The 948,677-nt window shown below is 41.6% G+C and overlaps 2 protein-coding genes and 2 long non-coding RNA genes across 17 annotated transcripts; 3 read left to right on the plus strand and 1 right to left on the minus strand.

The window, feature by feature from the left end:
- Nucleotides 1-61,461: 61,461 nt before the first annotated feature.
- TRAPPC9 (trafficking protein particle complex subunit 9) lies at nt 61,462-887,419 on the minus strand. Of its 11 annotated transcripts, none has more exons than XM_039525294.1 (24): nt 887,075-887,249; nt 879,630-879,715; nt 878,385-878,985; nt 863,665-863,810; nt 861,072-861,200; nt 857,886-857,912; nt 851,223-851,344; nt 849,799-849,924; nt 845,562-845,778; nt 840,506-840,649; nt 823,311-823,437; nt 816,742-816,887; nt 791,960-792,045; nt 757,525-757,651; nt 752,435-752,567; nt 745,783-745,946; nt 726,508-726,660; nt 714,696-714,820; nt 588,479-588,621; nt 570,623-570,733; nt 456,319-456,472; nt 430,402-430,492; nt 69,015-69,238; nt 61,462-63,821 (listed from the first exon to the last, which is right to left on the minus strand). In XM_039525294.1, the coding sequence occupies exons 3-24, from the start codon at nt 878,966-878,968 to the stop codon at nt 63,642-63,644; spliced, it is 3,459 nt and encodes a 1,152-aa protein (XP_039381228.1). In that variant the 5' UTR covers nt 878,969-878,985; nt 879,630-879,715; nt 887,075-887,249; the 3' UTR covers nt 61,462-63,641. The 11 variants fall into 11 exon arrangements, with proteins under 11 accessions (XP_039381228.1, XP_039381227.1, XP_039381229.1 ...); XM_039525293.1 differs by lacking the exon at nt 887,075-887,249 and adding an exon at nt 886,951-887,054; XM_039525295.1 differs by lacking the exons at nt 879,630-879,715; nt 887,075-887,249 and adding an exon at nt 887,353-887,419.
- LOC120398175 lies at nt 252,919-257,034 on the plus strand. Of its 2 annotated transcripts, XR_005594230.1 has the most exons (4): nt 252,919-253,045; nt 254,405-254,563; nt 255,152-255,248; nt 256,911-257,027. It is a non-coding gene; the product is annotated as an uncharacterized LOC120398175 (long non-coding RNA). The 2 variants fall into 2 exon arrangements; XR_005594229.1 differs by lacking the exon at nt 255,152-255,248 and having other exon boundaries at nt 256,911-257,034.
- Nucleotides 887,191-900,034, plus strand: LOC120398173. 3 transcript variants are annotated; one of them, XR_005594227.1, is made up of 6 exons: nt 887,191-887,319; nt 888,452-888,665; nt 890,254-890,374; nt 894,043-894,179; nt 894,589-894,799; nt 899,659-900,034. It is a non-coding gene; the product is annotated as an uncharacterized LOC120398173 (long non-coding RNA). The 3 variants fall into 3 exon arrangements; XR_005594228.1 differs by lacking the exon at nt 899,659-900,034 and adding an exon at nt 895,710-895,790; XR_005594226.1 differs by lacking the exon at nt 899,659-900,034 and adding an exon at nt 895,112-895,313 and having other exon boundaries at nt 887,193-887,319.
- A 20,494-nt stretch (nt 900,035-920,528) lies between these two features.
- On the plus strand, nt 920,529-925,471 carry CHRAC1 (chromatin accessibility complex subunit 1). The gene is made up of 3 exons (XM_039521102.1): nt 920,529-920,869; nt 923,073-923,199; nt 924,288-925,471. The coding sequence occupies exons 1-3, from the start codon at nt 920,717-920,719 to the stop codon at nt 924,425-924,427; spliced, it is 420 nt and encodes a 139-aa protein (XP_039377036.1). The 5' UTR covers nt 920,529-920,716; the 3' UTR covers nt 924,428-925,471.
- Nucleotides 925,472-948,677: the final 23,206 nt, after the last annotated feature.

The following is a 948,677-nucleotide window of genomic DNA, read 5'->3' on the forward strand; positions in this document are numbered from 1 at the left end:
CAGGGCTTGATGTTGATCCAGCAGACGGAGATGACGGAGAGCTTGGGTGATGGAGAGTGAGTCATAGATGAAGTGGTTGGCTCTGGTTCAGCTTGAGAAGTTGATTGCATAGGCTCATCTGCTGCTGGTTGTTTTTCCTTGATCAGCAACTGTCACTGTTATCTCTTGAGCTGCTCAAACATTTCTTGTTACGGTCTCAAATAATCAGTAATACTACATGTGGTTTTGAGGCTTCATTCCATAGAGGGATCGTATTCAGAAATTAAAACATTCGAGTGTTTCGCTGCTTGGAACACTTCAGCAAATTTATGAAGATTCCAACTTGCTGGTCTTCCTGTTCGTCGTCATCATCTTCGTCTTCTGTAGACGATTTTGTCAGTTCCTCTAACTCTTCATTAGTCAATGCTTCTCTATGGCTCTCAATTAATTCTTCAATTTCTTCCTCAAGGATGTCAACAAAGCCATCACCACCCACTTGCCTGGCCACCTGAACAATGCATTTCACTTCTTTGTCAATGGTCGAGAAACCCTTAAAATTATTCACACATTCTTTCCATAGGTTTTGCCAACATGTATTGACTGTATCCATTGCCTGTTTAATATAAGTGATGCAATCGGCAATGTTGAAGGACTTCCAACACTCTATCACATTAAGATTGGGATCAGCATCCATAGCACTACATATCCATGAGAACGTAAGCCTTGTGTATGTGGCCTTGAAACAGCGAATCATGCCTTGGTCAAGAGGTTAGAGGATGGAGGTGGTACTGGGGGGTAGAAAGATAACTTCAACATCGTTATGTGAAAACCGGAGTGCCGCAGGGTGGCCAGGAGCATTGTCTATGATCAGCAACACTTTATTTAAAGTCAAGTCCTTTTTCTTCAAGGTACCGCTTGATCCCCGGAATGAAACACTTGTGGACCAATCCAGAAATAATGCTGCCGTCACCCAAGCCTTTTAATTTGATTTCCAGAACACAGGCAGAAGATTTTTGTTCTTGCCTTTTAGGGCATGGAGATTTGCAGCCCTGTAGAGCAAGTCTGGCTTTATTAAATGCCCAGCCGCATTGCCACAAAACACAGTCACATGGTCTTCAGCTGCTTTGAAGCCAGGGGCTTGTCTTTCTGATTTCAAAATGTAAGTGCAGTTGGGTATTTTTCTCTAGAAGAGCTGTCTCATCAGCATAAAAAACTTGTTCCGGATGATAGCCACTTTCCTCTATGATTTTCTTTAATTGTTTGGGGTAGGCTTTTGTTGCCTCTTCATTGGAAGATGCAGCTTCACCAGTAGTCTGCACATTCTTGAGGTTGAAGCGGTTGCTAAAACTGGCCTTGGCTGGCTTTGAATTCCTTGTCATCAGAAGGCTATCCTCTTCGGCAGGAGGTTTGAACAGCGCGTAGAGGCTAACAGCCTTTTCTCGCAATGTGTTGCCTTCAATAGGCACACGTTTACAGTTCATGTCTTCCATCCATAAGTTTAATGCCTTTTCAGTCTTCACTAAAGTCTTATCACACACCTGGCTTGTCACTTTAGCAGTTATTGGAGCACTTGATGCCACAGCTTCACGAATTTCTCTCTCTCGAATCTTGATGGCACAGATGCTAGATTCGTTGTGGCCATATTTACGCGCCACATTGGAGACCGACATACCATCTCTCAATAAGTCCAACACAGCCAGTTTTTCCTCCAACGTTGGAACAGATCACTGTTTATTCGGTTGAGCACCAGATGAAGTAATTGGCTTGCATTTAGGGGCCACGTTGTACGAAAAATACATATCTTTAAACACTAGAATCACACTCAGCACGGCAAGATGCTCACACTATGAGAGGCACGCGGGACCTGAGACCGACTGAGGGAACAGCAGATTCATGTCTCCCATCTCATGCTCACTCCGGGGCATATGCTCATTGAGTGGAATGGTGGGTGGAATCGCCCGCACTATTTACAGGTATCTTGTTGTTTTTCTTTTTTTTGCCAAGTGCGTATGGTTGAATTTGCGTAAGTTAAATGTGTGTATGATGCAACTCACCTGTAGAAGACAATGCACAATGCTTGGAAATCCACCCAAAACCATCACCAAACTCTACCAGTTCATCCTCACCCACAACATCTTCACATTTAACAACAAATACTTTGAGCAAACCATAGGAACACGCATGGATATTAGGATGACTCCCCCAAATGCCAACCTCTTCACAGGCCACCTCAAGGAAGAATTTCTGGGAAAAAATGCACCGTGAAACTAATGATATACCTGAAATACATCAACTATCTTTTCATTCTCTGGACAGAAGACCTAAATTACCTCAGATTTCCACCACAGATTCAACAATCACCACCCATCATCATATTCTCTCTGGAAAACTCCCACACAAGAATCTGCTTCCTGGATCCACGATTAGCTTAAACAATGGAACTCTACAAATGACAATACACAAGAAACCCGCCAATCACCACATTTACCTCCACAGATCCAGCAGCCACACCAGATACACACACATGCACACAAAAAAAAAAAATCAATATCTACAGTCAAGCACTCAGATACTACAGAATTTGCTCTGAATAGAAAGTCCAGGATACACACCTAAACACACTTAAAACCGCTTTCACTAAATAAGGACACTCCACCAGAAAAGTTAATTACATCTTGGGGTATTTGGGTGGCCCTTTCCAAGAGAACCTGCTAAAATACAGGAAAACAAAAACTGCCAACCCACAACCCTAGTTGTCACCTACCACCCCACACTGTGTTTGGTCTCAGTCAGGGCATTTCCTGGACCTCACCTCCGATTAAGTCTAGCAACTCTTCAATTTTAGGGCCCACAGTCTGGTTCAGTCTCCTGGCTGTTTTCTTGGAGATAGCATGGTGTGAGGCTATTGCCCCTTTGCTAACCCAAGCCTTTCAGTTGCCATTTCCTTCTCTGCACTCCCTCATTTATAGAAGGCCTTGTTTCCTCTATTGATTGCAGCTGTGGGTGCCTGCCTCCATGATTGGCAGCCCTGGCAGCTGCATGCGAGAGGGGGAGGGGAGAATCAAACTGCCTGCTTGTAAACAGGAGAGGATCTCCTCCTGCCTCTGTCTACGCTCAGTATGGAGTTTGTAGACCCCATCACACCAAGGCTGAATTTGTCCCAGTCATTGTGGTGGGCAAACTGAGGCTGAGTATGAAGCAGACTCTGACAGTTCTGCAAACAAGAGTATTGAAATAATTTGATTGGGTGTGTGGGGTTTTGTCTCTCACAAGACAGTACACACTACAGTTTCAATTGGATACAATATTCTTCATTTCCTGTCCTAAACTGTTGTGCAGAATGTCTGTGTGATATTAAATGTGGCTGTATTGGTGACAGATGAAGCAAGTCCTACATGTGTATAACTACAAACCGATATCTACCCAGACTGTCTATCTCTGTGTGTATTTGGGGGCAGGGAGGTGAGAGAGAGATCAGCTTTGCTATATTTACAGATGAGAAGCATTATATAATTGTAGAATATCATTTTTGTTAAATGCCTCTCCTGTTTATTTCTTTTAATTTATATTTTTGTTTTTCTTTGACTCACCATAATGACATCTGTGCTTCTTGACTAATGGATTCTATCATCATAAGCAAGAATTATATCCTAATTAGTTATACTATAAATAAATGCCTCATTTTTTGTGCAGAAGATTACACAATCAACTTTTCCTTCCAGAATTTTGCATTTACCCAAGTCTATAGGACATTGTGTTCTGATACTCCCAAGGTAAATTCTCAGAATCCCAGATGTTTTCAAGTTTTTACATTCTGAGTAGAGCTGCAAAAATACTGCAAAAACCTTTTCTGTGAATTTGTCTGCACTTTTTAAAGAATTCACTTCAGCTGGGCTGGGGTCCCTTTTGCATTCACTTTTCACTAATATACTAGCAAAACATGTTTATTGACAGGAATATTGGCCAAAGTGCAATACCCGCCATTGTAGTGGATACCTGGGATTGAAGTGGGGACTGCTAAATCTGCTTGAGTTGGAGCCAGGCTCTCTACTAGATGCATATACTCTGTAGATCGGGTGTAGGTAATACACGCTAACCAAGGGTTGTAAAAGCACCAACATTTAATTGAATATTACATAAAGCAGATTTTGAATTTGTATTCTCTCAGCAGAAACTTCATTCTGAGAGTTCTTGTAAACAAACATGGACTAGAAAAAAGCTATGTAACTTAAGTGTCCAGTGAAACCAATCAAATGCATGAAGGGAACTTTTCACAAATGAGCACCAGATAGATCAAGAATTAGGTGAAAAAACTGTGCAGCTCCTAACTTCAAATGACAAATATGAGAAACAATAACAATCTATTCACAGACAATTAGAACAGAAAACAAGGTGTCGTTCTTCAGCTAAATTATTCATTACAAATTATTCACCCAGCTCTGACTGACTGCGCCATTCCATCACTGTTACCTTACCTGATCTATTCATGCTGCTAGGAGAAAAGAAGTCCAGCATATTAACCAGACTTGCTAATCACCCAATGAACTCAATGAGCAAACCGCTAAGTGCAACCTTCAGAAACATGCACTTTGACTTAATTATTATGTAATCTTAGGGCATGCTTACAAAACAAAGCCACACTGATTTAATTTAAGGTGTGATTTTTATACCCATTTAGTGAAACTGGGTGCAAAAGGCTATGGAAATACTCCTATTTGGGTTTTAAAAACATGTTTATTTCTGTTTATCTTAAATCAGTTAGGAAGAGGCTTATTTAACTGAAATAAACCACTCTTAAACCCAAATAAGAGGGTTTAACTAAGCCCTGATCTACACAGGGGAGGGGGAGGATATCGATCTAAGTTACGTAACTTCAGCTAAGTGAATAACGGAGCTGAAGTCAATGTATTTAGATCGACTTACCGTGGTATCTTCACCGCAGTGAGTCAACTGCTGCCCCCATCGACTCTGCTTGCACCTTTCGTGGTGCTGGAGTACAGGAGTCGATGGGAGCGTGCTCGGGGGTTGATTTATCACGTCTAGACTAGACACGATAAATCTATACCTGCTGGATCGATCGCTACCCGCCGATCCGGCCGGTAGTGAAGACATACCCTAAGCCAGTGCAAGCTGTGTGTAGACAGGGCCTCTTTTTTCACATGAAGCATCAGAGCTCTAACTAGCTGTGTTAAGGTCATGGCAACATGAAAACTTTCAAGTCATAAAAACCTCCCTCACCAACAAATTGTTATATTAATCTTGTTTAAAAAAATCTGAAATTGTAGACTGGGAAATATAGGGGGCCACTACTTTGACCTCAGCAAGGTCCAATGAGAAAATGTAGTTTTATAATAATTCTCCAGTAAGGAGCGTGATAAAGTTCCTCCTCTACCTTGGTGGGTCCTGCGCTTATTGGTGGATTTGCTCGCCTCACAGATTCACCCTGTGGGTCGGGAAATAGCCCAGAGACCTTCCCCTCTGGTTTGAAGGCACAGTCCAGGTCAATTCCTCCTGTGTTTGATCAGGAGTTGGGAGGTTTGGGGGGAACCCGGGCCCGCTCTCTACTCTGGGTTCCAGCCCAGGGCCCTGTGGTCTGCAGCTGTCTAGAGTGCCTCCTGGTACAGTTGTGCAACAGCTACAACTCCCTGGGGTACTTCCCCATGGCATCCTCCCAACACCTTCTTTGTCCTCACCACCGGACCTTCCTCCTAATGTCTGATAACACTTGTACTTCTCAATCCTCCAGCAGTATGCCTACTCACTCCCAGCTTCTTGTGCCTCTTGCTCCCAGCTCCTCACACGCACTTCCTCTCCTCTTAGCAGGTTAATTGGAGTCAGGTGTTCTCATTAGCCTGGAGCAACCCCTGCTCTGGTCACTCAGGGAACAGAAAACTGCTTATCCAGTGGCCAGTATATCTCCCTTCTACTACTCTGCTGTTCCCAACTGGCCTGGGTCTATCACAGGACCCAATGCAACTAAAACTTAAAAGTGCATTGCCTTCAATTCAGATTACCCAGGTGCTTCAAAACAGGCACATGCTTAAGGGCACTGTTGAGCAGGGGTGGGTTTACTCACAGGTGCCTACCATCTGCAAATTAGACCACTAAAAGGTGTCTCAAGTTGGGCCCCAAAAACTGAGGCATTCAAAGTCATTAAACATTGTGTAAAATCTTGGATCATGTTTTCACAATGCCACAGAGTTTTTTGACGCATGGTATTTGCTTTGGTGGTTTCGGGGTTAATCGTAGTCAGAATTAGAATATTAAATGCCTTTAGAAACATGCAGTGTTGTGGAACAATACACCATGCTTACCTCATCCTGTTGAACCACATCATCATCCAGCATGGCATCATCGATTTCCTCTCTGAATCTCTCCTTGTCTCTTCCACATTCAAGGTTCTCTTTCTCAGTCGGGGACTTGCACAACTCCACTTCTATTCTCATGCCTCTTCCTGCCATATTGCTGTTATTGGTATTACAGTGGCAACTCAAGGCCCCAATCAAGACCAGAGTCCCATTGTGCTAGGCAGGGCCACAAAGATTTTTGGGGCAAAATCAGAAACGGAGACTTCCTATCCGTCCAAAAAGTTACCACTGAGGCAAGGCCCTGTAGGAGAGTCGGGGGGAGGGTTGGAGAGGAAACCTGCCTTGCACTCACCCCACAGCAGCGGCTCCTGTCCCACAGGGCTGGGCCTGGGTCCCCGCTCCAGGCATTGTGACCTGGCCGCAGTGTCGCTGCGCTGCTCAGATTTGGCCCTGCCACATCTCCAACATGACAGGGGGGCAGCTAGGCCAAACCTGAATGGCCCGGCAAGCTGGTGCACCAAGTCAGCAATGCCACTCCCTCAAATGTGACCTGGTCTCCCCTCCATCCTGACTGAGGGGCAATCAGACCAAACCTGAGCAGTGCTGTGACTCAGATTACAGTGACCCACTCTGTTTTGGCCCACTCACCCTCCTCTCCATCATAAGGGGAGGGGTAGCTCAGTGGTTTGAGCATTGGCCTGCTAAACCCAGCGTTGAGAGTTCAATCCTTGAGGGGGCCACTTAGGGATCTGGGGCAAAAATCAGTACTTGGTCCTGCTAGTGAAGGCAGAGGGCTGGATTCAATGACTTTTCAGGGTCCCTTCCAGTTCTAGGAGATTGGTATATCTCTTACTATTATGAGAGCAGGTCAAACCTGAGCGGTGCTGTGACCCTGTGCACCGGGCTGCAATGCCACTGGGTGTGGGGGCCTTCTCAAATGGGGGCCCCAGGGCAAACTACCCTCCTATCATCAGAAGCCCAGGTGCTGAGTATTGTACATAGTATGTACTACAGGACACCTAGTAAGAGACGGTCCCTACCCCAAAAATCTTTATTATTAATGTCTTAATATTAAAGGCAAAAAGTGAGAGAAAGGAGTATCATCATCCCCATTTTGCACATGGGGAATGGGCCAACAGAGAGATTAAATTACTTGCCCAAGGTCATGCACAAAGTCTGTAGCAGAGCTGGGAACTGAATTCCCGAGTCTCAATCCAGAGCCATAACCACAAGAGATCTATATCCCCCTTTTGTTCCACTAAGCCCTTTTACAAATTCATAGATTCCAGCGCCAGAAGAGATAGCTGGGAACACCCAGTCTGACATCCTGTATAGTATAAAACAAGGATCGGCAACGTTTGGCACGTGGCCCACCAGGGTAAGCCCCCTGGCAGGCCGGGCTGGTTTGTTTACCTGACGCGTCCACAGGTCGGCTGATCGCAGCTCCCACTGGCCACGGTTCTCTGCTGCAGGCCAATGGGGGCTGTGGGAAGCCGCGGCCAGCACATCCCTCGTCCCACGCCACTTCCCGCAGTCCCTATTGGCCTGGAGCAGCGAACTGCAGCCAGTGGGAACCACGATCGGCAGAACCTGCGGACGTGGCAAATAAACAAACCGGCCCAGCCCGCCAGGGGGCTTATCTTGGCTGGCCGCATGCCAAACGTTGCCGATCCCTGGTATAAAACTTCCCAAAAATAATTTCTAGACAAGATCTTTCAGGAAAACATCCAACCTTGATTTAAAAATTGCCAGTAATGGAAAACCCTTGGTAAATTGTGTTTTACAAGCATTCCAACACTCCCACATCAGCAATGTTCTACTAAAATAGCTCACCCTCACTTAAGGTATACCCGTGATTCGGAGGAAGGAATACGCCACACTTATTAAATCCACATATGCTGCTGTTAATATCACTGATGTAAAAGGACCTGGAGCCATTAGAGAGAAGCTCATTTTACTCCCTACAGCGGACGGGCTAATTACACTCACTTACACCTTATTTCCAGCCTGAGTCTGTCTAGCTTCAACTTCCAGCCATTAGATTGTGCTATACTGAAGAGACCATTATCAAATAGTTGTTCCCCATGCAGAGGTGAAAGTGGGCCAGTACAGCGTATCGGTAAGAAGTGGCCACTGGTTCTGGCCTGTACCCAGCCAACGTTAAAGCATTGCCGTGGCAGCGCTTTAATGTCACTGCCCCTTCCCCCCCGCCCCAGGCAATTTAAAAGGGTCCAAGGCTTCCAGCCACAGCCACTGCTACTGCGGCAGCAGTCCGAGCCCCAAACCATTTAAATTGCTGCCAGAGCCCCAAGCGGTATCTTTTATGTTACTTTCACTCCTGTCCCCATGTAGGTATTTTTGAATCCTCTCCCACCATTACTTTTAGGAATTTTTCCACGCTGTCCTTTATGCCAGAAATCCCACCTGACCTTAACTCCTTCTTGCCAATCCTACAAAGCAAAACATGCATGTCAGTGGCTGATGAGCGTGCTCTGCACATCCCAGGAGGCACTCAGCACCTTTCAGCATCGGGTCCAATGACAAAACTATGCTCTAGGTCATCCACTGAACTTTGTGTCTAAGTTCCTGCATCTTGGCAGAAGGTTAGACTAGATGATCGTTGCGGTCCCTACGACTCTAAGACACATTCTGAGTGCTTTAATAAATAATAATTAATACAGCATCACAGAATCTGTCAGATGGCATATGTGATGTTTCTGCCACAAACACCTCATCATTGAAACATTTAAACAATTATCTGCCAATCAGAATGGCAGATGAGCATACACACTTTTTTGGATGCCACTTCTGGTTTCCATAGTAACCATTTTAAACCTCATCATCTCTCAATTAAAACCTCTTATAATTTCTCTATCCTTATGGGATCATTTCTGGTTCCCATGGTAATCACTGAACTCTCATGATCTCTCAGTCAGAGCCCCTCAATCAGGGGCTCCAGCCTGTAGCAATGTCCTGCTGCTGGAACAGCAGAAAAGCCCAGTTCTGCTCCCGTTGAAGTCAATGAGAAAACTCCCATGTAATTCATGATGCAGCACCACATAAGAGAATGCCTCACACATCTCTGTCTTCCTCAGAGGGGAGGGATAGCTCAGTGGTTTGAGCATTGGCCTGCTAAACCCAGGGTTGTGAGTTCAATCCTCGAGGAGGCCACTTAGGGATCTGGGGCAAAAATTGGTCCTGCTAGTGAAGGCAGGGGGCTGGACTCAATGACCTTTCAAGGTCCTTTCCAGTTCTAGGAGATTGGTATATCTCCAATTATTATTTTTTTTCCTCAACTGTCCTCTGCTCCTGATTCCATCTATCAGAGACTCATTCCAACATTGCATACCACTCAGAACGCTTAGGCATCTTTTTCTTATTAAATCAACCTGCCACAGAAATTATTCCTCCCTCACCCTACAAATGTGGAAAATCCCCCTCAAAATTATATTAGTCCAAGCTCTGAGCTGGCAGGATATAGTCCTGGATGTGAAAAGATCACCCACTAATATGGATTTTATGAATAATGTTACGTATTGGTGATTATACAGGCTTAGCTTCTGTTTGCTATACAAAAAGTCCATTTCCATGAGTCGTCTTCTTGTTAAAATGTGTTGTGTTTCCCATTAATGGCTAATTCACAGAGAATTATAGCTTACTAATGTTACCGGCCAATGGGGCTACGCCATGAATTCAAACAGAGATGGTCTGCACTGCAGTGGTGAAGATCTTGGCTTTAAAGCTTGATAATGAGCAATGACGGTGCTACTTATGCTTCACATAAAGATCATTTTCAGGTCAAGAAATTAGATTCCAAACCACTGGCCTACTGGAAAGCTTCTTCTTTATGTGGTTGGCTATAATAAGAGATTTCTCCTCTCAAAAGAGAGGTGAGGTTATTATTTTATTAAACATTACTCATAGACTCAACACCATTTTGACTCAGTCTTTGACTTAAGTTGGGACAGCCTGAAGAGTTTCCCATTTTAACTTGTGTGGAGATACGCTCCATCTTTCATGTCTTTAAATGCACAGTTCAAGAGTACCGACAAGAAGATTCCAAAGAGTGTAGGGGCAAGAATGCATCCTTGCTTCCCTCCATTTTTCATCTCAAAGCTGTCTGAAGTGGACCCGTCAAACTGGACAATTGCTTTCATGTTGTTGTGGAATGAACATATAACACTTAACAGGATTGGTGGGCAGCCTATCTTTTCTAGTATTGCAAATAGACCTGCTCTGCTGACTGTGCCGAATGCTTTGGTTAGGTCCACAAAGGCAATGTACAATGGTCGGTTTTGCTCTCCGCACTTTTCTTGGAGTTGTAGCAGAGAAAATATCATGTGAGAAAATATTCTTGTGTCTGAGGCTGTCTGTATCTCTTCATAAAGCTTGATCCAGTAATTACTTGCTCAGCGTCTGCTTACTTGCTGCACCTCAGTTGGTGCTAATCAGGGAACTTCTATTCGCTGATGATGCTGCCCTCATAGCCCACAATGAAGATCTACTACAAGAACTCATGGCCCGCCTTTCAAGTACCTGTCAGACATTTGCTCTCACCACCAGCATCAAGAAAACCGTTCTGTTAGGACAGGTGGTTCCACAAGATCCTTCAATTACCTTAAATGAAAACCAGCTGGAAGTAGTCCAAAAGTTCAGCTATGTAGGTTCTACAGTGACCACCAACCTCTTACTGGATGAAGAACTAAATGTTTGCATTGGAAAGGCTGCCACCACCTTTAGCAGACTAGTTAAAAGAGCCTGGAACAACGCAAAGCTCACCATCAAGGTCAAAATGCTAGTGTACCAAGCCTGCAAACTCGGCACTCCCATGTATGGTGAGGAAATATGGACAACTTATGCTTACCAGGAGAAAAGGTTAAACAGTTTCCACCTACATTGTTTACGCTTCATACTCAACACAAAATGGCAAGATAAAGTCACCAATGCTGAGGTTCTTCAAAGGGCAAATTTACCAAGTGTGACAGCCCTGCTCAAGCAAAGACAACTGCGCTGGCTGGGCCATCTGAGTAGGATGGAAGATGGGCACATACCCAAGGACATGCTATACGGGGAGTTATCAGAGGGAACAAGAACAACAGGATGTCCCAGACTTCATTATAAAGACACATGCAAGTGAGATATGAAGGAATTTGGAATTGATCTTGACCAATGGGAAGTCTTGGCAAGTGATCGTAACAAGTGGCACCATCGACTCCATAACAGGAGCTGGCTCCTACGGCTTGAAGAGAAAAGAGCCTATAGGAAGCAAGCAGCTCCCAACCAAGATACATGCATTTGCAATAACTGCCAAAGATATAACAAATCTCGAATTGGACTATTCAATCACATGAGACATTGCAAACCATCTACATCATAGGCTGCAATACCCACCGTTTCTTGCAGACGAAAGGATGCCAGCATAGATTCAAAGACTTTAAGGTCAGAACGGACCATCATGATCATCTAGTCCAGGGGCGGGCAAACTTTTTGGCCTGAGAGCCACATCGGGACTCGGAAATTGTATGGAGGGCCGGTTAGGGTGGGGGTTGTGGCCTGGTCCCCACCCCTTATCCACCCCCCCCCCAGGACTCCTGCCCCATCCAACCCCCCGTTCTCTGACAGCCCCCCCAGGACTCCTGTCCTGTCCACACACACACCCCCGCTCCCTGTCCCCTGACTGCCCCCCAGAACCCCCACCCCCGACTGCCCCCTGCCGCCCCATCCAACCCCTCCTCTCATTCCTGACGTCGTCCCCCAGGACTCCTGTCCCATTCAACCACCCCTTATCTCTGTCCCCTGACTGCCCTGGGAACCCCGGACCCAACTGCCCCCCACCAGCCCATCCAACCCCCCTCTCATTCCTGACAGACCCCCCAGGACCCCTGCCCCATTCAACCCCCGCGTTCCCCGCTTTCTGACCGCCCCGACCCTATTCACACTCCCGCCCCCTGCCCACTCCCCCAAACTCCCCTGCCCTCTATCCAACCCCCCCACTCCCTGCCCCCTTATTGCACTGCCTGGAGCACCGGTGACTGGCAGCACTACAGCTGCGCTGCCCAGCTGGAGCCAGCCACGCCACCGCGCATCTCATAGCACCGGGCCAGGCCAGGCTCTGCAGCTGCGCTGCCCCAGGAGCTCACAGCCCCACCACCCAGAGCACTGCGCCAGAGTGAGCTGAGGTTGCGGGGGAGGGGGAACGTCAGGGGAGGGGCCGGGTGTGGCCTCCCCGTCTGGGAGTTCAGAGGCCAGGCAGGAGGGACCTGCAGGCCGGATGTGACCCGTGGGCCATAGTTTGCCCACCTCTGATTTAGTCTGACCTCCTGCATATTGCAGGCCACAGAACCTTACCCACCCTCTCCTGTTATAGACCTCCACAGTACAGCTGGTGGGTTTAAGGAACTGTTTAATATTATTAGTACTAAGCAGAGTATCATTTTATTTTGTAGCCTTATATAGGTTTGAAACGACAGAGCACTAAGGTTATTGTAAAGATTCCAAACAGAGCCCTGTGGTGTAACAATGTCAGAACTTAAGAGAAAGTTCTCTTGCTAAGGCCACGTCTACATTACCACGGTACGTTGGCAAAACTTATGTCACTCAGGGGTGTTAAAAAACACGCCCTTGAGTGATGTACGTCTCACCGGCATAAGTGGTAGCATGAACAGTGTTATGTCGGCAGGAGAGCATCTCCCGCCAACATAGCTACCGCCGCTCATTGGGGGTGGTTTAATTATGTCAATGGGAGAACTCTCTCCCATTAGCATAGAGCAGCTACAGGAGAGATCTTACAGCTGTGCCACAATAAACTCTCTAGTGTAGACTTAGCCAAAGTATTTATAACCACAAGGTATCAAGAAAGTGTCTACGTTTTTTAAATACTGAATGGGTTATGAAGTAATTGAATATTTGATCATCATTAACTGAATACTAGGATCTATGGTATATCAAAGGAACTGAATATTTGGTATCTACATTATATCAAAGACTGAGGGAAACATTTAATTTATAGTTTGAAACCCCGCGGTGAAATCAAAATCTTCAAGGGAAATCCAATCAAAGTATCAGAAGGAAAAGAACAGCCACAGAGGCTTGTTAGCAGCTTGATTAGATGAGAGATCCCAGCTTAAAAGTGAAATAAGGGCAATCAACAGTGCTAACCAGGTGCTCATGCACTGAAGAGGAAAACTTGTAAGTGTGCCAGCTGAGTCCAGCAAACACAACAAAATTACACACGTTACAAAAACTGTAACACCTCCCAAAGAGCCCAAACATTAGAATGTCTGCACGTACGACATAGAATCATAGAATATCAGGGTTGGAAGGGACCTCAGGAGGTCATCTAGTCCAACCCCCTGCTCAAAGCAGGACCAATTCCCAATCTATCTCAGGACCAATTCCCATCTATCTCAGGAACCTATATCGCTACGGTTCCAACCTGTCTGAGTTTTACCTGGACAGTCCAGTTTTTGACTTCTGTGTCCGGGTGCCATTTAGGGTTGCCAGGTGCCCGGTTTTCAATCAGAAAGTCCAGTTGAAAAGGGAGCCTGGCAGTGTCTGGTCAGATGTACTGACCAGACACCCAAAGTCCAGTTACCCAGGGTGGGGGGAGGCACCCAGTCACTAACCCGCGCCAGACCCTGCTCAGCCGGAGCTGCCTCCTACCTGTAGGCATGCTCCTTGTCAGAGCACAGGAAGTGCAGGTGGGGTGAAAGGAGGGAGGTGGGGATGATCCAGCAAGCAATGGGACATAGGGGGTGGAGAGGAGTGAAAGATGGGGGTGGAAGACGGAAGAGGCAGGGAAGGGGCGGGGCCTCAGGGGTCCAGTTACCAGAAATTAGAAAGAATTAGAAAGGTGGCAACTCTATATATGGCTCCCATCTGAACACCTCCCAGTGTTACTATATTTATAATCACAATACCCCTGTGATGTAGAGAAGTGCTATTATCCCCATTTTACAGATGGGTAACAAGAACATAAGTGACTCGCCCCCCAGGTAAAAAAATGTTTTTAATAGAACAGGGACTTGAACCCCCAGCCCTCACAGCCTTAGTTACTGCCCTATCCATACACCACCCTTGTACTCACCTCAGCCTATTGCCATATAACCCTTCAGCCCCCAGTCTCACCCCACCGTAACTCTGCCCCCTGAAAAATACTTCTCAACCTGATGGGAAAAAGAGGGGGGAGGGGAGAAGAAGAAAAAGACAATTTTTCAAATAACATCTCAAACTCCAGTTGAATGTTTGTTTCTTAAATTGCCTGTGCTTAGCAGTGTTTGCATTTTAAATGGTCCCCAGCCAGGCTTTGAAGTAAGAACTGATTGAGGTGAATGAGGTGGTAGAATTTACACCTCATTGACATAAATGGGCTATTAGGGAATAGAATTCACCCTTTTCCTTAATGCTGTTTAGCCAGAGGTAAACTTCAGCAAGGCTGAGTTAACAGGACAATCACGCATTTGACTTAATTACTTTGGGAGTTTTGCGCTGAGCCCACTTTTGGGAACTTACTCCAAAGGTCAATTCCTGCTCAACTTGCTCTCCATGTGTAGACACACTGAAGTCAATGGGACCCATGCGGCACTGTAAACCTTATTGACACTGGGATTTTAGCCACTGTAGCTGCACTGATGCAAATTCCTAGCGTAGACAAAATTTACTCCAGTATTGTGTGGCTTGGATCAATGCAGCTTACTCCAGTTTGAAAACTGAGCTGCACTGGCACAAATCACATCTACATTAGGGGTTTCTTCCAGGTATCTGCGCCTGTGGCTAAAATACCAGTGTATTTGTAGACAAGGCCCGAGTTTTAATTCCAATGTCCAGGACTCTTTTTCTTATCAAAAGCAGGACAGATTCTGATCTTAGTTACACAGGTCACTTGATTGACATCTATGTCAGTGAGCTCAGAATCTAGCTCAACTTTTCCTGCAGTTTAGCTAGATCTGTCTTATAAACCACCTTGACCATTCTAATCATTCAACATAATAGGGCTCTTTACAGAAGGAATTCTGTTACAAGTGATGCAAGGGGATGGATTTGATAACCTAAGAGGGCCTAATATCTATGAAAAATTCAAATTCTTGACCCCTTTTTTATTCCTCTGCAGTTCCATTCATTCAGGAGCAGTTATACCCTGAGCATCTGGGAGATTTCTCTCCAGTAACTCCCCAGATCTCTTTGCTAGTCAGTATGCTGCAGCATTTTCCTAGTTAGCATATTCCTTCTTTGCTTCAAGACTCATTATTCTACATTTATCTGCACTGAACTGATTTTGTCATCTTTTTTGCCCAATTACTTAAATGATCTAAGACCTTTTGTGTCAAACTGCATTGTTCTTCATTATTTACCTTTCCTCCCAATGTACTGTCACTTGGAAAGCTTGATTTCAATACCATCCAAGTCATGTATATAAATAATAAAACACTTAACTACACCAAGGCATTATACTTGTCTTGAAATGCCTTGCCAGTTTAGACATGAAAAGTAAACACCAGTTCCGTATGTTTTACACACCTTCATATGATGCCTTAACGTCACTCTCCGCTACCATCATTTCTGGCACATATTGAAGTTGCCAGCACAAATGTGAATTTATGAGCTGACTATCTTAGCTCCACGGACTAAAGGAATGTTTATTCTTTGAACTGGACCCACTAGGAAGAGGTTGAAAACTAACCTTATGCTTATGTTGATGTGAGTGACTCTTGTTGTGAGGTAGGTCCGTCTTCTCCACTCTGTGGCTGCTTTTTGTTCCACAGTATACAGTGCCAGAAGCCCTGCTGATCAGTTCAGTAACCCATTCCACAAGTCCATTTTTATTTACAGAAAAACCCTTCTGCCATGTGTTGTCAGCAGCAACAAGGCCTGAGTTCAAATATCTACAGGTTCCTCTTAAAATTAACAAACACCATCAGCTTGAGACCCCACTCAGTAACTTGGGAACAACCTTACCTGGCAAGACTTCGCCACTCGCAAGCACGGAGTCTTTGTATAACACAAGGAAAACTAATAGGTGATAAAGGAACACAGCATTATCTTAAAACAAACAGCACCAATAAATCCACAATACAGCTAACGGAATAAGAAGTAAAACTCTCACCCACACAGTAACTTCTGCAGTAGTCCTTTACTTCATCCCCCCCACGCACCCATGTGAATGTCTGATCAGCAAATATCCCTTTGAGATATCACTTCGCCCCACCCTTCCCTTCTATAGCTGCCCATCCCACCCAACTCACATTTTGGTGTCAGTGAGTAGCATTCCCAGAGTCTGGAGTGCTCTCGTGCAGGTCTGTCTCCAGCCACTAGGGGGAATGCTGCCTGGTCTGATACTGAGGCTCCACCATCAACCCAAGTGATTTCAGCTTTATTGGTGCTATGTTGGGGAACCCTCACTAGTGTTCACTCAGCTCCATTACTGCCATCTGCAGTTTCAACAAAGAACCAGCTCCCTGCAAAGTTGCCTCTGCCCCTCATCTCTTTGTTGCCTCTTCACAAAGTCTCCAGTGGAAGGAGAATCAGTGGCATTTAGGATCCTTGAGCAGAGTACTGGCAAGGAGTGCATCCCTGATAGCTAGAAAGTAGACCCCACCCCCTCTGTTCTCACTTCAGCCCCACTACTCCATCAATTCTGAGTTTCTGTATAGTTCTGGTGACTCCCCAAGGTGTCACTTGGAGGACTTCTGGGTAGAAAGCTTATGCGAATGAACTCTTTCTGTTGCAGCACTCTCCCCTGCTCACCAATAGATGGTAGCAGAGAGCTCCTTCCCCTATGGAGGCTCTGTCTGTTCTTTCCCCTGTTCATCAACACATGGTAGTGAGCTCCCTACCCTCTAGGGTAGAGTTTCCTAACCCCTGCAGGTCACGACCCAAAAATGAGTCACCAGAATGTGTCAAAGAGTTTTGGGGCAGGTTGGGCTTGGCTTCCTGCCCCGGGCATTGCGACCTTGTGCACAAGGTCACAGGGTCGCTCAGTTACTACCCAGCTGCACCTCTCTCATGATGATGGTGGGCCAGCCAGGCCAAATTTGAGTAAGTGCTATTGCGATTCCATGTGCCAGCTTGCAATGACATTCTCCCAAATTTGGCAGGGCCAGACCCCCATCAGGGGAGCCAGGCCAAACCTGAGCGGTGCTGCAACCCCAGAGGTCTCAAGGAGCAAGGAGCCATGCCCAGACAGCCCAGTGGGACAGGAGCTGGGAGAGGTCACTTGAGGTCTGTTTGCACTGGATGCAGCAGGTCAGTCTGGGATACAGTAGGGCAGGCAGGGATTCTGGGGTCCTGGATGCTCCCCTGAATCTGCCCCTTCTTCTCACAAGGGTGGGGAAGAGCAGCCTCCAGATCTGGTTTGAAGATAACATGTTCTCCAGTAAGTAGCAGCCACCCAATATACTCTCCATCCTGCAGACAGATGAAATCTTGTCTTCCATACCCCCTGTCTTGCTGTCCACTCTCCCCAGAATAGGCCCCCCAATGTATACCTCCCACACTGCCAGGCAACTCACCCTCTGCCAGATCACCCATCCTGGGACCCAGCCCCCCAAGATCTTCCCTCACTGCACCCTTGGCCCTTTTTGTCCCCCAACTCCTTCCCTCAGCCTCCCCAGGACCCCAAATACTTGCCACCTCTTTACCATCTGCTGTGTGAAGACGATGTGTGTGTTTTTGGGGAGTTATCTGCTTGCTGCCCCTTCCACAAACCCTTCTGCCCCATATTCTTCCCCAACCCCTCACTGCACCCCCACATGGCTTTGCCCCCCAAACTTCCTCCTCACTAAACCGCAGGCATCCTGATCTCCGTACTTTGCCTCCAAATCCCACAATCAATACCTCCTACCCTCTGCCCCCCATGAACCATGTCTGGGAACTGTATGTTATTTGGGGGGTGTCCTGGCTCACCACCTCTTCCCCCAGTTGTTGGTGGAGGAGGGTTCTCCAGCTGTTCACATCTGTCTGGAGCATCTGAAATCCTAGCTCCATGCACCTATTCTCTCTTGATGGATCATGACATGGGGTGGAGGGATATTGGCTCTAGGGGCATCTCTCAAAGTTTAGAAATGGGTCCTGAGCCCAAAGAGGTTGGAAACCAACGCTCTAGAGCCACAGGGTTTACACCTAGATTCCAGAAAAGGAAAGAATATACCTTAGTTAATCTGTAATTTCTCTTCTTCAAAACATTTTAAAGGAGATTTAGGAAGGGAACCAGACTTACAGTTGTAGAGGTTAGAAATGGAAAAGGCCTATTAGGTCACCTAAACCCAATCTCCTGCAACTCAGGATTGATCAGTACAGTATATTTTCTAGTGTAGTTTTCAGTGTCGGGGCTTCCACCACTTCCCCTGCAATCTTCCGAGTGTTGTACAGAAAGAGACCATCACCTCTCTCCATCTGTCATAATGGCCTAGGAGATCATACTGTAGACATCGTCCCAGAGAGACCATTTTTCCACAGCAGAGATCCTGTAGTTCACAGGATGTTACTCAACGCTACCCCCTACTGCTTCTCTGTGCCGCTGCCCATATCTTCCATTGCTGTAAACACAACAGGGGCCGCTGCTCCTGCAGACTCTGCTCTGGCACCCTGCTGGGAGGAGGGGAGAAAATCCTCCGTGTGCTGCCCACCCCCTCTCCCCCCGTTGGGTTTATAAATGTGAGAGGTTGGGGTGGGGAGCAGGGGGTAGAATGAAATTGGTGTATTTTGGAGGGAAGAGGGTGGTAAGAGTCCTGGAGCTCCCTGACCGACCGCTCCCCACTCGCACACCACTGCTCAGGCTCTGGCACACAATGAGTCCCAGAACTGCCTGTAATCACAGCACTCTGCCCAGGGGAACCCAAACACACACACACACCCCTCGCCTCTGTCAGCCATTCCTCCCAAATGCCATGGCATTGTCCCCTCCTGAGCAAGATGAAAAGGCCCAGCAGCTGGTTCATCCCACTAGCCTCTGCTCACCGCCACTGCGCAGGGTGTCTACCAGGAGATTGTGGGGGAGGGATTGGAGGAGGGGGAAGGAAATGTGTTCTTAGAAACTAAAAAATGACAGGTAAGCGCGCGCGCACACACACACATATGCAACACACACACTTGTGGCTGCTTCCCTTAGCCATAATTCCTGACTTGGAATGCTCCTGGGACAATGCAGCAACTCGCCACCTTTGACTATGGGCTGTGTTGGGCACTTGATCTTGCTGCCTTAAGTGTGCTTCTTAGTGTGTGGCAGAGGGATAGCTCAATGGTTTGAGCATTGGCCTCCTAAACCCAGGGCTGTGAGTTCAATCCTTGAGGGGGCCATTTAGGGAGCTGGGGCAAAAATCTGTCTGGGGATTGGTCCTGCTTCAAGCAGGGGGTTGGACTTGATAACCTCTTGAGGTCCCTCCCAGTCCTGATAGTCTATGACAATGGCTAGCTTTTCAGCATCAAAACAAGGGACCTCTTTTTTTCAGAGGTGCCAAGCATCAACAGCTCCCGTGGATCTCCAATTCGAAAAGTTGGCCCTAAATTATAAGACCACAACCACCAAGTCCATCCAAAGGCCCATCATCAATTTAAAAAAAAAAAAAAAGGAATCTCTTCCCTCTGTTCATTTTTCTTTCCAGTCAAGTCACAGCTAATGCAATTGTAATTTTTTCTTAAACACCCACAAACACAAAATCAATAAAGGAGACTATTGAAAATGCACCTTTTTTCCCTTCTGTTATATACAAGACTCCTGCAGGAATCAACAGTGTGGTTCTTAATAAATAAGCTACTTTGCTAACTGGGCATCGTCAAATAGAAAAGGTGGAGGCACTGACCAGCTGCAAGTTACGACACCAGCATTCAGGCTGTTTCAAACCTTGATTTTTGAGTTCTGAACTTTTTATGTTTGTTTGTTTGTTTGTTCTTTCACGGCCAGTGAAACAAGTTAATGGGGCTAGAAAATGAAAAGCCATTTTTCTATTCTGTGTTTTAATAATTTAAGGGCACCTCTAACGACCAAAACAAATATATTTATCATCGCACACAAAGCCCCTAGGCATGGACTCTAAAAAGGCACATTAGTGGCAGTGCAGCTGGGGCCCTGTCACTTTGCAGTTTAATTTAACTCCTGCTTTTCTTTCGTTTATCACCTGGGGTTCTAACGTTGTTGAATCTTTGCAGAAAAATGAAATAAAACATGTATTGATGCAAGGGTGAAATTCTATCGCCTGTGTTATGCAGAAGCTCAGACTAGATGATCATAGTGGATCTTTATGCAATAACAAAACCTGTTCTTCACCCGGAATCCTATTTACAGCTGGACTGGGCTGTTTCATCCACTAAAAAATAAATCCATGACACCATGTGCTACTAAAGGCATATCCTAATATGCTGTCAGTATAAGAAATTAAATGTAGCAGGAGGCAGCACGGCAGACTACAGACCTGGCACTGTTATAGCAGAACAGAGTGCAGAGATACATCATCGTACTGTATAAGAATTCTCTCAGGCTTTATGCCTTCAAAAGAAGCCTTTTGCAGTGGAATTTTGATACAAGAATGGGTTTGGGCAGCTCTTCTGTTGGATCATTACGTCCAAAGGAGCAATACACGGAGAGGCACCAAATCGAGAAGCAAGCATCAGATGTCATAAAATGGAATCACAATTAGCATTTTCATACAGAAGCACTTTACATGTTAGCAGGAAACCTTCAGTGGTTTTCAAACTTTACAGGCTGTGTATCCCCCTTTCCAAATAATGCAGTGTACTGCGTACCCCCATCTGATATAGGGACATGCTATATCTATGATTAGATTGCCAAGTCTTACTAAATATAATGCACTGTCTGCCATTACAGGATTTTTCTTATGTACCCCCCCCCCCAACAACCGCTCACGTACCCCCCTATGGGTACACATACCCCAGTTTGAAAACCACTGCTATAAGGTAGGTTAGTAAGCATTATTAACCCCATTTCACAGATAGGGAAAATTTAAGATAGGCAGGGAATTTAAGATATTTGTCCACCATCATACAGTGAAGCAGTGCCCAAGTCAGGAAGAGAATGCAGCTGTTCCTCACTCCCAGAGCCAGGCTTAGACTTATGGACCCAAACCACTCTCTTTGGCAGGAAGCAAAACTTCCATATCACAAGGACAAAATGAGTTTCTCTGGCTACCTCAGCGCCTCACTAGGCTAATCAGGATATCATTGACTTTACCTGCACTCCATAAGCTATGATGTAATTTACTGTACCTGTAGACAAGGGGTATTCAGAAAGAAGTGACCACTCTGGCTGCTTTCAAGTACATCAAAAAGATCTCAATCAAATCCATAGAACTGGACCTCACTGAGCAACATAAGCAAGAGGACAAACATGTCAGCATCAGTGGGAACTAGCTTTGGGTTGATCTGCAAAGCAAAATGATCACAACAAGCAGTGATAAGTAAGTCCAAGATCCTCTGTGTCTAATATATGTTGTTAGCAAACTCGGGACAATGTAGGTCTGGATACATGAAATGACTAGGGAGCCTGATTCTGCTGTTCCTTGCACCAGTTTCACACTGGTGTAACTTCATTGGCATCATCCCTTATTTACGCAGGGGTGAAAGCAGAATCAAGCCCTAGGTCTATCAGTGGCTATTAGCCAGGATGGGCAGGAATGGTGCCCCAGCCTCTGTTTGCCAGAAGCTGGGAATGGGCGACAGGGAATGGATCACTTGATGATTACCTGTTCTGTTCATTCCCTGTGGGACACCAGGCATTGGCCACTGTCGGAAGACAGGATACTGGGCTAGACGGACCCTTGGGCTGACCCGGTATGACTGTTCTTATGTCCTTTTGACATTTTTTGTTTCTCTTCTTGAGAACGAGCCAGTGTCTGCGGGATTTAGGTGGCACAGTAAGGCTATACAACAACCTTTTCAAGATCGTATACCTATATTCAAATCCAGCTTAGATCACAGCGGAGGCTTTGGTGTCTTTACGCTAATCTTTACAGTGGCTGTGGAGCAGAGTGCCATCCCACAACTGAGCATAATTCTCAAGCTCTTCTCAAAGAAAGACCCAGGGTAGGAATGCCAGCGATGCTGAAGGTCAGGAGGAGTAAGGTACATTGGCAGCACATTACACATCCAGCTTGCATTATTCTGGGTTCTGGCCAATGCTCTCAGTCTCTCGCCAAAAAGGAATTGCTATTGTGGCATTGATTTTCTGCCATAGGAGGGGGAGGCTGGCTTCTAGTTAAATGCAACAAGAGCAAGTGCTTTAGCTTGTTACTGTAAAAAGTGTTGCCTCTTACGCTCTAATGCCTGTGAGATGTTCTAGCCCATTTGCAAGGCCGGCATACATGTAGTAACTAGAAGGAACCTGTCGGAATGACGAGAAGGAAAAGAGCAGATTTTATAAGGTATTAAAGATTAAAGCCCAGCTACCAAGGCATCCCAATGCAGCTACTATATATATATATATATATATATATATATATATATATATATATATATATATATATATATATCGTTAGAAAGCCAGTAACCTCTGTTGCAACCCTAGAACTTAACTGCAGGTTTTACATGGGAAAATATCTCATCATAAATCAACAAGGCCATATCATGCCAATGATTTTTAAGCAAAAAGATGGTGTCCCGAAGTTACCATCTTGTCAGTGGAAATAATGTGGGTAGCTCAAAAGCAGTTGCCTTTTTGAAACTCTAATGAACAGAGCTGGGTAAATAGCCATTGAGCAAAGCAACCAGCAGTTGCTACGCCCAGCTGGACCACTTGGCCTTTGAGAAGATGATCTCTCACAAGATTTCCAGTACTGCCTCGGGTATAGATGGAAATATGCCAGCATTGGGGTTTTTTTAATTTATTGATTGGAATTTCCTTTCCTGGCTTTGGCCAGGACACAGAAGTGAAAAGATGAAGGGAAAAATGAAGGACAATGAGGGGTGGGGAAAGTATCCAAACATTCCTAACCCTCAGGAAAGCATCTCTCCGGGTTCTGATTGAGCAAAGGGATCGAGGATGAAGGATCGAGCTCCCTTCTCAATTTCAGAGAAGCCCAGAAATCAGAGATGGACAGAAATGACATTCTCCATGTTGAAAATGTATCTGAATTAATCAGTTTCTGCCCCCAGAGTAGCTTAATCCTTTTAAAAAGATTACTTGTTGTAAAATTTGGAGTGTTTTTTGGTGTTTGTGGAAGATGCTGGGTAAGTCATCCTGAAACCAAACCACAGAACTGGAAGCAGTATAAGCAGAGGCAGCACACACTGCACCAAACTCCCTCTGCTCTTGTTTACAGGGTGTGTCTTAGGCGTGGAGGAAGGGAGCTTGGTCTCCAGGGCCCATTCAGTCCTCAGCTTCTCTGCTGAGCTACTGTCTGGATAGCGCCAATTGTGATGTATATTATTTGTTTCGGTAACATGGACTCTTTCTTACAGAGACTGAAGCCACCACCAAGTTAAATATGGGCCAATGAACAGTTTGCTGCAGATCATCATTTTCAGTCACTATTGACCTGCAGCAGCTTGGGAGCTGGTAAACTAGTCCCCAAACTGAGCCTGCGTCCATGGAACAAGGCACAGTATCTGGGGCCCTGATTTTGGAATGAAACCATGCTGCTAAATGCCTGAGCCATCCTGGCCTTCACCCAACATGTAGTCGTTGCTTTCTAAAGCAGTCAGGCAGTTGGTACATACTTGAACTGTTCACAAAGAAAATACAAGTAGAACATGGGGCATATGAATACCTGACACAGCATCTCTTCTGGGTGGCTTTGTCCAGGAAGAATAAATTAAGGTTCCCTTAATTGTTTTTATTGTCTTTCATCTGATCTTCCTAGCAGCTCAAGACAAGTTGTTTGCACATGTTGCTTATTTCTTTGGAATGAATTTCAGTTCAGGTTCTCATCTCCTGCCTCAAGGTCTATTTTCATACTGCTATGCCTCTGCTACTAGACTGGGAATGAGACTTCTGAACAAGTGACTGTAACCGAGGCCAAGTCTGAAAGAAAGATCTTTTTAAGCATTTAGGTCTAGCGAGCACCCAGCCTTGCATGAAAAGGCACACCAAACACGGTGCGCCCCCTAGCCTTATGCCACTCGGCGGGAGCTGGGCGAGAAAGGGGTGGCCTCTCTCATGCTAACACTTTGAGCCCCCTCCAACGAAACAGGGTGAGGTGGGGACCATGACCCTGCTCCCCACGCATTGGCAAGCACCATTGGCTTGGCAACAGAGGGCAGCCCACACTGCACCCTTTCAAAGGGTAGCACAGCTGCCATTTCAGACTCAGCCTGTTCAGCTCCTTTTCACCCCCAGCCCCAAGAACATGCACCAGGGTTTAACTGCCATAATCTGACCCTCGGGGTGTATTAGGAATCTGTTCTGGGGATTAAAATGTCCTGGACATCAAGTCCACACAGTGCACCCTTGCGAATGGCAGAGCCACTGCCACACTTCCCTTGTGTTCCAGAACATATTGTGCTTACTTGGAGCACAATACCTGCCAGAGCTACCTGTGGAAGATCCCCCAATCTGGGGATGTGCCTTAAAGTCAGAATAGAGCCTGCTCTATGTTTGAATTGTGCTTTGTGACCCTATAAAGGGCTACAGTGTGTATTGTGACAAAGTTCCTCCTCTACCTTGGTGGGTCCTGCGCTTATTGGCAGATTTGCTCACCTCAGTGATCTTCCCCCCAGTCTGGATCAACTCCTCCTGTGTCTGATCAGGAGTTGGGAGGTTTGGGGGGAACCCGGGCCCGCCCTCTACTCCAGGTTCCAGCCCAAGGCCCTGTGGATTGCAGCTGCCTATAGTGCCTCCTGTAACAGCTGCATGACAGCTACACCTCCCTGGGCTACTTCCCCATGGCCTCCTCCAAACACCTTCTTTATCCTCACCACAGGACCTTCCTCCTGGTGTCTGATAACGCTTGTACTCCTTAGTCCTCCAGCAGCACACCCTCTCACTCTCAGCTCCTGGTGCCTCTTGCTCCCAGCTCCTCACACACACTTCCTCTCCTCTGGCTCCCCCCCGCCTGACTGGAGTGAGCTCCTTTTTAAACCCAGGTGCCCTGATTAGCCTGCCTTGATTGGCTGCAGGTGATCTAATCAGCCTGTCTGCCTTAATTGGTTCTAGCAGGCTCCTGATTACTCTAATGCAGCCCCTGCTCTGGTCACTCAGGGAACAGAAAACTACTCATCCAGTCACCAGTATATTTGCCCTCTACCAGACTCCTGTACCCCACTGGCCTGGGTCTGTCACAGTATGTAACCCACTGCTACACGTGACATGTTCCCATTTGTGCCCAATCCACAGAGGATAGGAGTCTATTACAATCCCACATACAATAGCCGGATCTTTAGCTCAAGCTGTCTTGACTCCTGCTTCTAGCTCTGTAGGTCCCCAAGTATGTCAACCAAGATGGCTACCATCACATATACGTGCAAAATATTATTACATTAATCTAGGTACACCATCATGGAGATATATATATAGCTGCCTGGGATTTATGGAAATCAGTATTAGTTTTTCCAGTGGTAAGTTTTGTAGCCCACTGTGGCCACCATGAATTCCAGTTCATTGACAACATGCATGTATCAACAACAACAATGCTCATAGCCGCCATTAGCATCAGCACTCAGTTACTATGCTGATTGGTAGATGAGAGTGAACGCATCACACAACACAGTGGATCCCACTGAAAACTCACCAGCAGCCAGTCTGCAGTGGTTGCAATACCTTGGAGTAAAGCCCCAGTTCATCTATGCGCAGCGAAGTGTTTAAGCACATGCTTCACTTAGCCACATGCCTAAAATTGATCATGGGCATAGTTCTTTACTGAATAGGGACTAGGCTTAAGCATGTGCTTAAATGCTTTGCTGAACTGGGGACTGCCTGTAAATCATGCTACTGTGGGAATGAACCTGCACCCTGAACCCACCCCACCCCACAAATACACTACCCACGCCATCCCTGAATAATTTCTATTTGCTCCCGTGTGGAGCAGAGATCATTAAGAGCCTTGGTGTAGGAGGGATAAGGACATCCCTGAGCAGCTAGTTACCTTTGTAAAAGTATTATAATGTAAGGCATTTCCTGGATCTCTGTATAATGAGCAATACAGTAATCTTATTAAAAAGGACTTAAAGGACATGACCAGCTGTCTTCAGTGTCAAGCATGACAGCCCTTAGACGTGCTTAGTCACATTTTGACTCTGATATTATTTTGAAAGCCCAGATTTAAGTCACACAGAAATGGGGCTTTTCATCAGATTCTGCTTTGAGTAGAAGCACATTTAACCCTGAACGTCCCAGACAAGCGAAGAGGCAGATGCTGCCTCGCCTTCCATTTTTTCAAGAGACACAGACTGACATGGTTTTCTCTACATTTCATTGTCTTCATAATTTCTATCATTAGGGTCAAATTTTGAGGGGACTTCATCCTGGTGCGCTATTAGGAGAATTGTCCTTGGAAGGACTTTTTATCCGTTGCTCACTATATACTGGGTTTGTGAGGAGAGAAAGAAGAGAAAGAAACCAGGAGACTGGAGTTAGGGTGAGAGGGGGGAAATGGAAGAGAGGTAAGGCAGGGGAGCGATTCCTGGTTCTGCCACCAACCCACTGGGTGACCTTGAGAAAGTCATTTAATCTCTCTGTGCTTCTCTTTCTCCTCCCTCACTTTGTTTGTCTATTTAGATTGTGAGCTCTTCAGGGCAGAGACAGTCTCTATGTGTATGTACAGGCCCTAGCACAACAGGGCTCTGATCTTGGGTAGGGTCTCTACGTACTATTGCAATATAAATAATAATCCTAGAATCATAGAACTGGAAGGGACATCTAGAGGTCATCTAGTCCAGTCCCCTGCACTCATGGCAGGACTAAGTATTAGCTAGGCCATCCCTGAAAGGTGTTTGTCTAACCTGCTCTTAAAAATCTGCAATGATGGAGACTCCACAACCTCCCTCGGCAATTTATTCCAGTGCTTAACCATCGTGACAGTTAGGAAGTTTTTCCTAATGTCCAACCTAAACTGCCCTTGCTTCAATTTAAGCCCATTGCTTATGTCTATCCTTGAGTTTTTAGTTCCTCTAACTACCATGATTGCAAATTTTAGCATGGACAGGGGACAAACCTTAGTTGCTAGTCGTTTTTACCCCTAGCATTCATCCTCATTAGACACAACTAGAAACAGACAATTTTGGTTCTAGAACAATTGTGTAGCATCTTTTCTAGAATTTGCAATCATGCGAGAGGACATGTGTTAAAACACCACTGAGAACAAAGTCAGGCATAGATGTACTCACCAAGAGAAGTGGGAAGGATCTGGAAGAGTGGCACAGAGAAGATGGAGTGTGTGACAGAGAGAGGGGACTGAAGAGAAAATGAAGAGGGAGAAAAAACTGAGGGAGGCTGATTACTAAGGACTTCCCAGAGAGGCAGAAAAAGAGCGGTGGGAACTGGAAGGAAGTTATTGGAGGTGGAAATAGGAATAAAAATATGGACAGCAAAATGGCAAAAATACGTAGAAAGATGACAGAAAATGAGAGAAGAAACAAAAAAAGTAGGGAGAGAGAGAGAGAATGGACAAAAAAGGAAATTAATGGTAACTGAGCACCTAACTCCCATTAGTGCCTTTGAAAATTTTTATGAAATTAAGGCCTAATCCAAAACCCAATGAAGTCAATAGTAATCTTTCTAGTGCCTTCAATAGACTTTTAGTCGGGCCTACAAGGGGGAAATATGAGGACAGTTGTGAACAACAAACACATTCTAGAACTTCATTGCCGCTAAGCAGAAAGAAAATGCAGCAAAATCCGCTAATGATTCATTATAGATTATTAATTTAACTCTGCTTTCAAGAATGCCATAAAAACATGGCCGCACCTAATGGTTTGGGAGTGCTTGGAAGACGGATAAATCAAGGAGATCAACTAGCAACATTAAAAGTTTGCCTTTAGTCAAGACAATCTGTACAGCTGTAGGGCCAGTTTAAATCACAATAGTATCTGCATAACACTGCCGAAAAAATAGCTTTCAAATTAGTATAGCCTCTGCTGCAGGCTGCAGAGTTTATTGCTTGCAGCATGAAATCTAATGAGGCAATGAAAATCTCAGACCTTTTATAAGCAGCCAGACTGACAGCCCTAGAGATCAGAGTCCACTATCAATTCACAGAGCCAGTATAACAAGGCAGTACATAAACATCTCCACTCAGCTCTGCCCATGTTCTAACAGGGACACCTATAGGCTAAGAGGATAATTGTATCCAGCCCCAATCACATTTTTCACCCTTTTTGAATCCATGAGTGTACAAATAAGGGTAGTGGTTGTGATGGTGGCTTTGTGGTGTGGACACCTGGGCACAAAGGATTACCCTGAGACCAGCAACTCATTTCACCAAGACCAATGAAAAGCCAGGAAATGGTCATGGATTTTTAAGACTACCGACCTGAGCTGGCTTTGAATTCATGCCCTAGAAGTGAAAGGCCCATTTTCACTTTCCTGAGCCATCCAGGTTCTTTGTGTGGAGGAATCATGACGAGACATTAAAGGGAAGGAATAACACACAAAGGATAAGCCTCTGGGACATTGCCTCCAGGTCGTTTTCTCTCCTGGGATTGAGCTAGAGCCCACTGAAATCAATGGGAGTCTTTCTATTGATTACAGTAGGCTTTGAATCAGGCCCCAAGTGCCCAGACTAGACCTCTGGGTCCTAGCAATACCTCTGGGGGTAGGGACCACAGGCTTTGCATTTCTTACACAAATACCAGATTGTCATTCAGAAACATTGGCATATCCTTCTTGCAGCGAGGAGATAGGGTAATGTTCTCCCTGAAGGTGTCAGACAGTAATTTCCCCCTTGAATAAACGAACAAAAGCCTTGATTTCTTTATCTAATTGGGTGTTTAGTAACAAGTTGGGCTACCAAAGCAAAGTCTCACAGAACACAAATATTAAACATTTAACTCTGCATCACTTCAACTTCCTAGAAAGTTTTGGTGACGCTATCCTATTGTCTGACCCAATCTGGCCTGCACAGTTGAACGATCATAGTTCTTTTTTTGTGAGCACAGCACAGGTCTGCCACTGACAGGGCCGGCTCCAGACCCCAGCGCGCCAAGCGCGCGCTTGGGGCGGCATTTTGCCGGCAGGGCGGCAACCGGCTCCGTCAGACCTTCCGCAGTCATGCCTGCGGGAGGTCCAGCGGAGCTGCGGCTTCCAGGGACCTCCCGCAGGCATGACTGCGGAGGGTTCGCTGGTCCCGCGGCTCAGGTGGACCTCCTGCAGGCATGACTGCAGAAGCTCCACAGGAGCCGCGGCACCAGCGCACCCTCCGCAGGCACGTCTGCCAGAGGTCCCCCAGAGCCGCAGGACCGGCACCGCCAGAGCGCGCCCCACGGCGCGCCACCCTGCTTGGGGCAGCGGGATTCCTAGAGCCGCCCCTGGCCACTGAGCAGTTTAAATGGTTTCTCTCATCCTCCATTTCCAGGAAACACATATGTTCACAAGGTCCTGTCCTCCGCTGATTCTACAACAGCATCAAAATATATATGGGGGAAGAAAAAAGATTTCTTCCACCTGTGCACAAGAACAACCCTCTGAAGATTGTGGCCCAGAGTCTATGTTGCAGCCACGTTGCTCTGCACCTCTGCTGTAAAAAGGCACGCGAACGATGTCAGGGCATCAGCAGCGCACAATCCACTGACAGCGCACTTCCCATGCACCAGCTGCAGCCAAAGGTGCACCTCTAGAATGGGCTTGTACAGTCATCCGAGGGCACATCATGAGACCAACACTAGATGATCTGCACAGATTTGTCATCCTCGGATCGATGGACTACCAAGAGCAGGTCACGGGAGGATCAGTGTAAGAAGATCGCCTAGTTGCATGGAGCCAGCATAATGGGTCCTACAAGGCTCCCCAGCTTATCAGCAGTTGCTGTATCAGTCACTTGGGACCTTTGGCAGCTAGAGTAAATTAGAACTTACACCAGGCTGCTCTAAAATATATTCAGGGACCAATCGTCCGCAAAGCAGCCTCAGGATTGAGGGAGTACAAAAGGGAGCTTTCTGACACCCATGATCCCTCATGTAATCTCTGCACACACCTCGGATGTGGGTGGGAATCTACCCAGATGTCCTTCTAGCCTGTGCAAATCTTTGCTGTTTTTAACTTTGTGTGTGTGATGGTGTTTCACAGAAAAATCTCTGCTAAGCCTTTTATCACGCAGCGCAATCTGAAGTCAGAATATGGCCCTAAAACACCATTGTTGCCATCTCAGCTGTCTGGTTGTTTGAAGTTGTTGAGCATTATGTAGGATTAATGAGGTAGGAGCTGCCTCTACTGATACCCACCCTATTATCCCAAGCAATATCATAAGTAAGACTCTGAGCTGTGTTGTAACCTGGCAGAGACCTCTGTTGATAGTGATTCTTTATTTGAAAGGGTTTTGCTGAGAATTATATCTGCCTTCTCTCTTCAGCTCCATTCTGCAGCCACTTAAGATAGTGGAGAAAAGAGTTTCCAAAAAAAAAACAACCCAAGAAAAGTAAAAGGAAAGATCAAGACTGTCAGAGATGCTCGTCTCCCTGTGAAGAACAACAAAATGAAACTCTCTGGTTTCTTAGCCCTCACACAATTAACATAGTCTGAAATCTGTTGATATTTTGATGGCTGTACCATTAGGTCATTACGTGATCCTCAATTACGGCTCTGGATTTATTCCACTGATCGCAGCGGACATCTAAATCCCTGACAGTAGCTGATATACACGTCTCTTCAACACTCTGTGCTGCATGGTGATCTCAAAGAACTGAGCCGCTGAAATATGTCTGTGATATTTCCACTGAGTGGGAGTCAGTTCAGTATCTGCACATTGTCGGCAGTGCAATCGAACCATCCCATGCTGAGGTATAGGATGATCTAAAAATCCCTTTATCAAATATGAAACTCAGTGTCTGGTTGCAATCTCCTACTGCAGCAGATTATATGCTAGGTTATTTCCTGCTGCAAAACAGTGTTACTGAAGAGCTATATGGTTTATTATTATACTGTCATTTAACTCTTTTTCAATGTAATGTTACTTTAAAAAAAACCCAACAAGGTCTTGGATATGGAATATTGAAATGTTTAGTACAAAAAAAATTTAGTCTGATTGAACCTCAGATAAAATAGTTTTTGGGGGTCCAGATCTTCAGCTGGTGTGAATCTGTGAAGGACTATTGACTGTAGTGGAACTGAACCAATTTACACTAGCTGAAGATATGGTCTTGGATATTTGACTGAAACTTCTCAGAACATTTCGAATGTGGATATGGGGCTGATAACTCTCATTACGTTTCCAGTACATCATGCTTCTGGTTAGGCCAGAAGTAATCCTAATTATTGTTTATTGTTTAATGACATCCAAAAGTGTGCCAAGCCCCTCACAACACAAATACAAACACATGATCTCATCCTCAAGGACCTTGCAAACTCATTTCAGACAATTCAAGAGGGCAGAGAGACTGCTGGGAGGGGTCGAAGAGGGCAACATCAATATGATGACCTGGCTATTTGGTGGAGATAAACACATTAAAGAACATAAACAAGTAGAATGTAACTAATTTGTGCAGGCACCAGAACAAAAGAGTCTTCAGAAGGACCTTAATTACAGAAAGGATAGCGGTCTGGAGATGAGCTCATGAAGAGTTTTGCAGACATAGAGGATAGTATAAAGAAAGCACAGAGATAACGGTAGACAAATGAGGTCTGGAATTAGTGGAGTGGAGGAGTAAGAGACAAGGCCAAGGGTGGCCAAGCTTGGGAAGATTCCTGAACTTGATAAGAAGAAGGGGAACCAATGGAAGGATTCAAAGATATGGTGATGTGATGCACAAGGAAGGTGTCCTGTGCTTTGTATGGATGGGAGGAGATCATAGAATCATAGAATCTCAGGGTTGGAAGGCACCTCAGGAGGTCATCTAGTCCAACCCCCTGCTCAAAGCAGGACCAAACCCAACTAAATCATCCCAGCCAGGGCTTTGTCAAGCCTGACCTTAAAAACCTCTAAGGAAGGAGATTCCACTACCTCCCTAGGTAACCCATTCCAGTTCTTCACCACCCTACTAGTGAAAAAGTTTTTCCTAATGTCCAACCTAAACCTCCCCCTCTGCAACTTGAGACCATTACTCCTTGTTCTGTCATCTTCTACCACTGAGAACAGTCTAGATCCATCCTCTTTGGAACCCTCTTTCAGGTAGTTGAAAGCAGGTATCAAATCCCCCCATATTCTTCTCTTCTGCAGACTAAACAATCCCAGTTCCCTCAGCCTCTCCTCATAAGTCATGTGCTCCAGCCCCCTAATCATTTTTGTTGCCCTCCTCTGGACTCTCTCCAATTTATCCACATCCTTCTTGTAGTGTGGGGCCCAAAACTGGACACAGTACTCCAAATGAGGCCTCACCAGTGCTGAGTAGAGGGGAATGATCACATCCCTCGATCTGCTGAAAATGCCCCTACTTATACAACCCAAAATGCCATTAGCCTTCTTGGCAACAAGGGCACACTGTTGACTCATATTCAGCTTTAGGACCTTTTCTGTAGAACTGCTGCCCAGCCATTCGGTCCCTAGTCTGTAGCAGTGCATGGGATTCTTCCGTCCTAAGTGCAGGACTCTGCACTTGTCCTTGTTGAACCTCATCATATTTCTTTTGGCCCAATCCTCTAATTTGTCTAGGTCCCTCTGTATCCTATCCCTACCCTCCAGCGTATCAACCACTCCTCCCAGTTTAGTGTCATCTGCAAACTTGCTAAGGGTGCAGTCCACACCATCATCCAGATTGATACCGGCTACCAACTAGACATGGAACCATTGATCACTACCCGTTGAGCCCGACCATCTAGCCAGTTTTCTATCCACCTTACCGTCCATTCATCCAGCCCAGACTTCTTTAACTTGCTGGCAAGAATACTGTGGGAGACTGTATCAAAAGCTTTGCTAAAGACCAGAAATAGCACATCCACTGCTTTCCCCTCATCCACAGAGCCGGTTATCTCATCATAGAAGGCAATTAGATTAGTTAGGCATGACTTGCCCTTGATGAATCCATGCTGATTGTTCCTGATCACTTTCCCCTCCTTTAAGTGGTTCAGGACTGATTCCTTGAGGACCTGTTCCATGATTTTTCCAGGGACTGAGGTGAGACTAATTGGCCTGTAGTTCCCTGGATCTTCCTTCTTCCCTTTTTTAAAGATGGGCACTACATTAGCTTTTTTCCAGTCGTCCGGGACCTCCCCCGCTCGCCATGATTTTTCAAAGATAATGGCCAATGGCTCTGCAATCTCATCGGCCAACTCCTTTAACACCCTTGGATGCAGCGCATCCGGCCCCATGGACTTGTGCTCGACCAGCTTTCCTAAATAGTCCCAAACTACTTCTTTCTCCACAGAGAGCTGGTCACCTCCTCCCATACCGTGCTGCAGAGTGCAGCTGTCTGGGAGCTGACCTTGTCTGTGAAGACAGAGGCAAAAAAAGCATTGAGTACACTAGCTTTCTCCACATCCTCTGTCACTAGGGTCCCTCCCTCATTCAGCAAGGGGCCCACACTTTCCTTGACTTTCTTCCTGTTGCTAACATACCTAAAGAAACCCTTCTTGTTACTCCTAACATCTCTGGCTAGCTGCAACTCCAAGTGTGATTTGGCCTTCCTAATTTCACACCTGCATGCCTGAGCAATACTTTTATACTCCTCTCTGGTTATTTGTCCAATCTTCCACTTCTTGTAAGCTGTTTTCTTGTGCTTAAGACGAGCAAGGATTTCACTGTTAAGCCAAGCTGGTCGCCTGCCATATTTACTTTTCTTCCTACACATTGGGATGGTTTGTTCCTGCAACCTCAATAAGGTTTCTTTAAAATACAGCCAGCTTTCCTCGACTCCTTTCCCCGTCATGTTATTCTCCCAGGGGACCTTGCCCATCAGTTCAAGTCTGCTTTTCTGAAGTCCAGGGTCTCTGTTCTACTGCTCTCCTTTCTTCCTTGTATCAGGATCCTGAACTCGACCATCTCATGGTTACTGCCTCCCAGGTTCCCATCCACTATTGCTTCCTCTACTATTTCTTCCCTGTTTGTGAGCAGCAGGTCAAGAAGAGCTTTTCCCCTAGTTGGTTCCTCCAGCACTTGCACCAGGAAATTGTCCCCTACACTTTCCAGAAACTTCCTGGATTGTCTGTGCACTGCTGTATTGCTCTCCCAGCAGATATCAGGGTGATTAAAATCACCCATGAGAACCAGGGCCTGTGATCTAGCAACTTCTGTTAGTTGCTGGAAGAAAGCCTTGTCCACCTCATCCCCCTGGTCTGGTGGTCTGTAGCAGACTCTCACCACGACATTACCCTTGTTGTTCATACTTCTAAATTTAATCCAGAGACACTCAGGTTTTTCTGCAGTTTCATACTGGAGCTCTGAGCAGTCATACTGCTCTCCTACATACAATGGAACTCCCCCACCTTTTCTGCCCTGCCTGTCCTTCCTGAACAGTTTATATCCATCCATGACAGTACTCCAATCATGTGAGTTATCCCACCAAGTCTCTGTTATTCCTATTACGTCATAATTCCCTGACAGTGCCAGGACTTCTAGTTCTCCCTGCTTGTTCCCCAGGCTTCTTGCATTTGTGTATAGGCACGTAAGATAACTCGCTGATTGTCCCGCTTTCTCGGTCTGAGACAGGAGTCCTCCCCTCTTGCAGTGTCCTGCTTGTGCTTCCTCCCATGGAGGCCAGAGGTGGGGGAGGTTACAATAATAAAGACAAGAGATAATGTTGGCCTGAGTGAAAAGTTAGTAGTGTGAGCAGAGACTAAAGATCTGTCCTTAGAAATGTTCTGTATGAAGACGGAACAAAAATTGGGCTGGCCTAGTTGTAATGATAAGGGAGTGGGAGGAGTTTAACACACACACACACACACGGTTCTGGGCCTGAGTGAAGTAGAGGATGGTGGTGTATTCACCCTGACAGGGAGTGGAGGTGCAAATGGGGTGGCAGGCAGAGATAAGGAATTCTGTTGCTGACTTGTCAATTTGAAGTTGATGTCTGCATCTAGGATTTAATATCAGGGAAATGGGTCTAGAATTGCATCAATGAACTGAGGGGGACAGGTCAAGAGTGGAGAGTTAGATTTGTGAACAGCCAAGATGGAGACCATAGCTGACTCCACGTGAGCAGATGAGGTCACTGAGTGGGCATAGAGTGAGAAAAGAATGCAGCCAGCCCTATGGGGCACCCATGAAAAATGGGAGAGGAGAGGAGGACAGTCTATCAAAGGAGATACCAAAGGAAGTTGGGAGAGCACTAGGAGAAGGCAGTGCTGTGGAAACCCAAGCGGGCGGACAAGGTGACCCTTGGGTGATAAGTAGGGTGTTGAATGTGTGCAAAAGAGACGCTGCCTTGTGAGAGAAAGAGGCTGTGGAGAGAGCACCCAGTGGGGACTCCTAGGTTTATGTGAGAGACAAAGGATGGAGTTGAGGGTTCCACAGGGAACAGGAGGGGAAAGGGCTTGTAAAGGAATGTGGCCAGAGGCCTGAAGAGAGCCAGCTGAGCAAGGAGATGGTGAGATATTTGCTCAGTGATAAATTCGATGACAAATGACTAGGGAATGAAAGAGGAAATACCACCAGGAAAGCATTTCTCAGAGCATTTTGACACTCCCGCTCCTCGGCACAAACAAAGGGCCAAGACTGTCCAGAAACTGCAAAATAATGGAGTCAAGTATCAGAGGGGTAGCCGTGTTAGTCTGGTTCTGTATCTTCTGGCTTGCATCCGAAGAAGTGGGTATTCACCCACGAAAGCTCATGCTGCAAAACGTCTGTTAGTCTATAAGGTGCCACAGGATTCTTTGCTGCTTTTACAAAATAATGGAGTGTCAAAAGTTACCTGCAAAACAAACTTTTATTAGAATTGTGGATGCCTGGTCACAGCTGAGGGTTAATTTTCATGCTTCCTTAATCTCCTGGGTCAGCCAGAGTTGGAGCAGTAAGCATTGGCAAGAACTGATAAACCACCCACTGCCTTTCTCTGGCCATCAGGCTCAGTGCAGAGTATGTGAATGGAGCTCAGTTTATCTAATCTTAGACCAGGCAAAGCAAATGGAGCAACACACACCCCTTTCTGTTAGTGGGATACCTTAATGCTAGCAGCCTACTAGCTTCAATGCATCTTTGACAGTTCCGCTGATTTAAAAGAAAATCAGCTGAGAGAGAGACCAGCTGCTAATTGCTTTGTCCAGCCTTTTATTTCTTTCCTCCTCCTGAGTTGTTACATCTGAGAGGGACTTGCGCCTTATGGATGAAGAAGCCCTTTGACTTCCAGGCATCGCTTCCTGGGTTCACAGTTCTTTTCTGACAGTTAAACTCAAACCATTAGTAACCAAGCAGAAATCCAACAGACACTTATTATCACTTAAATCCAATTTGCCCTCTCTGAGGTATTGAGGATGAGATTCCATTCTCTCATTCACACACAAAAATTACCTCCATTTCTGTTTCATGTAATTGTCAGTTTAACTCCAGCAGATTTTCAGAAATACAGCCTGTGCCATTTCAACAGTTGATTCAAAACCATCTCCCAATTGGTCCAAGACCCAATTTCTAGACACATACATGTAACACCTGCTAGAGATGGCAACTATTCGGTTATCATCTAATCTCAGCCCTTCGAGCAAATGGAAGTTATTCTGAGGAGAAAGTTTCTTGCTTTATCAACTCTCCCAGGTCTTGGCTTGAAAAAAGCCCAACTAGTTTTCTCTGATGACTTTCCCTGCTGTCAGTGTCCGGGGTGTGGGTGGTCATGCCTACAGCAGTAGTGGTAGTCAGGAATCAGAGCCCAGAGGCCAAAGCTAAGGGAAGTTAGCTAAGGGAACTAAGTCCAAGTCAGGAATCAGATCCAATGGTCAGAGCCTGAGTCAGAGGCCAAAGGTCAGATCCAAAGTCGGGAATCAGAGCTGAGGGTAAGGGCTGGGTTACTTGGAGTGAGCACGGATTGAACTTCTCATCCATCTTAAGTCTCATCAATGACTTTTCGCCCGGCAGACATCATCCTCGTATCGAGGGATCGCTGTTGAGAGCAGGACAGGGGTAAGGCTGGGGTCAAGGGCTGGAACAGGACTGGAGAAAAGCTGGGAACAAGCTGGCACAGGAGCTGGCACATTGCGTGGCTGCTCTGAGCAAAAACTGAACTGCTGCTGCTGCTGGGGCTTCCACTTCCACTTGGCAGTGTCGCCAGTCAGGCAGCCTACTCCAGGATAGCTGTGCTTGTTTGGTTGCCCAGAGATGGACTCTGCTGCAGGCCCTGATTCCAGACACCTGCAGATCAACAAAATGTGTCAGCATGGCAAAGCGCTGGATAAAGCACTGGATCAGAGGTCAGGAGTTCTGAGCTATCCTACTGGTTGTGCCACGGATTCCCAGTGTGAGCTGTGCTTCAGTCTCCCCACCTAGAGACTAAGGATAATCGTGCTTGCGTGCCTTTGCAACGTGCTTTGTGACACACTGATGAAGAGAGCTATGTAAGTGGTAAGTATTATTATTATTATTTTGCTAAGTAGTAGTATTATTGCTGTCAGTGAGCTCTTGTTCTTCTAATGCTATGGGATTCAAAGACCAGAAGTGGCTGGTAAATATTCAAAGAGGGTAGCAGAGGTGAAAAGCCCCCCCACCCCACCTTTCCCTTTTAAATTTTAGGCATCATGCCAAAATACCTGCTATTCTTCTTCAAGTGATTTCACCTCTGCATTCCACTCTTGGTGTCAGTGCGCCCAGCGCACACCTCTGGGAAACTTTTCCCTCAGCAGTGCCGATTGGATGGCTCAAATTCACCCTGCAGCCATGTATCACTGTGCACATGTATAAAGGGCAGAGCCACCCACCCTCCCCACTCCCCCTCAGTTCCTTCTTACCACCTGCGAGGATCGTTGGCCTCTGCTCAATACCAGCACGGGTCTCTCTCTCAGCCTTTGTAAATGTAGGTTGTCTATATATAGTCTAGTCTTCAGTATAATTAGAAGAGTTAATTTTAAACTAAACATCAGTGAGAGGTGCACCTCCAGCTTTAGCAGAATCCTGGCACTGTTCTCCCTCACCCGTACTGAGGAAGAAATGCAGAGCTTTTAAAATTTGGTAAGAGGGGTGAGGAGGAGTGGAGTAGAGGGCACCTGAAACTTAGGTACAAATTTGGAGGAGTGTGCGACTGGTTGCTCCCCCCCCCCCTTTCTGGGGTACTGGGGTCTGTAGTGGGGTGGTTACCTGCTCCAGCCCTGACAAGGTTGGAACCAGCCCTGGGAGACGGCTGGCAGGCTGGGAAAACAGCCCAGGCTGAGTGTGGAAACAGCCGCAGCTGAGGCCATGCCCCAAATGGACTCAGCTGGCCCTGTAAAGGGACTGCAGGGCTGAAGCAGTCTCAGTCTCCCTCTGCCTGTAGAGGGAGAAGGCCCTGGCTGCAGGGCACTGGAGACAGGGTACCTGAGTGGAGCAGAGCTGGGGAGAGGCAGAGGAGCTGGGGAGCTCCAGCCTGGAAAGCCCCCAGCATTGGGCTAATAGGTACTGGGGGTTGCAGAGGGCAGCCCAGGGGTAGGCAAAGGCAGCAGGTCCAAACCCAACCTTGCCAGTGATGAGTAGGCTGATACTGCAGTCTGCCCCAGGGCATGGCGGCTAGACGATGACTGGCAGTAGCCATATACTGAGGCGAGGTAGGAATAGTGGGTGGGGGTTCCCCTGGGAGGGGGAGACCCTGAGAGAAAGGGGTTACTGCCAGGGGGCAGCACCCCAGGTAAAAGGGGCACCGGGTCCAGAGAGGGACACGAGGGCCAACAGTAAGCGGTAAGGCAGATCAATGGCCTGCAGAGGGGGCTCCGGAGCTGGAATGAGCTAATTCCCGGAAGTCACCAGCAGGAGGCGCCGCGGCAGTGAGTCCGGACGCATACTGGGTCCCACTGAGCCCACCTATTCCACCAGCCTGGGCTTCCCTGCTCCCTGTCCTGCTGTGCCAGGCCCTCAAGCCTCCTCTGGCACAAACAGAGGTAGGGCCACACCCAGCTGCAAAAGGACATGGAGACTGAGATCGGCTCTGTGTGGGACAACTCAGCTCGGGGATTGCCCGGCACTCAAGTGCACACCCCCTGTGGAGTGCAAACCCAAAATTGTCTTGTCTTGTGCTTCACCGAGACCTGTACCGCTCATGAAACCCGACCCCTCCCTCAATGTGGAGGGAGATATGCACAGCTCTTTGCCCCCCTTCCCCCAGGTATAAATTACACAAACTGGTTTGAGAATAAACAAAACAAGTTTATTAACTATGAAAGGTAGATTTTAAGTGATTATAAGGGACAGCAAACTGATTAAAGCAGATTACTGAGCAAATAAAACAAACACGCCAGCGATTCAACCTCCAATACCGAATTTCCCTGATTCCCCGACCGGCAGGACCTCATAGATTCGTTGAATCTATGAATCTACGAGGTCCCGCCAGTCGGGGAATCAGGGAAATTCGGTACCATTTATGATGGCATCGCTCCATCCATTGCCAGACTCTGGTCTCCCGCACTGATGGATCAGCCCCTGCATGGTCAGAGGAAGGCAAATCTTCATCGCTGGAGTAACAGGTAGGATCTTACATCTAACAACACTGAAGCAAGGCCTACCAGTCTGCTCAAAGAACCTCTCCCCCAACCTACCACCATGACCCTTCAATGGGACCTGCCCTGGGAATGTGCGAATGCCCTGCCCCATACCAGTGGGTGTTTTGGAACCCCTGGGGTTTTCCCCAGCTTTCAAATCTTCCCCACACCGTGCATACTTAGTATCCTCGTCTAGAAGGCAGAGTCTATGCACCGAGCAGCTCCGTCCCTAGACTCCAGTACCAGGCCTGGTACCGAGCATCAGAACCACAGCAAAAGCTGGTAGAAGAGTTTCTACCCCCTCCAGTCTTGGCTTCCTCTTCATCCTCTCCAGATGAGGCTGTTTCATCCAGGACAAATCTACCCACTCCTGATGATTTTAAAGTTTATCGGGAGTTGTTAAAGAGAGTGAGTGCAGACTTAGGTGTACAGGTGGAAGAGGTCAGGTAGTCCTCACATTGCCTAGTGGACATTTTTTCATCGGTGGATCTCTCCAGCATACCTCTGCCAATTAATGAGGCAGTACTAGATCCGATAAAGGCTTTATGGCAGACTCCATCCTCTTTGCCTCCCACCTGTAAAAGGGCAGAAAGAAAGCACTATGTGCCCTCCCAAGGTTTTGAGTACCTTTATATTCACCCACCTCCAGGTGCAATAGTCATCATATTGGCTAATGAGAGAGAGAGCGCGACAGGGCACCAGGCTTCCACCCCCAAATCAAAAGACTTTAAGAGGCTAGACTTATTTGGCAGAAATATTTATTCGACAGGGGTTTTGCAGCTGCATATTACTAATGAGATGATAAGATTTTAATTTGTGGGGCCCTATGGAAAAGTTCAGAGAGCTGTTCTCAGGGAATGCTAGGCAGGAGTTCTCTTCCCTGATCAATGAGAGCAGATTAGTCATGAGAACTTCACTGCAAGTGGGACTGGACACACCTGACTTAGCAGCTAGAATCATGTGTCTCCTCAGTGCCATGTGTAGATCATCCTGGTTGCAGATTTCTGATCTTCCCCAGTAAGTCCAGAGTACTATCCAGGACTTGCCATTCAATGGTCCTTCTCTAGTTTTGAACCAGATGGACAGCAAGCTCCATGGACTTAACCTATGGACTTCGAGGTAGCTCTAGAGACCTTTATACCCACCTGCAGTGCTTAGGAAGCACGATCAGCCACAGGAGACACACTGATATTCCACATCTCTCCATCCTGCTGCTTTGGCTCCTGCTCCAGGCCCTTCAAGGCACTTGGGAAATGCAAAGGCGGCATTTTGATGCCATACCAATCTTCATCTCTCCAGACCTGAACTCCCTCACTAGTAAACCATCTATTCCACTCCCACAGTGCTTAGTCCTGAATTACTTCAGATCAGTGGGTCTTGGGCACATTGCAAGTGGGCTCTGCTCTCCAGTTTGCTTCTACCCATCCCTGACCCTCTTCAGAGACCACTCTCACAAGAAACTCTTTATTCATGGAGTACAATCACTCCTTCTCTTGGGAGCCATAAAGGAGGTTCCATGTGGTCGCAGAGGGAAGGGGTTTTATTCCCAGTGTTTCCTAATCCCAAATGCAACTCGGGGGTTCAGACCAATTTTAGACCAGCATCATCTCAGCAAATTCTTTAGAAAGAAACTTTTGCATGGTCACCCTAGCTTCTATTATCCCTTCCCTGGATGCTGGGGATTAGCATGTTTCCCTCGACTTAAAAGTTGTCTACTTCCAAGTGGCAATCAGTCAGTCTCCCAGGAAGTACCTCTGATTAATCTTGACCAGTTCACTCTATTACCTTTTGAGCTGTCAGCAGCTCCCAGGCTTTTTACAAAGATCATGGCAGTAGTAGCTGCATTCCTCGGGAGTACAGATTTGCCCCTACCTTGGTGACTGGCTTGTCAAAGGCCAGTCCAAACTATAAGTGCAGAACAGTGTTGCCCGGATCCAGCGAATGTTAAATGCTCTGGGACTGTTAATCAAATCTCTCTTCTCTCCTATCCAGAGGATAGAGTTCATAGGGGCTGTATTGGACTCCTCTCAAGCCAGGGCTTTTCTTCCCAACTCCAAGCTCCAGGCCATCTGACCAATCGTTACAAGTTTGAAGGATCACCTGCTCACAGCAGCACAAAACCGTTTGAGGCTTCTGGGTCACATGGCCTCTTTCACCTACATGGTTCAATATGCCCGACTGCACCTCAGAACTCCGTAGGGCTAGCTGGCATCAGTCTACTCACCAAGCACCACCAGACAGATTCGTGGTAAGACTGCTCTCCTATGTCCTCACTCTCCTAAGATGGGTGGACAAACCCACCCAGTGTATGTGCAGGTGTTCCATTTGCTTGCCGGCAATTGACACTCATGCTAGTGACAGATGCTTCTGCCCCGGGATTGGGAGCCCATCTGGGTTCTGTATAGACACAGGATCTATGGTCCTTAACTTTACACATGGATGTCAGAGAACTGAAAGTTGTCAGACTGACATGCCAAGTATTTCTATAGCAGATCAGGGGAAGCAGCCTGTTAGTCATCACAGACAACGGAGGCAGGAAGACCGCTCTTCTTCACTTTTTCAAGAAGTGACTCTACTCTGGGAGCTCTGTATGAGCAACTGGATAGATCTAGAAGCATCTTACTGGCCAGGCATACAGAATGATCTAGCAAATCACCTGAGCAGATTGTTTACGAGTCACCACAAGTGATCTCTTCACCCAAGTGTGAGCAAATAGATCTTCCAGCAGTGAGGGGTTCCCGGGTGGACCTATTTGTGACAAAGACCAACAGAAAGAGCCAGCAACTCTGCTCCCTATGCGGTCACAGCCCAGGTCCCATAACAGAGGCCTATTTACTGATGTGGTCAGGCAGGATCCTCTATGCTTTCCCACCAATCCTGTTTATTTACAGGATATCTCTAAAGATAAGACAGGACCAGGCCAGAGTCCTGCTTATAGCCCTAGCATGGGCCCATCTGCACTGTTTTCCCACTCTCCTGGCACGGTCAGTGAAATCTCCAATTTCACTTCCACCTGACTCAGACCTAATCTTCAGGATCGGTCACCTACTCCATCCAAGCTTACAATCCCTTCATTTTACTGCATAGATGCTCCATGTCTAGACATTAGAGAGCAGGCTTGCTTGAAAGACATTCAAGAGGTCCTGCTAAATAGTAGAAAGTCTTCTACAAGAGCTACTTACCTCTCTAAATGGAAGCATTTTTTTCCATCTGGTCTTGCCAGGTTGGAGTATCACTAACCAGTTCTTCAGTTCAACATGTTCTAGAATACTTATTATACCTGAAACACCAAGGTGTGGTGGATAGTTCCATCAAGGTGCATATGGAAACTATTTCAGTGTTCCACCTGAAAGCAGTCACTCTATTTTCTCAAGTGACAGGTCCATACAGTTTCTTAGAGACTTAGTCGGGTGTAAGACCTAGTTCTACCATGGGATCTAAACTTAATTTTATCAAGTCTTATGGGTTCTCCGTTTGGGCAGTTGGCTACCTGCTGTCTGCTGCATCCATCAATGAAGGTGGAATTTTTGGAGGCCATTACCTTGGTCAGAAGTGTAGGGTTGCTGTGGGCATTAATGTTGGGGTCTCCGTATATGATCTTTTTGAAGAACAAGGCTTACCTGCGTCTTCATCCAAAGTTCATCCCAAAGGTGGTTTCTTCTTTCCACATCAACCAGCCAATTTATTTGCCTATTTTTTGTTCAAAGCCACATATGGGGAAGGAGGAACTGCATTTGTATACCTTGGATGTCAGGAGTGCCAGACCGTTTTACTAGGACAGAACCAGACACTTTCATAAATCCTCCCAGGTGTTTATACCAGTGGTGGACAGAATAAGCCAACCAGTCTCCATCCAGAGAATTTCTTCCTGGATCACATCCTGCACATGCATGTGCTAAGATTTGACTAATGTCACTCCGCCTGACAGAGTCACGGCTCATTTCACGAGGTCACAGTTGGCCTTGGCAGCCTTTCTGACTCAAGTTCCAATTGCAGATGTTTGTAGTGTAACCTGACCCTTGGTCCACACATTTGCTCTCCATTATGCTGTGGCTGAAGACTCCAGGAACAAATGCTAGTTTAGATGAGCTGTTCTCCAATCTTCACTGAAATAGAAGCCAATCCCATCTCCCGTTCTTATGGTTTGAGAGTCACCAAGAGTGGAATGCACATGAGCAATCACTTGAAGAAGAGAAAACAGTTACTAAGCTGTTCCATAACTGTAATTGTTCTTCAAGATATGTTGCATATGCCAATTCCACAACCTACTCACCTACCCAGCAAGACATTTCAGCAAGAAGAACTAGGGTAGGGCAGGTTGTCTCTGCCCTTTATACCTGCACACAGTAGCATATGGCAGGAGGGGGCATTCGAGCCACCCAACAGGTACAGCTGAGGGAAAAAGTTTCCAACAGCTCCGTGCTGGGCACACTGACACCAAAAGTGGAAGGAATGTGCAATACATCTCGACAAACAACAGTTACAGATCAGGTTAGTAACTGCTGTTTTCTCCATGCTGTATCTTTCAATTTTTTTGTAAACCTGAAGTACGGTGTCATTTCTTTTAGCTACACAGAGATCTGCAGACAAAGTCAGTATTCCCTTGTATATCTCAGTCAGCTTAACCCACTTCTTTTAAGATAGATGTGAATGCACAGCAGCCCTGAGCACTGCAAAAATGGCATTTTAATCAGGAGCTATTGTTTGGTAATACCAGAGCACCAAGAACATCCTTACCTCGAGGCTACATTTGCCTTTCAACTCCTCTGCGGCAGGTTTTCTTTTGAATCTGTTTCTATTCAAGTCCTTGCAGGTTCACAATCAAATCACCAAAGATGTGTTAAACAACATAATCAGTTCATGAACACGATTTAAAGGATAAATAGCTCACAATCAACATTAGTCACCCAGCATGGCCCTGCTTGGGCACAGAGGCCCAAGGTCTCTTTTTGATCTGAACTAGAAGGGGCTATATTTCCTCCTGAACACAATAGCCTTCAAGAGGATCAAATGGGACTTTTTCTAACACCTAATTTGTGAACTTTGCAATAGAATTGACAGAGCTACTAATAACATTTAAAAGTTATTACTCTTACCAAAGGCCTAAAGGATTTTATAGCGCTAAGGCAATTCCCCCAGACTCTAATGATAAAAATGCACTCTTCAAATCATGTATCAGAGGGGTAGCCGTGTTAGTCTGGTTCTGTAGAAGTGCTGCTTCTTCAAATCATGTTACAGGTATATCATTGCCATTACTTCGCTTATTGGGTTCCTTAACTGTAAAATAGATCAAGGAGGCAAGAGCTTGCTTTTCGGATGCTTTTTTGCAGTCATATTTCCTGAAAAACATCTCATTAACCATGCCCCATCGTGGGCTGTTAAATCGATGGGGTTGGGAGTGGGCAGTGTCTTTTTGCAGACTATTTGCTGACCAATATGTTCTGAAATTGCCCAATATTTACCCGTATTTCCACGTTCAGCTGCAAATCCTAGCCCCACTCTTTTGTATTTCCTTGTATTCCGCTTACCATCATTTACTAGTCTCCGATACACTTCTGAGAACTGCGCCTTGCAGATTGCGACGGGTGTACAAATGTTCTCCCAAACTCCAATTTGTCGCAGCACATGGGGGAAAAAAATAATCTTTAAAAATAGGTCCTCATTTCTTTTCTTAGATTGCAAAACTCCAAGCTGCCATGCACTCCCCCGTTCGTCTGAAAGTGATTAGTTGGCAAGAATAGAACTTTGGTTTCCAAGGTGCAGTGAGAGAATGCAGAGGCAGCCGAGGATATAGGCTAAATAGACAGTTATATCGCGTGCCGCAGCTCAGGGGATGTAGCCAGGACAACATTAGGACTGGAGTCAGTCACACACAACACGTAGCACTTTTATGTAGTGCTTTATGCTTCCAAACTGATGTACAAACATTAATCACCCTAAAGAGGCAGGTAGGTATGTCCTGTACTATCCTCAGTTTACCAGTGGGGAAACGCAGGCAGGACAAGGCTCAGAAATTATTTATAAAATGATTGACCGAAATGATGAAAACACCTTGCTCTGATGAAATGCTCATCGGTATATCTCAGAGTTCCTCAGCTGCTATATGACACATCGGCCTGTACTTCAAAGACTGCCCCGGCTCCCAAGTCATTTCTGCAGATTTGCCAGATCTACCAGTTTTCAGACCCTCCTACAGTGCTACCAAGTTATCCCTGTCTGATTGGCTGCACTCCCCTGCCTTCTAGGGAAGGGCAGCCAATCAGAGCAGCTGCATTTACTGAGAGACAGCCTGCAACAGCTGAACTTTCTTCCTTCCCTCACTAAGAACACAGGGCTAGAGCAATCCTGAAGCCCCCTAGCCCTGGGGTCTCACAGCTGGCTAGGGAACTGGCACTCCCCGCCCGTCCTGCAACACCCATAGCTAACCGTGTCCCCAGGCCTGGGAGGGGGATGGTGAAGTGGCTTATGCTGCAATGCAGGGTTCTAGGGTTGAGTTGTACATGAGCTCAGAGCCTAGAACTGGCACATGCTGTAAACAGAAACCAACCGAGCCCTTTGCATCCCCATTTTGCCGATGAGGAAACTGAGGCCCAGAGAGGTCAAGCAATTTACCAAAGGCCACACAGGCAAAACTAGAATTAGACGTCAAGAGTGGGTGGCTTCTCTTATTCCATGTTTCTATTACAGTGGCATCCACAGGCTTCCTTCAGGGTCAGGGTCCCATTAGAGCAGGCACCATACAAACACGAGAGACACAGACTAAGTCCAAAGCTCATGCCCACCTGGCTGCTGCTCTGCAGGTTCCCCCACTTCTGCTCAGTCATGGTTTTTCTCAGATTGGCTCCAGGGTCCTTTGCACAATGGTGCATCCTTTGCAGCACTGTTTTAGTTCACACGGATGATGCTGGAGCATGGCCGGGAATTAGTGTCCCCTTCCTTAGTGGAAATGAGGCCAACCTTTTTGGAGGATCAGATGATAGAAGTAGGAGACTAGGAGAGTTGTTAGGCTGGTAAGACAGAAGGAGGGAAGGAAAAGGAAGAAATATGGTACTGGGAAGGAGATAGCCCTAAATACTATCTTCTCCAGGGAGTCAATGCACCTAAAGGCAACCTCCACCTGCTCCACTTTTGGGGTAGTGTGCATTCTTTGCACGTGTCAGTTTTTTGCTTTGTTTTGTTTAATATCATGTGGCCCGAGAAGCCCCCCTGAGCTTGTGAGCTCTCTTTTTCTGCTAAGTCCTTTCTCCAGAGGTGTCTTTAGCATGGAGTAATTGCTTTGTCTACCAGGCTATTTACTACTGATGTGTTCACACTTATCGGGATATGACCTGTAAATCAATACGCTGTAGAGACTAATCATTGGTTCATTTCTTTTCAATGAACGATGTTTATTGCATTTCCAGGAGCCATAGCTCTTTGCTCTTCCTCATTAGGAGGGGCACCTCGCATCATAGATTTTCCATCCCACAGAGACCTGCTGAGATTTCTCTTTCATTATCATCAGTTATTTACATCATGGAGGCAGATCCAGGGCACTGAGATTACCGGACTGTGTGACAGCCATATAGGAGAGAAAGGTGAACTCATCTGTGATGGGGTGCTCCACTCACTGGTCAGATGGCGCCTCCTCCTGGCCATTCTGGGGAATAGCTCACAAGATCAATGCCCCTTCCTGTATTATTTAGCCACCTGATTCTCTCTGTGGCTTGTTGGGCTAATTAGCCTCCTTTTTAGACTTCATTAAACCTTTCCAGGCAAGTGTGGGGAAAACAACCCATCACACCATCCAAAAGAAAATCACGATTCTTACCACTTCCAGAGCTCTTGCCCTTCCACCTGCAGCTCTCAAAGCACCATTTAATTTCCTTTTTATATAAGGAAACCTGAGATGACCAGAGCTAAAAACCTTTGCCTTTTCTAGAATGAACCATCTAGAAAGCTGTAGAGCATTCAATTATTTTTCTTCCCATTCCAATGCCCTTTACACCTGCTCTGATCGTAAGCTTCCCAAATCAGACAAGAGGGATGGAGGGCGTGCAGAGAAAGTGAGGTTCAGACCTACCCTTAGCCAAGTGTACTACATTAATGGCCATACCCTGCACTAAGTCTCTCGTAAACTGACTTGTTTTGGGTCATGACTTTACTCATTTCACAAGAATAAGAAGAAACTCCAGTAATTTACAGTTGAAGTGATATTATGCGCATGTGTTGCTTTTCCACACATAGAGAGCAAACAGGTTTCTTCAGTCCAGATGGCCTTTGGATTAACAGGCTAACAAAATAAGAAAGAACAAAAGTAAAGTTTCCATGAGACAGCACGCACTGCACTTTTCCATCATGTAAAATGGCTGCCTATGACTGCAGAGAGAAGAGTCCGTATGGATTTAAAGGTACAGTAAATGTAAAACAAATGTGTAACAGTGCCATAGCTAGATTTACCACAGTAATCCTTAGTCTTCACTCCACCCACCCATGCCATTATCTGTTTCTTTTCACTTGTTGGGTTAGGTCTTATTTACTTCATAGGCACTTTGGGGTAGGCAACCTGCCTTCCAACATTTCTACAGAGCACCTGGGGGGGGGAGGGGTATATAAATATTACTTTTTGCACTTTCCTTTCCCCCTGGAGTCCAGATGTGGAGCCACAGTTCAGAGCTGATGTCTGGGTTTGGGCCCTGATTCTAAGCATTCTCCAGTCTTCCTGTTGCTTCCCCCAACCTCTCAGCATCACCATAACTGAGCATCAGTTGGCTCACTCTCATCCACATGGCAGGCTCACTCTGATGCTCAGATGAGATACGAATTCAGAGCAGAGTGTCATCAGGCTACTGACAACACTGCAGCCTGTCTCTCCATATACAAAGCAAACAGAATGGGAGGCCGGAAGTACCCCTTTTTGACAGTTGCATTACTTTAGATGGAATATATGGAATATATAACTCAGTCGCCGTCCAACATTAAACAGTGTTAAACAGAATCTGGGGCTTGGTACACAGTGGCAGCATGGCAAACACACCATTAAAAATCCTTTTAAAGATACAGAAAAGAAGGAAATCATTTGCAACGTCAAGTATTCAATAAGGCTTTCGTTCTTCACAACAGCCCTTGTTCTCTTGAGCTGTAGCCAGTTTTTTAGAAGGAAAACCCCCCTCTTGTTTGACAGTCTCTTAGATGGGATTAAAGATGGTAATAATTGAATTCTGGGGCAAGCAAGAAGAAGTTACTTGAGCTGGGCTAGAGATGCCATTGCTGCTGTTGTTGTTAAAGGCCAATCTCAGAGGGAAAGGCTCCCTTGCCTGACAGTCTCTTAGATGGTATCAATGCTGGTAGCAACGGTGATCCCAGGCAGTGGTTGGGATTCAGCTGGAGTTGGTAGGGGTGGCCTTGCCATCTGGCCCTCTCTCTGGCCTGATCTGGTCAGGGCATCCCTCGGAATCAGCCTGATGACAGTCCAGGGTCCCAGAAAAGTGTGGGGATGCAGCCAGGCTGGTGCGGCTTGCGCCGGTAGCCTCGGTCTGTTCTTTCGTTTCCCCCCAAAGTCTCTCTTTAAGGCTCCCCCAAAAGAGAGCTGATGTGTGGCATAGCCCATCGCCACGTTATTGTGTCCACCAATTAGACCTAAGATCCGACATACCAATTTTGGCTCATTAACTTCCGGCTCCACAGCTCCTGTTTTTAACAAGAAGGATTTCAACATAAGCCTTGAATCATATCAACTTGGCCTTTCTGTCTAGCCTAATTCAGTTCTTTTGTCTCCCTTTTGTACCTTGCCCCATCAGCACTTGCTATTCTGGGTTATGGTGACCTTTTCATGAACATTTACATCCTATTTACAGGTGGGCTCAAGAGTGCGGCAACTTTGTAGCCAATTGTCACCACAGGACACCACACAAAGGGCCCCTTTGCAATGATGAGAGTTAGTTTTATGCTTCCCCCTTGATGCTCTGAGGCTGGCTGGTTTGTTGTGTGCAGTTAGTGTTCCCTAGATCTGGCACATACACAACGGCAACAGGGTGATTTACAGACGTTATTGGCGGGAGCAACACCATCCAGTGCTGCTGCTAACACCATCTGTTTTCGAAGCGCCCGTTGTTCCTAATGAACATATCGTTATGCCAGAGCCCCTGCTGAATCCTGCACAGCATTGGACACCAAGAACTGTGCCTGTCTGAACCACCGACAGACAAGTGGGGAGCATCTACTTGAGGGATTATTTTCCTTTAATAAACCTTTCCTAAGTGGAACTTTCCCCCCCTTGTTTCTCCCCCACCCCCCTGCTCTAGTTCTTCAAATCAAGGCTTTTCTGGTTAGCTATACAGGGAACAATCCATCATTGCACTGCAGTTTCTTACACCCTTCTTGGTATTTGTCCTTTGACGTGCCTAAATATGTATGAAGACTTTCATAAAGCCTAATTGTTCACACAGCACAAGGTGCAGAGCTTTGCAGGCTATTTCTAAATGCAACAAACTCTTTGTTGTACCGTTAAATCTTCTCTTCTTTACTATCAGGTTTAATTTACTTCCAGTGCAAACTGATCACAGCCTCAGCTGCCTTTTTTTTTTTTTAAGTGTTGTTTCCCCCGCCTCCATCACCAGTAGCCACTGTTGTTTCAGAAGCGCCCAGCTTCTAGCTGAAAGCTCTGATTTCTGTGACATGTTTATTGATTGGCACAGCTAATATATTGGGCTGGTTGAATAGTTTATTAATTTTAGGAGCGTTATATTGGCGTCTGATATAATTTAGGCTTTGTCAGTGCACGACTGTGTTTGTGCATCCAGCCTTTTTTATGCGTGCACGTTGTTTATTGCTTTGTCTAGGAATGATATTAGGAAAAGCCTCTAATATATTAGTTATATCTCAAAGAATACAGAGGCATGTGTCCAGCATATTGATTTCTGTCTGCATTATTCTTTGGATTGTATTAAAGGTTAGAGGCTCTGACCAAGATTGGTCCCACATTGCGCTAGGTACAATACAAAGACCTAGTGACAGGGAGGCCCAATCTAAGAGCTTCCAACCTAAATAGACATGGCAGACAATGAGTATCAAGGACATTAGGCTTAGAATCCAGGTCTCGGTCCCCCAGCCAGTGCTCTAACCTCCAAAGAAGACAACTTCTCACTGTATACCTTACACTGGGGTCTCATATCGTGCAGAAAGACCAACTGAGCTCACTGAATGAGGCTGTGAGGGAATATCCCTGAAGTAGGGAGGTCTATATTATGTGCTGCTCTCTGGTGGATGGAATGTTGCCCTCAAGTGGCTGTATCTACAGAGAATATCTGTTCTAACGAGTCACAGGGTAGGTGGTACATAAGAGACTCACATACCAAGTGGCCCACAGATCGCACATGCTTGTGAAGAAAGATTTGAATTCTGTCACTAAACCCTGCTAGCCTGTGTTTCAACACAATTATGTCTCTTCCTTTCCCGCTCCCGGATGGTAGGAGCGAGGGTCATCTCTGTTTTCTGCAACACGCGAATCTTATGGCAAGCAATGACACTGCACGTCGCTGGGATGTTTTTCAAGCAGGATTGATGTGAACGCTGAGCTTTTAAATTAACACACATTAATGAAAATGGATCTGTGATAACTATTCTAGGAGCCCTTCCACATTGAACAGCCTCATTAAGCTGATCTCTTATTGTCTCCAAATCCATTCAGATTGTGTGTTCTTGTTGTTATTGTACCCCTGAGCAGCATCGGCAGGTATGCGTGTACTGCCCCTGGTATTTTGGAAAGGCTAATGGTGTTATTGTCGCACACTAGTGTCTTTTTAGAAGAAGACAAGTGAGGGCTTATAGGGAAATTGCTCAACATTTTCCTAGGATACAGTGTTTTCATGTCTCCATAACCCCTGGGTATTTTTAATGCAAATGCAGGGTTTACCTAAAATGAGAGAGCGCTTTCTTTTGTTAAAAAGAACAACAGTGCAGTTTTCAGCAGTGAATGTGCTGCCTTGCACACATTCTGAACTACATCGAACAAGATAAAAAGGGACCAGTGTGTGGAGCAGCCAGGAATGCTGCAGCGACTTCAATCTCTACCATATATTATGGTGAGCTTACTCGCAATGTGGAGCCCGTTCGAGACACAGCTGATGCATCATCAGTCTCAGGTAGCCCATGAAATATGCATTTTCATAAAGCAACCACTTCAGTTTGATTGAATCAACCATTCATTCCTTAGCACTTCTGCTGAACTTCTTGTATATGGGTTTTTGGTGGGTTTTTTTTTTTTTTTGGTCTGTGTATCCTGTATATTAGCTCACTGTTCAGTACTCTGGAAGCAACCTAAGTTAGGGGGCCAGATCCTTGGCACCTGGCCCAGCTGCTTTGTGCTGCTAAGGCAAAATAGCAGCAGATGATCTTCCTGACAGAGGGGAATCCTAGAGAAAGCTTAAGTGACTTTACACCATCAACTCACGCCCCCTCCCCATAACTTCTATGCAGAGGGCATTTTGGGGGCAGGGCACATCATACTTCACCTGATTCTTAGCTGCCACAAGAGTCCTTATGGAACCACAGCACCCAACATAATTTAGAGCAGCCTAAAGGCTGTTCTAAGTTTCATTGGAGGTGGTGGGGGGAGGAAGAGGCCCAGGTAAGGGCTGTCTTTGTCCTGGGCTGGGTCAAAATCAGGGAAGGAGAAAGCCACTGTGCCAAGCTTAGCTCAAGTGAGGATTGGGCCTGGAATGTTAAATTGGCACTTTGTTATAGGGGTGATATGCCCACTTAGGGCTCAAGTGTAGAATTGGGGGGCCCTGAGTTAGGGACTCAGGAGATTTCTTAGTGCCTTGACTGATTTCCATGATCAATTCCCCATTGCTGTGGCGTCAGACCTCTGTAGCTCTAGTATTCCTTGCCGACTATGGGAATGGTTCCTGTCACACACACTGTAAGTCATTCATAGATTCTAAGGCCAGAAGGGCCCATCACTATCATCTAGTCTGACCTCCTGTACATCACAGGCCATAGAATGGCCCCAAAATAATTCTCAAAGCAGATTGTTTAGAAAAATATCCAATCTTGATTGAAAAATTGTCAGTGATGGAGAATCGACCACAAACCTTGGTAAAAGTAGCAAAGAATCCTGTGGCACCTTATAGACTGACGTTTTTGGAAGGCATCCGAAGAAGTGGGTATTCACCCACGAAAGCTCATGCTGCAAAACGTCAGTTAGTCTATAAGGTGCCACAGGACTCTTTGCTGCTTTTACAGATCCAGACTAACACGGCTACCCCTCTGATACTTGAAACCTTGGTAAGTTATTCCAATGGTTAATTATGCTCATGGTTAAAAATGTATGCCTTGTGTCCGGCCTGAATTTGTCTAGCTGCAACGTCCAGACATTGGCTCAGGTTGTACCTCTCTCTCCTAGACTGAAGAGTCCATCATCAAATATTTGTTCCTCACGTAGGTACTTACAGACTGTGATCAAGTCATCCCTTGACCTTCTCTTTGTTAGACTCAAAAAGCTCAATCTATTTAGCTTATCACTATAAGGCAGTAGAGGGGACTCGCCCCCCGGCGGGGTGGTGGGGCACCACACCGCCTCGCTACACCCTCTTTGCTGGGTTGGGGGATACCCAGTCTATGGCCTAGACCTTCGGGCAGGGCCCCAGCAAGCATACAAGGTAAGCCCAGGCCCTGGGTCAGGGCGGGCAGCAGACAGACAGTCAGGAGCTCAGGCCCTCAAGCAGGGACTGGGCAAATAGTTCAATAGCAAAGCCCAGGCTCCTGGCTTAGAGCGAGCTGGGGAAGGAGGAGGCTGCCACCCTTGAGGTGGGTGGCGGAGGGGGCGCAGGCCCACCCACTCCACTGTGTCCCAGCCCGGGGCCCTAGCAGCGGCAGAAGACCCGCTGCTACATTAGTGGGAATCCTGGCCGCAACACATTGACATTGGCTCTAGCAGTGCTGCAGCCAGACTAGGGTCGGCTGCCCCCAGGCTACTTCCAGACTCCCCATCGTACGGTACCTGGGTCTGGGTGGTGTCCTTGGAGGGTTCCAGCACCATGGGTTCCTCCGAGTAGCTAGCGAGGGGTAGGCTTGGCAGCTCCTCTGGGTAGCTGCCGACGGGTAAGCCTGGCAGCTCCTCTGGTCACCGGTCAGCATTGGGCATTGGCTGGTCCAGCCAGTCCTTGGGTCGGCCACAGATCGCTGGGGTCTCCCAAGCCCAAGCCAGGCCACAGGCGTCTGGCCTCTCTGGTGGCAGCTGCCTAACTGAGCTCTGCGTTTGGGCTTTTATACTTCCTGTCCTGCACCATTACCTCTGGGGGGCGGGCACAGGATCCACTAGTTCCACCCACTTTGGTGTCTGGGGAGGTTCTTCCCCTGGCGGGGTGGTGGGGCACCACACCACCTCATTACAGGCAGGTTTTCTAAACCTTTAATCAGTCTCATGGGTCGTCTCTGAAACTTCTTCAATTTATCAACATCCTTCTTGAATTGTGGGCACCAGAACTTGACACAGTATTCCAGCAATAGTCCTAGAAGTGCCCAATACAGAGGTAAAATAACATCTCTACTTGTACTCAAGATTTCCTTGTGTATGCATCCCACGACCACATTAGCTCTTTTAGGCACAGCGTCATCCTGGGATTGCTGAGCAAAGAGACTTTAGGATGAGAACTGCTAGGATCCATCCCCATTCCCCCAGGAAAAGGAGATCCTCCCTCCCAAGAGCTGCAAGGCAGGGGAGAAAAGAGAAACACCGGTAAAAGAGTCTCAGAAAACCACAAAATGATCCTGACACACTGACCTGAGTTGGAGAGGGAGCAGTTCGCGCTGTGATGTTGCAACGTGTGACAGTATGACTGGCATGATACATGCGAACACGAACACCCCAACAAAATGCCAGTTTACCATACTAATTTTGTGGTGCTCAAGCAAACTTTTTTGGTAACGAGTAAATGTCTCTCCAGCTTTTCAAGGAGGAAAGTCTTTGCTCTGTAGTGCTGAAAGGGCAGTCAATGTAGAGCCCAGAGACATGGCACTTAGCAACTCCTAACTTCTGCCTGCTGCACTTTGTAGCTGATAATTTACATACAGCCCTGGAATGTCTTAACATGATCTTGTCACTGAACAACAGAGTCTTTGCACAGGTAACAAGGTTATAGGTTTTCCTGCTGAATACATACACCAACACCATCAAAATCCAGCACTCGGTCTCTTTATTGTTGTGTGAAACTGATGGAAGTATTGGGAAATCAGGGACTGGAAGGAGAGAGTGTGACCACTGCATTCACTCAAAATGGCTGTGACAGCTCTCTAGGTCTTGTTGAGATCGGAGGTAGCCTCCATTCAGCTCTGCTGAATGTATGAAATGCTGACGGTAGGGGAGCGAGTCGGCTCAAAGCTACTTTGAGTGAGTGTACAAATGCACCAGAAAGCAGGGCTCGTGCGCTGGGATTTAGTCCCCATCTCCGGTACTTTCCCCTTACCCCTATGAACTCTGAGGAAGAGGATTAGAGGGGATAGGACAAAATACCACAGACTGTAAAAAAGTAACCCACATAAAGTAAAGAAGCTTACACTGAAAAAGAGATTACAAAAAATCTGTTGCAGGATAACATTTTATTCCATTAAGCTAAAATCAGAAGAAGGGAAAGGAGGTTGTGCCGTAAACTCTCCGTGGCGCACACAGATCTAACAAACAGCTGCAGCACGGGACCAGGCTAATCTAGTTTTTCAGTTTGAACACTGACATCTGTTTGGTCTGCACCTGATAGCTCTGCAAACTGCTGCACTTCTTGTTGCCATCAAAGCAGCCAGCTGATGTCAAGAGTTCAATAAGCAGAGGCAAGTTAAAAAACAATAATGGTGATGGGTGACATATTTCCATTAATGTACTAGATATGCACACAGATACATCACTAGATACCAGCTGCCAAAACAATGCAGTGTTATCTACAGCGCAGGGAGAGGCACTGGAAAAGAGCGAGCGAGAAAGTGAGAGGAAATAGAACAGTGGGCAATGTAATAACATATTTATTTTTTCAGTGCTGGCTCAGCTCGCAGCTCATTCGCGCAAAGCACTGATAGACCAAACACACCTCTTTTGCCCAGACTTTCCACATCAGTGGTTTAGCTGCTACCAGGAGGGTTCGTTTCCCCATAATGTGGCCTCTGTATAATCCCTGCATTAAGTCTTTGGGTTCCAGGAAGGTCATTCCACACCTGGCTACTCATATGAGGTAAGTGTTAGTAACAATTGCCAGGCAGCTTCAAAGACAGGCCCCCCCCTCACATCTTTTGGTAAACAAATATTTAAATTTAACATAGAGACCATTTAAACAGTATTTGAAAAACATTTAAACCAAAATGAGCTGGTGGTAAATCTACCACTGTGTCCCCTTCTGCACACACACAAACTCTCTCTTTTCCCTGTGCTTGTCTATCAGAGATGATTTCTCTGTCTCTATATTGTGGCTATAAAATGTGGCATGTGTGATTTTTTTTCCAGAGCTACAGTGTCACTCAGCCCTTTTCCAAACATTTGTTAGCAAAATTAAGTCTGGGATTCCAAACGGCATTCTAGTCCTTTGATTAATGGTTGACCGGTCTCCTCATTTTCTGGTAAAATAGGAAATCTATAGCCTGTATCCAAAGTGGTACAGATATTACCACTTACCAGATATTACTAACAGTGCCCACAGTTCTTGGTTCTATGAACAAAAAGCTGTCTTTGACTCTTTTATTTATAACCTCCCCGCTTTCCCAAGATCTGATTGGCTCAGTTCTCAGGCAGTGGATGTGTGTGTTGGAGACAAGACTGACTGTCCTTAACTGAAGCTTTGAAGCACAGCTAGTAATTACCACACCCTTTTTCTGGATAAGGCTGGAGCCTTTGAATTGAGTTGGTCTGCTCTGCTCTCTGCACATTTCCAGAGCTACAAATGCATTCAACAAAAATCCTTGCCACCTCCCCACTGCTTCGCTCGTCATCTTTGGAATTAAATCAAATACTTGTTATCCCTTTCGACCTGAGCAGTTACCCAATACTTGGAGTCTAGTGGGTTGTTTCCATTAGGATGAGAAATTGCTGACTGAACTAGGTGTTTCTTTGACACAATCTTATTAACAAAAGAATATACACAAAAATCCTGTTTCACTGAATGTAGCAGGAATCAAACAACAGGACAAGCTTCTTTGCTCACAGTTATGTCTCTCTCTCTCTTAGCTTTTTCTCTTTTTCAGAAAATCAGGACTGTCAGGGACCTTGAGAGATCATCTCTTCTGTCTCCTGCACCTGTATAGGACTAAGTATTATCTAGACCTAACCCCTAAACCTTCTTCTAAAAAAGGTAAAAATCTATCCGATGGGGATTCAACAACCTCCTGGACCAATTGCATAACATAATTTCAGTTAATAAGTTTTTAGTCATGTCTAACAAGTTTTCCTCATGTCCAACATAAAGCTCATAATTCTCTTGCTCATTTGCTTTCCCTAGCCTCCAGAGGACTCAGAGGAGAACAATTTTCTCCCTCTTCTTTTCTTGTTTCTTGTACTTGTGAAAAAAAACTCCTCTTCTCTCTCTTCTTCCCAGATAGAATTTTTTCAATTTTTCAATATTCCTTTGGTTGTCTAGACCTTGTTTTCTTTTTTTTGCTCTTTTTTCTCTCTTCTCCAATTTGTCCCCCTTTCCTGAATTCTGTCCCTGTTCCTGCCACTGAACTCTGGAATACACCAGTTGAGGCCTAGAGAGCATGGAAGAGAGCAAGAATCTCTAGTTGCTACTCCTGCTTACAACACTCCCAATCCATGCATTTTTTTTTTTTTTTTTTTTGCAACAGCGTACTGTTCTTACATCAGAGATTGATGTGATCCAGACCCCCCCCCAGACCCCTTTTCTACTCCTTCCTAGGCAGTCATTTCCATTTTGTATGCAACTGATAGTTCTTTCCCTAAGGGAACACTTTGCATTTATCCTGTGGGGAATTTCCTATATTGACTTTGGACGCTCTCCAGTTTGTCAGATCATTTTGAATTTGAATCCTACTCCTCCAAAGCTTTGCAACCCTCCCAACTTGTGCATTCTTTATCTTATTTCTTTATCTTAATCATTGCTTATTGATGATTGAACAGAACAGAACCGCAGAACTGATCCAGGAGCCAGCCCTCCCCCCCCCTTATGCCCTTGATTTTTTGTGAACTGAAACTGAACCACTCTCTGGGAACGATTTTTCAACTTTACAAACCTGACTTATAGTAGTTCCAGCTAGTTCCAGCTTTTTTAGTTTTTTGTTGATGAGAACACAAGACACAGACAGTACAAAACAACCATGCTATAGTGTGCTGGGGGGCTTGTTTCTTTGTTTCTGCTGCTTCTCTCTCTCAAACACTCCCCAATACCTGCATTGAGCCCCCAAAGAAACACAGCACACCTTGCTGACCAGGCTTGCATGTGACCTGTGGTTTAGGTGCTGGTGCCTATTTTTTCAGCTATGTATTCAAATTCTTTTTTTTTATCCCCCATCATCATCCAGCTTCAGTGTGAGTGTTTCACACACCGCCAAGCATAACATGCAGCCTTATATGGCGTGTGGGTTACATTATTATTCTGATCTGGTACCTTTGTACGTGCAGTTTGTGCAGGCGTAAGTGACTACACAAAGACTCAGTGTACTTCGCTCCAGAAGTCCTGAACAGTTAGAATTCTGGCGAGTGCTTCAGCAGGGAGTTAAGCTGAGGTACAGAAAAGGGGAGGGTAATCATAGCTATACAGCATTTCCTTCCATCACCTGTTACAATAACGCCTCTTTGATATGCTCCATGGCCTGCCTTGAATGGCTGTGTTTTGCATGGGGAGCTGTGTGTGCATTATGATGGGCACAGGTGTGACTGCTATGTCCTCACACTGACACTGCAGATGCCATGGCAGGAATCAGCAGCTCCCTACACCCGTTACCTGCTCGCCCCCAGGAAACCCAGGGTCCAGTAGGATGGGGATCATCGCCACTGGAAGTCAATGCTCACGCAGGCTGCCAGGCTGGATGTTACTATTTTCATTCATTGACTCAGCAACGTGTGTAAGTTCAACTTTGCTGTTGTTCTGTTCTTGGCTTTTAGCTGCACTAGCCTTCTTTCTCGTGTTTCCCTCTAGGATCCAGTGGCAAGAGTCACGTAAGGCAGAGTCTGCTGAGCTGTTATCCGTTTGGACCCCCTCCATGCAGCCCATTCACGTTCCTTCATCTGCTCCTTTCCCTCCTATTGCAATGGGGGGAGGGATAGCTCAGTGGTTTGAGCATTGGCCTGCTAAACCCAGAGTTGAGAATTCAATCCTTGAGGGGGCCACTTAGGGATCTGGGGCAAAAATTGGTCCTGCTAGTGAAGGCAGGGGGCTGGACTCAATGACCTTTCAAGGTCCCTGCCAATTCTAAGAGATTGGTATATCTCCAATTATTACCTTAATGGGATGTAGCAATTTTGGGGGAGCAATGAGTGGACACTGAAACATCACAATGAGCTAGGAGGGTTTGGTTGGAGGCACAGGGGCATGTACAATTCCCACATAACCTATAACTAATGTGTCTTTCAGCATTTCTTTTTTCACATCTCTGGCATCTCGGAGATGGTGCTGTGGCCATCCCGAGTACAGTAAGTATACTGGGATGCAGCTGCTCTTTAACAAGGGATTTTTGTCTTTTTATGTTTTTGGGGGGAAAAACAAAAATTTTATAAAGTCCCACGTTTCACACTTTTAAGGTCACACTTTATATTTAGGGTCCATTCATAAATGCTTAATATCAGTTTAAATGATTGGTAAATCAAGTGCTGTATATTGTTATTGACCTGTTGGGCTCTAGAGTTGTTACTTGTAATCAATAATACCCTCTATTCATGTGTTTATAACCATCTGTAGCACACACCGCTTATATTTATAACACACTTATAACAGCTGCCATTTATCAATGCTTTGTCCTGTTTCCAGGTATAAATAGTTTATAAAGTGTAAGCCATTTTAATACAATGTTATGTTTTTAAGTATCAGAGGGGTAGCCATGTTAGTCTGGATCTGTAAAAGCAGCAGAGAGTCCTGTGGCACCTTATAGACTAACAGACGTTTTGGAGCATGAGCTTTTGTGGGTGAATACCCACTTCGTTGGATGCAATGATGCAATGATGCATCCGACGAAGTGGGTACTCACCTACGAAAGCTCATGCTCCAAGACATCTGTTAGTCTATAAGGTGCCACAGGACTCTCTGCTGCTGTTATGTTTTTGTTTTGTGTCCTTCCCTTCAGCTCTGGTGATTGGGGTGCTGCAGGGAATGGGCCCATGCAGAGCTGACAAAAGATGAGTACCAACCCAGCTGCTCTCAGGCCTGCCTTGGAAGCAGGACGGCTGCAAGAAGAGGAATCCCAGCCAGGCAAAGAAGGGGCAGCATCCCTCCGAGCATGGAGCTAATGTAATTGTGGTCATAGCCTCTTGGTATAAGGTGATTTCCCAACTTTATTAATGTGCTTTACACCCATAAACCTTCATGACTATGGTTGATGTGTGTACATGCAGGGGGTACAAGACATCTTCACCTGAAGAATGAAAAAATTAACCCCTAGAATATAAAAAATGGCAAGGCCAGCAGTGCTAACATTCATGCGGTACCTGCTTTATGGAGAGACAAACAGAAACAGCACTGTGAATCTGGCACCTTTGATTAGCACTAAATTTACCTTAGAAGACAAAGATTAATTATATTAATTCCAGACCCAGACACTCTGTAGGAACATGGTGGTGCTTGTGGCACCATGTGATACATTATTACTACCAGTAAAATCATACAGGGACACTATCAAGACTTATATGCAGCAGAGAGAGGCAGATGTGTAAATAACAGAAACTAGATATTTATTCACATCATTAAATTTAGACATCTTACGTTTCTCCAGTGTACTGGGCCAATTTCTGCTCTCAGGAACTGAGGTTTAAATCAGTAAGTGGGGTCCTATTGGATATACAGTTGCATAACAAAGCACAATTTGGCTCAGTATGTTTGAATTAATAGCTGGATGTTTCAAGGAGAAGTACAATCAGCTTGCATTTCTAGAAAAGGACAGGAGATCAGATAAGCAGAATCCTTTATTCAAACCACTGGACCCCAATTCTGACGGGTGTAATTTTCTATTTGAAACACAAAAAATGAGCTCCGGCATTCTCGTTCCGAATACATTCCCACAAAACGACATCACCACTTAACATTCGTCACAGGTAAGCCTCAGTGTGACAGTGCAGCTCTCTTACCCTGATAGGTAAACGTATAAGAAAGCTGGGAAAGATATTAGAAGTGCCAAAGTTAACAAGTGGCAGAGTATTATCATATATATATATATGAAAGCTTATGTTAGTGAGCACATACTGCAGAATTAAAACGCCATTTTGGAAGCTAAGGTTGAGAAATATGCAGCTTTCTTTTATTACAATGACAGCTGTTAGAGCTTGAGTCAAACCCCATCGAATGGACAGGACTGTTTCCAATTACTTCGATGGGCTTTCGATTAGCCCCTTAATGGTAAAATGGTGCTATTTCCCTGGTCATTATAACAGAGGATTGCACATCAGTACAGGTTTCACAGTACAACATCCTTTACTCGGAGAGAGAGAATCTTCCATTAACAGGCTCAGAGCTAGGCTATCCATCGATATTTTTGTCTCACACCCAGATAAATGTGGTCCTCATAAAGCGTTAGCTTTATTCCTAGCAGCAACTGTAGCACGAAGAATATCTTTTGGGGATTACTGAATTAATCTCAATTTAGAGTGTGGCGGTACAGTAATATTATTGTATCACATTATGCAGTAGGGGCGCATGCAAGAAAAGCAAAGCCTTTCTGGAGAAACTGAATGCCCACTCTCCTCACTTCTTCCCTTAACACCTAGACAGGCAGGCGATGGTATGCAGCAAATTTGGCCCCACCGCACAGCTCTGTTCGATGGAGCTCTGCCACCGTAAAGAAGGTGCCAAGCTCGAGTCACTCAGAGGCTCTTCCCTGTCAGGCTTTCCTGCCCTAAGAAGAGCAGTACAAAGCTGTGGAACTATTTCTGCTGTCACAGGACATTGCACCCCTTTGCAGCTGACAGAAGAATTTGTCGTTCCAAATAAGCCTTTTAGACAGTCATTTGAACTTGAGAGACCTTTTCCTCTGAAATTCTAAAGCTCTAGATAGATGTTTCCTCCAACTCAAAAGCAAATGTTCACTGTGTTGTGAACAAAATGTTGGCGCAAACGGCATCACTGCTGCTTGAATGTACTGGAAATGTAGATACTATAGCCTGTAGCAAAAGTTCCCTCATGCTTAGAAACTACCGTTCAAGTGGGAATATTTTTTGCATTATTGCCATTCAAAAACTGCAGTATTCATCATTCCATTGAGCCTGGGCAGGATTGTGTTTCTACTGAAGACAATGAGAATTTTGCCAGTAGGAGTGGGCTGTAAAGCCATCATATCTGAATAAAATATGCATTGGGTTATTTGCATGTTTAGACACAAATATGACTCACACAGCAAAGAAAAATTCATGTACAGATCAGACACCATCAGTGCTTCACCTAGGGAAAGCCTCGGTCTCTTTATTCAAAGCTTCTATGTAAAAGACAACACAGTAAAGCAAATTTACAGTACATTTGGCAGCTACAGCCACAGTGAAGTACCTTGCAGCAGTTATTCTGTAATGTTTTATTTTATTCATTCGACAAAGAAAAGAAGAAAATACCATAGTCTAGCCTGGCCTGTCTAATCCTGATTAGTAGACGTTTGGAAACAATTTCTTGTGAAAAGCTTTAAAAACTATCAGCAGATTCATCTTGGTGGCATTTTAAGAGGCCTGCAACTGCTTGAAATGGCTCCCAACTGCCATGAAATAGGCCTGTGGCCCTCTGACATCATAGGTTACCCACAGGCAGGCAAATATTTGGCTTCAATCCTTTCTGGAAAAAATAGAAATGTTTCTACCTGTCTTGCTTTCCTTCTTTTCTTGTTTACTGCTGCACAAAGGGAAGTAACTGCACTGTGACCAAGGAGGGGCGGAGAGCTCTTTTTGGGTTCATGCCTATTCTATCAAGAAAAACTGGAGATACAATTACCGCTATTTCCTGCAATAAGTAACAAATTAAAAGGCATTACTGCTGCGGCGTTCCTTAGACTCTGGTGGGAAAGAAAGAAAAAAAACTGTTCTGCTATTGCATGGCTTACATCTATTCTGAGTTAGAAAGACACCAATATACCCAGCAAACAAAGGGCTTAGAAACAAGCATAGGAAGAAACTGTGACTGAGAAAATAGGTCCCAAATGGTGTATTCAGTGTGGTGGTGGTGGGAATTTAGTGGAGAAACACAACTCTTGTTCAAGTGCAGACGATATATCCTTAGGTATCATTCAGATTGGAGCTACGACCTTCAAGCTCATGGCTAAATTCAGCTTTCACATACACCCCTGCAAATCCACTGATATCAATTGGGAGGCATGGCTATCAGGAAGAGAAGAATTTTTCCCTTAGTGGCTACCAAAGGCTTTTTGGAAGGCAATGGGGGGGGGGGTATCCAGTACATTATATTCCATCACTCCTTTCCAAATAAGCAAAGGCAGCTGCCCGAATGACCTCAGCCAATTCTAAAAGGGTTCAGCTGTGCCTCTAAAGAAAGGCCTGTGGGCTGGGGTTGGAAAGAAACAGAGTGGGGTCAAGCAGAGGACATGGCAAGTGTTTCTGTGCACTGTGGCTAATCCAATATCATATGGTACATTTACAGTTTGGTTTGGATCACAGGCTCCGTAGCACGAATGTGAACACTGGGCAGGCAGAACCAAGAAAGAGGAAGCTCCCTGCTGGAGATGTCTTCATGAAACTTGATGTTCAAGTAAAAATCACCTGTATAGAGAAAGAGCAGGGCTCCAAAGCACACAGCATTTTTGGTTGGTTTCACCTGAAAGAGAAAGGGCGGAAGTTAGCTGAATAAAACAAATTTGGTAAATAATAATAAATAATAGTAATACTTTGCCATTCTATATATTCGTGAACTAAACCTCACAAACCCCCTTCACCTCCACCCCAAGAAAGCAAATGTTGCTATCCCCTTTTTTGTAACACTGATGTAATGAGAATGAAGTTAAATGAGTTTTCCCCAAGCCTTGCAGCATGTCTCTGGCAGAGCTCTGACTAGAATACATATTCTCTTGAATCTACCAAAATGTAGCTGTCTTTGGCAGAAGCTATCAGAGGTTTCCAGAACACACAGGAACATCTAACTCTTAACCCTTATTTAGCAACTTGTGTATTAAAAGACTGGTTCTTAGAATTTCACACCTATTAAACACCTTGCTAAACACCATTTAACCACTTGGCAATAGCTAAATTCATCCCCATGAAGTAGCATTTATGGTAATACTGTCCAAATATGCAGCTCACTTCACCATCATTGGGCTAAATGAGTTTAGTGGGAGACATCCCAGTAAGACAGCAATCCTAAATTAGCACATCCCAATTGAGTATAGTATATTGAAGTATTTTTTCATGTTTATATAGAGCCTTTCATCACACAGCAATTCAAATTATATATACACACACAAACTCAACAGAGCACTTAAATATGCACTTCACTTTAATTATGTGAATAATCCTATCCCTGTTCAGCAAAGCATTTAAGCACAGGCTTAAATTTAACCTCATGAATAGTGACAATGACTGCAAGTGGAGCCTCTTACATACCTAAAATTAACTACGTGTTTTGCTGAACTGGGCTAGTATTAGTCACATGCTTTGCTCAACTGGAGCCATAAAGGCTGAGCAGACGTCACTGAAACTTCTCCACAAATTTCACCTCTGTTTCAAAAAGTTGAAGGAAACTGAACGGGGAGGTCCAAAAAGAAACGTTACTTGCCAATGAATGTTGTTCTGCAGCAAACTGATCCTGCAGGATGCTGAGTGCTGCCAAGTCATGCTGAAATCAGTTGGGGGTGGAAGTTTATCAGCATCTTGCAGGATCAGGCCTATGCAAAGCCATTCTTTCAAAGGTTGGGTTGCCTAGGGTGGTGGTGGAATCTCCTTCCTTAGAGGTTTTTAACGTCAGGCTTGACAAAGCCCTGGCTGGGATGATTTAGTTGGTGTTGGTCCTGCTTTGAGCAGGGGGTTGGACTAGATGACCTCCTGAGGTCCCTTCCAACCCTGATATTCTATGATTCTATAGGAGTCATGTGACAGGATATATAATTTAGGGAGGGATCTGCAGAGGCAGTGTTACAGAAAGGATGAAAGACTAAGCATGGTGATCCTTATCACTCCCAATACAATACCCGGGAAACAGGTGACCTGAACAAATGCTCAAGTAACAAAGAAAAATATTTTTCATTATTGTTTATTACTTTTCTTTTAAAGTGAACTTAGTGTTTGTGAAAGGTGCAATACATACAGCACGTGAGAACACAACCCCCTGTTTAACCACACATTTGAGATAACACAGGTAAGCTACCGTGCCAAATTGCCCTTGCTGCCTGCTGTCATCTAGGGGTGAGAGTGTAAATACAGTCCTATTCAGTGGTTGGCCTCTTGCTATTAAGGGCAACATTTGTGCTGGTGGGTTTTGTAAAGGAGATATTTGATGGCTATGAACTTATTCATAATATTTAGAGGCCCCAATCAGGAACTCAGCCTGCATTGTGGTATACACTGTGCAGATATATGAAAGATGGGCTCTGCCCCAAAGAGTTTACAGTTTTACTTAAACTACACTGATGCTCCTCACTCGTTTCACATGGGACACTGAGGAGCTGTCAAAGAGCTGCTGATCGCTATTCCTGGGCTGATTCAAAATAACTGTCAACCACAATGAAATGTTTTTTCCCCCATTACCAATCCCCTAGCCCAGGGGTAGTCCGTTATTTTTTGTCAAGGTCCAAATTCTTGGTCAAAGTATAGTCAAGGTCCAGGCTCCAGAGAAAATAATAATAAATAAAAAAAAATATTCTGGAGTCCGGTCAAAAGTGTCTGGTGGTCTGGATTCGCCCTCAGTCCACTTATTGACTACCTCTGTCCTGAGCCATCTTGTAAAAACATATTCAAACACACACACACCCTGAAAACAATATTGGTAATCACAGAGAACACAAAGAGACATGAATTGCTGATAATTACAGAAATTTCCAGGGCAGTTAGATTTGTTTTGCTTTTAATTTGGAAAGTATCAGCTTGCTCTGAGCAACTAATCAGATAAAACATGATTAAGAGCCGAAGGAGTATTACTAAAGTGATTAGGTTTAAAGTGGCCACGATACAACCAAAAGAAATCTCAATCAATGCAAAAGTATTTTAATCAATTAGGCTCTGCACTGTTATCTCACATCTCCAATTCCTACATCTGGTAATAGGTATCACAGCCTTGTTGATTACTAATAAACTCATCTTTCTTTTATGTTTTAAATGAACAGTGTCAAGTAGTTTTAACCCAGACTAAAAGTTAAGTGTTAAAAACAAACATTTTGCATAACTTAAAATTCATATAAATATTTTAATGATTAAAAAACCAATAAACCAGTTTGTTTTTAATATAGATAGATCCCTGCATTGTTCGAAACTGAAGGACCCAAACACAACTTCATTATAGAGAATGAGAAAGTGAACATGGACTTTCAACTCCAAGGGAAACTGACCATTCTCCATTCTTTATGGCGTGAAATGAAAAATCATGATTTTTGTCTTTTAAAGTAATAGTTCAAACACTTTTTGTGTGCTGCTTAACAAAGAGTGTGCACTGAAATGTGTGTGTGTCTGTCTGTATAACCCCACTCTGCTCCAGATATGTCCAGAAACAAATTCAAGCCTAATCTGAAAACTACAAAGATTTTCCGGGAGTGAACTTTTAGGAGTCTGGCTTGGTAAGAAGCTAAAGTGGAGGATAGCAGTTCGGTCCAGAAAGCTAAACTCAGTTCAGCATTGATGACCAACCCATTTCTGTGTCAATGTAATGATGGGCCACACTCTGCTGGTAAAAGCTGGCTGATTTACACCAGTTGAGAATCTAGTCTGATGTATCAGTCAGTTTATAAAAGGAGAATACAGATTCACTGAACTCTTTCAATCTCTGACCTAAGGTCTTTTTGAGGTCTGGCTTGGACCTTGATCATAATTCTGGGTGGCACTCATTCCTCCCCACAGTATCAATACCCAAAATACAAAAACGAGGTACTGGTTTCTGAAATTTACTTTTTGCCATTGATTATGGCAATATGGGAGGATGAGAGAGACTCTGATAACATCAGATATACTGTTTGAAGAAATTTCCTTCTGTGATCAGTATTCGGAGCCCTGAGGAAGTATGACAATATGTTATCTTTGGGATTTACTGTAGGAAAAGCCCTGATACCAATACCACAGAATAGAATACTTTTTGTCTCAGAAGTTCACATTTTTTCCCTTGGCCTTTTTGGAGTCAGAATTTGGACAAATTAACAAAAAACAATAACCACCCCTCATTACCTTAATAAGGGATCGTGTTTACAATAGAAGTGCTGGGTTGGGCTCAATAGCAGGGGGAATGCTGAAATTGCACCTCGGGTATTCACATGAGAGATAACCTCTTGGCTTCTCTCCTCAGGGGAGACCCAATCATAAAGCAGAATATATTTCACTGACTTCTGCCTTCTCCCTTGCTAACCTCATGGACAAGACTCTTCCACAACTGGGTACTTAAGCACTGGAATTCTGATTCAAAATCAACATTGTCAGAATGATAGCCCCAGGTCAAGAAATCCCTCTCTTGATGATTTCTGTTGACACATTTAAGCTGAAATTATTCAACAAACAATACCATTAGGATCCATTAAAATTCAGGCTGCTGATGAATTCTGAACTCGCTAGCTTTAAAAAAATCTATTTTCTGCATATGTTGTATAGTTGAAAAAACATGCACATTGAGTCGCCAGTGGTTAACCTTTAATTTCTCTCCAGCTCAGATTCACTTACATATTCAGTTTTGACAGTCATATTTTACTGGATAACTTAAGACCTGACCTAAGTAAAGACCTGACCATACACTCACTCTCTCTTCATGTTTATTTAATATGCTACCAGAATCAGAGCATTCCTTACAACATTTCAGTATTTTTCCTCTGTTTTTCACTCCTCTTTGATTTTTTGTATCTTTAAATAACCTTCAGTGTTTTGCCTCAGGAACAAAAATCTCTCTGACTTGAAATCTCTAGACTTGAGAGAAAGCTTAACTCTTCTTAGTAGGGACACAACATTTTTTGCATGGTTTTAACACTGATTTTTTTTTTAAATTGAAAAATCAAAATGATGAGATCAGCCTTTATAACTGCATGTTAAGTGACAACTGAATGAACATGCTCATCTTATTGGTCTTTAATGTTTATCTCATTTTCTCTCTTTCAGTCTGTGGCATTTCCTCATAGCCTGGCTAAAAATTGTTTACAGTTTCTTTGTTCAGCCTGGAGGATATTTCCATTACCTTGCAGAAAAAGTTCTTTAAACTCTAAATGCTGGTGGGGTTGAATGGCTCAGGGGATTGGCAATATCGTATCAAACCTTTTATCAATGGTACAAACTCAGAGTTTGCCAGCTTGGTAGTGACCAAAAGCTATTGACATCCGTGTGGCCTGTGTCAAAGGAATTAGTGATCCTAAACCATTATATGGAAATGATTTTCTACATCACAGAACCCAACACCCTCTATTGGCACCAGTTGGGACCGCTGGTCAACATCAGTACTTTTGGAAAATCAGGCCTCTTTAAAGTGTGCACCCCCAAATACTGAAGTTCCCGAAATCATGAGTTACTTTTGAAACCTCTCAGCCCTTGTTGGCAATATCTGTGAAAGCTCAAGGATTCAATAGGCATGAAGCTGAATTCTCCTTTGGGGTGGAGCTGTTTAGGTCACATGGTTAAGAAACTTTGTTAGGCCAGTATGGAGAAGTTTGCACTACTGCTGCCTATGCTGTACCTTTTGTATGAATAGATAAAAGAGTTCAGTCTCCAGGGCTGTCAATCCCTCACCTCCAATAAAATTCCCTAATAATAAGCTGCATATGTTGGCATCTGTTTTGGCATATCGATTTTTAATGCATGTGTCATGCAGATGAGTGGACTATGAAAAAGAAAGACTCACTGAATCAATGTGAAAGGTGTTGGATCCAACGAAGGTGATGGCATCATGGAGCTCATAGTTGTGCACTCCATTTTGGTAATCCTGGTATGGGATCACCGTCAGAGCAAATGGGCCCACACTATGTTTGCTCCAGTTGGTCAGCTTCACCTCCAATGCGATGGGGTCCCCGACTTTGCAGTCTACTACAATATCACAGTCACAGACCTTTCCATCCACCAAGACATCTGCAATACAAGACATGAATTTCACGTTATTTAGGACTTTTGCTGTAGGAACAGCACTAAAATTGGTCTCCATGAGAATCCTGAAAGATGCACAGCGATAATACACAGCAGTTTAGCCTATGGAGTAAAGACATATACTGTGTAGCTACAACCGAACCTCAGAAGGCACTTTAGCAGGTATAATGTAATGATGGAAATTAAAATTTAGCTAGGATACGAGGGTTTACATCCCGTCTCTTGCAAAAAATGCCACGGAGTCCTTAATGACAATGAAGGAGATTTCCAGTAAGAAACCCACGAATTACTTTCACTGACCAATTGAACATTGCGGCCTATTACCTGTCAGTGGCTAATTGTCCACCTTATAAGAGGTAAAAACATGTGTTACATTTTTCCATACACAAAGAACAACAGATACTTTCAGTGTGAATAACTGCCAACCCCATTCTACTGTCTGGTGTGCTAAAGCTACAGACGTATCCTCACCCTGCCTCCTTTGGGGATGTTAGCACAGCCAGTGGTGCTATTTGGAGCCATCCTTGAGCTTGGAGAGGCTAGCCCTATGCAGAGGTGGAGGAGGAGGCAGCTCCTTGCGCCCTCATGCAGTGCAAACCATAATCTGGCCTAAGTAAAGACCTGACCATATGTGAGCTGCATTCCACCTGCTCTTTATGCATAAGTATTGCGCAAAAAGAACCAGGTAGTCAGCTGGGGGAGTGGGCAGGGGAGCTATACGCAATTCTCAAATACAAACTGTAACTGGCGATAGATCCTTTTCTGGATGCCCACATGTCCATGTGTCATAGCCAGAAATAAATCTCCCTGTTAATATGGTGACCTTTTAAAGCAGGACAGTCTGTGTTGGGGTTTGCAGTGTAATATATATATATCACATACACTAATATCCAGCAATAAGAAAAAATGGGATTTCAAAATGTTACAGTGGCAAAAAAAGCTTGTCTACTTATTGCACTTTATTTCATTCTGAGAGTCTTATTTTTACTTTACAGTTTTCATTTATTTCTTTTTTTCTCATGGAGATAGCAGTAAATATAATGCCCCCAAACTGGTTACTGCTGGGCCAGCTGCAATCAAAGTGAGTGTGCCCAGTAACACAGCCCATTTGCTTGTACAGCAGTGAAATGATTCATTGCCTATACAATGTGAAATTGCTAGCATAATTCCCCGCTCTGAAAGGGTTTCCAGTTGTGCAATATCAGTGTACTTCACAGACTTAATTTATCTCTGATGTACTGTAGATACTACAGCATTTCTATTTCACAACAGGCTCTTGTTCAGAGACAGGGAAAAGCTTTGAGCACATGTGAGAGAGACCATTCAGAGTGGATACATGCACTCAGGATCTCTCACATTCATGGGGTCGTTCGGTTCCATTATTCCAACCTCCTCCCATATTACAGCCATTGTGAGATTCACAGTGTTACACTTCTTCAAAGAAGGTTTGAGTTGTATTAATCAGAATGTGCCCTCATTTCTTACAGATATTATTTCTTATTCTTATTCTCCAGGAACGGTCAGACATGCTCAGCTCGGAGAGAGCATATTTCTCACAACGAGTTTTTGATTTTTGCATTGTTGGCTCAGAATCAGAATATGATCTATGCTTCTGTGATGCCCATTGAGCCTAGCAAACTGGACAAACCTTGAAGCACCAATGAAGAAAACAGCTAGCAAGAACGAAGAAACAAGTTCAGAAATTAACATTTTTTTTGACAGATCCAGTCAGCAAATGACAGGCTGATCAGTCAAAGGAAGTGATCTCTAAACTTCCCTTTGACCACAGCTGCCATGTCGCAGCAGCAAGAAGCAAGTACACTACACAGGAGGTACAACAGTCGGAGCAGACATGACGCTGACACAAGGAGACCAAGCTGTTGGTGTTATATATGTCACTTTTTAGAAAGATTCCAGTGGTATGGTTGGAAATGAGGCCTATTTAAGCAAAACATTTCCATTTCCAATAGGATGTACGGTTTCTATGATTAGAAGGAACACACTTCACAGTCAACTGTAGCATTTTGAGGAGGGCTTGCAAAACTATTTTTGTACTACTGCACCCAAACGTGATGGTCTTCTGCACAGCACGGTCACACGACTTTCTACAGTAGTGGTTCTCAAACTTATTTGATCACGCAACCCTCTATTTTGTGTCTGTAGTAGGTTATGCTACCCACAGCAGCGCAGAAGTAAGAGTGGTATGGCATTATCACCCTTACTTCTCTGCTGCTGCTGGCAGCGGTGCTGCCTTTAGAGCCTGGCACCCAGCCAGCAGCTGCCACTTTCTGGCTGCCCAGCTCTGAAGGCAGAGCCTTCATTTGCTTTTATGCTGCAGTTGGCAGTGGTGCTGTCTTCAGAGTTGGGTGCCTGGCCTGTAGCTGATGCTCTCCGGACACCCAGCTCTGAATGTGCACAGTAAGTTTTTTCCCCCTAAAGCTTCTCACACACCTGCAGAATATATTCCACACTCTCCCTCCAGTTTGAGAACCCCAGTTCTATAGGCCTGTCGAAGGACTTCAGGGTAGGCTAGCAAGCTAGTCGTTGGGGACATATTCCAAACTTAACTGACTGATTTCTCACACAAAAATGTGTGTGTATGTATCTAACCTTAACGTTTTCCAGCCTACTGCAGCAGAAGCGGAGACCAACTGCTTCTTTCGCTCAACCCAGGTGCTCTATTTCTTTTCATGGCTCTCTCATGGAGGAAGTGCTTTCAGTTTTTAAAAATTACCCTTTACTTTGGTTGCCTCATACCATGGGGACCTGCAGCCATGAGCTTTACTGGCCCCAAAGACTGCCTCTGGCTCACACGAATCTTCAGAAATATTCAACAAGCTAAGTGCATGAGTCTTTATTTTAAAGCTACTCATCTATTTGCCATTACGTTTTCAACTCCACGCGCAGATACAGGAATTATGGATGAAACTTTTGCTCGCTGTCCCCATCATGTAACAACAGTTCAGACTGTTGCTTCACAACATCTTTAAATGAAAATATTAAATCCACCAGAAGGAGAGGAAATTATACCCACCTCCAACAAATCAATTTCCTTTGGTATTCCTGAAAATCAGTTCACTAAACATTGATTTCGAAAGAGACACAAGGAGAGAGGAGTCTTGTGTGTCTGCCCGTCTGTCAGTAGATGGACTAATTGTTTCCTGTCCTCACAGCAGTCGGCTGTACATTTGTAGTTATAAAGCCAACTATCTCAATAACATGCCAAATGACAAAACACGTGCATCTGTGCTGTAGAATACTATGGTAAGCAGTGTTTAGAAACAGTTACGTTTCATCAGAGAAAGCCTCTTGATTTGACATGCAGTTTCACCCCCTTCCTGACACAGAAAGCACCTACTGTACCATATGGATCCGCTTACATACTTTAATCCATGGACAGAGGAAAAGCCATGTGTATAGGGTCTATTTTCTGTGGATTTCGCTTCCTAACACAGATGGCATATAAAAGCTGAGATTGCTCACACCACTGCTTTGCAAGTGAATCATTACTTGCTCTGAGTCATATGAAACAGCAGACAGTCGCAGTATCTAAATCTTGCTAGACTTCAGATAAAAGATAATCAGTGTTTCAGAAAATTAGAAGACAAGAGTCTAATGCAAGCGCTGATACAAAATATAATAGGTGCAGGGAAAAGTCAAGCTGTCAGGGAAGAAATATGAAGGTTTGGATGTCTGCTACTGGAGGAGAGTTTAATGCTTTATTCCTAGATATCAAAATAAAGCAATGGAATGAGCCCTTTTTCTTTTCTCTCCTTTACTTTTCATGTACCTCTTATATTTCATTTACTTGCACATGCCTTCACATGCCTTCACCACAATACATTGCAATACTAGAAATTAAAGAAGGGAAAGCCCTAGAGGGCATATTGTCTGTCCTGCATCACCAAACTGATGCTATATAAGTGCAATATATTTATTATTATTACACACGCTAGTGAGGACATATATACTGAGAGGGGAAACATTGTCTAGTGGTTAGAACCCAGGATGGAAGGTATTGAATTAGCACAATACACCTCTACGCCGATATAATGCGACCCGATATAACACGAATTCGGATATAACGCGGTAAAGCAGTGCTCCGGGGGGGGCGGGGCTGCGCACTCCAGCGGATCAAAGCCAGTTCGATATAATGCAGTTTCACCTATAGCGCAGTAAGATTTTTTGGCTCCCGAGGACAGCGTTATATGGGGGTAGAGGTATATAAGAAATTAGGTGAATAGATAAAATCAGGAGCCCTGGCCTGCCTACCGATTCCCTGATTTAGGCAAGGCATTTAATCTCTGTGCGAGTTCATCCTTTTGTTACCTACCTTACACACTAGATTAATGTATACCACAGGGAAGCTGAGAGATTGAACTATGAATAATAGTAAAAAATATTTCACAATTCATATAACATCTTTCTTCCATTGTTTTAACGTGCTTTACAAAGGCAAACTAATGTTTCTAAAGTGCTTTCAGATTCTCAGATGAAAGATCCTGTATCAGTGAAAAATGTTATTTAGCGTCTGCAAGGTGAGACTGTCAGAATCACCTGGAGAAAATTTGCACTTGTAAATAAATACCAATTACTATTAACTTTTGTCTCAAAAATCAATCTCTAAATATATTACTACAAAATAAGTAGAATACTTTACATACCCTTGTTATTTGCCCAATTCCAATACACTTTCTGTATGAGCTTTGGCAACTCACGGCTATAATTCCAAACTTGTGTGCTGAAAGTTCTATGTACCGATACTGTCATGGTTAATTGGATTTGTGCACAGAACTCCCTATGTACCATTGTGAAAATTTAGCTTGGAAAACAGCATACCAATGGGAGTCTGAATGTTTATCCTCAATGAAAATACGTATTCTGGCAATGTTTACACTCATCTTTCAAAGTTTATATTGATTTTGAGATATATACTCTATTGTGTGGGTGATTTGTACTATTCCTCATATTGAGGGAAACAGAGTTTTCAATCAGATATTTGCCATTAAAGACCAGGGGGCGTATCATCCATTGGTGTAGCTGCACTGACTTCAATTCTCTCTTTCTCTCTCTTTTTTTTTTTAAACAGTTTACACCAGCTGAGAATCTTGTCTGGGATTTTTAATAAATCTTAGACAGAGCTTAATTTATTCAAATGAGAAGGTTAACAAAATTTAAAGCAGCAGATGGCTAGAGGAGTAAATAAACTCACTCACTTGACAGATACAAACTTATCTTCAAGCCCACAAACGCAGACGGTAACCAGCTGCAGTGTGATAGTTGCAGGGGGTTCTTTAGATAGGCTTTTTTTAAATGTTGTTATAACTGTGCGAAGGAGGTTAGTTTTGCTAATCTGTATATATGAGAGTGGAACACTAAGGCTTTGTCTACACTAGCGTTTAACAGACAAAAGCGCTGGTGTGTATGCGCTTCTAGTGACATATTTACCGCCGCTCATAGGGGTGGTTTAATTATGCCGGTGGGAGAGCAGCTAAACAGGAGACCTTACAGCGCCACAGCTGCAGTGGTACTGCTCTGTGGTGTAAGGTCTGTAGTGTAGACATAGCCAGTTTGAAGAGGAACAGCGATAGCATTGAAATCTCTAGATAAGATGCACCAGATACTTGGTTGGAGGAAAGCTAAAGACAGAGAGCCCAAGCAGGAATTACTGCAGTGAAACAGTGGCACAGAATGATTCAGTTATTTTGTGTACACACAGTATAAAGTGATGATTAAAAGCCTTGGCCATGCCAGTTTGGCTTCCAGTTTTGCTAGCAGAGCAATCTAAGGGCCAGAAATGCTGTTTGGAACTGCTTCCCCCTTCTCTTTTCCTGAGGGGTAACATTCGTTCAGATTTGTAGAGGGAAAGCTCAGGAGCACACAGAGCAAAAATCAGCAAAAGTTCCCATTTGCAAATACATTGAACAAATCAGTTTGACCCTGGTTATATATATTTAAAAAACAAAAGAAAATGGAGAAATCTCAGGATGGAGAGAAATCATCCTACCACAAACAGACCCGCTGTTTGATTCAAGCTGATTCTCCTGTCTGGCAGTTTTAGATTAAGCAAGTACCTTGTCCCTCCTTTTATGCGTCAAGTCAGAAACAGTTTCTGGCAGCCTCTTATTTCATTTTGCGTAAGCAGTTTTGATAGAGGAGTGTTGAGGTTCTGCGCAATATTCTTCCCACATACCAAGCTCTTTTGAACTCCGGTAAGTACCTTATTCAACAACCAAACCCAAGCATTGCTTCTGTCTCTCTATGCAGAGCATTTCCCCTTCATTTTCCTAATGGATGGTGCAGATTATTTACACTGAGAAAAAGGGTCGGTTATGTTCGTTTGTCCATTATGAGGCCTGCAGTATTTTCATAGCTGGATAAAGCCAAAAAAAAGATATTAATAAAAACTTATTGCTTCTATGTTCCTAGTCATGCTCATCAAGCACGGGCCAAATGATTATTTAATAACATGAAAGCATCACATGTATTTGTATAAATTCTACTGTATGTGTTTGAGATCAGTTTCTCATACCAAGCCCAACCATTTTAACTTGGAGCTACATCCTTCAGTTCATTCACTGTAATACAGAAAAAATATTGAGCTAAATTCATCCATAACATTACTCCATTGGAGCCAACAACTATACCATGCAGAAACATGCATAGCTATTTATATAGTAATAGTTTGAAACTGTGCTAGGATTTTATCCTTAGAATTGACCATTCTAAGCCTTATGCTGTAAAATGCTAAATGTTCTCAGCTCCCCACTGAAGTCAGAGCAACTACAAAGGTGCTCAGTACATCTTTAGATCAGATCTTTTGAGATGGGATGATTCTAAAGCATAGACAAAGCCAATCTAACTTTCTGGAAATACCAACAACTGAGCCAAAGTCCTTCAAGTGACATAACAGTCACACTTCTGCAAACATACAATGCGGAGAACAGGGGATTAGGTGTAGTAAATAAATGATAAAACGCTAAGATTAACTACTGAAACAGCCAACCAATTTCATAATCCTTCCTAGCTGCCTGATTTCTGGCAATCTTTCCCATACACAAAACATTTTAAAATTGAATTAGTCATTTTATTTCTTCCACAAGTAATTAAAAAGAAATACACCATTTAAAACATTGTTGCAGCAAAGTAAGCAGTGAGTAATCTTTGATACTTGTCAGTATTTTTCTATTTAATCAGTCATCCACAGTGGCTGGTCTGCTGAAGATAGATCTTGACTGGCCTGATTACAATTATCCCAGAAACATTCTCAGTTTGTATCTGTTCTTTCCTCTATGCTGACAATGGATGAAGGCAGCCTTTCTGTCCCTTGAGGGCTCTGTTTCAAAGGATTGCTTTATTTTTCAAACTTGTTCACTTGGACTGAGTAAGCTTTCTTCCCCCTCATCCCTATAATGCTAATGTTCAATTTAATTCCCAAGTTTACCCTCAACAGACACTTGATCGGCGTTCAGTTTCAGTGCTGTTCGATCTCTATTATAAACATTTGGATGTAGTACAATCTTCTTCAATTAAAGCTAAATGCCAGGGTTATGCTAGCTGGAAAGAAAAGCACTAACAAAAACTGTGCTTTGGATGCAAGCTGGCTCCAACTTTTAACTGGAAATTTAGATAAATCTGACCACATATGAACCACAGATTTATTTTAAGAAACTAGTTTATTCCTTCTGTTTAATCTTAGGTATTTGGTGGTAGGGTTTGGTGGTGGTGGTGTTTATGCATTCTGTAATGTACCTTTCTCATCTAGATGAAATTTCTGGCAAGCTGATCACACTCACTTCTCCTCTGGCAGCCAGGATGACTTGTCATTTGATGGTTTGCCAGAAATTTCATCTAGATGAGAAAGGTATTTGCTATCAAAGTGAAAACCAGTTCAGAGTTTTACTGCTTGTGTCAAGTCCTAATCTAAAGGCTCAAAAGCAGATCCCTTTAATTTTAAAGCACCCATGGACTTTTTTTTTCTAATTGAGTCTAAACTTCTTTTGACTAGTTTTTGTGGCACAGTCCCAGTTTGTTTAAATAATCCTCATATCTGAATGTAGGCCAACCACTTTTATTTGCTCATTGCAAGCAGGTTTGCAGAAAGATCCTTTTGATCAACTGCTACACAGGTCAAGCTAACAGATACTGTGCCCATTCCATATTGTATGATTCACATATGCTTTAAGGCCTTTGAAAATGTTATTCCTATCGCTTGCTTATGGCAGAGCTACTTATTTTCATTGATTCCTTGCACTGCTTTGCAAAAAAAAAGACAACAGGTGCTAAGTACTAGACAAAGTAAACTCACACTGTGATACATTGGATTGCACTGTAGAATATTATGCTGTATAGTACTAGCATAAAAGATTTCTTTTGTACAAGAAATATTCTAGGAATAAGCCCATAACGCAGTAGAGTATGGATTAAAATATGACTTAACCTGTAGTTTATTCAAAAGAAAACGCTATGATTTCTCTCCAAAGGCTGTGTAACCATATACAGTAAAAGCTTTGTTATCTGGCATGCTGGGGGAATGGAGGGTGCCAGTTAGTCAAAAATTCCGGCCAACTAAGAGTTATACTTACCAATGGATTACCAATTTTCAAAGAATTAGAATACAATAAAATGAATAAACATTTCTATTCTCGCCCTTTTCAAGACATGCACAAATATTTTCTGTTTTAATGTCAACACAACTCTATTACGCTTCTCTCCTTTGCTTTTTGCTGGTATTTTGGATGTCGTAATGGTAGGGTGGTGTTGATATTTTACGATAATCACAGGAAAATACACCAAGTAAGAAACCGACTGATCACGATGGTGGATACAAACAGAAAGAACAGCATTTGGCTCTTCTCAGCTAACTCGAGCGTAGTCTGACTGCTCTCGGAAATACCCGGGTCCCAAATAGGGATGTAAATAGCGGTTTAAAAAGTTAACTGGTTAAATGATTAAAATTATCTCCTTTAACCGGTTAACCATTTACCAATGTCGCTCTGGTGGCAGGCTGGGGTCCCTCCAGGGCTGGAGTCCCGCTGGCATGGCACAGTCAGCGCCAGTTAACCATATAACCTTTTACATCCCTAGTCCCAAATAGCTTCGGAATCTATTCCAGTTAGCTACGGCATCGGTCCCAGTTACTAGACTGAAGATTTGTATTGGGAGATATCAGAAATGCAAGTTTCTAGAGCTTTCCAGTTGGTAAAGTGCCAGATAACACAGCTTTTCCTGTACAAGGCTTTCACCCTCTTTGTGTATCTCCACAATGATGGCGGTGAGGGGCGACACTGACTGGCTCTAGAGAGGAGAACCATAAAGTTCTCCTGTGATAAGTGAGGGTGGCATGACTTTCGTGACTAAATGCAGAACAAAACGGTCTGCAGCCATACCATGCTACGCTGGAAGCCTGTCTGATCTCTAAGAAGAATTGGGCGGGATAGTATTTTGATTGGAGACCTCCAAGAAACCCTTAAGTGCTTCAGGAAACAGCGATCGTGATTCAGAAAGTGATACATTTCCTCTGAGTGAGTACTCAACACCAGCAACACATGGGATACTGTACAGCAGGAGGGGGTTGTCTTACAGGTGAGACATACAGCTGAGCTTTCTGCGTGTGCAAAAAGAAAGGACGTTACTACCAGTGTTCAGGTCTAAATTCTACCTCTGGTCATTACATTCTAAACATTACAATACCTACCTAAATTCTCCCTAGATACAGTAATTTCAAATGGATACAGTAATCTTCATTACCTGATCTCAACTGCAGTGTACTATTGCTATGTGCTCTTCACTTAGATGTTGCACTGTATGCCACAAATCACTATTTTTCATATAGGTTTTTTTAAATTTTGGGATCCTTTGGGATGGAAAGTCCCTATGTAATCTGGAGTTGTCTAAAGTGGGAAGGACTTCAAGAATACACAGAGAAAGATGGAAAACAGAGATATCTCTGCATAGACATACAGAAACACATAGTAAGACTATTTTAAGAAAGCAATATAGTGACAGTGAATATGTTAACAAAGTGGCCAATAGATGTTCTGAAGATACATTTTCTGTGTGTGTTACAGGGGAGCCAGGAAATACTAGATCAGATGTCAAGATTGCGAGAAAAAATTACGCTAACACAGCAGCCTTTTTCCAGAGCCCTGTTAAAGGTATTGCATAACTCCCTATTACCAGGCAGGTAGATGATTTACTGCATCTCAGTGACTGTGTAAATATGAGCACTAAGACACCGAGCCTCATGGGGCTAGTTTAGCGCAGCCATGATTGAAACTCGATGAGCTGGAATTAATTGGAGATATTAAAGGGTTTTATTCAGGGACAAATCGTCCCATCTCAGCACTTTAAAAGAGGTAAGGTGGGGCATGTGGTTACCAGACTACACATGGGCTAAGGTCTATAGCCCAGAACTACTCAAGAAGAGAGAGGCCATGTATGGTATTTACTGTGTGTATTTTAAACAAATTTCTAGGCATTCTTAGTGAAGTTTCCTTGCATTTCACAGAGAGGCTTAGACGTAAAATGTTCCATCTACTAATTCTAAATTGCTCGAGGTCTCACTTAGTGGATTCAGTTAAATTCTTTCACGTTATTGTTTTTTGTTACTGCTGTTGCACCAAAACATCACACAGTAAATCCAGGCAGACGTGTGGAAAATTATCAGACCATAATTTCTGTGGCATTACTATTCCTTGGATCTGACCAAACTGTATCATCCCTTGCTTTTAAAACCTGACCTTCCTCCAAACCCAATTCAAATCCACTTACCAACAGCACCATGATCTCTTGCAGGACTACACCATAGTCACACAGCTAAAAGAACTCTCATCTCTACCAGAATGGCTGGCGCACTACTTCTTCTGAAGAATAAACCAGCTAGTCAACCTGTACTATTTAACCAAACACCATAGCCATGCAGTGACTGCCGAGAACAGCTTTAACCTTACGTTGCAGAACAGCACAACTGAATAAAAGGTAAAAACTTGTTAGAACAGAACATTCTAAATCCAATCAAATAAAGCAAGAAACTGCCCAGTCACCTGACTGAGTTTGGTCCCATTAGATATAATGAAGCATTAGAATCCCTGAGAAAGGTTGGGGTCATCATTTGTGAAATGGATACGTGTTCCTCGTGGCTGGTAAAAGCCAGTGAAGAACAACTGAACTCACTGGTAACAGAAAATCTCTATGACAAATCTAGCTTGCTATTCCAGACCTTTCTCCTTCTACCCAAACGAACGTTTTGGCCTGTTTTTCTATCATCATCTTGCTGATGTCAAGCCATCAGCTGGAACTTGACATTCCCAAAACTCAGCTACTGAACTTTCCCTCTCTGGTCTTTCTAAACTTCTGAGCTACTGAACTTTCCCCCTCTGGTCTTGACATCTACAAACTTCTATCTTCCCAGTCCATTCAAAATGCTGCTGCAAAGTTCATCTTCCGAGTCTATAACTCTGATTATGTCCCTCCTCTCTTGAAAACCCTTCTCTGGCTCTCCCTCTTCTACCACACACATACATTTATGGTTCTACTATTCAAGCCTCTCCACGGTTTAACCCCACTCTATTTACCAGCCCAATGGCAGCTTTGATTGCTGGTTTGTCCACTTCTCCGATATCCACATACATGCTTTCGCCTATTCTGTTCCTTACACGTGGGAAAAGCTCCCAGTCAAAGCCAGTAAATAGCCACCTTATTCTTCCTCAGCTCCCTATTTTAAATTCATTTCTGTTGTAATGCATACAGAAATCTGCCATCTCTTATCAGCTACACCAGTGGTGATTTGTGATCACGGCTACTCATTAGCTATGAACTGTGCACACAGCTAATCTAGGTTAAAATAGCCTATTATTTTTGTTACCCTGTTTTCCATTCTCCTCCTCCCCATCCTCCTGTTATGAGTCATCTTTTAGACTTGTAAGCTCTTTGGGGCAGGGACTGTCATTTCCAGTGCCTAGCATGATAGTGCCCTGACATCTTCGAGGCCTCTAGGAGCCTCTGTAATGTAGGTATAAATAATAATAATAATAAAGTCTCCTTAAAGAACACTATGTTTGTAAACATTAATTAAGCAGGTCTCAAGGCAATCTTGTGAGGCAAAAAGGTGGGAATTATCCCCATTTTCTAGATGGGGAAACTGAGACACCACAAGATTAAGCACCAAGGCGCAGAGGAAGTCCACAGTATAATGCAAATAGCAATCAGGAGTTTCTCAATCTCAGACCATGCATTAGCAGTACTTTATATAGAGACACAAATGCTTAAAATACCCGGTGAGAGCGAGATGTGAACCTGACTCCTGAAGGAGATCTATGCTTATTAGATTGTAGGGCAATGTGTTCCACTCCCATGCTGGCTGCAAAAAAAACCCATTCATTCTTAATTGTAAGCTTTTCAAATCTCCATGTTGGTTCATAGTGGGTCATTTCAATCTGCTAGCTTTTGTTACCAGCGGCTCCTTACAGTATCAAGCCCAATGCAGAACCAAAGGTAAAAGCTGGGGATTTATAGGACACACACCGAGAAGGAGGAAAGGTTAAAAAGAAACCCAGCCTTAACAAAAAATAAATTGGAATACACATAATGCTATTAAAAGAAAGAGAACTCTTTGATAAGAGCGTTAAAGCCTTTCTTCCCAGCACTCAAGGGCTCAGACTTGAGCTTGGTGAAATATAGAAAGAATGAAAAGTTTGGGTTTAAATAAGTTGACAAATTAAATACATCAGGATAAAAAAAAACCAGCCTAGCTATGGAGAGTAGAGAATTAAATCCTCTATGAACTCAGAGGCTCCTATACATGCCTTCAGCTTCACCCACCTAGTGTTGGAAATCATTCCAGCATACTTCTCTATTTTTAATTGGCCAGCTGGGAGGCAAAATCATTCCTAGCTAAAATTTAAAACTGGGTTTCTTCCAGAGAAACCAGTGGAAAAAAAATGAGGAAAGAACAAGTATACAATTCTGTCCTTTTATCATTGGCTTTTAAATGGCAGATACAATTATGTGCAAATCAGTGTTGTGTGGTGGTTCATTAGGTCTCTTTTCTAAGAATTATTTGTGCAGTACTTGGTGGGCGGACAGGACAAGGATATCAGCTTATCTGCAGAAACACAATATTGTGTCTGTTGTACCTGCTACAGAGAGACAGATGCATAATCAGAGAACACAGAGACTATTAACCCTTGCCAATACATAGCAGATGAAATACACCAAATGCAATAGTTAGCAACAAATGATTAGAAATGTTGTCTTAGGTCTGATATAAAAGGTAGTCTTTCAGAAGTTTAAATTGTTCACTTCTGTCAAATAAATGTGTAAACGAAGCTTGTAAGAAATGGAGAAGAGAGTTTCTAAAATGCAGAAAGTTACAGAAAACAGATTAAAATGCTTCAGAAACCAAACTCTGGAAAGATTTAATGATCGATTCATAGCATCTTTCTGGACTAGCATGCCACTTTGTCAAATAACCTACACTTTATTGATGATTAAACGGGGCATACACACTTCTTTTTACTTCATCTGAAAAACATGCACTCTCTCTACACCTAATTCTCCAAATTCTCAGCGGGTGTAAACTGGTGCAGCTCTGTAAAAGTCAATTGAACATCACTGATTTATACCATCTGAGGATCTGCAATGGGGTACTTAACAGAATTCAGAACTGTGACTGGAGGATAGCCCAAGAGAAATGAGTTTTAATAAGAAACATAAATCCTTACTCGAGTAGTGTCCCTATGGGTGCTCCACTTGAGGTGTGCATGCACAGCTTGAGTCCTTGATCAGAGATTTCAAGCTACCAGTGTCCGTCTGGCCCACACATGAGCCCTATGCCTCCTTGTGGCAGACACTGAGGTTATATAGGGGTGCATGGGCAAACCGCCCATGGTTCCTTCTCTCCCACTGTAGCCTGAGATAGAACCCTAGTGAGTCTGTCTAGAGTGTCCTCAGCCTTCTGTTTTCATTGCAGTTTATAGTTGTAGGTTAGTGTTTATAGTTGTAGGTTAGTGTTTAGTATAGTTAGTTTTAGGTGCGAGGATTGTTTTTCCCTCTCTTTTCACTCGGAGAGGTTTGTCTTCTCCTGGCGGGGCATGCCTGGCTCGCCAAGCTTCAAACACTCCCTTTCTTCCACCAGAATTAGTACATTTCTGTGTAGTCTTAGCAGAGAGACCAACAATTGAATGCTATGGAGACTAAGGGGATGTCTACATTGCCCCAAAGTTCAGACTACAGGGGTGTGAGCTGCAGCATGTTCTGCAGTGCGGAGCTGTAACTCCCCTGCGCAGATGCAGCAGGCATGACCTGTAGTTTGCATTACCAGGCCCTTTAAATTGCCGCCGGGGAAGCTGATTGCATGGAGCAGTTTATACCCCCATAGCCCAAACGGCAAGGAAGTGTAGACATGCCCTCAGTTACCCTCTCAGCCCCAGAAATGGTTCTTCCTGAGCAGGCACATTGGTAGGCAGTGTTGAAAAATCTGCACTGCTGCCATTCAAGTGGGACCTGCCCTTGGGATGAGAGAGGATTTTCATCTCCACAACTGCAAATCTGGGATCTAAACTAAAAACAGAGTTCAACATGAAGTTTCACATTGCAAAAAGTCATTTTGTTGGCGGTCTGGTCCTTCCTAAACTGAAAAATGTTTTCAGTTTAATGGTGTTTTGTTCTGCTACCTAATGGCCTCTAATACAAGTTCAGGCTATGTTCTTACATAGCTACTGTTGAAATCAAACAGTGAAGGCAAGTCTGTGACCTGGTTAGAAAGTATGTAAAATGAACAGTAACATATTGGAAAAAGTTCCCAAGACTATTTCTGATTTCACAGAGTGCAGAGTGCCTTAGCAGTTAACCATCCTATTGTGTAGTTTGTCTTTTCCAAGATTAATTTGTGGGAAAGCCTGCCCTTTGCCCACTTGTGGTACAAACAAGAGAATGAATTAAAAGAACTAAGCATGCAGTCACTTGTGGGATGATAGAGACTCTGTGAGAATGCTCCTGGTAATCTATATTCACATTTTACTGTGCTGACTGACCCAGAATGAAATGAGGCCAATGCCTTTTCTGAAGCGCTATATAGCAAAATAAGTTTTCTCTAACCCATTTCCATCACTGGCTTTGTCATGGTTAGTGGCAAAGGAAAGTACATGAATTGCAGACATGATTTTCAAGATCACAGAAGAGCATAATAATGTGGCAAACAACTCAGAAGAGGTAGGTTTTCATAATGTAACAAATCACAATAAAAGTGAATTTTTTTCAAGGATACATAAAGTTGCTAAACAGATATTGCAGTCTACATACCAAAACAGGGCCTCTGACTCAGCTCACGGAGTACAATAAATGCTGACTGTACAGGAGTTTTAGCTAAAAAAACCAAAGTTTTGGAACTGATTTCAAATGTCCAGATGGCAGCAAGAAAAAAACAATTTCTAAGTCATACCATAGACAAGAACTTCGCTCTAGCGGATAGGGCCAGAATAAAGCCACCTAAAACACTCATGCCTTGCATAGGATCTACACTGAGGTCCACACGCTATAATCCTAATGCTCCTCAAGAACGGTCTTTGTGCTGGCATCAAAACAGTCCACGCAGATGGTTATACCAGAGAAGGGCTGTTGATATGCGTTTAAGCAGAACAAGTGGAGCCAGTATTCAGGTTTGCAACTGCTATTCCAGTGAACCATGAGAAGAATAGACATAATCCTCTTAGCTAAATAAAGATGGAAAAAGATGTTTATTGCCACTTCTAGTATATATGTATATGTCTAGCACCAGTAAAGATCCAACAACATTGCAAATATAAGACCTATATTTAAGAAAGGGGAAAAAAGTGACCTTTAAGAAAGGCCCTTTAGTTTGACCTCAACTGTATGCTTAGAACACATTTTGAAAGAGAGAGTAGTTAAGGATATAGAGGTAAATGGTAATTGGGATACAATACAACATAGTGTTACAAAAGGTAGATCATGCCAGATCTGTCTGATCACTTTCTTCAAGAAGATAACTGATTTTCTAGATAAAGCAAATGCAGTAGCTCTAATCTATCTGGATTTCAGTAAAGGATTTGATACAGTCCCACATGGGAATTTATTAGTTAAATTGGAGAAGAGGGGGATTAATATGAGAATCAAAACATGGGTAAGAAACTGGTTAAAGAGAGACTTCAATGGTTCATGTTGAAAGGTGAACTGGCTGGCTGGAGGGAGGTTACTAATGGAGTTCCTCAAGGATCAGTCTTGGGACCATTCTTATTCAACATTTTCATGAATGACCTTGGCACAAAAAGTAGGAGTGTGCTAATAAAATTTGCAGATGACACAAAGTTGGGAGTTAATGTCAATATGGAGTTGGACCAGAATATCATATAAAGAGATTTGGATGACCTTGAAAACTGGAGTAATAGAAATGCAATTAAATTTGCTCTAAACTGGGGACTTACCAGAGGAGGAAGTAACAGGAGGAGGAAAAAGACCTGGGTGTATTGATCAATTACAAAATGACTATGAGTCGTCAATGTGATGCGGCTGTGTAAAGGGCTAATGTAATCCTAGGCAATCAGATTAACTATTTCTAGTAGAGGTAGTGGAGTGTTAGTACCATTATACAAAGGCATGGGTGACACCGCATCTGGACTACAGTTTGCAATTCTCATTGCCCATGTTTAGGAAAGATGAATTCAAACTGAAACAGGAGCAGAGAAGGGCTAGTAGGGTGATCAGAGGAATGGAGAACCTATCTTACAAGAGTGACAAAGAGTCCTGTGGCCAGGGGCGGGAGAAAGTGCTGCCCCCCAAGCAGCGCAGCGCTGCGCGCCGCTCTCCTCGTCCGGTCGGGTCTTCCCTCTTCTCGGCTCTCTGCTCTGCCTGCCTGCCTGCCTGGCATGCCGGCGGCGAGACGCGGGAGCCGCGGGAGGCCGCGCAGCGCGCTGGGAGCTCAGCGAACCGCGGGAAGAGGGGGGGGGGAGCCTCAGAGGGAGAGGGGGGAAGACGCGCCCGCCATGCCATGCCGCGCGCAGTCCCGCTCGATCGGCTCCGTGGACTACGCGCGCATGCCGGCGGAGCTCAACCGGAGCGAATGCGCCCCGAAGAAAGCCGCCCCAAGCGCCTGCTTGGCGCGCTGGTGTCTAGAGCCGCCCCTGCCTGTGGCACCTTATAGACTAAGGTGCTACAGGACTCTTTGTCACTTTTTACAGATCCAGACTAACACGGCTACCCCTCTGATACTATCTTACGAGAGGAGACTTAAGGAGCTTGGCTTATTTAGCCTAACAAAACAAAGGCTGAGGGGAAATACGCTTGCTCTCTATAAATTCATCCAAGGGATAAATAAAGGGAGAGGGAAGAGTTATTTAAGTTAAGGGCCAGTGTTGGCACAAGAACAAATAGGTATAAACTGACCATCAATAAGTTTAGGCTTGAAATGAGACAAAGGCTACTAACCATCAGTGGAGTGAAGTCCTGGAACAGCTTTCCAAGGGGAGGAGTGGGGGCAAAAATCCTAACATGTTTCAAGACTGAGACTGATAAATTTATTAAATGGATGGTATAATGAAGTTGCCTACAATGGCAAATGGCCAATCTGCGACTGCTATTAGCAAATATCTCCAATGGCCAGAGATGAGAAACTAGATGGGGAAGGCTGAGTTACTACAGAGAATTCTTTCACAGGTGCCTGGCTGGTGGGTCTTGCCGAAATGGTCAGGGTCTAACTTATGACCATATTTGCAGTCAGGAAGGAACTTCCCCCCATGTCAGGTTAGCAAACACCCTATTATTGTTTTGTTTTTTGCCTTCCTCTGCAGTGTGGGGCACAGGTCAATTGCTGGTTTGAATTAGAGTAAATGGGAGTTTCTGTGTTACTTGAGGTCTTTATCAAGATTTGAGAACTTCAGTAACTCAGTCAGAGGTTATGGGCCCACTACAGGAGTGGGGGGTTAGGTTCTGTGGTCTGCAATGTGCAGGAGGTCAGACTAGATGATAACTATGATCCCTTCTGGCCTTAAAGTCTATGAGATCTGTCACTGGATGTTAACGGCAGGTGCCTTTGGTGAGGAAAGAGGAATGACTAGAACCAATTTAATATGGCTACATCCACTCCTGGTAGGTCTTGTAGGTGAGTCAGCACCATCTTATGATTAGCAGTGTCAAAGGTCATTGGCAGAATGTGAAATATAAGCATAGATGGTTTTCCCCCTATCCATAGCCATAACAAGACGAACTACTAGTGGCACTTCTATGCCATAATTTATACTAAAATCTCACTGGGAAGGATCTAGTATATTCATCGTGACCTGCTCAAGAAGTGAATGATGGACAAAGGAAGGCAAGTTGTCACAATCATTGGCACTGAGTGATGCTTCTTTAAGAAACAGCTGAAATATCATGACCAACAAGGTGGCCAGTAGATTGCTGTCTGGGCAAGGAACTGATGCCCCTTGATGAAGAGTGGGATAAGGGGCTCTCCCACTTGTTTTCACCAGGGAAGAGGCACAAGGTCAATTCTGCATTTAATGGGCCAGATTTCCCTTAGTGCTTTCAAACCTCTATTTGCGTGCAACTGGGTCACCCTTTATCACAGATGGCAGCGATAAGCCAGTTATTAGCCTGCTCACTATTCAGAACACTTTTGCTAGTCAAGATTTTGCCAACTGCGTAGTGGAGAAGATTCTTTGTCATTCTCTTCACAGATGTGACACTGTCAGCTGGATTCACAGTCAGTTTTATGTCACCAGCTTTCCATTCTTCTGTCTTCCTGCTTCACTTCACATACCTCATTTGGGGATAAAAGCAGAGGTTAAGGCACAAGACAGGGAGTCAGGAGACCTAGGTTCTATTCTTAGCTATAATTCTTCTGTGATCTTAGGCAAATCAATTTTCTCTGTCTCGGTTTATCCCTGTGTAAAAAGAGAACATTAATACCCAGTCTTATGGTGTGTGTGCACAGCATGTGTAAGACAGAGATTAAATTAACTTTTTCATGGGGTGAGAAACTAGGATAGAAAAATGCTATGTAAGTGAAAGTTATTAAATACAACACTTTGTTTCTAGAATTCTAGACTCTCATTCAGTAAAATGGCCACAAATTTAGTTTGTGATATAGGGGCTGAAATTAGGACCAGATTTCATGAAAGTCAGGCTCCAAGATGGTTCATGGAACATTCTGAATCTTAAAAAAACACCTGAAAATCACAGGTGAAAGTGTTTTGTTCATCTTCATCACAAACCTGAGTTTGAAAGCATTTTACAAGAAACAGCAGTTATAGCAAAACCATACAATGGGGTCTGAAAATCTCGGAAACCATACAATGGGGTCTGAAAATCTCGGAAACCATACAAAGGGGTCTGAAAATCTGGGGAAAATTCATGCTTCAAATCAAGTTCCACAAAATGCAAATTCAGATTTTTAGAAAAATGATAGAAATGACTATTTAGTGACGTAAAAGCACTTCTCATCCGTTTCTGCTCTCTCTTCTTCCCTTCTCGAGCTCACCTTTCACTGCATTACCACTTCTTCACTCTCTCCTCTGCACATATTATACTTATTCATTTGCTACTGGTAGCAGCCACAATGTGCTAGGTAGTGTACAAACAGAAAAGAAACCACAATTCCTGGCCCAAAATGATCTCACTCTTCCACATAATTTTATAAATTATGCTCCTCCCACCCTGTACCAGAGCGCTTCTTATACTCCATTTGTGATTCACCCCAATGGGAGGATGGCTTTAATTCCAAACAGGTGCTGCAGAGGGGCCCTGCTGGCCCTTGAGGGGATAGGCAGAACAGTTGCCGCTTCCATTCCTGTTCAGTGACATGCACTTTTTTTAGCAGTGTTAGCTTTGTACAGCCTGCCTCCTGGCAGAAGGGAGGTTGCCACTCCCGCTCTTGGTTGACCAAGGCCTCAACTGATTCTCACCCTCAGTGTTCATCAAATGGAAAAGGTGAAACCTTTGTGCTGAAGTAAATGCTATTTTCACGTTTCCTGGTGGAGCCTAAAAGCAACAAAACAATAAAAACAAAAACTGAAAACCTATAATAAAAGCAGTGGAGTGACCAGAATGGTCAGTTCCAGATAACAGCCTTGCCAACCTGTAGCCATAAAAAAACCAAACACCTTTGCCAATTGTCATTTCTAGTTAGATGCTAATTTAAAATTCTGCTGCATGGTTGCTTGGTGGAAAACCGCTTTGTAAGAGCAAAGGTCCACATCCTCTGACACTTATCTTTTAGCATTGATTTATAAGAAAATCATCTCTTCCTCTGGTGGCCTGGAGGCTTCTCTCTAAAACGTACAGTGAAAACCAATATAATTGTTAATTACTTGAACAGTCAGGCAAGTTTGACCTATTGCTACTTAATTTAAGGATTTGTCCAGGAAGAGAAGTCAGTATCTGCTACAGTATATTGCCTCAGACACCTATTACCGACAATAATGTGGAAAGTGAGCTTCCTGAAAGGGGAATGTTAGCAGTGGAACTGAGTATTCTCCCATAACAAGGAGCTACTGACAGTATAGCCCAGTTGGAGATGTGTCAGTACTTAAGATGACATTCTTCCCTCCCCCTCCCCCGAGTTTCAAAACTACTCTCTCTGCCCTCCTTAACATACAAAACCACATCAATGCATTTAAAAAATATGCCCCACTAACATGAGATTTAAAATTCAGTTGTTCACATAAGTTGGAACAAATCTTAACAGGTTATCCAGTCCACTTTTCCCCCACCCTGTACTATGCCAATGGACCCATATTAATTAACTGGAAACTCTAGTTATCTCTCCGCAAAGTAAAACTGCAGGAAACCTGGCCAGGAATTCATGGAGGGAAATTTTGATGAGGGATCCTTAGCTCAGAGGTCAGTCCTGCTTACAGTCCACCAAAGCATAAGGGTAGAACGTCTTTCAGATGAAATGTACAACACATCTGGCATTGTAACCGACAGGAATTTATCATCAAAAGGCAAGACTGATGCATGTGAGGTGGGGAGCTGTATGAGTTTTTTGTGTTCATTGACCATTTGAAAGGTCTGTATTTTTATTTGGTATTAGCTCCCTGATATAACTCATGATAGTTATTACTCCTGCCTGCAACCAGCATGTGGAAAAATTGATCCCAGGCCTGTAACAGCATCTCTATACATAAAAATATTATTGCTTAATATATTTTGGACTATTTCTAATTGCCATAGAGCCACAAAAGTTACAGATTGAAAAAAGCCTATACTTTATCTAGCCCTTCCCCCTGACCATGCAAGAATATTTCATACAGCAAATTTTCTAGAGCACTGAGCACCCATGGAATCACAATAAATCCAACAATAAAACAAAATATTTGAATGCCAGTGTGACAGAATCACTTTGGAAAACACATCTGAGATCGCCGCAAGACTCAGTTCCATGCTTTGCACTGAAATATTTAAACAAAACCTTACTCTGAGCAAACTGCATTTGCCTGGTAATGTTACTACACTTGGCAACATCACACATTCCATAGCACTCAAAGTTCTATCAATAGAATCATAAATACTTAAATCTTCCACAAGAGTATGTACTTTTGCGGGGGGTGGGGACAGTAATCTTCTCTGACATCGTTTATAAACATAGTCCTTTATTACTGATCTCTGGGCCAGGCTTTAGAATATGCACAACTCTCAAACCTAACAAAATATTTCCTTCTCTTCCTCCACAAATCCTGGTGAAAAAAGGAAGAACATGATACAGACTTTATTTACAGCTCTGGACAACCACCTGCCATTTCTGGCTCTGACTGCTGATCAGTTTCTGCTGGGCAATGACATAGATGGCCTTTCTACTGAGATTTCCAAGGGAGAGCAACACGGCTGTTAATTAATAAAATAGCTAAAGTTTGGCTGCCGGCTGCTTGCAATAATGAGCAGAGTTGGTATTATAATGATGGTTGCTTTTCAAGTCACTAAGCCCCCTAGGAGAAGGAGAATTGTTGCAAACAAGGTAATAGTAGATAAGAGAATTGAGTCCTAATAGCTCTGAAAGAGATCTCTCTCAGATCGCAAAATAAAACATTCAGAATTGCTCTTCTCTCCAAAGGCTAAAAATTTGTTTATTTGTCTGACTGGGTTGTCTGACTCCATTATCTACAGAACAATGCGATCACAGTTCCATTTAGTTGGCAGCACTGACATTAATGCTGCAGAAATAGTTTCCTATTTAAAGCAGATACTACATACTTAACATATAGACACCAGTGGCCAGTGAAGTCAGTAGCCAGTGAACACGTGCTGAGGAAAAGACCAATAGAGCTTAGCTGAATTCTCAAAAAGTTTGGTTTTGTAAAATAATTTGCACCTTGCTTCCCTCCGATCCATTCAAAATGCTTCTGCTAAGATCACTTCCTAGCCCATCCTTCTGACCATGTCACTATTGCTTTGAATCCTTCCACTGGCTTCTATTCTCCACTGCATCAACTACAAACATCTGATCTTTACCTTTAAGGCCATTCAAAACTCTGCCTGTCCATGCTTGTTTGCCCTTGTGTCTTATCTTGTCACACCGTCCTTCCAGCAATACCAGCCTCTATCACCATTTTGTCTGCTTCTTCCATAAAAATCTCTACACTTTCTTCCATTCTTTCCAAACAAGTGCATAAAGAAACTTGTTTGCCTTCATATACCTCCTCATCACCCATGCCTGCCTTGATGCCTATGGGAAGCCACTAAAAGATAATGGCTAGGAAGATGACCATTAGATATTTCTGCTCTTTATTTTATTTGGCCAATATATAGACACATGTCCCTACTGGTTTTCCCTCCCCAGTTTGTACCCACTGTTTGTTATGCCCATCTTGTTGCATCTTGTCTTAACTAGACTGTAAGTTCTTTGGGGCATGGATCGCCTTTTACTTTGTGTTTCTACAGCGTCTAGTACCATGGGCTTCAAATCCTGACTGGTGTGTCTGGGTGCCACCATAATGCATATTAATCATAACCACCATACTAATAAAGGCTGCTAATGAGCACTAAGTTACAAATTAAGGACCTGTCTCTCAAGTTAAGTATCAAAGTTCCATTGCATCACATTTTTAATTATAATGTATTGACACATTAGCCATTATATAACAAAGCTAAAGGTACAACTTCGAATGAATGCAGAATCTTTTACCTTTTCCTTCTGAAAAATAGTATTACTGTAAATAAGAAAATATTTTAGTTTTCACCAGTTCCTTGAGTGCTAGCCAGAGAGTGGCTGTGGTCCTCCTTTCCAGCATGTGGAGAAAGGAGAAATTCAGAGCCTTGATTCTTAAGTGTTAGATAATCCTAACTCTTACTATAATTTCTTTTCTATTCTATATGCTTTTTTCCACTGATGGATTTGGGTAGAGAGGGGAGAAGAGATGGATAACACCTAGATAGATCATACAGTTACAAGCTAGAACTTCTATATGGAGCTACAAATGCAAGATTGGTTCATATATAGTAATATTTCTAATGTCATATCCGGTCCTGTTTTAAATGTCTCAGATGATGAGGCTTTCACCACTTCCTTTAGGAAACGATTCCACAGTCTAATAGATCTTATTGTCAAAGCTTTCTTACTATTCAGTTTAAATGTTCTTTTCTACATTATTTCCCACCACTCTTAGTTATAGCCCATAGTTCTATCCTCAAAATAATCCCTCTCCTTGCTTGGTGTTTACATCCTTTTAATATATGTAGCTTCACTTCCCTCTGGCATAAGGAGGCATTAGAAAAATACACTTAGTTAAAATTAAAATTGTCACACAAACCAACGAAAGCCAGATCATTCTGAGATAAATAGGATTATAGCAGCTAGAAATGAAAAAGACCTATTAGATCACTGAGTCTGCCCCCAATACAGGATGTTTCACAGTAAACTGATGTGCTACACATGATCTAAGCCAAAAAGCCAAGAATAAGCCTATATGCCTTCCTTAATTTTGCATTTCCTGGCTTTTGTACAATTTGTATTCTACACAAGATTAACATATTTGTGCCTATATATATGTGAATTTTTATTACTCATCGGCCTAAATCGTTTTCCCTTCTCTCGCTCAAACAGATTGTGTATTATGGTAACCTATCTCCAGTTTGAGGATGCTGAACAGGGCTTCTCTCAAGTACCTGTCAAGTAGTCCCTAATTTTGGCCAGAATCATGTAAGGTTCCACATTTTGAGTGGAAAGGGTAATGTGGTTTTGTTTGTCTGCAGTCAGGTACAATTGTACTACTGCTGCAATCCAACCTCATTTGAGCTGCACTTTCCCCAAAAACACATGGGATCTGGGAGCTGGAAGAATATTTAATATTTTTGTTTACCAGCAGTGTAACTGCCAGACACAAAACTGATGAATCTCGATTTCTAATAACAGCCACACCTATGACAGGAGTTATCCTTACAACAAACACCATTCCAGGGGAGCGGGAGACAGAAGGTCCAAATGAAACAGCAATAAGGCCTTCAAAATCTTTGACTTGGAACTCTCAGTTATTTTATGGGATTTTATAGTCTGATACATATATTTCAAAATACTGAAAGAGATGGCAACATTGCTTTTTATCTTAGCCTAGAGGGCTGCCACTGGGCACTCAAAGCTCCTACTTCCAGAATATTTTGAAGCGTGGAATACGTGAATGATTCAGCATAGAACCATTAGAGGAAGGATGGATTAGTAGTTAAGGCAGGTGACTGGGAGATCTGGGTTCTTCTCATGACCAAGATACAATAAACTTTCCATGTGACCTTGGACAAAATGCTTATTCCCTCTATGCCTCAGTCTTCTCTTCTTTAAATTGGGACTAATACCACCTCACTTACGTGTGATGCTTAAATTAATTGATGTTTGTAAACACTTTGAGACACTTGGATGAAAAGTGCTATGGAAGTATCTACCTAACTATGCATTTCTAAAACAGTGTTATCAATGTGCACGAAGAAAAAAAAGTACTTTTTTTTACTGAAAGTGTTGTACTATTGCTTACCAAGACTTTGTCCCCTTTGACTTTGCTGGAGAAAATTTTGCCACATTCTGCAGTAGCCATTTTTGCAGGAAGGGCTTATGTAAATGATAGGTCTTGTGGTACAAGGGGTTAGTATTAGGGACCTTTGGAAACCTTTTATTATCTAGAAAATCAGAGCAATTATTTCTGTTTTCTGAATTTTCTCACTTCCAGAGCAGTTTATTTGGCTCTGCCTTAATCAATCTGTTGAACTGAGTTCGAAGGGAAGATGATAGGTGAAAACTGAACAAGAACATAGAATTGTTTTATGCATACAGATTCTTCTCTGGTATTGTATGCTTACCTTTTTCTTGAGGCACTAGTCTTTTTTTCCTTGTAATGCAAATTTTTAAATAAAATGTTGAAAAAAAAGTCAATCCATAAGGATGGCCATACTGGGTCAGACCAATTGTCCATCTAGCCCAGCATCCTGTATCTGACAGTGGCCAGCGTCAGATGCTTCAGAGGGAATGAACAGTCCAGTGAAATTTCAAATGATCTATCCTCTGTCATCCAGTTCCAGCTTCTGGCTGTTGGAGATTTAGGGACACCCAGAACATGAGGTTGCATCCCTGCCCATCTTGGCGATTAACCATGGATGGACCTACCCTCCATGAACTTATCTAATTCTTTTTTGAACCTAGTTATACTTTTGGCCTTCACAACATCCCACGACAATGAGCCCCACGGGAAGTTGGCTGTGCTGTGCGAAGGAGTACTTCCTTATGTCTGTTTTAAACCTGCTGCCGATTAATTTCATCAGATGAAAAATTTCTTGTGTTATGTGAAGCGGTAAACAACACTTCCCTACTCACTTTCTCCACACCATTCATGAACTTATAGACCTCTGTCATATGCCTCCTTAATTGTCTCTTTTCTAAGATAAACACTCCTGGTCTTTTAAATCTCTCCTTGTATGGAAGCTAATCCAGATACTTATTAATTGTTGTTGCCCTTCTCTGTACCTTGTCCAATTCTCCTATTATCTTTTTTGAGATGAGGCAACCAGAACAGCAACCAATATTCAAGAGAAGAGGGTACCACGGATTTATAAAGAGGCTTATGATATTTTCTGTCTTATTATCTATCCTTTTCCTAATGGTTCCTAACAGTGTCAGTTTTTTTGACTTCTGCTGCACATTGAGTGGATTTTTCAGAGAACAGTGACTCCAAGGTCTCTTTCTTGAGTGGTAACAGTTAATTTAAACCCCATCATTTTGTATGTATAGTTGGGATTATGTTTTCCAGTGCATATTACTTTGTACTTAACATTGAATTTCATCTGCCATTTTGTTGCCCAGTCACCCAGTTTTGTGAGATCCCTTTGTACTTTCTTCACAGTCAGCTTTGGACTTAACTAACTTGAATAATTTAGTATCATCTACAAATTTTGCCTCCTCATTGTTCACCACCTTTAACAGATCATTTATGAATATGTTGAACACCACAAGTTCCAGGACAGATCCTTGGGGGACCCTGCTATTTTCCTTTCTCCATTTTGAAAACTCACCATTTATTCCCACCCGTTGTTTCCTATCTTTTAGCCATATACTGACCCATGGACAGGACCTTCCCTCTTATCCAGGGCTGATTAGTTTGCTTAACATAAGAACATAACATCAGAATGGTCATACTGGGTCAAACCAATGGTGCATCTAGCCCAATACCCGGTCTTCTGAATCTACCAATGCCAGGTGCTTCAGGGGATAGCTCAGTGGGTTAAGCATTGGCCTGCTAAACCCAGGGTTGTGAGTTCAATTGTTGAGGGGGCCACTTAGGGATCTGGGGCAAAATCAGTACTTGGTCCTGCTAGTGAAGGCAGGGGGCTGGACTCGATGACCTTTCAGGGTCCCTTCCAGTTCTATGAGATAGGTATATCTCCCTATTAGAGGGAATGAAAAGAACAGACAATCATCAAGTGATCCATTCCCAGCTTCTGGCAAACAGAGGTATGGTGTTGCATCCCTGGCTATTAGCCATTTATGGTCCTATCCAAGCTGAAAAGTACCAGTCTTATTAATCTCTCCTCATACAGAAGCTGTTCCATAGCCCTCATCATTTTTGTTGCCCTCCTCTGTACCTTTTCCAATTCCAATACATCTTTTTTGAGAATGGGTGACCAGGTCTGCATACAGTATTCAAGGTGTGGTTATACCATGGATTTATATAGAGGCAATATGATATTTTCAGTCTTGTTATCTATCCCTTTCCTAATGATTCTCAGCATTCTGTTAGCTTTTTTGACTGCTGCTGCATGTTAACAGCCTTAACAGCCTTTGGTGAGGGACCTTGTTAAAGGCTTTCTGAAAGTACACTATATTGACTGGATCACCCTTGCCCCATGCTTATTGACTTCCTCAAAGAATTCTAATTGATTGGTGAGGGCATGATTTCCCTTTACAAAAGCTGTGTTGACTATTCCCCAACATATCTACATTTTCCTTCTCTGTGACTTCTGGGTAAAACAAAAAGTAGGGATCTGTAAAGTGTAATGATTCTTAAATATTCAGCATAAGTACCAAGAAACTGCTTCAAAAATACCAGACATTTATATATCAGATAGCTGAGTATAGGAGTGAGCTCCCCTAGGTTTGAGTAGACTGAAATAAAAAATCGTAATTCAGGGAGAAATGTCCTTGCAATAGAATTTCCTTAATTCTGGATTCAGTACAAATAAAAGGTTAATCTAGGAGAAAGTAGGCCTTTCTTGACTTTGTAGCAACCTCTCTTGCAAGACAGAAAGTAAGAGATACTGAGTTGAGTCCTTGTCGACTGCTGAAAAATAAATATAAAGTTTCTAGCCTTTCTAACTTACTTTTTTATTTAAATACTAACCTTCTCATACCAGCTTTATGATACTCCCTGATGCTGTTAAGTGATTTAGGATGCTTTAAAAGTCTACCAAAATGCACTCGCAAAATTATTTAATTATCTGTGGAAGAACGACAAGGTTCAAATATTCATGTTGGCTTGTTCTTAGAAAATTGGATGTAATATATGTTCATAGTTAAGGTTTGTAGCTTATCCTCCTCTTTTCCCAGGAGTGATGGCTAGGAAACATAACTTTCCTCCCAACCACTCAAAATGTAGAAAATACAACTACTGTACTTGGGGAGCATTCCCAACTCTGAATGAAAATACATATACCTTGAAGAAAGCATCCTTCTATTATGTCTTAAATTTTTCCACCCCTTGATTTAATTTAAACAAAAGTATGCCAGAAGGGGCCAGGCACTAGAATAATATTCTTCTGTTCTTATACAGAAGATTGCAATGGCTGCTATCTTTTATGATAATCTTTAGTTGAGGAATGCAGTGGAAAAAGATCTGACACAGATGTGGCAAAAAGGTTTTTTCAGATCTTATCGTTATAGGAAGTTTCTTTTATTTTCAGCAATAGAGAGAAACCGTGGAATTCAGAATGTCTGAAAAAGGGATATAAGTGCTTCAAGTTCATTTGTCCTCAAGGGTATTGATAGAAATACATGCCAAAATTCCAAATGATTTTTACTGCCTCTTTTTCTAGGGTACTGGTTCAAACATCCACCAGTTTTTGTAAGATGAATGTACTAATTCTGATGTCATGAATCCTGATGAGGGGTGAACAGTTTGTAACTGGCTCTTGGAAGAATCTGAGGTGAACAGGTATAGGTTTCATAGATTTGTGTGAATTACTTCAATTATCAAGCTGCACAACTTCCCGGCACTTGGGGACATCCTAAAAGGGCAGCATAAATTATTATCATTCACTGTAGAAGCCCTTCCTGAAGAGATACTCTTAGCCCTTGATACAAACAGTTGAAATGTGTACAACAGACTAGGCACTAGGAGAGATTTTTGTCTTGACCACAAGGTGCTTATGAGAGGCTCCATGTATCCAGGTGATAATACAAAATCTCAGAAGAATTTCACTGGGGAGAACTCTCAGGACTGGCATAATCAAGCTGAAAGTCTCCTTTAAAAGTATTTTTTTTTTTAGGATGCTGAAAATTGTTATCTGGTCTTCTGCTGGGTGATGATATTGAGCTAAGTTCTGAATTGTTTAATATTCTTATATAAATCATGTCCTGAGACAGAAAAAAAGCTCCCTATTAGTATACAAAAAAAATCTATCCTACGTATCATGTAGAATGATTTCTGTCTGTGATAAGTGTACGACATACATACAGACAAACAATTTACCTCTTCACCATCTTAGCTGACTGAGAACCTCATTAAAAATAATAATTCATGTTGTAATTATCTGTGGATTAGGATTCACACAATCCTGTTTAGACCACACAAGCAGGCACTTCCACTGAACAGCACATCAGCTCAGCGATTTAAAGACTACTACAAACTGGGTATTTCAAGTCCATTCCAGAGTTACAAAACCAATCTTCGCTGTATATTATCTCAGCAGAAAAGTTTTATCTGGTATAATTATTATTTAAAAATACACAATACTGTACAATTAATTCTTCCTTCTTTTCCTGCCTGATCCCTTTTCCAGCTAGTAGTTATTACCTACCAATGATCAGCTATAAATTCCACCATTCGTTTTGTAGTTCCATTATAAACCATCATTCATAGCAGTGATTTTTTTCAGACCTTTCTTCTAGGAAAGAAAGCACTGGTTCGCTCTAGAACAATACCACTTTGGGTTACAATCTCACCAGAAATCACAAACCAAACCAGGCTGGGACTGGTCAGCATTTGAACAGGAGACCTCTCAGAAAACCCCAGATGCTGCAAGGAGCAGCACTGGTGATTCTGTAGATGCCACTTTCCGCTTTGAGTAAGTCCTTAACGAATGCCCAAATATGGTATGGCATGTGTGTGAAGGGAGGGGTCACAGACTGCTGGAGGTGACAATTTCAGATGAGATGCAAAACTGAGATGCTGACCACTTGCAGTCGTGAAAGAGCCCATTGTACTTTTCATAAGGTTACAGCTTTCTAACCAAATTCCAGTTTGATGGGCTGCAAGGGACCATCTACCTAAACTTTCAAGGGGATCAGATATTCTTCACCTCCTGTCCGAATTTGCAGTGTAGCATAGTGTGTAACACTATTAAATATCTGCCTCATTCCTCCCAGAGGCAGCTACATTTCAGTGGTGCTTAAAATGCACAGCAGCACTCAGAGGGCAGGCTGTATTACAGACCCACTGGATACAGCTCCCAGCCCAGGCCAGGGAAAGTACCCCCACTCATAATATATGGAGATATACCTATCTCATAGAACTGGAAGGGACCTTGAAAGGTCATTGAGTCCAGTCCCCTGCCTTCACTAGCAGGACCAAGTACCATCCCTGACAGATTTTTTCCTCAGATCCCTAAATGGCCCCCTAAGGATTGAACTCACAACCGTGGGTTTAGCAGGCCAATGCTCAAACCACTGAGCTATCCCTCCCCCATATAAAGGTGTTGAGGCAAATTGAGATAGACGGGGGATCTCTTAACATACCAGGCAAGAAGGAGTGAGTGCTCTCCCTTTACTTTTATCAGTACCAAGCATAGAAGAGAGGGGAGTCTCTCCCTACTTTTAGCAGAAGAGGGGGAGCTGCACTCCAGCAGCACCCACCCCCCATTTTCTTATTCACTGCATTTGTACCCCCCAGGATGGTGACAAGATGACTTTTTAATGTTGACCACCATACGTCTCTTTTTATTAACTGAATAAAACTGAAGGGAAGATGTATGTACAGCAGAAGTACAATAGGCTGGTATACTGTTTATAAATACAGCTCCCCAAAATGAAAAAAACTATGTCCTAATTATCCCTTATCTTCCACTCCCCCATATACACTTCTCAAGGCCCCATTCAGAGATTTTTTTAAAAGTATATTGGAACCAAAATTGTTCTGGATTTGAGAAACAGTTCTATAATCCTTGAGTCATTTTGCCTACTACTGATTAAAGCTTTCAAATATGTACAGATTTATACCCCTAGGTTTTGCTGTTGCTTAGCCAAGCTATACAGATATTTAGGTCTTTCAGCTCAGATACCTAGTATAGGATGTGGCATAAGAACCTGACCAGAATAGAATAGATTTTTAAGCTTTCCTCACCTTCCTCAACTTTAAAAGAAAACTCACTTTAATTGCCCTAGGGACTCTGCCATTTCTCATTAAACACCACAACTTCTATACTTCTTGCGATGTGTTTAAAGAATTGATGTGCAAAAGTTTAGTTGCACAAACTACAAGCTGTACAACTCATAATTACTGAGATCTGAAGGAGGCGAGCATCTGTGGACAGCCTCTCTGAAACTTCACGGTAAACACTGCTTGATCTAATTAGGAATCAGTCAACATCTCTATGGCAATTACTGCAGAAAGTAATTATGACATGACCAGTCTTCCTTTAGATGGAGGAGCAACAGAAAATGATAGGAAACAGAACTCGGCCAGGAGCTAATAAAACAGCCTTTGACACAGGCAAGGGAAGCGTATGATTACAGGAGAAAAAGGTACAATTGTGGAAGAAGATTGGAAGAAGAGGAAGTAGCAGCAAACTGCAAGCTATTATGATTTAAAGAATCAGTTTAGCCAACCTGTAATAAATGAGTCCTAGACCCATCATAATAAAGCACAAGTTATGCTTGCAAACAAATGTCTATTATAATCTACTATAGGCAAAGACCTTAGCTGCAATGCTATGCTTTGTGGCTGACCTACTGTCACATATCTGGAATCAAGTGATACTACATGATAATTCATTAGCTATCCTACATTTATTTGTTATTAATTAATTTTTTCAACATAATTTAAAGCACTGACAATATTTTCAAGTTCCCAAAGGAGTGTGGTCTTGTGGATAGAGTAGAGAGAACAGGGAATCACTACTCACTGATTCTATTCGCAGACTGACCAAAGACTTGTATGACTTTAGCAAAATCATGTAACTTTTTTGCCTCAGTTTACTAAGCTGTATAATTATTAATGCTCAATTCTGTATTGACCTAAATATAGAAAACACTTTATAAAACAATGAATATGATCAGTATATTATTTGTTTATGTAATAAGGATGGTATGAGTCTTTAATTAATCTTTGTAAAATGCTTTAAGATCCTTAAATAGATGGTACTACAGGAGTATAAAGTACTTTTAATTACATTGATTTTGGAAAGAGGTGTGAATATGTGATTATAATTATTTTTTCCACACAGATTTATATGTAGCAAGATTTGGGCAGAACAAAATTAAATCTCTTTTTTTCTGCAGTGCAAATTAATTATTTGAATTGCATACCAACATAAGGAATACTGTAACTCATTTTTAAAATAGACAGTAAATTACATAAAAAAATTAAGTATTCTAAAAGTCAGTTCTGTAACCTATCATTATCAAAAAAGAATCCTACAAAAAGTGGAAACTAGGTCAAATTAAAAAGGATGAATATAAACAAACACAAGTATGTAAGGACAAAATTAGAAAGGCCAAGTCACAAAACAAGATCAAACTTGCTAGGGACAGAAAGGGTAACAAGAAAACATTCTACAAATACATTAGAAGCAAGGGGAAGACCAAGGACAGGGTAGGCCTGTTACTCAATGAGGGGGGAAAAATAACAACAAAACATGCTGAAATGGTAGAGGTGCTTAATGACTTATTTGTTTTGGTTTTCACCAAGAAGGTTGGTGATGATTGGGCGTCTAACATAGTGAATACCAGTGAAAATGAGGTAGGATCAGAAGTTGTTAAAATAGGAAAAGAATAGGTTATAAATTACTTAGACAAGTTAGATGTTTTCAAGTCACTGGGGCCTGATGAAATGCATCCTAGAATACTCAATAAACAGACTGAGGAGATATCTGAGCCATTAGCGATTATCTTTGCAAAGTCCTGGAAGATGGGAGAGATTCCAGAAGAGTGGAAAAGGGCAATATAGTGTCCATCTATAAAAAGGGAAATAAGGACAACCTGGGGAATTACAGACCAGTCAGCTTAACTTCAGTACCCGGAAAGATAATGGAGTAAATAATTAAGCAATCAATTTGCAAACCTCTAGAAGATAATAAGGTGATAAGTAACAGTCAACATGGATTTCTCTAGAACAAATCGTGTCAAACCAAACTGATAGCTTTCTTTGACAGGGTGACAAGCCTTGTGGATGGGGGGGAAAGAGACAGATGTGGTATATCTTGACTTTAGTAAAGCTTTTGATATTGTCTCGCATGAGGGCTATACGGTCCCAGGCATTCATCCAGAGGCTGATGGACTGGGCCACCCTCTGGCTGAGGCCCGAGATGCAAACAGTGGGGGAAATAATGGACGGCCAAGTCCTAGAACAATTGCTACAGGGCCTCCCCAAGAATATCTGAGTCTGGGTCAGCCAAGTACAGTTGATGCAGCAGCCAAGCTGACCGAGGAATACACGGAGGCAGACGTCCCCTGAAGGGAGGGCCGACCCTATAAAGACAGAGTGGGGGAAGAAACCGAGGGAAAGGCCCAGAGAGGAAGAAGGAAGAACCCCGAGAAGCTCCCAGTAGAGCCGGCATGACCGTTTGCTGGCAGTGCAAAAAAAGAGAGAGACTGCATAGGGGAGTGTGACAATGTGCTGGCTAAGGAACTCTGAGCCAGGCCTCTATCATGCCAGCTTCAGTCAAGAAAGGGGAATTGGAACTGGCTGAGTAAGCCCAGGCCTGAGTGGCAAACTGGGAACAGCTGCTGGCTTCATTAGCTGGGCCTACATAAAGGCTGGCAGGAAGGAAGCCAGGGAGAGAGAGGAAAGGGAGAAGCCAGGGAGTTAGAGGGAGCTCTTCTCTGCTGACTACAGGAGTTAGCAGTCCCTCAGGCTGTGTTACAGAAGCTGTTTGTAGCTAGAAGGTGGTGGGAAATTATATTGTAAATACAGAGCATGGGTAATTGCACCAACACAGCGGTCTGGCTGGTTTGTGGGTACAGCAGGGGCAGAACCGAGGGGGGACCAGCTGCACCCCGTTACAGGGAGCCAAATCAAGATTGCCTGGGTAACCTTATTTATGGCATTCCCTAACTTTTGAGTGTTTGTCTTTTCCACCTTAATGATCTTTTAACATAATTTTATTGTTTGTGATTTACTGTACATAGTACTGTTAATATACAGTAAATATGGTGTTTGTCATAATTCAAAATAAAACAGACTCAGAGAACTTACAAAAACACTAGACAGTTGAGGTGTGGGAGAGCGTAGACACATCTTCACATCACTTCAATTAACCGAACAATAACTCTGTGAGGTATTTATCCCCATTTCATATATGGGAACACCGAGGAAGAGAGGCTTTAAGTCACTTTGCCAAAGGCCCTAGAAACAGTTAGAAACAGAGCAAGTACTAGAACTCAGGAGTTCTTGATTCTCAGATTTATGACCAGGGCACTAATGCAAGCCTCTCTATTTGACCTATTTTGTCCTGGTGAATAATCATGTGGTTTAATAACCAAAACTCAGTAGGAATCTACATATTCAACTATGAGGTTTCTATGTATACCATCACAGTGGTATCTAGCCATTACTTGTATGAGTATATTGGTTTCACGTACGAGATACACCGATAGATATATTTTTCAGGAAAATACTGGTTCTAATTCCAGGATTTCAACCTGACAGCACATTTTTAATTTTTTCCCACAGAGGTGTGACTAAATAATGTGATTTAAGAGATCTCTAACAGTGAGTTTGTGGGGTCCATCAAACCCCATGTTGGCAGACAAAGAATGATAAAAATATATGACACTTAAATATCTGATGATAGACACGTGCATGTCCAAACACTTTACAGCTACCATATCTAATATCTTAAGGCGGTGAATCAACGTAAGGAGAGAGAGAGAGAGAGAGAGAGAGAGATTCCTCTGACCAGCTTCTACTCTGCATTGAGACAGATTTATAACATAACTGACAAATAACAGCTGAATTAGAGTGTGACCAGATTACAGTATCTTCTGGCCTTTTTTTAGATCTCTTTCAAGCTGTTCCATATTCCACCACTGATAATGATCTACCAGATGGTTTCAGTTATTAGCAACTGTACATTAAAGCTGAAAGTTTCATTTTTGGAGAAATTAAGATACTTTGGAGATTGTCAAATCTCATTTCTTTGCAGATGTGATTTGAAATAATCTCTTTTATCCTGAAAATTATATCTTTACTTAATGTATAATATAGACACAGCATCAGGGCAGAAGTATAATAGAAATGCAATCTAGTCAAAGAACTAACTTCCCACTGTGAAACTGCAGTTATTTGTTTTGGAATCATTACCTATGTCCTGGAACATACTGCATACTATTCCTCCATTTTGATGGGCCTATCTAGAAAAATGGAAACAACTTCCAATGCAACCACAATTGTATACATTTCTCAGTGATGGAATGTTTCAGGCATTCTAATCTATGAATAATGTATTGTTTGTATCCTGACAAGTGATGCACCTTGTTTGTTAAAATGTAAACTACTATCAAGTGAGACCTCTAGGAGCACGGACATCAATTTCAATTTGAAGCTCATTTAAACTCTTAATGGTTTAGACTCCATGTGCATTCACTCCTTGGCCTGTCTGCTGAGATGGCTAACACAGTAAACAACAGTTGTGACATGGATACCTGTCTACTAAGATCTGAACAGAAATCACCAGCCAGTAGTCAGATGATGATTATTTTCAGTTACACATGTTTGAGCTGGATACTAACAGATGATGTAAAGGTGAAAGGCTCCACATGCCGATATCAATCCACTGAGTCATCCAGCCCACTCTAGCAAATGTATTTGAAATCTTCATTACAATTCCTCTCAAGAGTCCCCAGTTTTTAGTTATTTACAAAACTCTGTTTTGTCAGTTTCTATTACTTTTATTTAGTTGAGTTACAAAAGCTACCTACCTACCTGCGGGTAAATTTGCTGTGAAGTGCATTAGTTACACTAATCCATGCATCGCCTCAAAAATCTGCCAAATAGTGGACAAATACTGAATTGTCAGGTTATATTAAGAATTATCCCTTGAACTTGTATCAAATGCTTCTTGAATACATTTACAATAAGAGAGAGTTTTACACACATGCACATAGAGCATCTTTGTATACAGCTGTATCAGAATGTAAATAGTGATTCAGAAAAGAAAATGGATTTTCATGCTAAACTAGTTGTCTCTGCAGCAGGGCTACCCTAAATAAATGTCTTAAAAGACTCAACCCACAGATAAGAGCTGTGATGGCAATCTCATTGCAGTATTTTCAGAGGGACTGAGTCTGTGATGTCCAGTGCAGTTATAGATATAAACAGCTCAAAGCTAAATTGTCTCTGAAGTAATTAAATTACACCTGCCTTCAACGTAATACAAATATACCTTGGAGAAATAAAAAGGGAGAAAAAGGACTTTTTTCTGTTTCCTATTTTTATTTATTTGCAAACATAGTGTACCCCTACTAGAGCCACTATCTGTAAAGCTAATTGTAAGGCTCCTTGCAATGTCCAAAAGTCTCACAAAACGGATGGCAATACCATATGTCTTGATACACCTCACTTTCTTTGGGGTCTGATCAGGTGAGATGTAATAGTTCTGTCTTCCAGATTAACAGTCTTTTTTTTTTTAATTTGAAAATTGTACTTAGAGAAAGAAGAGTGGAAGGAAGAGAACAAAATATCTTCCTTGTCCATTTGCACAATCTGCAAAGCAGAGCATTGCAATTTAGACTGGGCAAAGTGTAGTAGAAAGGCAGACAGCAATATCGGAAGTCTATCTGGATATCAATCAGTTGATAAATGTTAGAGACACAAGGCTGAATTCTCTCCTTGGATGCAGATATCTGTCTCTCAAACTATGATGTGAACTCTACATGTGCCACTAAGGCTAATAATAATAATACCTAGCTCTTATACAGCTCTTTTCATTGGTAGATCTCAATGAATGCACAAAAGGAGTTAGGCATCAAAGTCCCTGGTTTAGGCATTTAAGTTCCTATTTTGGGACCACTGCAATGCACAAAACTTCTACTGAACCCTGTAGGTGACTAAACTCACTTGGTGCCTAAGTTTTTGCAGTAAGAAGTTCCCGTGGTGTTTGTGTTTCTGCCTCTGAGCACACGCCCTGCAGCCTCAGTCTAAGGATCTGGCTGCTTCTCTCCTGCCTAAGCTCAAACTAGGGGAAAATAGGTGTTCAACTACCTAAGTCATGTGAGGGGGCTTAACCTGGCAGGTGCCCTCTGAACAGCCTGCTGGATTGGGGCCCTCAGGCAACTTTCTGGGCTAGATGGACCTTTGGTCTGACCCGGTACGGCCTTTCTTATGTTCTTATGTTAACAGCAGGGGGTAGGGGGAAAAGGAGGAGGATCGCCCTCTTAACTTTCAGCCCAGTTGTTAGGATACTTAACTGGGATGTTGGAGAGACTGAGGAGGACAAAGGAAGTGGTGAAAGTGGAGAATTTAATGCCTGGTAAGGGATAGGATCTAGCAGGCAGGGGCTGGGGTTAGAGGTAGAAAGCAAGCGATATACCTCAGAGTTAGTGACAGAGGTGAGGAGACAATGTTGGATGAGGAGTGGAGGACAGAAAGGTGATCATGTCAATCTTTTTTTAAGGTCGGCAAGATATTACCCAGAGAATGAGCAAAGAGTAAGAGTTGGGTGGTTTTAGGAGGGAGCCAAAGGTTATAAACGAGCAGCTGGGATCATGGGAGTGGGCACTGATGAGTGGGGAGAGAAGTAATGCTGTTTGGCGAAGGATGCTATAGCTACGTGGTAAATTAGAGAAAGTCTTAATCACACTAAGCAGAATTATATAATGTAAACATCAAGTTGACCTTGAAATTGATCCTGAGGTTCCAACCAATATGTAACATGGCACTCAAGCATTGTTTCCTTGGCACAGGGGCAAAGGATAGATAATGTGCATGCTCTGTGAGCTACATCGGTTGCTGAGAAACCAACCAAAAATTCATGTCAAGATTTTGCCGACAGTCTATAAAAGCATTAATAATAATTCAGCTCTGAGGCATATTAGTGATGACCTCTCCTACTATCCCGCTCCTGGCCAGTTGTTTGGCCAAGTTCTCCAACATCCTAAAATACCATCTGGATGGAGTCGTTCAGAGGCAGGAGTTTCTTGATCCAGAGACCTCATCTATCAAACTCTCTCCCTGAGGCTTTCTTCTCATGTTGGTACAAGTTATCTTTGACCATTTGGCTTATCCTTTATAACCAGATCAGCTTTTCAAAAAACCATTTTCTTCTGCCATTTGTTTGAAAGTTTGATGTCTCTAGGCACTGTGCCTAGCTTGCTTTAATTTTTGTTTAATCGTATACAACCTAGCAGCTACTGGAGTCAGGGCATTTAACAAATACAAAATATTTAATATAGACTGGTAATAGAAAGGCATGAATAAGTCATGCATTTTGTATTCATTTCCTGCTGAAGTCAAGCAATGAGTTGTTCAGAATTCCACCAAATATTACTGTAATAAAAGGGCCTATGATTCTCTGGCAATGGTGATTCTCTGAACTGCTTTCCTTCTGTCATACTTAGCTGAGATTCAGAAAGCTGCCATACAATTTCTACAGTTTTATTCCCTTTCCTAACTGATGTTCCCTGCTCCATATTGCAAGGGCACAACAACACTTCATCTCTACCAATTGTACTGATAGCCTAAGGCCTAATTCTCTTTTGGAAGGCATCCAATTCTTTAAGAAAACAGATTGTAGTGTACCACTAATTGCAGCTAAAAAGAATAGATGGCTTGAGTGTCGGTTATTTATCCACCAGGCATTCTTAAGTATAAATTTAGTATACCTACAGTTTCAACAAAGCTTCAGCAAAGCATAAACTTGCATATATTATTTGTTCCCTGTAATTTGGGGGTCAAGGTTGTGGTTTCTTTTATTGCCAATAATTAACCAATTCAAGGTGGATGTTTTCCTTTAACAGCTTACAAAGATTTAGACTGCTCTAAATGAATGCATTCCATTTCTAACGACTCCTCCATATGTCCTCAACACACAATTAGAAATCTAGTGCATCAGTCCCCACTTTTCCATGTTGGTTTGTTAATGTGAGGGAAGAGAAGAGATAAAACCCAGCATTTCTGAACACTATGGTGCAAACAGGCAATGCAGTTCTGACATAAGCCAGGCACCAAGCCAATCTGCATTGATGTGTGAAGCCATAAAACTGCCATTAACCTTCCTGTATGGACAGATTACTACAGTATTGTCCACCATGCTTTTTCTTCTGAAATATTTGGTACTGTTATGATTCTAGACTAGATGGACCACTGCTCTTAGCTGATATTGCAATTCCTACGTTTCAGGTGCTGTGTTTATGCCCATAACCCAAATGAAACCCAGCTGAGGATATTGACCAGCAGCAGAGGAGATGGAAAATCATGCTACGACATGGTACTTCTCATGACATATTAATGGAGATAAGAAAGCTGAGTTAAAGTATCAAGTTCTCCTAGAAATCAAAGCACAGAAATCTGCTCAGTGGAACAAGCATTCTGCACCTTAAATACTGACACAGTGTTCACTGACTTCAGTGGGAAGGATTCACCTACAATGTTGTGAAGCTATTTATGCGTGGGGCTGAAAGTCCTTGTTATTTACAGTATGAGGTGATATTTTACAGGTTGAGAAGTGCTTTTCCACACTTCAAAACAAAAGGAAAGTATACAACTATAGACTATTTGAATTGATTGATTGATGGAAAGAGGATAATTTCAGCTTGCTTTGAAGGGTTTAGCAATCCAGTTTACATTGTCATTAACCCAAGGAGCAGAGATGCTGGAGTACCAGTTGCAAAATTATACCTGTCAAATAAAAAGTTGCTCCGTTGTATTCTATATTCTTTTACATCAACAAACATGTTGGGTCAGATTCTGTCTATCTTAGAATTTTATATTGCTGCCAATCATGACAGGATCTGAGCACCTTCCACACAAAATCAATAGCAACAAAGTCCCTAGTGGACAGCATTGAGTTTCTGACACTGCTCCCTGTTTGAGGTAAAAACTCTGCTTGGGAAAATATTTTTGGTTTAGATTTATTCCCTTTTCTTTTTTTGGTGTGTAGAAAGGCTGTCAGTGTTAATGTCATTCTTATGGTAAAAAGGCTTTTTCGGAGAGGAAGGTTTTGCAGTGTTTCCTAACGATCATTAGACTATGGCTTCACTTGATATCCTTTGTTTGTTTGTTCCATAGCCAGATCCCCTCGACCGTGAACACTTTATCCCCAGCTCGCATGTGCCCTGTTCAGAGTTTTGCAAACTGCAGTGTCCTAGAAGAGCACAAAGTCTCCTCTCATTTACAGTGGGGTAAATCAAGAATAGCCCTTTCAGGTCAGTGGAATTACACTACTGTACAACAGAGTCAGGCAGGCTTTTTGTGTGTAGCTGAAACATGGGTGCATTAGAGAGCAACAGTACTAGCCTTGGCCCCACGACCAATCCTACATGCACTGAAACAAACACTAGGTGAAGATGAGATGTGGTGATCTCCATGTCTCCCTGTTTCCATCCCCCCAGCCAGCTCAGTAACCCACCCAAATCCCTTCCTCCCACAAAAGGGGATTCTTTTTTCTGCTCAAATGAATGCAATAGATGTTTTTTAATTTCCAGGCAGAATGGTCAGGTCAGGTCTGGTCTGTTGGCAGATGACCACAGTAGTCCCAGTACCTTGTTGATGCACTCTTGGAACCTAGCTGGCCATAGACTTACCATAGGCTTTATCTAAAACCCATTGAAGATATTGGAAATACTCCCATTGACTTCAATGGGCTTTGGATCAGTCATCAGACCTAACGCTGTCCCTGTCAGAGGCACCAAACAGGCCTGTACAGAGGTGACTCCTTCCATAGAGTTCTCACATTTTGTGTCACTCTTGACCTGAAGCATTCATTTTTCTTCCATCATTTGCCTCTCTCTCATCTTTCTCCTTTCCAAGAGTTTCTCTCTCTTCCTCATCAAAGGTAATAAGCATTATTGTATACAACTTCAAGCACAGCTGATCAGATCAAAGGGAAAAAAATCTAATAGCATAAAAGAATATTATGCCTTCATATCAGGACTACTAAAGTCTGTTTATTATTATTAGTGCTAGAATTTTACAAAGGGACAGAGAGTTAATACCAAAGTACCTCTAGAAAAAGGAACAACAATACAATATAATCATGGTAATTAGCAACACTATAAAAAGATAAAGAACAAAAGCTAATATATTACTCCTGTTAAATGTGTTTGACAGAATCACCTTAGAAGCTTAATATAATTCTAGTTGGAATCATATGGCATCTTTTGCTAGGGGCTATTTTGTATAACTATGATTACAGCACCTAGGTTTCAGAGCTGTCCTATCCATCACATTTCTTCAGCTTTATGACTGCTGAATCATTAGAGTTTGCCATGCTGTGCAGTTTTTCTGATATATCCCAAATCTTCAGGTGCATTGGAGAAAATACCTCTGCCCTTCTATTTTCCCCTTTGATTGTTTTTATGAGTTTTAACTTCAAAAAATCTTTTAACTTTTATTTTAAATTAAAAACCAAATACATCAACCCCACTGGCTCCACATTCATTTCAGCAGACCGTTCTAAATTGTCTTCCATTTTAAACTCATACATAGAGTGCTTCCACCCCCCTAAGGAATTAATCGCTCCCAACTCCTCCTGCTACTTTTTCTGCTTGCCTAGTTCTGGCCAACTCTCTGGGTCTTCACAAATTCTCACCATTGTTGGTGTAAAAGCCTCTTTCCCAACTTCAGCCATCAATCAGCCTTTCTGTATGTGATCTCCCCATTCCCAGCACCCTATTGACCCAGAACTGTGCACAGGAGATCCCTCCAATTCTGGGGGCACTAAGACCCACACATTGCTTGTTTCCCCAGCTCCATCAGGACTTGATTCTTGACTCTCCATTCTCTTTTCATTCCATTTAGCTTATCCCCTCCCTTTGTAGACCCTCAAAAAGGAAGAAAAAATAAGAGAAAAATTGTGGCACTAAGACGCCATTTGCTGCCATCACATTGTTCACTCTAACTCTTCCCTCACGCTGTGTCTGTCTTGTCTATGTAGATTGTAAACTCTTGGGGCAGCACAGTTTTTTGTTCTGTGTTTTAGAACACCTACCATATTGGGGTCCTGGTCCATGACTGGCTCCTAGGTGCTATGGAAATACAAATAATAAATATAAGAACAGCCATACCGGTTCAGAATAATGGTCCATCTAGCCCAGTATCCTATCTTCTGACAGTAGCCAATGCCAGGTGCTTCAGAGGGAATGAAAAGAACAGGGCAATTATTGACTGATCCATCTCCTGTTGTCCACTCCCAACTTCTGGCAGTCAGAGGCTAGGTACACCCAGAACATAGGGTTGTGTCCCTGACCACCTTGGCTAATAGCCATTGACGGACCTGTCCTCCATGAACTTATCTAATTCTTGTTTGAACGCAGTCATATTTTGGCCTTCAAAATATTCCCTGGCAACACGTTTCACAAGGTGACTGGGTACTGTGTGAAGAAGTACTTCCTTACGTTTGTTTTAAGTCTACTGCCAATAAACCTTCTTGTCTTATGTGAAGGAGGTAAATAAGTTTCCTTTTCACTTTCTCCACACCATTCATGATTTTATAGACCACTATCATATCCCACCTTAGTTGTCTCTTTTCTAAGATGAAGAGTCCCAGTCTTTTTAATCTCTCCTCATATGGAAGCAGTTCCATACTCCTTATCATTTTTGTTGCCCTTCTCTGTACCTTCAATTTTTTTTATATGAGGTGACCAGAACTGCACACAGCATTCAAGGTGTGAGTGTACCATGGATTTATAAAGAGGCATTATGATATTTTCTGCCTTATTATCTATCCCTTTCCTAATGGTTCCTAACATTGTTAGCTTTTCCGCCTGCTGCTGCACATTGAATGGATGTTTTCAGAGAACTATCCACGAGGACTCCAAGAACTCTTTTTTGAGAGATAACAGCTAATTTAGACCCCATCTTTTTGTATGCATAGTTGGGATTATGTTTTCCAGAATTCATTACTTTGTATTTATCAACACTGAACTTCATCTCTCATTTTGCTGCCCAGTCATCCACTTTTGCGAGATCCCTTTGTAACTCTTCACAGTCTGCTTTGGACTTAAGTATCTCGAGTAATTTTATATAGTCTATAAACTTTGCCAGCTCACTGATTACCCCATTTTCCAGATCATTTATGACTATGTGGAACAGTATTGGTCCCAACAGAGAGTTGTGGGGGACTGCGCTATTTACCTCTCCCCATTATGAAAAAATGACCATTTATTCCTACTCTCCGATTCCTATTTGTTAAGCAGTTACTGATCCCTGAGACGACTCTTATCCCATGACTTCTTACTTTGCTTAAATAAGGGTCTTACTTTTTGTGTGGGGTCTTGTCAAAGGCTTTCTAACAGTCCAAGTACACTATATCAACTAGATTATCCTTGCCCCTGTGCTGATTGACTCCCTCAAAGAATTCTAATAGATTGGCGAGACATGACTTCCCTTTCCAAATTGTGCTGACTCTTCCCCAACATACCATGTTCATCTATATGTCTGATAATTCTGTTCTTTATTATAGTTTCAACCAATCTGTGTTGTACTGAAGTTAGATATACTAGCCTGTAATTGCCAGGACTGTCCCTGGAGCCTTCATTAAAAAAAGCATCATATTAGCTTATCCTCCAGTCATCTGGTACTGAGGCTGATTTAAACAATAGGTTACATACCACAGTGAGTAGTTCTGCATTTTCATATTTGAGTTCCTTCAGAACTCGAGTGAATACCATCTGATCCTGGTAAATTATTATTGTTTAATTCATCCATTTGTTTCAAAACAAAATCATGAGTGGTGTGGAGAAAGTAAATACGGAAGCGTTATTTACTACTTCTCGCAACACAAGAACTAGGGGTCACCAAATGAAATTAATGGGCAATAGGTTTAAAAGAAACAAAAGGAAGTATTTCTTCACACAACACACAGTCAACCTGTGGAACTCTCTGCCAGAGGATGTTATGAAGGCCCAGACACTAACAGGGTTCACAAAAGAACTAGATAAATTCACAGAGGATAGGTCCATCAGTGGCTATTAGCCAGGATCAGCAGCAATGGTGTCCCTAGCCTCTGTTTGCCAGAAGCTTGGAATGGGCGATGGGATGGATTACTTGATGATTACCTGTTCTGTTCATTCTCTCTGAAGCACCTGGCATTGGCCACTGTTGGAAGACAGGATACTGGGCTAGATGGACCTTTGGTCTGACCAAGTATGGACATTCTTATGTTCTTAACCTCCTCTATGGACACCTTAGGTATAAGAACCTAAGGAAAAAAGAAGAGAAGAGAATTGATCCTAAGAATTGTAGGTCCACATGGGAATTTGATGAGCATGTAGACATGCTCATGGCAAGGTGTTAACGCTTTTATTAATAACAATAGTTTGTACTCATATAGCACCTTTTATCCATAGATGATTATGATGATTTATTTGTATTACTGTAGTACCTATGAGCCCTAGCCCTGGAGCAGGACCCCATTGTGCTAAGGGCCCTACAAACACAGAACAAAAAGACAGTCCCTGCCCCAAAGAGTTGACAATCTAAATATAAGACAAGAGATAACAGATGGATACAGACGGGGAAATGAGGCAGTATTGGTCAGCATGATAGTCAGTCACCTCAGCACACCAGAAACCTAACCAAGGATCTCAGAATGCTTTACAAACATTAATTAAGCCTTAGAACACCTCTACGAGGCAGATACATATTTATACCCATTTTTACAGCTGGATCAGCTGTCACTCAGAGTGACTCACAAAACATCACAAAATGAGTCAGCAGCACAGTGGGAAATAGAACCCAGGAATCCTGATTCCCAGTCTGCTGTGATAATCTTTAGACAATGCTCCCAATCCTCCTCCTGGTCATTCAGTCCTTGGGAGCAGAGTAAGGTCCCTTATCTAAAGCATAAAACCACAGTAGATTTTTGACTCTCTCTCTTTCCCTCTCACATTTAGCACTACAGTACCCAGAATGATGCATTTAATTTTGTCAGGCACAAAATCTCTCCAGAAAATGCTGCAGTGTTTATGGTACAACACAGAAAATTGACTTTGTAAAATACACTCTAGAAACAGAAAATGAGTTTAAAAATATTTTGCACAGGAAGGCTTCAGTAGGCAATGAGAAAAGGAAAAGAATCTTGCTAACCTTATTCTATTTTTTCCCATAGCCTGAGGGAGGCCCTACAGCAGAACTATTATCTTTAATCTTATATTCTCTTTCCAGCATGTATTTTATTTACTTCCTTCCGCTAACAATACCCCTGCCTCTTATTAACTTCTGAATTCAAACACTTTATAAGAAGATTTTCCAGGATAAGACTTTTCTGTGTTGGATGTGCAAAGGTTTAGAAACTGCCTGAGTACTCTCTGTGCTAGCTAAGAGTTAGCAGTGATAGTTTTCTCAAAGAAAATACTGAAGTAGTGAAAGTGTCAGGTGGCAATCCAGTTTGTTTAACAAGCATGAACCTCTCTGGCTTACCAGTACAACTACAAAATGGAAATATTTTTTAAAAAATTCATTAAAAGGGACATTATGAAGATAATACATCGTACGGAAATGGCTAGTGCGGATATAGTACCTGTGATATCATTCAAGCAAAGTCTGACCGATAAATGCCTTCTCTACTTTATTCATAACAGACCTCGCATATATGAGAGAAATCTGAAATATCCTTTCCTCTACCACCTTGCCTCTCCAAGTATTTCTCAGTAAGAGTCAAGTGGGTTTGTCAAAAGAGGCATTGTCTAACATCACAAAGATTTACATTCTCTTCGGAGAATCATCTTAATAGGTATCTTCAAACCTGCTATTTACGTGCAATTGTCTCCCCAATTCACCCATTCCAGGCAAATAACCCAAAACAATATGTATAGACCTTTAGAAAGAGACATCACACTTACAAGATTCCGCCAGTGTGATGTCTGAGTCTTCGCAGTTTAACAGGTACCAAGATTGATGGGAAGAACAGGAAGAGGTGGGCATTGCAAATGGGAAACATCCCATCCCCACACACTTCAACCACTTTTCTTATCAAATCCATGCACTTTTCCCCCATTATAAGAGCTTCATTAAAAATAACTTATAGTTAGATAGTCACTGTATGATGAGACCCCTATAAGTACCTAAGATAGACAGACAGTTAGTCAGCAACTCCTACAAGCACAGCGGTAAAGTAATTCATTGCGATGTCTTTTTATAGCTCTCTTGCAAGTTGTTATCAGTATTTTCAAAGCACATTTTTAATGCCAAATCCATTTTCAGCTAATGCAGGTGTGTAAAACAGTTGAAAAATATATAGGTGTTCACAAATGTAAGTGGGGTTTCTATAATCCACTGGATTTCACATAGATAGTGGAGATAAATATCAACCTATGGAAATACTACTGTAACTGGTTTATCTGACATCTAATTTATGGCTTACTGGCACAAACAACAACAACATAGTGTTATTTTCCCTAAGTAGTAAACAATCTAAAAAATGAATAAGGATGATCAGCTGCTATAAACCTCCTGTAAGGCAAAGGGGCTAGTGGAATCAGATGGTTTAATAACAAACACAATGAATTTACCCCAAAGAAAAAATAATCCTTGTTTTCCTAAACTCTCAGTCAGCTGTTTTCTCAGCTATCACTCCATTATAAATTCACATATACCTTTGTCAACACCAGAAGTAAGAGAGAAATAAATCATGCTAAAAAAATTAATCTCAAAGCCCCCAGCTTCCAGTAGTGCCGGTTTGTTGACAAGCTGCTTCTCACACTTGTGCTTTGGCATGTTGGAAGGACTCCTGGCCAAGGACGGTGCCGCCCACTCAGTTCTTTGGTGGCTCTCTTGTCAATTTAATTTAAAATAACTATTTTAGAAATGGGCCTGAACCAAAACTTCAGATCATAATATGCCCAAATCTGCAGAAAGTTTCTGAACAGTTCTGAGGATATGCAGCTTAGGGCTATCTTTACTCTTTTGGCATGATGTTGTGCAGACACGGTTTCCAAAAGCTAATGCCTCAATGGTGAAATCCTGGCCCCACTGAAGTCAATGGGAGTTTTGCACTGACTTCAGTGGGGCCAGGATTTCACCCCAAGTATCTATCTCTGGCTTTTTCATTTGTGGACCCCTGAAAAATTTCAAATGGAGATGTGGAAACTTTTGGAAATCTTAAACATAGTCTGTGGACTCCCAGGAGTCCGCAGACCACAGTCTGAAAACCACTGTTCTGTGGTAACGACAACATTTCACGGATCTCTTAGACATAGTCTGCAGACCCCAGATTGAAAAACACTGATCTATGGGAACAGTTTCACTGGATTAATGGGGTAGGATGGATTTTATACACAGGGCCTTATTTTGATCTCACACCAATATTACACAGGTATAACTTCATTGACTTCTATGGCATTGGTGATGTAACAGAACAGAACCAGACCATGAAGGTCCATCTTGTATTCACCCATGTTTGCCTGAGTAATGCTGAGAATAGACTGGACACTGGGTGGAGGCGGAAAGAGAGATGGTAAAAACACGTTGACAAGTTGGTAGCACAGTCAACATTGTAGGAAAAATTAGAGTTTGAAAAGATTTTTAACAATGCAAAGCAGTAAGCTTTTCAAATTTAGTCTACTTATCATGCATGTTTATAAAGTATACAACAACTTCAAATGTATTTCCAACTCTTTCATGCAGTATTTCGCCAAGGGATTGAAGGAAAAAAGGTTAATTAAATAAAAAAACACTACTGCAAAAATAAAAATGAAGGTTTTTGACAGTAAGTGATTTCTTCTTTAGATCTGGAACCTCAATGTACCTGGGTCTGTCATGTAGTATGCACAGCAATGACTAGGTGCACCAAGATACTCCCTACCCAGAGTATTTTTCACCTCTAATCTCAGTCCTGTTCTCAGGGGCGGCTCTACAAAGTCGGCTGCCCCAAGCAGCGCGGAGCGCTGCGCCGCCCTTCCCCAGTCCGCCCCCCAGTCCCTCTCCCTCTTCCTCTTCCTGGGGGGGGGGGGAGGGGATGGTGCAGTGAGCTCCGCGCCGCATGCCTGGGTCCACCACGAGCCCGGAGCCCGGACCCGCCGCCCGCGCCGCGCCGGCCGGAGAGCAACGCGGAGGAGGAAAGAGGGGACGGGACCACCGCAGGGCGGGCGGGCAGTCGTTGTGGTCCCTCCCGTGGACCCGACCGCCCGCAGGCGGCGGGCGGAGCTCCCACGAGCAAATGACGCTCCAGGATGCCGCGCCGGCGCGCGCGCCCGCTGGTGCCTAGAGCCGCCCCTGCCTGTTCTTAATGGACAAGTATCAATGTTACAAATTCAGACACACAACTGGTACTCTTGAGGCCAAAGACTGAATGGGCAGTCTTCTCTCACCCCTAGAGGCATTCCTCCCAGTCAGTGCTGGAACATCCTTGGAAGGATGGTTTGGGAAAGCTTGCATCACTATTGCCCTGCAGTAGCAATTTTGTGTAGAGAGCACTTTAGTCTCCAGGGCTGTCAATCTGGCACATTTCATCAGGACCAAATTCATGAGAGGGTTTTTTTAAATTACTGATACTGCAAAGAGCACATTACCATAACCAAGCGTACTGATGACAAATGACTGCACCACACCTTCAAGCAGGGCGGATTTTGTCCGGCTGCCCCAATGAAGAGAACAGTGCTTTACTGCAGAAGGCCTGGGGAAGAGAGGTCAGAAACTGCTGCAAAAGGGGAGGAGGGGTCCGCGTGGTCACTGACTCATCCCCTGGGAACCGGAAGGGCCACAGGGTTTACAAGGAGCAGCCTCAGGCAGTGAGGCCCCTTTTACACGGAGCAGGCTAAGGCTGCACCCACCCTCCCGCACCTTTAGATGGTGAAATGCCTGGCTTGGTCAAGACCTGCTGGGGGCCTTGCATTAGCCACTCTTTTTCGGTGGGGGATGGGAAGGAATTTTTCCCTCACCACCAGATTGGCCTAGGTGGAGGGGGTGGGTTTTTTTTTCACCTTCCCAACAGGAGGCTCGGGGAAGGCTTTGTTGATGTTTAGCATGAAAGGGTTAGGCTATGTCACAACTCATTATGTAAGTGTGGGGCGGATGTCCAGTGCAGGTACTCCATAGGGAAGGTATATAGTGACCGGATAAATGGCCTGGAAAAGGACTTAAAAAGGAGGTGTTGGTTAAAGGAACTGAATGAGGGGAGGGTGCTGGGCTCCTGTGAATGGCACGGCAGAGATCCAACCCCTCTCCCCTTTCTTATAGCCCACCTTAACCCTCCTACAAGAGGGGATGGATGGTAAGGTTCCAGCAATGGGTAGGCTGAAGGATCTGGATGGAAAAAAGAGTGGGAACTGGCGAATCCCCCGGGGAATTATTGAAGGAACATGAGGTTACCTGCACTGTACACTTGCATCTGCCGGGTAGTCCCAGACATTTAATAAAAAAGTTGCAGCCTGATTAAAACTGTATCAGGTATCTACTGTCCTCCTTTCAGTACAGCTGGACAACATATGAATTTATCATTGAGAGGGAGTTGGGAGTTGGCTTGTCAAATAAGGTTTTTGCAATATTTTGCCATGTATACAGTACCGCTGTTACTAATCTCTATTATCTGTTACAGAATTTTACAGCTGTTTAATCTGGCCTGTACATTAGAAGGCAGAGAAAACCTGTACATAAAATTCAAATATACGCTTACAAGTGCATGCTATATTTAGAGAGAGAACAATTTAACAAAGATGCTATGGTTGCAGGGCCGGCTCCAGACCCCAGCGCGCCAAGCGCGCGCATGGGGCGGCAAAATGCCGGGAGGGCGGCAGGCGGGTCCGGCGGACCTTCCGCAGTAATGTCTGCGGGAGGTCCAACGGAGCCGCGGGTCCACCGGACCTCCTGCAGGCATGACTGCGGAGGGTGCGCTGGTCCCGTGGCTCGGGTGGACGTCCCGCAGGCATGCCTGCGGATGCTCCACCGGAGCCGCGGGACCAGAGAACCAGGAGGTCCACTGGAGCCACGGGACCAGCGGACCCTCCGTAGTCATGCCTGCGGGAGGTCCGCTGATCCCGCGGCTCCCGTGCACCTCCCGCAGGCACGACTGCTTGGGGCGGCCAAATTCATAGAGCCGCCCCTGTATGGTTGTGAGGCTATTTAATACAATCCCTTAACCACCAAGGTCCTCTGGATTGCATGGGTCATATAACCGCAGTTGAGTTTCGTTTTATGCAGTTTAAAATTAATGTGTTGCACAACCCAATTCAAATGAGACATCTTGGCTAATTTAAATGTACATGCCAATGTTGTGTCATTAAGAGGAAACAGGAGTATTTATGCTTTTTCAGACTGTATCTTGATGAATACAGTGAAAAGATGAAGGACAATTATTCAAATTCTATTTACATTTAGTCTGAATTAGTCTCAGATTAAAAAGCAGGCTTGATGATTTTTCCATATGTATAAATTATTTTTATTTCTTTTATATTATTTCAGAAAATCATTGCTGGATAAAGTTTAATTTGGTGGTTATCAGTCTCCAATAAATTATGCATTAGAGGTTACATTAAACGGATCACAAAAATTCAATGGACTTTACTGCAAATATAAAATATAAGAGGCAAACTACAAGGAAATAAAACTGAGCATGAGACACAGCGTTCAAATCTGATTTGAATCCAACTTCTCTCAGAAAGTCAGGGAGTTTAAGAACATAAAAACGGCATAGTGGGTCAGACCAAAGGTCCATCTAGCTCAGTATCCTGTCTTCTGACAGTGGCCAATGCCAGGTGCCCCAGAGGGAATGAAAAGAACAGGTAATCATCAAGTGATCCATCCCATCACCCATTACCAGCTTTTGGCAAACACAGGCTAGGGACACCATACCATTCCATCCTGGCTAATAAACACTGATAGATCTATCCTCCATTAACTTATCTAGTTCTTTTTTGAACCCTGTTATAGTCTTGGCCTTCACAACATCCTCTGGCAAGGAGTTCCACAGGTTGACTGTGCATTGTGTGAAAAAATACATCCTTTTGTTTGTTTTAAATCTGCTGCCTATTAATTTCATATGGTGGCCCCCCCATATTTATTGTTTTATGAGAAGGAGTAAATAACACTTCCTTATTTACTTTCTCCACACCAGTCATGATTTTATAGACCTCTATCATATCCTCCCTTAGTTGTCTCTTTTCCAAGTTGAAAAGTCTCAGTCCTGTTAATCTCTCCTCACATGGTAACCGTTTCATACCCTTAATCATTTTTGTTGCCCTTTTCTGAACCTTTTCCAATTTGATATATCTTTTTTGAGATGGGGAAACCACATCTGCACACAGAATTCAATATGTGGGTGTACCATGCAATTATATAGAGGCAATACGATATTTTCTGTCTTATTATCTATTCTTTTCTTAATGATTCCCAATATTCTGTTTGCTTTTTTGACTGCCGCTGCACATTGAGTGGGTGTTTTCAGAGAACTATCCACAAAGACTCCAAGATCTCTTTCTTGAGTGGTAACAGCTAATTTAGGCCCCATCATTTTATCTGTATAGTTGGGATTATGTTTTTGAATGTGCATTCCTTTGCATTTATCAACACTGAATTTCATCTGCCATTTTGTTGCCCAGTGACCCAGTTTTGAGAGATCCTTTTGTAGCTCTTCGCAGTCTGCCTGGGACTTAACTATCTTGAGTAGTTTTGTATCATCCGTTACCTCTTTTTCCAGATCATTTATGAACATACCCCTGAGGGACACCACTATTTACCTCTCTCCATTCTGAAAACTGACCACTTATTCCTACCCTTTGTTTCCTATCTTTTAACCAGTTATGAATTCATAAAAGGACCTTCTCTGCAAGCCTCTAATAATAACAACAATACTATAAATATTTTGCATTTAAATAACATTTTCCATTTCCAAAGCACTTTGTTGACACGAATTAATTAAAAATGTTAAAACACCTCTGTGAGATAGGAAAACATTATTACACCCATTTTTATACATGAAGAAACTAAGGCAGAAAATGAATTTCCAAGGGCTAAAGATAAGAGTCGTTGCCAGAGCTGGAAATAGTACTCAGCATTTCTTGATTTTCTGTCCTGTGTTTAGACCACTACAGTTGATTACACCTCTCTTTTTATATTTTGCAGATAAGCATACAAACAGTTGCAGATTGCCTCCTTTCCACATTGCCTCAATGATATTTAAAATCATTCAGAAGTTATTTCCCCGACAAAAGTTGCTTAAAGATCAGATAGTTGGTTGAGGTGGGAATGGGCTGAAAAGTGGACTGAACCAGAAAATAGGCTCTTTACTGATATTCACAGTATTTCTCGCTTCCAGCTGAGACAGAAATACAAAGACAACAGTGTATGCTATGGTATTTCATCACCTACATTTCCATTTCTGGCCAAAATCGGTCAGTGTGCAAATGCCTAGTAATGAACATTATCAAAGAGAAAAAGTTATCCAGAGTTTTTCAAATGTCGACAAAGGTTTGGGTAGAGATTTTGATGAAGGTTGAAGCTGTTCTTTCATGCAGACCAATTCACTTATCCCTCATTTTAAATTATATGGTTCTTAATTTAGCATTGAAAGAAGCCCGCTTTACATTTTTCTTTACTTCAAGTCAAGCAAGACTATTAAAATTTGGAATTATGCTCAAGCTTTCCATGTGATTGCCCCATATGAGGATGAACTTACTCCTCTGCTTAATAAGAGTGTAGCAGAGAAAGAAACAAAAAAAGGTTGTTTCTCAAAAAAGATTATATTGTGACACCCATAACAAATCCTTCAACATTAAACCCTTTCAATAAAAGACTCTGACAAAACCCAAAAAGCAGGTTTTAGGGAACTATGTCCTATCCTCAGAATCACCGATACAGCCAATGGCAATATTTTTGATGAAGGAATGCTTCTAAATGTGTTTTTAATTAGTTTATTGTGTTACCACATAATATCTTTAATGGAATTTTGGATGGGTAGAAATTCTCTGATATCAGTCAGAATTAGTTATCTCCAGCAGGGAGATTTTCTTCTATTCATGAAAATCAATTAATCTCCCTTAATAAACACATTGTTAATGTTTTAACTCACCTTGAGACTCAAGGGTGGTGCTGTTACTCCAAATGTAACAAACATTCTAAGCAGAATGGCATTGGATACATTAATAGGACTCAAACCGCATCATGAATTTATTACCTTCAGATAGTCTGTTTCACGTAGATGGCATTTAAATTTAAGTTCCCTGAGAGACATAAATTTCCATTGATCATATAAATTGTTAATGCACTTCCATTATTAAACCAAACTTTATTCCAAAGAGGTTTGTCTTTAAAATTAATGAAAGGATTTTGTCATACTCCAGATGAAGCAAATATAGAATTCCACGAACCTAATACAGAAGCCAGGTTTCTAAAAATGACCCGAGGCCTGTGTAGAGAATGATTTGCTTTAAGTTAAGTGAGTAGGTCACGTCTCACAATTTCTCTCAGTTGATAAGGATCAGCCAGGCATTGCTCTAAAGGGAAAGCAAATAGATTGGTTCGGAACAGAGCTCAGAAATCTGCACTGATACGCTAAGTGATAGCAGCAACTACTAGGAATGTGGAAATATTTCTACACATTTAAGAACTAGGCTAGAGATTTGCTTTTTTATTATTTCATAACCAAGTGATAAACAAAAGTTGTTTGATGTGAATATTTGGGGCCCAATTCTCCCTCCACACAGAAATGTATCCTCCAAAAAAGGAAAAACATCTGTCAAGGTCCTCCCACAAATTAATTCCTGGTAGTGACAATTCTATGTCATACCTACATTATATGATGTTGAAAATTTGCTAGCAACACAGATGTCAAACTTGCTATGAAAACAAAATGAAGAAAAGCTTCTAAATGTGACTAAATAGATGTTATTTTAAATGCTCATGGCTGAATCTTTTTTGTTTAGTTTTGTTTTAGTTTCAACAAATACTTTGCTCTGGGAAAGAAGGATGGTTTTGTGGTTAAGACAGAATTTGGAGTCCAGAACCCCATTTCAGTGGTACGTAGGGCAAGTCACCGAGTTCCTTTATTCACAATGGGACTAGACATGGATTAATGTGCTTCTCAGCATGAGTAAGAATACCAGAATCTGCTGTTTAATCTTTCTGCGAACCAGTTCCTTCATCTGTAAAACAGCTATTTGTGCTGCTGCATGTTTTGCAGTTTCATTCATTAATACTGTAAAGTGCTTTGAAATCCCTCAATAGAAGATGAGGTACAAATGCAAATTATTTTATTATTAGTTTGTTCCTCCGATGTTTGCACACACAAAACAAACAATGGGCTGAGTATGGAGGCACCAACTGCAGAGGGACACTATTAAGGAAGACTGTGGTCTGAGTGCACTGGCTAGCTTTCAGATAGGAAGGATATTTTTCATTTCTCTGAAGTGGGCAGAGAATTGATAGCTCGTATTTCATGTTGCAGTTATGCCTACTGCACCACTGGCCACTACAGCAACAGCTCAGAGTCCTCATTCCTATTTGCTCTGTAAGTGGCAATAATTGCAAAAGTCCTCTGAGCATGGCAGTGGTTAGCTTTGATCGGGAAATACAGTTGTGAACACTGTACAAATAAAATAATAACCAAGAGAACACTTCCTAGACATTACACCTTTTGCATACAAATATATGTAAAATGGGTCTACTAAATTCTTAGAGAAAAGATTTTACTTTCCTTATCCTAAAAAAAGGAATCCCCCCAGATCAAGTATTACTAACCATTAAAACAACTGTAATACAGGACTTCTGAATCTCATGGAGTGATTACCACAGTGACAATTTAGATCTTTAAAAATCACATGAAAAGAATACTTTTTACTAGCAGAGCGTTTTGACATCCATCAGAAACACTACAGAAGTCTGTTTTGTTTTGCAATACCATACATAGTGTCAGGATCTACATTCACAGACAAATGAGATGAGGAAAGGCATTTATCTTCTTGAAACAGTATTAGCATACAGACTATTTGGACAGTGTCTCACCCAGCCACTATAGAAAAAAGCTTTGGTCCACATTTAGGCAAGTCCAGTATCTTCGTAACACTGTTGCAAAAACATCTGGAGTACCTTTGACAGGAAGGGCCTAATTCTGTCCTCACTTAAACGCTGCACACCCAGTAAACTCAAGCAGATTGCAGGGGATGTGAAGGCAGAATGATCACATCGCTCCTTAAGCAAGGGAGCACGTTGTCTGGCTTGCCAGGGGACAGGGATAACTCTTTAAGGGCAGAGAGGCACACACGTGCTGCAGACACAGTGTGGGTCACACAGAGAGGCACACACGTGCTGCAGACACAGTGTGGGTCAGCATGGGGATGCTGACTCATACCCCAGGGTGACTGGAACAGAGGGGAGATGATAGAAGTACAAGCTGAGTGGGGAGAAGCCCTCTTTCACCTGGACCAAGCAGAGCAGCACCCATCCTTTCACCCTTGAAAGTGATGAAATACCAGGTCAGCATCTGTGGTGGGCATCGTGCTAGCCACTCCTTTCTCTTACGGCTGGGAAGGAATTTCTACCTCACCAACAGATTGGGCAAGGTAGAGTGGAGGGGCGGGTTCGCCTTCTCCACAGCAAGGGGGGAGGGTAGTGGAAGCTTAGTTGGGTCGAGCACGGAAGGGGAGGTAGCTATAATGTCATAACTCATTATGTAAGCATGGGGCGGATGTCCAGTGGAGGTACTCCATACGGAAGGGATACAGTCAGGGCCAGCTCCAGGGTTTTTGCCGCCCCAAGCAGCGGGAAAAAAAAAAAGCCGTGATCATGATCGGCAGCACTTCGGCGGCAGCTCCACTGCACCACTTTATTCTTCAGCAGCAATTCGGCGGCAGGTCCTTCCCTTCGAGAGGTACTGAGGGACCTGCCACCGACTTGTCACCAAAGAGCTGAACGTGCTGCTGATGCCTGGAGCCGGCCCTGGATACGGTGATCAGATAAATGGTTTGGAAAAGGATTCAAAGGAGGTGTTCGTTAAAGGAGCAGAAATGGGGGAAAAGGGGTGTTCAGGGCTCCTATGATTGGCACACACGGTGCCAAACTCTCCTCCTTCCTTTATAGCCCACCTTAACCCTCATTTGGGGTAGTTAGCATATGGAAATAGTTTTATGATAACAGGCAAGGCAACCATTGTGCTAGCCAGCCATACTACACACAACAACGGAAAATATAATGTCCGTATGCTGCTGACTGCAGTAGCAAATATTATTCAGCAGTAAAAATATATTCTTTGGATCACCCAGACCACAGACTATTTTGGGTCTCTTTTACCCGTTTATATGCCCAGGCCTGGGATTTGACTGCTTAGGATAAATACGGGCTAACTAGTGCAACAGAAAATTGGATTCTATACTTGGTGCAAAAGATGGTAAAATACCTTATTCAGCAACACACTAGTTTACATCTCAGACAAACAAGTATATCACAGAACTGATGTGATGCTGTTTGAGTATTGATTGAACTGGTAGAAATCTTAAAGTCAGCCAGGTCCACTTAACAGGATAGAGGACAATGCGCTCTCAAATTTCACAGTATATGGTATATATTTAATGATTTCCACTTTCTGTACAAGAATGTATTTCATCATACACTACAGGTATTTAAAGAAAAGTTTATTGAGCTTTATGACTCAATGATACCTCCTTGGAGATAATTGAGGACTGGAGTCCATGGACCTACACAAACTAGAGAGCATCTCCTTCCTCTATTATCCATTTCTCACACACAACACGAGGCATGTGCAGTGTTTGTACAGCAAAAACATAGGATGGCTTTTACTATATGGTTCATTTAGAACTGTATATTTCCAGACCAATTGCCCCATCCTTGTATCACCAGGGATGTTTTTTAGGTGGACAGAATACAAAATCTCTATTTCCATTTGCCCTAGCTAAAACAATTGCAAGCATAGAATTGGCCACAGGAACCTTCTCTGGCTTGAATGCATCTGAAGGGGGTCAGAAATTTGTTCCATGAAATTCTACACAGAGAAGCAAAGACAATATTGACCAATGAATGGGGGGCAGGGGGAGGAGAAGAGAGAGAGAGAGAATCACAAGATAGGTGGGATCTCATATTTCCTGTCTCCTAAAATATACAAATAAGAGGCCATTCAGTAAAACTAAAAGACAAATTATTGATAGAGATGAAAGATAGCACTTTTCTATTCCAACTACAGTTAAGCTGGGGAACTCACTGCCACATCACTGAAAAAAACTGTTTTTGCAAATTTCAAGTAGGATTTGATTTTTATACGAGTAAAAGTCAGGTTCACATTGACACTAGCTAGGTTAAAAATGACACTGCATAACCTTGTGATCCAGAGGGTCAACTGATCGCCATCTGTGGCACGGAAGACGATAATATATTTGATCATAACTGCACACTGTTCTGCTACCGGCATGATGTGGTTGATTATTGCACAATTGCATTTGCCCACTTCTCTGTAAAGCAACCACTATCAGCCACTGTTAGAACAGGATACCAAACTAGGAACCTGATCCTGCAAAGCCTTCCTGATGTACACATTGTGCCCAATGACTTAAACGGGTGAATCATGAGTACGGATGACTTGTGAGAGTAGAGGTTTGCAGGTTCAGGGGCTGAGTGACTAGTCTGACCATTGGTCTGTTCTGGAACCACAAATCCTATGTTTGTATGATCAGCCAGGTTTGACGAATGCATTTTATAATGTAGAGAACAAAGAAGCTTGAAATGCCAAGTTTCATTAAGATTCTCTAGCAGCTGCAGTAAAAGGAATTAGCATGAGAAGCAGAGCACAAAGCTATCCAAGGCATACTGTACAAGTGAACAGAAATTGAAGAAAAATGAGCTCCTTGTGAAATATTGCAATGATTTCTTTAAGCAATAAAGATATGGTTTGTTAAATAATAGACTAGACAAACTCAAATAAAATAAAAACTGTCAAAGTCCTCCATCTTTTGTAAGGTGTTTCACAATATTCCAATTTTGCTTTCATTATCAAGGCATAACAGTTGATCAGATCTAATTGCCATCTTGTCTGGAAAATATCTTAGTAGCATTTGAATACGTCAGAAAATGACAGAAAACTGGAAGAGCAACACAAAATAAAATTACTGTATTCTGAAAGCAACCTGCAGACAAAATTCATAATGCCACTTTACAGTACTGCTCAGATACAGTGAGAAAGGACCAGGATGGAAAGACTGTTAGCATCTAAGGCCAGATATAAACTACTTGCCCAAGACACGTCCTCGACCCCCTGCCCCTCTTCCCCGCACATGGAACCAAATGACATTAGATAACAGTGCAAAACATGTATTATTGTCCAACCAGGATTCAGTTATAATAGCAAAACTGGAACCTGGCCCTTAATTAACTCAGGAATGGTGGTGATACAGTTTCAGGGTAACTGCACCTGTATTCTCCATCTATGGTCCACCAAGGGCACCAACTTTAGACTTCTGGCTCCCAGCTGTCACCTCTCTTGGATGGAGACTCATCTTATTCCCTCCTGACAAGGGATTTTAAGGCTGCACAGTTCCTTGTCTTACACTGTGATGTCCCCCACAAATCAGAATGCCTAAAAAGGCTGATAGTCTTTGTTGTGCTTTCTCTCCGGGGGGCTATAACTAGTGATTGCCTGCTCTTATAAATTACCAGACAGCTCCTCTGAAGCAAGCACATTTATTCTTAAGGTAAAAGCATTACAGAGAAAACACATAAAAAACAATAAAAGTTCCTACATACTGTGACCTTCAGAGCCCCTTTATATGCCAATTGGCAAAGGGAACATTGTTATAACAGTAAACAGTAAATCCCAGAAGCTCTGACATACTCATTACACCCAACAAACTGTTGCCAGAATATTTATCCAAATAGTGTCTTGTAAGGTTCACGAGTGATATGTATCTACACAGGGAGAAGACAAGAGATACTAGAGGGCTCTTTATTCTAACAGAGAAAGGGATAATGACATGCAACGGGTAGAAGCTGAGGCCTGAGGCTAAAAAAATTAAAACTAACAATAAGGTCAATTTTTTAGTAGTGATGGCAATTAACATTAGGAACAGATTACCGAGGGATGTGATAAATTCTATATCACTTGAAGTCCTTAAATCAAGATTGAATGTATTTCTAAAAGATACAATCACAATAAATTTTGAATGGAGGTATGGACCACAGGCTGAAAACCAGTGGACTACTTTATCACAATCATCTCTTCAGGTCTTAAAATGTATATATCTATGAATTGCAGAAGGCTGGGTGGGAAGCCTTAAATGATTCGGTTATTTTAGTTCATGTCCTGGTGCAAGAGTTGGGCTGTGGCTCATGCAAAGAGACTCTAAATGCTTTACTTTATCTTTACATGTAGAGATTTTGAACTGTTTTGCATTTCCTCTCTTCCATTCTGAAGGCAGTACATGAGAAATCCAATGTGAGCATCAAACCCATGCAACCACCTAATCTGTGAATTCCAAATCTAAAATCAATCAATCATGTCACTTTCTAAACTAATAGGTTCACACACTGCAGCAGATATTTGCTTAAATAATTAAACACCTTAGCCAAATCAAGGCAAAACCTCTTGTAGGAAAAAATAAAATAAAATCTCATTGTCACCTGCTGCATTCTTTTAATCTTTTCCTTGAGCTCTCCTGCAGAATTTTAGGATAAAAAAATTACATTACAAAAGTACATCTTGGGTTTTGTTAGTGAGATATGAGCTCTGGATTTCTTTTAGAGCTGGTTTATAACTAGGAACACAGCCTTTACTGCCAGCCTCTGATCCAGAGAGAACAGAAAGAATTTTACTTGAATTGATAATCTACAAGTCAATTGTTGGAAGTAGATTTCAGGGAGTGGTAGAGGACACATTTCTGAGAACTACTCTGCAGGATTACAGGCAAGGTTATAGTAAAGTCCTTTAAAATAGGACAGATAATGTATCCATTCACTAACTGCCAATATTCTCATTCTCCTGCCATGTTACCTCATTTTAATCAGCTCTTTTATAGTATGCTATTCATGTGGAAATAAGGATAAAAACTCCCCCACAAAGGTTACTGACTACATACAGTACACAACTTTATTTTGCATAATTTCTTTCATACAAATTGTATCTTAAAATAATGTGCAGGGTTTATTAATAAAGTTACAAAGAAAAAGAAGGTGAAAGAGGAAAAGAAAGAGGCATGGATAACGGACAAAAGGGACAGCAGCTGTCTCATCTGTATTGATGATTAACTGAATTATGTTAAAACTAGCTTTATATATTTCTGTACTCATCATATGTAGAACATTCCCTTCGGCTGCATTATTTTGCACTTCATTTTGCATTAAAAATGAAGGGCCAAATTTTTCCCTTGGATGCTGGTGCCCAGCTACTGGTGAGCTCAATGCCAGCTGCACATGCACATTTAGCCTTAAAAATCATTCAACTAGTTAAATTCAATGCAGGGCCTGAATTGTGCAACTGATTTTTCTCTGTGTTGACTGTTTTTTCAGGCAGGATCATATCGCTGGCTTCCACCTCCCGTGTTGTTTTTTTTTAAATGAAGAAAACCTTCAGACTCCCTCTAGCAATAAGCCTGAATCTACAGTACTGTAAAAAAGTAACCAAAAAAAGTACAGTACTGTAAAACCAACCAGCAAACCTCAGTTGCCTAGAGATGTGGCCTTTAGCTAAAGAGGAAATAGAAACAATAAAACCTTTGGGAATATTTTAAAGATGACGCTTAATATGAAGAGGGAAGAGAGCTGCATATTGAAAGTGGCCCTTAGTATAGGCCTCATGGTCTCCAAGAGGGGTTAGCTGAGGAGACTGTAAATGACATTATGGGGTTTCATATTTATTCTCCCAATGAGTCTCATGTCCAATTTGCTTCGTTTACAAACAAAACAAGATTTTTCTTACTGCCAAACCTGAAATGTCTGCCTGGTGCCAGAAAATCACACTGTGACCGTTTCATCATTTGTGGTACAGCCTCGCCAACCATCACCCGTAACAAAGAGCCCAGAATCAAAACTTAGATGGCAATTTTGTTGACACGTGAAACACAATAGGAACACAGCTTGATCTTTTGCAGCTACATTGGTTCTGCAGTGCTGACAGTAATGAAAATTTGTATCTGTCAATTTATTAAACTGATCTAACTGTGAATAATAACAGGGAGCAGAGAGCTGCAATAACAGGCAATTTCTAAAGAGTATAATTTCTGACCATAATCACATATAGAAACAGCCCTTTTTTTGTTACCCCAAAATACTAACCTCCCTGTGTGCTGAGATTCACTTTATCTCAGTCTCCTGTGATGCTGAGTGCCCTCAGCTCCCAAGGGAGTAGAGAGCAGAAGGTGCATAGCACTTTGCAGGATCAAGCCATTTGTTAGCAGTTGTAAATCTCTAATTGTCATATATTACCAGGGAACAAAATCGCTGGGTTTCACCATGATTTCCGGTATTACATTTTATCGACATTATTTGCAACGGTACTTTTTAATTTTAGTAGCTTTTATCCTACAATATTTAACTGAAATATATGACAAAATGGCCAATCATATCAGAGTGCAATTCACTATCAATTTAAATATAAAAAATACAGATGAGATCCTTTCCTGAACTGTATATGCAATATTTTTATAGCACATTTTCATAAAATGCTAGAAAAAATGAAGTTCAGACACAAAACCATTAACAAGGTTGACAATGGTTTCCTAATACTTGAACTTCCCCTTTTAAAGATAAAACACTGGCTGTATTGGTTATTACTCTTCTAATATTTAATGCATAAAAAGAAATCACATGATCATATCCAAAGCAGAATGCTACAGAGTTTGGGCATTTCACAAGTGTCTTACGTATCCAGATTTGTAATTGTGGTCTTGGCTTTGGTTGTGCTGTTATAGGAGGAGGTAGGCCACTTGGTTAAGAGTTGAACAGGGATCCAAGGGCACAAGTTAGACTTGAAGCTAGCTGGTCACACCATCACGCTCTAGAAGGAAACACTATTGCTCATTGGAGACCAGATATCACCTCTCTGTTGTTGGTGTTTGTTCTGTTTTTTGAGAGGTAGTCTTAGCTCAGGTGGAGCAAGGGGGCCAGAATCTGCTGAGAAATGAACAGTAGGGAATTCCCCAGGTGAGGGAGAAGTCCCCATGGTGTAAAACTAGCTTATGTGATATCCTATCTCCTAGAACTGGAAGGGACCCCGAAGGGTCATTGAGTCCAGCCCCCTGCCTTCACTAGCAGGACCAAGTACTGATTTTGCCCCAGATCCCTAAGTGCTCCCCTCCCCTCAAGGATTGAACTCACAACCCTGGGTTTAGCAGGCCAATGCTCAAACCACTGAGCTATCCCTTGTACCAGCCACACACCCTCCCAACTGTATAGAGGATTATTAGGGGAATGAGCAAATGTGGCAGAGTTCTGCTGTGACTTTCTGTCCTTCAGTGGCACAGATACTCTATATGCCAGTGGAATAAGTGAGAACAGCCCCTGACCACTCTAAATCTTGCTTGAACAGCCCTGAGGATTAGGGAACCATAAAGGGTTCCCTGATATCCCACTCAGTGCTGAGCAGATCTCAGCTTGCAGAGTCTTTGGGAAAAGTATGTTTTACTGATGAACAAAATCCCCTCAGGAATAGTGTCTGAAATAGAATCCCATCTGCCACACTGAATGTTTCCCAACTGGAATCAGACAGTGAGGAAGGCAAGGCTCCTTCCTAGGAGTCTGAATGATGCTGTGACAGTTTTGCATAATTATTGCTACACCGCCATTATTAATGGAGGACTGCTATGGAATTACTAATGGATTCACTCAGATCACGACAGACTTTAAAGGAATCCATGTATCTATCACTTAATTTTAAAGACATTCATACGGTTTCAGGAAAGCCGTGAAAACCTTTGTGAAGGGACAAAAGATAATCTCTGAGAGCTGGATTGCGCACTAAAGTCCCAGCCCCGAGCAGCTGCAGAAAGGAAGGGTCCTTCTGAGGTTCAGCTGCTCTGATCTGCAAAATAGAACAACGAGTACGCTGCATTAGCCCATTAATAGATACAGCATATTGCCCCCATCTTGTAACCAGGTATCTCTACTGGCATGGATGAGAGGTAAGGGGCAGAGCCATGACTTTGCTCACTCCCACCTCTTGCAGGAAGAATATCGGGCAATCAGCCCCCCTACTCTCCCAAGGCCCGCTCTTTGACCCAAGATCTTGTTGGTCCTGTGGGGCCCTTCACGGGGTGGGAGATGGGCCTTGCTCTCCTGAATGGTTGCATAAGACATAGCCATAATCTACTCCATTATGAAGCAAAAACATATAAAACATTACAAAGAGCTTCACAGATTATCAAAGCATCAGTGTGACCAAATGAAGTCAACACCTGGCAAACACAGTTGTTTGGGATGCATTTCCAAAGGAAATTATGCATTCAATAAGTAATATTCATGCTTGATAACTGATTATGGCAAATGGCATTCATGATGAAAAGAACAACCTTTTGTAGCAAAGACAGCCCACAGAAGTCTGGAGGAGGTATACTGAGGCATAAGGAGCTGAAATACAGTGTCACAGAATACACATCAAAAGAAGATTTCTGCATAGCTTCCTGGGCATGAGTTCAGTGTGGCATTCAGATAGTGACACAGAAAGAAATGAAATTGACATATATGAAAAGATTGACTATGCAACAATCATGGGAGGAGTGTGATACCATTTGCAGGTGTTTGAAGGGTGCAAGTATCAATGATGGAGAGAAGGTGGGAATATTATGATGGATAATTGCATGATATTAAGAAAGAGAACATTTAGGTCATCAGGAAAATCTTCTTGATGCTGTATTAGCCTGTGGAATACTCTTACATGGGAAGAAATATAAATCTCAATGTTTGGAACTTTCAAAGCTTAAGATTCTATGCCTCAGCTCCTCATCTGTACAATAGGCATAAAAATACTTCCCTACCTCACAGATGATTAATTTATTAATGTATGTGAGGTGCTCAGATACTGTAATGATGAGTGCCATAGAAAAGCCTACAAGTAATATTACACACTTACTCCAGTGTCATTCAGAATAAGATCATTTCTATACCTGGGGGCAAAAGTAAAGGAATTGTTTTAACATCTTCTCTAAAACTGGAGTTTCAAACTTGAATATGTAAAACCTTTGAATTTGTACAGAAAATAGTTCTCTGAAAGGCAGTCTCCTATTTTGTGTCAGGGATCTGTTCTGGGCTCTCTCTTTGGAAAGCTGAAATAAGAAAATATACAGGGGTGCATTTTCAACACAGTGCACAGAAAATTATAGGTTTATTGCTCTTCATAATAGTAATTGTGGATCTGCTCTACTAACTATCACTTATATCATGTTGAAAACTAGCACCCCAGCTGCATATCCTGTTACATAGTATAAACTCATCTTACAGTATCAGTGTTTTAATACCCAATTACCATCGGAGAGGCATTCCTACTTTTCAAATACCTGCCCCACACCAGCCAATCCAGTTCTTTTATTTTCCAGAAAAAGGTGACAGATTCTAAGAGTTATAAGTGGGAGAAGGTTTTATTAGAAAGAGGAAAATAAACCATTCCTGATCCCAAATGTAGCACAAATGAAAAAGTGTATGGTAGTTTTATTTATGGTACTACAGATTGCAATTTCAGCACAAGGTAGAGTTGTGCAAACAATCCCTCTGCTAGTATCTCAGGCTTTAAAAAAACACATCACTTATTACATTGTACTTTTAAATTTCAGAAATCCAGTCTTTACAGGACAAATACTTTTGCTGAGTTGACAGTTCTTTGACATCAGAACTAGAGCACAAAGAGAAAAGACGTATTGTGAAAGTATATACAAGCATCTAGGATCAGAGGAAAATATTAAGCTTTCTGTGAGTGTCTAAAATGTTCAATCCTGTGTCTCCATAACTAAACAGATTAGTGTCATAATGACCTCTACAGAGTTTTAAAAAAAATTAAGTTAGGTAAGTCAGAACGGTGTCTTTCTTAAATGAGATCGAGCGATACAATATATGAATTCCTTTAAAATCCACACTGGTTACACCAAAAACAATATGGAAATTGTCATGGCTAAGTTACTACAAAATATGGATCTATGACTGCCTCAGCTGTTCAGAAAAGGGCAATTATTTATATATTTCTGTCCATACTTCTCCAAATCTTTTTGAATGCTTCACGAAGTTACTTCAGGTGGGCAAAATAAAATGAGAGCTGACCACCTCACCACGTAGTTATTGATATACCATGAAAAGAACAGCCCTTATGTTATTTTGGCCCCATAAATAGTTCTTTGAGGCTACACGGATCCATGCAAACTATAAACACAAATATTTTAAATAAAACTACTAAACCCTGTATACAATCCCAGCATCCAGGCAATCTGAGACCCAACATTTCCAATAATCTTCTATATGATGACAAAAAATAAGAGACATTGTGGGAAAAAACCCAATACTTTTCTTACATTGTGAGCAATTTGGAGCAGCAATCATATTCACATTTAAGATTTATAGTGCCCAACAGATACAGATCAGGGCCTGTGGGTGGTAAGAATATTGTATTTATTTGGGTATACCCAAATACTGAAATAGTCTGGTTCCAAACCACAGCCCTATTGGACTTCAGTACACCACAGATTTTTCTCATATACCAGAGCTATTCCTTCTACTTTTTGAAATATTGTTCAGATAAATCTTGGAAAGTCTGCATTACTTCAGCAATGCAAATTAACTTGTAATACAGTGTTTTAGAAACAGAACTTAAAAATAAAACAACTTCAAATACTGACAAATATAAATCCAGAAGGAAAAATTAAAACACATTTTTTTACCCTTGTATTATTATTCATCACAGAAGCAGAAAATTAATAGTAGGTGATTGAATTAAAAGCTGTCCATTTCTTCACAATATACCCCCCTACCGCCTGCTTTCATTTTCCGATATGATATCCTGACTTGCACACCAGGATCAAAGAAGGTCTCTCAATTTGATTACAGATGGGACAAAGCAAAATTGCAGACCTAAAGAGGCTCAGGTCTGGATCCAAACTTTGCAGCTGAAGCCCATATCCATTCTTGACCAATTACAAAGCATCATATGTAGATCTGATCTTCCCTGTAGGGATTCCTGTTAAAAGGCTCCCTAAACAGAGGCAGACTGCAAATATATGTAAAACCCCATTTTTCAATTGCACACCCAGAATGGTTATTTCTATGTAGCTAGTAGAAATTAGCAGAAAAATTAAAGTATATAAATGAAATGAAAAGACGAGAAAAGATTCTCGCTTTATATTGTGCGTACTCCAAGTATCACACACTGCTTTACTAATTGTGATTGGCTACATAGACAAATCTGCTACACCCACTTTGTTAGACACTAAATTAGCCAAATCCCTGGAGTTTATCTCCTGCACTTTTAAAAAGATGCCATGGGAACTTAAACTACCGCTTAGTATAAGAAATGCTTCATAGTCTCCTCTGCAGGATGACACCTCCAATAATGCATCTTCTTGGTAGGGCTATGCAATATCAACATGAGCTATGAACTCAGGAAGAAAGAGAACAAGGAAGAGAACAATAATGTATCCAATGACTTTTAAAACTATGAAGCCTGGTCTACACTAGGCGTTTAAACCGGTTTTAGGAGCGTAAAATCGATTTAACGCCACACCCGTCCACACTGAGAGGCCCTTTATATCGGTATAAAGGGCTCTTTAAACCGGTTTCTGTACTCCTCCCTAACGAGAGGAGTAGCGCTAATATCGGTATTACCATATCGGATTAGGGTTAGTGTGGCCGCAGATCGACAGTATTGGCCTCCGGGCGGTATCCCACAGTGCACCACTGACCACTCTGGACAGCAATCTGAACTCGGATGCAGTGGCCAGGTAGACAGGAAAAGCCCCGCAAACTTTTGAATATTTCCTGTTTGCCCAGCGTGGAGCTCCGATCAGCACGTGTGGCGATGCAGTTAAAAATTGAAATAAAGAAAGAGCTCCCGCATGGACCATGCGGATGTGATCGCTGTAAGGGCAGGCAAATCTGTTCTATCAGCGCTCCGTTACAGAAGACGAAATTCAAAATCATTTTTAAAAAATCTCCAGACAGACGCCATAGCAGGGGCTCAGCGCACTGCTGCGTGACAAGCGTAACGGAAAGCCAAAGAATCAAATGGACGCTCATGGACTGGAGGACTCAAGCTATCCCACAGTTCCTGCAGTCTCCGAAAAGTATTTGCATTCTTGGCTGAGCTCCAAATGCTTCTAGGGTCAAACACAGTGTCCGCGGTGGGTCAGGGCATAGCTCGGCAATTTACGCACCCCCCCACCCACCCCCAGAAGTGAAAGGGAAAAAAATCCTCTCTTGACTCTTTAACATGTCACCCTATCTTTACTGAATGCTGCAGATAGATGCGATGCTGCAGCACTCAACACCAACATCCTTGCTCCCCCCCCCACCATGGGTGGCTGATGGTGCAATATGACTGGTACCCGTCCTCATCATCAGCCTATTGGCACATGGGGCAGTGCAAAATGACTGGTAACCATGCTGACCAGCATCTGTTAGGTCAATCAAGGGTGCCTGGCCCTAATTTTTCCTGGTAGATGGTGCAGTATGGCTGATAACCATCGTCATCATAGCAACAGGGGGCTGAGCTCCATCAGCCCCCACCCTTCATGTGTAAAGAAAAGATTCAATTGCCCCTGGACTAGCAGAGGGATGCTGGGCTCCTCTCCTCCACACTCCTTACTGTCCTGTCTGGACTATCATAGCAGCTGGAGGCTGCCTTCCACTCATTTCTCACTAACAAGTCACTGTGTCTTATTCCTGCATTCTTTATTACTTCATCACACAAGTGGGGGGACAATGCTACGGTAGCCCAGGAAGGCTGGGGGAAGAATGGAATCAACAGGTGGGGTTGTTGCAGGAGCACCCCCTGTGAATAGCATACAGCTCATAATTTCAGCAGGATCTGACACAGAGCAGCTGTGCTCTCTGGTTCTATGATACAGTGGTTCTCTAGTACACTTGCCCATATTCTAGGCAGGACTGATTCTATTTTTAGATACCAAAAAGGAGGGATTGACTCAGGGAGTCATTCCCAATTTTGGCTTTTGCGCCCCTGGCTGATCTCAGCCAGGGGTACTTATGACAGCAGCAAATGGTGCAGTGCAAAAGGACTGGTAACCATGATCATCTTATTACCAATTTATGGTATGGTAGATGGTACAGTATGGCTGGTAACCATCTCTGCTGTCATGCAAAAGCAAAAGCATGCTGCTGTGTAGCGCTGCTGAATCGCCTCTGTCAGCGGCATCTAGTACATATACGGTGACAGGCACAAAAGGCAAAACAGGCTCCATGGTTGCCATGCTATGGCATCTGCCAGGGCAATCCAGGGAAAAAAGGAGCAAAATGCTTGTGTGCCATTGCTTTCCCAGAGGAAGGAGTGACTGACGACATTTACCCAGAACCACCCGCGACAATGATTTTTGCCCCATCAGGCACTGGGATCTCAACCCAGAAATTCCAAGGGGCGGAGGAGGCTGCAGGAACTATGGGATAGCTACGGAATAGCTACCCACAGTGCAACGCTCCAGAAATCGATGCTAGCCTCGGACCGTGGACGCACACCACCGATTTAATGTGTTTAGTGTGGCCGTGCACACTCGATTTTATACAATCTGTTTTGCTAAACCGGTTTATGTAAAATCGGAATAATCCCGTAGTGTAGACGTACCCTGAGACTAAAGACAGAGCCATGCAGTCCTACACAACTGGCACTAAAACAACAACAACATTTCCCTTAAGTTGTCCTGGATAGTTAAATAGATTAAAAAACAGGTACAGAGGTAAACACAGCAATACTTTGTTCTTGCTCATCTGTTCTTTCTTCAATACATTAATATCCAAGAAATGTGATGGTTTTCTTCTAAACAGAGCGATTACAAACCCGTAAGGAATGACTGTTAGTTAATTAAGGGACAGGATTTGCAGAAGTAAGCCAGTCATCATTAATCTTAGAAATGTCAACTGGCTTCAGTTACACATGTAGGTTCCTGTTGACAGACCTCTATTTCAGAGTTAAGAGGACGCATCCACTTACTAACATGATCAGACAGGACAGTTTACATCAAAGCTATAAAAAGTAATGACATTTTAAAAAACAGAAGCCTATTAATTTTTCCAAGAGCTAAAATAGACTCAGACTTCAAGGTCAGAAGAGATCATGATGATTGTCTACTCTAGTCTGACCACTTGCACATTGCAGGCCACAGAACCTTATCCACCCACTCCTGTAACAGTTCCCTAACCTCTGGCTGAGTTACCAAAGCTCTCAAATAATGGCTTAAAGCAGTGGTGCGCAACCTGTGGCCCATTAGGGTAATCTGCTGGTGGGCCATGAGACTAAACAAGCCAAACTCTTTGAGTCTCCTCTCATAAAGCAGGTTTTCCATTCCTCAGATCATCCTAGCAGCCCTTCTCTGCACCTGTTCCAGTTTGAATTCAGCTTTCTTAAACATGGGGGACCAGAACTGCACACAGTATTCCAGATGAGGTCCCACCAGTGCCTTGTATAATGGTACTAACACTCCTGATCTGTACTAGAAATACCTTGCCTGATGCATGCTAGGACTGTGTTAGCCTTTTTCACAACTGTATCACATTGGTGGCCCATAGTCATCATGTGATCAACCAATACACCCAGTTCTTTCTTCTCCCCTGTCACTTCCAACTGATACATTCCCAACTTACAGCAAAAATTCTTGTTGTTAGTTCCTAAATGCATGACTTTGCACATTACATTTCATCCCATTTCTATTATTCCAGTTTACAAGATCATCCAGATCTTCTTGTATGATATTCCAGTCCGACTACATATTGGCAATACCTCCCAACTTTGTGTCACCCACACGTTTTATTAGCACACACTCAAGTTTTTGTGCCAAGGTCAGTAATAAAAATATTAAATATGATTGGTCCCAAGAGCAATCCCTGAGGAACTCCACTAGTTACCTCCCTCCAGCCTGACAGTTCACCTTTCAGTGTGACCTGTTGTAGCTCCCCTTTAAACAGTTCCTTATCCACTTTTCAACTCTCATATTAATCTCCATCTTCTCCAATTTAACTAACAACTTCCCATGTGGAACTGTATCAAATGCCTTACTGAAATCCAGGTAGAATAGATCTACTGCATTTCCTTTGCCTAGAAAATTAGTTATCTTCCCTAAGAAGGAGATCAGGTTGATCTGGCACAAACTATCTTTTGTAAAACCATGTTGTATTTAATCCCAATTACCATTAACCTCTATGTCCTTAACTATTTTCTCTTTCAAAATTTGTTCCAAGACCTTGCATACAATTGAAGTCAAACTAATAGGCCTGTAGTTCCCCATATCACATTTTTCCCCTTTATTAAAAATAGGAACTATATTAGCAATTCTCCAGTCATAGGGTAGGACCCTGAGTTTACAGATTCATTAAAAATCCTTGCTATTGGGCTTGCAATTTCTTGTGCCTTTGAAGCATTTCCCAAAATCAGATGCAGTAGACATAATTTTAATCTGAAGTGTTTCTGGCCCCTAAAATGTACCCATAATATTAAGAAATGAACCCTGAAAATAAAAGTAATAGTTAGCACTGCATGGAAAAACTTGACAAGGCTCTGGGTAAAAAAAAAAAAGAAAAAAATCCTTTTATAACTGAGATGAAATTTTAGGAAGCAAAATTTCTTCTCTGGATTTCCTGTAGAATTAATTCTCCAAAGGCAATCTGCTTGCTCTTTGGGTGGCCTTTTAGCTGTTACGTTTTGCTGGCTGCCCTGGAGGAGGTTTTTTTAATATCTTGTGAAGGGGAGGGAGGGGGCAGGGAAACTCTCAATGAGCAAAACACTCCAAAACGGAGGCACTTCTGCTTCAGTAAATACATTGAGGATATATAAACTTCAGAAAAGGATCTCTTACGTTCATTTCCAAAGGCCAAGCATATTTATAGAGCACTTTCCAACAATGCTTCAGGAAATCGGTTCTTACACAGTAAAAGAAAATCTAACTAGGGAGAACATTGAGTATTGTACATCTTTGTCACAAGGGAAAACACTATTATATTAAATATTATTTTAAAAGAACTAATGACCAATACTTTAAAGGCCTTCAAAGAAAATTTTACATTTAATTAGGATTCCAGAATCCAATATGAGAGATTCCATCATCAGATACTAAAACTGGATTATCAGTGTGGATGTTTTCAAACGTATCTATGACAAATGATCCGCTCTTAGACACCCACAATATGGTAAAATAATTTTTTCAGTGGATACACTATTGTTCTCTTTCTCTCTCTTCCTGCAGTGAGCACCGTCACTTAGTTTCCCACTTAACACTGGCATTCTCAATTTCTCACCTTCAGAGTGATGCCACCAACTTGAAAAATCACATTTGTCTGAAAATTTTGTACCGACTATTGTTACAAGTGACACCAAAAATTACTGTTTCTGAAAGAGGAAAAAGCTCTCTGTACTTTTCACATTTGACATCACTGCATATAGTTAGTTTCACTGTTTCCCTTGCGCAGTCGGCCATTTTCTGAAAAGACTTATAAACATCAACAGGGGAACAGAAAAACCTTTACATTTTTAATGGGAATTTAAAATGAAAAATGTCTGGCTTGGGCTCTAACATTTAAATGGTGTTCTTATCAAAAACAACTTGAGAACAAGTAGTCAAAAAATCAAGTTTACTTTTGTGCCTTTAATAGAGAAGACTTTGAATACCCTATTGGCACCTCATACTCATTTCTGATCTGCTGGGTCCTAGCAGAGTGCCATATATAGTTGCTTCTGCTCATATACTGTAGAAAGGGAAGCTATCAAGTTAAAAGTGTTTTTTAAATGAATTTAAAAAATAATTTCCCCACAAGCCATCCAAGGGGTGGGGATGGGTTTACCACATTTGCACTAATGAAATGGATACTTAGAAACAGGAAGCTTGGAAGTAATTTTTTCTCATGGGGAATGGGCCATGATTCCACCCCTACGCCCAGCAATACTCAACAGGCAAGAGCCTTTTGTGTAGAGGACCCTATGCCCTCCTACCTCTGGGTTTCCCTGCCAGGATGGTTTCTCTGCACTGGCATGAATGGCACCCTAAAGGCATTAAACCTTAAAAAGACTGTTTTCAGCCCGGTGATACAGTTTCTGACAGGCACTATGCAACCATAGTCCTCTTCAAGCAGCCTAGGAGAGGGCTCAGCTGATGCACCACTTTTATTAAAAATTTATCTCTTTCTCTTGGTCATGCTCTTAGACATTCAGTGAACACTTTGCTATGACTAGGCGTGGATTCGCAAGGACATTTTTACTGAAAAGCATCCTGTTTCTTATAGTGCATTATATGAGTGAAAGGCCAAAATCCATTTGCTGTGGATGTAAAATCTTAACTACAATTTCTGCTAAGAACTTTTCATATAGGCCCGGATGAGGATTAGCTAACAAAGAACAATACATAGCTAAGAGAAAGCTGGGGTAAACAGATAACCTTGTGTGTTTCAAGTCAGTGAGCAGAGTCAGCATAACTCCAAATGTAATTGGGCGTCCTTTTTGTGAGTTATAGACACATGAAGCGCTGAGAAAGGCTTCATGGTTACTCCCTAATGCAGGGAGGAGATAGTGGTACAATACCCCTCAAGTATCAGAGGGGTAGCCGTGTTAGTCTGGATCTGTAAAAGCAACAAAGAATCCTGTGGCACCTTATAGACTAACAGACGTTTTGCAGCATGAGCTTTCGTGGGTGAATACCCACTTCTTCGGATGCAAGTGGTGGAAATTTCCAGGGGCAGGTTTATATATGCAAGCAAGAAGCAAGCTAGAGATAACGAGGTTAGTTCAATCAGGGAGGATGAGGCCCTGTTCTAGCAGTTGAGGTGTGAAAACCAAGGGAGGAGAAACTGGTTCTGTAATTGGCAAGCCATTCACAGTCTTTGTTTAATCCTGAGCTGATGGTGTCAAATTTGCAGATGAACTGGAGCTCAGCAGTTTCTCTTTGAAGTCTGGTCCTGAAGTTTTTTTGCTGCAGGATGGCCACCTTAAGATCTGCTATTGTGTGGCCAGGGAGGTTGAAGTGTTCTCCTACAGGTTTTTGTATATTGCCATTCCTAATATCTGATTTGTGTCCATTTATTCTTTTCCTTAGAGACTGTCCAGTTTGGCCAATGTACATAGCAGAGGGGCATTGCTGGCATATGATGGCATATATTACATTGGTGGACGTGCAGGTGAATGAACCGGTGATGGTGTGGCTGATCTGGTTAGGTCCTGTGATGGTGTTGCTGGTGTAGATATGTGGGCAGAGTTGGCATCGAGGTTTGTTGCATGGGTTGGTTCCTGAGCTAGAGTTACTATGGTGCGGTGTGCAGTTACTGGTGAGAATATGCTTCAGGTTGGCAGGTTGTCTGTGGGCGAGGACTGGCCTGCCACCCAAGGCCTGTGAAAGTGTGGGATCATTCTTCTGGATGGGTTGTAGATCCCTGATGATGCGCTGGAGGGGTTTTAGCTGGGGACTGTATGTGATGGCCAGTGGAGTCCTGTTGGTTTCTTTCTTGGGTTTGTCTTGCAGTAGGAGGCTTCTGGGTACACGTCTGGCTCTGTTGATCTGTCTCCTTATTTCCTCGTGTGGGTACTGTAGTTTTGAGAATGCTTGGTGGAGATTTTGTAGGTGTTGGTCTCTGTCTGTGGGTTAGAGCAGATGCGGTTGTACCTCAGTGCTTGGCTGTAGACAATGGATCTTGTGGGGTGCCCAGGATGGAAGCTGGAGGCATGAAGGTAGGCATAGCGGTCGGTAGGTTTTCGGTATAATACCCCTCAGTTCCTAGACAGAGTTTGGGGAGAGGCCTAATATGATTGACATGAGTTATGACACCCTCCCCTCACAGATGTATGTCAATCCTAGCCCACAGAAATTCAAGGGTAAACTTATAAACAATTATTATTGTTAAGTACTAATTACTGCTTTTTTGCTTTCAATCTCCAGGAATGTACCTGTTGGTCAACTGGGAGAGCTGCTACCACATTCCCCTGGACCCCAAAATTAGGATTTAACCTATACATTTTAACAGACATAGTTTGGGGGTAATTACCTGTGTGTCAGCAATATGTTAATTTGAGCCATGGGCGGAGCCATTATGTAATCTTTTAGACCATTGTTTTGCTGCTAGAACCTATCCAGGGGCTTGGGAAACGCATCCCCATTGCTTCACTCCGCCCAATGCGCACCCTATATAATCTATTGTAATTAATTGTTCTGCAGTGTCTCTGAGCCTGATAAGCAAAGTGACATTCCGCCAGCGCTGTGCGTAATAAACTCCTGTGCTTGACTCTACATGGTGTCCGTTTTTGATCCTTCAATGAGTACAACTGTCAAACAAATTTTTAGACTCTACTTCATGTATTTATTTGGACACTGGTGTTTCTAGCCTTAGATCTGAAGCATCTTGTTGGGACTGTGAAAAGTACCAATAGTTAAAGGATGGGTTAATTTCAAAACAGCCAAGAGAGACTGGTAGAGCTACTGTAGCTCCGAAAAGGAGCTGGTCAAATAATGAAAAAAAAAAAAAAGAATTTATTTGCCACTAATTTATATTATGAACTGGGTTCTAGCCCACAAAAGCTTATGCCCAAATAAATGTGTTAGTCTCTAAGGTGCCACAAGGACTCCTCGTTGTTTTTACAGAAAAAATAGCCAACTAAATAGTTGAATTAATATTATTAGCCATATATTGAGTTGGGTGAGTAATGACAGATGTATTTGAGAATAATTTATTGAAAAAAACCCTAAAATTAAACAGATAAGTTATTTGCAACGACTAATTTGTACAACCTGATAACCAGAGATAAGAAAAGAATTGTCAACAAAATCACATAAAACTTGCCTTTTCTAAGGGTTCATTACAAACTTGCAGCTCAGGTCAAATTGTTGAAAGGTTCTCAGACCATCTGAATGAATGTTGAATCATTCTGAAGCACACTAAGCTGACTTTTTGTTATTTTAAAATTCTGTGACATCAGCAGTGTTGCATGGTTTGAATGTGAAATCAGGAGAAACTCAGCTGTTTTGACTGAGCTTCACTGTGAGATTTTGGGTTAAGCACAACTCAAATGCAAACTGAAAGCAAAACTCAGGGAAGCACAAACACACATTAACTAAAGCCAAGTTGATTATCTGCACAAACCCTCTGAAGAAAGAAGTGCTCTTCCAGATTTTTCAGATGTGAACATTGCCTTTCTTTTACTCCTAAAGGGCTTTTGATGTAAAGTGATTTAAAGTGCTAAACTGAGCCTTGTGCAAATATCTCTGCACAGAGTAAGTTTCATTTGATAGGCTTGGAAGGTTAGATTTTTATCGGTAAATGTCAATAAACATCCATTTCCTCGTATAAACTGACGTAAAAATATTTCCATCGATAGTAATTAAGATTTACAGATAGGCAAAGTAAGAAAAATTCTGCTTGAAAACTTATTAGAGTTTGATTTAAGGCTATTTACTTTGTATATTTTGATATATGATGTTGACAATTTGTGACTTGCAGTGAAGTTGTAGCCATGTCAGTCCCAGGATATTAGAGAGAGAGAAGGTGGGAGAGGTACCATCTTTTATTGGACCAACTCCTGCTCGTGGGAGAGACAAGCTTTGGAGCCACAGAAGAGCTCTGTGTGGCTCAAAACCTTGTCACTCTCAACAACAACAGTAGTTATTACCTCACCCCCCATGTCTCTCTAATTTGGGTCTTAACAGTTACAAAACTTTAACTTTTTGAATCTCAAGATCGACTGTCATTAAATAATTATATTTGGCTTCCCCATTGTCCGAACCCCTCCCCACAATTTCCTGCAAGTGCGAACATTTAAAACAGAAAAAAATGCTTAAAAATTATGTGTCAAAATTATAAAAAATAATGCTGCAATTGTAGCATGTAGCATATGGGCTTTAATCTAGCTAGCACAAGTAACAACAGTAGGGCAGACATGGTGGCATGAGCTTCAGCACAGGCTTGCTGCCTGAGTACAGTAACTCCCCACTTAACCTCCTCTCACTTAACGTTGAGCCCCCCCACCCCAGTGCTTGCAGAGTAGGGGAAGCTACCGCTGCTGTTGTGCAACGTGCTTCTAGCCTATGGCACCTTCAGCCTCCTGGCCTGCCTCATTGTCTGCAGTGCCAGTGGGCTGTGCCTGTGTGGGGTAAGGCAGGGGCACCTCCCAACTATAGTACTGTACTGTACTGTATGGCAAAAAAATGTACTGTACTGTATGGCAAAAAAAATTTCCCTGGAACCTAACACCCTCCCCTGCCCCCGTTTACATTCATTCTTACGGGGAAATTGGATTCGCTTAACATCGTTTCACTTAAAGTCATGTTTTTCAGGAACATAACTACAATGTTAAGTGAGGCGCTACTGTACAAACCCGCCAGAGACCCTAGGTACGTGCCCAGGAGGACAATGTGGTCTAAAGTCTGTGCCACCATGTCTACCCTGCTGTTACTCATGCTAGCTATATGAAAGATAAGATACCTGTCTGCAATCACTCCTTCACTTGCACTGTAAACATCACCACAGAGACTACAGAATAATATTTTACCACAAGTGCTTAATTACCTCTGCTTCATGGTTTAAAAGCTAAGCTGGCTTCCACATTAGAAAAGTTTCTATTTCCTGGAACACTGGTGGGACTATTTGAGCTTCAAGATGGCTTTTTTTTTGGTGAACATCTGAGTCTCTTCATTAAATAGATGCCTCTCAGTAAAGAGTGGATTTGCAGGACTTGTTTGCACACCTGACCACTTTAATTACTATTCAGAAATAGTCAAAAGAGTGGTGGAAATGCCACTCCAGTAGTTCCTATTGTCATGCCATCTTTCAATCTGTTTATTCTTTAGGACCACTTCTGCAAGTATGTCCTAGTAACAAGTAGATGGAAAAATGCCCCTCCTGATCTATGGAACTTTTCCATGACCAAAAATCATTGTGCTGTCAATAGGCTATTTTGTGACTATTCTATCACACACTGATAAAAATGAGATCACAACTGAAAAGGTGCTAAATGCTGCTTTTTCACTGGAATTATTTCCTTATTCTGAAGCTGTCACAGAAACGATACACTTTTTTATAGGACAGATGTTATCTAAAATCTCTAAGCTATAGCTGCCAGTACCTCTCTGATTTTGTAAGTGTCTGTCAAAATTATAGACTCAGGTTACAATTCTAAGGGTCCATACTACCCGCCCGGGTCGGCGGGTAGCGATCGACTTCTTGGAGTTCGATATATCGCGTCTCATCTAGACGCGATATATCAAACTCCGAACGCGCTCCCGTCGACTCTAGAACTCCACCACCGCGAATGGCGGTGGCGGAGTCGACGGGGGAGCCGCGGACTTCGATCCCACGGCGTGAGGACGGGTAAGTAGTACGAACTAAGGTAGTTCGAGTTCAGCTACGCTATTTGTGTAGCTGAACTTGCGTACCTTAGTTCGAACCCCTCCCCCCAGTGTAGACCAGGCCTAAGGATATTAAAAGTGTGACTTGACATGTAATGAAATGTATGTGTTCTTAACAAAAAATAACATGCCAACATTGTTTTAAACCTGAAGCTCAAGAAACATATAGTGTTTAAGCCATTAATGTGCTGCTCAAACACCAGCAAGGTTCCTGGCAGTTCTGAAGCCATGTTGCTAGTACAAAGAGATATTTAGCCTGCATTAGGTAAGCAATGACCTGATCGAAACTAAACAGACTTTGGAAGGACATTGCTTATCATTCAAATGGGCATTTAGGCAAAAAAAATGTCTGAGCTTCCGCAAAACCTACTGGTTAAATTCTGCTCTGAATTACATGAGTGCCACTCCGTGCAATGTCAATGAGAGTGGGAAAAAATGTAAATGAGAGCAAATGTTGACCCTAAGCTTTAAATATACAGTACCCTGAAATAGATAAGATTTTACAAAGTAAGGGAATTCTGAATAATCCTACCATACCTGTTCTGTGCATAATAGAGGTTTTCAAGTTCCAGAGCTACCAACCTGGCACGTTTACATTCACTTTAAAAATGTTAACACAATAATAAATAATTAAATAAACATTGTTTCTGTCAGGGAATAATGATAAAACTATTCCTTTAAAAAACGACAAAATTATCAGTTCAGAAGTTCAAAGAACTTTATTTATATTGAAATACATTCACCATTGTTAAGCACATTTTAAAGATGGATAAAACGAGACAGAGCAAGTTAAATTACTTGCCGAAGGTCACACAGGCGGTAAGTGGCAGAACCAAGACCGAAACTCAGGAGACCTGATTTGTAATCCATTGTTTCACATGGTATCCGTACTCTTAGAATTTCACAGTTATCTCACCTCTGAAAATGGACCACAAACAGTCAAAGAAGGGGTGTGCTGCATAGCTGCTGCTGGAGTACAAACAGAAATGAGTCAAAAGGCAATAAGCACTGCCTCTGAAACGATGAATATGGTACACTATATTTAGACTGGACAATTCAGCAGCTCATTTTTTAAAGTTCTATTTAGAGAGTTTATTTTGTCTTCATTTTAAGGCAGAGAAAAACCTAGTAAAATGCAATTTAGAGAATGGGGAGCTCTCACGGGAATTCATATAAACAAGCCTCAGTTAATGAAAATTACTGCTGGTGGTAGGGAGGAAGAAAAGAAGTAGAAAGCCAGAAGAGTGATTTATGAGATTAGGTATCCAAAATACACACAACAGATTCCTACTGAAAACAAAACTTTCTCCACACAGGATAATCTTTCAATAATGTCTAACAATATTAATAAAAAATCAGTTCTGTGCTTGAGCTACAGAATTTGTTTTCAATCTCAAGTGATTTTTGTCCAATTACAGCTTGTTTCTGTTCATTGCAAGACTGTTATAAAATAAATAACTCTTACATATTTTTTCTTAATAATCAGAATGTCCAATGTAGCCTAGCTTTCCTTCCCATCAAACATGTATGCCTTCCACACAAATACTCCTCGGCAATTTATGAGGCTTGCCCTAGAGGAGAAATCTGAATCTTAAAAAAAGTTGTTACCAAACACATTAATGACTTACTCTTTCCTAAAAGAGGTGATTCCTTAACCACAAATAGGAAACCTGCTAGTTGATTGGAACCAATTTGAGCATCCATAAAAAAAGAAGAATTCTTTTGTGTACCTATTGTTCCTGACCTTCAGCCTCAATTTTATTGCATTAATTGAAAGAAAACAAACTGGAGAGGAATTAAAAAGATGTCCATAAGCATCTCTAGTGACCTTCCACTGTAACTCTCATCCTCCGTTACAGCACACTACAATCCAGTATTTAAAAAGCAAAAAAAGAAGAAAAAGAAAGAACCGTGCATCGTATCTCCCGTGAATCTCTACATGCACAGAGCTCCACTGAAATCAATGGGGCTGTGTATGGGTGCAGGGTTTGCCGATGTGGAGGAACTTGTAGATCCAGGACTATAGATTTGTAAGGAAGATGGCTTTAAGTCTCTACTGATGTGCTGTGTTTCAGGCAGACTGCTTTCTTCCTGGATAGGTCATAACATTTTGTCTCCTCTAACCTTAACAAGTTTTGCTTTCTCAACATCCCATTACATTGCTCACAGACATGTAAGAGATTCTCCTAACACTGCATAATACCACCATCTGCCATCTAATGGACAGTTATATTCTTTATCTAAAATTAATTTGTATTTCAGCTCCAATTTACAACTTTCCCTGAATTAAAGCAACACAATCCTGCAAACTTTTACTCATGAGAGTTATCCGTGTTCATGGGAGTAGTCCCACAGTAGTCATTTGGCACCCAAATATCAATGTTATGCAGCTGATAAACATTAGTAAAAGTGCATTACATTATCACCACCGCCTTCCGTATGTTTTACCCAGGTGTTATCTTTCATCTTATATTAGATTTTAAGCTCTGTGGGACAGGGACATCTTTTTTGTTATGTGTGGTACAGAGGCAACTACAGTGTGGCCACAATATAATAAAAATAATGCTAGGCAAACATGATCATTAGAAGGGACAACCTGAGTAAGAATTACTCACATTAAGCATTGCAGGAGAGCTCATAATTATCCCTAATATAGTGCTTTCATCAACAAATTATGTTCTATGTGCAGAACACTGCTGATTACTACCAGTTTTTTTACTCCTTTCTCACCCCATAATAGGACTGCTCGTTCTGTAGATGTTCTTCCACTCTTTATTACAGTAAAGACAATGTCCTTCCAAACAGAAGAATATCAGAAAGGCGCGATAATAACATTACTGATGCTGGGAATGTTGCTTAGAAGTTAAACTATTCTCTCACTAGAGTTGATTCCCTGGGTCAGGAAGGAAGCACATTGGCATAGCAGTGATGGGAAGCTTGCATCTTCCCTGCCCATACTGTCCATGGATAGAAGACTTCATCTTATTTATTCCATGCACAGAAGACTTAACTTTCCTGGCCTGTGAGTACAATACTTTTCCTCTGTACTAAAATGCAGTTAAAACATATATTAAAAATAGAATAGTCACCACGATAATCATATCAAACACCATTATTTTTAATTCTAAAAGTGGCTTAGATAATGAAATGGATTGTGAAGACAGGCCAGTGGTGGATTAGCCACTGGAACAATGGGGCCCATGCCCATGGGGCCACAGGTAATTTGGGGCCTCCAGAAAAATGTGCACTCCCGCACCCCGACCCGCTCCGCCTGCCCGGAGCTCCTGCCAAGGAGCAGGGGAAGCCCCCATGCCCTGACCCTGATCCCAGGCAGGAGGGCCAGGGGTGGGGGGAGTGGGGAACAACTGCAGGCGGAAGGTGTGGCCTAGGGCCCCACAAAATGGTACTCTGTCTCTGAGACAGGCCCATCTTGTCCAGCATAAGAAAACAGAGGTGTGTCTGAGGAATGACAGGCTTCTAGCAGGGCACAAGGTCAGACTGGAGTCTGTTCAATGAGAGTGGGGCTAGACCTACCGCAAACGGGTGCATCCGTACTTGAGAGGGACCATGAGAAGGGAGCGGAGCAGAAAACCAGTTGCTGCAAGGAAAGACCTCAATGGCAGTTGAGTGGGAGCAAGAGAGGATCGGGGAAAGGATATCTTGTTGGGGAGGAGATTATTTTACAGAGCATTGGCTTCATCAAATATGAGAAATCAAGAGTGTTTTGGGGAATCTGAGGTGTAGGATTCGTCCTTCTAGGTTATTTCTGGCAGAGGCACTCCCTCTATGGTAGGGCAGAAGGAATAGTAAAGCCTAGTTGTATTAGCCACATGATATGTAACATGTACATATTCCTTTTAGACTTTGTCTGGCTTATGAAAAGCTGCAAAGGTGAAACGAGTGACCTTTGACAATGCTGACAAGTTCGTATCTCATCCACGGCTTCTTTTTATAGCTTTTACTGACTGGGCAATCTGGCTGTTGTCTAAAAATATATTAGCAGTTACTATGTCTTGAAGAGGGTCTTTAGCAAAATGAAGAGCTGAAGACAAAGCACGGTGGTAGTAAATGCGGACAGGTCAGAAAAAGATCACTTTCTCTGTTCTCCCTCTGTCAGATGGTTATAATGCTGAATATTTAAATGTGGTGATGCTAATGACTTTCGCTGTATGTGAAGGGAAGAATTACTATACATTTGTAAAACTAAAGTACAAGCCTGACTACTGATGACAGGAATGCAAGAAAAAATGCAGCCCTGATCCCAGGCAATGGCTGATTTTAATGAAGGAGAATTGGCCTTTCATGGCTGACGGAAGCAGAGGCAGCAGTTTGTCCGATGACTTTCATTTGAAGAATGTGCACATTTCAATGCTCATTCGTTCTGATATGGTGCCTGAGGCTGCCCTTTCAGCATAAGTGCCCTCCAAAGATGTTTTTCCCCTTAAGTGGGGTGTTTTTTTTTTTTCATTAAGAATCAGCACAAAATAGCTGTTGCTTGAGGGGAAACTGTGTCGACTCACGTGGCCTCTTCTCTGTGACTTAATTCATACATTTCAAGGCCAGAAGGGACCATTATGATCATCTTATCTGACCTCTAACCTCTCTGTGATTTAGGCCTTGTCTACATGAAGAAATTGACTATATATAGGTATACTGTAATAGCTTCCCATGTGGACACTATTCCAGAATAAAAGGCACTTAATTCCTGAATAATTACTTGGCCCACGAAGCACAGTAATTATTCTGGAATAAAGTGATTTTTATTCTCAAACAGTGTCCACACAGCAGCAGAGAGTCCTCTGGCACCTTATAGACTAACAGATGTATTGGAGCATTAGCTTTCGTGGGTGAATACCCACTTTGTCGGATGCAGTGTCAATTTCTCTGTGTAGACACAGCCTTAGTTTCCCATCTGGAAAACAGAACACTGAGCTACTTCACAGGTTAATAATTAAGCCTGTAAAGTGCTTTGAGGTCCTTGGATGCAAGGTTCTATGCAAGTATGATGATGATTACGGTTATAAAACTGACTGTGTTGAAATGCCAGTTCAATGCTCATACTCAACACAGATCTCAAAGTCAAGCTGTGATCTTTACATTTTAACGTCATCACCACTAATATCCAACAGATTTCTGTCTCTCCCAAGTGCCTGCTCCAGATATCTGGAACCTCTGACTGCTCTGTTCTCCCAGGCAACTGGATGCCACTCAGTTTCTAGGCAGGTTCTAGCATATCTTTGGGGCATCTCTGAATAATTGTTTCAGGGCCCTGCTCTTTACCAGGGTTCCCTGGCTGCTTCTCCTCTGTCTCAATAGCTGTTTTGCTCCACTAGGCAGGGCAAGACTCCGCATTGAGGGCTCTTCCATTCTTCAGATGGAGTTTAGTTAGACGCTAACATAAAATATGATCTAATGATGGGTAACAGGACGGTAGGCTGGGAAAGGAGGTTAGGTAATAACAGTTAGCTAATGTAGTAATTCAGCAAGGGCTAGCGCACAGAAGGGTGGAGTTGGTGGTTTTTTGTTTTGGGGTTGTTTTTTTTTGCTTTGTTTTGATGGAATAAGAGCAATACATGCCTAAGATGGCTAATTTCTTGTAGGCCATTTTCATACCCTGCAGTCTACTAACTATGGGCTGGGAGATTGTTCAGTGATTACTCCATTCCTTCACGTTGCCACCTTCAGTGATAGAGACGCACTGTGGGTGACGAGTGTAATGTCCAAGGACATCATCTCTCCATGTAACAACTCCTGGCTTCCTGGGGATAGACAGGTAGGATACTTTCAGAGGATGGAACCATTGATCACACAGAAGAATAAATGCACAGAGTGGTCTGAAGTAGAGGCTTACACATGCAGCCAGTTTGAATAGCAATATCCTCAGGCCCAGAAGGGAGGATCTTCTGATTACTGATTCGTACTGTAGTAACAGGAGTAGCGGGACTGGCAAAGCTGACAGACACATACGGAGCCCGAGGTGTTGAGCAGGGTCTTTGAAGTGTCATGAACCCTGGAGAGGAAGCAGGACCACTGAGAAGAACAAGACCTACAGAGAGCTTATTTGGGACATCTTAAAGGATGTGCTGCATGTCCTGTGAGGGAGGTGAAGTGGGAGCACAGCTCTTTATGTTGGTTTCCAGGTGAAGAAATGGGCAGAGGCGGAATCCAAAACCTCTTAGTCTGTGGTTGCTGCCATGGGCCTTGCTGCTAGAAGCCCTGTGGCCTGCTCTGGAAGGAGAGGGAGACTTAGAGTCTGGGCCTGTTCCAATTATTCTCAAGAGGGAGCGAGCAGGACATCTCTACTGTGGCACTACAAAGCCACACCTGTGGCGTTTGCTGCCCAACCAGCTTCTCGACTGCTCTGTGAGAAGCTGAAGATGTCTGCCTGGGGATGAGGCAGGTGACAAACAGGAGAAAGTCACAGAAGAGGGAACTCAATTAGTTCAGACTGTCAAATTAGTAGGAAAAGAATGCTGCATTTTAAAGCTGTTATATTTCCCTCTGCCAGACACCCCCACCTCACCACACACACACACACACACACACACACTCTATCTGAACATCTTTTCCTTTGAAAGAAAAATCTCTATCCCCTCTAAAACCTGTATGAGAACCGGCAGAGCAGGCCATGACAAAACTGGAGGTGCAGACTCCTGAGGTTATGAATTATTAGGTTTCCTCCTGTTTGTTTTCCTTCCCAGCACTTAGTAATGCTACCATTTTGGGGCTAAATTTATAATGCATGCAGTTTTTGTTAAAGAAATTACCCAGCATTTCTCACTTGTAATGTAATTATTCTTCCTCTTGTATCCTAGAGGGTTCTACAAAATTAAACACCACAGTCAGTTCCAAGGCCTGTAGTAGCTATTTAGGAAATACTGAAGCCTAGTCTAAACAGGATTGCATGAATCATCAATTACTTTAAATACAATTTATTTAATAAGTCAAAGCTAATGGTGGTAGCCCCCCTATGCTTCCAAATAAATAATAAATAGCTGAATTTAGGAACATGATGTAACCAAATTCTCAGCTGCCTGTGTTACTCTCAGAGATTTTAATAATACTTTGGTATAATTTAAGAAGAGGGGAGGCCCTTGGCATATCCCTATGAAGAATGAACAGTTTCTCTGAGTGTGTGTGTGGGAGGTAGAGGGTTGGGTAATGCCTGTTTTAAGAGCCTACACAGTTGGCCCAGATTAACACAAATTCAAACAGAGCACATGTATAAAAACCAACACCCTCCTCCCTCTTTAAAAGGAGAAAGGGACTGGGAGGGGGAGTCACGGTATGTCTGAGTCTATATTTTCAGATAAAAAATATGATACTTAGCTGCATTGGTTGACAACGAGAAGCTTTAAAACAATTTTTAGTATGATCCTCTCCAGAAGACACTACTAAATTTACACTATGAATAGTTAACAATGAGTGTGATCCTCAGAGCACCTGTTTTTACCTTGTTGTGTCATTTACAAGTCTTCTATGCACACACAAACAGAATTAGATATCTGTATTTTTCTCTCTCTCTTTTCATTTAATATTTAGGAGAAACTATATTTACCTCCAGAAATGCCTATAAATATAATTTGATAGAGTAAGAATGTCTGATGTTATAACAACACTGGATGCACTTTGATAGAACACTATTTTTGTTTAATATATAACTATATCACTTGTTTAGATCAACAAATACAATAAAATTATAATGCAAACAGAGGTGGAAATCCTTATTTATACTGGACAAGCCCTACCAAAATATGGATTCAAATTAAGTAATTTGATTAGTATAATAAATAATACTTGCTGATGATATAGTGCTTTTAGTCAAAGATCTCAAATCATTCTACAATGGTAAGTAGGAAAGTATCGTTCTATTCATTTTACAGATAAGGTACTGAGAAACTAAATCACCTTCCCAAGGTTATGTAGCAAGTCAGTGCTAGAATGGGGAAGGCAGATCTGCCATCCAGTTCCATGACCTACCCACTGGATCATCCTACCTTCCTTTTTAATTACAGTAGACCAAAGAGTTGTTGAAACTGACAAAGGAACTATGGGTGGCACAGAGTGTGCTTATGGTTAGACTTTAGGGGAAACTTGATTGACTCACATAGACCTCTTCTCTGTGATTTAATTAATAAATTATAAGACTAAAGAGGGACATTAGGATAATCTAGTCTGACCTCCAATCTCTCTCTGTTTTAGTTTCCCACCTGTAAAACTGATGAAAATTTAACACTGACCTACCTCACAGGTTAATTAATGTTGAAAAATGCTTTGTGATCCTTGCATACAAGCTTCTATATCAGTATTAGTAGTAGTAGTAATTACTATTACGAAACTGACTGTGTGGAAATGACAGGCTGTGTTACTCACCACATATCTGAAAGTCAAGCTATGATTTTAACACTAATATCCAGCAAACCGCTGGGCTTCGAATGTACAACACTCTAGCTTGCTGCACACCAGCCATGTGGACCCAGATATTGCATACTAGAAGTTCCATAGTGCACTTTGATCTACTGCTATTTCAAACAACAAGCTGTTGCTCCTGTCTCAAGAGTTGCTTCTCTTCTCCACACTAGCCTGGGGAAGACTCCCAATTCTAGTCTCTTCCACTCATCATAAAGGGGTTCCCATCTGTTGGATCCCTTTTATGATTTTTATGTCACTGCTTCAACAGTAGGCTAATGTATTAGGTAGACCCCACACTATGCTTCTCTCAATGCCCTTGCTCTGGTGCCTGCATACATTTATTTGAGCCAATAATCTATACTATTACTTGTAAACTTTCTAATGTCCCTTACCTTCTCTCCCAGAAAGGTGCATTCAGATTAGATTGAGAATTTTTACAAAACCAAGGCTAAGCAGTAACAACTTTATTCCCTGCAGGTTTCAATTTAATCAGGCTTTTTTGTTGTAACAGAATATAGATGTGAATTACCCTGAATTTTCACTGTAAGAATATCTTTAGGGCAGTAGAGTACATTGTGGGTGGGTTTCTTTTAAACTATTATTAGCATCATTTTTAAAATACCTTTTTGTGCAATGTTCTTGGTTTACAAGAACAGACTAACTCATTTGAGAGAGTGCCTTTGTGCGAGTGTTTGATACAGTCAAGTAGAGACAAGATTTGCTTTCCGTTTTATTCAATAAAGAGTATAATTATGATATTCACTATAGAAGTCAGTATCTGTATAAAACCATGCTACTGACTAACTGTTCTAACCATTAAAATGTAGCTTGGTAGCTTATATGGATAACAACTATTTTACACATAGGAAGAAAAAATAGCAGACACAAAAATGATGCATCAATTAGTTGCAGTTATAAAAGAAAATATTAATATGTAGGGTAAAGCCTATTAAGTATAACAAATTTAAACACTACTTTGAAAGATCCATAAGCAGCTCATTACACACATTAATAAATAGGCTGATACCATTTGGCTAATCCCGTTTAAGTGTCTTAAGGTTACAATACATAACTAATTTGGTGACAATGTATATTACTGCTTAGTAACAGCTACTGATACTGTGAAGCTGCCTGGAAAAAATATTCAGCCTTAAAAAGAAAGTCCCAGGAGAAAAACAAAACATTATGCAGAAATATTATTTGAGAATAGGTTTGCTGCCTCTTTCATTTCAGAGAGATGATGGACTTAAACACAATGCAGGGAGCATGAAAGGCTTTGGGAAGCACAAAATTCAGTCTTCTCTACATTAGATTAGGCCACCTGCTATCTCTCCATATTCCCACCAGCAAAGATCATTCAGTTAGAGCTTGTTGGAAAAATTGAGATGAGGCAGTTTTTCACTGAAATTTACCAATTCACTGAAATTTAAACATTCCACAGAGAGGGTTTGAATCTGACAAAGCTCCTCTGGAATCAAATGTTATTTATCCCTTCACCTAACACAAGAAGCAGGGGTCACACAATGAAATTAATAGAAAGCAGGTTTAAAACAAACATAAGGAAGTATTTCTTCACACAATGCAGTTAACCTGTGGAACTCATTGTGAAAGCCAAAAGTATAACTCGGGTCAAAAAGAATTAAATAAATTAATCGAAGATAGGCCCATCAGTGGCTATTAGCCAAGATGGTCAGGGATGCAACCCCATGACCTGGGTGTCCCTAAACCTCTGACTGCCAGAAGCTAGGACTGGAAGACAGTGGATGAATCACTTGATAAATGCCCTGTTCTGTTCATTTCCTCTGAAGCATCTGGCTTTGGCTACTGACAGAAGACAGGATTCTGGGTTAGATGGACCACTGGTCGGACCCAGTATGGCCATTCTTACATTCTTATGATAGAATTCAAAATGATAGAATCATAGAAACATAGGGCTGGAAGGGACCTTGAAAAGTCATCAAATTCAGTCCCACGTGCTGTGGCAAGACCAACTAAACCTAGGCAGGTGTTTGCCCAACTTGATTTTAAAAGCTTGCAATGATGGGGACTCCATGACCTCCTTTGGAAGACTATTGTATAGTTTAACTACTCTTTTAGTTAGAAAGTTTTTCTTAGTATCTAACCTAAATCTCCCTTGCAGCAGTTTAAACCCATTACTTCTTGTCCTACCACTGGTGGCCATGGAGAACAATTGATCAGTGTCCATTTTATAACAATCCTTAATATATTGGAAGACTTATCAGGTCACCTCTCCGTCTTCTTTTCTCAAGACTAAACATTCCCATGTTTTTCAAACCTTTCTTCACACCTCAGGTTTTCTAAACCTCATCATTTTTTGCTCTCCTCTGGACTCTTTCAAATTTGTCCACATCCTTCCTAAACAGTGGTGTCCAGAATTGGACATAGTACTCTAGCTGGTATTGACAAATTGGAAAATTGGTCTGAATTCAACAAGATAAAATTTAGTAAAGGCTAGTGAAAACTACTTAGAAAGGAAAAAATCAAATGCACAAAATAGAGAATAACTGGCTAGATGGTAGTACTGCTGGAAAGATTCTGGGGCATTACACTGGATCACAAATTGAATAGGAGTCAACAATGTGATGCGGTTGCGACAAAGCCTATTAGTGCTCTGGCATGTATTAACTGGAGTGTCGTACATAAGAGACTGGAGGTAATTGTTTCACTCTATTCGGAACTGGTGAGGCCTCAGATGGAGTTGTGTGTCCAATTCTGGGTACCACACTTTAGGAAAGATATGGAAAAACTGAAGAGAATCCAGAGAGCAGCAACAAAAATTATCAAAAGGTTAGAAAACCTGACCTATAAAAAAGGGTTAAAAAACTTGGCATGTTTAGTCTTGTGAAAAGAAGACTGATTGGAGAGAGGGGGAGAACCTGATAATAGTCTTCAAATATGTTGAGGGCTGTTATACAGAGGACTATGATCAATTGTTCTCCATGTCCACTGAAGATAGTAATGGGTTTAATATGCAGCAGGGGAGATTTAGGTTAGATATTTGAAAAAAACTTTCCAACTACGAGAATAGTTACGCTCTGGAAAAGGCTTCCAATCTCCATCATTGCAGGTTTTTAAAAACAGATTGGACAAACATCTGTGAGGGACGGTCTAGGTTAACTTAGTCCTGCCACACACAGGGGCTTGACTTGATGACTTCTTGAGGTCCCTACCAGCCCTACACTTCTATAATTCTATGACTGAAATGATGAAGGTTGGTAATGACCACAAGGAAAAGAAGGTCGAGAATGCTAGACAGGGACTTGAGAGAAATCAATGTGAATACAGGTAGTCCAAGACTTTACGACGTTCAACTTGCGACAAACGGCACTTTTGACATTTCTAAATTGACACCCTGATTCGACTTATGACAATTGGTTATGACTTTACGATGCTCGGTCCCGCATTGGAGTGGATTGCAGTTCCAAGTTCTGGCATTTCGACTTACGACGCAATTTTCAGGAACCAATTGTGCCATAGTCTGAGGACTGCCCATAAAGCGCCTAGACACTGGAAATTCCAACTAAGTGCCTATCTGCATATTTAGGCACCTAGATACCTTGCTCTTAGTTTCTCTGTGCCTCAGTTATCCACCTATAAAATAGGGATACATAGTACTTCCCTACCTCACATGGGTGTTGTGAGGATAAATACATTCGTGACTATGAAGCGCTGAGATACTATGGTAATGAGGCCCATATAGGTATTTGTGATCGACTGATAGATACAGAAGGCATGGACAAACATTTTAACCATAAAATAATAATAGAAGGAACAGATTTTTGAGATGTCATGGATATAGAATAGATTCAAAAAGGGTATTTTTGGAGCAGTGCTGAGGTTAGTGACACTGGTCCAAGTACAGATAATTAAACTGGGTCAAAATAGCCCTTTGAAAAGAGAAATAGAGATGCCTACAGAACAGAAGAGACCATTTCCCAGCTAAACTATATTGCTTTATAAAGAGGCACCAAATACATATTTTCCTCACATCCAATGTATAATAAGGGGGTCGATCTGATCAGATGTTAGCAGGAAATAAGAGCTTTTTCATCTTTTCAGACAACAGGGCTTTTATAAAACTGATTCATTCATGTATTTACTCATTTGGCAGACTAGTTTCCCCAAAAGGCTATTTCAATTCAGCAGTGTTTGTACAGCAGAGCCCAAAGCTGATAAACTGGGGACAATGGCTGTTCAGTAATATAATAAAGTGAGAGAATGGAAAAGCAAACAGCTCATCTAGATTTATCCAAAATAAATAGAAAAAGAATATAAAATACTCAGCAGCGAAGAAGAAAGCAGGCAGTACAGAAAAACAAATGGGAATTAAAGAAAGCAAGAGAGGGCAGGCTGAGATGAGAATCACAGTGCACAGTAAGAGCTGATGGCTGGTGCAGGGAGATGTGTGTGAATACAATGAATTTATGCTGAAAAACAGGGTGAATTTCTCTCAGAAGTAAAAAGCATTTTGATAATCCCAGGTCATTTTAGGGTCAAAAGTGGGAAACAATCAGCTTGCAACTCTAAGAAACAGAGAATATAAGCCTTAAAATGCCGGATATTAAAATTACTAAAAAAAAGTTTTGTTTTTGTTTAAAGGAAATTAAATTTAGAAAACAAAAATGTAGGCATCCCCCCTATACAGCCCTAAATAATTTATGTCAACAGCTCTGCAGTAGCAGGGAGGTAGGTCAGATAACCTTACAAATTGATCTTTGTATTCCATCATTAGCAATTACAACCTGTAAATACAGGAAAGGAGAACACTTGACGGATTCTTCAGCTCACAAAATAACATTTCAGGAGGTATAGTATCCCTCTCTTCTATTCATAAGATTATAGTGCCACCAAAGACAATTTTGATGGCAAGTCTCTAGTAAGAGAAGATGGAACTTTAGTTTAATGACAGCAGTTTCCTACCTATAGACTACTGCTTGGGTGCCTGGCATCAGGGCAGATACTTGTAAATGCCTGGAATAAGTTTAGATTTTGATTTTACAATGAATATGAAATGGGTTCCCCTTCTGAAACACTCTCAGAAGAAACAGGGTTTGTGTGTCTTACTGTGTTTGAGAATTCCCAATGTTGAGATTGAAATTCAGATATTCTTTTGTGTTATCCATGCACCCTTAAGTCTTGCCAGATACTACTCCCGACAGCATTCTGTGCCAAAAAATTAAAAATTCTGCACACAATATTTAAAAATTCTGCACACAATATTTTAAAATTCTGCAAATTTTATTTGTCAAATAAATGTGGAGACTCCAGCATGGCATTGGGGAGCACAGGCCACTGGTTGAACAGAGGTGGGAGATCACTCTGCAACTCCCCCTGGGACACAGACTCAGTGGTGAGGCTGCACCCCACCCTGACATAGTGCAAGGACTGGGCTTGCCCCAGAAATGCCCCAGGACCCTGCCCCGCTGTGCCAGGTGCACCAGGTGTGGGCAGGGAGGCTCAGCTCAGCAGGATCCAAGTGTGGAGGGGCTTAATGTTGGGGGGATCCAGGTGTCAGTTGAGAGGATTCTGTGTGGGGCAATCTGAATGCGGGTGGCTCAGTGGGGTTGGATGTACAGGGGCTTGTTGGGGGGTTCTGGGTGCAATGGTAATGGGACTCTCCAGGGGGATCCAGGTGATGGTGGTTGGAGCTCAAAAGAAAGAAAAATAATAAAAGTTGCACTGAAAAAATATTGCTTATGGCTATAGAGCCAGAGATGGAAATTTTTATGACTACTGATATATTGGAGCCTCCCTGATGGTCTTGTGAAAGGTCCATCATCTTTGCCTGTGTCCTTTCTCGGTTGAGTCTTTTCAGCTTAGATCTGTATTTTTCTAGGATCAACACAGCTAAAAGCAGTCTCATGAATTTTGTATTTTCAATTTGGTTGGTGAGGTTATGCAAATAAAGTGTTTTTACAGCTTTTTGTGCCCCTAAAAACAATTCAGTGACTTTAAGATCCACTCCACGCTGTTTCTAGCCCCAGCCAAAGAATGTAGGCCATAGTTACAGGAAAAGAACAGCCATACTGGGTCAGACCAGAGGTCCATCTCGCCCAGTATCCTGTCTTCTGACAGTGGCCAATGCCAGGTGCTTCAGATGGAATGAACAGAACAAATAATCATCAAGTGATCCATCCCCTGTCGCCCGGTTCACAGCTTCAGGATGGGCTACTCTGTCTTGGGAAGCAGTGACTCAGGCTCAACTCAGGTCAGGCTTGACAAAGCCCTGGCTGGGATGATACAGCTGGGGATTGGTCCTGCTTTGAGCAGGGGGTTGGACTAGATGACCTCCTGAGGTCCCTTCCAACCATGATATTCTGTGATTCTATGACTCTGAAAAAGATTTGGGTATGGGAGTGGATAATGAACTGAACTTGAGCTCCCACAATGCTGCTGTGGCCAAAAGGGCTAATATGATCCTGGGATGCATAAACAGGCGAATCTCAAGTAGGAGCAGAGAGGCTATTTTACCTCTTTACTTGGCACTGGTGTGAACACTAATGGAATACTGTGTCCAGTTCTGGTGTCCACAATTCAAGAAGGATGTTGATAAATTGGAGAGGGGTCAGGGAAGAGCCACAAGAATGATTAAAGGATTAGAAAAGAGCTCAATCTATTTAGCTTAATAAAGAGAAGGCAAGGTGACTAGGGGGTGACTTGATTAGAGACTAAATATCTGCATGGGGAACAAATATTTCATAATGTGCTCTTCAATCTAGCAGTGAAAGGTATATCATGATCCAGTGGCTGGAATATGAAGTTAGACAAATTCAGGCTAGAAATAAGTGTAAAATTTTGAAAGTGAAACTAATTAACCACTGGAACAATCTAACAAGGGTTGTGGATTCTCCACCAGGGGCAATTTTTAGATCAAGATTGGATGTTTTTCTAAAACATCTGCTCTAGGAATTCTTTTGGGGAAGTTCTATTCCGTGTTATACCGGAGGTCAGACTAGATTTCAATGGTCCCTTCTAGTCTTGGAATCTATTAACCAGGCACCTGGAGAGTTAGAGTGCCTGATTTTCCTCCCACACGGCTGTAAATCTTGGGTAACTCCACTGAAGTCAGTGGAGTTATGACAATTATGATCAGAGCCCGATCCAGAGTGTTTGTTGAAAAAAATGGAATTTAGAAAGATGTGATATTGCAGTAAAAATGCATCAGACTTTATGCCAGAGAGTATGACAACAATATAGTTAATGAAATTAGAATACATTAAGTGTGAATTGTTACTGGTGGCTAAGATCTTATAGATACATATTACTTTAAAAATAGTAAATATCAATGAAGTGAGGTATGATATCATGTATTATATCATCTAAATTAGGCTTAGATTGCTTTATGCAGTCTAGCTGTAGCCATGTCAATCCCAGGATATTAGAGAGATAAGGTAATATCTTTTATTGGACCAACTTTTGTTGGTGAGAGACAGCTTTTGAGCCACACTTCAGGTCCTGAAGAGAGCACAGCTTGTCTCTCTCAACAGCAGAAGTTGGTCCAATAAAATATATTATTTCACCCACCGTCTCTTGCTTAGATTGCTGTCATTTTTCCTATCAACATCTCCCCTGCTGTCAAGGAACCAGAACTTAATATTTTGATAATTAAATTTTGCCTTTAAACCTTAACAGGAAAATATAATGTTCAATCCGTACCTTCAGAAAAGGCACTGAAAAGTCTAAGGAGAAATCTGGGAAGTAACAGTATTTGCCCCAGGTTGACTTCTAAATGTTTTGGTCCAAATAAACTAACTGAATAAAATGATGAAGCCAGCTTATCTGACCGTCTGTGACAAAGGCCTAGAATAACTCCCGCTAACGCAACAGAAGCAGGCGAATGCATTCACTAGGAAGAAAAGTCAGGAAAACTTATTCACTCAGAAAAGAGCAAACAGATAGAGTGGAACGGGAAGAGGCAGTGAGAAGTGTCAATAATGCCCTGAGATTGGTACCAATTAAGAGAGAGGAGAAAATATGTTACAACAGACAGCTGGAAATAGTAACAATTAGGCATTCACTTAGGAAGTCTTACTGAAAAGTTAAGATACTGTGAGCTCAGAAACAAACTACATCTGTGATTAATAGAGAACACTGTAAATCTTGTTAAGCAGGAAGCCTTAAGAGGCTTTTCTATAGCTTTATACCTAAGAGAGACTAGAAACCATTGTGTTGTTATAATAGCCTACAGAAAGGTATTCGGTATGCTAATCTCACCCGTGATTACATTATCAGAGACAAAGAAGATTTATAAATGCTCCCAGATGAAGGCCCAAATTCTGGAAGAAAGGTGGCTAGGGTGCCAGTCTGTGACTTGGGGGATCTGGGTTCAATTCCCTGCTCTGCCACAGCCTTTCTGTGTGTCCTCGGGTAAGTGGCTTGTCTCTCGGTGCCTCAGTTCCTCATCTATAAAATGGGGATAGCAGTACTGTGACACCTCACTCAGGTACCCGGAACCGTGAGCTCCTGCATTACCCGCCACAGCAAGTGAGAGCTTTGCTGGTGCTGTGCTATGTGTCAGCTCCCCGACGCACCAATTTGTCTGTCTTGCCATCATTCAGGACTCTGTCAGTCCAGATCTTGCCTTACAGATAACGATCAATGAACCCCAAATCCTGAGCTCCCGAGACACATCTCTCTGCAGTGTCCAGTCCCTCTCACTGGACACACACAAGTTATTAAGTTCACTGCCTCCAAAGAGGTAGAACACATGCCAGCCTGGCTAGCTGAGGGCTCAGCCTCCAGTTTAATACACAGCACTGATATGGTTTTGTAATAAAACAAGAATAAGTTTATCAACAAAAGGAAAGATAAGTGATACTAAGCAAGACTAAAAGAAACAGGTATGATTACAAACAAAACAAAACAAAAACATGCTTTCTAGTGACTAACATGTAATTTCAACAAGTAACAATCTTTGTCTAAACAAGTTTCATATTTACATTAAGTCTCCAGCAACTCTTGGTTTTCAGGCCAAGGGGATTCATCTTTCATAAGCTCAAAGGATGCTATATCCTCTTGTCCCCCAAGTGAAGGACAATTCAAATGTTTCTTTGCTGCTCTTGTATGGCCCAAAGTCTCATTTCCCTGTTTCAAGAACCAGGAAGGTTTCCTGTGATGCAGATTCTGTTCCCTGGTGTGATCGTTAAACTGTCTTCTCCCTCACTTGTTAGCTCGATGGCTTGTTTACCTTATATGTAAATGTACTTCCATTGTCCTCTGCCCATGACTAAGTCAGTCAGACAATTAAATACACATTCCTTTGCCAAGGACAGGCTGGGACTTATGTACTGCCTCCTAAACACAGTTTAAGAATGTATTTCCAGCGCACTCCTATAACACTTAGTTCACAACCCATACATACATCACACAATGATTTTCGGGACCAGAGTATAACCAGTTTACAAATGATACCTTGCATGACACCTTTGAGATATATATTATAACAACAGTGTGTTGGGGCAATGTGTGTGTCAGACCTGGTGTGAGTTGCAGAATGGTGGGGCCCTCTGCCAGTTGGCATCAATGGGCTCCCAGGGTCACAAGTACTTCCCTACCTTACAGCAGTGATGTGAAACAATTGTTTTGAGATGCCCAGATACTATGGTGGGTGGGTTCATATAAGTATGTAAGACAGCTAGCTGCAACAAAACATTCCTATTCAGGACAGCAAAAACACATGCTTAATTTCAAGCACTTAGTTAAGTCCCACTGAAATCCACGGAGCTTAAGCACATACTTAAATTCAGCACATTTTAAATGCTGGCCTGAACAGAGAGAGAGACTCAAGCGTGCACTCAAAGGCTTTCCTGAATTGGGACCAAAGTTTGTTCGTTGTGATCCCTGAAGATGCACGATGACTGAAGAAGCAAGTACTTGAGATGTAAGCTGAGACACCAGGTGCACCTGAGAACCGGTCTTAGGAAGCAGAAGCCTAATTTCCACAGTACAGAAGTCTGATCTAGACAACACAACAGAAATGTGACCAGACTTGAACACTTGAGATTTCAGTCATATATCTATTATTACAATTTATAGAGTTTTCCACACTGTCATGAACTAACTAGGACCAGAGGCCTTTAACTCAACCCAAGATGTGCAACACCTGACACTTATTGCAAACCATAAGCAAATGTAACCTGACAATATGTAGCATTACTGTGCCTCAGATGAGAGAACAAAAGATTAGACACTCAGATTAAGTTTTCTAAAATGCCAAAACGTCAAACCCAGTAATTTGCCTGAATCACTTTCTGAAAGATAGCAACAGCATCCATATCAGTCATTAGGGACAGTTGCTTAACTTTGTTTTTGTATACATACATGTACTCTGAAATGATATATTCCCTGAAGAAGGTATGAGAAATGCTTGTTTGCCTAATTTTCTAATGGTCTACGTGCCTGAACATTCAGCTAGCCATAGTCAGAGACAAATATCTAATTAATTTAATGAAGCATTTATTGCACTAATCTATACATCTGCATATATTAAATTTCAAGGTGTTCATATTTAACTGCCTCTATAATTTTACAACTGTCATTTTACATTATTTCAGATACTAATTTACTCTTATAATCCAGTTAGCACTGCTACTTTTTAAAACCTTTAACAGTGGCATACATAGGCTGTAGCTACATTGGAGACCTCTTTTTTGATGCTCTTCCTGACAGACATCTGGACTTAAACAGTACCAATCTTTGTGTGGAAAAGAAATCTAAACTGAGCTCCTAGGCTGTATGCATCTGTGGGAACGGTTCACAGCCATTTTGGTACTTTATAGGTCAAAAGGAATACCATAAACTCCATCTGGAATCCAACAGGCAGCCAGCGCAGATCATAGATAGCTGGTATAATGTGTTCACTACAAGATATACCACTTTATAAGTGGGCTGCAACAGACTGAAACAGTTTCAGTTTCTGGACAGATCTAGGTTGTAGCCTCATTAGGACTCCACGGCAGTAGCCTAATCTCAAGGTGATAAAGGAACAGAACCTGCTAGTGCATCCAAACACAGTCGCTTCAACCTCTGTCAGGTGTGGATAAAAATAATCTCTGTCACTGCTGCTGCATGATCATCCAACAGCAGCTGGGAATCTAAGAACTAAACTGCAAAGCAGAGTAACAAATGTTAGCTACACACCATCAATTAAAGGGGAAGATAAAATCCTTGCCACATCTTCCAATTGCTTCCCTTAACCTTCAGCATTGGTTCAAATTTCAGCCCGATTGAGCCTCAGCCAGAAGGTCTTCCACCAGGCCCCAAGTCTCCGCCACACACTGGATAAGGATTTTGATGCATTGATTGGAGCACAACGAGATGGGGAGGGAGAGAGAAAAAACCCCAGACTTCTACACTGTTGTAAGATAATATGTCCTTACTTTAGAGGCCATGTGTTGTCTTTGTATAGTGCCAAGCACACTACCAGCGCTTAATAAATAAACTCCTGTATTGTCATAATACAGTGCCATAATTCTGGTATCTAAAACCAAAACATTTCTTTACTTATATAAAGAAAGGAAGAGCGAATGTGAGGCTGGAGCTCTCTTTTGTTGATTTTCCACAATTACTAGAAAACACACAGCCCAAGTAGAGAGGTACTTACCATGCCCAAGTAAAGGCCACTTTATCCTGTCCAGCAAATTCTGTTAACATTTTTCTTGTTTCCTTGGCTTGGGATCCTCTTATTTTACACCAGTCAGCCGTTGGTGATATTGCACTCAGTGTAATTCATACCCTGTTAAACATTTCTTGTCAGCTCTGGTGAGTTACTGGCAGGTAAGAAAAGTTCACTACAGTGACTGACATCACCATTATTATTCTGTCTTGTAGGAAAGATAATGGTAGGTTCTTGGTAGACTGCTCCATCTGTGAATATTCATTTGTGTGTGTGATATCTGGCCATTTTCTCTGGACACAGCCCAGCCCATGACATTGTGTAACTGAACGTCATGTTGAAAGACCATGAAGTCTGTGTTGCTTGACTTATGAATTTAAAATTATAGAGATTTCTCCTCTTGTACGTTATACTTTTCATTTAATATAATGGACGTGCTTCTTACTAACAAGAGACTTGCAGCATTTGATTTGAATATTCAGGGTCCTCATGAAAGAGATTTTGTGATGAACAAGCTTCGGTTCCTAATTTATAGTAGTTACTTGTCAAAGTGTTCCATTTACACTGGAGGTGATAATGCTATTTACAATGTAGTGCTAATATAATAAACTAGAAACTGTAGATACAATTTACATGCTCCTTCTCTAAGAACATGAAAACAGACACCAAAAATCAACGAAGCAAAACAACCTTCTAGTAAACAATTAAAAGAAAAATCTTGTAATCAAGTAGCAGTTTTCTTACATTTTCTAAAAACTATCACCAAATACTTTGACTAAACCAAAACCCAGCCCATTATGTTAGGAAAGACACCCCCCAAATCTACAACGCAGCAAAGAAAGATTAGTCTGAAGGAAGTATGTGAAAGGAGGGATCATAAGAGGAAACCCTACAATTACAATGCAACAAACAAATTAAAAGCTATGGAATATATCAAAACTTGGGTTGAACAGTTCCAAAAGCAGTCTAACGAGTAAGAATCTCAGTCTAAAAACTACATCTTGCCATATTTGGAAGGAAATCAATTTCTCATACTTGAGCCAGGCAGTTCAAGCTCATGGAGGAGAGAGCTGGAGTATGGATAGAGTAAGAAAGAGAAATATCCACTCTTCTTCCCAGGAGAAAGAGGAGTGAAGATGTCCCTTCTCACGCTGCCAGACACAGAGGGGGCAAAATCATTCCATCAAATACTACAGGAACGAGCAGGCTTGCTGCCCAACTTTAAAATCTATAGAAGGGGATGTGGATTTACCAGATGCTTCCCAAGAACAATGGAGGGATGCAAACTCTGCTTTTGCCCCCACCACCCCGCGATCCTCCACAGAAGGAAAGGGAAGGAAAGGAGAAGGCAGTCCTATGTAGAAAAAATAATGGGTCACATAGCCTAATGAAAAGATGGGGTATTGAGGACAGAAGGTTCAGGGCCTGCCTTTTCGGGACCTCTACTGGCTAAAACAGACACTTGGGATGAAATTCTGGCTCCATTGAAGTTGATGGCAAAATTCCCATTGATATTTGGTGAGGTCAGGATTTCACCTCTGAACTCTGGAACCTTTGGAGGTTTCTTCATTGCTAGTTTTTGTAATATATTCTTGCAATGCTGTTTGTGAGTTTTAGGAGGTTTGGCGTACCTGTTTCTGCAGCATTACTAGTTTTGGGTATGGATTTAAATTTTTTGTAATGTTTCTATTGCATTTTTAACAATATTTATGTCCCTTCAGGCCTATGTACAATGCAATAAATATTTTTTGGGGGGAGGGGGAGAAGGAAGATTGTATTTTAATTTAAGATCCAAAAAAGAGTGAGGAAAATCTTGCAAAAAATATTCCATATCCCCATAAGCTATAGGCACAACCAAACATCTGCATTATGGATTATTCTACCTATCGTGGCATTTCTCAGGTACCGCTCACCATGGTATCTAAATGCCAAGACAAATATCAACAAATCACGTTCTCTCTTTATGAGCAGATATTCCCCATACACAACAAGAAACAATTTAGATTCACATACAAATACTGACTGCCTAATCTCAATGTTTTGCCTCTGACTTGCAGCATGAAAAGGTCATATAGAAAAATGCTTCCTAATGTAACTTTATGATGGCTGGCAAACAATGCTTCCCTCTTTTAAGGCCTCTAGTTCTGGATTCTGCATTTTGAACCAACATCTAACCTTAAACTGATTAGCAATGTAATGAAACATTTTAGCCCGGAATCCACTTTAAGGATGACAAATCTTATTTCCAAGTTAAAGAAAAATACCTGTGTATGCTGATAATGAATTCAATTCTAATACCCAGTTCATACAATTAGTATTTATATTAAGCACTGGAGATTATGTCTTTAATACTGTCTGTGCTAAGCTACAGGCATTGTAGTTTTTAACCTACTGTAAATCAGTGTATTCAGAGGTAGAAATTTGGGTCAATAAAGCAAGATTGGCCCTTTTCACTTAATCATATTTTACAATTACAGAGCTTGCAGTTAACTCTTTCAGGGAGCGTCCTGTAGCCCAGTTAAAGTGATTATCAAGCCATCATTTTCTTTTCCAGGAAAATCAAGTTCTTTACACGCAGCAGACAAAATGGCTAAGCACTTCATTGATTTCCACTGAAAACAAATTCCTCCAACCATTAAGGTTAGCAGGGATTTTTGCGCAGATGAAGACTGCAGGACTAGGTCCATATATAATGGTTTTTCAAATTTTTCTTCTTTTTTTTCTTTTTCTTTTTCAAGTGGAGGCAGAAGGGTAGTGAGTTGTTCTAGCGTAGTTAGCACTGGACGTGACAAAATACTAGTGCCCTAGAAAGTGCTTTCACAGCCACAAATAAATGGGCCAACTTTCCCCATTGCATGAAAAACAAAATTCTTCTGCTTGCAACATTCAAATCCCAAGAAATTCTTGTACCTTAGTAGTCATGTGAGTATACAGCACTGTGTCCTTTCCAGAAGGGGATGAGGTACTGGCAGATAGGGCCTAACAACTCTACCTTGCTCCACAAGTCCTGGGCTGAATTCTGTTGAGCAGCCCTACATTTCTATGATTCTATTATTCATATTCAATTTGTGATCCATTTTAATCTCCAGATCCTTTTCAGCAGTACCACCACTAGCCAGTTATTCCCATTTTGAACTTGTACATTTAATTTTTTTTTCCTAAGTGAAGTGCTTTCCTCTTGTCTTTATTGAATTTCATCTTGTTCATTTCAGACCAATTCTCTAATTTATCAAGGTCCTTTTAAATTCTATTCCTGTCCTCCAAAGTGCTTGCAACCCCTCTCAGCTTGGTGTCTGCAAATTTTGCGAGCATTCTCTCCACTCCATTATTCAAGTCATTAATGAAAATACTGAGTAGTATTGGACCCAGGACTGACCCTTGCAGAACCCCACTAGATAGGCCCTCATAGTTTGACAGCGAACCACCGACAACTACTCTTGTGGTATGGTCTTTTAACCATTAATAAACCCACCTTATAGTAATTTCATCTATACCACATTTCCCTAGTTTGATTATGAAAATATCATGTAGAGTTGTATCAAAAACCTTACCTAAATTAACATATATATCACGTCTACTCTTCTCTATCCCATGGGCCAGTAACATATAACTCAATACTGTCATGACGTATATAGCTCATCATAATGTTCATTACAGTTACAGTATATATAGGATGTGGGTTTTTGTTGACCTTCCTGAGAGAGAACTACATCGATCAGTGAGTGTAAAGGATTCTGAAGATTTAATGTGTTAAGAATTATTGCCAGGTATCGACCCAGACTAGGACAATGGGTCCAACTCCAAGTTTTCACAGGTGTTGGATGTGAGCTTTTAGTTCAGCGCATTACACAGAAGGGGGACACCTAAAATGTTTGGATCTGAAGCTAGACTTCCAGGGGGATGAACTAAGGTTGGACAAGCAACCTTAATTCTGGCATTTACTATCTTTTGAGTGCTTCATTTTGCAACCTTAACTTTTTTATCATATGATTTTGGATGTAATATGGATATATGGTGACTATAGCATTCTACTGCTTTTTGGATCCCTCATTCTAACAGTTTTACAGCAATAAGGGTATATCTAAGCTAAACTTTTCCATACATATCTGGACATCTAAGTAAATAGAAAGTGATCAAGACACCTTCTCTCTCAAATCAATGGCTAAACAAATCTAAGACACCAGAGGGCATTTTGATTTCCCTTTGACATCATCTAAAATTGATGTGTTTCATCATGCTTGAGGACCCAGGGAATAATGAATGGCTGTTTCAGTTTAAATAAAATGCAACTTTACACTGCCTTACTATACTTAATAACCAAGGAACAAGCTCCCAGAGGGCATCTTCTGGCTAACGATGTGAATAGTAGACTGGCTGTCTCCAAAAAGCATGGTACATTTCATATCTGGAGAAACTTCACTAACCTCACATAAAATATTTACTTACATATTTGAGGAAGTTATTGAATTATGTTAAAATGTAAAATTGAAAAAAAAAGATATATATGTGACTGACAGAGCAAGACAGATTATTGTATTTTCTCTTGTTCATTTCTTTTAAAATGAACTTATTTCCTTTAACAATAGAGTTCAAAGAAAAATCATTTTCAGCAAATTACAGGTTTAATCCTGCACTAATGAAGTCAATGGGAAGTTTGTCATTGACCTCAATGGGAGCAGGTTACTAAGGAGTTAATGCTGGAGTCACAAGGATCCCCCTTTATGTCAGAGTCTCTAAACGTTCACCATATGGTCTCATGCATTTTTACTTATAGCTCGGAAAACCTTTATAAAGGACTATTTCGTGTACTTCTGTTATTTAAATGGCTTTCTATCAAAGCTCTGACAGTTTTTAGATAGGAACCCATACTTTTTAATGCCTTAGGTTCTTCTTACACTTGCACTGATTTAAATCTTTTGTTAAATACCTTTTAATTAAGCCAGGATATTATTCATAGGAGAACTAAAATGCATCATTAATCATGATAAACCAAAAGAAATGAGGCCATGGCTACACTTGCAAATTTGCAGTGCTGCAGCAGGGTGTGAAAACACACCCTCTCCAGCGCTGCAAATTGCGGCGCTGCAAAGCGCCAGTGTGGTCAAAGCCCCAGCGCTGGGAGTGCAGCTCCCAGCGCTGTCCGTTATTCCCCACAGGGAGGTGGAGTACGGACAGCGCTGGGAGGGCTCTCTCCCAGCGCTGGCGCTTTGACTACACTTAGCGCTTCAAAGCACTGCCGCGGCAGCGCTTTGAAGTGCAAGTGTAGCCAGTGAAATAAAACATGTGCTCCCATTCGAAAGTCAGTCAGTGAAATCAACTGATCTCCAAGATCATTGACCAAATCCTGCAATTCTGAGCTTTTACATGCTCCTTATTCAGGCAAATTCCTATTGATGCGAATGAGTAAAGTAAAACCTGAGTGTGTGCTTTAGGACTGAACCTCATGTGCCCTGGGGATGATGAAATTTCTGTCCTTTGGGAAATGGTGAAGGTGAAGCTTATTCTGTTTTGGAAAAGCAAAAGAACTTAGAGGCACCACTGTGTTAATTTTTTCACACATGTTCACAATACAGGTTGATGGGAAGTAATTAACTACACAGGAACTAGCACTTTTTGTTGCAGTGTTTAAAAGTTGTCATTTCACAACAATAGCAAAATCATTTTTAAAAAAGAGGGTACATCACAGAAAAAGGATTTGATAATATGAATGAGATTAAACAAGTAGCAATTTCCTCCCCAACACGGAATCTATCATTGTCTACATTTTTAAGAATGCAGACCTCTCCATGTCTTCGGGTTCTCTGTGTTGTTGAAATAGCAGTCTAGACAAATAGTTACTGTTTTAATGTTTTGGTTTGTTTTCAATTCCTGGAAACTCCACAAGGTGCTATTATAATTGCAGTTCTCATTGACTTCTGATGTGATAGGCTGGGAGCAGAACATCTGCAAAGGCCTATGTAACAATTTCCCATAAAAAAAACAAAACAGAAGGATCTGCTCAGTATAATTGAGCCTTTTTAATCAGCTCAGCTTGGCTTTGGTTACACAAAAGCAAAAATGTCACAAGATGCTGCTGCCAGGCCAATAGGATACATAGTATGGATCGACCATTTGCAAGATTAAATTGCAGTATTTAAAAAGGTTTTGCTTTTTGCTCTACTAATTAGAATAAGAATCTGTGATGCTCTGTACCTCAGGGGAACACCCTACACCCCCACGTTCATCTTTATAAAATGATTGTGTGGTATCCAATGCAAAGTTTGTCATGATGGGTGTCTTTGGAAGGCTCATACTGCACTGAGCATGGTTGTTATAGGGATGTTATAGTAATTGTTACAGTAATGTTATAGGTTATAATTTCATGTATATAGTTATGAGGCTGAAAATGTATCCTCATGGTTTAAAGCAAGCCTATGCAAAAACTCTACAAGAACAGAGAGGCAGTTCACACCTCATCAGGGAATGGATGGGACAAACCCAGCCCAGCCTCACAGGAACAATGGACACTGGCTTAGGCAGCAACAAAAGAATCTGTTAAACCCTCCAGGGAGTCACCCCCTACCTTTGATTAGTTTGGGACTGAGATGAAGTAATGCTCACCTGACTGAAGGGGCAGAGGGGGGCAAAGCCAAGAGGAAAGAAAGGACATGATAAAAGGGAGAGACATTTTGCCATGCTCTTTCTCTCTTCCACATACACCAACAGACACCATCACCACCAAGCGACTAAAACACTGATCAAAGGGGAGAGGCTGGCTGAAGAGCCAGCCTGTGGTGAGAAGCATCTACGCTGGTAAGGACACAGAAAGTGTTAAGATCAGCTTAGAATGTGTTTTGCTTTTATTTCATTTGACCAGATCTGACTGGTTATGCTTTGACTTATAATCACTTAAATCTACCTTTATAGTTAATAAATCTGTTTGTTTGTTCTGCCTGAAGCAGTGCATTTAGTTTGAAGTGTGTCAGAGGTTCCCCTTGGGAGAACAAGCCTCGTACATATCCAATTTCTTTTTTAAACTGACAAACTTGTATAAGCTTGGAGCATCCAGTGGGCATAACTAGACTCTGCAAGACGGAGGTTCCTAGGATTGTTTCTGGGACCGGAGATATTGGCTAGTGTCATTCGCTTGCAAGTAGCTGGGAGCAGCTTACATGCCAGAGGCTGTGCGTGAACAGCCCCGGTGTGGGGGGTTCTCACAGCCGAGCAGGGTAAGGCTGGCTCCCAGAGTCAAGGATTGGAGAGGCCTAGCAGATCACTGGTCCAGACAACACCAGAGGGGAACATCACAGAGTCCTCTAGTCTCAACCGCAAATTACTACTACTAATGTTGTTGTTATACCCTGCTACTACTGTAAAGATTTCAAAGTACTTTAAACAGGTGAGTTTTTTCCATTTTGCTGATGAGGGTAAGAGAGAGAGAAAAGTGAAGTGAGTTGCCCACGGTCACACAGTAAGATAGTGGCATTGGGGAACAGAACCCATGGGTATTGATTCCCAGCACTCTACTCTAACCACTAAACAAAATGCTATATGAGAAGTATCTTAAGCTGTGCTAACATGATTTTACATTCCCAATCAAAACTCACAAACGTACAGGCCAAACGTAGCAGGAAAATATGGCTCATAGCTCCAGCTTTTAAATTTGAAGAAGTTTTTCCCTGTTTCAGAAGTAATATTCTTCACTGAAATAATTCTCTAAAAATCAAGAGTGTGTCCAAAAATGCTATTCCAGCTATGCCATCACATTTCTGTGGCATCTCTCCAGAGGCAACAGTCAGAATCTGCACCACCTGTTTGCAGCATTATGAGCAAGTTCACTATAGCAATTCATTGATAAAATGTGGCACAGCATAGCCTCTTCAGTGTCCTAAATGAAATTCCTGCAGTTGGCAGCAGTTATTCAGACAACACCTGATGCTCCCAAAGGCAAACCCTTGCCACCCTAACTGCTAAATCCTGCAAACACCACTGAACAAATCAAGGACAATGTAGGCAACTTCTGTAGAAGATTTCTGTTTGTTTTATAACAGGCTTAGGATCAACATTGAGATTTGCACATAAATGCTTCCTTTTATCCACTGATCTCGGTGCTTTGCAAAGATGGGTAAATCTAACCACATTTTGTACAGATGAGAAATTAAGATACTGAGTGATTAAGTGACTTGCCCAAGGTGAAAAAGCAATTTAATGGCAAAATCTGAACAGACTCTCAGCCTTGTTTTCCCATTTGTGAGATCACAGCTGCGACAGGGAGTTTTTCCCCTTCTCACCCAGATTCCCAAGCAAGGTGGAATGGCTAATATCTTTGATTTTCTGTAACTACTGTCCAGTTCATTTTGTTTCTATTCACTGCCCATTCTTTTTATTTAAGTGCTGACAATGAGGTAATGTGACAATACACTAAAGGATGAAATCCTGGCTCTAGTTAAGTCGATGGAAGTTTTGCTACTGACTTCAATGAGATCAGGATATTGCCAGAGTCAGTACTTCCAAAATGGGATGATAAATATATTATATTACTGTGGTGGCCAAACTGTGGCTCTTTCACAGTTAGTTACAGTGCCCCTCATGCCTCCGCCCCATTCTTCATGTAGCAGATTGGAAGGGGAGCTCAGAGCTGCTTCCCTGTGGCGGGGTAGGGGCTTCTACTCATCAGGAAGGGGGCTCAGGGCTTCAGCCCTGTGGAAGGTGCCTGCCAAGACTTGGGGCTTCAGCAGGAGCAGAACTGAAGCCCCGAGCCTTGGCAAGTGCCTCCCAGGGCTGAAGCCCCAAACCCCAGCAGGTGCGCCCGGCTCTCGAACTTCTGAAGATTATCATAAGTCGCTCAGAGGATCAGTAAGTTTGGCCACCCGTTATGTTATATAAAACATTAGTCCTCCATTTCATTACATCCCACCACACTTTCACCTCCTAAGACTAGATGATGCAATGCAACATGTCAAATGTAATGCAAACAAATGAAAAAAAAACACTTCTTTTTGAGATCCAATTTTCATAAATGTAAGCAACTCGAGAAGGGGTGTTTGTCTTCAAAAAAGGGAAGAATAATAGATTATCCAGCTACAAAAATAGCTGAAATTACCAATCATTTTCAGTGGTTCATTTTCTAACTGTGCATGCCTGACATCCTTTTCCTTTACCCAATGTTTTCAGAATGCATTAGCTCAGCGGTATCTGTGTTCTACAGTAATAATTAGCATCTTGGGGAGTCAGCCATGGATAACAAAAAACATAACTGAAGTAGAGCTAATCAAGAGTAAATTTAAAAATAAGGAGGAGCTTGTATAATCACAGTAGATTTTTTTTTAAATCACAGCAGAGTTAAGTCAAGCAATTGCCTTTGGCATAGTTTATTCTGTGGAAGTTCTAGATTTCTTCTAACAAGGGATCAGAAGGTTAAACATGCCTCTGTTTCCTTAATGGCATAAGAAATTAATGGAAGGTCATAAAGTAAAATGAAATAAAATAATAATGACAGTGTAGCCTGGCTAATAATGCTTACGGACAAGTGCAGATTCCTGCCCTTAGGAAGGAAGAATCCCATGCACTGCTACAGGCTGGGGACCAACTGGCTAAGCAGCAGTTCTGCAGAAAAGGACCTGGGGATTACAGTGGACGAGAAGCTGGATATGAGTCAGCAGTGTGCCCTTGTTGCCAAGAGGGCCAACGGAATATTGGGCTGTATTAGTAGGAGCATTGCCAGCAGATCGAGGGAAGTGATCATTCCCCTCTATTCGGCACTGGTGAGGCCACACCTGTAGTACTGCGTCCAATTTTGGTCCCCCCACTACAGGAGGACATGGACAAATTGGAGAGTGTCCAGCGGAGGGCAACGAAAATGATTAGGGGGCTGGTGCACATGACTTACGAGGAGAGGCTGAGGGAACTGGGGTTATTTAGTCTGCAGAAGAGAAGAGCAAGGGGGATTTGATAGCTGCTTTCAACTACCTGAAGGGAGGTTCCTAAGAGGATGGAGCTAGGCTGTTCTCAGTGGTGGCAGATGACAGAGCAAGGAGCAATGGTCTCAGGCTGCAGTGGGGGAAGTTTAGGTTGGATATTAGGAAAAACTTTTTCATTAGGAGGGTGGTGAAGCACTGGAATGGGTTACCTAGGGAGGTGGTGGAATCTCAATCCTTAGAGGTTTTTAAGTTGATTTAGTTGGGGTTGCAGCAAAGAGTCCTGCGGCACCTTATAGACTAACAGAAGTTTTGGAGCATGAGCTTTCGTGGGTGAATACCCACTTCATCGGATGCATGTAGTGGAAATTTCCAGGGGCAGGTATATATATGCAAGCAAGAAGCAGGCTGGAGATAACAAGGTTAGTTCAGTCAGGGAGGATGAGGCCCTCTTCTAGCAGTTGAGGTGTGAAAACCAAGGGAGGAGAAACTGCTTTTGTAGTTGGCTAGCCATTCACAGTCTTTGTTTAATCCTGAGCTGATGGTGTCAAATTTGCAGATGAACTGAAGCTCAGCCGTTTCTCTTTGAAGTCTGGTCCTGAAGTTTTTTTGCTGCAGGATGGCCACCTTAAGATCTGCTATTGTGTGGCCAGGGAGGTTGAAGTGTTCTCCTACAGGTTTTTGTATATTGCCATTCCTAATATCTGATTTGTGTCCATTTATCCTTTTCTGTAGAGACTGTCCAGTTTGGCCGATGTACGTAGCAGAGGGGCATTGCTGGCATATGATGGCGTATATTAGTTGGGGTTGGTCCTGCTTTGAGCAGGGGGTTGGACTAGATGACCACCTGAGGTCTCGTCCAACCCTAATATTCTATGATTCTGTGCTTCTGACATGATAATCATCTCACTACTTAGACTCCAGGTAATTATCTGAAAAGCTTTCATTTCAACACCCTGAAGAAGCCCATTTTAACTCATCATCACAAATGGTAAGCTAGGGCAGAATGAACAACAGCTTAAGCAATATGCTTTCTTGGAATGGGATCCAAAAACATGGCTCTTCCTGTTCCTTGGATGTAGGGATATATGAAGGAGGTCCTACCAATAACACATCACAGAATTAGATTATCTAATCTACAGTAAGATCAAAACCAGCCTGTCTATTATTTACCATCACAATATGCACACAGACTATATGTAACAGCACAACACAATACTACAGGTAAAGGTTTGCACATAATAAAATGGAACTGTAGGATATCTTCATTCATCATAATGCTTTTTGTATATTGCCTCAGCATCCAAACCAGAGCAACACCTCATTTGCACATTCTGAAAAAAGAAAGCAGGCTACATCAGTCAAATCAAGGCCTGTTTGTTTTGGTGTACATTTTTAGGAGAGGTCACTTACTTTTCTTACAGTTCAAATCATTATAAAAGGTACTACAACAGGATTTAGCAGATGAATGGACCAGTCATACACCTAGGCTGCCTGTGCTACATTACAAGAGTCATGATACACATGAACTGCAACTGCATGCTAATGCTCAGATACCACAATGACAAGCACAAGGGAAGAGATTTTCAAAAGCACAAATGGCAGGTACGTGCTTAACTCCCATCTCGATATAAATATGTAGACAAACAACAGGATGTGTGGTAATGGTATCATAGTGTAGACACACAATGAGTATTATGGGAGGCACAAGGTCAGAAGCACTTGTGTTTATATGGCATTATATTTTCAACTCAGTCTACACATTATTTATGCTACATTTAAACCGATTATCCTATTTTAACCATTCACATTATATCTGTACTAATCACATTCTATGGTTCACAATCTCTGACAATAAGACTGCCATGCTCTTTAGGGACAATGCAGTTCACAAAGCCCAGAAGAAAGCACATCAGAGCAGGAGATAATATGTTTTTGGTCAAGGAGGTTCAGCTATGGAATGAGCTCTCCAAGGAGACCAGATTAATCCAGAGTCTGACCATCTTAAGGGCATAGTGTAACATTTTTATTTTTTATTTTTATATAAAAACAACGAATAAAAAATGCAACAAGATAAATGATTTATAGCTTGTATATGTTTCTGAATATTGTATACTTCATAGGATCTCCAACAGTCATGCAATTATGCAATTTTACAACACAAAGCTGCAAAACTAGATGGTACAAAACCAAACAAAACAACACGGAATCATAGAAGATTAGGGTTGGAAGTGACCTCAGAAGGTCATCCAGTCCAACCCCTTGCTCAAAGCAGGACATAGACATAACACAATGGGGTGTATGTGGGGGGGGAGGGGTGTTACAGCAGTAAAATAGGAGAAGACATACATAAAGGGAAAAGATGGGAAGGAGGGATCTAGGGAGGAGAAGGAAAAGGAGAAGCGGTTAGAAAGCTTTCCCTTATCTAGAATGTTATTTAAAATATACTTTTATGTGATTATATATATTTAACCTAAGTACCTATATAAGGAGCAGGAAGTGCAGAAGACTCCATTAACTACATTAGGGACCTTACTGTTTAAGTCTAATTTACCTGTGAAGCACAGAGATATTTTGGTGATTACCACTACAGAAACCCCTATAAATGACAGATTAGATTGAATCATCTAAGTCTCCCCAAAGGGCACATAATATATTCTAGGCCGGGCCCTGATCTGACAAACAAAGATCTTCCACACAAGTAATCCCAATGACTTTAACGGGAATATTCACATGCATAAAATTACTCACGTCCTTAAGTGTTTGCAAGCTCAGGATAATACTGATGAGATAAAAGTTGCTTTACATCTATCTTTAAAAATTGTTTCCTGTTTTCTTAAGATCCCCTGCTAAAAGATATCATACTATACAAGTACAAATCATTATTACTATTACATTTGTGACATAAGCCTTTGCTCTTCAGGCTGTTCTAGAATCAAAGGATTTAGAGATGGCCAAGTCCTATTAAATTATCTACTTCAGCCCCTGAAAGCACACAGAACAATTCCATAATAACAACAGTAGTAATAGAAACAGTTAAGAAAAGGCAGCACTTCTATACCATTTCATATGTTCAAGTACTCACAATACTCCTGGAGGGTAGGTTATAATTATCATCCCCATGTGACAGATGGCCAAATGAGATTTGTTTCCTTAATAAAGGTTAAAGGAGTTGCCCAAGGCCACATAGCAATTCAGTCTCCTAGACAAAAGAACTTCATTCACCTTAATCTTTTAGGTCACAGCAGGCATTAGCAGATATTAAACTGAAACTAATATATTTGATCTAACCAAAGAGATTATTCTATATTTGTCTGTACTGATGCAGCCTGATACACTGGAAACTTTTCCTCTTAGTAAAATACCAAAATGACATTAAAAACAAACACAATTATCCATAAACTGAGTCCTGAGCACCACATTATAGAAGCCACCAGTTTACCTCTAAATTGTGCGTTACTGTTCAGTCACACATGTTGCTTCCTTAGTTTTAAGGCTAAGGCCACGTATTCAATCACTAGCTAGCTGAGAAACAGGTCCTTGTGCAAAATGAAGAGACCTCATGCCTTCATGTATGTGAACCATGCTGAATCGCCTCAGAGTATAATCAATGATAAGAATCCTATAGCTAAGCCTGGCAAACGGAGGAAATGGTTTAAGTACTTTCATAGCTTCTCATAAGGAGGTCTTTCTGCCACTTAACAAGCTAACATATAGCAACGGATCAATATACAGTAATAAGAGTTTCTGTAGTTGACAAAGGAGATTTAAAAAAAACTATTCAGTGTGTTTTTTTGTTTCAATTTAGCCAATTTAAAATTCTCTAAATTTTTCCAGTCTGCTGCATCTAGTGCGTCATTTCCATACGATAATTCAGTTAATATGCTCTAGTTTATCCAAATATTTGCCATGTTTTATTGATCGCCTACCTTGTGCCCAATCTGTTTCTTAACAAGCGTGTTTAAAGGATAGTTGTAAGCAAAAACAAATTTAAGTAGAGCAATAAATCCAGGCCATTCATGAATCAGTGCTTCAATTTCTCAGGGATTTATAGTGACTAGATCTTGAAAATGCAATCCTGGAGGCAGCTTGCCATAGAAAATCTCATCCTGGGTGCAAATTGACTGGTTTTAGGGCATACAAATTTACAAGAACAAAATAATTTGTCAGGAACTTGGCCTTTATCCGATTCTTTTCCCCACTTCTCAGAGGCATTTGTCCTATCTGTCCCTTTGCAAAGCCCGGCAGTGCTGAGATAAGGCTCTCCACCTCTGCTCTCTGGAACTACCATCCTGAATCTTTTCACACCATTCAGCCCCCAGTTAATATTTAAAATTTCTCCCAAAAATCTCAAAAATATTTATATTGTATATCAGGCTGAAAATCTACTTGATAAAGATCTAGAAGACTGTGGAATATTCTACCAAGGGAAATGGTAGAAGCCCCATTTTGGGGGGTATTTCAACACATTCAAATATATTGTATGGAACAACCTTGTGCGCTATGGTCATTTTACTACTGCTCGTAGTGTGCTATGTGTCCCTTTACTATGCTTGATGCATAGAGGATGAGAGTCTGTTATAGCCCCCAGCTCCATAACTCAAGCTACAGAGACGCGTGCTCTCAATTCAGGAGTCTGGTTCAAATCTGGATGTCTTGGCTGAAATGGAGGCCATCACAACTGCACTGAGAGGGAGATGGATTATGAGACCTCACAGGTTAGATAATAAGATTATTTAATTCCAGAAATTGTTTTGGAGAAACAGTTTGTCCGAATTGTGTCAAGTATCAAGGGGTAGCCGTGTTAGTCTGTATCCACAAAAACAACAAGGAGTCTGGTGGCCACTGAAGAACTGTTTTTTTTTTTTTTAACCCATGAAAGCTTATGCCCAAATAAATCTGTTAGTCTTTAATGTGCCACCGGACTCCTTACTGAGTTTGTATGAATGAGGTCCATTAATGTTAATGTAACTATCTTCAAGAGTAATGCAGGAAACTGTCAGCACACAAATGTTTACAAAACCTAGTAATTTAATTAATGAAATACAAAAGATCATCAATAATAGGTTTTAGCTTGCATTTCATTAGTGATTTCTTTTGGACCACCAGTAACGCCTAGAAAAGGAATTGATGCATGTCCACTTGTTTGATGGTTTCTCTAGCTAGCAAAAACACAGCACAGAGCAGCTCACAATGCCTGGATCCCCAGAGACACTAGAAACAACTTCTCAGTGCATCATTCATGCTATACGTACAACAGCAGCGCAAAATACACTGTCACAAGCATACTGGATTCATGCCAAACTAAACACAGACAGGAAAGGGGATTCTAAAGCACTTATTTGAAAGAAGAATTTTATAATAGCACTACCCAACATTCTGTACCACTAAGGAACACTCTGCATAATACAAGAGAAATGAACACAGTTTTTAGTTAATAGGATAAGAAGCTATTCTAACCCCCATCTTCGACTACGCAGGGATGAATATGTAATATTTGAGTCTGAATCTTGAGAGGAGCTGGTCACTCAACTCCCACTGAATTTCATCCCCAGCAGGAATAGAAGGCACCCCCATAAACAGGACTTCTCCCCAGATAGCTGAATGTCATCATGAATCCTCAGAATCCTTGGATTATTAGTCAATTCTCCTGGTGTTTCTGTGGGAGCATGCCCTGCATGAGAACACCTTGTGACATTTTCATCCCTACCAGGGATTTTTCCCCGGGGAGGAGGCAATCTGGGCTACCATTATTTTATATCCATTGGGATGAGGAGGGGAGAGAGGGAACAGAGAGAGGCAGGACACCTGCTACACGCTTATTTAAAATTCATTATCTACCACAAGGTCCTCTCCCTGTCAGACATAATGCCAACTCCAGTATGTGACAATTTTCACCTGAGAGAGAAAGAGACATGGCAACCTGAGATTGGATTTGTCTTTCTACATGGTATAGATTGAGCATATGCATCTGATTAGATAGAACATAAGGAGGACAAGCACAGATTAAATGTGTCATTATTTCACCCATCTCTGTTCCCCACACATGCCTTCCATACCCTCTCCACACCCTGGGGGAGATTTTGGATTATGCCTCTAAGAGTCCTCCTGAGTCTGGACTGCTCTGCAGCTGCTGGGGTTACATAGACAGCTTTGGGGACCTGAATAAGCACTAGCGGAGGAAGCAGGTGCCTGGGCCGGCACATGCTAAGGGGCGGCATTCCGTCCATTCTTGGGGCAGCAAGTCCGGATGGCTTTTTGTTGTTGTTGTTGCTTGGGGCAGCAAAAATGGTAGAGCCGGCCCTGTGTAAAAGATACAGCAATTTATCCCCATCTGTCCATGGGACACAGTGCTGCCCACACGATCAGCAGTGCTTAGTGTCACACAGCCCTGCCCCAACACGCCCCTCTTACCACCCCCAGTACCGCCCTTACTAAAAGATTTGCAAGGGGGTGACTAGAGGACAGCTTTATGGCTGTCTTACTCAGTTCCTGCACAACGAAACTTCCTCTGGACAGATCTGAGGCTTTCAGAGATGCTGCTCCACCACTTTTACATGGTGTAAAATGGCTGGATTGGGGTATTCTCTTTTTATGAACACCTGCTTCCAATTTAAGCCACCTATTTGCAATGGTTTTTGTTCTAATTGGACTACAGGGAAATTTTTCTTTTTACAAATCTTAACCAGACCCCTTAGCCTCCCATTTTAAATATATGTATGAATGAACTACTTATTTTTGAGATTTTGGCTGAACATTTAGAGTGGGACAGGTGGCATTTTTTGTTTTTATGTACTTATTGGAGTATAAATATATTGAATTTTGCAGCAATGGAATTATGTGTCTGCTATTTCTATTTATTTTAGTAGCTGTTTAATTAATTTAGTACAAAAAATCTGAAGGCGCTGATTTGCCCCTAATTGTTACACTTAATTCAGGAGCTCCAAATATCCTTTGTATACATGATGCAAACCATGTAGTACAAAGATTGCAATAAATATACTCTTCTTGGCACTGTCCTATTAGCGGTAGAGAGAATTTTTGCATACATGATGAGGGTAGACTAGATGCTGCTTTTGAGAATCACAGACTTCACTTTGGTCCACGTGGTAGGTTTAATTAACATATGGTCCCTCAGGCTGCGTGTTTGTGCCTTTTCAGACCAGTAGTTTTTATTTGTTAGACTATACTGGAGTCTGATCTAAATAAAGTTGAAAACTCTCACGGCGATTCTTGTAACACTGCCAATTTTTTTTTTTAAGCTGAGAAGTTTTTCTCTGCTTCCAAGTGTAATGCAAACCTGTATTTACCATTACTGCACCAATGAATTTGAACAAGGTTGCATTTCTTTTATGAGATCTAAATGCAAAGGATCCAAAAAGTTAAGATGCAATAAATTCAGGTAATGTGTATTTGGCAAACAATTTCCTTCCCTACCATACCAAACAGACAAAATATTCCCGTCCTTGACAACTTCATGTGTTAGAGATGACGTAGAACGAATAAAACAGCAAGTCATTTGCTTATATTTTTGCAAGGTTCAGTACGTTGTCATATCAGGAGTTTCTTTGCAATGGCAACAGCATGGGATACCAGCCAGGCAAATAGGCTTTTACCTTTTTTGTGGAGAAATATCTACCCTGTAAAACAATGCAATTCAAATCCAGAAGAACTTTGTTACTTATAAGCATTTTGTCAATTTCAATGATCCCTGTCAATGATGGAAACCGAATAGCTCTCTAGCGGTTAACCGATAGAATTCCAAGCTGCTGTACTAACTTGAGCTCAGCGCCTTTTCCATTGCTGCTTCCCCTCATATCATTGCTTCAATTAAATGACATTCAATTAAATATAGTCTTGAACCAAGTCACTATTTATTTTCCGTGGTCCCTTGGAGATTGTATTCTAGACAGGTGACATAGGCTGAATAGTCTTAACTCAGTAGTTCACCTCACAAAGCCTATCACAATTATGCAGAGAATTCAACATGATTAGAAAGGCCTTGATCAAACAAGGCAGAGTGTTGAACAAGAAAGCAGCATAAATTGCAAGTCTTGGCCATGTGGAAAAAGTTCTCTCCTGACAGTGTCCTTTCATGCATTGGAAAGAGATCGTGTGGAAATGTCATTGTACAGATTAATTCCCCAAGCTATGTGAGTATTCATGCCAGAGTATCATGATTTTTTTATACGGTAAGATCTGCTGTATTTTATGGCCCTGAAACTCTGGCTCGTAAGCACTTCAGGGCCAGTTACCACCACAAGTCCGAGAGCACAGAGACATGCCAGAAGAGTTTGAAGTATTTCTTTCGGTGACAGGGATAACATGTAGCTGTCTACATATTATACTCTCACAGAATCGGCTGTGGGTTACCAAATTCACGGTGCCATCATCTGATATTCAATAGTCACTAAGCAATGTATTTATTGCTTTTAAGTGCACTTGACTATATAGCATACATAGGTCAGTGGCAATGGACATTATGACACAATACACACTTCCAGAGAAGGAGAAAAACAAATCGGAGGTTTCTCTACCTGTCTGAATGGCAAGACCAATATTAGATACTTAGGTCTAGTCCAGAGGTCAAAGTAAGCCGGTACGGAGTACCAGTAAAAAAAAGGTGCAGCAGCGTACCGGCAAGTAAGTGGAGAGTTCAGTACTGGCTTACTTTCCCTCTTTTGGCTGCACAAAAAACAGTTTAAACTCAAAGCTAATAAAAGCTTGGAAAGGGAAAACTCACTGTCACAGTGGTTTCTCTCCTCCCTCCTCCTCCAGCCAGGCTACCAACCCGGCTAGGCTCCACATTCCCCCAACTCCTCACACTCAGCAGGGGCTGCAGGGCTCCCCTCTAGCTTGTAGCAGGGGGACTGGCTGAGGGAGAAGCCTCCCCAGGACGCCTGCTGCGTGCATAAGAAGTTTAAATTTAGCTGTTCACTCCACAGTTCAGACCGCGGATTAGGGGCCATTTCTGTCATCCTTGTTGATTTCACTCACAGTTGTTTGCGGGGGGGGGGGGGTGAGACCAAGGCAAGGGCAAAATACAATAGGCATTTGGCTGCACAGCTTAAATCCGGAGCTAATAAAAGCCAGTGGAAGGGGAAAAGTCACTGTCACATTGGTTTCTCTTCCTCCTCCTCCTCCAGCCCCAACAACTATGAGTGAAATTAACAGCGATGTGATAAATGGCCCCTAATCCCGCGGAGTGAACAGCTAAATTTAAACTGTTCTTATGCAGGCAGCAGGCTACCTGGGGAGGTTTCTCCCTCAGCCAGTCCCCCTGCTTCCTGCTGCAAGCTAGAGGGGAGCCGCTGCAGCCCCTGCTGAGTGTGAGGGGTCGGGGTAACGCGGAGCCTGGCCGCATCGGCAGCCTGGCTGGAGGAGGAGCGAGGACAAGGAGAAAAATGTGACAGAGTTTTCACTTTTTCAGGCTTATTCCAATATTAAAGTTTTATTATAGAAAGTACTGGTAGTAGTAGTAGTAGCAGCTTTATGTTCTACAGTGAAGTCATGCAGTGGGAGGTCTGAAGTATGTAGGAGAGGTAGGTTGCTTGGATTTGGACTGTACCAGTAAGAAATGTAACTTACTTTCACCCTGGCCCCGCCCCTTCTGCCTGAGGCCCTGCCCATTCTGGGGCGGGGGGAGGCAGAGTGGACCCCATACCGGTAAGAGCTGTATTTTCCTTTCACCCCTGGTCTAGTCTACCCTAAAAAGGTCCAACAGTATAGCTATACCAGCAAACCCCTCCCCAGTGTAGACACAATGTACTTTTTTTTTTTGCAAAAACAAAAGCTTTTTGTCAGTATAATTTTGTCTACACTAGAATTTTTGCTGGTATAAAAATGTCATAAAAAGCAACACCCTGCCCAATATTATTATAGTGGTGAAAGTTTCTAGTGTAGACCTGGCCTGAGTTAGATGAACCCCGAAGAGGAAATTTAAGATCAAACTATCAGCTGGATCTGTTTAGTGAGGTGTTAGCAGTGGTTTTTATGTATCATGTTAAACTGTACAGTAGACTAGAAACAAGTAAAAAGGGTTTCCCTGGAAGTAACTAGGCATAAATATTTGAATATGGTATAATTACATTTTTATACTATTTACCTTGCTCCCCACATATTCTCTCTCACACTCTCTCTCACAAGGGTATAAATATGGCAAGTTTTCCATCATTCTTCTGTTGCTTATATGCAGTAGAAAAATTACACTGTGCACACTGTAGCATCCCAAACATTGTCTATTCCCAGAGCTCGCACATCAAGGGCTAAATTCAACTTTGGTGTAATTCCACTGATTTCAGTGGAGTTGCATCTGCTTATAGCAAATCTGAATTTGGCCCAGTCATTCAGTCTAAAAAAGATGTAAACTGGCTAGCTTATACCCATTTTCTGAATGGTAACAAATCTGCACAAAGCCATGTTTGCTGGACTAAAGAAAGTACTTTTCCTAAATATCTGAGCATGGAACCATTACGACACATTTCAAGATCTATGTTCCATTTGATATTTGAGAGCATTGCATAACTACCACTGTAGCAAATGGATCTAATTCTCAAAAGGTCTCTGGACATCCTTAATTTTAAACATAAAGAACCCTCAACAACCCAGACTCAGGTTCTCTACACAAGAGAGGTTTATTTAATAAAAAAATCCTGGTAATTATTTATAATTTTCACCACAAATGCAGTTGCTTATGGATCTCATAACTAAGCAAAAACTACATGACTGTGGGATTTATTAGGCAAATAACTTCTTCTGAAATGTAAAACAGAGTCTTACCCTGCATTTACTTTTGCAAACGTTCTGCTTAACTGAAGTACTGAAAATGATACATTCCCTTTTATATCCACCAGGCAGATTTCCAAATGAACTTTTGTTGTCTTCCTGGCACTCATCAACCACATTCATGTGCATAATCTTTTCTTATAGTTCCCCACCATCCCCACTCTATGTACTCATCAATGCCCTGCAAAGCAATACATTGAGCAGAATACTCTGGTAACATCTTAAGCTCTTCTGATAAAGGACATCATTGGCAAACTATAAAACATAATCATAAAGAGGATCAGCCTCAACTCAATTTTGTGGAAACTTCCTTTACAAAAAAGAGCCAGATTTCTCAGCTTCCATTCATAGGACATCAGTTGGCTGCAAACCAATGAATGCCACAAAGATCCCTATTTTCAAGTGAATTTCATATCAAGAACTGGAAACAACTTTTTGTTTCAGAAGGTGGAGGAAGTGAGCAGCCATGTTAGGACTAACAGTAAGGAAATGGTTGCGAATCTGAATGTTGAAAGGGAATCTGGATGAAAGGGATCACGAAATGATAGAGTTCATGATTCCAAGGAAAGGACAGAGTAAAGGCAGCAGATCAAGGACTTAAAAAAAAAAAAAAACTTTAACAAACTCAGAGAACTGGTAGGTAAGGAAGAAAATCTAAGGGAAAAAGGAATTCAGGAGAGCTGGCAGTTTCTCAAGGAGAAAATATTAAAGACACACCTGCAAACTACCTTGATATGAAGAAGGATAGGAAGACTAATAAGAGGCCAATAAGGCTCCACCTGAACATCAAAAAGGAGTACTACAAAAAGTGAAAATGGACAAATTGATACCGATGAATACAAAAAAATAGCACAAACATGTAGGGACAAAATCAGAAAGGCTAAGGCAGAAAATGAGTTACAGCTATTAAGGGACATAAAAGGCAATTAAGAGTTTCTATAAACACAATAGGAGCAAGAGAAAGAACAGTAGTGTAGGTCCTCTACTTAGCAGGGAAGGAGATCTAATAACACATGACATCAAGGCGGCTCAGGTGTTTAATGACAATTTTGCTTCAGTCTTGACTAACAAGGTAACTTGTGACCGAATACTTAATGCAATTAATGTTAACAACAAGCGGGGAAGAAATGCACATCAAAAGAGGGAAAGAACAAATTAAAGAATATTTAGATAAGTTAGATAAAGTCTCTGCTTTCAAGGATAAAGTCTCCCATTCTGTAGGTTTGACCTGTATTCCTTGTTCAGTATAACTTTTGCATTTAGCTGCATTAACATTTTTTTATTTCAATAAGACAAGCTTATCAAATGATCCAGATTTCTCTATACAACAGCATCGGACCTAGTAGCGATGTCTGCAAAACTCTACTAGAAACACCTCTATTTGATGATTTTGCATTGACAACTGCTTTTTGAAATCTGTCAGTTAGCCAGTTTTTAGTTCATTTAAAATGTGCTTTATTAGTAATGTGTAGTGCTAACTTTGTAACAAGATTGTCATGCAGTGCTAAATCAAATGCCTCACAGAAGTCCAGTATATCTATGCAGTTATCTTTATCAAGCAAACTTGTATCTCATCAAAAAATGAAATCAGGTTTGTTTCATAAATCCTATTTTCCATAAAACAATGGTGTGACCGGCATTAATGGGATTCCTGTATTTTCATTCTTTATTTATTGAGTCCTGTTACAGCTTTTCCATTACTTTCCCGGGGACTGATGTCAGGCTAACAAGCTTAAAGTTGCACAGGTTATCCCACTGGCGTTTCTGAAGATTGGCACACCACCATTAGCATTCTTCTGGAATTCTCCCGATATGCCAAGATTTATTAAAATTGAACATCATCAGGCCAGCGATCTCCTCAGCCAGCTGTTTTAGGACTCTTCTTGGGTACAATTATCCAAGACCTGCTCATTTAAAAACATTCATCTCTAGTAGATTTTGTTTAACATCCTCCTTGGTTACTGACTGACTTGAAGGTTCTTCTCTTCCTCATGTGATAAAGATCAAAAACATTTATTGCAGTGGTTCCCAAACTTGTTCCGCCGATTGTGCAGGGAAAGCCCCTGGCGAGCCAGTCCGGTTTACCTGTCACGTCCGCAGGTTTGGCTGATTGCTGCTCCCACTGGCAGCGGTTCGCTGCTCTAAGCCAATGCGAGCTGCTGGAAGTGGCATGGGCCGAGGGACGTACTGGCCGCCACTTCCAGCAGCTCCCATTAGCCAGGAGCAGATGGGGGAAGGATAGCTCAGTGGTTTGAGCATTAGCCTGTTAAACCCAGGGTTGTGAGTTCAATCCTTGAGGGTGCCACATAGGGATCTGGGGCAAAATCAGTACTTGGTCTTGCTGGTGAAGGCAGAGGGCTGGACTCAATGACCTTTCAGGGTCCCTTTCAGCTCTAGGAGATAGGTAGATCTCCAACAGACTGAAAACACACAGCTCACCAAGTCCCTTTATCTCTAAGCACAATTACATCCTCCAAAACTCCCATTTGCTGCTACTGTTCAGATAACTGTATTCTGCCTTCATAAATTCTCCATGCAATTTCAAATGGATATTCTACTCATTTTCATGCTCTATTCAAGACTGTTCTGTGTCATTTCTTTTTAACATCTTACATGCTTCACACCAAAAGTGGTGGATGAAAAGATTTCTACTATATATAAGTAGTTTAAACAAATAATTTGTAAAGCACTTTGAATTCCATCTGAATGAAAGCTGCTATATATAAACCTAAGATATTGTCATTCAAGATCATAAATTCCATTAGAAAGCTATCTTCAGAATGTGTTCAGTTTTCATGTTAAGCATTCAAAAGTCAGGAACTGACAATGTTAAGTTTGCAGTCCAAATCTTCACTCTGCCCCCTTGTGCATATGGATTACAATTTCTCAAATACAATACATCACACATTTTTCTGTTGGTTTAGGTGTATGTATGCAGGATGCAGTTACGGTTTCCATTCTTGAATACTTTCACTGATTCCATTATCATAATGACCCTGTCTGTCTTACATGACTGAGGATACAGTTTTCAGAAGTGCCTACATGACTAAGGAGCCTATGATACATTTTCAAAAGTTACTTAGGGTCTGATTTTCAAAGGTATTTAGATGCCTAGTTGGTTTTTCAAAAGTGCCTAAGCAAGTTAGGCACCTAACTGTGAATAATTGGATTTAGGTACCTAACCTGCTTAGACACTTTTGAAAATTCAATGAAGCACCTACTTTGTATCTTTAGATAGCTAAAAACCTTTGAAAATCATGCCCTTACATAAGAACATAAGAATGGCCCTACTGGGTTAGACCAAAGGTCCATCTAATCCAGTATCCTATCTTCCAACAGTGGCCAGTGCCAGGTGCCTCAGAGGGAATGAACAGAACAAGTAATCATCAAGTAATCTATCCCCTGTCGTTCATTCCCAGCATCTGGCAAACAGAGGCTAGGGACACCATTCCTGCCCATCCTGGCAAATAAACATTGATGGACCTATCCTCCATGAATTTATCTAGTTCTTTTTTGAACCTTGTTATGGCCTTGGCCTTCACAACATCCTCTGGCAAGGAATTCCAGAGGTTGGCTGTGCACTGTGTGAAGAAAGACTTCCTTTTATTTGTTTTATACCTGCTTCCTATTAATTTCATTTGGTGACCCCTAGTTCTTGTGTTCTGAGAAGTAGTAAACAACACTTCCTTATCTACTTTCTCTACGCCAGTCATGATTTTATAGACCTCAATCATATCTCCCCTTAGCCAGCTCTTTTCAAAGCTGAAAAGTCCCAGTCTTATCCATCACTCCTCATACGGAAGCCGTTCCATACCCCTAATAATTTTTGTTGCCCTTTTCTGAACCCTTTCCAATATATCTTTTTTGAGATGGGGCGACCACATCTGCACACAGTATTCAAGATGTGGGCATACCATGGATTTATATAGAGGCAACATGATATTTTCTGTCCTATTATCTATCCTTTTCTTAATTATTTCCAGCATTCTGTTAGCTTTTTTGACTGCCGCTGCACATTGAGTGGATGTTTTCAGAGATCTATTCACAATGACTCCAAGATCTCTTTCTTGAATGGTAACAGCTAATTTAGACCCCATCATTTTATATGTATAGTTGGGATTATGCTTTCCAATGTGCATTACTTTACATTTATCAATATTAAATTTCATCTGTCATTTTGTTGCCCAGTCACCCAGTTTTGAGAGATCCTTTTGTAGCTCTTCACAGTCTGCCTGGGTCTTAACTATCTTTAGTAATTTTGTATCATCTGCAAATTTTGCCACTTCACTGTTTACCCCTTTTTACAGATCATTTATGAATATGTTGACTACGACTGGTCCCAGAATAGACCCCTGGGAGACACCACTATTTACCTCTCTCCATGCTGAAAACTAACCATTTATACCTACCCTTTGTTTCCTATCTTTTAACCAGTTACCAATCCATGAGAGCACCTTCCCTCTTATCCCGTGGCACTTTACTTTGTGTAAGAGCCTTTGGTGAGGGACCTTGTCAAAGGCTTTCTGAAAATCTAAAATACACTATATCCACTGGATCCCTTCGGTCCACATACTTGTTGACCCCCTCAAAGAATTCTAGTAGATTGGTGAGGCATGATTTCCCTTTATTAAAACCATGTTGACTCTTCCTCAACAAATTATGTTCATCTATATGTCTGACAATATTGTTCTTTATTATAGTTTCAACCAGTTTGCCCGGTACTGAAGTCAGGCTTCCCAGCCTATAATTGCCAGGATCACCTCTGGAGCCCTTTTTAAAAATTGGCATCACATTAGCTATCCTCCAGTCATCTGGTACAGAAGCTGATTTAAATGATAGGTTACAGACTACAGTTAGTAGTTCTGCAATTTCACATTTGAGTTCCTTCAGAACTCTTGGGTTCCTTTTGGTTCTGGTGACTTATTGCTGTTTAATTTATCAATTTGTTCCAAACCCTCCTCTAATGATACCTCAATCTTTGACAGTTCCTCAGATCTGTCACCTAAAAATGGCTCAGGTTTGGGAATCTCCCTTCCCCCGTCAGCCATGAAGACCAATGCAAAGAATTTAATTTAGTTTCTCTGCAATGGCCTTGCAGAGAAAGGCCCTTAAGAGCCTACATCTCTTTGAAAATTACTGGGGCATAGGATCCTAAGAATATGTCTACACATAAACCACTAGAGCAGCACAGATGCACTGTTGTAGCAAAGATGACACTATCCTTCCACTGGAATAGGTACCCACCTCCCTGAGAGGCAGTAGCCAGGTTGACAGGAGAATTCTCCTATTCACCTAGTGCTGTCTACACTGGGATTAGGTCAGTTTAACTGCGTCGCTCAGGGGGGTTGATTTTTCACACCCCTGAGCGACATAGTTATACTGATCTGATTTCTTAGTATAGACCCCAGGCTTAACACCAGGTTTGAAAATGAGACTTAGGCTTCTAAATTACTTAAATACTTTTGTAAAACTTACCGTAAGGCTGCTATCCTGCAGATGGAACCCCATTGCAGGCAATGGAGGTATGTCCATATGAGTGCAGTTTAGGACCAGGGCTTAAAATTTTTTGTTTGATGGGCCAAATACTTTGCTGGTGTAAACTGGCAGAGATCTATTGATTTTGGCCCAATAACTTTACTTATCTTTGTTGTAATTTAATAATTTTGCCAGCACATGAGAACTGTACTTTTTTTTCAGCCATACCTCGCTTTAGGCCCACTCCAGGGGATGAAGCATGAAAATACAAAGCGAACAGCACCATACATATATTGACTATAGCGTTCTTTAGGTGTAATTCAAGGGACGAGGCAGATCACTACAGAACTAATTCAGCTGTAAATTGAGGAGGGATGCCTATCTCAACAAATGTTCACCAACTGTGTTGCAACAACTGGTTTTTATAATGAGGAAAACATCTTTCCCCCCAACTCTTCTCATACTCCAAAAGCAGCTGAACAATTTTTAGTCAAACTTTTCAAAAAATTTAATCTTCAGGCAGAAAACAGAACTGTAAAATTTCAAACTCACAGGAAAGTCTCAGAGAGTTATAAAGTTTTCAGTCAAGCACTTAGAATAGAAATTCTTATGCATCCTTAACTATAGAGATTGTTCCCACTCCTGTTATAAACGCACATGTCATGAAACACCAACTCCATTGGGCTGGTCACCATGTATGTATGCCTGACAGTTGCCTCCCAAAGCAAGTTCTCTTCTCTCTGTTAAGTCAGGGAAGAAGGGCTCATGGAGGGCAGTGAAAGCGTTTCAAAGACATACTGAAAATACACCTTAAAAAGGGAGACATGAACACAATAAACGGGGAGGACTTGGCGCATAAGCGAACACAGTGGTGCCACACCATACACCAAGCCACAGCTCGCTTGGAGGAGAACAGACGTGTTCATGAGACAGAGAAGTGAAAAAGGAGGAAAGAAGGGGCACAACACTCCAGCCAGCAACTATGGGTATGTCTACACTACCCACCGGATCGGCGGGTAGCGATCGGTTTATCGGAGATCGATATATCGCGTCTCATCTAGATGCGATATATCGATCCCCGAACGCACTCCTGTCAACTCCGGAACTCCACCAGGGTGAGCGACGGTAGCGGAGTCAACAGGGGGAGCTGCGGCCGTTGATCCCGCGCCATGAGGACGAGAGGTACGTCGAAATAAGATACTTCAACTTCAGCTACGCTCTTCCCGTAGCTGAAGTTTTGTATGTTACATCGATCCCACCCCCTAGTGTAGACCAGGCCTATGTCTCCTCCAAGATTACATCTGTCACTTCTGTGGGAAAAACTGAAGGACACAAATTGGGCTCCTTAGCCATCTAAAAACCCACCAATGAACCCCCTTGGCAGACATCGTCCTTGCATCAAGGGATAGCCAAAGATAAATTTTAACATATTTCTGTAATTTACCATAAAGGTCTAATTTTCACAAGAGCCTGGAGGTGGAGGGAGGGTCATATACACTGAAGATCAGTGAAGGGCTCAGGGGCTGACCAACAGGCACTGTTAATGAAAAATCTTCCAGTCTCAAGCGCATGGAGCACATGCACATCTTGAGTGGAATACAGATAGGAACCATCACTCGAAGAAGAAAAAAATGGATTAATTACATCAGACACTGAAGGCAACATAATTGGATATAAGTAATAAGAGAAAGTGAAAATTCAGTTCATTCAAATGACTCTTGCCCAACCTACAAACCAGGGTTATGTCTTAAGATACCCAGAATCTCTTTTGTTAGGGCCCTGTCCATACTAGAATTTAAATGGTAAGGCGATAGTTTTTTAAAACATGATTCTTGGCTACAAAATGCTAATGCTGTTTCTCTAGCCAGCACAGACACAGATGAATTGTGGTATAAAGTACTTAGTAAAACAGTGCTCTGTGGTCCTATGTTAGCTTCTTGGTTTCATGCTTCATCCCCGGGAGTGCATCTAAGGAGAGGTATGCTGATGGCCGAAAAAAATGGTTTATAGCATGTCTTTGTAACATGGTTTATAGCACAATTCATCTCTAGACACAGAACTGGCAAAACACTTTAGTACTTGGCTTGGAAGAACCACAAATACACAATTCTTTGTCTAATGTAGTTTTAATTCTCTCATGAAAGGCCCAAAAGAAACCTTCCCTCTAACTTATGGAACATATCAAGTCAAATTTAGCCCACAGGTTAGCTTTTTTACAAATAAGTTTATACTAAACTTTAGAGTTATGTAAATGTGTCCATTAAAAAAAACAAAAACAAATGGGAACAGTTATTAAGCAAAGATCCTCCTACAGAAAATGTGCAGATTTGAGAGGAACATTTTCTATTTTCAAAGTAAAATATTTATCATTTTCCACTTCAGCCTTCCAAAACTATTTTCTAGTCAAATATGTCTCAAACTACTTAAAAGGTGAGTATGTATTTCCTCCTTCACAATCCCTATTTTTATCCTTTAAATGTTGCCAAGGTTGTGGGAATTATTAGGACATATAACTTGGAGAAAAAGAGATGTAAAAAAGGGAAAGTTTAGAATGCTGTTTCTGGTCCCATCAATGATATATTTTAGCTTGTGGAATCAACTTAAGGAAGTGATAAAATTTTGATTGCTAAGGACTTCCAAATATACTGAAAAAGTAGTATTGAGTATGCGTACACACTGCATTGTAAACCCAGATCTGTAGGACCTGAACTTGTGGATTTAATGTTTCCAGGCCCATGCTTGAGCATCCACACTGTATTGTAAACTTGGGTTTACAATTTCAGGACCCAGGTCTCACAGTTGTGCTAATGCATACATACTGCACTATGCAGACAGTAACCAGGTGATCTGACCTTTTAATAGCCTGGAGGTGGGGGGCAGGTAGGGACAGGGAGAAGTCAGCCCTACCCCAGAGAGAAGCCCAGCAGACAGGTGCTGGGAATCAGCTGACACAGCTCATCACTGGCCCACACACTCAGCTCAAATATAAAGGAGAGTGTAGCCATGAAGAAGGGGGAAGCCAAGAGAGAGGATACTCTGTTAAACAGAGCAGGAGGCTGCAGGCAGGCAAGCAGAGCTTATAGAGAACCTTAGGGTCAGAAAGGGCCCTACCTGGTAGCTACTGGAGGCCAGAGGCCTCACTCCAAAACACTAACCAGACTGTTACTGGTGTTGCTTTTTATATACTTTTCTTGCTTTGTTTGGGAAGACAATAAACTAATCCCTGAAGAAAGGGACAGAAATCTAATCTGTGCATGGCTGTCCGTCTATCCCCAGGCAGTGACTAGGGCCACCAGCCTACACAGACCTCCTGAATTGGGTCTGTGACTTGAGCTGCATCCACACTGCAAAATGACAGGGTTTGGACCTGAGTCATAATCGGACTCAAACTTGGACCCCCATCTCCCATAGGTAGGTCCTAGAACAAGGTCCTGAGTGCTTGCTGATCCATGTCAGAAAGATGTGTGTGTGCACGGCAGGTGGGTTTGACTTCAAACCTGAGTCTGAGCATGGGTTTATAATACAGTGTAGATACAGCCACAGAGAACAATCCTGCACCGAGAGGGAGATATACTGGATGACTGAGTAGCTATTTCTATTTCTATCTTATAAAGATTCTATGCAGCAGCCCAAACAAAAGAATTTAAAATATAATTCCCTAAAAACTGAATAAAAACAGGCAAATAAATTGAATAAAAACATTGTTTTTCTGTTGTCCAAAACTGAGAAAAATGCAAAAATTAAAGAGAGTATAAATAGTGAAAATCATCTTATGTTAAAAAAAGCATTTAATGTTTTCAACTTCAATGTTTAGCCTGCATTCTCCTCTGGGTAAGGACTTTATTGTACAGTCTCAATCATATATAATTATTAACTAATGGTAATTTTAATAATCTAACATGTTAACGGTTTTGTTTAAATTTGTGCTCCTATTTTAAATTTATAGTGTCTCTAAGAAATGGGATGGCATGAGGACTAGCAACATATTTCATATTTTAGCACGTTAGCCTCATAATAAAATAATATATGGAGATATGCCTATCTCATAGAACTGGAAGGGACCCTGAAAGGTCATTGAGTCCAGCCCCCTGCCTTCAGTAGCAGGACCAAGTACTGATTTTGCCCCAGATCCCTAAGTGGCCCCCTCAAGGATTGAACTCACAACCCTGGGTTTAGCAGGCCAATGCTCAAACCACTGAGCTATCCCTCTCCATGACAACAAGAGATGTGTTCATGGATAACCCAGTCTGACTACTACCTAATGCACCTCCCCAAAGAGTATGAAACAAACTTGCGTGATTCTGTGTGTGCATGCAATGTCCACAATATTCTCAGGGAAGGTGCACATATTTCCATTCACATCCTTAACTGCTGCTGATAGAGGACAGAGCTTTATTCATTAACAAGCTTAATGACTGAAACATTAACACAGACCACACAGCATATGCTGCAGTATTTCTCCAGTACATTTAGAAAGATAATTAAAATAGGAGGCTTGGACTGAAGTTATAGTTACTGCCAAACAAACACTGCATTCATAGTATATATTTCTGCCTGCTAAATGCATAAAGTTGCAAAAAGAAATGTTTTATCTTTTAACTTTTGCCCTTACCAGTGACAAGGTTGTATAACCATGATGGTCTAAAAGCCAAGGCACATTATTCAAATAAAAAAAAGCCCTTCACACCTTTCCTCCTCAAGGGTTCCAAGCTAGGCATATAGGAATTGCTTGACACATCAGTGAAATGTGGCTGCCTCTGTTATGTTGGCATTGTGGTCTCTAGCTGTCCCCAAAGGTTTAAGCAGCAGAAAACTAAGCAAATCTCAAAAGCCTGTAAGTGGCACTTATCCTACAGCGTAAAATGGAGGGTTCGTGACTCGGAAAAGGAACCACAAGAAGAGAGGGGGAAGCACAGGAGTAGTCCTTGTACTCCACTTCCTTCTTTTTCCTTTGTTCTCTTCTCCACTGGCTTTTGCCTTCCCTTTCCTCCCGTAAGTTCACTTGGGACCTTGAAGGTCTAAGACATTTGAAAGTTACACCAGCCTGTTAATTCATGGGAGACATTAAAACTTTACTACCCCTGCTAAAATTGTACAGCTGTCCCTACCAATCTTCCTGTCCGTCCTTCTAGCTGTTTTTCTCTTACTCATAGGTTTTTCCTTTGTCTACTTCCTAAGGAGTGTGAGCTGTAGGGCTAAAAATTGTAGTGTAGACATTCAGGCTCACACAAGAACTCTCCAGCCTGAGCCTGACTGACTGCACTGGGCTTTCATAGTCCCACAGCCCAAGCCAGCTGACTTGGGCCAGCTGCACCTGTGCCGTGGGTCTTTTATCACAGTCTAGACGTATTGTAAGTTGTCTTGGGGCACAGAGCAGATGAAGCTCATTGAACCAACGTGGTTTCTAGGTACCAGTGGTTTTCAAGATGTCTGTGTTTTCTAATGTACAGTAGAACCCATAGTTACGAACACGAGAGTTACGAACTGATCAGTCAACTACATACCTCATTTGGAACCGGAAGAACGCAGTCAGGCAGCAGCAGAGACAAAAAAACCAACCAACCAACATAAAAACTGGGTCAGACCAAAAGTCCATCTAGCCCAGTATTCTGTCTTCCGACAGTGGTCAATGCCAGGTGCTTCAGAGGGAACAAACAGAAAAGGTAATCATCAAGTGATCCAGCCTCTCTCACCCATTCCCAGCTTCTGGCAAACAGAGGCTAGGGATGTCATCCCTGCTCATCCTGGCTAATAGCCATTGATGGACCTATCCCCCATGAAGTATCTAGGTTTTTTTTTTTTTAACCCTGTTATATTCTTGGCCTAATATTCTCTGGCAAAGAGTTCCAGAGGTTGACTGTGCATTGTGTGAAGAAATGCATCTTTTTGTTTGTTTTAAACCTGCTGCCTATTAATTAAATACAGTACAGTACTGTGTTAAACATAAACTACTAAAAAAAATAAAGTGAAAGCAGCATTTTTCTTCTGCATGGTTTAGTTTCAAAGCTGTATTAAGTCAGTGTTCAGTTGTAAACTTTTGAAAGAACAACCATAATGTTTTGTCCAGAGTTAAAAAAACTTTTCAGAATTACAAACAAACTCCATTCCCAAGGTGTTTGTAACTCTGAGGTTCTACTGCACTGTAATCTACAAATTCCAAACAAAATCTTGAAACACATAAGGCATGTAAGGATTTGAAATTGATTTGACTGTCTGCCATCTAATATTTCAGATACAATGAAACTGAAAGGCAGTAAGTTTGCATTGATCAAAGGGAACACTTTGTTTCTTTAACATAATGCCCAAATAGTCAGTGGAACAAACTGCCACAGGGAAATATTAAGGTCAAGAGTTAAGTAAAATTCAGGGAAGGACTGAATATATTTCTAAGAAAAATGAGACCATCTAGAGTTATATTAGGAAGGATAAAACAGGTTTGGAAGGGACATATATTTTTGTTCTTCAGGGCATAAATCAGCCTCTGAAGGGGTCAGAAAGAAACTGCAGATATTTCTGTACCTATTACAGGGGTATTTGCATCTTACTCAAACACTTGGTACTGACCACTGCTGGAGGCAGGACTAAATGGATCATAGCGCTGACCCAATATAGCAATGCTTATGTTCCTATTTTAATAGCCCCACCAAAACAAATGTCACCAGCCACACAAAACCAAGGGACAGTCCACCATCAAAGAGCAAGACACGCCTGTTTGAGCTAGAAGAGAAAGTAGAGCTGCAGTTTATGCAAGTTTATTGCCTAAATATTACTTCTGAGTTTTGGGCTAACGTACAATATAATAATGGAATGTTTTTGTTTATGGAGGGGATACTGTACTTTGCATAACACTACAATAAACTAATAGACTCAAAAAATCAGGAAACAAAAATTAAAAGTAAGCCCCTCAATCTTAAAAATGGGATGTCTACATAAATAATTTTATGGATACTTTCTATTGTTGTTCATGGATAATAGAGGTATCTATTTTCTCTAGCTGTGAAGTGCCTTCTGTATTGCAGAATGCAAATACAACAGCCATCATAAGGAACTACTGAAAGTTAGTGGCTTTTAAAATTAGCAGTCAACTTACAAATTAACATTTCATACAAGTGTATGTGAATATGTGAGCAATTTCAGCCATACTTGCTTTTAAAATATTGGTTTTCTGTCCCAGACATTTCATTTTACACAGAAATTTTTTTGCTCAAGTTACAAAAATTAGGGGATGTAGTAGATCTAATAGACTGCACTTGAACTTTAGGGAAGCACTTACTACAGTGTCTCATTAGATTTGAAATGAAAAATTAACTGAAACTGGTTTTATGTAAACTCTGATACAGATTGCAAATTGGTTGAAGGACCACAAACCAATGGAAGGTATAGGTGACAATGAGTTGCTCAGTGGTAGCTAGTGGTGTCACAGGTATTGGTATTAGAACTTGACTCAACATTAATTGCATTCACAGATGGTGCTCAACTGGGTAGTTTTGTGAACAACAGTGCAAACAGGTTTTAAAAATATGGGTAGGAATAAATGGGGATTCAATCTGGAATAGCAGAAGCTAACAACATCTGGGGGAGAGAAATAATACACTACACAGTTATTCAATGGGAAGGAAAAACCCTGAAAGTATCAATACTGAGAGTCCCCAGGGTAATAATGGACAGCAAATTAGATGGGAACTTGCAGTGGGGTACAGTAGCTAACATGTCAAATCTGTTTTAGGCTGTATACCCAGAGGCATCACAACACAGTCCAGAGACGTATCAGTTCCCTCCTATGTGGCAAAAAGGAGCCCACACATCAAATACTGTGTTCAGTTGTACACATCTTAGTACTAGAAAGATCTGCAGGGATTTCAGAGCACAGCAACATAAATTACTGAAACGCTGGAGGGCCTAAATTATGATACAAGATATTGGAATAAGTGTAACTTGGCCAAATAATGACTAAGTGGGGATATGGCATTTGAAAAAAGAAAGCACCAAGGAGGGAAGACTTTGTTCAGGATGTTCTGAAGACCACAGAATAGCTTCCCATCACTTCACTTAAAAATGGATGAAACTACTGAACCATGTACTACGGTGAAAAATTGTGTATTAGAACAGGAAATGAACTAGAAGACCTAATAGTTATTTTCCATCTCTAGGCCCCAATCCTGGAAACATTTATGCATATGAATAAATCTATGCTTATGAGCAGTCCTAATTAACTTAATGAGACTGCTCTTTCACATAAATGCTTGCAGGATCGGGGCACTGGTTTCTATGATTCTACTGAAAATCATCAACGTTGTTTGTAAGATAGAAATAATGAAATCTATGTATAGTAAATGGACATTTGATACCATATTTCCCTAACGAGAGCAGGGGTGGCTCTAGACATTTTGCCGCCCCAAGCACGGTGGCATGCCACGAGGGGCGCTCTGCCGGTCACCGGGAGGGCGGCAGGCGGCTCCAGTGGACCTCCCACAGGCGTGCCTGCGGAGGGTCCACTGGTTCCAAGGTCCACCGGATCCGCCTGCCGCCCTCCCGGCGACCAGCAGAGCGCCTCCCCGCGGCACGCCTCCCCAAGCACACGCTTGGCATGCTGGGTCCTGGAGCCGCCCCTGAACAAGAGCAATTGAAAGGATGGCTCATGTTCTAAATTAATTTATATTGTTTGTTACTTTTGATTTGTGTCAAATATTCAAAGCCCTGTGAAGTTTCTCAGTTCCTTCCCACTTCAAACTGACAGCAGATACTCCAGATATAGCTCTTGCACTAAGTTATAATGGTTAAAACCTCCAATAAAAATGAAGTAGATATTTTCTTCATAACATTTTTCTGTCTATAAATTGCCTGTGATGTTCCTGGTGCTACATTATATAATTAACTGATTAATTTATTTAACAAGCTTGAACTCTGCTTTTTAACACACTATCACTATAATGAGCTTCTATTATTTATCTTTGATTTGTGGTACTGTTCCACAATTTTATGATTTTATGTTTATATAAAAAACATCTGTTTGAGGAAGGATATATCCTCACTCTTTATATTTTATATATATATAAATGATTTTTAAATGACAAATTTATTAAATTTACATACCATATTCTTTATCTGCCAATAAAATACTCTATATAAACAACTTAAAAGTCATCTTGTTGCCTTCAAGAATGCAGATTCCTCCTTCCTTCAGCACATATAAATTGAATCCATACTGTGAAAAATCAAAGAGGGTATTGATACCCTGCGCAAGCATGCAGACTTCAATAATTTTGCCATCTGAAAATTTTAGCTTTTAATTTTTTAATCAACTGCCCTACGAACCCTCCTATTAATCCTGCCTGCAAACAACAAGACATTTCTAAGGCAGGCACAGTTTTTGTGAAGTTCTCAGAAGGCAGAGATTAATTGAAAAGACTACAGGAGTATTTTGGCTGGCCTCCTGGAACAAGTAATTAAATTAACAAAGCACACAATTTAAACTACTGCTCATTTTGCTTCACTACTAACTCTGTCTTTTAGAGCAAACCCTACGTGTTCCTCCTCTCTGCCCTCTTGCCTCACACTGAGTGACTTTATTTTGTAAGGTCCCAGTTATGCAACCACTTAAGCACTTGTATAACTTTACTCACGTGTTTACAAATCACACCCATAGGCAAGAGCTGCCTGGTTCCCTCGTGATGTCCTTCCCTGAGCGATTCAATGGTTAAGACACTTAGTCTAACCTGCTTATCGTGATCATTATATAACACACACACACAAATTAATAATCCTTTGAATTCAACAGGACTTCTCAAGGAGTAGAATTACACATGTTGCACAACCTGGCCTTCAACTGAGTGTCTTAAATACTGTATCCTTACTTGTGTGGTTGTACTTAATCAGATAATCAGCTGTCAAACTAAGTGCTGCTGATTATTGCAAGGCAGTATCCTGCTCAAATAAAGCACAAGTATGAATGCTGGGAAGCAGATGATAACATTCACTACTTTAAAACCAAGTTCATCATTCCAGAGTGACAGTAATCAATTGTCATTTGACATTTTAAGAAGCTGCACAGGAGTTTTCCCTGCACTTTACATTGAATAAAAACAAAGAGGAGTCCGGTGGCACCTTAAAGACTAACGATTTAAGCTTTTGTGGGTAAAAGACCACTGTGGTTCTTTACCCATGAAAGCTTATGCCCAAATAAATCTGTTAGTCTTTAAGGTGCCACCGGACTCCTCGTTGTTTTTGTGGATACAGACTAACATGGCTACCCCTCTGATACTTTACATTGAATAGTATAATATACTTGATTGGCATCCTGATAAATGGCTCACTCTCTTAACTGAAATTCCCAGGAACAAATTCAATACAATGCATTTCTATGATCCTAAACAATGGTGCATTAAATCCATTAAAATGACATGCCTGCAGTTCCTGCAAGCTTATTTAAAGCAACTTACTGATATGATTTTGATGTTCCTTGGTAAAGCCCAACCTAGGAAAACTATGTATTATGTACTCACACATGAGGTACTCTTGATCATGGCACTGCTTTGGGGCCAGAGTGCTGAGTTATATTTTTCTTTTTCATAAACGAAGAAGATGAAAGGGCTGAAATCAGTTAAGAGCCTTGTAGGGGTGGTGGAAACTAAAGAAACCAGCATCTTCCTGGGCAACTCTTGCTGCATCTCTAAAAACACATAACATTGGCACTGTTTGCTGACATAAATTCCCCACTATGTGGACCTTTGTCCACCTCAGATTGTTTCCTTACTCTATCCATGGCTGCTAAGTGAATCACTCTTTAATATAAGTTTATGAAATGTGTAAGATGTGTTGTAAAATGCTTCTTGTTAAAGCTATTCTAGTGAATATGTCTTCAATCACAATACAGATGCTCCCTGACTTACGCAAGCGTTCCGTTCTGGAACACCTTGTGTAAGTCAAATTTTGCATAAGTCGGGGATGTATACCCGACAATTACGTGCAAAAAAAAAAGCTTACGGAACTTTTTCCGTAAGTGTGGGTTTGCGTAACCTGGGGAGCGTCTGTATACTTCTAAAATCATAAAAATTGGTCAGATTAATAAATTGACATACATCTGCTCTCAACGAATTTTGTGCTAAGAGGCCACTAAAATTCCAGTGCAACTTTCTGAAACCACGGTTCAGGAAAATAGCATCCCTGAGGTATGCCTATGAGGATCAACCAGTAAGTATCTTGTTACCAGATTAAAGAGAAATGGATGTACCCTTTCATTCAACATGCTCCCCTTTGACCAAGAGCAAAAAACCCAGATGGCAAGATTAAACTGTAACGATGACTGACTAGTCATAGAACAAAGAGTTATTTAAATTAGCTTTTGATCTTATTAAGAATACATTAGCAAGATTGCTAATAAAAGAATGACAAAATTTAAATTCCTATTGGCTCTCTGAAATCATGCAGTATGTAAATAGCTCATTTCTCCTAAATCCTACGCCAAGACATTAACAGTCATAAAACCCCAGGATCCTGCAAGTTCAAAGCAGTTCTCTTCAGGCAATGGACTTTATCATCCTGATCATTTAATTCATCTGACAAAGTTAGAAGCAAAACAAGTTCTGCTCTATTAAGATTTGTTTAATTTTGTTTGCTCTTTACTACTAATATGGGCATTTCTATTCAGGTCCACCGTCTTTCCTGGAGAGAAACCAGTAAAAATGGGAACATCTTTCCCAGAGAGAAGAAGTTAGGCAGAAACATTAGGCCTGCAGGGCCTTTGTAACAAAGCAGCAATATAGATCCACATTAACAACCAATCAATACTTCATTTAACAAGGTTAGTCCACAGAGAATAGCATCTCTTTTACAAGAGAGACCTGGTTATCGTGTTCTACATTCTACTTTAAATCTTTGGTCTAATTCTATCGAAGTTTATCTTTTAATTCAAAACTACATTTTCAGTATGAAGTGACTCAAACAAAAGTAGATCTGGACAACTGAAAAAAATGGATGATTACGGTTATTACATGTTGGCTCTGAAGATTCCTACATTATAACCAGTTACCATGGAGCTCAACTGTTTAATCTTTTCCTGTCACATGTGTGGCAGTAGATAGCCTTTGTCAGATGAAACCAGTGATACTCAGACTGAGGCTCCAGAGCTACAAGTGGCTCTTTAATGTATCTCCCCTGGCTCTTTGCAGCACATGATATTAAAACACAGTAATTTAATTATTAACCAGCTAAGTTATTAACCAGTCAGGATGCTTTTACTATATTTTGAACCAACTGTAGCTGATAAAATAATAATACTTGGTCAGTCATTTTCCTGTGAGAATAATCTATAGATACGCGTGCGCACACACAAACATACACCCACATAAATAAACTAAATATTTCCCAGTCATGCTGATTTAATATGAATATACAGTACTATAGTAAATGAAAAAATGAATTCACATGACTGTGGCTCTTTTGAGTAATGCTGATTACTAATTTGGCTCCTAAACCACTGAGGTCTGAGTATCACTAGGCTAAACATCCTTCCTAGTTATCTCCAAGATGAGACAACTTAGATGCCAAGATTTTTTTGATAACTAGCTGCTTTATTTCACAGGACAGTTTACAAATACCTTAAAGAATAAATTATTCAACGCCATGCACAAGAAATAAAGAGCATGGCCCTCATTTCTGCTGCTTGTGACTATTTCCCTATGGATGGAGCTGAAATGTCTGCTAAATTAGAGAGGATTTTCCTGTGATTAAAAATTATACATACCTTTAAGGAGACTAATATTTATGTTAAACTAAGGTACTTTCTGTAAGTACAGTGAGAAATCTAATTCTATCCTTTGGAGAAAACTGCAATTAGAAAATGAATTAAAACCAAATTAATGTTTTCCCTATCTCACTTAAATAATAATTATGAAATCCATAAGTGAGAAGTTTAAATAAAAAGTAAGTTACAGGCTAAAAAAAGAAGATGAAAATTATGAAAGCTGGGGTAATATATATCTTGTTTAACATAAAAAATTCTTTACTTGAGATCAATGCCTATTATTTGGGCCTCATCTATTCTACACATATTTTGCTGGTACAGCTATACCAGCAAAGACCTCTAGCGTAGATGGAGTGTATACAGACAGAAGGAGGTTTTTTTCTGTCAATATAGCAACACCACCTCCCCAATGACATTAGCTATGTCATCAGAACCACTTTTCTGTTGGCATAGTTATGTCTGCACTGTGGGTTTTGACTATATAGCTATGTCAGCTAGGGGATGTGGGTTTTTTTTACATCCCTGACTGACACTGCTATGCCAACAAAACTTTGTAGCATAGATCTGGCCTTGCACTGCAGTAATTTGGACTTACCCATCTAGCACAGAGCTGAAAAGCATTCTTATAAGCTTGGAAATGTTTGTATTAGGTACCCTGCCATTTCAAAAAAGGCATTTCTATAACTGAACTTAGATATTCAAAACTCTCAGATCTTTTAAAGTATTGAACAATAACTACATTGCAAATTTTTGCATTATTTTGCAACTAAAAGAAGAAAGGGCCTTGGAAAAGTCACTGGTGATGATGCTATTTTTCCTCTTTTGCCAAAGCAGCAATGAAAAAACCCAATTGTGTGTAATTTGTAATTTTTATTTTCTTCTGCATCTTGTATTCAGTGGCAAAAGTAGCAGGATATTGCTATATATTCTTAACAAGCTTCCATCCCCCAATTCTTTGAACATCTCTAATAGACTGCAGCAGACACCCACTGAGAAGATAAAAGTTGTATAGTCAGTGAAAATATTTGGTCATCTGTAATATTTGAAAGGACGAGATAGAAGAAACTTGGATTATCACTAATCATAGCAATATGCTAACCCTAGACAGGACACAGTTTCTTTGGTGTTTTGTTTTTTGCTTTAAGAGCAAGGTTTAGTAGGTTCTTTGTGGAACTTTGCTCAATGCACCTGGTCTAGTGCAGTAAATATGGGGTTGGGAGTTAGGTAGTTCTGAGTCCAAGCTGTGCCACTGACTCACCGTGTGATTTAGGCAAGACAGTTAGGCTAACTTTTCAATCTCTAGAATGGAGACAGCAGTAATCAGCTTGCACTCAGAAGGGTGTTCTGAGGGTTAGTTTATGTCAGGAAGTGCACTGAACAGGTAAAGTGCTATATAAGTGGCAACAACTATTATTTATTAGTATTAAAGTCTAAAATGAATACAAGAAGGAGTTCCCCATTATCTACACATTTGTTTCATCTACCTGCTATGTCTTGTCAGTAATGCAGATTGTATGTTCTGTAGTCTTTAGGGTGGGCTAGCTTGCTTGCTTGCCTGCCTATATATCTTTTCATATGGATTTCTTATGAGTTTGATTATTTGTTTTATTATAATAGATTTATAGGTTTATATTAAAGTATTTTGGCAGTAATGCAAGGGATGTACAGGCCACATCTTGTATGTTAAGCTAAGGCAGGGGTCCCCAACGCGGTGCCCGCGGGTGCTATGGCGCCCACGGGGGCATCTTAATGCGCCCGCGTCCTGGCCCCAGGGAGAGCACCCGCTGAAATGCCACAGCGGCATTTTGGGGGGGACGCCTCTCGATGACGATGCTTGTCGCCGACAAGTGATGTCATCGAGAGGTGTCGCTCCCGAATTTCGGCGGGGACGCCTCTCGATTGTGTCGCTTGTCAACGGCGGCATTTCGGCGGGTGCTCCACCGCCGCAGTGGTCCTTCAGATGGCGCCCGCCAGCCAAAAAGGTTGGGGACCACTGAGCTAAGGCAAAGTTAGCATACATATGTCTGGGACCTTTCACCCAGAGAGCAAAATTAGCATACATATGTTCGGGACCTTTCACCTAGATAGGTGGTGATGAGCTAAAGCATAAGGGCCATATATGGCTGCAACCTTTAACATAGATAGATAGATAAAGGATGCGTTGAAGCAGGTTGGCATAGACGGCTTCCTAAGTTCATACCAATCTGTAAACTTAACAGGTAAACCACAAGGAAAGAACCAAAATAACAGGGTAGGACAGAAATAACAAATGTTAGAATGAGCTAATGTCATTAATTTGTATGTATATGTCATCAATAATTACAAACACAGCAACCTATGGAGTAAGAGTACCCTGACATTTTGTGGTTGAGTAAACAAAGTTTGGGCACAGAAGAAGGGCTCATGTACTCAATCTCTGTAAGAGGGGTGACCCACCATGCCAAGGAAGCTTCTATATTTCTAAGCTTTGAGCTTAAAGTTTCAAGTCTTCTCTGCTTATTAGTCTATTAATTTTAATGGTAAGTTTTAAGTCAGTTAGTTGAGCAAAACTCTAAGTTAGTGTCGATAGCTCTTTAGCTTCTCCTAAGCTCTGCACCTCCCACTCAAGAATTGAAGAACTGGGACCTGAACTCTCTTGGCATGCGAGAGGCGAGGTTGGTCCTTTGTCTCTTACCACCAGGTTATCACGGAAGGGTGTGAGTATATTAATCAAAAGCTTTACAGTATATACTATCATATGTATCTTTAGAATAATAGTATTGCATTTGTAACTCTGATTATTTTACCATTTGATTACTATTTGAGTACTATTCCATTTATCTCAATAGAAGTCTTTAAGCCTACATTTGTCTCAATGTGAGCGTGTTGTCATACCCCAGAGGGTCCTTGCAAACTCGGTGTAGCCTGATTATGGGACAAGAACCTTACTGTGTGATCAGATTAATTGGCGAGCCTATAACCTGTACTATCAAAATTAATAATATTAACCTTCTAAAATCAGGCAACAGTTCTTTGGAGCAGGGGCTACCTTTTGATTACTTGTTTGTATAGTGGCAGGAGGCCAAAGGCTCCAAATAATTTGCATGGAATTGTCCATACTGCATGGAATCATCCATACTGCATCTGCTCTCATCTTAACTATGGAGGTCCGCTCTAAGGAGACTTGATCCAAGCGGCTGCCACATGCTCCTTTTATAAAATGTTGATCTTTGTCACATAATTATGCACATTGGCAGCTGCCTCTCAAGTGAAATGGGTGGCAGAGAGGGTGAAATAGTAAGAGTTTTCTAGTCAATAGTAATAAAGGAGAAGGTACCATAGGCACATCTCTGCTGAGTCCTTGTAGACAAAGAAAACTGGCTACATTTAATTATTTCTCAGGAAAGGAACAATTGATGCAGTAGTTACAGCCAGCTCAGAGAACGATCACCACATTTGAGCTTTTGTATTATGCCTGAGGCAGCCAACATGAGTCCATGACATAAAAACTTGAGAACATGGATAAGCCAGCAGGCTGAGTGAACAAAAATCTGATTACATTAGATTGTATTCTCCTTCATTGTCAAGTACCCTAATTTAACAGTTTCAAGTCCAGAAATAGAAAACAATGATTTCCAAGAGATCATTTAGTTTTAACAAGTGGATTAATAGACACTACCTCATTTTCTGCTTACGTATAAGATGGGGAGGTAACTGGTACAATCTATTTCAAGTGGTTCTTGTGATTCAAATTATTTTAAGTAGCTATGCTGGGTATCTAAATTGCTCCTTCTCTCTAAGGCATTTCTATACAATCCTCCTTTCTTTTTTGTAGCTGCAACATTTAAAATGATCCTTGGGCTGCTGTATTGTGTACGAGAAAGTAGCCACTTCTTTCATATACACCTCTACCTCGATATAACTCTGTCCTCGGGAGCCAAAATTTTTTACCGTGTTATAGGTGAAACTGCATTATATCAAACTTGCTTTGATCCACTGGAGTGTGCAGCCCCCCCCCCCGAGCGCTGCTTTACCGTGTTGTATCCGAATTCATGTTATATCGGGGTAGAGGTGTATTTTGATTATCTAGTCATTTTCCACTACTTCCCAGTACCATTTAAAGAGCTCATGGAGTTAGGAGTGCGGTGAGCAGACACACCGAACTCTTAACCAATCAAACATTCTCCATTCAGTAGGACCCAGAGGCTTAGCAATATATTCACCAGAAACTTAAAAAGGTTTAGATGGCCTTAAAACATGTTCACCGCTTCTTTTTTGCTTGGGTGGCATTGGTCATTTCTAGGATTATCAGGAGAAAGTCAAAACACAAATCTCTGGAGGCAGAATGGACACAGAACAATTTGACCTAACTGCAAAACTTCATTATGAATTGATCATTTCACTTAGATGCTTCCAGTGACCTCTTTCATCCTATTTATTAAGTATCAGAGAGGTAGCCGTGTTAGTCTGGTTCTGTAAAAGCAGCAAAGCAAAGCAAAGCAAAGCACCCTATTTATTGGCATACGAGCCAATTCAATGGTTATACTCTAGTTTAAATCATTCACATACTGTTCGGCAAATATTAATAGGCTTGATTTTCAGGTCTTTGTCTGTGGAACTGGCAGTCCTTTATTTCTTTTTGGAAGTCTCTTGCAATATATTTCTTCAGATGCGGATCATCATTTCTAAGTAGAGAATATATTACTCTGCAGACTGCTTAGATATTTCCTATTCTATGACATGATTAGAGATAATATGTAAGTTTATGCATTTAAAAAAAGCTACAAACTCCCTTACAAAAATTAAAAATAATTCATTGCAGCTATACTATTCAGAAACTTACCGAGTGCACTTTGTGATCACTACCCACAATGCTAATGATTTATGCATTCTTATACTAAATATCCCTTTTCTAAAATATAATGCTGTGGAATAGCTAATTTTTCCTCTTATATCCTCCTTGAAAATCCTTGTTAAAACCCTTCTTTGCCCTGAACCTTACAAAAAACTTGACAATAGTCTTGCTGCTGTTGTGCTAAGACCACAGCCTGTCATGTTTCCTTGTACTCCCCCATCTGTCTGGATACATCTGTTGTCTCTTGTCTTTTACTTAAATTATAAGCTCTTTGGGGCAGTCTGTCTTTTTGCTCTGAACTTGTGCAAAGCTTATCATAGTGAGGCGCTGGACCATGAGTAGGGCTCTGAGGCAGTACAATAATACAAATAATAAATAATAATAGGGAACTAAAGAAACCTGTTCACCTATTAGTTCTCCCTTTAACAACATTGACACCAGAGTCAAATAAATACATTTGCATTAGAGTTTTGTTTAGAATTTTTTTAAAAAACAAGAACCTCAATCTTTTGCAAAGATTTATTATGTTAATTTACAATAGATGTTAGAAAGGAATAAATGAACACTGTGTTATTTATTACCACACACCTTCAGTATCAAGTTTAGATGAATAATCAGTTGGGGAAGGAGGTAAAGAAATGAAAATCCATACCCTTTTGGGAAGTTCATGCTTGAACAAGATATTAAACATTGTAAAGCTGCTAAATGTATTCATCAACTAACTTCAAAAGTTGTGGAAAAGGGACCACAAATAAAATCAGAGCTGTACATATCATTGACTTTATTTTGTCATTTGCTTTGTAAACTCTTTGGGGCAACAATTAAGATGTGTTTTGTACAGTAACTCCTCACTTAAAGTTGTCCTAGTTAAAGTTGTTTCGTTGCTGATCAATTAGGGAACATGCTTGTTTAAAGTAGGGCAATGCTCCCTTATAACGTCGTTGGGCAACCACCTGCTTTGTCCACTGCTTGCAGGAAGAGGAGCCTGTTGGAGCTAGCTGGTGGGGGCTCGGAACCAGGGTGGACCGGCAGCCCCCCTATTAGCTCCCCGCTCCCCTAAGTTCCCTGTGTGGCAGTTCAGCTGTCCCTCCCCCCACTGACATGTGCTGCTCCTGCCCTCTGCCTTTGAGCTGCTCCCGGGAGCCTCCTGCTTGCTGTGCAGGGGATGTGAGGGGGGCTAATGTCAGGGTGTCCCCTGGTTCCTGCAACCCACTTATCCCATCTCCATGAGGGGTGGGCGACATGACAGGGCTCAGGACAGAGGGAGCTTGCTGGCAGCAGCTGCTGTCTCAACTTGCTGATCTACTTAACAAGGCAGTGTACTTAGAGTGGGGTCAGCGTACTTAAAGGGGAAATTGGATTTGCTTAACATTGTTTCGCTTAAAGTTGCATTTTTAGGAACATAACTACAATGTTAGATGAGGAGTTACTGTATAGTGCTACGCACATTATGGGTTCATAACAATGATGCATCTCCGAGCAGAATTTGGCCCCACAGTTGTATCGCTGCTGTTGGATTTTTTTTTTATCACTTAAGAGAAGAAAAATGCTAAATATAATTGTTTTAATGTTCCACAAATATCAGATGCAAGTAAGCTGGATAACTAGGTACAGGTATTAGCAAACACATCTGAAAGATGATTTAACACTTACATAGCTTTGATAGATCACAACAAACTTTCTAAAGTGGGCAAGTATTATTCCTGTTTTGCAGGTGAGGAAACGAAGGCACAGGACTGCAGTATTTTCTAAAGGCCACAAAGGAAGTAAGTGACAGACTCACAATCTCATGTTCTACCTACTGACTAACTTCGATCCTCTGTAGAGAATCTGAAAAACACAGGTTTTGTTTTACAAAAAAATTGTTATTTTTCCATAACTTAAAATATCATAAATTAAGATCTTTTCCTTTTATATGTCCCAATCCAACATTTTATCTTTCTTCCCTCAGAAAGAAATCCTAATTATTGTATCTATATTTCCAGACACTAAGCATGGGAACACATTTTCTTGCTGTATTTCTTTATTAGCTTCATTGAAGCTGAGCTTAGGATGTACAGCTTGGTAGTAAAAAAAACAAAAACAAAAAAACATAACTAGGATAATTCTGGACAAATGAGTTAAAAATGTTAAAGAGGAACCATGCAGACAACTTATTGATTTTCATGACAATTATATCATCCCAGAGCTGTTTATCTGAGGAAAGTTTCCCCTACAACAAGTAATGGTTTGAAAATCTATAGCATCTTTTAATCAGAGATTCTCAATGCATTTTACACTCATTAATTAAATGGGCTGCAAGAAGCACTGTGTACTTGAGGCAATTACTATATACCCCTATTTTGCAAATGGGAAAACTGGAGAGAAACAGACACTTTAATGGACAAGGAGAAGATTTCCAAAGGGTTTTAAATGGGGCTTGAGTGTGTGTGTCTAACTTGTGCATGCAAATATTTGCATGCACATTATCTGCATACATTGGGTCTATTACTCATGAGCAGGAGACAGAATATGCAGACACAAATGGAGTTTACATGGCCAGGTGAGACATTCTTATCAATTATACATGCAGGAGAGAGGGTTTGAAAAATGTGTACACGAGGGCTGACATATACAAAATGAGATCTTTTATTGATAAATAGGCCCATGTGAATTGCCCAAGGCTACTCAGAGCCAATGGCAAGTTAGAGAATTGAACCTAAGGAGTTCTGATTCCCAGTTTCCTAGCAGATTACCGGCAAAGCCTATTGCCTCACAAAAGCTCTGTTTTCCACATTTCCACATTCCATGAAAGCTGAAACTTGAAATTAGCATCACTTACATAAATGGGTTACATTTTGAAATTAAGGGAAGTGCTTTTGGCTAGATGCATCCGACGAAGTGGGTATTCACCCACGAAAGCTCATGCTCCAAAACATCTGTTAGTCTCTAAGGTGCCACAAGACTCTTTGCTGCTTTTGGCTACAGTGATTCATGCTCTTCTTAGGTAATGTTTCATGATCATCACTGGTTCAAACACTGGATACACGTAATTCTATCAATATATCTTAGACCAGGGGTCGGCAACCTTTCAGAAGTGGTGTGCCGAGTCTTCATTTATTCACTCTAATTTAAGGTTTTGCGTGACAATAATACGTTTTAACGTTTTTAGAAGGTCTCTTTCTATAAGGTCTATAATATATAACTAAACTATTGTTGTATGTAAAGTAAATAAAGTTTTAAAAATGTTTAAGAAGATTCATTTAAAATTAAATTAAAATGCAGAGCCCCCCGGACCAGTGGCCAGGACCCGGGCAGTGTGAATGGCACTGAAAATCAGCTTGCGTGCCACCTTCGGCACACGTGCCATAGGTTGCCTACCCCTGCCTTAGACAGTGATCATCATACCTACCTATCATTGACAGTATATAGGGTTAGAATGAGGCAGACAGCACCAGCATTTTCAAAAGGCCTACTTTCTTTCAAACAATTCAAGGAAATATTCTCTCTCAGTCTGTGAATTACTGAACTTTGTGAAGTATTTTATATACAGTTGCATGAAGGGACTCCACACAAATTAAGTATGGTAAAAAAAAATAAAGCTAAAATATGTCCTCTTCATGCAGTATAAAAAGGACTGTACCTTCAGAAGGTTCTGTAAAAGTTCCATGTATAAAATAAAGAAGCTGTAATTCTGGATGTAAATAGTTGTTATTTCAGTTTAAGAGTTGGAACTTCATCACAAGCCAGAAATAAAAGAAACAGACAAGGCAGATCCCTTTGCTTCCAAGCCAGTATTTCAGGGGTCTCAACCCAAATAAGCAGAAAAGCTTCTGCTGAACAGATTATTATTATTATAAATGTATTATAGAGAAGTCATGGAGACACAGTGCAATAGCTCTTTCAATTCAGAAAGCTAAGATTCATATCTACAAAGGATACAAGTAAAATTAATTTGATGGCCTCAGTTCAAAACTAATGGACACTAATTAACATTCCAAAACCATTTTAGAAACAGTACTTCAGTAATTTCTTAAATGACACCCATGACTAAATATCAGTATGAAGCCTGAGGTGCCAAAGCTCAAAGGGAACAATCATTCTGGTGCATGATTATATCTTTTCACATGAGTAAATGCAGTCAAATGTTAATAATTTTGAGGAACAGCCAATCACAAAGGATCATGGAATTTACCAGACACCAACTTGTTACAGATGATTGCCTTTAAGTACATGTAGAATGTCAGCAAAATCAGCTTTAAAAAAAGTCTTGCTTAGGTTCCAGTCTCAGTGCTACTGTGTTCAACTGAAAGCCACCTTAAGAAAGAGCTGAAACTGCTGCCACCAATGATTTAAAATGTCAGAGTGCATCCAGAACATAAGAGGCAGCAAGGTCCAGGGCATAAGACACTGGACTGAGAGTTGAGAACTGGTCTAGTCTTGGCTCTGCCACTGACTTCCTGTATGAGTTTTACTCCTGGGGGAATTCTGCGCTACTATGCATGCATAATTAATGAGCCCAACATCTTTTATTTTTGTGTGCAGAAAAAAGCTTCTGCTGAAATGCTGCTGCACTTTTGCCTTTTGCTCACCGGAGGGCACTGTGGTGATAGAACAAAGCAGCAGCTCCCAGCCAGCGAGGGAAGAAAAAGAGCTGCCTTCTTCGCAGCAGGCCAGGTCAGGAGATAGGGACTATGGGGAGACAGACAGTATGGGGTGATGGAGGGAGGGTCAGACAGGGGCTCATAAGAGCTAGTGGGGGAGGACAGACTTGGGCAGGGGCTGAATTAAAGTAAATTGTGGGGGTTAGGTTCCAGGGAATTTTTTTCGCCAGAGTCTCTCTCTCTCTCTCTCTCTCTCTCCCCACACGGTATAAGTTTTAAACAAACACTTTAATACTGCACACAGCAATGATGATTGTGAAGCTTGGTTGAGGTGGTGGAGTCAGAGCGTGGGATATTTCCCAGGGAATGCCTTACTGCTAAACGATGAACTAACACTCAGCTAAGCTCTCAAGGGTTAACACATTGTTAATGTAGCCTCACACTCTACAAGGCAGCAAGAATGGAGGGAGGGGAGACAGCATGGCAGAGAGAGACAGAGACACACACCGTGTGTGTGAGAGAGACAGACGTGCATTGCCCCTTTAAGTACGCTGACCCCATTCTAAGTACACTGTCTTTTTAAGTAGATCAGCAAGTTGAGATAGCAGCTGCTGCCAGAAAGCTCCCTCCGTCCTGAGCTCTGTCATGTCCCGCCCTGCTCTGTGGAGATGGCCTGATGGGGTAAAGGAGAGGGGTGGGGAGAGGGACACCCTGACATTAGTGCCCCTCTTTCCCTCCTCAGGAGCAAGCAGGAGCGCCCGGGAGCAGCCCCAAGGCAGAGGACAGGAGCAGCACACGGTAGTGGGGGGAGGGACAGTTGAACTGCCTGGCAATTGATAGCCTGCTGGGCGGCTGCTGCACAGGGAACTTAGGGAAGTGGGGGGCTGATGCGGGGCTGCTGGTCCATGCTGGTTCCAAGCCCCCACCAGCCAGCTCCAACAGGCTGCTCTTTCTGCAAGCAGGGGACAAAGCAGGTGGCTGCCAAACAACGCTATAAGGGAGTGTAATGAGGCAGTCTGGCCCCCCCCACCCCAGAGGGGGACGAGCCTTTCTGGACACCAAAGTGGGCGGAGCTAGCAAACCCTGCATCCACCCCTCAGAGGTCAGGGCGCAGGACAGGAAGTATAAAAAGCCTGACCCCAGAGCTCACTTGGCTCTCAGCCACTGGAGTGACTAGACGCTTGTGGCGTAGCTCCCTGTGGGGAGACCACGGCGATCCGTGTCCGACCCAAGGACTGGCCAGACCGGCCAATGCCTGATGCTAGCCCGAGCCCAGAGATGCTGCCAAGCCTACCGCTCGCCCATTACCCCCAAGGAACTGCCAGGCCTACCGTGTGCCAGTTACCCCAAGGAGCTGCCAAGCCTACCGCTCGCCAGCTATCCTGAGGAGCCCATGGTGTGTGACCCTGTGGAGGATGCCGTCCGGATCCAGGTACCTCTAGAGGGGGAGAAAGGAAGTAGCCCAGGGGCAGCCGCCCCAAGTCTGGCTGCAACACTGCCAGAGCCAATGTCAGTGTGTTGCGATCAGGATCCACATTGACTGACCAGTGGATCTTCTGTCGCTGCTAGGGCCCCAGGCTGGGATGCAGTGGAGTGGGTGGGCCTGCATCCCCCTTGCCACCCATCTCGCGGGTGGCAGTCTCCCCCTCTCCCTGGCTGATCAGAGCCAGGGGGGTTGCTGTTGAACCTGTCTGCTCAGCCCTGCCTGAAGGCCTGAGCTAGTGACTGTTTGTTGCCCACCCTGATCTAGGGCCGGGGCTTGCTCAGCCCCCGCCAAAGGGCCGGAGCTGCTGACTGTTTACTGCACAGCCGAGCTAATTCCCTGACACACCTGACCCAAGTAGCAAGGCGGTCTGGCTCCCCGCCGCCCTGGAGAGGGACAAGCCCCGGCCAACCAGTCTACAGGGAGCATTGCACAACTTTAAACGAGCATGTTCCCTAACTGATCAGCAACGTAGCAACGAAACGTTAAGCAGGATTACTTTAACTGAGGAGCTACTGTATCAGAGGCTGTACAGGTGAATACCCCGATTCACCCACTAACTCAACTAATTAAATTACAGTGAAGCAGCATTGCTAGTGGACAGAGCACGGGACTTATCTTAGGAGACATGGATTCTATTCCTGGCTCTGCTACCACTTTACCGATATAGTCCTCAGCTTCCCTAGCTATAAAATGGGGTTAATGTTTCTTGCCTCCTCTAAGTGACGCTTTGAGATCTACAGGCGAAAAACACTATATAGGAACTAGGTGGTTTTATTATTACTCTGAGGATGCTTTGTATATTCCTAATCAAAGGGAAATATTAAATCAAGAAGATCATTTCTTCTCTTTTAGAATAAGGAAATAGTGGTCAGAATATAGACAAGAAGGACTCTTTTTAGTGAAAAGAAAAAGAAGCTTCTTAAAATTAGAAAAAGCAAATCTAAACAAACCCTATGCTAGTAATTGCCCTACTGACAGCATGAAGCCAGACCATACTGATAGAACTTTCTCTAGTTCACAGAAATTTTTAAAAGACATCATAGAAGGTTCTATTTGTGTGACTTTGATACCAACTAATTAGCTGTTCAGCGACTAAACTGAAAGTGAAACCCAATTAGAGCTGGAGTGCATTTACTAGACAGCGTGCAATCCAGTCCTATACTTTAAGGTAGCCATTTTGTATGTATGCTTCCCAATCTGCGTTTTCAAAGAGGATGGAGTTGCCAAAATACCACATGCTGCCTCATCAACTGCTAACTAAGATTTCTGTGTCCTTTGAAATTATTTTATTTCAAGGTCCCTCTTCTACACCAGGGTACAACAGAGAGAGGGAGATGTAAAAGAATTTTTGCCTTTGTAAATTCAACAGTATGAAACTTTAAAGTTTTGTGCATGTATTTTCCCACCAAACATCAGCATTAATGCTTTTCATGTAACTGCCTGCTGTGGCTCTATCACTTCCATGATACCCACTCAGTGCAGTATCAAAGACACACCTCTGTTGATTATTGTCTCGGTTCCATTGTGTTGAACTGCATTATTAATGGAAATTGACTGAAAAACATCATGACAAGCTACTCCCTTGTGTACCAGCAAATGCATTGTCACAAACCCCTTTATTCTATAGTGCAGGGGCATGCATGTGAAGACAGCATGAGATTTTATGTTCATTGTGGTGCAGATACCTCAACTGTTTGAAAGACACAAGAAGTCTGTCTGAGAAAGCAAATAAATTGCTCTCCTTATAGGCCCTCATTAGGTTTATAGACGTTACGGTACAGAATGCGTAATAAATTAGATCATCATTTTGACAACAGAATAATCTCTCTAAAGAACACTATGTGTGGAAAGAAAAGTAATCTAGCAGATCATTTTAATCCAATGATAATTACAGACTAAATTAATCCTGTAAATTAAGAAACTGTACTGAAGAAAAAACCCTTGAACACAATGTTAACTTAGTTCAAAGTCACCTACAGGCTTTAATTATCAAGTTAAAGCAGGTCTTTCAGATATCACGAACACTTAAAGAAGAATCAGACAGTTTAATGGCCCAGAGTCCTGAAAAAACTCTCACAAATGCTGAATTTTAACTATCATTTTTTACTTCAACTGTACTGAATTTTCCAGATTCTTAGGCACTGCTCAGAACTACTGACTTTCTTTTCTTTTCTAAGTTTCTTATTTCAGGGAAACTGAGTAGGGATAGGCTCAAGTCTAAAGATGAAATAGTAACAATATTTGTCTCTCTATATTATGTACTTAAGTAATGTAAATTATAATCCTGCCACCTAACACTATCATTAAAGACCTGTCAAAATGTCCATTTTCAACCATTTTTCATTTCAGAGGTTTATAAAAAACTCTTGCAAAAATTGTTCCAGCCTAAAACTTTGTATATAAAGATTTTAGATTTGTTCGGCCGTTTTGTTTTTTTGCTAAATTAGAGGAAAGAATAGCACATAGGTTTCATAGTTTCAAACCCTATTTTTTTGAACATTCACTAAACTGTTTGTGTCTTTCAAAATAAAATTGTCTCAGACAGTGCATTATAGCCCCTAAGGATATGTCTACACTGCAATCCGAGGTATGACTGCAGCTCGGGTAGACATGCCTGTGCTAGCTTTCCCCACTCATTGCTAAAATTAGCAGCATAGATGCTGTGGCAAGGGATTTGGGACAGACATTAAAAACATGTCAAGGGACCTTAAGTGCATACTCGCATTTCTAGACCATGCTGCAGCCCATGCTGCCATACCTACCTTGGTATTTTTAGCAATTCTAGCAAGGGTATGTCTACCTGAGATGTGATCACACCTTGGCTTGAGTATATACATATCCTAAAAAAAACTTCTAGCGTTAAACAAACATAAGGACACCATTGCTTGCCCCCTTCTTCCTTCCCCCTCCCAGCCAACAGAAAGAAGCTAGTAAGGTCCCTTCTAGGGCAGGAGGGTCCTTCTCCCCACAGCCAAGGCACAAATCGGGATCCTTGTGGATCCACATACATCAAATTTACAAGGCCAGACAAGAAGGGAGCCCCTCCCTCTGGGTGAGCCAGTAGGAAATGCTTGGAAGTAGTTAGAGCAGGCTATAGGGAGTCAGGATTCCTCTGTCTGCTGAAAATTACCTTGTACATCTCTTACGGGTTCCAGTGTGAAGTAATTACTTAATTCTTCCTCAAAATTTCCTCCTATTTCATTTTGCCTGAGAAAGAGCCTGAGTAAAGATGTAAGAATAGGGCCCAAATGTGAACCTTTGCAAGCTTTAGATCCCCTTACACTATGAACTTAAAAAAAGCCTTTTCCCAGAAGGAGTGTGCACTTATTTTTGAAGCCAAGCACTGCGAAAAAGATAAATAATAATGACAAGTTTCAGAGTAGCAGCCGTGTTAGTCTGTATCTGCAAAAAGAACAGGAGTACTTGTGGCACCTTAGAGACTAACAAATTTATTTCAGCATGAGTTTTCGTGAGCTACAGCTCACTTCTTCGATGCATCCGAAGAAGTGAGCTGTAGCTCACGAAAGCTCATGCTGAAATAAATTTGTTAATAAATAATGATCCCTTTCAGAGACAGAGTGCCTTTTAAAAATGTGAACAAAATAAGATCAACGCTCTGAGAAATGACACTTCTTTTTCACATTTGGCTCTATATTTGTAAACAAGAACCAGTGATAACTTTTACAGATGATTAAAATCAAGCGGAAACAAAACAATAACTATGCTGTTCAAGCAGAAAAGCCTGCAAAACAAAAATATTTTGAACACACACATTAATAACACAAACTATGTATTTGGTCCATTTGTTTTTCCAGGTGTTAGTGAGGATAAGAAGTATGTTTTGCTCTCTGATGTCATGATGTCAATTTCATCCAGCATACAGGCTACATGACCTGTATGCTGTATACTATTACCATTATAATAGTAAACCTTCAGAACTTAATAATTCATACAATGTACCATATATTATATCTTGAGAGCAAGGCAATCTGGTAAGGACATATTACCTTTACCGTGTACTCTGCATTGCTTGCCATTTCACTTCTGGTTAAGAGCTTGCCATTTCATTTCTGGTTGTAGAGCTTCAAATGGCCAGGGGTCCATAATTTCAGAGAATCTCCCCTCCCCTCCTTGGACATGCTAGAATTCTGTGCCAAGGGGTGGAGAACCCAGAATATATGCTTCTTATTTTAGCATATATTTGTTTACCCTCAATCTAAACCATCTGAAACACATCCAGACACTATGGTGATGGGAGATCGATACAGGCATGTAGTACCATGACTAATTATAAAGATTCATTAATGTAAGTAACGATACACCTGTAAGGTAAAATAGGTAAGTATCACTATCTCTATTTTAAAGATAAGGGAAAGTGAGCAACTGATCCGTTAAGTAACTAGCCGAAGATCACATTGTAAGTGAAGGGCAGAGAAAGGAATCCTGCCTTTCCTAAAGCCTGGTCTAACCACGATAACCCAGAATCTTTAGGGAAAGTTCTCTTATCCATCTATCTAATTCACGAAAGAGTTATGCATACTAAGGATTCGATATGACAAAGTATTTAAAAGAAAAGGTTTGTGTCAAATAAGTGCTTTGCTATTTGGTAGCCCTGATTTAACTTAATAGTGCTTATATAGCATTTTTCATTGTACGTCTCAAAACATTCCATAAAGAAAGGGAATAATTATTATCCCCTTTTGACAGATGAGAAAATGCAATCGTAGTTTGCATAGCAGGTCAGTGGCAAAACTGGAAAGAAAACAGAGATTTCTTGACTCCTAGTCTAGCACTATCCACAGAACCACAGTGCCTCCCAAAGTAGATAACTATCAAAATAACAAATTTCTGGTAGATAATAAAATCCAATTTCCAATACAAGGGAACTAATTCTTCATAATATTCTAGTACTTAGGGGCCAAGATCAAAATATCTAAATCCAGATCATAAGATGGTCTGTAACAGCAAAGGTCTATTGGAGTCAATTGAGCTAATCTGATTTATGCCAATTGGGGATATGGACCTAGATGTTTTGATGTTTGCAAATTATATTAGGCAGGTTTAAGGCTATATGGGTGATGCACATCAGGTATGATGACAGTAAGTGATGAAGGATGATTGTATGGTAATGGAAATTGACTGAATCCGTTAACTGTTATGTAAGCTGGAATCACTTTCAAACATAACTATTTATTAACTAAGACTTTTGTTTAGGAATTTTATTAAAAATCTCATCAGAACCTTAACTATGGAATTATTAGAGTGCCTCCATACTTACTGTACAAGTGCACCATAAATGGCTTTCACCATATAAGGGGGTGCAGATCTACTGACCACAAAAGTTATGTACCTGAATTTGGGGTACTTCAGTGACCTAAAGAGAGAAATTATACAACTATAAATAAACAAATCCTATATTTCAAATTATAAATGCCACTGATGCAACAGTGTTTTACAGCTAACCCATACAATAACAACTGAGAGTCAGAGCTGAAGTGAAATTTGATTCCAAAGAACTGCACTGGGTTGGATTCCAAGTCCAGCTTTTAGAGTCTTTGAATAAAAGATCTTGACAGTTTACATTGTTAAATAATTCGATGTCATATAACCGTCCTGTTTTAGTAATCATTCATTTAATTATCACCTGTGCTGAGGTAATCCAATAAAATACACTCTGTTCAATATGTTCTAACACTTAGAAGAACAAACCCAAGAATACAGAGAGCTTTTTTTAAAAAATGCCAATATATCTAGTAACCTGCTTAACCCTGGGACACCATTGGTTCCCGCTATTCTGCTAATCACTCCTCCTGGACTTCAGGTTAACTAGAATGCACTCTAACAGGAACCCTTCATAAAAGGATAACAACTACCAGAATTAATTAGAGTTTAAAGAACTGTAAGAACTGTTAAACAAAGCAAGAGAGATAAAAATGGGCTAAATCCCAGTCCTTTAATATAAATCTCTGCAAAAACGTTATTTTCCCCTTGCTGCAGTTACCCACTATTTGTCATGCCCCATCACTGTGACTATGCTCGAACTCCAAGTTCCAACATACACTCATAGTAAACCAAGCTCCTCTAGCTCCAGCAATGGCATTTTAAGGTGATATTACAGTTGTCACCTTAAAAAAAATATTTAAAATAAATGGTATTCTATTGTTGTTTAACAGTGCGATTAATCAGAATTTTTTAAATCACTTGATGGCCCTATTTGAAATATTAGCTCTTGACTTCCCAGGTTTTGCTGGAAGGAAATAGCATTGGGATGGTATAGTGACATCTCAAAACGTACTTAGATACTATGATGAAGTGGGCACATAAGAACCTACGCAGGCTGGATAATAAAGGGTAAAAACTGAGGTGCAGTTTCTTCAGCACTGAATTGAGTGGGAGTTATGTTTTAGACCAGGGGTAGGCAACCTATGGCACGTGCGCCGAAGGCGGCACGCGAGCTGATTTTCAGTGGCACTCACACTGCCCGGGTCCTGGCCACCGGTCCGGGGGGCTCTGCATTTTAATTTAATTTTAAATGAATCTTCTTAAACATTTAAAAAACTTTAATTACTTTACATACAACAATAGTTTAGTTATATATTATAGACTTATAGAAAGACCTTCTAAAAATGTTAAAATGTATTACTGGCACACGAAACCTTAAATTAGTGTGAATAAATGAAGACTCGGCACACCACTTCTGAAAGGTTGTCGACCCCTGTTTTAGACAGTCTTAAATTGTCTCTAGGCTGGGAAAGCTACAAGTTTCAGCCTATTATGATATCGATATTCCACATAATTTCTCCCATTATCCAATATATTTTATGTATATGTCCATCTCTCCATATTTATTATAGAGAGACAGACAAAATTTAGAGGCCTTCCTTTCACATCACAAAGGCACATTTAATAATGCATTATGTTAAATATATCGCTTGCCCTTGATTTCTGTTTCTTTGGTATGGTTAATAATTTAGAAGTAATGTCATGTCAAAGATAAAATATTCTACTAAAAAACGCAATCTGACTGCTGCAGCCTAGCCATCTAATAATATAATGTAGCAAAGAAACTCCAGCATTATTCTATGCTGGTTATTTAAAATCCAGTGTTCTACTTAGTTTCACAAGACAGGATACAGGAACAACCATTATTATTATTATAAAAAAGTGAGATGTTTTGTATAGGAGTAACATGTCAGGAGTTTGAGGCAGAAAGCTGAAATTTGGTAGGGGCATAGGCCTTATGCCACAGATCTGATTTTTGGTGGTTTTGTCAAAAAGTGGCTGTAATTTGTGAAAGTTAAAGGAGCTTTTACAAGGACTTTGTGCATTCACACTAGATTTTGAAAAATCTCAATGGTTTATCAATGTTCTACTGGTTCTGACCTGGCATGAATACCTTAGGAAAATTTAAAGGTCATCCTGCCTTCTTCTCTTAGCTCAGTACAGCTATGCACAGAACTAAACAGGACCCTGAATTAAAGTGCACACAGAATGAGGGGAAAAAAATAGGCTGGAATTTTCAAAGGGGACTAAAGGAACCCAACTAGGCACTAACTTCCTTGGGCACCTTTGAAAAATCCAACCTTAGGCATTAAGCTTGTCCTGTAATAATAGCAAACTTTAGCATAGCATCTTAAATTCTAAGCCATGCAATGATGTGTTGCTGTGACAATCTTGTATTTAGCTATGATACTCTTAGTCCCTTTCCCAGACCTGAAGAAGAGCTCTGGGTAGCTAGAAAGCTTGTCTCTCTCACCAACAGAAGTTGGTCAAATAAAAGATATTACCTCACCCATCTTGTCTCTCTAATATGATTCTTACTCAGTTTGACTGTTAAATGGAAATTATTTAAATCAATTAACACTAGTTGTCAGTGTTACAAGTAACTGTTCATAACCCTGGGTGCCAATAGGAATACACTGAATATAATCAACACCCAACTGACATGAGCATGTGTTAGGGTTCCCCTCCTACTCTGAACTCTGGGGTACAGATGTGGGGACCAGCATGAAAGACCCCCTAAGCTTATAAATACCAGCTTAGGTTAAAAATTCCCCAAGGCACAAATCCTTTCCTTGTCCTTCAACAGTATTGCTGCCACCACCAAATGATTTAGACAAAGATTCAGGAAAAAGACCACTTGGAGTCCTTATTTCCCCAAAATATCCCCCCAAGCACCTTCACTCCCTTTCCTGGGGAGGCTTGAGAATAATATACTAACCAATAGGTTAAAGTGAGCACAGACCAAACCCTTGGTTTTTAGGACATTAAAAATCAATCAGGTTCTTAAAAGAAGAACTTTATTATAAAGAAAAAAGTAAAAGAATCACACCTTCAAAATCAGGATGGAAGGTAACTTTACAGGGTAATAAAAGATTTAGAACACAGAGGACTCCACTCTGGACTCAACTTTACAGTTACAAAAAACAGAAATAAAACTACTTCTTAGCATAGGGAAAATTCACAAGCTAAAAAAAAGATAATCTAACGCATTTCCTTGCCTTTACATACAATTTATGTAATTTTAGATGTATCATTTCATGTATCCTTTTAGGAGTTGGTTTACCTGCTTGGTCTCTCTCTCTGTGTCCCGAGAGGGAACAAACAAAGTGAGCACAAACAAAACCTTCCCCCCTCCCCCGATTTGAAAGCATCTTCCTTCCCCATTGGTCCTTCTGGGACCAACTAGGTTAATTGAACTGATTAACCCCTTATAGGTAAGTGATTTTGTACCTCTGTCCAGGAGGGATTTTATGTTACTGCATACATAAAGGTTGTTACCCTTCCCTTTATATTTATGACAGCATACATTTCTATTTTGTAGGGCTAGTATGTGATTGTCTTGGAGTATACAAAATAAATATATGGAGGTATTAGGAAAGAAAATGATCCAGTTATTGTTGTGTCAAAATTAGAGATGGATCTAACCCACTTAATCCAGGATCTGAAGCCAGGATTGGATCAAAGTTCCCATCTTAAATTTATCTCACTCCTCATTTTGGAAAAGTCTATTCATTTAGATGCTTTTATAACAACACTCATCACAATTAGCTGGGATTCTGATCTGGATTTTTGAATCCTTAAGTTCAGGAGTATGTGGATCCATTGTTCTGGTTTGATCCATTATGGAGTTGTGAAATTCAGAGTTGCGTTTTGGCTCGGACCCATCTCTAATCATTGTTCTGCTCTGGTTAGAATGATGGAATTCATTCATATAGTGAATTAAACACATACAATTTTTTTTCTCTTGGAGAAAAACTATTCTAAGTCAGAGTTAGGCAGATATCATACCCTGAATTCCTGAACATAAAAACAAAAGCAAAATATAACTGAAATTACAGGGATCTGTTAAAAAGTGAATGGCAAATTGCCCTAATTGTTTCCACTTAAGAAATTAGCTTTGAAGTAGCTTTTTATTATACATCAAAGATGAATGAAGAATGAAGTTCAATTAAGGAGGACAACTCTTTACACCGATTGGAAAAGCTAACTGTGTAATATCCCCTTCTTCAGACTCTTTTCAGAGTCTTTTTTGTAGCTTGTTCTCAAACTACAGTAATTTATCATCTCTAACATTTAGACCTCTATACAGACAATATATGAAGGATTATTTGATGATTTCCCGGTGTAGAAATATTCGGTTTCCCTTAGAGGATAACTACGTAACTGGAAGTTAAAAGGGCCTGTACTTTATATCATAATTATTTGTTAAAATATCAAAAGCAACATATATTTGTAAAATAGCTTTAGAACTGCAGTCATAAATAGGACTTTCCAATCGTCACTCTAATAACTAATTGCCAGTAAAAATAAATTTACTGGTAATAATTAGTTAATAGGTTAATTGAGTGCTATGACCCGATTCCCTCCACAAAAATCTACAGTCTTGGAATTGCATGCTGTTCTGTGTACACAGTGTTGTTAACATGAGTTAGATTACCTTAGATCCATGTGCCACAACAGAAATATGCCATATGGTGTTGATACTGCACTTATAAAAAGTTTTTAATGAATTTTGACATAATGTCATCACCTGAGGAGTGCAACGATAGCATAGAAATGTACTGCCTGTCATATTTTGTTGCTTAATTAACTTGTAAGCAACTAAAGACAAGATGACACCTGATTTAAAACTCTGACACGTTCTACTGTGCACATTTTCTAAATAACTCTCCAACCCTACTTTTTACTAGCCAGACAGGAATGAAAACCAGATACTAGATTTTAGGGATCTCTTTATTCCTGCAGTTATTCCTCTCTGTCAAAGTCAGAAATCTGTTTGCTGTGAAAAGTATTAGATGCCACAAACAGAACTTTATGACTACAAATAGGAAATAAACATTGAGAATAGAGATCTTAAAAGCTTTTCTTGAGATGTCATTAGATTTGTAATGTGAAATATCAATGCATTTATATATATATGTCTAATGATGGGCCTACTAGGTCCTCACCAGGATGCACAGGAAGGAACGAGGGAAAACAGTGCTATTTTAGGTTGCTGAAAGAATGCCATCACTCATAGTAAACAGCTTCTCAGTAACGGATAAAAATTCCAAGGTGTGCCAGATCCTTTCAGTGACATAAAGGCAGCAATTCTATGCACAGTAAAACAGAGACCCATGCAAACTCTGGAAAACAAGAATAGAAATTAGAGATGGAAAAAACTTAATAAATTGTCCACTACATCTCCCCATTTGGTTAATGCAAGATTCCTCCCTATAGTCAAAGCCAGTAGAATTTCACATAAGGCATACTGAATTCTGTGGAAGGGAACTGAAATTCTGCTGTCCATTTCCATAGTTACCAAAACCCGGTAACAGAGAGAACTTAAAAATTAACAAGGGCTATTTAAAAAATAAAATTCCTCCCTGGGCTCACGTATGTCTTCTCTCTCCTTTTTAGCCCATAAGAAATGCTTTCACCAGTAGGCTCCTGCAACTCTCACATGAACTCGCAGCTTTCTGGGTGCCTGAATGGAGAATCTTTTTTAGCTGCTACTTGGGTCTATAATGTTGCATGACCAGATTTGTTGTATGCCATTTTATATGACTCGACACATGATCAAATGAGTCACAGCAGCCATTTTGAATAAGAGGAAAGATTTTTTTAAAAAATATCTAGCCTTACAAGTAAACTAAAACAATAGAGGTTTTTTAAAAATGTTCTATTTTCTGATAGGGAGCAGACTTAGTTGCAGAAACATGGAATAAGAACATAAGAAAGGCCGTACCGGGTCAGACCAAAGGTCCATCTAGCCCAGTATCTGTCTACCGACAGTGGCCAATGCCAGGTGCCCCTGAGGGAGTGAACCTAACAGGCAATGGTCAAGTGATCTCTCTCCTGCCATCCATCTCCATCCTCTGACGAACAGAGGCTAGGGACACCATTCTTACCCATCCTGGCTAATAGCCATTTATGGACTTAGCCACCATGAATTTATCCAGTCCCCTTTTAAACATTGTTATAGTCCTAGCCTTCACAACCTCCTCAGGTAAGGAATTCCACAAGTTGACTGTGCGCTGCGTGAAGAAGAACTTCCTTTTATTTGTTTTAAACCTGCTGCCTATTAATTTCATTTGGTGACCACTAGTTCTTGTATTATGGGAATAAGTAAATAACTTTTCCTTATCCACTTTCTCAACATCACTCATGATTTTATATACCTCTATCATGTCCCCCCTTAGTCTCCTCTTTTCCAAACTGAAGAGTCCTAGCCTCTTTAATCTTTCCTCATATGGGACCCTCTCTAAACCCCTAATCATTTTAGTTGCTCTTTTCTGAACCTTTTCTAGTGCTAGAATATCTTTTTTGAGGTGAGGAGACCACATCTGTACACAGTATTCGAGATATGGGCGTTATATAAGGATTTATATAAGGGCAATAATATATTCTCAGTCTTATTCTCTATCCCCTTTTTAATGATTCCTAACATCCTGTTTGCTTTTTTGACCGCCTCTGCACACTGCGTGGACATCTTCAGAGAACTATCCACGATAACTCCAAGATCTTTTTCCTGACTCGCTGTAGCTAAATTAGCCCCCATCATGTTGTATGTATAGTTGGGGTTATTTTTTCCAATGTGCATTACTTTACATTTATCCACATTAAATTTCATTTGCCATTTTGTTGCCCAATCACTTAGTTTTGTGAGATCTTTTTGAATTTCTTCACAATCTGCTTTGGTCTTAACTATCTTGAGTAGTTTAGTATCATCTGCAAACTTTGCCACCTCACTGTTTACCCCTTTCTCCAGATCATTTATGAATAAATTGAATAGGATTGGTCCTAGGACTGACCCTTGGGGAACACCACTAGTTACCCCTCTCCATTCTGAGAATTTACCATTAATTCCTACCCTTTGTTCCCTGTCCTTTAACCAGTTCTCAATCCATGAAAGGACCTTTCCTTTTATCCCATGACAGCTTAATTTACGTAAGAGCCTTTGGTGAGGGACCTTGTCAAAGGCTTTCTGGAAATCTAAGTACACTATGTCCACCGGATCCCCCTTGTCCACATGTTTGTTGACCCCTTCAAAGAACTCTAATAGATTAGTAAGACACGATTTCCCTTTTCAGAAACCATGTTGACTATTGAGAATACAACAAGCTCAATCTACAGTACATGTTCCACTGCTTTTCCAAGTAGCTTTATATGTATCCAATGATGGAACTTCTACCACTTCTCTTGGGAGAAAATGCAGTCTACAATGCCTCACCCAAACATGTTTCTGATATTCAGCATGCATATTCCTTTTTCCTTCTTTATTTTAATTTTAGTTTAATGCCCTTGTACCACATAAAAACAGTTGAGTGTCTTCACTATATTGAGAAAGGCAGAACTGTAACAATAAAAAGCAGCCATCACAAAGGGTCTGAAGGCCAAGTGTTTTTTAATGAAATATGATATTTAATTTTTAGAAATACAGTTGACTCTTGGAATAAGACTTATTGTGCTGTCAGCAGCGACGTATATTGTGATGCCTTACCTATAAGGTGTCCCTTTCCTTCTCTCACAGCACCATCAAATTTCTATGTTACAATTTAAAATAAAGCATTTTAGGTAAAGTCACTCCAGTTTACGTCTGGAGTAACATAAAAGCCTTGAATGAAGCTTAAACTAACATCAACAATGAAGCTTAAACTAACATCAACAACCTAGCACCCTTTTTCACTTTCTTTCACATCTTCTGCAAACAAATCAATGAGATAATGTTCTCTCGTCAAGCTACAGTAGCTGTCTTGTCAGATTTCAAGATAGGCTGTGTGTAATGGTGAGAAAAAGATTGCCTGCCTGCCTGGATTGGGTCCAATTCAATAAACATGTAGGCATCCTTCAAACCCAACATGCCACAGTTTTCAGCATAAAAGTAACTCCAGTAAAATAGCGCATGTTCCATTCTTCCTACTCACCAAATCCGAATTTCATCTTTGATATGAAGACACTACAACCAACAGTAGTACTCAGGTTTCAGAGTGGTAACTATGTTAGTCTGTATCAGCAAAAACAACGAGGAGTCCTTGTGGCAGTTTAGAGACTAACAAATTTATTTGGGCATAAGCTTTCGTGGGCTAAAACCCACTTCATCAGATGCCTGGAGTGGAACATACAGTAGTACTGTAATATAACTGCAAGTATCTCATCATCCACCCATACAAAGAGTATGTAGTTTCTCTCACTGTTCTGGGATTCCAACAACAGATTCCACTGTAAAAACTTTAACTCAGTCTATTGACATCCACTGAATGTGTTTAACTGAAAAGCAATTATCGTTCTCTAAATTATATAGCAAATTTCCTCTATGTGGTAAACTCATCAAAAGATCCAATGGCAGGTTAATCAGTCCTGAGTGTCATAGCCATTTCAGACAGACAGAGAAATAGCATCACTGGTGCTTTCTCCTTCCTGTCTTTTGTATGATCCCATGGAGTAGTGCGAAAGGTGGGATGGCATATAGCAGAAACATTGCCCCTCTTTGCAAGAGAGCATACATCACATCAAATCCCAGGTTTGGATATATGGAAAAGACCTCCGGGTCCTTTACTGCTGTTTCCAGATGCAAAGAGGTCAATCATCATCCCATCATCTTGATTTAACATGAGGTGAAGTGGGAGTACTGATCTTTTTTATGTCCCCTTTGGGAGTTTCTTCCTATGACTCAAATTCACAGCTCTGAAGGCCATAAGGAACGAGCAGATCATCTAGTCTGACCTCCTGTACGACATAGGCCATAGAATTTTATCCAGTCCCGCTGCAGAGTCTCCTTTAATTTGTGTTTGATTATGATCCTGCTTCAGAGGGATGAGAAAAATTAGGCTAAGAGATTGTTCCAAAAATATTTAAAATGGCTCTCTGCCCTCTAAGTGACTGGGCTAATTGTCCTGTCAAGTTTGGCATTTCCCTCTGAAAAGCTCTGCAGCCAGGAGGGCTGGGACAGCCACTGGCCATTGGAGAGGTAGATAAAACTAAACAGAACTTCAGAGTAGAGGTCTGTTCTGAATTTTCTCTCAGCTCTGCCACTACTCAACATGCGACCTTGGGCACATCACCTATACTCTCTGTGTCAATGTATTCCATCTGCAAAATAGATAAAAGACTAATCACCGAACTCACAGGAGTGCTATGAAGTTCAATTAACGACCTCCCCCCCAACAAAAAAAAACCCAAATTGTGATTCTGCATGTGGTCAGTCTAGGCAACCGTTCACACATATAGTTTTTAACATCTCCTTCCAATTGTTCTATAACCAGTTGTTGAGTTTCTGCTTAAATTAAATGGTAAGATCTACAGGGAAATTTTATTATTGGTTTGCACAGCATCTAAGAGAAAAGGCCTGCTCAGGAGTTGTGAGCATTAGTGTAATACAGAACCAAAATAATTAACATTATAATTAACTTATTTATATTTGTAAAGCACCTACATATTCTTAGACACAAGGTAATGAAAAATTGTGAAATAATAATAAAAGACAAGGATTCTATACTGTAAAATGTAACGTTTCCATCTCTGTTTTCACATAGGAAAAATAGAATTAAATAAAAATGAGTTTAGATCCCAATTTGCTTGTTCATACAACTTCTGGCCTATTAGCGATCAAGCCAACATACAATTCCTGGCCTATTAGTGATTAAGCCAACAAAGGTACGATCAACAGTAATCAGCAACATAATCCTTTAAAATTAGTGTCATGGGGCAAAATGAGCTGAAAAGAAAAACAGAAGGAAGGGCGAGAGACAGCTTAAGTATAAACTGGCTCTTTCACATTCAGTTCCATAATTTAACATAATTTAACATCACTAATTTCACTTATGTATGTTCATAGCAATCTAAGCAAGAATAGCAGAGTTACCTTTAAAAAATTTGCATAGTTCTTCATTCTCAGAGGCAACTGAGCAGTATGTACAGTACTACCAGGGCCGATTATTTTACATGAGGCGCTGTAATACATTCAATTATTAAACACCACCATATGTCATTTTCCTCCAGCTCAAAAAACAACATAGGGTTGCCTTATTGCAAAAGCAAAGTCAGATGGAGGAGAGAATATTAGATGCAACTAAAAGATTCTCTTTGCTGCAAGATGACTTTTTTGGGTAACCTTTTCATTAAAAGTTTTAGGAAGGTTTCTCCTCCTCGTCAATTGTTCTTTCAGCATCTCTTTTGGTTCTTCTCCTCCTCCTTTCTGCAACTCCCATACGGCTATGTCCTTAGGCCTCTCTCCTCTACACCTTATCCTCGGATGACCTCATTCATTCACACACAACTGTCATTACTATGCTGAGTCACAAATCTACCTCTAGATGCCTGATCTGTCTCCATCAATCCACTCCTGCACATCTAATTCTCTAGCCATCGCCAGGAAGGCACGCTGCTGGATCAAGCTAATCATGGACCAAACTGAGCTGAATATTTTCCCTTCTGCATCCTCATTTCTCCTCTTCTGTGGACAAGACCATTGTGCTTTTGCAAATCTCACTATGCACTTAAATACCTTTAAAAATCTAGCCCTATGTCTTAACTGCATCCTTCTTCCACAACATATTCAAAAAGAAAAGACTTCCCTTTCTGTCCAAATAGCTAAAACATCCATCCATGCCCAGGTCATCTCCTGATTTGATTACTGAAACAACCTCCAGTCTGGCATCTGATTCCCACCTTGCTGCTCTCCAGTCCATCCAATCTACAGCTGCTAAAATTATCTTCTTTGCCCATTGTTTTCTGGACATATCACTCCCCTTGTGGAACCCCTCCACTAGCTCTCCTTTGCTCAACATTTAAACTTCTTAAGCTCAAATCCAGGGCCCTACACAGCTCCACCTTGGCCTACACATCATGTCTCTTGCTTCTTATGATGGCCTCATTCTCCCCCTTAAATCAAACTGCTTCGTTGCCTTTAGTTCGTTCACCCATTCCTGTTTTTCTACTTTCTTGTATAATGTCCCTTATGACAGAATGATTCCTCAGTGCTAGTGCACCATGCCCTTTCCCCAGTCAAATTATTTCTACTGAGGCATTTCTTCCACAATGCTGACAAATATTAACTTATATCAGTGAGATGTGTTATATAAGAAACGAAGTGTGAGACACTATAGAAAAAAACAAGTTACAATTACTTAGACAAGTTACAAGTCTTCAAGTCACCAGGGCCTGATGAAATACATCCCAGAATACTCAAGGATCTCACTAAGGGGATATCTGAGCCCTTAGCGATTATCTTCAAAAAGCCAAGGAAGACGGGAGAGATTCCAGACGACTGGAAAAGGGCAAATATAGCAAACATATATAAAAGGGGGAATAAGGACAACCCAAGGAATTACAGACCAGTTAGCTTAACCTCAGTACCGAGGAAGATAATTGAGCAAATAATTAAGCAATCAATTTGCAAACACCTAGAAGATAATAAGGTGATAAGTAACACTCAGCATAGATTTGCCAAAAATAAATCATGTCAAACCAACCTAATCGCTTTCTTTTACAGGGTAACAAGCCTTGTGGATAGGAGAGAAGTGGTAGATGTGGTATATCTTGATATTAGATAAGGTGGGTGCTTTTTTTTTGCAAGACTTTTATACTGTCTTGTGTGACCTTCTCATAAACAAACTAGAGAAATATAACTTAGATGAAGCTAATATAAGGTGGGTGCATAACTGGTTGGAATATTGTTCCCAGAGAGTAGTTATCAGTGGTTCACAGTCAAGCTAGAAGGGCATATCAAGTGGGGTCCCACAGGAATCAGTTCTGGTTCCCTGTTCAATATCTTCATCAATTATTTAGATAATGGCACAGAGAGTACACGATACCAAGCTGGGAGGGGCTGCAAGTGCTTTCATAGAATATCAGGGTTAGAAGAGACCTCAGAAGGTCATTTAGTCCAATCCCCTGCTCAAAGCAGGACCAATCCCCAGACAGATTTTTGCCCCAGATCCCTAAGTGGCCCCCTCAAGGATTGAACTTACAACCCTGGGTTTAGCAGGCCAATGCTCAAACCACTGAACTATCTCTCCCCCTCCAACACAGGGTTACCACTGTCCCTGGTTGGGCTTGAACCACCATCCTTTTGGTTAACAGCCGGAGGATAAGCTAAATATGTGTCAACTGTTTCAAAAAAAGCAAACCTCATTCTCGGATGTATTAGCAGGAGTGTTGTAAGCAAGGCACGAGAAGTAATTCTACCTCTCTACTCCGTGCTGATACGGCCTCAGCTGGAGAATTGGGTCCAGTTCTGGATGCCACATTTCAGGAAGGATTTGGACAAATTGGAGAGAGTCCAGAGAAGAGTGACAAAAATGATTAAAGGTCTAGACAACATGACCTATGAGGGGAAGGCTGAAAAAAACTGGGTTTGTTTAGTCTGGAGAAGAGAAGATGGAGGGGGGATATGATAACAGTTTTCAAGTACATAAAAGGTTGCTACAAGGGGGAGAGGAGAGAAAAATTGTTCTCCTTAATCTCTGAGGATAGGACAAGAAGCAATGGGCTTAAATTGCAGCAAAGGAGGTTTAGATCGGACATTAGGAAAAACTTCCTAATTGTCAGATAATTAAGCACTGGAATAAAGCCCCTGGCAGGCTGGGCCGGTTTGTTTACTTGCCCCGTCCGCAGGTCTGGCCGATTGCAGCTCCCACTGTCCGTGGTTTGCCGCTGCAGGTCAATGGGGGCTGCTGGAAGTAGTGGCCAGTAAGTCCCTCGGCCCCCGCCGCTTCCAGCAGCTCCCATTGGCCTGGACAGTGAACCGCAGCCAGTGGGAGCCGTGATCGGCTGGACCTGCGGAACGGGCAGGCAAACAAACTGACCCAGCCCGCCAGGGGCTTTCGCTACACAAGTGGCGACCCCAGTTTGAGAAACACTGGTCTAGAATAATACTTAGTCCTGCCTTGAGTGCAGGGGATTGGAGTAGAAGGCCTCTCAAGGTCCCTTCCAGTCCTATGGTTCTACACAGTCAATCTTAAAAACACTGCTCTGAGAATCAAGGTTTTTTATTTTTCTCCCCTGTGAAATTCATTGCCAGGATAATTTTTCAAACTTCCTAGCGTATGTTTCCTTGTGGCCTAGCTAATCTCCACTAAGGACAATGATAATAAAGAAACTGGACAAATTGTGATGAAGATTTAAAAATGAAATCACTTTGATGCAGAGCTCAAGTGTTTTGAAGTCCACAAAGATTAAATTCTTCAATAACTAAGCTGCTTCATCTTCATAGCAATATCCTTCTAGCATCGTCAAATACTATGAATAAAGGGAAGCGAATCATCAGACAGTATTTTATTTTTATAAATGAACTTGAATTCCTGTTTGATTGTGCAAAATAGATGTGAAATGTGTATCGTTTCTTAGTATATAAGCAAATGAAAGCAATGCAGTCAATTATTCTTACTTTAAATAGCAGAAACTTCAAACTATAAGCAGGGGCAGATTAGGTTTTGGTGGGGCCTCTTGGCCAGAGCAAGTAGGGGCCCTTCCCCACCGCGCTTCTACCCGGGAGCAGGGTTGGGGCTTGCCCCACTCTGCCTGCCTGCCTGCCCGTCGCTGCAGCCGGGGAGCTGGGGCAGGGCAGGCAGGCAGAGTGGGGCAAGCCCCTGTGCCGAAACTCCGTTCCCCAGCAGGAGCGCCAGGCAAGCCAGGATGCGCAGGGATGGTGTCCCTAGCCTCTGCTTGCCAGAAGCTGGGACTGGACAACAGGGGATGGATCACTTGATGATTCCCTGTTCTGTTCATTCCCTCTGGGGCACCTGGCGTTGGCCACTGTCGGAAGACAGGATACTGGGCTAGATAGACCTTTGGTCTGACCCAGTACAGCCATTCTTATCTTCTTATAGCAAGCCCCGACACCCTGACCCCACTCTCCAGCTGGAGCGCCGGGCAGGCAGAACAGGGTGCTAGGATGCCCATTTTTCCGGGGTCCCCCAATTGGCCGGGGGTCCTGGGAAGAGGCCCCGTTGCCCAGTGGGTAATATGCCACTGACTGTAAGAATTTTAATTCAGAATTAAGCATGTTCAATTACTTTTTAAAAATATTGGTTTAAATATTCACCTCCATACTAAAATCTTGCAAAATTAATAAAGCCCCAAAACACTACCAAGTCCTCAAATAGAACTCACTTTTTGCCTTCAATTTCATAACTGTGGGCCCAGATAAAACCATGTAGGTATCTCCTTGATTATCAGATTTGGGTAGTTTATAAGACATCTCCCTCTTCCTCCCTCCCCCCCGCCAGTTTGTATTACTGAAGTGTTTGTGGGTATAAGCTGTGGGTTCAGATATTTTAAAAATCAGGCCCTTAATTTCTTAGAAAATTGGTAACCACTCCAAGCTACTGTTAGGGGATATCTACTAGGCTATGGATTAGACCCGTGTCAAATTACTTAAAAGTAGACCTCGTAAAGCGCTAAAGATTACAATGTAATGACCAATGCTGTCTTGAACAAGGGAGATGACATTCATGAATTAGTAGACCTTTTCTTTCTCTAATTTCTGTGATTCCATAATAAGGTACTGCCTTTTTATAAATAAATGTTTTCAATTTAGCCCTCAATTTTGGAAGCACACCTATATTAATAATTAAAAGGTTGACTGCTACTGTTCCAGGTTTAAATTTGCCAATAGGACATCCATTTTACCCACCCTAATCTTTCTGGCTTGCACTTGTCACAAAAAAGGGGTATTTGTGAGAATTGCAGGTTAGGACCATCCATTTCAATTCATCACAAAAGAATCATTATAAACTAACCAATCCCATTAGTTAACCACAAAAAAAGACCAGCATATAAATAAAATTCATCTAAATAATTAGGCAGAAAGGCAGTTGGGGAAAATTGATATTTATTTAATTACAAAATAGACATGTATTAAATTTGTATATGGAAGTTCAGGTAATTAGCCAGTTTAGACCTCCTCAAAGTGGCTGGCTAGTGCTACAGAAGCACCATGTTCAGCAGCTGTGGGCAAAGGGCGACTCCATCATTCTTGGGAAACCCCAGGAATATCTGTCTCCCTCTCCTCTACCTTTCATATTAACCAGCTTCCTAGACACCTTCCAGGGCAGGGACCGATGCACTTTTATTTGTTTCTAGCACAACAGAGCACCCAAACATGTGTGAGGTTCCTAGGTACTATATAAGTATTAATAATGTCTGCAGGTGAGTAAGACAACCCATAAAAATGAGCATTTATAATGCCAACAAGGAATTTGAAACTCTTATTTTAATCATGTCACCTGCTTCAGCTCCCTATTATGCCGAGAATTCTCTACTTTAGAAAAAGGATATTCTGCTGCCTTTTTTCCCCCAGAAGTAGTTACATTTGTAAATTGCTGGGGGTGGAGGTCCTCTTCTTTAAGATTCCTCTGTCCTTCCCCACCCTCCTCTCCTCGAAACTGAGGGGTCCCGAGTCATAGTGACCTTTCTTCTGGCCAAGGAAGGCTGTATATAGCTCCAAATAGCTCCACAGTAAAGTCAGTGAACTTGCATGTTAATCATAGTCCTAACCCAAATCATGACTTTTTCCAATCACTCCCTCTGGCAGCACTACCCATGCTAGACATCATTGGGAATGGTCAGTCTCCCAGAACAGCAAGCCAGCTGGAACAACCCATATCACGTCTCATAAATGTAAAAAACATGGAGGGTTTTCTTTTGCTTCTACTAACTTGCATTTTTGGAAGTTTACCATAGGACAGAAGGCAATGGCAAGTACTAGCAAAATCTTATACTTGCTGCTTAATATTAAAGGACATATTTTACGTGTGTCACAAATACATTTGGACATGACAAGAGACATGACTGGATAACAGACATGTTACACCAGGCAAGTTTTTCCAGCCTATCTGAAATTGACTCCAAGCCTTGATGCTGTGTGTTGAAAAGCAATCTATTTCACCCTATATCTGTACCTCTGCTGCAACAGTTAAGATGTGAAAGTTTTGCACTGCCTATGGCAAAACAAGGCTCTCTGCTAATGCTTTCAAACAGTAATCTTGTTCTCATAAAAAAAAAGCACATCCCTCTGACAGAAGTATTTTGATAGACACCATTTACCCAGTGCAAATATGCATAATTTTAAGGGTTACCTCTAGGCATAAAATGAGTCAGCTAATAGTGACAATTTTTTCGGTGAGAACTTAATTATGCTCTATGGCCTGGATACTAGTTGTCACAGTCAGGCTGCTTATCCAGGTCCTATGGAAGTCAAACTACTGCTAAAGGCTCCAGATTTAGCTAGCATATCCAGGAGACCTATACATAAATCTTGTTTATTAAGTTTATTAAGCCAATGAAAGGTGGTTTAAAATTTTCACTTCTTCACCATTATTCCCCCTTCCAAGTGATTGGAAAGCCACACAAAACTTGACGTTCGGATTATTCTCAAAGCTGCTCTATGAATGGCCAACAGGGAGGCTTCATGACAAACTCCTTCTGCAGCCCTTCGAACCCAGGATTTATCAACCCATGCAACAAGAAAATCTACTGCAAGCCTCCAGCTTGTCCTTCCCCTGCACAACAGTCACATCTAGCGTGGTCACTTTGCAATTGTGTTAGCTGTGTGAGGGATATGTCAGGAGCTAGATGAATTTATAATCAGAAGTCTTCTGGTAACTCTTACGTTAACTGGAGCAGAGAGCTAGGCAGTTATATTTTAAAGGCTGGGGAAAAAATCTTCCCAGCTCAAAGCAATGGAAATAGGATGAATTCAATAAAAAGTCTGATCCATTTTCCAAGACACTAATATCTGCACAAACCCAAATATTTTAACTGAATTTGAACCTAACTCATGAGCATTAAATAGTACTAAATATGTGCAAAAATTATCCAAATAATAATAATAATGTTTTAAATATCTGGGCTGCAACATACATTAGCAGCTGTACAAATGTAAACAGCAACAGCACAACAGGGTTTAGGGCACAGAAGTCAGGAGTATTTATATCCAGCTGAAAATACACAGAGAACTTCAGTACAAGGAATGAGAAGTGGAACCTGGCCAAGACTTCACCCTCCACTCATCTGAAAAGTTCCAGAAGATCCTTTACACCACAATGTCTGTTTCGTGTCTCATCTAAAAACCAGCACAACTTCCAAACACACCTTAACACCATTCTAGAACAAGGATTGGCAACCTTTGGCATGAGGCCTGCCAGGGTAAGCTCCCTGGCGGGCTAGGCCAGTTTGTTTACCTGCCTCATCCGCAGGTTCGGCCGATCACAGCTCCCATTGGTCGCAGTTCGCTGTTCCAGGCCCATGGGGGCTGCGGGAAGCAGCACAGGCCGAGGGACGTGCTGGCCACCACTTCCTGCGGCCCCCATTGGCCTGGAGTGGCAAACTGTGGCCAGTGGGAGCTGCGATCAGCCGAACCTGCGGACGTGGCCGGTAAACAAACTGGCCCAACCTCCCAGGGAGCTTACCCTGGCGGGCCTCATGCCAAAGGTTGCCAAAGATTGTCGATCCCTGTTCTAGATCATTATGGAATCATCAGCACCATTTTCTGTTGGATCTCATTGTTCCTTGGTGTTCTCCCATCCAATTACTTATCTGGCCTGCCAGTGCCTAACAGGATGACAATCCAAGAAGCTGTGATGCAAAGAGCAAGCTGTACATGGCTTGGTTCCTGCAAATAACCAAGCCAATCCTAAAACATATGATGCAATGTGATGTGTAAATGTACATAAAGGAAGGAGGGTTCTGTATAACGCCCTATAATCATGCTTTACGCTTGTGTCTGATCAACTCAGTGTAGTTTTGCTGTATGCCAAATAAAGGAACCTGAGTGATGAGACTGGAGTCAAACTGAGTTCTTCGGGGACCGATTGGAAGAGGTTTCGGGGGAAACCCAACATAGTGGTGCCATGACTTGGATTCCATTTGTCTGGAGCAAGTAACATATAGTTTATTACTAATGCAGCTTTGTTGTCAAGGACTGCAACCCAGCAGTTTAACATTAGCACTGGAAGGGTTAAATACAAAGAAGTTACTACCATGCTGGAGACATGGGTTAAATCTGTGAACTCCCCAGAGATGTATTTGGGGAGGACTGGGACTGGGTGAAAAAGGAACTACAGAGTGGCATTAGATTTAAAAAAAAGAAAAGAAGAATGCTTGGCAAAGTACAGGACAGGTCTGTTAAATGTCAATGAAATGTTTAAAAAAATCCCATTGGCAGCCACAAAAATAATAGCATCTAGGTCCCCCCCCGCACTAACACAAAGAAAGCCCAAATCAAGGTAAAAGTTTCACAAAGATTATTTCGGGTGACTAAAACTTTACAAACAAAATGTGCCACCTTGAGGAATGAATGCAAAAAGCACAGAGAGCAAATCTAAGTAGTAGAAAAAAACAAACTAAATAGAAAAAAAATCCTGAAAGGTCAGGGAGAAAACCATATGTTACCTATTTGCATAAAACCAAAGTAAAAAGCAGCTGTCCTTCAAGGATTGTATTTAGTGAGTACAGCTTAGCAGGCAAAGTGTACTAAGTTAAGAAAGAAGTGCAAAAAAACTCATAAAAGATATGCTTAAAGCCACCAAGGAAAAGTCAGCTGAGAAATGGGTTATTCTAAGAAATAAGTTATGGTCCCAGAATATAGTAGCTAATAAGTCTTAGGAAGTGTCAAACAATGAAACACTGAAATAAGTAATATTTTTAAAAGTATGTGCAGTTAAAAGGAGCCTTTGCACAAATTAAGACTGCGGAGCTCAGAGGGGACTACATAGTCAGCAGCAGTGCAAGTAATAAAGTGTTAAATCTGAAAGTGTTAAAAGAAAAACAGAATGCTTGGTTTAATAATAAAACCCAGTTATAGCAGTGTGCAGTCATGCCTGGTTAAATCCTTATTAATCAAACAAATTATGCAAAGAAGAAGTCAGGTGCTGACAATTGCTACCACTATGCTTTTTTTTTTTTTCCTCCTGAGAAGTCTTTATGGCCATCCTGAAGGAAATGGGCAATGGATATCTCTAAATAATCAACTGTGCTGGCTACTGCAAGTACAAAGACAATCTGATTTAAATTGTTTGACTATGGACAATGTACTTAAAATCATGAAAGAAAATAGAGATTTCTATAAGGCTTTACTGGTTCCAGATGTATTAGCAGGAATGTAACCTGGGCCCCAAAAAAACAAGCAAACCTGTAATAAACTGTAGTGCTAAGTTGAAGGAAAAAATAAATGAAACAACAGCTAAAACAGTGCATCAGAATGACTGCACCGCACCTTTAAGTGGGAGGGTATTTGGCTGGCTGACTGAAGGGAACAGTGTTTTATGGCTGGGGGAGAATTACAGCAATTATTAAAGCCCAGGCCAAAAAAGTTATCTCATCTATAAAAATTCAAAAGCTCAACTAGTAAAGCTAAGTCAAGCAACTTTGGGGCAAAAGACATATCTGACTTTAAGACTAAGCTTGATAAATTTATGGAGGGGATGGTATGATGAGATTGCCAAATTAATTGCCAAAATTAGGTTACTGATCTTTGATTATCAGCAGGTAAGTATGCCCAATGGTCTGTGATGAGATGTTAGATGGGCTGGGATCTGAGCAGGGCCGGCTCCAGACCCCAGCGCGCCAAGCGCGCGCTTGGGGCGGCATTTTGCCGGCAGGGCGGCAGGCGGCTCTGGCGGAACTTCCGCAGTCATGCCTGCGGGAGGTCCACCGGAGGCGCGGGACCAGCGGACCTCCCGCAGGCATAACTGCGGAGGGTTCGCTGGTCCCGCGGCTCGGGTGGACCTCCCGCAGGCATAACTGCGGAGGGTCCGCCGGAGCCGCCACCTGCCGCCCTCCCAGCGCACCCTCCGGAGGCGCGCCTGCAAGAGGTCCCGCGAAGCCGCGGGACCGGCAGTGCGCCCCCTGCGGCATGCCGCCCTGCTTGGGACGGCCAAATTACTAGAGCCACCCCTGGATCTGAGTTACTATAGAGAATTCTTTCCTGGGTGCTGGCTGGTGAGTCTCGCCCACATGCTCAGGGTTTAACTGATCACCATATTTGGGGTCGGGAAGGAATTTTCCTCCAGGGAAGATTGGCAGAGGCCCTGGAGGTTTTTCGCCTTCCTCTGCAGCATGGGGCATGGGTCACTTGCTGGAGGATTCTCTGCAGCTTGAGGTCTTCAAAACACAATTTGAGGACTTCAATAACTCAGACATAGGTTAGGGGTTTGTTACAGGAGTGGGTGGGTGAGATTCTGTGGCCTGCATTGTGCAGGAGGTCAGATTAGACGATCATAATGGTCCCTTCTGACCTTAAAGTCTATGAGTCTATAAGTTTAAAATATTTATTTGGTCTCTTGTAATAAACTGCTTACAACACAGGAAAGGACTGCAATTTTTTTTTAAATCACCTGATGTGTAAAAAAACTGATGTGCAAAATAAATTGCCCATTAAAAACAAATCTACTAAAAAAATCCATCCAAATCTTTCATTCAAGATTGCAGAGCTAAAACATTCTCTTTGGGCAGCAGCCAATGTCTCCTGACAGTCTTAGCTTTGTTAGTTAACCCTTTATGTATCTTAATGCTTTTACAATGTTTTAATATTTATAACCTAATTAAAAAAAAATTAAACACAAATTAGTAAACAAAACTAGGCACTAAAAGGCTGTCCAGAACCAAAACAACAGAAAAAGACCCTAAATCCCCTTTTCAGTAATAAAGCAACAGCTAAAACAGCTGCAAAATAATAAATAATAATAATAATTCAATTAATATGAATAAGATAATGGTCTAATACATTCAAAGTAATAGTTAAATAATAAAATTGTGCATTCCTGTAAAACATGCAGTATATACAGTAAAAAGAGTAAAATGTAAACATGCTACTTAATTAAAATCCTATAAGGGTTCCAAAAAAGAACCACAAAATGTTTTTTTTTCTTTTTCAAATGACAGTGTCCTTTAAAAGCAAAAACCATCCCAGCATCAGTTTTGCCCCACTATGTACTAGTGCAGGGCATCTAACATCAAGGGGCTGCAGTGGTGAAACTATATCTGTGTAGTTATATAAGCTGTGAGTTCTAATATATTCAAGACCTAAGTTGAAGCTCAGGTAAGGCAGGAAATATTCAGAACAGGTGACTCTTCCAAAAGTTAGGACTTTAGGAAACATTCAGAGTAAGCAAAAAAAAAAATTATTTATTTAAGCATGAGCTTCCGAAGTGAGCTACAGCTCACGAAAGCTCATGCTTAAATAAATTTGTTAGTCTTTAAGGTGCCACAAGTACTCCTGTTTTTTTTTGCGGATACAGACTAACACGGCTGCTACTCTGAAACCTGTCATTCAGAATAAGATATCTTGTCTTCTGCTTATAAAGCAAACACCTGAAATCTACTCATTGGAATAATATTCAACAAACCCTGCTTGTATATAAATAACATTTCACATTTTCCCCTGATATAAAAAGTAACAAAAGGTCAAAAATCTACAATGTTGAAATGAAGTTGTGTAGCTGGCTTAAGCTGTTGCCAGCCTTGTTCAACATCAGCATTAGTTTAGCTCGGAGCTAAAAAATTTTTAGTTTTAAACTTATCAGTGCTGACTGCTACAGGGGCGCTCTACAGATAATCATATAACTCAGGAGCAGTGACAAACTTCAACAGCAAAAGCTGCTAAATTGACCTATAAATATAAGACACTGCAGTGCATATGCTGGCATTGCCTCTTTTTTCAGAACTTGGGGGGAAAATTAGAATACGAGTCTCATTTACTTTCTTAAATTTCTTTACGTGAGGATGACATCAATATTCTGAACTTAAGCCAGGGAAACCAATCACTCGTAAACATTGTGCATTTAAATTGTACTTGGAAAATGCACTGCAATCTGAAATAAGGCTGTAGGATTTTATATTGCCCCGTTAATCTTCTCTGATACTTCTGGAGCAACAGTTTTCTTCTTTGACAACTGCACTTACAATTATTCTAAAATCATTTTTTTCCAAAACCAGCAGCTTCACACAGCCAATTTCCTTTGAAGCTCATTTCTTTTTCACTTGGGGGAGTAAGGTGGGAATGGGCAGAATTTAACATGGATGATCCCTGTTCTTCTAAGGGAGAACCTGCCACTCTTCTGATACACAATACTAGGTCCTTTCTAATAATTTAGTTTCTTTTGCTCCTACAATTTAGTGAAGAAAAGAGTTACTCATCTTCATAATTAATCTTGAAATTTAATTAAACCAATTTACTGAACATATCAGATGTTTGTCATTTTCAAAGCGCTACTGATATTATGCTGTTATTAGTAAAGATTATTTATGTTACTCTATTCTATTTTACAGCCAAGGTACCTATAATACTATCCATATGCTGTGTTATTTTGCATTAACAGAATAATTTATTGTGTTGTAGATACTTTATTTTATTCACTTACCTATGCAGTCAGCAGCACAAGCATAAATTAAATTACAAAGCACAGTAATGGTTCCTTATGGTAAATACATGCAAACAAATAAAGCTCATGATAACTTACATATACTTTCTTCTCCCCCATCCTCCTTGACTTAGTGCCAGTAGTCTTAAACTGTGCATTTTATAAGGCTCTTATCTTGCAAACTTACACACATAAATGGGACTGCTCATGTGCTTAAAGTTAAGTTCATATGAAGGTGTTTGCAGCACTGGGGCCCTACATTAGCTGAAAAGGTTTTGTTTTATTTGCATTTCCAATAAAAGCACATGACATGAAGGACAGTGGAGACTGCAGAGTGAAAATTTAAAGTGTGTTTCTTTTCTGAAAAATGACCCTATAAAATGGTATTGTGGGATTTCGTGGTAAATTCTCTCTCAATCATCCCATATCTCACACACTTGATTTTCAAGTCACAACCTCCCACTCTCCACCAACTGTCAGTCCTACATGCTCAATGTGGGCTCTGAAAATCAAGCTCTTATTTTCTTCTTGCACATCTCTGGTAATAAAGATCCTGCAGGCCAAATTATGCCCTCATTTACACCTATGAAATCCCAATGGGCTTAATGGTCTTGGCCAGGGATACATAAAATATCACCTAAAGCTCTGGGATGAAGACTATGATCAACAACTGTGGCACAATGGAACTATCTAGCACAAGGGTAAAGCTCATGCAGGAGACACAGCTTTCTCAGGGATTGGTCCAAGATTGTGAAACAAACGCCAGCTGGATTTAAGAACTACACAAACTACCACTTTCCCTTCTGAACATCAGGTGAACTTCTGCAACCTTGCCTTTGCTAGTAAAAAATACACAGCACAGCATTCATAAATATTTATTTTAAACAAAAAAGAAAAAGAAAGCCCACACAATTTTCCCTCTGGGGAGAAGATGGCAAGAACAAAGTTAGTCATATTGCTTGATATGCTAAAAAAGCACTCAGCTACCCCGTGATGGGCATGGTATAAGAAAAGGAATGGAACAGAAGAGAAAAGTATGCTGTTAATGACCCCATGCAACTACACCTCTACCTCGATATAACACTGTCCTTGGGAGCCAAAAAAATCTTACTGCGTTATAGGCGAAACCGTGTTATATTGAACTTGCTTTGATCCACCGGAGTGCGCAGCCCTGCCTGCCCGGAGCACTGCTTTACCGCGTTATATCCAAATTCGTGTTATATCGGGTGGCGTTATATCGAGGTAGCGGTATATATTTAAATCAATGGTTTTTTGCATAAGTGTAAAAAACTCTCATTTGTGATAACAAAAAGGAATATCTTCTAGCTCCCTCCCTCTTAGCTAAATTGGCTCTTCAGGATTGTCAAAAGTCAAAAGCTGTAAAAACATTTTTGTAACTCAGGAGTCATAACTACATGAAAAGCAGATGTGCTGAGTAAGATTATAAAACTGGCTCAAAGTCACTTTTCAGGGTAGAACTGCACTTTAGCTGAAATTATTCAGGTGTCATTTAATGTTATTGCTTTTATGAAGTACTTCAATTTTCATAATTAGATTAATTTTCTTCCCAGAAATACTTAGTCAAATCACTCTTCCTTAGTACATAAATATCTGCATTGTCATTAAAACTGAATGTCTACCAGTCACTAAAACTTCCTATTGCTACTGAGATCTGGAATAGCCCTATGGCACATCATCTAGAGTCACAACGCATGCTGATTCTAACCAAAGTCGTTGAAGAATCCAAGTGCTATGAAAGGATGTTCACATTATCAAGCTCCTGAAGACAGGGCCTGTCTTTCTGTTCTGTGTTTGTACAACACTTACTACAGAGGGGTCTTGGTCCATCACTAGGGTTTCTCGGTGATATGGTAATACAAATAAACAACAATAACAACTGAGTCGAGGCTCAAATTTTATCTTTAATTTAAAACAAATAATTAATAGCAATTTCCTAGGATCTGTTTAAGCTCAGTGAAAGCCAACATTTTTATCTTAGTTAACATCTTGTAGGGCTGTAAAACCAAACACAATAGCACTGTGCTAGTAAAAGTGGGAACAAGGCAATGAAATTCAGTAGGCCAGACTTGCAGATACAGCATGTGTTTTGGTGACTGTGGGGTAAAGGAAGAAACAAAATGGGGGCCTATTTTTAACTAAACTGTGACAATTTGGAAGACATTCTGTTTTTTTTCTCTGAGGGCTACAGTTATAATCTGAGAGTACAAGTAGCAGGAACTCCACAGCACATTGGAAAACAATCAGCAAGCATTACACCAGCAGTGCTAGGCTTGGTAGTATTGCTTGAACCAGCCCTGGTACATCATCTTCAGCATCCAAAAGCTTCCTAAGCACATAGCAGACTTATAACAAGGGATTCAACTTAAAAACATGGAAATTGAAAGGCTAGTACACATCTTGTTGGTACAACTCTGTTCCCACACAGCTAATGAAAACATATGCCCCACATAAGATGTATAGCTACAAAACATGCAAGGTAGGTTGTGCAGGAATATGGGCAAGGCGAGATGTAGCCTCTCAAGAAATTAGAGAAATGTTTAAAAATATTTTCTTCAGATTTATGCTTTACATAATTTCGCCATGATCATCATTAAAAGAGAAGCAGTTTTCACCTACAACAGCAAAACATAAAATAAAAATTAATGTGAAACCTACTTTTAAATATTTTTTTTGCACTTTCAGACCCAGTGTGCCTTTTGTGCACAGTCCTATAACCTAGTCCTATCTGTGCAAAAACCCCTAACGTCAACGGGGCTTCACATCAGGGCAGGAATCCACCTGTAGAGTTTTTAGTGCAGGATTGGGGCCTACATTTGAATAAAATAAACTATTTAGTAAAAGGATGTGTATTAGCATGAAAATGTCAATAAAATATTAGGCTTACTCATTGCAACACAAGAGGTAGCTTAGCAATATTGTAGTACTCTGTTGCATATGGTAGATTCTGAAAAGTAGTAGAGACACACAGCTGTAGTCTACTAACCGTAATGTTTATGTTCTTTTTCCATTATTGATTTATCCTGCATTGTAACAATATTAAAATAGCTTCTGAACATTAACCAGCTCGTAAGCCGGTAAACAAAGGCAAGTAAGTATAATGACTATGAATCAATAAAGAAGCAGATTTGCAATCTAGTAAGTGCCAAAGTAAGGCATATAAATGCCAGAGTCACATGTATAGGGGGCAGCAGTAAAAGAGATGAAACTCCATATGCAAAAAAATTCATTAGCCCCCTGTCCTCAACTGATTAACAAGTACTAATGCTTTAGAAGCCACATGGAACCATTTTAACTTGCACTTTAGGATTTTGTGAACCATATGATTCACAGAATTGTGATCATTTACGCAACTAACCTTTGGAAGGTCAGCCTTAAACAGTAGAATTCATAAAAAAATATTAAATGCACTGCACTATTTCCACCGAAAAATACAGTGAATAAAAAGAGGGCAAAATAAAAGGGTACGTGGTGAATTTTCAGCACAAAAACAGAAACACCATTTCTGGTCACCGAAACAAGAGCTATGCATTGTCCTGCATTGATTTGAAAAAGGACCCTTTTGCATGTATATTCTACCTTTGTTTTTCCACACCATGTGTAGTTCTAGGGAATATATCTGTCAATACAGAGGTTCTATAAAATCAAATTAATCATGGAAAGTATAATTAAATGCAATACTTTATTATCTTTCATAAGTATGCTATCTCCAAATGACATATACAAAACAAAGTTAAATAAGAAAGCTAAAGGGAAATTATTGCAAAGGGAGAATTGTAAGTTATACTGTGTATAAGAGAGAGAAATGTTTTCAGCTATGTTTTCAGGTATGCTGGAGGGTCAATGAAGCAAAATGTTAAAGATTCTTGCATCAAGTGTAGTGAGATTTTGTGAAGGGATGTAAAGGATGGCACTGCTAGATGAGCAAGGGAGTCAGGGGAGAGACATGGACCTGATACTCCACTGCCATGCACCTTGTATATTCATTTATCCCTATGCAAAGTGAGAGTAAAACATCACCAGATCAGAATAGCAGCATATTTTACACATATCTGCACCAACGAAGCTGTAAATGGCCACACAAGGTGAAAGGCAGGGGAGAATCAGACCCAGCATTTTTGAGGCAGGCTGGTGCAAATCTATGGAAAAGGTCTTATTGTAACAACATTTAACAAAATAATCTTCTTGTTTTATCACTGCTATGAAATGTCACCCTTATTTCTCCTCAAAATGTTACTCTGTGCTTTGTGTCAATAATTTCCAATAATTTTTAAAGAATTTTTAACCACAGAAACACACAGTATAAGTAATCCTAAGTAGGAAACTGAAAACAACGTAAGAGTAGTGAAGTATAAATCCTGTATTTCTAACAGAGGAAGGCTTTTAATAAGCTACAGGTAATATTTTCAAACTTGGGTGTCTAAAGTTAGGCACCTAAATCCATATTTAGGCACCTACATTCTGTAAGTGCCTTAAGTTTCAGAGGTGCTGAGCACCTATTAACTTCAAGGTCACTTCATGTACCTAAATATGAAATTAGATGACTAACTGTAGATACATACATATTTTAAAACAGTTGCAGTATCTTATACCTAGAGAATAGATTAAAGAAGTTCATAATAATATAGTGCAGTTTAGTTAACATGTAATGATAAAATGTACATACAAGAAATCTACAGGAAGGTAGGCAAGTGATGATCAACAGGAAAATGTAGAGATTTTAAATTATGTCAGATTTTGTTGCATCTATTTTAGTATAAAAACAGGAGAGACTGGGTGGGCCCTGGGGATTAGTATTCTGCAATAGAGGCTCTCTCTTTAGTTTTCTGGTTCAAATGCAGCACAAGTCACTAGTTAGTGATTGAAAGTGATAACCATCTCATGACTTTTTAGTCATCTGTGTGAAAAGGATTTGTAGTTGGTACAATTCCAAGTGGTTGGGTGAGCACGTCAGAAAAAAGAGCAGCATAGTCTGCATTAACTGACAAGTTGGAAATCTCAGCAAAAGCAGCAAGAAATTGAAGGACCATGCTGCCTTTTCACTCCTTTAAAGACTCATAGACACTCAGATTTTTGAGGCCAGAGTGGGACAATTATGAACAGCTCAATCTGTTTAATTTATCAAAAAGAAGATTTGGAGGTGTCTTGATTGAAGTGTGTAAATACCTTCATAGGGAGAAAATACTAGCTATGAAAGGCATAAGAAAGTTATGGAAGTTAAAGCTAAACAAATTCAAATCAGAAAAAATCATCCTGACTATTAAAAATTTGTAATTTAACCATGGGAACAAACTACCAAGGGAAAACTTTCCTGAAGTCTTCAAATCAAAACTGGATGCCTTTCTGGAAGATCTGCTTTAGTCAAACAAGTCATTGGGCTCACTATATGAGTAATTGGGCTGTGATATGCAGGTTCAGACCAGATGATCTAATGGTCCCTTCTAACCTTAAAAATCAATGAATTGATAAATGAGCTGGTTGGACTTCCTGCATAATACAGCCCAGAGAATTTCACCCAGTAATTCATGCATTATGCTCATAACTTTTGGTTGAGGTACAAAATCTTTTAAGATGGGGTGACCAGATTGAAAGTGTGAAAAATCAGGAAGGGATGGGGGTAATAGGTGCAGCCAGGGAGGCACCGTGCACTGCTCTTGCGCCCGCAGGCGCCGCCCCCACAGCTCCCATTGGTCGTGGTTCCTGGCCAATGGGAGCTGCAGAACTGGCCCGCAGGCCGGGGCAGCGCGCAGAGCCTCCCTGGCCTCCCAGGCGCTGCAGGGACCTGGCGGCTGCTTCCGAGAGCCGCATGGAGCCTGCCTTAGCCCTGGGCCCCTGCTGCACCGCTGACTGGACTTTTAATGGCCCGGTCAGCAGTGCCAACCAGAGCTGCCAAGGTCCCTTTTTGACCAGGCGTTCCAGTCGAAAACTGGGTGCCTGGCAACCGTAGATGATCTACTGCTGTATCATGTACCAATTCTCTACTACTACTCAGCATAAGGAACATAAGAGTCCAGAAATCACTATCCACTGGTCTCCTGGCTGGTTTACACTTTCATCAGCACACATGAAAGTTTTAACAAATGCAAGTATTAGTGGTGGCTGACATGAAAAACATGTCTTGAGCTTAAGGGCCAAACTATGCCTACTTATTTGCATATGAGAGCGTGAAGGGCATGAGCCCAGGCAGACATTTTAACTCCCAGCACAAATCAGTGCAGAAGGAATGCCTTTATCCACATGTATCCCAAGGTCCAGTGTGCTGCAGCAGCCATCAGAACTACAAGTTGTGGACTACAACTGTAGCATGTTGAGAGAACTTCCTGGTTCCTACAAGGATGTACCCTCTGCCCTCCCAGCAGAAAGTATCAGCAGTGTCTGAAGCTGGGAGCATGAGGCAGGCAAGTAGAGAGGAGGCTGATGGACTGTAATCCTGTTCTTTGTTTCTTTACAGAAGAAAGCCTTGTTCATGGTTTGTCTGAGTGGGTCTGGTCTGAGGTGAATACACACTGACACACAATGCAGCACACACAGGGGAGCCTAGAAATCATTTTCTCTGAGTTGTGTAAAAAGTCACAATGCAGACTTTGCCTATGTGGAACAACCTCATACTGGGTCAGTGAAGAGGAAAGGGGTTATACACAAAAAGGAAGGCAATTGCTATTCCACTAATGTAATCCAGTCACAAAATTTCCAGGGACCATCTGTAGACGGAGAGCAGGGCTGGCTATCTACATCCAATCAATTCTTGGACTCTCTGAGAGCTCTAATTTGTGGTACTAGTAGTTTTCTGATGAATGAAACTATATTTAGCATTTTAATTTACAATGAAGAGCCTGGCTTTTGGGATCTTAAAACATTTTTCTTTTTCGGTTTTCACAAACTAAATTTTTAAAATAAAGCATTCCTGCCATTTTGTAAGAGTTTCAAAGAGATGTGTTCAAATTTCCTTTGAACACATACGACTGTACTTACCTAGTTTATGCACACATATACATGATGTGCACATCAGGTATCTGCACACACATGCATCCAGTCAGATGACCATGTGAGTGTGCATATATCCACTGTGTGAGTACATAACATTAGACATTTTCATAAGTAAGTTATGCATCTGCAGTTCTGTGCATGTAAACATATGTGGTACTTCCTACAGATGACAGAAGCATACTTCAGAGAGAAGTGTGACTTCAGTACAATACTGTTAAAATTGTTATGTAAAAAATGCAACTACTTTGAAAATCCTTACCTAGAAGGTCTTAACCTTGAAGGTGTTCAAACTTATTTTTTTCTGGGGATGGGGGAGAAAATGGAGGGATTGGAGTGGTCAACAAAATCCATACTGCAGCTGCAAGTTAACACTCCTGAGGGCATTCTGTGCCAAAAAATTAAAAATTCTGCAAATTTTGGCAAGTTTTATTTGTCAGTAAATAAATGCAGAGGCTCCAGCATGGCAGTGGGGAGCACAGGCCACTGGCTGCACGAAGGTGAGAGATCACCCTGCAGCCCCCCCTCCCTCAAACCCCGGGACACAGACTCAGTAGTGAAGCTTTACCCGACCCTGACACAGCACAAGGCCTGGGCCTGCTCCAGAAATACCCTGGGGCCCTGCCCATCTGCACCAGACGCACCAGGTGTGGGGCAGGCAGGCTCAACCAGGCAGGATCCAAATGTGGAGGGGCTCAGTGTGGGGGGATCCAGGTGCGGGGTGAGAGGATTCTGTCTGGGACAACCTGGGTGCAGGCATCTCAGTTGGGGGGGGGGGGATCTGGGTGCACCGAGGCTTGTTGGGGGTGGGGGCGTTCTAGGTGTAGGGGCAATGGCACTCTGCAGGGGCTTCCAGGTGAAGGTGGTTGGGTCTCAGCAGAGAAGTCTGGGTGTGGGGGTCTCAGCAAGGGGGTCTGGGTGCTGGGGGAGCGGGGCTTAGTGATGTGGGGGCAGGGCTAGCCTTAGTGAAAATGGTGCCCTGGGTGAGCTTGTATTTTGGCACTCCTCTCCCCTTCTTCCACCATCACCCCTGGCTCCTGTGGGCTCCCTAGGCTCCCACACACATCACCTCCAGGCCATTACCTATACTTCATATGGAATGTCCACAGGAAAGTCCATTCAATGTAGATGGGCATCTCCCATGGTCCATTTTGAGTTAAGTGTCCCTTGATGAGCCACTTACTTTGACTAGTCCCTTCAAGATGTGCAGGCTAACTACCTTGTGGGCAAACATTTGAAATCCAGGTATAGAATCAATACTCAGAACTTCAAATACAAAAATGATACATGCATACAAATAGCATAAACATAGTCAGCAAACCATAAGCTTTTCATAGATATCTTACATGCCACATTTTGTACAAGATTTGTTGCAAATATATAACAGTGGTTGCAACAATGACCTACATGGTCATGTTTCAATCAGATAACGTCACAATGAGTAACTGCTACAACTATCAAATTCCTAGGCCACTGTCAGCCGAAGTGCAGAAGTAAAGGTGGCATGGTATATGGTGTATCGCCACGCTTACTTCTGTGATGCTGCGGTGGCTTGTGGTGCCTGGCACTTGGCCTGAGGCTCAAGGTAGGCTTCGCGCTGTCACATGGAGGCTGCATCTTGCCAGAGCCCACGGCCCCTCTGCAGCCCCTAGCCACTCCTAGCTTACCACAAGCATTTTGACAGGAAGTACCAAGCAGTAATAACGACAATAATAATACAAGTCTGTCTGTCTGTCTGTCTCTCTCTCTCTTTCTCTCTCTCTCTCTCTCTCTCGAGAGAGAGAGAAAGCCTCTGTGTGTGTGTGTGTGTGTGTGTGTTGAGTGTGAGACTGTGTGTGAGACAGTCTGTGTTGGGGGACTGTGAGAGGCAGAGTGTATGTGGGTGTGAGAACCAGTCTGTGGGTGAGAGAGAGACAGTGTGTGTGTAGGATTGTGAGAAAAACAGTGTGTGTTGGAGAGTGTGAGACTGTGTGTGTGTGTGTGTGTGGGTGGGTGGGTGTGGGTCGATCTGTACTGGGGGACTCTGAGAGGTAGAGTATATGTGGGTGTGAGAGCATGTGTGTGTGTGTGTGTGTGTGTATTAGGGAAGTTTGAGAGACAGTGAGTGCACTGTCACTTTAAGTCCCTCCTCCCTCCCCGGCTCTCCCGCCCCCTCACTCACTTTGAAGTTTTGCTCCACCTGGCCCCAGCCCAGTCGACCCCCTACCAGAGACTGAGCGGTGCAGGGCCGCAGTTATGGAGTGACTCAGCTCTGCTCCAGGCAGTGAGCCGTGCTGCCAGTGACCGGCCCTGGCCGGGCCGCTCTGGGCTCCCCGGGGCTGGGGCAGAGCCAGAGCCCTCAGCTGGCCGGCTGAGGAGGGAGGGAGGGAGGGAGGGGCTAGGGGGTCAGGGAGAAGCCCACTGGCCCAGCGCAGGGAAGGGGCCAGAGAAGAGAGGAATCCGGCCACAACCAGCCAGGGGAAGCCCAAACCCCTTGTGGCGCCCACTGGCCACCGTACCCTGGGCATGGGCCCCGTTGCCCAGCCCTGTGCGGGGATCTGGGTGTAGCTAGTTGGGGGGGTCAGTGATGTGGGGGCTCAGGGTGGTGCAGGGGAGTGAGACTCATCAGGGTGGGGGTTGGAGTGCCAGGAGAACAGGGGTGGGGACCTGGAGGCAGGGAGTCTGGGTTCAGGGGCCTCCAGATGCAGGGGTTGAGGTTCAGTGGGGTGGGGTTTGGGTATGGAGGACTAGGGGGGTTCTGGGTGTATGAGGTGAGTCTTGGAGGGGATATCTGGCATGGGAGGGTCCGGATGCTCGGGGGTTGAGGGAGCATCTCCCCATACAGTGACCCCTCCCCACGCAGCTAAGGAGTGATGGGGATAGGAAGCAGGGGAGGATGCTGAGCTTCCTGCAAGTGGGGGAGGTTTCTGGGGGTGGGTCTGACAACCCTAGCCACTCCTTGCAGGGGAAGAGGAAGTCCCATCCCATCCTTCCTGCAGCCCAGCTGGGACTAGCGGTTGATCCCGGCTATGGATAGAAGCCACTCGCTGGGATGTCCCCAGATCTGCAATGAATTACCTCTCTGCCAGCTGTTCTGGGGGCCTGAAATGATGTACCTGCACAGGTAGGGAGTGGTGTGTGACTGTTCTTGCAGCTTCTCTTTCCTTCCCTGTCAGAAAGTCATTTTTATTTCAGGGAAGCAAAGAAATCTGCAGGGGACATGAATTTTGCACAAGCACAGTGGTGCAAATTTCCCCGAGCAGTAAAATGAACAAACTGTGCCTGGTTTACAATTAAACTTGCTATAAAATTTCCAGTTCCAGCAGATACAAATGACAAAAAATGTGTGTACAGTATTATTACTATAATTAAAGGTGACAAGAAAAGCTAAATGAATATACTCAAGCAATTTTATCAGTATGAGCTGAATACCCCAAAAGTCTGATTTAAAAGAAGTAACATCACATTTTTACTTACAGATTTACTGCATTTTGCAGGTCTTTTGACATCCATCTTTGTCATTGTTAGCCGATACGTGTTAAATGTGATGTCCCAAGACTCACTAGGCTAACAGGACACAACTTTCACAGAACTTCACTAGAGCATGGAGCCAATCTATACTAGCCTGAGTAGATTTTACTCTTTTTGTATTGTTTATGAAAATTTCTCTTTTCTCATTATTTTATACATCTTGGATTCTAATATAATAAAGGAAAATCTGAAGGGAAAAACAGCAGTCTGAAGATGAGTCAGCACTGATTTCCAGCAAAAAGTGCTTAGATACTGTTGGGGGCTGTATCAATGTGTAGGTAGGTAGAGAGCTGTTCAGGTTATGTATACAGATATAAAATAAAAAATAATGGCAAAGATTAAGTAGGTAGATTTGATAGATGGACAAGAGTTAACCAGAGTTAATGCTAGAGATGAGCCAGAAGTTGAACTATTTACCCAAACCCTCCTGATCTTCAGTGGTTCAGATAATGTGGACCAGAATTCAAAGGACTACTCATTTTGATTTAACAAACAAAATCTTCTCATTCCTGGTGTAGTCCATATCCTCTTCCAATAGCATTATTCTGTTGTACTCATTTTGCCATAAACTTTTAAAATTAAATTAACCACCATGAAAAAAAACAAAAACTACTATTACCTTATTTGGCCCTCATATGTAAAATGCACCCTAAGTGGTCTGGTCATGAGGAGACCATATACAAATACAATATGCTGTTGCTAGGGCCACATTTATTTCTGTTCAGAGAACAGCAATATCAGTGTTACTCCTGTACTATGATTTATCAACATTTACTGTAGTAATTGTAGGGCCTGTAGTCTATGGTAAGTGCTAAATAAATGGGGAAAGATTCTTTCCGTCCTGACTGCCAAGTTCTGAATGTCTGTTTTTGTTCCTTGGAGACAAGCAGTAGTAGTTCTGTTTTTGCTAAAGAAGATCAGAATGTGTGAAAAATAAGACATGACTGGATGGCATCCATGCAGCTCCAAGTTGCATTTTAGTCTGATTTTCTTTCTGTGCTAAACAGAGAGGCCCTTTTGGAGATCTTTAGAATACATAATCAATGACACCATCATGCAAAGTGCAAACCTCCCTGATCTAGTGACACAAGATGAACAAATAATTAGGAATATTGCAGGCCAGGGAAACGAGTGGCAAGTGCCTGCTGGCTCTCTCTCTCTCTCCATGCAGCTTTCTCCTCCTGGATTAATTTTTAAAGACAACTTGTCTTTCTTTTCTAGTGGGGAAAAGAGTGGGGACAGATTTCCAAAAATAGGCCAGCCTGTCATAATGGGTAACTGTCACACAGGGCAGAGACTGGAGCTGATCTCATAGGGAGGAGGCTAAGAACGGAGGCAGGCAGGGGAGTAAGGAGCTATGGAAGGAGAGTAATACAATGTTCTATAGTGGAGCCAGGAAGAAAATGAAGACATACACTGCAATCAATCCCAAACTAAGACACAAGCCAAAAATCAATCATTCTTAATAAAAATAAATAATATGCTGCCCACGTTATCAGTTTTCTATCCATTATTAGCACAATTGCTGTATTCTACTGCATTGATGCTCAAATATACCCTACTGCCTAAAGTCTCCCTTGAACAAATGTGTATTTAAACAAACTGACCCAGAAAATTAAACCAAAATGCTCTTTAAATTCATTTTTAAATGCTACCTTAAAAGGGTCCCTGTGTATGTGTCCTCTGCAGTAAACAGATATACTTAAGTGACAGGATAATTCATAAATAAATGTGTTATGGTTTTCTATGAGACCTCATACAATTCAGATTATACCAACTGATCACTGAAATGCTGCCTTTAAAAAGTCCTCTTAAATCCAAGCCATATTTGGCCAAGATATGGGGAAGTTTGGAAAGAAAATACAATTGCATCACTGTCAAACAGATAAAAATATACCTGTGATCTTAGTCCATGCAACTAACATTCATTTTATTAACAGGGCTGAAGTGGACTATTTGAAAACAGAAATCTTATTAAGAAAATCTTCATCACGCATGCTGGCTTTCCCCTCCCCCCGGTATGGAGGAAATGTATTTTGTCTGTATAATGTTTCCCCAATAATGGACTAATTTTTTTTCCATTGCCTGGCTGAACAGCACGCTGCTGTGGAACATTAAAGACTCACTTCGTTAAGATGGAACACCAGGTGTTGTCTGATGCATCTGTGTAAAATGCTAATAATACAACCTTATCAGGACGAAAAATGATGATGTAAAATTGAATCTCATTACTAATCTATGGATTTATTTTCTCTCCTTAGGCACAAAAATGCAGCATCTTTGCCAACAGATAACAAGTTTGTTTTGTTGGACAGAGTCATGAAACGTTGGTTTAATAAGGCTGAACTCTGAAGCCAATGGAATTTATCATTATGATTATTATTAATTTTTTGTATTGTGGTAGCATCTAGAGGCCCCAGTTAATGAGGAGGGTCCCATGGTTTTAGGCACTGCATGCCCATAATGCAAAGATGTTCACTAACCCAAAGAGCTTACAATTTCTTTCTCCCCTTTCAGTGTATTTATTCAAAATATTTCTGCATATTATTCATGTAAAATAGTTAAATAATACATAATTATTAAAACTATAGTTAATTATATATTGTACTCATATAAAACACCTTTTATCCCAAGATCTGACAGTGATGTACAAAAAATATTTACTAAACCTCAGAGCAAATCAACAAGCCTAGACCCAAGAATCTTAAATGAATGAGCTGAGGAGCTCTCTGGACCACTAATGTTAATTTTGGACAAATCTTGGGAATCTGGGGAAACTCCAGAGGAAAGGAGGACTGCCAATGTAGTTCCAATATTTAGAAAGAGTAAATGGGATGACTCAGGTAACTACAGGCTGATGGAGCAGTTAATTCAGGATTCTGCCAACAAAGAACTAGAGACTAAAAATATAATTATTGACAGTCAGCATGGTTTCATGGAAGGTAGGTTTTGTCAGACAAACCTGTTGCTTTTTCTGGCAGATTTACAGGTCTGGTTGCTAAAGGCACCTGTATTGCTATAGTATACTTGGAAGGTTGACTTAGTACCACATGACTTTTTGATTAAAACAACTGCATTGTATGGAATTATCAGGGCACACGTTGAGTAATTAAAAACTGGCTCACTCCGAGATCAGTTATTGGTCCAACTCTATTTTTTTAGATCTATCAAAGATCTAGATTAGTGTTTCTCCACCTCTTTGATACCAGGCACTGGCTTCCTGCCTTCTCAGGCACTTTCCTATCTGTGAGGATAATTAAACAGCTTACCAGAGGAGATGGTGGACTCATTGCTTGGAGTCTTTAGAACAAGATTATATATCTTTTTAAAGAGATGCTCCCATTCAGCTTCAGGAAGAAATTCTACAGCCTATGTGTGGAGCAAGGGGAGAGTTGGGGGGTTGGCCTAGGTGGTAGCGCTGATCCTTTCTGGCCTTGGTGTATGTGAATCTCTTGGACCCCCGGTCCATGCGCCTGTAACACTACACCCCATATTCTTCATAGAAATATGGTTATAATATGATTATAGCATAACTATATGTTCTATGCAAGGTAAGGCATGTGAGAGATCATTGAAAAGGTTATGATTAATGGAATATGTTTATCCTATTTGAATGCATGTATTATTTTGTATCTAAAGTTAGGAATATTGACTATAGAGCTGTACTACAAAAGTGTTTGCACCTGGGGAACACCAGACAGAATGCAACCAATCTGGCTGGCTAGCTGGGAACAAGTCAATGGACCATTAGGGAGAACAATAGGTCTTTGAAGATGGTAATCTCTCACCTTCCTGAGACGTTTTCCTGGGATGCTACAAAATGTCTCTGACTCATAGATGCTTTGACACTGCAGGACCATGTGATCACATACCTGGTACTGGACTCCATGATAGAATACCAGTATTTTTCCACTGAGGGGTGGGGGAGCCACACTGGAAAACAAAAGATTCCCACCATATGTAAAACCTATTCAAGGCAGGTGAGAGACATAATCAGTGTTCACTCTTCACTGAATCTCCGCCCAGGATGACTGCTGTGAACTTCTAAAAAACAAAGACAAAGGGAGGAAAAAGGACTGAGCCCACGCTGGAAAAGGTGTCTGGCCTGTAAAAGGAATACCTGGAGTTTTAAACTGCAAGCCCTCAAGAATCTCTCCAATCTGCCTAAAACAACATTTAGGGGGAGAAATTACTACTGGTTACCAGTTTCTTTAGTATCTTAAGCTTATATTTCATTTGTTTTATTTGCTGGGTAATCTCTTTTGATCTGTTTGCTAACCCTAATAATCACTTAAAATCTATCTTTTGTAGTTAATAAACTTGTTTTTGTTTTCTCTAAAACCCGTCTGTGGAATTCATAGAGGGGGGTGGGGGCAGGGGGAGAGAAGCTGTGCATATCTTCCTCCACATTGAGGGAGGAGGCGAATTTCAACAAGCTTATGCTGTACAGTTCTCTGTGCAGCACCTGACGATACAATTTTGGGTTTACACTCCAGAGGAGTGTGCACTGGAATGCTGGGCAATTCCCTAGCTGAAGCATACCCATGCAGTGCTGATTTTAGTGTCTGTGTCTTTCTGCAGCTGGGTGTGTCCCTACCTGTGTGCGCGCTGGAGGAGGCTTGAGGGCCTGGCTCAACAGGACAGTGTAAGGGAGCCCAGGCTGGTGGAACAGGCGGGCTCAGGGGTAACCCAGTTTCAAATGGCACCCCAGGGGAAACGTATCACAGCAGCATGGAGAGAACAAGATTGCCATCATTGTCCTCAACATAGTCATAACATTTGCAGCTCTTTATTAAGATAAACAAGTCTCATGCTTCAGTGATTCCTTGCAAGGGTTAGGAAGGAATATTTCTTCTCCCCCCCGCCACCCGCCCCCATCCCCTGCAATACTGGTTAAATGTATTTTTGGAGCACAGATGGGGCTCTCTTTCCTCTGAAGCATTAGAGATTGGCAACAGCTGGAGAGGGTGGGCTGGAGCTCTGAGGTGGTACAGAGAATCCTTTTTAGATGCCTAGCTGGTGTGTCTTGCTCACATGCTCAGGGTCATACTGATCACCAGAATTGGGGACAGGAAGGAATTTCCCCCCAGGTCAGATTGGTAGGGAAGTTGGATTTTTTTTCAATTCATAGCAAGGCCTGTCCTTTGCCTGCTGGAACATCTGGGCATATCCCACCTAATAAATTCCCAACCACTGCAGGGGAGTCAGGCATTGGTGGCACCTTGGTCTCTCCTGTTCTTTACCTGTGTGTTTGAGGACCGAAATATTTTGGTCTAACTGAAGTCTTTTGGCTTCATATAGATGTATCTGGATGGTCAGACCAGATGTCTGATGGTCCCATCTGGCCTTAAAGTCTATGAAACATCCCTTATGAAGTGGTTCAGCACTAGTGTATTTATTTTACAGAGGGGCACACTGAGGCACAGATGTTAAATGATTTGCCCATCGTAAGAGAGACAATGAAAGCACCAGGAACATAACTTAGGGAGCACCATTTTCCAGCCCACTCCTTTAACCACTAAACTATACTTCCTCCTGATTTCAGGTTGTGTTAAGGCAATTTTAAAAAAGATGGAACTTAAATGGGAGATCATTTTGCACAAATTTTCATGGTCATAATAAACTATAAACAAAATAGGATTTCTAACTGAGAGGAAGGTCTTATGGTTAAGGCACTGCACTGGACAGAAGATGGAGGTTCAATTTCCATCTTGACCACAAATTTATTGTGAGAATTTAGGCAAGTTGCTTATGTCTAATCCTGTACAGCACTGTGCAAAAAAGAAGCAGAGTGCATGTGAACAGAGAATCATGGGATCAGGGACATAATTTCTCTGTTCCCTAGGCCCTCATCTCCAAATGGGCTGTTAGGCATGGACACTCTAAGCATCATAATAAATAATTGTTAGCCTAATGCTAGTGGCCTATAGCTCTTCACTCCCCATAATGCTTATGCTACTTAAATAAAGGTGGTTTCAAAAAATCAATTATAAACAGCAATACAGCTTCTGCCAAATGCTGGAGACACAATGTTATTAAATCTGTCATCTTTTACCCAGTCATGCCCCAGTGAACTCCAAACATCTGTCCACATAGCAACTAAGCTCCCTTGGCTAGCCTGGGTCAGCTGACTTGGGCTTGTGGTCCTCGGATGGCAGAGCTGTACAACTGTGGTTTAGATGTTCGGGCTTGAGCTGGAGCCTGAGATCTGGGACCTCATGAGAAGGGAGGGTCTCTGAGCTTGGGCTCCAGCCTGACTTCAAACATTTACAGCCCGAGCCCTGCAAACCCGAGTCAGCTGACCCAGGCCAGCCTCAGGTGTTTAACTGCTGCAAAGGACAGTTTCTGACTAATGCAGGTTTTATAAGTGTAAATTCTACAGCCATAAATCAGATTAGGTAGATTTCAAACATCAAGCCCTAGCCTGGAGCCTTTTACTGTTCTACGGAAAGTGCCTGTCAGGGCTTTGCAGTGCCTTTTTTACATATCACATGGATACCGAGCTTACAAAAGGAAAGGTTTTACCAATGATAAAATGACAACTTCCTGCAAACTGACAAGCCAAACTCAAATAGAGAAAATTTACCTATAAAACAAAACATCTGAGAGATGTGCAAAGCAAACAAATCTACTGGAATAGATGATCTTCAGCTGAGAGTAGAAGACTATTAGAATCAAAAGTCCCCTTAACATTTTTGTCTATAGAGGAGCCGAGCTCTTCTGAAAATCTGACTCAATGTTAAATACTACAGCAATTAATGCACTCTTAAAACTTAGATAGGAGATAGCGACTGACAAAGCTGAGATAACCAATAAAGGGCCAGTCGTGGGGATGGCCTTATGATAATGACACCTATCTTGTAGGACCAGACTGAGAAGAAACAACACATTTTGCATAAGCCTTCGAACAGCCCTCAGATGGCAATGAATTCTGACACCACTAGCAATCTGACAAGACCTGGAGCCAAACTATAGCTGCATTTCTACAAAACTTCTGTGGTCTGAATGGGTCTCAAATTAAATCCAGGTTTTAAAGAAACTTCTAATACTACCGTATGAGAAGACCTGTGAGGATGCCCTAAGGGGAAAATTATTAGGAATAATTCCATTTACTGCAGGTTTGTAGCAAATAGATCAACTGAGTGAGGGTATTTGCCTGGAACGCAGCAGACCATACATTTAAAAGAAACACTACTGCACAAAATTGGGCATTCTGAAATGATTAAAGGCAATTTCTTTTTACTTAAAAAATTCTTCTTAAGTACGTCTCTTTGAGGCAGGTGACAAGAAATAAATACTGAATGCTCAACAACATGATTTCTGAGCTTATCCTCTGGAACAACATGGCACCCTCACAAGGTAGTGCATGCCATGGTTTTGGCTCGGGGCAGACCCTCCAACAGTGCCTTAACTATAGTCTCATTTCTCAAGGAAGAACCAGAGCCAGCACATGCATTCATGCAGTAATGAGGAGAGAATCTGTGTGTATTTTTTCAAAGTCTTGCGCCCTTTCTACTTCCTTACACTGCCTCAAACCAAGTGCTATACTAGGACATGTGGCTACTACTAGGACATGACCTTTGATCTATGCAGTGAAAGACTACTAGTATGTTCTTCAGTTCAAACCCCAAAGATGTTGCTAAGTTGCTTGGATAATGATCTGCATTTTCTGAAGCATTATAATCGTAGTCACCTCATTGACATATAGTCCCTATTAATATTATTAGTCAGTTATCTGGGGTTGGCTTTTCATCACTGCTATAATAATGCATGTAGTATGAGGAGGTTTGAGCAAGAAAGATTTTTGGCCATTGAAATAAATAATGCTCCACAATTTCAGAAACCAGAAGGTTATTTCAAGAGAAAATTGCCATGAAACACAGTCATTTAAATAATGACTAGCTATGCTTCCCTGCTTGATTTCTTTCCTCCTAAAATAATTTTTACTTGCTTTTAGGCAGTTGGCAACAAATAGATTTTAGCATTTGTGTCTCAAGCAAAGAGATAAATCCAGAAATTTGCTACAAAAAACGTGGAAAACAAGTGGTATCCTCTGATGTGTGCATCAAGGGCACCCAAACTTAGTCGAACAAGGGCTGCATTGGAAACTTGTCAGGAACTGAAGGGCTACCTAGAATCTGCTTGAAATGGAGCATCTTGAAATTGCTCTTCTCTCTAGTTTGAAGATGCAGCTCAGAGAGACGACAGGTCCCAGTGTGCAACATCCACATGAGCGCTCAGATCAAGATATAGCACTTTTGTGTTGGGACCTCTAGTCTTCACAGGCTGCAGTTTTCTATTAGACATGAAGGCAATCATAAATTGCATTTTAATATGTCCTGCATAATGTGTGTCATAGGTTCTGAGCTGTGGTGCGGCCAGCACCGATGAGAGTGATTTGGTCTGCGACTGTTTTGTGTTGGTCTGCTCTCTATCAGGCAAAGAGGATGGCTTGCATTTTGAGGATTTTTTTGGTCTTTGGGGACCTTGGCGGTGAAGAGACCAGTGACCTATGCAGGGAAGGGGGTTCCTGCCCTGGGATGGAAGCTGGTCTTAATGACTTCTCCATCAAGATGAGTTTCAGTCTCAGGCCTCTATCTCTGGGTGCCCTAGCTTTCAGTTTGTTACAATGGGCACATTTCTGAGGAATGTGAGCTTCCCCTAGGCAACGAACACAATGAGCGTGTCCATCTGACAGAGGCTTTGTCTCTCTGCATGTTGTGCATCTTTTAAATCCTGGTGAACCAGGCATTTTTCTAACCTAATACTAATTGTACTAAGGGATAAAGAAATAAAAACTTTTTTTTCTGGTAGGGAATGTAACTCTAATAACTGAAACTTCATGTATGTAAACTATCCTATCTCACTAATCTAGTAGAAATGAAGATTTTCAGTGGGACTGCTGAACTCCGTCTCAGGACAGGGACGGTTGAGAAGGAACTGAGGAGTCTGAGTTGTGCACGTGCTAGATGAAGCGCCAACGACATACGAGGCAGGCATTGCTGCAAAACTCTCTAAGCAAACGCACAGGGACGCACCATCACCTGGAATGGAGCACCCACAGGGACATCTCTCAAAGAAGAATCATAAATTGCATTTTAATATGCGCTGCATAATCTTGACCAACAGACCACAACCTGAAGGCCCTCAAGACATTGGCTATTGCTCGAAGTTACTAGAGAAACTATGTGCAAACTGTTCAGGCCAGAAAGATCCATTCATCCCATCTTCCCCATATAGACCCAACAATCCCATCTAACAATTTATAACCATTTAATTACAAAAAATAAATCTAGCTCATTACCTATCATGTTTACAAATGTAGTGAATCAAAACCATGGTTCAATATCTACATGCAACTTGAGAGGTAAATGAGATAAAATAGAAGCTCAGAGTTACAAACATCTTGTGAAGGGTGGTTATTCATAACTCTGAAATGTTCGTAATTCTGAACAAACCATTATGGTTGTCCTTTCAAAAGTTTACAACTGAATATTGACTTAATACAGCGTTGAAACTTTACTATGCAGAAGAAAAATGCTGCTTTCCCTTTATTTGTTAGTAGTTTATGTTTAACACAGTACCGTACTGTATTTGCTCTTTTTTGGGCAGGTGGGGAGGTCTCTGTTGCTCCCTGATCGTGTACTTCCAGTTCCAAATGAGGTGTGTGGTTGACCGGTCAGTTCCTAACTCTGATGTTCATAACTCTGAGGTTCTACTGTAGTTAAAATTGGCAGCATACCAGATTTCACTTATATCATGGCAGAGGCGGGGCAAATTTCCACTGTGACAATGAAGCTCAAAGGCGTGGGACAGCAGTGGAGATAGAGTTTTTAAGCATAAAAGTTTAGTTATGAGCTGCCTGTGAAGCTTACTGGCCAAACATATGTCCAGATAATTTACCGAGCATTCTGCCTCATGGACAGAAGACAAGCCTGATTTAGAAACTGTCTCATTCTATTGTTTTTTGCACCATGGACATTTGTCAGAGAAGGAATGAGCTTAAAGGTCATAGCTACAATATGCTCTGTTTCATTTCTAAATGAAGAGGTGAACTGGACAAGCCTCCTTAATCATGAGGGCTATCCAAATGTGAGATTTACCATCCCTTTGTTTCCAGATCTTATCAACCTAAATAACTTTGAAAACAGAAGAAGATACTGTAAATCTGGTCTGGTAGCTTTGCAGCACTATGGAGATTTGTCCAGATCTTACCTAAGTAAGAGCAGAGAGAATGTGTTAAGTGTGTGTGGTTGTTCCAGTCACATCACTTCATAACACCCAATGTTAGTTGCTACTCTAAATCACATGCAGCATATGCTACCTCCTGAAAGAATGACTTGCAAAAACAGTGAAAACAGCAACTGTCACAGAAGTGATAAGAAAACAGAATGGAAAAGGGAGTGATGATTGAATACAATAAAAAACCCACAAGACTCTCTAGATCTGTTAAGACATTTCTACAGCTTAAGTTTTTATATCAAATATTATAAAATATAAGTGGTTTTAGAGAGAAGCATCACTTTCTCTGTCTCACTTTCCCCAGTTGTAAAATAGAGATAAAAATATTTAGCTTGCTTAACTGTTTCATTCTTTTTTCCTGTTTCGAGTGTCCAACAATTCTAAAGGACTCTGACCTATGCCCAAAGTCTATTCAGGAGTGTTGAGGAAATTGAGGCACAGGGAATGGTGCACAGGTGTTTAATTGTTTTTTCTAGATCTGTATATTTCTTGTGCTAGCTTAACTGGAGTTTTGGAATCCTTTTCAAAGTCTGAGTTTGTTTTTTTCTGCTTACACATGCCCCTAAAGAGGCGAACTGTAAAGTTAAAGTATCCATGTGGTGGAATTCAGGAAAAGGAGTGCTTAATCTACTGGAGAGTTAGGGGCAGGGGGTGGCCAGCACTGGTCCTGGGGGCCTGAAGCAGCTGGGCTGTGAGGTCTCATTTCCATGAAGGGAAGGAAGTGTGCCAGAGGCCAAGGAAAGAGACAGACCTGGAATCTATTCAAAATTCAGCAAGCTTAACGCACACAGGCCTGGCACATGAGGCCTAAACCCAGCAGTTTGGTGAGTATCCAGCAGGGTAAACTCTACAAAGGCTGTGACAGATACATTGTCAGACATTCCAAATAACAAAAGAAATTAACAGGTAAATAAAATAAAAAAAAGGTTTTCTTTCTTCTACTTTTGTTTGTGTGACATTGTGTGGGATATACACAGCAGGTTAAAAGTACCGAGGTTTTTTTCAAAAAACATTAACAAGACCTATGCAGAAAAGGAACCAAGAATACTGTAGAATGAAGCAGGAGGCACAATTCCTGTGGAGGCAGTACCTATCTAGATATTTATACCACACATCAGCATGATGTAGTAATCACAATTCAAAAGTTTCTTCCATTGTCAGAGATTTTTCCTATTCCAAAGATTTCCCCCCATTTTATATACAAGAAATATTTCTCAAACTAGCAAAATCTTTCAAGATGGAAGAAACAATTTAAGCACACCTCTGGGCCTGGCTCTGGAAGGAAAGATACAGGTCTGTCTCTTCTTATGCTGGGGTTACGTTCCGCGGTCAGCGCGTAAAGCGAAAACCGCGTATAGTCAAAATTACATTGAGTGTAATGGCGGGCGGAATCGCCCGCACTACAGGAACAGTATCTAAATTGTTATTTTTCTCTTTTGTTGTTGTTTTTGCCAACTGCGTAAAGCTGAATTCGCGCATGTTAAATGTGCGTAAGATGCGACAGACCTGTATACAACAGGGTAGCAGATTCTAAGATTCTGTATAGAAATGCAAAGCTCTTTTGCTGTGTCATCCTAAACCTGCATTAAGGAAGCCAAAGTAATTACTGCTAGGTCATGCTAGTAGGTGTATCTATCTATCCATCCATCCAGTATATAAAAGGGTTGGAAGTGCCTGTCGGTTTCAAAGGGAACCATGGTGTTACTGTTTTTGAGTTACCAATGAAAGGAAACTCAGGGTCTGTGTACTCTGCTAAGGGTGGAGTAAGGACTCAGCCTGCACATAGGACCATCGTTGGTCTGCTGGACATAAAAAAGGAAAAAACAAAACCAGACCCCATATCTTCCTTAATGGGATATGTGGGGATTAACTAGTGTTTGTAAAATGCTTTGAAAATAAAAAAGGATATAGTCTGTTTAAAATATCTTAAAAATTAACACAGTACCACTGACAAATGAATATATTCTTTAGTAAAGCTCTCAGAAAAACAGCGACTCTTTTTTTGTGAGTGAAGGAGAAAGTAGATAACGTAAGGAACAATCCCAAAGCAAATAATCCAACTAATTACTAGATGCATCCAGTTCATAGCTTAAAAATAACAAATGTAGTAACCAGAAAATTTTAATTCCACAAGTAACTGCTATAGGCTGCTATATCACTCATCCAACAATGCAATAGGTTGAGGTTTTTTGGTTTGGTTTGGTTTGGTTTTTGGCAGCACACGTGATCAGCCTGTGGGTTTGATTCCACCAGTTACCAACAATCTTTCAAGAGGAACTTCCTGACTGAACAAGATGTCTCCCCTTCCTAGTAAAGGCTGTAAACTTACACACTAAAAGAACAAACAACCCTCTTCCAAATATCAGATAAAAGGAATGAATCATTGCTCAGTAAAGTTATACAGTTCCCTAGCTGCAATGAAATAGCATCCAAATATGGAATCAGATTATTCTGCATACAAATCTTTACACAGACTAGATACACAGAGCTGCCCTTGAGCAGTACAGTGTTCTCTTCCAGCTGTCTGAAAAACAAGGAATATTAGAAGCAAAAACTATCAATATCTTTGTACCTGCTGTAATATGTTTGCACACAGCACGCAGAATTCTCCAGTGCCCAGCTATGTGTTTAGAATCAATCGCCGTGGATTCAAGGGATGGTAGTAGAACTAAGGTAGCAACTTTTGAAAAACTGCTTTATTTCACCATAAAATAAAAAGTAATTATAGTAGGTTATGAATCAAAAAATATAATAGCTTTATTCATGCTTGGTGTCTCCAATACCAGTACTAACAAGGAGGGGGTGGGGGGGAAGAAACAACAAATCTCTAGACCTGCAAGCTGATGCTATTTTCTTTATATTTGTATCTATAAAGACGTGCTAATTTAAAAAGGCCTCTAGGTGCATTTACTTAATTTAAATCACCAAACACTAGCACATCCCAAACACTTCCCACTAAGCAATATATAGCTGCCATAATCCCACCACAAAGACAATATCCCCAAAGAATAGTACATGTTCCAAAAACATGGCTACTACTAAACCCATGGAAATCAGAGCCAATGTATTAGAGTGATTGTCAACATGGATATCTAGAGTTGCCCAAGGACAAGAAGTCTATGAGCCTTCAACATCAAGACAGACAAGAACTCAATAGGTCTATATTCTTGTATGTCTCACAGCATCATACATGAACAGTTCGAGCTTTCTGTGCTTATGTGAGGTTGGGTTGTTATTGTATCACTAATTTAGATGGTTATACACTAATAGTGCTGATTTCTGGAGTTGGCTTTTGAAGCAGAATGGTTTCCGAGGCTTGGCAGTGAAAGTCATTTTTTTCGTCACTGGTAAAATGTCAAAAACCTCCAAAGAGTTCAAAATGTGGTACTGATACCCTAAGCCAGATGCAAAAAAAATTATTATCCTGTATGATGTAATAAAACTGATGTAATAAACTAGTGCTAAAAAGAATTTTCCAAAATCTTAATTTCTTATCTGCTCACTCTGCATTTCTAATTTTAAATTCATTGTTTTGAAAGAAAATGAAGTAAACAACAGGCCTGTGAGACTGAATTTGGATCCCAAAGATAGTTCTTATCTAATGAAGAATAATCGGAAGAGCTGTGTATGAAATAAGACAGAATCCATTTGAGATCTTTTGCACACATCAAATCCCTTTGATTGTTCTCAAGGCCTATTGGTTAAGTGCATGAGGATGTGCTTCTAGCCTGTAAAAAACATCAGAAAACAGCGATGGTCTCTGCATTTCCAAAGTGGCATAACTACTACAAAGTGACAAGCTTAGTTATGGGATTTCTGTGTTCAGCTCCCCATTTTAAGAAGATAATCTCTAATGTTTTGTAGTGCATAAAGCATCAAAGGGCTACTGAGACTGATTAGTTCCTGAAACAAATCTGAGGTGTTCAATCAACCTCAAACTAAATATGGTTTATTGTGAATCTACAACCAAGCAAGAGACATTATACAACATATCAAAATGTTACAGGAAAAAATCTCTTTCTTCAGAAGTCTGAAAACCCTGAACTCTCTTTTTTATAGGCTCTCCAACAATATCACGTAGGGTAGGGTGCATAAATTAGTGGAAGTGTGGCTTTTAAAAGGCAGTGCATAAGGGTAGGTATTTATTAAGTGTTCAAAAAGGAGTGAGGTATGGTCTGAAGCATGGGACACAGTGAGCCAGTAACTCATTAGGGTCAATCCCAGTTCTCACTCGCTGTGCATCTCATCTCTGTTTGCTTTCCTTTCTCCATCTTTAAAATAAGAAGGGTGGGGTAATGAGGCTTTACTAGTTAATATTTGCAAAGCACTTTGAAAAGGAAAACTCCAATGTAGATGCTAAGTGATTGGGCATATATTCATGTGTATAGGCATGTCCGAGGAGCTTGCGCTCAATCCTGCAAGGTCCAGAGAATTCTGGCCCCAATCCAACAAAGCACTTAAAGACATAAATAGGCCAATTGGCTTCAGTGGGACTACTCACATGTGTATAGTTAAAGCCGAACTTAATTGCTTTGCTGGGTTGGGGCCAGAATATTCAGGACCTTACAGGATCAAGGCTTTTATTGTGGGGCATAATTTTTTATTTTTCTATTTTGTTCATAGGATCAAAGAGCGCACACCGTGATTTTCCTTCTGGGGTATGTCTACTCGCCAACTGGGAGGTATGACTACAGCATGAGTAGGCATACTTGAGCTAGCTTTGACTGAGCTTGCTAAAAATAGCAGTGAAGCCGCAGCGGCACAGGGGGCGGCATGGGCTAGCCACCCAAGTACAAACCTGCCCAGGAACCTGAGTATCTACTTGGCTGACAAGCCTGTGCTGCCATGGCTTCACTGCTATTTCTAGTGAACTAGCTCAGTCAAAGCTAGCTTGGCTATGTCTACATGTGTTGCAATTATACCTCCCAATTGCAATGTAGAAATACCCTTCTACTCTAGCCCTATTTATTTCTAAGATCAAATGATGGAATATAATGTAGCAGTCAACACAAAATGAAAACCCAACTGGACCCACTTTAAAAATACTGCATGAAGGATGACAAAATCAAAACCAAAATGACCACCAGCTGACATTCAGCTGTGACAGCAACAGAATATCAGCAAACAATTAACATTGTGGCAACATCCCCCCATTCGCACACACCTACTCAAAACCTTAAAGGAATGGAAATAAGGCCTTTGCAACACTTGAGAGTTACAGCGCAATAAAGCCACCAACAACGCTGTAACTCACTCCCCATCCACACTGGCAAGACACATACAGCGCTGTATCTCTGTGGCTACAGCGCTGCTTGTACTCCACCTCCACGAGAGGAATAAAGAGTATAGCGCTGCTGCTGCTGCTGCTGCGCTGGAGCACCAGTGTAAACAGGGAATAACTTTAGTACGCAGTGACTGACCTCCGGAAGCTTCCCATAATCCTTTTAAGTGAAGGATTTCACTCTTTGTTTTGTTGTGATGCCTCTCTGTTTTGTTGTGAACTCAGGGCTCCGGGAGCTGCTTATCAAAAAAACAAACACAGCTCTTGTTTGCTGTGAATGAGCAGAGGCAGGGGGGCTCCCTTTGGAATGCCCACAGCTAGTGTTTGCTTGAGGAGAGAAGCAGTGCGGCGGGTGGGAGGGAGGGGGGGGGTCCATTTTGGGGAGTGGCTGCTTATCTGGTCTGTGAGAAAAAAAACGAACAGCTGCTGTTTCCTTTCAGTGACTGAGGGGTGAGGGAGAGGGTCGGAACTTGCAAGGCAGGGAGCTGACACAGTGTCGGCTCCAAAAATCCACTCTCTCTCTCCCCCACGCTCCCTGTCACACCCGCCCCCCTCTTTGCAAAGCACGTTGCACCCACTTGAACGCTGGGATAGCTGCTCATAATGTACCACTCCCAATGCCGCTGCAGATGCTGCAAATGTGGCCACGACAGTGTGCTGGCAGCTGGCAGTGTGGACAGACTGCAGCACTTTCCCTACTCAGCTGTACGAAGACAGGTTTAACTTCCAGCACTGTACAGCTACAAGTGTAGCCATATCCTAAGTCATTAAAGGGAAAGACTTCAGCATTCCTTTCCACTTTCACATTACCTGCAATGATGTCAACAACACATTCCAGCACTTCCCAGCTTTCACTTCCATCTGCAGCACATCCCAAAAATAGAACATACCTCAACTCCACCAAACTTGCATCTAATGCAAAACCTTAACAGTGACCTCACGTTCTTTTATATCAATTATACCAACAGAGCAGAAGAGACTGTCATACATTCCACACAACTCAGAAGTTATTTTGCCTTAATACTACAGAGATCACTGTTTAATCACTCTGAAGTGACAAGTGGATAAGACGGGTGTTTGCCATGTTAGAGATCTGGGTTCTGGGCAGGCAGTGACTTTACATAAACTCTCTCTACTAACTTATTTAAAAAGGAGTGGGGAGATTGGCTGAACACTCTCCAGCCTATTTCCTCTAATTGTCTTCTAGGTCAGTGTTCATTGTGTTAGTCAGTAACAAGGGTAGTCAAATTACAAGGAAATTTAAATAGCCTTTTGAAGAGGTGAGATTTAAAGGGCCGGTGGTCTCCTCTTTCCTAGCTCATGGATCTTTGCCATAGGCTCCTGAGTTTCTGATGAAGGACTATCTGTCTCTTTCTGGGTTTTTGCCCCTGCAAGTGAGTGGTGGTGTTTGTGCAATTACAATTCCATGGGTTTAGCTTGGTGCACATATTTTCCAAACACTCTGAAGATGAACACTACCAAAGGGTAACTGATATTCTAGAAATTGGTGCAGGAGGAACAACAATGTGGACTAGGGACAGGTCTGAGAATGTTTCAGATTTGTTGCAAAAAAAAAAAAGGGTACAAAGAAAATGACACACTCCAGTGAAAAACTGCCAACAAGGGGATTTTAAGACTCATTACTCTATCTGGATCAATTCATTTTTCATCAAAACATCATGAGAAATTCAAATGGTGCTCTCAGTTTATATTCTGTTTTCGTTTTTTCCATTTCAATAAGATGTTTACAAAATAAAGGTACGAAACACTGTAATGTTACAAATGTGCAGACAAAATATTAAAATTAAATTAAAAAATTAAGAAAGTCAAGTCTGAGAGCACATTTCAGTAACTTAAGGGTGAAACACCATTAAAAACACTGTAACAACAATCAGGAGTGGTGGAACCATTTTTATAGTTGGGATACTGAAAGCCACTCCGTCAAACTGTAAACCCTGTATATGATGTAAACCACTTCAAGCCAGGGGGTGCAGCAGTACCCCCTGCATCCCTAGTTCCAGCTCCTATGATAATAATAAAAAATTAGAAATTAAGGACATTCAAAGTAAAATTTAACATAAAAGAAAACTCAACTTTTTAAAGTATGGAAATGCAGCAATTCCATCACCAAGGCTGTCAAGGTTCCTTCCCCACTCTGAACTTTAGGGTACAGATGTGGGGACCTGCATGGACACTTCTAAGCTTAATTACCAGTTTAGATCTGGTATCGCTGCCACCATCCAGATCCCTCCGTCTGGAACTCCCCCTTTCCTCCCAAAACCTTCCCCTCCCAGGGTAGCCTTGAGAGACTTTTCCACCAAGTTTCTGGTGAACAGGGATCCAACCCCTTGGATCTTAACACAAGGAGAATTTAACCATCCCCCACTCCTTTCCCCCACCAATTCCTGGTGAGTCCAGATCCAATCCCCTTGGATCTAAAAACAAGGAAAAATCAATCAGGTATTAAGAAAAAGGCTTTTAATTAAAGAAAAGAAAGGTAAAAGAAAACCTGGGAGAGATTAGCATACCAGCTACTCTCACAGACAACAGATTCAAAACACAGAGGCTGTTCCCCTGGACACAAATTTAGTTACACAAAAAAATACCCAAATACCCAATTTTGATAATTCCCTTAATGATACCAAGACAAGTTACAAAGAAAATAAACATAAACCTATTTATTCCTTTCTAAAACTTACTACTCTGATAAGAGGCTGGTTCCTTGATCTTTTTCACTCCGGCTGAAACTGAAACTCTCAACAAAGGAAAACTTCCCTCCTTCCTTTTGAAACATCTTGTTCCCCCATTGGTTCCTCTGGTCAGGTGTCAGCTAGGCTAGGTGAACTTCTTAACCCTTTACAGGTAAAAGAGGCATTAACCCTTAACTATCTGTTTATGACAAAGGCCATGAACCCCAACCTAGATAATGGTTAGAGAAAAGCAGTGGAACACACTTCTCTCCAGCCCCACATCTCCCATTTTAAAATTAGGTTGGAGAAAGCTTAAAATCACTGCCTACCCAGAACCCCCCAAAATATTAAACTCTGCCCAATGACTCAACAGGAATTGGGTCTTCTCAAAACATCTCAGAATCTGGTCCATATAGTTCCTTTTTCATCTTAAAGGCAATTTACAAACACAGTACATTGTATTATCCTGGTGGTAATGAAACTTACTAACCTTCAGAGGTTAATTGAGATGTTTGCTTTTTATATCAACCTTTTCTTTATAGTTTACATTTGTAATGTTGTTGACGTTCTGGGGTTCAACTCCTCTAAAATCACTAAAAATACGGTTGATCTCAATATGCAAAATTAAGACCATTTTATTTGCGCTTTTATCACTTCAAAACTTGATAACTGGAATGCTCCGTTAACTGGGTTGCCCTGTTACTCTTTTGGCTTGGCTTTAGCATCTCCAGAATACCGCTGCATAGGGACAAAAAAAATGTTTGAAAGTATTACACCTTCACCATTCTCTGCTCATTGGTTGCAGGTTCTCCAGAGGTTAAATTTGAAATTGTAATCCTTATCTTTCGTGGAACAAGTCAGTTCAGGCTTATGCACTCTCCTTGTATTATAAAGTTCTATCACAAAGTGCTACACCCTGCTCACAGTCCAGCAAAACTAGCTGCACAGACAACTAAAATGATTACACAATATACAGAATGCCTTGGGAAGGGACATTTCAGTTTGTTAGCTACTGCAGCAAGAACAGTTCTCTCAGTGCAGGAGAAAGGAAGTGGCTGGCTGTCAAGGCAACTGCATATATAACCTATGAGGAGGCCAGCAAGGTGTGGTCATCCACAAGGATGGGCATATGAAAGAGATATAGACAGCAGCATTCTCTAGAAAGAGGGGCTGAGCAGAAATGCATTGCTATAAAAGGGGCTATAGAGCAGTCTGTGAAACTTAACTTTCAAATTTTACTTCCTCTTGATCAAGCTAGAGATTTTTGATCCAACATGATGCAGCTAAGAGTGATGGTTTTTCATATAGACAGTTCTTGTGCCAGTGAAGGCATACATAAATGTGTTTAATAATTAGTCAAAGAAAGTTTACCTGACATAGAACATGCCTTCCAGTAAACCTAGGAACAGGAACTAGGATGAAAATACTAAAAAATATTATGCATAGGATTAGTGGGTGACTGCCATAACCCAGGTCATAAATTCATGATGAGGAAGACTTTCTTAAAAGGTAACTAGCTAGCATTTACACATTGTATGACAACATTTAGTGAGAAAGACATGGGATAATGGATTGAAAGCTAAATCAAATGAATGGAATAACCAAAGGTTAGCTGTTTGGACACTTGCACTTTCTTTGTGGTAACATGCTCTCTTTTTAGAGTCAACATTTGTTCAGATATATGAAAGACATAATGGGCTACATTTTCAAATTAGGCACATTTACATACCTACGTACATATACAATAAACTAATATATGTACACAGATATCACTTCCCCCAACCTTAGGCAAAAGACAATAACTATCAACAGAGCATACCCACACCATGTAATGTTTAAGGTCAGGAAGCGAAGACAGCCAACTGAAACTGTGGACTACATTTAAATGGACAGAAAGTAGTTGCTTAAGTTGTAACTGGAAAGGGCACAACATTGAGCCACTCTCAAAAAAAGTCAGAGTTTTCCAATAACAAGTAGTCAGATAACACACTCCACAAGCACCCTAGCACTGTGCTGGGGCATTGGTTCTTCCTTTATAGAGGTAAAAGTGCCGTCTACCAAATCACCGACACATATGCTTGTAGCACATAAGTGTTCTTTTGAGGTCTCCCTCAAGTACTGATGGAAGGAAGGAATAAAGGGAAAATAATTGTTATCTTAGCAAATTTACAGGTAAACCATTAGAGCAGTACCTGAATTCTAACACGAATGTGGCATTCATCACGCAGGCCTGAGCATCTAGGTTTCATATAACAACTCTCCAGCTCAGTTATATATCACATCCTAATTTATCATGTGCACAAACATCTTTAGAATGTAAGCTCTTTGGCAGGGACTTTTACAGGTTTGGCGTATTTTTTTTTCACTAAGCTGCACCCCCTTGTAGTTCTACATAAATGATTCTCCTCATTCTAGCACATGATAGGTACTTTGCTCCCCACCCCATTGTTCCAGTTCATGGAACACTATACTATGCTTCTGTACACAAGGAATTCTCAGGCTGTGTCCAGGTTTAAATCCCATTTAAAGACCTAAATTTTTAGCACAGCCTTTATAATTAGCAGAGTTCAGAACTGCTAATCTTCCAGATGTATTTAGCTACTGTTTCTCTATCTCCTCATAGAAGTCAGTACTCCCTAATCTGATATCCTACTGTTACAATTTACCATGCTTGTTAGTTTCCTAACAAATTAAACCAATCTTTCCATTCAAATAATGATCAAAATCTTTACCAGATACTAGGGTGATCTGATTGATGAATAATAGCAGATAGAAGGTGCATTTCTTTTTCTATTTTTTTCTAAAAAAAACTATTACTAGGGGACACGTATAGCACTGCCTCTTCAACAATCTCTGTTCTGAGCAGTCACACGGATTTTGTTTACTTGTGTAACCCGTATAAGCTGGAAAAGCAATGTGTCTACTGAATGAAAATGAAGGATACATTCCATTAAGTCCCTGAAAAGCAAGACAGCTGAGCACATGAGAACTCCGAAGCAATAAGTTATTTACTGGGACAGACAGAGGTGGGAGAGAATTTGAAGGTTCTTGTTGAGATTACTTTTCCTGAGCCAAAATCCAAAGCACCAGCTGAACAAAGTCTCAGGAATCTTGCAAAGTCCCACTCTGGCCAATATATCACTCTCATTCTATTTATAAACATTTCTCATTTGACTTGAGCCTTTGATGCAGAAGGGGGAAAAAAAGAGGTAGCGATATGACAAGCCCAAAGTGCGTCTATTCCAGGCTGAATAATACATGAAGATGAATGAAGATGATGAGGCTTGAAAGTTTTTAGATTAAAACAATGTGTCTTTATGAAGAAAGGATCTTTCCTGCTCCCGGTCGCTGTCACTTTTCAGAAACTGACCTTTCTGTCTTCAGGATGCCAACTGAAGCAGAAATTGGGGCTATTACTTTCAATGAGGAGACACCTGTGTTACACACTTTGGGGGCTTAATATTCTATTAACGAGGTTAGTGCTTAACTGGAAACAGTTTGAAGTGTGAAACTGTGGACTCTGTCCAGCTGCTGGAATTAGCAGATCTGGAAAATAAAATTATTTTTTAATATTTGCTTATGGTGGCACCCACAATGTAGAGAAACTCCATGGAGATAACGATCTAAAAGACAGACAGACTAATAGGGAACAACCATATATGAGTCAGTTCAGTCTTTAAAAGGAACTTACATGTGGACAGGATGAGTGAAAAGAAGATGCAGCCATGTCCAGTAGGCTACGTAGAAGAAGGAATGAATGCAGTTGTGCAAGAAGCCGATGATGTTAGCAGAGCAGTCAGACTACAGGTGAGGCAAAGCTTGACAAAGGAGGATAAAGAAGGTAGGGCAGACCTAAGTAGAACTCAGAAGGTAGACATGAATAACTTAAAAATATGATGTGACAATGGATTGGGGCCCAGTGGAGACACTGGAAAGGGAGTGATGCGTTCAAGTCAGTGGATGAGGAAGATCAATTTAGTGGCTGTATTTTGTATGTTACTGGAAAAGGAAGTTACTTACCTGTTCAGTAACTGGAGTTCTTTGAGATGTGTTGTCTCCATGTATTCCACATCTGGTGCACAAACGCTCCAAGCACTGGAGACCGGAATGCATTAGCCAGCAGTGTGCACTGGTTGGACCTGCTCCGTGCATAGCCTCAAGCCATTCCTCTTTAGGGAATTAAAAAGGGGATACAGTGAGCAACTGACCCTCAGTTCCTTCAACACTACACAGTCCAACTATTAGAGACTCAGCAGTAGTGGGGAAAGGAGAGTGGGTCATGGAACACAGACAACACCTCTTGAAGAACTCCAGTTACTGAACAGATAAGTAACTTCCTTTCTTCTTTGACTGTGTGTGTGCTCCATATCTGCTGACTCTCAAGCACAGAGTCAAAGAGCAAAGACAGAGGGGTACTGCAAGTCTAGAAAGACCTAGGGAATTATAGAGCAGTCAGCCTAACTTTAATACCTGGAAAGACATTGGTACAAATTATTAATCAATCAATTTGCAAGCACCTGGAGGATAATAGGGTTAGGTGGATTTGTCAAGAATAAACCATGCCAAACCAACTTCGTTTCCTGCTTTAATAGGGTTACTGACCTAGTGGATGGGGGAGGGGGGAGAGGGAGGGGAAGAAGTAGACACAAAATACCTTGATTTTAGTAAAGCTTTTGTCACAGTTCCACATGACATTCTCATAAGCAAACTAGAGAAATATGGGCTAGATGAAATTACTATGAGTGCACAATTGGTTGAAAAGAGTAGCTATCAATGATTTCCTGTCAAATTGGGAGAGCATGTGTAGTGGGGTCCCTCAGGGGTCAATATTTCAATTAATGACTTGAATAATGGAGTGGAGAGTATGCTAATAAATTGTGCAGATGACACTAAGTGAGTAGGGGTTGCAAGCACTTTGGGGGACAGGTTTAAATTCAAAATGACCATGACAAATTGGAGAATTGGTCTGAATTCAACAAGATGGAATTCAATAAAGACAACTGCAAAGTACTTCACTTAGGAAGGAAAAATCAAATGCACAACTACAAAATGCAGAATAACTGGCTGGGTGGTCATACGGCTGCAAAGGAGCTGGGGTTAAAGTAGACCACAAACTGAATATGAGTCAACAATGTGATGCAACTGCAAAAAGGGCGAATATGATTCTGGGGTGTATTAACAGAAGTGTTGTATGTAAGACAATTGTTCCGCTCTGCTTTGCACTCGTGAGGCCTCAGTTGGATTACTAGTCCGGTTCTGGGTGCCACAATTTAGGAACGATGTGGACAAATTGGAAAAACTCTAGAGGAGAACAACAAAAATGATGAAAAGTTTCAAAAAAAAGGTTAAAAAACTGGACGTTTAGTCTTAAGAAAAGAAGACTATGCGGGGGAGTCCTGATAACAGTCTTTCAATATGTTAAGGCAGGGATCTCAAACTCAATTTACCTTAGGGCCAATGCCCGTTCTCAAATCCTCCCAGCGGGCCAATGTCACTCATGCTGCCCAGAACCCGCCCCCCAAAACTCCACCCCCTCAATACTCTGCCCCCCATCTGCCTAAGGCTCTGGGAGGGAGTTCTGGTGTGGGAGGAGATCTGCGGTAGGGTATTGGGGTGCAGGCTCTGGGAGGGAGTTTGGGTGCGGGAGGAGATCTGGGGTGCAGGGGTTGCAGGCTCTGGGAAGGAGTTTGGGTGTGGGAAGGGGGAGGGGGTGCAGGCTCAGGGAGGGAGTGTGGGGGCATGTGGAAAAGGGGTGCAGGCTGTGGGAGGGAGTTTGGGGGCTGGGGGTGTGTGGGAACAGGGTGCAGGCTCTGGGAGGGAGTTTGGGGGCAGGAGGGGGGTGTAGGAAGGGGGAGGGTGGAGGCTTGGAGAGGGGGTCAGGGGGTGCGGCACTTACCTGGGGCTCCAAGGCGGGCAGGGGCAGCACGCGGAGACCACAGGGAGGGGCTGGCAGCCCCTGGAGCGAGCAGGCAGATGCCACTCAGCTCCACTACGCTGCCAGGACCCCTGGGGGGGGAGCGCCCAGGGCGGCAGGTGGTGCAAGGGAGAGGCCTGGCCCCAAAACTGCTGGAGCCCTGCGGGCCATACTGGGGAGGCTCGCGGGCCACAGGGAGTCTGAGACCCCTGTGTTAAGGGCTGCTATGAAAATAACTGAAATCAAATGTTTTCCACTTCCACTGAAGGTAGGACAAGAAGTAATGGGCTTAATCTGCAGCAAGTGTGATTTAGGTTAGATATTAGGAAAATCTTTCTAACTGTAAGGGTAGTTAAGCTTTGGAATAGGCTGCCAAGGGAGGTCGGGGAGTCCCCATCATTGGAAGCTTTTAAAAACAAGTTGGACAAATACCTGTCAGGGATGATTTAGGTTTACTTGGTTCTGCCACAGTGCAGGCGGCTTAACTTGATGACTTCTTGAGGTCCCTTCCAACGCTACATTTCTATGATTCTATGATAAGTCTAATTAAATAGGGATTTTAATACAGCCCTGCTAAATTCAGCATCTGCCCCTGAAGGTACATACGTTATTCCCGGTAACAGCCCTATAAATATCAACTATAGGAACACCCCTAAACAGGACTGTGGAGGCTACCTGTGCCCTGGTTGAATGCACCCTAATGTTTCCACTGAGCTGTAAATTGGCCATTTCATAACATAACTTTATACAACCTGACACCCATCTATACATTCTCTGGGTTGAAACTGCCTGACCCTTCAATCTTTCAGCAAGAGAAAAACAGCCATGGGGATGACTAAATGATTTTGTCCTATCTAAATAAAAGGATAAGGCCTATAAGATATCTAACGTGTGCAGTACAGCTTCACCCTTGGTTGAGTATGGTTTCCGGAAAAACAGAAAGCACAGACTGATTTAAATGAAAATCAGACAGTACCTTATGAAGGAATTTAAGGTGTGGTCTGATAATAACCTTGTCTTTATGGAAAATCATATATGGCAGCTCTGCCTGAATTTTAACGTGTTGACCTGCAATGTCAGAAAGAAAGGAGCTGCATGCAAGCTAAAGCACCCTGAGCATCAGAACTCTGATATGAAGCTGGGTTTTGTGATGAGACGATTGTACTTGAATTATGAGATCATCAAGTTAAGCTCCCCATCCCAACACTGGGGCATCTCTGACCATTTACTTCAGAGGAAATGATGTCGAGAAAAGAATATCCTTGTAAGCTTGCTACTGATCCTTCCACTAACAGAGGGAATCCAAGACTAACGGAGGGATTTGCAGTATCATGTTCATACTGTGAACACTGGGCTGGTAAAGATTTTTTAGCCATCCCTGAAGGCAACATAGATGCATCCTTGCAAATGGAGTTAGAGTGCATGAGGCCATATGGCTAACGAGGTAAATGTTCTCATGGTTGTTGGAGGATTGATCTATAGATGACTGATCAGTTCCGACATGTTGCTGAACTTGGCATAAGGCAGAAATGCCTTCAACAGTGTGGAATCTATGAGGGCTCCAATATATTCTATTCTTTGCATTGGAGTTAAGTGAGACTTGTCCTTGTTTATTCAGAGTCCCAGGCTGGTGACCAAGCATATGATGTACTGAACACTGTCTGATACTTGTTGGGGGAGGGGGAAGGAACCCTGAACCAACCAGTAAATTAAGATGCTCCTTTGCTTTAAATGCACTGCAGTTACCGCCAGACACTTTGTAATGTCCATGGGGCCTTTCACAAGCTGAAAGGCAGCAGCCTGTATTGATAATGCATGTTGCACGTTACAAAAAACAGGTAATTTCCGATGTGCTAGATCAGGGATCGGCAACCTTTGGCACGTGGCTCGCCAGGGTAAGCAGTGGGCCGGTTTGTTTACCTGCCGCGTCCGCAGGTTCGGCCGATCGCGGCTCCCACTGGCCATGGTTAACCGCTCCAGGTCAATGGGGACGGTGGGAAGCGGGGGCCTGCACATCCCTCGGTCCGTGCCGCTTCCCGCAGCCCCCATTGGCCTGGAGTGGCAAACCGTAGCCAGTGGGAGCCGTGATCGGCTGAACCTGCGGACATGGCAGGTAAACAAACCGGCCCGCTGCTTACCCTGGCGAGCCACGTGCCAAAGGTTGCTGATCCCTGTGCTAGATGTATGTTAATATGCATCTTGTAGATCAAGAGCTGCAAACCAATTGAGAGAGGAATATGGAAGAGAGAGTTACCATCTAAAACTTAACTGATGTACAGAACAATTTAGATTTCTCAGGTCTAATATTGGACACTAGCCTCCTGATTTATTGGAAATGGAACCCCTTCCCCCAGTATTGAAAGGGGACCTCTTCTACAGTCCCTATAGCCAGAAGTGATTGAATCTCTAAGTAGATTCTTGTGGGTGGGGTCCCTGAAGATGGAAGGGGAAGGCCAGTGTGGGGATGTAGGGACATCCCTGAACTGGAAAGAATAGCCATTCTGAATTCTTTCCAGCTCCCCTCAGTCGATGGCAATATCCTTCTAGTTTTCTGGAAATAATGCAAATGATCCCTAAAACTGGGTTAAGAAATGGTAAAGATACTCTAAGGTTGGTTGGTGGCTCTCAAAGTAAGTATCAAACTGACTACTTGGACAATGGGAACTATTTTGTATTAGCTGTCATGGAAGTAAGAGATTGTTTTTCAGAAACTCCTCAACCTTATTTTAACTGGAATAATCGAAATGAGAAAGAAGAGCTTGGTAATTTGCTACATGAAATTGTAAGTTTGCAGGCAAACAATTTTTCCTGCACAGAAGATTCAACCTCTTTGGTTCTTTGTCCTTATGGGTATTTACAAAGGGTTGTTGCTTGGCTTTTCTTGAGAAGTGTAATGACCAGAGACTCTGGAACAGAATGGGAGTAGAAACATTCAAACCCAACAGAGGGATCTGATACCTTTTTAGAAATTTTAGTGATGCTGGTGTCTACCATGGTAACTGCACCAGTTCAAAAATGCCCTCATTTGTAGGCACAATGAGTCTCTCAGGTAGGAATGTATGTAAAATGTCCAACAATTAATGTCCCATGTCTTGGACAGTCTGAATCGAGATTTCCATTATCTCTGAAATTTGCCAGAATAACTCACGGGACACTTTGTAATCAGGAGGTGAAGTCTGAGGTGGTACATCAGCTTCATTTGACAATGAAAGGAATGTTGGGACAATATCAACAGCCTGATGCTGTGGAACATCCTCAGTGAGAGACAGGGGCAGGGAGGAAGCAAGCTGGTATAGTTGCTGATGCTGAAGTACAGACAGGTCTGGGGGTGAAGGTGATTGTCTCTGGAACAAAATGCTGAAGGGTGGAGTAGATAGGGCCATGGGACCAATAAAGCCAAGAGCTTTGACCACAGGGATAAAAAAAAATGTAGCCAGAGGATTGGATACCTGATAGGGGAAACTGGCTTAACCAGCTTTAGTTTGCCTTTAACCCTAGTCTGCTGCCCTAACATATATGGATCACAGCTTTGGGAAATTATGAAGGTGAGGTATCTGCACTATCAGAAGATGAAGACAGCACTGCTTCATCACCCTGTGAAGTGGCTTATTCTACAGGAATCCTAAGCAATATACCAATGGTTCCTGAGTGAACAGCAACAGAGACTCAGGGAGGGCAATCAGAGTCAGAGCCATGATGCTCCGTACATCAGCACTCCTTGCTGTTATGCTGAAGAGAAACCTGGTTCAGAGACCTGAGACCTAAATATAGCAGGCACCAAAGGCAACAGCTTCTGAAACACTGGCACCGAAGCTGACGATGCAGGAGGCAGCTGCATCTGCAAGCTCATCTCCAGAGCACACAGTCCTGAATGAGCGGGCCCCAGAACTGAAGGATGCAGAACCAAGGAGACCACTGCTCCCAGAGAACTTTGGTGCTTTCTCTTTGTGAGAGCGGGAGGGATCTAAGATAATTTTAGGAGCATATCTCTGAAGAGCAAAAAAGGAAGTACCTCTCCTTCTTTCTTCTTAGAACTGTTTTAGCAGGGGACCAATCCCTATGTTCCTTTTGGGAACTTTTACTGCCATCTGCCTGAGAAGAAGAGACTGAGGTAACAGGGATTCCTGAGGCCACAGTACTGGCACTTCTAATTCACAGTTGTCCCAGACTAGGAGGATCCTGCCCCCCCCCTTCAGGGGTTTAAAGCAGGCCTTGTTGATTTCTCCAACATAAAAGGTTTTAGTCTCTTTTCTCTGGATCGAGCAGCCCTTTTGGTAAGGGTCTTATATTCCTTACATATTTCCCTAATATGTCCTTCATCCACGCAGTAAAGACAATTAGAGTGAGTGTCATTAACAGGCCTAGCAGCCCCACGTGACAAACAAATCTAAAACCTGGAGACTTTTGAATGGCCATGAGGAAGTTTCCCTACTGGGAAAAAACAAAACAAAACAAAAAAACATTATTAAGATAAAAGTTATCAAATCAACACGCTATATCTTACCTACCATTAACTCAACTATTTACAGATAAACTAATATGTGAGTGGACAAGACAGGACCCTGCCAACTGACTCCGTCTCACAGCCGAGAAGGGTGAAAGGAACTGAGGGTCAGTTGGTCGCTCTGCCCCTTTTTATACCCTCAAGGGAGGAGGGGCTTGAGGCGATGAAGGTAGTGGGTGCAAGCAATAGACACTACTAGCTAAAGCATTCTGATTTCCAGCATATGGAACGTATACACCCCAGATGTGGAAGAAACAAACAAGCAATCAAAGAAGAAAGGGACAAATGTGCGTCTGGGAGACCAGGAAGGAGGCCATTACAGCAGTCAAATTGACCTATAATGAGGCACTCGAACAACCTTAATCTTAATATTTTTGGAGTCCTGCCTGGGCTGCATTTTGTGCTGAGACAGTGATGGGGCTGCACCTTGAACAAAATGTCAAGTTCTGCTTATTTGAGCAAGCCAACAAAGAACAAGTGAGACAGCGAGTGCTTCTGACATCATGCAGGATCTTTGACAAACTACAGGGTAACTAAACTTTGAAGATGTGCAATGAAAACAAGTGAAGAATTGTCTGGCCATACCGAAAAAAGGACAGGAGACATTTGACATGGGTTTAATTGGGCCACAACATTATTATTAGATGTCTGAGACTACCCAGCGGATAAAAGTGTACAGTGCAGGTAACCCATGTTTATTCCGTAATTACCTGGGGGGGGGTGTTACCAGCTCTCCCTCTTTTTCTATCCACGTCCCTTCAGGAGGGGTAAGGTGGGTGATAAGAATGTGGCGGTTGGGCTCCCTGTCGTACCAATCATAGGAGTCCCCAACCTCCACCCCGTTTGTTCCTTTAACAAACACCTCTTTTTAAGTCCTTTCCAATACATTTATCTGGTCACTGTGTACCTTTCCTATGGAGTACCTATACTGGACATCCACCCTACACTTAAATAATGAATTGTGACATATAGCCTACCGCCCTTCATACTATGCATGAACAGAGCCCTTCTTGAACCCGCTGTGGGGAAGGTGAAATGCCCCCCCCCAACTGCACCTACGCCAATCTGGTGGTAAGGGCCAGCCTCCCTAAAAAAGGGGCGACTAGCGTAATGTCCACAGCCGGTCTAGACCAAACCTGGTATTTTGCCACCTAAAGGGGAAGGAGGGTGGGTGCTGCCTCAGCCTGCTCCATGTAATAGGGAGGCTTCAGGCACAAAGATACCCCTTTTAAACTCTACATTCCCAGGAGATGAATCAGCAACCACACTGACCCCCCCTTTTGCAGCAATTTTCATCTCCCCGCCCCCAGCCATAAAGCACTGTTCCCTTCATTCGGCCAGCCAGACAAATACCCGCCCACGTAAAGGTGCGGTGCGGTCATTCTGAATGCGAGTAGCAAAAATGGTAACTACACAATAATACTAAGCAGAGGTCGAAGGCAGAATAGGTATGCAGAATAAGCTATTCTCTCACTCCTAGAACTGGTCCTCCCTAAACTGGATTTGAGGTACAGTGGGAGGCCAGTGCTGGAGAAGTTTCTACTGCCATAACCCATGGCATACTGCATTATCAATAGAGGACTTCAGTCTTCAGAGATGTTGGACCTGCAGCTTTCATCCTCACTAAATATGCAATAATGTAAAATTCTTATATAAAAGACATAAAAATATATTTGCTCTCTTTCCTAGATGAGACTCACACAGGTCCAAAAGGGAGATTGCAGGTAAAAGTGAATGTAAACTTGATGGCATTATCACATTAAACTAACTGACTTCAACTGATTACCTATAGCAACTAATGGAATCATTCACTTCTGCTCTAGGTTCACGCTGAGACTTATTAATCTCATCTAGAAAAGAAATCAAAATGAGAGATGTCCTATAAAACTGGATTAAAGCATTAGGCCTGTAATATCTGATGCCTCTACATGAATTACAATACCGTGTGGCTTCTACATGGGGAAATACAGTCTCATCAAATACAGAAAATGCCAGTGTGCTTTGCAGTGAGAGAGAGACTGACTTTCTTGCAGGAAGTCAAAGTGTCACATATCACCCCAGGGGAAATGCTCTAGAGTTATAATACCAGAACCTATAAATAGATACCAATTTAAATGCAACTTGAAGAGATTAAACATGATTTTTTTCTCCCGCAATCATATTATCAAGACAATTTCCCTCTTACTTCAGTTGATGTATTTTTTCGTTTTGTCTCCCTAGCAGAAATACTTGTACTTTTAGGAATTTCCCCAACTGTATTAATTTATGCAGCTCATTTCATACTGTAGCAGACACCTCAGTTACCCTAAATATTAAAATTAAAAAAGAATTGTTAATTTTGGAAACAGTTTGTTAAATAATTCACTAAGTTGTCAGCTCATGTAAATGTTTTTCCTCCAACACTAGCATATTATTTTCCAAGCTCCAGTTCAAGAGACTGGTGTGTGATTGAAATCCCAGGTGCAACTGGATTCCTCATAAGTAGCTCAGACATGTCCAGGAGGTGAAATACTTATGACCTGAGATAGATTAATCTCTAAGCCCATGACAGAACTATGGGCACACAGTAAGTACAGTTTAGATGTGCTCTCCTTCATTCTAATAATTTTTACTTATTTCACAGAACTCCTTTCACACAAAAATATCTCAATGCATTTCTCAAATTGTATACAGACACCATCACTGAAATGCAGCCAGACCGGGTAGAAGTGTAGTGCAAATAGAGAAGGAAAATTTTTCCTCAAGGGCACAAAGAGCAAATCCAATTCTTACAAAAGCATCACTGGCCACTGAAATCACACAGATTTTCTGTTTTTAAGAGCTCATTATAAAGAGCATGGATGAATGAGAGAGAAAGAATGAACTTCATTGGAATTACATTTCTCTTCTTCAGAAGGCTGAAGGCCTGAGTCAATCCTGTTAAGATTCAAACCTGAGGCTCCAGGGACTGAGCTTAGATTTAAAACCCAATTCCAAAGACATCAAATTATAGCTACAGCTGCAAAACCCTCAGGTTTTGATTTGACAAAAAAGTCTCACTCCCTGATGTTGCAAACTGGACACCATCAAATTAGGCCTGAAAAAAGACTGGGAGTGGATGGGTCACTACAAGAACTAATTTCCCCTGCTGATACTCACACCTCCTTGTCAACAGTTTGAAATGGGCCACCTTGATTACATTGGACTCATTAGCACTACGAAAGTGATTTCCACCCCTTCTTGTCATCTGTTGAGAATAGCCCACTTCCACCTTAATTGAATTGGCTCCTTAGCACTGACCCCACACTTGGTAAGGCAACTCCCATCTTTTCATATGCTGTGTATTTATACCTCCCTACTGTATTTTCCACTCCACACATCCAATGAAGTGGGTTTTAGCCCACAAAAGCTTATGCCCAAATAAATCTGTTAGCCTCTAAGGTGCTACAAGTTCTCCTCGTTGTTTTTGCTGATACAGACTAACACGGCTACCACTCTGAAACCTGTAGTACCTGTGTGCATGAGTTAAGCACTCACAATTCTGCATAAACATGTGTCTTGATGACATTTCAAAATCATACTGCTGATGGGAAATTTCTAACACTTGTATTCAGCAAAAGAAAACACTTGTTACTCAATGTATTTGTGGAATCTTCTGTATATTTTCCTCATAATTCATAATACAAACATTTCAGGATATTTTTGAAGAGATTTGGCTGCATAAATTTGATATAAAGGTTTAGGGGTCAGTTCTCTCCTCTGATATGCATTACACATCTTTACGTAAAACAGCTTCCTCTAGAACTTGATGAAGATGTCCTGGGGCCTTTCCACCTCATTCCAACAGGGTTGAAAGCAAACATACTTTTAAAAAAATAAAAATAAATAAAAACCCCCAGTTATTTTATGCATTTTTGTTCACATTTAATGGTCAGGACATATTTTATGAAAATCCATCTGGTACTAATCAGAATAGTTTAACTGAATTATTTCTATGTTCACTACCAAACAAAAAAGTCTCACTCCTTGATGTTGTAGACGGATACATTTGAATGTAATTGGATTGTTGCCTTTCCATTTGGGGAGGGAAAATCATTTAACATACTTTGGAGGCAAAAGAAATTTGAATTAAAATGTGAAATAAAAATGTATAATCTGGGATAATATCATTCCTCACTCTGCTTCTAGAAATGGTGAAAATATGTATCTTAATACAACTGCGCTGAACACCAATACTGTGACAAGAGTAGGGGAATGAGAGAGAAATAGATCAGGTTCAGGGATTTCTATTATCTAAGCAAGAAGCAGCCAGAACATTTTCAGATGCCTAGGTGAAGTCCAAGTGGAGATGTAAACATTGATTACATTTACTCAGTATGTTCGCTTCATTGCTCAGCTGACTTCTCCCCCATCACAAACACACACTTGCCCCAGCCTTTCTACACAAGATGTTATATCACCAGTGCTTGGCTACACAACAGCAGCTACTCATGTTGTTGCCTCTAAGTACCAACAGCTGCTCACATTCACCCTCTTCAAATTCACACCTTTTGGTGAAAATAATTGAACAGTGGGTTCTCCATCCCCACTAATTCACATATTGCATACTCCTCTTATAGTAACTACTATTACTGCGCACTGCAGCTGGGACAATAACTGATACGTTGGTATGCTGGCAGTTCCAAATAATAGTAACCCAATAACTGGTTCAGCTCAAATGGAATCCAAAAATTGTGAAAAATTTCAGCGAATCAAAAAATCCATTTTGGTCGAGCAGTGGAGGAGGCAGCCTATTTTATAATCTTCAGCCCAGTGGTTAGGGCACTTATGGGAGACCCAGGTTCAATTCCCCTCTCTGCCTGATATAGAGAGAGGATTTGAACTGAGTTGCCTATACTGCAGAAGTTCACCCTAGGCACACTGAGCAGGTGTTTCTCAATCTCTCCTGTTTTGGCTTTTCATAAATATTTAACTAATCATTGGAGCAGGGACTTGAACATGAGTCTTCCACACCCAAGGTGAGCACCCTAACAATCAGACTATAGAGTCATTCTCACCCTATTCCCTAGCCCAATGGCTGTTAATTGTCATTCATAGTGGCACTTCACTGACTTTCACAGTGACAGTGAATAATCATTCAATTAGCTACTGGGCTAAAGACTTGCTGTCGCCACCACCTCCTCCTCCTCCTCCTCCTCCTGCTCTTCCTCTTTAGCATCTAAGTGTACAAAAAAATTTGTCCAAAACTATTTTGCAAATTCTAGAACTTTGTGAAATTCGTGACTAGTTTCAGGTCGACTGAAACATCGTTTTTCAGAGAATGAACTTATTTGTCCAAAAAATGTCACCTCTCTCTAATACTCACTTATCTACTACATTCTAGAGCCCTCCCCATGCTAGTTACGACTCCAGCAGCTTGTAGTGCCTCTGCTGGTACAGAATCTTCACAAACCATCTCCTGTTTCCCTTCCTAGCTTGCGGCTGTCTCTTCTAAAGATCAACTAACTTACCAAGTGCACCTACACCCCTCTCCTGAAACACTACCTAGAATTCACTATCCAATCTCTGCTATTGTGAATGAAATAGGGTTTGGAAGAAATTGCTCTTTTTACCCAGAAGACAGTAATTTTTCCCCTTCTTAAATCATTTTTTCTTTTGTTTTCATCACTCCGTTGCCCTTTTATCTCCTTCTTAGCTGACAGTGTTCTAGTGCCGCTCTTCCAACTGAATGCTGCTGACATAATGCTGTACTCTTTTTTTAAGGCAGTGGGCACTCTCTCCCGCTCCAATCACCAACTGGAATATTTTAGCAGGTCTGAAAATATTAATCTTTGACATGTGTAGCACATGGCTGTTTAAAATTGATTTCAAAACTGCTGGCTCACAAAGTGAAAGACTGAAGAATTAGTGTGTTCAGGTGGATCTCCTTAATATTCCTTTATAGGGGATATCACGTCTCTTGTATTTCCTGTCTCCACCTGCTGGCTGGAAATTGCATTACCTATAATGTCAAGTATCAGAGGGGTAGCCGTGTTAGTCTGGATCTGTTGTGTTAGTCTAAATCTGCAAACCTTATAGACTAACAGACTTTTTGCAGCATGTTTTGCAGCAATACCTACTGAATACTTCTAAGTCATAAGTCACATCCATCAAGAGAAAGAAGTGGGAACCATAAGAAGCTCATGCTGCAAAACGTCTGTTAGTCTATAAGGTGCCACAGGATTCTTTGTTGCTATTACCTATAATGTACACTGGTCTCTAGGATTGGAGAAATAACATTCAGACTGGATTTAAAAATATATCCATAGAATGGGTAAACTTGTTTCACTTCTAGGTGTTGTTTCTCTGGAATTTGTGCTATGGAAGCCAAAGGATCCATAAAACTATTTTAACTTTGGGGTTAGAAATGCAGAGGATGCACAGAGAAAAAAAATCTGCATTCCCAATTTCTCGTATCAACAATGTGATTGGAAAGTAAAAGTAGTAGAATGGGCCAAACCACCCCAATGAAGTTCAAAACATGCTTTCTGAATGACCTTGCACCCATTTTAAAAACTAAAATGGTCATCGTTCCGTGGTGCTGAGTTGCAAGTAAGCTGGGTAATGCAGGAAAATAAATAAAACGCTGAAGTTCCTTTTTTTTCCCATTAAATATATGTAACCACATACAAAGACTATAACAGAGAAATTCATCAAAATTTATCAAACATTTCTTTAAATGGCTGCTTACAATTTTCTGTAGCCAACTTAAGGAAGTTACCAAGCATCTCTTCAAGAGCATATGTCTGTATGCGACAAGTACTGCATTTTACAGTGAATGTACTCTGCAATTATTTTGAACAGCTTCAGTAGTTACTTGTAACTGACGATATATATTCTGTTTCATGTAATAGTAATACTTTGCAGTTATATAGTGCTTTTCATCTAAAGATCTCAAAGAACCCAGAGAGATACTATTGTGTGTGTTCTGTGGTTGGGTAAACTGAGATACTGAAAGGTTAAGGATGAGATTCTGCTACTCTTACTCACAGTGAGCAGTACCCTTCGCTACAATAACCCCAGTGAAGTTTAATCTAAATGATTTGCTCAAGGTCATACTTCAAATCAGTGACAAAACAAAAAATAGAAGAGGTCCAATTTCCAGTCCCACCTCTAATTAATCAAATGATACAAAATATATGTGATTTTTTTCTGCTAAGAGAAAATTATTTTGTGTGTGTAAAGAAAAATAATTGATTAGACTGAAGTCCATATAGTCTAGAGGCATGGGATGGAACATTTTTATCGCAGATGACACTGCAAGTTAGATTCCAAAGAAATTTACTGTGAAGTTCACACTCCTGCTGATGATGATAAAAATAAGGTCTTTCACAAGACCTTGACAACTGCCAGAAATGCATAATTTTGAGGGAGGAGCTAAGTGTTTTTTAAAGCATGATGTTGAACAGCTTAAGACACACAGCATATGTCCACCCAAATGCCATCTGCAAAACCTGAGGACATATATTACACCATGTACATATTTCTATTTCTGTCATGTCATTGGGGGGAGAGGAAAAAAAACGGACCATGCTAAATGATGCAGCCCCGGAATGTGCCAGAGGCATGACAATGAAAAGACTAAAATATTAAGAATGTTAAGTAAAAAGAGCTACAAGGACAAGGCACAATACAACACATCAGTAGATGAGAATTATTGCACAATCAGGAATAAAGAATGAATTAAGTACTCTAAAGTATGATCAATAGGTCTCTCTCTTTCTAAGTAAGTGTGCTCCACTGCTTTCCTCATAACTTGGTATCACCTGATCTTTCAAGTTTTATATGCATGAGGATCTCCTGGCTCAATTGTGGCTTGGTGGAGCCAAGTCTTCAAGATTCCACCTGGGCAGAACAGAATGCAAGTTATCACTTCTGACTGTCACGATTTCCTATGCCTAGAGCGACGTGACATGAAAACGGCATGCTCCATTACGCCAGCCAGGAAATTAACGTACATCACTATCATATAGCAGCTTATTGCCCTCTCTCTGTGAAGAACAGGAGTTACAGACTGTCCAGCTCACTTCTGAGACTTAAAGTGCAACTATTAGCAAAAAGTAAATACATCTAAACATGGAATATTTTGGCTAAAAATTGTGCACAACCTTCATTTTTGTTATTCAGTGTCTCACTGCCCAACAGACTTGTTTGTCTCATCTACCTGTAATGACGTATCTTTCAGACTGTAAAGCTCTTTGGGGCAGGGACTGTCATTTACTATGACTGTACAGCACCTAGCACAATGGGGCTCTGACCTGATTAGTCTCTATGCACTATTGTAATATAAATGTTAAATGACAGCAAAAAATAACAGCACATCCATGAGGAATTCAGCCTTAAAGTTTCTAAGCTGCCACTCAATTTTGCATTTCCTGAATACTGTATGTATTGATGTCACACTTAGAGCTCAATTATGCCTCATCTTGAATGGATGAACTGCATGGGGATAAGGCACTGCAAGCAGACATAACCTTACTCCTATCACTAGGGAGTGCAAAAATTTTTACCAATGAGACAGATAGTTCTCTTGTCCAGTGTTTGTTTATTTAATACTGGGGTTGTGAAACTGATCCGATGACAGGCTGAAAGTACAGTACTGAAGTACTGCCATTAAATGTATTCTTTGTATAAAATCTGCAAATATTACACTATTCAGTAGAGAATGAGTCAGTCAGAGTCAGAATTTCACTGGTATTCTTCATTATACAATAAAGCTGAACTACTGACACAGTTAAACTCCACTTAAGGAGGACACAATCAGGACAGCTGGTTATTGAGCTGCATCTTCCAAAGAATAATTTAGCATAATTTTGGTGAACAGTAACTACTGTTTAAAATGAACACAATTAGCATTTTTTTTTTGCCAAACAGAACTGCATTTGCCTAGTGCCAAGTAAATAAGTTGTGTTTCACCAGGTATTAAATAAGTGTGATGATTGTCAAAGAAAAATTAGAACCAAAAATAAGGATAAATGCAATTAGTGCCAATTTAATACATTATTTTACATAGTACAGTGTTTTATTTAGCTTCAAGTCATTTCAGACTACTAAACAATGGACACTTCTCTTGCTGAGATAGCTGCTTAGACACCTTAGTCCTGAAATTAAGTATGGCACCTTTTCTCTAGTGAAGTGCTACAACCAGAATGAAAAAATACCACTTTTATGATGTATGTAAGGGACTAATCAGGTTCTTCACTGGATTGTCCCAATTAAGAGGTTTCTACTGTATAAGTAAAATATTCCCAGTATTGACTGTATGGATTAAGATTACTAATAGCTAGAAATACAGTATATCCAATGCTTCTTTATCTGTTAGCCTTTGTAAATAAAATTTTGGACACAGATACAGAGTTTTCAGAACTTTGTTGTAGGAATCAAAGGATAAAAGTTTCTCCATTTTAGTGTAACAGTCATTTCTGTCCCTGACAGGAGTTCCACTTTCCTTGTGTGTTTTCATAATGCATATGATACAGTCTTTGTGTTCTTTTAAAGATAATTAAATCTTTAATTTGACTGATAGAAGTCCATTTCACAGAATTGCTAACACGTTCAGTTTTAACATTCTCCGACTTAGTAAGGGGGCACATTATGTGTGAAAGATCATTTCTGGAGATTTGCATCCCTGCTGCAGAGACAATTTTATTTATTTGGCAAATTTGCACTCATCAATGAAATGCTGATCCATACAAGAAAACATTTTGGAGAATGTTTTCTCTGACAATGTATCATCTTCTTACCACGTTTGGTGGGTGGGTTTTGCTTTATTGAGTGGCACAGGTTACTTTATATAAGTGCTCTTGGAGTCTGATTGAGTACTTCAGTTTTTTGTTAGCAAGGTTTTACTCAACCTATTCAAGGTATAGTGCTGTCCCATCCCATTTCAAATGGTACATGGGATTTGGAATAGACTTCTGTGAAAACAGTGATACTTTTAAATGAAAGATCATCCTCCTGGCTTTAAATGTTTGTAGTTTCTCCTTGTGAGTGTCAAATATAAGTTTGATTTGACAAAGATCTGGTAATGTGGCTGACTTTTTTAACAGCACAAATTGTTAGTAGTTCATTCTTGTTTAAACTTATGTCACCCAAAGACTCATTCTTTACCAGCTGATCAATGCTGTTTAATTGACTTTTATGAGATGCTTCAATTCCAGATCCATCAATTGTAAGGGAAATTGTCACTGATATTTGGGTTTTCTGCCTCCATCCTATTTTATTCCCGACTGCAGCACTTAAATTAGCAATAGTACATTTCTTTTCAGCTGCGCTTCTTGTACACTGCCAAATGGTCTGCAGTGCCACTGAGGTACCCAGAGTTCATGAACCTGTTTATTTTCTGCCTGTCTGTTTGGAATACTGTTCAGAACACTATTCATACACCCCAGGGGACTTTGACTTATGCTACTGTTGCTAGAGAGAGCAGTAAAGCCAAACCCATATAGGCAAACTCAGAAGACCGACCATGTAGTATTGAGACTGCATGAAGATTGACTGTTCTGTTACTCACAGAAAAGGTCGTTCCAAGTCAGAACAGAGACCACTGGCATGCTGGTATGTGAATGCTTTCACTGCTACTTCTCATACTGTACTGTGCTATGGATGAAAGCCCTCAGTCTCAATTCAGCACCTGTCACCAGCCTGACAATCACCTTAAAAATTAACAGGGAAGGAAAAAGAAAGGAAGCAAAGACTTCAGAGGTGCATTAGAAGCATTCCAAAGTGAGCAGGAACCACAGAACAAACAAGTGATGACCTCAGGATACAGATTAGATCTCTAAGTGAAGAGAAATGACGATCAGAATGCATTTTGTTTGGGGAGAGGAAGGCCTCTATCCCAGATGCAGTGAAAATGGAGGAAAAAGGTATGAGTAGGTAAGAGCAGCTGGGATGTTTGCTATTTTTCCAAGTATTGCCTAAGTCTCAGAAACTGCTGTTTTCATCTAACATTGCCCTTCCAAGGAGGATAAGGAATTAGAGGGGGAGATCAATTCTTGCAGTCTATTTAGGACAATGGCAATATTTTAACTGGCAAAAAATGAAAAATAAAACCTGCAGTAGCTTAGAAAAACTGTGCCTTCCAGAATATTTCTTAAACAACTTTCCCAGCTCGACTCTGTGAGGATCCCTGACCTTCTCAGCCCATCATACAAAAATCTACTTCAGGAGCTCAAACGCTCAACCACAGCAAAAAAGGCATCTTTCGGAATCTGAATACCTGCTAAAACAGGGCACAAGAGTTGTCTTTGGAAAACTGCTAACTAGAAGTAATGAGTCCAGCGCAAAATAATCATCTTCTGGGGTTCGCATGCCCCCTGGTCTATAGCCCAGAAATAGTCTGTGGGGCTTGCACACCAGACTTGGCTGACCCAGGGCACCAGAATAGTTTCTGTGGACTCATAGATAGAACTTCCTGTTCTAGAATACAAGAGTATTTTAATAAGGAAAGAAGGGATGAATGCCAGAGCTTGATGGGCCCTGCTACAGGAGTTGTTCCCTGTAGCCTGAATGCCTGTAAAAACAGTCTGGAAAGCTCTCTTAAATATAGTTTGGACTAATCTGGATGTGGACAGCTCTCTCTTTTAACTTGTTTTGTTACAGTTTGTGACAGAGTGCTGAGGACTAGCACTTGAGTCAGCACTCTGGTCACTATGGATATGTCTACGCAGCACCTAGATACCCTCGGCTGGCCCATGCCAGCCGACTCAGGCTCATGGGGCTTGGGCTACAGGTCTGTTTCATTACTGTGGATGCTTCTGGGGCTTGAGCTGGAGCCCGAGCTCTGGGACCCTCCCTCACCTTTCAGCCTGAACCTGGAAGTCTACACAGCAATGAAAGAACCCCACAGCCAGAGTCTGTGAGCCTGAGTCGGTTGGCATGGGCAGCTGAAGGTGTCAGGGTATGTGTACACATACCCTATTAGTACTTAATTCGGTTCCCTTGGAGAAGGCCTAATTGGACAGAAGACTGATTGGGGAGAGTGAGTCAATGAACCAATTAGCCCTCTGAAAGGGAAGCTGTATTAAAAGGGCACAGGAAGGCTTGCTTAGAGGGGAAGAGAAGGAAAGAAACAGAAGGTTAGGAGAGCCAGACAAAGGAAGTTCTCTGAGTAGATATACCTTATCCCTCCCCCTCCTCTCTTTTGGAGAAGGGGTTAGAAAGTTGAGATACAGCGTGACAGTGCGGAGTCACTGATAAGCATTGGTGTAGGGACTAAAGCACTGTAAATAAACAACATGGTGGTGTGTAGAAGCAAGGAGGTCTCAGAGTGGTCTGTGTTCGTGGAATAGGCAGGGGCTTGGCATGCTGCCCCATCACACTCTTACTCTATAATACACCCTCTTACAGTTATTTGAAATATTGTAGAGAACTCTGGACACTACCACAATGAGGATATTGTGGTCTTGAATATAAAACCTCATAAAATAAAAAGCCTCCATATTAGTTACAAGATGTGTATTAATAATGTGTACACAATATCAAGGTGATATAAGGTACTCTAGATTTCCCTGTGAAGTGTTAAATATTTTAAATCATGCCCAGCCTTCCTGCTTCAAGTACTGCAAAGTGAATTCTTCTAGGGGATTTCCTATGAGGTGGATTATCCTGCTTGGCAATTTTTCCTCAAATCAGTTATTTTATGAGCCCGTAGGACCTCATGGCATAATCTTCCAAGCTTATAATGAGGTTCTTTCTAAAGCACTCTTGGGGGGGAACACCCAGATGGGTGTAGCAATTTACAGAATAGGTGATACCCATACTTTGGGAGTAATGGGCTGAGAGAGATCATTTCAGTGTTATGTGTATGATCACTACACTCCCCTTATCTAATCACAATATGTTAGGGCTATGAGTGCCACAATAACATGAACAGCTATAATAATAATAATTGGAGATATACCTATCTCCTAGAACTGGAAGGGACCTTGAAAGGTCATTGAGTCCAGCCCCCTGCCTTTACTAGCAGGACCAAGTACTGATTTTTGCCCCAGATCCCTGAGTGGCCCCCTCAAGGATTGAACTCACAACCCTAGGTTTAGCTGGCCAATGCTCAAACCACTGAGCTATCCCTCCCCCCTATGAACTGTTTATACCCATTTCATTAGCCCCTGTTTTTAACTGTAACAGGATATTTTGCTTTTACAGCTTTTCCTATGTTGTAGCTATACTCTTTTAGGAAACATAATATACTTATTGTACCTTTTGTTTCGTTCCCCCCTTTAAAATCTTACTTCAAAGAGAGCTGGTGATCCAGTCTAATCCAAGTCAGCAATCAGAGCTCTGTCCTGCTAAAGCTAATTCAATACAGGGAATAAATTCATGAAATTCATTTTAAGGAAGCATCATTTGGCAGGAGCTTAACATTATATAATCTCATTTTATCTACATCCTTCTTCGTTCTGAACATATTCTATTTTTTTAAACCAGGTTTTCCTGATTTTCATAGCTTTGTCCACCCAGCCTTCCCTCCCAGTCCAGAGAGCTGCAAGAAGCTACTGAACAGTCCTGCTTGGCTTCTTTCTAATGGAAATATTCAGTCTGGCCTCTTGGATCCTGAGGGTGTAGATGTAATCAGGGAAGGACTCTCTTTCACCAGTTTCTAAAGCTATTGACACAGGGATTAATGATCATATTCTTACATTTTACAGCAACTTTCACCTAAATAGATTTCAAAATATCTCCTGACAGGAAGGCGTTTGGCCAGCTCGGACCCATCGTTGATTACTCGATACTGTCTCAGAATATAGGTAAATATGTGGGCCAGTCTAAACTTATTGCTTATATCTGTGTGTGCTTAAAGCTAATAAACTGCAGCGTTAGACATTGCAACTTTTGGCTGGAAGAAAGAAAATGACGTAGCCAGGGCTCTCATCCCTCTTATATAACCTCTGGCCCTGAATGTGTGGTGTGATGAAACAGCAGTCATGTGAACCACAATGGGCTGTCCAGAAGGTTCCCGATCACTCTGGTGCAGGCACCTCAAATTATGAGTGAGAATATGCACAGGCTTCCCAGAAAAGAACCAATGTTATGACTAGTAGTATAAAAACACATCCTAAATTTGGGAATATCTAATGTGAAATCTATGTTTGACAGCTGGAAACTTGAGTGAATTAATTTTAAGCTTTTTAAGATAGCTTACTACTTATGAGGACAGTACAATCAATTTTATCCAATACGATTCACTTATTCAGAACCAGTATTGTCTATTATCCAACTACATACACGGGTGACAAATATACTAACAGCCCTAAATTTGGGACATGCACTCATGGGCTTTGGATCAACCCTTTAGTCTATAGTAGATCTGAAGTCAAAGGGAGTCTTGCCACTGAATGCAGTGATCAGGCCCTTAATGTTCAATCTTCCACCACATGTGCAAGTGTAACACAGAACTCTGTATACAATGGGTTAACAACGTCATGCCTATTAACCCTTCCTTCCTATTTTTCATATATTATCTATACCCTTCTGTAATGGGGCACTGTAGCGGAGTGGTTCCCTGCTCCAGCCCTGACTGGGTTAAGGCCAGCCCTGGGAGAGGGCTGGGGCTGTAGGGAAAAGCCCAGGCTGATTAGGAAAGCAGGCACAGCTGGGGCCACACCCCAAACAGAGCACAGCAGGTCCTTATAAAAGGGCTGTTAGCTTGGAGCTAGACAGTCTCTCTCTCTCCAGTCTTGGAGGGAGCAGGGCCTGGCTGTCTATAGAAAGAGCACTGGGTGTGAAGCAGGGTTGGGGAAAAGCCAGAGGAGCAGGGGAGCTCCAGGCTGGCGACTTCCCAGGTTGCAGGGCCTGGCGCTAGGCCCACCCCTGAGGTACTGGGTGGTAGATGAAGACAGCAGGTCCTACCCCCTTGCCTGTGATGACTGGCTCTTATACTGCAGTCTGCCCCAGGGAGCAGGGGCTCATTGCTGACTGGCGGCAGCCACCGGCTGAGGCAAGGTGGGATTAAGGGTTGGGGTCCCTGGGGAGGGACACCCTGAGAGTGAGGGGTTACTGCCAGGAGGCAGCATCCCAGATAACGGGGTCCAGGTGGGATATGGGGGCCCAGCGGCAGTGAGACATCAGCCTGCAGAGGGTGCTCCAAGGCTGGAAAAAGAGCTAATTCCCAGGATGCCAGCAGGAGGCGCCGCAGGGGTGAGTCTCACACCATGACAGGCACTCACCTCTTGAGTGCTTCCTAGTGGCTAGGTGCTCTACTGCATGACTTTTCTCGCTCCTGGCACTCCCTGCGGGCTGCTGGCTGACCTTGAAGGGTCATCAGTGGCTTAGCCCTCTACTCACATCACAAAGTCCAAATGAACCCTTGCTGGGGTATTAAGGAGTTCAATAACTAAGCAGTCTATTTGCCCTCACTAGGGTCTTCATATCTGGGCCCCTTAAATTTGGCCCTTTCTTCAGGCTCTCAAATAAGGCCTGTCCCTTTCTTGGGGTTTATGCCAATATACCTGTGTCCAGTAAGGAAACTCAGGCCCACCCACTACTCCAGGTTCCAAACAAGGACCCAATACACAGCAGCCATGTACTACTTACTTCAAACTTTCGCTAAAAGTTCCTTGAGCCTATTCCTACCAGGCCTTTTTTATGTCCAGTCCCCTACCTCAGGGCCAACGTCCTCAGGTCCTTCTGCCTCTGCAATCTCAGTGTAAGTTCAGCCTGCCATAAACTCTGGCTACTTGTTCGGCTCCTTTGACCAGAGAGGAACACTTTCTTTTCTCCTCTGGTTCCAGTCACAAACTGACCTACTAAGTAAGGCCCTGCAGCTCCTTGTACTTCAGCCATTATTCTCTGACTGGCTGCTTCTGTGAGGCCTCTCTAGGCAGGCCAGGAGGACCCATCTTCACTGGCCTGCCTTTTCTGTCACTTCACTACTTAATGGGGTGGGATATATTAGGGCTGTGGGGCCTCCTGTAGGGAGCCACAAAGGCCAGTACACCTCATCACACCTTCATAGACTGTAAGCTGTAATTACCACTATGTAGCAGTGGCAATTACATTGTAATATATATTTGAAATACATAGATAAATTAAACTAAAGAATGGGTAGAAGAGTTTATCCCTGATTTTTATTAAGTGGGCAAAAATAAAAGGAGTATACAAAAAAAATACTCGTCTGTTTCTGAAAATATCTGGTAGAGTCACAGTGTTTTCTTTTGTATTGAATATTGTAAGTAAATAACTAGAAACAAGCAAAGGAAAAGAAATAATTCAGCCTAAGAGCCTGGTTTCTAACACCAAAGTATATGCTTTTTCCATACACAGTCCTTTTCATTCCTGCGGCGCTCCTTTTTATGATTATGAGCTTCTTTTTAACAATACTGTAGTTATTTCTGTGTAGTCAAAAAAGATGCTAACTGAGCAAAAACCAGACAAATGACTGCATAGCTTTGGGAGTTTCACATCAAAGTTTCAGGAGCAGTAACATTTTCAAAAAATGCAACGCTAAAATCCTCTAACACAGGAATGTAACAATCAATTTCTTTACTAAGAATATTCCTCAGTTGCTTCCAAGAAAAAAGTGGAAGGTGGGCGATTCAACAAACTATGAGAAGATGGGGATTGTGAGTAAAGAATCCTTACAGTAAACAGCAACAAGACCACCTAATGAAAATATTAGGTAACCCATTTTTAAAAACAAATGTGTAACTCAACCTCATCTTTGCAAGTTGCAAAGTTGCAGGTTGCAAGTGCTTTGAAGGACAGGATTAAAATTCAAAGTGATCTGGACAAACTGGAGAAATGGTGTGCAGTAAATCGGTTGAATTTCAATGAGGACAAATGCAAAGTATTCCACTTAGGAAGGAACAATCAGTTGCACACATACAAAATGGGAAATGACTGCTTAGGAAGGAGTACAGTAGAAAAGGATTTGGGGGGGTCACAGTGTATTATAAGCTAAATAGGAGTCAACAGTGTAACACTGTTGCAAAAAAAAGCAAACATCATTCTGGGCTGTATTAGTAGGAGCGTTGTAAGCAAGATATGAGAAGTAATTCTTCCACTCTACTCCATGCTGATTAGGCCTCAACTGGAGTATTGTGTCCAGTTCTGGGTGCCAAGTTTCAAGAAAGATGTGGACAAACTGGAGAAAGTCCAGAGAAGAGCAACAAAAATGATGAAATATCTCGAAAACATGACCCATGAGGGAAGATTGAAAAAAATGGGTTTGTTTAGTCTGGAGAAGAGAAGACTGAGGGAAAACATAATAATAATTTTCAAGTACATAAAAGGTTGTTACAAGGAGGAGGGAGAAAAACTGTTGTTCTTAACCTGTGAGGATAAGACAAGAAGTAATGAGCTTAAATTGCAGCAACAGCGGTTTAGTTTGGAAAAACTTCCTAACTGTCAGGGTGGTTAAGCACTGAAATAAGTTGCCTAGGGAGGTTGTGGAATCTCCATCATTGGAGATTTTTAAGAGCAAGTTAGACAAACACCTGTCAGGGATGGTCTAAGATAGTATTTAGTCCTGCCATGAGTGCAGGAGACTGGAGTGGATGACCTCTCAAGGTCCCTTCCAGTCCTATGATTTTATCTACAGCAACATTTACCCCATATTTTCATGGATTCTTTTCCTGTATGTCAATATAAAAATATGAACATGTTGTTATCTGCAGTTAAGTATGATGATTTAAAAACCTATAAAATTCTACACATTTGACTTCTAAGTTATCACAGGTTCATTTCACAATAGGGGGCCAGAGCCTCAGCTGGTGCAAACTAGTATAGCTCTGTTAAAGTCAATAAAGCTGCACCAATTAACACCAACTAAGTGTCTGGCTCAGGATTGTGGATAATTGTCAATACCTCTCCTTTCCAAAATAAACATCCGCATTTAACAGACATTTTTGATAGAAACTGCAATCACATATGAACTTGGGAACTTTTATAACTGCCCTTTTTTTTAAAGTAGCAATCAGCTGCCTGCTGCCCGCAAATCCATCTGCAACATCAGGCAGCTATAAATAAGCAAATATATACATCTATGTTCCAAACTTGTGCCCAATAGCTGAAGCTGAGACTGTGTGCAGCAACTGCTGATACTAAATCTTGAGTCCTAGACTATGTTGCATAAATGTAGTCCTGTTTGAAGAGGACTGTTAACGTGAACTAGGAACTTTTTAGTTCGTGTCCACAGCATCCACGCAAAGGAGTTATAGCGCAGCACTTTGATGTACACTGCTATTCAAACTCCTCCTGCTCCAAACTGTTGGACAAGGTGACAAAGTCCTAGTTTCAGTAAAACGAGCAATACTGTATAAATGTATTTCCCTATAAAAATATCAGCTTAAAATAAACACGTTTACGAAAATAGAAAGAATTTGCCTCTTTATTACAAATGATATTCTTTATTAAAAAGGGCATGTATCCATGCCTGCTAATCTTCCCCCACTCTTATTTTAGACTGAAGTTTGTCCTGACCAAGTGAAATACATTTCAGGGGAAGAGTTGTGATGACATGATTTTGTACACATATATTTGACTAGGATGTCAAATCTGTGTAAAAGCAACTTTGCTTCAGGTTTGTATCAGGTTTCCTGGCATGGTTTAATTCTACTATTTTCCATAATGACAACAACGAAAAAAGGAATTGTCTAATAAATTGAAATGTGACATCTATATCAAGGCAAACATTCAAGTCCCCTGAATGCTTTATGGAAGCCACACTATTGTAGCTTTGACATACATTTTCTCCAATAGCAGCTTTTATTTATTTAAAACCCATCAGTTCTTTCAGCTCCTCATTTCCAGAGTTGCCCCTTCAAATTTTTAATCTCATCTTCCTAATGTGAAACTGCCGTAGAGCATCACTTTTAAACAATAATGCAACTACTTATGAAAGCTATATAAATCATGTGAAAGATTATCCTATTAGTTCCCCTTCTCATTACCAATTTCTCTTTTTTTATTTACGATGTCTAAGGACTTTAAAATTCAGTTACTCCTGGGGGAGGAATAGTTTCAATTTCATTGATGCCTCCCTTCTGGCACTTGACATTTTCGTAAGCCTGTCGGACAACAGCATTCAAGTCAGCCCAAGTGTGAAAATTATGCTCAGTCTACAACAGATCAATTCTAGTTTGTAGCTCTCAGTTAATGACTTGGTGATGGAGGCCCTTTGGAGATATACAAGCAATGAAGCCAGCTTCAAAATCTCAGCCTACCAGTGCTAAGAGGATCCCAGCTGGAGAAGCGGACAATAAACTGATTAGAGAACACCAGAGGGTAGAGAGGCAATTAATTGCCTTGTTCTACCTGTAAAAACACCAACCACTATTTCTTTTCAAGATAGAGAAGAAATTACCATCCTGTTGAACTACAAAAAGCTGAATAATTAACTGTAGCAATTCTTCTATTTAAAACATGTATTCAACAGAAGACAGTGTTTACAGCAAAGGCTTTTATGCTATATACTTCCCTTGCTTGTTAGAACCATCAAACTGAATCATTAATATATATATATATATATTTAATTTAGAGCATCCTGATTTTTATTTTATTTATTTTATAGGATTTTAATTTTTAAGAATGAAGCATCAAAGGAGTTAAAGTATTAAAAAGAAGCTACATGCCAGATGCTAGACCAGTGTTTGAATGTTATACCCAGTCTCCTGCTCCCAGTTTAGGAGGACTACACTGAACGAGGGTTTTTAAAGGTGAATTACAAAGATTTGTGCCTTGATAGAGGAAGAAACGATGGTCAAGATTTTCCCGCATGCTACAGCCTCACGGTACCATACTAGTTGTACAAACACTCCAGAAAGATAACCTCAGCAAGGAACTGAGGATTTCTCCAGAACAGAGTAATCCTCACTCTGGAAGTGCAAAAGGCCCATAAATATACCCTAACCTGTTAGTTTCCCCTGAATACAGCCAGCTACTTCGCTGGAGATCCTCATCTCCCCACCTCTGAGCTGATGATGATGAAGGCACAATAATTTAGTACATACTTCCATATGTACAGGAGATCCTCTTCTAGAAAACTGTACAGATGAGGAAACTGTCAGCTTCCCGTCTGTCTGTCACAGGTAGGGAAGTTACTTCACCGGAATGTATGCTACCACATGGCACCTTCCCTCCTCTAAAGCATCCTACAATGTGTGTACACTCCTTGCACCAGCACCCGTTCATTGTGTATCCTATCCCCAGTCTCTGATGCAGCCCATGGGTTTCCCTAATTTCAGACATCATTAGCTTCAGGATGTATTTCGGACAGCCTAGACATTCTTAAATTTGGTGTAACCAAAAGAGCTTCCTGCCCGTCCCCATTCCAAATATCTCAGGCTGCAGAAATGTGAATACCCTGGGGTTCTGCTAATTGAAATTTTAACTAGTTCCAAATTTTGGTTTGTGGAGAAAATTAATTGGTTCAGTGGAGCATAAAGAAATGAAACTGCGTATGTGCACTAGAATCAAGCTCTAGTTTTACTATAACTTTAACTTTGGTAAATTATGAGACTCTGAGGGCTTTAACAAATTTGCTTCTCTTTTATAAAACAAGGTTAGGTATTCATTATTATAATACATGTAGTAGTTTAACAATATTAAGATAGACTGTCAAGTTAATCTCTGTTTGCAAAGACACTTCAAAGTGCACAGTAAGCAGATCTAAAAAGCACTGTAATTTGCAACTGGCAGTCATCATCCTGGTAACACTGTAAGCTTTCATAATTCCACCGGTGTTTAAATTCATGAGCCAAAACACATTGTAAAGTTTTCTTTTATTGCTGTCAAGCACAGCCTTATACATTCTCTTATTTAGCCTTTCATGCCTTAGCTGGATCATTTGAGTGTTTGAGGGGGAGTGCTTGCTACATTGAACAGCAGGCTGGGACATACCCATTATTTTATGGAGAAACAGCATGTACAGTAACAAGTTTAATACCCCTAGTCAGAAAACGGACTGGGTCTTTGTAATCAAACTCATGTAACATTTGTTATTGCATTTTCATCATGGCAATGCCAGTGTCAGCTCCAATTTGGCAAGAAGGTTCCACTTTTCTGCCACAATAATTATTATTACTTTCCCACACTGTCCTCCTGGCTACAATGAGTTTAGGGGGTTGAGTATGAATACACAGGAGAGCGCAAATGCTTCAGATAGACTAATCTGGCAACACAAAAGTTCAAGAAGCTGTGGATCCAACACAAAATCAATGAATGAGACAATACATAGCTCCTTAAATCACTAGATTCCCTCTTGTGTGTGGGTGTAAACTCTATGGCACTGCTTACCTCATACAATCAACTTCATTAAATAACTCAAGCTACCCTCCTCCACCCCGAAAGCCATCTCCAACAGCCTAAAGAAGATATTGATTTTTCTGGACTATGTTTGGATTCAGGTCAAAGATGCAATGCAATAAAATAGCCTGAGATAAGTACTCCCTGTCTAGCATGTAATCAGATTTGTGAAAACCATAGTCCTAGGTTCTGTTCTTGGATCTGCCATTAACTTGCTTTGTGACCTTATACAATTCACTTAACCTTTCAGGGTCTTATTTTTCTCGTGCATTTTAAAACAAGAAAATAAAATACATCTTATTGTTAAATGATTTTGGTCAATCCCTTTTATAGTAAAACTCAGAACTAACTACCCCATTAAAATAAGCCCCAATTCATTTTGCCTGGTCTTTGAAGAGAGCTGGGGGAGCCTGAAGTATTAGACAGTGTCTTGGAGTGTTCCTATTTTCATATGGAGCTGCTGCTTGGCAGAAGAGGTCATTTTACTGAAATCTGTATTTGTAATTTTTAGATAACTGTTAGCAAGCTCCGATCCTATGTACGGACACTTTATTGTCTTCCTATTGTTACACTTCTTCACAGGCTCCTTGGAATTATATCATTTTAGTACAAAATATAACACCTCTCATGTGTTAGCGCTTTTGAGGTATTAAAAAACAGCAATATGCCACTGGACTGAACAGACCCTATGCTGAACGGTGTAACACTACTAGTATATTTATCCCTTTAGCTCAAATATATAGCTGGTACCTGTATGCTAAGCAACACAACATACCAATAGCTTCTAGGAGAATTCTTTATATACACAATGATGGCAATATAAATTATATACACAAACAACAAAAAGCAAATCCTAAGGGACCTACATTTCGGATTATGAATAGTACTAATGTTAAAAGGGCACTCTGTCTCCACAGAAGCAAAGAGAAGAATATTTATTGGTATGTCCTGAAAGCTTCTTCTTGGCCTTTTATTGCTCTGTAAGTAGACACAGCAAGTACTGGAGGAATTCTGAGAGTATTCCAGAGTTAAGAAAAGAAAAAAGCATGTCATATTCCTTCCACCCATCTAGTCTCTGCCAAAGGAAGGAGTTTCGCATATACATCATAAGAAGTTACTCACCTTGTGCAGTAACAATGGTTCTTCAAGATGTGTGTTCCTATGCGTGCTCCACTGTAGATGTGTCTATGTCCCTGTGCTGTTGATGGGAGAACTTCGGTAGCAATGTCTGTTGGGCCCACACATGTATTGTCTCTCTTTATGCCGTCCCATGAGGTTAGCCAGCACGCACAGGCTAACCGTCCTCAGTTCCTTCTCTACCACAGAGTCATAGCAAGAACTCCAAAGTAGAGGGGAGGAGGGCAGGTAATTGAGCACCCATAGGGACACACATCTCGAAGAACCATTGTTACTGCACAAGGGGGGGGTAACTTATTCTTTGAAAAGTGTCCCTATGGGTTCTCCACTGAAGGTGACTCCCAAGCAGTACCCCCTTGTAGAGCTGGGACTTTGGAGTTGGCTTTGTCACAGATGAAAGTACTGTGAAGCCAAAGCCAGAGACAGAGTCCCCAGTGATTGCATAATGTTCTGTGAAGGGGTGCACTGACGCCCATATCACCACTCTGCAGGTATCTGAGATGGGGACATTCTTAAAGAAGGCGACAGATGCAGAGATTGACCTCATAGAATGTGTACAGACTGAGTTGAGAGAGCTCATGTTAAGAATTTCGTAACACTGTCTGATGCATTTTGAGACTCACTTGGAGAGTCTTTGGCTGATATCACTGAGTCCATAGATCTTTCTGCCATAGTGAGGAAGGGACTTCTTGAAGGCCTTTTTCCTATCGAGGTAGAATGCAAGGGCTCTCCTAATGTCTAGGTTATGCAGAATGGCCTCCCTATTGTCTCAGTGAGAAGTGGGGTAGAAGACGGGAAGGTGAATAGACTGATTCACGTGAAATGAGGAGGTCAGTTTAAGGATGAATCTTGGATGTAGCGTAAGTGTAACCTTAATAGGGAAGAACACTGTGCATGGGGAATGCGCCATTAGTGCTGCTATTTCCCCAATTCTTCTAGCTAAGGTAACTGCACTCAGAAAAACCGTTTTCATCCATAGGTATGCTAGCGAACAGGTGGCCACAGATTCAAAGGGGGGGCCTAATCAGCTCTTTCATTACTAGGCTTAGGTCCCACAAGGAAGTAGGAAGTCAAGCTTGAAGGAAGAGATTTGTTATTCCCTTAAGGAACCTTTTAGTGGTCGGGTGCAATTGTGCTGAGGTTGGTGAAATGCTCTAATAGGTGGACCCTGAGAGAGCTCAGGGCTAACCTTATTTTTTAAGGGTCAGGGTGTATTCCTGAATATGTTGCAGAGTTGCTGACACTGGAGAGCTCTGATGGGACGTGCACCAAATCTGAAATCTGGACCATTTCTGCAGGTAAGTGTGCCATGTGGAAGACTTTCTACTGTGCAGAAGAACCTCTTGTACTTCTTTTGAGTGCGAGTTCTCTAAGTGCTGGAACCACATAGGAGCCATGCTTTGAGGAGGACGACCCCCAAGTTGGGACGTATGGTATGCCACTTGTCCTGAGTGAGTAGGTTTGGAGTGGCCAGAAGAGAGATAGATCAGTGGGCACATCATGAGTTGCATCAGGTAAAGGTACCAGGTCTGTCTCAGCCATGTGGGAGCAATCAGAATTATGTGAGCTCCATCCCTCTTTATCTTTAGCAAGTCCTTCAGCAGAAAGGAAAATGGAGGGAAGGCATAAAGAAGATCCATGTCCCATGGGAGGAGGAGAGCATCGTCCAGAGAGAGCTGTCTGATCCTCGCCCTGGAACAGTATCGCGGACAATTCTTGTTCTGGTAAGCGGTGAACAGGTCTGTGGATGGTGTTCCCCAGTGTATGAACAAGTCGTGAAGCACTGACAGGTGCATCTCCCTCTCATGGTCATGTGGGAATGTGCGACTGATCTTGTCCGCTGTTATATTTTGCGTGTCCAGCAGGTAAGTTGCAGACAAGGTGATGTTGTCAGAGATGCACCAGTTCCATAGTTACATTGCCTCTGTGCATAGAGATGGCAATCTGGTTCCTACCTGATGGTTGATATAATACATGCAGGCTACATTGTCTGTGAGGATCATTACATGTGATCCTTTTATTGGTGGGAGGAAATGGGCACAGGCATTCCTGACTGCTCTCATCTCAAGGAGATTGATATGCAGGGATCTCTCTGCAGCTGACCATTTGCCTTGCTTTGTGAGACCATTTAAATGCATGCCCCATCCTATAAGGTATGCATTGGTGGTAAAGAGCAACAAAGGTGGTGCCTGAAAAAAGGGGATCCCTTTGCATGCACTGGCTGGGTTTTTCCACCAGTCCAATGAGTTCTTGATCCTGGTGGGCACTGACAGGGGTTTGTCCAGATCGCCCCACTTCAGTCTGTAAACTGAGCTGAACCACGGCTGTAGGCATTGCATGTGAAGTCTGGCATGCAGAATCATCACCATGCTGGTTGCCTTATGCTCCAGGAGCTGTTATGTTTCTCATTTCTGAAAGTACAACCCAGACTAGTGGTACTGCTGATTAAAATGATCGTCTAATGCTGATGAGATTTCAAGAATGGCTTTCTGGGGGTGATGGTACTCCCTACAGTGGAGAATTATACTAAACTCTACTCTGCAGCTATCTTCCTCTTACCATATAGTTTTGGAGGGTAGTGGGTTTAGTTGGGGATACCTGTGTGTCAAACTTACCTGGGGTATCATATGATAAATCAGCATAGCAATTTTTTCTCTATTTTCTACACAGAAGCAGGACCCGAACTCAGGAATGGGAGGCAGTAGTTCATAAATTCTAATCTAGTTGCCCACACTAATTCATTCTTTGGCCTTGGGCAAATGTGTCTCATTTTATCCATCTGTAAAATGTGGAAATACCTACCAATTCCACAGGGATATTGTGAGTTTCAATTAGTCAAAGTCTGTAAATAGCTTGGAAATGCTATACAAGAGCTAAATATTATTTAAAATGTAGGATTTTAATCTTTACATTTCATTTTTGCTAAATCAGATGCATGAGATATATCAGCCAAGTTGCAAGGGTTGTTAAATTATTCCCTCAACATTTTATTCTTTTGTAAAAGCTGTTTGAATAATCATAGCTCCCCGAGAGGAGAGAATGTTTGAGTAATTTCCAACAGAAAAACATCAGAGTTTCCTCATATTCAGGCTCTTGTAGTACAGAATGTTTAATGGGATCACCATTGAATTATTCCCTATTTAATCAATGGGAATGAAGTACTGCTTCAGTAAGTGAATGAGAGAACACACACAGGAGTAGCCCTTTGTTCAAAGCGGGGGAAGGGAAAGAGAGAAGAAGAGGGAGTGTATGTGTGTCGAATGTGTTAGAGAAGATCTCTCTTCAGTGTCAAACCAGAGAGAAGATATTTCAGTGCTGATAAAACCCAGCTGAAATACTTAAGATCTCATTGTAAGCAAAGTGCTTTTTGGTTTCCCACCCAACAGGTACTTGAAATCTACAAGCTGTGCCAACTCTCAGCATGCAATGGTGATAAAATTTAAAATCTAACACTAATGGAAAGACATTTTTGTCATACACTGTATCAAAAAGTAAGGTAGCTATCAGAATTGAGTACAGTAACTGGTTGCTAACAAAAAGGGTAATATATTACTATGTTGCTATCCAGGCAAGAGGGTGGCTCTGAATTCTCTTCTGGTTCTTAGATCATGCCCATCACTGTGATGTCTGAGCACGTGAAGCGATGGATCTGTAATCACTTCAGGAAAGAGACCCTGTTTTCATACCTGTTTGCAAAGCACCTATATAAATTAAAAGTAATAATTCCATTATAAAAATGGCTCTCCAGAAAAAGCTAGAGATCTGGAGTACAAACAAGATAGTTTATTGCTTTGAAAAAGCAGATATTCATTTACTAAACATGCAAGCTCCGAAGAGTCTGGAGGTCAAAAGATCAGTTTCTTCCAAATGTTAAAGAAATGTTAAACTGATCAATGTATAAAAATAATTGATCAATTTACTGTTCTGTAACATTTAAAATGCAATAGTAATGACTATTAAAACCAGGTCAATATACCAGCATCTAGCTTCTTGTAATTAGTTAGTGAACATTTTCAAAACAATGCCATGGTTTCTGTTTGCGTCTTTTGTTGCAACGTTGGAGTTTTAGCTATATTTTACAAATAATACTATAACACTTTATAAATTCACTGTTGCATACGGTTCATAAGGGACCTTTAGCCAGTGGAGGATAGAGCTCTGGCTGGTGAGGGAAATTCCCCATATGGCACACACACTGTAACCAGGTTCTAGACCCAATTCCCTTGGGCCCAGGTGAAGGGTGTGTATCTGGAGTGCTGCTATAGTCCAGCCTCTGTCAGCTGGCAGATTACGCTGGAGGGCTGTTATCACTTGCTCTAGATTAGAGGAACTTTCTGCCTTACACCAACACTGGCAGGCTTGAACCAGTGCTTGTCAGTTTCTCCCATTTAAATTTCTCCTTGACACCCCTTTCTACTGTGATCCCTACAAGAGATTAGGCAAGTCAGGGAAAGCTGATATTTATCTTTAAAAAAATGATGATGTATAGTTTTTTCCTTCTCACCACCCTTCATCAAGATCATCTCTTGCTTGTCATCTTAGATGGTGAGCTCTTTGGGCTAGGGGTGTTTTCTCATTATGTTTGGACAGTGACTAGCATGCTGTGGATGCTACCATTTTACCAACAATCATTTATGTAAAATGAGTGTTTTAAGATCTTTACATCCTACCTGTAAACCGTCCCCCCGCCGCAACCTTTGCTATAGAAGAACTGGAGCCTCACTGCCCGTCTTGGAGCCTGTGGATAGTTGCCAACATTTTCAGAAGTCAAATATAGTTGGATTCTGGAATCTGTGTGTATTCTGGTTCATTTTAGGATTTCTCTAGCAATTTACAAACTACTTAATTGTCAAAACCCCTCTGTAAGGCAGGAAAATGTTATTTCCTCCATTTTTCAGATATGAAAACAGAAAGGTTAAGGCCAACTTTCCCAAATATAGGTGTACAAATTTAAGCACCTAAATCTGCAAATTTTGAGTTTGGGGCCTAATTTTGGGCACCAGATTTGAATTTTTTAGTCTCCATAACTTGACAAGGATTACTGAGGAAGGTACGGTCACAGCTGGGATTATCTGATCTCGACTGCATCATGCTGCTCATCCTGCTACTGAGCTGCCCCTTCTTTTGGTCAAAGGTCACACTGACTGCTCAGCAGAGAAGCTGGTTAAACTGCAGGCAGCTAGCTGGTTGGAGCTTGGAATGGCTCTGGTGCTGTCAAAGGAAGCTTGCATGGCACTGCCTTCTACAACTGTGAGGAGTCTTTAAAAGGAAAAAAAATGAAGGCTGTATGGGGACACATTTTCTGGACCCCAAACTCTGGATATATAAAATATTAAATATATAAAATATATATATTATTATATTATATATATAAATAATAAAAATAAATAAATAAAAAAAATATATAAATCTGCGTGGGGTAGACAGTTACTAAGTACGCAAAAAATTAAAAGAAATAAAACAAATAAAAAAAGAAAAAAGAAAAAAAAAATACAAAAAAACATAAAAACATAAAAAAAAAGCAAAATCTAACAAAATTGTCTTCTTAATCTAAATCTAACTAATCTCTTAGAGTTGGTCAACAAACAGGTGGTGGGATCCGGTGGACATAGTGTACTTAGATTTCCAGAAAGCCTACTTAGATTTCAGAAAGCCAAATAAAAAAACGTGAAATTAAGATAAATGATCATTCTAAAAAGTCAGGAAAGGAAAGAAGGGGTAGGAACAAAGAAAGGGGAGGGAACAAAGGGAAGTAAAAAATGGAGGTAAGTAGAGGGGTGTTAGTAGAGGTAGAGAGTGGTGTTCAATCCTAGTCAATCCTAGGACCAATGATCTTCAAAGGATTCAAAAGAATGTGATGAAAGCAAAAAAGTCACAGATACTCAAAGAACTTAAGACTAAAAAGAGACCTAAAGAGACTAAAAGAGATCAAGAAAAAAGATCAAAGAAAAAAAAAGGGCAAAAAAATGGCAAAAAAAAAAAAAAAAATAAATAAAAAAAATAAAAAAAAATAAAAAAAAAAAATACAACACAATATACATACAAACAACATGGGGGCTAATTTGGCTAAGCAAAAGAGATAGGAAAGATAGTTCTCTGAAGAGATCTTCTTATAGTGTGCAGTGTGCGCAGTGAAAAAGCGGTCAAAAAAAGGAGAATCAAAAGAGGAATCAAAAAAAGGGATAGAGAATAAGACTGAGAAATATATAAATATATTATATATAACAATCCATACCCACATCTCGAATACTGTGTCTGTGGTCTCTCTCTCTCAAAAAAAAGAAACTCTAGCTCTAAAAAAAAAAGAAAAAAGAAAAAAAAAAATGAAGGGGTTAGAGAGAGAAAGGATGAGGAAGGAAAAAAAAGAAGAGAGGACTGGAAAAGAGAGAAAAAAAAGAAAAAGGGGACATGATAGTATATAAATATATGAATGATGATGTTGAAGTGGAAGAGGAAAAAAAGTTTTATTACTATTTTCATAATACAAGAACAGGGGGGAAAAAAAAAAAAAAAGGCAGCAGGTAAAAAAAAAAAAAAAAAAGTTCTTTCTTCTTCACACAGTCAGTCGCAAACTTGTGGAACCCCCTGAGGAGAGGAGGTTGAAGGACTATAACACTATAACAATGTTTAAAGGACTAATAAAATCATGGTGGCTAATAAATGTATAAATGGCTATTAGATGTAGAATGGTGTCCCTAGTCCCTAGCCTCTGTTCGTCAGAGGATGATGATGGGGAGAGAGAGAGATTGATCATTTGCCTGTGTGTTGTTCACCTCCAGGGGGGCACTGGCATTGGGCCACTGTGTAGAGACAGATACTGGGCTAGATGGACCTTTGGTCTGACCCGGTACGGCCTTTCTTATGTTCTTATGTTCTTATGGATCTAGGTGCTGTGAGGGGACTGTGAATAACCCATTGATCTTTAGGAAAATCAAGTGATACGCTTTCAGCCCAAGGGATCGGTTTGATAATTTGAAGGTTCTTTGCAAGTAAAAGAGCTAGAAGGTTTTTTTTCTCTCTCTCTCCTTAAATGAAAGCTGATATTCTCTTTTTACATTTTCTCTGTGGCTATAAGCTTCTGTAACGAGAAAAGCTGGCTCTGTTCTGGAGCAAAGCTTCAAATCAGTAAGAGGAGAAATGGAGAGCAATATGGATTTAATTTACTGTATAAAGGAAGACTGAGCTCTTTCTAAAAGCATTAGTTATTCTTTAGAATTAAAGGTCTGAATGAACACTTATAAAATCTTAGGCATTAGCCTCACATTAATTTAAGGAGTAAAACAGAAACTCAACTGAGAACTTATCCTTTAAATTTCCACAGCAACAGTAAATCAGTTCTGTTCTCTGGTTTAGTAAAAGAATGTAATTAATCAGACGCAGTAGCTTCACATACCATTAGACATATAATACTTTCACATACTTATCTATTTTAAGTTCAATTCCTTCCCTGAAGTTAACAGTTGTAACCTTCACAACAGTCTGTTCAAGTCCCATTAAGAATCAACGATAGGCTACACCAGTTGTAAGAACCCTTATCAAAGATCAAAAGTATCCTCTTTGTCAGTCCCTGCAGGGATCGTTGGTTACCAATTTCTGGAAAGTAAACCCCAAGTTAATCAGACACATTCTGTGCTTTCCTGTACAACCCTTTCCAACATTCTTTTCTCATTGTTAAAACCTCCTAAATATATTGCTAATTAGCTCACTGTAATTAAATGACATCTATTCTGTGTATAACGGCTGAATATATAAATTCACAAAATAATTATGACCATTACATGATCCACATTTAAGTGACCTTTCTAATCTGTGACTGTCACACTCAGAAATCACACGCAAACCCCCAGAGGATTGGTTTTTCATTTCCAATAAGCCCTAAGCTATCATTTGAAAGAGCTTTTACATCCTAAAGCCTTTTGAAAAGCACCAAAATCCTAGGGGCTTCAGAGTTCGAAAAATATCAACCTTAAAAATTAATTGGCTTCACCTTATTTCCTCTTTTTTGCTTATCCTTATGTAGTCTGAAATAATCCTCCAGTTAATTCCAAATGCAGTCACTAAACAGGGGGTAAAAACAAAAACTTTCTATTGTACATTCCCCAACCCATTCTTCACCAGAAACGGAAGCTCTTGGCCTACCTCAGGTTATATTTAAAATGTACAAATCTATATAGTATAGTTACAACTTCTTCTTACATAGTAAATTAATTTTGCAAAATAAGGAAAAGACCCATTCTTACTCTGCATCATTGCAAGGTGATAAATATAAGTCACTAAGTAGTAGCAGAGTAGTCAAGGGAACTGCAATTATTTGCCACTACACATTGCCAAAGCAGATGTTACTAAAATGCGATACCAATTTAAACAGGAAAGGAAGCTACTGGATGCTGTTGTAACTAAGGTGAAATAGTCTATAAATCAGATGTTGACTGGATAGCTCAGAGTCTGAATAGCAAATTGCCTTGGAAGAAGTCAAAACGGAAGGGCTTCCTTGGGAGAATTTATGTAATAAAGAACAACCCAAAAATTCCTAGCAAAATGTGTCAGATTAAAGGGACAGCTGTACTGTAATGACAAGCATCAATTTTGAGTTATTTCCTATCACTTTATAAGGTACCATAACAAATCACAGAAAAATTCAACTGTGTGGGATAGAGTTGTTGTGCCATACATCATGATACGTGAGATCTCGGAAGCTAACTTGGGAACTAAGTAAATGGGAAGACAATTGATACAAAGTCTTTTTTTTAAGTAACTGAGAAAAAAATCACCACCATCACCTTCAATATTAAAGACAGTAAACCTCAATTATTATAATAATCTTGAGTCATAAAATTAGAGAAGTCAAACAGAAAAGACCATCCCTTGGACACCAGTAAAGGATTGGTCCTTACACTCCAATAAACTGATAATATCACACTATACAGTTTAGTTTAAATCAAACATTCTTATTATGTATTATGTGTATTGCAGTATACGTAGGAGCCTTAGTCATGGACCAAAGCCCCACTTTGCTAAGCACTGTTCTGTATGCAAACACATAACAGAAAGATCTGCCCCAAAAAACTTACAATCCAGTATAAGACAAGAAAAAACAAGTGGGTAAGGACCGACAAGGGAAGGATGAGCAAATAATTAGACAATACCAGTTAATATGATAGACAGTAGCCTCAGCACAACAGCTGCCTAAGTGTTGCCAAGTTTTTCTTAGGCATCATGGACAAGAGAGGGATATGAATGAGGATCATGAGGTGACTTTGTAGAAGTTTATATGGAGCTCCCCAAAGTATATAGGAGAGCATGGGAGAAAGCACAAAGGTGCTTGTTTGAAATTTTTTGAAATGGACAACGAAGGCTCTCATCATTGGCAGAGCAGAAGTGGGAGCTGATATCATCATAACGTAAGCAAGTTGACAAATACGTGGAGATAGGCCATAAAATGCTTGAAAGTGAAGACAAGTCATTTCTATTCGATGTCATGGAAAAGGGGGGACCCAGTAGAGGGACTGTAGAAAGAGAAGTGACATGGTCAAAGCAATGACCTTGGGAAATAATATTTGCAACAGTGTTTAAATGGATAAGAGTAGGGCCAGGATGCTGCAGCAGTTGAGATGCAAGTTGATGAAGGCCTGGATCCAAGCTGAGTAAGGCCTCAAGTTTTAGCTGCGTGCATGGATAGCAAATGCTAGATTTTAGAGCTATTATGCAGGAAGAACCAGCAAAATTTAGGTACAGGCTGCATGTGAGGAGTGGTAGAGAGGGCTGAGTCGAAGATGATGCCCACAGAATGTGTAATGATGGTGCTGTCCAGTGTGACTGTGAAAAGAAGGAGGGGAAAAAGATTGGCAGGGAGGATATTAAGAGTTCTGTTTGATTATGTTTACTGTAAGTTGACAGCTGGACAACCAGGAGGAGCACTGTCCTGTATATTTTGGTACACCACTATTGAGTTCTTGTGCACTACAGCATTCTATCAAATTGAACAGGAAAGATTGAAGAAGTCAGGTCATAATTACGGACATGCCACAATCTCAGGGTTTCCCAAATTGAAGAGAAGCGATCTGTGCAAAAAATATGTACAATTCTGGGAGAAAAAATTATTCAATAAACTTAAAATGATACAAAATGGATACATAACATGAACCCTGTAAGATGTGTCCCATTGAAGCCACTATATTTGTAACCTGAAAATCATGTCATTGTCAAACAGTGCAGGATGTAAGAATGTGCAACAGACTGCTAGAGTCTCTGCTTTTGTAACAGTACTAATCCTACAACATTGTGAGTGTAGTTGGTAATTACATTATTCAAAACAGTACAAGTTACATTAAGTATTTGTTATATACATGATGCAAAAATTCATGCATGCAGGCTGTTGCAAAATCTGTCACTGAACTGGAACACCAGCCAGTTGTCAGAGAATACAACTAAGACAAGGGTATTGCTGTGTCTCCGATGACTGCAGTACACATCATTCAGTCTTTGCCGGAGTTCAGTTCCAGAGATGGATTATTTTGTGAAACAAAGTAGCAAGTGGTTAAATGCCAACTCAGAAAGAAGAAATGAGATGATAAATATATGACATATATGGTGTAACACTGGTTGGTTCAAAATTACAGCATAGTATGTTCTTATGTGCTGGCTGCTCGGATCATAGAATCATAGAGTATCAGGGTTGGAAGGGACCTCAGGAGGTCATCTAGTCCAACCCCCTGCTCAAAGCAGGACCAATCCCCAACTAAATCATCCCAGCCAGGGCTTTGTCAAGCCTGACCTTAAAAACCTCTAAGAAAGGAGCTTCCACCACCATCCTAGGCAACCCAACCTTTGAAGTTATTGCAACATTCTCAAACCAAACATCTGGAACTGAAAAATAAACCTGAGATGTTTCTTCTTGAGAAAAGTGGAAGCCTTGAAAAAAAAATCAAAATTTGATTCCCTAAACTGGCAATGTCATAAGGAACACCTTTCAGGTACGTTATTTAACATTTAAAAGATTCCAAGGCCAGACGGGACCATTGCTATCAGATAGTCTGACCACCTGTATAACAGAGGCCATAGAAATTTCCTAAAGTACAATAAAATAAAATAATTCCCTTAGAAAAACCACCACTCTTAGAACACAAGAATGGCCCCAGAGGTCTATCTAGCCCAGTATCCTGTCTTCCAACAGTGGCCAGTGCCAGGTGCCCCAGAGGGAATGAACAGAACAGGTAATCATCAAGTGATCCATCCCCTGTCACTCATTCCCAGTTTCTGGCAAACAAAGGCTCGGGGCATCATCCCTGCCCATCCTGGCTAGATTTAAAAATTGTCTATGATGGAGAATTCACCATGAATCTTGGTAAATAACTCTCACTGTTAAAAACGTATGCCTTATTTTCAGTCTGAATTTGTCTAGCTTCACCTTCGAGCAACTGGAGCACATTATACTTTTCTCTGCTAGATTGAAGAGCCCGTTACTGAATATTTGTTGCCCATGTAGATACTTAAAGACGGTAATCAAGTCCCCCTTTAGCCTTGTCTTTGGAAAACTAAATAGATTGAGCTCCTTGAGTATAACACTATAAGGCATGTTTTCTAATTCTTCAGTTATTCTCACCGCTCCTCACTGAACCCTCTCCAATTTATCAATGTCCTTCTTGAATTGTGGACACCAGAACTAGACACAGTATTCCAGCAGTAGTTGCACCATCACCAAATCTCTACTCCTTGAGATTCCCCTGTTCATGCTTCCCAGGATCAAATTAGTTTTGTTGGCCATAGCTTCAGATTAGGAGCTCATGTTTAGCTGATTATTCACAGTGATTCCCAAATCTCTCTCAGAGGGCAGGTCTTCACTACCCACCGGATCGCAGATAGTGATCGATCTATCGGGGGTTGATTTATAACGTCAAATGCAGACGCGATAAAATCGATCCCTGATCGTGCTCCCCGTCGACTCTGGAACTCCAGCTCGCGAGAAGCGGAAGCGGAGTTGAGGGGGGAGTGCCAGTGGTCGACTTGCCGCCATCCTCACAGCCAGGTAAGTCGACCTAAAATACACCGACTTCAGCTATGCTATACGTGTAGCTGAAGTTGCGTATCTTAGGTCGACCCCCCCGCTAGTGTAGACCTGGCAGAGTCACTGCTTTCCAGGATCGAGTTCCTCTTCCTGTAAATATGGCCTACATTCCTCGTTCCTAGATGTATACATTTATATTTAGCCATATTAAAATGCATATTGTTTGCTTGTGCCCAGTTTACAAAGTGATCCAGATTGCTTTGTAGCAGTGACCGTTCTTCTTTATTTACCACACCCCCAATTTTTATGTCATTTGCAAATTTTATCTGTGATGATTTTTGGTCTTCTTCCAGGTCATGTGATAAAATGTTAAATTGTATAGGGCGTAGAACTGATCCCTGCGGGATCCCAGTGAAAACACACCTGATCAAAGATGATTTCCTGATTATAATTACATTTTGAGACCTACCAGTTAGCCAGTTTTCAATCCACCTAATATGTGCCATGTTAATTTTATATCATTCTAGATTTTAATCAAAATGTCATGTGGTACCAAGTCAAATGCCTTACAGAAGTCTCAGTAGATTGTGTTAACACTATTGCCTTTATCAACCCAACTTGTAATCTCATTAAAAAAATACCAAGTTAGTTTGACAGGATCTATTTTTCATAAACCTATGTTGATTTACATTAATTATATTATCCTCTTTTAATTCATATTAATCGAGTCCCATATCAGCCAGTCAATTATTTTGCCTAGGATCGATGTCAGGCTGACAGGCCTGTAATTACCTGGGTCAATCCCATTTACCCATTTTAAAAATTGGCACATCAGCTTCCTTCTAGCCTTCTGGAACTTCCCCAATGCTCCAAAACTTATTGAAAATCAACATCAGCAATCCAGTGAGCTCTCAGCGAGCTCCGTTAAATCTCTGGGATGCAAGTTATCTGGAACTACTCATCTAAAAATGTTTAACTTTAGTAGCTTCTCTATAACATCCTCCAGAGATATTAGAGGAATAGAAAGAGTGTCACCACCAACATGTGAGGAAACTGAATCATCTATTTTTTTTCCAAATGCAGAAGATAAATATTTCTTGAACACTTCTGCCTTTTCCGCATTATCACTGATAATCCTACCACTTCCATCTAGTAACAAACCAATACAATCGGATTTTTTTCCCCTAATATATTTAAAAAGCTCCTTATTGTCCTCAAATCCACTGGCCACGGATTTCGCCTTATGGCCCTCTGCTTCCCTTATCAATTTTCTACAGTTCCTATCTTCTGATTTATATTCATCACTATCAACTCCTCTTTCTTCCATTTGTTAGTTTTTTGGGGTTTGTTTATTTTTTAAATTTTATAGCTGCTTTCACTTCCTCTGTAAACCGTTACAAACTTTTTAAAACTAGTACAACATTCTTCCTTGATTGTGGCTTTTTTGGCATCACGTAAAGTGTTCTTAAATGGGGAAAAATTACCATGGGGAAATAGGTTTTACTTTGTGTAATGACCCATCCACTCCTAGTCTTTATTCAAGCCTAATTTAACGGTGTCCAGTTTGCAAATTAATTCCAGTTTTGCACTTTCTCGTTGGAGTCTGGTTTTGAAGGTTTTTTTGGTTGAAGAATTGCAACTTTTAGGTCTGTAATTGAGCGACCAGGGAGGTTGAAGCGTTCTCCGACTGGTTTTTGAATGTTATAATTCTTGATGTCTGATTTGTGTCCATTTATTCTTTTGCATAGAGACTGTCCGGTTTGGCCAGTGTACATGGCAGAGGGGCATTGCTGGCACATGATGGCATATATCACACATATCATATATCGTATTGGTAGATGTGCATGTAAAAACTATTTCCGCATGCTAATTTTTCCCCTACTGTTACTCACACCTTCTTGTCAACTGTTTGAAATGGGCCATCCTGATTATCACTACAAAAGTTTTTTTCCCTCCTCCTGCTAATAGCCCATCTTAATTGATTAGTATTGTTAGAGTTGGTATGGCAACACCAATTTTTTCATGTTCTCTGTGTATATATATCCTCCTACTGTATTTTCCACTGCATGCATCTGATGAAGTGGGTTTTAGCCTATGAAATCTTATGTCCATATAAATCTGTTAATCTCTAAGGTGCCACAAGTACTTCTCATTCTTTTTGCTAAGACGGCTACCACTCTGAAATCTAATAAAGAATTCACCCATGTTGGATGCAACATTTTTCGAGTTAGGAAATCATCATCTATACTGTTTAGAAATTCAAAGGATGTTGTAGTAGCACTGGTAGCATGAGACTACCAGAATATGTCACTGAAACTGAAGAACCCCATAATTACGTAGTTTTTCCCCCTACACATTATAGATAGTTGCGTAAGGAGGCAGTCAGTTTCTTCCCTACATTGATTTGGTGGTCCATAGCAGACACCAACTAATCTTGTGCTTTTATCTGATAGCACATTGATCCGTAAGTATTCAAGATCATTTTTTTCCAAATGACCAGTAACCCCAAAAGAGGTAATGCCATTTTTGACATAGAGTGCCAGTCCTCCTCCCTTTTGGCCCATTCGATCCTTCTACCAATTGCATAGCAGTGTAAGCCACATAGCATTGTAGAAAACTATATTCCCTTCTCTGTGCAACAGACGGTATCAAAATTGGCCTGGAGCTAGGCCTTTGTCAAACACCACACAGTATCAATGGCGTGGCTGATGATGTCAGAGCAACTAATTTCAAAACTCCATATTTGACTGCTCATGGTTGGGGCTAGAAGTCACAAAATATGTCTTGTTCTAGAAGAGACTGGCTAGATCCAAACATTTGCACTCCTACATTGCTATGTAGTAACAAAATATTGTCCTTGGAAGACAATATGGCTTTTGTTCAGATGAGGCCTTTCAAGTTTTGTGTGTAAAAAATTCATCATCTTACATAAGAACATAAGAACGGCCATACTGGGTCAGACCAAAGGTCCATCTAGCCCAGTATCCTGTCTAACAACAGTGGACAATGCCAGGTGCCCCAGAGGGAGTGAACCTAACAGGTAATGATCACGTGATCTCTCTTCTGCCATTCATATCCACCCTCTGACAGAGTCTAGGGACACCATTCCTTACCCATCGTGGCTAATAGCCATTAATGGACTTAACCTCCATGAATTTATCCAGTTCTCTTTTAAACGTTGTTATAGTCCTAGCCTTCACAACCTCCTTAGGCAAGGAGTTCCACAGGTTGACTGTGCGCTGTGTGAAGAACAACTTCCTTTTAGTTGTTTTAAACCTGCTGCCCATTAATTTCATTTGGTGGCCCCTAGGTCTTTTATTATGGGAATAAGTAAATAACTTTTCCTTATCTACTTTCTTCAACAAATCTCATTCAACAAATGTTCTGAGTCATATCTTATTTTGCTGCGTTTATATGCCTGTTAGCCCTAAATAGCTAAAACTGCTCTGGGAAACTATGCCGAAGCCCTTCTGGCTCCTTCGTCATGCAAAGAACTGTAAAGTTATTGATTGCAGCACTTTAGTGGTAGGAGCCAGAAAGAACAAGACTTGACATCGAGATCTCCAGGGGAGCTTGAGAATTGACAATTAGCAAGAACTTTTTTTTACTTATCAGCTGAGCCAATTTAATCTGGAAATCACCAAGATGCAAATATGAAAATCCATTATGCCATTTCTTACATTGTCACATTTTTCGTGGTACAACCACCACACAGTCATACTATTTGAACATTTAAGTAAAATCATGTTTAAAATATCTTCCACAATAAAATATTCATGGCAGAAATAATGGAAACCACTTACTCACAGTGATTTATGAGGAAAGACGGGAAAGTTACTATCTGTTACTTGCTTCTCTAAATGTTCAAAAATTTCCCAAGGAAAATATTCGCTTTCTCCTCTCTTTTTTTTTTGTTCTGTGGCTTGAATTTTCATTTGCCAAATATATTAAGACGTGGTATTATACCTCAGTGTGCCGCTTCAAGAGCATTATATAGCTTTGCCCTCTAGGAATTTCACAAATAAATCACAGCTTTCTCACCATCCCTTATAGTAATGCTCTCCTTTGGAGCAGAGAGTACATGCTGGTGTTCAGCGATACCAAGAGCTGCTTTTTTCCCCCCCAATTACACTGTTCTATTGAAAAATACTTGTGGAAAAGAACAATTACCTAAATGAGAAGAACTGCTTTAAAGTTGCATCCGACAAAGTGGGTATTCACCCACGAAAGCTCATGCTCCAAAACGTCTGTTAGTCTATAAGGTGCCACAAGTCTCTTTGCTGCTTTTACAGATCCAGACTAACAGGGGTACCCCTCTGATGCTTTAAAGTATTTTCTCTATAGGATCATGAAAGTAAATGCAACTGCATCTGATACTTTAAGGAACAACAGTGGTGTACCCTAATATTATGATTAACACAAATATTTGAAAAAATGTGATTCACCAGCAGTTGTAACACAAGACGTTTTCCAGTTCTTTTTCCATGTGTTTAAAAATTGCAAAGATACATTAAAACAGAGGTAGGGGTGTGTGTGTATGATCTTTGCAGCATAAGAAGGATCTGGAAGCTGTGGGAAATGAGAAGCAAAAGAATACAAACTGAAGATATTGTGTTCATGGTATGTCTTGAACATGGTATGTCTTAAAATTTTCAATAATTTATGTTGACTCGACCTTTGAGACATTCTTTTATATTCATTGTATATGTTAAAAACCATAAGGTTGTGACATCCAATTTCCAATGCATTTATGGCAAGAAAGTACTATTTTAAAAAAAATCTAACACAATGAGACTGCCTGGAGATCTCAGTTCACATTCTCAGCTTGATCCCCAGGTAGGCACAGGCTAGGAACAGTCTGAAGAGAGCTCTCAGCTGCTGAGCGATATCAGCTCTGAAATGACCTTCTCCAGCCTATCCAGGATTGGTACTGACAGGTTCTAGCAACAGCTGCATTTAGCCCTTATCAAGAGAAATGGGTCACCCATCACAGTATTTAAGAGGGTAACAGACCCAGACATTCACCCAAAACCATATAATAGTCCTTTCAGTTCTATAACACTTTTCATTCAATGACCTGAATCATTTGCACTTTTAATCCATCTTCCCAACATCGATGTGATTCAGTATCATCATTGCTGGGTCAAATGCTACTTGCCTTACTCATATGAGTAATCCTACAATTAATAAAAGGTAATAATTGGAGATATACCAATTGCCTAGAACTGGAAAGGACCTTGAAAGGTCATTGAGTCCAGCCCCCTGCCTTCACTAGCAGGACCAATTTTTTTTGCCCCAGATCCCTAAGTGGCCTCCTCAAGGATGGAGCTCACAACCCTGGATTTAGCAGGCCAATGCTCAAACCACTGAGCTATCCCTCCCCCAGTATAAATGCAATTATTCACATGAGTAAGACCAGCACAAAATTGACCCCCTTAAATGAGCATGTTACACAGGTGACTAGAATGAGGTACAGATAAATTAAAGGCTTGATTTTCAGATGTCCTCAGCTTCTGCAGATCCCACTGTCTTCAAACAGAGATGCAGGTAGTCAGCAATTCTAAAAGCAAAGCTCTTGAGTTGTCCAAAGTCACATTTTTACCGAGTTGGAGAGTCACGAATAGAACCCACAACTATATTCCCCATCCTTATAGGTGAGTGACAACTCTGATACAAATTAAAATTGCTTTCTGTTTAAAGGTCAACTAATCTAAGGGTACGTCTACACTACGGGACTATTCCGAATTTGCATAAACCGGTTTTGTAAAACAGATTTTATAAAATCGAGTGCGCGCGGCCACACTAAACACATTAAATCGGTGGTGTGCGTCCATGCTCCGAGGCTAGCATCGATTTCTGGAGCGTTGCACTATGGGTAGCTATCCCGTAGCTATCCCATAGTTCCCGCAGCCTCCCCCGCCCCTTGGCATTTCCGGGTTGAGATCCCAGTGCCTGATGGGGCAATAATCATTGTCGCGGGTGGTTCTGGGTAAATGTCGTCAGTCACTCCTTCCTCTGGGAAAGCAACGGCAGACAAGCATTTCACGGCTTTTTCCCCTGGATTGCCCTGGCAGATGCCATAGCATGGCAATCATGGAGCCTGTTTTGCTTTTTGTGACTGTCACCGTATGTGTACTAGATGCCGCTGACAGAGGCGATTCAGCAGCGCTACACAGCAGCATGCTTTTGCTTTTGCATGATAGCAGAGATGGTTATCAGCCATACTGTACCATCTACCATACCATAAATTGGTAATAAGATGGGCATGGCTACCAGTCCTTTTGCACTGTTCCATTTGCTGCTGTCATAAGTGCCCCTGGCTGCAATTAGCCAGGCGCAAAAAAGCAAATTGGGAATGACTCCCTGAGTCAATCCCTCCTTTTTGGTATCTAAAAATAGAATCAGTCCTGCCTAGAATATGGGCAAGTGTACTAGAGAACCGCTGTATCAGAGAACCAGAGAGCACAGCTGCTCTGTGTCAGATCCTGCAGAAATTATGAGCTGTATGCTATTCACAGGGGGTGCTCCTGCAACAACCCCACCTGTTGATTCCGTTCTTCCCTCAGCCTTCCTGGGCTACCGTAGCATTGTCCCCCCACTTGTGTGATGAAGTAATAAAGAATGCAGGAATAGACACAGTGACTTGTTAGTGAGATATGAGTGGAAGGCAGCCTCCAGCTGCTATGATAGTCCAGACAGGACAGTAAGGAGTGTGTAGGAGAGGAGCCCAGCATCTCTCTGCTAGTTCAGGGGCACTTGAATCTTTTCTTTACACATGAAGGGTGGGGGCTGATGGAGCTCAGCCCCCTGTGGCTATGACGACGATGGTTATCAGCCATACTGTACCATCTACCAGGAAAAATTAGGACCAGGCGACCTTGATCGACCTGTCCCAAGCAAGTTGGTATGGTTACCAGTCCTTTTGCACTGCCCCATGTGCCAATTGTGTTGTGATTCAGAGATTTGAATTCCACCATTTTTCTCTATGCATTCCAACTGCATTTACTGTGTTACCTGTGCATTGAATGGTGGAAGAATTAGTTGGAGCAGGTTGACAGAGCTGTGATTGTAACCAGGAGAGAGATGCAAGCATACTTGGAGGAATCAAGTATGCCTCACTTCAGCACTGAATTTTGTAGGGTGTGTCATTTGAGGTTTTCTTGCAGTCTGATAGCACACATGACAATTGTCTCTAGGGCCTACTGAGGGGTAAATGAAGGCTACATCCCAGAAGGAATCCTGAGGATAACGTTGAAGGGTAGTTACATTTTGACATTTTACAAGTCTGTGTGAAGTAGGCTCAGTATAGGCCAAAAATAGGTAGCTCCTGTTGCTACACCTGCCCTAAATCAGAGTTTTGTCTTAGCAAGAAAAAGTACTAGCATTTAACCTACAGTACTCCTGTGCTCTATTCCCAAGGTGTCCTGCAGCACTGGAGAGAGCAGAGTGCTAGTCTGTGTGTTATTGTGTTAGGGCATCGCTCAAAGAAGGCAGTGTTAAGGTTGCACTGTGGGATGACATGTATCTTATTTTGTATTTCCTGGTTTTCAGACGTTTAAATTTGTGCTACTTTAGCTCTTCATTTCCTGGTTTTTAGAGGTTTAAGTTTAGCCACTCTCCATGTTCTCGAAGGCTCCATGGTATCACTGCAACTTTAACTCTGTGATAAAGTTTTGGGGCATTTAACATAATAGTACTAATATATTAATTGAGGTACTATAAAAGTTGATGGTCAGTAGATCTTTATGAAAGTTAAAGAATATAGAGCTGTAAATACAAAATCTTCAACTGATTTCTAATTAGTATATAACAAGTATTCCACTCAAACACTCTCTAGCCTTTCAAACTAATTTTGTAAGATGTCTGAACTCTACATAAACCTTTTTAAGTGTACTCACATAAGAATATCATACTTAGGCTTGGCAGAATTTGATTTTTATTTTTCTATAATTTTGATGGACAATACTGATGTTCGTTTTAAGAAAGTTTTTTCTATTTTTATCTATTTAAATTTTCACATTTGTGGAAAATTATTGGGAGGGTGTGTCAGACTATGGGGGAGGGAGGGAGACATACAATAATTATTTAATGACAGTAGACCTTGAAATTCAAAAAGTTAAAGCTTTATAACCAGGGCCAGCTCCAGGCACCAGCCGACCAAGCACGTGCTTGGGGTGGCACCTTGTAAGGGGCGGCCAATCTTCAGGTGGCAGGGCAGCGCTCAGGGTTTGGGTTTTTTTTGGTTTGGCGGGGCAGCACTCGGGGTGTTTGTTTGTTTTTTGCTTCAGTGGGGCGGCGCTCGAGGTTTTTTGTTCATTTGTTTCGGCCAGGCAGCACTCGTGGGTTGTTTGTTTCGGCGCTGCGGTGCAGCACTCGGTGGGGGGTTGTTTCGGCGGGGCAGGGCGTCGCTGGGGGGGGTTGTTTCGCGGGGCAGGGCGGCGCTCAAGGAGGGTTGTTACAGTGCGGCAGCGCAGCGCTCGGGGGGGTGTTTTGGTGGGGTTGCTTCGGCAGGGTAGGGCAGCACTCGGCGGGGGGTGTTACGGCGGAGCAGTGCCTTATTTAAAAAAAAAAATTTTCTTGGGGTGGCAAAAAAGTTAGAGCTGGCCCTGTTTATAACTGTTAAAACACAAATTGTCAACATCACATGTCAAAATACACAAAGTAAATATCCTTAAATCAAACTCTAATAAGTTCTCAAGCAACTTTTTTTATTTTGCCTATCTATAAATTTTGATTGTGTATATAGTGAAATTGATGTTTATCAACATTTACTGATACAAATCTGATCCTTCCAAGCCTAATCATATTGTTCTGAGGATTACTACACTTTGGAAGTGAGCCATGGGTAGTGCTTTGCTGCTAAGGCAGATCTTATTTCAACACTTCCTATATATTTTTATTGTTGAGAAACATTCTTATTTGGTATTTAGACCATTAAGTTGTCTAATACACTAAGACACATTAAGTGTCTTCATACACTTTACTTTCACATACAACACTAATTCTTTCTAAATTGACAGAGGAAAACAGCATCAGATGTCTGCTCTCCCTATTTACAAGTTAGTCATTTTTCCACACTGTTGTTAAAAAAAACAAACCCCACCATGCTCTTTCCTAGTCTGGTATATTTCAAGATTAAAAGCTGTGTCCCTATCTATAGTTTTTAAAAGTTGGCAAGTATGCAACAGCATTATATAACCATTTTTAAACAATAACAAAAACAAACCAATTGCTAATATTTAGGTACAATATAAAAGGATGAGAAGTCAATGGTTTCTGGTAAGGTAATTTGCCTCTCCCTGAGTTGTGCCAACTGCAACCACTGATTCAATGTATACAAATAATATGTTCGATGATGCAACTAGACTGCTAAATTTCTTTAACACCTTATTTAAAGGTAGCCATCCTGCAACAAAAAAACTTCAGGACCAGACTTCAAAGAGAAACTGCTGAGCTTCAGTTCATCTGCAAATTTGACACCATCAGCTCAGGATTAAACAAAGACTGTGAATGGCTTGCCAACTACAAAAGCAGTTTCTCCTCCCTTGGCTTTCACACCTCAACTGCTAGAAGAGGGCCTCATCCTCCCTGACTGAACTGACCTCGTTATCTCCAGCCTGATTCTTGCTTGCATATATATACCTGCCTCTGGAAATTTCCACTACATGCATCCGACGAAGTGGGTATTCACCCACGAAAGCTCATGCTCCAATACGTCTGTTAGTTTATAAAGTGCCACAGTACTCTTTGCTGCTTCTACAGATCCAGACTAACACGGCTACACCTCTGATATTTAACACCTTGTATACTTTTCTTCTCATACTATTTCGTCCTCTATTCAATACAGCATATATGGAAATGAGTGGCTACAGTGAGCATTACTCGCAATGTAGATGAAAGGAAGCCATTGCTGTATTTTAGCTGACTCAACTCTCCTCCCCCTAACAATACTTCAACCAATGGGAAAATCATGTGATTTATTCATGATAGGCTCTTCAACAAATAGATAATCCTGCATTTGTATGTGATTCTTCTCCATTTAATAAATTAGACTAAAGAAAACATCACTGTGTTACTCCGGCTTTATGCTGGTGTACCTTTACTGAAATCTATGGATTTACATTGGCATAAAATAGGTGTTAAACAGAAGTAAACCAGGACAAGTGCTTGAGGGACATGCTTTGACCTAGACCTCTCAGCTTCTTTGATAGCTACAGAAGATCCTTGTAGTTTGATATACATTTTTCTTTAAAATAAAAATACAAAATTCTACTCCAACTGTTAAAGTTTTTAAAAAGCTGCTTTTCAATTTAGAAGGCCATACTTCTGCTTGAAAGATCTATTTTTGCAACAGCAAATCCCTCAGGAGAACATTACTAAGGCCTAAATTCATCAAAGTACTTAAGCAAGTGCTTAGTACTTCTACAGTCTAATAAACATTTTTGTTCAGAAATGCATTTGTAATATGTAATAATGCACACACTCTTTTTCTCAAAATTTCTGCAGCTATGAGGACAGAACACAATGTAGAACATAATGCACAGACTAGGTAGGCAGGAGGAGATATCTTTAGAAAGATAAGAAGCTGGAGTCAAAGGCAGTAATTAATTGGAAAGGGTTCTGCCTCCCCAGGCTTCCTTCAAGAAAGAAACTGACTGCCCAATAGACAGAGAAAAGAGAGAGAGAAAAAAATGAACTGGCTGGCAATCAAAGAATACTAAGTACAATGAGTGTCAGCAGTGGAGGAAAGTTTACCTTTACTAACTTATTAAGCAGCAACAATGGTAATTATTTAACAATAGGACACACTGACCCTACTCTAAGTATAGTATGGAAGAATTCAGAATAGAACAAAACTCGTAACACCAAGGATTAAACTAGTATATCACAGATATTAAGATAAATTAAGTGATACCATGTATCCTTGTGTAATTTAAAGGATCAAAATCCTTTTTGCTCTTAAAACAACAGGACATGATATTTTTTTTAAAATTTATTTTGGATTTGGATTTGCTGACAATGAGTAAGAGAGAACTTCTTTTCACAGAAAAATCCTTGGTAATAAAGAATGAGGGCAAAATAGTCTAAAGAACCACAAAGTAGGCAAAAATGACTGTTTCTGAATCAAAGGCTTCCCATGATGCTTCATTAACTCTTTCAATTTCAGCAAAGATCTAGTGTATTTATAGTGCTACTTCACCTGTGCCTCCTTCCTGGCCCTACCAGGTAAACTCTCACTTTTTCAAATCCCTTCTAAAACCCTTTTTTTTTGTTAGTTTTCCATTGTTGACCTTCACCTTGTTTCCCTCCTTCCTGATTCTGTCCCCCTCACTGTAATATAACTAAACAAAGTAACTATCAATACAGCTAGAATGGTAGGCACGGACGTTTTACAGGTAAGTGATGAGTAAGCAGTTGATTAATCAAAGCATAATTAATTTGGTGTCAAATTAGCAAGACAGCAAATTTAAACAGTCAATTAATTCAGATATTCAAAAGAGAGTAAATAATTAATAAGGAATCAAAGAGTTTGTTACTTGTGTGACAGCGAATAAGTTATTAAGGGAATCAAATAGGCAGCAATTAATTAATTATGCAGAGAATCAAATGAGCCATAACATATTTATAGTAGATAATCCATATAAATGGGCAGTTTAAAAGCATATGGGTAGCAAAAATGATGCAATGTATTAAAAGAAAAATGATTAGTAAGACAAATTACTGGCAATTGTAGTTAATAAAACTATTAAGTAAATCAGTTGAATCAGGAATGAAAGAATCAGGTCAGAAATCAATCAGTCGAGAAGACTATTCTGTAATCAGGCAAACTGTAAAATGAAGTATTGGGCACCCAGTGGGATTTATTGAGTTACCAGGTGCTGATCTAGTGAAGAAGCTGAGATAACACATGGCAGTAGAAGCATTAAAAGGGCCTTCCGAGGTATGACTTTGTTACGGTCTTTCACTGTTGTTAACCCTCATCTGTCCAGTCCCCTCTCCATCACTTTGTATTTACTGCCATATTCTCCTCTCTTGCTGTGTTATGTCTAATTTAGATCATGGCCCGTTGCTTATATTTGTCTGAAAATTGTCATGAACACATATTATGTTACATGAATAAATAAATATAAAATAAATGGCCCAAACATTATCTCCAGAGGTTAACGCTCATAAGTTACTGTCATTACATTTTAAAATAAACTATTTAATGCAGTGGTCCCCAACCTTTTCGTCTGGCGTCCGCCAGACGAAGGACCGTGGCGGCAGTCAAGCATCCGCCGAAATGCTGCCGAAATTTGGCGGCGCCGCCTCTGGATGACGTTGCTTGTTGGCAGCAAGCAGCATCATCCAGAGGCATCGCCACTGATATGCCGCTGAATTTCAGCGGCATTTCAGCGGACGCTCGACCGCCAGCCAGGACGTGGGCGCATTTAGATGCCCCGACGGGCGCCATGGCACCCGTGGGCACCGCATTGGGGACCCTTGATTTCATGGATGTGAGTGGGACTTCTGTTTACCACTAGTTCAGGGGTCGGCAACCTTTCAGAAGTGACAAAGAATCCTGTGGCACCTTATAGACTAACAGACGTTTTGCAGCATGAGCTTTCGTGGGTGAATACCCACTTCTTCGGATGCAAGTGGTGGAAATTTCCAGGGGCAGGTTTATATATGCAAGCAAGAAGCAAGCTAGAGATAACGAGGTTAGTTCAATCAGGGAGGATGGGACCCTGTTCTAGCAGTTGAGGTGTGAAAACCAAGGGAGGAGAAACTGGTTCTGTAATTGGCAAGCCATTCACAGTCTTTGTTTAATCCTGAGCTGATGGTGTCAAATTTGCAGATGAACTGGAGCTCAGCAGTTTCTCTTTGAAGTCTGGTCCTGAAGTTTTTTTGCTGCAGGATGTCCATCTTAAGATCTGCTATTGTGTGGCCAGGGAGGTTGAAGTGTTCTCCTACAGGTTTTTGTATATTGCCATTCCTAATATCTGATTTGTGTCCATTTATCCTTTTCCTAGACTTCCTAGACTTCCTTTTCCTAGACAGTACGGTGCAAATAATTGATGGACACATTAACACCACCCTATACCGAAAACCTACCGACCGCTATGCCTACCTTCATGCCTCCAGCTTCCATCCCGGGCACACCACAAGATCCATTGTCTACAGCCAAGCACTGAGGTACAACCGCATCTGCTCTAACCCCACAGACAGAGACCAACACCTACAAAATCTCCACCAAGCATTCTCAAAACTACAGTACGAGGAAATAAGGAGACAGATCAACAGAGCCAGACGTGTACCCAGAAGCCTCCTACTGCAAGACAAACCCAAGAAAGAAACCAACAGGACTCCACTGGCCATCACATACAGTCCCCAGCTAAAACCCCTCCAGCGCATCATCAGGGATCTACAACCCATCCTGGAGAATGATCCCACACTTTCACAGGCCTTGGGTGGCAGGCCAGTCCTCGCCAACAGACAACCTGCCAACCTGAAGCATAATCTCACCAGCAACTGCACACCACCATAGTAACTCTAGCTCAGGAACCAACCCATGCAACAAACCTCGATGCCAACTCTGCCCACATATCTACACCAGCAACACCATCACAGGACCTAACCAGATCAGCCACACCATCACCGGTTCATTCACCTGCACGTCCACCAATGTAATATATGCCATCATATGCCAGCAATGCCCTTCTGCTATGTACATCGGCCAAACTGGACAGTCTCTAAGGAAAAGGATAAATGGACACAAATCAGATATTAGGAATGGCAATATACAAAAACCTGTAGGAGAACACTTCAACCTCCTGGCCACACAATAGCAGATCTTAAGGTGGCCATCCTGCAGCAAAAAAACTTCAGGACCAGACTTCAAAGAGAAACTGCTGAGCTCCAGTTCATCTGCAAATTTGACACCATCAGCTCAGGATTAAACAAAGACTGTGAATGGCTTGCCAATTACAGAACCAGTTTCTCCTCCCTTGGTTTTCACACCTCAACTGCTAGAACAGGGTCCCATCCTCCCTGATTGAACTAACCTCGTTATCTCTAGCTTGCTTCTTGCTTGCATATATAAACCTGCCCCTGGAAATTTCCACCACTTGCATCCAAAGAAGTGGGTATTCACCCACGAAAGCTCATGCTGCAAAACGTCTGTTAGTCTATAAGGTGCCACAGGATTCTTTGTTGCTTTTACAGATCCAGACTAACACGGCTACCCCTCTGATACTTTCAGAAGTGGTGTGCCGAGTCTTGATTTATTCACTCTAATTTAAGGTTTCGCGTGCCAATAATACATTTTAATGTTTTTAGAGGGTCTCTTTCTATAAGTCTATAGTATATAACTTAACTATTGTTGTACGTAAAGTAAATAAGGTTTTTAAAATGTTTAAGAAGCTTCATTTAAAATTAAATTAAAATGCAGAGCCAGGACCCAGGCAGTGTGAGTGCCACTGAAAATCAGCTTGCGTGCCGCCTTTGGCACATGTGCCATAGGTTGCCTACCCCTGCACTAGTATAAGAGGATGAGATGTATATTATGACCTCAAGAAGAGTATAAAGTGATTTTCACTGACACAATGTTGCAGTCCAGATAACCTGAATTTTATACTGTAAGAAATATTTTGTACTAAGTGCCTATTAAAATACTTACATGCTCAAGGTGAATTTACTAAGCCACAGTGGCCTTAGTTCACTTTAGCTTTACTCACTTCCCATGTAGACTTGCCATTGGAAAAGCCAGTTTTCCATGTAGTATTCTTGACTTTCCACACTGTTAGGACCCTATTGAGCTCTTCAGCCCATATAGAGACTGCATATATCAACCCCCATCCTTCAAAGTGACTAGATGAAACACCCTTCAATTTCCCTTCCTTTCTGCTGTTGGCAGAAAGAGATTTTGGTGAGCAATGTGTGGCACCCATTTTCCCTCCAGAGGCTTCAAAGCACTCCCAGACCTAGTGTTTCCTACATGAGAGGAAAAAGCTCAGACTAAAGCTTGCCAAAAGTGGCCTTTTTTTTTTTTTTTTGGTGAGGAGATGACAAAAAGTTGCAAACAAAAAATAAAGGTTGGGTTTTGGATTTTGGGGGGAGAGGGGGCAAATTTTTTCAGTGAAAAGATTGAAATTTTTCTGCATTGGAAAAAAATTCAAAATGTTTCTATAAGTGTCCTTCTCTTGTCATTTGAAGAGAGAAAGTTTAAAAATGAGAAAAAGTCATTTAAAGGTCAAATGTAACTTTCTCTCACTTTTTAACTTTTTTCCCCACTCTTCTCCCCATGTTTTTAAGTGAAAAAAGGAAAGAAACTGCAAAGTATGCATTTCCCCATAATTTTGAAATAAAAAATTTCATTTAGCTGAAAAACTTTTCTATGAAAAAATGTCAACCAGCTCTAGCTAAGGCCCTACATAAGCATGACCTGAGACCCAAACAAAAATTCCCAAGAAAATTGTGTTTTAACTGTTATGCAAGATTTAAGCTAAAGTTTTTCCTTATTAAAGAAACAGTGCAGACTCAGTGACAAAAATATAAATCTTCTGGAACTATAATAAACCAGTACGGGTGGGGGAGGAGGGAACCCACCACACAACTATTCACAAGTTGTAGAAGTAAACTGATGTATTGACAAGGAAGCACTGTTTTGATCTAAATATTAGCCTTATATTATTTCAACGGAAAAAGTGGGTCACTGGGGAAGAAAGTCTCACTAGAAACAGATTTACACTTACTATATTTAAAAAAAGCATTCTGTTCTCACAGCAACTACTATAAACCTCTTGGAAACCATATTTATACCTCTACTGTATTTCCAAAAACCTGCAGCTGCCATTGTATCTCACTTGCTTCAGCACAGCCTTCTGCTCTGTGCTACTATGGGAGTAAATCCCCAAACAGGTTTCTAACTCGTGATTAAACTGCAAGTAAGTTTCTGGAACCAATTCAAGGGCCAGTAGGGGGTCTTTATTAAGATAAAGGAAGGATTGTCCCTCTATCTGAAAATATTCCCTTCTCCCTACTGAGGGAGAAAAGAAACATACTTGCATTTATCAAATTAAAACAAATCTGAAAGGGCCACTGTCAACCAGTTAAGGCCCAAATTTTATAACTCTTTAAATCAAGTGGAGAATGTCTAAATACTTATGATTCCGATCACAGAAACTGAAGGTGGAGAGACCTACCAAGTTCATCCAGTTGATTCCTCGGGGGTCAGAATAGGATAAGATACTTATCTGGTAAGTTACATTTACTGGGATGAAAACAAAATCCGATACTTGTTTTTCTGAGACAAATTATTGTACAAACAAGTATTATTGATGAACACATCACAATACAATGCAAGTTCCCTCTGATGCCATTTAGTGGCAGTTAACCAACAAATAAGAGGCCCCAATACATATTCTTGTGAACATCTCCTATCTAGGTAGTTCTATTTAGATACCGATATGCCCCCCTCCACTGTATGATGCCAAGGCATAAGTAAGGAGGAAAATAAAGGCAGTAAACGGTGCCTCAGATAGCATTAGAAATATGGCAAAATAAAATGTTTGCCAAGTGGGAAAAGGAGCAAATCAATATCATTTATTTAATACGTTTCTAGATTGCCTAGCACCAGAGCATCTAGGGGCTTACAATAATAAAAACACAGCTTCAATACAGTACCAGCAGCGAGCAGCAACAAAATCAATCAAAAGTTAAGTGAAATAAATGCATCTTACATTGTACCCTGAAACTCATGAAGCTCAAGCTCTAGCAGCGCGACACAAGTTCCAAAGGCAAACTCTCCTGCCAGTACAGGATAGTCTACAGAAAACAGCAGCAAGACCACACCAGCAGATCTTGACTGCTACGGTGAGAATAAGCAAAGAAATTCTATTTTCAGGGTATTAAGGAGGAAAATTACAAAGACACTGAAAGCAAATAATACAAAAAAAATGAGGATTTAATTCAGAGTAATATTACAAAGTGATGCTGTAGGCAAGGTGTCCCTTCCTGGAGAAACTAACTTCATTATAAGCATAAAACAACTCGGGGGTGTACTGGTAGTTTGTGTTCAGAGAGAGACTGCTAAATTGGGCATTTTGGTCTGAAACCTGGAGCTGTTACACAGTTTATGCCATTTTAAAAGAAGCCCCCAACAAGTAAACTGGATATTTAGGGCATCTTTGCAGTTTCACAGAAGTCTGCTTGTGACATTAGAAGCAAGCTGCCATCTTGAAATCAACTTAAAACATGGCAGCCCCTACGGACTTGGAGAACCTTCCTGGAAACCAGGTACTCATAATTCTGGATAGCTATGCCAGTTTTTATCAGATACAATTAATTCAGAATTTCTGATCAGATATCACAACAATACATCCACACATACATTCCTGGTTTACTCCAATTCGTAACATCATTTTTTAAAATGAAAGAGGAGAAGAAAGACCTGGGTGTATTAGTCAATCACAGGATGACTATGAATCATCTATGTAATGTGAACATAGAAAAAATTAGATTACAGTAACCAATATTGTTTGGAAATTGTGACACATAAGACTTCAGTAGATCTTTCCTAAAAAACTGAGAAGAGAACGAATGAATGAAAGAAGCATACCTGCAATGCAGTGTTCCTTCCGGTAGTTAGACCTGCAAACTTTCTTAACAGCTTTCTAAATAGCAGCTGTGATTTCTTTTTCTAATTACAATTCTCTTTCTCCTCTCTCTCAACCCCAAAGTAATTTTAACATAAGAACATAAGAAAGGCCGTACCGGGTCAGACCAAAGGTCCATCTAGCCCAGTATCTGTCTACCGACAGTGGCCAATGCCAGGTGCCCCTGAGGGAGTGAACCTAACAGGCAATGATCAAGTGATCTCTCTCCTGCCATCCATCTCCATCCTCTGACGAACAGAGGCTAGGGACACCATTCTTACCCATCCTGGCTAATAGCCATTTATGGACTTAGCCACCATGAATTTATCCAGCCCCCTTTTAAACATTGTTATAGTCCTAGCCTTCACAACCTCCTCAGGTAAGGAGTTCCACAAGTTGACTGTGCGCTGCGTGAAGAAGAACTTCCTTTTATTTGTTTTAAACCTGCTGCCTATTAATTTCATTTGGTGACCCCTAGTTCTTGTATTATGGGAATAAGTAAATAACTTTTCCTTATCCACTTTCTCAACATCACTCATGATTTTATATACCTCTATCATGTCTCCTTAGTCTTCTCTTTTCCAAACTGAAGAGTCCTATCCTCTTTAATCTTTCCTCATATGGGACCCTCTCTAAACCCCTAATCATTTTAGTTGCTCTTTTCTGAACCTTTTCTAGTGCTAGAATATCTTCTTTGAGGTGAGGAGACCACATCTGTACACTGTATTCGTGATGTGGGCGTACCATGGATTTATATAAGGGCAATAATATATTCTCAGTCTTATTCTCTATCACATTTTTAATTATTCCTAACATCCTGTTTGCTTTTTTGACTGCCTCTGCACACTGCGTGGACATCTTTAGAGAACTATCCACGATAACTCCAAGATCTTTTTCCTGACTCGTTGTAGCTAAATTAGCCCCCATCATGTTGTATGTATAGCTGGGGTTATTTTTTCCAATGTGCATTACTTTACATTTATCCACATTAAATTTCATTTGCCATTTTGTTGCCCAATCACTTAGTTTTGTGAGATCTTTTTGAAGTTCTTCACAATCTGCTTTGGTCTTAACTATCTTGAGTAGTTTAATATCATCTGCAAACTTTGCCACCTCACTGTTTACCCCTTTCTCCAGATCATTTATGAATAAATTGAATAGGATTGGTCCCAGGACTGACCCTTGGGGAACACCACTAGTTACCCCTCTCCATTCTGAGAATTTACCATTAATTCCTACCCTTTGTTCCCTGTCCTTTAACCAGTTCTCAATCCATGAAAGGACCTTTCCTTTTATCCCATGACAGCTTAATTTACGTAAGAGCCTTTGGTGAGGGACCTTGTCAAAGGCTTTCTGGAAATCTAAGTACACTATGTCCACCGGATCCCCCTTGTCCACATGTTTGTTGACCCCTTCAAAGAACTCTAATAGATTAGTAAGACACGATTTCCCTTTACAGAAACTATGTTGACTATTGCTCAAGAGTTTATGTTTTTCTATGTGTCTGACAATTTTATTCTTTACTATTGTTTCAACTAATTTGCCCAGTACCGACGTTAGACTTACCGGTCTGTAATTGCCGGGATCACCCCTAGAGCCCTTTTTAAATATTGGCGTTACATTAGCTAACTTCCAGCTAACATAGCTTCTTGTTAATTAACTACTTTAATTGGTAATGCTTCTTGGCAAATTTAGCAGCTTCTTGCAAGTTCAGACACTAACAGCTATGTCTGGTAACAGTACATATTTATCCTGATAAAAATCACAAGGAATTTCCTCTTTTGCAGCTTGCAAATTATTCCAAAACACAAAAATTTACTTTTTTTAATACAAATCTCCAGTTGTGGAGCCTTAGGAACGACCAAGGGCACAAAAGTCACAATCATGGAATTAAACAGGTACATACTGTACCAAAAAGCTGTTAGGATCCTTTCATGCCTCATATGAAAATAAACCATACACTCACCACTCTATAGTAAAGGCAAAATTCAGTAACAGGACTTGAGAATCTGTATGAGAAAATGCACAAGTGCAATCCAGTCTGGTTCAGCACATGCACTAAAATATTGAGTTTAAGTGTAGAATCATTGAGGCATAATTTTTAGTGAGTTAGAGTCCAAGTGATTTGTGACAAACTGAAATTTGTAGCTATGTACAGCATGAGTTTAGGTCAAAATTTACAACTGTTTTTACCCCAAAATGCTGACTCTTGTATTACAACATCCATAGTCAGCAATGTGTTGCTAACATTTTGAAGAAAGAAGTTTCAAAAAATCCCATTTTCCTTTAGCTGTGATATGTGTGTGTGCAGGCACTTGCAGACAGGAGGGGCTATCTAATCTACGGGTTGTCTTTTATACCAAAAATATTCTTATGTAACCAAGAAGCCATGGACTGGCAAATAAATGTGCCGCACACTGCAAATATTTATAATTTGTTGCTGTAAAATACTGGTGTGTATGTGTAACCTACACACCTCCTGGGTGTGGTGTTCCGTCCCATCTAGTGGCACCAAGACCACTTAGAGAGAGAGATAAAATGAGTCTGCTCGACAGCCTTACTGAACAGTCAGGCTTTTAGCTCATGCAGTAGAGGCTCATGCACTAAGCTCCAGAGGTCCCTGGTTCCATCCTGCTCACCGATGGCCGGGCTCTGTTGGTGTTACATATGGACAGTACAGCACAGTGTTCAGCTTGTGTGATTTGAAATGTGGTGGGGTGAAGACCTAGTATTCTCCTCCTCACATTTTTTTTTGAATACTTGATATTTAGTGCAATTTGAGTCATTGTAAAGGTAAAAGTTGCTTTTCAGAAGAATTTTTATGATACCCATGAGACAAAGTCACTCATGGAGATGATGATTTTGCAGGATCCAAAGAGATGGTGGACTCCACCAGAAGCATGGAAACCACCCCAAAGTACCTTGAAAGTTACAATGGAATTTTAACAAGAAGCTCAGGAGAACTCCCTCCAGCCTGTCACTGCCACTATTGCCTATGCATGAGCATATCGCATATGCTAATTGCAAAGAGATACAATTATATAGCTGTCTAATAAAGCCAATACAAAGGAAACACTTCAAAATCATTCACAAAAAAACCACTTATAGATTTGAAATATTGCATGTGGTCCTGGAAAATCAGAGCTGACAACTGAACTAACTGGTGACTAACAGTAAATGATAGCATGAAATTGCTGGACAGTAACTTCTCGTGTGACCATGAAACAAAGTGTCAACCACATCTTCAACTAGTCACATTCACAGCATCTGATCTGCCTGACCTGTAGCATAACAAATAATTCACAAATTGGAATCTATAGAGCGATGAATGGATTTATAAGTCATAAATATCTCAATCTTCAATTACAAAGTGACAATCATCACCTTGCCAGAAAGGTGTCATTTATAATTTCACTCTATGTATCGCTAAGACATTTATTTCTTCCTTTTAACATATGTCTAGCAAGCTAGATATATAGTGAGAACATAAGGTAATTTGCTCTCTTCCAACTCGGTGCTGAAGTTGGCCTTAACATTTGTGGGCTCCTCACTGAAGCCCTCTTGACAGGGCTCTGTCTCTTAAGAGGGTGCACTAATGTGACTTTCTCCCCACACTGTAATATGGAGTCCCTTTTGAAAGCCCCCCAAAACCAAGTGGTCAGGACTTTCAATACAGAAGAATCTCTCTATCCTCATGTAGATAGTGGTGCTGGAAAACAACTATGCTTTCTCTGGTAGTCACCAATCCAAGTGCTGACCAGGTCTAACACTGATCAGATTATTAGATCTGACAAGATCACAACCTGAGGTGATATGACAAGTAGTGAGGTAGATTTACATAAAGAAATCAAGAATTACCATTAGAGAAATGTTACGAGAGTAGTGTTGTAAGAGTCTATAAACTCAATTTATAGAAAAGTTAACAATCGACCTTGAACAATACATCCTCCTTAAAAAAATAGATGGCACTTGTCAATTCATAGAACCACGTCATATTAGTGATTTCATCAGATTTATTCACGTAGCCGAGTATAACATCATGCAGGAGTCATTTATAGAGTTTTGTTGAAATAACAGTGTACTCCACACCTTTTTATGTTAGAGAAAAATCCCTTTGACTTCAGACGCAACAGTGGCCTCTACACTCCACAATAGGCACCAGCATACTGAAGAACAATCTAGGTTTGAATTCTGTGGAATCCATTAATCTCAAAAACAAACATGGAAATTTGTCTATTATATAATTACAAATGGTGACGTTTTGTCCCAGAACACATTTAATCAATAAGGCTTTTTAAAGTTATTTTCGAGGAGACATAAATTAAACCTCCAGCGCTAATAAACAGAACTGCTGAAGGTTCCACTTAAACCCCCTGAGACCAAAAGCAGGACATTCAGAAGAAGGCTGAATCTCAGGCTAACACACTGAGCTAAACTCTACAATTGCAGTATGATTCACTGGGATTTAGCTCTGTGTAGGTATATATATGTCCCTGAGCATAGCTATATGCTTAGCTATAGTAGTACTGCACATGATGTTAAATAGTTTGCAGCAGTATCCCAGAACAAACTACAGCATCTCACTGTTTCAGTTCTGTACTTTCTCACTTCTGTGTCTTTATTAGACATTTACTCTTATTTCACATTGTGGAATTCCAGTTTTAAAATGACATTGGAAAAGAAAAGAAATCTCTCGGATATGATGTGGTGATTTACTTAAATTATTTTTTAATATACCGTGAAGATACAGTTCAAAGTTATACTTGTTTGAGAGATATTACCAAGTCTGCCAGCATTCCCAGTTTTAAGTATATGAATGAATACCTCTCGAACTGGTAAAATCTTTCAAACTGGAAGAATTAAATAATGCAATGTAAATGTGATGCTGTAATTGCATACCAATCTTATATTTAAATAGTTAATGCAACGGCCATTAATAGCCCATTGCTGGAATACTACTAAACCGTTACTAACATTTACAATTGTGATACATTACACTATTCGCATATTGTAAAGCTCCTAGAGTTTAACAACAAAACAAAAAATGTAGCAAGTGGCATAAAATTTATTAACAGTGATACATTTTCAGTTTTGAAAGCGGCATCTTCAAATGGAAATATGTCAACCTTCTTTCATACTGATGGTTGAAGGGCGACCATGTACCAAACTGTCCAGAGGAAATTACACTTGTGTGTCTAAATATAGGGAACATCAGATGATTAATAGGCACGAGTCTATTTGCCATGCTATTTACTTTCCATAAGATTCAGCTTTGATAGTTTTAATATGCTAATATTTGTACTGACAAGTCATTCAAAATTTCTGAAAAACTTTTTTTTAAAGTATGAATGTATTGGTCATAAAAGCAAACTGCCATTGACTGACCTTGAGATTATTGTCTTCAATTAACCCACAGAACAATGGCAATGCAAGCATCACTCATGCTCCCTTGACAATTGTCCTTGATCATGACCAGAAGGAACTACCTCTAAAAACAAAGAGAGATCAGCTCTACCTCCTATCAAATCCTTGCTCTCTCTGCTGAGACCGGATCTTGTGGTGGCGATTTTTGAGATGTGGAGTCAACAATGAACAGAGTCAGACCTCCATATTCATGTCACATAGATCATGAAAAGCTCTTAGATAGGAATGACTTTAGGGCAATATAGACAAGAGGCCAGGCAGATGCCATGAGTACTGGTAACTTATTAGTTGAACTAAGCATCTAATGGTTGGGCCAGATATAAAGAGGGTTTTGTGGGAAAGTCCAACTGCTATGATGTTGGTGAGGGTAGGGTATAAGGCAATTGTGATGAAATGTGGCAACTGGATTACAGAATGTCCACCTGTGGTCCCACCCTCCTTTTATTTTTCCTAAAGGTATCTGTGATTTTTACTTACTGAATTGTGATTAGGAAGTTCCTTCTAGTTCAAGCACTCATTCCAGGTAATATTGAGGTGCTTTGCAATCCTTCAAGTTTACTAAGGTTCAGATCTTACAGAAATGACTAAAATTCCACAAGAGAAGGAAACTATATAAAGAGACTTTTTTTTCTCCCCAATTGTATGTTTAAAGGCTAAAGCTATAGTTCATGACTATCTTCCATTCAAGTTTTCTGATGCTAACAAAATATTTCTGTGTTAAGGGGATCATTTTTCCATACAATCTTAACATGGTGATATAATAGCAAAGGCTGGATAAATAGTCTTCTCTTCCAATTTAATATCTAAAGCATTTTACACCAAAGTAATTTTTACCAAACGAACAATCTGACCGGTTTTTCATCACTATAAAGAAGCACTGCTGATCAATCTCTGAATTTACCAACTCAAACCTACTAGAATCAACCTCAATTTACAGCGACCAAAATCATTTACTTAAATTACTGATGTATAAAACTTGAGATTTTGCATTAACATGACAGCAATTCTAGGAAATGTAGTTTCCAGGAAAATAACCAGACTATGAAACACATTTAATAACACTGACAACTTGAAACATCAGTTAAAATTGGGTTGTCACTTTATCTCTCCAGTTTTCTCCTTTAACAACATTTTAATTACTGGATAGTCAGCTCAATGGTCTATAATTTTGAAACATAGCTGTTAGAATATCGGCATCTAGATCTTTAAAAAGTTCAGTAGTGGTTTGCCTGGAATACTGTGTGTCATTCAAGCATTTATTAGATAATTGCCAATCTTAGTAATTTTTACCAAACGAACAATCTGACCGGTTTTTCATCACTATAAAGAAGCACTGCTGATCAATCTCTGAATTTACCAACTCAAACCTACTCAAACCTCAAGTCCCTTGAGGCTGCGAATTATCCCTTTTTTAGTCATAAACCCTAACTCTTTGAAAAGATTGCATCAGACTAATTTCTAACAGTTATGAAAAAGGCAGACAAAGTAAGAGTAGGGGAAGGTGTACGACATAGAGATGGTGATTGCTCCCCCCTTTTAATAACTGCCCCTCAAATTTGCCATTATTTAGTTGACTTAGGGCTTGTCTTCGCTACAGGCTAAATCGGTGCTGCTGCGATCAATGCAGTGGGCATCGATTTATCAGGTCTGGTGAAGACACGATGAGTTGATGGGAGAGTGCTCTCCCGTCCACTTCAATATTCCACCTCCTCGAAGGTGGGAAGCTTTTTAAGTGCCAATTTTTCACAACACAACTCTAATAAGATTCCAAATTGGTGAGAGTCACAGAGGTCAAAAGTCCCAGTTTCACAGTAATATAATAAATGTATGTCATAGCCATAAAATCATATACAGTTGAAAGACATCCTATACCAATATGTTTGCTATGAATTATGGTGACAGGTTTTACATTAAAATATATAATTCACTGAATTTTGTGCAAGAAAAAGACATGGTGAGGTAGATTTTCAAATTGTACACTTTCCCCCTTATTGCAACTGTATATTTTGTTATGAATCAAGCTGCCAACCTGAAGGACAGGCTACATGATTTTATATTGTTCATCCCAGAGTTTCAGAGAGTTTATTTTAATAATAGCCTTTTAAAAAGCTCACACTAATTTTAGATGCCATTCTGCAATGCAATTTTTGATAATCACATAATGAAATGACCACCGGGAAAGAAAGACAGCAGGATAATCATTTAAGGACAACAGATAAGGGAAGGGTAGGCTCTCCCCCTCTCTGTTAGTAAATTAAAATAAACTGTAAAACTCTCTATAATGACAATCTTGTGGCCCAGTATACTTAACCCAGCATAAGTGTGGGAGGATAGACTAGATGATCTGTTGAGATCTCTTCCAGCCCAACATTTCCATGATTCTATAATCTTAGACTACGTAGTCCATCCCTCTAACAAGTACTGTTCAGAGATTGCCATATCACAATCTTTTTTTCTTGTGTAAATGAATACAAAGAAACATTTGAGTCAGATTATTCATGATATTTGTGCTGGTGTGTGGTAAAGGGAGGACACAAGGAGCCTTTCCATAGCTCAGTATGCGTTATACATGCCTTATCACAGTGCCCCAGGTAATAGACTAAAAAGTGAGGAAGAGGTAGCATCATGAACCCACTCCCACTGCACCAGCCCATGTAGTGGATGGGACTAGCTCTTTTATTTTGCCCTTTACTTTTCGAGAGAGAAAATGTGGAAAAAATACTTTGGCTATTAATCAAAATTACATAGACACTTAATACACTGTCAAAGCAATTTGCTAGGAATTCCACACAATTAATTCATTTGTAGAAGGCTTTTCTCTAGCAAACCCTTGCTAAGGGTGACCCACTATAACAAAGCAGCCACGTGTTTAAAATGGGAAAATTCCAAAAAATCTGACCCTACAAATAGATTTAATGAGTGCTTAAGCAATTTCTCAAGTGCAGCAGATAAAGTTTACTGCTGTTTCTGACAACACATTACTGTAAATGCGGTTGCAATATTGGCTTCTATTTTTGGAACAATATTAAGGAGAATGTGGAGATTCATAGAGTTTTAGGCCAGAATTGATGGTTTAGACTTATTCCAATAATTTTGTTTGTTTCTCTTTTGACAAACAATTCAGAGAAACCTCTCAAAGTTCATAAAACATTTTGGTGTTGCCAAATCTCCATTTTTGCCTAAAATTTTCTGGCTGAAAAATTTCAATTTGGTCTATTCTCCCTTGTCTGATTGTCTTCACTACTAACTACAATTCAGTGCACAAATTATCAATGAATACTATATTTATTTGTAAGCATTTATAACTTCATTCTACCTCTTTCTTTCTTTCTAAACTATATATCACGATTGCCTGTTCTATTTTATTTCCTTTTGGGTTATAACCGTCTATTATTTTTATAAACCACAATTAGTGTGGTGGGAGTACTTAACTATATACATATATAGGAGTACTTATCTATATCTATCTATAGATAGATAGATAGGTAGCAAGTGACTACTACATTTTATCTGAAGGCTCTCTGGCAAAAATTCCGTACCACACCATATAGTTCTTGATCTAGTGGTGCTGTATTTAGACTCAAAGTGCAAAAACAGGTTAATTCTTCTTTGACATTCATTGCAAAAACAGAAGAATTTGCATTATTATGATACCTGTATACCATCACACAGAAAGTCTTTTATTATAATTTTAATATTTAAGGTCTGACAAGACAAACAACCCTAAATAAAACATTCAAAATATAATATGCAGATTACCATTGAAAGGCCTTTGAACAATTATGCTTCATTCTAGGGAAGTTTGCTGAGGTTTTGATCAATTATTTCATGGGAACAGTCCCTTGCTTGTTTCACTGGCTACGGTTCCTGAATCAATAGAAGAAAGGAAGCGTAAGGTGGTTCCTGAATCAATAGAAGAAAGGAAGCGTAAGGAAATGATACCAAACATAACTGAGCAGTGCTCTCTATCACTGAGACCCTCTGAATAATACCAATTAGCCTCTTGCCTTACATAGACACTACCTGCGTTATAACATTTCTCTCTTTTTCTTTCTGATGCACTGTATCTATTCATAAGCAATTTGATCCAGTAGAAACAGTACGTCATCAAAGAGCAATCTTTAAAAATAATAAAAAAGAATGAATCTCTCCCTACTCCACTCCACTGACATCTCTAAAAGCTTCTTCTCCGAATAGATTGTTTCTCTTTTCTGAAATCCAGCAGACAGTAAGTCAGGCAAACCACCTCCAGCCATAGTTTCATCACATCACATAAAATGAGCAAGGGTAATGCTGAATCAACTCTTGGCTAGACCTCTCAGAAAACCTAGGTGTTAAAGGAAGTGGTGTTTGATTTACTTAAATGTATAATATACAAAAATATGTTTGACCTAGATGTCAATACTATTTACTCTCTCAAAACCTTTAAATGCCAAACACAAACTTTCTAATCCTCAGACTCAAAATTTGCTTCTCTGAGTGACACCTGCCAAATCTTGTTTTATTAACGAAAGGCATTTCTTTAAAAAGAAAGTCTAGTTTTCAAAACATAATCAAAATGTTGTCACCTGAGTAGCCTCAGAGTCTGTATTTGTACTTCACATGTAATTTGGAGAAAAATGGCCTAAAGTCTTGGTGGTTTGTTTGTTTTTCCCCCTCATGCAGTAGAGTTTTTTTAAAAAGGGAAATAAGGTAACTGTTAACAGAGCTTACAGAAATGTAAACATTATAAGAATAAAGAGTATATTTTTCATACATTAGGTGTAGTGTATCTATTCACTTAACATATAAAATAATTTAAAATGGCAATTTAGCACAGAGATTACCAAAGATATTCCATTCCTTAAATTTCAGAATCATCATTTACTGCCAGAAAATAAAAGTTATATTCTTCCTGTTAATTTCTGATATCTAGGGTGAAATTCTGGCCCTCCTGCAGTGAGTAACAAAATTCCTGTTGACTTCAGTGGGGACAGGATTTCATCTCTGGTACCAGGAAACATCACAGTATCATATGATGGTAGATGTTACATTAGATGCTGACAGTCATCAATTTTAAAAAGGCAGTTAAAAATTAAATGCCCAACATTCAAAAGGGAGTAATCTGGAATAGTTTTATTTTTTTAAATGGTGTGAATTTCATGCTTGTGAAGAATGGCAAAATGACAGGCCAACAGACCTTGGCTCTCTGCTTATATATCGAACACGTAAAGCACAAAGAGCAGCAGTGAAAACTTATTCATCACTCCAGAATTGTGCCTCATCCTTTCTTTTGTAAGGGTAAGAGAATATAGTTCATTCTCAACGCCCATTCAGTCATTTGCATCTCTTGAAGCTGACAAAGTAGAGGTAAATTACCACCAAATGCGGTTGTATTGCATCTGTGGTGAGATATGCTCCTGTGGACCAGGAATTGTGACCACCAATTAATTTAATATTTGCCACCAAACAACTATCAAATGATTACAGGTTTCAGAGCGGTAGCCATGTTAGTCTGTATCAGCAAAAAGAACGAAGAGTACTTGTGGCACCATAGAGACTAACAAATGTACTTGAGCATAAGTTTTCGTGGGCTAAAACCCACTTCATTGGATGCATGCAGTGGAAAATATAGTAGGAAGATATATGTACACACAGAGGACATGAAAAAATAGATGTTGCCATACTAACTATAATGACAGTAATCAATTAAGGTGGGCTATTATCAGCAGGAGGAAAAAAAACCACCTACAAGATCTCTTTCAAGCATTCTTACAACTACAATACCCACCTGCTGAAGTGAAGAAACAGACTGACAGAGCCAGAAGGGTACCCAGAAGTCACCTACTCCAGGACAGGCCTAACAAAGAAAGTAACAGAATGCCACTAGCCGCCACCTTCAGCCCCCAACTAAAACCTCTCCAGTGCACCATCAAGGATCCTGAAGGACGATCCTTCATTCTCACAGATCTCGGGAGACAGTCCAGTCCTCGCTTACAGACAGCCCCCCAACCTGAAGCAAATACTCACCAGCAACCCCACACCATACAACAAAAACACTAACCCAGGAACCTATCTTTGCAACAAAACCCATTGCCAACTCTGTCCACATATCTATTTAGGGGACACCATCATAGGACCTAATCACATCAGCCACACTATCAGAGGCTCATACACTTGCACATCTACCAGTGTGATATATGCCATCATGTGCCAGCAATGCCCCTCTGCAATGTACATTGGCCATACTGGACAATCTCTACGCAAAAGAATAAATGGACACAAATCAGATGTCAAGAATTATAACATTCAAAAACCAGTCGGAGAACACTTCAACCTCCCTGGTCACTCAATTACAGACCTCAAAGTCGCAATACTCCAACAACAACCAAAAAAAACTTCAAAAACAGACTCCAATGAGAAACTGCAGAATTGGAATTAATTTGCAAACTGGACACCATTAAATTAGGGTTGAATAAAGACTGGGAGTGGATGGGTCATTACACAAAGTAAAACCTATTTCCCCATGGTAATTTTCCCCCTACTGTTACTCACACCTTCTTATCAACTGTTGGAAATGGGCCATCCTGATTATCACTACAAAAGTTTTTTTTCCTCCTGCTGCTAATAGACCATCTTAATTGATTAGTCTTGTTAGTGTTGGTATGGCAACACCTATTTTTTCATGTCCTCTGTGTATATATGTATATATCTTCCTACTGTATTTTCCACTGCATGCATCAGATGAAGTGGGTTTTAGCCCATGAAAGCTTATGCTGAAATAAATTTGTTAGTCTATAAGGTGCCTCAAGTACTCCTCATTCTTTTTTCAAATAACAACATACTTCTAGCACTACCACTCCGGATATGAATGGATAAACTAAATATGAAAGGCTCCATATATTCTCATTGCCAAAACTCTGAAACAGTTCTCCAAAGATTGGAATTGCGATGGATAGTTAATAGGTTAGTTACTGGAAAGCAGCAAATAATAGATAAATATGACACACACACAAAATTTGCTAATTCTCTCTGGATGCTTCACTAGTATAATACTTTACTTGTACATCCCTAATTTAAAAGGTGAAGGAAGATAACACATTATTTATATAACACTAGAGCATTATTTCAACTTGCATGTCTGAATGAGGTTAGTTTGCTGGAAAAGCATGTTTCATCTACTGTACCCATTGTCAAAAGTAATCTGCTCTTACATGTGGATTAATTAAATATTAAAAATAAGAGGTATTGACACTATGAGAGCTTTTTCTGGCTGAGTAGTTCTATAAGTAATGTAGGGACCTTGAGGTTTCCTTTTTACAAAATTAAAATATTGCACCCTTAAGGCTGCCACAGCACAGCTGCTAATTTTGAACAGCTCAGACTTAAAACTAGATCAGTAAACTTCAGCTGGAGATGAATAAATAAAGATAGGTGGTTCATTTTTAAAGATAAGTGAAATGAAAATAGAAGGATCTTTTTATAGTTAAAAAAAAAGCTTTGGGGAGATCTCAGCACTTCTTTCCCTGATTAAGAACACTATTTACTGTTTAATTAAGAGAACGGAAGGGTGAGCCTTTTAAGTAGTTTTTCAGCTTTATTTTCACTGAACACAAGTGTGTCTGTGGAGATGGAAACCACAAGCAATAATGATTTTAAGATTGGTAGCTTCAGCAAAGAGATTTCATAGGCACCCAGGTTTTCTTTGAAAGTTAGCTGGTTTAACTAGTACAATGTGTAAAGATATGTTTGTAGAAGATAATTTAAAGATGCTCCCTCATAAGGGACAGTCTGATGAACTTAGGAATTTGGAGATGTGCCCTGGAGGCAGGTGTTGGGAACACTGCATGAGCAGCAGTTCACCAGCGATGCTCTCCAGTTTGTTTTATTGAAGTTTTATTCCTTTTTCATTCACTGGTTTGTTATTTAATGAACCCCAAGATCATTACAGATTGTACTCTGTATAACCACCATTACTTACATTACAGTAGTGCCCAAACACCCTGTGCTAGGTATTATACAAACACTTTGGGCTCAAGGAGGAGCCTGATTTCACACCTATGCAGGGAACTGAGAAGTGTAACAAGAAACCACCAGACTCTGCATAGTAGGGAGAGCAGCTGCTGGCAGGTTATCTCCCTTCCTGTGCAGTTGGGAAGGAAGTGGGCAGGCAGAGGGGGGGACTGACTGTGCAGAGTTTTGGTTCTACTTCCACCCCCAACACGCCGGCATGGAGGTAAGCTGTGCTAAGAAGTATGGTGACAAGATGTCTTATTTTTGGACTGAAACACCTGGTCCAAAGGGATCCTGGCGGCTCCAGTCAGCACTGCTATAACAAGTTTTTACAAGGGAAGGGAACTCTAAAAGAAATTTATTTCTTAAAAAGTGAAAGTTGTTGGCCAGTAATTGCAGAAGAGCTAATGTATCATACATTTCTCCCCACCTTTGTCTAGCTACATTATAAACTCTTTGTTGCAGACTCTCTCTTTTTATGTGCATGTCCAGCACCTACCACCCTGGAGCCCTGATCTTAGTTGGGGTCTCTAGGCACTAAACAACAATTGTAATAATAAATAATGTGGAAGTATATGTGGTAGTGCATGCTAGATGTGTACACATGAATACACGTGTGTATCTGCATCTAGGTGTGGGCGTCACTTTCTACAAATTCATTTATATAGGTATCTGGACAGGTGTGCATTTGTAAGAATCAAACAATATAGGGGTTATATATCCTAGTTAACAGATCTTTAAGTACCATTTTTTCACATTAATTGTCAAACATGCTGATGTGAAGACACCTCTCATCCAGACTTTTCTTTTCGTTGAGGGTATCTGAGCCTTTTCCATACTTTCAGAATTGGAATGAGATGGACTCGCTGAGAAAGAATGCTGTTGCATTTGACAAATACGATAGCAAAAAATCACACCAAAGACAAGACTATGCGCAGAAGCAGAGAGGAATTCAGTATTACCTGAGTAAAAGAAGCAGAGTGGGCCATAATTCCAAACAGGTGCAAATATATATATAAAAAAGTTACCTTCAGGAGGATGTGTACCTCTCCTGTACCCCTTCCACATACTCTTTCCTCCCACCTCAATCTCAGATTTGATGCCATCTTCCCACCAAAAACTGGTTGGGGATATGCACCTAATGAGTCTTGTTAAATCAACAAGAATTTGATCCCATTAGTGACAAGAAATGGTAACTCACTAGGGTGCCTTGGGCACGTCCTTGACAATACCACACTGAGTACATAGTATGAATGATTATGCAATGGCACTATTCAACGGACCTACATTTTTATTCTGCAGATGCTATGAATCAAGTTGTTTAATCTTAGTAGTTATCAAATCTTACTGCATGAAGCAATTACATTCTAATACTAATACTGAAAATCATGCTACTTCATCGTTCTTATCTTGGGGCTCAATTGTAGCACAATTCTAGCGAGGTACTTTAGAAGCTTGAACACAGCAAATCTGAAATTACTGTGCATTTTCTGCTTCATTTGCTATTAAATTTGTCTTTACTTATGTTTGCAGTATTTTTCACTCCGTTTTACACAATCATTAGGCTCTGATGGTTACACAAATCTCCACAAGACTATTTACCGACTGGAAACCAACCAGCATTCTTTTTTTTTTAAAAAGAAGTTTAAATAAAATAAAACTGCAGTCACTAATCCCAAGTCAGTGTTGTAAGAATGCAAAGGTCAATTATTTTGTCCTTGTATATTAAAGGCTGAACATGACACACCAAATAACTGACAGTTTTACAAGTGACAGGTTGTTTTAATTACACTTCACAACAATAACAGTTGTCAAAATGAAATTAAATGAATTCAAGTGCCATTTGCTTTCCACAATCCATTAGCAAGTGTCTGTCTTCAACAGGCTAGGCAAGCCTTTATAGTCTCAAATTTAAAATTAAAACATCTAATTTAATTCACTTACCAGCAAGAGTGGATATAGCTTGACAAATGTATATGCTTGTACATACAGTCACAGTTTATATCAAGTATGTGGTAAGCACGGATGTTCACAAAAAGTACACTATAGAAGCCTTGCAAAATTTTCATGAAAATGTACTAGCCCAGACACAAAAAATCTGCATGTTGGTCTTTCATGACCACAATGAAGATAAAACTAAAGATACATCAGTCATCCAACAATAAAGACTTGATCCAAACAAGTACCAGGACAGAAATTTTCCAGACTGTGAACATAGGATGGCGCTTTCACTTCTGATCGCTTTTTCAACTCTCAGTATATTAGAATCCACATTGCCATCACTTTGATAAATAGCCCGTTTGGCTTCATTGGTAGATATACCCGAGAACAAATTCCATCCAATGCATTTCAGGGACGCTAAACAATGGATAAAAGGCACACCCAATGTAGTCTGCAGCCCACTCACAGAAATGTAGGTGTTAAATGGTGTTTGCTATCATAAACTTTGAACACCGTCCTTACTCTTGATTGACTTATGGATGATTATCCCTGTGTTCACTTAGGTTGGGATCCACAAAGGGACTTGCATTGCAATGTCTAATCTATAGGCACCTAGAACATCACTAGAACACTGCAAGCCACAAAGCCTAAGTAGACACCAATGGTATGTATACACTGAAAAAAAGAAAAAAACTCCCCACAACTGTGGCAGCAAGTCTCAGAGCCCTGGGTCAATTGATTCAGGCTCATGTATGGGCTTGTATTGTGTAGACATTCCTGCTCAGGCTGGAGTCTGGGCTCTAAGACCCACCCCCTTTGCCCAGTTTCAGAGTCTGGGTTCCAGCCTGAGCAGGAACATCTATACTGCTATTTTTAGCCCCTCTTGTACCCAGAGGGTATATCTACATTGTGATTAAAAACCTGTGGTTGGCTCATGCCAGCTGATTCAGACTAAGGGGCTCGGGCTGGAGCCCGGGCTCTAGAATCCTTCAAGGTGGGAGGGTCCCAGAACTCAGTCTGCAGACTGACCCCGAATGTCTACATTGAAATTAAACTGGCCCACAGTCTAAGCCTTGCAAGCCTGAGTCAGCTGGCACGGGCCAGCCATGGGTGTCCAATTGCAATGTAGACATACCCTAGGACTCTGAGATATGCCTTATCGGGACAGATTCATGGAGCTCAATCTATTCAGCTTGACAAAGAGAAATTGAGGGATGACTTGATTACAATGTATAAGTACTAACATAGGAAACAAATATTTAATAATGTGCTTGTCAATCCAGCAGAGAAAAGTATAACATAAAGCAATGGCTGAAATTTGAAGCTAGACAAATTTAGACTAGAAATAAGGCATAACTTTTTAACAGTGAGGGGAACTAACCACTGGAACAATTTACCAATGATCATGGTAGATTCTCCGTCACTGACAATTTTTAAATGAAGAGTGAATGTTTTTTTCTCTCTAAAAGATATACTCTAGGAATTATTTTTGGAGGTTCTAGGGCCTGTGTTATACTGGATGTCACACTAGATTATCACAATGGTCCCTTCTGGCCTTGGAATCTATGAGTCTATAAAAATGGGATCCACAAAAGCCAGCAGGCAGATATCTAAGCTAGCCAGTGAGAGATACCAAAGAGAAAAGTGTGTCCTAAACCCCATCCCTCTCATAGATATTGGTGCCTAAGTCCAGGCTGCAGGCAGGCACCTATCTCTGCTACCAATACACAGCTATGAATTCCTCTCTTGGAGTCAGGCAGATTAGGTACCTAAGTCATTTCTTGACAGAATGAATTAAGATGCTGGCCTTGCTAGGTAATAATTGGAGATATACCAATCTCCTAGAACTGGAAGGGACCTTGAAAGGTCATTGAGTCCAGCCCCCTGCCTTCACTAGCAGGACCAATTTTTGCCCCAGATCCCTAAGTGGCCCCCTCAAGGACTGAACTCACAACCCTGGGTTTAGCAGGCCAATGCTCAAACCACGGAGCTATCCCTCCCCCCCTCCACAGCAAACAGATAGAGAAGGAGGACGTGCCAACCTTAAAACTTTTAGCCCCATGGTTGGGTTTCCCACATCCCCAGTGAGTGTTCTAACCACTGGGCTAAAAGTTATAAAGAGGGCAGTAGTGCCAACTCCTCCACCTCCTCCAGACAGATATTTGAATGGGACACGATCCAGTAGGCAGCCTTTGCTCCTTTGTCTATCTTCTCCTGGTTTGTGGATCGCACTGGGGCTTAAGCGTGAGATAGGCCTCCAGGTGCCTAAAGTGAGGCAGCAGTGCAAATGCCCAGAGGCGGAAAGTTAGGCACCTAGGGAACTTTTACAGCAGATATTTAGGCACTGAGCACAGTTATGCAAACACAGGATTAGGTGGTAGCTGAGCAGGGGTTTTGTGGATTGTAGCAGTGCCTCAAACTGGGACTTAGACATGTAAACCCCTTAATGCTAAAGTACCTTTGTGGACCTGGGAGTTAGTCCTTCATGGTGGATGAATAAGGCTGCGTCTACACTACTGAACATATGCTGGCACAGGTCCCTAGCGTAGACGCAGTCTACACCAATAGAAAATGTTTTTCTGTCAGCACAGGAATACCATTTCCCCAAATGATATCAGCTGTTTACAGAAGCATTCCTCAGTTGACACAGCTGCATATAGAAAGGGGGGGTTTGTTGGCATAGCTCTATTGGTCAGGATGACAGTTTTTTCACAGCCCTGACCAATGCCGTTACTATGCTGATATAACTTTTAAGTGTAGACCAAGTCTTTCAAAAGTGAGGTCTGCTCTTAAAATTACTTTGTAAAAAATGACACCATGTGAGTCATATTTGTCTCTCATCAACTCCAGATCAAATCTCTAAATATGTCCCCAATACAATCAGTCTTCCCACGCCTAGTGAATGAGAAACATGAGACATGGTATACTTGGAATAAGGAAATATAAAATGAAATGTTTGTTTCCTAGATGAAGAAGATAAAGTCCTCTTATTCTCAACAATAAATACCTATCATGGTGGAATCTAGATGCTCCCCAAAGAGAAATTCACATCTTAATCAGCTTCTCTGTCACCTGGAGAAGCAGAGCCATAGTGATCTTTTCACTATAGGCATAGTCATGCTTTTGAAATGAAAGTCTAAGGGCATGTCTACACTACAGCCCTAAATCGATCTATATGTCCACACTACCCTCCTTCTGTTGGTGGTGCACGTCCTCACCAGGAGCACTTCCACCGACTGAAGAGGGGCAGTGGGGGTAGGGGAGTGGAGGGGCTGAGAGCCAGGGCTCTCAGCACCGTGTGGCTGTCCCTCCTTCCCCCGCCCCAGGGCTCTCGGCTCCCCACTCCCAGCTGGAAGTGTGGGAGAGGGGACAGCTGCCCTGGCTTCTCGGCTCCCTGAGTGGGAAGCATCTAGGCAGCAGTCCAGCTGGGAGTGGAGTGGAGAGTTGAAGTGTTCTCCCATTTTTTTTTGAATGTCATGATTTCTGATGTCAGATTTGTGTCCATTTATTCTTTTGCATAGAGACTGTCCCATTTGGCCAATATATATGGCAGAGAGGCATTGCAGGCACATGATGGCATATATCACGTTGGTAGATGTGCAGGTGAATGAGTCCCTGATGGCGTGGCTGATGTGATTAGGTCCTATAATGGTGTCACTTGAACAGATATGTGGACAGAGTTGGCAACAGGCTTTGTTGCAAGGATAGGTTCCTAGGGTAGTGTTTTTGTTGTGTGGTGTGTGGTTGCTGGTAAGTATTTGCTTCAGGTTGCGGGAGAACACTTCAACCTCTCTAACAACTCAGTTACAAACCTGAAGGTGGCAATTTTATAACAAAAACACTTCAAAAACAGACTCCAAAGAGAGACTCCTGAACTTGAATAAGTTTTTTTTCTCCTGCTGATAATAGCTCATCTCAATTGATTGGCCTCTTACAGTTGGTATGGCTACTTCCACCTTTTCATGTTCTCTGTATGTATAAATATCTTCTTGCTGTATGTTCCAGTCTGTGCATCCAATGAAGTGGGCTGTAGCCCACGAAAGCTTATGCTCAAATAAAATTGTTAGTCTCTAAGGGTAGGTCTATACTCACCGTCCGGGTCGACGCGGTGAGTTCGACTTCTCGGAGTTCGAACTATCGCGTCTAATCAAGACGTGATAGTTCGAACTCCCCGCGCGCTCCGGTCGACTCCGGAACTCCACCACCGCGAATGGCGGTGGCGGAGTTGACCTTGGAGCCGCGGAGTTCGACCCCGCCGCGTCTGGACAGGTAAGTCAGTCGAACTAGGGTACTTCGAGTTCAGCTACGCTATTCGCGTAGCTGAACTTGCGTACCCTAGTTCGACCCCCCCTCCTTAGTGTAGACCAGGCCTAAGGTACAAGTAGTACTCCTGTTCTTCTTGCGGATACAGACTAACACATCTGCTATTCTGAAACCTATAGTGATAAAAAGTATCTTCTAGGAAATTGTCATAAGAAGTTAATACAGCCTTTTACTTCTGAAAGTCTAGGTTCTAATCTGTATTAGGTCATACATGAAAGGGGATTGGCAGTCTCAATGTAGCTGATTTTAAACACAATTGTTCAGCACTGGTAAAACTCTACACATTCTGGTGAAGTTTAAACTTTTTTCAATAAATATATTGTAATTACACACCTAAATGTGACACACTACCTCAAAGTAGCACCCTGTAAGCCTCATATTCATCATTACCTTTCTTATTCTGAAGGATCCCAACCATATAGCAAAATCTCAACTTCACACACACACTAACAATATACCGTACATATTTTGACAGAAAAATTAGTTTCAGCAGCTCAATATAGGTTATCAGAATTAGCTAAGGCTACCCTCTGAAACCCTGTCTAAAATCTGACCGATGGCCCATGTTCATTTTTGTCCTTTATTTTTATTTTTCACTAGCTAGTTAATTAAAACACATTTAAAAAATGAAAAATCTTAAGACCAAAGAATGAAAAAAATAAACATTCAACCTCATAGAATTAAAAAAAGTGAATTTCCTACGCAACATCAACATTATGATAAACGCTGTTGTAAATCTATTTGGGGACTTTCTTTTTTCCATTGGTAGGCAAACTGTAGACAAGATATGTGATTTGAAACGTCTCCATTGTTGGCTTCCTGCCAACTATGTCCTGATGTGCTAAAATTAACACTGTCTGGGTACCTTCTGTTCATTATTGGTGGCATATCTTGTCTACAAATTTAGTTCTTTTTGAGTGTTTATCAGCAATGCATTTTTCTGTAATCTTAACTATTTCCTACAGCTTTAAACTTTTTAAAGCTGTAATTTGCATAGTAGCATTTGTTTTGCATTTCATCAGGACAAAATCCAGTTCTTGTAGCCTCATATTGCTATAACTTATGAAAAATCAAAGATGAAGATACTTAACTATGCTATTTTATTAAATTAGAGCAATCTTTGGATTTTTGAAGTAGATTATAAAGAAATTTCTACAATTGTTCATTACATTTAAGTCCACAAAAACAGCATGCGCTTTTTGTGTTCAACGCTGCAGGGGTGCCCATATCTTGGCTTGCTTGTGGGAGAAACCTTATGGAATATGTTATTGACTGACATCTGTTGCAGATAGTGGCCTTTTAGCCAATCTTTAAAATCCATCATTTGCATTTTGTCCAATATACTTCACCGGATTAGTAATACTAATCGTATGCACTAAACATAAAACAAAGTTCCCCACTAAAACAACCTATGATAGTTTGCACTCCCAACTCCAAATACAGCTTTCACAACTGACCAGTGCTCTCCAAAGGCTCAGCATCCTTTAATTTCCCATTTACTACTTTCCAAAGGGAGCTCTCTGATTGTCACACACACTTGTCAAAGCAACATCCTAAATTACTGATTAAGTTTGATTCCGTATAAATAATTATGATTGTGCTTCTTCACTGATTTGTCTGTGGTAGTGAATATGATCAATGAATGACAGCTTCAAGTTGCAAGATAACTGGTTCAACAGTCTGTAGATCACCGAGGGAGCATTTGTGGGTGAGAGTTTATGGGTGTATTACAGGATATTAAACTTTTGACAACATAAAGCATGGGCAATCATATTTAACTTTGGCCTTGTTTAGACCAGGATTTGGAAGGTGTCAGTTAACAAGTGTTAATAGCCTTGTGTAGACAAGATTTCATGCTGTTAACAAATATTAAAAATAGTTTAATTTGTGTTAAAGGCTTTCATGTCTAATAACTACAAACCTCACACATCAAACCAAATAATGGAGCATTTATAAAGATGTTGAGAATTCTGGAAGGAAGGCATCAGCTTTTATTGGATGCCTCAATCAACAAATTCCTTTCTGATTTTGTTAGCCAGCATATTAAAACTGCCAGTTTGGTTGGAAAATTTGCTGAACTGTATCCTTTTCTTGAATAAAACCATATTGGTCTTTGAACAAAGTATCTGCTAACCTTGTTAGAGATCTGGAGATGGTGTTCATAATTTTTATTATTAAAATCCTGCCATAAGTGTACAAATGTACAATTAAAAGAACAAGATGAAATAAGAGTTTCTCTCTTTTTGTTGGCCCTGAGAGATTTCATGTTGAAACCAGTGAACAAACAGTATTTTTTTTTAAAGTTATCACATTCTGCACCCAAGTGGCACAATCAATTTGCAACAGGCCTGCATGTTAGGAGCTCTGGCTCTGCAATAAAACTCCTTTAAGCCTTTATTGGATATTTTGCTTTTTAGGACAAGTGCTAAGACACATATCGCTTTATAATGAAAGTATTACCTCATCTCTTTCTGAATCATTTGACTCAAGGCAGGAAGAATAAAATTAACCAAGTAGTAACATTATTTTTCAATGTTATGTAAACTTTTGCCGTGAACATGTAGTCTCATCTTTTTATCTTCACCTTTGCTAGTAGTCCCAAGTCATGTGCCATTTTCCCTCTCACATTTTCTAGTAACTGAGACGGATAGAATTTATTTCACAATTACTGTTTTTATAATCATGGATATTTTTTAAGTGACCTTTATTTTACTTTGAAGCCAGGGGCACTCTCAGCCATCCCCTACCATCTTATCTGCTTGCAAATCTCTGAAGTGAAGGTGCTGACATGTAGCTTCTGGAAGACTGAATTAATGTAGACAAGACCCTGCTGTTCTGTGTCTCTAGATCTCTTTAACCAGCATTAGAGCCTCATGGCAACATCATTCAATTTTTATTCCATCAATCCTTGGCTCCTACCAGGATCAGATTTTAGGCAAGCTGGTGGCATGAAACAATTGAGTAAGAACATGAATGGAATTAGGGTATAAATATAATTCAGCTTTATTAGCCCTGTACAAAAATCTGTCATCAACAATTAAATGTTGAAAGTTTGTTTTTTTAAGTTTTAAGAACAAATGTTAGCGTGAAAACAGCAAATGACTACTCGCTATATGACTACATATCTAAGACAAAATATTGGATGAGTCCTTTCTATACTTAGGAATGCTCATTGGGAGGAATATAGACCATTAATAATTTTACTTTGAGCAAATAAATACTTTGGATAGGAATTGGTTAATGTTTTTAATTATGTTCTTAGAACTCCCTTGTAAGATAAGTAGTACTCTATCCATTTAACAGACCGGGAATTTTATGCACAGAGTTTGAAATGTTCAAAGCCATGGAAAGAGAGAATGCCAAAGCCAGGGTTAGAACTTTTCTTCTAATACTGATTCAAGTTCCAAGCAGTACAATTTTAAATTTATAAAACAAAATGGCACAAGTATATTTTTATATACCATCCTAGGGGAAATTCCAGAACTAAGTATGGAAAAATGGTTACTAATCTGTTCCACAACAATTGCTGTACAAGATGTGTTGCACGTGTCAATTCCACTCTTGGTGTTGGTGTACCCAGCACACAGCTGACAAAGTTTTCCCCTCAGCTGTACTCATTGGGCAGCTGAAGCTCCCGTGCTACCATGTACCACTGCATGCAGATATAAAGTGCAGAGCCACCCACAGCCCCCTCAGTTCCTTCTTGCTGTAACAATGATGAAGAAGGGTAGGACAGCGGGTTGTGGAATGAACATGAGCAAAATATCTGGAACAACAGTAGTTACGGAACAGGTTTGGAGCCATTTTTTATTCTTCAAGTGATTGCATATATGCATTCCACTCTTGGATACTCACAAGCTCTAAGATAGGAGGCAGGATTGGAATCTATTTCAATAAAGATTGGAGAACAATTCGTCCAACTCTAGCATCATCTCTGGAGTCTTGAGCCACAGTATAGTGGGAAGCAAACATGAGGACCAGGTTGCTGCTCTACAAATGCCTGCAATTGGAACTTGTGCCAAAAAGGCTGCTGAGGCTGATTGTGACCTTGTCAAATGAGCTGTGACTCCTTCAGGTGGAGTGACATTAGCCACGTCATAGCACATACATATTCAAGATGCGATCCAGGAAGAAATTATCTGAGTGGAGACTGGTTGACCTCTTACTCTACCAACCACTGCTAAGAACAACTGGGAGGATTTACGAAAGTGTCTGGTTCCGTCCAGATAAAATGCCAAGGCTCTTCTGCCATCCAAGATATGCAAACGCTCTTCCTCCCTGGTCAGATGCAGCTTTGGTTAGAAAACAGACCAAAAAATTGCCTAGGTTAATGTGGAAAGAGGAAACCACCTTTGGGACAAAGTTTGGATGATGACGCAGGTAAACCTTGTGCTTAAAGAAGATCATATATGGAGGTCCTGACACTAAGGCCTGCAGCTCCATTACATGTCTGACTGAGATAATAGACACCAAAAATGCCATCTTTACTGATAGATGCAGCAGAAAGCAGATAGCCAATCATTCAAATGGGGGACCAATAAGTCTTGACAATACTAAGTTTAGATCCCATGCGGGAACAAGGTCTTGCACTTGAGGGTATAACTTGACTAAGTCCTTTAAAACCCTTATGGCCATATCATTGGAGAAAACAGTGATTTATCTACTTCAAGATGGAACACTGAAATACAAGCCAGATGTACTTTGATCGAACTAATCACCATACCGTAGTGTTTCAGGTATAATAAGTAGTCCAGAATAGGTTGAACTGAAGAACTGACATACTGGCAAGACCAGATGGAAAAATGCCTCCATTTAGCAAGGTAAGTAGCTCTTGTAGAAGGACTTTAGCAGGACTTATTGAAAGTCTTTCAAGCAAGCTTGCTCACCAGTGGCTAGCTATGGAGGCTCCATGCAGTTAAGTGAAGAGATTTGTAGGCTTGGGTGGAGTAGGCAACCGTGATCTTGGAGATTAGGTCTGAGGTAGGTGGAAGTGAAATTGGAGCTTTCAATGACATCAGGAGAGTGGGGAACCAGTGCTGACCATTCCATGCTGGGGCTATAACTTTGACTCTGGCCTGGTCCTGACTTATACTTAGCAATATTTAGCAGGATTGGTGGAAAAGTGTAGAGAAGCCTGCCTGACTACGTCAGTTTAAACAAACAAACAAACAAACAAACAAACAAACAAAAAAAGGCATTTGTAATGTAACCTGGGCTGTGACCCAGCAGGGAGCAGAACTACTGACACTTTCTGTTGGACTTTGTTGCAAATAGGTCCACTGGGGCAAACCCCCATTGCTGGAAGATGCATCAAGCTACATCTGAACGAATAAATCACTCATGGTCACTTGTAAACAATTTATTCAGGTGTTCTGCTAGGTTGTTCTGTATGCCCATCTGGTAAAATGCTTCTAGAGGTATCCAGCTGGCAATACAGACCTCCCAGAGTAGAGGTGCTTCTTGACACAGTGGAAAAGAGTGGTCTGCCCCCTGCTTGTTGAGTTAAAACATTGCCATCATGTTGTCTCTGAAGACTAACAAGGTGCTTCCCCGATCTGCGATAGAAGTACTTGGCACACCGGTCTGATGGCTTTCAGTTCTCTAACATTTAGGTGCAAAGCTAAGGCCTCTGATTATCATAGACCCTGCATCTGTAGAAAACCATACTGGGCTCGGCATACCGTAGCAGAAGTATCTGTCACTAGCATGAGACTTGGTTGTGGGAAGGCAAATGGAATGCCTACACATACAAATGGATTTGTCCACCAATCTAGGGAGGTGAGAGCACGGGAGGACATTCTTATTACCAAGTGGAACTGATGGTGGCTTGGGAAGTTGGCTAATGCCAGCACAGTTCTGAGGTGCAGTCTGGTGTACTGAATCGCATAGGTGCAAGACCCATGCGACCCAGAAGCCTTACAGAGTTTTGTGCTGTTGTGAGCAGGAGAGCCTTCAAATCTGTAATATATGATTGAATTGATTAGAACCTGGAGTGCAGAAGGGCCCTGGGGCTTGAGATAAGTGCAGTACAGCCCCTATAAACTCTAACTTCTGCCCCAGAGCGTTGAGTGGATCAGGGCAACACTGTACTGCACTTGCAGTTTGAACCGGCCTTTGACAAGGCTATCATCTAGGCAGGGGTAAATCTGCAATCCTGATCTTCGGAGGAAAACAACTACTACTGCTATGACCTTTGTAAAGACCCTGGGAGCTGCTTACTAGCTGAAAGGTAGAACAGTGAACTGGTAATGATTTAGACTTCCCAGAAATCAGAGGTAAAGTAACTCCTCGCTTAACGTTGTAGTTAGGTTCCAGAAAATTCTACTTTAAGCGAAACAATGTTAAGCAAATCCAATTTCCCCGTAAGAATTAACGTAAATAGGAGGGGTTAGGTTCCAGGGAAATTTTTTTCACCAGACAAAAGACTAACAGACACAGAGTATAAGGTTTAAACAATTTAATACTATACACAGCAATGCTGATTGTAAAGTCAGGTTGAGGTGGAAAAGTCAGAGGGTGGAAGAGGGTGGGATAGTTCCCAGGGAATGCCTTACTGCTAAATGATGAACTAGCACTCAGCTAAGCCCTCAAGGGTTAACATGTTGTTGTTAATGTAGTCTCACACCATCTATAAGGCAGCGGAGACAGCATAGCAGAGAGAGACGGAGATGCACATTTCCCCTTTAAGTATGCAGACCCACTCTAAGTACACTGCCTTTTTGAGTAGATCAGCAAGTTGAGATAGCAGCTGCTGCCAGCAAGCTCCCTCTATCCTGAGCCCTGTCGTGTCCCTCCAGTCCCGCTCTGTGGAGATGGGGTAAAGGAGTGGGGGGGCAGGAACAAGGGGACACCCTGACATTACCCCCCCTTCTTCCCCTAACCCCTGCACAGCAAGCAGGAGGCCCCTGGGAGCAGCTCCAAGGCAGAGGGAAGGAGCAGCACACAGCAGTGGGGGGAGGGACAGCTGAACTGCCGGCAATTGATAGCTTGCTGGGTGGCTGCCGCACAGGGAACTTAAGGGAGCAGGGAGCTGCCAGTCTGCCCTGGTTCCAAGCCCCCACCAGCTAGCTCCAATAGGCTGCTGTTTCTGCAAGAGTGGACAAAGCAGGCAGCTGCCAAACAATGTTAGAAGGGAGCATTGCACAACTTTAAAGGAGCGTGTTCCCTAATTGATCAGCAATGCAACAACGAAACAACATTAACTGGGACGACTTTAAGTGAGGAGTTACTGTACTTCCTGTGAGCTTGATTGACAGCTTCAGGAAAGTAGGCATCTTTTAAGTCGAGGAAGGCATACCAGTCCACAGGATCCAGGGAAGGATAATAGAAGCTAGGGTGAGCTGAACTTTATCCTTTTAAAGAATTTGCTGAGATGACACAGGTCTAAAAATTAGTCTGAACTCCCCTTCCCCACTTGGCTTTTGGGATTAGGAAATACTGGCAATAAAGCCCTCTCCCTCCAAGACCACATGGAACCTCCTCTATGCCTATGATTAAAATCTCGCTCAGGCTTACTACAATAGCTCCAAACCATTAATATATTCTGGGCACTTTGTTGCATGGAGCTTTCCATGGATGTTTCATGCAGTAACAGTCCTGAAGCTGAGGGTGAAATCCTGGCCCCACTGAAATCAATGGGAGTTTTGCCTATGACTTCAACGCAACCAGAATTTGACCCAGAGTTATTTCTCTAGTACATACAAGAGTATTTAAAAGTAGCTCTGTCACTTGGCCAAAAAGACAATAATGTACTTCTAGTTTTTATAAGCCCAATCAAAATCAACACTGAAAAACAAAGTGAGTTTTTTCTATACCTTTAATTTTGTAGTAGTGCAGCTCCGAAGCACAGTGTATTTAATGATAACCCTTTCAATTAATTACATATCCCTTTTTCCAATGGTAAAGAGTATTTTTCCTCCCTTCAAGTAAGATGCTCTTACAACAATATCAATACATTTGTTTTCCTAAGGAAGATGATGTTTCAGGACATGATTGAAAGTTAAGAGCCTCTCATGGGATGTCACAATTTCAGTGCATAAATGCAGTAATACAGAGGCAAGCCTCTTCAATGCAGAAATTTAAGACTTGGCTCACAAATATTTTGGAAATTTCTAGGTCTAAGGATTAAAAAAGAATTTTGGATTTTCTTCAGTAATTCAAAAGGTACAATAAAATCAAGCCAGGTATAACTATATGCCATACAAATACTCTTTTGTAAGGTTATGTTTACATAAATAGAACCTGCCAAAGAACTGAACATAATTATTTCATTACTGTATGTACCGACAATTCAAAATACCTATAAAAATGAACTTGTGATATGGTCCTTTTTCTGACAATTATGACATTTTAAATCTGAGGCCAGTGAAAATAAGTAAATCTTCTTTATTTAGTTCGGATTTTTTTTAAATTCCCCGTATCGTTTTTTTACAGCCTGCCTGAGGAAGTCCAAATCTGTTTGTTGGCTTTGCACTAGTCACAATTAGTAACGTACAACATAAAACACAGGTTTTATAGCGAAGCAAAGTTTACCCTTACAGAGATCAATGATCTCACCAATAAGAGGTGAGATAATGGGAGGAGGCTTATGTCCATTTACAATAAATAGTCTGCTGAATTAAACCAAGTAGCTGGCTCTCAACCCAGGCTTCTATTACTCAGCACACGATAAGACTAAAAGTAATGTAGAGTGTTCACGCCATAGCTATACTTCAAGGGCTGTTGATCTTCACACTTGAACAGAAACTAAGGACCACGATTGCTCTATTTGTCAATGTTGTCAAGTTATCATTCAAGTTACACATGTGTCGATTATGTAAAATATAATTTAAAAATTATAGTAGTTTCCAGCACTATAACATTTCCTATTCATTTTCTCTATTTCTACATACTGGAAACTGACAATCAAAATGACAACCAATTGCCAGCCCTGAAAATGCATCTGTCTTTACAGTTTTTTTATGTATTATTTTGCATGATGTAACATGATTACCTCTAAACAGCAAGGGAACATGACTGCCTGAACACAGGGCAAAATGCACCAAACTTCTCAAGCCATTCACTTTTTAATGGATCATCTCTCAAAATTAATGAATAAGTCACATTCAAGTTTAAAAAATAATGACCCCAAAACCAAAATAGGAGGCCCTATAAAGGCTTGTCTAAACTACAGGTGCTACAGCAACACAGCTATGGTGTTGCAGCTATGCCACTGCAGCTCCAAAGTGTAGATGCTTCCTGCATTGATGGAAGGGTTTTCCATCACTGTAGGTAATCCACTTCCCCAAGTGGCGGTAGTTAGATTGATGGAGGCATTGTGCTGTCGGCCTAGCCACGTCTACACCAAGGGGTGATTGGCATAGTATGGCTCTTGGGGCATGATTTTTTCATATCCCAGAGTGATGTAGCTATGTTGATCTACATTTTATGTGGCGACTAGGTCTAAGAGATTTAAAGAAATAGCAGAATATACAAAAACATTTGTGAAATGATGATTTAAAAGCCCCTTTAATTACGTCAGTAATTAGCTATGATCCCAAATTAATGCCAAAGTGACATATTTGTTTCAATTTAGATCAGCAAAATTTTATTGTGATGGAAATAGATTAAATACTTTGTATAGTTACACACCATAAATCTAACACATTACAAAAATAACTTTGAAAGAGCTTGGAAACATTTCATAACTTACAAATAATGGCAAGTATCAGAGGGGTAGCCGTGTTAGTCTGGTTCTGTAGAAGTAGCAAAGAATCCTGTGGCACCTTATAGACTAACAGACGTTTTGCAGCATGAGCTTTCGTGGGTGAATACCCACTTCTTCGGATGCAAGCTTGCATCCGAAGAAGTGGATATTCACCCACGAAAGCTCATGCTGCAAAACGTCTGTTAGTCTATAAGGTGCCACAGGATTCTTTGCTAAATAATGGCAAAACTCCCATTGATCTCAATGGGGTCAGGATTTCACCCGAGTGTCCGACATTCAGCATCATAACCTGATTGAACTTGGAATTACTAGTACTAAAAATAACCAAGAATTCATCTAATAAACTACAGTGTCACTCTAGTCCATTATTACGAATTTAAATAATATGTAACAAAAAACATGATCATGCTATTTTATTGTTGAGCATTGAAAGGCACAAAAGTCAAAAGGTAATGTTTCTTCAGCCATCTGAATTGTGACACCACAATTACTTTTTATACTGTAAAATGCAAATACAGATGTATATGTGCATTTGAAAACATGGATTTATAAAATAAAGTACTGGATATCTTCTCACAATATGTTAATTTCAATCATGTATAAAGTCTTTAGTCATAAAATAACTGACTGTTTTTCCATCATTTGTTTACTCTACTACTGGTTAATTCATTGTTATTTTGACATCTTTATACATGTAATTCATTTTAATGTTTTCTGTGACAGCACCTGAATGATTTATCTCTTCTCTCTGTCCTGAGCAGAACCCACAATCTTACTATTTATTTTTAGATTTTGGTGACTCTGGGTCTATCTGAGCATTGTAGGTACATCCTTAAAAAGTTAATAGTGACAACAATTGGTTTCACTACAGGAACAGGCTTCATGTATGTTATGATTATATTTTTCTTGACAGCTTATAAAAATAAAACTCTCTTAAAAACACTATTAAAATATTTCCCTAACAAGCAGGAATCACAGTTTTTCCACAACTCAACTGGTATTTTTTTAGGTTCTGAATGGAACTTGGAGATATTTGCAAACAACTCTGCCCCTACAGTCATATTTGGAATACTGGCTATTTGTCTAACATTAGTATTTTCTATTTTAAAATGTCATCCTGTCTGAAACTGCATGTGCCAACCACAAAATAAAATGAAAAAAACCCAACACAACCCCCCACAACCAACCAACCCAGAAAATCAAACACCAATAGAGTAAATAAATCTAATTTTATTACTATTTTCCATCCTGTTCATTAGAAACAGCTCTGTCCATATGTGTGTATAATTTCTTGCTAGGGATAAACTTGTCTTTGTAAACAAACCAACCAACCAAATAACAAAGTCTGCACAAGAAAACTGCACCACAAAATGTGAAGCAATTACTACTGGTGAAATAAAGTAAAGTAGGCTAGTTCTCAGTAACCAATAGTTGTAATCTGAGAAAGACTTCACACAATGCAATTCAGATTTACAGTCAGATTAGTTTTCACACTGGATCCCCCTTGACAACAACCTCTTCCCTCAATCTCAAAACTTTAAGTGTTGTCCACCGTGGTGCAGTCAAGCCAGAGCGATGATAATTTGTTAATACAGCCATTTTTCTCTTTACAAAAAATTGGATAAAAAAGAAAAGAAAAATGTGGCAGTGGTCAGAGATTGTTGCCATAAGAATCTCAAAAGTGTGGTGTTGATGTCCTATAAGATTCTGTGTCCCACAGAATTCCACGTCTTTAAATAGGAGTCATGGTAGGTGCCTAACTATGGATTCAGAACCTAGATTTTAGGTGCCAAGAGATGAACATTTTTACTTCAGTCTTTTCATGGCAATTATACTGCATTCCCATTTTAGCCATTTAGGGAGTAAAGGAACTAAAATCGATTCAGGCATTCTTTATACCCTGTAGAGTATACTAACCGTATTAATTCCTCCATCCTACTATGATAGACAAGTTTCTTTCTAAATCAAGCGTACATATCAATATGAGAAAAAAGTTTTCCAGTAACTTCTTACGTAACAGATAAATAGATTCCAAAGCCAGAAGGGACGATAGTGATCATCTAGTCTGACCTCCTGTAGAACACAGGCCAGAGAACTTCCCCAAATTAATTTCTGGAGAATATTTTTTAAAAAATCCAATCTTGATTTAAAAAGTCAGTGATGAAGAATCCACCATGATCACTGGTAAATTATGCCAATGGTTGATTATTCTAACCATTACAATTTATCCCTTATTTCCAGTCTAAGTTTTAGGTTAAATATATACATTTCCACCTCTAAACTTGCAACAAAATATACCTTTCAATATGGGAACAGTGGACATTAATTATGCTGGCAGGTATTCTACAGAAAAATACATTGTCTTATCTATTTGTACGTCAGAAAGGGATGTTGGTGTATTCAGAGGCACTAAAATAAACAGTTTAAAGCAACATGGTATGTTACAGTCCTGATTTACATTTAGTCTTCAAACTACTAGAATTTGAATGCAGCGACTGACCGCTAAAAAGAAGAAAAATGCATGTCATCATACCTCCAAAACATTAATCAGGATAACAGCACCCAAAGGCACATCTCTGAGGAAGAGGAATTAATTGCTCAGTGTATTTTTTCTAGTTTCCATAACAACCCACTACTCATTCAGGCTACGTGCTCCTCCACTCATCACCCAAGCTAGCAGAAAAAGAAAATGCACTGTCAAAAATTAACATAATCCGAATTAAAGAAAATGATGGTGATGTCATACAGACCAATTTTCCTGTGGCAACTATCAGCATCCTAAAGCATTTTCTCCAATCAAATGGGAGGAAGGATAGGCTTGTAGTAAACCATAGAACTGTGCAGTAGAAGACAATATTCTATTGCTCTGCTATTGACTTTTGAGTGACTGTGGACAAGCTGCTTCACAAAAACTGGATGAATTAGTTTTAACAAACACTTAGCACCATCAGCTCCAAAGTCGACACAGGACTTTGGGGAACAGTGATCTTGCTTAAGAGCCTTCTCATGGAACCAAAGGGAAAAGCTGTTCATTTACTAAAGGTATTATAGGGAAGAACAACCTTAATCTGGATTGTAGTGATGACACAAAGGGATAAAGTATGAAAAAATTGAGTGTCTTTACAAATTTAATCTAGTCTGGGACCAGAAATACCAAAGTGCCATAATCCTAATGGTATGGTTATGGAATTACATCACTACAGGGCAGAGTTACAGTTGTTTGGGTGCCTTAACTATGTTTATTTTTTTAATATGTGTGGATTTATTTTAAGTATAACCTTAACTCTCAATTTCCTGGATTTGTAATGCTTGGTTTTGGGATAATTACAACATCTCTGCAAAATTTCTTATCCTTCAATTACTGATACGGTGTCTTAACCTTAACTCCATCTTCACATAAATTCTTTGACTGAGAACGAATTATATGTACACTGTGCTATGTGATTACATTAGCAAAAGCAAGAACATAGAAGTGTACTTGTACTTGGAACAAGAGAGTAAATTTTCTAATGGCTCTTAATTCCTTTGGGAGTTTGTTCCAAACTCTTGGACCAGTCCCAGAGAGAGTTCTGTGTCCTGTACAGGTGAGCTTTACCCTTGCAGTGGACCCATTGTGCCCACAGCTTCAGGCAATCTTTTAGGCCCGAACCATTAAGAACCCTGAAGCTTAGGACAGAGACTTAACTTGAGTTGATATTCCATGGTAAACCAGGGCAGAAAATGGAGGACAGATCTGATATTCTTGTGGTAGCTGAAGAGACAGGCTGCCATTCTGTGCTAGGTGGAATTTCCCAAGGGCTGATGGCTTCACACTCAGGTAGCACTGCTGTACTGCAGCTATAAGTGTGTATAACAGGGACCAGATCATCATCTGCTAGATAGGATGCTGCTATATCAGAGCTTAGTGTTAAGTCAAAAAGCAATTCAGGAACACTATCCTAAATTGCTGATTGAACTGAGCAGCTGTGGTTGTAAAATTTCAGCCAAATGAGCCTGCACTCTTCAAAGTGCTTTCCTTGCGCACCAGCATAACCTTCAATTTGCTTGGGTTCAGTTTCAACCAGATGTTCTTAATCCATGAGGATATCTCATCTAAGTACTGGGCCAGTTTAATGAGAATGGTGTTTTCATACATTGTGAACGGTACATAGAGCTGTATGTCATCTGCATACTGTTGGCATTTGAGTCCACAATGCCTTACCAGTTCTCCCAAATGTTGCATGCAAAGTTTAACAAGACTGGAGAAAGAACTGATCTTTCTAAACCTCTTGACCTCTCTCAAAAACAGGACTTCTTACTGAAAACATAATAATACATGCAAAACACTTTATATCTTCAAAATGCCACACAGACTTTAATTTCACCTTGGTGAATTGTGTAAGTATCATTATTTCCATATCAAGCCCCAGTCCTACACTTTTATTCATGTGCTTAACTTTACTACCATGTGTAATTGCAAGTCAATGGGACTACTCAATTAAGCATATGCATAAATAGCTGCAGGATCAGGGCCTTTGAGACAAACACATATAAAGGAATTTAGTGACTTGCTCAAAGGGAGTGGGTGGCGGAGCCAGAATTAGAACTAAGGAGTCTCTGGCTGTCAAGCATGTGTGCAGAGTAAAGCACACAAATCTTGTTAAGGCCTCAATCATGTAAAAGTTAAGCATGTGTAAGAATAAACTTATGCATGTGAATAGTAGTCTGTGGACTTCAATGGGAATACTCCCATGCATGAAGATACTCATGCTTAGGTGTTTGCAGGAACAGGGCCTAAGTCATCCGCCACCCACTCCCTTTGAGCCTTAACAAGTGCAGTGACCATTCACTAGAAACTTTGTCATTAAATATGCATCCCTGATCTATAATGCCTGCATTTTGCCTCCCACTAATGTCCACTGTATGTGCCTGATGTACTAACAATGGGTAACCAACTGTAATTTAGTAAGTCATGAAGGTGGACTGCCAGTTTCAGCTGGGAAGCAGGAGTCCATCTGTGTGACTCCTCTGTCAGGATGGGGCCTTAATGTTTCCTATTGTTTGTGTAAGGTGTTTCACACAGCAACAGGGAAGAGAAAAACATTTTAAAAATAGGTGAGTATGACCATAAAACCACAAAAATTAGCTGTGGATTTGGGCCACATGTAGTACTGAACTTTTCTTAACTCATTTTTTTTTTAAATAACTGATTAGATGTAAAGTTGAATGAGTGCCTTTAAAATTACCTTGCTACACTTTCTTATTCTTCTATGCCTGCCTCTATCCTGGAAAAATGAACAGTATAAGCTCATTCAGTAAAAAATGGTGGAAAGTTTAAATTAATCTGAATAATGAATATTATTCTAAAATCTGTCTCAACAATATTTAACTGGAATATCTAATTTAAACTTGTGAAATACAAAACTTATTACAATCCCTGCATAACCTGTCAATATATCCTTATTAAGTCTATAATTCAAACTGCAATGTCTATAATTTTATAGGTTAAACAAATTCTTTAGGAAAATGGACAGTGCAGGGGGAATGTAAATGTATTTATTTTAAAGTAAATTTGGTAACGGTGAAGGGTTTGTGCAAACTTCTCTCCCAATTTTATATTTTTCTAAGCAGATTTTAACATCACCCTCATTTCTTCCAAGATGATGTATAAGGAAATTACAAAAAATAAAAGATTCGGAAATTATTAGGGAGACATTTCAGTGAGGGGGGATCTGAAAGTGATAAAATAAATATTTGTTTTTGTAAATAGAATTACATCTGTACCACTGCAAGTTGTAAGAAGAGTACAAGTTTTCTCACCATTTCAAACAATACCCATAGGATAGAATCAGTTCTATATCAATAAGTTAACTTTTTCTCTTTCAAATAAATTTATATGGAGTGTTGTTGCAGCCTTATTGGTCCCAGGATATTAGACAGACAAGGTGGATGATGTAATATCTTTTATTGTTGGAGAGAGAGACAAGCTTTCGAGCTTACACAAAACTCTTTTTCAGACGATCCAGACTGGATGTGCAATAGACAGATTTGTTCTGAACTGCTCATTTTACAGACATGAAGTTGAAAGGTTCTAGCCTAGAAAAAAATATGTAACTTTAACTGGTACGCCACTGTTTTCCAACCCCTGTATAAACACAAAATAAAACCCAACACAAGCCTTAAGGTTAAAGCTGACTGTCCACAATTTAAAATAAAACTTAGCCTATGAATGAAAACTGGTAATTTTTAACTATTTCCTGGCAGCTGAAATAAAATCTCTATGATTTTCCCTGAGAACAATCTTCCTGTGATCATGGATAAGGCTTAAAAGAGCCCTTTGCTTTCCTACACTTTGTGAGTGAAGAGACCTATACACATTATGAGTTTCTGCAGCTTTTAAGCTTTCATTAAAATTCAAGCAATCATGAGGTTTCTGGTTCTTAGAGTTGCAAAGAAAACCTTGCGAACAAACAGCATCCCTCTTCCTGAGTCTGCATACAGCTAGTTCCAGTGCCTTTGCTGGTCATCATAACTTTGTGAAGCAGCAGTACACAGCATGAGTACTGTATGTAAGGTTCTTTAAGCCAGACTATATTATATATTAAATTATATATATTGACATGAACAGATGCTTTTTTATATGCACGGAACAGTAGAGATAAAATTGAAGATTCAACCTTAACTTTTGGAATTTCCCAACACTTCTGAGAGCTTGCTTTCCATGTTTAATGAAATGCAAAGGATTTTGTTGTTGTTTTGTTTAATTTTTTAGCGATGGTATTATCCTGGGGTTCTTGAGATTACATAAACCATCCTAGTTTTGATCCTATGCTTTACAAGATCAGATGTCCTCCTGATGGGACTACATATAATTATAACTGTACAACCATAATTTGTATCTTTTTTATTCTCTATGTAAGTACTGTAGATATTATGCTTGGGAACATTAATTCACCTTGCCTTTCCTTATTTTAAACATCATATAATTTATTTAATTTAATCATATAAGACCCACAACAAGACTTCCCTTTCTACCATTCAATATTTCTCATTTCTAAAGCTTCACTCACCATAATTTGAGATTCTAAAAAAAGACATAACACTGGCTTGTTTCCCAACAGTTTCTGACACTAAGAAGCACTGCAATCTTTTCTCCTCAGGTAACTTGGAAAATGAAATGAAAGACACAAAAATACGTAAAGGAACATTAATAAAAATACTGATGATATTGCCACCCAAAGTAAAATAAATGGAGGGGGGAATCTTTAATAATGAATTGCAGTAGAACACTAGAACTCTTGTAAATCTTTCTAATGTTGGGAGTGATTCTGTTTGTTTGATCTCTTTGTTTGAGGAAAGCCACTGATGCCAGTTCAGTTTCTCTTTGCTCAGGGCTTTGAGAGAAAGTTTTAATAACACAAACCACAGAAATAAAGTGATTACGGCCCCTTTCTACTTTTAAATTGGAAAATCACCAGGGAATGCAGTATAAAGTTCAGCAAGAAAGTCATGAACAGGCAGGAAGGATACTTCAGATGAACTAAGTCACATATTCCAAGAATTAGGCGCTTACTGGAAACCATTCATATGTAATGGTCTTTGCAGCAGAGGGTGTTTATGTAAGCTCATTTTGCTAACATTTTGGGGGGTCTGTAAACATTATGCAACACAAATACTTAGCAGCAGAATGTAACAGCCTGCAGTGCCTGCACTGAAAAGACTGCAACAGTCTCTTCCCCCCTACAGAATAATGTTGGGACTCAATTAATAGTGAGGAAAAAATCCTCTAGATTTAAGGTGCATCCATTGGCAGCAGTTGTAGCCGTATTGGTTCCAGGATATTAGAGAGACAAAGTAGGAAGACAAGGGAGAGACAATGACCTGAAGGAGAGCACGCATGTCTCTCTCACCAACAGAAGTTGGTCCAATAGAAGATACATTACCTTACCCACCTTGTCTCCTCACTGGTAATCAGGAGCAGAAAAGAAAATAAGCAAAACAGTAATAACAACGAGGAGTCCTTGTGGCACCTTAGAGGCTAACAAATTTATTTGGGCATAAGCTTTCGTGGGCTAGAACCCACTTCATCATTTGCATGGAGTGGAAAATACAGGATCATGAGAATATAAAAATAAAACAAGCGGATTTCCCTTCAACTTCAGTGGTTGTCAGCTACCTTGCAGAAGTATCGCCAGGAAAGGTGAACCATGGCCACTGGGAGCTGCGGGCAGCTGTGAAAATGTAAACAAACTGTCTAGCGGCCCACCAGTGGTTTACCCTGATGCGCCACATGCGGCCCGCAGGCCACAGGTTGCCCACTGCTGAGCTAGAAGGATGAACATAAGTTGACCTGAAGGCTTACTAATTGAAAATCGTGTGAGCAGTCAGCATGCTACATGAGTCTACATTAGTGCTTCTAACATTGCTAAAAACTGAACCAATATTAGCAATGGTGGCTTTTTTTATTCCTTACATACGTTGAGATCTTGAAAGAACACATACTTTTGAAAGAAGATACCATTATCACAGGTTCTGTTACCAAAGTGAGCAAAGATGCATTCATCAGTCTACTTACTATCAGTTTTACTTCAGGCTTCAGTACATAAAGCCATCTCAAGCAAGTTCTGAACAGACAGCTCTTACTGACTTCACAGATAACCGTAAAGCAGACCCCACCTCACTATCCCAACTAAAACTAGCTGTGCATCTTCTCATTATAATGAGACTTCTGCCACCACCCCAGACAGAAGCTGTGCAGTTTTAGTGTTCTTTAATGGCAAGCTATTTGTTACCAAAGATTTATTTTACTAAAATTACCTAATAACTTTGCAGAAAAGACTCTTTTCTCTAGAGAAAAAAAATGAGAGAAAAAAGATTAAAATCTCTACGATATTTTTGGTAGGACACATTCCTTGGATAACCATGGGGAATACATGCATTAAAAACCACTAGAAGATTTTCTTATTAGATGAGAGATGACTTTAAAAGTTCTAAAGGCAAAAAAATTAAAAAGCAGTAACAGTATATAGAACATTTGATGATAGTGAACATTAAGCAGTCCGAGATGTTTTTCCCCCCAGGGAGTGAGATTCTTTGCTGAACAGAAGAATGTAATGGGAGGCAATGCAGCTTACTTAAATGTCTGACACTCAGGCCTGGTCTACACTAAGAAGGGGGGTCGAACTAGGGTACGCAAATTCAGCTACGTGAATATCATAGCTGAATTCGAAGTACCCTAGTTCGACCTACTCACCCGTCCAGACGCAGCGGGGTCGAACTCCGCGGCTCCCGCGTCGACTCCGCCACCGCCGTTTGCAGTGGTGGAGTACCGGAGTCGACCGCAGCGCTTCCGGAGTTCGAACTATCACGTCTAGATCAGACGCGATAGTTTGAACTCCGAGAAGTCGAACTCACCGTGTCGACCGGGAAGGTAAGTGTAAACCTACCCTCAGTTTTCTAACATTTCACCACAGATACTAAGTAGCATGCTATAATAAAACTCGTGTTTGTTAGCAACAAAAATAGGAAGAAGCCAGTTTAATTAAGCTGGTTTCATTAGCAAAACAAAGATACACAGTATACAGGCAGGGGAGCAAAGAGTAGTACATATTTAGTTCAACAAGGATCACATCTATAATGAGTCTGAGGGCCATGCCAACAGCAGCCATCTTCATCTAGAATAAATATGTGGCCCAGGAAGCCAAAATTTCAGTGTGCAGTGTTCCATCTTGATTCAGGTCACTAAGCTCAAGATGGAGCATTGCATGCTGGGAAATAAATTCAAAATTTAGGAAACAGGCTTCTCAGTATAACTCTGTGGGCCACAACTGCTCTTTGATCACCTCTTTAAATCAATGATTCTTGTTTACAATTCTCTAACTATAGTGCATGTCCCAAGATTTAAGGGAAATTAGGGAACAAAAAAATCCCTGTACCACATCTTGAATAACTTTCAGAAAAATAAAAGGGCCACTAATAATGTGTAAAAATTTAAACAAATACATGCGTGGATACCTTTTTAAACCACCTCTGCAATATGATTTGCAATTCCTTGCTGCTTGGTCTCCATTTCAAAAGATGACCACACATACTTTAACTAGAATGACTAAAAATGGTGAAACTGCAATGAGCTTCCATAGATCATCCAAGGAGCATAGTGTAAGCAGTCATTCTTTTTAACGAGAGTATATGGAGTCAAAAGAAAATAACCACCCAATTATCTGATAATCAGGGTTTTTGATTTCAGTCTGTCTCCTTGACAATATAACAGAGACTAGCAGATACAGACTTTATATTCTAGCAGAGCTGCTTAACTTCCCTAATTTGTTTTTTTTTCTTTTTTTTTTTTAACACCACCATTGACTCTTCACATCACCTGACATCCAAATAATCTCAGTGAATTATACCTCTAGTGCACTTGGACAGGGTTTACTCCAGCATTTTCTTGAAATTTCACACCATTGCAATACTACTGGTGTAGCGCCATCTGTGACTGCAATGCAAGATTAGATGCAAATTAGACAACGTGGTGGTTAAAACACCAGCAAGGTTGTAGTAGTGGTGGAGTGCATCAGTGTGAAAAGTGAAATGTATTTAAGGTCTTTGAGGGAAAGCGTGATCTAGTAAGGCACAAAGACTGAGCGACTTTTCCAAGGCATCATAATAAATTTGTATCAGGGCTAGAAAAAGAATCCAGATCTTCTGAGACCTAACTTTGAACTTTAGTCACGAGATTCTTCTTCTCTTCGTCTCAGTTTTGCCGTCTTAAAAATAATTATGATGATATTTACCTAACATATGGTAATATTGTGAGGATTAGTGTTGATAAAATGCTTCAAAAAAGAAAAGTCCTACTTTTAAGTGATGTCACAATTTCAACATATTAAAGGAACAGAAAATTTTTGGAACATATGACTAGTTTGTTTTTTTCCTTTAAACCTGTCTCAATCCTTCTTCTAAAATAGGTTTCAGAGTATCAGCCGTGTTAGTCTGTATCCACAAAAAGAACAGGAGTACATTACACACATTGAATCTATTTCCCCCATGTTAAGTATGTTGTCAAACTGTCTTAAATGGGCTATCTTGATTATCACTACAAAAGTTTTTTTTCTCCTGCTGACAACAGTTCATCTTTATTAATTAGCCTCTTACTGTTGGTTGGGCAACTCCCACCTTTTCGTGTTCTCTGTATGTATATATATCTCCTCACTATATGTTCCATTCTATGCATCTGATGAAGTGGGCTGTAGCCCACGAAAGCTTGTGCTCAAATAAATTTGTTAGTCTCTAAGGTGCCACAAGTAATCCTGTTCTTCTAAAATATGCAGCACTAATGCTTGTTTAATTGTTCTATGGCACGTCGATATTTTAGAAAATGAGAAGCAGTAAATGTAATGAAAATTCAGCTGTCACCTTCCCTTCCAAACCATACTTTATAATCAAATAGTAGCTATACTGTCAACTACCCACCAACATTTTTTCCTAATTTAGATGTCAAATTTCACCCCAGTTATGTATTCCCAACCCTGTGGGACATTACAGAAACAGCTGCCTTCATTTCAGCTGGAACTCTAACAAAATTAGTTTTATGATAAATCATCGCCTATAAATAATTAATGCTTCTTTCTCAATTAGATTTTTGATTATTAAGTCATTATTTGTTCATCCTCTTGGTAATGATTCTACTTCCTTTACATACATATACAAACACAACTTTGGAGAAAAATAAAATCCTTGTTACCTGTGTGCAGATGTGGTCACCCCATCTCAAAAAAATATATATTGGAATTGGAAAAGGTTCAGAAAAGGGCAACAAAAATGATGAGGGGTATGGAACAGCTTCTGTATGAGGAGAGATAAATAAGACTGGGACTTTTCAGCTTGGAAAAGAGATGGCTAGAGGAGACATGACTGAGGTCTATAAAATCATGACCGGTGTAGAGAAAGTAGATAAGGAAGTGTTGCTTACCACTTCTCATAACACAAGAACTAGGGGTCACCAAATGAAATTAATAGACAGTAGGTTTAAAACAAAAGGAAGTATTTCTTCACAAAGCGCACACTCAACCCATGGAACTCCTTGCTGGAGGATGTTGTGAAGGCCAAGACCATAACAGGGTTCAAAAAAGAACTAGATAAATTCATGGAGGATAGGTCCATCAATGGCTATTAGCCAGGATGGGCAGGAATGGTGTCCCTACCCTCTGTTTGCCAAAAGCTGGGAATGGGCGACAGGGGATGGATCACTTGATGATTCCCTGTTCTGTTAATTCCCTCTGGGGCACCTGGCACTGGCCACTGTTGGAAGACAGGATACTGGACTAGATGGACCTTTGATCTGACCCAGTAGGGCCATTCTTATGTTTCTTATGTTACCTTGTACTGTGCACCTGCAGATTGGGAATGATTCACCATAAGAAGCTGAAGGGGTCAAGAATTTTGAATTTGAAAATATTAGATTAGTAGGTGTTGGAAATAATTCAGAGCTACAAAACATTTATTTTGCATAGCAAACCAAAATTTTGCCAAGACCAAAATGCGAGTCTCACATTTTCTATTTGTATTCCAAAATGGTTTACATTTTTGCCAAGCTATTGGCCCAAAATACACCAACTATCAAACCCTGAAAATAAGGAGGTAATTGTGACCAATTCTAACTAAAATCTTCTAAGCTCATTAACAGATAATTTGATTCATTAATTGATTTTACTGCATTTTGAGCTAATATCCAACATGAGTTGTTGATTGGTTAGACCATGGGACTGTGTTGGGATTCAGGACACTTGAATTAGTTACTGGCTCTGTCACTAAGTCACTCTGTGGTCTCGGGCAAGATAATTATCCTCGTTACTCAGTTTACCCATATGTTACATGAATATAATGCTTACTCACAGTCTTAGTTCAATGATTCTAAAAAACACTGAGATTCTGAGATGAACGGAACCATAAATGCAAAGTAGAGTTAATAATTTGGGGGTAAGTGAATAATATAATGAAAGCAATTATGTTCTCATACCAGTGAGACAGGATATAGGGCACAGTTATGAAAAAACATTAACAAAATTGTACAATATCAACCCGTATCCAGTCGTCTTTAAAGGGCACTGACAGGTTCAAAGTAATACCACCTGATATAACAGATAATAGCATAAGCTATTTCTGACATAAAAAAAATTCCCAAACCCCAAACTCATTACCCTTCCAAAATGAAGACTTCAACAGTATCATAATTCCAGGTATTGGTCAGAGAGAAAAACTATCATAACAGAGTCACAAAGAATCATCCTGCATGCTTACCATACTATCCTTCTATCTTTCTTGAACCCTGCATTTGGGAGCCAGAAAGAACAGGCACTTCCATTATTCCTCAACTCCGACAGAGCTGTAATCTTGTCAATTATAGTTATTTCTCACCTCACAAGGACAGAACAAACAAGGAGAGTAAAGGAATGATGCAATGACACATCAGCACCAGGGCCAGCTTTAGGAACTGTGGGGTCCAGGTCTTCACTCGCTCCGGACCCCCTGCTGCCGAAGTGCCACAGAAGACTTGGATCGCCACCAGGTATGTAAAAAAAATTTAAAAATTTAAAAGGCGCCTAAGGCGCGGGGCCCAATTCCGGGGAATCGAGGGAATCGTCCTAAAGCCGGCCCTGATCAGCACAAACTGAATGAAACAGATTGGCTGGGAAATAACAAGAGGAAATAGTGAAGGCAATTTCTGCCCTTTCAGTTAAGGAGAACTGCCCACTTTCTGTTACTGACATTTGCAGAGAATGCTCCTGGATTGCCGGTTTATTTTGGATGTCCAGATAGCAGCAGTAATAGAATGAAAGAGTTATTTGTTTCTCGAACCATGTTTGACTAGATGACAGAGACCATTTCTCTCTAACATACTTTGACACAGTTATCTATAACTTTATCACCTCCAGATTAGACTTCTGCATGTTTTCTAGTAGGGATGACCCTCAAACACCACTTGGAATCTTGAGTTAGTGGAGAGTATGACTACCTACTTATATAGTGATGCTTCTAGCATGAAGAATACGACATCTGTGCTCCAGAGACTACATCCATTTCTCTTTATTTCTGGGTGAAATTCATGGAGATATTTTTAAACCATAATCCTTTTACGTCTTGGTTTCATGTTAATTTTATGATGGTCTCTTTCCTTGAGTTTAATCAACAGCTGAGATCATCAGAGGCTCTTAAGCTTACAGCTCCTAGACTTGTGTCTTGGAGAAGTGGACAGAGCTGTTCCCAGTCCTGAACCCTCAACCCTAGACATCAGTCTCCAGGCACAGAAGCTACTTATGTCACATTAATCATAAGATCACACTGCAAGCCCTATCTATTTATCAAGGCATTTTCTGAGTGGATTTTGAGAAGTAATTTGGGGTTTATTTGGAGGAGTTTTTATGTTTCTCTTAGGTAACACTGGGTAGCTTATGTCCACTTTTTTACTCTTACTTATTGTAAATGTACCTTGAGACAGACTGATAGGAAAAATGAATGAAAGGGAAAAATGTATTGTGCATTAATCATGGCTTGCACTGCTTAGCAGTGTGGTGTTATGTCTTAAAACTTCCATGTAATTTCAAGGGCAGAGAAGACAACAAACCACCATAGTGATGACAAAGTCACAGATAATCTATATCTATATATTTGACAGAAATTTGAGAGGCAATATGTCCTAGTGGATAGAGCACTGGGCCAGGATTCAGGAGTTCTGGGTTCTATACTCAGCACTGCCACTAGTCTGCTGAGTGATCTTAGACAAGTCACTTTGCGTTCCTGTGCCTCAGCTCTCCATCTATAGAATGGGGATAATAAAATATCTCTTTCTTTGTAAAGTGCTTTAAGATCTACTGATGAAAAGTGCTATATAAGAGACAGGTATTATTATTTCTTGTAAGAGGTTCACCCACATGACCATCCAAGAGGCTTCACCGAGAAAGTGCACCACACAAAAAACTCCTACTAATTGCAGTGAATAAAAACAACAGAATCAGGCCCTGGGATTTAACACTACTGCAGCCTTTTTTTTTTTAGAAGAATGATGGTAAACAGCTATCAGTCTGTGTGTGTGTGTGCGCATCCATTTTTGGGTCAGTCCAAATGTGACTGTCTATTTAAGGAGGTGGTAAACTGGATCAATAAAGGGATGATTGATTGTTTAAAAATATTAAAACCATAATCAAACATTTTAAAAATTATTTCCATATTAGTGTTTTAAAATTAAAAGTAATTTTTATACACTATGTATATTTACCTAAGGAGTATGGCCAAAACTGTCCTGTTTGCTAGCAGAAAGCCATATTTTCATCAGTGGCAGCTATTGCCCAATATAAGGATGATGTCTGCCAGGGCAAAGCCATATTTTAGAGCTGTGATATCATCAGATGTCACTACAGTAGATATAAAACTCCTTCACTGATAGCAAAACCATGAAATATAGTGGACTTCAAGTGTAAAATCACACAGGAATATTTTATCAACTGACAAATGACATTTAGTGCTGTTCCTTTAACTGTGACAGTTTTTTAACTTTGCAGAAAGAACAAGTGAAGGCAATCTTATTTCTTTTGGGGGGGGGGGTTGTGTAATGGGGCTAAGGAAGATGGGGAAGGGAGAGTGTGAATAAAAAATTAAGGTGCCTATCAACTAGAAGACCATACAAACACAGAGCATCATGAAGTACCAATGACACTGTCCCATGACTTTATCATAAGTTAAACTGCTGGAAAGGATTGGATGTTAGCCTTTTTTCTGAGAACATCCTACCATTGTTATCATTTTCAGTGTCTCTTTTGAATTGAGAAACTCCAATCCTGCCAAGATTCGGTAACCCTCTCCAAAATCCTCAGGCTTAGCTGTGCATAGCAGCGTGATCAAATGGGCAGGAGCTAATTATATTTTGTGATGGAAATGTTGACCCCAACCTGATTGTATGCCCTAGGACTCTGTCTCATGGGTGATTTTATGCTTGCTAGAGGTAAAATGACATTGTGTAAGATTGGCAGGTGTGTATTGCTTATTAGTTTGGAACATGCATGGGGGGCAAATAGGTGGATATAAATAGATGGATTATTAACCTTGGTATATAGCTAATGGCCTATTATATTAAGTTAAGGCCTTGAGGGAGCATTTATGCTAAAAGCTGGAACTTAGGTGAAATAGTGTAGGCGTAAAGAGATAACCCTTAGATCATAAATTCTGCATTCTCCTTTTAAGATGGCAAGTAAGTGACCGCAAAGGGTACAGTATACCACAGAATCCTGCAAGAAGGGAGTTCTGGGGGGCTTTGACAATCAGGTTGCTGTGCAGTGATCTAAGCAGTTAGATCACATTTAAGTATAGAAATGATTAAGAAATAAGTGATGTAAATCTTGAACATTCATGCTTAATTTTGGCCCCCCAGAGGCCAAATATGGATAGGGGTAGGAACTGACATTATTATAACCAGGGTAAAGGATCAAAGATGTTGTAAACTGAATCAGGACCTCCTTGCTGACGAGCTACACTTACTCTTCCTTCTATCTTCGTTTCCAGTGGTCTCCATAAATTGTGAGCATGCACAATGCGTGATTGTAAGTATGAACAATGCAGGAGACCACTGTACTATACTTACCTTATTCTTATATTTATGTATATTGATTCTTATGATTTCAATTGTAGTAGTCTAGGTTAAATAAGGTTTCTGTGTGCATTTCACCTAATTACATCTCCTTAATTAACTCTAAGTAGCTGCCTAGGAAAAGAACCTTTTATATGTGACAAATGTATGTTTCCACCCCAATAAATAATCTAATAGTGTAATAACTGTACAGGATACAGAAGGCTGCAAAACAATCCCACACCACACACACTTCAGCAACACCTTGGTCTGTTTTCATCCCTTGTTCTGAAAATATTTCTCAGTTAGCAGCAAATAACTGCCACACATTTGGCTTACAATTGTTATGAGCATATTGTAGGGAACGTAGGGAATCCTGTACTCTTCATGGCCCATGAAGGAAGAGGATGAACATGGGGATTCACAGATTCCAAGACCAAGAGTGACCACCATAACCAGTAGGGTTGCCAACTTTCTGATTGCACAAAACCAAACACCCTTGCCCCACCCCTTCTCCGAAGCTCCGCTCCTGTTCACTCCATCCCCCGTCCCTTGCTCTCTCCCACCCTCCCTCACTCGCTCATTTTTACTGGGCTGAGGCAGGGGCTGAGGGTGCAGGCTCTGGAGTGAAGCCATGGATGAGAGGTTTAGGATGCAGGAGGGGACTCCGGTCTGTGGGGGTGGGGATGAGGGGTTCGGTGCGTGGAAGGGGGTTCCAGGCTGAGGTGAGGGGTTCGTAGCATGGGAGGGGGCACGATCTCTGGGCTGGGGGCAGAAATGAGGGGTTCAGGTGCAGGAGGGGGTTAGAATTCTGGGGTGGGGCTGGGGATGAGGGGTTTAGGGTGCAGGAGGGGGCTCTCCAGGCTGGGGCCGAGGGGCTTGGAGTACGGGAGGGGATTCTGAATTGGGGCAGGAGGTAGGACGCAGGAGGTGGTTCAGGGTGTGGGCTCAGGGAGGAAGTTTGGGTGCAGGAGAAGGCTCAGGGCTGGGGCAAGGGCATGGGATCTGGGAGGGAGTTTGTGTGTAAGAGGGGGCTCAGGGAAGGGGGTTGGAACATGGGAGGGGGTTTGGGTGTGGGAGGGGGCTCAGGGCTGGGACAAGGGGTTGGGGTGCAGGAGGAGTTTCAGGGAGGGGGCTCCGGGTGGCGCTCATCTTGGGTGGTCCCCGACCAATGGGAGCTGCGGAGCCAAAGCTTGGGGTGGGGCGGGGACAGCACATGGAGCCCCCGTGGCCGTCCCTCCACCTAGGAGCTGAGGGATATATCACCACTTGTGGGAGCCACATGGAGCCAGGTAGGGATCCTGCTAGGGTCCCTCTTCAATTGGGCGTTCCCTAATAACCAGCCAGACCAAAACTTGATTAAAACAAGTCTTTTAGAAAAATATCTAATCTGCTTTTAAAGACTCCAAGGAATGGTGAGTCCACCACCCTGGTAAACTGTTTCAGCATGTAACTAACTACCCTTACTGCTAGGAAATTGCATCGTATTACAAGGTTGAATTTATCTAACTTCAGCTTGCAACCACTGAATCTTGTCAGCAAGACTGAAAAGCCCCCCTCTATATTTTCCATGTGTAAGTACATGTTGTGACAGTCTGTAATCCTATGTTCACCCCTTCCTAGAATTATGATAAATTTTGTACAAAGTAGTCTTGTGAAGTGTCATTTGAAAACTCATGATTTCTGATCATTATTATCCTGAAAAAATCTGTGTGGCAATATTGTATATAAAGTTATAAGATTCTACTGTGTAATATTACATTACTGGGACATGTTGCAACATGTTCTGGAGGGCAGTCACAAACCAGTTCCCCGAAGACAAAAGGTTAGCCAATGCCTCAGGCAGGTGTCAACAAGATCACACAGACCATTACCTGATTAAGTGTCAACTCTTGGGCAGGAGAAAGAGTATGGGAAAAATCTACATTTTGACAAAGAAGCAGCTTAATGTTCCTGTCTACACAGACTTTCTCTCTCTTGAACATGAGCTGGAGAGGATTCTTGCGCAAGAGAAATGGCTATAAGAGAAAAGGGAAGATGCCCCAAATCATCTCTCCCTTTCTCTCTACCTACATCATCAACAACACCTGAAGAAGAAAGGAAGCAGCATTGGACTGAGAGGAGATCCTGACTGAAGGATTCAGCCAGTAAGACTGTTGGAACTTGTGGTGAGAGAGACCCTTTGCTTTGAATTCACTTAGGGCTTATCTTCACTACTGGGGAGATTGATGCTGCTGTGATCAATACAGAGAGTGTTATTTTGGCAGGTCTAGTGAAGACCCACTAAATAGATGGAAGAGCACTCACCGGTCGACTCCAGTACTCCAGCTCCCGGAGTAAGATAAGTCGATGGGAGAGCATCTCCCATCAGCGCAGCGCAATGAAGACACCGCGGTAAATTGACCTATTCTACATTGATTCCAGTTACGTTATTCACTTAGCTGGAGTAGCGTAATTTAGGTCAGCCTACCCCGATAGTGAAGACAAGCCTTAGCTTGTTGGGTGTTAGTTGTGTTTTACCTTTTATTTCTTTGTAACCAATTCTGACTTTTATGCCTCATTACTTGTAATGACTGAAAATCTATCTTTCTGTAGTTAATAAATTTGTTTTATCTAAACCAGCATTTGGTGTGTTTAGATTGAAATGCTTGGGAAACTTCATTTGGGATAACAGGATTTGCGCATATCATTTTCCATTAATAAAATGACAGACTTTATATGAGCTTGTGTTGTCCAGGAGAGGCTTGTGCCCGCCCACTGCCAAAGGACCCTCCCCCAGCCTGTGGGGAGGATCTACAAGGTCCAGGAACTCAAATAATTATGGGGGACAACCAAAAATATAGCAGGGACAGGTGTGAAGGTCAAAGGGTCAAACAAAGGGAACCCGAAGGGGACACCAGCCGATATGTTAGCCCTAGAATGTTAAAGGCCCTTTTTCCTACAAGCTGAGAAGGGGTTACCTCAAACCAATCAGGGATACCTGAACCCAATTAAGGGCTGCCTGAGGCCTTTAAAAACCCCTCCTCTGGGGGTGGGAAGGGGGGAAGAAGAGACAGACAGACAGGCTGCTGCCAGGCTAGTGACAGCAGGGAAATAGGCTATTCTTCTTCCCATAGGGGAAACATCCAAACCAGGTCTCCTACAGGAAGGACTGACACCCTGGGGCAAACAACAGGACAACATTCTGCCCCAGTGAGGAGGCAGGGAAAGGTATTCCCCTTTGTTTTTGAGTTTGTGAGACTGTTTCCATTTTGTTTGGTGGCGGAACAACCATTAGGCCGACCTCGAGGCCTACCTCAAAAGACAGCCTCAGGAACACAGAAGGGGGAAGGCAAACACTGCCCAGAGTAGGGATGATCTACCCCAGGCCCACCACCACCAGAGGGGGGAGTGCTAAGTCTGGTGAGATGAAGGAGGTGCCTTGACACACATCCTAAAGTTCTGAGGATGCAGACGAGCAGGAGACCCTGCCTCATCACCTGCATACCTTAGAAAGTATGCAACACTCTGGTAATTAAAAGTAGTACTTTTCAAGTTAGCCACCCATGTATAGGAAGAATACTGGCCCTTCCTAAGATGCACATTTTATCTAAGGAAAAAACAGTACATGCACAGTGTGCTATTTTCAAAGGCTTATACTTCAGTCAATCAGAAAAACTTCATATGATTACTTAGACACTTCTCCATTAGAACTATTTCCATACCAAAAGTTACCTTTTTCTGTAACTGGTGTTCTTCGAGATGTGTTGCTCATGTCCATTCAACTTAGGTGTGTGTGCTCACCACATGCACTGGTGCCAGAAGTTTTTCCCTCAGCAGTATCCGTAGGGGACTGGCTCTGGTGCCCCTGGAGTGGCGCATGTATGCCGCGGCACTGCACCACTGGCCCCCTCCACCCTCAGTCCCTTCTTGCTGCCAGTGATGGTGTATGGAACTGGTGCTGCTTCAGCTTGTGCTCTTGCTACTCATTCGTTTCAACTCATTTACCTGTTGTATATTATTGTATATAGTTTTCCTCTAGTTTAGTTTCCCTATTTGTTAGTTAGAGACTTAGTAGGTCCCGAATGGGACTTCGCCTCGGGACGGGGCATGCCCTGGTCCCCAGGCTTTAAGCCCTGTGATCACTGTAAAAGGCCCATGCCCATTAGCGATCCACATAACAGTTGTTTACAGTGCTTGGGTGAAGGTCACAGTGAGAGGTGCAGAATCTGCAAGTCCTTCAAGCCCAGGATGAAGGAGGAGCATCACGTTCACTTGAAAGCACTCCTTATGGAGTCTGCCCTTACCCCGATGCCCGAGCAGCACTCTGATTTGGTGCCAAGCACCGTGACCTCAGTGCGCGGTGTCCCACCGGAACCATCTGTGCTGCACTGGTCCCCTGCTGTGGCTCCAGCCAAGAAGCCCAGGAAGATGGGGAAAGGAGGGTCTCTAGCGTCCCACAAGGAAAAGGACAAGTCTGGGGTGGACCAAGGCCCTGTCTCAGACACCTCCTCACCCCCTTCAGGATCTCGGGCCCCAGCTCAGGTTGAGCAGTGTAGCCTAGCCCTTCCTCCACTGGCCACCCAGATAGCAATGCAGGTCCTTGTCAGCGCTGGGTGCCGTCCACACCGGAGGCCCTGCAAGTGGCGCAAGAAATTATGTCCCTCCTGGTGCCACCCACTCCAGCCCCTGCAGGGTCCCGGTCACAGGGTAAATCCGCGTTTGGACCACCACATTCTCCACCTCTTCGGCAACGCTCCCCATTGCAGGGGACACCCTGCCGACGGTTGCCCTCTCGCAGCTGACATGCTTCTGACACTGAAAGGCAGAAGCTTCGCAGCCCCTTCTGGTCTCCAGACTTTGGACAAGGGCAGAGAGGCTTGAGGTACGGCTCGCCAGTAACTGGGCCCAGACCAGACAAAAATACTTCCCTCAGCATTTTTTATTGTAGAGCTACTTTTTTTTAAAAAGGCAGTTTTTTTTAAAAAAATACTTTAAAAAGTATACAGTTTTACATTTCTCATACTAAAACAGTTAGATTTTTTCTCAACCTAAAAAAAATGTCATCTTTCAGAAAAAAAATAAGCCTGAATAATTCCCACTTTCAGAGTCCTGAGCTACTGAAAATAGGAGGTTGGAATGTAATCTCTTATACGCCTTTATCTAAAGTAGTCATTTAGGCTCCTGCTTCGGCACCCGTGCCATAGGTAGCCTACCCCCGGAGTACAGGATGCGTGTATTATTATTAGTCTGAACGATGAGATATGTACTTTATCGGGGAAAAATCAGCTTTAAATAGTTATTTTTCTATGAAACGTATGGGGCTTTCAGGAAAGAGAATGCATTGAGTTAAAAAATCCTGGCGTAACACGATCATTATCTTTATGTAGCCAAATGTTTTAAAATAAAACTTACAAAAAGTTGTAACATTCTTTTAATGAGGGTTGTTAAACATTAGGCCAACATATTCAGAATCAGATGCCTAAATAAATGGTCTTATTTTCATAGGTGCTGAGACACCCATAGCTTCAACTGAAACCACTGGAAGCTGTGGCTGCTGAATTCCTTTGAAAATAAGGCTACTTATCTGGGCACTCAAGTTTGAAGATGCTGGCCTACATATAAACAGCTAACCCTGCCTGGGGAGACCTCCACCCGCAGAAGCTAACCCTGCCTGGGTAGCCCGCCCCAGCTCACCTCGGCTCCGCCTCCTCCACTGGGCACGCCGGCGCTGCTCTAATCCTCCTCCCCGCCCAGGCTTGCGGCGCTGATTGGAGGAGACTTAGAGCTGGGCTGTGTGCTCAGTGGAGGAGGCAGAGTGGAGGTAAGCTGGGGCGGGGAGCTGTTCCCCTGTGTGCCCCCCCACCCGTTACTGCGGGTGGCCCTCCCTGAACGCACCCTCCCCAGCTCACCTCCACTCCATCTCCTCACCTGAGGGGACTTTTAGGCGCCCCCAACCACTAGGCACCCTAGGCGGCCGCCTAGTTTGCCTAAATGGTTGCACCGGCCCTGCTTGCAATCTTTAAATCCAGAATGGGTCTCTTTCTAAAGGATATATTTGACTACAACCACAAGTTATTGGGCTGAATGAAAGAATCACTGGATGACATTCTCTGTCCCACGTTATGCAGAAGGTTACACTAGATGATCATAATGGTCTCCCTTGGCCTTGAATCTCTGAATGAAAGTCAGACATGTGCATTACAGGGCAGAATTTATAGCCAGGTTGTGTAGCATTTTACAAAATCTGCAATCTATAACTTCACAGAACAAATTACAGGCCAGTGCTTTCTTCTTCACCAAAAATACACTTATGAAAGGTCGTCTTTTGTGGAAGCTAAAATATGTTCCCCATGGGATGAGTGATGCACAAGACACTATCATTTTTGACAAAATAGGTGAGATAAACTGCATCCCCATTCAAATTGTGTATGGGGGAGGGGGGGTCCTTCCCCCATGTGAGTGATTGCAGAACTCTCTTTGGAATCAAGAACTTCTTGTTTTACAGATGCTGAGTCACAGTCAGTGTGTGGCAGTGAAATAACCTTGGTTAAGCCTTTACCTGTGTTGACCTCTTCTATAGACTAAGAATCAGGGGGAAAAAAATTTCTTTTGCAAGAAACCTAAGGATGTCCCAATTTTTCCCACATCCGTAAGAAACATTTTAAAATCTACAAAGCTTTTCTTTCCTTAAAATATATTAATGATAAGAACATGATAAAATGATCTGAGTGCACATGAAGGAGGAATTCCTCAGTTCTATACAAGCACTATTATTAATGTTTTTTTTGGGAGGGGCTATGTAACCCTATGTGCAGATGACTACTTCAGAAACAGCTTGAATAAATACTCCAGTATTTGTGAGTAAGAGGGAGAAAGATGGGACCCAGCCAGGACAATCCTTCCTTGCAAGTACCTCTCAGACCCATGACTGTGTAAGAGCTGGATAAAAAAAAAAATTATTGGAAGGAGCCTGATCCAGAGTCCAAAAATACCCCGAAGCCAGCAGGAGCCAGCACAGAAGCAGTTTTGGGAAGTGTATTAGTGCGAACTGGTGAACGTTGGTGATGTCATGAGACTGCTTTCCACAATTCTTGCTATGAAAATTCTCTCCCATATGCTGATTGGCTGTTTACTCCAACCCCACCTGCACAGTCTCTTCAGCTCAGCCTCCCTCCACCTGCCATCTATTTCCCACCTTCCTTCTTTTCTTCCCTCTTCTCCCTGCTCCTTTCAAAGTCCCCTCTCCCTGACTTTGTCTTTCCATGTAGCTAATCCCAATTTAACTATACCCAACCCAAAAAAATAAAATACTTGTGACACCAAAATATTGTTTTGCAGCCCACCACTCTGTTCACTCTGCTTCTTTGGTATATCCCTTTCCCCTACCCTTTGTCTTGTCTATTTAGATTGTAAGCTCTTTGTGGCAGGGACTGTCCATTACTCTATATTTGTGCAGTGTTAGGACAATGGGGACCCACTCCCAGTTGCTACTGACACTACTGTAATAAACATAACAACACAACAACAACAGCAGAACAACAACTACCACTGCTATTGACAGGGGTAGAAGAAGATGGTATTAAAGGTTGTCTTGAGTATAGAAAAAGACTTAGGCTATTATAAAATAATATAACAATTTGCTGACACAAAGTATCCTATTTTACAACTTATAACATATAACAGAGCAAAGAACAATATATAGCAGGGTGGGTATGCAAGAGAATTCTTAAAAGGCAATTATAATTAAATTCACATCACTATGAATTGAAAAGGCAGTGTACCTATACATCTAGAGCTTACTGTGCATTATTTGTCTAACAATGTAAAGTGTTTTGTACTTATAAAGTGCTACATCAGGGCTTTCTGTTCTTAACAACAGAGTGTGCTGGCAACCCTTATGTCCCTTAAAATTGCATGAAATCCCAGAGTGATGTTACAAGATTTTCTTGTCATTTTTACAGGCCATCTTTCTAAAAGCTTTTTTCTACCCTCATCTTTTTTATGGATTCCCACCCCTTTTCAGTGCAGCGATTATTAATAAATTTTCCCCAGATCATACTTAAAAACAAAACCAGAAGAAACTATAAAGCCTCCAAGCTACACACTTAGGTAATATATGCAACCACATATTCCTAGTATTATCATCCTCGTCTTCCTCTTCCCTTCCTTCTCCCACCTCGTGTCCTCAACACTCACCTGTTACGGGAAGTTCTATGGCCTGTGTTATGCAGGAAGTCACACTAAGTGATCACAGTGGTCTCTTCTGGCCTTACAAAGTATGAATGTACTGGCTCTGTTTGGCCTGCATGTAATTTGGGGATGGCATTGTCTTACTGTGTGTGTAGCATGCCCAGCCCATGGGACTCTGATCCTGATTGGTGACTATGAGCTATTCTGCACTGCAAATTGTAAATAATAATAAACCACAATTCTTATCAAACTGTACATTGATGTTATTTCTTCCGTACTGTTGCAATGCCTTGTTAAGAAAATGAATAGCTCAGATGTCAAGCAGAACAATATATATTTACAACTCTTTGCTATTTCAGCTGACTGCTATTTCTTTGGAGACTTGAATAAAATATAAAGTAAAGTTCCTTGAGCAGAATCTTTTTGACTAATATATTACTGAATGAAGTCTTTGGGAAAATAAAATCACACACTCAAGGTGAAGTAGAACATTTAACACAATTGGCTATACCATCTTTTCCTGAGCATTTGTTTCATGCTTGGAATCCTTTTGATGCTTTACCTTTAGTGTCACAATAAAGAAATGCTCTTACTACTGAAGAGCTGATGAGAGTAAACAACAGATGTGTGATAGCATTGATGTAGCAGAACATATCCCCATCAGAATTCTTGACCTTTGAGCCTCCCTTTTGAATGCTGCAGCTAAAAATACCTCTTTTCCACTGACAAACATTAGAGCTACATGCAGCAGAATGGCAATTAGGAGCTTTATGCTCTAATGGTCTTACTATAAATAGAATCTGTTCCATTCTAAAAGCTCTTCATTAAAAGGATTAGTGAGTACAATATACAGCAGGAGCAACTGACACCAAAACCTGCATCTCTCTAGTTCAGAATCTGATTTTAGAGGTACCAGATTTAATTTTTCTATCAAATTTGTATGATTTACTGTATTAAAAAAAAGAAAAAGATTGTCGCCTCTCTTCACAGTGTTTTTAAAAACCGTCTCTTTGTTATTACAACTGATATCAGTGATGATTCCCTAGAAAAAGGAATTGATCTCAAACTGTAATGTCTGAATCCTCCATCATCAAGATTCCCCATTTAGGTGGGTCCAGGAGGCAACTGCCTCTAGATTGAGTACATAGAAGCACTACTCCACTGCAGGCTGCTTCTGAAGGCATAGTTTATGTGAGGATGACCCTGGCCATGTGACACATTTTGGGAATCTTCTTGGTTTGTGGGCAGGGGGAGAGGGATGGAGACTGGAACAATCAGGAAAGGTTTCCTGTGGGAGGAAGTAATCCCTTTACATTTCTAATTTACACTTATTAAAAGAAACAAGCAAAGGACATTTTCTAATGCTGTATTTTTGCTTTTTTATAGTATCTGCTAGCTTACCTGCTGATTTCCAAAACACTGTAATTCACAAGTCTCCCGTGAGTCACTGTTTACAAATAAATGTTATATTCAAAACATTCGATACCCAAAATAGATAATGATAAAAACTAAACAATCTATGATAATCATTCATTAAAATAATCTTTAAACTTCCTAATAAATGTCAGAACTCATTTCCAAGCAAAGTCTTACAGAGAACCAGTGTGGTGTTCTAGAAACCATAGGCTTATTAAGTATGGGAATTAGAGTGATAAGGAGGAGTATTGAGATCTCAATCTGTGCCCACCAAGCTAACTAAAGATTATATCTGGATGTGCTACTGAGAAATTCTGGTAACTTACCTTACAGTAACTGGAGTTCTTCAAGATGTGTGGTCCCAGTGCACATGTGCTCCATTCGCCTGAAACAGGAATATTTTTCTTAAGCAGTGTCTGTTTGTTGGTAGTGGAATACACATAGTGACCACACATGTCAAAGAACTCCAGTTATTGTAACGTAAATAACCAGAATTTCTTCTTTGAGTGGTGGTCCCTATGTGTACGCCTCTCCAGGTGAGTCACAAGCTCTGTTCATTGAGGAGGAAAACTTTGCCAAACAAGAGATTGCAGGACTGCTGTGCCAAAGGATGCATCTGCTGAAGAAGCTTGAATCAGGGCGCAGTGGCTAGTTAAGGTGTGCACAAAGCCACATGCAGCTGCTCTACAGATCTCCAGAATAGCAACACCCTGAATATAAGTTATTGAGAAGCCTGAGCTCTAGTCAAGGGGACTCTGACACCTTGTGGGGGAGGTGTCGCTGTCAACTCAGCAAACAGGATGCAACCTGAAATCTATTTGTAATTATTCTGTGAGAAGACTGCTTCCCATCTTATCTGTTCAGCAAAGGAAATAGAGTCTTGTAGATTTCCTTAGCCGGTAGAAAGCTAAGGCTTGATGGACATCCAGAGAATGGAGCGTCTTTATCTTCTCTGATGGCATGATACTTTGGGCAGAAAAAAAAGACCGTTACTCACCTTTGTAACTCTTGTTCTTCGAGATGTGTTGCTCATATCCATTCCAATTAGGTGTGTACGCGCTGTGTGCACGATCGTCAGAAGATTTTTACCCTAGCAACACTCGGTGGGTCGGCTGTGCGCCCCCTGGAGTGACGCCATTATGGCGCTGGATATATGCCCGGCCGACCCAGCGCCCCCTCAGTTCCTTCTTGCCGGCTACTCCAACAGAGGGGAAGGAGGGCGGGTTTGGAATGGATATGAGCAACACATCTCCAAGAACAGTTACAAAGGTGAGTAACCATCTTTTCTTCTTCGAGTGCTTGCTCATATCGATTCCAATTAGGTGACTCCCAAGCCTTACCTAGGCAGTGGGGTCGGAATGAGATGTCGTGGAGTGAAGGACCGCTTAACTAAATGCAGCATCACCCCTGGACTGCTACACTATCGTATAGTGGGCGGTGAAGGTATGCACTGATGACCAAGTTGCTGCCCTACAGATCTCCTGAATGGGCATATGCACCAGGAAAGCAGAGGGTAGATCGCAATGTGGAAGTACGCGTCCTTCATGTTGAGGGCGGCGTACCTGTCTCCAGGATCTAGGGAAGGAATAATGGTCCCTAGTGAGACCATGCAGAACTTCAACTTTACCATAAATTTTTTGAGCCCACGTTGGTCCAGATGGGCTGAAGCCTGCCCTTGGCCTTGGGGATTAGGAATAAAAGCCCTTGCCCCTTGACTCTCCCGGAACCTCCTCTATTGCTCCCAAATCCAGGAGTGATTGGACCTCCTGTAGAAAGAGGTACTTGTGAGAAGGGTCCCTGAAGAGGGACAGGGAAGGGGTGGGGAAGCAAATTGGAGGTAGTATCCCTTTTCCACCATGCGTAGGACCCAACAGTCCGACGTTGTGTAGGACCACGCATGGAGGAAATGGGAGAGACAATTTTGGAAAGGCGGGGAAGGATCCTGAATGGAGATTGGTGGTCCGTCCTTGGGTGCACCTTCAAAAGTTCTGCTTAGGCCCTGCTGATGGTTTGGGAGGGCCCTATCCTTGGCTGGCTTGGTGCCCAGTTTGTTTCCTTTTACCACCTCGGCCGCATCGTCTAAAGAAGTCCTGTCTCGGCCAAGGGGGAGGGTACGACCTCTGAGGCTGTGGTCTGAAGGGCCTTCTCTGTGTTACTGGGGTATGCATTCCCAGAGAGCGCATGATAATTCTCGAGTCCTTCAACCTCTGTAGCCTTGAGTCTGTCTTCTCGGAGAATAGGTCCTGGAGGGTCTGCTGCAACTCTGGTGGTAAGCCAGAGACCTGCAACCATGGGGACATGGCGCATGGCTATGCCCGAGGCCAGGGTCCTAGCTGCCAAGTCTGCCACATCCAGAGAAGCTTGTAGGGAGGTTCTGGCCACCTTCTTGCCCTCCTCTATTATAGCCCCAAATTCCTCTCTGGATTCCTGTGGAACCAACTCCTTGAATTTCTCTATAGAGTGCCACGAATTATAGTCATATCAGCTCAGGAGCGCCTGCTGGTTGGCTACCCTGAGCTGCAAGCCTCTGGCTGAATACACCTTATGCCCAAATAAGTCTAGGGCGTCTAGCATCCTTTGATTTAGGCACCGGGGCCTGCTGACCGTACCGCTCCTTTTCGTTGACCGACGCCATGACAAGGGAGCATGATTGGGGATGCATATAGAGGTACTTGTAGTCCTTTGAAGGGACAAAGTACTTCCTTTCCACCCCCTTGGCCACAGGTGGAATAGAGGCTGGTGATTGCCAGATTGTCTTGGCATTGGCCTGTATGGTTCGTATTATGGGGAGGGCAACTCTGGACGGTGTCTCCACGGACAGAATGTCCACCACAGGGTCCTCTGCCTCCACCACCTCCTCTACCTAGAGGTTTATATTGCATGCCACTCTGCAGAGCAATTCCTGATGGGCGCGGAGGTCCATAGGAGGAGGGCCCAAAATCAAAGTCCCCGCCACTGCCTCATAGGGCGAGGACAAGGAAGATATCCCCGGGACTAAGGGATCCTGTGTGAGGTCCTCTTGTGGAGGATCTTGTTGCTCAAGGTGCATAATGCTAGGAGCGTGGGCCTGCATTGGCGCTGGAGCAGTACCAGAGCCTCAGAGCCTCGGGGTGGGAGGGGGGAACGACACAGTGGCCTCTGGTACTCGGGCCTCCGAAGGGGCAGAACAGGAAGCCCCCGAAGGAGCCCCTGGGCCTGATGGTATGCCCAGGGGGTCCAAAAGGACCACTGTGGGTGTTCGTGGCCCGGGCCCTGACCTTCTTCAAGTCACTGGCCTGTACCGCCCTCACCCTGGTCCTGGGCGTGGTAGCCACCTTGCGAGCGCGACGACGCAGAAGCAGAGCGAGATGGCCAAGGCGGTACACCAGTGCTGAGTACCCCAGTGCTGTATGGTACCATGGTGCCAGGGACCGGTGCCATGAGGCAGAATGGTACGGAGACGTCAATCAGTGCCTGCGGTCATATCGGTACCGGGAGCCTGATCTGGATCTTGATGGCGACCTCCAGTGAGATTGGCATCAGGATTGGCTCTGGGTCGAGTGCCGCTCTGAGCGGTGATGGGAGTCCGATCGGTACTGGCCATAATGCGATTTGGATCTCCAAAAGCCGGAGCGGCGTTGCAAGTATGACCGGCGCTGAGCGCGAGAACAGTGCCGGGACTGCGAGCGATGCCGTGATGGGTGCCGGGAAGAAGATCGGGACTGGTGTCATCCTTCTTCACTCGGGGACAGTGGTCGCATGAGGGACGGCTTTCCCTTTGACAGAACCATGCCAGAGGTGCTGCTGGCTGCAGAGACATCAGCTCTGTGAGCACGATCATGTCCCACGCCATTGAAAAGATCTCCAGTGTGGAGGGTAGTCTCAGCTCGACTGCGGTGTACACTGGGGAGCTTATGTGCACCAGACTCGATGGCCCTTGCGGCGGAGTCGATGGGGCAGGAGCCGATATTTGTCCTATGCGCTCTGGCAATGGACATGGCTCCAACTGCAGCGCAGGAAGCGTCAGCGGCTGCCACACCAACAAACAAGAAGTGACCAGCACCTGCTTGGGCTGCTGCTTCTTCTGGCTCGGAGACAGAGACCTGCACCGTGATGGTGGAGGTGCCGAGGAGATCTGGCACCGTGAGTCTTTGCTAGAGTCCAAATGCAGTGCCGGACCAGTCGGTGCTGCAGGGGCACTCTGCACTGAGGACGACGGTGCCGAGTCTCAGCGCACGGAGGAAGGGACCGAGCTGCTTCAGTCTAAAGTCCTGCTCCTTCCTGGTCCTCGGCTTGAAGGCTTTGCAAATGTGACACTTGTCTGCTTGGTGGGATTCCCCCAGACACCTTAGGTAACAATCGTGGGAGTCTCCCATTGGCATCGGCCTCTGGCAAGCCGAGCAGGGTTTGAAGCCCGGAGACCCAGGTATGGGCCTGGGTACCGGGATAGGGGAGAAGGTAGAAGACCCCGTTCCCCCCAACTAATTAAACTAATTCTAACTATACTAAGTAATTCACAACTATAACCAACTATTAACAATTAATCAAACTATTAACAGGTACTAAAGCGAATGCTAGGGAGAGTGGAGATCAGCTAAGCTGCGCTCCACAGAACCAACAACTGTCTTGAGCGGTAAGAAGGAACTGAGGGGGTGCTGGGTCGGCTGGGGCATATCCGGCGCCATAAGGGTGCCTCAGCAGACCCACCAAGTGTTGCTAGGGTAAAAATCTTCCGACGATTGTGCACGTTTTGCGTGCAAACCCAATTGGAATCGATATGAGCAAGCACTCGAACAACAGGTAGGTAATGTCCTGATTCATGTGGCATTCAGAGGGAACCTTTGGAATGAACATGGCGGGTAATGTCACATAAACCTTCTCCTTATGGAAGACTGTGTAGGGAGGGGTCTGCCGTGAGGGACCCAAACGAAGAAGGGAGAAGAAGGCTAAAAGTTTTAATGGAGGATTCATGAGTGCTCACAATCCAAGGCTGAAGTCCCAGATTGGCCTAGGTTTCAGTAGCAGATGAAAGGTTCTGGCGGGATTGTCACCTGTACCTCCTAGTAGGAGCAATTCATGAGCAACTGGTCATTGAGATAGGGAAATACCTACCTGAGTAGCCAGGGTATGCAGATATGCTGCCACCCTGGATAGCATCTTCATGAAAATTCTTGGGGTCATCAAGAGACTGAAAAGAAACAGTTTGCATTGATAACGGTCTCGGCCCACTGTAAAATGCAGGAACCTCCTGTGTGCTGGGTGAATGTCTATGTGGAAATAGGCATCCTTCAAATCAAGACCTGCACACCAGCCACCTTTGTTCAGAGAGGAGATTCTAAAAGCAGAGGGTGATCATTCTGAGCGGCAGATGAAGATATTGAGTTATCTGAGATCCAGAATTGGTCTCCAATCTTCCTTCTTTTGGGAAATGAGGAAATACCTTGAATAACCCCACACCCTTGTGCTGAAGAGACACTGACTATCAATCCTAGCTGGAGCAAGGAGTCTACCTCCTGTCTGAGTGTCCTCTCATGAAAGGGGTCCCTGAAGAGGGACAGGGAAAGGGGTTTTGTGGTGTGGATGGACAGAAATTCTATAAGATAACTGGTAGTACCAATCTCTAGGTCCCTCTGTTCACCATGATACGATGTCATGCCTGGGAGAAACAGACCAGATGGCCACCAAATGGATTATGGATGCTAGGTGATAAGGAGGCTGGTTTGCAGCTCGAGGGTCCTGTCAAAAGTATTATTTGGTGGAAAGATGGGGGTGGGGAGTGAATGACAGAGGGAAGTTCTGCGTGCTGTGCTGAACTCCCTGGTATTTCCTGGGAGCCTCACGGGATCTTTGGTGGTAAACTGCTGAAGAGCAGGATGTTGTTTGTCTGGCAGTGGTTTGGAGAATTTTCTCTGAGGTGCCGGGGTGTATATACCCAGGAAGCAAATGGTTGCATGGAGTCCTTAATGGTATTCAGTGATTTTTTGTCACTGAATAGGCTGCTGCCCTTGAAAGAAAGATCCTCCACAATAGCATAAGCTTCACTGGGAAACCCAGAGGTTTGGAGCCCTGGAGCTTGTGTCATGACAGAAGGTGTCACCATGGAGCGAGAAGCTCTATCTGCTGCATCTACTGAAGCTTGGGGAGACAATCTAGCTATTAAGCTTACTATCATTGATGATGGCCTGGGATTGTAATCTAAACTGTAGGGGTAATTTGTTAGTGAACTCAAAGTTTATTATAATTAATGAAATCACATTTAGCCATGAAGGCCTGATAATTCTAAGTGTGGAATAGTAGGCTAGCTAGGGTGAAACTTTTTTTTCCAAAGAGGTCTAATTTTGGTCCTTGTTGGAGGGACCAGACCCAGGTTGGTGCAGACAATAATGCTCAGTGATGGCCTGAACCACTAGGGACCTTGCAATGGGGGGCAAAAACAAGTATTCTTCTCTTTAGAGGGTACAGAGTATTTCTTCTCTGTTCTTTTCAGAGTGGCGACAAAAGTGGCTGGGTTTGTCAGACCATCTTGGCTGGTTCTTATTATGGTCTCCTTGACTGGAAGTGCAACCTTGCTAGAGCCTGCACTCTGGAGAATATCCAGCAGCTTGAAAATGGTTTCCTGAACTACTTCCAGGGGAATCTGGAGTGCATCCATAATTCTCCTTGGGAGCTCCTGGAAATGTTTATTGTCATCAGGTGGTGATGGTGAGGCACATGCAATTGCCTCATCAGAAGATGAGGCCAAAAGTGCCTCAAAAGGGCAAGTAGGTCCATTTGTTCAGGTTGTTCTTACTTCTCATAGTGGCCCTGAGTGAAGTGTGGTTCTTCCTTATGAGACAACCTACATCTGAACTCCTTCTCTGATCTTCTGAACTCAGGCGGTCTCAGATATGGATCCCAGGAGCCCCAGTAGGAACAGTGTGAGGGACAGGGGCGGCTCCAGGCCCCAGCATGCCAAGCACGTGCTTGGAGCGGCATGCCGCGGGGGGGCGCTCTGCCGGTCGCTGGGAGGGCGGCAGGCGGCTCCGGTGGACCTCCCGCAGGCGTGCCTGCGGAGGGTCTACTGGCCCCGCGGCTCCGGTGGAGCATCTGCAGGCATGTCTGCAGGAGGTCCACCGGAGCCGCGGGACCACCGGACCCTCCGCAGGCACGTCTGTGGGAGGTCCACCGGAGCCGCGGGACCGGAGACCGGCACAGCGCCCCCCGCGGCGTGCCGCCGTGCTTGGGGAAGTGAAATGGCTAGAGCCGCCCCTGGTGAGGGATGATATGGGCAAGGAAGTGGTCCCGATGGGGAAAGTGCCATTGGTCTCAAGCTGGGTAGTGTGTCCTGTAGGAGTGAAAGGATGCCCTAAAGACTCTGCAACTCCTATAGGGGCTAGTATCACATCTCAATATGATCTGTGGAGCTGCTCTCTCAGTCTCAAGTATGCCAGAAGAGTACAAGTCCTCAGATTTCACAAGTGGACTGCTGGTACTGAGTGTCTTGTGACACCTCGGCTGGTCAGCGGTAGCAACGAATGGTGCATCAAAGGTGTGGGTACCTCTCTAGTGATCACCATTTCCAAGGTATCATCAACACTGGGTAAGAATACACAGCCAGGCTGTTGAGGACAGTATTACCAGCCATGAGGGATGGAGAGCATGGGGGGCTTCTGCCTCCTGGCACAGTCAATAATGCTGATTTTGGTTGGGCAGTGACACAGTGCAGTACTGTCAGTGTAGGGGGCAATCTCTCCTTTTCTTTGATGGCACTGGGGCCAGTCACACCCATCAGTGGTTTTGGAGCACTCTTGGTTCTCAGTACTGACACCTCAGACCTGTGTTCCCTGTGAGCTCCTGACACACCAATATTGGGGCATGGAGGCTCACCAGACATGGAGGGTGTAGGGGAAGAAGTCCTCTTCTTGGATGAGGACCTGGGAGGAGATTTCTCTCACTTTTTGTGAGAGTACTTGCGCTCCTCCTGTCTGCTCCACCTCTTAGGGTCCGTAACTCTGCCCTCTGAAGCCCAGGAGTACCATACTTGGAGGGACAGTTCTTGGTACCTCAAGCCAATGTACAGAGGGTCAGACAACCTAGGGTCGGACCACAGTCTCATCGATCATTTGATCAAGAGTTTTCTGAGCCAGAACTCTTGAGATATCTGGGTTTAAATGCGAAAGGAACAACAAACATTGCAATTGGAGGGGATGTGGGACACCTCTCCCCCCCAAGGAAATACAAACAAGTGCAATGGCAATCACTAACCAAGAAGACCTGAGGGCAGGCCACGCAGGACTTAAAGCTGGGGTTCTTAGGTATAATAAATACCTCAAGTGGTGGGGTATCATGTGGGGGAGTCAAGCCCCTTACTAATACTGTCTATCTAAATCACTCAAATTAGTTAACAATCTAGAAAAATATAAAAACACTTTAAAGAAGAAACTTTAATTCAAAGTAGCAATGCTAACAAAGCCGAGGACCCTGGTGGGGTTTTATCTCAAGCTAAGAGTGGTAGAAAGGAGCTGAAAAGGCCGTCAGTTCACACCTTGGTTCAGAGCACAAGGAGGTAGAGGTCACAGCCATGGACCAATGGACACTGCCAATGAAAACTTTTCCAGTCTCAGGTGCATGTGCATCTCCAGTGCTATACAGCTGGGGACCATCACTCGAAGAACTCCTGCCTCTTTTGTACTGCTATACAATACAAGAAGTCTATAGAGACCTTTCTTGTATACAATCCCTTTTCTAGATTTCATATTACCTCTTCTGCAAGAACACTAAGCCAATCAAACTGTGTCTTAAACTATGTGGACTTTGCTACTCAGATACCTGATTTCAGAGTTTCTTGTCATAGATAGGCTAATTAGTCAAACCTCACACCGGTAGAGCTGAAACCTAGGAACTCTAACCAGTGATTGCCAAGAATACCCCAAAGAGCCAGGTATTGAAATTAGTGTGCTCTATATATGTGAAGTCACTAGGGTAGCTTGACAATTTGGTGAGAGAAAATAATTTGAGAGTTCAGGAATGTGTGCAGCTTAGAAACATTTATCTCCCAATGAATGGAAGTGGGATTCCAATTAGAAGAACAAACTGCAGTATGACAAAATCCAAAGGGAAAGATAGTAGAGTGATGATAAGCCAAATGGTAGACCATTGATGATCTGTGCATATGGAGAATGAGAGGTATATGGTGTGGTGAGGGGCTTGGTGTTACTGTGTGTGCTGACTGTGTTGTTGAGTGTATGGCTGTGCTGGTTTGTGTCTCAAGGTTTGTGCTGGGGGATTTTGTGTTGATTTGTGCCGGTGGTGAATTGAGGGGTTTGTACTATGGTGAGAAGCTATTATTTGGGCTTATTATGTATGCCTTTTGTGTTGTGTGAATGGTTTTGAAGAATTGTGGTAACTGGGCCAAGTAAACCACCATCTGTGCAATTTCCTTCATACAACCAATGAAACGGTCACATGCAAATTAGCTGTATGATAAGGTTGATGACTGGTTGAGTTAACTCTGATATCACCATGGTTTAGGACTCTTGATCTGATATAGATACATGCCTTACTGTTGAATGGGTAAAAAGAACAGGAGTACTTGTGGCACCTTAGAAACTAACACATTTATTTGAGCATAAGCTTTCGTGGGCTACAGCCCACTTCACTGAATGGGTGAAATTTGTACAGTCAAATGCATAAGAATTTAAAAATGGACACTAATAGATAGCAAAAATCAATGATGACTGAACTTGGTGATAGTCTGAAAAAAACCAACTCTTAACCTGCTTGTTTCATTGCTTCATGCTGACTCTACAGACATTGCAGGCATCAGAGTGACATACAGAGAGGAGATAATCCAGGAATATTATATAGATACACAACTAAGGTGACTAAAATGCAGCTCCTGGACCAAATTACGTCCACAGAGTTCTGTAATTCAGCTTTCACCACATCTTTAATTGTGAGGCACAGCCCACATTCACAACAGGCCCTGGCATGCTCCAGCTTGATCTAAGTATGTCAGGGTTCCCTCCCCACTCTGAACCCTGGGGTACAGATGTGGGGAACCACATGAAAGGCCCCCCTAAGCTTATTTCTATCAGTGAAGGTTAAAAACTTCCCCAAGGCACAAATCCTTTCCTTGTCCTTGGATGCTATTGCCTCCACCACCAAGTAGGGTGACCAGATGTCCCGATTTTATACTTACAGTTCCGATATTTGAGCCTCTCTCTTATATAGAAGCCTATTACTCCCCACCCTCATCCCGATTTTTCACACTTGCTGTCTGGTCACCCTACCACCAAGTGATTTAGACACAGATTCAGGAAAAAGACCACTTGGAGTTCGTAATTCCCAAAAATATCCCCCCAGACCCTTCACCCCCTTTCCTGGGGAGGCTTGAGAATAATATACTAACCAACAGATTAACAAAGTGAGCAGAGACCAGACCCTGGGGTTTTTAGGGCATTAAAAACCAATCAGGTTCTCAAAAGAACAACTTTATTATAAAGAAAAGAGTAAAAGAAGCACCTCTGTAAAATCAGGATGGAAGGCAATTTTACAGAGTAATAAAAAGATTTAAAACACAGAGGATTCCCCTCTAGGCTCAACTTCAAAGTTACAAGAACAGGAATAAACCTCCCTCTTAGCATAGGGAAAATTCACAAGCTACACCAAAAGATAATCTAATGCATTTCCTTGCTATTACTTACAATTTCTGTAATCTTTGATGTATCATTTCAGTAGGAGCTGGGTTACCTGCTTGGTCTCTCTCTTTGTTCCGAGAGGGAACAGCAAAGAGAGCACAAACAAAACCTCCCCCCGCCCCAGATTTGAAAGTATCTTCTTTCCTTATTGGTCCTTTTGGTCAGGTGCAAACCAGGTTATTTGAGCTTCTTCACACCTTACAGGTAAAGGAGGGATTTTATGCTACCCTTAACAGTATGTTTATGACAAAGTACAAGATTGTTTTGATCAGCATGAAACATTGCATGCTGGGCCTAGGGAGCTCCTCCATAGCAGTTGTGAGGCTGGCTGCCATTTGCTCTGTTTTATGATGCCACTGGGTTCCTATCAAGGTGCTAAATAAAATATTTAAAAAGAGAAAGGAGCACTAAGATGGTAAAAATGGTAAAAATGTTGAAGGTAAAAACAAAACATTTTATTCCTAAGCTAATCTTTCATATTTCAATGGCAGACAATACAGTATTGTAAAACAAAATTCTTATAGCAGCACAGGGAAACCTCCAAAGGTGAAGTCATTTTACAAAATGGTTACACATTAGTTTGCTCTATTTATTTTCTACAAACATTTCAAAGAAGAAGATTTTTGTGTAAATTAATGTTTGTTGCAGTGTGTTTTAAAGAGCAGTCTTCAGTTCATCAATTACCAAACTCTAATTACAAGCTGACTTTCATATCAGATTTGCATCACAAAACTGCAACATATACTAATCTACACCTTGTATTTGTCTGAATTATGTATAGCTTTCTGAATGAACGTCCTGTACCAACACAGTATACTGTGGCAGCTAAAATGCTGAAACAATCTCTCACAGGTAAACTGAATATTTCTGAATTATCTCATTTTCTTTCTTTGCCCTGCATAGTTCTAGTCTATTTTTCACCCTAGAGTAATGTCTATTGTCTGCCAAAGACTTATGTGTGCTAACGTCTCCAAGGAATTGTTCAGTCTGCATTAAAACCTTCTACAAAGATAGCGACTGAAGGGTAAAACACAGAAAAGGAAAATGAACATGCTCCTCCTGGGTGGTATCCAAGACTTCTCCCTCCAGAGAAAGAGAGAGAGAAAGACTGGGAAGAGGGGGGTGCATGAAAGACATTGTAACTGTATAATGGACTCTGATTTTTGTGTCTTTTTGACATCACAATTGTGTAACAGTTTTACTATCTTTGTGAAAGAGATATTGTTTTTCTTGAAACAAAACAAACTGTAACTGACTTGTACATTTGGTGAGTTTCGTGGCTATATATTTATAAATTTCCAATTTAGGAATGTCACAAGACTCAGAAAATAGACACTCAGATCCTACCTTGCTGAGGACCACATACATACCTGATTCGACAAACAAAGTTTTTCACCTATCAGAATCCAACCAAGGCTAGGCTCTTAGTAAAAAATCTTGTTAGTTCTGGCTGTTTGGTAATTGAGTTATTGTGATCAGTCCAGTTCTTAGTAGATAGTTATAGCTTCTGTGATGTGGATATCTATAACTGGTATCCAGAAAGGCTAAGGATTGAATGGGCATGGGGTCTTCCTTCAAACCCACTGAAGTATTTTCTATAAAATAGGTCTTAAGCACATTGTTGGGACACTGAGTGGATTTTGGCAGTGTTAACGACCGTACTGTGCCTGTTCTTTGGATAGATGACTTCACTATCGAGTCAATGAAAACTACATTCACTAAAAAGGTGTTTTAAAGATAAATTAAACCAAAAGCTCAGGCCATTTTTAAAGGCGTTGACAAGCCTTGTTCCATCTGGAATATTTCTTAGACTTTCTCCACGATACCTGATCAACCTATTACACTGCTGAGTCAACAAATATTCTCTCACAATTATAGGTTTGGCTTAGGGGCATCTAACGAAAGTTACAGTGAAAAGAAGTTTCCTCCTTAATGTTTTGGTGATATATTATTATTAAATTACGTTGTATTTACCCGTGTGACTGTATTAATACACTCCTTGTAGGTTAAAGATGCTCTTTGCTGAAAGCAGCAGTTTGCTAACTTGACAGCTGAATATTGATTGAGGCAAAATTCATTTTGGCACCATTAACTAACTTTCAGGCAAGCACAATGGAGTTAATGAGTTGACTCTATTTCATTGCTGCTAGCTTAAGATTTATACTTGTATAGATGTGGGGGCATTTTCTGATTTAAGCAATATAACAGATTGACCAGGTCTCATGGAGAAGGATCTAAAGAATATTTCAGATGGAACGAGGCTCGTCAATGCATTTAAAGATGTTCTGAGCTTCTGCTTTACTTTATCTTAAATACTGTTACTAAAATTAGTATTGGTGAAAAGTTCCACATGATCCTTGGACACCAACTGAAGTCATAGGTACACACACTTAAATCTGAATTTCAAAGTGCTTTATAACAAGACTGCCTGCCCCTTTAAGTGTCATGACTACAGAAGGACAGTGGCCTGCTGGAGCCCTTGTCAGGATAATAGGCCTGGACCAGATGACTCAGTAGAGAATAGCCACAGGGCCAGTCATCTAAGCAGTAAAACGAGCCACTGTAGCGGGAATCACAGTCTGCAACCCTATCCACTAGATCACAATGAAAAATCAAATGAAGACGCAAATGAAGTAAAAATCTTAAATGAATCCACATGTTCCATAGCATCTCTATGGATCGTAATTCCATGCTCTAATAAGAATATAACAGATGGGATCTATTATTGACCACCTGACCAGGACAGGGATAGTGACTATGAAATGCTAAGGGAGATTAGAGAGGCTATCAAAATAAAGAACTCAATAATAGTGGAGGATTTCGATTAGCCCCATATTGACTGGGTATATGTCACCTCAGGATGAAATGCAGACACAAAGTTTCTCGATACTTTAAATGACTGCTTCTTGGAGTAGCTGGTACAGGAATCCACAAGGGGAGAGGCAATTCTCGATTTAGTCCTGAGTGGAGCGCAGGATCTGGTCCAAGAGGTAACTATAATAGGACTGCTTGGAAATAGTGACCATAATGTAACAACGTTTAACATTCCTGTGGCGGGAAGAACTCCTCAACAGCCCAACACTGTGGCATTTAATTTCAGAAAGGGGAACGATGCAAAAGTGAGGAGGCTAGTTAAACAGAAATTAAAAGGTACAGTGACTAAAGTGAAATCCCTGCAAGCTGCATGGACAGTTTTCAAAGACACCATAATAGAGTCCCAACTTAAATGTATACCCCAAATTTAAAACAAAACAAAACACTAAAAGAACTAAAAAAGAGTCACCATGGCTTAACAACCATGCAGAAGTAGCAGTGAGAGATAAAAAGGCATCTTTTAAAAAGTGGAAGTCAAATCCTAGTGAGGTAAATAGAAAGGCGCATAAACACTGCCAAATTAAGTGTAAATATGTAATAAGAAAAGCCAAAAAGGAGTTTGAAGAACAGCTAGCCAAAAACTCCAAAGGTAATAACAAAATGGTTTTTTAAGTACATCAGATGCAGGAAGCCTGCTAAACAACCAGTGGGGACCCAGGATGATCGAGATGCAAAAGGAGCACTTAAAAATGATTAAGTCATCGCAGAAAAACTAAATGAATTCTTTGCTTCAGTCTTCATGGCTGAGGTTGTTAGGGAGATTCCGAAACCTGAGCCGTCCTTTGTAGGTGACAAATCTGAGGAATTGTCACAGATTGAAGTGTCACTAGAGCAGGTTTTGGAATTAATTGATAAACTTTACAGTAACAAGTCCCTGGGACCAGATGGCATTCACCCAAGACTTCTGAAAGAACTCAAATGTGAAATTGCAGAACTATTAACTATGGTTTTTAATCTGTCCTTTAAATCAGCTTCCGTACCCAGTGACTGGAAGATACCTAATGTAACACCAACATTTTAAAAGGGCTCTAGAGGAGATCCCGGCAATTACAGACCGGTAAGTCTAACGTCAGTACCGGGCAAATGAGTTGAAACAATAGTAAAGAATAAAAATGTCAGAGATATAGAAAAACAAATTGTTGGGCAAAAGTCAACATAGTTTCTGTAAAGGGAAATCATGTCTTACTTATCTATTACAGTTCTTTGAAAGAGTCAACAAACATGTGGACAAGGAGGAACCAGTGGACACAGCGTACTTAGATTTCCAGAAAGCCTTTGACAAGGTCCCTCACCAAAGGTTCTTACGCAAATTAAGTTGTCATAGGATAAGAGGAAAGATCCCTTCATTGATTGAGAAATGGTTAAAAGACAGGGAACAATGGGTCTGGAGAAAGGGGTAAACAATGAAGTGGCAAAGTTTGCAGACGATACTAAACTGCTCAAGATAGTTAAGACCAAAGCAGACTGTAAAGAACTTCAAAAAGATCTCACAAAACTAAGTGATTGGGCAACAAAATGGCAAATTAAATTTAATTTGGATAAATGTTAAGTAATGCACATTGGGAAAAATAACCCCAACTATACATACAATATGATGGGGGCTAATTTAGCTACAACGAATCATGAAAGAGATCTTGGAGTCATCATGGATAGCTCTCTGAAGATGTCCACGCAGTGTGCAGCGGCGGTCAAAAAAGCAACAAGATGTTAGGAATCATTCAAAAAGGGATAGTGAATAAGACGGAGAATATCTTATTGTCCTTATATAAATCCATGGTACACCCACATCTTGAATACTGCATAAGATGTGGTCTCCTCATCTCAAAAGATATACTGCCATTAGAAAAGGTTCAGAGAAGGGCAACTAAAATGATTAGGGGTTTGGAACGGGTCCCATATGAGGAGAGATTAAAGAGGCTAGGACTTTTCAGTTTGGAAAAGAGGAGACTAAGGGGGGATATGATAGAGGTATATAAAATCATGAGTGGTGTGGAAAAGTGAATAAGGAAAAGTTATTTACTTGTTCCCATAATATAAGAACTAGAGGTCACCAAATGAAATTAATGGGCAGCAGGTTTAAAACAACTAAAAGGAAGTTCTTCTTCACGCAAGGCACAGTCTACCTGTGGAACTCCTTGCCTGAGGAGGTTGTGAAGGCTAGGACTATAACAGGGTTTAAAAGAGAACTAGATATATTCACGGAGGTTAAGTCCACTAATGGCTATTAGCCAGGATGGGAAAGGAATGGTGTCTAGCCTCTGTTTGTCAGAGAGTGGAGATGGATAGGAAGAGAGAGCTCACTTGATCATTACCTGTTAGGTTCACTCCCTCTGGGGCACCTGGCATTGGCCACTGTCGGTAGACAGGATACTGGGCTGGATGGACCTTTGGTCTGACCCAGTATGGCCGTTCTTATGTTCTTAATGTCATGTAAAATGCAGAACCACAGAATACAGTTATTTTCTTTTATTGTAATCTCCCCTGAACCAAATTGCCAGGGTGGATAAAAATCAAAGATTTTTTTTAATTGTTTTTTTAATTTAAATCAGATTTTTTTGATAAAATGCTCTTTGAGGAAAACGTAAAGATACATTATAGTTCAAAAGATACATGGTAGCTCAAAGATCTCATCAGGGAATAGGGATTATAAATTCTAATTCTATAGCATGAGACAATATACTCATGTAATGTTTAAGAAAAGTTTTGTAAATGAGTATAAAAATATTGCTCAGGCATGCAGGAGTGAAGTCAGGAAGGCCAAATCACACTTGGAGTTGCAGCTAGCAAGGGATGTTAAGAGTAACAAGAAGGGTTTCTACAGGTATGTTAGCAACAAGAAGAAAGTCAAGGAAAGTGTGGTCCCCTTACTGAATGGGGGAGGCAAACTAGTGACAGAGGACATGGAAAAATCTAATGTTCTCAATGCCTTTCTTGCCCCTGTCTTCACGAACAAGGTCAGCTCCCAGACTACTGCACTGGGCAGCACAGTATGGGGAGGAGGTGTGCAGCCCTCTGTGGAGAAAGAAGTGGTTCAGGACTATTAAAAAAGCTGGAAGAGCACAAATCCATGGGGCCGGATGCACTGCATCCGAGGGTGCTAAAGGAGCTGGCGGATGTGATTGCAGAGCCATTAGCCATTATCTTTGAAAACTCATGACGATCGAGGGAGGTCCCAGATGACTGGAAAAAGGCTAATGTAGTTCCCATCATTAAAAAAGGGAAGGAGGAGGATCTGGGAAACTACAGGCCAGTCAGCCTCACCTCAGTCCCTGGAAAAATCATGCAGCAGGTCCTCACGGAATCAATTTTGAAGCACTTGGAGGAGAGGAAAGTTATCAGGAACAGTCAGCATGGATTCACCAAGGGCAAGTCATGCCTGACTAACCTAATTGCCGTCTATGACGAGATAACTGGCTCTATGGATGAGGGGAAAGCAGTGGATGTGTTATTCCTTGACTTTAGCAAAGCTTTTGATATGGTCTCCCACAGTATTCTTGCCAGCAAGTTAAAGAAGTATGGGCTGGATGAATGGACTATAAGGTGGATAGAAAGCTGGCTAGATCGTCAGGCTCAACGGGTAGTGATCAATGGCTCCATGTCTAGTTGGCAGCCAGTATCAAGCGGAGTGCCCCAAAGGTTGGTCCTGGGCCGGTTTTGTTCAATATCTTCATTAATAATCTGGAGGAGGGCATGGATTGCACCTTCAGCAAGTTTGCAGATGACACTAAACTGGGAGGAGTGGTAGATATGCTGCAGGGTAGGGACAGGATACAGAGGGACCTAGACATATTAGAGGATTAGGCCAAAAGAAACCTGATGAGGTTCAATAAGGACAAGTGCAGAGTCCTGCACTTAGGACAGAAGAATCCCATGCACTGCTACAGACTAGGGACCGAATGCCTAGGAAGCAGTTCAGCAGAAAAGGACCTAGGGATTACAGTGGATGAGAAGCTGGATATGAGTCAACAGTGTGCCCTTGTTGCCAAGAAGGCTAATGGCATTTTGGGCTGTATAAGTAGGGGCATTGCCAGCAGATCGAGGGACGTGATCATTCCCCTCTAGTCGACATTGGTGAGGCCTCATCTGGAGTAGTGTGTCCAGTTTTGGGCCCCACACTACAAGAAGGATGTGGAAAAATTGGAAAGAGTCCAGGGGAGGGCAACAAAAATGATTAGGGGGCTGGAGCACATGACTTATGAGGAGAGGCTGAGGGAACTGGGATTGTTTAGTCTGCAGAAGTGAAGAATGGGGGGAGATTTGATAGCTGCTTTCAACTACCTGAAAGGGGGTTCCAAAGAGGATGTTTCTAGACTATTCTCAGTAGTACCAGATGACAGGAGGAGTAATGGTCTCAAGTTGCAGTGGGGGAGGTTTAGGTTGGATATTAGGAAAAACTTTTTCACTAGAGGGTGGTGGAGCACTGGAATGGGCTATCTATGACGGTGGTGGAATCTCCTTCCTTAGAGGTTTTTAAAGTCAGGCTTGACAAAGCCCTGGCTGGGATGATTTAGTTAGGGATTGGTCCTGCTTTGAGCAGGGGGTTGGACTAGATGACCTCCTGAAGTCCCTTCAAACCCTGATAGTCTATGACCACCAGCATCACAAGCAGTCTGATCCTATGATCACAACTGACAATACATCCCTCAGCTCAGACAGGAAATTCTACCACCCGTGTAGCATGCTTTCCAGCAAAGACATGTTGGATGATGAAATCATTAAGTGCCGGGCAAAGACAAGCTTGGCATGTGGCAGGCTCATCCACAAGCTCTGTTGGGGATGTAGAGTCTGCTAGGAACCAAGATAAACATCGATCACGCTTTTGTACTCACATTATTCCTCCACAGCTGCAAGACATGGACATTCTACCAACGTCACATCAAACAGCATGAGAACTTCCACCTTCCATCTGCAACATCAAGTGGCAGAACAGGATCCCGAATACCAAAGACCTAATCAGAGGTGCCAACTCCCTGGCATTGAGACCATGCTCATCAGGGTTCAACTTTGCTGGATCGGCCATATAGTCTGCATGGAGCTTTCCCGTGTACTGAAAGCAGTGTTTCACAGCCAACTGAGCATTAGAACCTCCTCTATGGGTCAACATATCCTTAGATATAAAAACACCTTGAAGGCCAACCTCAAGATAGACATTAGAACCTGGGAACTCGTTGCGCTGGACAGACCCAGATAAAGAGGTCTGTGTCATGAGACTGTGACCAATTTTGAGTAGTGGCATATGAAGTCTCTGCAGGAGAAGAGAGCACGTCATAAGGCCAAGGCCTCAACCCCTCTCCCCAACAATGACTACACTTGCACAAAATACAGCCACATTTGCAAATCTGGGATTGGACTGGCTTTCCATATGAAAAGCCATAAAAACAAATAAACCCAGAACTCAAATCAACACTAACTGCATACTCATCTGTCGAAGCAGCAGAAGAATCCATCAGTTTACCACTCATTAAGCCCTAGATTCTCCTTCAGAAAACCTTGAATACCAGTGGTTAAGAACACATATCTATGGAACTGGGACCAAGGGTTTGAAATCACTGCTTTAGAAACTGCTCAAGTAATCAGTTACACAGACCTGTTTTCTCTAGCCTTTTCCATCTCTGAAATTCTATAATTTATACTGTTTTATTCAGTCTCTGAGTGGAAAAGGAAAATTTTGAGACACAAAAACGAACAGTGGTTACCATTCAGCTCTCTACAGTTGCTGTTTGCAAGTAATTAATGTTACTGGAGTTTAAAGCTTCTGTACTGGGCCTAAGTGTCCTGCAATTTTGAACCTTCATGCCGGGTCCCAGAGATGGCCTTCCCATTCATTCTCTAATCCAAAGTGGATCTTGAATTGTACAAAACACCACAAATTAGTGTTAGTTCCCTAAAACACTGAGTGCAAGGAATAGTGTGCACACTGCAGTAGCAAAAGGAACAACTGCAACAAATTTTAATGACAACCATGGTAATGTCTCACAAGGTTAGGTTAATTCTTTAACATCCTGAAGTAACTCATGAAACAATACAGACCTCAATCAACTACATTAAAGACAAATTTGAAAGGTACACATTTTATTTTCCCAAGGAAGGATCCTCTTGGCAGTATTAATTTACATTTCTAAATAAAGTATAACCTCTTGGTTTCCAAGCAAAATTACTGAGTCATTTTGCAATGAAGGTGCATGTGTCATCTTATGAAATTAATTTAAATTTAAATCAATCTATATCCACTACACATCATCATTTATAAAGGCCCCATAATATGATTAATGTTTTTTTAATTCTTTCCAAATGCACTTACTTGCTAAACAGAAATAGCTCATAATACATTAATAAATGAGAAAATTGCTGACTAATACATTCACTAACAACAGATGTTCACAAATCTACTGATTGACATAGCGAGCTATAAGATATTATAGTTGCTAAGTAACTCTCAAAAGACAGCAGAGGTCGGATTGCCAGTTTAGGTAACAATGATGCTCAGGTTGTTACAGCAATGGAGAGCTGCTTACTACCTGTTTTCACCTAGTCTGAAATCTCATCTACATTTTTCTCTCTTACTTTTAAATTTCTTTTACTTAGCTTATACCAGCTGTTCTCAAACTGTGGGTCGGGACCCCCTTTGAATAGGGTCACCAGGGCTAGCTTAGACTTGCTATGGTCCAGGGCTGAAGGCCGAGCCCCACTACCCAGGGCCCAAGCCAAAGCCCGAGGGCTTCAGCCCTGAACAGCGGGGCGCAGGCTGCAGGCCCCATGCTCATCCTTATAATATGATTGTGTGGTATCCAATGAAAAGTGTCATGTCGGGTGTCTCTGGAAGGCTCATGATGCCCTGAGCATTGTTATAGTAATGTTATAGGTTGTAACATATAGTTATGAGGTTGAAAATGTGTCTTCATGTCTTAAAACAAACCCAGGCAAAAGTCTCCAGGAACAGAGGGGCAGTTCACACCTCATCAGGGCACGTATGGGACAAACACAGCCCAGCCTCACAGGAACAAAGGACACTGGCCTAGGCAGCAACAAAGGATCGGTTGGACTCTCAAGTGAGTCACCCCCCTTCCTTTGGTCAGTTTGGGACTACGATGAGGTAATACTCACCTGACTCTGAAAGGGGGGGGGGCACCATGAGGGAAGAAAGCATGATAAAAGGGAGAGGCGTTTGCCATGCTCTTCCTCTCTCTTCCACCTCCATCTATAGAAACCACCACCAAGCAACTGAAGCGCTGATCAAAGGGGAGAGCCTGGCTGAAGGGTAACCAGCCAGCCTGTGGTGAGAAGCAACTAAATTTGTAAGGGCCCTGACTTATAATCACTTAAAATCTATCTTAGTAGTTAATAAAACTGTTTGTTTATTCTACCTGAAGCAGTGCGTTTGGTTTGAAGCATGTCAGAGACTCCCCTTGGGATAACAAACCTGGTGCACATCAATCTCTGTTGAACTGCTGAACTCATATCAGCTTCCAGCGTTCAGGAGGCATAACTGGACACTGCAAGACGGAGAATCCTAGGGTTGTGACTGGGACCGGAGATATTGGCTAGTGTCATTCGGTTGCAAAATGCAAGCAGCTTACATGCCAGAGGCTGTGCATGAACAGCCCAGGAGTGGGGTTCTCACAGCAGAGCAGGGTAAGGCTGACTCCTAGAGTCGAAGATTGGAGTGACCTAGCAGATCATGGGTCCAGATAACACCAGAGGGGAATGACAAAACATAGGTTTGTGGGCACCATTTACTACATTCCATTTTCAGGAATAAGTATGTAATTGGCAAGGATCTGTGATAGCAGAGGAAGATCTAGTACTGTCGAAGGAGTTAATGCCACACAGGTGACACTTAAGAACGGCACTAGAAAATAGACACTAATTCACATAGCTGTAGGAAGAAAAACATGCATATGTCAAAAAAACCAAAAGTACAAATATCCTTACACACAAACATCTTTTCTAAAAAATTACTGAGCATGGCTTTTTATTGCCAAGCTTCCACAAGAAGCTAATAATGTTTTTGTATCTGCACGCACTTTTCTCACTCTTGGGATGTAAGGTTATCCATGATCATCCTCACTGCCCAAGGATGGAGCAGCTGTGGCAGTAATACTATCAGTGATTAAAAGCTAAGATTTTGTAAATATTACCACAGAGTTAAAGATTTTTTACAGTGTACCTTTACTCACAAGTTTTAACAGTGAGATTAGTATGTACATTAGTAGCTGAAAATTTATCTACCATGATAAACACTGTATATTTAGAATGAGCAGCTGGAAAAATTAACTTCTATCAGGCAGAGTTAGTACAAAATTCCAGCTCTCATTATTTTAATGTTCACTGTTCTCTGTAATTTTAAGCAAAACTTGAGCTGTCTCTTTTTTAATGTTTTATTAAGTTCCTATTTTTCCCTCATTACAGACATGACAACTTTCAAATTCAATGTTGCCTATACTGCTGCAACACATGTGCTTCTCTCCCCTCTCTTCATTTCAATGGCCTGTAAACATCAGTAATTATGTATCACAAATCTCCTTCAAAAAATGTTGTTACAAGCAGCTGCATGTATCACCTGTCATGAGCTACATACCAAGATATGTTTCCAGGGGTAAAGTACAGAATAGATCTCTGTAACGAAAAACCCCATCCACACTAAGCATAAATCAAAACAGTTTCCAAATGTAGTTTAACACAGTTAAGCCCCATCCATACTACCCCAAAACCCCATTTAAGCAGAACTGTCCAAGAGAATACCCACTGGCAGGATTCCAGCAATATTCTTTAATGAGAGCGTGACAGATGTGGAGCCACTCGGTAATAGTTTATGAATACTGTATGCTGACCTGATTATTCGGATGTTTACTGTATGAATACGTTGCTTAGTTTAATAGCAGGCTATAAAAGGAAAAAACAGGCAATGGAAAAGAATGGTCCAAGATAAGCCAGCCTTCACCTTGGGAAACACTTGAAAGTTGTTACAAGACAATGCCAGGACCGGAGAAGGCATGGGAACCAGAGGTCAAAAGCACTATAACAGTTTTTAAAAAGGACTCTCTCGGAAGAGAAGGTGTAGTTGTTTAGGACTATTTGGGGAAAACAGACTGACACGGGCACCCACCAGGATGTCTGAAGATGCTATGTCTGCCTAGGCTATCATCACAGAATGGCAGGGCTTTAGATAAGGTAGACACATATGTAGACTGCTGTTTTAAAATCCTTTTTATCTAAGTGCTTTGTTTATACTGTTAAAATTAAACAGTTTGAAAGCTGTCCAGTTACCGTAACACCACTGGTCAGGGTCCCCTGAAAGGAAGAACTTCAAGGGCCAAACCCAGTCAGGCTTACTGGGTAAGCACACTTTATACACAAGGTGCTGTAGCCCATGGCCTAGTCTAAAAGAGAGAGAATTGTAGAATTCCACCCCAGAAGAAGTAAAAGCATATGGCTTGACACTTCAGGGGTGAACTCAGAGAGACCTGGAAGAGGACAGCCCTGCAACTGTGACATGATGGCAAAGAGGTTTTAAATATTTGTAACAGGCACATTAAACACATTTAAAACCACAATATTTGCATATTACAGCTGGAAGTAAGACTGAGTTCAAATCTAGACTCAGGAATGCCAGTCAGCTGCCTGAAACAGTTCTTGGTACACCGCAGCCCTTACCTTCAGCTTCTGAATATGTATGAAAGATGCTGTGCAAAACAACATTTTACTGCATTGTTTCTTCATTGAACTAATTTTTGCTAAATCATTCCAAATTATAGAGTTTTCAGAAACAAATAATGATGCAGTGACTTGATCTGAGTAACTAAGAAAGTAATCATCATCATGTTTTACAGAGTGTAAAATAAAATTTAAAAAATGCACCACCCTAATTTAGAAAGCTCTCTTACTTTCACTGTATAACTGTAATTACTTTCATTCTTTATTACATCTCATAAATTTGGACTTGATCCTGATGCTGTAATACTCACCTTCATGTGAACTTTACAAAGAGTCTAATACGACGTTTACTGATAACACTTCTGCTTTTCAAAGCCATATTACAAAATACATTTGCTCTGTGTGACAGGGTGTACCAACCCTGCACTGGACCAATGGTGCCTGGCCAATCACCATGGGCCCAGGAGACCACGCTGCATCGCCCATGCTGCGCATGTTCCAAGTGGAAAGGACAGATAAAAGGAAGCAATCCAGCTCAATCAGGGCTGGCTGGCAAGAAGGAAGGATATGTGCTACAAGCTCCTGCAACTCTCCAAGCGGTAGGAACCATGGACCTGGACTATGCTGCGGAGGACGAGCCGATCCCAGAGACTGACTGGGATGCTAAAATACTGCCAGCCGGGAAGATGCCCAAGATGAGCATTGCAGTAGGAAGTGACCCAGGGAATGTATCAGAAGCTGATGCTTGAACCGTTAACTGAGAATTTCCCAGCTTCAGGGCCCTGGGTTGGATCTCGGTGGAGTAGGGTGGGCCCAGGTTCCCCTTTCCCCCACAACCCACACTTGCCACTAGGTGTGGTTATTGGGGGCTGCAGCCATAGGCTGTTTGTTTGCCCTGCCCTGCTCAGGGGTCATAGAGTGATTGTTTGCTCCGCCCTGCCTGAAGAGGTAGAGCCCCCTAACTGTGATTGTCTGCCCCAGGCAGGTGGCTCAGGGGCCACAGACTGTTTGCTTTGCTTTTCCCCTGCCCGGGGGCTACAGACTGACTGCTTACTTTGCCCTGCCCAGAGGGTCAGAGCCCCCTAATTGCTATTGTTTACCCTAACCAGGAGGCTTAGGAGAGTAGAGACTGAGCATTGGCTCTGTCCGCCCAAGAGGCTGCTGGCTGTTTGTTGACTTTACACTGCAGAGAGTCAAAGCCCATTTGTGATTGTTTGCCCAAGCCAGGAGGCTCCGGAGGCATAGATGAAATGTTTACTGTGCCCTGTCAGGAGCCCTGAGTCCCCTTAATCAAAATTGCCTGATCCACGCACTCTCATCACTCTGCTCCTCTTATTATCTGAAGATGCTACAAAAATCTTCTTCCTCTTCCTGTAACATAATAGGATGGTTCTATAGGTACACATATATGTTAGGGCCAACCTGACAATTTGATATATAAGAGAGCTGATAAAAACAATTCAGAGTTTACAACCCAGCAGTAAATATTTGATGTGGGTGAAAATACAAAATCTCAGCTCAAGCTTTTTTGTTTGGTTGGTTCCCTTGTAAAATAAAATAAAAAGTTTAAACTGTTTTAATGTTCCTATTCCCCAAAAACAGTTACATTTTTCTTTTAAAAATGTATTTATTTTAATGATAGTTCAATAAACAAAAAAACAAGGCACACAGTCTGAAGGAGGAGGCAATAATAAAACAAAACTTACAGAAAAATATTTTGCTACATTTCAGTTTTATCAAAGGATTTAAAAAGGCAGAGAGAAAGAAAGAAAGAAAGAAAGAAAGAAAGAAAGAAAGAAAGAAAGAAAGAAAGAAAGAAAGAAACAGGGAAAGGAAACAACAACTAGAAGAAAAGACAGAAAATACTCAACAGAAAGATACATAATTTGCTGTCAGTGTTCCTATATAATGACTAGCAAATATTCGTATACATATATTTGATGTTACAAATGTGTATGCGGCATTTCTCATACAAAGGCTGCTTCTGTTATGCTTCATTGTCTTATTGTTGATAGTATTTCAGGCTTCCAATGTTGGGGTACCATTAATTTAGTTATCACAAGACAGATCCAGATGGATTTTGTGCTTTTAAATCAGTTCCATGTTTCTGTTATTTTTGTCACGGCAGCAGAATTCTGTGGACAGTGGATGCCTAAGGTTTAAAATTGAACCAACTGTCCCTGAGAATCTTTGTCAAGAATTGCCTGATTTCCAAAGAATTTGTGGTGATCATGGACCATGCCCAATTTGGCAGGCACAATTCCCATCACATTCAAACAGGTGGTATGACTTCTGTGTCATAGCTAAATTTTGGTTCGGTGTCACTATCTGCCCTGTCACAATAACCAATCCAAAAAACTCTAAAATGCTTTGCCCTCGGTTGCAAAAAACTTAATTGGAGCCTAAAAATATTATTCAAAAGTGTATTATTTTCAGGGATTACTACCCAAATTAATGAACTAGAAAATTAATGTGAGCCATTATTTACTCTTCTGTCATTAGCTGACGGAAAAGCATTTGACAGAGAAAACTGGATTATTTGTGATACCTATCAGAAAAGTTTGGCCTGTGTAAAAGAAAGGAAACAATCTCAATATAAACTGATAAAAGTCTAAAACTTTCAAACTGTATTTGGGTATGCAGCTGGGTTGCCCAATCTCCCCAATTAGGAACATTACAATTTGAACTGGCAATAACTATGAAGTGGAACACAGCCAGAAAACTAAACAGGAAGGTGTCAAAGTAGTTCCATCCACCAAATAACTAGAAAAAACTGGCCACTGCACCCTTATTTCCCCCCTTGTTTCCATATACTTGTAATTTTGGAAGGATATACATGCAAGAGACAGCTCAACCTGAACAAGGAATCATCATTTGTAGTATAGTACTGCACCAACTGCATAATGAAAACCCTAGTGAAGTTAAGGGAAAGATTTCTCTTAACTTCAATGGATGTAAGATCATTCCCAAGAGCGCAAGTTAGTACAAAAAAAAAAAAAAACCTAGAGAAAAACAACACTTCAAAATGGGGATGTGAGAGGAAAAGCTCATCAATTTCAGTCCAGAAGAATGCATCCCACTTTGGTTCAATGCCTAAAATTGGCTCGAAATATCATGTCTGTATAGGCTATTCAAAGAATTCCTGCAGTACAGTTATGAATATTATTCACTTCTCAGTTTTTGCATAGCAATTAGTATATTCCATCTAATTGCTAAGTAATTAGACTCCCCTGTAATCAAAGTTTCTTACTGGACTCTCATATCTATAAATACATTTCCTGATCTACTTTTCCAAGCTGACCATGAGATAAGTAACTTCCAGGAATGATATACCCACTTTTATTGTTCAAAATTTCTATCCACACTGCCTCTGCTGTGTCAGCCAAAATATTCCTATCGCTTTTCTCTACCTACTCAGTATTATCCATCACAAACTGGCCCAAAAAACCCAACTTTTATTTTGCTCATCTTTTGTATAAACTTTTCATACTGGCTGCACCTTGACATGGTGGGAAGGCTTGCATATTCCAATGATCTTGAGAGTCATGCCAGCAGGAGTTTTAGCTCCTGGTAGAGCCACCCAAGTTGCACAGGTCAAAGGGAAAAGCAACCCACGGGCCCTCTAGATTGGGGGTTGAAAGATAAGTCAACAGCCTATCATTATAAAAATGTTAACTTACAAGAAACACAAGAAGGCAGCTATTCCAACAAACCGCATGACAGACAGGAAGAGCAGAGCAGAGCCGTGTGAATGAACTAAGCAACACCCAAAAGCACAGGGAGGATTCCAATTCAGATCCTCTCAATAAAGTATGTGTTGATATAATATTTTAAATGCCAATCCATTTTCCTGGTTATTCACATTTATTCTATAAAACTAGTATATCCAGTTCAGCAACTTTATTGTATGAACTCTTAACAATTCATAAAAAATGTTTAGTATTTCTGCTTTAGTCATTTAATTGTTTACCTTTCTTTCCTCTTCCACAATGCCACTCATTTCTCTCATGTGAATTACCTACCTTGTTCTAAGCAATATTTTATTAAATAAGTAAACCGACATTAGTAAATTCTAAGCCTAAAATTTTGCATGACATTTATTTTAAAAAGTGGAATTATTTAATTGAATTATATGGAACAAATAGTAGTTGAAATTCAAATTAATCACTTGCTCATCATCACAAAAACATAAGGAAGTAAAACTTCAATAAGAATTACATGAGCTGATCCAAAGTATGTCATACAGAGGCATTTGTTGACACCTGAGAAACAATTTTAATGTGCCAAACATCCTAGTTTTGTCAAGTTAGTCCCTTTTCAGTACACTATCCTAGTCTCTTGATACGTCTCAGAAGGTAAAACATCCTGCTTCTTGCTTGTTTGCTGTTCCCATCACCTCTCAGGCTGTTAGGATACTTAAAAGCTTTTTCCACTTTTCTTGCATCTCATGTAGATTGTTGTGGGGGGGGAGGGGAAGCAGGGTAGCAAGCTCAGGATATGCAACAGAATTCATACACAATCAAGGTTGTTTCCCAATTGCAGCCTCTCAGCCTTTCCATCAGACATTGATCATTTTCAGTATAGATTACTTGTTCTTGAATTTCTCTTGAAATGACACTCTAGATTTCCTTTTCTACTGACCATATCACCCATGCTGTTGTAATTCTAAAATAGAAGTAATCAGAGAAAATTCTTGGACTTATAAAGGAACAGAATCCAACATTCATGGTGATAGTGATAATTAAGATGGCCCATAGAAGGTGTGAGGAGAACTTAACATAGGGAAATAGATTCAATTGGTGTAATGACCCAACCATTCCCAGTCTTTGTTTAACCCACAGTTAATAGTATCTAGTTTGCATATTAATTCAAGTTCAGCAGTTTCTCTTTGGAGTCTGTTTTTGAAGTTTTTTTGTTGCAAAATTGCCACCTTCAAGTCTGTCACTGAGTGGTTAGAGAGGTTGAAGTGTTGGTCCTTAACTCTCGTTCCCTAACGCCCCTACTCTACTTGCGCTACATTGATGACATCTTCATCATCTGGACTAATGGAAAAGAAGCCCTCGAGGAATTCCACCGAGATTTTAACAATTTCCATCCCACCATCAACCTCAGCCTAGACCAATCCACACAAGCGGTCCATTTCCTAGACACTACTGTGCTAATAAACGATGGTCACATAAATACCACCCTATACCGGAAACCCACTGACCGCTATACTTACTTACATGCCTCCAGCTTCCATCCCGGACACACCACACGATCCATTGTCTACAGCCAAGCTCTAAGATATAACTGTATTTGCTCCAATCCCTCAGACAGAGATAAACACCTGAGGAAATCACCCAAAACAGATAAGACTCCAAAGAGAAACTGCTGAACTGGAATTAATATACAAACTAGACACTATTAACTGTGGGTTAAACAAAGACTGGGAATGGTTGGGTCATTACACCAATTGAATCTATTTCCCTATGTTAAGTTCTCCTCACACCTTCTATGAGCCATCTTAATTATCACTTCAAAAAGTTTTTTCCTCCTGCTAACGATAGCTCATCTCAGTTGATTAGACTCTGCCTGTTGGTATGCATACTTCCACCTTTTCATGTTCTCTGTATGTATAAATATCCCGTCTGTGTGTTTCATTCTATGCATCCGAAGAAGTGAGCTGTAGCTCACGAAAGCTCATGCTTAAATAAATTTGTTAGTCTTTAAGGTGCCACAAGTACTCCTGGTTTTTTTGCGGATACAGACTAACACGGCTGCTACTCTGAAACCTAAAATAAATGAATAACTTCTGCTGTTCAATCCAAATGAATTAAAGTGCTCCTTTCCAGTTTAAGATCTCAACTCCCTTTTTGCTGACCTTTATACTCTTCCATATCCCCAGGCATCTCATACACAGACCCACTGGTTTCATCAACATATTTACACCCTGGGGCAAGGACTGCCAGTATTTGGATTGTTGGTTTAGCACCTAGCAAAATGGTGTCTGGGGTCTATAGACAGAGGAAAGGCAAGCTTCAGTTCAACTCTCTGCCTCCTTTCAGCAACCCCTAGATGCAGCAAGCCAATAAAAAACAAACAGAAAACAAAAAAACATCTGCTCTACTAGATGCTCAGGACATTTTCTGGGAGTGCAAATTACAAGACAAGGGTTAAAATCCCAGGGTGGTCCCAGCCAAAGCAGGACAGTTAGAAATTGTATCTGGAGAGATACAGGTCTCAGGAATCTGACCACCAGTGGAAACCATCATGGTGTCTGCACTCACCCCCAGTATGGCCTCCAAAGCACACCATTATGCCTTAAGAGAGCTTGGGGGACAGACTTCCTTTTTTCTGGATACTAAGCGGCATTTTAAAATATTTCCCGCCTTATTAAGGGTACTAGGAATTGACACAGCTGTACTCCATCAGAATTAATCAAATGTATTGCTGAAAGACTTAATTACGATTAGAGGACTGACTAGAAGCTACAAAATAAAATTAATGGTTTCATTAATTGTTTTTAAGATCCATGAGAGGAAGGACCTTTATGTATTTAAGAGATGGCTTCTGTTCCATGATTTTATTTATTCACTGTTAATATATCATTGTGGTTATAATAGTCAGAGTTTAATATCAGAAGGGACCTCCTAAATCATCTAATCTGACCTCCTGTATATCACAGGCCAACACCACCCAGCACCTACACACTAAACCCAACAACCAAAATGACACCCAAGTATTACATCCCACATGACACTAGATTATTTTATGCTACAGGCAGATAATAGGAGGCACTGAGGGGCACCAGTGCTCAAGGCCCTTGCAATGGCAGTTGTCTCATTTAAAATGCAACAACATATTGCTAAATATTGTCGAAGGTATTTTGAGGATACAACCCAGAGGATAGCTGCCCTAAAATGGCTGATACGCTCATTAAGCTGTTCGAGAAGCTGTTAAATCCACCTCTGATATTTATGCCCTTTACCCATTATGAGCAATTTAAATTTAGCCTACAATTTTCAGTCTTCTCTGAATATAACAAACCTGCATGAGGCAAGTGAACAGCTGGTTTATTTTTATTTCTCTGTAAAAGGTTTTAGTATTCTGTACTTATAAACTGGCAATCAAGAATACAGCTATTTAGCACCACTTTCCTTAATCGTGAGCTAGAGACTTCAATGCTGTATATTCTATATAAGCAATTCTATTTTTTTTCTTAACTCTCACTTTGGCAAATGCAATTTACTGTACTGTACAATGCTTTATGATATCAGTGTTTAATTTAAACTGTCTTGAAGTACATGTACAGTGTGTGGGGAGAGAGTTCATACTACTCTGGCATGATTTCCAGGCATCCCATGGAAAATATACAATCTACTTAAAGATTTACTGAGGAACTCACCCAAAACAGATAAGACATTTTGTTAGAGTTGAGGAAAGATTAACACTAGAATTTCCGCATTTATATTTAGGATTTCTGATTTTTGGTTTTAACCAATAAACTTCCCGCTCTTCCATTGCCCCCCTTCCTGATATAACAACAACAACTTGAAAACTATATGTTTAGCCAATCAACACCAGCAAAACTCTGGAAGTGGCTACTAGTGTCTCAGGGCTTGTCTACACAGAGCAGCAATGTGCACTATAGGGGTGTGATTTCCAAAGTGCACTAACATGTTGCACATTAATTGGTCTATGTATACTCTTCTGGCGCACACTAGAAGTTCCCTAATGCTCTTTAATGGAGTGCTGATTGAAACAGTTCTAGGGAACATTATAAAGGGATTACTCATTACAGAATATACTACTGTAATGAGCAATATATGTAATATACACTACTCATTACAGTATATACAAAGAGAAAGCTGCAACCACTATCCACCCAAAACCTAGGATTTCTGGACATAACATCAAACTCAAAAATTGCTAAAATTAATCCCAAAAATGACATTAAATGAACCCTCAAAACAGAAACTTAGTTATATTTCAAGCCCATAGAGAAAGCCTTTGTAATCACATAATGTCCGATCCTGCAAGGTGAGGAACACCTTCAACTCCTATTCACGTCCACTGAAGTTGATGTACTCAGAACTTCAGAGGGTGATAGCCATATAAAAACAATTCCCCTTAATGGAAAGCAAGTTGTGGACTCTACCCGGGTGAAGAAGGATTACTGTGCAATTCTTACACAAGTCCAGCATGCTTGGCCTTTAGAGTTTATTTTGCTTTATACTGTGTATAATCGTTATTCAATTTTAGTTGTTCACTCAGTGTCTCAAGGGCTTTGAAGGAAGTCAAGGGTTTGCTTTATAAGTAGGGCTGTTGATCAATCACAGTTAACTCACGCGATTAACTCAAAAAAATTAATCATGATTAATCACAGTTTTCATCGCAGTGCTAAACAATAGAATGCCAATTGAAATGCATTAAATATTTTGAATTTTTCTTACATTTTCAAATATATTGATTTCAATTACGACACAGAATGCAAAGTGTACAGGGCTCACTTTATATTATTATTTTTTATTCCAAATATGTGCACTGTAAAAGTGATAAACAAAAGAAATAGTATTTTTCAAATCACCTCATGCAAGTCCTGTAGTGCAATCTTTTTATCGTGAAGGTGCAACTTACAAATGTAGATTTTTTTTGCTACATACCTGCACTCAAAACCAAAACAATGTATAACTTTACAGCCTACAAGTCCACTCGATCCTACTTCTTGTTCAGCCAATTGCTAGGACAATCATTATCACGATTAATTGTGATTAATTTTTTAATCGCTTGACAGTCCTATTTATCAGAAATATTTTTAGAATGTTTATAGTTTGCTACAGCTCCAAAGCACTATGTAAGCTTTAATTAATTCATTCTCACTGGGTTTCTGACGTTTATCATCATCTCCATTTTACACATTTGGAACCTGAGGTACAAATAAATATGGTATCTCAACCAGAGGGTTGCAATCCCAGGAATGGTGAACACCCTTTTTCCTTTATGGGAGTAAAATCCCAAAACTCTATAAAGGGGATTTCAAAACTTCTTCTCTTGTAGCACAGGGTCCTGGTATAGAAATGATTGAGAATTAATGGCTTAAACAATTCACCCAAAAGGAGTCAGAGACCTGGTCTACACTAGGCGTTTAAATCGGTTTCACTAGGAGGCACCTTATATCGATTTTAATGGCTTTTATCGGTATTAACATATCGGATTAGGGTTAGTGTGGACGCTGATCGACGGTATTGGCCTCCGGGAGCTATCCCACAGTGCACCAGTGACCGCTCTGGACCGCAATCTGAACTCGGATGCAGTGGTCAGGTAAACAGGAAAAGCCCCGCGAACTTTTGAATATTTCCTGTTTGCCCAGCGTGGAGCTCCGATCAGCACGGGTGGTGATGCAGTCCGAAATCAAAATAAAAAAAGAGCTCCCGCATGGACCATGTGGATGTGATCGCTGTAAGGGCAGGCAAATCCGTTCTATCAGCGCTCCGTTACAGAAGATGAAATTCAGAATCCTTTTTTAAAAATCTCCAGACAGACGCCATAGCAGGGACTCAGCGCACTGCAGCGTGACAAGCGTAACGGAAAGCCAAAGAATCAAATGGATGCTCATGGACTGGAGGACTGAAGCTATCCCACAGTTCCTGCAGCCTCCGAAAGTATTTGCATTCTTGGCTGAGCTCCAAATGCTTCTAGGGTCAAACACAGTGTCCGCGGGTCAGGGCATAGCTTGGCAATCTACTCACCCACCCCACCCACCCCCAGAAGTGAAAGGTAAAACAATCCTCTGACTCTTTACATGTCACCCTATCTTTACTGAATGCTGCAGATAGACGCGATAGTGCAGCACTCAACACCAACATCCTTGCTCCCCGCCATGGGCTACAATATGATGGAAATCCATCCTCATCATCAGCCTCAGCTGATGGTACAATAAGCTGGAAATCCATCCTCATCATCAGCCTATTGGCCCTAATTTTTCTGGTGGATGGATGGTGCAATATGGCTGGTAACCATCCTCATCATAGCAACAGGGGGCTGAGCTCCATCAGCCCCCACCCTTCATGTGTAAAGAAAAGATTCAGTTGCCCCTGGACTAGCAGTGGGATGCTGGGCTTCTCTCCTACACACTGCTTAATGTCCTGACTGGACTATCATAGCAGCTGGAGGCTGCCTTCCACTCATTTCTCACTAACAAGTCAGTGTGTCTTATTCCTGCATTCTTTATTAATTCATCACACAAGTGGGGGACAATGCTACGGTAGCCAAGAAAGGCTGGGGGAAGAACGGAATCAACAGGTGGGGTTGTTACAGGAGCACCCCTGTGAATAGCATACAGATCATAATTTCTGCAGGCTCTGACACAGAGCAGCTGTGCTCTCTGGTTCTATGATACGGTGGTTCTCTAGTACACTTGCCTATATTAGGCAGCACTGATTCTATTTTTAGATACCAAAAGGAGGGATTGACTCAGGAGTCATTCCTGGCTGATCGGCCAGGGGCACTTATGACAGCAGCTAATGGTACAAAACGATGGAAGGTGCAATATGGCTAGTAACCAATCTTGGCTGATCGGCCAGGGCACTAGCAGCAAATGGTACAAAAGGACTGGTAGCCATGATCATCCTCAGTTCCAATTTATGGAAGGGTTTGGATGGTGCAATATGGCTAGTAACCATCTCTGCTGTCATGCAAAAGCAAAAGCATGCTTCTGTGTAGCGCTGCTGAATCGCGCATCTAGTACACATACGGTGAGAGTCACAAACGGCAAAACAAGCTCCATGATTGCCATGCTATGGCATCTGCCAGGGCAATCCAGGGGAAAAAGGCACAAAATGCTTGTCTGCCGTTGCTTTCCCAGACGAAGGAGTGACTGACGACATTTACCCAGAACCACCCGCGACAATGATTTTTGCCCCATCAGGCACTGGGATCTCAACCCGGAAGTTCCAAGGGAACTATGGGATAGCTAGGGAATAGCTACCCACAGTGCAACGCTCCAGAAATCGACGCTAGCCACGGACCATGGACGCACACCACCGATTTAATGTGCTTAGTATGGCCGCGCTCCACCCGATTTTATAAATTCTGTTTTACAAAACCGGTTTATGCAAATTCGGAATAATCCCGTAGTGTAGACGTACCCAGAGGTAGAGCTGATATTAGAACACAGGAGTTCCTTGCTCCCAGTTTAAAATAGGGAGAACGCAAGTCCTAGCTCTGTACCTTGCTTTTATTATAAAAAATATTATTTGGAACACAGATATACATAAAAAGATTATTTTAACTTATGGTGTATTGGAAATTAAAATATTGGAACAGTATCATATACATTAATTGTTAAGCATCTACAGTTACAGGGGCGGCTCCAGGCCCCAGCACGCCAGGAGCATGCTTGGGGCAGCATGCCGCGGGGGGCGCTCTGCTGGTCGCCGGGAGGGCAGCAGGCGACTCCGGTGGACGTCCCACAGGCATGCCTGTGGAGGGTCCGCTGGTCCCGCAGCTCTGGAGGACCTCCCGCAGGCATGCCTGCGGGAGGTCCACCAAAGCCGCGGGACCAGCGGACCCTCCGCCTAGGGCGGTGAAATGTCTAGAGCCGCCCCTGTACAGTTAGCTCATTACATTTGTAACTATGATAATTTCACTATGAAATGCAGAACAGTACTAACAGACTGATAAAGGTTTGGTCTCCAGAGAATTTTATTCTCTTGTATAATTTAGCAGCATGAAATATACAGAGACATCAGAAAAGAAAAATGTTGCAATTCAAGCAATTACAATTGGTCTCTCAGAAATCCAGCCATAAAACTTCCATTGATATTCTTCTCAGCATAATCTTTTTGCTTATTAGGCATTTGTAAGATTATGGTTCTTTGATTTGATTATGGTAACATATATGCACTTTTAAAAAAAGACTATTCCCGCATTTGGTTTGATGCCCAGTAGTATAAAGAAAATATGCCATAAATTTTAGAAAGTGTTGAACTTGCTAGTGTTAAGCAAGATTACCTTTTTCAATTACACATGATTTATTACACTTGATAATAGACAACTCCATTCTAAAGAGATGGTCTAAATCTTAAAATCAATTTTTAACAACACATTAAAAACTCTCACATTAACCTTTGATATATCTTCCTTCTTTATGAGCTTTCCAATTTTAAATATTTTTACACTGATCAGCTCTTTCCATTTTGCATTTCTTCCCAAATCACTTAATATTACCACATCCACTACAAAGGAGTCTACTTAATGGGGTTTCTTTTCTTCCCTCTCTCCACTACCATTGAAAACTGACCTGACTCCTAACCACCCAGATAAACATTTTAGTACCATTAACAATGAATTATATGGTTCTTTATATTTTATTTAATCTAACAGACTATTGATTGTATTCTGCCAAATTACTTTTCCAAAGCAAGACAGAGTTTTGTAATGTACAAGTATAACATACATTCATGTATGACAAATAGTCATTTTAAAAGAATACTGAGGTTAGAAAAACAGCTTTTATAAAGCTATAAAGGTCACCTGCATTGTTAAGTACTCATGGAAATTTTAATGAAAACAGATGAATTACAGTAAATCTTCACTATAGCAGTCAGCTTTGCCTAAAGATAGCACAGAGCCTGAGTGACAGTAAAATATAATTTACTGCCATACAGCATTAGCTATAAATCATTGTCACAAAAGCTTCAGTCAATACACACAAGCATTGGACAAATAAGTGAGGTATCATACTATACAAGTAGCCTCAGCATAAAATGTAAGCAATTCTTACGTAACAGCACCAAAATAACAAAATTCAAAGCAAAACCAGTTCCTGATTATTCAACGTCCAATGCTTAAGAGAAAGAAAACTTCTCAAACTGCTGACACTAATCTATGGCCTCATGAAAAAAATGTTATCCCAAAAAGAAATGCTGTCAAACAAACATACAAGCAAAATAATGCTAACAGCTGCTTAATTGGGTCTACATTTTGCATTCCTAATTTCCAGAAGACTGGAGTTCATTTGAAACCAAAATTCTAATAATGTCCAGCAGTGAAGTACACAGCTTTTAAAAGTCTGACTTGCTATTATAAGAAATAATACTAATGCCCTTTTCATATAGACTTAAAACTGTTATATTAATTTATGTTACATTTGCCTTTTATCAGAAATGCCCATTAAAAATGTTAAACCAGCTTTTAAATGTTACTTTCACCTCCTTACTGGTACTTCAGCCTTAGAAAATTCTATCACTGGCTGCTTTCACTTCATAAACAAATCCATACTATACAGTTGACACATAATAAGACATTTAAAAACAAATACCTGCCTTCTAAAAAAAAACATTCACAATTCACATTAGTTGCATCAGGAATTGGGATAGATTAACCATTTCATTATAGCTAATTGAGTTCAGTACCAATTAAATTCTGATCATCCATGTTCAATACATGGCTACCCATTTGTCCCAAATGAAAAGGAATTGAACAGTGTAAACCTTTTGTGTTCATTTTAAATAAATTAAATCTACATGTGTGATTATTTAGAATCAAAGCTTAGAATGACATTAAGGGCTGCAGTATATCTGTTAGTTATTACATGTGTATGAGGGGATTATACTTACAATTAAGAAGCCAAAGTCCTCTCTCACACCCAAGTTACCTCTTAGGATGACACTTTTCATGATTATTCTCTGCTAGAAGTTAATTTGTTTAGGAAGTTTGAAGAAAATCTATCCTGCCATTTAAGAGTTACCAGAGCATGTACAAATGGTGTTTTTCATAACTTCAACAGATTTTTGCACCGATGTTAAAATCAGTTTGAATTTCAAGCTTCATGTTTAACATGAAGGTATTCCTGGGGCACCCATGTTATCAACAAGTCAATACAGAGCACTATGCATTCATTATGTGCTTTTCCCTATCAATTTAAACTATGAATGGCAAGAGGATGTCATATTTTATATATACATACACAACCACACACACACCCTTCTTCCCCAGATCCTTCAATAACACTGTGTCTCAGGGCTTGTCTTCACTACCGGGGTAAGTTGACCTAAGTTACCTACATAGCTTAGGCTGAGTTACCCTGGTGTCTTCACTGCGCTGTGTCAACAGGGGGATGCTCTCCGGTCAACTTCCCTTACTCTTCTCCGAGATCTGGAGCACTGGGGTCGACCAGAGAGTCCTCTGCTGAAGATTTAGTGGATCTTCACTAGACCTGCTAAATCGATCCCTGCTGCATCAATTGCAGCAGCATCGATCTCCCCGTAGTGGAGACCAGCCCTCATCCATAACTTTGCAGATCACTTCCAATTGTGTCAGAAGTGGCACCCACTGCTGTGGGGCTCTTTCTGAAGGTCCCCAGTGGCTTCCACTGCAATTATTTCACTTTGGAATACTTGGCCCCAAGCATGTGGAACCTCAACTCAATGCATGATTTAATGATCATATATTTAAATAGAAATTTAAATAAAAGCAAGTGGAATCTTTCTTCTTTGTTTTTTGTAAAAAGGGGAATTAAATACCATACATTATTAATGTAACATTCTGGTAGCAATTTTACACAAATGAAGCCAGGGAAATAATTCACAGTTCCCACATTAACATAACATTTTGACACCGTACATAAAAATTTAGTCATTACAGTTAACAATATACGCAGAAATGGAAAATATTAGACATGAACAAGAAGACAAAGTATGGCTTAGGGAAAGACCATATACTTTGCTGGCATAACTTGGATCCATAACTTTGCATTTTCTTACCTTTGATCTTACTGTCTCAAGCAATTTAATAACATTCATGCCATTTTTCCACAATATTGTATACTCCTTTGGAGCCATAGAACCCTTAGAATCCTTTGTTTTAATAAGGAAGAATATCACACCGTAGGCCAGGAGACATTTCAACCCACTTGACTATAAGGCAGGAAATATCACAAACCTTAGAAATAGAGATGACAGTTCAAATCATTGACACAAGACAAAGTCTGTCATCCTTCCATTAGGTTCCATATAAGAAGTCAAAAATTATTGTGCAGAAGACAATGGTATCATGAATCAGAACAAGTCATGTGCCTCCACCAAACATCTGATCTTGACCTACAGAGTTACCACGTTAAATAGGGATGCAAAAGACTACTTAGTTCTTATGAATCAACACTCTTGCTATATTAAAGGGAGTAATTGAATTTGCAAGTTGAAGGAAAACCCAAAACAAGAGAGAATGAGAGAAGAATCAAAAGATCTTTAATTTTAAATAAGATGGATTAGATAAGATAAGGGGGAAGATTTTCACATTCCTATGGGAGTTAGAAGCACAAACTCCAATGAAAATCAGTGGGACATATGCCTAAAAATCATCACCACAGGCTCTTAAATGAACACTGTTGCCACTCTTACACAGGAGTCAAATTTACATAACTGTTACATGTGAAATTGATTCTGCTCACACAGGTAAGGCATAATTATGAGAAAATGCTCTTCCATGCTAGCCAAACTATCACCCTTCCGGTAAAAGTTAATGTAATGTAAATCTCTAGAACAGAGTAATAAATATACTTGAAAAGAAGTTTATCACAGATCAGTGACAAACAGAATTTATTTTTCACCACATACTGTAATATGTAAGGAAAAAGTAAACAGTAGTTGCATCTTGTACAAAACATTAGGATCTTTGTTTGCAAGAACAAATTCCTGATCAGCTGTATCACAAAACTATTATCACCATATTTAACATTAATACAGTTTAAAGATAATAGATATCTAAATTATAAGATTTTCTCCAGCTGAGCAAAGCATTCATGGAGAAAAAAACAAAACACCCCACCTTTCCTACTAACCTCTTCTGCATCATAGATTTTCAATCAATAAATGAAAATGCAAACAATGTTGTACATGGTACATCTTATCAAAACACTACTTGATGATTTTACGTAATAAGTCTCTGTAAGGTACATATTACAGAAGATTAGAAATCAATACTCATCCTAAATAATCGTGAATGCTTTTTGACATTACTCACCCCACTGGAGAGGAGCCAACTGCAGATGCTCTAGGACCAGTTGATTAAGAACTCCTTCTACACTTGCTTCCCCTTCACGCTTCAAAGAAGGGTAAATGAGAGTTAAGGAAAACTTTGACCCAGAGAGAGAAAGGGAGCCTTTAGCACAAACATTTACAATTACTGAAAACCAAAACTGAACCTTAAGGATTTATTAAAGATTCAAAACTTCATATCTATTTATTAATCTGTGATGTTGGATAATGGACAATTAATTATAGTAGTTTATATCTTCAGTGTGGAAACATTAAGTGCCAGATTCTGACCTTGCCATGGTGAAGCATGCGTGAAAGTGAAAGTCAGACCCAAGTGGCTAGGAAAAAATGCAATCTGGACCTTTAATCATCACATGCAAGGCCCACACCTCTGACAGTCTATGTGCCTGGTGGCAAGGTCTGGCCTCACACCCAAGCAATCTGATCACACCCTCTTTGCACTGTGGAATGGCTCTGGACATATCGCCTACCTACTCCTTAAAGGGCTGAAGGAAGCACTAGGTTCTCACACCACCCTGTTCCCATTCAAGTGCTAAGTGGGGAAGGAGCAGTAACTTCCTATGCCTTCTCTTCATACCCCAGTACACTCGAGACAAACAAAATATGAAGGAGTACAGATCAAACGTATAAAATATGGGATAAGCAGAAAAATAAAACCCCTGTTGTAAATAGAAATAAAATGTAATGCAACGGTTTGGGGGGAAAAAGGGAGAAAATGGGAGTTCCTCCTATCAAACAATTCTACTTACTTTGCCTTTGAAATAAAAGGGAAACATGGGATTATTTTCCTTGAATACAAAATGTAAACCACGAATCACTATTAAATAAAATCAATGAATTTACTTACAAGCACTGGGTTCATGCTGTGTTTAGGTGTGCCACATTATATATCTTCCTTTAATTATATGCATTATTACAAAAGGGGCTAATTTAAGAGAGCTCATAATCCAGGAAATCAAAGTTGCACAGCAAGTTCCTTGTACTGGGAAATCAGGCTGTAGGGGCTTGAAAAAATACATATTTCCTAAGTGCTAATATAACAGTAAATTGAACTAAAAAATACCTCATATTCACATCATTTCATTTTCACTGTATATAGGTTGAAGCAACTACAGCATCACAAATTAGTTTACAAAAACAAAAGCAATGACTACTTTTGAATTCAAAGCACTCTAGAGAAGTAAGGGTGCAGATATAAATCCTCTTGCATTTCACGGCTTATTAAACAGTGTTCGTGTAAAGATGTATCAAATAAATTGCATGTCCAAAAACAGCTCCTGCAGGGGCACAGAAAAAAATGATTACTTGTCTTACCCTACAATAATTGTGGTTCTACAAGATGTAGTCAGTGTGAATCTCGTTGTAGCCATGCACGTGTCTCATAGAAACAAGCTCAATCCTTTGAATAGCTGTATCCGTTTTGGGGAAGTGCATACTCCAAAGTGAGGGCATAAAAAGGGCAGAGTGACATTGCCCCTTCCTCAGTTTCCTTGCAATTTGAACCTTGTCGTAGCTGAGGACTCCAAAAACAGGGACAGAAGGCAGATTGTCAGATGCACACCGATAACATTATCTTAAACATCACAGTTACTGTAGGGTAAGTAACCATATTTTCTTCTTCAAGTATCTGTCAGTGAGGATCCCACTGTAGGTTACTGGCATCTGTGATGGAATGAGTGACAATTTCTCATAGTTCATTAGAAGGACCAGATGGGCGAATAGAGAGAGTACACCGATGAGGCTTGTCAAGAGTTTCCTGATATGATCTCTCTCTGATCACCCAGTTATCTAGATACAGATAATTGTGGATGCCCATTTTCCTTAGGTGTGCCACCACTACGGCAAGGCATTTTGTAAAGGTTCTTAATGCAGTTGAATGGCACTACCTGTGGGAGGGGTGAATGGCAATACAGAAGTATGCATCCTGTAATCTCAGAGAGACAAACCAGTCCTTAAGCCTGAAGTGATAAATAATGAAGGCAGGCATTATCATACTGAACCTGAGACCATTCATTATCCTGAGATCCAAATTAGGATGAACCCTTCCCCCCCCCTGCTTTATTCTTTGGAATGAGGCAATACAGGAAATAGAAGACTTCTTCTTTACTCCTGCAGAACCTCTTCCACAGCTCCTAGACTCATAATGACTTCTTTTTGTCATAGGATCTCATGAGAAGGGTCTCAGAACAGGGACAGGGAAGGGGGACACAAAAGGAACTGGATAGAGTAGACATGGGTGACAATACTCAGCACACATTTTTTGGTTATAATCGCCAACCATCCTCAATGGAAAGGAGTGAGGGTGATTTCTGAAGATCAGCTCCAGGGTGGTGGTGTTCTTGACACCCTCTTCTTCCTCCATCAAACCTACTGCCTCTGGCATGGAGCCTGATGTTTTATGGAGAAGACACTCATCATCTTCCTTCGAGAGTACAAGGGTCACTTTCTGAGAGGGCATTCCAGTTGGCAGCCATGGAAATCAGAGTATGTGTTCTCTCATTCAGGGAGCTGGTACTGGTAAGGCACTGAAATGTTAATACCAAGAATCTCAGTGTCTCTGTCAAATTGTTCAGGAAATGAAGCACTTCATCCTTCCAGCTACTGAAGTCCATGCCCTTGAAGGGTAGATTCTCTATTGTTGCCTTGACTTGTTTTAGAATCCCAAATGCCTGTAAGCAGGAGGCTTGGTGCCTTGTAGCAGCTGTGGTCATGGAATAATCAGCCACTTCAGACTCATCCACTGCAACTTATAGCACTGTTTTGGCTACCAACTGCCCTTCTTTGATTGTATCTCAGTTCCTCCCTTCATTCCCACAGAAGCTTTGATAGGAAGGTCACTCTTTCCCAAACTCAGAGACTGTATTTAGAAAACAGGTTCGCAATGTGGAATTGGAGAGAGGCTGACAAGCAAGCATCTTGGCCAAAGAGGTCTTGTTTCTTGGGGTCCTTCTGTTTTGGATTCACCTTGGTGGGCCTGGCATTTCTTAGACTGCAGAAACCACAAGCAGCCTTAGGGTTGGGTGAATGTAAAAATGTTCAAAGTCCTTACGTAGGCTTTGGTAGCACTTTTCTACTAGTTTTGAATTCAGGAGAAGCAAGGCCAGGGTGTGTCTCAGTCCCTTTGCTGGATTCAATATACACTAATTTGGAGGGCATAAATTTTTGTGAGCACAAAGGAGCTGAGGATATCTAACAGTTTGAGCATGTTACCTTGAATCACCCTTGTCTTGATGTCCAAGGCTTCAGCTATCCTTGAGACAATACTTGGAATCCCTGAAATCATCAACAGCCAGGATTCACATAAAGAATAATGCAAATAAATATTGCTACATCTACCATCTTGTTACCAGTTGTCTTCATTTAATATGCCATCCTACATTAAAAAACTGTGTAACAGTGGCTTTGTGAGCTGCCATGCTTATTGTCTCTTAATGATTTTAACATCAAATGTGTGCAATTAACAAGTAACAAATGTTTATGACTGCCAGAGCTACAGTCAAGGTAGAATATGACAGTCAAGATGCATATGAAGGAAAGAATGTAGTGTCACCAACTATTAAGTTTCTAGGGGTCAAATTATGCCTTCAGTTACATCTGTGCGACTTTGTTGTCCTTCCTCCGTAACACCTGTGCAGCCCTGCTGGCACTCAGTAAACTTTTAATTGATGATATATAAGAAGGAATAAAATCCCAATCACTGTCTTAGATCTCTGCTGGTTCTATAGAACTCCCAGCAGTAACCAGCAGAAAAACTCAGTCAATGCAGCTAGCTGATACAACTCCTAAATACACACAGGGACTGGAAAGATGACACCATCTTAGTGTCGGTCCCAGGATATTAGGGAGACAAGGTGGGTGAGGCAATATCTTTTATTGGACCAGCTTCTGTTGATGAGAGAGACAAGCTTTCGAACTTACACAGAGTTCTCCTTCAGATCTGAGAAATGTACTCAGAGTGTCACAGCACACAAAACACCAGCTTCCTCCAGGACCTCCTCCACAAACTCCAAACAACAAACTCCAAAAACCAACATCCATCCCATCCCTGCCACCTGGACATTACTGCAGAGTTTGCAAAGAAGGTTGGTTGTGTCCTGAAGAAAACTGGCTCTTTGTGTGTTTTGACACTCTGTGAGTATGATTCCCAGACCTGAAGAAGAACTTCATGTAAGCTTGAAAGATTGTCTTGCTCATCAATAAAAGTTGGTCCAGTAAAAAGGTATTACATCACCCACCTTGACTCACCATTTTTACATATATTTTTCAGTTTAAAATTACACATTAATTCTTAAATACATTAAATAAAAGTTGTCGTTTAATTAGAGGGCTATCACAAATATTAGAAAAGACAAGGGGTAGTAGGCGTTAGTCTGGAGAATAGAACCTTGAGATTGTGTTTCAGTTACTATCATGTATTTGTATTGCAATATCACCCAGGGGCCCCAGATCCACTGTGTTAGGCATTATACAAACATATAACAAAGACCCTGCCCCAAAGAGTTTACAAACAAAATAAGTAAAATTTTAACATTTAGTTTCATAGAGTGAGGACCAGTTATTTATTTTAGCACAGTAACTGTAGGAATAAGAAGTACAATTTATGATTTCCTTACATTATCAATTCTTTGTGGGTAGGGTCTCTCATCCTATGTGTCTGCACACCACCTTACAAAATGGAACTTTATTACTGCCTGGTGCCTCTGGATGCTAACGCAATGGAAAGAACAACATATTTGATCATTTATAACAAACAATGCTAACATTAGAAAAAATCAATATACACTGAAATTTACTTGAAAGATACATTCAGATTCTATGGCTTTTCTCACCCACTGAAGGGGAAAATGAATTTTCTTTTGTTCTATACTGAAAGGGTTATCTCCAGGATCTTTAATGTGATTTATTGGTTTTATGTTGCAGATTGTGCATTTTTAATGACTATTTAGTTGTTTTTAAAATAAAATAGAATGAGCCTGAAATGTATTTTTTTAAAAAGTGGAGATTACTTACTGTAACTGGATGTTCTTCAAGATGTATGGTCACTATTTGAATTCCATGCATGGGAATGCATGCACACTATTGTGCCCAAGTCCAGAAGTTCTTCTAAGCAATGTCTGTTGTCACATGTGCAATACATCTCCTTTTGCACTGACAGAGGGTATAATGGGCATTGCAGGTCAATGCCTTTCTAGTTCCTCTTCTTACTGTAAATCCAACAGGATGCGAAGCAGAGGGATGGAGGGCAGGTAGTGGAATACAGAGACCAAACATATCAAAGAACCATCAGTTAGAGTAAGTAACCTCCACTACTTCTTCTGGTGATGGTCCCTACATGTATTCCATACATGGATGATTAGCAAGGAGTGTTCAGACTGGAGGAGGTGCAAGGAAGCTGGTAGCAAACATACTTGCAATATTGCTGACCTCACTGCTGCATTCGTGGGCCGGGGCATGAATTAGGGCAATAATGCATCAAAAATGTGTGCATTGAATTCCAAGTGGCTGCTCTGCAGATCATCATAGAAGATCTCAGGTTGGAGGACTCATCAGGTCATCGTCAACAACCACTGCCTCCAACAGACCCATCCCAGCCCAAATCATCCCAGCCAGCACTTGCCTGTCCTAACTTTTGAAAAGATTCCACTAAGGAAGGAGACCCACCTCCAGGGTAACCCCACCACCCTTAGTTCCACACACCCCTTTAAAAAAATTTTCTACCTAAAAACCTAAAACTCCCCCTCCTCACCCCATTACTCCTTCTTCCTGTTTCTTCTGTCATCTGAGACCAGTCTAGATCCATCATTCCTTCCCTCTTTCTAACCCCTTTCAGGTAGTTGATCCAAATCTTCAATCCCCCTCTTCTTCTTCTGCCCCCATTCCTCTCTTCTCTCCTCAGCCTCTCCCTCTCCTCTCATTTCCTCTTTGTTGCCCTCCGCTTGCTTTTGCTCTCCTCTCTTCTCCTCTCTCCCACATCCTCTCTCCAAGTGGGGCCCAAAACTGACAAAGTACTCCAAATGAAACTGGAGTAGTAGTGGAGTGCTGAGGGATCTGATGAATGATCCTGCCTGCTGGAACTGCCCCTACCCATACCAAAAGCCAGCACAAAATTAGGCAACAAGGGCACACAGTTGACTCATTGACTCATATTCAGCTTTTCCCTTCGTCCTTTCTGCCGTCCTTTTCTGCCAGCCACCCGGTCCCTAGTCTCCCTAGTCTGTAGCAGTGCATGGATGGATTCTTCCATCTAATGCAGGATTTGCATTTTTCCTTTTGAACCCTCATCAACAAGGACTGTATCCTATGTATCCCCTCCTCCTCCTCTCCAGCGTATCCACCACTCCCAGTTTAGTGTAAATCTGCAAAAGGGTGCAGTGCAGTCCATCCTCCTCCCTCCATAATGAAGATATTTGAAAAAAACGTCCCACACCCCCCCTTGGGGGCACCCACTGGACACCCGGCTGCGCCAACTAGACATGGAACCATTGATCAACCCGTTGAGCTACCCCCCCAGCCAGTTTTCTATCCACCACCTATCCACCTTCCATTCATCCAGCCCCTTTAACTTGCTGGCAAGAATACTGTGGGAGACTGTATCAAAAGCAGCTTTGCTAAAAAAAGTAAGTACATCCACTGCTTTTCCTCATCCAGCCGGTTTATATCTCGCATATATAGAAGGCAATTAGGTTAGTCAGGCATGACTTGCCCTTGGTGAATCCATGCTGACTGTTCCTGATCACTTTCCCCTCCTTTAAGTGGTCCTGTTGTGAAACATCTGATAGGGATGCGATGGAGGCAGCTTGTTCTCATGTGGAGTGAGCTGTGACATGCCCAGGAGGAGGAATGTTTGCTAACTTGTAGCACTCTAAGATGCATCCTGAGACCCATTTGTAAAGCCTCTCAGAGGATATGGCTTGTCCATGGAGCCTCTCTTCTATGCTGTTAGAACGTCTCAATAATTTCTTAATGGGTTTGGCTCTTTGCAGGTAGAACATCGGATGCTGAGGGAGTGAAGTCTCTTGAGGTATAGTTGAGGAGAAACCTTTTCTTTGTGAAACAATGTATAAGGTGGGTCCTCCATGATGGTGCCAAGCACGCTGACCCTCCAAAGCTGAGGTGATAGCTACTGAGAACACTACCTTCATGGATACGTGGGCCATGGTACAAGTCACTGTGTGTTTGAAAGGTGGACTAGTGAGCTTGGACAGGACAATGTTAAGGTCTCATTTAGAGGTAGGTTTAAGCACTGATGGGAAGTTCCTGATCAGATCTTTAATGAATCAAACTGTAGCTGAGTGAGTAAAGACAGAGCATCCTTCCACTGGAGAGAGGAGGGCATTAATCACTGCTAGGTGTACTCATAGCAAACTAATAGAGACACTTGAAGTCTTTAGAGATAGGAGACAGTCTAGAACAACCACAATGCTTACAGTATCTGGAGAACGTTGGTGCCCTTGTGCTTAGTCTGAAAAAATTTCTGTTTGACTTGATATCAGATTCTAGTAGATTCTTTTCTACTCTGGTTAAGGATCACCTGAATGGGGACTGAACACAAGCATTTTGTTTTCAATGCCCATCCAAAAACCAGGCAGTGAAATGGAGTGAGTTTGGATTGTGATACTTGGTCTTCCCCCTGACTTGGGTTAGGAGATCTGAAAACAGGTGAATCCTGATTGGTGGATGGGCAGACACTCTTAGAAGATCTGTGAACCAGAACTGTCTGGGCCGGTGGGGAGCTCGAAGAAGGATGTTGGCTTTGTTGCGATGTATCTTCCATACAACCTGAGGAAGTAGGGGAATGAGAGGAAAGGCACCTCTGGAGCCATTCATCTAAGACATCAGCAGACCATTGCCTTGGGAGTCACAACACATGGTTCATCTTGAGCAACATAGAAGTAGCATGTTTGAGACACAAAGAGGTCCTATAGCGGAGTATCCGACTATGTATCTCACTTAGGACTGCGGTGCAAATCTCCCACTCATGGTCTACCGAGAAGCCTCTGCTTAATCTGTATCTCATGGAGCTGTGAACAGCAGGAAGGTACACTGCATACATCATGACGCAGTTCCTGATACGCCAGTTCCAAAGTCTGATGGCTTCCTGCCACAGGGCATGTTTATATAGACCACAGTGGTGATATTATCCAACATTATCTGAATATGGAGTAAACATATAATTAGAAGGAAGGAATGATGAAGAATCTGTGGATCCAGTTCTACCTCTTCCTCTCTGTAGACTGACGGAATGGGCTGGCAAGAGGGAAAGGATCAGTAAAACTCCTCAGAGGGGCCCACACACCTCCTATAAAAAGATCCCTCAGATGCCAATAAGGCCAGGAAGAGGGATCAAAATAGTTGCAGGAGGCCCAGGAAATCAGTACCTCCAGTCCCTGGGGGGTTCATATCTGGCATAATGGCGAGCAAAAGCCCTTGACTGTCTGTCAGGGCTCAACAGCTTCTCAAGAAATACTGGTGCAGACATCTGCTCTGATTCATCGAAGTCCAAGAACTGCTCCATTGGTAGTGGTTGTGCTGTCAGTACCAGGGCACTCCTCCTGGATGGTTGGAGGTGAGATAGCTCCAGAACAGTGATGTAAGTCCCTCCTCTGAAGTAAGGACACTCTTATGAGGGGCAGTCCAGAAAGAAGTGGAGACTGTTGATAAGGCAGGAATACATCGTCCGGTATTATATAAGTCTGGCCCTGGTGTCCAAGGAGTTCCTGCAGTTAAGTATGATGAATCCAGTGCATCTGTAGTGACTGGATGGTTTTTAGATGGACAAGGTAGTTTCAACGATGGGTCCAGACCAGCACTTGTAGACAGAACCAGCAAGCATCTAACCTAAAGCTTTGGTACAGAACTGATCGACAGAACCAGCAGATCTTTCTTTACATATCTTGCATTCAGATCTAGGAGTCTTCATAGGAGCTAGCTTCTTAGGTTCCATTCACGACAACTCACTCATTGTGGAGACTCGGGAAGGAAGAACATTTCTTTTGGACAGCCCTCAACAAGGATCTGTCCTTGTGCCCATGAGAGTGCCCTCTACTCTCAGGTAGGGTGGAGCTGGGGGGAGGGGTACCACAACCGGGGAGAAAGAAATAACCTATACTATAAACTTTTTAACCACTAAGTACTAGTCTAAGAATATAACTATTTACAAATGTTTTCTATGTAGGTTAAGAAACTAAGTGAAGGAGGACACAATTCTGACTCAGGCTATGCGACAGTAAGGAGGAAATGGACCGGTGTCAACCTGTACCACCTCTTATACTCTTGGTTAGGAACAGAAGAAGAGCTACTGTGCATGGGTGGGCCAACAGACACTGTTTTGAAGAACTTCCAGACTTGGGCATGTGGCAGGCAAGTGCACTAACATGGAATACACATAAGGACCATCACTCGAAAAATATGGGAGGTTTCCTTTAATCATTTCACACTATTAATATTTATATTATGTAGTATTAGCATATTTAATTCTATCCATGGTTTTCACAGACCCACACTGACTACTAGACTTTATACTTAGCATTTATATCCTATCTATGTAAAGAGAACATTTAACCGGAACATATAGGCTTTTTAAATCATATTCATATCTTGTCAATTTATGAAATGTTTAAAAAAAATATGGAATTGCTCATTTGGTAAGTGATAATTAATTTGGTAATTGACTAAAAGATACTGTTTTCCTCTAGTTCTCTGTACATGTAGAGTATAATAATGGAGAAAATGAGTCAATATGGTCAGCAAGATAGGCAGTGGTCACCGCACACCAGTAGCCTAACAGCTGTCAACGTTTGTAGGCCTCACAGCAAAGGACAGTTTTAAGGAGGGTTTTGAAGAACGATGAGTTAGTACTGCAGATGTTTACAAGGAGCATGTCACAGCTGTGGGGGAAGAATGTGAGAACACATCAGTGCTTGTTTGAAAATTTAACAAGTGGACTATAAGAGGCAGCAGATGATCTTTCATTATAAAACAAAAGATGATAGGTAGGGTTAGGGTGATCAGATGTCCCGATTTTATAGAGACAGACCCAATTTTGGGGTCATTTTCTTATATAGGCTCCTATTACCCCCCGCCCTGTCCCAATTTTTCACATTTGCTGTCTGGTCACCTAGGTAGGGTGGGGACAGGTCATGAAGGGACTTGGAAGTAAAGACAAGTAGCTCACGTTTGATACAATAGAGAACAGGGAGTCAGTGAACGGATGGAAAGAGGCATGATGTGGTCAAATCAAGGTGCTTGCAAAATTATCTTTGCAGCAGTATTCTGAACAAATATAAGTGGGGCAAGATTGCATTTACTGGCCACAAAAAAGAATGTTACAGTAACCAAGACATTAGCTGATGAGAGCCTGCAAATGAGTTTTAGCTGTGTAGATGGATAGTAAAGGCTGTAGCTTAGAAACATAATGCAGAAACGGTTGAAACGGTGATGCAGAGGCAGTTTGTCTAGTGGTTAGAGCAGGGCAGCAGGTTGTCTGGAGTCCTGGGTTCTTCTCCTGTGACTTCCACCAGCTTCCAGGATGATCCTGGGCAAGTCGCTGCCCCTCTTAGCACCTCAGTTTCTCCCTTTAAATCAGAGTGAATAACGCTGACCTTTGTAAAGTGCTTTGAGATAATGCAGAAAGCAACTGCAAGACATAAACGTAGCCTGGATGTGAAGACCTACAGCGGTCCGAGTCAAAGATGAAAGAGAGAGGGATAGCTCAGTGGTTTGAGCATTGGCCTGCTAAACCCAGGGTTGTGAGTTCAGTCCTTAAGGGGGCCACTTAGGGATCTAGGGCAAAATCAGTACTTGGGCCTGCTAGTGAAGGCGGGGGGCTGGACTCGATGACCTTTCAAGGTCCCTTCCAGTTCTAGGAGATAGGGATATCTCCATTAATTATGACACTTAGGTTATGGGTCTCAGTGACAGGTAAAATATTGGTCTTGTCCACAGTGATCAAGAAAAAAGGTATCAGGGAAGATTAAGAGGTCTGTTTTAGCTATGCTGAGCTTGATCTGACAGCTAGACATCCACAAGGAAATGTCAGAGATACAGGCCACAATTTTAGTTTGGACAGATGGAGACAGAACCAGAGTAGAGAGTTAGAACTGTGAATTTTAGCATCAAATTGGTAATTGAATCTGTTCAAAAACAGAGGTGATTACCCACAGATAGGGTGTAGGAGAAGAGGACCAATGACAGAGCCTTGTTTAATCCCCCCAGGAAACCGGAGAGGATATAACGAGAATCCTCCAAAGGACACACTGAAGCAGTGATTAGAAAAGTAGCAGGAGAACCAAGAGAACAGTCTCATGGAAGCCAAGGAAAGATAACATTTCAAGAGGAGGAGCATGGTCATCTGTGCCAAAGGCAGGTGACAAATCAAGGTGGATGAAGATGGAGTACTGGTTCTTAGATTTCGCTAAAAAGAGGTTGGTAGATATTTGGCAAGAGCTGTTTCCACTGAGTGCAAGAGTTAGAAGCCATATTGAAGAGTCTTGGATGGAACTGGAGAAGAGGAACTTCAGAAAGCAATTCCTCCTTTTTACACTAAGCCCTGCATTTCACTACACCTTACGTGAGCTCACAATTCTCCAGTAATAGATACCCTGCTGCTCTGATTTCCTACTCTGTAGACCTGCTAGGAGAACTGGTTTGTGGGGTTTGACCCTACCTGGATGACCCTACAGCAAGTGACTGGCACTAAAGACCAGAAGGGCAGTATCCCCTGTCACAGGGCCTCATGTAAGATTTAATTTAAACATGTGGATGAGTAAGAAGTTTACTTATTTAGGAGTAAAATCTCTAAATAAATTAAATTGCAGGAAGGATTGGATTACAACCTCAGGCTCACTGTATGACCTATGACAAGTAACTTAAAATCTCTGCATGTCTATATTTCCCTATCTAGAAAGAGGAAAAATTAATATTTATTCATCTTTGTTAATTGTTTTGACATGTACACATTCAAATGACTGTATAAGGGATACTCATTATTACTCTGAAAATGTGTCCATGCAACAATGATGTAATCTTACACAACACGCCTGTTCCCTGTATGTGTTCAGAGTCCTATGTGCTGACTTTCTCCACCAAAGTATTTTTTCTACTAGTATTTAGCTTGTTAGCACTGCAGACCACACACAAAGATGAGAGTAAGCAGAACCCTCTTCTGGCCTGCCCATCTTCAACAGAAATATTAGAAATAAGTTCCGAAATCTTTATTGTGTGTAATGCATGAATCAGCTACAATGAACAAACCTTTACTTTTAGATTCCAATATGAGTCTGCAGGTCTGGCAGTTTAAAAGATTAGCTTTTTACTTGTACATTCAAAAAAACTGTTCTAGAGCCACAGAGGCAATGAATACTACACCCTATGATGCCATTTTAAAAAATAACTTTTCAGAGTGGAACTTTACTTTGTCTCTCTTAAGAGACAGGGGGCGAATACTGTATAATTTTTATGTTGAAAATCTTGAAAACGGTTGAATGAACAAATTATATTCCTTAAGGAAAAAATTTGTCTCTTAGATTCCAACAAAACTTATCAATGTATACTGCTGTTCCAAAGACACCATATAACTAAAGCACAACCTACTGAATGTATTGTGTTTGAAATGTGATGCTAAAAAGGAATTTGGTATAGATTTATCAAATTGTTTTCCGTCTTAAATCCCTTAATTGTTTTCTATCTGCTGTGCAGTGTTTCACCTCAGGCATGCTGAAGATGTTTTTTATGTCACACTTGTCAGTTTCTGTATGAATAAATACAGGTGGATGAATGCATCCCAGTCCTACTTCAGCATAAATAAATTAGCAAATTTTCATAAATAGAAATTATACTAATGAAAAACTGTTTTAAATGATTAATGAACACTGTTTATCATAAATCTGTTTTCTCATTTGCATTTTGAACTTTTGGAATGCTGATTATGGTGCTGTTTTGATCTTGCTTAAGGCACTTGTTTAGGTTTTGAAAAACAAGATGAACTCATTTGCTGATCTCAGTCAACCAGATGGACAAATGAAACCTTACTTGTTTCTTGAGACAAAATGGGGCAGTAAAGGAGATTTATTACGAAGTACAACATGATTATACATAAATATTTATTTAACGTTCTAAAAATCACAAAGCTACCCCAAGAGATGAACGATCTGAATGTAAACTATTTCTAAAACTGATCAAGATTCACATAAGGGTGGAATGAATCATAGAAATTAGATAGAAGAGATATATTAGGCTGTCAAAACCATTGCTCTATCAATGCTAGATTATAATTTAAAACATTTTCTATTACTTTGCCTAGTCTTGTTTTAAATGTCCCATATAAGTGAAAGGATATGTAATTGACATACTTATCAACAACACTTTTAACAACCTTAACCCAAAAAATAAAAACCTTAAAAATATCATCAGGGCGTCACATGGTACCCCTGTGGAAGATGGCTGCCTAGTCCCATCTCCTTGTGTCCCACATATTAATTCATCTCTAATAATTACTGTCCTAAAAAACTGGCAATTAAGTTTCTGTCATAAATGTTTAAATTAGTCTCCTGGATGAACTTCAGACTGTTGAATGTGGATTCCAATGAAACAATGAGAAGCAACAAAAGACCTAAGTCGGAATCACCTAAGCAGCTGAAGGGGGAGACCGCAAGGGCACAGCAGAACATAGCCCAGGATATCATGGCACTGAAAGATTTCCTCACAGACTGAGCGTATTCAATCTCCAAAGATATTTGTGGCCTCTCTACAGATGTATGTGATGTAAAACCCCAAATGGCTCACTTGGAAAATGAGCTACAAAGAACTGCCAATAAAACCAGTGAAATTAAAGAAGAAACTGCCTCCTGAAAGCTTGGACTAGACAAAGTGGAATAAAAAACAGGATGGTTTAGAAAACTGATCTCAAAGGAACAATCTTCACCTCCTGGGCGCTGCTATATGTCTAGACTAAGGAGAAAGATATTATAAAAGTGAAAGCAGTTATAAAAAATTTAAAATGTAACAAATGAAAAAAGGGCAAGTTGATTAGTAATAAATACAAAACAGAAGCTAGGAATGGTAGAAAATTGATAACTGAAACAAAAAGACATCCAGAGAAAACTATGCCCAGTAGTGATAGGAACAACAACAAGGAGTTTACAAAAGGATTCCTAACAATAGTATTACTCCATTATTAGGTGGAAATGGTAGAACTGTCAATGATAATGCAGAAAAGGCAGAAGCATTCAATAAATATTTCTGTTCTGTATTTGGGAAAAAGCCAGATGATGAAGTCAGATCATATGACGACGACATTCTTCCCATTCAAACAGTAACTCAGGAGAATGTTAAACAGCAGTGACTAAAGCTAAACATTTATTAAAGCACCAGCTCTGCATAACTTGCATCCAAGTTTTTTTTAAAAGAGCTAGTTAACTAGATTGCTGGACCATTAATGCTGATTTTCAGTAACTCCCAAATGTTAGGGTGACCAGATATCCCAATTTTATCGGGACTGTCCCGATATTTACTTGTTTGTCCTGCGTCCCAACCGAACATTGTGAATTGTCCCGATATTTTGCACTCCAGCACACAGGTGCCCGCAACTCAGCCCCGGCCCCACCCTGCCCCATTGGATCCCTCCCCAAATCCCTGCCCTGGCCCCGCCTCTCCCCTAAGCCCACCACATTCCTCCTCCTCCCCGCTTCCTCCCAGGCTTGTGCGAATCACCTGTATGGGGAGGAGGAGTTGAGCTGATGTGGTGGGGGGCGGGGTGGGAGCCCCAATCAATTTTTGCTATGCTCTGGTGGCTTTTTTTTTGCTCCGCCAGTGACCCATATCGCCATGTCCCGATATTTCATGTCTCTCATCTGGTCACCCTACAAATGTAATGTATTCCTCTAGAAACAAAGAATGCAGGCCATATATACAGGATGGGGGACTTTATCCTGGGAAGCAGTGACTCTGAAAAAGATTTGGGGGTCATGGTGGATAATCAGCTGAACATGAGCGCCCAGTGCAACACTGGGGCCAAAAGGGATAATGCAATCCTTGGATGTGTAAACAGAGGAAGCTCAACTAGGAGAAGAGTGGTTATATTCTCTCTGTATTTGACACTGGCGAGTCCACTACTGGAATACTGTCTCACGTTCAGGTGTTCACAATACAAGGAGGATGTTGATAAATGGGAGAGGGTTCAGAGAAGAGCCAGAAGAATTACTGAAGGGTCTGAAAAAGCATGTTGTATAGTGGTAGGCTCAAGAACCTCAATCTATTTAGCTTACCAAAGAGAAGGTTAAGGGGTGACTTGATTACAGGCTATAAGTACATACACATGGGGAACAGAGAACAGTATAACATGATCCAATGGGTGGAAGCTGAACCTAGACAAATTCAGACTGGAAATAAGAAGTAAATCTTTATCAGTGAGGGTAATTAACCATTGGAACAGTCTGGCCAGGATCGTAATGTAGTCTCCATCATAGGCAATTTTTAAATCACAATTGGATGTTTTTCTAAAATACATGCTCTAGTTCAAACAGGAATTATTTTGGGGATGTCCTGTGCCTGTGCTATACATGAGAGAACAGTGGGTAATCACAGTGATCCCTTCTGGCCTTAAAAATCTATGAATCTTATAAGGAACTAGTGACAACGGTCCATCACACTTGTCACATCACATCTAAGTTATTGAAATTCTACCTAGAGCTGAACCAATATGCCATCCAGATATTGCAGTGTGTGCAGTACATACTGGCTAGTTTCCTAAGCAGAATTAACAAGCTTGAATACATTATCCCAGTGATTTACACACCGCACTGGCAGCCAATGTAATTCCAGATCTAATTCTAAGTTCTTGTCCTGCTCTTCAAAGCCCTGAATGGATAAGGGTTCATTTACCTCATGGAACATCCATCTTTCTTCACTCCTCAATAACTTGCTACACTCAGAGACATTTTGGCTGGTAGAGCTCATGTTTCCTCCTGGCACAATAGGGAGAAGGGTATTAACAGTGATGGCCTCACAAAAATGGAACAACCTTCTGCATGATGATATTTGGCTGATTCTGAATCCTGAGCTCCTTCACACAACATGGCAAGATGTACCTATTTAAATTGGCATTTCCCTAAATAACCATGCAGGGGAAAAAAATAAAAAATCAGCCTCTGACACTGTAATTTAACATATATTTGTAGTTTGTGTCTATTGTGGTGGTGGGTTTGTGGCTGATAATTAGTCTGAAATTGACAATATATTTATAGAAAAACAGACCATTATCAGAAAGTACCAGTAATTGTATTGTGACTATTTATCTGTGACAGATCTGAACTGACTGGTAATAGTGGAAATGAATAACTCTAAGGTATTTCTTAAAAAAAAATCACAATTTAGTACAAGTGCCAACATATCCTATTACCAAACCTCAGGGTCAGTCTGTGTCCCATAAAAACACTTAGAACTGCGTAAAGTTATTCAAAAATGAAGGTTACTTATCTGTGACTAGAACTGTTCAAGAAGACATTCTATACATTCTCACTTAAGGGAACTAGGCTCACTCCGAAACTCTGGAATATTCTGGAAAGCAGTGTGCACTAGGGGCCTATAGAGGAGGGGGTTAGATTTATCAGAAACTGGGAAACCTTTTGGGAAAAGAGGAGCCTATACAGAAAGGATGGGCTCTACTTAAACCAAAATGGAACCCGGTTGCTGGCATGTAAAATTAAAAAAGTCATAGAGCAGTTTTTAAAGTAAGGGCTGGGGGGAAGCCAACAGGTGCAGAGGAGCATGTGGTTCAGACACAGACATCCCTTAGGGGAGGGTCTATTAATGGAGATTCTCTATATCCTAGTAAGGAGGAGTGGGTAGAAGATGATAAAATACGGGTAGAGTCTGATGAGAAACAGTTAAATGAAAGAGACGCATTCATTTACATCACATAATGGCAGACAGCTGAAAAGTGACAATTTTTAAGTGTTTATATACAAATGGTAGAAGTCTAAGATGGGTGAATTTGAGTGCCTTGTATTAAATGAGGATATTGATATAATAGGCATCACAGAAACTTGGTGGAATGAAGATAATCAATGGGACACAGTAATACTGGGGTACAAACTATATCAGGAGGACATAACACGTGATGCTAGTGGAGGAGTGTCACTATACATGAAAGAAAACAGAGTCAAATGAAGTAAAATTTTAAATGAACCAAATTGTACCATAGAATCTCCATGGATACTAAGCCCAAGCTTGAATAATAAGAATATAGCAGTACGGATATACAACCAACCACCTGACCAGGATGGTGATAGTGACAGTGAAATGCTCAGGGAGATTAGAGAGGCTATAAAAATGAAACACTCAATAATAATGGGGGATTTCAACTATCCTCATATTGACTGGCTATATGTCATCTCAGGACGGGATGCAGACAGTTTCTTGACACCTTCAATGACTGCTTCTTGGGGAAGCTAGTCCTGGAAACCACAAGAGGAGAGGCAATTCTTGATTTAGTTCTAAATGGATCTGCTCCAAGAGGTGAATATACCTGAACCTGGTAATAGTACAGTAAGTCCCCACTTAACGTCATCTCGCTTAACGTTGTTTCGATCTTACGTCCGTGCTCCTTTAAAGTTGTACAATGCTCCACTATAACGTCATTTGGCTGCCTGCTTTGTCCACACTGGCAGTCCCTCATCAGCTACCCCCCCACCCCCAGAGGACCCTGCAGATCAGCGCCTTCCCCTGCTCCTCCTGCCCATGGCAATCAGCTGGTTTGCAGCATTCAGGAGGCAGGAGGGAGGGGGGAGGAGCGAGGACTCAGTGCGCAGGCTCCCCCTCCCTCCTGAACACCGCAAACCAGCTGATTGCCGCAGGCAGGAGGGGGGAGGAGCGAGGACGTGGCGTGCTGAGTAAAGAGGGAGAAGAGGAGGGTTATGGGTGGGGGTTTGGGGAAAAGGGTGGAGTGGGTTGCTTCCTACCCAGCAATGATGTTCCCATTGCTTCATACTCAGCAATGATGATTGTAGTATTAAATTGTTTCTTTAAAATTGTTTAAAACTTATACCTGTATTAAATTGCTTGTTTAAAATTGTTTAAAATGTATATAATGCCTTTTGTCTGGCAAAAAAAAATTCCTTGGAACCTAACACCTCTCCCCTCCCCCCCCGTCACATTTACATTAATTCTACTGGAGAAATCGGATTTGCTTAACATCGTTTCACTTTTAAATATAAATAAACTTTTTTCAGGAACATAACTACAACGTTAAGTGAGGAGTTACTGTAATCATAACGTAATAAAATTTAACATTCCTGTGGAGGTGGAAACACCAAAGCAGTCCACCACAATAACATTTAATTTCAGAAAGTGGAACTACACAAAAATGAGGAAGTTAGTTAAAACAGAAATTAAAAGGTACAGTGCCAAAAGTGAATTTGAAGAACAATGCCAAAGACTCAAGAAGTAACAACATTTTTTTTTAAGTACACCAGAAACAGGAAGCCTGCTAAACAACCAGTGGGGCCACTAGATGACTGAGATGCTGAAGGAGCACTCAAGGACGATAAGGCCATTGCAGAGAAACTAAATGAATTCTATGCATTGGTCTTCATGGCTAAGGATGTGTCTGAGATTCCCAAACCTGAGCCATTCTTTTAAGGTGACAAATCTGAGGAACTGTCCCAGATTGAGGTATCATTAAAGGAGGTTTTTTTGAATAAATTGATAAATTAAACAATAAGAAGTCACCAGGACCACATGGCATTCACCCAGGAATTCTGAAGGAACTCAAAAGTGAAATTGCAGAACTACTAGTTGTGGTATGTAACCTATCATTTAAATCAGCTTCTATATCAGATAACTGGAAAATGTCTAATGTGATGCAATATTTTAAAAAGGCTCCATAGGTGATTCTGGCAATTACAGACTGGTAAACCTAACTGGAGTATCAGGCAAATTGGTTGAAAGTCTAGTAAATAACAGAATTAGCAGATACACAGATGAACATTATCTGTTGGAGAAGAGTAAAACATGGTTCTCATAAAGGGAAATCATGCCTCAACAGTCTACTAGAATTATTTGAGGGTGTCAACTAGCATGTGGACCATGGTGGATTAGGTAATTTAATACTTTCTCTCCTGTAGGACAAATTCTGCCCTCCAGTGTTTGCAACTGACTTTTTACTGAAGCCAATGTGATTTGCACATATCTCTAATGACAAAATGTAACCTTTTGGTTTTATGGTGCGTCAATCATCACTAAATATTAACCAATTATCGTTACAAGATTGTTATTGAAGAAATATAATCTCTAAACAACCCAGGTGGTGGCTTGTTTAAAAAAATTATATGAAGAACTAAATTCATCTTGTTATTTATGGCATATGCAATACACTCAAAACTACATTTTTTAAATGTAAAAATGTTTGATATAAGGCAACATTAATTAAGAGCTTTACCTGTGCCATTAATGCCCATTATGATGGATCCTGTGTAATGTCTAGCTATAATGACTCCTTTTATTACCTGTCCTTTATTGCATATGCTCATAAAAAAATACAACATTCATATCTAGGAAACTGAACATTGCATAAAAGCTCCAGGTATTTTTTTCCCCTTTAGCTGTAGAGTAGGTTTGATTACTTCAAGAAAAATTGTTCATATATTGTTCCCTAATGTACAAATCTCTCTCATACACACATCCAAGTACATAAAGTACGGTTAATGGGATCTGAATTTAGTCCACAGAGGAGTTAGGTAAGGTAAGATGAAAAAATATCTTTCTGTATAGAGCCCACCAGCATGGAATCTGGGCTATATCTAGTAATACCTCAGATGCATTTCTGAGACAGCCACCCCGCTAGTTCTCTCATTTTGACCCCCTCGGCTCCATGGACACCACACCCAAAAGGCAGAGTTCTCCAATATCCGTCCCAAAAAGACACAAAATATTGTGGACTAACCAACAGGTTACAGCCGGACAGATCATGTCAACAACAGCCGACACTTTTGGGCTATGAAGTGATGAAATAAATGGGCTCCCCACACTCAAAAGTCTAGGATGTCCCTCTAATGTACTGATATATTTAATGCAGATGCACAACTATTTTGCTTTGACTGAACAGAAAGCCTCTCCCTTCTGATCCTTTTTTTTGGGGGGGGGGCAGGGGGCATCTTGAACAGTGCAAAACAGGGAGTCTGATTTACAAAAATCCTGAGCCCAGCAAAAATACATTTTATTGGGTTGAACTACATCTAAGGAATGGTATGGGGCATAGGGGAAAAGGCATGCTTTATGGTAGTGTTTCCCAAATTGTGGGGGTTCACCACTGGTGATGTGTGAAGGACTAGCAGAAGCGCTTGTTGGAATTTTTTTGACACAACCATTTTTTAACTGAAACCTTTTTGCAATAATGTACCAGTTTTGACAAAAGTTTTGTTAAGAAAGGTTTCTTAGGTCCAGGATGGACTCTCTAGTCACTCCTCAGTCACACAGGGAGGGGTCACTGTAAAGGGAGCTGCCCCTCCGTCCACCCAACCCCTATGTATCTGCTGCCTCCGCACACATACACACACACAGATCCCCACCCCCCACCAACCCTCATACCCCCACCACGCTGCCAGCACCCAAGCCCCCACCCCACCAAGCCTTTACTTTACATTCTTCTTCTGCATGGTAAAATTTCAAAGCTATATTAAGTCAATGTTCAGTTGTAAACTTCTGAAAGTAAAACCATATCGTTTTGTTCAGAGCTGTGAACATTTCAGAGTTATGAACAACCTCCATGCTGGAGGTATTAGTATAAGTAGAACCTCAGAGTTACAGAGTGGAGCAAGCCTGCAGGTAGTGAAGGTGAAATCCGGCATGCTGAGTTACATACACATGGTCCAGGAGCTGAAGCAGGCAAGCATGGTTGTCATTGTGTTCGATTTGTGGCTTTCAGAAATGGAGGCTACAGACTTATACCTCTCCTTTGGAAGATAAGCTATAGCTGTCCTGGTATTGAGGTCTGCTCCTATTAAGGTTATGTGCTGAATCAGTTGTAATGATGGCTTGTCCAAATTTAATTTCAGGCCTAGATGGGAGAAAAAGTCTGATGACTAGGATGATGTGTTGGACCGGGTCGCTTGATGGTGCATGAACTAGAGTATCATCCAGGTAAGGAAAAATTTGAATCCCCAAGCAACCAAGGTGTGCTGCTACTACAGCCATGCATGTGGTGCAGACCCTTGGGACTGAAACTGAATGGAAGCATTGTGTACTGGTACTGGTTGGTGCCCACCATAAACTGAAGATAGATCATGTGGCAAAGATTCATTGCCCTAGTGTAAGCATGAGTCTTGTAAATCGAGGTCAGCATTCCACTCTCCAGGAAGGAATAACAGAAGAGAGGATAACCATTCTGAACTTGATTTTCTTGATAAAATAGTTCAGCTTTTATAGATCTAGAATGGAGCAGAGGCCACCAGATTTCTTTGGGACCAATAAGTACTGGGAATAGAAGCCTTTTCCTCTATGCTGGTAAAGATTTTCTTCTGTAGCTTCTCATTCTAGAAGACAGCATAATTATTATGAGAAGGGTCCCTGAAAAGGGATGGGGAATGGGAAGGAGATGCCTTGGATAACATATCCCTCTTTTACTGTGCTGAGTACTCACCTGGCCAATGTGATGTTTTCCAAAGAATAGTAAAACAGGGAAAGGCATGACCCAAAGGAAGGAGATATAATCAAAGCGCTGTCATCAACTGAGGAGTCAAAACAAATTCAAGGCTGCAGTTGTCTGGTGAGAAGGGCCTGTAACAGCCAAAGATGGCCGGTGACATGGAGGAGTGTTAATCTTCTTTTAGGAGCATACTGAGGGCTCTGATAGAAAGAGGGTGTGGAATAAGATTATGGGCTAATTAGTTTTTATAGCTGGAGTGTAAACTCCTAGTGAGTGAAGTGTTGCATGAGAGAGTCTTTCAGTGCACACACAGCATCGACTGTTTTCGCAGAAAACAACTTAGACCCCTCAAAAGATAAATCTTCTATTGTACTCTGCAGCTTCTTTGGAATGCCAGAAACTTGCAGCCAGGACGAATGTTTCACAAAGACTGCAGTGGTAAGGCAGTGTCAGCAACATCTATGTCTTCCTGAAGACATGTACAAACCGTAAATTGACCCTCAGAAATCAAAGATAGAAACTGGCCCCTATACTGCTCTGGCAACTTATCAGCAAACTTAGAAATGATAGAGAAATAATACAATTGTTGTTAGATAAAAGCTTGAAAACTAGCAACCCTTATTTCAAATGTGGCAGTGCAAAAAGTCTTACAAATCATATAAATCTGATCTATTAAATTCCTTATCCTTCAGAGTGGCTTTAGATTGGGATTGACGAGACCGTTTATTAGTGGCTGTGATCAGTAAAGAATCAGGAACTGGGTGGTTAAAGAAATCATCAAGGTCTTGATAAGGGACTTGATAATCAGTCAGCTTTCTTAGCCTTACAAGGTATATAAGATAGGGTCTGCCAGAGTGTGAACACTCTGTACAATCGCCACATGGACCCCTAAAGAGGTAGCCACCATCCTCATGAGATCCTGGAAAACTGAAGTCTCCTGTGGGAGGTGTTGACACCAGAATAACCGCTTCATATGATGAAGAAATGTGGAGAGGAATGTCTAATGACTCCTCCAATAATTCTCTGTCCTCCATGGGGTCCAGCAAAGCAAACTGAGGAATAGTAGCAGGATGTTGAGAAAATAACTCCTGCAATAAAGAAGGAGGAGACTTCCTTCTAGAAAGTGAATGAGACAGAGGTCTAGAGTGTCTGTGGTCAGCCTAAGACTAATAAGGCTATGGAGGGTATGGCATAGATGGTGTCATCCATGGGGCACCCCAAGCTGGAGTCTCCCTGTAGGGAACCCAATCCTGATCTTTACATCAAGTATTGAAAGACCTGTAGGGTTAGCTGGAAGATCTGGAAGGAGAAACGGGTTCTTCCCTTTCAGAGTCTGAAGAACAAACAAACCTCTTCAGAATAGGGAGGGGCAGTTCTCAATGGGGTCCTAGGTGGTCTTCACATTGGAGATCAATAAGGCTCAATAACAGGCAATGGCTGGGGTAGTCAGAAAGGTGATGAAGTCAGTGACAACAGTGAAGACATAACCAGAGTGTGTGTTGTCGGTGTGGGTGCACCACTGGTGCCAGTGTAACCACAGAGTGGGTCGACAGTGCTGGGTGTGTCAATGGAGTAAACAATGCACATGGCTGCATCAAAGGAGAGTCAGGTGGGAAAGACAAAGAAGATCTTTTACCAACAAGAAGACACGAAGAGTAGAAGTGTATTGGTGCTGAAGCACACACACTCGGCTGAGGAGAGGAAGGAGCAGTTGGCAGAGGTGATGACACCAATCTTCATGGCCTCAAGAGTGCCATCTCAGATGGGACCACTGAGTATTTAAGATTTGTGAGGCTTCAAACCAATACCAGAGATTTACAGGAAGATTTTCTTGGAGGAGACCGAGCCGTAGAGGAATATTTGGAATGCTTTGAATCTGACTGAGAAGATGAAGTGTGACGTTTGTCACCCAACTTGTGCTTTGAGTAAAAATCTGCTGGAGGGGTGGCTCCAGGTGGATTCAGAGTCCAGTCTTCAACAATCAGGGCCTGGTTCAGAGGCAGGTCACATCACCTCTTTCATGAGGTGAATATTCAGACTACTGTCTCTGTTTTTTTAGTTCTGGTGGGGAAGGAGGTGCACATGTCCCTCACCTAGACAGGTCAAACAACTGTCACTCAGAAAATTATTTGATATATTTTTGCAATTAAATAAAGAATGCAATATGTACATTAATATTGCTACTCAATAACAACCAAAAAGATGAGGGCACTAGGATTATTACAGCATGTCACCAATTCCAGTGTAAGACCCTCATCCATGTTATCAGGAAGGGTTTAAATATTTTAATAGCTGTCAGAAGGTTGAATCTACTAGCAATATTATATGGGAGATTTGGTTAAACAGAAATTTTTCATAGCATGGATTGTTTTTTAAATGTTGTCTAATGAGCAAGACATGGAACTTTGCATTAAGACTCTTGGTATCTATTTCTGGTTATGTCTCTGACTTCTTATGGTAAGTCATTTTCAATTTCCTGTGGTTGAGTTTACTCATAATCATTACAGATATATAATATTACGAACCCATGTCACAGCATTTCTGTGCATTTTCATTAATTAGTCATGACAAAGCATCTGAAATCTCTGGATGAATGGCACTATATATGTGCAATGTATTATTATTATTTTAATCATCATCATATTATTAGGGAACGTTAAGGGGCAAAGGCACCATAACAAAATAAGTCTATAATGAAACAGACCACTCCAAAAAGGATTGGGGAGGGAGAGATGTGCATTAAAGTCAAGTGCAAAATACTTCACTTAGGAAGGAAAAATCAAATGCACAACTGCAAAATGGAGAAAACTGGTTAGGTGGTAATATTGCTGAAAAGGCTCTGAAGGTTATAGTGGAATAAGAGTTAACAATGTAAGGTAGATGTGAAAAGTCTACTATTCTGGTGTGTATTAACAAGAGTGTTGTATGGGAGGGAATTGTCCCACTCTATACAGCACTAATGAGGCTCAGCTGGAGTAGTGTCCAGTTCTAAGTGCCACATTTTGGAAAGATGTGGAAAAATTGGGAGAGAGTCCAGAGGAGAGTCACAAACATGAGAAAAGGTTTGGAAAACCTGACTAATGAGGAAAAGTTAGAAAAACTGGTCAAGTTTAATCTTGAGAAAAGAAGACTGAGGTGGAGTACTTGAAATCAGTCTTCAAATATGTTAAGGTTTGTTATAAAGAGAACAGTGAATAATTGTTCTCCATGTCTACTGAAGGTAGGACAAGAAGTAATGGGCCTAATCTGCAGTAGGGAGATTTAGGTTAGATTTTAGGGGGGAAAATTGAACTATAGTGGTAATTAAGTTCTGGAAAAGGCTTGCAAGGGAGCAATCCCCATCATTAGAGGATCTTAAAAGCAGGTTGGATGAATACCTACCAGGGATGGTCTAGATGTACTTGCTCCTGCCTGAGTGCATGGGGCTGGATTTGAGGACTTCTCAAGGTTCTTTCCAGCTCTACACTTCTATTATTCTAAGTGTAACTTAAAAAAATATTCTCAGCATTTTAAGGCTAAATCATGATTTCATTACCACTTTGCAGACTTTGCTTTTGGAGAGAACTAATCTAATTTTATATAACACCAAACTTCACTGCTATTCTGCATTCCCCAAAAGTTGAGGAAATAGACAGGATTTGCAGCATACCCATATGACTCAGATTAAGACAACCGTTATATTAAGACCTGAACATCGTGAAAAATCTAAATAAAATACAGTGCAATTAATTAAGAAGTCTATAATTATGTTAAGTTCTAATTGTTTTCCCTTTCAGTAACCTTATTAAATGGTGATATAAATTATAAAATAAAATGTGTCATAAGGCTGCTATATATATCGTGGCAGAGTTCTGACCTTGCCCCCATGGGTCTTGCGTTTCTAGGTGGTTTATGCTAGCCTCAGTGGCTTACTGTGACCCTCCACGTAGCCGCTCTCTCTCTAGGGCCAGGGTTACAGTCTACTTAGCCCTTTTCATCATAGGCCAGTAAGGAGGTTGGTGAGAGAACTCCCAGTCTCTGTTGTCCCTGGGGGCTTATTTCAGAACAGTTTAGCCTCCGGTCCTGACAGGGGCCTGACTTCCCCTCCCAGGAGATGTTTCTGTAGTGGTGGGTTGGGGGGAACCCCGGGCCTGCCCTCTACTCCGGGTTCCGGCCCAGGGACCCTAATGGTGGCAGCTGTTGGCAGCCAACCTTTCACTGCCAGAGTTGCTACATTCTCCCTGGGCATTTATTAAAGGATATAATTTTCCAGCAAACGTCTAACTTGCTGTTGATCTCCAGACCTTTCGCCTGCTGTCTCTCTTCTTCCAGTTGCTTTGGGTTTGCAAACTGTATCCTTTCACCAGGGGAATCTGGGAAACTCTCGAAATTAAACTTGTCAACCTGGATAGCCATACTGAGATGGGGGGAAAAAAGGAAAAAAAGAAAAGAATTGTTAATACAACAATTTAGTGGGAATGTCTCCCGCAGATCATTTCACAGACTTTTACCAAACCAAACAAAAAGGTATTATATATTGCTTCAGTAAGAGTAATCTGGATCACAATGATGCATTAATATCATGATTCATGGTACAGAATATTGAAAGCAAGTTATGATCAAAGATCCATATTGGTAAATTGAGAAAACACTAGGGGATCCCTTCATCCCTGAAACCTGTTCACTTCACTGGGGCTCCTCAAAACTCAACAAAGCTGCCACCAGAAAGCCTACCAGCAGGACTTACTTTTTCAAAGTGATGAAGATACATAGGATGCAATAACAACATATGGACAAACGGTTACACCCCTAAAACTTGGTTCAGCAGAGAATACTTTCTCCATTTCCGTTTTTCAACCTATTTTAGTTCAGTTCAATGACTTAATTCAAAGTTAAGAAACCAATTGGGACTTGAAAAGCCAGGAAAGCTTGTTTTCCTCTTTCAGTCTCTGAATCAAAAGTGAGAGAGGATGAGCTCTACTAATTCTAAAATCTTGAAAGACATGGCAACCACAAAATCAGTTCAATTCACTAACTACACATAATACTTGCTTGTTTAATAAATCAGTTAGATTTAAATGAAACGTATGATGTGATAAATGTTTTCTTCTAGGTATTCAACATATTAAGGTAGTATTATTTAATAAAAAAATTAAAATGCTGTTTTGTGCTTTTTTGCTGAATTTCCATCCAAATAGAGCTTGATACATATCACCAGTTAAAAAAAAATTTAGTAAATAAGAAATGTGTTATTCTTCATTTTCTAAAATATTAACAATGTAAAAATTAAGAATGTCAATAAATGAAAGTTAAGCTATATAACTGCTTAAATAAATGTATAGATATAGTGTATCCTCCTGGCTAGCAAAAAGAAGCATCAAATTTAATGTAAAGCCTATATTTAGTAGCAAATCAACATGCTTTAATGGTTATCAACCATGAGAATCAATCTTTCTTTAGGAGAATAACTAAAATGTGCAAATGCAAAAAAAGAAGTTAAAATAATTATTTAAATCAAGGTTTCTTGTTGCTTATTTAAATTATGATTAAAATCAGTGATTTACACCACTTTGATTTAAATAATTCCACCCTGCTTAAAATATGAGTATGCTAGTAAGAAAACACTATAAATTACATTTTAGCAACTCATCCCCATACAGCATCAAAGTAAATGTAAAAGAAAACCAAAAAAAAAGAAAAAAATTGTAGGAATATCAAAATGTGTCCCTGAAATTAATTTTAACTTTTGTTTCCTTCAGAAATTATACTTTTAAAACTCATAACTTAAAACAGGGGTGGGGAATTTATGGCCCGCTGCCTCATTACATCTGGCCCATGGCAAATCTCTGTGCTGCAGATCAGAAGCCCCTAGCCTCGACGCCCCCCTGTGTGGCTGGAGTCACAAGCGCTGGCTCACCTCACTGCGGGGGGAAGCTAAGGTTGCCAGGCGGTTAAAAGTCCAATGGGCTCCGTGCAGCTCCTGGAAGCAACCAGCATATCTCTGCAGCCCCTAGGAGCAGGAGCGATCAGGGAAGCTCCACGCGCTGCCCCTGCCCCCAGCGCCGGATCTGCAGCTCCCATCGGCCAGGAACCATGGCCAATGGGAGCTATGGGGTGGGGCCTGTGGGTGCGGGCAGCAAACACTGCACAGAGACCCCTGGCCCCTCCGCCTAGGGACCGGACATGGTCGCCACTTCTGGGACCAGTGCAGAGAAGCAGTCAGGGAGCCTTCCTTAGCCCCGCTGTTCCACCGATTGGAAACCACCTGAAGTAGGTGGCGCCCGGCCGGAGCCCGCACCCAGAACCCACTGCCCCAGGTCAGAACCCCCTCCTGTACCCTAACTCCCTCCCAGAGCTCACATCCGCACCTGCAGCCCAACCCCCTGCCCCAGGTCAGAACCCCCTCCCACACCCTAACTCTCTCCCTGCATCCCTACCAACACCCCAACCGCCTGCCCCAACCCTGAGCCCTCTCCCACACCGAAACTCCCTCCCAGAGCCCACATCCCAAACCTCCTCCCACACCTCAATCCCATCCCAGCCCTGAGCTTGCTCCTGCATTCCAAACCTCTTGACCCCAGCCCAGAGCCCCCTTCTGCTTCCCAAACCCCTGGCCCAGCCCCAACCCAGAGCCCACACTCCCAGTCAGAGTCCGCGCCTCAGCCCGGAGCCCCCTCCTGCACCCTGAACCCCTCATTTCTGGCCCCACTCCAGAGTCTTGGGGAAGCCCTGAGCCTCCGCCCTCCTACGCCGCACGGGGCTGCGTGTGGCCCACCAGTGATTTTTTTTTGTGGATCAATGGCCCTGATAGAAAAAAGGTTCTTAAAAAATGATGAAATTACCACTAAACACTGATATGCCCCTGCATATAGATGTACAAATGAAGACCCAGGCACCCGAACAAGTCACTTTATAACATGAATAAGAGACTCCAGGGTGTGGACATGCTGTTTAATATAACTATGCCAAAAGTAGCTTCTCTCACACACACACAAACTTCCTAACATAAGCCTACAATTTTTGTAAATGCAAAACCTATATTTACTCATGCACATGAGATAACTGCAAAAGGACCCAATTTCCATGCAGCCATGCAAATTTTGTATATTAAAACATTTGTAAGCAAAACTCATGAGGTACATAGCTTCAGCATCTCTCAATGCATCTCAGCCACTACTAGACAGTATTTTCAACATCTTATGGTAATAGTAATACAAACAAATAATTAGTAAAATAATTACTTTATCAAGCATATGGTGAGGCATGAAAACAAATTAAAATATTATGGTATAGTGTGTGCTAAACAATGAGATATTAAACTATAAACAACAATTATATAAAAAACAAGAATTTACACCTTTCTGAATGTAGTGTGAAATGGGTTTTCCTGTATCCAATAGAATGTGTTTCCTGTCAAAGTATCATAAATAAGAAGCACTTTCTGAAATGGACTGCTATGGAAAAAATTAATTAGTAAAGAATTAAAATACACTACTTTGGACAACAACAAAAAATGAATGACTGCTGATGACTTTGCTCCCAGGCAAGACAGAATGAAAGAGACCAGCTTTTAGCATAATTCCTATGTCAATACAACTCACCCGAGAGCAGGAGTGTCAAGTACATTTCCTGAGGGAACTACATTAGTTTCTGTTCTGTACCTCAGCAAATTTCAAATGTGGAAATATTTTTCATGGATGTACTAAGACAGGCAAATGTAGAATAATGGAAGTAACTGAAGTAAACAACTTACAGATTTTTGTTGGAGAGGGAGGTTTATTGAATTTGTGATGTTTGCTTAATTTTTTAATTAAAATATCCTACAAAATAGAAAATGTTTTCTATAATAAAGATTTATTTCAGCGAATTCAGTCTTATTTCTAGCCCTTGGTAAATGTAGGACAAAGCTTTGGTGCATCCCAAAGTACAGGGAGTAACTTATAGTCATAAAAGTTTGAGGTGGAAAGCGGGACCCAGAACACAGCATCAGGCTAGAACCTAAATAAAGGGTAATTTACAGGAGAAATTGTTAATGCTCCATGATTCTCCTCCATAGTCAAAGAGCATAGGTGTGGCAGGGAGCCAATGGTGGCACCACCGTTATTGATCCTGCAGGCTGCTACTGAATAGGAGTGTCACCACTGTAGGTCTTGCTGGAGCCCTAGGCATAACTGACAGTATGAACCAAAGGCTATGAACCAGAGTAGACTTGGCCTTGGCAGAACAGCAATACACTAGGTATGAGTCAACCAAGTATTAGTCAACATTCCTGACCTGAGAGGAAGGTACAAGAACACCCAGAGTTCTCAAGTAGCTATGTAAACACATTCTGAAGAGATGGTGCTGGAACACATCAACCCCTCATAGAACAAGGGTGGGATAACAGGATAATGGATGAACATGTTTTGTTTGAACTAGCAGGCATAAGGTATTAATTAACAACATCTGGAGTGCAATACCTAACTTGTTTGTATCGATGTATAAAAGTAGAAGGCATAAGAGAGGCATCTTTGTACTGGTCTAGGGGACAGAATACTGCTATGCTGACTGAACTGGTACCTTGTTGCAGGCATACAAGTATTAGTGTACCTGTAGCTCCTATGGGGCACTAGCACTGTCCTTTGTAAACAATAAACTTGTCCAAGCACCTTCATCCCCGAACCAAGCCTGTGGTCTCCTTTTATGAACAACACTGAGGTGTGCTGAATTAGCCAGCTGTACTCTGTGCTAGTGCAGCTAACAATGGAGCTCCAAGAATAGCAGCACTAGCAGCATTAACAACTTTGCAGCACTTGTAACACTCCACAGCCACAACAACCATCAAAACTTTTTAAAAAACTGAGAAATTTCTATAGTAAATCATAGACTAACAGAAATATTGGAGCATAAGCTTTCGTGGGTGAATATCCACTTCATCAGATGCATGTACATGTGTCTGACGAAGTGGGTATTCACCCACGAAAGCTTATGCTCCAATACTTCTGTTAGTCTATGAGGTGTCACAGGACTCTTTGTTGCTTTTTACAGATCCAGACTAACATGGCTACCCCTCTGATATAGTAAATCAATGTTTTATTTAGCTTTATTACACCTTTAATCAAATTCAATTTCTAAGAAAATTCCTTCCCCTTCGACTGGGAGGCAGAAATAAATTGCCTAAAAGCTGAGGTAATCAAATCAATTTGGAGGAAGTAAACACAAATATCCTCCTGCATTAAGACAGTAAAAAGAGCCAAAAACATTCTTCAAATGCTTTGATTACTTCAAGATTAGACATATACAAAACTATCACTGAGCTCATGAACATGTAAAATGCATATGTTGTGGAAATATATTCATGCTAAGGAGTATAATTTGGCCTAATCCTGTTGAGGAGGGCTTTACTAAACTTCCAGACATGATTCAGAGAAGCTCAATGGACACACTCAAAACCAACCAACAAAATTATAGTCCAAATGACAAAATATTAATATATTATCATTTAATTTAATGTTAAGGTACCCAAAATATATATGATAAAGAGACAAGGAAACATTTGAGTTATTTGTGGGCGTGTGCTTTGCAATGAAATGATTATCAATGATAAATTGCTGTTAACGATAACATTTGCTCAATATGTGATGGCCCTCAGGGAATTCATCTGCTGCGCCTTCCACAAAACATAAAATGGTAATGCTAAACTGACAAATCACATCAAATTTATGAGACCCTCCCTGAGCTCCATTCATTAGTCTTCCACTTTTTATTTAAGTATCCTATTATTTCATTGTCTTTCTTGTCAGTATCAGGTATTCACCCCTTGTAAGACTGTGGAACTTGTACACAATAGTTAAAGAAAGAGTGAGTGGGAAAGAGCACAGATCTTCCATCTCTAATAAAAGCAGCGGAAGATCTTCCCTTTCTCTACCTGGTTGAGTAAGTAGTGCCCCCAGACTGCTTACCCTCCCCTCCTTGGTTCTTATGGTGAAAGCTCTCAGTCCTGTTTCAATCAATTTTAACCAATGCTTGCACCTATGCTCAGGTGTATGATATATACTGCACTGATGATATCACATCAAGGGAGACAGGCAGCACAATATAGTAGCATCCTGAGAATAAATGTTATAAACTGTGAGGATGAGGCAAAACCATGGAGGGAAAAACATCACATAGTGTAATCTGCAGAACAATACAACAGGTACAGTACTATACTGAGGGTACCTGGGGGTGCAGGAAGTGGAAATAATCAGAATGTTAGAAATTCATGACAAAGGAAAGAATCTTTTAAATATTCTTGTATTACATAACCTTTCAGTGCTCCTATTACTAAAAAAATTCATATGAAGTTCTGTCACTTTCCTGGTATTGTATCATTAAAACTCCTTTACCATTTACTCCTCAATGTTTACTGAAATGGAAGGCTTTAATCTACTAAAAATCAAATATATAAAAAGGAAATGCCTCGAACACCACATCTACCATACATCATGAAGAAAATCTATAGATACACACACACAGGCTATACTTCCACTGAAACATGCCTTGACCAGTCGACTTTTAAATGCTGTATGTCACCTTCTGTGTACCATTGCCTTAACAAATGTGTTCTGAATTTGATAGATAAAAAGTGTCCATTGTGTTATGCTTATTATTTTAAGAACTTAAAGATGTTCTAGCTTTGAAGTGATTTTGTAAAGATGCACTAATTGATAGCCTCCAAATAAAAAGCAGGAGATATAGAAGGGGAATGCACTGCACTTAGTTTCAACTTGATCCTTGCACTGTGAAATAAACAATGAAACAGAGAGACGAGGTAGGTGAGGTAGTTTCTTTTACTTGATCAACTTCTGTTGGTGAGAGAGACAAACTTTTGAGCTTACACAGGTCCGGGAAACATACTCAGGATGTCACAGCTAAATACAACATGGAACAGATAATTTAGCATAAGTAGTTAATGCCTATTTCAAAGGACCATTCAAGGTGAAGAGTCCCATTAACAACCCTCCACTCATCCGGGTTGGAGGGGGAAGAAGGGACGTGGGGGGAGAAAGGAAAGAAGCTGGAGAGGGAGTTGTTAGTGGATTATAGATTGTTGGAATAAGCCATACATCTATTGCTTCTATTCAGTCCATGATTTTAGTGTCTAGCAAAAGCTTAAAATCATAACTTTGCTAGACACTAAAAAACATGGATTGAACAGAGACAATGGATGTATGGTTTATTACAACAATTTACAACCCACTAACAACCCTCCTCACCCCCAGCTGCTTTTCCCCTCCATTCATTCCTTTCTCTGCTCTGACTGGAGGGGTGCTAACAAGCCACTTCACCTAGAATGGTCCCTTGAAACATGTCAACTAGTTATGCTAACCAAATTTGTTCCATCTTGTATTTAGCTGTGACACCAGGAGTACATTTCTTAGACCTGAAGAAGAGCTGTGTAAGCTCGAAAGTTTGTCTCTCTCAACAACAGAGGTTGGTCCAATAAAAGATATTACCTCACCCACCTTGTCTCTTTAATATCCTGGGACTGATAGGGCTGTAACACTGCATACAATGAAACTGAGACACATGCTACGTATCTAGGTTTTTCTCTAATTCTAGATTCAGAATCCTTACTTAGTTTATAATTTCTATCTGCTGTCAGAGTCACTGGACTACTGTCCCTCTTTGTTTTCAAAATCTGTTAGCATTTTGTAAGGCGTACTAGTACCTAAGTACAAACAAGAAGAGAAAAAAATAAGTGTACAGCAATTATTCATTTTTTGTCAAAAGGTATTGCATCAAAGGCCCAGATTGCAAGGTTATGCTTAGGCTTGGCAGAATTCTATTTTTTTAATTGACTGATAATATTGATCTTTATTTTTAATAATGTTTTCTATTTTTACCATTTAAATTTTCTCAGCTGTGGAAATTATGGGGTGGGTCAGTCAATTATCTAATGACAGTAGACAGTGATTCAAAAATAAAGTTTTATAACAGTTAAAACAAATATTAACATATTTCAAAATATACAAAGTAAATATCCTTAAATCAAACTCTTAACAAGTTCACAAGCAGCATTTTGCTTACTTTGCCAATCTTTAAATTTCAGCTTTCATCAATGGAAATATTTTTTCATTGGTTTGTGTGTGTATGGCAATATTGACATTTACCAATATTTAACAATAAAAATTTAATCATTCCAAGCCTAGTTATGCTATACAGGAAACCACGGACTTAACAGTAACCACGGTTCAGGGGAAAACTGAAATCTGAAGTCAAGACCCACAAATCCCAGGACTTAAAAATTTTTATTCTTGCTTTGAAAAAAAGGAACTAGAATTTCATTTTAACCTACTTTACCTTGAATATAGCAATTCAATTTTTTGAGAGGAGAGGGTTTTAATAACTCATGAGATATTTGCATAAAAATACTGCATTATGTAAAACAATAACCATGGCCAACACTGCACATGGAAAACAGATTTTTTTCCCCTTTTTAGTTCTCTAAGGATAACCTTGCTGGTGACGAGAGAAGAATGAGTTGACAAGTTTTCATGAATAATGAAACATTCATGTTTTGAAGCTACTGGTTTTAGTCATGAAATAAGTCCACATTATTGTGACAGCTGCTCAGATGATAAAGTAGTATTACAGGGATGCAAATTAGTCAAATATAAATTAAATGAATGAATAGGAAATGAAAGTCAGCTCATGTGCAACACAGATATATCTGCATGGTGCTGTGTCATGGCACTTGTCAGGGTTACTTAAGGAAAATATAACAAACCTTCCAAAACTGTAGAGAGTAGTTAGTTAAACATCAGTAAACCAACTCTCACTAAAGTGATGATACAGCATTGTTAAAGATACAAGAAATTTCACTTTCCTATATATATGCATTGCCACTTTATTGATATATTACTGTCTGCCACAAGAACCAAATGCACAGTACAGGCAGATTTTTATTGAAAAAGGAAATATTTGAAATAAAATGAAAATATTAGTATTATAAGACCCAGTGTGCACTATACATTCTTACGGTATCTGTCATTTTCTGTGAAAATAGAGTTAGTAGAAATTAGAAACTATCTTTCTAACTGGCACAGAAATTTTGCAATGGCTGAAAACAAAGGCAAATAAAAAAATGCCTTACAGAAAAGCTGACATCCAAATACCTTCTAATTAATTTTAGATTTTATATTAAACTCTATATAATAAAATGTGGCAAATACAAATATAATTTAACACAAGTTCAACAGTTTATTAAAATCAACGTAAATGACATGATGTTTGAACATACATTTAAGAGATATATTAAATGGCTCCCAGAAATTGGCCACCCTTATATTTAATCATTGATATTTACTAAGACTAGCATTCTAAATTTATGTACACCGCATTGATTTCTATTTTTTTTTAATTATTTTAAAAAATCCATACTTCATATTTTATATGAAAGTGCAACGGTAAAACTAAATGACTCAGCCAGCCCACAGGAATGATCTCCCTCCTAGCCCACAACTGATTTCATGAAGAAAAAAGGACTGCGTTAACATCTGAACTATGCAGAGGGAAAGATAATTTTTCCATTCATCTTTGAAAGGTCAATTAAATTCACAAACTGCACTTATAGTTTAAGTATTTTATTTAAAATAATTGACATGAAAGATAAGTAGCCCATAATGCTGAAGTCTCAAATTCAATGGCATCTACATATCTGATCCAAAGAATTTCAGATAATAAAAATTCAAGCTAAGAAAGAATAGTTCCTCTGTATATAATGTAATTTCTAAAAAGGCTGCCACATTAAGAGTGTGTTAGCTTGTTAAATGCTCAAATTGAAGCAGATTATGTTATGGATACTGCGATTGTTGTCTCTAAAGGTTCCTCAACCCAGAAGCCCTAAATAGCAAATGAGGAGGGATAACAAATTCGCTCCAATCTCTACCTTTTTCACTTGACCATTTAAATGGTTTATGCTTTCATAACAAAAGCCACACTGGAAAAGTGTTAGCTATTTATGGAAATACGAATTTTGCTATTTAATTTACGTATTAGGACACCCCTAATCTACAGACAAACGTTCTCCAGTGTGGGGAATAAGAAGCTAATAATCAAAGCTCATTCACTTAATTAGGAAATTTGGAAAAGCGTTAGCATTATATTAAGTGAAGATGCATACATATATAGATGAATATCTGATCTCTATTCAACAATGTCAAAGCCGTATTTGAATTATTGACAGATCAGGATTTATTTTGCTTGAACCTAGACAATTATCTTAGCCATTCTCTATGTGTAGCACCTCATAACTCTCTTATTGCAATGCTAGCCATTTGATGAACATTTTCAGAAACTGCACCATGTAATTTCCAGTTTTTTAACTTATCTTTTTATGCTTCTGAATTGTTCTCTGTCACATGACGCAGGATATATGTACAAAACAAAAAGGTTACTTATTGTGCAGCAGTTGATGGTCTGAGATATGTTGTCTATATGTATTTTACTCCTGGCATGAGTGTGCCCCCAGTGCCAGAGATCAGAATGTTTTGATCAGCAGTGCCCACTGGTCCACACTTGTATCCTACCTGTCCTTGTGCCCCTTCCTCTTGAGGGCATAAAAGGGTGGGGTGGGGCCAAATGAATATCAGCTCCTTCATTAAATAAACATCCAATGAGTATAGAATTCAATATAGTATGGTAGGAAGGCAGGTTGTGGAATACATATAAACAACACATCTTGAACATCAGATATTGCAAGGTAAGTAACCTCTTTTTCTTCTTAAAGTAATTATCTATGTGTATTACACTCCCGATGAATCCCAAGCAATGACCTCACTGGAGGTGGGATATTGGAGTCCCAAGAGAATAATGATTAAATAACTACTTTGCCAAAGCTAGCATCTGCTTTGGCAGCCTCCCCTATGGCATAATGCTCTGTAAAAGTATGAATTGAGTGCCAAATGGCTGCTATATGTATTTCAGGAATTAGATCATTTCTAAAAGAAGTCGCCCAAGCAGCATAAGCTCTAGTAGACTCAGCCTTGAACTGAACAGGAAGATCTCGTTTAGCAACCAGATAAATCGATCTCTGATTGTATCAGACATTAACTATTCTTTAGGAAGAAATAGTCTTCCCTTTTACCCTCTCAGTATTTTAGTCTATAACTAGTCTAGATGAGATTCTAAATAGTTTAGCTCTATGTTAATTAAGGGATACAGATCTTAATACATCTAAGGGGTGTGATTTTTTTACATGCTACGAGCATGAGATTTTTAAATGAAAATAGGTAAATTAACCATCTGATTATTATGAAAATCCGATTGAACTTTTGGAATAAACTAGGTTGAGTCCTAAGAGATTTTCTCTCTATGAAAATCAGTGTCTGATGGGCCTGCTGTTAAGGGTTGATGGTCTCCCAGTCTCTGCTCTAATGTAATGGCCACTAGAAAATTCAGGGATGATAGATAGCCTGGAGGAAGGCTCCTCAGATTCTCATGGAAGGATGTTGATGTGAACCTGTTGCTAATGGTTCACAGGACGGAACCACGTGACTCACTAATACTACATACAAATACCACGAGGGATGAGGTTCTCTAAGGCTATATCTACACTGTGCAGGAGGGTGATTTCCCTGCTCATGACCGCATAGTTGTGCTAGCTCTCATCGAGCTAGCACTAGTATAAATAGCAATGTAGCCACAGCAGCATAGGTAGCAGCATTGGAAGCATGGGTTATCCATGCCGAGTACGTACTCACTGTTTCAGGCAGGTTTGTACTCGGCACAGGTACTCCATTGCTGCTATCTGTGCTACCATGGCTAGACTCTATTTGTGCTATCCTGAGTTAGTGCAAACACATGTTTGTAAGCAGGGGAATCACACTCCTAGCTCACAGCACACACAGTTTAAATTGTCAGGAACACCTGCCCACCGTAGGGTCTGAACATTCAGTATAATTCTCAATATGTGGATGGAAAGCGGACATATCTGTCAGGTGAACCATCACAGAACTAACTGAGAAAGCTGTTGACTTCAGGGAGAGTAGGTAATCTGAAATAAAACAAATGTCTGTTCAAAATGGTGAGCTATGGTGATCTTCAGCCCAGAACAAAAATCTCTTCTATTTAGCATTATAAGCAGATCTCACTGAATCTTTTCTGCTATCAAAATATTTTGGATGACCCTAGAACAATTCCTTTCCATATCCATACAATCACTGTAAAATTCAGGGATGATAGATAGCCTGGAGGAAGGCTCCTCAGTTCATCTTGAGAAATCAGACGCAGAATTAGAGATAAAAATACTGGGGGTCAAATTGACAGTGTTAAGAGGTCTAGAAACCAAAATTGTCAGGCCCAAACTGAAGCAATTATCTTCACAGCCCTGTTTCATCTCTCTTAAAATTCTTGGTATTAAGGGAATTGGTGAGTATGTATATCTCAGTCCTGTAGACCATGGAAATTAGAATAAAAATCCTTTCCCCTGTATTGCAGAGGAACCTAATCCATGGCTCCAAGAAGCAATATGGATTGAATTTTTGTTGTAGTATCCTCTCATGAGAGAGGACCCTGTGGATAAGGGACAGGGATAATCTAGAACTGAACAAAATACCCAGTTCAGATAATACTGGGGGCCAATTGGTCTGCTAAAAGTTTGTTCCAGGTTTTCCCAAAATAAGCAAGTCTGTTTCCAAAAGGAGTCAGCAAAGTGAAAAGGTCCATAAAGATTGGTTCTCAAAAGCTTTCAACAGCACCATCAAAATTTGTTTTTTGTTGTTCAGAAACAGTCATGAAGTGGACGCAGAAGAAGCAGGTGGACGTCTCTTATGAAAATGTTGCTTCTTTCCTAGATATTCTGTAGGCCTTTCGTATGAGTATGCAAAAGGCTGAGAAGATTGCCTTACTTGAGGTGGTTAGTACTGTCTTCTCTTTAGCTGCATGGAACAGACAACCAATGATCTTAAAGTTTAACAAAAATCTTTTAGGGTGTGTAAGGTGTCATCTGTTTTTTGAACCAAAAGGTTTGGTTCCTTAAAAGAGTAAGCCCTCTACAGTATTTTATACCTCTCATGAAATACCAGATGATTGAAGCCATGATAAACATCTCATTGTTATGACTGTCACCACTGAACATGCCATTGTGTCTGATAAATCTATAGTGGCTTAAAGAACTGTTCTTGGGATTAGTTGTCCTTCATTGATTAACAACTGCAGCTCCTGTCTCAACACTTGTGGGACACTATCAAAAAATTTGGCAACTCTATGCCAACATTGGTAGTTATCTTTTGAAAAGAAAGTCTGATAATTCAAGATTCACATTTGTAAACTTGCAGAACAATATTTTTTTCTACCCAGTAAGTCTAATTTCTTTGGTCCTTTTCTTTCAGAGTATACTTAGAACTGTGTTGATTAATACATTCTTGGACACACCACCACAATGACAAGAGAAAAAGGTGTTGGCTATACACAAAAATACTCAAATCCCAAGGCCTGGACTGGTTATATTTTGTCTACTTTTATGTCACAGGGATTGCGACAGAAGTTCCCACAGCAGTTGAGTCAGCTCTAGAAGGCCTTCATTAAGTGGCATTGCCACTCTGGCAATAAGGTATGTAAAATTTCCAATAATTTCTAAGTTTTTTGCTCACCACCTCTACTGGAATTTTCAGCATTTCAACTAGTCTTTTTAGAAGCTCTTAAAATGCTTTATAATCATCAGGAGGTGCTGCTGCTGCTGGAGTTACAGCTTTGATAATGCTGATGTAGAAAGGTCAGTGTGATGAGTTTGCCCTTTCTCAGATGAGTGGAGCTGTGCTGTGCTGGAAAGGTACAAGATTACTGTTCTATGTCCTGGTAGACTGTAGACTACATAGCCGACACCAGATTTGTCAGATATTGAAAAGTCCAATATGGCCATGAGTGTCCTCTATATGAAAAATGTGCACTAGGCCAAGGTGGTAGAGACCAGGATGGATGAGTTCCTCTGTGTTCTCTATTGCTACTATAATTAGGCGGGGTCCTAATATATGGACCTGTAGAAAAACACGCTGGAAAGTAAGATGGAGAACCCCCCTACTATCCACCAAAGAGGATGAGAAAGAATATTCTTCCCAGACAGAGAGAGCAAATTTTAAAGTTGTTCCAAGAAGGACAGTACCTGTATCCCTGAGTAAAGAACTGCTTGATACTAATAATGGAATTCTCTGTGTCTGTTCTAGTCATGGAGACTCAGGAAACTCTAAGATTATTAAGTCTTTTGGTGTTGTAAAAGTTGGTGCTAACCAAGCCAATATTGAAGGCATCCAGACCAGTGCCATGTTGTAGAGTACCAAGGCTGTCAGTAATAAAAGTCTGTTCAAGGTATAAATGTAAGTTCTCATACACCATTAAATACCCTTTTCATCCAGTCTCTGAAGAGATTTAATTCTCCTCTTTTTGGGGGGTACCTAATGAGGTGACCTCCCTTTACGTTCTTCATGGAAATGATGATGGGACTTATCCCCATCCAATGATTTCAGCACCTGAGCCTTTACCACACAAGGATGGAAGGGATCAACTTATAGGCACCAGAACTAGAGAAGGACTTTTCTGAGAGAGCTTAACCTGCGGAACACCAGTATTGGAGGCTGGTCTCATTGATTTATCTAATACAAATCTAGCCCATCTAGATTTTTTTAGTTTGCTGTGAAAACAAATAAATTGAGCATGTGTTCAAAATATGTCCCATCACCTAAACAAAATGAATATTCTGTGTGGCCATCATTCAAGGGAATGGCCATGTCACATAAAAGAGAAGATTTGAAACTGTGTGACTTCTGGTCAGCCATGAAGACTGATGATCAGTATTAGGTAACAAAAAAATATATATACTTGAAAGTCACCTGAACAATGCAACTATTCTAACTAAAATTCCGATACTTAAAAAACAACATTAACTATGCAAAAACAATATTTACATCTAGATATTAGGGCTGGCACGTGATTAAAAAAATTAATCGCACTGTTAAACAATAATAGAATACCATTTATTTTAATATTATTGGATGTTTTCTACATTTTCTATAATGTCAATCTTTAGAGCCTACAAGTCCAATCAGTCCTCCTTGTTCAGCCAATCACTCAAACAGGTTTGTTTACTTTTGCAGAAGACAATGTTGCCAGCTTCTTGTTTACAATGTCACCTGAAAGTGAGAATAATCTGAGTCAGATGCCACCTGCAGAAGGCTGATTTTCTTTTTTGGTGGTTAGCGTTCTGTAGTTTCCACATCGGAGTGTTGATCTTTTAAGACTTCTGAAAGCATGCTCCAAACCTCATCCCTCTCAGATTTTAGAAGGCACTTCAGATTCTTAAATTTTGGTCGAATGCTGTAGCTATCTTTAGAAATTTCACATTGGTATCTTCTTTGCATTTCGTCAAATCTGCAGTGAAAGTGTTTTTAAAACGAACAACATGTGCTGGGTCATCATCTGAGAGCTATAACATTAAATATATGGCAGAATGAGGGTAAAACAGCAGCAGACATACAATTCCATTCCAAGGAGTTCAGTTACAAATTTAATTAACACATTTTTTTTTAACGAGCGTCATCCGCATGGAAGCATGCCCTCTGGAATGATGGCCAAAGCATGAAGAGGCATATGAATCTTTAGTGCATCTTGTAAATAAATATCTTGTGACGCCAGCTTCAACAGTGTCATGTGAATGCCTGTTCTCACTTTCACGTGATGCTGTAAATAAGAAGCAGGCAGCAGTATCTCTCGGGAATTTAAACAAACTTGTTTGTCTAAGTGATTGGCTGAACAAGAAGTAGGACTGAGTGGACTTGTATGCTCTAAAGTTTTACATTATTTTGTTTTTCAGTACATTTATGTAACAAAAAAATCTACATTTGTATGTTTCACTTTCATGATAGAGAGATTGCATGACTTGTATGAAGTGAATAGAAAAATACTATTTCTTTTATCATTTTTAAAGTGCAAATATCTGTAATAAAAAATAATATAAAGTGAGCACTGTACACTTTGTATTCTGTGATGTAACTGAAATCAATAGATTTGAAAATGTAGAAAAACATCCAAAATATTTAATAAATTTCAATTGGTATTCTATTGTTAAACAGTGTGATTGTGATTAATTTTTTTTTAGTTAATTGTGATTGACACCCCTAGTAGATATTAAAAGTTATCATCATGGCAAATCCCTACCGGAAATGGACTATTTGCAAATTGAGCACCACATACATTGATTTCTAGCTAGATCCTTAAGGTAGCTCATGCGATATTTATGTCCATCATTGGTGATTTTATCATACACCAAAGGTTTTGGCAATCATTTGATCACTGGCCATATAGCAACATAACTTGGTAAACATGCTTTGTATTTCATTAGTCTTCCATCCAAATAATATGCCCTTAACAAGAAAGCCAACAAAACCAAACCATTGCTGATTGAGGCTGTTGCTGGATTAGCCTCCAAATATCCTCATTTCTGATCTTGTCCTATATTAAAGGTTAAGGCTGCTCCAAAGGGATGCTACTAATTGTTTGACCTGTCAGCCTCAGCTGCGTAAGAAAGACTTGAGAGGCAGTTGACCACTCTATGCCCTTTTATGCCCTAGGGAGGGTTGGTGCAAAGGCAGCAAGAAAGCACAGGTCTGCGACAAATCGGCACGGCTGATCAAAACACTCCAATCTCCAGATCTCGGGGTGCATGCACACCAGGAGTGGAATATATATATAGACAATCACTCAAAGAAGAATAAGTCATCTATAAATACAAGTGAATTTACTTCTTTACAGATGAAGTGGAAAAATATGCCCTAAAATAAGCAATCCTCCTCTTACTCCATCATTAATGCCAGCACGCACTTAATCCATTTTCATCCCCCGTCCAGGCAAGCAGATAGAACTTGATCCGTGCTACAAATCAAGAGTCAGGCTCACTTCCATCAGTTATGTACCACATTCCAGAATAGAGTGAAACTCCACAGATTCATTTAATCAGAAGTACAGTTGGAAATATGGGCTTTTATTCACAACTTGCTCATATAGTAGAATTCATTGTATTTCTATAGCACATTTTTACCTTAGTCATTTGAGAGAAACAGTGATCTAGCAAACTGAATACAGAGATAAGAGTCAGGCACTCAAGTTCTAATCCTGATTCTGCCACTGACTCAGTAGGCGGCCATCAGCTATTCATTTAGGCCAAAACTTTTAAGTACCTATTAAAATCAAGCACCTTTGTTTTTGGATGCCCTAACTTGAAACACTTGAGGTTTGATATTCACAGGTGTCAAGCACCTACAGCTCTCATTTGCCTCCATAGGAGTATGGTTTTCAGCACTCCTGCAAATCAGTCACTAGGTGTCTCAAATTGGCAGCTAATATTAGTAAACTCTTTGAGAGTACACCCTTTAATCTGTGTCTCATGTCTTATCACTTTAAAACAGGGAAATAGTAAAGTTAACTATCTCACAAGGATGTTGTAAGGATTAATGAAACAGTGCACTGTAGCTTTAAAGTGCTAAAGAAATGTGATTCGGCTCAATCATGTCCCCATATTCTTCATGTAATATATTAATCACATATGAAAGGGGGGAAAGGAATCGGCTGTCTCCACAGCACTGTCCCCACTTTCTTCAGTCTTATCAGAAGGAGTTTTGCATATCCAAGAACCTGAGAGACCGCAGGGAGATGAGAGTGGGTGGGCAGGTTAGGTGGAAACTGTATTAACTTTTCATGTCTCTCTACTGTAGAAATCTTTTTTTTTTTTTTTGGTAGTGGAAGAAAGGATGTCCTTTGATGCCAACTGCAGTATCTCTGTCAGTGCAACTCTACCAGAACTACACTGTGAAAGAGTGGGAGGAAGGGATGGACACCAAGGTGCAGGACTTGTACAGAGGGGTAGGGCCTCAGCACAGATGTCCCTAGCCTCCTAGTGGTCTCCTGTAAGCTACTGAATTGATCTACAGGACCCAATTTTGTAATTACTTACTACCACACACAGGATTTACTACTGTGAGTAGAGTCCCAAGGAAACTAAGTATCACTACCAAAGGACTGCGCCTCAATAAATAATATGTAATAAATTATGAGGTATACAGGTCCCATTGCAAATTAGTAACCTGCCATGAATTATTGAAATATAGGTCACTACAGTCTATTACTAAGAAATATTCACATATTTTTATATTGACATACACATACAGAGGTACGCATTCTCACGCAAACTTTTGTATGAGACACAAAATCTTGTTTTTCCCAAAACAGTGTACATAGACAGCATTATTTATGACTGGACTCACAATATCACCAATTCAAAAATGCATTTTTAAAAACCTGTACAATTAAGATACATTTAAACAAAACAAAATCTACTGTAAAGACTTGGAGCAACTTGAAAATCCACATTGTCTTAAATTTCCCTAATAATCTGTAATAATTTAAATTTCTACTGATTAACATTTATTTTATAGCCTCTAAGTACACTCCTCCACAGAAGATAGTGTTTAATAAAATACGGTGCTACTTTATTTTTAATATTACTCAGCTATGGCAGCCCTTATTCCTGATTCAGCTATATGCAGAGTTAAGATTACAATCACTTTGTCGCTGATCAGTTATATATTGATTTGCCTTTAAATATTTTCCCCAGTATTCTGCTGTGTTGTACTAGTTCCCTACTTTTTCTTTTTACTACACTTCTGAGAACTACAGATATGGAAGCTGGGCACAACCCCACACTTATAGAAATTTGGCACAAATTCTTGAGTTCTTTTGGAGCCAACAGAGAACTGCTTTAACTTCCCACTTAAAATTTTGCATGTCTGAATATTTTAAATGATCCAATACCCTTTCCCACATACTGGTTCTCTCAAGGAAAAGAGCGATGGAAACTGAAGACCCATAAGCCTCAGACTTTATTATGCCTCTAAATTAGAAATTCAACCATTCTCATGAAAAATATTAAATTTTGTAAGGGTTATTTTCAATAATAATTCACTTCAGTGAACTAGCATAGTGAAGGCAACATATTATAGTAAGTGTTTGACATTGTTCTCCCTTGTTTTTATTTATAGCTACCTACCTATCTGGGCATTTATACCAGGATCATCACTGCAGCATCTAAAACAAATTTCAAACCAGTCAATTTTGTGGTAGTCCTGTTTAAAACAAAAATTAAAAATGTGGTTGTTTTTGTTTGCTCTCAGTTCAAAAATGGCTGCAGGGCTTCAGCTCAAACTTACCAAAAAATTCACTGTTACAAAAAAACAAACCTGGATAATTTCAACCCAAAATGTGATTGTTAAAAAATACCTGAGAGTGAAAATGGGATTTCTACCCTCACTGCTGAAACAATTTCCATCCTTATTTTTCTTACCCTTAACTCAGATATAAATGCTTCCTCAGTGAAGACTATTATCTTTGCTAAATTTGAGGTGAAGAAATTAAAAACAAAGTTGTAAGCAATTCAACAATTACTCCTTGGGATGAGCAGTATGTGCAAGCTTTCTGGCACAGCTCAATGAAGCACTGCTCGCATGCCTCTCAACCTGCCAAGCCTCAGAAGTAGGAAACATAAGAATGGCCATACTGGGTCAGACCAAAGGTCCATCTAGCCCAGTATCCTGTCTCCCAACCAATGACCAATGCCAGGTGCTCCAGAGGGAATAAACAGAACAGGTAATCATCAAATGATACATTCCTTGTCGCTCATTCCCAGCTTCTGGCAAACAGGATAGGGACACCATCCCTGTCCATCCTGGCTAATAGACATTGATGGACCTAACCTCCATGAACTTATCTAGTTCTATTTTGAACCCTGTAATAGTCTTGGCCTTCACAACATCCTCTGACAAGGAGTTCCACAGGTTGACTGTGCGTTGTGTGAAAAAATACTTCCTTTTGTTTGTTTTAAACCTGTCTATTAATTGCATTTGGTGACCCCTAGTTCTTGCGTTATGAGAAGTAAATAACACTTCCTAATTTACTTTCTCCACACCACTCATGGTTTTATACACCTCTATCAGATCCCCCCTTAGTCATCTTATTACCAGTCTGAAAAGTCACAGTCTTATTAATCTCCCCTCATATGGCAGATGCTCCATACCCCAAACATTTTTGTTGTCCTTTTCTGAACCTTTCCCAATTCCAATATAGCCTTTTTGAGATGGGGCGACCATATCTACACGCAGTATTCAAGATGTGGGCATACCATGGATTTATATAGAGGCAATATGAAATGTTCTTATCTCTCTCTTTCTTAATGATTCCCAACATTCTGCTAGCTTTTTTGACTCCGCTGCACATTGAGTGGATGTTTTCAGAGAACTCAATTTACCAAACAACAAATGTCTCAGATGTGATTAATTCTCAAAGGTGTAATCTCTGTTAAAAGCTCTCCACAGGGAGGCGTACAAAAGACACTGCAATGGACACAGAATCATAGAATCACAGACTTTAAGGTCAGAAGGGACCATTATGATCATCTAGTCTGACCTCCTGCACAACGCAGACCACAGAATCTCACGCACCCACTCCTGGAACAAACCTGTGTCTTGAGCCATTCAAGTCCTCAAATCATGATTTAAAGACTTAGAGATGCAGAGAATCTTCCAGCAAATGACCCATGCCCCACGCTGCAGAGGAAGGTGAAAAACGTCCAGGGCCTCTGCCAATCTGCCCTGGAGGAAAATTCCTTCCCGATTCCAAATATGGCATTCAGTTTAACCCTGACCATGTGGGTAAGACTCACCAGCCAGACACCTAGGAAAGAATTCTCTGTAGTAACTCAGATCCCACCCCATCTAACATCCCATCACAAGCCACTGGGCATATTTACCGCTAATAGTCAAAGACCAACTAATTGCCAAAATTAGACTATCCCATTATACCATCCCCTCCATAAACTTATCAAGCTTAGTCTTGAAGCCAGATATGTCTTTTGCCTCCTGGAAGGCTGTTCCAGAACTTCACTCCTCTGATGGTTAGAAACCTTCGTCTAATTTCAAGTCTAAACTTCCTGATGGCCAGTTTATATCCATTTGTTTTTGTGTCCACATTGGTACGGAGCTTAAATAATTCCTCTCCCTCCCTGGTATTTATTCCTCAGATATATTTATAGAGGGCAATCATATCTCCCTTCAGCCTTCTTTTGGTTAGGCTAAACAAGCCAAGCTCTTTCAGTTTCCTTTCATAAGACAGGTTTTCCATTCCTCAGATCATCCTAGTAGCCCTTCTCTGTACCTGTTCCAGTTTGAATTCATCCTTCTTAAAACATGGGAGACCAGAACTGCACACAGTATTCCAGATGAGGTCTCACCAGTGCCTTGTATAACGGTACTAACTCCTCCTTATCTCTACTGGAAATACCTCGCCTGATGCATCCCAAGACCGCATTAACTTTTCTCATGGCCATATCACATTGGTAGCTCATAGTCATCCTGTCATCAACCAATACTCCGAGGTCCTTCTCCTCTGTTACTTCCAACTGATGCGTCCCCAGCTTATAACAAAAAATCTTGTTATTAATCCCTAAATGCATGACCTTGCACTTTTCACTATTAAGTTTCATCCTATTACTATTACTGCAGTTTACAAGGTCATCCAGATCTTCCTGTACGATATCCCAGTCCTCTGTACTGGCAACACCTCCCAGCTTCGTGTCATCTGCAAACTTTATTAGCACTTTCCAACTTTTTGTTCCAAGGTCAGTAATAAAAAGATTAAATAAGATTGGTCCCAAAACCGATCCCTGAGGAACTCCACTAGCAACCTCCTTCCAGCCTGACAGTTCACCTTTCAGTATGACCCGTTGTAGTCTCCTCTTTAAACAGTTCCTTATCTACCTTTCAATTTTCATATTGATCCATCTTTTCCAGTTTAGCTAATAATTCCCCATGTGGAACTGTATCAAATGCCTTACTGAAATCGAGGTAAATTAGATCCACTTTGTCTAAGAAATCTGTTACCTTCTCAAAGAAGGAGATCAGGTTGGTTTGGCACAATCTACCTTTTGTAAAACCATGTTGTATTTTGCCCCAATTACCACTGACCTCAATGTCCTTAACTACTTCTCTTTCAAAACATTTTCCAAGACCTTGCATACTACAGATGTCAAACTAACAGGCCTGTAGTTGCCCGGAACACTTTTTTCCCCTTTCTTAAAGATAAGAACTATGTTAGCAATTCTCCAGTCATACAGTACAACCCCTGAGTTTACAGATTCATTAAAAATTCTTGCTAATGGGCTTGCAATTTCATGTCCCAATTCCTTTAATATTCTTGGATGCAGATTATCTGGGGCCCCTGATTTAGTCCCGTTAAGGTGTTTGAGTTTATCATTTATGTTTGGTCATATATGTTGTTTTGTTTAATTTTTTTCTTTTCCTTTCTTAGTAATAACATACTCATGGTTAAATAAATGTGATATTTTGTTTGGTTTTCATCATGAGATTCCCCTAAGGTATGTAAAAGAACTCCTGTGACTAAAATAGTGTAAGTCACACCCCTGAATTCACAGTAAGAGAAACAACTAGTAAGAGCTGGCTTAGCATTTCTGGTTTCTCTAAACTAAATATTTTTAGTAATTTTGAAAACACAATTACTTGGTGTCCAACAGTTTAAAATTACCCCTTTCAACTCCACAATAGCTAATTTGTTTGTTATTTTCCCATGTGCAAATCCCTACACCTCACACAATTTCTACGATTCAAGCTAAGCATATGAATTACTTTCTTGTCATATTCCTTCCAATGCCCATATGTCATGAGCGTGCTGTGAAGATCTCCCCTTTCTTCCAGCAGTGAGCTTTGGTGAACACAAGGATGCAATGTCACACTAAATTGTGAAATGCTTATACTCAGCCTCAAAACCTCAACAGTTATTGTGACCCACATAATGTGGTTTCAGAAAAAGAAAAGCATTCTCCCTCACAGCACAGGACAAGACATCAGAAATATGGTTTAACTAGGCCACAATTCATCCCTCCTTTGTAATCCATTCCACCTGCTGGAGAGCTACCATCAGACTTCCCCATTAACCTGGTCCCAGTACAATTGCTGAGACACCAACAACCTCCCCCTTGTCCAAAAGTCAATGGGGTGGGAAAGAAGGAGTGTCTTCTCACTGTACCAGGCATTAGGAACCCCAACCCCTAGGAGATGTTTCTTTTGGAAATGATTATCTTTACCCACTTCCAATTCCTCTTTATCATGGAACCAGACTCCTACACAGCTGGGTACCTGCCAAGTTTCAACAAAATGAATTTTACAACTCACCCTAGGTCCCTGGGCTGCTGAAAGGAAGTTGAGATAACCCTCACTGCCCAGGCCAAAGTGGCATTTAGGGAAAGATTCCTTTCCAGCCCCAGAAAGATGAAAAGGGAGAAGGGAGGGATAGCTCAGTGGTTTGAGCATTGGCCTGCTAAACCCAGGGTTGGGAGTTCAATCCTTGAAGGGGCCATTTAGGGAACTGGGATAAAAATCTGTCTGGGGATTGGTCCTACTTTGAGAAGGGGGTTGGACTAGATGACCTCCTGAGGTTCCTTCCAACCCTAATATTCTATGAATAGCATGATGACTAGAGGAAGGCCCAAAACATGGCTCCTACTCTAATCCCCTGGTGAGAGTGGAGTGAGCTTTCCTTCCCAAGGCAGAATGACACCTCAGAACTGGGGGGAAGGACTTATACCCTTGTACCCTTTTGTCTAGCAAATCAGAATAAGGCACATAAGCCCTCCTCCTCTAGCCCACAAGGAGTCTAATAGCCTAAAAGGGGGGCGGGTATATTCTTTAAAGAGGCTGACTGTTTTCTCTCCCCTGTTGGTCCAGACAAAGATACACCCACCTACCCACCTCTGAGGTTGATGGGGGAAGGAGGAGGGATTTTCTACTTGCAGAAACTTCTCTTGGAAAAATGGACAAAACTGTCTCAGGATAAATGAAAATCATTAAAGGAGAAAATTCAGAAGCTGTGCAGCAGGTGCAACATGTTACAGAACTGCAGTTACAGGCTTTAGTATTTAAATTGAAAAAATGTGCATTTGAAACTTAATTTTGGGAGACTTTCAATCTCTTTCCCCATCTCATTGTGTATGCACTGAAAGCAGATATGTATGGTCTATGTCTGATGCCACATTGCGAGTAATGAGAAAATATTCTGGGGGTTCTAAGGGCTTGATGTATTTACAAACATGATTTATATCAATATTTAGGAATACTATATTGCTGAGTCCACTCCCACTCAAATTTAATAATTGCACCAATATTTTTGCCTTGTCCTACCAGAGCTATTTTACCATATGTACCCTACTTTTGCTTGTAAGAGTAGTATTGAAAATGAAGTGAATTATCTTTGTAAGTGACAAACGCAGTTATTTCATGGAGGAACCATGTGTGTCATTTAATCTCACGCAATAGGAGACTATACAACATTCTTAAGAGAGAGGACTGTAGTGTGAGCAGAACTCCAGAGACTGAATCTGTGCTGTGAGTCTGTCTTTCTCTGTGCCATTAAAGTTTAAACAATACACAACCTCTCTGCTTCTATTTCTATCTGTAAAATGGGGCTAACAATGCCTACCTCAAAGCCCTATAAGGCACAATATAAAATGGTGAGGGGCACCAAATCGATGCCAACAACAATACTTATGTCTCTCACAAGAGCATTGTGAAGTTTGCTCAGTCAATATCTGTTAAGGGCTTTGAAAATAGAGTAGTGTGATGTAAGTGCTACATAGTGCTATCAAACATCCACAGGACAAAAGATGTACCTGATTTGTTGGATGTTTGTTTTACATCTACAATGCAAAGAACGAGACATTAAAAAAAAGATAAATTTAAAGTGTAAGGACTTGGAGGTAACAACTCTACAAAAAAGTTCATATACTCTGGCCCAAATCATCTAACTTATTAGGTAATATTGTAGGTCTACGAATATATAGTTGGAATTATGTATTAGATACTAAGCAAACAGGAATACTGCAACTGCAAACATTTTAGTATTACTTAATTTCTTGCATATTACAAAAAAATAAGCAGTATTAAAACCAAAGCATTCTTTCCTTGCACTCCAGAGGCTGGTGCCTACAACTGAAAAGTATCTCAGCCATGAAATGGTATTAAATGTCAAATACAAAATGTTCCAAAAGCATCATAAATAATAAGGTCATGTCTCATCCAGTGTCTTTGACTCTGTTTTATCTGATACTTACCACTTCTTAATTTTGGTACTTCCTATTCCTGCTCCGATTTATTACCATTTCAAACATGAACATAAAATACAAAATTCCCACTCTAAATAATGTAACAATCAAAAATATACAAAACCAAAAACAGATATGGCCTGCTTTTTTGCCTCAAACAAAGACTTATCAACAAATGTTTTCCCTTTCCATTGCTTACTGTTCTCTCACCATTTCCCAGTCTTTCACCACATGGCATTTTGTCATTTGTTTTCTTTTCAGTCTAATTTATATTCTTATCTTTCCAGAATAATGCATAAAGAGAGAAAGAGCGCACCAAGCAGTAAAACAAGGAGAAAGTAGTGGAGAGGCTTTTATTCCCATTTAACATGATTTAGTTTCTCTAGGGGATACACAAATTGGAAATTGCTAAATCATCATCTACTAGGCAGAAACAATGTAGGCGAGCCCAATTAAATAAAAGGCAGAAAGTTGTGTTATGCATGTAATTAAGTGAAATTTTTTTAGAAGACGGAATTACAGTCATTGTGAAAAAGGCCAAAATGAATTGTCATAGGAACAACAGTTTATATATGTTCCAAAATCAGGGAACTGATGTTTTCAGTGCAACCAAAAAGTATATTTTCTCTCATTGCAAACCAAAAGGATGAACTGAATATACATTATTACCAGATGTTATGACACTGGCTAAACAGCAGCTCTCAGTTCATGAAAGGAAAATGTGCTGATTAGAATTATGTTCATATGAAACCATGAGGGATATAGTCAGACCCCTATAAAAAAGTTATGCATGTTAGTGTCCTCAATGGCAGTCACTTAGGTAAAGTGTTTGCAGGATCAGGCCTATAAATTCAAAACTAACAGCAGAAATAGGGGTGTGTTTACATCAATAAATAAGTTGTTTCCTAATCCCCCTCCCCTCCACACACACAATTGGGAATAGTCATAATTTGCTTGTTTGCGCTTGACACACAATTTCTGTAGTCCGTCCTCAAGCTTAATTTAACGATAACCACCTTGCTAACCACTCGTCTCATCCCATTTGCAAGACCCAGACCTTCCTCCTTATGTACATCAAACAATCTCATTCTCTTCCTTGACGTCATGGGACAGAAAGGAAGGGTTTGGCTTTTGTATTTTTATGGACTAGTAATTGCTTAAAGGATAGGAAACAAGGGGTAGGAATAAGTGGCCACAATGTTCACAATGGAGAAAGGTAAATATAGGGCTCCCCTGAGGACCTATACTGGGACCTGTGCTGTTCAACACCTAAAATCTAGAAAAGGGTCTGAATAGTGAGGTGGCAAAATTTGCACATGGTACAAAATTACTCAAGATACTTAAATTCAAAGTGGTCTGTGAAAAGATACAAAGGGATCTCACAAAACTGCACGACTAGGTGACAAAATGGCATATGAAATTTAACATTAATAAGTGCAAATAATGCACACTGGAAAACAATCCCAAATATGCATACAAGATTTAAATTAGCTGTTACCACTCAAGAAAGATTTTGGAGTAATTGTAGATAGTTCCCTGAAGCAGTGGAAAAAAAGCTAACAATGTTAGGAACCATTAGGAAAGGGATCGATAACAAAATAAAATATCATTATACCACTCTATAAATCCACGGTATGCCCACACCATGAATACTGCATGCAGTTCTGGATCATCTCATCTCAAAAAAAGATATATTAGAATTGGAAAAGTTGCAGAGAAGTGTAACAAAAATTATTAGAGGTAGGGAACAGCTTCCATAAGTGGAAAGACTGAAAAGACTGGGACTGCTCAGCTTAGAAAAGAGACAACTAAGAGGGATATGATAGAGGTCTATAAAATCATGAATGGTGTGGAGAAAGTGAAGAAGAAAGTGTTATTTATCCCTTCACATAAGTACCAAAGGTGACCTGATGAAATTAATAGGCAGCAGGTTTTAAACAAACATAAGGAAGTACTTCTTCACACAGCATATAGTCAACCTGTGGAACTCATTGCCAATGGATATTGTGAAGGCCAAAACTATAATGGGGTTCTAAAAAGAATTAGGTAAGTTCATGGAGGCGGTCCATCAATGGCTATTAGTCAAGATGTTCAGAGATGCAAACCCATGCTCTGGGTGGCCCTAGCCTCTGATTGCCAGGAGCTGGGAGTGGATGACAGGGGATGGATCACTCGATCCTTGCCTGTTCTGTTCATTCCCTCTGAAGCACCTGGCATTGGCCACTGTAGGAAGACAAGATATTGGGCTAGAAAGACCATTGGTCCGACCCATTATGGACATTCTTATCTTCTAAGAATCTCCCAACAACTTACTCCATTTTCCATATTGAACCACTCAAATATTCTTCCACTTATGTTGCATCCCTTTATTTCACATCCTTTGTTTTTGTTTCATCTGTTTAAACTGCATAGACCGTATAGTCTTTGGTAGATTTTACCCATCACATTTGATTTTAACATATACTTTCCATTAGGTGATGAACAACAGTTAGTTATTCCCAGTCTTGTTCACACTGATAATTCCAACCTTTGGCATATACTTCTCAAGTAGTGAGAAATATGTTGAAAAACCACAGTTTAAATCATTATTACTTCATTGACACTAGTCAGAAATACCTTAGACATTTTATGCACATTTTATTGTGTATATAAACACACTGACCAAACTACAGTGAGAAAGGTCCAAGGAAAAGAGTTTGATGCATTCTTAAAGAACTGAACATCATGGAAATGCAGAATAGACAGAATAAGTCACGTGATCAAAGTCATCTCTGAAAAATCAGAAATGATTGCTTAGAAATATCACAAAAAGAAACATTGCCTTCTAAGTTTTGCAACAAAGTATAGTAGTTTAATCGTTTTTAAATTATTCACATATGCCAGTTCTTGACTACCAGATGGACAGGGAAAAGAATTAGCATTATGTAGTTGAAGGCAGTATGAAAATTGAAAGAGGTGATTTAAAAGACAAAAACCAGGGCTTGTTTTGATGAGTATGTATTCAGGACAAGTACTGCAGACACAACCGTCTAATGTCACTGTGTCTTTGAAAATAGAGGAGTCAGATCTGCCTGGACTTTCAGATAACATCAGATGAAAGACAAGAAGCTCTTCCTCAAGATTAAAGATAATTGGCCTCTTTTCAGAAAAAAATGTTCTTTAACAACATAAAAACACCACAAAAAAGAACTATAGGGAGGTGCTGATATTTTTAATGTCCTTTGTAAATGCATATCCTATAACAACAGATAGCTGGTGTGGCACAACTATTCACCAGCGGACTGAATTAAAGTGAGCTATTAGTGAAGACCTTGGAGTGTGCCAAATGCCTAGTATATCACGTATGCTTGACAGCCATGGGCACTATACGGCTGCTGTGCAATTGGAGGGAAAGGGGGTGACTTAAGCACTTACAAGATTACATCTCAACAAAAGTCAGTGGAATTTAGGCTCCAAATTGACTAAGTCACTTTTGAAAGTGGAACTTACGTACTTTTAATACTTTTAACATTTGTTAATAACTGTTTGCATTCCCATGAAAACTGGGGAATAATCTCTCTCCCCCTCTCAGCAGGTCCTTATTATAGACAGCGATAACACCACCTCTTATTAACCTGACACTTCCTATCATATGACCCATTTTCATTTGCTTATAATTTTGTCAAACTTTAACCATGTGTGCTGAAATTTAACGTACGGGGTATTTTCTCCAGGCTGAATTTATTCATTTAATTATTTTTATTTCAGCAAAAATAGTTCACCTGTTTCCAAGAACAAGGGTAGGAAAAAATATGTTGTTAAATTCTGGTGGCCTTTTCTTTGAGAAGCTTTAGTGTCTCAACGCTTTGGAGCAAGGACTTGAGAATTAGCAGCGGGTAGCCTTTGCGTCAGGAATGTAACTTTTGCTGTCACTGTGAAAATCCACCCACTTTTGGAATAATAATAAGCCTCTGAAAAATTCCAGTTCACACATGTTCAGTAGAGACTTGCCTGACTTCAGCTAAAATCTCTGAAGATTCCACCCATGCTGAGCATGCTCCAGCCCTGGGCTAAGCAGGACTTTCCCTCTTCCATTCTGGACTGCTGTACACCATTCCAGAGCCAGGTGCGGGAACTAAGAGCAAGGAGCCTGGCTCTCCCGTGCTCTCGATGCCTCCTCCCCCCCCCCCCCCCCCGCCCGCCGGGCCCAGGCAGCATGGAGAAAAAAAGCTGCCTGATTCAAATGCAGAGGCTACAAGAGCAGGAACTAATGTGTGTGTGGGGGAGAGTGGGAGCAGTTAGTGACAAGAAGCCTGGAGGGGAGAACTGGAACTGGAGACTCATGGGAGGGAGAAGGAAACTGGGACTGTGAGCTGTGCGGGGAGGGGAGGACTGGAAAAGGCTGGGCAAGGAGACTGGGACTGGGAAACAGTGATGTGCAGGGAAGGTGTGGGGGAGGAGACAGATCTGACAAGGAGCCAAGGTGTGAGGGGATAACTGGGACTGTCTGGGTAAAGAGACCGGGTCAGAGACAGTATGAGAGGAGAGACTGATATTAGATGAAAAGGCAACCTTAATTGTAGCATTTCCTAGTTTTTGAGTGCTTCACTTTGCAACTGTAATACTGTTATTTTAACATAGGTTTTGTTTGTAATATGTAATACAGAATTTTAGTGTTTAATCTCCAGAAGAGATTAAACTAATTTTTAAAGACATACTATGGCTTTTATAACCTGATTCAGGGGAGGCAGGAGAAAGGGGAATGTGACAATACTGTGATTCAAAGGGATGGGTCCATGTAATGGGATTTATTTGCTTTCTCTCATTTAGAACAACGAGAACTGATCAAATTTCTGAAGGAAATACATTTATATTAGTACTACATACCAAACAAGCAAGCAAGCAAACACAATATAATGAGCTATTTATATATATTTTCTCAGCAAAGAAAAAAGTCAAGAAGGCAATAATTATGAAACACCATTAGAATAGCAGGTGATGCTTCATTCCTTTCATCCCATCCCCACCCCCACTGAGAAATACTTTATTATTCAATTCCTTTTCTGAGTGACAAATCTGATAACTTCATGACTTTTTATTGTCAGACTATTTAAAAAATGTTATTACTCTGTTGTGTGACCGATTTATGAGATGCAGCTTTGTATTTACCAGCCAAAAAGTGAAAAGATTTCACATCTTGTTGTACCGTGGACATAAGTGTCCTGCATATTTAGCTAAAAAGACCAACACAGTCTCCAATTTATTTCTACTGGCAATGATTTTTTTAAAATAAATCCTGTATATCAGAATTAGAGCTAAACCTCTCCCTAATTTTACAATTTCTCCACCAGTCCTCATTACTTGTAGTAATAGCCTGTTTTATGTGAAATCCTCAGACTCAAAATGCAATTGTAAACTGAAAAGTTATCTTGTGGTTCTGTTTATTGTGTCAGTGACTCCAAATCAAATTTGCTCAGTTTATGAAGTGAAATACTTTATTTTTTCTAATCTTCAAACCAGCAAACTCACTCTTGGATCCGAAAATCAATCTTTCTGACTCATTCATCATCAGAAATAAAGAGCATTTTGCAGGCCAAATCCAGCCCTGTTACACCTGTGCAACTTCACTGTGTAAGCAAGGGCAGAATTTGCCATGTAAATGGAATTTTGTTAACATTTTTATTGATGGTGAGTGAGCTGGACTGGAATTCAGCTGTCTCTCTTTATTTTTCTCTTTACGCTTTATTGTCTTTGCATGTGATGTGGTGGACTAGGCCAAAGTCCCCCTTCTGGAGGCCTCAGGGTTCTGCCACACCCATCCCAGGAAAGGAGCAGTGGAGAGGTTCTCTAAGCAGGCTAGAGAAGCAGCCTGCTTAGAGAACAGGAAGCAGCCAATCAGGGCCAGGAGGGCCATATAAAAGGAGCTGCAGAACAGAGCAGCAATTAGTTGCTGCTTGGAGCTGGAGAAGAAAGGACTGCAGGCCTGGCTGCCTGGAAAAGCTGCAGGGCCACGGACAGCTCAGTGTTTGCAGGGACCGGGGGTGCACTGAGGGAGCCCCTGGCTGGCTGCAGGGACTGAGCCTGGGGACAGCTGCAGGAAGATAGTGTCTCCAGGAAGGAAGCCCTGGAGATACAGCCCCATAACAGGTCTGGACTACTTAAAGACCAAGACCCAGGGAGGGCAAGAGAGACACCACCAGAGAGGTACTGAGATAGGCCCTGATGGACTGTATACCCCAGATGGGGTCTGTTCTGGTTAACATGCAGACAGTGTGAGACTCAGCTGGAGGGCTGAGTCACTGAAAAAAATGCCTGAAAGCCACCGAAAACGATCACCAGTAGTGAAATAACACAGACACACCCAACCAGAGGGGGGGCGCCTGCAAGAGGTGGGTGCTGACCCTGTTGCACTGCAATATTAATAAGAGTGAAAAAGGAGAAAACTTATTTTAATAGCAAAATAAGTGTCAGACACTGAGTACACAGTGAAGAGATCTGTCAGTTATAAGGTATCTTTTTTACAGTAGAAATACACTTTAATATCTTAACATGAGCTAGAATAAGATTCTCTGGCATAGAATAAGCAAGTAATGATTTCCATCTTACATGAAAAATTCCAAGACAAAAATATGATTCCATGAGCAGGGGAAAACAAAAAACTCATAACATCTTTAGAAATTAGTTTAATCTAATCTGGAACTACAAACCAAAAACGCTTTACTCATCACGATACTGTGATTTTATTATATTGGTACAAGATAGAGTTAAATTTGTTTGAATGTCTTAAGTATGCATTTCCATTCTTTAAAATGTTTGGGGGGTTTGGGGTTTTTTTTTTTTTTAAGTGTAACCTTAACTATGAATTTCTTGAGTTTGTAATGCTTGCTTTTGGAATCATTACAACATTCCTGAAATGTTGGGGGTGAGGGGTTGTTTTGTTTTTTTACTGAGTTTAAATTATTGATACATACACTTTCAACATTAACTCCATTGTAACATGGTTTTATATCTTGGAATGTCCCATGTTTTAAAAATTATTTAAAATTTCCTACATGAATACTAAACAAGACATCCAAAGAGAATACTACTGTGCCATGTTCCTAATTATTTGAATATATGTAGTATCAGTCTTTATTCATTTGATTTTTACTTTTAGTAGCAGATTCACTGATGAAACTAAACCAGAGCACATAGGTCAGCAAAGCTGGATTTACAACTTCATCTCTTTTTAATCCCAGTTTTAATGCAAAAGAGAAGCCAGCCTTAACTAGAAAGCCATGCCCAGTGCCTCTTTAATATATATATGCCACTTGGCTTCTCAAACTTCAAAGAGCCAAAACTCACCACGCACCCTATATACCCACAAAAGGGTGAAAGATGATTTTTAAATTGTAGATTAGATGTCAATGAAACAGAAGAATTTACCACCTGAAATTAAACTTTGTTTACTAAAGATACATTTTGTATTTAGACCAAAAGACTCCAAATATTTCAAGCCATACAGAGTTCATTTGTATTGATCTGATAAGTCTGTTTTCAGTGCTGTACATATGGATACCACATTAAGAAAGATTTGAAAGTTCTCTGAATGATGACATTTGCTGAATGCTGTCCTTTTTTGTACTATGTTGATAATTACAGCACAAAGACTAAACTGCTTCATCTGGAATGTCTTTTGGGCTGTGAATTTATGGCATATCTATCACTGACTCAATCAACACACAAATGGATCTCAGTATTTTTCTGAAGAAAGCTATGACAAACCTGCAATAGGTTAATTTCCTGGCCAATAGGCAGTAAAGGTAAATACAAATTTTAGTTCTGAAAACTTCAGTGTTTCTTCACCATGCCCTCTCTCCTCAGGCTGAGAGAAATGATTAAGTAAATAACTCCTTGCAAAATGTTTGTGTTTCTTTCCATAACGAAAGTACCTTTTTTAGGATCCAATCTTATTCCCACTAAGTCAGTAGGAGTTTTACAATTGATTTCAATGGTAGCAGAATTAGGCAATTAATCACTGTGTTTGAGATCCTACCAACATATGCCAGGTGCCAAGAACACAATCTTTATTTAGACATTATTTCATATTATTATTCTCACCCATCCCCATCTTCTGAGATATAGAAATAAGAATATCTGTAGTTTTCAACACTTGTTGTTCAGCACAGTGGTTTACATGAGTTTTCTGTGCCTGATTTGTTTCATGATTTGAACACCTGATGGTTGGCAGCATGTGATAAAATAAAGTCTTTTTAAATGGTTCAAGTTACCAAAAAGGCATTTTTCAAGCAGAACAAAATATCTGTAAAAAATGTCTAGAAAATGACAGATCGACTTTCCTATTTCTAGCAGGTATCCAAAGGAAGTTATGATTAAGGTAAATACATTCTTCTTTCCATTCTGTACAGTGCAGAAAGGAAAGAATCTGACAATGCCATTATTACATTTATATACAGCATTTCATCCCAAAGGATCTTAAAATTCTTCACAAAATATATTATGAAATACAACCACCCTTTGGGGTGGAGGTACATATCCAGCCAGGCAGAACACTGCACAACTGTGTGGGGAAGAGGAAATTTGGGCCAGAATTAGGTGCAGACCTCTGCTCTTACCAAAAGTACATGGAATCTCTAATTTCACACAGAACTTTGGGTTGTAAGGTCTCTCCACACACCTAACTGCATGGCGATCATGGCAATCTATCATGGAAAATACGAATAGCTAAGTCAAATATGCTAGGATTTGAGAGAGTCTAGATTTCTCATATCTGATGTTTAAAGCAGTCAGTCACCCCCTCCGGCTGTACTTTTGTACTTACTGTGCTTTTTCGAGATTAAGGTTTGCCCTACAAAGAGGTACAGAACATATTTGATCACTAAAGAAAGGAACTAAAAGCTGAAACCAAACCATAAGAAACACTGCAACCTGTCAAAGGTGATAAGTGCTTATGATTACCCCTTACTGCATCCCAATACTCAGCATTTCACTAAATAGCAATGCTTATTTTAAAAATGGACCTGTCATTTTAACATCCTGGGATTCTTTCATGTTTTATCTAAAGTTATGTACTGCATATAGCGCATAATCAGTAATCATCTCTATTACCAAGTTCTGAAGTTACTGACGAACTTTGTCAAGTTTAGGTGAAACCATGTTAAGAGCATGAAACCTAGTTATTTTAAAAGGCAGATACTTGCCTGCTCAACTAAATGGATGAATTAAGTTATTGGGAGCAATTATTCTGAAATATGAAATGCTTTAAGAACCTTCTATTAAATTAAATTTTACAAATTCAGCCATAATCTACACTCCATGTAAACCTGTCAATGAGGTTGTAAAATGCAAGATGTAAAAGCCAGAATCTGGCCAAAAATTTCTATGCTTATGTATACTAGACTCGTATGACATAAGTTTCAAAAGGTACAGATATCCTTCTCAGGGGCATAAAACAGATTATAAATTCAGAATGTCTGTGTGTACAAAAATAAAATAGTTCCTTTTCTGTATATCAACAAATAGAAGACTTCTGGTGTCTGAGCCATACATTTAATACCGTACTATTAAACTCTGCCAACCTTCAAACGTCTATCTTGATTAGGAAATTATTTCTAAGTCAAATTATTGTTACTAAAGATCAGCAGTACTACACAGTGATGAAGATGCAAATACAAATGTAACAGCACAAAGATTAAATATATTTGAGAAATGTTTAGCATAATTTACTGGTATGTAGCAGATACCTGTGTTCTGTAGAAAAAAATTCTAGTATAGGGGGCAAAAAACAAGAAATCTGGATTTGTGTACCATTTACCCAAATTCAAAAAAAGTACTTTCAAGAGATTTATGCTTCTATGTACTTTCTTTATTGGTAAAGAGCTCATCAAGCATCACTGAAGAGGTGAATAGGAATCAGAACAAAAGAGAAGATAAGAGCGGTAACGCTGTTCCTGAGAAGAAAGCAAAATGTTCAGCAACCCGTAGACAGTGCTTGTTAATGCTGATATAACTAGAGCTCAAACAACAGTGAAGATTTTTCTGCACTCTGATGAAGACAATGTCTTTCAGGCTTTCTAACAAAAATACTGGAAACAGCACTATGTTGTTCCCTTGGAAAGATGCTACTCTAAACTGAAATATAAGTAATATAATATAAATACTGGGTACTGTTGGGAATTAGAGATTGTGGCAGAGTTCCAACCTTGTCCACGTGGGTCCCGCGCTTCTGGGCAGTATATGCTAGCCTCAGTGGCTCACTGCAACCCTCCACATAGCCCTTCTCTCTCTAGGGCCAGAGTTACAGTCTACTGAGCCCTTTTCATCATAAGCCAGCAAGGAGGTTGATGAGCAAACTCCCACAGACTATGTTGTCCCTAGGGGCTTGTTTCAGACAGGGGCCTGATTTCCCCTCCTAGGAGGTGTTCCTGTAGTGGTGGGTTGGGGGGAACCCGAGCCCGCCCTCTACTCCGGGTTCCAGCAAGGGGACCCTAATGGTAGCAGCTGTTGGCAGCCAACCTTTCACTGCCAGAGTTGCTACATTTCCCTGGGCCACTTCCCCACAGCTCTCCTGCTTCTCCCTTCTTCACCCTTACCTTAGGGCTCCCTTACCAATTACTTGAGGATGTCTTCATTAACCAGCCCTTCAGCTGCACTTCCTCTCCTCTGCCTGACTAGAGTGGGTCCTTTTATAGTATCAGAGGGGCCTTAATTAGAGTCAGGTGGTCACATTAGCTTAATGGTCTCACCTGACTCTTTGCAGGTTAATTGAAGTCAGGTGTTCTCATTAGCCTGGAGCAGCCCCTGCTCTGGTCAGTCAGGGAACAGAAAACTGTTAATCCAGTGGCCAGTATATCTGCCTTCTGCTACTCTGCTGTACCCAACTGGCCTGGGTCTACCACAGGATGTAAAAGGTTAACCAGTAAGCATTCGGCTTACCGTTAACCAGACCTTAAACATTAACCCCCGCGGCTGGCCATGCCAGTCCAGCGGGGCCCCAGCCGCACCAGGCCGGAGCGACCTCAGCCCCAGGTGTGCCATGCTGGCAGGACCCTAGCCCCTGCTGAGTTGGAGTGCCCCCCCAGCGCTGGCTAGAGTGACCCCAGCCCCAGCTGAGCCAGCCCACCGCCAAAGCAACATCGGTTAACAGTTAACCGGTTAAATTATATAATTTTAATCGTTTAACCGGTTAACTTTTTAAACCGATATTTACATCTTTATTGGAAATATCCTTGAAGCAGCCTTGCATGAAGTTTGTGATACTAGGTGATTCAAAATCTCTTCACAGTGGAAATCTTTCAAATGTCAAGGACTGCAGACTGCCATCCAGCAAGCTGCAGAGACTTGCTTCAGCAAGCTAACTAAGAGAAAGGAACAAGATTTTAGCTGGAATTTCATAATAATGGTATCAAGTAACAGAGGGGTAGCCGTGTTAGTCTGGATCTGTAAAAGCAGCAAAGAATCCTGTGGCACCTTATAGACTAACAGACATTTTGCAGCATGAGCTTTCATGGGTGAATACCACTTCGTCGGATGCAAGTGACGAAGTGGGTATTCACCCACGAAAGCTCATGCTGCAAAACGTCTGTTAGTCTATAAGGTGCCACAGGATTCTTTGCTGCTTTTATAATAATGGTAATTATTGCCTATTGCAAATAAAGTTAAGGCAACATTCAAAAGGGACTTGATTGCAAAAACAAGAGCAATCTGTTCTAGAAAATATAAACTTACTTGTAACATCTTTAAATGTAAATCTATGACGTCACTATGATCTGATTGAAAAAGGTATGTGAGATGAGCTGCCATGGATTCCATACATCCTGTGTTACCAAAGATGAGATATACAGGCACCAGATACTACTTGGAACAAGAAAAGCACAAGAAGCAGCAGTTCACACAAGTGGAAGCTGAGGAGACTAACCTCAGATTTTCTCATCCTTGAAAACGCTAACTCAGATTCATAAATAATACTTAGCGAAGTGGCATCATAAAATACTCATGGGGATGACAGAGTTATTACCTGAAAATCACTGAATGCTCAATACTAATCAATGACAACAGAAACTCATTGCTGATGACCACAATGCAGGTATACAAAACAATGGTACCATCAGGAGGAAGGGAGGCAGACACAAGCAGAATACACTAGGTTTTCAACAGCTGAAGACATCTATTTTTGTACCACAATTTACCTGAATGGTCATTTTGTCTATTTATTCTAAGATATTACATTTAAAAACTCCATTAATAACAAAAAGAAAAATAAAGCAAACCCAAAAATAATTAAATTTTCAGCTATGGGTTTGATATGCCAGGAACAAAATGTTTAAAACTACTATATAATCACAAACAGATTTTATCATCTGGAGTTGAAGAGAGCTTTTTTATCAAGTCATTTTCATCAAGTTGCATTTTATCCTTTCTCCTTTGTAAAAATCCAAGAACTTGAACAATCACGGGTATAAATCAGTATTGTTATTGTGTGTTTGAAAATGTATTAACACAATGAAAGGGGAAAGTACCTAACAATCTGTAACAACAAGTCTGCTGTTCATTATTTCTACCTTCACAGTGGAAAGTCAAACAAATTATCTATCCATTCATTTTCAAAGAATTTAACTATAGAAAAATCTTCAACACTTAATCATTCCAATACTTAAATACAATATTACCTAAACTTTGTTGATTCTGTTTTCCTTCCTGGGGTTTTATTTATTTATTTTGGTAGGTAAAGAATTTCACAACATAATTTTATGTAGCGCTATTACAAAAAACAGCACTCATGACAACTCTCTCATGCAAGTGTCGTTAATTGTACCAATTTAAAGCAATGTCTCAAGACAAACATGTCAAACATTCAGCCCATAGGTTGAATCCAACACATTAGATGTATTTATGTTGCCCGTGTGACATACACAGATTCTGCAGAAAGAACTGTTACTTTACAGTAACTATGGTGTGACAGATATGGCAATTTCCCGCAATATCTTTGGGAGACCTTACTGCATTAAATTTATGTATCATTGTGGGTCAAGGATTATATGCAATTCCCTGGGGGAGGGTGATTAAGAATAGTGTGCATTGTAGCCCAGATGGCTAGTTTGTTTTATTATATTCACTGCTACTGTAGCCCAGTGGCTAGCTTGCCTTCGTTATATTTACTGCTTTGCATTATATTCAGCAGTAAGGCAAGAAAGCTACAGGCCTGTATCCTGTAAGACATCAGCTTCAGCAAGTTAGCGTAAGGTTTGAGACCTATGATCTTTGAACAGATAAATGGCCCAATGGAAAAAAACAAGTATTTGAGGAGCTGAAAATAGAGTTTAAGGGGAAGTTCTGATCACAGGTAAATAATTCAACCACAGAAGGGTCCTGGCAACAAGCTGACGTACATAACAGGTACATGAGATACATTTAAGGCTAGCCTGCTTGCTTATATATCTTTTCTTATAAGTTTCTTATTTTCTTATAGGTTTGATTATTTGTTTTATTATAATAGATTTATATTAGGGTATATTTTGGCTGTAACACAAGGGACCCGCAGGCCACGTTCTGTATGTTGAGCTAAGGCAAAGTTGGCATACATATGTCTGGGACCTTTCACCTAGATAAATGGAGCTGAAGCATAACATCCATGTATGACTGCAACTTTTAACATAGAAGATGCGTTAAAGCAGGTTGGCATAGGGGCTTTCCTAAGTTCGTACCCTTTTAAACTTAACAGGTACACCACAACTTAGAACTTGGAAAGACCCAAAATAACCAGTTAGGACAGAAATAACAAATGTTATATCTAACCACAAAAGGGCCATGGTAATGAATTGACATATATAAGAAGTTGAGATCACTGATACACTAACCTATAGGAAAAGATACTCCAACATTAGTGAAGTGAGGAAATAGCAATAAAGAGAAGGGAAAAATCCCCTACTGAATATGCATACAACATAACAGCATCAGCGTAACATATTATAAAAGTGGCATCCCAGCCTAGGGGCGGGGGGGGGGAAGACAAATGTAGTCCTTGGGAGGTGCCAGAATGATGGCCACTGGTGATGATGGGGAAGGTGATGGTGACGAGAAAGATGATGGCTAACATTTCAGGTTGTTCTACAAGGAATGGTGAGAGTATGTGTGTGTGTAGATGTACATTCTGTAGTATCTCTAGCTATCTTACTAACTTGGGGTGTTTGTGACTGTGCTAAATATATTAATAAACTATATTTGTAAATATAAAAGAGCTCCTATATTGTGAGTGTTGCAATTGTGCACATCAGGGTTCCCAACTATATAATAATTTAAGTAATACTGGGCCTGATCGGGAGGTCAGCCTAAACCTAAACCTACCCAAGTACCGAATGAAATGTAAGACCCACCTTTTCCATAAACCCTTCCCCTAGCAAATACTTATTTACAAAGAAATTTTTTTAAAAAATAAAATAGTTCAAACTACAGAGAGGGAGAAAGAGAATGCCTCCTTCTAGATTTGTGATTTTTACATAAGTATGTTACAAAATCAGACATTAGATAAAGAATTTTTAAATCAGCTGTTATATTAGATTTTACAAAGACAGGGTTACATTGGATGGGAAAATCAATATCATCTAACAAAAGTTGGGTTTTACTTTAAAAGGTAAACTTGTAAGGGGAGATTTTAACAGCCCAGAAAAGTACTTCGGCCACTGCCAGTAACTGGACTATTGATTATTATGCTTATTGTCAAAAGCAGCTGTCAGGCCTTTGTAGCAGCCTTAGCATAACTAGACAGACCAGTATGGGAGGGGGAGTAACCACAAGAATTGAGCATGACCCTGCACCATCCTGTTGGGCTTTCTTTTAAACTGCTGAAGTATGCGATTTTGAAAGACAGGAAGTCTGTCTATATTGGATTTCTGGTGTGTGTTTGTCTAGGCCCATGAGACCGCAGATTCTGCAAAAACACATCTGTATAAATGATGGCTTGAAACTTCTTGCTTAACAAACTGTTTGCTCAGTGGTTATTGGTGATTGACAAGCTATGCAACATTTACAAGCATAAAAAGGGGAAAAGATCTAAGCTGGATGGATTCTTCGTGGATACATCTCAAGATCCCCAGTAGCAGAAGGGATGATGACCACTGGAAATCTGTTGTTGACCTGCTTGAAACCACTCCAGACCTTTGTGGTAACTACTGATTTAGGGTGCTCTATAGCCTATTGCATTTGTACGTGCTTGAGACTAAAGTAGAAGATTTAAGTGAAAGCACTGTTGTGTTGTACTGCTTGAGCTAACCATCTATCAGACAGATACGCTGTGTCCTGACTGATTTATTCCTGACACTGCCCTGCACAGAGTAAAGTTACCAAAAGCTTTGGGTGCAGAAGATCCTGGGTAACAAACTGAACATTTTTTTTTAACCTATCGCAGCTTGGGTTCATATAGGACATTTGTCTCAGATTCTCCCTGCCAGTGTTTGTAGTTTTACAATCACATTTTCCAAATTTTAAAATGTCTCCCTCTCCCTTGTTGCTCTGAAACACCACCACAATAAACAAGGAGAAATGAGTGACTGTACAAGAGTAACCGTGAAAAGGATAACCATATAAAGTGCTGGCAAATGCACAAAGTAACCAAACCCAAAATACTAAAAAAAAAATTTCTCTAATCCCTTTCAGTTTTATTCATTTTAGGTTATATCTGAAACAAAGAAAATAAACTCAGGCAGAATTGTGATTTTTCAGTTGATGTTACCCTTTTAACTCTAGTCTTATTTTGTAAATGCAGGAAATATTTTAAAAGATCTTGTTTCAAAAAATAATCACACATTTCAGGTCTACACAATACATTACATATTTTAAACAGTTTAAAGTTTTAAAGAATTTCTATTCAGTTTTCTAAAACACACTACTAAACTTCTTGTTCCAAATAAATTCACCCTCGTCTGACTAATCCATCTCAACTCAAAACTTTGTTTCCCATGATTAATAGATGCATGTTTTTCTCCCTGTGCCTCCTTGTCTCCATTGCTAACACCTCCTTTCCCCCAGTTATGAAAGCTTGAAAAGTTGGTGTCATCGGACCACTCCGATTACTCCTTTACATCCAAGAAGTATCAAACCCCTATTGCTTCTTACACAAGATCTCCAAAATTCAATACTTCCTGTTAATTCAGATGGCTTTCACACTCATGCTATCTCATGTTACCATTAACTCCCTCTCACCAACCTAGGAGCAGATGCAAGGGACTTCACAAAGAGTTGGAGTAAGCTATATGTGGGCCTGAAGAAGGACTTTTAGAGGGAAGAGGCACAAAAGAATATCTCAAGTGAGCATAAAGATTCAAGTTATGTTAGGGAAGACAGAAACATTTATACTTAGACCTAATACAAATGCTTTTATTTTTTAATGCCATCCCATTCACGGTTATAAACTCCTTACAGGCATAACTGTTTTATCCAGGTAAGAAACTAGAGAAGTAAGAAAGAACACACACCTTTCCAAAGTCCACATTGCCATTCTGAAAAATTCAGAAAACAATTAAAATCTATGAATGATGTTAAGCAGAGGCAAATAACCCAAATGTAAAATATAATAACTCAGATAATTTGAATATTTCTGTCAAGTCATATTCTATGCACTTTACTTCTGACTAGCTGTTACAGTTTCATTTCAGGAGCATGCAAGGAGAGGATAGAAACACAAATCTCAATAATAATCAGGTGCATTCTGAGTCATCACTAATTCCTTAACGATTCTCTTTTGATCTTCACTAACCAACATGATGCTGATTTCTCATCCCACAAGTTTTTATTCTGATGACTAACATGCAAATTTGTTGAAAGCATAATAAAAACCACCACGTTCTTCTCACTCAATGCTTTAAGTGGGAGCAAATTGCCTGCTTTGCCCTAAAAGATGACTCAAAACGGGATTGTGGTGAAATCAAAATATTTTAACTTTCAAACTTAAACTCTCCTCTCACAGAGCATGCAAATCCAACCTTTATTTGTTAGACAAGAAAGATGGTTTATATTATTTGTGTGCAGACTTTTATTGGTAATGTACTAAACCTAAAAAATGGCACAGCCTTTACACTGAGCAATTTACAATCTAAGTAGGCAAACAACAGAAATCAGAGACATTGAGAGACCGGGCAGGAGGATGAACTATTCTTTACTTTTCACAATGGATGGGAGAAAAAAACTGTCAAGAAGAAGGGGGCTGGAGACGTTATGAGCATGGTTCTCTCCCTGGGACTTCCCAATAATTTTTCCTATTGGTATACTAACACAACAGTATGAAGCAATTTTGCTTTGACATGCATATTCAACCAAATCAGTGGAGGAACCTTAACTAGGAGAAATCCCCAAGCTCATGACAAGCACCATCTTTCCTTGACTTTCTAGAAGCTCCTGCTTATTTATCAAATGGTTATGATCTCTAAAAGTAATTTTGATCCTCTTCTCATCGCTCACTCCCTTCTCTATCACCTATTTTCCTCCTCTAACACTTCCAACTGTAGTAGCAACACATCCTCTCCTTCAATGGCCTTCCTTGCCCTCACGATCAATTCTTTCCCTTACTTTTCTCCATAAATTCTGAACTTCATCAGGTTACTCTGTTTAAATAAAAGCATATTATTTTCTCCCCATTATAAAAACAGAACACTATTAATTTTCATTCCCCCCTTCTCTCTTCATCTCTAAATTGTTTAAATGTGTCATAGTCCATTGATGACTCAAGCTACTGCTCCATTCCTCACGTTCACCAGTCTGGTTTCCTCCCCCTCTACTACATTGTCTCACCACGGTCTCCAACAACCTTCATGAACAAATCTCGAGGTCTCTACTCCATCTGTATCCTCTTCAGCAATTTTTGACATTTGCTAATCAATATTTTTTGCTACTTATTATTTGTATTACAGTAGTGCCAAGGGATCCCAATTGAGATCAGGTCAGCCTTATGATAGGTGCTGTTCCTGACCTGAAAAGAGCTTACAACTAAATAGACAAGACATACAAAGAGTGGAAGGGAAATAGAGGTACACAGAAAGAAATTGACTTATGCAATATCTCAGAGCAGTTCAGTGGGAGAACCAGAAACAGAACAAATGTCACCTAAGTAGAGTCCACTGCCCTAGCCACTGGATGCTATCTCATTCCTTCTCCTTGAAATCTTATCTGTGCGACACTGCAGTCTGCAGGTTCTTATCCTACAACGCTGGTCATTTCTTCAGTGTTACATTCATTGGGCCCTCCCTACTTTCTCCCACTTGCCATGGCAGTTCCATAAGACCCTTTCCTGGGACCACTTCTTTTATTCTCTCACACCCTCTCTCGGTGATCTCATTTGCTCCCAAGGTTTCAGCTATTTCTCTATTCCTGACCTGTTTCCAATATCTCAGTTTGTCATTCTCGTATCTCCTCCTGGATGTCTTGCTGCCATCTTAAACTTAACTGGCTCCAAATTGAGCTCCTTATCTTCCCTCCTAATACCTTCCCACGTCCTCTCCTCTCTGACACTGTTCACATCACCACCATTGTTCATATTGCTCAGACTCATAATCTGTCTGTAATCTTTAACTGGATCATCCTTCTAGACCTAGATCCAGGTTGTGTTCTAATACCCATATCATTTTCCTCATGGACATTCAAATAAGTGTTCATCTTCCTGAGCTATCATTTTGACCGGGTCACATCACCACCACAAATACAAGTTTCTCGTCAGTACTTTTAAGGCCCTTCACAATGTAGCCAACTCTCAGTCTATACAATCTTGTATCACATGTCAACAGTGCCAGTTTCTATTCTCATTCTCTATTTCTTCATAAAACAACTGTTTTCCAAGCTATCCCTTATTCATAGAATATCTTTCTCAAACTAGTCTGTAAACCCTCTAACCTTTACTCCTTCAGATTCATAAGATTCACTCCTATTATAGTGCCTATATTAATCTGATAATAGCTAGATGGCCAGCAGGAACTGATGTTTATTTATACCTGATATTCTCAAAATTATCTAACAATGCATATAGATGGTTTAAGTAAATATGTCTTTATAACTCTTTCCCTCATTCAGCCTCAGTTGTTCCTTCTGATTGTTTTCTACATCCACTTTTTGCATTTTTTTTAATTCGACGTTAAGATCACTGGGCTAGGAACCACTCAGTTAATTAGTGTTTGCATATGGCATAGCAAAATGAAGAGGTACTGATCCTCACTGGGATTTCTAAGTACTACTGTAACAATACAGCAACAACAACAACATGGCAGTCTTATTTACCTTACTAATTTCTATAGCACCTATTGCCATGGTAGCTGGAAGAAAAACTCAGAAAATGATAATGAACAAAACAAGATAAAATATAATCAAATACTAAATAAAGTAAATGCCTCTTGCATCACATTTGGAAGATTAGACTCGGGGCTCTGACAAACAAAGCTCAATGACAGGGGCTTTCAGTTGTGGAAGCTATGAAGTGAGATTGGGGTATCTCAAATCCCAGACTCAAGATTATTTAAGGGTTTAAAGATAATCACCAACACCATGAATTGTGTTCAAAGCAAGCAAAATGTAAGGGTAAATGTCTAACATGATCACCTTGTCCTCATCAAGGGCAGAAGTATTCATCACCAAGAAGAGCAGTGATAAGTAGAGTGCTTTAAGCTACCTGAAGGTGACAAAGGTATGTGTAATTTGTGATGTCTCATTAGAGAGTCCCTTGCCATTTGTAATTATCTGGTCTTTACACGTGAAGTTTGTAAGTGTTTTCCCATCAACCCTTCATTCTGACATTAAATAAAGGAGGCAGCATGCTTCTTACAGCCAAACAATCCGGCTTTGTGAAAGGGTTTTTTATCAGCCCCTGGCATAAGAAAGTACACACTAGGTTCTTTTTCCTTTTTAGCATTTTAATGATGTTCACATTGTAACTCAAGCTTTCTACTACCAACCTCGACATTTCTCTACCTCAAGGAAGCCAAAACAGATTAGGTTCGGACAGAACGAAAAAAAGACGGTTACTCACCTTTGTAACTGTTGTTCTTCGAGATGTGTTGCTCATATCCATTCCAATTAGGTGTGCGCGTGCCGCGTGCACGTTCGTCGGAAGATTTTTACCCTAGCAACACTCGGTGGGTAGGCTGGGTCGCTCCCTGGAGTGGCGCCGGATATATACCCCTACCGACCCAATGGCCCCTCAGTTCCTTCTTGCCAGCTACTCCGACAGAGGGGAAGGAGGGCGGGTTTGGAATGGATATGAGCAACACATCTCGAAGAACAACAGTTACAAAGGTGAGTAACCGTCTTTTCTTCTTCGAGTGCTTGCTCATATTGATTCCAGTTAGGTGATTCCCAAGCCTTACCTAGGCAATGGGGTCGGAGTGAGATGTTGCAGAATGCAAAACTGCTGAGCCAAATGCTGCATCATCTCTGGACTGTTGAACCAATGCGCAATGTGAGGCAAAGGTGTGAATCGATGACCAGTGGCTCCCCGACATATTTCCTGGATGGGAACATGGGCCAGGAAGGTGGCAGATGAAGCTTGAGCCCGAGTAGAATGGGCGGTGAGGTGGCTAGCCGGAACGTGAGTCAAATCATAGCATGTACAGATGCAGGACATTACCCAAGATGAAATTCATTGGGATGAGATCGGTAGGCCTTTCATCTGGTCTGCCACAGCTACAAAGAGCTGAGGCAACCTTCGGAAGGGTTTTGTTCTCTCAATATAAAAGGCAAGAGCCCAGCGAACATCTAGGGTGTGCAGCTGTTGTTCCCAACACGATGGGTGCAGCTTCGGGAAAAAGACTGGAAGGAAGATGTCTTGATTGACATGAAAGGCGGACACCACCTTAGGGAGGAAGGAGGGGTGTGGTCGCAGCTGTACCTTGTCCTTATGGTAACACCATATATGGGGGGTCCGCTGTCAGGCCCGAAGCTCAGATACTCGCCTTGCCGAAGTAATAGCGACGAGGAAGGCTGTCTTCCAGGAAAGGTACAGCAGCGAGCAGGTGGCCAGTGGTTCGAAAGGAGCACCCATAAGCTTGGCTAGCACCAGGTTGAGGTCCCAGATAGGGGTCAGGCATCTAACTTGTGGGTACAAATGTTCCAATCCCTTGAGGAACCTTGAAACTATGGGGTGAGAGAAGACTGACTGGCCATTTTCCCCTGGGTGGAAGGCGGAGATGGCTGCCAGATGCACCTTTATGGAAGAGACTGCTAGGCCTTGTTCTTTCAGGGACCAGAGGTAGTCCAGGATAGTAGGAACTGACACCTGCCTGGTGACTGAGTTACGTTGAGTGAACCAGCAGGCGAAACGCTTCCACTTGGCCAGATATGTCATCCTAGTGGAAGGCTTCCTACTGCCCAAGAGCACTTGTTGGAGCAAGGCAGAGCAACGCAACTCAGACTGGCTCAACCACGCAGCAACCATGCTGTGAGGTGAAGAGACAGATGGTGAAGTCTGCCGAAGTCCTGTGTTATGAGATCCGGCCAGAGTGGCAGGGGGATCGGGTCTGCCACTGAGAGGTCGAACAACATGGTGTACCAGTGCTGCCTCGGCCACGCTGGAGCAATCAGGATCAGGTGGGCACTGTCCCTGCGAAGATTGACTAGGACTCTGTGGACCAGCGGGAATGGTGGAAAGGCGTAGAGTAGGTGCTTCTTCCACGGGATGAGGAAAGCGTCTGATAGGGAGCCTGGGGAGCGTTTCCTGTTCTCTCGGGAGGCAAAGAGGTCTATGTGGGGAAACCCCCACTTCCGGAAAACAGAATGGATGACATCCGGACAAATCGACCACTCGTGAGACAGGAAGGATCTGCTGAGGCAATCCGCCAGAGTGTTCTGGACTCCTGGGAGAAAGGACGCTATCAAATCGATCGAGTGGGCTATGCAAAAGTCCCAGAGGTGGAAGGCTTCTTGACAAAGGAGGGAGGAGCATGCTCCGCACTGCTTGTTTATGTAAAACATGGCTGTTGTATTGTCTGTGAACACTGATACACAACAGCCTTGGAGATGCTCTCGAAACACCTGGCATGCTAGATGGACCGCCCTCAGCTCCCGTACATTGATGTATAAGGCTAGCTCTTGAGTTGACCAGAGGCCTTGAGTGCGGAGGCCCTCGAGGTGAGCACCCCAACCTAGAGATGATGCATCCGTGGTTAGGGCCATCGAGGGTTGCGGTGGGTGGAATGGCATCCCTGCACAGACTAGAGTGGGGTTTAGCCACCAGGTTAGGGAGCCCAGAACCTTCTGGGGAATAGTGAGCACCGAGTCCAGGCTGTCACTGTGTGGCCAGTATTCTGAAGCAAGCCAGGTTTGAAAGGGACGGAGGCGTAGCCTGGCGTGTTTGGTCACGAAGGTTTAGGAGGCCATGTGACCTACTAGGCTGAGGCAGTTGCGCACCGACGTTGTGGGGAAGGTTTGAAGTCCTCGAATAATTGTAGCCATTGCTTGAAAACGCAACTGCGGGAGGCAGGCTCTGGCCAGATTGGAGTCCAGAACCACTCCGATGAAGTCTATTCTCTGCGAGGTTGTCAGAGTAGACTTCTCTGTGTTGATCATCAGGCCTAGGCTCCTGAAGAGGTCTTGGACGATGCACAGGTGACATGATACTTGTAACTGGGAGGTCCCTCGAATGAGCCAATCATCGAGGTACGGGTAGATGTGTACCCGACCACGCTGGAGGGAGGCGGCGACTATGGCCATGCATTTCGTGAACACTCGTGGGGCCGTAGAAAGGCCAAACGGAAGTACGGTGAAATGAAAGTGTTGATGGTTGACCACAAAACGGATGTACCGTCTGTGTGGTGGGTAAATTGCGATGTGGAAATATGCGTCCTTCATATCGAGGGCGGCATACCAGTCTCCCGGATCCAGTGAGGGAATAATGGTCCCCGGGGTTACCATGCGGAACTTCAGCTTTATCATGAATTTGTTGAGTTCTCGCAGGTCTAAGATCGGTCGCAGACCTCCCTTTGCCTTGGGGATTAGGAAGTAACGGGAATAAAACCCCTTGCCTCTCATATCTTTTGGTACCTCCTCTATGGCTCCCATGGCTAGGAGCGACTGGACCTCTTGTTAGAGGAATTGCTCATGAGAGGGGTCCCTGAAGAGGGACGGGGAGGGAGGGTGGGAAGGTGGGGTTGAAACAAACTGGAGGTGGTATCCCAATTCCACCGTGCGCAGGACCCAGCAATCGGAAGTCAGCTGGGACCAGGCAGGGAGGAAATGGGAGAGGCGGTTGAAAAATGGAGGAAAAAGATCCAGGAAAATAACTGGTGGGCCGTCCTCGGGCGTCCCATCAAAAGTTCTGCTTGGGCTCCGCTGGTGGTTTAGGGAGGGCCTGATTTTGACCCCCTTGAGGGCCAGACTGCCTCCGATGATTCCCTCTACCATGCCTTCTGCTAAAGTCCTGACGCAGCCTCGGCAGGGCGTAAGGGCGGTGTGGCTGAGGCCGGAAGGTCCTGCGTTGGGTCACTGGCGCGTGCATACCCAGCAAGCGCATTGTGACGTGATTGTCCTTCAGACTTTGCAATCTGGGGTCAGTCTTGTCTGAGAAAAGACCCTGGCCTTTGAAGGGCAAGTCCTGAATAGTTTGTTGTAATTCAGGAGGAAGGCCTGATACCTGGAGCCAGGAGATACGCCTCATCGTCACTCCTGATGCCAGAGTTCTGGCTGCAGAGTCCGCTGCATCCAGAGAGGCTTGGAGGGAGGTTCTTGCCACCTTTTTACCCTCCTCAAGTAAGGCCGTAAATTCTCGAGGGGACTCCTGGGGAAGAAGCTCCGTAAACTTCCCCAAGGACGTCCACGTGTTAGAGTTATACCTACTTAGGAGGGCTTGTTGGTTTGCCACCCTAAGTTGAAGGCCCCCGGCCGAGTATATTTTGCGGCCTAGGAGGTCCATGTGCCTATCCTCCTCCGACTTAGGAGCAGGGGCTTGCTGGCCATGATGCTCCCTTTTGTTCACCGATTGCACTATTAGAGAGCAAGGAGGTGGGTGAGTGTAGAGATATTCATACCCCTTTGAGGGGACCATGTATTTTCTCTCTACTCCCCTGGCTGTGGGGGGAAATCGATGCTGGGGATTGCAAAATGGTGTCCGCATTTGCCTGTATGGTGCGGATAAACGGGAGAACCACTCTAGTAGGTGCGTCAGCCGAAAGGATGTCCACTACAGGGTCCTCTATTTCAGGGACCTCCTCCACCTCTAAGTTCATATTCTGAGCCACTCGTCTCAAGAGGTCTTGATGAGCCCTTAGATCAATTGGCAGAGGACCTGAGGAGGATGTTCCCGCCACCACCTCGTCTGGCGAGGAGGAAGAAGAGAGGCCAGGGACTAGAGGGTCCTGTGGGGGCTCCTGTTCTTGAGGAGCATCATTTGCATCAGGTGGGACCTGGGTATCTGCAGGTGGTATCGGAGCCTCATCCGTGCCCATGTGGGCGGGACAGCTTACTGTCGCCTCTGGCACCCGGTGTTCTGACCGATCGTGAAAACACTGAAAGAGCACCTTGTGCTTGGTGGTATGCCCACGGTGTCCAGAAGGACCAGTGATGGGGTCCTTGCTCGTGGCTCTGGCTCTCGGGAAATATATGGCTGGGGACATCCAAATCGCGCTCCTGTGGATAGGAAGCACTACCAGCCTGTGATGACACCGATGTGTGTCTCGACAGCCACGGCGGTGCTGACAGACCCTGAGAGGGAGCCACGATTCTGGTTGTTCTTCCCCGGGGCGGTACTGGAGAGTGGTACCGGGAGCTATAACAGTACCGCGAGTGAGATCAGGACCTGCGACCGTAGCGGTGCCAGGAGGTCGACCAGGATCTCGAGTTCTTTCGTCTGGAGCAACTGCGGGATATACGGTGCCAAGAGCGGTGCCGTGAGTCGGATCGGTACCGGGAGGATCTGGCCGGCGACTGAGAGGCCGAACGGTGCCGCGAGTGCGACCGGTACCGCGATGGAGAGCGGTGCCAGGAGCGGGATCAGCGGGATCGAGAGCGTCGGTGAGACCGTGATCTTGAATGACGTCTCTCTGTTGGTCCGACAGAGGGTGGCCTTACCAGGGTCGGTTTCCCAATGGATTGGATGACCCGCACCGGCAGTGCCGGGGGTTGAGGCCGTGCAGACTCCGTCATAGCTATGAGCTCCCTTGCCGTGGAGAAGGTCTCCGGTGTAGAAGGGAGAGCAAGCTCAACCACAGCATGAGCCGGGGAGCTGTCAGGCACCGGACTCAACAGTGCCATGCTCGGCGGTGCCACAGTCGGCGGTGCCGCGGCAGATGACGGTGCTGGGCGATCCGTCTTCAATGAGTACTTCTTCTGAGGAGCTGAAGCAGCTGGAGCCGTATGCTGCTTCCTGGGTCCCGGGGACAGGAAGCGGTGCCAAGCAGATATCAGTGCCGGTAAGGGTCGGTGCCGGGGCTCCTTACAGATGCAGCCTGTTGAGCGCTCGGTACTGACGGTGCAGGACTAAGTGCCGACTCCATGAGGAGCTGTTTCAATAGAAAGTCCCGCTCCTTCTTCGCCCTCGGTTTAAATGATTTGCAGATGCGGCACTTATCAGGATGGTGGGATTCCCCTACGTACTTGAGGCAGGAGTCGTGGGGGTCCCCTATTGGCATCGGCTTTTGGCACGCCAAGCACGGTTTGAATCCCAGTGACTTGGGCATGAGCCCGCATCAGGGTGGAGGAAAGGGGCTAATCCCCGATCCCCCCTTAAACTATATACACTCACTATATATATACACACAACAAATAATACTAACTATAACTATAAGAACTCGAACTATAAACACAATTAGCAGCAAAGAACTACGAGTAAGCTAGGGACGTGGAGATCAGCAAAGCCGCGCTCCACAGTTCCAACGACCATCACAGGGGGTAAGAAGGAACTGAGGGGCCATTGGGTCGGCAGGGGTATATATCTGGCACCATAATGGCGCCACTTCAGGGGGCGACCCAGCCGACCCACCGAGTGTTGCTAGGGTAAAAATCTTCTGACGAACGTGCACGCGGTGCGCGCACACCTAATTGGAATCGATATGAGCAAGCACTCAAAGAAGAACGAACACCTCTTACACTCCAGATGTGTATGCTACATGGGCTGGATCCCCAGGTGTGCCATCTTGGTGAGTTCAAGATTAAGGAGCAGCATAGACAGCTTTATACTATCTTTCTGCCCCTCAGACCCTGGTAGCTGCCATGGAGTCAAACCAACTTGACACAAGTTAGAGCAACTGAGGCTGCACTAACTTTCACCAGAGGATAATGGCTCTCAGTAAATTACTCTACTAGCCAACATTATATTGCACTCCAGCCCTACCTCCAACATTTCCCTCTTGCCACTATTGCAGCTCTATGCTAGCTCAGAATTCCATTAAGCTGGAGAAGGAAAAAGTTACTCACCGTGTGTGGTAACTATGGTTCTTTGAGATGTGTTCCCCTATCGGTGCTCCATAGTAGGTGTGTCTGAGCCCCTGCACTGTTGATTGAAGAACACTGGTAGCAGTCTGTCCCACATGCGCATGCACTGCTTCTCACCTTCCATGAGGCTAGTGAGCGTGCACGAGCATTCCCTCCTCAGTTCCTTCTCTAGCACGAAGTAAGCTACTAGAACTCCGAAGTAGAGAGGAGGAGGGTGGGTCATGGAGCACCCATAGGGACACACATCTCAAAGAACCATTGCTACTACACAAGGTGAGTGACTACTTCTTCTTCAACTAGTGTCCCTATGGGTGCTCCATTGTAGGTGATTCCCAAGCAGTACCAACCACTTGGGCCTGGGACTTCAGAGTCTAATCCATATGGCTGATCGTATTGTGGCACTGAATTTGGCATCTGCAGCCAAATCCCCCAGGATGGCATAGTGCTCTGAAAAGGTATGCACAGATTTCCAGGTAACTGCTCTGCAGATTTCTTATATAGGGATACCCCTGGAGGTGGTGACGGATGAGGAGACCAACCTCATAGAATGTGTGCATTCCGAAGATGGGGGTGCTGTATTACGCAATTGATAACAGAATTTAATACAGACAGAGACCCATTTGGAGAGTCTCTGAGCTGATATCACTGAACCTTTCGACCTATCTGCAACAGAGGGGAAAATCTTGGAGATTTCCTTGAAGACCTTGTCCTGTCCAAATAGGAGGCCATGGCTCTTCTCATGTCGAGCATATGGAGGATGGTTTAACTGTTATCCCCATGAGGTTTGGGATAAAAGGCTGGAAGCTGGTTCATGTGAAATGCAGAAGTCATCTTGGGAGTAAACTTTAGATGTGGTCTAAGTGTGACGTTGTCAGGAAAGAACACATGAAAGGGGGATGCCAAAGTTGTTATCTCCCCTATCCTTCTGGCAGAAGTGATGGCAATGAGGAACACTGTCTTCATGGAAAGGTGAGTTAGTAAACAAGTGGCATGAGTTCAAGCGGGGGTCTAGTTAGTCCTTTAACACTAGGTTGAGATCCCATTGAGGAGTGGGGAGCCTGGGTTGTGGGAAGAGGTTTGCTATGCCCTTGAGAAACCACTTTGTAGGTCAGTTGGGAGAAGATTGATATTAGTGAAAAAACCTATTATATCCTATATTTGAATATGAATAGTTCCATTTTCAACAACCAAACCAGACTTGGGGGGGGGGGGAAGGGTGAATTTCAAACAATGAGCTCTCCTACATACTGATAGTTTGTTGTTTCTAGAGGATTCAGCAAAGCTGTACTCTTAATTACTGTATTGTGACAGTTCTTGAAGTAAGTGAGAAATTGAAATGGTTATCATTTGGTATTTATAACTTCAAAAGTGGTTTTTTGCTTTTACACTACACTACTACACATCTTGTTGTTAGTAAAACCAGGAACTAAAACAGATACAACCAGCAGCCCGCAGCCCAGATGCAATCTGCAAGACATGAAAGACTCATCTGTAGGCTTTCCACATACCCATCCATGCAAAAGTGCATGAATAGGTCTTGAGAGAATCTACTGAGAATCTACTTCAATGCCAAATATGCCACCAATAGCTATTTGAGGTGAGTGATCCACAACAGCTGGTCAGAAAATGGATTTTTTGGGGCAGAAAATTTTGACTTTTCAACCTTATTTAGTTTTTTTTTAAATGTGTTGGTTCCAAAAATATTTTGATTTTCATATTTTCCAATGAAAAAAATCAGAAATTTTAAACAAAAAGAAACTTTGTGTGAAAATCTTTGTTTAATCGAAAACCCACTTTTTCATTCCTGATTAAGAAGAGGTTTAAACATAGGACTAGAAAGGACCTCCTGGGTCACCGAGTTCAGTCCTCTACTATCATGGCACCCTTGCCATATAATGTCATTTATAATAATACCAAGCTCCACCTTAAAAATAGTTAGGTTGTTTGCCCCCCGTACACTTATTCATAAACTGTTCCAGAACCTGTTCTGATGATTAGAAATCTTCTAATATCCTATCTAAATTTATTCATGGCCAGTTTATCCTACTCATTTTTGTGCCAATATTTTCCCAGGGAGGGAGGAAGAGCTTTTTAAGGTAAAGATTTACCAGATGATTTATACCTAGAAGCCATAATCTCTCTCAGCCTTCATTTTGCTAAACTAAAGAAGCCAGCCTCTTTTAGTCACCTCTTGTAAGATAGGTGGAGAGGAGGGATAGCTCAGTGGTTTGAACATTGGCCTGCTAAACCCAGGGTTGTGAGTTCAATCCTTGAGGGGGCCACTTAGGGATGCAGGGCAAAAATTGGTCCTGCTAGTGAAGGCAGGGGGCTGGACTCAATGACCTTTCAAGGTCCCTTCCAGTTCTAGGAGGCTGATCTCTCTCCTATTATTATTATTATTTTTATAGGTTCTCCATCCTCCTGCTCATCCTACTAGCTGATCTCTGCACCTGCTCCTGTTTTAATTAATCTTTCTTGAACATGGATGACCAAAACAGTACACAGTATTATGGATATGATCTTACCAGTGAAGTCTTTCACAGTGGTATTAACACTTCCCTTTCTGTACTGGAAATAGTTCATTTGATACATTCTCGGATGGTATTTGCCTTTTATCCCTTCCCTAGTGTATCTACCCCCCATATAAGTGGGGCAAATACCCTAACACAAATGTATCTTTTCCTTTCTCAAACTGCTATGTCCAACAGGTTTTTCAAACATTATTTCACATATAATAAAAGGTAGCATCTTGTTTTATATTGGAGTAAAGTGCAGAATAAGGTAAAAATGAAACTACAGAATTATACATTCTCTATCTCACACATACACACACACACCCTTTGTGTCCGTTTGTGATAGTGATTGATTAGAAGAGCAAGTTTACGCTCATAATGAACACATTCCAAAAATACTATCTCCTCCCCCACACTCCCAAATGTATACATTCAAATATCTCACTTACAAGAAATGTGTTTGAAGAACACATATACATCAAGACAGTATCTCAAGGCAGCTATGGCACAAAACAACTACTACAATTTATGAATTTTGAACTACTTCCACAGCTCCTGGCTTCATCTCCTCTGTTAAGGAAATGATTTGACTATCTATAACTTTGGTTCTTAAACTGAGGGCTGTGACCCAGTTATGTGGGGGTCACAAGCCCCGACCCCGGCGCGTGGCTGCGAGCTCCAACCCCTGCGCTGGGCTGCGAGCCCCAACCCCTGCGCTGGGCTGCGAGCCCCAACCCCTGCGCTGGTCTGCGAGCCCCGACAGCGATGCGTGGCTGCAAGCCCCGACCACCGTCTGGGGCTGCGAGCCCCAACCTCTCTGTGGAGCTGCCAGGCTGTGAGCCCCGACCCCTGTGTGGTGCTGTGGGGCTGCAAGCCCCAACCCCAACCCTAGCCAGGAGCGGGGCTGCGAGCCACAAGTCTCAACCCCGGTGCTAGGTTGCAACCATGAGCCCTTACCCCATCCCTGGCCAGGAGCAGGCCTGTGAGCTCCAACCAGGTACAGGGCTGCGAGCCCCGACTCCGACTCCCATGCGGGGCTGCGAGTCCCGACCCCAACCTCCTTGTGGGACTGCAGAGCTGCGAGCCCTGACCCCAACCCTGGCCAGGAGCAGAGATGCGAGCTCCAACTCCAACCCTCACATGGAGCTGCAAGCTCCGACTCCGACATCCACACGGGGCTGCGAGCCCTGACCCCAACCCTGGCCAGGAGTGGGGCTGCGAGCTCCAGCCAGGCACGGGGCTGTGAGCTCGATCCCGGCCAGGCGCAGTTTTGTGATCCCTGACCCCAACCAGAAAAGGGGCTGTATGCCTGAGCTGGAGCATCCAGGACGCTGTGAGCCCCAACCCCTGTATTGGGGTTGTCAGGCAGAGCCCAGCCATGCTGAGGGTTATCAGCCAGGAGCTCTGACGGGCACAAGGTTGTTAACTCCCAGCCCTGCCACACACAGGGTTGTCAGCCCCGAGGCCTGCCACCTGCTGTGAGCCCAGCCAGGCGCTTGGTTGAGAGCCACCATCACCACCATGTGTGGACCTTAGAGCCCCAAGCTCCTCCAGCCCAGCTCCAACCGCAACTCCACTCCACCTCCAGCGCTGCTCCACCTCCAAAGAAAGAGCGCCAAGTAGAAGTTTGCCCAGGGCGCCATTTTTCCTATGGCTGGCGCTGGTACTGAGACAACATTAGAGGGCTTGATTCGCAGCTGAACAAGTACTTGCATCCGAAGAAGTGGGTATTCACCCACGAAAGCTCATGCTGCAAAACATCTGTTAGTCTATAAGGTGCCACAGGATTCTTTGCTGCTTCTACAGAACCAGACTAACACGGCTACCCCTCTGATACTTTATTAATTAACAGTCAGACACACAAGTGCAAACTTTCTCCTGAAAATAGCACCTGTACTGCTAAAACCGCTAAACCGCTAAAAAATGAAAGTATCTTGTCTTACATAAACTTAGTTTTACTAGTATCACCACCTATGGTATTGAAAAACCTCAATGCATCATTTGCTGAGAAGTTTTGTCTGCTGAATCAATGAAACCATGTAAACTGCAGTGACATCTTGAAACTAAACATCCTGAGCATAAAAATCAAAACATGGATTTTTTCCAACACAGAAGAAGCAACAAAGGAGGCCAGGCTTGACGCTGATGGAAATTTCTGACAGCAAACCTCCTCAGCTGTGGATGCCTTTTATATTGTGTCACTACGAATTGCCTGTACCTAAACGCCACATACAGTAGGTGAGGAGCTTATTCTGCAGCATGCAAAGATACCGTGGCACTTATGGTTGGCAATGATACTGCCAAAAAACTGAATATGCTTTCCATGTCTAACAATACTGTGAAACGCGGAATACGTTAGATGTCTAAAGATATCAAAAACAAGTTGTGCACAAAATTAAACAAACATTCTCCTTTCAGTATGTTCAGCATGCAACTTGAAGAAACTACTGATGTTACTCACTGTGCACAATTGATAGCATTAGTACGGTATGGTAATGCCGGGGATGTTAAGGATGAGTTCTTATTCTGTGAACAACTTAAAACCACCACAACAGCACAGGCCATTTTCAATAAGGTGACTGCCTTTTTCGAAAGCAATGGCACTGACTGGAAAAACCTTTGTGGTATCTGTACCGATGGTGCTCCAGCAATGATGGGTGCACGGTCTGGCTTTCAGCAGGTAAAGTGTGTCTCACCTAATGTGATTGTCACTCATGGAATCCATCGTCAAGTCCTAGCTGCAAAGACATTGCCAATATGCCTTAATGCTGTGGTGAATGTTGTTATACGAGCAGCGAACTACATTAAAGCTCATGCTCTGAATAGTCGTCTCTTTCGAGAGTTCTGCAGTGAAATGGGTGGTGAATATGAAGTTCTACTTTTCCACACTCAAGTCCGATGGCTTTCTAGGGGATGCACATTAAAGCACATTTTTATACTTCAAGAAGAGATGGCAGAGTTTTTCCTGCGAAAACAGAAACAAGAGCTGAACAAAATGTTCAGTGACAAGAAATGGCTTCTCTGCTTGGCATACCTAGTTGATATTTTTGGTAGCCTTAATTATCTCAATCTGTCACTTCCTGGAAAACGTTCAACATTAATAGATCTGACTAATAAAATCAAAGCCTTTCAGATGAAGTTGGATCTGTGGTGCAGGAGGCCGGACACAGAAAGATACGGCATGTTTCCGACACTTTCCTCGGTCAGCGAGGAGGAGGAAGTTAACATTGATAGTGCTCTCAAGTCAGCAATCAGTGAACATTTGAAAGCCCTTCATGAAGAGTTCTCCCACTGCTTCCCAGCGCTACCAGAAGCACCTCATTCCCTGGTGAAGAACCCTTCAGTGTGACAGCTGAGCAGTTACCTATTGATGATATTCACACATGGGAACAGTTTGTTGACATGATCAATGATGATGAAGTGAAAGCAAACTTCACACAGCTGCCTCCAAACCTGTTCTGGTGCTCAGCTGCAAGTGAATACCCACTGGTGTCTGAAATGGCCTTGAGCATCCTTCTGCCATTTCCCACTACCTACAAATGCAAGAGTGGATTCTCCAACCTTCTCACAATAAAGACGAAATCTCGAAAACAACCTCAAGAATAAAACTTCTTGTGTCAAATAAACAGCATCATCCATCTCACTGATTTTTGGCTGCTTCGGGTCAATTGCTGTCATGTATTAAAATAAAATTCTACTTAAAAATAACTTTTCCACTTATATTTAATTTGATAAAAATGTGTTTTAGTCTTAATTTAAAAGCAGTGAGAAAAGGTAAATTCATTTTAAGCAATAGGGTTTAAATTTAGTATTTAACATAGGGTTATATATAAAAAAAATTGTTTTTAATTTCTGGAGTGGGGGGGCGCACTCAGAGGCTTGGTGCTCGAAAGGGGTCACCAGTACAATAAGTTTGGTAACCATTGATCTATAAGATAATCATTTCAGGAAACCAAAATACTAAGGATTTCATAGGATCAAATATTCCTTTTTTCAATTTTTGCAGCTCTGCTTTACCAAATAATCTAATAAAACACACTGATTTAGACCCCCAAGAGAGATTGAAACATTATTATTCCCTCTATACCTCCTCAGTGGTATACTTTCCAATATTTGCAGAATAATTTCGTCTAGTTTACTTTAAATGTAGCAAAAATGTATGCAAAGTGATCTGTAAGTCCATATTTCCCCATAAGACATACATGATAGTCTATTGCTTAGATCAGTGGTCCCCAAACATTTTAGGGTCACCCCCCTCCTCCCCATCCTGAGCTGGGGCCGGGAGCAGGGCTGTGGCTCTGTGAGGAGGGAGATGTGAACAGGGCAAAGGGGCCGAGGCTGAGGCCACAGCTCGGGACAGGGCTGGGAGTGGAGCAGAGCCCCAGCCGGGGCCAAGGCTGGTAGCTGGGGCCCCAGACAAAGGGTCAGCAGCCAGGGCCACGAGCAGAGCTGGATGGTGCTCCCTCCCTGCCCCCCCAATGGTTCTCCACGCCCCCTTAGGGGGACACACCCCACATTCTGGGGACCTCTGGCTTAGATGTTACATCTCCTGTGTGTGCAGGGAAAATCATTAACAGCTTACAGATTAGACATAATAATACCACATTGACTATGTCACATTAACACTCCAACTTTCATGAAGGATTATATGAAAAGAGGTGCTTTCAAAACACTTATGTTGGTCATAGTTTACATATTTCATAGTTCAGGAGGCTGGTCACCAAGATGATGAAGGAAATTACTATTGTGACCGTCCTCAAGCATTATTTTTACTAGACTTCTTTCCTCAGACGCCTTTAATGAGCAGGTAACAGAATGTATCTATCAGCTGTCAAGAATACCTCAGTTACAACATGAAGGTGTAACACATCAAAAAACAAACCAGACAGTGTGGTCCAGTGGATAGGGCTGGGAATCTAAAGACCAGATTTCTATGCCCAGTTGTGCTTCTGATGGGTTGTGTGACTACGAGCAAATGACTGCATTTCTGCATCTCAATTTCCCCAGGTCCTGAAAGACCACAGGAACTGGTGCAGATATTAGCTAGACTAATCTGGGTTATGCCCAGTAACCTTCTATTAATCAGAAAAGTAATTTTACATTTTCCTTAGCCTCCACATCAATAAAGATGCTAAGACATAAAAGAGGCAATATCTCTGGATTATAATGGTCTCAAACTCCAGTGACTCTGTAATGGGTCCTGACGGCTCTAGAAGATTGTGGTGATATAAATGAGGTGGAGATGTTGTCACTAAGGCCTGGTCTACACTACGAGTTTATACCAAATTTATCAGTGTTAAACTGAATTAACCCTGCATCCGTCCACACAACGAAGCCCTTTATATCGATATAAAGGGCTCTTGATACCGGTATCTGTAATCCTCCCCGATGAGGGGAGTAGCACTGAAATCAGTATTGCCATGTCGGATTACGGTTAGTGTGGCTGCAATTCGATGGTATTGGCCTCCGGGCGCTATCCCACAGTGCACCATTGTGACCGCTCTGGACAGTAATCTGAATTCGGATGCACTGGCCAGGTAGACAGGAAAAGCCCCACGAACTTTTGAATTTCATTTCCTGCTTGCCCAGTGTGGAGCGCCGATCAGCACAGGTGATCATGAAGTCCCAGAATCCAAAAAGAGCTCCAGCATGGACCGTACGAGAGATACTGGATCTGATTGCTGTATGGAGAGACAAATCTGTTCTATCAGAGCTCTGTTCCAAAAGACAAAATGCCAAAGCATTTGAAAAAATCTCCAAGGCTATGATAGACAGAGGCCACGGCAGGGACTCAGCACAGTGCTCTGTGACAAGTGTAACGGAAAGCCAAAGAATCAAATGGACGCACATGGAGGGAGGGAGGGAGTGGGGACTGAGGACTCGAGCTATCCCACAGTCCCCGCAGTCTCCGTGATAGACAGAGGCCACAGCAGGGACTCAGCACAGTGCTCTGTGACAAGTGTAACGGAAAGCCAAAGAATCAAATGGACGCACATGGAGGGAGGGAGGGAGTGGGGACTGAGGACTCGAGCTATCCCACAGTCCCCGCAGTCTCCGAAAACCATTTGCATTCTTGGCTGAGCTCCCAATGCCTGAAGGGTCAAAAACATTGTCGCGGGTGGTTCACGGTATATGTCGTCAATTTACCCGCCTCCCACCCCATGAAAGAAAAGGGGAAAAAATCATAGAATCATAGAATCTCAGGGTTGGAAGGGACCTCAGGAGGTCATCTAGTCCAACCCCCTGCTCAAAGCAGGACCAAACCCAACTAAATCATCCCAGCCAGGGCTTTGTCAAGCCTGACCTTAAAAACCTCTAAGGAAGGAGATTCCACTACCTCCCTAGGTAACGCATTCCAATTCTTCACCACCCTACTAGTGAAAAAGTTTTTCCTAATATCCAGCCTAAACCTCCCCCTCTGCAACTTGAGACCATTACTCCTTGTTCTGTCATCTTCTACCACTGATAACAGTCTAGATCCAATCGTTTCTCGCCTTTCTTCAATGTCACCGTATGTCTACCGGATACTGCTGGTAGACACGGTGCTGCAGCGCTAAACAGCAGCATCCCCTCCTCTCCTCTCCCTGATGGCAGACGGTGCAATAGGATTGATAACCGTCGTCATCATCCCGTGAGTGCTCCTGGCTGGCCTCAGTGAGGTCGGACGGGGGGCGCCTGGGCAAAAATGGGAATGACTCCCGCTCATTCCCTTCTTTAAGCTTTGTCTCCTGGAGATTCAGTCCTGCCTGGAATATCATAGCAGCTGGAGGCTACGCTCCTCTCCCCGCCCCCTTTAATGACTAATAGAGATTCAGTCCTGCCTGGAATATCATAGCAGCTGGAGGCTGCCTCCGCCTCATTTTATCTCAATAAAGTCAGAGTTTCTTATTCATGCATTTTTTATTACTTCATCACACAAATGGGGGGATAACTGCCACGGTAGCCCAGGAGGAGTGGGGGAGGAGTGAAGCAATGGGTAGGGTTGTTGCAGGGGCACCCCCTAGAATGGCATGCAGCTCACCATTTCTGCAAGATGTCTGGGGCTCTGACCTGGAGCAGCTGTCCTCTCTGCTTCTTTAGTAGGCTTGCCCCATATTCTAGGCAGGACTGACTCTACCTTTAAACAAAACGTAAAGAAGGGAATGACCTGGGGAGTCATTCCCATTTTTGTCCATGCGCCCCCGGCTGACCTCAGTGAGGCCAGCCAGAAGCACCCATGACAGCAGCAGACGGTACAATAGGACTGGTAACCGTCACTGCCAATTTCTAAAGCAGCAGATGGTGCAATAAGGCTGGTAACTGTCTCTGCTACCTTGCAAATGCAAGTGAATGCTGCTGTGTAGCACTGCAGTACCGCGTCTGTCAGCAGCATCCAGTACACATACGGTGAGAGTGAGAAAAGGCTAAACGGGATCCATGGTTGCCATGCTATGGCATCTGCCAGGGCAATCTAGGGAAAAGGGCGCGAAATGATTGTCTGCCGTTGCTTTCACAGAGGGAGTATTGACTGACGAAATTTACCCAGAATCACCCGCGACACTGTTTTTGCCCCATCATGCACTGGGATCTCAACACAGAATTCCAATGGACGGGGGAGACTGCGGAAACTATGGGGTAGCTACCCACAGTGCAACGCTCCGGAAATCGACGCTAGCCTCGGTACATGGACGCACACCGCCGAATTAATGTGCTTAGTGTGGCCACGTGCACTCAACTTTATACAATCTGTTCCCAAATACCGGTTTCTGTAAAATCGGAATAATCCCATAGTGTAGACATGCCCTCTGAGATACTAAGGATGCCCCAATAGCATCCTGACCTTTAGGAAAAGACTGGTCCCAGTCACCCATTAATTCCTATTCCTCAGGGTCAAAAAAAGCCATCAGGAATGCTAGCTAAAGGTGGTGTAAAGGGAAAACAAACACTGTTGAAGGAGAGGGCATGAAAACTGTACCCTGAATCTCCTAGCAACTTAACAGAGCAGAGGTACCTAAGTCTGCAGATAACCTTGAAAAGAAACTGAGAAGACTCCAACAGCATGGTAATTTTCTAATCTTGGTTCCAAACATTCAGTGCTGTGACAGGGCACTCATGCAGGTTCAATGAGCACTACTTTCTTGAGAATGCCAAAGCTCACAGGCACTGGGGGTGGATCTCCCACACATGGGTACAGTCACAGGCAATATGTGAATAAGAAGTAAATATTTAAAATGTAATAAACATCATATAAGTAACAGTTTCACTCAAATACAAAGACAAGAACACCCCCAGTCCAAGCCCCAGCTCCAGTTTCAACCTCATTCCCACCCGCATATTGACAGCAATCAGTACTTCACAATTATCAAGTCTTCTGATTAACCCTCAGATCCAGCTTTTAATGAATTAAAGATTTCAAATAAAATTTCCCCACAGTATTACAGCATACCAATTCCAAGTCAGCCACAATGTCAGGAAAGTGATGCTAATTTTCTAGTGTTACAATAATTAAATATTTGAAAATGCATTTTAAAAATTGATACAAACATTGATCAGTCATATAGTGTCTATTTCTCTCTTTGAAACATCTGAAATATAGTCAACAACTTCCAAATAAGGAAGAGTGATCTCAAAGAAGCTCTATCAGTATATAGATTTTTTAAATTAAAGTGTTAATTTTAATAGTAATGCCATCTTACATTATTAAAAGTGATTTTAGCATCAAATTTATGTTCATCATTTATACTGTTTACTTTTTCATTTTATTCATTTTTATTATATATTTTACAATAGCACTCAGAGACTCCACTCACAATCAACGCTCTATTACATCTGTATTGTGCATAGACATGGTCCTGCCTCAAAGATCGTTAAGATACAATTTAATATTTGAAAAATAGCAGTTCCAATATTTGTTTGAGAGAGAGAGCGAGAGAGAGAGTTCCTATTCAATTTTCATGCAGTAACAGATTTCTGCAATATTTAGATTGTAAACATTGCAGATACATTTTTAAAACTCAACACAAAACTGTTTTAATTGGAATGGGGAAAAACAAACCTAAAACCATAAAATATTTCTATTCCTAGTACTGAGGCAGGCACTTGCTGGATGTCTTATATGAACTGTACTAGCTATAAAATGTCAGAGAAATATTCTGCTCTTTGACAATTCAGTAAGTGAAACAAAGATGCTCCTAGAGTGAGAAGCAAATTAATATTCCATTAACCTTTGCTTTTGGTGATCAGACATCACTCAGAAAGGTGGTTGCCTTTTGAAAATTACAACTGTATTAACAACAGCTAGGATTAATGTCTTAGTAATGGATTTCCCAACCACTAAAAGAGGATCAAAATAACTTTTTGAACTGAGCAAATAACTTATGATATTCCAATATATCCCAAATGCTGATTAGGAAAGTGACATTACACACAGAAAGGATGATGAAATTAAACAGGTTCCAACTTCAGACATACAATTGTGGTTGTGTATTACCAATAACACAGTGAAGCACGCACTGCTGATATGGTTTACACCTGCACACAATACAGCAGGGAGAAATGTGCATAGTCCATAAAGGAGTCAAGGTACACTGGGGCTAACTAAGACACTGATCCTGGAGTCAAATCCTGGGAGGTGCTGAGGATGATCAAAACGGTCCCATTAGCCACTAAAACCTTCCAGAATCGGGCCACTGGAGAACTGGAGAAAAATGCTGGGATTCAAGCAGGGCTGGCTCCAGGCACCAGCCCAGCAAGCAGCTGCTTGGGGTGGCCAACGGTGAGGGGCGGCACATCCAGGTCTTCAGCGGCAATTCGGCGGTGGGTCCCTCAGACCCTCTCGGAGCGAAGGACCAGCCACCAAATTGCTGCCGAAGATTGAAGCAGCAGCGGTAAAGCTGCAGATTGCAATTGCGGCTTTTTTTTTCCCCCCTTTTCTTTTTTTTTTTCTTTTTGCTGCTTGAGGCAGCAAAAACCCTGGAGCCAGCCCTGGACTCAAGAGACAAGAATTGAAGACTCTCAATGCCTTGAATGAGGCACTTCTCACAGGAGTTGGCTCTTAAAGAGAAACAGCTTACTGATGTCAGGCACAGGACTTCACGCTATGGTAAGGTGACCATATCGCTTAAAAAATATGATGTAATTAAGTATCAGAGGGGTAGCCGTGTTATTCTGGATCTGTAAAAGCAGCAAAGACTCTTGTGGCACCTTATAGACTAACAGACATTTTGGAGCATGAGCTTTCGTGGGTGAATACCCACTTCGTCAGATGCATGTAGTGGGAATCTCCAGGGGCAGGTATATATAAGCAAGCAAGAAGCAGGCTAGAGATAACGAGGTTAGTTCAATCAGGGAGGATGAGGCCCTCTTCTAGCAGCTGAGGTGTGAAAACCAAGGGAGGAGAAACTGGTTCTGTAGTTGGCTAGCCAGGTCAGCCTGGCTAGCCAACTACCAGTTCTGTAGTATGGCTGACCGTTGTTCCAGGTCAGCCATAAAAATGTTGGCATATTGTGGGGCCATGCGGGTGCCCATAGCGGTGCCACTGATCTGGAGATATATATTGTCATTAAATTTGAAATAGTTGTGTGTGAGGATAAAGGCACAGAGCTCAGCAACCAGTTGTGCTGTGGCATCATCAGGGATACTGTTCCTGACAGCTTGTATTCCAATCCATGCAACAAACCTCGATGCCAACTCTGCCCACATATCTACACCAGCGACACCATCACAGGACCTAACCAGATCAGCCAAACCATCACTGGTTCATTCACCTGCACGTTCACCAATGTAATATACGCCATCATATGCCAGCAATGCCCCGCTGCTATGTACATCGGCCAAACTGGACAGTCACTACAGAAAAGGGTAAATGGACACAAATCAGATATTAGGAATGGCAATATACAAAAACCTGTAGGAGAACACTTCAACTTCCCTGGCCACACCATAGCAGATCTTAAGGTGGCCATCCTGCAGCAAAAAAGCTTCAGGACCAGACTTCAAAGGGAAACTGCTGAGCTTCAGTTCATCTGCAAATTTGACACCATCAGCTCAGGATTAAACAAAGACTGTGAATGGCTTGCCAACTACAAAAGCAGTTTCTCCTCCCTTGGTTTTCACACCTCAGCTGCTAGAAGAGGGCCTCATCCTCCCTGATTGAACTAACCTCGTTATCTCTAGCCTGCTTCTTGCTTGCTTATATATACCTGCCCCTGGAGATTCCCACTACATGCATCCGACGAAGTGGGTATTCACCCACAAAAGCTCATGCTCCAAAATGTCTGTTAGTCTATAAGGTGCCACAAGACTCTTTGCTGCTTTTACATGATGTAATTAAGTACTTTCTTACATGCTATGCTTATCACACTCTCAGCCTGGTTATGATTTTATTATTAACTTTCATTTTATTTCGGTAGTATTCCCTGCACAAATGTTTTATTTTCTTTAAGATCATTGGAATTATTGACTTTGGAAACACTGTTGTGCACCTTCAGAGATAAAGAGCCTGACTCTTTGACCACAAGGGAATTGGAAAGAAGAGTGTGATCAGTCTATGAATATAGTGAAAGTCCTTTCCCAAGATGTTGTTACACAGGCACTGGTTATAGTCAAATAAATAGAGGATTTACTTAAAAGCCCAGCAGACTGTAAGACCTGACTATAACTAACTACAATTAAAGATCCTGACTATGCAGGCTTACGCAAATGCTTACATTTAAGCACTGTATCCCCATTGAATTCAATGGATCATTCACAGTGCATAAAGTTAAACAGGATCTTTGCAGGATTAAGGCCAAATTTTGTAAAACTATCATTTTAACTAGAGCTCAGATACTAACAGTGTTTCTCTGAATTGTGAAACTGGAGAATCCAATGCCTGCTTTGTGATACAGCAAAATTCACATAAACCAAGCATAAACGCAGTCATATAGATACAGGCCAACATAGTCAAACCTAGCTTAAAGTTAAATTCTAACTCTGTAGTTAGGCCTGGTCTACACTACGCGTTTAAACCGGTTTTAGGAGCGTTAAACCGATTTAACGCCGCACCCGTCCACACTAAGAGGCCCTTTATATCGATATAAAGGGCTCTTTAAACCAGTTTCTGTACTCCTCCCTAACAAGAGGAGTAGCGCTAATATCGGTATTACCATATCGGTTTAGGGTTAGTGTGGCCGCAAATCGACGGTATTGGCCTCCGGGCAGTATCCCACAGTGCACCACTGACCGCCCTGTACAGCAATCTGAACTCGGATGCAGTGGCCAGGTAGACAGGAAAAGCCCCACAAACTTTTGAATATCATTTCCTGTTTGCCCAGCGTGGAGCTCCAATCAGCCCGGGTGGCGATGCAGTCCGAAATCAAAATCCAAAAAGAGCTCCAGCATGGACCGTACGGATGTGATCGCTGTATGGGCAGGCAAATCTGTTCTATCAGAGCTCCATTACAGAAGACGAAATTCCAAAGCATTTAAAAAAAATCTCCAGACAGACGCCATAGCAGGGACTCAGTGCACTGCTGCGTGACAAGCGTAACGGAAAGCCAAAGAATCAAATGGATGCTCATGGAGGGAGGGGGGACTGAGGACTCAAGCTATCCCACAGTTCCTGCAGTCTCCGAAAAGCATTTGCATTCTTGGCTGAGCTCCAAATGCCTGTAGAGTCACACATATTGTCCGCGGTGGTTCAGGGCATAGCTCATCAATTTACAGCCCCCACCCCCCCCCCCCAGAAGTAAAAGGGGAAAAAATTGTCTCTTGACTCTTCTAAATGTCACCCTATGTCTACTGAATGCTGCTGGTACACGCGATGCTGCGGCACTCAATTGCAGTATCCTCTTTCCACCTCACTGGTGGTGGATGGTGCAATATGACTGGTAACCGTCCTCATCATCAGCCTTGTGGCAGATGGTGCTGCACAATAGGACTGGTACCTGTCCTCATCATCAGCCCGTGAGTGCTCCTGGCTGGCCTCAGGTGAGGTCGGCCGGGGGCACCTGGGTAAAAAACTCCTGGTCATTCCTAGTAGATGGTACAGAATGGCTGGTAACCATCTTCATCGTAGCAATAGGGGGCTGAGCTCCATCAGCCCCCGCCCTTCATGTGTAAAGAAAAGATTCTGTTCTGCCTGGACTATCATAGCAGCGGGATGCTGGGCTCCTCTCCCCTACACTGCTTAATGTCCTGTCTGGACTATCATAGCAGCTGCAGGCTGCCTTCCCCTCATTTTATCTCACTAACAAGTCACTGTTTCTTATTCCTGCATTCCTTATTACTTCATCACACAAATGGGGGGACACTGCAATGGTAGCCCAGGAAGGCTGGGGGAGGAGAGAATCAACAGGTGGGGTTGTTGCAGGGGCACCCCCTGTGAATGGCATGCAGCTCATCATTTCGGCGGGATCTGACATGGAGGGGCTGTGCTCTCTGGTTCTCTCATACACTGCTTCTCTAGTACACTTGCCCCATATTCTAGGCAGGACTGATTCTATTTTTAGATACCATAAAGGAGGGATTGACTCAGGAAGTCATTCCCATTTTTGTCTTTTGCGCCCCCAGCCGATCTCAACCAGGGGCACCCATGATAGCAGCAGAGGATACAGCACAAAAGGACTGGTAACCGTCATCTCATAGCCAATTTACAAGGGTATGGTAGATGGTACAGAACAGCTGATAACCATCTCTGCTATCATGCAAAAGCAAATGAATGCTGCTGTGTAGCGCTGCTGAATCGCCTCTGTCAGCGGCATCTATTACACATACGGTGACAGTGACAAGAGGCAAAACAGGCTCCATGGTTGCCATGCTATAGCGTCTGCCAGGGCAATCCAGGGAAAAAGGGCGCGAAATGATTGTCTGCCGTTGCTTTCCCGGAGGAAGGAATGAGTGACGACATTTACCCAGAACCACCTGCGACAATGATTTTTGCCCCATCAGGCACTGGGATCTCAAAATTCCAAGGGGCAGGGGAGACTGCGGGAACTATGGGATAGCTATGGAATAGCTACCCACAGTGCAACGCTCCAGAAATCGATGCTAGCCTCGGACCGTGGACGCACACCACCGAATTAATGTGCTTAGTGTGACTGCGTGCACTCGATTTTATACAATCTGTTTTACTAAACCGGTTTATGTAAAATCGGAATAATCCCATAGTGTAGATGTACCCTTAGACTCCTAAAGAGAAGTGCTCTTATTTTCAAAGATGCTGAGCATCTGGAGCTCCTATTAAAGTCACACTACATTTAATTAAGAGCCTTAACTTTAACTTCTGAGAGAAGAGCAAACTTTTTTGCGGAATTTTGAACTGAAGGAAAACTAGAATGTTATGATGTTTGCAGCCTACATAGGAGAGACTGAAAAGGAACACAGTGGGGGAGAAAAATTCTGGAATAATTCAGTATACATATCATACTGCACTACTAATTCAATATATACATTACTCAATGCATACTGTACTTTTCTTATGTTTTAAGTGTGGGCACATACAGCTGTATCACAGTAAAAAGGAATATCAGAACAACCCAATAAAAAATAAACCAGACAAAGCAACAGCATAGGGAACAATCTTGTACTGGCTCACACACAACGGACAAAATGAACTAAACAGGTCTTTTCTGTTTCTTAATTTCTATTATCCAATCCATTACACAATCTGAACAGATGTACTCTTATCAGGGTTTCACAATACCTAAGCTGTGGAGCACAACATGCTGATAATGTTGTACAAATGGCAGACTACAGCGAAGGAAGGTACAAACAGCCAGTATATGTCTAGTGAAATGGAGTGGAAACGAAGTTCAAACTGAACACTAGCTGAGCCAATAATTAGATGCAGTGGGAAGGGGAAAGGAAGAAGATAGTAGCTATAGCTGCTGACAAGTAAAGCACGGACTGAATTCACAACAGTCCAATATTAAGAGTAATTTTGTACCTTGGATGGAAAGGTAGCATACTAATTATCATTTGAAAATTAAACTGAAGTGCTTCTCATCAATGGAATTGATAAGGCAAATATTTAGCATGTTGTAGCAAGGCAAAGTGATGCAGATAAAATAACTGAGTTCATTACCACTGGGAAGAAAGTTAATGTACTGAATACTAAATATATGCATTATACATTTAGAAAGGTTAGCATTAGCAGTATTTTTTAATCAAGTTATTATACTTAATGATGGTTTCTTTAAAAGATATTTGGAATTTAGTCTACAGAGAGGTAACCACAATCCAACAAGTTCATGATCTACCCTTATAAAAAGGTAAAGTGTCTTTAGAGTTCTCTCTGTCTTTAAGGCAACTGGTTTTGTCTGGCTGAAGATATATGGTATAAGAATATAAAATAGCATATATATGGATATGACTAAATGAAATATTTAACTAAAATATTCCATATTACTCTTGCAATACTTTGCTAGAATGTAATAGGACGCCCTTCTCATTTTATGGGTACTTCACACATGCTTGGGCAAATCCTAAGGACCCTCTTTCCATCAAGGATCACAAGAGCCAATGATCCTGATTCCTTCCACTAGCTCCCTCTCTTCCACCAAATCACATTCAAGTTTCTTGTCTTAACATTCAAGGCCCTTGAGGTGAGAGAACCAATAGTCAGTAAGGGCTACAAATCTGGTCTACAAAAATGGGAAGAATATTTAATGATCAGGGTGAAGAAAGCCATTCGATTTTTATGCAGTTTCTATATAAGTCCTCAGGATCAATACAGGTAGATGCAAGAGGTAGTGTCTCGATTGGTTCAGATGCTACTAACTATAAAAATGTCTTGTGTAATGTGTACAGCCCTGGACACAAAATTTCTTAAAGCAACCTGAAACAATATTATATTTTTTATTACATGGGGGGGAAGTTGCAATGTTATTTGGAGATGGTTCAAAGAGTTAGGCTTACAGCAAACATATTATTTTGTATATCTGCTTCTGATTAACCTCTAGCCAAGCACTGCCTTCCTGTATTTGTGTTAAAGTAGTGGGAATCAAACTCAATTCCACCACTGGTCAAATTTAAATTTGACACTTGACATGAGAGTTAAAATAAGTGAGACCAGTGATGATTAGTGAGGCCTCACCGGCTGATTAATTCCTGACAGATTTATGTAGAGATACAGTAAAACTCACCATGAATTTTCTGTTCTCAGGGTTTCTTTTGAAAGCTAAGAGAGAATTTGAGTGGCTAGCAATGCTACTATCATTAATGAGTCTCTTTGCCCCACAATCTGACCAAAGTCTTTCCATTTCTCCACAAACTCTTGCAATTGTACACCAAATTTACTGATGTTCTGAGCCTAGTATGCAAAAATACAAACTTTTAAAATAAGTGTTAAGTTGATAAGCACGTAGAAATGGAAGTCACCTTTTACAATGGGAGACAAAGAAACATGTCCAAAATATACCTAAACTCTAATATAGAACATGCTGGGCAAGCTTATTATCTCTGATTCTTCTAAACAACTAGTGGTTTCAAATAAAGAAGGGTTTTCCCAGTTCAGGAAACTTTTTATGCTTCCAGGGATAATCAGAAGGACACACATAGGTCAGATATTTAAGACAACTTCTGAACATAACATTCCATTTAAAATGAGAAGTACGTCACATCTCAGAGAGAACTCCATGACTTTTAGAAAATGGTGCCAAGTTATTTGCATGACTCAGACTGCTCACTAGCTTTACGCATACTGAATGTTTCATCACTTTTATGTTGATCTAACCCTTTTTTCAAAGGATATGGTCACATATTTAAAGAAAATTCCCTTAGCTATGTTGTTAAAAGCAACAGATTATTAAAACAAATAATTTTTTCAATGTACTTTTTACTATTATTCTGTTTCCTCGTGCATTTCATTCAGTTCGCAAAAGAAAAAACATTGTATCTGCAGTTTCACTTTGTTTATAGGAAGTATTTAATTAGTTTCCTTCTCTAGTTCTCCTGTACTAGAACTGAAACATTGTTTGTAAACTCTTCTGATGAAATATTCAACTCCAAATGAAACTGTTTTAATTTAACTTAAAAACAAATAATAAAATGTATCCTTTTATAAAGAACAAAAAAAATTGAGTCTAAACTACCTGTTCGTGTACAATTTTTATCTTAGTGTAGAGGATTCCCTGACAATCTATTAATTTATTACCTGGAATGAATACACTATGACCAGAGAGTTTATCATCAGCTGAACAGCTCCAAGTTTTCACAAAGCTGTTATGTTGACTCAGTCATGAGTCAGATTTCTCAGATGAGTAGGCATTGCATTTTATTAGCTGCGTGAGTACCGAGTGCCTTTTCATTCATTTAAAGTCGATGGCTCCCACATTTATAGTCCTATCTGGGTTGTCCCATGCCCCTCCCTGGCAGGTCCATGTCTGGAATGGACTGGCCTTTCAACAGAGAATACAAAATGGCAGTTAGTACACAAAATGCGGGGCAATATAAAACAGAGTTCACAATTTGATACAGACCTGTAACTATGACAGAATGGGACACGTCCCTTCCATTGAACGAGACTCACGACCAGACAAACATGGAAGTAGGCTCAGAGTCTACCTGAACAATGATTGTAGGACAACCTGTCTGAAATTGGCACCATCCCTGGACTGATGGGAAATGGCATAATGACAAGCAAAAGTGTGGACAGATGACCAAGTTGCCTGAGCTCTAGTAGAATGTGCCAATACTCTAACGAGAGGAGTTATATTATATATAGCCAATTGGAATTGGAAAAGGTTAGAAAAGGGCAACCAAAATGAGTAGGGATATGGAACAGCTTCTGCATAAGGAGAGATGAGTAAGACTGGGACCATTCAGCTTGGAAAAGAGACAACTAAGGGGGGGGGTATGATAGAGGTATATAAAATCATGACAGGTGTGGAGAAAGTATATAAGGCAGTGTTATTTACTCCTCCTCATAACACAAGAACCAGGAATCACCAAATGAAATTAATAGGCGGCAGGTTTAAAACAAAAAATAGGAAGTATTTCTTCATGCAATGCACACTCAACCTGTGGAACTGTTTGCCAGAGGATGTTGTGAAGGCCAAGACTATAACACGGTTCAAAAAAGAACTAGATAAATTCATGGAGGATAGGTCCATCAATGGCTATTAGCCAGGATGGGCAGTGATGGTGTCCCTAGCCTCAATTTGCCAGAAGCTGCGAATAGGTGACAGGGAAAGGATCACTTGAAGATTACCTGTTCTGTTCATTATCTCTGGAGTACCTGGCATTAGCCACTGTCGGAAGACAGGATACTGGGCTAGATGGATCTTTGGTCTGACCTAGTATGGCCATTCTTATGTTATTATATATGTTCAATTGGTAACAAACAAATGCATGAAGAGATCCAGGATGAGATTCTCTCAGTGGGAACTGGTTGGCCCTTAGCTCGGTCCTCAATTGCAAAAAAAAAAAAACTGCATGGAGAATCTAACAGAGTACACTCCAGACAGAAATCTAAAGTCCTGCTCACATACAACAACTGAAGTCTGTCCTCATCTCTATGTGCATGGGGTTTCAGGAAGAACATCGGCAAATAGATTGCTTGTTTAACATGAAAATTAGAGACTACCTTCACGAAAAATTTTGGGTGAGGATGGAGTTAAACTTTATTCTTATAGCAAATTATATAAGGAGGCTCTGACACTAGAGTTCTCAACTCACCCACCTTTCTGGCTAAGGTAAAACCCTACCCTCATACAGAGGTGGAGCAGACAGCAAGTTGCAAGGGGTTCAAATGGCAGTCCCATCAACTTTGCTAAGACCAAGTTCAGATCCCAAGGAGGGATAGGATCTTGCACATGTACCGTGCTATCTAATGTACCATTAGAGAGGCTATCAAAATTAAGAACACAATAATAGTGGGGGATTTCAATTATCCCCATATTGCCTGGGAACATTTCACTTCAGGACGAAATGCAGAGATAAAATTTCTCGATACTTTAAATGACTGCTTCATGGAGCAGCTGGTACGGGAACCCACAAGGGGAGAGGCAACTCTAGATTTAATCCTGAGTGGAGCGCAGGAGCTGGTCCAAGAGGTAACTATAGCAGGACCGCTTGGAAATAGTGACCATAATACAATAGCATTCAACATCCCTGTGGTGGGAAGAACACCTCAACTGCCCAACACTGTGGCATTTAATTTCAAAAGGGGGAACTATACAAAAATGAGGGGGTTAGTTAGACAAAAGTTAAAAGGTACAGGGACTAAAGTGAAATCCCTGCAAGTTGCATGGGCCCTTTTTAAAGACACCATAATGGAGGCCCAACTTCAATGTATACCCCAAATTAAGAAAAACAGTAAAAGAACTAAAAAAGAGCCACCGTGGCTTAACAACCATGTAAAAGAAGCAGTGAGAGATAAAAAGACTTCCTTTAAAAAGTGGAAGTCAAATCCTAGTGAGGCAAATAGAAAGGAGCACAAACACTGCCAACTTAAGTGCAAGAGTGTAATAAGAAAAGCCAAAGAGGAGTTTGAAGAACAGCCAGCCAAAAACACCAAAGGTAATAACAAAATGTTTTTTTAAGTACATCAGAAGCAGGAAGCCTGCTAAACAACCAGTGGGGCCCCTTGATGATCAAAATACAAAAGGAGCGCTTAAAGACGATAAAGTCATTGCGGAGAAACTAAATGGATTCTTTGCTTCAGTCTTCACGGCTGAGGATGTTAGGGAGATTCCCAAACCTGAGCTGACTTTTGTAGGTGACAAATCTGAGGAACTGTCACAGATTGAAGTGTCACTAGAGGAGGTTTTGGAATTAATTGATAAACTCAACATTAACAAGTCACCGGGACCAGATGGCATTCACCCAAGAGTTCTGAAAGAACTCAAATGTGAAGTTGTGGAACTATTAACTAAGGTTTGTAACCTATCCTTTAAATCGGCTTCAGGTACCCAATGACTTGAAGTTAGCTAATGTAACACCAATATTTAAAAAGGGCTCTAGGGGTGATCCCGGCAATTACAGACCGGTAAGACTAACGTCGGTACCGGGCAAATTAGTTGAAACAATAGTAAAGAATAAAATTGTCAGACACATAGAAAAACATAAACCCTTGAGCAATAGTCAACATGGTTTCTGTAAAGGGAAATCGTGTCTTACTAATCTATTAGAGTTCTTTGAAGGGGTCAACAAACATGTGGACAAGGGGGATCCGGTGGACATAGTGTACTTAGATTTCCAGAAAGCCTTTGACAAGGTCCCTCACCAAAGGCTCTTACGTAAATTAAGCTGTCATGGGATAAAAGGGAAGGTCCTTTCATGGACTGAGAACTGGTTAAAAGACAGGGAACAAAGGGTAGGAATTAATGGTAAATTCTCAGAATGGAGAGGGGTAACTAGTGGTGTTCCCCAAGGGTCAGCCCTCGGACCAATCCTATTCAATTTATTCATAAATGATCTGGAGAAAGGGGTAAACAGTGAGGTGGCAAAGTTTGCAGATGATACTAAACTGCTCAAGATAGTTAAGACCAAAGCAGACGGTGAAGAACTTCAAAAAGATCTCACAAAACTAACTGATGGGCAACAAAATGGCAAATGAAATTTAATGTGGATAAATGTAAAGTAATGCATATTGGAAAAAATAACCCCAACTATACATACAACATGATGGGGGCTAATTTAGCTACAACGAGTCAGGAAAAAGATCTTGGCGTCATCGTGGATAGTTCTCTGAAGATGTGCACGCAGTGTGCAGAGGCGGTCAAAAAAGCAAACAGGATGTTAGGAATCATTAAAGAGGGGATAGAGAATAAGACTGAGAATATATTATTGCCCTTATATAAATCCATGGTACGCCCACATCTCGAATACTGTGTACAGATGTGGTCTCCTCACCTCAAAAAAGATATTCTAGCACTAGAAAAGGTTCAGAAAAGGGCAACTAAAATGATTAGGGGTTTAGAGAGGGTCCCATACGAGGAAAGATTAAAGAGGCTAGGACTCTTCAGCTTGGAAAAGAGAAGACTAAGGGGGGACATGATAAAGGCATATAAAATCATGAGTGATGTTGAGAAAGTGGATAAGGAAAAGTTATTTACTGATTCCCATAATACAAGAACTAGGGGTCACAAATGAAATTAATAGGCAGCAGGTTTAAAACAAATAAAAGGAAGTTCTTCTTCACGCAGCACACAGTCAACTTGTGGAACTCCTTACCTGAGGAGGCTGTGAAGGCTAGGACTATAACAATGTTTAAAAGGGGACTGGATAAATTCATGGTGGCTAAGTCCATAAATGGCTATTAGCCAGGATGGGTAAGAATGGTGTCCCTAGCCTCTGTTCGTCAGAGGATGGAGATGGACGGCAGGAGAGAGATCACTTGATCATTGCCTGTTAGGTTCACTCCCTCTGGGGCACCTGGCATTGGCCACTGTCGGTAGACAGATACTGGGCTAGATGGACCTTTGGTCTGACCCGGTACGGCCTTTCTTATGTCTCCCACAGTATTCTTGCCAACAAGTTAAAGAAGTATGGGCTGGATGATTGGACTATAAGGTGGATAGAAAGCTGGCTAGATCGTCGGGCTCAATGGGTAGTGATCAACGGCTCCATGTCTAGTTGGAAGCCGATTTCAAGTGGAGTGTTCCAAGGGTCGGTCTTGGGGGCGGTTTTGTTCAATATCTTCATTCATGATCTGGAGGATGGCATGGACTGCACTCTCAGCAAGTCTGCAGATGACACTGAACTGGGAGGAGTGGTAGATACGCTGGAGGGTAGGGATAGGATACAGAGGGACCTAGACAAATTAGAAGATTGGGCCAAAAGAAACCTGATGAGGTTCAACAAGGATAAGTGCAGAGTCCTGCATTTAGGACGGAAGAATCCCATTCACTGTTACAGACTAGGGACCGAATGGCTAGGAAGCAGTTTTGCAGAAAAGGACCTCGGGGTTACAGTGGACAAGCTGGATATGAGTCAACAGTGTGCCCTTGTTGCCAAGAAGGCTAACGGCATTTTGGGCTGTATAAGTAGGGGTATTGCCAGCAGATTCAGGGACGTGATCATTCCCCTCTAGTCGACATTGGTGAGGCCTCATCTAGAGTACTGTGTCCAGTTTTGGGCCCCACACTACAAGAAGGATGTGGAAAAATTGGAAAGAGTCCAGCAGAGGGCAACAAAAATGATTAGAGGGCTGGAGCACATGATTTATGAGGAGAGGCTGAGGGAACTGGGATTGTTTAGTCTGCAGAAGAGAAGAACGAGGGGGGATTTGATAGCTGCTTTCAACTACCTGAAAGGGGGTTCCAAAGAGGATGAATCTAGACTGTTCTCAGTGGTTCCTGATGACAGAAGAAGGAGTAATGGTCTCAAGTTGCAGTGGGGGAGGTTTAGGTTGGATATTAGGAAAAACTTTTTCACTCAGAGTGGTGAAGCACTGGAATCGGTTACCTAGAGAGGTGGTGGAATCTCCTTCCTTAGCGGTTTTTAAAGTCAGGCTTGACAAAGCCCTGGCTGGGATGATTTAGTTGGGAATTGGTCCTGCTTTGAGCAGGGGGTTGGACTAGATGACCTCCTGAGGTCCCTTCCAACCCTGATATTCTATGATTCTATGATAATTTGACCAATCCCTTTGGGAATCTGGTAATGATGGAGTTAAAGAAAAGAGATCTACTCTCCACCGAAGAATGGACTTTTATAGAGCTAATTGCCAAACTTTGTAGTTTTAAAGTATAGAAGATAGTTCAGTTCAAGGGTGCATTGGGAATATGCCCTTCTGATGGGACAAAATGGAGAAACACTTCAATTTAGCCAGCTAAGTGCCTCTAGCTGAGGGTTTTCATAGAATCGCAGGATTGGAAAGGACGTTGAGAGGTCTTCTAGTCAGTCCTGCCTTGAGTGCAAGGGACTGAAGTATTATCTAGACCATCCCTGACAAGCGTTTGTCTAACCTGCTCTTAAAAATCTTCAGTGACAGAGATTCCACAACCTCCCTAAGCAATGTATTCCAGTGCTTAACCATCCTGACAGGAAGATTTTCCTAATGTCCACCCTAAACTGCCCTTGCTGCAATTTAAGCCCATTGCTTCTTGTCCTTCTTGTCTATTATTCAGAAGCTGTGATGTTATCTGATTAAAATATGACCATATGGACCATTGTTGCAACCACTGTTATATATTTGCAACAAGTCTTGTAAAAAGGTTGTCAAGGGAGGTGTCTATGAAAAGGTTATGATTTGCTGGTTATGATTATGCTATCTGTATGCAAGTATCATTTTTGTATTTGAAGTTATGAGTATTGGCGCTATACCTATATTTCAAATGTTTGCTCCTGGGGTAATGCCCACAAAGTAGTTAGCCTGCACATCTTTGCGGGACTATTCAAATTAAGTGGCTCATCAAGAAACACTTAACTGACAATGGACCATGAGACATGCCTATCTACACTGTATGGACTGTCCTGCAAACCTGTTTTTTGGGGCATAGGTAATGATTTCCTGCAATGACTTGGTGAAATGCATGGAAATGTGACTTGTCCATGTGACTCCAAACCCCATCTTGTCACTGTACTTTTCCAAGGTATGAACAATGGGATTCCCTCCACATGGCAGAAGATATAAAAGGCCCTGGAAACTCCTCCATTTTGCCTCTTTCCTGCTCTAGCCTCTTTCTTACCCAAACCTCCGGACTATGGATTATACTAATGGGAGCATTTTAGCCAATGGACTGAGGTCCTTCCACTGATTCGGAAGCAACCAGAGACTTGACTTAAACCAGCAGTTTATTCCATCACTGCAACAAGCCTGAACCAAGAACTTTGCATTTATTGTATTATTTGATTCCTTTAATCAATTTTCTCTCTCACCTTTCTTTCTATGAATAAACCTTCCAATTTTAGCTACTCATGGATTGGAATCAGTGTGATTTTGGGGTAAGATCTGAGTTATATATTGACCTACGTGTGTGACTGGTCCTTTGGGATCACAAGAACCTTTTATTTGATGAGACTGGTTGTAAAGAACCACTCATCTTTAAATCCAGTGCTTGGGGGGGGCGGTAATACAAGGACCAGAATACAGAAGGAAACTGCTTTTATGACTTCTTGTTAGCCAGTGTGGTGAAACAGGAATTTACTTTGTTCCTGGTTTGGTCTATCCTATGGAGGATTAGCCACCAGCCTTGGGGTGTATCTGCCCTATTTTGCAGCAGTTTGTCCTTAATTTGGCACTCTCAATTGTGACGTCCAGAAGGCACGGTTACAGAAGCACTTTCTGAACATCCTTAGAACAAGATCTCGCCAAAGGCATTAACCATGAAGCACTCATGCCATCAGGCCTAGGATTGCAGACTGGGATGCAGCAGGCACCTGTGGTCCTGAGAAAACATGTCTGGATCCAGTGGGACAGTTGAAGCTTGACTGATAAAGTTAGTAGCAGCGACTTTGACATCAGTGCTAGAAGGATGACATGAGCATGGTCTGTTTAACTATGAACAGGCAGCAAGGGAATCAGAGGGAAGGCAAAGAGGAGCGAGTCCTTCAGGGTAGCAGAAAAGCATATTTAAATAAGCCTGGGCTGGGACCTCTCTGGAAACAAAACCAATGGCATTTTCTGTTGGACTTTATTGCAAACAGATCCACTTAGATAGTCCCTCAGAGCTGAAAGATCAATCTGGCCATGTCTAGGCATGACGATCACTCATGGTGTTCAGAGAAGGTCCTGCTCAGTTGATCTGCCTATGTGTTGTGCTTCCCTGGAAGGTAAGCAGACGGGAAATTAATTGAATTGTTACACAAAAGTCTCAGAGACAAATTGCCTTGTGGGATAGCTGGGTCGATCAGGTTCCTCCCTGTTTACATAAAACACAGTTGCAGAGTTGTCTGTTAGAATTAACAAGTTCCTTCCTACTTTATGTGGGAGGAAAGCTGAATAGGCTAGTCATACCTCCTCTTGCTTTGGGGATAAGTAATTTGTGGGAACAGAAGCCTTCCCCCGGAGTCCTAACGGGCCCTGCCAGAAGAAGCAACTGGACCTTGTACTGAAGGATGATCTCATGAGAGTCATCCCTGAGGAAGGACAGGGAAGGGGAGTGAGAAGGAGTAGAGGAAATGAACTGGAGGGCACGTCCCAGTTCCACTGTGCTTAAGACCCACCGATCTGATGCAACTCAGGCCCAAGCACTTAGGAAGTGGAATAAGAGATTTGTAAACAAAAGGTGGGAAAGAGATCAAACTACAGGAACTGATCCATTACCCTCGATCAGTGCATCAGAATGTCTGGACAAGACGGCTGGACTGGATGAGCTCACTAATACTGGAGGATGTTGTGTCCTATCGCCTCTGCCCTTTCTCCTCAGCAGATCTTGAGACTGGGGAGCAAAACCCTGATGTCTGTGTGGCAGATGAGGACAGAATTGTTTCCTCTGCTGCTGGAGTACAGATTCCAAGAGGTTTAATGTCACAGTAGAATCTTTTAGGCTATGGACCCCATTTGTCCATCATATCTGAAAACAAAGAGGGACCTTCAAAAGGGAGGTCCTGGGTGGTCTGCTGGACTTCTGTGGAAACCCAGGTGATTGCCATGAACACCTTTTCATAGAAATGGCTGATGCCCTGCTTCAAGCTGTCGTGTGAGAGCCATCTGAATTGTCCTGGAAAGCAGTTCTGGCAACTAGCTTGCCCTCATCCACTATTACCGCAAATTCTTGCCTACAGTACTCTGGTAACTTGTCTTTAAATTAGGGGTGTCAATTAATCGCAGTTAACTAACGGGATTAACTCAAAAAAAATCACGATTAATTGCACTGTTAAACAACAGAATACCAATTAAAATTTATTAAATAGTTTTAGATGTTTTTCTACATTTTCAAATATATTCATTTCAATTACAACACAGAATACAAAGTTTGCAGTGCTCACTTTATATTATTTTTATTACAAATATTTGCACTATGAAATTGATAAAAAAATAGTATTTTCCAAGTCACCTCATACAAATACTGTAGTGCAATCTCTTTATCATGAAAGTGCAACTTACAAATGTAGGCTTTTTTGTTACATAACCGCACTCAAAAACAAAACACTGTAAAACTGTGGAGCCTACAAGTCCACTCAGTCCTACTTCTTGTTCAGCCAACCGCTAAGACAATCATTATCACGATTAATTGTGATTTGTTTGTTTACATTTACAGGACATAATGCTGCCCACTTCTTAATTAGAATGTTACCTGAAAGTGAGAACAGACGTTCGCATGGCACTGTTGTAGCTGGCATCACAAGATATTTACATGCCAGATGCACTAAAGATTCATATGTCCCTTCATGCTTCAACCACCATTCCAGAGGACATGCTTCCATGCTGATGATGCTCATTAAAAAAATAATGCATTAATTAAATTTGTGACTGAACTCCTTGGGGGAGAATTGTATGTCTGCTGCTCTGTTTTACCCTCATTCTGCCATATATTTCATGCTATAGCAGTCTCGGATGATGACCCAGCACACGTTGTTCGTTTTAAGAACACTTTCACTGCAAATTTGATGAAATGCAAAGGTGGTACCAATGTAAGTTTTCTAAAGATAGCTACAGCACTTGACCCAATATTTAAGAATCTGAAGTGCCTTCCAAAATCTGAGAGGAACAAGATGTGAAACATGCTTTCAGAAGTCTTAAAAGAGCAACACTCTGATACAGAAACTACAGACCCCAAACCACCAAAAAAAAAAAAAAAAATCAACCTTCTGTTGGTGGCATCTGACTCAGATGATGAAAATAAACATGCATCGGTCTGCACTGCTTTGGATAGTTATTGAACAGAACCTGTCATCAGCATGGATGCATGTACTCTGGAATGATGGCTGAAGTATCAAGGGACATATGAATCTTTAGCACATCTGGCATGTAAATATCTTGCAACACCGGCTACAACAACGCCATTCAAATGCCTGTTCTCACTTTCAGGTGACATTGTAAACAAGAAACAGGCAGCATTATCTTCTGCAAATGTAAACAAACTTGTTTGTCTGAGCGATTGGCTGAACAAGATGTAAGACTGATTGGACTTCTAGGCTCTGAAGTTTTACATTGTTTTGTCTGAGTGCATTTTTTGTACATAATTCTACATTTGTAAGTTCAACTTTCATGATAAAGAGACTGCACTACAGTACTCATATTCAGTGAATTGAAAAATACTATTTCTTTTGTTTTTTACAGTACAAATATTTGTAATCAAAATAAATATAAAGTGAGCACTGTACACTTTGTATTCTGTGTTGTAACTGAGATCAATATATTTGAAAATGTAGAAAACATCCAAAAATATTTAAATAAATGGTGTTTTTATTGTTTTAACAGCGCGATTAATCGCAATTAATCACTTGACAGCCCTACTTTAAATTTTATAACTTTCTCCCAAAGAATGAAGTCCTAGAAGCTCAGGCGTGCCTGCTGGTTTGGAATCCTGAGTTGCAGATTCCCTATACAATAAAATTTCTTTCCAAACAAGTCCAGCCTTCTCAAATCTTTGCCCTTCAGTGTCAATGCTTGGTGTCCTTGTACCTCCCATTCACTAGGAGCTACGACCACCAAGAAACCTGGGGGAGGGCTAGAGTAAATATTTTCATAACCCTCAGAGGGTATGTAGTACCTCATCTCAGCTCACTTTGCTGTGGAGGGGAAGGAGAATGATGTGTGCCACTGCCCTTAACTGTCTCTGTAATGGCTTCATTAATCAGCAGAACCACCTAAGAGGGGCCATCGATACCAGAGTGTTGATAAATTCACAAGAGCTTTCACGCACCTCCTCTACCTGACTGTCAACAGCCTTGTCTGGCAACAAGGAAGAGTATGCCACAGTATTCACAGGTGGTGCCTGTTCCATAACTTGTGGTGGGGAAGTCACCGAAGTGACTTTTGGCTGCTCAGTACCAGGTACTAGAGAATGATGCTTTTGGTGCCAATGCCCCCAGAGCAATCTTGATGACTGTAGGGAGGTCTAAGTGGGAAGTGGTACACCTCATGGTGTCTATAAAAGACACTGATATGGGCCTGGAATCCACCCCCGAGGGGGCCATAGCCCCTTAGAAGGAGGCCTGTGCTTTGACTATCACATGACTCATGGTCTCCAACTCTCTGATGAAGGTTATGCCCTCTGTCTTGGATGGGACACAGACTAATGCCTCTAACCCTTTTCTTAGAATGGGACCAAGGAGCTGCAGATATCTCCAAAGTGCTCCGTACCGGCATCAATATACTTGGGGTGCTCCGTGAGTGAACATTTGAGCCTCACAACTCTTTCTTTGAGTGGAGCTTAAATCCCTTACAACTGTGACATTTGTCACTTACGGGGGGATTCTCCCCAACATTTCAAGCAGGCCAGGTGTGGGGTCACTGAGTGGCATAGGCTTACCACAAGTCCAGCAGGACTGAACACCTGGTGGGCATAGCATCGTTCCAGTACCAATCCCAGTACTGAAAGATGAAAAACTGGTCCAAAAAGACCTAAGACTGAAATCTATCATTTAAACAAGCTAAAAACAAACAAACTTCACTAACTAATTCCTAACAATAACAGGATATAGATATATAGATATAGATATATATAAAAGAAGCGAGGGAAGCACTTATGACAAGTCTGAGATTGCTCTGACAACCGTCGCATGCAGTAAGCAGGAACTGAGGGAGGTCAGAGGTGGCTTCACACTCTTAACTCTTATACCAGCATACAGTGGCATGTGGTGACAGAAGGCATTTGCACTGCCCCGATGGATACCACAGAGAAAAAGTTCTCTAACAACTGTGCAGGAGGCGCACACACATACTTACAGTGGGATGGACATGTGCAAGCACTTGAAGAATTACAGAGTATATCCCAGTTCCACTGTCCTCAGACCCCACCAGTCTGATGTAATGTGGGTACAAGCATGTAGGAAGTGGGACAACATGCTGCCAAAGGGAGATCTCTAGGAATGGTTTGCTGCGCTGCACCAAATAATCAAAAAGACTGCTTGGAAGCTGAAAATAATCTTGAGGTAGGAGAAGTGAAGTAGGTGGAGGTTTTGGTCTCCTCTTTTGATACCTGTGACACTTTTTTGAGCTGATGGGCTATCCCACTGGGTAGTACAGATACTTCTTTTGGACCTGAGGCTGAAACTGTTTCCTTTTAATAGCAGAGATATAAAATACCCAACAATTTCAGGGTCACCTGGAATATTTTAGAGTGCCGAGCCTCATCTGTTTTGCCTAAAAATAATTTTGGGACTTAAAAGGGCAAGTCTCTGTTGTGCAGTGCATTTCAGCTGGTATGCGTGATGCTTCCAGTCATGAAGCACAAGGCACAATGGCTTTTGCCATCCTGTAGGGAGGAGCAAGCAAGCAACTGATTCTCATTTATAAAGGCTTTAAATTCCTCTTTCACATCATCTGGTAATTTGTTCTGAAATTGAGACACTACATCCCAGTTTGAATAGTCATAGCTGGCAAGCAGTGCCTGGTGAGTCACAATTCTAAATTAGAGCTACAAGGTGGCTGAGGTAATATCTTTTATTGGATCAACTTCTGTTGGTGAGAGATAAGCTTTCAAGCTTACAGAGAGCTTCTCTGTCTCACCAACTGAAGTTGGTCCAATATAAGATATTACTTCACCCACCTTGTTTCTGGGACCAACTCAACTACAACAACATTGCATATAACAACTCTAAATTGTAAACTGGAAGAAGAATAAACCTTTCTCCCAAATAAATCAAGTTTTTTAATTTTTCATCCTTGGGAGCTGAATTAACCCAACCTTGGCTTGATTTTTCATCACTCTTCAGAAGCTCTTGCCTTGTAGTCATTGGTGACTGGAGAAGACAACTCTAAGACAGCAGCATCAGCAGGAAACTATGAGGAGATGTTATGCATAAATATTAAAGTTTCTGTTTGGTCAGGTGGAATAATCATCTCCCTATTATCCAGCATCAAGGAGAAGTGGCCCTCAAATCTGGGGAACTCCCAATGGGTTCCAGAAGGGCCTTTGCTGCACCTGGATAGGACTGGGGCTACTTAGGAAATTAATAAGGGATGACTATTATAACAGATTTTCCTGTTAGGGGATCAACAGAGAGAATGATTGTGGGCTAAGAAGGACTCACTGAGAGATACTATCTTGAAGAATTGTGAGTCTCCCAGCTGTAAATAATCATGCTTTCAAATATAAATTACGTAAACTGAGCATGTATAGACATCACAAAATATGTTTCTGGGAGAATGTTCTTGGCAATGAGGTTTCCTTTGTCTAAAAACCTATATAATGCTACTAGTATGGGAATTTAGTTGGGGGATGAAAACGGCGCATCCCTTCCAGATGCAAGAGAGTCACATATCCAGTTCTTAATCTGACAACAAAGGGTGGTAATGTAGCTATTACTTTCTGTATAGTGCTGTACTAATCTGATTGATAATCTTAGATTAAATAATTCCAATTAAGTCTTTTTCGACAATCTTGAGTCATTAACTCAGATACGCAACAACTGCATAAATTGATTTAGAGTAAAATAAATGCTGAGCACTATCTATGCCCTTCCTATTAACTGAAGATTTAAGTCACTTCCCTCTGTTCCCCCTACTGGTATAGCTTGTATTGCTCTTATTTTGGCTCTCTTGTTTATGAGGTTACCTTCCTTCAGATTAAGTCTCGTTTTACCAAAGTTCTAGGTATATTTAATGTTGGATAGTATAACTACACTTAGATTCACAGAATCACAGAAGATTAGTGTTGGAAGAGACCTCAGGAGGTCATCCAGTACAATCCCCTGCTCAAAGCAGGAGCAACACAAACTAAATCATCCCAGCCAAGGCTTTGTCAAGCCGAGCCTTAAAAACCTCTAAGGATGGAGATTTCACTACCTCCCTAGGTAACCCATTACAGTGCTTCATCACCCTCCTAGTGAAATAGTGTTTCCTCATATCCAACCTAGACCTCCCCCGCTGCAACTTGAGACCATTACTCCTTGTTCTGTCATCTGTCACCACTGAGAACAGCTGAGCTCCATCCTCTTTGGAACCCCTCTTCAGGTAGTTGAATGCTGCTATCAAATACCCCCTCACTTTTCTCTTCTGCAGACTAAACAGTTCCCTCAGCCTCTCCCCATAAGTCATTTGCCCCAGCCCCCTAATCATTTCTGTTGCTTTCCGCTGGACTCTCCAATTTGTCCACATCCTTTCTGTAGTGGGGGGGCTCAAAACTGGATGTAATACTCCAGATGTGGCCTCACCAGTGCCAAATAGAGGGGAATAATCACTTCCCTTGATCTGCTGGTAATGCTCCTACTAATGCAGCCCAATATGCTGTTAGCCTGCTTGGCAACGAGGTCACACTGCTGACTCATATCCAGCTTCTCGTCCACTGTAATCCCCAGGTCGTTTTCTGCAGAACTGCTGCTTAGCCAGGCGGTCCCCAGTCTGTAGCGCTGCATGGGATTCTTCCTTCCTAAGTGCAGGACTCTGCACTTGTCCTTGTTGAACCTCATCTGATTTTTTTTGGCCCAATCCTCCAATTTGTCTTAGGTCACTCTGGACCTTATCCTTACTCTCCAGCATATCTACCTCTTTCCCCAGCTTAGTGTCATCTGTGAACTTGCTGAGGGTGCAATCCATCCCATCATCCAGATCATTAATAAAGATGCTGAACAAAACCAGCCCCAGAATCGACTCCTGGGGCACTCTGCTTGATACCGGCTGCCAACTAGTCATCAAGCCGTTGATGACTACCCGCTGAGCCCGACAATCTAGCCAGCTTTCTAGCCACCTTATAGTCCATTCATCCAATCCATACTTGTTTAACTTGCTGGCAAGAATACTGTGGGCGACCGTATCAAAAGCTTTGCTAAAGTCAAGATATATCACTTCACCATAAAGTCCTTCCACTGTGACAAATATGATAAACTTAGCCCCTCTCTATTTTTCACTTCCCTTAAAGCTTCACTTTCATGCTGCTCCCTTGCCATGTACTGTGCTTCCTGAGCTGTATACAAAGCTACCATCTTCCTGCTTATTCTAGGGCACGATCCTGAAAGGTGAATGCCCTCAGGTCTCATCAACACCAATGAGATTTGAGGCCACTCAACACCCCTTAGAACTGTTCAAGAATGGTCCCTTCAATCCCTATTGAAAATCATAGAACCATAGAATATTAGGGTTGGAAGGGACCTCAGGAGGTCATCTAGTCCAACCCCCTGCTCAAAGCAGGACCAATCCCCAGACAGATTTTTGCCCCAGTTCCCTAAATGGCCCCCTCAAGGACTGAACTCTCAACCCTGGGTTTAGCAGGCCAATGCTCAAACCATTGAGCTATCCCTCCCCCCACTTTTTCCATGACACCTAGAAAGAACTAGTTGATGAAGTCTTCAAGGTATTTATTTTTAAAAGAACGTTTTGCTCTAACATGCTGTGCACTAGCCTTCACTGAGTAACCACAATCTTAGTGATGTTGCATCTGTCCTTCCTTTCCCAGCCCTTCCTGTTTTGTTCCTCACACTTCTCATTATGTCACGCCTTTCAGCTCCTCAGGACAGGGACAATGTCTTTTTAATATATAAAAAAATTCTTAAGTATTACAAAAAGGATAGCATAGGAATTTTAGCTCATACAATTTATAACATATTATTCTGGCCAACCACAGAACAAAATGTAGATCTTAGTTTCCAAACAATTAGTTCTACCCTGGAAAGTGTTTTCTCATCTACAACCATTCTGCCAACACATCCATGTATAACTTAAAAAAGGGGGTTAAAAATAGCAAGATATACAAAATCCCAATTAGTAGCAGTTGCCACAATAACCTTTGTCAGGATAAATCTTAGGTGTAAGGCTCAGAGATAGTTACTATGGCAACAGCAGACACTTGCAAGGTACCATTAATGAGAAATGCAGTATCTGCCACAGAAGAAGCCAGATGCTGTGGTAACCTGACGGTCTATTTAAAGAAACAGTGTTTTCATCCCCTGCCCTTCTATTTCAAGTAGCAGCTGGAAAATAAGCTGCTATACAAGTATCTTTAAAATACATGTTTTTATTCTGTGTTATCTCACCATCTTCTTTCCTCAGAACTTTGTAGTTCCATTGTTAAAAGCTTAAACTAAGCTTTATTTAAAGTGTATACAGATGAGACCTCCCACACACCACCACATTTTACATACTTTCTCCAAAATAGGATTTAGCTCAAAACACAAGAACAGCGAAGCAGGTAAGAGAGGCAGTGTTTCAGGAATGAATGCAGACATGTATAGTACCAGAACAAAAAGGTAAAAATCAATAAGAATTTTCATTTTGAGAAATGTTATTATGAAACTAAGATGAATATTTTTTATGAGTTTTCAATAATGAACTCCTTTCTCTTATTATACAAGTGTTTCCGCATTTCCACAGAACATAAATTACTAATATGTAATATTTTACCACCAACTTATGTATATTTTGAAAAATATTACAAGCCAACCTTCAGTGTGAATCAAAAATTGTAAAAATTTGATGCACCTCATTTTTCTTTTTCATTCTTGCAATTACAAAAGACAAATCTGGACCATCACTGCCACCAAGAGCACTCTTCTCTAATGACAAAATTGCATGAATTCAGTATTGTACCTGTGGAATGACAGAGCCTATGTCAGGACTCTAAATAATTCACTGTGTGATGTTTCATAGCTCCACTGAAAAATTAGAAGATCATAGAATCATAGAATATCAGGGTTGGAAGGGACCTCAGGAGATCATCTAGTCCAACCCCCTGCTCAATGCAGGATCAATCCTCAAATCCCTAAATGGCCCCCTCAAGGATTGAACTCACAACCCTGGGTTTAGCAGGCCAATGCTCAAACCACAGATGTTTATTACTATATCTTCTTCTCATTGTGCTGCCCCTAAATGCAAAGTATAAGCAATGGACTGTGACTATACCTTAGTATCCTCAAACTGCGCCCAACTGAGAGCTGCCTTGGCAACTTGCCACAAGCCCAGGGATGTGCCTGGTTTGCACAAACTGAAGTACATTGTTCCTGCCCTCATCATTACTACAAAGATACAGTCCACAAAAACTCTCTCCCAGCACTTGATCCAAGTTGCCTTTTGCTCAGGTTAAGATAAAGAGTTGCACACAGTGAGTGGTAATCTTCCTTAAAAAAAGCGAAGAGGTTGGTGGCTATAGGCCAGACGACAGAACTTGTTTGCAAACTGTCACATGCACATATGGCCTTGTATAAATTATAGACTGCATTTGATCACCCTAGTCAACCCAAACAGAGCAGTTTTGTGTTTAAAGATCAGTTATGACAGGGGTTGTCAACCTTTTACTTTCTGAGGCCCCTCTCAACAGGCTATAAAAACTCCAGGACCCGGGGTGGGGTAGGGGGTGGACTCGGGGCCAGGGCTGGGCCATCAGGCATAGGCATAGTTTGATTTCTATTTTCGGGGGCAGGGGCCAGCGGTGCTTGGGCCAGCTCCACACAGCAGGATGCAGGAAGGCAGAGCCACCTCCATCCCCTAACTCACCTCAGCAGGACACCCAGCCTGTCTGGGTTGTGTGTGGTGGGGGTTCAGCTCAAAAAGTTTAAAGTGCTCAGGGTACAGGGAGGGGGTAGGTAGGGGCTACGTGCGGGTGGGGAGTAGCTCAGGGTGCAGTGAGCGATAGCTAAGGGCTGTGTGCCAGGAGGGTTCCCCTGTGGTTACTGCTCCCCAAGGGCTCTGCCGGCCACAAAGCAGGGTCCCCCTGCCTGGGTGGCTCTTATTGGCTGCATGAGCTGAGGAGCAGCTGCAACTCCGGACACCAGCAGTAGACAGGGAAATGCCGTGGCCGCCTGTTCCATGACACCAGTCAAAGCAGCAGTTGCCCGCACTGCCTCACTCCAACTTCCTGCCCCCTACCTGCCCAGAGGGTGGGGCCTCAGGGGCAGGGAGAGGAGAAAAGGGGTGTGTGGAGCTGCCCTGGGACTGCCCCACTCTGGCACTGCATTGGGGGGGGGCGGCGGCAGGGCTCAGAGTTTCAGCCTTGTGGCGAGGGACACATGGGCTCAGGATCTTAGCAGTGGGGGGGGGGGTACTGGGGTTTGGGGTTTCAGCCCCATGGCTGGGGTGCCAGGGATCAGGCTCTTTGGGTTTCAGTCGCAGACTCCCAGGTGAGAACCACTGAGTTATGAAATACAGTCTCTCTTTTCCTAAAATCAAAGTCAGTTTAACAGAGAACATAGTTCACAGTTAAAACAATTGGCAGCTTCCGATACAAAGGGGATGCAACAGGGTTGTGCATATGGTTCCTTGTAACTGGGTGGCTATGCTCTTCTGCACATTGTTGGCACGTGTGACTCCCCCTATTACCAGGTGCTAGAATCCGAATGGGATATCTGATTAGGATATAATTTCTTACATAATTACTTAATTTGTAAATTCAGCATGATTAACTCCTTGCTCCTAGAATCACATACATGGTGCCTTATCAAACTGAGTTTGTACAGACTATACAAAGTACCATCCATGGGCCGAATTTAGCCCATGGAGTTCAACAATGTGGCCTTGTAGCTGTCCCGACAGGCAATGTCCCGGCTTCATCAAAGCTCAAGACCAAGATAGTATATCATTTGCTGAGATTGTATAATTCTTGTGGGCTGTTCCAAACTTTTCCATTTCTAGAAAATTAGATGCAGCCTTCTGCTGGGGATATTATGGATATACACGCATTAGTATTTTACACTGAAAAGAATAGACATATTAACACCAAAGGGATTCTCTTACAGTGAATAACAATTGAATTATTAATGTTCTGACACTTATTCCGCAGTGTTGACATATATTTCAATTTGTAGCTAAATGAAAACAAACAAAAAAAAACAGTGTTATGCAGGAGAAAGAATAAGTCATTCAGGAAGAAAACAGATGACCTGGCAAACTGTACCTGTTGCAGTAATTTAAGAATTACAGGTTTCCCTCAAGGGCGCAATGACCCAATAGCTTTTTTCCAAAACGAGTTTTCTTTCACTCAGCTGTCAGTTCAGAGTCTGTACAAAATCCTTTTCAGGTTCAGAAAGCTCACACAACCTTAGGTGCAAAGAAGACAGAGAGTATGTCCGCAAGCAGTTGACAATTACTGAAATTCTGGAATCAGAAGGTGTTTGTGGAGTTGTTTCATATCTAGAATACTAACATCTGAGATCACTAGCCTTTCACCTATGGAGATTTAGGTTCAAAGAGCTTATACCAAGTGAGTTGAGTTATCTAAAAGGCACACTGTCACACTAAAGGCCATAAACGGAATTCTGTACTTCACTTGTGTAAGTCAGGCCAGGTCTACACTACTGCTGCTAGTCGATCTAAGCTACACAATTTGAGTTACGTTAGTAGCATAACTCAAGTGGATGTAGCTTAGATCACACTATGCTATGTTGATGGGAGATGCTCTCCCGCTGACATTGCTTCTACCTCTCGTTGAGGTGGAGTACAGAAATCGATGGGAGAGTGCCCTCCCATTGATTGAGCAGGTCTTCACTAGACCAGCTAAATCAATGCCACTGCATCTATTGCAGCAGCACTGATTTAGTTCCGTAGTGAAGACATGCCCTCAGAAACAACAGAATTATTCTGGTGTAACAAAGAACCTGAGCTAGAGAAATCAGCTCCATGGGTGAGAGAGTCGGCCAAGATTTCTTCACTTTATTTTTGTTTCTGAAATTCTCTTTCCCTGAGTCTCTTCTCTTTACTTTTCATGAAAACTTACTTAAAAGCACTAACAATAATGCCCTTTGAATTTTTCCATATATCCTCTCAATCGGTTATGGCTCTCTTTTTCAACATCATCAATTCCAGATTTTGTAATACCAAAAGAGCAAACTGTTCTGCAGGACCTAATGAAGAGAATTTTAGTAAATCTAACATCTTGAATGCCACAAAGAAAAATCATAAATTACAACAGAGATTCCATCAGCAAGGGAATGACATTACTTAACTTGTCTCTTTTCTGTGCAGTCTTAAGAAAGTGAGCTCCAAGGAGCAATGAACCTGCAAGTGCCCTAAAAAGAAACACATCAAGTGCCCTGAGACAATATACCACCGGTACAATACACAGCTGTGCTGGTGATGTCCAGATTCATGCTTTCAATCAGTATTTTAACTACAGTTGATAATTGCTAACTTGTAATTACAATCACTTAGAAAGAGTACATAAATGTACCTTTATCGAGCAGATATCCCTTTTCTCTTTTTATTTGTTTATAAGGAAAAACATAAAAAGAGTGTAAGTGCCAAATTCTGTCTCCCATCTTATTAAACCAGCAGCAACATATGTTACAAGCCATTATATTTTGACTTGCAGCCCAGGGCTAGATCAACTGGATGCACATTGTTAGGTTCTAAATTAACTGTAACCACTCAGAAAAATGACCTGGGTATAATTATGGAACATTCAAAGAAAACATCTGTTCAATTTGAAGTGACAGTCAAAAAGGCAAACAAAAATGTTAGAATACATAAAAAATGGAACAGAAAATAATAATGAAAATATGTCATTATAAAGTCAATATCTCATATATGGTGCATTCCATCTCAGAAGAGATATAGGTGAAAAACAAGGGGTCCTGAGTGATCCCAGCTGATAGAGACAAGAGAAAACTCTTCCTTTGGAGAAAGATATACATATTGGGACAGTTTGGTGTAGAGAGCAGAAAAATAAGAGGGGGCATGATGCAAGTATAAAGAATAATGTATGGTACAGAGATAGTTGATCAGGTGCCTTATATACACTGCTACCCCAATATAACACGACCCAATATAACACGAATTCGGATATAACGCAGTAAAGCAGCGCTCCGGGGCGGGACGGGGCTGTGCACTCTGGTGGATCAAAGCAAGTTTGATGTAACGCTGTTTCACCTATAATGCGGTAAGATTTTTTGGCTCCCGAGGACAGTGTGTACCTTCTTTCATAATACAATACAGTAACTCCTCAATTAATGTAATCCCAGTTAATGTTGTTTCGTTGTTACATTGCTGGCCAATTAGAGAACATGCTCATTTCAAGTTGTGCAATGCTCCCTTATAACATTGTTTGGCAGCTGCTGGCTTTGTCCACTGACTGGAGAAAGAGCAGTCCATTGGAGCTAGCTGGTGGAGGCTTGGAACCAGGGTGGACTGACAGCCCTGCATCAGCTCAGGCTATCAATTGCCCGGCAGTTCAGCTGTCCCTTCCCCAACTGCCCTTTGCTGCTCCTGCCCTCTGCCTTGGTGCTGCTCCCAGGAGCCTCTTGCTTGCTGGGCAGGGGGCAGGGGCGGAAAGATGGGTGCTAATGTCAGGGTGTCTCCTTCCCCCTGCTCCTGCACCCCATCTCACCAGAGCGGGTGTTGGGGGGGGGGAACAGGACAGTGCTCAGGACAGAGGGACCTTGCTGGCAGCAGCTGCTGTCTCAACTTGCTGATCTACTTAAAAAGGCAGTGTACTTCGAGTGGAGTCAGCGTACTTAAAGGAGAAATGCGCCTCTCTCTCTCTCACACACTCACACACACACACAGAGTGTGTCTTTCTCTGCCATACTGCGTCTCCTCCCTCCATTCTTGCTGCCTTGTAGAGTGTGAGGGTACATTAACAACGTGTTAACCCTTGAGGACTCGGCCGAGTGCTAGTTCATCATTTAGCAGTAAGGCATTCCATGGGAATATATAACCACTCTCTTCCACCCTCTGACTCCACCACCTCAGCCAAGCTTCACAATCGTCATTGCTATGTACAGTATTAAATTGTTTGTTTAAAACTTATACTGTGTATATGTGTTAGACTGTGTGTGTGTGTGTGTATAGATATATATCTTAGAATATTAGGGTTGGAAGAGGCCTCAGGAAGTCATCTAGTCCGATCCCCTGCTCAAAGCAGGACCAACACCAACTAAATCATCCCAGCCAGGGCTTTGTCTAGACGGGCCTTATATATAGTCTTTTGTCTGGTGAAAAAAATTTCCCTGGAACCTAAGCCCCCCATTTACATTAATTCTTATGGGGAAACTGGATTCACTTAACATTGTTTCGCTTAAAGTAGCATTTTTCAAGAACATAACTACAGCATTAAGCGAGGAGTTACTGTACTTAGAGCACAACAGAATTGACAGGTATCATATTTAAAGAGAGAAAAAGAAACTTTTTATACAGCACATAATTTACCTGCAGAATTCATTACCACAAGTCACCTTCTTTTTTGAACAATCATTGACTAAATACTTCATCTTCACAATACCTGGCAGAACCTTTCCTCCACCTCCAAAAACAATTTTGTCAGTGAAAGAGTCTCATAAAAATGTCCATTACTTGGGAGTGTTTCATTAACTGCTGTGCTTTCTTACAAGTTTCCAGAAAGGATTTATTAGAAATTCATGAGGGAAGCTTTAATGAGGCTAACAGGGTAATCTTAGAGCTCAGTTATTACAGAGTTCGGGGCCTTCTTCAACTTATGGCACGTTGTGAGAAAGGGATTGATTTTAAAAATACAATAATTGGTTTGGAGATCTTAGACACATAGGTCACTAGGCTACAATCAGAATACAATGGTTCAAGAAATGAGAGACTGATTCCTCCCTGAATTCCACATCCTCTTGCTTTCTCTCAGTGCTTGAGGAAATACTGCTTGTCCTGCTCAATGGGCAAGATGGGAGCTCACATGGGGACTAGCATCCCATGCTGCTCTAGTTACTCAGAGACTTAAAGTAATAATAAACCCGAGGACCGAAGGACTGAACCATTCCAATGTACTTCATTTGTAGCAATGTCCATAGTTCTGTAAAAACCTGAACTCAGTCTAGACTCCATTTTTATTGCATTTACCAGTGAAAAAAAGATAGGAAAACTGTATTAGTTGGGAAGCAACATGTTCTGTGATTTCAATTATCAATGCTGCTATATCACAGGATGCGTAAAACCAACAAAGAAACAACCTTTATGTGCTTGCTGGAATCACTCCACCCGACATTAGGAGAGCAGTCATAAGCAGACTGGAATGATTAAGACATGTCAAAGGTACCAGCCATTCACCATGTAGCTACACCACAGCAATTAGCAGCCTGATATCGCAGAAATGCTTCCTAGCTGCAATGGAACTGCTAAAGAATATCACGACAGCTATACAACTGAAAATGTGGTGCCCACAGCTTGAAATATTCAACAAGGACATGAAAATGCACATCGACATTGCCAAAGGCCTTCCCACAGGTGCAGAAAAGGATTGATCAACCCTGAGATCTTTAAGTCGCCTCTGAACAGGAATTGGCTGGTCAGAAGTCTGTATGCGGAAATGGGTCTATTCCAACAACCCAGAGACACATGACTCTGCTGAAACACAAATCATTGAACATCTGTCAGTCTGCAGCACCAGGAAGGCACTATGGAAGATCTCACCAGGGCTACAGACTGGGCCATATCATGTGCCCAACATTGGAAAAACCTCTGATTGTGATGGAGGGACCTGAGAAGAAGTAATTATTGATCAAGTTTGACAACAGTGCCCCAAAGCCTATTCACCTATGCAGGGGATTCCACACCATTAAAGCAGTATTGACAGAGCAGATGCAGAGAGGAAGGGCTAGGAATTCCCTTGTAACACTGCAAGAGTCCCTACCATGCTCCCCAATACACTACCCCCAACTAGTGGCAAGGAAGGTAGTACTAGGGACAGACTGGAGCAGAAGCCACCACAGGTAACTGAACTGAATGGCCCTGACACTCATAGCAAATGGCTCAGAAACATTCAAAGTTAATGAATCAAGATCAGTAACAACAACAACAAAAATCTGACTTCTGCATCATGCAAGGACGAAGAAGTTGTTCTTCCCCCATTCATGCTCCTTTCGAGTCAGGCCCTTAATTTATTTTGCCCTACGATGTGGTGGTGGGTTTTCCGCAATTTGCTATTACACTTCTCTAGTTTAAACAAAAAGTTCACTCCAATTAGATTAGCACACAGACTACTGTATTTATTTTTGTTGAATTTAGGACTCAAATCATTACAGTACACTAAATCCCAGAGGGCTTCGGCTGTATGAGTAGAACTCTAGTGTTACTATAGTGACATCAGGAGACGTCATAAGAGAATGAAGACAACGTTTCAAACATATTTCTAAAGAAACATATGGGAATAAGACAATGGAAATTCTGTAATAAAGCAGGCTTTCTACAGTACTGCTGTGTATACAGTATCTTTCACTATTATCCTTCAGATCAAAAGACCTGAACTATACAGTACCATAATAGCTATTACTCTGCTCAATTAATGGAGAGAGAGGAAAATGCATTGTAATATTAAAGAATGGATTCAAAGTGCTGGAGCAGTGATCTTAAAAGACTGTCCTCCTTGGAAGAAAGTCCTACAGCTATTAATACTAAAGCTATTTAAATTACTTTTTAATCACTCTGTAAAATAATGATTTGGATATTTTTGTCTGTAGTTACAGGAAATCTACAATATAACATCATCATCTTTTTACAATGATCAGTATTTAAGAATGGAGTGAAATGGGTGTGGTGTGGAAGTGCCAGCCTTAATAACCCTCTGTGCATTAAACCAGGCATAAATGGCATCAGCTCAAGACAATCATCTTTCTTTCCATTAAATAGCTACAGTGCTTCCACACCAGCAACACAGTGTGAGCATCCCTAAGTACAGATAGCTCTAGAGCAGGGGTCAGCAACCGATGGCACGCGTGCCAAAGACGGCATGCGAGCCGATTTTTAATGGCATGCTGTTGCCTGCTGGAGCAGCCTGCCATTAAAAATCCTGCCCGGCCCGTTCTTCTCCGCCCTCCACCCCCACCCCGCGGGGGCAGGGGGCAGAGCATAGGCGTGCGCACGGGGTGTGCCAGGTGTGCCCAGGCACACCCTAATGCAGGGGTGGGAAAATAGCTCCACTCTCTCAGCGTGGCAAGCTATGGGATCTGCGCTCCCGGGCCAGAGCACCCGGCCAAGCGCAGCAAGCTGCCAGCTCCTCCCCTGCCTTCCCGCCTCCCCTGGAGCCCTGCTGCCACACGCAGCACTCTGACGGGCAGGGCTGCCCGCTCCTGCGGGTCAGTGTGTCTGGCTCTGCACGGAGAAGAACATGCTGTTAGGAGCCTCATGGTAAGGGGTCCGGGTCCGGGCGGGGGGGTTGGATAAGGAGGGGGCAGTCAGGGGACGGGGGGGTCTCTGGAGGAGGCATGGGTCCAGGGAGGGGTTGGATGGGGCATAGGAGTCCCGGGGTCTGCAGAGAAGGAGGAGGGCAGGGCCTTGGGAGAAGGGGGGTGGGTGGAATAGGGGCATATCCCCTCCAGCCCCTTACCCTGACCCCCCCCTCACACACACCCAGACCTCTGCCTTGAGCCCTGTTCCCCACACAGCCCCCAGGCCCCTGCCTTGAGCCCTGTGCCCCCTTCATACACACTCAGCCCTCTGCTTGACCCTTCACTCCCCGCACAACCCCAGCTTTGACTCTAGCACCCCCACACATACCCAGCCCCCCTGCCCTGACTCTTGAACCCCCCTCACATGCCCCCAGCCCTCTGCCCTGACTCTTGCACCCCCTCCACATACCCAGCCCCCCACACACCCCATGCACCCCCCACATCCCCACCCCCACCCTGAGCACCAAACGGGAGCTCCTGCACACACACACACACCTCACACACATTCCCACCTGCACCCCTCGCACCAGCTTCCCAGGTAAATGCCACACACCCAAACCTCCTGCCCCAACCCTGAGCCCCCTCCCTCATTCTAGCTCCTAGCCAGACCCTTCACCACCCACCCTGTGCTCAGTGCACTCCCACCTGCAGCTCAGTGTGGAGAGAGGAAGAGAATGGGCCAGAACCTGGGAGAAGGTAGGTACCCACTTTATGTGGGCAGGGCCGGGACCCCAGACTGGCAGCGGGCTGAGCGGATCCGGCAGCCAGAATCCCGGCTGGCAGGAGCCGGCGGATGGAACCCCTGAGCGGCAGTGGGCTGAGTGGCTCAGCCCACTGCCGGTCTGGGGTCCCGGCTGCTGGTCTCGCTCAGCCCGCTGCCGGTCTGGGATTCTGGCTGCCGGATCCTTGCCAGCCAGGGTCCCGGCCACAGGTCCCGCTCAGCCCGCTGCAGGCCTAGGTGAACAGAACCTCAGACCAGCAGTGGGCTGAGTGGGCCAGCAGCATAAGATCAACATTTTAATTTAATTTTAAATGAAACTTCTTAAACATTTTGAAAACCTTGTTTATTTTACAATACAACACTAGTTTAGATATATAATATATAGACTTATAGAGAGAGACCTTTTACAAAACATTAAAATGTATTACCGGCATGCGAAACCTTAAATTAAAGTGAATAAATGAAGACTTGGCACACCACTTTTGAAAGGTTGCCGAACCCTGCTCTAGAGGCTGAAGTCATCTGTTTATCCACAGAACAATTACAACACAGTAAGCAACAATGCAAGCTTCCCCACGTTCAATCCTGATCTGGAATGACAGCTATGCCCATTCAGCTTTTGATGTCTTGCTGACAGTGTCAACAACAGTGCCCAGTTGTGGGCTGGTGGTATTTTTTTTTTTTTAATAAAGACATTTGTCAACTGGCAATTGGACTAATACCATCAAAATCATTTCACAATTTGAATTTATAACCTGGAAGTGAAAGGTTCTATATCCAGTTACTCATCCCCTGAGTAATCAATCCCCCAGTATTGAAGGTTCTCAGATTTAGTCAGGTGACATATATGAAAAATTAGACTTCATAGGAAAATATTTTGTTTTAGAACCAGTTGGCACAGTGCTGAAAAAAGTGCGTATTTTTTTAATATCTGGTAATTAAGAGCAAAAGGGTCCTTGAGCCCAGGTTTGCACCTAGTAAAATTATAGCTAGGAAAGAAGATTGTGTGTTTGAAGCTTGCCTAACTGCCACCTAAGCAGTAACTGGGATTGCAGCAAAGAGTGGGGAGGAAGGCAAAAGAAGAGGCAGTGAAGAGGAATATGGAGACAGAACAGCATGGGAGCTTTTATGGAAGGCAGCTCAATACTTATCTTAGATGGGAGGCTGGAAGTCAGGAGCACTATGCTGAAACTGCCATGGATAGACAAGTAGGCTGGAGTGGGTGTCACAGTTGAGAGATGGGGAGGGGAAGATAGGGATTCTTAGAGCACATAGGAGAATGCTACAGATAGGAGGGGAGCTAAATCAAGTTAAATTATGTTGATGGATGTGGAGAAGGGAACGGAAGGTGTCTAGCTTTGGGAAGACTGGATAAGCTTGGCAGAGAGGTAGAGTAATTCATGCAAAGAAGGAGAGATTATAAGACACTTTTATTTCTACTTAGGCCTTGTCTACACTACAAGACTATTTCGAATCAACACAGTCAGCTGCTGAGAAATGGGGCCCTTTTTTCAAGTGTGCTGCAACTGGGGGACCATAGGGACGTTTACAAACATCAACGTCCGGTGGCCGGGCAAGGTTCATGATTGCTGCTCAGACTGCGCCAGCAAGGCAGTAGTTTCTTCCCCGGACCACGAATAAAATAACTGGATGATGCCTATAGTCCTCCCTCATCCCCCTCACCTAGCCTAATGCACTTGCTCATGACTTGCTCAGCCCTACATGCGCCTGGACAGCGACAAGGAACTCTTCAAATACAAGCGAGCAGCAAGACCTGTGACTGACTGTTTTTCTTTACAGAGAAGCTGAACCTGCCCCCTTTCTTTACCCAGTTTACTGTGACTCTCCTCTTCGGTTACATACCTGCCCCGTGTCTGTACCCTGGGAAAGGTGACTGTCATTCAAACACAGTCTTCTGAAAAAAAAAAACAAAACAAGTATTAAACACAAAGCGTTTTTTATTATTAAGTACACAGTTAGGGGGATGGACTGGGATTGGGAGTACTGAGAGGCAAATGTAGGGTGTGAGCTTTTGGGTACTTGAGCACTGTGCTGTGGTGCAGTGACAGTATTTTGCAGATACACTGCAGGGTCTCTCTGTCCCTGCGGTCCTGCAGAACATCCACAAGCCGCCCTGGCGTGTCCAGTTTCAGTCGCCTGCTCTCTCTCTCCACGCCACCTCTCCTCCTCCACTGGCTCTGCTGGTCGCCTCTGCTAGGTAGCAGCCAACATCTTGTCCCTTGTCTTTAGACAGTGGAAGCTGTGACATGGGAAACAGGGTGAAATTTTGCAAAGATACATTTTGGCGAACAATTAACTGCAATCCCCATATCTAGAGACCCTTTTCACACAGACCTTTCACACAGTTAAGATTCCTGTTATATTAAGAATAACTTCCCTTTCAGGGTCGGTTAATGGGCCGGGAGGGTTGTGGGGGATCTCCTCCTGGCTGGGGGGGCCAGCCAGCAGCGCCTCGCCTGCCTCCCCCTCCCCTCCCACAACCCCTTCTTCTTTCCCCCGGGGACATCAACGGGGGAACTGGTCGCCGACACTGTCCCCATCACAGAGTCCACGGTCAGATTTATCGTAGCCTTGTCTGGGGTCCTTGATTGCATCCGCCTGTATCCTCTGTCTCTCATGGCTTTGGAAGATCCAGAGTTCCCAGTCAGTCTGGGTCCCTGGTTCTATTCATTCACAGATAACATGAACTCTCTGCTCTGCTGCGCTCTGCTGCATGCAGGTGCGGAGGAGCTCGATGTCCAGCCAGCCAGTCAGTCATCAAGTGCCCAGACAGGAAAAAAAAAAATTTTTTTTCGGGGTCATTTTGTGTGGGTGGTCACAGAAATCCAAGCTCGGACTGCTGTCAGGCGTCAACAGAGTGGTGCACTGTGATATAGCTCCCGAGCTACTAAGTTCGATTAGCATCAATTTGAATTAAAGTCCTAGTGTAGACCAGGCCTTACAAAGATCCACAGCTGCAGAACAGTAGCAGATTCTTAGTACCTATCCTTGTCCATCCTCCCTTTCCTACATTTTTTTAAACAATCATGAATCTTTGTCTTCCTCAATAATATCAAGCCTCTTAATAAGCAGAACATCCTCAGTGGAGAGTTGGTAATGTGAGATTTTGACTTCTTCCTCTATGTTTATAATTTACCAATGGCAGAATTTCATGATTCTGAACACAGAATGCCTTACTCTAGCATATATATATGGATTTAAAGAGACTGCATTTTAGTTTCAACAATGGCTTTTTTCAAGGAATGACACAGCTGCGGTATGACCCAACTACAGAAAAAAATTGCTTCATTTACCTCTCCCCTTCCCTTTTTTTTCCTCCCTCTCACCCAATGTCCAACAGAGAAAAATAAATAAATCAGCAAACATCTAAAAGGACTGGAACTTTGCCCAGTGTATCATTTTTGTTTGTACTTTATTTTATTTGTCAATTTAGACTGTTAGCTTCTTGGGACAAGGACCTGTTTTCCTCCAGGTTTGTCCAGCATCAAAATCATTGACAGCACTCAATAAAAAGTAGTAAACCATCTTTCCCAAGTGTTCTGAGAGGGAAGAAGGAACCGTATGGGCCTTTTTCATAGAAAGCTTTTTATTAACACTAACTATGGGTTCTGATAATGTCAAAATGCAAATACTCGGTTATATTGATCTTTGAGCCCTGAACAGCCTGCAGCCATTTTGTACTCTATGATTTAGGGCAACTATGAATGTGATGATGAACCTCAGATTTTATTGAAGACAAAAATATGTTTCTAATCATTTACAAAACCAATGTAAACTAACCTGGGGTTGAAGGAAAAATATCTGAGTTCCAGTTTTGACGGAGAACAGATAAATGTCCTAACAGAAAAGCACAAGATGGGGTATGGTTGGTGACTGTTACAGACCATCAAATCATACTAGGGAACAGGATTACTGGCTCCTTAAGCAGCTATCTATAATATATAGGGGGGAAAAAAACTATATGATCATGGGGGACTTCAATCTAAGTAACATATGCCGGCGGTCTCATGCTGCTAGCTAGTACTAAAATATCACTGGAATTTCAAAATATTATAGATAATTTCCTAACTCAAAGTTTTGAATCAAACACAGAGGAATTCTATATTAAACCTTGTCTGCACAGATAATCAGGAACTGATCATAAAACTAAAAAAAATTAGTAGTAGCTTAGGTACAAGTAGGAAAATTAAATTTGTTTTGTGCAAACAGATTAAAGCCCAAACAAGTTATTTATACACATTTGGTGCTTTAAAAGGGCCAATTTCACAAAACTGAAAACAATTATGAGTCATATCATTTGTGAGAAAAATTAATTGGAAAAATGTGAATGATGCTTGGGAATGGTTTAGGAACAATTAATTAGATGCCAAAAAAACCACAATCCCACAACTGAGAAAGAAGGACACACTGCTTAAAAGGCCAACCTGGTTTAAACAAGATGTAAAGGTAGCTATAATTAAATATATATATATATATGTAACAACTGGAAGAAAGGGGATAGTAATGAATATAAATCAGAACCTAGGAACTGCAGAAAATTGATAAGGGAAACAAAAGGACAAAGGGAGAACTCTACAGCCAGCAGATTTAAGGATAACAACAAGGATTATTTTAAAGTTATATCAGGAACAAAGTGATCCTAATAATGGTATTGGTCCATTACTGGATGGAAATAGTGGAATAGACAATAATAATGAAGAACAAGCAGACATAATTCAGTAAATATTACTGTTTTATATTTGGGGAAACCCTGAGGTAGTCATATCACATGATAAGACTTTTCCATACCAACAGTACCTTGGGTGGATGTTAACAAGTAGCTACTGAAGCTAGACATTTTTAAATCAGCCATTCCAGATAACTTGCATTTGAGAGTTTTAAATGAGCTGACCAAATAACTCACTGGATCCTTACTGATGATTTTCAATAAATCCTGGAACATTGGGGAAGTTCCAGAGGACTGGAAGAAAGCTAATCTTGTGCCAATATTTAAAAAGGGTAAACATGATGACCTAGTTAATTAGAGGCCTGTCAGCCTGACATCAATCATGGGGAAAGTAATAAAACAGCTGATGCAGGAGTCAATTAATAAAGAATTAATAGAGGGTAATAGAATTAATGCCAATCAGTTCTTGGCCATACACTATTTAACATTTTTATTAATGACCTGAAAGAAAACAAAATCATTACTGATCAAATTTGCAATGACACAAGGATTGGGAGAGTCGTAAATAATTAAGAGGACAGGTCAATTATACAGAGCAATCTTGGTTGCTTGGTAAATTGGGCGTAAGCAAACAATATGCATTTTAATAAGCCCAAATGTAAAGCTATACATCTAGGAACAAAGGCCATACTTACAAGATATTACTTAAAAGACTCTCTCAGGATGCAGTGACTTTGAAAAAGATTTGAGGCTCATGGGGGACAATCAACTGAACAAAAGCTCCCAAAGTGAAGCTGTGGCCAAAAAGGGCTAATACAATCTTGGATGCATAAACAGGGGAATCTTGAGTAGAAGTAGAGAGGGTATATTACCTCTGAATTTGGTACTGGTGTGATTGCTACTGGAATACTGTGTCCATTTCTGGGGTCCACTATTCAGAAAGGATGTTGATAAACTGGAGAGGGTTCAGAGAAGAGCCACAAGAATGACTAAAGGATTAGAAAACATGCCATATAGTGACAGACTCAAAGAGCTCGATCTATTTATCATAACTAACAGAAGGTTAAAGAATAATTTAATCACAGCGTATAAGCACTTACATGGGGAACAAATATTTGATAATGGAATCTTCAGTCTATCAGACAAAGGTATAACAAGATCCAATGGCTGGAAGTTAAAGCCAGACAAATTCAGACAGGAAATGAGGTGCAAGTTTTAATAATGATGGTGGATTCTCCATCACTGGCAATTTTTACATCAAGAACAGATGTTTTCTAAAAGATATGTTCTAATTCAAACAAAAATTAGTTCAGGAAAGTCCTATGCACTGTGTTACACAGGTTGGATTAGATGATCAGTGATGTCTTCCAACCTTAAAATCTGTGTGGGAAGGATAAGGAGAACAGAGGAATTTATCATAACATCTAGTCCAGCATCTTACTCCTGACAGTGGCCAGCAACAGGCCCTTCTGAAGAAGGCAAAAGAAACCCTGCAGAAGACATCTATAAGAAAAACTGCCCCTAGTGAAAGTCTTTCCCCAAACCCATTAATTAGAACAGTATTTCTCAACGACCAGTCTGTGGACTGGTGTCGGTCCCCGAGATCTCCCCAACACAGTTTAGAAAGGAAGCAAGCCGATCCCTGGTATCAAAAAGGTGAGAAACAATGAATTAGAGGTTTCAGAGTAGCAGCCGTGTTAGTCTGTATCGACTAACAAATTTATTTAAGCATGAGCTTTGAGCTACAGCTCACTTCTTCTTCGGATGCATAGAATGGTGATATATATATATCATCATGCCCAGCATGCCCCTCTGCCATGTACATTGGGAATAAATGGACACAAATCTGACATCAGGAATCATAACAAAAAAAAAAAAGGGAGAACACTCAACCTCTCTCTCCACTCTCAGTGACAGACCTGAAGGTGGCAATTTTGCAAAAAAAAAACAAAAACAGACTCCAAAGAGAAACTGCTGAACTTGAATTAATATGCAAACTAGATACTATTAACTGTGGCGAATCTATTTCCTATGTTAAGTTCTCTCCTCACACCTTCTGGGCCATCTTCTTTATCATCTCAAAAAGTTTTTTTCCCCCTGCTAACAGCTCATCTCAATTGATTAGAGACTGCCTGTTGGTATGCATAATTCCCACCTTTTCATGTTTCTCTGTATGTATAATATCCCCTGTCTGTGTGTTCCATTATATGCATCAATCAATTAGAGGATTGCTTATGCCCTGAAGCATAAAGTTTTATATGTCTTCTAATATATTTATACTTACTTTTCCTTTTTCTTTTTTTTAATCTTGCAATTGTAAATTTGGATGTTCTTGCTAGCCATATACTTTTAATCAGTTTACCTCAATAATCCCCAAAAGATCCTCTCCTATATATACTCTTGTTATTTAAGGGTCACTTAACTTTTGGTGTATCCAAATGATCATCTCTCCAACTCCTCCCAAAAATCTTAGGCTGTCTATGTGCACAGAAAGAGGACAAGATATAGTTACCATTTTGGGCACAGGGAGGGCAAAAATGTTTCACATACCCATCCAAAATTGCTACGGCCAGCTCTGCAATTTCAAGCCACTGTGCTACCTTCTTTCCTGAATGAAACTAGAAGCAGATTGGAACAGACACTGCAATACATATGATCAATACCCCTGAAAAGAAATTATATAAGAGTAAAGTAATACTACAAGTGCTCCTACCAAAGATGGAGAACTTACTTTTGTTTTATGCCCTTTATGGTGAAGGGGAACTTTAGACTTTTATACCTTTAACTAAAAATGAAAAATCAAATGTCTTTGTAAGATACATATGAAAATTCTATGTGAATGGACATCTGTTTCTTTCCTCTCACTACAGTATGGTGTTATTGTTCAGAATAAATAGTGAAAATGAATTTCTAAGGTTGTTTTGAAAGATTTTTTAAAAGTTGCTGGATCCTAGGTGTTTTAAGCCTCCGAATTCTAAACAAAGTCCCGTCAATGCCTCATAAGAACATAAAAATGACCATACTGAGTTTGGAAGGCAAACAGTAACTGAGCTGCCCAGTGAGGAGCTTGGAGGAAAATGGTTGGTGAAAATGGATCCAAGTTGGGGACCCCAACAAGTGGAAGGCTCACACAGGTCCCTAGGAAAAGTGTAAGATCTACGCTGATATGGGGAAGCCAAGCCCTGGAGCAAGATGGTTGTTGTGACAGGGTGCATCCCCTGGAAAGGGACAGGAGTGACAGGCTGCGAGACCTGGAGGATGGAACCCTACAACAGGAGAAGCCCTCAGGGCAAAGACCTGAATGAAGGGCAGCAGGAAGGCCAGTCACACTTAGGCAGTAAGGTCTGAAGAGTGGGGCCCTGAAACAGGGGCCAAAGTCACTGAGAACACAGTCCTGCTATTGAGTTTCAGGTGGCTGACTTGCTGATATCATCCCTGGAAAGGGATGTGGGAGACACCTGCCGTATGTTTATTGTGTAAATTGAAAAATAGTTTTCTAAAAGGTTTGGGGGAAGTATTGCACTGGCGTATGTGAATAAATTATGCCCAGAGCTGGGCTTTATATTAGACAATGGGAGACTATGTTCCTTTCATGGGCAGAAGGAGGAGGGAAATTGAGGCAGGTATTCCTGTCTTGCTGCAGCCTGCTGCTGGAGGGCATTTCAGATGGGGCCCACCCTAAAACATGTCATAAATTTTATTCTATCTTCATCTCAGCTTTCACCCCTTGTATTCTGAAAGTAAGAGTGGTTCTTTGTACGATGACAACTTTAGGAGAGAAACAGACAATTCATATAAAGGTGAAATCTCTAACAGTTTAAGTAGATTCAGATTTTCACATTCTTTACACTTTGAAAGACATTCTTTCATAGGAAGATGTCGCTTGGTCAGCAACAGTGTATGGATCTCCTTATTGCCAGTCATTTAATCAACCAAACCATTGTTAGCGTCTGCAAGTATTATGACATCTGCAGCTATTGACTGTGGAATCTTTGTTTATCTCATATGCATGAAAGACTTTCATAACTCAGTTATGGTGCACCACAAAGACAGATGACAGGGTTGAGCTACTGAGATCATCACCATGATAAATATCTTTCCACTGATTATGTTGTTTGAGATTCTTCAATGCCAGACATGCTGTGCACAGAATGTAAATTCAAAGGCAATGCATGATATGCTGTACAAAACTAGATATCTTGAGGCATGTAATGAGATAACATCTATTACCATAAATTACAAAGTGATTTACACGTAAACGAGGTTTGTCATGAAATTTAATTTTAATGGCTTGATAATCAAGTAAGAAACACAATAATTACCATAACTAAGTTTTTCAATAAATTAAAATCACTGCTGCTGGCAATACATTATTTTTGTTAACATGCATAATACAGCTCCTTTCAAGAGTTCTGTCTGATATATTCTGCTATTTTAATTTTGTAGTAACCACCAAACCACTATGACAAATAAGTTACTACCGATTACATTCATCACATTTCAACATTCTTACAAAAGAGTCCCTCAATAGTCTCCTGTAGAGTTGAGCAGCAGCATCTCCTACATTAAACAAAACTAATGTAACAGCTAAACAGCATTAGGGGAGGCAGAAAGACTACAAAATGATACTACTAATGTTATAGCCAAGTGTGGAATTTTCCTGCAGATACAGCGTCACGCACTTTAAATGCTAAAGTTAGAATCTAATGTACAAGTGATTTTCTCAAAAAACTTTGCAAATGGGGGGCTCCTGTAACACAGAATAAGACAAATTTGCCCAAAACCATATATAATAAAGCTCATCTCTCTCATTATCATGAGCTGTGTATTCAACTGTCGGTTAGCAAAATACACACACATTATTCTAGTACAACAGACATATTTTAATTAACTGAGCCTACTATACACATCACTCAATCTACCCAGAAGGTCACCAGCATCAATTACAACTCCCTCACACCAGCCACCAATGACGTAAACAATAACTTCCCATGTATATATTAGAGCCGGAAGAAACTCAGCTATTAAAGTTTGATGAGCTGCAAAATGTGTTTTGTGTTCTTTTGCAGCACTTGAGAGTATCTTTCCAATTAATCCAAAACATTATCAACTGAAATTGTAAGCCAAGACTCTCTCCTCTGCCGAAGATCCCAACACTTTCATCTATTGCATGGTTTGGTGGCCAGCAATCCAGGCCCCCCTAACTCATACTTTCTAAAGGGGTCAGCAAGCACAGAACTCTTCATTAAAACAGTATATTCCAAATGCACCAGGCCTGCAAATGGATAAAGTGGCCATCATAGTAGCAGGACCCACAGGAGTTGCCAAGGTTCCTTCCCCACTCTGAACTTTAGGGTACAGATGTGGGGACCTGCATGGACACTTCTAAGCTTAATTACCAGCTTAGATCTGGTATCGCTGCCACCATCCCCCAAGTACTACCTTTTTTTCCTTGGGTAGTCTTGAGAGACTTCACCAATTTCCTGGTGAACACAGACCCAAACCCCTTGGATCTTAAAACAAGGAGAAATTAACCATTCCCTCTCCTTTCTCCCACCAACTCCTGGTGGATCCAGATCCAACCCCCTTGGATCTAAAAACAAGGAAAAATCAATCAGGTATTAAGAAAAAAGGCTTTTAATTAAAGAAAAGAAAGGTAAAAGAAAACCCTCTGGGAGAGATTAGCGTACCAGTTACTCTTACAGAAAACAGATTCAAAACACAGAGGATGTTCCCCTGGGCACAAATTTAGTTACACAAAAAATACCCAAATTTAATAATTCCCTTAATGGTATCAAGACAAGTTACAAAGAAAATAAACATCAACCTATTTATTCCTTTCTAAAACTTACTACTCTGATAAGAGGCTGGTTCCTTGATCTTTTTCACTCCGGCTGAAACTGAAACTCTCAACAAAGGAAAACTTCCCTCCTTCCTTTTGAAACATCTTGTTCCCCCATTGGTTCCTCTGGTCAGGTGTCAGCTATGCTGGGTGAACGTCTTAACCCTTTACAGGTAAAAGAGGCATTAACCCTTAACTATCTGTTTATGACAGGAGCATTTTGAATCCCACAGCTACTGAAAAGTGAAGTATGAAGTGCACACCCACGAAGATATCTTGGAGATTTGGGCAAAGGATAAAAGCATACCCCTGCCATCTCCCCAAACACAAAGATGAACAATAAGAACATAAGAATGGCCACAGTAGATCAGACCAATTGCCCACCTAGCCCAGAGTCCTGTCTTCCGAGAGTGGCCAGTACCAGAAGCTTCAAATGAACAGGGCCCTTTATCGAGTGATCCACCCTGTCATCCAATCTCAGCTTATATTAGTCAGAGGTTTAGGGAAACCCAGATCATGGAGTTGTGTCCCTGACCATCTTGGCTACTAGCCACTGATGGACCTATCCTCCATAAACTTATCTAATTCTTTTTTGAACCCAGTTACACTTTTGGCCTTCACAACATCCCCTGGCAACATGTTCAACAGGTTGACTGTGTGTTGCATGAAGTAGTACTTCCTTGTGTTTGTTTTAAACCTGCTGCCTATTAATTTCATTGCGTGAATCCTGGTTCACGTGTTATGTGAAGGGGTAAATAACACTTCCTTCACGCCATTCATGATTTTATAAACTTCTATCATATCCCCCATATTATCACTTTTCCAAGCTGAATAGTCCCTGTCTTTTTAATCTCTCCTCGTATGGAAGCTGTTCCAGACCCCTAATCATTTTTGTTGCTCTTCTCTATACCTCTTCCAATTTTTATATACCTTTTTTTGAGATGAGGCAACCAGAACTGCATGCAGTATACAAAGTGTGGGCATGCCATGGATTTATATACTGGTATTATGATATTTTCTGTCTTACCTATCCCTTTCCTAATGGTTCCTAACACTGTTAGCTTTTTTAACTGCTGCTGCACACTGAGCTGATGTTTTCAGAGAACTATCTACGATGACTCCAAGATCTCTTTCTTGAACGATAACAGCTAATTTAGATCCCATCATTTTGTATGTATAGTTGGGATTATGTTTTCCAGTGTGCATTACTTTGCACTTTGAATTTCATCTGCCATTTTCTTGCTCAGTCACCCAATTTTGTGAGACTCCCCTTAGTAATTATTCACACTCTGCTTTGGACTTAACTATCTTGAGTAATTTTGCATGGTCTGCAAATTTTGACGCTTCACTGTTTATGCCCTTTTCCAGCTCATTTATGAATATGTTGAACAGCACTGGTCCCAGTACAGATCCTTAGGGGACCCTGCTATTTTCTTCTCTCCGCTGTGAAAACTGACCATTTATTCCAACCCTCTGTTTCCTATCTTTTTAACCAGTTACTGATCCATGAGAGGACCTTCCCTCTTATCCCATAACTGCCTACTTTGCTTATAAGCCTTTGCTGTGGGACCTTGTCAAAGGCTTTCTGAAAATTCAAGTACATTATATCTACTAGATCACCCTTGTCCACATGCTTCTTGTCACCTTCAAAGAATTTGAATAGATTGGTAAGGTATAATTTCCCTTTACAAAAGCTCTGCTGGCTCTTCCCCAACATGTTTTCTTCATCTACGAGTCTGATAATTGTGTTCTTTACTATAGCTTCAACCAATTTGCCAAGTAATGGCCTATAATTACCAGGATCGCTTCTGGAACCTCTTTTAAAAATCGGTGTTACATTAGTTACACACCAGTCATATAGTACAGAGGCTGATTTAAGCGACAGGTTATATACCACAATTAGTAGTTCTGCAATTTCATATTTGAGTTCCTGCAGAACTCTTTGGTGAATACCATCTGGTCCCGATGATTTACTACTGTTAAATTTATCACTTTGTTCCAAACCCTCCTCCAGTGAAACCTCAATCTGGGACCATTCCTCAGATTTTGTCATCTAAAAAGAATGGCTCAGGTGTGAGAATCTCTCACATCCTCTGCAGTGAAGACCAATGGAAAGAATTCATTTAGATTTTCCGCAATGGCCTTGTCTTCTATGAGTGCTCCTTTAGCGTCTTGATCATCCAGTGGCTACACTGTTTGGCAGGTTTTCTGCTTCTCGTACTTACACAAAAATGAACAGCAATTTTTTTTTCTTTTACTAGTTGCTCTTCTAATTCTTTTTGGCCTGCCTAATTTACTCCTACGGCTATCTGGGCCGGAGGAGAGGGGGCACTGCTGGGCTCTGGGGGCTAGGTGGTGCATGTATCTAGGACGGGAGGGCCCAGTGGCTGGGCTCTGGGGGGGAGGGGTTATGGGTGTCTGGCCCCCAGCTGGGCTCGGGGGGGGAGGGGAGGAGAAACAGGAACTGGGTTGTCATAGGGATTCTTTTAACTCTACTCCTGGGGAAATTTTGTGTGTGTCTGTATTATTACAGACATATTTGCTGACAAGTATTTTGAAATAAATTACCAAAATAATTGAAACTGGCATGATTATGTACTGTTATTTTGACAAAAAAAAATTGCAAAAAGGACAGTTACCTGTTCTGTAACTGGTGTTCTTCGAGATGTGTTGCTCATGTCTATTCCCAGTAGGTGTGCGTGCATTATTTTGCAGGATAAGACAATTGTTGCAGTCAGTGTTTTAATGTATTACAGCAGTGGTTGGGAAGGGAGGGAACTGCACACTTTTCTTAAAACACCAGATAAATAAAGCTTTACTATGTTGAATGGAATGATACAAGGAGTGCTATGCTTTCCACAGCCTATTTCAAACAGCAGTATGTCACAGTGCACCACAGAACTTTTAGTGCATTATAACAGGGTCCACATGACCAGTTAGTGTGGAAGGCTAGTCCACTGTAGATTTACACCCTGGCTGGCCATGCAATATGTCTCTATATAGACAAGCTCTGAAGGAGGGGCTGGAGAGTGAGGGGAATGGGTAGGGATAAAACAAGAGAAATGAGGGAAATATTAATGATGGGTGACAAAGGAAATAATGGAGATACTGGGGATGGAGAAAGAACAAGGAATTAAAAACTGACTGGAGGTGAACAAGTCAAACACCTAATCAGATATTAACAAAGGGTAGTCCAGAAGATAGGAAAAAGGCGGCAAGTGAGAATCCAGTGGCAAGGCTGTGTTGGGAAGACCAATGCACTCTGTCCCCGAACAGCAAGGAAGATTGAAAAAGGCTAATTTCTGCATTTTTCATATTGGCCTCTGGGTAGTAAAATCAGTCTTCTCACTGAAGGGGTTTGGTAATCTTCTCAGGCCTTCTTAAATGCAACTTAAGTTTGTCTAGATGTTCAATTATACTAACTGTAGAACTATGGAGGCAAAGTAGGAGCTATGCAGTAATGCTTACATTAAAAGTACTTAACTGTGAAACAGAAGATAAATTAATACAAAATACACATAGTAAAGTGCAATTTATAACCCAGATTACAACATTCAAATATTTTACGCTGGAACTAAAATCACATTATTGTGATAGGAGCTCATAATATAAAAATGTAAATGTGAAACAAGTTTTTCCTTGATAAATAACCCTACTGGAGGAGTCAAGTACTTGGAAATGTTTACATCTGTTATGATATTGGCATTTCAGACTATTTAAATTAAAGTTATTAAACCTGACTACAAATAAAAGGAGCTACTTATTCAAACTTATCGTCCCAATAAAGGGTCATTGTGCTGTAGGTCTATTTTTAAAAGGTGTTTATAGTATTATAGTTAATAGTATTCACAGTCAAGCAGGAAGGGGATATCAAAGGGGGGGCACGAGGATCAGTTCTGTTCAATATCTTCATCAATGATTTACATAATAGCATAGAGAGTACACTTGTAAAGTTTGTGGACGATACTAAGTTGGCAGAGGCTGCAAGTGCTTTGGAGGGTAAAATTAAAATTAAAAATGATCTGGACCATTCAGAAATGGTCTGAAGTAAATAGGATGAAATTCAATAAGGACAAATGCAAAGTATTCCTCTTAGGAAGCAACAATCAGTTGCACACATACAAAATGAGAAATGACTGCCTAGGAAGGAGTACTGCAGAAAGGGATCTGGGGATCATAGTGGATCCCAGCCAAATAAGAGTCAACAGAGTAACACTGTTGCAAAAAAGAGGGGAGGGGGAGAGACACATTAGACCTCAACTGGAGTATTGTGACCCGTTCTGGGCACCGCATTTCAGGAAAGATATGGAAATACTGGAGAAAGTCATGAGAAGAGCAACAAAGAATAAGAAGTCTAAAAAACATGACCTATGAGGGAAGATTGCAAAAATTGGGTTTATTTAGTCTGGAGAAGAGAAGATAAAAGGGACATGATTACAGTTTTCAAGTACATAACAGATTCTTAGAAAGAGAAGGGGAAAAAATGTTCTTCTTAACCTCTGAGGACAGGAGAAGCAGCAATGACCTTAAACTGTGGCAAGGGTGGTTTAGGTTGGACATTAGGAAAAACTCCTTAACTGTAAGGGTGGTTAAGCACTGGAATAAAGTGCCTAGGGAGGTTGTGGAATCTCCATCTCCAGAGATTTCTAAGAACACGTTAGACAAACACCTATCAGGGATGGTCTAGATAATACTTAGTCTTTCCATGAGTGCAGGGGATTGGACTAGATGACCTCTCAAGGTCCCTTCCAGTCCTATGATTCTATTACTACTATTTATTATTTTGTACCACCCAAATCTGTGCTGGCTCTTCACAAAAGATATACTCCTTACTCCAAAGAGCTTACAGGTTTTTTTAAAATATGACTGAGGTTCAGAGACAATATGGAAAGGATGTGACACAGAAGGGCAAGGGACACAGCAGCACAATCACACATTTACTATGGTTAGGCATGGCACATCTTGGTGATTGTTAAAGTTTTTCTTTTTAATTTAACATAAGGAACACAAGACTGCATATTATTTTCTTATTTAATGCAGAGATCATGGAAGAGGTGAATTCTATAATAAACAAATGGCAAAAGTGCAGCTTCAATTTGAGACAATGAATTTCCTGAATGCTGTGGCTCTGGAGTCACTAAGGCTGACAGTGCCCAGTAATTTCAACACTGGCATAAGATGATGATTCTTCATATTCAATTCAGGACTTTGTGGCCAACATGAGGGTTACAGGACTGTCCTAGGTAGTTGCAGACTCAGTTTTGGATCTAGTGTTTGGGTTAGAATTAGAGTGCTGGATAAAGTACTCCTCTCATGGAAAATCACTGGCTCCAATGGCTTGAAAATGTAGTACTATTCTCCTGGAGGAGTGAGGAATTTATTTTGATGATCTGCCACTATCAATGGTACTGGAGTGTTTCCCCTTTCACGGTTTCATCCTCACAAGTAACCTTGGTTTAATGATGATTTGGGAGAGATGAAGCAAGGTGTAGGACAGCTAAAGAGCTAATGGCAGAAATCCTGGGCCAAAGATGACTTATTGAGACAAACATTTCCTAAGGTCTTGAGGTATAGTTGCGTGCCTCTCGAGATGGTACCATTCCATATGGTAGAGAAACTGTTTAATGAAGTTTTCCTTGTCACAGGGGCTGATTTGACTACCCCTCACTGAGAGCAAATTTCTGGTTATTTTGCAGAGCAAATTACTTGGATTAAGACTAAGTTGCCCACATCAATGACAGTAAAGCAGGATATTGAGAAGTTGAAAGCCAAAATTCATCTGGGTTTAGAACTGTGGTGTTCACTGAAGTTCTGGATGTGATCAGAAAATTCTATTCCACACACTGTTTGGACATAAGGCCTTCTTGACTGATGAAAGCTTAAAGGGAAGTGCTGGGTCATTTGGAGGCAGACTGTCAATCCCACCTTTAAAAAAGAGCAGAATACTGAGAGCTCTTAAGGAAGTAAGTGTATATCTTAACTGAAAAAAAATCACTTGATGTTGACACTTGTCAGTTATCAACCAGCATCTCATCTTCAATTTTTGTTTCCGAGTATGGAGAAGATGGCAATGAAACACCTTTCAGAGAGAGCAAAGGAGCCAGATTCCCCTACCATCAACCCAGGAAACCTTTTTCTGCCTAAATTCCTGAAGTACTCTGTGTAGACTCATTCCTCCAACCCACACCAACTCACCTCTCCCCACAACCTGGGAGGAAGAAGGGGAGAAAAGAATATGCAAATTGATAGCTGTTTTGCTAGAGGGACAGTCTGGCGGAGGCTGGAGAATATAATGTTTAGTTGTATGTGAGGCATAAACGTATTGAGGAAGCCTCTTGTTCATATTTTGGCATCAAAACACTGATTTTTCCCCCAATGATGAAATAAATTCACTTCTTATAAGCACCACAGAAGAAGTGGGGTCTTAGGAAGGATTTGATTGATAGGGTAATGGTCTCAACACTATTTATTAATTGTTTAGGACTGTGTCCACTATGTTCCATGCACTTTCCAGATATTAAAGAAGGATGCTACCTGCCCATAGGAACAAACAGTCTAACAACTATGAAGTGGACAGGTTAGAAAAGGGGATGGGAATACCTCTAAGAGCTCCTGCCTAGATAAGTGCCCAAGGAGATGAATGAAGGGAACAGACTAAAGAGCTAACCTACTGTAATAGCTCCTGTTTTCTTTTTCTCTGTTTCCATTTTCTTTTGTCTATTTCTCCTTTTCATAGAATGGTTGTTATGGCAAAAGTGAACTGAATGAAGAAAGGTCTATTCTGTGCAAAGGATTATATATAAAGTGAATTCAATCTATTTCAATGAATAAAAACTGAGGTTTCAACATCAAAATACGCTCTGTTTGAAGTGCATCAAGAGCCATTATATTATAAACATTTTAGGAAAACATAGCCAGTCAATCCAACAGTCCATGTCATTTGTACAATGCTGAACCCATTCTTTCACTCCACAAGTAACAATCACCTTGTGCTCTGCAATTAATTTTACTGGAAGAAAACTGCAGACAAAATAAATTACACGGAGAAATTCTTAGCACTCAAAGATGTATCTTCAGAGAAACAAAAATAGACTACGGTCTCTGAAACTGTACAATGATTTAAAAAAATTAATAGCTCACAAAAGTTGAGAGAATAAAGCTCTAGCAGTACCTGTTTAATGCCAAAAGCACTTACCGCTGACATTCCCCCGCATGCAGAACTAGGTCTTCATTGTTTTTAGCACTAACAGTCAGCTCATGTTCAGTTGAATTGAAGACATCAAGGAGTAGATGGCATTGTCGGGTGCTGTTTGGAAATGAAAAATAAATTAATACTGTAGTTTTAGTAACACAGAGTATTTGAATTACATATATTATGGAATCTAAAATTATATTTACCCTCATCTATTCCAATTATAGTATCAATTTTTTCTCTAAAACTAACTCTGATTAAACCTTGTTGAAATTTAAAAAGAGCATGCATAGTTGAACAAGAGCAGAATTTAATTATACTTATGATCTGCACATGCCTGTGTCACCTATCAGGTGGGATCACTTCTAAGTATCCTCAAAAGTACCAAGTATAATCCAGCACCACCTTTATTAGCAGACTGCTACCATTAAACAATGGATTTTTTGGTCAATTCTTTGAATGCTCATTTAAGACAGTTTTTATATATATGACTTTGTTGACAAAGTCCTTTTAAGACCCAAACTACTAAGATCAGTGTTGTTTCAGAGAAAATGAAGACAGACAGCTGAATCAGCTGGAAACAAGGAGGAAAGCCAACAGCATGTTATAAAGCCACCCAATTTTCTACAAACCACTAGCAAACACTTCATGAACAACTGAGTCGGAGACCAAACTGGGAACCATTTATCTAGAACATCCCCTGCAGCATTGTTCATTATTGTACATTTACTAGAATTTTGTTCAGTTGAGTTCTTAGAAGTCTTAAGAAATGGAGCTTCAAAATTTAACTTTTGATCTTCACTGAAAAATCAGTCCCTGCAGGCTGCAAACTATTTTTGTTGCTCTTTTCTCTGAACCCCCTGCAAGTTGTCTCTGTGTCTAGTAATTAGGGGTCCAGAACTGCACTGTTTGTAGAAGCTTTAGTTATTTTCATTTTTAAAACTGTCACTTTGAAGTATTTACATGAACATAATATGAAATTTCTTCATAACAGAAACATTAGGCTCCAATTTTCAATCTGCAAATGAAAACCCTTAACTGATTGAGAAAGGTAGAAGGGAAGTAATGAAAACACTAGGTGTACACTACAACCTTATATAGGTATAACTACATCACTCAGGGGTATGGATTTTCCACGCCTGAGCGATGTAGTTATATCAACCAAACCTCCATAACTACCACCTCTCACGGATGTAGATTAACTACACTGACAGAAGCAGCTCTCCCCCCACTGGCATAGTGGCGTCTTCACTAAAGTGCTAAGGTGGCACAGCTGCACTGGTGCAGCTTTTTAAATGTAGACCAGCCCTAAGATTCTTGTTATGTCTACTATGACTAATGAGAGAAAAAAATATTATATACCTGTTCAGAATCTTAAGGACGAAGCGGAATGGATGGAGTTTTGACATTACCAAGGGTAAGTTTGGACTGATGGACAGCTGGGGTCCCCTCAATTCCCCAACTTGGGGTGCCGTTTACACGGTTTTACTGTGAGAGCAACCACTCCTGGTCTACTCACACACAGCCACCAGCATGTAAATCACTTCCAGCTATACTGTACGAGTGCTATAGCCAGCCACTATTGAATTACACTGCAGGGAACATGAGCAAACTCCCAATCCCAGACATTCCCGCAGAAATATCTGTCTTGTACCACCTTAAGCCTCCTCCACAATACAAGCACATATAAAGTCCATCATTTCATTAATAGAAAATGATATGCATAAATCTTGTTGCCCCAAATGGAGTTTCCCAAACACTTCAATCCAAACAAACTGGTTTAGAACAAACAACAAAACAAATTTATTAACGACAAAAAGATTTTAAGTGACAACAAGTACTAAGGCATATAAGTCAGTATTGGTTACAAGGAAATAAAAGGTGAAAGGCATCCAACACCTCACTTAACAAGCTAAGTGAATACAAAGCAAAAGGTATCTCTCGCCACATGTTCCAACAGTCTTACTGCCTGAACCTCTTTTATTCAGGATCTCCCCCTCTTCCCCAGTGCAATGCTGCTTCCTTTGTTCTTCAGGGGTTGATGCTGCCATGGGTAGAGAGCAAGGGTGAGATGATTTGGGACACATGTCCTTTCCTCTTATAGCCCTTTCTCTTGTGCAAGAATCATGTCCGGCTGACATTCAGGAGACAGAAAAATTGCATGGGCAGGACCATTAAGCTACTTTGTCAAAATGTAGATCTTTTGCCCATACCCTCTCTGCTGCTGAAGAGTGGCCACTTAATCAGGTGATGGTGTATTTGATCTTGTTGAAACCTGGCTGAGGCATTGGCTAGCCCTTTGTCTCTGGGGAACTTGTTTGTCACTGCCCTTCAGAACATGTCCTGGTAATATCACACAGTGGAATCCTGTCTCTTTGCATACAATGTTGCCACACATTTTACCAGGACAACAATGATCAGCAAATCATGAGTTTTTAAAGGATACCATACACAGTATACTTTATCCAAAATTTAGCATAATTTTGTAAAAGGGGTGAACATGGGGTACAGACTGTCACAGGAGTCACTGGTGATTGAAGGGAATGGCTAGTGAGTAAAATTGACCTTCACTGGTCCTTGAAAAGATAAGAGTGGGTGGAACTGTCAAGAGGGAGTGGGATTGGTTGACAGAAATTTCTGGAAGGTGGGTGGGGCATCTAACATGATTCTATATAAATAGGGCCCTACCAAATTCACAGCCATGAAAAATGCATCACAGACCATGAAATATGGTCTTCCCCCGTGAAATCTGGTCTTGTGTACTTTTACCCTATACTATAGTGATTTCATGGGGGAGACCAGCCTCTCTCAAATTGGGGGTCCTGACCCCAAAGGGAGTTGCGGGGGGGTTGCAAAGTTATTTTAGGGGGGTCACGGCATTGCTACCCTTACCATACCATGCCACCCTTATTTCTGGACTGCTGCCTTCAGAGCTGGATGGCCAGAGAGTGGCGGCTGCTGATTGAGGGCCCAGGTCTGCAGGCAGCAGTGCAGAAGTAAGGGTGGCAATACCATACCATGCCATCCTTACTTCTGTGCTGCTGCTGGCAGTGGCTCTGCCTTCAGAGCTGGCTCCTGGCCAGCCACCACCGCTCTCCAGCTGCCCAGCTCTGAAGGCAGAATTGCTGCCAGCAGCAGCACAGAAGTAAGGGAGGCAGTACTGCAACCCCCCTCACCCCTTACAATAATCTTGTGACCACTCCACAACTCCTTTTTGGGTTACGATTCCTACAATTACAACACTGAAATTTCAGATTTAAATAGCGGAAATCATGAAATTTACTATTTTTAAAATCCTATGACCGCGAAATTGACCAAAATGCACCGTGAATTTGGTAGGGCCCTATATATATATAAAAACTAGTTAGCTCATCACATTTTTAAGTCTTCACAGTGTTGAATTCACTAGGTGGTTATTTCTCATTCTAACTAGTAAATGTGAAAGCTGCTAATCAATTCCATTGTCACAGTTTCAGTGGAAACCTAGTTTGAAATAATTAAAGAACTGGAGCCACACAAGAACAAAATAAAAAATGACTCAAAGAAGCTACTGAACTTTTCCATTATTTAGCCAAAAACACTCTATATTTTAAAACTTATCATTCAGATTTTTCACCCCAAATCTTTATTTGCAAAGGAGGCTGTGTCACAGTTTGTTGCAGTGAAATAGTGGGAAATTGTGTAAATACAATGGAGCAGAAAACCATTAGAATTTTGAATTGTGACATTTTACAAAGACCAGAAGTCTCATCCAGCAAACTCAGTATCAATCAAGGTTGTTTAACATATTCAGACTGGTTCAGCAACATTTTAATAGGACGCAAAAGTATAAATATTGTAAAAGTTTATCATTAGCCAATATAAGATACCACACAGTGGTAGGCCTAACTAGTTAGTAGGCTGGATTTCCAATTATTATCCTTTGATGTTTCACTTACAGAACTGTAGACTTTTCATTTTGGACAGTACACCTATCTCCAGGCCACACTGCAGGAACAGCTGGATTAGCACCGTGTCCTATCTGGGCAGGGAAGGAAAGGAGGGTACCAGCTGGGCAGCGGCCATAAAAGGCCCCCTTTGGTAAGTATTAACCTTTTACAATTTTGTATATTACACAACATAAAAAAGATGTTGGTTATCTATAAATTTAATCCCGTCCCTAGGAAGCAGAAAAGTTCTGTCCTTAAACTGAATGTAGGTCTGGTCTACACTTAGGGGGTGGGGGGAGGGGAATCAATTTAAGTGAATAGTGTAGCTCAGGGGTCAGCAACCTGTGGCACATGCCAAACATGGCACACAAGCCGATTTTGAGCGGCACGCAGCCGCCTGCTGCAGTCCTGGCCCTCAGCCCCCCCGCCCACCGCTCTCCCCTGAGGGGGCAGGAGGCAGAAGCTTGGTTCTGCAGCAACCAAGCTTCCCTCTCCCCTGCTTCTTCCCCCAGAATGGTTCTTTCCTGCCTCGCCCCCTCTGCTTCCCTGCGCCAATCAGCTAATGGCCCTAGCGAGGGGGAGGGGGGAAGAGCAACAACGTGCAGGCAGTTCCCTAGAGGAGACAGAGAGAGGTAGGAACGGAGCCTTGGGGAAAGGGGTGGAACAGGCATATCCCTTCCAGTCCCCTGCCCTGAGCCGCTCAGGCAGGGGGCTGGGAGCATCCCTATGAGCGGAGCACCCCAGCCCTCTGCCCTGACCCCCCCACACACTCAGCCCTCTACCCTGCACCCCCCCACCCCAACACACACACACACACACACACACACACACACACAGAGTCTTCTGCCCTGCACCCTCCACACCCTCCAGCCCTCTGCCCTGAACCCCCCACACATTCAGCCCTCTGCCCTGAACCCCCCCACACACCCAGCCTTCTGCCCTGACCTCCCCCTCCCCCAGCCCTCTGCCCTGAAACCCCCGCACCCAGGTCTGGGGTCCCGGCCGCAGGCCCTGCTCAGCCCGCTGCCGGTCTAGGTGAACGGAACCCCAGGTTGGCAGCGAGCTGAGCAGGCTGGCGGCATAAGATCAGCATTTTAATTTAATTTTAAATGACACTTAAACATTTTGAAAACTTTGTTTACTTTACATACAATAGTTTAATTATATAATATAGACTTATAGAAAGAGACCTAAAAACGTTAAAATGTATTACCGGCACGCGAAACCTTAAATTAGAGTGAATAAATGAAGACTCGGCACACCACTTCTCAAAGGTTACCGACCCCTGATGTAGCTGAAGTCAACGTACTTAGATCTACTCACTGCGGTGTCTTCACTGTGGTGAGTCGACTGCTGATGCTCCCCCGTCGACTCCGCCTGCACCTCTCACTCCAGTGGAGTACCGGAGTCAATGAGAGAGCACTCAGCAGTCCATTTATCGCATCTTCACTAGACACGATAAAAATCAACCCCCGCTGGATCAATTGCTGCCCATCGATCCAGCGGGTAATATAGACAAGCCCTTAGTGTGCGATCAATGCTCAGGAATGTAAGTAACTAAGGGCTCATCTACACTAATGCTGTAATTCAATCAAAGTTAGGCAACTTCATTTATGTAAATTATGTAACTGAAGTCAATGTAACTTTGATTGAATTACAGTGGTGTCTACTTCTGCCTCTTGGGGAGATGGAGTACAGACGTCGACAGGAAAGTGCTCTCCCATCGACTTAGCTTGTTCACCAGACCTGCTAAATCAACACAGCTGCATCGATGACAGCAGTGTCGATTTAGCTGGTAGTGTACACATGGCCTAAATATTGGGCTGTACCTTAATTCTTAGAGTCTCTCAGTCTGCTAAAGTCCAGATCATCAGGAAGGTATTCCTCAAAACTAATGAAGGGACCTACAGAAATACGTTATAAAACAGTAGGTAATTAATAACAGATGCCTATGATCCACTTGGGTTCTGCAATTGATACATAGTTGTTATTGCACCTATTTTTTTAAATGAATGAAATAATGACCCATTGAAAGATGTTTTAGCTCATTAAGAATTGCCTGTTGCCACAGCTGTCAGTAATAATGACTGGATTAAAAATCCCTTTATAGTTTATCAGCTAAACTGAGATATCACAAAAGAAATTCCTTAAGTAATGAGGTAAACTGAGATACCAAAAACAGTATACATTGTGGGAAAGTAATTTTTCCCTCCAAAAGGAAAATGTTATATGGTCTCGCACCCTATACAAGGAAAGAGGTTTTGGAAATTAGAGTGGGAATGAACACTGCTAGCATTCCACCAATTACAGATGAAGGAAACAGGGTCAGCTTTTTACTCTTCACAAAAAGTAGTTCAGTATACTTTCTTTATGTATTCTGTAGAGTGCTGTATTAACCTTTGACTGATCATCTTTGATTAAATAATTCCATTTGAGCTTGTTACTTTGACTTCGCACATTGTTATTATTGTTATTAAATTCAAACTCGCAACACCTCCAGACAGTTGGTGGGGGAGGCGAGTTCAGTCAAGTCAATCACTTGTTCCCCCAGTGGCCAGTGCAGATAAAGGCTAAAAGGGCCAGCTCCCAGAGGTAAGTGAGACTAACTGTGATACCCGGACAAATTATTAAACAATTTATATGCACCTAAAGGATAACAGTGTGATAAGCAATAAGCAACATGGATTTGTCAAAAACAAATCATGCCAAGCCAACCTATTTTCCTTCTTTGAGTAGAAACTGGGTACTCTGCTAGGAGCAGGCAGGATGAAGCCCGTGTGACTCGCTGCCCTGAACAGGACATGGTCACATGGAAAAGCTGAACCCATGGAATGAGACAAGGAGGAAAGGAGCCACAGACACCATTAACAATTCTTTCAGACATCTGCAGTGACAAGTTACAGCTGCAATATCTTTACTGGCAGAACAGTGTACAAGCACACCAGAGTGATCATCCCATCAGGGATGCAATGTAGAGATGCAGAGCTGGGCGCACTACGAGACACCACTGCCCTGTTGTGCCATTCAATGGGAGCACCTGTCACGGGGGACAAGTCCTCCCTACCAGCACAAGAGAGACAGGCAGGCAAAAGTTAAGAGCTGCTCCTAAGCACTCTGTTTCCCAAGGCCTTTGGGCTTCAGGCACGTTGCCTATGTGTTCCTGTGTTGGGCGCTCTTGCTGTAAGTCAATCAATTCTATAACAGGGACTGTTCCCTGTTTCAGTTAGTTGGTCCAGTTACTCTCACACTAATGTACTCGTCTCTTGCTTTTTTATGGGCTGATGCCATTCGTTTTAGCCCTCTGTCACTTTTACAGTCACTATCACCAGTTTTTTTTAGCTACTGCAATCTGTACTCTTGATGAGCAGAACTATGGGATAACATGAAAGGTGCTTTATGAAATAAAATTAGTACTTTTGACATAACTGCACTGATCAAAACCCTTTTACTTTATTACTCATTCTTGCAAAATATAGGATTTTCTGTTCTTTGTGTTGTCCTAGTAAACTACGGGAGGCACAATTTTTTATCTTAACGTAGAGAGGCTCACTATGACAAAGTTTGAGAAACCCTGGGTTAGGCAAACACCTGTCTTGGATGGTCTAGATATACCAAGGAGGGGCTGGATTAGATGACTTCTTAAGATACCTTTCAGTACTACATTTCTAAGATTAAATATGGACTCAAGCTTGTGAAAGAATAGTAGATGTAAACTGGTGCATTTTAATTAGCCTTTTCAATGTAATGTACAGGATGTGTTAGCACATAGATATGAAAGAGAGTGAGAGTAGACAGTAAGCTCACATTTTAGTTGGCTATTTGAACCCTCAAATTAAATCTGGTGGAAATGTTATCACTATTTTACGCAGTGTTGCTGTAGCCCTGTCGGTCCCAGGATGCTAGAGAGACAAGATGGGTGAGGTAATATCTTTCATTATACCAACTGTTGGTGAGAGAGAAGTTGGTCCAATTAAAGATCTCTCACCTACCTTGCATCACTATCTTAAGTATTCCTAAGGCACCAACCACCTTGGTATCTAAGACATCATACAGGAAAGATAATTTCCCAAATTTAAGTCTATTTAAAACATAAGGGAACTGAGGAAAAAGTCTGTATGGTATTTTTCAAGTTGATCACTTGGGTAGCATTGTTCTCTCATAAGAACATAAGAATGACCACACTGGGTCAGACCAAAGATCCATCTAGCCCAGTATCCTGTCTTCCAACAGGGGACAATGCCAGGTGCCCCAGAGGGAAAGAACAGAACAGGGAATCATTAAGTGATCCATCCCATTGCCCATTCCCAGCCACTGATGGACCTATCTTCCATGAATTTATCTAGTTCTTTTTTGAACCGTGTTATAGTCTTGGCCTTCACAACATCCTCTGGCAAGGAGTTCCACAGGTTGACTATGCGTTGTGTGAAAAAATACTTCCTTTTGTTTGTTTTAAACCTGCTGCCTATTAATTTAATTTAGTGACCTATAGTTTTTGTGTTACGAGAAGGAGTAAATAACGCTTCCTTATTTACTTTCTCCACACCAGTCATGATTTTATAGACCTATCATATCCCCCCTTAGTCGCCTCTTTTCCAAGCTGAAAAATCCCAATCTTATTAATCTCTCCTCATATGGCAGCCGTTCCATACCCCTAATAATTTTTCTTGTTCTTTTTCTGAACTTTTTCAAATTACAATATATCTTTTTTGAGATGGGGCGATCACATCTGCATGCAATATTCAAGATGTGGGTGTACCATGGATTTATATAGAGGAAATATGATATTTTCTGTCTTATTATCTATCCCTTTCTTAATGATTCCCAACATTCTGTTCGCTTTTTTGACTGCCACTGTACATTCAGAGAACTATACACAATGCCTCCAAAATTTCTTTGTCGAGTGGTAACAGCCAATTTAGACCCCATCATTTTATATGTATAGTTTGGATGTTTTCCAATGTGCATTACTTTGCATTTATCAACATTGAATTTCATCTGCCATTTTACTGATCAGTCACCCAGTTTTGAGAGATCCTTTTGTAGCTCTTCGCAATCTGCCTGGGACTTGTCTATCTTGAGCAATTTTGTATCAACAACTCTCTCATCAACAACTAAAGGTAACTTATAAGTAAGTGGGGAACATTATCTCTTACTAAATTAAAAAAAATACTGTGGGGTTTCAATGTATAGGTCACATTGTTAACTTTAATAAGAAGATGCATTTCCCAGCTGCATTCAAATTCCTCAGGAACACTTCGATGGCATATTTTTGGAACTCAGGGAAACTAGACCAATAGTATTTTATGTTGTTAACTGCCAACTGAAAATCTGAAGCTATAAAAGCATAGCCTGTCTCATAAAAACTAAATAAAAGCAGTTTAACATCTCATATAAAACCTAAGCAACAAAATCTGATACAAGTTCAAGGCAAATTAATTTAAAAAGTTAAATAAGGAGAAAAAATGTAAGTGCAAACTTTGACTTGTAATTTACAGCATCTAAGTATTTGGATTCAGCAGAGAAAAGATCAATACATCAAGAATAAGTGTGTTTTGCTTAATGAGAAACATTTATTCACAGGTGTTTTGAAAATGATAAATTTCTACTATTTTTCACTTTAAAATGTAATATAGTATGATAAACGACGTGGCTTGGTGCTGGGAAATCAATATTACGAAGCACAAGAGAAACAGCTTTGTTGATCACCAAAACCATTAGCATAGAATAAATACAGAGACATGATGAGCACATGAAAATAATAAAGTGCATTTATGAACATGCAGTCAACTCACGTATGTAAAAATAAAGGGATAATAAGAACCTTTCGGCAGTGGCTGCAGGAAAAAAAGCTGCACACAAAGAAAGATTTAAATATGTATATTATTTTTGGCCCTTTTTCAGCAAAGCACTTATGCATCAGCTTAGTTACTACAGCACGTGCTGAAGTCCATCCCCATTCAGCAATCACTTGAGTATACGCTTAGCGTCCATTGACTTTACATGCGAATGTGCATGCAGAACACATATGGACTAAAGCTAATGAATATAGTTAAGCATATGCTGAAGTGCTTTGCTGAATTGGAACTATCCAACACCTGCTACTATGCAGAGAAAGTATACATAAGAACATAATTGTACTCCATGGAAGCCTTAACTACAAATCAAGTCAGCACTATAATAAAAAGGTTTTTTTAGGGTAAAATATTTGCTATATGCAGTAAAACACTGGCAATAGAATGACAATTAAGGAATAGGAAAGTCTTATTTTAGGATAAGGAAAATGGTCATTATCTAACACAAAGAATAATAAATTTGTGAGTTTCTCAATACTACATTGTTAAACACAATAATCACCTAGAGATCAGAAAATAAAGAACTAACTTTAGACCCTAATGAGTGTTGGGAAAGTGGTTATGGTACCTAGCATTTAGAGCAGGTGACTTGTAGTTGGCTGAGTTCCTAGCTTTGCCTCCGACTCGCTTCATGACTGTGGGTCAGTCATTTCAAAAGAACTTTAATTTTTATCTACAAACCTTGGGCAGGGTAGACATGAATAACACGTGGAAAATGCTTTTTGAGATTATTAGACGAAAGAACAAGCGGGGAAAAAAACCCATAAACAATAAAATATGTATAAAATAAGAAGTACTGAAATATGTTTCCATATTAAGATTACATAATCCAGTCATAGTGTTATTTATATTTAAGGAATGGTGAGGGGAGGTTGTTTATAAAAGCTTAAAAGCCTTATGGTTACACAGGAAAGACAACAACAGATCTTTTACCATACAATGAGCCAGCAGAGTGAATGAGTTGTGGATCCCCTTGGAGAGGTTTGTAGTTTTCTAGGTTCCGTGGAATTTTTGTAAAACAGTGTCAATGTTTTGCTGAGTATTTACAGAGTCCCCAAAGTAAACACCCCCACAACTGGATTACAAGCATTTACACAATCCCCGAAGTATATACCCATACAATTTGATTATATTTACCATATTTTTCAGTTAGCACCATGTATGAACTTAGCACAACTGAAAAAGAATAAAATTATCCCCATTGTTTAACACATCAATTTTAAACACAGTATTCAGTAAATCAGCCTAGCACTAAAATTGTAAGATTTGACTATGTGAATGTATAAGACATGTATGTACAAAATTAAACCTTAATCACAAAGAGGTAAATCTGTGGTTTATTTCACTCCTGAACATGTTTGCATCTCATAGGATGAGAGGGACATATTCCAGAAAATAAACACAAATAAGGAACTTCTAAAGGTAAATTATAAACTTTAAACCTGCAATCTTTATTGAAGTTTAGAAAGTATTAATGAAGTTATTACATCTCTCAAGTACGTTATCATCAAATGCATAGAGGAATGTTGTATGACTGATAAGAACAAAGATTAGATTTTTAATCATAGGAGATTACAATTACAAGCAACTATCTTGTAGCTTGTATTAACTGTTAATATTAAATTACTGTTCTAAAACTAGGTAAGTGCAAGGAAAAAGTAATGCTGTTGATTAATCGCAGTTAGCTTGCACGATTAATTAAAAAATTAATCACCATTAAAAATTAATCACAGTTTTAATCGCACCCTTAAGCAACAAAATACCAATTGAAATGTATTAAATAGTTTTGGATATTTTTCTACATTTTCAAATGTACTGATTTCATTTACAACACAGAATACAAAGTGTATAGTGATCACTATCATTTTACAGTGTAAATATTTGTAATTAAAATAGTAATATAAACAAAAGAAATAGTATTTTTCAATTCACCTCATACAAATACCGTAGTGCAATCGCTTTACCGTGAAAGTGCAACTTACAAATGTAGATTTTTTCCCTACATAACTGCACTCAAAAACAAAACAATGTAAAACTTCAGAGGCTACAAGTCCACTCAGTCCAACTTCTTGTTCAGCCAATCGCTACGGCAAACAAGTTTGTTTACATTTACGGGAGACAATGCTACCTGCTTCTTCTTTACAATATCACCAGAAAGTGAGAACAGGGGTTCACATGGCACTGCTGTAGCCGGTATTACAAGGTATTTACGTGCCAGATATGCTAAACATCTGTATGCCCCTTCGTGCTAAGGCCACCATTCCAGAGAACATGTTTCCATGCTGATGATGCTCATTTAAAAAAATAATGCATTAATTAAATTTATGACTGAACTCCTTGGGGGGGAGAATTGTATGTCCCCTGCTCTGTTTTACCCACATTCTGTCATATATTTCATGTTATAGCAGTCTCGGATGATGATCCAGCACATGTTGCTCATTTTAAGAACACTTTCACTGCAGATTTCACAGAACGCAAAGAAGATACCAATGTGAGATTTCTAAAGATATCTACAGCACTTGACCCAAGGTTTAAGAATCTGAAGTGCCTTCCAAAATCTGAGAAGGACGAGGTGTGGCGCATGCTTTCAGAAGTCTTAAAAGAGCAAAACTCTGATGCAGAAACTACAGAATCTGTCATCAGCATGGATGCATATCCTTTCCATATACTTTGGAATGATGATTGAAGCATGAAGGGACATATGAATCTTTAGAGCATCTGCAATGTAAGTATCTTGTGATGCGGGCTACAATAGTGCCATGCAAATACCTGTTCTCACTTTCAGGTGACATTGTAAGAACATAAGAATAGCCATACTGTGTCAGACCAAAGGTCCATCCAGCCCAGTATCCTGTCTACTGACAGTGGCCAATGCCAGCTGCCCCAGAGGGAGTGAACCTAACAGGTAATAATCAAGTGATCTCTCCCCTGCCGCCCATCCCCACCCTCTGACAAAGAGAGGCTAGGGACATCATTCCTTACCCATCCTGGCTAATAACCATTCATAGATTTAACCTGCATGAATTTATCTAGTTCTCTTTTAAATCCTGTTATAGTCCTAGCTTCACAACCGCCTCAGGCAAGGAGTTCCACAGGTTGACTGTGCGTTGTCTGAAGAACTTCCTTTTATTTGTTTTAAACCTGCTGCCCATTAACTTCATTTGATGACCCCTAGTTCCTATATTATAGGAACAAGTAAATAACTTTTCCTTATTCACTTTCTCATGATTTTATATACCTCTAGCATATCCCCGCTTAGTCTCCTCTTTTCCAAGCTGAAAAGTCCTAGCCTCTTTAATCTCTCCTCATATGGGACCCGTTCCAAACCCCTAATCATTTTAGTTGCCCTTCTCTGAACCTTTTCTAATGAAGAGACCACATCTGTATGCAGTATTGTATGTATAGTTTGGGTTATTTTTTCCAATGTGCATTACTTTACATTTATCCACATTACATTTCATTTGCCATTTTGTTGCCCAATCACTTAGTTTTGTGAGATCTTTTTGAAGTTCTTCACAGTCTACTTTGGTCTTAACTATCTTGAGCAGTTTAGTATCATCTGCAAACTTTGACGCCTCACTGTTTACCCCTTTCTCCAGATCATTTATCAATAAGTTGAATAGGATTGGTCCTAGGACTGACCCTTGGGGAACATCACTAGTTACCCCTCTCCATTCTGAAAATTTTCCATTTATTCCTACCCTTTGTTCCCTGTCTTTTAACCAGTTCTCAATCCATGAAAGGATCTTCCCTCTTATCTTTTGGGATGGGGGAGCCTATCCAGGAAGGATGGGCTCCACCTAAACCAAAGTGGATCCAGACTGCTGGTACTCAACATTAAAAAGGTTGCAGAACAGTTTTTTAAACTAAGAGGTGGGGGAAAGCCGATTGCTGCAGAGGAGCATGTGGATCAGACAGAGACTTCTCTTCAATTACAACACAGAATACAAAGTGTAAAGTGCTCACTTTATATTTATTTTTAATTATAAATATTTGCACATCCTCATAAGAGTGGTCTTTGATGAGGGACAGGGAGAGAAGTTGAGGGAGGGACTGGAAATAAACTGCAAGGTGTATCCCTGTTACACAGTAATTAGGGGGACCAACTACACAGAAAGTGGGATAACCTGTTGGAAAAATATGGGGAGAGAAAAACCGGTACATTGCAATCTGGTTGGGATATCCCAACTGTCTTGAAGAACTCACAGAAGACGACAATTGTGGTGGAGGTCTTGTGTGTTTTTTCCCTCGTTTTCTAGATGGTTATGCTATTGTGGGAAAACCTGGCACTCCCGTAGAGACTGAAGGTGGAACTGCTTTCTTTTAGAGAAAGGCATGTAAATTTCCAATTATTTCAGTGTGGACCATCTCATCCATCTTTTGTGAGATAGGGAGATCCTAGATCATCTGCTAGATCTTTTACGGGGGACCCAAGGACTAAAGTCATGAACATTTACATGTACTTCCTGAATCTCCCCCCATCTAAGGATGCTTGTAGAGAGGTCCAAGCCATCAGCTTGCCCTCATCTAACATGGTCTAGAACTCCTGTCTGGCATCCTCTGTCAACTTGTCGGAGATCTTCAGGGTATTGGCTCAGAGAGAAGTTGTATCTGGCCAATAAGGTTTATTGGTTAGAGATACAAAACCATAGACAAGATGTGGTACAAAAGTTTTCAACTGACAAGGCATCTTTGTCTTTTGGTAGAAGGAAATCATCCCTGACACACACTTTCTTTCACTGCAGAGACAACTGGGAAACCTGGTGAAGGATGTGCTTGAAAATAGCAGGCATGGTATCTTTTCTCAGTTTTCTTAGCTGTCAGAGGCAGACAGCATGTTTTTCCACAAAGATTTTGTAGGTTCTAGGATGGCCTCATTGATAGGTAGAGCCATTCTAGAAGGTCCTGCTGAACCCAGAATGTCCACCAGCCTGTGAGAACTCTCTTGAACTACTTCATCAGGAATATCAAGAGAAGTAGATACTCTCTTTTAAAGCTCTTGATAAGCCCTGTAGTCATCCTGGACAGGTGAGAAATTCCAGGAGACAAGAGTCTCTGCAGATGATGAATAGGAAGAATGCAGAGGAGGCTGAGGTTGATCCTCCTGTAGTGAGATGGGTGAGTTCCGAACCCTGAGTCTGGTCTTCAGGGTCTTGGATCAGAACCAACCTCAGTACTGACAATAACCTCCTAGATCTACTTGCATGAGCTAGCCTGTCATCTGCTAGATCTGTAAGTCTTAAGAACCAGGGAGGATCTGAAAGTGGGAGGCATGTCCCACAGGTTCCAGAAAGAACATGTGTATGGCATAGAACCTTGGCAATCACAGCTCCATGGATCCATGTCTCTGAAACTCCAGTGGGTACCAAGAATAGAATTCCCACAATTAAGGTGAAGGGGAGTGTCATCAGGAACAAGGGGCATAAGTATGTAGAATCATAGAAGATTATGGTTGGAAGAGACCTCAGGAGGTCATCTAGTCCAATCCCCTGCTCAAAGCAGGACCAACACCAACTAAATCATCCCAGACAGGGCTTTCGTTGCCCTCTGCCGGACTCTCTCTAATTTGTCCACATGCTTTCAGTAGTGTGGGGCCCAAAACTGGACGGAATACACCAGATATGGCCTCACCAATGCCGAATAGAGGGAAATAATCACTTCCCTAGATCTGCTAGCAATGCTCCTACTAATGCAGCCCAATATGCCGTTAGCCTTCTCGGCAACAAGGGCACACTGACGACTCATATCCAGCTTCTCATCCACTGTAATCCCCAGATCCTTTTCTGCAGAACTGCTGCTTAGCCAGTCGGTCCCCCGCCTGCAGTGGTATATGGGATTCTTCTATCCTACGTGCAGGACTCTGCACTTGTCCTTGGTGAATCTCATCAGATTTCTTTTGGCCCAATCCTCCAATTTGTCTAGGTCACTTGGTGTACACTAGGTGTATCTCAGACTCTGAGGAGGACCTTGAATTGCTTGACCACACTGGTGATGTGCCAAGTGGTGCCAAGATCCAGGAACATATCTCCAGAACCTGGGACAGCATGCTAGATTTACTGCTGGACTGCATGCTTCATAGATCTAGCCTTCACAGTACCAAGTACTGATCTGGTCTCCGAGATTGTGTGTAGCCAGGGCCTAACTTCCACTGGTACCTGTCAACTTGTCTCCTGGACAATCATAGAATCCAGTATCGAGAGGCAAAGTAGGTCCTGTGCTTCTGCACAGGCCTCTGGCACCAGTGGTATCAAGAGATTTTCCTGATGCTGTTGTTGCACCAAAGGAGTCAGCACTACAACATCAATAGCACAGGCACCAGTGCCAGACCTGAAGACCCTTGATGAAAATAGGTCACTGCTGGGGAATCTCTCTTTCCATAGGACACTCTACCTTGTCCTCCAGATTGCTTACTGTCATTTACTGTTCTGTGCTTCTCTGTGCTTCTTTCTCAGCACCAGAGAAGGGGATTGGTGCTGAGTTTCAGAAGCAATGTCTGCAGGACTGCTCCTCACCGATGTTGGAATACTTGGTGCCCGCCCTGAGTGGGAAGGGTCAGAAGGGGAACACAAGGCGGCCTGCACGAGGAGGTGATGCGGTCTCACCTCTCTGTCCTCTTTTGTCAGGGATTTAAAGTCCTTGCAAATCTGGCAGTGGTCTAGATTGTGACTCTCACCAGTGCATTTAAGGCATATGGAATACAAGTCACTCACCAGCACATATTTCTCACAAGCCAGCAAAAGGCTTAAAACCCAGAGACTGAGGCATACTCTGGCACTGTGAATAAGAGGGAACCCCTGTTCCAAGAAAAACAACAAAGAAGAGCTACACTAATCTTAACACTAGTAAAGGCCATGAACTTACCTATGTACAGAAAGGAAGATAATTTCCCTCTAAAAATAAACTTGCAGAAGCAAAGCAATGCACTCTATCGATCGTGGGTGGTAAGGAGGAACTGAGCGTGGTCTGGGACGGCGCTGCCTTTTATACCATCATGCAGCAATCACTAGAAGAACCACTTTAACATGCAAAATTAATTTTCATAAAATAGCTGTTGGCTCAAGAAATACCTCAAATAAAAAGAAGATAATGAAACTGACTATACAGAATTGAGGTTTTACTATTTATCAGGTAATTATAATAGCATTAAATATAATTACTAGAAGAACTTTCTGTTCAGTATTGTTGATTAACTTTAGGCACCCAAAGTTTGAAAATTTTGACCTTTGACTATATTCTATATACTATCCTTGGATGAAAGTCACTATAAATAGAAAACTTTATCACCTATGAGAAACAGGTAAAAATCCACTTAGGAAAGAATGACCAAAACTTACTTTTCATTGGTATCCAGTAGCATGCAGAACACAATCTAAAACAGCAGACAGCAACACTAAAACCTTGGGATTGTTTAGTCTGCAGAAGAGAAGAATGAGGGGGGGATTTGATAGCTGCTTTCAACTACCTGAAAGGGGGTTCCAAAGAGGATGGATCTAGACTGTTCTCAGTGGTAGAAGATGACAGAACAAGGAGTAATGGTCTCAAGTTGCAGAGGGGGAGGTTTAGGTTGGATATTAGGAAAAACTTTTTCACTAGTAGGGTGGTGAAGAACTGGAATGGGTTACCTAGGGAGGTGGTGGAATCTCCTTCCTTAGAGGTTTTTAAGGTCAGGCTTGACAAAGCCCTGGCTGGGATGATTTAGTTGGGTTTGGTCCTGCTTTGAGCAGGGGGTTGGACTAGATGACCTCCTGAGGTCCCTTCCAACCCTGAGATTCTATGATTCTATGATTCACAGTTTCAGTCAAGATACACGGAAGAAGGTACCCATTATAAAAGGAAATGTTTTATTTTCAAACTATAGCAAGGTGAAAATATATGAACTATAGAAATTTTCCAATGCACATGGACTGTTTAACCACAAAGTCAGGTTTTCTAAGTAAAAGGTAAGTTACAGTTGGTATCTTATAAAATATCCAGCAGTTCCACACATCTCTCCATACATCTTATTAATTCCATTCAGCAGCTTTTGTCTGCATGTTGCTGTGGATATCCTGGGTTGCAAGGATGACTGGAAGACTTACCTTGTTGCAGGAAGGGTACTGACGTGCGTAAAGAAGACAGATGGCTCCACTTCCACATGAAGGCCCAGGGAGAGGTTCCTGTAATAGCCATCAGCATGTCCTGGTCCCCCAGAGTATTTGAAATTCAGAATGGCTTCCAGTGTCTGGAAAAATAATGGTAAAACAGTTATTAACTACAGCTCATTTCTGTGCATCATAACTGCTCAATAAAATTAGGTCATGGAAAATGTGCATCAGTGGTGAAATTTCTAAACCAGTCTTAATAGAAGTTATTATAGACACATGAAAATTGATTTGTAACTTGTCAAAAAAATTCTGGTAGCTTTTGAAGCAAAGTTGTCATGCATATATTACACACAAAAATCTCTTCCTTTCTTAAAGCCCGTTTTACAGTAGCATCTTACTGGTTAACAGATATTACAATGGTGGGTGTATCTATGGTAGCAGTTCCCAACCACTAATATATTGCTTTTATTGGTGCTAATTCAGAATTTCATGAGTGCTACTCTAGACTCCCCACTTTTTCCTTAATGAGCTGCCTCTGCTGGTTCCCATCACCGCACTGGCATATGGTATAACTTCAACCACCAACACAAAAAAGAATAGAAAAGCAGTATCACACCAACTAGATGCCATTACTTTTCAGAGGGTTACACTTCAAGCTCCAAAAAGCATTTTACAAGATCTGCAAATATTTGGTGCTATTGCTTACTCAGAAACCACTGAGGAACAATCAGAGACCAGAAGTAACTTAAAATGTCCTAGTTATGAAGGAACGTCATGTTATGAAGTGCTCTGACACTGTTCTATTTTCATATCGAGGGAATGGAAACTATTAATGTTAATAAAAAAATTCCCTGAGGATTTGTGTTAGTTAGCAATTCACTGTTCTGCAATAAGTGTGTGTCTGGGTACCACATTAACCCATTCACAATTCATCCAGAACAGTGCAGCTTAATATATCCCAAAATCAGAATTTACAATATCAACAGAAGTAACTATTGGGCACTCTGTGCAGTTACTTCTACTGCTTTTACAATAATTTCTCATTGAAAGTTAATGAAGCTAAGCGTATGTCACTTCAGGAGTTGATCAATAGCAAGTACAAAAATAAAAAGTGCAGACCCATTATAAACAAACAATTTCATTCTGCTTTTCCAGATGGCTTAATTAACAAACAACAGAGCTGGAATCATCAAGTCCAGAAAGCTGGCACTGCTTAAGGCTAAGTCGTAACTTGAGACAGAACCTCAACATTTAATTAGAAATTCTGCAATGAAAAGCATGGATTTCTATGATTTATTTTATTCCTGTAATATTCATGGCATGCTGTCATATAAAGTTGATGGGATAAGGTTTTCATTGTCCTCAATAATCAGACAGATATTACAAGCATTTATATATGAAAACCCCTCAGTATATTCAAATACCTACAACAGGGAAAACCTGAGCTCTTTAGAAGGCTCTCTTTACTGAGAATGGAAAATAGGAGTAATTTTTAATATGTACTTTTTATTCATCATATGAACCAAAAGAGCCCTCAAAGTCAAAAATTAAAAGTGCAATTCAACTCTGAATAGCAACAGTGTTAAAATGGCTCCTTCAAAGCTGAACTGCTTGTTGGGTGTATTCAAGTAAAATCTATTCAGTTTCATGGTAAAAATTCACAAACAAAAAACTTAATTTAACATTAAGTAAGGCTGCTCTCACCAATAAATGAAACCATAAAAAGTTAGGAAATATGTTAAGGATTAAAAGGTTAGAGAGCCACGCATTCTCAAGTTCAGTGTTGAACTGGCAAATTTGTAGGGCGGGGCCTACAGTTCCCTTAAAGTGGCTATGAAAATGTAATTATTTCCATTGTTGTTTCCTCTGAGACCTTGCGGAGCAATGTTTGAATGATGATTTGATGACTCTGGTTGTGCCTTAGCATGTAACAGAGCAAACCATGAGAAGGTTGTCATCAGCAGCCTCACTCTCAAATTAGGAAATTCCAGCATGAGCATTGCCCATGCACCCTTACCTCAGTCCCTTGTGCATATGCATTATGATACAGCCTTTAATTACATTGAGGAATGACTCTGAAAAGTTTGGTGTAACTTGCCCAGTTTCACATAAGAACTCTACGGAAGAGGCAAAGATAGAATCCAGGTCTCCAGGTGAGTGACATTCAACTTCCCTAGCCATAAGACCATCCTTTCTCTTCCCGCAGTCCACTACCTCATTCACTACAAAACTTTCAACTTCTGCAACAAATGAGGTAGGAGTCCTATAGACAACAGACTCCTTCTCTATACACCCCTATTAATCCCCAGATCAGATCCATCCTGTGCATGGAATAAACAAGGCATCCCGTGTAAAAAATAATATGCAATCAAGTAACTGAAAACTTTGTATTGCCTAATTTTTTTATTTTGTTTATTCCCGAGAACAAGCTTAACATTAAACTTTGTGTGTGAATTACCTTAGTTTTTAATTAAAAAAATATTTTCATACATATGCTATTTAAATAATAAAGCATTTACACAATTGTTGTCTTCACTGTATATTTAATTGCTACTGTTATCTCTGTGGAGCTCCATGTTTCACCACTCAGTGCCATGTTGATCAACATATTGGAAATAATTTAAGTAAACTGTATTCAAACAAAACATTTTTTTGTTTTTCTTGCAACCTTTAAATTACTTCTTTTTAAATTGTGTAATAGAAAACCGAGTAGGGACTCAGATCTATAATTTCCTCCTTTTTGAAAAAGGTAAATATTCAGAAAGCCACAGATTTGTAAGTATATAAAAATATACAAGGAGTTTTAATTTTATATCTTATTTTCATGAAACCCTTTTTGAGGAAAGTAACAATTACCCTTTGAAAAGAAACAGTGTAACAGCACAAACCCCAAGGAGCACAGCAGGAGCTCCTTAAAACTCATTACAATTTTTCCTGTGACCCTTCATTATAACGTTATGATAGTCTGTGGTAAACCAGTTTTCAAAGGCAGCCATTGCAATGACTACCAGGTAAGCAATCAGTGCTCTCCCAAGTATGTAAACAAAATGGAGGACATGAGAAAGGAGTGGCTGATTATTTCTGATGTCACAATGTTACTGCTCAGGGAGCAGCAGAAGCCTTTAAATCTGCAGTGCTGTGTGGAAAAGACATCAGGCTTTTCCAGTGTTCCAGTTTCCCCAAATTTCCTTTAAAACCAACACCACAGAAACACTCAAACTCATACGAGTTTATTCTACATGCACATTAATTAGTGGCTGAAATTTGGTACAAGTTCCCTATAGCATGTTTCAGATTTAAAATATGAGAGAGAGACCCTGTAAAACAGAAAATTCCGATGCAAAGTTAAGTATGGTCTTACTACTGCAAGAGCATAATAAGCACAGTCAGCTATTTACAACTGTTAGCCCTGCGGAAACAACAACTAAACAAGACTGAGGTGCAAATTCTATTCATCTTGAGATCAATAGAATCACTTACCAAGCGTCTATAAATTAAATCATTCCAAGCCTATAGTAAGGAATGAGGTTGCACAGGTGTCACTGAGATGATAATTTTGCCTGCAGAATCCTTACTACTGATGATGATACACAAGTGGGAAAGAAATTAACTTGAGTTCTAGAGCCCATTATTACATATTTATTCCTCATGTAGGAACTTAAATACTGTAATCAAGTCACCCCTTAACCTTCTTTGTTAAGCTAAATAGACTGAACCATTGAGTCTATCACTCTAAGGCATGTTTTCCAATCCTTTAATAATTCTTGTGGCTCTTCTGTGAACCATCTCTAATTTATCAAAGTCCTTCTTGAACTGTTGACACCAGAACTGGACATAGTAATCTAACAGCAGCCGCACTAATGACAAATACAGAAGTAAACTAACTTCTTTACTCCTTCTTGAGATTCCCTGTTTATTCATCCAATTAGCCTTTTGGCCACAGAGTCACATGGGTGAGGGCATGTTCAACTGACTATCCACAATGACCCCAAAATCTTTAACAGAGTCACTGCTTCCAATGATAGAGTCCCCCATCCTATAAGTATGGCCTACATTCTTTATTCCTACATGGATACATTTACATTTAGCCATATTAAAACATATATTGTTTACTTGCACACAGTTTACCAAGCAATCCAGATCACTCTATCATTGACCTGCCCTCTTCATTATTTATCACTCCCCCAATTTGTAGGTCATCTGCAAACTTTATCAGATGTTTTCTTCCAAGTCATTAATAAAAATGTTAAATAGCATATGGCCAAGAATTGATCTCTGCAGAACTCTGCTGGAAACACACCCATTGTTCAATGATGCTTCCTCATTTATAATTACATTTTGAGACCTATCAATTAGCCAGCCTTTAATTTATTTAATGTGTGCCATGTTAATTTTATTAGAGACACAGGCGGATGAGGTAATATTTTGTATTGGACCAGCTTCTGTTGGTGAGAGAGAACACCAACGGAAGCTGATCAATAAAAGATATTACCTTACCAATCTTGTCTCTCTAATACACTGGGACAGACATGACTACAGCAACACATTCAATATTTTTTAATCAAAATGTTATGTAATACTAAGTCAAACACCTAACGGAAGTCTAATTATATTACATCAACCTTATTGCCTTTATCATTCAAACTGGTAATCTCATAAAAAAGATATCATGGTAGTTTGACAGACTTTCCATAAACCCACAGTTGACTGGCATTAATTATATTACCTTCCTTTAATTCCATATTACTCAAGTCCCATATGAACCTCTCCATTATCTTGCATGGGGGGACTGTTCTTGCTATACCAGTTCAATAGTGTAGGAGCTTCTTTTTCAATGGGACATGTACCCCAGCTACCACCAGATTATGTGTAAATCAACTTAGAATCTTTTAATTTAGTTTTCTGTGAATTCACAGAAATGAATTATCAAGAAGAAATACCTTATAACATATATGTATAGCTTCTATTTGTTTTTTTCTTGGCAGATCAAAAAAAGCTACTTATCCAGATTCTGCACCTTAGGTCACAATTTTAATTAATTTTAATTAATTATTTGAAATGTATTGATCTAAAATAAATTCAGATTCCTGAAGCTCTTCAGAGTAACGATAGTAAGCAGTATTTGTATAGTTCTTTTAATCCATGAAGAACTTTGCTAACATTAACTAAGCTTCACAATACCCCTCTAAGTGGTGAGATAAGTTATAGTATCCCCCGTTTACAGATGGCGAAATTTCAGTGAAGTTACTCAGAGTTTACATTGATGTACCTGACATCAGAATTTGAAATAGGGCACATATGCAATTTTCTCAAGTCACAGAAGAAGTTAGTGTCAGAACCAGGTTTTGAACTTAGTCCTGCAAGCTTTATAAGATTCAACATGCACACTCAGATTTAAGTGAGAAATTGTCCTCACCCACAACTATTTCACATTTGGGGACAATATATACCTTCAAGTCAGCGGCACTGTTATGGGTACCCACATGGTCCCACAGTATGCCAACATTTTTATGGCTGACCTAGAACAACTCTTCCTTAGCTCTTGTCCCCTAACGCCCCTACTCTACTTGCACTACATTGATGACATCTTCATCATCTGGACCCATGGAAAAGAAACCCTTGAGGAGTTTCACCATGATTTCAATAATTTCCATCCCATCATCAACCTCAGCCTGGACCAATCCACACAAGCGATCCATTTCCTTGACACCACTGTGCTAATAAGGATGGTCACATAAACAACACCCTATACTGGAAACCTACTGACTGCTATACTTACCTACATGCCTCCACCTTCCATCCAGGACACACCACAATCCATTGTCTACAGCCAAGCTCTAAGATACAACCGCATTTGCTCCAATCCCTCAGACAGAGACAAACACCTACAAGATCTCTATCAAGCATTCTTAAAAACTACAATACCCACCTGCTGAAGTGAAAAAACAGATTGACAGAGCCAGAAGAGTACCCAGAAGTCACCTACTACAGGACAGGCCCAACGAAGAAAATAACACAACGCCACTAGCCGTCACCTTGAGCCCCCAACTAAAACCTCTCCAGCGCATCATCAAAGATCTACAGCCTATCCTGAAAGACAATCCCTTATTCTCACAAATCTTGGGAGACAGACCAGTCCTCGCTTACAGATAGCCCCCCAACCTGAAGCAAATACTCACCAGCAACTACACACCACACAACAAAAACACTAACCCAGGAACCATCCTTGCAACAAAGCCCGATGCCAGCTCTGTCCACATATCTATTCAAGTGACACCCTCACAAGACCTAATCACATCAGCCACGCCATCAGGGGCTCACTCACCTGCACATCTACCAATGTGATATATGCCATCATGTGCCAGCAATGCCCCTCTGCCATGTACATTGGCCAAACTGGACAATCTCTACGCAAAAGAATAAATGGACACAAAACTGACATCAGGAATCACAACATTCAAAAACGAGTAGGAGAATACTTCCACCTCTCTGGTCACTCAGTAACAGACTTAAAGGTGACAATTTTGCAACAGAAAAGCTTCAAAAACAGACTCCAATGAGAAACTGCTGAACTGGAATTAATTTGCAAACTAGATATCATTAACTTGGGCTTGAATAGAGACTGGGAGTGGCTGGGTCATTACACAAATTGACTATTTCCCCATGTTAAGTATTCTCACACCTTCTTGTCAACTGTCTGAAATGGGCCATATTGATTATCACTACAAAAGTTTTTTTTCTCCTGCTGATAATAGCTCATCTTAATTAATTAGCCTCTTAGGCCTGGTCTACACTAGGGGAGGGGTTCGAACTAAGGTACGCAAGTTCAGCTACACGTCTAGATGAGACGCGATATATCGAACTCCGAGAAGTCGATCGCTACCCGTCAATCCGGGCGGGTAGTATGGACGTACCCTTAGAGTCGGTATGGCAACTTTCACCTTTTTATGTTCTCTGTATGTATATCTATCTTCTTACTATATGTTCCATGTTCTATGCATCTGATGAAGTGTAGCCCATGAAAGCTTAAGCTCAAATAAATTTGTTAGTCTCTAAGGTGCCAGAAGTATTCCTGTTCTTTTTACCTGGAGGTGGGAACTATTCTGTATTGTACTACAGGAAGATTCGGTATGGCAACTTTCACCTTTTTATGTTCTCTGTATGTATATCTTCTTCAAGATGTGTCTCTCTATGGGTGTGTCTGCATCTCTGTACTGCTATTCGGAGAACTTTGGGAGCAGTCCATCCAGCCCACGCATGCACTGCTCCTCACCTGCCACGAGGCTAGCCAGCACATGCGGGCAATCCCTCCTCAGTTCCTTCTCTACTCCAGTCAACTATTAGAACTCCTCAGTGGGGAGGGACGTGGGGGGGCCATGGAGCACCCATAGGAACAAACATCTTGAAGAACCATCGTTACTGCACAAGGTAATTTATTTTTCTTCTTTGAGTAGTGTCCCTATGGGTGCTCCATTGTAGGTGACTCCCGAGCAGAGCCCACCACTGGAGTCTGGGACTTTGGAGTCAAGTCTGATATGGATGATAGTACTGTGGCACTGAATTTGGTATTTGCAGCCAAATCCCCCAGGATGGCATAGTTAGTCTCTGAGCTGAAATTGATGTACTTTTTGACCAATCTGCAATGGAGAGAAAGAGTCTCAGGGATTTTCTGAAGACTATTGTCCTGTCCAAACAGAAGGCCACGGCTCTCCTCACGTTGAATGTATGGAAGATGACTTCCCTATTATCCTTTGGGATAAACGGCTGGAAGCTGAATACGCTGATTTATGTAGAATGTGGAAGTCACCTTGGGAGCGAACTTTGGATGTGGTCTAAGCATGACTTTGTCAAGGAAGAACATAGTAAAAGGGGGATGCACCATCAAAGCCGCTATTTCCCCAATCCTCCTTGCAGAGGTGATGGCAATGAGGAATGCCATCTTCATGGAAAGATGAGTTATGAACAACTGGCCCTGGGTTCAAACGGTGGCCTAGTCAGACCTTTTAATACTAGGTTGAGATCCCATTGAAGAGTGGGAGGTCTGGGTTGTAGGAAGAGGTTTTGCTATGCCTTTGAGAAACCTCTTTGTAATCAGATGGAAGAAGATTGAATATCCTTCTACCTGCTGATGGAAGGTTCCAACTGCTGCTAGATGAACCTTCAGCGAACTGATAGAGTCGCAACTTTTTAAGAGTCAATAGGTAGTCTAGAATCACAGGTAAGGTGGATGCAGTAGGGATCCCACCAGATCTGGAATCTCTTCCATTTCTGTAAATAGGTATGGCAAGTAGCTCCTTTCCTACTGTGCAATAACACCTTCTGGACCTCCTCAGAGAAAGATGTCTCTCTGTGCTGGAACTACGAAGGAGCCAGGCTCTGAGCTGCAGAATCCAGAGGTTGGGATGGAGACTGTGTCTCTCGTTCTGTGATAGAAGGTAAGGAGTGATTGGAATAGTCATCGGTGGTCATAGTGCCAGCTGTGATAGGTAAGGGCCTGTCTGGGCCAGGTGGGAGCAATCAGTATGATGTTTGCTCCTTCAGCTTTCAACAGGACCTTTAGTAATAGAGGCAATAGGGGAAAGGCTTAAAGAAAGCCCTTGTCCCATGGAAGGAGGAAAGCCTCTTCCATGGAATGTCATCCAATCCCTTCTCTGAAGCAGTACTAAGGACATTTCTTGTTCTAGTAATTAGCAAATAGGTCTATTATCGGTGTCCCCCATTGTCAGAATATGTTGTGGAGTACTACCAAATCTATCTCCCATTTGTAGTTGTGTTGGAATTTGTGGCTAAGACTGTTCATTGTGTTGTATATTACTTGTAAGTAGGCCACTGATCTTAAGGTATTCTTGGAGATGCAACAGTTCCATAGTTTTAGTGCTTCTACATACAGGGAATGAGATCTGGAACCTCCCTGATGGTTTATATAATACGTCCAGGCCATATTGTCTACCCATGACCCTTACATGTGTGTCTTTGATAAGCATTTCTGACAGCTCTGAGTTCAAGCAGGTTGATGTGGAGGTATGTCTCTGCTGAAGACCATTTGCCTTGTATTGTGCCACAATTGAGATGTGTACCCCATCCTATGAGGGATGCAAGGGTGGTCAAGAGTAGAGATGGAGAAGACTGAATAAACAAACAGAGTTCCCCAACAGACATTTATTGAATCTTTCCATCAGTCCCAGGATTGCTTGACCCTGGTACACATCAATAGTACTTTGTTTATATTCTCTCTGTTCAACCTCTAAACCAAACCACACCATGCTTGGAGGCATCTCATCCATATTCTGGCTTGAGCAACCACCGATGCACCCACGGCCATATTCCCCAGGAGCTGGAGGTAATGTTTGGCCGAAATTTGGGGCTGGATTGTACTGTCTATCAGCAAGAAGAGACTGAGAAATCTGTGATGGGGGAGGAGCACCTTTGCGTGAATGGAGTCAGCTCCTATGAATTCTAGCCTCTTACCAGTGTTAATGTCAATTTTTGTTTGTTGATCTATAGGACCAAATTCTGAAACAGGTCCAGTGTAGTTTAAGTGACTCACTGGGCCTCTGCAAAGGCCCGTGCCCCGAGAAGGCAGTTGTCCATAAATCATAATGCCTTGAGATCGTAAGTGGGCTGCCACTACTGTGAGGACCTTGGAGAATACTCTGGGAGCCAATGAGAGGCCAAAATGGAGTACTCTGAATTGATAGTGGTCTTGACCTAGCATAAACCTGAGATGACATCTGTGGCTCAGTACGATCACGATGTGAAAATATGCATCTTGGAGGTCGAGGGCCGAGAATCAGTCTCTTTTTTCCAACTCTGGATTGATCATTGATAATGTGATCATCTTGAACTTCTGAGCTTTGATAAACTTGTTTAGTGCTCTGAAGTCTAGTATGAATCTCCAACCACCTTTTTTCTTTGGTGTCAGGAAGTAACGAGAGTAGAAGCCTCTGCCGATGAGATGTGGGGGGACTGGCTCTATGGTTCCTACGCTGAGGTCATGGTTTATCTCCTGATGTAGCAGGCTCTCATGAGACAGGGCCCTGAAGAGGGACAGGGAAGGGTGTTTGGGAGGGAAGAGAGAGGAGAAATGGATGGAGTAGTCAACTCGGATGATCTTGAGCACTCATTTGTTGGAGGTTACCCATTCCGAGCAGAGTCCGGTGCATCAGTGACCAAAAGATCCATTGTGCACCAGAAATCTGGCGGTACAGAAGGTGTTGGTACCAGTGGAGACTGTCAGTGATACTGACACCAAGCCAGTGATAGTTTCCAGCTCAACTGGGGCTCACTATGGGGACTCGAGGACCTTTTCTTAGAGGCCTTACATGAGTGGCTCGCAGGCGTTTCTCTGAGCTCACCTCACTTTGAAGTGGAGGATTGCAGTGAGAGCTCCTGCCGGGACTCCAGTGGCTGAAGGGCTGACTCCATGACTATGAGTTTGAAGCTCAGTTCTCTGTCCTTCCTGGATCTGGGCTTCAGTTGTTGACACAAGCTACACTTCTATGGAATGTGTTTCTCTGCCAAGCAGCGAATTTACTGCAAGTGTCCAGCAGTCACTGGGAAAGATTCCTTGCAACTGAGGCACTTTTTGAAGCCACAGGGGGTCAATGGAAGACAGTATTTTTCTTTTCTTCTTTTCCTATATTTTTTTTAGGCGATAGACAAAATAAAATGTAAACGAAGTAAAGACAGGAAAAAAACTTCAAAAGAAGCTAAAATTAGCAATTCTAAGAGTTAATGTTCCATGAGTGGACAGCTCTAGCTCTGTCTCTAGCCTGGGTGGTTGAGAAGGAACTGAGGAGGGTTGCCTGCACACCCTGGCTACCCTTGTGGCAGACAAGGAACAGCCCATTTGCAGACTGAACAGACTGCTACCAAAGTTTTCCGATCAGCAGTGCAGGGACACAGACATACCTACGGTGAAGCACCCATAGAGACATTACCCAAAGAAGAATATAAGTGACTCATTAAAGAGAGAGGACAACACAAAGAATGGGGGGGGGCATAGAATAAAATTTTCTATACTTCTGGCATTCTACCTACACATTTGCATTCTATCACCTTCCCAAAAGAGAGACATTTACTGGAAGAGTTGCAGTTCAGAAGGTATTTATTAATCAAATTTCTTTCCTTGGCAATTGTACAAAGCCCTTAATATCAAGCATTGGATTTTAGATGATTTCCAGATTAATCCCAAATTAAACAATGAGCATGTAAAACCAGAGATGGTAGAGGTGGTTCATATCTCAATGAAGACCAAAAAATATCAACTTATTTAAAATATAGGAGATCCATACTCAGAGCACGAAAATTTAGATTTCAGGTCTTAAATAATCCTAGCAGCTATTCATTTTCCAATGGAATCAAACAGAACCAGTTCGAAATCTGCAATAAGATAAATGTCTGGTTCTCCTATAGTTTACACCAAGGAACCACACAGCTGGGTGGGTGAATTTACTCTGAAAATATCAGTCAATCGGTGAAATTCAATCACTATTGAGTGTTCCCTCCATGGCTTTTCCTCCTAACTAACCAATCCAAAAAATAAATAAAGCAAACCAATGCCCTATTGTGAAATTGCCATCTGACCACTTGACACTCTAAATATCAAGACTTCATTACATTGGGCAGAAATGTTTTAGTGATCAACCACAGAACACTAAAGAAAATCATATTTATCACAGTAATGCTCTTGAAACATTTTGTTCACCAAGACAGCTTCCACAGAAAGCGGAACTTAATTCTTTAACACAATTATTTTCTCTCTGCCTGTTTCTGGAAATCCTTGTCATTACATATCTCAGGTTATAATATGTTGCAGAGAAATCAAAGTATAAATATCAAAAGAACAAACTGTCACTCAAGCCACAGAATTTATAAAATTACTTTTAATATTTGGCAATAAAGACTTCCAGTTAACAATAACAGGTGGAATTATCAAAAGTGCTTACCCTGATTTAGCCTTATTTCTAACACTCCTTAAAACAATTATGTTAGACAAGGAAAACAGATGGATAGAATGTTCAAGAGCAAGTCTTTTCATATTTTTTTTACTAGCATTTCAATCAATCACTTGTAATCAGGTAATTACATACAGTAACAAAGGGTCTGCCTTGTTTTATATACTATATTCAGGAGTAAGCAGGGAATGTACACCAGCTAAGGAGGTGTATCCACATTAATTTACGGGGTATTATTATTTTTATAGATCCTAGTCTGCTAGGGTCACTGCAGAAGGATTAGATCAGGACCCTACCCTTAACAGCTGACAATGCAAGAGAACGTATAAAGGAGTGTGGAAAAAAGGAGAGATAAAAGGAAGTGTCATTGTGTTGGGAAGCTAAGCGTGTGTCTTGTGGTTCAACAATTTTTGTATTCTAGTTAATTAGTACCACTTTAAACAAAACAGAGACCCCACTAAGTCCAATACAGGTTTTAAACGTCTAAAAACATTTTCAAGCAAACTAGCAAAAAGTCTACAGAAAGGACTAGTCTACCTGAAAATGTTTAGTTTTAAAGCTCACCTCTGTGTACGTATAAAGTTTGATCAACTATTTTTAGACATTTATTATAAGAAAAATTTAAGATAACAGTCTCAGGCTGTGACCAAACTTCTAATATTTCTGTAAGCAAAGAACATACGGACTTTGGGTTTATAAGGAAATATCACTTGCTACTAAACACCTCCTAATAATATAATTAGAGTCGGTGATAAGAAAAATCAAAACATAAAAGTCTGAAGCTTTTCTTTAGTAATTCAGAACATCTTTAATTGCCCAGCACCATCAAATGTGTTCTCTATAAAACCATGTCACATTGAGTGTGATATTTAGTGATATTCAGTAATCAGCTGAACTGTATTTAGAATGATACAGTGTTAAGGCAAACAATTAATAAATTTCCACTGACTCCCACTTGGTAATGAAGAATGCTCTATACCTGCATTAAGTAGCACTTTAACTGTTGCTTATGGAAAATGGCAAAGAAACATATTAAACAACATGAAGACCAACAGGTTCTGGTCTTAATTAAATGTATTTTTCCATCCTTATAAAATCTGTGATGTGTAATTAAAGCTCTACTAAATAAAAGATACTAATGCACTGTCAAATATGAGGCTGGCATGAAGCAGAGCAATCAAAGGAAATAACCTATTAAAACAAACCAAAGTTTCCATTAAGAGACGCAACATTTCCAATCGAAAAGCTAATCAATATTGAATGACCATATATTTTGTACTTATTTATACAGAACCTTCCCATCTGAGGTTACTTTGCATTTAATAAGCCATTACTTTGCAAAGAATTAGCAAACCTTTAACATCCTTCTGAAATACATAAGTGCTTTTAAATCTATTTTACCAATGGATAGACTGAGGCAGATATTAGTGCAGAGACGTTTCCAAGAACACACCACAAGTTTATGGCAGACTCAGGAAGAGAATCCAGCAATCCCTATTCCCAGGGCCCTGCTATTACCATTAGTAACATTTGATCTGTCCCTACATACAACCTACAACAAGGAGACCCTCCTGAGAAAGAAGCGCCAGACACCTCCATTGTGTTATTCTCCCCTTGCCAGGACCCTACAGAGCTCTCCATAGAGTTAAGATATCTGTGAGAAGAAAGGGCAAAGAATGACTTTGTGTGAGGACTGGGAAATGCACAACATCCACTTCTGTGCCAAGCAGATTTTCCCCAGCCTGGGACTGTATCAGCTCTCGCACCGAGAACCTTACACAATGGGGATACATCTTTAAGGGATGTTCCTGGGTCAGCTGCAGCCCAAGGAGTCCCTTGTAACATAGCTCCATTGGTGCTTGCCACCAGGCATTGGGGAGGAAAGACACCCGCTTGGGGTTTGGCCTGCAAAGGGACTGGCATCCTGTGGATCTTCTAGGTTTGGAGGTTGGGCAGATGGATTAATTTTGTAGCAGGACTAACCCAAAACTAGAGTGTAATGATCAGGAAAGAACAGCAGAGAGAGTGATGAATAATATTAATACTCTGTGTGCATGTGTACATGTACTTTGCTAGGTTATACTCGTGAAGTAAGAACGTATTGGTATTGTAATTATTTATATGTAAAGTCTCTACAATCAACAGAAATCAAAAGGAAAAATGGCACCCAGTACCACAAGGCAACTTTGGCAGTTTATGAGCAAAATCTTGAAATTGCCTGATATGCGTTCGTTCTCTCTCTCTCTCTCAAGATGTATGTATTGCCAAAAATAACACCTGCTATAAAACAAAATACCAGAGTGGGACTAAATAAGTAAGAATCTTGGAGCTCAAATGCATGCTACAAGTGTATGGGGAAACCTACTAGTGGTACTATTGATAGAGGAAGAGAAAAAAGCAAGTACACAAGCAGGAACATAAGCACGTAAAGATACTATGAAGTACCACCACCAAGCCAGAACTAAACAGACCTCTACTTCACTTTAGAAGTAGTTGTAAACATATTACTTACTAACAGACGTTTTTTTAGCATGAGAGTTGTGGGTGGTGAATAACTTCTCTTCCCTAAGAAGTGAAGAAGTTGGGTATCAGCTTCATGCAAAAACGTCTGTTAGTCTATAAGGTGCCACAGGATTCTTTGTTGCTTTTACAGATCCAGACTAACACGGCTACCCCTCTGATATTACTTACTATTACTTATAGTATTAAACCTTATACCTGATGACAATTTATTCAGTTTCACAGTGACATTCACTTACAAGAATTCCCAAGCTTATGTAGCAAACAGACTTAAACTGCCTTCTCACCTTATACCCACACAGACCTCCACACAAAAACACTCCATAACTTTGGGGAAATTTGCATCTAAACTTTAAAGCTGCCTCCTTCCTCCAGCTCTATAACAGACCAAATCAAAATTCTAACTCCAAATATTTACAAATTTGGGGAAAAATTGAATCTGGATTCAAACCTTCAGGCCAGGGTTAACCTCTAACAACTAAGATGAAATAATCAGAACAAACTGGAGGTAATGTCATAAAATAAAAAGGCAATGACAGGAGGAAGACCATAAACTGAGTCCTCAACCCCTGGAGTTCAGTAAAGGAGGAGGAGCCAGGCCCAACACAGAAGGGGGGAGGGATAGCTCAGTGGTTTGAGCATTGGCCTGCTAAACCCAGGGTTGCGAGTTCAATCCTTGAGGGGGCCACTTAGGGATCTGGGGCAAAACTTGGTCCTGCTAGTGAAGGCAGGGGGCTGGACTTGATGACCTTTCAAGGTCCCTTCCAGTTCTAGGAGATTGGTATATCTCCAATTATTACCTTAAGAGTCAGCAGTGGGACTCCAATCCTGGACTGCAATGGGGAGTGCCAGCCCAACTGGTGAGAACCTGCTCTTTCAGCACCAGAGGATGAAAACAATACTGCCAGCCCATATCCTGGCATAGAAAAGAAGGTATTCTGAGACCCCCTGACACCCAGAATTCTTGAAGAGGATGCACATCAGCATTGGTCAGTTACAAAAGAAAATACAGTGAGAAAATGACACAGGAACAAAATACCTGTGCAAATATTTTTTCTTGTATTAATTTACCAATGTAAAAACAGAATGCTGTGCTCCTTACAATTACATTAATGCTCAAGATATTTTAGACTGTTTTACAATAATGATTACCTGCACCAAGCTATAATTGCATTGACATGTATATGATCTAGCTGTGTAATGTCCACTACCCTTAATACGGCCATGCAGAAAAAAATAAATTCACTGTACCGAAAATATACTCAAGCATAATATATATATATATCATATCTATATATATTTATATAATATATATATATATATATATATATATATATATATATAATATATATATATATCATATCTATAGAAATGAGATTCATTTTATGATAGGCAGAAGCTCCCCTCAGTGTATGCTCAGAACTTCCACGAGTTAATGAAAACACAGAGAAGATTTTGCTCTTTGGCAAATCATATTTATTAGCCAGAATTTTTTCCACCTCTTTCACTACAAATTAAGCACTGCCTCCATCACCTCTAGTTCCTGCTTTCTCCCGGGCTCCTCACCCACCACCCCATCACTCACGGGCCCTGCTGCCTCTCCCTCTTCCCCCCGCATTGTCCCAAACACTCTTCTGGAGCCTCGCACCCCAGGCCTGCCCCACTCTTCGCCTCTCGCCCCGGTGCTCCCCCAACCATGGCAAAAATGGGCGGTTGTCCACATCACCCACCCATAAGGCCCTGTTCAGTCCTGGTTAAATCCACACCGCCCTGCTCCCCAAATATAGAAGTCAAAACACTCCTATGCACCAGACCAGAGCACCCCAACAATCGGTGAGATGTCAAGTTTTAAAGTTGCCTTGTAAAAACCATAAATTATAATGCAGACTCATTCTCTTCTATATATTGCTACAGTGCAGGCAGAGCTGAATTACGTAGATGTGGTTTCCTTTCAAATCACAACACATTCACACTGCGTTTTTACATCTCCCACTACTGTAGCTCCATAAGCAGCTATTGGTCAACCTCCTTGTCAGCAAGATCACTGTGTGGTGTTTGAGTAGGCTGAGATTGTTTGTGGCAGAAGGCAAAGGAGTTAGACACACAAATGGATATCAAAGTATTTCAAAAAATCGGTGCCAGATAGCACCCCAAACGTGATACAAAGTTGGTCCCACAGGAGCCACCTCCTGCTAAGAAAAGAAGGAAGAAAAGCAAACATTTCAAGACTGGCGGGAAATGCACTTTCTTGTGTTTCTGAAGCCATCTGATTCTGTTTCTGAGCAAGTTGCAGTGTGTGCTCTTTGTAAAAGAGAAATTCATCAAATCAAAATGTATGCAATGCAACATCACTATAGCACTAATGCAAGGATACTTGACCAGAATTACCACAATGAGTTTCAGAGGTGCAAGCTGTTACATGATGCAAAAACAGAGTTCGAAAGACAACAGCGGCAGCTCAAAGATTTTTTGAATCAAGTGGATCAGATTCAAGTGGCTACTTTTAAAGTTGCACTACATTTGGGGCAAGCAAGGAAACCATTCAGCGATGGAGAACTCCTGAAAAAAATTGTTCTGGCTGTAGAACCAGAAAGTAAGCTTTTCAGAGAGCTACCACTCAGCAATGACACATTACAGAGGACCACAAGAGATCTGGTGAATTTTCTACAAAATGAAATAGCTGGAAAAGTCACAGCAAGCCCTTTCTACAGTCTGTGCTTGGATGACACGAGGAATCCCAAGATAATCATATATGTTCGCTTTTTGGACTGTGATCGCCATTGTTTTTCTGAAGGTGTTTTACGTCAGGTGAGCCTCATTGTATGTCTACACTGCCAAGTTGTCGATAAAACTTTTGTCTCCCCAACCCCGCAAAAGACAAAAGTTTTGCTGACACAAGTGGCAGTGTGAACACGGCTTTGTCGTCAGGAGCACTCTCCTGCCGACAAAGCTAAAGCCGCTCGCGGGGCTGGAAGTATTTTGTGCCGACAAAGTACCAAAAAACAGCATTTACACACGCCGACTTTCTAAAAGCTGTGTGGTGTAGACAAGCCCTCCAAGACAGGCCTACTGGCAAACACACACATTTTTTAAGAGTTCTCCCTGGTTCTGGCCCACTCTCTTCCTCTCTCTCTCTGCACTGAGCTGACAGTGCAGAGAGAGAGGAAGAGGTGGGGTGAACTGAGCACAGGGCTGGGGGTGAAGGAGCAGGCTGGGGGTTGGGGTGCAGGGTCCAGCCAGGAGCTAGAATGAGGGAGGGGGCTCAGGGTTGGGTCAGGAGGTTTGGGTGTGGAGCGCTTACATGGACAGCTCCCATTTGGTGCTCAGGGTGGGAGGTGGGGATGTGGGGGGTGCAAGAGTCAGCACAGGATGGATGTGAGGAGGGTGCAGGAGTCAGGGCAGAAGGCTGGGGGTGTGTGAGGGGGTGAAGGAGTCAGGGCAGAGGGCTGGGGGCAGGGGAGGGGGATGCAGGAGTCAGGGCAGGGGGTGTGGGGTGCAGGGTATGTGTGGGAAGTGCAGGAGTCAAGGCAGAGGGTGTGTGAGGAAGGTGCAAGAGTCAGGGCAGAGGGCTGGGAGCATGTGAGGGGGTGCAGGAGTCAGGGCATGAGGTGTGGGGGGCTGGGTATGTGTGGAGGGTGCAGCAGTCAGAGCAAAGGGCTGGGGGCATGTGAGGGGGGGTGCAGGAGTCAGGGCATGGAGTGTGGGGGGTGCCGGGTACGTGTGGGGGGTGCCAGAGCCAGGGCTGGAGTTGTAGGGGGGAGGGATTGCAGGGGGCTGGGGTGTCAGAGGGATTCCAGGGGTCAGGGCAGAGGGCTGGGATCATGGGGGTGCTCCCAGCCCCCTGCCCTGAGCAGCTCATGGAGGGGGCTGGAGGAATACCCCTTGATTCCACCCCCCTTCCCCAAGGCCCCGCTCCTGCATCTTTTCCGCCTCCTTCCCAGTCTGAGCAGCGAGGGCGCTGGGGCTCCTCTTCTCCCCTCCCTCACAAGGGCCATCGCCGGCAGAGAGGGAGGAAGAGGCGTGGCACAACGCAGGACACTGGGGGAAGAGGCAGGGGAGGGGGGTAGCCTAGCTGCCAGCAGAGCCTGCCCTACAGCAGCAGCCAGCAGAACCAAGCTTGCTTCTGCCCTCTCCCCTTCGCCAGAGAGAGCGGTAGGTCGGGGGCGGAGAAGAGCGGGCTGGGCCAGGCAGGATTTTTAATGGCACACTGCTGTCCGCCAGGGTCCTGGCTGCTGGCCCCACTCAGCCCGCTGCCAGGGTTCAGCAGTTGGCTGAGTGGGGCCAGTGGCAGCCACAGCGTGCCATTAAAAATCAGCTTGTGTGCCATCTTTGGTTGCCAACCCCTGGTCTAAGCACTAGTATCTACAAAATGGGGCTGATACCTCCTTTGTAAAGTGCTTTGAGATTTACTAATGAAACCAGTATATAAAAAGCTAGATATTATTACAGTGATATATTGCAGGTTCCCTAATGCATACATTCTGTAAATAATATGCAGGTTATCCTTTTTTATAATTTCCATTTATACATTTTATAGTGTATATGGGAAGAAAAAACAACCCACTGATGGGGAAATAAACATGGCAGCAATTCATTTCTACAGCACAGTTAACTGCATGTTAGTTACAAAATTTTAGGGAACTTGCAATATACCACTGTAATAATAATAATTGCCCAATTAGGTAATAATTTATTTGCCAATGTATTTAATTTGGAACCAACAAAACAACTTTAACATGTGAAAAGCAGAAACCAAATCCCAACCGAATTTTCAGTTTTCACTGCTAAACATGGCTCTCACAGTTAGTCTATTTAAAGCAACTTGACCTTTTATGAGACTTGGTGCCTCTGTGAATTAGGTGAAATTATAAGGCAGCTACACCGTGGATCCAAACAGTCTATGAAACAAAGTCAGAAATATCTCTGTACAACGTTCAAGTTCTATCCTAGACTTTCTCAAGTCTGTGCACTGTGTGCATTTTGAATTTTAGCAGAAACGTGCGGAGTACACCAAACGTTTATCTAGCTCATCCATCCATATTTATGTCTCGCCAAGCCACTGAGCAATGAAATTGCAGCATCCCTTTGTAAAATAATACAATGGCAGTGACAAGTAGCTGAAGATAAATATAGCTTCTGCAGATACAGCTGGGGAATTGAATAATGCAGTGCTTCCCCCGCCCGCCCCCCCAAATCAGTCCACTCAGCAAGGAATCCACCCCAAGTTTAGAAGGCATATTTTTAATCTGAACTGGCTAAAAATATCCTGTTTATAATGAGTGTGGAAATGCAAGCAGAATAATATTCAGTTTAAAGGGGATAGCTGTCATGCTGTACTGCTCGCAAATTAACTAATGGGGTGAATCAAGGGTCACTTTTATAGACAAATATACAGGTTGACAGATGCAAATAGAATACACAGCAGTTTCTTATGGGACAGAGTTCATTTCAATATAAGAGTTTACTTACTAATTAGCTATTGGAGCTATATATTCCTAAATTATTGAACACAAGTTGGTGTCTCCAAAACATAAGGGTGAGGAGGAGAAAAAGAGGGTACTAACACTATACCCATAGAATTATTTCTCCACCAGTTGAACTGTTCTCGAAAAAATAGTCACAGAAAAGAAAGCAAAGTAATTTTTCTGGCAGTGTATTTGTAGTAGCCTGTTTAAATAATTGAAAACAAATTATGTACAGTCTGTTGGCATGACAGTAATGCAGCACAATGCCAAGACGACAAACCCAGTTTCATAAGTGCCTCAAGGCTTATCCCTGTAACCATGGAAGCACTTGTTATAGACCTCAGCCATCACAGAATCTCATACTGGACTGAGATTCATAGGAGGCACTAAAAAGAGAAGTTACTATCCAGTAACTACTGTTCTGCAATAGTACCACCTCTACATATTCCCCCTTGTGGGACTGGTACCGCCAGGCATTGAGCAGCAGAATCTTCTTGAGAGCAGTATCTGGTGGGGCCATTCACTCTTTCCCCCCCCCATCATGGAGGATTCTAAAGGTTTAAAAGTGGGAGTGGCCCCATTTGCCCCTCAGTCCTGTCCCTAATTCCAGAATCCTTGACCCCAGATGGTGAAAGTGTGGAAGTTGGGACAAAAGTGTGAATATGCAGAGGTGACACTCTTGAACAACAACAGTTAATGGTAAGTAACCTACCTTTCTTCTTCAGGTGGTCTCTACACAAGAAATGGGCAATCTACCAATAACATGGGGTCTTGTTTGATCTGGGGACCTTTACACCACGTAGATGGTATCATGAGCTTGGCTCAGCCAGATAAAACCGGGGACCTGGACTCCAATAAGCCAAGTAGAGGGCTACTTAGGCTAGCGGATCTTCAAAGTCAATCCCAGACTTATATGTTGCTAGACTTAAGCCACCTGGGCCTGGGAGGGCTCCCCTATCAGTAGAGAAATGAGATATGACCTTCCCCGCTCCTTTGGATGAACATAATAATTTAGTTTAAGAAAAGGCAGGGAATCTGAGGTTCAACTGGCAAGTCTTTAAAAAGTCACTAGAATGCTTCTGCTCTTTCTAAACTTCACAGCAGTTGACTTCTGCTGTATTTACAAAATTATTAGACAATACCTTAGGCATTTCAAAACTACTTGCAAAGAAGTAATAAAAACTGGAAGCGAACAACAATTTATTTATTTATATTTATATTAACCCATAAAAGCTATGTTAAAATAATGTTATGGTTGCATGGCTAAGCACCCAAAAGTCAGAAAATGCCACAGTTCAGGTGGTGAGGATGATGCATCAAAAAAGATCACAGAAAACATACAACATCATATTATTTGGGAAGCAATGTATGATCACATACTAAAAACTGTATTGTAATGTATATGTGCTAGAAGATAAAGTTAAACTTACATGTGCAGTCTCAGCCTTGCTATTTCTGACTCGAGAATTTAACCATGTATCTTTAATATCCTTTTAATATTTGTTTTTAAACGGCATTTCAGACATATTTTAGTTTCTTTGTTTCAAGAGAAAAAAAACAAAAATGCCTAGACAGGATTGCAATACCCTATCCAACACACATCTTCTGAGAGCCACTGGAGTTTGTGTTCTCTACTTTGCACCTTAGTAGATGCAGTTTTTATAATACAAGATGTGCAGAAATTGTAGCAAGAGATCTGGAATCTACAGTTCCTTTGCACCTAAAATGCACACACTAAATAAGGAATGGGCTCCTGAAGAACACAGCTTCATTCTCTGCTCATGCACAGCACTTCTGAACACCAGTGAAAGCAAAGTACTAAAAAAAGAAATCAATCGCACTGTGGAATTAACAATATACCAGTATCCATTCATAGACTTAAGGTCAGAAGGGACCATTATGATCATCTAGTCTGACCTCCTGCACAATGCAGGCCACAGAATTTGGCAAATCAAAACTAATGTTGACTAAAACTAATTGAGACTGTTCCCCTGCCAAATTTCAACTATCTACCATGAGATTATTCTACACCAAGTCCGCTTGTATTCAAACACAGCTGAGCTTTTCTAGCTCGAATTTTCCAGACATATTAACCCTCAGGCAGCAATCAGCCCAATTAGTGAAACTTTCAAAAAATATCAACTACTGAAAGAAGGATGTTAGAATGGAAATGCTTAGACAACTTGAACTATAATTGCTCTAGCAATCTAGCCACAGTAAATATATTTTTAGTCCTTCAGCATAGCAGTTAACATACTAAAACAGAATGCTCAACATTTCAGATCCTTGAGCTGTTATAATTGGATTGAGAATACAAACTCTGGTATCACACAGAAGAAGACTCAAAGCATTACCAAAACATACTGAGCTACATTCAAATTCACTCCTCATGTAACTCCACTGATTTAACCAGGGATAAAGATGGAATTCCATCTAGGATCAATCTGGCATATTGTCTTTTAAGGTCTGTACCTAAGAAAAAATACATCCATCTAGTGTGATGTGAAAAACTGAAAAAGGCTCATGAAATACCTAAATCAATGGTTTTCAAGGATTCTGTGCCCCAGAAATCAATTGTATATTATAGTGTAGCCCAGCAGTTCTCAAACTGTGGGTGCCACTTTGAATGGGGTCACCAGGGCTGGCTTAGACTTGCTGGGGCCTGGGACAGATGCCCAAGCCCCACTGCCCAGGGCTGAAGCCAAAGACTGAGGACTTCAGCCCTGAGTGGTGGGGCTGAAGTCCTTGAACTTCAGCTTTGGCCCCCCACCCAGTGCAGTGGGACTCAGGCTTTGGCACTCCCCGAAACTGGGGCAGCGGGGCTCAGGTGGGCTTCGATGCCTCCTCCAGGGGTCGTGAAGTAATTTTCGTTGTCAGAAGGGGTCATGGTGCAATGCAGTTTGAGAACCCCTGTAGCCAGATATACGATCAAAATAGAGTCACAGAACAACAGTGCTTTAAACTATTTTAATGCAACTTCTTCTGTCAACAAGCAAAATGTAACTCATGATTTCCTTGAATATTTTTGTTATCAAAAACTTACACTTAGCCTCTCTCAGTCAGCACAAAGAGATAATTGTAGATCCAAATTGAGGCAATGATGACACTAAAATTCATTTCCTCCCTTCACTGTTCTCTTTTTCCTATAAATCAACCAACTAAACAGGGCTTGTCACAATGAGACCCAGTATTGTCTCTGTAGCCAATCCCAAATGCACCAACTACTCTTGCAGGCTGAGAATGAGCTACAAACTGTGCAAGAGCTATTGGGACTAAAGTAGAAAAATATAATTCTTAAAGTAGATTAAATCTATCAGAAAATGTTTTCTCGTGGGGAAGAAAAGTATATAAAGAGCCAGTTGTCAACAATTTGCACACTGGACGTCAGACCATTCTACCACATGAGGAGATTTGGTTTGGATTATGTCTGCCACTGATTTCTGAACATGATCTCAGTTCAACGGATAACACCAAATTAGAAATTCATTATTATTAATTATTATTATTTATAAACAGCAGCTTGGCTTCTCTCTCCGCACCCTCCATAAAGACCAGCTGTGTTCTTAAAATTCCAGGATATACCATAGATACAAGTGCCCAAAGTAAAATGATGCAGTTTTGTGCTCCCCACCCCCAATCACCATTGTATCTGAAGAGTTAACCAGAGCTCCTTAGTTGGATCCGATAGCCCATCGTTAATGAGGGGGGTGAGTTTCCTTTTTCCCTTAGATGTTAGGATATTGAATTGAGGAAGTATCCAGCTGAAGTATCCATTTTCAGAGAATCTATCATATATCCTAGCAATACACCCATCAGAGAATGAAATTCTCAGGTGATAAAGCAAACAGAGACTTGACCACATCCTCAGAACAGGATAAGGCAGAAAAATCTCCTCTTGGTGAGTACTGAGAAGAAGCTTATTGTCAAGTCTCATATCCCTTTCTTCTTCCTCTGAATGAGAGAGAGAGAGAGAGAGAATCATAGAATATCAAGGTTGGAAGGGACCTCAGAAGGTCATCTAGTCCAACTCCCTGCTCAAAGCAGGACCAACATCAACTAAATCATCCCAGCCAAGGCTTTGTCAAGCCTGACCTTTAAAACCTCTAAGGAAGGAGATTCCACCACCTCCCTAGGTAACCCATTCCAGTGTTTCACCACACTCCTAGTGAAATATTTTTTCCTAATATCCAACCTAAATCTCCCCCACTGCAACTTGAGACCATAACTCCTTGTTCTGTCATCTGGTACCACTGAGAACAGTCTAGATCCATCCTCTTTGGAACCCCCCTTTCAGGTAGTTGAAAGCAGCTATCAAATCCCCCCTCATTCTTCTCTTCTGCAGACTAAACAAGTCTAGTAAGATTAGTTTAAAGGAATACTGCCTAACAAAAGATAAATTTGTATTATATTTGGAGGTGGACAAGGTGGCAATGGAGACAACACTTTTGCTGTCCTGGGAGGCGAGAAAAGATGAGTAGCAACAGCAGGTTTTTAGCTAGTCCCTTTCACTCTCCAAGGATGACTCTGCCAATAAATCCACATCATCCCCGGGTTAAAAAGTAGGCAAGGGAAAGGGGACAACAAACATGGTTAAAAGCTCCACAGAGAGCCCAAGGGAGAACTATAGCTCTGGATGCTGAAGCATCTATGGTTCTAAGAGCTTTTCCACTGGCAGCCATGAAAGCACAGAGGCCAATTAGGACAACTTATGCAACTGAGGTCCTAGCTGAGACTCATCTCCAGTATCCAGGGGCCTGCCTCACAGAAGACCCTGCACAATGAAACTAGTAGTAGAAAGGAAGGTACTGAGACAACTGGAATCTTATGGAGCTTTTAGAAACTTGGCTTTGAGCACTGTGTCACAAAAAAGCCCTATGTTAGCCACAACAGGCACTGCCTTCCAGAAGGTTCCTGAAGCTCAGCAGTGGTGGAGGCAGATATTCCATAAATAGGTGTACGTAGAGATCATTTTAAAAAATAATGAATTATACTGTACTTGCCAATAAAAAAAATTACTTGCCTCAGGCAAATGAATAAAGAAAAGGTTTGCAGAGGTACTTTAAGCTTAAAGGGTGTCAAATGCTTTGCCACAAAAAAGGTAAGACCTCTTGGAAGGACAGACTGATGGTTAAGATACTTGACTGGGAAATCTGAGTTCTGCTCTTTCACAGACTTCGTGTGTGATCTGGGGTAAGTCTGTCACTCACTCTCTGCCTTACATCTCTGTGTGTAAAACAGGGACAATAATATTCCCTTACCTCAATTTGTGAGGATAAAATCACTAACGTTTTTGAGACAATCTGATATATCAGTGATGGGGCCCACATAAGTATCTACATAGATGGAAAAGAAGTTCCTCAGTGTGCCGCTAGGCCAGCAGAATAATTACAGTCACATGGCAGAAAAGAGTCACTACCTTAGATGATACATGTACCTCATCATAAAATGCTTTTAAAGCATACTTAGAACCTCCCTGTCCTTCAGTTAATATCTACTTGGTTGCCTCTGTAGTTCTGCTGGTGGGTGATCCAGAAAGGACAACTGCTCCCATCATGAGATAATTATATCAGGCCAAAATTGTCTAGTAATTAACAATTCTATTTCCCTTGCTAGCTAATGAGCACACCTACTTCCCTAAGTAATCAAATCTTTCTGTTCAGAGGAGAACAACAGCCAGATGTGTTACTCTTTGTATCTTCTGTAGTCATAGTGACCACCAAAGACCAGGCACAGAATGCTAGAAAAATATACCTAAAATACTGCTATGAGATACAGTAGAATCGTTCAGTTTTTTTGGTGGGCTTTTGTTTGTTTGTTTGTTTTCCTACAACAAGGTTTAAAGTTGGAGTTAGCTATCGATCCTTGGCAGGCTCAAGATGACTGATGGTGAGGGAAGGTAACTAAATAAATTCTATTATTAAAATGCATTTAATACACAACAGCATAATTACATCATCATCATCATCACCACCACCAGCCAACCACCACAGTATCACTGTGTCAACATAACCAAACTCGTTTAATAAGCAAAAGGGATACACAAAACTCACTCATTTAATTGTATTTTAAATTACTCAAGGTCAACAATTCAGAACAATTTGCTGAGGCAATCTGCCACTTCACTATTTTTCCCATTATAGGTGATCCTCAAGTTCTTTTCTGTGGTTCAAATCAATCTCAGGTAAGACTGCAATACAAATTAAAAACTGAAGGAATGCTGAACCCACATCATCTCTACCTAATGTAGGTATTTTCAGTAGTCTGGACAACATTTTAATACAGAGATTGTTTCCCTCTTGTTTGTAGTGGAGCAGATCATCTCTCACCATCAATTCACAATTAACACCTCTGCAGCAGCTACAGCAACTGTTTACACAGCAAAGTAAAATTAAGATTAGATAGAAACTGTTTATATAGAAAAGGAAGATTAATTGAATATTTCTAGTTATCTTTTAATGAAGATTTACAAGTGGAATGAAGAACCCACGTGCTTGTAACCAGCTGAGACTCCACAGACCACCAATGATAGATAAACCGATTACAGTTAGATTATTTTTGCACTTCGAGATTTAGAAGCTTTAAATTAGATCTTTGCATTTTATATAGAAAATGTACTTCCACAAGGCCTACACATATGCTGTATATGACAGTGATTACTCTGTTTTGCATGCTATTTGCTTTCCCATTTAAATGGAAAACATCCATTTAAAAGCATTACAAATGCTTATTTAAGAACACACTATTTCAGCTCACTCTTGGAACTCCATAAATATTCTGCCTCACAAACAATGAGTCATAACTTCAGAAATTTAAACTAGCCAAGTAATCATCCATTTAGCTGGTCACACACAATTAAATCCCCAAGCAACAACTATCTAGTTTCTGAGGATTCCATTTTATCAGCCATTGAGTTCAACACAAATAACAGAACCAACAAAATATCAGTTCTTTGCAAAAAAAAAAGTTATTAGATCTTTGCATTTTATGAGAAAAGCTATTTCAAAACAGGCCTACATCTGTGCTGTATATTACATGATACTATTACTTTCCTTACTATTGGTGCGTGGATTTGGGTTTGTTTTCACACTGTTTAAGAATCCATTTGAGATCCTCCGATCTGCAGGCCAATGCATAGAAAAATGCCTTTTCAACAAAAATTCTTCTTTGTATGAGAAAAGTAAAGAAGATTTGAAGACATAAAAATCTGGACTCTCCTTCTCCAGAGCACTTATTTTATAATTTAAGTATTCAATAGATATACTTGGACATTCCCACAGAGTTACCCACTTAGAATTTGCCCTGATATTCCCACCCATCTACTCATTTTTCTCTGTAACCATCATCATAATTATTATATTGGAACTGCCTTTTTTTTTTTTAATGAAGAAGTCCTGCTAAGTACTGATTGAGTGGTCTTCTATGTTGAAACTAAGATACTCTAAGTGAAACAAAGGTGAATCTTCCAAAAATCCAAGGCAATAAGAATATTTAAATAATTGTCCAATAAAAGATATTACCTCACCCACATTGTCTCACTAATATCCTGGGACTGACACAGCTACAACTATACTACATACATATTTATAAAACAGTAAGTTCCACCAAATTGTATGTTTTTAGAAAAATCAATGTCCTTCTGTTCTAAGAAGAAGATTTTATAAGAAATGGACTGCTCTGAGCTACATATATTTATATATATACATTTCACCATAAGAAAACCTAACATCTGTTCAGTGTAAAGAGCATGCAATGGAAACAGTGTTAAAATATGTTAACCCTAAAAAGAAGTATGAAATTGATAAGAAAAATTTCATATATCATTACATCCCAGGAAGTATTAACTACTCAAAATGAACATTATTCTTATGTATTTTACTCTCACTTGTATCACCATTTATAAAAATATTACTAATTATTTAGTAATATTAAATGGTGGCAAATATTAAACAAAATTGACCTGGGACAAGCAAATGACAGGGGCACGGGGATCAATCATATTTCTGAGGACCTACAAGTTGCATCTGGTAGTCTGCAACTGATTATTTACCCTAATGCAGAGGTTCTCAAACTATGGTCCGCAGACCACCAGTGGTCCATGAGCACCATGCAGGTGGTCTGCTGACAGTTCCCTGTAAGTGGAGCTGCAGCATGCCTTCCCAGCTTGGTGGGGGAGACACACCCCCCTTCCAACCACAGCTATGGCGGGGGAGACACACACCCCATTCCTAGCCCAGCGGCTGCCATGGCAGGGGAGACACACCTCCTTCCCAGCCCCAGCTATGGAGGGGGAGAGACACCCCCGTGCCTCCTTCCCAGCCCCAGCTACAGCAGGGGAGAGATTCCCCCCCACCCTTTCCCATTTCAGGTTGTTCTACAAGGGATGGTGTGAGTATATGGATATGCAGGGATAGTCTGTAGATCTCTATCTACTTTACTGAGTTGGGATGTTTGTAACTTTGCTAAATGTATTAATAAACTATTTGTAAATATAGACAAGTTCCTTTAGTGTGAGTTTTGAACCCTCAAAGGGATAACTGGAGATTTTTAAGTAATCTAATTGATCAGGGGGAAGGATAGCTCAGTGGTTTGAGCATTGGCCTGCTAAACCCAGGGTTGTGAGTTCAATTCTTGAGGGGGCCATTTAGGAATCTGAGGCAAAAATCTGTCTGGGAATTGGTCCTGCTTTGAGCAGGGGGTTGGACTAGATGACTTCCTGAGGTCCCTTCCAACCCGGATATTCTATGATCTGGCTACATATCTGGGTCTGCGATGGGCAAAGTAGCCTGAAGAGAATAAGGTGGACTAGCATAAGGCTTGTGGTGTCATCTAGCCAAATATTCATGAGGCAAGCAATACTGGATGCTTCACTGCTGATGAAATAGAGACAGCAGACATACACAAGGCAGTTTTCATTGTATTTATATAGACAACCTATACGTTTCAGGCCAAACAATAATTAAGTTGTCTCACAGGATCAGAGGAAAACAAATGTGGGTGTGTCTGATAAAGTAAATGTGTTTAACGTATGCTCAGAACCATAAATGGTCATGCAGATTTTATAAATCATACATTTGTTCTTGGGGCACATATAAAAAGTGAACAAGAAGAGCCTGTGAGAGTCTGTATAGGCAAGATATTCTAGTAGTTAGGGTAGGCAGTAGTTTTTGTTTAAAAGTTATTGAAGAGTATTTCAGCGTTGCTTGCAATTGTTGTAACTGAGTACATGATACATACATATTTTAAATGTCATTACTGGATTACAAAGCAAATGTATGGCATCCTGTCTTTGACAACCCAACACACTTCAATTTACCCAGGAATTCAGGATATAATCAAAGTCTTTCTCCAAACAACTCCAAGAGATATTATACAAACTCATCCCCCACAAAAGCCACGCGGGGACCTTCTACATGCTTCACAAGATACACAAACAAAGCAACCCAGACAGAGCCATTATATCTGACCACAGCACTCTTACTGAAAAAATATCAGGACTCGTAGAAACCATCCTCAAACCACTCAGCACACAAAGGGCCACCTTCCTCCAGGATACAACCAACTTCCTCCACAAACTCCACAAGATTAACAACCTCCCTCGGACCACCATCCTTGCCACCATGGATGTCACTTCCCTATACACCAACATACAACTTCAACAACCACTACCCATCCATTAAATTCTCTCTGCAACAATCCCACACTAGCATCAACTTCCTGGATATCATTATCAGTTTCAACAGTGGAACCCTACAGACAATTATACACAAGAAACCCACAGATTATCACACATACCTTCACAGATCCAGTAACCATCCCAAACACACTAAGAAATATGTTATCCACAGCCAAGCACTCAGATACCACAGAATATGCTCCAAGGAGAAAGTCCGGAATATACACCTTTAAACACTCAAAACCGCCTTCATCAAACAAGGACATTTCACCAGAGAAGTAGATTGTATCATGAAATGGGCCATCCAAACGCTCTGAAAGACTATAGAAAGAAAACCCACTCCAACCGCATACCTCTAGTTGTCACCTACCACCCCACACTGGTATCAAACTACTACAACCCATACTCCAAGGGGACTCCATCCTGAAAGAAATCTTTCCTGAACAAACCCCCCAACCTCACCAAGTTCACCATCAGAAGCATGTTCCCACAGACCAGGACACACCAACTTGATGCTTTTGCCATCACAAGTACAAAGCAGCCTGCAGGTGAAGCATGAGTCATCTGTTTCAATGACCACCTTGTGCACCCCTTAGTGCTTGTCCTGGGAAAACTATGAAAAGGATAGAAAATAAAAAAAATCAGTTTTGTTTCTGTTTGCTTTATTCTATGCCTCTTCTCCCTTAGTCAACTGTACCATGCTCATTACACCTATGGTGATGAGGTAAGAGAAGGTACTCAAATAAGGCTATATAAAATCTTAGGATGTCCAGACAGACAGGATTTCATTCTGTAATTCTTATTTGAACTTCTGAATTCTTTTAAGAGCAAGGGAGGAGAGAGAGAAAGGAAAAAGGAGTGGAGGTCAGAAGTTTTAATAAAGACAAGGTCGGTATCTCAACCTCTGTGGAATGCATACATTTTATATTTTACATTAGCCAACTTAGTATTCCTTACTCACAGGACTGCCGGTCACCCTGAATTTAGTCAAAGGTGACTCCTAATTTTGATAGGCCAGTCACGTGCCCTGTCATACAAGCCTGCAGGATACTACGACTATGTCTACACTAAGCACCTTTCAGCGACATAGCTGTGCCGCTAAAGCCTGCCGCTAAAAGGTGTGCAATGTAGCCACTCTGTCGGCGGGAGAGAGCTCTCCCGCCAACAAAAAACTTCCACCCCCAACGAGCGGCAGTAGCTTTGTTGGCAGGAGAGCTCTCCCCCCGACAAAGCACCGTTCACACCAATGCTTTTCGTCGGTAAAACTTTTGTCATTCATGGGGTGTTTTCACACCTCTGAACGACAGAAGTTTTACCAACAAAAATCACATGTAGACAAAGCCTAAAATACCAGTTTGAATTTGAATAGGAAAATAGCTTTGTGTTGCCAATGTGATACAGTGTCGTGAGTAAGATAACACTGCTCTACAGCCAAAATGCTTCTGAAATAAATGTAGTCAAACTTTACTAATTCTGGGTCACTGAGAACGAAAATGATGCTTAAAGTTGTTGACTGACTCTAGTTTTCAAGTTATGCTATTAGGTCAGTATATACGACCCTTGACTTGGGAATAGCGGAGGATAAGTGAGTTATAAAGGGAAGGGATCTCAATTTAAACCAGAAATGACTAAAATACATCTTTGACTGGATCTATGAATAAATCTATGACTGGGTTTGGACAGTACTTGCTTTTTAGGCAAAACAATGAATGATTCAATCTGAAGCTGGTATTGCGTCATACATGATATGAATTGCATCATGTTATTCCTAGAAGTCATGGATGATGCAATCATAACGAAGCTTACATCACTCTGCTGAACAAATTGCCCTATATCAGCTCTAGAAATCATACAGTGTCGTGCTCTCTTATTTGTCAGTGTTTGATTTTGCAAAGGGACACATTTCTGTTTAGCCAAAGTGAGCAGAGATGCCTCGTACTTGTGTGAACAGTGCAGATAACTTCTGCTATGTTTGTGGTGAAGTGACTTTTGCATCACAAAAGCGCAGTATAACCACTATGGTTAAGAAAGCCTATCACCTTTATTTTGGCTGCAAAATTGGAGATCAGGACAAGAGGTGGGCCCCACACATATGCTGCAACACTTGTGCAACAAATCTTTGCCAGTGGTTGAACAGGAAAAGGAAATCTATGCCTTTTGCAGTGCCAATGATTTGGAGAGAGCCAACAGATCATACCAGCAATTGTTACTTCTGCATGGTGCCTCCAGTTGGGAAAGGTGTGTCAAAGAAGAAAAAGTGGACTGTGCATTATCCAAACATTCCATCAGCTATACCCCAGTACCCCACGGAGAAGGACTGCCGGTTCCTGATGCACCAGAATCACTCTCACTGGAGTCAGACGAGGAAGAGGAAGAGGATGAAACTTCTGGTCCTGAACCATCAATGTCACAGGACCCACATTTTCTCCCATCCTCCTCCTCTGAACCACACCTCATAACACACAGTGAACTGAATGACCTTATCAGGGATTTGGAACTACCCAAGAGCAAGGCAAAGCTCTTGGGCTCCAGACTACAGCAGTGGAATCTCCTGGCAGGTGATGTTAGGGTTTCCATGTTCCGTGACCGGCAAAAGGATCTTGTCCCATTCTTCCTCATGGAAGGTGATCATAAGAACATAAGAACATAACATAAGAACATAAGAAAGGCCGTACCGGGTCAGACCAAAAGTCCATCTAGCCCAGTATCTGTCTACCGACAGTGGCCAATGCCAGGTGCCCCTGAGGGAGTGAACCTAACAGGCAATGATCAAGTGATCTCTCTCCTGCCATCCATCTCCATCCTCTGACGAACAGAGGCTAGGGACACCATTCTTACCCATCCTGGCTAATAGCCATTTATGGACTTAGCCACCATGAATTTATCCAGTCCCCTTTAAACATTGTTATAGTCCTAGCCTTCACAACCTCCTCAGGTAAGGAGTTCCACAAGTTGACTGTGCGCTGCGTGAAGAAGAACTTCCTTTTATTTGTTTTAAACCTGCTGCCTATTAATTTCATTTGGTGACCCCTAGTTCTTGTATTATGGGAATAAGTAAATAACTTTTCCTTATCCACTTTCTCAACATCACTCATGATTTTATATACCTCTATCATGTCCCCCCTTAGTCTTCTCTTTTCCAAACTGAAGAGTCCTAGCCTCTTTAATCTTTCCTCATATGGGATGCTCTCTAAACCCCTAATCATTTTAGTTGCTCTTTTCTGAACCTTTTCTAGTGCTAGAATATCTTTTTTGAGGTGAGGAGACCACATCTGTACACAGTATTCGAGATGTGGGCGTACCATGGATTTATATAAGGGCAATAATATATTCTCAGTCTTATTCTCTATCCCCTTTTTAATGATTCCTAACATCCTGTTTGCTTTTTTCACCGCCTCTGCACACTGTGTGGACATCTTCAGAGAACTATCCACGATAACTCCAAGATCTTTTTCCTGACTCATTGTAGCTAAATTAGCCCCCATCATGTTGTATGTATAGTTGGGGTTATTTTTTCCAATGTGCATTACTTTACATTTATCCACATTAAATTTCATTTGCCATTTTGTTGCCCAATCACTTAGTTTTGTGAGATCTTTTTGAAGTTCTTCACAATCTGCTTTGGTCTTAACTATCTTGAGTAGTTTAGTGTCATCTGCAAACTTTGCCACCTCACTGTTTACCCCTTTCTCCAGATCATTTATGAATAAATTGAATAGGATTGGTCCTAGGACTGACCCTTGGGGAACACCAGTAGTTACCCCTCTCCATTCTGAGAATTTACCATTAATTCCTACCCTTTGTTCCCTGTCCTTTAACCAGTTCTCAATCCATGAAAGGACCTTCCCTTTTATCCCATGACAGCTTCCCTTTTATCCCATGACAGCTCCCATGATCTTGTAGCCTGCAACAACATCGATGGTGTGATGGCAGCCCTCAACATCGTTCATGATCCAGATGAGTGGAGACTGTTCATTGATTCATCGAAGACAAGTCGTAAAGCTGTTTTACTGCATAATGGCAATGTTTTGCCATCAATTCCAGTTGGTCATGCAGTCCATATGAAGGAAACCTATGACAACATGAAACAACTTTTGAGGTGCATAAACTATGACCAACATCAGTGGCAGCTTTGTGGCGATTTGAAGGTTGTTGCTCTCTTGCTTGGTCTGCAGACTGGATACACAAAGTACTGCTGTTTTCTCTGCGAATGGGATAGTCGTGCAAGAGATTCCCACTACCTCAAGAAAGATTGGCCACTCCGACAGTCATTGGAGCCTGGGAGGAAAAGTGTTCAGCATCCACCACTTGTTGAATCAAGGAAGATTTTGTTACCACCCTTAAACATCAAGCTGGGTCTGATGAAGAACTTTATCAAGGCCATTGACAAAACACAAGCAGCTTTCAAGTACCTCCGTGGAAAATTTCCAAGGTTAAGTGAAGCTAAGATAAAAGAAGGTGTCTTTGTTGGTCCTCAGATTCGTCAACTTCTTCGAGATGGTGCATTTGACCATGCACTGCGTGGCAAGGAAAAGACGGCATGGAAAGCCTTCCAATTAGAGGCAATACATTTTCTCGGAAACAACAAGGCAGACAACTACAGGTTGTTGGTGGAAAACCTCCTCGAGGCATACAAAAGCCTTGGTTGCAACATGTCACTAAAGATACATTTTTTGCACTCTCATCTAGATTTTTTTCTACCGAACTGCGGAACAGTTTGCGACGAGCACGGCGAGCGATTTCACCAGGACATTGCAACAATGGAGAAACGCTATCAGGGCAAATGGAGCCCATCAATGCTTGCAGACTATTGCTGGACAGTGACAAGAGATGCTCCATTTAATGAATACAAGAGACAAGCCAAGAAGCGCCGAGTAGACACTGAATAGGACTAAACTATGTACATAATAGTTTTTTGCCTTTTGTTTCATAATAAATTTTAGTTATATAACCCTTTTGCTGATTTTTAAAGTGTTACATGAACAGGACAGGTGAAATATCATGTAAAGCAACCATAAACACATGAAAAGACCTAGGTTTACAATTTATGATTAAAACTCTACTATCTACACAATATACATAGACATAAAATGTAAAAACTTAAATATCTTAGAAACAGTAGCCAATCAGTTGTTTTAATTGTCATATTTGACTTCAGCACATCAAAATACATAATAAATACCACATTTTATCTCTGAAGCAGACGACGTCTCAAAAATTGTAGACCAGTGTAACAGAAAAGTATGTTTTGTCCTACCATGCAAATCTTAAAGTGATTGCTCTACAACCCTATACTCCCATTAATGCTCAGAATTCAGCATGTGTCAGTTGCTTGGGACTTTCCTCTTATCTTCTCCTACTTCATCTGTTAAAAACACTCTCCCTTTCCCACCTGGCTGCATGGTTTTTGTTGTTTTAAGAGTGATAGCAGAATCATTATTGATTGTGAGGCTAACTCCTCGGGAATCATCAAGTTATGATTTCTGCTGGAAGTAGGATATCTGGCTAGTTGACAAAAGGAATGACAAATCAGACTCTTACGAAAACCTCTCCTCCTACTTTAACTTAATATTTAAAATGTTTTTTCTTCTAAATTTTCACCTTTTGGGGGATACTCACAGAGATCACTTGTCAGCCTCTTTCAGTACAGCACTATCTAGTGAGAAACTAAGTATTGTGGTTTTATTACTACTATGTACTTGTACAGCACCTTCCATCCAAGGATCTCAAAGCACTTTACAAGCATGCTTTAATTAAGCTTCACAGATAACTATCATCATCCCTATTTTACAGATGCAGAAACAGGCAAAAAAGAGACTGAAGTGACAAACCCAAACCCTGGTCTATACTACAGAGTTAGATCAATGCAATTTACATCGACTTTTAATAATGTCAGCGTCTGCACTACAGTGTTCCTCCCTTCAACATAACTTGCCTGTTATGTCGACTTAATTACTCCACCTCCACGAGAGACATCGTGCTTAGGTCAACGTAGTTAGGTCGACGCAGGGTCAGTGACATTGCGTTGCTTACTCTGACTTACATGGCCTCCAGGAGGTGTACCACAAAGTCCACCGTGACCACTCCGGTCACAGCTTTGAACTCCACTGCCTGCAGCCAGGTACACAAGTAAACGCCGCTCCCCTTTTGAAGCCCAGGGAAGTTTTGAATTTGCTCTTCCTATTTGCTCAGTTTGGAGAGCTCACATAGCAACTGCCCAGCTGAGCATGCCTGCTCCATGCAGCAAATGCGCTCCTCCCTAGAGTACAGGTGAGGTGGTGGATCTCCTGGGTCTGTGGGGAAAGGAGGCTGTGCAGTCACAGCTCTGCTCCAGCTACAGGAACTTTGACATCTATGGCCAGATCGCTCGGGACATGGAGGAGACGGGCTTGTACAAATCAAAGAGCTGTGTCAGGCATACCAGAATGCAAGGGAGGCAGAGTCACTCTGGTGCAGAGCCACAGACATGCTGCTTCTATAAGGAGGTGCCTGGGGTCAGAGTGGTGGAATATGAAAAAGTGAATGCCAGTGGTATCTGTTTTTACTTGTCCAGGGAAGGCTTTAATTCTGTTTCTTTTCATTCTTTCTTAAATCCATGTCCTCTTTTCTTACAACCCGATGCCAGGTACCCTGACTGCTCCCCCACACAGATGTAAACTGTTCAAGGTTAAATTACTGTTGATGGTGAGAAATTGGTACAATTTTGGTATGCCTATTGTAGATTATTCATTAAAGAAAAAAGAGATTTACTTCTCTTAAGGAAGATTTTTGTGTTAAAACAAAACCCAGTAAGACATCCTTACTTTAGTAAACATGGTACATTAAAATAAATTTCAGCGTTACATGGCTTTGTACAGCGTTATTAAAAGTGAGTCAGTGTCATATGGACAGATAAATTATTTCCATTACATTGCACATATTCAGATTTGAAATAAACTTTTGTTATCTGGACAATATGACTTGGGTCTATACCTCCACAATGATCACAGATGCACAGTGGTATCCTTTGGACTCCCACCTCTGTCAAAGGAAGGAAAGGGGTGTCTCCAAAGCAGTCAGATTTTAGAAAACAACTGGACCAGTGCCTCCAATTTCAAAAATCTGTCCTTCCACTGCACCTGTAGTTATGTTTGCTCCGATGCTCTTTTGAATCTGTTGTCTGAATTCTGTATTGGAGTAGTACTACTGAATGTATTTACAACAGAATTCATAAGAGCTAGTAGCTGCAGAGAAATCACAAGCAAAGGGGATCAAATCCTTTCCTCATTTAACACAGAGCCGGTGCAACCATTTAGGCGACCTAGGCAGTCGCCTAGGGCGCTGGGATTTGAGGGGCACCATTTTCTTTGGCAGCAACCGCGGCAGCCGGATCTTTGGCCACCCCGGTCACCGCCGGCATTTAGGTGGAGGGAGCTGGGGCAGGGGAACGTGGGGAGGGCTGCCTGCAGCAAGTAAGGGGGGGGCGGCATGCAGGGGAACTCCCCGCCCCAGCTCACCCCTGCCCCGCCTCCTCCCCAAGCACGCTGTGGCTGCTTCACTTCTCCCACCTCCCAGGCTGCGGCGCCTAAGCTGATTGGCGCCTCAGGGTGGAGGGGGGGGCGCCTTGGGTGGGAGGGAGGGACGCAAGGTGGAAGTTTCACCTAGGGCGCGAAACATCCTTGCACTGGCCCTGGTTTAACAGGTGCATAAATCCTCTTATTAAGAGAAATCACTGTGGGGAGCAAGGGAACAGAATCACAAGGGAGTTCTCTATACGGGTCATACTGCAATGTGCTGCATGCGAGTTAAAACACACTACAAAAAATCATTAGATAGAAATGTAAATCTCTATCTGAAACAAATTCCTATGTTTGAAGTTTATTTTAATTCTGGCTGAATTCAATCATGCAAAGCTTAATTAGAAAAGAAACAGTATTCCAGGACCTCCCTACATTCCTGCCTCCCCATCCCATATCTTATGGGGCCACAGCAGTACCAAGACATTCCACCTCTTGGAGATTAAACTCAAGGATAGGGACACATACACCCAGCTGTTTGTGCTTGTGAATTTCCTGTTCCTTCCCCATTCAAGATACTTTCCCTTGTATGTATGATGTTTACCTCAGCATTGCATAGGTATGTTTGCATAGGTGTGCAATAAAAAAATCTATCAATGGAAACTGAATTTATCTTTATTATCCTCCATCACATGGGGGCTGCTGCTAACATTCGCAGACAACAGCAATAGGTGCATGTGCATTGTTATAGTCGGCGCACACAGCAATCATTAAAAGGTTTATAGCACAGTGCAAGCAAACAATGCCAGGCTCAGCACAGTACAGCAACACACATTACTGTGGCTCATTGTTAAAATGCTTCTTCAAGGCCTCCCTCAGCCAACTAGCCCCCTGTTGAGCTCCCCTTATAACGCTGTGTTCATAATGCACCAGCACGATATTGAAGAGTAGTGCTGGATCCATGCTTTCTGACAGATGGCTGGCTCGCAGGTTACTAGGGCAGTTGAAAAGCAGCTGGAAACTTAGTAGGATTCCCATAGAATGATGGGATTGAGAAACCTGCATCATGTGATGCTGAACCACCCCGAGGTATTGCAAACCCTTCCCAAAACAACCTGCAGTCAGTTGCACAGTGGAATAGCTACCCACTATGCACTGTTCTCTGGGTCAATGCAAGAGCTGCTACTGTGGATGCACTCCATCAACACAAGCAACATAGTACAGACACGCAACAGTGATTTAATTACAGCAGTGGCTGTATGTCAACATAAGTTGACTTAACCGTGTTGCGTAGACAAGCCCTGAATCAGATGCAGAGGCTGGAAAAAGACCCCAATTGTCAACATTCCCCATTCCATTCTCTAACTACAAGAAGAAATGCCCTCTCATTGTAAAAAAGAAACCATGTCACTGTAAACAATTTAAAGTGTGGGGAAAAAGGTGATGGGAAATACAGGTGTATGGATGTCTTAGTGAAATATTCAGTGATAATGTTAAAGTTGTTTTTACCTGTGCAATTGTACTGGAGGTAGTCTGAACTTTCACCAGGTATTCAAATGGATACTTCCATTATACACATTTTTTCGTATAATCCAAAATGTAAACAGCATGTCCAAACTATAAACCTGCTTCAGATAAAAGATCACCTGCTTTCTACATATCTGGAGTCAAAACAGACTAATTAATCCAGTCATTTTCTAGTGTGAGCAAAGTCTAATTAGTTTACCACAAAAACCAGTATTCAGGACACTTGTTCTAACCTCATTCATTATGAAGCTTCACTTGGCATGACAATCCAACTTTGTCTGATAAATTAAGTCAGTGAATATTAACTGCCTGGATTACGTATTAGCCTCACTGTATCAATGCAAGGTTGATTAGTTAATCTTTGTTGCTGTATTGGATAATTCACTTGTGTTTCCTGTCTCTCTTCAATTACACATTTGCTAAAAAATTCAAACCAGGAAGAAATTTAATGCACATACCAACACCTATACACTACTGCATTCTGGATATTGGTCTAACAATTAGAATAAGAAGGATCTCATTTTCCTACAGAATCCCCATGTCTTTGGGAACATTTAAAGATTCCATGTTATTGGTTGATTTTCTATCTCTCTCTACCGTAGCTCCATAGTAGGTACATAACAGGAGAAGAGGCATTAATAATATTAATATTAGATATTGTATTGGCATAGTGCCTAGCAGCCCTACTAATAGACTAGGATCCCACTATGCCAGATGTGGTACAAACAAAAAAGACAGTCCCTGCCTCAAAAAGCATACATTCCAACTGTCTGTCCCTCCATCCTCAGTCCCCAGACGACAGACAGACGACCACCAGTTTCCTCCCCAAAGGATGGCCCATAAGGTGCCTATGGTTCTAGGAGGAGAAATGGAAGCAAGACAGCAGAAGCAGAAGTAGGATGGCAAAGGGAGGACATCTTCAAATAAGGGGGAAAAAAATCAAAACAACAGCATCATCTGAATGGTCACTGTATTTAACTGAGAAAGTGCCATATTGGGATGGTGAGTTGGAGAAAGGAGGTTAGGGGCTGAGTAAGAATTGAAATATCCCCTAAAACAGAAATGCAAGGAACACGCTTTAAAATAAAACAAAAATTGGTGGTAATAAAATATCACAAGAGTGATAAAAACAAAAAATTCTAAGGAATAAGGCAGGGTAGGAGGCAGTCATACTTGGTCATGCAAACAATGCAAGTAAAACCTCATGTTTTGCTTCTATCTTGTCTATTAATGTATGTTTGTCTTTTGTATGTAGAATGCCAAGCTCTTCAGGGCATTCATCTTATGAGTTTCTACAGCACTTGTCACAAATAGGGATCTTTAGATGCAACCAGAATGCAAATATCAAGAAAATAATAGTAGTAGACAAATGTAAAGTTATTGTAATTATGTCTTTTTTACAAATGGAAATGCTAGTCCACAGGTTCTCAACCTGGGGCTTGTAAAAAGGTCTGGGGAGAGAGACACACGCTCTATTTTTCTTTATGATTAGATACTGAGTACCCCCAACACTTTTCTGTTATAACATGATATCCTTGTATGGAACAGGTTGAGAACCACTGCTATAATCTCAAGTACATGACTTGGGTATGGTTAATGTAATGCATGTTCTCCAGACTTAGAGAATTCTGCATATAAAAATCATGATCTAGTATTGTCAGAAGAGGTAACCTTTTAAACCAAGTCAGGATTGATTTCAGAACACGTCTGTCACCCTGTGTACAATTTTATTCTGTTAAATTTCATTTCCATTTTAAAGAAACATAGATTGTGTATAAAGATGTATGGCATAATCAAGCCCTCACTCACTCCATGCAGAGAGCCTAGAAGGGAATAAAATCCTTCCAAACTGCACAGAAATGAACTCTGTGTATACACCAGCTAGTTCTGTACCAATGTAGTAAAGGAAAGCACAGTCTAGTAGTTACTAGCTCTACGAGTCAGAGCTGTGTTCTATTCCTGGTTCTCCCAGGGTTATATGGTCTTGGGAAAGCACAAACCACTAGCTTCTGAAAAGTTAAGCAACAATGGTACCAGCAGCCACAATATATTCTGAGCAATATAAAAACCCTTTCATATTAAGCTGAAATGAACAAAGTGGATTTTCACTGGACTAATTAATAGACTGTAGTACACATTTAGGTGCAAAATGGACATTCCTAAGGAATTCAAAGCTGATTGTACCCCACACAACAGCAAGGCCTATTATTAAGGTTGCCTGACACTTTCCATTATAACCCCTTGTTTTCAGTTGCTTATAACACTAGATAAACTAACCTTTTGGGCTAATATTCCTTATGCTTGGTGTCTGCTTCAGATTGGATGTTTTTGAAATTTTGAACAAAAAATATGCAGATGATTTTAAGAATCAAATCAATAAAACTTAGGTAGCTTTGGCCATGTAACAAAAAAGGTCTACATTTTTTAAACAGGTTTGTGTATATATGGTACACACAAATTTAACTCTACAAAACAACTGTTAGGAGTCTCAGTCAGCAAAGTGAGAGCTCTGGGCTTGGCATTTTAGTCCACAAGTCTGCACACTGCTTCATTCTGAAACCATTTTGAAAGAAAGTAATTTATAACTGATCTCTCATCAGAGGGTCTGAGACCTGGGATGTGAGTATACCTGCTGAAAGTCAGGGAGGAAATGAGAAAGTGACTATGAGTTTGTTCCATTTAACTTCCCTGCAAGTTCACCATCCATAAACACCAACACACGGTATTAGTGATTTTTAGCGCATATATGTCAGGGTGGATAAAAATCAATGATTTAAAAAAAAATCAAAAACATTAGATTTTTTTGATAAAATGCTTTTTGAGTTTCCAGGGGCGTCTGTATAGATTATTTAGGTTAATCTTTCTATCTACCCAATGGGACTCAGTGCTCAGTCTAGAAAATACCATCAGAGATTCTTAGTTTTGCAGTTCTCAAACTGTGGATTTGTGTTTCCAGAGATAACATGCTTGTTAACAAAAAAAAAAATTAAAATAAATAATATATCCATGTGAGAAATAAGACCTCAAGCCTATTGTTCCTCTGCAAATTTGTGTACACAGAGTCAATCCCTTACCTCTCTCTAAAAGTGCAAAGTTTCAAAAAGTTCAATGAATAAAAGATTGTTGGGATTGGAATAGATCTGGACAAGGAGAAGAAGTCTGGAGATAAAAGTGAGATGGAGGGACAGGCAGTAGAAACAAAAGTGAAACTGTTTGAGCAGCATGTTCCAGAAGTCTTGAGGTCTTTGAGTGCAGCCTTCATTGATTTGAGATCGACCATACCATACTCTCACTAGAAGGAAAAACCTATAATGGCAACAGGCCGTAAGAGAGACCCAGTCTGGGAATATTTTAAAGAAGTTCCTCTACCTGTGCGTAAGACAGGCATGCGTGCAAAATGCCAACAGTGCAACAAGGAAATGCAAGGCCTGCTTGCCTGAATGAAACATCATAAGAAGTGTTCCTTCTCAGGAGGAAGCCAGGTTTGTAGATGAAGGAACATGGTACTATCATTTTAGATGCAGTTATAATAAAAAATAAATAGCTGAAATAAGCAGATCTTCCTTTTAAAATTTCACCTTTAAAGTAGTACTGAGTATCTGTAAATGCAATCAGTAATATTAAATGCGCAGTATGGTAATAATAATTAAATAACTGCATTGACTTATTTTGTTTAGGAGAATCCATCCTCAATATACAGGATTATGAAGACTGTCCACCTTGAAGATCATGCAGTAACTAAATACCGTGCAGCAACTAAATACTGTGTGCTTAGTTGCCACAATACTAAATGTCAGAGAACTATATCAAATAGAATCTTGGGTAAACAATCCAACAACTGATCCTTATTCACTGATAGGTTAAATTTGCTCCTGCGTGGAGGACCAGCACAAAGTCTCTTCGTTGCTTAAATCCTACTGAAACCCCCAAAACAGGAAAGGCTGGCAATCTAAAATGACAATATGTATAATTGCTGTGGGATTAGAACAGCCTGAATAATGTGGCATAGACTTAGGTCTATGCTACAAACCAAATTTCTCTAAAATATATATTTTTAAAAATCCCCATTCTACCCTATCAAAGGCTTTCCTAACATCAAAAGAGACAACAGCAATTGGTTATACCTCTTCTTTAGTTTCCCATATAATATATAGGAAGCACCCTAAAATAACAGTTTAAATTTCTTACATAAGATTACAAATTTTCAAATACACCTCTACCTCGATATAACGTGACCTGATATAACATGAATTCGGATATAACGCGGTAAAGCAGTGCTCCAGGGAGGCGAGGTTGCGCACTGTCGTGGATCAAAGCAAGTTTGATAGAACGCGGTTTCACCTATAACGCCATAAGATTTTTTGGCTCCCGAGGACAGCGTTATATTGAGGTAGAGGTGTATCTTGAATTCTTGATGAAAAACCTGTGTGATTAGCAAGAATATCTAATAGTGAAACAATCTAAGGGTAGATTCAGCACTGGGTAACCTCTGTTTTTATTTTCTGCCATCATAATCCAGGATGTAGGTTCAATAAGGGCAGAAAGTTTACCTAAACGAGGAATGTTGAAGTTTAAGGTGCCTGTGACCATGTCCTGTTCAGGTCCCACATTAAGTACAGGGCAGGCTCAAGGAGGGTTCAAAGTCCACAGAGTTTGAGACAGTTCATCTCTCTCCTGGGCAGGCGTTACCTCAACAGACTTGGTAGGCCTTTCTCAGGCAGACCACTCTGGACCAATGGTCTTTTTATAGTCAAGCAAACAAAAATAGTCTCAAAACAGTCTCAGGAGTCCTGGGCCAGGGCTACCTTCCTCCAGCAGGGTTCTGGCAGTCGGCAGTCGCTGCAGAATTCCTGGACTAGTCCTTTTTCCTCAAAGAGGAAAGGATAGGAAGTCTGTTCTCCTCCCTGGACAACCAGCAACTGAGCTGCCCTCCTCCTCTTTTAACTGCCCCTTCATTACCTGACAGCAAGTGCAGGTATAGCAGGACAGGGATGAGTGGGCCGACAGCAGCTCATTAACCCCTGCTGGCTCAGTGGGGGATGGTATACCCCATCACAGCATCCACAATGACCAACAATGGTTCTAGGCCTGCAACCATCAAAATGAGGTCAAAAATTGGATTTCAATGGCCTGAGTGGCTGTGGTATGCATTAATACAGTGCATTCCCCAGGCAGCTTTCATTGGGGTTTCCAGGGAGCACTGATAACTACTGAGAGCTCCTTTACCACAGCAGTGCTTAAAACAGTGGAAGATAGTGACTCCTCCTGGGGAGTAACAGACACTGTTGGCTCAGGACAGCACAACTATCTGTACCAATAGCAGGGAGGACAATCAAGCCGTGTGTGTAACACATCCTTCTTTTATGCCTACTTGTAACTTGATTCAGTTTCCTTATGATTTTGGTTTTTTAGATCTGTTTTTTAAAAAGAAAACAATTGATTCTGTCCCTGTTTTTGGCTGTCAAAGCCAACTCATGAAATTCTATTGCATGGCAAACAAATATAAATTATTAAATCCTTTCCAACAAGAAACTAAAATTACCATTATGATTCCTGAGTTGCAAAATGAATTCATTCACTTTATGTGATCACAAAAACAGTACGAAAAGAGAATAAGAAAAATAGCAGTACAATGAAAAAAATTCAAATACATTTCTTCGTCCTTTTTCTTGATATTTCTGACAAATTATATTTAAAAAGTCAGCAACATGACAGTAAAACTGACTGCCCTGTACTAAGATGCTTATTACAATAAGCATTTTAAAATGTTTTATTACTATGTCCATTTTTTAAAAGTATGCTAATGTTCTGTTCAGTCTAGACAATTCACCACAGCACAGAGGACTCACAAAAAGGCCCTATGCACCATTTAAACCCATCATACATACTTATTTATATTTGCCACAAATATTACATATTTTATGTAATATGGCAACCTGGTGTTCTATCACAAACAAATAATACCCATAGGAAAGTAAATTAGCTGCATTTCAAATGCTAACTTCACCCTAAAAAATTTGATTTCAGAATTCAATACTCAGACTTCCAAAAATATTCTAATGGCAGATTTGCAGAAAAAGTAAAGTAATGACCAAAATATAAGCTCTGAAGAACGTAAAGTTTTGTCTGTTGGATAGTTTACATATATAAAGGCATGGAAAGTATAATGAATAAGGAAACCACCCTCACCCCGTGGAATAAAGATTATATCAAAATGCCAAAAATCACCTTCACTGAACTGAGTCTTTATGGCATGGACTTCTGACAGATTTTCCTACCTTAACAAAGCAAACAGATTTAGACATCAGTAAAATAAAACAATATTCAGAATATTGGATTAATCATTGACCTCTTGCCAAAGGATTTATTTGCCAAAAAAAATTTAAAAAAAAAATCAACCACTCCCAAAAAGCAAAAGTGTGTTCACGCTTTTCTGAAAACAAATGGGTAGAAATATAAATGGTAGAAATTAAACATGTGCACTATATTTATCTTGCCTTCAATAATAAATATACATAGCATAGCAAATTGAAATTATATATAATTTTTCCCCACAGGAAAGAAAGGCAAACAAATATTACAAATGCTAGTCATGATGCTTAATGCACTTGTGACAGCTGCTTGGATTCCACAGTATAAGAAATTGAACAAAACAGAACAATCAGAGAGGGTGCCTGGTGGCAAGAAAGATAATTGCTAGGGAACCAAACACAGCAGAACCCTGTTTATCCAAATAATTGGGACCGAGGCCAGATCGGATATTCAAAAATTCGGATAATCCAGATAATGGGAAAGTGTAAGGGTTCAGCGCCACCTAGCGGACACAGAAGAAATCATCCACTTCTGGACCAGTGTGCTCTAGCGGTTCGGTTAATACGGAGAGCCAAATAATGGAGGATCAGATAAATGGGGGTTTACTTTACCTGGTACCAAAGATTCTCTCACATTAACATCCATCAGAACTGAGCTCTCTTGGCATTAAGGCCCTCTCTGGTTTTGATTGAATGCAGGAGAATGCTTAGAGCTATGGTGTTTCATACCTTTTCTTCCTCGTCCTTTGAGATTCTGGAGCTGCCATTTTAGAGGAGATGTCCCTATTGTGCATTGGTTACAAAAAAAAAAAGTGGGTAAACTGACCTGAACTAAGCTCCATATTCCTCAAATGAGAAGTGGGTATACTCTGTGACAAGTTGAACTTCTTGTCAATTGTTGGGAATAGCCCACTTAATTGAATTGGCTTGTTAGCACTGATCCCCCACTGGATAAGGCAACTCCCATCTTTTCATATGTTGTGTATTTATACCTCCCTATTGTATGTTCCACTCCATGTATCTAATGAAGTGGGTTTTTAGCCCACAAAAGCTTATGCCCAAATAAATTTGTTAGTCTTTAAGGAGCCACAAGGACTCCTCACGGTTTTTGCTGATAAGACTAACACAGCTACCACTACTCTGAAATCTGTTTACCTGTGTTTACCCATGACTACACTAGAGTCGCCATCTCCCCATGCAGAATTAGTGACACGATAATTCTTGACAAACCAACCATTGAGGTAAAAGAGGAAAGCATTTCTGCACTGCTCTTGCATATTCAGCACTCAAGGAAAGAATTTCCAAGTAGGCTTATATAAACTATTTCTAGATGGTTGGGGGAAGAGGGGACTTTGAGTATTACAAAGAACATTTTGAAGCACTCATTAAACAACAATAGAGAACATCACCTTTTTCCTTCTAAATTGTTTCTGCTATGAATGTATGCCTCTTACCCCTGTACCAGCTACTCTACTAAAATTATGTTACTAAATAAAATTTTATATTCATGTTCTCACTAGAATTGTAGTACTGTGGGTAGAAGCAAAAAAGGCAAATATACTATATTTTTAAAGAGTTTAAATTTCAAACAATTCTGATTTACAGTATAGCCTAGTGTGGGGGGGAAAACTATTTCCCTTTTAATTCACTTCAGCCAATTCTTTATTTTAAATGCAGAACCTGGATTTTTTTCAATTCTGCTGTTAGCTGTTGCTTCTTGTTTTGCTTTCTATTTCTGAAGATTCAGTCTATCCAAGAGCTGACTATGAAGATTCTAATTTAAGAAAGAAACAGTGCTATTGTGTATAATAATGAAGAAAACACAGAAATGTTGAAAAAATATTTGTTCCATATTTGGGAAAAAGCCAGATAATGTAGTCATATGACAATGATGATGACAAAATATTTTCTATTTCAAACAGTGACTAAGGAACTAAGCAGCTATTAAAGATAAACATTTTTAAATCAGCAACGTTCAGATAACTTGCATCCAAGAGTTTTAAAAGAGCTGGTTGAGGGGATCGCTGAACTCTTGCTGTTGATTTTCAGTAAGTCATGGAACACTGGGGAAATTCCAGAGGCCTGGAAGAAACTTAATGTTGTGCCAATATTTTTTAAAAAGGGTATATGGCACAACTGGGTAATTAGAGGCCTGTCAACCTGACATCAGTTCTGGGCAAACAAAAAAAATGGAACTAATGCAGGACTTGAAAAATGAAAGGAGGTAATCAATGCCTATCAACATGGGTTTAGGAAACAGAACTGGTCTGTCTAACTTTTAATTTTTTTTTTAAATATGAGATTACAAATCTGGTCAAGATTGATGTAATATATTTAGTCTTCAGAAAAGCAATAGATTTGGTGCTGCCTGATTCTTTGATTAACAAACTAGAACAAGGTTTTCTTCTAGTAGGGTCCTATAGGCATTGGTTCTTAGTGCTATGCTATTTAACATTTTTATCAATGACCTAGAAGAAAACAAAATCACCACCGATAAAGTTTGCAGATGACACAAAAATTGGAGGAATGGTAAATAATGAAGAGGACAAGTCACTGATACAGAGCAATCAGGATAACTTGGTAAGCTGAATACTAGCATATAATGTGTATTTTAATACAATCAAATGCAAAGTCATACATCTAGAAACAAAAAAAGTAGGCCACATGCGAGCCTAAGAACCTGTCAATGATAACTGGCAAAAGGTTCACTGTTCTGTAACAGCAACTCCTAACAGACCTGACAACCTAGCACACTGCTTTCAAAGCCTTCATCCATAAAAAATATCATGCAAGGTCTTCAATAAAGGCCTGGTTCGTATGTAAATTAAGCATTGTAAGCTAACACCATGGAAGCCTCATTTGCATACGAAGTCAACAACAGAATGGAGAGAGGTAACTAGTGGTGTTCCCCACAGGTCAGTCCTAGGACCAATCCTATTCAACTTATTCATAAATGATCTGGAGAAAGGGGTAAACAGTTAGGTGGCAAAGTTTGCAGATGATACTAAACTACTCAAGATAGTTAAGAACAAAGCAGACTGTGAAGAACTTCAAAAAGATCGCACAAAACGAAGTGATTGGGAAACAAAACAGCAAATGAAATTTAATGTGCATAAATGTAAAGTAATGCATATTGGAAAAAATAACCCCAACTATACAGACAATATGATGGGGGCTAATTTAGTTACAACGAGTCAAGAAAAAGATCTTGGCATCATCATGGATAGTTCTCTGAAGATGTCCACGCAGTGTGCAAAGGCGGTCAAAAAAGCAAACAGAATGTTAGGAACCATTAAAAAGGGGATAGAGAATAAGACTGAGAATATATTATTGCCCTTATATAAATCGATAGTACGCCCACATCTCAAATACTGCGTACAGATGTGGTCTCCTCATCTCAAAGAAGATATACTGGCACTAGAAAAGGTTCAGAAAAGGGCAACTAAAATGATTAGGGGTTTGGAGAGGGTCCCATATGAGGAAAGATTAAAGAGGCTAGGACTCTTCAGCTTGGAAAAGAGGAGACTAAGGCGGGATATGATAGAGGTATATAAAATCATGAGTGATGTGGAGAAAGTGGATAAGGAAAAGTTATTTACTTATTCCCATAATACAAGAACTAGGGGTCACCAAATGAAATTAATAGGCAGCAGGTTTAAAACAAATAAAAGGAAGTTCTTCTTTACGCAGTGCACAGTCAACTTGTGGAACTCCTTACCTGAGGAGGTTGTGAAGGCTAAGACTATAACAGTGTTTAAAAGGGAACTGGATAAATTCATGGTAGTTAAGTCCATAAATGGCTATTAGCCAGGATGGGTAAGGAATGGTGTCCCTAGCCTCTGTCTGTCAGAGGATGGAGATGGATGGCAGGAGAGAGATCACTTGATCATTGCCTGTTAGGTTCACTCCCTCTGGGGCACCTGGCATTGGCCACTGGGCTAGATGGACCTTTGGTCTGACCCGGTACGGCCGTTCTTATGTTATGTTCCTATGTGTGAAGTCAACACACCAGGGAATAAACCACGGAGTCATCTTGACTCTCGGGACAAACAATGACTTTGGTAAATATAAAGGGAATGCAAAAAGACACCCATTTATCCTGCAGCTGAGGAAGTAATCAAGTAGTGTGCATTCAGGAACTGATTTGGGGAAGTCATATGACCTGTCTTATTCAGGAGATCAGATTAGATCAGGGATCAGCAACCTTTGGCATGCGGCCTGCCAGGGTAAGCATCCTGGCGAGCGGGGCTAGTTTGTTTACCTGCCGCGTCCACAGGTTCGGCCAATCACGGCTCCAGGCCAATGGAGATGGCAGGAAGCGGCGACCAGCACATCCCTTGGCCCGCGCTGTTTCCTGCAGCCCCCACTGGCATAGGACAGCGAGCCGCGGCCAGTGGGAGCCACTATCAGCTGAACCTGCGGACGTGGCTGGTAAACAAACCAGCCCGGCCCGCCACGGGGCTTACCCTGGCAAGCCGCATGCCAAATGTTGTCGATCCCTGGACTAGATGATCACAGTGGTCCATTACGGCTTTATAATCTATGAAAATATGGGAAGAGGGATTTGAATATTTTATATACTGTTTCTGTAAACTGGTGTAGCTAAACACTTGAAGAAAGTGATCATGCAGCTTTATAAATACATAGATGTCAGGAAGGAAGGAAGACTAAAATATAATACAACATTTTATATTCATATACCACCTTTTACTCAGAAGGATTCCAAGGCACCTCACTCACAATACACCAAAACAGTCCGCTCTGGGATAAAGAGTACCAGCCAGGAAGGCAATAAGGTCATAAATAAATGTACAACATGTGTGGGAGGGTGATTTTTCCCCCCCAAAGATACCAAAGCAAATCGCTACCTTTTTAATATCTATGTATAACAGAACAGACTTTGGTTTTAAGATGTCATTCAAGAGATCTCCATACAATAATCTAAAGGGAGCTCATTTTATCAATCTAAGAAGGATGAACAGCTGAGCTGACTCCACTGAAATGTAAAACCCTGATTCCTAGGGAAGGGGAGGACATTAAACCAGTGTATGATGCAAAGATTTGTTTTTCAAATTACCAGCTATCTAATGTAGTCAGACTAAAACCCATCTGCAGGGACTGCTCCATCCCCACAGCAATCCTTCACTGGAGTACAGAGTCCCCATAGAGGAAGAAGAGTTGGTTATCAGCATCAGCAACCAGTTGCAGGAAACCGCACCCTGGAAACCTCCTTCATCAAGGACTGGGAAGAATCAGAGGGGATGCAATAGGGTAAGTGGCAGTCATTTAACTCTCAATGCAGCATTTCACAGTTTACAGTGGGGAATGTATATACATCCTTAAAACCTGGAGCAGTCTGTACCGATAGGAGGTACCAGTTAGGAAGCCCATGGAACTCAAGTAATACTCCCATGCATTGACACTGTGACTTCCATTTGTCTTCACCACAATTTAATTCAACTATCAAAGAAGTCATGGAGTAATAATTTAGATGGAATATAGGGGCCCAAAGATGTTAACATAATCCAGTCATTGTTTGATATTTAACACTGTTTAACAATATTTGGCGCCTGGTATATAGAGACCTCCGCCTGCTTAGTCCTATGACAAACACAACATTAAAAATCCTTTTAACCTTTAATTAGAAAGAAAGAAAAGGAAAAACAGTTAAAGCATTTGAAATGCAAAGTATTAAATACAGCTTCATTTTAACAACATCCCTTGTTCCCTTTAGCTGAAGCATTTTCAGGAGGAAAAAAACCCTTGTCTGACTCTCGTATTGTATGGTAAAGTGTCATTTTGGGGGGAAAAGAGAAGTTAGGTGAGATGGGCTTCAGCTTTTGTTGCTAAAATGTAATCCTGTTTCACCCCAGGTGGTGTTTAGGATTCAGCTGGAGCCAGTAGAGGTTATGATGTCATCTGGGTCCCTCTCTCTGGCCCAGTCTGGTCAGACAAAGGCTCGGGGTCCCAGCCATGATGATGCAGCTCATTCCAGTAGCCATTTTTTTCTCCCTGAAGTCTTTTTTTTTTTTTTTTTTTTTTTTTTTTTTAAAAGGACCCAGAAAGGGAATGGTGGGTGGAATTGCATATCCTCTCATTATTTTGTCCACCAGTTAGGCCTAAATTCCTACACACCAGTTTTGGTTCACTGATTTCTGCTTCCCCAGTTTTCTTGTTTATCGGGCATAATCTTAACAATGGTCCCTGAGTTATATCAGTAGGTCCTTTTGTTGGGACTCATTCAGACTGTCTCCCTTTCATAACTTCTCCCATGAAAATTTGTCATAAGTTATTGTCACGTCTTAACAACTTACAATCCCTTTTTACAGCTGAACTCACAATTAAGGTAAATTTGTAGGCCCAATTATCACAAAAATCACTATGAGCAAGTTCAATATGAGCCTTAACTTTATTTCCTCTATAGAAAAATCTATTTCAAAATAGTTTTTTGTCTTCATACTTTTTCAATACATTATGCTATTCAGTCTGAATTAGATAAAGATCCTGGATATTAAAAATTAACCCAAAGATCCTGAATCAAAATTTTAGTTACTGGGATATAAAAGTGTACCCTTTTCAGATAAACAAGGAGCAGAATTAAGACTGTTTCTAGAATAAGCAATGTAATATTTTTTTATTTGTACTCTTAGTTAAGATTTGTAAATCTAGCTGAATATTTATCTACCTTCCCTTACCTGTTCATTTTTAAAAAAAAAAAACCCTTTTTTTTTTTTGGAGGGAGAGTCTTTCTTTTAAAAGTTCCTTGATAATTATGTCAAACTTTTAATACTAAACTAACCTTAACTTAAACGCAAAATGTTTTCTGTTACAGGGGAAAATAAAGGGAATGACTATTTTTTCCTTTTATAAACAATTCAGTTAGTCGACAGTCCAAGTTGTAACAGAGAATTGGACTGTCAAGTGAAATTTTAATTTGACTAAGTGTTGATTTAAAAAGATTAGAGATTAGAGCAGTACACTGAGTAAGTGTTCTCAAGACACTGCTTACATATATTTTAAAATTTGATTAACATTAAGATTCTAGCAGACAAGTACGACTCAAGAAATTAAAATTCATTCAAAGATTGAAACTTCAACATGACTTTGCCCATTAAATTATATGTTTAAACAATGGTAATGCTACACAATGCAAAGGCCAGGAAATTCAAACATGGCTTTTTTAATTTGATGTTCTTGTGAAAACAAAGCTTCTGTGAAATGTATAAATCATCCATTGTATTCCTTTTTACCCAAGAAATTAGAGTAATTCTCACAGAAATATTCACTGAGGCAGGGTTGTTTTTTTAAAAAAACAAACAAACAAAAATAAACATTATGTACCCATTAGAACCCAATGTCTAAATCTATTCATTATATGAACATTTATCATTTGAATGTATTTAATAACTTAATGTAAGGCTATTTACATGAGTTGGATAATACATTTAAAACATACTTTAACAACAGGCATCCGTATGAATCAATTTATTGCACATTTATATGCATTTGATTTACTTCAGGCACTCTTTTGTCTCAAAATACTAGCAACAATTAAATAGTACTGTTTCAACCCATTTCAATTTCAGACACCTTCGAAGAATATTCACACACAGGAATCTGGAGGGCAATGAGAAAGTGCCAGCCAACACGGAACATACCAGATTATTTAAATTTATTTCAGTGGGCATCCATTCCACTTGCAGTGAAACTTCACACAGAGCAGCAGAGGGACTAAGATAAACAGGTACAAAGATTCAGCTATATACTTCCTAATAATACCAATGAATACTGTGTTTGATGTTCTTTTAAACTACACAAAAAAATTATACCAGAGAATCCAGTCCTGAGACTTAACTCTAAACCACAAACTGCACTGCTTTAAACAGGTAATGGAAAAATATATTGGAATTCCTGACTGCTGATGTTCATACAGTACTAACACATTAATAATAAAGGCATTCTTCAACACAGTAGCAGTACAGAATCAAGGTGATCCTTTGAATGAAAACTCTTTAAAAATACGTGAAATAATTAATAGTTAAAAGACTGGCTTGAACTAGCAAAACGTATGTGATTAAAGATGACAGAAAAAACTGTGGTAAAAAAAAGTTAAGAAATCTTAGAAGTCAGCTTCAAAACAGTTCTGATCTGTAGCCCAGCCTTATAAGATCAAGTTACAAAATAAGTGAAAATGAATGAATAATATATTTTAGAATGTATTTTTCTATACTAAGAAGATAAAAACGGCCACGCTGGGGCAAGATCAATGGTCCATCTAGCTCAGTATTCTGTCTAACAGTGGCCAATTCCGTTCATTCCAAAGGGAATGAACGGAACAGGGCAATTATCAAGTGATCCATACTCTGCCGACCACTCCCAGCTTCTGGCACATAGAGGCTTAGGACACCCAGAGAACGGGGTTGCATCCCTGACCATCTTCACTAATAGCCATTGATAGTCCTATCTTAATGAGCTTATCTAATTCTATATTGAGCCCAGTTATACTTCTGGCCTTCACAACATCCCCTGGCAATGAGTTCCACAGGTAGACTATGCATTGTATTCAGTAGTACTTCCTTTTTTTTGTTTTAAACCTGATGCCTATTCATTTTATTGGGTGACTCCTGGTTCTTGTGTTATGTGAAAGGGTAAATACCACTTCCTTGTTCACTTTCTCCATACCATTCATGATTTTATACACTTCTATCATATCCCCCCTTAGTTGTCACTTTTCCAAGCTGAACAATCCCCTCCTTATTAATCTCTCCTCATATGGAAACTGTTCCATCCCCCAATCATTGTTGTTGCCCTTCCCTGTACCTTTTCCAATTCTAATATATCTTTTTTTGAGATGGGGAGACCAGAACTGCACGCAGCATTCAAGGTGTGGGCATACCATGGAATTATATAGTGGCATTATATTTTGTTTCATTAGCTACCCCTTTCCTAATGGTTCCTAAAACTGTTAGCTTTTCCGACTGCCACTACACATTGACATTCTTGAAAATGATATGGACTTATTGTACAACATGGTTTAAAGAGGTATTCTCTCCACAAAATTTCCATGTATTACTGCTAAAAGAAACTCCGAAGAACAAATAATTCTTCTATGTAAGAAAGTATCTCTTTTTTAGGCCCAATGGGTGGGAAGGGGGAAGAGAGGCAAAAAGACCCAATATTCACTATCTCTGGTAATGCTGGGGCAACATAACTATACCAAGAAATTATCTTACTTTCACATGCATAGCTACTTCCTGAATAATTTTAAGAATTTTCCATCCCCACAGTACCAGATCATTGTGCAGTTAATAGTATCACTCTGATAAACACAAAAAACATATATTCCAGTAATATCAGTACACATCTTTCCTCTCTGTTATCCAGATGTTAATTATGTGAGAAGACAACGCAAGATGTGTGTGCACCCTAGCTCATGTGGCCCTGATCTTGATCCTTTTGGCACCACCATAATACAAATATTAATATCCAATATTAATGTGTCACACATAAGAATCCTATTAATGACCATAAGACTTTCATGTGGCACCATTTCAGAGATCACAATCCTTAAGCTTTGATCCTGCATTGTGACTTCAATGGGGTTCTGAACAGACTCAGCAACCAAAGTGAGTAACTAATAAATCATTCCTGAAGGTCTTATATAGCAATTCTGTTTTTCCCTTTTTTTGTATATAGAGAGGTAAAAAAACCACCAGTTTAGATTTACCTACTCTTTCAACAAACTATGATCAATCAGTTGGTTGGGTGTTTGAGATTCCACATACTCTGGAGTTTGCTTGGAGTTTAAGAACATAAGAACATAAGAGTTTCATGTCTATGCAAACCTAAAATCTTAAAGCAAATCTAATTCAAAACTTTTTTTTTTAATTGCATAATAGCCTGTGGTCTGAGGCTGGAGTAGTGGTTCTAATCTGCCAGAATACTCATCAAAGCTTGAAATCAGGCAATATTCACCTGGCTTCAAATTTTGATGTGAACAGTTTGCACAACCCTAATTACTTGTTCACTATCAAACACAATACCCATAGCATGCTGACAATATCTGTTTGTCTGTTTGGATAGATCAAAAATATGTGGTTTATGTTTATTAAAATGCTTTGATATTTACAGAGGTATAGAATCTGTCCCAAAATATTGGCTAGTGGTCAGAAATTCTAACTTGTGATTTTTATTTAAACTTTTAAGTAAAGATTATTTTGGTATAATACAGTACAGGAAGGAAAAATAGCTATATTTTCCACCAGGTTTATTGTATATTTAAATTTGAAGCAAAGAAAACCTTAATTTACCTTCCCGGGCCTTTAAACACAAGGACTCGTTATTAATAGTTGAACATAAGTGAGTTAGTGGATTGTATTTGTGAATTTCCTCTCAAGAGCCTAACTCGCTAAATTAATATTTCATCGACCTCCTCCATGTTGGATGATAGTACAGCAAATGAAATTATAATTAGACTAAAGCCCTTCCAACATTACTATGCTGCTAAAATTCTGTTGATTAGTTGCAATCCTAACAAGGCTAGAATAATTCAAGCTTGTATCTCTATCAAGTCAACAATCATAGAATATCAGGGTTGGAAGGGAACTCACAAGGTCATCTAGTCCAACCCCCTGCTTGAAGCAGGACCAATCCCCAGGTTTTTTGTTTTTGGGGTTTTTTTGTTAAACCCCAGTTCCCTAAATGGCCCCCTCAAGGACTGAACTCACAACCCTGGGTTTAGCAGGCCAATGCTCAAACCACTGAGGGGCTGGAATACAAAGGCAGCTAACTTCACAAGGCTGTTTGTGAAAGAGAACTAGAGAGGCTTTTTGCACACACTTTCCTTTTTTTGCCTTCAGCTACAATTTAGACATACAGTAGAACCTCAGAGTTATGACCATCAGAATTATGAACTGACTGGTCAACCATATATCTCGTTTGGAACCAGAAGAACGCAATCAGGCAGACAAAAAAAATGCAAATACAGTACAGTATTGTGTTAAACATAAACTACTAAAAAATAAAGGGAACGTTTAAAAAAGATTTGACATGGTAAGGAAACTTTCTGTGCTTGTTTCATTTAAATTAAGATGGTTAAAAGCAGCATTTTTCTTACATGGCTTTGAAATTTTACTATGCAAGTCAAAGTTCAGTTGTAAACTTTTGAAAGACCCACCATAACGTTTTGTTCAGAGTTACAAACATTTTAGAGTTATGAACAACCTAAGGTGTTCATAACTGAGGTTCTACTGTACATCAATGGCCTCACGAATTGTAAGATACAAGGAGACAAGAGACAGAAATGGAAAAAGAAAATCCTTAAGGTGAACAGGGATCTAGCAACACAAATGATGCACATAGTTATCCATGATTGCTCTCTGTTGGAAGTCTTCTTAAGGTGAACTATGGCTCAAGCAGCTGAAGGAAAGTAGTGGGAAAGCTGACTCAACACACGGAGGACCTATAAGCTAAGATGTGGCCTTTGTTCCATATCTACATAAAGATCCAAGGGAATGTAGATCCTTCTGGAAAATAATCTCATATATTTGATCCTTGTCTTACACCAGAAGACAGCATTCAGATCACTTTGGTACCAATACCCACTAAAAACAGAGTTCCCTTTGACAACCACATCACAACTTAAAAATGATCTCTCTATGCACTTGGCCAGGAGTAGGCAACCTATGGCATCGGTGCCAAAGGCGGCACGCGAGCTGATTTTCAGTGGCACTCACACTGCCTGGGTCCTGGCCACTGGTCTGAGGGGCTCTGCATTTTAATTTAATTTTAAATGAAGCTTCTTAAACATTTTAAAAACCTTATTTACTTTACATACAATAGTTTAGTTATATATTATGGACTTAGAGAAAGACTTCTAAAAATGTTAAAATGTATTACTGGCACACGAAACCTTAAATCAGAGTGAATAAATGAAGACTTGGCACACTGCTGCTGAAAGGTTGCCGACCCCTGTACTTGGCTATGACAATGGCCTATGAGCTTTCCCTTGAACAAAAGAGTTTGGGGGTTTGTTTTTAGTAGAAAAACCATGGGTATCTTTGGAGATAGACCATGGAGTTTCCTAAGAAAAACCTGATTTAATGAATCCTAAGAAGGTGATTCTCTTGGCAGGCTCATAACCTTCTTGCTCCAGTAACTGTGTCAATGTTCTCACCTTTTGCTAAGTAGGCAAATGATATATTTAGAAGATTAACAGACTGTTTCTTTCTTCATTAACCACCTGACACGATTCCATTGGTGGTCAAATAAGGTGAAGTCAATGGAGAAGAGGCTAATGGAAAAAATGGGGCCAGAAATATATGTTTGCATTCAAAAACTGTCACATATGCACAGCGCTCAAAAAACATTTACACACACAGCCCTCTGGACATCATAAGACCAAAATTCAAGGCCATATCACCCCTAAAATTTTCAATATTCTGCAGAATTTTGTATTGAAAACACATAAATGTCACAGGGAAGTTGGAGGTATGGGAATTTAAGAAGACCGGGGTGGCTCACTGGGGACTAAAACATAAGCACATTAACTTACTTCTACTAAAATAATGAGCAGTGAAATTGTTAATGTCATCTAAATCACTTTAATTGGATTTAAGAGTGAACAACTACACTGATGTGGAATTAAGGCAGCTCACACCTCTCAGGGATGTCTTCACTGCAGAGTTAACCTGAGTTAACTCTCTGAATCTTTTTTGTTAAGTGAGCAGGATGGAAGGAATTATTTATAATTCAGCAATGTCTTTCCTCCCTTCCACAAAACGTCCCAAAAACACAACCATTGCAGGGTACGAGGCTTTCCTCTAATATATTTATAATAATCTAATATGCAGTTGTGTAAAGAGGATTGAGGTATTTAGTGCCCAATTTTCATTCCCAATCTATGTACTAGGAAAAAATATAACTTTTCAAACTCATTGATTTACAGCAAAAAATTTTGGAAACATACTAAAGTTTCATAAATAATGCTACAACACAGGCCTATAGATACTTTACTTTGTTCAGAATAAATAAGTTTATAGAAAAAAACAGATACCTTCAAAAATATTTATAACTTTGATCGTGCTTATGAAAGAATGTTGACATTTGCAGTAAATCACCCAGCACACACTATCAAAAGTGAGTTTAATAAGATATTTGCTGAGGCAAATTGAACAACCACCACCAGGAGTATGACTTACTTAGATTTCACAAACTATTCAGTCTTCTCTTTTCAGGAATGAAATTACTTATTTTACAGAGCTGTCTCTCCATCAATAAGCCAATTTCCATCCCTCCCCAAAACAACAAAACTAGTGTTCCATTTGGATTTATTTGGAATTCGCGATAGTGAAAGACTAAAACTTTTACTTTTATTCATATCTATCTATATGTATGGCCCTACACACACACACACAATCTCCCTCTGTGTTATTAATTAATATTCCAGTGTATTTTGTTGCCATTGAAGCAGATATAAAAGAGGTGAACAGCAGAATCATTTCCCACCTCTAATCTGTACTTTTAAAAAAAATGTATTGTTTATGACTGGGTCAAATTAGGGACAATCGATTATAATCTGTGCCTATTCCCAGAAATTCAGAAATAAACATTATGAATTCTGGGCCAGTAAGATTGGTATCACTATAAAATCATCTCCTATCATTTCCTAACATACAATTTATGTAGGGGAAGGAGGAATAAAGGTTGAATATTGAATAGCATTGTTTACAACTAAACTAAAAATTTTAATACTACTTTAATGAGCATGGGGTATTTTCTTGCTAGATGAAACAAGTTCAAATTACAGAAGAGGAATCATAGAATCATAGGACTGGAAGGGACCTTGAGATGTCATCAAGTCCAGTTCCCTGCATTCATGGCAGGACTAAGTATTATTTAGACCACCCCAACAAGTGTTTGTCTAACCTGCTCTTAAAAATCTTCAATAAGGAGATTCTACAACTTTCCTCAGCAATTTGTTCCAGTGCTTAACTACCCTAATAGTTAGGAAGCTTTTCTTAATGTCCAGCCTAAACCTTCCTCGCTGCAGTTTAAGCCCACTGCTTCTTGTCCTATCCTCAGAAGTTAAGAACAATTCTTCTCCCTCCTCCTTGTAACAACCTTTTATGTAGTTGAAAACTTATGCCCCCCGTCCTCTCTTCTCCAGACTAAACAAACCCAATCTCAAAAAGCTAATTTTATCTCAATAAGAACCTTTTCAATGTGTTTTTCTTTTAACAGAACAAAACAAACAAACAAAAGAATAGTCATTACAAGATTCTATTGTTAAACATCTTCATCTGAACAGATACATCTAGAATAGTATGCTCACTTTCCACTCTGTGGGAGCCAGATATCTTTGAGTAGATGTCTACACTTCAAGCTGGGGGAGTGATTCCCATCTTAAGACACTATGACGCTAATTTTCATCAAGCTAGCATGTTAAAAATACAATGCGGCCACAGCAGTGCAAGCAGCAGAAAGAGCTAGCTTCCTTGAGATGGTGCCCATTCAGAAAACTATATTCTCTTAACTGGCATATACTTGCAGTGGCTAGCCTCTCCAGCCACTCACAGAAACAACTTCACTCTATTTTGAGTGAGCTAGCTTGATGAGAGATAGCATGGGATATCTCCTCAAACTGAGACTTGTATCCCTAGCTCCAAGGGTAGACATATCCTTATTAACTAAGAATTTTATGATACAGTGAAACCCGCTATAACGCGACCTTTGGGGTCCAAAAAATCCCATCGTGCTAAATGTGGGATCGCGGTATAGCGGGGTTTCAAATCAGTCAGGTGCTCCCCAAAGCTTAGTGCCCCTGGTGCCTAGTGCCCAGCAGGGGAGAGGAGCTGCGGCTCCCCACCTGCCGGGGACAGAGAACTCCGGGGCTGCGGGTGCCGGTGCTCTCTGTCCCTGGCAGGTGTGGGGCCGCGGCTTCTCTCCCGCTTCAAGAGGAGCCATGGCTACCCGCCTGCTGGGGACAGAGAGCACCGGCACCAGCAGTCTCGGCATTCTCTGTCCCCAGCAGGTGCGGAGCTGCAGCTTCTCTCCCCTGCCAGGGTGTTGGGGACCATTGGTACAGTACCATACTGTATTATACTGTACCTTAAAGGGGAGCCAACCTGCGATCGCGTTATATGCAATTTCACGGTATGGCAGGGCGCGTTATGGCGGGGTTTGACTGTATTTTCAGACTTTTTGACATTGTGGGTGTCAGTTGCACCAAGAACAGGAATGTGCCTGTCAGATGCAGAGCGATTAACCTTTGTAGGAAGGTAAGAAGGCACTCAGACAGAATTATGATGAAAAGTATCAGAGGGGTAGCCATGTTAGTCTGGATCTGTAAAAGCGGCAAAGAGTCCAGTGGCACCTTATAGACTAACAGACGTATGATTTACAGGCATGATTTTAAAGGTAGCCATCCTGCAGCAAAAAAACTTCAGGACCAGACTTCAAAGACAAACGGCTGAGCTTCAGTTCATCTGCAAATTTGACACCATCAGCTCAGGATTAAACAAAGACTGTGAGTGGCTAGCCAACTACAAAAGCAGTTTCTCCTCCCTTGGCGTTCACACCTCAACTGCTAGAAGAGGGCCTCATCCTCCCTGATTGAGCTAACCTCGTTATCTGTAGCCTGATTCTTGCTTGCATATTTATACCTGCCTCTGGAAATTTCCACTACATGCATCCAACGAAGTGGGTATTCACCCACGAAAGCTCATGCTCCAATACGTCTGTTAGTCTATAACAGTGGTTCCCAAACTGGGGTTAGCAAAATGTTACAGGGGGTTCTCGGGAAAAAAATTCCCTAATGGCGGTCAGAGCTGACCCTAGGGACCCTGGGCAGCACAGGGCCCGGAGCCCCTGGACTTCCAAGAGCTAAGCAGATCAAAGCAAGCATAATCTATCACACTGAGGAGATTTAAACTTCAAGATTCCTTGTAAGAAATGGAAAAGGAGGTGAATATATTTTGCTGCTTTTTTAAATTAAATAGGCAGCTAAGCTTTGTTGTAATATGCGTTGTTTGCCTGGACTGCTCAAGACTTGAATGCTTGGGTAGGAGGAACTCTTTGAGTTGGCTTCTTAAATACCTTCATGCTGTTTTACACCTGATACTCCCTGATGAAAAATAGAAGCCTTGCCTTATAACAGCTTCATTCAAAGTGATACAAGCTACGAAAGTGAGATCTTGGAAGAGTGTTGCCATTTTCATAATGTAATACAAATACTGTAATGATAAATAATCATTAATAATAAAGTGTGTAATAAGCATGTCATAAAAACACATATTTCCAAGATCACTGCTTTTATAATTTATACTCAGGTAAAGGAGAAAGTCCCTGTAAATATTCATTTTTAGGAGGGGGTTCGCGAGTCGACATTTTAGTGAAAGGGGTTCACAGGTTGTTAAAGTTTGGGAACCACTGGTCTATAAGGTGCCACAGGACTCTCTGCCAATTATGATGAAAATCATCTTGCAATAATACTGACTCAGGAACAGTAATTTACAGCCTGAACATCTGAAATCACAATAATTTGTATTTTATTTCATGTCATTTGCAGTGAGGAGTCCAGGTTTTGAGGGGGGGGGAGGGGAAATCAAACTGGACCTTACAAAAGGGCAACATTGCAAACTAAAATATAGGTAAGCTAACAAGTCTCAATGACAAAGCTCTCAAAAATGACTAGGCAGCTGGTATCCTGAATTTGTTATTTATTATTTTATTCTGGCCCAGCATATTGTCCCCTTCTCCACCATTTGTTTGTTTTTTTCCATCTGTTGTCTCTCTTTATATATTTAGACTCTGAAGCTCTTTTGATCAGGGACTATTTATTGTATGCTTACATCACCTAGCACAGTGGGACACTGATTGTAGCATCTAGATGCTACCACAATACAAATAAAGAATAATATAGAACACATGCAGAGACAGAACTGTAACCTTTATCTTCTTGCCCCAATGCAACAGGCCTTACCACTTAAGTTAAAGGAAGATTACTGTTGAAAGGAACTTTCTTTCCTGTTAAACTTCAGCATGCTCACATAGGCCTCGTCTACACTACGAATTTAGCAGTGCTAAATCGAATTAACCCTGCACCAGTTCACTCAACGAAGCCATTTACTTCGACATGAAGGGCTCTTAAAATAGATTTCTGTACTCCTCCCCAACAAGGGGAGTAGCGCTGAAATCAACATTGCTGGTTTGAATTAGGGTTAGTGTGGACGCAATTTGATGGTATTGGCCTCCGGGAGCTATCCCACAGTGCACCATTGTGACCACTCTGGACAGCAATCTGAACTCTGATGCACTGGCCAGGTAGACAGGAAAAGCCCCGGGAACCTCTAAATTTCATTTCCCTGTTTGCCCAGCGTGGAGAGCTGATCAGCACAGGTGATCATGCAGAGCTCAACACCACAGGTACCCATGCAGTCTGAGAATCGAAAAAGAGCTCCAGCATGGACCGTACGGGAAGTACTGGAAGATCTGATCGCTGTATGGGGAGAAGATTCCGTGCTAGCAGAACTACGTTCCAAAAGACAGAATGCCAAAACATTTGAAAAAGTCTCCAAGGGCATGATGGAGAGAGAACACAATAGGGGCTCACTACAGTGCCACGTGAAAGTTAAGAAGCTCAGGCAAGTGTACCAGAAAACCAAAGCAGCAAACGGACGGTCCAGTGCAAAGCCGCAGACATGCCACTTCTACACAGAGCTGCATGCAATTCTAGGGGGGGCCGCCACCACTACCCCACCACTGACCATGGATTCCAAGGAGGGAGTACTCTCAGCCATGCCTGAGGATTTTGCGGACAGGGAAGATGAGGAGGAGGAGGACGAGGACGAGCTTGCGGAGAGCACACAGCACACTGTTCTCCCCAACAGCCAGGATCTTTTTCTCAGCCTTACTGAAGTAGCCTCCCAACCCTCCCAAGGCGGTATCCTGGACCATGAAGCCATAGAAAGCACCTCTGGTGAGTGTAGCTTTGTAAATATAAAACATGGTTTAAAAGCAAACTTTTTTAATGATTAATTTGCCCTGAGGACTTGGGATGCATTCGCGGCCAATACAGCTACTGGAAAAGTCTGTTAACGTGCCTGAGGATGGAGCGGAAATCCTCCAGGGACATCTCCATGAAGCTCTCCTGGAGGTACTCCAAAAGCCTTTACAGAAAGTTTCTGGGCAGGGCAGCCTTATTCCGTCCCCCATGGTAGGACACTTTATCACGCCATGCTAGTAGCAAGTAATCTGGTATCATTGCATGACAAAGCATGGCAGCATATGGTCCCAGTGTTTGCTGGCATTCAAGCAACATCCATTCTTTATCTCGCTGTGTTATCCTCAGGAGAGTGATATCTTTCATGGTAACCTGGTTGAAATACGGGAATTTAATTAAGGGGACAGAGGTGGCCGTTCCTACAGGGCTGTTTGCCTGTGGCTGAAAAGAAATCCTTCCCTGAAGTTAGCCAAGCAGTGCGGGGGGGGGGGAGAGAGAAGCATTGGCGCTGACCTGTTCACATTTGGATAGCAGGGATCTTCCCTGATACTAGTCATGAGGTGGGGGCAGGGGTAAAGTGATCATCCCAGATAACTGGATGGGGTGGGGGTTAGTTTGGTTTCTGGTGCTGCACGTTAACACGAAAACCGGAGCACTCAATGGGCTTTGCTTGGTATGGGAAAGGAGGGCACTGCTTTTATGAAGGTTGCAGAAGCCGAAAGACAATGGCTTACCATGGCCGCATGCAAGCCGAATTCTTTTGCCCAGCCCTGCGTCTGTGATCTCTAACACCAAAGCCGCAGGCACTCAATATTAAGATGCAAAATGCGACCTTGTACCGAAATCACATATGCTATGTAATGTGAATAGTGTTGTTCACTGTGAAAGAGTACACACATTGTTCTGTAAAATGTATCTTTTTAAATTCTTCTCTCCCTTTTTATTCCCTCCCGCAGCTGCAAATTTTTCAAGCCTCCCTCCTCCGTCCCGAAGGTTCTCTCAGATAAAGCGGCGAAAAAAACGCATGCAAGATGAATTGTTCTCTGAGATCATGCAGTCGACCCGCAGTGAAAGCGCTCATTTGAATGAGTGGAAGGACACAGTATCACAGTACAGGAAAGCTGCCAACGAACATGAGGACAGGAGGGAGGCTCAAGATGAGAGGTGGCGGCAGGAAGATCAGAGGAGGCAGGATGCAACGCTGCAGCTACTGCGGGATCAAATGGACATGCTCTGGCGTCTGGTGGAACTTCAGGAACAGCAGCAGGATCACAGAGTGCCGCTGCAGCCCCTGTATAACCGCCCTCCCACCTCCCAATGTTCCATAGACTCCTCACCCAGACGCCCAAGAACGCGGGGGGGGGGGGGGAGGCTCAGTGCACCCTGCTACTCCACCCCAGTGGACAGCCGAAGCAAAAGGTTGTCATTCAACAAGTTTTGAAGTGGCCTTTTCCTTCCTTCCCTCCTCCCACAGCCCACCCGGGCTACCTTGTCAGTTCTCTCCCTATTTTTATTATCAATTAATAAAGAATACATGGTTTTTAAACAATAGTGACTTTATTTCCTTTGAAAGCAAGCTGTGATCGAAGGGGGGAGGGTGGGTGGCTTACAGGGAATGAGTCAATCAAGGGGGCAGGTTTTCATAAAGGAGAAACAAACAGAACTCTCACACCGTAGCCTGGCCAGTCATGAAACTGGTTTTCAAAACTTTGATGCGCAGCGCTTCCTGGTGTGCTCTTCTAATTGCCCTGGTGTCTGGCTGCGTATAAATCAGCAACGAGGCAATTTGCCTCAACCTCCCACCCTGCCAGAAATGTCTCCCGCTTACTCTCACAGAGATAGTGGAGCACACAGCAAGCAGCAATAACAATGGGAATATTGGTTTGGCTGAGGTCTGAACGAGTCAGTAAAGTGCACCAGTGTCCCTTTAAACATCCAAATGCACGTTCTACCACCATTCTGCACTTGCTCAGCCTATAGTTGAACAGCTCCTGACTACTGTCCAGACTGCCTGCGTATGGCTTCATAAGCCACGGCATTAAGGAGTAGGCTGGGTCCCCAAGGATAACTATAGGCATTTTCAACATCCTCAACGGTTATTTTCTGGACTGGGAAGTAAATCCCTTGCTGCAGCCGTTTAAAGAAGATTAGTGTTCCTGAAGACGGGCGAGTCATGAACCCTTCCCGGCCATCCCACGTTGATGTTGGTGAAATGTCCCTTGTGATCCACCAGTGCCTTCCAGCACCATAGAAAAGTACCTCTTGCGGTTTATGTACTGGCTGCCCTGGTGCGACGGTGCCAAGATAGGGATATGGGTTCCATCTATCGCCTCACCACAGTTAGGGAATACCATTGCAGCAAAGCCATCCAATATGACCTGCACATGTCTCAGAGTCACTACCTTTGGTAGCAGCAGCTCAGTGATTGCTTTGGCTACTTGCATCACCGCAGACCCCACAGTAGATTTGCCCACTCCAAATTGATTCCCGACTGACCGGTAGCTGTCTGGCATTGCAAGCTTCCACAGGGCTATCGCCACTCGCTTCTCAAGTGTGAGGGCTGCTCTCATTCTGCTGTCTTTGCGCTTTAGGACAGGGGACAGCAAGTCAAAGTTCCATGAAAGTGGCCCTACGCATACGAAAGTTTCGCAGCCACTGGGAATCGTCCCACACCTGCAACACTATGCGGTCCCACCAGTCTGTGCTTGTTTCCCAGGCCCAGAATCAGCGTTCCACGGCATGAACCTGCTCCATTAACACCATGAACTCCAAAGCGCCAGGGCCCGCTGTTTGAGAGAATTCTGTGTCCATGTCCTCATCATTCTCATCGCCACGCTGCCACCTCCTCCTCGCCTGGTTTTGCAGGTTCTGGTTCAGCATAAACTGCACGATAATGCGCGAGGTTTTTACAATGTTCATGACTGCTGCATTGAGCTGAGCGGGCTCCATGCTTGCTGTGGTATGGATTCTGCACAGGTAACCCAGGAAAAAAGGCACAAAACGGTTGTCTGCCATTGCTTTCATGGAGGGGGGAAGGGGAGCCTGACGACATGTACCCAGAACCACCCGCAACAATGTTTTTTGCCCCATCAGGCATTGGGATCTCAACCTAGAATTCCAATGGGCGGGAAAGACTGTGGTAACTATGGGATAGATACCCACAGTGCAACGCTCTGGAAATCAACGCTAGCCTCGGTACTATGGATGCACACCACCAAATTAATGTGCTTAGTGTGGCCGCATGCATTCGACTTCCATCTGTTTCCAAAAATCAATTTATGTAAAATCGGCGTAATCCCATCGTGTAGACATACTCATAGTAATGTAGTGCCCGATCCTACTACCACTGAAATCAACAGCAAAATACTCCAATTGTGAGATGAGTGGAAGCATGACTGGGCCAAAAAATCATCCACAATAAAAACTGTTAATACTTCACTAAAGAGCAAATTATTCTGTGCCTGTAGAGTCAGTGTCCACATTTACAAGGCGATTTAACTAAATGGACAGTCTGAAGCTACATCAAGAAGTTTTTGAACTTGAGCAAGATAAACAAGTCAAAATTTCAATACAAAGTCATTGTAAATTACCTGTAACTCAAAACAATGTGACAAATTTTCATAAAACTTCGCAAAAACATTCTCCTGACCTTCAGAGTAAATCTGCCAAAAATTCTATACAAGTAACTTTTTCAATTCAGACTTTCAAGTGAGCTGAAATGTGCCTTTATAATGGAAGCTGGTTTCATTCTTAATTACTGAGATATCTCTAATCAACATTAAAATACATAAGTATCCATTGAAAGCTGACATCTACATACATATTTATTCAAATTATTAATATTCTGATGTTTAGATTTGTCACTGTCATAACAAAATTTGAAATGTAGATTCCCATATGATTTTAAGAACACAATGATTATTTGAGCTTGATGTGTAAAAAAGGAAGAATTTTAAACAAAAATACAGTTTCAAAATGGTTTGAGTAAGAAAGTAAGTTAGAGGTCTGGGAAAGTCTAGTGAGAAACTATTTAAAATGGTGGAATGGGAAAGTTCACATATTCTAGGTCTTTGGGAAAACCACTAGCTGAGGATCTCATTACATTAGCCACTACAATAAAAAAGAATTATGGACCATATTTCACTATGTTTGTTGTTTTAGCACAGTTCTTCAATAACAATTGTGAGTGATAACCAAAGACACTGAAAGCCTAAATGTGCCAGTACTAAAATCTTTATCAATTGTTGGATGTATGAATACTCAAAGCCAAAGGGACGCATGTAGGATTTCTGAGGTTAGGGTTGCCAACTTTCTGATTGGGGGCAGAGGGTTGGGGTGCAGGAGGGGATGAGGGCTCCAGCTGGTGGTGCACGCTCTGGTGTGGGACGAGGGGTGAGGGGTTTGGGGTGCAGGAGAGGGGGCTCTCAACTAGGACCGAGGGGTTTGGACTGCAGAAGGGGGTGCAGGCTCTGGGAGGGGCTCAGGTGCGGGCTCCAGGCAACACTTACCGCGGGTGGCTCCCGAAAGCAGCTGGTATGTCCCTGAGGCCCCTAGGCACAGAGGTGGCCAGGGGGCTCCACGCGCTGCCATCACTTGCAGGTGTCACCCACACAGCTCCCACTGACTGCTGTTCCCAGCCAATGGGAGCTGCAGAGCCAGCACTCGGGGCAGGGGCAGCACGCAGAGCCTCTCTTGCCGCTCCTGCACCTAGAGGCCACAGGGACATGCAGGCCGCTTCCAGGAGCTGTGTGGAGCCAGGGCAGGGAGGCCTTAGTCCTGCTGCGCCACTGACCGGACTTTTAATAGCCCGGCTGAAAACCAGATGCCTGGCAACCCTACCTGAGGTCGTATATAATATGATCATCAATTAGTTTTCCCTTCACAGCATGAAAACAGTAAAAGAAACATGGTGTGAACTGTAATTACAGAATTGGATTATCAACGTTTTACTACTGTAAACTCTCTATTTTGAAACAATTATAATTTTGGCAAAATTATTCCCTTCACCCAGAAAATATCCTACCTGGGATTTAGTCTAAAAAAGATTGTTTTGGTCAAGTTTGAAAAATTGTTTGAATCTATGAAAAAAAAGGGATTTTTTTTCCATCCTGTGCTACAACATTCATAGAAAGAGGTAGAATAAAGGCTGTTATGAGAATTTCCTGGTTGTGTTTTAAAATCTCAACCCGAATGCTGCATTCCACTAGGTTTTTTTATTGTTTAGTTTTTGTGGTTTTTTTTTTTTTTTTACACTGAAGCACTCCGCCCTCTTCTCTTAACTATCTTGTGAATCACAAACTAATTAAAATGTATTCAATCCATTTCTCAGTCACTGACCACTATGACATTTAAAATAAAAACCTTTTCTCCCTCATCAAGCTCTTATTTAATCACTGCACTATCATCACCACAACTGCTAACAGTGTGTTATGCAAACCAACATTTTGAGTGAAATGACAGACTAATAGGAAGTGCAAGTGTATGAACAAGGTCAAGGAAGAAGTAATTTCCACTAGCTCACTGTGGTCCTGTTTCAGTCTATTAATGTGCCAGGAAAAACATTCTTTGTAGGTAATTTCTGATATTTGAGAATCTCTGGGGAAATTTCTGGAGAATTATGAGTGCGCCACATCTGCCACAGATCTGTATCTACATCAAGAGTCAAAACTAAAGCTGTGCAGAAAAGGTGGGACTCAAAGTACAAACACTTGAAAACAGCATCTATTGGAGTTATACCTGCTGTCAAAAACTAGCAATGGTTTGGAACTTTTATTTGTCTATGAGCTGCCTGCTGACACTTTCAGTTATTTACTTTCTGGTACCTGGGTTGCTGAAAATTGAAATAGCTATTTGTGCTATATTAAATGTTCAAACCTGGCTTAGTGGGCTAGGTCACCGGAGGCAAATGGCATGGTATTATGTAAAATAACAACTAGGTTCTGCTTCTCACTGCAGCACTGGTATGTAAAGTGAACCAATATCAGGGCCTATATTTTTGTAACTTGAGGAAACAACTATAATCCACTTAATCTCAAATTAATGTTATCTGAACTCTAAAAGAGAGAGAGGGGAATACTAATGCATTATAAACACGAGTCAGCTACCTTTGCTAAAGCTTTGAAATGATCAACAAAGCAAAAATAAAAATTTTATGCAAAATAACTGACCAAAGATACACAATTTCTCATTTCCTTAACACTGAAGTTACAAGTACCTCTCCTTGTGGAGCATAAGTTATTTACAAAACATTAATTTGGGATTCAAAATATAAACTAGATTATTTACTTTCCCTAGAAATTGTATTTATTTCATATTCTGGAAACAACCAGATGCATTTGCTTTAGCCAACTTCTCAGAACGTACAAACATATTACATACCTCTTTCAGTACCTGTTGAATATATTCTCTAATGTATCTCCTAAATCTTTAAATTATTGACATTTCCTACAGAAAGACCAAACCAAATATTTGACTCACCATGTCCCTAAGGATGCGTAATACCAACTTGCACCCACACATTGAGAAAAAATAAGTACTCTTAGATGACAATGCCACTGAATCCTACAGCAAATTACAACACAGTACATGAATTAACCAGTAGGCAATATCCATGAGCAGCGGATTTAAAAAAAAAACAAAAAAATTTAATTTCTTTTCATTACTGCAAGAAACTACATTTTAGCCAATGTGGGCTCTGATGTATTTTCAAATTATCCTTCAAAATCATCTTGCATCATTCTTAGTAGACGTCATTATAATATAGCTCCACACAACTCGCAGCAAAAAAAATCTCAACTATTCAGAACTGAGTCCTTTGTAAGTGATTACGGCTCTGCATAATTTATTTTATGTATTGTGTACCCTTTGTTTTTCACATTAACCAAACTTAATTTGGGGTTTGGTGATGAATATTTTTCAGAACCTTTGGATTTTGCAAAATTAGTTCTGATGCCCATGTTTTGCTTTGTTTTTTCAAGAGAGGTTAAAAAGTGCCTTCTAAATAGGAAGGCAATATTAAAAAATGAACACCATCCAAAAGCAAAGCTGGTGAAAGCGGATACTATGACTGGTCTTCAGTTCCAGTTCCACACCCACAAATCACAAAAGCTACTTAGAATCATAGAATATCAGGGTTGGAAGAGACCGCAGGAGGTCATCCAGTACAATCCCCTGCTCAAAGCAGGACCAACACCAACTAAATCATCCCAGCCAAGGCTTTGTCAAGCTGGGCCTTAAAAACCTCTAAGGATGGAGATCCCACCACCTCCCTAGGCAACCCATTCCAGTTTTTCACCACCCTCCTAGTGAAACAGTGTTTCCTAATATCCAACCTAGATCTCCCCCACTGCAACTTGAGACCATTACTTCTTGTTCGTGTCATCTGCCACCACTGAGAACAGCCTAGCTCCATCCTCTTTGGAACCCCCCTTCAGGTAGTTGAATGCTGCTATCAAATCCCCCCTCACTCTTCTCTTCTGCAGACTAAATAACTCTAGTTCCCTCAGCCTCTCCTCGTAAGTCATGTGCCTGCTCCATTTTTCTTCTGGGGATTGAGGTGAGGCTGACCAGTCTGTAATTTCTCTTATTCTCCTTCTTCCCTTATTTAAAGATGGGCACTGTATTTGCCTTTTTCCAACGGTCCGGGACCTCTCCCGATTGCCACAAGTTTCAAAATTGTTCTTTGAGATATGTTCTTCATGTCCATTCCATTTTTTGTGTGTGCACACGTCCACATGCACAGTTGGAGATTTCTGCCTTAGTGGTATCCGTAGGGCCGGCTGTGGCACCTCTTGGAGCGGCGCTCCTACGCGGCAGTATATCAGGCGCCACCAGAGCCTAAGCCCTCTCAGTTCCTTCTTGCTGGCAACTTTGACAGAAGGGTAGGATGATAGGAAATGCAATGGACATGAGCAACACATCTCGAACAGTTATGAAAAGGTAGGTAACCGTTTTTTCTTCGAGTACTAGCTCATGTCAATTCCATTTTAGGTGACTCAAAAGCAGCATCCAAGGAGGTGGGCTTGGAGTTCACAGCTTAGTGGCTTGCAGTACTGCCCCACTGAAGCCAGCATCGTCCCGGGCCTGCTGGGTCAATGCATAGTGGGATGTCAAAGTGTGGACAAATGACCAGGTGGCCACTCTACAGATGTCCTGGATAGGCACATGTGCCAGATAGGCTGCCAAAGAGGCCTGCACCCTGGTAGAGTGGGTGTGACAATTGCCAGAGGTGGCAACTTCGCTTGCTCATAGCAGAAGCAAACGCAGGTAGTGATCTAAGAAGAAATTCTTTGTAGATAGAGGTGACCTTTCATTCTGTTGGCCACAGCAACGAATAATTGCATTGACTTATGGAACAGCTTGATCGTGTCAATGTAGAAGGCCAGAGCCCTTCTGATGTCCAGGGCATGCAGCCTGCACTTCTCCTCTGACCTATGCAGCTTTGGGGCATGAGGGGCAGCATGGGAAAAATCATGAAGGTGCTTGTTTGAAAATTTGACAAGTAGGTGATGGAGGCTGGCATCATGAATCGAATGGAGGTAGGAGTCAGACTTATAGAATCATAGAAATCTCTGGCTGGAAGGGACCTCAAGAAGTCATGAAGTCCAGTTCCCTGCACTGAGCCAGGACCAAGTGAAGTATACCATCCCTAACAGGTGTTTGTCCAACCTGTTCTTAAAAATCTCCAATGATGGGGATTCCATAACCGCTCTTGGAAGCCTTTTCCAATGCTTAACTATCCTTATAAAAAGAAAGTTTTTCCTAATATCTAACCTGAATCTCCCTTGCTGCAGATTAAACCAATTACTTCTTGTCCTACCTTCAGCGGGTATAGAGAACAATTGATCAGAAGAAATGGAGATCTTCTTCCAGCTCTGGAAGGTTATCCTGACCACGCATAAAGACCGTTTTAGACTTTTATTTTGGGAGCACTCATCCTGGGTCCTGAGGCAAGGGGCTTTGATTTCTTATTACATCTGCTCCTTTCCTGGGGCTTCGCTGAAGGGGAATCACTTCTGACTAGTTTGGTTCAGCTTTTCATTGCCCTGATCTGTGCATAAGAATTAATTGATAAAGTTGCGGAAGGGGGGGGGGGGGAAGAGGACACTCACCCACAATGCTCAGGATGGCCCACCCTTTACATCCTCTCAAGATAAATCTATATATAGGGGGGAATTATAGGCCTCACAACATATCCTGAAGTTTGAAAGAATCAGACTGGCATGCCAAGCGGGAAGTGAATTCCTGCCCCTCAATGCACAAGTCTAGGGACTGTCAGCTTGAGAATCCCAGCTGATCTCAATCACGTGGATGGAGTACCAAAGGAATGGTGGTCACTAAAATACACAGGATCGAAAGCATTGTAGTCCTTATGACCCTAAATAAGTTATGGAAACAAGATGCTCTTGGACACCACTAACTGGACATCCTAAAAAAGCAGAGTATCCAATATGAACCCCAGACTGTTTTACCTTATTAACAAGAGGTAGTCATACACCCTAAAAGAAACAGATAAATCCTCAATCTTTTCTTGTGGTTTTCCTCAACTAGGATCATCTGTTCCATCCCCAATGAACTTCAACCAATTAGCTCTCAGCCAGACACCAAGCAGCATAACCACTACCCCATCTGGGTTCAATGAAAAAGATGTAAAACCAAATATCAGCAACACATTGATAGAACTGTAACCCAATCTGTCAATCTCCCCTTGCAGACTCCTATAAAAGCAAGACTGGCAGGAGAGACTCCTGAAAAATTCCAAAACCCACTCATGGTGGAGAAGAACTTCCCCAAACCACTCTTTGAGCCTTCTGAGCTAGAAAATAATGCAGTCACTCAAACATAACTCCATCTACCATTATGAGGATGTGAAGATGTGTTAATTTATGGCCAATGATACCGAAGGCACTCTTCTCACTTGACATTTGTCCATTATCAACACAAGATCATCGACCAATAAAACCAGGATAGGTTCTGTATTGGCAAGGACATAAAAAGTAAACTGAAAGGGATCAAGGCTATCTGAAAATTCCACAACTACTACTAAAGCTGCTTCTCCCTTACCTCTTCTCTCTTCCCCATAATAGTAACGGTTAGGAGTAGGGAGATAAGTGGCAGAAGCTTTTGTGAGCATGAACCTAACCATCACTCTCATCCTGGAAATAGTAAAAGACTGAGGGCTTGTCTACATGAGACATTCCTGCATAGCAAGTTATGGTGTGAATCTACAGTGCACTAACTGGCCGCGCAATAATGTCCAACGTGGACATTGCTACAGAACACTGAAAGTCCTGAACCATGCTTTGATTTACTACACTGTACAAGTAGTAGTGGTCCAGATTCCCAGTTTGTATATGCAATTGTTCTAGCAGTTTAATTTTAGTTTCTGTGGGTAGCACAGTTATCTTTAAGTACTCTCTTTTGCTGAGATTACAGATATGGTATAGTTTAGCCTCTAGAATATGATTTAGTGGAATTTAATTATTAGGGTTTGAAGAGACTAAGCCAAAATTATTCTTCAGAAAATTATCTACCACCTAACAAACATTTAATGCAATGTCCTGGAAAAGTTTTGATTATTTTTGAAGATGGAGCACCTATAGAAAAAAAACTGATAAATCTATATTTTTAATTGGAAATATATCTTGTTTTACCAGACTTAAAAATTTCTCTCTCCAGAGGTGATTTTGGAGAAACAGGCAATGTCATTACCTCCAACAACAAAAAGTCCAAAATCAAACTCTTCCTTCTGAACTCTCCCCTCCCCACCCCACTTACCACTTCATTTATTGTTGTCCCCAACACCATTGTATTTCCAGTTTCCCAAGTTTACAGCCTTATCTTTGATGCAACTTTCTCTTCTACTCACTGGATGTTTCAAGCCTTCACATCAATTCTTGCCACTTCCTTCTGGACAATCTCAGCAGAATTCAACCTTTCTTCATAATTCTCTACAAGATTGCAATCTAGTTATCTCCCACTCTCCAGCCTCCCTTCTACATCACTCAGTCTCTCTCCTTCTCTGTATAAAAGTCCAATTTAATTTTTTCATTTTGAAGGTATTTCACAACTCAGCACCTGTCTATAGTTCCACCATCTTACCTTAAATCTCCTATTCCCTCCAATCAATTCAAGTCTGTCTTTTGACAGCATCTTTCCTGATTTCATACCCTTTTTCTTTCTGCCCCAGGAACATAATTTAAGATAACATGTCATCCACCTGCATCTCATCTTTGAAAAAGCCCCTCACAAACAAAAACCACCAGTTCTGAGAAACATTCCAGGTACAGTGACCTAGTATGTCAATTTGGTATTGTATCTACCTATACCTGTCAGACCTTTGGAGGATGGGTGGTGGTCTTTGACACAATCAACTTACTGTAACACTGTACATGCCTAGTGGTATTATATCTCAAAGATGTGATATATTTTAAGGTGTGCATCATATGACACCCCTCCCACCCCTCTACCCCAATTAACTGCTTCTCTTCCCATGGCTGTGAAATTCCACTCTATTTATATTACTAACATGGTGTCTCTGTTGCTGCTTCTTCCCTCAACTAAAGACAAGTCCAGAAATAGAATATTCCTTCCCATGTGCATTATATGATCTATCTAATCTAGATTTTTACATCATGCTCATCTCCATAGAATTTGAGCAGCTTACAAATGCTAAAACATATACACAAATTCTGAAGAATATACATTCTGCTTATCATGGGCCAAATTGTGAGTCCAGCTTTAATTGGGACTCTACTTTTCTACTTGCAGTTTTGAGAAAACTCGTGTGGACTCACAATTTTGGTTGCTTGGATAGCTACTTCATTTCTGGGCACAACTCATCACTTAGCTTTCCAAGTGATGTTCATTACTGGGGCAAATAATTTTGGGATCGGCTGTGGAACTCTGGATGTAAAAATGGAGGTCAGCCTCTGAAAATGTAAATGATCCACCCAAGGCCATTGCTAACCACTGAGTCAGCACAATATCCTATTTTGTTCATTCATCCAAGCTATGAACTGCTTACGAGTAGATGGTTAAAAAAATACTGAAAACCTTAAAATGAGAACAAGAGATTTTATCACTTTCTTCTCACTAACTACACAGAATAAATTAAAGCTACCGTAGTTGTTTTAGTTAAACTTATAATGAAAACACTCTGAGGTGCTGGATTACTTGGGAACTTTTCCTTGTGTTCTCACTTGTTCTGTTGATTATCCTTTGTGTTTCAGAATTGTACAGCATAACAAATCAATATCAAATACTAAATACAGTCTTTTGCAGAAGGTTCAAATATCCATTTTCTCACATTTTATTAATAAAGTATTTTTATTACAACATTAGTTTTATTTTTCAGTTTTTCAGAAGGCTGTGATCCATAGTTGATATATAATCTGCAGAGGAACACTGACACATTCAATGGCAAATAAAATGTATTGGACAATATACTGATCTTTCTGTGATCAGAGTAGCTATGTGAAAAAGCCAAAACAGATTTTTTACTTTGTCTACTGAATTTAAAGGCAAGGTACAATTGGAATTAGCAGTTGAATTAGAATTCATCACCCAGAGAAGCTATTTTTTCCAAATCTATACCAGGAAGAAAGTGTATAACCCGACAGCATGCCAAGGGTTTATTGTTCTCAAGGACCATGATTCATTTCTAGATACGGCAGGAAAGTTGTCAAAATTCTTGAGCATTGATCAGTAAGATAAGGGTTATTGTCTTAGGTTGCTTTTTACAGGGAAAAAAGGCTCATGCAACAGCTTTATATGATCATATTGTACAGTATATGATATTTACATCTTACAGCCCATTCCTCAAAAGATTAGGATCCAGCTAGTCACATTGCTGATGGGTTTAAATTACAAAGGCTTCTGACTCCAAGCTCCTAAATCTAGCATAATTTAAATTAGCCCAGCATTTCTGACTATGTTGATATATGAATCTCTTCAGTACAGTAAGATTATGAACTCTTTGGGGAGGACATAGTGTCTTTATTCTCTCTGTAATGCTTCTTGCACTCCTATGATGTTATATACAAATATATAATAGCAGTAATAATTATAGTCTTCTAGCCTATACCCAAGTGAATACATATGGGCCAGTTGATATGAAGCAGTCAAAATAAGGCACTTAAGAACGTATATAGTTTTAAATTAAATTCAAGAAATAAATGCAGGAAAAATTACATTTTATTACAGTTTCTCTCACACTCACAGACTCCAAGCTTCACCTGTGCCCAAAGGGTACAGAAACAGGGGGAGGGGAAGGTATTTGCTTAAGCAACAAACATGTACCAGCCAATTCTGATATAAATGTAATCTTCTGTATTTATTATTTCTGTTAGCATCATGCCTTGCTTTGTGTGTCCACCATGATCTTTCTCACAGTGTAAAAATGTGTTAGTGTATTCAAATTTTACCAAGTGTATACAGATGTATAGCTTCTACTTGAGCGACCAGGGTAACGGTAACCATGGCACTTCTTCCAAGAATAGAATTATCATCTGTAACAGCATTCATGCTGTGGCAGCTGACAGAATGGTTATAAATATACCTATTAGCAGTCTGAATTGAATCTTTAAACAGCACTGTAGGGACAGCAGTTGGCTAAAAATAGCTTGACAATACTGCATCTGAATACTCGTCCTCAGAAACACTGTCACATATACAGAGTGAATTCCATTTTTTCTTCCATGTAGCTGAAAATGAACACATGTGACACACACACGAGACTGACAATGTGACATTTTCTGACCTCCTTCCTCTCCTGTAACACAATAAAAACTTGAAAAGGCTGCTATAAAACATAGTGCACTCCCTAGAATTTAAAGCGTATGAAGCAAGGGCAGAATCAAAAGCCATTTTACAAAAGAAATATTTACATGATGAACAGCATGCACATTGTACTGTCTAAATTAGTCATGCTTAGTTTCATTTTTATATAAGTTTTTGTAAGCAAACACAAAAATGAAAGTTGCATAGCCATGTCCTGTACCAGCATCAGCTAATTTTTAATATTAACATCAGGAAAAATGTACCTGATAACAGTTTTCTTTATCTTGCAGTCAAAAATATACATTACACACACCCTACATGGTGTTTTCTTAGTCACATGTCAGAATGCTTTCAACCAACACTCAGAATTCTCTCATTTTTAGGGTCTGAAGCCCAATCCTTGTCCACTGCTGATCAAAGTAATAGTACTGCCATACCCCAACAATTGATTATTAAGCAAAAGGTTTTGTATATTGTATCAGGGAAGTATACACACAACAATCAGTATTTCTTTGTCCTAGATGCCACTTAAAATAGGAAAACTGGAAATTTATTGGTGAGGCTCCATCTGTTTCATTTCCAGAGTCTAAGAGCACCATTGCAGTGTCCTATAAGATCAAATGGAAAATGCAGTTCTTCAACCAAGTTCCTTTCCCCAGTACATTTAAGAAAGAAAGATTTCTTAGTTATGATGAAAATGACACTTTGGGAAAGGATAAAGTTCTAATTTGTTTTCTGAAAAAAATATTTTAAAATGACTTATAGTTGAAACAGCTATTATCTCCCTCATTTCATTTACTGCCAGAAATATCTTAAGACAGAGAAATCCCTGGTGGTGAAATCTCAGTGGTGAATAATATAGTAAGAGCCATATTAAGATTCAGGTGAGAAAATCCAGGTTCAATTTTGAGATGAATTTTGACAGCTTCTTTCAACAAACGTATGGACCAATGTACACTCTGCACCAATGATTTTTTCCCTCATAAGGCAAATAGAGCAAAATATAAGTTTTAGGCATAATGTGATCGCAAGTCTCATCGTTTTGTGATATTTTCTTGTTTTCTTTTACTATTGCAATCTGTTCTCATTCAATATTTTCAAGAATATTTTTCCCTTTTAACAGTTATTACAGATTCCAAATAAAGTACCTTATGATGGAATGAGTTTCTGTTGTTGAAATGACGACATGACCTAGAGAAGGAAGTAATTAGAATAATGTATCTTTTGTTCTTTCCTTGGGCTTAGGTTTTAAAGTCTGCTGTGCAAAGACAGCAATGATGTTACACTTTGTTTTTTGAATTGTGTTGCAGCTACCATCATTATTTCAATAAAAACCCTGGCAATGTTACTAAACTGAAGGGTAATCCTGTTTACCAGTATTAAGTATTGTTTGTGATCATTATTTCTTTTTTAATCATCTCTATTAAGGTTTTGAATAAGGTATCCCTAGAAGGTTTTGAACAAAATTCAGACAGGCAGACAACCTGAGATAGAAAGATCTTCACACTACTGTGTTTCTTCCCTTCCTTCTCACCCAACATTTTTTTGTCTTCAGTTTAAAGTGAAAGGATGTGCCAATGGTTATTCTATTTTAGTCTTAATAAGAACTCACTCATCACTGCAGTATCTGTCTTCCAGTAGCGCCTTAAGCAACATGACTAACATCTGTCACATATTGTTTGGGGTCTCATCCTCTCACAAGGGAGAAAAGTGTGTGCAATGGAGTGCTTTGTTTTGGTAGGGTTGTTTTATTTTTTAAATATATATATTGCTATATGTTTATGTTAGAGAAGGCATGTCAAAGAAATGTCTTGCACTTGGAGCAAAAGATGGTAAGGTTTGTAACACTAAGGCTTAGTTCCAGTGGGAATTCATTCACAGTCTCAGACTGAACCACAAAAAAGCCGTCTCCTGCACAAATTTTACTCTCATTGTAGAAAGTTCCATTGTGCTAGAGGAGTGGAGGTATCAAATCACGTTCTTCATACGAGTGCTTTAGGCAATATTCTAGACATCCTGGGTCCAGGTCATTGAGTATCTTGAAGGTAAGGATCAAGACTTAGAAGTTGATTTAGTATTCTAAGGGAAGCCAGTATAGAGCGCGGAGAACAGGTATGATGTGCTCATGGTAGCCGATGTTGATGAGAAGACACACCGTTGCATTCTGTACTGGTTGAATTTATCTAAGTGCTGAAGATTTCATGATCAGGTATTCCTGTATGACATTGCTATAATCCAGCTGACAGGTGATGAAAACTTTATAATTGGGGCCAGGTCATTGTCCACTAGGAAGGGATGGAAACTCCTAGCCAACCAGAGATAGCAGAAAGCATTACACACATGGGTGAACTTAGTGTCAGCAAGGAATCCAAGAGTATTCCTAAACTATGCACGCAACTGGCTGATTGTTGGTGTGTGCCTGCATTCAGAGCAGACTGCATCATGGCTGCAAACTCTTGCAAATGCTTTCTTCTGCCCACCAACAATCTCTGTCTTGTTCAAATTCAGCTTCAACCAAACGTTCTTCATCCATGAGCTGATCTCATCCAATCACTGGGCCATCTTGGTGAAGTAGTGTGGTTATATGTGGTGAAAGATAAGGAGAGCTGAGTGTCATCTGCATGTTACTGGCACTTGAGTCCATGTCATCTGAGGACACTAGCCTGGGAATTGCAAGACCCATGTTTAATTCCTTGGTCTACCACAGACTTCCTGCATCATAACAATGAGCAAGTGATTGTGTGTCTCGGTTCCCCATCTATAAAATAGTGATAATAGTACTTCCTGAACTCATGGGGATGTTGTGAGGATAAACACATGCTGGGCCATATATGCTTGTAACATCATTGGTACTACCATAAGCCCAAGTCTTAGGGTACGTGTACACTAACCGCCGGGTCTATCGGGGATCGACTTATCGCATCTACCATAGACACGATAAATCGATCGCCAATCACTCTGCTGTCGACTCCTGTACTACATCACAGCAAGAGGCAGAAGCGGAGTCAACGGGAAAGCAGCGGCAGTCAACCCCGCGCTGTGAGGACGCGACGTAAGTCAACCTAAGATACGTCGACTTCAGCTACGCTATTCTCGTAGCTGAAGTTGCATATCTTAGGTTGACCTCCCCCCCACCACAGTGTAGACCAGGCCTTAGATACATTTCTGACTAGTAAATACACTCAAAGAATAACTTGCAACCACTGAATACTGCTTTTATTTTAATACACATTTTTACAAGCATTTACTTCTGACAGCAGCAATTAGATCTCAACTATTTGCAGTGTGTTGAACAAAGCAGCACCTTTTTAGTGCATCCAGTTCTCAGTGTGGAATATACATACCTCTTCTCCTCCTAAAAAAACCCACTAAACTAAAGATGCAGTCCCTTTTCAAGATCTATAACACTCTAAAATTAATGTTATGAAGTGTCTCAGTCTTGCCTATAAAAGTGAATTCTTGATACTGTTCAACTAGTCATAGAAAGAATAAACTGCTTACAGCAAGGGTGACTAAAGAGAAATAAATCTCTCATGCCCAATTTTTAGGTTAGTTTCTTTAGAAACTGTTTTTCTGTGCACTGAAATATATTTAGCTAAACAATGCACTGAGTGCGGGCAGCATTCTGTGATGAAAAAGAAGTAATTCCCTAATCCTATTGACTCCCTTTACATATCACTCATCTTTTCTGTTTATCTGGAAGTAGAATTAGGTTGTGAATTATCCCACTTTTAGTCAAAGTCTCTACAGTAGTCCACATATAATATTTATTAATGATCATCCTGCCATATTATTAATTATAGTTATGCATTTGGAGATCTTTAGAAGGAAGACACTATAGTAAATGCATTATCATTATTTATGAAACACCATCAAATGTAGTATACAATGTATAGAGTAGGAGAAAATCTCTTCCCTTCCTCAAAATCCACTTCAATGCAGATACCTACTACAAGTGAAGAAACCCCCAACTCCCATCCCTTGCACAGACATGCACACAAGCTCCACAACCAAATATGCTGAATATAGATTCTCATAGATTCATAGATTCTAAGACTGGAAGGGACCTTGGAATTTGTCCTACAAAACTTCTGACAAATGTTTTTGACAAGATGATAAATCATAACTCAGGAGTAAGATTGTTGCCTATCAGCATGCTTTTCCTCACTGTCAAGGGAATGTAGACCTGGCATGATGATTGCTTTGCTGGGCTACCAATGATTAAGCTAGGCTTGCACAAGCCCAGGTGGGATAGAACTATCTCTGAGGTGAGGAGTCTGCCAATGTTTAAACCCAGGAAGGGCAGAAGAATTTGTGTTTCTTAGTGTTTATTTTGGACTTTGGGCACTTCAAAAGGCTTGGAATGTTTACATGACCTACCTGGAGGGCTATGCACCTCAGTCTGGATAGTGTTGGAGGCTGGGTGGATCAGCTGAAAACAAGGAGGGAAACTGAGGCAGAGCCATTGCTACATCATACCTTGCCATAAGCAGGTATGCCAGGAAGGCATGCAGCCACAAGGGTAAAATATGTGGACGTAAAAATGAGCTGATCAATGGAACTACTGTTGTGTGAAGCACGATGTGAATGAAAGAAACAATTTATATAGTGTAGTCAGTCTAAAGTACATGACAATGTAGAAGACAAAAAACAAAAAAACTGGTCCCTACTATGTCGATCTTACATTCTAATGAAGAGTGGGTAGAGTAGAGAAGAATAAAATACAGAACAAGCAATGAAAGGCGCAAGCAATGAATAGTTTATGGTCATTTAAGCTAGAAAGCTTTCTGGAATAAAGTGTGCTTTTCTGGGGCCTTTTGAAGAAGGTGGATTGCTTTACAAACATTATTTGAGGGGCTGTATCAATTATGTATGTAGCAGCGTAAAAGAAAGGGCAAAGCAGAGTAAAAGTGAGTATGACATGGTGGCTGTTTGCAGATTACATGGCTTTTCTGTCTAGCTAACTGAGGGGTATACAGGTCACAGCAATACTATAGCATCCGATTTCAAGGGAAAAAATCAAGTTAAAAAACCTAGCACAAGGAAAATGGAGAGTATGGAAAACAGATACCACCAAAAATGTCAGTGAAAGACAGCAGCATAATTACGGTTCAACCTGACAATTCAATAAAAATGCAAAGAATAGAAAGAAGACAACACTTATTCTAAAATGGCTGAGCTACCTGAACTACATCTAACAAGAAAAAAGAAGAACCAAGTCAGTAAGGAAATATATTTAGAAAAACAGAATACAAGTAGTCTATACAAATTAATGATAAGTGCCATGCATGCATTCAAATTATGTCAAGTGTCATGCATGAATGCTTCTCTGTGTAAATAGTAATTGCAAAAACAATGTGTCCAGTGCACAAAGAAAACAAATACATCTGTCTTTCTTTATTCCTCATAATTTTTCTTAATAACTTACCCTAATAAATAGTACAATCTGTCAAATTCCAAAATATTGAGCAGCCATTCAAGCTTTGAGTTTTATAAAGGCTAACATGAGAATCTAAATCAGTTTTGTATGGGAAAATAGTTCTTTGCTCAGAAATCCAGAAACATAAGTAATCCTGGAGGATAAAAATAAACCATACAACAATAGCATGAAGTTCTTAAACTGTCCTGGCTACTATGAAAGCCAAGAGAGAAACTTTGCTATGCATTTCAATCTCATTTGTAACAGTACATTTGCAGGAAGCTTCATAGTTTTCAAGCATGCAGAAGATTGTTTTGGGGATTCATCAGGTGGCTCCTCAGCAACAAAAATCAATATTCTGTTTAACGACTATGAAATGGAGAACTTCCTAAACCCAGGGTGTGGACAAGCACAATCCAATTCCTAGGAGGGTAAATTTATTAGGCATTTCATAAACTATGGAAGTTCTAAATTGCCAATTTCATCTACCTTTACTGTCAGTCATTTGCCCCCAACAAGGTAGTGTTTAAAAACCCTTCCAATCAGTATGAGCAAGGAGCAAACAGGAGCACCAATGAGAATAGCTCTGGAAAGCAAAATTTGATCCCAAGACACTAATAACCACTAAAGTCATAATCAGTTAAAATGAATTCACTATCCTTGTATTGAAACAAGAACCATGAGACAAATTATGGTTTGCATTTAAAGAATGCTGTGTGTTTTAACTCAACTAAAAAAATAAAATGTCATTTTGATGACTTGATCGAGCAATGCATGAAGACTCCAGAAACACTTGACAGGTCTCTGATGGGTTTGAAGAGACCACCCAAAGAAATATCTTCCTCCATAATGGTACTCCAGGGAGTCCGCAGGCCCTGCTGATCAACTCCTCCCCCTCTCTATCTCCCGGAGGCTACCTAACCCAAACCAGGAGATTCTTGGTGCTAAAACTCAAATGGCACAGTGGGGCTAAGGCAGGCTGCCTGTCCTGACTCTACGCTGCTCCCAGCACATCCCTGCGGCCCCTGGGAGGGGGAGGAGGCAGGCGGTCTCTGCGTGCTGCCCCTGCCCCGAGCACCAACTCCACAGCTCCCATTGAACCAAAGAACCAGGTTAACCAAAGAAAAGGTTAAGAACCATTTGATCAGTTCAACCAAGATTGACACCACATGGAGAGGCTCCGATGAAAATAATCCAACACAAAACACTTCACTAAGGTGAATTTAAGATTTCAGACATCAGCAATTGGAGAACATGTTATCTTTAAAGACATAAGAAGAAAAAGAAAGAAAGAAGTGGGACCGCTAAACACTGAGAATGGAGTGGAGGTTAAGGATAATTTAGGCATGGCCCAATATCTAACAAATACTTTGCCTCAGTCTTTAATGAGGCTAATGAGTTTAGGGATAATGGTAGGATGACAAATGGGAATGAGGATACGGAGGTGGATATTAACACATCCAAGCTAGAAGCCAAACTCGAACAGCTTAATGGGACTAAATCGGGGGGGCCCAGATAATCTTCATCCAAGAATATTAAAGGAACTGGCACATGAAATTGCAAGCCCATTAGCAAGAATTTTTAATGAATCTGTAAACTGTATGACTGGAGAATTGCTAACATAGTTCCTATTTTTAAGGAAGGAAAAAAGTGATCCATGTAACTATAAGCCTGTTAGTTTGACATCTGTAGTATGCAAGGTCTTGAGAAAAATTTTGAAGGAGAAAGGTGAACTGTCATACTGAAAGGCGAACTGTCAGGCTGAAGGGAGGTTACTAGTGGAGTTCCTCAGGGATCGGTTTTGGGACCAATCTTATTTAATCTTTTTATTACTGACCTTGGCACAAAAAGTGGGAATGTGCTAATAAAGTTTGTGGATGACACAAAGCTGGAAGGTATTGCCAATACAGAGAGGGACCAGGATATCCTACAGGAAGATCTGGATGACCTTGTAAACTGGAGTAATAGTAATAGGATGAAATTTAATAGTGAAAAGTGCGAGGACATGCATTTAGGGATTAACAAGAATTTTTGTTATAAACTGGGGATGCATCACTTGGAAGTAACAGAGGAGGAGGACCTTAGCGTATTGGTTGGTCACAGGATGACTGTGGAGTGGGTTGGACTAGATGACCTCCTGAGATCCCTTCCAACCCTGATAGTCTATGATTCTATGACGGTAGCAGGGTGGTCCCCTGATCCTGCCCCGAAGGGCTTGGGCAAGAAGCCTGGGCTGATTGGGGGAAAGTAGGCTCAGCTGAGGCCATGCCCCAACCAGTCCCAGCTGGCCCCTATAAGAGGCTGTGAGCCAGAAGCCCAGAGAGTCTCCCTCTGCCTGTGGAGGGAGAAGGGCCTGGCTGCACGGAGCTAGAGACAGGGTACACCTGAGTGGAGCAGGGCTGGGGAAAGGCAGAGGAGCTGGGGAGCTCCAGCCTGGAAAGCCCCAGGCTGCGGCCTAGCACAAGGTCAACAGGTACTGGGGGTTGCAGAGGGCAGCCCAGGGGTAGGCCAAGGCAGCAGGTCCAAACCCTCCTTGTCAGTGATGAGTAGGCTGACACTGCAGTCTGCCCCAGGGCGTGGGGGCTAGATGACGACTGGCAGTAGCCTGACACTGAGGCGAGGTGGGGATAGTGGGTGGGAGTTCCCCTGGGAGGGGGAGACCCAAGGGGTTACTGCCAGGGGGCAGCACTCTAGGTAAAAGGGCACCGGGTACAGGGAGGGACGCGGGTGCCAGAGGACAGGCGGATCACCGGCCTGCAGAGGGCGCTCCAGAGCTGGAAGAGCTAATTCCCGGAACAGACCAGCAGGAGGCACCGCAGGGGTGAGTCTGCTCCTCTACAATGACTATAAGCTGCCAATCTGATATGGCTGTAAAAAAAGCTAATGCGGTCTTGGGATGCATCAGGCAAGGTATTTCCAGTAGGGATAAGGAGATGTTAGTACCGTTTTACAAGGCACTGGTGAGACCTCATCTTGAATACTGTGTGCAGTTCTGGTCTCCCATGTTTAAGAAGGATGAATTCAAACTGGAACAGGTACAGAGATGGGCTACTAGGATGATCTGAGGAATGGAAAACCTGTCTTATGAAAGCAGACTCAAAGAGCTTGGCTTGTTTAGCCTAACCAAAAGAAGGCTGAGGGGAGATATGATTGCCCTCTATAAATATATTAGAGGGATAAATACCAGAGAGGGAGAGGAATTATTTAAACTCAGTACCAATGTGGACACAAAAACAAATGGATATAAACTGGCCATCAGGAAGTTTAGACTTGAAATTAGACAAAGGTTTCTAACCATCAGAGGAGTGAAGTTCTGGAACAGCCTTCCAAGGGGAGCAGTGGGGGCAAAAGACATATCTGTCTTCAAGACTAAGCTTGATAAGTTTATGGAGGGGATGGTATGATGGGATAGCCTAATTTTGGCAATTAATTGATCTTTGACTATTAGTGGTAAATATGCCCAATGACCTGTGATGGGACACTAGATGGATTCCGAGAATTCTTTCCTGGGTGTTTGGCTGGTGATTCTTGCCCACATGCTCAGAATTTAGCTGGTCGCCATATTGGGGGTCGGGAAGGAATTTTTCTCCAGGGCAGATTGGCAGAGGCCCTGGGGGGTTTTCGCCTTCCTCTGCAGCATGTGGCACAGGTCACTTGCTGGAGGTTTCTCTGCACCTGGAAGATTTTAAACCTCAAGTTGAGGACTTCAAGAGCTCAGACATAGGTCAGGGGTTTGTTACAGGAGTGGGTGGGTGAGATTCTGTGGCATGAGTTATACAAAAGGTCAGACTAGAAGATCATAATGGTTCCTTCTGACCTTAAAGTCTATGAGTTAAGAAGCAAAAACTCCAAAGAAATATGGAGTTAAAGTTGCACTTCCCAAACATACTGATGCAGATCTCAAAATCTGAAGAAGCATGATTCCTTTCTGTAGACCTTAGGACACCTGCAGGAAAAGGAAGCAGTCTTTTCTCTCTTTCCTACGATCTGCAGAAGAGCCCTCTTGTGAGACTTGAGATGGGAAAAAAAATTCCTCCCAATGATAAGGCCCCTTTACAATCAAGTTGTGCAGGGACAAGGGCTAGACATGTTTCACTAAGTTCACCAAACTGGATATTCTCTGGCATTGTTGCTAATAGCAATAATAACTTTTGATATATGAAATTACTGTTCAAAATTAAGGTTAAAAGATACTGGATCTCATCTTCAGGAGCCAAGTGAAATTGCTTCTCTCTCTCTACCCTTTTTTGGTATAAAGAGGGGAAAGATTTTACTATTGTGAAACAAGGATCACCTGTTATATTTTAAGAGGTCCTAATTCAAGAATCACTGGTCTAATTAATTTCAAATTTAGCTTAAAAGTTCTACATTGGCCCCAGATGTATCCTATGCAGCTTGTACCCTACATATTTTGAGGCAAGTATAAAAGTTTTTTGTGGAGTTTAGACACGGACAAAAATCAGGCTTATGACAGATCTCAAGTGGGAGTGGCTGGAGTAGTGCTACTTGAGTTTTCCCTGGTTCCCCATCCTCTCCACACAGGCCATAGCATGTGTATAGGACAGGAGGAAGGTCCTGCTTCTTTTTCAGTCATTCCTCTCCCACCTCTCTACTTCCCCATGCTGTTGGGTGAGGGGAAAAAAAGCTCTCAGCCTCTGGGTACTCCAACCTGTTCCAACCACGTCTGCTGCCATTGGACATTGGGGGACACGATGGGCTGGCTGATTAGTTCTCGCCTGCCAGGGTGGGAAAGAGTTGCTTTTGCTTGCTGCTGGTGAATAGCCATTTTTGGCTCTGTTCCAGTCCTAGCCTTTCCCATTCTTTAGTATGCTGGATCTTGTATGCTATCAGGGACTAAGCTGACTGACAAATTTTGATTGGGGTTTGGAAGGGATTTTTCCCATATGGCAAAATTGGCAAAGTGCTGTGCAGATTTTTCCACCTTGAATCTGGCATCCCAGAGATCCACTTTGGGGGATAAACTTACATTAGTCACAACTTTGATAGGTTCCAATGCAGATGGTGGGTTAAAAAGGGTCCGATGTGGAGGCCCCTGTAATCCAATGGGCTTCCTGGGCCTGAGCCCTGAGAACAGCATTGCAGGGTGAGGGAGTATGCCCCCATGTCTCATGCAGAGTGGGGCTCCCCACTCATGTCTTCTCAAATACCTTCTTTGGGGAGGAGAGGGAATGGTTTAGGACTTCTGCTTCCGGATAGACCTGAGGTTTTAGAGGGGCAGTGCCCTCACACCCACCGCCATCACTGTAGAATCCAGGGCCATTGGTGCCCAACTGAAATCCACTCTGGAACAGCCCTGCTATATAGTATGGGGAGTGATTTCCTGTTTGTTAATAGTTTTAATAAAATTGAAGCCTCTGCATATAACCATACTATGGCTTATATGTCTCACCGTTCGCATATGTGCAATTAACTTTTACTGTGAGGAGATTCTGAAATGAATGATTCTCATAAAGATGGTAAATGAACTACAGCTACCATTACAGTAACATTTGAACACCTTTATTTACAGTAGTCATGGCCAATTGAAATTATTATTCAGTTAAATCAGGATTACGACAACACTCGATTAAATGTCTGGACAACTTTTTTTTAAACTATGTGAGTTCTTCATTTAAATTGAGCAATGTGCACTTTCAACAATACAGCATGAACTAGATGGGGCAATCATAAAACAAATTTACACAGAGAAGGCAGAAGCCAAAGAATCAAAAGGCTGAAAAGCTCTGAATAGTAACTTTGCATTTACTATAATAATGCTCACTGCCTTAGCCCTTCAGATAAAACCAAATTAAGCTGGCTGAGGAGCCCACTGGCCCTTTAATGGTGGTTTTCAATAAGTCTTGTACCATTGAAAAGCTCCAGAAGAAAGCTACTGCTGTGCCAATTTTTTAAAATGGTAAATGGGATGACTTGGGTAATTATAGGCCTGTCAGCCTGACACTGATCACAGGCAAGATAACAGAGCAGCTGATATTGGACTCAATCAAAAAAGAACTAAAGCAGTGTAATGTAATTAATGCAAATTAGCCTGTTTTAAGGAAAACAGATTCTGTCAAACTAACGTCTTTTTTTTGGATGAGACTGAAAATTTGGTTGATAAAATGACAGTTTTCATCTAACATTCTAGATTTCTATAAGGCTTTGGACTTGGTACTGCACAACATTTTATTTAAAAAACTAGAATGACAAAATTCAATGTCATAAATTAGATGGATTAAAAACTGGCTAACTGACAGGTTTCAAAATGTAACTGTAAATGGGGAATCATCCTAGAGTTGGTGTGTTTCCAGTGAGTACCACTGGGATCGGCTCTTGGCCCCACACTATTTAACATTTTTATCAATGACCTGGAAAAAACAAAATCACTGATTAAGTTCACATGTGAATCAAAAATGGGGGGGAGGGTTAAATAATGAGTACAGGCCACTGATTTAGAAAGATCTGGATCACTTGGTAAACTGGACAGAAGGAAACAATATGCATTCTAATACAGCTAAATGTAAATGTATGCAGTTGAGAACAACAAATGTAGGCCATACTTACAGAATGGGGGACTATTCTGGGAAGCAGTGACTCTGAAAAATATTGGGGGGGGGAGAGGGTAAATCAGCTGAACATGAGCTCCGAATCTCACGCATGGCCAAAAGAGTTAATGTGATCCTGGGGTGCATAAACAGGAATCTCAACTAGAAGTAGACTGGTTATTCAAGAAGGATGTTGATAAATTGGAGAGGGTTTGGAGAAGAGCCACGAGAATGGTTAACGCATTAGAAAATAAGCCTTATAGTTAAAGACCCAAGAAGCTCAACCTACTTAGCTCAACAAAGAGGAGGTTAAGGGGTTGACTTGATTAGAGTCTACAAGTACCTATATGGCGAAAGAGTAAGGTATAACATGATCCAATGGTCAGAAGTTGAAGCTAGACACATTCAAACGGGAAGTAAGATGTAAATGTTTAATGATGAGAGCAATTAATGATTGGAACAATTTACCAAGGGTAGTGGTGCAACCTCCATCAGTGACAATTTAAAATTAAGATTAGATTTTTTTCTGAAAGATCTGCTCTAGGAATTATTTTGGGGAAGTTCTCTTGCCTGTGTAACACAGGAGTTCTGACTAAATGATAACTGTCCCTTCTGTCTTTAGAATCTATGAAGAACATAATTCCAGTTCTGTGCCTGCTAGACTATATGAAAACAAAAACCTCTAATACTTAATATAATTTTGTAAATGAAGTGCAAAAATGGTTACAAGAACCTAAAAACATAACAATAAATAAATCCTGTGACTGAAACCCTCTATCACAAACAGTACCAGGATGGCAGCAATTTTTTTGTTCAACTGCGTATGAGAAACACAAAAACTGAGATCCAAAAAGGACTGTGTGTTAACATGTGTATTTTACATAGAATGCCATCAGTAATGCAAACTTAAGTGTCAAGAAAATAATTAAAACCTTTACAAGTAAGGTACAGAAAGATTTCCCTGAAATGCAAATAAATATTAATGAAGAAACTGGTTTCACCTAACTAGACAAGGTTATTACCTGAATCATTACATCGGTCCCATTTAAGGTGTATCATTTATTGAGAAAAACATTGTTAGAAAGCTACCTTTCATGATTTGTTCTTTGTTATAATTTCTCCATCTCCTCTTTCATGAACACAAATTCAGAAGAAACATGACCAAAAGCTGGATTCATGAGGACACACATTAATAAGAAGTATCAGAGGGGTAGCCGTGTTAGTCTGGTTCTGTAAAAGCAGCAAAGAATCCTGTGGCACCTTATAGACTAACAGACGTTTTGCAGCATGAGCTTTCGTGGGTGAATACCCACTTCTTGCATCCGAAGAAGTGGGTATTCACCCACAAAGCTCATGCTGCAAAACGTCTGTTAGTCTATAAGGTGCCACAGGATTCTTTGCTGCTTTTACACATTAATAAGTACCTCCATGGGAAGAAGATTTCTGTGAGTAGAGGGCTCTTTAATTTAGCAGAAAAAATCGTAAGTCTCATTGGTTGGAAGCTTAAGCTAGACATTTTTTTAAAATTACTAAACTAATAGTGGGGATAATTAACCACTTAAATAACTTCCATGGGGATGTGGTGGATCCTCTGCCACTTGAAGTCTTTCTAAAAGACATGTGCTAGATAAACCAAAAATTATGGGCTTGTTGAGAGAATCACTAAGTAAATCCTATGGCTTGTGTTATTCAGGAGGTCAGATGAGATAATCTAAAGAGTAATAGATCAAGGCCAGAAATCTATAATGTATTCAGTATTGAAGGTGTCATTGCATACAGTAGTTTTGTTTTGTTTTTTTTTAAAGAAAACATTTTGGTAACTGGCATGGTTTTTTATTCTTAACAGAGACGGATTTGCATACTGCTGGGTATTTATAGCTATACTTCTACTCTAATCATAATGTATTAAATTTATCATTTATAATCTTTAGCTTGTGGATGGACATGCTGAGGGCTGGAGTTCAGAATGGGGAATGGACTGTTTTGGTGTATATACAAATTTAAAATTGCTTGCTTCACCTGTGCTCTGCAAATTCTTCCGTTAACATACCTAAGGGAAAAGTAAGTCAATTTTAAAATATACACATACAGCAATTTTAAAGGGAGTGGGGGAAGAACACAGAGACCATAACTCCAGCCACTAATCACAGCCCCTCCTGTCCATATATCCTGGCCCTCCGCTGTGATCTTTCTCCCCAAAATAGTTGGAAAACGTATGGGCTTTGTCCATGCCCTGAAGATCAACAGATTCACACTATTTTGGACTGGTGGTGGAAGATGGACCTTAATTCCAGTCTCAGGCCTCTCTCAGGAGATGCACTGTCCCCTCTTAACTAATTTGAGGGCGCTTTGGCTTGAGCGACTCCACTAACTGAAACTATGGCAGATTTTTCCCTAGCAGTATCCATCTGGTCAGTCCAGGCACTTCCTGAAGTGGCGCCATCATGATGCTCAATATAGGGCCCTACCAACCCATCACCCCCTCAGTTCCTTCTTGCCGGCTACTCCAACAGAGGGGTAGGTCAGTGGGTATTAGAATGGACATGAACAACATATCTCGACGAATAGTTACAAGAAGGTGAGTAACCTTTTTTCTTTGAGTACTTGTTCATGTCGATTCCAATCAGGTGATTCCCAAGCCTAAATTCAGCAGGCGGGGTCAGAGCTGTTCATTGACTGGAGCACTGCTCTACCGAAGGCCACATCGTCTTTGGTCTGCTGGGTAATCACATAATACACAGTTAAAGTATGTATGGAGGACCACGTTGCCGCTCTGCATATTTCCTGGGTCAGGACTTGCGCCAGGAATGCTGCTGAAGACGCTTGCGCCCTCGTGGAGTGCACTGTGAGCGGAGGGGCTGACACCTCTGCCAGGTTATAGCATTCACAGATGCAGGATGTGATCATGAGGAAATTCGTTGGGAGGAGACTGGAAGACCTTTCATCCTGTCTGCCACAGCCACAAACAGTTGACTGAACTTCCTAAACAGTTTTGTTCTTTCAACGTAAAAGGCTAGCACTCTGCGGATATCCAAAGAGTGAAGCCTCTGCTCTCTGCCACTCAAGTGTGGCTTAGGATAGAACACTGGGAGGAACATCTCCTGGTTGATGTGAAACTGGGAGACAACCTTCGGGAAAAAAGCTGGATGTGGCCTGAGCTGAACCTTGTCCTTATAGAACAGGGTGTAAGGGGGCTCCGATGTTAGGGCCTTGAGCTCAGACAGCCTACTGGCTGGAGGTTAAACGCCACCTTGTATGACAGGTAGAGCAGGGAACACAACGCCAGCAGTTCAAAGGATGGACCCATCAATTTAGAAAGAACCAGATTGAGGTCTCAGGTCAGGGTCAGTTGCCGGACATGCAGCTATAGCCTGGTGAGACCTTTCAGGAAACGGCTGACCATAGGTTGGCAAACAATGACTGGTCCTCTAAGCCTGCTGCTTGAGATGGAGAAGGTAGTCCAGTATGAGTGGTATAAAGGCGAGTATCGGGGATGAGTCTGAATCTGGTCGGTGCAGAATCAATCTCTTCCACTTGGCAAGGTAGGTAGCCCTGGTGGAGTGTTTCCTACTGCCAAGGAGGACTTGTCTAACCGGGTCCAAGCAAGAGAGAGCTCTGTGGGGTTCAGCCATGGAGCTTCCATGCCGTGAGGTGCAATGACTCGAGGTTTGGGTGCTGGAGATGGCTGTGATCCTGAGTTATTAAGACCGGGAGTAGTGGCAAGGTAACTGGGGCTTCCACGGACATTTCTAGGAGAGATGTGTACCAGCGTTGGCAGGGCCAGACTGGAGCTATCAATACCACTGAAGCGTCTTCCCTCCATATCTTGAGAAGCATCTTGTGAACAAGAAGGATGGGCAGGAATGCAAAGAGAAGATGGCCTCCCCATAGGAGGAGAAACACATCCACAATGGAGCCTGGGCTGTGATTCAGGAAGGAGCAAAACTGTTGGCACTTCCTGTTGCATCGCATGACATGCAGATCTATCTGGGGAAAGCCCCACCGTTGGAAAATAGAGTTTGTGACGTCCAGGCGTAGGGACCACTCGTGGCTGTGAAAAGACCTGCTGAGACGGTCCGCCAACTCATTCTGTACTTCCGGGAGGTATGATGCTTGCCGGTGTATCAAATGAGCTACACAAAAGTCCCACAGTATGAGGACTTTCTGGCACAAGGGAGAGGAGTGTGCATCCCCCTGTTTGTTGATATAGAACTTCGCTGTGGTGTTGTCTGTTATGACCAGGGTGACCAGATAGCAAGTGTGAAAAATTGGGATGGGGTGGGGGGCAATAGGAGCCCATATAAAAAAAAGCCCCAAATATCAGAACATCTGGTGGAGGGATAGCTCAGTGGTTTGAGCATTAGCCTGCTAAACCCAGGGTTGTGAGCTCAATCCTTGAGGGGGCCATTTAGGGATCTGGGGCAAAATCAGTACTTGGTCCTGCTAGTGAAGGTAGGGGGCTGGATTCAATGACCTTTCAGGGTCCCTTCCAGCTCTATGAGATAGTCATAACTAGGGAGATATACCTGATGCACATCTCCCTGTCAAGCGGGCTCAGAAAGTCTGGCATGCCAAACGCACTGCTCTCAGCTCTCTGACATTGACGTGGAGAGCGAGTTCCGCCTGAGACGAGAGGCCTTGTGTCCTGAGGTCTCCCAGATGTGCTCCCCAGCCCAAGGCTGATGCTTCCATCACTAGCGAGAGGAACAGCTGAGGACAGGTGGAGGAGACGCCTGCACACACTACCTGCAGGTCAAGCCACCACTGGAGGGAGTCAAGGACTGGGCAAAGCAGAGTCACAACCCTGTTCAAACTGTCTGGAGTCAGCCAATACACCGAGGCTAGCCACAATTGGAGAGGCCAAAGTCTGAGCCTGGCATGTTGCACCACATAGGTACAAGAGGCCATGTGTCCTAGAAGTTTCAGGCAATGCCTTGCTGTGGTGGTGGGAAACTGCCTGAGACTTCAAATGATGTTGCCCAAGGCCTGAAACCTCGCTTCCGGGAGGTATGCCCTGGTGTGTGTCGAGTTCAACACCACTCCTATGAACTCTATCTGCTGAACAGGGGACTGTTGATTCCCCCACGTTCAAGATAAGGCCCAATTTGTCAAATGTCATTCTTATGAAGTCGACTTGTGCTTCCTTGTCCCATCTGCGTAGGAATGCAGTCACGATTGCCATGCACTTGGTTAACACATGAGGTGCCGCTAACAGACCAAACAGGAGGACTGTGAACTGATAGTGTTTGTTGCTCGCAAACCTGGGGTACCTTTTGTGGGACTGTGTAATTGCTATATGAAAGTATGTATCCTTCAAGTCAAGGGCAGCATACCAGTCCCCTGGATCAAAGTAAGGGATGATGGAGGCCAAAGAGACAATGCAGAACTTCAGTTTCCTCATGAACTTGTTGAGTTCTCGCAGGTCTAGAATGAGCCTGAGCCTGCCTTTGGCTTTCAGTATTAGGAAAATACCAGGAATAGAAACTCTTGCCCTTCAGCTCCTGAGGAATCTCTTCCAATGCTCCTAGCAATAGGAGCGAGTGCACCGTCTATATGAGAAGTTGCTTGTGAGAAGGGTCCCTGAAGAGGGACAGGGAACGGGAATGGAAGGGCAGAGAATTGGAGGGAGTATCCCCTCACTACCGTGTGGAGCACCCAGAAGTCCGATGTCATACGGGCCCATGCAGGGTAGAAAGGAGATAGTCGGGACGAGAAGGTAAAGTGGGTTGGATCCAGTCCAAGTTCTGATGCACCATCCTTGTTCACACCTTCAAAAGGCCCGCTTCTGGCCAGATGAAGGTTTGGACAGGCCAGAGCCCTGGCCTAAAGACAGGTGCAGCCTCTTCCTGACGCTCCTGTTTCTCCTCTGTGACTCATCCTGCCGGTTCCACGGTTGGTAGAACCGCGGAGGAAGTTGCGGCCTAAAAGGCCTCCACTGCATGACGGGGGTGTGGAGGCCCAGCGATTTGAGGGTGGTTCTTGAGTCTTTTCGGCTATGTAGCCTTTTATCCGTCATTTCGGAAAATAGAGTCTCACTCTCAAAGGGGAGATCCTTGAACAGTCTCCTAGACCTCGTATGGCAGACCTGATACCTGGAGCCAGGAACCCCTTCCTAATGCAATCCCGGTAAACATAACCTAAGTGGCCGCATCAGCCCCATCCAGAGCGGCCTACAGTGAAGCGTGGGAAACGAGCTTGCCCTCCTACACCATGGCCAAGAATTCAGCACGGAAATACTGTTGCAGCATCTCTGCGAACTTTGCCATTGCCCTGCATGTATTGTAGCAGTACCCGCTGACAATGGCCTGCTGATTAGAAATGTGGAGCTGCAAGCCACCAGTGGAGTAGACCTTTCTACCAAAAAGGTGGAGTAGTTTTGCCTCCAGATTCTCTGGGGAAGGGCCTTGGTAGCCCTGGCGTTCGCATTGGTTAGCAGCATCCACAACCAAGGAATCTGGTGGAGGATGGGGATACAAATGCTCATAGCCCCTGGACGTCACAAAATGGCATCTTTCATTGTGCTTCGCCATAGGAGGTAACAAAGCCGGGGTCTGCCATAAGGTTCTCTGTACATGTTCCATGCATCTGATGAAGTGGGCTGTAGCCCACGAAAGTTTATGCTCAAATAAATTTGTTAGTCTCTAAGGTGCCACAAGTACTCCTGTTCTTTTTACATTCTTATAGACATGAGCAAATGAAAACAGTAGTGTCAAAATCACTATACATGCTGCAGTCACTTGAGGAGTTTTGGATGACTAGTTGTGGAGCATTACTACTTCTAATGGGGATATTTGTATTATTGATATGTTGTGTATTAGGCTCCGGGAGGTAAAGTCTTTATTTCAAGGATATTTATTCTGTTTACTTTTCATTTTGCTACAGTTGCCTAGGACTTCATAAATAAATTTAATAAATGGAAAGATATATAAAAACTAGCCACTGGCATGAAAAGCAACTACCTGAATGGTCTACTAGCCCTGAAGATTGACTTTATACAAAGAAATGCATTTTAATAGCTTTTTATGTCAATAATCTTTTCCTCTTGCTCAACCCTATTTAAACTAAATCAATAAGTATGCTATAAGAGTCAAAGCTTGAAAAATTGCACTCTATACGTACTTAATTTCAAAAATACAGTTGCAGAGAATGTGTTATCTATGATTTAACAGCTATGGATAGTTAAAACATTCAGATTAGCTAGCATACTAATATTCATGTTAAATTAATTATCAAGCTGCAGATCTCTAACTCCAAGGAATATGAAAAGATTCTAGACATATGTAACCTGTCCGAGTGGAAAAGATTAACTTATTGTGCAGTATTTTTCTACTCTCTTTTGCCAGTGAATCACAAGACTCTTAGTCCAATTGAAAATCAATGTCAGAAAATCATTTCACTGTAATTTACAAGATCAGAAAATTAGTCTGAAATGAATTTATCAAACAAAATTTGAGGTTTTCCTCATATCAATCTTCATTATTTTCTCACCATACAAAAGAATAGCACTGAAAGAAAAACCCACTTTTAGCTCCCTCTACGTTTTCCATTTTATCTGTCTTCCTCCCCCTTGTGCTCTGTTCATTTCAGTAAATGTACAGCCCATTATGCAAGAAAATGTTTCCATAGTAAGTACTACCATAGACAAGTTGCTTCACATAGTGGTGTACAGCAGATAAGTGCATCATCAAAACATTAATCTCATTTCAGAAAACATATTTGAACAAATTGCTAAAAAAATTTTGGTGTTTTAAAATCTCACTGTTTTTGTCTCTCTTTTAATAACATTGGCATAGACAGCATTTTGGTGATGTAAAGTGCTAAATATGAGGAAGCTATATGAATATAACCAGTACACACAAGACGTGGAATAGCAGTTACCGGAGAAGACAGTCAGAAGAAATGGTTTCTATCAGTTAAAAAGCCATGCTGGTTAAGAGAGGATTAAAAATAAACCATATAAAATAAATGGAAAAATGGATAAATTGATAGCAATGAGTACAAATCAGCAGCTAGGAAAAGGAAGTGAAAGGTATCAGCAAAAATCTCTGGACAGTAGGATTAAGCACAGTAAGAAGAAATTCTTTTAAAGTACCAGGAATAAATGAAATCCTAATAAAGATATATGTCCAACACTATAGAAGGATAGTAAAACTGTTCATCACAATGCAGAAAAGAGAAATTCTAACTAAATATTTCTCTTCTGTATTTGAAAAAAAGCAAGATATGTTCCTATAATACCGTGGTAAATACTGAGATACTGTTGTTGGGAAAAGGAGATGGAGCATGCCTCTACAGTTGATAAGATTAGTTTGTTGTGAGGTGGACATTAATGGAAGTGAAAGAAAGACCAAAATGTCTCAACCGCAGCAAGTAATCAAGAATCAGCAGTATTGAAAGCCGCATAAGGTCCAGGCCTTGTTGGGTCGTTGACACAGAGACCCTACTACATGTCTTCCTGCTCTGCATCAGGTTGTCCTCAAACATGGTACTCAAACAGCCAACATCCAAGCTGTCAAGTGCAGGGACTTCAAGCCTGGATAGACTATCTATCCATACTCCTGAGAGATCTGGTCTGGGAAGTCTGAGCTGGACCAGTGGGCAAATGGACATGTGTAGCAAACCTGCCAGCCAAAACTGCCTCAGCCAATACGGAGCTATGAAAATGATCATGGCTTTGTCCCTTTTGATTTTGAAAATCAGAAGAATAAGTGGAATGGTCTAATGGAAGCCTGGATTCCATTGCAAAAGGAAGGCACCAGGCAAACAGCCCAGGCTCAGGCCTTCTCTGGAACAGAAATTTTGATATTGTCCTTAGTGGCAAACAGATCTATCACAGGAATACCTCTTCCCCTCCAGTAAGGGAATATCAGCTCTTTGGATCTTTGCAGGGACCACTCATGATAGATCACAGATTGTCTGCTCAGGAAGTTTGTCCAAATATTGCTGACTCCCAGGCAGTAAAGAGCCATCATGGTTATGGTGGCAGAATGTCTAGTCTGATGGCCTTCCGGAAGAGGGGCAATGAGCAGGAGCCTCCTTGTTCATTAATGTAGTGCATCACAAAGATGTTGTCCATCAGGATCTACAGTGTGGAATTTCAGATGAAAAGTAAAAACCCCTATCCAGACTACCCTGAGGTCTCTGAGTTCCAGCATGCTTCTGTGAAGTCCAGTGCCTCCCAGGACCCTTGCCTTTGTAGGTGATCTCCCCAGCCTATCCTTGACACATCAGTGATTAAAGTCTTTGTCAGGGAGGGAGTTAAGAACAGTACCCTCTCCATGCACTTTTAGGAGCTAGCTACCCTGCCAAATGTGTGAAGATGTGACATGGTATGGCAAAGACCTTCCTGTCCACCTGATGTTTCACAGGGGATTGGATGGACCTGAACCAGAGCTGTTGGGGGTCTCAGAAGAAGTAAAGCCTTACATGATGCTGCTTGGCAAACACACCAAGGTAAGTCTATTGTTGTAATTGGGTTTGATCTTGTCTAAGTAGCAGCGATTGTAACAAGAACTCTTCGTCAGGCAGGTATCTCTCTGACCCAGAGGTGATCCTATGAACCTTATCTGGGATTAGGTAAGACCCATTCTTCATAGTTCACTAGTTCAGTGGAGTGTCTTGTTTTCATAAGGCCTTTTTATTTTGGGGGGGGTTGTTTTGCGGGGGCTTTTTTTTGCCTGCTTCAGGCTCTGGCCTCAGAGCACAATTGCTCAAACACAAAAACTCAAGTGAGTTCTGTGCTTCCTTCAATCCCTTGCTGAGTCCTGTGACAGGCTGGCAGGCAGCCCTTAACCCTTCCCTGGAAGTTTCATCCTGTCACACACTTATAGTCCCATCTCTGAAAAACAGTTTGTCCCAACCATATCAAATTTGGGCCCAAAAAAAATGTACTCTGCTGGCATCACACCACATATGCAAAATTTGATATCAAAATTATTCCTGAACACATCCCTCCCAGAGAGGGGAGAGATAGTAAATCTGACTTAAAATGGGAAGGTGAATTAAGATAAACCCTAAAGGGTAGATATATTCAGCCAGATGGATTGTTCTCTTCAGAAAAAAATTTATGCCTATTTAAAATGAAACAACTATGGTTGTTAACCCAAAACTTCACCTTCCCCAGGGAGATGCTTAGTGAAAAATGGTTAAAGTTTTTCAGTCCCTAATTTGTTTTGCACTCTTATCACTACCATTGGTCTCATTTAGGGTTGCCAACTTTCTAATCGCACAAAACTGAACACCCTTGCCCCACCTCCTGGCCAGGAGCCCCCTCCTACCTCACCCCTTCTCCAAGGCTCCACCCCGCTCTCTCTCTCTCATTTTCACCGGGCTCAGGCAGGGGGTTGGAGTGTAGGGGTATGGTATCTGGGGTAGGGTTGGGGATCAGGGGTTTGGGTGCAGGAGGGGACTCTGGGCTGGGGCCAACAGGTTTGGTGTGTGGGAGGGCGCTCTGGGGTGTGGGAGGGGGTATGAGCTCTGGGCTGGGAATGCAGACTCCAGTGTGGGGCCAGAAATGAGGGGGTTCAGGGTGTGGGAGGGAGATCTGGGCTGGGGCAAGGGATTGGGGTACAGGGGGGGTGAGGGCTCCGGGATGCAGGAGGGGGCTCCAGGCAGGGGCTGAGGGATTTGGAGTGTGGGAGAGAGTTCTAAGCTAGGGCAGGGGGTTGGAGCTCAGGAGGGTTTTCAGGGTGCAGGGTCCAGGAGGGAGTTTGGGTGTAGGAGGGGGCTCAAGGCTGGAGAAGGGGGTTAGGGTGCAGGAGGGGTTCTGGGTGCGGGCTCTGGGCAACACTCACCTCAGGCAGCTCCCCTTAAGTGGTGACATGTCCCTCTTCTCACAGGCAGAGGTGCACCCAGGCAGCTCTGTGCTCTGCCTCCGCCCGCAGGCGCTACCCCCGCAGCTCCCATTGGCCGTGATTCCCAGCCAATGGGGGATGTGGAGCCGGCGCGTAGGGTGGGGCCAGTACAGGGAGCCCCCATGGCCATCCGTCCACCTAGGAGCCAAGGGACTTGTCACTGCTTCCAAAGAGCCTCGCAGAGCCAGGTAGGGAGCCTGCCAGCCCCACGCCAACCAGACTTTTAATGGCTCAGTTAGCAAGGATGACCAGCACTGCCAGGGTCCCTTTTCGACCAGGCATTCCAGTTGTAAACCGGACACCTGGCAACCCTAGTCTCATTATGTGATCTCAGACAAGTGAAAAGCTTTGTGCCTCAGTCTATCCATCTGAAAAATTCTTATTTTCTTTTCAAAAGAGCTTGAGCTCACCAGCTGGAAAGTACTACATACAGTGCAAAATTATTATACTTAAGTCTCCTTTCTGGTAAACATTTTTCAGTTGTGGACACCTTCATCGAGAATTATTATAGTTATAGGAATCTATCCAGGGTACTAATGCTGTGTATGCAATCTAGAAAGACATTTCAGATTAAAAACGGACATGAATAGTTGTCTTAAAGTGGAAACAAAGCATTTTGAGGTTAATAAAAGTTAACTATTTTTACATCATATGTATTTTGTCTGTCTCGCTGTGTGTCCTTTCAGAAACCTGAAAGCAGAAGACCTAGTTTTCCATTTCTTGGAAAGTTGAGTTGTTTAGCCAAACTCAGTCTCCTGCTGGAGACTCAACCTTCACCATTCACAATTACAGGTACTTGAGTTAAAGTTTCAGTTTATGTTGATGGCTAAGTTACAGCATATCTCAAACTTCTAACAAAAAGACACTATTTTTACAACCTCTTATATCAACAGCAGTGGGAAATAATCTTAAAGAAAACCAAAGTTCTCCCAACCAATATATCAGATCGGAATTTTAATCCATCTTGTTTTACTAAAAATGGCAAAGAAAAGTATGACATTTAAAATCTGTTCTGCCTCATAAACAGCAAATGTGGAGCCTGCTGTGATTATCCAATGATTTCTCTAGATGAAATAAACTAGGTAAAAGGAGATTCCAGTGTACCCTTTCAGAAACGGTTTAGCATCAATTATAGATGTCACATTCTATGTTTCAAATTTCTTCAGCTGAGAACCACAGCACTTGACCTACTCTTCTGAAGTCCTCACAGTGATAAATTACTAAACCTCATTTGTCTTTCATACTCTTGGGTAAGAAAGTCAGAATGCCACTTTCGGCTAAACAAACAGAAGACAGGATATCTGAAGATCCTACTGATCTGTTAAGATGCACTTTAACTACTCTGACAAATTGCCCAGCAGGCAAAGCACACCTTTATGCATAACTATGACCTGTCTCTGTAACTGAGAAATTAAGAATATTCTGCCAAGAAAATGATTGGAAAAGTAATGATACAAGCTCCTGGTGAATTGTTTATTCACAAATATAGAACTGCATAATAAAGGATATGCATAGTAAAGAAAAAGGATAAAGAATGAGCAAGTTCATATAACTCAAAGCTGTCATCCTGAGAAAGCACTGTGTCTTATACATGGCTTTTCTGGAGGCTAAATCTGAAAATATCCTTGCTTGTCTATTTGCATATATTAAGTCTTATCACCTGATTACACTGAGAGAATCTATGGAATCCTAAGACAGTGACCAAATGAACTCTTTTTGTGAGACTATAAATTTTCTGTTCAGTGTCTCAGCAGCAAAATTAATGCAGATTGAAATATATTTCAAAAGCAATTTCTAAATAACTATTTTTTGTTTTGGACAGCTACATGTTTTGACTAGCAAGGGCCAAATTACAGCTGACCATGCCAGGATGCACTACAAAAGATGCACTCCCACCAGCTCTTATATTCAAGCAGGTGCAAGCCATAATTTGGCTGCAGACACTTGTCAAGAAGATAGGTAACTAGCTGGTATGCCAGAAGTAGTATGTCTAAGTAGGTGAGGATATCACCTCCAGCCCAGCTAAACACGGCAAGGGAAGCTTAATGATACATTTTAAAAGGTATAGCAAGAGCTACTTCCCTTTTTATTTTTTCTGCTGAAGTACCAGTGGAAGCATTACCTCTTTCAAAGATGTAATGCTTCCAGGCATGGTCATTCAGGGATCACACTTCAACCACCTCCCTAGCAGACCTCTCTCTTTCATAGGAGAGCTCATATTGCCCTAAGAAATCCTTTGTTAATTTGCTTATTTCTACACAATATTAATAATTTTTTAATTCAGGCCATCTTTATTTACTGCTTTTACGGAGGATCTGCTTTGCTTCAATATCTTGTTTACCAAATGTGCCACTAGTACAGGCCTGCACAACATGGGCTCACTGTGCGGTCCGCAGGGGATGAGTAGGTGGCTCACTGTGGGGGGTGAGTAAGCAAGCGCTGGGTGAGGGAGGGGGGCTGAAGAGGTGGGTGGGCAGTGGCGGGGTGAGGAGGCGAGCCAGGGGTGGGGGCTGAGGAGGCAAGTGGGCGGGCAGTGGCGGGGGCAGGTGAGCCGGCGGCCGGGGAAGGGGGCGGGCAGGCAGTGGCTGAGTAGGCGAGCCGGGTGGGTGGAGGGCTGAGGAGGCGAGCGAGGAGTGAATGGCTGACCTGTTCTATTGATCTGGTCTGGCTCCCATCCCCTCTCCAAGGGTTGCAGCTGTCTGGAGGTGCTGCCTTCCATGCCTTCCTCATTCACACCTCATTCATCCAACAGGGAAATCGATTACAAAGTTGGGGGAAGATCTTATTCTACTTCTAGAAAAAAGAGATTTTTCTTTTACCTTAATTATACTACCTTAGGGGCCCGCTATAATATATTATCAAGGTTCAATACTGCTGTTTTGGTGGGGCAGTGCTGGGAAAGGAGGGTTTGTTTCCATGGGACGGGCGGTGCTGGTGGGGGGGGGAGTATTTCAGGGGGGCTGGGTGGCGCGGGTGGGGGTGTTGTGTTTCGGGGGGGGCTTGGCGGTGCTGGGGGTGTGTCCCCGCGGGGGTTCAGCCCTCAGCTGTTTTCTTTGGAGTAATATGGCCCTCGCTGCTTTACAAGTCGTGCAGGCCTGCACTAGTACAAGGAGAAGTTTTGCTGAGGCATTCTTAGCAACAATAAAAAAACACTTTCCCCAAAATTGTCAGTTAGCAGCTCTCTCAAATTGTAACATAGGAACTATTTGAGAAGAGAATAAGGCGCAAGAAAGGAATGAAGGAGGAAAAGTTCAAATACGGCAAAACATCAAAGATGTCTAAAGAACTACTGCAGCATAGAACTATGCTACAACAGATTCAACAGGATTAAAAACTGAAAGCCTGATCAGTACTGAAGATGCAGTTATGAACCTCGAGGGCTTAAATAAAGCAACTCCAGACTATTAATTTAATAACTGGCTTAGGCTGGGTTAAAATGTAAGATCACCTTTGTATCATATTAGGCTCCAAAAGGATCTTGAAACAGAAGAGAAAAAAACCTATAGCATTAAAGAAAGAATTAAATCACTGAAATTTCACCTCACTCCTGCTTCAGGATTTTACTTTTCAGGTTGCTGAAATGAACAGATTAGTGCTGTAAAACTCCACATTTTTTAAATTATTTTTCTTTACATTTCCAGCTTCTCTACAACTATATGATATGAGGTACACATTAAGGGCCCAATTATTTCATTCTTACAGTAAGTAGCTGTAGTAGGAAGAGGGCCTGACACACAAAACCTTGTATCAGAGGTCTGGTATGGGGCCTGAGACCTGGGCTAAAGTAGTGGTCAAAACTTTGCTAATATAAAGCAAAATCAGGCTGTGGCCTAGAGGCAGGCCCTGCTCACAGAATCTGGTACAAACAGGGCTGATATTGCAAAAACACACATTCCTATGGTGCGCTAGGCACAGAGCCCTCACACAAACACATTCCAGAAGGGTGGTACCAGAACACCTCAATACCAATACATTCCCTAAAGATAACAGGAACACGCTGACCGCTCCTAAAGATAAGGTCAAGATGATAATGTGATGGATAAAAATGTACAAAGTGATGGGTGGTAACTGCCTACATCGACGAGTGTCCCCTAACTATGTCAGAGGGGCAGTACATAACTTGTTCGTATTGATATATAAAAAGATATCTCAGAGGGAGTGACTTTGGCTGTCCTAGGGGGATAATGGAAAGTCCCGTCATTAACTGAGCTAGTCCACTGCAATGGGCATACATGTGTTAGTGTACCTGTAACCACTGAGTGAGGACATTAGGACTGTGCTTCACTGACAATAAAACTGACCAAGTGCTTCGCTACGTACCGAGTCTGTGGGTTTACTGGGCAGTTTGATTGGAGCCTGCTGTACAGGCTATCTGGCCTGAGTCAGTACAGCATGCAGAAAGAACACACACACGCAGCCAAACATCTGACCATAGAAGCACCTTACTCCAGCAATAATCCCAATGAAATTAATATAACTATTCTGGAGTTAGATACTGATCAAGCGCGTAATGCCTGGCTTACACTTACGATAGTGTATAGAGTACAGGCACTACACGTGTAGTTGGTCACTGCAGTGACAGTCGGCTGCATCCATCCTGTTCACTGTAGTGTGCAGCAACACAGCAGTGAAAGGCTCACTGTGGTGAAGAAAGACTTTCGCAGGGGGAAGCAGCGCTGAAAGAAAGACTCCAGCAGCGGGGAGGTAGGAGGATACTACACTGTTAAAGATAGCAGTGCAAGTATAGGAGTCATCACTTTGGTGTACAGTGAGCTGAGTAGGGTATATACACCTTAGAGTTCAGCTGTGCCTCGCTGTCTACACTGCTATTTATACCGTTCTAGCTGGACATATACTCTACACACCGCCAAACCTCTAAATGTAATATAAGAGTGGGAGAATCTGGTTCTAAATGGGAAGAACACATAGCACTATTTGAAACACTCCTAAAGCAGTTCTATAGTTATACCATAATAGACACCACCTGTGTTTTGTTATGCTAAAAAACGTTGAATCAAAATTTCTGAGTTTTAATAGTTTGAAAATCTAATGAAGAATTACAATGGATTTCAAGTCTGTCCATTCAGACAGTAGTCTTTTCTATATGAATTCCTGTTTTTTGTGTTTTGTAAAACCAAATTTCATGCTATTCCTTTTAGAAATAATGGTGTTGGCTCTGTATCTACCATCTTCTCTACACATCTTTTTCAAAATGGACCTCGCTCATTTTTTACATTTTTGTTTTACAACATTACTTTATTACATTATTTAAATAGAGTGAGATTTTTCAAAAGCACTTATTGTACTTTGTTTATACTGTTGCACAGCAGCCTGAATCTTTCAGTTGGTGAAGGGCCCCTACATAAATACATTTTAGTAAAGTAGACCTTTGAGGTTTGCCATGAAAAATGCCATATAAATATTAAATGTCATCACTGGGATTTTCAAAGGAACTGAAGAAAACTGAAAAAGCCAGCCTTCATTTTTAAAAGGATAATGGAGCTAGCTCATTTAATTACCATTACACCAAATATTGTAAATAAAAAGCACATTAACCAAACAAATCTGTTAAAAAGTTGTCAGGATTTTATCTAGAATGAAAAACTTAAGGAGGGAGGGGAAGTAAAAAATGTATTTGAGCCTAATTTTGAAAACACTGAAAGGAAATGAATATAACGTCATCAAAAATGAACAGACTGTTATATTTGGACCCAGCAGAGAAGGATATAGACAGACACATAGGGAGCTGATAGAAACACAGCTGTGGTCTATGGATGTAGCTTTGTTATTCTGGCAGCAAAACAAAACAGTGAGGCTATGCCTGAATGATCACAGAATGCCTAACCATTTAAAAAGGACAGGACATCACATTCCTCCTTAAAAATACTTACCAAATAGATCTACATTATTATTTAAATGGCTAACTAAAAACACTATGTAACCTAACTAAAGGTCAGGGTGGACTACAGCAGACACCTAAATTGCAAGGGATTATTCTTCCCTAGAACAGCAACTGATAAACTAAACAATGGATAAGTTTTTGCACTTGTTTGGGATAATGTGGTGATGGTAGTGCAGCAGTGTACTGAACAACAAGAACAGTCAGGAGTGAGAATCAATTGGATCTCGTACAGAATCAACTGGATCTGGTACCAAAATATCTCCCAACAAACTGTTGAAATTAGGAGCTGTAACAGAGGGAGGTCTGATAGGAGGAAGAGAAGTCCTAATGTAACATCTCCAGACTCCGGTATTTGTCAAGGCTGCAACTGGTCCATATGCCATTTCCATAAAGTACCATCCGATAGGTACACCACAAAAAAAGGTCCCATGCACTCCACCAGTTGAACAAGTATCTATTTCATTCCACAACCATAGTTACAAGTCCATATTAAGTCTCCTACTTGATAAGGAGGAGTCTCACATTGTTGATCGATGTGCAGAGCTTGGGTTTTGACAACATCAGGATGCAGCAGGCCCAACAGACACACAAAGATCACTTAAAGAAAAAAGTTGCAGGAGACGCCTGGTTAGTAGCATGTGGAGTCTTCCTGTACACAAGCAAGAAATAGTCCAATTCCTACTGATGATTCAAGAACTGACTTGTTAGCATTTAAGGCATGCTTAAGTGTTCGTACAAAGCAGTGCACGAGTCCATTTGTACCATAATGGTAATAAGGTAATAATTGGAGATATACCAATCCTGGTATGGAGAAACATGTGCGCTGAACTTTGGGTAAAGCTGTCATAAACAGATAGTTAAGGGTTAATGTCTCTTACCTGTAAAGGGTTAAGAAGCTCAGTAAACCTGGCTGACACCTGACCAGAGGACCAATAAGGGGACAAGATACTTTCAATTCTTGGTGGAGGGAAGTCTTTTGTTTGTGCTCTTTGTTTGGGGGTTGTTCGCTCTTGGGACAAAGAGGGACCATACGTCAATCCAGGCTCTCCAAATCTTTCTGAATCAGTCTTTCATGTTTCAAACTTGTAAGTAGCACAGGCAAGGTGTGTTAGTCTTATGTTTGTTTTGTCAACCTGTAAATGTTCCTTTTTGCTGAGAGGATTTTACCTCTGTTTGCTGTAACTTTGAACCTAAGGCTAGAGGGGGGGTTCCTCTGGGTCATAAGAATCTGATTATCCTATAAAATATTTTCCATCCTGATTTTACAGAGATGATTTTTACTTTTCTTTTTGTTTAATTAAAAGTTTTCTTTTTAAGAACCTGATTGATTTTTTTTCTCTTTTTTGTTGTAAGATCCCAGGGGATTGGGTCTGGACTCACCAGGAGTTGATGGGGGAAAGGAGGGGGAATGGTTAATTTCTCCTTGTGTTAAGATCCAAGGGGTTGGATCGGTATCACCAGGGACTTGGTGAAAAAGCCTCAAGGCTATCCAGGGAGGGGAAAGTTTTGGGGGGACAGGGAGTGTGCCAGACACTGGAATTCTGGCTGGTGGCAGTGTTACCGGATCTAAGCTTGTAATTAAGCTTAGAAGTGTCCATGCAGGTCCCCACATCTGCACCCTAAAGTTCAGAGTGGGGGAGGAACCTTGACAAAAGCCAAGAATTTCTGAAAGTCTTCTGAACAGAGTTGAGATTCATTATCACTCACCAACTGTAATGGTACATCCAATCGGCTAAACAAGGTACAAAGATGTCTAATGGTCTTGATAGCTGTAGTAGAAGTCATTCTGAAAATGTCTGACCATTTCAAACGGACATTGACTATGACCAAAATCATATAATCTTCTAAAGATCTGGTGAAGTCCACAAATACGTGTCCAAGGAGTCTGAGGCCATGACCAACGATATAGATGAACTGGCAGGTTTCTTGCTGAATTTGCTGACATGTAGTATAGCAATCCACCGTCCCCTCAATGTCTTTGTCAATCCCCGGCCACCATTGCTTAAATGCACACTTGCGTTCTTTAGTCCAGTTCCATTTTTTCTTTGCTTGTAAGAGTTCATGTAAAGGTGACAATAACCTTACTAGTCAAGCAGTGCTAAGAATAAATGTAACTGTGACAAGTTCTATGGTACTTCAAAAACTGCCTTCTCTTTCATTGGTGATTTCCATATGCCCCAGGCATGAATTACACATCCAAGGTATTCAACTGAAGGTTTGAAAAATTCATCTGTCTCGATGTACCCTCAAGTTAATGGTCTTCCTAACGTTGCAAGACAGCACTCATATTCCAAAGATGATCCTCTTAATGCTTTCTTGTAACAAGGATGTTCTCCATATAGCATTGAACTCTGTTCAGTACCTTCAGGATCTCATCCATGGCTTTCTGGAACAGGGAAAGCACCAATGTGATACCAAAAGGCAACCTGTTATAATAAAATAAGTCTGTGTTGATTGAGAGAGACTTGTAAGATGCCCAATCAATCTCCATTTGTAGGTATGTATTGACCAAATCCAATGTACTAAAAACTGTCCTCCATTAAGTATAGCAAACAAATCTTCAATATGAGGTAGTGGATACTGGTCTGCACATAAAACTGAATTAAGGGTCTACAAATTCAGACTGAGCCATCCTTCTTGGTCATTGGTACAATGGGTGTACCCCATTCACTGTGTAAAGCTGGGAGGTGTGACAAAGTGGGACTGTTCGTACTGGGGGCTGGGAATGCTGTGTGCAGTTCTTAAGTATCTAGCAAAGCAAAAGGCCAGTGCAACCGAATGCCTGACACTCTGTCTCCTAGCAACTGATGGCCTGGGCACCTCCCCTGCAAAGGTGCAACTAAAGGTGTTGGAGACAAAGGGGTCAGGTGACCTCCTGGCCCGGGAAAGAAGCTGAGCAGAGGGGAGGGGCTGGAGGAGGCTGGGCAGACTGGAGCTGGATGGGGAAAGAAGGGAAGCACAGACAGGGCTCTGATCTCCCAATGGGGGCTGTGGGGCTCCTGGGGCCCCAAGATGGACCTAACAGGGGGGATCCTGTTATCTGTGCCTGCAAGACCTGTGTTGGACTGTGTTCCTGTCGTCTAAATAAACCTTCTGCTTTACTGGCTGGCTGAGAGTCCTGGTGAATCGCAGGGAGCCCGGGGGTGCAGGGCCCTGACTCCCCCACACTCCGTGACAACAGGTGGCAGCGGCGGGATCTACTGCACCCCGTGGACGGCGCTTCCTGCGGTAAGTGACTGGGGAGCAGTAAAACGAAGGGGCAATTGTAGGGGTGATTAACCCCTGGGAGTGTGAGACCAGAGAGAAGGACTTTGCAGCAACAGGGTCCCCCGGGGGATCGCAGCGAGCGGTCCCAGGGGCAGAGGAGTCTGCAGCTCGACCCTGGCAGGGAGGTGGTGACCTCAAGGACTGGCACACTAGGGGTCCCCTGGAAACCGTGGGGAACGGCGAGCACCCCGGCCTGCGAGTGGCCAGCAGGAAGATGTATGCCAAGCGGCGCAAGTGCGACCTGGTGGAGCTGTGCAAGCAGAGGGGGCTGTGCAGTGGGAAGCTCACCAAGGACCAGCTGATCGCCCGGCTGGAGGAGAGAGACCGCGTCAATGAACCGGTCCCGGTCTCTGAGGGAAGCAGCCTGGCAGATGCAGCGCAGGCACCAGTGTCTGTCCCCGCTGGGAGTGGTCAGCCGGCTGCTGAGGGCTCCCCGAGACCCCCCATTCCTAGGCGTAGGGGGAGCCCAGCGACTACTGAGGGCTCAGTGGCCAGCAGGGGATCGTCCCGGCAGAGCTCCCTGTCCCTGGAGCAGATGCGGCTGGAATATGACAGGGAGCTGAGACGGGAAGAGCTTGAGTTAAGGAGGCAAGAACTGAGACAGGAGCGGGAGGAGAAGGAGAAGCAGCGCAAACATGAGCTGGAACTGGCCCAGCTGAACAACAGTAAGGCCCCGGCTGCGGTGAGTGAGGGGGGACCCAAGCCTACAAAGAGCTTTGATAAGAGCTTCCTGGCCCGGCTTAAGGAGGGGGAAGATATAGACACCTTCCTGACGGCCTTTGAGAATGCCTGCGAGCTGCACCAGGTTGACCCTGCAGACAGGATCCCGTTCCTCACCCCCTTACTGGACTCCACCGCCGTGGAGGTGTACAGCCGAATGAAAGGGGCGGAGGCAGGGGACTACAACCTGTTCAAACAGGCCCTGCTCTGCGAGTTTGGGCTGACACCGGAGATGTACCGGAAGAGGTTCCGGAGTCAACATAAGACCCGGGAGGTCACATACCTACAACTGGTTAACCGGGCACAGGGATATGCCCGCAAGTGGATAGCTGGGGCCCAAACTAAAGAGGACCTGCTTGACCTATTCATACTGGAGCACCTGTATGAGCAGTGCCCGTCTGACCTGAGGCTGTGGTTGATGGACCAGAAGCCGGAGAACCCATAGCATGCAGGCCAGCTGGCCGACCAATTTGTGGACAGTCGGGCAGGGGATAGCAGGGAGGCGTCTCAAAGGAACAGGTCTGCCTCAACGCAGAGAGAGAGTCACCATGGGACCTCCTCGCAGGGGACTATGGAGAACCCCCACCAAAGGGAAACATCCAGCGTCAGGTCCGTCCGACCTGCTCGAGGGGACCCACGAGACATGGGCTGCTATCACTGTGGCCAACGAGGCCACATACGGGCCCAATGCCCCAAGCTCAGGGACAGACCGAGCGGACCCAACCCGCAGAGGGTTGACTGGGTAGAGACCCAGTCGGATGAGGGGCAACATTCCCAGGGAAGGGGGGCTGGCCGCGTTCCACCTGGGAAGGAGGGCCCCAGGTCTGCTCCTCTGGGGGGCTGGATGATCCAGACTCCGGGTTTTTGGTTTACAGGGTGGGCACGGGGCTGCCCCTCTGGAGCGAGTGCCTTGTTCCCCTGGAGGTGGATGGGAAGAAGGTCACTGGGTACTGGGACACAGGCGCAGAGGTGATGCTGGCCCGGCCCAGGGTGGTGGCCCCAGATCGGATGGTGCCCGACACCTACCTGACCCTGAGGGGTGTGAGCGGGACCCCATTTAAGGTGCCCGTGGCGAGGGTGCACCTGAAGTGGGGGGACAAGGAGGGCCCCAAGGACGTGGGGGTACACCCCCATTTGCCCACGGAGGTGTTAATAGGGGGGACCTCGAGGACTGGCCAAGCAACGGCCGGGGTGCCTGGTCGTGACCCGTAGTCAGAGTCGGCGCAGGGCACTGCGCTCTGACAACGGGGAAGGTACCCTGCCCGAGGCACAGGACCCTAACCTGGTGGGGAGGGAACGCCCAGGGACATGGTTCAGAGAGGCTGTGGCCTCAGACCCAGCCGGTGAGAGAGAGCAGGTCCCCATCCCTGCCCCAGCGGCTGAGTTCCAGGCCGAGGTGCAGAAGGATCCCTCCTTGCGGAAGATAAGGGACCTGGCTGACCTCGGTGGGGAACAGACCATGGGGGGGGGGAGGTGTGGCCAGAAAAGGTTCCTGTGGGAGAAAGGGTTCCTGTACCAAGAATGGGCTCCCCCCAGGGAAAATGGAGTCAGGGGGGATCAGGAGGCAGCTGGTGGTACCTCAGAAGTATCGCTGCCAGCTGCTGTGCCGGGCCCATGACATCCCCCTCACAGGGCACCAGGGAGCCTGGCGTACCCAGCAGAGGCTGCTACGGAGCTTTTACTGGCCTGGGGTTTTTACCTATGTCCGGCAGCACTGCCGCTCCTGTGACCCCTGCCAGAGGGGGAGGAAGGCCCAGGACAAGGGGAAAATGGCTGTAGGACCCTGGCCCAGCACAGAGGAGCCTTTCCAGAGGGGGGCCAGGGTCAAAAGGAGGGCTCTGAACCAAGGGAGCCCACATCACAGCCCCCCAGACTGGAACGCAGGGAGAAGCCCCCAGCCCAGCTTGAACCCTATGGGTATTGGGGTGGGGAAAGGGCACGAGCTGCATAAGCCTTCCCACCGGCAAACTACGAGTGCCCTTGAGTCCCCCCGACCTACAGGGGGGGCAGGAAACTGGAATGGCCTGGGGTGACTCGTCCCCCATAACTGGGGGGGTCCTGGGGCCTCTGTGGCAATGTAAGTGGGTTCGAACTTCCCCAGGTCACTGGCTGGAGTGACCCCGCTCAGTTCGGTCTCGAAGGGGGGAGAGGTGTGATGAAGTGGGACTGTTCGTACTGGAGGCTGGGAATGCTGTGTGCAGTTCTTAAGTATCTAGCAAAGCAAAAAGCCAGTGCAACCGAATGCCTGACACTCTGTCTCCTAGCAACTGATGGCCTGGGCACCTCCCCTGCAAAGGTGCAACTAAAGGTGTTGGAGACAAAGGGGTCAGGTGACCACCTGGCCCGGGAAAGAAGCTGAGCAGAGGGGAGGGGCTGGAGGAGGCTGGGCAGACTGGAGCTGGATGGGGAAAGAAGGGAAGCACAGACAGGGCTCTGATCTCCCAATGGGGGCTGTGGGGCTCCTGGGGCCCCAAGATGGACCTAACAGGGGGGATCCTGTTATCTGTGCCTGCAAGACCTGTGTTGGACTGTGTTCCTGTCGTCTAAATAAACCTTCTGCTTTACTGGCTGGCTGAGAGTCCTGGTGAATCGCAGGGAGCCCGGGGGTGCAGGGCCCTGACTCCCTGACACTCCGTGACACCCATTCACTGTGTAAAGCTGGGGATAAGACTCCAATGTTCACTGAACAGTCCAAACCAGCCACCACCAGAGGCTTCAGAATATAAGGCACAATTCTGGGCTTGCAATATTTTTGTTGGCTATCAGACTCAAAAGTGAGATTAACTGACACATTGCTCATCTGTCCAAGTTTTTTTTTCAAAACTTGGCAGTGTCTGTCCAGTATTTTGAGGTGTTTCCATGATCTCCTTGATCATAGTCCAATTCAGTGTGAGTTTCTCAAGCCCAGTTCTGCCAAATAATGGTGGATACAGTCCTTCAATCATATACAAGGTTAGAACAAGTTATTGTCCATCTATTTTTACCTGCAGTATACCTTTTGGTATTAACTTTTCTGCAGTATACATCATCTGGAAGAAACTTCCATGGTTTTGATGAACTTTGACAAAGTCTGGTGATAGGTAGATGCAGAAATCAATGAAATGGCAACTCCAGTACCAAGCTCCATTCTTGCAGGAACTCCTTCAATCAAAGGTGTAACCCAGATGCAATCTCTTACTCCAGCCTCCAACAACATATACAGTGCTAGATCTTGGTCAGTATCACTAGAGATCTTGTCTTCATTATAAATTCCCAACTTCCATCCTATCTTAGGTTCAGTCTTCATAGGTGTCTTCTTTGATGGGATAGCTATTCTGTGTTGCTGATGGCTGAACTGTTTGATAGGTCACAGCGATGTGTCCTTTTTTCTGGCACATTTTGCAAATGACTTGGCATTCCCAGCACCCTGACTCAGTAAGTGTAGTTTGTGCACAATGGCCTCATGGAAATCCCTTACATTCCCATGGTCCTCTGTCTCGACGATTCAGGAGGTACATTTCTCAGCTCACACTAAATTCCAGAGACTCTTTCACTGCAGTTTCCATGGCAATAGCTACTTCAACAGCCTTCTTGAATGTAAATGCTGACACAGTAAGTAATGTCTTCCAGATCTGGTCATTGCATAATCCAGAGATACACTGGTCACACAGGGCGTTACTTAATATTTGTCCAAACTGGCAATCTGACAACTTCCTTAGAGCAGGAATGAACTCTTCTACCAACTCGCTACTTCCCTGATGGAACCAATATTGTTCTGCTATCATTGATGGGGTAGGAGAAAAATATCCCTGCGTTGCTGCAGTAACTGCAGCATACGTGGCAGTTTCAGGCACAGGTGGGGACAATAGGTCACACAGCAGTGCATGTGCCTTTTGACGCATCACTGTCAGTAAGGTTGAAACTCTCCATCCACCTGGAATATTGTTGCAAGCTACAAATTGCTCAAAACATTCACGGTACACCACACGATTCATGATTTTTGTCCAACTCACCAACATTGCCCCAAAAGTTGCCATTTCACTTCTCTCCTATTGAATGCCAAACCCTCAGACATCTCTTCTCTGCCACGAGAAATTTTTATTTCCCTGGTCTTGCAGCTTGCATCTGCAATGTATTTAATTTATTTATATTTACAGTGCTTAATCTGCCTCTTGCGACCGTATGCTTATGCTGCAGACTCACTCCTTTGGCTTTATTTGGGAACGCTCAGTGCAAGATAAAACTGTTTCTCTCTCTACCTGCTTGCACACGGTCAGTCAAGATGGCTGCATCCTTTCCCCTCACTGCTCTGTTTGAATACCTCTGGCAGTAACTACAGAACCCTTCTTCTTGTTCTATCTTTATTTGCCGACCTTCCCTCTCTTGCTAGCTGACTCACACTGTCCCTTGCAGCAAAAACAGCAGTCTGTCATCTTGTGCCTATAGGTGAACTTTTTCCCTTCTGTTTGCTTAATTTTAATTCCTGTTTAGGAAATGGGAGCACTAGACATTTGTGAGACAGAAGATCTGCATTACCAGTATGTTCTATTTGGATCCAGCAGAGGAAAGGCTATAGACTGGGGGCGCTGATAGAAACACAGCTGTCTGCTGTAGTGGGAGCTTTATTGTTCTGGCAGCAAAACTAACACAAAAGTGAGGCTGTGCCAGAGTGAGCACAGAATGCCTAACCATTTAAAGGGACAATACATCACACTAACCTTCAATTATTGCTACATAAAGGAGTCACCTTTCTCACTTATGTCTGGCATAAACAGTCAATATCAAGGACTGAAGAAGAATATCAATTACTGTAGTACCTTAACACATGAGCCCTGCCAAAGGAAGGAAAAGTGTTTTACAAAATGGATTATTAAAAGAAACTGAGAATTAATCAGATCTAGAAACATTTATGGAGAGATCACAAAGACACTTTCCTAACATTCTAAAAGCCAAGATGTGACCAAGGACCCAGGGGAGCCAGCTGAGGTCACTCAATTAAGGTGCAAAGAATGCGGCAGACAATCCCAAAAGCTCGTGGATATTCCAATACTTAGATTTACCAAGCCAGCACAAAACAGCTTCTTTATTACCTCGCTGGTTGCCCAGAAGCCAACACAGTTCCCTTAAAGTAACCCAGCCTCAGGCCACTGCCCAGATACCTAAGTCAAGAATGATGAAGGTTACTGAAGATCTTATTTCATCATAAAAAAGAAAAAGTTCTACCAATCCCAAACAATCAGACACATTACCTCCCAGGTTAATGAATATTCCAGATTTTACCCCAATATATGCTTATAGCAAATTCTTATTAACTAAATTAAAATTTATTTTTAAAAAAGAGTATGGTTAAAAGATCAATATTCATAAAGACATGAGTCAATCTTGAGATTCAGATTCATAGCAGAGATGGTGAGCTTTATAGTTGCAAAGAATTATTTTAGAAATAGTCCAAAGTTTATAGTCCAATGTTTATAATTCAGGCCAGTCCAAGCAGAACTGGGATCTCAGTCCTTGTAGCTTAGGCTTCCCCTGAATGAAACCTAAAGCAGATCTGAGATAAAAAGGATTGGGACCCAAGGGTCTTTTATAGTTTTCTAGCATCCACATGACTATACAGTCTTGGGTAAACAATAGGCTTTTGATGTAACCTTCTGTTTCTAAGCACCACCAGTAATTAGTTACACAAATTAACACAGGGCAATTTATCCATTAAGCAGTCTATCACAAACTTTAAGGAAACATATAGACAATGACATTATTTCACCCAAGATTCATCTAAATGTTAATATTCCCATTTGATCTCTGAATTAATTATAGTGACAGACAGGAACAGTCTCTTAATATTTGCTAGCATCTAAGATACACACAATTAGTATCACTTCTAACAATATAGATTTGCTTTGCAAAGTTCTAGCCTATCTACCATGAATGGCCCTAAATACCATTCACATACCTTTCTAACATGACTTTAAAGCAGGGGTAGGCAACCTATGGCATGGGTGCCGAAGGCTGCACACGAGCTGACTGAGTGACACTCACACTGCCCAGGTCCTGGCCACCAGTCTGGGGGGCTCCGCATTTTAATTTCATTTAATTTTAAATGAAGCTTCTTAAACATTTTAAAAGCCTTTTTTACTTTACATACAACAATAGTTTAATTATATATTATAGAGACTTATAGAAAGAGACCCTCTAAAAATGTTAAAATGTATTACTGGCATGCAAAACCTTAAATCAGAGTGAATAAATGAAGATTCGGCACACCACTTCTGAAAGGTCATTCAGCCTGCAGGACACTTAACACTTTCTGGTCATGCGTCACACAAGGATTCTCTTACAAATCCCGTATGTTATGTCTTTTGCTCTTTATACAATATACATAACATGAGAGAACCACATTCACACTGGGGCCTAAGTAACTGTGTTTACTAAATCGATATAACATGCAAGACCCAGCTACATATATGCCAGGCTCATTTATACTCTGCAACTCTGACAGGGTTTTTGTGGGTTCTAAAACACAGAAGACAGTGAATGCCACTAGAATAGTGGTTCTCAACCAGGAGTATGTTATACAGGGCTAACAAATAACTACATTTCTATGAATTATCAGCATTTCTGACAGGCACAAATATTTCTAAACCATAATTAGAGATGTATACAACATTTTCATGGAGTACTCAAAATATATATTATTTTGACAGGTTGTTCCTAATTGTTTGCAAACTTAGAAATCTCTACTTCTTTCTTGCATTAGCTGTTATCAAACCATTATTATTAGCTTGAATAACTGCATGGTTAACCTTAAAATATACCTCAACTTGGTCTAAATAGCATGCTGGCCTTCCCACACAGCATGGGCTATGGGGCAATACCTGGGGGGCAGTTCACTCCTCCTTGGCTATCCTGAAGCAACATAAGAACGGCCATACTGGGTCAGACCAAAGGGCCACCTAGCCCAGAATCCTATCTTCCGACAGTGGCCAGTGACAGGTGCCCCAGAGGGAATGAACAGAACAGAACAGGTAATGATCAAGTGATCTCTCCCCTTCCATCCATCGCCACCCTCTGACAAACAGAGTCTAGGGACACCATTCCTTACCCATCCTGGCTAATAGCCATTAATGGAGTTAACCTCCATGAATTTATCTAGTTCTCTTTTAAATCCTGTTATAGTCCAAGCCTTCACAACCTCCTCAGGAAAGGAGTTCCACAGGTTGACTGTGAGCTGTGTGAAGAACTTCCTTTTATTTGTTTTAAACCTGCTGCCCATTAATTTCATTTCATGGCCCCTAGTTCTTATATTATGGGAACAAGTAAATAACTTTTCCTTATTCACTTTCTTCACACCACTCATGATTTTATATACCCTCTATCATATCCCCCCTTAGTCTCCTCTTTTCCAAGCTGAAAAGTCCTAGCCTCGTTAATCTCTCCTCATATGGGACCCGTTCCAAACCCCTAATCATTTTGGTTGCCCTTTTCTGAACTTTTTCTAATGCAAGTATATCTTTTTTGAGATGAGGAGACCACACCTGCACGCAGTATTCAAGAGGTGGGCATACCATGGATTTATATAAGGGCAATAAGATATTCTCCATCTTAATCTCTATCCCTTTTTTAATGATTCCTAATATCCTTTTTGCTTTTTTGACCGCCGCTGCACATTGTGTGGACGTCTTCAGAAAACTATCCACGATGACTCCAAGATCTCTTTCCTGATTCATTGTAGCTAAATTAGTCCCCATCATATTGTATGTATAGCTGGGGTTATTTTTTTTCCCCCAATGTGCATTACTTTACATTTATCCACATTAAATTTCATTTGCCATTTTGTTGCCCAATCACTTAGTTTTGTGAGATCTTTTTGAAGTTCTTCACAGTCTGCTTTGGTCTTAACTATCTTGAGCAGTTTAGTATCATCTGCAAACTTTGCCACCTCACTGTTTACCTCTTTCTCCAGATCATTTAAGAATAAATTGAATAGGACTGGTCCTTAGGGAACACCACTAGTTACCCCTCTCCATTCTGAGAATTTACCATTTATTCCTACCCTTTGTTCCCTGTCTTAACCAGTTCTCAATCCATGAAAGGATCTTCCCTCTTGTCCAATGACAACTTAATTTACGTATGAGCCTTTGGTGAGTGACCTTGTCAAAGGCTTTCTGGAAATCAAAGTACACGATGTCCACTGGATCCATGTTTGTTGACCCTTTCAAAGAACTCTAATAGATTAATAAGACATGATTTCCCTTTACAGAAACCATGTTTACTTTTGCCCAACAAGTTATGTTCTTCTATGTCTCTGACAATGTTATTCTTTACTATTGTTTCAGCTAATTTGCCCGGTACAGACATTAGACTTACCGGTCTGTAACTGCCGGGATCACACAAACCAGAATACAAGATTTATAATGTATCTGGGAGTTTGCACAACCATATTTACGTATCAAAACGTATGTCCACTGGGAAATGTAGGACATAAATAGCTTATACTAGCAAATGGAACCTTAATTACATCCCTCAGAATAACAAAACATGGGCAGTGCACTGAGACCTAAATCAAATATGATCCTGAATGTAAGTTATAAAAGATGGTCAGAACAAGGTCTAGTTAGGACACTAGGGATGACGGAATGGTGGAAGCCTGAGTATGATCAAGCTTTGTGGTAATCTCCACTTACTTTTTCTTCTATCTTTGCTGTTATCAGCCTCTATAAGACTGTAAGTATGTCAGCATTTGGGGATTGCTTTATCTTGTACCAGCCAAAGGCTCTAAGCATGCACAATCGTTTTAATTAGGGCTGTCAATTAACTGTACTTAACTCAAGCGCTTAACACAAAACAAATTAACTAGATTTTAAAAAGTCACAATTATTCAGTTTTAATCACACTATTAAACAATAACAGACTACTAATTTAAATTTATTATAAGTATTTTGGATGCTCTCAGTGGTACCAGATGAAAGAACAAGGAGTAATGGTCTCAAGTTGCAGTGGGGGAGGTTTAGGTTGGATATTAAGAAAAACTTTTTCACTAGGAGGGTGGTGAAGCACTGGAATGGGATGCCTAGGGAGGTGGTGGAATCTCGTTCCTTAGAGGTTTTTAAGGTCAGGCTTGACAAAGGCCTGGCTGGGATGATTTAGTTTCATAGACTTAAGGTCAGAAGGGGCCTTATGGTCATCTAGTCTGACCTGCACAATGCAGGCCACAGAATCTCACCCACCCACTCCTGTAACAAACCCCTAACCTATGTCTGAGTTATTGAAGTGGTTTCAAGACCTCAGGGTGCAGCGAGTCCTCCAGCAAATGACCAGTGCCGCATGCTGCAGAGAAAGGCGAAATACCTCTAGGGCCTCTGCCAATCTGCCCTGGAGGAAAATTCCTTCCCAACCCCAAATATGGCAATCAGTTAAACCCTGAGCATGTGGGCAAAACTCACCAGCCAGCACCCAGGAAAGAATTCTCTGTAATAACTCAGATCCCACCCCATCTAATGTCCCATCACAGACCACTGGGCATATTTACCTGTTAATAATCAAATATCAATCAATTGCCAAAATTAGGCTATCCCATCATACCATCCCCTCCATAAACTTATCAAGCTTAGTCTTGAAGACAGATATGTCTTTTGCCGCCACTACTCCCCTTGAAAGGCTGTTCCAGAACTTCATTCCTCTAATGGTTAGAAACCTTCATCTAATTTCAAGTCTAAACTTCCTGATGGTCAGTTTATATCCATTTGTTCTTGTGTCCACATTGGTACTAAGCTTAAATAATTCCTCTCCCTCCCTGATATTAATCCCTCTGATATATTTATAAAGAGCAACCATATCTCCCCTCAGCCTTCTTTTGGTTAGGCTAAACAAGCCAAGCTCTTTGAGTCTCCTTTCATAAGACAGGTTTTCCATTCCTCGGATCATCCTAGTAGCCCATCTCTGTACCTGTTCCAGTTTGAATTCATCCTTCTTAAACATGGGAGACCAGAACTGCACACAGTATTCAAGATGAGGTCTCACCAGTGCCTTGTATAACGGTACTAACACCTCCTTATCTTTACTGGAAATACCTTGCCTGATGCATCCTAAAACCACATTAGCTTTTTTAACGGCCACATCACATCGGCAGCTCATAGTCATCCTGTGATCAACCAATACTCCGAGGTCCTTCTCCTCCTCTGTTACTTCCAACTGATGTGTCCCCAGTTTATAATCAAAATTCGTTATTAATCCCTAAATGCATGACCTTGCACTTTTCATTATTAAATTTCATCTTATTACTATTACTCCAGTTTACAAGGTCATCCAGATCTTCCTGTATGATATCCTGGTCCTTCTCTGTTTTAGCAATACCTCCCAGCTTTGTGTCACCCACAAACTTTATTAGCACTTTCCTACTTTTTGTGCCGAGGTCAGTAATAAAAAGATTAAATAAGATTGGTCCCAAAACCGATCCCTGAGGAACTCCACTAGTAACCTCCCTCCAGCCTGACAGTTCACCTTTCAGTATGACCCATTGTAGTCTCCCCTTTAATTAGTTCCTTATCCATCTTTCAATTTTCATATTGATCTCCATCTTTTCCAATTTAGCTAATAATTCCCTATGTGGAACTATATCAAATGCCTTACTGAAATCGAGGTAAATTAGACCCACTGCGTTTCCTTGGTCTAAAAAATCTGTTACCTTCTCAAAGAAGGAGATCAGGTTGGTTTGGCACGATCTACCTTTTGTAAAACCATGTTGAATTTTGTCCCAATTACCATTGACCTCAATGTCCTTAACTACTTTCTCCTTCAAAATTTTTCCCAAGACCTTGCATACTATAGACGTCAAACTAACAGGCCTATAGTTACTCAGATTTCCCTTTCTTAAAAATAGGAACTATGTTAGCAATTCTCCAGTCGTACAGTACAACCCGAGTTTACAGATTCATTAAAAATTCTTGATAATGGGCTTGCAATTTCATGTGCCAGTTCCTTTAATATTCTTGGATGAAGATTATCTGGGCCCTCCGATTTCATCCCATTAAGCTGTTCGAGTTTGACTTCTACCTTGGATGTGGTAATATCTACCTCCATATCCTCATTCCCATTTGTCATCCTACCATTATCCCTAAGCTCCTCATTAGTCTGATTAAAGACTGAGGCAAAGTATCTGTTTACATCAGGGGTTGGCAACCTGTGGCACACGTGCCAAACATGGCATGCGAGCCGATTTTGAGCGGCATGCCACTGCCTGCCGCAGTTCTGGCCCCCAGACCCACTCAGCGCCCCCGCCCACCGCTTTCCCCTGTGGGGGGCAGGAGGCAGAAGCTTGGTTCTGCAGCAGCCAAGCTTCCCCCTCCCCCGCTTTTTCCCCCAGCATGATGCTTTCCTGTCCTGGCCCCTCTCCTTCCCTGCGCCAATCAGCTGATGGCCGTTGCAAGGGGGCAGAGGAAGAGCGCCACCCTGCACACAGCTCCGTAGAGGAGACAGAGAGAGGTAGGGGGACGGGGCTTTGGGGAAGGGGGTGGAACAGGGCATATCCCTTCCAGCCCCCTGCCCTGAGCCGCTCAGGGCAGGGGGCTGGGAACACCCCTACGAGCCGAGCACCCCAGCCCTCTGCCCTGACACCCCACACACCCAGCCCTCTGCCCTGACCCCCCACACACACAGCCCTCTGTCCTGAATCCCCCCCCACCCCAACACACCCAGCCTTCTGCCCTGCACCCCCACAGCCCCATCCCTCTGCCCTGACCCCCCCACACACACACAGCCTTCTGCCCTGACCCCCCACCCCCACACACACAGCCTTCTGCCCTGACACCCCACACCCCCAGCCCTCTGTCCTGAATCCCCCCCCACCCCAACACACACCCAGCCTTCTGCCCTGCATCCCCACAGCCCCAGCCTTCTGCCCTGACCCCTGAACCGCCCCCACCCCAGCCCTCTGCCCTGACCCCTGAAACACACACCCCGGTCTGGGGTCCTGGCATCTCCCAACCATCTCCCCCCAAATTCCTAGTTTAAAGCTCTCTTAATCAGTTGTGCCAGCCTCCATCCTAGAAGTCTATTTCCCTCCTTACTCAGGTGAAGTCCATCCCGAGAGAACAGTCCTCTGTCCATGAATGCTTCCCAGTGGCCATACATCCCAAAGCCTTCCTTATAGCACCACTGTCTGAGCCATCTGTTGACCACCATAATCTTGTCACACCTTTGTTGCCCTTTTCTAGGAACAGGCAGAATCCCACTGAAGATCACCTGAGCCTTGATTTCCTTAAGTGTCTTCCCCAGTCTGGCATAGTCTCCTTTGATATGTTCCAGCGAGAATCTAGCCGTATCATTCGTTCCCACATGAAGGACCATCAGCGGATTCTTTCCCGCTCCCGTTAGGATCCTTTTCAGCCTCAGGTCCACATCTCATATCTCAGCACCTGGCAGACAGCACACCCTTCTGTTCTCCGGATCAGCCCTAGATACAGGCTTGTCTATTCTTCTCAGTAAAGAGTCCCCAATCACGTAGACCTGCCTTTTCCTGGTGACAGTGCGATTCTCCAGTCTATCCCCTGTTCCCTCTGGCTGCAAGTCCTCTCGATTTCTATTGTCCCTTGCAATCCTCCGCAACCCATCACATCCTCCTGGGGCTCATATTTGGTGTTGTCTCCATTGACTCTTCACCTCTTCCTATAGGACTAGCTGCTCTTCTCTTCTTCCTTGCCCTCTCACCTTCAGCGACCACCTGCTGTGCCCCTTCTTCATTTTCCAACTCTGCAAACCTGTTCCTGAGTTCAATTTCTCCTTCACTGGCCCGTCTTTTCCTTTGCCTGGTTCTCTTAGTCACATGCTTCCACCGTCCACTTTCCTTACCCAGCAGTCTCCCCTCAGAATTCTTTGGTCCTGCTTCCATCTACAAGTCTGAGCTTTTTCCCTTCAGCCTCCTCATGTCTTTGCTCCATCATCCGCTCGAACCCTCTTCTAAACTCGACCAGAGCTTCCACCTGCATCTCCAGTCCTCGGATCTTTTCTTCCATCAGCTCTATCAGGCGGCACTTCATGCAGACGAAACTCTTTTCAGATACCCCCTCCAGGATCATCTACATGCTGCAGCTTCCACATCCAGTCATCCTCATTGTGTCTTTCACTGCTTCCTCTGTATCGGTCATAGCCATCCCACCTAAAACCTGTTAGTCCAGGAAACACAAACCAAAGCAAACCACCACCACCACCACCTACAGCAAAAGAAACCCCCGATATGCACCAGACCACCAGCAGAACACCATCCCCCTCCCTTCACTGTCTATTCCTCAGTCTAGGTCTCTTAGGGCTGGTCTACACTAAGGGGAAAAATCGATATAAGATACGCCTTCAGCTGAGCGAAGTACTGCTGAAGTCATATATCTTATCGATAACTCACGGGGCTCGATCGCCGGGCTCGATGTCGCTCTCCGCCACCGCGCCGCCCGCCACGGTGGAGTTGGGAGTCGAATCGATAGAGCGAGTGGATCGATATATATATATATCCTAGATGAGAGCATATCGATCCTGAAAAAATCGAATCGCTACCGCCGACACGGCGGGGTGTAAGACGTAGCCTTAGTCTTCCCCTCAACCTCCCTCTATAAACTCCCACAAACTCCCCTGTTTACAGCTTTGTTTGCTGGCTCCTGTGCCACTGCAGCTGTCTATGCCACTGCCTGACTGGCTGGCTACCTTTATCGGCCCCCTAAGCAAAGAAGCCCCAACCCCTAATCAGGGCTCAGCTTCTCTCCCAGTACACTTCCCCTACCAGCCTCCACACACATAACTACAAAATACACTACAATGCTTTGAGCAGGGGGTTGGACTAGATGACCTCCTGAGGTCCCTTCCAACCCTGATATTCTATGATACATGCTAAAAACTAGAGTGTGTTGAGGACTAAATGTACGCTACAAAAATCTCTAAAATGCACGTTAAATCCTAAATCTCAATATATTATGCCAATTTGTTGCCACTGAAATATTCCATGGGAACATGTCATTTTCAACAAATCTTTTTAAGGAAACCTGCCTGGTTTTCTGCCATGTTACCCGTCTTCCCAAGCTGCTGGGGAGCCCGTAGTCCAATGTGCCACAGCCCCCAGCAGTACTCAGGTCCTCAGCTGCCCACCTGATGGACTTCTGAGGAGCCAGGACTTCTCTACTGGCCAATTCCCTGGGCTACCTGGCTTCAAGGGAAAGCAAGCAGCTGGGAACTAGCAGAAATGTTAAGAAATTTCCATTTCAAGACTTCCAAAATGGAATTTTTCAAACATTTCCTGTCTGTGGGAAATTTTGCTTCTCATGGGATGGACTTTCTGGGTTCCCATACAACTCTGTTAATTAAACATGATTGCTGAACATCTGACTGGTTTAACTCCGGAATGTTTGCGCAATCATGCTGGTAATTTGCAGGGATGAGCATTTGGAAAATCACTTACTGCTCAAAATCAGACGTGCAATCTCATAAAATAAATTGAAAGACAAGAATATTTTATAATCTTTCACATTGTCACTAACACTACCTAACTCCACTAACTGATTTATTTCTGCATGTTAATAGAGAAATGGTAAAGTGCATTAGTGATGTCATAGACAGACAGTTAAGGGTTAATGCCTCTTACCTGTAAAGGGTTAAGAAGTTCACCTAGCCTAGCTGACACCTGACCAGAGGAACCAATGGGGGGACAGGATGTTTCAAAAGGAAGGCGGGAAGTTCCCTTTGTCTTGGTCAGTTTTCAGTTTCACCCGGAGTGGAAAAGATCAAGGAACCAGCCTCTTATCAGAGTATTAAGTTTTAGAAAAGAATAAATAGGTTTATGTTTATTTTCCTTTGTGACTTTGTCTTTGTGCAATTAGAGGAATAATCAAATTGGGAATTCTTTTGTGTACGAAGTTTTGCCCAGGAGAACATCCTCTGTGTTTTGAATCTGTTGTCTGTGAGAGTAGCTGGTATGCTAATCTCTCCCAGAGGTTTTTTTTTCTTTTACATTTCTTTTCTTTAATTAAAAGTCTTATTTTTAAGAACCTGATTGATTTTTCCTTGTGTTAAGATCCAAGGGGATTGGATCTGGACTCACCTGGAATTGGTGGGGGAAAGGAGGGCAGATGGTTAAATTCTCCTTGTGTTAAGATCCAAGGGGATTGGATCTGGACTCACCTGTAATTGGTGGGGGAAAGGAGGGCAGATGGTTAAATTCTCCTTGTGTTAAGATCCAAGGGGTTGGATCAGTGTTCACCAGGAAATTGGTGAAGAAGTCTCTCAAGACTACCCAGGGAAGGGAGTTAGTACTTGGGAGTGGTGGCAGCAAAACCAGATCTAAAGATGGTAATTCAGTTTAGGGGTTCACATGCAGGTCCTCATATCTGTACTCTAAAGTCCAGAGTGGGGGTGAAACCTATGACAAGTGATATTAATGGTCCAAAAGAATAATCTTTTCAAACATCTTCATCTGATTATTGATTGAACAGAATTGTAAAAAGCTCTGCCATAGGAAGAGAGTAAATTCAGATACAAAGTAAAGTTTTGAGAGAGAAATGTAGAGTCTGAGATTTGTTACAATAAATTATTAGGCCTGCTGAGCAAAATATTTTCAAGTATATAAAATAATTAACTGTGCTAGTTTCTAATGTTATGGTCTAGTGCAGGATGTAGATCCCAGATAGAAGATGCACCAGATATTGAACTAACATTACATTCAATCTTCACCATTTAACAATTAACTTTAATATGATTTTTAACTTTTCAAATGCAAATTTAAACTTAAAAAAATAACGCTATTTCATTCAAACTGAGTAAATCTACAAAGCTAAAACCAATATCTAAGTGAGACTCATGACCATAAGAAATCTCAGGTTTCACATTTTAATTTAGTTTTATCCATGTAATTTTACACCATGGAAAATACATAGGATGACACCCCCAGAGCCAGAAAAACAGAAAATAACTTGTGGGAGTAATGGTCCAGAGTGACATCCTGAATTTCCTTTGAAATGCAGAAGAACAAATATAAAGAATAAAGGATACGATATAGAAATTGTCCTACTTTTGACATCTCAATTACTTTTAAAAAAAAAAATTGGAAGCAATATCTTCTGCAAAACCTGATGAGTAAGAATACTGTTCAACTATTATTTCACTGCCTGAAGGAAACAATCCAGTAGTTTAAGGCTTCCACAGCATATAGTCTATCTTTACCCATTACAGTTGCTTATTCCAGGGCAGAACCCCTTACAGTAAGCACAAATAGTGTAGCTTCTACCCACTTAAACACTGACTCATACCACTACAGTTTCCTATTTTTAAAACTGACATTCACTGAGCTGTCTCCTGATTATTCCATCTTATTATTATTTACATATCATCAATAGCAGGCTTCACATCTTCATAGCTGTCTGTAAAACAAGACCCTGTTTCTGAAGCAATTGCACTCTCCTGACAAGTACATTTTATCTAAATGAACTACCTAATACAAGCTCTTTACATCCTCTCTGTATTACAGGTCTCAATTAAAAAAGGCTAATAAGGGGGCGGAAAAACAACTTCATGTGTTTTCTCTACTTGATAGTGTCCCTTAAAGAAGTTCTGTGCAGGTAGCCTCAACTTCAGTTTCATTGTAGAATTTTTAAAATATAGAACACAAAACCTAAGACTATAGTTCAAATAATACATCTTAACAACAACTATGTAAAGAAAATATTTGCCTGTCAAAACTCCTCTTCTATATCTTTACTACAAAACAAAGTAGAATGCAGTGCACTGAAGGCTGAACCATTCACTTACTTCAATACGCTACCTTACCTTTACATGACTGAAGTCACCAACTTTGCCGCTTTCAGTTGGATTGATAGGTTTGCTGTCTACTCGTGGTTTGACAATCTGTCGAAAAGGACTGGAAAGCGGAAGTCCACTAATACTTATTCCATCTAGAAAAAGAGAAGGATCAGAATTTGTATTTTGTTTTCTTTATAAAAGTTATAAGTAATATTCCAGATTCCCTAGAACTAAAATACCCCTAATACATTATCAAATGGAAAGGAAAAACATCAGGGAATGAAGCATAGCCTCTCTCTCTCTCTCAGAAAGAGTTTAAAGAAAAGATGCAGTCACGATTTTGATCCTGATCCAATACTGATTAAAGGCAATAGAAAGCCTGCCATTGACTTCAGTGGGCTTTGGATGATATTCTCTAGTTAACTAAATCAGTACATTAGAACTCAATGAAATCCACAAGAAAGGAGGATAACATGAAAAGGCACAAAAGAAGGTTTAAAAAGTGTCCCCCAAATTTAAGGTCAGACTGGTGCTTATTAAATTAAATGAGAGACGCAAAAGATGGGATTTCTTCCCTACCGATTATAATGGAAAAAGGCAATCAAATGGTTAACTCCTGTAGAATAACTTCTAATATTATGCCTGAGGAATCTCTATTTTAATAAGGAGCATGAAATAATAGCTTGATGTTTTCTACAGATTACTGATAATGGGATCCATGAACAGAATGGGAATTTCAACATATGATCATTTATACAGTAATGCAAATGCAAAAGCAAAATGGAAAGCTAAGTTGTGTATTGTAATACTCATCTCAAAACTGAATGAGAAGTACACAGTCACATTCTCAACTTTATATTTTACTAGTAGCCAGTGTATATTAGTATGTGTGTATGTACAGTAATCAAAATAAATGTCAACAGAATTTTTGCTACTACTGTAATAAGCTCATGTGCCTTACTGAAGGGAAACAAAAATCCCGTCCATTTTAATTGTAATTGTTTTTTTCATTCTATTAAAGACCATATACTAAGCAAAAACTGCTAAAAATATATGGGAAAACAACCCTTAAGGGAGACAAAAAAAGGTCAGAAATGCAGGAAACTTCATGTGATTACAAATATTTTACCATGCAGAAAGCAGCATATTCACAACTCAACATCCAGAGTTTTAGCTGAATAAGTACCACTAATGCTAAAAGTTTGAAGAAAAGAAAATTCTGTTTTATTCCCTTGTAGTGCACGAAGCAACAAATAATTTCATACACCCATTAAATCCAAAGTGAAGCTAAGACTTACCACAAAAGCCATTTACACCAAAGTATTGGAGTACTATGAAATGAATATATACAACAAACCATAATAAAAGGAAAAACTGAAATCTTCTCGTGAAAGTTTGAAAGTAGTGTGCTGACTGAGTGTTCCATCTAGGGTGACCAGATGTCCCTATAAAATCGGGACAATCCCGATGTTTGGGTCTTTTTTCTTATATAGGCTCCTATTACCCCCGACCCCGTCCCGATTTTTCACATTTGCTGTTTGGTCACTTGTTCCAGCATCAATAAATATAGTATCTTATTAGTTACCAATTTAAGGTGAACTGGTGTACCTTATGTACACAGTTCTGATGTATAAACAGAGTAAAACCCCACTGCAACTTCTCTGAACAAGATTCTACCATAAGATCCCACTGGATCTGGTAAACACATTGCTATATTTTAACAATAGAAAAACTGACAAAAAAAGTTTCTACATTTGGCTCTTATAAATTTCACACTTTATTTTTCTCACATTTTAAGAAAAAAGAATTTACACTTGCCATTTTTATGTACAGGCTATTCTCCCTACAGCTATACGCTTAATTGGATAAAATAAAGAGCCATATGCTGAGTCAGTGCCAAAGTCATTCTGATATTCTCTCTCTTCAAAAGTAACCTCAGCCGAAATTTATTTGTCATATCAGAAACCTTATTTCCATAAATAAAATTCAGGTCTTCGTCTGCATACAGGTGGCATGACCCAAAAGCTGAAATCAGGAAGAAAACTGCAGTATTCAATTTGCATGCTCCACTTAGGTCCCATTTCATAGGTATTCTGTTGAGGAACTAGGAGTGTTTGACTGTTTTACTGCATACCTCACCCCATGCATCCTTCCCCCCATAACATATCTAAAATCAGATCCTTCCACTCTGCACAGAGGGCCACAATATTTGTCCCTGCCCTGATTCTTGATTACTGCTATTTCCATATGTGCTTAAGAGCTAGTCTTGTAGAGGAATGTGTACTGTACTCTGACCCTGATGATATATCCTGTCAAGGATAACAATGAAAGATGAAATCAGATATTTCAACATATTCCTCTTGGAGAAAGCATGACCTGAATGTACCAGTGTCAATGAAACAAGAAGGTTGGATGGTTATTCTAAGGATGTTAGTCAGCTTCACATTAAACCAAAGGACTTTTTAAGAATCAAACCAATAATACAGCAATTTTTGTTATGGGACACATGAAAGAATTCACTAAGCCTTTTTAAGCCAGACCACAAATTCTGCACATTTATATAACAGGCCCGCTAAGTAAAACTCCTTCCAAAGCAGCTAAGATGCCTGCAGTCACTGGATTAGAGAACTCTCCATCTCAGGAGCTATGCCAACAAGGACTGAGGCTTCAGGTCAGGATCCAGACAGGTAAATTTGTTTGTGTGATCAGATGTAATAAGATTGCCAGGCCAATAGGAATAGCCACTGACAGTTGTGATAGATCTAAGTACCAGATCTGCCTCCATATGGAGCTATTAGAATAATACAATTTATGCTCTTCCTGAAATTGATTAAGGATCTTGCTATCTAAAGGAATGAAGAAGGCAGCAAAGCAATTTAAACATAGAAAATCAGAAAGCAGAAAACCTTAATTTTGCATATTTTTGTTCCATTTGTACATTTTATTTTTCTAAAGAAAGGCTGATTCTTATTGATTGGTAACCATTAAGACATGTTAATTTGCAACTAACATTTAGTCCTTTTTGCTAGCCAGGACAGTACACTATATGTATCCACATTGATCTGAGCAAATATATAGCTTAACTTACATTTACTACAGGTTCTTAATTTTTACATATTTTATTGCTAAAAATGATAAACGATTGATTTCTTTATATTCTAAATGTGTAATCTTTTACTCATGATTTGTATCAAACTATCTGGATGGAAATGGGAATTCAATTAAAAAGGCATAAAATAAAAACATCACTATTTATCATTTAAATAAAACTACCTTGAACGTGCTGGGTAGATAAGAAAAATGTTTATTAAGACATGTTTTGCATTTACGACCAATTTATTAAATCAAGGAAGTATTATCTGTAGTTAACGAATTGAACTGATTGTTTTGTGTCACCATGTATTTCAAGATTTTAGAATTAGTAGATCTCACACCTGGTTTTATTCATAGATTGAAGAGGAAAACTGGCTTTCCTGCTTTTTCAAATCCCAATCAGTTTCCCAACTTTGAATGACTTGGTCACTGAAGTGAACTAGATGAAGAAACGGAAGTGATGAAAATATTCTCAATGCACCCACAAAGAGGCTACTGCTGTCAAAAACTGGTTTAGCACTTGTAGCCAATGATTTTAGTTTATTATTCATTTATTCTGTAATGTCATGATTAATTAACATGATTAATATATAATCATTGTATGCAGTTAAATTGAAGGATTATAGAAGTATAAGATTGATCAGTATTTAGAAGGAAAAATTATGTATTAGCTATCTAAGGCCTGGTCTACACTAGGTGGTGAGATTGATCTAAGTTACGCAGTTAACGCAGCTGAAGTCGACATACTTAGATCGACTTACCGTGGTGTCTTCGCCGCGGTGAGCTGACTGCTCCCGCTCTCCCGTCGACTCTGCCTGCGCCTCTCACCAAGATGGAGTACAAGAGTCGATGGGGGAGCACTCAGGGTCAATTTATTGCATCTAGACTAGACGCAATAAACTCGATCCCCGCTGGATGAAACGCTGCCCACCGATCCAGCCGGTAGTGAATACATACCCTAAGTAAGGAGGGTTGAAATGGAAGACCTATAGGCTGAGGCCTGTAAGATTTTAGCTTAGCTGTTTTAGATAAGAAATGCTGACATAAGTAAATGACTTAAGAAGAATATCCCGATGCCATACGATTAGGGGAAAAGAGGTACTAAGGGGTGAAATTACTAAAAATTAGCCAGAAGATTAATGTTAAATTTCAAAAATGCTTTAGAGGCACATTTATCTCTAACATGTATCTTAACCACAGGATACAGGTTGTACGTCAATGCTAATGAGAATAAAAGGAATTACACACAACCTATAGGAATTGGGGTACCTTAAGTTTCTAGGGGACACCAGACCAGTAAGGAAAAAGAGGGCTGACACTTTCATGTACATGCACAGAATGTAGGTATAGTTAAAAATCACATTATAAAAAGAGAGTGTCCAGACTGGGAAAACTGAGCTTCCTGTGGGAAAACTCGAACAGGAAGTATCCCTCTGCTGATGATCAATCCATGAGAGACCCATCGGACCCTAACACTATCTAGGAGGGTGTATGTATGTCTGTAGCTATAATTGGTGCATGGATATATTTAGGAATTGTCTATACTGTGACATTCATAACTTTGTTGGTAATTTTAATAAAATTAATAAAAGATAGTAGACTTTGTCCTTGAGATTGATTGTATGTGTTACTTTCCTATGGCTTCATGTGTGCATATGAGCTCTAGGGTCTAAAACAGGCAGAGATAACTCTGTTGAACTCGAGACTGTAGCCCGCCACAGCCAAACCCTCAATGGTATAATATATCATCACTAAAATTAACTTGAAATAAAAATAAAGGCTACACACTTCAACAAACCTGGTTCCAGGTGCTTAGCCAGAGACTTACACCAATCCAATGGCTTGACTTTCTTCAAAACTTCAGCAGCAAACATGTACTGCTTAATATTGTTTTGAATTTAAATTATTTCAGTGGATTATAAGTAGTTTAGCCCTTCAAGTGTCATAATTTCATGTTTAGTTTTAAATAGAAGGGTGCCAATTTCAAATTTAACTTTGAAATAGGTTTAAATGTATTTAAATTACATTAAAAATCTGATTTAAATAAAAACTCATCAATTTTTATCCACACCTGCAGCTCCTGAAGTGATAGTATTTCACAAGAACCTTATATTTCATTATAAGTCCTTGTGGTGGCAGAGAAAAGGTTGAAAACATATCCCCCAGAGTACTCTAAAGGTTCAAAAACCTGATGGCAAATTTTAAGAGTCTGAATTGTATTATCTACTTAAAAATCTCATTACTTTAAGCCAATCTCATGATTTTTGGGGGGCCTGACTCATGATTTTTGGGACCAACAAGATTGGATAATATATTTATTTGATATTAGAATCTCATTTAGTATATTTTATTTGCCCACTCTCTGCTCTTTACTTCGGTCTCTCCTTACAGGAAAACAAATATAGCATTAGAATTATGGTCAAATTTTCAAAAACCCCATATGTTCAAAATTAAGCAGGATCACTTCACCCAATGTTAGTGTTATGAATAATACACAATATGCACACATAAAAAGTTAGACATCTCTTAAACAAAAAATAATTTGCACAACATGGGGTATGAGAAGGAAGGAAATGTCTTAGTACAGAAATCCTTAATGCTATAATCTCTGAAATGAAAGATATTTGTGTCTCTGGCTGTTGGCAATTACAATACAGTAAAGATTCAATAACTGCAGGCACAGTACAAGATTGGATTATTTAAAGTGAAAACTAAAATAGATGCTAAAAGAAAAAGCAATAGAGATTTCTGTTTCTCAAACTCCTAAATGTGCCCAACATAATAAAAATCTCACACAGATGGTCATTAAAAGAGCTCTGTGTAAGCTTGAAAGCATGTCCCTCTCACCAACAGAAGTTGGTTCAACAAAAGATATTACCTCACCCATCTTGTCTCCCAGACAGTCAGTAACAGGAACTCTATCACATTTTCCCATGTTTCTCACATCCATGTCTCCACAGAAGACAGACTGTTGGTATACCTTCTTTGGTGGAGGCTAATGAACCATTTCAAGCACAAATGCCAACAGTTAGTTTTCATACCACCAGCCCCTGCTCAAAAAGGAATATCTTGGGGTTGCCTTGAAAATTGGGCTGCTGCCCCAAATTAGCCCGGGACCAGATCCGTAAAGCTCACTCTGCCTTCCCCCAGCTGAATATTAGTGAAACAACTCTATGTCTAAAAGCTGTCATTGCTCAAGTGCTGACAACATTTTTGCAATGCCTTAAAACATTCAGACTGCCCACCAGAATTCTGCTGGCAGATCTCACCTACTGAGGCGGATTCTTTTTCTGCCCCACAAAAAAAGAATTTTTAAAATGGAATTAACCTTTACCACCAGAGGACAGGGCACACTTCTGAACTTTAGGCTTCCGTAAGACAAATATGTAATCATTTGTCTATGATGAAACAGGAGCCCCTTTGTTTACATCTCTTGACCCAAAGAGGGAATTGATCATCAAAAATATCTGGGTTCATGATATGTAGAATTTTGTCATCTCAACTACATTTGAAAGCTACAGAAACTTTTAGGAGAGGAAGAGTATGGACAACTTATAGGGATCAGTCAAAATGTCTCCCTTTGAAAAGAAGAGTTCATTGTTTAGGGAAGAAACTATGAACTGTGTGAGACAATACCTTATCATTCTGATGAATCAGGAAGGGGTGAAACACACCTATGAAACACAGCTGCTACAACTCCCTTGTACCAACGCAATGTGATGACAAAAAGGGAGTCTAATTTAATTGACAGCAAGAAACTGAAGCTAGTGGTTCACAGGGAAGGACTGCAAATCACATGTAAATGGACAACAGTCAAATTTGGATTACAGACACAGACCACTGTCCAGACAGCCACCACCAGAAGTTCTGAAATGAAGCAGATTGGCCCAGGCTTCCTTCATTTGCCTAAAATTTGCTCAGGCCTTGGGACTAAGGGCCTGGAAACAAAATGACCAACAAATCATCCATCCTCTCTGTTGAAGGAAAAGGCTGAGGCAGGAACTGTTGAATCCTGGAAGTAAATGCTGGCTATGCAAGTGGAGTCAGTGAGAGGGCTTTGGCTGATGCTCCAGGAAAGAGGATTGGTGGGATGGGATGGGCTCCATCTACCAAATACTGGGAAGACCATCTTTGGACATCGTCTGGCTAACCCAATAAGGAGAGCTTTAAACTAGATCTTATGGGGGATGATGACAAAAATCCAGCTAATGGACATCTAGGCTACAGTAATGAAAACAAGGGGAAGGGGCCTAATTCTGGAGATGGGACTAGAAACCACAACTGCATTAAAGAGGCAAGAAGAAAAACTACAGGACATTCTACAAACTCTCTCTGATACCTGTATACCAACACAAGTAGTATGGGAAATAAGCAGGATGAAGCAAGAGTCCACCAGATAGCACTATAGCACAGAAGGCATCAGTTTTCAGACAAATATCTCTTGGGGATTAAAACACCTCTGGTTGGCCCAGGTCAGTTGACTCGAGCTCTGGGGCTAAAAAAACTGCTAGGTAGATATTCAGGCTCAGGCTGCAGCCCAAGCTCTTGGATCCTGCGAGGGTGGAGGCCATGCTGCATGGCTTTTATCCCCACGTGGACATACCCTTGATGTCCATGTCAAAAAGGAGGCAAGAAAAATGTATCTCCTCAGAACTGAAGAGTTTCTTCCTAAGTGCTTTCCAGGAACTTTATGGCAGTCCTCATCAGGACAGAACAAAAACTTTTGGACCCCACTTCTACGACAGAGTCAAGATTTTTCAATTGCAATGTTGTCCATGCTAGAATAAATCCCTCACTACTGCTCACTACTCCCCTGTTTATACAGTCACAGATCATGTTAGCTTTTTTTGCTACAGCTTCACACTGCGAGCTCATGTTAATTTGCTTGTCCACCATGACCCCTAAATCCTTTTCAGAGCCACTGCTTTCCAGAATACATTCTTCCATTCTATAGGTATGACCTGTTCCTTGATTCTAGATGCACAACTCTGAATTTGGCTGTATTAAAACATTTTATTTGAATGGACCCAGTTTACCAAGTATCTAGATCACTATTGCCCTGTCCTCATGATTTACCATTGTATCATCCACAAACGTTATTAGCAGTGATTTTATATTTACCTCCAGATCACTAATGAAAACGTTCAATAGCACTGGGCATGGTATTGAACCCTACAAAACCCCCTAACACCACCTCTATTCAATGACTACTCCCCATTGACAACTATTTTTGAGACCTGTCAACTAGCCAGTTCTTAATCCATTTAATAAACACACTAATAATATTATGTAATGCTACTTTTTAATGATCTGTACAGGTACCTTTATCAACCAAAACTGTAATTCCATCAAAAAAATTGAAATCAGGTTTGTTTGACAAGATCTATTTCTTGAAAAGATCTATTTTGAACACATGCAAATAGGAGCTGAATTCTCTGATCTATTCTGTGCATGTCCACACTGGAGCTCATGGTGAGAGATTTAGGTAGCTACAATGAGCAATGATTCAATAGTTTGATGAGGTACTGTTAAAAACTGTTTAGAAAAATTCATTCTAGTATATGTTTAGTAAATATTGAATTGTCTAACAAGTAATCACTGCAGTCTTCCTCTGAAGAAAAATCATACAATCCATAACAGCATTATCTAAAGAGCTTCTCTAGCAGGATGTTTATCACCAACACACACAAAAAAGGAAAACAGCAGCAATTTGGACTGATGTTTTAAAAAAACAATCTTGTAATAAATTAAATTTATTAATGGATTATTGCAACATAAGCATAGTCTATAATTTCTCCTTTTTGTGTTCTCCCTATTACAAACAAACAGTGTGAACAGAAGCAGCTTCAGCAGTAAATGAAAGAACAGTTGAAGACACTGCTAAGGAATTGACTTTTCTTTGTTTAAAAGATAGAAATCCTTGGATCATTAATATTAATTTAGAAGGAGGAAAGAATGCATTTATTGTAGCTACTGAACTAATAAAAGCCAACTAACTTTTCCAACTCTCTATAATGCATTACTTTTCCTACTCCAGTGTCTCACATGCTCATTAAAAATGTTAACTACTTGTCACTATTAGTTTTAAAAGCTACACTAAAATTATAGTAGCATCTGGAAGTGTTGCTCTACCTAGTTCATGTTAAACTGGTAGTTCAGCTAATAATACTCTGAATGCAAATAGTGCCTATCATCCAAAGATATCAAAGTTCTATAAAAATATTGAATCTATCACCATCCTCTTTCATAACAGAAGAGAAGGAGTTGTGACTGCTTACTCCAGGGCTTCAATTAATCCTTAATCTCCTAACAAGCACTACTGTTTCACCAAATTAACAAGGTAAAAATGCTGTTCTAAGGTTTCACTTGTACAGGCGAGTATAATAGCGCCATATAGTTCAGATCAATAATCCATCCAAATCCATTATCCTGTCTCTATTGGATGCCAGTACCAAAAGTTTTGTATGCTGCATTCTCATCCCAGAATAGATTATTCTGGGAAGTTTTGTAAAAGAAAAATCAGAGGAATTTTAAAGTTAGTGTTTTGAAAGATTACCTAAAGTTCCCTTGTGAAATAGAATCATAAGTGCTTGGCCTTGTGCTCTGTTGATATAACCAACTGCCTGGTAGGTCCCATGGCAAGTTACAAAAAATGTAATAGAAACCATCATAATTTGACTTGATAAATAATACTACCAAGTTCTTATATAGCACCTTCTGTCAGTAGATCTCAAAGAGCTTTACACTACACTTACCTACATTAGCCTCATTTTAAAGATGGTTTAATTGATATACAGGGAGGAGAAATTACTTGCCCAAAGTCATCACCCAGCAGGTCAGTGGCAAAGCCAGGAACAGAAGCCTGGGGTCCTGATTCCCAGGCCAGTGCTCTACTCACTAAGCCATGCTGCCTCCCCACAATAGAAAAAAGAGAAGGGATTAAACTGTCCAATTAAAACAGTTTTATAACCCACATAACTGTTGATGGAAGGGTTGGGGGAGATAAAGTTATTGTCAAGCCCTGCCCAGCAGCACCAGAGAGTCAGAAAGAACTGGTGTAAGGACTATAAACACTGCTTAAAAGAGCCTTTCATTACATGACTGGCTGAAGCACAGTTTACCTAATATGATGCTTACTGGGCCTTTTGGACAACACTAAAGAAAGTCCTTGTTCTCATACTTTGTACATTAGAATGGAGTGTCGAAATACTATGCACAGAGGTGTGCACACATTAAAGTGACAAATGCAAAGTAAGAACAAGTGCAAAGTACTACCCTTAGAAAGAAATAATCAATTGCACAAATACAAAATGGGAAATGACTGCCTAGGATGGAGTACAGCAGAAAAGGATCTGGGATTATAATGGATCACAAACTAAATATGCATCAACAATGTAATAAATACTGTTGCGAAAAAAGCAAACACTTTGGGATGTACTAGCAGAAATGTTGTAAGCAAGACTCTACTCAGCACTGATAAAGCCTCAACTGGAGAATTGTGTCCAGTTCTGGGCACCATGCTTCAAAAAAGATGTGGACAAATTGGCATCAGTCCAAATTAGAGCAACAAAAATGATTAAAGAACAGGAGTACTTGTGGCACCTTAAAGACTAAGTACTCCTGTTCTTTTTGCGGATACAGACTTACACGGCTGCTACTCTGAAATCTGTCAAAAATGATTAAAACTCTAGAAAGCATGACCTATGAGGAAAAATTGGGTTTGTTTAGTCTGGAGAAGAGAAGACTGAAGGGGAACATGATAACAGTATGCAAGTACCTAAAAGGTCGCTATAATGAGGAAAGTGATAAATGTTCTCCTTAACCACTGAGGACAGGACAAGTAGTAATGGGTTTAAATTCTAGCAAAGGAGATTTAGGTTGGACATCAGGAAAACAACTTCTTAACTGTAAGGGTAGTTAAGCACTGGAACAAATTGCCCAGGTGGTGGAATCACAGTCACTGGAGTTTTTAAGAACAAGTTAGACAAACATCTGTCAGGGATGGTCTAGATAATACTTAGTCCTGCCTCCATACAGAGGACTGGATGAGGTGACCTATGGAGATCCCTTCCAGTCCTACATTTCTATGGTTTTATGACATAAGGGTAAATCCTGAGCATGATGAGAAGAGTTTTGGCCATGCTACTCTTGTCAGAAGCCACAGGGGCTCCATGTTAAATCTCACATATCATGCTGAAGATGTATCCCTAAAGGCTGCATGATACAAATTTGAAAACAGATATCAGTTCCACCTTCTGGTTTTCAAACAAAGATCATCATATGGAGGTGATGCAGAAATGTTTGCCAAAATAAAACACTTTACTCCAAGCAGAAGGGAAGTTTGTAACTAGGCTTGGAAGAATTAGATTTTCATCAGTAAAGGTCAATTTCACTGCACACACACAAACCAATAAAAAAAAAGATGTCCATCTATAATAAATGAAATTTACATATATGCAAAGAAAGAAAAATACTGCTTCAGACCTTAGATAATTCAAGGATATTTACTTTGTATATTTTGACAGGTAATGTAGACAGTTTGTGTTTTAACAGTTATAAAGTTGTAACTTCTTGAATCTCGAGGTCTACTATCATTAAATGATTGTCTGACCCCCATAGTGTCTGATCCCTCCTATAATTTTCCACAACTGTGAAAATTTAAAATAATCTAAAATAATGCTTAAAATAAACTATCAAATTTATAAAAAATAAAAATCACATTATGCCAAGCCTATTTGTAACTTACCATCACTGAGGTCTTGCAGAAGGTTTTCTTGACAGGAGAAGTCGAGCTTCACTTTAATGTTTACATTAAATGTTGCAATCTTCCCAGGTTTTAGGGGAAACTGAGAGAGTGTGTCTTCTAGCTTCCAACTCAGGAACTCACCATACAGCTTTTCTATATTAAAAATGTATACATTATATATAAGCATACGCACAATAAGAGCAGTAAGTTTTAAATTTAAAACAAACTAGTACCATATATGTTATATACCATGTATAGTTTATTTCTTTTCATTTTCTGTTTAAATGTGTGAAAATATTTGGTATGAAAGCATGAAAAATTAATGTTGACAGGACTGAGCAGGGCTGATGACACTGTGTGAAAGAAAAACATGTTTACCCAGGAAACCAAAATATAAACCTTATTGAAAAGAACAGCAATAAAAATAGTTGGATGATTGACATCAAATTACAAGCAGCATAAAATGTGATGATCTCTCTCTGAAGTGCAGCCTAAAAGTGAACTAAAGTAATCTTCATACAGTACTGAATCACATAGTCGCCCCAACAAAGAAATAGGACACACGCATCACCTCATCTTATCACAAAAGTATGATAAAACCAATTCCAAAGCTAAATCAGTCACTATTTCAAAGTGTCTGCAGTTTGGGGGTGAAGGGAGGGGTCTTTTTGTTGGGTTTTGGTTGGCTGGTTGAGTTTTTGTTTGTTTTAACTGGAGGTTCTGCCCCATAACTAGAAATCAAAATAAAAAGAGGTTCATGCCACTTGCTGTAGCTGACCAATATTTAGAGCAGGGGTTCTCAACCTTTTTCCTTCTGCACACTCCCCTCCCCCCAACCATACTATAAAAATTCCACAGCTCACCCATGCCACAACAACTGTTTTTCAATAGATTAAAGTCAGGGCTAGTGGGTAGCATGCAGAGTAATTGCCCAGAGCACCACATTGCAGGGGGCTGCGCGAAGCTAAGTTGCTCAGGGCTGGCTTCAGCCCAGGGTGTAGGGGCTCAGGATTCAGGTTTCTGCCCTGGACCACAGTGAGTCTAACACTGGCCCTGCTCTCTGGTTTATTTTGGTAGATCTCCTGAAACCTGCTCGCAGTCCACCCCCCAAGGGTCCCGGACCCCTGGTTGAGAATCGCCAATTTAGAGTACTTCAGGACTAGAGTATTAGGGACACTGCAAGTCAGGATTAATTTACACTGGAAGATATTTGTGGGGGATTGTGCATAGCACTGGCAAACACCATGCACAGCTCTAAGCACTATTAGTTCCTCTTTCATAAGCATTAAACTGACAGAAAATTATAGGAAAAAAATGAATATATTTCATTATGTTTACTATAAATGTGGTATTGAGATAATTTATATGAATTTATTTTACAATCTCACTAGCAATTAATTATGTTCAAGTTTGGATAATTAGCATTAAACAATATCAAGCAAATGGATTTCTAAAGTAAACAAAGTACAATTCAGTTGGCAAACTACACAGCAGAGGAACTAAATATGACATATTATGCCAATTATGTGCTATGCTAAGTGAGCTCTGAAGTTCACCAAAATACTACAGTGATTTTTATTTCAGTTCATCCCTATTGGTATCCTTGACATTACATTAAAAAACATGGCAGGATGTGCTATTAAAATTCATATGGAAACATCAAAAACAAAGGGTACCGATGTAGCGGTGCTGCTGTAGTGCAGATGCTCTGTGCAGACCGAAGAGAGCTCTCCAGCTGGCATAATTACTCCACCTCCCCAAGTAGCGATAACTATGTCAGCAGGAGAGCTTCTCCCACCGACATAGCGCTATCCACACCAGCACTTAGGTCGGTGTAACTTACATCACTCAGGGGGGGTTACCTTTTCACATCCCTGAGCGACTTAAGTTATACACACTAGCGCTTACTTCAGTATAAATCCTGACACAAAGAAATTGATCTGGATGAATGGGTTTCCATACGGGAAAGACAATGTACATGTTCAATTTATGTAACTCAAAGAAAAATTTTATCCATTACTGTATAGATGGCCTTTGACTCCAGTGAAGATCCACCACAGTTTTGCTCCTGGGGAGGCACCTTGTTTGAGGGGTTGTGGGGAAAGAACATACACATATGGCGGTTGTGTCCAGGAATTAGACAGTTTGGGGAGGAAATAATTAAACAGATTCATCTTATAACAAAATACCAGCTTCCCAGAGATCCCCAACCTGCTTACTGAATACTCCAATAAAGGATGTACAGCAAGTTAAAGTAGTATGGGTTGGATGAATGGACTATAAGGTGGATAGAAAGCTGGCTAGGTCGTCAGGCTCAACGGGTAGTGATCAATAGTTCCATGTCTGGTTGGCAGCCGGTATCAAGCGGAGTGCCCCAAGGATTGGCCCAGGGGCCGGTTTTGTTCAATATCTTCATTAATGATCTGGAGGATGGCGTGGATTGCACCCTCAGCAAGTTTGCAGATGACACTAAACTGGGAGGAGTGGTAGATATGCTGGAGGGTAGGGATAGGATACACAGGGACCTAAACAAAGTAGAGGATTGGGCCAAAAGAAATCTGATGAGGTTCAACAAGGACAAGTGCAGAGTCCTGCACTTAGGACAGAAGAAAAGGACCTAGGGGTTACAGTGGATGAGAAGCTGGATATGAGTCAGTGTGCCCTTGTTGCCAAGAAGGCTAATGGCATTTTGGGCTGTATAAGTAGGAGCATTGCCAGCAGATCGAAGGACGTGATCATTCCCCTCTATTTGGCATTGGTGAGGCCTCATCTGGAGTAGTGTGTCCAGTTTTGGACCCCACACTACAAGAAGGATGTGGAAAAATTGGAAAGTGTCCAGCGGAGGGCAACAAAAATGATTAGGAGGCTGGAGCACATGATTTATGAGGAGAGGGTGAGGGAACTGGGATTATTTAGTCTGCAGAAGAGAAGAATGAGGGGGGATTTGATTGCTGCTTTCAACTACCTGAAAGCGCGTTCCAAAGAGTACAGATCTAGACTGTTCTCAGTGGTACCAGATGACAAAACAAGGAGCAATGGTCTCAAGTTGCAGTGGGGGAGGTTTAGGTTGGATATTAGGAAAAACTTTTTCACTAGGAAGGTGATAAAGCACTGGAATGGGTTACCTAAGGAAGTAGCAGAATCTCCTTCCTTAGAGGTTTTTAAGGTCAGGCTTGACAAAGCCCTGGCTCAGATGATTTATTTGGAGATTGGTCCTACTTTGAGCAGGGGATTGGACTAGATGACCTCCTGAGGTCCCTTCCAACCCTGATATTCTAGGATATTAAGTACCTGTTATAAAATCAAGTAGTGATATTATATAACTAGCTAAATATAACAAGAAAACATTTATACACTAATAATTGCTGAAGAAAATGTTAAGTATTAAAAATGCTATAGTAATATGCAGATGGTGACATCTAATGATTAACTTTCTCTCTTCTGATGTAATATTCAGAAATTGAACTGCAACGCGGATCTCAGCTCAACTCCTAATTCTGCCACTGACTCCTTGTGTGACCTTGGCCAAACTATTTAGGGTTTATCTATAATGAAACAGTGTGCAGCAAGACAGGGTGTGAATGTATTGCAGTAGAAAACAGACACTAGCCTGCCACGCAGCAAACCTCCATGTGGATCTGGCCACAATGCACAAAGTTTATGGTGCATTTTTGACACTGCCATTTCAAATAGCAAGCAATATACATTAAACTGCACTATTGTTTGGTAGCAGGGTCCACATGGAAACTTATGTATTGGAATATAAGCTTTCGTCCGACAAAATGGGTATTCACTCCAATACATCTGTTAGTCTATAAGGTGCCATAGGACTCTGTCGCTTTTTACAGATCCAGACTAACACTAACCCCTCTGATACATGGAAACAGCAGGCTAGTGTACTATACATCACACCCTGGCTTGCCATGCACTAAGTCTTCATGCAGACATACCGTTAATCTTTCAGTGCCTCAGTTCCCCATCCATATATTCATTAATGTTTACAAGATGCTCAGAAACTACAGTGATGAGCACCACAAAAAAGCATATAACTACATAAAACAAATAGTGATAATTTGACTGGGAGCATCTTAAGGAAAAGGTTACTTATTCATAATAGCACATACTATAGCAACTGTACACTGTAAATCAGTGGTCACCAACTGGTCAATTGCAGTTTACTGGTCGATCCTAGAGTCGATCGCAATCTTTGGCAGCATAGCGTGGCTGCCGCTAAGGCAGGCTCCTTGCCTACCCCGGTCCCACGCTGCTCCTGGAAGCGGCCAGTGAGGCCCCGCGGCCAGGCAGGGATCTCCCTCTGTGCGCTTCTTCTGCCTGCAAGCACCGTCCCCCGTAGCTCCCATTGGCCAGGAGAGCTGTGGGGGTGGTGCTTGCAGACAGGGGCAGCAACGGAGCCACGTGTCATCCCCCCAGGGGGTGCAGGTGCGCGTTGGCCCCTTCCAGGAGCGGTGTGGGGCCAGGGTAGCAAGGAAGCCTGCCTTAGCCTCACTGCACCTGCTGCCAACCAGAAGCCATCAGAGGTAAGTGCTGCCTGCTGGGAGGCTGCACCTCAACCCCCTCTTGCACCCGAAGCCCAGTCTGAGCCCCCTCCCAGAGCCAACATCTCAACCCCCCTCCTGCACCCCAGCCCTGATCCCCCTCCCAGAGCCAGCATCCTGTACCTCCCTCCTGCACCCCAATACTCTGCCCCAGCCCAGAGCCCCCTCCTAGAGCTTGCATCCCTCACCCTCTCCTGCACCCCAAAACACTGCCCCAGGCTCAGCCCAGAGCCCCCTCCCAAACTGCGAACCCCTCAGCCCCAGTCCAGAGCCCCTACTCCCTCTCAAACCCCAACCCTGTACCTGGTGAAAGTGAGTGGGGGGGGAGAGCGAGCAATGGAGAGAGGGGGGATGGAGTGAGCGGGGCAGATCCTGGGCTGCCCTTAGATTCAAAAAGTGATCTTAGGCATAAAAAAAGGTTGGAGACCACTGCTGTAAATGATTCCTCACAAGGGGTCAGTTCATCATACATTTAACATTGCTTTGCACAGTACAGGGACTACAGAAAACCAGTTGTACAAGCAGACATGAATTCCCTCTTTTCTTAAATGCACTGCCACTGCTAGATATTTCGTAAATGCTCTGGAAGCTGTGGAGAGTCCAAAAGGCAGAACTATATTCTGATAGTGGTTGGGCTCTGTTGGGAATCTTAGGTACCTCCTGTTTGCCAAGTGGATAGCTATGTGGAAGGCCATGAACGAGTCTTGATTTTAGAGTGATGGAATGAGGAAACCAGCATTACCATCTTGAACCTGAAACAGCATATGTATTTGTTGAGTTTCTTCAGGTCTAGACAGGACAAAGACCCACTTTCTTCTCCTAAATGAGGAAATAATAGGAGCAGAAGCATCTTCCCCATACTCCTGAGAAACCTACTGCATGCCTCATACATGAAGCAATGAGTTCATTTCTGTTTATGAAAGTCTCTTGTAAAAAGGGTCCCCTGAAGAGGAATGGAGAAGGGTGCGTAGGGAGTAAAGATTGGAACGAAAAGGGGCAGCCATGGGTGATGATTTCTAACGCCATCTGTCTGCTGTCAAGGCAGATCACACCTGGTGGAATGGGGCAAGGCGAATTCTGAAGGTTGTGCTCTCTCTATGGGCTCAAATATAATTTAATCTGTTGAAGTGTCAAAGGAGCAGTGTGTGTGTTGCCATGCACAACTAGAAGCCAGTCATCTAGGCAGGGGTATACTGAGTAATCGAGACAACGCATCTGTGCTGCCATGACAGCAAAGACTTTTGTGAGGACCCATGGGGCCATCGCAATGCCAACGGGGAGAACTGTGAATTGGTAGTGGTTGTGGCCCACACAGAAGTAGAGAAATTTTCAGTAGCCTGGGTGAATGTTAATGTGAAAGTATGCGTCTCATGTCGAAGCTGCGAACCAGGCTCCCTAGCGAAGGGAGGGAATGACAGATGCCAGCATCACCATATGGAACTTGGATTTCCTGAAAAAAGTGTTGAGGAGGCAGAGATTGAGTATAGAGTGGCACCCTCTGCACTTTTTCAGGATGAGAAAGTATGGGGAGTAAAATCTTCTGCCCAAGAAGGAGCTGGGTACCAGCTCCATGATGCCCATCGCTACAAGGGCAGCCACTTCTTGCAAGAGGCAGTGATGGGAAGGACCCCCGGCAAGCGTCTGAGGGGGGCTGTGTGTGCAGAAGACAAGGCATTCAACAGAGTATCTGTGGTGCACACAACCATCCATGGCAATCTTGCCACAATTGTGGGCAAATAGGACCAGACGACCCCAAAAGATGACCTCGGGGACCAGAGGTGGTGACAGGGAGGGTTCACAGCACTTGACTTGTGAGTCAAAAGTGAGCCTTGGGCTGTTGGTGGGGAGATGTTCATGGCAGGAGATGTTCATGGCAGGACACAGCCTGGGGCACTGTGGGTGGTGCCGCTTCTGCGGGAATTCTTGTTGCCAGTGATAGTAGGGTGAATATCATGCATACTGCCAGGGATGGAAGGGATGTCACTGCTGTTTGTGATGGGATGTAGATCCCAAGGAACCAGAGTGCCTCCCTCAAGTCCATCAGGGACTCATCTGCTTTGGCGGAGAAGCACATCTCCTTGTCGAAGGGGAGGTCCTGTATAGTGGTCTTGACCTCCCATGGGAAGCCGTTGGATTGTAGCCAAGAGTTGCAGCGCATGACCACACACGTGGTGAGGCAATGGGAGTATGTACCCATCGTCTACCAGGCAGCCCTCTTCCACGAGGGTGCGGAAGCACTGTCTCTTGTCCAACGAAGATTAACTAAGTACACTAGCCTAACAACTATTTACAGCTAACTGAAGAATAAAAACAACGAAGAAAAACTATATACAAATGGATGAAAATGCTCTTGCAGTCAAACTATGATCATGAAGGAACAGGGATTCTGACTCTGACCATACAGCGGTAAGAGGGAACTGAAGACGCATTGATCCACATAACCTAATATAACCTTGCCTGAGACATGAGGCAAAAAACACGTCACACACGCAGGTTAGCTACAAAAAAAAATCTTCTGGCTCCAGCACATTGCATGCAGGTGCACCAGAGTTTGCAATACATATAGGGACCACCACTCGAAGAAGAAAGGCTACTTACCTAGCAACTGTAGCACTGAGTAGACTGCGAGTACAAATCCACACACCGTCCTTACTCCTCATTTATTCAGAGTCTTAGCTCAGATTTTGCTTGTGTGTGTGGCTAGACCACATAGTGGGACAGGACTAACATCACCATGAAACTTCAACTACAATAGTAAAATGAACCCACTACTAATATTAAGTACTTATCTAACAAGAAGAAAAAGACAGAGGGTTCCAAGTACTCTTTTGACAGTAGTCCCAAGAAACAGAAGTGGGGTCAAGGCAATGGCTCCTCATGAACCTGAGGGAACAAGTGTGCAGTTACAACAGCCAGAGAGTTCCAATCTCTGTTCTGAAAGAGTGGGACAGCTACCCTGACAATATTCTGTTTTATACTTGTTCTCAGCTGAAAATTAATTTGCATCTTCTTGTATTTCACTGTCAATTTATTAAGGCTGACATCTCATAGCTACTGTAGAATATAATTGACAGGAATTATCTTGTGTGCGTTTTAGAAGCAGATGGTTTGTTTGAAGAAATCTAATTCCAATGTGAAATGTATTACATCTAGGGATGAGACTATAATAAGAATGACTGTTTTAATTTTTCACCCCTAAACGTGTTTGCTTGATAATGGCTACAGTGTAAGACAGCTTTTCATATTAGACAAGCAAGGTGGGTGAGGTAATATTGGACCAACTTCTGTTGGCGAGAGACAACCTTTCAAGCTTACACAGAGCTCTTCCTCAGGTCTGGGAAATGTACTCAAGAGTGGCTCAGCTAAATACAAGGTGGAACAGATTGTTAAGCATAAGTAGTTAATACATATGTCAAGGAACTATTCAAGGTCAAGTATCAGAGAGGTATCCGTGTTAGTCTAGTTCTGTAAAAGCAGCAAAGAATCCTGTGGCACCTTATAGACTAACAGACGTTTTGCAGCATGAGCTTTCGTGGGTGAATGCCTTGCATCCGACGAAGTGGGCATTCACCCACGAAAGCTCATGCTGCAAAGCGTCTGTTAGTCTATAAGGTGCCACAGGATTCTTTGCTGCTTTTACAGAACCAGACTAACACGGCTACCTCTCTGATACTGCACCTTGAATAGTTCCTTGACATATGTATTAACTATTCTTTGCTGCATTCAAGGTGAAGTGTCCCATTAATACCTCTCCAGTCATAGGGGGAAAGGGGAAAAAAGGATGAGATGAGGTGTTAAGAGGGCTATAGATTTTTGTAATAACCCATAAATCCAGAATCTCTATTCAGTCCATGAGCATTAATATCTAGAAAAGTTATTAAATTAAGCTCCCAGGCTTGTTTTTTTAAAGTGTTGTGCAGATTTCCTTTGAGGATGAGGACTGAGAGGTAAGGTTGATATGGATTCTAGTATGGGGGTGGTAGGTGACCACTAGCAGTGTGTTTATTAAAGGGTTTTATTTCTGTATTGAAGCAGGTTCTCTCAGGATATTTAGGTGGCCTGTTACAAGATGTGACCTATTTCACTGGTGGTGGAGTGTCATTGTTTGGTGAAGACTATTTTAAGTGTTTTAAGGTGTATATCCTGGACTTTCTCCTCAGCACATATTCTGTGGTATCAAAGTGCCTGGCAATAGATCACAGATTTCTGTGTGTATTTGGGGTGATTACTGGATCTGTGATGATTCCTGGGTTCAGCCACCTGAGGACAGCCGTCCAATACAAAAACAAATCACAAAAAAGGCGGAACCAACTACAACAGCTCCACAGACAATTTCTGAGCTTATGTTTAAGTTTAAAAGCCTCATGATTTCAAACGGACAATATTTAACTCTGCAAATCCAGGTTTACAGGGAAAAATTGGCAAGTGAAACCCTTCCATTATTCAGTAATTACAGTTTATATTGCATTTCCCTCCCTTATCTTAAGTTTATTCTAAAAGTTGTCAAGAACCAAAATTATGCTCATCTATGAACAAGAATTTAAATTTACAAGTTACATTTAAAATTAATGCAAAAATTAAAAACTAGCATTGTTAAGAATCAGTCTGAGAAATGCTACATACCTTACAAGGTTAGAGAATCAATAGCTTCATTGAAGATATCTGGTTAAAAATGATTTCCATCTGAAAATTTAGGAAGGGAGGTGGGCTTCAGAGCCCAAGCTCAAGCCTGAGATTCAACTTCATAGCACTGCCTATGCAGCTATTTTTACATTAATGGGAGCCCCTCTACCTCCAAGTTTGTCAACCCAGCTGTGCAGCTTCACTAAATAATGCTGTGTAGAAATACCCTTAAAGACTAAAGAGCATATATAGTAAAACTCTCACCACAACCATTGCACCCCGAATAATAACTTCCTAGCTAGATTTTTCTGATGTGCAAATAAATTAAGTCAAACAATGTTTCATTAAAAAATGCAAAAATTAATTTCACATTTTAACATTTGTGCTCCAAATATGTCATCTCTGAAGAGCTGTGCTAAGACCTATACACTGGTAAACTGTGCTACAACCAATTTCAAAGCTGACATTAAGGGAGCATGTACATGTCTGTCCCAGTATTCTAGAACCAAGGGCATAAAAAGTCTCCAATCCCTAACAGTTCCTCCATTACTCTATCTTCGGGTGCATCCCCCCTTAAGTTTCCAAAGTGGAAGCGAGGACTGGTATTTATCTACAGAGCCAAAATATTTAGGGTACGTCTACACAACAAGACTATTTCGAATCTACTTAACTCGAATTTGTGGAATCGACCTTATGAAGTCGAATTTGTGTATCCACACTAAGGACACTAATTCGACTTTGTGAGTCCACAGTAACGGGGCCAGCATCGACTTTGGAAGCGTTGCACTGTGGGAAGCTATCCCACAGTTCCCGCAGTCCCCGCTGCCCATTGGAATGCTGGGTAGAGCCTCCAATGCCTGCTGGGGGAAAAAATGTGTCGAGGGTGGTTTTGGGTAACTGTCGTCATTGAACCGTCAATCACGCCCTCCCTCCCTGAAAGCGCCGGCGGGAAATCTGTTCGCGCCCTTCTCTGGTCGGTTACAGCGCGGACGCCACAGCACTGCAAGCATGAAGCCCGCTGCGATCATCGCTGCACTTATGGCCGTTGTCAACTCCTCGCACCTTATCGTCCACCTCTTCCACAGTCAGCTGCTGAGAAATCGGGCGAGGAGGCTCCGTCAGCGCGGTGAGGAGAGTGGCGCAGACCTCTCACAAAGCAGGGTACGCCGCGCAGTGGAGATCATGGTGGCAATGGGTCAAGTTCATGGTGTGGAATGGCGATTCTGGGCCCGGGAAACAAACACGGACTGGTGGGACCGCATAGTGCTGCAGGTCTGGGATGAATCACAGTGCCTGCGAAACTTCAGGATGCGTAAGGGCACTTTCCTTGAACTCTGTGACTTGCTGTCCCCTGCCCTGAAGCGCCAGGACACTCGGATGCGAGCAGCCCTGACTGTGCAGAAGCGAGTGGCCATAGCCCTCTGGAAACTTGCAACGCCAGACAGCTACCGGTCAGTAGCGAACCACTTTGGTGTGGGCAAATCTACCGTAGGGCTTGCTGTGATTCAAGTAGCCCACGCAATCGTTGAGCAACTGCTCTCAAAGGTAGTGACTCTAGGAAACGTCGAGGTCGTCAGAGATGGCTTCGCCACGATGGGATTCCCAAACTGCGGTGGGGCTATAGATGGGACTCACATCCCTATCCTGGGACCAGCCCACCAGGCCAGCCAGTACATTAACCGAAAGGGCTACTTTTCTATGGTGCTGCAAGCTTTGGTGGACCATAGGGGACGTTTTACCAACATCTACGTCGGGTGGCCGGGCAAGGTTCATGACACGCGTGTGTTCAGGAACTCTGGTCTGTTTAGACGCCTCCAGGCAGGTAGTTTCTTCCCGGACCACAAAATAACGGTTGGGGATGTGCAGATGCCTACAGTGATCCTCGGGGACCCAGCCTACCCGCTAATGCCCTGGCTCATGAAGCCCTATACAGGCGCCTTGGACAGTGAGAAGGAACTCTTCAACTACCGGCTGAGCAAGTGCAGAATGGTGGTGGAGTGTGCTTTCGGACGTCTCAAGGGGAGATGGCGGAGCTTACTCACTCGCTCGGACCTCAGCGAAAAAAATATCCCCGTTGTTATTGCAGCTTGCTGTGTGCTCCACAATCTCTGTGAGAGCAAGGGGGAGACCTTTATGGCGGGATGGGAGGTTGAGGCAAATCGCCTGGCTGCTGATTACGCTCAGCCAGACAGCCGTGCCGATAGAAGATCCCAGCGGGAAGCGCTGTGCATCCGGGAGGCTTTGAAAGCTAGGTTCCTCGGAGAGCAGGGTAACCTATGACTGTCCACTTGATTTACAGAGAAGCTGAACCTGAGCCTGTTTCAGTGACTGTTGACTTCGATCTGCGGTTACATATCCCATTCTCCAGGTTTCCCCCCTTCCAACACACGTTTTAAAATAAAGTTAATGGAACACTGATTATTAACAAAGTTTTCTTTAATTATGAATTCCTGTTCTAGGGTTGAAACATGGACGCAGACTGTGGTGGGTACGGTGTGCACTGATGTACAGACCGCTTCTACACTAGAGGAATGACAGGCTCCTGCTCCTACAGCGGTCTCTGGGGGGAGGACGGTTGCGGGTGGGTGTGCAGGAAGGGGGGTGGGTTTGCAGGAAGGGGTGAGGGGTGCCGTCTTTGGGACGGAGTTTGGATGCAGGCTCTGGGCTGGAGGTTGGGGCGTAGGAAGGGGTGAGGGGTGTGTGGGAAGGGTGAGTATGGTGTCCGTGGATGAGGGCTCTTGCTGGGGCTCAGGGCATCGGAGAGGCTCGTGGCTAGGGTGGAAGGGCATGGTAAGGGCAGCCTGCCTTGCCATTTGTGGATGGCAGGCGCTAGGACCCTGGGGCAGCATACACCTCACAGAGTGACCCGGGGCAGCATACACCTCCCAGACTGACCCTGGTGCCTAGTGACTGCAGTCTGTGTGTGTCCTGCTGTTGATCCTGCCCCCAAGTCTGTACCCTGGTAATGGAGGCTGTCCTATGCAATTAAAAAACCCCTCCCCCCCCTTCACACAAAGTCTTCTGACAAGAAAAAACGGGACGGAAACAGTGAACAACAACAAACTACTTTTAATACTCAACTACACAGTGGGGGGATGAAACTTGGATTTGGGACTGGGTGATCCAGGAAGGGAAGCACTTCTCAAAATTTATGGCATCAGAGCTGTGTGGTACATGAGCGCTCTGCTGGGGTGCAGTGACAGTTTTCACGGCCCCTAGCGGCCCTCCTTCTTGTTATTTTGGGTGAGGAGGGGACAGGACTTTATGGCAGGGGATTGCGGTTGCAGATACAGTGCAGGGGGGCTCTCTCCTCCTGCCTGCGGTCCTGCAGAACATCTACAAGGCGCCGGAGCGTGTCCGTTTGCTCCCTCATTAGCCCAAGCAGCGTTTGAGTCGCCTGCTGGTCTTCCTGCTGCCACCTGTCCTCCCGTTCGATGTGTGAGCGCTGGTGCTGACATAGGGTCTCCCTCCACTGTCTCTGCTCGGCCGCCTCGGCTCTGGAGCAGGCCATCAGTTCCGAGAACATGTCGTCCCTAGTCTTTTTCTTTCGCCGCCTAATCTGCGCCAGCCTCTGTGAGGGGGATGGCGGGGCAGTTCGTGAAAGAGCCGCAGCTGTGTGATGGGAAAAAGGAAGTGATTTCCTTGAAAAGATACATGTTTGCGAACACTGAACACAGTCTACTCAGTTTCTGTGAACAAGACCATACAGGGAACCTAGTCTCACGAGCTCTCAGGACAAGTTTGAGATTTCGGAATACGCTTTCAGTGGCTGCGGTCTTGCACCGGAGATCGGACAAGCGGGGCGGTACAGCTGAATCCGTTTATCAGCCAGGCCTGGTAAGCCCTACACTATAGGCTGCTTAACAGTTAATGGGTAGCTGTGCCCTCCCGCAGAAGGCAATCTGGAAAGCATAAAGTCTGACCCTGTTCCAGCCCCTCGCGGCTGTGCCCGGGAAAGATCACTGTATGCTTTTCCTCTGCGGCCTCCAACACGTGGCTGTTGAACGAAGGTCTTTGCTATGCAAAGTAAAAGTCAAGCATTCACAATAGTAACAGTACACTAATTGCCCTACTTAGATGCAGCAGTCGCCGAACGACATTACCCTGAGGCGGGTCACTCGGAGAGAGAGAGAGGATGCTGCGGGAATCCCTGCACAGACCAGGACCGTATGCAGCCATGCTGGTGGAGGCGATGATTCCACTTTACGTGAGGATGGCCTGGCACGGAAGAGTGTGCTTCCACGGAGCACCAAATAAGGCACCTCTCCCCAGGAACCTCCTGCGGAGGCTTTTCGAGCACCTCTACGAGAGCTTCGTGGAAGTGTCCCAAGAGGATTTCTCTTCCATCCCTATATGTGTGGACCTTCTTTTTATATAGTTTTATACGGACAACATTTTAGCTAGTTTTTATATAGTATAGATTCCTGTTTTTTAAGAAATAAATGTTTCCATGTTTATAACACTTACTGACTGATCCTTCCCCTGATTCTGAGTCCGTGTTAACGGCCGGGGAGGGTTGGTAGGGGATCTATGTGAGGGTGATGAAGAGATCCTGGCTGTCGGGGAAAGTGGTATTGTAAGCGCTGTCGCCTGCGCCGTCCCTCCACAAACCCTTCCTCATCTTCCCCATCGGCGAACATCACCGAGGAACTGCCCGTCGACACTATGCCATCCTCAGAGTCCACGGTCACTGGTGGGGCAGTGGTGGCAGACCCACCTAGAATGGAATGCAGTGCCTCGTAGAAGCGGCATGTCTGGGGCTGGGCTCCGGAGCGTCCGTTTGCCGCTCAGACTTTTTGGTAGCCTTGTCTCAGGTCCTTGATTTTCTCGCGGCACTGCGTTGTATCCCGGCTGTATCCTCTGAGTGCCATGGCTTTGGAGACCTTCTCGTAGGTCTTTGCATTCCGTTTGTTGGAGCACAGCTCCGAAAGCACAGACACATCGCCCCACACAGCGATCAGATCCAGGACTTCACGGTCTGTCCATGCTGGGGACCTCTTTCTATTCTGGGATTGCATGGACTCCTCTGCTGGAGAGCTCTGCATCGTTGCAGGTGCTGCTGAGCTCACCCCGATGTCCAACCAGGAATTGAGATTCAAACTGGCCAGACAGAAAAAGGAATTCAAATTTTCCCGGGTCGTTTCCTGTGTGGCTGGTCAGAGAATCCAAGCTTGGACTGCTGTCCAGAGCATCAACAGAGTGGTGCACTGTGGGATCGCTCCCGGAGCTACTAAGTTCGATTTGCATCCACACCTAGCCTAATTCGAGATAGCCATGTCGAATTTAGCGCTACTCCCCTCGCCGGTGTGGAGTACCGAATTCGAACTAAAGGGCCCTCTAGGTCGAATTAAACGGCTTCCTGGTGTGGATGGTTGAGCGGTTAATTCGAATTAACGCTGCTAAATTCGATTTAAAGTCCTAGTGTAGACCAGGCCTTAGTAATCAGGGCTTATTTTGGTAAGTAACCTTTTTCTCCTTTATGACATTGTGTCCACAAATCACCACAGAGAGACTAGCTAGCAGTGACAACGTTAAGGGGGAGGGCTACTCAGTGCTGTTAATTGAAAAGAGACTGAAGGATCCAGTCTGATCTGGACTCACGTTGAGAAAATGTTTTGGAAAGGTATGACAAAGGATTTAACTGCAGCTCTCCACAGTTGGCACACTGAACAGGTTGATGCTCAAAACACTGCTTACCAACCTACCCAATAGAAAGTCTTTAAGTCCTTCTGGTATGGGAATTTCAGAAAGCACATAGCCTGCAAATATACAAAACCTGATCTGTTTCAATAGTCTATGGACTGAAGGGTACTCACAATTACCTTAAGTTAATTTTTCCCCTCTCAAAATCAAAAGGAAGTAGTAAATAAGAGAAAGAAGTGATCATGCCTTTTTTCTTCCAGAGGGGGTGGGGAATATTCTGTAAAATGTGCTGTTCTACCTGTTTGAAATCTACCCCATTAATCCATAATAAATCTGGATACAAGATTTACTATAATGCTCCAAATCTCATTGCTTCTAAAATATCTTAAGCAGATTTGGCTTTTAATATCTCATCTAGTGAGTGTTCTGATTGGTCTTCTTACAAGAGTTTTTCCTTTCTTAAAAAAAGACATTAAAACCATTGATTACACAACAAGAGGACTGGGGTTTGCTGGGGGAAATCTCCAATAAACTCCTCTTAACTGTTGGTCCAGCTCTTAGCAGATGCAGTTTCCCAAAATCATACTGTAGGGGAGGCAAGAACACAGTGGTGCTTGCTCCTGTCCATTCCATGTTAGGTGACTCCCAAGCAGTACCTTTGGAGGTGGGCTCGGAATTTATGGGCGTGCTGACTGTAATACCACTCTTCCAAAGCTGGCATCGCCATGGGCCTATTGGGTGATAGCATAGTGGGACAGTAAGGTATGAACTGACGACCATGTTGCAGCTCTGCAGATTTCCTGGATTGGTACTTGTGCAAGGAATGCTGCTGATAAGCTATGAGCTCTTGTGGAATGAGTGGTTACAATAGCTGGAGGCAGAACCTTCGCCTACTCATAGCAAGACAAGATACAGGTGATTATTCAGGATAAGATTCTTTGGGATGATACTGGCAGCCCTCTCATTCTTTCCACTATTGCTACAAAGAGTTGCACAGACTTGCGGAAGCGCTTAGTTCTCTCAATAGAGAAGTCTAGGGCTTGCCTAACATGTAATGTATGGATCAGACCTCCTTGGCAGTCTTGTGAGGTTTCGGAAAAGACCGGAAGAAAAATGTCCTGGTTGTTGTGGAATTGCGACACCACCTTTGGTAGGAAGGCCAGATGGGGGCGCAGCTGGACTTTGTCCCTGAAGACCACCGTATAAGGGGGTTCTGACATCAGGGTTTTGATCCTCAGAGACCCTTCTGGACAAGGTGATCGTCACTAGAAAGGCGAACTTCCAAGACAGAAGCAGTATGGAACAAGATGTGAATGGCTCAATGGGCATTGACAGGACCAGGTTTAAGTCCCGTGGGGGAATCAGGTCATGAACCTGAGGGTAGACTCTTTCCAGACTCTTGAAAAATATGACCGTCATCTCATGGGAGAATAATGGATTTGACCTCCACTAGATGACCAAGATGGCTGCCAAGTGAACCTTAAAAGAGGTGGAGCAGATCATCCAATATAGACTACAGAGAAGACCAGGATGGAGAAAGATTCTGCTCGGAGGCCTAACTAGTGAAGTGTTTGAGCTTAGCCAAATAGCCTTCCACCAGGGCTAACTTTCTCCTACCTAGCAAGATTTGCCAAGCCTGTTCTGAGCAGGCCTGCCCTTCAGAGTTCAGTCACGCAGCAACTATGCTGTCAAGTGCAGGGAGGTTCAGTTCAGGTGAAGCAACTGAGTGTGGTCTTCTGAAATCAAGTCCAGATGGGGTGGGAGCACTAGTGGAGCTGCCACTGAGAGCTTCTCCCGCCAACATAGCTACTGCCTCACAGGGAAGTGGATTAACTAAGACGACAGGAGAGCTCTCGCCCACTGGGTTAGAGAGTCATCATTAAAACACTACAGCAGCATTTATGAAGCATTTTAAGTGTAGATGTGCCCACAGAAGTGCTGGCAGGATATGCAGGTGAATAAACAACACACGGGAAGGACTTAAGTAGCAGGACACAATATATGCCCTCCTCCTATTCTCACATATCAAGTATCGGAGGGATAGCCGTGTTAGTCTGTATCCACAAAAACAACGAGGAATCTGGTGGCACCTTAAAGGCTAACAAATTTATTTGGGCATAAGCTTTCGTAGGTAAAAAACCCACTTCTTTACCCACAAAAGCTTATGCCCAAATAAATGTGTTAGTCTTTAAGGTGCCACCAGACTCCTCATTGTTTTTGTTTTCACATATCAGGTATTTAACTGGACCCAGTGCAGGATTACAGGGCTCTCACCATATAATCAGTAACCCAGGGTGGACCTGTCTTAGCCCCAGCACTAAGACTCAGCTCACTTTTGAATACCTTCTACTTCCCCTGGCACAGGCCAAGGGAAGAGGTAGAAGCTCCAAGGAGCTAGGCACTGTACAAACACAAAACAAAAAGATAGTCCCTACCCCAAAGACCTTACAATTTAAGTATAAAATGAGAACAAGGGGAGACAGACAGATAGAACTACAAGGGAACAGGACAATAATATTGGTCAGCATGATAGCCATTGGTCTAAGCACGCCAGCAGCATAGCCATTCTCAAGCTTTTAAGTGACATTTGATATTATGTCTGGATTTTCCTCTATTAAAAGATTTAAAAAAAGAAGTTAATCTCAGTGCTGAACATCAGGGAGGACCTAACAAGAAAACAAGGGTGTGCTGCTGTGATGCACCCAACACTATGGACTCACTGGAGGATGTTACTGCAATTTTAAAATTGCCTGTTACAACAAGGCAGAAATCAGAGAAATGCAGGGCTGGAAGGGATCTCAAGAGATCATCTAGTCCAAGTGCCCACATTCAGACAGAATCAATTATACCTGACAGGTCTTTAATCTGTTCTGAAAAACATCCATTGATGAAGATTCGACAACCACCCTTAGTAACATATTCCAATATTTAACTACCCTGATGCAATGCCTACACTACAAAATTGTATCAACCTAACTTATGTTGGCATACAGCCATCATAGTTATTAAATCGCTTGTGTTTGCGCAAGCTTGGCTCCTTATGCTGGTGGTGCGTGTCCTCACCGGAAGCACGTGTATCAATTGTATTGTCAGTGTGAGGCATTATGGAACAGCTCCTGAAAGCCAGTAACGGTCGACATAAGCAATGCAGTGTCTATACTGACACTGCACCTACCTAATTACATTGACCATGACTCTATGCCACTTGAGGAGGTGTTCTTACTAAATTGGCATAGAGAGGCACTTACATCATTGGGAGCCAAATTTAAGTGACAATACTTCCTCAGCTAGCTCAACACAAGGCATCTTATGTCAACCTAACACTGTAGTGTAGATCAGGCCTTTGAAACACATTGGCTATAGGTAGGTATACTTGCTCACTACAATTAAAGCTCAGGAAACAAGCACAACAGGGGTAATTCAAGGTGGCAAAAAAATCATTGTCTGGCCGAACGCATCACAAAGACGCATTACTGGGAATCACTGTCAAAATGCTCCTTCAAAGCCTCCCTGATTCTAACAGCCTCCCACTGTGCCCCTCTAATTGCCCTTGTATCTGGCTGCCCAAAATCAGCAGCCAGCCGATCAGCCTCAGTGGTCCACCCCAGGACTTTTCCCCCTTCACTTCGGAAATATTATGTAGAGTACAGCAGGCTGCTATGACCATCGGAATATTTTCCTCACTGAGGTCTAACCAGCCAAAAAGACAGTGCCAGCGACCTTTTAATCAACCAAAGGCACATTCAACGGTCATTTGACACTTGCTGAGTCTGCTGTTGAAGCGCACCTTGCTGCTGCCTAGGTCCCAGTGTAAGGCTTCATGAGCCACAGGAGCAAGGGATAGGTGGGGTCTCCCAGGATCACTATGGGAATTTTCTCATCCCCGATGGGAATCTTCTAGTCTGGAAAGAAAATCCCAGCATGCAGCTTTCTATACAGTCCAGTCCTCCAAAAGATGCCTGCATCATGCACCTTCCCTGAACACCCCGCATTGATGTCAGTGAAACAGCCCCAGTAATCCTCCAGTGCCTGTAAGACCATGGAGAAGTAGTCCTTTTGGTTGATGTACTCCATTACAAGATGGCCGGAAACTTTAGGGTTAAAACAAGATTATTCTTTAATAAGCCATCTTGCTTATGTATATTCTGTTTCTCTACAAAATACCATCTCGTTTATCTGATTTCTTCATAGTCAATGTAGTATCTATGGCTAATCAATCTTGGCTCCTATTATATATTATAATAAGAAATGATTATTTTAGAGATGAGGTTTCAGCTTCTGATTCCCAAAGAGGACACTCATGTCCAACTAAATAAATCCCCTCAATCTTTATTAGGGGAGAGGGCTACTTGAATTCTGAAACATCACTCCACTAAGACAGTCTGTCACAACTACTTTGTAGATGCTTCTCTTGAAGCGAGGGATTTTTCTAATCATACACCAGCATACATACCTTTTGAGTTGATTGTTTTTGCCGTGACCTCTAGCTTCTCCAGAGGTTCTGTTCCAATATTTTCTAATTTAATGATAAGTTGCTGGGTCTCTCCATTGTAAAGCTGGACAGATACACTGGTGGAAATATCATCTCCTGAGGAAGGCTGCAGTGTGTGAGCAGACCTATAAACAAAAGATAGATATGCAAATTAAATACTGTGTTAAACATTAATCACATCTTAAGAACCTAACCACAATACAAAACATAACAGAAATCCGGGAATCCAGTCAACCTGTCCTTGATGGTTCACAAAATATTGACCCTTAAAAAAAGAGTCACATAATTGCAGCTAGCTTCATCTTATACTCCTTCTCCAGGTCTTCAATTCCAGCTTAATTTTTAGTGGCTACTATATTCAGGAACTATTAGGAGCAAGAACTAAAGCTCATAATCACGGTTTTGAAAGCAAAGTCAGTACATATGAAAATTTCATATCGACAAATGACTTCTTTATACTGCTCTATATACTGTACACCGAAATGTAAGTACAATATTTATATTCCAATTGTTTTATTTTAGAATTACACCTCTACCCTGATATAACACTGTCCTCGGGAGCCAAAAAAATCTTACCAGGTTATAGATGAAACCGCATTATATTGAACTTGCTTTGATCCACCGGAGTGCGCAGCCCTGCTCCCGGAGTGCTGCTTTACCGCGTTATATCTAAATTCATGTTATATCGGGTCATGTTATATCAGGGTAGAAGTATATATAGAAAAAACGAAAAAGTAAGCAAATTTTCAGTAATAGTATGCTCTGACACTTTTGTATTTTTAGATCTGATTTTGTAAGCAAGTAGGTGAAGTTAAGTTTTAAGCTAGGTGAAATGTGGGGGTTACACAAGACAAATCAGACTCCTAAAAGGGGTACAGTAGTCTGGAAAGGTTGAGAACCACTCTTAAGTCAAGGGCAGCATACCAGCCACCTGGGTCCAGCAGGGGGAAGATGGAGGCCAGGGAGACCATGCTAAATCTCAGTTTCTTGAGACATCTGTTGAGGCAACGCAGGTGCAGAATGGGCTAGAGCCTGCCTTTTGCCTTTGGGATTAAGAAATATTGGGAGTAAAACCCTTTCCCGCTCAAGGACTGAACAACTTCCTCCAAAGCTCCCATACGAAGGAGGGATTGCTCCTTCTGGGAAAGGAGCGCCTCATGAGAAGGGTCCCTGAAGAGGGATGCGAGATGGGAAGAAGGGATGGATAAAAACTGAAGGATATATCCAACTGTCACTATGTTCAGGACCCATTGGTCAGATGTTATAGATGACTAAGCCAGGCTGAATAGCAACAGACAGTCCACAAATGAAAGGGGGGGCAGATCTGAAATGGCGACTGGTATAGCGCTTTTGGGCATACCTTCAGAAGACCTGCTTGGGCTGAGGTAGATGGGAATGGTTGATGCCATTTATAACCTCAGCGCTTTCTTTCGTAGGGCTCCTGACTTGGAGGTCCCGAGAACCAAGGAGGCTGCTGGGGTCTGAAGTGTTTTCTAGAGGCAGACGGACCATACTGGTCTAGGGATCATAGTGTAGCCCTTGAGTCCTTCAGTCCGTGAAGTCTCATGCTCATCTGCTCCGAGAAAAAAAGAGGAACCTTCAAATGGGAGATCCTGGATTGATTGTTGGACCTCTTGGGGAAAGCCAGAGGATTGGAGCCAGGAACAGCACCTCATGGTGACCACAGAGGCCACTGTCCAGGCCATCAAGTCAGCAGCATCCAAAACCACCTGGAGAGAGGTCTTAGCCATATTCTTACCCTCCTCTAGGAGGACCGGAAACTCCTGCATTGCCTCTTGAATCAGGGAAACTCCTGCATTGCCTCTTGAATCAGGGAAACTCCTTCATTGCCTCTTGAACTTTGTCAGGGAGTCCCATAGCTTAAAATCGTGTGTCCCTAGCAGAGCCTGCTGATTGGCGATACACAGCTGGAGGCTACCTATGGAATACTTTCTGCTGAAAAGGTCTAATTTCTCAGAGTCCTTCTGTTTTGGGGTAGCACTCGACTGTCTCTGCCTGTCCCTTTTGTTAGCCAGACACCCAGGAGGTCCAGGGGACAGTGAGAGTACAGATGGTCGATCCTGTTTGCTGGCACATAATACTTTCTCTGCCCTCTTTGACGTGGGGGCCAGAGAAGAAGGAATCTGCCATAGGGCCTTGACAGGTCCCATCACCACCTCACTGATGGGCAGGGCTACTCTGGATAGAGCTGCTGCAGCCAGGATAACAGGAAGGCTGGGTGATGTCTCTTTGAGCTCCAAGCCCAAGTTCGAAGTGACCCACTTCAGAAGGTCTTGGTGGGCCCTGAAACTGTCCTGGGAAAGTAGGCTGCTAGGACCTGCAACAATGTCATCTGGGGAGAACAAGAAGGTGACTTGCACCAGGGCAGGGGCTCTTTCCTCTCCCTCAACTATGTCCACTGGAGGCATCTCCTGGACTTTGGTACCAAGGTCGGTGCCAGAGTCTGAATCAGGTGCCAAGCAGGAAGGAGTGGCAGCCCATCTTCAAGAGGCCACAGAGCACAAGTGCTGGAATTCAGGCCTCTGTGCTGGGGGAAAAACACCAGGGATTCCAATATGGTCACTGTACCGGCCAGTGACCCGCTGACCAGACACCCGCCAGAAGACCAGCAGTGAAGCACAATGGGGCATAGAATGGTATCAATGGTGGGCTTTCATTGGTACAGAAGACTCCCCTTTGGACTCCAAAAAGGATTCCTCTCTGGGTGACCACGGTGGAGCAGTACCCACTTCCACATGGTGCTGGGACTCCAGGAACCTGTGGTGTTATGAAGTGGGACAACGGGATCAGGAGAGGCTTGCCACTGGATGGTGCCAGAGGACCCTGTGCCAGTAAGGCACCTGATGCACCCTGTTCCCTCCTGCTTCTGGATGCTGGAGCTGGTAGAGTCCCCAGTGGGGCTAGAGGGACCAGAAGAGAGAGAAGGTCCCTAGCTGACTGATATATCTATGGGGTCGACAGCACCATCAGTACACTGGTACTGAGGTAGCTCTCTGGTGTCAGCAGAGGATCCTGCACCACACTCAACTCCCTTGGTGGAATCGACTGTGCTAACATGGGCCCAGGGGTAGACGGGCAGCCCAGTACAGGTCTCGCTCACTCTCCTCACTTGTCTCTTTTGCACTGGTGAGCACCTTCTCTCGGTGCACTGCTTTTTGTGCTGCTTCTGCAGCATTGGAGATGGAGAACATTGCCAGCAGAGCACTTCGTACTGACGCAGAAGTTCTTAGCACCAAATCGGATCAGCTCTGATACAGGTCTGAGGGCAGCTTCCAGGAGGATAGCCTTGAGTCTGATTCCCCTGTACTACCTAGTGTGGGATCTGAAGTCTCAACAGATTTTGCACTTGTCCTTCATGTGAGTTTCCCCCAAGGATTTTAAGCAACTCGAGTGTGGGTCACTCACAGGCATAGGTTTGCCACAAGAGGCACAAGACTTAAAGCCCGGGGACCAGGGCATGTTTGACCCCTGAGACAAAAAGTCCTTCGACGATAAAAATTATATACACTAACCATATATACTATCACAACTTGCAAAAAACTATATACACTAAACTATTCACACCATGAACAGAGAAAGAGTCTGAAACCACTGGGAAGAGCCTTGCTAAATCAAAACGATAACAGGGTTCAAAAAAGATCTAGATAAATTCATGGAGGATAGATCCATCCATGGCTTTTAGCCAGGATGGGCCGGGATGATGTGCCTAGCCTCTGTCTGCCAGAAGCTAGGAATGGGTGACAGGATAGATCACCTGACATTTAACTGTTCTGTTCATTCCCTCTGAAGCACTTGGCATTGGCCACTGTCAGAAGACAGGTTACTGGGTTAGATGGGCCTTTGGTCTGACCCAGTTTATGGCCTTTCTTATGTTCATGAAAGGGTTGTTCCAGCAACCATCATGGGTGGGCAGAAGGAACTGAGAGGGTGCGGGGGCCTCTTATACCCGTCCATGCACACGGCTCCAGAGGACGCCACAGCCAGCCCAACAGATACCACTAAGGGAAAAATCTCCAACAACAGTGCATGCGATGCACACACACCTAGCATGGAACAGACATGAACAAGCACTTGAAGAAGAAGAGGAGAGCAGGAGTGACTGACTGACCATGCAGTCACCATGAGTTCACTCAGAAAGCAGCTGTTTGCTTAAGTCACTATTACTAACAAGTTAAATGACTGAAGATTTCTGAAATAATGGTTTGTGTGTTTCACATGGTGCATGGAAAATAAAATGGATGATTTATTCACCAAGATTTTAATATACTCTAGGAAAAATATCTTTGTCTGAATATGAATTTTCAGAGATAAGATTTCTCCAAATGATTCTCCAAGAATTTCTGCAACAGCAATTATTGAAATTAACAGATGTTGTATGGTACTGAGGTAGTGCAAGGATCAAGGAGGATAGGGTAAATACTTTCAAATGAACTAGGAAGATGTCACTGGAGAACTTGGTAAATGCAACTTCAGAGGAGTGTAGATAGCACAAGACAGATTGGAGTGGATCCTGGAGGGAATTTGATGAGAGGAGTTCAAACAGCGAATGTAAATTGACTATTTAAGGAGCTTTAAATTTGATGGGAGAAGGACTTCAGGACAAGAGAGATAGTGTTAAGGTTTTTTGAGGAAACTGAAATTTTTTCATATTGATGGAAAGGAGACAGAGGAGAACAAGGGTGTGAGGGCAAAAGGAATTGAGGAGTTGGTAAATTTGGTGGTAAATCTGAGTTCTGCAATTTAAAATTCACATACACTTTTAACATCCTTGTTTGTTAAATCATTATGTAAAGGTTGCCTTCACAGAAAAACATGATTCACAGAGGTTTTTGAGGTATTTCAGAATACGTATCTATATTTGACGCTCAAGTAGCCTATGTATGTTTCAGAGACAAGACAGGTGAGGTAATATATTTTATAGGACTGTCTTCTTTTGGTAAAAAAGAGAAACATGGAGCTCTTCTTCAGATCTGGGAAAGGTACTCACAGTGTCACAGATAAATACAAGGTTGAACAGATTGTTTAGCATAAGTAGTTAACACACATTCTAAGGGACCATTCAAGGTGATGTGGCCTGTTAACAATCCTACAGTCATAGAAAGAAAAAAAAGGGGGGGGAGGCTTTGTGGGTTACAGATTATAGTAACAGGCCATACACCCAGAATCTTTTTAAGACAATGATTTTTAGTGTCTAGCATTAAATTGTCTAATGATCCAGGGTATCATTAAACAATTACAACCCATACTTGATGGGACCACTTCCCGAAAGAAATCTTTCCTGAACCCCCTCTTCTGGGGTTCAAACAACTCCCAACCTCTCCAAGCTCATCATCAGAAACTAATTCCCCACAGACCAGGACAGACCAACTCAAAGTGGCACCAGACCCTGCCTGAACAACAGATACAAAACCTGAAGACATATCTCTTCCACTGCTATGATGATCAATACCCACTCACAACAAACGTTTCAAGATCCTACACATGCCTATCACATGTGATGTACCTCATCCAGTGCACTAAATGGCACATCTACGTGGATGAAACCAGACAATCACTACGCTCTCAAATAAACTGATACAGAAAAATGATTAAATACAAAATCACCTATGAGCGAACAATTTTCACAAAATCATCTTTCCAAACCTGACCTCAGTCCTCATCCTCAAAGGAAACCTTCATAACACCTTAAAATGAGCCTGGGAGATTAAATTCATAAATTTTGCTGGACACAGACACAAAATAAAACCATTTACAATAAAATCATTAATTAGAAGCAACATTTAACGTAACATTTTAATGAGTGCTCACAGTGAGCCCAACGTACAGCTTGGTGAAAAAAACAATATATACAATTTAATACTGAAGATTTGCTTGACTAAATAGTCAGAATGAAATGATACTCCTTCTCTGAAGTTAATGAAACAGAAAGGTATTATAGAAACAACTTGGTCCAAACTCAAAATGTTGTATACAGTTACCTATTTAACACCAGTGCCAATGAAAACTTAGTAGACATTTGTTAAAGACTCAACATCACTCCTCTTTAATTCAAATATGAGATCTCTCAGAATATACTCTGAGACCACACTATGTCAACCAATAAAATCAAGGAAGACCAGACTTGACATTCCTAATATTTCTAGGGTTTAGAAAAAAAAGTGAAAAATTTTCAGACAATTTATTTTTTTCAGTTTTATCATAGTATCATAGAATATCAGAGTTGGAAGGGAACTCAGGAGGTCATCTAGTCCAACCCCCTGCTCAAAACAGGACCAATCCCCAGACAGATTTTTGCCCCAAATTGCCCCCACAAGGATTGAATTTACAACCCTGGGTTTAGCAGGCCAATGCTCAAACCATTGAGCTATCCCTATTACACAAAGAGCAAATAAGGGCACAAACCCAATTTCAAGCCACTTTGATTTTAATGTACGTCTTACTTCACTAAATTAGACTATATTTTATTACAAATACAGTGATTACATACCCATGTTATAAAAAGTGAATCTGTATAGCCAGAAACAGTATTCTAACCAATACAACATTTTCTAGTTTACCAAAAATGAAATCTGTACCTAATTCAATTTCTTACCTTGGTAGAGAGGTACTGATCTGCAGCCTTGGCAAAGCTGGAATGACTTCTACTGCACAGCCATTTGTCTTTAATCCTGGCAGGTTATCCAGAAGACAATCACTGAAGACTCCAAAGACTGAAGTATGATAACCTATTTCAAGGTAGAAGAGAGCCAATTTGTCCTGAAACTATTTGCTTCATGATCGGATTAACTACAAAAGTTTAGTGACCAGGGTGGATTGATTTAAATCCAAGTGATGTAAGGGACCAATTTTAATGATGATTGAAATCAGCCAGCAGGAAACCTTGATTTAAAATCACTAATTTCAATCTTGTTTTGTATTTGTGCTTTAATTATTTTCCTAAACAAAGGTTGATTCTTATTGGTTGGTTATCATTAGAACATGTTAATTTACAGCTAAATACAACCATTATACTAAAACTTGGCACTTTTTTAGCTAGGATCTAAATATATTATTCACGCAATAATTTAGATTAACATACATTTAGGAACATTTTCTTAACTGTCTGCATGGTTAAGCACCGGAATAAATTGCCTAGGGAGGTTGTGGAATCTCCATCATTGGAGATTTTTAAGAGGAGGTTGACAAACACCTGTCAGGGATGGTCTAGATAATACTTAGTCCTGCCATGAGTGCAGGGGACTGAACTTGATGATCCTTTGAGGTCCCTTCCAGTCCTATGATTCTATCATTTATACAGATTCCTTTTTTTCTTTTTTTTTAATGTTAGAAAATGGTGAATGTTTCATTCCTTATTTACTAAAGGATTAATTTTTTTAGATGTGACTCATGTCAAGCTCTATTTGGATGAAAATTAGAATTCTATTAAAAATGCACAAAAACAGCATTTTAATTTTTTTAAATTAATCTACCTGAAAATGTACTAGGTACATAAGATAATAGCGTATATCAAAACATGTTTTGCATTTAAACTTAACTGATTTTTTCAAAGTTGTAAATTGAACAGATTCTTTCTGGTCACACCGTGTCCTTCAAGATTTTAGAACTAGTAGATCTCATCTTCTCACATCTAGGTTTTATTTATAGATTGAAACAGGAAAATTAACATCCCTGCTTTCTCAACTCTCAATTGGTTTCTTAACTTTCAAGTAACTAGTCATTGAACTGAACTAGTTGAACAAACTGAAATGAAGAACAATCTCTCTGTGCCTGCAGAAGAAGCTATTGCCATCAAAAGTACTTCAGACAACTCTGGTTCCAGGTCGTTATCCAGTGACCTCTATCAGTTCAGTGATTTGACTTTCTTTTAAATTTCAGCAGCAGAGATATACAGTATATTTTCATTTACTTTAAATGATTTTAATATATTTTAATAGGATTAAGCCTTAAATTAGGTTATCATAATTTCAAATTTAATTTTAAATAGGTTTGCTTTTAAAACTTAAAAAATGCTTTAATTTAATTTTTTATTTATTTTATCATTGATTTTTGTACACCCTGCTAGTGACCAGATTCTGTAAGGAAATTCACTTGCAAATCACAACCTCTCCTATGAAAATATCTTACAAAGGTGGCAACAGAGAAACTTTGAAAAGCATTTTCAAATCCTTCTAAGAAAGGCTCTATACAAGTACAATGTATCATATTGTACAGACAAATGTTATGCATTTACCCCTGTACTTTTGTCTTATGAATGTAAGAGTCCACGATTTTCATGCGTTTTAAAAAATATATAGTCATGAACTGATATTCTGGGACCTTGTATTCTAGCAATGCTAGGAGTACAGGTGTAGACAAACCAGCATTTTTAACACCATTGTCACATAACTGAAGTTTTGGGTGCACAATCAGGGTTAGTACCTGTGGGTGTTTTGGGTGTACAAGAAATGCAGGATCAGTTCTCAATAGTATCCAACAGTAAAAGAAAAAAATCCATTAGCCCACCCAATGAAAAAAGTGAAAAAGATAACCCCTCATGTTCATGCCTTTAACTGATATTTAATTATGCTTTACTGAAAATCTGCAGTTGCTAAAGAAACAAGTTTCATTTCAATTTTATTGGAAGTCACCTCAATACTATTTAGTGAGGAATCAATCTATACAACCTAAACTTGCAAGAAAACTCTAGTGTTAAACAAAAAGGTGTCGAGAAAGGTATGAATGATAAATGAGAACATAAGGACAATTCACTACTGTTTTCCTTTACTGGAAAGTAATTTTTGTGAAGAGACAGTTTTTGTCTACTTCTGTTTATTTTTAGGGAACACTGCCAAACCTATTCTGCAAAAATTCTTGTAGTTTTGTTTTCTTATCCTGCAACTATGTTAATTTATCTTGGCCACATGGGATTACCACTGCCTCATTAAATATTCTGGTGTGAATACTGTATATAAAAGAGGACCAAGAACAGCTATAGGTCACATAATGGCAATTAATTTTCTATATTCTGGTAATAAAATAACCAAGTGGTTTATCCCACAGTTTGGCAGAAACACTTTTGAACAGTTCAGTTTTCTCATAGACTCATAGACTTTAAGGTCAGAAGGGACCATTATGATCATCTAGTCTGACCTCCTGCACAATGCAGGCCACAGAATCTCACCCATCCACTTCTATAACAAACCCCTAACCTATGTCTGAGCTATTGAAGTCCTCAAATTGTGGTTTGAAGACCTCAAGCTGCAGAGAATCCTCCAGCAAGTCACCCTGCCCCATGCTGCAGAGGAAGGCGAAAAACCTCCAGGGCCTCTGCCAATCTGTCCTGGAGGAAAATTCCTTCCCGACCCCAAATATGGCGATCAGTTAAACCCTGAGCATGTGGGCAAAACTCACCAGCCAGCACCCAGGAAAGAATTCTCTATAGTAACTCAGATCCCATCCCATCACAGACCACTGGGCATACTTATCTGCTGATAATCAAAGATCAATTGCTAAATTAAGTGCCAAAATTAGGCTATCCCATCATACCATCCCCTCCATAAACTTATCAAGCTTAGTCTTAAAGCCAGATATGTCTTTTGCCCCCACTACTCCCCTTGGAAGGCTGTTCCAGAACTTCACTCCTTTAATGGTTAGAAACCTTTGTCTAATTTCAAGTCTAAACTTCCTAGTGACCAGTTTATATCCATTTGTTCTTGTGTCCACATTGGTACTAAGCTTAAATAATTCCTCTCCCTCCCTGATATTAATCCCTCTGATATATTTATAAAGAGCAATCATAACCCCCCCTCAACCTTCTTTTGGTTAGGCTAAACAAGCCAAGCTATTTGAGTCTCCTTTCATAAGACAGGTTTTCCATTCCTCGGATCATCCTAGTAGCCCGTCTCTGAACCTGTTCCAGTTTGAATTCATCCTTCTTAAACATGGGAGACCAGAACTTCTTGAAATTTAACAGGGTCTTTTATTTTTGGAAAAATTTTAATTCAATTATACAATTCCGTGGGAGACCAAGGTGCATGCACAGACACCAAGGTCTCCTGACCCAAAGCACCAATGCCTGGGAATTGGCGCAAGGAGAACATTTGCTCAGTACAGGGAGACACTGTTTGAGGGATACATGTAAGGGCTTTTGATACTTAAGGCACTTGATATTTCTTGCCCTTGGGGACAGTGGGGGCTGGGCAGCAGCTCCCTGCCTAGTTCCGTCTGGGCGGAACTGCACACTAGGATTATCCCTAGTGTACCAGTTCCACCTGTTTAAAAATGAAGTATCTTGCACAGAAAGAATGAGGACAAGAAAATAATAAAGAAAATAAAGGGAGAGAAAAGTACAGCCCAGTGGTCTGGGAGACATCCAAAAGTTTCAGATAATTGAGCATTTGGAAAAATGGAAGTGCTATTAACTAACAAGGCTAATGAGGGTCATCCTGTGGATTCAGATAACCAGGATTTTTCAGATAAAGTGAATTTGGATAACTGAAATTATACTGTATATTGAAAAGGGAATCAAAGTGAAAAGATAAAGCCTCTTCGGTGTAAGTACTTTTTCTTTAATTTGGTTTCAGAGTAGCAGCCGTGTTAGTCTGTATCTGCAAAAAAAACAGGAGTACTTGTGGCACCTTAAAGACTAACAAATTTATTTAAGCATGAGCTTTCGTGATTCTTTAATTTGGTTATTTACTAGTATGGTTGTTCTTCCATGACAGTATAAAATCTAAAGATTTCTGTCGAGGAATTTCTAAATGTCCTGAACAATCTCTATCGGTATTGGTTCATTCTTGTCAAATCTCTCTCACTTTGCAAGAAGCATGTTTTTTCTAGAACTCAGCATTGGAATGTCAGTCTTTACCCCACCTAACTTAGGGACATGTATTTTTTTTATTTGATTCCCATTTATCACTATTGACACAACCCTATTTGGGTTAATTGAACGAACTCTGCATTACAATAGACTGTGTACATTACTACCTAAATCTTTCATATATAAGCAACTTGCAAAATCTTTTTTGTTATTTTACATGAATGTGTTTCATTAACAATACGCAGTGCAGTTGTAGCCATGTCGGTTCAAGAATATTAGAGAGACAAGGTGGGCGAGGTAACACTTTTTATTGGACCATTTTCTGTTGATGAGAAAGACAAGCTTTCCGAGCCACACAGAGCTCTTCTTGTGGTCTTGGAGTACCTTTCCCAGACCAGAAGAAGAGTTCTGTATGGTTCAAAAGCTTGCCTCTCTCATCAACAGAAGGTGGTCCAATAAAAACTGTTACCTTACCCAACTTGTCTCGTTCATTAATAATGTCAACTGCAAGACTTGTTGTGCATACTCATGAAGCATTTTAAAAGTATTTTTTCAATAGCAATTTGACTTAGTTTGCTAATACATTAGACTAATACATTAGACTATTCAGTTATGTAGCTTTCCCCCATAGCATTTTAACTTAGTAACAGCAATGCACACACACATCTAAACAAAAAGGATGTATTTCTGAAAAGCATGGGTTATTTTCTCATTCTATATAGAACTACCTTCTTGATGAATGATTATTTTGTAAGTTTTTTAAATACTGACTTTGTGGAAATATAAAATAAATATTAACTTTACTACATCAAAAAAATCCACAATGCCTTAAGATACTTGTGCCTATTTTCCTGATGAAAAACAGTAAAAGATATAATCCTTACCATTGATAGTGATCTGCCCAGTAGTCTGAGGAACACCAACAAGGGTCACTGGGTAGAGGCCAGATTCAGCAGGTAGAGAAAAAGCTGCAGGGAGAGATTCAAATTCTACTCCGGCTGTCAGGAGACCCTTGGGAAAAAAGTCACAAATTTCTTCAGTTTATATTAAAAGTACTACATTATTTTAATCTTTAAAAATTACTATTCTAAATTCCTTGGATTGCTGAAGACATTTTAAAATTGCAAATAATTGTAATACTTTTTAGTAATCAGTGAGCTGAGTATTTCATCTAGAATCACGTCAAGATATGCACATTTTTATTTTTAGTACTGTTATAGGTACCCATTACTTTCTGATTTGGTATACTTTATGGATTAAAAGTAAAATACATGCCAGGGTGTAATGAATAAAATGGCTCTATAATGTAGTTTGCAATGTTTTACACTTAGACTGAATTGGAACTGTGACCTTACTATTAAATCTATACTTCAATATGAACAGACAAATCAAGCTGTCAACAGCAGCCAATGTCTAACCTCAATTAAATTACTGGGCAGAGAAAATGTATGCACAGGGGGTTAAAAGAACACAGACATTCAGTGTATGCTAAGCAAACCTTCAGCTTCCAGAAGCACATAGATGGGGCACAATGTGTAATGACTCCAAAAGAAGGAAGAAAATTTAAAGTGTGTAGTTAGATAGTTTTCAATAACGTGGCATTACTTTCCCTAATCAAATTATTTTTCTTTTTAATATCTCAGTTTAAGGATCTAATGTTTTTATGTAAATATTTTAACATCTTAGAAGTGATAGCTTCCATTTTTGTGGAATATAGGTACATCTATAAATGACTAAACTATTTTATTTATTTACATTTAAAATAACAACGATGCCTGTTCAAGGCACTAGGCATCCTAACATCATTAATTATACAATAAATAAAATTAAACTAAACCTCGGTAGCATTGAAATCAGTTCCACGGGGCCAGTAGAGAGGTAAGAAACTGAATTTAATATAAAAAGTTAGACAGGGAACAGGAATTAATGTAAATACCAATCTTGTCAAACTTTCAATACATTCACATCAACCTCCACTGCTCTTTTTCTATAAACTTTGTGTTTTGAAAATTCCTTGTTCCACTATTCTCAAAGTCTGAACAGCTTGAACGTGAAGTCTGGGGCACAGCTGCATTATCTGTACAACAGAATACTTGCATTTGCTTTACCTCGGCTCTCACAAATTCATTGCATTGACTATAATGAGTCTTTTTTGAATAGATTATCTTCAACACTCAGTGTCAGTTACCAAAAAAAAAAAAAAGAAAGAAAGAAATACAAGCACTTCCAAAACTCTCCTCCAGTTCCTAAAACACAGAGCACTCAGAAGTAGAAAACAGTGTCACCTGGCTTATGCCACCTGCTAATGGTGACTGAAACCAGGTATAGCAAGTTTTCCTGTCCACGTTGAGTCCCATTCTTCAGAGCTATGGTCCCCCTGAAGATCCACTTACAGAGAACTTTTGTTACAACGTCAAGAAATAAAACAGGAAAACTTAAAACTAGTCATCATAACTCATGGAAACACTTCTGTCCATCCTCTAAGGTTTCTGAACAGGCAGCTCTTTACCATATAATCTGGTTTATTTCTCAATCCTCCAGTATTTTAGGTCCTCTACTCCTCTCTTCTGATGAGGGTCTGAAATCATCAGGATTAAAATATTTTAAATTTCTCAATTTAGGAATCACTTCTTTGTAGGCTATGTGCAGAGGGAATGTCATGTACTTTCATCAGGGATAGTCTTACTCCTGTTAAAGTTATCCTCTGAAGGAAAACCTCTACACCATTGTATTGAATCCTAGCTGGGGACTTGACTTGAAGTTAGTGGCTCATAAGCAGTGCTGTGCTCTGCCAACAAACTTCCTGTGAACTTGAGCAAATCATTCAGCTTCTCTGTGCCTCTGTTCCCCATCTGTAAAATGGGGATAATAGTACTTGCCTCCCTATCGGGGTTTAGCAAGAATTCCAAGAATAAATACATTAAAGATTATGAGGCACTCAGATACTACAGTGAGGGGGGTCATACAAGTACTTAAGATAGACAATACTGCATGAGAGTTACAGCTTATCACTTTTTCTTCTAATTTGATATGCAGGTTTCAACTCAGATATATTACACAAACTAAAGTTACAGGCAAGAAGAATATCTTATGCCACACTAGCTCCTGAAGGTGTCACATTTTCCATTGCCCAGGTCAGAATACCCACATTTTACAATTCTCACTTTTCAATACAATTTCTAGCTGCAAACATTAGATTTACTATTCTATTGGGTATATTTATGTATGTAAGTACTTAAAAGTAATGTTTTATATTTTTATCTCACTGTAGGCTCTTCCTCACTTCATTCTCAGCTACTATGTGTAAGTAACAGAGTGTATTAGATATTTTTTTTAAAAGGACAAAATATATAATCCCGGTCCTAAACTGATACAAATCTAATTTTAGATGTAATGCAACATGGAAGCACAAAGGTTCCAGTAATAAGATCACTGTTATTCAGTTTATGATGTGCCCATTATTGATGACTCCATTAAAGAAAACTCTTACCAAAAAAAAACAGTCCTTGTATAAAATCAACTCATTCCCAGGAAATAGAAAATATGGGTTTTTAGAAGGAACTGGAATGAGGGAGGTCAGACTAGATGATCATAATGGTCCCTTCTAACCTTAAAGTCTATGAGGAGAGGGCTGTTTTAAAGCTGACTTTTTTTTCCTTTCTGCTCTCCTCCAGAGGGGGCAACAGAAGTCTTAGAGGTAGCAACATACAAAAAAACTCTCCTAGAGTTACTTCTATTGCATACTTATACTGTAATTATCTCTATTACAAGCACAGGAGCTGTTTCATTTAGTTATCTAACTCTTTCCATGAATTTATAACTTTCTACCAAGTTTTTTGGTGATTTCATTTTAAAGTGAGAGAGCTGACCCATGGAATTTGGAGGTAGTCCAATGTTGCTGGAGGCTACAGGGCTAAGCTCTGCCCTCCAGTTCAAGCCACCAGAAGAGTTGTTCCACGGCTGTAGAAACACTCCAGCAACCAATTATTACGCATTAAGAGTACTTGATGTGATGTATTAAATTAACCTAAGACAATATATGTCTCAGTCTCCCTTTAGAGAAAAAATTCAATTTATATTCTGGTCATTTAACAGACTACCAGGTTGGGTTGAATTCTGAGAAGCTGCTAACGGAAGGAACATTATCAGGTAAGAAGTTTCTCATTCTGTTGCACAGCTTCTCTTCTTATTCAGTACAAATGGGAATGAGCAGTGAATCGAGTACATGTGGGAGAGGGAGGGATGAGCAGAGTTTATTATAGTAGAAACATAGGCAGGAATGGAAGTTCCCCCACATAAAGCAAGAGCTTTATAAAATAAACAGTAACAGGGAACATACCACCCAGTAACATCTTCCTAACAAAGTATCCCATTGCAGTTTCCCAGATATTACTATCACGCCAATTAGTGCAGGATTTTCATTTCTTGCCTATAACAACTTTGAGGGCTTAAGGTCTTGTCATTGTTGGAATCTTTCTTTGGAGCTCTAGAAATGCCCATTTATGCCACAAAAAGCTTCGAACAAAACCATGGTAGAACTATTTCCTACAGATTGTAGAAAGAGGAACTTAACTTGGACAGAAAGGGCTAGTGGATATAAGAATCATCTTTTCCTCATGACAAAAGCAGTGTGGTTCTTGTATTATTATGGGAACTAATTCCAAAACTTGCAATTAGAAAGCAATCCAGAGATTTCTCTAATTTGTCATTGACATTACATTTGGCACTTGAATATGCAAGGATCTACAGTGAAAATTGGGTTGGTTTTCAGCATGTTGTTTGTACTTACCTGCCCAAAAAGAGGCATTCGGATGTGATCTGAGAATGATACCTAATTTTACATTGCATCAAACGCACAATTCTATGTCCTCCGAAGGAATTTCAGCAGGTGTATTTTGAGAAACCCATTCAGGAGATGAAGTTGATGCATGGCACCAGCAATCCCAGACATTGGGGATAAGTGACTACTGATGACACCTCAAGAAATGATTGACGCAATAAAGTTTTAGATCTTTGCAAATATTAACCATTATTGTAAAAATATAGCCATAGCCATATCTGTTTTGACCTCTGGGTGAGCAATTATCTGCATTGGGATCAAAGGCTCTTCATTTGAAGAACTGGTGGCTATGAATCCTTTCCAGCAGCTGTCCAGTTATGAGTGGGTCTGTTTCTCCGGACATGGTACTGATTGACATGTTATCTATGGATGAGCACAGGTGAATAAGATGTGACCCGCGACTTTCTGTGACTATTACCAGCCACTTAAGACACTGGTTACAAAAGGCTGATCAGAAGGAAAAGTCTTGTACAGGAATTGTGAGCTCTCATATGCAAATACTCTTTGTCCATGTCATGCTCAGGATTTTGTTCGAGTAAAATGTATTAGGGCTGTTGATCAATCCCGGATAACTCACGTGAGTAACTCAAAAAAATTAATCACGATTAATCGCAGTTTTAATCACACTGTTAAACAAGAGACTATCATTTGAAATATTTTCAATGTTTCTACATTTTCATATATATCTTGTATTCTGTGCTGTAACTGAAATCAAAGTGTATATTTTTATTACAAATATTTGCACTGTAAAAATAATAAACAGAAGAAATAGTAGTTTTCAATTCACCTCATACAAGTACTGTAGTGAAATCTTTTTGTCCTGAAAGTGCAACTTACAAAAGAAGTTTTTTTTGGTTACGTAACTGCACTCAAAAACAAAACAATGTAAAACTTCACAGGCTACAAGTTCACTCAGTCCAACTTCTTGTTCAGCCAATTGCTAAGACAAACAAGTTTATTTACATTTACAGGAGATAATGCTGCCCTCTTCTTACTTACAATGTCACCAGAAAGTGAGAACAGGCATTTGCATGGCACTTTTGTAGCCAGCACTGCAAGGTATTTACATGCCAGATATGCTAAACATTCATATGCCCCTTCATGCTTCAGCCACCATTCCAGAGGACATGTTTCCATGCTGATGATGCTCACTAAAAAAAATGATGCATTAATTAAATTTATGACTGAACTCCTTGGGGGAGAATTGTATGTCCCCTGCTCTGTTTTACCCACATTCTGCCATATATTTCATGTTATAGCCGCCTCGGATGATGACCCAGCACGTTGCTCATTTTAAGAGCACTTTCACTGCAGATGTCACAAAACGCAAAGAAGGTACTAATGTGAGATTTCTGAAGATAAATACAGCATTCGACCCAAGCTTTAAGAATCTGAAGTGCCTTCCAAAATCTGAGAGGGACGAGGTAGGGAGCATGCTTTCAGAAGTCTTAAAAGAGCAACACTCTGATGTGGAAACTACAGAACCCAAACCACCAAAAAAAGAAAACCAACTTTCTGTTGGTGGCATCTGACTCAGATAATGAAAATGAACATGTGTCGGTCTGCACTGCTTTGGATGGTTTTCGAGCACAACCCGTCATCAACATGGACACATGTTCCCTGGAATGGTGGTTGAAGCATGCGCATCTGGCATGTAAATATCTTGCAACGCCAGTTACAGCAGTGCCATGAGAACACCTGTTCTCACTTTCAGGTGACAAACATGAATCGGGCAGCATTCTCTCCTGCAAATGTAAACAAACTTGTTCTTCTGAGCGATTGGCTGAACAAGAAGTAGGAATGAGTGGACTTGCAAGCTCTAAAATTGTAGATTGTTTTATTTTTTAATGTAGTATTTTTGTACATAATTCTATATTTGTAAGTTCAACTTTCATGATTACAGTACTTGTATTAGGTGAATTGAAAAATACTATTTCTTTTGTCTTTTTACAGTGCAAACACTTGTAATCAAAAATAAAGTGAGCACTGTACACTTCATATCCAGTGTTGTAAATGAAATCAATATACTTGAAAACGTAGAAAACATCCAAAAATATTTAAATAAATGGTACTCTATTATTGTTTAATCACACGATTAATTTTTTTAATTGCTTGACAGCCCTAAAATTTATCTAAGTTTCCTTGGAAGTTTCTGCTCCAGATTTTGTCCTCTGCCTAGGTAATCACCTCTTCTTGGATATCCTTGGTGTTTGTGGCAAAGAGATTGCTATGCTGGCTTTGATAATGAGGGTTGAGGCCTCTCTGCCTCTCAGCTACTAATGTCTCCAATTTTCCCACAATAGCACCTCAGCGGTAAGTTTGGATGCATGAGATATCTAAGATGAACAATGGCCATTCACGAGTATAACATGGCTTGCTTCTAGCCACTAAGCTAGAATCCATTCCTCACCAATCATATCAAGACAGAACCTGAAATGTCTCTCTCCAAAGAAGGATCATACTTCTAGATGACAAATCATTCATTTGCCACAAAGTAGGCCTTCCTTACTAACTATAAAAAAAACCTCTGGTCTGAATGGCTATAGCTCAGGCTTTGAAATTATAGTGCCGTGTGTCATCCTTCTTATGGTTTATGGGGTCTTTGAAAAGAAGCCCATTTATGAATGTATGATATGCCTCTCATTGGTGGAGCTATTAAACCTTTCAGTTTAACATTTGGTTTAAACAGATGACCCCATTTGGCTCTTGAGATGCCCTCAAAAAAAGGAATCAACAGGAAACCAAGAACCTAATAATGCTTCAAAAGGAAGATTAACAACTCGTTATTAATATTAATGACTTCCTTGCAAGTCACTGACATCCTCTCCTGGAAAAGTCCTGCAGGGTTTGTTTGTTTGTTTTTTTCTTCCTCGGGGTTATGCTGGGGTATGCACGTGTAGTACTTCCTCCTCTAGCTATTGTATTGGGGGAGATAGTACACTCTTCATCCTGGCATGGAGACCACGCATCAGATGGGGTACAGGTACATACACACTGATTGTGACAGTAGCTAGCTAGATACCCCTGGAGACTGAAAGACTGCCTGCTTGCTCCCCTCTGTTGGCTAGCACCCAAGTACTGTAGGAGCAAGCTAGTACCACTCAGGGCTTTACTCAGTAAATTAGGCTCATTTTCATGATCTGTAATCCCATGATGGTGCTGCTCATGTACTCCTGTTCTGGTCACAGATGGCCTGATGTGTTCTTAAGGCTTTAAAGTGGAGCCAGTCTGTGAAGCATGGGAGAGATGGAGAGAGAGAGAGAGAGAGAGACCATTTCCCACCTTTTGGAGTGTTCCCTTTCTCTGGCAGAGCAGGGGGGAAAAATGATTAGAAGGCCCAATTCCCATACTGCTGTGGCCTCAAATCTGAACCCCTTTCCCTGGAAGGTCCTTGAGCTGAAACCCAGAAAGTCTGCAGTTAATAGGAATTGCACCTGAGGCAGGTCTGTACAGAAGGGACATGCTTCTCTGCATGTCCAGATATGCTGCAGGGTGGGGGAGAAGTAGCACAGATGATACTGAGCACTGCAGAAGCCTCTGTGTAGGAGACAAACCCTAGCAAATATTCCCTTGAGAAGGGGTTTAATCCCTGATTTGCAAACCACTTGCTCATTACCAAATTCTTAATCACCACCTTGTGAAGGGGACAGCTGCTCTTGACTTTTGGGGACCTGGAGTCTCTGAGGTTTGCAGGACTTACTTGAGAGTATCATGAGAATCCCCTGATTCACAGTGGGAGGAAGGGGAGCTATGCAGGAGCCCTGCTTCTTTGCCCCTGGAGACGAGGACACACACTTCAGTATCTGAGGGGGACTTCAGATTTTTTCCAGGGGATTCTTCTCCTCCAGAACGGGTCTGTTGAAGGACTAACCTCAGAGCTAACCAGACAAATTCCTCCTCATCCTTAGACTCTCTCCCCAAAAAGTTCAGAAGCTCTTGACCAGGCTTTTCTGCACCTGAGTCATAAATATTTGAGGCCAAGTGCCAGTTGCCAGTCAAACTCTGAGACCCATAACATGTCAGTGTTATGGCTGGCTGGGAAAAGGAAGCCTGTAAATGTAATGCCTCCAGTAGGGGACACCTCTTAGATTTAGCCAGGTGTTTGTGTGACAGCTCTGCCATGACTTACTGGGGGTAGACTACTCCAGCAGGGAGGTGCTGCAGCAGCTGATCCAGATGGTTGAAACCACCATGCTGATATTCATCCAACCCACAGAAGGAGAAGGAAGAAGACTAAGTTGCAACTGCATGGAAATAAAGGAGTCAAAACAAACTGGTTGAGAAAAACTGTACCACCAACTTGTTCTACAGCCAAGCAGAGAAAATTTCATGGTGGCCTGAGCTGAAAGGCAGAGCTTAAACCTGGAGCCTTAAGCAACAACCCTGGCCCACCTCTGAATTCCATAAGTGGGGAGCATTAACCATTCTTAATGAATGAGGAGAAAAGCTATTCAGTGCAACAGACTCTTTACTTTAGAGAGGAGATGAATAAGAGGAGATTTTATAAAAGTAGATAAAATAATGAACAGTCTAAACAAGGCAGATAAGGAGGAGAACAAAAGTTCCCCGTCTCCTAATGTAAGACTCAGGGGACATTCAATGAAGTTAAAAGATGGGAAATTCAAAATTGACCAAAGGAAATATTTTTCACACATATAATTAAAGTGTGGTACTCACTGGCACAAAAAGTCATTGAGACCAAGAACTTAAGATTCAAAAAGAGATTGGACATGGATTCCAAGAACATCTGAAGTTGCTATAATTATAATAAACTTTGTGTACTGAATATTAAATCTTGTGATTCAGGGCTTAAACCAAAGTAACGAGTAGAGATCAGGGCGAGTCCTAATGTAGGGAGGAAATTAATCTACTTCTGCTAATTGCAAGGTTCTTACACTTTCCTCTGAAGCATCTGGCACAGGCCATTGTCAGGTCTAATCCAGCATGGACATTCCTATGTTTCTATCCTTACACTGTATATCAGGCATTCCATAAGCCACTTTTTGGTGCAAAATGTAACCACATTAACTTCAGCTCAACAGTATCCATCTCCATATCATGAGACATTTGGCCATATTTTCTTTCTAGTTGCTAGTCCTTCACCTCTGACCTCACTAAGGGCTCTGCAAGAATATTTAATTAACTTCTATCTTATTTTAAGATCTAGTTTTTATTTTACTCCCTTTATGAGGATTCAACGCTAACTCTGTAATGTATCCTGATAATTCAGAGATTATAAATGCTTAGGGGCATTGACCTTACCTTCTGTTTGTCAATTAGTATAATTTAGTACTTTGAGGTAGCATGTATGCATACCTACAGCATGAGATAAATGATGAGTCACACGAGACACACTAAAGTTGAAAAAAAATGAATTTGTTACCTTATTAAGAAAACAGAAAGGGAAAGGGAGTTCAGCATTAGATGCCACTCCTGCAAGTCTTCCACCCACATTACTCATACTGAGATCAGGATTTGCTGAATCTGGTCCATGGTATCAACTACTTATGTATCTGTATGTGAAGCTACTGATGCAGATTACGTAGACTTACATAAATATCTCCTAGGGATATATGTTTATTACTTAAATAGGTTTTTAATTGGTTTAATATGCCAACAAGTATAAAATATAGTGTATGATCCTATACCATACTGTGAAGCAATCAAAGAGCTCCTCTGCCAATACTGATCATGAAATTTTGAACAAGTGAACTGTTCTGAATAGCACGGCAGCTTCGACTACCTTCAACCACTCTGTGACGCTTCCTAGGGGTACCCAGAGATATGAAGCACTTTGCCACCAGCTGTGCTTAGCATGAAGAAGCCTTGTCCGTGATTAAATGTGGGTCAGCTTCCCAACTCCACTGGCCACAGACACAGGCACTCCCCTCTGAGCCTCACAGGCACCACTGACTCTACAAGTCTCTATAAGTAAAGTGACACTACACTCCAACCCTCAAGCCCTCCAAACAATTCCTTGAAGTGTCCAACCCCTGATCCACTGGACATTCACAGTATTCACCAATCCATTGCTTCCAAAGAAGCAGTACATCCAGCTTACCAGTTTCACCTCAGATTTATTTATAGTGAACTCAAATAGAAGTCTATTTAACAGAGCATAGAGATGCAAGTAGTAGCATATAAAAATATTGGAAACACATGGTTACATACACAAGCATTCTACAGTCTAGGCTTAATTAACAAGGTGCTCTCATATCTAGTAGGATATTGCACTCCCAAAATCCTTGCAGTGCTTTAGTGTCAGGCTGGCTGTGATCCTTTTTTCCCATGAGACATGCACACTGCCAGTTTGCCTCCGATAGGCGAAGGATTCAGTGCCTCTATCTGCACTCCAAGATATAGCAAAGCAATCCTTTGTTTTTATTCATAAACAGGACACTCCGCTACTGTTTGTTTCATCCTGCAGATTTCACTCTCTCATTTTGCAGCTGGCTTAATATGCGAATAGGCGTGTAGCATGAGGCATGCAAGACACAAATGGCCACCCAGGGAGAGAGGTAACAGTTACTGTCTGCCTATAAAACTTTTTTGAGGTATGTCACCTCCTGTGACCTGCCTTAACTCCAAGACCTTAAGAGCATACATTTTTCATATAGATATAAAACTCCTTAAATATTATGCATACATATATTTCATAATGATTACGACAACACGTAGAGCACTGGCTTTGGGCAGATACTTCACGTCACCCTTTGGTGAACTATTATACAGATACCAAATTGAGGGGGTCCCTATACAACCTTATGCACCCCCATGCTTTCTGCCAGTTGGCATCAAGGGGTCCTTGGGTCTCTCAGACCCAGACTGAAGTTTTACACCTTGCAAGAAATTATCTTGTTTTACAGAAAAAAATATATTGAGACTATCTCTGCTGCACTGAAGCTGAAAGGAAGGCGTTTCTTAGTTAACTAGAGGATGTCCATGTTATCAATTGTAATATATAATCAATCATTCATATCTTCCTGCCAGATAAAACCCCTGGAGAATGTTTGATATCACAGTAGATAAACTGTCATTACTAACTTGGGGTCTGGGCTACACTATAAAGTTAGGATGAACCAGTGTGAGCGTGTGTTTACATGCAAATTTGTCTCCAGCTGACAAGCATACCATTACAGTGACAAAAAAACCCACCTCCAAGAACAGTATAGTGTCATAGTTCACCTACTGAGGTCAACACAGTTGGAGTGTAGACACCGCATGACCTATGGGGATCCTAACAGTCCTCTAGCAGCTGTCCCACAATGCCCCATTCCCTGAGACAGTGACCGCTCTGGTCAGAATTTTGTACTACTACCTCACGTGTTTTTGAAATACCCCTTTCTTAATTGCACACCTTGGCAAGCACACCTAGCAGCAAACTCCAGTTGTGTGCAACTGTCCAACCAAACACACTGGCTCCATCTACTAGATGCACTCCTACCTGCAGTAGACAAGCAGTACTGGATCTCCTGAGCCTGTGCAAAGACGACGCTCTGCAAGCACAGCTATAGACCAGTTGTAGAAACATGGACAACTACAAGAATATTGTGCAGGGGATGCAGGGTAAAGGGTAGGACAGGGATCAGCAGGAGTGCTGTGTGAAAGTGAAATTCACCAGGGAACCACAAGGCCCACCACAGATCTGGTGCTGCCCTGCAGACCTACCACTTTTACAATAAACAGCATGCCATACTTGGCAGAGACCCCCACTGTGAAAGTGAGAAGAAGGAGCAAGACGGCAGGGCAGGGGACTCCAGCCATACCGCAAGCCAGGACCCATTTGAGACTCTGCCAGAGTCTAATCAGAGTCAGTAGTCAGACCCAATAATGTGGCCTTTTGTAGGCAAAGGATCTGCAGCTACAGCTCATCATCCCAAACCTGTGATCCCACCAGTCAGTGCTTGTTTCTCGGGCTGAGGAGCAGCCCTCCACCAGCTGCAGCAGCTCCATGTACACCATGAACAACCTAGAATTGTTTTTTCCTATGTCCCTCAGCAAACTGTCCTCAAAGAAACACTCATGACCTCCACTGTTGCGGTAGTTCCTGAAGGTGAAGCGTGCATTATGTATTTGCAACATTCCCATAGGAACAGTGCAGAAATCTGACAGTTCCATGCTTCTCTTAGAGATGCCAGACACCAAGAAGTGTCATATGGGTTTGAGAAATTTTAAAAAAGGCACAACAATTATGTGATATACATGGCATTCTGAGAAAGTTCCAAGCTGGGGACTTGACCCTAGCTCCCAGAGATCCCTGTTATGGGATAAAAATGATTCTGACACATTGCAAAAGTTTCCCAAAAGGCACTGAACAGTCATTGGATAGTGATGTGTGGCAGGGTAAAGGGTAGGATGCGTGGCACACTGAGACACCTACACGTGGTGCACCACCACGCTTTGCAGCAACGCAAGCATTCCTGGTGAGTGGATGCAGCAACAACAAAAGCAACCAAGCACACATGCCTCTGAGCAATATACAAATTTGGGCAGCTGTACATCAATTTAACTTCTGATGACCACAATTTGTAGCGTAGACATGGCCTCAGACGGGGCAAGTTTAAGATAACATTCCTAAATGTGCAACGGTCCTGCCAAAGTTAAAACTACATCAGTTGTACTTGTGCACTCATTTGCTGTCAAATATATTTCACATTCAATTACAAAAATTAACAAATACAGTATACAACTGATTATCCAAACAACATAGGGGACAGATTTTATTCACGTAACTAGGAGTTCAGATAATAGAGAGGGAAGGAGCCATTCATCAGTGGGGTGGCCTCCCCTGTTGCCGAGGCTCTTCCTCCAAGTCTTGGTCTGGATCTCTGCTCTGCCCCACTCACTTGCTCCCATGACCAGAGCTGCAGAGGGTTCTCTCCACTGACACAGGGCTGCTGAAACCCAATCCCTGCCAGCACAGGGAACTCTCTGTAGCTCCGCTGCCATGGCTCTGTTCACTCATTCCCATGATGGCAGAGCTGCAGAGGACTCCCTGCACTGCCAAAGGAGCCATTCAGCAGCAGGACGCCTCCCCCATAGCTGGGGGCTCGTCATCCTCTCACGCCTCACAGTCCTGGCCAGGGGTCTCTGCTTTTTTATCCCAATCTCTGCAGTATCCAAATCCCTTTCTTGTCTTCCAGCATGAGACACATGCCCTCTGCAGCTAATGCGAACGTTCAAATAGAGTTTCAGATAAATGGGAGTATACTGTATTATTTCTGAATTTGTAATGAATCTCAAGTGAGAGCCACTCTTTCCTATATTAGTAATTGAGTTTTTGTTTTGTTTTACAGTTATATAAATATATAACTATATTCTAATGATAGTTACATAACTATAAAACAAAACAAAAAATAGCCAGTTACACATGTATATAAAAAGTATGAAAAACTGAAAAACAATATTTAGATATATTCTAAAAGCTAAATGCCTACAAAATATATAAATCAAATGCATATAAGCATAAATGTAACAGACTACTTAAAACATTAAAAACTTTGCCAATGTTGTGGGGGAGCATGAGAGAGTTAAGACAAAAAAAATACTATAATTAAGTTCAATTAAAATTTCACTTTAGATTGAATCAATATGCAACAAGTTTTCATGGAAATTCTGATGAATAGTAAACTGTAGTAGCATAGGTTAATTATGCCTAGTTAGAATACAGTGTTTATAATAGTCACAACATGCTTGCAATGAGGAATTGGCATGGTTAGAGTCCTGAGACACTGGGGTCTGTGATGACCGGGGGAGACGTGCTGGTGGACTTGCTGCCTGGTGCTGAGGTTGCAGAGATGGTGAGCTGGAAGCATAGAGGGAGTGTCTGTGTAGGGGGAGGACCGGAGAGTGACTGACATGTAATGAGTGATGGAAGGGAGGAGAGAGGAGTGCTCCTCTAGGGAAGAATTTGAAGGAATGCTGGGGAATCCATTCAGGGAGCTCCAGCCAGTTCCTTCAGGCAGCCGGCAGGGAGTTTCAGAACTTCAGAGGTAGGCAGAGCAGATGAGGCTTCAGTCAATGAATGGATGATGCGACATGGTGTAGGAACTGGGGGTTCCATCATTAGGAACTGGGGGAATAGACTGGGATGGGGAGCCTATACAGAACTGATGATATGGGCCTAACCAAAGTGGAGGCAGACTGCTGCAAGGACTAAGACTTTAAATTAGGGTAGAGATGAGTAGAATAGGGACAGAGGGGAAAGCCGAGGGAGACAGAGGAGCCGTCTGACGACAGGATGAGACAGAGAGGGACACAGATAGTCAGGAGGAAAAAGAATAAATAGGTCAGGAATCACATAGAAAGACACAAAATAAAAAGTCAGATGAAATATAAAAACAAAGGCATAAAAAAGCACATAAACAAAAAAAAAGAGTACAAAAACACCTTAACAAGGGCATAATAAGTTCTGAAACATAAAGAAGGATATATAGATAATAGGCATCACAGAGTGAGGATATAGAAATATAAATAATATACATATCACTGGCTTCCAATGGGCATGGTGGACTCAATCATCAGGACCAGAGACAAAGGGGACAAAATAGGACACAAGGACAGGACAGGCCATGAGGTAAAATTATTAAACTTAAAAAAAGTAGATGTAGAAGAAGTATAGATTAAAGAATAAAACCAATCACAAGTTCCCATAGAAATATAAATAGTAAGTATCTATATACAGTAAAAACATAGTGAGGGATAATAGTAGACCAATATTATAATAGTGATGAAAATGTGATGATGATTAAAGAGGCTATCAAAATTAAGATTATAATAAATTAAGAACCCATTTCATGGGACCCTTTCATGACTGGGAACATTTCACTTCATTTCACTTGCATTTAAAAAACTGCGATAGATTTTTTAACTTCCCTGGTGACTGCACGTTTAAAATGGCTCAAGCGGGAGGAGGAGCTGAGGGGAGCTTTAATCCTGGGCTGATAGAGGGCTGCAGGAAGGAGTCCATACAATAATGGATATCATATAATAGCCCCCAACATGGTCATTTAACATCACTGCCCAAAACTGTACACTTCACCATCACTGTCAAAAAAAAATTAGCAAAAATGAGGGGGGGGGTAGAACAAAAACAAAAGGGGGGTACAGTGAAAAAAGTGAAATCCTGCAAGGGCCAAGGGGCCTTTTTAAAGACACAGTAAGCCCTTTTAAAATTGACATAATGCCAACAAATTAAAAAAAAAAAAAAAAAAGAAAAAAAAAAAAAAATAAAAAAAAAAAAAAACCAAAAAGAGATAAACAAAAAAGAAGAAAAATAAAGAATAAAAGAAAAAAAGAGCAAAAAAAAAGGAGTCAAAAAAAAAAAAAAACTTAAAAACAAGAGTGTAATAAGAGAAAAAAAAAGAGAGTAAAGAGAAAAAAGAAGCCAAAACCAGCTAAGTAAAAACAAAAATGTTTTTACAAAAATGAGAAAAGCCAAAAAATGTAAAAAAACAATAACTTGCCAGATGAAAATACAACAAAAAAAAAAAAGAAATGAAAGTGAGTGGAAAGAAACTAAATGAAACTAAATGGAAGTCTTCTGAGAAACTGGATGTTAGAGGATTTTAGGGGAGCATGGGGCTTTTTGAGGTGACAAATCCCAAAAAACTGTTTTGAAGTGTCACTAGACTAGAGGAGGTTTTTGAACAGATTGAAGTGTCAATAGAGGACACAGGGGACAACTAACTCACATTAACAAGTTTCTGAAAGAACTCAAATGTGAAGTATGTGAACTATTAACAAAATAACTAAGGTTTGTAACTAATAACTCGTAACCCAATGACTGGAGAAAAAATGTAACGCCAATATTTAAAAATATTTAAGGGGTGATAGGGCAATTACCGCACTAGGGTGTAACGCCGGTACCGGGCAAATTACAATTAAACAAAATAAAGAATAAAAAGAAAAACAAAAGTAAAGAAATAATAAAAAATAATAATGTCAACATACATAAAAACATAAAAAATCGGAAATCGGTGGTTTCTAAGTTTAATGAAGAACAATTGGCCAAAGGTCTAACAAGGACAAAGGGATCAACAACAGATTGGACTTAGGGATTTGACAAGGCCTTCCAAAGATTTCCACCAAAGGTTGACAAGGTCCTTCGGCTGTCATGTTTCGTAAATTAATAAATCATGAGGATAAAGAATGGGGGGGAACAAAGGATTGAAAGGGTAGGTAAAAATGGAAAAAAAAGAAAAGGAAGGGGTGACCTAGGTCCCTGTGGGAGAGAGTGTCAGTCCTGGGACCAAGTTCAATTTATTATTCATAAATGATCTGTAAAAAATGATCTGCAGAATGTGGCCAAGTGAGCAGATGATACTAAAAAGATCAATGAGACTAAGACACTAAAGAAAAGTAAACACAAAAAAAGAACAAAGTCAAGTGATTGGGCAAAAAAATGGCAAAAAATGAAAAAAAAAAAAAATAAAATTAAATGTAATGTAAAAAAAAAGTAAAAAAAAATGAAAAATACATACATACAAACATATGGGGGCCAAAAGATCTGCTAAGAAACGAACGAGTCAAAAAATCAGAGTTAGTCTTTAGTTCTAGTTGTAAAGTGTCAGAGTGTATGCAAACAAAAAAGCAAAAATAGGAAAAAGAATCAGAGAATAGATATAGAATAATATTATTATAATATATAGAATATATTATATAGTATTGCCCTACGCCCACATCTCGAATACTGTGTACAGATGTGTACCTCAAACAGAAAAAACAATAAAGAAAGAAAAAAAAAAGAAAAAAAAAAAAAAAAAAAAAGAGGTTAGGTTTAGAGAGAGAGAGAGAAAGAGGAAAGATTAAAGAGGCTAGGAAAAGAAGTTTGGAGGACATGATACTAAGGGATAGAGGATAAAGGTATATAAAATGTTGAGAGGATTTGAAAGGAAAAATTTAAAAAATTTATTTACTTATACAAGAACTAGAAAGAAAAACAAATTAATAGCAGGCAGCAGCAAAAAAAACAAAAAAAAAAAAAGGAAAACTACAACTATAATTAATAAGGAAAGGGATAAATGGATAATGCTGGGTAATATAAAAATGGCTATGGCCAATATGGTAAGGGGTAAGAATGGTGCCTCTGTCTGTGTCCCTAGTCAGGGGATGGATGGCAGGAGAGAGAGAGATCACTTGATCATTGCCTGTTAGGTTCACTCCCTCGGGGCACCTGGCATTGGCCACTGTCAGTAGACAGATACTGGGCTAGATGGACCTTTGGTCTGACTCGGTACAGCCTTTCTTATGTTCTTATGTTAAATGATCATCTATTGTAGTAAATTTCCAAATATAAATCACTTATGCATGAAGACAAGCCTCAAAACCAAACGACCACATAAAAAAAAATTTGCATAGTGACAAATAATGGAAAAGTCTGTCATGACTTAAAGTGTAATTTAAATTTAGAGGGGCAAATATAGTCAAATTGTTAAAATAGCGTAGTCTGGTAAAATAAAAATAATTTTTACTCAATGCAACTTCTGTTATTATGTAATCGGCTAATGCTGTAGCAAGTTAAAGATCTCTCAGCATTTATTACTTCTATGTTTAGCTTTAAAAGGATTTTGTAATTCTCCTGTAAAAAAATCATTCTAGCTGAAACGTGACATGCACTACCCCAGTCTAGTTAACGGTCCTTAATTTTGAAACATTTTAAAAAATATTCAGACTTATCTGAAAACCTGAATGAACTCCACTGAGCTGATACTAGCCTGTGAGTCTTCAGTACCTGGAGAATTTTCTCAGCTAAGAAAAGATTAACTTTTCACATAGCTTGTGGTTCTCACTCTCCACTTTAACAGACACTTTCAGAGCTCCTTTGGGTATTGTGTTGTTCAGTTCCTCCAGGGTTTATCTACACTGCATCTGAGAGCAAGTAACCCAGTCCTGGTCCGCAGACTTGTGCTGGCGTGGCTCACAGTAGCCCACTAAAAATAGTGGTGTAGACATGCAGCTCAGGCTGGAGCTTGGGTTCTCAAGCTAGGTGGGGTGCTGCTCGAGCATGAGCTCCAGCCTGAGCCACAATATCTAAACAGCTGTTTTTAGCACCCTACCACAAGCCTATGGACCCAGGCTCATTCCCAGATACAATATAGACTTAGCACAAGAAGCCAACTCCAGCATAGCAGAATGTGTCTCAGCTGCTAAATGGATCTCTGTGGCTCCATGTCTTGTGATGTAGCAGCACTCAATCACAGCAGCCCGGTTTTGCACTTCAGCATCTGGTGCTTTGCAATTCCACGGGTGTTCTGTGGAAACTCTTCTCTGATAATCTTATTGACTGCTATCTGGTCAATAAAGCTCTGACAGATCTCCATGTGTTATCTGGGGTTTGGGTGGTGGAAAGCTCTCCATACAGCTCTAGTTCTGGCATTGATTTTAGGAGCCTTATTTTTCAAACCTTACTTTCCACAGCCCAATTATTCTATCTGCCCAAAATCTCCTCAGGCACAACATAAAACTTGGCTCAACCTAATTTGGACCACAGCCATCTGTTCTTCAACTGCTATACATTTTGAAATGAAGTCAATTTATCTTCCCCATCCCCCAATTTTATCCAGTCTAGCAGATATCTTGTGTAAATTAGTCCCAGTGATCTGACACCAGATCAAGGTTCGCCAGTCTTCCTCCTGCAAGGCTTCCAAAGCTAGGAAAAGGCAGTTCCTTCCTACCAGTCAGTCTTCTAACATCCTTCCACAGCAGCTCCAAGTGCAGCCATTAAAAAAATCTTATTACATCCACTCATCTATATTTTTGCCATAGACATGTTCTAGAAGGAATGTGCCTGAGGGAGCAATCCACTCTTTACTACTTAGCTGAATATTGTCAGCACATCATTCAGATAATGTATATTTACTCTCAATATTGGTTCCAAAAGCCTCAACCCTTAAATTTGGGACTTCATAATCCTTCCAAAAATGTTTGTTTTAAGATTTGTTTTCCACTGCCCTTCGAAACATTTTATTTTTCCCCCATGTCCACTGGTGATATTTTCATTAATACCTTTACTTATTTAATTTCATAGTATTGTTCAATTCTAATAATACATATAGTTGGGGATGGGAATTCACAGGAAATGGTCCTCCCTGGGTAAGTAGTGCAGTACATAAAATCCAAACAGATCATTTTGTTCCAAAGAGAATAAAGCAGTCCTTAATATTTCCTTAAGCAACTCCAAATGCTTTAGGGAAATTAAAACTCAAATTTCATTTAGAACAACCACCTTTTTGCTATTTTAACTCACTTTCCTGATAGTAAAAGCAACGAGGAGTCCTTGTGGCACCTTAGAGACGAACAAATTTATTTGGGCATAAGCTTTCGTGGGCTAAAACCCAGTTCATCAGATGCATGGAGTGGATAGTGTGTATAGAACAAAGTTAGTCCCCTTCAGAAACCATCTGCTTCTACTACATGACCCTGCAGGGAAACCACAATTATGAATGAGACATCACAATTTCCATGAGAAAAAACTGGTCTTATAAAAGAGAATTAACTTCATTACAGTCTCAGCTAGAAAGAGAAGCTGGATTATGAGAAAAAAAATTAACCAAAAACTCTACAAAATCAGCAAAGGAAATACAAACGAACTGCCTTTACATAAGCATTGCTTTTCTTTCAAGTTTTCCCTTATGTACAAGTCCTTCAAGTTTTAAGTATATCCGGAAATGAAAAACGTATTTACTGTAACTGTGCTTCTTCAAGAGGTGATGCAGACATGTATTTCACCTAGATTCAGAGAATTTTGCCTACCAGTATCCACAGAGGGGAAGTGCTCATGCCTCGTGGCCATAGCACCCCCCCAGGCTATATGAGGCAGCATCACCCTGGCCTCCCTCAGTTCCTTCACACTGAAAACAGAGGGGACATAGGATGGATCATGGAATGCGTGTGCGCTTCATACCTCAAAGAACCACATATACAGTAAATAACTTCCTCCTCCTTTGAGGAGAGATGCAGCCGTGTGTTCCACTTAGGTGATTCACAAGCAGTACCCACCACATGAGGCGGGGCTCAGAGTCTACTAAACAAGGACTGAAGGACCACCCTCACAAAACTTGCATCCGCCCTGAATGATATGATAATGGCATAATGGTTTGTAAATGTACGTATAAATGACCACATGGCCTGGCAAATGTCCAATATTGAGAAGAGGACTGCTGTTGACATTGCTTGTGCTCTCACAGAATGAGTTCGCAATCACTGAGCCAAAAGCTATTTCATATGCACTTGTAGTACAGGATGTTATCTATTTAGAGGTCATCGCTGAAGAGACCACTTGACCACCCCTCATATGATCTGCATAGGACTAACAGACAAGGCAAAGCATGAAATGGCTTAGTCCTGTCCAGATACGAGGCTAGACATTGTCTGACATCTAATGGATGGAGACACTGCTCTTCCAGAGATGAATGTGGCTTAAGAAGGAATACAGATAAATATACTACCTGATTCAAATGAAACTGAAAAAGCACTTAAGACAAAAATTGGGAGTCTGGTCATCAAGTCACTGTCTTTGGAGAAATGTATGTAAGGAGGCTCTACTGTCAGAGCCTGCAAGTCTCTGACTCTCCTTGCAGATGTTATTGCTAGCTGAAATGCAGTCTTCGGACAAAATTGGAAAAGGACAAGATGCCAGGGGCTTCAAGAGAGGCCCATTAAAGCCTCTAGTAGCGCATTACGATTCCACAGAAGAACGAGTTCTCGGACTGAGGATGGAAAGGAAGAAGCCCTTTAAAGAATCTTGCTACCACTGATCTTCCCTGAATGGGAGTGATGAAAAGCTGATATAGCTGCCAGATGCATTTTCAATGAGTTAGGTGCCAGTCTGAATGACTGAAGGTGCAGCAGGTACTCCAAGATGTCCTGGATGGAAGCCAGCATCAATTGCATTCTGCAGGCCAATGACCAGACCTAAGACTGCTTCCATTTTGCTGCATAGGCCATTCTGATATAGGGCTTTCTACTATTGAGTAGGATCTGTTGAACAGCTGCCAAACACCACTCTTCCTCCTCATTTAACCACAAAGTAGTCACATCATGAGATGCAGGGAGCGGTGTGTGGGATGCAGTGTGCAACCATGATTCCATGTGAGTAGGTCAGGATGGAGAGGAAGGGGTATGACAGGCTGACCTGACATAGCATGAAGGTCAGAGAAACAGCACTGCCTCAGCCATGCAGGGCAATGAGAATGAGTTTAGCCCAATCCACTTTCACCTTGAGAATGACCTCTGGGACGATCTGGAGAAAAGCATACAGGAGAGCCAACTTCCACCTGAGATAGAAAGCATCAGACAGGGAGCCCGGACTGAGACCCCTCAAGAGCAGAACAGGTGACATTTCCAGTTGTCCCTTGAAGCAGAGAGATGGATCATCAGAAGGATCCAATCGCAGAAGATAATCTGGAGGATGCTTGTCTTCAGAAACAAATCATGACTCAAGGAAAAATCCCTGCTGAGATGGTCCGCGAGAATTCTTGACCCCAGGCAAGTGGTTAGCTAGTGGAGCAATGCTCTCCTCAATGCAGAACTGGCACACCCTGACTGCCTCTTGGCATCCTGAAGTGCATATAATACATCTCGGTGGTATTTTCAGTGCACTCCCTCTCACTTGTTCATAATACATCTCGAGGTATTTTCAGTAAGTATGTGAACCACTGAGCCTTGATACAATCCAGAAAAGCATGACATGCATTGAACAATTGCCCAAAGCACCAGCATGTTGAGATGCAGTGAGGACTCCTGCTTCAACCACAAACCTTGAACTTCCAGTGACCTCAGGTGTGGCTCCCCAACCCTAAAGGGAGGCGTCAGTGACAACAGACCTGTTTGACAAGGGACAGACAAAGGAATGCCCTGCCAAACATCTCTGGATGCATTCACCACCACAAGACATCCAGGACCAGTCAAGGAAGATGCACCAATCTGTCCAGAAGCCGAAGAGTCAGACGGTAAACCATCCTGAGCCACATTTGAAGGGGGGGGAAGGTACAACCTTGCCCACTGGACTACCCGCATGGACATGTGGCTCAAGAGCCTCAGACACATCCAAACTCTTGCAGAAGGCTGAGACTGCAGACTGAGGTAAAGGTGACAAATCACCTGAAAATGGTCAGTCCAATAAACTCAATTTTCTGAGTGGGAACCAAAGTTGACGTCCTGGTGTTTAGGATGAGACCAAGATGGTCAAGCAAGTACAATGCAGTGGCAACGTGAGCAAGGACTTCCTTTCTGGATCTTCCCCTCAATAACCAGTGGTCCAGATACAGGAAGATGTGCATTCCTTTCTTCCTGAAATATGCTATCACAACAATCATGCATTTGGTAAAAGCCTGAGGGGCAGAAGAGATGTCAAATGGAGGCACCGTATACCGAAAATGGCACTTCAATACGAGTCGAAGGAATTTTCTGTGGCCAGGCAAAATCACAACATGAAAGTAAAGCCCTGAAGGTCCAGAGCAGCAAACCAATTGTTTTGAGATAATGCACGGAAAATTGTCGATAGGATGACTGTTTGGAACGTCATGTATCTGATACATTCATTGAAGCCACAACGGTCGAGAATGGGTCTCCTCCACCCCATAGATTTGGGTATCAGAGAACCAGGAATAGAAGCCATGTCTCCAGTGTGTTCCAATAGAACCTCCTCCATGGCTCCCAAAGCCAGTAGAGCATGAATTGGCTCAAGGAGTGGTATCTCATGAGGGGGTCCCTGAAAGGGGACAGTGGGGAGGGATGGAGAGGAACTGCATGGCATAGCCTGATCTGGCAGTGCTTAGGAACCTGCTGGTAGTGGTGATCGAGCCCCAAGCACTGTGAAAGTGGGTCAGCCTGTCCCGAAACAGAGGGGTGAGGAAAAAGGAGTGATGACTAAAACACTGCTCTGGACGAAGAAGTCAAAATGGGTGTTTGGGAGGCACCAGAGGAGAGTGTGTGTACTGGCTGAACACTCGACTCAACTGTCTCTGTTTATGGGATCTATGCTCCTTTCTGGGTTAGTCCCGCTGTCTTGGGGGAAGGAAAGGCTGACCAAACGTGTGCTACAGATAATGCTGATGATGACGACGACCACCATAGTGGCGCCTCTGCACAGCCAGTGTGTACACCCAAAAGGACTATAGTGTAGCCCTAGAATCCTTGAAGGTGTGCAGAGTCTCTTCCACCTTGTCCAAAAACAGCACTTGGCCATCAAAGGGAAAATCCTCTTTGTCCTGCAGCACATTGGGAGCAATGTCTGAATTCTGCAGCCAGGAAGCCCTTCTCATGGTCACCACCAAGGCCATCACCCTGGCCAAAGTACCCATGAAGTCCAGCACAGACTGCAACAAAGGCTTAGCCACCAAGCAGCCTTCGGTGACAAATCCCTAAAATTTCTCTCTCAAGGCTTTGGACACCTGGTCTGCAAACTTAGACATAGCTGTCCAGCTCACAAAGTCATACTTCGACAGCAATGCGCTGGTTAGCAAACCGCATCTGCAAAAAAGAGGCGTAAATCTCCTGTCCATCTGATCCATTTGTTTAGAGTCCTTATTCTTGGGAGTGGACTTAAACATGCCCTGCTGGGCTCTATAATTTACCACAGTTACAACCAGGGAATCTGGGGGAAGATGGGACTACATATCCTCAAATCCCTGCACCACAACAAAATAGCACTTCTCTCTGTGCTTTGATGCTGGTAGTTATCGAAGCTGGTGTGCTCCAGAGGACCTTAGCAGGCTCAAGGAGCACATCATTAATAGGAAAGGTGACTCTCCCAGGCGCAGATGGCTGCAAGATACCCACTAACTTGTGTGTGATCTCTTACAGGAACTCCGCTTGAATATCTAAGGAAGCGGCCAGATGCTGGAAAAAGTTCTGGTATACCTTGAAATCCTCTGGTACCAAAAACAAGGAAGAGCTAGGCTCTGCAGAATTATCCAGGGATGAAGATGAAGCAGTTAACTGAGCCAGAGCCAGATCCTGCTCCAGGACTGATGGGCCTCAACAGGACAATACTGGAGGCTCCGCTGGGGAAGGCTCACCGGTGCCTTGGCCTGTGGCGGATTGACGGCCACTGCCACAGATCTGAGCAGTGATCTTGCCTTCAACTGAAACAATGAATGGGGCCTCCGCAACTGAGCATTCCACGGATTCCATGCAGGCCACTGGTACAGATAGGGCATTGGTGGCCAGTAGGCACGGGGCTGGAACCTGTCCCAATTGTGAGATGAGCACCAATCCTGGTACCCATAGTGCTCCATGAAAAGCCCCTGATGCAGGTTTGGAGATGGAGAGCAAGAGAAGGAAAATCCTGACCTGGACAACAAAGAGTCCCAAGCTTTAGAAATAAATATGGAGCCAATCCTGAGGGTGCGAGCAACTGGTCTGACTCATCTGTAACCCAGAATGATGAGAGAGCTGGCACCAACAGCGGAAACAGTGCCAGTGTCACTTAGTCACCATCATTTCCAGTGCTGGAGGCAGTGTCGACCCCGAGGTCAGCAGTGCTACCGAGGCAACAAACAGTGCCTAACTGGAGGATAGCAAGTACCACCATGGTAACATGGGTGGAACCGGTCACAGGGGTGACAAATACAGTCCTGGTGCCAGGGAGGTCCATTGCGCTGAGCACAGCACCATTTCCACTGATTGTAAAATGGAAACATTGGAGTATGGTGCTGACAGATTCAGCAGCCCACCCAGCCAATGGGGCTAAAAAATATGCAGCCCCTACAAAGTCCTGGACCAACAGCAAGGTCAGGACAGAAAGGTCCATTGCCACCTGATACTCCACTGGTGTACAAACAGCCGGTGCTGGCATCATCCTTGTCAGTACTGGAAGCAACAGAGCTGGAACTGGAATCAATGGTACAAGGTCTCTGACCTCCTTGCACAGTACCAGGGAGCAGATGACAGGACCTGCTCCAACCTGCACACCGGCATTCACCCCATGCTGACCCACCACTCCTTCTGGAGGAGGAAGATGAGACCCAGTGCAACCTGGAGTGGCCTTGGTTTATCTTATGCAACCTTTTCCCTCTGCACACTCGATGGGGGAACGACTCCTCCATCTCTTCAGAGATGCACCAGTTCCCGCATGCAAAATGGCGGCACTCTCAGAACCCGAGGGTGACCTCCGATCTAATAAGGGCCTCGGTACCAAAGCAGGCCAGATGGCCTGGTTGAGCAAGTGCTGCTTCAGACAAGGATCCCTTGCCACCTGAGTCCGTTTGCTGAACAATCTGCAAATCAAACACAGCTCCTTGATGTGGACTTCACCTAGGCATAGCAAGCACCACATGTGGGGATCGTTGTGGATCAATTCCCCCACAAGACAGACAAGGTTTAAACCTTGGGAAATAGTTAAACCACAGCTATCTAACATTAAATCTAACTAACACTATATTAAGGGTACTAATTAACTATATTCACCTAGAAAAGTCACTAAAAATAGAGGGATTCTGACGTGAAAACCACACAGAGCTCCGACTACAGCCACAGCCAATCACTAAGAGAAACAAGTTTGTTTACATATACAAGAGATAATGCTGCCCACTTCTTAATTACATTGTCACCTGAAAGTGAGAAAAGGTGCTCGCATGGCAATGTTGTAGCTGACATTGCAAGATATTTATGTGCCAGATGCGCTAAAGATTCACATGCCTCTTCATGCTTTGGCCATCATTCCAGAGGACATACTTCCATGGTGATGACGCTCATTAAAAAAATAATGCGTTAATTTGTGACTGAACTCCTTGGGGGAGAATTGTATGTCCCCTGCTCTGTTTTACCCACATTCTGCAATATATTACATGTTATAACAGTCCCAGCACGTTGTTTGCTTTAAAAACACTTTCACTGCAAATTTGACAAAATGCAAAGATACCAATGTGAAATTTCTAAAGATAGCTACAGCACCCAACCCAAGATTTAAGAATCTGAAGTGCCTTCCAAAATCTGAGGGATGAAGTGTGAAGCATGCTTTCAGAAGTCTTAAAAGAGTCTTAAAAGAGCAACACTCTGATGCAGAAACTACAGAACCTGAACCACCAAAAAAGAAAAACAATCTTCTGCTGGTGGTATCTGACTCAGATGATGAAAATGAACATGCATCGGTCCACACTGCTTTGGATCGTTGTCGAGCAGAACCCATCAGCAGCATGGACGCATGTCCTCTGGAATGGTGGTTGAAGCATCAAGGGAAATATGAATCTTTAGCACATCTGGCATGTAAGTATCTTGTGACACTGGCTACAACAGTGCCATGCAAATGCCTGTTCTCACTTTCAGGTGACATTGTAAACAGGAAGCATGCAGCATTATCTTCTGCAAATGTAAACAAACTTGTTTGCCTGAGCAATGGCTGAACAAGAAGTAGGACTGATTGGACTTGTAGGCTCTAAAGTTTTACATTGTTTTATTTTTGAATGCAGTATTTTTTGGACATAATTCTACATTTGTAAGTTCAACTTTCATGATAAAGAGATTGCACTACAGTACCGGTATTAGGTGAATTGGAAAATCCTATTTCTTTTGTTTTTTACAGTGCAAATATTTATCAAAAGTATAACGTGAGCACTGTACACTTTGTATTCTGTGTTGTAAATGAAATTAATATATTTGAAAATGTAGAAAACATCCAAAAATATTTTAAATGGTAACCTATTATTAACAATGTGATGGATATTTTTATCACGTGATTAATCGTGATTAATTTTTTTAATCACTTGACAGCCCTAATAACTACCTAAATAAAATGTGACAGGTGAAAAATTGCTAAAATTAAATGGGAATACTGAATTATTTCACCTAAGAGGAATAACAGACTGTTTAACTATAGAGCAGTACAGGAAAGAGGTTAGGTTTTTGTTGGGTTTTTTTGTTTGTGTTTTTTTAAAGAAAGCTTATCTCAAAATGACCTGAAGAGGTCTGTGCAAGCTCTAAAGCTTTTCTCTTTCACCAACAGAAGTCGGTACAATAAAAGATATTACATCACCCACGTCTCTATCGCAATTTGTCACATGGTATCCAAAATTACACTGTGTTGATAAAATAAAACTAGCAATCATTGCAACTGTTATAATGCAGTGGCAGTGCAGCCTCATTCTAAGACTCTTAATTCTTAAACACTGTCTGAACCTAAGAACCTTTCTACAGAATTACCATTCGTTCCGAAGGGAGAAGTAAAATAAGCATTAGGAAGAGACTGTCACAGTGTAAGAGAAGCAGCTTCAAGTGTATCGTCATACATCAGGCACTGCCACCATTATGTACCATTATCTGGTAAAAAAAACTTTGTAGTGTTTAAGTACAAAGACAATAGGAAAAAGGTAAAAGATTTCTCAGTCAAAGGGAAAACAACTAAACTAAATCTTACTGTGCATAAGAGTTCCAATGCTAAGGCTGAAGCCAAGATGCTTAACTTTAAATCTAAATCAACACAGATAAGCATCACAATACGACATATCTAGCATGTATAAATCTCTAGTCTGATATTTTGCTACTTGCCATTAGTAGAACTCAACAATATTTGTCCAACATTGCCCTCTAGTGCTTAGAAATCTTTAGATTACCATTGACAAAGAAGTCTGAATCAGTGTCAATACCATTTACTTGAAAACACAGATGTGGGGGGAAGGGAGGTGGTAGTTGGGAGATGTTTTTCCACTTGGAAAATCTTGTGCTGTGTTTTTACAGCAGTAATACTGCACCAGTTCCCATTCTTAGACATTATGAGTACTGAGAAAACTTTACACCCTTCCATAAATAACTGATGTATTCCAGGCCTGCTCTAGATAAGATATTACCACTATATTAAGTACACTTTGATTGTAATACTGATGGCAAATTATGTATGTACCCATTTTTTTCCACAGCCTACCCCTTCCCAATAAAAAGGTTTAGGCAAGAAACAGAACAGGTTGGGATGTGATTGTTTGTTTTTATATGAGAAACATTATGTGGATAAGGGGTGGGCAAACTACGGCCTGGGGGCTGCATCCGGCCCTCCAGTCGTTTTAATCCAGCCCTCAAGCTCCAGACAGGGTCAGGGGCTTGCCCCACTCCATGTGGTTCCCGGAAGCAGCAGCATGTCCCCCCTCTGGCTCCTACACGTATGGGGTGCCAGCGGGCTCCGCATGCTGCCCCAACCCCAAGCATTGCCCTCGCAGCTCCCATTCGCCAGGAACCACAGCCAATGGGAGCTGCAGGGGTGGAGCCTGCAGACAGGGCAGCATGCAGAGCCCGCTGGCTGCCCCTATGTGTAGGAGCTGGAGAGGGGGACATTCCACTGCTTCTGGGAGCTGGTTGAAGTAAGCGCCGCCCAGAACCTGCATCCCTGACCCCCTCCCGTGCTCTGACCCCCCCTGCCCCCTCCCAGCCCCCGAACTCCTCGGTCCCAGACCAGAGCACCCTCCTGCACCCCCAACCCTGCACCTCCAGCTGAACCCCTCATGTCCCCCCCACACACACACCCTCCCCAACTCCCTGCCCCAGCCCGAAGCCCCCTCCCATACACTGAACTCATTTCTGGCCACACCACAGAGCTCACACTGCCAGTTGGAGCCCACACGCCAACCCCCAATTTTGTGAGTATTCATGGCCTGCCATACAATTTCCATACCCAGATGTGGACCTCGGGCCAAAAAGTTTGCCCACCCCAATGTAGATGCATAATTTAAAAAAAAATAGGGCAAACTAATCTGTCTTGTTTGCAAATATCCTGTACATCTTCTCATTCTACATCTCTTCCTTTAGAGGGACATTGGCAACAATGTTCTTAGTTGACAAAAAATTGTTTTCTGATTCAACACACTTTCAGTAATATACCCTGAATTTTTCTGAGAGGTCTTAAAAAAAATCAGGGTTTTTGCTCCCCTGCTGAGTTTATAAAGGGTATTTTGAGCATGCCTGAAAGCACCAAACATACTAAGACCCACAGATCTTTTCCTCTTGTTCTTTTTAGGTATATACTTGCCTACTATACCTCATTAATTTAGTTGTTACTGTTAAAAACCCTCTCACAGAGGCTGGGGGGCGGGAATGCATAGATGCATGCTCTCCCAAGAGCAGTGTGTGAAACAGATGCAACTGATCATCAACAAACTGTGAAACTGACCATAAAGTGCTGTTAACACAAAGTCAACAAAAAGAAAAGCCACCATAACTGTAGAGGTTATTTTTTAACAATAGTACATAAAAAGCTTTTGGATGGAAATGTGATTTCCAAATTTACAGTTGATTCATAACCATTAAATTCTTGTCCATCAAATCAAAAAAATCACATTCTATGCCAGTTAGATGTAAGAGTGAAATATGAGGACTGATTCTAAAATGTATGCTGCTGAATGGTATGAATTATAAATTTAAGTAACTTTAAAAATGGCTATTAATATTTTTCTCAGAAACTATTTTCTAGCCATACATGTGCATTTTTCCAACATTCAATCATTAAAAATAATTTATATAAAATGTTTCTTTGAATTTGTTAGTCCTCTTAGAACTAAGCACCTTCCGGGACAAGTTCTGTACGTCTGACTGATCAGCTCAAGTAAACAAGAGTATTTTCAATCCATTAATCTTGTAACTATCACCATAAAAAGAGAAAAAAAATTACATTTATCCAGTAAGATTCCAGAATTTTCTGAGCTTCTCTTATAAACATGCATTTGTCTTCAATGTGAAAACTAATAAATACCAATGAAAACAAAGATGCTACACTCTTAGGGAACTTAGCCCCCAAGTGCTTCTCCAAACTATTCTAATATTAGGCCTCAGCAGAGTGAGTACAACAGAGACATCTTCTAAAACACCATATTTTGCAGAACCCTGTGCCAAATAAGCTTTACAAAGGCCTGTGGTAGCATTTTGCAACACTGAGGCAGAGGAGGGTCTGGTAACTGCAGAAGGGGTAGGAGCTGGGGGTGCTTCTTATCGCTGGGCTATATATATATATATATATATATATATATATATATATATATATATATATAAATATAAAAACCCAAAAAGCATAAAATATTTATTAAACCATAAACTTTTAGTTGATCAAATGGCAAGACCAAGAAATTTATATTTGATTCTTGTCATAATATGCAAACTTTTGGATCACAAAAATGCATGTACAATACCAGAGCACATTTGAGCAACTGAATCAAAATTTATTTTGTACTGATAAGACCACAGAAATTCACAACAGCATCCCTCAATAAAGCACTATATATATTTTTAGAACACTGACTAGGGAATTAAAAATAACTGAAGTCATGAACTTGCATAATTTGAATGTCTGCTTTCCTCAGGGATGACAATAAAAATGAAATCCAAAAGGACTTCAACAAATAATGATTTTTTATGATGTGTAGCCAGTGATTTTAGTTTATTGCTTGTTTATTTTGTGGTTATGATTAACATATGTCATGTCACATATAATCATATGTTAAATAGAGTTAAATTGTAGGATTATAGAACTATAAAACTGATCATAGTTAGAAGGGATAATTATGCATTAGATAGCTAAGTAAGTGGGGCTAAAATGCAAGGCCTAACAGGCTGAGGCCTGTAAGGTTTTAGCTTAGCTATTTTAGGCCTTGGAGAGAAGAAATGCTGATGCAAGTAAGCGACCAAAGAATAACCCAATGCCCTAAGATTATGGGAAAAGATGTACCAATAAGTGATACTGTGAAAAATAAGCAAAAAATTACTTTTATTGTTAACAAGATACCTGGGTAATCACATTTCTCTAACACGCCCTAACCACAAAGTGGACTATGTGCAAAAATGCTAATGAGGTATAGTCAGAATTACATTATAAGAGAAGGTGTCCAGAGTGGGAAAATTGAGCTTCCTAAAGGAAACTCCAGCAAGAACCATCCCTCTATTGATGATCAATCCAAGAGAGACCCATCTAGGGTGACCAGACATCCCGATTTTATCGGGACTGTCCCGATATTTACTTGTTTGTCCCGCGTCCCAACCGATGTTCAGCTGGGACGCGAATTGTCCCGATATTTTGCACTCCAACGCACAGGCGAAGGGGGCTCATGCCTCCAACTCAGCCCCGGGCCCACCCCAACTCCGCCCCCTCCCTGCCCCATTGGATCGCTCCCCAAATCTCCACCCTGTCTCCGCCTCTTCCCCAAGCACGCCATATTCCTCCTCCTCCCTCCCAGGCTTACGCGAATAAGCGGTATGGTGGCACAAGTGCTGGGAGGGAGGGAGGAGAAGCAGGATGCGGTGGGGGGCAGGGAGCTGCTGGTGGGTGCTCAGCCCCCACCAATTTTTTTTCCTATGCTCCGGCAGCTTTTTATTTTGGGCGGGGGGTCTCCACCAGCGACCCCCCCGCTCGCCCTCCCCATGTCCCGATATTTCATGTCTCTCATCTGGTCACTCTAGACCCATCTAACCGTAACACTATTGTTAAGGATGTGAGTATAACTACATTTGTAACTTGTGCATAGGTCTATATAGAATTTCTTTATACTTGGATAATCATAACTGATTGTAACTTTAATAAAACCTGTAAAACAGATAGACCTTGTACTTGTGAACGTATCTGTGGTCACTACCCTTGGCCTTTGTCTTCCTAAAGACCCTAAATCTAAAATAAGCAATGGAGGTGACTTTCATTCTGTTAAGTTTGAAACTGTAGCTGCCAGAGTTGAACCCACAGTAGTATAATACCATATTACAAAATTCACTTTAAATAAAAGGCTACAGATGCTAATAACCATATCTATAGTAGCATGACCATTATGTACTATGCACACACTAATGGTAATAAGTACTGATTAGAAGCATCTATACAAGTAAATGTACATTCATAGTTCACAACTATCTGTGCAAGTATGTTTACCCTGATTAAACAGTTCTATTAACAAGTAATCAGATCCAAAGATTGTCATTTCATGAACAAGTTGCACATTAATTATATAAAAGTGGCAGAGTCTCCTGTGGCACCTTATAGACTAACAGACGTATTGGAGCATGAGCTTTCGTGGGTGACATGCATCGGACGAAATGGGTATTCACCCACGAAAGCTCATGCTCCAATACGTCTGTTAGACTATAAGGTGCCACAGGACTCTTTGCCGCTTTTACAGATCCAGACTAACACAGCTACCCCTCTGATACATTAATTATATAGACTCTAAACCAGGTTTTTAGTTGAAAGGGTTCCTAAAGATATACAATCATTTTATGAAATATAATTAAATTTAAAAAAAACCGAGTCAATGTAATTTGGACTCTCATCTTCCTTTTTATGTTTGTGTGTGTCAGGGTTCCTTCCCCACTCTGAACTCTGGGGTAAAGATGTGGGGAACCTCATGAAAGACCCCCCTAAAGCTTATTTTTACCAGCTTAGGTTAAAAACTTCCCCAAGGCACAAATTCCTTTCTAGCCTTAGTATCGCTGCCACCACCAAGTGATTTAAACAAACATTCAAGGAGGGTCACTTGGAGCCCTGCCTTCCCCAAATATGCCCCCAAACTCCTATACCCCCTTTCCTGGGGAGGCTTGAGAATAATATCCTCACCAATTGGTACAGGTGAACACAGACCCAAACCCTTGGCTCTTAAGAACAATGACAAATCAATCAGGTTCTTAAAAGAAGAGTTTTAATTAAAGAAATGGTAAAAGAATCACCTCTGTAAAATCAGAATGGTAGGTACTTTACAGAATAACAAAAGACTCAAGAACACAGAGGATTTCCCCCCTAGGCAAAACCTTAAAGTTACAAAAACATGGATAAACCTCCCTCTTAGCACAGGGAAAATTCACAAGCTAAAACAAAAGGGTAATCTAGCGCATTTCTTTTCTGCTATTACTTACTATTTCTGCAAGACTAGATGCTTAGTTCAGCTATATTTAAGATGATGCAATTTCCCTGCCTGGTTTCTTGGCTGGCTCTGAGAGACATAGACCAAAGCCTTCCCCCACAGATTTGAAAGTATCTTCTCCCCTTATTGGTCTTTTTGGTCAGGTGTCACCCAGGTTATGTGAGCTTCTTAATCCTTTACAGGGTAAAGAGGGATTTTATGCTACCCTTCACTATATGTTTATGACATGTGTGTTAGCTGCTTTAACAGGATTCTTTCTAGCATGGCAAGCTATTAGTATGAGTTTTATTATATTAAAAAAATGTGACCTCTAGTGGCTGGAAAGATGTTTTAATAATTATGCTATGCCATGTCACATGGTTGTGTATATCATCTTACTAGCCACTTCAGTTGACATAGTGAAATACTAGATGATTGTAATGATCAGAAAAAAAAAAGTTAAGAAATACAGCATTACAATGATACAAATAGTAATACAAGTACTGTGGGACACCGGAGCCAGCAGTTGACGTTTATATTAAAAATCACAGCTCCTCCTCATTTAATAACTTGATGTTTCTCAGGTTAAAAAGTTTGGTGGCGGTGAATATGTAACAACAAAATAAATCAGAACACCACTGATAAATCTGCCTTTTGGTATTATGTGGGCGAAAACTATACAGGTAGAGTACACAGTAGCATAGCAAGCTGAAGATGTGCCCTGATCATTCTGACACAATCATTCTCTGGGCTAAAATGATGCTTAAGTATGAGTTCAGGGTTTGGTTTATTCAGTCCAGGTTATTGCCCAGCAAACAAGAATAACCATAAGATATTTAAATAGTCCTGCAGCCATTATACGCCAGTCCTCAGTGTTCCGGGATTTGTACATCAGTAATTGTAAAGCATCCATGCACTCTGAATGGCAAAGAATTTCATTTCATTGTCATTATAATTCATAGATTCTAAGGCCATTGTGATCATCTAGTCCAGGGGTCAGCAACCTTTCAGAAGTGGTGTGCCGAGTCTTCATTTATTCACTCTAGTTTAAGGTTTCGCGTGCCAGTAATAAATGTTAAAGTTTTTAGAAGGTCTCTTCCTATAAGTCTATAATATATAACTAAACTATTGTTGCATGTAAAGTAAATAGGTTTTTAAAATGTTTAAGAAGCTTCATTTAAAATTAAATTAAAATGCAGAGCCCCCCGGACCAGTGGCCAGGACCCGGGCAGTGAGAGTGCCACTGAAAATCAGCTCGCATGCCGCCTTTGGCACCCGTGCCATAGGTTGCCTACCCCGATCTAGTCCAACCTCCTGTAAAGCACAAGCCAAAGAACTTCCCCAAAATAATTCTTAGAGTGTATCTTTTAAAACAAATCCAATCTTGATTTAAAAATTGTCAGTGAAGGAGAATCCACCACGACTCTTGGTAAATTGTTCCAATGGTTAATTACTCACTGTTAAAAATGTATGCCTTATTTCTAGTATCAGTTGTCTAGGTCAGAAGGTGAGAAGGGCTAAATGGGCAATTATGTCATATGACTGAGAATTTCCTCTTTATTGGTTTAATACAGTTTTAAACTGTTTGCTTTACATAAACAATACTGGAAAATTAAATGGTGCAGAATTGAAAAAATATTGTCACAAAATAATGATGAAAGAACAATTTGGAAAGATGCATACCATGTTTTCTACTCTGAGTTCAAAAGGCATAGGATTGTACACCATCAGCTGAACTTCACATACATCTCCTTGGACCCACTGGAAGTCTGTAAAAAATAATTACACATTTAAAACCGGAAATGACTACCACTGTTGTACCATAACAGTAGTGCTAACTGCTGCTGACATATTGCTACAGAGATGCTAGTACTCAGAGCTATCCCTACAGTCAAATGCAAATTCCCAGATAACCTCCACAACTCAATTTCCTGCTGAAGTATGCACCTTCCCAGATTACTGCAACCCTCTCAGGAGTCTGATTTGTCTTGCGTACCCCCACATTTCACCTCACTTAAAAACTATTTGCTTACAAAATTTGACATAAAAAATACAGAAGTGTCACAGCACACTATTACTGAAAAACTGATTCTCATTTTTACAATATAATTCTAAAATAAATCAATTGGAATATAAATATTGTACTTACATTTCAGTGTATAGTATATAGAGCAGCATAAACATGTCATTGTCTATATGAAATTTTAGTTTGTACTGACTTTGCTAGTGCTTTTTATGTAGCTTGTTGTAAAACTAGGCAAATATCTGGATGAGTTGACGTAACCCCTGGAAGACCTCTGCGTACCCCCACGGGTACATATACCCCTGGTAGAGAACCACTGTGTTAGGAGACTGGAAGTGCAAAGGCTAGAGGTGGATTGGTTACTTTAATGAGCTGGGGAACATACAAAGATAAAATAAATGGCAGCTCTTGCCCCAAAGAGCTTAATCCTATGAGGTACTAAGTACTCTGGCAACAATCCAGAAAAGCACTTAAGCACATGCTTAACTTTAAACACTTGAGAAGTCCCATTGACTTCTGTGGTGACTACTTACATGGATAAGTGCCTTTCTGGATCTGGGCCAGAGTGCTCAGCACCTCATGGAATCAAGTACCAGAATGCAACAGGATGGTAAGGAGTGAACACAACACAGGGACATGAGAGCAGGGGACTGGACTCGATGACCTCTTGAGGTCCCTTCCAGTCCTAGAATCTATGAAAGAATGAGGAAAGAGTGGCAGTAATAGGAACACAAGTTTTCATGTACATGAGCTGAACAGGATTTGGCAGCTTCATTTATTTAAAAAAAAAAAATAAGAGGACCAGTGACACTGATAAATCAGTCACTAACAGGAGACCAGATTAACCATTAGTTGAGGACCTCATGCACTCCCTTTTAATTCTCTTCAGGAAGGAGCAGGTAACTTGGGAGCTCTTTCTTGAGCGTGGCAAGGAAGACTCAGAGCTCAGTATACCATATCAAGTACAGAGACATACCAACATTACAAATTAAATTCATTCAATTTTAGAAGTATAAACAAGCATGGCGATTAAGGGAAAAGGTCGAGGAATAACATTACTACTAATTGGTAGATGCTTATCACAAAGGTCTCACTATAGTAGTAGTTAGAATACAGTGATTCTGGTTGCAACTTGTAAAATATTTCAGTGCTCTGGCTTTCTCCATATTTTAACATACTTTTTAGCACCCCCTTGCCAGGACAATATTAGTAAGTTGACTGCATAAATCAAGACTTGTTGTTTAATATGAAACTAATTCACATGCTGAAATTGGCTGTATTTAATTACACATTCACAACCATTTACTGTCTGATTACATTTTCTTAGCGGTATTACAGAAGGCTTAAGGGGGAGGTTTTCAATGCAAATGTTTAACCCCAATTAATGCTAGTAGGAATTAAGGACATGCACTGTGAGAAGAATATAACCTCTTAAAAAGCATGAAACCTGCAAGTGAAAACTATCAGATAAATTGCTGATTGAATGAAGAATATTTATACACCATAATTTGTGATTTTTTTTGTTAGTACCCAAAATGAAGTAGACGCTTTCCAATTACATCAAGAGGTTGTTACTCACACAGAGCATAGACTAAAACTGAATTCCTTGCAGCCAAACAGTAATTTTTACACTATTTATAAATCAAAACACACAAATACACTACAACCCTCACAAAATCTGGAAGGGTGAGTTACCAGCACAACAACATGCTGAGATGTCAATATTTGTTCATTCCAAGCCTCTCTCAAAGCAAAGACACTCAAATGATGGATTTCAATTCTGTAAGTAACTACTGAAAACAAGGAACCTATTGTAAGCTATCCTATGCAGATCAGTCATCTATTTGGCATTATTAGCAAAGTATATTAGAAACAGCTGTGGACTTGGGATCCAGAAAGGAAAAGGCAATAACAATTGTACAAATGTATTAACAACTCAAAGAAATTTCAATTTTTCTGTTTAGTACCACTATTTATTATTTGTATTATGACAGGACCCAGAGATCCCAACTAGATCATAGCTTCACTGGGCTTGATGCTGTACAATCATCAGTAGAGATAGTCCATGCCCCAAATTGCTTACAATCTAATTTAAGACAAGGCTAAAGAAGTAACAAATAAGAGGGGGGAGGGAAGAGAGAACTGGAACATTAACAAAGAAGTGAGGCGATAGAAGCTAGCATTTTCAAATTTTTTCATAGTGCAGACATTACAATTCTTTCATAGACCATATCTTCATTCATTCACAATTGCAAAGACCATTTCTACTCAAGATTGCAACTACATAAATTATCTACATAGATATTAGAAAAAGGATTTCATATATTTTAATTGTATAAATGAAATTTTGCAACTAGAAAGGAGGAAAGTCAACATTGTATGACTAGTCAATTTGCCATAAAGTACTTGTGAAGTGCTCCACAATCCTTAATTTGAAAACATTAGGTCAAACATGTGTATAGTTTAATGGTTCTGAATCAACTTTGAAAGTTTTTTAAATACCTTAAACAAACTCCTGTGCTACCTTAACATTCACCTCCTTTCCAACCTTCATCCTTCCCTGAAAAACCAAATCCACTTCCAATTATTTTTATATTTCTCCTTTCTATGGAGAACATATACCCAAACACTTCCCTATGCAGCATTATCAGTTTGGCTTTTTTTACATAGAAAAATATCAATTGTCCTCATTGCTCTTTCAAACAATAGACTCCTTCCCTGAAAAAAGAAAGAGACCATTCCTGCTGGATGCCTAGCCAACACAAGGGTTTCTGCAAAAAAAAAAAACAGGAGTACTTGTGGCACCTTAAAGACTAACAAATTTATTTAAGCATGAGCTTTCGTGAGCTACAGCTTAAATAAATTTGTTAGTCTTTAAGGTGCCACAAGTACTCCTGTTTTTTTTGCGGATACAGACTAACACGGCTGCTACTCTGAAACAAGGGTTTCTATCACTCTGTTTGTTGCTGCCCAGTGCAGGGGTGGATCCTTGCCAGTGTGAGCTTCAATAGGACAGACATCAATGAACAATTATTGTGTACATGCTCTAAGGTCATTGTAGTCCAGGACTATAATGGTACTGCCAGAGCCTGCCATACCTAACCCTCTGTTAATTTTCCCTCCTCATCCCCCATGAAAGAGTCAATTGTCCAGCTCCACAAACAGTGTACTGAGGTCCAAAATTGCAGACATCCTTAGGATTTCTGAGACAGTAAAGGGAAACCTGCTGGTGCTGCTGGAAGCAGATGGGATGGTGAAGCCATGTAACACCAAATTCCTGGCTCCATGGAAGGTTAGGAGCAGAGGGGTCTTGGCTACCTCCATTTCCTACCTCTTAGTGATCCTGACAGGCCCAGCTGACAAAATCATCCTTCCTGGAGCCTTTTTAAAGGGCCACTCCACATGACAAAACTTTGTGGAGGGATTTAGCCCATATTGCACTGTTGGAAGGAGAAGGGGTAGCTGGAGCTACATCTTCTCAAAAATACTAGCTTTGCAGGGAGAAGTTTGGGGATTCATCTAGCCCCTGCCACTTACTAACAGCCACTACTAATGGTGTACTAGTCAAATAAAATTATGAAACATTATTAGGTGGTTCCTACCGGGGATATATTAGCATCTGCAGAAGTAAGAATGTACAAGTCAGTATTTTATAACACTAATCACTTTAACTGGGTAACAAAAATCTCTGGTTTTATTTCTCATAACAACCATGATACTAAAGCTATTTAATAGGACTATAATAATCCAATGTAATATTTAAAATATAATCAATTTCAAAAAAGCTTATCAGCTTATGAGAGCTAAAGAGCTGTAAGCAATTTCTTAATACTCTTCTCAAGGGCTCCATTTCCCTTTGGGTTTTCACTAATACTTGACTTCCTTTGCTGTAATGATGATTTATTCAATTATACACTAGGACTCATCTGCAAAGTAATACAAGGTAATGAACCAGGATTATTTGTAACAACTTCAAGAAGCTACCAGTTTAGAATATCACAAGAACTATCCAGTAAGAATAAATTGATGATTATTTTTTCTACCTATAGTTAAGTAAATTAAATATATTTCTTCAAAGTACTGGCTTTTGTCATTGCTTGAAAGAAGTACCTTGAATATCTTGCTGGATATTTAAGACATGATCAAGAAGCAGTGGCGGAACCCACAAGGCAGCACAGGGGGTGGTCATCCTCCAAACACTCTTTAAATGTATGTATGTATGGTGCCTTTTCAAGCATATTTCTCAATTGAAAAAAACCACCACCAATGACCCATCCCCTCCCCAACCTAGTTAGAAAACCTGGCTTCGCTAATGGCTTTGTTCCTTGTATGTAGGGTGACCAGATGTCCCAATTTTATTGGAACAGTCCCGATTATTGAGTCTCTCTTATTTAGGCTGCTATTACCCCCCACCCCGTCCCGATTTTTCACATTTGCTGTCTGGTCACCCTACTCGTATGCGTTGAATTAAAAAGAACTAAGACCAATAATGTAGAAGTAATTTGAAAAATGGGTATACTTTACAATGTGTATACTGAAGGTTTGAGCTTTCAAAAGGTCACAACCAGCCTGCATATCCCCTTAGGCCTGGTCTACACTAGGACTTTAATTCGAATTTAGCAGCGTTAATTCGAATTAACCGTGCACCCGTCCACACCATGAAGCTATTTAATTCGACATAGAGGACTCTTTAGTTAGACTTCCGTACTCCTCCCCGACGAGGGGAGTAGTGCTAAATTCGACATGGCTATGTCGAATTAGGCTAGGTGTGGATGCAAGTCGACCTTAGTAGCTCCGGGAGCTATCCCACAGTGCACCACTCTGACGCTCTGGACAGCAGTCCGAGCTTGGATGCTCTGACCAGCCACACAGGAAATGCCCTGGGAAAATTTGAATTCCTTTTCCTGTCTGGCCATTTGAATCTCATTTCCTGTGTGGACGTCATGGCGAGCTCAGCAGCACTGGCAACGATGCAGAGCTCTCCAGCAGAGGAGTCCAGGGAATCTCAGAGTAGAAAGAGGGCCTCAGCATGGACTGACCAGGAAGTCTTGGATCTCATTGCTGTGTGGGGCGATGAGTCTGTGCTTTCGGAGCTGCGATCCAACAAACGGAATGCAAAGACCTACGAGAAGGTCTCCAAAGCCATGACAGACAGAGGATACAGCCGGGATGCAACGCAGTGCCGCATGAAAGTCAAGGAGCTGAGACAAGGCTACCAAAAAATCAAAGCGACAAATGGACGCTCCGGAGCCCAGCCCCAGACATGCCGGTTCTACGCCATTCTCGGTGGGTCTGCCACCACTGCCCCACCAGTGTCCTTGGACTCTGACGATGGGATAGTGTCGACGGCCAGTTCCTCGGCGATGTTCGCAGACGGGGAAGATGAGGAAGGAGATGAGGAGGGGGGGGCAGTCGACAGCGCTTACAACGCTGATTTTCCAGACAGCCAGGATCTCTTCATCACCCTCACTGAGATCCCCTACCAACCCTCCCCAGCCCTTACCCCAGACCCTGAATCAGGGGAAGGATCAGTCTGTAAGTGCTTTAAACATGTTAACATGTATTTTTAATGGAGCAGGAATAGTTACTAGTTGAAAAGAAGGTCAATATATATGGGGATAGAACAGAAATCCTCTTGGGAGATCTCCGAGAAGCTCTCCTGGAGGTAATCGAAAAGCCTCTGCATGAGGTTCCTGGGGAGAGCTGCCTTATTGGATGCTCCAAGGTAGCACACTTTTCCGCGCCAGGCTTTCATCTGGTACTCCGGGACCATTGCCTCAATGAGCATGGCAGCATAGGCCCCTGGTTTGTGCTCGCTTTCACGCAGCATGCGCTCTCTATCTCTTTCTGTGACCCTCCTCAGGGTGATCTCGCTCGGAGACTCCTGCATTTAATTAGAATTTTTATGGCTGACCTGGAACAAAGGATCTTTAAGGTCAAAAAAGCAAAAAAAAAAAAGGAAAAGAGAAAAGAGAGAAAGCTGAGCTCCAGTTCTGCTGACACCATTTGACACCAGATTCAAAACAAAACAAAAAAAAAAAGCAACAATTACAGAACCAGTTTCTCCTCCACCAGTTTCTCCTCCTCCTCTTCACACACACCACATCAGAACCCCCTCTGATTGAACTCTAATTACTAACCTCTGCTTCTCTTGCTTGCTATATGCTAATAAACCGCCCCCTGGATTCCACCCACACCATAGAAGAAAAGTGTGTATCACCCACCCAGCTCATGCTGCAGAACGTCTGTTAGTCTATAAGGTGCCACAGGATTCTTTGTTGCTTTTACAGATCCAGACTAACACGGCTACCCCTCTGACATTTAATTAGAGTAATTTGTGTACTATTAGTTTTGGGAGTGCTTCACTGTTCCTTTGCATAACAAGAAGCGTCACTTTACAGCCACGTGGTGGAGGCTGCAGAGTGGCAGCATACAGGGATCTTTCCCAGGGAACAGACGTGAGGGGGTGGAACAGGGGCAGAGTTTATGCTTTCAGGATTGCCTGCAGCAAGAGGACAGTGGTATACATTCACTTTTAAGCAGCCAAAAGTCTTTGGCTTACCATGCCTGGCTGCTCCACGGATTCTGCTGTCCTGCCCCGCTTGTCTGATCTGCAGTGCAATCCCCCAGGCAATGAAAGCGAATTCCGAAAATTCGAACTTTCCCTGAGTGAGTGCGCATGAGATAGGTGCTGTGCATGGTCTTGTTCACAGAGACTGACTAGACTATGTTTCTTCTTTGCAAAAATGTATCTTTGTAAGGAATTCACTCCCTTTTTCCCATCACACAGCTGCAACTGTATCCCGACCTGCTCCAGCATGCCCCTCACAGAGGCTGGCACAGATTAGGCGGCGCCAGAAAAAGACATGGGACGAGATGTTCGCTGAACTTATGGGCTGCTCCCGAGCCAAGGCGGCCCAGCAGAGCCAGTGGAGGGAGAACCTCTCTCAGCAGCAGCACTCACACAGCGAACGGGAGGACAGATGGCGTCTGGAGGACCAGCAGGCGACTCAAACGCTGCTTGGGCTAATGAGGGAGCAAACGGACACTCTCAGGCACCTTGTGGATGTTCTGCAGGACCGCAGGCAGGAGGACAGAGCCCCCCCCGCAGTGTATCTGCAACCGCCCTCCCCCGCCACAAAGTCCAATACCCCCCTCACCCAAAATCACAAGAAGGAGGTGCGCCAAGGGCGGTGAACACTGTCATTCCACCCCAGCAGAGTGCTCAAGTACCAAAAAGCTCTCATTCGCTAAATTTTGAGAAGTTCTTCCCTTTCTGGGTCACCCAAGCCCAAATCCCAGTTTCATCCCCTAACTGTGTAGTTGATTATTAAAAATAGTTTGCTGTTCATTACTGTTTCCGTCATGTTTCTTTACAGAAGACTTTGTGTGAAGGGGTGGGAGGGGTTTGGTAATTGCATAGGACAGTCACCATTACCAGGGTACAGACACGGGGGCAGGATCTACAGCAGGTCACACACACAGTGCAGTCACTAGGCACCCTGGTCAGTCTGGGAGGTGTTTTTCATGTTCTGTGCATAGGTGGCAGGTGCCCTGCTCCAGCTATATTTGGAGCTGGGTCTCTCCCCCGACCCTGCCTGGATCGGGCCCTGGCCCCGACGGGTCTCCCCCCGCCCCGCCACGCTGCGTCCCTGCCTGACAGTAGAGTGGCTGCCCGCAGAAATGCTGTCTGCTGCCCCAGGGTCCTAGCGCCTGCCATCCACAAATGGCAAGGCAGGCTGCCCTTACCCTGCCCTTCCACCATAGCCCTGAGCCTCTCCAATGCCCCAAACCCTCAGTCCCAGCCAGAGCCCTCATCCCCCTACACCTCCTCCCCCTTCCCACACACCTCACCCCTTCCTATGCCCCCACCCCCGAGCCTGCACCCTTCACCCCTTCCTGCACACCCACCTGTAACCGTCCTCCCCCCAGTCCTCCCCCACTACAAGGCCATATAGCCCCCGCACACAAAGTCCCAAAAAGGAGGGATGGCAGGCTCCGTTGAAACAACCAGTCCGGCACTGCAGACCACTCTAGGAGCAGGTGCCTGTCATTCCTTGAGTGTAGAAGCAGTCTGTACATCACTGCACACCCTACCCACCACAGTCTGCGTCCCTGTTTCAACCCTTTAACGCGAATTCATTAGTAAAGAAAACGTTAATTAACAATGTTCCATTAACTTTATTTTTAAGCGTGTGTTGGAAGGGGGGAAACGTGGTGAATGGGGTATGTAACCGCAAAAGAAAGTCAACAGTAACTGAAACAGGGGCAGGTTCAGCTTCTCTGTAAAGAAACTGAACGGTCACAGGTTACCCTGCAACCTGAGGAATCAATCTTTCAAAGCCTCTCGGATGCACAGCGCTTCCCGCTGGGCTCTTCTAATTGCATGGGTGTCTGGCTGAGCGTAAGCAGCAGCCAGGCGATTGCCTCAACCTCCCACCCCGCCATAAAGGTCTCCCCCTTGCTCTCACAGAGATTGTGGAGCACACAGCAAGCTGCAACAACAATGAGGATATTGGTTTCGCTGAGATCTGAGCGAGTCAGTAAGCTCCTCCATCTCCCCTTGAGACGTCCGAAAGCACACTCCACCACCATTCTGCACTTGCTCAGCCGGTAGTTGAAGAGTTCCTTGTCACTGTCCAAGGCGCCTGTATAGGGCTTCATGAGCCAGGGCATTAGCGGGTAGGCTGGGTCCCCGAGGATCACTGTAGGCATCTGCACATCCCCAACAGTTATTTTGTGGTCCGGGAAGAAACTACCTTCCTGCAGGCATCTAAACAGACCAGAGTTCCTGAACACACGCACGTCATGAACCTTGCCTGGCCACCCGACGTTGATGTTGGTAAAGCGTCCCCTATGGTCCACCAGTGCTTGCAGCACCATTGAAAAGTAGCCCTTTCTGTTTATATACTGGCTGGCCTGGTGGGCCGGTCCCAGGATAGGGATGTGAGTCCCATCTATAGCCCCACCGCAGTTTGGGAATCCCATCGCGGCGAAGCCAGCTATGATGACCTGGAAGTTTCCCAGGGTCACTACCTTTGAGAGCAGTAGCTCAACGACTGCGTGGGCTACTTGCATCACAGCAAGCCCCACGGTAGATTTGCCCACGCCAAAGTGGTTCGCTACTGACCGGTAGCTGTCTGGCGTGGCAAGTTTCCAGAGGGCTATGGCCACTCGCTTCTGCACAGTCAGGGCTGTTCACATCCGGGTGTCCTTGCGCTTCAGGGCAGGGGACAGCAAGTCACACAGTTCAAGGAAAGTGCCCTTACGCATGCGGAAGTTTCGCAGCCACTGTGATTCATCCCAGACCTGCAGCACTATGCGGTCCCACCAGTCCGTGCTTGTTTCCCGGGCCCAGAATCACCGTTCCATAGCAGGAACATGACCCATTGCCACCATGATCTCCACGACGCGGCGTACCGTGCTTTCTGTGGTCTGTGCCACTCTGTGACTTCATGTCCTCACCACGCTGTTGTTGCCTCCTCGCCTGATTTCTCAGCATCTGACTGTTGAAGAGGTGTACAATAAGGTGCAAGGAGTTGACAACGGCCATAAGTGCAGCGATGATCGCAGCGGGCTCCATGATGGCAGTGGAGTGATATGGCGTCCGCGCTGTCACTAACAGGAAAAGTGCGCGAACTGATTTCCCGTCGGCGGGAGTGACGGTTGAATGCTGACAGTTACCCAAGACCACGTCGACACAGTTTCCCCCCCAGCATGCATTGGGGGGAAATCCCAGAATTCCAATGGGCAGCGGAGAGTGCGGGAACTGTGGGATAGCTGCCCACAGTGCACCGCTTCCAATTTCGACGCTTGCCCCGTTAGTGTGGACTCAGAGTCGAATTAGTGTCCTTAGTGTGGACACACAAATTCGACTTTGTAAGGTCGATTCTACAAATTCGAATTAACTTATATCCAACTAATTTGGTAGTGTAGACATACCCTTAGACTGGATCACAGAATGACTAGAGAAACCAATGTGTGCCCTCTTAAACGTCTCTTGAGTACACTAGATCCTTAAATATAACAAAAAAACTATTTTACTACTGACTCCAAGAATAATCTCCATTATACTCAGAGAATAATGTTGAGCTCACACAGGTTCTCTGATGGATTTGTTAAGGAATGAGAATAGCAGTTATATTAAACAAGTTTGGCAAAACTCCTCAAAAAGTGAAAGACTTTTATAAATGAAAATCTAACTGAAAAATGCACATTGTCTAGGAGGAGGAGAGAGGCAGACCAGTTGAGTCTCTGGTAAAGATAAAAGGGGCAAAAAATATGGGTGATATGAGTCTACTATAGACCACCAAATCAGGAAGAGGAGGAGGAAGCATTTCTAGAACAACCAACAAATATCCAAAACACAAGACCAGAGCCGTCCCTTGGGTACGACAAATTGGGGCGACCGCCCCAGCCTCATGCTTCTTCTGGAGGCCCCACAGGCAGGAAGGTGAGGTGGGAGGCGAGCGCGGTGAGGAGGCAAATGGGAGGCAAGCGGCAGGCAGGGAGGAGCCCCCTGTGACACGCTGTACCTCAGGGGGAACACCCTACACCCCCACGTTCGTCTTTATAAAATGACTGTGTGGTATCCAATGTAAAATTTGTGATGTTGAGTGCCTTCGGAAGGCTCATAATACACTGAACATGCTTTTTATAGTGATGTTATAGTAATTGTCAGTCATGTTATAGTTAGGTTATAATTTCATGTATATAGTTACGAGGCTGAAAATGTATCCTCATGGTTTAAAGCAAGCCCATGCAAAAACCCTCCAAGAACAGACAGGCAGTTCACACCTAGTCAAGGCATGGATGAGAGAAACCCAGCCTGGCCTCACAAGAACAATGGATGCTGGCTTAGGCAGCAACAAAAGAATCTGTTAGGGCTTGGCTACACTTGAAAGTTGCAGCGCTGGTGGAGGCTTTCCAGCGCTGCAATTAGTAACCGTCCACACCTGCAAGGCACATCCAGCGCTGCAACTCCCTGGCTGCAGCGCTGGCTGAACACCTGGTCTGGTTGGGGTGTAGCGATTGCAGCGCTGGTGATCCAGCGCTGCTCGTCAAGTGTGGACACACACCAGCACTGTTATTGGCCTCCAGGGTATTAGCAGATATCCCAGAATGCTTTTATAAATTACTCTCTTTGTTTTGTTATGCAGCCTCTCTCTGTTTTGTTGTGAACTCGGAGCTCCGTTGATCCCGGAGCTGCTTATCTAACACAGCTCCTGTTTGCTGTGATCAATCTGTACCTGGCTGTGAACAATCAAATGAGATAATGAGGCAGGCAGGGAGTGAGTGTTTGCTTGACAGAGAAACAGCAGGGAGTCGGATGCAGGCTGTTTGCAATTAAGAGTTAAGACTAAGGGATCGGAAACATTTACTGATTTTTCAAGGCAGGAAGCTAAACACACAGTGTTGGCTCCAAAAATCCACTCTCTCTCCCCCAGCTCCCTGTCACACTACACCACCCCCCACGCCCCTCTTTTGAAAAGCACGTTGCTGCCACTTGAACACTGGGATAGCTGCCCATAATGCATCACTCCCAACAGCGCTGCAAATGCTGCAAATGTGGCCACACACCAGCGCTGGTAGCTGTGAGTGTGGCCACACACCAGCGCTGTCCCTACACAGCTGCACGACCAGCACTGTAACTCCCAGCGCTGCAACTTTCAAGTGTAGCCAAGCCCTTAGACCCTGGAGGGATTCACCTCCCCCTTCCTTTGGGCAGTCAGACTGTGATGAGGTAATGCTCACCTGACTCTGAGGGGCGGGGTTAGGGAGGGCAAAGCCAAAAGGAAAGAAAGGACATGATAAAAGGGAGACATTTTGCCATGCTCTCTCTCTTCCACTTACATGTAAGACACCACCACCACTAAGCAACTGAACCGCTGATCAAAGGGGAGAGGCTGGCTGAAGAGCCAGCCTGTGGTGAGAAGCATCTAAGTTTGTAAGGACACTGAAAGTGTTAAGATCAGCTTAGAATGCATGTTGCTTTTATTTCATTTGACCAAATCTGACACTGACTTATCATTTAACATCTATCTTTACAGTTAATAAATCTGTTTATTTGTGCATTTGGTTTGAAGTGTGTCAAACTCCCCTTGGGAGAACAAGCCTGGTACACATCAATTTCTTTGTAAAAACTGACAAACTCATAAGCTTGCAGCATCCAGTGGGAATAACTGGACAGTGCAAGACAGAGGTTCCTATGGTTGTTTCTGGGACCGGAGATATTGGCTAGTGTCATTTGCTTGCAAGTAGCTGGGAGCAGCTTACATGACAGAGGCTGTGCGTGAGAGCTTACAGTGATGCAGCTGCAGCGTTGTAAGCTCTAGTTTAGCCACTCTAAACTAACGAGAGAGAGCTCTCCCGTCGACTGACTTAATACACCGCCAACGAGTGGCGGTAGCTATGTCAGCGAGAGAAGCTCTCCTGCCAACATAGCATTATCCACACCAGCGCATAGGTCGGTGTAAATTATGTTCCTGAAGGGGGTGGCTTATTCACACTGCTGAATGACATAAGTTATACCGACATAAGTGGTAGTGTAGACGTTGCCTTTGTTTCAGAAAGTGGAGGAAGTAACCAGGTGGACAACCCTATTAAACTTGATTCTAACCAATGGGGAGGAATTGGTAGCCAATATAAAGATGTAAGGCACTTTGACTGAAAGTGATCATCATATGATAGATTTCATGATTCTAAGGAATGGAAGGAGTGAATGGAAGGAGTGAATAAGGTCAACAGACTCAGAAAAAAAACTGTTACTAACCTTTCCATAATTTCTTGTTCTTTGAGATGTGTTGCTCATGTCCATTCCCACGTAGGTGAGTGTGTACTATGTGCACAAATCACTGGAATGTTTTTCCCTAAGTGGTATCCATTGGGTCAGCTCTGGCAGCCCCTGGATTCACATCCTCATGGCACTGTATATAGGAACCTGCCGACCTGCCGCCTCCTCAGTTCCTTCTTGCCGGCAACTCCAACAGAGGAGTAGGAGAGCAGGTTTTGGAATGGACATGCACATCGGGAAGAACAGTTACAGAAAGTTTAATAACAGTTTCTTCGTCTTCCAGTGCTTACTCATGTCCTTTCCCAAGTAGGTAACTTCCAAGCAGATGCAGAAGGTGGATTTAGAGTTCAACAACAGGCAGATTGCAGTACTGCCCTGCCAAGTCCGTCGTCGTCTCTGGCCTGCTGCATGATGGCTTAGTGGGTAGTGAAGGTGTGAACTGAATACAATGTAGCCACTCTATAGATATCCTGGATGGGAAACTGCCCAACGCCAGTGAACATGCTTGCACCATTGTGAAGTGTGCTGCCAGAGCGGGGCTTTTTGTCAGATCGTAGCACATGAGGATGTAAGTGATAATCCTTGAAGCTCTTTGGGCAGACACTGGGAAGCCCTTCATTCTATCAGCCACTGCCACAAACAGCTGAGTAGTCTTTCTGAATGATTTGGTCCTCTCTATGTAGCAGGCCAGCACTCGCCTGACATCTAGCAAGTGAAGTCTCTGCTCCTGACTATTAGCATGTGGCTGTGGGGGGGAAAAAAAACAGGAGGAGAATGTCCTACTTATTGTGAAACTGACACCACCTTAGGAAGGAAGGCCAGGTGAGGACATAGCTGGACTCTGTCCTTGAAGAAAACCATGTATCATGGTTCCGAAGTAAGGGCCCTGATTTCCAAGACCTTCCTGGCTGAGATGATGGCCAGGACAAGTAGCACGTCGCCAAAAGCTCAAAAGGGGCCCCCATGTGTCTCGATAGTGCCAAGTTAAGGTCCCAAGGTGGGATAGGCTGCTTTACCTGTGGGTATAGCCTACACAATTCCTTAAGAAAACAGCTACAGAGTGCATTAGTGAAAATGGACCTGCCATTCACTCTCAGTTGAAAGCCACCAGGTGCACTCTAATTGAACATACTGGCCACCCTTGCTGCCTTAGGTGTGTAGCAAGTAGTCCAGAATACATGGAACTGTCGCCTGAGAGGGCAAGATTTTCAATCTGGCCTCGCCAGATTGAGAATCTCTTCCATTTTGCCAAATACATAGCCCTGGAGGATGGCTTTCTGCTCCATAACAGAACCTGCTGAACTGAGCCCAAGCATGCCAGCTCCAAGGAGTTCAGCCATGGAGCTTCTAGACTGTGAGATGAAGGGACTCGATGTTTGGATTCTGCAGATGCCTGTGATCCTGAGAGATTAGATCCAGAAACAGAGACAGGGTGATTGGTGTTTCTAAGGACAGATTCAGGAGCATGATGAAACAATGCTCACGCGGCCAGGCCAATGCTATCATGATCAAGTGTGCCTCATCTCTTTTGACCTTCAGAAGGATCCTGTGTATGAGTGGAATGGGTGGAAATGTGTAGAAAAGATGGTCCTTCCAGGGGGGATAAGGAATACGTTCGAGATCGAGCCCAGACAGATTCTGAAAGAAGCATAACTGTGGGCACTACCTCTTGTATTTTGTTGCAAACGGGGATACCTGGGGACTCCAGCACCTCTGGAAAATGTCCATCACAACATCCAGGCAAATAGACCATTATTTGTGGTTGATGAAGGATCTGCTGAGATGATCCGCTAGCACATTCTGAACCCCTGGAAGGAAGAACTCCTTGAGATGAATCGAGCAGGTTATGCAGAATTCCCAGAGGTAGAGGGCTTCCTGGTATAGGTGAGAGGCGCATGCTCCACCCTGTCCGTTTATATAGAACATCACTGTCATGTTGTCTGTAAGCACCGACACACACTTGCCTTCCAGATCAGGCTGCAATGCCTGACAAGCGAGATGTACTGCTCTGAGTTCTCTCACATTGATGTGAAGTAAGAGCTCCTCATGAGACCAGAGGACCCCTGAGAACCCCTAGATGAACTCCCCAGCCCAGTTTGGAGGCGTCAGTGACCAGAGACATCCACAGTTGAGGTTTGGCAAATGGAACACCTGCACAGACTGACCCCAGGTCCAACCACCACAGGAGGGAGGTGATCACATGAGGGGGAAGTGTGACCACCACAGCCAAGCCATCTTGGCCAGGATGGTACAACTGACGCTAGCCAGACTTGGAGCAGTCTTAGTCGCAACCTCATGTACTTCACCACATACATGCAGGAAGCCATGTGCCCCAGAAGCTTCAGGCAGATTCTTACTGTGGTGACAGGTTGCTTTCTGAGGTTCTGTATGATTGCTCCCAGAGATTAGAATCTGGCTTCCGGTAGGAAGGCTTTGGCTTGGACAGAGTCAAGGACCCTTCCTATGAATTCTATTCTTTAGGCGGGAACAAGGCTCAACTTCTGAGTGTTCAACAGACCTAGCCTCTGAAAGGCTGATAGTGTTAGTTGAATGTGTGCCTCCATCTCAGATCTGGACTGGCCTCTGACCAGCCAGTCATCGAGGTAGAGATACACCTGCACCCTTTGTTTTCTCAGGACGGCCGCGACCACTGCCATGCACTTTGTAAAGACACGAGGGGCTGATGACAGTCTAAAGGGCAGCACCATGAACTGTCCCACCATGAACCGGAGGAATCTCCTGTGGTCTTGAAGAATCGAGATATGAAAGTACTCATCATTCAAGTCAAGAGCAGCATACCAGTCACCTAGATCCAAGGAGGGGATAATGGAGGTAAAGGAGACCGGGTGGAACTTGAGCTTCCTTATGAATTTGTTGAAGTTTTGCAGGTCTAGGACGAGTCTGAGACCACCCCGGCCTCGGGGATTAGGAAATACCTGGAGTAAAACCCCTTCCCCCTTAACTCCAGACAAATCTCTTCTACCACTCCCAGCTGCAGAAGCATTTGCACCTCTTGAATTAGAAGTTGCTTTTGGGAAGGGTCCCTGGAGAGGGATGGGGAGGGAGGGTGGGAAGGAGAGTGGGAACTGAATTTGAGTGTATCCCAGTCTTATTGTGCGAAGCACCCAGTGGTCTGAAGTAATATTGACCCATGCCTGAAAAAAAGTGAGATAGTCAGTCCACAAGGATAGGGGAGGAAGGATCCCGAAAGAGCACTGGTACGCCATCCTCATGGATACCTTAAAAAAAGCCTACTTGGCACCTGACCTTGGCCTAGCCAACCCTGATCTGTGGGCCAACAAGGGTTGGGGAGGGGGCCATTCTTATAGCCCGTACCCTGCTTTCTACCATAGTCCTGCCTTGGCTGCAACTGGTAGAAGCGAGGCAATGGCTGCGATTTGAAGTGTTTTCTCAATGGGGTGGGGATATGCAGACCCAGAGACTTAAGCATGGCCCTGGAGTCCTTCGAACTGTGCAGCTTGGCGTCCAATGCTTGGAAAACAAGAATGTGCCCTCAAATGGTAGGTCCTAGATCATTTGCTGCATTCACAAGGGAGGCTCAAACCCTGTAGCCAAGAGGACCTTACCACCACGGCCAAAACTATGGTCCGTGCGGCTGACCATGAGCCACATCCAGAGCTGCTTGCAGGGGACACATTTGCTACCGCCCTGCCTTCCTCAACCAAAACCGAGAACTCTGCCTTGGAGTCCTAGGGCAGTAACTCCTTAAACTTCATCAATGTGCCCCAGGAGTTAAAGTTGTATCTTCTAAAGAGCACCTGCTGGTTAGCAATATGAAGCTGGAGCCCCCCTGTGGCACAGAACTTCCTGCCCAAGACATCCAGCTTTTCAGCATCCTTAGCTTTACGGGTAGGTCCCTGTTGCCCCTGCCTCTCACGCTCATTCTCTGCCAAAAAAAAGGCCAAAAAACACATTTTGACAAACAAGCAGCTTAAGGTTCTTGTCCACACAGACTGAACGTCTCCCGAACATCAGCTGGAGATGATTCTTGTGCAAGAGAAATGGCTGTAAAAGCAGAGAGTAAACGCCGCAAATCATCTCTCCCTTTCTCTCTACCATCATCATCAACACTTGAACAAGAAAGGAAACAGCATTGGGGGGGTAGGAGATCCTGACTGAAGGACTCAACCAGTAAGACTGTTTGAACTTGTGGTGAGAGACCTTTACTTTGAATTCACTTAGCTTGTTAAGTTCGGTATTAGCTGTGTTTTACCTTTTATTTCTTTGTAACCAATTCTGACTTTTATGCCTCATTACTTGTAATCACTCAAAATCTATCTTTTTGTAGTTAGTAAATCTGTTTTATTATTTTAGCAAAAACAATGTATTTGGAAAACAGGATTTGTGCATATCATTTTCTATTAATGAGATGACAGACTTTATATGAGTTTGCATTGTTCAGAAGGGTGCTGGGCAGTACAAGTTGCACACATTTCTGGGAAAAAGTCTGGGATTGGGAGTTTGCTGATGTTGCCCTGCAGTGTAATTCAAGAAGAGAAAGTTACTCACCTTGCAGTAACTGAGGTTCTTCGAGATGTGTGTCCCTGTGGGTGCTCCACTCTAGGTGACAGTGCATCCCGGCGCTGTCGATCGGAGATTTTTGGTAGCAGTGCCTGGTTGGGGCGCATGCACCCAGATGGTATCTCCCGTCTAGTTGGAATCTTCCTGAGTGCGTGCGCCCCACACCCTCCTCAGTTCCTTCTCTACCGTGGAAAGTCATTTCAGTACTCCAAAGTAGAGGGGAGGAGGGCGGGGAGAGGAGCACTCACAGGGACACGCATCTCGAAGAACCTCAGTTACTGCAAAGTGAGTAACTTTCTCTTCAAGTGCTGTCCCTGTGGGTGCTCCACTCTAGGTGAATGTGTAGCAGTACCCACTACGGTTGGTGGGACTTTGGAGATACGGCAGGGAGTACTGAAGATAGTACTGTATGACCTACTATTGTGTCTGCCATGGTGTCTTGCGTTGGAGCACAGTGTTTTGCAAACGTGTGTTCAGATGACCATGTAGCCGCTTTGCAGATATCAGGAATGGGAACGTTGTGTAGGAAGGCAATGGATGCCGACATGGCTCTAGTGGAATGAGTTCTAATGCCTTCGGGCAGTTGAAGATTCTTCGCCCGGTAACAGGATCTGATGCTGTCAGAGATCCACTTGGATAGACGTTGTTTAGAGATAGCTGTGCCTTTTGATCTTTCAGCAATGGAAACAAAGAGTCGTGGAGACTTGCAAAATGGTTTAGTCCTGCCTAAATAAAAGGCAATTGCTCGCCTGACGTCGAGAGTATGCAGGGTTGCGTCCTGTGGAGTTTTGCGAGGTTTGGGGTAGAAAGTAGGTAAATATATAGGTTGGTTGAGGTGGAAGGTTGATACCACCTTAGGAAGAAATTTAGGATGTGGTCTCAAAGTGACTTTATCTTTAGAGAAGATTGTGTATGGAGGGTGGGTCATCAGGGCACTCATTTAACCAACTCTCCTTGCTGATGTTATGGCAACTAGAAAAGCCACCTTCATGGACATATGTAGATCAGAGGAGGTAACCAAGGGCTCAAATGGAGGTCTCATGAGAGCATGAAGAATGAGGTTAAGATTCCATGTAGCCACTGTTGAGTGATTCTCAGGGTAGAGATTTTGCAGGCCAGAGAGAAAGCATTTAATGGTGGGGTATGTAAAGAGTGAGTACCCATCCAATAATTCATGGAAGGTGGTAAGCGCCGCCAGGTGCACTTTGATGGAGCTGAGCGAAAGTCCGTCCTGTTTTAGTTCGAGGAGGTAATCTAGAATATTAGGAAGGGTCACGTTGTTGGGTGCTAAATGTTTATGTGAGCACCAAAGAGCCTCCATTTCTGAAGGTAGGTTTTACGAGTGGAGTCTCTCCTACTGTGCAAGAGGACATATAGGACTTGCTCGGAACAGGCTAGTTCATGGGTTTGGAACCATGAAGGAACCAGGCTGTGAGGTGGAGCTTCTGGAGCTGGGGGTGAAGGACTCGTCCATTGTCCTGGTAAAGGAGGTCTGGCCTGTTGGGGAGAGCCCATGGGTGATGGGAGGACATGCGGAGAAGGTAGGGGTACCACGTCTGTCTTGGCCAAGCCGGGGCAATAAGGATGACCTGGGCCTTGTCGTCCGCGATCTTCCGAATAACCCTTTATAGTAGAGGAATAGGTGGGAAGGCGTACAGGAGGTAGCTGTTCCATGGGATGAGGAATGCATCCCCTAGGGATGCAGTCCCGAGTCCCGCCCTGGAGCAAAACAGGGGCCATTTTCGATTTCGGGTCGTGGCGAAGAGATCTTTTGACGGGGTGCCCCAATGGGAGAACAGCTGTTGGAGTACTGCGGGGTGCAGCTCCCATTCGTGTTCTGTCGAGAAGTGCCTGCTGAGTGCAGCGGCAGTAGTGTTGTAGCAGCCTGGTAGGTAGGAGGCGATGATCTGTATTCAATGTTGTATGCACCAATTCCATAGTCGAATGGCTTCCATGCAGAGGGAATGTGAGCGGGCTCCCCCTTGTCTGTTTATGTAATACATACATGCTATGTTGTCTGTTAAGACTCGCAGGTATTTGTTCTTTATGAGGGGAAGAAAGTGAAGGCATGCTCTCCTCACTGCTCTGAGCTCTAGATTTATGTATAGATCTGATGGAGATCACCAGTCTTGTGGCCTGTGTTCCCCTAGATGCGCTCCCCAACCTATCAGGGAAGCGTCCATGGTGAGCATGAGCGTTGGGGATCGTTGCTGGAAGGAAACCCCTGTGCAGAGGTTTTCTGGACTTGTCCACCATTGTAGGGAAGTTATAACATTGGGAGGCGGAGTTAGCAGCATCGCTAAGGGATGTCTGCTGGGTTTGAAACTGGAGTTGAGCCAGCCCTGGAGGCATCTCATATGTAGCCTGGCGTGTTGAACTACGAAGGTGGTAGCTGCCATGTGACCAAGGAGCTGTAGGCAGATTCTTGCTTGTGTCCTGGGACGAATAGAGAGCGTGCGTATGAGCTGTGTGATAGCGAGGAATCTGTTGTATGGGAGCGAGGCCCTGCTCTGGGTTGAGTCGAGATGAGCTCCAATGAACTCTATCTGTTGCATGGGTGTCAGGGTGGATTTTTGGATGTTTATTTGGAGGCCTAGGCTGTGAAAGAGGGAGATGGCGAGACGCGTGGCTTGAAGTGTGTCGCCATAGGAGTCGCCCTTGATGAGGCAATCGTCCAGGTAGGGGAAAAGTGTGACCCCATGTTTGCGGAGGTGAGCCACAACGATGGCTAGGGTCTTGGAAAAAACTCTTGGAGCCGTGGAAAGTCTGAAAGGAAGAATTCTGTATTGAAAATGATCCTGACTGATTGTGAATCGTAGGAAGTGTCTGTGAGCTGGATGAATTGATATGTGGAAGTAAGCATCTTGTAGGTCGAGGGCTGTGAACCAGTCCCCTTGATCCAATGCAGGTATTATTGTGCCCAGTGTGACCATCTTGAATCTTTGTGTCCTCACAAATTTGTTCAGTCAGCGTAGGTCTAGTATAGGCCTCCATCCTCCGGTCTCTTTCTGCGTTAGAAAGTATTGGGAGTAGAAACCTGTCCACTGGTGTTGCAGATGCACAGGCTCCACTGCACCTAGTTGCAGAAGGTGAGCCACTTCTGTGCGAAGTAATTGCTCATGAGAAGGGTAGGATATAAAAGGGATGGAGTAACCGGTCTGAACTATTTTGAGGACCCAGCAGTCCTGTGTGATCTGCTGCCAGGCATGTTGGAAATACTGGAGGCGGTGGCCAAATGGACAAGTAAGTGGTGGAATCGAAGGGTGGTCGTGCAGACCCTCGACCAATGCTTCAAAACTGTTGTTTATTACCCTGTGGACGGAGGGTGGTGGCTTGATTTTGGTTTTGTCTGCATTTGAGAGGTCTAGAACGATTCCTAGTTGTGTCGTATGGTCTGGATTGAGGGCGATAGTACTGATGTGTGCAAGGAGGGCAGAATAGTTAGCAATCCTGAACTGTAGTGTAGAGAATGTATAAACTTTGTGGCCCAGGACATCAAGGCGTCTAAGGTCTTTGTCTTGAGGGGTGGGTCAATATTGTGACTGTTTGGTCCTCTGTGCAACTGCATCGATGACAAGAGAGTTCGGTGGTGGATGAGAAAATAGGAAGTCTGCGACCTTTGCAGGAACGTAGTAATTACGTTCAGCCTTCTTGCAAGTTGGTACCAGAGAAGCTGGGGTTTACCAGAGAGTGTCAGCTGGCTCCATGAGTGCCTCATTTATAGGGAGCGCGTTTCGAGGGCGCAGATGGTTGAAGGATTAAGGAGTTTGTGTTGCTTCTTCTGAACCTCTTCCAAGGGAATATCCTGGCTGAGTGCAACCCTCCTAAAAAATTCTTGGAACTGTTTGCAGTCCTCCACGGTCTGTGGAGGTGAAGGGAGGATGGCTTCATCTGAGACTAGTGGAGAGTTAGGATTAGGCGAGTCAGAATATGGTACGTAACTCCCAGAGTCAGGAGGGGGCTCAGGCACCCTAGAAGTGGATGGAGGAGGAGATTGAGGCACAGATGGAGGATGATTGGTAGGAGGATGTTGCCATGGGTACCATTGAGGCCAAGGCATAGGGTAGGAGAACCCAGGTGCCACCCACGGGGGGGGGGGGGGCAAAGTAAGGAAACTGAGGCTGCTGAACTTGATCCGTGACCTGAGGTGGTAAAGGTGCCTGTGGAAGAGAAGCAGGAGGGGAGAATTCCGCTTGCTGCTGTAGCTCAAGGTCACCATCAGTGAAAGCCAGTTCAGGAGAAAGTGGCGGTTCAAGAAAAGAGTCCTCTGTATCTAAGAACATAAGAAAGGCCGTACCGGGTCAGACCAAAGGTCCATCTAGCCCAGTATCTGTCTACCGACAGTGGCCAATGCCAGGTGCCCCAGAGGGAGTGAACCTAACAGGCAATGATCAAGTGAGCTCTCTCCTGCCATCCATCTCCATCCTCTGACAAACAGAGGATGGGGACACCATTCCTTATCCATCCTGGCTAATAGCCATTTATGGACTTAGCCACCATGAATTTATCCAGTCCCCTTTTAAACATTGTTATAGTCCTAGCCTTCACAACCTCCTCAGGTAAGGAGTTCCACAAGTTGACTGTGCGCTGCGTGAAGAAGAACTTCCTTTTATTTGTTTTAAACCTGCTGCCTATTAATTTCATTTGGTGACCCCTAGTTCTTGTATTATGGGAATAAGTAAATAACTTTTCCTTATCCACTTTCTCAACATCACTCATGATTTTATATACCTCTATCATATCCCCCCTTAGTCTCCTCTTTTCCAAGCTGAAGAGTCCTAGCCTCTTTAATCTTCCCTCGTATGGAACCCTCTCTAAACCCCTAATCATTTTAGTTGCCCTTTTCTGAACCTTTTCTAGTGCTAGAATATCTTTTTTGAAGTGAGGAGACCACATCTGTACACAGTATTCGAGATGTGGGCGTACCATGGATTTATATAAGGGCAATAATATAGTCTCAGTCTTATTTTCTATCCCCTTTTTAATGATTCCTAACATTATCTAGGAGCGGAGAGTGAGGCTCAAGTGGCACTAAAAGGTCAAGCTTGCTCTCTGCTGTAGCTCGTTAGTAGTGAGTTTAGACGTGCCCTGCAGGGGGTCTGCTGCTGGTGCGCGGGTACAAGAGGGGCTGGGTGCCGACGCTTTTCGCGGTGCCGAGGCTGATCGCGCTGTCGGCACCGCAGCTATTTTCATGCTGAGGCAGAGCGCGCTGGTGGGACCGCGGCTGCTTTTAGCGCTGAAACTGACAGCGCTGTGAGTGCCTTTGTCAATTTCGCTGCTGGTGCCGAATGCGCTGCCGGCACCGCAGCCGTTGTTGGTGCCGAGGTGGAACGCAGTGCCGGTGCTGCAGCTGCTCGCGGTGCCGAGGAGAACTGAAGTGTCCACGTCGTGGTCGTTTGCGGCACTGAGGGGACCGAATTAAGAAGTACCTTCCCGGCGCGGGAGATAAGGTCCCTGCCTCTGTGCTCTGTCAGAGCCGTTGCTGAGGCATTAGAGGAGGCTGAGGCAGCTGTCTTTCCTGCTGTCAGCACAGAGGGTAGGGATCTCGCAGGAGACCCCCTACCCTTGTCAGTCTCTCTTCTGTGAGACTGTTGCGCTTCGTGCCTCCGCTCCAGGGAGGGTGAAGCGACGCTCCTCGCCGGTTCCAATCTGGCTGGGGAGTGTATAGGAGCGGGTTCAACCTTTCCCGTCTCCAACAGCGGCTGCAGGGATTTTTCCATCATGATGATTTAGAGCCGCAGATCCCTGTCACGGCGAGCTCTTGACTTGAGGCTCGCACAATGGGGCATCTCACACAATGTCAGTGCCCATCTGACCGTGGCATGGAGTCCTGACAGGAGATGCATTTTTTGAATCCTGAAGTTCCTGGCATTATGAATTAGAGATGGCCGAGGAGAGAGAGACAAGCCTGAGGGGCTTTTTTTTTTTTAACTAAGTAACTAACTATGTAACTATACTAAAGGAAGGGAAACAACTGGAAAGTAATTAATAATTATTTCTATGTTCTTTGATACTGTTTCCTATAGATACCAGGGAAGAGAAGGCAGCACTGCCCTGAGTCCCGTCTTCAGCCGAGGACGGTTGAGAAGGAACTGAGGAGGGTGTGCGGCGCACGCACTCAGGAAGATTCCAACTAGACGGGAGATACCATCTGGGTGCATGCGCCCCAACCAGGCACTGCTACCGAAAATCTCCGATCGACAGCGCCAGGACGCACCGTCACCTAGAGTGGAGCACCCACAGGGACAGCACTCGAAGAAGAATGGCTGGCTATAGCACTCGTACTATATAGCTGGGACTGATTTATTTGCTGGAGGCTGTGTGTTAGCAGACAATGGGTGGTTGCTCTCACAGCAAAGCACTGTAAAAGGCACCCCAGGTTGGAGAACTGAGGTGACACAGATGTCCATAAATCCAGATTGTATCCTGGGTAATGTCACACATCCCCAGAGGTCTCACCACCTATAAGGCCTCTAACCACTACGTACAACTCCAAATATGTAGAAGAGAGACCTGAAGCTCAAAAGTTTGTCTCTCTCACCAACAGAAGTTGGTCCAATAAAATACATTACCTCACCCACTTATCTTTCTACTATCCTGGGACCAACACGGCTACAACTACACTACATAAGAATATTTGTGACATAATTCAAGATCTAAAAACAGCTTTTTTATTTAATTCATTTCCCCAACAAGATTATTGGGTTGAGTGCAGGGCCGGCTCCAGGCACCAGCTTATCAAGCAGGTGCTTGGGGCGGCCACTCCAGAGCCGGGTGGCACTTTCAGGTATTCGGCGGCAATTCGGTGGAGGGTCCCTCACTCCCGCTAAATTGCCACAGATCGCGATCGCAGCTTTTTTTTGGGGGCTGCTTGGGGCGGCAAAACCCCTGGAGCTAGCCCTGGTTGAGTGCTTATTGATTTGCTTGAAAAAAATCACCTAAGGATAAGAAAATAAGTTGAAATCAGTTAAAATTTTCTGTGGGGAAGAAATGTTATCCCAAAGTATTATGCTTTGAGTAATTCCTTAAATTCCTGATCTGTATATGGAGTCACGGCATGAAGATTTCAAAGCAACAGTTACAAGAAAGCTTGAATCAAACTCTCACCTATTTTCTTACTTCGCTCTTCTCCACGATTGTGTGCAATAATTGGAGAGTATATGAAGGGACTTTTGGCTGACATGTTCTGACCCAACAAACTTTTCATTTTCTGTGGCCGAAGACTGATGGGGAGATTCAAGAGTTTCACAGATCTGTTAAATAAAAATGTAAACAGCATTTTTAAACTGGTTATTTTTACTTTAAGAGAATTGTTGGCATATACTGATTACTCCTTACATTTTTATAATGAACATGGTGTCTGCAATGAGGGAAAAAAGAAATATAAAGTAAACCAAGGGTCTGAAGGAAAACCAAATATTTCAGAGGAAAACTGCAAACATACATAAAATCAGAAAAATATAATGAGGAAAAAGGTGCCAAAGAAAAGATGTAGAGGATCATAATTTCCTTAAGAAAATGACCCGGACAAAGTAAGTCCAGTGATTTTAAATGTATGATGGATTCTCTAAGCCACACAAGCCAAGCCTTTGAAGGGAGTCTCTAAAATTTTCAGCAATAAGCACTGGATAGTGAGTAGCTTTGCTGCAGTTAGCACAGAGTTTTTGGGCCCAGCTAGAACTTGGATAGAACTGCTGCTGTGACAATTGGGGACTACAAATTTACCTTGATTATGTGCTCAACAGTAAAAGGTGAGTGAAAGCTCAAAAGATGTCACAATAACCTACAACAACAAATGTTGATGGGAAAAGATAATCAATACCCCCCACAACACACCTTTCAAGACCCAAGGGTCCTACACATGCCTATTACAACATGTATACCTCATCCAGTGCACTAAACGCCCAAATAACTAGGTAGGTGAAACCAGACTGTCACTAAACTCTCAGATTAAGTCTCACAGGAAAAAAATAAAGACAAAAACACTATCACCAATTGACAAACAAACAGTGTTCACTATCTGACCTCTCAGTCCTCATCCTCAAAGGAAACCTGTACTACTCCTTCAGAAGACAAGCTCGGGAGCTTAAATTCATAACTTTTCTAGACACTAAAAATTACGGTATTGAAAGAGACACTGGATTTATGGATTTAAATGGTCTCTTAGAATATGTGTAACCACTTACACTAAACAATCTTGTATTTATAGTTGTGACATTCTGGGTATGTCTACTCATGCACCAGCGTAGTGCTTCAGTGTAGACACTGAGGTTCTCCCATTGGCGTAGGTAATCCACTTCCCTGAGAAGAGGTAGCTAGGTCAACAGAAGACTCCCTCTGTAAACTTAGCATTGTCTACATCTGAGGTCAGATCAGCATAGCTACGTCTCTCAGGTGGTGTGGATTTTTCTCTTCCCCAAAAGGACAGTTATTAGCATCTTTAGTACTATCTAAAAGAATGTCAAACAAGGGTTTTTTCCTTCTAAACACATTCTCCAGCTAATGGAAAAGGGAACAAGGGATATAGTTAAAGTATTTGAAATGTTAAGTATTGAATAAAGTTTTCTTTTTAACTGTTTTTCTCTCTTTTTTTTGGTATCTTTAATAAAAGATTTGGGATTTGCATTGCTGTGGTTGCCATGGTGCTAAGCAGGCTGAGGTTTCTGTATACCAAACCCTGAATCTTGTTTAATGTTGGACAGTTTCAGAGTCATGACTCTTTGGGCCCCTTTATTCCTTCTAAATTAACACAACACTGCTTTATACAAAATGTAATAAAAATAAGTTTCCAAGGAAGGAGACTAAAGCAGAATCTACATTAGTTTAAGAGACAGATTTGCTTCTGGAGGTGGAGGAAGTGGACTGGGAATTGTCAGAATATGGTAAAAAAGTATAACGATTAATAAGGTAACAAATGGCCACCATATTAGACCATTTAAACATGTGGGGGGGGGGGAGGAAATGTTCTTACAGAAGGAAAAACACCAGACTCTAATAATGATAGAAGAGAGAAAATAATTTAAAATGTCAGAATACAGTTGGTGAATATTTACTTAAATCAGATTTACTTGGAGGGATGATAATTAATGACATGTGAAGGCACCACATATAGATTTTGTTGTAGCTTTTTAACTGCAACTTTTTAAAGTTAATTACATGTGAATTTACCTGGTGAAAATAAACCTTACTCCAGTTAGGAATGGTGAGCCGTGGAAGTTACAGTCAGGACTGGGTATGTTTAAAGACACTGCACTTCAGCCCTAAACTTCAACAATACTCCAGTCTCGGGACCCTCATGTTTAAACATACAAGATTTGTGCCTTATGTAAAACAGCCACTAGAGACAATGATTCAATAAAATTCCCTGTATATCCAAAATAGGTCTTCAGGAGTAAGAAGCAAATACTGTACTATTATGCACAGTTTGCTTTAAGATAACTTTTTTTTCCCAAGAACTTCAGTTCACAGTGCAAATGATCATACTGAAAAATTCTTTGATAATGCCACAATATACCAAGGAGACAGTGTGTATTACAATGTGATTAAATTTTCATAATATTTTATGAAGTTATTCATCAGACAAATAACTCTAGCAGAGATACACTGAGGAAGAAGAAATTTGTCTCACATAATTGTAAATGGCAAAAGGCCAGAGAAACACAAATTACCCATAAATTGCTTTTTGTTGGGAAAAAGAGAAAAGTAGTTATGTTTTAGGGATATTAAAGTAATTTTGCATCCTTTACAGTGCAGTAAATGAATGACTTGAATTATGTTACACAATTATCCACAATCTCAAAGAGTAAGTAATTATTAGCCAGGGGATGGAAATAGTTTAAGTACAGAGACAAAACATTGTAAATTCTGTACAATAGAGACATAAAAATACTCTAATAAAAAGACTGTATAGCATACATCTCAGAAAACAAAATCTGTTGTAGAAAATAACCTAGAACCTTCAAGCTGATGTGTTACTGTAATAAAACTGTAGGAGAAATTATACACACATTATCTCTGCCATATAAAAAACAACCAACTACATTAGAAGTTTTCTGGAATAAGAAGAAATAACTGCATTGAGACATCAATGGGTGATGTTAAGTGTTAACACTCTAATGACGACCACCGCTGCCATCAGAACCAAATGCAAGAAAACAGAAGAAAATTAATTTACCTAAAGAATAAATGGAAACCTGAAGAGTCCCCAAATATTCTATATACTACAATGAACATGTAATTACTTTTCTTGGAAGTCTCTGTAATTAGAAGGCAAACACATTTATTGGGTAGACCAAAGACCTTGTGTCTGAAAGGGACTTAAGTGAGCTTCCCAACCTCCATCCAATGCAGCTGTGACTATAGTGTCTGTCTGTTGTAGCACAGCAAAGGGAACTCCAATGCAAACAGTTGAGGGTTCTAGTCAAAATTTAAAGTAGTACAAGACCCGAGTAGGTACTTGAACCTCAATGTCCATGTGACAGGCCAGTGAATACAACAACAAGGCTAGCCAGCACTGTACCTTCCTGAAGTGCATGCTGCCATGTGCCCTACAAGTAAAAGGCAGTTTCAAACTGTAGTGACAGGATGTGATTTTATATCTAAAGCAGCGTTTCTCAAACTGGGGCCCATGGAGCCTGCTAATCAACTCCTCCTCATCCCTCCCCTCAACTCAACTCCTCTTCCTCCCTCCCAGTGCCTCCTGCATGTTAAAAGCCCGGTGGGTGCATCAGGGTAAGGCAGGCTTCCTACCTGCCCTGGCTCCGTGCTGCTCCTGGAAGCGGCCAGCACATCCCTGCAGCTCCTGAGGGAGCAGGGGGTCTCCGCATGATGCCCCCACCCCAACTCCGCAGCTCCCATTGGCTGGGAACTGCAACCAATGGGAGCTGTGGGGGTGGTGCCTGCGGCCAGGGGCAGTGCACGGAGACGCCCTGGCCCCCCAGCCTACGATCTGCTGCCAGAGGGATGTGCCAGTCGCTTTCAGGAGGCACCTGAGGTAAGCGCCGCCTGGCTGGAGCCCACACCCCAACCACCTGCCCAGCCCAGAACCCTCATCCAAACTCCATCCCAGAGCCCTCTCCTGCCCCCCATCCTGTCCCAGCCTAGTAAAAGTAAGTGAGGGTGGGCGAGAGTGAGCAACAGGGAGAGGGGGTGGAGTGAGCAGGAGGCAGGGCTTCAGAGAGTGGGCAGGGCAGGGGGAATAGCCTTGGGGAAGGGGGCGAGGCAAGGGCTGAGCAGGGGGGCTTAGTGGTCGCTGAACATTTTTAAATCAAAATGGGGGGCCTCAGGTTGCTAAAGTTTGAGAATCGCTGATTCAGAAGTAGCTACTGAGGGGAGAAAGACCTTGTCCTCTTTTCTGGAGTCTTTCCCTGCTTAGATCATTGTTTCCCATATCCCCTGGGCTTAAATGCTTTGACTCAATCCCCAGTATAGAAAGGAGAGGAACAATGGACTCTTGGTGAGTCTTATTTGGTGTACCAACTTTGACAATGTCTTTAAAGGATAAGCTAAAAGCAAAGATCTGGGCCTTCAATTTAGAATTTGACATTTCAGAAGTAAATTCACTGGTGCTTCTTTAAGAAGGGGTCAAGTAACTAAAGTTTCCCGTATGTGGATAAGTTTCACATTCCCTCCTAATCCAGGTAATAAATGCAACACAAAGCAAGCAACTCTGAAGCAAGAGCCTGTCACCACAGGCACTTTAAGCATTGTATATGTTGGTCAATAAGCAACATCTTGCTACTGGCAAGATGCACTTCTTTAAAAACAATCTGAATGTTCCTCAAGATTGGCAATTTTGTTCTAATGCTAAACAAATGCTACTCAATAGTAAAAAACCTAAATACTAAACTGAATTCCTTACTCCACAACTACAATTTGCGAAGCAACAGGATAACTACAGAGGGTGATTCCACGACCATTTTGACAGGCGAGAAGAAAAGAACTTATTTTCTGGGGGGAGGGATAGCTCAGTGGTTTGAGCATTGGCCTGCTAAACCCAGGGTCGTGAGTTCAATCCTTGAGGGGGCCATTTGGGGAACTGGGATAAAAATCTGGGGATTGGTCCTGCTTTGAGTAGGGGGTTGGACTAGATGACCTCCTGAGGTCCCTTCGAACCCTAATATTCTACGATTCTATGAACTGGGGACAGCTAAATGAAAGTGTTAATTTACTGATGTTTGGAACATTCAGATATCCAGTCCAAGTTTGGGTCCATCATAATGGTTTATAATTCAGTGCTTCCATTACTTGTGAGCCACAGTATGCACTTCCAAGAATGAAGATCTGCAGAGGCAATTTAATGAGGAAAAAGGCTTGCCATGTTTTTTCTTACACCAACAACCCTTGCTCAAAATAACTGTCTGTGTTTACCTAAATGAATAAGTTCCCCTTGGGGCTCATTAACTAAATTAACTTATTTATCAGTCACTTATTTCAAGTACTAGAAAGGGTTTTGCAAATATTTTTCCTAGTTTAATTTACATTCTTAAAAGTGGTATACTTGAAGCTTAGTTAATTAAAGGATTATGGTTTCATAAAAGTGGTGTGTTTTATAAACAGGGATTTCTGAAGCCATCTTAAATAAGAATTTCAGAACACAAGAAATAGTTACATTCTAGAATACCAGGCTATCAAATTTATGCTGACAAACAATTTATTCAAAGTAATTATTTTTCACATTACACTGGAAAACCTTAGATATTTACATTATGGTAGAACTAGAAGGCCACAACCAGAATGGGGACACCTGTACTAGATGCTTTACAAACACAGTTAAACATGGTCCCTTGTCCTAGAAGACATACTAATTGAAGATAAAATTCAACAAATAAGCTAAACAATAGGATCAAAAGATGATGGTAACAGTAATGAAATGGTTACATAAACCAACCATCTAGACTACAAAGTCTGTGTGTTTTTATTCTGTATCTCATTAATTCTCACTCTACTAATATTACTACTCTCTTTTCTTGGTACCAAAAGTCCTGCATATTGAAATTCACGACACTCCACTTTGAACGTGAGTCTACTTTGAGCATTGTTCTCAGTGGGATCACTGTATTTTTTTGCTGGGCATTTGCCTTCCCTGCTAAAGTTCCTTGTTGGAAAAACAAATATCTTCCTTTGCCTTCTTTTCCATTATTGCTCTCCTATGACATTTGATCCCACTCCAGTACCTCTATATGTTCCTATCTAAATTAGATGTCAAATTACTTAATGAAAGGACTTTGAGCAACGCACCACATATGTAAATAATGTGGGCTAAGACGTCTGAAGGGGCTTAGAGTTAGGCAACCTATTCCAAGTCAATAGGCGTTAAGTGCCTAATTCCCTTAAACCTTTGAAAAGCCCATCTTAAAATGGGCAACTCTTTTCTTGGGTCAAGGGTTATTTTTAACTTATTTTCAGAAGATTCTGATATGATTTAAAGACAAGGGAAAATTCTGCATCACTCAAAGAGTCTCATTTGGCCCAACCATTCTAACGGAACAGAGTTTATGCTTCTGTGTTTTTATCTCAGAACTCCAAATTTAACAGGTTTCAGTGTCATTATGGACAACAAATTATGCAAGTTGATAAGATCTAATGACTATCTAGTCTAATTTTCAATACGACAAGACGAGCTTTAAATGTTAGACAGACAGACATTTGCAATGCACCATTTTATATAGTCTTACCTTACAATAGGCAGCTTGGTGAACGGCACGGGGGGTAACCTCAAACCTTCTGGAAGTGTGATGAACTCCATCGTCCCAGGACATTTTGATGTATAGTTTTCTAAGCTTTGTGTTACATCTTTCTTTTCTAAGAGAGAATAAGATCTCAGCTGAGTTGCAACATCAAGGCAAAACAGGTTGAGTTAACAATGAAGTTGCCTTAGCTTTTATTTTACTTGCTTTGGTATTTATGTCAGACGCATGACTGCACTGTAATGCCATCATTTTTAATTTCCTTTGCTCTTTACAGCCCATATACAGTGGGCCTCACTGCATATGCTAAAATGTGTGTCATATCAACACACAGCAGCAACTGCATTTTGATTAAGTCCAACTTAAGCAGAACTTTACAAAGTAAAAGCCATACCAGTAGTAATGCTTATTAAAATGATCAGACTAATTAATTGCTTATTAGAGAAAGCAGACATTTTTGCTGCACATATTTCATAGTTTTTCAAACTTCAATTTACATGTAGTTTTCTATGTAGGTTTTCTCCTTTTTCAAAACAGCCAGAACAATCGTTACAACTTACCTACTAATTCTATATATATATACACATATATACACATACATACACACATACATACACACCACATACACACACACACACACACAGGACTAATGGCCTCAAGAAGAGTTTATCTAATTTGTTCACAGAACGATGCTCAGAGTCAACTATCACTATAGATTATCAGTCAATCACAATATCCACTTAGACAAAGGAAAAAAGTAATTGATTTCAATGGTATTGTGTGTTGAAACTATAGCAAATTTATTTTAAAAATTACATATGGTCCTAATTTGAAAACAGCCAATGAGGGCAAGTTTTGCTTCTGTTTTTTGTTTGATTAAAAAGGCTGAAAGCAGTTAACTTGAATATCAAGTATCAAATCAATATTAATTGAAACAAACAAGTTATACAATTTGGATGACTTATTTTGCATATAAAGCATATTATAGCAATGATGTGTCATAAACACTTTGAACAGGTATGGTTAGCTAGCTTTCGTTATTTTGACACTTAGGAGAATATATTATTGCCCTTATATAAATCGATGGTACGCCCACACCTTGAATACTGCATACAGATGTGGTGGTCTCATCTCAAAAAAGATGTACTGGCATTAGAAAAGGTTCAGAGAAGGGAAACTAAAACGATTAGTGGTTTGGAACGGGTCCCATATGAGGAGAGATTGAAGAGGCTAGGACTTTTCAGCTTGGAAAAGAGGAGACTAAGGGGGGATATGATAGAGGTATATAAAATCATGAGTGATGTGGAGAAAGTAGATTAAGTAAATAACTTTTCCTTATTCCCATAATACAAGAACTAGGGGTCACCAAATGAAATTAATAGGCAGCAGGTTTAAAACAAATAAAAGGAAGTTGTTCTTCACACAGCGCACAGTCAATTTGTGGAACTCCTTGCCTGAGGAGGTTGTGAAGGCTAGGACTATAACATCATTTAAAAGAGAACTGGATAAATTCATGGAGGTTAAGTCCATTAATGGCTATTAGCCAGGATGGGTAAGGAATGGTGTCCCTAGCCTCTGTTGGTCAGAGGATGGAGATGGATGGCAGGAGAGAGAGATCACTTAATCATTATCTGTTGGTTCACTCTCTCTGGGGCACCTGGCATTGGCCACTGTCGGTAGACAGGATACAGGGCTGGATGGACCTTTGGTCTGACCCAATACAACCGTTATGTGTTACAACCATTTCAATACAAATGTTTGTGTTTGCAAACAACTATTTTCCTCATGATTAATGACCTGAATGCAGGATTCTGTGTTTCTCCTGTAACAGCAGATGTGATCAACACTGAAACTATACAGAAAGCTGTATTCCCTATGTAAAAACATAGAAAGAGGCCTGAAATCAGGTACTGGCAAACGTGGTAGGAAAAAGATATGATTTTCCACTATTTTGTTGTATAATGTACTGGTCTTTTTTTTTTTTTTTTTTTAACTCCATACATGTTCTATTAGTAACTTGGATCCTTTTTTAGAAACAAAATGATAATTCAGAAGAGGAAGAGACCTCAAAGAAGAAGGAGAAATAGGTAAAAGGAAGGGAAAAGAAAAATGGTAGGAAAAAAAAAGGCTGCCTTCTCTTGAATCCATTCAGAGGTTGGAAGGTAAAACAGGAATGCAAATTACCTAGATGCTGAACTATGAACACTTAAGATAATATCCCAAATCACTTAACACATAAGAAAATGAACTTTTTTCCTAAATGTACCTAAGAATGTGAATAGAAAGAGAAAAGAGCAGAGAAGGAAAGGGTGTCAAACTCTGTATAAAAATAATCTGAAGCATCACACAGAATTCTGAAAAAAAAATCTTCTATTCACTGCAGAAACAGTTTCTATATTTATTTTCTATTATGTGCATAAAACAGGACCTTTTTCACTTGACTTGTATTTGCCTCTCCTAATTCTTCTATAGCTAAATAATCCTCTTAAATTCCACAGAAACTTTTTGTGATGTCAAGCAAACAGGAACCAAACATCAGATATGGCATAAAACTACACACTGATAATATTTTACATAAACATTAATTTCCTTAACATATCCCAAGTAATTTATAATAAGAATTGCACAAAATATATTGAGAACAGTTTTACATAAAGTTTTCCAAAGAAAGTTAACTGCTCATTACGTTTATTAGTCCACAGCAAAACAAAATTGTTTTTCATTATTTTGAAGTCTAGCACCTAAAAAAATATTAGAATTAGTCATTTATACCACTTGAAATGAGTTTTGCATACATCTTCACCTTGTTATGCCTTTCCCCAAAATCCATTTAGAAAGTGAGGAGAACTAATTAATCCACAAATTACTGACTTGTCAAAATATTATTTTTGCTGCAGTAACACCTAGGAGATGTCAATCAGGTATGAAGACCTCACTGTGCTAGGCACTACACAAAGACCATTCTGTATTGAAGAGTTTATAAGACCCTCCTTGCAAATTGAATAAACTTATCCTGAAATCAGTACAACTAGTAGCTCACTCTTGTTGCGTGCAATTGCCCAAACAACCGTTCTGGCTCCATGAACTTGATGAACTCCTGTCTGGAATAGAGGAATCTGAGACAGAGATGCTGCCATGAACAGCAAGGAAAAGGAGGAGATACAGAGGACTCCACTTATGATGCAAATCAGGATCTATTTGAGACTCCACGGCAGAGTAGCCAGTCCCATCAAGCAAGCATGGATGAGCCCGATGAAGAGAAAGGGAACTCAGATAAGTGCAGGCAGTCAACCTGTCCACTGAAGGGTGTATTTTCAATTTGTTCAGTATAATGGCCAAATCCTCATCAGGCAACATATCACATACAACTTCGTATCTTCATTAGGATTTTTCTGCTTTCTTCTTCCCTCTGAGAGTATTGAAAACTTAGCATGTCACCAACATTCTTTGGGTCTTTAAAAAAATATTAACTGCTTCATGGTGATACCAAGAAGCTTGGTGTGTCTCAAATGTTTCTTGTGCCTTTTTCCAATTAGAAAATCCAAACTATGCGAAAGCTTTATTATCCATGCACGTAGTCAAATGCAGTTTGTGCCTAAAAGCTGTTCAACAGTAGAAACAAAAGTATGCTATGACTAGCTTCAGAATAATGGAGGTACTGAAACGCAAACCAAGACAAACAAAAAGAACAATGTTCTTTTCCAAAGTTACACATAAGGAAAGACTTAAATTGTGGTTGACAAGGTGTCTCCAAAATGCTAACAGTATCAGGCAACTGGCATTTGGTTCCTGATGCAGACAATGGTGGAGACAGTTCAGCACTTTAAGTTGATCAACTTTTGTCAGAAGTGTTGTTTTCTCTTTTTTAATTAAGTGCTTTCATTTTAGTACCCTGAAAATACACATTTGGTGTTTCGCTCACTCACTTGTGTATGACTGCAAAATTAAAAACATACAATACTTAGGGTTGCCACCTTTCTGATTGCAGAAAACCGAACACCCCCGCCCCGCCCCTTCTCCAGGGCCCCACCTCCGCTCACTCCACCCTCCCTGCCCCTCACTCTCACTCACTTATTTTCATCAGGCTGGGGCAGGGGTTTGGAGTGCAGGCTCTGGGGTGTGGCAATGAGGAGTGTGGGGTGCAGGTGAGGTGTGGGCTCTCAGACTGAATTTGAGTCTGGGATGGGGTGCGGACTCTGGGAGGGGGCTCAGGACTAAAAAACCCACCCCAACAAGAGGCGTACAGCTTTCTGCACCGGGGGTACAGCGCTGTGGTGCCAGTGTATACACCATGGCGATTACAGCACTGAGACTGGCCTCCGGGAGGTGTCCCAGAATGCCTGTTCTCACCTCTCTGGGTCATCGGTTTGAACTCTACTGTACTGCCCTCAGGTGACCAATCATCCCCACCCCATACATTCCTTTGTAAATTTGAAAGTCCTCTTCTTGTTTACTCAGTGATGCGTGCAGTGGTCTCAGCTCATCTTTCCAGGTGGCCATGCCTGCTCCACGCACCAGGTGATCACCTGCTTGGAGCAATGCCGAGCTGCTGGACCTCATCGGCATTTGAGGAGAGGAGGCTGTGCAGTCTCATGTGCACTCCAGCCGCAGGAATTACAATACTTAGGGACAGATTTCACAATGCATGATAGAAAGGGGCCATGACCGGGACACATTGCAGTGTAGAGTGAAAGTGAAGGAAAGTGCACCCCAGTGCTGGTTCTGCAAAGAGCTGGACGAGATACTCAGTGGCGACTCCATCTCCACTGTGAAGGCCCCTGTGGATACTTTGTTGGCTCGTGTGCCAATTGAGAGTGGACCAAGCCAGGAGAAGGAAATCTTGGACGAAGAGAGGGATGGGGAGAACCAGAGGCAGAAGATGACTCAGAGGCCTGAGATGCATGCAGTCAGGAGCTCTCGAGCCTAGCCAGTCCCAGCAGTTGGATCTTGGTGAAGCGCAAACAGGAGAGGAGGCCCCTGGTAAATGGATCTGATTTTGGGAATTACTGAAGCGAGTTGTTGGGGGCAGGAGGATTGCAGAAAACAGGCTTGTCTCCCACCGCATGCTTAGTCTGAGTGGCGGAACAGGCTGTTGATAGACTCCCTCACTTCATAGGAATCTCCCTCAGAGATCTCCAGGAAACTCTCATGGAGATACTGGGCAATCTGCTGCCACAGGTTCCTCGGCAGAGCTTTGTTTCTTGCCCTATTAACAGTAACTTTCCTGTGTCACTTTGCCATCATGGGGAGAGCAATTGCTGCACACAGGCAAGCCACATGGGGCCACAAGCTTGGAGAAGACCCTCCCTTGATTCCCTGCTCATCTTCAGCAGCAAGATATCTTCCATAATGATCACATCCTGTGGAAAGTGTGGGGACAGGAATGATTATAACACCCCCACACACACACACACACACACACTGCTGGCTCTCCCTAAGAGCCATGTGCCCAGAGGACAGCAGGGTCCAGGAAGAGTGATTTACCCTGCCCCTGTGGCTACTCACCATTTTGGGGGTCTTGTGGCTCATGTATGCTTGCCTGGGGTCAGCCACTTAGTGACAGGTGAGAGAGTACTGGCTGTGTTTTAAAGCACTGAATCAGCGTTGTCTGTGTTACAAACAATACAATTTAAACTTCAGAGATTACCTTGGGATCCCAGTCTCCCTCTTTGTTATCGGCAGCGGAACGGCTGCACAGAATTGGAAAGTGGCCAAGAAGAATTAAGGAGGACTTTCTCCATGAGGTTATGATGCACTCCACCACCAAGAAACAGAAATTGAAGGAGTGGCTGGACAGAGAAAAGAGGGACTGAAAGGAGAACACGGCACACCAGAAAGCAGCCACTGAGCAGCTCTTAAACGTTATGGAGTGCCAAGTGGACATGCTCCAGGAGATACTATCTCTTCAAACAGAGCAGCGCCATGCCTGCCCTGCTGCCACTCTTGCAAAAAAAACTCTTTCCCATGTGCCCCACACACACTGCCAACACTGTTACCAACCTCCTGGCTCCACTCTCTACTGGCAGCATTCCACTCCTCCCTTCTCACAGTCCAGGACTGTGGACTACCACCACCCACTGCACTCAACACTCATCTCTCTGCAGTTTGGCCCTGCTGAAGTACAGCACCCGTTGCATTGTACTCCAAAGAAGAAGACTGGGTATGATCCCTGGACATATACAAATCTGTAGCCGTCCTGGGACTCCTCCTCTTGAGGCCTTCCCTTGCCCCTCCCTGCTGATGAATGTTTTTGTTTGACTCTCTCCTCAAGTTATTGTCTTTTATTAAAAGAATTGTGTTGGTTTGAAAGCAATCTTTATTATATTAAGTGAAAGCAAAAAGAGCATTGCAAAGCAACATACAATAATGTTAAGTCCCCTTCTTGCATCATGTGCACCAATCACCTCCTACCATTACAAGCACTGTAATCCCAAGCATAGCAACAAATATTAGTGGCTTTCAGCTTCAAATTGATCCCTCAAGGCATCCCTGATCCTTATGGCCGCATGCTGTGCCCCTCTAATAGCCCTGGTCTCTGGCTGTTCAAACTCAGCCTCCAGGAGCTGAGCCTCTGCGGCCCAGTCTTGAGTGAAGTTTTCAGCCTTCACAAATATTATGTAGTGTACAGCACGTGGCTATAAGCATAGGAATGTTGTCATCTGCAAGGTCCAGCTTCCCGCACAGGCATCGCCAGCGGGCTTTTAAACAGCCAAATGCACACTCAGTCATTCTTCACTTGCTCAGCCTGTTGTTGAACTGCTCCTTGCTGCTGTCAAGTTGCCCCGTGTATGGATTCATAAGCCACAGAATTAAGAGGTAAGTGGGGTCTCCCAGGATGACAATGGGCATTTCGACTTCCCCTATGGTGATCTTCTGGTCTGGGAAGAAAGTCCCTGCTTCCAGCTTCTTGAACAGGCCAGTGTTCCGAAAGATGTGTGTGTCATGCACCTTTCTGGACCAGCCTGAGTTATTGTCTGTGAAATGCCCACAGTGATCCACAAGCACCTGGAGAAACATTGAGAAATACCCCTCGCGATGAATGTACTCGGTAGCTAGGTGGTCTGGTGCCAGAATTGGAATGTGCATGCCATCTATCACCCCTCCGCAGTTAGGGAAGCCCATTTGTGCAAAGCCATCCACAATGTTATACACGTTGCCCAGAGTCACGGGTCTTTCAGAGCAGGATGCGATTAATGGTCCTGCACACTTCCATCAACACGACTCCAACAATCGACTTTCCCACTCCAAACTGGTTAGCGACTGATCGGTAGCAGTCTGGAGTAGCCAGCTTCCACAGTGCAATCACCACACACTTCTCCAGCAACAGGGCAGCTCTCATTCTCGTGTCCTTGCGCTGCAGAGCTGGGGCAAGCTCATCACATAGTCCCATGAAAGTGGCTTTCCTCATGCGAAAATTCTGCAGCCACTGCTAGTCATCCCAGACGTGCATCACGGTGTGATCCCACCACTCAATGGGGCAATTACAGCGCCGCTTAGCCTAGCATCAGAGTTTGTCAAAAAGATTTCGAAAGTCCCAAAACAAAACAAGTCTTGTATCAGTTCTCACTCCATGCAGTCTCGTTTCCTGGGCTTCCATAGCTTAGGGCTTGTCTTCACTACCAGGATAAGTCTACCTAAATTACGCTACTCCAGCTATGTGACTAATGTAGCTGGAGTCAACGTGGCTTACATCAACTTACCTCAGTATCTTCTCTGTGCTGTGTCAATGAGAGACACCCTCCAGTCGTTATTCTTCTCAGGGAGCTGGAATACCAGAGTCAACCAGAGAGCACTCTGCTGTCGATTTAGCGGGTCTTCACTAGACTCGCTAAATCAAACAAACACTGACTGCATCTATTGCAGCAACATCGATCTCCCCGGTAGTGAAGACAAGTCCTTATTGCCAGGCCTCCTGCTTCCAGCAGTCCCAACTATGTCTATCAAATCCCCTCTTCAGTTTCCTGCTGCCTCAGATTCCTCTCAGATAGGGCTCATCTTGTAATAAGAACTAGCTTACCCCGAGGCTCACCAGCCCAAGGGCAAGTCACCCTTTACAGTACACCATTAAAATCTCAACATATGCCACTCCACAGTGATTGTGGCACTACTATCTCAGGTTATAATTACAGGGCATACATGCAGTAATTGCACCTACAGGAGATAGATTCTGAGTCTGGAACTCACAGTGCAATGCGCGTCAGTCATTCCCAATGTTATGCAAGTGAAGGTATTAAGAAGATTAGCAAGTCATCTTAAAGTGCCATGGGGTGCAGCAAATCGTGATTTAAATCTCATTTTAAAAAATCATTGATTTAAATCAGACTTGTAAAACTAATTAGAAAATGTGCAGTCTAATAAATTTTAATCTAAAGTTGTAATGAACTAAATTATATTTTTTTAAGAAGGTAGCATTTGTAATGTAGCTCTAACAGAAATGTCAGAATCTGGACAGTATTTGCACTAAAGAAAAATTTAACATAATTACATACTTTTTACATGAGGTTTACACATAGGTAGCAGTAAGGGAAGTTGTAATGGGAGAAAAAATAAGAGATTACAAGGCAACTGATTGTAACATCATGGAAAGTTCTGTTCTTACCACAGGTTACCATGGTAACATGTTTAAGTAAATGTTACTAAAATGTTTACAAGAATAAAGGAAACTAAGAACAACCTATGAATAGCAGAGTACCCCAGAATTTATCAGCTGTGAAGTACAGATAAGGAAAAGAAGGCTGAAACCTTCATGCTATGAATAAGGTGTTAGTGTGGTCATAACAGGATAAAAAGGATTTCCTGGCATGGATTGGGTAGGAAGACCCTTTTGGGAAGACCACAGGAGGAATCACCCCTGTATCAATGATCACCTGTTGATACATCCACCAGACTATATCATCTTTGGGTATGTGAGTAGGAATACAGTATGATCTATTAGGTTTTATATATTTGTTTCTGATTGTAACTTTAATCATCTGCTTAGTAAAGCTTATGCTACAGACAAGATTCCTTACTTGTGACTGTGTTTGTGGTTACTGTCCTTTGTGTGTTCCTACAGCCTCTCAACTTTAGAAAAATCACTAAGGGCAACTTCACCCTGTTGATCTTAAAACCGTAGAGAAAAAGGAGCCTGACAGAACTATTAATTCAATTTCAATAAAGGCTACATCTGTAAAGCTTTCACATTAACAATAAATGTGCTTGCTTAGGAAAAGCTGGGTGGTACTGTATAACTGCACAATTATCCAGTTTATAGCCTCTGGAGAGAAATCATGGCAGGCTTGCCTATGCAGTGTGACTGTTGGGGTTCTCACAATGTAGGGAGGGAATCAGGCAGCCTAGAAAATCCCTGATCAGTAAAGAGAGGTGACGGCTGAGCAACAGAGTGCCTAGAGTGGGTACCCTTTCTGGGCCACGAAGCAAAGAAACACAGGTGCAGTTGCCCTAAACTGTGACAACTCATTGAGAATTTGAATTTTATTTGTACTCTATAGGGAGTACCCTTTGTGCTCCCACTTGTAATAGCTCACCCGTACCTCATTATGAAAAACTCCACTTACAATACACACTAGCTTTATGATATTTGGATTGCTCTAACAAGCACTCCAACTTTTAAAATTTAAATATTAAATTACATACAAATTGTAGATTTATCAATGTTAAAGAATAATTTGACATTTAAATTTTTCACAAAACTAATGCATATGTACTCTGTTATAAAAGCAAACATGGCTTGTTCACTTTTCAAAAACCATGGTGCTGCTCTTTTAAAACAAGTTTTACCATATTTAATGTGCATATTAATGACAAGTCCCTGAAGTTTTCATTCACAGCTTTTTTCCCCCAAACACCATTAACACATTAGTTACTTGAACAACTTAGTTTAAAACACCATAAACCCAAGCATAGCACACTGGAGTATGCACTTAATCCTCACTCCCTAGTATTTTAGGTTTAAATCTTTACAGAGATTAGCAGAGAAACCCAACTAGCTCATTTTCCCCCACAAATAAGCCCCTTCACTTTTTTATGTCAGAGCCACAAAGTTATTTCTACTTTGCAGAATTACAATATTGTTGTATATGAATTTATTATGCAGCCAGGCCAATTCAAGATTATCTGTTAAAATAAATGTAACCAGGAAAAAAAGTGTCTCTGAAACAAGACTGAAGCCCTGGAATCAAAAACATGAATTAAAAAAAAATCCAAGACAGAGCAATTTAAAATATTTATTTGAAGGAGTATGATGAAATCCTCAATCATTACCCTGCCCATATTAGACCAAGATCATGTATAAAAACCCTAAGTATTTTACTACTAACAAAACAGTTCACAAAGATTAGCCTGTTGCTTTTAAACATCCTTTCATCTTATTAACCATGGAGCATTAAAGAACAGCTAGCAACTTTTTTTAAAGTGAAAATTAAAAAAAATTAATGCTGCTTCTATACAGAACCATGTTTTTTTTCCTTTCCCCATTCTTTATAACTAAGGAAACTGAAAGGTTATTTTCCCTTCCATCACTGCAGAATTGCTGCAGCTGGGGCCCCTCTTTTGAGAGTGGGGGTTTCCACGGTCAATCACAACACTTAATGAATATCAGGGTTGGCCAATCCCCAACTAAATCATCCCAGCCAAGGTTTTAGCAAGCCTGACCTTAAAAACCTCTAAGGATGGAGATTCCACCACCTCCCTAGGAAACCCATTCCAGTGCTTCACCACCCCCCTAAGGAAAAAGTTGTTCCTAATATCCAACCTAAACCTCCACCACTGCAACTTGAGATCATTACTCCTTGTTCTGTCACTGTTGCACTGTCAACATGGAGCAGTGTGGGACAGCTACTGAAGGCCAGTACCAGTCAACATGAGCAATGCAATGTCTACACTGACATTGCGTTCACCTAATTTTATCAACTGTGACTCTACACCATTGGGGAGGTGGTTTTTCAGCATAGAGAGGCACTTATGTCAGGGAGCCAAATTTAAGGGACGTGTCCACAGCTAGGTTGACATAAGCTGTCTTGTGTCAACCTCACCGTGTAGTGTAGACCTAAGTAAGGCATATGACACCGTTCTTGTGGTACTCACAACCGAGGGTCACTATGTTACATGGTCACCTCCGACAAAAGGGAGTGTCTTGCCTGTGGCAGCTGGGTGTTAGCTCCCTAACACCACCAGACTTTCATCCACTCAAACATGCTCCTCCAGGCTATGCCAGCCCTGTCTTTGTCTTGCAGTTTAAGAAGAGGTGCACCCCAGTCCCAGATTCTCCTTTAAGGGTTCTCCTGTGATGTCCACACTGGCTATTCACAGAAATCCCAGATCCTCTGCTTCCAAAGGAGCAGTGTACTCCAGTTTACCACTTTTACCTTCTATCACAGCTCCTGGATAATGCACAACACTTATTTAAAAAAAAAGTTTAAGAAAAAGACTAGGAGATTCCAATAGAAATAAGAGTGATGGAAACAAATAGTTACAACACAAAACAATTCCACATAAACTAGGCCCTATACCAGGAATGGGCAAACTTTTTGGCCTGAGGCCCATATTGGGGTATAGAAATTGTATGGCGGGCCATGAACGCTCATGAAATTGGGGTTGGGATGTGGGTGGGGGCTCCGGGCTGTGGCAGGGGGTGTGGGGTGGGGCTGAGGATGAGGGCTCCAGATGGGGGTGCAGGCTCTGGGCTGGGGATTAGGGTTTTGGGGTGCAGGAGGGCACTCCAGGCTGGGACCAAAGGGTTCTGAGGGTGGGAGGGGGATCAGGGCTGGGGAAGGGGGTTGGGGTGTGGCTCAAGGGTACAGGCTCTGGGCGACACTTGCCTCAAGCAGCTCCCAGAAGCAGCAGCAGCATGTCCCCCCTCCGGTTCCTACGCGGAGGCACAGCCAGACAGTTCTGTTGTGTGCTGCCCCGTCGCAGGCACCGCCTCTGCAGCGCCCATTGGCCGCAGTTCCTAGCCAATGGGAGCTGCGGGGGCAGCATGCAGATTGGAGCTCCCTGCTGCCCCTGTGCATAGGAGCTGGAGGGGGACAGGCCGCTGCTTCCGGGAGCCCCATGGAGCAACCCCAAACCCTGCTCCCCGACTGGAGCATCAGAGCAGGGCAAGCCCCAGAACCCACTCCCCAGCGGGAGCTCGAGGGCCAGTTTAAAACGGCTGGCGGGCCGGATGTGGCCACAGGCTATAGTTTTCCCACCCCTGCCCTACACTAATAGTTACTTTTTCTGTCTAATAAAGTAGGTTTTCCCCCCAAAGTTCAGTCTGTTGTAGAACTGTATGGCTTGACAGGAACCGAGATCCAATCTTTCATGAAACACCCCAACTCAACAAGATGTCTCCTCAGTGAATGGATGCAGAGCATCTTTCTCCACTCTGTAATATACTGAATCAGTCTTTTGTCTTTATTCGCAGACAGGGTGACCCCATGTGTATCACAATCTTCCTTTTTACCTCAAAGTGATTTCAATTTTTTGAAGTTATCTTTGACAGTTTTCCATGGACTTTTCTGGGGTGGGGCTAAGGTAGACAATTTCATTACATCACTCCCACTTGAATAGGCCATCACCAAGGTATATGATTCCTTGGTGACAAACTCTTAGTCCAAGACCATAAGGCATACTTTTCTATATAGTTACATTATTCCATAAATATTACCCATACACACGTCTGACAATTATGAGTAGCAAGATGTTACAAGTTTTCAGTAGAGCCCTCACATGCTACCATTCCTGGATAAACACCATGAAAGTGGTGTATTAGGTGTAGTGAGTTTGTCAGATCTAAGACAGGAGCTGCTTGTAGAGGCTTGCTTTCTGTTTTTAAAACAGAGATGCTGTAAGGATGAATTGATTAATGTCTGAGACACATTAGGAGCCAAATTTTAAAGGTATTTAGCCACTTAATTCCCATTGAAATCAACAAAAGTTACATGCCTAAATTCTATTAAAAATCTGGGACTAAAATACTATTATGAAGCAATAAATAGATGCGACAATCCCTTTTGTTTAAAAATTATTAAAATATTCCCAAAAATATATTATGAACTTTTCTGGGTTTTGTGCTTCTCAACTCCCCTTATGTTCATTTTTTTCCCCTCTGTGTTTGGTGCTTCAGATATAAAGTAATTTGCTATAAAGACAAAATGAACCAAAAAGAAATCACTGTTGGTAGACATGCTGGGAGTTAACTGCTCTATTCAGTCCATATACAATTACTTGTCAAAGGAAGAAAGGTGACATTAAAAAAAAATGTTTTACAGATGTTATTTGTTTTTTTAATTGCATATATAAGTGGACTAGGCTATATTTCTTTACTGTGTTTAAATAAATTTATCATTCAAACAGCATATCAAGATTTACCTAAGAGTTCAAGAGAAAAATTTGTCTGTTGGGCATATAAACAGTGTCTTTATTTGCTATCCTTTCTATATGACTTTTTCAAACCACTAAACAGAGTGACTCCATTTGGAGCAAAGGAGCTGCTCTCTTTGCTGGAGAGCTGCCAAAGAGAGTCATTCTTAAAACAATTCTTGATGTGTAATTATTTCGTTCAGTTCCCGTTCTCCTACATCTCCAACACAGAAGCAACAATATCAAAAAAGAAAAAGAAACCACAATTTAATTTATGGGGAGCAAAGAACTTGCCTTTGAAAATAGGTGTATTTTAAAAATAAAAAAAAATAAAAACTTTCATCATGGGGTCCTGTGTTGTTACTTAAGGTAATGAAAAAATCTTTGATATAAATTTTATTTATGAAAAAACCAAATCCCTGGGAAGAGGAGAGTAACAGTAGTTGTCACCTTTTGTTTTCCTCTTGGGCCTTGTTTATATTTTCTCCTCCAAAAAAATCCTACCAATGTTAAATCTGATTAATTCTACAACTGACATCAAACATGCTGACAACACTGGCAATCACTGATGTTCTAACTACTGTTTAATGACAAATGTACCAATTCCATCAGAGACAAGGTGGGTGAGACCAACCTTTTACTGGACCAAACTTTGTTGATGAAAGAGACAAGCCTAAAAAGAGCAGCTCTGGGTAGCTTGAAAGTTTGTCTTTTTCATCAACAAAAGTTTATCCAATAAAAAAGATACTTCCTCACCCATCTTGCATCTCTAATATCCTGGGACCAACCCAGCAAACAAACTCCACTGAAATGTAATTTGAAATACAGACAGAAAAAGGGAGGAAATTCAGATGATTGCATCCAACCTCCAGTACTTCTAGCAAGTATAAGTAGTTCTTAGTTAAACCTTGTTGAGTTGTGATTCTATTATGTGCAGCTGCTTAAGGATTGATGTGTCAAACTTAATGATGGCATCACTGACTCATCGCCTTAGAAGGCTATTCAAACTATTAGATTGTGCTTGTCAACAGGTGTTCCCAATATATTCAGTCTAGGAGTATGTGTTTTCTTAACTGCATCTATTACTCAGTTTCAGTCATGTCATCTCAAACACCACATCCCATTATTAAGACTTGCATACACCTAAAAACATCCTTAGTAATGGTTTGAACACAAATAATTACTTTTTAATCCTCCCTCATAAATCAATCCCTTTATGTTTGTGTGTATGCATAATTTGTACAAAGAAAACACTGTAGCATAAGGCAGTCTATCCTATTTGCATATGGAAAATGTTTTAAGATATTTCATTGTAATGTTACACATGAAGCGTAGAATACAAAACAGAAGCTAAGAAACTGGTACAACAGCAGCTTGTTTATGTTAATTTCAGTTATCTTTTGCTTGTGCAATTTTATCCTTCTAATATGTTAAGAGTTAATCTGAGAGTTTGCAATTAACTATTGTTCTTCACCTGTATTCCTTACTCTTTTAAAAAAATATTTTAGAAGAAAACAAATTTACTTGTTCTTGTTTTTCCCCCTCAAATGTGCTCACCATAACTGAATATGGTGGGTCTTTGCCTGGCTGTCCCAAAATAAAGGGAATGGGGCTCCTTTAAGGGGCCCTACTGCACTTGGGATATGAGGGAGAAAATAGAGGGAGGACAGACCAAGTGGGTGCACTGAGCCACCATGAACACTGGTGAGTGGGGGAGAATTATATTTATACACCAGGCAACCAAAAGGAAGTCTCATCAATCACTAATCAGCAGAGTGATTCCTGTAGGGGCAGGGTGGCTGGCTAGGCTCTCTTCCTACAGCAGAGAGAGAGAGAATGTATTGTTTGGATTCCCCTGGTGAAATGGCATCCCATTAATTCAAGACTGCATTTGTTACATCCACAGAACAGCTTAGAATACAAGCCCAACAGTTATTCTTATCAGTGGTGGCATCCAAATACATACAAGGAAGCCCTTGTTGGGGAGGATAATTCAGAGGTATGTGCTCAACTCTTTATGTTTATCCCTTCCTTCAGGATCACGTGAACCGGTCACAGGACTTGGTGACTGATCGTGCAAGCAAAATATTGTGCATCTGGCCAATAGGTAGGGTGGCCAGTTCCCCTTGGAAGCTCATTGCTGGATCTCAGTAGTGAGGCAGCCCTGAGTCACCTTGAACAGAGGGGTGCTCTACGGGGAACAAAATACCAGGTCACACTTAAGGCTAAGATTTTGTCATGGGTATTTTTAGTAAAAGTCATTGACACATCACAGGCAATAAACAAAAATTCATGGAAGCAATGACTTGTCTGACTTTTGCTGCTGCAGCTTCACGGTTTCCCCCTGCCACCGTGGTAGCTGGGGGATCCCCCTCTGCCTGCCGCAGCTGGAACCTGCAGGGGGACCCCGCCCCCCCCCTCCACTCACGGCAGCTGGGAACGGCAGGGTGACCATATTTCTTAAAGAGAAAACAGGACACCCCGAGCCACTTGCCCTAGATGTCCCCCTCCCCACCCTCTCACAAGGCTGTCGCCTTGTCACTGGAACCCTAAGGATGGCCCCCTCAGGAGACTGTCACCCGTAGCTGGGACCCTGCCAGGGCCCCAGTGGCTGCTTGCTCCAGAGTTCAGAAGTCCCTGGGGCTGAAGCAAAGAATGTCACAGAGGTCTCTGAAAGTCAGATTCCATGACTTCCATGACCTCCGTGACATAAACGTAGCCTTGGTCATAGTCAATGTTTGAGCCTGCCGGCACTGAGCCAAAACATCCAAGCAGCCAGTTTCCCAGAGATTCACAGCTGGTTCTTAGTGACTAGGTGAATTTGAGTTGGCGTGGCAAAAGGTGCATGTTCTGGGACCAGCTGATGCCCTTTTTATACTCTGGCAGCCAGAAAGCAGCCACTAGAAATTATTATAGTATACCTGGAGTAAAAACTATTTAGATTTTGGTATTTGGTTTATTTAATCATAAGGGCATAGAGATTTAAATCAGATCTAGGTGGACCTTTTCCTGGGAGCAACTGTGAAATGCTGTAGTAGAGGGAATGCTGGGTTGCTGCCAGGCCTCCATGGGTTGACAAGGCCAGAAGATGTGTGAAACATCCGAAATTCAGAGGATTGGTGAATTTGGTGGATTACACACAAAATAAAAAAATAAAATGAAACCTGGTACCAGAGTTATCCAGGGACAACAGGATACATCTCTTCAACCAGAGAGTAGATATAGTTTTAGCTGACATTACGAAGGGAACTATTAACTATCCAGGAACTCAAATGGGGGTTGAGGGAATGAAGCAAAACTAATTCCTGATCCCTCCCTGTGTCCAGTACAGGTAATTGATAAAATGGGGACACCATTTCCTGATTAACAGGAGTTGGAAATGGCTTTAGCTGAAGGCATCCCATAAGGAAGCTAGGAAAAGGGGATTGAATCTCCTATCACCTGGTACAGTGGGATGATCACACCCCTTTTTTAGCCCACCCTGAACCCTAACATAAGGAAAGAGGAGCAAGGTCTCAATAATGGACTGAGACCAGGGTAGGAAAGGCTCACAGCAGCCCTCCCAAGTAGGTGAAAACAATTAAGGAAGAAATGATGACCTGTACTGTACAATTGATTGCTGAGTATTCCCAGATATGTTAAGCATACAAAGATACGGCCTAATTAACACCACATCCACTGCACCTCGTCTTTCTTCTGTGCTCCTGGGACAAAGTTCACTCAATCCCCTTTAAGGTGACACCTCTAGAACTTAATTTAAGTACATTTCAATGCATTAATAGCACATCACATCTTCACTATCATACAGAAAAAAGTAATTTACCTATAAAAAATCCTACCTTGATCAGAGAGAAAATCCAACATGGTTTGGAGAAGGAAGGACAAGTGTCGGACAGAAAGAGCAGGGTTTCCCATTCTTCTTGAAGCATACACTAACTCATGAAGCAAACGCATTTGCACTGCAGCCCATCCTTTATGAGTTCCTATAAAATAAACAGGAAATCACTTGTGTTACATTTTTAATAAAACCTAAAGTAGCTTAAAAAATATAATTACATTTGGTTCTGCTACAGATCCTAAATAAGCAATATATTGGTGTTTATATAAAAGCTACAAAGAATCCTGTGGCACCTTATAGACTAACAGACGTTTTGTAGCATGAGCTTTCGTGGGTGAATACCCACTTCTTCGGATGCAAGACTTATATAAAAGCTGAAGATTTTAACTTGAAAAAAGCAGTAGAGATAATGGTGGGGTGTGGTTGTGTTTCTCTTTTTGTACTAGAGTGAACCTACATGTAAAACATTTAAAAAATTAAAATTTCATTTCATATCCTCTTCCAAATTGCAAAGATAAATTTAGTGTGTAGTGGAAGAGGAAGTTACTTACTTGTAATAACTGGAGGTTCTTCAAGATGTGTAGTTCCTATCTGTATTCCACTGTGAGTGTGCACATCCGCTCATGTGACTAGAGTTGGAGAATTCTTGCAAGTAGTGTTGTTGGTCCGCGCACGCGCCTTTGCCCTCCTTGTGTTTCCAACTGAGGGCATAAAGGGCAGAGCAAACGAACGGCCTCTCCAGTTCCTTCTCTACCACAAATCTAATAAAGATTCAAAGCAGAGGGGAAGGAGGATGGATAGTGGAATACAGATAGTGACCACATACCTCAAAGACTCTCCAGTTACCAAAAGGTAAGTAACTTCCTCTTCTTCTGCAAGTGCTGGTCCCTATATGTATTCCACTATGGGTGAATGATGAGCAGTACTCAAGTAGAAGGAAGGTGCAAGGATGCAGACAGCAGAGTCATTTGGAGGATCACGGTACCAAAAGTTGTCAGCAGAGGAATTCTGCACTTGAGCATACCATCTCACAAACAAGTGGATGGAACTTCATGTACTTGCCTGGCAAATGTCAAGTAAAAGTACTTCCACTGAAGTTGCTTGTGCTCTTGTAAAATGAGCCCTCACCCAATGAAGGAAAGGAAGATGCAACAATTGGTAGTGGAGCAGGATACAACCTGAGGTCCATTTAGAGATCCCCTTAGAGGACATAGCTTGACCTCACACTCATTCTGCTATAGCAATGAAATTTGCTAGTTTTCTGGTTGGTTTTGTCCTTTGCAGGTTGAAGGCGGGAATGTAGTCTCCCCTCTTCCTAGATGTATGAAGTTGTTGTGTTTTTTGGTTGTTTTTTTTTGGAGGGGGTGGGGGGACACACCACAAATGGATTAGCTGGTTTAATGAAACTCCAAAACTACTTTTGGGGTAAAGTTCACATGTACTCATAAAGAGACGTTGTCCTTACGGAATATGGAGTATTCCAGATCTGTCATCGGGGTACCAGGTCACCTACCCTCCTGGCTGAGGTGATGGCCCACAAGAAATACAACTTTAAGTGAAAAAATGAGACATGGAACATATAGCAATAGTTCAAAAGGGAGGATTAATGAGTGATGAAAGTACGAGTTTTAAGTCCCAGTGAGGAGTAGGTTTCCTTACTAGTGGGAAGGTTCTGATGTGGCCCTTCAAATATCTGTCAATGCAGAAGTGAAAATTGAATAACCATCTGATAGTGGACAGCATATGATTGGTGCCAGGTGGACTTATATAGAACTGAGAGAAAGCCCAAACATTCTGAGAGAAAGAAGACAGTCCAAAATAAAGGGAAAATCTGCTGACTCCGAAAGATGTGTTTCTGCTGTGCACAAATGGAAAAATGCTTCCACTTGGCTAAATAGCATTATTTTTCTGCTATTAAAGATGGTTTGTACAGCTTCAGAGCAGGAATGTTCCAGTGTTGATGCCCATCCAAAAACCAAAACATGAGATGAAGCACTTTGGGGTTTGGATGGTTGATCCTGCCCTTCTCAAGAAATCAGGAAAGGATTGGATGCTTATTGGAGAATAAGTTGATATTTGTAGGAGATTCAGGAACCAAAACTGTGCGCCAACTGAGGGCAATAAGAATGACATACTTTGTCCTGACAAATTTTCCAAAAGACCTGAAATAGTAGCAGTAAGGAAGGAAAGGCACAGCTCAGCTGCTCTCTCCAGGGGAGAAGGAGATCACCACCCTGGGGGTATGTCTACACTACGGAATTATTCCGATTTTACAGAAACCGTTTTTTTAAAACAGATTGTATAAAGTCGAGTGCACGCGGCCACACTAAGCACATTAATTCGGTGGTGTGCATCCATGTACCGAGGCTAGCGTCGATTTCCGGAGCGTTGCACCGTGGGTAGCTATCCCATATTTCCCGCAGTCTCCCCCGCCCACTGGAATTCTGGGTTGAGATCACAATGCATGATGGAGCAAAAACAGTGTCGCAGGTGATTCTGGTTAAATGTCGTCACTCAATCCTTCCTCCGTGAAAGCAATGGCAGACAATCATTTCGCGCCCTTTTTCTCTGGATTGCCCTGGCAGACGCCATAGCATGGTAACCATGGAGCCCGTTTAGCCTTTTTTCACTGTCACTGTTTGTGTACTGGATGCTGCTGACAGATGCGGTACTGCAGTGCTACACAGCAGCATTCATTTGCCTTTGCAAGGTAGCAGAGACTGTTACCAACCCTATTGCACCGTCTGCTGCTTTGGAAATTGGCGATGACAGTTACCAGTCATATTGTACTGTCTGCTGCTGTCACGGGTGCTCCTGGCTGGCCTCGCTGAGGCCGGCCGGGGGCGCATGGACAAAAATGGGAATGACTTCCCAGGTCATTCCCTTCTTTATGTTTTGTCTAAAAATAGTCAGTCCTGTCTAGAATATGGGGCAAGTCTACTAGAGAACCAGAGAGCACAGCTGCTCTGGGTCAGAGCCCCAGATATCCCGTAGAAACAAAGAGCTGCATGCCATTCTAGGGGGTGCCTCTGCAACAACCCCACCCGTTGCTTCCTTATAGGGAAAAAGTTACATAAAAAGGTTTACAAAAAGTATAATAAAGACAAATTTAATAATCATGTCATTCAGCTTATAAACAGCTCAAGTAACTTCAATAAACAATTTTTAACTCCTTCAAAAACAACTTATCTGAAACAACCAAACGATCTATGATGAACAGGCTAATGTAAAACTTACACAGGTAAAAAATATTTTTAAGATAAACTATAAAATTATAGCTGCGTAATAATGACTGCGCTTGGAAACAATGTTTTTATTTCTATGGCAGCTATAAACTCAGTATATGAGATGATGAAACTGAAAATTGGTGCAACAGCAGTCACATCCAGCACATGAGCCTCATCAGTAGCATAAAATCATAAAATCCACATTCCATTCTCAAGGAGCTGACTGAGGAGATATCTGAGCCATTAACAATTATCTTTGAAAAGTCATGGAAGATGGGATAGATTCCAGAAGACTGGAAAAGGGCAAATATAGTGTCAATCTATAAAAAGGGAAATAAGGACAACCTAGAGAATGGACAATTTAATCTAAATCTGCTATGCTGTAGTTTGAACCCATTGCTTCTTGTTCTGCCCTCTGTGGCAAGACAGAACAATTTTTCTCTATCTTTTTTATGGCAGCCTTTCAAGTATTTGAAGACCACTATCATGTCCCACTTAATCTCTTCTTTTCCAAACTAAACATACCCAGTTCTTCAGCCTTTGCTCATATGGCTTGCATTCCATACTTTGATCATCCTTGTCACTCGCCTCTGGACCCTTTCCAGTTTCTCTACATCCTTTCCAGTTTCTCTGCATCCTTGCTATACATCAGTGACCAAAACTGGACACAGTACCCGGGCTGAGGCCTAACCAGCACCAAGTAGAGTGGTACTATCTTCTCCCATGACTTGTATGCTATGCTTCTGTTAATGCAACCCAAAACTGCATTTGCTATTTTTTGCAACAGTATCTCATTGCTGACTCATGTTGAGTTGTGATCCACCATCACTCACAGATCCTTCTCAGCGGTGCTATTTGCCAAGCCAGTTTTCCCCCATTCTGTATTGGTGCATTTGGTTTTTCTTCCCGAAGCATAGCAGCTTACATTTGTCTTTTTTGAATTTCATTTTCTTGTACATAGCCAAGTGCTCCAATTTATCAAGATCACTTTGAATTTTAGCTTTATCCTGCACAGTGTTTGAAACCCTCCCTAGCTTTGTGTCACCTGCAAATTTGATCAGAATGCTCTCTATTCCTACATCCACGTCATTAATAAAGGAACCCCACTGGAGATCTCCTTCCTATCTAACACCATTCCATTAATAGCTATTCTTTGTTTACGGTTGTTTATGTATCCACTTATGGTAGTTCTACCAAGACAGCATTTCTCCAACTTACTTATGAGAATGTCATGTGGGACTGTCGAAAGTCTTAATAATATACCAGGTTTTTAGCATGTCCACTGCATTCACCCATACATCGAACCAGTTACCTTGTTAAAAGAAGGAAATCAAGCTGGTTTGGCATTTGTTCTCAGTAAAGCCATGCTGATTGCTAGTGATCCCTCCTTCATCCTCCAGGTATTTGCAAACTGAACGTTTTATACATTGCTCTAGTAGCTTCCCAGGTATCGAGGACAGGCTGATTGGTCTATAGTTCCCTGGTTCCTCCTTTTTTCTCTTTTTAAAGATTACATTAGCCCTTCTCCAGTCTTTCAGGACTTCTCCTGTCATCCATGAGTTTGCAAATAATATTGCAAATGACTCCAAGATTTCTTCTGCTAATTCCTCATTTCTAATACATTTTATTTGAGTACAGTTTGATGGGCTACTGACATTCCTAGATATGATCAGAATTTCATATTTATTGAACAAACAGAAGCAGTATTAGCAAAGACAAAGATGCTTCTTTCTAGAATTGCTGGCATCAGATTGAAGTGGATGGAGTTGTTTTTGATGCAATTTAGTTACACTAATGCAGAAACCAGCAGTCTGAGCCTCAGAAACTTACCTTTGCTGAAGTCCTTCGGATCCAAAGACAGACTGTATCCAGGAAGCGTCTCCAAAAGCAGTTTGTAGCAGGCCCGCCAACCTGGCTCTGATATGCTAGGTGCCACACATTGCATTGCTGCTACACGCTTGAAGAACGCAGACTTTCGGTGAAATCCAATACGTTCATACAATTCAGAGAGAATGCTGTAACGCTGGATTTTTTCTTCTTCAGAAAGCTGAAATGTAAAAAAGAAGAGAAAAGAGAGTGAAGTACTTTTTACTATGCTAAAATGTTAAAAATGTAACAACTGAAAAATACATAGAAAACATATCAAAGACAATGAAGGAGCCAGCATTATAGACCCCAATGATCTTGCATATTATAAGCAAACAAGCAAATAATCTCTGGTCCTGGCCCCATTAGCAGGTTTCTATATCTGCTCTAATGCCTGTGTCCTGAATTTTTTACCAAGCCTTTACACTAGGACCTGCATTTTCTAGCCTGTTTTATATTATCTGCACTTTATATGACCTAGGGTTTAGATCACTGGACTGGGACTCAGGAGATGTGGGTTTTATTCCTGGCTCTGCAAGTCATTTGTCCCCCTGTGCCTCAGTTTCCCCATCTGTAAAATGGAGATAATGATACTCATCTCCTCTGTAAAGCTTTGGGACATATGGATGAAAAAGCACTACATCATATTAAAAAGATGACATTGTAAGTTGCACTTCAGAATTCAATAGACTATGGATAAGTGAAATTTTTATGTAGCATTTTGTCATTTCAAAGGAACCCTAAGAAGTTAATGACAATGAAAAATACCCTGATCTGGTTGAAATAAAAGGGGAATTTTAGCTTGAGAGAATGTAATTGCCTAAATTAGAATTTGGCTAGAAAATCAAAATTGATGCTCCTAGCTCTGGGAAAAAATTGCAAAAGATAGCCCTGAAGTGAATAAACCATACAGTTAACAGCAGCCATCAAACTGGCATGTCAGGAATAATGCCCACAAGTAACAGGATGTTTGTTTTAAGTTTCATCGGAAAGACAAAGCCTCCAGTGGGATGATGTTTCTTAGGGTACGTCTACGCTACCCGCTGGATCGATCTATCAGGGATCGATTTATCGCATCTAGTGTAAATCAGTATTATATTAAAGCACACTAAGGAACATTACAAAGAGATTACTCACTACAATATATACTACTGTAATGTATATTATATAAATTACTCACAGGACAAAGAATGCCTAGAAAGCCACCAATATTTAGACATCTACATAAAAAACTCAAAAATAGCTAAAAAATAAACTTCAAAAAATGAAACTGATAAACCAAAAAAAGCTGAAGCCCTAATTATATTCATGCATGTGGAACTCTAGTGTCAAGAATGCACATTTCTTACAGATTTTACCATCTTGTAAATTTCCAAGCCTTTTTCAATAGACTAACGAATTCAGAAAAAAGGACAATAGTCGTCCCAGCTTAATCCTTCTTTGATTTTACAAATTTCTAAGTACAATGTAAATATTAATCCTCATGCTTCTGGACAAAAGCATATAGCCCACTGGAGTCAGGAAACGGACAGTGAAAAGCTTAATCTTGATAGGCATCAAATAGTATGAAAGAACAAACTTGATCAAAACATAAAAGTTCACTCTAGTTTATACCGAAGTGCAGCAGCTGTGTGATATCCAATTTCAGCTCACTATTTCTCTCTTGTTTAACTATAAAGCATTCACTGAAGTTAAATAGAGAAAAAATGTCTTGTTTTGGAAAAGTCAGAGGCTGTTAGAGAATATTTTCAGTTCTGTAACATCCTAGTAACAAGCAATAAGTTCTGACGAAGTGAGTATTCAGCCATGAAAGCTTATGCTCCAATACGTCTGTTAGTCTATAAGGTGCCACAGGACTCTTTGTTGCTTTTTAAAGTTCTTGTAGTGTATCACTGCTGACAGCTACTGTACAATATATAGCTTGGGCAAACAACCCATAATACGAGACTTTAAATCACTGACAACTATCATAAAAAAAGTACGTTTGATAACTTTAAAGGTGTGAACGCAACTTCACTCAAAAAAGTCACTAATGTACAAAGGAAAAAACTAGTGTTTAAGTAACTCTTAGTCTCAATCCTGGAGCATCTAAAGGCAAAGAGTATAGGAGTTCAATGAAAAACATCTGTCACTACCTAATTGGGGCAGTCTAAGTTTAGAGTCCAGCAGTGCTTCTCAGAGGAGCCAACTGACAAACCATCTCTCCCTCTCCCCAAGAGCCAAGTGCCAATGCTTCAAATTCAACCCCCGCAAAGTTCCAAACAAGCAGTCTGGGTAGAGCTTTTGTCCTGAAGCCCAAGCCTCTATGTCTCCATGTACCCAGTGGCAGGTGTTCTTTGAGGTCTTCGTCCCGTAACATACCCCATCATACAATTATGCTTAATATTTATCCTAAGACAGTATCTTATAACAATTTTCATATCAACTTAGTTCTTTTTCCACAACCTCAAAGGAAGATTCCAGTCATAACGTGTGATACTTAAGTATTTATTAGACAAGAACATAGGTGCTATAAATGAATTTTCAAAACAATATTTAGATACATCTGTCAGTGTCTCTTGTTCATTGTAACTGATAGAGGAAGACAAAAGAATTATAATGCATCTAGCCATCTGTGCAACATATAAAGGAAATGGTAGGCCTCTTATTTCTAATCTGAAGAGTGTTAAAGCAAAAGTAAGGAGAACAATACAATGACAGAAGATTCAAGCCTATGGAAAATCCATCCAGAGCCAAGGTGTATTGCTCCAAAATACCTGCAGAAGAGAGCTGGTAAAGCTTGGCATTGTCATTTCAGACAAAAATCTACAGCCACACTGCCCCACTCATCCAATTTAACACATCTATCTTTAGTAATAATTACACTAGTATCTAATAATTTAATTTGATCTATTTTTCATATATTTTAAGGCCAGAAAAAACTGCTGTCTAACCTCTTACATATCACAAGCCAAAGAATTTCACCTACTGATTTATGCCACAACTTCTTGTTGAACTAGGGCGTATCTTTTAGTAAGACATCCATCTTTATTTTAAAAGACTTCAAGTGATGGAGATTGCTCCACTTGCCATGGTAAATTGTTCTAATGGTTAATTATCCTCATTGTTTAAAAAAATTGCTTTATTTTAATCTAAATTTCTAGTTTCAACTTTTAGTCACGGGATCTTTTTATGCTTCCCTTCCTAGATTAAAGAGCTCTGCACCAATAGAAACCTTTACTCCAGCACATACTGTTACATCTTTGTTATACATTTTCTAAACACAGAGGAAGACAGTCCTTTGTCTTCAGAACATACAATCTGGGAATCATTCTCCAGAAGAAATTTTTCCATTCAGCCACTTGATTGGTAGTTCAGAGGACTCAGAATGTGGAGCATTCAGACAACAAATTGGCCTCTACCCACTTGACAAGCAAAAATGACTCAATGCTTTGATCTCTAAACCTATTCCCTCCACTAGTACAGTAATAGAGATTCACCTAGTCAGATGTCCTGCAGGGAAGAACTATACATCCCTTCTGCAAGTGACAGCTGAATGAAGTGATCACTGCCATTGTACCAACCTGTTAAGGATGTGTTTTCTACACATAACTGCAGGCTGGAAGTGCCAAGTGTGAATCATTCCACAAGTTCCAGGACATATTCATAGAATTTCTCTTTCAAAAAATCACATTGTCTGAGTTGACAAGTGTCCAGTTGAGGCTCACCATAAGACCCTCACCATATGAAAGACATTCACGTAATGTGATATATTTTTATGCTGGGCTCTGAGTCTGGTTTTCAGTGGTTTGAATTTTTTTAAACAAAATATACCATATTGTACATATAATGTTCATATCTCACATAACAGACGCAGCTGAGGAATAATAGGTATGATACAACTGATAGTGTGGCCAATTTTCTCTAGCATAGCTTTCCAATAAGACCTTTGACAGCTGGGCATCCCTAAGACACTTTTATTCTTCACTTCAAGAGTATCACCAGTAGTCTTCAATCTCATACACCAAGCTTCTACATTTAGATGGAGTTGTTAGTGTTTCTAACATGCTTTGAGATCATGGGATGTAAGGTGCTAAAGAGGTGTAAAGCATTAGTTTCAAGACAGAATAGCAAAACAAGGTTCCTAAATTCAAGGATTTTTCACCCCTTAATGATTTTTTCATTCTGAGTTTAAAAAAAACCCAACAGTTTATACACTCACCTGACGAAGGTTGATATAAACTGCGTTCTGAAGAAACTCAGAAGCTTCCATGCTTCTTTTCTGTATTGCTAGGACTCTCACTGCCTTCACACAGGCTTCCAACTCAATCACACCAGCATTTTTATACTTGAAAAGAGGAAACAAAAATAACCAAAGTGCCTTAATATACAAGCATGCCTCTCTTTGTCAGGCTTGAAAAATGTTTGTGCATGCAACTCACACATTTCATTCTTTTCACTTCACCAAAATCCATACAATTACCTCTGAACACTAATGATTACATTGTTTGATTAGCAACTTATGATGCACACTAATGAACAACAATTCATCCTTAAAGAACTGCTAAATCCTCGGTGTAATTTTTACTACCTGTATATAACAGTTTTCTTTGTTTGGAGATTCTTCTTTCTTTGCAAACATGACATTAAAACCCATATTTTTAAAAACTCTGTTTTAGAACAATGCAAAATAAATGTTTTGAAACGTAAAGAAGGGGATGACAGAACTGAACAAAACGTTAAAATACAGCTAGGTACTGTTATGTAATACTGTGAAATGTATCCGTTGTACAGATAAGGATATCCAGTTACGCTGATGCAAAAGGGAATTTATAATACAAAGGTTTTTCACTCTAAACAGAAGTTTACAGCTACCTTAACACCATATGCTCTGAGGATGCAGTCTAGACACAGAAATCTGGAAAAAGGGTCCAGTATGGCTGATGGCTTTAAAAGTTCCTTTTAGTCTCCATTTAAGGATCAGCCAAAATACTATTTGCCTTTACTATTTCTTCAGGTCCCCCCGCCTCCTCCTTCACACGCTCCTGAGACTATGTTCTAAATATTTCATTCCAGGAAAGGTACCATTAGTTGCAAACCCTTCAATAAACTCAAGACACCTCTCAAAGATTGCTCCAGCATACATATAGTATGTTAGTCAGCTTACACAGTAACATGTCAATGATAAACATACGCATGAATATTCAAAAGTACAACTGTGCCCACCAATTAACAGAGAACTTTCCCAAAATAACTAGCATTAACAAAAGCACTTCAAAAAAATATATACTAATTAATCTACAGGCATTACAGTCTAAAGGCACAAGTGGTGCAGTACACAATACAACTCAACAGAAAATCATAGTTTGAGGTTGGTCCCTTGTAGTGTGAAGGCTTAACCAGAATTCTGAAATAGCCAGATCCCCTGTCAGAGAGCAGACTCTGTATGCCCTCTGTGTGCTGAACTGTTAGAAGTTACTCATGTTTCTTACAACATTATTGTACCCTTACACAAATGAAAAGAACATGCCAACATTTATATGTACTTTATAAGGCAGGTGATCTTTAACACCAACTAAAAATGCATTGACAGTACACTGGAATTGATGCATGTATGGAAATTTTTCATAATGCACATAAGGTTACCTTGCTGTAGTAAGAAATGGCCTCTTTATATTTATCTATGATGTCTTCAGGACCAAGGCAGTTCTTGGCACGTCCTATTTCAGCACTGGTATCTGCATTGATACCATTTGAAGTGAGGGCACCTATAGTGGAACAGAGTAAGGAATGTGCAGGAAGCTTCTGGTTAAAATTAAACATATCTAATAAGCTAGAATACAAAATAGGTTTCAGTGACGTGTACATAATGAATAAATAAAGAAGCCATGTCCTGGCTGAGTGACAAATGACTGTAGAATATTATGCCTTACTAAAATGAACTAAAAAATTAATTCAATCATAAAAAAAGGCAAACAGGAGATATAGCTATTTGGTTATGAAAGAGCATTCAATATATGAATTTATGGTCTCCTATACCTACTTCTATGTTCAGACTTCGTTTAAAAAAGGGTTTTACTTCAAGAATTAAACCATAGCCCATTCAAAATTATACAATTTAACTTTGAGAAGCTTTACATTTGTATGATTTATGTTTTAAGTTTAAATTTTATATTTTTAAAAATTTAGTGAACAATTTTACATAACAAATTTCATAAGTTTTACCAGTCAGAATCACTATCAAAACACTCCGAAATCCTTTAAAATGAACTTTTCTCTTTCATATATCCAACCTCAGAAAACCATAGGAAAACAAATAAGCCTTGCAGCACATCCTAAAGGCCATCAAATCTGAGCCTATCATACCAAGGATACAGGAAGCAAGTTCACCTCCTGAGGACTCCCTAACCAAGTACATATTGCAATCAGCGCCCTCCAACTCTCTGACCTCCCTCCAGGCCTGTTTAACACTAATCCCTGTTATTCCCCTTTGCTTAAATTTTCCCTTCTTTGACACAATCCTTTTATTTTAATTTTTTATTTTGGGAAAGAGATTAAGCAATGAGACATGTGCCCATTACCACCTTAATTCCTTTGCTTGTATGTTTATCCTTGTCCATTTGTGTTTTGTCTTTTTAAGTTGCAAGCTCTTCAAGGAACGGGACCATATAGCCCATGGGTTTAGAGTCTAGCACAATAGGGCCCAAATCCTGATTGGGTCCTTTGGAGGCTCCCGCAACAAACAATAACCATTGTCCTTGCTAAGAATTCAAAAAAGCTCTTCCTATTATTTAGAGTAAACTATGGACCTGAATAATGAAATTATCATCATTACAATTGGAATATTGAGCAATTTTCGAAGTTTTTATTTTAGAAGTTATATCTAAGTACAACAGAATTTTATTGTACAAATCCATTTAGCACGTATTTAACTTTTTTTTCATGCAACATGATACTAGTATATATGATACTATATTTATCAGATAGGAACATATAGCTCTGGAGAGTTTTACAAATGTTTTACAGCTCCAAGTCCATTTATTAGAAATGTCATTCTATACAGAAGTCAGTGATAAGAAGCGATACAGATTTACTATTTTGAAAATCTAAAAGCTGAAATGACAATTTCTGTAAAGTTCTATTTAACAGGATGCTTTCACAACTGTCAGTTTAGAAAACAGAATTATAACTTCTTTATATAAATGTGCATGATTATTCAAAGATTATATTGTATGTACGATATATCAATAGCGATTTAGGCGTAAGTGCTCTTAACATTTAGCAGTGGACTAAATTTTGGTTCCAATGATATTTATTGGCCTACTATGAAACATTCGAGTATTTTTCAAGTCAAATATTACATAAAACAAACAGCCTAAAACCGGAAGAAAATGTTAACAAGCTAGATTGGGGAACAGAACCTCACACAAAATCCAGTATATAGTCTCAATGTGAAACCATCCTGAACACACAAATTGTGTTAAGTTTTTAATAAATTGTTCAGAATTCTGAAGATCTAATACAATGATGGTAGTTCATTCCCACGTAAAATAATTATTTTATGGCTACACATTCTACACACTGTGTGTGTTTCATTTATCAATTACTGGCCTCCATGTAACAATTCCTTCACCATTAAGAGTCCATATTGGATCTATGTATGTTTCACACTGGATATTATTGCATACTTGACCAAAGATGGAAGTGACAGAAAAACCATCCATTACAAATAATGATAGGACTAATGATTACTTTGCATCCCCCATTAGTAACCTGTGGACAATCTTAAATAAAGATGTGAGAACTGATGAATTAGTTAATATTGTACATCAAGTTTTCAGAGTATGATTTGCTTTGATAAGATATTGATATTCACAGGCCTATACTCCAACTTATTCAACCAATAAAATATCAGAATATTGTGCAAAATTATACTGAACGGATATGTTTCATAAGAGACCTATTTTGATATAGATGATGATTCAACAATACAGTACTGTTGCAAAAAAGCAAACAATCTTGGGGCTGGTCTATGCTGGGGGGGGGTGTCGATCTAAGATACGCAACTTCAGCTACGTGAATAGAGTAGCTGAAGTCGAAGTATCTTAGATCGATTTACCTCGGGTCCTCACAGCACGGGATCGATGTCCGCAGCTCCCCCGTCGACTCTGCTACCGCCGCTCGCTTCGGTGGAGTTCCGGAGTTGATGGGGAGTGCGTTCGGGGATCAATATATCACGTCTAGATGAGACTGATGTATCGATCCCCACCCGCAGATAGGGCGGGTAGTCTGGACATACCCTTGGATGTATTAGCAGGAGTGTTGTAAGCAAGACACAAGAAGTCTGATAAGGTCTCAACTGGAGTACAGTGTCCAGTTCTGGGCACCACACTTGATGAAAAATGTTGGCAAATTGGAGAAAGTCCAGAGGAGAGCAACAAATAGATTAAAGGTCTAGAAAACATGATGAGGAAAGATTGAAAAAATTGAGTTTGTTTAGTCTGGAAAAGAAGACTGAGGAAGGACATGATGATAACCTTCAAGTATGTAAAAGGCTGTTATAAAGAGGAAGGCGATAAATGGTTATCCTTAATCACTAAGTACAGGACAAGAAGTAATGGGCTTAAATTGCACCAAGGGAGATTTAGGTTAGATAGTAGCAAAAACTTAACTGTAGGGTAGTTAAGCTGAGGAACAAATTATCTGTGGAATCTCTGTCACTGGAGGTTTTTAAGAACAGGTTAGACAAACATCTGTCAGAGATTGTAGAAGATAATACTTAGTCCTGCATCAATCCAGGAGACTGGAGTAGATGACCTATCAAGGTTCCTACATTTCTATGATTCTATATACTTGGGGAAAATCAATATTGTAAAAATAGAGCTATTAAAGCTAAAACAGTCTTTTTCCGGACTTCTATGGTAGTAACTGAGAAAAAAGTGAGCAGTAGATTTCAAGTCACTGTCAGGCTAGCCTGAACTGACACAAAATTTAAAAGAAACCACATAGGGAGCACAAAAATAACTTTTTTTTTTTAAAGCTCTGCTCAGTCTTCTGTTATTTAGTCAGATTCATCTCTCCTTGTGTTAGAACTGTGATTCTACAATTTGCATTCAATGGTTTAATTTGTGCTGTTAGAGGATGAGCCCACGAGAGAAATGTTCTGAATAAAAGATTGCCTTGATAAGAAAATAGGGAAATACAGATTCCAAATTACCTGAAATTAAAAAAAAAAGCCCTTTTACTAGATGCAGCCACAGATGGTTATGAATGAAGTTATGAAAAGAATAAAGCCTTAAAGCCAATAGAGATATCAGAACAGAAAAGGATTAGGAATATAAAGATTAAACCACCACAAAATATCACCAGAACACAATGGCTGACAGTCTCTAGGATCTCTGACATTTCTTCAAGTTAATGAATTGAAGGAGATTCAGGAGCTCACTTTCAAAAAAAATCTGAGACATAGTAGGCAATCTTGATGGGATTATATGTCCTACTTCAAAATTAAGGAATAAATGATCAGAACTGTAAGAAAAATCTCATTTTCTTCCAGTAATCTAAAATTACGTACATGGATTTTTAAAAGGGCTAGAGTTTTAAGTAATATAATTGTATCTTGCCTCTGTCTATTTTTATATATGTATATGTATATAAAGAATAATAAAATCTTGTTCTTCAAGGTTAAACACCGCATATAACTATTTAGATGCATTATAGCAAATTTTTGCTTTCCCCTAAAGTATAAATGAAGCATTGATCACTAGCAGTGACAGGATACGAGACTTAAACAATTGGTCTGACCCATTGCAGCATATCTTATGTTCCAGGCAATGCACCCACGTTATTTAAGTCATCTGGCAAAGTCATTCATTTCAAGAAGACATAATGAGATTCTACCTGCCTTTTTAAAGTTTAAGTGATAAGTACAGAAAAGGGCAAAATGATTAGGCGTATGAAACAGCTTCCATATGAAAAGAGATTAATAAGACAGACTTTTCAGCTTGGAAAAGAGATGACTAATGGGGGATATGATAGAGGTCTATAAAATTATGACTGGTGTGGAGAAAGTAAATATGGAAGTGTTTTGTACTCCTCCTCATAACACATGAACTAGGGGTCACCAAATGAAATTAACAGGCAGCAGGTTTAAAACAAAAAGAAAGGAAGTATTTCTTCACACAACGCACAGTCAACCTGTGGAACTCTCTGCCAGAGGATGTTGCGAAGGCCAAGACTAACAGAGTTCAAAAAAGAACGAGGTAATTCATGGAAGACAGGTCTATCAAAGGCTATTAACCAGGATGGGCAGGGATGGTGTCCCTAGCCTCTGTTTGCCAGAAACTGGGAATTGGCGACAGGGGATGGATCACTTGATGATTTCCTGTTCTGTTCATTCCCTCTGAAGCACCTAGCACTGGAAGACAGGATACTGGGCTAGATGGACCTTTGGTCTGATCCAGTATGGCCATTCTTATGTTCTTCTCTCAAGAGAGATCACACACTGCTTTCCTTCATTCCAGTCAAATTTACACTTTCCCAAAACAGAGCAACAGAGGTTGAATTGGACATGTAGGATCCTCCATAAGAAGTTCTACAGCTTAAGTTACTGCAAACAACTTGGCTTCCACAAGCCATGAGGAAAAAAAAGCAGAAGTAGCACTCTCCCCTTTTATGCCTCCAAGCTTAATCCATGGGTACAGGCTCCCCTCCCACTGCAGAATTGGAGGAGAAAATGGGGTCTTACACTCTTACATCAATTGCTTTTGTGAGAAAGCTTATTTAATAATAAAAGCTATTGAAGAATCCCTAAACCAAAAAATGAATACTGTTTAGACATCTACAAAGCAGCGCTAACAACATATAGGAACAAATACAATACTGATCATATGAAAACTAGTGGACAATTTTTCATTTAATTCTAAGCAACTGGGCCATGAACAGCTGTCATGAAAATAGAGAAGTGTGATCTTCACTTAAATATAAAACTTTAAACAGTGACCAACTATTTTAAAATGGTCATTTCAATTTAAGGTGACCCATTTGGCAGTTTCACTGTCTCGTGTTTTTTTTTTTTAAGAAAGCAACATACAGCCTTTATAATCTGTATTTGTTTTAAAACAAAGGTACATTCCTACTGTCATTTCTATAAATAGCCCTTTTTCAGCTTATTTTGGATATCTTCATTTTAATACAATTGTTCCCAGAAAAAAAACTTATTTGCATATGAAAAACTGAAATACATTGGTAAGGTGTTTCATGTTACATTAACTGGGGGCAAGGAAAATTATGAAATTATAATTAAATATATCTAAAAGAAGCAAGTAAACCCTTTTGTTGCAAAGTGCTACAGAGCACCAAGGTATAAGTATTTTTTCATTAGTGCTTATGCAACAAACTGCCTTTAGGGTCTGCTGCAAGTCTCATTTCTTCAACTGGTCTGTTCTGAACAGTATTTGCCGCAAACCCACTCTTATACCTGTTCATTTTTTGTTCTTCTATTCATGTTGCTAAATGGGATAAGACCTCACTGAAATGGGTTGGGTGGCTTGCATCACAGCTTTTGGGTTTGTCATAGTGACAGATGTTTTGATAGTGTCCAGGTGAATACTGTATTTACATCTTAATGCATTCTATTTGGTTTTTATTGTCTGATACTCAGATGTCTCAAGAGACACCTTGCGAATGGATTAAATAAATGAATCCCAAATCACAAAATTTTGGTCTAGTAAACACAAGTTACAATTTGTAAATCATCTTTTGTCATCAACAGCCTTTGGTGGTAAACTGAATGCTGCTTCAGAGTTTGAGCAAAGTAATTATTGAAACAGAAATAAAAACCCACAGGACTAAGAATGCTGGGAAGACACTGTATTTAGAACATAGTAAAGTCAACATTACTGCTCTAGAAAAAGGCATTAAGACTACTACCTCACATTTTTAGTAATGCTGTAACTGGAAAAAAAAATCAAGGAGTTCTTGTAAGTAAATGGAAAGGGAAAGTTAAGCCAGATTTCTAAGCCATTCTGATGTTTAGACAATGTTCTCCAAAATCCATATGATCATGACAAAGTCACAGGTTCAAATTTTTTAAAATGTCTACCAAGTTTTGGATAAGTGACTTGATATATCATGGGCCTGATTTTCAGAAGTGCTGAGCACCCACAAAACTAAGAGTCAAATCAGGCCCACACTTTATCAAACTGATACCAAAAACTGAGGCACAAAGTCTGAACCAATTTTGAAAATTTAGCTGTAATCATCCACACAGATGCAAAACAATTTAAAAAAAGCAAAAAGACAAAGTACCTGGGTCAATGAGAACTTCTTGTGCCCCTAGGAGGAGGAAAAAAAAAGATTTTTTCAGCCTTAAAAATATAGCCAACATAAAGTAAGCTATTGCAATATATTTTACAACTATCAGTAGTCATAAGCAGAATTACAGGAAAATTATTAAAATCTAGCACAGACATTGCTGTTAAAACAGTGGTTGATTAATTTGAAGTCATAGCACAATAATTGTCATTTGGTTACAACATATTTACCATATCCTGTACCTATATTAAATGTCCTTTTTAAAAAAATATATAATCAGAAAAAGTTATGATTAGTTTTAAGACCAAACCAAAAGGAATATTTTAAAGTCAAATCCTAGATTATCTTAATTTTTAGTCATCCCCCCACTTTTTTCTTTTTTTTTTTTTTTTGGTTAGCAAGCTACCATAACACAGTGTACTTATAAGTGCTTGTAGAGTATTTATCACACAATTACTACCATTAGGACCCTTATACTTTAATGTCTTCTGACTTCCTTTAAAAAGATCATCCCATTTTTTTTAAAGATTTTGTTAATGACTCTACCATCACAGAGCACGGCTCTTCAGAAACTGAATACATGTTTGGTGGTAGACTTCGGTCAAGGTTGGGTAGCAGAAAGAAATGCTCCCTACATCTCAGATGTAGAGGTAGTCCATGAGATTCTAATATAGGATGTTTTGTGTAAGGCCTACCCAACACTCAAGCCATTTATGTTAAATATATGGTAAAAGGAGATTGCATTTGAGAAGTGACTTCAATTTTTTTTTCTTTTTTTTTTTAAATAGATACAGCATCCTGTTGCTCTCAACCCTGGAGAAGGTAATTGAAATGTGAAGAGAGGGCTCAATAGCCCCAAATTATTTGTGTTCTTTATCCGATAGCTTGTACTTCCTTAAACTGATTCTCAGTCTCTAGACCAGACAGGTAAACTAGAGATTTAAAAGCTACAGGAAAACTGAAATTAAATTTTCTATATCTAATTCTATAAGGCTATTATACTTGTCACTTTTAAAAATGTAAGAAATCATAAATAGAAATGCAACTGAAAAAGTAAGATACTTCAGACAGAGAGAGTTGCACAAACAGTATGTACTAAAGAGGAAACAACAATCAGAAAATCAGAGAAGAAAGATACAAAAATGTTTGTGTTATAATCAGACCTTTATATATATTTTTAGAGAGATGGTTTGGGTTCAGGATATAGTAGCTGTTCCGACAAAGATTAGAATCCAACTATTTAGACCCCAAAATGACAGTGATAATAACTAGAGTTAGTGATGATATCTTGTGGACTGTAAAATAACAGCTCTAGATTAAGATGTGTGTTCCTGAAAGGTATGGAGTGAAGAGAACAGACTGAATTAAAATACTAGTTGTCTCTATGAATAATGTTTTTTACTTAATGCAGACAGTGGCTTATTGAAAAGCTTTTAACAAGAAATTTAAGAAGTTTATATTTATCAGTGTATTAAATATACAACTTGCAGAAGTGACTGGAAGACACTGCAAATTATTAAATTACAAAACAAATGAAGAAAGTAGTAATAAATCACAAAATGTAGTTTGTTCAGTTATTCTGACATCAATTATGATAATATACTTTTGTAAAAATAAGTTTTAGTAACAAGACCTCACTGCAACATCTACTATTAAATCTTTGCTGAGAAGTGAAGAAAGCCACAACTGTGTGCTTGATGAGTGGGAAATCATCTTGTCCAACTTGTAAGATGCATTTTAACACAGGGGTTCTCAAACTGGGGGTTGGGATGTCTCAGAGTCATGAGGTTATTACATGGGAGGTCGCGAGCTGTCAGCCCCCACCACAAACCCCACTTTGCCTCCAGCATTTATAATGGTGTTAAGTGTTTTTAATTTATAAAGGGGGGGGGGTCGCACACCAAGGCTTGCTGCGTTAAAAGGGTCGCTAGTACAAAAGTTTGAGAACCACTGAAGTTATGGGACTAGCTGGACAAAAAACTTTATTTACTTAAATGACATGAATACCTGGTGTAATCTTTTGAAATATGCTCTTTTATTGTAAAGTTGAAATGTCAATACATATAATTTGTAATTCATCCTTTGAAAATGCAAAATAAATGTTTGCCAGTTTTGATATGTATATTAAGTAAAGCTATTTTTACAAGATGGAATTAGTTCTGATCACAATTTTAAAAAGAATTTATGATTAGCTGTTAAACAAGGGAATGGGGATTGTGTTGTTTTTTTAAAAACTCTAAATAGCTAGCAGGCACTCTCTCCAAGGAAGCAACGAAGAGTCCTTTGGCACCTTGAAGACTAACAGATATATTGGAGCATAAGCTTTCGTGGGTGAATACTCACTTCAGCACTACTTGATGAAGTGGGTATTCACCCATGAAAGCTTATGCTCCAATATATCTGTTAGTCTTTAAGGTGCCACAAGACTCTGTTGCTTTTTACAGATCCAGATGAACACGGCTATCCCTCTGATACTTGTCTCCAAGGAAGGTACCGTAACCTGTTTCATAAAAGCTATACAATTAAAGTATTTACAAAAAGCATACTAAAGCCTTTCAATGGCAAGTTGTCAGTTTCCTGACTGGTGTTTAATTTTACAACCAACATTTTAATAAAAGACCTACTAAATGGGCTTTGTTTAAAATTGATATGAACTACAATTCAATATTAGAGTATTATAATTCATACAAGTAACTGCATATATACTCTGCCAATAATGCATAAGTTTTAAACTAAGTGATGCGGTCTTCCAAACAAGTCCTTGAATAAAGAACACCAAAAGCCTTGGATATTGAACATACCCTTCTTATCCTTATCAATTCATATATCTCTCTCACACCATTTATATATTTTCTCAAAACTGCCTGCGTTTTCCCCTGCTGAATGATTTTCACCAAATCTTAAGTAGAATCCTGGTCTTAACACACAACCAGAGAAATTGTGAACAAATTCTATCTCTGGGTAAGCACATTTCTTAATATCACTACAAAACCATTGGATTTTTGTACTAAAAAATAAATCTTCTCACAAAAAAGAAATGTAGTTCAGTTTAATAGTATTTTTACCTTTGTGTGAAATTCTTATTACACATGGGTGGCGGGGGGAGACTATAGATTAAGGGTTGTCATTACTAAACATCTGGGGAAAGAAGTCAGAACAGAAGCCCCGTTTAAGGCTTACCTGGTCGGTGTCTGTTGCCTGCCTCAGCGGGAAGAGAACTACCTTGTGCCCTACGAGCCCCAGCTTTACCTCCTGTGCCACCAGGGTAGTGATAGATAACTGATGCTGAGCATAAACCTTCAAGAGCAGCTGAAGATTAAAGATAAAGAAATATTTAATTAACAGAGAATCAATTCATCACATGATATGAAGTATTATAATTTATAATCCTATAAACAGAGCCTCAAACACCTCACCCTGTCAGGGGCATCCATAGAAATTTTTTTCCATGGTATGCATCATCAATCCCCGCAAAGCCATCCCCGCTGCGCCTACTGAGTTCACACCACACTCAGTCCCCTTCAAGCATGTCCCACCCAGGTGCAATCTCATTCCCCATCAATGAGAAGGAACATGGGCTGCTGAAATGGAGCAAGGCCAGGCAGGCCCCCAGGGGGAAGCCCTGGTACAGAAGCGAGCCCCACAGCAGCGGCACGGACAAATACTGTCAACCCCACTGCTCAGTGTTTCAGAGTAGCAGCCATGTTAGTCTGTATCCGCAAAAAGAACAGGAGTACTTGTGGCACCTTAGAGACTAACAAATTTATTTGAGCATAAGCTTCCGTGGGCTACAAAAGTTTTTTGCTGACAACAGTTCATCTTAATTAATTAGCCTCTTAGGAGTTGGTTGGACAACTCCCACTTTTTCATGTTCTCTGTATGTATACATATCTCCTCACTATATGTTCCATGCTATGCATCCGACGAAGTGGACTGCTCAGTGTGTCCAGCCAGATTTAGCTCTGCAGCTCCTCCATCACGATGGAGGGACCACAGTAGTGCTGAACTTCAGTGCACAGGGGCCACAACGCAACTCTCTCGATTATGGCCCCATGATCTCTCCATCATGATACTTTTAGCAATCTCTGTCATAAAGGAGGGGCCACACCTGTCTGGGCAGTGGGGCGGCCAGCCCTGCTCCTCCTTGCCACTGTCAATGATACGCATCAAGCGTAATGTGTATGGCTGCATATATACCACTGCACCCTTCATGAATAAAAATTTTGTCTGGCTCCTTCCCACGCTAGAACAGAACGTTCTAAGCATCATTGTTCCTTTCTCAAGAGTGAAAGGAAAAAAAAGACAGTAAGTAGAATGGCTGAAGCTGATACATCTTTTGCAAGAGGGGAGCCATGAAGTAAAATAACGCAAAGACGTGCCGGGGGGCTGGGGGTATGTCTACGCTTAGCTGGAGGTGCAAATTCCAGCTTAAGGATACATACCGCATGCTAGCTCCAATCAAGCTAGTGCACTAAAAATAGATTGTAGGTATGGCAGTGTGAGCAGATAGCCACCCCAAGTACATACCTAGCACCTTGGATGGCTACATACTTGAAGTGGCAAGCCCCTTTTGCCACTTGCACCATTGCAGCTACACTATTTTTAGCACAACAGCTTGATCAGATCTAGCATGTGTATGTCTCCTTGCACCAGAATTTACACCTCCAACTCAAAGTGTATACATATCTTAAGAGGAGTGGAAGGAGAAGCAAAGAGCACAGCAGCAGGAGCTGCTAGTGATTTCCCTACATGGATGATGTAAAGGTCTAGAAAACATGACCTATAAGGGAAGATTGAAAAAATTGGGTTTGTTTAGTCTGGAGAAGAGAAGACTGAGGGGGTACATGATAAGAGTTTAAGTATATAAAAGGTTGTTACAAGGAGGTGGGGGGTGAAAAATTGTTCTCGTTAACCTTTGAGAACAGGACAAGAAGCAATGGGCTTAAATTGCAGCAATGGAGGTTGAGATTGGACATTAGGAAAATCTTCCTAACTGTCAGGGTAGTTAAACACTGGAACAAATTGCTTAGGGAGGTTGTGGAATCTCCGTCATTGGAGGTTTAAGAACAGGTTAGACAAACACCTGTCAAGAATGGTCTTGTTATTACATAGTCCTGCCTTGAGAGCAGGGGACTGGACTAGATGATGGACTGAGGTCCCTAAACTTCTGTGATTCTATGGAGGAATGAGAATCAGCAGCTAAGCATCCAATGACCACTTGTGCACCTAGGAGAAAAGCAACAACAGCACAAGAAAAAGAGGCCTGCAAAGAGATGAAGCCTAGGGGCCAAAACTGATTTGCATGAGGTGAAAGGAGTGAAGGTATGTGAATGTAAGTTAAATATATGTGGGTTTGGCAGCCACAGGAGCATACATTTTTCCATCCAATCTTTATTATGCCTCATACCAGCAGGATTTGAAACATTTTTCCCCACACCTATTCACCTGAGGACTAAGATCACCTTTTAAAAACAGCTATTATACTAGTCATGCATAATATAGTTATGCTACAGAAGCCCATGTTTTATATTGCAAATATGCTAAATTCTCACTTTCTATAACAAACAGTATTTTCCTTGCATTCTTAGTCACGTACTAATTTTTTTGGCTTGATTTTCAAGTCACATTTTATTGGATTTTTTAAGTGTCTTTTTAAGTGCATTTAATTGCTGCCTTTTTATATTGCAGCAGGAAGGCTACAAAAAGTTACCATCATTTGCTTCGTACCAGAATCTTAAATGATTTGTGTTTTATCAGCATCAATTAAGCCTACCTCCAAGCCACAAAAAGTCATTTACAGACCGCAGAAGTTCCACAGCCATATGATAATGTACCAAGGAATCTTGCAACATCCCAGCTTGTAGACACAGATCACCAACATGTTTCCGCATCCGACCTTGACAACGTTTCTTATAATGTCTGAAATATAAAAGATAGTGTATAGTTATTCCCACAATACCTACATTCTATGAGCTGAGAAAGCATTGAGTTACTTGTTTTTATTCTTCCCAATCTATTTATGAATCACTGAGACATTAAAACATGGCTGTGACGTTATTGACATGAATTGTGACCATGTAAGTCACTGTTGCAACCAAGGTCCTATAGTTGCATCAAATCTTGTACAAAGGAGGTCAAGTAAGGCGTCTATAGAAAGCTTGTAATTCGCTGTTTATGATTATGCTGTCTGTATGTCTATCATTTTTGTATTTGATGTTATGAATATTGTCTATGTACTTGTATCTCAATGTGTTTGATTTTAAGTAGCCTCAGTGAAGCATTTGGTCAGCTTCTTGAGAATGGGCACTTACTGAGAACAGTCCTATCAAGAAACACTTAACTGACAATGGACTTTGGGAGATGCCAATCCACATCTGAGCTTTCCTGGAACGTTCAAACTAACATGTAAACAATGGCGTCGGCCTGCAAAAACCTGAACTATTCATGGACATGTGACTTGCGCAGGTGGCTACAAACTCCATCTTGTTGCTGTGACTTTGCACAGAAGAACAAAGGGGTTTCTGCCCATAAGAGAGAGAATATAAAAGGCCCTGGAAGCCTCTCCATTTTGTCTTCAGCTGGCTCAATAGATGGCCTCTCCACCCCAAAGAGATGCCTGGAAAAAAAAAACTGGGACAAAGGACTACAACTAAGGGGGTGTGAGTGACTGCTGGACCCAGGCCACAAACCACAACATTGGTCTGAAAAGGATTGGGCTCAGACTAGGAAGGAGTCTAGTCTGTGAAAGAAGCTTATTGGGACATCCTTGAGGGTGAGATTTTCCTATATTCAGTTTACTACTGTATTAGGCTTAGACTTGTGTGTTTTGTTTTATTTCGCTTGGTAACTTACTTTGTTCTATTACTACTTGGAACCACTTAAATCCTACTCTTTATACTTAATAAAATCACTTTTGCTTATTAATTAACCCAGAGTAAGTAATTAATACCTGGGGGAGCAAACAGCTGTGCATACCTCTCTATCAGTGTTATAAAGGGCAGACAATTTATGAGTTTACCCTGTATAAGCTAAATACAAAGTAAAATGGATTTATTTGGGATTTGGATCCCATTGGGAGCTGAGTCTGGGTGCTAGATACAGGAGCACTTGCTAAGCTATTTTCAGTTAAGTCTGCAGCTTTGGGGGGCATGGTTCAGACCCTGGGTCTGTGTTGGAACAGACTGGCATGTCTGGCTCAAAAAGGCAGGGTTCTGGAGGCCAAACTGGCAGAGAAAAAACAGGCTCAGAGGTAGTCTCAGCACATCAGGTGACAGTCCCAAGGGGATCTCTGTGACCGAACCCATCATAATGGCAATCCATCCTTTATCACTGAGCAAACAGCCCAACATCAACTATAACCAGTGTATTGGGCAAAATGAAAAATAAAGACCAAACACCCTCAAGAAATATTGATGAGATATATAAACATATTCTGAATATACAGCACTGCTGTACATAGATTAAACGGAAAGCCTTCCTTTCAGAGAGAATTTTACTTGTAAATTATGAAATATATAGAGAAAAATGCTAATAGAAATAGGCAGATCATTCTTTTCATGTTCTATTAATTAAATACACCTCTACCTCGATATAACGCTGTCCTCGGGAGCCCAAAAAAAATAAATCTTACCACGTTATAGGTGAAACCAGGTTAAATCAAACTTGCTTTGATCCGCCGGAGTGCGCAGCCCTGCCTTCCCGGAGCACTGCTTTACCGCGTTATATCAGAATTCATGTTATATCGGATCGCGTTATATCGGGGTAGAGGTGTACTTGCTCTGTAGAACTAACAGCCTGTTAAAATAGCACACAACTTTTTCCTGTGAGGGGATGGATTATCTATGGATCTGCTGAAGACCTAAGCATCTTCCCACTTTTACTCACACTTTCAGCCTCGGGGACCAACATCCCAAGAGCTGAATGGGATTCTCTTCAAAGCCCACCTATACCACTAAGTAAAAGATCAGCTAGAAAATAGCTATAGACCACCACAAGGCATTCAGTCCCCATCTCTCTCCCCAACCACCCAAATAAGGAAACTACAAGGAACAAGGCAGCTTGTGGAAAATTTTAAACTAAATAGATGCTTCAATAGAGTTAATTATTAGAAAAGTAACTAATCTGGATAATGGATTCTTGATGTAGCATTGATGCAAGCCTTCCTTAACCAGAACTTCTCAGAAATAAGTAGGTGAATGGAACAGATGCCAAGTAACAAATATATACTTCCCCCTAGGGACCTCATCATGCTTCAAGACAGGAGGCAAATCATTCACTCTCTCAGAAGAGACTTCTCTCAAGGTATATCTACACTGCAATAAAAATCTGTGGCTGGCCTGTGTCAGCAGACTTAGGCTTGGACTGTGGGACTGTTTTACTGCAGTGTAGACTTGCAGGCTCAGGCTGTACCCTATGAAGTGTGAGGTTTCCCACAGCTTGGGCTGCAGCCCAAGCCCAGAAATCTACACTTCAGTCAAACACCCTAGAGCCCAAGACCTGCAAGCCTGAGTCACTTGGCACGGGCCAGCCACAAGTGTCTAGTTGCAGCGTAGACATACCCTCAGAGCCCCTCAGCAAATATCTGCACATTCTGCTCTGCCTTCAAGGACACACCTAAGTATTCTATAGAATGAAAATATTTGCACCACCAGTAATTAAGCTTTTTTTCATTTGAAAGATTTAACAAAACAGTCACTCATCTACATTAATTTAGTAAGTACACACAAAACCTAGTGCTGAAACATCAGAGATTCTTCCAGTATATTATTCAAATACATTTCTCAGAGTTTCTAGTATCTTCTCTCCAAGGTTAAATTTCTCCAAGTTATTTAAGTCTTTCCTCTTCTTCCATGACCATGTCTTTCTGAGCAGCAGGGTGGATTTGATTTAGTAAGGAAGACTCGATTTAATCATAGATTTCTACATAAAAGTGCATTCTTGTTTGTTGTTATAACCTTAATACATATTCTTCATAACTCGGAGATAGATGTAGGTTTCATTTTTAGAAGGTACAAACTATACTTTTTAAACAGTGATCTATTTTGAAAATTTTTCAGATTAGTTTTACAGCTATATCAGAAAATGAAGTATTGTTTGTTTATTTCATTTACCAAAGGTAATTGAAGCAGATATTTATGCAGTCATTGGGAGGTGAACTATCTCCAATTCAACAGGTTAATCATAAATATTTGGAGGATTTTCTTGCATGCTGTATTAGGAGGAGAACATCACCAGAAAGACATTTAAATTCTTACAGCCTGCTGCCATTATAGGTTCTCTCTTCTAGTGAGAGAATGGTATGGTAGATCTCAAATCAATGAAGGCTACACTAAGAAAGACCTCAAGACTTCTAGACTACGCTACTCAAACAGTTTTATTTTTGTTTCTAGTGCCTGTCCCATTCTTCTCACATTTATCTCCAGACTTCTTCTCCTTGTCCAGATCTATTCCACCCCCAACGATCTTCTATTCATTGAATGTTTTGAAACTTTGCACTTTTAGAGAGAGGTAAGGGATTAACTCTGTGTACACAAATTTGCAGAGGGACAATAGGGTTGAGGTCTGTTATTTCTCACCTCTATATATTTATTTTAAAACATTTTTGCTGTTATCTCTGGAGACACAAATCCAGTTTGAGAACTGCAACACTAAGCATCTCTGATGGTATCTTCTAGACAGAGCACTGAGTCCCATTGGGTAGATAAAAAGATTAACCTACATAATCTATACAGAAGCACCCAGAACCCCATAAAATTGGGTCCCTAATCCATCAACTATGGGAACTCATTTACAAAACTTTCCTTAAACATTACATGAATATATTGTCTCATACTACAGAATTAGAATTTAAAATCCCTATTCCATGATGTGATATCTTTGACCTATAATGCATCTTTAGATAGGTCTTTTCCTTAAAAAAGCATTTTATCAAAAAAATTCAACTTAAATTTTAAAAAATCCATATATTTCTTTTTTAAATCATTGATTTTTATCTATCCTGCTGAGAAGCTATTTTTGGATGCCTCCCACGTCTCCATTTTCAGTGTCAGAGATTTATTTTACCCTTTCTGATCTGTGAACAGCCTTTCTTGAAAACTCATCAGCTGTTCCTGATTCCTTCCATTTTTCAGACCCGTTAATCTTTGCCATATCCTTCATAGCACTCCAATTTTCTTCCACACTGGTGGATTTAATATATTCTCCCATTCCATATTGCCGCCTCCTCCATTATCTTTCTTAATATGCATACATTTGTTTTCTTAAAATCTACATCTGTTATTCTTTATTATTTTTAATTCAAGCAGCTTGTAACCACTATTCACAGAATCATAGACTTTAAGGTCACATGGAACCATTATGATAGTCTAGTGAGTCTGACCTCCCGCACAATGCAGGCCACAGAATATCACCCACCCACTCCTGTATCAAACCCCTAACCTATGTCTGAGCTACTGAAGTCCTCAAATCGTGGTTTAAAGACTTCAAGGTGCAGAGAATCCTCCAGAAAGTGACCCATGCCGCAGAGGATGGAGAAAAACCCCCAAGGGCCTCTGCCAGTCTGCCCTGGAGGAATATTCCTTCCTGACCCCAAATATGGCAATCAGCTAAACCCTGAGCATGTGGGCAAGACTCAGACACCCAGGAAAGAATTCTCAGATCCCACCCCAACTAACATCCCATCACAGGCCATTGGGCATATTTACCACTAATAGTCAAAGATCAATTAATTGCCAAAATTAGGCTATCCCATCATATTCTCAGTCCCTACCTACCAATTAGTAAATAGTAAATCCAGGGTTGCTTATTCTCTACTTAGATTCACTACTTTCTGGATCACTGAGAGGCAGAACAGATTGAGTACAAAAATGGAACTCCTGAGTAATAATCCCAGATCTGCCATTGATGTGCTGTGAGAACTTGGGCAAGTTACTGAGGCAGAGAGGCTGAGTATCTCCAACTATTAAATAGGGATAACACCATTTACCTACCATATAGACATGTTGAAATGATTAATGTTTATACAGCACTATGAAATCTTTGATGATCCACATAAATGTTTCCCAAAAACATCAGATTTGTAGGTCTGGCTTCTCTTCCCTGAAGACCACTCTTTTACATAAGAACTAAATGAAATAACCATCAAGTAAATAAGGTTTTTAAAATGTTTAAGAAACTTCATTTAAAGTTAAATTAAAATGCAGAGCCCCCCCTCCCCCGAATCGGTGGCCAGGACCCGGGCAGCGTAAGTGCCACTGAAAAACAATGGGAGAACACTTCAACCTCTCTAACCACTCAGTGACAGACTTGAAGGTGGCAATTTTACAACAAAAAAAGTCAAAAACAGACTCCAAAGAGAGACCGCTGAACTTGAATTCATATGCAAATTAGATACAATTAACTTTGGTTTGAACAGAGACTGGGAATGGTTGGGCCATTACACTAATTCAATCTATTTCCCCATGTTAAGTATCCTCACACCTTCTAGGGGTCATCTCAATCACCACTTCAAATGTTTTTTTTCCTCCTGCTGATAATAGCTCATCTCATTTGATTGGCCTTCTTACAGTTGGTATGGCTACTTCCACCTTTTCATGTTCTCTGTATGTATAAATATCTTCTTGCTGTATGTTCCAGTCTATGCATCCAATGAAGTGGGCTGTAGTCCACAAAAGCTTATGCTCAAATAAATTTGTTAGTCTCTAAGGTGCCACAAGTACTCCTGTTCTTTTTATATATAGTAACAGACGTCCCCAATAAAAACACCCATTTTAAAATAACTTTCTGTAATTCATTGTTGTTTATGAAGAACTAAGTTATCCACGTGAACAATTTTTATTGTTACAACAATGTACAGTTTTTCCAACTTGTGCTTTAACACTATACAAATGTCTCTGCCAGTCAAAAGGTGAATATTCATGTAAACAAGATCCACCCTCAACACACAGATGATAAAACAATTCACCAGATGCTTGGGGTTTTTGTCTGGTTTTATTTTTTAAGTCACCCAGCTACAAAAAGGGTCAATAAAAACATTAATTCAGAACTAGACTGAAAAAATGCTTGTCTGTTATGAAATGCATAATACTATATATTATATATATATATTGCAAAAAAATTAAAAATCACTTTTTTGGTGATTTCCTCCAGTGTACAGTCATGAAATAAATTATTTGTCCCAGCTACTGATGCTATGAGGCCTGAGATGAAGAAATTGGTGCAAAATTTTACAATATAATAAGGAGGTTATAACTTTCTTTTTTTTCTGGATGCATTGGTTGGTTGATCATGAGTCACCAGGGTTCTGGTTCCCTGTGGTCTAAGCCAATTCCCACCCAGTGACAGAGGTTAGACGTCATTTTCTACGCTCTCTCAGAGGGAGTGGCATGAACAGAGCGCCATTGTACTTGCTTGCTCTTCCTTTTCCCCATAAGGCCATCCAAGATTTTTGATGGACAGTGACTGCTGAAGACACCAGATGAAAAAGCACCCCAACCCCCAAAAATACTGGCAAGTGGCAGCAAGTCCACTAATCCTATCCCAAACCATAAAGGATGTTGTCACTTACAGGACTACATGGTCTTATGGGATACTCCACAGCTTCACATAACCATTCAAAACCTGAATCTTTGTAGGTTCCCCACTCACTAGAGTTACATGTGGTTGACTACTGAGAGGCTGGCTTACAATGTGCTTTCAACTATAGTTCCATCTTTATGCAGTAGCTGCTATGTTTTTAAGGAATAAAATCCTCTTAAGAAGTAAGAATCAGTATTGTTTTGGGAGCACTGTGGAGTGCTGGTGGAAAACAGACTGCTTGTCTGCTACCACACTAAAACAGTTACCACTAATAGCCACCATAATGCCTCCATCAAACTTGCTTACCTTATTCTGGGTGTCCACATTTCTGGTTTAACATCAAGCACCTCATCAGCTGGCATGTGCAGGACACAATACATACCTCTGTACCACTTCTGGGGATAGAAGCAGAAGGCAGAGTCCTGGCCACTTCCATCCCCACCTGATCTTATGTACATATGGTGCATATATATTGCAGCCATGCATTTGATTTTATATGCATTGCTCTGTTCCACCCCTATTTTACTGTCTCCAGCTAAAATTGCCCTAGGTGACTGCCATAATTATGTGCAAAATTCAGAATGGGCAAAAAAGTGTTAAATCATTACATTTCAAACTAGAGGTAAATTTAATCACAAACCATTTAGCAAAAAGTTTGGAGGAGTTTCTGATTTTTCAAAGTGTCAGAAAACAAAACTGAAGGGTCAAAAACCATGCAAAATGAATTGGCAAAGTTTTCATGCAAAATGCTGCAAAAAAAAATCCCCACCAAATTCAATCAATTCCCAATTCTGGTTAGCATGCAAAAAAACAAATATCACTGTTCATAACATTGAGCCTTTAAAAATCCAGCTACAGCATCTAATTTTCATCGCTGACAAAACATTTGAATTTTGAAAACAAACACAGGCAGTAGCTTCATTGCTTTGAGTTTACAAAATAAAGCAGCTTCCAGAGGTCAGCAGCCATCTCAGCAAACTGTTTGTGTTCTACGAAAAAAATTCCAGCATTGCCACCAAATAGAATTGCCATATGCTAAAAGAAGTGAACCCATGATAACAACAGTCCAGCAGTAATTCTTAGTTGTACTGGAAAACAAACATATACAAGCAACACTCAACTATGTAATGAAGACAGAATGGAAAGGCAGCACATGAAAACTAACTCATTTTAAAATATAATCTATCACAGCCTACCTTTTCAGACCCAACAACAAACTCACAGGGCAGTATGAGAGGGAAAAGAAAGAAAGGAACAAAACAAAAATTAGAAATATACAAGAACAGAAAAAAATTAAATAGCCAGGTATATATGTACTCAGATTTCACACAGTTTGACAAAGAGCAGAGAACAAATCCCACCTACTATCTATTAACATGAGAAAAGCAATACATCTGTATAGGATCTTGCTCTCTCATCACCCAATAACAATGTTAAGAAGATGTCTTGTCAGTTCAAAATCAACAATGTAATTGTGCCCATACTAACACATCTGAGTTGATGTGAATAACTTAAAGATTAAAATAATTTGGGCCCAACAGTCTAGAAATACTAGCTATTCTTTTTTAAAACATTGAAAACAGGAAAGCCTAGAAAGAGTTATTAAACAGCGGTGTCTGAAATGGCCAAGGAGGGAGTGACTTCAACAGAAATGGTCTCATATGAAGACTTGAAAACAGTCATAGTACTACACACAATCAGTAACACACCAGATAAGAGAACATTAAACTTGTCTATAACATAGCATGCTGAGGCACCAGCACAGGAGCTCTGAGTATGCACCTTCCCTGATACCCTAAGGTTGAAAAGCCTTTTGTTTCTTCATAAGGATATACAATCCCACCTACTTTGTCCAGTGGGAATTCCTGGCTAGTCAGATGGTTATATCATAAATGCATCAGATCCCAGAAGTTTTTTTAACAACTGGCTCTTTCCTGTTCAGAGTAGCTATATCTTTTGCCACTACCAGATTCTTGGACCCTGAAGTCCAGGCATTTTGGACCATAGGGAATGCTATTTCCTGTCTACATCTTAACCTTAGGCTCCAACCTTGCTGAGTCCTACACATGTGCTTAGCTTTATGCATTGAGTTATCCCCACTCATGTCAAGTCTTGACAGGACCAATGCCTTAATGCTCCTACTCATCCCCTCCTCTTGGCTATTCCAGTCCATTTTAAGATCATGTACCTGCTTTGATTTCTGCTTCTTTTCATTAACCAGTCAGGAACATCATAAATAAAATACATTGTTTCTATAGTGCTTTCCATGTGAAGACTTTAAAGTACCTTACAAACACTAATGAACTAAGCCTCAACAGCCCTATGACCTAAGGAAATATTGTCCCCATTCTACAGATGAGGAAACCAAAGTACAGTGGGATTAACTGATTTGCCCAGGATCACATGCTGGCAGGCTGTGCCAGGAACTGAACCAAGGTCTGACTCCCAGTCCTATGCCTTGTAATCAACAAGATCATCTTTCTTTCCACAGCTTCCTACTTCTCATCTGCTAAGTAAGCATTTTACCATTTAAGCTAATTCTCCAACACAAATACTGTAATTAGGCTTAGAAGGATTTGATTTTAATCAGTAAATGTCACTAAACATCTATTAGAACCATACACACAAACGGATGAAAAAGTATTTCCATTGATGATCATCTAAATTTATAAATAGGCAAACTAAGAAAAAGACTGCTTGAGAAATATCAGAGTATGGCTTAAGGATATTTACTTTGTATCTTTTGACATGATGTTGACAATCTGTGTTTTAACAGCTATAAAACTAATTTTTTGAATCTCAATGTCTGTCAAATAATTTGACTCCCCCACAACTTCCCAACTATGAAAATTTTAAATTGATAATTTTTAGCCCCTTTTATTTTAAAGGGATTTTATCCATTGAAATTATTTAAAAAAAAATCAAGTTCTGCCAAGCCTACTTATAATGTTCCCCTTGATATCACCACTCTCAGTATAGAGCCTGGGAAACAGTATCATCTACCAGGTACACAAGTAAACTGCCAGAAGACACAGATCTCAACTCTGCCTTCCTCTCAACAGCATCTAGCATCTCTGGACTACAAAGCATGAAATGACTCATACCCTCATTTATAAGCGCTGCATTTAGGTAGCCAGTTTGGTTACAATAATCATCCACCTCAGCAGCGAATATTACTTCTTGATAATAATGTGACCCTTAGCTGGGTGAAACATGACTGCACTAATCCTAGCCATCTAATCCTAGTCACCAGGTTAGCGTGGTCCAAGCTCATAATGCACAGTGTTTGGCGCGAAATACACTAGCCTGAAAAGATATTAATTTAATTGAGGGGTTTAAAATGTTTTCAGTTGAACGTACTTCAGCATTATGGTATGACCAAAAATTACCCTGGCATGTTTCATCCTGGTGATGTGTAACTCACTAATTTCAGTTGAGATATTTTCTATGTTGACATACTTACCGGGCTCATTTGGTATGGGGGTCTCTCTCTAGCATTCAGATGATAACCCATTACAGAGGCCAACTCAACTGTAACTGCAAGTTTGAGAGTTGCAGGCAAAGATAAACTTCCCACAGATTAAACAACAATCTGTGACCAAATGATCAGAGGTGCACTGAGGCATCAAATCCCTCTGTGCAATATTTGGTGGTATTCTAATGCAGTCATTTGCATCAAGACAGGGCAATATTCAGGCCTTAGCAGCAGCTATAAACTATATGAAGCTAGGACACCTCATTGTCTCCATAAAAAGAGATGAAAGTGGAGAAAAGGAGTTGTCATAAATATAAAGGGAAGGGTAACAACCTTCCTGTATACAGTACTATAAAATCCCTCCTGGCCAGAGGCATAAAATCCTTTTACCTGTAAAGGGTTAAGAAGCTCAGCTAACATGGCTGGCACCTGACCAAGAGGACCAATAAGGGGACAAGATACTTTCAAATCGCAGGAGGAGAGGGGGGAGGCTTTGTTTTGTCTGATTTCCGTCTGTCTGTTCTGTGTGCTTGCCGGAGACAGATCAAGAAAGCAAGCAATCCAACTCCATTAGTATTAGTAAGTACTAGCGAAGGAATGTGTTAGCTTATTTTTATTTTGGCTTGTGATTCCCTTTGTCTAAGAGGGAGGTTTATACCTGGTTTTGTAACTTTAAAGTTTTGCCCAGAGGAAAATCCTCTGTGTTTTGAATCTGACTGCCCTGTGAGATTATCTTCCATTCTAATTTCACGGAGCGCAAACCCACGGTTGGGTTTGCACTCATCTTGTTTATTCTCAAGCTTCCCCAGGAAAGGGGCTGTAGGGCTTGGAGGAATATTAGGGGAAAGTAGGAACTCCAAGTGGTCCTTTCCCTGAGTTTTATCTAATCACTTGGTAGTGGCAGCATTACCTAATCCAAGGTACAAGGGAGGATTTGTACCTTGGGGAGTTTTTAACCTAAGCTGGTAGAAATAAGCTTAGGGTCTTTCATACGGGTCCCCATGTCTGTACCCTAGAGTTCAGAGTGGGGAGGGAACCCTGACAGGAGTTCTAACTTGGGGGGAAGAAAAACCCCAACCATTGTAAAAGGGCCATCTTTCCCTCCCACATCAGTTTGTAGCAGCTAGAAGTACTGAAGAGCATCTCATGGTTTGTTTCACCATTCCAATAAAGTTAGTCTTTTTTTTCCATCATTTAAACTCATCTCCACCATCATGTGTGCATACCCTCAAGCAAAGAAAAAAATCTTTCCCTATAAGTTTAAAAATATGATAAAGTTGCAATGTATGGCTTTAAACAATGATTCCTATTTGGTTAGTGAATTATAGGCACTATACAACAGAACATGCTACATTATAGACAGGTTTTATTGTGAGATAAATAGTGAGAAGAAACTGGACTAGCATTTCATCTTTGAAGATCTATGTTCAAATACTCTGACTCAAAAGTGTAAGTTAATGTTATGGTCTCAGCCCAGTTCAAACATAGATGATAGTCCTGAGTTTCTGTAAAGTAGCCTACAAGAGCTGCAATATTGCAGGGTAGGTTCAAAGTGCTTTGGAAGATCTGTGCAAAGAAGCCCACAAAGGGTATACTTATTACATCATTTCTGGATCAAGCCAAGACTGTTAGTCTTTCACTTTCACAAGCAGTGAAAGAATAAAAAGGCACAAAATGCCTTTATCTTACTTAAATATAAACAAGAATTTAGGAGGCAGGGGGGGTGGAGGGTTCCAATCAGAAGGGGCATAAGAAAGTGACCACAGATTCCAACTATTCAGTATATCTTCTTATTTTGCTAAAATATTACCCAAAATGCTAATCTGATCAGAAATTTTTAAATACCTTTCATGGGCAATTTAAATATAATCCAGATGTTTTACAACAGAATAAAAAACGCCAGCGCAAAATAACACTGAAAAAAAATTGGAAATTATGGTTTATCAAGTCTTTCTGGCGTAATTTTTAAATTGAAGATTTATGATAGAGACTGGAATACTTACTTTCTTCTTAGCATCACCCTGTCGTTAAGTGCAGAAACACTGTGGTTAAAAGACACCCAATGCTTGAACCAATTTAAAAGCTACTGAGGTACAGCAACTCCTCACTTAACATTGTAGTTATTTTCCTGAAAAATGTTATTTTAAGCAAAACGATGTTAAGCGTATCCAATTTCCCCATAAGAATTAATGTAAAATGGGAGGGTTAGATTCCAGGGAATTTTTTTCACCACACAAAAGACATTATTCACATATATAGTATAAGTTTTAAATAATTTTAAACAATTTAATACTGTACTCACCAATGATGATTGTGAAATTTGGCTGAGGTAGGGGTGTAGTGGGGTTGGGACGCGGCAGCTTGTCCCACTCCACCCACCCAGCGCTCCTGCCGGGGAGCAGGGTTGCGGGGGCTTCCCGCTGCACCCAGTATTCCAGGTGGGGAGCAGGAGTATGGCATGGGGTCTTTGCCCCGTTCCGCCCACCCGACGCTCGAGCTGGGTTGGGAGTTTGCCTGCTCCCCCGGCTGGAATGCCAGGCGGGCGGAGTGGGGTAAGCCCCCCACACCCCAACCCAGGTCCCCGCCTGGAACACCAGGCAGAGCTAACCAAACAACCTTATAATGGAAAACTGTGCAACTTTAAACTAGTATGTCCTCTAATATATCAGAAACCTAACAACAAAACCATGTTAACCGGGACGACTTTAAGTGCGGAGTTAATATATTACCTCAGGTTCAGCATGGCAGTAGGAGCACTCAAAATACTACTACAACTGTAAGCCAATGTGTCCAAAGCATGTACTACACCAGGATTGGGGTGGAAGGTCCCATTGGCAACTTGCCAAGAACAACTATTTTGCTTTTAAGAGTATGTAACAAATGAAAATTAAATGCAACAATGCATATCTGCTTAGGTCTACACCTTTCTGTGTTGAAAAAAATATGCACTGATTGCTGTTTGTGTTCCCTACCATTTTAGAATATCATGGGTCACATTTGGCCCTGAGACTGCACTATAATCATCTCTAGTAAATAAGCATTTTGGTATAACACCTTTAACTTTTGGAAACAAGTATTCCATTACATTATACACCGTGTAAAGGGGCTCAGCTAATGTCACTTTATTCTAAAGCTATGGAACGACACAAATACTGTTGAAAGCTTTTAGACAATACTCCTAAAGACGTTTCTTTATTTTATTCAAAAATAGGAATTCTGTTGCCCTGACCTTGTGGCTATGGTCACCCTAGACCAACAGTCTTCAGCAGAGTAATGAATGGTCTATGTGGGTTTGTCTACTTTACAGAATTTGCCTACCTGTACATAGGATGAAAAATGGAGTTACATGACAATATTGAGCAGAACACATCACATTCAGTATCATACAGTTAAACCCTTCTAGGACCAGCCAGAAAGCTGAGGGAGATGCAGAGTAACTAAGCAGCAGACACACACACACCCTTGGCAGCAACCTGTAGCATGTACACCAGAGTAGATTTAGTGGTGGGCTACAAATTTAATCAGACCCCTAATAGCACAATGTTGATTTAACTGACAGGAGGCCCTGAACAGCTAAAATACCCTGTTAAGAGTTTCAGCACTCTCCCCTTCCCCAGCAGCTGGAAGGAGTGTGGGTTAGCGTCTCATTTGAGTTTTGCCCCAAGCAGTGAAACACCCAAGATCTTTCACACTTGTCTCTGGCTAGCTGGTTTATTTCTCTAGCTAATAGGTGTCTAGTAAAGCTTCCAAACCCTATGTCTGGAAGGCATGGATAGAGATGGCTGGGAAATATTGATGGGATGTTAGAAATGTACAGTATAGAGAAAGGTTTCTGGGCGGGGGTGGAAGAAGAAATAAAGGAATAGTAAGAAAATATGAGAATAGGAAACAGAACACAAAGTAAGAAAAGGAAAGAGATAGAGGAGGGAAAGAGGAAACAGACACTGAAGACAATTCACAAAGATAAACCATGGTTCTTTTATAGGAATGCAAAAGAAGTGGAGGGAAGACAGTAAGATACAAGACAAAAGCAAGCAATGTAGTCAGTAGGTTAGTCAGATACTACACAACAAAATATGTAAAATTAATTTTACTACAGTTGATTGATCAATTTAATAAATTAATTTGTAATACTCATACAGTTCCATAGCTAGTCAAATTCCATTCAGCAAAAATATATCTAGAGGTAGAATCTGTCAAACCTATTAAGTTATTTTCTAATAAACTATTTGACAAGTCCTACAAATTAAATTTAAAAATATGAATAGAAAGTTAATTAACAAGGTAATAAAATTAAATATAGTCCACTAGTAAAGCAAGTTCCCTTACATTACAGAAGATATGGCCTTGAAGTAGAGGTGGTGTTGGTGCCACAGGCTTAGTCCTTGAGCTAGCACCAGGTAAAATTTTTCAAGCCGTTAGGTTGTAAATAAGCTACTTACCTACTATCAGTGTCCAGACCTACAAAGTCCTTTTTTTCAAAAGGGACACACAGAAGTGGGATCTTGTCACCAGATTTATCAGTGGCCCTGTCAAGACGTTTGGATTCCAGTACAATGAAGAGAGATTCAATAAAATCTTCTATTCTCTTCTCCACAGTTTCACACTCATCGTAACTAGGATAAAATGCCACATCTGTGCGGGGCTGTTCTGCAACCTCTCCTTGAAGCCCAAAGACAAACAATCGGGAATCATAGAGTGTAGAACCATATATTTCCTTCTGAAGGTGGAATTTTTCAAAAGTTTGGGGCCAATCCTTTGCAGAGGAACAGTCTGTTATGATGATGAGACCCACAACTTTCCGATGAGTCTGAAAATCCCCCCATTCATTGTTTTCTGGAGGGTAGTGATGTCTATAGCGGATATATAGCACACGCTGGGAGTCACGGACATTAATCTGACTCACGGTTGAAATTCGTTTGTAGATCCTAAAAAAGTTTTCTTCAGGGACAATCCCAACTGGCTGGACCACAACCAGGAGAGTTTGATGGTCCTCAGCACACTGCATGTAGTCAGGAACACTCATTTTGCATCAATTATAGTCTAATAAAAAGAAAAAAATATTAATTATTCTCACAGCATCAGAGAAGTGTATGGCACTTTTTTTTTTTTTTTTTTAAAGTAAGGTCCCTCCCCTCACGAGTCTGCACTTCGAGGGCTCAACCCTAAAACCCTTTGTCACACAAAGCACAGCTAAAACCCCCATTCAGAAATAAAAATCCATAAATAAGATGCAGCTAAACCATAACCTATGAACTTTGTTGCTATCCTTGTCCTTCCTATACCTCCCTTGCCTGGTTTGTTACCCCTTAATGGGTTACCAGTATGTTTAATTTAGAGCCTAATCTTGCAAACACTTATGCACATGCTTGACATTAAGCATATGAGTAGTTCCATTGACTACACAGAGATTACTCACATAAAACAGGGTATTTGCATTAATGATTGCAGGCTCTGGGCCTAAATTAGTAAGTGTTATCTATGCAAATACTACCATTGGCAACAATTACATGCATTATTCAAAACTGTTTTCCATTCCATAAGCTACCGTGCTAGTTGTTTGAAGGAGCAAAGACTGGCAAGAAGATAGGAATAGAGATCAGCTATGGACAATATTAAACAAATTTTTAACTCAACTTCAAGAATGACAAAAATACATGCAGAAATATTTCAAAAAGCAGACTTGCCTAAAATGCTGTCTCTGCTGCAAAAGAATGGCACTACTTACACATGTTTTGCATTTCCCCCATTCTGCCATTACAGTTTTATATTTCTGAGGAAATAAAACGAAAGAACTGTAGAGAAAGGGACAAAGGTAAAGGAAAAAAGGGTAAAGGATCTGTCATGTGTTAAAAATGTCTCCAGGGGTTTGAAAAAGAATCATATCCAGTACTGTCAACCTTCTTTCCAAAGAGGGAATCTTACTGTTTATTATACAACAAGATATAATTAGAGCTTATCAGACATTTCAACATAGGTAAAAGCAAGATAAATTAACCTAGGGCAATAAAAAAAAGAGTTGGTATCCCGACTGAGCACCTCCTTTACAAGTTTCATTCCAACATAAATTGAAATGGTAAAGATACTAAACCCTGCAAAATAGTTTAATAATGGAAATTCTAACCCTAATAATACTTGCCATCTGACATAATTTTATTTCTGTCTGTCCATATTTTATGCCACACACATTTTCTGTTATCTGAGCGCTGGCTGACTCCAATAGGAACTTTAACGCTGAACACTTTCGGATCCCCATATGTATGTTACAAACTCTCTCAAAGTGATTCCAGATATTGCTGTTTTACCACCACATCACTACAAATTAAACTACCCCTATAGCAGGGATGATACTCTGCTTTACTTTCCTCTTTCTACTAATTCTGCAGCAATCTTATGCTGTCTATTGCCAAAGATAAACTGAACACATAAAAGAGGTAATCTTAGTGACATGTTGGTGCAGTCATTGCACTGTTTTAAAAAAATTAACATAATAAAAGAGACTTGAAGAGCTCACAAAAAAGCAAAGCAATGTAGAAATTAAGAGGCAAGATTGGTTTTCATCAACTTCTGAGTACGAAGATTGTAACCATTCTAGAATTCATAAGGTTTAAATAAGATCTTGCTTTTTGGAGCTATGAGGGCTAAAATGCCCCATAAATTTATTTACAAAGCAAATTCTACATAACATTGTTAATATCAAATTTATGTAACAGTATCCTTAAGACATGTTGAAACACTGCAATAATTAGAGAAATACTGATTTTATATTTAATATTCATATTACTTGCCCCCACCAGAATTAGAGCCCCATTGGGCTAAGTACTATAGAAACACATACAAAGACACAGGCCTGGCCTAAAGAGCTTACAAGTGCCAAAGTAAAGCAAAAAGAGAAGCAGTGATCATGTATGTATAAAACAATTTAAAAAATGTGCACTACTGTAACAGTGTGCAGGAGAACTCAAGTACATCACAAAGACTATTCTGGAACTCAAACATTATGTTTTAGCTTTGATATTGTATTCAACTACTGAAAGTCCATGCTGTCACACAAAGGTAGCAGTTAAGCCAAGTAATCCACCATATGTGCAGTCTCCCTCAGACAACCAATGAGGCTGTTGCATGCAAGTTTGCTGTAGAGTAAGGTGATGATTGACTGAGTTAGCTGAAGAAACAGATTGACAAAGCCAGAAAGGTACCCAGAAGTCACCTACTACAGAACAGGCCCAATGAAGAAAGTAACAGAATGTCACTAGCTATCACCTACAGCCCCCAACTAAAACCTCTCCAGAGCATCATCAAGAATCTACAACCTATCCTGAAGGACAATCCCTCACTCTCACAGACATTGGGAGACAGGCCAGTCCTCGCTTACAGACAGCCCCCCAAACCTGAAGCAAATACTCACCAGCAACTACACACCACACAACAAAAACACTAACCTAGGAACCAATCCCTGTAACAAACCCTGTTGCCAACTCTGTCCACATATCTATTCAAGGGACACCATCATAGGACCTAGCCACACCATCAGGGGCTCATTCACCTGCACATCTACCAATGTGATATATGCCATCATTTGCCAGCAATGCCCCTCTGCCATGTACATTGGCAAAACCGGACAGTCTCTACGCAAAAGAATAAATGGACACAAATCTGACATCAAGAATTATAACATTCAAAAACCAGTAGAAGAACATTTCATTCTCCCTGGACACTCAATAACAGACTTAAAAGTGGCCATTCTTCAACAACAAAAATGGATTCCAACAAGAAACTGCAGACCTGGAATTAATTTGCAAACTGGACATCATCAAATTAGGCCTGAATAAAGATTGGGAGTGGATGGGATTAGCAAAAACTAATTTCCCCTTGCTGATACTCACACCTTCTTGTCAACTGTTTAAAATGGGCCACCTTGATTACACTGGCCTCATTAGCACTACAGAAGTCATTTTTCCTCCCTGGGTATTCACCCCTTCTTGTCAACTGTTGAAAATAGCCCACTTCCACCTTAACTGAATTGGCTCGTTAGTACTGACCCCTCACTTGGTAAGGCAACTCCCATCTTTTCATGTGCTGTGTATTTATATCTGCCTACTGTATTTTGCACTTCAAGAATCTGATGAAGTGGGATTTAGCCCACAAAAGCTTATGCCCAAACAAATTTGTTAATTTCTAAAGTGCCACAAGGACTCCTTGCTGTTTTTAGTTAGCTCTGATAGCACAATTGTCTATAACACTTGGCCTGGAATATATGCATGCCTCAATGCAGCTGTACAGCGCAAATGTTCTCAAAATGACTGAACTTAAAAATTGGACAGTAACAGACCACGAATCCCAATGACGATTGAACCTGGTGATATTCTAAACAAAAAGAGCTCTCAACCATATTTGTAGCCATTTCCATCGCTTCACATTGACTCAGACACTATAGGCTTCAGAGTGAGAGTTGCAATCCTGAAACTTATCATATAGATTGCAAAATTTCCAGTCAACACATCTTACAAACAATAACATTGTTTAGAGAGCTGTGCCTTTAGAGACTACAGTTATGTTATCCTAAAGATTTATTTGGGTGAAAAAGTGGAAAATTACTGCCATCCAACTTTAATCTAGTTACTTCTGCAACACTCTGGGTTTGTTTCTTTGTTTCTCAGTGGGAAGGGAGTTAACTTGGGCTAGGGGTGGGAAGTCAACCTAAGATATGCGAATAGCGTAGCTGAAGTCGGCGTATCTTAGGTTGATTTACCTGGCCGTGAGGACAGCAGCGAGTCAACCGCTGCCGCTCCCCTGTCGACTCCGCCTCTGCCCCTCACCGCGGTGGAGTTCCGGAGTCGACAGCAGAGCGATTGGGGATTGATTTTATCATGTCTACACTACATGTGATAAATCAATCCTCAATAGATGTGGCAGGTAGCATAGACATACCCTTAATCACCACTAAACTCAATTCTTGATCCTGAAAGGTGCTCAGCATCTCTTGACAAACTAAGCACCCATAAAAGGAGATGACGATCTGAAGCACCTCACAAGTTCATGCCCTAAAAACTTGGAGGGGGGTAAATGGAGGGAGACTCATACTCACAAACGATGTAGGAGCCCACAGCAATTATTTTCAATTATTATATGATATGATCTAGCACAGGGGTCAGCAGTCTTTCACAAATGGTGTGCTGAGTCTTCATTTATTCACTCTAATTTAAGGTTTTGCGTGCCAGTAATACATTAACGTTTTTAGAAGGTCTCTTTCTATAAGTCTATAATATATAATAACTAAACTATTGTTGTATATAAAGTAAATAAGGTTTTTAAAATGTTTAAGAAGTTTCATTTAAAATTAAATTAAAATGCAGAGCCCCCAGACCAGTGGCCAGGACCCGGGCAGCGTCAGTGCCACTGAAAATCAGCTCGCGTGCCATAGGTTGCCTACCCCGGATCTAGAGGTCTATAAAATCATGAATGGTGTTGAAAAATTGAACAGAGAAGTGTCATTTACCCTTTCCTATAACACAAAAAGCAGGGGTTGCCCTATTAAATTAACAGGCAGCAGATTTAATTCAAACATGAGGAAGTATTTTTCCATACTATGCACAATTAACCTGTGGAACTTATTGCCATGGGATATTGTGATGGTCAAAAGTTTAACTGGGTTCAGAAAAGAACTAGGCAAGTTCATAGAGGATAGGTCTATTAATGGCTATTAGCCAAGGTGGTCAAGAATACAACCAGATGCTCAGAGCAACCCTAAACCTCTAACTGCCAGAAGCCAGGAGGGAAAGATAGGGATGGAGTTCTCCAAATTTGCCCTGTTCTGTACACTGTTGTCTGTTAGAGACAAGATACTGGACTATAGACCATTTGTCTGACCTAGTATGACAATTCTTACATTCTTATTCCAAGTCCAGGTAGGACCTGGGGTTGCAACCACAACATACGCTGGAGGAAAAAAAAAAAAAAAAAGATATTTCTATTACTACTTTATACAACACCCAAATGTGCGCTAGGTAGTTTGAAAAACTACTTTCTGATATTGTTTATGTACTCAAGCAAATTATTCTATTTTGAGAAAGTTATACTGGCTCCCTGTTAAATATGCATTAAAATCATTATGTGAGGTCAGCTTATATTAACTGCCACTGGACAGCACTAATACTGTTCCTTATCACAGTATATCCACATTCAGAGCAGAGTTTTAAGGGCTTGTCTGCACTTAAAACACTACATCTGTGCCACTGTAGCATTTCAGCGAAGACACTACCTACATTGACAGGAGGGCTTCTACCATCCATGTAGATAATCCACCTTCCCGAGAGGTTGCAATTAGGCTGACTGGAAAATTTTCCCATGGACCTAGCACCGTCTACACTGGTGGTTAGGTTGGTTTAACCTCATCATTCAGGAGTGTGGGTTTTTCCATACCCAAGGGCAACACAGTTATACCAATCTAATTTCCTATAGTAGACCATGCCAAAGACCCTGGTATAGTATTCCTCATTTGACAACTAAGCCTGGTCAATGCTAGGAATTTACATTGGTATAACTAAATTTGTAAGGAGTGTGAAAAATACGCACCACCCCAAGAGACGTAGCTATACAGACCTAACACCCAGTGCAGACAGACATTGGTCTCCTGTCAGAGTAGATAGTGTCTACACTGAAGCGCTACAGCTTACCGTAGATTTGCCATTCCTTCTCTGTGGTGCACCTTGTAGAACCATTTATCACTGTGCAAAGTGGGTGTAAAACATTTCCAAACCAGAATGACAGCATTTTACACCTACTTTGCACAGTGATAAATGGTCCCACAAGGTGCAGAACAGCAGTGATTTAGACTCAGGAGCCATTTGACCTTTATGATAGCTTATACATTTTATTACGCAGGTAAGACAGCTTATTACTTTTTCCTTTTTTACTTAAACACTTCAACTTCTCTCTCAGCTGACTGTCTAACATTGACAGTGTTGTTCTTGGTGAGTTTTAGGTGAAGACAGTTCAAATCAAGCAGAAGTTGTAATCCACCTGTGAGTTTTTAGAAGTGGGGCCAGAGCAAGCTAATAACAGATACCAACATGAAGCTCAAGAGTGGAAATGGTGTAGGAAAGGATGGTTTGTTTATTCTACAAACCAGTACTCACACTAAGTTTAAAGCAACTGTCAGGCTGGGCAGGGGAGAGGGGATTTCCTTGAGTTATTCAGTCCAGGAAATGTTTACATCTGTAGTTTAGTTTTCACCCTTTTTGCTCTTTACTTCCTACATTTGCCCTCAGCTTAGGCAACAAAATAGACCAGCCAATTTCACTTTTTCCACAGTGGCTCAGATTCAGGAGGGACTACAGCTGTCAGACAAACCCCACCATAGTTTCCCTGCCCCCTGGACAGCATTGGTTCTGGTCCCCTGGGGTTTGTGTGGTGGACGATGAAAGCCCCACAGGAAGTAACTGAGGGCAGGACAAGGAGGGGCAATGGTAAGAGGGGTACAGGGCATTAAAGGGCAGGGCCCAGGCACCTGGGGGGAGGGCACTAGGGAAAGGGCAGGCTGCTTAAGTTGGGAGAAGGGGGCACCCAAGAAAGGGCAGAGGTTCCAGTCAGGAGGGACTCCAGGGAACAGGGCACCAAGGGTGGGGGGTACCAGGGAAAAGGTAGGGACCACAGTTGGTGGAGAGAGGGGGACAGGGCACTGAGGAAGTGAGAGCACCAGGAAAAGAGCATGAGGGAGCAACGGACAGCACACCAAGAAAGGGGGACAGCAGGAAAAGGGCAAAGGATGCAGTTGGGGTGTGGGGGACTAGGCACCAAGGAAATGGTGCACAAGAGAAAGGGCAGGGGCCCCAGCTGGCAGGGAGCAGAGGACAGGTTGCCAAGGAAGGGGGCCAGCAGGAAAAAGGCAGGGGCTCCGGGGGGGGGGGGAGGGGCGCACCAGGAAAAGACAGGGGGCAGGGCACAGAGGAAGGGGACAGCAGGAAAAGGGCAAGGGCCGGATTGGGGGAGAACCCTGGGGGACAGGGCGCTGAGAAAGGGGGCCGCAGGAAAAGGGCAAGGGCCGGATTGGGGAGGGGATCCCGGGGACAGGGCAATGAGGAAGGGGGCAGCAGGAAAAGGGCAAGGGCAGGATTGGGGGGGGAACAGGCACTGAGGAAGGGGGCAGCAGGAAAAGGGAAAGGGCCCACTTGTGGGCGGTCCCGGGGACAGGGCACTGAGGAAGGAAGGGAGGAGCAGGAAAAGGGAAAGGGCCCAGTTAGGGGGGGACCCCCAGAGGACAGGGCACTGAGGAAGGGGGCAGCAGGAAAAGGGTAGAAGCCCCGGTTGTGGGGGGACCCCAGGGGACAGGGCACTGAGGAAGGGGGCAGCAGGAAAAGGGCAAGGGCAGGATTGGGGGCAGGACCAGGCACTGAGGAAGGGGGCAGCAGGAAAAGGGCAAGGGCCCAGTTAGGGGGGGACCCCGAAGGACAGGGCACTGAGGAAGGGGGCAGCACGAAAAGGGAAAGGGCCCAGTTAGGGGGGGACCCCCAGAGGACAGGGCACTGAGGAAGGGGGCAGCAGGAAAAGGGAAAGGTCCCGGTTGTGGGGGGTCCCAGGGGACAGGGCACTGAGGAAGGGGGCAGCAGGAAAAGGGTAGAAGCCCCGGTTGTGGGGGGACCCCAGGGGACAGGGCACTGAGGAAGGGGGCAGCAGGAAAAGGGCAAGGGCAGGATTGGGGGCGGGACCAGGCACTGAGGAAGGGGGCAGCACGAAAAGGGTAGAAGCCCCAGTTGTGGGGGGACCCCGGAGGACAGGGCACTGAGGAAGGGGGCAGCACGAAAAGGGAAAGGGCCCAGTTAGGGGGGGGACCCCAGAGGACAGGGCACTGAGGAAGGGGGCAGCAGAAAAAGAGTAGGAGCCCCGGTTATGGGGGACCCCGGGGGACAAGACTCCCCAGATACGAACGGAGCGCACCTGCCGCTTGGCGCCCCCAGCAGAAGCCCACCCAGGCGCACACCCCCCTCTAACAGTCCCGTCCACACTCACAGCGCAGCCTCCGCCGCAGGACCCGGTGTCAATTCAAATCCCCCCGCCCGGCATGGGAGGGAGAGGGCGGCTGCTTCCTGGGAGGGAGGGGGTGGGTAACGCGACGCGGGTCAGGGACACTCACAACCACACCAGGAACCGACTCCGACTCCTCCTCCAGCCCGGCTCACAGAAATGGGGGAGGAGCGGAACTGACGCCAACGGCAGCCCAGCGCCTCGACCGGCCCGTGAGAGCGGCAAAACGGCGCATGCGCCTACCGGCCCCGAGTCTTTCGCTGTCTTCCCCGTGCCGTTGCTCCTGAGAACGAGGCTAGGGGCAAGGCGCGGGGAGGGCGGGCGCTGTGGGAGCCCTCCAAGGGGCTGAGAGAGGTGGGCGGGGTTACGCCGAGGCTGCAGGGTTACCTGCTGGTGTGGCTGGAGAGAGCTGCTGAGATTGGCGGGTTGCACTTCCAGGGGTGCTTGTTCTTTGTGTCCTGAGCAGGGTGACCAGATGTCCCGATTTTATAGGGACAGTCCCGATGTTTGGGTCTTTTTCTTATATAGGCTCCTATTACCCCCCAACCCCCGTCTCGATTTTTCATATTTGCTGTCTGGTCATCCTAGTCCTGAGCCCTAAGAGCCCCAGTAAACAACCAGGAACCCACTGTGGGAGGTGTTGTACAGACACAAAACAAAGACAGTCCCTGCTTCAGAGAGCTTACAAGGGAGTTGCCATGGGCCATGGGTGAAGCCGCCCCTTGGGGAAACTAGTCTCTGGCCCTGTCTCCTACAGCCGAGACCACGACCATGCTCCCTGCTCTCAGCCCCCCATGGCCCCAGCCAGGGCGGAGGAAGGCTGGGAGCTGGGTTGGGGCCACAGCAGCAGGGCTGAGAACTCGGCCCTGGGCAGTGTCGAGCTCTCAGCCTTGGCTGGGACAGCAGCAGAGCTCTTGTCCCTGGCTGGAGCTCCAATCCCAGAGTCCCTCCCCCATTTTGCCCATGGCCCTACCCCCATACGGCCTCTTCCCCCATATGGACCCAGCCCCATTCCGCCGCTTCGCCTGCCCTCATTCCTTTCCCATTCTGCCTCTTCCCCCTGAGGTCCTGTCCCCTGCTCGGCTTGCTCCTTCTTCCACCCCCAGCGGCCCTGAGACTGGAAAAGCTCTGTGATGGTGCCACTGCCCCGGGGCCGAGGAGGGGGGGAGATTTTTCCATGGGCCCCAAATCCGCCACTGCCCTCCACTGATGGCATAAGGTTTGGGGAGGCTTAGCCTCCCCCAGCCTCCATTATGCACTCCCCATGGGGCTTTTGAAAATCCCACACCTAACTACTGTTTAAACTCTGACCCCCTTGCTCCTTTCTTTGCTGTGCCCACTTTCCATTCAGCCACATTTCCTTTCTCTCTGACTGTACCCCTTGCTCCCCACATGAGAAAATTGTATTTATGGCACATATACTTACGGTAAAATAGTTGGTGTGACTAAGGGAAGGCTGATAATGAAAAGAGATATCACTTTATAGTGTAATTCCAATAAGTGTCAGAGGTACAGGCCAACGTAAGCAAGCTTAGGCTGAATGGGAGATGACCAAAGAAAACCCAGCAGTTTCAGGAAGCAGTGCGGATGATGCAATATGTAACTATTTAAATATTTATCAACAATGGAAGTCATTGGTCCAGAGAGAGAAAGTGTGGAATGACTCTGTAGCCTGGTGCCTAGGGCACTCAATCTGACAGGTGAGAGACCTAGGTTCCAATCATTCTTTTTAATTATTTATCCACGGTGGAATAGCTTCAAGAGGAGCTGAGGTAAGTCGAGAAGACTTAGTATAAAAAGTCACTTGCTAGTTGGACTCAAGAGCCACGAACAGAGGCAGCCAAGTGGCTAATCGCTCCCTGGTGTTGAGGAGCAGACCTGAGCTAAGCATGGAAGTCTTGGTTTAAAAAGTCACTTGGTAGGTGAACTTGAGAGCCTCAAACAGGGGTAGCTAACAGGAGAATTTGAAAACGGAGTGTGAGAGGTTTTCCTTCCAAGTTCAGCGCTACGTGTGATATCAAGATGGACAGCGATGGAACAGTGCTGGTGACCTGCAATGGATGTGCCATGTTCTTTTTCCTGCCTGCAGACAAAAGGGATTCCTGTACATGAAGTGCAAGTTGGTGGCTGTGCTGGAGATTAAGATCCTTGGACTGGAAGGGCAAGTTGAGATGCTGTTGAGAATCAGACAAGCTGAGGAGTTCCTAGACAATTTGGGACACCTCAGTTTCAAGGAAGAATGGAGCCGGCCACTAAGGAACTGGAGAGAGAGAAAGTCAGAAAGGTCTGGCAGTTCATAACCACCAGAGGCAAAAGGTCGTGGCAGCATTCTACAAGGTTGGAGACAGACAAGGATAGGCAGACTGTGGCCACCAGAGAGAAGAGAAGCAGGAGGAATTCCACATAGCTAGAAGCAGGGGCGGCTCTAGGCACCAGCAAAACAAGCTGGTGCCTAGGGCGGCAAAATCTAGGGGGCGGCAAAAGGCTGGGGCCCCAGCTCATCCTGCCGCTGCAAGCCGAGGAGTGGCCCGTCCCCTGCTGCCGGGGGGGGCGGCAGGCTGGGCCGGCGGACCTGCCGCAGTCATGCCTGCGGGAGGTCCACCGGAGCCCCGGGACGACTGGACCTGCCGCAGGCATGACTGCGGAGGGGGCGCTCGTCCTGCGGCTCGGCTGGACCTCCCGCAGGCATGACTGCGGCAGCTCAAGCGGAGCCGCGGAACCCCCGAACCGTCCGCAGCCGGGGGAGGTCCAGCCGAGCCACGCGGGACCAGCGGTCCCTCTGCAGTCATGCCCGCGGGAGGTCCGCTGCTCCCGCGGCTCCGGGGCGCCTCCCGCGCATGACTGCTTGGTGCGGCCAAAAAGGTAGAGCCGCCCCTGGCTAGAAGTTTCAAATCAATATCAGGTCCTCAACATGAAAACTATGGAAGATACCTCTGAAGAACCAGCAGGTCCAAGGGAAGGGAGAGATGTATGGGACACATGTGTAGATGGCAACTCGGCCCAACCTGTCAGAAAATCAAGTCTTACCCACAAAGAATTCTCCAACCATCCCAGGAAGACAGACAGTTCTTGTTGGAGAGACAGTATTCAGAAGAATTGAAAGAACATTCTGCAAGGGACAGGCAGACAACAGAACACTATGCTTCCTTCCTGGAGCCAAGACATGGAATGTCACTCTAAGATTGGATAGGTTTCTGCAGTCTACAGCCAAGGATCCGTGGTGATGGTTCATATTGGTACTAATGACACTGTGTTATGGGATTTCTCACAGACAGTAGATGACTTCAGGGAACTCGGAACCATGCTGAAGGAGAAGAATATCCAAACAATCTTCTCTGAGATCCTTCCTGCCCCACAAGCAAAGGAACACCCAAGGCAGAAGATGCTGGAAGTAAATCTTGCTTGCTAGGTAAGTGGTGTAGGATGGAGGGCTTTGGTTTTGTGGAACACTGGTCTCCCTTCTATGGGGAGAAGGATCTGTATTGTTTAGAAGGCCTCCATCTCAGTAGAAGGATAACCAATCTCCTTGGGAAAGGCTGGCTAGAGTAACCTGACCCCTGCAGGACCCCACTGGATAGACCTTCCCAGTTTGACAGCTAATCCTTGAGGACTATTCTTTCGGTATGGTTTTTCAACCCACTGTGCATCCAGATCCACCTTATAGTAATTTCATCCAAACTGTATTTCCCTAGTTTGCTTATGAGAATGTCATGTGGGATTGTGTCAAAAGCACAAGGTAGGATTTAGGGGCAAGTGACCCAGGTGACAGCTTGGTGTATCGACAGCTCAGGGTATTGTTTTTGTTGTTAGCAACAAAAGGGAGAATAGAATGTTTGAAGTAAAATATTTCAGGTATTCCGTACGTAGATTCATTTTTCACTAACCTCCTAGAATGTTCTGTACCTTTCTAGAATCTTATGAAACCTTCCAGACTTTCTGAGAACTACATTGTCCTTGAACCTCCTAGAATGTTGTCAGCCATGCCTACGTGGGTATATAAAAGGCAGGGCATCACCAGTAAATCAATGAAATATAAGAACGAAGTGAACTGAGATCCCAGCTGTGATATTGTGAACTTTGTTTTATTGTGACAGGTTTCAGAGTGGTAGCCATGTGTAACAGGGTTCACAACCCACCCGTTTTCCTGGGGCCCACTTGCTGCCCCAATAAGGCTCAGAGAGGCTTCAGGGTTGTGCAAACCCCGGGTCTTTATTTACCTACAGTAATCCCACCACCGGTGTCTATCTATTTACAAGCTTTACAGGATTATTCAACCTCTTTTACAGGCAGAGTCAACCTTCAGCCTCCCTGACTGACTTCTCTCTGGCTGCCCTCTGCCTTCTGGCCCCCTCCCAGCCTTTATAGCCCTTGGCTTGTCAGGCCAGCAGGTGTTGCCAATCCTCAGGCTGGCATCAGTCCTTTTCCATCAGCCCCACTCTGCTTCCCCTGATTGGAGCTGACTGGTGAGGGGCTAATTAGGTACTTTTGCACCAGCACCTGCTACATCATGTTAGTCTGTATCAGCAAAAACAATGAGGAGTCCTTGTGGCACCTTACAATTTCCACCCCACCGTCAACCTCAGTCTGGACCAGTCCACAAAGAGATCCACTTCCTAGACACTACAGTTGTAATAAGCAATGGTCACATAAAAACCACCCTATACAGGAAACCTACTGACCGCTATACTTACCTACATGCCTCCAGCTTTCACCCAGAACACATCACACGGTCCATTGTCTACAGCCAAGCTCTAAAATACAACCGCATTTGCTCCAATCCCTCAGACAGAGACAAACACCTACAGGATCTCTATCAAGTGTTCTTAAAACTACAGTTACCACCTGTTGAAGTGAAGAAACAGATTGACAGAGCCAGAAGGGTACCCCAGCGCATCATCAAGGATCTACAACATATCCTGACGGATGATCCCTTACTCTCACAGACTATGGGAGACAGGCCTGTCCTCACTTAAAGACAGCCCCCCCCCCCAACCTGAAGCAAATACTCACCAGCAACTACACACCACACAACAGAAACACTAACCCAGGAACCAAACCCTGCAACAAACCACAGTGCCAACTCTGTCCTCATATCTATTCAAGGGACACCATCATAGGACCTAGCCACACCATCAGGGGCTCATTCACCTGCACATCTACCAATGTGATATATGCCATCATGTGCCTGCAATGCCCCTCTGCCATGTACATTGGCCAAACCGGACAGTCTCTATGCAAAAGAATAAATGGACACAAATCTGACATCAGGAATTATAACATTCAAAAACCAGTAGGAGAACACTTCACTCTCCCTGGTCACTCAATAACAGACTTAAAAATGCCAATTCTTCAAAAATGCCAATTCTTCAAAATAAATTTGTTAGTCTCTAAGGTGCTACAAGGACTCCTCATTGTTTTTGTTTTATTATGTAATTGTGAAAGTATACTTGTGTTCTAAGACTTGAAGAGTGTAAGTAGTGACTAATAAAGGATATATTTAATGAGATGCCACAGATATCTATCAAACCCCTATCTATGCAACAATATAAAAGAAATACTGTTGCTTCTTTTGCCATGCTTAACACACAGCAGTGGTTTTGTGTATTAATTATTACTAATGATGCTCATGTCCCCAGAAATTTTTATTTACCATCTCATCCTGGTCCTGGATCACCAGCAGTGGAGAGCTCCTCTTTGAGCTCCTTCCTGCTCTTCTTCCAGGAATTTTTTTCTCTAGACACTGGCATGGAGTCACACGTCCAATGCTCTGGAACAGCTCTGTATGAAGCCATCCATGACTCTGGGTTAGCATGCCTCCTCTCTCTGAGCACAGTCCAGAGCAAGTGGACTCCCTGAGGAGGCTCCTGGTGAGAGACAGGCATGCAGAAAGCTCAGAGGTGCAGTCCCAGGAGGCAGCGGGGCCAGAGGGCCTAACTCCAGCGAGAGAGTGCAACCTTCACTGAAGGCTATCACACTGAGGGGGGTGTGACAAAGTGGTTTTTTTCTCCTTATTATATTGTACATGAGCCTATGTAAGTCTTACTGTTTTGCATGAATACTGTATGTGCCTCAGTTTCCCTGTGTACTGCACCAATGCCTAGGTGGTGGGAATTGGGTATCTGACTTCTGCTGAGACCCTCGGGGAAAGGTGAGGCCGCTCCAGCTGCCTGCATGTAAGTGATAGCTGATGCCCTTCATAACCTGAGAGCCAGGAGTAGGTTGCAACCAGGTGACACTTGAGACAAAGACCAGGAGGAGAGGCAACGGGCGTGTCAGAAGTCAGGTCGCTGGAAGCTGGGCAGTCTGCAGTTTGGGACTTGGAGAGAGGGGAGTCCAGGGCATCCGGCCCAAGGTCCCGCCAAGGTGGACTTTGATGAAAGTCACTGATTTCTGTGCTAGCAAGCTCTGTTCTACGCTTTGTTCCTGTCGACTAATAAACCCTCGTTTTACAGCACTGGTTGAGAGTCACGGCTGACTGTGGAGTTGGGGTGTAGGGTTCTCCAGCTTCCCCAGGAGCCCCGCCCGGGCCAACTCGTTGCAGGAAGCGCATGGTGTGGAAGGGGATGCTGAATGCTCCTATGTCAGACCCAGGAAGGCCGAAGCTGCGTAAGCTTCTTGCCCTGGCGACTGTTCTCAGAGAGAGGAGGCATGCTATCCCAGAGTCCTGGCTGGCTTCATACAGAGCTGTTCCAGAGCATTGGATCTGTGACTCCATGACAGTGTCTAAAGAAAAAAATTCCAGGAACAAGAGCAGGGACAACTGTTCAAAGAAGAGCTCTTGACTACTGGTGATCCAGGACCAGGATGAGATGGCAAATAAAACTTCTGGGGAAATGAGCATCATTAGTAATAATTCATACACAAAACCACTGCTGTGTGTCAGTTAAGGTTGCTCTACACATAACATATCTGCACAAGCTAAAAATCAAATGAATTGAAAAATAAAGGCTATCAGTAGCACATAACCTATGCTCTGCCACCCAACAGTGGACACCTCACCAGTAGTACAACATAGACCACCAAGAATGTGCTACAACCTTAACCAATATAACCTTTAACCTCCTTTCTCCCTATCAGGTTATTGTTCCATGTCATTTACAGACTTTCATACAAACTACTATCAAAGACGCAAATTGGATCTGGCTTGGACTCATCATTACATCCCCCAAGAGGAAAAGGATTTGAGTGGATGGCTCCCTCTTAAATCAAACACTGTGAATGTTTTTATCCTCTGAGTCCACATAAGATGCCTAGCACAGAGTAGCGGGTTGTTGCTTTCCAGCATTGCTGTGAGCAGAGGCCCTCAAGCAATGTTAAACTAGACCCAGTCCCCAGCAAAGAGAGGTGGTCAGTCCTAAACCTCAATAGATTACTTCAATCAACAGTGCGGCTAATCCTGAGGGTTGGATTTTGTAATATGACTAAGTCTTGTCCACTTCTGGAAAACACCAGCCAGCTGCTACTAAAGAATCATGTGCTAGGAAGTCTTTTATCAACTAGGGTTCTGTCGGAACAACTCAAGTGTTAAGGAAGAACTTCGAGAGAGGTGTCAGAATGAGGAAACACTGCTATAAATCTTGGTCAAAAATTCTAAATAGTGATTTTATTTCCTTTTTTTCCCAGGTTGAAGGTAGTGGATCCTGCTGAAAGGAACAGCTGTGGGGTGATAAAAGCAGATGATAATCATTTTGAAAGCTGCACTACTGTATCTAAATGAATTTGTGAAAAAGACACTCTCCTGATATAGACAGAGACATTAGTGATCTGCACTTCTGTGTGTGAACGATAAATCTTCTTTAGTTTCAGTCTGTCACATGAATGATGAATATTGAAGGTGAGCTGAAAAAAGGAAAAATTAGGCTTGCGCCCTTCCCCCCTTTCTGTTTTCATAAGGTGGATAGAAATGGCCCCAATGCCTTTTCTTGCATATGAAATTCAGGTTCTGTCTAGGATGAAAGATTAGGGTGAAGAGAGAACTAGTGAAATGACATGACAAGTAGAGCTGGGGGAAAATTTTCCACTGAATAGAAGATTTGCCAAAAATTGCAGTTTTGGGTCGAACAAGACTATTCACAAACTGATGTTGAATTTACTGAATAGTTTCAGCCAAAATAAATTTTTAATAATAATAATTATTATTATTCAGGCTAGATTCACAAGAAGACTGGAGGAGGAGACAGCAGCTAATCTCACCCGATAGCTAAATGGTTAGCGCTCAAGATTTGAATCCCTGCTCTGGAACAGGGACTAGAACCCAGAACTTCTCCCCACACAGACAAGCACCCAATGCTGGAGTGGGTCTCTCTTACTCTCTCCTGGTGAAGCTGTTCTCTGTATAAATAATTAAATACTCATAGGCTTAGAGAGAATGGGAATGATTCTGTAGTCTAGTACAGTGCTTTTCAAACAGTGAATCGTGACCCACTACTGGGTCGCGGCATGTAAGGAGCGGGGTCGCCTTGTTCTGGTCAGTACCACCAACTGGGACGTTAAAAGTCCCATCCGTGGTGCTGCCCAGCTGAGGCAGGCTATTGCCTTTTCCGACACCGCACTATGCCCCGGAAGCGGCCAGCAGCAGGGTCTGGCTTCTAGGCGGGGGGCTACAGGGCTCCATGCGGTGCCCCCGAGCCGAGCACTGGCTCCGCATTCCCATTGGCCGGCAACCAGCCAATGGGAACTGGGTGGGGTGGGGGCAGTGGCTGCGGACAAGAGTCACATGGAGCCACTTGCGTGCCTCCTCCTAGGAGCCAGACCTGCTGCTGGCCACTTCCGTGGTGCAGCGCGGTCCACGGTGCATTCCGTCTGCGCTGCTGACCAGGAGCCGCTGGAGGTAAGTCCATGCCCAATCCCCTGCCGCAGCCCTGAGCTCCCCCAAACCTGGAACTCCTTCCTGTACCCCAAACCCCTCATCCCTGGCTCCACCCCAGAGCCTGCACCCCCAGCCCAGAGCCCTGACCCCCTCCTGCACCTCAACCCCCTGCCCCAGACCAGAGTCCCCTCCCACACCCCAAACCCCTCATCCCCAGCTCTGTTGGGGCACGGGCATCAACAATTTTCTTCAACTGGGTCCCCAGAAAACAAGTTTGAAAACCACTGGTCTAGTGGTCTGAGCACTCACCTGGGAGTGGGGAAGACTGAAGGTCCACTCCCCCTACTTCAACAAATATTTAATTGAGAAGGAAGGGGTGGTTAATCACTGTTTAAAACATTTATTTCTTTGTTTAATATCTATTCAAATGACTAACACTGAGGAGAATGGATTTGCTAAGGGTTCAGCATCCCCTTGAGCTAAAGTGTTTGAGCCTGCAATGAACATCCCTGAGACCTCCAACATGTTTTCCCGCAAAACCAGAGCTGGCAGTCCTGATATTTCTAAGGGGGGAAAAGTCTCTTTTTTAAAACCCACTAACACTTCTTTTATCCACTAAAAAGAAGCACAAAGCCCAATTTCTTTTTAGAAGTCCCTTTGTAAATCATCTTAAAGCTGCTCCATATCAACATATTATTCTAGAGCAGGGGTAGGCAACCTATGGCACGGGTGCCGAAGTCAGCACGCGAGCTGATTTTCAGTGGCACTCACACTGCCTGGGTCCTGGCCACCAGTCCGGGGGGCTCTGCATTTTAATTTAATTTTAAATGAACCTTCTTAAACATTTTAAAAGCCTTATTTATTTTACATACAACAATAGTTTAGTTATATATTATAGACTTATAGAAAGAGACCTTCTAAAAATGTTAAAATGTATTACTGGCACGCAAAACCTTAAACTAGAGTGAATAAATGAAGACTCGGCACAGCACTTCTGAAAGGTTGACAACCCCTGTTCTATAGTTTACTAAAGGAAAGCTATTTCCAATCTACTTGGTGGGTAAAAGCCTAACTTCAAAATAAAGTCCATCTCTTTTGTTCCAGTAGTTGCCTAAATCGTTGGACACAAAGTTTAGGTGTAGCTGTGGAGGCCATGTTGAAGCTCCTCTGAAAATCAGACAAGCTTTGAAGATGCTGTACAATTCAGAAATTGTATTGCTGTCTGGCTCTGAGGCACTGCAGGCTAGACTGCTCAGTCAGACATTATAGGCCAAGTTTTCAGCCTACTCCCAACTAAGGCTCTGTTTTTGTCCACAAAATTACAAGAAAAATAACTTCTGGCATAACAAAGGTAACCTAGATGCAGGCACAACAGAGGGCAGACTTAAATGTTAACCCGCAGGGATATTTTTATTTAAATTATTGAAATGCACAAAGCCACCATTAGACACAGGAAGCACAAAGTTTCTTAAACTGGTCTGAAGGTGCAGAGGCAGCTGCTTTCAACTGGTGACAGTACATGACAGAAAATCGGCAGGCCTTGGAAGGCGTCTCTTGAAGCACAAAAACCTATTTTCAACACAGTTACATAGCATCATCTGCCCTCCTCATGTTGGTCATGGGATCTGTGTGTCCAAGCTGTCCCTTGTCTCCACAGACAGCATTAGGATATGTGCTCCCTTCTCCACAAACCCAGTCCAGTAGGGGCCTGTAAGCTGCAGAGGGACATGCATGGGTCTTATAAGTAAATCAACTTCACTCTGGTAGAATCTGCAGAAAAGGGACCCACCTGTGATTTCAGTTCAGAGAGCCAGTGGCACCGCACAGCTCACGATGTTCTTCACACAAATTTGTAACAAATCTGTGGATACCAAGGACTTCACTGTTGTCACTCTGCTGCACACCACAGCCACAGGGAACCTCATGGTAAGAGTAGGGAATATTCTATATAGGTTCTTATACTGTGCTTATCACCATAGCATCTGACCACCTTACAGGAGGACATTAAGCCAGCTCTCATTCTCCTGGTCCAATAGCCCTGGACTTGACCACTTGAGATAATGGGCTTTCCCTGACTTGTCAGTGTCTGGCTTACAAGACATTTGTAAGTTCTGATTCTAGCCCCAATATAGCAGTGTCTGTTTCTGATAAGAAGTCTCCTTTGCTGTTCCATGTTTCAGAGCTTTACTAATACCTGGCAGATGATTTCTCAGCAAAAGAAGTAATCACCTATTGACTTAAGATGCAATGGTGGGAAACGTACTCACTGGGTAGTGGCTGAGTGGAGCTACCCTTCAAGGAGGCTTAGAATAAAGCCAGGCCCTACATTCTTGAAGCACCATTTTACTCTGAAATATGACTGTAAAAAAAAAAGCCCCCCTTTCACTCAGATCTGCCAACCTTCATGAGTGAAGTCATTACTGCTTTTCACTCTACCCCTGCAGAGCCAGCATAGCTAAGAAAGGGAGCAGCCATCTTTCTATTTCTGCATTAGCAACAGAATTATTGGCTGAAATAGTCAGTTACCTACCATGCAAACCCAGGGAACTCTGGAGCTGTCACTGAGGGAAATAGGCTGCCTAGGTGGCACATTGTTCAGCCTACAGAACCTTTATTCCTGGTGATGATGCATCAGAAGAACCCAGTTTGACTCCAGATCCTAAGGCATTTGCAGGGCTGGCAGTTAAAATTGCAGGCTGGCCATAATTTGCAACGCTGCTATGGGATGATTATAGGCCGAGGACAGAGCCTGGGTATCCAAAAGAACATTTAAACCATCTCTGAAGCAAATGTGCAGTTTTGCATGCAAAATGCTGAAGACATTTTCCTGTTTGTCCTTGAAGAGCAGCTCTGCTCTACCATCTTTTAGTCACTCTTCATTGTGACAGGTTTCAGTGGTAGCCGTGTTAATATCAGCAAAAAAAATGAGGAGTCTTTGTGGCACCTTAGAGACTAACACATTTATTTGGGCATAAGCTTTCATGGGCTAGAACCCCTCTTCATCAGATATATGAAGTAAAAGATACAGGACCAGGTATAAATACATGAAAGGATGTGGGTTGCTTTACCAAGTGTTAGGTCAGTCTAACATTAGATTGTCAGTTATAATTCACAGACATTATCTTCACAGTTATACATAAACATAAATAAAAGAAAACAAATTAAAATCCTGATAACGTTAGACTGACCTAACACTTGGTAAAGCAACCCACATCCTTTCATGTATTTATACCTGCTCCAGTATCTTTTACTCCATACATCTATGAGATACCCATCACTGTACCAATAGTGTAGCTAGGCGGGGAGCAGGGGGAGCGGCCGCTCCCACTGAGCACACTCCCAAAAGTGTTGCCTTTTTAATTTTTACACTCCCTTGGGGGTGCTTCCCAGCAGGGGCAGCACGTCCGGGTCTTCAATGGCACTTTGGTTCTTCAGTCGCTCCGGGTCTTCAGCAGCAATTCGGCGGCAGGTTCTTCAGTCTTTGGTGGCAAGACTTGGGTTTTTCTTTCTTTTTTTTCTTCGCTGCTTCACAGCAGGTGGTGCCTTTTTTTATGTGTTTGTTCCCCACAGCTATATTCACCCTGTGTTCACACTATTGCAATAATAATATATAAATATAATAATATTCATCCCCCTAAACACTATTGTAATAATCTTTATACAAAATACACCTTTTAAGGCATCATTTGAAAACAAATAACTTTCTGATTAATAATATCATGGTGAAATGTATGTAGCAACATTATATGTAAAGTTATGAATGCCCCCTAAATTATATTGGTGGCACACATTCTAACGCATATAGCCCTAATTAGATAGAACTTAAACAGATCTTAAACCAAGGAATGTGCGTTTACCTCAGTTTACATATAAGTTGTATACAGGGTCCTCAGACAGCGAGGGAAGACAGCAGACAAGGAAAATCTGCATTTCAGGGAACAGAGGTGAGACGAAACAGCACAGAACTTTTCACCCCCAGACATCATGTCGCCTTCTTTACTGTTTGAATAAACTTTGCTTTGAGGCATGACCTTCAGGAAAATGCATCTCAAAGGGGCACTCGACTATAAAAGTGAAGGGCAAAAATATCCCAAATTCTGTCTTCCTCTCAATCACCCTCTTTTCACCTAAGAGGGCAAAAGAAAGAGCCATGGGACATTTGGAAGCAGATCCTGGCCTGAGAGTTTGGGCAGCAATGTTACTGTGAACCTGTGGCAAGGGATGTCACCTTGTACCAAGTCTAGGTTGTTTAGTGTAGAAGTTATTTATTTTTATTGTAACCATTCCTAACTTTATGCCTCATTACTTGTACTCACTTAAAATCTCTTTGTAAGTAAATAAACTTGTTTTACAACTAATCCAGTGTGGCAAATTGTTTGGGTAACTCCATATAAGGTAGCAGATTGTGTATGTTGATCCCCTTAAAGGGAAAATGGACTGAGTAGATCTGGACTTCTCAGGAGAGGGCTGGACAGTGCAGAACACAAGTTTTTTGGGGAAAATCCAGGACTGGTGCTGTATTGGGGTCACCCTGCAAAGTGACCAAGGCTGCTGGAAGCCAGAGCATAGCTGGGTGCTTGCTGACAGGCTGCTGGACCAGGGCTGTGGCTAGGCACAGACACTCCGCGTGTGGCCTGCAGGCTGTTTGTGAGGAGCTCAGGTTAGGATCTACAGCAGCAAAGGGTTGCACACCAGGTTGCAAGGCAAGTGGTGACACAGCCTCTCCCTGGTTGGGATTGCACCCTGGAATGTTTGGTTCGCACACAGTGAACATAACATAAGAACATAAGAACGGCCGTACCGGGTCAGACCAAAGGTCCATCTAGCCCAGTATCTGTCTACCGACAGTGGCCAATGCCAGGTGCCCCAGAGGGAGTGAACCTAACAGGCAATGATCAAGTGATCTCTCTCCTGCCATCCATCTCCATCCTCTGACGAACAGAGGCTATGGACACCATTCTTACCCATCCTGGCTAATAGCCATTTATGGACTTAGCCACCATGAATTTATTCAGTTCCCTTTTAAACATTGTTATAGTCCTAGCCTTCACAACATCCTCAGGTAAGGAGTTCCACAAGTTGACCGTGCGTTGCGTGAAGAAGAACTTCCTTTTATTTGTTTTAAACCTGCTGCCTATTAATTTCATTTGGTGAAATGTATTATGTTCTAGTTCTTGTATTATGGGAATAAGTAAATAACTTTTCCTTATCCACTTTCTCAACATCACTCATGATTTTATACTCCTCTATCATATCCCCCCTTAGTCTTCTCTTTTCCAAGCTGAAGAGTCCTAGCCTCTTTAATCTTTCCTCGTATGGAACCCTCTCCAAACCCCTAATCGTTTTAGTTGCCCTTTGGGTGGGCTAGAGTTCACTTCATTTCCCATCTCCAGTGCCTAAAAAAAAACTCAACTCCCATAGAAAGTAGCTGGGGACCCAGAGTTCAGTCCCTAAGGATTTGCAGCAAGGACTGCGCAGGGTCAACCTCCCCACATTCAAGTCCCAAAAGGAACTAAATAAATGAATTTAATTAAATAACTTTATAAAATCTTATGATAAAGAAACAAATAATAATCTAATTTTTACAGTATGACATGGCTATTTTATAATCCACCGACATCTTTACAGTTATACATAAACATAAATAAAACAAATTAAAATCTGTACAATTCAGTCCCCATAGAAATACAGTGAGAAGAAACTGAGAGTTCCCAAAAGCTTAGGTTTTGTTCACCTAAGTCTCAGTTAGTCTTTGATCACCAAATCTATACAGTCTGCTGAGTCTAAAACAACATCTTCCCTCCACTTGCTTGTAGGAATCTTCAGTTGGAACCCATGCAGACTCTTCCTCTGCTGAAATCACTGCTAGCCAGTCAACTAACTGATTAACCGATCACTCAGTTAAGTGTATAGATTTAAAGAAAACCCTGTTACAAGAAAATACAAAACTGAGAAGAGCAAAATAGAAATGACTCCTTCTCCGTTACTACATTTAAAGAAAAATTGGTGACTCAGGACTAGTCTACACTATGTCGTTAGATCGACATTCCCCGCATTAGGTCGAATTTATAATGTGCATGTGTACACTACAGAGCCCATCCCGCCGACCTAAAGGGCTTTTAAAAAATTGATGACTGTACTCCAACCTGACAAGAGGAGTAGCGCTAGATTCGACCTTCCCGGGTCGAATTAGCAGAGCCATATCTAGGGATTTTTGCGCCCAAGGCAAGGGACAGGGGCAACATGTTTGGCTCTTCGGCTGCGGGTTCCTCTCAGAGGGAAGGACCTGCTGCCAAATTGCCATCATTCTTCGGCGGCAATTCGACGGCAGGTCCTTCCCTCCAAGAGGGACTGGGGGACCTTCTGCCGAATTTCTGCCGAAGAGACGGACATGCCGCCCCTCTCCCTTGCCAACGACCAGTGTCAATTCAGTCCCTCTCGGAGGGAAGGACTTGCCACCGAATTGCCGCCGAAGGAGAGACTTTCTGCGCCCCTCACCTTCCGCACCCGAGGCAAGTGCCTCACTCGCCTTGCCCTCATTACGGCACTGCGAATTAGGGGTAGTGTAGACACAGCACAGTGTATTTTGACTTGTTTGGCCTCCAGGAGGTGTCCCAGAGTGCTCCAATGTGTCCGCTCTGGACAGCACTTTCAACTCCACAGCACTTCAGCCAGGTAAACAGGAAAAGACAAGGGAACTTTTGAATTTCATTTCCTGTTTGATCAGCGTGGAGGACCATGCTGACCATAGCTGCCCAGGTACGCAAACATGCTCCAGCACGGAGCATACAGGAGACACGGGATCTGATTGCTGTGTGGGGAGAAGAGTCTGTGCCAGCAGAGCTCCGAACCAGCAAAAGAAACACTGACATCTATGCCAAAATCACACAGGGAATGGGGAAAAAAGGCTACACCAGAGACACACAGCAGTGCTGTGGGAACATAAAGGAGCTGGGGCAAGTGTACCAGAAGACAAGGCATTGTTTCACTACCAATTTAGCAAAGAGGGTGGGTTTTTTTGACTAACCCCCCTTTTATTTTTATACACACCTACGTGTATATATATATACACCTTTATTTTTACATTTAGATATATTTTATTAAACAATAACCTTACTTGCTGACAAGTATCAGAGGGGTAGCCGTGTTAGTCTGGTTCTGTAGAAGCAGCAAAGATAGTCTATAAGGTGCCACAGGACTCTTTGCTGCTTCTTACTTGCTGAATGCAGGAGGTATTTACAGGTTGGATTTTTTCTTGGCCTGTTTTGATAGAGGGTACTGCTGCACCTTGGGAAGGGGTCTTGCTGGGTTTAGGTGAATTTTAACAGGTTGGGCAGACCCAATGCACCCAACCTGGTAGGCATGATCGGCTCACAAGGCCCACAGGGAGGGAGAGACCTTAACCAGCAGTTTGTGTTGCAACGAGGAAGGGCTGGGGTCGGTTTTCTCCTATAAGCACGGTTTTCTCCGTGCACCAGCGGAGAGTGGTTCACAGTCAACGGAAACAACCTCATCGCCTACATCGCTTCCAAAGGGACCAAGCCCAAGTCGACAGTCTAAGGAGGAACTGGTGTCTCCAACCTCATTGTTAGCGGGACCAGGCACGTTCAGATACACACCATCTGGGGTACAGCAGATTATATAATTTAATTTACCCAGCGAGTCCTTTCCCAAAGGTTAACCGGTAAACACGGACTGAAGAAAAAAAAAACCATGATAATAACAGGTCTATAAGAGCGTCAGAAGGTTCGGAGAGGATTCTCCAAAGGGGCTGTGCCTCCTGAAGGGGTCTAGATCGATAGAGGGATATCTGCTGGCCAGTGGGGTTACAGAAAAAAGTCAAATTTTTTTGTCTTTTTTTTTTTAGTTGGGTTTTAAACTTTTCTTGGGAGTCCTTGGGACTCCCTACTTGTGATTTATGGCGCTGTTTTACTGTTTCCTTACACCAATTAAAAAATGCATCTAACTGGTCCTGCCTGACCTTATATGTTAACAGGGCACCTCTGAGGTGCAAAACTTTATTAAAATTAAAGGTTCCATTTGGGGGGAACTGCAGGCTAGGATTATCCCTAGTGTACCAGTTCCACTTGTTTAAAAATTTGCAGGTTGAGGGACCATAATTTGAGTACATGTACGTGGCAGGAGTGCCCTTTTCTGGCATGGGAATTTGCTCAGATTCCCCCACCCCCATTATGGTTACCTGACAGACAACCACAACCAAGTCGGCAGGCACCCACAAAGGGCTAAGCACAAAACATTTAACAGACAAGCTAGCATAGTGGACAAACCATACAACATTTACAGTGTGCCCTTTCCGCCTTGCTTCTTGCCCATAGGAGAGGCAACCTGCATCTAGCATTCAAGCATTCACACCAGAAGGTTTAGGGACACATGTGCGGTCCCCACACACCCCCTTTCGCCAAAGGGCACCGGCCCATCTTCAAGAGAGTGGCGTCGGCTACCCCACCACCTCAGGGGTAGTGGGCGGATTCCTGGGACTCCCCTTCTCTCTGAGCGGGGGAGGGAGCCTAGGGCTCCAGGAGGGAAGATCGGGGATGGGAACTCGGTCACAGGGTTGGTTCAGGAAGGGGTCAGGGAAGAAAGACACGGTCCCCACACGCCTTCTTTCAGCACAGAGCACCGTCTTCAGGAGAACAGCGTCGGTTACTCTACTGCCTCTGAATCGGCGGGTGGTTTCCCAGGGCTCCCTCTCTCTCCGAGTGGGGGAGGAAGCCTAAGGCTCTGTGAGGGAAACAAGGGAAAGGGACCCCACGACCCTCACTCATCCATCACAAACACCGGCACACACCCTACCTGGCTTTTAGCCCCAATTACTGGCAGCTAGTTTTATGGCCCCCACTACCGGCCTACTGCCGGTGGGAGTTACAGCCAACCTTAAGGCCGGTTTTCGTTGCAGCTGCAACATTTTGTACATAGTTTCACTGCTTAATTCCCTCCAATAACTACAGAACAAGCATGGGCCCTGGGTAAACAGTTTGGGAAGTGTGATAAAGAAAATGTGCTAGACTGGTTAACCAAAGCTTCTGTAACACCTGATTTGACTCATGAGGATTTTGTTATCATGTTAAGGGAATGTATATCACCTGAAGATTTTGCAAATGTTCCTTATGATGCGTTAACTAATGATGATAATAGTCAAGTTATTGCATATAGAAAAATTTATCATATATACTACCCTAACCAAAATGTGATTGGTCGAGCTTATGCTGAAACACAAAGGAATGATGGAAGACCTGAGAAATATTTCCTCAGGAAAAAATTATTATTTTGGTTGGCAGGTATGGGAGTGGTTATTGAAGGTATTGTCAGCTATGACACCCTGGAATTGCGGGAGTTATACTTACAGGGATTGACACCTGGTATAAGGCTGGCAATGGGACATATAAGATCTGGAGGGAAGAGTAAAAGAAATCTATGAATTGCAGCAAATGACCAATCCAAATTTAACAGTGAAAAAGCGAGTAGCCGCTTTCAATGGTAACAAAGATAGGGAGAAATCCCAACAATTTAAGAAGCAGGTGAACCAGGACAAATACATATTTAGAAGTAGCTCCGAGGAGATGAGGATCATGAAAAGAGTGTTGGCATGGAGACTAGCCAAATATGAGCCTGAAGACTAACTGACAAAGCTTTCTGCTGAGGAACTTTTTAAAAGACTAACCAAATATGAATCTAAGCAGCCAACAATGTCAGTGGTTGCTGCCTCAGCAGGAACTTCTTTGGAAAGCCCATACTAAGGGTGCTGGGATCCCCAAGGCCCTGGCATGGTGGCACCCCTGATTAACGATCATTGGGGGTGCCCCACTGTGAACTTTTTAGTGAAAGGGGATTTCAGCTGCATAACACAAAGAGTCTTGGTGGATACCAGGGCCTCCACCAGCCTCCTCTGTACAAAAGGACATGATAAAAAGAACTTTCCAATTAAAGAGATTAGATCCTTAGTCTCTTATAACTGGAAGGAGAGTCTAACTCCTTTTACTAAGGAACTACCGTGCATATTGGGACCTTTAAGAACAAAAGAATCGTTTGGTTTGCAAAACCTACATGATCAAGGAATAATGGGTATTGATTTATTAAGGAAATTTGGGGAGATCGTGGACTTACCGCATAGGGCACTATGCAAGGCCGAGGAAGGCAGAGCAGGCAATGTCATCCCAGCAGCACACTGGGTAGCAGCCACCAAAGCACCCAAGGCTCTCTCCCTGCCTAAGTGGGAAGAGGACGTAATCCAAGTGGCTGGTAAATATCTAAAAGCCTTTGCGACTTCCAAATTGAGCTGTGGGAAAATAAAAGTACTAGTTAAGGTCAATGGACCTGACCCTAGGCCTGTAAGGCAATTACAACTTCTCAGTTGAGGCACAGATGGGAATTAAACCAACCATAGAGGCCTTAATGCAGCAAGGAGTGCTAATCACCTGTGATAGCCCGTGTAATTCCCCCATATGGCCAGTGAAAAAATCCGATGGGAAATCCTGGCGTCTTACAATAGACTATCGTGCCTTAAATAAGGTGACGCTAAGGATGGCACCCCTGGTGTCCAAATTTCCTGAGATCATGGCTCTAACAGCGGGAGCACAATGGTACTCAGTATTAGACCTGGCCAATGCCTTTTTCTCAATACCCCATGATCAATCATGTCAACATAAATTTGCATTTACCTATGACAACAGACAGATTACATTTACGCAGGTACCACAATGGCTGCATAATGCTGCGCACCTAGTATTTGCCATCAACATGTGGCCGCAATGTGGAAAAACCTGAGGTACGCAGACTGTGTAATCAGCTATGTGGACAACATGCTGATTGCAACCAAAACCAGGGAAGACAACCTTAGGTCACTGGATGAGGTGCTGGAGGCCATTCAGACAACAGGCTTTCTGATAAATCCAGAGAAGGCACAGCTGCTGAAGCAGGAAGTAAGTTATCTTGGAGTGCAGCTGGGTCCCACAGGGAGAAGACCTGACTGGGCCCGAGTGAAACTAATCTCTAACCTTCCTTCCCCATCAGATCATTCCTAGGGTTGGTAGGATTTTCAAGGGATTTCATAAAAAATTTCAGTGAAAAAGCCAAACCCCTCTACAACCTGCTGAGAAAGAACCAGGAATGTTGATGGGGAGCAGAGGAACAAGAAGCGACTATGTTGCTTAAAAAGGCCTTAATGGAACCGCCTGTCTTAGTGTTCCCTGATCCTAGTAAGCCGTTCCACCTACACATTGCCAGCACTAAGTCAGCCATTAGTGCAGTCCTGTTATAGCAACAAGGGACATCTGTGAAGCCGGTTGCCTACGGGTCTCGAATTCTGACATCAATAGAGTCACAGTTTTCTGCCTGTGAGAGGGAAGTGCTAGCCCTAGTTTGGGCAATTGCCCACTGGGAATACAGAATAGGAATGTCACCTATCCTATTGAGGAGGACCCATACCCCAGTGAGGTATATGCTCTCTGGCCGAGCAAATTCAGGGAGAGTGAGCCATCCCAGGCTGGTGAACTGGATCCTTGCCCTTATCAACAAAGACATCACTGTTGAAAAAAACAACACACCAGGCAAGATCCCATTTGCACTTTATGTGACAGTCCCAGATGATAATTCCATCACAGATCATGAATGTCCTATCCTTCCAACAATTCCACCAGAGATCCAATCCCCATTCAGGCTGGAGCAGAAATTTGAGGATGCCAAAACCCAGAGGAGGGATCTCTGGGTAGTGGATGGCAGCAGTCTGCACGTTGATGGAAAGGCAACCGCGGGATTCACAGCCATGCATGTTGCATCGGGCAAGGTGTTTCAAGGCACCATCAAACAACATTCATCTCAAGCTGCAGAAGTGGTGGCAGTAATATCAGCACTGGAAAATGCGTATCCCTCCGTCAACATTACCATCTGTACAGACTCGGATTGGGATACCAGAGCATTCGTCGACTGGATGCCTGTCTGGAAAACAAGGGACATGAAGACTAGCAATGATCACTCAGTGGCCTATGCTGGGTATCTTCACTATGCCTGGCAATTGGCGGAGCAAAGATCAGAGGATACTTATCTGTTCAAGGTGTGAGCATATCGGAGAAACTTGGCAGAGATATCCATACTTAACAACCATGTGGACAAATTAGCCAAGCTGGCTGCTAAAATGAGCCCTGAATCGCTATGGGACAAAGTAGGATCTCCTATCCAGGCCTTAACTAATTCCATTTCTGTAGCGACATCATCCAGCTGCAACAAAAGCATCCAGAAATGCAACAACTCCTCAAGAATGGCAAAAGTAAGCTGTGGACTATTAATCAACATAGTTCAGGTCTAGTGATGGCAGAAAAAGGAGGCGATAAAGATAGGGAAATGCAACTTCCTGTATTGGTCATCCCATCAGTATTGAGGGGAAAATTGATTCAACTGGTGCATGCCCAGGGACATTTCAGGTTACAGAAGACTATATATCGTCTATCTTTAGTAGGATGGTGGCCTAGTATCATACGGGACACAGAATATCATCTTAATAACTGTCTTCAGTGTGCCGCAAATGACCCGGACCCCCGTATCAGAAACAGCCCTCTGCTACATCAAACTACAGGAGGTCCTTGGCACCATATTCAAATAGATTACATAGGGCCTCTTCCTCGCACAAGAAACGGAAATAGTCATTGCCTAGTGATGGTGGATTTGTTTAGTAAATGGATAGAAGCGTATCCCTCCAGAAGGTGTACTGCATTAAATACTGTTAAGTTGTTGCTAGAACGTGCTTTCAGTCGGTTTGGGATTCACAACAGTATTGATTCGGACCCAGGGAGTCACTTCACTGAAGAGGTAATGAAACAACTATGTATAGCCTTTGGGATCAAGCAAAGATTTCACATTGCAGGCCACCTACAGTCATCTGGGCTGGTCGAACAAACAAACCGAACCCTGAAAACTGCCCTACGGAAGGTGATAGAATCATCCAGACGAGATTGGGACAGGCATCTGCCCATGATTTTAATGGCTATAAGATCGACCATAGGGGCTCATGGATTTACAACCCAGGAAGTGCTTTTTGGAAGGCCACTGAGAACTCCAGAGGCATAGTGGTTGCCAGGAGGGGTCCCCCCAGATGAGTTTAAGCCAAGACAGACAACGGATTAATATATCGAAGACCTCCTTAAAACTATCACCAAAACTCAAGAGGCAGCTGCAGTTCATTTAAAGGGCAACATCAAGGCAGTAAATGACCATTTAAACAATAACTTGGAATTCCAGGAGTGGAACAGAGGAGATTATATACTTTTTAAATCTTATTTGGAAAAGGACCATGCTCTGAGTCCTAGATGGATGAGACCAGCAGTCATTGTGCAAAAGGCTGGACCCACTGTGTACCAAATTGAGATCAATAATGGGAAAAAGAACAAGCCAACTAAATGGTTCCATGGTTCCCAGTTAAAATCTTGGAAGGGAGTCAAGCCATTGGATATAGGTATAAATAGGAGCAATAATTGGAAGCCCCCATAGTTGCATAATAACCATTTTCTTTCTTCTCTTCCTGTTTACGGAAGAAAGAATTACATGTTGAACTCTTGTTAATGTACATAGTTATCCTATGGATTCCTAACGTGTGTCTTCAGGAGAATAATACCTTTCTAATCAAAGTGAATGAATATTGGAAGTGTCAAGTCAATTCAACGGTAATCGATCAATGGAGGAGTTCTCTACATGTGGAAGGGAATTCAAGAGGGCTCCAAAACCAGGAAAAGCAAGAAAGGAATTCTCTGAAAGAAGATGGGACAATGGAAGAACCTCCAGTGGTTACTAGTCAGAAAGATAAAGGACCAGGGAGAGTAAGGCATTTTGGGAGAGGGAAAAGGAACGTAAATAACCATGAGAATTGGGAGTGGGTAACACTATTGGCTTACAAATCAATGGGACTTTGCTATCTAGCAATCTCAGAATATTCACAGAATCAACGTACCACATTGTCTGGCATGGTTAGTACATCTAACCCAGTATGGCTTTTTGGTCCCATACACAAGGTATGTGAATGGCATGTGTCTACTGCAACTTTCACCAATTGTGCCAGAGATCTTTTCAAATGTGGTTCATCTGGCTTCTCATCTCCCTCTATGGTAATGCCTGGAGAAATGAGCTTATCCATTCGAATGTATTATCAATGAACTCACACGGATTTTGTAGATAACTATATAAAACCTAATCACAATGACAGTGTGTCAAGGTTGACCTATAACTCTCTCACATCTGGTTATAAGATCTCCTTGAAGGATCACGTTAATTCAAAGTTTTGTATCTCAGATAATGAAAACAATGAGTTTAAAAAATTGTGTATGAGTGTTTTTACCATAAATGTTACCTTGACACACTCTGGACTATGGACTTTATGAGGCCCACTAGAATTTGAACATAAAATAGAGATACAAGTGGTGACACCCAGGGCTGATGAGAAGTGGGGGGGAAGCCGGTACAAATTACCGGGGCTCGGCAGTCTGGAAGGGGGCCCGGGGCGTGGCTTCCCCGGCCCTTTTTAGCCGGTCTGCCCTTGCTGGGGGGCCCGAACCCGCTCTCGGCGGCTCTGATGACACCACCTTCTATTCATCGCATGGGACCACTGACAGTGAAAAGGGATGTGGCAAGAACCTTAATGATAAACCCTCAGTACTCTGTCAAAAGAATCATCATGCCCTTGCAGTTATCAATTACCCCCATGTATCATCAATGTGCACAGTATATTGAGCCACTGTTAGTGGGGTGTGTTTTTTTCACCTTCTAATCTGCGATAACCTCAGGGACAGAGATGATAGCATAGAACATTCTACGCTCTACGATTCTGGAGGGGCTGCATGGTCACCTGTGCTGCTGAGTTTGCCACGCTGACCAAACAGGAAATGAAATTCAAAAGTTCCCGGAGCTTTTCCTGTATACCTGGCTAGTGCATCGGAATTCAAAGTGCTGTCCAGAGCGGTCACAATGGAGCACTCTGGGATAGCTCCTGGAGGCCAATACCATCGATTTGCGTCCGCACTACCCCAAATTCGACCCAGCAAAGTCGATTTTAGCGCTACTCCCCTCACTGGGGAGGAGTACAGAAGTCGATTTTAAGAGCCCTTTAGGTCGATGTAACAGAGTTGGCTGTGTAGATGCATTCATTTTTAAATCTACCTAACATGGCTAAATTTGACCTAACCCCACAGTGTAGACCAGGCCTGAGAAGAGCTGACACTGACACTGAAAACGCAGGTTTTAACAGAACTGTCAACCCTTCTAAACAATGCTCAGCTGAATGAGGAAGTTCAGTTAGTTGCCAAGAATGCCACAGGACTCAAGGACTTAATCACTCGGTTTGAAGCTCAACATGTCACAATCCACCAAGCATACAACAAAGTAATGGGTGTACTATTCTGGGCTGAAGCACAGTCAAACAAAAATCACTCTGACAATTCTCAGCAGGTGTTTTCTTGCATGGCAAAGAAGCTCAGATAATACTACTGCTATGGGGAAGAGTCAAGCGATGTAGCAAAAACAGCTCAAAAGTTTCAACAACCTGCAGCAGTGTTCCTAAAAGCAGTGCGTATTTTCGACTGCACAAATGCACCTGTTGATGATGGATTTAACTTCACTTAATGCAATTCCTGGCTTCGATAAGAATTGTAGGCTGGAGATGCCTGCTTACCAAAATATTGCAAAAGAAGCAGATTGTAGTTTGCCTGTGCTACAGTTTTGGAACTCAGTGGAATGCAGAATCCTCCATCTTGCAAGGCTAGCTCAGCACTGTCTGACAATTCCAATGAACTCCATGAATGCAGAGAGAGCAGTGTCTAAACACGGACAGGTGTTTTCAGCATAGAGATAGGGAATGAAGAAAGACCCGGTTGCTGGATGCTCCATGCTTACATTCAATTAATGACATTTGAACCAGAACTTTTTTTCACTTGTTTTTGTTAACTTAAGGCTGTGGTTCACAAGTTTGAGGCTACCAACTGAGATCACTACTCTACAAAACTGTCTCAGCTGCTGGTATCTACCAATCAGGGAGTTGAGCACTGAGTGTTATATGCTGCTGCAAAGTGTCAATCAATAAATCTTCTCCAGTTCACATGACATTTATTTAATTGAAACAAGCTAATAATTGCATCTGGAAGAGGGGGGACACCCTGTATAGTGACCTCTCCCCCTGCAGCTGCAGAGTGATGGGGGCAAGAAATGAGTGGGGCATTGAGGGTGCAGAGCTTTCTGCAGCTGGGAGAGGTACCCAAGAGCAGCCGTGCATAGGAAGAGCAAGTCTTGTCCCTCCCGAGCCGGCCAGGACTAGCAGCTAGGAGCCCCTGGCTGGGGCACTCCCAGCAGCACAGGGGAGATCAGACCCACCTCCACCTCCGGGAACCTCCTGCGGCTGCAAGAAGCCCTGCAGTTGCTGTCTTCAGAGTCCAGCTCTGAAGGCAGCACAGAAGTGAGGGTGGGAATTCCATGACCTCTCTACAACAGGTTTGTGGGGGCCCCCCACCCCACAATCCTCTTTTGGGTTGGGACCCCCACAGTTATAACACTGTGAAATTTCAGATGTAAACATCTGAAAATGTGAACGTTACCAATTTTCAAACCCTACGGCGGCGAAATTGACCATAATGGACCGTGAATTTGGTAGGGCCCTACTTATAGCATGGAATACAGACATTACAAATGATATTAATGCAGCAACATACAAGCATGTCATAGAGTCTAAACACTAAATACACTCTTATAAAACTAATACCGATTTTGAACAAAACTAACATGTGAGCTGCCTTGGTTTCCAGCTTTGAGTTTGTCATTTCTTAGCTAATGCCTACGACCTTGGGCAGAACTGGTATTTGGTTAGCAGCAACACAGTTTAAATCAAGGCTTCCTGCTTACTGATTTAAATCATGATTAAAAGCTGTGATTTAAATTGCTTTAATTTACATCAATTCAGCCTGTTTGAAAGTGCAGAGTTTTTCACCTTCTGCCAAAACCCTTGGCTTCCATCCAAGAACACTTGCCTTTTTAAATCCTGACCTCATCTGCTGTTCTAATGAGGTATCACTTGTATTTTATAGACTTATTTAAAGCTTTTGGAACTATACACACCCTTAACTTTTTTGGTTTTATTAAAGTGACCACACTATTAAATCAGTCATTTTTTGTTCAGTAACACCCAGGGCTGAGAGCGAGTTCGGGCTGCGGTGAAAAAAAAAATTCAGGCCCCCCAGCAAGGGCAGACCGGCTAAACAGGGCCAACGAAGCTGGGGAAGCAGGGCCCCAGGCCCCCTTCCGGACCACCAGGCCCCGGTAATTTGTACCAGCTTCCCCCCACCCTCCCCTGTTGGCCCTGTCCACCTAATTTTACCAACCTGTCAAGTTCTGCTTCAACTTTTAAAGTGATATGCCCCAAGATGCAAGCTGGACTGATGAACTGCTGTGTCCCCTTAACTCTCCAGCCCATGGTGCCTCTTATACTGCTTTGGTAGTGAACAACAGACCTCTGAAGGTGTTGATTACTCAGAGCCACCGGCATATAAAGTCACTCCCACCTGAGTACATGAATGCTACACCCAGTCATCCATGAAGAGGAACTGAGTGACATCCGCATACCACTCAGTCCCAGCCTTGCCACCCAGAAATGTGTGTCTTGTACCATTCAGTAGCCCCCTGGACTAGAGAGGATCATAAATTAGTTTGTCAAACAAACAAAGAGTAATGAATATTCATCAGCCCTGTTGACATGAGTATACATTTCCCAAACACTTCAATCAAACACACTGGTTTAGATAAAACTGTAAAACAAGTTTATTAACTAGAAATAAATAGCGTTGAAGTGATTTACAAGTGGTAAAGCATAAAGATCAGAATTGGTTCCAAAAGAAATAAAAGATAAACACACAATCTAATTCCTAAACTTTACCAAGCTAAGTAAGATTTGAAGCACACAGTTTTTTTACCCCACCAGCTGCTGAAGGCAATTCACAGTTCTTACTTCACAGGCTGGATTTCCTTTCAGTCTAGGACCACTTCCCTTAGTTCAGTGCTTTAGGTATTCATTGATGTTATGAGCAGAGAGATGTAAGGTGAAGAGAGGGAATTTGTGTTGTGTGTTCTCCCTTCTTATACTCCAACCCTCTGCGAGGGAAAAGTCCTTGCTGGATCATGGGCTAAGTTCCCTGTAAGCTGCGCAGTTCCACAGCAGGCTACCAAGGGCAACACTTGTGCGCAGCCCCAGAGGTAGGGGGTGGTTGGGGAGCAAGTTGGGGCATGCAGGGCTGCGGTAGGAAAGGGCACCTCTTCCGCAGCCCCAGCCCTGGAACCGCCACAGAAGGAAGAGGCACCTCTCCCACAGCCCCAGCCCTGGAGCTGCTGCGGCAGGGAGAGGACCTTTTCCTATGACACCGGCACTGCTGTGGCGGGGAGAGGCGCCTCTCCCTGCTGCAGCAGCTACAGGCTGCAATACATTTACTTCAACTAGTTTCACAGGAGGTAAGTCAGGGTAAAACTTGGCTCTTAAGACTACCACAGTCCTGGGAAAAGGTGCTGGGGTTACTAATGGTTAAAAGATTAGAACCTATTTAAGATCACTAATTACAAATGCAATCATCTCTGCTATCTACTAGAAAAATAACTGGGAGTGCAAGAGTGTACACAGCAAGGTTTATATAGTTTTGTACTACTAGCTGCTGTTTAATTATAACTATTATTGCCATTTTTACCAGCACAGAGAGTATGTGTAATTTAAATGATTGCTTCTGACGCAAAGTTTTCAACTATAACAAACAATATCATCTAATAGTATGACCACAAAAATCTGTGCTACCTTAAATTTGGTTGGGAATGCACTCTGTCTTAAGGATTTCTATTAAATAATCAAGCAAAATTCCATATATCATCATGGACCAAATGCATGCAAGTCTCGTATAAACACCAGCCAGTAAAAAATATGGGGTGGGGGAAGAAACAAGAGAATTTCTGTACAATTTTATTCTTGATTTCAAAATTTCAAGGAAAAAAGGCTTTCCAATTTTTGAAGTGTGAAAATTTTTCACCAGCTGTAGTAAAAACCTATTGCCAGGTTTATACTACCCTGAAAAGTAATTTAGCTCCTTCTGCTCCTTGTACGCCAGCAATGCTCTGTCCCTGAGCACATCCTGACATCAAAAATACCAGTGCCCAATCCAGCAAGCTGTTAACAGAGACCCTTTGATAAAATGTAGCTTCACTAGGAAGAGCAGGTGGTAGCACACAGCTGTATTTTCAAAAAGAATCATAGAATCATAGATTAAGGCTGGAAGAGACCTCAGGAGGTCATCTAGTCCAACCCCCTGCTCAAAGCAGGACCAACACCAACTAAATCATCCCAGCCAGGGCTTTGTCAAGCCGAGACTTAAAACCCTCTAAGGATGGAGATTCCATCACCTCCTTAGGTAACCCATTCCAGTGCTTCACCACCCTCCTAGTGAAATAGTGTTTCCTAATATCCAACCTAGACCTCCCCCACGGCAACTTGAGACCATTGCTCCTTGTTCTGTCATCTTCCACCACTGAGAACAGCCGAGCTCTATCCTCTTTGGAACCCCCGTTCAGGTAGTTGAATGCTGTTATCAAATCCCCCCTCACTCTTCTGCAGACTAAACAAGCCCGGTTCCCTCAGCCTCTTCTCGTAAATCATGTGCCCCAGCCCCCTGATCATTTTCGATGCCTTCTGCCGGCAAGAAAAAGAAAAATTTGGTAGGATTAGCTAGTTTAAAATAACAGCAGATATAATAAACTTCTATAAAGATATCTTTAAAGACTTAAAAGGCAAACACCAGTGTTGTTGTGTAGGTTATTTATTTATTTTTAATACTCAGCTTCAATGTGGGAGATAAGGCAAAGTTCTTTTAAAATTAAAACTACTCCATTTGTGTTAATAAACCTATAATTGAGGAAGTAAGGATTAAAGTTTCTTGATGGGATTTGCAGAAGCATTTGGTGTTTGCTTACCTCTCCTTCACTGGAGTCAATGGGATAACTTCAGTTGGAGCAGAGTTAAGCCAATGCTGACTGCTTTTGAAAAATATCCCACTCTACAAAACCAAGGTATGCCGACTCAGCATCTCACATGCAAACCACTTGAACTCAAGTGGAAGAGCCTGCACCCCAACCCTCTGCCCCAGCCTGGAGCCCACTCCGACACTACAAACCCTCGGCCCCACCACACATCACCTCCATATTGGTGCACATAACAAAATTAATTCCACACATGCATGTAAAAAATTAGAGGGAACATTGGTCATGGGGTTAGGCAGGTCCGTGGCATATGTGCTCTGCAGTCAGTCCTTCAAATTAATTGTAAATTCTTTTGTTTATACTTTCTATGCTTCCATTGAAAGTCTGATTAAACAGGTAATTGGCTCCAACACCTTGCTGGTGAGCCTGTGTGCCTTTGTCTCTGAGAAATTGGCTAGTGGGTGTAACCAGAATTACAATACATTTCAGTAACCATCATACAGTAAATCTTATGACTCCATATACAATGTTGGTACACACATTATAACAGTACAACAGTGTTGAGCAGATTATGAGCTTTCAAATGATACCTCAAGGCATACTTTTCACAAAATACAACATAGATAAAAGTGCTGAATATGGAATACAGAGTGTTATGGGGGTACAGTGTGTCACAGTAATGTCTTACATTCTTTATGTATCCAATCCACTAACTACTCATCAAATTATTGATGAATAGCTTTTCTCTCCTGTTCATCAGATAAGGAATACACTTTGTTGATTATCTGTATTTGTAGACTGCTGTTCAACTCAAGCAGACATAGGACTTCCTGTTCCACTACTCCAAACTCTACTGAAAAGTATCTGTTTTTATAAACAAGTGGGGCTGTGCCACTTTGGCTCCTTATAATCCACTCTGTGAAACAAGAATCCTGTTTCTCATCATGAACTTGTGTAGTTCTCCAATTGAACATTCATGAATGGAATTTGCTTTTGTGCATCTTGTTTGTGCTTAGAGAACGCAATTACAAAATAGCTGTTTTATTACTTCCATGACACTCTACCTCTTGTGCTGTTTTATTACTTTTATGACACCTTTGCATTCTCTTTCAAATAAATTTAGTCTCTGCCATTTGTTTACGCCTTGCCTGGATCTGTAATTAGATGCTCTTCACTTCTTTCACTGCTTGTTAACCAACAATTTAGGAAGCACAGTGTTCACTAGCTCTGGAAATATCCATGGTTCTTTATAACGTCAAGTCACTTTCTGGTAAGAACCTTACTTGTTCTAGTTATCAGTTACACCACAAATAATTCAACCTCTAATTAGTCCATCTATTAGCTGTTTAAATGCACAAGATTTAGCTTTAAGATATAGGTCTGTAACATAACAGTTGTTTCAACTGGCAGCTCGTTTAATGAGCAGAAAATGTATTATTGAAATTTTTGAATGGATTTGTCTAGCTGCAGTTTGCAGTCACCATCAAGCCCCTTCTGGAATGCATTGTAGATCCTCAGTGCAGGATTTCACCTGAGTTCTCTGCCAAACAAATTGCTTCCAGAAAATACTGAAAGTTCTGCAACCACTTCCTCCAGTTCTGTCAAGTTCCCTTCTACCCTGGGGGATTTCTGCTGGTTTCATTTGCACTATTTTCACAAAGATTAAAATTTCTTCTTATAACATATAATAAAGGTGTGACACATGAATGTTGCTAAGACACTAACCCTTATTTCTTGGCTTCAGTCACCATTCACCAGACATGGGTCAGAGCTGCAAAAAATTAATACCCCTGCTACATGACAGGAATATTAATCAAATCCAGCCTAGTACACCATCCATTGAGCAGGAGAGTTAATGACAGTTGAGTAGTTCTGATTTCACCCAGAAGGCCCAGTGAGTCACATACTAAGTAGTTTATTGACAGTATAAATTATTTCACTGAGATAGTAATACTAACTACTACCACAAGAGGTCATTACAAGGTAAGCTCAAAGAATAGTTACACAGGGTTAAATACTAACATATAGGACCATGATGAATGTTTTACACCAAATATAATATTTTATACCAAGTAAACAAACAAATCCCTGTCCTAAAAAGGTTACAAACCTATAAACGGAATTTGTAACCCATGAGCTTTAGTTTGCACATGGTCACTAATTGAATAGGAGACCTCCAAATATAATGCTACTGGAGATGATGCTAGTGAGGCAGTACTTAAGCAGTGCCCCAGCATGGCGTTAGAGTATAGGGTAGTGCTGCTGATGCCTTCTTTCAGCTTAGATAATTATTTGGGTTCAATACCCCAATGATGCTTTTGTGAGTGTTTAATCCCTAGTTGGGGGGAGGGATAGCTCAGTGGTTTGAACATTGGTCTACTAAACCCAGGGTTGTGAGTTTAATCCTTGAGGGGGCCACTTAGCAATCTGGGGCAAAAACTGGCTCTGCTAGTGAAGGCAGGGGGCTGGAATCAATGATCTTTTAAGGTCCCTTCCAGTTCTAGGAGATTGGTATACCTCCTATTATTATTATTACCAGTAAACTTCAAACTCAGCTAATTACATTCTACTGTTTAATTCTTTGCATTTTTAATTGGATATGTCTGTCTTCCATTCCAGTCCTAGATTCATCAACTGTGTCCCGCTGAACGGAGCTGTCCGCCACGGAATCGGGACAAGCAATGCAGGAAGTGAGGTTATGCCAATGAGACACTACCCTATGTCCTATGTAGCTGCAAGCCCCATTCCAGAGTCTAGCAGCTGTGCCACAACACCATCCAAGATTGACTAGTCAGAGCCATCCTGCCACCTGTGGGGAAGGTGGCTGTGAACTCTGCCATCCCCAGAATGGACAGCCAACTGCAACCGGACACCATCATCATCAGCGAGGACCAAAAGAAGATCATCATGGTGGATGCCACAGTGCCCTTTGAGAACAGGACCCCGGCTTTCCGCGAATCCCGAGGTTGAAAGGTGGAGAAATATGCCACTCAGGCCGACACCTTGAGAGCTAGGGGTTACCAGATTCTAACTCACACTCTGATCGTTGGAGCCCTGTGCATCTGGGACCCCAGTAAGGAGCAAGTGTTGAGAAAGCAGAATCGGTGAATACTACGCTCAGCTGATGCAGCAATTCATGGGGTCAAACACCATCAGGTAGTTGAGGGACATCTATCTAGAACACATCACCAGACAATGACAATACCAGGAGAGATGAGCTGGAGTGCCAATGAGAAATAAAACTGGAAAGTAACAGAACTACTTCTCTGGTGATTATATTTTCGAAGGGACAACCTATCCTAAATGCTCAATTACTGAGGGACAATCTGCATTCATTCCTATATTTGCTCTCTACAACCAACTCTCTGTATAATTTTTCATGAGTGATGTACCCGAGTATTCAGATTCTACTATCTAAACTGTACCATTAAATTTATTCTCCTAAATTTAGGTTATTGCAGATTATATACTAAAAGTATCTTATGACTTTTAAACCAGATTTTGTACTTTTGGGTAGTCGAAGCACTACACTCAGATGTACAGACACTCTTTCCTTAACCTGTATATTATATAATTTTAACATTACTATATACTGTTGAAAGATGCCATGTTTCACTCTAGATATGAGTAGTGAGAGGTTAGTTAAGGGCTCACTTCCAATGTCTTACCTACATCATATGGGTGCTAAAGCCTACTGTTTGTAGAATACTTTGAGAACTTCAGAATGAAGGTGCTACAGAAATGCAAAGCATTCATCATTACTATAGAAGCAGCAAAGAATCCTGTGGCACCTTATAGACTAACAGACGTTTTGCAGCATGAGCTTTAGTGGGTGAATACCCACTTCGTCGGATGCAAGTAGTGGAAATTTCCAGGGGCAGGTATATATATGCAAGCAAGAAGCAAGCTAGAGCTACCAGGTGAAATCTAGAGCTAGCTTGCTTCTTGCTTGCATATATATACACCTGCCCCTGGAAATTTCCACTACTTGCATCCGACGAAGTGGGTATTCACCCACGAAAGCTCATGCTGCAAAACGTCTGTTAGTCTATAAGGTGCCACAGGATTCTTTGCTGCTTCTACAGAACCAGACTAACACGGCTACCCCTCTGATACTTGACATCATTACTATGTTACACTAGTTTAGCTAATGTGTCATTCTGAGCTGTAATTCAAAGTGAGCCTATAACAATGGGCACATTTACAGGTGCTCAAATACTATAGGGAAAATTGTGGCTGTCGTTTACCTCACACTGATTTGCATGGAACCAGGATTTCACCTGATTATCTAGGTAGGTAGACAGATTAGACAAACATTATATGCACGTGGGCCCTATATCTATAATAATGAAAGACTGAGCTCTGGAGTTTTCTTCCTCACAATCCGTCCTGTTGTATATTCACTCTGAAAGCACAAAGGTCCTGCATTCAAAACACCATCTCTGCATATTACTGCCCGGGGCAATGGGCCTGGGGAGGGACCCGGCACGGGTGACACCGGGGCTCCGCTTTGGTACGGCGCCTGGAGCGGGAGAGGGATGGCGATGGCGCCGGCCCGGCGGCAGCGATGGAACACGACTCTGAGGCGACACAGCAGTGCGCCGCGAGCGCCAAGACAAGCGGTTAGGCCACCACCCCGCGCCTCAGCGAAGAGCAGGGCGGAGCCTCGCCGCGGCGCCGGGCAAAAGGGCTGCCCAGGTGCATCACGGGAGCCGTAGCCCTCCCTCTGTCACCAGTCCGCTAGGAGGGCTGGGTGGGTGAGGCCAGCTGAGGAGCGGTGCATCACGGGAGTTGTAGTCCCCCGCCTGCCCTCCTCCAAGAGTGCACGAGCAGCCTTGTGGCAGAAAACTACAACTCCCAAAGGGCTCTGCTCCCCGGCCTGGCGCTTTTAAATGACGGTTTGATGGGCGGGCTTTGAGAGGTGGTGGCGGTGGCCGGCTGGTTAGGAAAATGGCGGCAGCGAGGCTGAGCGGCGGCTGTGGCGGAGGCGGGGAGAACCGCCTGGTGTCGCTGCCCCTCTCCCGGATCCGGGTGATCATGAAGAGCTCGCCGGAGGTCTCCAGCATCAACCAGGACGCGCTGTTCCTCACCGCGAAGGCCACGGTAGCAGGCTCGGATCTTCCCACCGTCCCCGCCTCGGCGCTGGCGGGGAGCAGCCCAGGCGGGCCCGGGGCCGAGCGGCTCCCCGCACCGTGAGGCTAGGGCCGGGGCTGTTACCGGGACGCCAAGGGCCTGAGCCGATGGGCTGGGCCCGAGTCCAGGCGAGATTCGTGCTCTTTGCTCTGTGTCCCTGCCCCCGGGACACGCCCAAGGGGCGCGTACCCTGCCGTAGGCGAGTCTTGCCAGCCCCTGGAGGGTGCGTAAGGGAGGTGGGGCAGGAGGGTGTCAATGAACTAGTTTACACCAGTTCCCCAAATTAGTGGGGGAGAAAAGTGAATTGTTCCGACGCTGGGTTATTGTATGTTGTAGCCTGGCATGCGGCAGAAATCCGCCTGTAGGGGCCTTTGGCATCCCCTCTCCTGCTTCTGTTGAACATGGAGTATCCGGTAGATAGAGGCTTGAGGCCTATCTGTCCCCCCAGTTAGTGAGGAATCACTAATGTGCTGAGATTAGATCACCAGCTCCTTCACGAGTCTGTCAGATTGTGTGTCTTCATCTGGACTTCCACAAGCATCTCCAGAGGGGGAATCACATGCACTTTTGGATGCTGCATGTGATGTTTTTCCAACCCCCTTCAGCAAAATAAAACTGACTAGGCACAGGAGAAAATCACTATGCACTTCCTGTCAACATAGCCAGCGAAAGCAGCATGTTAAGAAGCTGCACAAATGGGATTATCGGTTTAGCTACTGAACTGTGAAGACCGTGCATCACATATTAATGTCTGAATTTTTGACATGGTTTGAGTTCTTGAAATTTGTTAGATCATTGAAAAGCTCTAATAAGACCAGCACATGATCCAGTTGACCATATGTTTCTGGCTATAGCCATGGAATACAGCATTAAACTTTTCACTCCCACTAGGGCCTGGTCTACACTACAGCATTAGGTTGATGTAAGGCAATTTATGTCTCTCCCATGAATTATTTCAGTCTATACCAGGGGTTCTCAAACTGTGAGTCATGAGGGGGTTATGAGGCTATTATGTGGGGGGTTGTGAGCTGTCAGGCTCCACCCCAAACCCTGCTTCACCTCCAGCATTTATTATAATGTTATATTTTTTAAAGTGTTTTTAATTTATAGGGGGGGATCACACTCAGAGGCTTGCTATGTGAAAGGGGTCACCAGTACAAAAGCTTGAGAACCACTGGTCTATACAGTACAGCCTTACTCTCGCCAATGGAAGTGCCCTACTACACTGACATAACTGCACCTCTACCAGAGGCATAGGGCTTATGTCTATGTCGTGTACACACTGTTACTTACATCTACTGGCTGTCATTCTTGTCAATTTCAGAGCTCTGCTGGAGCCTTGAAATTGACAAGAAAGTAGGCCTCCCAGCTGGGCAGCAGCACCTGGGTTCTTGCTAGGAGCACAGCTGTGCACAGCAGGAAGCTCTATTCCCCAGAGTCTGGTTAGCTGCCCCGTTCAGGTTGGGAGTTGGGGGAGGGCAACTGGCAGGGAGCTACACCCGCAGCTGAGATCCCTGTCTCTAAGCCTCCAGCACTACCCCTCTTAAGTCGGTGGAAGTGCTCCTGGTGAGGATGCACACTACTGACAGAAGAAGGGTGGTGTGAATATGAATCATTGTAGTAATGACTGTGGTGGTTCAAGTTGACCTAATGTGGGTTTAAGTTTATAGGTAGACATGCCCTAAGGTAAAGCTTTGTGAATAGGGATAGGGCTTTCATTCAGTGGACATGACCTCTCCATGAGTGATGGACTTACATGTAGTACAAATCAACCTGCCTTTCTCTCTGTTGCTTTTAATGAGGGAGGAGTGTTTTTATCATTATAAGTAGTGGAAAGTGTCAAGCTTTTTTGCAATATTTAATCACATACCTGCAGAAATAATGTCTTGCTGTCTTCTGATCCCAGTAAAAACCTGTTGCAGTGATAACACACTTGAGTGGCACAAATTGTTAGTCTAAGACCCCAGTTTTGCAGTTGGCTACTCACAGATGTACACCTCTTCTGCTCATACAGAGCCATATCAAAATTAGTGGGACTCTGTCAGTGCAGGGCAGTGGTTGCATGCAGTTAATGGCAGGATTGGGCCCTAAATAAGGGTTTGAAGAAGCATTGCAGTCAGCTGCACACACAGGAATTAATAATTTGACATTTATTTGTGTTTGTTTTTTATAGGAGCTCTTTGTCCAGTATTTAGCCACTTACTCCTACAAACATGGCCGTGGGAAAGAGAAGAGAGCCCTAACCTACAGTGACCTATCCCATACAGCAGAGGAATCTGAAATATTTCAGTTCCTTGCTGGTAGGTATAGCAGTTGTGAGAAATCAATATGGGCAACTGGAAAATAAGATGCAGCTCTTACTGTAGTAGTAGTTGTCATTGCAAAGCTATTAAATTCTCTTTTTGGCTGTTAACCTCTGTTGCATTAACTTACTCATGGTCCATATAATTGACAGGCATTCTGCATGAATGAATGGGCTGCTTTTTTCATTGATGCAAAAATACACCGTCATGGGGCAAAATTAATGTAACAGTCATACTTGACATTCCAATAACTTCAAGCTACTTTTTTCTAACACTGTTTAACAGTATCCCTGAGTGGTGGAGAATCTCTAATTTATAAATGGGAAAGCTCAGGTTCAGCGTGATTAAAGTGACAAAAGTCTAAGTAAAGAAAGGAATAAAAAGGAGAGGATATGTGATTCATCTCCTCTCTTAACCAATAACATTTTACCTTTAATCTTTGTTGTGTAAAGGGAAAGAGAGAAACAGACTCTCTTGAATTAAAAAAAAAAAAAAATTCTTCAGACATTTTTTTTATTATGCCACTGTTGTCTTAAATCCTTTACATTGGTTGGGCATTTAGAATAATGTTTGTCCTCTTCAAATACGTTTTTTGGTCTAAGGAGTGAGACCTCCTTGTTCATAAGATTTTTTTACTAGTGCACCAACCTCACTTCCTTACCATTCTTGGGCTCATCACAATATCATTACCCTGAACAGGCAGCCTACATTGAGTGTAGGGAAATAGCTTGTAAGGAATATAAGCAGAGTAGATGTACTTGATCAGTTCAAGTGAAAAACAAAGCAGAATAAGTGAGTAAGACTTAAGAAATGATTAAAGCAGCATTAGAATCACTTAAACAAATTCCCTCATATGGCTCACTAATACCTTAATTGGACAATATATCTCTAAAATCACATTGGCTACATTCCTATTCCAAGGATACCAGTTAGAGTAACTTGACTATTCCCTAGCCTAAAAAAATTGTATCACATAGACTGTGAGGCTATTAGTTGCTGTGATTTTGATGGTACAGTAATAAATTATTCTAAATATTTTTGTAACTGTTGAAAATGATTACAAAAGAATGAATTGTGCCTTTCAGATATTTTACCAAAGAAGATCCTAGCTAGCAAATACCTGAAAATGCTTGAAAGAGAGAAGAGGGATGGAGAGATGGAGGAGGAGGAGGAGGAGGATGATGACCAAGAGGAAGAGAGTGAAGAGGAAGATGCTGAATCTTAAGGGTGTCAAACAGCTAGCTAGTCTCTTCTTGCAGTATCAAGTTTTGGATTGGCTCCCTGATTATTTTTTTTTTCCCAAGCTAACCCACACTGTTGAGTTGGGGGCGGGGGGAGGGAGAGGGAGTGTTAGGTAAATCCAGCTGCTGGATTCCCATCTGAGAGTTGCTGTCTTGTTTACTTTAAATTTGAAACAATTGGATATTAGTCTGCTTGAAGGAAGGAATTCTGCTCTTGGATATGGAAAGCCAGAGGGACTGTACATACAGATCTTGAGACAAAAATCAGCTAAAAAATTATTTTAAAATAACATCTTCAGACAATCATTATCCAAATAGAAACAGCCTTGTAGGCAACCCTCAGCATCAATTCCAAAGGCCCTTGCTCTCTCTGGCTAGATGGGACCCTTGTAGCTAATACTTCTGCTTAACCAATAGGAGTGTGGCACATACTTTATCTACAGTTCTTACTCTGGCAGGAAATGAACCAAACCTGAGATAGAATCTCCACCTGTTTTCTAGCATGCTGTTGGAGCAGTACCTGTGGACCAACCCAACAGAAACTGTAATAGGCTACTGTTGTAATACAGTCTAAAAAACCAAGTCTGCAAGGAATCTGGATACAGGGATAGACCTTTTTGCAGTCCCTGGTGTCGCTCTGCAGTTGTATTGGTGTTAAGAAGTAGAAGTGTTAGCTAATGATGTAAATACGTATATCTAGATCCACCGCCCAAGGAAGGATTCTGCTTTTGTAGTTTACTGCCTGTAGTACTCTACATACCAACACCTGCTTGAAGTTTATTAAATATAGTTTGCTCTATGACAAGAAAATGAACAGTTTTTACCATTTGAGTGGTAGACGTGGTGTATTTTTACTACTATAAAAATGGAAAATGTCCTGTGTATATTTTCAAAAAAGTACTTTTTTACAATAAATATTTTTTAAAATGTGGAAATTAATGCAGAGACCCTTGACAGCATTATTTTTATAAAGGCTTTTAATCTATGCTTTGTACAGGGTTAACATGTTGTTGGGCCAAACATTAGCATTATATATATATTCATAAATGTGGATCCTCCTAGCTAGCAAATAGGGGATGAGTGGTGATCTGCTACCCACTAGAAACATAAGTGTGAAAGATCCCTAATCCCAATTTGCACTGGGCATTGAATTTAGTAGGTTCAGGGGAAATTGAGCCTGTGTTAGTCATGGTGTCTATTAGCTGTAATGTATGCAAGTAGCCTTCCAGTCTCTCTCAACTGCTCTCTCAGCATCTTGGAAGTGATGTCTCTTTTCAGTTTACACAAGCTACTGCACAAGTAATAGTTCAGGTTGATTTAGATTTCCATTCAGGAAAAGAGTTTAAGCATTAGGCCACTCATGACCCCCCCAGACAACTAATGGAGGATCCTGATTGGTGACAGCCCCACCTGCAGAGATGAAAGGGTAAGGGGAGGGGAGAGAGATGGAGGAGACTGAGGGAGGGGGAGCCAGTACATGTATGCTTGCCAAATGTTAGAGGCCTGCCTAGCATCAGTTCAGAGCAATAAAGGAAAAAGTGCAAGCAGAGATTTGGTTCCTACCTGTTTTTTAAAAAAACCCTCAAAAGGGCATGTAGGTGGATGGATGGATGCTGCTTAATTCAGCACCTTTCTGTTTACTGTTATCAGTTTTTTCAGTTCAGATATTTAGGTCCCAACATTCTTGCCCCTGGTGCTCCTTTCAACTTCCCACAGTGATACTTTAGGTTAATCTGTGTTTGTTTTTTCTCCTTTTAGTGGAAATGTATTGCTACATCTTAATTATAAGAGGTGTGAAAACTTTCTTTACCCTTTTCCAAAAAGTAATTAACAATAGGTCTTACAATAAATAAAATATTTTATAATGGATCAATGGTACAAATACACTAAAGGCATATCTACACTTCATGGTTAAGTTGACAGCCAGATGCCTCAGTAATTAAGTTGGTCCAGACTGTCCACACCCACTCACTGTCAGTGGAGTGCATCCTCACTAGCAATGCTTGCATGATGCACAGAGCAGTGCACCATGGGTAGCTAGCTTGCAATGCAATTAATCGCAGGAGTTTTGGGGAGGGATTTGTGATGCCTCATAGGACCCAAACATTGTGACAGGGGGGAATGGGAAGATGCTTTGCAGTTTCCTCCCTCCATCCCTTCCCAGATATCAAAGGCAAGCCCAGGTTTTTTCACACATTTTTTTTGAAAGCCTAGCTTAATGTTGTATATACCATCGCCCAAGAAACATGGACCCCCCTCAACTGCATGCTGCTTGTGAATATTACAAACCCCACATGCCTTATCTTGTAGTATTTCCAGAGCCAAGATGGGGGCTGCCAGTGGATCATTGCAGTGTCATTCAAGCAGCCCTGCTGCAAGCCACAGAATGAAACAATTGGTCCTGGCAGTAGTGTAGCAGCTGAATGCAGTGCAGTGCCATTTCTGGACCTGGGAAACAGCACAGACTGGTGGGATTGCATCATAGGGGACGACAAGCAGTGGGTGCAGAACTTTTGCATGCGTAAGGCCACTTTTCAGAAACGTTGTGCAGCGCTTCCCCCAGCCCTGAAGTGCAGCAACACTGAAATGAGACCTGCTCTGACAGTGGAGAAGCAAGTGGCGATTGCCCTGTGGAAGCTTGCAATGCCAGACTGCTACTGGTTTGGGGAATCAATTCAGAGTTAGTAAAGCCAGCGTGGGAGCAGTTGTGAGCCAAGTGTTCAGGGCCATTAATTCCTGCTAAGAAGGGTAGTGACTCTGGGCACTGTGCAGGACATAGTAAATGATTTTGCCACAATGGGGTTCCCTAACTGCAGTGGGGCAATAGATGACATGCATATCCCTATCTTGGCACCAGGCCACCTTGCCAAAGAGTACATAAATGTTGAGGGATACTTTTCAATAATATTGCAAGCACTGGTGGATCACAGGGGGTGTTTCACGGACATCAACGTGGGATGATCAGGAAAGGTGCATGACACACGCATCTTTAGAAAAACAGGTCTGTTCAGAAAGCTGCAATCGAGGACTTTCTTTCCTGGTTGCAAAATAACCATTGATAATGTTGAAATGCCAATAGTGATCTTGTGAGACCCAGACTACTCCTTGATCCCGTGGCTTGTGAAGCGATACACCGGCCACCTGGACAGCAGTAAGGATTGGTTCAACAATATGCTGAGCAAGTGCAGAATGGTGGAATGTGCCATTGGATGTTTAAAGGGTCACTGACACAGTTTGCTTATTAGGTTATCCCTCAGTGAAAGCAACATCTGCATTGTTATCGCTGCCTCCTGTGTGCTCTGTAATATCTGTAAGCAGTCAGGATGGGCTCTGCCCTGACATCTGGTGGTGAATTGTGGGGAGTGTGGAAGGGAATTTCAGGTATTTGCATTGGCACACCCACCCCGCCTGGCGTGGCCCGCAGCAGCCTAGGATGGTTGTTTTGACAGCTCTGGGATCCTCAGTTTCTTTGTTGTTGGGGTGGGAGGAGTGGAGTGTTGTTGCCCTGGTTGTGTGGATGAGGAACTGTGGGACTGCTTTGTGACAGAGATGTCTCACCATCAGGTGGGTGGTGCTTGCTAGACAAGGGACATGGGTGCCAAAACCCAGTGAATTGAGAGAGGTTGGGGATTGGTGTGTGTACCTGATGGTATGGGCCCCTGGAACACCAGTTGTACCGCCACCTCTCTCCACTGTTGAAGAACAGAGCTAATTTTGAATCCATTAGAAGTCTATCTAGAGACTGCTGAGCTGAATTCATGTTGGGCCAATGGTGCACCAGCACCTGGGCTCCCCTACTACACACTGAAATCACTGAAAGAGCTAAGCTTACTGAGGTGAGATCACTGAGTGCTGTGTTAACTAGTGCGAGAGCGTGAAGATCTATTGCTAAGTGGCTGGCAGGGCAGAGCAGTTTGCAGCATGTTGGAGCAGCCCATGGAACAGTGAGTGGAGCAGTTTGCAGGAGCGGCTCACGGGTCGGCTGGAGGAGCAGCACAGCTGGTGGAGTGGAGTGGAGCCGGTCGTGGTGAAGGCTGCAGCAGAACTCCACGGAGAGGCAGAGCAGTTGGCCCCTGGCCCATGTAAGGTGCCCCTTAACACCCTGTGTGCGCCCCTCCTCCCCATTTCCACTCAGGCTGGGGGGGGGGGAACTCTGCAGATTAACTTTTGAACTCTGGGGTGGCACTGACCAGAAACAGAGCCTTTTGGGTTGTTGGACTTTGGGGTGATTGGACTTAAGACCCTAAGGGGGAAAAGACATTGCCAAACATACTTGGAGGTGGGTTTTTTGTTTATGGTTTGTGTTATAATTCTGTTTGTGGTGTTTCTCCAACATGATGCCGCACTGTTTCCCTCCTTTATTAAAAGGATTTTGCTACACTCGGACTCTGTGCTTGCGAGTGGGGAAGTATTGCCTCCTAGAGGTGCCCGGGGGTGTGTGGTATGTAATTGTCCCAGGTCACTGGGTCGGAGCTCGAGCCGGTTTTGCATTATGTTATTGAAACGGAACCCCTGGATACTGAACCCGGCCCTTGTTGCTGCCAACTCAGAGGGGCAGAAGGCAAAGGGAGAGAAGTTTCTGTAATGGTGAGTTGTGGAGGCAAATAGATTGGCAGTTAGTTTTGAGCAGCCAGATACCAGGGAAATAAAAAGAGCCCCGTGAGGACCTCTGCATCTCTGTGAGTCTTTAACAACCCATTTCAGTAATGAGACACAGTAATGTGTGCTGCTTTGCTGCGCTGTGCCTCCGATACCATCCCCTCCATTGCATGTTTGTTTCTCTGTGCCGCTCCTCTCCTCCCCCCACCCCAATCTCCATGCTTGGAATAAATAAAGAGTATTTCATTCTTGAAACATTGACGTTTATTGCACAAACATAAAGAAACTGAAAGACCAGGGAATAATTTAACTTTGGGCAAATGGTGTGATAAAATTGGGAGGGCAGAAAGCAGGTCAGCTTGTTTGTGAAAACACAGAAAATTTGCCCATCAAAAGATTTTGAATGCCTGCCTTTTGTTCTTCCTACCCTCCCCTGGTGTTGAGTGGAAGGGATAATGCACTGCCACCTCCTGGAGCATTTGGGGAAGGGGGATTGGGAACAGTTTGATGTTTGCAGGCCACTGTGCAGGGGCTGCAGCGGGAGTCTAAGCTCAAGCTGTTTTTCTTGAAGCGCAACCAGACACCTCAACATGGCTGGTCCTTCATAATCTGCAGCATCTCATCCTGCATGGCACACTTAGGCTCCTCGGATATTCGCCTGATCTTCATGTCCAGTTTTTCAACCTATGAAATCCTCCAGACTCTGAGTGCTGTATCAGCTGTCGCAGAGGCATTCATTATCTCATTGAACATGTCATCATGTGGTCTCGTTGTCTGCCTTCTAATCTGCAAAAGCCTCGCCACCGGTGTGGAGGATGTGCTACAGGCCGAGCTTTCGACTGGAAGGCATGCCAAAGCGCATGGCAACCATTGTGAGTGCATACCCTGGGTCTAATACAAGATTGCTATTTAATAAACCACACCTCCTTATTACACTCAAGTACACACCAGAACATAATCAGAATCCCTAGCTATTCAAATAAATGGTTTGCTATTCTAGCCATGGTGAGTATGGCTTAGCGGCATGGGCAATGTGCTACAACTTGTAAGACACCTGTGTCAGGTGGCCAGTGCTCTCGCCCCCTAACAAAATGGACATTGCTTTGAGACCAGGTACCAGCATTAAGCCTCCCAAATTGTGGTCTTTGGCCGAAGCGGCTCGCAGGGGAGGAGGTGCAGTCATGAGAGAACACTGGAAGCCCACCACCCCCTTCCCGTAACGCTGCTGGTAGCAGTCGCCTTAGGCTTGCAGATGCTGAGGTCAATGTCCTCATTGATGCCTGAGGTGTCCCGGGACTCAGACTCCTGTGAGGTATCCATGCTGTCTTTGGTGTTGGGTTACCAACGAGAATCGCATGCAGTTCATTGTAGAAGCAGCATGTCTGTGGTGCAGAATCAGCATGAGTGTTCGCCTCCCTTGTCTTCTGGTATGCCTGCCGAAGTTCTTTGATTTTTCATGTGGCATTGCTGCGTGTCCCTGGGGTAGCCCTTTTCCCCCTATGCCCTAATGATCTTTTCATAGATGTCTACGTTTCTCTGGCTGAATCAGAGCTGTGCCGGTAGAGACTCTTCACCCCACAGACCACAAAGAGCCACCACCTCTGGTATATTCCAGACTGGAGTGTGTTTAAGTCATCATGATCAGTTGGGCTGGCAAACACGCCATGCTGATCAAACAGGAGATGGGAATTCAAAAGTTCCCAGGACTTTAAGAGGGAAGGGACTGTTTCCTGCATACCTAGCTGCTGTGCAGCGGAGTTAAAAACCATCTCCAGAGTAGTCGCAGTGGAGCATTGTGGGACACCGCCTGGAGGCCAATTCAGTCGACTTACACAATGCTGCGTCTACACTGCCTCTCTTTGACCCATCACCTTTGAATTAAGCGCTATGCCTCTCACAGAGGTGGAGTAATTAAGTCAATATTACAGGCGAGTTTGGAAGGGACCTGCTAGTATAGACATAAGGTGGCTTCCATGAAACTAAGTTTGTATTGTAGACCAGCCTAAATAATACAATGGCATGTTTTATCTTTATTTTTCTGGTAACTATTTCTGACTTTTATGTCTCATTACTTATACTCACTTAAAATCTCTCTCTTTGCATTTAATAAACTTTATTTACTGTTTTATCTAATCCAATATGTTTAAATTGAAGTGGCTTGAGAATAATCTGGCATATTATTCCCTTAAGGGAATAACGGATTTAATATATTTGTAATGTCCAGGAGATGGCTAGGCAGTACAGGACATACATGTCTGGGGGATGATCCAGATCTAGGGGTGTGTTGGTGTTACCGTAAGATTTTTAGATGCCAATTACATTACTTACAAATTTGTCTGACAAAGGGTAAACAAGGTTGTAGTCCGCCCTAAAGGAATTCCTAGGGTTTTCCCAGGGAGCTTGTCTCTGACTTGCAGAGGGCTACCCAGAGCAAGCTAGTCTTGCTGACCCCTGAAAGGACACAAATACCACCCTCCACTCAAGGCTCGACACACACAAGCAGCATTTCTTCGAAAACAGAAATAATCGTTTATTAAAGGAGTTAAGTATTTACAGAAAAGCAAGAAGAAAACAAGTCAATATGATAAGATATAATGGAGTTACAGTTTAAAATAAAATGGCACATCAAATAAAGCCACAGACTTAACAATGTAATCATTCATGTAATACTAACAGCAACATTTAACATGTAATACTAACACTTATCATTGATCATTTATTACCTAATATTAACGGTTTACATTACTAGTTACATTAACATCCTGTGACGGCTGATCAGGCTTGTCACAAGATGGGTAGGGGAGAGCTCATTCAAACGTAGGTATCCAGCTTTATTGACAGACACACTCATAAATTCCTTAATAGATGGAGAATTACACACACTATTTTTCTTCAGTATTTCTTGAACCCTCAAGGGCCTTCTGCCCTGTCTCAGTGCTGGTCCTCTCAGATGGTACACGACACCAAAGCTGGTTCTGGCAGACAGATGAGGTCATTGGCTTGGTTGCTACAGCAACCATCTCCAGGGCAACCTCCGGGTTCGCTTGCTGCTGCAGCCTGCTGCTCCTGGAGGCTTCTTGCAGGCAGTGTCTTTCTGGAACCCCAAAGCAACCCCCTCCCAAAGCCTCACAAGACTCCACCCAAACCTAGCTAGTCTTGCTTGCTGAGTCTTGCTGCCTCTTGGAGGCAACGGCTCTTCAGAACCCCAAAGCAACCCCCATACAAAGCCTCACAAGACTCCACCCAAAGCTGCCTAGGAACCCTCGTCTTCCCAGGTAGGAGTCATGCAGCTTCTGTTCTTTTTGAAGGTCTTGAACCACTAGGACTTCAGCCTGCTGGCTGTCTATATATATATATATTATATATATACACACACACACACACACACACACACACACAAAACTTTCCAGCCTACCCTACGCATCACTGATTGGTCGCCTTTCAATGGGGTGTCATTTTCTCAGTCTCTGACTGGTTGTTCTTTCAATGGGGTGACATTCTCTTAGCCAAGCAGGTTTCCAACTCATGTGCACCCCGCCACACACCATCTTGAGTTTTACAAGTTCCTAGAAAGGTCTAGGTGATCCTCCCCTATAGCTGACATTTTGATCCACCATATTGGATTTTCTAAATTTAAACTACTATTAATTTTTACTTATTTAAGCCTCAATTTTAAAACTAATCACTGTTTTATGCACACTGAAGTGTCCTGATACTATCATCACTCTTTTATGCCTAATTAAAAGAAATATAATTTTACAAATCTGAAACCCCTGCCAAGGTTTTTCTGCAAACCTCTATTCAGAACATTCAAGACATAAAGCCCTCACTACATAGGAGTTACCCTGCAGAATAACCAAGGCTGGTGAGAGCCATGGTGTAGCTGGCAGGTTACAATTACACACAGACACTCAGATTGTGGTGTGCATGGTGGAAGGCGGTTTGTGATCGTCCTAGTGGAGAGCTACTACAACAAGGCATTGTAAGGCACCCTTGGTTACAGGGCAAGGGTTACAGCCCCTCCCACTAGTCTGGATTGTGCCCCAGTATGTCACATTCACTCAAGGTACATTTAGCTGCAATTGTGAATTTTCATATACTGATAGATAGTAAATCTATAGTCTCAGACGATATTGTTAAGTTATTGCTGAAAGATTTACTAAATCTTTATCCCCCTGTGAGACAGCCTATTCCCCCTTGGAATTCAAACAATGGTATCACAGCTTAGGTCTCCATTCTTCAAGCCTTTATCATGTTGTTCCCTAGTCCAACTGTTAATTAAAACTGTGTTTATAATAGCAGTGTCAGCTAGGAGGCTTAGTAAACATCATGCCTTAATGGCTAACCATCCCTTTGCAATTTTTAAGTAAGATAAAGTAGTTCTTTGTCCTCTCAAAATTTGTACCAAAAGTAATTTCTGATTTCCATTTCACCCAATCCATTATGCAATCAGTGTTTTTTTTTCTCAGACCACATTCAAATAAGGCAGAGTCAAAATTATATCATCTGTATGCTAAAAGAGTATTATCTTTCCATTTAAATAGAACCAAGGATTTTAGATCTTCATGCAATCTGTGTGTTACATATGCAGGTAATTGTAAAGGAAAGCCTAGTTCCACACAAATGTTATCTTGATGGGTCACACTATATAAAGTTATAAAAATGCATCACAATTCCCCCCCCCCTTACACTCCACTAGCATGATGGCTGCTTCTATAGCATGTTTAAAGCATGTTCCCCTAATTGAAATGTATAAAGCAGCCACATGGAGCTCAATATATATGTTTACTAAGCACTAATGCATTAGCTATCACAGCTAAATCAGATGCCCAGATTGGTTCTGCAGGCCTTGTTTAATTAGAACTCCTTACCTGCCATCTATTTTTTCAATACATGTTGATGACTAAACGGATGCTGGAAGAAGAAACAAAGGTTATCTACTTGTAATCAAAGTAATTTGAGCTGGACTCTCTATAGTCACACTCCCTGCCTTCCTTCCCCTTTTCTGTGGAGCCCTAACTACTCATGGCTCTGCATTAGTGCTGGAAGAAACTGGAGCAGCAACTGTTGCTATACCTCCATTTGTAGACCCACCCTCATACTCAAATGTTGAGGAGTGGGGTGAGAAAGGGCATGTGAGTGTTTTAATAGGCACTACTAGTAGAAGGCTGCATCGTTCAGCAGCACCAGTCAGTGCACATCCCCAGGGTGTGAACATGCAGAGTCCATCCTGAAGAACCTGCGTTAAAAATAAGTAACCTTCATTTTCATTCCTATTAAAAGATTTAAAGCAATATTACTCAGTGCATGAACAAGTCAGCTTTACTCTTGACATTAAATCAAGCTTCAGATTCAGGGTCTATTATAGTGTTCAAACAATAAAACATGACAGTTACCAGAAATTTTCTTACTCTGACCCCAGAATGACTTAGAAACATTCAACCATTAAATGAACCACACAGGCAGAATATTTCTTATAGGCCTAATGTTCGTTTCATTCTCTAACCCTGATAATGAATATTAGCCAACAAGACCCAGGACTAAAACAACAAAAGAGATAGTGTCTATTTTTTCTGCCCCCGGCCCCTACCCCAAAAAAACATCTTCATGAATGTCTACAACCCGCTTGCCTCTGACACATTGGACATGAGAGTATGACTACATGCCACATATTTTGCTCTGTGAGCACAATGGGACTCAGGTGTGATAAAGCCAGGAAGCAGCCACAGCTAATAAAAATAGTGTGGCTTTTCAGGTGGATATCCATGCCAAAGTTAATGGCACTCTTTGCAGTACTAGCTCCCTTTCAGAGATTTCTGACCTCCTCCAAGAGGCAACAAGCACCCAGTTATAGAGGATGACATAGTGGCAGCTTAGCTCCTGAGTGAACTATCTGTAGGCGGGAAGAAAGAGAGGAGGGACAGACATGCGGCATGGATGTCTTAGACTCAACAGGACTGGCAGGGCCGGCTCTAACTTTTTTGCCATCCCAAGCAAAAAAGAAGAGTGCCGCCCCGCCGCCGAAGCCCCGCACCCGAGCATCACGCTGCCTGAAGCCCCACCCCCTCAGAGCGCTGTGCCATGCCAAGCCCCGCCCCTGAAGCTCTGCCCCCAAGCGCCCCGCCTGCTGCCTAAGCGCCGCCCCGCCCAAAACCCCACTCCCTGAGCGCCGGCTGCAGAAACAAAAAAACAAACAAACCCTCCAGCGCTGCCCTAAGGAACCAAAAAAAAAAAAAACCCCAAAAACCCGAGCACCGCCCTGCCCCAAGATGCTACCCCAAGCACGTACTTGGGCAGCTGGTGCCTGGAGCCGGCCCTGAGGACTGGTATACTGTGTCCCACTGAATCCATGGGCTCTTAAGTTGAAAGTACACTCTCCTTTCAAGCCTCTCTATCCACCCCACTAAGCTAACTTTGCAAATATTTCCTTCTAGTTTTCTTTTCCTTTGCCTCTGTATTTCTAGTTTTCTCATCCAGCTGTTTCCCCCCTATTTCTTTCCCTTCGTCACAGAATGTCACCTTGGCTTGCACTTCACTTTCCTTCATCCTTCAAAGGCGGTCTCTCATGTCACCCGCCTTTTTCTTCACTTTTAAAAAAAGTCTCTCTCCTTTTCTTTCTTACTCTGTTTCACTCCCTCCCTTCCCTGGATTATCCTCCTACCCACTTTCCCAAGTTTCCTTTCTGTGTCTCTTTCCGGTTGTGACCCTACATGCCCAGAGCTCAGTACTTGGGGCCTAATTCTCTCTGTCACTGGAATCAAGTAATTAGGTGTCCATTAATTGTGAGTTAAACCCCAGTCCTGAGGTTTTACTAAAGTTCAGGCAGGGTCCCCCTCTGCCCCGTTAAAGAAACATATCATGCGGAAGGAGAAGCAGGTGAAGAGATCCTGCTCAGCAGGCTCAAGAGAGATAGGAGGCAAGCCAACAGTTAGTGTTGAGGAGGGAACAGTTAATGTTCGCACAATATTGTAGCACAGGCATGCGATTTTGGGATTCCTTTGCAGTGTGTTACCCTGAACAGCTGACTTCTCATACTGTACCTTGAGCTGACACTGGCTTTTCAGTTCTTCTTTCTAACAGGACCCCTGCCTCATTTAGTGCACAAGATGGTCAGTGCTCATTTAATAAGCAGCTAGTCAGTATTTGATTTTATATTTTTTATTCTGCCTTATTTACTGCACACTATTCAAACTGTGACCATTATTCATCTCATGGGCTTTTCTATGGCATTTATCATTATAATATACCCCTATGAGATGTGGGCTTATTATCCTTATTTTACAGATTGGGAACTGAGGCACAGAGAGATGATGGTAAATTAAGGTAAAAATGTTGAGTTCCCAGTTTTAGATGTCTAGGACTTGATTTTTCAGAGTATTTAGCACTATATAGTGCTTTATATGTCTAAAGCACATCTCCCATTGAATGTGTCTAACTAGAAGTACCCGAAGTCAGGGAAGAAGAGCTAAAGGCCTGGCTGTGGTAGGAACAGGAGCCAGGAGGAGAAAAGGAACAGCTAGCAAATCAGCACTGGGCTCCTGCCCCTGAGAGCAGCAGTTTAAGATTACCTCCATCTGGACATAGTCCTCAAAACTGCTTTCTTCTTCCTCCCGCTAGGAGGCAATATGGAGAGATTAGGGCTATGTACACACTACAGCTTATGTTGGTAAAAGTTATGTTGCTCAGGGGTGTGACTGCCCCTCCTCCCCCCAAGCAACATATGTTACACCAGGGGTCAGCAACCTTTCAGAAGTGCTGTGCCGAGTCTTCATTTATTCACTCTAATTTAAGGTTTCGTGTGCCAGTAATACATTTTAACGTTTTTAGAAGGTTTCTTTCTATAAGTCTATAAGATATAACTAAACTATTGTTGTATGTAAAGTAAATAAGGTCTATAAAATGTTTAAGAAGCTTCATTTAAAGTTAAATTAAAATGCAGAGCCCCCCGGACCGGTGGCCAGGACCCAGGCAGTGTGAGTGCCACTGAAAATCAGCTCACATGCCGCCTTCGGCACACGTGCCATAGGTTGCCTACAGTGCTATGTCAGTGGGAGAGGTGCTACTGCTGCTTGCAGGAGCTGGTGTAATGAAATCAATGGGAGAGCGCTCTCCTGTCAGCTTAGAGCGTTTGCACTAGCAGCTGAGCCGCTGTAAGCACTGTAGTGTATCCATAGCCTGTGCCTACAGCTCAGATCTGCTCCTGCATCTGCCTGGCGAGAGCACCCGGTGTTTATGGATACAGGGACCAGAACAGAAGAATGGAGAGTGGGCTGCAGCCAGCATAGTTTTGTTAGGACTGGTTTCCCCCTCCTCAGCCTCTTTTCTATGATGCTGTACATGAAGACAAGTCTATAATTCAATAAAGCTGACATCTCAAGTCTGAAGCACCAGGTGTTTCTTTGGCATGACAAAGTCTGTCTGCACCAAGCGCAGGAGGTGGAGCGGTCCATAGAAATTCCTGTGTCCTGCTTGGACACCAGTTGCCTGATAGACAAGGTGCAGGAACAGTACCAGTGGCAATCATGCAACAAGAAGTATTTAATAATTAAAACATAGTTCAGAGAGGCCATCCTATGTTGAACCTGTACTTTCTGGTCAGTAAGGTTTTACTGGATTTTGAATTACTGGTTTTCATGTAACTACTAACTTGTGAGTACAGCATGGAATGCAGGAGGAACACCACAATGAGGAGCTCTATTTAGGAGATCTATAAGGAGATGTATTTGGCTTAACCAAGAGAAGGTTAAGGAATGACTTGATCACAGTTTGTAAGTACCTACATGCGGAACAAATATTTGATAATGGGCTCTTCAGTCTAGCAGAGAAAGGTATAACAATTACATGGCTGGAAGTTGAAGCTAGACAGATTCAGACTAGAAATAAGGTTTACATTTAAAAGTTTACCAAAGGGGATGGTAGGTTCTCTATCACAGGCAATTTTTAAAATCAAGACTGGATTTTTTTTTTTAAAAGATCTGCTTTTGGAATTATTTTGGGGAAGTTCTATGGCCTGTGCTATACAGACTAGATGATCATAATGGTTCATCTATACTTTAAAGATGTTCTTCCTGGTACTCTGTCTCCAACATTCTGTGGTAAACACCTACCACTGCAGCTTTTATTATTTGCTTAATTTTTACTTGGAGGATGGTGGATACTGTATTTTCAAAGTTACACACAATGTAAGATTTCATACAGAGCAGAGTATCTCAAGTGCTACCCTTGGTCACTGCAACCCCAGTAAGCCTCCTCCTTCTTATAAAAACGTATTTAAATAAAAACTCGTAAGAAACAAATAAAAATGAAAGCATACTTATCTTGAACTTTGGAGATAGAGTGCAAATCAGTACAGTGGTACAGAGATGGGAAAAAATGCACAGGAACCCCAAGTGAAATGGCAATAGAACTAAGAAGCTGAAAGATGGATTTTTTTTTTAATTACATAGCACACATTCTCTCTCTCTCTCCTCCCCCAAATTACACCACAGTTAAACTTGGTTTGTGGTTTAGGAACATAGAAATTGATACATCATAAGAGGCCAATGAACTCTATCTCAGTGTCTTGTTTGACTGTTAACGGTATCAATTCTTTTAGGGAGAGGTGGCCTAATGGTAAAAGGACAGAACTGGGCTGTCAGTTATTCTGGGTTCTATTCTGAACTCTGACAATGAGAATAATATAGTACCTGTCCCACAAGGTAACATGGTTTAATTAACTGGTATTTGTAAAGCACTTTCATTCCTTGATTGGATTTAATGAGAAAGTATATTTTTGTAAGAAGGCAATTATAAGAAGAAGGGCCATACTGGGTCAGACCAACAGTCCAGCTGGCCCAGTATCCTGTCGTAAGACAGTGGCCAATACCTGGTGCTTCAGAGGGAATGAACCAAACAGGTGATCATCAAGTGATCCATCCCGTCGCCCATTCCCAGTTTCTGGCAAAGAGAGGCTAGGGACACCATCCCTACCTATCCTGGCTACTAGTCATCGATGAACCTATCCTCCATGAATTTATCTAGTTCTTTTTTTGAAGCGTTATAGCCTTGACCTCCATAACATCATCTGGCAAAGAGTTCCATAGATTGACTGTGCATTGTGTGAAGAAATACTTCCTTTTGTTTTAAACCTCCTGCCTATTAATTTCATTGGGTGACTCCTAGTTCTTGTGTTATGAGGAGTAAATAACACTTTCATATTTACTTTCTCCACACCAGTCATGATTTTATAGCCTTCTATCATATCCCCACTTACTCATCTCTTTTCCAACCTGAAAAGTCCCAGTCTTATTTATCTCTCAACCTGAAACTCAAAACCTGAACCTCTTATTATGGCTAATAAAGTGCAACAAATGTGTTTGTATTAAATAAGAGACTGTACAAACAATTGTAAAGATGAGGAATTTTATTTTATTTTATTTTTTTGCTGACATACTGTGAGGCAAAACAAAATTGACACCATACAAAATACCTTTATAAAATATCATTCACATCATATTTTGTCAAGATTTACAGCATTTTGAGCTTGTTACAAGTCTTATGGAGGTGAAAAACACTATGCTAAGTCTTTAGTATTAGTTTATATCTACACAGTAAGAAACCAAAACAGAAAATAACGGTTAGTTTTTCATGAGTTTATTGCAAAAGTAGTGCAAACTATTTTACCTAGCAAGCTACAAAACAAACTTGAGAAAGGACCCACCTAAGCTTAAAACATGACAATAAATGCTCAATTTCACAGCATTAGAAGCTTCCTTCAACAGTTTCTTTTCTCAACAAAGATAGTTCCCATCTGTGCACATTTTATATTTTAATGTACTTGGAAAAAGAACTAGAAAACTCATTAATCTGAATAATTAGACAGCCTAGAAATTCAAGTCAGGCTACATTTTGCTTTTAGTCACATGGGTGCAATTCCCTCTGAGATTTGCATTTGTGTGACAGAGTACAATTTGGCCCAGCCTTATTAATTAGATAATACTGTTTATTCATTGGCCTGTATTTAAAGACCAAAAGGGCAGGGTTTTTTTCCCCACTTAACGAGCTGCCCATCTTCTCATTCATGTTTGAGAAAAGAGTCAAGAAAGCAGCATGAGCAAAAAATAAAAAAATTAAAATTAAAAAAGGATTAAGAACATGTATTGTCTGTTTTAGAAACGTAGTATCTTTTCCCTTAAATCTACTATGTAAAGCCTGTTTCCCCACACCCTCTATTGTAGAATGCAGGGCAAACCTTACATCAACTACTGCATTAGAAACAAGAAAGGATACTACATCCTACAAAATGAATACAGACCAACTTTCTAAACTCTATTGGGGTCCCAAAAAGCAAAACAGGTAGCTAGTAAAAATATATAAAACAAATAATAAAAGCCAACAAAATACTACATGAAAAAAGTTAAAGGAACAAAATGCAGCATATTCAGGCTTTTTTTTTCTCTCTCTCTCTTGAGGTACCTATATAAATCTTACCTTCTGCCCAAAGTACTACTGTTTTGTTAAAAAACTGAAGTCTTTATCATGAGCCAATTACAGGGCATACATTATTACTGAGAAAGTGCAACAATGCTGATAATTTATATGCAGCATATTAAAGGTTGATTACGCTTTATAAAATATAGCTTAAGTATAGACCTGACGGAGCAATTTTATAAAAAACATTTAACAGAGGCATTTTCCCGTTGTTTGAGTCTCTCTGCAGCAAAAAGCCTTAGGGAACAGTTATAAAGTCTTAAAGTCCTGCCACTAAGGAATGTTGGTACTCTTACAACTTCCACAAAGAACTTTGTTTTCAATATTAAAACTAAATACAATTTACAGTAAAGATTCCCACTCTGTATTTGTTACTGGTATTAAAGTTTAATTCTTCAAACTTCAAAAATGATAGTATATCACAACTTAAAATTTCTCCAAAAAGGATTTTTCTTAAGTAAAAAAGGTTTAAGTAGTAGAAAAAATGTGTACATAATTGTAAACTGTTAGATACAAAAATGTGCAGAAAACTCACTTTGACATTTTATTCCCTTACCTATCATATACATACACACATCCCCTTTCATTTTCTATATATATACACACACACACAGATATACACACACACAATCTTGTGCACAGTATGTACATACATATATAGATGGAGATGGATGCATAGAAGAGTTTAGGATGTATGTATTTTGAAAAACATCAAGTTATTGGATTTTTATTTCTGTTCACAGTATAAGAATTCTGCTGTGACACTACATTTTATGATTTGATACACTGAAAAATATATTTTCACTTTTAAAAAACTCTTTCCCACTTTTTTTTTAATTTGCTGTTAAAATGATTTAATTTGCTATTTTTAGTTAGGAGTCTGACGTTTGATTGTTAAGCATTGGGATTCAACACAAAAAGGCACAAAGAATAAAACTCAAATATTTGTTGTTTCTAAACAATAAACCACAAAGATTTGGTTTGCAGAGTACTGCCTCTTAAGAGGTCCGTCATCACTTAATGTTTGTTCACTTTTGCCAATCTCATCGACAATTTGAGTAAATAGCACCCAACTGTTTAAATGAGGTAGATCCAAATTGTAAAGAAAGCTGGGTCCCCAACACTTTTTTTTGCCTCTAATTAAAAATGTTGTAAGGATTAAATGTCAGTCATAAGTGAAAACATGATGGCACGCTCTGAAGAAAGCACAGAACTTGAGAGCAGGTTTATAAACACATTTAAATATTGAATAATAATCCTCTTTCCAACATAAATAATTTTCAAATTGGGAAAAAGATTATGGTCATACAAATCTTAGAAACAAAAAAGCCAAGATTTTAGGATGCTGGCTTTCTGTATACTGCCATAGAAATGCACAATAGCCCTGTTTCTGTAGAGCAACAGTGACAGCCAGTGCCTAGAAAGGTCAGTCACGGTATATATCAATCACTACAAGATTCCCTTTATTTCTTAGGTGAGAAACCCTTTTTCTTCTTTACCATCTCAACTTTACAGAACAACCTATCCTGTTCAATTAATGTTTTTGCATACTCTGACAATCAACAACTTTAACAACTTAAGGCTTAAAGTGGCATCACCACATAGCATCATGCAAGCATTTAATTAAGTATTCAAGATACATACAATGTATTTAAACTAAACAATATCTACATGAAGCCTCAATTTATATATGAATGTGTAGAGTGAAGTTTACATCAATGGAGTAAATGGAACTTATACAATGCATCTAATGTGTATAAATATGTTTTCACAAGAAGTGCCAATTTTAACAAAACAGCACCAGATGGTTTATATATATTGCAAGCACAAGACTTCTTCACACAGATGCAATACACAGGTATAAACTTAATATACATTTAGTACCGCTTGAAACGAGGCCCTTAACTGCTCAACTTCTTAAAAAAATAGTAAACTTTAAATGGTCATAAAAACATTTTGATTCAAAATGTCATTTTTTTATATTCAAGAAATAAAAAGGGAGCATGTACAATCAAACTTTTGAATTAACAATTTTTGGTTCTTTTTCAGTTATTTTACAAAAATAAGAAAAAAAACTGTTTAAAATTAAGGGTTAAAACCCTCAGTAGGTGTCAGTTAAATCTGAAGTGTACCAAAGGTAGGAAATATCTGGATTTAAACAATACATTCTCTTTTCCATCCCACCTCCCCCATGATCAGTTAACCACTTTGTTGCACAGAAATTTGCAACTGGTCTCAGTTTGTGAACTTGACTTACTGTAAATTCTAAAGGCCAAATATTCTGCTGGTGTCAACTGATGAAACTCCATTGAAGTCAATAGAGCTGTGTCTATTTGCCCCAGCAGAAAAATTGTCCCTAAATCTCTTATATGGAAGCACCCTCTCGCCACCCCCTCCTTTTTTTTTTTTTTGGTTAAAAAGTATATTTGCATCAGAATAAGATAGCAATTTGTCCAATAGGAATGGTAATATTTTTCAGGACACAACACGGGAGACAGCTGCCAGCTATAGTGCTCTATTATAATTAGTTTACATTTTTACAATAAAGGCCCTGATTTAGTAAAGGAAAAATATTACAGATCCTTTTTAAAATGAGTTAAATATTTTCCTGCCTATATAAGTGTACACTATCTTCCCTACAACAACTAGTTTAAACATGAAACCAGTAACTAAAAAAGCAAAAATGATCAAACATACACAAACTATTTGAAGTTGTCCAAGTTCTATCACATAAAAAGAAATGCAGAAGTTGGGCTAATTTAACTGAATCTGATTTTAACAGAGACATTCCTAGGGTTAAACATTCCTGACAAGACAATATATGTTAGTTGAATCTACCAAAAGACTTAAGTTAGTCAAGTGGTTAGCGACATGTTATTTTACTTTATTGCAAATAAAAACAAAATAAAATTACCCCCTATATGCCAGAAGGGCAAACAAAGAGCCCAATCTTTCGATGTACATGAGTAGTCCTAAATAGTCTAATGATTGCTTGAATGTAAATATGGGATCACAGAAATGGGGCCAATGTTTGCTAAAAAACCAAAATATTAACGGCTTGACCCTGAAGTAAATGTGAATATTGTTATCGACTTCAAGGGGAGCTGGACACAAGTTTTAAAATTATCTTTATTACATGGTATGTTCTCGCACTGTGGGCATCATCCTGCTGTTTTTGCACACCCCAAAACTCCCACTAAGTAAATGGGAGTTTTGGGTACACAAGAAGTGTAGGAACAGGTCCTCTGTAGTTAGACCTACTCACAAGTTATTAAACCACTATAAGCCACAATAAAAGGAGGACAAAGACATGACAGCCTTAAAAAAAAAATAATTAAAAAAAAAGCAGCCCCAAACCAATGATATTCAGACATGGCAAGCATTATCGGGCAATTTTACACACAGCTGCAAGCTTTAGGGACAGTGTGGGTGTCAGGCCAAAATACTGTATAATATTTCAACTTTAACTTGGTTCATTCTGTGCCTACCAACTTTTCCTCTGTCAAACTCCCAAAATTGAAGAAGAACAAATTCCAAGTAAACATTATATATACTTTTTGACAGGCAGCATAGCCTAATGGAACAGATATGGGCCTGGGAACCAGGAACTCCTAAATTCCTAATCTTGCTCTGTGCCTCAAATCCTTCTCTGTGTACCTGGCTGGGCTTTTGGGATGTTTAAGTCATAAAAGCTTCAAAGCTCTCAGAACACATAAAATGTTAGGTTAAGTATATATTAAAAACAAACAAACGTGATGTCCTGATCATGTGATCACATGTGCAACTTACACTGCTGACTTGGCCCCAAGTGTTTCAGCAGGGTTTTAAAGGAAAGGAACAAGTTGAAGCCTAGCACAACACAAAGTGCATGCAAGGAATGGGGAAAACTGTGGTAAGGAAAATCAAGTGTTTTTAAATAAATAGACTTTCTTTTAAAAAGTAAGCGTACAAAGAATGCCACTTTAATATGTCTAATTTAATTAGGCAACAAAAAAAATTAAGTAAGTTTTTAAAAAAATGTAGCCATTCATTTTAAGAAAAAAGAACAGGAGTACTTGTGGCACCTTAGAGACTAACAAATTTATTTGAGCATAAGCTTTCATGGGCTGTAGCTTATGCTCAAATAAATTTGTTAGTTTCTAAGGTGCCACAAGTACTCCTGTTCTTTTTGGGGATACAGACTAACACGGCTGCTACTCTGAAACCATTCATTTTAAGGTCCATCTATAAATACAACAAGCAGTCCAATTAAAGAGTAATCCCTCCTTTGAAGATATTAAGATGTATACTGGTAACAGATATTAACAAAAGTCTGCATCTGGTGTTATGGATCCATTTTTGGGGGGCAGGTAGGATTCTTGTATCTTCACAAAAGTTCAAGTCCAGTTCTCCCCAAATCCCTATACTTAAGCCAGTGTCCATGCCAATGACTTTGCAATAGCAGCCATCCCAAGCCAATCAGAATTAGTCTTTGGCAGCCTGTGAGGAAGCCAGATGAATGACAGAATTTTATCCTTGTGGAGTTGCCTGCCAAGCCTCCCCTCCTGTGGGACATGCCTTATGAAATTCATAGGGTTGATAACTCAGGGATCTGTGCCAGCAGGAGCAGTTTGAATGTTTGATTTTTGCTTCCAGACTGATTTATTGCCCACCTACCCCAAGAGCTGTGTTGCTTTTGGGTTGGCACCTTGTATCTGGTTAATAGAAGCCACAAAGAGAACCTACAGGGAGCAACGTTAACTCTCCTTTGAATAAATGCAGGATAAGCAGTGCTCTGGAGAACAGTCTCCACAGCCAGTCCTCACACCTATCGTCCTTGGAGAATGGGGCAGATAAAGCGTAGAGGTTGCGTTTTCTCTCTCATACACATCCGTCTGTAAAAGGCTCCCTCTTTCCAGATTCCCAGGTGATGAGCTGGGCCTGGGTTTGGGAACGACAGCCAATTATCCAAAAGGTAACAAATAATGTTATTATTGTGTTATGATGATGGTCTCATGGTGTGTTATGCTTAATAAATCCGCACTGTGGAACACTCAGTGGCACTTCTAGAACCAGTATGGCATAAAGATTGCACAAGAATCCGTAACACCAGATGTACTGAAATGTCTTCTGAAAAGTAGCTATTGTACATGGGGCCAAATCCCATGCTCCACGCTCACTGGGCATTTTGCCTGAGTAAGGGCAGAGTAAAAACTCAGCAGTCTCAAGGATTCTGCCGATGAGTAGCTGCTACTTGGTAAGCCTTCTTTTTGGGATGTGAATCTATGAGCAGTCAGTCAATATACTAGACTATTTTTAATTTTTAGACCGATTTGTTAATTATTGGAACACCAATGAGTCTAGCTCTCCCTTTCATACGCACAACTTATACTAGTGTTCATGGGTGCCATGCCCAAGCATTTCTGTGAGAAGAAACAGCAAAAAATATATTGATTACTTCTCAGTTGCCAACTTCTGTAGCTTAAAGAGCCAAATTATTTTTAAATAACATTAAATTTAGAAAATTGCTATAAAAATACTGGGCTAATGTACTGTGCATAAGTTGATAAAATTTCTGACAACAAAGTGGTTAAATACAAAATAAGGAAGCTTGTCTGGATTCATTGTAAACAAAATATGCTGTATTAACACAGTTTTCTACAGTTCAGGTTCAGATCATTCAAAGCACCTTTTGTGTATGTGCACTTATTTTAAGATCTGAGGTGTGGCCAAGGCCTTGCACGTTATTGAGAGAACATATTCACAATACAAACATATTCAAGACATTTTCTGTGTTATATCCTTATCACTTGGAATATAGTATCTTCATGGTTACAATCTCAAAATTACCTAAAAGGTATTTTAAAAAAATATTCTAGTACATAATTTTGTCTCAGCTTCAAAATATGTTTCAAGCACCTTCAATGTCACCTTCAATTAAAACATGATATATTTTTCAGCAAAGTATAGCGCTAACGCATGAAAACAATTTTTGCTTGGAAACAGCAGCGTGAAAACACAACTACTACAAGAGCTGACTATTTTAAGGTTGTATCCCTATTAACAAAAAGTAAACATGAATGAAAATGAACATACCAGACTTGTGAAATCAGTTGCCTCACTATTTCCAAAACTTTGACAGACAGCATTCCATTAACACCATCCTAACCTAACCTACATAAAAATAATAAGTGGCAAGCAGATATTGAGAATCACAGCATGGCACATAAGTTCTCAAGCCAGAAGCAAAAAATTCAGCTCATTTGGGAATATTTTGGCTGTTGACAACAAACAATAGTTGCATTTCAAAAGCAAATATTAATCTGTGGAAGAATATAGGAGGTAGCTTTTAACTGCACCTGGTTGCGAACTAAAGAATGATAGGAAATCACCTTCTGTAGTGATTTGGCCAAGCCATTACATTTACTTTAACACTCCAGACAAAGAAACATGGGGGAAAAACAGCTGAAGAACTTAAAATGTTATCTCATGGATTACACTTTACACCATTAAACACAAACTTTTGGATTAAAAATAACTCACTTTGAGACTTTTCAAGGTGCTATATACTACAGCCATTAAGCCTTAGAGCTGAGAGGAGAAATTTAACAACGTACTGTGTATAAAACAACAGTAGCAGTGCTGTAGTTTTGGTCTCTCCATACTCTAAGAATTAAAGAAGCAAAAAATCAATTAATGCAAATCACTAGACTGGTGGCTTTCTAATGTGGGTGACCAAGAAGGCAACTTGGTAGCCCTGTCTCTTAAGTCACAGCTCTAAAAAATACTATAGGGAACAATTCTGCACCAGCAGAGGAATAGCCTAGATGCTACATTAGGCTTTTCCAGCTCTAATTTCTATGATTCTATTAACACTGCATCACAGACTAATTCTTTAGAATCTGATGCCAGAATCAAGTGCTGGAAGGAGCTAGGGAAAAAAATGCATTACAGGGCTATGGTTATTAGCACAGATATTAGTGCTATTCATTATCTACCAGTGATATTAAAGATAGGCATTTAAATGCTTTACAAACAAACTGAATTTTGGTAACTTCAAAATGTTTTTATATTTTGTGCAGTGTGGTGGGGAAAAACATGGGTAGAAGGGAGACGGTTAGGGAAGAATCGTTATGTAAATAAAGACAAAAAACCTGACTCTTTCCATATGATAGAAAGCAAATGAGAAACTGTACCCTTTTATGATGTATCACATGCAAAATGAGAAGGTGTAATAAAATTAAAGAAACATATACAGCTCATATCTTAATACTGTAAAGTGGGCAGTATCTCTAAAAATGCAAGTACAACAATGAATGGTATTCAGAACATTTCAATGTTTTGCTCTTCATAATACTATTTACAGTATTTTCAATCAGCTACAGCAGATGCAAAAGAGTCTGTTACAGTAAAAGGGACGTTTTCAAAAAATCAGTGCAATTATTTTCTGTTTAAATTGAAATTTTCCTTAGAAAAGATTGTAGGTATGCATTTAGAAGCAAGTTACTAAATAGAATATAAAAATAAAAAATATACTGTCCTGTGTTAGAAACTGAGAAAGTCAGACTGGAGCTAACAACCACAGTGTTGACTAAACCAAAGGAGATGTTACTTTTGGAGAAATTTTCAAAATAGAAAAAACAATGAAAAACACTATTTATACTCTAATTACAACTGGCATTGAGTGTGAAAACCTGGAGAGAGAACTTATTTACATTCCTTTTCTCATGTGTAAGAAATCTCTTACATTATAAAAAGTCTTATGGCTTGTCTATGCCACCAGAAGTGTTCTCTGGATTATGTCAAAAAGACCAACATTTCCATCTACATCCCCCAGTAAAGGTCTCAATCCTGCATTTATAATTTGTGCATAACTGATAGATTTTAGTGTGAGTTTTACATGAGTAAAAGCTGCAGGACTGGCCAATTCTAGTCTTAAGATGTCAGCATTTTTAATCAGAAAGAAAGCAATTAAACATGCACTGTAACCTACAGCATCTAACTGAAATTTTCAAGAAAAAAAGGCAGATTCTAATGAAGGGCCTCTTCTTGCTCTCAGTCTCATTGTAGTCAACAAGATGTTTGCTAGTGACTTACTGCGAGAAGAATTGGGTCTCCAATAATACGTGGTGCACATCTCTATTTAACTTGAGGAATTTACTGCTGCAATCCATAAATGCAAAAGAA

Source organism: Mauremys reevesii, linkage group 2 (genome assembly GCF_016161935.1).
Source record: "Mauremys reevesii isolate NIE-2019 linkage group 2, ASM1616193v1, whole genome shotgun sequence".
In the NCBI taxonomy this organism is placed as follows: Eukaryota; Metazoa; Chordata; order Testudines; family Geoemydidae; genus Mauremys; species Mauremys reevesii.

Bases quoted from the DNA above. Each gene is read 5' to 3' on its own strand.
- CHRAC1 (XM_039521102.1), top strand. From the start codon at position 920,717: ATGGCGGCAGCGAGGCTGAGCGGCGGCTGTGGCGGAGGCGGGGAGAAC. The intron at 920,870-923,072 runs GTAGCAGGCTCG...TGTTTTTTATAG, and splicing joins TCCTCACCGCGAAGGCCACG to GAGCTCTTTGTCCAGTATTT. The intron at 923,200-924,287 runs GTAGGTATAGCA...TGTGCCTTTCAG, and splicing joins AATATTTCAGTTCCTTGCTG to ATATTTTACCAAAGAAGATC.
- TRAPPC9 (XM_039525295.1), bottom strand. From the start codon at position 878,968: ATGAGTGTTCCTGACTACATGCAGTGTGCTGAGGACCATCAAACTCTC. The intron at 816,888-823,310 runs GTAAGACTATAT...TTTATTTAACAG, and splicing joins ACCAAGCTGCCTATTGTAAG to ATCTGTGAAACTCTTGAATC. The intron at 430,493-456,318 runs ATATCCTTTAAT...ACTCTCATTTAC, and splicing joins TAGACGTTTGCTGGAAAATT to CCTTCTTTGAAGCGTGAAGG.